This window comes from Xyrauchen texanus, chromosome 22, assembly GCF_025860055.1.
Source record: "Xyrauchen texanus isolate HMW12.3.18 chromosome 22, RBS_HiC_50CHRs, whole genome shotgun sequence".
Lineage (NCBI taxonomy): Eukaryota > Metazoa > Chordata > Actinopteri > Cypriniformes > Catostomidae > Xyrauchen > Xyrauchen texanus.
This window is the reverse complement of record NC_068297.1, coordinates 5,371,073-6,524,505: the sequence shown is the minus strand read 5'-3', so window position 1 is coordinate 6,524,505 and position 1,153,433 is coordinate 5,371,073. Positions and strand designations below refer to the sequence as shown.

At 38.2% G+C, this 1,153,433-nt stretch overlaps 24 protein-coding genes, 1 long non-coding RNA gene, 6 other non-coding genes and 1 pseudogene across 42 annotated transcripts in view; 20 read left to right on the top strand and 12 right to left on the bottom strand.

Annotated features, from left to right (window-relative positions):
• The first annotated feature begins 88,035 nt into the window (after positions 1-88,035).
• Positions 88,036-130,510, top strand: LOC127662388 (EMILIN-1-like). Its single transcript, XM_052153532.1, has 8 exons — positions 88,036-88,571; positions 114,614-114,736; positions 117,361-117,575; positions 118,052-120,202; positions 120,595-120,720; positions 120,903-120,920; positions 121,505-121,639; positions 123,716-130,510. Exons 1-8 carry the CDS (start codon positions 88,408-88,410, stop codon positions 124,036-124,038), a joined length of 3,255 nt encoding a protein of 1,084 aa, XP_052009492.1. The 5' UTR covers positions 88,036-88,407; the 3' UTR covers positions 124,039-130,510.
• Positions 130,511-134,744: 4,234 nt separating this feature from the next.
• ankef1b (ankyrin repeat and EF-hand domain containing 1b) lies at positions 134,745-140,801 on the top strand. Its single transcript, XM_052153435.1, has 9 exons — positions 134,745-135,108; positions 137,241-137,440; positions 137,692-137,841; positions 137,999-138,122; positions 138,597-139,431; positions 139,554-139,780; positions 139,911-140,059; positions 140,144-140,281; positions 140,694-140,801. Exons 1-9 carry the CDS (start codon positions 134,766-134,768, stop codon positions 140,799-140,801), a joined length of 2,274 nt encoding a protein of 757 aa, XP_052009395.1. The 5' UTR covers positions 134,745-134,765.
• Positions 140,802-145,570: 4,769 nt separating this feature from the next.
• LOC127662134 (synaptosomal-associated protein 25-B) lies at positions 145,571-196,812 on the top strand. Its single transcript, XM_052153169.1, has 8 exons — positions 145,571-145,726; positions 171,463-171,589; positions 178,728-178,769; positions 182,205-182,253; positions 186,821-186,938; positions 190,548-190,664; positions 192,498-192,642; positions 195,963-196,812. Exons 2-8 carry the CDS (start codon positions 171,518-171,520, stop codon positions 196,029-196,031), a joined length of 612 nt encoding a protein of 203 aa, XP_052009129.1. The 5' UTR covers positions 145,571-145,726; positions 171,463-171,517; the 3' UTR covers positions 196,032-196,812.
• A 15,877-nt stretch (positions 196,813-212,689) lies between these two features.
• LOC127662129 (protein ELYS-like) lies at positions 212,690-235,273 on the top strand. 4 transcript variants are annotated; one of them, XR_007972856.1, is made up of 36 exons: positions 212,690-212,919; positions 216,785-216,910; positions 217,063-217,316; positions 218,324-218,504; positions 218,659-218,866; positions 219,026-219,142; positions 219,258-219,342; positions 219,921-220,071; positions 220,191-220,323; positions 220,549-220,730; positions 220,836-220,897; positions 221,002-221,130; positions 221,813-221,903; positions 221,998-222,087; positions 222,663-222,803; positions 224,939-225,043; positions 225,130-225,223; positions 225,500-225,623; positions 225,721-225,777; positions 225,898-226,044; positions 226,228-226,418; positions 226,579-226,723; positions 226,844-226,975; positions 227,078-227,225; positions 227,330-227,480; positions 227,572-227,679; positions 227,791-227,947; positions 228,132-228,344; positions 228,491-229,517; positions 230,811-230,910; positions 231,016-231,125; positions 231,204-231,466; positions 231,697-233,710; positions 233,824-233,936; positions 234,036-234,156; positions 234,265-234,290. XR_007972856.1 is itself a non-coding variant. In XM_052153164.1 (36 exons), exons 2-36 carry the CDS (start codon positions 216,790-216,792, stop codon positions 234,461-234,463), a joined length of 7,617 nt encoding a protein of 2,538 aa, XP_052009124.1. In that variant the 5' UTR covers positions 212,690-212,911; positions 216,785-216,789; the 3' UTR covers positions 234,464-235,273. The 4 variants fall into 4 exon arrangements, 3 of the variants coding, with proteins under 3 accessions (XP_052009124.1, XP_052009121.1, XP_052009123.1); XM_052153164.1 differs by having other exon boundaries at positions 212,690-212,911; positions 234,083-234,156; positions 234,265-235,273; XM_052153161.1 differs by having other exon boundaries at positions 234,083-234,156; positions 234,265-235,273.
• Positions 235,274-236,440: 1,167 nt separating this feature from the next.
• On the bottom strand, positions 236,441-248,144 carry LOC127662132 (saccharopine dehydrogenase-like oxidoreductase). The gene is made up of 12 exons (XM_052153167.1): positions 247,803-248,144; positions 243,493-243,605; positions 240,967-241,047; positions 240,711-240,840; positions 240,533-240,582; positions 240,296-240,426; positions 239,993-240,110; positions 239,524-239,643; positions 239,020-239,076; positions 238,797-238,908; positions 238,577-238,658; positions 236,441-238,030 (listed from the first exon to the last, which is right to left on the bottom strand). Exons 1-12 carry the CDS (start codon positions 247,999-248,001, stop codon positions 237,940-237,942), a joined length of 1,284 nt encoding a protein of 427 aa, XP_052009127.1. The 5' UTR covers positions 248,002-248,144; the 3' UTR covers positions 236,441-237,939.
• A 3,542-nt stretch (positions 248,145-251,686) lies between these two features.
• cnsta (consortin, connexin sorting protein a) lies at positions 251,687-284,604 on the bottom strand. The gene is made up of 11 exons (XM_052153165.1): positions 284,479-284,604; positions 275,711-276,115; positions 272,680-272,822; positions 271,085-271,115; positions 268,913-268,999; positions 268,445-268,556; positions 266,654-266,675; positions 266,429-266,525; positions 258,814-259,379; positions 253,883-254,024; positions 251,687-253,768 (listed from the first exon to the last, which is right to left on the bottom strand). Exons 2-11 carry the CDS (start codon positions 276,039-276,041, stop codon positions 253,560-253,562), a joined length of 1,740 nt encoding a protein of 579 aa, XP_052009125.1. The 5' UTR covers positions 276,042-276,115; positions 284,479-284,604; the 3' UTR covers positions 251,687-253,559.
• Positions 284,605-286,417: 1,813 nt separating this feature from the next.
• LOC127662131 (dimethyladenosine transferase 2, mitochondrial-like) lies at positions 286,418-294,794 on the bottom strand. Its single transcript, XM_052153166.1, has 9 exons — positions 294,499-294,794; positions 293,548-294,014; positions 290,389-290,480; positions 290,149-290,302; positions 288,911-289,059; positions 288,644-288,733; positions 287,531-287,593; positions 287,280-287,431; positions 286,418-287,189 (listed from the first exon to the last, which is right to left on the bottom strand). Exons 2-9 carry the CDS (start codon positions 293,990-293,992, stop codon positions 287,003-287,005), a joined length of 1,332 nt encoding a protein of 443 aa, XP_052009126.1. The 5' UTR covers positions 293,993-294,014; positions 294,499-294,794; the 3' UTR covers positions 286,418-287,002.
• Positions 294,795-295,534: 740 nt separating this feature from the next.
• On the top strand, positions 295,535-495,024 carry smyd3 (SET and MYND domain containing 3). The gene is made up of 12 exons (XM_052153168.1): positions 295,535-295,725; positions 320,298-320,361; positions 322,311-322,418; positions 322,568-322,625; positions 328,960-329,096; positions 446,848-446,915; positions 463,984-464,086; positions 466,181-466,291; positions 473,654-473,741; positions 474,413-474,587; positions 491,948-492,056; positions 493,808-495,024. The coding sequence occupies exons 1-12, from the start codon at positions 295,565-295,567 to the stop codon at positions 493,907-493,909; spliced, it is 1,284 nt and encodes a 427-aa protein (XP_052009128.1). The 5' UTR covers positions 295,535-295,564; the 3' UTR covers positions 493,910-495,024.
• Positions 495,025-500,804: 5,780 nt separating this feature from the next.
• On the bottom strand, positions 500,805-624,377 carry kif26ba (kinesin family member 26Ba). 2 transcript variants are annotated; one of them, XM_052154336.1, is made up of 15 exons: positions 624,005-624,377; positions 623,359-623,748; positions 579,315-579,917; positions 563,764-563,933; positions 536,983-537,166; positions 522,719-522,931; positions 520,482-520,575; positions 517,056-517,318; positions 516,024-516,207; positions 513,974-514,133; positions 512,000-512,171; positions 508,418-511,862; positions 504,664-504,866; positions 504,419-504,569; positions 500,805-503,270 (listed from the first exon to the last, which is right to left on the bottom strand). In XM_052154336.1, exons 1-15 carry the CDS (start codon positions 624,059-624,061, stop codon positions 503,122-503,124), a joined length of 6,438 nt encoding a protein of 2,145 aa, XP_052010296.1. In that variant the 5' UTR covers positions 624,062-624,377; the 3' UTR covers positions 500,805-503,121. The 2 variants fall into 2 exon arrangements, with proteins under 2 accessions (XP_052010296.1, XP_052010297.1); XM_052154337.1 differs by having other exon boundaries at positions 512,009-512,171.
• A 2,422-nt stretch (positions 624,378-626,799) lies between these two features.
• On the bottom strand, positions 626,800-633,500 carry efcab2 (EF-hand calcium binding domain 2). Its single transcript, XM_052154155.1, has 7 exons — positions 633,406-633,500; positions 633,006-633,090; positions 632,835-632,907; positions 632,635-632,714; positions 627,457-627,499; positions 627,130-627,196; positions 626,800-626,970 (listed from the first exon to the last, which is right to left on the bottom strand). The coding sequence occupies exons 1-7, from the start codon at positions 633,425-633,427 to the stop codon at positions 626,852-626,854; spliced, it is 489 nt and encodes a 162-aa protein (XP_052010115.1). The 5' UTR covers positions 633,428-633,500; the 3' UTR covers positions 626,800-626,851.
• A 2,866-nt stretch (positions 633,501-636,366) lies between these two features.
• Positions 636,367-651,344, top strand: hnrnpua (heterogeneous nuclear ribonucleoprotein Ua). The gene is made up of 14 exons (XM_052153839.1): positions 636,367-636,922; positions 639,482-639,596; positions 641,343-641,416; positions 641,670-641,809; positions 641,902-642,001; positions 642,101-642,213; positions 643,863-644,126; positions 644,428-644,547; positions 644,662-644,790; positions 644,933-645,101; positions 645,223-645,492; positions 647,776-648,014; positions 648,907-649,002; positions 649,151-651,344. The coding sequence occupies exons 1-14, from the start codon at positions 636,508-636,510 to the stop codon at positions 649,199-649,201; spliced, it is 2,295 nt and encodes a 764-aa protein (XP_052009799.1). The 5' UTR covers positions 636,367-636,507; the 3' UTR covers positions 649,202-651,344.
• A 1,699-nt stretch (positions 651,345-653,043) lies between these two features.
• On the top strand, positions 653,044-665,789 carry LOC127662240 (ADP-dependent glucokinase-like). The gene is made up of 6 exons (XM_052153350.1): positions 653,044-653,333; positions 655,470-655,629; positions 660,932-661,122; positions 661,619-661,715; positions 661,846-661,982; positions 664,720-665,789. The coding sequence occupies exons 1-6, from the start codon at positions 653,141-653,143 to the stop codon at positions 665,388-665,390; spliced, it is 1,449 nt and encodes a 482-aa protein (XP_052009310.1). The 5' UTR covers positions 653,044-653,140; the 3' UTR covers positions 665,391-665,789.
• A 3,247-nt stretch (positions 665,790-669,036) lies between these two features.
• On the top strand, positions 669,037-680,283 carry psma3 (proteasome 20S subunit alpha 3). The gene is made up of 11 exons (XM_052153348.1): positions 669,037-669,167; positions 669,966-670,048; positions 673,820-673,943; positions 674,290-674,391; positions 675,536-675,609; positions 675,754-675,826; positions 676,043-676,108; positions 677,235-677,281; positions 677,557-677,624; positions 679,486-679,550; positions 679,630-680,283. Exons 1-11 carry the CDS (start codon positions 669,147-669,149, stop codon positions 679,672-679,674), a joined length of 768 nt encoding a protein of 255 aa, XP_052009308.1. The 5' UTR covers positions 669,037-669,146; the 3' UTR covers positions 679,675-680,283.
• A 1,244-nt stretch (positions 680,284-681,527) lies between these two features.
• LOC127662237 (AT-rich interactive domain-containing protein 4A-like) lies at positions 681,528-712,457 on the top strand. 3 transcript variants are annotated; one of them, XM_052153344.1, is made up of 25 exons: positions 681,528-681,632; positions 682,587-682,636; positions 683,729-683,839; positions 684,782-684,847; positions 685,423-685,513; positions 685,662-685,741; positions 685,861-685,955; positions 688,356-688,488; positions 690,182-690,261; positions 690,734-690,810; positions 690,910-691,076; positions 692,788-692,860; positions 693,274-693,368; positions 693,686-693,783; positions 694,494-694,746; positions 695,460-695,707; positions 700,423-700,602; positions 701,124-701,208; positions 701,312-701,492; positions 701,578-701,640; positions 702,231-703,394; positions 703,492-703,596; positions 705,912-706,118; positions 706,808-706,954; positions 708,299-712,457. In XM_052153344.1, the coding sequence occupies exons 2-25, from the start codon at positions 682,631-682,633 to the stop codon at positions 708,400-708,402; spliced, it is 3,909 nt and encodes a 1,302-aa protein (XP_052009304.1). In that variant the 5' UTR covers positions 681,528-681,632; positions 682,587-682,630; the 3' UTR covers positions 708,403-712,457. The 3 variants fall into 3 exon arrangements, with proteins under 3 accessions (XP_052009304.1, XP_052009306.1, XP_052009305.1); XM_052153346.1 differs by having other exon boundaries at positions 681,560-681,632; positions 682,590-682,636; XM_052153345.1 differs by lacking the exon at positions 681,528-681,632 and adding an exon at positions 682,340-682,368.
• Positions 693,017-693,098, top strand: LOC127662940 (small nucleolar RNA SNORD53/SNORD92). Its single transcript, XR_007972943.1, has one exon. It is a non-coding gene; the product is annotated as a small nucleolar RNA SNORD53/SNORD92 (small nucleolar RNA).
• LOC127662939 (small nucleolar RNA SNORD53/SNORD92) lies at positions 694,872-694,954 on the top strand. The gene has a single exon (XR_007972942.1). It is a non-coding gene; the product is annotated as a small nucleolar RNA SNORD53/SNORD92 (small nucleolar RNA).
• LOC127662937 (small nucleolar RNA SNORD53/SNORD92) lies at positions 698,421-698,502 on the top strand. The gene has a single exon (XR_007972940.1). It is a non-coding gene; the product is annotated as a small nucleolar RNA SNORD53/SNORD92 (small nucleolar RNA).
• Positions 700,709-700,790, top strand: LOC127662938 (small nucleolar RNA SNORD53/SNORD92). The gene has a single exon (XR_007972941.1). It is a non-coding gene; the product is annotated as a small nucleolar RNA SNORD53/SNORD92 (small nucleolar RNA).
• Positions 705,142-705,223, top strand: LOC127662936 (small nucleolar RNA SNORD53/SNORD92). The gene has a single exon (XR_007972939.1). It is a non-coding gene; the product is annotated as a small nucleolar RNA SNORD53/SNORD92 (small nucleolar RNA).
• Positions 712,458-712,587: 130 nt separating the features above from the next.
• Positions 712,588-713,731, bottom strand: LOC127662239 (mitochondrial import inner membrane translocase subunit Tim9). The gene is made up of 4 exons (XM_052153349.1): positions 713,649-713,731; positions 713,295-713,353; positions 713,100-713,195; positions 712,588-712,995 (listed from the first exon to the last, which is right to left on the bottom strand). The coding sequence occupies exons 2-4, from the start codon at positions 713,331-713,333 to the stop codon at positions 712,861-712,863; spliced, it is 270 nt and encodes an 89-aa protein (XP_052009309.1). The 5' UTR covers positions 713,334-713,353; positions 713,649-713,731; the 3' UTR covers positions 712,588-712,860.
• Positions 713,732-716,610: 2,879 nt separating this feature from the next.
• Positions 716,611-825,446, top strand: LOC127662303 (protein TALPID3-like; annotated as a pseudogene).
• Positions 734,474-737,602, top strand: LOC127662235 (probable E3 ubiquitin-protein ligase IRF2BPL). Its single transcript, XM_052153343.1, has one exon. The coding sequence runs from the start codon at positions 734,977-734,979 to the stop codon at positions 736,912-736,914; it is 1,938 nt and encodes a 645-aa protein (XP_052009303.1). The 5' UTR covers positions 734,474-734,976; the 3' UTR covers positions 736,915-737,602.
• Positions 825,447-825,939: 493 nt separating the features above from the next.
• Positions 825,940-876,563, top strand: LOC127662236 (uncharacterized). Of its 2 annotated transcripts, XR_007972867.1 has the most exons (5): positions 825,940-827,757; positions 829,173-829,248; positions 849,932-850,124; positions 858,979-859,035; positions 871,612-876,563. It is a non-coding gene; the product is annotated as an uncharacterized LOC127662236 (long non-coding RNA). The 2 variants fall into 2 exon arrangements; XR_007972868.1 differs by lacking the exon at positions 849,932-850,124.
• Positions 876,564-882,918: 6,355 nt separating this feature from the next.
• LOC127662234 (dapper homolog 1-like) lies at positions 882,919-905,315 on the top strand. Of its 3 annotated transcripts, none has more exons than XM_052153342.1 (7): positions 882,919-883,814; positions 884,595-884,685; positions 889,589-889,728; positions 891,493-891,554; positions 899,694-899,823; positions 900,773-900,928; positions 901,459-905,315. In XM_052153342.1, the coding sequence occupies exons 2-7, from the start codon at positions 884,648-884,650 to the stop codon at positions 903,327-903,329; spliced, it is 2,397 nt and encodes a 798-aa protein (XP_052009302.1). In that variant the 5' UTR covers positions 882,919-883,814; positions 884,595-884,647; the 3' UTR covers positions 903,330-905,315. The 3 variants fall into 3 exon arrangements, with proteins under 3 accessions (XP_052009302.1, XP_052009301.1, XP_052009300.1); XM_052153341.1 differs by lacking the exons at positions 882,919-883,814; positions 884,595-884,685 and adding exons at positions 891,216-891,257; positions 897,097-897,400 and having other exon boundaries at positions 889,674-889,728; positions 901,459-905,314; XM_052153340.1 differs by lacking the exons at positions 882,919-883,814; positions 884,595-884,685; positions 889,589-889,728; positions 891,493-891,554 and adding an exon at positions 896,778-897,400 and having other exon boundaries at positions 901,459-905,314.
• Positions 905,316-951,061: 45,746 nt separating this feature from the next.
• On the bottom strand, positions 951,062-951,132 carry trnag-gcc (transfer RNA glycine (anticodon GCC)). Its single transcript has one exon. It is a non-coding gene; the product is annotated as a tRNA-Gly (tRNA).
• A 39,373-nt stretch (positions 951,133-990,505) lies between these two features.
• LOC127662504 (galectin-3-like) lies at positions 990,506-994,826 on the top strand. Its single transcript, XM_052153705.1, has 5 exons — positions 990,506-990,600; positions 990,684-991,112; positions 992,194-992,282; positions 992,988-993,156; positions 993,968-994,826. The coding sequence occupies exons 1-5, from the start codon at positions 990,556-990,558 to the stop codon at positions 994,124-994,126; spliced, it is 891 nt and encodes a 296-aa protein (XP_052009665.1). The 5' UTR covers positions 990,506-990,555; the 3' UTR covers positions 994,127-994,826.
• A 1,578-nt stretch (positions 994,827-996,404) lies between these two features.
• LOC127662463 (F-box only protein 34-like) lies at positions 996,405-1,028,241 on the top strand. Of its 2 annotated transcripts, none has more exons than XM_052153638.1 (3): positions 996,405-996,600; positions 1,017,953-1,018,104; positions 1,025,097-1,028,241. In XM_052153638.1, the coding sequence occupies exons 2-3, from the start codon at positions 1,018,013-1,018,015 to the stop codon at positions 1,027,198-1,027,200; spliced, it is 2,196 nt and encodes a 731-aa protein (XP_052009598.1). In that variant the 5' UTR covers positions 996,405-996,600; positions 1,017,953-1,018,012; the 3' UTR covers positions 1,027,201-1,028,241. The 2 variants fall into 2 exon arrangements, with proteins under 2 accessions (XP_052009598.1, XP_052009599.1); XM_052153639.1 differs by lacking the exon at positions 996,405-996,600 and adding an exon at positions 1,015,498-1,015,610.
• A 407-nt stretch (positions 1,028,242-1,028,648) lies between these two features.
• LOC127662551 (beclin 1-associated autophagy-related key regulator-like) lies at positions 1,028,649-1,039,559 on the bottom strand. Its single transcript, XM_052153788.1, has 10 exons — positions 1,039,099-1,039,559; positions 1,037,545-1,037,607; positions 1,037,414-1,037,456; positions 1,037,216-1,037,297; positions 1,035,914-1,036,151; positions 1,035,166-1,035,398; positions 1,033,255-1,033,372; positions 1,032,969-1,033,059; positions 1,032,775-1,032,860; positions 1,028,649-1,029,744 (listed from the first exon to the last, which is right to left on the bottom strand). The coding sequence occupies exons 1-10, from the start codon at positions 1,039,389-1,039,391 to the stop codon at positions 1,029,447-1,029,449; spliced, it is 1,545 nt and encodes a 514-aa protein (XP_052009748.1). The 5' UTR covers positions 1,039,392-1,039,559; the 3' UTR covers positions 1,028,649-1,029,446.
• A 683-nt stretch (positions 1,039,560-1,040,242) lies between these two features.
• Positions 1,040,243-1,047,100, bottom strand: tbpl2 (TATA box binding protein like 2). The gene is made up of 7 exons (XM_052154080.1): positions 1,046,965-1,047,100; positions 1,045,000-1,045,370; positions 1,042,170-1,042,257; positions 1,041,434-1,041,525; positions 1,041,133-1,041,303; positions 1,040,945-1,041,039; positions 1,040,243-1,040,372 (listed from the first exon to the last, which is right to left on the bottom strand). The coding sequence occupies exons 1-7, from the start codon at positions 1,047,010-1,047,012 to the stop codon at positions 1,040,296-1,040,298; spliced, it is 942 nt and encodes a 313-aa protein (XP_052010040.1). The 5' UTR covers positions 1,047,013-1,047,100; the 3' UTR covers positions 1,040,243-1,040,295.
• Positions 1,047,101-1,049,037: 1,937 nt separating this feature from the next.
• Positions 1,049,038-1,117,603, bottom strand: LOC127662848 (mitogen-activated protein kinase-binding protein 1-like). The gene is made up of 31 exons (XM_052154223.1): positions 1,117,118-1,117,603; positions 1,109,890-1,109,981; positions 1,088,977-1,089,039; positions 1,088,543-1,088,600; positions 1,085,214-1,085,384; positions 1,084,743-1,084,880; positions 1,084,327-1,084,509; positions 1,083,078-1,083,095; positions 1,079,205-1,079,365; positions 1,076,831-1,077,020; positions 1,074,992-1,075,129; positions 1,072,083-1,072,267; positions 1,070,646-1,070,737; positions 1,066,612-1,066,737; positions 1,066,445-1,066,515; positions 1,064,243-1,064,364; positions 1,061,793-1,061,868; positions 1,061,556-1,061,667; positions 1,061,362-1,061,425; positions 1,061,128-1,061,250; positions 1,060,245-1,060,390; positions 1,060,016-1,060,062; positions 1,059,701-1,059,934; positions 1,059,132-1,059,256; positions 1,058,793-1,058,932; positions 1,057,023-1,057,208; positions 1,056,848-1,056,923; positions 1,056,458-1,056,747; positions 1,054,107-1,054,958; positions 1,052,924-1,053,009; positions 1,049,038-1,052,794 (listed from the first exon to the last, which is right to left on the bottom strand). The coding sequence occupies exons 1-31, from the start codon at positions 1,117,229-1,117,231 to the stop codon at positions 1,052,540-1,052,542; spliced, it is 4,734 nt and encodes a 1,577-aa protein (XP_052010183.1). The 5' UTR covers positions 1,117,232-1,117,603; the 3' UTR covers positions 1,049,038-1,052,539.
• Positions 1,117,604-1,120,499: 2,896 nt separating this feature from the next.
• LOC127662613 (MAX gene-associated protein-like) lies at positions 1,120,500-1,149,996 on the bottom strand. Of its 2 annotated transcripts, none has more exons than XM_052153882.1 (25): positions 1,149,880-1,149,996; positions 1,143,254-1,144,406; positions 1,141,038-1,142,658; positions 1,138,483-1,138,555; positions 1,138,278-1,138,388; positions 1,138,082-1,138,201; positions 1,137,874-1,137,975; positions 1,137,042-1,137,709; positions 1,136,558-1,136,837; positions 1,136,255-1,136,445; positions 1,135,974-1,136,078; positions 1,135,857-1,135,893; positions 1,135,263-1,135,675; positions 1,132,950-1,133,199; positions 1,132,417-1,132,716; positions 1,130,876-1,131,169; positions 1,125,567-1,126,351; positions 1,125,301-1,125,449; positions 1,125,079-1,125,115; positions 1,124,815-1,124,949; positions 1,124,613-1,124,724; positions 1,123,942-1,124,484; positions 1,123,608-1,123,733; positions 1,123,390-1,123,515; positions 1,120,500-1,123,278 (listed from the first exon to the last, which is right to left on the bottom strand). In XM_052153882.1, exons 2-25 carry the CDS (start codon positions 1,144,339-1,144,341, stop codon positions 1,122,293-1,122,295), a joined length of 8,652 nt encoding a protein of 2,883 aa, XP_052009842.1. In that variant the 5' UTR covers positions 1,144,342-1,144,406; positions 1,149,880-1,149,996; the 3' UTR covers positions 1,120,500-1,122,292. The 2 variants fall into 2 exon arrangements, with proteins under 2 accessions (XP_052009842.1, XP_052009843.1); XM_052153883.1 differs by having other exon boundaries at positions 1,120,500-1,123,224.
• Positions 1,149,997-1,152,482: 2,486 nt separating this feature from the next.
• The window catches only part of LOC127662581 (tyrosine-protein kinase receptor TYRO3-like), a 28,570-nt gene continuing 27,619 nt past the window's right edge, over positions 1,152,483-1,153,433 (bottom strand). The window contains exon 19 of the mRNA XM_052153836.1: positions 1,152,483-1,153,433. This exon is cut by the window's right edge and continues 1,148 nt beyond it. The gene's annotated coding sequence lies outside the window, so the exon portion shown is untranslated.

Sequence of the window (1,153,433 nt, the reverse complement as noted above, 5' to 3'; positions counted from 1 at the left end):
GGGTCAAGTGCAATTTAATTCTGAGGTTCTTCTCGGGTTACTGCACCATCTGCATACTATGATATAGTTAATTCCCTCAAGCACCAGTGAAACAAAGACTGCACATTCATAAGAAGTTGGTAGTGTAAATGGACTGTATGCAATGAATTATAAGAATTTAAAAGGACATTCTTTTGTGCATTAACTGCATCCTTGATCAATATCAGGCATATTTCTATTACAGTGGCACGCTCCATTTATACACATGGAAAATGTGATTCCCGTCAGTATTTGGATGTGTGCTCCATTAAATGATAGAGAATGTAAGTATTATTAAAAAAAATGATATACTGACACACAAATCATGGCTAATATTAATAGTGATTGACTCGGCAAGCACTTCACTCCTACCTGTTGATTTTGATTTAGAAAAATGTTATTAATTTATTGAAACATGAAGAAATTCAACCAAAAATATTTCTAAATTTGTTGCGCAATGACCAATGACCCACAGATTGAGCCAAGACTCCCACCCATGCCCACTTGCACTGGCACGAAAATTGCACTTAGAATTAGCGCTCTCACGGAAATTGGATAGGACATTGCATACGGATGTAGCTCTGCACTTTGCACACTCATGAAAATAAAGCCTGTAATGTTTTACAACATTCTTTTCTAGGTCTGTTTAGTTGAAGGTTTAGTGCCCCTGCAGACACCATAGTGACCTGCAACTACCAGAGATCTATTTGCTGTCTCATATGAAGTGATTTTGAATGAACTTGATCACACAGGAAGTCCACTGATGGTTAGGTTTAGGTATGGGGTCTGGGTTGAGGGCTACAGTTTATAAAATATGCATTCCTCCTCACTGTATTACTGCCTGTACAGCTGAAAACAACTTACTGCACAACTTACTTTTGGCACCCCTCTGTGGACATTACACCAGGAACATTACACCTGGATATTTCATTTATATTTTGTAAAATATCTTCTTCAATACATTACATCACCTACACATAACTGTATATCTGTATATAAAATATTCAAAATATTCGAACAACTTTTCTATTTTTTTGTTTTTCTGTCACTATATGTATATTTGTTTAAATGTATATGTTTGTATGTATGTATATGGTTGCATTCTCTTTGCACTGGAAGCTTCTGTCACCATGACAAATTCCTTGTGTGTGTAAGCATACTTGGCAATAAAGCTCATTCCGATTCTGATAATGGAGCTCATAAGCATCTATAGCCCTAACAACACTTACCGTTTTGGCCACTGGGGGCAGTGTTTCGCATTTCGGTAATCACGGACCTATTTTAGCAAAAGAAAAGTCAAACTACTGTTTTTGATTTTACTGTGAGATCAGTCTGATTAGATGGAAAATAAGTTAGAAATAAAATGCCACCATAAAGGTAAATCATGCATGTCACAGAAAATAAATTCCAGAAAATATTGCCTCTTAATAAAAACAGTTCATATTTGCATGCACAATGTCTGTCCTGTTTCACTTTCATTGAATGGAAAAGAGCAGTGTCAATATCCTGCCTAACATCTCGTTTTGTGTTCCATGGAAGAAAGAAAGTCTTACAGGTTTGGAACATGAGGATAAGTAAGTATTGACAGAATTTTCTGTTTTGGGAGAACAATTACTTTAACCTCGATCTTTCACTTTTAATTCAAAAACATCTTTTCACCTAAAGGATGAAGGATGGATGGCTTAGTGGTTAAACATGTGGTTTTGGTGACCCAAAGGTTGTTGGTGTAACGTTTTCTCTGTAACATTGTTGCTGGCGCTGGCAATGACAAAGATGATGGAGAACCCAAAAAAAGAACCCAAGTGCAATTTTATTCCAACAGTGTAATCCAATAACCCTAACTACAAACATAAATAAAACATAAACATGAACCTGGCTTGACAATAAATTGGCTTGACATAAACTTTGCTTGACATAAACTTGGCTTGGAACTAACCACCAAAGTTACAACGCCAAACATCAATACCTGACAATGGACAAAGGAAAACATGAGACTTGACATGAACATGGGTAACAAGTAAAAAAGACAACCAATCATCAGACTTAACTAATAATAAGATGATGAACCAATGAAAACAAGACACATGGAGGGGAACAGGATATCACATGACCAGGAACACATGTGGAAACAGGAAATAGACATTTCAAAATAAAAGACATGAAAAACATGAACGTTGGTTCAAACCCCAGAAGTGCTAATTCATGAGCTGTGCACTGTTCCTTTAAGCAAGGTGGTCAAGACAGGCTACTCCAGAAAGATTTCCCTTGTAGTTGAAAAATTACTGTATGTACTGGAAAAGTAAACCAGTGGAAGTAAGAACAATAGTAATAATCAAACTTCCCATTGGAAACGCCTTTACACAATGCTTATTACATCTGAAAATCTTATGTGAACACACCATTGTCATTGCTTCTTAACTGCACACCATAGATTTCCCCTCAACGTCCTTTATCAAGTGATGATGTCAGCAGACCTCCCAGCTTGCCTTATTGTTTATGAGTGGTGGAAATCCTATGCTGCTCATTGGTGAAGGTCAAACAAAGGACAAGCTCTATTTATTTTCCTTCCAGCCAGCCTCTCCACATCATCTCAGGCAGCATGGAGGGCACTAACAAAAACACACCAGTGCCCGGCAGGGAGGCCAAGGTGTTTTGCCATGTCTCCCGGTGGCCATATGTGGGAAAGGTGTTGTTACATTTCAACAGTACGCTCTATTTACTAAGAATGAATTGCACTGCTGACAGCATCGTTTATTTGCATGCTGTCTGCACTGTTTTAGCACCCAATTCACTAATGGAATTTCACAAATCAGGTAATGGAAAATCTTTGCTGAGTGCAATTTGCATGGCACAACTCCCCAAGGCCAGTTCTACCAGAAAGACTCGGAATAAATGAGAATAATCATAAAAAGGGGATAGAATATTTTCCTTTGGCGTAAGCCCCATCCAACGTAACAGCGCTCAGAATCTCACTCGAACCGTCAGATCCTGCCGGATGGCAATGATGACAGGGGAGAGGAACTTACCCCCTAGTCAAGTCAAGTATAATTTATTTGTATAGCGCTTTTCATAACAGGCATTGTTTCAAAGCAGCTTTACATTAAAATATGCTATAACAGAAAATGAATTAACATAATGTCAATATTAGTTATGATTAGAACTATTAGGGATTAAAATAAGTGTTGTGGGTCAATGGTTAAGCAAAATGATTTTGTATGAACTATAAGTTTTAGTGTTAAAGTCCTTTAAGTCATCACAAATGAACTGAGGAAATACACATAGATGCATTGTCCTTTCATTTTGGACGATGAAGGCTTTTGCTAGTGGTTAATTCATATTATATTTAACTTGATCGCTTGATCTTGTTTACACAAACATCCCAGGTGCGTACCGGGCGGAGCCCCGCCCCCACCTCTGCTACTCAGACCACATCTCTGTTATGTTAATTCCAGCATACAGACCGCTCGTCAGACGCACAAAACCGCTTCAGAAGCAGGTGAAAACCTGGCCAGCAGGAGCCATCTCTGCTCTTCAGGACTGTTTTGAGTGTACTGACTGGCACATGTTCAGGGAGGCTGCAACATATGGCGATTCTACCAACTTGGAGGAATACACAGCATCAGTGACCAGCTACATCAGCAAGTGCATTGATGATGTCACTTTCTCCAAGACCATCACCACACGCTCCAACCAGAAGCCGTGGATGACTGTGGAGGTGTGCACGCTGCTGAGGTCCCGAGACTCCGCCTTCAGAGCAGACGATAAGGCAGCCCTAAGAACAGCTAGGGCCAAACTGTCACGGGCAATCAGAGAGGCAAAGCGCGCACACGCCCAGAGAATCCACAGTCACTTCCAGGACAGCGGTGACACGCGGCGCATGTGGCAGGGCATCCAGGCCATCACCAACTACAGGACAACATCAGTTGCCTGTGACAAAGATGCCTCCCTTCCAGATGCGCTGAACGACTTCTACACTCGGTTTGAAGTGCAGAACGACGTGATGGCGAGGAAGTCCACCCCTCCTCCCAACGACCAGGTGCTCTGTCTTACCACGGCAGATGTGAGGAAAACTCTACGTAGAGTCAACCCACGGAAGGCTGCTGGACCAGACAACATTCCTGGCAGAGTGCTCAGAGGATGTGCAGACCAGCTAGCAGATGTTCTTACCGACATCTTCAACATCTCTCTAAGCAGCGCCGTTGTTCCAACGTGCTTCAAGGCCACCACCATCATCCCCATGCCAAAGAAGTCTTCAGTGTCCTGCCTCAACGACTACCGTCCCGTCGCACTTACACCCATCATCATGAAGTGCTTCGAGAGGCTCGTCATGAGGCAGATTAAGACCCAGCTGCCCCCTCACTAGACCCACTGCAGTTTGCGTGATCGTTCAAACCGCTCAACGGACGATGCCATCACCACAACCCTCCATCTGGCCCTCACCCACCTAGACAATAAGGACTCATACGTTCGAATGCTGTTCATAGATTTCAGCTCAGCATTCAACACAATCATTCCTCAGCACCTGATTGGAAAGCTGAACCTGCTGGGCCTGGACACCTCCCTCTGCAACTGGATCCTGGACTTCCTGACTGGGAGACCTCAGTCAGTCCGGATCGGGAACAGCATCTCCACCACCACCACACTGAGCACTGGGGCCCCCAGGGCTGTGTGCTCAGTCCACTGCTGTTCACTCTGCTGACTCACGACTGTGCAGCAATGCACAGTTCGAATCACATCATCAAGTTCGCCGATGACACGACCGTGGTGGGTCTCATCAGCAAGAACAACGAGTCAGCATACAGAGAGGAGGTGCAGCGGCTGACGAACTGGTGTAGAGCCAACAACCTGTCCCTGAATGTCGACAAAACAAAAGAGATGGTTGTTGACTTTAGGAGAGCACAAGGTGAACACACTCCGCTGAACATCGACGGCTCCTCTGTGGAGATCGTCAAGAGCACCAAATTCCTTGGTGTTCACCTGGCGGAGAACCTCACCTGGTCCCTCAACACCAGCTCTATCACCAAGAAAGCCCAGCAGCGTCTCTACTTTCTTCAAAGGCTGAGGAAAGCACATCTCCCAACCCCCATCCTCACTACATTCTATAGAGGGACTATTGAGAGCATCCTGAGCAGCTGCATCACTGCCTGGTTTGGGACTTGCACCGTTTCGGACCGCAAAGCCCTGCAGAGGATAGTGAGGACAGCTGAGAAGATCATTGGGGTCTCTCTTCCCTCCATCAAAGACATTTACAAAAAACACTGTATCCACAAAGCAACCAGCATTGTGGACGACCCCACACACCCCTCACACAAACTCTTTACCCTCCACCCGTCTGGCAAGAGGTACCGAAGCATTCGGGCCCTCACGGCCAGACTGTGTAACAGCTTCTTCCCCCAAGCCATCAGACTCCTCAATACTCAGAGACTGGTTTGACACACACGTGTCCTGAGTTGCACTTTAATTACTGTCACTTATAACTCTCTGCTACCTCAATAACTGCTGTGTGCATAGAACATTATCTCATAGTATGTTATGTTTACATTTTTAGAAACTGTCATCTTTTTGCACTACTGAGTACTGGTCGGCGCTGCACTGTCTATTGTCCTGTTCATTGTCAGTAATTTGTTGTACTGTCCTGTACTTTTTGCACATGTTTGCACGTGCACTTTATATAGGTATATATAGGTAGTTTATATAGGTATTTTATTTCGTTGTGTAGTCTCATGTGGTCCTATGTTGGTCCTTTGTTGTTTTTATGTAGCACCATGGTCCTGGAGGAACGTTGTCTCGTTTTGCTGTGTACTGTACTAACTGTATATGGTTGAAACGACAATAAAAACCACTTGACTTGACTTGACTTGATTTAGTTAATTGTTTTTTTATTATTTTGTTTTTTTAAGAGAGTGTTGCCCCTCCTTTGACCAAGTTTATATAGATATAATTTAGTGAGGAGCATCGCAGTCTGGCTGGAAGCTTATGGCAGGTAATCAGACAGTGGCTCATGAAGAATCCCATGTCTTTGAGTTTACATCAATTCAGTCTTAGTAGACTGAAGTAAAGTCTGGATGGCACATGCTGCAGTTGGTCATCATCACTCAGCGACACAGTGGGAGTCGGACATCAGGCTGGACCGGAGATGGATCTGGTAGGCTCTGGTAAACTTGGGATATAATCGAAAGAAATAGAATAAAATTAGCATAGATGCCATTCACTATAAAGCAGGGATAAAGAATAAGATAAGGGTTTTCAGTTCCAGCAGACCTAACAAAAGAAGCATAACTTTGAATTGAGGGATAAATTAGGTGAATGCCTGGCTGAATAGATAAGTCTTTAGTCTAGACTTAAACTGAGAGAATGTGTCTGAGTTCCAAACACTGCTAGGACGACTATACGATAGGACGACTATACGATAGTTTAGGAGCCAAATATGAAAATGATCTTTTGTGGATTTTGATTTTCTCTGTATTGTTAACAGGCCCCCTACAGCAGGACAGAACCTAAACTGGTGGTGAAGGGGTGGATGGGGAGTGAAAACAATATTCATGACAAACAATAACTGACAGCTGCAGAGTTATAAAGAAGAAGCTGGATTATGATTGGACGAGACACCTGAATTGAATGAATGGTGTATTCTTCTAGGAGTCTTCCTGACAGAACTACCACTACTCTTCCATTTCTGAGTGCTATGTTGTTAAGGATGCAGAATACTGTGATCTAGCATACAGTGCTGTGCAGCAACTGATCCAGGCACTTGAATCATCTCTTAAAATTAAGAAAGTGCTTACAACTAAACTGCATGACTGGATATATGCCCGGTTTTAAAGCTCTTCGACATAATTTGATGAATTGCTGCTGCCAGTGTCACTAGAGAATTTATGCAAACTTCTCTTTTAAAAGGAATATTTCAGGGTCAATACAAGTTATTCAGTTCCATTGTAAATGCCTCACTGTAACAATCTTTTTCTTTTTTTTCTTCTTTTTTAAGAAAAGGAGGAACAAGTCAAAATAAATCTTTGTAGTAATCAATATTATACCACATGCTTTCAATTGAGCTTAATTTATATTTAACATGGAATATTTCCATTTAGAAAACTTCCATTTACCGCCTGTATGCTGGGATGGTAATAGCATAACATGCGTGAGAGAATTTTGAGAACAAAGTACCATCTACGATAAGCCTAATTTACATAAAAGAGATGGGTCTGCATAGAAAAGAATGAGAATACGTTTAAATGCATGGCACAGCGCTATATCAGTGCAGATAGCATCTTGTTAGACAGGGGTGGACTGGGAAGAGAAATCGGCACAGGATTTTACATAAAAACTGGCCCAAAAGTTGTTGAGGGGGGTGGGTCGCTGTCCTTTTCTGCATATCGCTGCCCCCTTCGGCATATCACAGTGCCATTTTCTGGCACATTCTGCATAACGTGGCAGCTCATTACAGCTTATTGCTGCACATTCGGCCCGTTTCGCGGCCGGCCTGGTTCTCACGATGGCCAGTCCACCCCTTATCAGCCTCAAAGTGTGTCGGCCCACCGGGAAAATGCCCGTTATGCCAGATTACCAGTCCAGCCCTGTCGTTAAACTTGCAGGTTTTCATTTAATAAAATACAGGTTTTTGCACTGAAACACCGCACGCTAAATTGGTGAAACAGTTTAGTGAATTTGCCTCTTTACACTTAATTCTCCTTATTGCCACACCTGAAGTACTCAGCCTGCCAGAACATGCAACGCTAATGGTGCAGAATCGGCCAGAAAATGGTGCTGCTTATCATTTCCTCACCATGTGCATGCTTGTTACATACCATGGTCCGTGCATAGTGTCAGACTCATTGCTATTGTCAGAGCAATGATAAATGGAAGGCTCAGCACATTGTGAAATTGCCCTCTGCAGCCTTAATCAAAAGCAGCTTTGCCCAAAAGTGGCTACAGATGAAAGTGGGTGGAGTTAACCCCTTTTTAGGAACCTTTTACAGCTTTCAGAGTGTCTTTCTTTAACTCATTGTATGCCATCTTGTCTGCTTCTTGGAACCTGCCATTTATTCATTCAACCTTTCTCATAAATTGTTATGCTGATAATATAATTTGGATTGAAAACTGTATTAAAAAAAGAGAAGCATGTAATCTAGAGGTCTCAGACTATTGGACCTCACTATATATTTATATAAAGTCCTGTAAAGACATTCTATGTTCTGTTAAAGTAGTGTTATTATGCATGTGATGTAAAGGCCTTCACCAGGATATCTGGAGGATAGATCTTTATGGCAGACATTGGATTTAAACTCAAGTCTCGCATCCATTTTGTGTTTCTGCTGTATCAAAGTCAAGGGGAAAAAAGACTCAGACAGGGGAAAGCCAATATGACAATGGCAGACACCAATCAGAGTCTGAGTTTGACAGACATACATACTGCAATGTACTTAATATAACAATCCACAATTGATGATAATACTGTTTATTGTGGTCACCATCTGTAGAACATCTACCTGATTTCAAGTCAGTTTTCAAGTCAACATGAAATGTAACTTGCAATACATTTGACTAATATAATGTGGCATATTTCTAAGGATATTTAAGGAACATTATTTAGGGCAGGACTTGATTTGATCCATCAAGATTTGATTGTGAAAAGTGGGTGTTATATCCCAGAAAGTAGCCAGGATAGGGATTGAAACATAAGAGTGCTAGGAGATGTCAGTCGAAAATAAAGTTGTTTCAGAGGTAGAGCAAGTTATGACATTCTGATGAAAGATTACAAGGACTAAGAAAAAATATTGCAAATAGAAAAAGTACAAAAAACCTGATCAATATCACTGATAATTGATGAAAAAAAACATATACTGTGTTTATATACAGTATATTTCTATTGGGAAGACACGCAGACTCGAGTGAAGTTTAAGATGCCATTTATTTGATAAATGTAAAACAGAAAGTAATGTCTCTCTCTTTGGCGTAGGCCCCGTCAGGCGATCCGAGGGAGTTGTACCCGCAACCGTCATGTCCTGCCAGAGATAGGAGGCAGGGGCGAGGAGCCTACCCCAGGGTGGTGGAGGTTGCCGTGTTAGCACACTGAAACAGCAATGTGATAGATTGTGAGCAGACTTATAAAGCAATGGCTTACATGTGATTGGCTAGGAATTACCCAGCTAATGATGTGATGATGTACAGCTGCTAGTCTTCCCGCTAGAACTATGCTGCGCTTCCATACACAGTATATATATATATATATATATATATAGATATAGATATAGATATAGATATAGATATATATAGATATACACACGCAAACTAACATAAATGAAACAAATATTTGTTAATTCAAGTTCACTAGCCATAGCTATCAGCATATCTGAAATCATTTTCACAGTCTTCCTGGTATTCAAATGAATACTATTGAATCTGTATTCAATCTCAGTACCAATCAGCACAGACTTGCAGGATATCCACACAAAACCAAGAACATGGTGTAAAGCAATGCTTTGTTGGCATAAATGGGTTATACATAAGGGTAGAACATATTCAACATTTTCTTTTGTGCTATAGTTTATATAAAGAACAATTACAATTGTTTTCTGAGCACAATAACCTTAATGTCTCCTGATGCTATTTACTGTACAGAGCCATTCTCATTTAATGAAACTATGGTCCTCAAAGCATCTATAAACAGTTTGCTCTTTTAACTCCCATAATAAATAGTGTACTGGACATCTGGTGAGTGATTCAACTTAGTATGAGATGGCGTCTATGTTGTAAGTGTGTTTGCCTGCAGTGGTTTATATGCACCAAACCGTGCTGTGACATTTAAAACACTCTAAAGCTCAGTTAAGCTGCCAATTTAAGACTTTCACTGTATGGAAAAAGTCTGTTTGTGTGTTGTTGGGTAAGGGTGACTTTGACTTGTCTTGAAACTGAGCATGGTGGACAGTGTTAAAGCAGAATTACAAGCAAAAATACCTTGATTTAACCAAGAAAGCATCACATACTGTATATATTTTGTTGATTTCTATGTCAGTTTAAATAACTAATATAAATTCTTGATTTATACACTAAAAAGTGGTAATGACCAAAATGTATCAACTTAAACGTGTTAGATATGCTAAGAGATGCTGATCATTCTTAACCAGTATCATGCAGCACTTTAGTCAGAAATGACTAAAACCAGACAGCAGTTAACCAGGTTTATTGAGGTCATAAGATAGACCCATCAAGTCCATTAGCAAAGTAGTCAAACTGTGTCTTTAACAAAGATCTGGGATTCTTTTCCAGTCTTACATTTCCAGTAATGGTGATTTATTTCCTTTATGGAGGTTTTGAACAGCATATGAAAGCCCATGGTGCACTAAATTTGTTCCGTATACCATGAAAAGGGTAATTTTTAAACAAAAGATCTGAAATGACGTGGGTGCACTCAGCAAAGTATGACATAGTCACAGTGAAGTGTAGGTTTGGGAACCGACAACTGGTTCTCATTCAGATTCTCATTCATGACTTTCCGTTTCCATTAACGTTTCTCTGCATTCTTCCGCAGATGTAACACTAAATCTAAAATGCAGTGTTTTCTGCTCGACCATTCAGTGGCACAGCAACACCGCTACTAATTCAGCAGTGCAGAACATATGTAGTACAATTCCTGAAAAAATTACTCTGAGCAGGTTCTTTTGAAACACAGGCAAGAAAACTGTGCTTTTCAAGGGATTTTTAGACTTTTAAGATTCTAGAGTATAAAACAAAATATTAGTTTCTATGTTAAAATGTTATGGTATGCATAGCAGCATTCATCTAAAACAAATCGGTTACCTTACGTAACCTCGGTTCTCTCTAGAAGAGGGAACGAGTATTGCGTAAGCTAGCTTACGCTACGGGAAAGATTAATCTTTTCTGAGATATTGAAGCCAAAAAATTATCCTTAATTTTGTATTCATTGTCAACGCAGTGCAGCAACTGCATACCTTGAGCGGGCTAGCTAGCGAGCTCATAGGTTGCTCTGCGGCAACTGCTGCAGCCTATAGACGAACTTGAGTGAACTTGCTTCCAATGACAGGCGCCCGCGCCGTCACTGCATCAAAGCCCGCAAAAATGGCCGTGGCTAGAGTGCATATAAGCGTAAGTTCGTAGGCTGGAACCCTGGTTTTCATTGAATGAAGCGAAAAATCGCTCGTGGCGCTGAAGCACGGCCGGCTACGCAATACTCGTTCCCTCTTCTAGAGAGAACCGAGGTTACGTAAGGTAACCGATTCGTTCTCTTACGAGAGGTTCTCTCAGTATGCGTAAGCTAGCTTACGCTACGGGAACCCATTGTCAACGCCGTGCGCGCCAAGCATCCACTGCATGAGCCCCGGGGTGGGGGACCCGGGGGAGCCCTTGTGAGTGGGGAAATAATATTTGGCCGGCAAGAGTGCGGGCCAGTGTGTGTGTAATACATAAGCACATAGTGGGAAAGAAAGACAGAGCGGCGGTTCCGGTCTGTGTGGAATGTGTCCCATCAGTGCAGCTCACCAGGGGAGCTGTAGCGTATTAAACCGCTAGTAGTTTCGCCTGCAGGGCGGGTACTTCCAGATTGTAAAATCTGACAAAGGTGGAGGGGGAAGCCCAGCCCGCTGCCACACATATGTCGTGAATGGAAATCCCGCTGGACCATGCCCACGAGGAGGCCATGCCTCTAGTGGAGTGAGCCCTAATGGGCATGGTAGGTCCTTTGACGCGTACGCGACAGCAATAGCGTCCACTATCCATCTAGACAGTGTCTGTTTCGAGGTGGCGAAACCCTTGGTGCGCCCTCCGAACGAAACGAAAAGCTGCTCAGAGCGTCTGAAAGAGGCGGAGCGTGCAGTATACAATCTCAGTGCTCTGACTGGGCAAAGGAGATTGGCGTCGCGTTCGCTATCGGATGCTGGCAGCGCCGATAGGGAAATGATTTGTGCTCTGAAAGGAGTACCGATCACCTTGGGGACATAGCCGTGTCTAGGCTTTAAAATGACCTTGGAGTCACTTGGTCCAAACTCAAGACACGCAGCGCTGACAGACAGCGCGTGAAGGTCTCCCACACGTTTAACTGATGACAGGGCAGTCAGAAAAACGGTTTTGAGTGAAAGGTGCGGGGAGTTCATCCTTCTAGCTCCCCTGAGGAAGCGGATGACCAGCTAGTTTTTTCCCAGTGACTGGCCGTGCAGGAGTTCAGCGAACGCCGCGATGGCTGCCACGTACACTTTGAGCGTGGATGGGGATCTGCCCTTATCCAGCAGCTCTTGTAAAAACACGAGCAGCGACGACACCCCACATGTCTGTGGGTCCAGGTCTCTGTAGGTGCACCATTTTGAAAACACAGACCATTTGGACGCATAGAGTCTTCTCGTGGAAAGGGCTCTAGCATGTATGATAGTGTTTATTACTCCTTCTGGCAAAGCGACGGGTAGTCGTTGATCACCCACACGTGCAGCGCCCAGCGCTCTGGGTGGGGATGCCAGATCGTGCCGCGAGCTTGAGAGAGGAGATCTGCTCTCACTGGAATGGGCCACGGGGCTGTCAGTGACAGCCGCGTAAGCTCCGGGAACCATGTCTGATTCTCCCAGCGCGGGGCTATGAGGAGCACCGAGTGACGCATTTCCCTGATCCTCTGCATTACCTGTGGCAATAGCGAGATGGGAGGGAAGGCGTAAAGCGGGCGGTTGGGCCAGTCCTGGGTTTTCGCTTTTCGAGAAAAATACTGGGCAGTGAGAGTTCTCTTCTGACGCAAAGAAGTCTATCTCTGCTCTGCCGAATATACTCCATAACTTCTGGACTGTTTGAGCGTGCAGGGACCATTCCCCTGAGGAAATATTGTCTCTGGACAGTCTGTCTGGGCCGTCGTTCAGGTGGCCTGGCACGTGCGTCGCCCTCAGCGAGCGCAGGTAGCACTGGGACCAACTCAGTATGCGTTTTGTCAGATGGAAGAGGTTCCTGGATCTGACACCGCCCTGGCGGTTTAGATAGGATACCACAGATCTGTTGTCCGAACGGACCAGGACGTTGTGACCCTGAATGACCGGGAGGAAGCGCACGAGCGCGTACTCGACCGCTATCATTTCCAGACAATTTATGTGAAGGAGCTTTTGATACCATTCGGCCACTGTCCAGGGCTGCAGAGCTGAGATATAGGTCTGAGTCACTCTGATCGGCTGGCGGCCCGTGGCCCAAGCCCGGCGAGACGCGCGGGTGTTTAGCCAATGCTGAAGCGGGCGCATGCACAGTAAGCCCAGCTGAAGTACTGCTGCGGTTGAAGCCATGTAACCTAGCATTCTCTGAAATTTTTTCAGAGGCGTGAGGCTGTTCATCTGAAAGGACGCGGCTAGTCGCTGAACACGGCGCGCGCGCTGTGTAGATAAGCGAGCCGTCATCGCCATGGAGTCTAGTTCTATTCCAAGGAAGGAAATTGCCTGACTGGGCTGTAGTGAGCTCTTGGTCCAATTGACTGCAAGACCCAAACTGTTCAGATGACTGAGGAGAACTGTCCTGTGAGACAGAAGCTCCGTATGTGACTGTGCCAAAATCAGCCAATCGTCCAAATAGTTCAGAATTCGCAAGCCCTGACTCCGCAGGGGTGCAAGCGCCGCATCCATGCACTTCGTGAAAGTACGGGTGCTAAAGACAGGCCGAACGGAAGGACGGTGTATTGATAAACCTGGCCGTCGGCTGAATCTCAAGAATGGCCTGTGATGGGGATTTATCTGAATCTGAAAGTAGGCATCTTTCAGATCGAGAGAAATAAACCAGTCCCCTGGCGCATCATGCGCGAGGAGTTTCCTGATTGTAAGCAATTTGAACGGTCTTTTTGCGAGCACCTTGTTCAAAACCCTGAGATCTAATATTGGTCTGAGGCCGCCGTCTTTCTTGGGGACAAGAAAATAACGGCTGTAAAACCCCGACTCGCTCAGAGAAGGTGGTACTCTCTCTATGGCCCTTTTGCACAGAAGGTTTGCTATTTCTGAACGAAGCATGCAGGCTGCTTCCGTGTTCACAGTAGTTTCGAGCCGCGCTCTGAAGCGGGGAGGGCGGCGATCGAACTGTAGCAAATAGCCCTGTTTTATTGTGCTTAACACCCATTTCAAGCGTAACGCTAGAGGGTGAATGGCCAAGTCGCCCTGATTGCCGCACACAGCGAGCTAAACAGAATGTGTGAGCGCGCTTACTGTGCTTATGCATGACTGCTTGCAGACAGCAGGGACAGGCTGTTCTGTGAGTGACTTCCCGATTGAGGTGAATGGGGAAAGAGTCACATCTGTGAAGTGATGCGCGAGCATAGTCACGGGCATGGGACTTACATACAGAGAGGTGTTTGCTGGCCGTGTGACAGAGCGGGCAGAGAAGGGCGCAGCGCACGGATTCGTGGGCGCGTTTATTGACTCTAACACTCGAGCTGGCTGTGCCTGCTTTATGTGAGTGGGCTCTGATAGGGACACGGGAAGTGTAATGCTTGTGTGTAGGGGTGAACACTGGATTGTGGGCACATTTTCTACACATAAGGCATGTTTGCTTTTCACAAAATTTATTTTGTTCGCCGTGAAAATGGCATTTGAGTGCAGGCAAGCGGGCAGTATCACCGGCTTGTTGGCTGCTGAATCCACCACTGCAGTAGCCTGAGAGAAGGGGACTGACAGGGGGTGAAGCTTTGACGGTGGTCCGGCTGCGGCGGAACTGAGCCGTCGTTTCCTTAACAAAGCTAGGAGGACTTCGGTTGCTCAGGTTTCAGCGCAATCTTAGGCTGAGGCCCGCAGGGGGGCGGCGGTCTGCGGCGGCTGTCTGAGCGCGTTCTAGGGCGGCCGCCCTGTCGACGCTGAGAAGTCTGGCTTTGCTGAGCTGGGTGCTGTGAAGAGGCTCGTGCAGGAGCTAGCGCGACGAGGCAGGAAGAGATTCATGGCTTGGGTGGCTTTCTGGACTTCCGAAAAACGGTCAACAATGCCACTCACCGCGGAACCAAAGAGACCGGAGGGAGCGAGCGGCGCGTTGAGGAACATGGAGCGCTCAGCTTCTCCCATATCGGCTAGTGTTAGCCATAAGTGTCTCTCGGTCACAGTCAGCGCGGCCATGCACTTCCCTAGGGCTTGAGCTGCAGCTTTGGTGGTGCGAAGGGCGAGATCCGTCGCGCTCCTTAGATCTGAAACAGCCTCTGGGTGCCTGCCTTTCTCATCCCATTCTCGGAGAAGGTCCGCTTGGAGGATCTGTAAAACGGCCATGGAATGCAGAGCAGATGCGGCTTGGCCGGTGGCGGCATAGGCGCGGCCAACACAGGCGGAAGTAGTTCTGCAGGCCTTAGACGGGAGCACTGGTTTAGACCGCCATCTCGCGGAGGGCGGGCAAAGGTGTGCTGCTACCGAATCCTCGACCGGGGGGATGGAAGAGTAGCCCCTCTCTGTGGCGCCGTCCACCAGAGCAAGAGAGGTGGAGACGTGGGATCGGTTCCTGGCCGAGAGAGGCGCGTTCCACGATTTAGAGAGCTCGGCGTGGAGTTCCGGCAGGAAGGGCGCGGCCGGGCGCGGCGCCAGCGGCGATGGCTCTGAAGAAAGCAGCCGTCGAGTCTGTTGGGAGCCTGCTCAGAGGGCGGTGACCACTCGAGCCCGAGGCGGTCGACGGCCTGTGTGAGGAGGCGCGTTAGTTCTTCCTCGACTCCGGCGCGGGTCCTGCTGGATTCCTGGGACGAGGAGGAGGCTTGGGAGCCTGACCACTCCTCGCTATCCGAAGCCATGATGGAACAGCAGCCCTTATCCTCCGCCTCGTCATCCGAGATGGCAACAGTGCGGCCGCTCGGCGGCAACTGCGCGTCCCGGGAGGGCGGGGAGGGTGAAAGCAAGGCTCGAGGGAGAGGCTCCGGCGAGGTAGTCGCTTCTAACACTGGTTCCGGCAGCCTTTGGGAGCGGCGCTTCTTTCTGCGCGGCGAAACGAAAGGCGGCGCGGCGGCTTCGGTTTTCAGTGCTTCGAGTCGAGCCCGCAGGTTCGACATCGGAAGCTCCTCGCAGAGGTCGCATCCGCCGTCAGCGAGGGCGAGCTCTGCATGTTCCAGTCCCAGGCAGAGAGCGCAGATGAGGTGGTGGTCTCCGGCGCTGAGAGGGGCGCGGCATGAGGCGCAGGTGGTGCAAGGCATCTTAAAAAAGACACTCGTTGCTCTTTTTGTGAAGTTCGCTGAGGAACTTGCTTGCTCTAAAAAGGATACGTCGCCGGATGGCGTAGCTCGCAGGATGGCTGAAGGTGGCGAAGACGGCCGGCTTCTTCGAGCGCTGTCCAAGCTTGCTAGATGCCCATGAATGGCGACGCGGCTTCTGCAGTTCAGAGATGCGAAGAGCTTGCTGAATAGATGAAAATCAGGGTTCCAGCCTACGAACTTAAGCTTATATGCACTCTAGCCACGCCCATTTTGGCGGGCTTTGATGCAGTGACGGCGCGGGCCTCTGTCATTGGACGCAAGTTCACTCAAGTTCGTCTATAGGCTGCAGCAGTTGCCGCAGAGCAACCTATGAGCTCGCTAGCTAGCCCGCTCAAGGTATGCAGTTGCTGCACTGCGTTGACAATGGATACAAAATTAAGGATAATTTTTTGGCTTCAATATCTCAGAAAAGATTAATCTTTCCCGTAGCGTAAGCTAGCTTACGCAATACGAGAGAACCTCTCGTAAGAGAACAAAAGACTGCCACCCAAAGCTACATTGCCCTGGAGAATGTTTGGATTTACTTTAAAACATAAACTCTTGTGTGTATGTCACAGTCATGATATGAACTTTGGTGGAAATTGAGCCAAGGATGTTGTGCAGAGGAATAGAGCAGAAAATGCCAAATACACAGGGAGAGGCAAACCAACATGGAGTCTTAATAACGGAGATGGTGGTGAGGTCAAATGAGTTGAGATTGTCTGAACCACAGAGTGACAGCAGTATTCAGTGGATCTGATCATAGCTGGGCTTTATTTGGAATGATTTAACATGAGGCTCAGACCTTGTGGTCATCTTGCGAAATTAGATTTGTAAGGTCACTTTCTTTGGCAAAGCCAGAAGAGTGTCTGACAAACATCATCATAAATGTTTTATGTATACAGGCATACCGTAAGAGTACATAACCTTGGGAAAACTGCCTGATGTCATAGAGCGCAATCCTGAAACGCTCAAAAGGTTGATGGGATGTGAATTTACTGCCAATGTACTTGTTCAAACGTGTTTCTAATAAACCACGACCTGCCACAATTGACACCGTAAAATTTGTCATGTCACGTTGGCCATGCTCTCAAATGAAGAGGTTGATGGTTCCTCTATAAAACATGCAATGGTCATGTCATTCTGTTTTACCCTACTAGCCATCTAGTGAAAACCGAGATCAGAAATTGCAATTTTTATTCAATTTTAAGATTTATTTTTCTGATCAACAAATTTTAACATATTCATGTTTTAAATGTATTCTAGATAAATAATATAATTAAGGAATCTGTGTAACTCAGGTAATGTACTTAATTGAAAGTCAGTAACTGTAATGTGAGAGTATTTAAAATATAATGCATTACACTACTTTTTGACTAAAAAGTAATTTGATTACAGTTTGTAATCAGATTACACCCAACACTGGTTCTGTCACTGTATTATTTTCTTTTTTATCAGTAAAACCTTAAAGTAGATGTTAAGCCGAATGCCTGAGCTGCTCATTAAATAAACTGGTCGTATTTATTTAAAACAAGACAATTAAAAAAATACATAAATATACAAACACTTATTAAAATACTGTGTTCCCCTTTTTTAAGGTCTAAGATTGCCACATGACCTATACTTACAGCATGTGTACTAGCTTTGTTGTAAATACATTTTGTGCTAAATACATTATGGTGAATAGATGTAAATGTTAAATTTTTATGTGTATATATATATATATATATATATATATATATATATATATATATATATATATATATATATATATATACACACACACACCATATTTTCCAGAAATAAAGTTGCACCTGTATGTAAGTCACACCTGGTAAAAAGGTCAACTTAAGCTGCTCAGCATGTGAAGTTTCTCCATTAGGATTATCATTGTATCATGTTGTATTTGGGCTTATTTTAATCAGGAGCATCTGCTTTTAAGTAAGTGCATAAGTAATTATTTTTCATATTTTCATATTCATGTAACTCTGTGTGCTTGTACATACAAATAAACACATTTTATTGAAACAATATGCTTGTTGTATTCTATTTATTGACGTTAAAGACTGTCAATCAAGGAGATTTGCAACTTTATATGCACTAATTATCTGGTTCATTAACGAAATGTTTTAAGTAGAGGTGCTATAAAACATCAGTTTGTGGGGGTGTGAAGAGTTGCATTTATTCAGAGCAGTTTAGAATACAAGTAAACCTGTTTGTTTGCACAATAATCTTATGGTGGACAGAATATTTAAACTGGTTGCATAAAATAATTTGTATTGGCTAAATAATCTGAAGATGTTACTTAAAAATGCAACTACCATCTCTGTGTTTGTGTGTAAGCATATGTGATTTGGTGTGCATTGTGTTTGACCAGTTGACATAAATTATGTATAAATTAGATAAATAAGTAACTTTTGACAATATGTCGCATTACCTTTCGGATGACAAAAAAACAAAAAAAGCAAAAAACAATTGGGACACAGAATATTGTCCTGGGACCCTATAAGAACAACTCCTGAACAGGAGCTGGTTCATTTCTGAGTCGAGGCTCACAACATTTATCTGTGGGCAGCATTCCACGAGCTAAAAGCCCCCTATTAAAAGCAAGCCCAGTAATTTCAGTCACAAAGACCAGATGCTTGATCTATCAGGGGAAACAAGAGGTGCTGCCTCCTTAAAGACCTTCCGAATAATTGTTTCCTTGACCTGCCTTGTTTCTTTACTTTAATGGGGCTGATGGCATTGTAAAAGCAGGGAGGTTGTGATTGCTTTACCTAGGACAACAGGCCACATTCCAGATGGCTCGCTGCTCCCTATGATGAACAGATGCGTGCCATCTAGAAACGATGATCCTCTTCTTCATGCTATGAGGCAGAATTACACACATAAGCTCTATAATCATGCCAATGAAGTGCCAAGCATGGAGTCTTATGGCTCCAGTTTTTTTTGCTTTCCTTTTTGAACTTGGGAGAAAAACAGCTGCCTTCCAGCTGAGAATACTTGGAATATATAAACACACACAATGACTTGTCAGGCTCAAAGAGGATTGACAGACTTTAGCATGATTTCTGCACTGCATAAATGGCTGTTAGAAAATTAAAAAATAATTTTTGCAAGGTTTATAATTTGTACTAGACAAAGACAAAACGTATTTGGTAAAACTGCTTATAGTTTACCTGAAAATGAAAATTCTGCCATCATTTACTCACCCTCATGTCATTTTGTATGATTTTTTTTTCTTCAAAAGAGATACGTTTTTAAGAGATAAGTCAATAATGACTTAAATTTGTATTTATTCAACACACAAAGCTATTGTTATATTGACAAAATACTTGTATTATAGTGCACAATTCATTTGGACTTTTTAACAGTGCATTTATATTTATTTACATTTATGCATTTGGCAGACGCTTTTATCCAAAGCGACTTACAGTGCACTTATTACAGGGAAAATCCCCCCGGAGCAACCTGGAGTTAAGTGTCTTGCTCAAGCACACGATGGTGGTGGCTGTGGGGATCGAACCAGCGACCTTCTGATTAACAGTTCTAACCACCATTTATGGTGTTTATTTTTTTTTTGTGTGTGTCTTTTTTAACCTCAGCTGTGTCAGTCAGCATCTATTTTTATTGAACAAAAACAGCTTGGAAACTGAGCTAAATATATCCTTAAAGTGATAGTTCACCCAAAAAGTAAAATTCTCCAATTCTTTACTCACCCTCATGCCATCACAGATGTATATGACTTTCTTTCTTCTGCTGAATACAGACTAAGATTTTTGGAAGAATATCTCAGCTCTGAATTTCCTCACAATTTAAGTGAATGGTGGCCAGAAGCTGATAAAAGGATATAAAGGCAGCATAAAAGTAACCTATAAGACTTCAGTGGTTAAATCTATATCTTCTGAAGCGATATGCGAGGTGTGGGTGAGAAACAGAAAAATATAAGTCTATGTAATATATGTAAAATATAAGATATGCACAAATAATGCTACTCGTCAAAAAAAAAAAAAGAAAAAAGAAAAGATGACTGTGAAAGTGGAGATTTATAGTAAAAAAAAGGGGGCTAAAATATTGACATGTTTCTTACCCACACCTATCATATCACCTCTGAAGATATGGATTTAACCACTGGAGTCGTATGGATTACTTTTATGCTGCCTTAATATGCCTTTTGGACCTTCAAAGTTCTGGCCACCATTCACTTAGATTGAATGGACCAACAGAGCTGAGACATTATTCTAAAAATCATTATTTGTGTTCTGCAAAAGAAAGAAAGTCATACATATCTGGGATGGCACGAGGGTGAGTAAATTACGAGAGAATTTCATTTTTGGGTGAACTAGCCCAAAAATGCATTATTGAAGATAACACTTTAAAATTAAGTGTTATTAAAGACAAGAAATCCATGATACATTCTCTAAAAGAGGTCTTAATAGTTTTAATAATAGGCAATTTTGCTTCTACGGTAAATGTATAATTTTTTTTAAGATAATTATCATGGAAAACAAGACAAAGATAGATATTAGGTATAGTATTTTTTTTATTTTGTTTTTATTTTTTTTGCTGCATCAGTCACATTATTCTTGATTCTTATGAATGGAACCATTTACACAATAACATTTTTAGCTTGCATGTATTTAGCATATAGCCAAAGAGTGCGTGATTTGGTTAGGGGGTCATTGAGTGCATGCTTTCTGAAATTACCCCAGCAATTGTGATGATTTTCTTTTCAAATCTCCATCTGACAATGTTTATCATGCCTTTCTCCCTTCTAATGTGTTACAGCATACCTTGAAAATCATCTGATGTCCACTTATTTTGCTCCACTTTTCTCTTGCCAACAATTTTACATTTAACTGCTCCTAGCAAAACCACACAAACCACCTACTTTGGTTTCCAAGCAGTGTTTAAACATTAAGGAGTGAGAGAGAGAACAAAGAGAATGACAGACTGAGAGTGGTAGACTGAGACTCTGTACTCTCTGGCACACGTGTGCTCATGTTTTTGTGTGTAATAGAGTGTTCCATGTGTGTGGTGGGGGGCGGCTGCTGCTCAGCATCTTGTTTGTCAGGCGTGGTGAGGGAATAAAGTGGGCAGAACTTTAGCATTCCCCACCGCAGAGGCAATGCTTCCAAAGGCCAGGGGTGACGCACGTTGTCCGCACTGGGGATATTTGACTATCAAGCTCACCACACAAAACAACCCTGAACCAACAAACATGCATATTAAAAAGCAATATATCAAATCACATCAATTAGTACTTCAGTTCCAAAAAGGAATGTTTGGGGTTTAGTCAAGTTAGATTCAAATCTCAAAGTCTATTAAAATGATGAATAATTTATCTGGCCAGTCACTGATTTAGACAAACGATAAAAATACTTTCAATAGATTTTAGTGTGTAAACATTTTCTTTTGTGTGATCAAGAAAGAAAGTCGTATTCTCTTGGTTTGGAATGGCATGAGAGTGCAACATCAGTCTTATGACAACAATACATTTTACCAAGATGGCGAAATCACAAGATATCTTACTATCTTGGCTTCCATGAAAAGGTATGACTTTTATTCCCATACAGTCCGACCAATCAACAAGCAGAATTTCAATTCGATACAATATAGACATAACATTTTAGCTAGCCTCCCTCCGGGTGGCCTGGGTAGCTCAGAGTGTATTGCTGCTGACTACCACCTGTGGAGTCACAAGTTCAAATCCAGGGCATGCTGAATGACTCCAGCCAGGTCTCCTAAGCAACTAAATTGTCTAAATCGCTAGGGAGGGTAGAGTCACATGGGGTAACCTCCTCGTGGTCACGATTAGGGGTTCTCGCTCTCAATGGAGCATTTGGTAAGTTGTGAGTGGATCACGGAGAGAAGCATGAGTCTCCACATGCGGAGTCTCCGCGGTGTCAAGCACAATGAACCACATGATAAGATGTGTGGATTGACGTCTCAGAAGCAGTGGCAACTGAGACTTGTCCTCTGCCACCCGGATTGAGGCAAGTAACCAAGCCACCACGAGGACCTACTAGTGGGAATTGGCAATTCCAAATTGGGAGAAAAGGGAATAAACAAATACAAAAAAGCTAGCCTCCCTCCAACACTTTACTTAAGAAAGGAAAAAAATCCTTACTCATTACATATTTAGTTGTGCAATACAAATAACTGACGTATGTCAATAATCTGTAATATGCATTCTTTCTTCGTGGTTAGGTTAAGGTTAGGAATAGGTGATTTTGTTTTTCTCTATTAGGGTAAAAGTAGTATTTTTTTGTAACTCCTAATATTTCTTTTGATTTCACAAACTTGTACTAATTATTACGAGTTGTCATAAGACCAGGTTGAAGGGTGAGTAAATTAGGAATTGAAATTTTTGGGTGAACTATTCTTTTAAAGTCACTAATCTGGGGGAACATTATAAAAAAAATAATTAATGGACTGAAAAATATTTATAATTAAATAAATATAATATAAATATAAATATAAATAAATATGGAAGCCTTTCATGAACAGTGGCAAATTTTAATATATTGCAGTTTTCTCAACAGCACAAAGCTGCTGCTGTTCTCATGCAGTGCTGTTACTCTGAGCTCAAAATCTCCTCCCGTCTGTCTCAAGTGGCTATTTTTAGCATGGAAAACATTCGTAAAGTGTACTACACATTTACGATTTTTCATTCATCTCCAGCCTGTCAGCTTAAAGTGACCAAAGGTTCCCATGACGTCACCTAAAAGAGGCTAATGAGAGTGGTGGTATCTGTCAGTAATGACACAACACAGCCAAAAAGTGTGCTTTTGAAATGAATCTCATCAAATTATCCTTACCAGGTCTACAAATGTTCACATGCACTTTTAGCGTTAATGCTGATCCTACTTTGTACATTTTTACTTAATTGTTATTGCATTGTATTTTCATCACAAATTGAAATAATGTGAATGTATGAGACAATTTTGGTAATGTATTAAAGAAGTTAAACAAATGCTTCTCTTGGAATTCTTAAAGACCCCAATAAATAGTTTAACACAATTCTGTTTCCTTAAGCATATTTCCTGTTAGTACAGGAAGTTGGGGGAAGGGGACATTCTCATTATAGAAAACATTTTATTTGCTAAAAAGTTTGGGTATTTCTCAATGCAGAGAACGGACTTGCATTCTTATGAAGACTAGTCTTACCAAGCTACCTTGGAAGAATGAACTAGATAGGACCGGAGAACTTAGAACGCATCTATTGCGAGCTTTGAGATGTGCTGAGATCTTCCCGTTGTGCAACTGACCTTCCCAGCACATTTGTAGCCCGTGACAGCATCATAATCATCACAGCAGTGAGGATTGGCAGGACTAGTGACACGTTAATAGAATTAAGTCTGTTAACACTCATTTCCTCCATGTGTTTATTTTATTAAAATCAAACAAAACAACAAATGTTAATGAAATGTAATGACTCTCATGAGCCACCAGACTTTTGCGAGCTAACAGCGGGAACATTTTGAGGGAAACCAATAATAAATGTCCTTCGTCTGGCACTGTTGTACAGGGTTCTTGCCCACAAGTCACCATTCAATGCATCCTCGATATTTGGCCTGATCAAGAACACATCCTGGTAATTTTATGCATTCTCGGTACTTGCATTTTTGAACTTCAACTAATTGAACTTCAGCAGTGGATGATTATGCCGAACGAGTCCACGAGATCATAAGAACACAAAAGAACGCACATTGAAAAACAGCATTTGAGTCATCAATAATTTTCCAGAAAGAAAAAGATACAAAATCAACAAATGAGTATATGATGTATGTAATTTTTTCTGTGCTAAAATACTTTCTCCTATCCAAGATTAATATGCAGAGACAAATATTAGTAAGCCATTCATAGGTTAATTAACCATAGTCTTTCTGTTTCTTTAGAGCGACCTGCTTAGACCCCGCCCCATGGCGTGAGTTTGGGCGGTACTATCTCTTTGTTTGACCAACAGCAGACAGGGGATATATTCAGAAAGCTGTTTTGAAAACAACATTTATTTTGGCAATTCTGTTTGGTGGCGCTAGTATCGCAGGAATGACATACTTAATTTCTTACCAGTGGTCTGCATGCATTTCTTCTCCTCTTCCTTTTTCTTTTTTCTGCTCCCGACTTTTTGTGTGTGCTTTTGTCTGTCACATCTAGCTACAACTATCTCCTTGCAGTTACATTCTCCCTTCCCTCTTGGGCCACAAGGGGGCCCCCTATAACTGTCTAACTTCCCCATAAATGCTACCTGAGTATTACTCGCAGCTTTTAGTATATTTGAAAAAAGAAAGAAAACTCCTTGTTTTTTTATCTTATGGCTAAAGGCCCTGCTTATTACTTCTAAAATATTTTATTTTGTCAACTTTTAGGTGTACAGCAGCATATAGATGGTTTCAAAGCTAACAAACGTGGACATAAAAGCTACAAAACACAGATTTTGATGAGGTTTTTTAAGACCACAGAGCATGAAATATGAATAAATATGATTTAGCATCACAAGCCCTTGGCCATGTGATCTGGATTTTTGCAGTGAGGATATGGACATCTAAACTGGGTGTGTACAGTATGTTTGAGATTATTATAAACAGACCTTTATCAAAAGCTGTCTATTTGAGTCTATTGCTTGTATTATATCCCAAAAGCCCATTCAACGTCTTGATATATAATCCCAATCTCTACCATCTGCTATTAGTCAGGCAACCAGATAGTCCTACTCCAAACTCGTGCCATTGGTTGAGTCAATGTTGCCGTGTCGGCTGGTTGGGTTACTCAAACAAACACAGAAATGTTTTGATAGAGTCACAGAGACACAGTGTTACACTTTTAGTCTTACTTATAATTGTGTCTGCCCATTAAACTGAGACAGGAGAAAGTATTTAACATAAATAAATTACATACTTCATCTTTGAAAAAAAGATAAGATCTATTGTATTGTTTTTACTGCCAAGATAACTTAAAGTGCTGGCCACCATTCTTAAACCAGTGCTTAAAAAATACTGCTTTGTATTCAGTGTCCTTGCTCCAGACCCTGACTGACAATGTGTGTCTGTGTGGTGTGTTTTCATTACAATAGCTCAATATACATTTTATTACCTTTGCTCTGGCCAAAAGCAAGACCTGGAGAGGGAAGAGATGGTTGAGATGTTTGTAGTGTGATTTAAGGTAGCTCTGAGATGACCAGAGATCAGTTTCTGTTTATTCTGGATTGTCTCAAGGTGAGGGGTGGTGGCCACCCACATATGTGACAGATTTAGTTGAAGTCTCTTGCAGAAAACTCTTAAATATGAGCCGAGACATACACTAGTACCAGACGTCCAGTTCTCATCATTCTTTTAGGAATGATTCAAATGATTGACTGTGACGGGAAACTTTGCGCAGGTAGAGTATATATAAATGAAAAAAACTAAAAACCAATGCCACTTAAAGGAATAAGCTTTGTTCAATACAAGTTTAGCTTAATTAACAGCATTTTTGGCATACTGTTAATTACCATAAAAAAATGGGGAGTCGTGTGACTCCATGCATGACGCGGACATGTGAGCCAAAAAAATTCAAAGTGCTCGGGCTCTGGAGATATTAAAAGACACTTACGTGCTCAAGCTGAAACCTCTGACGGGCCTGCGGACCGGGGACTCGATTTGGATGGCGATGCGGGACAAATCCAGCGTCAGCTGTCCAACATGTTTGTGATGCTGACATATGTCGATCGATTACGCGATGGAAACAAAATTCTCTGAGTTGGTTACAAGAGTGACAGATGTTGGGAAAGGGAATTATCTGATAATCTGCTGGCAACCCAAGTCGATTTGAAACACGTTCTTGAAAAACTTGAAGATCTTGAGAATAGGAGCTGCAGGAATAACATCCAAATTGTTGAAATTCCTGAGCATGAGGAGGGCAGAGATATGGTGATTCCTAGACAAGCTCCTCCCGAGTCTGCTCTACATAACAGGCCATAAACTGGAAATCGAGCGAGCTTACAGGTTTCCGGCTCGTAGATCAGCTGAGGGAGACAGGCCCCGATCAATCCTTGCAAAATTCCTGGGATCATCCGATAAAGATCTTGTGTTATGCGAGGTGAGAAGCAAAGGAAAGCTTTATTGGAAGAATCAAATTTTCTTGTTCCCAGACTATGCGAATTCGACAAGAGAAAAAAGTTATTGATTCAAGCAATGCAAGAAACACTAACATCAACGGAAGACCGGTTTTGCACTAATATTTCCGCCCAAACTGAGTATAAACACTAAGGATGGCTGCAAATAATTTTTATGCCCCAAGCAAGCACTGACCTTCATAAAAACATTGGAGTGAGTAAGCCATTTGGTGTTTCTCATTTGAGTGGATTGACTCGCTGTACTTACTCTTGGTTATCCAAGGAACCGGGACGCCTGTTTTGTTTCTTTTTGAGCTGGTTCTGCCTAGCGGATGTAGTTTGTTTTGTGGAGGAACATGCCTTCGGGACAGTTGTGGATGAATCTGCTTGTTCTTGGTGCTTATACCTTCTATTACTACTTAGTAAATATTAAAAGTGCCGAGGCAGAGCTGAAGTGACGAATGTCATCTGATGGCCTCAGATAATTGACCCGACTGAAATACAGATATAATACTAATTTGTTGCAGAAGGTGGAGTTTTACTTATTCAGGGCAAGACAGTCATACTGTACATTGAGTCGGAGGACAAAGCAGGAAAACTTTTTGCTAGATATATAAAACAGAGAGAGTCTTTTTCCCCTATTCCTGCTGGTATAGTGAAATATTTACCTTGGCCATTGATATTAATGATGCTTTTAAAGAATTCTATCTTGATCTTTATAGTTCCACATCTTCGTCTATTGATGAAGATATTAGAAACTTTGTGGAACCATTAAAACTCCCTAAATTGATGAGTGAGCAAAATAATTATCTTGATTCTGAGATAAGCTTGAAGGAGCTGTAATTAAGAAGAGGTAATTAAGGCCCTGCCTACTGGCAAGGCTACAGGGCCAGACGGCTTTGCCACTGAATTTTTAGATCTTATGTTACAGAACTGCCTCCACTTTTGTTAGAAGTTTATACAGAATCATTAAAGAATGGGGTAACACTTTATAATACGGGTGTATTAATAAGCATTAATTCATGCTTAACTAATGCACAGATAATATTGAGTTAATGTATGACTCATGATTAGCTAAGCCATTCATTAATGATTGCCACATCAGTAACTAATAAAGGGTCTGTCTGATTAATATATTAAGTCATATATGAATTGCTATTAATTAAATGTGTCATCATGGATTAATTCCCTAACAACTTATTATATGAACTAATAGTGTTAATTAATATGTTAATTACAACAATGAGGAAAAAGCCATGTATTTTAACTTCCACCCAATACGGGTACACTAATATACATTAATACATGCTTAATTACTGCATTATTACTGCAAAATGAATATGTTAATTACAACAAATACTTATGTAAAGTCATAACATAATGATATCTTTACAAACCATTTGTTAATAATTCATTAAAACAAATGCTGATACAGCCAAAGTACTGCCTAAAAAGTCATGACTTGAGAACTCATTTATCATTTATGACCATCATTGGACTTTATAAAAGCTGTTTATTTAACATCGGTTTCCAAAAACATTGCCTCAGTAAAGAAAACAAAAAGAGTGGGATGCAGAGATAAAAAAGAGATATACAAAATATCACATATAAATACGTATATGTGATCTTTTGTATATCTCTTTTTATTGTTGTAATTATCACATGAAATTGAAGTAATAATGCAGTAATTAAGCATGTATTAATGCATATTAGTGCACCCGTATTGGATGAAAGTTCAAATACATGGCTTCAGCTCATTGTGGTAATTAACACATTAATGAACACTATTAGTTCATATAATAAGTTGTTAGGGAATTAATCCATGATTACAAATTTAATTAATTGCAATTCACATATGACTTTACTATATTAATCAGACAGACAGTTGCTGATATGGCAATCATTAATGAATGGCTTAGTTAATCATGAGTCATACATTAACTCAATATTATCTGTGTATTAGTTAAGCATTAATTAATAAATACATATTAATGCACCCGTATTGTAAAGTGTTACCAAGAATGGAAAGCCCCCCACAATGACACAAGCCCGGATCAGTATGATTATTAAAAAGGACAAAAATCCAAGCAAGGGTCAAATTTACCATCCAATTTCCCTGATCCAGCTAGATTGTGAACTAACCGATTTAGTAAAGTTATGACATCTCTTATACACATAGATCAGGTGGAGTTTATTCAGGGCCTGATGATAAATCTCCGGTCGCTGCCATCTGACTTGATGCCGAAAAGGCGTTTGATATGGTAGAATGGGATTATCTTTATAAGATTTTGGAAATGTATAGGTTCAGGAGTACATTTATTGGTTTGAATAAGTTACTTTTTAGACACCCTGTAGCAGCGGTACAAACAAATTGATTAATTTCAGATTATTTTACTCTGAATAGGGGCACTCAGCAGGGTTGCCCTCTTTCCCCATTATTGTTCTGTCTTGCCCTGGAACCATTGACTGCCGCGATAAGAAAGGAGGTTGATTTTCCAGGGGTGGTGGCAGGAGCTATGGCGCATATGCTTTCGCTTCACGCAGATGACATTTTATTATTCGTCTCTGACTCCACTAGATCTATGCCTTGCCTCCACAGAATTATTCATTCCTTTTCTATGTTCTCAGGATACAAAGTCAAATATTCTAAATCCAAAGCTTTGGCTCTGACAGCGTACTGTCCAGTAACGGCCTTCCAGCCGGGCACCTTCCAGGGGCCCAAACAGGCATTACGTATTTGGGTATTTTATTCACAGCAAGTTTGTCTGATTTCAAAGATGAAGTTAATTTTGACCCTTTAACAAAAATGTATTTGAGCGTTGTGGACAGGTGGGCTTTGTTACATTTATTGATGTTTGGGAAGGTTAATGTTAAAATTAACTGTATTACAAAATTCAACTTCATGCTACAGTCACTCCCTATAAAGGTCCCCTTCTCTTATTTCAAGCAATTTGATAGCATAGCGAAGTACTTTATTTGGAATGGTAAGCGTCTCAGACTACATTTCATCAAATTACATAAGCTGATTGACAAAGGTGGACTGGGCCTACCCAAGATTTTGTTTTATTATGATGTGTTCAGTCTCAGGCTATTTGGCTCATTGGTCGCTTCCACCTAAAACAGCCCCTCCCTGGTTTTCTATTGAACAGGAAGTCCTTGCCCCTTTTTTGCCATTACAAAGCCTTTCTATCAAACTAACCAGAGAAGTTAAGTCACACCCCATTATTTCACATTTGCACATGATTTGGGCAAGAGTGGGCAGAGTATTTAATTCTGACATTTATTTAAATGTTACCTCAAGCATATAGATGTACCTCAAATTATGTATCAACAAGTCCCCTTTCTGTTGGTCAGAGTGGATTGTGAGGGGGGGTTACTACATTCGGCGACCTGTATAAGAGTGGAGTATTGAGCTCTTTTTAGAATTTGAGTCATCATTTTGGGATTATCACATCTCAGTTTTATAGGTATTTACAGCTGCGTCACATGCTCTATATTGTATTTGGGAGTAGCTCACAACCCCCTAAAGTGGCAGATGAATTGGGAGAGGTGATTGCTGCTTTTAGAAAAGGTCATGAAGCATCAGTGTATTACTCCCTGCTAATTTAGTGTCTGGGGATGGAGCTTCAACTTCTCTGAAGAGATTATGGGAGAAAGATTTAAACTTGGTATCGGAGGAAGGAGTGTGGGCTAGGATTCTACAAAATTTCAAGTCTGTATCTAGAGATGCAAGGGTTCACCTTATGCAGTTCAGATTTTACATATATTCTATTGCACACCCTCTAGATTGTATAGACTTGGAGGATGGAGATACAACCCATGTTTTTTGGTGGTGCGTTAAGATCCAAGGGTTTTGGTTGAGAGTTCAGAATTTTGTATGTGACGTCTTGGCACTCGGGTTTCGTTTTGCCCCAGACTGTATTTTGTGAGATGGGGCAGATATCGATGTGGAGAATAAACATGTGGATGATTGCATCCTAACCTATATTATGGACATATGTATTATATATATGTATAAATGTATATATGTTTTTATTTGTATTTTGTTCTCTTTTTCCCTCAATTAATTGTTTGGTTTTGTTTTCCTTTATATGTGTTCATGTAAGATCACAGGGGTGTTTGTTGGGGTTCGGGGTGGGGTTGTGGATTGGGAGGAGGAAGGGTGGTAGTGGGTGTTTACAGACATGTCCGTCACTTTCTCTCTCTCCCGCACAATCCTCTGCAGTCGACCTTTATCCCTCTCGGAGGCTTGATTAGCCTGATAAGGGACCGGGTGTGTATGATCACGACCCGGCCCCGTCCTCCGCCCTGCCACAGTGTTAAAAGTTGATTTAGTGTATTTATGTTTTGTTTTTCTGTGTTTTAATAAAAATAAAAATGTTAATCATAAAACAAAATACCATAAAAAAATAATATTGACTTGTCCCTACTTTTCTTAAAAAAAAAAAAAGAAAGGTTATAGTGAGGCACTTATAATGGAAGTGAATTAGGGCCCATTTTTGGAGGGATTAAAGGCATACATGTCAAGTTTATCATTTTAAAACAGAACTTGCATACATATTTTTTCTGTCAAAACTTGTATGTCTGTGTTGTTTAAAATGCAGTTTTACTAAATTATCAAGATTACAAGGTTTATGGCATTACGTTGTCATGGCAACAAAATTGTATATTGTTAAAAGTTTGTGCTATTGTTTGCATGCATATTGTTTACATATTGTGGCTATAATTTTAATACAATGAATATTTAAATGATGGATTGTCCCCATTCACTTTCATTATAAGTGCCTCACTGTAACCCAAAGTTTGCTTTTGGAGGGACAAGGTTGAAATTAATTTAGGTGGTTTCTTTGTAAACTGCAAATTTGTGGCAATAACTAATAATTAATTATACAGTACACTATTGTAAACAATTCAATAGGTTAGTCGTTGAAATGTACCAACATTCAGAACTCCTACTTCAGTCTTAACAGCAGTGGTGGATATTTTTAACTTTATACTTTATACACTCTGGTCCATTAATTTCTGGCTAAAGGATTGCTTACTATCCGTAACCATTAACAGATCAGAGCATGCCACATTGAGGAAGGCTTTTGGAGTGTCAAAAACTGACTAATGGACTGAAGAGTTTCCTGGATCTGAGTGCAGTGAAATGGACCACAATATAAAAAAGGAAAGCTGGCCTGACACCCTTGAGTCACTTTCAGGGTCTCAGTGAATTACTGGCTGCAGAATGGCTCAAAGATCCCACATTGGGGCTCAATATTTAACCAGTGTTTATCTGAACTGAACTACAGCTGATCTCTTTTGAAGGACATTCTAAATAGAGTTCTGGAAGTGTATTTAAAAGAATGTTACTATTTGGCAGGTTGCTGTACTTTTTTAACAAAGCTGTTTGGCAGAATAGCTGTGATATTTTAGCTCGATACTGGAACAAATCCATTAGAAAGGTTAGAAAAGTAATAAGAAGTATCAAACGACAATTACTTAGAGGCAAATTTGTTCATTATAGATTTCGTAAAGCCGTTGTAATTGTTCTGATTTATAAGCATATGTAGGTAAAATCATATAATTGGTTTGCTTATTTGTGTATTTGAAAAATGAAGTTGTTTTTTTTTTGTGTGTGTTTCTTGTATTTAAGGAGTCATGCACTGATTATGCTAGGCACCTTTTTGTTTCTATTAGCAAAAAAAAAATCCTCTGCAAAATAGAGGGTCTGAACATAAATTTGTCCAATTTTGGGTTCTGCCACAAAAAACTCTAGCATCACCATGCCTTTAAAATTGTAGTTGCCTGCTTTTGACTTACAGTGTTTGGCCTGCAAACACATTTCCCATATTTCACATATCTGATTCAGTGGTTCATGCCAAATTCACCATCTTGGATTATAACAAATAATCCAAAATCCAAAGTCATTCTTTTGATCTCTCTATAATTTTTTCACAACTCCTTCTACACATTTCATCCAATCGTTCCAAAGTGGACTCTAGATTATCTTCAGTACAAAAGCTGCACAAACGTTTTTAAAAGATATGGTCTGAGGGGGTACTTTCGAAGAAATCAACTGAGGATGTATTGAAATGAAACTAGGTAAGCATCATTAGCAATGTGCTCTGAGAGTACCTGAACCGTTTTGGGACTCTCACCATTTGTTTTTTCATTATAACAAAAAAAAAATCATGCATCTGCTCTGTACAGATTTCCAGGGCCAGGAATTGAAGTTTCCAGATGTTGTCAAATCCCACTCAATTCACCTTTATTCTCATTCGTTCTCCCTCACAGCGACGTTAGACTTTGGCACATACACTATTTGGCAAGACTGTAGTATATTTAACTTTAATTGCATTTCTTCAAACTCTCCATTTGCAGGAGGTCAGTAAACATCACTTTCAGCAGTTTTCAGCTTTCCGAGAGTTGATAGAAGTGTACTTCCCACATATTATGTCAAGTCATATGCCATATATGTGGCATATACAGTATGTCTTTCATATGTCTATGTTTGCCTGTACTGTATATATTACTAGTGGACAGCAGAAGAGACAATTATCAGGCAATGCACACAAATTCCTCATTGTGCTGCCATATTTCTGCCAAACCACTCAACTAAATGTTGAGAAACTTTGTTCCAGGCTAGTTGCCCATCCCTAAGTTTTACTGGGGGGTTGTGTTGGATTAAGTCAGAAACTGCGGTTTTTCATTTGGACAGGCAGCCGGTGGGGCAGTTTAGTGATGAGTCATGGCAGAGGGATCGTTTTTAAAGAGATTGGGATGAAATAAAGCCTGAATCAAGCTAACCCTCCCTTGGTGACTTATGAAACAGATCAAAAACATGACTCATTCATTTCCTCTCTGGATGAGTTTCAATCCCTTGGTCTCAGGGGTGTGTTAGAGGAGCATTGCAGTATCAAAAAACTTTTCAGGCTATATGAGAGTTCAAATTAGGAAGCATTATTAACTATGAATGCAATCTACAGTGCTTAAAGTATTTAGCAAAATAGCCGTGTCCCTAATTATGCTATTGTCTCAAATGTAACACTAATTATTTTTTACTACATGAATGTATTCGTTGTTTTTCAGCTGATAGAAGTGACGTTTCAAACACATGCAATGTGTTGCCGCTAGCTTTAGTATGTTAGCCAAACTCAGTTCAACACTTTTAAATGGAAAAGCAATTCAACAAAAAAAACGTTTGTGAAGTTCTGTCGTTTACATAAGATTTACTAGTTGTCACATTCACCATTACAAATGTTTTGTCAGGCCATCATTGCACAAGTTATTTTTTGCAGTACTCTTCTTTTTGTTGCATTTTCTGTGTGAACTATGATTTGCTACTTGCTAGTCAGTTGGAGGTGTTATTTGAGGGAGGGATACTCTCAATCTAGAGAAAAATCTGTAACGTGCAACACGAGTCATCAATATATTGGTCTATTTTCCTGAAAAAGAAAATGTAGTACAACTTTTTGGACTACACTAACAGATAGATGGACTCAAAGCTAAAAGACATGGACTAAAAGCCACAAAACTGTCTTTTTGATTTTATGGGAGTTTTGCATGTAGGGCAAAGAATTGTTTTTCATTACAGACTGAGTTTGAGAATTGATTCTGGGACAGAGCAGGGCAGGCGGAAACTGTTTTCTGTTAAAGGCTGAGCATCAATGCCAACAGTAACAGCCTGAGCTGCAGGGCCGGCCTGTGGGGCCCTAGGCGAAATTATAAAAAATTTCTGATGTGATGATCAGATTTATTTTTTTATTTAATTATTTTATAGAAACCACTAAAAAAGAAGCACTATACTGTATAAGGCTCAGTAGATGACAAATGACGTGTTCCAATAGCTTTTTCCCCCAACATGAAGATGTTAGGTTAAAATGTACATGCATGCATAAAAGAATATATTAACCATTTTATCGCCTTATTTTGATCACCTAGTGATCAACAACTAGTGTTACAATTAATTAGGGCGGCTGTGGCTCAGTTGGTAGAGCAGGTTGACAACTAATCGCAGGGTTGGTGGTTCAAATCCTGGCCCACATGCCGAAATGAACTTGGGTAAGACACTGAACCCCAAGTTGCTCCCAATGGCAGGCTTGCACCTTACATAGCAGCTCTGCCACTATTGGTGTGTGAATGGGTGAATGAGATGCAGTGTAAAGCGCTTTGAATACCTTTAAGGCTTAAAAAGGTGCTATATAAATGCAGACCATTTACCATTTAAAATGAGGTCATGGACCGGCAAGTATAATTACTGGGTAACATTTTTCAATGAGGTTTGCATTAGGTATCAAGAACAATTAATAATACAATTTTCCAGAATTTATTAATTTTGGCTAATGTCAGTTTATAAAAATACAATTGTTTATTGTTTGTTCATGTTAGTTCATATTGTATTAACTAATGTTAAAAATGGACTTGTATATGTAGAAATTAACATGAAATAATTAAATGATTATTAAGAATTGTTCATTGTTAGTTCATGTTAATAAGTTAACTAATGTTAACAAAAACAACCATGAGTGTTACCCTTTAAAGTTACACTAAATAAGAAAATGCTGTTTAAAATAGTTTTAGATTGTTTTAATTGTAAAGGACACTGCTGACAAAGCTTGAAAAAAAAGTTAAAACATCAGGAAAAATAAGGTAACTACAGCAATCTTTAATGTATAATTATTTATAAACACAATTACATATTTTAAATAGGGCCTATTAACACAACATCTCAATATATATATATATATATAAAGCACATACCTCTTAGAGAGCTGACATCTTTGCAGATAGAATGGTTTGGTTATTTTCCAGATTCATTGCTCACTTTATATCTCATTATGTCTTTATATCGGCAGTGTCTGAATTAATTCCTGTCTCATTATACTGTGAAAAGAAGCTGCGCTCTAGTTCCCAACAATGATTTGCGATTTGAATAAATTATGCAGAATAATGTGTAGTGCTTAGCTTTACTTCTTGCCAATTTGCTGTTATTTTATTTGTTGTCACTTTCAGTTATTTATCTTTTTGTGTTAATTCAGAGCTCATTTAATAAGTAATATGATGTTTTTAGTTTTCACCGTCATTGTGATTTGTACGTTAAATTATCAGGTCCACACACATTGCATGTTATCCAACATTTAAGCACTTAGGAAATCATTGGAGTGCGGAGAGGTTCAAATTAAGAGTTATCAGTGTTGTAGGTACTATGATTTGTATGTATGCTTTGAACGTGTTCGTTGGGGCCTGTCAGACATGTTGGGGCCCCAGGCAAGTCGCTTGTAATGCCTGTAAGCCAGGTCGGCCCTGCTGAGCTGCCTCATTACAACAGGTTATGCTGTTAGTGACTAAACACTGTTGTAAGACTCTTCTCCAGATTGAAATCTGTTACTATGGAGGCTTGAGAAATGCCATTAAATCATGTTCTTGTAGTTTAACTGGTAGATCATGGTGCTAGTAAACCCGAGGTCATGGGTCAGCTTCCCAGGGAATGCACAAACTCACGAACTGACACATGGATACTTTAAATACACTGCACTTTAAGTCGTTTGAATAAAAGAGTCTGCCAAAAGTATAAAAAAGTAAATGTAGATTCAAATATTTAAAAAAAGTGGCTACAAAATTATATTCAGAATAATAGTGAGGATAATGATTAATGTATATTTTGTTTTTAATTGGCTCTAGTTGCACTCAGTCCTCAGGTGAAAGTGTTTGTGGCATGGGGGGCATGGTCATGTGTCGGTCTGCAGGAGAGGGAGAGCGGTAAGGCTCGCCACTTGGGTTTTGAGTTCACTAACACCTGTCTCTAATTATAGTGATGGCGGAGGGAGATCTGAAAAGGCTCGCCAGAGCAACAGTGTGGGAGAGCGAGTGACAGGAAAGCACGACAGCCCAGACGAAGAGATTCGTTAATTGTTCTTTCATTTATTTACAAATTATTTGATGTTATCGACAGTCACCGTTGATTGTGTGCTTAAAAAAACTATTAAAAAAGACTGACCTCGAACCTGCTTCAATGTCTCCAGACTCCTCCATTGCCCACGAACGTAACATATCACATTGTGTTGCATATCAAATAGTAAATTTGTAGTGGCTGTTGGAGATGAGATGTCCTCCTCTTCACAAATTAATCGTGGTGTTCCGGAAGGATCCCTTTTACGGCCAATGTTGTTTTCACTATACTATTCGACTATTTTAAATGTTCTTCAAGAGTGTATATCAAATATAAAAATTTGAATAGCATGTAATGTTCTTCAGTTAAATACTGATAAAACAGAGGTTGTTATAATCTGTCATGATTTAAATAAAGTCAGACTGAGTCAGCACTTAATCAAGTGGCTCCAATATTCAGCAGGTAGTGAAAAATTTGGGTGTCTATTTTGATACAAAGTAAAATTTAAAATATACATCAGCAAGTTATAGTTCCCCTTCTGTCGCTCTCTCCATGTTGTGTCAGAGAAGCGACACTAGGGGTCTCTCTTGAGCGCCAATATTCACCTCTGAACTATGAAAAAAGGCCAATGCGAGTTGGCAACCAGTATTTGCATGTCCCGCCCCCGGACATACGGGTATTTAAGCGGCGCAAATACGGGAGTTCATTCAGAAAATTTCTTCGGAGCTTATGGTCGTGTTTGCAGACTGCTGCGTTTTACACACCGAGTTCCTGCTATCCTCTGCTGCATGCTGTTGGATTCTACGGCGCACAACAGCGGCTTTCTCCTGTTTGCATGGCTGTGCTCTTCCTGCCCCTGAGCACATCGACAGTTGCAGATAAGAAAGGTCTCTCACGAGTTCTTTCATTCATAAAAGAGTGATTTTATTTAAAAGAGTAATTTCCTCTAAAAGAGCAAAAAACACAGCGGCGTTGAACGTTCTTTTAAGGACGCGTCTTTATAAAGATGCCTTTCCGCCCCTGTGTTGTTCCTGGATGCGGTAGAGTACTCTCCGCTTCCGACGGCCACAGGCGTTGTCTCGTGTGTCTGGGCAGTGATCACACTGAGGCTGCGTTTGTGGATGGTTCATGTTCTCATTGCGAGAACATGACCATGACAACGTTGCGGTCGCGGCTTGCTTACAACCGTAAGCAAGCCACTCCAGCCGCCCTCCGCGTCGCTCCTTCTTCCCACGGGATTGAGGACGATGCGGCTGGTGATGGAGGCGATTCGGGGATGGCAGCGGGGGCAGCTCCGCTGTGTACACCCCCTCGGACCACCCGCGCCCCGGCACGCTCGTTGACTCCCGTCCCCGCTCGAGGTAGCAGCGACTCGCCTCACAGCCAGTCTGCCTACCCTCTTGCGATGGAAGCAGATGAGTTCGCCGCGACATCGGAGGGCGTGAGCTCTGATGCTGAGGGCTCCTCTGGGCTGCCGCCTTCGGGCTTGCACGCCCAGGAGGAGGCCGACGCACAGATGTCCGATATGCTTTCCCGGGCAGCCAACAGCGTGGGCCTGGATTGGAACCCTCCATCCTCCCCACAGCCATCACGGCTGGACGATTGGTTCTTGGGCGTGGGGCGCCGCTCACAGCCTCGCCCCCCCGGTTCCTTTCTTCCCGGAGGTGCATAATGAGCTGACGTCTTCGTGGAGAGCACCCCTCTCCACTCGTCGCACCGCCACCTGCTCATCCGCCCTCGCCACCCTCGACGGCGGAGCGCGCCACGGGTACACGGAGATCCCCCAGGTGGATAGAGCTGTTGCGCTCCACTTATGTCCCGCAAGCACTACCACCAGGCGGGGCTGCCCTGTACTCCCTTCCCGGTCCTGTAGAGCAACATCCTCGCTCACCGCGAAGGCCTACAGCGCTACCGGATGCGCCGCTTCCGCCTTGCATGCCATGGCTCTCCTGCAGGTCCACCAAGCCAAGGCACTTCGCAACATGCACGGGGGTGGCCCTGATCCCGACACGCTGCAGGAACTGCGCTCAGCGACCGACCTCGCCCTGAGAGCGACGAAGGTCACAGCGCAGGCACTCGGGCAGGCGATGGCCACTCTGGTGGTCCAGGAACGTCAGCAATGGCTGGACTTGGTTGAGATGCGTGAAGCTGACAAGACTTGCTTCCTCAACGCCCCTGTCTCCCAGTTTGGCCTCTTCGGCGTCACCATTGAGGACTTTGCCCAGCAGTTCTCCCTGGTGAAGAAGCAGACGGAGGCCATTTCGCACATGATGCCGCGCCGCAAGCTTGCCGCCACGGCCCAGGCCCCACCTGCTCGCCGAGGGCGTCCTCCCGTGGCCAGAAGACCTTCTGCTCCGCCCCAACCTGGGCCCAGCTCTCAGCCCCGGCATCGAGCAAACCGCAGGAAGCGTACGCCCCCTGCCTCACGGACCCCTTCGAGGACCCGGGAGGCTCCCAAGTGTTTCTGAGACAGCGGACCCAGAGGACGAGAAGTTAGCACCGGAGGTGGTAAGACCGCTCCGTCCCCGGAGGAGAATCTTTTGTTTTTTCATTTGCCGCACACCCAAATTCTCAATAAAAGAGCTATTTCCTTTACCTCTGGGTCACATGGCCCGCAAATGCCATTCTCACGGCACTGTGCTTTCAGGCCTCAACAGTCTTGGTGCCCAGGATGCGGTGCTCCTGCCCTCAGCCCCACGACTGTTCCCCGGCCGGCCGGTTCAGACGAGTCCAGAGGACGCCAGCATCAGACCTCCTCCTCAGTCACGAACCCGCCCCCTGCCGGGTGCGCGGAACAAGGTAAGTGCTTTGAGTTTATTCTCAGCACCAGAGCCTCGGGACGCCACAGTTACCTGTTCCGCACCGCTGACTCATCCCCTTGGTGCCCCTAGCACGGAGCTTAGAGGCATGGCTTTCACTGCCCAGCTCGTCACGGTGGCTGCACCGGACCATCTGACTTGGTCTCCGCCCCCCCTTCGTGGGCGTTCGTTCCTCCGCAGTGCACGGCGAACATGCCCACTCCCTGCGCGAGGAAATCGCCTCCCTTCTAATCAAGGACGTGATAGAGCCTGTCCCTCTGACCGAAACGAAGAAGGGTTTCTACAGCCCTTACTTCGTTGTACCCAAGAAAGGCGGCGGCATACGACCGATCTTGGACCTGCGAGTTTTCAATCGGACCTTGTCCAAACTCCCGTTCAAAATGCTTACCCAGAAACAAATTTTATCTGGCGTCCGGCATCTAGATTGGTTCGCAGCGGTAGACCTGAAGGACGCGTACTTCCACGTCTCAATTCGCCCTCGACATCGACCCTTTCTACGGTTCGCGTTTGACGGCCAGGCATATCAGTACAAGGTCCTCCCCTTCGGCCTGTCTCTGTCCCCTCACGTCTTCACGAAGGTCGCAGAGGCGGCTCTTGCCCCGCTACGAGGAGCGGGCATACGCATACTCAATTACCTCGGCGATTGGCTCATTTTGGCCTCCTCGCAGGAATTACTATGCGCACACAGAGACCAGGTGCTCGAGCACCTCGGCCGTTTAGGGTTTCAGGTCAACTGGGAAAAGAGCAAGCTCACCCCGGTCCAGAGCATCTCTTTTCTCGGTTTGGAGTTAGACTCAGTCTCAATGACAGCACGTCTCTCCAATGAGCGTGCTCAGTCAGTGCTGGAATGCCTCGCTTCTTTCGAACCAGGCACCGTGGTCCCTTTGGAGCGTTTCCAACGGCTCCTGGGGCATATGGCATCCTCCGCGGCGGCCGCGCCACTGGGGTTGATGCATATGAGACCACTTCAGCATTGGCTCCAGACTCGAGTCCCGAGACGAGCATGGCGCCACAGCACGCACGGCGTGGAAGTTACCCCTGCCTGCCGCCAAACCTTCAAACCCTGGACAGACCTTTGCTTTCTACGGGCAGGAGTACCCTTGCAGCAGGTGTCCCGTCGCGTTCTGGTTACAACCGATGCCTCCAAATTGGGTTGGGGCGCCGTGTGCAATGGGCGCGCAGCCGCAGGCCGGTGGAACCGAGGCCCGCTGCGCTGGCACATCAACTGCCTAGAGCTGCTGGCCGTTTCTCTTGCCCTGAAGAAATTTCTTCCATTGATTTGTGGCAAGCACGTCCTAGTCAGGACAGACAGCACCACGGTGGTGGCCTACACAAACCGCCAAGGCGGAGTACGCTCCCTCCACATGTCACAGCTCGCCCGTCGTTTCCTCCTTTGGAGTCAGCAGCGACTGGAGTCACTGCGTGCCACTCACATCCCCGGCAACCTCAATGTGATAGCGGACGTGCTGTCAAGACAAAACTTGCCCGGCGGAGAGTGGAGGCTCCACCCCCAATCGGTCCAGCTGATTTGGGACAGGTTCGGTAAGGCCCAGGTAGACCTGTTTGCCTCCCAGGAAACCTCCCACTGTCCGCTCTGGTATGCCTTCACAGAGGCTCCCCTTGGGACAGATGCTCTGGTGCACAGCTGGCCCGTGGGGCTGCGCAAGTATGCTTTTCCCCCAGTGAGCCTTCTTGCACAGGTGCTATGCAAGGTCAGGGAGGACAAAGAGCAAGTCACTCTGGTGGCCCCCTACTGGCGAATTCCCCTGAGGAAGGACCTTCTTTCTCAGGGACGGGGCACGCTCTGGCATCCGCATCCAGACCTCTGGAATCTCCACGTCTGGTCCCTGGACGGGATGCGGAGGATCTAGCCGGCCTACCTCCGGCCATCATAGACACTATTAACCAAGCCAGAGCCCCTTCGACCAGGCATCTTTACGCCCTGAAGTGGCGTCTGTTCGCGGACTGGTGTTCTTCCCGAGCCGAAGACCCGCAGAAGTGCGCAGTTAGGTCAGTGCTCGTGTTTCTTCAGGAGAGGCTGGAGAGGAGGCTGTCCCCCTCCACCCTCAAGGTGTATGTTGCCGCTATCGTGGCCCACCACGACACGGTAGACGGCAAGTCTCTTGGTAAGCACGACTTAATCGTCAGGTTCATAAAAGGTGCCCGGAGGATGACTCCCTCCCGGCCTAACCTGTTTCCCTCCTGGGATCTCTCGGTCGTCCTTATGGGACTCCGGAGACCCCCCTTCGAGCCGCTTGACTCAGTTGGACTCAGGGCCCTCTCTCTCAAGACCGCCCTGCTGATCGTGCTCGCTTCCATCAAGAGTGTCGGGGACCTGCATGCGTTCTCTGTTAGCAACGCTTGCCTGGAGTTCGGTCCGGCGGACACTTTCGTGATCCTAAGACCGCGACCGGGCTACGTGCCCAAGGTTCCTACCACACCCTTCAGGGATCAGGTGGTGAACCTTCAAGCGCTGCCCCGGGAGGAGGCAGACCCAGCCCTTTCACTGCTGTGTCCAGTAAGTGCCTTACGTATTTACCTGGACCGCACACAGAGCACCAGACGCTCTGAGCAGCTCTTCGTCTGCTTTGGGGGACAGCAGAAAGGGAATGCTGTCTCCAAGCAGAGACTCGCCCACTGGGTTGTCGACGCCATTTCCCTGGCTTATCACACCCAGGCTGTGCCCCCCTTTGCGGGTCCGAGCCCACTCCACCAGGAGTGTTAGCGTCCTCGTGGGCACTGGCTAGGGGCATTGCCCTAGCAGACATTTGTAGAGCAGCGGGCTGGGCAACACCTAACACTTTTGCGAGATTCTACAATCTCCGAGTTGAGTCAGTATCGTCCCGTGTTCTCTCAGGTACCGAGCCTGTAGAACTCGGTGGCACGTCCACGATCTGACCGGGTGAATCGCTTGCACCCAGCGCCCTTCCCCTAACCAGGGAAACAGTCGCCTTCTTTCCCAGGAGATCCCAGGTTTGGGACACTGGTTGACTCCTCCCTAGCCCTTGTGGGTCGCAGTTCTGCGGAGGAACTCGCCGACCCAAACCACTGCGGGTACCACTAGCTACCCTGTACTGGTATAGGGGCCCCACAGGTAAGGCCTCCTGTTCGGACTCCCCCTGTGTGTAAAACCACGGTTCTGTCCCCTCACGAGTGTTGACTCCGTGTTTTCCTTAGGCAGTTACAGCTGCCTCGGGTGCCGTGCTGTATGCTTCCCCCCTCTGCGAGGCTGGATCTACCACCGCACTACTGTTCCGCATAAGACCTAAGTATAGGCCATGCGATGTATTTGCCACTCAAAATTTGCCTCCCCTCCCGGGTAGGTGTGGCCTCCGCAGGGTCTTCTCCGCCCTAATAGGCTAAGACCCCCTTCCCTCAATGCGTGTAAGGGCCCCGGCCGTAGTTGCTCTATGTGAGAAACATAGAGAGAAAAGAGGCCCAGCCAGGCTGGCCCGTTCCCATGTTGGCGGCTGTCACCTTGTTCCCCCCTCCAGGGTAACGATAAGGAATCCTGATGGCTTAAATGGGGCATTGGGGAAGGGTACGTGCAGCCTGATACAGTTGGTCGTTCTGCACGTAGGAATACCTGCTCGCTCCTGTATCAGCGGATCATGTACACGGCTCAGCGCATGGCTCTTTTTAAGTGGACCCCTAGTGTCGCTTCTCTGACACAACGTGGAGAGAGCGACAGAAGGGGAACGTCTAGGTTACGTATGTAACCTCCGTTCCCCGATGGAGGGAACAAGACGTTGTGTCTCCCCTGCCACGTCACTGAGCCGAGCCCTTGTTGTGGCCGGACCATTTCCGGCTCCTCAGAAAAATCCTGAATGAACTCCCGTATTTGCGGCGCTTAAATACCCGTATGTCCGGGGGCGGGACATGCAAATACTGGTTGCCAACTCTCATTGGCCTTTTTTCATAGTTCAGAGGTGAATATCGGTGCTCAAGAGAGACCCCTAGTGTCGCTTCTCTGACACAACGTCTCGTTCCCTCCATCGGGGAACGGAGGTTACATACGTAACCTAGACGTTCAGTCCTGTTTTTAGTCAGTTAAGGAACATTTCCAAGGTTAGACATGTCTTGAGTTTTGGGGTTTCTTGAGCTTATACGTGCTTTAATATTGACTCGCCTTGATTATTATAATACCCCTTTTTTCAACTTTAAAACAATGCACTTTAGCATAGCTACAGTTAGTGTAAAATGCTGAAGCTAGAATGTTGACACAAACTATGTCTTCAAATCGCATTACTCCAGTTTTAGCTTTTTGCATTGGTTTGCAATTCATTTTGATATTGATTTTAGGATTTTATGAATTACTGTACATTTAAGGCATTACATGGTTTGGCGCCAGGATATGTTGCAGAACTATTTAGACCCTAAAAAACAGTTAGACCACTTAGATCTTCTTGTCATGAACTATTAGCTGTTCCAAGAACCAGATGCAAAACTAAAGGTGATAGAGTGTTTGTAGTGAAGGCCCCATAATAATGGAACAGCCTGCCCTGGGATATTAGATCTGCTGAATCTGTGTCTGTTTTCAATCTTGTTTAAAACCCATTTGTATAGACATGTTTTTATTGCTATGTGAATGTGTTGTGTTTTACTGAGTTTGTTTTGATCTTATGTTTTGTGAAGCAAAAATATATAAAGTAAATATATAAATAATATACATATATAATATTGATATATAAATATATAAAGTTATTATGTTGAAAATAAATACTTACAAAAGTTTCAAATTAATTATAAAAACATAAATGTTCAGCTCTCAATGCTTCTCTTTCCATGAAAGAAACTGAATATCTTTTATTTCAGTGGCCTTACAAAGTCCCAGGAAATATGATAATATTCTGTGCTTGTCTAGTGAACTAGTGCATGGGAGCTGTGTTTACCATTTAAACATTAGCGCTGGCACTGTTCTAAAGGAGTCCAATATTGGTTTAATCAGCTGTGATGTAATGCTTTCACAGTTGCTGCCTATAACTCTATGTACTCCTGTTGGAATAGCTTATTTAATCTAGATGCAGTCCTTGATTTGCATTTAGAAATAGTGGTTGCTGATATGAAAACACAATATATATAGCATCTGTTGTACTTTCTGTTATCTGAAGAAAAGAAATGCATCTGTTGCTCAACAGATTGTATTTGAGGTGTTCCAAAAACATTCCAGGGAATTATTGGCAATGAAGTCACATTCATTTCACATGTTTATTTAACAGCGCTTTGAGGCAAAACTGACTCTTTCTGATAGTGATGATATGATTTTCTGTCTTTAATTTGAAAGGAAAAATAAGGATCTTGTCTCAATCAAGGTTAAAGACTTCCAGAATTAGCTTCACTAGCTTTTCACTAGTTTTCTTTGTGAGTGCAGTAGGAGAGTCATCAATATTTTTGTCCCATTGTCCCAGAAAAGAGAGACTGTAAATTTATTTAAAATTGTATCTGCTAAAAGACGATTTTGTCAACTTTTTGAAGAACACTAGCATAAATGGGTATTTCTGCAACTTTGGGCAATATTAGCACTTTGGATTCCTAAGTCAAATCTTGTTAAAAAAATTTGCAGATGGAAATAGCATTTTTTATGTTTCTGAAATAAATGGCCACCATCTTAGACTTGCTAAATCTAATTTCACAGCTAACATTTTCTTTATCTTAAATACACACAATTACATGTTTCCACACTTTTTGCAGAACTTGACAAAATTACAGCTTGAAAGATTGATTGGTGATGTGCAAATGAATTGCATTCAGTCCCAGTTTCAGTGGGACAGCCAATTTTTTGAAAAGTTACTTTAATATTAAAAGTTTAGATGTGGGACAAGGCTAAAACAGTAATATCTATACATAAGATGCATTTGAAAAGCACCAAAAATAAATTATGATGGCCTGGTTAAACGCTTCCAAGTCAGTTTTAATGGGACCTTAATTAAAAAAGTAAAGGTTGAAATCTGTTTGTTTTAATCAATCAATCTATCTATCTATCTATCTATCTATCTATCTATCTATCTATCTATCTATCTATCTATCTATCTATCTATCTATCTATCTATCTATCAATCTATCTATCTATCTATCTATCTATCTATCTATCTATCTATCTATCTATATATATATATATATATATATATATATATATATATATATATATATATATATATATATATATATATATTAAATTAAATAATCTTCCACAAATGGACTCAAAGCCACAAAATTTCAAAATGAGTTCATGGTGTCTTTGAACATTCAAAACCAACATGAAACTAGGTTCACAACCCCTTCTTCTGACTTGAGTTTATCCAATCAGAATTAATTGAGTCATGAAAAGTGAGCATTACATACTAGAATGGAGCCAGGTGGTTGGAGGATAGCATTAAAAAGTAAGAGGGATTTGTGATGTGAGATTAAGAAGACAAGACTTTTTCATTTTGAATTGCATGCACTGAGGAATCGTGCACAATAAGAGCATGAACATTCATTACGGTGTAACTACTAAAAGGTAATTTTGTCACATTTTTGAAGTACACTATCATTATTGGGTATTTCTGCAACTTTGGGTACTTTCAGCACTGTGTCTTGTTAATACGTTTTGGTGATGGAAATGGCACTTTTAATGTTTTTCAAATAAAATGGACACATCATCAAAATTTGGATTATTTAATGTTTCATGTTTTTTTTCTATATCTGCCATTTGTCCTACACCAAAAACAAGCAAGACACACATGTATTAGATTAATCTACATGCTTTTCTATTGCCACAACATGCTTTGTGAGAAGATGAGGTGAGATCGTCATGAACTAGCAATTTTCCCAGGAGAAACTAATCGAAAAAATTGATTCCTTAAACGTCCAGTGCTTCAACTACTATAAATCCACATCCATAAACAGAAAAAAATTACCCTATCGAGCCAGCAGAAAAACCACACAAGTCCTGCTCCATGTTGGAATTTAAACGTACATTGGCAAGACAGTTGCGCTGGCCCCCTAACCCCTCGATATAGCAGCCCCGTTGTGTGTTCTGGCTCTGCACTCTTCGGCGTACTCAAGAGATGCCAGTGTAAGCGCTCATAAATACGACAGCCTTCTGATTGCAGCTTGGGCCCTACGTTGAGCTCAAACATGTTTTGCAGCTAATCCTCCACTCTGAATTATAGAGCTGGCATGCTAGTGCTATTAGCCAGGCCTGATGACAGCTGGGAATGTGACAGCATTTCAGGTTAATGTTCAAGGCGCCCATGTCATGTCGGTAGGATGTGAGTGTCGTTGAGTGACAAAGGAGGGGGATGGGATAAGACTTAACTAGTCATCACTGGTTGTTTTTGGCACAAATCTGTCAGCTTTCATGTTAGGCAGCTGGCGGAGTGCCTGGGTGCTCGGAGATTATTGCGGTAGCAGAAGCATATTTTTGGCTCCTTGTTTATCATGCCCAACCTGTCAACTAAGTGAAACAATGACAGTATACAAGCAGTATTACAGTAATAGCTCCATAAAAAATGAGTTCTTAGGAAACATTAATTTTTTCATGAAAGTCAAGTCAGTGCATGTTGTCACATTTTTATCAGGGCAAGTTGTCACATGTGTCATGTGTTTATAGACCTTATCAATTGCACATTTTGTTAGTCACATTTTTTAAATATTAATGTTAACTTTTCAATTTTTTTTGGTTGTGAAATGTTTAGTGCCTCAACTGTTTTTCCTTTTACATTTAGCTGAAAGGCTTATAATTGTTGGTTTAATGCATTCGTAGATTTAAAAAGAGGTATTTATTTAGTTTTTTTGATGGTGGTACTGTATGTTGACAGAGGAACATGTCCCCCCAGTGTTCACATGAAACCTGAGGCACAGGTTTAAAGGCAGTGTATAGTATATATACAGTATATGTGTACAGGTATATATACATGTATATGTATGTACTGTATATAGGGTATATTTATTCAGTATATATATATATATATATATATACTACCATTCAAAAGTTTGGGGTCACTTGCCTGAAATGTTTCTCATGATCTTAAAAACGTTTTGATCTGAAGGCATGTGCTTAAATGTTTGAAATTAGTTTTGTAGACAAAAATATTATTGTGCCAAAATAATAATTGATTTAATTACAAAACTAATTTTATTTAAAACGATATATATATATTTTTTTTAAATGGATGACTTGGACCGAATAATTAGGAAAAGGAGCCACTATGTCCCTAGCATATAGATGGGAACTCCTTAAATACTGTTTAAAAAGCATCCCAGGGTGATTCCTCAAGAAGCTGGTTGAAAAAATGTCAAGAGTACATGTCTGCAAAATCTAGGCAACGTGTGGCCACTTTGAAGATGCTAAAATATAACACAGTTTTGATAGATTTTGGATTTGTTTAGTCACAACATAATTCCCATATTTCCATTTCTATTATTCCATAGTTGTGATGACTTTACTGTGTGTGTGTGTGTGTGTGTGTGTGTGTGTGTGTGTGTGTGAGCGTGTATTTATCACTTTGTGGGGACCAAATGTCCCCATAAGGATAGTAAAACCCGAAATTTTTGACCTTGTGGGGACATTTTGTCGGTCCCCATGAGGAAAACAGCTTATAAATCATACTAAATTATGTTTTTTGAAAACGTAAAAATGCAGAATGTTTTCTGTGAGGGTTAGGTTTAGGGGTAGGGTTAGGGTTAGGGGATAGAATATAAAGTTTGTACAGTATAAAAACCATTATGTCTATGGAAAGTCCTCATAAAACATGGAAACACAACATGTGTGTGTGTGTGTGTGTGTGTGTGTGTGTGTGTGTGAGTGTACACACACACTGATCAGCAACAACATTTAAACCACCTCCCTAATATTGTGTAGGCCCCCCTCATGTTGCCAAAAACAGCTCTGACCCGTCAAGGCATGGACACCGCAAGACCTCTGAAGGTGTTCTGTGAAATCTGGAACCAAGATCTTACCAGCAGATCCTTTAAGTACTGTAAGTTGTGAGGTGGGGAACCCATGGATTGGACTTGTTTGTTCAGCACATCCCATAAATGCTCAATTGGATTGAGATCTGGGGAATTTGGAGGCCAAGTCAACACCGCATTATCCTGCTGAAAGAGGCCACTGCCATCAGGGAATACCGTTGCCATGAAGGGCTGTACATGGTCCGCAACAATCTTTAGGTAAAGGAACATGTCAAAGTAACATCCACATGAAAGCCAGGTCCCAAGGTTTCCCAGAGCATCACACTGCATCTGCCAGCCTACCTTCTTTCCATAGTGCATCTGATGCTCACGTGCCCATTGTAGGTGCTTTTGGCAGTGGACAGGGGTCAGCACGGGCACTCTGACCGGTCTGTGGCTACGCAGCCCCATATGCAGCAAGCTACGATGCACTGTGTGTTCTGACAACTTTCTATCATGGCCAGCATTACGTTTTTCAGCAATTTGTCCTACAGAAGCTCTTCTGAGGGATTGGCGGGTTTTGAAACGCAGAAGTAAACGTTTGCAGGGTAAACTTCGACAGCGGTGAATGGGAGAGCACAGCAAATATTATTTTCACTTACCCATTTGCTCCAACAGCAAACAAAAAAGAATTCTCTATTACTTTTGAATGACTTTCCAGAATAAAAAAATAAATAAAGAGCAGTGGATTAAGACAGTCAGATGGGAGATGATGCCAAATGTACCTTCGCTCTCTCAGCAGCTGTAATAGAAACCCCCTCGCAGCTGTTGTAACAAATTTTTTTAAACAAATTCTAGGGTAATATAACACAAAGCATAATGTTATAAACTTACACTCAATATAAAAAAAATTGCTTATATAAAAAGGTTTATACGCTGCTAAATAAGGCAGAAACGTGTCATCACAGTCCGTGAAAAAGGTCCATAAGCTGGACTCCATGTATAGCTGGTTAGAGTCTCCGCCCACATCTGATTACAAGCCACACACAGGAAAAAACTAAAGCAAAAGAGCAGGGGCTCGTAACAATTGGATATACAGTATACTGTATTTATATAAATACATTTCTGCCAAAACACCAACGTTACAAAATGTAAAATATTTACTATGGTATCTTAGAAAGTGTATTTAAATGGCATGTATATAACCGAGCCCTTGGGTTCAGTGTGAAGTTCTCTGAGTCATCTTTATCTGAACTTTAAGAAAAACAAATTCTGTCTGTCAGAGGAGAAAGACGGAACGTGTCCAGTCTAAAAGTCTTGCTTGGTTTGGTCGATAAATCCAAAACGGTGTAACTGCCCTTCAATTAAATAACTAACGTGGGCCAACTTTTCCAGACAAAAACACTCCGAGCACTGTTGATATGGAATCAAGATAGTAGCCATCTGGACAGAATTCACAAATTACAGTGTGTAACCAGCAAAACCTCCCAAACCAAACACTAATCTTTTGGATTGTTGGGCACGAGTCAGTTCATTATCTCAGCTCTTGAGTTCATACAGTATGTTAATGCTGCTTATCTACTCAGCTACTTATACCAGAGTTTGATGACATTATTTACTCATCCTCACATCATTCCAAAACTGTATGATGTTCTATCTGTCATGGAACACAACAGGATGAAAAAAAGTAATGCAGGTTTGACATTGAGGGTGATTAATTGATGATCCAAATGTCATTTTCTTTTCACTATTCCTATAAAGAATCTAGATTTAAGCCTGATTTAAATAAGCATGTGTGAAATACATTTAGACACGTGTGCATAACTGTCTTACCCATTATTCATTTCCTCCATTTCACAGAAAAGAGAGTGTGTCTAAGGTCAGTCTTTCTAACACTGATGGGAGTCCTTGTGATGGATGCCAAAAATTTGAAGTGGTTAAAGTATCTCAACTTGAATAACTAATGCTATGCCTATCGGATTCTTAGTGAGTGTTTTGGATAGGCTCTTATTCCAGACAAGCAGCCAAGATAATGGAACAGGTTGCTCAGCTCCAGAAATGCTTGACTTGAAAATTTATTTTGACCTTAGATACTCACAGGGATTATCAAAAATGTTTTTAAATGTGTATGAATACTGTCTGATAAAGTCATTTAAGTCTATTGCAAATAATAATGATACATTATTAGTGGTAGCAATTCTTTATATCATTTTATATCATATTATTATTAATAATTTGGTAAAACTTCACTATAAGGTTATACATTTTAACACTAATTAATTACATTAGTTAACATGAACTAACAAAAAAACAATACTTTTACAGACTTTATTCATGTTATTTAACGTTAATTTCAACGTATACTAATACATTAATAAAATGTAAAATCATAAACATTAGTAGATGGAATATGAAATAACGTTAACTAAAACATTTTCATAAATTAACATTAATCAAAATCAATAAATGTTGTTATAAAATATGGTTAAATAAAAACCTTCATTGTAATGTATGGTGAATATATACTCTATATTGTATATTTTACTGTATAATATTATTGTATATATTTATTATAATAATGTATTTAAGCTTCGCCAAGAATAAAATAAAGCCTCTAAAATGTAAAACAAAGTCTAAAATAATAAAATTATTGATTACTAATTGATTATATTAATAAAAACATTTAATGAAATGTATTATTGATTACTAATAACTAATTTCTAAATTATTGTGAATGTTCTGTATTTATAGATATAATCTAAAAAAATCAATAATTTTAGTAACAAAGCATTCATAAAAATAATTTTGTAATAGTTAAGATTATAACCCCACACATAAGATAAGGAGACTGTGAGCCGCCGCCGCGTGACCACTACCCATGTTGCCCATGCCTAAATCCACCACTGGTCAGCATCATCCAATCCCTGCCAACCATGTTAAAAATAAAATGATACAAAATAATTTCAGAATCTAAGTAATGATTACCATTGTCCCATGTTTGCCATCTGTGTTGAGTGGTGCAAATATCATCTGCAGCCTGAAACTGAACTTTCAATGGGATGTTAGGAGTGGCTGCATAGAAAAGATACAGGACACTCCCTTGCTCCCTATTTAGTGAATGGTCTGAGAACAGTTCGAAATTAATCTTATTTTCATACTTACTCTATATAAAACCTCTGACAGCAAAATTGTTCAGCTTTTGTATAAACCCATTGATTCTCTATGTGAAAATGCACAAAATGGGAAAATAGCCCTGTACTGTAGTCTACTTCAGTGGCCATTGTGTTTAACAGTGTGTCGTTTCACGATAAATCACTCAAACGTTCAAACGGCATATTGGATGAAATTATACAATACAATTTTTTTGCTCAAACAGGTTTCAATGTAAAAACTTAAAGAGGTTTCTTACCAGATGTGGTTTTGACAAACTCGACTAGTGATAGGTGCCCTGTTGTGTTGTCACATGACTCGGTGCATCAAAAGTTGAACCCTTTCTGACAGCCCAGAGTGCCATAAACTGAGATCAGTTGATTGAAATACAATTTAATTATAGTGTATAGCAAAGTCAAAACACACAGTCCACGCAGAAGGACGCAGAGTCAACAATTGCATGTTACCACTTTTTAAAATGTACCAGCTTAAATGATACCAAATCTCTTTTCCATTGCCATTCCCAGCTATTCCCACCACACTAGCTGCTTCATATTAAATTTGTGCAAATACATATTATTCACTCATTTGCTTTGCTATTTTGTGTTAAGGACGTGTAGACAGTTTTAAATGTGAAAATGCATCCAGTATCCAGTTATTATGCATAGTACACATGATCAGCTGAAAAGTCCTCATGGAATACAGGTGCAGTCCTGGTGAAGGATTGGCATGTTGATTGATGCAGTGATGGTGTGCGTGTATGAAGTGTCAGTCATTAGATTCACGGGGGGTTGTTGAGGGGCGTTGCCGAGGTGCCAGGCGACCAGTTAAGTCCCTGTATAGAGGAAATGAAATCATATATGTGTGCAAGTGTCGCAGTGGAGCAGTCAACTCGTTTGAGGTGCTGGTTCTCCTTTGGTCAATAAGGACCAGCTGTGGCTTGATGAACATGTGCCTGTGTTTTGGTGGTTACCCTGGGTGAATTTGACAGGCTGCTTCTCACAGTCTCTTTCAATTAAATCAAAGTTTGTGATTTATGAAATTTAGTTATCTTCCAACAAGTTGTCTCATGACAACGCTGAATTATTTGTACACAATGGCAAAATTGTGAGATATCGTACGACTTGGCTGGAGATATTGATAGTATGAGATCTGAGAGTTTTCTAATGACTTGGCTTTTATGAAACGGTATGACTTTTATTCCCATAGAGACCAGCCAAACAACAAACAGAATGTCAAATTGATACAATACTGACATCAAAATTTAGCTATTCGCCAATCCGACACTTTACTTTATGAAAGGAAACATCAGTAATCAAATTTGGTTACTTATGTTTCATATTTTGTATGCAATGAAATGACTGATGTATGTCAACAACCAACTCTCCCCTCGTCTCGTTCCAAGCCCCAATGTTTTCCTCCTTCCGGGTTACACAACATTATTAAAATAATTTTGCTTTTATTTAATTAATTGTAAGGTTTAGGGTTTAGGTAAGGGGTTGGACCTTTGACTTCTGCATCCATTGTGTTCACTGGCTCTGGGCAGACCTGGGAGTGTGTATTTGCAAACTTAAACTTCTGAAAACTATTTGGTGATATTTTCTTTTCCTAGTGTGTAGTAGTTTATTAATTGAGTACTCCCTCTCAAATCATTTCAATCCATTTCATCTTAATATTACTGGAAACTTCCTATGAACTCTTGTCATACAGTATAGTAAATACTAGAAAACCCAGTTTTGTTTTAGAAGCATGGTAGAGCATTGGGATATTGATACATTTCTGAGTAACTCTTTTGATTGGAATTGAATTCAGCTCCTTAAGAACAGAATAATTTCCCTTTAGTCTTTAACAGAAACCGTGTGTCTGGAGATTTGCTCTACAGAACTGTCCCACAATTGTCTACTTGATTGACCTGGTCTAAACTGATCATCCTTAAGAGCTGTTTGTGCAACCAGAAAAACAAGAGAACATCTGTTAAGTCAGTAAAAGTCTTTAACTTGAAGGGGTTCTGGTTACTTTTGGGTGTCATGTTTCCTTGTAAACTCCTTCCTGGGAATCTCTTCATCTAGTCTGAGAGCATATTAAAGAGACAACAGAATGTTTTCCCAAATTTCTTACACAGTTCTCTGGAATATTTTATTCTGATTAGTCAATTGCAGCATTCTGTGGTCAAAAATGTTTGAATAATAAGAATAAGTAAGAACTGTTGGTGTCTCAGACAACTGATTTTCTACATACAGTACACTGAAAAATGTGTATTGGAACCAGCAATTGTTACCCTTAATGATCAATTTCTACTTAATATAGAAATATAACCCATAAAATTACTTCAGTTGGAGTAACCTATTGTCACGATTCCCCTGTTGTCTGCCCTGTGTTCTCTGTCGCACTATCACGTTTATGTCATATGTCCTCGTCTGCTCCGTGTTTTCCGTTTCACCCGTCACCGTTCACGCTCCATGTCGCGTTTTCCTTGTTGTTCGCCCCGTGATTCACTGTCCTTGTCTAAACTACATTTCCCACAATTCCCGGCCTCCCTCACCGCCTGCATTCATCATTGTTTTCACCTGTGTCTCGTTCAGTCTCCACTTTGTACGTGTATTTAAACCCTGATTCTTTGGTTAATCACTGTCGATCGGTGTTTGTTTCCGGTATGTCGTCTAGCCTGGTCTGTATCCTTTACCCGAGTTCCTAGTTCTGTTTAGTGTCTTTGTTCCCTCATGTTTAATCTGATTCATTGTGTTTCCAGATGCCTGTTTTCCCATCGTGGACCTTTCTTTGTGTTTACCCCTTTTATTTCTTATGTGTTAAATCCTAGTGTTGTTAGTACTTTGCTTCCTCGTGTTTATCTGTTCCATTGTGTTTCAGCTGCCCGTTTTCCCATCGTGGACTTTTCTTTGTGTTTACCCTTTATTTATTATGCATTGAATAAAACCGCGTTTGGATCCGCACCTCTTGTCCGTCTTGTCCTGTGTCAGCACTAGACGTTACACCTATTTCATCAGGTTGATTTAGTCAGATTAAATAAAATGTTTGACTTAAAACCAGTTAATTTAGATGTTACCACATGAAGCACGTCACTCTGCGGTCTCTTCTCACAAAATAAAATTAATGTATAGTATATTTTATGTCCATTTAATTATTTTATAAGTGGCAATAAGCGGGATAATTTACAATCAGTGGGATAAAATTGCAAAATAAACCCCTCAAGGATAATGCAAGAACCACTGACTGTACATTTTCCCTTACTTACAAACTAAACAATCTTACTGTGAATTCGGCGACATTAAGTCAAATGTTCTGCTGCTGAATTCTGTCTGTGCTTAGTGAAATTCAACTCACTGCCCCCAGTGGCCAAAGTTGAAACTGCTGTTTAACGTATGGTACATGTAAGGTTCAGTTTCGGGGTGAAATGTCAAAAGAGTGATGCCAAAAGAGCATATTTTTAGTTGTAAATAATGTAATACAATCGATGTAGATGGCTATCGACAGTTATGTTTAGGGTTGAAGTAAAAATTAAATTTTACAGTGAAAAGGGAACCTTAGAATCATGCTCAACATTTTTTTGTGAACACGATTACTTCCTGGTTTGTGTGAGACCAGAAGTCTTTGAGGTTGTAGTGCTAGAAGCAAATTTTTTTCATGCTGGAACTGATTGAAAAATGCCTGATTGTAAATATGGCGTTATTTCCCTGTCAAATGTCGAGAGCGCATTATTGTAGCGCGAAAGTACATTAATGTTATGCGCGAGCGCGAATCCCTCTGCTCACGCGCGGAATATAATGCGCCGAGCGCGAATCCCTCTGCTCGCGCGCGGGAACTGGGCGCGCGCTCTCAGATACACGCTGCTCTTGAAAGAATTTTCTCTGCGCTCGCTCAGAGAATATGCCTGCACTTAAAACGTGTTCATTGCAATCGCGAATCTCTCCTCTTCGCTTAAAGTAAGCGTGTTTGTGCTTAGACTGTGTCCCGTGCGTTCGCGCATGCCCAAGTACTCTTCTCTTCGATTTCTTTCTCTTTGCTCTTGGCATAAACGCTGTCAAAACGGCAACAACCAATCAGAAAAGGCTTCAACGACTGACCAATGAAAACGCGACATCGTACATGGAATCTTATTGGTTGATATTGAACCGCACATGTTCATGTGTTCAATCAAGACGATTCAATTCAATCAAGACGAGCCGAGATGGATCCGCAGAATCGACGATCTCAGGTAAACAGTTTTATTTGTTTTGATGTTAAATATGTCAAATGTATCTTAGAAATGTCTGGGAAGAGGGCGATTGGATTATTTTACATATAAATGACCTAGACTGTCAACCACATTCATACTACAGGCGCTATGCTCATTGTAGTGAGATTTTTGAGCCAAATAGATTTGAAAGCCGATTCCAAAAGGCAAAAATAATATTTTACGTCTGATAATTAACATTTAAAGCCCTGTTTTAAGATCGTTTCTGATGAAATAGAACGGTTAAGATTGAAAGATTGGTTAGGGTTAGACCACTAGGAGGCTCTTCTGGCCCATATATATCTGTGTCTCATATTGACGCTAAAGGGTGCCATGTGCGTTGGTTTTATGACGCCTTGGTCCAAATTTTAATCTTAACCGTTCTATTTCATCAGAAACGATCTTAAAACAGGGCTTTAAGTGTAAAATACCGAACTTGTCCTTTAATCAAAATGCCTCTGATTGGCCAAACTGCATTAATTAAGCTCAACAGAAAGTGGGTGATTGATTAACGTTATAACACTCAACGCTGCAATCCGCGATAAAGAAAATCTATTGCAGATGACACTTTTCATTTCACATCACTTCATTCGTGACAACCATAATAGATATAGGACTAGCATAATTTTACGGGGCATGTTGCCACCTTATCTTCCCCCAAGTCTTTTTTCAGATTTTAATTTAGCAGTTGATCTCGCTACGTACTTAATGTTTAATCACTGGTGTGATTGCACGAGACAATGTGTTAATTATCAGACTTAAAATATTATTTTTGCCTTTTGGAATCGGCTTTCAAATCTATTTGGCTCAAAAATCTCACTACAATGAGCATAGCTCTGTAGTATGAATGTGGTTGACAGTCTAGGTCATTTATATGTAAAATAATCCAATCGCCCTCTTCCCAGACATTTCTAAGATACATTTGACATATTTAACATCAAAACAAATAAAACTGTTTACCTGAGATCGTCGATTCTGCGGATCCATCTCGGCTCGTCTTGATTGAATTGAATCGTCTTGATTGAACACATGAACATGTGCGGTTCAATATCAACCAATAAGATTCCATGTACGATGTCGCGTTTTCATTGGTCAGTCGTTGAAGCCTTTTCTGATTGGTTGTTGCCGTTTTGACAGCGTTTATGCCAAGAGCAAAGAGAAAGAAATCGAAGAGAAGAGTACTTGGGCATGCGCGAACGCACGGGACACAGTCTAAGCACAAACACGCTTACTTTAAGCGAAGAGGAGAGATTCGCGATTGCAATGAACACGTTTTAAGTGCAGGCATATTCTCTGAGCGAGCGCAGAGAAAATTCTTTCAAGAGCAGCGTGTATCTGAGAGCGCGCGCCCAGTTCCCGCGCGCGAGCAGAGGGATTCGCGCTCGGCGCATTATATTCCGCGCGCGAGCAGAGGGATTCGCGCTCGCGCATAACATTAATGTACTTTCGCGCTACAATAATGCGCTCTCGACATTTGACAGGGAAATAACTCCATAATGATTGGGAATGGTACTTGTCAGTAATTCCACAGAATGTGATTGAGGAAATGCATGAATGCCTTGCAGTGCATCGATCTATCAAAGACATTTCAATGCATCGATTACAGAATTTAAGAATCGATTTTCATTATTATATTTATACCCAATGTGACCATCTCATATTACACAAGCCTTCTTGCAACAGACATGGAGCAGAGCATGCAAGATTGAAGGGAATGATAGTGCACTTTGAAATAAAGGAAGTTTATGCTACTGAGTTCACCCCTTGAACCTACATAAGATAAAATGTATGAATAGATGGATCGATGCTGCCCAGTTCAGATTTCTGTGTCATTATTGTATCTTTATAGTGAATGCTACAGGGAATAGGGAGTGTTTTCAGACTGTTCTGAAGGGATTTTTTGGTTGCAGGAACTACTTTTATTATACTTTTGGATCCTTTTTTAAAGAATATTCCTTTAACTCACTGTATACCACATTTTTGCTTTCTTTAAAGAAAAGGAGGGACAAGTCAAAATTATTTTTGGGGTAATTATCCATGTCACAAATTTTGAAGAATGAGCTTAACTTGTATTAAACCTGGAATATTCCATTTAGCTTTAAATTTAGCCAATATCAGCTGCCATTGTACAGAAAAGACGGATCATCAAAAATTTGTCCTTTTGTGTTTCGACAAAGAAAGAAAGTCATACAGGTTTGGAATTAAATGAGGGTCAGTAAATGATGACAGACTTTTAATTTTTTGGTGAACTACTCCTTTAAATGCACTTAATTCCTCCTGCAAAATGTATTCTGCTTTTTGTGGTGGAACTTCAGAAATATCACTTGAGCATATCTTCACTTGTCTAGTTAGGTCATCTCTTGTCTTTGCCATGACATCGCTGGTGGAACACGAAGATCAAGGCCATCGTAGACCAACTTGTTTTCACAAGGCAGCAGAAAGTACATCTGGATCCAATCACAGCCCCGAGGTGCCTTTAATGCAAAGCCTTCTGGAGGTGTGCGCCACATCTTGGCATGAAGCCCAAACTAGCTGATAAAACCAGATAAGGTTTTGTCCAAGATTAGGGCCAGGGCTCTTATTTTAGACTAAATGGAAAATAGCTGAGGGAGACAGCATGTTTTTAGGCTTGGTTTGAGAACGAAGGCAAAATGTCAACCTGGATTGTCTGTAGTTTTGAGGTGCTCTCAAAAATCAAGCTTTGATGGTGCAAACATTAAGGGACAGACAGATTTTCTAGGTGAACTATGCCATTAATCCACTAAATTGTTTTAGAAAACGTGCTAACAAAACTTATCTCTAGAAGATCTCTGGTAAATGTTCCTACTTTTGGGTGTTTGCATATTGTAGTCTTATACTCTACCCTGCATTTGTTGCCCAAGTTCTCCCACTCTATGACTTTGCCACTCTGGTCCGAACCCAAGCCAAACATCTGCTTTAATGCTGGAGGAAGTTGACAAAGCCTCTTTTCAGGTCTGAAGATCACGAGGCATGATGTAAAAAAATGTCTTTGCTTGGATGCCAGATCTCTTCACTCTTTTTTCTATGGAAAAGAAGGATAGAAGAGAAAGAGGCATGATTTATTTAAAAAAATTCAGTAATTACTTTACGATCACCTGCCACTTGCCCAAAACCTTTGTCTGTGTGCTGAATGCCAATCTCCTGTAAATGCCTAATAAATGCTGTTTTATTTGGATTGTTGTTGTTGTCGCTGCCATGTTGAGATCACAGCCGAATACTGTTTAATTTATCTTTGTAACCCCCCTATTATTAAACACTTTTTCTGACCAAATAAATCAATGGTGGCTTACCAACTGCTTCCAAAGATTTAGTTAAGTGTCCTGTGTGCAGATTGCTGTATCTCTTAAAAGCTATGATTTGGACTAATGGGAGAATAACGTTGGAGTCTTAGTTTGTGCCTGGAAGTATACGACCGCCAGTACCTCTGGTTTGTTTACATTCAGCTGGGGGTACACAGTGGTGACTGGGAGACTGAGAGAGAAATCCAGCTGATAGATAGATAGGCTTAACCTAGCTATCAGTTACATGTTCCAACCATTTCAACACAATGTTTACATAATTTATTTTAATGAGGCGACTGTAAGCATATGTGTTTTAGACAGGCAAGCCAGCATAAAACCCACAAAGATAGTTCATATTTGAATATGAACAGACTGATTATGACATCCAACATTGTAAAGCAGTGTTTCATATTTGTCATTATGTTCACTGGACACAAGCATTTTGGTTGCAAAGTTTACCTTCTAAATGCAAGTTCCAAAGTTATCCTGTTGCAACCATAAATATAACTTTTTTTTTAATCATTAAAAACTCTATATTGCCTTTTAACCGAAGTATGACCTCTTTTGGCTATCTACAGGAATGATTTTTAATCTCACCATGACAGCCATACAAAAACGCTGACCCTGACTTTAATCAAGTTCATTGCCAACTCATACCAAAAAGCAGAGTTTTGCAAACACTGATGATACATACAGAGACTCTTTTAAGAGCGTACAGTTGCGAAAGCCTCTTCCTTTTTGCTGTATTTTAATTGGAAGTTCTCACAATGAGCAGTAAAATGTTCAGTGAATGATTTAACAGTTTTTAAGTGTATATAATGTTATTGATCAGCCAAATGTTAGGTAAGTGCTTACAGGTGAAACTCGAAAAATTAGAATATCGTGCAAAAGTTCATTAATTTCAGTAATTCAACTTAAAAGGTGAAACTAATATATTATATAGACTCATTAAAAGCAAAGTAAGATATTTCAAGCCTTTATTTGATATAATTTTGATGATTATGGCTTACAGCTTATGAAAACCCCAAATTCAGAATCTCAGAAAATTAGAATATTACATGAAATCAATAAAAAAAGGATTTTAAATACAGAAATGTTGGCCCTCTGAAAAGTATAATCATGCATATGTACTCAGTACTTGGTTTGGGCCCCTTTTGCATTAATTACTGCCTCAATGCAGCGTGGCATGGATGCTATCAGCCTGTGGCACTGCTGAGGTGTTATGGAAGACCAAGATGCTTCCATAGCGGCCTTCAGCTCTTCTGGATTGTTTGGTCTCATGTCTCTCATCTTTCTCTTGGCAATGCCCCATAGATTCTCTATGGGGTTCAGGTCAGGCGAGTTTGCTGGCCAATCAAGCACAGTAATACCATGGTCATTGAACCAGGTTTTGGTACTTTTGGCAGTGTGGGCAGGTGCCAAGTCCTGCTGGAAAATGAAGTCAGCATCTCCATAAAGCTTGTCTGCTGAAGGAAGCATGAAGTGCTCTAAAATGTCCCGGTAGACGGCTGCGTTGACTCTGGACTTAATAAAGCACAGTGGACCAACACCAGCCGATGACATGGCTCCCCAAACCAACACAGACTGTGGAAACTTCACACTGGACTTCAAGCATCTTGGATTGTGTGCCTCTCCATTCTTCCTCCAGACTCTGGGACCTTGGTTTCCAAATGAGATGCAAAATTTGCTCTCATCAGAAAAGAGGACTTTGGACCACTGAGCAACAGACCAGTTCTTTTTTCTTTAGCCCAGGTAAGACGTTTGACATTTGAAGCCCATGTCCAGGACCCGTCTGTGTGTGGTGGCTCTTGATGCAGTAACTCCAGCCTCAGTCCACTCCTTGTGAAGCTCCCCACACATTTGAATGGCCTTTTCCTGACAATCCTCTCCAGGCTACGGTCATCCCTGCTGCTTGTGCACCTTTTTCTTCCACACTTTTCCCTTCCACTTAACTTTCTATTAATGTGCTTTGATACAGCACTTTGAGAACATCCAACTTCTTTTGCAATTACCTTTTGAGGCTTTCCCTCCTTGTGGAGGGTGTCAATGATGGTTTTCTGCACAACTGTCAGGTCAGCAGTCTTCCCCATGATTGTGAATTTAACTGAACCAGACTGAGAGACCATTTAAAGGCTCAGGAACCCTTTGCAGGTGTTTAGCTGATTAGAGTGTGACACTTTGAGCCTACAATACTGAACCTTTTCACAATATTCTAATTTTCTGAGATTCTGAATTTGGGGTTTTCATAAGCTGTAAGCCATAATCATCAAAATTATATCAAATAAAGGCTTGAAATATCTTACTTTGCTTGTAATGAGTCTATATAATATATTAGTTTCACCTTTTAAGTTGAATTACTGAAATTAATGAACTTTTGCACGATATTCTAATTTTTCGAGTTTCACCTGTATCTTGGCCAGTCGCAATCTCCCTCAAGACACACACAAATACATATAAACTTGACCTAGCACCAGTGTATCTCCGTCTGAGCGATGGTTCACCGATGCTTTTCAGCTCTAGAGAAAGAAGCACAACATTTTTGTTATTTTCATCAGAGAGTATGGTAGTATTACTAAAATGTTTTAAATCCATTTTAACTTGTCTGTATTGAGGAATTGAGGAACAATTTAAAAAAATACTAATTTCCATTAAAGAAATCAAGCATCGTGTTTCTCATATACTGTGTGTCTTGGCTTGAGAGCTACCTACTTTTTCTTGCAATATTCATTTAGACGCCATGAAAAGAAATGCCAGCGGTGGCTGGAATCTGTTGTAATCAGGCACAATTACAGCTCCAAATAGAAAACAATTATCATACCTTTAATCATTTAATAAGAATTGTAGGAGATCAAGTAATGTTATGACTGATCACAATAGACGTATAGTAGTGGAGTTTGGGTGTTGTGGGTGGTTGCAAAGACAGCATTATTTTGTTGCTAAGGTGTTCTGAGTGTTTTTGAGCATGCTGCTGGGTGGTTGCTAGGGCATTGCCAGGTGATAGTTATGGTGGCCTGGATGGCCTTTAACTTGGCCAAGCCAAAAGAGCCCACCCCCATGATATTCTGAATTCTAGAGATGGCTCGGGTCACTCATTCAATGTAAGTCTAATGAAAATGTTCTGCACAGTTTATCAACTGATTGTTTATACAAGTAATAGTAGACCTTTCGTCAACAAGCCACACTTATTGAGGTATCATTCATACGTATCATATTTCAGTGAACAATGGCTAATTAAAACAAAACATATATCTTTTGCAATGAAAATACATTTGAAGTCTATTCCTTTATCCAGAAAAACAGACATGGGATTTAAAACAAATGCAATAAATATTACCTGTTTGACTCATCGAGGGACTTTTGTACAACTGTTGAGTAAATGCATTTTCTTTAAACACTGAAAATAATTTCTGGAGTGGCTTGTGAGCAGTAAAATGGTTTCATGCCTTCCTCTATCCATTTTTGTCAGGACTGTGGTATGTGGACCTGTAATTAATGATATGCTGCTTTCAAATGATTGATTTCCTGTGGACAGTTTTTGCTTCTAATGACACAGGTTCCCTGAGTTATTTGACACAATTTTAGCAATACCCCCTGTAGAGGCCTCATGCATTGCCCAAAGTCCATAGTAAATGTGGATCAGTCGGTATATATATATATATATATATATATATATATATATATATATATATATATATATATATATATATATTAATAAATATATAGTAATATTATATCTGTATTATATCTCAATTGCTTCAAAACAGCAGCAATACTCCTAGCTACGCCTGGACACAGTTTTTCTTGGTTCTTGGCAGATAGGATATTCCAAGCTTCTTGGAGAATTCAAAACCATTCATCTATTTAGGCTGTCTCAATTGCTTCTGTCTCTTCATGCAATCCCAGACTGACTCAACGTTCAGTGGGGGGCTCAGAAGGGGCAATGTCATCTGTTGCTGGGCTCCCTGTTCTCCTATTCTATTCAATTAGCAAAAGGAATGGTTCTAAAATGTATATTTCCTACGGACACACTAAAATAGAAGAAATAAATCTTAAGAAAAATGTTTTTGTAAAACATCTTATGTGCCTAAGACCTTTACACATATTTTTATTAACTAACATTAACAAAGATTAAGAAATGATGTAAAAAATATATTGATAATTGTTAGTTCCTGATACCTAATGTATTTACTAATGTTAACAAATGGAACCTTATTGTAAATGTATATATGTATACATATATATATATATATATATATATATATATATATATATATATATATATAATGTATTTATTCATTTATCATTTATTATTTGGGAATAAAATATGACCTGGTTCTTTACAGGTTTCGTGAGCTTCACTCAATAACCCCCCATCGAACTGTGCTTTTAAATTAATAACATCTGTTCTGACATGGTTTTATGATTCTCCTTGTCGACATTGCAAAGGATTACAAATGAACCATTGAAAAGATACAAACATGGACAGCCCGACCCTGGTGCCCCCTTTTCACTTACTTCTAGAGATGTTTGTCAAACAAAGCCTTTTTCATGGGGGAGGGACGATTTTTACCTTTGCCTCAAAATGGAAACAGAAGTTCAGCATGTTTGACTTGTATGAAATTACAGTGCTGGTGTCCCAGTGGACCCTTGTGGTCAGGAGCTGAGTTGTAGAAGAGGCAGAAGGGAGGAGGTGGATGGGGAATCTTTGAGGTCAAACGTTCTCTCTAGCACAAAGAAAAGCTTTCTTCAAGGCCCCTTGATTTCTTTACTCTTTTTACTCTCCTATTAAACTGCCTCTCTCCTCCCAGGCACAAATCAGCGTGGACCCTTGGAGTCGGTCAGGAGGCAAAGCTGCTAGAGAGGGAGTTTGACACACATACTGTACTCTTTAGGTCGAACTGACATAAGGTAGTGCTGTGTAAGCACGAAATAAATATGAGAGACGTATAACAGCAGAGAAGTGTAATCAATCACAAGCTGTAGATGTATTTATCACCGTGTTTTAATAAAGATCCACATGCACACTTAAAAGCGACGATAAATTTAATGTTTATATCAACACTCTGCCTCTTTCTGCATAAAAGGTGCAGCCGTGTCGTATTTTATGTGGTAACCATGCACGTGTTGCCATCCACACCAAAGTAGGACCTGGCAATGTTTTTGCGGCATTCGCTGTCAATTTTTTCCACAGTCGGTAGAGCATGCACACTCTCAAACATGCAGTTTCAACATGCTCATCTGTATTCTTGTTTCTGCATAGTCAGACCTCACTGTCACTTTGCACCAGGTCATTAAAGATGTCAGACCACTTCTGAAGATTACAGCTTTTGGCATGCTGCGACGGTTTGGATAATAGACAACTTGTTTGGTCCAGTTTTTTTTTTTAAGGGAATGTTTCCAAAGGCAAGAATCACTATTACTATTACTTTAACAATGGGATTTTAACAAAGTCCTTTCTTTGGTATGTTACACTTTCCACATTGTTTTTTGTGGACATGAATGATGCATCATATCATGCAGCTTGTTGAGGGGAGGTGAGCTATTACCTGTTTAGGTGATCATATTTACAATTTATAGTTGGTAGACATGGCCGGATCTGGGGAGGTGAGGTTGACCTTGGTTAGTTGAGCCAGGGGGGCATTGCCCCAAATAATTCTCAAACGATGAACAAAACTGGGAGCTCTCTTACACAATGTCTGCTCTCACATCTCATCACTCTCTCACAGAGAGTGCAGGAAAGAAGGTGTCACAAAAATCTGGTTCTTAAAGGGGCCATGTCCAAATTATGGCTACAGTTAAATTACATAAAATTTCTCCACTTGGCTACATAAAGGAGGGACTTAAGCCATATTAAGGTACCAGAATTTCATAGAGGGCTGGGCCAGTAAAAACTATCTTAGCAATCATTCAGAACTCTCTATCAGCCGCATAGTAGCATGCTAAAAACCATACATTACACCTCAGCAATCGCATAGCAATGCCCTAGCAACCATCCTTAGCATTGTGGAAGTGAGTTTAGCACAGGCAAGCACCACTCACATTTTCTTAAAATAATTAAAAAAAAATGACATTTCTAATATAAAATCATAAGCAGTCTACTATGAGCAGTCAAACACATTATTACAATCCCTGTACATTGATTAATGGCAAGATAAACTCTTCGCTAAATGGCACTGTAATTGTGACTGATTACAATAGATTTTTTTTTCCTTTTTTAATTTAAAAGAAGTTCACAGAGTACAAACTCAATTTCAGCCAAGGGACAGAACTAACAACATAGCTAGGCTAAAAAAAGATGAAGAAACCTGTACAGTATAACATGGCACTGGCAGCTGACATAATTTCTTCAAAAGCACAGCAAAATATACTTTTAAGTTGTTATTTCTCTCAAATACCATTCAAATCAGTAGAATTTAAAATCGTTCATCCTTTAACATCAAACAAACAACAACAACAACCTCTTTAATTGTTAACTATAGACTACAGTATATCCCACAGGAACACAACTCTAACCAGAGAGAAAACCACCAGACAAACCAACATGGCCATTACCCTGCTCCACTAAGAGACTACAGAAGAGCACAGCTGGGAAGCATTACGCACTCCAATATGGTCATACAACAAATTAAATCTATAAGCATATGTTGTGTTTTTCCATGTTAAAACCTCATTAATTTGTAAGTATACCATGTGGGTATGAAAATGGCATGTCCAAACCAAACTAATGATATTCGCAGTAACCAGTAGAGCATAAAAGTGACTGACTGCTTGAGCTTGATAAACCAGTGACCATAAACTCTAAAGCAGAACTTCTCATGGCTATATTTAGATTGAATTGAGGCACAAGACATTGGGAACACTTGTTTTGCCCATTGCATTTAAATACCAAGGGAAAACTTGTGATAGACTAGAAAATCATAACTCACTCTTTTTGTAAACAATGTGGTTGCACTAGAACTGGACTGAAGTATAGCTCTGTTATTCTTGAGTACTGAGTCAAAACAGTTTACAAAGCTATAATATAATATAATATAATATAATATAATATAATCATTTATTTACAAGTGTTCGTATTTGTGACGCAGACTCAGGTAAGTTGGGATCCATAAGCAGTTTAATGAAATAATCTCAGGTTGGAACAGGCAAGGGTCGAGCAACAGGCAGACAGAGTTAACGCAGGCAGGCAGGCAGAAGATCAGGGCAGGCAGCAAACAATGATAATCAGAAGACAGGCGAGAGTATAGTCAAGGCAGGTGGCAAACAAACGTGGTCGGGGAAACAAGGCAAGGTTGGTACACAGTAGACAGTAGACAGTAGACAGTAGACAGTAGACAGTAGACAGTAGACAGTAGACAGTAGACAGTAGACAAGATATGCAGTAAATAACGCTCAGAAATGTAGCCGGTGCAAACAAGACTTTGCAATGAGTAACACAACAGGCAGGGTTAAATAGAGAGTCAGAGATGGGAAACAGCTGTAGTGTAATCAGTCCGGGAGTGTGGGTTTATGGGAATTGTAGTGTGAAATGTCAATACTCGGGTGATTTCCGATGGCCGGTTGAGGAGGCGCTTAACTCGGCGTTCGTGACAGTATTAGTCTTATAGTCTGTTGATAGCACTGTGATTTGCTCCATTTGTTGGGTGTTGGGTTTAGCTAGAACACATCATTAATGATCAAGACAATTTTAAGATATCAGGGAGAGATTGATTGTGTATGGTAGCATAATTAACAGCAAAAATATGGTTATTGCACCTATTGCAATCTTTTATTGGTTGATCAATCAATATTTTCAGTCTCCCCTGAAAATTTCCACACGGAGTTGACTCATCTTGGTTGAGACAGAAAATATGGACACTTGCATTGAATATATTAAGCCATTTTCTTATTACAATTATTGGTTATGGTTGTGACAGAACATTTAAGCACTTATAAATATTAAATATAAGCAATCAATTATTAAAAAAAAATCTGTAGAACTCACCAGAGCCTGTGTGACCTTGTTGAACTAATGGCAGGTAAATATAGAAAGAGAATCTTCAGTATGAAGCCTGACTTTGATTTTGTTTTGATTTTTGATTGTTTTTAAAGGTTTTTATTTGTTATAAATAACTTGACTGTGATGACAAAAAGCAGGTACACAGCTGAGAAACCATACATACATTTTTATAATCTTCTATCAGGACATAGTTTTAATGTTTTTGATACATGTATTTATATTTCAGTTTAATTGACATTTATGCATTTGGCAGACGCTTTTATCCAAAGTGACTTACAGTGCACATATTACAGGGACAATCCCCCTGGAGCAACCTGGAGTTACGGTCCATGCTCAAGGTGGCAGTGGGGATCGAACCAGAGACCTTCTGATTAACAGTTATGTGCTTTAGCCCACTACACCACATTGGATTATGGTGGTACAAATAGTACATTTATGTTAAGAATATTCTAAAGTGGAAATTTAGAAACTAATGGCCGGGAAAGTTGTGGGATATATTTTGTTCCATGTTTCAAGAATCAGTGAGTTCACAGACATGTAGGTTGACTGAAAGAGAAACTTATCGCTGGAGCTTTCTTGCATCATCTGAAATTGCAATAACACCAGAGATGTTCCTCTTGCAGAAGAATAGAGCTGAATAGCAGAAAGTTCCCTGGAGAACACAACGGGGGTCTGTTTCTCTCATTTTCACAATAATTTGTCACAACACTTTGAGTTAGGATATGGACCCCCTCTAGGGTGTAGGCAACCAACAGGAACAACATGTATGACGGTTTGCTGTATAGTGAAAAGCCAGAGAGGATTTGAGGTCGTTGTATCAAAGCTTCCTGTTTTTTATATAGCACACTTGTTTTGTTTTTTTCCGTATCCATGTCAGGGTTGAGATAGGCTCCTCCGTTCTCCAGTTCTGCTCAGCTGGGCCAAGAAACGTGCTCTGGTTTGGTGCTGGTCACTGGCCATGGCCACCGTGTTTGCTTGTTTTCTCTAGATAACTTTTACCTTGGAAATACATCCTGTAATTAATCACAGGCTTGATGGAGCAGTACGCAGGTCATCCCTCACCCAAACAGACATATTTAATAATACATAATAATACAGATGCAGGTGATTCTGAAGAAAATGTCCTTGTCCTGTTTTACTCCAAAATCAAAAGAAACAAATGAGAAATTATATTTAGCCTATATAAAATGAAGCCTATGTTTAGGCTACATTTTTTTACATTGTGACATTATTACATTTCACCTCCAAAGTTTCATTAAAGGAATGTTACGGGTTCAATACAAGTTCAGCTCAATCGACAGCATTTGTGGAATAATGTTGACTACCACAAACATTTATTTCGACTCGTTCCTCCTTTTCTTTAAAAAATAAAAAAGCAAACATCTGGGTTACAGAGAGGCACTTTCAATTACTTTAAGTAACTTTCAGTGATTCACTTACAGTGAATGTGGCCAATTTTTGGAAGGTTTCAACACAGAAATGTGAAATTTATAATTTTATACTTGCATTAAATTTTCTGATAAAACTTGTATTGTTTGTTATTTGAGCTGTAAAGTTGTTTAAATTGTCATTTTTACAGCCATTTTAGGGTTTGTTGACATTACATCATCATGGTAACAAAGTTGTGAAATTGGCTATAACTTTACACAGAAAAGGTATTCGTATTCGAATATTTAAGATAATACAAAAATTATATTATATTATTTAAATGAAGGTAATTAATGTGAAAGTGAAGTAAAATGATTTTATTTAGTCATAAAGGTTGCGTCACCATTAAAAAAATGTCCTGTGTTTTTCAAAAAATACTTAAACAAGCAATGAAGTAGACTGATACAGTTAACATATGGGACGAGCATAAACACTTACTGAGCATGCTTGTTTTTCATGTTGAGAAAAACAAGCATGCTCAGTAAACTATACTCATTTATCCACACCAGTTTAAATGATGGAATGTCCCTTACCTCAGCTAGCATAGTCTTTCTCAGATGCCATGTTTGTTGTTTACAGAAGCATCTTGGGGATTACGTTGCTACGGAGACGCTGCTTTCTGACAAGCTGCACATATACGAGAGTAAAGTGTACACCGCTTTTTCAGTACATTTAAACAGGAACCCAGCTTTCTCACAGTAAGCCACATTCATGCAATAACCCGCTTTTTTGGTGTCCATCTGAACTTACTGACAGAAACGTTTGCTCAACAAATGTGATCAACTTGTCCACATTCAACAGCGCCACCCAGTACAATCTGTTATAACTGCCAGTTTTAGTTTGTGTGTTCAGGATTTAACATGCATCTCACTGAATATAGGGCCAGCAAAGCAAAACTTTGCGAAATTCAAATAGTATTTTTATTATTGCATAACGAATATTCAAATATTTGACTACTCGTGCACAACCCTAGTGCTTATTATAAATAAGTGCATACAGTGTTCATTATAATGGGGCATAGGTTTTGCAACTCGGTACTCAATACTCACTACTCATGAGTACTTTTAAATGAGCTACTCTTTTACTCTTACTTGAGTATGATTTTTCAGTACTCTTTCCACCCCTGGTTTGAGATGACTTTTGCTTTGTGACTCATGCTGGAAATAGCCATTAAAAGATGAGTAAATTGTGTCCATGAAGGATGCACATGGTCAGCAACAATACTCAAATATGCTGTGGCATTCAAGCGATGATTGGTTGGTATTAATGGGCCCAAATTGTGCCAAGAAATAACATTCCTAACACCAATACACCACCACCAGCAAACTGGACTGTTGACACAAGGCAGGCTGGCTCCATGGATTCATGCTGGTGAGCCAAATTCTGATCCTACCATTTGTGTGCCTCAGCAGAAATCGAGATTCAGCAGACCAGGCTATATTTTTCCAGTCTTCAACTGTCCAGTTTTGGTGAGTCTGTGCCCACCGCAGCCTCAACTTTCTGTTCTTGGCTGACAGAATTGGAACCCGACTTGGTCTTCTGCTTTTGTAGCCCATCGGCCTGAAGGTTCGACGTGTTGTGCATTCTGAGATACTATTCTGCTCACTACAATTGTACAGAAGGTCTGGCAAATCTCCATTGACCTCTCTCATCAACAAGGCCATTCTGTCTGCAAAACTGCCGCTCAGTGGAAGTTTTTTGTTTTTAGCACCATTCTGAGTAACTCCAGAGACTGTTGTGCATGAAAATCCTTGGAGATCAACAGTTACAGAAACACTCAAGTCAGCCCATCTGGCACCAACAATAATGCCATGGTTGAAATCACAGAGAAAAAAAATTATCTGTTTAATGTCATTTGAGGGACAAAATGTGCTTTTAAGTTTTTTTTTTTTTTTTATCCCCTTCTCACCCAATTTGGAATGCTCAATTCCCACTACTTAGTAGGTCCTCGTTGTGGTGCGGTTACTCACCTCAATCCGAGTGGCGGAGGACAAGACTCAGTTGCCTCTGCTTCTGAGACCATCAATCCGCACATCTTGTCACGTGGCTTTTTGTGCATGATACCATGGAGACTCTATATGTGGAGGCTCATGCTACTCTTTCGATCCATGCACAGTCTTACCGCATGCCCCATTGAGAGCGAGAACCACTATTCGTGAGCACGAGGAGGTTACCCCATGTGACTCTAACTTCCCTAGTAACCGGGCCAATTTGGTCGCTTAGGATACCTGGCTGGAGTCACCCAGCACACCCTGGATTCGAACTCACGACTCCAGGGGTGGTAGTCACAAAATGTGCTTAATAGTCAACATGGCAATACACCTCAAAAAGGCTCCCAAATTTAGGCTAATTTTACAATTATAATTTTTCTGTTATCTCGTTTTGGGTATCTTAATGTATTTTTACAAAGTTTTGTGAGATTCACCCTATAGTGCACACACCTAAATACAAAGGCAGTCTGAAATGCACTGACATGGCAAAATCTTTGGCATGTTCATGACTTTGAAGTGGAATCTGTAGGACTGCTCTATATGTTCCAGTTTTGGGGGTTATTAATCTATATTTTCATTTATTCTTCCTCATACTGTGCTTCCACAAACCCACAAAGGTATGAGGGCCACCTACTGCACATGATCTGTCTAAAAGTGTGTAATAAAAACAAGCCGCACAGCAGATTGCTGGTATGAGGCACTGCAGAATGTGTGTCCTGATGAACGTGGGGTTGGTCAAAAGGCTGGGCATATTTTCAGTGAGCTGTGCAGCATGCCGAAGCAGGGTTGCTAAGTTGAAACATGCTTAGAGATGTCCAATAAAACAGCATTGCCTCCAGAGCTCCAGCTGTGGTCCTCTGTAATGGGCATATAAAGAAAGCCTTTAATAAAACATGCCACATTATGCACTGTCTGTCATAAGAGACCAGGCTTTCACACCCTTGTATATTATTAATCTTGATCCATTTCACATCTTCATGAGGTTTTAAAGATATTGGCAAAATAAATAGATGGGGTGATAGGGTTTAGCCTCAGTCACCATACACTTTCATTGCATCTTTTTTCCACACTATGAAAGTGAATAGTGACTGTAGTTAACATTCTACCTTACAAAATGTTTTGTGTTCCAAAGAAGAAAGTGAGTCATGCAGGTTTGGAAAAACATGAGGGTTAAGTTTTACTTAATTGTGAGTTTTTTTGGATATGGACAAAGTCCTCCTTGGGCAATAAAGCTCAAGTGAGCACCTAAGAGTTTCTATTTAATCCTGTTACTGTCTTCTAAAATAAGGCATTATTGGCAACCTCTATGTCAATTCCAGGGTTCCACTGAAGCCTACAGCTGTTCAGTACAAAAGAAGGTCAGCCAACGTTACTGAAGGTTTTACCTTCGGATTTAGAGCGTAAGTAGAAAAGGAGACTTGTTTCTCATCCTTCAGAACAGCATTGACTGGCTAAATCTGCTGGGCAGACATTCAGACAGGAAAATAAACATCAGAGCTGAAACATTCAACTATCACAGGACATGGTGACTTCTCTAGGCATGTTGCCTAATTCATCTGTGTTCTTTGATGTATTGTAAAATACAATGAAAGTACAGTTGAAATGAAGAACACACTTTCGATGAAGACGATAGACAGTCATGGTACATATTAAAGGAATAGTTCACCCAAAAATGAAAATTCTGTCATTATTTACTCATCCTCATCAAGGTTATTATCTGTCACGAACACCGGCAAGGGCGCCTCCTCTCCCGGTCTTCGAAGATCGCTCTCGCCCGAGTACTAACCGCCCTTACTCATTTCCCCATTAGCTCACACACCCTGGTTTGATTGTTCCCCAGCTGATGCCCATTACCCCTGTCTATTTAACCGTGCTAGCTTATGTCCTCCTTGCGAAGTCTTGTTTGCCTAGGCCACATTTCTGAGCGTGTTTATTCTTTAGTCTAGTTATCCAGTGTACCGACCTAGTCTGTTTTCCCTCGACCACGTTAGTTTGCCGCCTGCCTTAGCCCACCCAGCATGGTTACCGTTCACGATAGTTTGCTGCCTGCCCTGACCCTCTGCCTGTTCTTGTTTCGAGCCTGCCTGTCCTCTTCTAACCCTGTTTGACTGTTTTCTGACCCTGCCTGTACAACCTGTGTTTGTACTTACCTAATAAAGCCGCATATGGATCCCAACCAGCCTGAGTCCTCGTTACAGAAGACTTCGCCGCCCATCGATCCAGTGGTAATAGCCGGAATGTCAGAAGAACTCTCCACTCAGGCAAACCTGTTATCCGCCCAACAACATCAGCTCGGGCGTCTCACAGCTGCCATGGAGAAGATTATGCGAACCGTCCAGGCCTCGCACCAACCTACACCGGCACCCGCTCCTGTGCCCACAGCCGAGGTGCCTCCTCCCAATCAGCTCCCGTACTCGCTCCGAGCTCTCAACCCTCCGCGAACCCGCGACTCGCGCTCCCAGAAAAGTATGATGGCACACCCCACAAATGCAGAGGCTTCGTCATGCAATGCTTCATTTTCCTCTCGCAACAACCGGCGCTGTACCCCACTGACGAAAGCAAGATCCTCTTCGTCAGCTCGGTGCTCACGGGCCGAGCTCTCGACTGGGCGACCGCGATCTGGACCAACCAGGGGTTCGGTCAATACACCTATGACTCGTTCATGTAGAGCCTCATTGCAGTCTTCGATCACCCAGAGAGGATGATCGAAGGAGTCATCTGCCGGGGAACAGCTACTGGCGCTCCGCCAGGGAAATCGCACGGCTGCGGATAATGCTCTCACCTTCCGTACCCTCGCTACACAAACCGACTGGCTTGAGAGCACACTCAGGCTCCTCTTCCGACAGGGGCTGAATTCGCATCTCCAGTTGGAACTGGCCTGTCGCGATGAGGGAATTTCCCTGGAACAATTCATCGCGTTGGCGATTTGCGTGGATAATCTCATCCGCGCTAGACGACCGGTCAGATTGACTCTGCAGCCCGCTCCGGCAACCCAACAGCCCGCTACCGCGGAGCCCATGCAGATCGACCGCGCCCATCTCACCACGGAAGAGAGAGAACGCCGCCTCTCCAACCACCTCTGCCTGTATTGTGGCCAAGCCGGACACATTCGCGCCAACTGCCCAACTCGGCCGCCCGAGCCTCAGCGACCCAGGGTGAGTTTGCTGCTCTCTTCCTCTCTTACCGGGGACTGTATAGAAGTGCCTGTCAAGCTCGGTTTTTTATCAGACAGTGTTAGCACTCAGGCCATGATAGATTCCGGCGCTGCGGGTAACTTCATTGATGGGAGTTTTTGCAGATGGCATAACATTCCCCTAACGGTTTGCCTTCCTCCATTGACAGTGGCGGCGTTAGACGGGCGCCCTCTAGGCACCGGTCAAGTGAATTACACCACAATCGACGTCCTCCTGCAGGTGGGCGTCCTACACACTCAAACCGTGCACCTGAACGTCGTCACCTCCCCCAATCATCCAGTAGTTCTCGGTCTCCCCTGGCTCCGCCTCCACGACCCTCATATCTCCTGGCGAACCAACCAAATCACTCAGTGGGGCACGGCCTGTTCAACCAGATGTCTAAAGACTGTGATTCCTCCCAGCTTGGGGGCCACCAAGGTTCAGGTGGTGCCCGGTCTTTCCCCTCTCATTCCCAGTGAATATGCTGACCTGGGCGAGGCCTTCAGCAAGGCCAGGGCCTCCCTCCTGCCGCCCCACCGGCCCAGTGACTGCGCTATAGATTTACTGCCAGGAGCTACACCACCCCGCGGCCGCATCTTTCCCTTGTCTGAACCCGAGTCCCAAGCCATGAAGACCTACATCGAGGAGGAACTAGCCAAGGGATTCATCCGACCCTCCACCTCCCCGGCGGCAGCCGGATTCTTCTTCGTGGGCAAGAAGGACGGCTCTCTCCGCCCTTGTATCGACTACCGGGGTCTTAATGACGTCACAGTCAAGTTCCGCTACCCTCTGCCTCTAATCCCTGCAGCCCTGGAACAGCTAAGAACTGCGAAGGTCTACACCAAGCTGGACCTAATGTGCGCCTACAACCTCATTCGCATCCGGGAGGGTGACGAGTGGAAGACCGCCTTTTCTACCACCAGCGGCCACTATGAATATCTGGTCATGCCTTTCGGTTTGTCCAATAGCCCGTCGGTGTTCCAGTCCTTCATCAACGACGTGTTCAGCGACATGCTCAACCGGTGCCTAGTGGTCTACATCGACGACATCCTGATCTACTCTGACTCAATCGAGGAACACATCAGTCAGGTCAGAACGGTGCTCAAGCACCTGATCAAACACCAGCTGTACGCCAAAGCCGAGAAATGTGAGTTCCACCTAAGGTCGGTTGCCTTCCTGGGGTACGTTATTAGTCCAGAAGGGGTGGCCATGGACGACAATAAGGTACGGGCCGTTCGGGAGTGGCCCCAACCCACAACGGTGAGGGAGCTTCAACGTTTCCTGGGCTTCGCTAATTTCTCTCACCGGTTCATCAGGAACTTCAGCTCCATCGCCTCACCACTCACCGCCATGGTAAAAGGGGGGAGAACCAAGCTTCACTGGTCCACCGATGCCCTCCAAGCCCTAGCCCATCTTAAAGAACGCTTCACTACTGCACCCATCCTGCACCACCCCAACCCTGACGCTCCCTTCGTGGTGGAGGTGGATGCCTCTAACACCGGCATAGGAGCCGTACTCTCGCAGCACCATGGCAATCCACCGAAGCTATTCCCCTGTGCCTTCTACTCACGCAAACTCACCGCCGCCGAACAAAACTACAACGTCGGCAACCGCGAGCTCCTGGCCATCAAGGCCACTCTGGAGGAGTGGCGACACTGGCTGGAGGGAGCCAGACACCCGTTCCAGGTCTTGACCAACCATCGCAACCTTGAATACCTCCGCTCAGCCAAACGCCTCAACCCCCGACAAGCCAGATGGGCCTTATTCTTCACCCGCTTTGACTTTTCCATTTCCTACCTCCCAGGGTCCAAGAACAGCAAGGCCGACTCGCTCTCCCGGCAGCACGAGGCCAAACCTCCGAAACCTTCTGCCGAACCCATTGTTCCCCCTGCGCTCATCCTGGCTCCCGTCCAGTGGGACATCATGGCCGACATAACCCAGGCTCATGTCTCTGCTCCGCCACCTCCCGAGTGTCCACCTGACCGGACATTCGTGCCCCCCAACCTCCGGGAGAGAGTACTCCGCTGGGTACATGACGCCCAAACCTCCGGGCACCCAGGCATCACGGCAACTACGCGCCTCCTGAGAAACCGCTTTTGGTGGGAGTCGCTATCTGAGGACGCCTCCGATTTCGTGAGGAGGTGTCGGGCGTGCAACTTGGCGAAGTCCTCCAAGCAGCCTCCGGCTGGACTTCTACAGCCTCTACCCACACCTCAGCGCCCCTGGTCTCACATCGCGGTGGACTTCGTCACTGACCTGCCCAGCTCCCATGGACACACCACCATACTCACCGTCACGGACCGCTTCTCAAAGGCCTGCCGCCTCATATCCCTGCCCAAACTGCCCACCGCCCTAGAAACCGCCGAACATCTGTTCCAATATGTGTTCCGTCTCTACGGACTTCCCGAGGATATTGTCTCGGACCGGGGAACCCAGTTCACTTCCAGGGTTTGGAAGGCCTTCTTCCGCCTGCTAAATGTCAAACTCAGTCTCTCCTCAGGGTACCACCCTCAGTCCAATGGCCAGGCGGAGCGACTCAACCAGGAGGTGACCAGGTTCCTACGCACGTACTGTAACCTCAACCAGTCGGACTGGAGCCGGTTCCTCCCATGGGCCGAGTACGCCCAAAACTCCCTTCTCAAGCCATCCACCAACCTGACCCCCTTTCAGTGCATCCTGGGGTACCAGCCCCCTCTATTTCCCTGGTCTGGAGAACCCTCGGAGGTACCTGCTGTTAATGATGGGTTCAACGTAGTGAGGCAGTGTGGAACCAGGCCCACGTCCACCTACAGCGGGCCGTAAACCGCTTCAGGACGCAGGCGGACCGACATCGCCGCCCGGCCCCGACTATGCCCCAGGCCAATGGGTTTGGCTCTCCACCCGAGACCTCCGTCTCCACCTACCCTGCAAGAAACTCAGTCCAAGGTTTGTGGGTCCCTTCAAAATCCTTAGTAAAATTAACCCTGTCACTGTTCGCTTGCAACTCCCCTCTAATTACCGTGTTTCTCCTTCCTTCCATGTTTCCCTACTGAAACCGGCCGACGCTCCGAGGGCCGATGAGGAGGCAACCCACGGCCCCCCTCCCTTGGTGGTGGGCAGTGAGGAAGCATTCCTGGTGCGAAGACTGCTCGACTCCAGGCGACGCCGAGGTCAGATCCAGTACCTGGTAGACTGGGAGGGGTACAGCCCGGAGGAGAGATCCTGGGTCGACACCAATGACATCCTCGACCCCAACCTCATCACCGAGTTCCATCGGGCCAACCCGGAGAGACCGGCCCCTCGACCTAGGGGAAGACCTCGGCGTAGGTCTCGTCTTCGCGTCAGGAGCCGCTCATAGGGGGGGGCTCTGTCACGAACACCGGCGAGGGCGCCTCCTCTCCCGGTCTTCGGAGATCGCTCTCGCTCGAGTACTAACCGCCCTTACTCATTTCCCCATTAGCTCACACACCCCGGTTTGATTGTTCCCCAGTTGATGCCCATTACACCTGTCTATTTAACCGTGCTAGCTTATGTCCTCCTTGCGAAGTCTTGTTTGCCTAGGCCACATTTCTGAGCGTGTTTATTCTTTAGTCTAGTTATCCAGTGTACTGACCTAGTCTGTTTTCCCTCGACCACGTTAGTTTGCCGCCTGCCTTAGCCCACCCAGCCTGGTTACCGTTCACGATAGTTTGCTGCCTGCCCTGACCCTCTGCCTGTTCTTGTTTCGAGCCTGCCTGTCCTCTTCTAACCCTGTTTGACCGTTTTCTGACCCTGCCTGTACAACCTGTATTTGCACTTACCTAATAAAGCCGCATATGGATCCCAACCAGCCTGAGTCCTTGTTACATTATCGTAACCTAAAACGAAAATTAAAACTACTTTTGAAATAAAAATCAACATGATTGGAAAAACTGAAACTAAACTCAAATAAATTTTCATGGCTCTGAAAAACTAAACTAAAATATAAATAGTCTTAAAAAATATTTTGTTTTCGTTTTTGTTGCGATAGATTTAACCTTCAAACCTTCTATCACCTTAACATGAAGATACCTAAAAAAAAAAAAACTAAACTAAAACTAACAAACAAAATGAAAACTAAACTAAATTTTTAAACGAAATAGAAATAAAAACTAAATTAAGATTTTTGGCTGTGGCTCAGCTGGTAGAGCGGGTCGGCCACTAATCGCAGGATTGGTGGTTCGAATCCTGGCCCACATGCCGAAGTGTCCATGGGCAAGACACTGAACCCCAAGTTGCTCCCAATGGCAGGCTAGCACCTTGCATGGCAGCTCTACCGCCATTGGTGTATGAATGGGTGAATGTGTCACAGTGTAAAGCGCTTTGCGTTCTCATAGTGTTGTATTTGAAGTGTATCACTGATGCTATGATTCATAATGTTTGCCAGTTGAGGGCACTATTGTGCCACTGTTGAATTTGACAGCCACAGGAACAAACAATGCTGCTCTTTTGCTCGGATTTGTTCTCAAAATTATCCTTTTTGTTTTGGAAAAAGGGGGCATTGCTAATTCAACAGCTAATGTCATGAAAGTTTCAAAATTCTTAAAACAATTACAGCACCTTTAATGCAATACTAAACAGAAAAATGAACATAAAACTACTTAATAAAATGTTAAAACACCCCATTATATATATCTATTGTGAAAAACATGCAGTGCGCTAGGCCTAAAGTTAACCAGTGTGTTTGAATGGTGAATGGCATGAACTATCCAAATGAACCAATTCACTAAAAATGAATTAGACCACTCTACGCTGCATATAATTGAATTGGTGAACCATTTATTTTAGCCCGTTTCTAAACATGAACAATCCGAACCAATTCACTACAATAAATTGGACTTCTCTAGGCAACATAATTGAACTGGTAAATCATTTATTTAAGCCGGTTTAAGAACCCCAAGTTCGGAGGTGGAAGGGAGGAGACGGAGAGCAATGATGCAGTCAAGTAAGGCTCTTTATTTCTCTGCCTTCAACACTTTATGTGAACTCTTCTCAGAGCTTTTCTCAGTTCAATCAGATCAGTGTCACACAAACGTTGTCAAAATAAACTTCGCCTCACAACAGCATAAACTCTTCAGCTTCACAATAAACATTTAATAAGACATGCCAGACACTGGTCACTCGTGTTTTTCTCTCTCTGTGACGGTGGTGTGGCCGTTTATATGCCGGTCACCGCATGCTCACTGAAATTGAAATTAGACAGGTGTTAGACATCATTTAGCTCAGGTGTAAGAGCCTTTCACGCTTTCTCTCTCTCCGGACGGACGCTTGACCACGCCCCACTGCCACAGCCAGTTCTTTTACAAGAATTGGATTCAATTCAAATTAATTGGACTTCTTTATACTACATTTAATGGAATTGTTGAATCATTTATTTTTGCCAGTTAATTTATATGAACCATCTGAATGAACTGATTCACTACAATGAATTGGACTTCTCTGTACATTTTATTGAGTTGGTGAATCATGTATTTTAGTTGGTTTGTTTACATGAACTGTCAAAACGAACTAAAGTCACCACAATAAATTGGTGAATCATTAAATGTACCCAGTCGAAAAAAATATAATTCAATTCAACTGTCCAAACAAACTGATTCACTTAAATGTTGTAGACTTTACAACACTACATCTCACAGATAGAGGATTACTTCGGAAAACGTGTTTTACTCCCTCAGCAAATTCGACTGTAAAGCTTCAGTGTGCATTCTGTGTCAAAAACAGCGATGTAGCGTTTTATGAAGCTACACCTCAACTCATTGGGGGAAAGTGGCTTGTTACTGGAAATGCCACACTAGCTGAACTACTGTAACAGCATGCAACACACAGGACTGGGTTAACATGAGACTTTCATTTTGGGTGAAGGAAAGATAAAGATCCAGGAAAGATAAGGACATTTCCCATTTAACAGGAGGTTTCAGACTTTTTTCTTCAAAGGTCCATCAGGAGTAACTTGTTGAAGAATGCAATGAATTTTCTTTCCCTACCATTGCATTGTTAACATATCTACATATCCCTGAAGGCTTTTTGACAGGGAGCAGGTGGGATACCCATAAATCACAGTCCCACAAATTCTCTGTCCTACTCTTGTTGCATGTTTTCTACTGATAACTTCTTTGAATCGGACACACACATTTAAAAGTGAATTTATTTAAACCTTTTTTAACCTTTTAAAAACCTTTTGTCTTTGTAAGCTGCTCAACTGTAATTCATACAGTATGTGCTGTTCATGTGCCTAAAATAACAATGGGTTAGCCCAAAAATGGGATGGACTTCAAGAAACTTTGAATAATAAGACAGGGTAATATTTTGCACCAGGTCTAGCTTGCCACATTGGATTAATTAACTATATTTTTTTTAGATGGTTGGAACATGTAACAGAGGTCCCATTACTCTCTTGTTACATGGCAGACATAGTAGAGGTAGCGTCTCTGGGAATTCATAAAACTGAAGCACAGAAAATGGGAATTGCAGCACCAACATCAAAGGCTTAAATTAGTATGTTGTTTCTTTATTTGACTATAACAACCAAATCTGTGTGCTAGAAATATTAACAAGATTTTAGAAGCCCAGTGGCCCCTGAAAGTATTTGGACACGTTTTACCATATGTAAAATGTGAATGTCTTTTCATTATACTAGACAGCAAAATATAAAATCAAGTGGCATTTATTAGAATAAGATAGTGCAAGCATACTTTTCAAGGAAACATTTCACAAGCAGCAGTTTAGCAGGTTTTAAATAATAAAAAAATTGGTGTCCAAATGAATTTTTGGCATAAAAATAGATCCTTGGTCACCCTTATTTATACAATAGCCAACAACTCCGGTAGAAAACAGTGGCAATGAAACATGAAAACTGGATTCAATGTTACAAGTGCTTCCATTTTCCATCCTGGCGACCAACACATTCTGAAATAATTTAAGACATCTGTTGGTTATCCAGAGGAAATGCATGCTCTGTCTTTGGAGTATGATATTTACACCAACATGATAATTACTGGAACATACCACACCAGCCATAACACACTGGATGTGGTATTGGAATAATCACCTCAGAAATAGTATATCTTATCAAATTGCTCTCATGGCTTAATTCTCTGAGGGAATTTGTTTTTTGAAGTTTAATTATTTTTGAGATTACTGTTACCTGGAAAAAGTGAATTTCAAAGAATTCTGCGAACAAGAGCAGAAAATTACAGTCATCATGTGATTTATATGTGGGATTCAAAACTCCAAAAATTGTTTTAATATGGCAAACATGTATCATATACTGATAATGAAGCAGAAAAACTATAGTGAAAACAGAAAAGTTGACTGAGACAAATTGTCAGCAATTTTGTAGGTGCTCATGAGGAACACATAAACTTTAGCTGTTCAGCCTTAAGTCTGACACACAGGTGACCTGTGACCGAGAGGTCAGCCCTCCATGGAGTTTATCACAGACCCCTCAGGGTAAAGACACTTTCCTGTAATTGGAGTACGGAAGTCTTTGGGAAAATCGTAGGTTAAAGCAACATGTGCAGTCTAAACCTGTGATTGGAAGTCATAAAATTCCCTGGCAATTTTGACAATATATATATTTATATTTGCAGGGTTGGGAGTGTTGCTTTTGAAATGTTTTCCACTACAGATTACAGAATACATGCTGTAAAATGTCATTTTTAACGTATTCCATTAGATTACTCAAGGTCAGTAATGTATTCTAAATACTTTGGATTACTTCTTCAGCACTGGTAGATTTTTTCACTTGTTTTGACTATAAAAACTCTGCCAGTACAGTATGACAAAATACACATGTTAAAAATACATTCTCTGAAAAACCTAAATATGTGTCAATATGTGTCAACTTGTCAATGTTCGCCTATGATTTTGGAACAAAACTGCTAGTAAACAAATAACCTTATAATGGTGGAAGCATTATTATTTAGTTTTTACAGAGATAGGTAGGTTTATTACTGAAATCAGTTGACTTCCGCTCTCCTTATTCCATTAGACGGCAATAGTGTGAGTCCAAACAAAAATATTTTGTGCTGTTTTTCCAAATTTGGAGTGGCTATAACTCCAGAAGTACTATATATATCTTAATGTCCTTTTATATTCTGGTTAAAAAAAATAATGTTTTTGTATTTTCTATTCTGAGGCCCTATATGGTTAAATCCCAGAGAAATTGGACAATAAATGTGTCTCTATCTTTAAATTGTTCCAATTTACCAAATTGTAATGGTTGAAAATCAAATGTGGGTCACATGGTGTGAAGCTAGTTTATTTTTCCAACAAAATACATGTCTGAAACACAAATAATGTTAAAACTAGAAATGTACATTGATTTATTGGCTTAAAAAAATTAGAAATCTCAAATTTCGAGAGTCTAAAAATACATTTGATATTCTTATTTTTAAGAATAACAACTGTGGCTATTTAGTTAGTTTGTGCAATACCTGTATTTAGTTTTTGGATTTCAAAGATGTACATCCATGAAGCTCTAATATCTACCTTTCTATATGATGCAATAATGATGCTGCCAGTGCCACCTATTAAAGGTTGTTTCTGTTTTATCTGATTTGTTTTGCTCCAAATCATTTAGGCGAAAATAGTCATTTTTGCTCCCCTCTATAAAATAATGGATTTCTCCATTAGTATTGATCCCTGACTTTTAATCATTTGGCTTTCATATTCATTTATGTATTTTTCCAGAAAACCTCTCTGGTTGAGTTGTCACAGAATGACCCTGTAAGCCTTCTGAGCTACAAAAGAGCAATCCTCTTTTCATTTGGGTCTTACGCTTCTGCAGTGATTGTAATTGTCTGTAATTTGTGCTCTATAATCAGCTGAGCTGTTTGACAGTTTCCAAACATTTAGTCTTATATTTCCCTGTGCACAACCTGTGTAGAAGTGACACACACTGTTAAATGTTTGCCCCAAACCTAGAGGCGCAGCTATAAAACAATGGTTAGCTTTAATTACAATGCATGGGTGGGCCTTTATACATTCACAAATCCACAACCAGAATTACAAAGAGAGAAAACAAGCACATGGCTAGCTGTGTGCAACTCTCAAGCTGTCTGCACACTAAAATTACAGCCTGAATCGGAATCTTCTGAAGCATTCTCAGCTGCTCTGGAATATATTTTTGTGTGGCTCTAAACTGCAGTCGACAATGAGTGCGACTTGTTGGAGCTGCTGTTGTAGGAATGTGGAAGGAACTGATTTTTGAGTCTTAGATTGATGATTTTTAAAGGATGTTGTTAACAAAATGTAAATGACCAGAGAACGCACTATCTGAACAAATGTTTAGACACAATTAGAATGTATGAATAAATTAGATAACAAATATCAGACCTAGTGGTATTTATTAAAAAAACAAAGATTGCACAAGCACACTTTGCAAACAAAACATTTCACAAAATGGCCTTGAGGAAAATGTAATTGCTCCTAGAGGAAAAATGTGTTGCTCTTTCACAGCTCACAAGACGAGCCTTAGGAGAAATGAAAATAGAAACAAAGAAGGAAATTGCTGACTTAGTAAGAGTATGGAGCTTTATCTCAGAAGAGTTTGATAAGAAATGTATGAGTTTATGTTGAAATCTCAGATGTAATATAGCATACGTGAATATCTTGTTAAATATGAGCACGATTTAAGATATCTTTGAGATCTCTTTCTAAAACTCTAGAGGACACACATGTTAGACATCTGTGATTTTACAGATTTAAGCAGAAGTCTATATTCTTCTTCATTTAATCTCATTGTTGTCTAAGAGAAACATCTCAGATGGAAATCTCATTTGTGATTTTTCTTTGCTATGGGGAAGTTTGTTATGTTTCAAATCATTACAGTATACAGTATAAGTATGTTGGTACTTTCTGGTTGTCAAAATAAGTGAAACATGTCCATAGTTAATGAGATGAACTACGCCTGTGGTACTTTGTTAGGACACCTGTGTGAACTTCAGGGGAACTGACATCATATATCCACTAAAATGACCTTGGGGCAAATTGGTTCAAAATAATTGCAAAAATGGCAAAGTAAGGTTAGTTTTGAGAAAATATTGAGATTTTGTCTTGTGGATGCACATTGGTTTGATATTTTCTTAATTTATGCAAATAAAATCCTACATTTGTTAAGTGTGGCTGAAGAGTCCAAATACCTTTTGGGGCCATTGTATGTATTATTTTCCCTACTCACATTTAGCTAAGGTTGGGGGCTTGTGTGGGATAAATAATTCCTAAATACAGTTGCCGATGAAAAAACATCTCTCAAACAATGCTCTAAAAATGTCTAAAATGGGCTAAACCTAAATAAAGCAAGGAGAACAATAATATTTACACAGTAAGGCAGCTTATCTATCATCATTCTTAGAAAGTACTAAGAAAGTATGGTCACTTGGGTTCATCGGCATTATTTTACACTGATGATCTGTTTTGTATTTTCACTTTTATGGATCTTGAGGATTGTTGCTAAGGTGATTCTGTGGTGTGGCAACCCCACATACACAGGATACAGTTTCCATACACACTTCTGCATATAACACAGAGTGTTTTCCAAAATTTTTTATATAATTTTACAGGGTGATGGATGATTCATGGGGGAAAACAGCAACTCAGAGTTTGTGACATTCTACAGTTTATGTGAATTTTACACATTTGGACGATTCCAAGAAATAACAATTATTGATGGCCCCTCTCTGGATGAGAAATTCATTTTGAGGATGTTCACTCACAGTTTAACCTTTGTAATATAGAGCAACAGATGCAAATGCAAATAAATGCAAACTTACAAAATACACCCTTCCCCTAACACATAGAAAAAGTTAGTTGTTGAAGTCATGATATTAAAGATTGCTCCAGAGATTAAATGGAGAGCAAATTTTGGCCTACACGTCTTTCAAGGCCAAATTATCAGAGCTACTAAGAACTCCATTAAGTCGCCCGAGGTATGAAAGAGCAACATCTGGCTTTGTCTTGTTGAGAATCTCGATTCATTGTGTTGGAGCTTATGCATTAAGACCGCCACAACAATGTCAGTCAGTTATTTTCTTTAAAACTGTGTTCTGATAAAAATAACAGAACTAAGAATCATATGCAATAGAGATTATACAGCACAGCAGGTACTCCATTTCTAACCCTTCTGGGGTTTAGTGTATCGACCGATACTGGGTTGTGCGGTGACTGGCTGTGGAGGAGACCAAAGGCAGCAGCCAGTGGAAAAGCACTCAGTGGTTAAGGACTGGGGGATACCAGAGTGAATGGTAGGATGCAGGGGATGGTGGTGGAGGGGACGGAGACCCCCTAATTATACAGTAAACACAGCTGTTGATGTGACTGTAAATGTAGAGCAGCAATCGTATTCCAAATGTGCCTGGTTGTCTAGCACAGCTGGTTGTTCTCAAAACATTTTGGTCAAGTGTTTTGGGATGACGTTTAGGCGTCACGTTGTGGATTGTACATTGGATGAATTTCCATTAGTTATGTACATACTTGAGATTTTTGATATCACTTAACTTAAAGTGCAATCAATAACTGGTGGATCTGGGAGGTTGTTTTTAACAGGGTAGCTATACAGAAGCACATGGTCTTATACTTCATTTCTGGTATCCATAATGACCTAAAACTACACACAACTCAAAGCTAACTAATGGGGCTTAATGTTGGCACTATTTGTACCCAATGGAATTTCAAAAATATTCATTATTTTTCAAACAGGTTCCCTGAACACTGCTACCACCCCATAAACTGTATAGGAGATCGGGGCTAGTTGTCACATGGGGAAGTTGTCTTATGGGGAAGGATACGACTTGTAATCAGAAGTCCATTCTTGCAAATTGTTGTTGGTTTAAAACAATTAAGAATGAATTTGAATATTTTTGTTAATTCTATCCTCCAAAGTAAATTTTCACAATAATCATGTTTTTATTATAAATGTTGTGTAAACAAGCGAACATAATTAAACCACATATTTTTATACGTGCCTAGATTTAAAGAGAAGCACTGATATTGTTTTGGTGATTGTGATGGTGAAGACATTATTTATACACCATATATATTTGAATAACTATATGTATTATTATGATAAGAATAACTAGATCATCGGTTAATTAAATACTTGTTTCTTAAAGAATATCAATTTAATTGTAAGCAAAAACTCAATATGGCTGTGATACTCATATGCATGAGCAGTATATACTGAAAATTATAATGAAAATTTGCATTTCAATAGAAAATTTACATTGTATAGTATAATCGCATTCAGTAATGCTGTACCATTGCTTTTGAAGGTTGTGCTTATTGGGAGCAAGGCATTTGTTTTTAATTGAACAGCCATGAAATTAAACACTTTTAATAGGAAAAATAAAAGAGTTCAACATGTATAATTTTGCCCTTTAAGAAACATTTGTTTCTGTTTATGATTGTAGCCTTGTAGTCTGCCACCACACAAAATTTCACCCACCAGAGCTTCCTCCTTTCTACACGTGGAAACCAGCCATACGATCAGCTGACCCTGCCCTTAACAACACAAACTGTCTCTAACATTAAAGACCTTCTGCCACGCTACAGCTACCCAGCCTGAGGCCAATGAGGCTTTTTCATTGGTGAGAAGCCTGACGAATTACTCTGACAGAACAGCCAAAAGACTGACTGTGGATTAACACTGAACCGGATGTATTGCTGGCACAAAGACTGTCAGGTTTTCCCCAAAGCAGTGATACCATTTGAGCTCACATTCCATGCTAAGAGTAGATGCATTATGGTCTTTTCATTTATAGGATACATGTAGCAATAGTATTACTTTTCATAAATGATTACAGGCACAAATCAATTTTTTTTTTATTTTTTGTAAATGCTGTATATATAAATCGATCTCAGGATAATTGCTAAAGTTTCACTTTCACTGACCGTTTGTTGAAAATAAAATTATAATGTTGCCTATCACAAAAAAAAGGCATATTTTTATTTATAGTGTTTAAAGTCAGAAATGTAAAGCTTATAATATGTATTAATGCGCACATTAATCATGTTGTTAAAATGTGTGTATTATTTGAGCTGCAAAATGGTTTAAATACATATTTGTTATGATTGTTTTAGGGTTCACATCATGTCGTCATGGCTACGAAGTTGTGAAATTGGATATTACTTTACACAGAAAAGGTTAGTGAGCAATTTTATCATACTAAAGTCATGTTATTTATGTCTTGTGGCTATACTTTTGAAACATTTAGCATTTTAAAGTTTACGGATTGGCCCCATTCACTTCCATTGTAAGTCCCCCTTTATTTTTTGTTTTTTTCAAGAAAAGGAGGAACAAATCGAAATGAATATTCATGGTAATCAACTTTATGCCACAAATGCAGTTGACTGAGATTAACATGTAATAAATCTGGAATATTCTTTTATTTAATTTTTTTTAGGTTTCAGGCCCTATTTTGAACATAGTGCCATTAGCTATGCATTTCTCTTAATATGTTACATACAACTGATACTCAAAACCTGATAACCTCCCAGTTTAGAGTTCTTGCCTGAACACGCATGACTAAGCTGGGAGGTGGTAAATTAGCAAGTTGGGGGTCTGTTTGGTGCCTGAGGTCAACTCAGGTCACTGATACAGGTGGTCTTGGTGGTATGGAAAACAGCGTTGCACGACATTACTGAAATACTTCACCAATACTTCTGTGCCTTATGCTGTCCACACAAATGAGAGACAGAAGAAGATTGCCCAAACTGCCTGCTACCCCATTCCCATGTCTCTCTCTTTAGCTTTCTGTTTCTCTCACATACAGTACAGACAGCATTTCACTCATCAGTGAGGGTATATTTAGTTCCTTGATCCTGGATGCAGTTTTACCATCATCTTCTAAACCACAGATGTTTGGTTTACATTCCTCTATTGAAGAGCAGCAGGCATTCTTTGCTATTTTCTTCTCTCTTTTTTTCAGCTCAAAGCCATCCCACTTTTGGAAAGTGTAACAAATGCTGTAGTTTTTCACAGCTGTAGGGCTTCAAAGGAGTGGAAAAGATCGATCTTTCAGAGATAAACCAGTGAGAAACATTCTTTAAACATTCTGAGATCTGCTTTTTTAAAATAACACACAGTTGGCTGACATTTACTGTATTGCGAATGTGTTTTTGAAGCAATATTTGTGATTTGTCCATACAAATCCTTAGATCAGCATAAACGCAGGGGCTGAGTGAGGAAAGGGAGTAAGATCTTAAAAAATTAAAAAAAGAGAAAAAAAGAAATGCAGTCATCTTTTCACATTTTGTAAAATGTGTATTATGATGTCTCACCTAGCGTGTTGCCACCCTTGATGGGTGAATCTCACAAAAACACGACCAGGTCACATTTTACACCAAAAATTAGAAAGAAATTACACATTAAGAAAATAAAGCCTATTTTAGCTTAGAGGTTTTTTTTTTTTTTTTTTGCATTGCATTGCATTGCAGAAATTGATTTTTGTCTTTGAAATGCCTTTAAATGTCTGTTTTTTTAAGCATTATTGAAAAAAATATATATTATTTATTTATTTTAATTTTGGGGTGAAATACTATGTCCTTGTCATGTTCTTTACATCTTTTCTTTGATTCACCCATTGCATTTAGTGTAATTGTCTGAAACAATGCTACGATTTTTTTTACAAGAACAAAAACACAATGAAATCAAACTTTGTGAAATGGGTCTCTCAAAAACACAAAAGCTGCTTTCTTCACCAAAAGTTACCACAATGCACATCAGATGTGGGACATAAAGCACATGGATTCAATCACTGCTTTCCATGTCACTGAGATTTCATAATTACTTCTAGTATTCACACACGTGGTAATGCTGGCTTTTATGCATAGATGGCCGTGATTCTGTTATGTGTGGACTGGAGGGAGTGTTTTAGGAGCTTTCGGAGGGAGGGAGATGAGGAGAGAGTGTGTTGGGGACGTTGGTGTGCGTCAGAGAGCGCACTGGCTCCCCTCTCTCCAACTACATCCCTTTTCCAAGAAATCTCCTCCAGGTTTCAGGAAGCCAATTAGGATTGCTATGTTTGGATGTACCGACAAATATTACTAACCATTCAAAAGAAGGATCGAGGGAGTTTAGGTCGTTTTATCAGCGCGAGAGGAGGCAAAGCGCATTTACACGTCGATTTGAGAGATTTATCCAACAGTTCTGGAAGCGGCGTTCGAGGCGCGTGTTATGGATCGATAATACGAGCTTCTGGGAGTGTAAAGCAGCTCCTGTAACTACTGTGAAACCAATATCTTAGTGGAATAAAGGCTCAATAGAGTTAACTAATCAGTTCTAAAGTGTTATACATTGTTTGAGATCGATGCGCGCTGTGATGGATGGAGCAGCTCCCTTGATGTTGATGCTGCTTTCGCTTTTCTCAGGAGATGTTTGTAGCGCCTCGTATCCTCAGCGGTATAACCTGTACGCTGGGACTCAGACTCAGACGCAGCCTTTAAACGGGGCTCGGGCAGCGAGCAGACACAGGTAAATCAAATCTAAACTTTCTTTTGACCCACTGAATCTGAGCCATTTTACTGTTACTACTATGTGAGAAAGAAGTAGCCGTTTGAAAAGCTTTATTGTAAAACTTACATAGATTGGATGGATGGATGGATGGATTGGTGTATGGATGGATGGATGGATGGGTGAATGGGTGTATGGATGGATGGATGGATGGGTGAATGGGTGGATGGATGGATGGATGGATGGATGGATGGGTGGGTGAATGGATGGATGGATGGGTGAATGGATGGATGAATGGATGGATGGATGGATGGATGGGTGGGTGAATGGATGGATGGATGGGTGAATGGGTGGATGGATGGATGGATGGATGGATGGGTGGGTGAATGGATGGATGGATGGGTGAATGGATGGATGAATGGATGGATGGGTGAATGGATGGATGGATGGATGGATGGGTGAATGGATGGATGGATGGATGGATGGATGGACGGACGGACGGACAGACAGACGGACAGACAGACAGACAGACAGACAGACATACTGTAATAATTCAGAATGACTTCAAGGACTCTAACACAAAAACTTTCATACAAAATAATTTTGTTTATCCTTTGACTCACAACTCTTAGTATACTCATTTTAACCACTAATAGATCTAAACATAAATAACTTATATTGGCATTATATCCATACATTTTCTGTTATAAACATAATTTAATGTGAAGCTGCTTTGAAACAACGGCTGTTTCGAAAAGCACTATACAAATAAATTTGACATGACTTTAATTGACTAGACAGACAGACAGACAGAGAGACAGACGATAGATAGATAGATAGATCGATAGATAGATAGACAGACAGACAGACAGACAGAGAGACAGACGATAGATAGACAGACAGACAGACAGACAGAGAGACAGACGATAGATAGATAGACAGACAGACTGACTGTAATGCATTTACTGAGATAAATGTAACCTGAGGGAACTTTAAGAAGCAAATGTGCTTTGAAATGTGTGGCACAGATGACTACATGGAATACTTCAGACGCCCATTATCCTACAGTGGAACGACAAGAGGTACAATGCTGTCCATCCAAACAGCTAATTATCACTTACTGAGTGCAAGGTTCTGCTTAAAAAGAAGTGATGTTGGACAGACCTCTGTGATTTCCAAAGCCTTTGAGTGCATGGTTATATTTGTCACCACCCTGGTAATAATTACACTAAAAGCTCCTTTTTCCATCACTTTACCTGTCAATCACCAGCTTCTACGTTTCAATGAATACCACCGCTCTTGCTCACCTGCAGCCGAACACGCCAACTCTGACATTGTTGTTTTGACTGTGATTGTTTGGGTGTGACCGGGAGAGGTCGTCCCAGCCCTGACGTGTGGAACGGGGCTTCCCCCTATGTCTGAACTGACGCAATGCTTTCTTATGGGTGGATAGACACACGCAGGCCAGATGCTGCTGGACAGAGCTTTTGGGATCATGTGGACACCAATGCTGTCTTGATTTATGGGCTCAGATCCATCTAAACAAGTAGTAAATAAAGATTAGTTGCTAAATGTATTCATATGTTTCCACACAGGGATTAAAGAGCCAATTTAGACAAAGAATTATGCATTTTTGTGAATTGCAATTCTTGTGAACTCGCAATGTTATCTCATGACATCAGATCCCTTTTACTATAGAGCATGACTTGTAAGGCAATATGTTTTAACATTTGCAATACATAACCAAGTAAATTTACAAGCTTGTTCAAGTGCAATCAATTTGCACAGTAGCTCCACTAATGGAAATAGCCATGCAAAGTACTATGGTATGAGTCATGGAGATGACCCATGAGACAAAGTGTCACAGAAGCACCACAAATGATTGGTGGTTGTTTCAGAAATTGCATTTGTTATTTCACATTTGCTTTTATAACACTATCGGTTAGGTTAAGGTTTAGGGTAGAGATGTAGGTTGATTTAAAACTCGAAAGAGCATTAACTGTAAAAACCTCATTTGTTTGGGACCAAATTTGACTTGCTTTTGGCACCACTCAGTGGACATTTCACCTTGGAACTGCCAATAACGCCATATCCTTTTGATTAAGTGCTCTTGGAAAAGATGTGTTTTTAGCCGTTTTTTGAAGCTAGAGAGTGAGTCAGCTTCACGGATTGAGTTGGGAAGGTCATTCCACCAACGTGGTATGATGAAACGTGGTATGATTTCCCCTCCAATGGCCTGTCAAGGTGATAAGAAAGACCATTTTAGGTAGAAAGGGTGTGAACAGTGATGGTCTTAATGTGAGAACCCTCTGTGCCAGTGGTATGAAGTATGTTTTGAAGTATGCACTGTCTGCTTGAGAAACCTGAGTCTAGTTACTGGGGATTAGCAGCCTGTTTGAACTTTTAGTTGCAACAGATGTAAAAAGTATTCAGCATTTTGTGTGTTTGTTTTAGGGAGAGAGAGAGAGTATTAGGGAGGGCTAAAAAAAAAAGTGTGAGAGAGATGAATCGAGGGAAGAAATTGTGCCTTTATGAGTGTAACTTGTCTTCTCTCCTGTGGCTCAGCATATTGGATTCTTTTCTTCTAAATGAATAAATTGATAGATTCAGACTTATGTTGCTTGCATTAAATGTGCATTTCCAGAGAAAACCACAGCCCACAATCACATTTTTTCAAGGAATATGTGCTTAAAATTTAGCAGAAATTATATGCTGAAAGATCCCGAATGATGAACTTTGCAAGAACTGGATCTGCAGCTGCCAAAACGAGCACTTAACTCACCTCTTTCCTATAATTGTAAGCATTTGGCAAGAATCGCTGCCAGTTTTTTGCGTGTTGGAATACACCTTCTAATATGCTGTTTTCTTTTCTTTCTTTCTGCATTTGTCTACAAAATCCAGCACTTTAAGAGCATGCAGCATGTTCAAAAATAGAGAAAAAAAAAGAAAGCCAAAAAAAATGGCGTTAGTGACTGCCATTTGAAAATGAAAGGATTTACTGGTCCATATTTAAAAAATATGGTACTGAGATGCTCCAAGCTATTTTTTTGCAGAGTTGGAGTCTTGATCTTGTTGTCTTGGTATCTCCCGAGACCACATAAACATGCCCTTGGTCTGGGTCTCATTGGTTTTAGGTGCTCTGGAATTGGGCTGATCTTGAAGGGTGTGGTCTTGACTCTGACTCTGACTCTGCTCTTCAGGTGATCTGTTTTTGTTACTTTTAAATATATCAATCTAGTTCATCATCCTCGTCTGTGCATCTAATGTTAGGGACCATTCAGACCAAATGTGTTTTTGCGCAAAAAATAGCTATACGCCCCTCCTTGATAATAGATCATCAGAGCTCCTCCTGGACACTTCTCTATTGATATATGATATCATGATGATAACACATGATGAGTCATGCTTGTGTAGCCTAACATCTAATGCATTCATACCATCTGGTTGTGTGGCCACAAGCACAAAACCACAAAATATGTCCCCTAAAGTACATGCTACATAGCTAAAACAGAAGCTGTGTCTTAAACGACACACTAAGTACTATGCACTTACAAAATATACTATGCACTCAGCCTTGTTGTATATTAATTTTCAGTGACACTTTTGTAACACAGTTAAAGGATGGGAAAGGAGGAGGCGAGAACCGGCTTGACGATATAAATCATAGTTTAATGGAAAACTTAAAAGACAACACAACACACATGACGGACATGTCCGTAATTCTCTCTCTCTCGAACAATCGTCACCGGCCGCCTTTATCCCTCGCGCGCCTCATCAGGCTGATTGGGGACCGGGCGCGCGATATTCCGACCGGCCCCGCCCCCCTCCGCTCCACAACTTTATAATAATGGTCCATCATTAATAGGTAACTATGTAGGATTTAATGCAGGACAAATGAGTAGTACTACATTAACACTTTAGTTACTACAATTAACTAATATGGAAACATGATTAACTAATCAGTAAGTAATAGCAAACTGATGACTGAGGTAGTTCACTGATAGGTCATTAATAATTACTGAATTTGATCTGCTTAATTGAGAACTATTAACTAACTATGACTAATTTAATATAACTACTAATTAATTATTAATCAATAAATTAAAATGTGTCTAAAATGTTAATGATTATGTTTTTATTGTGAACAAGATCATGCATGGGTTCTTGGTGGGAATTAATTTGTGTGGGGGGGTAACCCTTAAGTAATGAGTCAAGTGTTACCACCTACGTATGAAGGAATAACTAATGATTTGGACCATTATTCTTAACATGCACTGTTGAACAGGTTTTAATGTCTTGAAATTGAACTCTCTCAAATCCAACAAAATCCAGCTTTGTTAAATCAGATGTGAACTTTGCCCTGCATCTGTGTGGGAATGGCAAAAGTTAATCAGCTTTGAATGTAATCGATGGATGGGTGAGTTTGGAATGGTTACTTGGAAGAAGCCTAAAAATTAATTTTATTTCATCAAATGACATCATATTTTACAAAAGCCATCTCTGCCCATGAGTTGCTAGTGTCTTCCTGGACAAACATGCCAGAATGACGCATGCCCGGTCCCCAATCAGCCTGATGAGGAGAGCGAGGGATAACGGCGACCGGAGACGGCAGTTCGAGAGAGAGAACTATGGGCAGCTGCCCTGTCTGTGTTTATGTTTGTGTGTTTTTGTTTAAGTATATCATTAAACTTTATTTTAAGTTTGACAATATAAATATAGTTTAATAATAAACTTAAACAAAAAGACACAAACATAAAACATAAAGGGCAGCTGCCTGTAATTCTCTCTCCCTCGAGCTGCTGCCTCCAGTCGCCTTTATACCTCTCGGGCTTGATCAGCCTGATTAAGGGATTAAGGGCCGGGTGTGCAGCATCACGGCCCGGACCCGCACTCCAACCTACCACACCCTCCTTTTCTTAAAAAATAACTAAATAAATAAAATACTCTGAGGCACTTACAATGGAAGTGAATGAGGCCATTCTATAAGCTTTTAAATACTCCCTGTTTCAAAATGTGCTTGAAAACATGATTTTAGTATGATAAAATCACTTACTAACCTTTCCTGTGTAAAGTTATATACAATTTCACAACTTCGTTCTCATGACAACATAACAGTGTAAACCCTAAACACCCGTAAAAACGACGATTGAAACATCTTTACAGCTTAAATAATACACAACTTTAAAGGGATCAGTAATGGCTTCTATTATACCATAAGCTTCACATTTCTGCCTTTAAATCCTTAAAAAATTGTAACCTCGACTTGTTTTGTTTTGTTTAAAAAAATTCATTTTTGATTACAAATTTATTTGTATTGAAGCCAGAATATTCCTTTAAGTTCTTCTGTAAACCTCTTTATCAGGACAAATAATAAGGCAATCTATATTTTTAATCCTATTTTATACCTTATAATTCTATCTAGAGAGTCAAGGCACATGAAAGATCTAAGGTCAGGTGCAATGAAAATATTCTTAAGCCACTCTTGAAGGGACAGTCCAGCCCTGATGAACCCATTGAACTGATTAGTTCCCATGACATCATATTTCAGAAGTATGTAAGGTACAATACTATACAAACAATAACACCTGAGCATATCTTTTTGTTAAAGAGAGAATTGTGAGTTTATTATTAATTAAAATACATCTTGTTGAATGTCCATTTTATGCGCATAAATGATTGTCTGTTTGTTAATATTAACGTTGTAAGCTCTTACGGTTTTACAGCCAGAGATGGAGACATGGTTTGGGTTGTGCTTTGGTGTCCCTACATTTTAGAAGTAAATTCCGATGATTTACACATGCAGTCCTAAAATTGGGCCCTTTTCTGCCAAACCAGAAGTCAAAAGTCCAAGCCTGAATTTTGTATCCTCTGCTGTCCAGGAAATTATGCTAGACAAGCTTTGGTTCATGCACTTAAGACAGGACGTCCACATTGACAAGGGCCATCTTTCATATATTTCCTAAAAATGTTAATGCTGACAGACAACTGAACTGTGCTGGCATGTAGTTTTCTTGAGGCGACTAGTAATTTGGATCTGGCAGAATAATATAAAATGTCATAGCTTTGGATTAGCTCCATTGACTTATTAATTGAATAGTTTACTTCTACTGAGGTTAAGGCATAGTGAAAGGTAATTTCAACATTCTGCATAAAGTCTGGCCCACATAATAGCTTATTCTGGTCAAGGTCTACCCACTAAGTCAGGAAGAGACCACAATCTCTGATGATTTTGCCAATTTTGTGGGCAATACGCTTTAGACAGTCTGTGGGGATGCTGTCTGAATTTGAGAATGTGGTCTGTCAGATACAGCTATCAGATTTTTTCCCAAACAGGACACCTCCGCAAAGTGACAGTGTTCAAAGCTTTGTTAGTATCACTATGCCCACAGGGCCGATAAGATACTGGCAGAATTTAAGAGCCCTCTTAACTGGATAATGAAAAATGTGTTTTCCTTTGATCTATTTTTTGCAATACACCAAAGACTAATGGGGAGCTGTAAAGGAATGACTTTGTTCATTAGTCATTTTTATGAGTTTAATTTAGCAAATTTTATGATGTTCATGTTTGAGAACGATGTAGAAAAAACCCAAAAGTTTCTGGATTATGTTTTGGAGAAGAGTGAAACTGAACTATGTCCAGACAAGCTTAACCTCCGGAACTGGAGCATGGATAGCTTGATGAGCGCCGATGCTGTTGCACATGTTGAGTGTTGTAAAATTCACCGCTGAGTTTTGCTCAGAGTGCGTTTGGAAGTTTACTGTGATTTTCCAAAAATAATTTGGAATGTCAGATAAAAGTGATTGGCGGGCTGTATCAAATCACTGACTTAGATTAAATAAAGACATTACATTTTCAACCTCCCGTTGGCCCAGGCCATTGTCCCCACCTGCTTCAAAACAGCCACCATTGTACCAGTACCAAAACATGCTCTTACTCCCATCATAGCAAAGTGTTTTGAGAGGCTGGTGCTCTCCCACTTGAAAACATGTCTGCCCCCAACAGTTCGCCTACAAACCCAACAGGTCAACTGAGGATGCTATCGCCTCAGCTCTTCACCCCTGACTCACTTGTACAAAAATAACATGTATGTCAGGATGCTATTCATTGATTTCAGTTCTGCCTTCAATACTGTGATCCCATCCAAGCTGATCTCCAAGCTCACTGATCTTGGCATCAGCCCCTCCCTCTGCAACTGGACCTTGGACTTTCTCACTAACAGACCACAGTCTGTTAGGATAAGCAACCACAAATCCTCCACCCTCACTTTGAACACTGGTGCACCACAGGGCTGTGTGCTGAGTCCAATCCTCTAATCCCTCTTCACCCTCGACTGCATACCTGAGCATGTCTCCAACTCCATAATCAAGTTTGCAGATGACACCACGGTGGTAGGCCTGATCAGCGGCGACGATGAGACGGCCTACAGGGAAGAGGTATAGCACCTGGTAGTATGGTGTGCCAACAACAATCTCACACTCAACACCCAGAAGACCAAGAGTCTCTGTGCTCTCCAACTGATTGTGGACTACCGGTGGACTAGGAAAGGCACACACACACACACACACTCCCATCTACATTGATGGGGACGAAGTGGCGTGTGTGATGAGCTTCAAGTTCGTGGGTGTCCATATCTCTGAGGATCTTTCCTGGACCTACAACACCTCCACTCTGATCAAAAAGGCACATTTCCTTAGGAAGCTAAGGAAAGCTCACCTGTCCCCCCACATCCTGCTGAACTTTTACCGCTGGGCTATTGAAAGTGTCTTAACAAACTGCAGTGTGGAATGGCAACTGCACTGTCTCAGATCAGAAGGCACTCCAACGGGTGGTGAAAACTGCCCGATACATCACTGGTGTCCAGCTACCCTCCATCAAAGACATTCACAATAAATGCTGCCTAAGGAGGGTGAGAAGCATTATCAAAGACACCTCTCACCCCAACCACAGTCTGTTTACTCCTCTCCCATCTGGGAGACGCTATAGGAGTCTGTCGCACCAGCAGACTCAGGAACAGTTTCTTTCCATCAGCTGTCAGCCTACTGAACTCTAAGCTCAGGCGCTGAACATTACATCCCACCCGAACTACATATTTTTTTATAGATTTTTTTTTCTGCACATTCCCTTGCACATTTCTTGCACATAACTTCTACCTTCTGATGTCGCTTGCACTGTTATGGCCACCGGCCATATACATATATTTACACATTTACATATTTATACCTCATTCTGTACAATGCACCTTCAGTTTATGCTTCTTCATTTGCACCTTGTACTGTATTATAGACATTTGCATTGAGCTGGTCTCTGCGTCTCTACATCATAACTTTGCACTCAAAAACCCATATTGTATATACTTACATATTATATATATATATATATATATATATATATATATATATATATATATATACATATTGCTATTTGCACTTCTGGTTAGATGTTAACTGCATTGCATTGCTCTGTACTTGTATTTGGCACAATGACAATAAAGTTGAATCTAATCTAATCTAAAAAAGAAGTCTTGTAATAATAAATATTTTGTGTTCATGTATTTATTTATTTGGTTTGTAGCAGTGAAGCCAGTTGTTATTGCAAAATTAACCCCTTCAGGCTCATAAAAGATGATCAGCATGAACACCCTGTCGGGGTTTATTTTGCGATAACAGCCGGCTGAATGTACATTATCCCTTACTTATATATTTTTTTAAAGGAGACCTATTATGCCTCTTTTTACGAGAAGTCATATATGTCTCAAAACCAAGAACAAAAAACACAGGGTAAAATGAAACAACTTTTGGAGCCGTGTTGGTTCCCCACTTGATGTCCTGAAGCAAAACCGTTTGAGAACCACTGCTTTTTAGTGCTCATTCATCCATTCTTCGTTCATGCTCCTTGCTTTAGAGGCCACTGTTTGTCCCTTTTTTAATCTGTCAGGTCTTATTTGATGGCGAATCATCCTTAGTACATGCTAGCTGTTGTATTTTGCTATTTGTCCTGGTGTCACTAGAGGGTTTAAGTAAACCCTCAATGAAAGGAAAGTTCCTGGCCCTTGACCTGGGCTTTTTGAAGATGTGTCAGTGCATGTGAAGCCAAGAGCTGCCTGTGGCGGTGCCTGTCAGTCTCGGGCTGATCCAGACCACCCCACACCCTCACAGGCAGGCAGGAAACCCACATTCATACAGTGGCCCCTTCACACCGAGAGGAACGTCCTGTAGTAGATATCTCGTTCTGGAAGCACCTCTAATATGCAAAGTGCTTCCTGTGAACAAGTTTGTGTTTGACATGGGAGAAAGTAGCATTGAATAATAGCAGATACTCGGACATGCCAAAATGTCAGTCATGAATGATTGCTTCTGGAAGACAAGCAGTTGTAGTAGACCTATTAGCTTTGCTTGCTCTCTGTGCTTAATTTGGTTTTACAGCAGTGATTACAGTTAGATTATCTTAATTTTCTAAAGAATGTTTAATATAGAGTCATATATATGCAATAAATATTTCAACTTCTCTTTGTTACACTGCTACAGTCGTGATTGAGCAGTAGCTGTAAAAAGACTGGCATGTCTAAACATTATTTTAAGGCTCACTTTAGCTTGAATTGTTATACAAGCTATTGAAGACATACAGTTCTTTGTAATGTGGAAAGGACAGCAACATATATCAGCCAAACTTCAGATTTTTTCATTTTCTAAAGAAAGTGTATACAACAGCTTCTTAACAGTCCCATTACCATAACATTTAAGTAAAAAAAGTTAAAGGGATAGTTCACCCAAAATTTTTAATTGTGTCATTATTTACCCTCATTTCATTCCAACCCCTTATGACTTTCTTCTGATTTCAATACAATGGCAGTTTATAGTGACTCACTTTAGCATCACGATTACCCAAAGTGTCATAACACTAGTCCATTCGTCTCATGCATTATAAACGAAAGGTTTTGGCAAAAAGAGAATTGAAGTCAAGACAACTTGAGCTGTTTTTACTTTTGATTTTCAATCATGGACGTGCACAGGAAGTCAAGATTTTCAGAGAAAAATACCTTATATTTGGGCTTGTTTCTCATCAACACATATTGTACGCCTTCAGAAGATTTGGAATATGATGCATGAGTTGCATGGACTACTTCTAATACATTTTTTGCTCCTTTTTTAAACTTTAAAGTAAAAAGTAACTATCAACTGCCATTGTAATGAAACCAGCAAATGGGACAGTTTTTAAAGTTTCTAATTTTTGTGTCAGCAGGAGGGAAAAATCGGATTGACATGAGGGTGAGTAAATTATGACAGAATTTTCATTTTCATCAGTCATATTTTAAAACAAAATAGTTTCACTGCTTTTTTTTTTTTTTTAAAGATGTATAATAATAGATTATTCTGCACTGTACCCACTAAAATTTTTTTTAAAGAATTTCAAGAATTTTGCTTTGGGCCCCAGAAAAAAAAAAATGAAAATGATTTTAATTTAAATTAATTTAGTCATTCTTTTGCATGAATTTCTTTTTTAATATATTTTTGAATAATTAGATAGATCTGGACACAAAAACGAGTGTGACGTCATTGACCCACCAAATAGAATATCAAAAACAGATTTCCTGAATGCACCCCTGTCTTTCATTGGTTGGTCAAGAGATATTCCTGTCTAAAACGAACCCTATTGGTCGATAGCAGCCACAGTGTTTACAATTTTCGTAGAATTAACCTATGCATGGCTTACTTATATGCATATCGCTCCATATTAAACTGCACAGGTGACCTTTTAAAGTTTAGATTTTTAAAGGTTAAGTCACTACCAATAAATTATTTCTTCTAAAATAAATAATAAGTTAGCTTAACAAACCCTGAAATCTGTATGTATCTCATCTGTTTAAGTGTCCAAAATACAGATTAAACCCAAAAAGGCATGAATGTCCAAACAACTTTAGGGAAGGCTTCTCTCCTTGCATGTGTAGGCCACATCTGTGGTATGTCTTCTTAGAAGACATGCTCCCCCCTCTTTCGCTTCATGTGCATTCCAAGCTGAGACGCCATTGATGTGCTGCTGTGGTCAATCCCCTGCAGAAACCGCTTCACTGTAAAGGGAGCGAGTTACAGTATAACCACAAGGCAAAAAGTTTCCCACGAGCTCGCCCTTCCAACGTCAAATATGTGGCCTGTACAGTAAAAGAGTGACCTGACATTTGTTACTGCATTACTTTTAAGGGTAATCATAACAGAAAGGCTTATCTAAAAATCAGTATGTGGAATAAAATGGGACGTGAATGCTAAGAATATCCGATATATTGTCCCAAGCTGATAAGAATGAGGGTTAATGGGACAGCTGTTAATGTTGTTTCTGTATGTATTCTGGCATAGTGTGATTTTTTTTTGTCCACCTCTGCTTTAAGGAGGTCATGAAAAAATCAGTATAGAGTTGCAAAACTTGTGGACATTAGTCTTCTTTGTGTATTTTAGATTAAATAAAGCCTGACTTTTTCTTTTTTGCTAAAGCACATTATAATAGTTAAGCTAATGTGTCTTTTTTTTTTAATGTTAAAAAAAATAACATTTGTGATCATTTATTCACCCATATGCCTTTCTATCTGAAAAGATGTTAGCTCAGATGCACAATCTTAACTCAGTCACCATTCACTTTCATTCCATCTTTTTTCCAAACAATGAAAGTGAATGGTGACTGAGGCTAACATTCTGCTAGATCAGGGGTTTTAAAACTTTTTGAATGTCAAGGACCACCAAATATGAGGATCCCCTTGCAAGGGACCCCCTTTATAAAATATAAAGGCAGCTAAATATTTTCATATATAAAGACAGATTTGTATTGAATGAGAATAATAGTAAGCTTGGTAATATAAAGACATAATGTTGTTTGCAATAGTAAATAATTGTACAGTATTTCGTATTGTACTAAGCAAAATAAAAATATATTATATGGAAAATATTTAATACATTTAATACATTGAAAGCCAAATACGTTACTGGATAAACCTCATTAAATATATTTGTATTTAAATTAAAATGAAATTTATTTTTAGTCTTAAGAGAGCTGAATGCTACTGGTAATAATTGTACAATTCTGCATGAATAAATAAAAGTTTATTTATTTATGTCTTTGTTATTTATGTAAATCTTTACATAATTAAAAAAAAAAATTCTCTGGAATTGTTTTACGGACCCCCTAGCATCCCTTTGTGGCTCCCTGGGGTTCCCTGGACCCCAGTTTGAAAACCTCTGTGCTAGATAACTCCTATTGTGATTTATGGAATAAAGAAAGTGATATGGGTTTGGAAAACCACGAGGGTGAGTAAATGATGACGTTCATTTTTGGCTGAACTTGCCCATTAATATTATCAAATGTTTTCAGCTGCGTATGACTCAACTATGATTTTAATTTCTCAAAAGCTGTTCCAAGAAAGTATTACAACCATTTTTAATTTTTGAAGTTGCATATGCAGACTTAGTGTTCACTTGAGGCGTGACAGATGTGAGCTTGTGTACAGGCAGCGGTCGAATCTCAAATTGCTGTGTTGGAAAGAACTGCCTCATCTTTTGCGAAAACAGCCGTAATTGAGCGCTGTTTCCACATGATACTCCATGATTAGATTTCGGTGATGTTTGTAAATGGAGGTTGAAACCACTGGCAACAACAACAATGTGCTGCACAGTCATGCCATGCCCAACGATATCAGTATTGTGCATGTGAATCAGTTTTGGTATTGTATCACAGTATCAGTGATTTAGTGTGGACACAGTTGGGCTGCACTGAAAGTAGACTTGCCTTCCGGCCAAACGCCCTCACCTCACCCTGCTGATATAGCTGATTGGAGAGACAGTCAGACGGGCATGTGGTACCTCCTGGAGAGAGACAAATAAGCAAGGCTGTAAAACAGGCTGTCTGTACAGCCACAATGGTTGTGTTCTAATGTTGAAAAATTTTGCTTTTGCAGGCAGTATACAGAAGAATCCATGGTGGTCTAGACTGGTTTTAGATGGTTTTGTGTTGGTCTAGACAGTGGAAAGAATGAAAATAGTTTCTGGAGGAGTGGTTGAAAAGTTTCGATAATTAATTACTGTACATGTTTTTCGACTCTACTGAGAAATAAAGCATTGTAGTCTCTAAATATTAGCTTGGTTATCTTTAAAGCTCAAAAACATTTGTTTTAGATCATTAATTGTGACCTGTTAAGTCGCTGACTTAGGTTTCGAACACAGCCAGTGACAGACCAGCTGCTTTGACCACTTCCTGTTGCTGAGGTCAGGGGTCATGGTTTGTGGTGCATGCATGGGCGGCATGCAGGGTCACTCCAAGGGTAAGATGTGTGGTAGAACACAGGAAAAAGGGAAGAACAGTAGAGGAGTAGAGCTCATGATGATTGGGCCTTTGTATACAGTGCTGAAGCACAGGATGTGAATATGGCTGGGTGTTTAGTACAACAAGAGGGAGTTTTATGTCATTGTGTGTTGTTATGGAGTTTAATATCAAAAGAATTCCATTGATCTGATCTCTTTTGCTGTCGTTTTTCTAATCACTTTCTCTCTATACACAAACTCTGTGTCTTCTTTTCCTTATGTAGCTTGATAGCGTGTTTCATTATGCATTCAAAAGCAAGTATGCAGAGGCACGATACTGATGGATGTGTAATTACACTGTATAATACCCAAAGCCACATTATTAAAGGAGTAGTTCACCCAAACAATGAACATTCTAACATTATACAAAGATGTACAGTTATTTTTCTTTCTGTGGAACACTAAAGGAGAATTTTGAAGACAGCTACACACAGCTCATTTCCATAAACCAATACATAGGAAGGACAAAAACCCTTAAAATCATAAAAGAAGTCTATACAGCTCTTGTGCTATATCTAAAGGCATAGTTCACCCAAAAATGAAAATTCATGCTCATGTTCTTTAAAACTTGTATGACTTTCTTTCCTCAGTGGAACACAAAAAGGGCTTGTTGGGCAGAATGACAGCCTCAGTTACCCTTTACTTTCACTGTATGGAAAAAACAAATATGCAATGTGCACAAGTGAATGGTGATTGAGATTGCCTGACATCTCCTTTTTGGGTTCCACATACGAAAGTCACATGTTTGGAAAAACATGCATGAAAGTAAATTTTTGGTTGAACTATCCCTTTAAAGTCTTTGTGGTAGGAACACGAGGCAGCTAATTTTGCATGATGTCACCTTCTGCAAGTGAACACACTGAGAGAATAGAAGCCACCCAACCTGTATAAGTAGCCACTAGCCTTTGCTCTATTACTCTGTGTAAACATATCTGTATCAATCAGTAAGCCATGCAGGAGAGGAGGCCAGCTGGCCCTACGGTCAAATCTCAGATGGTTTATAAAGGGTGGGGGACATTGGCTCTGCATTTGCACCAGAATTACCGCACCTCGAGTCAGCAGTTGTTCTTATAAGAACCATTAAATCCAAGAACTGAAAAATATTTGAGGTGACATGACTGTATTAAGAGCAGGCGAGAGCTGAACAGTTCCTATGGAGCAGCGTTTATATTGAGTTTGGGAAAGTAGTGCATACCAGTGTATGCTAAATAGTCTCAGCGATAACTCTGTTTAACAAATTGCATATTATGATAAATGAACAAACACCCTTGACAAAGACTTCAACAAGATATCCATCAGTGTACATAACACAAGACTCATAAGATCTGGTTCAGAGAATGGAGTAAGTTAAATTAGGAATAATTCAGTTTAGTACAACTGATACAGTTGAGTTTCATCTGTGTTAAATCACCCCCTAGATCACAGACTCTATTCATTGTTCAAGCCTTACTGGAAAAGGGCCAGGAAGTGATATCATAGGATTCTGGACCAAAAGCTTGTAGCACACATGTACACCCATTTACACATACACATTTATCACAATATATTGTGTCAGTGGGCAGTTATGGACAGGATATGCAGAATATGCTTGTAAAGCAGTTCAATGGAAAGGAGGAGGCCAGAACCGGCCTGGCGATATAAACAATATTTTAATGATTAACTTAAACAAAAGACAAACACACACACATGACGGACATGTCCGTAAATGATCTGTCTCTCGTCGCACCACCATCCACAATTGGATTTTATCCCTCTCGGAGGCTTAATTAGCCTGCTAAGGGACCGGGTGTGTATAATCACGACCCGGCCCCGCCCTCCGCCCTGTTACAATGCTGTTGAATAATGTTTTATGTCCGTATTTTGAATCACTTGGGCGGATCTGTGATCGTGAGTGTATGAAGGCTGACATTCTTCTCTTGAATGTTTCTCCATCACAAACGCTACATTAATCGATGTAATATCTGTCCTGGGAGCAGCAATTACTGTCCATATTGAGAAAATAATAGGAAAGGACTGTTTTCAGCATTAATGAAGAACAAAGACGTGAATGTATCCATACGCCAGATACTCTACATTGGATTAAATCACTTGTCTGACAGATAATTAGAGAATAGAGTGTGTGAGATAGAGAGAGATGGAAAGAGTTTGATGTTTCCTGTACATTTTGAAATTGTAATTTAAATTCCAAGGTGAAATGTCCACTGCGTTGTGCTAAAAGCGAGTTAAATGTATTATTCCCAAACAAATTAGCTTTTTAAGGTTAATGCTCTATCCAGTTTTAAATCCACAAAACGTACCTCACTACCCTTAACCATAAACCTTAACTAAACCGATTAAACCTGCTATAAAAAGCAAATGTAAGTCAAAAACATGGAAATGCAGTATCAACCATGTCATTTTATGGTGCAAGTGCAAGTGGAACGCTTGAGCTACTGTGCAATTTGGTAAAGATTGAACAAGCTTTTAAATTTAGTTGGTAATGAAACAAAAAAAGAAAAATGTGTCGCTTTACAAGTTATGTACTTTAGCAGAGCCGGCCCGTGGCATAAGCGACATAGGCGATTGCCTAGTGTGCAAAATGACAGAGGTGCCAGCACAAGTTTTAAAAATTTTTTGCTTGTTTAATTTAAGTTTTGTGCAAGTTAAGTGCAGTGTATTTTCTTTAAAATAAACTTTAGCTTCTATATTGTTTTTATATTGCTGCTTGCTTTCACTTCACCAAAAAGCTCCTAAGTGTCTTCTTTTTAAAGAGACCATGATTAGGACTGTAGTCTTAAGCATTCATGCTAAGCACCTTGAAGCGAAACTTAGAGCATCCTCAATTGGAGACCAGGGCAAACTACTGCCCACGGGTCGATTTATCATGTTTGTTTTTTATTAGATCTTTCATTTATCTGATTTTGGATCCTATCGCACATCCACAAGCTTTTAATATACTCAGGGTTGCCAGATAATAGATGCAACACCCCATGCCATGTCACAGCCACGCCTCATCCTGCTCCATGCCATGTCACAGCCACGCTTTATGTTTCACCTTATGTCACGCTTAATTTATTAAAGCTGGCAACCATGTATGAGCGTGAGCGTGCTCTGTCTCCTCTTAAAAAAAAATAAAATAAAAAACTTTGCGCTCAATGGTGCAATATTCTGCTCAAAGAAAAGTGTGATGCAGCCACTCCGTCCATTTGTGAGGCTACGTGTGCTGTTTAGTGCCAAGTCTGCAAGCAAACCTTTTCAGTGATGAACTTTAGTAAAATCCTATTAGATTTTCGCATCATTCGCACATGGAAGGGACATGTGAGCAAAACCAATTGAGAGTGGAAAATGTGTTCTTTTTGTTATTTGTAAAATGCTTAAGTCCCTCACACTTGTATGCAAATGTTACTCTGGCAGTAATCGTTTATAATAGTCATGCAGCCTGTTTTATTTAGTGGTGTGCTAAATGTGATGCCAAACAAACCATTGACGAGACCCACATGATGACCCATGAGCGTGTAAACGAGTTGATAATGTTTTCAGTACAAAACAACTTTATCCACTTTGCGGCAAAACATTAAAATAAGCTTTTAGAATCTATAATTTCCGAATGTATTATTTTACTATTAAGCCAGACTCCTTAAGTAGAGTGTTAAATTAAATACTATATTACCACTTGGTCGAGAACTGGCACGACGACGCCGAGCCGCCTGGGTCAGCTTTGGCTCAATTGCCGAGACGGCCACCAACAGAGCCATCGACCCGGACATCAGGGCCGCCCTATTCAACAGCACCGTCCTGCCGGCCATGCTCTACGGGGCCGAGACCTGGGCAACGACGGCGGCCAACCGACAAAAGCTGGCCGTGACTGAACGCGCAATCGAGCGCCACATGGTCGGGGTTAAAAGGATCGACCATGTCCGCAACGAGCAGCTGCGGGCCATGACCAGGGTGGCCGACGCGGTGGACCTGGCCAACAAGGCCAAGAAGCGCTGGGCTGGGCACCTGATGTGGCGGACGGACGAAAGATGGACACGCGAAGTCACCGTCTGGTTGCCGATCGACATCAAGTGCCCTGCAACACGATGGCGCGACTCGCTACGACAAGATCTGGGACACAATTGGATGGGACTCGTCCAGGACCGACAGACCTGGGCAGATCGTTGTGGTCTGCGCTGACCACCTTTGGCCGGCGAAGACAGACCAATTCTGGATTCTGGATTCTGGATTACCACTGCATTGAAGTATGATAAAATAAACAATTAATAATTATATTCAGCCTTTATTCGGTTTTATTAACACATGATAGAAAACACATGATCCTTCATTGTGTGCGTGAGTGCACTACTAAGTCTGGGCTTAAAAGATACAACTTTGCAGATATTTTATCTTCTCTCCTCCAGGATCTACTTAACGGCTGATGTGGCCCCTGTACCAAAATAATCACACACACCTGCTCAATTGAATATTTAAGACTAATACTGTAAACAAGCAGATTTCCTTGAATACTCGCACATACACAAAAATCCCTGCAATTTGTGAACACACTAAATGCTGCATCAGTGTATGTCCTAATCTGCAGACGCAGCATTTTGCTGTCATTTTCAGGGACAGATCATGTGAAAAAATAATGACGCAAAAAATGTTTTTTTTTACATGAAAACGTTCTTTACATTGTTTTAGTAGCATTTAAACATGATTTAATCTATTTAAAAAATGTATTATGATATATCTCCACTTTATACATAGCACCCCCACTATTTTCAAAAGCACCCTAAGTGATTTTCATCTGGAACCGGGCCTGTAGCTGGCTAACATCTACAGATACATTAAATTATATAGCCTATATTTTGTTGGTCTGTTTTGGGTGCATATTTCATATTGCTTTCTCTTTTATACCCTTTGTTTTATTAACTAATTGTGCAACCGTAGGCACAGTTGTTTATGTACGTGTTTGTGTGTGCTCGCATTTCATTTCAATTGCCAGCTTTCTATGCCATAACTTTAAGACAAGATTTTAAGCTATTTATGCAGGACTGCTTACTGTACGCTCAGAGTGAATGATGCTGGAACCCATTGCAAATCAGCCTGTAATGCCTGCAGACTGTTATGACTGTAAAGTTGTTTATTTGTATTTTTGCAAATAGAATGATGTGATGGAAAAATATGAATATGATTTGGGGTGGGGTGGGGTGGGTCAACTCTCATTTGTTCAAATCAGTTTAACAATTGCCAAAGGTACTTTTCTGTCCGTTTATCTGTCCTCTCTTATATTTTCCATTCTTTTTGGAGCTAAAACATGTTGAGTGTTTCAGTAAGTCAAGAGCTTTATGAGAGTTTGATGAAAGCGAGCCAGAGATGAAAATTCTGCACGACGAATGCGCTAAGAATGTGGATCATTCACGACTGGCCGTAGAGGCCTGGAAATACTGTGGTCTGGTCCACACAAATCAACATTTGAAAAACAAATACTGTGGGCTGAAACAGCCTGACAACTTCTTCACAATCTTTAAACCTAGAAAGCTTCTTGCCAAGTATGGATTAAGAAATGAGAGGCCTATTGAAGCCCCCCATGACGTATTACGTGACTACGTTCACCTTTACAGGACACTTGCCAGATTTGGTCCAAAATCATGCATTATTAATAGGGATGTGCATTGTGTTCAAATGCCAAAATAACTATTCAGTTAGAGGTCTTCAACCTGATCTGAGTTTGATGGTAGCCGACAAACCTACAGGTTTTGGGCCAGGTTCGGGTCGGTTTTCAAGTAGGCGATAGGGCGAGTTACGGGCTATTCACACGTAAACACGCACTGGACAGACGTCTTTAAATTAATATTTCTAAATGCATCTCAAGACACCTGTGTTCTGTTTTACAATTAGTTGCACTGCATTAAGCTTTTTCAGAACTGGTGTCACAAATCGGCATTCTGATGAAGTTCTGGTTGCAAAGAGGACTTAATGTGACTGTTACACATGATTCCAGATTGTTTTTCACCTGGCAAAGTTTCTGCGCTTGATAAACAGTAAGACAATTTTATTCCCCCTTTGGCTCTGATGTTCAGACAGTAATTACTCAAGTTAAAATCGGAATTATTTAAAAATCAAAGCATCCTGAAGAGGTTTATAATCTGTAGCATTCGCTGCCTCATGGAAAATGAACCTGCCCGGGCAGAATTACGCATTTTCCATTGATTAAGGCCTACTATGTTACAGGCAGTGACAGAGATTATTTTTGTTCAACTTTAATGTGATTTTATCATTTGAAGAACTACGTACTGTGCTATTTAGGCTCATAGCTCACTTTGCTCTTTATTCCCTGCTATCTGAGATTGTGTTTGACGCATCCATGTCAATAAACCTTCTTTATTCCTGACAAATAACACAATAACCGTTCGTGAACTCTCGCGGTAAATCAAATATTACAAACGGCTACTATGCACATATTTAGGGTATTAAGGCACCTTTTGCTTTATCATTAAACATTAAATGCATGCAGGACTTAAACATTTTAAAGTCCTCTATACTGTTGCAGGAATCTGTCGCTTATATGAATTGAAACCATCGGCTTTGTACACAGCCAGATTAAACAGCACGTTATCTTTGTGTTTGGAAGAATTTTGTAAATCAGACGCTGTTCTCTGTAGTCCTTCAAATAAACGCACTCGAGTGTCTGTGCTCACGCTGCTGTCGTCCAACACGCATTTGGTCGAACAAATGGTATTTTACACAAGGCTGACATTTATGTGGATTTATAATAGATATCTAAAAATAAATAAATAATTGATTTAGAGATCGGGGGCCTTTGGGTTTAGAGGCCCCTGGGCAAAGGCCCAATCGGCCCGGTGGTTAATCCATCCCTGCTTCTAGCTTAAGCAGCTAACATTACATGTGAGGTCATTGTGAGGGCTCTTTATTGATTAATGGATCATCCGCCAATTACAATAAAATCATAAGTGAAATTTAGATTACTAAAATCAAATCTTTAGTTTGCTCCACTCAGTGGAATAGTTCACTCCAAAATAAAAATTCTGTCATGATTTTCTCCAAACCTCAAGCCTACTTTTTCAACCTGTATGCTGTTTTTGTTGTTGTGTGAAACACACAGGGAAAGTATCTTAAAGTGTTAGACTATGGTATTTAAATCCATATCTTAAGAAGCGATATGATACGTTTAGGTGAGAGACAACACAATATTTAAGTCTTTTTTTATTATTATAATTTCTCCTCCCTGCTCAGTCAATCTCTACTCTGCTTTAACTTTCCCATTCTTCTTCTTCTTCTGATTTTGCTGATTCACATTCTCCATGCATATGGACCCCTACTGGGCAGAGAGGAGAATTTATGATAAAAAAAAAATGACTTAAAAATGTATCTGTTTCTCACCAACACCTATCATACCGTGTCTGAAAATATGGATTTAACCACTGGAGTCTTATGAGTTACTTGTTTGCTCCCTTTATGTGGATTTTGAAGCTTTCAAATTTTCACTTGCATTGTGAGGACCTACAGAGCTGAAATATTCTTTTCAAAATCTTAACTTCTGTTCTGCTGAAGAAAGAAAGTCATACATATCTGGATGCCTGGAGGGTGAACAAATCATGAGAGAATTTTTATTTTTGGGGGAACTATCCTTTAATGCAGGTATTTTCAATACAATGACAGTTCAAGCTTCACAAATGATAAAAAACACAATAACATTACCATAAAAGTAGTCCATAATAATAGTTCTGAATGAATGTTACATTTATATAGCTCTTTTCTGATACTGCACTCAAAGCACTTTACATTTACATCCAGCATCCACCTGGATGATGCAACGGCAGCCATAGTGCACCAGTACGCTCAATAACACCACTGTTGGTGGAGAGGAGAAAGTGGAGTAATATAGCCAATTTATGACAGGGGATTATTAGGAGGCAGTGATTGACAAGGGCCAATGGGAAGAATTTGGCCAGGACACTGGGGTTACACCCCTACACTTTATGAGAAATTGCCCTGGGATAGTTAATGGCCACTGAGAGTCAGAACCTCGGTTTAACATCTTTGGTGTCTTTTTACAGTACAGTGTCACCATTACTGTACTTGGGCATTAGAACCCACACAAACCATAGGGTGAGCACTCCCTTCTGGCCTTACTAACACCTCTTCCAGCAGCAACCTTAGTTTTCCCCAGGAGGTCTCCCATCCAGGTACTGACCAGGCTCAAACTTGCTTAGCTTTAGTGGGTAACAAGGTGAGAGCTGTGAGGTGATATGGCTGCTGGTGAGTTCTGTTTGAGGAAGAGACACAAATTTAAGCCATTGGTCACTGATTTGATTGGTAAATAAATTGATCTTTTGAGCAAGTTTTTTTTTCCAATGAACCAGTTGATCCAGTTCAGAAATCAGGCTGAATGATTCGTTCACAAATCAGACTGATCTGGTTCTCGATCTCATTTTAGGGTAAATATTTGGTCTGTTCCTCACTCAAGGCCAGGGCTGGACTGGGAATAGCAATCGGCCTGGGATTTTACATGGGAACTGGCCCAAAACATTTTGGGGGGAGGGGGGAGTGTTGTTCGTTGTCCTTTTCTGCATATCGTGGCGCAGTTTTGCGGTCTATTTAGCATAATGCAACGGCTCATTTTTGCTTATCATGGCCCGTTTTGCGGCCAACCACCGACACGCTCAGTTCTCCCGATGGCCATTCCGCCCCTGATCGGACCCAAAATCTATCTGCCCACCGGGAAAATGCCCTGTATGCCATATTACCAGTCCAGCCCTGCTCAAGGCTATTATATGGCTTCAAACGACTTGAATTTTAGGTCACACATCATACAGACATCTTATAGAGCTTTATTTTGATTTAGCAGCTTTGAACTAATGAACTGTCGTTGAATGGAAAATACCTGTTTGTTAAAAATGTCTCCTTTTGTGCCCCACTTAAAAATAACTGCATATAGATTTATAACAACATGAGGGTAAGTTAATAATGACAAAACTTTCCTTTTGGGGGGAACTATTCCTTTAAGAAAGGTGATAGCTTTTACTAAACGTAGTTGTGGAATTTTTTAGCTGTAATAGCGATATCAAATAGCACCTGTTCTTTGAAACTTGAGTTGATTTCTTCTAGTAACTCAAAACACTGCGTTTTCTATTGTGATTCATCAGAAACATACTTTCACTTAGCCAACACAGCCTACTTCATGATGTCATAGTGTGATCTAGCACCATCTGTGTTTAGTACGGAAGGCCAAAACATGAAATTGTGCTGGCAATATGTGCAAGCGTACCGTACAGCTGTGGGACACAGGAAATCCACCATAAATCACTGATGACCATGTGGAATCAAAGCTGGAGTCAGGTGGTATTGGTCAAGAGCATCAACATGGAATATGTCTTGGGAAAATTAAGTGGTTTCCATCTCAGGCTAATGGTTTCATAACTTTGTCCAATGGCAAAGGGTCATCAGTTTGTTGCTGATTAGCAATCACAATGACCTTTTAGGATATTGTCAGCTGTGAAACTGCAAGAAAAGTTGGATAATCTTAATAAATATACAGTATATAGGCCAAAGATGAATAGTGTTTTTACATATTAGAATGCAGAATTATGATCATGCATTTTAATGCTTAAATATGCTTTGCATTTATAATGTCAGAAACACAAAGTCTAGGTGTTTTTGTAACTAAATGCTTGTAAAATACTTTCTCCTTCATGGTTCGAAATTAACTTTTTCACTCACCAGCCATTTTGGCTAGTACATTTTTAGGTTACCAGTCATTCAGAAGTTCTACTAGCTAAAGCAAAATCTCAGAAATAAACCATCTAATTAAAGGTTCAAGTATATTTAATATTAAATCTGTATTTCATGGGGGAGAGCAGGGCACAAACTAACACTTTTAGATTTTCTTAAGTTTGTGTAAATACACTTGGGTTTCAAATATTTATCTTTTTCACATTAATTTTACACATCTGGTACAAATATGTGGTTTTGTTTCATGAACACAGAGCATATAATTTTTTCATCATCTAAAGTAGTGAAGTGAAATGTTACAACGTGCCCCATAGGCAGGCCACATTGTAACATGAGTCATGACCATATAAAAAGTATATAAAAATTCCCCTCTAATAATTGGATCAAAACTCATCCCAAGTTTGCCTCTTTTTGAATAAACACTAAAAACCTAGATGAAAATAGAACACTTAGTGATAACTTTCATGCGAAACGTTACTTTTTCTACTATAAACTAAATGTTTACAGTGATGTCACTGTAGAAATTTTTTTTTTCCAAATTTTGCCACAATTTTTTCTCTACACAGTATTGATATGGAAACAAATGAAGTTTCATCTTACCAGTGTTTTTGGAAGCTTTTAAACCATGTGTGGTACAATTAGCCCTACATTAGTTTGTGCCCCGCTCCTCCTATTATTCACAGAAATGAATTTTGCAGTGGACACTCTCCCTTAAATTTCTTCTCTCCTCCTCCACTATGCATGAACAGCCTAGCCTGGTTGACATCCCTGTATCTTTTCCCTTCATCCAAGCCTTTCAAGAAAGGCATTTTGGCAGAATTTCAGTTTGAAGTGTATTTGACCATTTAGCTGAAATCGCCACCATGAGCACTCTCTGAGTACATCCGATGTAAGGCATGCGCTCACAAATTTCACATGCTGCTGAAGCAATTAAATAAAGTAAATCTTTAAGATGTTCTTTATTTGTGCAATTTCTCTCTCTATTCTCTTTCCCTTTTGACTGATTTTTGAGATGTAATGAGCACCCCGTGGGGTACACATGCTGCCGGTTGGGAATCACTGAGATAGATGGCCTGCATCGTTACAGATAGAAATTCGATTTATAACCAAATTGGCTAGTGAGTTGATAGCGTTACCCACCACGGTTGATTTTCACCCGCATTTGGCTGGTGTTAATTTAAAACCCTGGGCACCCTTAATAAGCAAATCTATGGTTTTTAGTAAATAAAATATATATATATATATGTAGGTTTGTTTTTAACTTTGAAACTACATCGTCACATGTTTCACACTTCTACAGCCTTAGAAATGTGGCATAAAATCTACGATGAGTAATGCAGCATGTGTCTTTACTGCTTAAATTATTGGTCCAAATACAGTACTAAATAATAATGTTACTTAATCAGTATTCATACTTAAAGTAATATTTTGGCTTCAATACAAGCTCAATGCACAACATTTGTAGCATAGGCTAATGTTGATTGCAATTTGTTTTGTGGAAAATTTCAAATCCACCTACATCAGCTTTGGTGCAAATGGGTCTTATTAGAGCAGAAAAAATTATCATGATCAGTGAAAAAACATAATGTCTATAAAAATCTAATAAAAATCGCAAAGCAGCCTAAATCTCAAATAATCTTTTGCAGCAGAGTGTTTTAACCCCACTAACGCACTTTTTGGGTTTTTTTGCTATTCAACTCAATTTGAATGAAGTGCCCATTGAAAGCATGTCTTTTCTGGGGTCTTAAAAAATCCCGGAAGTACTGCCGCCAAGCGTTTGTTTGTATACATTGATTTTATCTATAGAGACATTCACCAAAACCACTGTTAGGGGGCAGACTTGGTGAAATCCATACTGAGTTTAATCCTAATGAAAAGAAATGACACCCAGTGTTTGTTTTTTTGTTTTGTTTTTGTATTTTGAGCAGCTGTATGAATAATTGTCTGGTTTAACATGATTTAAATGGATTGGGAGTCTAACTCTCAGTCTTAGTCACAGAGGCTTCATTTGACAGGAAACTGTCTGTAAGCTTATTGTAATGAGACACACACAGTATGAGTCCTGTGTTCACTGAAGGCAATCTTGTATTGCAACAGAAGACAAACCGCATCTGTGTTACACACAGGAGACCGGCACAGTTTGTTTCCCTTACTAGTTGACTAAAACAAAACAGGGCTGAAATCTAAGATGGCACAAATGATGCGAAGTAAGGTGACCAACCCGATCTCACTGTAGCCAGTGTGAAGCCCAACAGATGTTTGATTTCCCAGAGCATGCAGCAGAGAGATTGTGACTGCTTGATTCTAAACCTTGTTGACATTTGTTTGTGAGGGACAGGGGCTTCGGGAATTTAGAGACTATTTATTTGCATCTTTCTGCTTATTTATGAGGCCAGGGGACTTAAGGACTATTCAAAGTGATGGGGAATTACTGTAAATCTAAACACAAATTCAAGTTTAAGGACACATATGGGGGGAGATGTGCTCTAAATTTGCTACTATTTATGGTGGCTCCATTAGTTCACGTTGTTAAAGCTGTACATCTGCAGATCTCAGTAGTGGAATTTGTTATATTTCATCAAATAATCAATGAGTGTAATTGCTAATTCGCTTTAAAAGCCTTTAAATGTTAGTTTGGCCAAAAAGGCTTAAAATAAGTTAGGTTTCATAATCGATGAACCATGATACAGTGTAAATTGTGAAATCTGAGAACAAAATCCAGTTGTCTAGGTTAGCTTCTGTAACTAGTTGCTCCCATGTGATGATTGCACTGCTTAAAACCCATTTCGTATTTCCAGGTTTGGGAAACTATGCAGAGTATAGCAGTAAATGGTAGCGGTAGGCTTACATACTGTATATGCTCATAGTAGTGCTAGTTTAGCATTAGCTTTGTGTAGCATCTGGCAGAACCAGATGTTTTAACAGACTTCTTTATAAAATATTGTTATAAAAACTACAATGTTACATTTGATTAGTAACACTATTGACCATAAGAGTTTATTTTACAGAAACTGGTGTGCATATGTGGTGTCGAAGGCGGTGAGCTGCGTGGTGGAGGATGGGGTAGAGACCTACGTGAAGCCTGATTATCAGCCATGTTCCTGGGGCATTCAGTGCCCCCGTGTTGTAGTGTAAGTATGTCCTTTGATGCATATTGGATATGTTCTCTCAATCTGAAATGCTTAATCTCTAAATGTTGTGTACCATTTGTTGTATGTTATTCAGTTTAAAGGAATAGTTCACCCAAAAGTGAAAATTATTTCATAATTTGCTCACATTCATTTTGTTCAATCCAGTATGACTTTCTTTCTTCAGTAGAATACAGTTAGGCAGTCACTTTTTAGTTTCATTGTAAAGAAAATGCGCAGTGAAAGTGAATTTTGAGTTTGGTGACTAAAGTTGTCATTGTGCCTAACATCTCCTATTTGTGATGAAGAAAAAAGTCACATGGGTTTGTAACAATATGAGGGTGAGAAAATTCTGGTATATTTTGCACCAGTTAGAAAGTCCATCTGTGTTTTGTATCTTTTTTCCAGCTATTTGCCTTAAGTATTTATGCACATATGTATGAACCTGTATCGGTCTTCAAATCAGTCAGAGGATTTTGGTTGAAAGCAAGTATGTTTTTCAAGCCTTTATTTAGTGCAGTCTAAATAAGTGGAACCATTATGTGCTTCATCAACATTAGTCAGGAAACAGATGTTTAAAACTATCACATCATCATAACACTCAAAGACACTAGAATCTATACCACATCTGTATTTTACTGGAAACCTGAGTCATTAAGCAAAACGAAATACTAAAAACGTGCTGTTTACATAGTAAACCTAGTGTCAACAAATGGAGAGAGAAACAGAATGTAGTTTGAGGACACTGGGGTTAGAAAGTTTGTGCAGTTGCGAGGTGGTTTCCAGTTGCTGGCAACACACTCACTCCCAGCTGGAAAAGCTTAATCCAACTCCTTTAGATTCAACACACACAGTGCTATGTGTGGAATGAGGTGACACACCATTCCAAGCTCTACAACCAATGCACCACAGGAATTAGGCTTTAAACCTACTAAAATACCACCACTTATATTTGCACTCACCCTGTGGAGAAGGGTGACCCCTTTATTCCTCTTTTCTTCTCACAGGGGTCATGGAACAAACAGAGCGTAGAGACAAGAATATAGTGGCTTATGAAATGTAACCAATAGACTTGGGAAAAGAGAAATGTTTTAATTGTTTCCTATTCTACCTTTTGATAATCCAGATTGGGGTTCCAGGCTAACTTTAATATTTTACTCCATATATGTTCATTTGAATGACACACTGAACTTGAGACCTTGACTGTTGTGCAGAATTACAACATTAAATAGTTCTCTAGTAAAATTTGAACAAATCCCTTACCCCAAGTTTTAAGCTTGAACGCATATCTCGTCCCACACTGTTTTTTTCAGACATTAGTGATAACTCAAATTGTATTTCTGGTTAAAAGGAGAGGTGTGCTATTACTTTTCCAAGCGATCAGACAATTTTCATCTGGCAAGTGATAAAACAGGTACAAATATCATAGACTTAGGGTCGGAGGGATCTAGGGACAAGAATATTAAAGAGAATTTAAAGGGGTTGGGCTCTTCCAGTAGGTTACCACCTAGACACCCTTGTAACAACCTAGTAACCACCCAGAACACCAAAGCAAATGCATAGGAATGTGGTAACACTTACTGTACATACTGTTTAGCAACACGCTGAGAGCCACCCAAAACACCCTAGCATTGTGGCTGCAGGTTTTGCATGGCAACCACCACTTACATTTTCTCCAGAGAATATGTCAGTCACAACGTGCAGAGAATTAATTTTGAAACATAAACATCTTCCTCCGTTCTTAGGCAAACATCATATTAACCATATGCAATAAAGGCTGAATTTCTCTAGCATATGTCTTTGTAATGTGTATCACTCTAGCAGGGAATTTTGCAACACAGAGTTGTTCCCAAAAATGCCCAAAGGATTAGTTTGTTTAATGTGTGATGGCTGTTTAATGTTCCAGATATTAAACAATATACATAATTGTGAATTCTAAGGTAATGAGTGTACCAGCTGGGACAGTTTTTTTTAATTGTTCAAGTATGTTGCTCAAAGGGGGGCCTGGGAAGGTCAGCAAGTATTGATGCTGACTACCACCCCCGAAGTTGCAAGTTCGAATCCAGGGCGTGCTGAGTGACTCCAGCCAGGTATCCTAAGCAACCAAATTGGCCCATTGCTAGGGAGGGTAGAGTCACATGGGGTAACCTCCTCGTGGTCACAATGAGTGGTTCTCACTCTCAATGGGGCACGTGTTTATTTGTGCATGAATCGTGAAGAATAGCATGAGCCTCCCATGCTATGAGTCTCTGCACTGTCATGCATAATGAGCCACGTGATAAGATGCGCAGATTGAATGTCTCAGAAGCGGAAGCAACTGAGACTTGTCCTCCACCACCCGTATTGAGGTGAGTAACCGCGCCACCACGAGGACCTACTAAGTAGTGGGAATTTGTCATCCCAAATTGGGAGAAATAGAAGATAAAAATAAAAAAAGAATGTTGCTCGAAATTAGGATTCGAGGACAGAATGTTTGAATGTCATTATTATTTGTATTTGTTGTCTTTAGTCCCATGTATATCCCAACTGAAACAAAAAAAATTTTTTTTTAATTATTACAAAATTCTATGAACAGTAGGCAAACTTGTTCTTTATTAGAAAATTCTGGGTTTTCATATGTCTTACAGGTATAGGACCTACATGAGGCCCAGATACAAGGTGGCTTACAAAATGGTAACAGAAATGGAGTGGAAGTGTTGTAATGGATACAGTGGAGAAGACTGCAGTGATGGACCAAACGGGGGATCTGATACACAACTCTCAACAGTCAGACCTTGGCCTAGGCCCTCACAACCAGGACAAACTGGAACTGGTACTGGCCATGGACAGAGCGGAGGGAAAGGTAAGTCTAGCTTTTTTAATGCAAGAATACATTTATTCTGAATGGACCCTAGCTCCTGTTATGCCTGTAAAGCCCAGGTTATCTTCGGATGCCTTTGACTGTGGCTTTTCATTTGACTTGTGTGGTTTTATGAGATGTATGTGAGCTTGATTGCTAACATTGGATTATAGATGTTAGCATGTTAAAAACTAATGTAATTCATACAGTACTGTCTTTAAAAACATCAGACCATATTGATGTTCTTGCTACTTTTAGACTCTGCATTATTTAAACACATTATAACATCTGTAGATAACTGAAGCTTTATGGAACACTTAGAAACCAGGTTAAAAATTGTCATTGGTGCCTAGAAAGCTAGAGCGACTTTTTGATTGGGAGATGAGGCTGGGCTGTATATTCTGGGTCTGTAAATCTACTGCTAATCTCTAATTAGATATTGCTTGTCTAAATTAACATGATATTTGATCTCTGCCCAGGGAGAGGTGACAATCACAAGATGAAACAATTGGAGGACAAAATCCAGAGGCTGACCAAAGACCTAAATGACCTGCAGTCAACGCTGCGTGGCATGAATGAGAGATTCCAGGAGGAAATGCGCAAACCTGGTTTTAATAGTGGCAAAACGCCAGCAGATGCAGCCCAGCCAGAAATGAAAGAGACCATCCATAACATACAGACCAAGCTTGATCAGTTGGACAACCGGACTCAAGCCCATGATGAGACTCTTGTCAGCATTAATAACCACCTAGTGAATGGGAAGGGTGGAAGCAATGATCTAGATGATGGAGGAATTGAAGGAAACAGGTTCACCACCTTGAAAGAGGAAATCCTCCGAGAGCTTGAACGTCGAGTGACGCTGTCCTGTTCCACCTGTCAAAGTGGGGTGGAGGAACTGAGACGCCAACAGCAACAGGATCAGGAAAGGATTTTGGCTTTGGAGAAGCAGATCAATGCCATGGACCAGCGTCACCGCCAGACTCTTGACGGTTTACACCGAGAACTTAGCCGCTCTCAAGGCTGCTGTGACACGGTGACAGACCTCAGAGGAAGACTCAATGATATGGACAGGAAGATAAGCTCCACATCAGAGGCCTATGACAAACTGCAAGATCGTTTGAACAGAGAACTGGGAGGAACTGGAGGTGGTGGAAACTATGGTGGAGGAAAAGGTGGACAAGGAAATGTCCCTAGAGTGACGGAAGACTTCATCAATGATCATCTACAAGACCTGGAAAGGCGGCTCAATAACACTGCCCAAAGGACAGAGGAAAATTGGGCTTATATGGAGACCAACATAAGAGACTCGTTTCAGCAGGAACTCCGAAATCTTCGAAACGAATTCAATAATCGTATTCTTGAGCAGGAATATAGGATCAATGACATGGACCTCGATATAGGACTCGTAAAGGAAACCGCATTCGATCTTGATAAGCGTTTATCTCGGCTAGAGAACATGACATCCTATATAGACAGAAGGTTAAGCGAATGCTCTGGTTGCTCGGGACCAAGTTCTGGATCAAGTCCAGGGGGTGCTAGTCCAAGTCCTGGTGACACAGTAAAGTCTTTGGAGTGGAGAGTCATTGCAAATGAAGATGAGATCAAGATGTTTGATACAAGACTCAAGGATCTCTCAGTGTCCGGTGACTCTCTTGAGAATAGGGTGATCAACCTTAGCCATGACATTCGCAAGATCAAAGCTCTTACTGGAGACAATGGGGAGCATTTCAACAGGATTGTGACCGAAATTGAGAACTGTGATGTTTGCAGCACAGTGGAAGATGACCTGAAGAAACTCAAGAACATCACAAACCATGCCATGGATAGATGGCAAAAGGAAATTAATTACATTAAAGGTAAACTTGACACCAGTCAGACAGGTTGTGTGGACATGTGCTCCAGTTTTCAAGACGAGATGGATCAGCTAAGAGAGGAGGTACAGAAATGCAGTGGTCAATGCAAGATCATGTTGAATCCTCCTACAGGAACTGATTCAGGAACGGGTCACCTGGATGACCCCTCAAAACCGCTTGATGGTCACATTGTCATTAGCAGTAATAGCGGGAACCTCAGGTCAATCCAAGGAGAATTGTCAGAGGTAATCTTAACCTTCAGCTCCATAAATGACACACTAAAAGGTCTGGAACATGTAGTCCAGAAACACAACAGCGTGATTACTGACCTAGGGAACACCAAAGACAAAATCATTACTGAAATTGACAAGATCCAGCAGGAAATGACAGAGCACATAGAGGACAGCAGGATACGTTTTGACAATGTGGATCGGGATGTACGCCGCTTTGGAAACAACTTTGTGGTGGAGATGGGTGATTGCAAGAGGACTGGGCATGGTCTGGAAAAGAGGCTCTCTAAACTTGAAGTAGTTTGTGGCCGGCTTGATTCTGTCTCGGACAGTCTGCAGAAGATCAAAGAAGGTTTAAACAAACACGTATCTGGCCTATGGAACTGTTTCAATGGGCTAAACAACACAGTGACCTCACACAGTGGGTTCATTGAAATTCTCCAGAACACACATCTGGATGATATCCACGACAAGATCAAGAGACTGAATTCCTCAATGTTCCATATCCTCAAGGAGTTCCACAATGCAACTGAGCAACATGTGACAGGTCTGAATTTATAATGTTTTAAGACTAAATCAGAGTTTATTTGTGAACATTTCAAAAGTCATGTAAACATGGATTGCTTTCTTCATTCAGACATTTAAGGCCATGTCCACACTTAAAAGTTTTCAGTTGAAAACGCATTGATTCCACACTGGAACAGTGTGTTCCTCCACCAAAAATGGAGACTTCCGAAAACACTCTCTGGTACTGCATACTTTGGAAAATGATGATGAAAAGTTTTTCAACCAAATGTGTATTAATGTGGACGTGGCCTGACAGTGCAAACGAACATACTGTATACTCTAAATTCCCAGCTGCAACAACCAATGTAGCTCACTCTACTTCAATAGATATGAAGAAAGACAAACTATTCATTATTTCACCTCCTATTATAGGTTTACCTGGATCACCAGGTCCTCAAGGACTCCCTGGTCCACAGGGGCCTCCAGGTAGGGATGGACCAACAGGTAGGGATGGACCACCAGGCTTTCCAGGCTTACTGGGGCCAAGAGGACCTCCTGGTGAGAAATCCTATTATTCTTGTCCATCCCATTCATCTGAAGATTAGTTAAATATTTAATGAAAGTAGCATTTCAGTTGCTTTCTACCTTTAATTTTATTTTAATAAATTACACATTTTACTTTAAATTACATGCACATTACATATTGGAGTCACTCACATTTGTATTTCTTTAATTTTCAGGTCTTAGAGGAGAGCAAGGTATGTAATTAATTTGCTTTCAATTATTTAAAGGGATAGTTCAACCAGAAATGAAAATTCTGGTTTACTCACCCTAATGTTGTTCTTTACTTTCAAGACTTACTTTCTTGTATGGAATGCAAAAGGAGATGTTAGGCAGAATGGTGACACCATTGTGACATTTGTTTAGAACAACATGAGGGAGATTAAATGGGAACCAAATTTTAAATTTTGGGTGAACTATCCCTTTAAGCAGCTGTATCTTATTCAAACACTGTGATTATTTTGATGGTAACAGATGTCACCAATCAAAATAAGGCAAGAGTGGAAATCAGTGAGGTTTGTGTACATTGTCTGTTTGTGTGAGTGTCAGCGTCTTGAGTATTGCTCAATGTGTTGTTTGGTTGAGTTATCATCAGCGCTGGATCATTAGTTGAGCCAAAGGTCAGCAGCTGATCAATAAAGCTGGTTTGTGTGAAGTTTCTATATTGGACTGTGTGTATGTGAGTAAAATAGTTCAAATAAATGTTTGCCGTCAACATGTTTAATGCCAAAATACATTTTGTGGCTGCCATTTTGACATCATTGAAACATTTTCATTTCAGGTCTGGCTGGTGCAGATGCAAACATACCTCGTGTGTCCTTCTCAGCCGCTCTCACGAATTTAATGGTTACACCTGGAACAATAATTTTCGATAAGATTTTTGTAAATGAAGGAGAATATTATAATCCACGAACAGGTAAACTTGGCAGTGGTCATAAACATGAGTGTACATACATTTTCACTTTAACATGAAGCAGTTTTTGTTATAACCTTAGCTGCATCTGAATTCGCATACTCTCAGAGTATTTCATTCATTTAATGAAGAACGTACTTCTTGATTGTTAATAAAATACATCATGCAGGTAATAAGTATGAATACATTCCAGACATACTTCATACGGGAACATGGGCATTGTCCCACAAACCAAATATGACATAGTAACAGCAACCGTGAAAATAATAGTATTTATACTATTAATATACTATACTATTTACACACAAAAAAAATTGTTCAAGAAGTACAATTTAACCATGAAGCTTTCTTGGCATAAATAGCACCAAAAACGTCTAGGTTACGTATGTAACCTCCGTTCCCTGATGGAGGGAATGAGACGTTTTGTTGAAGAAGCGACACTAGGGGTCTCTCTTGAACGCTGAATATACCCCTGATCTATGAAAAAAGGCCAATGAGAATTAAGCAGACAGTATTTGCATACCCCGCCCCAGACATACTGGTATAAAAGAGGGGAAATACATCGAGTTCATTCAGGATTTTTCTGAGGAGCCGGAAATGGTCGTCAACTGATTCTAGCGGCTCAAAGGGGGGTCTCTGTAGATCCGTGAGGACCACTGAGAGATCCCAGGAGGGGAACAGGCTTGGCCGGGAAGGATTTAACCTCCGGGCGCCTCTTAGGAACCTGATGATTAAGTCGTGCTTGCCCAAAGACTTGGGCAACGATAGCAGCAACATACACCTTCAAGGTGGAAGAGGACAGCCTCCCCTCCAGCCTCTCCTGCAGGAATACGAGCACTGACCTAACTGCGCACCTCTGTAGGTCTTCAGCCCGGGAAGAACGGCAATTTGCGAACAAGTGCCACTTCAGGGCGTAAAGTTGCCTGGTAGAGGGGGCTCTGGCTTGGCTGATCGTGTCTACGACGGCAGGTGGTAGACCAGCTAGATTTTCCACGTCCCATCCATGGGCCAGACGTGGAGGTTCCAGAGGTCTGGGTGCGGATGCCAGAGTGTGCCCCGTCCCTAAGAAAGAAGGTCTTTCCTCAGAGGAATTCGCCAGGGAGGGGCTGTCGTGAGGAGTATGAGGTCCGAGAACCAGGCCCGGGTGGGCCAATAGGGAGCCACTAGGGTGACTTGTTCATCGTCCTCTCTGAACTTGCACAGAACCTGTGCAAGAAGGCTCACTGGGGGAAATGCGTACTTGCGCAGCCCCGAGGGCCAGCTGTGTGCCAGTGCGTCTGCACCGAGGGGAGCCTCTGTTCGGGCGTACCAGAGCGGGCAGTGGGAGGTCTCTCGGGAGGCAAACAGGACTACCTGGGCCTTGCCGAATCGTTCCCAAATCAGCTGGACCGACTGGTGGTGAAGCCTCCACTCTCCACCGGGCCAGCGTTTTCGTGACAGCACGTCCGCTACCACATTGACCTCAACGTTGCCATGGTCATGCTCTCGCAGTGAGAACATGAACCTTCCAAAAACGCTGCCTCGGTGTGATCGCAATCCAGACACACGAGACAACGCCTGTGGCCGTCTGAAGCGGAGAGCACTCTACCGCATCAAGGAACTACACAGGGGCGGAAAGGCATCTTTATAAAGCCGCGTCCTGAAAAGGACGTTCAACGCCAGCTGTGTATTGGTCTTTTATAGGAAAATACTCTTTTAGAGAAAATCACTCTTTTAAATAACTCTTTTAGTTTTTGCGCTGTTGAAGCGTCCAGGGGCAAATTGGATGTTGCCTCAGTTCCCGTGGTATTATGTGATAATAGAGTGTTCAATTGATGCATGCTTAAGAATCTCGCCGGGTGTAGGTATTTTTCGCCTACTGTTTTATGAATACTGAGGATTCTGACATACTACTTATTTGACATACTGTTTTTGGCATACCATATATTAGGAAAGTATGCAGGTTCAGACACGAGGCTTGTATTTTCACACATTACATATTAAATACTCATTGGTACTTCATTTTGGCTACTGTTTTGGACAAAAGAGCAATGGTAAAACAAACAGTAAATCTTTCTCTTCTGTATCTAAAATTTGCAGGTATCTTTACTGCTCCACTTGATGGCCGTTATTTCTTTAGTGCCATCCTGACAGGCCACAAAAATGAGAAGATTGAAGCTGTGTTGTCCAAGTCTAACTATGGCATGGCTCGAGTAGACTCAGCTGGTTACCAGCCTGAAGGACTGGAGAACAAACCCATGGCAGAGGCCAAACCAATACCAGGTTCTCTGGCTGTTTTCAACATCATCCTACCCCTTCAAGTGAGAGATACAGTCTGCATAGATCTGGTCATGGGCAAACTGGCCCATTCAGTGGAGCCTTTAACTATCTTCAGTGGTATGCTTCTATATGAAGATGTTTAGGAGCCTTTGATGGGCCAATACCAAAAGAGAACTGACGCTTATCAGACTCAGAGGATCAGCAAAACGACGGGGCTAGAAAGTGACAATCTTAAATGATGTTTTCCGCCTGGGATAGCGATGCAGACGTGAGCATTGCTTTTCCTTCTATACAGTTTTTAAACTTACAGATGTTGTTTAACCTCCTGTGAAATCATCGAGCAGAGAATATAATTTCAAATGGAGGAACTGTTGCCCTTGATATGTAATCCTAACCCAATGCTTTGGAGAAGTGTTGTAACAAATACTACTGTGAGTTTGTGCGACTATTGTTGATGATTTTAGTGTTGAGATATCACCATGTTATATGCATTACAGACATGAGTTATGAATAATCTCTCATGCACCAAAGATGACCATGAGGTCTGTTTGACTTCCCATGTATGCCACTGCACGTTAAAGTATCTCCTGCCAAAGAGCTTGACTCACAGTCAGGGTTATAGTTTAGGCTGATGTGTGTAGAATTTTGGATGCACAGGAATGCAAGTATGATGGAAGTAATCAATATTTTTGCTGTGAATTGTTGGTTTCTGTGCACCTTTCTCGTTTTACAGTTTAAGTTATGTACCAAGGTTACTTTAGTTACCTTAAGAGTTAAGAGGGTGATCTTTAAATGTACAGTATGTACCTTAATGCCAATTATTTCATTTTTTTTACAAGTGCCAAGTTTTCCAGGAATAACATCCTGCTGTACCATGATGCCTGCCAAAGATGCTCTTACTTAACTAAATGTGTGGTTGGAAGTTTTGCACAACACACCAATGCCTCTAATGTAACTTTTATGCTTTAGGTTCTGCAATGATTTCAGGAAGCTTTTAGTATATTATTCAACATGACAATTATTATGTTTTTCATCACGTTTCATGCAAACTCCCCAAGTGACCCCAAAAGCTATGGAGATTACCATGCCAAAATGAAATCTTCAGAAACCCAAGTTTCTTGGGTGCACGGTTTCATACCAAGCTACCAAACCAACAAGAATTGGGGCTATTGGAGACTTGTTAAAGTGTTTACAAAAACATCAGCTCTATCAGGGTGGAGGATAGCTGCAATTTTCTGTATGTTTTACATTCATAATCCCAGCTCAGTGGAGATTTTTTATCAAACAGAGTCTGTCCTTAATGTGGTTCAACAAAGTACCTTTGAAAAATAACAACACTGAGGACTCTGAGGGTGTCCTTCATCAATGTATTCTGTCTGTGTGGTCTCGCTTGAACGTTTACTCTACGACAGCCCAAAGAATTGTAAACTATACAGATTTGCTAGAAAACAAAAATGTCTTTTTTTTTGTCCGAAACAGTGTAATTTTACACCACTTGTTTAAAGGAAAGATTTCTGTCTACCGCTACAAAACTTTTTATCCTTTATATGGTGAAGAATGTTGAAAATTAAGGCTGCTATCTTATGTTTGCTGTTTCATTTACTATTTTTAGTTATAATGAGATTCCCCAGATCATATTATGAAAGCTGCACCAGCAACAATAATTAAAGGATAATATTTAATTTCATGTTAAAGAGACTTTGAAACCAGCTCTAAAACCCTGTCTACACCGGACGCGTCTAAAGCAAATTACTCCAATTATAATCAGTGATACTGTTTACACTGAAAGTGTCTGTTGCACCACGCCAACAATGGACAGATACCCCATTCAAACTGATCTCTCAGTGATATCGGAAACAGTAGGTTGACTTTTTCTGTAACTGAAATCAGTCTGTGCATACCAAAATTCAAAACACTGCTCCCAGTGGCCAAAGCAAAAATTGTTGTTAGGAGTATGGGCACTGGTGAGCTCCTATTTCCGGTTGTAACGTCCATGGAGGGGTTCCAAAGCCAGTTATGAAGCGAATTGTTTTCAGCTGTACAGGTGTATTACAGTGAAGAGAAATGCATATTTTATTAATTGTACCCCTCAACCCAAATCCCAAACTTAAACCTAACATTCAGTGGAGTAAACATTTAATGTTAGAGGGTTAAATGCAACCTCTGAATCGCGCTAGTCCCTGATTACCGAAGCAAACACGATTACTTCCTGGTTTCAATGTGGGATCCATACCCAGGTCTCCCATGCTGCTGACGCAACGTGCTTCTGGTTGCACCACAAGAAGAGGTGTAAATGCTGGAGCCAATGCAAAAATGTCTGATAGGAGATGCCGCTTGTCGATGTGTCGACACAATGTGGCCTATCCTAAGGTACCGGAAAGCTTTGGGATAATGTTGCCACGTTCTCTTGCTGACTTGCTGCAGAGCTTCTCCAGGCACATTAAATGGTAAATGGTCTGCACTTATATAAAGCTTTTTTAACCTTAGCGGTTTTCAACGCGCTTTACACTGTCTCATTCACCCATTCACACACACCAATGATGGCAGAGCTGCCATGCAAGGCACTAGTCTACCATTGGGAGCAACTTGGAGTTCAGTGTCTTGCCCAAGGACACTTTGGCATGTGGAGTCATGTGGGCCAGGAATCGAGCCGCCAACCCAGCGATTAGTGGCCGACCCGCTCAACCACCTGAGCCACAGCCACCACTTTATTATCCCTACATCTTAAACAAAATTATTTTACTTTTCAAATATCAAAATTTTCATTACAACCTATATTATCAGAATAATAATTTGATCAGAAAGTTGAATTTTAGAACTTCTTAGTACTGCTATGTCCCCCTTTTAATTTAACAGCAAGCACCCGAGCTGGCATAGACTATACAAGTTTGTTCAACTTATTTGAAACTGATCCAAAGAGCATCTTGTGTGCTTCAAAGTAAGCAAAAATTCTGACCTTTTGTACAGATTAACATGGTCACAAAATTAATTAAATATGATTATTGATCTAGAAATAGTACAGAATATTATGAACTTTTAACATTTAACAATTGTATCAATTACTGTAACTTTTCTTTGAAATTTAAAATCCTTTTTAGGTTTAAATGAAAGAAATAAATCTCAAATTTTCAATGAGGTCTCAGACTTTTGGACGCAACTGTATGTTTATGTTTGTTAAATATTTTTTATATGTATTTAAATTTTCCCTTAGATAACCTCAAATGGATATTTTCAGTATTATTGTTGCATACAGACAGACAGCGATCATTGCACACTAGGCGTGTTAGTAGAATCTGTGAAGTGCTTGCCAGCTGTGTCTAAATAAGATTGGGTGGAAAAATGTCACATATCCTGTTTGTATTTCATCCTTACACACTTATACTCAGCTCTCTTCCTTCTTCCTTTCTCTACAAACAGTCTCAAATACATATGCTCCCTACTGTTGTTGCAATGCTTGCCAACTTTTCACTTAAAATCAGGGTTAAACATGCCTGAACTTCTCATAACTACCATAATTGATTATGGAAGTGCTATAAAAGTAATGAAATCAACTAATCTCTGTAAATCTGAAAAATGTATTGCATACCTACTCGTTTTCCCTTGAATACAGATTTGTGAACATTTGAACTGATTTGAAAATAACTGTATGTTACATTAACAAATCACATACTTGGCTGAAGTATTTCAAATTAAGTTCACCTGGTTTAATTTGACCCCACATAATCAAATTTATCATTGCCTTTGGTTCTAGTATCTCAGGAATGTAGTCCGGAGGCTAAATTTGAACTTTAAACACACATTAATACTTATACGCCAAAACTGATTATGTTTTTGACAGCATTATGGTTCCATATAACTTCTTTTTGCATGAGGACATGAAAACGTCCTCATCATGTCCACATAACCACCTCGGATGTGTATTCATTTTCAATAAATCACAGACCTGTTGTCAATTATTCCTTCCTTCAATATGTTTTTTTATACAGAATGCTATGATTTCTCTGCATGTTTTCCTATTGTTAAAACGTATTTGGCTATCTGCTATCTCTATTTTAATTTAATTTAGTCATGCTAATACAGAGGTACATCAATAGAACAAAAACATTATTATTTAGAATTATTTTTACCATAGTCTTTTCAATCAGAGTTAGTTTCAGTGTAGATCAGTGTTTGAATTACTTTCCTATTGCCTTGACAATAACTAGTACCTTAAAACAGTCAGTAGATCATAACAGTCACCATGTCTGTAGTACATTTCAGATATGCCCCTCTCATGAACGTGAGAAAATATCACGAACTGTACAACTCCGTCATATCCATGGACAGAGCATTTTTTGCCAGAAATCTGGCAACTAAATGTGAGCGACCTGTAGGCCGCCCCCTGCAGAGAGAGAATAATACAGGCTTGAACTCATTCACATTAATTTATCACTTTTTATGGTGCAGCCAAGGTCAGAATTTAATCCGGACTATGGGGAATAATGCCACTGTATCTGGATAGAACAACAATATAAAGGCCTCTGAAAACCAATCACAGGAGGGCAAAATAGAAATGCAATGAAAGTGAACGTTCTGCCTTACATCTATTTTTATGTTTCACAGAAAAAAATGTTTCAAGTCCTACGGGTTTGAAACAACAGAAATAATTAATTTTGGCACAAACTATTCCTTTAATAAAAAAGTTAATTTCTGACACAGCATACAGCACTTCAACTCACAACTGGGCAATAGCACAATAATATATTTAAGTGTGTTAGCAAAATAGAAACGTTCAAAATTTTAGACTTACTGCTACTAAAATCAAGAAAAGATCCTCACCGTTTGACAGTGATTAGATTACAGATGCCTTAAATAAATCTCCTGCTCCAAGTGTATTTACCAGCTTCTTGGGTGGGAATGCATCTGAATGGATTACAACTCCATCAGGACCCATTGCATCATCTCCCTTTTAGGTAGCCCTAGAAATACAACCAAACTCAAAACCTATCCATGTCACGTGGCATGGCTCAAAAATGAACATAATCTTAAAGGAACTGTTCACCCAGTAGTGTAAATTCTTTCACCGTTTGCTTACCCTAATGTTGTTCCAAACCCGTATAACTTTTGGCTTCCATGGAACATAAAAGGAGATGTTAGGCGCAATGACAACTTCAGTCACTTTTTACTTTCATTGCATTTTGGCAAAAACGAATGGCGACTGAAGCTAACTTTCTGCCTAACATCTCCTTTTGTGATCCATGGAAGAAAGAAAGTCGTACAGGTTTGGGACAACACGAGGGTGAGTAAGTGATAGAATTGTCATTTTTGGGTGAACTATTCCTTTAAGCAAAGATGATGACTGCACATACTCAATCAGAAGTTTTTGTTTGAATAGGAACTTCTTAGAACTCTAGTGACATCTGGTGGACTCTTTAAATGGACATTATTTCTAGATTATGCATCTGGTCCTTCTCCTTCTGAAGCCCTTCAGAGCAGCGAAGGCTGAATCAAGCCCAAAGTGTCTTGCCACATCCTTACTAAAAAAGACCTGAGTAAAGGCAGTCACAAAGAAGCCACAGAAAAACAGATGGTGTATCATTCAAGCATGGCACTAAACCTATAAGACATAGGCTATATAGTCGGGTTCAAAAATCTGAGACCAGACCACTAGTGAAAATGTTTATATTTTACATTATTTTCTATTTTAATTAAGAAGTTTGTTTTGTTATCAGAAAAACAATTTGAATAAAAAACTGAATTGAAAAATGTACATGGATATCTTAGTATTTGTTATGTCCTCCTTTTGCTTTTACAACAGTATGTACTCAAGCTGGCATGGACTCCACAAGTTTGTGCAAAACATTATGATTCACATTATTCCAGTATGATTTTAGATTGTTCCAAACAGCCTCTTCTGTGCTTTGATGGAAGCAAGGAAATCTGACCTTTTGTACAAAGGTGTTAACATGGTCAATGTCACACATTTGATTAGTGACCTTATATATATTTACGTTTATGCATTTGGCAGATGCTTTTATCCAAAGCGACTTACAGTGGCCTTATTACATGGACAATCCCCCCAGAGCAACCTGGAGTTAAGTGCCTTGCTCAAGGACACAATGGTAGTGGCTGTGGGGATCGAACCAGCAACCTTCTGCTTACCAGTTATGTGCTTTAGCCCACTACACCACCACCACTCCAATATATATATAAATAAATAGTATTTTATATCATTATTCTTTTTAATAATAAAGTATAATGATATTGAATTATTATTTTAATATACAAAATATAAATGCTTCTTCCTTTTTATATATCTTTGTTTTAAAGTTTTCAAAATCATAAAACATTGTCTATTTCCAGGTTTAAAAAAAGAAAATCCCAGATTTCTGATGTGGCCTCACACTTTTGAACCATTCTGTATTTTGTGCCTTTACAATTTCCAAAACTATTTTGAAAGCATTTTATTGTATTCTGATTATTAATTTTCCAACCCAAACCTATTTGAGGTCAAAAGATGTATTTGAATATTCAGTAATGCATATTATGCAAATAAGATAATGTGTTCATTGAACTTGAACAGAAGATAACAAAGATGTAACTTGTCAAACATGTAGTAAATCATCACCAAGAGGAAATAGCTGGTAAAGTGGTCCCCTGGTCTTCTCTACTTCCACAGAGATTGTGATTTTCTCCTCCTGTTTGCTGTTATACTCTCTCACCTTCTCAATCATCTTTACTTGTTCTTCAGTTTTACAGCCCTGGCAATGCATTTACAAAAGAGTTTCATAAAACTTGGCTAAGAATTTGATACACTACAAACTTAGTGTGTCACAAATCAGGAGGAACTAAATAAAGTTACAATGTGTTCTCATGTGAACCTGGACAGTTACAAAATCAGAGAAGCAAATGGAAGGTTTTTGGCTGACGATCTCACCTCCCAGTGGATCAACTTGTATTGGCTGAGGTCCACCTTCGAGAAGTCCTCTAGAGAAACATCTGGCAAGTTTCTGTTCAAGCAGAGAGAGAGAAAATGACGAAAGTGCTCTTGTATTTTTAGGTTGCAACAATCAGTGTTCAAAGCACGATCAGTAAAAAAAACAAGTAATGATTGTTGTCTGTGTACATGATAGATTGTAAACACTATCCAGTATTCTGACATGATCCGGTGTAATAACAAAACACAAAATTGTCGACAGACACAAACTGAAACATTAATTGTTGATTGAATGTTAAAAGGTCTATATTGTGATTTAAAAAAAAACCTGGATCATTGCCTGATACTACATGTCGGCTAGTTTATAAGCATTTGACAACAATTATAGATAGATAAATATTCAGCTTTGGACTTTGAAAAACTGTGACTGTGACCAGACAGCTAACCAAAAATCCTTGAGTAATCAGTCAGTTTCACAGCAGAAAGGGAAAAGGGTTTTACTGGGGTCATAACATGCATGTTTGTAGTTTAATATTTTCCTTGAGGTTCACTTATAATATTGGTAAAGTTTTTTTGCATATATTTATTTTCCACCCTCATTCTGACCCTCTGTCAGAAATGCTTGTTTTGGTGTTGCTTCTCCTTTAAATGTTGAGAGTAAATGCCCACTGTTTAGACTGGCTCTCTGCTCTTGACTGACCTGCTCTCTCCTTGCCATGGGTGCTTCTTAATCGGAAGGCTGCAGCCTCGTTAGGCTAGATATCTCGGCTGCAAGTCATCAAGGATCGCCAAAGGTCATCTCAATTGTAAGGACACATGGAAGGCAGCCTCGTTTTGCAACCTTTGTTTGCCATATTTTGGAGGATGCATCAAGTGTATCCTTCGCAGCCTTCAATCACCCACAATGTCCCAAAATATATTAAAAAAGGGCGGAAGCCTTAATCACGCAGCTTACTTTTTCTCTCTCTCTATTCAAGTTTTTATTTACATTTGCAGAAATGACAATATGTAGAAAAGAAATGCAAATAGTTTAGACAATACAACAAATTAGAAGATACAAAGCACCAAAAAAAAAAAAAAAAAAACTATGAAAAAAATAATAACAGGGCAATTACATGAATTTGAAAAGCTTTAAACGTTTTACAGTTTTTACAAGTCTAGTGTTTGTGAAATATTAGATTACGGATTTTTTTGAGAGACTCTATCTTTGTGAATAATGCATTTTGCTAAAATAATTGAGAGATTAAGGGCATATTTCTAGTTTTCTGAAGTTTATGGGTTTTCTAAAAAAAAGTTCTAAGCATATGGTTTGTCATGCACACTTACTAGATCGTCTCATTCTAGCACTGAATGCTGAGGAGGAGTCTAGCCTACAGCCTCAGAAGGACTGGTCTAGGAAGGACACTGCCTTACTAGGCTGCAGCCTTCTGTTTGAGAAGCACCCCATCTCACTGCTCACCACTACTGGTCAGGGCTATGGAAGTCATCAGGTAAAGTAGTTGATGTGTTGTTGTGGAGGCGGTCAGATAAAAATGTCTACCACACTGTGACATCATAATGTGTAGGAAGAAGTGCACGAGTAGTTTTTGCAGCTTGTTTTCAACAAACGCTCTTTTTGCTATAAAGAGGAAGTTATGAGTTCTTAAACTTATAGTATGATTTTATAGTACAATGACCTCTTAAATGTCAAAAGATCAAGGAAAATGTGATTCCTCTTGTCATGACCATTTAAGTTTTTCAAGCCACTGGTTTTAGTCAAGATGTAAATGAGTGTTTTATTATATATTAGTTTTCAATGAACAAAGCAAATGAGCTGTTAGCTTCTACATGCATTCTTGTGTGTTGTTATAAATGGTTAAATAAAATTATCTTGCAAAAAAGACATCTAACTGGAAAATTGTGTCTTCACAATTACAAATTACAAACAAAAACGAATCAGAACTTCAATTAATGCAGTGATTTGTTAATGGCAGTTATGTTTAATTTATAGTGCCACTGCAGAGAGACTTTTATGTTTAATCAGATTCTGTTTTACAATGGGAAATTACGCCCCTGACTGCATAGCCCAAATAATTGCTCTGAAGATGCTGCTGCATGATAGTTGGCAAACTGGAGGAGAAGGCTTACTCAGCTACTGGTCCAGGAGCCAAAGACCCCCATAAATGCACACGGGGCCAGGGTTGGGAAGTAACGAAATACATGTAGCGGGATTACGTATTTAAAATACAAAATATAAGTATTCCAATACTGTTACAATTTAAATCATTGGTAATTAGAATACAGTTACATTCAAAAAGTAATTTGATTACTGAAGAGATTACTTTGCATTTTATTGTCATTTGTTTAATTTAATATTTAGTCCTTTCAAATGGAAAACATTTATACATCTAAATTATGCGATTCAAAGTGCATTTGAACAGCGGTGAAACTCTTTCTTATGATGTGTTACATTCATACGAGCAGACAAAGTAAGTCTGCAGTAAATTTGGAGCAGAAGAAATATAAATAAACCTTGTGTAAATTGTCAGCTTTACGCTAAGCTAAAATGCTATTTCTAGCCATTTACATGCACATGTTACCAGGCACAATCATATTTTTTAATCAAGAAGACAATTCATAATTTATTTTTTCTAGAAAGACCTTTGATATTAGGGCAAAAATCAATTCCTGATAATAATTTTTGTGTTGTTTTCCTGTAAAAAAAAAAATCCTTAAAACAAGCTCAATTTGATTTATCTTGTTTTAGAAACAACACTGCATACGATATTTAGGTGTTTCAGAGAATGTATTTTTAACATGTGTATTTTGGCAGTTTTTATAGTCAAAACAAGTGAAAAAAATCTACCAGTGCTGAACAAATAATCCAAAGTATTTAGAATAAATTACTGACCTTGAGTAATCTAATAAAAAAATTTACAAATTACATTTTACAGCATGTATTCTGTAATCTGTAGTGGAATACATTTCAAAAGTAACCCTCCCAACCCTTACTGTGAACAAGGGAGGAAAGGTCATAACGTGATTTCGCTATGCGCTAGAGCGGGAAAACATTTTTCCCTCATAGTGAATGAGAGAACGTAAACATGGAGAAGAAAGTTTCCAGGCTTTCACCGAGTGCAGCCGAAAGGAGCAGTACAACGACACGACGACCCCCGACTTTTACCGAGTGCCGCCGAAAGGTCTAGTGCAAGGACACGATGACTCCCGATTTATCATGAGTGCTGTCGAAAGTTTGGGCTCGAGCGCTTTCCGTTACTATTTGTCTTCAGCTCTGTAACAAAAACTTTTTGTTGTACAAATGATATATTTTCTAGAACTGCTAAAAGGGACTTTTCGTTAAAACTACGATATTGTCAGGTTATTTTTTCCCACTCTGTTAAATATACGAATACGACTATATTTTAATTTATAGTAAGTTAATAAGTGGGGCCTATATTATTCAGTGCACAGTTTAAAAACTCAGTTTCCTCAACACCATTGCTGGCAAACAAGTCGACTTTTTCTTGTTACTACACTTCACTTTTGATAATTATTGATAATTATTGATAATACTTCAATTTTGTAATTATTACCTGTAATATTTCAATATGGCTTATATTGTAGTCTAATGAATGAGTATGAATATTTAGTTTTATAAATGTATAAGCCTACAGTCATAATATTGATATTTTGATTCATATTTAGACATTTCAAAGTTTGTGTGTTTTATGTAGTTTAATTGTTTTCAAGCATAAATTTGCCTATAGTTCTTAATATTTGAATGTACATTAATAAATCATATATTAAGCCTTTTGTAATAATGTTATGATGTTTTAATCACAGAAATGATACATTTTAACTATAATATATTGTTAATTATATCATAGTCAAGAAAACACTGTAAACCTTTCTTTCCCATTCTCACCAGTATCCCTTTTTCCAGTAGAGGAAATGTCTTCAGAAATTGAGGTCAACATGGTGGCGGAAGGAAACCTGGAGGTCTTACAGATTTATAAGCTGCTGCAGTATGTTCGAGAGAAGAACAAACTACAGATAAAAAAGATGGTTAACATGGGTGTTTTCAACCTGATAGATCTAACTGAACCAAAACATGGACACAGTGCCTTATATCTGGCATCTGTGGACAATGATGAAGACATGGTGCAGTTCCTTCTGGCCCTGGGAGCTCATCCTGACATACAGGACAAGAAGGGCTGCACCCCAGTGATGCTGGCTGCACAGTTAGGCTACTACAATATTGTGGCACTTTTGGCCAAAAATCATGCCGATATGAACCTGACAGATGAAGAGGGACAAGGTGAGACTGTCTCATTTAAGACATATAAGCTATTTACTTTAGAATTCTAATAGAATTTGACACTGAAGGCGTCATTACACAGCCAAGTTTAACCTCTGTGCCTGTAAAGACGCAAAAGCCATAAATGAAGCCTGCTCTGACACACCTCAGCCCCAAGTATCAAAGGCAGTTCTGATGCTGCTTTGGTTCTGTGTAAAGTAAATGCAGCATCAGAGCATATAGAGCATATTATTCACAATTTAGTTGCATATTTAAAAGTATAACTTCATATTTTCATTAATTTCATATTTTTATATTCATAATTTTATATTTTAAATATTCATCTCTTAACATTATTTATGCATTTGTAATTTTTGTGTAAATGCATTTATGCCTGCTCTGAGCAGCATTAAAAAGTAATTTGCTCACTAAATGCTGTTTCAGATGCAGCTTCTGTGACTTGATAAGGGAGCTACTGCTATTAAAATTATGCCCAAAATTACAGTGACTGTTTGCACTAGGTGCAAATAGCACCTGGCACACAGCGTTGCTTTTTGCACTCAAAAAGTCTATTGGAATGGGTGTAGTGTAGAAAGACACTGTGGATGTGTTTTTCTCGTACGGACGACCCAGGTTCGATTCCCACTTTTCGCCCCAGTTTTTCCCATCGTGTTTCCTGTCTCCATTCATAATATTTCCTTTAATTCTACTAATTAATCATAATAAATAAACATTAATATAAAACTTAATTTCCACGCAGTGATTTGGTCACTGCGAATGTCAGGGAGTTTAGAGAAAGGTTTGATCCGGGTCAAATTCACCATTGTTTTACTATAGTAATATTGTAGTGACCAGGTTTTTTGGCGGAAGCTATAGTTTTAATGCAATTAACTGTGGTTACTACAGTAATATGGTGTTAATACAGTAACCATGTTTTAATTATGTGGTTACTATGACTTTACTCCAAAGTACCATAGTTAAACTATGGTTACTGTAGTAAAACCATAGTTAATTTTTGTAAGGGAAGGTTAGGGTTAGGTTTTGGGTAAGGGTTGATGTAGGGTGTCTGTGGGACTCTAAATAAATGCTATAAACACGCTGTAGTGATGCCCCTATACCAGTGGTGAATTCTCAGGGCCAGCAAAGCCTTCTCTGCTGGCCTAACGTGCCAAATAAATAAATAAATATTTTCCTTCCTTTCATTCTCAGTCATCTTTTTGCCTTTGCATTTGGACTCTACCTCAATAACTGCTATGCTAACATAGCTATATGCTACATTTGGCATTTTTAGAAACTGTCATCTTTTTGCACTACTGTGTACTGGTCGGCGCTGTCCCGTACTTTTTGCACACGTTTGCATGTGCATACTGTAGGTATGTTATTTAGTCTGTGTAGTCTCATGTAGTTCTGTGTTTGTCCTATGTTGTTTTATGTAGCACCATGGTCCTGGAGGAACGTTGTCTCATTTCACTGTGTACTGTATCAACTGTAAATAAATCTACAAACAAATAGAGAAAAATGAAAAGTTTATCCAGTCAGAATTTATTCCTTGATGCTTACAAGTGAACTGTTTCACAAATCACATGCCCAAAGTGAGTGAGTCTGAGCTCCACCCCCTCAGGCCTTCAGAATTTCTACAGACTCCCTCAACAGTGTAAATTAATGGATAACTAAAGTCATGACCAATACTGTATGTTAGTATTTAATTAGGGGTGCAAATAGGATCTGCCACTATTGGTAAAGGGGTGAAAATAGCATCTAACACTATTTGCACTTAGTACAAAGAAGATTCTTTTGGTTGCTATTTACACTCAGTGTAAATAGCTTCTGCCTTCATTTTTTTGTAAATACAGTACCTATATGCAATACTCAAGTGAAGTCAGGTGTGTGTGTGTGTGTAGCACTTTTTACATTACATATTGTTTCAAATCAACTTTACAGAAAGTCCTGTGGCCTTAATGCCCCCAGTGAGAAAGCAAAAGGTGACTGTGGAAAGGGGGGTATTGATATCCTTTTTTCTTTATATTTCCTTTTCTTTTGCCAATGTGTTTGTAATTACAAATGATTGAGTTAAAATTCCAGATTTTTTAAGTTTCCTTTTTGAACTTATTTTAAATATTAACTAACTGTTTGGTCTTGTGTATCTTTTATAGGGGTGCTGTTCTACTGTATCTCTCCCTCTAAAGGACATGCTCGCTGTCTGCAGATGGTGCTTAACAGCAATGCAAATGTCAACAATGTTTCTAAATCAACGAAGCCAGTGCTTGTGTTTGCCTGTGAAAATGCAAAGGACTGTGGAGATTTATGCATGAGGATTTTGGAAAGAGGAGCTGATCCAAATGTAGTAGATGAGGTCTTTTTGGCTTTGTATTTGTTTTGTTTAAACTCCATTTCTGTCCCTAAACATAAATGAATGCAAAATATATTTTCATAAACAACCAGAATCAGAATAATTTCAGACATATATTATTTAGAGATGTTAAAGAGGCAAGATAGAAAGACAAATAATATTTGATAGAAATGTTATTAGATAAGCGGATAAATGTGGATTCTGATGTGATGAATCAGTGTAAGACAATTTTGTAATATTATGGCTTTCCAAAGGTCACAGGTCACTCAGCTCTCATGAAGGCAGCTAAAGCTGGTGCTGTGGAGCTTGTCAGAGCTATTTTACAAAGGAAAGGGAATCCCAATGCACTTGATAAAGAAGGACAGCGGGCTGCCCATTTTGCAGCAGAGGGTGGCTTTCTTGAGGTGATGCCATTGCATTATGAACAGTATGATGTTAAGGACAGTATATGACGTTTATTAACTGTTTCTGTTTGTGTAAGATCGTAAAATGGAAATATCTTAAAATTCTCACTTGTGGTACTTTGAAGTGTATTAGCACTGAAGTTTTTAATTTGTACAGGTTTTACAGGTTCTGTCTGCATACTCTGCTGACTTTTGTGTCTTAACTAAAAAGGGTAACACACCTCTGCACTTTGCTGCTGCTGGCGGATTCAATGAGTGTTGTAGATTTCTGGCTCAAAGAGGTAGGTTATAACAGGTTTACTATATTAACTTTTACTACTGTACAGATTATACACAACAATTTTTCAGTTCATGCTTGAAAATTTGTAATCTGTGTTTATCCTTCAAATGTTGGTTACCTACCATTTGCTCCATTATTTGCTTTGATATCATCCACACACAGTTTGTTAGTTTTATGCCACAAGGCTGGCACCTGTACAACATTTACAAATCTTTTAACAGTAGATCCATATTTGTGTGATCTTCATTTTTCCCCTACTTTGCTGCCTTTAGTACTCACATTTAAACAATAATTTTGATCATGTGTATGTATATTTTTTATGTGTGCAATGTAGTCCTATATTGTGATATTTTGAAATTCCCATAAAACCTCCAGTTTTGACATTATGTAATTTAAACATTTGAGCACTGCCTATTTTTTCAAAATAACAACAATAAAGTTATAATTTAGCAGTACTCTCTCTTGTCAATGACAGGATGCAATCCCAAACTGAAGAATGAGGATGGTCAACTTCCAAGCCAGGTAGCCAAAAGCAATGGTCAGAAAGCTGCGCTGAAAGAGCTCAAGAAAGCAGAGAAAATGTATTTGAAGCTTTCTGCACCTGCTGCTGTAAATCCTAACGAATTCTGGGCCATCGCCCTTCACGACTGGTCCTGTGAACATGAGACAACCTTGCGCAAAGCCTTTCAAAAAGAAGAGGGACTGGATAAGCCTGTGGAAACTGTTTCTCTGGAGACATTTATGTCTTTGCTGCAGGTGCATGAAGCTCCAGTAAGTAATGACAATCTGCAAAAGATCATCAAGAAACATGACAAGAACCGTGAAAGCACCATCAATGTCAATGAGTTTTTCAAAGGTCTCCAGTACCTCCAGAAGGCCTTTGTCATGTCATCCTACGCCCCTAAGCAGAGTAGGAAGGAAAAGGGTGGCAAGGACAAAAAGAAAGTTAAATCTCCTTTACCCTTTCCCATATGCACAATGCCCCCTGAGCTTGTTCCCAGGAGAGAGGATAGTAGACAACCTTACTATATGATCGAGAAGTATCAGAACTTTACTGACACCAAGCGTTTCAACCGAAACCATCCACCAATTCATCCTGTTGAGGATGACTCTGCTTGGTATATCAATGAGCCTGAACAGGTCTATACCAACATCCATTACTGTGTGAAGACTGGAGATCTAGAATCTCTTAGCCTGGCATTCACCCAGCATGTTCCTGTTGATGTTAAAGACCGATTCTTTAAGACACCTCTAATGACTGCCTGCAGCTGTGGCAACTACCAAGTGGCTAAGTTCCTCATTGCACTGGGGTAATAAAAACTAATGTAATGTGATTGGACAATTATTAGACTATAAAGTGGTTGTGTATATTAACTGCAAATGGTAACTTCTATGTATGTTTTTTTTTTTTTTTGTCTTCATGTCTATACAGGGCCAATATTAATGCAGTAGACCAGTTTAACTGGACGCCCCTTCACCATGCTTGCCATGCAGGACATGTAGACATTATCGACAAGCTGGTGCAATCTGGAGCTCTGGTGGATGCAGTGGCAATGAATGGAGCAACTCCACTGATGAGAGCTATTGAAAGCTGTCGATTCAGCTGTGTAGAGTACCTCATCAAAGTTGGAGCCAATGTCATGGCAGAGAACAGCAGAGGTACTGGTAGAGGTTTTGATATTGGTTTAGAAAATGTAGTGAATGTAGTGACTCTACATTTACGTTGTCAAAACCATCTAATTTGTTTATAATTTTCTCATGTTTATAAAATATTGATTTATGGTTACAGAGGAAAATTGCTTGGACATTGCCAGAAAATACGATAATGGTAAAATAATTGATTTGGTCAAAGCCAAGTTTGACAGTCTTCCAAAACCTAAAGATAATGGGAAAGGAAAAGGAAAAGAAAAAAAAACAAAACCAGCTTCAGTACAAGAGGTGAAAGTGATTTAAAAAAATCTACCTTTGTTTTGCATTAAGAAACAACTGGAATTTTTAATGAGTTGTTTTTGTCTCCTGCAGATGGGCATTCATTTACCAGCACTATCAGTTTCAGCGGCTGTCAAAATGGACTTGAAAGAGAACATTATAATAAATAACCCAAAGTTCCCCATTAGAAGTGCCACCAACAAGCTTGACATTAGCTTTGCCCCCAAAACCGTAAGAAAACAAGAGCCATGCTTAAATTATATGGATTTCATTGCAAGAGTTAACAAATAATGACTTATGACCTTTTTCAAATACAATTACTTCTAACCAGCTGATCTCAAGGTGACATTTTTTGTTTATCACATTCACTATAGGCATGTTCCACTAATATTTAACAGCCAGAAAGTGTCCTAAACACTTTACCTTCATTTTGAGCAGGTTTTATTATTGAAAACCCAACAAATTTATTTTTGTGAAATGTTGTGCTTTAAAAGTTTGTTTGTGCTATCAAGTAAATGGCAATTGATGTCTCCGTCCATTTTTAAGTGTGGCTTCAATGTCCAAATACTTTTTGGGACAACTGTAGATTGATAGAATTGTGATTTTATTTGTGGATTTTGAATGAAAGTTTTTTGTATTATAGCTGTGGGGAAAACAGCTCACCAACCCTCCACATCACACTCGGAAGAAAGGTAGAGCACAGGAAGCCTTTTGCCAAGCAGATGACTCTCAAGGACCTGATATCCTTTAAATAGAGCATCACAGAGCTGAATTGGATGGATGGCTGGGGAAGAATAAATGCAATATCTTAGCACAATTGCCTTCACTCACTTTCTATTCAAAGTGTCTGTCTTTCTTTGATTTCTGAAGGCAGTCTATACAAAATCATTTTGTAATATGAGCAAAAATGAAAGCTAGGTAAAGAAGGACCAAAAAACCCCATGAATCCCTTTTGTGACATTGGGATAAAAATAACCTTTCGTACTCAGTCATTGAGATGCACAGTGGTCACCTTGAAGTGTTGCCATTTGGTATGAAGCTATACAAACCCCTTACCGAGAGCACCACCTGCTCTATAAGCCATTTACTTTTACACTTCTACAGTGATTCGAACAGATTTGGCTCTAATCACCAGCCCCCACTGAACACAGGAAAAGGAATGAACAGAAGCATATTTCAAAATCAAGGTAACTCTTCAATCGTGTGTAGGTGGTCGTGTCATTTACATGTCAATGCATGCGCAAAGGCATGCATTTAACAATCAAATTGGCCAGTAGGGAGCAGCATGGTTGCAATATATTATTTTAAATGGAGAAATATATTTGGATTGAAAGATGACATCAGTGAATAATGGTCTCTTTATATATTTATAGATTAACACATGGATCTAATCTGGATGTATAGGGGCAGGACGGACAGTGCTAAAGCAAGTGAATTAGTGAACGTGTTTTCTGATGTTCAACAGACTGAAATCAATAGCATGTCTGTTGAAGAGTTTATTTGCTCTGGGGGAATTTAGCTAAGCATGCTCCTGAAGGGGGGATTAAATGGCTGTTGGGCCCAAGATGTGTAAATTGTGTGCTATTAACAAAATAAGCTCTCCGGCAATGTGCTGTGGACACAGAGGTGTGAAGCATTTAAATGAGGATGTGTTTCTGTTCAGATGTGCTTGCAAAGGCAAGAATAGCTATTTTTGTTGGTTATATTTGAGTTTAGGGTTTTTTCAAAAAATTCTGTGATTAATTTGTCCTGCTATGATTGTTCTACAGACATGTAATGTTCTCAGACATGTATTTAACTATGTAATTTAATACCTCAAATTATGCAGCTTGTTAAGAAGAGTTGTTTTATTACTTTATTAGATCTAGAAATCAGATTCATTACTTTTGCCCTAAAAAAAAAAACTTAAAAACTCCTCCCTAAACCACCCTTGCAACTATCCACAACAGCAACTACATAGTTATGTGCTCAAAACCACTTAGAACATCACTCAGCTACTGCATAGTAATACCGATGCAACCACCTATAACACCGTAGCATTGTGGCTTTGAGTTTTGCATTGGTAAGCACCACTTAACTATACCAACAATCTTTCATTAATGTAAAATGGGCAAACCGAAACAGAAATTCAGAACACCTGCACAATGTTGTTCTTGTATTCTGACTCAACACATTTAAGTGAAAGGAGATTCACTGTAGTCAGCAAGAACTCTTATCTGTTATTCCATACTGTGAAACAGGATGTCAGGATAATAATTACCAAAACTTTTTGCAGTAGATGTCAATACTTCTACTCTGGAGACAGAATCTGGCCAGTCAGTGGACAAACATTATGTTGGATACAATGTGAAATCACACACCAGGTTTGTTTACTAAGCACAAGGCCTTAAAGGAGGAAATGTTAATCGGCTCCATGATACAGCGAGTAATTCATTTGATGATCTAGTACTCATTGATTCACTGACCTCAGATGCTAATCTTGAAAAAACAGAATGAGATGGAGATGAATGTTAAGAATGTAAAACAAGTTTCATTAATAAGTCGAATATTTTTGGACAACACTGTAATTTTTATGACACAGTCATTAAAATCTATTTATAAAACACACAGTTTCGGTTCTGGATGCTGATTGGTCAATTCAGCATTCCAGTGATGCTAAAATATGCAATATTGTAACAGCTATGGTGCGAAACACCTGTTCACAGACACTGGATACCCCGGCGCAGCATCCATAGAGGTCATTAGTTCACATGTCAGTGACATCTTCTTGTGGAAGAATGGCTCTTAATTTACTTAATAAGTAAATAAAAATGTTTGTGTACTTTATATTTTACCTAGTAATCCTTTTATAAATAATAGCTGTAAGGCAGTCTATGGGCTGTGTGAATTATGTATTGAATTTTGTGCCTAACAATGCCTACAATTGCATATAATTGTGTCATGGTCTCAAAAACAAAATTGCAAGAGACCACTCTAATTAATACTTTAACTGTTTAGAAATTACAAGTTACTGTAGTCTGCATATACATTAGTGTCAGTTGATTGTTGTTGACCCCTTCGGGTACTTGTGAAGACTCATTAACTCATTTGAAACACTGTGATTTTTTCATTGCAATAGCATATGTTATGCTGCTGTATTACGTCAGATATCAGATGAATATGAAGGTGTGTGAACTATAATTATAGACGTGGCTCTCTTTAAATGTGCCTCTTTTCGTTATTTAATATGAGTTTTCTTCTACCACATAAGCAGTGTGATAAAGCTTACACAAAGGTATAGGATATTGTTTTAGCTGTGAATTCACTGTTCAGCATGCAATCATCAAAATTATGAGGTTAATGACAGATTTTCCACCGTTTTTACCATGAGCCTCATAGGATGTGGGCTCTTTTTGACATGTTGTGGGGGTGGGTTCTGGCAGTGCTAATTGACAGGAAAAAGTGAAGCGAATCTGCCTCAAATAAATGAGCTTTAATTGGTAACAGTGTGGGTCCTGTAAATGTGTGCTTGTGTCAAAGAATTCAGGATTAATCAGCACTTGAAATACTGGTGCTAAAAGAAATGAGCTGGTTTGGTATGCTAATCAAAGCCCATAATAAAAATCAGACTTAAAGGAATAGTTTACCCAGAGAAGAGAATTCTGTCATAATTTCCCCTAATGTTGTTCTAAACCTGTATGACTTACTTTCTTCAGTAGAAGCCTCAGTCATCTTTCACATTCATTGTATATTTTTCCATACATTCTGCCTAACATCTCCTTTTATGTTCCATGGAAAAAATTATACAAAATAAAATTCTTAGAGTGAACTATCCCTTTAAAGGAATATTCCAGGTTCATTGAAAGTAAGCTCAATCGATGTAATTTGTGGCATAATGTTGATTGCAACAAAAATGTATTTCAGCTTCTCCCTTTTCTTTAGAAAAAGCAAAAATCTGGGATTTAGTGAGTTACTCACAATGGATGTGATTGTAGCTAATCCATAATCGTTAAAATAACCACTGATTCAAAAGTATAACCATAAGATGTAATATGTGTTTCAACATTATTTTCGTTGCCATGATGATGTAACTGCGTATACATCGTAAACACTTAAACGACCATAAAATAACTTCACAGCTCAAAAAATTGGCCCTATTCACTTCTATTGTAAGTGCCAGACTGTAAACTTGATTTTTGCTTGTATTGTTTTTTAAGAAAAGGAGGTACAAGACAAATTAATTTTTTGTGGTAGTAAACATAATGCCACAAAAGCTTGTTTTTGAATCTCGTTTTGAGCCCGGAATATTCTTTTGAGTCCTAATCTGAATCAAATATCATAATCCAGAAATCAATATGTTTTATGAAATAAGAACTTTTCATTCATTCCAGATGAAAATGGTGTTAAGACTGTCTAAACATTCAGCTGAGCATTGAGAGAGTTGGCTGCCAATGACATAGATTTTTTTTTTCTGGCCTAATGGCCTCTTGTACGTTTGAATCAATACATTTAGAAGCATTTTCTGTTTGTTGGTTGTTGCAGTAATTACATTCTTGTCTCATTTGAATGTGTTGTGTCAATGTGGGCAGCCCCCAACACTTCTTTTCTCCTTGACAATCTAATAGGATGTGTGTATCATGTTTGAGAATGATTTGTTGTACAGTGCATATTTAAGATTTTGCTCATTCCAGTCAAATGGCTCTTTGCCTCTTCGCTGGACAGTATGTTATCTTGACCTTCATCGATCCTACTGAATTCCATAACAAGATTGTATGTCTTGATTTGTCTTAATGCAGTGAAGCACTTAGTTAGCTTATGTTTTCAGTTGCTTTATTGTGTCTCTCTTTTTCTCCTTTCAAACAAACTCTCCTTTGTACTACAATCTCTCACACACAAAAATGCTTTAGATACAAGTGCCATGCTTAACAATGAAGAACAACCTTTATGTTGTAAGTCTAAAAGCCATTAAACAATCAAATAAGTGCTATTGATCCATTTTCCTTATCTGAGAGATTCAGAGTATCTGTAGCTAAAGTGCTTTTATCTGATCTTGCTTTTATTAGAAGATCAGGGATTGAAGCTTCTAGGGTCATGCAAAAAACAAGTGATATGGAATCTCTCTCTCTCTCTATATATATATATATATTTCCCTCTCCCTCTCTTTGTAAAATATTTTTGAAATACAAACAAGTTATTCATTGAAAAGTTCATCAATATTGCATTTACTATAATAAAAAAAACAAGTAAAATCATATCTTAAGCTACAATCTTTTAGTTGATACTCAAGAGTCACTTAGTCTAACATTAAACCATATGGCAAATGCTATATTTCACAGACACAATAAATCATATCCAGCCAATCAACCTACAGTGTCCACACATCTCAATACTGTAGCTGGGTTTATTGAGTGAGAATACAAATCCCCAGCCACGCCCTGGAGTTGAGGGCCATTATGACGTCAGGGAGTCTCGCCATCTTTTCAAAGGTGAGGATATTTACACCCACTCGCACAAGAGCTGTGGTCACGCCCTAGTGTTGAGGGTGATTATGACGTCAGAGGAGCTCGCTCGCCATCTTTGATGAGGGATGAGGTTATTTCACACACTCGCTGTATGGACACGCACTAGGCGACCCAAATCAGTGTTGAAGGAGGCAAGGCGGTAGTGGCATTTCCTACGTGGTTGATCGAGTGCACGGTTGGTGTTTTACTTTTTTATAGCTTTTGCGTGAGGTTTCGAAGAATAAGTTCCTTTAATACATTTTGTGCAATCTTAAAAATAATGTGCGATCTGTTGCAAATATCCTCAAAGGTTAAGAAAGATCACCGAAGTCATTTCAAATGCGGAGGTGATTGTTGTTGTCGGATTAAACTGTAAAAGACGCGGAGCTCACTTTGCATGTACTTTTTATTTGTTTGTGCGCTAGTTTTGTGCTTTTACGCTCGATGAACTTTCCAGAGAGAGATGTCAGAGCTGAAATTGACCGATTTAAAGCGTCGGTCTGTGTTCGTGCCTGTTGTTGCGAGCGAATAGTGGGCTACTGAACGGGGTAAAGAATTTAAGCACCATGGACAGCGCTTAAGAGGATCGGGATTAATAGACGCGTGCAAACTACAACATCAAGGAACTAGTTATATCAACAATTAATTAATCCATGCATTTGTGAAAGGGAAGCTTGCATGCAACAAACAACCAGACTTTCTAGAATTAATTATATATATGTCTTGTCTAAGTTGCACACATTTTGAGCACATTGAAATAAATAGAATTTGTGGATCTACAAATTCAAGGTTATTCTGCACTCTAATTTGCAGGCAAATGAAAAATATTATTTTCCACTCTGTGTTTATGTATGATGTATAAGCTTACGTTTTTTGCTTTTGTTGAATTTGTCTGAAATAAGATTTTTGCTAACCTCATTATACTATTATTGCTAGAATATAGGACGACTTTGTTGATAGATGATGCTCTTCTATATGGCAATAATACATAAACACACAACCAAACACACTGTTTCAGGTTTCAAATTAGAGAACCACAATAAAAAACTAAACAATGATGAACAAAATAAAAATATGTGTTTTGTGTGTGTGTGTGTGTGTGTGTGTGTGTGTGTGTGTGTGCGTGTTTTTGTGATTTACGAGGACAATTTTGTAAGTTACAAATTAGTAATTACAAGGGTATTATGCTATAAATGTGATTTATGAGGACATTTCTAGTGTCCCCATAATTCAAATCGCTTTTATTGAAAATGTAAAAATGCAGAAAGTTTTCTGTGATGATTAGGTTTAGGGGTTGTGTTAGGTTTAGAGGATAGAATCTATAGTTTGTACAGTATAAAAGTCATTATGTCTATGGAAAGTCCTCATAATGATAGGTAGACCAACATGTGTGTGTGTGTGTGTGTGTGTGTGTGTGTGTGTGTGTGTGTGTGTGTGTGTGTGTGTGTGTGTGTGTGTGTGTCAGTAAGCAGTTTATTGGCTAAGATGTTAATTTTGATGTGCAATGATTTCACAGAGATCACAATAATAGGTAAAACAAATGGGGTCCTGGACATGATTGCTTTTAGAGCTTTGGCTATTCTCTGTATCATTCAATGCTGTCAAAAGTTTGTTACACCTCTCCATGTGAAAATGAGCGAACATACATCAATTCTTCAAGCTGAGCCTTGGGACTTTGTTGGCATTGCTCTGTTGTTTGGGGAGGGAAGTGACCAGTTTGGATTGCGTAACTGCCTATCTAGGGCAGGGTGTATTTTCTTGATCATTAGGTTTTCTGCATCCAGTAGTGAGTTGGCATCTGAATTGTTTTGCTTTGCATTATCACATTAAGGCTCGTGACATTGAACCGGCAGTCACTTTGTTCGGGGTTCATGTTTGGTTTGTTCCTTTGATGTTCACATCGGAGGAATTGTGTTGTATTTTTGCAATATTTTTAGATGAGTGTTAATATGATCCAGTTTTAGAAAATAATTGCAACTTAGATGCTTGAAGCAGGTAGCTTTAAATATTTTAAGCACATCTTCTACCTATTTGCAGTCTGTTCCAAGGTACAGCATTGCTTTCATCTAGTATTGTTTTTCCTCGCTCATTGCACATAAAAAAAATTAATCAAACCTGATCAAACTGTCTAATCTAGAAGTGATTTAGAGCTGTGCATGACATACAGAAGTGTGTAATCTCTGAACCACTAACAGCACCAAATATAATTGCAGAAATAATGACTGTTTTCAAACAGGTTTCCCGAACACCTCCTCATCTTCTATTCGTCGACAAACACATAGCCCCACCCCAAACTCACACCATTGGATGAGCCAGTGTTGCTGAGTCTGGTTGGTCAGGATGCTTAAACAAACTGAGCAATATTTTGAAAGCACCACTGTGTTCTCAATTTTGGGGAAATCAGTTTACAAACATCTTGTTTGTGGTTGGGATTAGAGAATGTATTTTAACACTTACGGAATTACACACTTCACCCTTAAAGAATAAATTAATTTATATGTGCCTGTTTCAAGGCATTGTGCTTGACATATCTTCTAGACTCTTCTAAATTATTCATGTCATATTGTGCATTGCTGATTTTACATTGTGACATGTATAGAAACATCACATCAGTCAGAGATTATGATATAACACACTCCTGAAGATCCACATGACTTTATTGGGTGCGTGGACGGCACCATTTGTCAAACAGTCACCATCAGAATCGTTTGTTAGCCGTAATATTCTGTACCCTTGTAATGACTAATGGAGTCTATACTGTGCATATGGTCTGTACGCAAGTCACATGTTGTGCTCTAGGCGTGAGATGCTAACATGTTCAGCCTTATTTATAGGGTCATACCAGAGAGAAAGTTAGCAGTCTACATACAGTAAATTAATGTAGCTAGTGGCTTTAATGGATGGCTTCGTACAAGCTACTTCCGCTCCATCAGATTAGTACACAGGCTTTATCCCTTCTTGAATTGGACACACACTTTAGTTTTAAAGCTGTAATCCCCCCTGGGAAAGATGATTGCTTTGAATCTCCCGAGCGCTGCTACACTACACAGACATTGCTCTGACACAAATATGACAATTATATAATCCAGAAGTTTCTAAATAATCATTTCAAACAGAATTTTTTTTTTTTTTATACAAGCAAGAGTTTCATGTTACACATTTGCTTTATAGTATTATGTTGCTTCCTTTGGGTTATGTCAGTTGACTGTGTAATATATGGCATTTACCCAGGATAGCAACATTTTCTGAGGGCAGACTTTAATCTTTTTTTCACCCTCTCATAAAGGATATGTGGGCTTTTATTATGTATTTCATGGCTTGTTCCTCGTTAATTGTAACATATCCACTATAAACATGGGGCAAAAGACAATCATTACATCCATTGAAAGTATGTGCAAGCACCTGCTTGTATGAATATTATTGTTCATGCGGTGTCATGTTCTATTGTCATGCTGGCTTGAAGTAATTTGAGGATAAATTTGCCTTTCAATCAGCTCCCTAGCTCCCTATGTCATGAATTAGTATATCGTGAACACAAATTTGGGCACTGGTAAGGGTGTTCATCCACTGAACACTGAGACACTTATGACTTAATCACCTGTGATATGATTACAGCTGGTATGACTTTCTTTCTTGTGCAGAACACAAATTAAGATTCACTTGCATTGTATTGACCTACAGATATATATAGAAGAGATATTCTTCTAAAAAAAATCTTCATTTGTGTGCATTTCTCAGCTTGCTGGAGTCTCTCATTGCTTTTTATGTAGGATCACTGACTGAAGCAGTTTTTGCATTTTCTATTGTTGTAGGGTTTTATATATTTAGTACCATGTTACTCTTTGGATACTTTCAAGTTTGTGTCATCTTTGCTCAACTATCCCTTTCACAATAATTGAGTTAAAACTACTTACATATTGATCTTTTTTCACACCAAAAGCAATCGTATGTCTTTAGAAAACATACATTTACTTCGAGTCGTATCGATGACATTTATATTGACTGTCTGTGATTTTTGAGCTTCAAAATTCAGATTACTATTAACTTGTACTTTGAGGACCTACTGAGCTAAAATATCTTTCAAATTTTCATCAGATGTGTTCTGATGAAGAAAGAAAGTCATACACACATGGGATATCATGAGGGTGGGTAAATAATTTAAAAAATAATGATAATAATGTTTGGGTGAACTATAACCTTAAATTGCAAATTATTTTACCCAGAGCTAATAATCTGAATATGAAATCTTATTCTCTTAAAAAATACTTGTACACTGGTTCATGACATATTTTTACATTCCTTTATCAAAGCTATTTGGTACATGGTCTTGCATATAAAAAAGAAAAATAAATAGTATAGAGCTAAAGAAAAAAACTAAAATTCATAACACAATAATGTTCTTTGAATTCAACCTTTCTACCTCACATTTAGTTTTTAGCACCATGTGCTTTTAGTAAGGAGAAGAGAAGATAAACAATTTTCCACTGATTTAGGACCAATTCCCCTCCCACGGATTATGTCTGCAAACATAAGAAGAAAAATGCAAAACCCATGTCAGATTTTGTTTACAGATACATTATCTCCTATGAACCACAAAGGACCATGCTGTTTTCAGGCTCTCTGATGAAGAACATTTCTCAGTTGTGAGCAGGCTACAACTGCTCGAGGGAGTCTCCTTGATCTCGGCATCAGGGTATTAATGGAGATAAGCTTGTGGGGGTGTTGGAGGAACATCCCAGGGGGTTTTAGGGTCAAATGTGGCCAGATGGTCCCTAGTGAATTGCTCTAAATGAAGCCATACTTCGATGGGATGGTAGTGGAGGGCGAGCCCATTTGAAGTAAGTCAAGTCAAGTAATTTTTATTGTCTTTCAACCATATACAGTTGATATGGTACACAGTGAAATGAGACAACGTTCCTCCAGGACCATGGTGCTACAGAAAACAACATAGGACAAACACAGAACCACACGAGACTACACAGACTAAATAACATACCTATATAAAGTGCACTTGCAAACGTGTGCAAAAAGTACGGGACAGTACAATAAACTACTAAAATAAAAGGACAATAGGCACAGTGATAGACAGTGCAGCACCAACCAGTACATAGTAGTGTCAAAATGATGACAAATGCCAAAAATTTGACATATCTAAAAATGCCAAATGTAAACATAACATACTATGAGATGAGTGCTCTATGCACATAGCAGTTATTGAGGTTGCAGCCAGGTATAAAGTGACAATAATTAAAGTGCAACTCAGGACACTGTGTGTGTGTGTGTGTGTGTGTGTGTGTGTGTGTGTGTGTGTGTGTGTGTGTGTGTGTGTGTGTGTGTGTGTGTGTGTGTGTGTGTGTGTGTCAGTCCAGTCTCTGAGTATTGAGGAGTCTGATGGCTTGGGGGAAGAAGCCGTGAGTGCTTTTGTACCTCTTGCCAGACGGCAGGAGGGTAAAGAGTTTGTGTGAGAGGTGTGTGGGGACATCCACAATGCTGGTTGCTTTGCAGATACAGTGTTTTTTGTAAATGTCTTTGATGGAGGGAAGAGAGACCCCATGATCTTCTTAGCTGTCCTCACTATCCTCTGCAGGGCTTTGCGGTCTGAAACGGTGCAAGTCCCAAACCAGGCAGCGATGCAGCTGCTCAGGATGCTCTCAATAGTCCCTCTATAGAATGTAGTGAGGATGGGGGGTGGGAGATGACGCTGCTGGGCTTTCTTGGTAATAGAGCTGGTGTTGAGGGACCAGGTGAGGTTCTCCACCAGGTGAACACCAAGGAATTTGGTGCTCTTGACGATCTCCACAGAGGAGCCATCGATGTTCAGCGGAGAACGGTCACTCTGTGCTTTCCTAAAGTCAACAACCATCTCTTTTGTTTTGTCAACATTCAGGGACAGGTTGTTGGCTCTACACCAGTTCGTCAGCCGCTGCACCTCCTCTCTGTATGCTGACTCGTCGTTCTTGCTGATGAGACCCACCACGGTCGTGTCATCGGCGAACTTACTGATGTGGTTCGAGCTGTGCATTGCTGCACAGTCGTGAGTCAGCAGAGTGAATAGAAGTGGACTGAGCACACAGCCCTTGGGGGCCCCAGTACTCAGTGTGGTGGTGGTGGAGATGCTGTTCCCGATCCAGACTGACTGAGGTCTCCCAGTCAGGAAGTCCAGGATCCAGTTGCAGAGGGAGGTGTCCAGGCCCAGCAGGTTCAGCTTTCCAATCAGGTGCTGAGGAGTTATTGTGTTGAATGCTGAGCTGAAGTCTATGAACAGCATTCAAACATATGAGTCCTTTTTATCTAGGTGGGTGAGGGCCAGATGTAGGGTGGTGGCGATGGCGTCATCTGTTGAACAGTTTGGATGATACGCGAACTGCAGTGGGTCTAGTGAGGGGGGCAGCTGGGTCTTAATGTGCCTCATGACGAGCCTCTCAAAGCACTTCATGATGATGGGTGTGAGTGCGACAGGATGGTAGTCGATGATGCAGGACACTGAAGAGTTCTTTGGCATGTGGACGATGGTGGTGGCCTTGAAGCACGTTGGAACGACGGCGCTGCTCAGAGAGATGTTGAAGATGTCGGTAGTGTTAAACTTTTAGGTAAGCTTCAGGTTTTAGGCTTTGGTTCTGTGTCAATAAAATGCTGCATCAGAGCCACTATAGATGTTACTGTGATGCGTTGCCATGATGCTGCATGCATTTTGTTTTATGTCGACTGTGCATAGGGACCTTTCTAGCTATAAGCGGTATAAGTGGCCACTTAGGGCCCCCAAGCCAACATGGGGCACTGCAAACACTGCTTTTTTTTTTTAAATGTCCTAAAAGCTGCAAATAAGACTCATGCAGCTGTTATGGCTAAATGAGACCATCATATGATGCCCCCTATAATTCCTGAAGTTACTGATTTTCCAATCTAAAATATGGCCCACGTGAATTGTGTAAATCCGTTTCAAAAATAAAAGATTGGGGGATTTAATATTTCATCAGGGGTTAATGTCTTATTGAGAATCCCCTGTCTTGTGCATTCTTGATAAGCTGCTTCTGCGTCATGCACAAACTTTGTTGAGCGCGCAAGATGAAGGCTACTTAAAATGCCGTCAATTTTTGCCGTTTATTTAAAGTAAGACTGTAAGTAAGACAATTCAAAACCATTTTATATCCAATCATTTTGTTTCTCTTGATTAATAAAAATAAAATGATTGGATATAAAATGGTTTAGAACCGTTGCCACAGTTGCTGACAGGTTCAAAATTGCTACTGTTAGGGACAATTCCAGCATTACTGACATGGTATTTGCAGTGAAAACGTGAAAATGAACTTCACATATACTCATTGCCAGTATTTATAAGTATATTCATAAAATCCTGCATATACAGTCCAGACAAACAGACACAGTTAGAAATTGTTCAGTCTAGACCATTTTTTTCCCCTTTTAGATCAGAAAAGTAAAGTGGTGGGAGGGGGGCGAGAAGAGGCAGCACCCAAGTTATATTTCGCTCAGGGCGTCCATGTGCTCAGAAATGGCCCTGAATGTGCACGAGAATCAACACATTGCGCGACATGTCTCTGTAGTGAAAAGTCAACTATATACTGTATGGTTAAATAGATGTAAGAGCAAAGATGCAATGGCATCATCTCTGGTTAAAGCTTAATGAATATCAATACAGTGCTGACTTGCAAAAATACAATATTTTAATATGATACTATTTAACAGAATCTGGCCCTGTTTATTCCTTTGGTGGTTTTATAAAGGAGAAAGTTAAGTCTACACTATGTTCAGCCCAGTGCCTCTACACAAAAGCGTTACATTAATAATCTTGACCTCATACCTCTCGGTAAATAATGTATAATGTCTGCACTATGAGGGCAGAGACAGATGTGACAGTGTGCAGTCCTGACATTACCACTGTCCTTGACATACATATCTGTAAAGCTTGACTGCATTTCTGAAGGAGTCTGAGCTATATGCACTGAATATAGGATTTCTGATTTGAGCCTCATTCTTTAAAAAAGGATTAGCAATTTGACACAGTTGTGAAGTTGCTGGAGGGAAAGCATGATGGGAAATGTTATTGATGGAAAATATTATAATATTACAGCTTATTATAATTATTATTTAAAAGAGCACAAGGGGATATCATACAAGAAAAAATTATATTTGAATATTGTTTTTATTTTCTTCCACTGGAACAAAGAAGAGCAACTATACGTGACATTCTCTCATCACAGGGCTGCGATCATGATTGCGTGTCCTACTTTAAGATACGGCTACAATCTCCCAAGTGAGATGCACAGCATGATTAATGTGCTTCAGTGTATTTTTCAAATGGAGGTATCCCCCTTAACTGAAGTATTGACGTTCAGAAATACTGAAAATGCACGCCATTCTTACATGCAGTACCTCCAGTGGAGTTTAGGGTAGCGTGGCATCCTAATTTAAATTTAGAGTATTATTTTTATTCCAATTCACTTCCTGAATTTGATTTGAATTAGGCAGTTACCTGTACTGTATGTTAGACAGAAGTCCAGAAACCACAATCACTATTTATTTTAGATGCATCTTTTTTCTATACAGTGAAAGTGAATGATGAATGAGACTAACATTCTGCCTAACATCTCTGTTTATGTTCCATGGAAGAAAGAAAGTCACATGGGTTTGGATTTAAACAAAATGAGGATTACAGAATTTCCAATTTTGGTTCAGCAAACCCTTTAAATTTAGAATTGTGTTTTTTTTAATGCCTGATAGAAACGTATCAACATTTGCAGAGCAATACTTCCGGCAGGATATTCCACCAGTCACAAATTTCAGAAAATTGTGCATCATGCATGCGAATGAGAACACAACTATTTCTGGGCTTAAAAGATACAAGAACTAAATCAATGTCAAACATTGTATCTCAAAAGGAGTACAATGTGGCCCCCCATGTGCTAAATAGTTCACTCAAAAATGTTAATTCTCTCATTATTTTCTCATCCTCATGCCATCCCAGATGTGTATGACGTTCTTTCTTCAGAACACAAATTAAGATTTTTAGAAGAATATTTCAGCTCTTTAGGTCCATACAATACAAGTGAATGGATGACAAAATGTTGCTGCTCTAAAAAGCATATAAAGGTAGCATAAAAGTAGCCTAATTCATGTGTCTCCAGTGGTTAATCCATGACTTCTAAAGTGATATGATAGGTGTAGGTGAGAAACAGATTAGTATTTAAGTCCATTTTGATATAAATCGTTCTCCCTGCCCAGTAGGTGGCGATATGCATGAAGAATGTGAATCACCAAAAACAAAGAAGAAAGTGAAAGTTAAAGTGGAGATTTACTGAGCAGGGAGGAGAATTTATTGTAAAAAATGTACTTAAATGTTGATCTGTTTCTCACCCAACCTATCATATCACTTGTGAAGACATGGATTTAACCACTGGAGTCACATGGATTAGGCTACTTTTATGCTGATTTATGTGATTTTTGGAGCTTCAAAATGTTGGCACCCATTCACTTGCATTGTATGGACCAAAAGAGCTGAAATATTCTTCTAAAAATCTTAATTTGTATTCTGCTGATGAAAGAAAGTCATACACATCCGGGATGGCATAATGGTGACTAAATAATGAAAGAATTTTATTTTTGTGTGAATTACTCCTTTAAAGCCCGATGTGGCCCCTGTACCTAACAACTGCTCTACCGCCTCTATTGTGCCAAGTGACCCTGCTTTTTATTGTTTTTTTGAACATGTTTTATGCGCAACAATAACACTCTCAGTCGGCATTAAGGGAAATTTAGACCCTGCACGTAAACTGATTTGAATGTAATTGTTTCATACATTATGATATTGAAAACAACTTTTTTATCTTTTCATTTCTGTATTCATGTTGCCCTTTTATTATTTTTTTTTAAATCAGATTCATGTAGTGTTTACACTTTCATAGATAAGTGACGTATTTTAAAAGTTGGCAGTCACAAACTCCAATGAAATATCTATATTTTTTATTCTTTCTGGCAAACAGCCATGAAAGGGAATGTAAATTACTGTATGTGTGCTACATTTTTTAATTTGATTATAAAGGGGCATAGCTTTATCATAGTTATCGTATTATGCGAGATACAAAAAAACTGCACAGATGCAAAGTCGCGTTAGTCAACCGTGACCGCAATTGGACTTTTGAAGCTGAAATAATGAGTGGATTGTACATGCTCTTTCAATCAGCAAGAGAGGAACAACATGGACGTTATTGTGCCATCTTTCTTGGCAAGGAGGACGGATTGTATGCGTCACGGTCAGGTACAGGACAGAAAGCTACAAACGTTACTGTAGGTAAGACACAAAGGTTTTTCACAACTTATAAATTAACTTGTTAATAGCAATTAGCTGTGGGATCTGTGCCGATTGGGTTCAGTCGGGTCTGTGTGTCCCGGCTGGGTCCAGGTTCAGAATTCAAATAATAGTGTCGGTTCCGGGTAGTACATTTATGGCATTTCTCGTTTCTGCACGGGTCCGGGTCCAAACTTTCAAATAATAGACGGGTCTGTGTCGGTTCCGGGTAGAACATTTCCAGGTTTCACACATTTTTGGAGACATCTACTCAGTACTCAATACTCACTACTCATGAGTACTTTTAAATTAGCTACTCTTTTACTCTTACTTAAGCAGTTTTTAGGACAGGTACTTTTACTCTACTCAAACTACATTTTGAAGAAGTAACAGTACTTTTACTTGAGTATAATTTTCACCCCTGCTAACTACTTACCCTAAAGCATCACGTTCCCAGTTTGTTTATCACATGTGAAGAACTGTTGTCTTCTCTAAGTTGGCTAAATTGCTAAATAGCTTGTGCTTTTGTAATAGACTGGCTTTAACAGTTCATTATTAAAGTGAATGAGACTCATGCTGTGGGGCCTTGTGAGTTCTAATGTGGCTTCATGTTGATTTTCACTTCTTCTGACCATCTTTCATGGTGCCATGATGCAATATTCTTTAAAGGGAAAGTTCACGCAACATTATGCCACAAATGCGGTCGATTGAGATGAACATGTACTGAACCCAGATGATTCCTTTAAATTAGTTCATAAAGCTTGTGCACTATATTATAAGTCTTCGAATGTCATCCGTTAACTTTGTGTGTGCGACAGTCCAAAATTATTTTATTATTTACAAAAACTCAATGTATTTTAAAATATGCTGTGTGAAGATGCATTGTACCAGGTTTCATGTCAATAAAGTTGAACGGCACTGTGAACTATTCCTTTAAGATGGAATTTTGGTGAATTGTGGGTAAAATGTATGCTCTCTTATCATTGTTTGGTACTAGTGGGATGAATGGAGGCACATTTGCTTTGTAGTGTTGGATTGTTCTTTATGTTGCTTGGTAACTTGCAAATTACCCAACACTTGTCTTTGCTGTTTGGATGTCTGACTATTTTGTTTTATTTCTGTTTGTTTGCTAGTCTCATTGTTTAGTTTATAGCTTTATTTTATTTTTGCCACTAAATATGTGCTGTATCGAGGGTCTCAGCTAATGATACTTCTGATTTTAACCCTTTGTATTACTAAAACGTTGATTTTGATTCCTTTATCGTCTCAGCCTCTCCCTGTTTTCTGGTTGTCATGGATATTGAGCTTTAAACTGAAGGGGATTTGATATTTAATGTCTGTCTAGGAAACATGTATGTGGCAGAGGTCACAACAGAACAGTCTTGTAACATGGTTTTGTGCAAAATGAAATCTGAATATGGTTCATATTAAAAGAGCATTTGGTGTGGCACGAGACAAAATCATGCATAAAGGCTCTTCTGCAAGAGTAAACATCACGCATGGCTAAAATTAGACTCGTGCCCATGCGAAATAACACAAAGAACATTTTCTAGGGGAAAAATTCTTAAAAAGTTTTGCCCCTGGGTCACAGCCTGTTCGTATCACACAAATGAAGTTAATCCCCAGTGTTTTACAGAGCATTTAGATTTGTTTCAGTAGATGTAGAATGCATATATTTTATAGATTCATTTTTGAGTGATATACATGGGTGTTTCTTCAATTTCAAGCACTTTTAGCTCTTTTAGATTTATATAATTTCAGTTTAGTTTTTTTTATTTTCCTGAAAGCAAACTCTTCACTGACACTAGTGTCGACTTGTTTAACAAGTACACTAAGTTTTGAAAAAACTTTGAATTTTTGGATGTGGTGGAAATTACGCCATAACTGTGGGACAGACGTATTTTTAATTTTTTTTATAAAAATTATATCATAATTTGTGTTTTTATAATGGATTTTCAGAGTTAGCATGTTGAAAGTCTGGAACAAGCCTAAAACAGCAAAATCTATAAAAGTAATAATGAATAAATAATGAATGCCTGATAAAAAGTTTCCAAAATAGTTGTAATCAGACCTTCATATAACAACAGTAAAAAAGTTGAAATATGTTTGTTTCGATAAAAGTCAACACCAGGGACATGAAAATGCCAGAAGCTGAACAAAAACCTATCTATTTACAAAAGAAGATCTAACCCCGCCTAAAGTATGAGACCCTGAATTTGTAAAAAAAATTATGTGATATTAGTCACCCACGTATACAAATATAAAACTGATGCATTAGTTGCTTGGTACAGCAGTCAATTATGTAGTTAAGAGAAAATGTAACAATTTTTGAAAGTGATTGACCAATCAGAATCATGTATTCCAGAGAGCCATTTTATAAGTAGTTAATCAAATAGCATACGAGTTTACTGAAATTTCTGTCAGTTCCAATTATATCCAGAATTCTGAAATGAAATAAAAAATAAATAAATGTTGATTGCAGTATGTTGTTGACCCTTGAATAAAAACAGTAAAACTTTAAAAATACAAATAAATCTGAATCGTATCAGGTTTAAAATATTAAAACGTATATTTCTATCAACATTATACAAGGTTAAGGTCATGCATGAAACGCTTGTGGATTTAGCAGTTGTGGAAAATATTTTGGTGACTCCATATTGTTAGTTTAATCATTGCTAGTAAATAACAGATAATAAAGAATGTCTCTGAAGGACATCAGAAGGAGAGAGAAATGTTTGTACTGTATGTATGTATGTATGTATGAATAAGTGATGTGTATAGATTTATTTGTGTGAATCATACAGTATCTCAGAGTTCAAATGTTGTTTTACGGTAAATTCTGCACATGGGGCGGAACAACACTTTGTAAGCTTGGTCAAGAGAGACAGTAGAGCATAAATCCTCTTTGAGTGTTGGGTTTAATCTGTGGCCCTGTGTCGCCTGGCATGGCCAGTGTGATGCAGGCTGACAGGTTTAATACACATCAGGTGGCAGGTCTCCGGAGGGGACAACATCCGAAATCTCCACCCGATGACATTATTTGGGGGATACACAGCAAAGACAGACACCCCATTCATTTGCACGCCGGTTTATCTCCCTGACCTCTATTCCTTCATATCCTTAACATCCATTTGTTAAAGCAGACACTGTTTTGATATAATAGAGTCTCATTCACTGCTCTCTTTATGAGTGGTGGTAGATATGATAACATCTGTCTGTAGATGACCGGGATCATGTCGCACAGGTGTGCTGTGTTGGATGATTGATGAACTATTTGTTTATCATTACACACAGAGAGCCTTTTGATTGTGTGGTTCCTCATTGCAAACTATTCTTGACTGCTTGTGGTGATATCCTGCATTTTAACAATGTGCATTTTAGAAATTGTAGAAGGTTGTATTACTGTATAAAGGAGCACCTGGTCTTTTCTTTGTCAGCAGTTACCTGATATTGCTTGCACCATGAAGATTTTCAGGAAAAAAAAAGATATGCATTTTTGGATGTTGGAGATCAGCCTCATATTTGCAGTCAAGGGATAACACTTTATTTTGCTGTGTCTGTGTGTCAAAAAAAGACTAAAGTCTTTATTTTAATTTGTACTTTTCAATACTACAGAAAACAGTTAACTATAATGTGCGAGCAGTTTAGTTGATAACTTGATGGCATTTATTAGATATTTCTGCTTTATTTATAATGTAGGTGTTACTGATTTTATATTGAAGAATTGCATACATATCTCCAAGTCAGACACATTGGCTGTTGTTTATCTTATATCGAGAATGCTCTGTGAAAATGTCACATTGCACTCAGCACTAACTGTTAATTATTCTGCTTATTTTATATTCACGAATGCAGCTGAGTCATTAATGTGGTTTTGGACTGTCGTTAACATTAAGCATCACATTTCGAGGGTTGTTTTTGCATCAGTTAATTCTTATCAAAGGCGTCCGTGCAGAATCTGCTAATGTGTTGAACCGTGGGTCATTTAATTCTACAATTAAATTATTTGTCCTTTTCAATCCAGATGGCTTTGATGGCTATTACGTGCCTCAAAATATTTCAAAACCAAGCCTTTTAAACCACGTTTTTATTCAGATTCAATGCTTATTCAGGTATAGTGTATGTATTTTCTATGATCTTGCAGATGCACTGATTTTTGGTCACAATTTCTTTAAATACAAATGGAGTTGGCAAATAATGTTTATTATATGTTTTATAATAAGACATATAGTTTATTTTGAAATTTGCACAACTCTGCCTACTTGTATTTTGGTCATGGTTCCATTAATTAAGAATAGGAAAACAGTATACAGTATCATGGACCGCTTTTCCTGCTATTTTTTTTTATTTTTTTTTTAGCAATAATTCAACTGACCTAGGTTGTCAAGGTTGCAATATATCAACCTTGTATTTAACCTACATGTCAGGGGCTGGTTGCACAACTCAACACTGGTCCAAGGGCTGATGAAATGACCTTTTGCATGCTAAATAGAGAAATGCGATGCACATTTTTTAATATAATGGTTTGTTTATATGGTTTGGTCATACAAACAAATGCATTTGCAACCAACTTATGGTTTACACAATATTTCCTGCTATTTCCCTATTATTATATGATATCGTATTGTGAATGATAAAGATGTATCACAATAAATTGTATGTGTTTAATTGTAAAGTATCTCTATAATTAACATTTTAACTACTTGAAAATGCTTCGCGGTTTGTAAAAATAACACATTTTGTAAATAATTTGCTAAAACTGATTCAAGTACAGCACATTTATAAATTCTATCCAAGCAATTACAGTGCATTCAATGTGTACAAGGTATTTGTGTGTTTCCTACAGTATGGGTATCGAACCCATGACCTTGGTGTTGCTAGTGCCATGCATTACAATGAATGATGCACAGCACCATCCAAAATAGCTTTCTTACTATTTTCTTGTCCTTCACCATGTGAGGTTAAATCAAGCTTTATACATGCTGAATGAAAGATCATGACATATTGCTCAGGTACGATCCAAAATTCTTCACAATTGTCAGATGAAGGTAATGCATCATTAAGGCAAAGCCAGCCAAAACTCTGCCTGGAGCACAGTCTAAGGATGTAGACCGTCAGCATGCTGCCATGTTTGGGTGGTGATGTAGTTATTCTCTGTGGGTGTGGATTAACTCAGCCGGTCGAAAGGATAAGCGACGTCCTTGAGGAACAATGATTTACAATGGCCTACACATCTAGTACAACGCTGGAGAAAAACGCTCATCAATAAGAAAGCCCAAGCATTGCTCTTGTTCCTTATCTGACACTTCATCCATTATTAATGGCATACTGAATTAGGATGGCTCCGAAGATAGTAATGGATTGAGAGACAGAGAGAGAGTGTAACTGGACCTTTAATTTCCTGTTTATCACCTGAAGAAGACGCAGTTTCATTGCACTACCTGAGACACTGTTAGTTGCTTTGGCTAAACCTTTCTGCTAAATGCATACACATAAATTAATAATTATAAAATGATGTATCTCCATCTGTAAATTCTGATTGGATGAGCCTTGAAAAAGCCTTTGTAAAATGTCTATAATATGACATAATTTGATCGGTATCCACAAATTGTACATTTTTGCGCCTAACATTGCTATGATGCTTGGCATAGCATAAACTATATTACCTGCTTGAAACAATTGTTTATTAGGATAATAATAAAAAAATTTTTTACTGTTTATTAAACATGTGTGTTTAAATTGATAGTTACGGCTTTCAGATTAGCCGCATTTGAAGCCTTTGTAAAATGACTAATCTTACACCTGTGATCGTACTTTCTACATTAATATGCCTAATTCTGCTATGTTGCTTGGCAACCACAGCATACACTATATTACTTGCCAAAAGAATTGTTTATTCCGATAATTATAAAAAATAAATGTACTATTTATTGAACATTTGAGTCTTTAAATAGATAGTTACGACTTCAAATTTTTATCGAATTACCGTTTTCAAAGTTATTTGCACACCTGACAGCACATTCTTTATAAATACACCTACTTTTGCTATGTTTCTTTTTCAACCGCAGTAAAAACGATTTTTTTTTAAAGAATTTTTTATTTTGATCTAAATCGATCTATTAATTGAAACCAACTGAATACTGTTCACAACACTCTAGACTGTCATTTAATGGTGCATTCACATACAACGCAAAGAAAATCTTTGCCTTGCATTGCTCGTGCGAGTTTAACCACTGGATTATAAATGTGTGTTAAAACTCCCGTTCGCACAAGTAACGCGAAGCCACGAGTATTCCCCCTTCTCTTCCAGAAAAGGACAGGAGGAGGGGCTTCTACGACTTGGTTCATAGTAAAGTACAACCAATAGCTGGAATAAAGTAGACGTGTATATTTTCAGAACTTACCAGGTAGTCCAACTTCTTCTCTCACTTTCCTCCAAGCAAAGTATTTTTTTCATCCGGTCTCCGTACATGTATGATGTTGTGTTTTTCAATTTTTTTCATAAATTTTTCCAGATTTCTTCTGACTTTTTGTAGATTGGTATTATTGACATTTTCACAACTTAGTCCCGCTGTTCCCATTACCACATATGTGGACATCAGTTTTTAAGAAAATTATTTGCTCTAGAATGTTTTATTTTTTTGCTTTTTTATTAGGTGCTACTAGTTACAAATCAAAAAGTGTCTCTGTATTGTTAAACTGATAGTTACGACTTTAAATATTGTTTGGATAAACCACATTTAAAGCCTTTATAAAATTACTAATCGCACACTTGTGACCACACATTCTATATTAATATGCTTAATAATGTTGCTCGCCAAACGCAGCATAAACTATATTACTTGGTTAATAATTAAAAAAATTTAAACTGTTTATCAGACATTTGTGTCTTTTATCATATTGCTGTTGCTGCTGTTTATAAAATTAATTCAACAAGAGTGCTTTAAATAACCAGCAAGTGGTGTTGTGCCAAAGGGATGGACAGCAAGCCTTCTAACTGAACAGACACTTAGTAATGAACGTGAAATGTCATTGGTTTATTAAGTTAATATTTGAAACAGTTTTCAATTTGACTGGACTGATATGTTCTGCAAAAAGAACAAATGCACCATGATGGCACTCTCTAGTGAGTTTGTGTGATAGTTTTTGCCTCAGCTAACTGTTTTGTTGGACTGTGACGGATTCCACAAACTGCATGTCCATAATTATTTTTCATCCCTGCCGAATTTCTAATTTCACTGCACTTACATAAGAACAGAGAATAAAAGCGTAATTCATTTTTCATGCACTGCTCTTTTTTTATGCCCATTAAACTTTAAATATCTGGCGAGTCACTGATGAAAAAATAGTTATGAACTCGCTGCTCTTACCCAATGGTAGATTTCTGCCTCTGCAACATAGAGACCGGTCCAGATAACACATCATAGCCTTGACTCCACGTCCTCACACATTCTCAAAAAACAATGACAAACTTGGCTTTAGGCGTATTTGCCACTTTTAAATTTAGTCGATTTCTGAGCAATAATTTTCATGTACTGTATGTTATGAAAATGTGTCCATAAGCTGTCAGTGAGCACAGTTTGGAAAAATGGCTAGACTTTTTCCTATACAGCCTATATAAGTCACATTTTTCGTTTTGAGTTTTATGTTGCTCGGTCTACAAAAGATTGTCTGCACTTGAAGAGTCTTGACGATTACATTTGAGGCTTTCCAGTGAAATGGGGAAAGTGAGAGACATACCAGTTTTTCTTAAAGGCAGTAAGAGGTTCCTCACAAATTATGTTTTATATCAGCTGCCTCTATTGAAAGAAATGGAATTAAATCGTCATGCTTAATGAACTGCAATACAAAGAATGACCCATTTACACTTTACAATGGATCTGACGCATGTCTTGCTGTACAGCATTTGCAAATATTTGCATGATTTTGAGGTCTTTGTTATTTTATATTCTCTTCTTAACCATCAGACCCCAGATTTTAGTTCAATGATGTGCAGTTTTTAGGATGTTCTTGGTAGTCAAAAGATCTCACCTCCAAGTATCTTTGATGTTTTGGTGCCTAGAAATGGCTTGGGTCCCTCCTTCAAAATACTGTAAATCTAATGTTATTTTTCCTCCTGTTTTATCATCTATCATGCAAAAATCATAATCAAAAGAGAGACATTAGAACAGATGCACGTTACAGCTGGAAAGTCACAAGAGAAGGATGAGTTTTATTGGTGCGGTCACGTTCCAGAAATCACTGGACCTTCGGCTTGAGAGTCAATGTGATTCTTTAATTTAATTATATTTTATTAGAGAAAAGAATGGTTACTCATATTTTCCCTGGCCCTCTCGTTATTGGTGGGGCAAGAGAGATGTAACAGCCAGGGAGAAGATCGCATACCAGAGGTCTACAGCCTTCTCCAGTTGGCACAGCAGGAAATTCTTTATGACATGGAGCACCAGCAGCCGTTCCATTTACATTTACATTTACATTTATGCATTTGGCAGACGCTTTTATAAAAGCGACTTACAGTGCAATTATTACAGGGACAATCCCCCTGGAACAACCTGGAGTTAAGTGCCCAAGGGCACAATGGTGGTGGCTGTGGGGCTTGAACCAGTGACCTTCTGATTAACAGCCCTGTGCTTTAGCCACTACGCCACCACCACTCACCGTTCCAACAGATTTCTGCCAATATATTTGCATGACTTAATGCCAATTTACACTTGATTAATTTTACATTACATGGACTGGTGATGTGTTCTTTGCGCCATCCAACCAGAAGAAGTTGTCTCATAAATGAGGTAAAGACGTAAAGCTGTTGGAATGCTCATTCATTGGAATTTATTCATACCGTACTTCATTTATTTACACTACACATACATTTGACAAACACTTTTATCCAAAGCAACTTAGTGCATTCTAGTTATAGATTTTATCAGTGTATGCATTCTCTGGGAATTGAACCCATGACCTTGGCATGTCTAGCACCATGGTCCTTCAGTCAAACTACAGAAATTAATATGTTATTGACCATTTCACAGATATAAACAATGACAAAGTAATTACACTCACTGAGCACTTTATTAGGAACACTATGGTCCTAATAAAGTGCCTGATGTGGTCTTTTGATGTTGTAGCCCATCCTCCTCAAGGTTCGACGTATTATGCTTTCCAAGATGCTATTCTGCTCACTAAAATTCAACAGAGGGGTTATCTGCATTACCGTAGCCTTTCTGTCAGCTCGAACCAGTCTACCTCTGGCATTTCCAAAACTGCCGCTCACTAGATGTTTTTTGTTTTTGGCACCATTCTGAGTAAACTCTAGAGACCGTTGTGTGTGAAAATCCCAGGAGATAAGGGCCTGGGTAGCTCATTGATGCTGGCTAACACCCGTGGAGTTCACGAGTTCGAATCCCAGGGTGTGCTGAGTGACTCCAGCCAGGTCTCATAAGCAACCAAATTGGCCCGGTTGCTAGGGAGGGTAGAGGCACACAGGGTATGCTCCTCGAGATCGCTATAACGTGGTTCGCTCTCGGTGAGTTGTGCGTAGATGCCGCGGTGGATGGTGTGGGCTTCCACATGCGCTCAATGAGCCGCGTGGGTTGACGTCTCAGAAGCAGAGGCAGCTGAGATTCGTCCTGAGCCACCTGGATTGAGGTGAGTCACTACGCCACCACGAGGACTTAGAGCAAATTGGGAATTGGACATTGGACAAAAATGGGAGAATATAAAAAAAAGTAGATCAGCAGTTACAGAAAAACTCCAACCAGCCTGTCTGGCACCAACAATCATGCCACGGTTAAAATCTCTGAGATCACATTTTTCCCCATTCTGATGGTTGATGTGAATATTCACTGTACTACTGCCACACTTATGGCTTGTTAGATAATCAAATGTGATCTCAAGAGAATTTGTTAAAAATTTAAAAAAGTTAAACTCTTACGTTTGCATAGACACTGAAACGTACAATACTGACATATTGACAGCATCTAAACTTCATAATTTTACATATTAACACCTATAGAAATGTAGATGTTTACGTATACTATTTGAATTGATTAATATTGAATAGTTCAAAGAATTAATCAGTTAATTACATTTCATTTATAATCAATGCGATTAGTTGAATGCCATCACATTTATTTAATGCAGTTGATATTATAATATGACATTTTAATGGTTTTATTCAGTTCAGTGTGATTTCTGCTGCCCTATACAACGTTTTATCACTTTAACCAAGACTAAACTTTAAAATGTTAAAATGGATAAAAACTCTGTAATCTTTAATAATTTATTAAGTGTTTAATTTTATTTTTGTTTGCCATGGGACACAACATGTGTTTTTAGAATATGCCAAAAAAATAAATAAACCACAAAAAGCACCATAAAGTTAACAAATGAATCCAAACATTTGTTAGCTATAATCCAAATCTTCAGACTGCTTTCTGTGAAGAACAGACCCAAATTCAAGCCTTTCATTCAACGATCTCCGTCTCATCCGTCACAGCGCCGTCACGCCGGTTGGTTTCGTTTTCAAAATTCTAAAATTGCCGCCTGAAGCGTTACGACCAACGGTTTTACGGCAGTGATGTCGAATGCTCGTTGCTCTCAAGTGTCTTGTGACAATTTGTGACATGCCATGTTCTGCAATGCATATGTTTGAATGAGATATGACAGTGCCGTTATGGAGTGCATCAGGAGAAGATTTACAGTGATTAATAATTTCAATTCTATTCTCTACCTCACACAATGCTATCGTATGCCATCAGGGAGCACATTGGAAGCAGCATATCGCCCTTTGGACTACTTATGTACTGAATTTTGCCATTTTTCTGAATAAATTATTGTGATTCAATTTATCTGCCTGTTATATGTTTAAATGGTTATGTTAGGTTTAGGAATAGGTATGGGATTAGCGGCTGTACAATATATCTAAATGTATATATTGTAACAAAATTATTGCTACTGTACATTAATCTACTTGTTTTTATATTGTTGAAAATATGGTTATGTTTAGGGGTTGAGGTGGGGTTAAGGCATCTAAAATATCTATAAAACAGTAAAAATTTACAAATATATTTATACTCAATTCCTGTAGTATAGTTGTAATAGATTTGTCAATATTTTACATTTCTAAAGCTGTAAATACATAAAAATGTTAAAATTTTAGATGCTAACAAATGTCCATATTGTACGTTTTGAATCCAAACATTAAAGTAATATCAACGTAGAAATAGCTACGTATATTAAAGGGGTCATGACATGAGAAACCAAATTTGCCTTGATCTTTTGGTATATAAGAGGTCTTTGTATCATTAAAATGTCCTGCAAGTTTAATATTTTAAGACGTCCTCCCCATTCTAAACGAATCATTTATTTAATCAAGCTCAAAATACAGCTCGTTCTGGATTCATGGTTAGAAGTGACGTGACGGTTAGAAGTGACGTAACAGCGTTTGCATATGACCGCCTCCAGCACAAGATAACTACGCTTTAAGCGCAAAGACAACTACGCTCATTTCGTATCGCCGTGCGCCTCACAAGTGTTCAGTCGATGGACAGCGAGCTCTGACAGAGACTACTTGTGCACAGGAAAATTACGATGCCACACAGATGTGCTGTTCCTGGCTGTGGTCAAACAAAACTTCTGAATAAGCTGCCGAAAGATCCAGACGTCAGGGAAAAATGGATGCAGTTTATTTTTTGCGGACGTCCCAGTCACGGCAGTGTTAACTTAAGCGTTTGTTCTGTACATTTTAAGGATGACTGTTTTGAGAACAAATCTCAATATGATGCTGGCTTTGCCAGAAAACTGTTGCTCAAAGATAAGTCCGTGCCGACTATTCTGGGAACAACGACGACGCAAACTGTAAGTAATCTATTTTAAACTTTAAACTACTTTTTAAAGCGCAATTTCATTCATTATGAATAATCACAGTGTTTTTACTTAGTTTACTTGCATATTGTTCTGGCTGGGGGCGTCAATAATTGATACATAGGCACTGACGTTAGCCAATCATAACAGTGGGCGTTAACACTGAAGTCTTAAATGGAAAACGCCCCCAAAACAGACTGTTTGAATCAGAGGATGAGAAACAGGGTGGGAAAAGGTCATAAATCACTAGATTTTAAAAGTTTTTCTTAAAAAAAATATATTAATACTATAATTGCACCTAAGGGAACATAATAATACAATAAAAAAACCCATGTCATGACCCCTTTAATGAGGTCAGGCTGGATAATCTCATGAATAAATAGGTGTAAAAGTGTTTCTAATATAGAGCTCAGTGAGTGTAGAATGCTACTGGCCATGTCCAACCCGATCTCATGAAAAGTCATTCATATTTAATGAGTTGGACATTTTGAATGATTTCATACGTTTTCATCATGTGCAAATGCCCGGTGTGTAAGTAAGAGCGAGTTCCACGTTCGAGGCGTCAAGGACATACTTATTAATATTATGCCCTTACACAAACCCTCAGTAGAGTGTGTAAACATGATTGGAAGCTGCTGTGTGTGACAGAAGCAAGTATTTTCGCAATATACTGTAGATGGAAACAATGTTGAGTGACATCACTGACTGTAGTGAAAGTCTTATAAATTAATACTCAGTGTCATATGACAAAATATGAATTTGCCAATTTTAGAAAAGTCTTTCGAATTATTACGATTTCATCATGAGAGTGTGTTGGCATGTCTGGTCCTGAAGCATTTCCAGAAGCTGCTTTTTTATAACCCAGAAATGTCAAAGCAAAATGACTGGCATGTACCTCTTGAGTCTAGCTAAAACAGAACAAAACAAATATGCAAAAACTGAGAATAAACAATGAGGTGTCTTTAACACGTTCAAGGACCAACTTTTCCTTGTTTTTTTACCTGAAGTGACTTATCCATATGTGTACCATTATCTTGTTGATGCTGAGTGTGTCTACACGAGAGAGGTCATGAAAGTGTATCATAATTTAGATGCTTTCAATTATTTCCCCAGCGGATAGGTCTGAAATATTTAATCACTCCCATTATAATTAATGAAGATGTCAGTGTGTGACTTGTGCAGCTTCATTCATAATAATGGGAGCTATCTATAAGTCACTATTAGAGCCCATAAAGAAATTCTCTGATTTAAAGGGATAGTTCACCCAAACATATTCATTCTCTTATAATTTACACAACCTCATGCCATCCCAGATGTGTATGACTTTATTATTCCGCAAAATAAAAACAAAGATTTTCAGAAGAATATCTCAGCTCTGTAGGTCCATACAATGCAAGTGAATGGTGACCAAAACGTTGAAGCTTTAAAAAGCACATGAAGGCAGGATAAAGGTAATCCATCTGACTTCAGTGGTTTAGTCCATGTTTTCTGAAGTGATCTAATCAATTATGTGTGAGAACACGCAAAAATATTACTCCTTTTTCACTGTACATCTTGCTATTTTGGTCTCTAGGCATGATCATGATTTTAAGCTCAATTACACTTCCTAGTGCTAGAGGCATGCGCAGAGCGTTAGATGCTGCTAGTGTAATCAAGCTTGAAATCATGATTACCAAGGAGACTGCTGATGTAACTTCGTTTAAAAATAAGTTATATTTTGATCTGTTCTCACCCAAAACTGATTAAATCCCATCAGAAGACTTTTTGGAGCTTCATAGTTTTGGTACCCATTCACTTTCATTGATTGTATTGACCTACATAGATATCATTCTTCTAAAAATCTTTGTTTGTGTTCAGCAGAAGAAAGAAAGTCATACATATCTTGTATGGCATGAGGATTATAGTTAATGATGAGATGAGAACTTTTGGGAGAATTATTCCTTTAACAAGACAGTTAGACTTCCTGTCACACTTACAATTAGTTGTTAGAATTTCCTTCACATTATAAAATGTGTGCTACAAATCTTACAGGTAGTACTGCTCATATTCAGTGCGTTTATTTTGTTTTGTTGTTGTTATTTATTTGTTATTTTTTTTGGTTGGTGTTAATCATTAGTTCCAGGCATCCAACATCCAGCAAACAAACAACATGGTCCAAATTTGAAAGTTGACATTTCATTATAATCATGTTAAACATTACTATGAGTGAAGTGCCTACCACTGTTGTGAATGTGTTTGACAACTAACTGGAAATATTCTTGGAACAAGGACATTACTGTCTCAACCAATGAATATCATTATGAAGTGGTCAGTAGTGCAGGAATATAGGTAGCATATTTGAAGCATCAAAATGTTAGTCGAGTTTGAAGGGTGTATCCTTGAATACTGGATTTAAACAAAAACTATGCAGACTTATGGTGAGAAACTAGCAGCCCTTGACATGTTTTGTAATATCTCTGATTGGTTCATTTGATGATCAACAGTAGGCAGATAAACAGTTTCATGCCAGGAGATGAGGAATATGAGGGAATCATGCCAGAATCTTTGGCAAAGATGCTGTGATTATGCAGCCAGCATTACACAACTACTTGAGCAATAGTGTCCGCTTGCTAATTCTTTTCTACATTTACACTAAATTATAAAATCATGCCTGGATCATTCATCATTTGTACTTGAGTTTCAGGGAACACAATACATGGTTTCAAGATAGTCAGTGTGGTATTTATGAATTTTTGTGATAGGAATAGTTGCATGATATGTGAAGTCAACATGAAATGCTGTTCGCAACCCAGTTTAATTTAGATTTTTTGGATTTGTCTTTATCCATGGAAAATATATTCAGTTCTGAAATCTAGATGCTCTATACCAAAATGGAGCCAGGTGATTCTAGGGGAGGAGTTTAAAAATAAGAATTATTATTTAAAAATAATTATTTGTGACATCAGAGGTATTACATTCTGATTAAAGATTACAAAGACAAACCTTTTTTTCTTTGCAATAATGTGCACTGGAGAATTGGGCACAATAAGACCAGAAAAAAGCAGTAAGATTTGATTTCATATTAATATTACATTTCATACATACAAGGAAAATAAACACATTTTACTATCATCTAGGATAGTTCTATCGGGAAGACACGCAGGCTTGAGTGAAGTTTAAGATGCCATTTATTTGATAAATGTAAAACCGAAAGTAATGTCTCTCTCTTTGGCGTAGGCCCCGTCCGGCAGTCCGAGGGAGTTGTACCCAGAATCGTCATGTCCTGCCAGAGATAGGAGGCAGGGGCGAGGAGCCTACCCCCGTGCGGGACAGGGCTCAACTGGTGGTGGTGGGGTGGTGGAGGTTGCCGTGTTAGCACACTGAAACAGCAATGTGATAGATTGTGAGCAGACTTATAAAGCAATGGCTTACATGCTATTGGCTAGGAATTACCTAGCTAATGTACAGCTGCTAGTCTTCCCGCTAGAACTACGCTGCGCTTCCATTTCTGTCATCTTTTGTCTGTTGTGCTCTTGAAACCTGCACCTGAAAGAATTTTATTCAGACCTGATGATTCACTTTCAAAGAATGAATCATTGAATGACATAGAATTGCTCCTCGATTTTTGTTGTCAAATGAAAATGGAATAAAATTCTGTTTGTTCATTCAGGAATATTTTAGTAAACTCTTTTCCTCACTGCTGAACCAGATCTGCCTGGAATTATTTTAGCTATTTCACCCTTTTATGCACATATATCAAACACAAATGATTTTCCTCTCTTTTCTAGCCATTAAGAAAACTTCCCATTTAGAGGCAGGCACCTCATCCCTCCATCAGCAGCCATGGCAGATGAAGCCGACATGCGCAATGAGCTGACAGATATGCAGGCCAGGGCTGATCAGCTGGGCGATGAGGTAAGTACACCTTCAACCTCCGTGGGAGATGCTGGTCTAAAAATACACCCTAAATACAACAGCTTCTATATATAAATAGACTTGTCCCAGCGTGAAGGAGAACAGGAAATGAGTAACACACCATGATGTAATACGCGTCCAGACTGACAGCAGAAGAGAGATTCTCTAATGCTATCTAAAGAGCATCAGGAAACGCAGAATTAAAGAAAAAGTACATCCAAAAAAAATTCTAGCTACTCTTTACTGGGGTTGTCAAGCGCCAAAATAACCCAAAAGAGCTCCATAAAAGTATCATTAAAGTGGTCCATTCGATGAGACAGGATTTTTTAATTTTGAGTGAACTATCCCTTTAATACATTTTGTGCAAAAAGAAGCCACTCTATATAAAGACTGCTCATCTATTTTCCATGGAGCAAAGGAGGCTGTCTGGTTACCAGGCAGAGAGTGAGTGGCTCTCCACACAGCACTCATTTCCAACAGAAACATCTTCCCTGCCAGCACCTGCCTGGTAGGGGTGCTGCACTGGCTTAGATAGACCTTTAATCACACTGGTCTCCTGCAGAAAAATCAGAACTCTGACAAACACATGACTCCATGTGGGAGGGTCAACCCAGGTTCATTTGTGGTTAATGGCTGTTGTGATATCAGAATTCTGTAGCATATTGGACAATTATTAAAGGAATGAAAAATGAAAATTCTGTCATTACTCACCCTCATGTTGTTCCATACCCATATGACTTGCTTTATTCCATGGAACATGGCAAAATGTTTTGTTACGGCCAACTCGTGGCCGCAACAACATAGGAAAACCCAAAACCAAAAGATCAATATAACCAATGCAGTTTATTGGTAAATCTAGGGGATTCACAAGGTGCAATAATTAATGTTATGCGAGATCTTCCAAAGTGCCGACCGACGTCGGATCCCACTATCAGGCGAACAAGAGGCGAGCCACGGATGATGTCATTTCCCTGCTGCCCCCTCCATGCACGAAACCGAAACCTATATCTCCACCTCCTAATTTGAACCAGGTGTTCCTCATCTCCACTACGACCTACAAAACAAGAGATAAAAGAAAAAAACAAAACACACACCCCTAACACCTCCCCTCTTAAAAGAGAGGTTCCTTGCAAAGGACCTCTAAAGCAAAAAACCAAATTGTTAATTCTTAATCAACAAAAATAAATACTACCACTTAATGTGCTTTTTGATTCTACAAAGTTCTGGTCACCATTCACTTGCATTGTAAGGACCTACAGAGCAGAAATATTCGTAAAAAAAAACTTCATTAGTGTCTTTACTAAAATTAACCATGGTTTTATAATATTGTAGTTTCCATGACAGTAGTAACTATTTTTCTTATTTAAGTTGGGGAGCTACAGTCTTTTCCAAAGCTAAACAACCCTAGCAATGCCCTATAACCACCCAGATCATCCTAAAAACTGCATAACAGCATTCTGACAACCACACAGAACCCCTTGGGATCCGTATAGCAATGCCCTGGCAACCACACACGATACTCTGGGATTGTGGCAGCGAGTTTAGCACAAGGAAGCATCAGTCACATTTTCTTCAAGAAATGTAAACATCAGTTATAATTTGTGGTAAAGAAGCTGTATACGTATAAGGTTAGTTTGTATAAAGGTTAGATTGAGCTTAAACCTGCTGTAACTGCTTAACTCAAAATCATTATAACAAACCCTACATGTGGCTTTCTTAGTCTGGTTCCCCCTTTGCAACTTGAATACAGCAACTCCTAGCACCTAGGTAAAAAACAGTCACAGATGAGAGAAAACAGAAGAAGAAAGAACAACAATTAAATCAGTCGCAAAAACGGTCACACGGGGCACGAGATAAGGCATCAGCCAGCACATTTTCCACACCCCTTATGTGTCTAATCTCCAATGGATAGGGTTGCAAAAAGAGAGACCACCGAATAAGACGCTGGTTTGGGCTCTGCAAAGAGTGCAAAAAGGTGAGTGGATTGTGGTCTGAAAATACCACAATTGGAAAAATGCCACTTGTTACATAGACCTCAAAAAACTGCAAAGCCCAAATTAACGCTAAAGCCTCCTTTTCAATAGTGGAATAATGCAACTGGTGAGACTTAAACTTTCTAGAAAAATAAGAGACTGGTCTTTCTATACTCTGTTCATCAGTTTGTAAAAGTACCGCTCCAGCCCCAACTTGACTGGCGTCAACCTGGATCTGAAAAGGCTGTCCAATGCGTGGGGCAGCCAGCACAGGGGCAGTGCTAAGCAACAGTTTCACATTCTCAAAAGCTTGTTTACACCGCAAGGTCCACTCAAACGTTACGTTTTTCTTCAACAAATCAGTTAAAGGAGCTACCACTGAAGAAAAATTTGAGCAAAAATTCCTGTAATAGCCCACCATACCCAGAAACCGCATAAGCTCTCGTTTCGTGTTAGGTGGAGGAAAATTATCAATGGCCAAGACCTTAGCGCACACGGGACGCACTTGACCCTGCCCAACTACCTTCCCCAAATAGGTCACAGTCGCCTTGGCAAACTCACACTTTGCCAAGTTGACTGTGAGCCTAGCTTCTGCCAAACGCTCAAAAAGTGCTTGGATACGTAAAAGATGATGCTCCCACGTATCACTGTATACAACCACATCATCTAAGTAAACAGCACAACTATTCAACCCATAGGTTACACGGTTCATCAAACGTTGGAAAGTAGCGGGCGCATTTCTAAGGCCAAAACTCATTACCGAATAAGAGTATAGTCCAGAAGGGGTAATGAATGAGGCAATCTCCTGTGCACGAGTGGTTAAAGGCACTTGCCAATAACCTTTCAATAAATCAAATTTACTGACATACTTGGCAGAACCGACAGAATCTACACAATCTTCCATTCGGGGCAATGGGAAAGAATCGGGTTTTGTTATGTTATTTACCTTCCTGTAATCAGTACAGAAACGGTATGACCCATCTGACTTTCCCACCAGCAGACAAGGTGATGCCCAGCTTGCAAAGGAAGGTTTAGCGATGTTATTCTCCACCATAAATTTAATCTCAGAATCAAGATGACGTTGTTTATCCAAAGAAACACGATAGAAACGCTGGCGTATTGGTTTTGCATCACCGACATCTATACCGTGCTCTAACAAATGAGTGCATGAAGGAGAATCTGAAAATAGCATAGGGAAATCTGAGATCAAAGCTAACAATTCAGTTCTCTGATGAAGAGGCAAATGTTGTACAAAATCCTCCAAGTTGTTAAGCGTTTCAGAGTTGTTAAGACGGGGTTGGAGCATGCCATCTTCAGGTGCTTTAACATCCTCAGCAATTTCAATCACAGATGAAGCAACAGCAACTGCCACAGGAGCCTCCTCTGTCACCAAAGGACGAGAATAAAAGGGTTTCAACAAGTTAATATGGCACAACTGTGTGCATCTTTTCTGCTCAGGCGTTGAAATCAAGTAATTCTGGTCTGAAACTTGACGTAAGACTGTATACGGACCCGAGAACTTTGCACAGAACGGAGAAGCTGGAAGAGGCAACAAAGCCAACACCTGATCACCAGGGCAAAACACACGAAACTCTGTGTTTCGGTCAAACAACCGCTTCATCTTTTTTTGTTTATTTAACAAATTGTCCTTAGCCATTTGACCAGCTAAGAATAAACGACGTCTAAAACCATCAACATATTGTAGCAAAATCTGAGGTGGATCAGGCCCCCCCTTTAATCCGTCATGGAGTACAGGAAGGGGTCCACGCACTCTATGACCAAAGACCAACTCGTTTGGACTAAACCCAAGGCTGTCCTGAACCACTTCACGAGCCGCCAACAATAACCAGGGCAAACCTTCCTCCCAGTCACGCTTTAACTCCACACAATAGGCCCGCAGCAACGACTTCAATGTCTGGTGGAAGCGTTCCAAAGCCCCCTGGCTTTGTGGATGGTAAGCACTGGAGAGATTTTGTTTCACACCAAGCTGCTGCAAGACTTCCTGAATCATATGAGAAGTAAAATTTGATCCCTGGTCGCTTTGAACAACCCTAGGAATCCCAAACACAGAAATAAATTGTGTCAAAGCTTTAACAACAGAGCGAGTAGTAATTGAGCCGAAGAGGAAAGGCAGCCGGATATCTTGTACTCTGACACATTACTGTAAGAATATAGGCATTTCCTGATTTAGAAGGGGTAACGGACCCACACAGTCTACAATCAGATGCTGAAAAGGTGAATCAATCGCTGGTATTGGATATAGCGGTGCAGGTTTTAAACCCTGGTTCGGCTTTCCTGTGAGCTGGCAGGTTGTACAGGTTTTAATATACTCGCTTACATCTTTTTTTATGCGAGGCCAATAAAAATAATGCAACAGACGATTATAAGTCTTATTGACCCCAAAATGACCCACAATGTCTCCATGTGCAATACATAAAACAGTATCTCGAAGAGACATTGGCACAACCACCTGTATACAGGCCTCACCCAAGGGTACATCACTACCAGACAGCCATTTCCTTAGCAGGTCACTATTCAGATTTAAAGAAATAGTTCGCCAAAAATGAAATTTCTCTCATGATTTACTCACCCTCATGCCATCCCAGATGTGTATGACTTTCTTTCTTTTGCAGAACACAAATTAAGATATTTAGAAGAATATTTGAGCTCTGTAGTTCCTCACAATGCAAGTGAATGGGTGCCAAAATTTGGAAGCTCCAAAATCAACATAAAGGCAACATAAGAGTAATCCATATGACTCCTGTGGTTAAAGCCATGTGCACATAAATGATATGTTATGATAGGTGTGGGTGAGAAACAGATCAATATTTAAAGGGATAGTCTCCTAAAAAAGAAAATTCTCTCATTATTTACACCAGAACACATATATTAGAAAACTATCTTAGCTCAGTAAGTCCTTAAAATGCAAGTGGATCTGATTTTTGAAGCTCCAAAAATCACAGACAGTCAGCATAAACGTCATCGATACGACTCCAGCGGTTAATGTCTTCTAAATCACACCACTGGTTGAACCGGTGTTGCTACAGTATGTCGGGCTACTCAAATAAGCAGTGCAATGTTTTGAGGTTGCAATAGAGCCACAGAGTTTATACTTTTCAGGAAGTCAGCCTATGAAGGGCTTAATTATAGTCGCCTCTGCATACTTAACTGGGATCGGAGAAAAAATATTACACACTTCACCTTCAAAGCCTCACTATGATAAGGTGGTATATGGTTCCATATGATAGATAGAATGACTCTTGATAATGGCTTTCTAAATAAAATCAAGATCATAATAATGATCTTTTATGCCAGCCTGCTAATGAGTCAGTCATATTTCTTTAGCTCGGGTATACACACTGGACTGGAATGGGGGAGCAATAATTATTCATGAGTGGCTAATGCTATCTTAAGCTTTCCTTGAAAGAACAGGAAGGAAGGGAGGGGTAACAGACTTTGCTGTACATTCTGAACTTGGCAGTTATCGTTACATGCTGTGAGAACTGACGTAATGAACATTATGGCCTTGTACCAATTGTGGTGCACTCAATACATAGCTTTCAAATAATTTTCATATAAAATTCTAAAATAAACTGCAAAATAATAATAATGATGAAGTAAATCAATATAATTGATGAATAAACTTAATCATCAAATGTGTCTTGTTTTTCAGTAAAAGTATCTAAGCATCCTCAAAACAAGATTCAATTACTTGAGAAGCAAAATTATGGTTTGTTTCTGGAGAATTGCCAGTATGTTTATATTTTCTAACCGTATTGGCAAATATATATATATATTTTTGTATTAAATGGTCTGCACTTATATAGCACTTTTTTATTAACCTTAGAGGTTACCAAAGCGCTTTACACTGTGTCCCAATCACCCATCCACACTCACATTCACACACCAGTGGCAGCCGAGCTGGGTTCAGTGTCTTGCCCAAGGACATTTTGGCATGTGGAGCTGTCTGGGCCAGGATTCGAACCACCAACCCTGCGATTGGTAGCCGACCCGCTCTACCATCTGAGCCACAGCCACCCAAGTTAATGGGGGTCTGAATGTTAAAATACTCACTGTTTCAAAATTATAGTCACAAGACATAAACAATATGCAAGTAAACATGATTTTGGTGTGATAAAATCACTTACTAACATGTTCTGTGTAAAGTTGTCATGAATCAGACGAAGAGTGAGGATCTAAATGCAGCATTTATTAGTGAAGGAGCAAAAGGTGAATAAGATAACTAAAAATAACTAAACCACACAGGGAACAAACAAAACATCCACAAGGGGATAACAAAAGAGAAACATGCGAAACATGCGAAACATGCGAAACATGCGAAACATGCGAAACATGCGAAACATGCGAAACATGCGAAACATGTACTAAGGGCACGGCAGGAACACAGTCAAGGACAACCATAACATTCAACGACCAACAACGAATGAACAAAAAACAGGGCTTAAATACACAGGGATGATGATTAAATTACAAACAGGTGATAACAATGACACTGGCAGTGATGAGGGCAGGGGATTATGGGAAGTGTAGTTCGGGACAGGTGACAGGGGAGAAACACTGAGCAGACAACTGGGAATCGTGACAAAAGTTATAGCCAATTTTGCAACTTGTTGCCATGACGATGTGATGTCAACAAACCCCAAAACCCTAAAACAACTTTACTGCAAATGATACATGAGTTTTAACAGTAGAATTAATGTAAGTGCTTATAAATAAAATTATACTGTAAGCTTCACATTTCTGCCTTTAAATCCTCCAAGAATTGGCCACATTCACTTCCATCATAAGTGCCACACTGTAACCTTGATTTTTGCTTTTTTTAAAGAAAAGAGGGATGAGCCGAAATACATTTTTGTGGTAATCTACATTATGCTACAAATGCTCTCGATTGAGCTTAACTTGTATTGAACCTGGAATATACCTTTAATGTCTAATACAATTTGTCTTCTCAATTAAATGTATTATGTTTCAAGGATGATATTTTTACTGGACACCAAGACATATTATGAAATGTATTTTTGTTGTGTATGATTTAAACTGCAATATGGACAACCAAACAACACGAATAATACTCAACAATTGATTGCCTGTTCATACTATTGTAGGGATTGTGGTAAATAATATGTATATTTTTCTTTCTACAGTCTTTGGAGAGTACACGGCGTATGCTACAGTTGGTGGAAGAGGTAAGAGTGCAGCTACACTAAATATATAGCCAAAAAACAAACGTATGATGTTTAAGTACATCAACACAACAATTGAGACAGAGTGTGAAATGAACACCCGCCACCAGCTAAATGTGGGTTCTTTTTGCGCAGTACCGGGTCAAGTCAAGTCAAGTCAAGTGGTTTTTATTGTCGTTTCAACCATATACAGTTAGTACAGTACACAGCAAAACGAGACAACGTTCCTCCAGGACCATGGTGCTACATAAAAACAACAAAGGACCAACACAGGACCACATGAGACAACACAACGAAATAAAATACCTATATAAAAAAAAACCTACATATACCTATATATACCTATATAAAGTGCACGTGCAAACATGTGCAAAAAGTACAGGACAGTACAACAAATTTCTGACAATGAACATGACAATAGACAGTGCAGCGCCGACCAGTACTCAGTAGTGCAAAAAGATGACAGTTTCTAAAAATGTAAACATAACATACTATGAGATAGTGTTCTATGCACATAGCAGTTATTGAGGTAGCAGACAGTTATAAAGTGACAGTAATTAAAGTGCAACTCAGGACACGTGTGTGTCAAACCAGTCTCTGAGTATTGAGGAGTCTGATGGCTTGGGGGAAGAAGCTGTTACACAGTCTGGCCGTGAGGGCCCGAATAGCCAGACGGGAGGAGGGTAAAGAGTTTGTGTGAGGGGTGTGTGGGGTCGTCCACAATGCTGGTTGCTTTGCGGATACAGTGTTTTTTGTAAATGTCTTTGATGGAGGGAAGAGAGACCCCAATGATCTTCTCAGCTGTCCTCACTATCCAGCTGAGAAGGGTAATTTTGCTTTCAGATTGACATTTGACAAGAAATGCGGTTACTTAAAAGCAATGACTTGTGCTTGAAGAAACACATTTGAACACATTTTAGTTCACCAAAGATGTCTTTTTGTAAGAAAGAAGCGTTTAAAAAGAAGTGTTTGTTAAATATTAGATATTAAATGTATAGTTAGTAAGTTTATATTTGATTTGGAAAAATAAAAATGGCTGGTGAAATTGGGCATTCAGCACTATGACTAAATTCCAGTCCAGGCTAGTTAACACTGGTTAGTGTTGGTTTGATGCAGGACTAGCTGGTGGACCAGTATATCCATGTTGTTCTCATCAAAACCAGCTAGTGATGCTGGTCAACAAGCATGGAAAAAAGAAAGTCATGCTGGTTAAGTTAAGAAGCCTGATAGGGGCACCAGCACACCAGCATCCAATTATGGGGACCAGCATCCAGAACACAACACTTGCTGGTGCTTTCACGAGGGAATATACAATTTGAAGCCATGAATTTAAAAATGACACAACCTGAAATCTATCTGATCACCAGGGTAGTTTGTAACTTATCTCTTTTTGATTGTGTATGGATGGTGATAGAGATATTACTTTCTATCTAAATAGCCCTACAAATAGTTTGGTGCACAGCTTGTTTTCATGGACACTGAAGGTCAGAAATGGAGACAGTGAAATAGCACTGTGATTAAAATCAATAATGAATTCAGAGAAACTACATCTGCGTGCTACTGATAGGGCAGTGCAGAGATACATGAGAGAACATTTGTCTTTCTAGTGTCTAATAGGGAGCAAATACTCCTGACCACACATGTGGAGATGACTCTAACTGCTGGTTAGATATATGGCATTAAACACCAGAAAACTGATCTGAGTTATAGCGTGACCGAGGATAAATCACATTGCTTATTTTCAAGTTTGGGTTTTGAATATTCTAGTTCATTAAATTCAAATTATAACTTCCACAAAATTGGAGGCATGACACATTGCCTTTAAAATACAAGCTAGTAAGGAATGGAGTGACTCAATTAACTCCAAAGCCTAGTGCGATGTCTAGCTATTTCCAGACTGCATAGACAGGTACCTTCAAAAGCAGCATCCTAACCTAAATGGAACCACTAAAATGACTCATTTTGAATGCTCTATAGGCAGCAATTACAGCACAATTTGTAACAGTAATTTTTTTATTAGGTGGAACTTTTTTGATCAACACTTTTCAGTGTTAAATAAAATATATTTATGGTCAATGTTGCCTAGACTCTGCCTACCATCTTGGATAGATTTTTTACAGAGCTTGTCGCAATGCATTAAAATAGACCTTATTCACGCTAGCACCATCTTAGATTTTAATGGGAATGCCAACGAGGCTGTGAGGAATAGTCTTACAGCCTCTTCAATGGGCTGTACTGCAGTTTAAAGTGTTTTTGGATTGTTCTGCTGACCAAAAAATTATAAAATGTCCAATTTAGTATACAGTTGAAAGAGCTCCGATATGAGTTGTGGATAAATCAGATGTGATCTAAGGGCTTTTTACAGGTTTATACCATGTGTATAGGCCAATGTACTGGATATCATACATGGGAAAATGGCAAAACACCCTGAGGTTTACTGTTAAGGGATTGGAATCATTACAGTTGGAACATTCTCTTTAAAATGTTTAGCTCTGTAATTATGAAAATAAGAACTGTGATTAGCATTATAACACAAAATATGAAGTGCCCTGCACACAGAATGATTATTGGTGCCCAGATGCACAGCAAATTATGTGTTATCTCAGTGGTCATTAAAAAACAAAGTTCCAGGTGCAGTATATTAGATCTGAAAATTGGTTATCCAAAGTTGTGAGCAAATCATTCTCCCATTTAATTTTGGTGCTTTTGATAAAATTGCATCCTTGAGCTGCAAATGAACTTCAGGTTGAGTAATGCTAAACAAATGTTCCCATCTGTTATTTTGATCCAATATTATATAAGATGCTTCCATATTTCATTATGCCACAAATCACTTTGATTAAATGGCGAGTAAATGCACATACCTGGTAGGAAAACAAGTCATTTACTAATAAGTAAACATATTTGGCTAAATTAACTAAATTTTTGTTTTGTTGTATATAAATGGATTCCTTGAGATACTTAGTTCAATCATAACATATCACAGCAGTGCTTGATCAAGCATGATTACTATCTAGTTAAAATAATGAGATGAAGTGAGATTCAGAATAGGATAATCAGCTGTACTATTTAGGTCAATAGAACATGTGTGTGCCTTAGAGAACAGATAGCAATATTGCGCACACGCATACTGTATGCTCTCATACCTTTATAGTACCTTCCAGTGCCCTGTTTACAATTCTGAACTAATTTTAGTTCGCTTCTGTCTGCCACCTCATTTATAATTACCTGCCAAACTTAAAAAGCACTTTTGACAAATTTCAGTGCGTGTGATAATACTGTGTGCTATAATCTGTCCTCTGCTCGAATCCTTTAATTTCCTGCTGTTCTTTTCTCAACTAATATGTATGACCTAAATATGTAACTCTCAATTCTGTATGCTCTTCTTATTCATTCATTTATTCTCTTTTCTTGCTCTGCCATTCTTTGATGGAATAGAGTAAAGATGCTGGTATCAGAACTTTGGTTATGCTGGATGAACAGGGAGGTAAGTTATGGTGTAAAAGGTTTATGGAATTATAAAATAAGGTAGTGCAGTAAGTCATATTTAGTTGATTACATTAACTTTATTATTTAAGATATTTACTGACTAGTGCAGATGTTCTCAACTGTTTGGGTTGGGACCCAAAATTGGTCAAAGGTCAGTTCTGATTGGGTTTTGGACAGCAATTACGTTGCAAAATTAAATGCAAATGCTCTTATCCTCTAAAACCATGAACAAAACTACACAAGGTCACAGAAAACACAACCCATACTACATTAAATAAGGGTTCACTGGCATCAAGGATAAATATGGTTTGTGCCGACCACTCTGCGTTAACAGTAATAATACATACAGAATGTAATCTGGTACTGTGTTGGGTTGCCACTTGATATCCAATGCAAAATCTGGGTCCTGAAGCAAAACCAGTTGAGAACCACTGGTCTGGTGGTTAGCAATAATGCTTGATGAGACACTTTACAGATGTATTTTGTATTAGAAAATATGTCAGATTGACTCCACTTACAATGCTTTACTAATGTATGCATAATGACAATGTAAACATTGATTTATGATCATAAATGTCATGCCGTGATGTCGAAAGTGAAGCTATGAGAGTCATGTAAGAGGTAAATTGAACGATCGATGTTGCTGGTAATGACAAACAACTCTCCTCTTCACCAGATGAAATATATCTGTGTACAATCCCTGGGGGAAAAGACTTTACTGTTAACACTCATTGCTATTACAAATGTAGGATATACGTATAGGCAAACATACAGTACCTCATTCCACAAACAACATCATTAACAATAAAACAATAATTGATGTATCAATTATGTGACTTGTTTTAATGGAAATGCTGTCACATCTCTACAGATAAATTAAGCCCCTATAATGCTTGAGGCTTTTATTTGGTTTTATGTGGATAATAAGAAGGGTTAAGTTCCTTTCCACATAGAAGACAGATTTTAATTAGACTGTCAAGGCAACATACAGCCCTACCTCTCACTCTGTTAAATTATGGACGTTGTGTTCCTTAGATTGCCTTAGGACAATCCATTTCCTGCCTTAAATGATCCTGCCATCTTTCTTGCCTCAAACAAAACAACATGTCCCATATGGAGTGCTGTGCTCTGATTGCTGCACATAATATTCTCCTAAATCTCAGTATAAATAGAGGGAGTAGTACAGTACAATACTTATAATTTTTTTTTTTAAAGGATGTTCTCCCTTTGAGCAAGTCAACTATATTGCTCAAAGGCTCAATGGTGGTTGATCACAGTGACTTGAACCTGCAACCTTTGGGTTACCAGCCAACAGAGTTTACCACCATGCCCTATGGCGAAGCACAATCATAGCCATAGCCGTTCAGCGGTAGATGATAGAAGAGATCTTATAACCTAACGCAATCAAGGCTTCTATAATTTAGCATGAACTTTAATTTCAGCCTCTATTTGAAAGCCTCAATTGTGCTATCTGGAGAAGGGGTTTGAACCCACAAGGACATTTAGTACTTTCAGATATTGGTTTTCAACAAATTAGTACACCATCTTAAATACTTGAAAAATACTTAATAAAATACTTCTTAACCTCTCAGCCATCCTGGTCAGCATATAGCGTTTTAGATACTGGTTTTCAACACAATAGTAAACCCTCTAAATTCTTGAAAAGAGCTCTTCTCAACTCTGCATATAAAGCCCTTCTTCAAACTTTTGCTGCTATATTTCCAATTATGATATGTTCAAATCCAAAACTGATGTTTGAACAAAAATTGGTGTTCAACACACCAGAACACCCTATCAAATTTTTGAAGAAGGGCCATATTAACTCTGCCTAAAAGGCCCTGCTACAGTAAAGTTGTGATTTGATAATCTGCCTAGACATCTAAACTTTCTCTATCAGGAGTGGGGGTCAAACCAATAACGGCATGTACCCAATGGATCCATTGCCTTAACCACTTGGCCATCCTGGTCAGTTTTTAAAATTCAGCCAACCTTTTCAAAAAGCCCTGATATATGATATGTTCAAATCCAGAACCTACACTACAAGTATTTGGTTTTGAACCCTCAAGGATCTCAAATTCTTAAGGAGGAGCTCTTCTTTAGAAGTATACAGGTGCCACAGCTCTATTAACAGGAGTGAGGTCTGAACCCCACATGTTTCCATTGGATCTTAAATCAAGCATGATAACCTCCTGGCCTTCCTGATTGGTGTTGAGAGGTCATACATTCAGATTTTGGTGTTAAACTGAAAACTTAGACATGCAAGAGCAGTTGTCAGAGGTCTGCTTCCAGGAGTAGGGTTCAAACCCACAATGACACTGCATTCATTGAATTTTAAGTCCAATGCCTTAACCACTTAGGGCCATTTGCTGTCCCTTTCTCATTTCATATTATAAAACCATATATGTTATGTCTGTTTAAGCTAAATAACTGCATGCCTATTAGTAGTGGTTATAATCCTACAGTTCATCAGATTTGTCACAGTTGCTCCATGCTCTGTCACACTACTGAGTCAGTTCTGGTGTTTTTACACTTAGATGCAAAAGAGCGAAGACACTCCACTGTCAGCTAAAGAAGAGACAAGTCTCTCACTGTCTCACTCTTTCTCACCCCTCCTTCTGCCTCCTTCCTCAATCACGCAGCTCTTGCTCATGGTGATTAGAGGCACAGCCCAATTAGCCATTTGGCTTGTTGCCAGGACAAGGTGGTAACCTCGCTCTGGACTGTGACACTTGTATTAAAACATTCTAAGAAGAAGAAAATGATGAGCTCAATTAAGGGCAAATGAACAGTCTTTTACTTAAACAATGAATTTCTCATCTTATTTGACTATTTCAGGATATCTTTGATTAAATCAGGAGTGTCAATATATGTTTTGTCCGCCCACACCCTCACCCCCAGGGATTTTGCAAATTTAAATGAACATGTTTCCCTTCAGCATGTTGTTCATTTCAGTCCATGAATGATCCTCCATTCCATTCTACTTCTTAATTTACCCCTAACCACATTAAAGTATCCAGGGGGGTCTGGGTAGCTCAGCGAGTAAAGACACTGACTACCACCCCTGGAGTTGTGAGTTCCAATCCAGGGTGTGCTGAGTGACTCCAGACAGGTCTCCTAAGCATTCAAATTGAACCAGTTGCTAGGGAGGGTAGAGTCACATGCGGTAACCTCCTCGTGGTCATTATAACGTGGTTCTCACTCTCAGTGGGGCATGTGGTGAGTTGTGTGTGGATGCCACGGAGAATAGCGTGAAGCCTCCACATACACTACGTCTCCATGGTAACATGCACAACAAGCCATGTGATAAGATGCACAGATTGACGGTCTCAGACGCAGAGGCAACTGAGATTCATCCTCTACCACCCTGATTGAGGTGAGTCACTATACCACCATGAGGACTTAGAGAGCATTGGGAACTTGCCATTCCAAATTGGGTAGAAAAGTGGAGAAAATAAAAAAGCCCATATCTAACCCAATAACTAAGAATTCTCCACCATATTTCTTCTCTCTTTCACCTTTTTTCTTGTTTCTTCTCTTTTTCTTATAATGTTCTCACTTTCTTGCTCTCAGCCATTGGCTTATGATGTTCACACATTCATAAACACACTGTTTCTATTTTCTGAGAGATGCTCAGTTTAGGCAGTTGTTGCTTATTCACAGCGAGTCAGTGCCCATTCATGCCTTGCCTTTATGGCAACTACAATCTGTAAACCGTGGCATCACTTTCCTAAAGGCCTAGAAATGACATCACTATTTAACTATGTTAAAGGAATGTTCTTGTTTCAAAACATTCAAGCTCTATTGACAGCATCTGTGGAATGCTTTTAACGTTTATCTTTGTGCAATGTCCTGCTCCATAGATTTGCATTGTATGTGTATTACTGTAAAAACAGTTTTGGTTTGTTTAGAGCTTTACTTGTATTGCACCCGTAACATTTCTTTAATATCATCCTGTTGGCTGCCTGTAACTTAACCAAAGCAAATTTGCAGTGATAAGCAGATCACAAATAAAACAGGTAATATTAACTATGCATTGGGTTCAAAAGACACTTGCATATGTACTATATGACCCATAATGTCCACATTACCTAACCTACCATAACCAAACCTAACCACCCATCACATAATTCAAATGTCTCACGTATTGCATAGATGTGTTTCTGGACAGTTTAGATTTCATTTGTCATCACTGTTTATCTGCAAGGATGCAAAATCTCATTTCATTGCTGTCACCCCTTTGTCCTGACCAGAACAACTCGAACGTGTTGAAGATGGCATGAACCATATCAACAAAGACATGATGGAGGCTGAGAAAAGTTTAAAAAATGTAGGCAAATGCTGTGGACTTGTATGTCCCTGCGACAAGTAGGTACCGGTGAAGGGCCGAGGGCCCTCACCTGTGTGCTGCTGTCTGACTGTCTCATGTCACTGTGAATGTTTTAAGTCTCTCTTTCTTTTTGTCCCTCTCCTCCTCCTTGCCTTTCCTTTCTCTGTCTTTCTCTCTCTGCTTTTTCGTTTCCGCATTCTTTATTTCTTGGGGGCATTATTGACTATGTTTAAATCAGAACAACTGGAGCGCATCGAAGAGGGAATGGATCAAATCAATAAGGACATGAAAGAAGCAGAAAAGAATTTGACGGATCTAGGAAATCTCTGTGGTCTATGTCCATGTCCATGTAACAAGTAGGTGATGCCTGTCGCCCGCCTGCCTGCCTGCCTGCCTGCCTGAACCTGACAAATAGGTTCTCACTCGCTCGCTCCATAGACTCCCCCCCACCCACCCTTGCACTCTGCCTGGACTACTCCTATGTGCATGGGGTTGGTGGTAGATCTAGCTGGAGGCATGCTAAGCCTGTCTACTGTGGCAATGGTTAACCCATAGTTGTAGCTGTAGGTCCTGCTCTCTGCCAGCTGATTGCACAAATATGCTAGGCTCTATGCTTCACTGATCTGTACGTTAAGGGCTGTTGTTCGTAAATGTTAAGTGCCTGCTTGATATGCATGTGCTATCTTCCCAAATGCTAGCCTTCCTCACTCTTTTAACTAACTATCTGGTGCACAGATTTGAAATTCTGGGGTTATTTACAAATGGCTGGAAGAGCTGGCTTTTTGAATGGGTTCCTTCAAAGGCAACGCATGAGAATGCATGTTGGTAAAATGGTGGAAAATGTTATAATGGCATGTTAAATGGCCAATGTTAATGATTATAGTACAGCTGATTGCTCATTAAGCGAGTTCATTATGTACTGTGTTTTAACTTGGACAGTGCACAGTGCACTTAAAGGTGCACTAAGTCATTTTTGTTTACATTTCGCTGACTTTAATTCGTCTTCCTACAGTAAACAACCAAGACAATTATGGTTTTATAATGTGTTCCATTGGATGTCAGATGTGTGATACTTTTGACCTGATATCTCCGACTTCCAACCATAAATCATTCCATTGCTCAACAGAAACGCAATGGCAGCATTACCATTAAATTAGCTGGTGTTCAACTGTCAACAAAGAAGTCTCCTAGCAACCAAATTGCAGATATTAAATGATGCTATACAATGTTAGCATTTGGTCTACATGTGTACAATTATTAACAGAGGATTGTTTATCATGTTTGAAATATCTATCTCTGCAAACATTGCATATACATGTTTTATCAGTCATGTAATGAAGGACCTTTGACTGATAAGCTATTTATCCACCATTGGGCCAACGGTTCTCGTTGCAGATCTGCACTGTTCTGTACTGATTCAGGCTCTATGGCATGGTTGCAGTTTTTTTGTCCACTGTGGTGCTCAGAAATCAAGATAAAAATGGACTGACTGAGCAAGTGTCCAATCATGATTTGCCACATCACTATAGACATTCCACCAGAATGTTTCTCTGTCCTGAGTACGGCTAGCTAAACATGATTAGAAATCCAGGCCAGGAACGGTTTGTAAACAAACTGTACTGAACAGTGTTCAACTGGAATTGCTACTAAATCATGTAAAAAAAAAACTATTTGTCAGGAAAAATTATTTAGTGCACCTTTAAATCATGAAATTGGAAATGTTTTCAGCAAGCACATTCAGTTTTCAGTATACAAGTGGGACAGACATGATTGGTTTTCATTATTCTGTGTTTTTATGAGTTGCAAATATTATGTTAATGGTATGTGTGACTAACTCTTGCATAATGGTGCTGGCACTGCATAAATGCTCATGTAAGCAACTGTCACTGGCTGAAAAAGTGCAGGTTCTTTCATGAGTGCTAATACAGGCAATCGCCAAACGCCAGCTGTTTGAAGTGTTTATGAATATGAACTGTTGGGTAGTTTATTATTCCTTTTATGTATTTGGAGTTAAAGTAATCAAAGTGCAACAGAACAACAGTAAATACACAATATTTCTTCTCAGTGCATACGCATATGAATGTAACTAGACTTAAAGAATGTTGGCTTACCTTAGATCTTTCATTAAGAGACACACAAATGTAAAGGTGTTCGTGTCATCTTGGACTTGGACAGTGACACCTAGTGGTGTGGAAGCAGCATCATTATAAATCTAGTTTTCAGTAACAGATGCCATTGTAGAAATGTACTATTCACAATCAGCCATGATTCATTTAATCCAAGAGTGAGTGTCCAATAACAAGACGGTTACTTACATTAAGCAAGTAGTATTCAGCTGGTCATGTGATTCTAAAATGGCAGCCTCCATGAGGGTGCCCCTCCCCTATGTAGAATAAAACAGCTTTAATAAGGTTACTGATATGACTAGTCCTCATCTCATGTGAGCGCTCATGATTTTATACATATGTTTCAAAATTACAGTTAATTTCTTTTGGAGTAAAAGTTTTTTAATGGGGAAATAATTACTGAGTGCAACTTTAAATATGCACACCAGTGACGTGCACAGACCATAGCAGGGGCAGGGGTGAAAGGACATGGACAGAGTGTGAAAGAAATCTGCATTAAATAGTTGTTGAGGGTATGGGGCTGGGGGGTGTTGTGCTGTAGTAAAGACACCTCCGCTTAAAAGGGCATCTTTAGATTTGTAAAGGGCACGTTTAGATTTGTGAACGAATGGGGTCCCTGTAGCCCCTGTTCTGTGCATGTCAGTGATGCACACATACACATCTGTCACTGGCTATGTTCTGAATAGTATACTACCATTCTGCTCTTACCAGTTCTGCATTATTTAGTATGTATACTGTGCATAGTGTGCAAATATTCTGTATTCATGGAATATGATGACCTACTGCATTTGGCAAAATATGCAGTATATAAGAGTAGACTTGACCTTACATTTTCAGTTCAACTAATGAAGAAGTAGTACAGTATAAGCCACAGTTTTTAACATATTTGTCTTGATTATTATTTGAACTGCCAAAAGTTAACACTTTTTTTACATACACTTTAATTAAAGATGCTAAAATAAACATTTCCAAGATGATAACTGGATGCTACAACAAGGTATTATTGTACATGCTATCACAGATTTTTTTAATAGAAGGCAGTATACATTAGATAATGCAGAGTATGCAGTAGGCCAGTATTCTATTCCAAACATTGCCTTTGTCAGTAAGGATTAAGCCTCTGGTCATTTTGTACCAGCTCCTATGGTCACAATGGCAGTAGCATAATTGGAAGTGCATCAAATGGAGCAAACTTATTCTATATATAAGGCCTTATATTACATAAAAGGTTCAAATCAATGGTAATTGCCCATAGGAAAGCACCTGCATTGCTTAGAGAGTTGCTGTGATCTTAGACTTCAATTGTATGAAAATTGTTACTAAAAACAACCTAAATCACTTTCCCTGCCTGATGCAACACATGCCACTTGTGTTAAGACTTTGTTAAAAGCTTTTGTATTAGTTTATTAAATCAAACAAACTAAATCTACAGTAATTGTTTAATGAACTCACATTATAAGCTTGAAATAGGCCTGATCTGTACCCTGATTGACAAAATGTTGCTTCTGGATGCTTATCTTTGTCTCTTCAACTTTATAATTGTCTTTTTGCCTCCTCCAATGAACTTATGTCTCCATCAGTGTGTATGTTATTGTCTGTCGTGTCCCACTGTACGTGATGTGTCTGTTAGTTCCACAAATGAAGGAGATACAGTGTTTGTTCATATATTCGTTTAATCATTTAGAACGTTTAACTCCGTAACATGCAGACCTTTTCCTATTTTAAGTGTTATATATATCTGCATGTCCTTCTTCTCAATGCATGTCTAGTGCTCTTATTGTAAGAGCTACTTAACACCATTGTGGTTCTCAATCTCTCTCACTTGCTGTGGTTGTATAGGCTGAAAGGTGGTGGACAGTCCTGGGGTAATAACCAGGATGGAGTGGTGTCCAGTCAGCCGGCCCGTGTGGTCGATGAACGTGAGCAGATGGCCATCAGTGGAGGATTTATCCGCAGGTCAGTTAATGCTTAAAATATTATTGCATATTTATCATTCTGTTTACCATGTTAAATGAAATAGTATAGGTGTTTTATTCTCAAGGGTATTTTCAGGATTTGATGGGCTTTTGAAACTTTTGAAGACTCTTCATGCAGCTCTTTTCCATGCAACGACGATTCATTTTGACTACATCTGTCAAGCTCCAAAAAGGATCAAAAAACACCATAAAAAATAGTCCTTTTGACAACACTTTATTACAACCCTTCTTAAGCCATGCATGTATGCTTTGTGTGAAGTACAGACCAAACTTTAAGACATTGTTTACTGAAAACATTCCTCTCCAATGCAGCTCTCAAATAAAATATGATGCCACTGGATGTGTGACCATTGATGCTTGATGTAATTATTACATATTTCATTTGAGAGCTAAAGAGGGAAGGAAGATTTCTTTAATTGACTTTATTTCCAGTCTGTTTGTATAAACTTCCTGTATAATAGATTCCCAATAATAGGGTTCTGGAAGCAAAAATCCCATTAATTTTCCCCATAAAGAAACATATAAAGCATATGAGCATATAAACTTTAACACAGACCTGTGAGCTCTGAGATTGTTAGGTGGTGATAAATGCTTCTAGGCAAAGCAAGTTTATTTATATAGCACATTTCATACACAATGACAATTCAAAGTGATTTACATAAAAATTATAAAGAAAATACAAGATATATATATAAAAAAATATCATTTTAAAACCCATTAAGAACAAAAAAATAAGATAAAAAATGTATTTAAAAAAATAAATAAATTAAAAAAAAGGATAGGCCTTTAAAGGATAGGCTAATAAAGTTATTATTAGAATAATAGCTTTATTAGCTTTCTGATTTTCCTTTTCAATGAACACTATTTAGATGTAGAACTGCAGGGCTTTTTCTGCTAAATGGCCATCTGCAGCATCCATACCGAGCATACATCTTCCCACAAGAACTTTTCAAGTTCCCCTTTACCTTTAATAGCCAAATTCCTGTTGAAGAACTACACATAAAGCTGAAGAGAGATCTAAGGCTGCTGTTTCGCTTCACACATTTTTCAATCCAAACACTGACTGTGTGAATGTAGCCTAAATGTGTTGTTGTTGTTTTCATCCATCTTGTGTACCAGCACTAAGTGCAGAGCGCTTCAGTTGTCAGTGAGTCATGAGGAACCATATAATTGTCTGTTGAAGACGGATGTCCGCTTTATGCCAGACTGTAGCTTCAGGCACATCATGGATGGTCTTGAATCCATTGAACTGTTGTGTGTCTGCCATCTCAAAATATACAAAATATCCTCTTTCAGCTCATTAACACTTTGGGATGTTCATCTAGAATCCATATGCAACTTAATGGTTTCAAACATTTATATCCCAGGTGCTAGTCTAGACAGAATTCACTGAAGTGGTAACATGAGTAAACAAAATTGCTCAGTGTATCATGCCATGGCTAATGTCCTTTCTCCTATCCAGTGAAACAACACTTTAAATGACAGTTTAAAGACATCATGATATCAGAATTTATCTTATTCGCTTTCTTAATACATGTTCCTGCCCCTCCCTTCCAAATACTTCGCTTCTGTCTGGTATGTAACACCCACTTTTCACAATTCAATCAATTCCCAGTGGATAAAATCAAGCCCCTTTCTAAATTTTACTCATTGAATATCCTGTTTTTCTTGGAAAGATGTCACATTACAGAGGACAAATAGTTTACAAATGGTCATTTCACATTGACTTTAATATCAAAATCAGGTTATTGTGCCTGTCTCAATCAGTGCTCCCAATAAACCCAGACTATATAAGTTTACTGTCTATCCTCAGGGTGACAAACGATGCACGGGAGAATGAAATGGATGAGAATCTGGAACAGGTGGGAGGTATCATTGGTAACCTACGCCACATGGCCCTGGACATGGGCAATGAGATCGACACCCAAAACCGTCAAATAGACAGGATTATGGATATGGTAAGGATCATGGCCGTTCAATATTGGAAAAATGAGAGGGGGGCCTGGGTAGCTCAGTGAGTAAAGACGCTGACTACCACCCCTGGAGTTGCGAGTTTGAATCCAGGGCGTGCTGAGTGACTCCAGCTAGGTCTCCTAAGCAACCAAATTGGTCCGGTTGCTAGGGAGGGTAAAGTCACATGGGGTATCCTCCTCGTGGTCACTATAATGTGGTTCTCGCTCTCGGTGGGGCATGTGGTGAGTTGTGAGTGGATGCCGCAGAGAATAGCATGAAGCCTCCACACGTGCAATGTCTCAACGGTAACGCGCTCAACAAGCCACGTGATAAGATGCACAGATTGACAGTCTCAGACACATAGGTAACTGAGATTCGTCCTCCACCACCCAGATTAAGGCGAGTCACTATGCCACCACAAGGATTTAGACTGCATTGGGAACTGGGTATATATATATATATATATATATAAATACATATATACACTCACCTAAAGGATTATTAGGAACACCATACTAATACTGTGTTTGACCCCCTTTCGCCTTCAGAACTGCCTTAATTCTACGTGGCATTGATTCAACAAGGTGCTGAAAGCATTCTTTAGAAATGTTGGCCCATATTGATAGGATAGCATCTTGCAGTTGATGGAGATTTGTGGGATGCACATCCAGGGCACGCAGCTCCCGTTCCACCACATCCCAAAGATGCTCTATTGGGTTGAGATCTGGTGACTGTGGGGGCCATTTTAGTACAGTGAACTCATTGTCATGTTCAAGAAACCAATTTGAAATGATTCGAGCTTTGTGACATGGTGCATTATCCTGCTGGAAGTAGCCATCAGAGGATGGGTACATGGTGGCCATAAAGGGATGGACATGGTCAGAAACAATGCTCAGGTAGGCCGTGGCATTTAAGCGATGCCCAATTGGCACTAAGGGGCCTAAAGTGTGCCAAGAAAACATCCCCCACACCATTACACCACCACCACCAGCCTGCACAGTGGTAACAAGGCATGATGGATCCATGTTCTCATTCTGTTTACGCCAAATTCTGACTCTACCATCTGAATGTCTCAATAGAAATCGAGACTCATCAGACCAGGCAACATTTTTCCAGTCTTCAACTGTCCAATTTTGGTGAGCTCTTGCAAATTGTAGCCTCTTTTTCCTATTTGTAGTGGAGATGAGTGGTACCCGGTGGGGTCTTCTGCTGTTGTAGCCCATCCGCCTCAGGGATGTGCATGTTGTGGCTTCACAAATGCTTTGCTGCATACCTCGGTTGTAACAAGTGGTTATTTCAGGCAAAGTTGCTCTTCTATCAGCTTGAATCAGTCGGCCCATTCTCCTCTGACCTCTAGCATCAACAAGGCATTTTCACCCACAGGACTGCCGCATACTGGATGTTTTTCCCTTTTCACACCATTCTTTGTAAACCCTAGAAATGGTTGTGCGTGAAAATCCCAGTAACTGAGAAGATTGTGAAATACTCAGACCGGCCCGTCTGGCACTAACAACCATGTCACGCTCAAAATTGCTTAAATCACCTTTCTTTCCCATTCTGACATTCAGTTTGGAGTTCAGGAGATTGTCTTGACCAGGACCACACCCCTAAATGCATTGAAGCAACTGCCATGTGATTGGTTGATTAGATAATTGAACAGGTGTTCCTAATAATCCTTTAGGTGAGTGTATATACATATACATATATATTCAACACTGACTGCAAATTGAAATCTGATTCTCAAGAAAATGTCTCGATATTTAGCCACAAATCAATTAAAAAAGAGATATGAAATTATAATTTGTATAAAGATAATGAAGCCCACATTTAGGGCAATTACATATATATATTTATTTTTTGTTTTAATTGTTTTTGCATTGTGACATTATTTTCAGGACTCTTAAAGACATAGTTCACCCAAAAATGAAATTCTCTCAACATTTTCTCACGCTCATGCTATCCCAGATGTGTATGACTGCAGAACACAAACAATGATTTTTAGAAGAATATCTCAGCTCTGTAGGTCCATACTATGCAAGTGAATGGTGATTTTTTTTTTTTAAATCAAATAGAGCAAACATAAACATAATCCATATGACTCCAGTGGTTAAATCTATATCTTCAGAAACAATAAAAATATTTTATTCCTTTTTTACTCTAAATCTGCACTTTCAAACGTGACTTTCAGATGTAAAAGTTAAAGTAGAGATTTAGAGTAAAAAAGTACTTAAATATTTATTTAATATTTATTTAATAAATATTTAATATTAGGGTTGCTTCTGAATATATGAATTTAACTACTGGAGTTTCTTTTATGTGATTTTTGGAGCTACAAATTTCTGGCCACCATTCTCTTGCATTGTATGGACCTACAGAGCGGAGATATATATATTTTTTTAATCTTTGTGTTCAGCAGAAGACAGAAAGTCATACACATCTGGGATGGCATGAGGGTGAGTACATGATGGAATTTTCATTTGTGGTGAACTATCCCCTAAAATGCATTTTACACCCCAATTCTCATTACTGTAACATGTCAGGATGTTTTTACTTTTTCAATTCACATTGTTTTTAATTATCATTCTCATCACCATTTTACTGTTGCATTATTTGCTGCATTAGTTTAAATGATGTATAATTTTTTTCTCGATACAGTAATTCGAATATCATAATGACCATTACTTTCGCCATTGCGGTAATGAGAGAATTGGGGAGTAAAATGTGCCTAACTGTCATGAAAATAATGTAAAAACAATGTAAAGCTCCTAATAACCCTAAAAAGGTTTTATTTTCTATATGTAAATTATAATTTCTTATTTGTTTCTTTTGATTCTGGAGTAAAATAGGACCAGGATATTTTCTTGACAGATCTCGTAAGGATCAACCACATAAAATAAAAGCTTCTAATTTTACCACAAAGTGCTTGTTGCTGCTTGTAATGTATCATTCCACTGTAAAAATAGATAGTAATTAATAATAATATTTCTAAATGAATGTTACCTAGAGCATTGTTCTGGGTCTTTTTTAATAAATGCATTTTATTAGTGGTATTTGCTAAGGCAAGCAACACATTAGGGATTTGAACAAAATAAAGCTCTTTTGACCTGGGCCAGTAAGTATCACCTAGAGTGCCCTAGCAACCACCGAAAAACCATAGCAACCACATAGAAACATCCAAAAACCACTCAAAACGCCTCAGCAATCATATGGAAACACACAAGCAAGACCTACAGGCAAGGAAGTATTAATTGAAAAATCAAGTGTTCCATGTAAAGGCATAGCTTTGCACATCTGCACTGTGTAATCTATTATCTTTGTCTTTCAGGCCGATTCCAACAAAACCAGGATCGACGAAGCCAACCAACGCGCCACAAAGATGTTGGGAAGTGGCTAAATCCCTTTCGAAAAGTGCTTTGGCTCCCTTTTTTCCTCCCTGCTGTACCTGCAACAGTGCACGTGTGCTATTACCATGTTTTCCACCCAAACGGTTGGCACACATGCACTTCTCATCCCATTACTGCTCTATGTAGGAAGTGTTGTTCTGTGTCTTTCTTAACTGATAGTCTAGTAAATGGTCACATTTACTCTGTATCTTTCTCTCCAAAGGTTAAATGTACATAGTGCATATTTGATGGCTAGAGCTCAGATGTGAAATTTGTTTTTTGTTGGTTTCTTTATGTTTTTTTAAAGTGTATATTTATTTAATATATATATATACACGCTTTGGGGTGAAATTTCTTAAAAGGTTTTTAGTAATCTATGTGTCCATGCTCTGTGTTTTGCTCAATATATGCCATGCTTCATATTCTGATGTAGTGAGACGGGAGAAGTATTAGCCAGTATGATTCAGGAGATCACTTGGCCGATTGCTTATCTTAGCCTGCCATTTTGTAAGCCATCACCGTTAGAGAGTGTGCACCGATTATTCTACCTAAAGTGGTCATATACTGTAAGTATACGCCGTGTCACTTTCACTTTATATTATCCGAATCGTTCATGATGTGTAGACATTACTGTACAGCATGGGCTTAGTCAGTACATGCATTCAGTTCAAAGTATCACAGTTCTGCAACATCACAATTGTGCCACACTCTTTCATTTATGTTCATCTGCAAAATGTGTCAGTTGTTGTAAAATCTGAATTATGAGAAAATGCCAATAAAAATTAAACAAACCTAGTGCTGGATCTATTGTGTTTGTTTCCTGTGATGCATTGTACAGGTCTTGTGTCAATGAAAGGTGGATCTGCCACAGAATAAAAATGAAATCTGGCTCAAATTAGCAATTTTCTGCATATCGCTGCCTCTTCGGCATTCGCCAGTTTGTGGCACATTCTGAATAACGAGGCGGCCCATTCAGCCCCATTTCGCAGCCGGCCCTACGGGAAAAGTCCCGGTTCTCCCGATGGCCAGTCCGCCCCTGCTGTAAAGTTAGAATAAACGTTTTATTCCATGGCAGGATCAAGGCACCATATACTGTATATCTGAATATACATTTAAAAAAAAAAAAATCCTGCTGAAAAGAACAGCTTAACAAGCATGCCATTCTAATGCTGGTCTAGGCAGGTTTATGCTGGTTTGGCACTGGTCTAGCTGGTAGATCAAGCCTTATTGGAACACCAGCAACCCATGCTGTGCACCAGAATTCAAAACACAATGTATGCTGATGACCAGATGGGTTTTTTCAGCAGGGAATAGGAAATGTTCTCTTACGAGAGGTTCTCTCGTATTGCGTAAGCTAGCTTACACTACGGGAAAGATTAATCTTTTCTGAGATATTGAAGCCAAAAAATTATCCTTAATTTTGTATCCATTGTCAACGCAGTGCAGCAGCTGCATACCTAGAGCGGGCTAGCTAGCGAGCTCATTGGTTGCTCTGCGGCAACTGCTGCAGCCTATAGACAAACTTGAGTGAACTCGCGTCCAATGACAGGCGCCCGCGCCGTCACTGTATCAAAGCCCGCCAGAATGGGCGTGGCTAGAGTGCATATAAGCGTAAGTTCGTAGGCTGGAACCCTGATTTTCATCTATTCAGCGAAGCTCTTCACATCTCTGAACTGTAGAAGCCGTGTCGCCGTTCGAGGGGCATCTAGCAAGCTTGGACAGCGCTCGAAGAAGCCGGCCGTCTTCACCACCTTCAGCCATCCTGCGAGCTACGCCATCCGGCGACGTATCCTTTTTAGAGCAAGCTAGTTCCTCAGCGAACTTCACAAAAAGAGCAACGAGCGTCTTTTTAAAGATGCCTCGCACCACCTGCGCCTCATGCCGCGCCCCTCTCAGCGCCGGAGACCGCCACCTCATCTGCGCTCTCTGCCTGGGATTGGAACATGCAGAGCTCGCCCTCGCTGAGGGCGGATGCGACCTCTGCGAGGAGCTTCCGATGTCGACCCTGCGGGCTCGACTGGAAGCACTCAAAACCGAAGCCGCCGCGCCGCCTTTCGTTTCGCCGCGCAGAAAGAAGCTCTGTCACACGGCCAGCAAACACCTCTCTGTATGTAAGTCCCATGCCCGTGACTATGCTTGCGCATCACTTCACAGATGTGACTCTTTCCCCATTCACCTCAATCGGGAAGTCACTCACAGAACAGCCTGTCCCTGCTGTCTGCGAGCAGTCATGCATAAGCACAGTAAGCGCGCTCACACATTCTGTTCAGCTCGCTGTGTGCGGCAATCAGGGCTGACTTGGCCATTCACCCTCTAGCGTTACGCTTCAAAGCGTGGAAAGCTATCCCAGGGATATCCAAATGGGTGTTAAGCACAATAAAACAGGGCTATTTGCTACAGTTCGATCGCCGCCCTCCCGCTTCAGAGCTGCTCGAAACTACTGTGAACACGGAAGCAGCCTGCATGCTTCGTTCAGAAATAGCAAACCTTCTGTGCAAAAGGGCCATAGAGAGAGTACCACCATCTCTGAGCGAGTCGGGGTTTTACAGCCGTTATTTTCTTGTCCCCAAGAAAGACGGCGGCCTCAGACCAATATTAGATCTCAGGGTTTTGAACAAGGTGCTCGCAAAAAGACCGTTCAAAATGCTTACAATCAGGAAACTCCTCGCGCATGTGCGCCAGGGGACTGGTTTATTTCTCTCGATCTGAAAGATGCCTACTTTCAGATTCAGATAAATCCCCGTCACAGGCCATTCTTGAGATTCGCCTCGACGGCCAGGTTTATCAATACACCGTCCTTCCGCTCGGCCTGTCTTTAGCACCTCGTACTTTCACGAAGTGCATGGATGCGGCGCTCGCACCCCCTGCGGAGTCAGGGCTTGCGAATTCTGAACTATTTGGACGATTGGCTGATTTTGGCACAGTCACATACGGAGCTTCTGTCTCACAGGACAGTTCTCCTCAGTCATCTGAACAGTTTGGGTCTTGTAGTCAATTGGACCAAGAGCTCACTACAGCCCAGTCAGGCAATTTCCTTCCTTGGAATAGAACTAGACTCCATGGCGATGATGGCTCGCTTATCTACACAGCGCACGCCGTGTTCAGCGACTAGCCGCGTCCTTTCAGATGAACAGCCTCACGCCTCTGAAAAAATTTCAGAGAATGCTAGGTTACATGGCCTCAGCCGCAGCAGTACTTCAGCTGGGTTTACTGTGCATGCGCCCGCTTCAGCATTAGCTAAACACCCGCGCATCTCGCCGTGCTTGGGCCACTGGCCGCCAGCCGATCAGAGTGACTCAGACCTGTATCTCAGCTCTGCAGCCCTGGGCAGTGGCCGAATGGTATCAGCGGGGAGTGACGATGGGAGCTGTATCTCGCCGAAAAGTCATCTCGACAGACGCGTCCAACACGGGTTGGGGCTGCGAGGGCTCTCCGGTTTTTGGCCTATGGTCAGTTCAGGAAAAGCTCCTTCACATAAATTGTCTGGAAATGATAGCGGTCGAGTACGCCGCGGCGCTTCCTCCCGGTCATTCAGGGTCACCACGCCCTGGTCCGCTCGGACAACAGATCTGTGGTATCCTATCTAAACCGCCAGGGCGGTGTCAGATCCAGGAACCTCTTCCATCTGACAAAACGCATACTGAATTGGTCCCAGTGCCACCTGCGCTCGCTGAGGGCGATGCACGTGCCAGGCCACCTGAACGACGGCCCAGACAGACTGTCCAGAGACAATATTTCCCCAGGGGAATGGTCCCTGCACGCTCAAACAGTCCAGAAGTTATGGAGCATATTCGGCAGAGCAGAGATAGACCTCTTTGCGTCAGAAGAGAACTCTCACTGCCCAGTATTTTTCTCGAAAAGCGAGGATGCGCTGGCCCAGGACTGGCCCAACCACCCGCTCTACGCCTTCCCTCCCATCTCGCTATTGCCACAGGTAATGCAGAGGATCAGGGAAACGCGTCACTCGGTGCTCCTCATAGCCCCGCACTGGGAGAATCAGACATGGTTCCCGGAGCTTACGCAGCTGTCACTGATAGCTCCGTGGCCCATTCCAGTGAGAACAGATCTCCTCTCTCAAGCTCGCGGCACGATCTGGCATCCCCACCCAGAGCGCTGGGCGCTGCACGCGTGGGTGATCAACGACTACCCGTCGCTTTGCCAGAAGGAGTAATAAACACTATCATACACGCTAGAGCCCCTTCCACGAGAAGACTCTATGCGTCCAAATGGTCTGTGTTTTCAAAATGGTGCACCGACAGAGACCTGGACCCACGGACATGTGGGGTGTCGTCCCTGCTCGTGTTTTTACAAGAGTTGCTGGATAAGGGCAGATCCCCATCCACGCCAAAGTGTACGTGGCGGCCGTCGGCGCTCGCTGAACCCCTGCACGGCCAGTCACTGGGAAAAAATGAGCTGGTCATCCGCTTCCTCAGGGGAGCTAGAAGGATGAACCCCCGCCCCCCATCGGTTCCTATATGGGATCTTTCCGTAGTTCTCGAAGCTATGAAAGCCCCCCCTTTCGAACCGCTTCAATCCGTGGATTTGAAATACCTTTCACTCAAAACCGTTTTTCTGTCATCAGTTAAACGTGTGGGAGACCTTCACGCGCTGTCTGTCAGCGCTGCGTGTCTTGAGTTTGGACCAAATGACTCCAAGGTCATTTTAAAGCCTAGACACGGCTATGTCCCCAAGGTGATCGGTACTCCTTTCAGAGCACAAATTATTTCCCTATCGGCGCTGCCAGCATCCGATAGCAAACGCGACGCCAATCTCCTTTGCCCAGTCAGAGCACTGAGATTGTATACTGCGCGCTCCGCCTCTTTCAGACGCTCTGAGCAGCTTTTCGTTTCGCTCGAGGGCGCACCAAAGGTTTCGCCGCCTCGAAACAGACACTGTCTAGATGGATAGTGGACGCTATTGCTGCCGCGTACGCGTCAAAAGACCTACCATGCCCGTTAGGCATTAGGGCTCACTCCACTAGAGGCATGGCCTCCTCGTGGGCATGGTCCAGCGGGATTTCCATTCACGACATATGTGTGGCAGCGGGCTGGGCTTCCCCCTCCATCTTTGTCAGATTTTACAATCTGGAAGTGCCCGCCCTGCAGGCAAAACTACTAGCGGTTTAATACGCTACAGCTCCCCTGGTGAGCTGCACTGACAGGGCACATTCCACACAGACCGGCACCACCGCTCTGTCTTTCCCTTCCCACTATGTGCTTATGTATTACACACACACTGGCCTGCACTCTTGCCGTCCAAATATTATTCCCCCACTCACAAGGGCTCCCCCGGGTCCCCCCACCCCGGGGCTCATGCAGTGGATGCTTGGCGCGCACGGCGTTGACAATGGGTTCCCGTAGCGTAAGCTAGCTTACGCAATACGAGAGAACCTCTCGTAAGAGAACGTATCGGTTACCTAACGTAACCTCGGTTCTCTCTAGATGAGGGAACGAGTATTGCGTAGCCGGCCGTGCTCGCGCCACGAGCGATTTTCGCTTCATTCAATGAAAACAAGGGTTCCAGCCTACGAACTTACGCTTATATGCACTCTAGCCACGCCCATTCTGGCGGGCTTTGATACAGTGATGGCGCTGGCGCCTGTCATTGGACGCGAGTTCACTCAAGTTCGTCTATAGGCTGCAGAAGTTGCCGCAGAGCAACCAATGAGCTCGCTAGCTAGCCCGCTCTAGGTATGCAGCTGCTGCACTGCGTTGACAATGGATACAAAATTAAGGATAATTTTTTGGCTTCAATATCTCAGAAAAGATGAATCTTTCCCGTAGCGTAAGCTAGCTTTCGCAATACTCGTTCCCTCATCTAGAGAGAACGACTGGGTTACTAACGTAACCTCGGTTCCCTGAGAGGAGGGAACGAGTATTGCGTAAGTAGCTTACGCTATGGGAAAACTCCGTTTCTCGAGAAATATTGAAGTCTTTATGTAAAACGCATTGCAGCTGCACAGCAGACAGTAATGAGCGAGGCAGCTCGGTCATTGGCTGTGCTGCGGCAACTGATCGAACCAATGACGGGGCGACGCCTCGCGTTCGCGCGCTCAGAGCCTGCCGAAATTAGCATAGCCAGGCTATATAATGGGCACCCCGTCATGCGAGTTCCTTTAGGTTCAATCGACTGAAGCGAACTGACCAAGTACAAGCACGGCAGCTTACGCAATACTCGTTCCCTCCTCTCAGGGAACCGAGGTTACGTTAGTAACCGAGTCGTTCCCTATCGAGAGGTCTCTCCTATTGCGTAAGTAGCTTACGCTATGGGAACACCCTGCAAAACGCTGTGCGTGCTGACTTCGCTCTATAAAGCCAGAGGCAGATGCCTGAGCCTTAAAGCAAAGTGATTATTCCACGAGCCGGCCAACGGCGAGCTATATAACGGGATAACACAGAGCGCCTTTGCCCCAAGGTGGGGCGCTCATTGTACAAACACAAGCACATATCTTATGTACTGAGTTTTCTATGTACTGATATGCATAAAAAATCCTTTAAGTCGGTCAGAGACGGACCTTGTAAGGGAGGAGATAATGCTCAGCATATACATACTCCAGTCCATTCTACAGTCAGGCTGATAGAATGTTGGAATGCATTTTTCTATGTACTGGCATGCATAAAAAATCCTCTAAGTCAGTCAGAGACGGACCCTATAAGGGAGGATATAATGCTCAGCATATACATTCTCCAGTCCATTCTACAGTCAGGCTGATAGAATGTTGGAATGCATCTTTCTATGTACTGATATGCATAAAAAAATCCTCTAAGTTGGTCAGAGACGGACCTTATAAGGGAGGAGATAATGCTCAGCATATACATACTCCAGTCCATTCTACAGTCAGGCTGATAGAATGTTGGAATGTAATGAGGGGACCTGTAGGTTATAAAACCTGATAAATGTCGAAGGCGAGGCCCAGCCCGCCGCCGCACAAATATCTTCAATGGGTATCCCACTCGACCAAGCCCACGAGGAGGCCATGCTCCTCGTAGAGTGAGCTCTGACACCTAAGGGGCATTGAAGGCCCTTGGCTTCATAAGCTAGCGCTATAGCATCCACTATCCAGCGCGATATTCTTTGCTTTGAGACTGCGAGACCTTTAGTGCGGCCGCCAAAGCATACAAATAATTGTTCCGTCTGTCTGAACAGGGCAGAACATTCCAAATATACTCTGAGCGCCCTGACCGGGCAGAGTAAATTAGCGTCGCTTTCGTCAGCTGGGGACGATAGCGCTGCCAGAGATATCACCTGTGCTCTGAAGGGTGTGGAGAGCACTTTAGGAATATACCTGTGCTTTGGCCTAAGGACAACTCTGCAGTCGTTAGGTCCAAATTCCAGGCAAGCAGCACTTGATGACAGCGCGTGCAGGTCGCCCACTCTCTTGACTGAGGCGAGCGCCAGCAAGAGCGCAGTTTTGAGCGAGAGCTGTTTAAGGTGCACGGTTCGGAGAGGTTCGAACGGGGCACTCTAGAGTGCGTCCAGGACCGTGGCCAGGTCCCAGATCGGCACCGAGGGGGGGCGAGGAGGGTTCATCCTCCTAGCGCCTCTTAGGAAACGAATGATTAGGTAGTTTTTCCCTAATGAACGTCCTTTATCAGGATTGTGTGACACCGCTATGGCAGCCACATAGACTTTGAGCGTGGAGGGTGTGCGGCCTGCCTCCAGCAGCTCTTGCAAAAAGGCGAGTACACTTGGTATCTCGCACGATTTGGGGTTCAAGCTCTTGGTATCACACCAGTCACTGAACACTTTCCACTTTTGGGCATATAAGCGCCTCGTAGAGGGTGCTCGCGCCTCAGTGATGGTTCTCAAAACTCCACAGGGGAGGTTCTCGGGAACCCGTTGAGGGGCCATGCATGGAGGGCCCACAGATCGGGGCGGGGATGAAGAATCATCCCGTTGGCCTGCCTGAGGAGGTCTAGCCTCAACGGAATCGGCCATGGGGCAGATTGCATCATCTGCATCAGTTCTGGAAACCATGTTTGGTTGTTCCAGAGTGGGGCTACCAGGAGCACTGCACATCTCACTTTTCTGATCCGACTGATGACCTGAGGTAGCATCGTGATCGGGGGAAAAGCACACAAGGGGCGGCTCGGCCAGACTTGGGCGAGCGCGTCCGTGCTCTTTGAGAAGAAAAGGGGGCATTGCGCGTTTTCCCTGGAGGCGAAGAGGTCGACCTCTGCCTCGCCAAAGTTTTGCCATAACCACTGAACCGTCAGGGGGTGGAGAGACCATTCTCCTGGGAGAACCTTGTCTCTGGACAGCATGTCTGCTCCCTGGTTCAGGGCGCCTGGCACATGCGCTGCTCTCAGCGAGCGCAGGTGGTGTTGTGACCATAAGATGAGCTCCCTGGCCATAGAGTGCAGGGAGCTCGACCTGAGTCCACCCTGGCGATTTATATACGAAACTACCATCATGTTGTCCGTTCGGACCAGGACGTGTTCGTTTTTCAGGTACGGAAGCAGGGCTCTGAGAGCCAAGGCGACCGCTTTCATTTCCAGACAGTTTATATGTAGGCGCTTTTCCGGGTTTGACCAAAAGCCGGATACAGGCCTGCCCTCGTAAAGGGCCCCCCATCCTATTTTGGAGGCATCTGTCGTGATCATTTTTCTCCGCGTATTTACGCCCAGACTCACGCCGGTTTGATACCAGTTGACGGCTTTCCAGGGCGTCAGGGCTTTTATACAGCCGTGATTCGCTCTGATCAAAAAGTGGCCCGAGCGCCATGCGTGAGTGGGGACACGGCTCTTGAGCCTGCGCTGGAGAGGACGCATGTGCAACAATCCTAGCTGGAGTACCACCGATGCCGAGGCCATGAGACCGAGCATTCTTTGAAAACGTTTGACGGGGGCATGTGCGCCCGTTCTGAATGATGTTGCAAGGCGTCGAATAGAGAGCGCGCGCTCTGATGAGAGGCGCGCTGTCATCTGCACTGAGTCTAGCACTATTCCCAGAAAATAAATATTCTGATATTCTCTGATATTCAAAGAGCACGCTCTTTGCAAAATTGATTCTCAGACCCAGGCATTCTAGATGGCTGATAATCCAAGATCTGTGCGTCGTTAACTGACCCTCTGATTGTGCTATGATTAGCCAATCGTCGAGGTAATTCAGTATTCGCACTCCCCGCTGTCTCAGGGGGGAAAGTGCCACGTCCATACATTCCGTGAATGTACGGGGGGCCAATGATAGGCCGAATGGCAGTACTGTGTACTGGTATGACTGTCCCTCGAAAGCAAATCTCAGAAAAGGCCTGTGATGAGGCGCTATCGGAATGTGAAAGTAAGCGTCTTTCAAAACCACTGATAGAAACCAATCCCCGGGGCGAACTTGTGCGAGGATATGTTTGGTTGTTAACATTCTGAACGAGCGAATCATTAAAGCTTTGTTCAGATGTCTGAGATCTAGGATGGGGCGGAGGCCACCGTCCTTTTTCGGGACAAGAAAATAGCGGCTGTAAAAACCCGCCTCGCTCATAGAGGGAGGAACAGTTTCTATAGCCCTTCTCTATCAGTTTGAGCACCTCGGTGCGTAGAACATGTGACACATCTTTCCTCACTTTCGTCTCGACCACCGCTGAAAAGCGGGGCCGTCTGCGAGCGAATTGAAGTGAGTAACCGTGTTTTATTATGTTCAAAACCCATTTCGGCATGTCGGGGATTTTTTCCCAGGCTTTTGCTCGTACAGATATGGGCTGAATGCTGGCTGGGGGCATGTCGCTGTGACGTATGGGCCCCACCGGCAAATTGCCTTGTGCTAACACTGAGTTTACAGCTCTCAGAGGTGCGCGCTGAGCAGCCGTGTTGAGTGCCGAGTGCAGAGGTGCGTGTGAGAGTACAGGCACGTGCGCTATCTCCGAAATGCTTGCAGCATGAGTCGGACAAATGCTTGAAACTGTATGAACAGAGTTTTCGGGTGGGGGTGCATACATCGTAACAGGCACGCGCGCCACATTCATAAAGCTTCCTGCTTTTAGCGGGGCATCTCTTGGCTCGCGCATCGCATCTGTGATGTTTGCGGCATGAGACAGAGAAATGTTTGAAACTGTATGGGCAGCACTTATGGGTGGGGGTGCATATACTGTAGTAGGCACGCGCACCACTTTCATAAAGTCTTCCGCTCGCGGCGGGGTTTTTTTGGCTATGCATACAGTGTTTGTGTGTAGGGGTGCGTGCAGGACAGCAGGCACACGCGCTACCTTTTTAGTATTTCCCGCTTTTACTGGGGAAGTGTTTATAACTGTGGGAACAGTGCTTGTGTGTAGTGGTGCATACATGACAATAGGCACACGATCTACATTTATTGGACATCCAGCCTGAGCAGGGGAAGTATTTGGCACTGTTTGGACAGTATTGGTATGTGGGAATGCGCACTTTAGTGTGGACATGTGAACCCTTAGTGACACAGGCAGAAAATGACTCTTTTCTTGATTTCTGTGTGTCGCCGTTAAAACAGCGTTTGATTGCAGGTGAGCGAGTTCTGTGACTGGCCCATTGACTGCTGTACAGACATTTCCAACCGCCTGTAAGGGGACTGGGTAATGTTTTACATGTTTTAGAGAGAGTGGTCCGGCCTTTGCGAGACACGTACTCTCTCTTTTTCTTCCTATTGCTAGGAAGACTTACGAGCCTCCGGGTTCAGCACGATCTTCGCTGCTCAGGCGGCTTTCTTCGGCCAGCGGAACGCGAGCGGCGTCGAGCGTCCGTTTCAGGTCTGTTCTTCGGCTTTTGGGAGACGGGAGGGGCCGCCCTGGCTCGCTGCTGCTGCTGAGGCGGTCTCTGGTGAGACGCATTGAATGAAGCGCTGACGCAGCTTGGCCGGCAGCGGCGTATGCGCGACCGGCGAGAGCTGAGGTGGATCTGCAGGGCTTCGAGGGATGAGAAGCTTTGGCTTTCCATCCGGCGGTGGAGGGTGGGCACAGATGGTTGGCCACAGCCTCCTCGAGGGGCGGAGTTCCCTCGTAGCCTCTTTCTCTTGCGCCGTCCACTGAGGAGAGCGAGGAAGAAAAAGAAGGCTTCAGGCGAGCAGAGTGCGGGGCTTTCCACGACTTTGTGAGTTCGTCGTGCACTTCGGGGAAGAAAGGAGAAGGTCTCTGTCGAGGGGCCTGCCGGCGCCCCTGCAGGAACCACTCGTCCAGCTGGCTGCGGGCGGGTTCTTCCGGAGAAGACCAGTCGAGCCCGAGGTCTTCTAAGGCTTTGGACAGGATGCGGACGATCTCAGAGTCCATGCTGGTGCCCGTGCTCATGTCCGCTGATGTCGATGGCGCGGGGTCGAAACTCGAGCCCGGCCAGTCGTCGGATGCAGCGTCAATAGAGGCTGTCATCCTTTTCATCGTCGTCCCCTGACGTGCCGAACGAGACGAGACCCACCACTCTGCTGGAGGGGTGCTGGTCCGTCTTCATGAAATGGACTGGCAGCGGGGGCAGTGGTGAACCACTGGGCCGGCGTGACGTCACCGAAGTCTACGTGCTCTGGCAGCCTCTGTGAGCGGCGCTTTTTCTTGCGCGGCTCGAACGGAGGGGGCGGCAGCACGGTGGAAGCAGGCTCGATTGCGGCGAAAGCGGCAAAGCGAGCGCGCAGCTCGGCGAGGCCCAGGGAGCCACATTCGGGGCATCCGCCCTGAATGAGAGCAGCTTCTGCGTGGTCCGGTCCAGGCAGCGAGTGCAAATGATGTGACGATCCCCATCAGGAAGAGGGCCTCTGCACGAGGCGCAGGCTGAAGGCATTTGCAACAACGCCTTGAAAAATTGCTCTTTTACTAATCAAAAGCGTAGCAGGGGCGAGCGCTTGCAGTAAAGGATATAGCGTTGCGCGCCGGATGGCGTAGCAGAAGGCTTTCGAAGGCGGCTGAAGATGCCGGCGTCCTCTTAGCGGTCCTGCTGTAGGCTTTTCGACGGCGGGCGAAAGACTCCAACAATCCGGAGAATCCAGCGAAGAGAAGGTCTTTGCTGAAGGAGATTAAATCTAAAGGAACTCGCATGACGGGGTGCCCATTATATAGCCGGGCTATGCTAATTTCGGCGGGCTTTGAGCGCGCGAACGCGAGGCGCGCGCCCATTGGTCGCGCATTCAGAGTCGCCCCGTCATTGGTTCGAGCAGTTGCCGCAGCACAGCCAATGACCGAGCTGCCTCGCTCATTACTGTCTGCTGTGCAGCTGCAATGCGTTTTACATAAAGACCTCAATATTTCTCGAGAAACGGAGTTTTCCCATAGCGTAAGCTACTTACGCAATAGGAGAGACGGATAGGGAACGATAGGGAACCGAGGTTACGTTAGGTAACCGATTCGTTTCCTGTTGATACAAAAGTGTTAGAATGGCTGTACGCTGAACTAACAGAGATCCTCTTTGAACCAGGGGCTTTAGATGGATTATGCCTGGCAACGTCACTAAGAACATCCAAATGATGAAATACAAAAGTGCACACACACACACACACACACACACACACACACGTTGGGTTTCCATGTTTTATGGGTACTTTCCATAGACATAATGGTTTTTATACTGTAAAAAACGTTATATTCTATTCCCTAACCCTCACAGAAAACTTTCTGCATTATTACATTTTCAAAAAACATAATTTAGTATGATTTATAAGCTGGTTTCCTCATGAGGACTGACAAATTGTCCCTACAACGTCAAAAATGTTGGGTTTTACTATCCTTATGGGGACATTTGGTCCCCACAAAGTGAAAAATACACGCTCACACACACACACACACACACACACACACACACACACACACACACACACAGTTCAGCATACACTAACATGGATATGCACATGTAAACCTAGGTGTTAGGGCACAACGGTGGGGTTGTTTTGATTAAAGGTGCCAGAAATTTACAGCAACATAATTAAAATGCTACAGACATATACAGAATTTCAGAAGGTTACATTATACATAATCATCACAGTATATGTAAATATGACAAACAACACATTGAGCAATATTTATTGTTAAATATATAAATACATTTTTAGATTTATGTAAGAACACACATGCAACGGTTTCTGTCTTTTTTTAAAAAAAATTATTTTGCAACCATTCACAGATCAGCACCAAAATGCCATTAAACTCTGGGATGTACTTAGTTATTTTATCAGTCGACAAATGTATTTGCGCTTTTAGGCTGGATTACACTACACCACGTTTAAAATCTCACAAGAATCTAAAAATACTAGGTATCACACACTTACTACTATGTAAATGTCTACAGACAAACATTGAGCATCACACACTGGGAGTCCTGATTTCCAATTGTCACACTTATTGCACAACTTGAAAAAGAAAAAAGAATCATAAAAGCAAGTCGTCCAAGATTGCAATATCTTTCTGTTCTTATCAGGGACATGCTTCACTACTGCTGTGGTTTCTCTTGATTATTTTCCTCCCACCAAACCACATTGGTTGAAATGCATTTGGAAACACATCAGCGAATAACAGATGTACACTGATACAGTATTTTACAGTGATCAGTAAATACAGTACGTCTCCAGCAGATGCTGACAATGTACAGTGTGGCGGTGGCGTAGTGGGCTAAAGCACATAACTGTTAATCAGAAGGTTGCTGGTTCGAGCCCCACAGCCACCACCATTGTGTCCTTGAGCAAGGCACTTAATTCAAGGTTCCTCGGGGGGGTTGTCCCTGTAATAATTGCACTGTATGTCGCTTTGGATAAAAGTGTCTGCCAAATGCATAAATGTAAATGTACTGCAAAATGCCCATGCATATATGATAATCAAATGGCTTTGTTTTTCATTTGTGGAGGAGGATGATCATGATCATGGCCCTCACTGTAACCCAGATTTTTGCTTTTTTGTTTTGTTAAAGAACAGGTCAGTGTAGAAAAAATACATTTTTGTGGATCAACATTATGCCACAAATGTTGACGATTAAGCCTAACTTGTATTAATCACACAATTTTCTTTTAATTAATTTCTGCAAGAAATTTCCACATCAATGTCCAGGCTGTCTTAGGCTGAACTAATTTATCACCTTTGATAGGTAGCCTTATTTAGCATGTGAAGCAGATAAGATGTGACAGTTCATTGATACATAATTTGCTCTTCATCGTGCAGGTGCTGGTTGAACAGAATAATTTTTCAGCGATTGACACCCACTCTTACCACCACCTATTTTGAGTCACAGCCCTGTAGTGAGCATCCACTGGCCTGTTCTTCATCTGGAAGCTCAGTCTCTTTGCCCACCTCCTCCGCATACCCCTTTACATTTCACATCCCTGTTCATGCTTCTATACACACACTGCCTCAAGTGTTGTCTCGCCAGAACTCATAAACAAATGCTGACAGCAAGATGCTCATGTATGTTTCAAATACATATTGTAAACACTTGGGCAAATCCCTCACTGTATGGCTTTCCATAAACACTGTGGTGTTAGCTGTATTATTACATCCTTCAGGGGATTAGAAGAGTTCATATTTATTTGCTCTGACAAAGCAGTGATAGGGAAGAGCGAGGATGCGTAAGGGAAACACATAACTGCATCTCAGCATGAGGTGGGCACTAAGAGAGAGAGAGAGAGAGAGAGAGAGAGAGAGAGAGAGAGAGAGAGAGAGAGAGAGAGAAGTAAAAAGATTGGGAGAGAGAGACTCTTTGAAAGTCCCTCACCCTTTTAATGTAACATTGAAAAATACAATTATTTGAATTAAATTTAAAAAAGCAGTATATTAATACATTTACACATTTGTCAAGATGCTTTTATCCAAATGTGCGTGGATTCCTTGGGAATGGAACCTGTGACCTTGTGTAGCCAGCGTTATGCTCAACCAGTTGAGCTACAGGCATAAAATGCAAACTGAACAAATTAAATTAAATGACATTTTTGAGACTCAAAATAAAGCTAATTTTATTAGGGTCTGAATGAGGGGTGCTTCTCTTACTCCCTTTCAAAATTATTTTGGCAGATGGTAATACCATGGTACTTTGATCCTATGGTACTGAATGCTTACCAAGGTATTTTAAAGAATGCCATGGGACTAAAAATGGCATATGTACAAATAGCATGTTCCGTGTCCAATAAATACATTTTTGTTAGTGTTGCTTCGTTGTGAAGTGTCAACCTTGTTCAGTGCTGTTGTTTGCAAAGTAGACATGTTAGTGTAGTGTAGACTGACAGCTAGTGGTCAAAGGAAAGTAGTTGTTAAAGGGATAGTTCACCCAAACATGAAAATTCTGTCATAGTTTACTCACCCTCATTCCAGATGTGTTTGAATTTCTTTCTTCTGCAGAACACAAATGAAGATTTTTAGAAGAATATCTCAGCTCTGTTGGTCTTCACAGTGCAGGTGAATATTGACCAGAACACAGAAGGTCCAAAAAAGGACATAAAGGCAGCACAAAAGTAATCCATTTGAATCCAGTGGTTAAATGCATGACTTCAGAAGCAAGATTATAGGTGTGGGTGAGAAACAGATTAAGTCCTTTTTTACTGTCAATCTCCACCTTTGCCCCAATCAGTAGGTGGCTGAATTTGAAACTCAATTCCAGACCAGTATGTGGAAGTGAAAGTGAAAGTGTACATTTTCAGTAAAATAATTACTTGAATATAGATCACCCAGACCTCACCCAGACCTATCATATCGCTTCAGGAGACATGGATTAAACCACTTGATTACTTTTTTACTGCCTTAATGTGCTTTTTGGACCCTCAAAGTTCTGGTCACCATTTACTTTCATTGTGATGACCAACAGAGCTGAAATATCCTTTTAAAAATATTTGTGTTCAGCAGAATAAAGAAAGTTATACACATCTGGGATGGCATGAGGGTGAATAAATGATGAGAGAATTGAAATTTATGGGTAAACTAAATTAGACAAGATATTAGAAGATATTAGGTCACACAAGATTTTCCTAAGAGAGCTGTTATTATTATTTTTTTTATCTCAGTAAAGTCAATATTTGGTCTTGAAACAATGTTATATTCAATACGTTCAAAGGGTATAGCATCAAGCACAGTCATATATTCCTTAAAAGATACTGGGAAGGAATATTTTCTAGAGAATTCAGAGTGTGTAAATAAATGACCATTGCTGTTAGTTGTGTCACCAATAAAATATATTTTTAAACCAACTGTAAAAAAATTAAAAAAAAGGATTTATTTCTGTGCTTAATGTATTTATTGTTCCAAATTAAACATCTGTGAGGGGAAAAGTTGTGCTTATACATAATCATCAATTATAGTAAGACCTGTTTATGGAAATTTGATAATTTATTGGGAAGTTTACTGACATCAAAGTTACAATTAAGAAGAAAGTCAATGCCTCCAACTTTCTTAAAAATTATATTTGGGATGTAAAACCATAATTTATCTCTTGAACGAATGTAATTTTGAATCCATTTGACTTTGAATATAATGGATGATTCAAAATCGAGTACATTTAATTGACAGGTACCTTGATTGACAGGATTACACAGGAGTTTTTTTTTATTCAAATAGTAAGGCTTATTCCTCCAAATGAAATTATATACGTTTTTATTTACCTGATTAATTAGGGATTTTGGAACCAACAAATGTGCAGTCACTGATCAAGGATAATTTCCTTAGTCAAGGCCAGCTACTTGAGATCTCGCGATAGTGTTTGAGGCGCGGGATTTGGCTGAAGCTGATGAATGCGCAGTAGTGCTTCTGCAGCGTTATGGAAATGGCGCCTGCGTTCAAGCAGCAGTACTAGTCGGGCGGTTAAAACGTTTACCCTGAGCTCACTGGAAACCAAGTCTTTTTATTGCCACACACAGGTTCATCACAACAATACGAGAGTTTATCCGCGCAAGTCAAACCCGGATTATGCTCCGGGAAAGAGTTGTCACGAGTGTCGTGTTTGAAGTATATCCAGTATTCTTGAGGGCCGTTGTCATCGGCGCGCAGGTAATAAGGTGAGCGCGATCTGACTGTCACTAATTTTTGTAACTGCCCGGTACATTATATCAGCGCATATGTGGATATTCAAATTTTCTGCGCATGAGAACATTTCCCTCGTGCGCATGACCGTTAGACAGCGTTAGCGCTTGCGGCTAGGCTAACGTGAGGGACTCATGGTAAAAATCTGCGACGACACGTCTGTTTATACGACATTTAACCCATGGTCTGTTTTTAAACACAGTTTAGTATGCGTTTGGATTAATTGGAGGTACGTTGTTGTACTTCGTCTTTTTGTTGATCCTTTGCGTGCTTTTATGTTGATATTATCAATACATAGTGGCAGCTAGCGGTGCTACTGTCGTGGGGAGATGAGAAAACTTACTAGCCAAGGCTAAACAAGTATTTAAATATGTGTTGTATGTAAACTATACGACTGACAACACCGCATTGGCCCTTTTTGTTTTTATGCATGAAAACGTGTTTGAACCGTTTGTTTGGAGAAGACCGCTAGAATTTGAATGCAATTTAATGCACCCAATCAATTGTCGTTTAAAATTTTTAACATGACAAAGAAAAACTCGAAATGGTAATGCATGATTATATATTCATCATGTTCAAATAACTGGTTTTATGTCTGTAGCTTAGGCCGCACTAAAGGCAAAACATATTTTTAAGTTCAGAGTTTTCTGGGACAAACGTATTTCTGTCACTAACAGCACAAATCCAAGAAATGTTAAGACACTCCGTTAAGTCATTGTAATTTGAGAATGTTTCTGTTGTTTTATGCGTACAATATCACGTAAATACAACATGAGGGTCTCTAGTTGTTGACAAACAATCCAGCGATTTATTTACTATCCGTATTACAAGGACACCACAATTATAAGACATTAAAAATAAATCGGAAGCTATTATGTCGATTCATCTTTTAATATAGATGAAACCTCTATATTATTTAACTCAGTCTTCACTTAAGTATCAGGTCTCTGTTTTCCCTTTTGAATCTCACGTAAGGGTGGAACATTTGGTCTACGCGGGCACATGGTTGAGTCCCATAGGCTGCATCTGTTTGCATCCCATAGGCTGCATCTGTTTGCATCCCATAGGCTGCATTCTGTTTGCATCAGATGTTCGTGCTTTTCCAGGGGGCACTATTACCTAGATTCTTCCAAAGAATGAAGAACTGTCCTTGTAGAATATATTCCCCTGCTTTAGACATTATCGTGAAGTTTAGTGTTTCATCATCTTACAGTTTATGAGTCAGATTAAGAGTGTTTTATCAAGATAGTGTTATCACCCCTTGTCCACACATTTTAAAGCTGGTAAACATAAAAACTTTGTAAACAGCCTGGTAGTATATTCTATGATGATCAAGTACCTGTTCTAAAACAATGTGTTGTATTTTTGTTTTAAGGCGTGGTTTTATGATTAGTTAACTAATTTTTGATGTCTTTTGCAGAGCTTAAAACTAAAAATATTAATCTTGAATATGTAAATCAGAATCGCTTATCGTGTTTGTCTTTTAAAATTTATTTAACAAAAATTATTTTGACTAATCCCTCCTTTTCTTTATAATTTTTGAACTGTTTAAAGTCAGAATTTTGAAGCTTATATTATAAAATGTTTCTTTGAGCCGTAAGCATGCGGTTGTCCAGCCTCTACTTACAAAAACCTAGTTTAGATCCTTTGGATCTAAAAAAAAATGGTGGCCTATATCCAAGCTACCATACCAGACACTGGAAAAGATTATTTTCACTCAACTTGCACTCAAATTAGCTTTTTGATCAGAAGAAGAGAATCAGAAGATTCTGATATATTTCAGTCTGGTTTTAGATCTGATCACAGCACAGAATCAGCTCTTGTCTTGGACTCTGATAGCTGTGTTGCCTTAGTTCTGCTGGATCATAGCGCAGCATTTGATACAATTTATAATACTATTCTTATTGAACATCTTAGGCAGCATTTTGGCATCCAATGAACTGACCTAAGCTTGTTGACCTCTTATTTGCACAATAGAACATTTTCTGTAAAAATTGGAAACTTCACGTCATCCTGAACTTCTATCACCTGTGGGGTCCCTCAAGGTTCCTTTTTGGGACCAGTGTTATTTTCATTAGGCCTATATATACACTCACCCTTGGTGCAATTTTCAGAACATATGGTATATCTAATCACTTTTATGCTGATTCACAGATGTACCTCCTTTGAAATCTGGTGATGTATCTGTTAAATCTCTTTTTGAGTGTCTGAAAGATGTAAAATGCTGGATGGACAGTAACTAATACAAGACAGAGGGATCGTATATCCCCTATTCTGTCATCATTGCACTGGTTAGCTATTCAATTTAGAATACTATATATGTCTTGCTGTAAGTTCTGCATGAACTGGCATCAGATAATTTTTCAGACTGTATTAATTTTCACAGCTCCCAGAGATCTCTTAGATCTAACAACCAGCTGCTCCTTGATATTCCCCGTTCACGCTTAAAAGTTAAAGGATTCTCCACATTCTCGGTCACTGCCCTAAGTTGTGGAATGTACTACTAAGGATGGGCACGAGTACTCTGGTGCTCGGACGTTGCAGCAATGATCGATCATGAAAACGATGATCGATTGTGATCATGCATGTGACTTCTCCCCTTATTTGAAATTCAGTGACAATTACCTGACAACTAAACACAAACGTGTCAAAGAGGGAGCTTATTTTTAATTTTGAGATTAAGTTGTGATTTTGAGGGGTACATTGATTGTCAGAGACGTCTCATAGCAACCAAACTGATATACAGAGCTGCAATGCTATCATTATGATCATCAGAAGAGAGTGTAATTAACCGTGTTTTGAACACCTGTCTTTGCAAAATGTTTGCTAAACACGTTTTTTTATAATTTAATGTAAGAACTTTGACTCGGTAATGGATATTATTTCATAAAAGTGATGTCACTGACTGTAAACCTCCCTGCCCTGGGCGGCGACATGTTTGCATGTACTCGAGTTGACAAAATGACCAAAATGCCCATCCCTATTGACTACCACCATCTATTAGAAAAACATGTTTAAACCCTGTCTAAAGACGCATTTGTTTAGTGAAGAATTTCTAGGTTTTGAACAGATGTATTTGTGCTGTTTATTGTTTTAATACATAATACAGTTTAATTTGCTTTTATAAGATATTTTTATTTTCTTGTTCTACAGCACTTTGGTACACTTATTTTTTAAGTGCTTTATAAATAAATTTGAATTGAATTATAAAACAACCATTAATACTTCTGTTAATCCACAGATTAGGTCTTCTGTTAAAAGTTGTTTAAACTGTGTTTTAGGGTTTATGGCATTGGCCATAATGGCCACAAAATTGTAAACTTTACACAGAAAAGGTTAGCAAGTGTTTTCACACTAATTATAATTTTTTATACATATATTGTTTACGTCTTGTGGCTGTACTTTTGAAACTCTGTGTATTTTAATGTTTACGGATTGACCTCATTCACTTCCATTGTTAGTGCCGAAATCAGATTTTTGCTACTTAAAAAATCAAAAAGGACGGATGTGTCAAATATTTTTTGTGATAATCAACATAATGCCACAAATGCCCTCGATTGGCTAAACTTGTATTGAATCCAGAATATTCTATAAAATCACTGTCTAAATTTTTGGCTAATAGCAAAGTGTGATATTTTTTCTTCATTTTACAACTCACTGTATTGAATATTAGAAAAAACACAAGTGTGGAAACATGTAGCAACTGCTCCAATATGAGGCGAAAATGTGGTGACAACTGCTGTTTTGTGATGGGCCTTGTGTCTGTATGATTTTCAGCATAAGTTTGTAAAAAAAAAAATTATTTGTGTTGATTTTTGTTAACATGTGTTCTCTCTTTAGTAAGCATGCATGACCTGGCAGCTCAAGTCACCAGCAGCTTACTGCGCTTCCCAGAGGTGACGACAGATGCTCTGGGCGAGGATGAAGTTACACTGGACTCTGTACTGCATGGGAAATTTACTTATGGTGAGTGTTTTACAACAATGGTATGTCATTAAGACCATTAGGCTGCATGTATGAACTGTAGTAATTTTATGACAGATGGTATTTCTTCGCTTATAAGTTCTTTCAATTTGACCACATTTATCTCACTGATTTCACTGATGTATTGGGAGCAGGGAAGAATGCATTGGCCTGGCTTGCCTGCGGGCCGCAATTGGAGGTGGTCCATGCAGTTACTGGAGAGCGTTTCTCTGCCTACCACTTCAGCGGGGTGTCTGAGCACCCACCCACTGTGTTGGCAGTACAAGACTTCTGTTGGTTGAAGCGAACAGGGCTACTTGTGGGACTGGAGGAAGCAGAAGGCAGCATGCTGTGTCTGTATGATCTTAGCATCTCCCGTGTTGTTAAGGCTGTGGTCATTCCAGGCAGGGTAAGTGTCAATATCACTATTGAGTCCTTGTAGGTAGTTGTATGGAGTTCCTTGATTTTTTTTTGTGAGCACTTGATTTAGGGCTGCCACGATTTCTCAATTTTATTTGATTACTCGATTAAAAAAATTCCGGAAGTGACGCAGTTCGCAGATGAGGGTGCACATAACACGTGGTGTCAGCTGTGTGACAACGCTTCACTTTACATTTGAAAAACAACGCAGGACTTAAAAAACATCTTTTCAGCAAGACCACTTCAGCAATGCAACAACACTTGAAAGATGACATCCAATTTTCACTATTCTGCCAGATATACACACGCAAAGCTCATCTGCATACGACTGCAGTGCTTTCAATCACAACGTGAGAGTAAAAATATTTATTTAGTAAATACTGTGAATATTGTATTCCGTTTTGCATGCAAGTGATTTTTAAAAAACAACAATCAAATCAAATGGCTTTTAAATCTCTATAAAATAGTTTAACCACGTAACTTATCCTCAAACAAGATTGGTTGGCAGATATTGTTTCTGAAAATTTTTTATAATTTATAACCATGGCCTTCTTTCCTATATTTGAGTTCTAAACTAAATCCTGTTTACGCACTAGAAGCCTTTATTTTTGTCACACATTATTCATTTGTACATATACAGTGAAAATATATATTTTTCTGCATATCCCAGCCAAGCTGCGGTCAGAGCGCAGGGTATGATATGGCAGATAGGGTCAAGGCCCTTGTTCAAGGGCTCAGCAGTGGCATCTTGAACCCCTGACCTTTTCTGTAAACCTGAGCCTTAACCACTGAGCCATCACTGCCCCCAACCATTTGTATGTCATTTAGGTAAAAGCGTCTGCTTAATGAACGTAAGTTTCTTGGGTGAACATTTCTGAAATGCCCAAGGATGTGTTTATAAAATTGATTCACACCTGTTGTTGCACAGAGAGACACTACTATGAAGGATCATGTGATTAAAAAGCACTGCTGCATTAATCCACTCTTTTTCCACAGATCACAGCCATTGAGCCACTGGTTAGCTATGGTGGGGCCAGTGCTAGCACACAGCATCTGCATCAGAGTCTGCGTTGGTTCTTCGGTGTGGCTGCTGTGGTAACCGACATCGGTCATGTTCTATTGGTTGATCTCTGTCTGGATGACCTGTCTTGTAGTCAGAGTGAATTGGAAGCCTCAGGTGAGACTGTGGCAGACTGCCTTGGTTTTTGCCTTAATGTGACTAGAGTGAAAACTTTCCTACTAAAGTAATATTATTTGAAGATCAGTCTTGACTGTAGAACAGACCTTTCCATAATCTCAAACCATTATTTTAAAATCTTCTTTGGGCTCAGACCTGGAAGTGGTCAATAAATCTCCATCTGAGATTCCACGGTTAAGAGAGGGCGGTACTCAGCAGGGAAGACACTTGTGTCTGCAGCTTAGCAGCCCCACAGGTACTGGAGTAACAGCCTTGCAGTACATACAACGCACCAACCAGCTTGCTGTGGGCTTCTCTGATGGCAACTTACAGCTCTGGAACATGAAGACGCTCAAAAAAGAGTGAGTAAAGTATCAAGGTTCTTTTAAGAGCTTTACTTTAGGACATCCTTATTGAGGGTTTCCCTGCTCTATGCTCTCTAATGTTCCTAGTGTATTTCATGGGTCAATATAGTAATGCACCAGTTTGTTTGTTTGAAACTGCCCTCTTTCTCTCTCTAGATATCACTCACAGCTGGAGGGTGGCAGAGTGCCTGTCTATGCGTTTACTTTTCAGGAGCCTGAGAATGATCCACGGAACTGCTGCTATTTGTGGGCAGTGCAGTCTGCACAGGATCAGTAAGTTAGACATCGCAAGTGCTTCTATCACTATCCAGTCATGTTTTTTTTATTTTGACTGTACACCTAACATCTAACCTTCAGATTTCCTTTTCTGTTGTTTTTGTCTTTCCAGTGAGGGGGATGTTGTTAGCCTTCATTTGTTGCAGCTGGCTTTTGGGGAGAGAAAGTGCTTGCCTTCAGGGAAAATTATTTATGAGGTAAATATTCATGCAGGATTCTTCATTCTGATAGTTTTGGTGGTATGATATGTGTTCAGTAGATGTTCAATCAACAGCATTTGTGGCATAAAATTTATTTCCACAAACAAAATATAAAAAAAGGGCACAAATTGCGGTTACTGTAATGCATTTACAATTTCAACGAAGTAAATGGGGCCAGTCCATAAATATTAAAATGCACATCTTTTCAAACATGTAGACATAAGACGTAAATGTGTGTTAACATGATTTTAGTCTGTTAAATTTGCTTGCTAACCATATCTCTGCTATGTTTTTACTCTATATTGCATCTTTGTTATGACAGCGAAACCCTGTTATTGTCTTTTGCTATACCATAACTTGCTATATGCATTTTTTTGTTTATGGACTGTCCCTTTTCACTTCCATTGTAAGTGCATTACTGTAACCTCTTAAAATGAGGGACAGGTGAAAATAATTTTCTGTGATAAACATTGTCATGAATGCTGTTGATGAAGCTTAACTTCAACCTGGAAAATTCCTTTAATATGCGTTATATACCATGTTGTTGTTAAATTCTTGTCAAATTTGTAACTTAGGGTCTGGAATATTGTGAGGAGCGTTACAGTCAGGACCTGAATGGATCATCGTTTCCTTTAAGGGCTCAGGCCATTAATACTCGTCTGATTAGTTGTCAGACCATTGAGAAGTTTCGCCACCACCCTGATCGGGATGACAGCATGAATGAAGGTACGCCTGTAGCCTTTTAACATGCTTTGTGTAGTAATTGATACTGTCAAACATTTTCTAGAATATTTAATGTTTCTATGTACTGTTCTATAATATGTAACATTTTCTTTTTTTCTCAGTGGCATCTCCTGATACAAGTGTGTCAGTTTTTAGCTGGCAAGTTAAGTCTTATGGACAAGGCCAGCCTTCAACCTTCATTGGAGTCTTTGACATTAACAGATGGTACCATGCTCAGATGCCAGACTCACTTAGGTGAGTGCACTTGCAGTAAACCATAAAAGTCAAATTCCGATTTGTTGTGAAGGGCAGGAGAATGTAGTGTTGCTGTGTCAACAAATGCTTCAAAATAACTTTAAGTCCCTCCGTGTTGGCTCATGTAAACAAGGCACAAGCCTGGTGATTTTAGGGGCCATCCTGAAGTAGTTATGTTTAACTTCTAAAGATCTCACTTGAATCTTTCTCTTCTCTCTTGCTCAGAGTGGGGGAATCCTTGAGGAACTGTCCTTATTTGGCTGTGTGGTCTCTTGACTCTGTGGTAGAGATGACCGCTCCATGTCCCCTGATGGACATTCTAGTTCATGAGCGCAGTCTTAGTAAGGGTCTGCCCTACACAAGCCCTCCACCAGAACAGTTCTTCAATCCCACCACCTACAACTTCGGTAAGTCATCCATTGAATTCTTGAATTAACTGTATGTTGATTTAATACTGGTATTTATAGGGTCCATCTGATTCCAAACATCTGTTTGATTTTCTCCTTTTCTAGATGCTAGCTGTTTGCTTAATGCTGGAATTATGCACTTTACTTGCTCTGGCTATCAAAAAGAGGTTAGATTTTAACCCTTTATTTGGTGTAAATCTTGAATACTTTTGCTCTGTGTCAGGATACGTGACATTGTTAAACATATTCAACTCTCATTCTTCACTCTCAGACCCTGAACTACTTGAAGAAAATGACACCAAGTTTGAATGAAAGCATCTCTCATGGATTCTCACGTTGCCTCATGTCTGGACTCTTGTCCTCTCACCTTGCTGATGTCCAGCCCTCCAGCCTGTCCCAGGTAACCTGTTCAACATTTTCTCACATACAAATGAACAAGAGAGATTGCTTAAGTCTTATTAGTTTTTTTTTTTTTTGTATATAGATGTGGGTGAAATCTGTTAAATGAATAGTTTACCCAAAAGTCTCTCATAATTTACTCACCCTCATGCCTTCCCAGATGTCTATGACTTTCTTCAGCGGAACACAAATGAAGATTTTTTTATTTTTTTTTGGAAGAATATTTCAGCTCTGTAGGTTCATAAAATTCAAGTGAATGGGTGCAAACCACAGCTGGCCGGAAGTGAACATTTTTTAAAGTTTTAAATATTGATCTATTTCTTACACACACACACACCTTGTGTTTTGCTTAAGAAGACATTAATCCACTGGAGTCATATTGATTATTTTTGTATTGGCAATATGTGACTTTTGTAGCTACAAAGTTCTGATTGCCATTCACTTGCATTTTGTGGACCTACAGAGCTGAAATATTCTTTCAAAAATCTTTGATTGTGTTCTGCTTAAAGTCACACACATCTGGGATTGCATGAGGGTGAGTAAATGATGAAAGAATTGTAATTTTTGGGTGAACTATTCCTTTAAGTACATGTTTTCTTGGTTCAGTATGGTTGTATGGATTATAATAACATTATAACAGGCATTATAGTGATGCATTTCTCAAGGGTTTGATTTGCATTAAGGAGGAGCAGCTTGATGCCATTTTGTGCACTGCTGTGGAGACAAGCTCACTAGGACTCATCACTGGCTGCATTAAACAATGGACCACTGAGGGTAAAGAGAAAAGAAATGCTTTTCTTAGACTTGTTTAGATTGATAACTAGTAAATGGGGTGCTAAAATGATGCACAACACATTTCTGCATACAGAGCAACCACAATCGGCTGTTAACCTGCGCTATATACTGGAGTGGGCTTGGAACAAGGTTGTGCACACTAAGGATGAGCTGGATGAAATATGTAAGTATCATTCACATTCTCCCCTTAAACTTGACTTTATTCTGAGCATGGTTTCATTGTGAATTTAAAGGAATAGTTCAACCAAAAATTATATTTCCCTTATCATTAACTCACCTTTATTCCATCTCAAACTCATATGACTTTAATCTGTGGAACACAAAGATATTTTGATAGAGATATGACGAGAGGGTGTATATGCTGTACATGTGCTCTGTGTATGAGTCATGTGTGAGGAAGTATAATCAATCTTCAAATCATGATTGTGCCTTGGAGACTGCAGATCTCCAAGGCAAAAAGGAAAAGGAGTTACATTTTGGTCTGTTCTCACCTAATTCTGATTGTATTGTTTCGGAAGACATGGATTAAACTACTTGTTTGATGGATTACCTTTGTTGCATTTGTTCTTTTTGGAGTGCAAAAGTGTTTTTTGCTCATTGATGTGCAATGTATGGATACTATATATTCACAACATAACTAATAAAACGTCGTTGTTTGTTCTGCTGAAAAAATTCTTACAAATTTTAGACTGCTTAAAGGGGAGTACATTTCTGATCATGGTTATTTTCTCTATCCAGGTGCTCCACTCTTTGACAGCTCCACAAACTTTACAGATCCTCAGACACTGCAGCTGATACAGCACAGTCAGCGCTTGCTGGCAAACCTCAGCACCATCTTCCACTGTTTGCTTAATGAGGCTCAGGAGCTCACACAAAATGGTAACAGTACACTAACACATAATACTGTTCTGTGTTTGTTGAATATTTCAATTGGTGCATCTCAATCAGCTTCCTAGTTCAGGAGTCAGGGCACTGATCAGGGAGTCTCAATCTCAAAATTGTTCCAGTGCACTGAAATGTTCGCTGCCTAAAAAAACAAAAAAAACAAAATGCGCTGTTAAAATCCAGGGAGCATCATTACACGCTATGTTCCCTTACCGGAAACTGTCATTTCTTATGAAGTCTCAAGTCGTTAGATGAAGAGCACAAGTGTAAAACTCTTTAAAAGAGATGTTGTTTGTAATGTCTTTCATTCATTATTACCATGAAAGTGAAACAATCTTTTAAAAATTTGAGTTGTGTAAAATACCTTCGTAAATAAATATTTTTATTTCTTTGACATTTAATAGGGCAACTCTGCAACTAACGATTATTTTGAAAATCGAATATTCTGCGATTAGTGCAATTATTCAGCTTGTGCCTCGACTTAAAAGGTTGTATTTAATGCGCTAACTAACAATAAAGAGCACAAAATCATCTTTTAAAAATACCTCTAAATGGCATTCACTGAATTAAAGGGAAAAAAAAGTTTAAGTTTAATTCAGTTAAGAAATTCACTGCAAAAGTCCTATTGTTATCAAGTGTTTTTGTCTTGTTTTCCATTTGAAATTGTCTAAAAATCCTTAAAACAAGATAGATTTACTTGAGAAGCAACATATAAGATAGTTAGACTTGCTTAAAGAGAATGTATCATGTGTCTGTGTTTTGTATATACGTGTATTTTTGTTCCACTTGGTTATACTTCTGCGAGTGCAGTAAAGACAAAATATACTTGTATTCTAGATCTATTCTCTAAAACAAAGTCTAAATATCTTATATGCTGCATAGGTGAATACATTTTTTTGTATTCATTCCCCAATTTGGAATTCCCAATGCACTCCTAAGTCCTTGTGGTGGCGTAGTGACTCATCTCAATCCGGGTGGTGGAGGACGAATCTCAGTTGCCTCTCAATCCGCATGCCCCACCGAGAGCGAGAACCACATTATAACGACCACGAGGAGGTTAACCCAACGTGACTGTAGCAACCGGGCAAATTGGTCACTCCGCATGCCCTGAATTCGAACTTGCGACTCCAGGTGTGGTAGACAACGTCTTTACTTGCTGAGCTACCCAGGCCCTCCAAGCGCTCTCTTATTAATAAAGCTGCATATTACCAGTTTTCGTCACGATAACAAATGCATAGTGACCTATTATGATTAAAAAAGTTGCTATAATCTATCTGCGCGCATGCTCGAGGGATGAGCATCCCCATGACAGAGTGTGCCTCAGCCGGGTACAGTTTTGATTTCTCCCCCTTAGATTGGGACATTTGTGCAACTAGCAGAAGAGGTGCTGACCGCACAGAGAAATGCCAGTTTTGGAGTTTGTAGTTGTTTACGTGATCTGCTTCCATATTATTTGAACTTTAATAAAGTTATAATGCATTAGAGAACTGCATTTAGGTTGTAATGCCAGGGAGTTTCCTTTAAAGATGCTCGACATGCAAGTTTTGCTTCAGTGGACTGGCAGCTCCAGCTCTGTTTATTTCATAATGAGAGTGCTTATGTATGTATTTATTTATTTTGAATTTTTGCATTATAATTCCCTCATACTTTGCGATCTACATCATCTGAAGCCATTTGGAAAGTTTAGAGTGCTTCTGGACTGTGAGCTGTGTTTTCTTCCTCTCCTAAGTTGCTGCTCTCACGCGTCATCTTTAGAGTTTTATCGTAAATAATTTTTTGTTGTTTAATAACGTCGAATAATTTCAGCCCTTGTCATTTATCTGTTCTAACACTGTACGTTTGAATAATTTCAACAAAAATTAAGGATGGTGTTTTTTTTATACAGCGATGGTGCTTTAACAGCTGTGCCGCAATACGGGAGCTCGATAAAGTGTTGCGATTGACTTAAGTCACAAGTGTCCAATGTTTAGTGAATGGACACCCTTTTGCCAGTGCCCAAATTTGTGTTCACGAGATCCTGATTCAGGACATGGAGAGCTAGAGAGCTGATTGAGACACAGGTACTGTTATTGATATGGTCTTTTCAAACACTAAAATTACTTTTGAATTTTGCGTGTGTTTATCTCCAGGATTGATTGGACTCATGAACAAATGCATGGTGTCTATTTTGATCTCCCAGTACTCTCAAGTGGTTCTGTGGTTTTGTCGAACGGGTCTTCTTCCAGAGGCCTCTGGTATGACCATGTCCAATGCTTAACTCAGACTTGTGATTTAAACATTTGTGTAATTGCATATGTTAAACTGTTTTTCTGTTTAATAGATGATGTACTGCAAATATCAAGGCCCTTTTATAGTTATTCAATTATAAAGAATTACTACATCGGCCAAAGGGAAGAGTTACAGAGACTTGCCAAGTAAGTTGCTGATATTCCAAATTGCATTTTGATAAGTTAATGAATGACCCCATGTCTTTCATATAGCCATATCTTTTGCTCTGTTGGAGTCGTAGCTAAGTGGTTAGTGCATTTGCTGCAGGCTCGTTTTTCTTAGGTGGGTGATGCATGTTCAAGTTTGGCCTGTGACATATCCCAATTTCATTCACTCTTTCTATTCCCAGCAATTTCTTGTCTGTTATATCTTTCCTCTAAGATATAAGGCAAAAGCCCAAATAAATCTTATTCCTTCTGTAGGGACAAGTGGTGTGCAGACTGCCTCATGATTGATGGCCTCGTTAGTCAATGTGGGGAACGTCTTGCTGAACTCTGGAAAAGGGACCAGGGTGGAACAGGACAGTATCCTCCCCCATCACTTCATGTCAGTAAAAGCAGAACAGAAAAAATATATTTAAAAGAACACTGCCTTCCTCAAATTTGCTTAATTTATTTGTGCTCTTGTACACCAAACTTAACAGGCCTTGCTGGATATTTACCTCCTGGAAAACATTGAAGAATCTGCCAAACATGCCATTGTATCCTCTCTTAACGATCCCTATTGCATCAATGCTATATTATATTTGAATATGCTTGTCATAAATATTGTGCTCTTTGTCATCAGTCAATAAAGATTATTCCTTGACTCCGCCTTTTAGGTTATTTATTTGCTACTGGATGTGATGTACTCGTTTCCTAATAAAAGTGGGGCATCAGTGGAGTCTTTTCCCACAGCGTTTGCCATTCCCATTGGTTTAGTGAAACTGGTACAAGGACTGTGGTTGCTGGATCATCATGATCATGAGGTAAATTGTGGTTTGCAAGTTTTATTGAAGACAATATTTTATTTAGATTTATTTGTATTATAAGATATAGCGATTTAATACAAGGCATTGGAAGTTGGAATATTATTTGAAAACAAAACTGCTATAGTGTATTTGTGTTATGTACATAATTCTTTATGTAGGACTTGTGGTTTTCTCCACCAGAGATCTTTGGAGCTGCTATTACACCCAGCCACCAGTCACTCTCTTTGGAGCTGGCAACATGAGCGTGTCCTACAGGCTTTGATGTGTCAGCAGAAGCAAAGCATTGCCCTTCGTTACTTGCATGTGATGAAGCCTCCCCTGTGCACTACCAACCAAGCCAAGCTGTGCCTTTCTGTTCTACTCTGTAACAGGTAGAAATACATTACTTCTGGGCTATATTAGATACTGTTGGGACAGATGGGGCATGCCATGTAACTTAATCAATAGTTTCATCATTATTTTAAGATGTCAGATTTCTTGGGCTCATTTGCAGTTGTGAGTCTCCTTAATTTGGTCTATGTTGGCAAACAGATGCATTGTGGAGGCCTGGGCATTGTTAAGGCAGCACTGTAATAAGTTGAACATGGAGGAGGTGATGAGGTTTCTCTTTGAGACCTGTCAGGAGCTGGGTCTGATGAAAGAGCTTCTGAAGCTGCCCCTTGGACTGGCTGAGCAGGTGAAATTTGGAATTTTGTTTTAAAGGAACACTAGAGTGCATATTTTATCATAATTATTGTTCTAGTGTGGGATATACATCATCCGTCAAGCATTTTGTTTTCTAAATGGATCTGTGCAGGAGTACTTGGAACGGTTTCTTCAAAGCACTGGAGGTTTTCAGAATCGGGAGATGCTTATGGTCCACTACCTCCAGCAGGCAAATTATGTGCCTGCCCTGCAACTCAACCAGACCCTCAAATTGAACCTTGCAGTATGTTTAGTTCCATTTTATACTCAATTTTGACTTATTTTATTGTTTAGGGGGACAAAATTATAGTTTACAGAACTGTTACTCTTATTTTGTATGATTCAGACTGATCAAGATCCTAAAATGAAGGAAAGATCAAACACAAGGAACTCCATCCTAAATCAGTATGGTAAAGTTCTTCCTCGAGTTCAACGGAAACTAGCCATTGAACGAGCAAAACCCTACCAACACCCTACTACAATCCACAGAGAAGGTAGCCTGTAATGGTCATACTAACTGGGACACAAATAAGTCTGGTCATCAATCTGGTTTGTGTTCTCTTGATTTGGCTTGTAATGTATTCTATCTCACCCCTAGTTAAAAGACCCCAGCCTCTGTCCACTGTAGCTAAACGTTCAGCTTCTGAAAATGTAATGACCAGAGCAGCCTTTATCAATAATGTTCTCTCAAAGATCGAAGAAGTGTGGGTTGGCAAGAACCCCACTCCAGAGTCATCCCATTACAAAAGGTATTCACTTTTTTCTGGCCTTCATTTTGTCTTTAGACTGCTTTTTAAATCTTGCTCTCACCGGATGTTTTGGTGTTTATTTCCTTTTCAGCCCCAAAGAGTCAGAGGTACAAGGGCTTAGCCTGCATCCTGCTTCTCCAAATCTACCCGAGCCCTTTGTGGGAACACCCATCAACATGTTAACCAAGAGGATGTCCAGGTAAAACACTCATAAAACTATATTAGTGCTTTGTAGATATACTAAATGTGTTAGTGCAATGTAACTGTCTTGTGATAAACTTTAGTAACATAACACTTGGTTAATCACCAGGCTTCTGGATTTGGTCGTTCAGCCATCTTCCCAAAGTTCTCCAGAGAGTTCTAATTTGCCGGGAACACCTTCAAGGCCCATTACCTCGTGGGCTGGCCCAAAGAGCATCAGCAAAGCACCTGAGCTCAATCTGCTACAAACTCCACAAGTGGTTAAGGTGAGACACCCTTCTTAATGAAAGTTACTGAAGTCACTCCGATTCAAAGCGTTTAACCCTCACCATGGTGAACAAATTATGTATAGGTTTATATCTATTCCATACATAGTTGTTTTGATCCATTGGTGTTTTGTGTGTTTTAAAACATGAATGTACTCTTAAAAACACCTTGGAATTTCTTTAGAGAGCTCGAGCCTTGGCATCAGGCCCGGTTTTCTCAGCCTTCACCCCACAGTCTATTCTGAGGAGCAGTCTACGTCCCACTCCTGTGGCCACACCCTCTGCCTCTCCAGGTCGGTCTATCACTCCCCCTCTCCGCACCAAAGAGAGTCGTATTACCTTCATAGAGGCTGATTCTCCTGAACCTCCCAAGGGTTCTGTCCACTGGAACACTGGGGTAAGACTGTGTGTGAAGTTTCGATTTATAGGTCTATCCAACAAGAGTGTAGAAGATTTCATTTTGAGCTGAATTGCCATTGCCAGAAGAGATTTATGGAGAAATCTTTGCAATTGTAACGTGGTTGTGATACTTTTTTTTTTCAGGTGTCTATTAGCAGAGAGAGCAATACACCTAAGAGATCTTCCCCACCTCCCAAAGCAAACATCGAGGCCTGGAGTGAACATTCAGATGTGGAAGATGATGAGATAGAACTAAGTAGGACCAGCATGCCCTCACTGGAAGAGAGAGAGAACGCTAATGTAGAATCTGATAATGGATCTTCTGCTAAAGATACCCCTGCAGTGGTGTCCAAACCAGTGCTTCCCACTCTTGTGCGACGGCCTAGTCTTAGGCAAGAAACAAGTCTTGTCTCCAATCAGTCTGATAGCATTCTTGAGTTCCATGATGCTCCTGAGGATCTTCTGGATGCACCAAAAGAAAATCAAGTGGACGACAACGTGAATTGTGAGGTTACTGTAAGACTTTCTAACACTTCACAGGAAGATTTATCCCCAGTAGAAGATGGCACTACAGCAGAGTTGCCCTCTGTTGCTCTGCCTGAGAAAAAACAGAATACAGTAGAGAACAGGACTGACCAAATTGTTTTCAGTGACAAAAGCCCATCAGAGACACAGCAAGCTCAGCAACAGAGTCTTGAGCTTAAGGTGCATGTTAGTGTTGAGAATGATCTCACAAAGGAAGTGACAGTGGAGCAGTGTGAGAAAACATCAGAGGCTCCGGTTCTCAAGCTGAATGTCATGGAACCAGCACTTGTACTTCCAATTGAGAGGCCAAGTGTAGAATCTTTGGTTAAGGTTTCAGAACATTCTGAAGTCCAGGAACCAACTGAAGCTGAAGAATCAGTTAATGAGTCCTCCATCTTTGATGAAGCTATCGTTCTTCCGGCTGATGAGCCTGCAAACCAGATGTCAGATGAAGAAAATGCTGCTCTTGACACTATTGAAGAACCAGTTGTTACCAAGGAATCCAGTGAGGCCTCTGTTTTGTCCAAGCTTCCATCAGTTGAGTTGGTCAACCATGAACCTGTGGCTGATGCTCCACTTCATGCACTTATTACTGGTGAACATAAGAACAATGAGGAATGTAAAGAGGAGTCAATGGAAACCACAGGTGAGAGCTTGCAAGATGTAGGACAACCAAATACTAGTACAAGGAACATACATTTTCTTATTCCTGACAATGTCAGCTAAGTATATAGGGCAGCAGAATTATAAAAAAAAAAATGCCTAATGATGCCTAAATATTTAACATGTGTCACAGATGTAATTACTTCACCGTTAATTAAAATATCAGGATTAACTGAATTATTAGTCCTTGCTGTAAAATACATGCAAACTGTTTTACTTAGATTATGGGTCAAACATGAATTTGCCAGCCAATCCGACACCTTACTCATCGAAGCTGTCAGTTTGGCTGCAGCGTGTTCTTTAGATCTTGCGTGGGTAAAAATCACAGTGTCATCAGCATACATTTGGATGTTAACATCTGGACATGCTTTAGGGAGATTATTTATATATATACAGAATAAAAGAGGTCCTAAAATAGACCCTTGAGGGACCCCTGAAATACAGTTTGCAAATGAGGAACACTTATCACCCACTCTTGTACACCGTTTTCTGTTTTTCAAATAGGATTCCATCCAGGTCATGGTATTAATGGATAAATTAAATTTAGAAAGTTTCGATAGTAAAACGTTGTGATTAACGGTATCAAATGCCTTCTTAAAATCTAAAAACACAGCTATCAATTTGACTTTTGATTTGTTCCACAAAAAACAATTTGCTGTTTCTGTCGAGTGATGCTTTCGGAAGCAAAACTGCATTGGGTGCAAAGTAAATTCACCTTCATTTAGATGAGAGACTAGCCTGTTAAGTTTGGTGTACAAGAGCACAAATAAATTAAGCAAATTTGAGGAAGGCAGTGTTCTTTTAAATATATTTTTCCTTTTCTGTAATTTTAGAAATTATTGGAAGTATACTAATAGGTCTATAATTTGATTTGATTGTTCTATCACCTGTTTTTAAAATTGGGGTCACTACTGCAGCCTTCCAGGATGAGGGAAAATCTGAGTTTGTTATTACAGCTGCCCCAATTAACTAATCGTGATGTGTCAATTACAGCACTCCATTTACGTCTACTCTCAGTGCGTCAAAATGTACAATTGCTCAACACCTAATGTAAATTCTTTTAATAAAAATGAATAATTGCAATGACAATAGCAAGGAAAATAATTGACAATTATAATTTGTCATCATGCAGCCATTTATAGTATGGTAGTTTTTGCCTTTGATGATGGGTAGTTGTCAGAGTTAAAATTTGAGTTTTTATTAAAGAAATAATTTCAGATGGGGGACCGTTTTATGTTAATTCAAATTTAAACTGTCAAATGGATTTGTATTCTAGATTTGGATGCGTTTGTGGAACAGCATTTGTTTGGACCAGATCTTTCCCCACCCTTGACCCGGTCCAGTATTAGAGAAGCCTCAGATGCATCACTGAACAGGTACACTGCCTCCCTTTATTTTATTTTTATTTATTTTATTTTAAATAGCATTTAATGCTATTTTCTTGTTTATGACATTTTGTTTTTGCTCAATACATCATATAGTGAACCAGTTTTTGACATCAAGGAAGTTCAACCTGATCCTGAGAATGCAACAAATCTGAAAACGCAGACATCTGTCACCTCATCAGAACCTGCATCTTCAGAGTCCAGATGTAAGTCTCTCTCATTTTTTTTTAGGTGAAGGTTGAAAAACATGGAAAAATGACAAACCTTCAAAATTCTTAATTTAGCTGTAGTGACCTTGAATGACAGCTCATCGCTCACAAGTGCTGAATCTGAGGAAGAGTCAGAGGATGAAGAGGAGACTGGAGATGAGAACTTGGAGGACTCTGGTAGTGAGGTTGAGATCATAGAGGAAGTGAAGGGTAATAGTAGGAATAGCCATAAGCCTGCTCCTGCCCTTTACTTGGAGGAACTCCCAGCACATGAGCAGTACCTTCAAGAAGAAGCCTGTGCCGTGCTCTCGCTGGTCACTCCTGAGACACAGTTGAAAGTGAGTGCATTCATTTTCTTATAACTTTATCTAATTTAGTGTGCTTTGCCTCTTACACTAGCTCTTAACATTATTGCGGTTGCAACTGGAATGTACAAAATGCACAAAATCAGATGAACATAGATGATGTTGTGCCTGGTTAGGATACAGTGTTAGTTCCAGTAATCATGATTTTTAAGCATGATGTTGTTTATGGACTCAGGCTCTCATTCTGAATTTTTACTTTGCAGGTTGTAGACAGTGACATGCTAGAGGAAGGTGAAGTGCTAATGGTTGGCCTGGGCCCTGCAGATCTAGATGAGGAAGATGCAGTATGTTATACTCCGCTAAAGCCATCCACCACTCTCTTGGTGCCTGTAGAGCTGGCTGAGCAGTATAAGCATCTTATAGATGGAGGAACTTCACAGACCCTCGACAGTGAGGGTCCAGGAGACTCTGGTGGCTTTACGCTCATGTTGGAGCCAGATGTGGAGGAGCTGCCTATAATTTCAGAGTTGGACCCCAATAATCAATTGCTTTCTCTACATGAGCAAAAACAACCTCTGGACATGGAGAATCAGCTTACAACTAACTCCGAGGTTGTCATTTTGGAACATACTGTTTATGTTCCAGACAACACATTAGAACAAGAAAAAGTCTTTGTGTCGGACCTTGAACCCGTTTTCATTGGTGCTCCTGAAACTGGTGAGCAACCAGACAAACCAGCTGAGGTGCACCCTGAACAGAGGGTGGAACCAGCATCCACACCAGAATCTGCACCTTCTCTTAAAGAGACAGAAGGACTGGCCAATGCTGATATACTAGATTGTGGTCCTTCTGAGATCCAGGAAGAATTACATGCCCCTCTTCATAGGGAAGTATTGGCGTCTTCTCTGCCAGAGAATGACTTGCCCCCAGAAAAGCCTTTATTAAAAGCAAATGAGGATTCAAAATTGGATGCAGTGATGTTGTCTATGGCTAAAGATAATGTAATGGAGTCTAACCGAGTGGGCAATGCCCCCTCATTGAGTGGAGAAGTTGAACTTCCCACAACAAAAGAGGTGGCAAGACCAAAGTCTCCAGGAAGATCTAGGTCCCCTGCAAGATCTAAAGTACAAAGATCTAAAAAAGATGGAGAGGAAGTTTTAGAGAACTTCAAAGAGTTGCCACGTAGCCCATCACGTAGTACAAGGAAAACTGTTACGTTTCCTGGACCCAACCTTGATGCAGTTAAAGATCTCACTGAGGAGGAGCAAATGGATTCTCAGGTACCTTCTACACCAAGACGTGTTACAAGGAGTTGCAAGCAACTACAGGACTGTGAAGTTCCTGTTACACCCAGAAGAAGCACAAGAAAAGCAGATCCAGATCAGAGAGATAACAATAATGACCACGATATGCCTTCTGCAAAAATATCAAAGCCTTCAAGTCCAGCACGAAAAACCTTGCAGAAAGCCACACCTAGGAAAGGATCCCGAAGAACCAGGAACACAACAATGGATGAAGATGATGAGGCCCTGTTTATGGACCTGCCTCCAAATGACTATTCAGAACTACAGGCCAGACAGAGCACTAGAAAAGTACAAGCAATCATCGTTGAAGTTCAAGAGACCCATCAAGAAGTCCCAGTTGAGAGGGCCCAGTCTGCCAAAGTAAGTAGCAGTCCTAGTAGGGCTACACGCAAGTCCACCAGAGGGCTTGCGTTAGAAAGTTTCTCACAGGATACTCAGGAAGATACTGCTTCTATAACTCAAACCCTAAAAACTCCTACAAGGAGCAGGAGAAAGACTGTGGATAGCACTATGGAGAAAGCTAACAATGCCACCTTTGTTATTAATGATGAACAACTTCAAAGTGTTTCAAGACGACTAACCAGAAGCCGACACTGGAATCAAATAGAGGGTCCTGGCAAAGAGAGAAAAGTCTTGATTCCTCTCGAATTGGAGTCTAAAGTTCCCCTGGCTGATGCTTTTGCAGATCAATTCAAAGGCAAGGAGAGTCTTCCGGTTGTAACTGAAATAGTACGTGCCAAGAGAAGAACCACTAGATCTGCAGCACCTGCAGAATCACTGAATGGAACTCAGAATGCAGTCAATGAAGATTCAAAGATGTTGATATCCGATGAAATGCAAGAATCTGCAAGCAAGTCACTTGCAAGTGCTGGACGTACACGAGCAAGCAAGGTGTCAAAACGCTTAGATGAACAAAAATCTTCATCTGTTAGTGATACAGGCTCTTCCACAGCTGACCTGAAAAGAACAAAAGGTAGCAGCAGTTATGTCAGTCAATAATGTAATGCCTCTTTGGACAGTTATTTCCACTTTCCACAGCTTTATTTTTCCCTTATTCCCAATGTATCTACTATCATTTCTTTTTAGTGAGGAGAAAAGGAACTGTTGTGCAAAATGAAACAGAAGTGCCAGAGATTTTGACCCCTCTTGTGCCTATAACGCAAAGCTCAGAAGATGCAACTGGTTCTCATTCCAAAGAGGTAAGAAGATCTCCCATCATGTTCTGTACCAGGTTCATTATATCTCTTTTTAAAGAGTCAAAAGAGGCGAATAACTTTAAAATGATCGATTATACGTAGGTGATGGATTAGATGCAGGGCACTTCATGAGGTCTTATTTGTCACAGGACAACGGCCCAGTGGTAGATGATGTTGCAGTGGAAACTGAGGCTGTCAAACCCAGAAGGAAGAGAACAACCAGGTGAACTTTACGTTTTACATAGTCCAATTGAAATTGTCATACATTGTCTCTAGTTTCAATGTCATGTCCTGTTTAATGAATATGTTTGATCTGTTGTCTGTTTAACAGGGCAAAAGCTGCCCCAGAACCCCCACCACCAGTTGAGATCAGCTTTCTCTCTCCAATGACCAGTCCAGTCAAACCAGTTGCTATAACCAAACAAAGAACTGTTAAAAAGGAAACACCCTCACTGAGGATGAACCTACGCCGTAAACGCATGATGGATGCCATTTTTCCCAAACCCATTACACAGAGGAAGAAACTTTGATTGTGAATTTGGACTTTTCTCCCAATGCACTGAATGACTTGTCTCCCAATGCGCTCTCCCTATTTCTTAAGAACTCTGCAACTTGCTGCTTTGTAACTAAGATAATCAATGAATAATGTTTGGAATAAATAAACATAAATTTGGAATACATTTAATATAAATTATGATGTTTGCAGTAAGGAGCGCTGAAGGACTTGAGCACCAAAAAAGATGGCTTAGTTTTTAAATGGGTTTCTATTAATTGATGCAAATGTAAATAGCCTTTTAGCTATGTTATAAATAAAATGTGATAATTATTTTGTTACTTAATTTTGTTTATAAAAAGGACTGCAACAAATGTAAAGCCAGAGAATACAAATGTTTATTGTTATACCACTTGGGTGATGTAATTCATAAAGATTAATACCTTACACTGGTAAAGAGTGTGAATAAGATTGTCCATGTTATATGGATGGACTTTGTTTTGATTATGACACTTGGTCTCCTCTATCTTGAGGTCTTAAGGTGGAGAACACTTCAATTTGTTTGTACATTGTAGACAATAACATTATGCATCAGTTTTATTTTGAAGAGCATTCTGAAGTTGTTTGTAATGCCCATTTGCTTTTAAATACAGAACAAGTTTGCAATTCTGCAGCATTTTACTTATTCACAAAGCTGCTGATTGAACCATACCTAAAATAAATTGTATGTCCATTTTGCTGCAATATATGTCCCAGTTGTATCTGTGTACAGCTTTCAATTACCACAGGAAAACAAAATCATTGTGTGCTTAAAAAGGGGGTTGCAGCATTTACGTATTTCTATTGATCATGGTATAAATAATGGAGGGGTTCTACTTGCTTGTTTTGGTTACAGGCATTAAACAAAAACTGAAAGTTGATGGTTTTGCTCTCCAGCTTTTGAAAAATGTCTATCCATCTCACAGCCGTCTTGTTCATGATCCAGTGATGCGGCGAGTGACGCATCACTGGATCGTGGGAGGCGGGTGCACTAACAAGGAGGCTAAATGCTACTAGTCAGTCATTAGTGCACCTCTTGAGGTCAGCAGAGCGAGGTTTATACACATTGCACAGCTATCTATCAGCTGGCCACTGTTACACAAGCCCACTCATCAAAGAGGGTGGTTTCGTCAATCAAACGGAGAGCTGGGATTCTTGAGTAGAAGTGTTCAAGGATGCTCTGAATGTCTTTCCACTCTAGGATGTCTCTCAGTAGGGCCCACTCATGTTTTTCTGTGTAAATGCCAAGGCTAGGCCTAACCCAAGGGTATGCTGGGCTACTACTGTGAAATGGAAATATTGTAAGAACATGTGTTTAGGCCTGTTTAGGCTACAGAAACCAGAGGATCCGATTTAAGCTCTTCACTTTCACTGTTCACCCTTCATCAGGATTTGAAACAGCTGAGAAATTCCAATGCAGAGTTGAAGAAATAAAATAGTTTTTTAAAGAAGCTACTTAACTCAGCCAGAAATGGTTTGCACTGTGTGATAAGTCATATGCAATACATCGCTCTATCAATAAATTAAGTATAACTCATACCTGCAGTGTAGGGTAATGGGTGTAACAAAATGGGGGCTTGCCTGGGATCTGACTAGTTTCATTTCAAAACGTATTTTAAAATAACATGGCTTCTACAGATTTCGTTAAGTAAAATGTGTCTAAAATCAAGACCACATAAATTGAAATGTAACAAACTCTCAGAAATGCATCATAATTGTTATTTTTAAATTTAAAAGCCAAGGGAGTGCATATATTATATATAGCTCCTTGATCATGGCCAGAAACTAACCAATGCTCTGGTCAAAAATGCCACTGAAAGTGACTAAAATGCACCAGAAATGGCAGGGATTAACAGATTTTTTTTTAAATGTTACATTATGTGTTGAAACAGTGATTACATTAGAATGCATTCTGTATTCTCTCTTACAGCATTTATTACCATTACAATGTGAATTTAAGACATTTGGCTCCACTTGAAGACCTTTTTAAGGACTTAATTACAAAACTAACTAATTAAGACCTTTGAAGACTTTTTAAGACTGGCAGAAACTGAATAACAAGCATGAAACATGCGAAACACACAAAAGTGCATACAGAACACATTAGAATTTCGTTTATAAATGGGGCAACATTTAAAGTGTGCCTTAATATCTCTCACCTTACATCCAACACATACTGTGCTACTCTCCCTCATTTCTGCCACAGGTGTGGAGAATAGCTGTGGTTGACTGGAAAGAAGAGGGAGCCTAAGACCCAGCTGTGATGCTGAGTTTGCCATAGCCTTAAAAGTGTTCTACCACAGCATGACCCCTGTCAGGGGGGAAACTACAGTGACTGTGCAAACACAATCACAATGTAAGTGCACAGTCCCCACCTGGCTTGGTTCTATTGAACCTCATAGGCCAGAAAATAAAATTCAATCAGCCTTTTCACTCAGGTGTTCGGCTTAATCATTTTAATAAGCAAAATAATTGTGTATACCAGCAAAGACCATTGGGGGCAAATGCTTTGCCAAGGTATATTGGTTTGACTGCAAAATACATTTCAGGGTTGAGAGAAACAGTCTTTGTGCAATTCTATTTCTGTAGGAGGAAGCAGACCTGCTGGGTCTCAAACTGTTTGTGGATGAACACTTATCTCTTGCAGGACTTCGCTGAGCAGTTGGAACAGTGCATAAATACTCTCAAAAAAATTGTACGTCGAAAGAGAGAAAAGTCTGGAATTTGGTCCTGACAATAAAACAACAATAATTCTTCATAAACTTAGCGCCCTATGAGCCTTTTACTTGTTGATTACAGGATGACAATAAAATTATTTACTTGGATTCCAAAATGACTTACTGTAGCTTCACATACTTTTTTTTATTTATTATCAAAATGTCTCATTCAACTCTTAAATATATACTTTCATCCAAGCACATCGTTTGATATGATCTTTATTTAGTTTGAAATCAACCAGAACAAAAGCAGGCAATAAGTTCATCTTCCAGACCAGTCATTCCAGTAAACTGCATTATATCATTCTGTAATCTTTTAGAAAATAAACTAAGATTCCAACCTTTCAAATAGGCTTCACAACTATTTTAATATATTATTACAAAAATGTTTTTAGAGATGTCTGTCATCTTTATAAGTATTTATTTTTGTGATAAATATAACAGGGGAAAAAATACAAATGAACATTTCAAACTCTCAAATCGAAACAGGAAATTATATGTGTGTTCATAAGGAGGGATCTCATAAGGTTTGTGCCTCACTCTTGGTGCAAATTTCTCAGCCATTTGAGCAGAGTGCATGCTTGCAAATCCAGCCCAGTCTACTATATGCAAGCTAGACACTACACTGGAAAACACTGCAAGTTAGCTGAGGAAGCTCCAGATAACAACAGATTTCTCTACATTCAAGCAAGCAAATGAATAAGTGCTTCAGAAGACAGATGTTTGAGCCAGGCCAGTTGAAGCCCTTTAATCTTACTTAGAGGACAGAGAACTGGATGCCATGTTTGTTGAGGCGGTCGACAAGGGTGGTTTTGGCGAATGTTGCTCCTGGAGTGTACACACCGCCCCTGTGGAGAGCCACGCCAGATAAAACAAAGTTAGGTGTGCACAGCATAGTTGGATGCGAGACCTGATAGTAACAGCTTTCATGCATACAACGTTTGCGATACGTTTTATTTCATCTTTCCATTTAGAAGTAATGTGAACATGACCCACTGTCAAAATGGCAGCAAATCAGCTCTTTCAATTTTTTTGCTAACATTACCGGTAAAGATCTGTATTGATGCTATGTGTAAACAATACTGTAACACTAATGGTTTAAGCATGTTAGGATGCTCTTGTATAAAAATACTCTAAGTTTAATTGTATTTTTGTTTATAAATGGAAGCAATACACAATCTAGCTGTCAATTATATGAACAAAAGATGGTGGTACCCTAACCAGAAAAACCAAATCGGGCAATTAGTTAGTTAATAGAACTATTTAATGGGCGATGTTTGAAAGTGGCTAATTGTAGAGGGCTTGTACCTGCTTATTTAGGATTAGTTTTAGCTTTTGAGGTTCATTAGTGGACAACAGAGACGACAGTGGCTGGATAAATAATCAAAACTCACGTTTTAGGAAGGGAATCAGATTCATTCAGCATGGTAATGGCTGCTTGAACCATAGCAATTGGGGTAGCGACATATCCAGCCTCTGAAAAACAGCAGAGAATACAGTGAGACACATGCAAGCACCTTTATTATTGCATTTAAGGAGAGTCCTGTTTGCTTTCCTTTAACCAGATATTAATTGTGGATTTACATTAACATATGACAGAGGCGGACATTTTACCTGGTCCTTGGACTAGAGTCCGGATCTTAGCGTTAGGTTTGCCCTCAGTGGGGTCCTGACCTTTATTGTAACCTTCTCCATAAAAAGCAAAGCGGAAAGAAGAACCCTCCATCTGCAGATATGAGGAAGATAACCGACAGCATGACTTGACGGTGATCCTTAATGTTTTATAATAGTCTAAGGACCTAATTTATAATCTAGAAGATGATATGGGGTATAATACCTGCTTTCTAGTTGGACCCTCTTTGGAAAAGAAGCCGAAAGAGAAAAACTCTGGAAACTGCAGACAAAGTAAATTCACATTTTATGAGATTACACAAGATCAACAAGCTACAATGTATTCATCAAATTGTACAGCATGTCTTCCAGGGGTCCCACCATTGTTACCAATAACGTACCATGAATTTTCTTGTCATTTGCGATAACTGGATATAATTTTTTTTTATAATTTAAATTGAAACCACTTTGCTAATTAATCATTTAGACAAATTTGGTATCCGTTTCCAATCAATTGGATGTCACTATTGCTTGGACAGCACTTTTTACTCCTCACAAACTCTATTATAGAGCAGAGCAAAACAAGGAAAATATTTATTCACTCTAGACATTTCCATGACTTTTCAGGCCTAGAATACACAATCTTGGGATTGCAATATTAAGACCATGGGAACCCTGGTCTTAGTATTTCAGTATGGCAAAATAGCTTTCACAAAATACTATGTTTCACCTTAACAAGGAGATTTCTGCCAAAGCTGAACTTCACAAGAAACCAGAACATCAATCCAGCAAAGAGGAGTTTAATAATGTTGGAAATGCCGCCAACACCGGCATACGCTCCATACTGAACCTGTAGAATACATTTAGTAAACACAGTGCCACAATACCTATGAGGTCACAATAAACTGATAATCATAATGGCAGTGCAGGTAACAAAGTTTTTCTGCTCGCAATTCATTTGTTGATTAGTCTAGTCATCTAGACTTCATTCTATCATCCCCATTCACTTTTTTCCTACTGCTTCAAAAACCTGGACTGTCAAAATATTCCAGTTTAATGTTTAACTTGTTCAGTTTCAGTTCAGTTTGACTGGATCAACCCTAACTGACCCTTTCAATTGTACTGTCCCCCTGCCTTATTTAAAAAAAATGTTTTATTGGGAATTATGGGACTAGGGTTGTTTATGTATACTGACTAACCGGAGACTCCTGGAGTTCTTCATGTAAATAGCGCTGGGTTCTCTTCACCACTGATGGGTCTGTACCCATGAAGGGAATTGCATATTGCTGAACTTCATCACTAAAAAACAGCGCACCCCTGTAGAAACACAATGACAATTCCATTTCTTTCGATGGTAGAGGTTTTTCATCCAAAATGTGTATTATTGAAGCCAATAGCCACTGGGGCTTTTGAAGAACTGTTCAGAACATTTCAGAATTTATTAAGTAACTTGCGTCACACATGGTGAAATACTAATTCTGCTTGCCGTTTGTTGTACACACCTCCTTTTAATTTTAGCCCCCACCACAGGAAGAGGCTTGTGACCAAACTTTTTCCTGAGGCTGCGTAACTTGTGGCTGTCTGCAAAGCCGTAGATAGCTGACTGCCAGGTGCCATCATGGATGGAGCCTCCCTGCAGGCACACATGAGAATGAGGGTCAGCTGACAGTTAAACAATAAGGCCTTTGAAATATACAGATAACAGAGTTATTTTACATTTAAAAAATAAGTACACCGACCTCTGGCCCGGAGCTTGCAGTCAAAAAGCTCTCAACGGCTGTTAGTGTCCCTGGTAACAAATAAAACAACATCTCAATAATCAAAGCATACCTTAGCAAAGTGCTTAAATTAAAACAAAATGGGGATGGATTGCACTACTCAAAGAATCAAGACAAACTATGTTTCTGATGAACATACCTTTAAACTGGTCCCTGGTGTAAATAACACCCATGTCTGCAGGAATGGAGTCAAAACCACAGCTTCCCACAATGTAAAGCCCCTTCTCAGCAGCCTGGTCGTGGTAGTTTAACTGCATACTCTCCAGAAACTATAGTACAAACAAACACAGTGACTTCTCAGTTCCCAGTATGCCATTAATGCTATTATGACAAAGAATGATCAATGGTTTATTTATAGTTTTATACTGCAGGAATAGAGGGGTCAGGACAAGTACCTGTGGTTCTCCGCAGATATCGAGACAATGTGCTCCATTCTCGACGCATGCCTTGACAACAGGTTCACCAAAGAATCGATACTGTTGAGAAGATATTAAAAAGACAGTAATTAGGATAATATTACACCAGCAGTAAGGGACTAGATTTTAGAGGACGACTGATCAGTGTTGGGTAAGTTACTTTAAAAATGTAATCTATTAGAAAATTACTTTCTCTAAAATTGTAATCAGGGATTTAATTACTTTACTTATGTTACTTTCTAAAACTATTCACAGAAAAGTTTTTGTTTTTCACTCAATTAATTAAAAAAATAATGTCTAGATTTCCCCGTTCATTGTCACACTCAAGTCATACATTCAGCACAACACGTTTCTACCTTACAATAACTATGTTTCCATCAATGCCTTTTTATGCACATTTTAGGATATCACATAAAATCTGCTGGATGGAAAAACATGATGTGAATAAAATCAATGTTTTATTAGATAAGAAGAAATGCACTTAAACTATAATGGAAACGTTTACCGAATAAACTCATTGAATTTAACAGGAATACAAGATGCACATAAAAAAAATCACGTGACTGAATAATTCATTCATAACTGGACCAGTGGACCAATCATCGCAACTGAATTGTTGCCCTGGTCATTCTGAAATACTAGTGTCCTAAAAATCCAAAGCCTGCATAGAGTAAATAAGTTAAACACAAACTTGCAGAAGAGCAGGTTTATTGATACTTTTAAAGAAATATATATATATATATAAAAATAAAAAAAGTGCCAACCTGCATCTCAGACCACAATTGTACAGAGCTCAGGTAATTTTCTTCACGATAATAACTGCACAGTGACATATATTATGATTAATTAAGTCGCCAGCCATCACGTTATAATCTAGCTGCATTAAGTACGCGTGCTCGAGGGATGAACGTCCCCGCGACAGCGTGCCTCAGCCGGGTGCAGGTTCAATCTCTCCCCCTCAGATTGGGACATTCGCCAACATATAGAAGAGGTACTGACCTTACAGATAAATGGCAGTTTTGGAGTTTGAAGTTTGTAGTTATTTACATGATCTGCTTCCGTTTAATTTGAACTTTAATAAAGCTATAATGCATTAAATATAACTGCATTAAAGACGTATCGCCATGTGTTTCCTTTAAAGACACTTGACATGCAAGTTTTGCTTCAGCAGAGCTCCAGCTACACTTATTCCTCAACGAGAGTGCATCTATATTTACTTTTGTGTTTTTGCATTATAATTCCCGCATACCTTGCGATCTATATCACCTGAAGCTGTTTGGAAAGTTTAGAGTGCATCTGGACTGTGAGCTGTGTAATTCTTCCTCTCCTCAAGTCAGGCGTGAACTGCAGAGCTGCTCACACGTCATCATTAGAGTTTAAGATCTCTTGTTATGTTAAATGAGATCAAACGACTATTCAATAATGAAAATTTCTGACGACAATTTTTTTTATTGTTGACGTTGTTGATAACGTTGAGGGGGACCTACACAATATTAGGCAGGTGGTTTTAATGTTGTGGCTGATCAGTGTATATATTACACAAATTATAATACAGAATAGAAACTAATTAAATAATACAACATCATAAAAATTAAAGGAAGAAAATGAGATGCAAACAAAAACGAAACACTGAAATGAAAAACAAACACTCTTTTCTTATATATATATATATATATATATATAAATATACCTGCTGAAAACAGGTAGTACTTCAAGCTTAAATTGCTCAGATGGTAAGTACATTCCATATTACAGTCCGGGAAATTTTTTATGCGTTAAATCGACAGCCCTATTTCTTAATTCAAGAATGTGCAAACATGGGGTATGGGTAGCTCAGCGAGTAAAGACTCTTGACTACCACCCCAGGAGTCGCAAGTTCGAATCCAGGGTGTGCTGACTGACTCCAGCCAGGTCTCCTAAGCAACCAAATTGGCCGGTTGCTAGGGAGAGTAGAGTCACATGGGGTAACCTCCTCATGGTCGTGATTAGTGGTTCTCGCTCTCAATGGGGCACATTGTAAGTTGTGCGTGGATAGAATGAGCCTCCATAGGCGGAGTCCCCGCGGTGTCATGCACAACGAGCCACGTGATAAAATGCGCGGATTGACGGTCTCAGAAACGGTGACAACTGAGACATGTCCTCCGCCACCCGGATTGAGGTGAGTAACCACACCACCACAAGGACCTACTACTAAGTAGTGGGAATTGGGAATTCCAAATTGGAAGAAATGGGGATAATATGAAAAACAAAAAGAATGTGCAAACGTGATTATCACCTTTTTCGAAAGACACTATTGCATAACCAAATCCAGCCTTTGAGGTTATCTAGTTGATAGGATAAAGAGGGTAAACATGTAGCTGCTATGCCTTCCATTTATTTAGGGCATTTCCTTTCCATAAGCTATTGATCTATATAATGACACATCATGACTGATCGTTTTAATGTGGTTTCAAAAAGCTAAGAATGCTATTCGATGTCCTATAGTCAGTCACAATGCATACTTACAGGTCCCACACAGTTCAGCACAATGACCGCCTGTTTGCACATGGCAGCCAATGAGTCCGGTTCACTGACATCCGCAACGATGATAGAGACTTCTGACTGCAGCTCTGGCTTACCTGAGAACAAGCATTTTAAACACAGCTGCAGTTATGATATCAGACATGCATACATTGCAGCAATTATGCAGTGATAATGTCACAATTAATGCAAATTGTAGAAAAACTACATTACTTATGATTATAAATGTACTGCGTAGACAAAAACCAGTCCAGGCCAAATTACAATATCATAAATAATTCTGTTTATTTGTTTAGATCAAGTCACTTTGGCCATAGAGAAGCCTGATCTGTCCTATCTTTATTCATAAGCCTGCCTGCCTACATTAAATCTGGGTGAAATCTAAAAAAAACTGAGCAAATGTTCAGTCCGATCCATTCAAAGCTACATGATTAAAGGCATGGGCGTGCACTGTAATATAATTTTCCATCAGCTACTCAGGATTAATGGAAACATCTCTTGATGCCCCTTGCCAAAGACTGAGAGATTATTGTCTAAAACATATGCATGTACATTCTCCAAGCAAAACAAGATAATGCAGTGTCTATAAGGGGGGTGTCTACTTGTTATGGCAGAAAGGTCTCAAGCCTACAAGATAAGAGATTAGTAAAGCAACTCAAAATTGCTAGTGATTGCCACAATGTGGGACAAAGTCAAGTACAATCCAATAAGGTGAGAGATCCCTGCAACCCTCCAGGCATTTTCACATTTTTGGCAATAAATCAGTTTCATGTTTGCCAAATACATGACTTAGCAAAAAGAGTCTATAACTTTCTAGACTTATTTCTAGCACTATGTAGTGATGTAAACGTCTGCAAATGTAATAGATATGTTTAAAGAGATTAATGCATGCACAGATCAAGATAATTAAGTTGGCTTGTGAGAGCCAACTTACTGAAATCCTACTTAAACTTATTATTATTCCGCTTCTTCTTCTTCTTATTCTTCTTAGCGGTGAAATTTCTATATCTAACTCCTCCTAGAGCTTTAACTCCACATACTCCAAACTCGGCTCAGACACTCAAACTGTTCTGACTCGAGTTGCTATACCTTTTCTAACTGATCGGACTTACGGTTTTCCTAAAAATGACGATCAAACTCAGAAAAAACTCCCATTGACTTAACATTGCGGAATGTTCAGAAATTTAAATCCCAACTGACATTTTCACACACACAGACAAAAAGGGCCTGTCAGTCCTGCATCTCTCCCTCTCTCTCTCCCTCAGAGGATTTCTTTTATCAAGCAGCCAAAAAGTAATGACCTAAAATCTTCATAGCCACATGCTAAAACATGCTATGGTAACTGCCTAGCAACCAGATGGGGTTACCCTAGCAACCGAGTAACAAATCACATATCTCTGCCCCAGAAAATAGTAGAGACTTCCGGGTTGACTTATTTCAATCAGGATGGCAAGGAGACTTGATTAGTATCACTATGGTAACTGCCTAGCAACCAAATGGGGTTACCCTAGCAACCGAGTAACAAATCACATATCTCTGCACCAGAAAATAGTACAGACTTCTGGGTTGATTTATTTCAATCAGGATGGCAAGGAGACTTGATTAGTATCACTATGGTAACTGCCTAGCAACCAGATGAGGTTACCCTAGCAACCGTGTAACAAATCACATATCTCTGCACCAGAAAATAGTAGAGACTTCCGGGTTGACTTATTTCAATCAGGATGGCAAGGAGACTTGATTAGTATCACTATGGTAACTGCCTAGAAACCAGATGGGGTTACCCTAGGAACCGAGTAACAAATCACATATCTCTGCCCCAGAAAATAGTAGAGACTTCCGGGTTGACTTATTTCAATCAGGATGGCAAGGAGACTTGATTAGTATAACTATGGTAACTGCCTAGCAACCAGATGGGGTTACCCTAGCAACCGAGTAACAAATCAAATATCTCTGCACCAGAAAATAGTACAGACTTCCGGGTTGACTTATTTCAATCAGGATGGCAAGGAGACTTCATTACTATCACTATGGTAACTGCCTAGCAACCAGATGGGGTTACCCTAGCAACCGAGTAACACATCACATATCTCTGCACCAGAAAATAGTACAGACTTCTGGGTTGATTTATTTCAATCAGGATGGCAAGGAGACTTGATAAGTATCACTATGGTAACTGCCTAGCAACCAGATGGGGTTACCCTAGCAACCGAGTAACAAATCACATATCTCTGCACCAGAAAATCATAGAGACTTCTGGGTTGATTTATTTCAATCAGGATGGCAAGGAGACTTGATAAGTATCACTATGGTAACTGCCTAGCAACCAGATGGGGTTACCCTAGCAACCGAGTAACAAATCATTATATCTCTGCACCAGAAAATCGTAGAGACTTCTGGGTTGATTTATTTCAATCAGGATGTAAAGGAGACTTGATAAGTATCACTATGGTAACTGCCTAGTAACCACATTGGGTTACCCTAGCAACCGAGTAACAAATCACATATCTCTGCACCAGAAAATCGTAGAGACTTCTGGGTTGGTTTATTTCAATCAGGATGGCAAGAAGACTTGATAAGTATCACTATGGTTTCTGCCTAACAACCAGATGGGGTTACCCTAGCAACCGAGTAACAAATCACATATCTCTGCAACAGAAAATTGTAGAGACTTCTAGGTTGATTTATTTCAATCAGGATGGCAAGGAGAGTTGATAAGTATAACTATGGTAACTGCCTAGCAACTAGATGGGGTTACCCTAGCAACCGAGTAACAAATCACATATCTCTGCACCAGAAAATCGTAGAGACTTCTGGGTTGATTTATTTCAATCAGGATTTAAAGGAGACTTGATAAGTATCACTATGGTAACTGCCTAGCAACCAGATGGGGTTACCCTAGCAACCGAGTAACAAATCACATATCTCTTGATTTGTAGATTCAAAAGAACCGGCTCATTAGAGTCATTCATTTGGGAATCAGACTACACTGGTCACACTGTATGTTTCACACTGTAGATTCAAAAGAACCGGCTCATTAGAGTAATTTGTTTGGGAATCAGACTACACTGGTCACACTGTATGTTTCACACTGTAGATTCAAAAGAACTGGCTCATTAGCGTCATTTGTTTGGGAATCAGACTACACTGGTCAAACTTTAAGTTTCACATTGTAGATTCAAAAGAACTGGCTCATTAGAGTCATTAATTTGGGAATCAGACTACACTGGTCACACTGTATGTTTCACACTGTAGATTCAAAAGAACTGGCTCATTAGAGTCATTTGTTTGGGAATCAGACTACACTGGTCACACTGTATGTTTCACATTGTAGATTCAAAAGAACTGGCTCATTAGAGTCATTAATTTGGGAATCAGACTACACTGGTCACACTGAATGTTTCACATTGTAGATTCAAAAGAACTGGCTCATTAGAGTCATTAATGTTGTAATCAGATTACACTGGTCACACTGTATGTTTCACACTGTAGATTCAAAAGAACTGGCTCATTAGAGTCATTAATTTGGGAATCAGACTACACTGGTCACACTGAATGTTTCACACTGTAGACTCAAAAGAACTGGCTCATTAGAATCATTAATGTTGTAATCAGACTACACCGGTCACACTGTATGTTTCACACTGTAGATTCAAAAGAACTGGCTCATTAAAGTCATTAATGTTGTAATCAGACTACACTGGTCACACTGTATGTTTCATACTGTAGATTCAAAAGAACTGGCTCATTAGATTCATTAATGTTGTAATCAGACTACACTGGTCACACTGTATGTTTCACACTGTAGATTCAAAAGAACCAACTTTAAAATTCAAACTAATTTAAACTTTAGACTAATTTAAACTCTAAACTAATTTAAACTATAAACTAATTTAAACTATAAACTAATTTAAACTTCAAACTACTATAAACTACTTTAAACTATAAACTACTTTAAACTTCAAACTACTTTAAACTTCTTCAAACTTTCTGGTCCAAACTTTCACAAGCCAACTTAAAGTTTGTACTCAAACTTTTTAATCTAGTTAGTATAAGTATCACAGTTATATTAAGTAGTACAGTTTTTGCCAAAATACCACATTTACTACAGTTAGTTTGTAATAGCCCACCACTGCAAACAATCTGAACCATGGTATATGTTTTTTTAATAGTTTTTATAAGTCAAATCAGTTCAATAAATTAAATGTATACATGCAATATTACACTGCGCATATATATATATAATATATTTTTTTTTATATTTTATGGATAGACACAAAACTGTTTCCACGCACTGAGAGCTCCGGCTGCCTGCTCCAGAACTTTTTCCAGTTTGGGTCTGCTCCTCCCGGCTACGGCCCATTTCAGACTCCCTTTCGGACCCTCAGATGCAGTGCGCGCCACTTCCTCCACCACAAACTGTCCCGTAAAACCCGTAGCACCAAAGATGATGATGTGGTAGGGTCTCCCAGTTGAGGTGCTGAACGCGGCCATAGCACAACACTATTATGGTCGACTCGGACTGATACTGCCAGAGATATGTACGCAGTTCAGCGTGCAACACAACACTTGACAGATGACACTACTTCAATAGCTTTCGGGACGCTTCCGCATTCGTTCAATATGTTCATCGATGCGCGTAGTAGTATGCGCAGCTACGGATGTATTTTCAATCAAATAAAGGGGGAAGATGGATGCTCAGTAAAGGATTATTTTAATAACTATTAATAGATTTAAATTGTTTAATTAAAGTTTTTAAATTCAGATGATTACGCATCATACAAATTACCTTATAAACAAGGACACGTCGTATTGAGGGGATTGAGGGCCTTAAAAATAACAAGTCAACTGGAACCGATGGCCTAACGGCCGAGTTCTATAAAAGCTTTGCTGAAGAATTAGCACCATTCCTGCTAGAGATGTTTTTGGAGAGTATTCAGTCAGAAACTCTGCCTTCTAGTTTAACTCAAGGGCTTTTAACTCTGATACCTAAACCTAAAAAAGAGACAACTTTGATAGATAATTGGCGGCCTATTTGTCTTCTTAATAACCACTATAAAATATTAGCTTGGGCTTTGGCCAAAAGACTTAAGTGTGTTCTGAGTTCAGTTATTGATGAGACTCAATCAGGATTTATGCCATAAAGACATATAGCAAACAATATCCGACTTGTTCTAGATTTATTAGACTATAGTGAATTAGTTGATGATGACAGTCTTATTCTTTTTGTAGACTTTTACAAAGCGTTTGACTCTCTTGAACATGAGTTTATTTTTCTAGCTCTCCAAAAGCTTGGGTTCGGTGATCCATTCTGCAAGTTTATAAGAACTCTTTATAACAATGCCAACTGTTCTATCAACCTTAAATCGGGTACCTCGCCTAGATTTCAATTGTCAAGAGGAGTTCGTCAGGGTTGCCCTATATCCCCTTATTTATTTCTTGTGGCTGCTCAACTTCTTTCCTCCTTTCTTATGAGTAGTCATCTGCAAGGTATTACTATTGCAAACAAACATATACTTATTAGTCAGCTAGCTGACGACACTACCCTGTTTTTAAAAGATGAATTACAGATTCCGATTGCAATTCAACACATTAAGTTTTTCTCTAAAGCTTCCGGCTTAAACTTAAACCTTAATAAATGTGAGCTGTTAGCTGTTAAAACTTGTCCTTCTCTCTCTCTTTACGGTATTCCAGTTAAGTCACAGGTGACCTATCTAGGTATATCCATATGTAAGGATGATAAAGTCAGATGCAGACTGAACTTTGACCCAGTTGTTTGGAAAGCTAAAAAGAAATTCAATTCATGGTTACAGAGAGATTTATCTCTGAGAGGATCGAACTCTTATTGCTAAAGCTGAGGGTATCTCAAGAATGACTTACCCTGCTATATCCTTACATGTGGATAAATCTGTATGTGCAGATATTGATAGAATGCTATTTGATTTTCTGTGGAAGTATAAGAGGCATTATGTTAAAAAGTCTGTGGTTATTAATAATTATGAATGTGGTGGTCTAAACTTTCTGGATTTTACTTCTTTAAATAATACTTTCAAGAGAAATTGGTTAAAACAGTACTTAACAAACCCTGATTCTTTCTGGAATACTCTTCCTAATCTTATTTTCTCTAAGGTGGGAGGTCTCCCTTTCCTATTGTTATGCAACTACAACATCACCAAATTGCCCCTTAAATTGTCAAATTTTCATAAACAAGCGCTTTTGGCCTGGCACCTAATTTATAAACACAATTTTAGTCCTCACCGTTACTTTATTTGGAATAATTGTGATATTACTTATAAAAATAAATCGTTATTTTTCCCAAACTGGGTTCAAAATAATTTTATTTTGGCTTCTCAATTAATCAATACTGATGGATACTTGTATTCATACTCAGAGTTTTTGAACAAGTACAATTATACCTGTCACTCCTCGAGTTTGCTATTGTAATGGATGCCATCCCTTATGGAGCAATAACTCTTCTCAGAGACTCAGCTAGATCCCAGATTTCTTTGTCAGTAGCTCATCCATTTGATACAATGATTGGAAATATTTGTTTTTTATCTAACTCTTCTAGTCGGAACAGAAGAATTAGACAACTATTTCAAAATGAGATTGTTTCTCTCCCATACATTGTGTCGTACTGGAATGGCCAGTTTGTCAATATTCCATGGAAGAAAGTGTGGACTTTGTCTTCTAAATATTTAATGACCAATAAGGTCAAGGATGTGTCTTACAAATTACTTCATCTTTTTTATCCTGTGAAGCTTTACTTGAAAAAGATGTTTCCTGATATTGACACTTTATGTTCTTTTTGTGGTACTGAACACGAATCTATTTCTCATCTCTTCTGGGAATGCACATATACAAGTCTGTTCTGGAAGGATTTTTGTATGTTTGTTCGCACATTTTCATCACAGAGTTTTTCTTTGTTATACAAAGATGTTCTATTTGGTCAGCACAACTTTGAAAAAGATGTAAAGGACCAATATTTTTTGATAAACCTATTTATTTTTCTAGCGAAATTTTTTTTACACAAATGTAAATTTCAGGGTGTTAAGCCCTACTTTTTTATTTTTTGTAAGGAACTTAAATCCTACCCGGACACTCTCAGTACATCCAGCAACTCCAAAGCTCATAGAATGGCTACCTTTTCCTCATAGCTCAAAGCTCAAGAATAAGGATGTTATTCCTGTAACTTTATAACCTGTGATTGTACTCTCGACTGTATTTTCCCCTGGCATTGATTTTGTATGTTCTCAGAAATGCAATAAAAAAAAAAAAAGGACACGTCGTATTGAGCAGACATAAATTGCGTCGATTGTACGCATAAAATGCTTTTTAATACAATCAGACGTGACGCCATTTCAACTAGTTTCTGATTGGTCAATGCGGATTGTAGGCGGGTTCAGGTTGGGGACAACAAGATTCAGAGGAACTTTTATATTACTGCAATTTTAAATTATATTCATTTATAAATTATGTCCCCAATTTTCACCCCGATAATATTTGACTACATTTTAATTAAACAGTTTTCAAATGACAAATTATTCTTAGTTATTATTTTTATATTGTTATTATAAATCATTGTTATATTATCCAACAGGTCATTCATTATGCTTTTTTTTTTTTTTTTAATGCTGCACCACTTACAATTTGTAAAATGCTATGTGAGGACTGCAACATTAATGCATATGCTAAGTAATGCAGAATTTTTGCATGCAGACTGATCATTTAATGATGAATATACACTCACTGACCACTTTATTAGGTGCACATGTACACCTACTTATTCATGCGATTATCTAATCAGCCAATCGTGTGGCAGCAGTACAATGCATAAACTCTTCATATATGGGCCAGGAGCTTAAGTTTATGTTCACATCAACCATGAGATTGGGGAAAAATTTGATCCAAGTGATTTCAACCATGGCATGATTTTTGGTGCCAGACGGGCTGGTTTGAGAAGTTCTGTAACTGCTGATCTCCTGGGATTTTCACGCATTTAATCATGATTTAATGCATTGCACTACTGCCATACGACTGGCTGATTAGATAATCACATGAATAAGTAGGTGTGCATGTGTATCGGATAAAGTGGTCAGTGAGTGTTGATTCTTAATACATAAAATACAGTTTTACAAATGTCTGTACTGGAGTCAAATAACAGAGAACTTAGTCCTAACAATAAGATTTATTCACAAGGTATTTGTGGTCAAAAACATCTCATTGCATTTACTTTTCACATTTTCTCTCAAGACAATGACTCAACAGATTTGAACTATAAAATAAGGAAATACAGCAATCTTTACATGATATATACACATAATTAAGAAAAAACAAATGTAAGATTACAAAGTCTCAAACTGTCTCTCTACAGAGCGTAAAAGAGAGAGCGCATGCACCAGAACATTGTGATTCTAAGACTTTCTGTATTAAACAAATACTGAAAAAAATCACACAATAAGACGTTCATCAGTCATCTGAACCAGCCAGATAACATACAAAAAATTAAATAAAAGACTTACAGTTCTCACCCAGTACCATTTTGAACTTGAGCAAAGCACAGCAAAAGGACAACTGTGTTAAATCTACACATATCTCCGTTTGAGTTCTTTTTACTGCAGACATATGTTGAAATAACCATCGAAACACTGGGCTTCAAAATTAAAATAGTTCTCTGAGACACACATTGGTTAGAACAAACATGATGCACTTAAGACAATAACAAAATAAGAATAAATGTGACTTCTTTAAATCACATTTCTCTAACACAGGCAGTCATGTTACAATAACATAAAAACAAAGTCTTTAGATATCATGAAATAACTGTTAAGAAAAATAATAGGACACATGCCTGAGCTATTATATTATATTTATGACATTCTCGCTACAATCATGCTCATCTTAAAGGTGAAGTGTGCAATTTCTACGCCACCAAATGGCATTGCAAAAACAATGACTTTCCAAACAGATTTCCTGAACACTCTCCAAAGTCTCCCATTAGTTGGTCAAACAGATAACCTCACCCCATACTCACATCATTATTGCATTGTCAGACTGGTCGAGATGCTCAAAAAAACAGAGCAATGTTTGATAGCACCACAACGTATGAATGGGTAAATTATAGTTGGGTCTGCATATTAATCTGGGATAAGTGAAAATGTTTTAACACTGAAAAAAATTCCACACTTCACATTTAAAGACTTTCCATCTGCAATGAATTCTCAGTATACAAATATTGCTTTCCTGTTCCTATAACATATTTCCAAGCATGCCACTGAAGAATGCTACGTCCAGGCTTTATATGGTTATATCCATTATTCTGTCATTACATCCATTAATTAGTACCATGATGGTCATTGGTTATGTTCGGAATAGCATACTATTTTTCCTATTTCTGCAGTATTTGCATATTGTGCACAGAATGAAAAAGTTAATTTAATTCAAAATGCAAATAAAAATAAAATCTATTAGAATTTATAAATATTAAATACTGAATTACATTTGAGGTGATAACTGGATGCCACTTACTGAAGGAAAAGTGACAGCAATGCAGGGATATTTCACTTAGTATTAAAAAAATAAAATTAATTTAATAAAGTGTATACTGTGCGGTATTTCATTATAAGTATAATAGTATTCCATTCCAAACACAGCATATATCACTTTTGAACGAATAAAGACACAATTCTATCAACCTAATATTAAGATTTTAGATTTAAGACTTTAAAAACAAAGTCTCTTTGTATGAGGTTCAGTTGATGGCAGTAAACAGTGGGCTACTTGAGTCAAAAACTGGCCAAGTGGTTTACAAAGTCATCTGGGGGACAGACGTCCCCTTTAGGACCAGAAAGACAGGCCATATATCATGAGGGCTTCTTCTAAGACAGCATGATCCAGCAAAGTCTTCTATATCTGGATTTTTTTCTAAAGTCTCAGCATCAAATATATCATGCCATTGTTGTTGTCAGCTGAATACATGTCCAGATCACTTCAGAGATCATGGAGGCTACTGAGAAGAGCTGGTCCATCCCAAACTGCCCTTTGTTGTCCTGCTATGAGCTCGGGGACAGCCAGTGTTTGAGTTCGTCCATGCCCCTCTGCACCCGGCTGATATAAAAGTCCATGTTATTGGAGAAGTCTGTGCACACGCTGGATTGGGCGTCTCCAAAGGTGCAGTAGAGTGCAGTTCCGCCCACACTGATCACCACAGTTGCCAAGCACAACAAGAGGAGGAGCAGCCATGAGTCTCCACCTACCTCATCTAAATATCAATAACAATACATAATTATTTCAGAATCAGGATATGGTCAGTGTAAACACTCCAACAATGACTATGATGATGACATCAATATTGGGTTCTGTTCCTGTTTCTTACCGTGGTCTAGACCTTCTTCAGGCTCTCGGAAACGGACCTTGCGTTTAGAGACGGGCTTGGGGGCATCATGGGTGGAACTGTCGGCTCCTTCCAGAGATACACTTCTCTTTAAGATAGACACGAGGCCTGCAGCTGGATTGATCTGAAGGGCAGAGGTTAGGCAATATTGAGCAAAAACAATGATCTGTTGTGGTAATTGAACTTGTCACATCTTCCCAGAGTTGATTTCATAAAGAGCCAAGAGGGATTAAGCGGTTTATTTTTACTCTTAAAAATCAGAGAAGCTCTGCTCTAACACAGCTCCCCCACTAGATGTCTCTATGAGCTTGGCAAGCCGGTGACGTATTAGACTAAATTACATACACTTTATCCACAAATACAATTTATTCTGAAATCTGTAGTAAGTGCCAACCTATAGTTCTGGTAAAACGATTTACATTTTCTATTGAGCTGTTTAAGGCATATTTGCACTCAAAAATGAAAATTCTAGACCTGTTTTTTCTTCAGTGGAAGACTGAAAGTGATATTTTGCAGAATGTCCAAGCAGCTCTTTTTCATCCAATTTAAGAAGACTGTTATACTACCATAAAGTTAAGGAAAAACATATATTTAAATCGATATTTGCTGAAAATGTTCACCTTGACCAACGCACTCAAATCTCAATTACATGAGCATGCATTCCTACCACATCCATTCCAAACTAATATGTTTTCAGTTGGCTAATGTCATCATTTTTCAAAGTATGCTGCAATGGAGAATTTTTTGAAAATGCTCCATTTTCGGTGGAGGAAACGTTGATCAGGTGTGAATGAGAAGTATAAACTTAGAGAAAACGTATTAGTGTGGATTTTGTCTCAAACATATAGAACTACAGGTAGAAATTTGTTACAGATTCCAAAATAAATTAAACATTTTTTAGAGCTTTTTTTTCCTTCTTGCAATTATCATTTTTTTATTGATTCAAAGAAAATAACACAGAGAAAAACACATATACACGAATCAACATTTAACCCTCACTAATATCCCTCCCCAAACACCAACCCCAAAGAACACCCCTGTGGTCACTCACACACACGGTAACTATTAAATAATATATTTAATAAACATACATAAATAAACTAAACTTCTCCCTCCTCATCCCGTCCCCGAGAGCCCCCCAAAACCGCCAAATACCTACCCCACTTCCTGAAAAACAAGTCCACCAACACCAGCCTTCTATCTGTCATCTCCTCAAAAGCCGCCACCCTCCCCATCTCCGCACACCACTCCTGAAATTATGGTGCTCAATCAGACATATAACCCCTTAAAATAATTTGTCTGTCAATCATCATGCTAGTCAAAACCCAATTTTTTATATATTTGTCTCCCAAATTTATAACTGCCCCATCGCCCCAAAATACAAAGTCTGGGGCAAAGTCAAATTTGAGTGCCCAAAACGTCACACAAATAATTTTGAACCTTTAACCAAAACTCTTGGATATTAACACATCCCCAAATGACATGGGTTTTGTATCCAACTTCTGATTGGCATTGCCAGCACGTGGGTGTGTCTTTAAGACCAAGCCTATATAATCTAGAGGTGGTCCAATAAAATCTATGTAAAATCTTAAATTGCATTAGGCCAACCCTTTTATCTCTAGATGCAGAGTTGACATTTTTTATAATCCAAGCCCACACTCCTTACTCCAATACCAAGATTAAATCTTTCTCCCATGATCTCTTGATAGAAGTTAAAGCTCCATCCCCCGGACTCTGAAAACTGATGCCTCTTGACCTTTTCCAAAAGCAACAATCACCTCTCCCAAAGTATCTGCCGCTTTAGGGGTGTGTGCTACTCCCAAAAAGAGCATGTGGCGCAACTGTAAATACCTATAAATCTGAGATCTGGAAATCCCAAAATGAAGACCCAAATTCTCAAAAGATCTCAACATTCCACTCTCATACAGGTCGCCGAGTGTAGTAACCCCCCCTCACAATCCACTCTGACCAACAGAAATGGGACTTGTTGATACATAATTTGGGGTTCAGCCATATGCTTGAGGCAACATTTAAATAAATGTCTGAATTAAATACTCTGGTTGGTTTGATAGAAGGGCTAAGTCACACCCTGTTATCTCACATTTGCATGTGATTTGGACCAGAGAAGTTTTGCACTGGCGAAATAGAGACAAGGACTTCCTGTTCAATAGAAAACCAGGGAGGGGCTCTTTCTGGTGGAAGCGACCAATGAGCCAAATATCTGAGACTGAAGGCATAATAATAAAACAAGGTCTTGGGTAGGCCCAGTCCACCTTTGTCTATCATCTTATGTCATTTGTTGAAATGTATTCTGGGACATTTACCACTCCAAATGAATGACTTCACTATGCTATCAAATTGCTTAAAATAAGAGAAGGGGACATCAATAGGGAGTGACTGTAGCAGGTAGTTGAATTTTGGAATACAGTTAATTTTAATAACATTAACCTTCCCAATCGTCAATAAATGTAATTAAGCCCACCTGTCCACAACGCTCAAATACCTTTTAATTAAAGGGTCAAAATTAACTCAAATTTGCTGGGAATAAAATACCCAAATACTTAATGCCCTGTTTGGGCCACTGGAAGGCCGTTACTGGACAGTACGCTGTCAGAGCCAAAGCTTCGGATTTAGACCAACTGACTTTGTATCCTGAGAACTTAGAAAAGGAATTAATAATTCCGTGGAGGCAAGGCATAGATCTAGGAGGGTCAGAGACAAATAATAAAATATCATCAGAGTAAAGCAGAAGCTTATGCGCCACACCTCCCGTCATCACCCCTGGAAAATCATCCTCCTTTCTTATCACGGCTGCTAATCGTTCCAGGGCAAGACAGAACAATAATGGGGAAAGAGGGCAACCCTGCTGAGTGCCAAGTCATCCAAATCGAATCCCCGGTCTGCAGGCCCGCAGAGGTTTCAGCTTGAGAATGTAAGTGTCTTTTAATGTCTCCAGAGCCCAAAGATTTTGAATTATTTGCCATGTTTACCTCAAAAGAACAAATATGTAACTATGTAGGTGTATAGAATCTAACCAGATTATAACATGAAAATAATAAAAAAAAACTAGCAAAGTGCGCAGAGCTCGTCGCTCACACGTCTGCTCCTCGCATGGCGTCATGTCGGGACTCCACGTTTTTTAGAGCTTTATATTATTGTCCACTTTCCTTGTATAGGATAGAGCAGCTCGTACAGTTTGAAAAGTAACTTTATTTGAAGTTCCATTGAAGAAAGAAGAATTAATTTTGGGTGAATTACTGGATTCCTTTAATAGTGCAGTCTCCTTAGAATTAGTCGCATGTGTTTGCTCATTTTGGTCACTGACTAAAAATGCTCTACTAAATGAATAAACTGACAAAACATTAAAATGTACATGTTGTCATTAAAAGGAAAAAAATACATACATACCATACATACATACAGTAGATATTCAAGACCACATTTAATAAATCCTTATTATCTTGAATAAGCACGTTTAATAATGTATGGCTTTCATTACACAACAACGAGCTGGAATCCATTTGCCCAACACTGAATTGGGTTTACCCCACCTCATAAATAATGCAAATGTAAATGAAAGTATTGAAGACGGTCAGGAAAGAAGAGTCAGTCATGTTACATCACCAGCTGCTGAGGAATGGAAAAGGTCACCAAGAGGTCAGATTACTAAAGAACAATGATCACGGAGAATGAGTGGACATTCTCCTGAGTCAACAGCTGCCCTGTGCCCAATCAATACTGAATTCAATGAATATTAATGGTTGTCTGCAGCCTCATTAGACCAAGACAGCATAGAGGGCCGATATACAGTAAAACCCATTTATCACCATTACTGCATATTGCATAATATTAAAATCTTTAAAGGTAAAGAACTGTACTCTTTCAATATCATAGTCAATATGTTCATGAACATACTGTATGCATTTGGCAAAGATAACCATCTTCACGAAGATGAGATAATCTTTTGAGATAAGATAAGATGTTTTTAGAGAAACCGACATAGTATATTTGACATGCCATTTTCAACATTTGAGAATGTGAAAGCTTTAAAATGGCTTAGCCTTATTAAGTTTTAATTGAAAGAGCCCTTCCTTTCCTGGGGATTCTCAAACTTTATAATGATAAGATCAAATCGTATGATTCTTATTTTTGTTTTTATCGGTTTGTTACGAGCTTATGACCACAGGGACTAAAGATACACACACTGATTTCATCATAACTGACCTGATGTTGTGAGGATATGGAATGTCCCTTTATACTGCAACAAACTTTAGATCACTAAAATGACTGTCTTTCGAAAACAAATGCATTAAACAAAGGAGTTAAAAGGAAAGTTACTGATAGATAAACAGGCATTTACATTTTAATTGTGGGAAGAATAACTGTCTATGCTTTGCTCTTTTGAAATTAGTACTCACTTTAAGTTTATTTTATGTCAAATACAATCCCAATATTAACTCAAAAAAGCGCAATATTTACGATATTGCTTAAATTTATATCGACAGTAAAATAATCCATCAATACTCAATATATCATTGTTGACGAGCATCTCAATCAATGATGTGAGTTTGGGGATGAACAACCAATAGAGGGGAGTGTTCAGGTAAGCAATATTAATTTGTTTTCTTTTTCTGCAACTCTGTTTGGTGATGTTAGTGGCACAGAATATATAGACTTCTTTTTTCAGGATTGCATAATGTTCATAATATATGAAGAATCATAAGCGCTTCCAATCTAAGAGTCAGGAAAAGCTCAGAAAAGCATTCAACAGCCTAATTTGAAGGAATTTTTCAATCTTGATCTGATTTGTTTAATCAAAACACAGCCATGCCAAACACAACGTACTAAATAAGCCTCTTTGTAATTAAAACTAAATTGAACCGACAATCTAGGACAATTGAACCGTATCTCACCTCCTCCACCTGTATGCGCCTTGCCATGTCATCCAGGGTGGACACATTCGTCATTTCCAACGTCTCCACCCCGTTCCCATACTCTTCCAGATCCAACTCAGGATTATTCTCATGAACGGCCTGATCCAGGGGTTCCTGATCTTCTCCTCCTTTCTCCAGCTTCAGAACCTCCTCAACCACCTCCTCTTCCTCCCCTCTACCCTCCTCCTCAGTGTGTGTGACTGTCTCCACCACATCCTGCCCTGTATCCACAATGTCCCCCGTCCCCTCCATCACCGGTCCAGAGTTGGCAGTGTCCATTGGAAGCTCAGATGGGAGACGCTCAGTCTGCGGTGTTGCATCCTGGTGGGAAGCCACCACACTCACTCGCTCCTCTCTTTCTCTTGCATCTTCATAGGCTGGAGAGGAGGAGCTGCCCATCACAGCTGAGGAGGAGGAAGTAGGCATGTCCGGGACGGGGGTGTGGTCATGCTGCTGTTCACTCTGCTGGGATGGTGGGGTGGTGATGCTACCATCATCAGGCTGGGTGACTGTTTCATATGTATGGTGTTCCTCCATAACCATCCCTGTTTTAAATGGAGAGAGCAAAATATGGAGCTGTTCTTATAAAGCTGTTGTATATACACATTCTTGTGAGTCGAATGCTATGTTTGGAATACATCATAACAAACAGCATACGAAACATGCAACAATAAACATTTCAAACAGCTGTATGGTGTACCTCACCATGTTGATTGTTTGATATTACATCTAGCATAAAAATTGCTTATGGTAAATATGAAACTTTTGCAACCCGTTTTACTTCCGTAATGTGACATATTTTTGAGTGAAATAGAATATTCAGTGATAACAACACAATGTTGGCTGGGACATGATTTTATCCATTAGGAACTCCTTTTATGACTAAGGGGATGGGTTCAAAAATAAGAGGCCTTGGTTATGCCAGCGGAAATTGATTTTGAGGCAGAGAAAGTTCTTACATTTTCATGAACAATTGCGAAGACACAAATTCTTCTTTGGAATATTGTGGAACATCGATGGATTGTTGTATACAATGTATAATACCAGAAATGTAAACAGGGTAATTTTCTGGAGACTTTTGACATGTAATTTGGCAGTCTGAATGGTTTGAAAGTTTGAAAGGTTTACCATGGATACAAAAAAATATGCATAGTGTGCACAGTTTTTATACCGCAAAAATAGCATCGTAACATGCTATTCCATACATACCTGGTGTCTTTCACCCTCTTCTGTACTATTTCTGACTTTGTTTCAGTTTATCAACTTAGTGACCTTTTGACTATCAAGCCCTTGTTTACAACAGAACAGATCAATGCCAAGTGATCAATCACTATTGATATATCACAACCCTGCTGTCTGAAGCCCTGCCGATTAATAATTCAGGACTCCTCCACGGTTGACTGTATTGTGCTCCTTCCGTGGTCATAAACGCAAAACTGGGCGCTTTGGTGCTCAGAGATAGGACCTGGGTGACGTAAGCATGCTACGGTGATTTACAGTCTCTTACTGTTAAGAGAACTGGTACCACGATACTCAAAAGATACACACTACAAGCAATGCTGGGCTTAATACGGTTTCGCCTTGAATTTCTACAAAACTAATCTTAATTTGCTGTCTTCCGTCTGTTTAGGACAAATTTTTCAGAACACAGATCTTGCAGCGCTGTCCTGGCGGTCCAATTCCCTTTATAATTCAGTTTTATGTGAAACAGATGCACTCAATGTCATCACACCAAAGGTTTCAAGTCATGTCCCTTTTCCTCTTCAAATGTAATGTCAGAGGTTCATATTAGCGTGTATTGAAGTATTTCAGGCAGGGTTGGGCCATATTTAGAGCATAGAAGATGAAAAACCATTAGATCTATGTTTTCCTTTTGTCTTTGTCCCGACCTCATATATCAGGGTCAAAATTAGCTAAATGTTTTCAATTATCTGCACTGGTAGACAAAATAAATGGCACCGTTATATAGAAAATTGCTGCCTGTGACAACGGTCAATTTTACATTTAAGTGGTCATAATGCAAAAACATTTGACTGCAGCTGACAAATGACAATCAAGTATTCCAGAAAGCCATTTTAAAGGGCTTATTTGTTCCATTTTAACTAGGGGTTTACCGAAATGAACCTTTTTGGCCGATACCTATTGTAACAAAAACTATATGCCAACAGCAATACCGATTTTTTCCCACATATCTTATTTTGCCATCAGATCACTGTTTTGCTCAGGACTTAAAATGTACAAAGAGGTGCAAAATCTTCTTTATTATTCTAACAATAATTTTCACTAAATATGGATTGGATCTGTTAAACACATGACAGGCCAAAATTTTAAAGAGAGCCAGCCATAATAAAGATAAATAGAAGATAAAAAAATATATACATTTTAAAATATCATAGCATGATGACTGATGTGAAAAAAGGTTATTTTGTAATTCTAAAAATAAATTTCACTTTTGTTTTTGCAGATATATATTTATCTACTGTAGATATATATTTATCTATTGTAAAGTAAATGAACGAACATTACAAATTATTATTATGCATATGTTGGGCAATTCCATGGAAATGTCAACCACATCATGGAAAAATAAAAAGTTTTAAACAAAAAGGAACACAACGCCCTTTTAAATTCTATCGTGATGTAATGCATAATCGATATTGCCATCCAGACCGGTAGAGGGCGCCGCTTGCTCACACAGCTGTTTGACTTGAAGCACTGAAAAAAATCCTACATTTTAAAACGCAGCCTTTTAAGTTTAGTAATCGTGCAAGACCATATTGCGATTTTAATCATAACACAATCAATTGTGCAGCCGTAATGGATACCATACCAATATCTCAGAAGTCAAAGTGAATCAAAGCATTTTGGATGGTTTCCCTCATCATGTAAAGGTAAGTGCCACATTCACAATTGTCATGTCTGTCACGCCAGTAATTCCTCATTAAATGTGAGAAAAGTGAGAAAATAATGAAAATGAAAATGGAATAATTTTTTTCTGGAGTTTTTACAAAGTGTGTTGATAATTAAATATAAATAAACCGAGGTCTGGGTAGCACAGCGAGTAAAGACGCTGACTACCACACCTGGAGTCGCAAGTTTGGATCCAGGGCGTGCGGAGTGACTCCAGTCAGGCTTGCTAAGCAACCAATTGGCCCGGTTGCTAGGGTGGGTAGGGTCACGTCGGGTTAACCTCCTCGTGGTCACCATAATGTGGTTCTTGCTCTCAGTGGGGTTGTGCGTGGATGCCACAGAGAATAGCGTGAAGCCTCCACCCACGCTAGATCTCCACGTTAACGCGCTCAACAAGCCATGTGATAGGATGCACGGATTTATGGTCTCAGATGCGGAGGGAACTGAGATTCGACCTCCAACCCCCGGATTGAGGCAAGTCACTACGCCACCATGAGGACTTAAAAGCGCATTGGGAATTGGGCATTCCAAATTGGTGAGAATTTCTTTATTTTACAAATAAACCATTGTTTTTTTTTCATGCTTATATCAGATAGGCTGATGGTTTTAATTTGGTACATAATTGGTCGATAAATATCGGTGGCCGAATCATCAGTGCATCCCTAATTTGAACAAATATACAGTTTACATCAAGCTTCAAACTAAAGAAATGTCTACCCATCTTTCATACCGTACAGATAATATTCTTATTCTTGAATTCATTTTTAGCATGTAAAACTCTAGATTAGGGTTTCAGCGTGTTTTCGTTTTTTATTTTAAAACAGAAAAAGTATAGATTTTTAATGCTGGTCATCATATTAGATATCAGCCATAAATGGAAAATGGTTGTAATCAGTATTGCCAAGAATTTTTAAATCTGTACACCCCTACATAACATACAACAATAGCAAAAGGGTTTTTATTATTTTCTTACACATCATACAATCATAAGACACAGTTCAAGCCAACTTTAAGAACACAATAATGTTTTACAGGGGACATAATATTAAGATGAACTTTAGGACCGTAATTCTGCATGAACAAGCAAGCCGAAGAAACTCAATTAATCTCTAAACCATGGTTGTCACAGGGTAATGCTGCTGTGTTAGCACCTGCTACTGGAGTCCAGGCCAAGCAGAGTGGTCAACATACTTAAGAACAGGTGGCTGGACATAGGGCGCAGCAAAAGTGAGAAAATGTGTGTGTGGTGCTGCTAGGTCTAGTGTAAAAGTGAAACCGGGTCATGGAACTCCATGCGAGTAATACGGTAACATAGCCCAGCCCAACATTAGCTGCTCCAGCCAGTGAGAAAGAGAGGAGTCATCAATAAGGCATGGCCTGGAGGGACAGCAGGGAACGCTGTGTGTGTGTTTTAGAGGAAGGGGGTTGCTTACTCTGCAGGTAGTTACAATGATTCTCGAAGTGAGGCTGTAAGGTTTACATATTTAATAGCCTATTAACATAATTAAATGTCTATAGAAATGTCTAAAAGAAAAATAAATCTTAATTTCCATAATATCATCCACATGTAATGACTTTCTCCACCTTTGAAACAACTTTTATTTTCTGCTGATGTAACCAAGGCATGTGGGCAGGGACGAATACTACCAACCAATTCAATCATAGCCTACCATGTTTCCATCCAATGAAAAACTGAATATTTGACAGGAAATAATCAAGTTCTCTCTGAAATAAATCATATTACAAATGGAAAATGTGTAATGGAGCCGGACATGAATGTGAAAGTACTAAAACAATGCCTAATATATATATATTAAGATTCAACTTTGTCATTGTGCTGAGCCAATGAAATGCAGTTGTTTTCGCATATCCCAACTATGCTGGGGTCAGAGTGCAGGGTCAGCCATGAAAAAGCGCCCCTGGAGCAAGTAGGGCCAAGGGCCTTGCTCAAGGGCCCTGCTCAAGGGCCCAACAGTGGTATCTTGACGGCTCTGGGGCTTGAACCCCCGACCTTTCAGTCAGTAACCCAGAGCCTTAACCGCTGAGCTACCACTGGCCCACGCACACAGAGAAATAAGCACCAGAATCGCCAGGCACAGGATATCAATCTCATAGATATCAAGCTATCAATCTCATGAACAGTTAAAACTGCCCCATTGAGCAATAATTAATGTGCAATATACAGCTTAGTCTATTATATTTATCCAACATACCATACCTCTTCTGCCATGTATGTACAATATACAAATACAAATCTGTTATATACAGAAGCAAGGGAATGTAATGGCAGAAGAGGTATGGTATATAAGAAACATGTATATGTTGTCCTATTGTGTATTTCTATATATACTTTATTTTCTTTTTTTCTATTTTTTATTTTTGTTCTATTTGTTTTTGTTATTATCTCTATATTGCTGTATTGTTTGTGCACTGGAAGCACAATTCTGCGTATTGAAGGAGTTCCCATCAAAACTGGGGACTTATTAGCTGATTTCTTTATTATTCGGTCCAAGTCATCTTTCTTTTTTTTTTCTTTTTTTTTATAAAATGTTACTTTTGTAATGAAATAAATATGTTGGCACAATTATATTTTTGTCTATATATATTTTTAAACATTTAAGCATACGCCTTCAAATGAAAAGATTTTTATGATCATGAGAAACATTTCGGTCAAGTGACCCCAAACTTTTGAACAGCAGTGTATATGTATATATATATGTATAGGGCTGTCAATCGATTACATTTTTTTATCAAATTAATTACATGGTAATTAATTGCGTACTCCAGGTAGGGAATGAGGTTTTGCCCCAAGTGAAGGAGTTCAAGTACCTCGGGGTCTTGTTCACGAGTGAGGGACAATGGAGCGGGAGGTTGGCCGGAGAATCGGGGCAGCAGGGGCGGTATTGCACTCGCTCTATCGCACCGTTGTCACGCAAAAGAGAGCTGAGCGAAAGGCAAAGCTCTCGATCTACCGGTCAATTTTCGTTCCTACCCTCACCTATGGTCATGAAGGTTGGGTCATGACCGAAAGAACTAGGTCGCGAGTACAAGCGGCCGAAATGGGCTTCCTCAGAAGGGTGGCGGGCTTCTCCCTTAGAGATAGGGTGAGGAGCTCAGTCATCCGTGAGGAGCTCGGAGTAGAGCCGCTGCTCCTTTGCGTTGAAAGGAGTCAGTTGAGGTGGTTTGGGCATCTGGTAAGGATGCCCCTGGCCGCCTCCCTAGGGAGGTGTTTCAGGCACGTCCAGCTGGGAGGAGGCCTCGGGGAAGACCCAGGACTAGGTGGAGAGATTACATCTCCACACTGGCCTGGGAACGCCTCGGGGTCGCCCAGTCAGAGCTGGTTAATGTGGCTCGGGATAGGGAAGTTTGGGGCCCCCTGCTGGAGCAGCTGCCCCCGCGACCCGACTTCGGATAAGCGGTTGAAGATGGATGGATGGATGGATGGATAATTACATGGTGTCCTGATTAATTAATCGTGACTAATCGCATATACAAATATTTGCTGAGAAAGCCCCTCATATAACAATAATTAAATATATAATGATGAAATAATTATACATAGTTATCTTTAAATATTAAAAAAAGAGTGTGTGTGTATGTGTGTGTGTGTATATATATATATATATTATTCAGATAATTAAAATGCATTACATTCTTATGGCAGAAGAGTTCATAAGACAAAACAAAACACGGCTTTAGAATACAATGTATTGTTTACTACGATATTATTGAACATAAGTCAATCATTGGAATACAGTTCACAACAATCCATTTCACAAGTGAATTTGTCAATCAGATGGAAATTTATTAACGGCTTGTTTAAGTACTCGTCAATTTACACCTGCATCAGACATGCTTGTGTAGAGTCTCGGGTGCGTTGCTTCATAAACATAACATTTTTAGGTCACTGTGTAAAGTTAAATATAGTTTAATACTAAGAACACATCTTGAGATCCCTTAGTTTTGAACGCAAGAACGTAACGAATGTTTGAGTTGTTCTGTCTGCTGGATGGTTGTTTACTTCACTGTATAAACTAAGCGTTGCCACACAGATGAAATTTCAATTACTGCCATCTGGAGTAAACAGGTGGTACTACAAGCTTGCATTTCTCAGGAATCTTACTTATTACGGTCCGGAGGCATTGCGATTAATTGCATAAATTTTTTTAACACGTTATTTAAAAAAACAACATTTACCGCACTGAATTAATGCATTAAATTGACAGCCCTAATATATATATATATATATACACTGTATATTTAGTTCATACTTCTCATTAATTTTAATTAAATGCATCACATTTACTTTCAAATTATAATATGTACATTTAAAGATTCAATTTCCTTAAATAAATCAATAAATAAAAAAGTATGAATCTAGAAAAAAGAAAATAGTAGTAGAAAAAGTACATATTTTTTCCAATATGGGATCCAACGATGAGAAAAGACAGCTTTTGAATTGGACAACTATACATCAACACAGAACCTCTAAAGAGTGTAGCTGTTAAAATGGAGTTAAAATTTGCCCAATTTCCTAAGCACTTAAGTGTAAAGTTGTAGAATCATTAAAAAGAGTAAAGATAAAGTATCAAGACCTGATGATGTGGATTTTACTCCTGGGTCATTGTCTCTCCATTTCATGATATATTATAAGTGGTCTAGACTGTCGGAGAAATAAACTCACCTGAGCTGCATAAAAGCACTTGAGTGTTCAGGTTGTCCTCTCCTCCCAGTCTGTCACTATTCACACTGTTCCTTTGCACTTTGGACACCACCTCACACTATGAACACATACAGAACATTGACTTTCGCCCTTTGTGTTTAAACATAAACGTTCTCATTCATATTATATACCTAACCACATGCGGTCCCATTTGATCAACATTCAAGCATCATAATGTTGTCTTACCTTCTCAACGCTCCATACAGGTCTGCAAAAAAGAAGAGAATAAGTAAGTTGTGAGATAAATTCATCGTAAGGAGCTGCAGTATCCTTATCTTTTTTTCCTCCAAGTCTCTCTTGCGGTGGGACGATGTGTGTAAAAAGGGACGCAAATCTAAGGTTCCTCAGCAGGAATCTAATAATAGCACGGCACATTTCCCATACTGAAACTCTAGCGCTTGTCTCAAATTGCTGAAAGCACAGCAAAGGGTCATATGCTTAAACCATTACAGAAGTCCAAACTGCAGCTGGACCGCAGAAAAGAGACACAGACGGGCTAAATTTAGAAGGGAAAATGAGAGGCTCAGGTGTGGGTGGCTGGAAGGAATAGGACAGAAAGACAGCATTTAACATGTTTAGTGGCTCAAAAGGTTAAACATTTACAGCACTGCTAACATATTTGATAGATCTCAAGCTCCAAGGGACACCTGATCCACAAGAATATATTAGATTGGGTAAAACTTATGTACTTTATTTTTTACAAAGAATTTTACCATTGAAACCAAATAGTACATAGGTAAAAGACAAGAATAATATATATATATATAGAAACACACACACACACACACACACACACACACACACACACACACACACACACACACACACACACACACACACACACACACACACACCATAAAAACCACCTGCCTAATATTGTGTCGGTCCCCCTTGTGCCATCAAAACAGCACCAAATTTCTCACCACAATTCTACAGAATGGTTATCCGAGTTACCGTAGACTTTGTCAGTTCGAACCAATCTGGCCATTCTCTGTTGACCTCTCTCACCAACAAGGCATTTCTGTTCACTGAACTGAAACTCAATGGACGTTTTTTTGTTTCTGGCACCATTCTGAGTAAATTCTAGAGACTGATGTGCATGAAAATCCCAAGTTGGACCATGGCACCAACAATCATGCCATGGTCCAAATCACTGAGATCCCATTTTTCCCCATTCTGATGGTTGATCTGAACATTAACTGAAGCTCCTGACTCGTATCGAAAAAGGGTGAGGCTTGCAAGCCGAAGAACACCATCCCAACCGTGTGTATGGGGGTGGCAGCATCATGTTGTGGGGGTACTTTGCTGCAGGAGGGACTGGTGCACTTCACAAAATAGATGGCATCATGAGGAAGGAAAATTATATGAATATATTGATGCAACATCTCAAGACGTTGTTGAAGATCAGTCGTAAATGGGTTCTCCAAATGGACAGTGACCCCAAGAATACCTCCAAAGTTGTGGCAAAACGGCTTAAGGACAAAGTCAAGGTATTGGAGTGGCCATCACAAAGCCCTGACCTCAATCTGATAGACAATGTGTGGGCAGAACTAAAAAAGCATGTGCGAGCAAAGAGGCCTATAAACCTGACTCAGTTACACCAGTTCTGTCTGGAGGAATGGGTCAAAATTCCAGCAACTTCCAGCAATTGTGAGAAGCTTGTGGAAGGCTACCCGAAATATTTGACCAAAGTTAAACAATTTAAAAGCAATGCAACCAAATACCAACAAAGTGTATGTAAACTTCTGACCCACTGGGAATGTGATGAAAGAAATAAAAGCTGAAATAAATAATTCAGATCCATGTTTAAGCTACTCAATATAAGATTGATTGAGTCACATTCTTTCACCTGTGGATCAAAGCAAATTTCCTCCCTTTAACATTCAATTCATACTACTACTCAGTGAAAAAGTGTCTGCTGTGTGTGTGTGTTTGGCCTGATGTGTGTGACTGAACTAATGTGGCGTATGTACTCACTGCCTGTGCGTTCTGCAGATGTGTCTCAGTTTGTCCAGGTGTTCTGCATCCAGGTCACTCTCTCTGTCTTCTACACCGTCCTGACACTGGCCAACCAAACTCCATCTCCTCTCTGATGAGAGAATGGTTAAATATTAGCTTTAAATTAAATGCTATATAGAGGGGAACCTTTGGGAAAATATTTACTTGAAGCCTGTATAATGCATTACAAAACTATTCATTATTATTAAAACAAAATGTCTTTCAAAACCCATTGTAATGCATTATATTTTTGTTATTACAGATCTGTAATACTTATTTCTGACAAATATTTTTGTATAATGAATCATAAACAAATTACTGTATATTACAAAAATTTTATGAATGCCTTTGTAATGGATTATATAAAGAGGCTTCAGGGGTTATCAAACTTTGGTCTTCTGAAACGTTATGTAATGAGTAATTTAACAGTAATAACAAAGCAATTACCCCACTGTTCCTGTATGGCGACGAGGTTGGACAGCAGACGTTCGTGATAGAGTCTCTCTAGCTGTATAAACCTGACTGCTCGCTCATCTAGAGAAGGCTCAGGTTTAGGAAAATCTACAGGAAATACTGTAGACAACCCATTCAGGCACTATAGACAGTGGGTGGCAGTGTTAATGCACTGAATTTAACACAATAAACAGCTCTATATATAATAAATGTTGGAAGCATCCCTGATTTTGTAAGCGTATAATATAATAAAGACATTAAGGCATAAAATGGAAAAAAAGGGGCTATAAATGGAACAAGCATCAACATAACATTTAAGAACTGTCCAACATGCCATTACATTGAGCACTATAATGCAGAAATACAAAAGTAAATATAGATACACTCTCGTTGAGGTATAAGTGGAGTCAGAGCACTTTAAAGGAAACACCTTCTGGTTACATCTTAAATGCAGTTATACTTAATGCATTATAGCTTTATTAAAGTTCAAATAATATGGAAGCAGATCATGTAAATAACCACAAACTCCAAAACTAAGCAGCTTTATTAATAAAAGAGAGTTTTTGTTTTTTTGTGAGTTAAAGATGGATTGAAGTGAACAAAAAAGTGAGAGAGGGTAGTCTTTGCCCTATTATACACAGTTTGTTTTTGGGCTTGTTTTAGCAGCTATACTGCACAAGATTTTTAAAAAAGATGCATTCACATGAGAAGCAGCATATTAGATATTTGTACTTGCTTTTAGAGAATAGATCTTGAATATAAGTATATTTTGTCTTTACTGCACTATATACACTTACATACAAAATACATGTATATTTAAGATATATTCTCTTAAAGCAAGTCTAAATATCTTATATGTTGCTTCTCAAGTAAATGTATCTTGTATTAAGGAATTTTATACAATTTTAAAATGGAAAACAAAAACACTTGATTATAGGATTTTTTTGCAGTGAATTTCCTTAATATATTAAACCTTAATTCAGTGACTATCATCTAGATGTATTTTTAAAAGATGATTTTGTCCTCTTTATTGTTAGGAAGCACGTTTAAAAAAAACTTTTAAGTCAGGGCACAAGCTGAATAATCGGTAAAGAGCTGATGATTAATCGTTTCAATAATTGCAGAATAGTCGAATAATCGTTCAAATAATTGTTAGAATAATCGCTTACCAAAATAATTGTTAGCTGCAGCCCTACATAATAAAAATAATGAAAACTTTGTATGGAGGAAACCAGCTCTTGTTACTCTACAATTAAACCACATTGACAGGAGGATCCTCTCACTATTGTCAGTCAGGTTCATGGCTGGACTGGTAATCTGGCATACTGGGGCCGATCAGGGGACAACTGGCCATCGGGAGAACCGAGCGGGCCAGTGGGTTGGCCGCGAAACGGGTTTCAATAAGCTAAAATGAGCTGCCGCTTTATGCAAAACGGACCACAAAACGGCACCACGATATGCAGAAAAGGACAGCGAACAACAATTTTCGGGCAGTTGCTATGTAAATTCCCAGGCCGATTTATCTTCCCAGTCCAGCCCTGGTCAGGTTTATTGTGGTGAATGTATCCTGACACGCATATTCTATGTCTCTGTGTGAGCGCACAGATTTGGTTGTTTTCCTGGCCATGTGCTTTTCTCCTTAGTCTGTGTCTCATGTTCAGAGCATGGTGTCTGTATCCTGAACTTCGGTCTGGTTTCTGAGTTTGGATCTGGACACTCATGCTCCATGTCTGGTCTTTGTGAGCGCATGGCTTCGGATGCGGTTCTGCTGCAATGCGATCTTCTGTCTGTCTTGTGTTTTTACTTCTTTTTTGCTAGTTGTGGTTTGTGTGAGCACATGGCTTCCGTCAGGATTGTTTGCCATGTTCTCTTCTGTCTCACATCTAGGCCCCGCCCCTGTGTTACACAGTTATCATTTAATTAGCCTCACCCGCCTTCCCTCGTTACCCACCTTAGTTCCTTCCCTATATATAGCTCCTCTCATGTTCAGTCCTGTGCCAGATTGTTTTGTGTATATGTGTCTTCCCAGTCGATTGTTTTAAGATTTTTACTTTGTTTTTCTCCATTGGGGGATTTTTCTTTGTATTTTTTTTAATATAGCCTTTTAAATTTGCCACCGTGTTTGGGTCCTGCTTCAACAAACTGTGACAAACATTTTAAGGATACAGTCCTCATCACGTATAAACGACTCTGCAATCTGTAAAGATAGAAAGATTTACTTAGTATTATTATTCAACAAATTACACACTGAAGAACATAATTACAGAAGAACATACTTGGGTAACACAATACATAACATTAACAAACAATATGGTAACACTTTGCAATAAGGTTCTATTTATTAACATTAGTAAACACATTTGGTATCATAAACTAACAATGGACAAAATATTTTTACAGCATTTATTAATCTTTATTTATGGTTCATTATTACTTCATAATGCATAAACTAATGTTAATCTATACACCTTATAATTAAAAAATATATATTTGTATATTTTGCAATTAACATCAAGGTTAAGTGGTGTACAAGTACTGTTCATTGTTAGTTCATGTTAACTAATGTTAATAAATACAACATTATTGTAAAGTGTTAACAAAATTATTATATTACAAAATGTTGAACAGATTAACATCCATTCAAATAATTAGAAATGTCATTAACCTTCAATAAATACCGTACATATTATTCTCATATTTGCATGTATATTAACTAATAATCTAACTCAATTAAAGATCATAAAAAGTTTGTAAATGACTTATAAAAGTGATTTTAAAGCATTTTTTTATAATTATGCTAATTTACCATTACACTTAAAACATGCTGTATATGCACTTCCTGTAATTTTACAAACGTATTACACCTGAAAAACAAGTTAATTCTTCTGAGACATCATTTATTCTACTACACCTGGCTGTGACAGATACACAACTGTCATCTAAGGAGCAAAGACTCCATGACTCTTGTCATCAGCTTTTTTTATCTTGTAAAGTCATGTCCAGACAGGATGACAATGACTACAGCACATACAGTATTCCTCCTGAACACACCAACTCAACACAAGAGATGTCTCACAGAGTGGGCGACTATAAAACCTAGTAGTGACCTTTCTTACTTCCCAGTTTTTCTATCTATATAAATCAACCTCTTTTTTCTTTCTAATTTCTGGACAGCACTAAAAGATCTAAAGACATGCAAGGCACTCACTTCACTTTAAATGAGTCATTTTCTAATTTTTTTCCCCTTGATATGCCCCCTCTTAATTGCACCGAAGGAACAAAATGGACAGGGAAATAAATGAGCAGTTTTAGCAATCGTATTATTAGCTTTTATGAGTCATCTGTCCCTCCATCAACTTTAGTTACGCATAAACCCATTTTCAGGATAATACAAAAACAGCTGAATGTGGTACCATTGTGCAAGCAAAGAGCTGCTTGTAAATACACTTAAATGAGGTCAAGCTAATATAAACATTTATTAGAGCTTGACCATTTAAGGTACTGGTTATTCTGTTTCCTCTCTGATACCACATGCTTTTATGGACTTGCTGAATCGGTCAATGTTATCAGCATGGGCCAACACCAACAACAGACTAACAAGAGCAGTACAAGCAAATTTATCTTGTGTCCTGGCTTATATAAGTTAGTGAGGCAAGTTCATAAAAGCAAAGTGGTTTGCTCCATCTACTGGCAGTGAACAAGCTACCCACTGTTAAAATAACTACAAAAAGACAGAAAGAGGTTTCACAGGACGATCATACTTGGTGAAGGTACTGTGGCAGAAGTGGATGGTCTCCCTGCTCCCCCAGCTCTTGGAGAGAAACAGCCACAGATCGACTGAAGCCCCGGGGTGAACCAGTCTCACTGTGAGGGGGCCCTTCAGGGCTGACAAGGCTCTCAGACACTGAAAACAAAAATAACAACAACCGATTTATAAAACTGGTATTTCTGGCTCTAAAATATGATTGGATGGATGAGCCACATTTGAAGCCATTTAACATCAATCCACACACATAGCTCAACATGGATATATCGGTCAACTGTGGAGATTTTCACATGGATTGCTATTACGTGACTTAACGGATTCTGCCTGGGGTCATAATTTATGATCTGTTTCAATAATAATGAAAAGTAGGACAGATGATTAAGAGTTTTACCAAGTTTACTCATTCGTTTATTTAAGGCACTTCCAGAGAATGTGCATTCTTTTTCTGTCAAATCGGAGTTCAAATTCTATGAAAATGGGAACGGTTGGAATCTCGTAATCCGCATGACGTGAGCACACCTTTATTACCAGTATTGGGGAGTAACTAACTGAAAGTAACAACATTACTAACTCAACTATTCAATAGCATGAACATAATGTAGGACATTTATTCGGACCGTCTGAAAGCTGAAATACAAGAGAGCAGATATTTTTAGGCTTGGAATCCATGCCTTTTTCACACGTCGATCGGAAAACTTCCCAAATGATTATCAATCTATATCTGCATTTTTTCCAGATATAAATAGGACTACTTGTTACACAATAGTTTTAGTTGCTTCATACATATTTATCAAAAAAATTTGTAAATGACATGCCGCATTAAAAAAATGTGAAAGTTATTTTCTATGTAGTTGCGCACATTAACGCTCTGCGTCTGTCTGTAGGGCCCAGCTAAGACTCCGAAGGGTGCTCAAAATTCTGCAGCACCACGGAGCATAACAGGACATTCTAACCATCACTGGATGATATATTGTGTATCTTTCATATAGCCCACACAATGTATTTTCAGTAACATGTTTGTCTTTTTGTGGTTTGAGAGCTTGAATTAAACCTATTGAATTAAATCCATTTAGCACGGATTATGGATCTGTTGAAGTCATGACAGGTCACATTTTTAAAGAGATCCATAATGAAAGATAAATATATGAAATTTTTTTTTTTTTAAACGACTAAATATCAAAGCAGGATGATTGATATGAAAAAAAAAAAAAAAATATATATATATATATATATATATATATATATATATATATATATATATATATATATATATATATATATATATATATATATATATATATACACATACATATAATTTTGTACTTTGAAAACATTTCTGCACTTCTGTTTTTGCAGTTCAAAACAACAGAACTCATTTTACATGTTTGTAATGTTTAGAACATCACAAGCAACAATTCAGATTATGCATAAATTGGGCAATTCCATGGAAATGTCAACCACATCATGGAAAAAGAAAATGTTTTAACCAAACTCCCTTTAGTTTTGTTGTGGTATGAAGGATAATGCCAGACAAACCGCTAGAGGGCGCTGCTTGCACACACAATGCCGACTAAAGCGCTGACTTAAATCGCAAATGCAGTCTATTTTTAAGCTATTTTAAGACTTAATCAATCGTGTAGTCTTAATGTATACCATACCAATGTCTAAAAAGTAAATTTTTCTGGTTTTAAAGCATTTTGGATGGTTTTACCTCATGTAAAGGTAAGTGCCACTTTCACAGCTATCACATTGTTTTTTCCTCATTAATGTGAGAACGAGAATTATTAAATATCTTCTTAGAAGTGCCAAGTCTTTTACATTCTGTGGATATCATTATTTCCGAATTGTGCATTTGAATTTACAGAGTTTTTACGAAGTGTGACAAATTATATAAACCATTGTTTTTTCCTATCAGAATTTTCATGCTTGAAACAGATTTGCAGATGGTTTTAATTTGAGCATAAATTGGCCGATAAATATCTATGGACGCTACATCAGTGCATACCTTCAATTCAAGGCTTCACCCAGAGAAATTGCATAACAAGCATTGCAGTTTTTAATTGTTCAGTTTGCAGTTACACCAGTTTCATACACTAACCTGTAAACTCGTACAAAAACCTTTGTAACTTTTGTGTGTATGGTAACTAGATTCTCAACATTTGACAACCACCTACACCGCATTGATGCATCCATACACATAACCCTTTGAGAAAATAACGTGCCAATCAATGTATCAATATTGTGTTACATTCATAAATATTTAAGAAAGCATGATACCTCTCAGTTCACTCCGATGTAAAGCTCTACAAAACTCAATATGACATTAAAAGCAGCAGTTTTGTCACACTACTATTTGTAGGAAGAGGCTTGTTACGTTTAACAAAAAATTACTACGTTTTGGATTCAGTTTTAAATAATATAAATGTTGTTAGCTATTTTATATAACTTTTTAATTATTTAAAAAGATAGCTTGACTTTAAATTATAGTCTTTATTTTAGATTACCTCCCCTTTTTCTCCCCAATTTGGAATGCCCAATTCCCAATGCGCTCTAAGTCCTCATAGTGGCGTAGAGACTCGCTTCAATCCGGGTGGCAGAGGACAAATCTCAGTTGCCTCCGCGTCTGAGGCAGTCAACCTGCGCATCTTATCACGTGGCTTATTAAGCACATTACCGTGGAGACATAGCGCTGCATCCACGCACAACTCACTACAAGCCCGACCGAGAGTGAACCACATTATGGCGACCATGAGGAGGTTACCCCATGTGACTTTACCCTCCCTTGAACCGGGCTAATACTTGCTGAGCTACCCATGCCCATCATTTAAGTACTTTAAATTATGAGCAGGTTGTTGCTTGGAAAGCTACAGTAGCTTTTCAAACACTGGTGATCAAATGACACTATAACCTGTTGTGACTGACTGATAAAGGTATTATAAACCATGCTAAATGTACATGGTTTCGGTGTCATTTTTCAAAATATAGCCTGGGAGGAGTCCCTGTCCCAATGTGATGGTGTTTGTTACCTGTGGGACTGGGACTAGGTGTTGGGGAGTCTTGATTGTGTCCATCAAGCTCTGGAGAGTATGCACCACTGTTACTATCCACCTCTTCCTCCTCCTCCTCTTCTTCATACTCCATCTTGGAACAATCATAATCCTCATCACCACTCTTATGAGTTTTATACTGTCGGAGGGGCCTCAGTCCTCCATGGGGCCCCTGTTCAACCTCTTCCTCCACCAGCCGGTTCTGATTATCATCTGGGCTGCTGCAGAACTCTGATTCGTTTAAGAGGTCAGGGTCAGTTACTCCTCCCCGCCTCACTGGGCTGTTGCTCTGCCACTGTCCGTCATCCATGAGGCCCTGATGACCGAGAGCATGGAGATCCACTCGAACCCCTGCAGGCCCCTCAATGGTGCTTTCCCCTGGCCCTGGAGAGAAACAAATGGTTAAGGACACTATTATGGGCGTGAACCATCAGGAAACAAAGTAGGTCACTGCTGGCATTTAAGAACAATGACTCATAGTTTACCAGTAATTTCACTTCATGTTTGTTGAGAGCACTGCATAACACTTGAGATTTGTCAACTTGTCTGTGATTTTGAATGGTATTTGTTTCAAGCTATTTTGACAATGCTTTCATTCAGCTCAACAGGTTTAGCATCATTCACATGATATCATTACAGGTAATCTTTCACACACAAACTGCAAAAAAAAAAAAAAAAAAAAAAAAAAAAAGAAAAAAAAACACTCCTACAGAGCTGGTCAGTAATACTGTAAACCTATTATTATGTTAATGCGTGTGTGTGTAATATTTATATATATGCATTACAAAAACACTCATTGGCTACTTTATTAGATACATCTGTACATCTACATATTCATCCGATTATCTAGTCAGCCAATTGTGTGGCAGCAGTGTAATGTATAAAATCATGCAGATATAAGTCAGGAGCTTCAGTTAATGTTCACATCAGAATGGGGGAAAAAATGTGATCTCATTGACCTAGACAATGGTATGAATTTTGGTGCCAGACGGGCTGGTTTGAGTATTTCTGTAACTGCTGATCTCCTGGGATTTTGACACGCAACAAGCAAAACCAGCAAAATGTTACACATTAAGACTACACAATTGATTGAGTTAAGACTGAAATCGCAATAGGGTCTTGTGCGATTTCTAAACCTTGAAAGCTTAAAAATTGACTGCATTTTACGATAAATTCACACACACACAAACACACACCTCTGTTGACCTCGCTCATCTACAAGGCATTTCCATCCACAGAACTGCCGCTCACTGGATGTTTTTTGCTTTTGGCACCATTCAGAGTAAATTCTAGAGACTGTAGTGTGTGTGTAAATCCCAGAAGATCAGCAGTTACAGAAATACTCAAACTAGCCCATCTGGCACAAACCACCATGCCAGCTCCAAATCAAAAAGATTTCCTCATTCTGTTGGTTGATGTGAACATTAACTGAAGCTCCTGACCCATATCTGCATGATTTTATGCATTGCACTGTTGCCATTAGATAATCGCATTTTTACACACAGCAGTCTCTAGAACAGGGTTTGGGAACCTGTGGCTCTTCGTTAAAAATCAAGTGGCTCGCCGGGTGTCTCACCATTCAGCAACACATGATCGTTTAAAACTTTCTAGAGATAATTTTCCTGTAGAAAGTGTGGGTGCAATTGCAAAGCTTGAGGTCAATGACACGGTGTTGATTTCCTTTCTCCTGAATTTGTCATACAGCCTACTCCTGTTGAACAAGGTTTGAAACGAACACCTGCCAAATGCAGATTTTTCATGCAGAGTATTTTGCTGATGTACCAGCCACTGTGGGAGGCGAACTGTAAGACTTCTCGGAGTGATATATGATAAGAAATTAGACGAAATGTGATTATATTTTGAAGAACAGACTAACGAAAAGCACCCGATGTGCATCTGATTTGATGTGTGCGCAGTGAGCTCTGCCATTCACAAGTGCAATGAAAGCACTTCTACAAGACACACAAATGCAATTCACTGGTTAAGTCTATTTTCTTCACCTCTCTTTTTTTCCTCCATCTCTCAGTGACTGTTTGGTTTCAATGAATAGTGAATTCCAACTATGAAGATTTTTCATGACAGTCCCTGTTGGGTTGCAACTGAAGGAAGAGCACCATCCTCAATAACATAGTGTCTCATGATAGAGCTTATGCAATAATATACATCATCTTACAACTCTTAAAGCAGACTCACTGTTTTGTTTTTTCATCTGCTCTGGGGGATTCTGGAACATCAGACTGAATGTATGAATACTATGATGCTCATGCTAATATATTTCATTGCGTGTAATTCAACTTAGGAAAATGCAATATTTGTGAACTGAATAAAGTGAGCTGGAGGATAAAAAAAATCAATTCACTTGACAATCTTTTTGAATATTTATATACAATACGTCAGTTTCTTAACCAAAACCAATTGTATCACTTCAGAAGACATGGATTAAACCACTAGAGTAGTATTGACTTTATGCTGCATTTTTGTCTTTTTGGAGCTTGAAAGTTTGGACACCATTGACATGCACTGTATGGATATATTAAAATCATATCTCCATCAATAAATGTTTGTTTCTGACTTCTTTTGTTATCTTTTAATTGTTTTATATACAGTGCATTCATAAAGTAAAAACTAAAATTGTATTTCACAGACCACATCTCAAAGACCGCAAGATCATGTAGATTTGTAGAAGATAAGATCCTTCCTCTCTGTACATGTCACACAACTACTTGTTCAGTCACTTGTCATAACTAGACTGGACTACTGTAACTCTCTCATTGCAGGCCTTCCTGCATGTGCAATAAGACCTCTGCAAATGATCCAGAATGCAGCAGCACGTCTGGTCTTTAATGAACCAAAGAGAGCACATGTTACACCACTCTTTGTCTCTCTCCACTGGCTGCCGGTTGATGCACGTATTAAATTCAAGGCTCTGATTCTGACATACAGAAGAGTAACTGGGTCCAGCATACCTAAAATTATTTCTGCAGAGCTACACGCCCACCAGAAGCCTGTGGTCGGCTAAGGAATGTCGCCTTGTTGTACCAACACAAAGAGGCTCCAAAACACTTTCCTGGACTTTCGGCTTCATCGTACCACATTGGTAGAATGACCTTCCCAACTCCATCTGTGAAGCTGACTCACTCTCTGTTTTCAAAAAACAGCTAAAAACACATCTTTACCATGAGCACTTAACCAGTCACTTAAAAAGAAATTATTGTGCACTTTAATCTGTTTTGAATGCTATTCTGATGCTAGAGAAATTTTGTTTACTACATTTTACTATCAACTTGGTACCGGAGTTCCGGTACTTTTTTTAACAACACTAATCTGCACCTTAGCAGACGTGGCTGGATGCATGGGAAGATCGCGTTTAGATATGATAGCTGTGCATATAGAAGCTTTGAACTGTTATCATGGTACAATGTATAAAAAATAAACTTATTTTGTGGTTTAAAAGACTGAGTACCTGTTTGAGTGACTACAAACTACAGACACTTGAACAGTGTAGCCTGAGTCAGTGCAAAAGCCGATTTGAATCTAGCAGCTGGTAAAGTAACTGACTGTTGCAAAACATGTGTGACGCTACTATGCAGGGCCCAGTTATTAACCGTCACATATGTGTGATGGTACATATGAAAGGGTTCAAGCATTTTAGCATAAGGCTGCAACATAAAATGTGAAAACATTAAGGGGTCTGAATACTTTATGAATGCATTGGATAAGTCTACTAAAATGTTACAATGGGCACACGCACATTAAAATACATAGGAGCACAAAATAATCATTATAAACACAGGTCACTGTAACAAAGACAACCTGGATGCTAAAAGTCTGTTTTTTAGAGGACAGATCGACTTGAGGCAGATGTTATTTGGCTCTGTAAAAGAGCAGGCTGACTCATCGCAGACCTGAGGCATGTATTTGCTTTTCTGGCAGCATATAGTGAGTGACTCAGTTAAGGACAATTAGATCTCGCCCTTCGTTATGACCACCTACACACATCCACAGCCTAACCACATCACCCAGAATGGGCAAAATATCGGTTCAGTACTTGGACAATTTGAACTGATTTTTCAAGTGATTTGTTACAAACGGCAGGAGAAAAAGCAAGTGAGCACAAACTATACACAGATTTGGGTTACTGCGCTTTAATGCCCAAGTAAACACAAAGCTGATAAGGTCACATTATTTTACGGATTTCTTTTTACATTAAGGATTTTGTACGTAAATAGTGGACACATAAAACGGCAGAACAAGTATAACATGAGGTCAATTATGTTATGGCAAGCAGTGAATTAGTTGGGTATGTGAGATGCCATGTTTATTCATCCAGAAATCAATTAACCCGCTATCCTTTAAGGGGAAAACATTTAAAACATTAAAGCTAGGGAGGTGTGTGTGTGTGAGAGAGAGAATTGCTCTATCTTTTAATTGTCATTTGTTTGTAATTCTTTCATAATTATTTATTTATTGTACTGTGTATATACGTATTTTATGTTTGTAATATGTTTATTACTAAATGCTTTGGCAACTTTGTACATAGTATACATGCAAATAAAGCTGATTTGAGAGAGAGAGAGAGAGAGAGAGAGAGAGAGAGAATCATCAAATTCTTCAAAACCATCTGTGAATATAATCAAAATCCTCTACGATAAACAATTAGTTTAAAACTAAAGTTTGCAACGTCCAACTGCATAATAATGACTGAATAAATGTGTTTATTTGTAAGTGTATTTAACAAAGCCCAGGCTTTTTTTTTTTTTTTGCATTATCAGCACTGAATTTGGGGGGAAACCTGTGGAATTCTGATAAATGATTTAAATATGTTCAAATTTGTTAACGAACCCGAGATTGCCTGTTATTATCGTTAACGAAAACTAAAAAGAAAAGTTTTCTTTAACTGAAATGAAAATAAAAACTGAAAAGAGTTGAAAAAAATGAAACTAAAATCCTTATTCATGAAACTAAGGGTGTAACCGTTTATTGTTCAATTTTACAAGGATCTGTATCCAATACGCGCAAAGTCATACGTATGGCAGGCATTCACATGGAAATCACTTCATGCACACGAGGAGCACTAAAATGCTATTACTAGCTGAATACGTGAGAACTGAAAATGAAACCATGCAAGTGAATACATGGAGCAGAAGTGATTCAGAGAGATTTCTTGATTTAGAGTACAGTATTGTGAACTGAACCGAATCGTGAAATGAGTGTACCGTTACACCCTTATCCAAAACGAAAACAAAATAAAAATGATCTTGGATTAATTTTCGTTTTTGATACACAGATTCAATATGGGCAAAGTGGGACACTTTTGGAAATGATGTTTCTAGGTACTTTTAATTATGATCTAAATGAAACATAACCTGGTATTATACCTTTAAAGAAGGTTTAGCATGTCTTAACACAAATTTAGTCAAAATCAAAAATGAAGACATACTCAATACTGGGAAGAAACATTTGAAGACCCTCTTTAGACCAAATGATAGGGGGAAAATTATTATGTAGAAAATAACTACAAATTATTATAATTTTTTTTTTAACAATATACACTTTCATTTCAAGTTACCACATGTAACATTTAAAAACATCAAGTCAACTTTTCCCATTTTAAAACCTTAAAAATATTTACCAATGCTTTTTCTGGTGATCATGAAATAAGCGGTCACACATCCTGATGTAAAATCATCAATTTAAAACCACAATAAGTTAATCGTTTACTTCCCAGATTAGTTTAGTAATTATTTAATTAAATACATATGGATACAATGGGACTCAAGCTTAACTGTCCCACTTTACCCATCTTCACCCTAAATTTTTAAATTTGAAACATTTCTAATCCTTAATTAAACATGAAAAAAATGCCACTAGATAGAGGTAACACAAGACTATCCTGAGAAATGTAATGAAGTTAGAGAAACATTTGAAATGAAACCAGTAAACACTAAAATAGTAAACAAGTAAACTATACTAGAAAATAGTGAGAAAAACCAACGAAAGTAAACTAAATTGAAACGACAAATTAAAAATCCAAACCTATAATTACCCTGGAGAGTACTACACACTCTTATAGGCAATAGAAAGCCAAATCAAATAAGATAAAGTATTTTATTTAAATTTCCCGGTTCAATACAAATATAGCTTAATGCATTGCTTTTGTGGCATATGCTGATCACCACAAAAAATTTTTTTAAATTGTTGCATGTTCCTTTGAAAAAAAGAAGCAAAAAAAAACAGACACTGCAAGGCAGTTATATTGGAAGTGAACAGGACCCGTCAATACACAACGTTTCAAACAGCTTGATCTCATGAAATTTACGTGACCATGACAACATTTTTGCTATTCAAAATCTATGTGCTGTTTAACAATTTTGGCTGCAGTTTTCTAATGAAATGTCCAGCTGGGGGCATCAAAAGCGAGTAAAACGGTGCCTTATTCAGATGCGGTTTTAAGGTGAATTTTAAATGAATGTTTTTAAAACATACCTCCCTAACCTAAAACTAACCAATAGTGTCTTAAAATATAAATGAGATGTTTAAAAAAGAAATCCTTTCCAAATCAACACCTAAACCTAACCAATAGGGTTTTAAAATGCAGAAGCGAGATGAAAAAGCACATTTTCGGAAGCAAACACATCATGTCATGCTGCTTCTATGAATCTGTCATGTCACATGTCAGCTTGACTTCATGGCTGGTCTTGAACCAGAGTCCAGCGCTATATCAGGTGAGCTACCATGCAAGCTGTTTGCATTGGAAACAGTGCATTTATGTAGGCAGGTCTGTAATATAGTACAAGCATTAAAATTGATAATTTCTTAAAAGATGTATTAGAGTAGTGGTGTGTTCACATACAATGCGAAGCTGCAAGTATTCTCCCTTCTCTTCTGGAAAAGGACAGGTGGAGGGGCTTCTACGACTTGGCTCATACTAAAGTACAACCAATAGCTGGAATAAAGTAGACGCGCATATTTTCAAAACTTACCAGGTAGTCCAACTTCCTCGCTCGCTTTCATCCACATGATGTCTTTTTTCGTCCGGTCTCTGTACATGTGTGACGTTGTGTCATACAATTCCGGATACCCACACACCGCTACAACAATTTTTTTCATACATTTTTCCAGATTTCTTCTGCTACTACGTCAGTACATCAGTGACATCCAGACAATCTCAATGCTGATAGGCTTTCACGACAACGCGTCATGCGAATTTCTCGCGAGTTTTTGAATGAAGCGATTCCGCGTGACCGAGTCGCATCATTCGCTTCAATAGATGCGTCTATTCGCATCTTTGCATTGACTTTGTATGTAATAAAAAGTAAATGCGTTGTATGTGAACGCACCATAATAGTGTCGATGTCATAAAAATAGCAGGTTCTGAATAATAGAGAGAAAAAAATATGTATTTATAAAGTCATAATCAGCCATTGAAGTCATGATTTGAGTGAAAGTGAATAAAACACAGTTGTTGTAATGCCTCGGTTCATTTCACCAGGAAACTGCTGGGAATTGTACCTGGAGACACGCAAAACAAGTTTGGCAAAACTGTATATAGTCACGTTTTCACTATGAGAACAGGTTGGTTTCAAAAGTATAACCACAAGACGTAAGCATAACACGTGCGGACAACATTTTTGTGTGATAAAAGGAGGGATTTACCGGCATTACAAACTGTAAATTGTGTGTGTGTGTGTGTGTGTGTGTGTGTGTGTGTGTGTGTGTCTGTCTGTCTGCAGCTTGGCCTACCATATTACAGGGTTTACTTGACAACGAGTTTGATTATTGCACATAACTTTACACAGATAAAGTTTGTAAACTATTTACTCACTAAAATCATGTTAACAAATATGGTTACTTCTTGTGGCAATAATTTTGAAACAATGTGTTTTTTAGTGTTTATTGACTGGCCCCATTCACTTTACTGTAAAATGATTTTTTTAAATGTTTTTAAAAGGATCGAGGGACAATTCTACATAATTTGTGGTAATCAACATTATGCCACAAATGCTGTTGATTTAAGCTTAACTGATGTCAAAATTTGACCTCTGGGAGAGCTTGTGACCTCTGTGATGTGTCAATCCTTTGATTGCCTTCCCAGCCTAATAGTCATTTATTTCCTAGAACATAGAAAGTTCTTAGTAGTCGCAAGCAAAACTATACTATACTCACTTAAGCTCAACAAAGCACAGTAAGCCAGAAATACATTCTGTTTATTAATTATTAAACAAAAGATATGTGACACCTTCCTTGAAATGATGCTTGAACTTCAGTCCCCATTCTGTTTTAAAGGTGATCAATCCCATAACAAACCATCACCACTTCTAAACTAATGTAAATAAACAACAGATTACACAAACTGCAGCTGTCTTTCCACTGAAGGATGAAAGCAGATGCTAATATTATATAATGCATTGTGTCCAACATGGTGTGTATACACATTCAATATTAGATGCAGTATCAAAACATCTGTCACATTTTAAGCATGCAGCGTGAAATGTTAACAGAAAGCTTTGTAAGTTCCTATTCCACCATTGTAAACATCACATTTCTCTGAACTGTTAATAAATGCGTTCTCAGATCAGATGCTGGTAGTATGGAAACATGGAAGTACCTGTCATTAATTATAGTGCTAACATGTATAGCACCACTAGTGCATCAAGTCTTTTTTTTACTGCACATTTTTATCTCTTTTTCACACGCTGTTACTCAATTTTATGAGTATTGTATTGAATATAAGCAGCACTACTCACGAACTGATAAGGCAGGTGGTTTGAAATCGGATGTAGGTCCTTGTAAACCGCAGACAGGCAGCAGCGGTCTTGGCTCTCGGCTGATGTGTGTTTGTGTGCTGCTGCTGCTACACGTCTGCGCAGCTCTTCCTGTCATTCATCCGGGTACTTCCGAAGAAAGCTTTATCTCATTAATATTAATGATGTCACGCGGATGTCGCTTGGGTACGCTGGGTACTTTCAATACCTTCGGGACATTTTTGTCTTTTTTCGATCGTTTTGGTTGTGCTACTGCCAACGGCATACATTTTGCCAACGGTTGTGTATTTTTTGGTGAATTTTGATATTTCAACCTCGATCAGTTCCTATAATAAATCTATAATACACCGTGTACACAAAACAGTTACACTCAGGACGGTAAGGACAAAAATGTCCTCCATTAAAACTGCAATATTTGACCCCCGTGGCATTAAAGCATAACATCGTGAATTATATTACATTATGATTTCATTCCAGAGCCCCGGCTTCAAAATTTTAATGTTTTATATTTTCCACCAGATGACGCCATATTTCTCATGTTTAGCCTACGCAGCACATGCATGCTTTTTCTTATTTTTAAAATGAAAATATTAGAGAGCACAGAAAACAATAACAAAGAAAAACATGATTTTGTTTACAATTCTGATGACTTTGCATAAATTTTTCTCTTGTTTTTTTCCCCAGCATATTTTAAATGTTTTATACATTTTTTGATTCATGCTTGTTATTTTTTGATCTGCACTAATTATTTTGCTATGTGCTTTTTATTTATTTTTGCACTTATTATACTTTTTTTTTATTTATTTTTTTTTATCTGCGCTTATTATTTTTTTTTGATTCACGCTAATTTATTTTTTGATTTACCTTTATTTATTTTTATTTGAGATACCTGTCAGTCAACTCGAGAACACGAATATGCATAAACTGAACCAGCCTAACCGAGACAATTCCATATGTCCTCTAAACGGACTGACTTGCATTGAAAGGGAGTTTGTTGCTACTCAGCTGAGTAATTCAGCGGGCACCTTTAAACTATTGCTATTAATTAGGACGCCCAGATGTCGATTGGTAACCTTCCAAATATTCACGAGCTGATGCCCACACTGTGTGCTTTCACTGCCACCCTATGCACAAGACTAATTATTACAAGCTTAAATGTTTACTTCTTGCTACAAAAAATATTTTGCAGTTATTTCTATTTAATTCGATACGTAATAGGATAAATGAAATACTATAATCGTTTATTCAACCTTAAGTCACTCCAAACACGTTTTTGAGGTATGAAAGGAATTGTTTGAAGTGTGTCCAGACTGCTCTTTCCCATACAATGAAAGTGAACAGTGTAATTGGCTGCACAAGGACAAAAAAAGTTCCTTGGAACTAGTCATAGGTCTTATACCGTATAACCTTCTGAATGGAAAAAAAGTATTCTGAAGCCATACAATAGTTTTGTGTGCAGAAAACGCAGAAATGCAAGTTATTTATCTGTAATATCCTCTGTGACTCAAGTTAGCCTTAACTCAGGTTATGGATTACTTTTATGCTGCCTTTTGGCCACCATTCACTTGCCTTTTATGGACCTACAGAGCTGCGATATTCTTCAAAAAAGTCTGTGTTCTGCTGAAGAAAGAAAGTCTTACACATCTGGGATGGCATGAGGGTGAGCAAATAACGAGAGCATTTTCATTTTTGGGTGAAAGATTCCTTGAACCAGCAAAGGAACCAGATCAATCTAAATCGTGAACCATATCAACTTATTCACTGAAAAAAAAATCAAGACTCAAAATAACGATTTGTTCACAAATAACATCATAACTTCTCTCGCAAATGTGCTAAATGCTGAGCTATGGCGGATTTTCAGTGAGAAACTGGATAACACTTATTTAATTCTTCATATCAAAACCAAGAAATCAAATTCCTCTCAGTAATTACATTTATTTATTTTTTATAAAAAAAAATCTTAGATTTTTTTAAATACAGCAACCATTCAAAACATAAAAGTGAAAGTGATAAAATGCTAAAATGCTTTTGAAATTTCACATAATAATTGGGTTGGTAATGTCCTATTGATTAGGATTACAAATTGATTATTATTTCTTACATAATGAAAAAGTATTATTTTCCAGTGATTATAAAGCAATCATGCAGGTTTTGGTGTACTTTCAGCACAGACACATACGTTTAATGCATTCCGTAGTGGCAACACTACTTTTAATTTCAATACCAACACATTTTAGGGAAGGTCTCCTTACTTGTTCAAAGATATTCAGCCATCAGTCACAGACAACCTAAAAGGCTGCAAACATAAACTGTCTGTCAATCAAAATTTTAGAAATCTAACTTTATCAAAATACTTTGTTAGTCTACTAATTTGCCATCATTAACCAGGAGTTTGACCTTGCTTAAAATCTGAGACTCTTTTTAAGCAATATGTTGCTTATTGTGAACTCTAGGTAGTCATTTTTCATCCATGATTAGTTCGGTAGGTAACGTGTCCCAGGCACTATTACCCACAGCCAGTGTTCTTAGTTTCCAAGGTCTCTTCGTGAAGCCAGCTCTCAGCAAATTTCCCTGACTGCTCCATTAACTCAAACAGGCGCTTGTACTCATCCGGGTAAATGTCACCTGTCAGGGTGTCATCGAGTAAGCCAAGCTTTGAAATTAGTTCTGACCCACTGCCAGGACTCCATAAGCTTTGGAAATGGAGGACAACAAAGGAAGCATATTATGATAAAGACCAACATTTAGTATATGTACATTGAATCCAGGCTTCATCAGCTTACTTAATTTGTTCAATCAGCTTGCTTTTCCTTTTGGCGAGGCATTGTTTAACCATCATGACCAGAGTGGTGCCGTTCAAGGGAGTGAGATGAGAGGTAAACAGGTCCTCACGTGGGGTTATCCGCACCAAACAGAGGTTATCTGCATGGGACAGCTGGGGGGGAAAAGGTGAAAAATGAAAAACGGATACTGAAACTAATACATAAAGAGGACATTTTGTTGAAGCAATGCTTATTTATGTGTCAATACATACTGTGCTCTTTGAGGTTGACGTTCCTTTCTTCTTGGTTGTTGTCAAAAAAGATGACAACGGCTCCTGGTAACACAGACAAAGTAGACATTCAGTAAAAGATGGACACAGTAGTACATGGACAAACACTTCAGTCCATCATATTAATTGATACTTTATAGTACACAAAGTTTTATGATGCATTATATACTGTATATATTTTTCCATCTGGTAAATGACAAAAAACAAACAAAAAAAAAATAAAATAAAATATATATATATATATATATATATATATATATATATATATATCGGACAAATACAGAGCCTAGGGTGTAAATTTTCACCCACTTTGAATCGACAATTATAGAAGCCAAAGGAAGTGCACTATGGCTGGAACTGGCTATATGCTGGATACTTGGTGTAGTGTGTTTTGGAAACATCAGAACGGATTCAAGAGTAAATTGAACATTATATCATCACAACAGCAGTTCCAGCAGCGATTCCTAAAACTAGGGAACAAGTCAAGATCCCTAAAAAAGGGGGTGACTTTTCCTACATTTGCTATCTATAGACGCACAGAAAAATTGGGCTGGATTGTGGTGGTGACAAAAAAACAACAACCTCACACTGATTGTGTTCGGGGTCAAATTTGACCACACATAGGTAATGAATGGGTGAGACAATAAGACAAAAAAAAACAAAAAACATATTTTAAGACAAAACATGTTTTTTTTGTCAAATATTAATCATAGAATTTATAGAAACCACAGGATTATCCATGATTAAATGGTCTGCACTTATATAGCACTTTTTTTAACCTTAGAGGTTACCAAAGCGCTTTACACTGTTTCCCAATCACCCATTCACACACACACACTCATACACCAATGGTGGCAGAGCTGCCATGCAAGGCGCTAGCCTGCCATTGGGAGCAACTTGGGGTTCAGTGTCTTGCCCAAGGACAATAGTAAAACCATGGTTTTGTGGTCAATGTCATGATTATTGCTATAGAAAAACTATGATAAATTTATTGCAAGGGAACACAAAACTATTTCAGAAAAAAATACAAAAACAAAAAGGAAACAATGTTGCAAAATAAAAGATGTCCCCAAGGGCTTGGTCTTCTAGTCTTACCTCGTGCAGTAACTCAATATCACAGGCCATCTGCCATAGAACACTATAAGCTTGGTAATTCTTATAATCTCTTGGACGGGTCACCAATTTCTATAAAACAGAGAAGAAAAGTCCAAGTTCCTGATCATTTCAAGATTGGAATCAGTGGTTCTTAACCAGGGGCAGCTAGATTAAATATAAATTAAAACAATTATAATAAAGATGTAGACCTATAACATGACAGCATATTTCTCACTGTATTTAGTATATAAAGTCAGGTGAGCTCACATTGTATTCTTTCTGGCTAATGAACATGATCAGCTCCACGCGTCCATAGCGAAAAATGGAAATGCGCTCAAACAGGCTGTAGATGAGCTTCCATAGCATGCTCCTCTCGTTCCTCTGAGAGAAGATTCCCACCACCTTCACTGGGACATCTACTCAAAAAAATATAAATATTACATTTTATTATTAACCATCTTATAATAAAAATGTTTACTGATTAATAATAATAGTAATGGCTTAAAGGAATAGTTCACCCAAAAATGAAAATTCATAATTTACTCACCCTCATGCCATCCCAGATGTGTATGACTATCTTTCTTCTGCTGAACACAAATTCAGATTTTTAGAAGAATATTTCAGCACTATAAGTCCATACAATGCAAGTGAATGGTGACCAGAACTATGAAGCTCCAATAAACGCATAAAGGCAGCATAAACGTATTCCATAATACTCCAATGGGTTAATTCATGTCCTCTGAAGCAAACCAATCGGTTTTGGGTGTGAACGGACCAAAATGTAACTACCTTTTCACTATCTTGGCGATTATGATTTCAAGCTCGATTACACTTCCTAGCAGCATCTAGCACTCTGCACATGCGTCAAACACTAGGAAATGTAATCAAGCTCGAAATCATGGAGACTGCTGATGTCAAGTTTATAGTGAAAGGGAGTTACATTTTGGTCCATTCCAACCCAAAACCGTTTGGTTTGCTTCAGAAGACATGGATTTAACCACTGGCATTGTATGGATTACTTTTATGCTGCCTTTATGTGCTTTTTGGAGCTTCAAAGTTTTGGTCACCATTCATTTGCATTGTATGAACCTACAGAGCCCAAATGTTCTCCTAAAAATCTTAATTTGTGTTGATCTGAAGAAAGAAATTGACACATCTGGGATGGCATGATGGTGAGTAAATGATGAGAGATTTTTGGGTGAACTATTCCTCTAAAATAATATTGTGTTTAACAATGGTTCTCAATGTAAAACATATAAACTGACATCACATTTTTTATTTGAATTCAACAGCCCCCTTTAACAACTATTGCAATAGCCACAAAATGAATTGCGATTTGTTATTTGAATGTTTTGGCATTGAATATAAGGTTGAGAACCACTGAAGTCTAAGACTTAACTCTATTTTTTGAAAGGTTTTAAAAGTTGAAAAGTGCAATACAAATGAATCTGCATTTGAATCTAACAAGATAATAATAGTTAACTCTCAATGTTGGGGACACTAACCTGCTGACCAACGTACTTCAGAGATTCCAAGATTAGAAAAGAGCTCCTCTGAGAACATGGCAGGTGGTTTCATGCTGCCGAGGCCGATGGGATCTATTTTAAAGAAGTCACAATGAACCACATCCAACTGCCCATCCAGTTTCCTCTCTAGATTCTTTGAGATCAAAGATGAACTATTAGGTCATTATCATGGTCCCAATGAAAGCTGATACTGAGCAGAGCAACTGTGATTGATTTTACCTGCAGCTCAGGAAGGAAGTTTGCTTCACTTTCCAGTGCAACTACTCTTTGAGCACCATGATTAATCAGAGCACGTGTCAACACTCCAGGACCTATAGACAGAGATACAGACCATGGGAAAATTAGTGATAGACATTCATAGGTGAGGGTGAGTAATTTATAAAATTATTTTAATTTTAGGGTGGACTTTCCCTTTAAATAGTACTATATACTGCATGTACACTCACCTAAAGGATTATTAGGAACACCATACTAATACTGTGTTTGACCCCCTTTCACCTTCAGAACTGCCTTAATTCTACGTGGCATTGATTCAACAAGGTGCTGAAAGCATTCTTTAGAAATGTTGGCCCATATTGATAGGATAGCATCTTGCAGTTGATGGAGATTTGTGGGATGCACATCCAGGGCACGAAGCTCCTGCTCCACCACATCCCAAAGATGCTCTATTGGGTTGAGATCTGGTGACTGTGGGGGCCATTTTAGTACAGTGAACTCATTGTCATGTTCAAGAAACCAATTTGAAATGATTCGAGCTTTGTGACATGGTGCATTATCCTGCTGGAAGTAGCCATCAGAGGATGGGTACATGGTGACCATAAAGGGATGGACATGGTCAGAAACAATGCTCAGGTAGGCCGTGGCATTTAAACGATGCCCAATTGGCACTAAGGGGCCTAAAGTGTGCCAAGAAAACATCCCCCACACCATTACACCACCACCACCACCACCAGCCTGCACAGTGGTAACAAGGCATGATGGATCCATGTTCTCATTCTGTTTACGGCAAATTCTGACTCTACCATCTGAATGTCTCAACAGAAATCGAGACTCATCAGACCAGGCAACATTTTTCCAGTCTTCAACTGTCCAATTTTGGTGAGCTCTTGCAAATTGTAGCCTCTTTTTCCTATTTGTAGTGGAGATGAGTGGTACCCGGTGGGGTCTTCTGCTGTTGTAGCCCATCCGCCTCAAGGTTGTGCGTGTTGTGGCTTCACAAATGCTTTGCTGCATACCTCGGTTGTAACGAGTGGTTATTTCAGGCAAAGTTGCTCTTCTATCAGCTTGAATCAGTCGGCCCATTCTCCTCTGACCTCTAGCATCAACAAGGCATTTTCAGCCCACAGGACTGCCGCATACTGGATGTTTTTCCTTTTCACACCATTCTTTGTAAACCCTAGAAATGGTTGTGTGTGAAAATCCCAGTAACTGAGCAGATTGTGAAATACTCAGACCGGCCCGTCTGGCACCAACAACCATGCCACGCTCAAAATTGCTTAAATCACCTTTCTTTCCCATTCTGACATTCAGCTTGGAGTTCAGGAGATTGTCTTGACCAGGACCACACCCCTAAATGCATTGAAGCAACTGCCATGTGATTGGTTGATTAGATAATTGCATTAATGAGAAATTGAACAGGTGTTCCTAATAATCCTTTAGGTGAGTGTACATGTACAAGTTTATATACACCTTAGCCACATACATTTAAACTCAGTTTTTCACAATTCCTGACATTGTTTAAAACATTCCCTGTCTTAGGTCAGTTAGGATCACTACTTTATTTTAAGAATGTGAAATGTCAGGATAATAGTTGAGAATTATTTATTTCAGCTTTTATTTCTTTCATCACATTCCCAGTGGGTCAGTTTACATATAATTATTTTGTATTTGGTAGCATTGCCTTGAAATTGTTTAACTTGGGTCAAACATTTGGGTAGCCTTCCACAAGCTTCTCACAATAAATTGCTGGAATTTTGCCCTATTCCTCCAGACAGAACTGGTGTAACTGAGTCAGGTTTGTAGGCCTCCTTACTTGCACACATTTTTCAGTTCTGCCCACAAACTTTCTATCAGATTGAGGTTAGGGCTTTGTGATGGCCACTCCAATACCTTGACTTTGTCCTTAAGCCGTTTTGCCACAACATTGGAGGTATTCTTGGGGTCACTGTCCATTTGGAAGACCCATTTATGATCGCGCTTTAACTTCCTGGCTGATGACTTGAGACGTTGCTTCAATATAGCCACATAATTTTCCTTCCTCATGATGCCATCTATTTTGTGAAGTGCACCAGTCCCTCCTGCAGCAAAGCACCCCCACAACATGATGCTGGACCCCTCCATGCTTAAGGGTTGGGATGGTGTTCTTCGGCTTGCAAGCGTCACCCTTTTTCCTCAAAACATAACAACGGTCATTATGGCCAAACAGTTACATTTTGTTTAATCGGACCAGTGGATATTTCTCCAAAAAGTATGTTCTTTGTCCCCATGTGCACTTGCAAACTGTAGTCTGGCTTTTTATGACGGTTTTGATGCAGTAGCTTCTTCCTTGCAGAGCAGCCTTTCAGGTTATTTCGATATAGGACTCGTTTTACTGTGGATAGAGATACTTGTCTACCTGTTTCCTTCCTGCATCTTTTCACAATGTACATTGCTGTTGTTCTGGAATTGATTTGCACTTTTCGCACCAAAATACGTTAATCTCTAGGAGACAGAATGGGTCTCCTTCCTAAGCGATATGATGCCTGCGTGGTCCCATGGTGTTTAAACTTGCGTACTATGTTTTGTACAGATGAACGTGGAACCTTCAGGTGTTTGTAAATTCCTCCCAAGGATGAACCAGACTTGTGGAGGTCCACAACTTTATTTCTTAAGTCTTGGCTGATTTCTTTTGATTTTCCCATGATGTCAAGCTAAGAGGCACTGAGTTTGAAGGTAGGCCTTAAAATACATCCACAGGTACACCTCCATTTCAGTACATCTCCTATCAGAAGCCTAACTGGCTAATTGTCTAAAGGCTTGACATAATTTCTGGAATTTTCACAATTAAATGTGAAACAATCTGTCTGTACACAACTGTTGGAAAAATGACTTAAGTCATGCACAAAGTAGATGTCCTAAATGACTTGCCAAAACTATAGTTTGCTAATATTAAACCTGTGGAGTGATTAAAAATTAATTTTAATGACTTAAACCTAAGTGTATATAAACTTCTGACAACTGTATTGGCATTATATTGCCCACCCTGCTCACTAGATATCGGCCATTAAAAAGCCCATATAAGTCGACCACTAGTGAACATGTTTGCGTCTACATTTACAATAAACTATACTGTATATTCATCAACAATTCCGATATTAAATCAGCTGACAAGATACAAACCTGGGTTGCACTCAAATATAACAGCTTTCCCATCTTCAATGTCTCCTGCGAGGTGGTCGGTCATAATTCTTGCAATGGCAGGGTCCACAATAAACCGCCTCAGGCTTTTACAGGCCAACGCTTTATGTATATTCTCATCCACGTCACCCAGATCTAAAGGATCATACCGGCAGAGCGGGCGGAACTGACCCTTCTGGGGCACAGCGATGGCAGAGAGGTTCCTTTGAATGGCTCCTGTGGATGGAGAGGTTCTCTCTGCTTTGCTGGACTGAGATGTTGGCTTCCTCGCCCCAGAGGAGAATGAGTCCAGAGCATAAACACTTGCAGAGGTGGACAAAGTCCTGTGTTTAGTTAAAGGCAGAGCGCTGGGTGATGCAGATCTTGATGTTCCACACAGAGTCCTTATAGTTAGGAAAAAGATCTGGCATCCTCTACATGTTGCCATGGTGACCAAACAAGCATAAACCCTGAAATCACATACACAAAATGTATTCAAAATTAACTTTGTTGCATTAAATTCATTTGAGACATTCTAAAGTTTTTAATGCAAAACAGTATTTTTAATTTTTGCTGCTATGCGGTTTTACATAAAGCAACATAATAAGATCATGTCATCTTCAACATAACACGTTGAATTTTAACATGACGCCATACTGCACTTATGTATTGTATAAGAATGCATCTTATGCATTCTAAGACTTTTATGCAAAACACAAAACAACGTTAAATTGTCATTAAAATCAATTCAGTTTCGCCATTTAAAAACACTCTGACCCGACCTCATTGTATATACTACACCTAATGCACATTTCAGCTGGTTATAGTCAGATAATATTCCCATACTAATGGCTATCAGCGCATAGGTTTGCAGTTAACATGGTTTGATAACACGCGTATTGGCTACAGGTTTTTCTGATCAAGCCATTTAAAACAAATTAAATCCAACCTAACCTCAAAAGACAGGAGATCTGTCCAACAGATCTACATTAATGAAGCGATTTCATGCTACGCAACACACGGTGTGTCTTTGACATTGCGTCCATGTTGCTGACCTGATAGTTTCGCAATCCTATTGGTAGAGTCGCATACAACACGTTTCTGCCCCGCGACGGTCAAATGTGTTCCGATCAAAAATGCGTCAGATTTGTGCATACAACTGTCTTTAAATGTCTATATGTGGATGTCCGTGGATGTGGATGTGGATGTGGAGGTGAGTGTGAGTGTATGTCTGTCTATGTGTGGCCCTGCGATGGACTGGCGACCTGTTCAGGGTGTCCCCCGCCTTTCGCCCAATGTTAGCTGGGATAGGCTCCAGCCCCCCGTGACCCTGTACACAGGATAAGCGGTTGATTTTGTGTGTGTGTGTGTGTGTGTGTGTGTGTGTGTGTGTGTGTGTGTGTGTGTGTGTGTGTGTGTGTGTGTGTGTGTGTGTGTGTGTACTTTATTTTTTTTATAATCGTAAACTTGCATTGTGTGGACCTACAGAGCTGAGATATTTATCTAAAAATCTTTTTTGTGTAATGCTGAAGAAAGAAAGTCATACACATCTGGGATGGCATGAGGGTGAGTAAATGAAAATGTTTCGTTTTGAATGAACTACTCCTTGTGTAAACCAAAATACAAAATGTTTTTTAATGGTTGCTCTTAGTTTTATTATATATAAATGTATAACTGTAAACTAACCTTCCCCCCGTTTTTAAATAAATTTTCTTCATTGTTTTCATAACCATATTATATATTTCTTTTCATAAACATTTTAGATTTTTTAAAGAAAACAGTGACTGACATTAGTAAAGTAGCCTTCAGCATTTTATTAAATGTAAAAAAACAGATTAACGTTATAATGTTCTTTTCACAGATGAAAATATTAAAAACAGGGGGGAAAAAAATAAACGTTGAAAGTTTCAAGAACTTGCGCTGCGCAGAAGGTGCGCAAGTTGGTTTCCCTGAATACAAACAGGCCAGTTATACGGATGTGCATGTTGACACATGGGACTCTGCTAGTTCCAGTGATGTGATGGCTGTGAATATGCAGAGGTTTGTCAGTGAGGGTAAAGGGAATGGCTTGCGTGCTCTTCGTGAATTCAAAGCCGGTGAGGTGATCCATTCGAGCGATCCTTATGCATTTTGCATAGCCAAGGATTTCTTGAAAACCACCTGCCAACAATGTCTCAAGAGGTAAGAAAAACATATTTTTGCTTAAATTGAAGAAGGGGGAAAAAAAGGCAAATACTTGATTATATGCAGAGGTTTATATCCATGCATATTGTTGATTCTCAGGCTAGTGAATGTCTTAATGTGTTTAGGACATCAGAGAGAGAACGCATCTACTGTTTTGCATCCCAGATCATGAAAAAAAAAGAAAACCTAATAAAAAAACCCCCACACCTTCATAACGTCTTTGCTTATGTTATTCTGATGTTTTACCCAAGAGCTATCAATGCTTCAGGTTTTGTTCGTTACTAGTGAGTTTACAGCAAGCATGAAGTAGAGCGTAACACCTTTTACTGGCCACTTGGGGGAGCAGTTGGTCTTCCTCTGATGTAGCTGCTCCTTGAACTAAACTCAGCAAAAAAAGTCGTCTCACTTTCAACTGCTTTTATTTTCACCAAACTTAACATGTGTAAATATTTGTATAAACATAAAAAGATTCAACAACTAAGACATAAACTGAACAAGTGTCACAGTCATGTGACTAACAGAAATGGAATAATGTGTCACTGAACAATGGGGTGTCAAAATCAAAAGTAACAGTCAGTATCTGGTGTGGCCACCAGCTGCATTAAGGCCTGCAGTTCATCTTCTCCTCATGGACTGGACCAGATTTGCCTCTTCTTGCTGTGAGATGTTACCCAGCACTTCCACCAAGGGACTTGCAAGTTTCCGGACATTTCTGGGGGGAATGGCCCTAGCCCTCACCCTCCTATCCTACAGGTCCCAGATGTGCTCAATGGGATTGAGATCTGGGCTCTTCGCTGGCCATGGCAGAACACTGACATTCCTGTCTTGCAGGAAATCATGCACAGAACGAGCAGTATGGCTGGTGGCATTGTTATGCAGGAGGGTCATGTCAGGATGAGCCTGCAGGAAGGGTACATCATGAGCGAGGAGGATGTCTTCCCTGTAACACACAGCGTTGAGATTGCTTGCAATGACAACATGCTCAGTCCGATGATGCTGTGACACACCGACCCAGACCATGACGGACCCTCCACCTCCAAATCGAACCCGCTCCAGAGTACAGGCCTCAGTCTAACGCTCATTCCTTCGATGATAAACACGTGTCCGACCATCAGGGGTGAGACAAAACCGCAACTCGTCAGTGATGAGCACTTTTTGCCAGTCCTGTCTGGTCCAGCGAAGGTGGGTTTATGCCCATAGGCGACTCGGTTGCCAGTGATATCTGGTAAGGACCTGCCTTAAAAAGGCCTACAAGCCCTCAGTCCAGCCTCTCTCAGCCTGAGCACTGATGGAGGGATAGTGTGTTCTTGGTGTAACTCTGGCAGTTGTTGTTGCCATGATGCCGTGATATTCGGATGTACCAATCCTGTGAAGGTGTTGTTTAGGGATGTGCACGAGTAGTCAAATATTTATTGTTCTCAAATAATTATTTGAATAGTAATAATACTATTCAAATTTCGCTAAGTTTGTTTTGCTGGCCCTATATTCAGTGAGATGCATGTTAAATCCTGAACACACAAACTAAAACTGGCAGTTATAACAGAATGCACTGGGTGGCGCTGTTGAGTGTGGACAAGTTGATCACATTTGTTAAGCAAACGGTTCTGTCACTGAGTACGTTCAGATGGACACAAAAAAAGCGGGTTATTGCATGAATGTGGCTTACTGTGAGAAAGCTGGGTTCCTGTTTAAATGTACTGGAAAAGCGGTGTACACTTTACTCTCCTATATGTGCAGCTTGTCAGAAAGCAGCGTCCCTGTAGCAACGTAATCCCCAAGACGCTTCTGTAAACAACAAACATGGCATCCGAGAAAGACTATGCTAGCTGAGGTAAGGGACATTCCATCATTTAAACTGGTGTGAATAAATGAGTATAGTTTACTGAGCATGTGGATGCTTGTTTTTCTTCAACAAAAACATGACATGAGATACAATATATGCATAAACGCATACTTTATGACTAAAACATTTTTATTTTTCAACATCTCCCTCTCATTAATTACTTTCATTTAAATAATATAATATTCGAATATTCGTTTTTAATGATCTTAAATATTCAAATACAAATTATTGATGAATGCCCATCCCTAGTGTTGCTACACTTGGTCTGCCACTGCGAGGATGTTCAGCTGTCCTTCCTGTCTCCCTGTAGCGCTGTCTTAGGTGTCTCACCATACAGACATTGCAATTTATTGCCCTGGCCACATCTGCAGTCCTCATGCCTCCATGCAGCCTAAGGCATGTTCATGCAGATGAGCAGGGACCATGGGCATCTTTCTTTTGGAGTTTTTCAGAGTCAGTAGAAAGGTCTCTTTAGTGTCCTAAGTTTTTATAACTGTGACCTTAATTGCCTACCGTCTGTATGCTGTCAGTGTCTTAATGTCCGTTCCACAAGCGTATGTCCATTAATTGTTTATGATTCATTGAACGTTCATGGAAAACATTGTTTAAACTCTTTACTGTAAAGATCTGTAAAGTTATTATCCTGAAAAATTGGCGTTTCATTTTTTTGTTGAGTTTATATTTGTTGAGACTGACTCTAGAGTGTTATGGTTGCATACCTAAGAATACATAATTAAGTTCTATTTTTATATGTAAAAGAGATTATATAAAGCACTTGATGGTGCAGATAGCAATCTTTTACACTAATTTACTTTTAACAGTGTCAATTTGAATTCCCATGTTTCTCTTTGTTATGCAGTATGATTCATTGTTTCCAGTTAAACATTACTGTATATGGACAAAGCTGCTTCAGTTATGTTTAATCATTAATGCCAGTTAGAGGCAGTAGTTGGATCTCAAGGTAGTTTTATATCCTATTCCATACAACAAACCTCTACATCTTTATATTAGTGCAGCAAAGTCAAGAAACACTGTAGTTAAATGCATGTCTTATTAGAATCAAAGATAAACTGAATGTCGAAAATTGTAACCTTGCTTTTAATGCAATGCATGCTGGGTCAGAGCAGTTGTAATATTAATTATACCAGTATTATCCAGTTTTTGTGATGCTTACAGTAATGTCCCTTTTTATGTAATGTTTTAGGGCAAACAGATGAGTGCACAGCTTCTTTATTGTGTAACATAGCCTAGAGAACGGATATATGGTCAGTGAAGCACACAAAAACCAATAAGATTTGAGTCCAAACTAATTTACCAGTTTACTTGTTACTCTGACCAAGCAGACAATTAAATCTGCTCCAGATTCATACAGTATTTGTATACAGGCCAGTAGCAAATTGTTGGTTGATTTAATGTTTTTTAATTAAAAATGTGTAAAGGGGTGTAAATTGGTTCTTAATTCACTACAATTAGATTTTCATCAAAACATGCAATGCCTAATCCAAAAGCTTTCTTCTCCTTATCCAGAAGTCTATGCGTGTTTGTTGTCATCTTTGCTATTCATTTCAGACACACTGTGTTTTTAGTGGAGTAATTTTCCCTCTCTCCAAGCAGAAAGCGGGTGTAGGATGACACTGTAATGAGATTGACGTTTCTAGCAGATGTGCTACATTTAATTCACACTAGCTTTTTATGCCCTCTCTGCAGCCTGATCATCTCTGACAGTTTATTAAAAATCTGCCAAAACTTTTAATGCCTGCAAATGCTCTGTTTGTGTGCACATAACAAACCAATCACGCTGTAGACCTTAGCAGACAGTGAATAAATGTTGAGTCCTATTTAAACTGGCAAATTACGTTTGTGGGAAAGTGTGCAGCAAACTAGTTTCCCTGAAAACAACTGCCTAAAAGGGTGTATTGAGTTTTGTCATAGTTATATTGTTGAGCTAATGTTTCTGCCAGCTTTCTACAGGATGTGTGTGTAACTGACTTTCTGGTGTTCCTTAGACACTCTTACAAAAAATTGTATTCTGGCAAGCCCAAATGATTATTCTAGTTAACATTTTCACAAGTATTGACATGCAAACGAGGTATACTGTTTATGGCATCCATCCATCCATCCATCCATCCATCCATCCATCCATCCATCCATCCATCCATCCATCCATCCATCCATCCATCCATCCATCCATCCATCCATCCATCCATCCATCCATCCATCCATCCATCCATCCATCCATCCATCCATCCATCCATCCATCCATCCATCCATCCATCCATCCATCCATCCATCCATCCATCCATCCATCCATCCATCCATCCATCCATCCATCCATCCTTTTATGGGAATAAATAAAGGTAATTAGGGCTGCTGAATTATGGCCAAATCATAATTGTCGATTATTTCCCTCGATTGAAATTGAGATTATTTAAATGAATAGAATTAACATTAAAATACTTATTTTGTGTGGCCTTTTTTTGTTTTATGTTGGCTACGTGTTCAAAACAAGCTGAGAACTGTGTTCTTGAATAACTTTGCATGAAAAACATTATAAGTGTTATTAAAATTGAGGAAATTACCGGAATTGAGTAACACAACAAATGTAGAATACTATGTTGCTGTTACTTATATGCCGATAAACTATTTTAAACTGCAGATTTATCATCTAATTTGTCAACGGATAAAAAACATTGTAAATATAAAATTTTGACGCAGCTGGAATAGTCCTAAATTTAGTGCTATAATTGACACTTTTCCCGATGAGTTAATTGCGGTAGTTGTACTGTATCTCGTTTATTTTTTAGATGAATTGTGCAGCCCTTAGGTACATTTTTAGTTTTAAAATTATTTGTACTTCAGACCTTTGTTGCACAAGAAAAACAAGCTTCTTACCATGCAACCCACGTTTGGCTTTTGACCATTAAAATCGTGTAAACAGAAATTGAACAGATTTTGCATGTAGCCCCATTAAGAGCCCTATATCTCTGGGAATTAATAATATAGGGCTTTAAATATAAATATACATAAAGGAAAGTTTATTCTGAGCCGGAATCTAAAAGGATATTAAGATGTCTTTGAAAAAAAATTATGAAGCTGCCACGGTGCCTTCTTTCTAAGGTTTTATTTTAACCTGTGCTGTTGCTACAAAATCATAGGTGGAAATTGTCATTTTTTTTTATTGATGGAACATGATCACACGGGAAATCGGCATGTTGTTTCCGAGAGTTAATGTACCAGTCCACATTATCCAGTCTCACGACAAGAGACCCGGGTTCAGATACTGTTGAAACCAGGAAGTAATAGCATTTGCATGATCAGGAGGTTGAATATTTCCCTCCAAAATTAAAGTTTTACTTCACTGATAGTACTGTAAGGTTTAGGTTTGGGTTGGAGGTAGTGTTTCCTCGTATAAATGTACTACCAAAATATAGCGATATCTAAAAAAATTAAAACGGTACGATATCATCTTGTTGTTAATTTTGGTTTCGCATTAGAAAATGTTGCCATTAGCAAAATGTAATGTAATGTGAGAGTTTTGAGATGAAATGAAAGACCATTTAAAATTATAATAAAAAAGCCTCTATATGGCCAAGTGTGATCATTAAACGGCAGAAGGATGTCATTTAATTAATACGGTCACATGCACTGCATGCCACAGTATGAATAAGAGGTGCCTCTCTGCCCTGTCATCTCCTTCACACACACACACACACACACACACACACACACACACACACACTACTAATGCTTGATTTTCATGCAGTGTGTCCAATAGTATCCATCTACAGATGCTACAGATCAGTGGGTTGAGTGTACAAACGGCTGTAAACTCTCAAATTAACTCTTTCTCCGTTGCAACTCAGAGTTTTCAGCTCGCGAGTAGCGGGAAGCTTGATATAACGGGAAGCTTGATATGATTTTCACTAGGCATGATTTCACTGTGAGATGAGTCTGATTAATCCATGGATATTTTGGCTTTGATGATCATTTATTAAATTTATTTTTACCAGTAAAAATAAAATATGAAAAGAAAAATTTTGAGCCGGGAGCCTCTGGTTGAGTTAAAACGGAATTACATTCCATTTTATTTCAACTAAAATTTAAAACAAGGGTTTATTGAGCTACTTGTGGTAACTGAAAGGTTGTAAATTAAAATCCTGCCCTTGAACAAGACCATAGTTCCAGGTTACTCCAGGACTGTCCCTTTAAATAATTGTCCTGCAAGTTGCTTGACCACTACAAAACTAATTATGAAATAATTTGGATATACGTTTGGCTTTTATGTGTACCCAAGAAAACATAACCTATCTTATTTAATTGAAGTTCTACTGGCATTCACCCAAAAATTAAAATGATCCCATAATTTACTCGCACTCAAGCAATCATTGGTGTATATGACTTTCTTTTTTCAGCCAAACACAATCAGAGATGTATAAAAAAATATCCTGGCTCTTCCAAGCTTTATAATCGGAATGAATGGTACCTTACATTTTGAAGCCAAAAAAGCACATCCATCCATCAAAAATGTAATCCATACGGCTCCAGGGGGTTAATAAAGGAATTCTAAAGCAAAGCGATGCATTTTTGTGAGAATAATAATCATATTTATAACTTTATAAACAACAATCACTTGCTTCCAGTAACGGCCATACACGCGTTCACGAGAGAGTCTGGTTCAGGCATATGATGTAGGCGTAGCGCAAGCTCCGGTGAGAAGTGACGAACTTGAAAGTGCATAGGATAGAGGAAGCCGAGACAGCCATTTACGGAACCGCATCGCTTTGCTTCAGAAGGCCTTTACTAACCCCCTGGAGCCATATGGATTACTTTTTTGATGGATGGATGTACTTTTTTGGCTTCAAAATCTAAGGTACCATTCATTCTGATTATGAAGCTTGGAAGAGCATGATGTTTTTTAATATAACTCCGATTGTGTTTGGCTGAAAGAAGAAAGTTTATTTTTGGGTGAACTAACCCTTTAACTTTATGGACTGAGACAGCCCACGGACGGGCCCTTAAATGTACAAAATAAAAGTATGCGATAAACAAAACTGCTGTGTGTACATTGGTACACATGCCACATATCTTTGGAAAGCTACATTTCTTGATTTTCTATTGATATAAACCATTTTAAGATACAATCACAACAGCAGGTACAATCTATATATTTGTCAGACCACCAACATATAAACAACCAATAACAAAATGTAGGCAACTCACCTATGAAGCCTCATAGTTGTACACTGAGCCATAACTTCCTGACAAAAACGGTGTTGTTTCATTGTCAAATGTCCAAACGATCAAATCAAGTAAAATGTTTAGTCCAAATCACATTATTACATCAATAAATATCCACAGACTCTTGTTGCATCATTTCAAAGCACCTGGCAGCTGTACCTAATCTTTCACATATTATCGGTAATAACTTCAGTTCAGATGTAAACATTTCCTATATCCGGTATCAAAATGGAAGCACGCACTCTGACCTTTCGATTGACACCTCATTTGACCCAATAGGAGCTTCCATGTCCTGTCCAAAGCCTTCAATACCCAACCACAGTCTGTGTCGAATGTAAGGGCATACCCACTTTCCTTTGTTGACTGATCAAACCAATTACATCGAAGAGTGGAAATGACTGACGCATCGTATAGCCAATGAAATTCTGAAAACAGTGATATGCGGCTTTAGTGGGACGATTAGAGCATGGTTCTGTAATGTGTGTGCGCAAAACTGCCTTGCCATTACCGAGTGTTTTGTGCGTCTGTGCGTAAAAGTATTGGAAAGCTGTTTTGGAACTGTTTACACATTTGGCGATTTAAATATGGTGAAACGGACGCGAAAAACAAGAAAAACATTTTCACCCCAGGATGTGATATAAGAAGGTTAAATTAAGAGTTTGGAGATGAAATTTCTGAAAACAATACGGATAATTCGGAGGCAGAGGAAATGTTTATGGAGAGATGAGACATTGCTCTGGACAAGTAAGTGTTTTCTTGTGTTTTATAACATATATTACTGTATATTCCGCATAAATAAGCTTTAGTTTGAATAATGAATTCACATTTTGTAATTACCCTTTGTCGTGTGTTTCCTCAGTGAGTGTTTGAACCGTTTGTGCGTGTTTTTTGTATTTGTTTGTGCATGTGTGAGGTTTTAGTTCATTGTTTGTTTCAGATCTATTGACATGCTATATAGATGTTTTGTATATTTACTGTAAATATGTATTTATATGTATATAAATGGATGCGAAATATATATATAAATAAATCAATAAATATAAGTTGAAAATAAGAGTATATGTTGTGTTTGAGAGTCTATTTGTTACAATGCGGGGAGGTGGGGGAGGGGTAGGCCCATCTATTTGTTACAATGCTGAATTCATGGGGGGAGGTGTAGGCCCATCTATTTGTTCCATAGTACATTGGCAAAGTATACAGTATTTACAGTAAATATACATACAATAATACATATTTACACAGTCGAAAAGAAAAACTATATATATATATATATATATATATAATACAGAAAAGATGGAAAAGTTGTGTCTAGCTTTGTAAATTACATTTATTTATTCTCACTGAATCAGATAGCGATTGGGAGCCGGATGCGGGCCACATAAAGTGGAGCAGCAGGACAGCACCTCATCAAGAGAGGAGGGCTTTCAGAGAGACCCTTGCTGAGGAGCTGGCAGAGTTGGGGTCTCACTCCACAGCCAGACCCGTATCTCCTGCTCCACGAAGAGCACATCACAGGCCGTTGCACATCACCAAATCTTGCACCGCTGGTCGTCTGAAGTGCAGGCAGTGTCATGCAAAGACACCAGTGAAGTACTCTTCCTGTGATGTGCCTTTGTGCTTTGTACAATGACTGGCATGTTGCTAGAAACATGTACAATTTTATAATGGTTTGTAAATACTTTGTGTAAAAATTCATGTAAATAGTTTGTTGTGTATTTTTTATATAAACAAATTGTCCACCATAGCACTAGTTTTGACTCTTTTATATGCACAACATTTAGTTTCAAGAAGGGAAAAGGCACTCTAATGTGTTTATGCATCAGTTACTCTGTGTCAGCAAAACTAATAGTGGATCTGGATATGGAATATGATAGCTCTAAGTGTCATCTTTCATTAGAGCCCAAAATTATGACTGTACGTTGAAGCGTTCAAAAGTAGTAGCCTTTTTGTCCTAGGTTACCAAAGGGTCCTTTTGGAGTATCCAAAAGGCACTTTTGTAAAACGCCTGGGTGTACCCTTAGAAAAACATGTGTAAAATATTCATTTTTTATGGTATTGTTATAACATTTGAACTTGGACTAGGTAAGGCTTCATGCTGTGATCCCATTGTGTTCTCAAGCTAATAGCTACAAGTTATAGTCATCTGCAGGCATCTGTATGCAAAAAAAAATTTCAGGCGGAAAAACAAACTTCTATTTCATTGTGTTCAAACTTCTATTACTCAAAATCAGTAGCATTTACAGTAATTCTGACTGCTGGGTAAAAAACTTCAGAGTGTCCCCTTTCAAATGTGAAAATCATGCATGTACACCAATCGGTTCAAGAACAGCTTTAAATTTACTTTGGGTATGCCTTGATTAGGCGTTTTAGGCTAATTTTACAGGATTGGGAAGAGGTTAAGAACTTTCACTTGAATCAACTGTAAAAGAAAATGGAATTTTTATGTTCAATTTAAATTATGTTCCAGACTTTTATTTCCAAAGACTGATTTTGGAATTTAAGTGTTTCTGTTGCATGCGTTTAAACGACTTTCTTTTACCTCACACACACTAGGGCTGTCTACAACATTCCAAAAGCAAAATAATCTTTTTTTAAAAGATGACATTGCTGTCTGCAGCAGATAGAGCTGCCATTTCTTCTGAGATCTGCATGTGCGGTTTGACTTAAAAGTGTCTTTAACCATTTATTTTTAAATGGAGTTAAGATCACTCTTACATGCTCACTTTTTAGTGTCATGTTTTGGAATTAGAGAACACCTCCCCCCCCCAAATGTATCAGTTCTTCCTCTCTCTCTCTCTCTCCTTCTGCTCTCTCTTATTCATCTATTCCCCGCCGAGAGATTAATCGCCATCTGCTTTTTGCTGTTTGGCTGGCCAGGGCGTCCGTTCATCATATTTCAGGTATGTCATTTTCCTGACTCATGCTCAATGCTTTTCAGAGTGTGACCTTGTGGAGGGGATCTTTCCACTTGAGAGCGAGCAAAAAAAAGGGAGAGAAAAGCAGACAAACAGGCTCAGAGGACCGTCATTTCTGGCCAGGATGAGTGCTTTAGTCCTGCTGATACCTCTCTCATCAATAGAGAGCCGTCGTGGACTCACCTTGGAGAATGCTGTGGATGAAAACAAATACCATGGAAACAGAATGTTAATAATCCGCTCCGAGGAGCGCTGTAGTGTAAAGATCCCTCTGTGCAACCTCGAAATATAGAAAGATGTTTCTGCTATTACATAGCTTAAGGAATTTATTTTACAATGTGCTATAATTATCACTTTGGCCCTTTCAAAAAGTACTGTGGCAGCATTGTGGTACAGTGATGGTATCAGATGGTAACATGGTGGTTTATATTCTCCATGGTACTCCAAGATACTTCAAAGAATACGATTGGATGATTATGGTACGCATCCAAAAACCATGGTATTACCGGTTGGCACATATGCTGCTAACACAGTGAGCCATGGTGCTCATGTGGATTATGCAGTTTTGAGTCTGGCCTGACATTACCTGATCCCATTCCACCTCAATATCTCTCCCCAGTAAACTGTCTCTCTCTCTCTCTCTACTGTATCTGAGTTTAGTGACAAAAGACAATAGACTAAAACAAATTTAGCTCTACCACAGTGTCCCAATTAACACTTGATGGACAGCAGCAGCTGAACTTTATGACATTTTCCAATATCTGACAAGTCTTTATGAGGTGTGACAGGACATTTAAACCTCCAAGCAAGCCATATGAATTTGGATGAATATTAATAACCATGCACCGTAAAGGTTATTGTGGTGTACTCGCTAAGAAATGAATTTCTCAGGAACCGTGTTGGGACCATATGCTTTACTAAAAGACTTGTGCATGATCCCATGGTGTCAGTGGGCTTCCAGTGCAAAATAATCAAAGTAGATGCCATTGTCACTCTTGCAGCATGTCAAATCCTTGAACGGCACGTCAAGACAATTACACCCTGGTGGAGGAATGCAATATCTCTTGACCTTGGTTAAAGCCAAGTAAACAGTATGCAATGCATGACTGCTTTGCTATTGAGCTACTCATTTTCAATTACAGTAGCCCATATTCATGCTAAAATCTCAGTTGCAGTTCTGCTCCATTGTAAAGCCGTGGTTTTTGTTGATATTCATATTAATTTGAATGCATTTCTAAGCACAGTGGGGCTGCAAAATACATTTTAGACTGAATTATATTTTTCTGCGGGTGCCAGAATAATTTTTTTTTGCTTTATACTTTATTTAGAAATTATAAGTAAAAAAATAAAAAATACAGCACACCCGGCCCAAGACTGAAATTATCTAAAAAATACAGTTTGAAAGGCGACTATGGTTCCTTGTAATGTAATATTATATTATATTATATTATATTATATTATATTATATTATATTATATTATATTATATTATATTATTATATGCATGATTTTTATGCATAAAATAATCTTGCTTGAGTAGCCAACACATTTAGTACATGATGTCATACAGCTTGTTGCAGAACCATATCTTTATTTGGAGCATATTAGTTGGGAGTTGTAAAGAACCGCTTGCTTCAAAAATGAATAATTTGGGATTGTTTATTTGAGAAACCAAGAGGGGCATTTTAAAGGAAATTTAGGGCAACATCAAAGATGAGGGTAATTGCTACTTGCCTCTGTTTCATGGAAGTCTGTTTATTTCTAATGAGCACTAATGACTGTGGGTGGAAGCATAAAGGAGCCTGTTAACGGGTTCCTCCCCAAAAACAGCATGTGTTCAGTAGCCACAGGTCAACAAACAAACCATTACTGTCTGCTTTTCTGATAGAGGGAGACTTGAGGTGTGCTGGGCTGATGGGGTCTAATATGGGACACATTTTATTTTATATAGGGAAAACATACAGTATTGCCAATATTTATTTTTGTAAATGTATTTTGAATATTTTTGTTATTTTTATCCAGGACATATATATTTTGGACAGTTCTTTGTATATTTTAAAGTCAACATCTTTTATTATTGTCCATAAAAATATTATATATATTGTATAAAAGCATTTTGGATATATAAAGTATACATTTTATCACTTCAATCATACATTATGGTATGTGATATATACATAAATTATCTTTAAAATAAACCTACCCAGAGAAATGTATACTGGAGTAAAAAGTCTGACAACTAACCCCCTATCTTAAAAGGAATGTTTCAGGTTCAATACAAGCTAATAAGCTATACAAGCTCATTCAACAGCATTTATAGCATAATATTGATTACCACAAAAAATAATAATGTCTGATCCTGTGTGACATGCTGTGTGTGTGTGTGTGTGTGCATGTGTTTTTATTATTTTTTTTTTTTATAAAAATCGTCATTACAGGAAGGCACTTTCAAAGGAATTATGCATTGGGCTAGTCTATTAACACTCAAATACACACTGCTTCAAAAGTAAAGCCAAAAGATGAAAACATTATATATGTTAATATAATTCTAGTGAGAGAGAATTGCTTAATAATCTTATCTGTGTAAAGTTATACATGTCGTCATGACAACTGAGCTGTAATATTGGATATAACTGTACACTAATAAGGTTAATAAGTAAGAGATGATGTATAGTCAGCCGAGGTGTCTTGCATCAAGGTGTCCTGATGTGGTTTATTTTATACTGTGCATTATCCCACGTATTACATGACTACTAACCAAATAAATAAATACATGGGCATAAAATATTGATTTGCGTTGAGATTATGTAATTATATGAGAAGAAATAAATCGCTGAAGAGCTGATATCCACCTCTGGTTTGCGTTGAGTTGTGTTGGTGTGTATTTTGAAATTAATGAACGTCTGACTGCTCATTATGCATCTTATTAGAAGACTACTTGCTAGATAAATATATAAATGCGCATGAAACATTGATATGAGTTGAAATGATTTTATCAGCTTACTTGTAGAGATCGCACAATGATCCGAGAAGTGGTAACGCTGGCTCACAATACCCAGATGAGAGGTCTGATATGTGGATGTTCAGTTGTTAATCAAAAATATCAGACCGCTAAATAGTGCCATTGACCAATCAGAATGGAGTAGTCCAGAGAGCCGTATAATAATTGATTTTATCACACTAAAATCTTGTGAACACATATAATGTTTACACGGCTATACTTTTGACTTTATGTATAATTAAACATGTATACTCTGGCCCCATTCACTTCTTTCTTGTAACTATGATTTCTTTCTTGTTTTTTTAATAAATGAGGGATGTCAAAATAGTTTTTTGTGGTAATCAACATTATGCGACACATTCTGCTGATTGATCTTAACTTTAACTTTGTTGATTGAACATTCCCTTTTTTCCCCAAAAATTTGGAAAATAGACCTACAGTATATTGCTGTAGGTCTATTTCACATAAAGAAAAAATATTTGGGGAAATATTTTCATATGGGATAATTTGGTTTGTATCTGTAGAATGGGTATTTACAGTTTTTATGAGTTGAGATGGATTGTGGGTTTTACATGCAAAGCAGATTAGCTACACACCTTAATATTAAAGAGATTCAAAGCTGTATTTTTTTCCCCATGGCCAGTCTTAGTGCTTCACATCTTATCAGTGAAATAGTTGTCTTATCTCACCTTCCTGTGCTCTGTGATAGCTTGCTAATATGATGGTATCACAATAGTTCAGCAGAGTTTAGTTCCATTTCAGACGTCTTATGTGATTATACCTCAGAGAATGTGACAGCCAAGCAGAATTGGGCCATTTTAGCAGTACAGGTCACTGGTCACCAGTTGCTTTGAAGCCTCCTTCTGTGCCTGGTCTTCAAATCCACCATCTGTTTGCTTTGAGCGGTGCGTCTCTTTTTCAAACAATCTGCCTGTACGATTTGTGAATCTGCTTTTTTGCTGCATACAGTTTTGATTGATTAACTTTCCGATTTGACCTGTGCATTTTTAAAGGGAAACATCTGTTCTTTAATCTTTATTACTGTATTGAATGAGGCAAACAAGCTCAATACCGTCTGACATTTAGCTGTATAATGATGGCTTAACAAAGATCAGATGCAAATTCGTTCCATAAATTCATGAATACATAATATAGCAATGCATTACCCAAAATCGATGGGCCTATTTGATGAAAATCAGCCATGAAACACGTGAATGAATGCTTTAATCTAAATATAAGATTGATTAGAGCGTTGTAAACACAGATCGTGACATGAAAGCCAAACACAAAGGTTTTAAGGCCTGGCTTGCTGATGCCAGTAAATTTCACAGAAACATCCCAGGTTACAGAAAAGTTATTCTCTTCTGAACTCACATATGTTGATACTAGTTTTTTCTTCCATTTATTAGGAGCTTTTATTTATTTTGGTACAGTATTAGGTGGTGAGCTGTTTGTACTAGAGAATACTCCTATGCAAAATGTTGATCGTTATACTCAACATCCACCCACCCACTTTCTAGGCTTATTAAGCTTCTTCTCTGCTCTCAACCATATCAGGTTAATTCTATCGATCTGCGCTTTTGTTTGAATGACATGTTGGATTACTTTGTTGTGCCATTTTGAACTCAATACAAGTTGACGTTCTAAGTGCCATGGCAACAAGACTAGTCATTGTATTGTAAGCACATGCGTTTGTGAAAACATCCATCATACTGATGTATATAGCCTTTAACCTTGAACATCACGTTTGTTTGTCCTACAGCTTTTCTGCTTCAGCCATGCACCTAAACCGGTTTGCTGGTCTTAGCTGGTTTAAGCTGGAGTCCTATTCTGCCTCAGCCTGGCTAAATTGGTCTCCCTGCCCAGTTAAAAGTTCCCCAAACCCATCTAAAACCAGCTAAAAGACCTGCCTGATCAGACTGGGAGACCAGTCATGCCCAGCAAACCAGACTAGCGATTGGAAGTCATTTGGAAAATAAAATGGGACATGCAATTTTTCCAAGCCTCATAACTGTAGAGATTGAAAACGGGCTGGCTTCAAATGCTATTCAGGTTTTCTTTCAATCTGAAATATGTTACTCACACCTCTTCTACAAAGGTAAGAAAAGGCTTTTATAGCACATCACTGCCCTGCTTGTTGTTCTTATGAGATTATGGAATGTGACAATCCAGACAAGAGGAATGTCAAATTGGTGCTTGGCCTATGGTACGGTACATGGAACAGCTTCAAGAAGAATATAAGAATGGTTGTTCTAGCTATAATTTTTTCCTTTCACATTTATATTGTAACGTTTTATTACTCCATATACTATTTATTAGTCACTCCATTTTAATATAACATATTGGATATATTTTAAGGTTCCTCTTTCTACAAAACCCCTCCCTCCTCTTAGGAGTGGTGGTGGTGTAGTGGTCTAAACCACAGTACTGGTAAACTGGTAATCAGAAGGTCGTTGGTTCGATCCCCACAGCCACCACCATTGTGTTCTTGAGCAAGGCACTTAACTCCAGGTTGCTCTGGGGGGATTGTCCCTGTAAGAAGGGCACTGTAAGTCGCTTTGGATAAAAGCGTCTGCCAAATGCATAAATGTAAATGTAAATGTATCTCTCCATTTAACTCGTTTGAGCTGCAGGCATGAATGATACCTATAGTTGTGAGGCTTATTGATCAGAGGTGTGTAATTACTTTTCGAAGCAAACAGACTTATTACTTTTTACCTGGCTGGTGATGAAACAGATGAAAAAATCCTACAGACTTACTTTAAAGAAGGGACCTGAGCCATATATAGGGGCCAGTATATAATTCTGATATCAGATTTGAAGGTGGGCTCTTTTGACCCAAGCAGTTAACAATCACCTGAACACCCTAGTAACCACCTTGCAAATTGAAAACACACAGAACACCTTAGCAAATGCATAGCAATGCCCTCATAACCACCCATAGCATCATTGCTTCATGCTGGCGGGTTTTGCATTGGCCTACAATCTAGTTGTAGTGTGCAGACATTTTTTAAATATGTAAAATGTAGTGATAATGGCATGAAATTAAGCAAATTAGTTTACAGTCGGCTTGTTCTGGGGCAGTAATCACAGGACTAGAGCTCTTTAGTTTGTTTGAGGTTTTCTTGATTACAACCGAAAACCCTCCAGTCTAATGGCATCTCTGTAATTGCAGGAGACTCTGAAGCCCTGGACCGTGGAAGAAATTAAAGCTTTCTTTGACTCTGTGAGGTTATGGAGCCTACGAGATTTATTTACTTTTTAATCAGTGGTAACAAAAAATGAAGGACTTCTCCAATAATCCAGACTACTCACTGTGTTGTGACAAATAGGATTATACCCTGTGATGGTGATACTAATCATTTTCTGCCTCAAAAGGTCACAGTTGCATATTAGTGCTATGAATATATGAATACACTGACTGGACTTTCATTAAGAATAGCGTGAAATGCCATATCAAATTGAAAAACCCTGTACATGCCTGTCGAGCATTTATGGGGCTTAAGTTTTGTGTTTTTGCATTGCAGCAGTAGGACATGACCTAATCTTATACTGGTATACAAATGGCACATTAGGCCTGGGTGATATATTGAATATTCACAATATAATCATGATGATTTTGCTGTCAATATAAAATATAGCAACCAAATTGTTATTATTTTATAACTTAAAATTTTATAATGATAATGATTTGCTTTTACTTTGGCCTTTGTGTTTCTTAAAGATTGTCATCAGAATTCACAATTAGCTTCTTAAGAACATTTAGACAGATGTTTTTAGTAACTCAGATTAAAAATTCAGTAGCAGAAACATTGTTAAGAGTTTGCAAGTTAGATTCGTTGGTAACACTTTACAATACGTTTTTATTGTGGCAGGGCGGAGGGCGGGGCCGGGTCGTGATTCCACACACCCAGCCTCTAATCAGGTTAATCAAGCCTCAGAGGGGGATTAAGGCTGACTGGAGACTGCAGTGGGACAGAGAGAGAGATTTACGGGCAGCTGTCCGACACCTTTGTGTGTCTTTTTGGTTATTAAATATTATTTATATCGTCAAGCCAGTTCTCGCCGCCTCCTTTCCATTAATCCCTTTTACAATTATTAAATATGACGAACTAATAATTAACAATATTTTTAAATGGCATTTAGTAATGTTGGTGAATGTTAATTTATAAAAAGACAGTTGTTTCTTGCTCATGTAAGTTCGTAATGCATTAACTAATGTTTACTTCTGCAACTTTTAATTTAGTTGCATAAGTAAAATGAATTAAAATGTAGTCACATATGTTGAAATTGACGTTAACCAAGATTATTAAGTGTTTTAAAATGAGTGTTCATTGTTAGTTCATGTTAACCAATGTTGGTAGTGAATGTTAACGAATGCAACCTTATTGCAAAGTGTTACCGATTCATTTCTGGAATCGGTTCAAACTGTCCATTTCAATGAATCGATAACTTTGATTCAATAATTTGTTTTCACCATCACTTTGAAATGTTAGAAGTGAAGTCTTTGTGTCAATTTTTCATGTATTAAAATGTTTTAAGTAGTGGTAGACCGATATGGGTTTTTTAATGGCCGATATCCAGAGAGCAGGGTGGCTGATAGGCCTATACAATGCAGATGTATCACACAGATGTATATAATATAGTAAATAACAAACATAGAATTCCTAAAAGAAATTGAATAAACTCTTTATTAAGCACTATATTTAATAAATTTTACACAAAACTAAAAAATTCTATTGAATTTTAAATGGTGGATATAGCAGTTTCTTCAGAAGTTTATTCATCAAATTTTTGTAATTTATTTGCACATGAAGAAATTGTTAATATATTTGGAAGAAGGAAATAACAGTACACACAGTAGTCCAGCAACCATGGATGGCATGTCCACCTTAGCAATCGCATTTACTCCTAAAATATATAATCAAACCAATTGCACGTACAGTGCATAGTGAATAATACATATATTATAGTAAACGTGAAGCGCTTTTATCTTGTGCTGCATCCGAAAATGTAGGCAGCTGAATTGCTATCTTGCTGCCTAATCAGTTAATGGCTTAACTGACAGCTGTTTTGAATGAATGGAACTCTTAAGCAGGGCTCCAGACTGCGACTAAAATGGTCGCAAATGCGACCAAAAATAATTGATTGCGACAGTCATTTAAAATCTAGTCCCCACTGGCGACAGTCGGGTTGTGACGTGAGGTTGCACTCACACGCTCTTGCGGATCCAACACAAGCAACAAACTCCTTACAGATTAAATGGCCTGGGTCGCCTACTATGTAACAGATGGACTGTCACGATTTGTGAATGAGAGGATCTTTTGATCCTGATCCTGAAGTTTTTGATTCTGGATGATAGAATACGTGCTTCAGATGAAGATATTAGATGAGAAGAAAACGCTACATATTTGCCAACAATATATAATATAATTTTTTATTGATATTTGCTTTTATCATTAGAAAAGTTATAGGGAACTGTTGAGGGGAGGCTGATAGAATACATCCTTTAGAGGTAAATAAATGAGCACTCCACATGATGCTGGATCTGCTGAAGTTTTGTGAGGTTGGTTTATTACATCACTTAAAACAAGAAATGTGCATATTTGCAGATGGTCTATGATATTAGTTTTATGGATATTTGCCTTTTTATCATTAGACAAAACAGTTAAAAATTACAGGGAATTGTTGAGGAGAGAGAGAAAGATAATTAAACAGGTGAGCACTTAAACATTATACGCTCAAACGCGTCTGCCGCGGCTCTGATATGCGGACCGTTTTCATGACAATGTGTTGCACACTGGTCTATTATTGTAATAACAGGATGGCACGTAACAACAAAATTAACCGTGAATGGTCTGTAACATGTCTCAGGCACTTTTCGGCACCCTCAAGAAAGAAATCAGCCAAACAGAGAAATTTATCGGCTGATGCGATCATTTAAAAAGTCAGAATATCGGCCGATATAGCGGTCGACCACTAGTTTTAAATAACAAATATGCTGGTTAAGATGGATTATTACCAATAATGTTGATAGATATAAATTAATATCATATTATTCTTCCTGGTTTTCATTTATTGAAAATTGTTAGTTATTGAAATTATTATATTTGACTAGAATTTTGCTCTTATTTATTTCTTGCACTCAAAACACTACATTTAAGTTTACAACTGCATTAAACATTTTGGATACCTACATTTATTTTAAGACATTTCAGAGCAAATACATAAATATCGAGAGTTAGCTATAAAAAAATATTGAAACTAAAGAGTATCAAAATTCTTATTGTTTTATTTTTTTTATATAGCTCTGCACTAGTTGTATGTGTGTATTTGTGGGAAGAGGTTTGTGTATCTGCTTCAGTGGCTGAGTAATTAATTCATGCTGTAAGCTGTAGCATCAGTAGCGCTGTAGAATTGATAATTATTCAGTCTGTTTCTGGCTCGTTGTGCCTGAGCAGGTTTCTCATTTCCAGGATTAGTGGCTATTGGCTCTTTTTTCCACTTCCCTTCCTTTTTTTTTTTTTTTGCCTCTGACAGCTTTGATTTGGTTTAGTGCAAGCTTTTATCCATGGACCCTGGCTAATATGAGTCCAACCTCATGGAAACATCAGAGTTAAGCGTTTACCAGATATCTTGACCTTAGGGCTGTTGGATTCTGGAGGTAAAGAACACATAACGATGATCTGCAGTTGATAAAGTTTATTGGCCAAGTAAGATTTAGAGCTTTTATGGATAATTTTTTGGGTGAATTCCTACCAACATTAAGTGTAAAGCTAAATGCAATACATGCAAAATACAGTGCAACGCAAATAAACTAAAAATAAACTAAATCCAAACAAAATGTTTTATAGAAGTAAATGAAACTGCCAGGTGTTCTAGAAATAGTGTCATATGGGAGAACTTTAAACATGGTATTTTTTTAGAAGTGTTCATTTAGTCAGCATTGAACAACCTTGAATTAAGAGTTTGTACTTGTTAGACATTGACATATAAGAACAGATGTGTCCCCAGAACCAGGTGTTTTCTTTGTCTAAACCTAACACAACCCCTTAACCTAACTCTCACAAAAAACTTTCTGCATTTTTAAATTTAGTTTAATATGTTGTGTAAGCTTGTAATTACCAGTTTGTAACCTAAAAAATGGTCCTCATAAACCACATAAACATGCCCACACACACACACATTCAGATACAACATGCCTATCCTCTCTCCGGACTGCCTAATTATAGGTCTCTCTGTGTGTGAGGGGAGGAGGCAAGGTATCTCTCCAGGAGAGTTTTTTTTTGTGTGGATCTGGAAAATGAAAATAAATCTCATGTTAGATAAATGTTTGAATTTGCTAATTATATTAGGATGCCATATTTATGTGGAATTTTGATCAATTTTGCAATGAAAAAAGAAACCCCGTCCTGTGTTTGGCCGCATTTAAAAATCTGATTAGGCTTCTGCTGTAACGATAATCAGATTTTTGATTCTCTGCAGATAGCACTGCGATTCTGTTCCTGCACTGGTCGTGATCTAAAGAGATCAGCCGCAGGATATTTGTCTGTTGTTAATGAAAAATAACATTTGACAATAAGGACTGTAAGAAGAGAATTGTGGGTCTGCTGAAGTCAGGGTTTTTGGCCACTGGAGCGCAGTGTTTCTCTATGGCACAATGGCTAAACTTAAAGGAATAGTTCACCCAAAAATGAAAATTCTCTCATCATTTACTCACCCTCATGCCATCCCAGATGTGTATGACTGTCTTTCTTCAGCAAAACACAAAGATTTCTAGAAGACTATTTCAGCTCTGTAGGTGCTTACAATCCAAGTGAATGGTGCCAAAATCTTTAAGCTCCAAAAAGCACATATAGCCATCATAAAAGTAATCCATAAGATTCCAGTGGATTAATGAATGTCTTCTTAAGTGAAACACTTGGTGTGTGTAAGAAATAGATTTCTTATGTATAAGAAATAAAGATTTTTTTTTACAAAATGTTTGCTTCTGGTCAGCTCGTTGACGAGGGTGGAGTTCAAACTGCCTCTCGCATGATGCAAGCACGAAAGCCTCTTCTGCATAGATATTCATATGTAGATGTCTTATTAACATCTGTTTCCCTGGACCATGATACTGTTTACAGAAACACAGTTTATGCAGCAGTTTGAGCAAGTAGATAGATCGCATCAACTCCATTCACTTGCATTCAGATCGAATCGAACAGCTCTCCTTGTTGACCGTTCCAAGATGGCTCCACAGTTGACGTGTCCAAACCAGCCGAACGAGGCATCTATGTAATAATATCTATGCTTCTTTGTTGTAAATAACACTGTGCTTCTAAATTTTTTGTATTTCACACATCAGACCAAACAGCATTGTTCTTGACTGCTAGTTCAAATATTTTCAGCTATAACTAGGGCTGGATATCTGTAAAGGTGACCTTCTAACTAGGTACATTATGAAAATATTAATTTTACTACTTATGTTTTATTAGTTTTTGGTCACATTTTAGCTCTTTAAAAATAAACACATTCATGCATTCAATCAATAAATATGACATTTTATTACATATATCATTTTTTGTTACATACATGTATTGTTTACATAATTTGTACTATTCATAAGTATTTACATTTGATTTGTTGAACATTTGCTAAAAACCGGCTGTTCTTAAAGAACGACTGTGAATGAGTGTATATTAACATGGAGGACTCGAATGGCTTTACCTCATCCGTGCTATGCGTGATTGGCACTAAATGTTATTTGTTTTGGTAAAGAGCAGAAAAGGTGTTTAACGAGACATTATTCAATGACAAATGAATTGTGTGGATCTCTTCTTTGGACACACAGACCGAATGAGTCAAATCACAAATTTTTCCTCAACACGCAGTGAAAGACCAGCCCAGTCATAGATCATAGATATGTTTTGGTCACATAGCACAATATGTAGTTGCAATTGTGAGTGATTTCTTTTCATTGCAGTAGAGGGTTATGCATAGAGTAAAAATCTATCTTGGGATTTAAGAACCTATATCAAGATTGTTCAAATGAAGATTGTGATGCACAACATTTTGTTACAACATATAACAACTACAATTTTGCTCAGTTCTTCCACACTAAAGTATCGTATGGCTTCATTAGTTGTATTGGAATATTTACTTATATCGTCCTTTTTTGTCCTATTTGTAGCTTGACAGATCTTGTCACAATGAACTGTCCTTGTATGGAAAAGAACAGTGAAAATTCTTAAACGTTTCTTCTTTTCTGTTCCACTGAAAGAAATATGGACAGAATGACAGAATGTATTATTTTTGACTGAACCATTTCTTTGAGGAACACTGATTGGAGCATGCCCTCACTTTGACTGGGTGAGAAAGAGTGAACTGACTCCAATCCAAGACCTCAGAACAGAATTAATTGGATGAATTGTAATGCGGCGGAATCGAATAATCTTAATATTTGATTTTTGCAGTGGGGAATTGCGCTCATTGAAGTGGACTTGACCGGAAGATAACCTTGGTCTGGCATCGGTGGAAAATGATCTGAATTGTCTAAAATGGTCTAAATTCTTGATGTGGCCAAGATTCATCTGGTCAGAACGGGAGGATGTGGTTTTGATTAACTGTAGCTTTATCTGAACCGAACACATTGACATATCTCCTTGATCTTCATTATGCTCTTCTACTGAAGCTTTAACTATGAGTTGAGCTTTTGCTATTGAAGTCTCAAATGGTTGTGACTTGTAGAGAAGCACTCTTGCACTGTTGATTGAATGCTGAAAGTGTATGAATTTACTTATAAAGGTAACAATGCAATACAGAGTCATACTAAGTAATGTAAGTTTGTGCTTGCAGTTGAACTATAGCAGATGTCTCAAGCTCCAGCATTTGTGTGCAATCGCAAAAATAAATGACCCAATTATCTTTTGTTTAAACAATCACTAAGATTACGTTTATTGAAATGTGGAGGGATTAACTAAATGATTGCGCTATTACAACATTTTATAATTGAATAATATGGATGTAAATGCTAATTATTGAATCTTATTATTGAATATATTAGTGTATGTGCAGGGATAAAATTGTATTGTCCGTATAGAGTATTATTACAGGGAAAAATATCTGAATCCTCTTCTGGAAACATTAGGACAGTTCTGTGAGATTGAATCAGTGGTTATTGTTTGATGACATACTTATGGCATAATCTTCTCGTCATATGACATTTTGTATCATTTAAATCATTGGAAAGACCTCATTCTTTCTCACTGCCTTGTACAGTCCACACACATGGCAATTATTAAATTCCCAAACCCTTGCCAAATTTGCATAGATATGGATCATGCATTTATGAATCTGTTAGATCAGTTTAAGTTCTCTGTTCTGCAGTATTTCAGTGCATTGAGAGCTGTGTGGGAATAGTGCATTTCTGTGCACTTCTTATCAGTGGTAGAACACTTACCCGGCCTTTTACTGTCTGTATCTCAGAATCAATACTCCAAGGAATCAAAGTTGCTGTTTTTACTGCTTATTTAGGTCTGACCATTGAAAACAAATGTTTTTAACACGACTTTCCCAAATCCAGAAATAGAAGCACTTTGGCTTTGCAACTCCAGCTCGATTTAGCTTGACATTCTGATTTATGAATATGTATTTTTATCAGATCGGAGTGTGTTTAACACTGCAAATCCTTTTGTTTTTTTGTTATGTGTGTGCTGAGGAGTGCTCATGGAGTTTGGCCCGGCTGTCACTCTGAAGTTTCTCTGCTCTAAGAAAAGGGTTAAGAACTACAGCACCTCTAAGTGATTTGTTAAGGGCCTGCTCAAAATGCAGCCCACCTCTAGATACCAGGGTGGCAACAAGATTGATCTAGTGATCCGTCTCTGCCAGAAGGGACGCTGTGATTATTTTCTCTCAGGAAGGAGTGAGAGTGATGAGGACAGAGGGAAAGAGAAGGCTTGAGTGGACAACTGTTCCTCGCCAAAGGCGAATTGGTTTCAGCTATACAAGATGTAAAACAGTGAAAAGGAATGCATATTTAATAAACTGTACACCCCCACCACCACCACCCATGCATTATAGAGATATCTTGACCATTTATTTAGATATCTTCACATTGCTTACTCAGGCTATTCAACACATCTGATTTCTGCATGTTCACCACATTCCACACTTTAGAAGATTAAAACTTATAGACCAAACTCCAAAGCACAGGTGGTCATTAGACATACACTTAAAAACAAGTGGTGGTTATTCAGGGCTGGAATGCTACATTACAACCCTTGTAAACTGAACCAGACTATCTTTTCTTTGACCTGAGGTTGTAGTTTCAGATTCTTGTACAAACCCTTGAGTGCACATTTCAATTCAGTCTGAGCAGTACTGGTGAAAGGTTAGGTTGGATTAGTATGAATATCCATGTTGGTCCAACTGGTTTATGCTGGTTTGATGCTGGTCTAACAGGTGGGCCAACATAGCTCAACATTTTAGCTGGGAAACATGGATAAAAACAATTTAGCAGTTTATTATTCTGAACAAATAATTGAACACAACACAAGCCGCAATAGCTAATGTGCATTCTCTTATTTTAACAGAGGTGAAAGTCTTCTGAGATGTTCCCAGTGTAAGACGGCCCGTTACTGCAATGTGCAGTGTCAGGTAAGGAGTCTTGACACACTGTTTGGGTCCTTATTATCAGAGAGCTGTCCAAACAATGTCAAAATATTCTATAATATTTTTAAGTGAAATGTATGTATATTAAAGATATACATTTAATATATTCACCTGTACATATATATATATTTACGCAGTGATTTTTCATATTATTGCAAATAAATATCTGATATCATAATTATTATGATGTCATTAAAAATGTTACTTAAAGTTACACAGCAGTATAGATCGTATTATTTCAGAAATATTTCACTCTCATAAGTGCATCTTGCGGTATTTAATACTATAATTTTACTTTAAGTGTTTTCTGACAGATATACCATTCCATCAGTGGTGCCGTGTGTGCAGGACTTATGAGCTGACAATTATCGGAAAATCTTGCATGAGGTCCATTGTGACTCCTCACCAGAAGCATTTTGTGCTTTGAGCCAAGCACCTGTGAAACGCATTTTGTGATCATAGAATTTTCCAGCATTTTCCAGCGCTTAAACCTCCATACTGTTTAGGTCATTTTTGACCCATATGAGTTTTCTTTTTAAAATTAAGAATGGGTTCCTTCATCGAAGCAGTACAATGCTTGGTGACTGTTCCTCCACTTGCCATCTGAACACACACAAAAAAACATTATTTGATTTGTCTAAGAGTGTGACACTCCTACTGTTCCGCCACAGGAAATGAATGGGTGAGACTAAAACACGGAACATTTAAAAAAAAATTATCAAATTAAATCAATCAATCATAGGTGCGGTCAAGCTAAAAAATTACAATGCAACATTAAAATATTATAAAAATAGTCTTCTGAATTAATTGGATAGCTTCATAGACCATCAAACATGGCCCAACATAAAGGCTATGTATTTGAATGGATGTGGAAGCAAGAAAAAAGAGATTTGCGAGCTATTGCAGAGGGGAATATTTTCAACAAATTGTGACTTAAATTTCTGTCTGTTCCTTGCACTTAAAATGGTTTCCAAAAACGTATAATAGTTTAAGTTCTATTTAGGGCTGTCGATTTAACATGTTAATTCAATGCGATTAATTCTATACAAAATAACACATAAAAAAATTAAACACAATTAATACCCAGACCGTAATAAGGAATTAATTGTTTTTTATAATTCAAGCTTGAAGCCCCACTTGCATTCAACAGGGGGCAGTAAGTGAAACTCCAGCTGTGTGGGCAATGCGAAGCTGTACAGATAACTTGGCCCTAGCGACAGCACAAGATGAGGATGTGTTCAACGTACCAACTACATTTAACTAAAAACACTGTTCATGATGGGACCAAAGTGTGACGCTCAAAGCATCAGCCTGACAAGGGTGTACATAGATGTGTCCTTAGAAAAACCATGATAATAAATCTACTGATCTTGAACATATCGATGAATTAAATTGGAAAATGGATTGCTGTGGACTGTAGACCAATGACAGGCTTCTGTTACAGTACAATAAATGAAAATAAACTATATAATTATTTAATCATTATATATTCGAATGTTATTTGAGGGCCTCTCATCAAATATTTATATATGCGATTAGTTAACCTGCATATCATATAATTAATTCAATTAAAAATGTTGATGATTGACAGCCCAAATTAAATTGTATATTATATTCTCTGGCTGTCACATGTACTCTAGAAGTCTTTGCAAATTGCAGAACATCCAGTTTCCCAAACTAAGACTGGATTGCTTGAAAATGGCGAACCCGTCACTGTCAAACCACCCTGTCCTCAACAGGCCCTCTTGGTTGTCAAGTTTGCTTTGTCTTTTTTTAATTGTAGGGCTGCCTTTTATCATAATTCCCTCTAAAGGAGACTCCACACAGCATACGTTCTACAATAGATCTGAGCTTTGATTGAAGATGTGCATCTTGGATAAGTTTTGTTTGAAATCTTTTGCATAATTTCTTTCTCTGTTTCCTTTCCCCCTCAGAAACAAGCATGGCCCGAACACAAGAAAGAATGCAAATATCTCAAGCGCCTCCAACCACGGATCCCCACAGACTCTGTTCGTCTGGTTGCAAGAATCATTTTCAAACTGGTTAGTGCGCAGTATCAGAACACCTGACATGTGCTATAGATTGGGAATGGGGCCACATCAGACCCGCTCGAAGAATGTTTGTCATTTAAGAGTGTCACAGCTGGTTTTCAGCCATAGCGCTTGACGGTGTTACTATCTTCTCTCCACAGCTTAGCCAATCAGAAAGTGACAAGGATGAGATGTACTCGATATCTGAACACCAGTCACGTAAGTTCCTCTCTGCTTCTGTTTGTGTTGCATCTTTTACTCGAATCTCATTTGTGCATGTGCATATTCAGTGATGCAAAATGACATTGATTTCATGTGTAACGATTGCAGTGCACTAACTTTGAATATTTATTGCATCTGCTTTGGACACCGTGCTAACAGTGAAACATTTAAGAATACAAGTTACATGTGTTACATATGTAATTGTGTATATTTTTTGTTAAAGCTTGCACAGTAGTGTATAATGTACCATTGATTTGTATTATATAATAGTAATACAGTATTACTATATAATATAGGATATTGGTATATACAGTATAAAAAGCCATGTTGTTCATGGGGAGCAGTGAAAAGCACCCAGTAAAATTGATCCTGCAAGGTTGAAAGATTAGATATCTTATGAAGAAAGGTGAATAAATGTCACATCCTTGCAGGAGTTTATTGTAATGTTATGAATTTCCCTCCCTTTCTTGGTGTGGACCTCACTGTATAACCTGCCCTGCGGCCCTTGGCTTTTCAAAAGTAATTGGCTATTTTGTCACAAAGAGAGCCTTGGACGTCTTGCTGGCCTGGTTCCTTACTATTCACTCATAAGTAATGTGCAGCCATTAGAGAGGTTATCCCGCAGATGGGCCTTTTGGAAGCTCTCAACAGCCCATCTGAACCCGTGCTCTCTCATAACACGAACAGCCCCTTATTAAGCCCCTGGCTCCCACATTAAATTCGCCTCATCGGCTCATTTCAGAAAAATCCACCAGCTTCTGATTTTTGTAGCCATGCTGATTTATACCAAGATTCATCATAAGCTATTTTAGTTGAACAGTAAAACTACAGTTGAGCATTTCATCTTCTTCCCTCTATGTGCTTGTGTGTGATACGTTTCAACTTGTGGTTGTGCAGTATACTGTATTTTTTTAAGTGATCGATGCCAATGTCTAGAAGTAGAAATGCTAATTTATGTGTAGTAAATATATATGTATATATATATTATGCATACATGAAACTAGACAATGTGTGTAGTGAGTGGTTAGTATATATAGTGTCCTTAATGTGTCAGTGATGAGTGACAGGTGGTGTTAATTAAAATAAAGGTGAATTGGAGCGGATGATATTGGATGATGGTGAGACCAATGGAGGAATGACAATAGTATATACACTGATCAGCCACAACATTAAAACCACCTGTCTAATATTGTGTAGGTCCCCCCATACCATCAAATCAGCGCCATCCCGCATCTCAGAATAGCATTCTGTGATGATATTTTCTCACTCAATTGTACAGAGCGGTTATCTGAGATACCGAAGACTTTGTTAGTTCGAACCAGTCTGGCCATTCTCTGTTGACCTCTCTCACCAACAAGGCATTTCCATCCACATAACTGCTGCTCACTGGATGTTTTTTGTTTTTGGCACCATTCTGAGTAAATTCTAGATACTGTTGTGTGTGGCCACCAGCAGCATTAAGTACTGCAGTGCGTCTCCTCCTCATGGACTGCACCAGATTTGCCAGTTCTTGCTGTGAGATGTTACCCAACACTTCCACCAAGGCTCTTGCAAGTTACTGGACATTTCTGGGGTGAATGAACCTAGCCCTCACCCTCCGATTTAACGGGTTGCCGACGTGCTCAATGGGAGATCTGGGCTCTTTGCTGGCCATGGCAGAACACTGACATTCCTGTCTTGCAGGAAATCATGCACAGAACGAGCAGTATGGCTGGTGGCGTTGTCGTGCAGGAGGGTCATGTCAGCATGAGCCTGCAGGAAGGGTACATCATGAGCGAGGAGGATGTCTTCCCTGTAACACACAGCGTTGAGATTGCTTGCAACGACAACAAGCTCAGTCCGATGATGCTGTGACACACCGCCCCAGACCATGACAGACCCTCCACCTCCAAATCGATCCCGCTCCAGAGTACAGGCCTTGGTGTAACGCTCATTCCTTCGCCGATAAACACGAGTCCGACCATCACCCCAGGTGAGACAAAACCGCAACTCGTCAGTGAAGAGCACTGCCTCTGCAAGGACAATCAGCTGTCCTTCCTGTCTCCCCGTTGCGCTGTCTTAGGGGTCTCACAGTACGGACATTGCAATTTATTGCCCTGGCCACATCTGCAGTCCTCATGCCTCCATGCAGCCTAAGGCACGTTCATGCAGATGAGCAGGGACCATGGGCGTCTTTCTTTTGGTGTTTTTCAGAGTCAGTAGAAAGGTCTCTTTAGTGTCCTAAGTTTTTATAACTGTGACCTTAATTGCCTACCGTCTGTTAACTGTTAGTGTCCTAACGACCACAGGTGGATGTTTATGGTTCATTGAACGATCATGGAAAATATAGTTTAAACCCTTTACAATAAAGATCTGTAAAGTGCGTATATATATATGTATGTATGTATGTATTTATACTATATATATATGTATTTCCATTATATGCATGTATTTATGCTATATATATATGTATTTCCATTATAGTTAAAATAATTACTTTTTAAATATATAACAGTTTGTATAATTACTATTGACTATATATATAATGAACAAATAATACATTAAGTGTACAACATTTACTTAATATAAAATATAACATATATAATATTATATATGTTATATTTTATATTAAGTATAATAAATTGTATAATGTTAATAATATAATTATCTAATAATATTTATGTTAGATATTATTTATGAATATTAATAATACTGTCACGACCCTGTCACTTTGTCAGTCATGTTTTTAGTGGTGAGGGGATCCTAACACTCTTGTTGTATGTTTGTGTTTTCATGTTCGGAGCGTGGTGTCTGGGTCCTGACTCGTTGGGTTTCTGTTCTGGTTCAGGATCCGGACACTCATGTTCCATGTCTTGTCTTTTGTGACCGCATGGCTTCAGGTTCGGTCCTCTTGCCATTCACTCTTCTGTCAGTCTTGTGTGTTGTGTGAGTGCACATGGCTGTGTTTGGTCCTTCTTCACCATGTCCTCTAGTTTCTGTTTTGGTCTCATGTGTTAGCACAAGGCTTTGTGTTTGTCTGCCATGTGCTTCCTGCCTCCGCCTCCTCGTTACCCTCATCACTCCCTCTCATTTATTTCTTTTGTTAATTGTCTTCACCTGTTCCTCATGTGCCTATTGTGCTCTTTTTCCACTTGTCTTTGTCGGATTGTTTGGTTCACATGTTCAGTCAATGTTTTTCATTTGTTTTTCAGTTTTAAGTTCTTTGTTTTTTTTTTTCTCTTTAGTTGTTTTCTCCTTTTGAGAGTGTTTTGTTTTCCCTGTTTGTATTACTTATTTAATAAATCTTTATTTTTTGCCTCCTTCCTGCCTTTGGGTTATCATTCTTGACCCAATTCTTGACGAATACACTGTAAAATTGTATTAACATGGAATTTATTTACAAATGAGGTGAAAACTACAACTCCTACAAATATTAATAATAATTATAATATATACTTTATGAAATTTTACTTTTTAATATACTGTATATAAATAAAATTATCTATATAAAATAGAATTTGTTAATATTTACTATATATATTCATGTATATGTCATTGAATTATTAACAAAAAATAATTAAACACCTATTTTCTCTCAATTCCCATAAAAATATTTGTAAACAGAAAATATTTATCCATTGTAGATTTTTAAACTGACACAAGAGAGAACACCCATTTTATTTAATCAGCTTTGCAGGCATGGTTATTGGGCAATATGATAATCGCAACAAATAATTATTATTCATTTTGTTGTGATTATTTTATCACTGGTTTCAACTGGTTTTCCAACGTAAGTAAATTCAGCTGTTTGGCTAACTTCTGCCATTTTGGTAACTTCATGTGCTCTTTCTCCAAATCCCCTCTTTAAAGACATGTCAGCAAACCTGAAAGTGCACAATGTTTGTCAGGAAGAGAGCGTTTCTCATTGGCTAGTTTTCAGATTGGCTTAAAAAGCGTGGGTTGCTGTCTGGCTGTCACATAGATTGGTGAGATTTCCCAGGACAACTATTTCATTGATATCTGTCAGGTGGTAGAGACATTTTATGAGTGCTTTTAAAACAACAACAACCATTTAACATGCATCTTTAACATGGCCAACAGGTTCATTATTCCACTCACACACACACAGCCTCTCGTGTCTACAAGAAATGGGACGTGTATCTTTGTTCTGCCCAGCACAATCATTTTCTTCTCAGCAGAGGGTTCTGGCTGGGACTGGCTGAGATCTGTTAGTATCTGTATAAATTATCCAAAGCATGAATTTTAAATGTGATGTAAATAGTTAGTATTATCATTTCAATTTGTCTGACAAGCCAGAAACAGAAATGCAGAATTTGAGATGTTGCTGAGCTCATTTATATGGTTCTGTGTTAGAAGATAAAGTATATGCAAGAAGATGATGAAAGACACTACACAGGGTGAATATGTACCAGATGTATGTGTTGAATCTGCAGAGTTTTACTACCGTGTGTTCATGACAGTGAATGTGTGAGTGGGTGTGTGTGTCTCTGAGAGAGAGATACGAGCTGTGAGCTGTTGCCGCGGGTCAAGTGTTTGCTCGATCTGCCGCAGCAGCGGTGAACACACTACAGTTCATTGATGGTGCGTTTGAGGGAAATGGTTCAGATCAGGAGGGTTAATGGAAAAGCCCATATGTTTGGCAAAGCCAACATAAATCACACGACTGGAGCTATACTTCCACAATCACACATTTTAATGCCACAACCTGGAACCACAGAGCTCTTTCTGCCCGTAGACCCAAACACACACTAGAAAAACTTTTTGCCTAGACTCACAGCTGTTACTTGCTTGGTTTCAGCTGATCTCTCAGCCTGACACTCAGAAAAGTTTCCAAATCCTCTCTAAAACCAGACAAGGGACAAGCTGAGACAAACTTGGCCAGACCAACCAGCTAATGCAGAGATCTAATTACCTGTAGACATTTTAACACACAAACTAAAGAACTCCACCAACAAAACAAGCAAAATATCCTTTTCTTTCATTGACCTACAACACACAAGGGCCGGCTGTGGCTCAGGTGGTAGAGCGGGTCGGCCACTAATCGCAGGGTTGTCGATTCGATTCCTGGCCCACATGACTCCACATGCCAAAGTGTCCTTGGGCAAGACACTGAACCCCAAGTTGCTCCCAATGGCAGGCTAGCACCTTGCATGGCAGCTCTGCCATCAATGGTATGTGAATGGGTGAATGAGACGCAGTGCAAAGCGCTTTGAATAGCGCTAAAGTTAAAAAGGTACTATATAAGTGCAGACCATTTACCATTTACGTGCAGATTCAAAAACAAATACACAGGTGTACCACTTTTCCATCTCCATTTTCTCATTTTACCTTTCTGCTCCATTGTGCGTCTCTTTCTTCTTCATTAGTTTTCAGTTCAGCCCAACATTGTTTGCATGTTGTTTTATATACTGTAACTAATGACATACTACCTGAATATTATCCAGGTTAATTAAGCTCTGTTTTTGTTCTCTCAACGTTATTAATCACTGCACTCAGTGTAATTTATTCACAACTCAATGACTGATCAATATCCATGGCAACTTACTTAGAATCACCTTGGAAATTTCATAGGTGAACCTTTCGGGTGCTATCCAAAAGAACCAAAGAGTTCCATGAAACTAGCATGGTTTTAGGACATCAACAATTACCATTCCATATGATTACCTATTCACGTACCATGTTTTTTGACCATGTACCATAATAATACAAATGTTTTGGTATATGGACTATGGTAAAACAATGTTTTGGACATGCACCATATTAATACAATATTTTTGTATATTTACTATGGTAATACCATGTTTTTTTGACAAGTACCATGGTTGTACCATGTTTTTTGTTGTTTACATTTACATTTGACATTTTATGCATTTGGCAGACGCTTTTATCCAAAGCGAATTACAGAGCACTTATTACAGGGACAATCCCCCCGGAGCAACCTGGAGTTAAGTGCCTTGCTCAACGACACAATGGTGGTGGCTGTGGGGGTCGAACCAGCAACCTTCTGATTACCAGATTACCAGTTATGTGCTTTAGACCACTACACCACCACCACTCCCCAAATGTTGTATATGTGCTATGGTAATACTATGGTTAGGTCAGGTTCCATGGTTATACCATGTTTTTTTTTTAGGACATGTACCATAATAATACCATGGTTTTTGGACATGTACCAGGGTAATACCACATTTTTTGTATGGTACTGCTACAGTACTTTCTGTAAGGAAAACGAACCAAAAAGGTCTTGCTCATTAATCAGTCATATAAATGAACCTTTGATATCAATCACAGTTGTCAAATGTTGAAACCGTTGTCTTCTCGATGTGTTTAGATCTAGCTGACATGAGTGAGGAGAAGAAGGAAGCCCTGGGGCATCTCTGCTCTACCCTCCAGGTGTATCTCGGTGAGGAGAACTGTGATCTATCTCTACTACCGCCTGGCCTGGACCCCATCAACCTTCTCGCCAGAGTAAGTGAGCTTTTAATGTCAACTTCACCGCTCGTGGCATAATCGAGGGGGGTCATGCTCTCAGATTGGCAGGGAGTCACACCAAATCTCACGAAGCGCTATGAGCGGTGTCAGCATGTCACTTTGAGTGTGCGACCACATACAGAGCTGCTCGAATATTATGCCGTCCTCATGTTACCTGCTGTGTATCCATGCTGCTATTTCATGTCTTTTGCCTTCAAAGCAGGGGACAGTTTGTACATAGAATCTAAATAAGGCCATTTCCATATAGATTTCTATGCCTATTTGTCACACTAATATTGTATATTTTAACATTGAAAACATTCAACTTTTTAGCTTAAATGGAATTGTCAAGGATGGAATCGCTAAATGGAATCAGAATCAGAACTTACGATTCCATCCCTAGAGTCCTATTCCACAATTACCTGTTGTTTCCTATGTGGATGCCCCAGGGGCTTGAGTTTCTTTAGATATGTGTCAGTGAGATCACTTGTTTGGATTGCTGTGAGAATATATTTTATTTGCTTGTTTACTGACTGTCACTCTGTACAGAAATTGTTAACACACTGAGTGCAATACCCATTTCAGAGTGAATATGGTGATTTTCTCTTCAGGATCGCATGTAAACACAGAAGGGGTTGCACATCTGGTTATGGACAAACAAATGCCTGTTACATGTGAACACAAACACCTGTTTCATATAAGACAGAGCCAGCAGCCATCTCTCCCTCTCATAATGCATCAAAGACTGAAATGTGGATCTGATAAGATGTTCTAATCCAATCCTAAACACTGCGTCATGGACAGAACTCAAGTTATGCGAAAACTTTAGTTTTGAACATTCACAGATGCTCAAAGTCACTTTTTGAATTTGTTGGCCTTGATTTACAGTGCATACTTTATTGCGATTTGTAAAATTATTTTGTTACTTATTTGTGCTTAGTGTTTTATTGTGTTAGATGCACACTTGTGATGCTCACGCCATTCGAATATGCTTACTACAGGTGGAACTGAGAACCAGTTCTATTGTTAAAAATTACTGGAACCAAATCATGTTCATGACATCAATTTCCATTAACGGTCCTGGAATGTACATTTTTCTGCCGATGTAGACACAACACAGTGCTAAAATACTCCTGCGTATTTCTAGCACTACCCGCAGTACCATTTAGCAGTACTGCAACACTAATACTAAATCAGCAGTGCAAAACATAAAGCGTGTCCAGTGCAGTCCGATTCCCGAAACAAATGTATCTTTGAACCAGCTCGTCTGAATTTACAGCACGCTCAGTGTGGTCCGATTCCTGAATTAATGACTCTTATGAGTTGTTTCATTTGAATCTATAGCACAGCCAGTATAGTTTGATTCCCGAATGAATGCATCTTATGAAATTGTTCTTTTATATCTACAAAGCAAAACATACAGCATGACCCGTGTGGTCTGATTCCCGAACTAATGGCTCTTTTGAGATGCTTGTTTTGAATTTACAACACGAGAGTAGTCCTGTTCTTGAACAAATGACTCTTACGAGTCTGTCCTCCCCAATTTGGAATGCCCAAATCCCAATGCGCTCTAAGTCCTCGTGGTGGCGTAGAGACTCGCTTCAATCCGTGTGGCGGAGGACGAATCTCAGTTGCCTCCGCGTCTGAGACTGTCAATCTGTGCATCTTATCACGTGGCTTGTTGAACGTGTTACTGCGGAGACTTCGCGCATGTGGAGGCTTCAAGCTTTTCTATGCGGCATCCAAGCACAAATGCCCCACCAATTGCGAAAACCACATTATAGTGACCACGAGGAGATTACCCCAGGTGACTCTACCCTCCCTAGCAACCGGGCCAATTTGGTTGCTTAGGAGACCTGGCTGGAGTCACTCAGCACATGAATCTGTTCTTTTAAATCAGCAGTGTAATACATACAACTTGACAAGTGTATGTAAGTGTAGCTCAATTCTCGTTATGATTCTGTCCTTTTGAACCCACAGTGCGAAACATCATTTTGAATCTACAACGTGAAGCTCTTTCAAAATCTTACTGAACCAACTCCAAATAAACCAATGATTGTGTGTTATGTACACTTGTGAGACTTGAATCAGAGTAATTACTCAATTGTTTTTCATATGACAATGTGCAGTTAAAGATAAAACAAAAACGTAATTAGTGGTATTTTATATAAAATAATTAATAAATAAAATACAGTATGTTATGAAAATGTATGGGTTAATACACCATTTGCAAGAATCTGTTCTGTTAAATAATTAAATTATATTACCATTTGGTAATGGGCTGCAGAGGGCAGTCCCTGCTACACAGAAAGCAAAAAGTAGTACATCAAATGAGTAGAAACATGTTCCAATATCCAGTATTCATGAGAAATTAAGCTTATACTACCCAGATAGCACACTGCTACCTGTTGAAATTCTGAAGTGTGCAATCAGTGGACACTTTACTATCTGGTAAGGCCACAGGATCTGAGAAGCCATCAGATAAATGTGACCAAGACACAAGATTGGTTTCCAAACCAATTTAGATCCATCAGAACAGTCAAAACTCTGACTCGAGCCATGTCTGAACATCTCTGTCTCTCTCTCTCTCTCTCTCTCTCTCTCTCTCTCTCTCACATTTTACATTCTTTCACTGTTCGTATCTTAATGAGATGCAGTTAAATCCTGGATGAATATTTCAGTTTGGGTGTGGGTGGAAAACAAATGTGCTACGCTAGAAGACGCGTGCGATTCTTGACCCTGACTGCTGATAAATTCCCTTGTTTTGCATTAACTCTGCACACGAGAGCTGACTTTTGTAGCCTTATTGGCCTGAAACGTCGTCTTTAGCATTACAAATGTGTTCAGCCATGTTAAACTAACACTTTACCCATCGCCGAATCACTTAAACAGCGTGAAAACGAGCGTTCATGGTCCTCAAGTGATTTCCATTTCAAATCAGACAGATGTTCCGTGCCATTTACTGAAACTAATTACTGTGAAAGTAATTCTGTAATATCATTCAAAATGTATCCCATACATGCAGCCAAAGTTCCTCAGGGGATGTTAGGATGTTTGTTGACAGTGTAATTTATTTATTCATATTAAGTCAGAATTTCCTAAGAATTATAGGCAAAACCTGCAATTAAAGTGAAACACAGAGTGAGGAAAGCGTCTTAACATGTGAATTCAGATTAAAATCCAGATCCAGAGAGTCTGTCGTTCACATTCCAGAACTGAAGTCCACTGTTTTATTAAAGTTGCAGAGCATGCTAATATTATTGTCCAAGGATTTACAGCTTTATAGCATAGAACCAACTAACAGAATCCTCTTTTCCATTACTATTTTATGTAGCATTTACCTTTTGCTACATAAAGTATGGGTTCAGATTGACTGTCATAATCCAAAAGAGCTGTTTGGTTTTAATATTCCTTATGAACGTGATTGGTGTGCAAAAAGCTTCTCTCTGTGGACGCCATTACATTGGTCTATTAACAACTATGTCCTGTTTCTTTCTATTGTGTTATCTTATTATGGGGCTTGTTAAGACAACCATCACTATTACTCTAAAAGCAAGTCATATGGGTTTGAATGATGTCAAAAGTTTATTTTTTAACACCTGAAATGAGTCGTTCCAGACTTACTTCCTGTACTAACCTACGTAATTTGGTAACAAAAAACCCACCTTTGGTCTTCATTGGCTGCTCGCCAACAGCTTGGACACGCCCTCGATCACTACAGTAATGGCACTTTTCCACTGTACCTTATGGTTCGACCTGACTCGACTCTGCTTGCTTTACTTTTCTGAGCTTGCTTTTCCACTGCAGTTTAGTGCCGTCTCAACGTGGGTGGGATTATAGGCTTATTGTCATAGTTGCGCCACCTGTACTGCCGTGACATCATCTTAAACGTGACACAAACATTACTGACCATAAACAATAACACGACCGATAACTTTTAGCTTCTAGCTCAATGTGCTGCATAAAGCAGTTGTTGCATGGTGATTTTACATAAGTGTAACAGTTAAATTGGCCTGGTTGTTTTAGAAGCAAGCATTCAAGTAGCCAGTCAACTACATAAAGTGAAGCTTTCAAACAGAATATAGAGTTAATGTAACAAAACGTACCATCCTCCATCGTGGACTCCAACAACACCGTGGCCGAGTCCAGGGCACTCTCCCTCCCATTGCCATAGATAGCGTCCATTTGGCCGAACCACTTCCACTTTCTTCTGTTTGAACCACTCCGGCTGTTGTGATCCTTGATGGTTCTGTAGTCACTTTTACATTTTTAACTTTTCCCTCCACTATTGGTAGGTCCGGTGGTAGCCTCAGCTGAGACACTTCCTGAAAGATATTGCGTCGTTTCGTTCGTTGCTAACGAGAGGAACGTCTGGACATCGTTTTTTGACCACAGTGTGGTTTGCACACAGCCATTTCTTTTTACAATTCGAAAGTCCCGTGAACAAATGATACTGCTATCACTGTTACAAACTTTAAAACTAGCGGATTGATGTCCCGTGTCGCAAATCCATTGACACTGGTAGCGACGATTCTCCCTGACCAATCAGTGATCTGGAAGGTTTTTACGTCACATTTAGTATCGGCTCAGCTCGCTTGGAACCTCATCCAGATACTATCCACATTGGAAAACCCCCAAAAGGCGAGCAGAGTCGAGTCGAGCTATACCGTGCAGTGGAAAAGACCCATAAGCGGTAGACCAATCACAACAGACCGTGGACATTGGACCAATCGGAGCAGAGTAGGCTCTCTGAAAGGAGGAGTTTAAAATGAATGCTTTAGAACGTATCATTGAACGAGTCGTTTTTGACACTGTGAAAAAAGTTAATGCTGCAATTTAAATTATGAGAAAATTAAAGTGTTTTTTTTTTTTTACTTTGGATGCATGTAAATCTACTGTATGAGACTTTTAAAACAAAATTAGGCACATTTAATACGTCCCCTTTTATTTGTCTGTATTTTATTATGGCTTGTTGCATTCAATTGAGTTCTTTGGAGTATCACAGCACTTTCCATCTGTGCATGACATATAACAAGTTGACAGCATTTTTCCATGCTTTATTAATACTTCATGATATCAGCACCTAAACAAGTCCAACACATACTGAACATGAAGGAACACCATTCAATTTAATAGACAAAGACTACTGAGCACTTTGGATGCTTATAATGCGATTACAATTATTCCAATCAAACAAACCTGCATAAGATGGATGGGTATGTGCCTCTGTCATTTATTTTGCTCAGTGGAAGTATTTTTTATGTAACATATTCAATGACACCTTAATACATCTGAAAGGTTTCATATTGCATTACGATGCATTAGCAATCGTAGTGCCTTATAATACACCTTGAATCAGTTATGATGTTTGTTCTTGTAAATATTTGTAACCACTAATACATTATTACAGTTAGCTATTCATGGGTATAGCTTTCAATATTATAATGAATTTAAACACAGAATCAACATCCAATTTAATGCAGTATTTAATACTATATGTTGTAATTCTATTACAGGTGTGAATAGGTAAAAATACAGTATATCATAATAGATATCAATATATTAAAATGTATAATACTTTAATTCAAGGTTTCAATTGTTTATGAAATATATAACAGATTACAAAGTATATTAAAATGGATTATGAATGCCTAATACATTAAACAGGCTTCATAAAAAGTGTTCCCATTTTTTTTCTATCTTTTTAAGTTTAAAAGGGATGGTTCACCCAAAAATGAAAATTCTATCATCATTTGATCACTCAAATGCCATCCCATAAGTGTATGTCATTTTCTTTCTTCTGCAGAATTTTTAGTTGAATATCTCAGATCTGTCTTCACAATGCAAGTGAATGGTGACCAGAACTCTGAAGCTATAAAAAGGACATAAAGGCGGCATAAAGGTAATCCATATGACTCAAGTGGTTAATTCCATGTCTTCGTAAAGGATATGATAGGTGTGGGTAAAAAACAGATCAATATTAAGTCCTTTTTTAAATCTACACTTTCACTTTCACATTCAAACACCTACTGGTTAGGGCTGGTCAAAGGTTGAAACTGATTGTAAAAAGGACATAAATATTGATCTGTTTCTCACTCACACCTATCATATTGCTTCTGAAGATAGAGATTTAACTACTGGAGTCATTTGGATTACTTTCATGCTGACTTTATGTGCTTTTTGGAGTTATTGTTACCATTCACTTCACATGGACCTACAGAGCTGAAATATTCTTTTAAAAATCTTTTTTTTTCTGCAGAAAAAATAAATTCATACACATCTGGGTCCATACATGTTTGTGATTAAATGATGAGAGAATTTTTTTTTTTGGGTGAACTATCCCTTTAAGTTTTTGTGCTGTTTTCAAAATGATAGTTGACCCAAAAGTGTAAATGGTCTCATCATTACCTTATGCTGTACCAAACCAATTCACTTTCACAATATGGAACAAAGATGCATTGAAAGTGAATGTGACTGACATTTTGACTAACATATTATTTTGTGTACCGTGGAAGATAGTTGGAATAACATGGTAAATACTAGATGTTTTATGTTTAGATGAACTAAAAAAATTATTTTTCATGCCTAAATATGAGTATTTATCACAAGACTTGGCCCAAGTCCCTTTCAAGTAAAGTCAGTTCACTCGTCGGGCATCTTTGGGACACTCCTGGGCAGGCTGAGCAGCTTTTTTCTATGTAAACAAGTGGGATAAAAGTACAGCTCCTATCTACTTGAATGGTGAAACACAGAAATCTCCAAAACAGTTGATCAAGATTACGATTAAAGAACATACAGTATTTAGAATTAGCAGAAAAATCTAACAACAGTGGGATCATAAATTATGCTTAGATCACACAAAACAACACTATTTTTTCAGGCTGGTTCACCTAATGTGCAAGTACATTCTTGAGCTGACCGACAGCTGAGGTCTGCATCTAAAAGGTGAATTGCTCTTTTACCTGTAAATTGGGACTTCTTTTTCATCTCACATCCAATCTTACATCCATTGGCCATTCCATGCATTTAAAATTTGTACATGGTTTACCTTTTTGCCTTCACTTTCACCCAGTCATATACGTATGAAGTAAGAGCAAATGAAAGATGATATGTTAGAGGACATCTCACATCTGTCAGGGCTAGCATAGACATTGTCATTTGGACTTATGTTTCAATTCTTGTATTAAAGGAGCAGAGGTCAAAGATCACTCTGACAGGGCCACACTGTTAGTTACTTATGGCATCCTCCATATGCTTTTCAATGTGTCCAACAATGACAGCAGTGACCTCAGGGATGAGGTCTGGATCTGTAATTGTGTTTTTTTTCTCTGCCTAACGGTGATTTCACACAAGGCACTTCAGTTTGAGGTTATGTTATAGGACTCAGGACCCAGGATGTGATGATAAAATCCATCTGTCTCTCGTTTTATGTCCATCTCTGACAACATCGGAACATTTTGCATCTGTTAAATTGATATTTTACCCCCCAAAAAAAAAAGTAGAACAAAAAATATATATATAAATTATGTCATAATTTACTCACCCTCATGTTGTTACAAACCCATATGTTTTATGATGACACTTGCCAAGCTAGACTACGAAGAAGACCATTTTAATTTTGGTTCTTTATGGTTTGGTCCTTTTTGGTTCTCATTGAAACTATCAATTTGAGTGTTGCTTAGGTGGGTTCTCCAGTTCCGACATTTGTTGTGGGTAAACGACAGAGCCAAACAAACAGGTGTGCAAACACCTGCACCTACCCTTAATTGTGTTCTGATTAAAATTCAAATCAAGTTTAAAACTGTGAATTATACTGGCTGTACCAACAGGGGGCAGTGTGCTCTTAACAATCACTGTATCTATTATATATTAGTGTACATATTTACAGTTTACACATAAATAATTTGAAAAAAAAATGTATGTGTGTTGGAGCTCTTAGCTTAGAATGAACATGACTGCATTTATGTCCTCTGGCTATCGTTGACACACTAAGAGACCTGGTGCACTGGAGATGCTGAATAGAGCAGGAAAGCCACACTCGAGTCGGCCTGTAAAGTGGGCATATTTGCGGAAATATTTGTTGTCTCTTCACAAATTAACTTGGTGTATGTTTCTTTGTTTTTGTAATGTATAAAGGGAATATCTGCTGTAGTGTGATTGTAGAACTTAATTATAATATACAGAAATATCTTAAAAGAATGTTCAGAGATTAATACAATTTAATCTTCATTGACAGCATTTGTGGCAAAATGTTAACTGCTACAGAAAATTAATAATTTCGATCCGATCCTTGTTTATTACTAAAACAAGTGAAAATAGCAGTTACAGTAAGGCACTTACAATGGAAGTGAAGCTCCATAAATGTTAAAATGCACTCTGTCAAAAGTATAGCCGCAAGACATTATAAGTGTAAACAGGATTTTAGTGTGATGAAATTGCATGCAAGGTTTACCTGCGTCACATTGTCATGGTAACAAATTTGCAATACTGGACGTAACGTTACACTAATAAACATAGTATGCAATTTTATCACACTTAAATTGTGTTTATTTACACCTTGTGTCTATATGTTTGAAATAATGTGTATATTAACATGGCCCTATTCACTTCCCTTGTAAGTGCCTTACAGTAACCTCCTTTTTTGCTTTTGTTTAAAATGAAAATAAATGAGAGATGAGGCAAAAATACATGTGGGGTAATCATTATGCATTATGCCAAAAATGCTGTCGCTTGAGCTTGACTTGTATTGAACCCAGAACATTAATAAAAATGTAAAATGTGAATAGGTTTGCGTCGATGGGATTAACCCCACCATGATAGCGTGTTTGTGTGTGCGTGTGTGTGTGCGTGTGTGTGTATATGTATGTGTGTGTTGCAGAATATGTGCATCGGTGACTTTCAAGTAGGCCTGGTACATGCCTGGTAACATGGTACACATTTTAACACTGAATATTGCAAATCAGTCGAAATATAATTGGTCCTTCCTTGCATTTTAATCCATACATTTTGGTCCCCATATATCCCAACCAGTTTTAATTTGTTTACAGAAACACCAATGAAAAACATTTTCAGGAGGGCAAAGATCTATAATCATAGACCAAAATAGCTTTCACTTAAATAAAGTGCTTGAATGGTCAGAGCCAGCCCGAGATGTATTTATAGTCTCTTATTTATGTGTGTGTTTTTGCCCTCTGCTCTGTCAGAGCCTGTATACGGTTGCTGCATCTTGCTGATATGGAGCAATAAGCAGCAGTGATTGAGCTATGACAGAGTTTAATTGGGTGCTCCTGTAACAGACACACTCTAAAGGGTCTACTTTACAGTGGTATCACCTCTCTGAGACGCCCACTCAATTCCTCATCCTGACCGGCCCGTAACCCTGAAATACACACCGCTCCAATACAACAGAGTTATTGTGCCACATCCACAAACCGCCATCTTCGACAATCGCCTCATTCCCACTGCAGGGGAAGACAGATAATGAGAGAGAGGCAAATATTGGATATGTTGTATAAAAGGTCAGAGTCAGAGTCAGTTTGAAAAAACATAAACCGTGTCCATCCATCCCATCCAATCCATCCCATCCCATCCATCCCATCCCATCTGTCCGTCCGGTTGCCTGTTCTATCCATCCATCAATCCGGTTGCCTGTTCCATCTCATCCATCCATCCATCCATCCATCCGGTTGCCTGTTCCATCCATCCATCCATCCGGTTTCCTGTTCCATCCATCCATCCATCCATCCATCCATCCATCCATCCATCCATCCATCCATCCATCAGGTTGCCTGTTCCATCCATCCATCCATCCATCCATCCTGTTGCCTGTTCTATCTATCTGTCTGGTTGCCTGTTCTATCTGTCTGTCTGTCTGTCTGTTCCATCCATCCATAACATCCATCTGGTTGCCTGTTCAATCCATCCATCCATCCATCCATCCGGTTGCCTGTTCCATCCATCCATCCATCCATCCATCCATCCATCCATCCATCCATCCGGTTGCCTGTTCCATCCATCCATCCATCCATCCATCCATCCGGTTGCCTGTTCCATCCATCCATCCGGTTGCCTGTTCCATCCATCCATCCATCCGGTTGCCTGTTCCATCCATCCATCCATCCATCCATCCGGTTGCCTGTTCCATCCATCCATCCGGTTGCCTGTTCCATCCATCCATCCGGTTGCCTGTTCCATCCATCCATCCATCCATCCATCCATCCATCCATCCATCCATCCATCCATCCATCCATCCATCCATCCATCCATCCATCCATCCATCCATCCATCCATCCATCCATCCATCCATCCATCCATCCATCCATCCATCCATCCATCCATCCATCCATCCATCCATCCATCCATCCATCCATCCATCCATCCATCCATCCATCCATCCATCCATCCATCCATCCATCCATCCAAAGTTCACCCCACACAGGGGATGCCCAATATCCAATCTATATCATTTACTAAGAACTTAGGGTTTCAAAATCATGGAGCGTCAGAATCTCTTGTGGATGTATGGCACTCAGTTGTTTTTACCTCTATATGTGCTGTTGGACAGCAGATTTATCCATGAGAGCAGAACGAGTTTATTGATGAGTGTGTGTTGTGCACTGCTCAAAGGAAAGCAAATGCGAATGGATGAGCTGTCCAGTCTTGTGTACTTGAACGTCACTCTTAAGGTGACTGCTGGTACCTGCATAGTCTTGAAGACAAGTTCTTTCCATACATTTGAGTTCAGGACACTGCTTTGCAGTCGTAATCTTGTCAACGAAATTACTGCGTAAATGTTTGTTGATGAATGTTTTTTTTTATTTTGTCAACGATACCAAAGTCAAGTGAATTTATCCATCATATGTTAAGATTTTAAGTAGCCCAATCATTTAGTATTACATATTAAACTTATTAATCTTTAATATGTTTGATACATATTTTAGTCTTTTTTCTAAATGTTTGAATATTTGGTTTATGTTTGGTCTTTTACAGTTTGACACTGTTTTTGTCATTGTGCGCACATTCCCCAACTAAACTTGGCTATTTTCGTAGACTAAAATGAAATGCCATTTCAGTCAGAGTAAAATTGACAAGAACTAATGAATATGACATGATGAAATATTGAAGAATAAAGTCTTGGTTTGCAAGAGGAGTTGAAAGTATTTATTTTTCCACACGTTCTCCTTAAGGACCCCTGAATTAATTTCATTTAATCTTCACTATAAGTGTTGATTGTTCCTGGGATCCACTGAGATTGCCAGGTGCTTTACAGGATTCCAATTAAAGTTCAGATTCAGGACTGCAGCGATCAAATGTGTGCTTGTTTTGGGTGTATTCATACCTGACAAATGCTCCAGTTGGAGTAAAACAACACTTTCATTTAATTTATACATCAGTGATGTAATCACTCCTTGAACAAATGTTTATGTATGTGCATGTTTAGTCACTCAACCACACTACAGGATCACTTCCTATAGTCCTGAACATGGCTTTTCACCCACACATGTGGTCTGTGCGCACCCCACTGTGTCTCGTGTTTCACATGTTTCCTCTCTCTCACCCCGAGACTGTACCCGTAATAAGATAATTAGTGATTTATGGTCGCCTTGCTTTGTTTGCTCGAATTTGACGCTTCAGGCTTGGAGTTCAGATTTTTTTTGGCAGTAGTCTGAGTTTGTAATTAATTATCTTTCGTCATTTTTCCCTTGTAACAAGCCATTACTGTAATGTGGTGTAATGTGTGTAATAAATGCCTATGAAGCTTGTATTTTATAAAGCATTTCTTCTTGATTTAGAATAGATGGAGTGAGTGTAGTTGGATATGTTGTATAAAAGGTTTGCAGAGTCAGTTTGAAAAAAACATAAACCGTGACCATCCATCCATCCATCCATCCATCCATCCATCCATCCATCCATCCATCCATCCATCCATCCATCCATCCATCCATCCATCCATCCATCCATCCATCCATCCATCCATCCATCCATCCATCCATCCATCCATCCATCCATCCATCCATCCATCCATCCATCCATCCATCCATCCATCCATCCATCCATCCATCCATCCATCCATCCATCCATCCATCCATCCATCCATCCATCCATCCATCCATCCATCCATCCATCCATCCATCCATCCATCCATCCATCCATCCATCCATCCATCCATCCATCCATCCATCCATCCATCCATCCATCCATCCATCCATCCATCCATCCATCCATCCATCCATCCATCCATCCATCCATCCATCGTGTGGCTATAGATCTCCAACATGATCACATGGGAAGTTGGCATGTTGTTTTTTCAGAGTTCCGGTATTCTAAGGTTGGCTGACTCACCGACAAACAGCATCTCTTATCTGTAATTTTTGCATCGGCTCCAACATGTATACCATCCCCTGTGGCATGACCGGAGGTGTGTTGCATCAGCAGCATGGAGACCTGAGTTCAGATCCTATGTTGAAACCACAAAGTAATCGTGTTTGCATAATCAGTTATATGCCCAATTCTGAGGTTGCATTTTTCCCTCTAACATTACATTTTTACTTCACTGATGGTTAGGTTTAGTGTTTGGGTTGGGGGTACAGTTGATAAAATATGCATTCCTCTTCACTGTATTAAATCCTGTACAGCTGAAAATAAAACTCTCTTTTGGTGCCCCTCCGTGGCCACTGGGGGCAGTGTTATGCATTTTGGTAAGCACAGACTGAAAAGTGAACCCACTGTTTCCAATTTTACTATGAGATCAGTCTGAGAACTTACTAGCATTACCAATCTGAATTGCAAAAATGATTGTTTCCATACAGGTCTCCCAAACAGTCCCCCATCTGCCATTGTTTGGACTAAAATGTAGTCCTGCTCCAAACTTATGTCTTTAGTTGAGCCAGAAGTTATATCTTGGACTGCTCAAACAAACAGAGCAACATTTTAAAAGCGTTTTGAGTCACAATGTTTACATTCTTAGAAAATCAACTCAAGAATGGCTTATTGATTTTGTCTCTGCACATTAAACTGGAAAATAAGAAAATACTTCAACATTGAATTCTCATATTCTCTTTCTCTTCTCTCTCCCTTTATTTATTTGTATTGTTTATTGTCAGTGGTTCCCAGTCGTAACTAACTGCTGCAGGCAATGGAGTTTCAGATTGTTCCCACAACTGAAAGCGCAGTTTAGACAGACAAAATAATAAAGTACGAGTGACAAATATTTAATAGTGTCAAGCCGCGGGAAATAATTACTTTCATCCCTCTGATAATGGCAATATTCCAAGAGTCATTGTTGATATCATAATACCTCAAGCGTTGACTTGCGATTAACGTGAATTTAAGGTGAATCTAAGCGGCATGTTCGATTAGGTTTTTATTTTAATGTGTCTTCTAGCATGGTTCTTCAGTATGAGTAGCCTAACATGTAGCATTAAGCGCATTTGAAGCACTTTGTTTTTGTTTAGGTGCATGTGTGTTTGCATATATATGTGAGAATATAAATTGCTTGTCTTTAGGATTTCTTTTCATAAGGGTTTGTGTTTGGCTGCGTAAGATATCTGTGTGTGGCGCTTCATGTTTGACATGCACAACACACCATGACAGATGCCAACTGTGTGTCTTGGGAGGAAGTGAACACGGGCCTGCTGTTACTGTCAGATTGAGCTCCGCATGCAATTTTTAACCCGACAGAGAGGTAAACGAGAGGGTCTTCTGAATGAAAAGGGCGGGCTGAAGTTTTAGGAGGCGGTGGATTCGATTTTTAAGTTGAAGTAACTTTTCCACAAAGATAGGAAGATAGAAAGTATAGTTATCTCTTATAACTTTTCAGTTGAATTTACTTTACCCCAACGGGTTTGTGTGAATTTCAATTCACATGCAGCTTTGACATAACTGTCACTTTCGGTGCTACATTCAGATAATTATTCCTATAATAGCAGTATATAATTGCTCTGTCAAACTCATTTTAATCACAAGTCATGTAACTTTCCTTGTTTTTCTTGTCCTGCAAGAAAGCAATTTTCACTTTCAGTTCTTTTCTGTGCATGTTCTGAATTAATCTCTCAATTTACCAGCCTAGTGCAATAACAGATTTAACACTCTGTTCTGACCTTGCCTGAAAGACAGGGTTAAAGGGTGTCGTGAGTCCACAACAGAGAGAGAGAGTGAGAGAGAGAGAGAGAGAGATATGTCAGAGCAGCCATATTAACCCTATATGCCTTTGAAAAATGAAACACTACAGTTAATTGAATGAATGAATACATTAAATAAATAAAATACCCCAAAATAATGTTTTCTAAACCTGCATAATTTAAACATTTTCACTATGTCTATTTAAGAGGCCCTATTATGATTTTGGGGATTTTATCTTTCCTTTAGTGTGTAATATAGCTGTTTGTGCATGTAAAAGGTCTGCAAAGTTTCAAAGCACAAAGTCCACACTGTGGGAGAGTTATTCTCTCCCACAGACAACACTGATCAAGAACTACAAGAAACAGGCTGTTTGTTGTCGGCCATTTGCTTAATGCCCGCCTATTGGCTACTTTGGCCCACCCTCAAGCAGAGGCCAGGATGAGTTGGGTTAGTGTTGTTGCTATATCGAGAAGACGCTGTTTTCTTCACTGCGAAAGCAAAACCTCTTTGTTTGGACTTCCAACGGTGGACGAATTGAAGAATCAGTGGTTACAATTTATTTTAATTATTTAGCAGTACAACCACAACTGATTTTCAAGATGGTTACTCCTGAAATATGGTGCAGTTCCCACTTTGTTGGGACAGTCTGGCTCTTCAGGATCACAACCTGCTTGATTATTTGTGGATTTATCTTCTACCGAGAGTTCAAATGCAGAGTTTTGTGTTGTAACTACAGTGTAAACCCAGTGCACAGCTGTAGGCCTCTGCTAACCTGCTAGCTAATATTATTGTGTTGAAATAGTTTTGCTAATCAGCTGCAGGCCCACTTTTATCTACAGTTGTGTAGAATTATGCAGATTGTTTGTCGTTCTTACTATCATGAATAGTGATCAGGTAATTTTATGTCTGCAATCCACTGTAGTGCTCGACTAACTTGCAATGTAATGTTATTGTTTTGGTAAAGGTTTACTGTTCAGCTGTGGGCTGCCGTTTACATAAATTGACACAACAGAATTGTCAATCTCAAGAGTATTATATAATTATATAATTACAAGTTATAATGTTATGGCCGCCATCCATGTTAGTCCATGGCTATCTTGCTCACTAACCGGGAGTAAGCCTCTGTTCTCCGTTCATATCTCGGGCAAAAATAATTTGGCTACACCATTTTCACCATGGAGTGGTGGTTGCGTAGGGGGCTAAGGCACATAACTGTTTATCAGAAGGTCGCTGGTTCGATCCCCACAGCCACCACCATTGTGTCCTTGAGCAAGGCACTTAACTCCAGGTTGCTCCGGGGGGATTGTCCCTGTAATAAGTGCTCTGTAAGTCGCTTTTTATAAAAGCATCTGCCAAATGCATAAATGTAAATGTAAATGTAAAAATGTCATTTTCAGCAAAAGATGACCAACTTAGATGCGCTACATGTCTTTTATTTGAAGCATTGTTACGTTCACAATAATCATCAGTGTACTTGTATGAAAGCTACAAAGTTAAAACGTACCAATGTGAAATGTCCTGCTCAAGTCATGCTTGTGAATTGGTTCAGGTCGATCAGCATTTTCTTCCAAACTTTCATTATCGGACTCAAACTGGTATGGCAAAAACCGACGCCATTGTTACCATAGATACAAGAGTGTTTACAGCTTTTAAGTTAGCCTGAAACTGAGCATTACATTTTCGACACACGCTCTACGAGGTTGACCAATCACAACAGACTAGGCCAGCTGACCAATCAGAGCAGACTGGGCTTTTCAGAAAGGGGGGGCTTTAAAGAGACAGGAGTGTTTTTCAACCAGAGAGTGAAAAGAGTGGTGGCAGCAATGTGTACATTATGAGAAAAATAATCTGTTTTTTGAACATTAAAGTATGTAAACCTATTCTAATAGTCGCCCAAAATAAAATCATGAACCTGTAAATTAGCATAAAATGGGCTCTTTAAGACAAAAATATTTGTAACATATTTAAAAGAGATGACGGTTATGTGAAAGATCTTAGACCTCATATAAGCCCTATATGAATGTCTGGGTATATACACACACACACACACACATATACATCCCACAAGAGCTGAAGTAGCAGTATTTATTGGACAGCCTGTATGGTGCAATTGTACTCTAGAGAGAATGTTGGTTTATATACATGAAAGGGGTTTTTATTGCAAAATATATGATCTGGGTTGTAATTTTCAGAATTAGTTTTGCCCTAATATAAGACACATTGTTTTAATATTGTAGGATCACTATTGCTTTAATTTATGACAATTCCCATCCAATAATAAAAATGATAGTGATAATAATAATCATAATAATAATAACATACCATATTACATGCTATAATATGATTTTATGAATACTACCATTTCTTGAAGTACCCTTGTATATCCAAGTACATTTGCATTATTTACGATTCGATCACTGTACAATTGTATCGCCACTTTTCTTTTTTTGTTAGGGCAACTAAATACTAAATTCTCTAAAGAAGGATCTGTATTAGAAGAGAAAAAGTTTTCAACATTATTACAAATGACCAGACCTTTACCAAGCAGTGTTTTCTGCATACCGGTATGTTGTTTGTTCATTTATTAATATTATTTACGAGTTCTGACTTGCAATACATTTTAAGCATGCACGGTCCACAACCTCCAGCCACCACTCTCTCTTTTTCTTTAAGCACCTGTTTAAAGATACTCCAAGTACAATAGAGTTATATACAGTAGTACGCAGAAATGAGTTTAATGGGTTCATCAATAAAAACTAAAATACTACCCCAGTATCACTCTGTATATCTCTGTATTGCTCTAAACAAATGCTGCTATTTTAATGAATAGATGTGGCATTTTCCTACTAATGGAGAATAAACTACAACTGCACAGTAATTATTATTAAATGCAGAGTGAAAGGAATGTTGATTATCACAGCTAAAACCAATTTCCATGAAAGATGCAATCTCTGAACATTTTACAAACTGCAGGGAATGAGAGAGAGAGAGTATGTAAATTGCACTTTCCTTCCTGCACCCATGAACTACACAAATGCTTTGTTAATTAAACAAATAGGGTCTTATATCTGCCTCATAAACGCTCTGCATTGCCTGAACAATAGCATTAAAATTATTAAGCTAAGCCTGTGGTTAAGCTAATTAAGATGTAACCAATGACATTTCTGCTGCAGCGGCCCAGCACAGGATTAATGCTTAGCAATGTGCTAGGCTAATAGGGTTCTCTGCGTTGTGCTGTCGCACAATGATAGCTGTGCTTGGCATAGTAGATTGGTCCTGATATCCATGTTACAGTATGCTAAAGCTGATTCCTATCTGCCAGTTTCACTAATATCATATTTAAAAAGCATAGACGATAAGCTACAGAAAAATATATAATACCCTGAACGCTCTTTTTCATAGAATCAGAAAGTGGACTATGGAGATAAAACAGTATTATAACAGAAAAGTGCCATATGAGTATCATAAAAGTGGTCCATATGCCTCGTGCAGCATATTTGAAGCCTTTCTGACTTTTTGTGAGAAATAGTCTGAAATGTAAGTCCCCATTTCCATTATTATATTTCCATTATATGGAAAAGAGTGGCCTGGATATTCTTAAAAATTCAGAATTAAAGCTCATAGTCTATTTTTTTTTAGGATCTAATCAAGTCCCAATGGATGTTGGTAAAGAGTTTTTCTTGTGATTCACTAATTTCCCAAATTATTCATGTGTTTCACTACAGTATAAAATATATTAAATATAATATCCCTCCACTGAGAGCAACATTTCAAAGGTGTTGCATATCTTACCAGATCCATCTCCTTAATTGGCCTACTGAGATTTTCAACACTTAATTAAAAGATAGCCTTAAATGATGAGGTGCACACCACTTTCTTATGTCAAAGGTCCAAATGATTTACATTATGTATGTCTCATCTGTTCATTAATTTCAGTGTCATGATGGCACTAACGTTTAAAATATTAAAGGTGTTAAACAACAGCATTTGAGGAATAGTTCACCCAAAAATGAAAATGTTGTCAATATTTACTCACACTCATGTTGTTCCAAACCTGCATGACTTTCTAATGTGGAACACAAAAGGAGATGGTAGTCAGTATTGTATGAGTCACCATTCACTTGCATTGCATCTTTTTTCCATACAATGAAATTGAATGGCCAAGATTTTGCCTAACATCTCATTTTGTGTTTCCTGTTACAAAGCAGACCATGCAGGGTTGTAACAACATGAAAGTGATTGAATAATGACAAAACTTTCATTTTTGTGCGGACTATCCCTTTAAGACCCATGATAGAGAGTAGATCCAGAAAAGAGTCTTTTGAACAGTGTAAGTTAACTTTTAAGGATGTGCGATTTCATCATCCAATGCCTTAATTTTATTTGGTGATCCGTCACAACACAAATCTCCAGAAGGGGAACACCACTTAGGCCTTGTCCACACTAATATGCTTTAGTTTGAAAATGCATCTTTTCTCTCTGTTTAGGCCATCCGTCCACACTGAGACAGCGTTTTCGCGTTGTAGTGTGGACTGTGAAAACACATGTGACGCAGTCATGTGATCTATCCAACCAAAACTATCAAGATGGCTGCCCGTGTTATAGCAGCGCTGTTGTACTTGATATTCACTTTGATAGCGTTGTTAAAAAATTTATGTTACTTTGCACAAACATCACATTGCGTTCCTTCAAAGGCGATGGGAAGTTTACTTGGAATTGGTGTCCGGCGACGGAACACGCGGACAACTGGGTTTCAGACATGCAAAGGGGATTTCCCAAATGCACAGTAACATGATTGAAGCGTTTTCATACTTTTCAGTCGGACAAGCAACTTTTGGAAAACGATTGAAAACGTAACCGTTTTCAAATGTATCCGGATTAATGTAGACGTAGCCTTAGTCTCATACTCTTGAAAACAATGAAAAACTTGCAAAACTTCCTTTATGATTTATCTGACAATTGGAGAAGTTCACACATTTTCTCTTACAAGGGAAACGTCAGTCTTCGAACTGAATTTTCCCAAAGTTGAGTAGTGAAATTTCCTGAAGTTAGGGAGCAGTTCCTTGTTTTGCAGATGTATACTATATTTATTCTCTAATCCTTGCATTTTAGAAAACATTTTGTGGTATTTCTTCATATGTCTTTTTCCCAGCTGCTTTTGATTTATGGGCAGGTTTGTCTTTTTCTCGTCTCTCCTCTCACAAGTACTGTAGTCACCTCACAAAATCAATAACCCTTGATTCCAATCAATGTTTCATGAGGACATTTTTCCATTGCTGTGTGTATATGTGTGCAATATTGAGTTAGGTGCTTCTTTGAGTTTTCTCAAAGGGCTTCCTCTTGCACAATTTATGGCAGGTCTCCATCTTAATGGAACAGAGACAGCAAATGGTCTCGAATAAAGCCTCCGCCGTTATAAATGGCGTATGTCATCATGATGTGTTTGTTTTGGACACTTGTCTTGTCTTGTCTTGTTGAAACAGAAACCTTAGTTATAAAAGTCAAAACATCTCTTTATTGTTGGTCTAACAAGACCTTAATGGAAAATGACTTATGTCTGTTCCTGTCTCATTTTATTGGGACAGGAGACTTTGTGAATGTGGTACCTATAGTGCAAACTCATTCTTTCTCCAGCACTGCAAAACTTCCATTTGCCCATAGGGTAAGAAAAATAAAATTTTATTTAAACGGAAAACAAGCTTATTTTAGTTACCCTACTGCCAAATAGTTGTTATTATTATAGTTATTTTGGCTGTAGGTGTTTCTCAAAGTTTTTATATCATCTAGGTCTATTTACAAAAGCAAAGACTTATCCTGAAGGCTTGTCTAAGGCCATTCTGAGCGGCTTTGCAGACCCAGAGCTATCCGAATGGATTGGGTTCGCAGGTGCTCGGGAATTCCAACCGGCCATGGTACCATCCAGAACAAACAATGGCTTAATTCACTGCAGGAAGTTACCAGAAACACTTCAAGGTCTCCAATAGCAATTGCTGTTTTACAATTCAAGTCATGTCAAGTTTAAACTGAAATGAGTTTTTCTGTATTGTGTTAAAGGAATACTTCCATTTAATGTGAAATTCCTTTATAGCACAGATTGACATATGTTGCATATTATTTCAGCATTATATCACAGAATATATATATATAAAAAAACATGATCATCTACGAAATGTTTTCTAATGAAAATTCGACACTTGGGTGATATTGATGCACAAATGACACTTGAGAGACGTTTAACTAGATAAACTCAGGGCCTGTAATGGTGGTAATTGTGATAGGACAGATGGTGTAATCGCTAGATTTAGCAGAATAGCTTTTCTCATCAAAAGCTCTCCCTATAGATGCAGAATATGAAGAACCGGACCAGACAGCAATTAATCATCAGCCCCAAATCTCCAAAAACCTCTTGACAACATCTGATTGCAGAGCTACAGCTGAAAAAGTACTGGGCCAAGAGCTACGGGGATCTTTCTCTCTCAATAGCGCACAATGTTCTGTTTTTCTTATGAGGTTGCTCCCGTTCTCACCTTGTCCTGTTCCAGGGGCAATAACGGGCTAATTCCGGAGCTCCTTAATCCTGAGATAGTTCCGATGCTGTAATCCTTTCCACCTTTTCCCATCCTGTTTTTCTAGCACTCCCGCTGAGTGCTTATGAGATGCTCAGAGGGCCTCTCAAACCCTCGCTGTGCCGGAGCTGCCTTTGGGGCACCGCCACCAACTCTCACCAGTAAAAACCCAGGAGAAGAACATCAACCAATCTAAATGCAACCTTTTTTATATACTACCAGACTTATCAGATGCACACAATAGCAGTTCACTTTTTTGTTGAAGGCAACCTTAAAATTGACTCTGGTTTTGCAGATTGGTTTCTTTTTCTGTTGTTGTACTGGGTTGCCCTGCTGACAATTTAAATCTCACAGGTTCAAAAATCCACTCCACGTATCTTTACATGAAATATCAAATACTCTATATATGCAAGCAGACAAAATTCTTGCCGCTTGATACCAGTTTTGACAGTGCTAGCTTTGCCACAACATATTACCTTATAAGACAGAATTTGCGTTTGAAGGGTGCCTATTTGTCTAATTTGATTGCCTAACAATTCAGCACACTCCGCTTTCCAACAGAGCAAATATGGAGTACATCATATGGATCCTCTCAGATGCATCATTCTCTCGACAGAGCTGGTCTGCTTGAGAACTGGTGTGTGTCAGTGACAGTCATGTTTCGTTGGGCATTTGGACACGATTCATACTTTGGCCTCTCTCCCAGCATCTTACATACACATGCATGCATACACAAGTGCTCTGTTTGGCTGGACCAGCGGACTCCATAGACTCTGGTACAGAGATGTCACGCCAGTGAGTGTTCTGCTGCTGTTCTGAGTCTGTGGAGCACTTCTGGTGCTCTGCCCAGACACACAGCTTACATAGGGACACAAAGAAACGAATGAAGAGCAAAGATTTGCATAAAATAGATGAGGGAACATGGAATTTTTCACACTTGACTTTTATCTTTGCCAATGTGTTGGTGGCCACAATTATTGATTCAAGCTTAAAGATGAAGTGTGTAAATTATTTGGCCTTAAAATATGCTCACATTTTCAACATTTACATGCAGAGACAACTACTGTATAAGTATGCTATTAGTAGTTTGATTTCTTTGAAAAATGTTGACGTACTTCCTACCGAATGCTACAATGAAACTGAATGCAACTTGTTTCAGGAAGTATTTTTCGCATTTATTTCTTTCCATTTTAATTTTCCATAAAAATAAATTAGATCTAAGCCATGAACCAAACCAGCCAGCTCCAAAGTAATTCACAACATTACTAACTTTGATTTGAAGCAAAATGTATTTTAAAATTGGACAAAAAGACACTAGTTCAAGATTGTGTACTTAAGGTCTCTAACGAGGCAATGAATTACAATCTCATGATGTATTGTGAATTATATAATTGAACTAAAGATTTCGGAAAAATATAAAACTATTGCATTTTAAGTTTATTGCAAAATATGTGTATACGGTGTAAATATTTTTCTAAATATTTAGAAAATGTGACACTATCTGGGCATTTTGCGGATCCATTTGTGATCGATATACGAGCCGGGTCACTAAAGAGCCAAGTATGTACTAATATTTGGGGAAACACCCATGCATTTAAGGGTTAATATGATTTTTTTTGTTTTATTCAAATAAAGTTGTAAAAAGGTTGACTGATGCTTAAACAGAATCGTATACCATAGATTATCAACCTCGGAGCTCACAGACGTCTTTAAAGGTTCATAAACTATTGTTAAGAATCAATTTGCCTATAGAGAAAATGAATAGGATTTTAACTTCCGTAAGCAGACTACTGCGCTCTATTGAAACAGAAATTTGGGTAGAACATATCGCCTTTTTTAACAGCCAACAGCCTTTAATTTATGTCAACATGTCATTATTGAGAGCATTTCATTGGACAAATTAGTAAGTGCAAGATGAGTCATCAACATTTTTGGTATTTCTTACCAGAGGAAATAGACGGTAATTTTAAATGTGTACAGTATAACGCTAAAAGTACATTTACATCAGCCTTTATTAGTTCACTTGCATATACACAAAAACAAACAGTCATGGACTAAAAGCCACAAAACTCCAATTTGAATTTTGTGGGTCTTTAAACAACTGCGCCAAAAATGTGAAATCCTGGAGTAACAAACAAAAGTTGGGTTTATTGTTCGTCTGAGTGACGTGAATATGATTGATTGTGAAGAGTGATGAGATCCAATGTATTAAATATGCAAAACAATCAACTTGCTGCACTGTGGAAGGACTAATTCTCTCTCCCTTTCTCACTCTGGCATACACATGATTATACTGTATATGTGCTCACATTAATTCACTCACCCACATACACGTTGAGTCTCAGAGCGCGCTTTTAAAATCTGCACACGTACATGTTTCTCTGTGGCGTCCAACAATTTGTCATTGTGAGTGGCTAACATCTCTCTGGATCTTTTCTCAAATCGCCAAGGCAACAGAACATTCATTCTCAGTCCCTTTCAAAGCTTGCTTTCTGTAGCAGCTCAAGGCATCATGTTTTAAAGTTTTGTTTTAAATATCCCTTTGCTTTCATGTTAATTGAGTTAAATGGAAACAATTTTAACTGCCGATATAATTTGCACCTATATTCAGTCGTAAGCACCACAGAGTTTATAAAATTACATGGATAAAATGTATAGTTCAGAGTCTTAAACCTGATTGGATGAGCCTCATTTGAAGCTGTTGTAAAATAGCCGATAGACGCACGTTTATGGATTACAAATTGTTGAGTCAAGTTCCTTGGTATAGGTAAACAGCTTACACTTGGTGGAAGATTATTGTGATAATGATTGTTGTTATAATAAAACAATTAATTAGTGTCTTTTATCAAATTTGCTATTGCTATGATTTTGTGACCGCATTAAACCAGGTACTCAAGGCCATTTATTAGATTTTACCATGGTAATTTTTCAATTTGTAAAATTATTACTGTAATGGATGGATGTATGAAAATATCTTATTAATAAATATCAATTTGACTTATCAGTATCACACAACACATTCACTTATGGATGGTTTATTGTTTCACTCTACCCTCATGAACACTTTGAAGTTAGTATGCGTGGGCTAATTAGCTCTTACCTCAGCACAATGTTGTGGGAATATCACTATTGTAGCTACTACACAGAAACGTATAGACTTTATTATGTTTGATGCCACACATTTTTCGTATTTATTTAATCAGGGACAATGCACATTAAGAAACATATTATCAATGTAAAATGTGCCAGATTTAGATAAGGATAATTTTCCTGGGCAGGTTGATGTTAAAAGAGAGTGTGCGAGTGAGAGAGTGTGCGAGTGAGAGAGTGCGCGAGTGTGTGCGCGCGAGAGTGAGAGAGAGTGTGTGTGTGTGTGTGTGTGTGTGTGTGTGTGTGTGTGTGCGTGTGTGCGTGTGTGTGTGAGAGAGAGTGAGAGTGTGAGAGAGAGTGTGTGTGTGTGTGTGAGTGTGAGAGAGAGTGTGTGTGTGTGAGTGAGAGAGAGAGTGTGTGTGAGAGTGTGAGTGAGAGAGAGAGAGTGTGTGTGAGTGAGAGAGTGTGTGAGAGAGAGAGAGTGTGTGTGATTGAGAGAGAGAGAGAGTGTGTGTGAGTGAGTGAGAGATAGTGTGTGTGTGTGTGTTTGAGAGAGTGTGAGTGAGTGAGTGAGAGAGAGTGTGAGTGAGAGTGTGAGTGAGTGAGAGAGAGAGTGTGAGTGAGAGAGAGAGAGAGTGTGTGTGTGAGAGAGAGAGAGAGAGAGAGAGAGAGAGAGAGAGAGAGAGTGAGAGAGAGTGTGTGTGAGAGAGAGAGAGAGTGTGAGAGACCACATCACCGATTACATAAAAACTAATTTCTATGAATAAAAAGCTAAATATTACACTAAATACCTATAAATGTTGACAGTTTTGATTTGATTAGTGAAACCACCATGACTTGTTTGAGCTTTTAATTCTATTAGAAGTCTATTCCAGTCATTGGTTCCTCTAAAAGCACAGGATAATTGACAAAACATACTTTTTCTCAATGGTATGTTACAATCACCCCTTGCAACAGCTCTTGTGTACCTTACTGTTATTTTATAAATGTACTCCTTGAAAATGGGTGGAGCAAAACCCTTCAGAATCTTAAAAAACAACACTAAATCAGCAGATTTTATCAGATGTTCCGAGCTCAAAAAAAGAAAGAAAGAAAAAAGAATACTTAATTAAAAGACCACAGTGATGGAAACTATTTGACTTTTGTCTAATATATAAGAGCTTGCTTATAGACAGTTACAACAGGCTTAAGAATGGACTTATATGTTTGTGTCCAAGTAGTCATGTAATATTTAATGTGTGGAAGAATCATAGCACTCATGAATAACAAATTGGCTAGATTGACTTTCACTGTATTCACAACATTCTTCACGTTTTTTTTTTTTTTAAAGAAAGCTGAGAATCAATAATATTCAATAATAAGCAAATAAATAATAATCAAATATTAAGATTATTGTACTATATCAAGCTTCTGTCCCTGGACATATACAGGTGAAACTCGAAAAATTGGAATATTGTGCAAAAGTTCATTAATTTCAGTAATTCAACTTAAAAGGTGAAACTAATATATTATATAGACTCATTACAAGCAAAGTAAGATATTTCAAGCCTTTATTTGATATAATTTTGATGATTATGGCTTACAGCTTATGAAAACCCCAAATTCAGAATCTCAGAATATTAGAATATTGTGAAAAGGTTCAGTATTGTAGGCTCAAAGTGTCACACTCTAATCAGCTAAACACCTGCAAAGGGTTCCTGAGCCTTTAAATGGTCTCTCAGTCTGGTTCAGTTGAATTCACAATCATGGGGAAGACTGCTGACCTGACAGTTGTGCAGAAAACCATCATTGACACCCTCCACAAGGAGGGAAAGCCTCAAAAGGTAATTGCAAAAGAAGTTGGATGTTCTCAAAGTGCTGTATCAAAGCACATTAATAGAAAGTTAAGTGGAAGGGAAAAGTGTGGAAGAAAAAGGTGCACAAGCAGCAGGGATGACCGTAGCCTGGAGAGGATTGTCAGGAAAAGGCCATTCAAATGTGTGGGGAGCTTCACAAGGAGTGGACTGAGGCTGGAGTTACTGCATCAAGAGCCACCACACACAGACGGGTCCTGGACATGGGCTTCAAATGTCAAACGTCTTACCTGGGCTAAAGAAAAAAAGAACTGGTCTGTTGCTCAGTGGTCCAAAGTCCTCTTTTCTGATGAGAGCAAATTTTGCATCTCATTTGGAAACCAAGGTCCCAGAGTCTGGAGGAAGAATGGAGAGGCACACAATCCAAGATGCTTGAAGTCCAGTGTGAAGTTTCCACAGTCTGTGTTGGTTTGGGGAGCCATGTCATCGGCTGGTGTTGGTCCACTGTGCTTTATTAAGTCCAGAGTCAACGCAGCCATCTACCGAGACATTTTAGAGCACTTCATGCTTCCTTCAGCAGACAAGCTTTATGGAGATGCTGACTTCATTTTCCAGCAGGACTTGGCACCTGCCCACACTGCCAAAAGTACCAAAACCTGGTTCAATGACCATGGTATTACTGTGCTTGATTGGCCAGCAAACTCGCCTGACCTGAACCCCATAGAGAATATATGGGGCATTGCCAAGAGAAAGATGAGAGACATGAGACCAAACAATGCAGAAGAGCTGAAGGCCGCTATTGAAGCATCTTGGTCTTCCATAACACCTCAGCAGTGCCACAGGCTGATAGCATCCATGCCACGCCGCATTGAGGCAGTAATTAATGCAAAAGGGGCCCAAACCAAGTACTGAGTACATATGCATGATTATACTTTTCAGAGGGCCGACATTTCTGTATTTAAAATCCTTTTTTTTTATTGATTTCATGTAATATTCTAATTTTCTGAGATTCTGAATTTGGGGTTTTCATAAGCTGTAAGCCATAATCATCAAAATTATATCAAATAAAGGCTTGAAATATTTACTTTGCTTGTAATGAGTCTATATAATATATTAGTTTCACCTTTTAAGTTGAATTACTGAAATTAATGAACTTTTGCACGATATTCTAATTTTTCGAGTTTCACCTGTACTTCTTATTCAATGTCAGAATTTGCTCTTTTTGTAAAAAACTTACATATTGTTTTTTTGACATTTAGATGCAGAGATGATTTGGTAAGCAATTTTGACACTTGAACCATTGCAGAAGACAATTTCTGTGCTGCCTGTTGCTTATTTTTTGCATGTACATAAATAACAGCATCAACAGCATACATTTAACAGGTAACATCTGAAGGACAAACATTTGGAAGATCATTAACCTACAAACTGAACAACAACAACAACGGACCTAATATAGACCCTTGTGGAACTCCAACATTATAATCTAAATATTCAGATGTTGTGTTGCGCACACTTACACACTGTTTCCTATTTTCTAAGATTTAAACCACTTGATGGCACCAACTGAAACATTTTAATTTGATAGCCTAGCAAGTAAAATATCATGATTTACAGTGTTGAATGCACCAACTACACCCCCTTTGTCCATTCTTGCTTTAATGTTTTCCAACAGAAAACAGTCATTTTTTCTGAAACGGGACTAGAGAAACAGGACTATTATTAAGATTTAAGACTATTTGTTCTGCTACCCATTTTTCAGCAAGTTTAGGCATGACTGGAGTCTGTGCTCCACCCCGTCAAGCCTTCAGATTTTCCACAGAATCTCTCAACGTTGCAGTGAATAGGCATCTAAAGTCAGATTGTCAGATTCATCAGCCAATCAGATTGATTTATTTGTTCTTGGTGGGTGTGGTCTTTAGGATATGTCCCAGTCCAGGCCTACTAGCTGGCCTTGAGTGACGCAATCACGCTTTAAGTGATGTATGTAATTTGAAAGGTAACAGCACGAGATCTATAGCTGACGAGTCTACTGTCATTACTGTAATATCACCATTCAGAAAGAGATCCTTATGGATATAAAAACCAGAGTTGTAAACAGGAAAGGAGGGCTGGTTTTCACTTCAAGTGCTTTTTGCATTGTTATAGCAACATCAGGAGTTAAAATTAGCCTGCTTGAGCATTCAGTGTCGGATCAAGTTTTGAAAAGTATCCGTGTACCCTGACGAAACGAAATTTATTGCAAACAAAATTTATATCACAAATATTATTAAAGAGCTTTTTCTTGGTATTATGGTGCGTTCACATACAATGCTCGTGCGAATTTGACCGCTGGATTAAATTTGTAGTTAAACTCGCGAACCTTCGAGCATTCCTCCTCCTCTTCCGGAAAAGGACAAGAGGAGGGGCTTCTACATCAACTTACCTTTCCGCCATCAACCATGGCCGATATCACAGCGATTGCTGCTCTGTATCTGTTGTGGAAGTCCCAGATACATTGACAGTGTGTTTTACATTTCCGGGTGCCCACACACCACTACAACCATTTTCTCATCCATTTTTCCTGATTTCTTCTGCTACTACATCAGTACGTCAGTGACATCCGGACAATCTCAATGCTGATAGTCTTTTGCGACAACGCGTCGTGAATGAAGTGATTTCGCGCAAATTCTTGTCTATTCACCTCTTTCCGTTGACTTTGTATGTAATCGCGCTGCGCAAAACGCTCGCTACGCGTTGTATGTGAATGCACCATTAGACCTCCTTGGTTGTGGCTTTCGTGCGTGGATGTGTTTTTGAAATGTCAGTTGGTATTATTTGTTGACTGCCACTTAATGTATGATGGGCATACGTCATCTTAATCATTGTGAAATTGTATTTTCTTAATGGAATGAATCGCACTGAAGGCCTAGACTGAAAATGCACGGGCCGTGGCTGGATTTCTCCATATTTTCATACAGCTGGAAAAATTCCATGTGATATTAATACAGTAGGTTAATGACCTGGGTAAAGGACATATAATTGATTCTTAATGGCTTTTTAAAAAGATCGAGTCTTTTCCATATCTATCTCTGGCATTAGAATTCTTAAGAGAGCTAATAATCTTGTCAAATTTTGCCTCAGACACCTCCTTAAGTGTGAATATTACAAATGCATTATTCTCTGAGGACAAAAATACTTTGTGAGAGCATTAATTGAATTAACAAAATAATTATTACAATTTGGTTTCTCAGATGTTCTCCTATCAATATTAAAATCCCTCTTCCTTCCTCTAATATAGTAATATTCAGTTTAGCTTTAGCTTTACTGATTTCACTTATTACTTAATTAAAATTAAGCTTTTCATATTCCAATCAATATTTAAGAAACTGTTTCAACGCATTATCTCTTTGTTTTTCTAAGTAACCAAATGTTTTCATTTAGCCATGGAAGACATTTGTTCTTCCTAGGTTTACTTTTAATTTGTCCCATGAAGCTGTTTACAGTTTTGGTCAATTTCCTTCCTATAAGTGTCAAATTATGATCAGACAACCCTGTAATCATATTGAACCGCTTTACTACATGATCAGGTTTATTACTAAAAATCAAATCGATTTGTGTAATAAGGTATTAATGTCTCATATGAATGGTGCAAGGTCAAGTCACTGAATATAAAAATGTTCCTTATGACGGAAATATATGATGATAGGTTTAGTTGAATGGCCTCTTTGGACAAGATAGCCTCGAGTGAATCATACTGTATGGCTCATTGTTTCTCATTGGTTGAATGTCACCATCTCCATGGTGATTTTTGAGATGGAAAGAAAGATAATAAGGAAGTGACAGCCCTTTGAAGTGAAAGTCTGAATGTGATTCGATAATGGTTCCTACTGCGTAGAAAAGATTAGAAATGATCACGTAGTGTGCTTATAAGGAGAAACGCTTGGTAAAGGGTGCTTGAAAATTGCATTAGTACCCATAGATATAGAGGCATATCTGCCCTTTGATTAACAGCTTTTTTGAGCTTGTATACAAACTACGACTAACTGGCCATCATTTTCTAAGAATTCTGAGAAGTGAATCTGGGAACATCTTAATAAAAGAAATGTTATGAAAGGCACAAACCTGAAGCAGGTGTGGAGGGCAGCATAATTTCATAATATATGCAGGTTTGAAGATGATTCATTCTTGGTTCTATTTTGTTATTATTCTCAGACAATATGAACATAACTTGTATCCTTCCTTTACAATGACTGCACAGTAGTTGAATTGGTTAATTTGTTCCCTGGGGAATTGGCTTATTGTTTTCTTATTAAGATTGTTTTATAGGTTTTTTAAATTTCTTCTTCTTTTTTCTTCTTGCAAATCCTTCATTGTTACATCATATTTGTTTTTACTAAATTTGTACAGATTTGTTTATAGATCATATAGTGCAACAGTCGGATTCTGGACATAAAAACCCCATTTATTTAGAGAAATGTATCTTAGTGATAACTTAGTGATTTCAATGGAAAGGAGGAGGTGAGAACCGGCTTTTCCATATAAATAATAGTTTAATTTCAAACTCCCAACAAAAGACACAAACACACACATGACGGACATGTCCGTAAATGATCTCTCTCTCATCGCACCACCGTCTTTCATCGGCCTTTATCCCTCTCGGAGGCTTAATTAGCCTGATAAGGGACCGGGTGTGTATGATCACGACCCGGCCCCGCCCTCCACCCTGCCACACTAGGGATGCACCAATTTGAAAAAAAAATTTGCGTACTAAAACTGATTTTAACCAAAAACAATTTCCTTTTTTTTCACAGTGTCAAAAACGACTCGTTCAATGATCCGTTCTAAAGCATTCATTTTAAACTCCTCCTTACAGAGAGCCTACTCTGCTCTGATTGGTCAGATGTCCCAGTCTATTGTGACTGGTCTACTGCTTAGTGTAGTGTTTGAGGGCAGGTCAAAGCTGTTCTCGAGCAGCCGATGAAGATCAGAGGTGGGTTTTTTGTTACGTTATTACATAGGTTAGTACAGGAATTAAGTCTGGAATTAACAACGACTCGTTTCAGGTGTTCAGAATCGGTTCTTTCTTTTGGGAGTCAATAATAAAAAAAATTCGTGCACTTTGATTTTTGAAACTTTGCAGACTTTTTTACATTAACAAACCGCTATATAACACACTACATGAAAGATAATATTTGAAAAACCATAATAGGTGCTCTTTAAGAGAGCCTTAATAAATGCAACATATAAAAAGATGGAGTGGTGGTGGTGTAGTGGGCTAAAGCACATAACCAGAAGGTAATCAGAAGGTTGCTGATCCCCACAGCCGGCACTATTGTGTTCTTGAGCTCCAGGTTGCTCCGGGGGAATTGTCCCTGTAATAAAGTGCACTGTAAGTCGCTTTGGATAAAAGTGTCTGCCAAATGCGTAAATGTAAAAAGAAACAAAAAGCTATAATATAACAATTGATGTGGGGGAAAAAGATAATTTTGCCTCTCTAAAAAAATTTTTTTTACTTCTGTTTGTACTGTTCTAAGCAACAGAACTACTATGAAAGAACATTTGTACAAATTTGAATTATGCACATCATCATGCTATACTTCATCAGATTACTCGGTGATAGTAACTATACGCAAATGCACCGCGCGCTGTCAGCATTCTTAAACATTTAAGTGTTATATTTTGTGGATATGAGTATGGTAGATCAAAATCCTCTGTTATATTTGGGAGATTGTGTGTAGTAGGACCAGTTTCACGTGAATTGAAAGTTCATGTGCAGTCTGCGACACCTGGCCAAGCACCACGTGGACACCGTCCGTAACCATAGTTATAGCCATACCTGTCAACTCTCTAATTCCTGGGAATCTCCTGTATTTCATACTCATCTCCCGCCCCCCTCCTTTTTTGTTATTTCTCCTGGAAAACTCCTGTAATTTGTTTGGCACAAACATCGTTATATGAATAAACACATCAATATATTATTCCAAGGTTGTCCAGTTGCCAGATCTTGTATGAAACGCATCCTATTCACACAGTCGACACATCATACAAATTTCAACCCAATTGTGACCTCAACCTGGCAACCTAAAACCCAGTTGTGCTGTTGATATCTGCGCAGGTAGTTGAATCAAACATCACTGGTAGATGGGAGGAGAAGACTCAGGTTGTGCTCTGGTGAAAAAAAACAAAATATACTTGTAAATATAACAACAGCTGGACGGAAGAATTTAATTTCGGATCTCAAAGCCATATCGACAATGACCACGCCTTTTTGCAAAATTTGTCGCACTGATTTTAATAACGGAAACGGTGGGGAAAATGACGTTACTCGTTACACGTTAAATCACAATGGCACAATTTGTATGTATTTAGCCTGCCTCTGCATCCAGCCCCCATGCTAATAGCTCCAGTTTTTCACATTAAGCTTACAAAATCTTATGGAAAAACTCTTATAATAATAATTCTTATGGTTAAATTAACCGTGACATATTTAATCATGGTTAATAGTGTCCACAAATCAGAAAAGGCGCTGTCAATAACATAATTGAATCAATCACTCTCAGTCAACATATATGTTGATATACTTTTTTGTTCTAATACATTGTAATAAAGTTAAAATATGTTGCATTTTATATTTATAGACCATGACAGTCAATAGGTTTGCCTTTTATCATTGTTGCTTGTTTGATTTGATTTGAGCATTTTTGCAATGCTTCATTAAATGAGCAGTTAAAGTGATGGTTCACCCAAAAATGAACATGCTCTCATCATTTACTCATGCCATGACCATGCTATGACTTTCTTTGTTCTGCAGAACAAAAAAGGAAGGTTTTTTAAAAGAATATTTCAGCTCTGTAGGTCCTCACGATGCAAGTGAATGGTGACCAGAACTCCAAAAAGGGTCCAAAAAGCACGTAACAGTAAAGTGTTGTTAAGGAATCCAAAGACTCCAGTAGTTAAATCCATACTTTCAGAAGTGACATGATAGATGTGGGTGAAAAACTGATCAATATTTAAGTCCTTTTTTTTACTGTCAATCTCCACCTTTGACCAGCCCCAACATGTAGGGGGCTGAATGTGAAAGTGAAAGTTACTTCCACACCAGAATATGGAAGTGAAAGTGAAAGTGTGGATTTAGAGTACTACCCCAATTCTGAAAAATTGGGACAGTGTGAAAAATGTTAATAAAAACAAAAAGGAGTGATTTGTAAATTATATTCACCCTATGAGTCTTTGTAAATTATATTTAACCAATGGAGTCTTATGGATTACTTTTATGCTGCCTTTATGTCCTTTTTGGACATTCTGAGTTTTGGTCACCATTCACTTGCATTGTGAGGACCTACAGATCTGAGATATACTTAAAGCACTATAACTAAACATGATATGATGTTTTTACCTTGTGAATTTCATTGTTTTTTATATGTACAGAAATTTCAAATCAGATGATTGTAACATACTCTAAAAAAAGTTGGTACAGTCTAGTGTTTATCACTGTGAAACATCACCATTTTTTCTATTAACAACTGAAGAAACAAGTTTAAGTTTAAAAAGTGGAATTTTCCCCCCATTCATCCATTATGCAGGTTTTCCTTCAGCTGCACAATTGTACGGGGTATTCATTGCCTTATTGTGCGCTTCATAATCCACCACACATTCTCAATTGGAGATGGTCAGGACTGCAGGCAGGCCAATCTAGCACACGTACTCTCTGCTAATTTGGCCATTATGTGGTTTGCAGTTGTCCTGCTGATAATACCAGGTAGTCCCTGGAAAAGACTGGGTGGCAGAATATGGTGCCCCAAGATGTTTACATATCTGTCTGCATTAATGGTGCCCTCATAGATGTGCGAGTTACCCATGCCATGGGTACTGACACACCCCTGGCCATACAGACACTGGCATTTGGACCTGACGCTGATAACAGCTTGGATGGTCCTTTTCCTGTTTCTCATCCTTACCTATTATATCACTTCTGAGGACATTGATTTAACCAATGGAGTCTTATGGATTACTTTTATGCTGCCTTTATGTCCTTTTTGGACCTTCTGAGTTTTGGTCACCATTCACTTGCATTGTGAAGACCTACAGATCTGAGATATACTTAAAACAAATATTAATTTGTGTTCTCCAGAAGAAAGTCATACACATCTGGGGTGGCATGAGGACAAGTAAATATTGAGAGAATTTACATTTTTGGGTGAACTATTCATTTTTATTCCCTCATCTAAATGTTTTGTACCTTTACCCACACTTTATTGCTTAAAATCTTGGAATTCAATTCGGAGCTTGCTGATTTTGTTCACGGCATAAGGCCAAAGTATATTTTGGTTTTCCATGTGCTGCTATATCTCGCTCACCGTGTGCATGACGCAAATGTCGTCATCAGCTCTGTCCGCTCAGACTGTCCATTTGTAACAAAGCAGTTAATGTGCACGTGCCTTGAATGCTTCCGCGTAGGTTTGCAGTCAAAAGTGTATACTTTGAAAGGCTAGAGCGCTTGACCATGAGTGAATGGAAACGTCATTTGGAAAAACGAAGTATACCCTAGACTTTACATCTCTTTATAGAATTTTGTAAAATGCCTATTCACAATATGATTGGAAGAAATCAAGGAAAGTGGGTGGTCACTGTTACAGTTTTTCCAAATCTGGTTTCCAAGTTTCAGTTGTGGCTGTTTGTTGAAGACATGGACTGATTTGCTTCATTCTGCAACAGAAAAAATGGCTTCAATGCTGTGTATTGATCTAATCTTAAACCCGTAGCCATGCGTAACTCACTAGCATACATCAGCACTTTCAGATCCAAGGGATCCAAAGGAGAGCAGGGTTCTGGAAATGAGAGCCCAAGAGACCACAAACGCAGCACTATTACAGTCAGAGCTTTGAGAAATTAATTGACTCTTCTGGCTTGTCTCGGAGGGATCCAGTAGTTGTGTATTTGTTGTGGGCCAGTGTTGCTTTAATGATACAGGGTGATGGTGGTAGAGGAGGGGGCGTCATGCTCTACTACAAAGCCTCGATACACTAAAACACATGTAGCCGAGCCAAGAGGGAGCAAATTAGAGAAGTGAGCTGATGCAAGAGTACAGACATGGCCACCGTCTCTTGTTTCCAAGGGCTTTGTTGGGATCTGTCTTTCGGCATTGTTGAGGACCATTTAGCTCTTGCTCTAGGTCTCATCTCTAAGTCTTTCATTAGTTCGCCCCAGTGATCACCTTAAAACGTCCTTCACTTTGTTTAGTGTGTTGCTAATTCATTAGAATTTTGCTTGGATGTGGTATTGAATTGCTAAACACCCAGAAACACAAAGTGAATGTTCTTTGGCAGTGCCAAAGGACGCCAGATGCCCCCTCTAATGTATAATTCATAAAGCATATCATCAGATGGGGGTTGTTTTAGCAGGTTATTATTCATTTTGCTGGCATTGCAGTCAAGTAGCCCATTATGTCAGTTAAAGTCAACGTGAAGTAGCATTCATAAGCCACTTTACTTCCGTAATGCGATGCATTTCTATCTGAAACACGATATTCAGTGAGATAAAATGTAGGACGGGACCTGATTTTATCCATCAGGTGTGATTGGATTGTGAAGTATAGTTGTTGAACAATATGGGGTTTACCAATATCTATATTGAAGTGGTGGATGGCTGATTTTATGACAATATTAAATAATCCAGTTTATTGCTTTGGAGTGAGATGTGCTAGTACTTCACCATTTCTAATATTTAGGACCATCAATCTATTACAATTCTTAATAACGTGGTAGGTTTCAACAGATTAAAAGGCTCCATTGATTTTCATTTTCACACAAAAACTACCTCAGCATCGTTTGTCACTATACACTTGAACATTTTCCTCTTCCATGATATCTTTGCGTTTGATGTCTATAGGTTGATTTTGAGGCAATTTGATCACCTTTTTTTATATATATATTTTTAAATATTAAGAAATTAACAAAAATGAAATGACCAAATTTCTTTTGAGACAAAATACTTTTGTTTTGTTTAAGGTCATTATACAATAACTGTCCAATAAGTGAAAGGATAGCATTTGGGGTAAAAAGCCCCCCTGTTGCAGGGGCTAAAGTGGGATTTGTTATGAACATTTTTCAAAGTGAGCTCACATCCAATCATAATAGAGATTAGTTAAAATGCCAAATGTGTTTGAAATTAACAGGAAATGGTTGACTTTCTCTGAAATAGTTATTTTGAGTAAACATCATCTAAATTTGTCACTCAAAAAAGCATCTTCCTATCTCAAAATTATTTGCATTAGTTGACAAATTGTGCCCTATAACTATGGCCTTTTACAGTCTTTTTTTTAAACTGAATTTTAATTTAAACAACCTTCTGTTATTATTTCTATTCACACAAATTATGTTGCTCCATCAATTTTCAATAAAAAATAAAGAATTTGACCTTTATGCATTTTGTAACCAGAAAAAAGGAAACAATCCTTAAGGAGTGCCTTTAGCCCCGTTTTACCCTATGCTGAATAATTCATTGAATTATTCGCAACTTATTACAAATATACTGTAAATATTTACAGAGTAGGGCCCACGAATAACAATAATTCATTATATAATGATTAAATAATTATAGCTATATAATTCTAAAAATAATATACGTATATTATACATAAAGCAATTCTGACAATAAAAAAATAAAATAAAAAGCGACAGGCGAGTTAATCATTTATAAGACAATACAAAAATTGGTTTTCGAATGCAATATATTATTTATTTCCAGATTATTGAACATAAGCCTGTAATTGTCCTACAGTCCACACCAATCTAATTCGTCAATCTGTTCAATATACAGAACGAGGTATAAGAATGCGTTCTCATGATGTCGCTAGTGTCAAGCAAGCCTTCTGCCCCCTGCTTCCACCAGACTAGCAGATGAATTAGCCACGTGCCTTCTTTCCAAAACCCGCACTCCATAGACACACACACACTTAAACACACTAGGGACTATTGTGTTGGAGCAGATGGAAGGGGGGGAGTATTTTTCCATCTGACCATGAGCATTTCGTTGGAGTGGGGCAACGTACCGGCACTTATACAAGTATGCGAGGGCCGCCCTGTGTACGCACGCGCACAATGATTGACTGGTTGAAAGTCTTATGATTGGCTAAACAAATGATCTGACCTGCCCACGGACATTTTTACCCTGCTGTTTACCCAGCATAGGGCGGTTACAGAGACAGGTGTGAAATGGCACCTATTTCACCTATCCAGTAATAGAGGTGTTTTCTGTATGTCATTTCATTAAAAAAAATCACTTACAGCACCTTTAAATACTGTAAGTAGGTCTTGGATATAAGCAGGTCTGGGAGTCTCTCTTGACTCACATCTCACTTATCGTTACCATGTCCAAATTTTAACCAGAAAGCTAAACCAAAAGTTATTTGTTTATAATAAAATTAGACCATATTTGCTGCTTTCTGTTTCTAAAACATATCTTCATGCTATCATTATGTCCACTTTGTCATATTGCTTACCTGTTTGGTCACTCACAACAAATGAGATCCTTGAACCTGTAGCAAGACTCTATAATAGAGCTTATAAGATCCACAACAGGCTTCCAGGCTGGACTCACCACTGTGTTGCACTATCTTTGTGTAATGCCTTGACATTTCAGAATTATAAAATAAGCCATGGGATAAACTTGTATTATCAAATCTTAAATGGACGCACTTCTGCAGCATTGACTGCGTTGGTTCCAAAACTCAGCTCAAGGCTCGAACGCACTACGAGATCTGTTTCAAATGGACTTCTGCCTATACCGGCTTTTAGGAACTGCTATGGATAGAGATCTTTTTTTCATGTGCTTACCAAAGCCTGGAATGAAACTCCACAGCACATCAGAACAATAACATCAATAAGACTAATTAAAATAACATTTGCTCGCCATCTAATGGATAGGTATATTTGTGACCATTGAGATGGCTTCATGGCTTCCCTCTGATGCTTTCTCTTGGTTTGTGTGTTTGTTACTGTTTTGTTTTTGAATTCTTTGTGTGTGAGGTATTTATGTTCTGCAGAACAGGAACCTGCTGAAAATCTGTTTTATACTGAGTCAGGCCCTATTTTCTTTAATCTTTTCCTGTTTAAATATATAAATAAATAAATAAAATAAAAAATATAAGGCGGAAGATCTGCAGTTAATCAGCCAACTAGACCGATTATTGAGACCGAATAATCTCAATAACTAAAAAATGTCTGCTGGTTTATCATATGTTGGTATTAGCCAAAAACAAAAAGTTTTTTTCAAGCACAAAGTTTACAAATACATACTTTTTTCTTAAGAATAACATGCACCAATGAATCATGCACAATTAGAGCAGGAACTTGGGTAGCTCAGCGAGTATTGACGTTAACTACCAACTCTGGAGTCACGAGTTTGAATCCAGGGTGTGCTGAGTGACTCCATCCAGGTCTCCTAAGCAACCAAATTGGCCCGGTTGCTAGGGAGGGTAGAGTCACATGGGGTAACCTCCTCGTGGTTGCGATTTATGGGTTCTCGCTCTCAATGGGATGCTTGGTAAGTTGTGCGTGGAGCGCGGACAGCAGCATGAACCTCCACATGCTTGCAGTCTCCGTGGTGTCATGCACAAAAAGTCACGTGATAAGATGCACGGATTGACTGTCTCAGATGCGGAGGCAACTGAGACTTGTCCTCCACCGCCCAGATTGAGGTGATTAATTGCGCCACCATCAAGGCCTACTAAGTAGTGGGAATTGGGAATTCCAAATTGGGTCACTTTTTATTTCATGCCAGTGTTTTCATGGTAGTAGGTGGTATATTCAAAACACACAATTTTGCAGCTTTTGACATCTTGATCAATTGTGTCTTGATGCTGGTGTTGCCTCTATGCTGTAGGCCATATGTGTAATCACATGTAGAAGCATGAAGCACATCAGTCACTTGCAATGCGGGTGATGCCGGTGTTGAGTGATCATTGTCTTACCACGGTACACAGTCCCATGGGTGGATCGTAAACCCTGAAGCACATTATAATGACACTCTGGTGTACCTTGATTATAGGATGTCCATATTAGCTTTATAAATATGATCTTCATAAACATGAAGCATGTTTGATGATCAAAGTTATGAAGTCTAGACAAAATCTTTGATGGTTCTAAATGATGGCAAATATTTCTGTTTGGAAAACATATTTGCATTTAAGGGTGAACATCACAAAGCCACTAAAACACTTTTACTATTCTGTTGTGATTTTAATCATTTAAAAAATAAATAAACATGGGGATGAGAATCATCCTGTCCAGAGAATGATTTATTTTTTATGCATTATGGTAATGGTAATTGAATTATTTTAGGGTAATATGACATGGGCATTCTTACCAGGCTTTGTGAGATTCCTTAAAATATCATGGGGGAAAATGAAAGAGCACAGCTTCACTCTGCATGATGACTGTTCTCTCTCAAAAAGAACCTCATTATAGACTCATGTACAATGCTACCGAGTCATTCAAACAATAATTATTTTGAATAAAAGTAGATTGAGCTGTCGTCACAGGCTGTACCATGCTCAGCCTCAAACTGAACTGCTCTCTAGAAGTTGTCGACTCTTTATGTTTCAGATTGCTGAAATGCTGATGGTTGAAAGTGGAGTATTTCTATTCCTATTTACGCATTAGTATGTGATTTGTAATTTATGGTCAACCAAAGATGTTTCGGTCTCTCACAGCCTTTCTGCACCAATCATGCTTTTTTTCTCTCTCTGTCTATGTCCCTCAACCCCTAAGCTATATTTCTTTCACGCTCTCCCATGCTCTCGTTCTCTCTCTCTCACTCTCACTCTCAAGCTCTAAACAGCAATGTGTTTTATGAACAGTTCAAGCAGGAGAGACAGAGAGGGAGGGGAGGACATATTAAACCTCCAACTGCTCCACATTTAAGCTGTTTTGGCATCTTTCTTATTTCACCTCCCACTGTTCTTAAGTACACCTGTACCCCACACTAAGTGTAATCAGTTTAGATAAATAAATGCCAGATAAATGCTATTGTAATCAGTTTGTTTTTTAAGTCACAAACCATCCATCCATCCATCCATCCATCCATCCATCCATCCATCCATCCATCCATCCATCCATCCATCCATCCATCCATCCATCCATCCATCCATCCATCCATCCATCCATCCGTCCATCCATCCATCCATCCATCCATCCATCCATCCATCCATCCATCCATCCATCCATCCATCCATCCATCCATCCATCCATCCATCCATCCATCCATCCATCCAGCCATCCATCCATCCATTTATCCATCTAATTGCTCTAATAGTTTAGCTTAGTCCAAATATCGTCTGATTAATCAGCCTAGCCTTGTCAAAAGAGCAGAGGAGTTGGGAAACAAGACGAGACATTTCAACACCCAGTCCTTTATGCTGCAATGTGACAGACAACACATAATTTGGATGTTTATAAGGCAGGTTTATTCTGTCTTCCTCAGACATTTCTCTCTCCTTATGAAAGCCTAATGACAGGTGGGTTTGACTCAATGATAATAATAATAATAATAATAAACTTTATTTTATATAGTGCCTTTAAAAGTAGCTTTTCAAGGCATTTTACACAGTTAAAACCAACATATAAGAATACAAAACATAAAGATTAATGAAACGAATAACATGCATAACAAAAATACAACTAAAATAATCAAGTAAAAGCTATGTTTTTAGATGAGATTTAAAAGTATTTGCTTCTCGAATATCAACTGGAAGTTAATTCCACAATTTAGGAGCATAAGATGAAAAAGGCCTGTCACCTATGGAATGTAAGAGTGTTTGAGGGACAGCCAAAAGACCAAATTGGGAGGAGCACCGATTACGCTTCGGGATGTCCAGTCAGCAGTGAGTGCTGTCCTAGCAGATAATATTGCATCAGCCTCCTGAGAGAAAGGGGGGACTGAACTTCAGTTTCTGGAGAAAAGGGGTTCTTCTCGCACTTTCTGTCTGTACATTAGAAGATAATTAATGTAGCAGGGTATACAGTATGTTCTCCGGTTTTAGACTGTCATAGAAATGTTGATATTTTTTGGAGATTTGTTTTCGTACTTTTTTTTTTTTTACCATTAAAGGTGAAATGTGTCATTTTAAATTTGCTAAAATATGTTATGCTAGGCTTTGGATCGATGCCTTTTACATGCATCGATAATCAAAACATTTTCCAGATGATTATCAAGGCCAGGCAAGTTTATTTATATACCGCATTTCATGCACAATGGCAATTCAAAGTGCTTTACATAAAAATGATAAAGAAAATACAAGATAACATTTATTTTAAAACCAATTAAGAACAAGATATAAGAATAAAATTCTTTTTAAAAAGTACAAATTTTTACAATTAATAAAATGAAACCATAAATTTGACCAAAATCATTATCAAAGGACATAGATTATTTACTCGAGCCATCACTGGATGATATATTGTGTATATGTACAGTATCTTTCATATAGCATACACAATGCATTTTCAGTTACAAGTATGTTTTTTGTGGTTTGGCAGTTTGAATGTAACCTATTCAAGGCTACATATAGACAAATTGCATAATAAACTACTTCATTTCTAATCGTTTAGTTTACTCATTTCACCAGTTTCATCCACTAACCTGCACGTCACTTAGTTAGTTCTTGAAGAAGTACAAAAACCCTCATAACTTTTGTGTGTATTATGACTAGATTCTTAACTTTGGACAGAAGTTTGGACAGTAATGTACAGTACATGTACAGAGAATGTTATATCACCCCCTTGTGGTCTCCCAAAGTTATTACACCAGACTACATTAAACGGAAGGACAACTGTCAGTGAATTGGAATACACACAAAGTAGGCTTCTAATTTAAAGTTGGGTAATGTTAATATTACTATGGCTCAAAAATCTATCAAGAAAAAAGTGCTGATTAATAATCGATAGATCTATATTTTTAGGACTTTCCTACTTATTATGTACAGACAAACAAAAGTAGGCCAGGTTGTTTCCTCTGAAAAGTGAAACCACTGTGGCTCTGTGCCGCTTTCAAAACGTTGTTCTGTTTGTTCAGTGTCCGACCAGCCCGACACCGCAACATTGCCTCAACCAGTAGACAAACCAATGGCAATAGTAGAGTATAACCACAAGACATAAACATTATATATGCTAACTTGATTTTAGTGGATAAAATCAGTGATTTAACTGTATTATGATATTTGCAATGAAGTTGTAATTTTGGATATAAATTTAAACAGATGAGGTTAGTGAGTGATTTTATTACACAAAAGTACATCTTGAGGCTATGCTTTTATTTTGTGTATGGACTGGCATCATTCACTTCCATTGTAAGTGCATTACTGTAACCGCAGTTTGAGCTTTTTTGTTTTTATTAACTGGGGAGTTAATAAATAATTGTTTTGATAATCAACATTATGTCACAAATACTGTCCATTTGAGTGAATAGTTCACCCAAAAATGAAAAGTCTCTCCTCATTTACTCACCTTTATGCCATCCCAGATGTGTATGACTTTTTCATCTGCTGAACTCAAATTAAGATTTTTAGAAAGAATTTCTCAGCTCTTTTGGTCCACTCAATGCAAGTGAATGGGTGCCAAGATTTTTAAGCTCCAAAAATCACATAAATCAGCATTAAGAAATCCATAACACTCCAGTGGTTAAATCAATTTCTACGTAAGTGATATGATATGTTTGGGTGAGAAACATGGTGAATGAAGCATTCCTTTAACTATATGCTACACCTCCACCAATAGCTTGGAAAACAGGGGTATGGCCGTGAGTCCTCCTATAATCTGCACACATGTCAAACTGAACCTGCAATGTCTATTATGACAGGAAAGTCTCCTCTATGGAAACCGCCCTCATCATTAAACATTAGTTTGGAAAGCATCAAACTACTCTCTCACCCCCTTTTAGTTCATAGTGACACTCCCTCATTCCTGCCCTTGAAAAGAGTGCACTAAAAATGAGGGGTAAATTATCTACAGCTGCCATAAGCTTCAAACCCAGGTACAATTTCAGCACAACACATGAATATTTCACAGATCTATTTCATAGGTTTTAATCGTCACTAATTGTCCCATTAGGGTGGATGAATTGGAATTTGAAAGCTGTTAATTTGTGCCTGGTTTAGACAGCAGTGTTGATCAATGGCAGGTAATATATCCCGCTTTACCGAATCTCAGCTTCTTTTGCAAGGTAATTTGGTGTGTAGAAGAGAGCTGGATTATCTTTGTAAGAGACATAGTTCATAGGTTATGATTTTCCCTGTCAGGAAGGGTGATACAAAAGATGCAAGTGCGGAGACAATGGTCTGAAATTTTACAAACGCAGCAATGCTGGTAAAGCTTCAATGGGGGAACCCTGGCACCGACTGCTGCGTGGAGAAGGTGGTCATGTAGTGTAGATCCTCAAGGAATCCAGAGAGAGTAGTATGTTCATAGGCTTGTGTGCATATGACAGAGTGGCCGTGTGCAGAGCAGTTCCGGTTCAGTGAGGTATCATTGAGGAGAAACTTCGTCAAGGAGGTGAGGCAACAGTAGGGTGACCATATTCTGTTTTTCCAAAAAGAGGACACCATTTTTCTTTTTCGCTCATGGGGGTGGAATTATAGGGTTCAAAACAGTGTTACTATGAATGCAAACTTTAAACAAGTGAAAAAAGACACTCTATTAATATAACTATATAAATATATATAAATCAATAAACATTTCTGACATTCTTTTGAATGTCCATGTACTAAAATTAAATATTTGATGATTGTACCTTCATTTACTATTACTATTATTTTGAATGGCCATGGAAAACGAAGCAACGTGATCGCAATTTTAACTAGTCGCAAAATTAGTCAGTTAATTTACCTGATGAACTTTCACCTTTTGCTGACCCTTTATGCTTCGCATAGCTAATGTATGCTTCTAAATCACTCGCACCTTTATTAGCAACTGACATATAAGTGGCAGCTTTACATGTCATACATTCTGCTTCCCACGGATCTCAACCTGGACGAAAGCATGTGAATTTTTGGTGCAAATCTTCTGTAAATTTGCACTTTCGTTTGGGCATTATTTCCACTCATCTGTCATTTGCTGCTACTGTCAAGAAACTGTTTGATGCCGAACACAACAGCGATTCGTGCTTTTCACGTAGAGATTAACAGGCAGGATTTTGGCCAATAGTTGCTGCAAGCTCTTTATAATCGATCAATTGGTGTGCGAGAAGGCGGGACTTACAAAGACTGGTTAAAGCAATGCAAATATGCACGCACACACCATGAAGTATTAGACCAGATGCACAACATAATGCAACTAAAGCCGAATCCCGGACTTTCGCGAATTTAGAAATCCCGGCCGGATGCTTCTTTAAGGTCCGAAAAAGAGGACATGTCCGGGAAAAATAGGATGTATGGTCACCCTAGGCAACAGGCAGGATGGTAACCACAATCCCGGCGTACAAAGAGCAGAATGGTAACCAATAAACAGAACACAATTCTAGGGCAGAGGGAGAGAGTGGTAAGCAACAGGACTCAAACAACAATCGAGCGACGAACACAAAACAGAGTGAGGTGTATATATAATCAGGGAACTAATGGTGATCAGGTGCTGCTCGATCACAGCAAGCTGGAGTGATCAGCATTACCATAGAAACAGTCAAGGCTTCCATGGCAATGCTGATTACGTGAGCCAGCGACACCTGAACCAAATAAAGAGAGCTTGTAATGACAAACTGGAACAAACCAGCGGACTCACAGAGATTGTGACATTTTCCTATAGACAACTGGCCCCTGAACAATCACAGTTAATTGGCAGAGTAAAATGAGTTGCATTGACATACATTCCATTACAATGGAACATAGTCTTTGTTTGGTCACTACCTCCATATCCCACCCATGTTCTCTCTCTCTTCCTCTCTCTCTCTCTCTCTCTCTCTCTCTCTCGTTCTCTTTATATACATATACATACACATCTGTTGCCTTGAGTCTAATATCCTCTTTTTTTTTTTTCTCCTCCCCAATCATACTTTTCATATAAAAATAATAATAATAAAAACGCTTTATATGAATTATTCAAACTGTGGTTCTCTTTCTAAAAATCACAGGAGTGTGTGGTCAGTATCAGAGTGGTGGAAATGAATTGCTTCAGATTTTGCTAACTGAGCCCAATCCTTCCTTGTTTTGAACTGGACAGAGTGCAAATATGAAAGAGTCTTCATTTAAAGAGTAGGAATGAGGGCAAAAGGGGCTGATAATTACTCCGCAATGATAGTATGTCTGCTTTAAAGAAGTTTCTCAAGGCAGGCAGGGGATGGGGTGCAAAAACATGGTCTTTTTTTCATATTCTGAAGAATTCAAGCTTAGATACTTCTATCACAGTGCAGCTTGTTTGGTAATAGGAAAGACTGTGGAAATGTCCACATCTTGCAGACTATTTTAAAGCCTGAATACATTTCTTTCACCAAGTCTAGCCTTTGATTTGGTGCCTTGTAGAAAAAGATAATCTTTACAAAGTTGCCAACCCACACGCACAGCACTGTGGAAATTTAAATAAGTTTATTCCTGCACATACTGGTGCAATTAATGTCAGCATCTTTTCTCACCATGGTTCTTTTCTGTCATATTTGTGTACAATCCTCTCACTGACAGCGTTGACAATGAAGCGATTTCTATTCATTGCTTCTGTATGACAGCAGTGGCAAAGATGCACTGTAACGCCTTCACTGCACCAGATCTTTGGAATAATACAGGAATTACGAAAGCGTCAACAACAGCCAGACACTGATCTTTCTCTGTGAATAAATAAAGGATTAAACCCAAAAACCTTGTACTTTTTTAATCAAAGACGCTCCTCATTTTAAGGACAAAATATTTGTGATTGGCACTGCTGACTGTGTTGCAGTTTGTATGTGTTATATCTCCGTTTATGGATAATTATGTAGGCTATGCAAATAGCGTTCCTCATACAAGAATACAAGAGACTCGACTAATGCTCATGGTTCATTATGACAAAATACTTACTGCAACACAGATATTGAGTGCAATAATTGCAATACATTTTTAATCCGATTAAACAAATTTATATTGATACTTTTCAGTTTTGTATATGATACATTCATAATAGAGTTATAATCAATTATCATCTTGTAACTTACAATTGAGGAACATAAAGACATAAAGCATACTTGTTATAGATAATAAGCCAATAGCTCACCGAAAAATTGAAAATTATCTTTGCTCAGTAGGTCCTTAAAATGCAAGTGGATGGTGATCCAACATTTGAAGCTCCAAAAATCACAGACAATCAGCATAAACATCATCGAAACGACTCCAGTGGTTAATTAATGTCTTCTAATGTGATATGATCACTTTTGGTGCAAACAAATTAATAAATCAGTATTTAAGTACTTTTTAACTATAATCCAATGCTTCCGGTTAGATTCACGAGGGTCAAGATCACACGGTCTCTCGTGTGACGTATTCGCGTTGCCATGTTACGGCATAATCTCACGTTCTCCACTCGGTTGAGACATCCAGCAGAAGCACACAAACCTATTATTGTGAGTAAAGAAACGGATAAATACAGATCTAAACCAAAACTAACAAAGCTTCAGTACAGCGTTCCTCCTCCTCACTTGTAAACAGCACTGCTCTTTCATACATGTCGCATGTGCATCAGTTCTCACGTGCCAACACAATTACGCCACACGCGCATGCCACTACCGACCAGAAGCGCTGATTTATAGTTAAAAGTTCTTAAATATTGAAAAAAAAAAATTGCACCAAAAGTGATCGATTCGCTTTGGAAGACATTAATTTAGTCGAATGGATGACGTTTATGCATCTGTGAACATCCTATGATTAAGTGAAGACTGTTTTAATGTAGTTGCACGGCTTTAAATGCTATACTGGCCTAAAATCCTGAATCTTAATGTACATCAGAAATATTTTGTCCTGTTATATACATACATGAATGCCTCTGTCTCGATTTTCTCTGGTCTTTTTGTCGCACTGGGTCTGACCAGTTTTTTTTTTTTTTTCCCAGTTGAAGCTTCCTGTTGTAACTGGCTGAATTCACATCTTGAATCACAAATTGGTCACTTTGACCTGTCAGTCACAGGGGTCAACATTAATATCCAGAGCTTACTGTGGCACTATGAATCAATAACCACTGGAGAGGACACTCACAGCTTGGGTTGCAGCCCACACTTGGATGTCTGATGGAATTTAATCGCCGTTAGATCTTCCAGAGATTGCTTCTGGTGCGCTGGTGATAGCAAACTCCCTTCAGCTATGAGTCCAGAGGCACCTTCAGAGAAAGTCAATGAGGGGTCACACTGCCCCAGCCAGCATTAAATATAAGGATGACCAGATAGAGAACATTGACTAAACCCAGCCCGAGCCATACAAGAGAACATTGTTGTTGTACAACGAAATATGTCTTATTCCAGAATGCTGGCTCTTGTTTAGTTTGACATGTTGGTCACAGGATGTTTTCATGTTAAAGAGCTTTAGATACTAATTGTTTTGATCACCTTTTCTATGGTTCTAGAGATGATGACACTTTCTTTATTCTAGATATTAAATTTATTTAATGCAATTAACACCTTTACTTAATGATGAAACTGATGATCCACGCTATCCAGCATGATTTGAGAATGTTTCATATCGCATCTGGTATGCTTTAATAGAAGCAAGGAAATCTGACCTTTTGTCTAAAGGAGTTCCGGTAACATGGTCAATGTCAGAAATCTGCTTATTTTATTAATGGCCTAGAAATACTGGCTGTTGAAAAAATTAAACAAATTAAAGTTATGATGAAGAGTTATGAAGAAATACATTATGTAAGATTCTGCACTATTCTAGTCTCTAATCAAATAAGCAAATGTGTGATATTGAACATGTTAACTCCTTTGTACAAAAGTTCAAGGTTTATAGAATTTTCCATTAAAGTACACAAGATGCTCTTTGGAAAGTTCTCAAATCTTGGAGGAATATCATAGACTGTGATTCATATACTGAGACTGGGATTAGTTTTCCAACAGGAAAGTATTCATAAGGGCCATAAGCTATCTCAGAAACAGTAAGATTTAGAGCCAAAAGTTTAATTGTGCAAATGTGTTTTTATTCTAGCAGTGTGTAAAAGGATTAATGGAAAGGAGGAGGCGAGAACCCGCTTTACATTATAAATAATATTTTAATTATAAACTTAGACAAACACACAAAGGTGTCGGACATCTGCCCGTAAATCTCTCTCTCTGTCCCACTGCAGTCTCCAGTCGACCTTTATCCCTCACTGAGGCTTGATTAGCCTGAGTAGAGGCCGGGTGTGTAGCATCACGACCCGGCCCTGCCCTCCGCTCTGTCACACAGAGGTTTTATATGTTGGTTTCAACCCCCTACTCAAAACCTGCTTAGAGGGGTCATGAGGAATCAAATTTATCTTAATCTTTTAACAGCTAAAAAGTAATTGTTCTATAAAACATACTGTAAGTTTCAGAACTCAAAACGTCCTCCATACTGCAAAAAGAGCATTTGTTAATATCAAGCTTCCAAAACAACTTGTTTGCTACTTCATCCACATTGTGATGTCACACTGTGGTATACATTTGCATCCGACCACCTCCACAACAACACATCAACGCCTACTTTACCTGATCACTTCCGTAACCCCGCACAGCCCAGTAGTGGTGAGCAGTGAGATGGTAAATAGAGAGCATGTCAGTCAAGAGCAGAGAGCCAATCAGAACAGTGGGCATTTACTGTTGAGCCTTAAAGGAGATGCAGCACCAAAACAGCTGGGGCAGAATGAGGGTGGAAAATGACCATGTTTTACAAATATATGACTCTTTATGAAATATATGAAATATATAAATATAAATATATGAAAAAAACTTTACTAATATTATAAGTGAAGTTAGTGGGGCATGTCATGACCCCTTTAAATGAGAATTATTTGGGGGAATTTTACCCTCCAAAAGTAAATCTTCACTATCGTCATATTTTGTTATAGCTCTTGGGTAAAAAAGTAAATAAAAGCCACAGTGGAATACATTAAGACAAGAGTCAACTATAGTATCAAGGCAAATTTTTACCGAAATATTTAAATATTTTTTTAGGACAGAGATTTTTCATAAAGATTGGGACATGCTGTCACATTTGTAAATAATTTAGAAATAAATGTATTCAGTAAATTATTGTGCTTCATAATTAAGGTTGGGGTTATTGTTTACTTTTTAATTTTAACTGAAAAGCTATGGTCCATTGTGACAACTTGCCCCATATAGTGTGACAATATGTCCTGCTATTGCGGCATGTTGTCACCAAAGGTCAACATGTGTTCAATTAACTGTTCAGGATACGATTAGGCTATCCTTTTTTCTGGGCAAAAACTGTGATCATATATAATAGCTTTTTTGTAGACAGGACTTCAAGGTATATGGTTACACAGAAATTGACTTTCAAAAATAAACATTCTCTTAGAAATATTCAATGGAGTTATGTGACTACAAGCACTAATATCCCCTATATGTCTGCATTATATCAATATTATACCTGTCAACATTAAACCATCCTAATTTATTCAATAAATTATGTTACTTGCTCAGATTGAAGATCACAAGATGCTCTTTGCAACTTTCTCAAATCATGCTGAGATCATCAGGTTTATCATTAGGGAAATGTTTTAATTATATCAAATAAAAATACCTGTTTTTAATATATTTAATAATTGTTATATTAATAAACTTTATTTTATATATATATAAATATATATGTATAGCACCTTTAAAGATTGCTTCTCAATGTGCGTCACAAATAAAACAAAATGCATCATATAAAATATACACAATACCTATTTCATAGTAGGCATTGGCCATTGAAAAATACATTTGAGTCAACCTCTAGTTCCTCGTTTTCAGTACTGACTCATATGTTCTGGAACATTTCTCACATCCAGTTTTGAGCCAGTCCTTGGAGACAATCACCATCTTTGATTACTGAGATTGTGCCAGTGCAGCTCAGTGTATGTTTGGCATGGCACCTCGCAGTTCTAACAGTCTATGTCAAGTGCCTGTTCTGACTATAGATATTTCGGTTATGACCCTGACAGGGGCATCTCATATTTCTTTCATAAACACACTGTTTCTTTTGAATTGTTCCACATATGATGTTCTGGATGGCAGCATTGTGAACTGATACCAATACTGTGGTAAAATCACTTTAATACCCCTTTAAATCTAGATCACAAGTGTGTGTGAGTGTTGGCTAAAGAGTTTGAGTCATCAAACATTGGGGGAATGCTAGGCTCTCTCCCTAGACCCCCTCACATCATCTCTACCAGACTAAATATGTCCAAAGAGATGAACAGCACATGTTATTCTTCATACAGCATTAACATGCTCTGTATGTTTTGGTATGTTTCAAAACATGGACCTTTTTCACTTAACACTGCCACACACACACCACAGATACAGTGCTTTTCTGCTTATTTGCTTAATTTCACGCTATGTGGGGGTGACGTGCTCTTCTGTGCTGTGCAGCTGGTATGTGTGAGCTTCATCAAGCAGAAATAAAATGTTCTACCTCTTTCTCTCTCTCTCTCTCTCTCTCTCTCTCTCTCTCTCTCTCTCTCTCTCTCTCTCTCTCTTGCTGTGTGTGTCCTTCACCAGCTTACAAAGTCACAAGCACCATTGTGCAGTATGACTATTCAACCCATCATGGCTTTATTCATGAATTATAAGACCTAATATTCTGTAGATGGCAATAGTGGCCTCTTTCATGGTCCAATATATGCTATTGTGACATGGTACCATTGTAATTTAAAAAGAAATCAAGAGTACATACAATATATAAAAATATACACTAGTTAGTTCTGGTCCTCGAATCTGATTGGACGAGAGACATTCCATGAGCACTGATGGTCTGACACCATCAGCACTCGGACGCTTCACTGTGTGTGTATCACTCTGCTTGTGTTCGTGCCACTCTAAACTAAATTGTAAGAGCAGTGAAGTTCTGTTAAGATCTGTCTTTTTTTTTTTTTTTTTTACATGCAGTTTTTTTTACATTACATATGTTAGCCAGCAGGTGGTGGCAAAAGTTCATTTTTATGTGTAATATGAGCTAATTAAGTGACGTGAAATGAATCTGCATCAGCCAGTGTTTACATACAACACTATATGATCGCTTGTATTACTACAACTAAAGCTAGGAAATAGCTTTAAATGGCTTAAAACTAACAACTTCAGCATTAAGGCTCATCACAGCTGAGAGACACAACAGACTGATTAATTACACAAACTGAAGGCACTTACCTCTTATCGGACTTTCCACATTGGAGTGGACACACTGTTTAAAATGGAGGACATTGAGGTTTTTATAGTGAAGACACTTGCGCACTGGCTATCGCGAAATAGGCAGAAATACCCCCGCTTGGATGCTATTTTTCCACTGAGAAAGCTGATCCTAAGAAAGCTGACAGCATCTCTGCTTGGGTGTGGCAACAGTTGATCATACATGATTATTATTATTTTTAATTAACATGAGTATATTAAAATGTTTATTTTTGTAGGAACTATCCCTTTAAAGGGGTCATGACATGAGAAACCAAATTTGCCTTGATCTTTTGGTATATAAGAGGTCTTTGTATCATTAAAACGTCCTGCAAGTTTAATATTTTAAGACATCCTCCCCATTCTAAACGAATCATTTATTTAATCAAGCTCAAAATACAGCTCGTTCTGGATTCATGGTTAGAAGTGACGTGACGGTTAGAAGTGGCGTACCAGCGTTTGCATATGACCGCCTCCAGCACAAGATAACTACGCTTTAAGCGCCAAGACAACTACGCTCATTTCAGTATCGCCGTGCGCCTCACAAGTGTTCAGTCGATGGACAGCGAGCTCTGACAGAGACTACTTGTGCACAGGAAAATTACGATGCCACACAGATGTGCTGTTCCTGGCTGTGGTCAAACAAAACCTCTGAATAAGCTGCCGAAAGATCCAGGCGTCAGGGAAAAATGGATGCAGTTTATTTTTTGCGGACGTCCCAGTCACGGCAGTGTTAACTTAAGCGTTTGTTCTGTACATTTTAAGGATGACTGTTTTGAGAACAAATCTCAATATGATGCTGGCTTTGCCAGAAAACTGTTGCTCAAAGATAAGTCCGTGCCGACTATTCTGGGAACAACGACGACGCAAACTGTAAGTAATCTATTTTAAACTTTAAACTACTTTTTAAAGCGCAATTTCATTCATTATGAATAATCACAGTGTTTTTACTTAGTTTACTTGCATATTGTTCTGGCTGGAGGCGTCAATAATTGATACATAGGCACTGGCGTTAGCCAATCATAACAGTGGGCGTTAACACTGAAGTCTTAAATGGAAAACGCCCCCAAAACAGACTGTTTGAATCAGAGGATGAGAAACAGGGTGGGAAAAGGTCATAAATCACTAGATTTTAAAAGTTTTTCTTAAAAAAAAATATATTAATACTATAATTGCACCTAAGGGAACATAATAATACAATAAAAAAAACCATGTCATGACCCCTTTAAGGACAGGTATATCAGAAAAAAAAAATGCATTCATGTGTATGTGTGTGTGTCTACTTGTATGCTAAGTTAAAATGTGAAAGGAGAAATATGATGGAACATTTTCAAAGTTTGTCCTCTGTGATAAATATGGTCATTATTGAACAGAATGGAAAAGCAGTCCCCTGTCATTATCCACACCCAACAGGGAACCATCCCGTTTATTGTGTACGTGATTTTACCAAAACACAAAGATGTTTTTCTCCTCAAATGCTCTTATTTTTGGCTGCTCCTGACTGCCCCTTTGAGTGACTTTCTTATGAGAATGGAAAACATAAATATGTCATTAGAAACACAGTCATTTGGCACAGTTCAACAGCCTTGTTGGTGCCAAACATAACTTCCAGCGAAATATGGTTCAGGTGATTTTATGGATTCAAAAAGTCATTTCATTCATTGGTTTTGGCTGTTTTAAAGACTTCAAAGGAAATCAAAATACATTTAAATTTGTGTAGTTTTGTGACTATTAGTCCATGTCTGTGAGCATCAAGGTCATATACTAGTGTACTCCTAGTGGACAGAATTCACTTTTAGCTGATATACGCATTTAAAATTGACAATCAATTTGGGAAAAAATACCACCTGACACTGACTAGTCATGACTGACTAGTCATAGCAAGTAGCAAATCTATGATGTATTGATCAGTTAGGCTGTTTGCTTTTCATGCATCAAAGAAAAACTAATTCTTACATAAAGACAAAGAGCTGAAATGATCGATTCTTCTAACGAGGATGGAATGGTGTTGTCAGAACCAATATTTGACTGTGTGCTAATGATCAAATGGAGTGAATTAACCGCTTGATTAATGGGGTCTTGACATTTGACTCAGTCTGTGTTGTTTGATCCAGGTCTTTACAACAGTATCTTGAGCTGTTGTCTTTTGGCAGTGCTACTGCAGTTAACACCACTCAATTGTGTGTGGACTGGTTTAAATATTGTGCATGCTTTCTCTCCTTTAGGGCCAAGCGTAAAGGTCAAAGCTGATTAGTAGATCAGCGCAGTTGGGTATAAAGTTTACGGGATATAAATTAACAGATGCAACTTTTTTCACCTCTCTGGGTGGTAAGAAGTAATGGCCAAAGTATACTTCTGTTTTCCATGTGCCGCTACGTCTCAAAAACAGTACATGCGACACGCGGACAGTCCTTGTCAGTGCATGCCCCTTGAGTTGACAGTACTAAATAATATCACAATGCAGTTGTAGTGGGCGTGCGTTGAACGCGTTCGTGTCCGCTCCCAGTCAAAAGAATATGCTTTGGAAGGCCAGCGCACTGGACCGTGTGTGATATGCAGTGGTAAGTTGAAAAACGAACTATACCCTAGCCTTACGTCTCCTTCGGTCATTAATTGATATGTCACATGGGGTGTATTCTAGCATAACCAGACTTTAAACAATTGGCATAAGGTCTGCTCCACTTGGCAGCCTATTTTGGCCAACAACTTCCCACCTAGACTGGAAGGGATCATCTGACTGCCATGTAAAGTGACCAAACACAGCCTACTTTTTATGTGACATTTACGGACAGGTAAATCTGATATTGGTTATAACCAGACCCACACTGAATCTGTGCCCACAGAACTCCCTAGAAATATCTGCAGATTTCCAAATAATTGGAACGCCTTTCATTCACACAGTTTGGCTAATTCATGGTCCATTGCGGGTTTGATTATTCAATATTTTTTATCATAACATTAAGAGTGCAGTAATCTCAACTCTGGAAAACACATTTGATAATTTCCCCCAAAATCAATGCAGAAAATGTGACAAACATCTGCAGATTCTATCTGGATTTCATTGAGAGCAAAGTGGAAAATACAGGTGTGAAGTATTTCAAACAAAACTCTTGAAAGATTCAATGCCGCCAACTTTACGATGCAGACCCAGTGTGCTTTTTTGGAAGTAGTCATTTTAGCAGCCATGGAACCTGTAAACGGTGCAAAAAATTCCTATAAAATTATCTAACCATCCTTAAAACCAGATACATTTACTTGAGATGCAAAATGACATACCTTTAGATAAAAAATACTTTTCAGAAAACTGTAACAAAATTTAGTGAGGTTTATGACTAATACAAGAAACAACTCTGCGCAACAAAAAATACATTTGTTTTCCGTTGAAATTAATTGTTTCACGCATAAACCACACTAAATTTGGGTTTATTTCAACAAGACTTAAAATCTTTCTAAAAACAATGTATTGTTTTTAGATTTATTTATTTTGCTTTAAGAATGTGTGTAAAGAATTATGGGAAAGGAGGAGGCGAGAACTGGCTTGACAATAAACAACATTTAAATAAATAAAAAGACACACACACACACTCTCTCTCTCTCTCGCACCACCATCCGCAGTCGGCCTTTATCCCTCTCGGTGGCTTGATTAGCCTGATAAGGGGCCGGGTGTGTAGAATCACGACCTGGCCCCGCCCTCCGCCCTGTCACAATGTGTAGATATTTTTCTGGAAAACAACACAAAAAAATATTTTTGCAGTGAAGACTTGTACACCCTAATTCCTGGACATTTTGTGAAGCCATCCAATCAGATTGCAGCTTGCCGTTTTGAGAAAGCGCATGCCACTTTTTTCATAATAAATATTTGATGGTCCTTTTAATGGTCTGTGAGTAATCTTTTGAGCTCTGAGGTACTCAAAGAACTCTGTTGGGGTATGTAGGTGGACATTCTGTTTTCAGTCACGTTTATCTTAGATGCCAATAACACCCAACATGAGTTAATTTGTCCCGGTATGGCCTATTTATTACTGTATGAGGATACAATGACAGTCCGTAAACCCAGGATTTTTTTGAGCATTGATCACTGTTATAACAGTGGAGTTCTGTTAACACTGGATGACATATCACCATTGCACAGATGCAAGAGTATGGCTGATATGATAGATCACTTAGAAGAACACACACACACACACACACACACACACACACACACAGAGGGTGACCTTCAGTATGGAGTTCAGTTGCAGAGAGTGTGTTCAAAGCTCTTTGAATCTCTCCGTCAGAAGGATGGGGATAAAACATGTCATCCTAGCTTGGTTCACAGACTGACAGGCTTTGGTAAAAGCCACAGTGCCACCCCAGGGCAAAAGCAAAGAGGTAGGGCTAAGGTTGTGACACCGGTTACAAAAAAGTCGACAGCAACTTTCAAAGAAGCCATATTTATTTCAAATCATAGATGTTTGCAGTTCTTTAATGCTTATGCATTCCTTTTAAAAATATTGATGTATTCATATTCGTTTGTAAGACAACATTACTAGGACAGAAGGGAAAACAAGGTGGATAAGTCACCGGAATATTCCTTTGATGCAGAGCTAGTCAGTGAGGTGCCAGAGGTGATGCAGGCTTTCATGGCTGTTGCCGAGCAACACACTCCATCTGTCTGACAGTCAGGGGCTAGAAGGGCCAGATCTACTTCATTTCAGTTATTCATATCACGTTTACCTGTTACAAGGTAGAAAAAGACGCATGAACTGTAGATAGCAATGGCAGTTTTTTACTGTTTTTTTTTTTTACAGTGTCCAAGATAAATATACAGTATACAGAATATGCAACATGAAAAGAAGACTGAATGCCATTTCACCCCTAAAGTCAAAAGAAAAAATAAGAAAATATATATTTTTAGGACCATTAATATTGTTTGACATTATTTTCATCACAATTTAGCACATTTTGCCTTTAGATTCATATGTATTGTGTCCAGACATTTAAAAGTTTTTTGTAATTGCTTTTATTCCCAATAATGGTTCTTATTAGATTATAATTACTGTAACACCATAATATACTGTATGACTATTTTTATTTATTATTTAATGTAATGCAATTTCAATTAATTTCATGATATATGCCAGTTAAGTAATTTAAGTAATTAACATTAATCACGTATATCAATATTTGCTGAACAAGACACAGAAATGAAGATAATTAAATATAGAATAATCAAAATATTTTCAAATATTATGTATAATAAATCTAAGAATTCAGAGAAATCAAATACATAGAATTTTGTGGCAGACGAGTAAAGCATTGATTAGGATTTTTATTTTGCCATGATTAATTGGGTTCATTTATATTATTCATTGCACTGAATTAAGGCTTTAATAGAAAATAATTAATGTAATTATATTTATTATTTAAATTATAATAATTTAAATTAATTTAAATAATTTTATTTAAATTAGCAAAAATTAAAGGCATAAATAAAGGCAGTGCAAAAAATACTACCATGACGTTTAAATAATTTACAATTTAAATAAAATATAATTACTTGTTTGATTATATATTTATTGCATTACAGTAATTAATACTGGTAAGGAATTGTGCTTGATTGTCATAAAAAAATGTGACAGTACAAAAATCTTAATCTTAAAGTCATTTTTTTTTTAACCACATGATATATTTTCTTATTTCTTTATTTTGATTTTGGGGAGAAATATAACCTGGCCATGTTTTTAACAAAGCAACATATATGTGCTTTTAGCCTCTATGTAAATAATAGTTCTACTGACTAATTCCTTTCTTGCAAGAATTACTTTGACTAAAACTACTAAAAAAGAAGAAAAATAAATAGGCCTACCACACCCTGAATACCAGCATATCATCATGCCGATAAGTTATTGTGACATGTTCTATCACATTGCCTTCCATTTACTTGCTCATGCAAGATATTTATTCGAGAATGATGAATCCGAGTGTAATACCTCCGGTTATTGAATGCCTCTGAGATGCTCTGCTGTTGACCTGTACTTAATTAATTTGTGTTAACAGTTTGTGAGCTGCGAGCTTGGGCTTGACTTGTTTGCCTATGCTGAAATATTCACCATTAATTATTTAGTGTTTACAAATCTAATCATGTATGAGCATGCAAAGATTATAAGGGTTTGACAGAAAGATGGGCTGACTCTTTATTTAATTGTAGACAAAGGCCAGCTAACACACGGCTAGCTTTTCAATGTAAAAACGAGTTTAATGTACGATTGCATATGCCTTTCAATTCCTTGATCACAGATCCTCCATTTCTAAAATGTCAGTATGTCATATTACGTATTATCATGTACATTATATTATTGTTTTAAACGTGATTAAGGTAATCTGATTGTGTGCATAACATTATTAGTGGCCTTATTGCCCTATGGACAAAAATGATATCTCATATTGTGCATCTTGTTGAGGTGTGCTATTATTTTTCTCAAAGCAATCAAACTTGCGATATGCATAAAACTCCCATTGACTCAAATTGAAAGAGGAACCCAGGTTGGGCTCTTTTGACTTGGGCCAGTAGCTGACCACCTAACTATGCCCTGGCAACTAGCCAAAACCCCTTAGCAATGCCCTAGCAACCATGTAGAACTCCGCAGCATTTTAGTGTCAAAATTTGCACAGCAAGCACCACTTACCGTACATTTTCTTCTGAAAATGCAATTTTTTAAAATAAATGTGCTGGTATTGTAAATCCTTCTCCCAGGAGATTATCTGTCTGTTAGTGTGTTGCAAAATGGATTGGCATATGTTCTTTTTCTGAAAGTTAAATGAAGCATTTATGTGGTAATTCTGTTTATATACTGCGGCAAACCAGTTTAATTAAATTGGCCCACATATGTAAACCTGCCTCATCAAACTAATTACTGCTCTGAGATTTGATTGATTTACTGTTGTTTGATATGAGATGCCATCTGTAACTTAATAAAAAATGAAAGGCTAGACATTCAGCTTAGAGTAATAATACTCTTAAGTATTACTAGTAGTACTAACAAATAATCTTTATTCATGTTTATTTATTTATTGCCATTCTATCAGACCTGGAGGAATTTTGCCCCATTGTCTCATTAATACATAGTGACTCTGTATAGCATCTCAGTTTTGTGTTCTATATCCATGTCTGTTGTATGTATTGAATATACAGAAATAATTAATTAGTTGCCTGTAAACGATTGTACATACTGATGTATTTCTTTGCTTTCATACTAAACTTAAACTCAGACTTGATTTGACTTGACCAAAATGCCCATACCTAGTACTGTATGATCATTAGTTATAACCACTCTACAGTTTACACCTATTATCTAAAATCACTCAAGCAATCAGTCAGCATTATTTTGGAAACTTGGACCATTGCAAAGCCATCACGTCTCCAATCACATGACCTGACAGGAAGACTACAAACAACCCCCCCTGTTCACCAACAGTGCTGATGGCTTAATTATGTGTGCTATAATATTTCACCCAGTCAAGGCAGCCTGTCTTTTGCAACCAGAGACCATTACATTGAATTATTTACACTGTGCTGTTGCCCTGAATGGAAGTACTGGCATGCACTAGGTCTCTTGTCCCATAGAGGATATTCAGTAAAGTTAAATAACCTTACTCATCCAGTGTGGCACATTCATACAGTATCAATCTCTGACCATTGTGGATGTTGTAAAACTACACTGTACCTGCTTGTGGAGGAAAAATTCAGGCTGAATCCCAGTTTCCACACAATCCGTACACTATCGTATACCATATTTGGATTAGTGCATCCCAAATCATGCAATGAAAATATTATGTCAAAGGTGTCCAGATAGTAAACTATTTTCTGTGGATTTTTTGATCCCTCATTGTTTACTAATTTGCATACTATCAGTACTATAAATTAAGTCAGATTAGGATAAGTGTGTCCAAAATCATAGTAAGTTTAAAATAGTATGTAAGAGGTGTCCAGATGCATTTTTGAAGCATGCAAAGTTGTAAAAGAAAAAAGCAAGGATTGTGCATTTTTTACTGAATCTGCCATAGCCGTTTTTAAATGTATAAACTATATGGAAATATTATTTTTCGGTGTTGAGGCTTTGGTATTGAGGTCCTAGCTGTTCAGCTGGTCTAAGGTGGTTTAAGCCGATTCAGCTGCTTCTATAGCCTAGCCAAGTTAGTTTTCACAGGTCTAGCTGGTTGGCCAGCTGTTCTGCTTACAAGTTACCCAAAGCCCATCTAAAACCTTTGGTCCAATTTAATGTTAGTTGTCTTTATCTGCTTATGTACCTAAAGGGATAGTTCACCCCACAAAGTAAATTGTCTCATCATTTACTCATCTTCATGCCATCACAGATGTGCATGACTTTCTTTCTTCTGCTAAACACAAATGAAGAACTCCCAGAACTCAGAAGGTCCAAAAAGACATAAAGACAGCATAAAAGTAATCCATACGACTCCAGTGGTTAAATCCATATCTTCTAAAGTGATATGATCAATATACAATTTCATTAATTTTTAAAAAACATAATTTCTTACTGTTAATCTACACTTTTAATTACACATTCTGGTATTCGAATTCCGCCAACTACTGGTTGGGGCTGGTCAAACGTGGAGCTTTATAGTAAAAAAAAAAAAAATGTAACCACTGGAGTCATATGGATTACTTTTATGCTGCCTTTATTTCCTTTTTGGACCTTCTGAGTTCTGGTCACCATTCACTTGCATTGTGAGGAGCAACAGAGATGAGATATTCTTCTGAAAATCTTAATTTATGTTCTGCAGAAGAAATAAAGTCATACACATCTGGGATGGCATGAGTGTGAGTAAATGATGAAAGAATTTTCATTGATTTTAAGCATTTGATACAATGTACTTATTATGTACATACATGTTGTTACATTGTACTTACATTTAAAATACCTGCATTTAATTCCATTTGTAGTTACACTGATATCCTAACCCCTATCCCTAAACCTAACCCAACATTTACCCTAAAACCTAACTCTTAACCCCTAACCATACCTCAACCTAAATAGCAGCAAACGTGAAAACAACATATAACTACATTCTATTGCATGTATTGTAATGATAGTACATAGTAGTTAAAGACACCTAATATAAAGTGCAAATTAACATTAAACTAGACCGGTCCGATCATTGGAAACCAGCTTGGTGGCTAGCTAAGTCCAGAAAACCATCTTAGCCTGGTTTAAGGTGGGGCTCTTTTATGCAAATTTAAATAGTTTGCGACAAAAGGGGTCATCATTGCCAAGATGCAATTTTGACCCCGAAGTGCTTCAAGGCGTATTGTCTTAATTCATACACAAAAGTATTGTCATGCAACTCCAGATTTTTGTGTAAATGCCCTCATCAGTATGAATTTAGAGACACCTTTAACCCTGACCTGCCACTGCAATATCTTTTGCTCTGTCCTTTCGCCTTTAACCACTGTTCCTGTCTGTCTGCATTTGTTTAAACAGTGCAACACTGGACGCTTGTGGACAGCAGTCTGTCAAGCTCTTAATGAGTTTTTTGGTAAATGAAGAAGTGAATGGAGATCTATATTTAACACAGACACTGTGACTGTGGGACATTTTGCACAGCACCAGATTGCGGCTTCACAAGGCTGTGGTGCTCCATAAGATGGATGGGGGTAATTTTCATGGCTTTGGGCTGCAGTTTATCACAAGGATACAAACACAAGGCCTTAAATCACCATTTATGAATCTACTCAGACATGCTCATTGCTCACACATACAGTATCTAGCTCACCTCTCTTCAGACTGATATTTAGGTGCATATTTAGGGGTGCATAATCCCTATACCACAATTTATGACAATCAAAAATATTTTGCATACGTGTTTTGTGAGTGTATTGCCTCCTGTTAAAGCTGTTATATGTTGATGTTGTCCCCAAGATCCTGTAGTAAAAAATACTCTGTTACACAATGTATTTATAGTACTGTCCATGAAGCTCTTTTATCTTTAAAGATCAATGAAAATTGTATTCATCATGATATGACCCCTTTAATTCTACAGCATCTATGATGTGTCAGGTCAGAATATCTGTGAAGATCTTTAAATCACATAATGATACACAAGGTGACCTAGACCAGGCATCACCAAGACAGACAGTCTGAAACCAACGGAATAGATATAATTTACTGTACTAAAGCTACAAAAAGTGTCTGCCATCCAAGGCTTTTGTGCAGTTCATTTCAGCCACACAAGTAGAGATAATAGCTTAATAAACTTTATATATAGATAGCTGTGATATCCTGCACCAATTTAAGGACTGGTGTCACCATGTTCTAACATGGGCACAAGGTAATCATAGTAATAATAATCTAATGATGCTTCAAAACAGTGAAATCAGACCAGCCATTTTCACCTTCACCTGCACAAAAAAGGAAATAATAATGATTACAGACACTAGGGAGGATGTCAGATATGCTCCTACCTGGCTTTTCCATAATCATCTTCTATTAGGCTGTATTGCACAGCTCTCTGGAATACTTGATTCTGATTTGTCAGTGGCGCCATCTAGTGGTTTGATATTTCTCTGCATCAACCGCACATCCACATATCAGACCGCTCATCCGGGGTATTTGCGAGTCATCGTTCCTGCTTCTCAGATCACTGTGCGCTCTGTACAATTAAGCTAATGGTAATTTCAACTCAATCAATGTTTCAAGTGCATTTATTTAGTTATTGGCAAGTAGTAGACGTATTATAAGATGCATTATGATCAGTCAGACGCTCATTAATCACAGAATTGCATCATTTCAATGCAAATATATATTTGATGGACATGTATTTATTTATTTGGTTTGGTCGCTTTGCATTGGGATCCTGATCACCTTGCAAGGCTTTATTTTGCGATTACATCCGGCTTGCTGTACATTATTCCTTACTTATTGTGTAGGATTTGCCGTTTCTTGTCAAATTTAGTCAAAACATCACAACAAACCAATTATCGGAAGCAACAGAACAATATACCGTTTATCCACAGGATCTGTATTGCCTTGTTAAAGTGGAATTAATTAATGAATAGATGTATTAAAGGGGACCTATTATGCAAAATTCTCATTTACATGGTGTTTGTACATAAATGTGAGTTGGCAGTGTGTGTACACAACAACCGTCCATCCATCCATCTTCAACCGCTTATCCGAAGTCGGGTCGCGGGGGCAGCTGCTCCAGCAGGGGGCCCCAAACTTCCCTATTCCGAGCCACATTAACCAACACTGACTGGGGGACCCCGAGGCGTTACCAGGCCAGTGTGGAGATGTAATCTCTCCACCTAGTCCTGGGTCTTCCCCGAGGCCTCCTCCCAGCTGGACGTGCCTGAAACACCTCCCTAGGGAGGCGGCCAGGGGGCATCCTTACCAGATGCCCAAACCACCTCAACTGACTCCTTTCGACGCATAGGAGCAGCGGCTCTACTCCGAGCTCCTCACGGATGACTGAGCTCCTCACCCTATCTCTAAGGGAGAAGCCCGCCACCCTTCTGAGGAAGCCCATTTCGGCCGCTTGTACTCACAACAGTACAATGTTAAAAGTCCACACACTCTTCTTTCTTATATTTCTATTAATCAAAAACAGTGTGTCAAATGAATGGTTTTCGTTTCTGCTCTAAATTGACGTCACGTTAGAGCAGGCCTCGCCCACGACTGGTGACAGACTCCACTCTATTATCATAGATCCTCCCCTTAGTGATCTACACACAGTCTGCCATGTGTTTCCATGCTGGAGCAGATACATTGAGAAGAATAATGTCTCAGTTTCGTAAGCATCATAAGTGTTCTGTTGTTGGCTGTAAAAGTGAACATAAGAGTCTTCATGTACTCCCGGCATCAGTGCCACTGAAGACACAGTGGACAAGTTTAATTTTTGAATGAAATGTGCCCCAAAACATTAAAAAAAAATTATGTTTGTGCAAATAATTTTTCACCAGGATGCTTTGTGAATGAGTGTCAATATAAAGCAGGATTTTCAAAAAAATTGAGTCTCAAGCATGGATCAGCACCAACTGTTCGTGTTCCAGCTTTATATCCTGAAGATGTAAGTATTGCACTTTATATTTTGTAAATGTTTGCAAATCGCCTTTCCGAATGTGCTTGTTAGCTGATTCCACGGCTAATGCAGCTAAAGTTACCATTGTCTCTGATTATATTCATGGAGATCAGAACTATGTTGGGGGCGGGGAGCAGCAGCTCATTTGCATTTAAAGAGACACACACGAAAACTTCGTGTTTTTGATTCCACCCAAAAAGAGGCATTTATAACATAGTATAATAAATTATCCGTGGGGTGTTTTGAGCTGAAACTTCAAAGACACATTCTGGGGACTCCTGATACTTATATTACATCTTGTAAAAAGGGGCAAAATAGGTCTCCTTTAATTAATGAATTCATTCATTAATGTAATGAAACCATAGAATGAATGACAAATGTATCGGGGATAATTACAATTTCTGAACTTTAAAAATGCAAAAAGCAAGAAATGGATGTTGTTTTCGCTAGACCTTAAAGACCCTACAAAATGGTTTAATGAACGCACATTTATTTCTAATGTTATCATATTTCCGGGACATATGGAAGGGCTTGTCTTTTAAAATAGCAAATAGCCTTTAGTTACTTCACAGCCCGATAAAACCTTTCATTCTAGAGAGCATTAATTGGGCATAAAAATGGTCAAAATAGTCTCATGACAACTCGTTATAATTCATACAAGATGGCGAAATCGCAAGATGTTATACGACATGGCTCATACCAAAAGGTACAACTTTTAGACCAACCAATCAATGAACTGAATTTCAATTAGATACAATACAGGCATCAAATGTGTAGCTAGCCTGGTATCAAACACTATTTTAAGAAAGGAAATGTCTGTGAACACATTTGGTTACTTGGTTGCCATATTTATTTATGGACTAAAAGTCACAAAACTCCAACTTTGTTTTCATGGGGACTTTAAAGTGACTTGCTTTTAAAATCAGACAGACGCACAGAAACACACACTCTGGGCTTGTCTGATAAGTATTGTATTACCTTGTTCAAAGTGTCTGGCCAGTTTTCTGTGGCACTTTTCCTTGGGATTATCCCCATTAGCATTCAATAGCTGCCAAATATCAAACCACTTTTGCCTTATTGATCCTCGCTGTGCATGAAGACTAACAATTTGTTTACATTTGCATTACATTTTCATATAATACATGGCAAAAAACAACTTGCTGAATGTGATTGGATTGTGCACTGTTCTGCTTTCATATGTGGACACATTAGCGATTGCTCACAATGACCTTGGGCTAAAAACACTTGCGCAAGCCTCATCGTTCCCTCATTGACTTGCACCTCCTCGCTCGTTTAAGAGATGCAAATGGGATCAGGAAAGGTCCCGTGGGGAGGTTTGTTCCACTAACTCTACAGCGTACAAACAATTAGCATGTGCGGAGGCATGAGTATGTGCTCACCTTGTGCTCAGACGGACAAAGATGTCCTCAAATCAGTGCACAAGAGATGCTGTTATCAAGTGTTGCTAGGAGATTTGTATTCAAAGCAGTGTACAACTAATGAGTCAAGATGAGGTTTTATAAATCCATTTTCTTACCTCTGGATAGAACAGTGAACCTAATGAAATATGAAAATATGTCCAGGTCACATTTTACTCCAGAATCAAAAATATTAAAAATATAAAAATTAAGCCTATTTTTAAGAGATTTTAAAGGGATAGTTCACCCAAAATAGAATATTCTCTCATCATTTACTCACACTCTTGCCATCCCAGATGTATGACTTACTTTCTTCTGCTGAACTCAAACAAAGATTTTTAGAAAAATACCTCAGCTCTGAAGGTCCATACAATGCAAGTGAATGGTGATCAGACCTTTTGTAGCTCCAAAAATAAAAAAAAGGAACATAGAGGTAATCCATTAGACTTCAGTGGTTAAATCCATAACTTCAGAAGCAATATAATAGGTGTGGATGAGAAACAGATTTTTCATTTTCACTTTTACAATTGAAAGTCACATGTGAAAGTTAAAATGGAGATTTAGAGTAAAAAGGACTTAAATATTACCCACACCTATTAGATCGCTTTTGAAGATATATATTTAACCAATGGAGTCTTATGGATTACTTTTTTGTTTCCTTTATGTGATTTTTGAAGCTACAAATATCTGATCACCATTCACTTACATTGTATGGACCTTCAGAGCTGAGATATTTCTCAAAAAATCTTTGTTTGTGTTCTGCTGAAGAAAGAAAGTCATACACATCTGGGATGGCATGAGGGTGGGTAAATAATAAGAAATGTTTCATTTTTGGGTGAACTATTCCTTTTATGATTGATTACATTTTCATGCCAATAAGTACATTTTCTTATCTTACGTTTAGCATCTAAATGTTGTTTTACAATTCCCATTATTCTCAGTGGTGATTCACATTAGATTATTATTATTATAATGCAGTATTATTAATAAATGTCAAGAAAAATGACTGTAATGCAATGACTTTAGGCAGAACAAATGTGACTTGCTTCATTATTTTGAGTTACTTTGACCCAAAAACACCCTTAGAATTTAAGCTCTATAGATTTTTAATATCTATAGATATAATCTTATTATTATAGTTTTCCTTTTTACTTTACCTCATAAAACTCAATCTGTGTCTGTAGGATGAAGTGATTCAAATTGATGTAGGTCACAAAAACTGCCATGAAATGCAATTTAGATAATACATTATTAGATTTCATAGTTCAGTAATGGGAATTTGTTTTTTAATTATTTATATATTTATTTTTGGCCATTGCAGTAATGAAAATAATATCACAATGCAAGTTTTCTCAATAGTCCTGAAACCTAGTTAGGCCAACGTAGACAGCATTTTAAGGCATCATACTGTAGGTGCGCTCCAGACATGAAGGCTGTTTCAGATATTTGTCAGCGAAATTGATAGCCGTGAATTTAACATACTCGTTTTTTGGTTTTGTAAAGTGGTGCTGATTGCTTAAAATAAAAAACTTTTTTGGCCTTCATACAGTTTGCTGAGAAAAAAGAAGTTAAAAACAAGAGTGAAGCCAAGGAGATCAATCTAATTTTAGCTGAGATGAGAGCTGCATTTTGATGGAAGAGTTCACAAGGTTTTCTATCTAATCCAATCAATCTAGAACAAAGCCAGAAGTGTTCTCCAAACTAAGCACTCAGCACGCCGTATGAAAGGAGCGAGACACGTTTGATCTCTCTGTCCAAGCACAGCACCGTGAGTTTGCTGAAACAGATTGTTTTTCTCTCAAACTTTGTTCGCGTGATGTAACTTCCCATTACCTAAAGCATGAAATCAAAATTAGATCAAAAGATTCAAGTAGCTCGAACTCGTGTTTTGAGCTAAATTTGACCTGATATCCTAATGCTTTGCTTTTTTGAAAGTTTGCAAAATCTCTCAAAGTAACACAGCTGGCACGCATTGCCATCCAGAGCAGTGTTCTCATCTGGTAACACATCTGCTTCCTCCGGGGCCCCAGAGCATTATCGGAGCCATACATACTCTGTTTGTTTTTGTTGAGTCATAGTCACCCATACATCACCCATAGGAACAGACGGGTTCGCTGTCAGAATTACTCATTTAGATGCTAATATGTTCATGAAACACGCTCATGCATGCCGTTTCTGCGTTGTTGTTCGTTTTTACTGGAGCGTGTTGTTTATATGTGATTCTGAGGTGTCGTCTGATGGAGTTTTAGCCTGCAGCGATTAAAGAAGCACAAAAATGAAAGATTTCACCAAATTGTGTTAGATTAAAAAAATGGCCTTCAATGCATGATGTAGCCTATGCAGCTGAAAAAGTAAGGAAAAACTGCATAATCACTTTACAGTGCTGATTGGTGACATTTGAAACAGTATGCATATATGCAACTAGATAACTATGTTTGATGACATTAATTGTTACTGTAGTTTGAATATCTGTATCTTGCATGATGTATCAATTGAATTTAGTGTCTCTAGCAAGGCCAACCATCAAGTATTTGTCAAGACAGTTTTTAGTTTTTTGGTCAAAATTGGCCTGTATGCCAATCATGTGCATTATTTTAACTGTGTGCAAGGCAATATAGATCTCCTTTGTTAGAATCCTTTTCTGGATCGGATTAGCTTATTCATGTATGCATGTGTTTGTGTGAGTTCTGTGATATATTATAAAATATGCATGTATTCCCATTCATGTTGACACTACTATGGAATTACACATCCTGTTTGCAATCCTTGTGTTTTAGCTATAAACATAAAGCAATCAATTATTGAAGCTTTAATTGTCTATTTTAAAACCAGGCATTATTTATTCTATACATTTACATCTAGACAAGTTTGTCTTGCATTACTTATGAGACATTTCTTAATTATCATTAAAAATGTACAAATTACAGTATGTGCCAAATATTACATGCAATATTGAATGTGTTGTTTCTAAAGTTTCTCTGTAAATTCCATTTATTCAATGATCAAAGTATGTTATTATTTATGGTGGTGGTGTAGTAGTCTAAGCACATAACTGGTAATCTGGTAATCAGAAGGATGCTGGTTCGAGCCCCACAGCCACCACCATTGTGTCTTTGAGCAACGCACTTAACTCCAGGTTGCCCCAGGGGGATTGTCCCTGTAATAAGGGCTCTGTAAGTCGCTTTGGATAAAAGCGTCTGCCAAATGCATAAATGTAAATGTAGGGAGATGTTAAGAGGGGTGATCAGTGACTAGGATTGAACTCTAGTTTTCCTGCTTGAGCATCACTGCTCATGTGTCTAAAGCCCACTATACACTGTAGGAGTGATCACAAATCCACACATCCAAAATTACAGATGTTGAAGATGAACGGGAGTGTGGGGGTGGAGCTTCAATAATAATTAGCTACTACAAGCAAAGATTCTTTGTGAAAACAAAAAAGACTTGTGGCCCGAAAAATGACAAAGTTATGTGTTCACATAGGGAAAACAAAAATGGTGGGTTATAGTACGTCTAAATGCTACATTTCGGACAGTTCCTGTACTTCGTCGGAGGATAAAGATAATCACAAAGGCTATTAATCAGCCATCGTGAGCATCTCACACTAAACCTTGCAAGATTGCTGAATTTGCCTTACGGTGACAAAAATCCTTTAGGATTCCCAAAATGTGTCTCAGGCGGCAGAATTGTGACTAAAATCGTACAGTGTGCACCGTGCTTTAAGCATGTACACAAACCGCTAGAAACTTAACTTGTGTTATTATGTAACAACAAAAATAACTGGGATCATTTTAAACTTATAGAATGCAGTGTGCAGAAAGGACTTAATATAACACATGGGAGCTCATTTAACACAGTCATTAGACTGCAGGCATCTGCTTAGCTGAGGATGGTTGTATAATATTCACATGAGGATGAGTGCTCTCTAAATCCCGTAATCCACCAAACTCTATTACACAAGTGTGTTATACACATCAGAGGAGAAACAGTCAATGTTACCCACTAAATACATGAAAGAGACTTTGTTGAAATGCATTGTGGTGGTTCATTGTATGAGGTAGATGGATTACAGTGTGTTGCAGAAGTGTTTATAATGAAGTCTCAGCACTATCTCTCTTGCAGTGTGAGTGCGGACACATACATACTGTATGCAGTGCATTACTGCAAAAACAAAAGGTGGGTGTGGCCATTGACTCTGCCTGCTATTACTCCATCTTGATACTGATCCTTTAATGAAGTTGAATGAAGTTACATGCAACATTGTGACTGATAATCAATAGTTCACACTGCTATTGTGTAACAATTAGTCTAACCCCATGAGACAGGCCAAAGGGCAAATGCTTTATCCAGTTGCTGTGAAGGGTTAACAGAGAGGGAAAAAAGTGCATTTAGAGTTTATAGCAGTCAATATCCTTGTTAAAGCCCAAGAGAAAACGTACAGGTGAAAATGCATTCTATCTATCTATCTATCTATCTATCTATCTATCTATCTATCTATCTATCTATCTATCTATCTATCTATCTATCTATCTATCTATCTATCTATCTATCTATCTATCTATCTATCTGTCTGTCTGTCTGTCTGTCTGTCTGTCTGTCTGTCTGTCTGTCTGTCTGTCTGTCTGTCTGTCTGTCTGTCTGTCTGCCTGTTCTATCTATCCATCCATACATCCATCCATCCAACCGTCTGTCTGGTTGTCTGTTCTATCTATCTGTCTATCTATCTGTCTGTCTGTCTGTCTGTCTGGTTGCCTGTTCTATCTGTCTATTCATCCATCCATCCATCCATCCAACCGTCTATCAGTCTGTCTGTCTGGTTGCCTGTTCTATCTGTCCGTCCGTCCGTCCCTCCCTCCCACCCTCTCTCTGCGTCTGTCCATTGCTCCATCCATCAATCTCTATCACTCCATACTTCTGTCTGTCTGTATATATGTACTGTATATCTGTCGCTGTATCACTCTATTGCTCTGTCCTTCTGTCTGTCTGTCCATCCATTTATCCATCCAACCATCTCTCTCTCTCTCTCTGTCTGTTTGTTTGTCTATCTGTCTATCGTCTTGTTATTTGCACTACACTATATTTTTTAAATCTGGGTTTGCTTTTTATAAGAAGTATATTTCATTATATATAGCATATCTCTGTTGAAGCATTATCTAATAATTTACTCCCGTTGCTTCACTTTACTGTTCCGTTTCTCTGAACATCCATCAGTGCTGCGTCTCTCTTGAGACTTCAGAAGTGATGAGATGTGCAATAACATGCCATGCTTTAATAATCCCGCAAGCTAGCCCAATATGGTGAAATTTCCCAGTGCGTTGGAGAGGAAATCAACCACAAAACCAGCAACTTCAATGTTAAACTCATTGCTGATTCATAACATCCACAGCAACAAACCATATTAGAGCTCCATTGGGTGAAGGTTCCACCTGTTTTATGGGGAGAAAGGGAAAGGCACATATGTTAACGTGCAGGTTCCTGACAGATACATCAGAATGTCCGGTATCCTGATGAAGATGTGACAGGCAGTGTTAGTTCCTAGGACATTCTGATGTCAAGGAAAGGCCTTCAGGGGAGTTTGTGGTTAAGTGATTCCCAGTTCTCTGCATTAACATAAGCATAAGTCCATATGTTCATATACCTAATTCCCAGTATAGAGTCAGACTACTTTGAGCAACAGGAGATATCTTGATGTCCATATGATGCTGGAAGCTGAAAAAGTTAATAAATTCTGTTAGGTGAATTTGATTGGAATTTGATTAACATTGACCATGTTTGGTCATGCTTGGGTAATAACAATTGTCTGATTCAGTTAGGATTTGTACAATTTGTACAATCAGTGCAAAAGAATGGGCTAGTATATACAGCTGTTTTATCAAACGTGTGCTGTAATATATTATTTAAATTCTAGAAATGTAATTTTTTCGTGGATTCGATTTCGTGGATTATGGTTTCCAGTTGTGTAAAATTATTCACAACATTTTATTAATCTGAACCTTTTATGGAAAGAGTAATTTAGCCAACACTTTTGTCCAGTCCACTTATTCCTAGAAACAATATTCTTTGGAGAAAATGTCTTGATCAATTACACAATGGTCATTAATCACCACTTTAGGGATTCAAACCCACTGCCTTTCAGTTACTTGTGCAGATCTCTAGTGCAACCTGTTCTCATAGAATCAAGTTACTCAACATACATTTTGTAAAATATTTTTTAAGGTGGCTTTTGTACGTGTCGCAGCAGTTTTCTGGTGAAATGAACACTAGAGGCACTATAACAATAACTTTTATTCACTTTCACACATATCATGAGATTAAGGGCAGATTATCAGTTTGCAAACACTTACTGTTCGACCTGTTTCTCATGCAATGTTATCTTATTACATCAAAAAAAACTTTCACTATAGCCCAAGGCAAGAGATTTGACATTTTTCATTACATAACCAACTACATTTACAATCAAATGATCAAGTTGTGCTTGTAGAATTGTGATGGGAAAATGGAAAATGGAAAATAAACTGCTTTGAGATCTTTCTGAAAATCACAATATTAGGAAAGTGTTTCTCTCTTGTCCGTTTAATTAGTTAATCGAGATCATACCCTTATCTCGAGTTAAAATAATGCTACATATGGACCAATATTTCTTTATATGGTCTCACGTAAGAGGATCTTTCTTTGGTGATGAAAATGTCTATAAAGTGTAAATAGTAAATGGTCTGCACTTCATACACACATTCATAAACCAATGGCGGCAGAGCTGCTATGTAAGGTGCTAGCCTGCCATTGGGAGCAACTTGGGGTTCAGTGTCTTGCCCAAGGATTCGAACCACCAATCCTGCGATTAGTGGCCGACCTGCTCTACCAACTGAGCCACATGATGTTTTGTTATTTCATCATTTCACCAAGTTTCCCAATCAGCCTTTGTTTTATCCTTCACCCAAAGGGATTCATCTTTGTCAGTCGCTCTCTGCATTGATTCAAATTCTGTTTCATGATTTTTTGCTTTGCACTCTCAGCTCTAAACATTAAATGGCTACTTTGTTTTCATTTCGGCACATTAAAACAAAAGAAATGGGGAAACTATCAAGGTACTGCCAACTCTTGAGAATTTAATGGTTTTTGAGAAAAGGAGCATCAGATTGAAAGAACCTTTTAAGCTGTGCAAGATGGCTGAGATGATTAATTGATCACTGAGCAAGCAATTTCTGGACATTTCCTGAATTCAGCCTCGATCTGCCAGATTAGAACGTGCTCCGATACTGTTAATTGCCCTTTTGGTCTCATACAGTACAGTTGCTGCTTTCTGTACCTGTCTTAAATAGGTGTAAACTGTTTAATAAAAGAGATAGTTCAAGGGATAGTTTTGTGCAACACAAAAGTAGAAAAAGTATGGACTACTTTTATGCCATTTTATGGTGCTTTGTATTTATTTATTTATTTTTAAGATATGGCCAATAGTCATTGTATGTCAGAAACTGTGTAAAGATTCTTATTGAAAAAACAAATATGGATTTGTAATGACATGAGCATAAATACATAATGGCATAATTTAAATGTTTGGGTTAACTATACCTCCGATTATAATAAGCTTTGATTGGTCCCTGATACAGCAAACATTTGTGTGTCTTTTTATTTTTATTATTTCTCTAAATAGGTGCTCTACTTCCTTTCAGCCAATCTGATGAATACATTTTTGTTCTTAGTTTAAAAATAAGTGTTTATCTACCATAATTACTCATGCTTACTGTACAGACAACTCACAAACCAGGTCTGTGGAAGGAGTTGTTATTAAAATTACATTTGACTTTAATCTAAATTAGAATTCCAAAGTAGACCCCTGAAAGAAAAGAAGAAGAAGAAGAAGAAGAGAAAAAAAACTTCAATCTGAATACATATATGCATAATACAAGTAAAGAAGCAGCTATCTGAGTCTTTGTGTCATGTTAAATGGAATGACAGAGCTTCAAAAGGCATGAACATGAGGGAGAGCGCACTCTGATTTCTATCATAACTCCACATTTTGCCACTTGGAAGTCTAGCGAAGGTTTTGATTTATGTTCAGATGGAAAACAGAGAGAGGGAGTGTCACAGGTAAGACTTGTGCTGGAACGCCCATGATTCGGGATCAAAGCCACTTTTTATCTGAAGGACTAAACTTCTGAAACTGACTCCACTGTCTGTAGGAAATGACGGTTTTACACTGACATTTGCCATCTCACACCATGCATCCAGCCCTCAAAATTGACCCATGTTCATTAATTCTTTTGTATGGGTTTGGAAAATGGTAGTAAATGTTTGTTCAGTAATTCTGAATGTATGCAAGTCTTTATTTTTAAATAACATACGAATTCACCTTCATGAAACAATATAAGGTTTAATTAGACTTTCCATTATAGTAACATTATAATGTTGTATAAGCACTGTAAAGTATATGCTGCTGTAACAGATGCAGGTTTTGTCGTAATTAATTAATTTAGACCTGTTTATGCTGACAGTTTAACATATATGATACAGAGGATATGTTGTCTCTTAACATGCTTCATACTGTATGTGATATTGCAAGGGACGTTGCATTCGTTATTTCTAAAACTTTCTAAGTTCGCCCCATCCACTTTTTGTGAAATAATCATTACAATTTTATAGTTTAATTGTGTTTGACCGCAGTGCAAAGAAAATAATTGTAGCCAGATGTGAAAAATAATGTTTAAATATCAAGCAAATGTCTTTGCCAATTGATTGCATTGCTAACCAAATATTCAAGCGTTAAGCAACAAGACTACTGTGATTATCGCTTACTAACCAAGGGTCATTAATACTTATACACCAAGTGTATTTTGTTTATTAATGCGTCCCCCCACTTTTTACATAATTCCTAAACCCTTGGATTTAACTATAATATATATAAGCTGTAAAGTAGCATTAAACTTTAATTGCATGAACGTTTTGTACAGAAATGCTTTCATGTTGGAATTGGAAGTTTTGCAGTCCCACTTTATATTAGGTGTCTTTAACTACTATGTACTTAAGCATGTGATTTTTACTTTTTATATACTGTAGATGCATGTTGTTGCATTGTACTTATATTTAAAGTACATGCACTTAATTACATTTGGAGATACACTGTTAACCTTACCCCTTAACCTAACCCAACCCTTACCCAAACTGTAACCCCTACCCCTACTCCTAAACCTACCTGTACCTCAACCTCAGTAGCAACAAATGTGAATCTTGTGAATTTTACAGAGCAACATGTACACAGAAAATACATTGTACTGTATGTTTTTTAATGTTAGTTAATAGTAGTTAAAGACACCTAATATAAAGTTAGACCAGTTTTGCTATGTTCTGCAAAAGACATATTTAGATATATAGAAATTATAACTTTAGTTCATATTTGCAGTTAATCTGTGAAAAAATTGCTGCAAACATAACCAAAAAGCTTATTTGCATCTTAAAAATAGGAATTTGCCGCAATTTTTGCAACACATTTGCATCCGGGGTTTGTCAGAATATACTAAATATATTTTTATATGGGTATCCATGCCATCAGTTTATAAATCAGTGATAATCTATGTTCTTTTTTCTTATTGCTTTGTGGAATGACTTTGTCATTGATGGTGAAAGTGGATGGACAGTAGACATTTTTGTGAAATTGGAGCAGTATATGGTGCTGGCCAGATTCAAACCCACATCTTCTATATGGACATCACAGCTCAGTGTGTCTAAAACATGTGTGTTGACCACATTTCTTATGAGAAATGGCACATATTTTGTAAGGAATGATAATAGCTACAATAATTGTCCTTAATGTTTTATTTTTCACCACCTCTTGTGACTTAGTTCATTGAAACAACTGTCAGCTATCAGGCTGGTCGATTAATTTGACACTCTGTGAGATACGCAGGCGAGCGTTTCAGGACACACCAACACCTTGCTAATAAATCATACTGGGGCTGTCACGGGAAAAGGCCATCCAAATGTTCCTGCTAATTTTACAGAGCGCCATTTAGAGTACGCCTGCTCTGGTTAATGTAAGAGCCCTGCTCTCACGTCTACCCATACTAGCCTGAGGCTGTGATCAGGTGCCTGATGTCAGGGTTTATCATCGGTGAATGGTGATTGCTTTAGAATTGGTCCACAGAATAAGCCTGTGCCATTTGTTCAGGTAAAGTGGGGTTGGCTTTGTCGCTCACATTGCTCAGTAAACTGTGGAGATGGTTTCACAATCTTGTGAAGGTAAGGAAAGGTAAGGTATGAAGGTAAGATGTGTGCTCAAAAATGAAAATTCTGTCCTCATTAATTTATTATCGTTCCCAACCTGTGTAACCGTTCCTGCTCAACCCGCTCTGAACGGGATTCGAACTGGCGTCACCGGCATGGGAGGAGGGGCTAGGATACTGCATTTTGAAGTCAGTTGCCTAGGCTGTAGGCAGTGAGGCAACAAACTAGGGTTCAGGATGAATATGACAATAAACATACTGCACACAGACTGAATGCAAGAAATATTTCTTATCTCAGTGTATATTCTAAGCACAGACTTCTTTAATGGGGTAAATGGCATCTACTTTGCCTGAATGAAATCTGTTCCCTTCTTTTCCATTTGCTTTAAAGGAATTTTATTTTATTTTTTTACAAATATACAGAGCTGATTATCTTTCCGCACTCTTTTCTTATCTCTTTACCTAAGAATTTCAAAATATCCTCTCCTTTGTTGTCATAATTTTCTTTGTCCAAGCACATGCAGAATACTCCATGAGAGAGAAATAGCACAATGCCAACAATTTTAAAATCTGTCATGCAAATCAAAGTGGAAAACATGTTCAGTCCATCTCAGGCAATTGAGATTCCATTAGCAAACGTACAATGTTACCCGTGCAGATCCGCAGCTAGTGAGATGTGTTTATGGGCTTTTTGATTCGCTGAAATGAAGAAGACATCTCACTGTTCTACTGCGACAGTAAAGAACTTTAGAATCCCTGATGAGTCCTAAAACATGTCCCTGAAATATGAGCATTGTTGAAATTGAAATTGGAATCTAATTAAGCACCATAAAAGTATCGGACTCATGCGCTAAGGTCCTCTGAATCATACGATAATTTATATGAGGTACAAACCGAAAGATTTATTCTAAATGTATTTATATTGGTATATTTCAGTCATAATGTCCTATGTAGCCCTACATATGAAAGAAATTCTCTCTCAGCTAATGTTGTTAATTATTAAAGTTAGAGAAATCGTAGCAGAAGTATCTCACTCAATCCACTGCTTGTTGCTTTTGCTCCGGGATAAAGCGGCCCATAACTGCCGGTGTTGAATCAGTTTCCAGAAGCCATATATATATATATATATTACATACACACACACACACACATATATCAGCCACAACATAAAACCACCTGCCTAATATTGTGTAGGTCCCCCTCGTGTCACCAAAACAGCACCACAATTGTACAGAGTGGTTATCTGATTTATCATAGACATTGTCAGTTCGAACCAGAACCATTCTCTGTTGACCTCTCTCATTAACAAGGCATTTCCATCCGCAGAATTGCCACTCACTGGATGTTTTTTGGCACCATTCTGAGTGAACTCTATAGAGACTGTGGAGATCAGCAGTTACAGAAATACTCAAACAAGCCCATCTGGCACCAACAATCATGCCACGTTCCAAATCACTGAGATCACATATTCCCCCATTCTGATGGTTGATGTGAACATTAACTGAAGCACCTGACCCATATTTGCATGATTTTATTCACTGCACTGCCACACTATTGGCTGATTGGATAATCACATAGATGATTGTTAGTGCCAGGTGCGCTAGAATTTACACAGAATGGTGCCAAAATCAAAGAACATCCAGTTCGGTGGACAGAAATGCCTTATTGATGAGAGAGGTCAACGGAGAATGGTCAAACTGGTTCGAACTGACAAAGTCTACGGTAACTCAGATAACCGCTCTGTACAATTGTGGTTAGAAGAATAGCATCACAGAATGCTATACTGAGATGCGGGTTGGCGCTATTTTGGTGGCCCGAGGGGGACATACACAATATTAGGAAGGTTGTTTTAATGTTGTGGCTGATTGGTGTATATTACATCACGACTCCACTTTATACAGCACCCCAAATATTTTCAGAAGCACCCTCAGCTATTTTGAACGCATGGGCACATGTGAGCTCCAGTTGTGGTAACGGGTCCACAGAGTGGCGCAAAAGCGAGTTGTTGTTTAGTTGTAAATGATGTAATACAGTCTACAGGAATGCATATTTTATTAAACTTATGCTCTAACTCAAACCTCAACCCTAAAACTAACCATACACAGTTCCAACACATTCCCTGTGCAAACTGTCTTCATGTGCCAAGTTTGATTATGCACATGTGCAAATGAGATTTGAGAACAATGGAAGAGTGCAAGATTTTCAGTAAATAGTAAGCTATTGTTTTAAAATTCCCTTCATAAGGATTTAATTTACTATGCATTTCTCTTTCAATTATTAAAGTACTAAATCATCATCGAAGGCTATATAGATCTGACCTCCTAATCTTGTTGTTCTATTAGTGTACTCCATAGAAAGGAGAGAAAAGACATCACAAAATGCTTTTAGCTGCTTATTCAAGCATCTTTCACAGTACATGAGTCTTTTTTTCAGGGTTATAGATGTATATTCCAAATCTACTGTGAATGAATCATCCAGACTGTGTCTGTCTGGACTACTGGGGCCGGTGCTGACTGCGAAGGCATTAATCGTTCCCCAGCACTTCAACCACCAGTGACCGGGCTAAATACCCCCGCTCTCAAACCATTTACCCCTGCACCTCACTCTCACTGCCTGTCCAAATTACTGTTTCAGTTTCAAGAGGGAAGTTATCGATTCCTAGGGGGTGGTTAATACATTTTTATTTCAATTGCTACCATCAGAAACGGTTTTGCTTTATTGATCAAAGGCTACTGGGATACTTTACACACACATGAACAAGAATTTCAGTGGATGGATCACTGGGCTTTATCATTACCCCCATTTTAACCTTTCTGCATCTATAATGTTTAGATGGGATATTAGAAAATTTGATTTGTTTCTTTCTGTTTGTGTGGAGTGATAATCAGTCATCCAAGAAAATCTATCACATTCACTATCTCTATACGTGTTCAAGTAAAAATAAAAGCTAGATTTTTATATATTTTAAGAAAATGTAATTGGTGCTTACCCATGCAAAACTTGCCACCACAATGCTAGGGTGTTGTTGGTGGTTTCCAAGGCATTGCTAAACGGTTGCTAAGGTGTTTTTGAGTGGTCTTTTAACATATTACTGTTTGGATGGAAGATTTTTATTGTACATCAAAACAAAATGTAAGTATAATTATCATCAATATACTTCACCCAACTATGAGTACGCAGATGTGAGCGTTTGGCCAAAACATTGTCAATGCGACGTCCGGTTGAACATGCTTAGCAAGGGTTCTTTTATTAATCTGGCTGTAACAAACCTCAGTATTCAAAGTGTGATAGAATTACCATCAAAAGTTTGTGCCATTAAACTGGATGTCTTATTATGTATTATGTAAGTTGTTATAGATAGATTAACATTAACTTACTTTCTCAGCAGAATTCTCTTTAAACTGTTGCTCAGCCATGACATTAGTTGGCTCAAAAGAGTGGATTTGATATTCTTGAAATTACTAACAAGTCAGAATTTTGTGATCGTAATGAACGTCATGGAATATAGCGTGCCAGATGGTCACTTAAGCACTGTAGAGCTAGACCATTCAAAGCTTTGTATGTAGTTAACAGAATTTTAAAATTAATATGAATTCTAACAGGCAGCCAATGTTATGATAAAATTGGTCTAATATGATCATATTTATTGGTTGTAGTCAGCACTCTAGCTTCATTTTAACCAATTGAAGTCTATTTATTGAACTTGCTGGACATCCTCCCAGTAATGCATTACAATAATCTAGTTCATGAATGCATGAATACATTTTTCAGCATCAGCAACAGAGAGCATGTGTTGTAACAGAGAGCATGTGAGGTGGAAGAATGCTGTTTTACAAACATTGGAAATTTGATTTGCAAACTGGAAATTTGACAGATTGGTATCAAATATAACACCTAAGTTCTTTGTTGTATGACAAAGTTTTTAGGGGTTTTTGGTCCAATAATTAGTACCTCTGTTTTGTTGGAATTGAGTGGAAGGAAATTTCTGGCCATCCAATCTTTCATTTCATTGATACACTGCTAATTTGGAAAATTTTGAATTTTCATTGGGTTTAGAAGAAATATAAATATGCTGCTCATGAGGGAAAAAAAATTCTCACTGTTTTCTGAGGTGCTGTGACAATTAATGGCATAGTTACAATTTTATTTCTATTTATTTCAATTTTATCAGTAAAGAAAGTCATGAAATCTTTACTATTATTGTGATGCGATGGTGTGGTATAGATTGAGGGACATTAGCTGATCGCAGCAAACAAGAGATGTCATCGCTCTGCGTTAGAATTTCTTCTAAAGTCTAGCATGTGATTATGGCAATGAGTTGGTCCTGTCACATATTGTCTGACTCTAAGAGAGTTGAGAATATTTTCATTATCTATGTGAATGTTGAAGTCAGCAACAATTAAATCTACATTAACTACTAGATCTGATATCAAATTTACAAATTTACCAAGTAAACCAGAGTATCTATATACTGTAGCAAGGGCAAAAGACAACAGAGATTTTTTATTTATATCTGACAGTGTCACATTAAGCATTATTAATTCAAAAGACTTAAACGTATATCCTGTCCTCTGAGTAACACCAAAAACTTCACTGGAAATTGTAGCAAAACCTCCTCCTTGACCCTTCAGATGAGGCTCATGTTCATAACAATAACCTGGGGGAGTAGATTCATTTAAACTAATACATTCATCCGGTTTAAGCCATGTTTCAGTCAAACAGAGCACATCCAATATATGATCTTTAATCATTTCATTAACAATTAGTGCTTTGGTTGAAAGAGATCTAATGTTTAGTAGCCCTACCTTTTATATGATTTTTATCTTTTTTTTTTTCTCCGACTGCATCATTGGTGCCGACATGAATAACAATTTTTGAAAATCTACATTTAGCATTAGCCAGCACTTGTAAATTTGATCTGATGTCAGACGCACTAGCCATGGAAATGCATTTAACAATGGTGGCTGGAGTGTCTATTTCCACGTTCCTTAAAATAGAATCACCAATTATTAAGGCTCTTTCAACATGATTCTCTATGGGTGCATCACTGAGTGGGGAGAATCGATTGGAAACCCTAACAGGAGCTGGAGAGTGGTGTTGCTTTTCTGAGCGAGTATGCCGCTGTGACGTGACACAAACATCCTGGCTCTACAGCCAGAACCAAAGTGTGTGTGTTGCTCGCTGTACCACCCACATCCGAAACAGCATCTGCTGGCTTCTCTTTCTCACTGACCTCAACTCTGTCATGTTTAATCTTCTTCGTCAGCCTGACTAATTCCTTACATCTATCAAATGTGAATCCTCAATGCTGATGGAAGAAGCTATAGTAAACATGTGTCATGCAATACAGGAAGTAATAGCATGATGAATGCCATGACTTACCGCAATTGTTTGTTGTTGTTGTTGTTGTGGTTGTTCTTGAGCTAGGGAGGGTCCAATGGAAACATCCTTTATTTGAGGGAACAAAGTTGCGTTCAGTATGCAATCCACATGGGACACAGTTTTTCCCACATTGTAGTGTCTCACACCCAAACTTATGAGAATGTTTCACAAATCAGGAAAATGGACCTGAAACACACCTTTCAAGTTAGTTGTGTGAGATATTGGCTGTTAAATGTTACACGTATGCAACATTTGAGCAGCCGGGGAAAAGATCAATGAAAATCAGCATACTTCTTCTGTCGTGTTTTCAGTCAGAAGCAGGAGGATTTTGTCAAACATATAGCATTCGAGTACATGATAGTTGTTTCTCAACATTGTGACTTCAAAAACACCAGTAATTCATGACATTACATTACATTGCATATTTCAGGGCTTGTTCTGGAAGAGAGATTCAGCTAAATGACAGTGAGAAATATGTCAACACTTTTTTAAAGTACAATACAGAACAAATTTGTTTTACTTTTGGGGATTTCTTTTACACTTGAATTGTGATAAACAGTATTTACTGCCAAAACAACAACACTTTGATCCAAGGAGAAATTAACTATTTCATGTTAAGTGTTTTCTCTCCCATAAAAATATGTTATAATGCATGGTTACTACTAAGACTTTTAGTGATAATGTTATTCAACTAAATCTAAAATACTATTTTTGACACATTCCATTCCGTACTCGAACGCTAAATGTTTTCCTTTCATATATGGACCTTAGCCAACAAGCCATAATATATTTCCAATCCAATAATATGGTTATTTGAGCACTTGCTGATTTCCTTCATCTTCATCCTCAGTGTGTGGGCCTCATTGACTGTCAGAATGAAGGCTTTGTTCAGAGTCACTCTGTTCAGTGGAGGACTTCAAATAAATGAACTAATTGGAGCAGTACAAGGCCAACTATGTAACACTATTCCGCCAACTCATTTGACCTGGAAACATTGATGATAGCTTTATCAGTACACAGTAGATGACAGGTTCAGTGTGTCTTGTGTAGCCAGATTTTTGACTATCAGCATAACGTCTGGTGCACTCTGCAGCTTATTCTGGTAAAAACAAAACACACCTTTAGACAGGAAGAGAACATCTGACCAACATGGACAGCCTGATCAGTGCCAATGTTTTTGCAAATTAATATTATGTATTTCCTTACACATATTGTGGCATGTCCAAGTTGAAATGTCCATTGTGTGGTGCTAATAGTGAGGTGATTGTTCTCCCAAACAGATGAGGTTTTTAAGGATAATGCTCTCAAGTTTCAAATCACCAAAACCAACCTCTTTACCCTAAACCTTAAACCTAAACCTAACTGATAGTGTCATAAAAAGCAAATGTGAGATGAAAAATGCAATTGCTGAAGCAACCAAGTCATTCTGTGGTGCTTCTATGACACTTTTGGCTCACTTGTCGACTCTTGTGCTCTTTAGGACTCGTACCCCAGTCTTTTACATCTCAAATGGGACACTCTGTTGAGCTTCTGTGCAGTTTGATCACACTCAAACAAGCTTGCAGATGTAGTTGTTGATATAATGAAAATGCTAGAATGAATCACCTTACTAGTTATGCACAATAGTAAAAGTGTTTAGATGCCATAGGATAGAACTGTGCGAGGAACAGGGTGAAACCTAAAGCCGCTTACACACATGCAGCAACTTTAGCAACAAAGCGACTAGTTCTCATTCATTTTCAATGAGAGCTGGCGACTTCAGGTGATATGAGCGACAGCGACTTCTGGCAACTAGACGTGGCCGTGGCGAGCGACACAATAAAGTGGTGGTGGCGTAGTGGCTAAAGCACAGGGCTGTTAATCAGAAGGTCTCTGGTTCGAACCCCACAGCCACCACCATTGTGTCCTTGAGCAAGACACTTAACTCCAGGTTGCTCCAGGGGGATTGTCCCTGTAATAATTGCACTGTAAGTCGCTTTGGATAAAAGCGTCTGCCAAATGCATAAATGTAAATGTAAATGTAAATGAAGAGGGTGTCATTGGAGCTCACGTCATCCGTCTCCTTTGTGATAATGGAGTAGAGTGCAGGAAAGACAGAGGAGATATTTTTTCACTGTTCTATATAATTCGTCTGTAAAAACATGCATGGAATAGAGACTGTCGGCAGTCTGAGTGAGTTTGATTTGTACATTGATTGATTGTTCATCTTACTAATAATATGATGCATTTTTTACTGCTGCAGGTTATAGTATATGTAAAAACGTTTAGGGACAAGAAAACTGAATCCATGTCAAATTAGAAATCTTAGTTTTACTGGCAAAATGCCTAGTCTATGATCAGATTTTCAAAAGACATGGCCAGACGTGCATGCCACCAATAACGTTAGAGCAGCAGCAGTAGAAATGTCCATGAGCGACTTCACATTACAGACAATAGCAACACTATGCGATAAAGATGCTGCATGTGTGTACAGGGCTTAAGTGTTCATACGTGATCATTTGTAGTTTTACTTGTGACTGATTTGAAAGGAATTAAATATAACTGTTGTTGTAGCGCCTCCGGTGTTCATTTCACCAGGTAACTGACATGATAGGTACAACAATTTGCAAAAATATAGGTATAGTAACGTGTTTCTATACTACGAGGTAGGAACAATATATATTGTATGGATTATTCATGTCAGCTGCAAGGTCGTCTAGGTAGACCTATGCCAAGTATTGTCCCCATGGGTCAACAGGCACCCTCTTCATTTTACAACAAGAGTATATGGTGCATCTCATCTCATATTATTTCCACCTGATCCCAGACCTCTGAGCTATCAATTATGAAACCATTCAAATAATGCTTTATAACAGTCACATGTCCACTGAGGTCCCAGTATTTTATGTATCTGTTCACCACCATGATTGACACCACTGATAATGTTATTGCACTGTTCTGCTCATAGAGGGAAATGGAAAGAGAGGGAAAGAGATACAGTGGAGATCAGAGTCACATTATGAGGTTTTTTTAGATGGTCTCTTTGCCCTTTCCAGAACAGGTCGACTTGGAAAAGATGGCTGTTGTTCTTCCATGTGTCTTCAACAGCCAGCAGGGAAATTAATGTTGGAGGCGTCTTACGGACAGGTATCTGATCAGCCTGATCATTGCGATTACAATAACACTGGACTCCTTTATTACACAGCCGTCCATCAGACTTCAGTTCTGTTAATGCCATATTGTCTAGATGTCCATTGGATGTCAGCCATCAGCTCAGTAATTGTGGATATTCCCTTAAGGAATTGCTTTAACAAAAGCATTGTTTCATGGGCTGTTCCTTATGGAAGAGCTCTCTGACTTGATTTTGGTTGGATGTTTGATTGATTTATTGTGTTCCTGTACACTCAAACAATTAAGTCACTACCCTAACGTAATTGAATTTTAGAAAGTTTATGTAATTAATTTCATTAAGATTAAGTCATTTTGAACCAGCATAATTTAGTTGAATTAGGTCAAATGAATGTACTATAGTAGTTTTAAACTCAACTTCATTGGTTTGTCTAACTCAATTTACTAAGGTGTATTTAATAAATGTTCTTATGTTGGTCTGACTTATTTATTGTATTAATCATTATTATATGCCAGGTGAGCAAGTAATTTCAAGACTTGTTATCCCTATCTAGTCCCATGCAAAGCATGCTCGGAATTGGAAATCCCCTACCCAGTTTTATCAATGCTACATTAATACCACAAAAGGTAAACATGTAGTCCCAACTCAAACGGATTAAGTAAACTTCCATTTTACAAATTTTAATAGATTGAATGCAATGGTCCAAAGGTTATGGGTTTGATTCCCATGGAACACACTTACTGAAAAAATGAACATGTTGAATGTAGCGTATATTGCCTTGGATAAAAGCATTTGCCAAATGCATAAATGGAAGGCATGTTGATTCTTCTTGGTGAAATCATGGTTACTCATAGACCTATAATCTCTGCTGGATTATATAAAGTGATGTATTGTCATCTGAATAGCGTTAGATTTTTTCATGCATTATGCACAATGGGCTATATGGGCGACAGTTTGTATTCTGGTAAGACCGCCGCACTGTACAACTGGCAATGGTATCTTGTCTTCTGTGCTCTGGTTTTTGTGTTTACACTGTGGGAAAGCTTCCTGAAAATCAGACTCGAGTGGGCTCTAGGGAAATATTGATACATTTTGGAACCAAAGGTGAACGCACATACTCATGCACACACACACACACACACACACACACACACACACACACACACACACACAAACCACATGCCTCCTAGCCTTTTGTACCCTGATCCACTGTACCCAGACACTCCATGAAGGTCACCCTGAAAGGCAACACAATATTCCTGCCTAACTGCGTCAAGGAGCACAGCGGAGACTCAAAGAGCCAATGTGCCCTTAATCTTGCAAGAAAAAGTGCACATTGTTCCTAACCTTTTCCATCAGACCTGTCACATCACGCATGATCCCCTTTGAGACGCCCTCCACATTAGAGAAAACAACCTCAACTTCTGTTTTAGATGCAAATAACTTCAGATGTCATCTTGGCAGGCAGGAGGTTTCTGCTGATAAAGCAGTGTTACTGTATAATCAGGATGTTGTGTTCGTTATTTCCTAATATTGTCTTGACAATATCGTTAAAAATGTAATTTAATCGAGCCAGTTCGTTAGGATAGTTTTAGATTTTATTAATTGCCTTTTCCAGGCATGGAAATAACAATTTTGAATTCCCTGATATTTCCAGGTTTTCTGTGACTGTGGTAACCCTGATTCTACCTGACAGTTTTACTCCCAAAGTTGATTCAGTGATTTAAAAAGGCTTTGTTAATCGGTTTAACCGGATTTATTTTTTTTTAAGAACTGGTTCACAAGAAAGATTCTTTCGTTAATCAGACATCTTTACTACAAAGTCCTCTACAGTGCAGAGCAGACTATAATGTGACATCTTTGCAGACACAGGTACACGTTCACGTTTGTGAACCCCAGGTCTGAACAGGGTTCATCAATCTCAGTATTCAATTAGTTCCCATTAAATGATGGCCACCTCTACCATTTGGGAAATTGCAGCAAATTGAGGTTGAAAAAAGGCACTCTAATCAGCTGATAAGAATATAAAAATGTATCTACATTCTGCACTCAAAAATATTTTAGCCTATTTAAATTTCAAAAAATGTATTTTGGAATTTGGAATGAGTAAGGGAATTTTTTTAATGAAATTTTTTTATGAAATTTAATTGCTTAAATCATCAAATGAGTTTTTGACTGCATTTTTAATAATCACTTTACACTGTGCCATTTCGTTGCCAAGGAACTTGTCATGGCACTATTCCTATAATAGCATCCTTATATGTTGACTGTAGAGTGTGTCTCATCCATCTTAAGAATACTGAGACAAAACGGAGCATGAAATGCTATACTCCCATTACATTATCCGTATGAAAGGCTTATACACCATGGGCGGTGAAATCCTTCGCAGCCTCTTTGCTTAATGGATTTTCTCTCACTCAATGCCACTGTATACTGCTGGGGCCATTGCGACAGCTTATTAAACTTTTTACAATGCAATAGAAGTTTGTGGAGCCTGCACACCTTACTCTCAGTGGATGTTTGTTAACTGTATTATATTGTGATATATGATTGGTTAAGAACCATTTTGGGGAGCTTTGCAAACCCAAAAGAAATACAAACAATACATGAGTAAACGGGAGCATACAAGCAACGTTTTTTTTTTTTTTTAAACAATTACCATGGTAGAACCTATTCAAATGTAAGACTGGCCCAGGTGGGGATCGAGCCACCAACATTTGGAGCTTTAGTGCAGAAATGTACTCACTGCTCTGCTCAATTGACATGTCTCACTGTTGGCAAATAGACATGCCCTGTAAAGTCATGGACATCGTGGGTCTGCTTCAATTTGGGGTCTGCTTCAATGTCTAATAGGTACCATGGTAGAACCTATTAGACATTTCATGGATAAAATATGACTATATATATTTGACATTATATGTTCAAATGCCCTTTCATTACTGTAAAGCATTTATTTTGACAAATTTAGGGACAAGTTGGAACTATTAATAATATTGGATTAAACCCAAAACATTTCTTTAACAAATATTGAAATGTAGACAGACAATAAAAACAATTAATGAGAAAACAGGAGCATACAAGTTTTTATGTTTTTGTTTTTGTACAAAAACAAGCAAACAAATAAAAAAAACAGCTTTTATGCTCCTGTTTGCTAATGTATTGTTTTTGTTGTCTGTCTTCATTTCAGAACGTGTTAAAGGAACTTTTAATGTCCAATACAATAATATTAATTATTTCAACTTATCCCTAAATTTGTAAATAATATATATATCAATAATAATAATAATAATAAATATGAAAAAATAAAAGGGGATTTATTTATTTACAAATTTAGGGACAACTTAAAATGATTAATATTATTGCATTGAACCCAGAACATTTTAACATATAAAAAATATTATAATACAGACAATATAAGCAATACACAAGTAAACAATAGGGATGTGCGAGACTAGTCGACTAAATGCTGCTAGTCGACACTGGTCGGTTAATATTTCCCCATTAAACTGATCGTCATTTTTACACCTTTACGTTTGGCTTCATATTTTTACAAAGGCTGCGCTTACATTACTGTCATATTAATGTTACATATTTTAAATAGAATTAATAATACAAATACTATTTTTAAAAGAGGATAAGTGAAAAAAGAAAAGAAAAGAGGATATGTGAAAGAGGATATGTGGCTCAGATACAAAGTTTATTTTAACCTCTGGCTGCGTGTGCTTCTAACCTCTCTCACTCGTGGTGTGCACATGAAAATGTCCTCTCATAAGCAAACTTAAAAAAAAAAGTAGTTATGAAATCACTTCGTGGTGGTGTAGTGGTCTAATGCACATAACTGGTAAACTGGTAATCAGAAGTTCGCTGGTTCGAGCCCCACAGCCACCACCATTGTGTCCTTGAGCAAGGCACTTAACTCTAGGTTGCTTCTGGGGGATTGTCCCTGTAATAAGTGCACTGTAAGTCATTTTGGATAAAAGCGTCTGCCAAATGCATAAATGTAATGTAATGTAAATGTACATTATTTTTCCGCTCTACAGGCTTTTTCAATGCAGGATATCCGCCTCAGGTGAGTCAAGTCCCGTCTTTCACCGGATCATGACGACGGGTCAATTTTGCTCATCAAAAAATGTATGCTTTTGAGTAAGTAGCCTAGAAAATGGCTGTCTATTTTCAACGAGATGCCGACTGCTTTAACGGGTTAAACTTTTTTTTTATTCTGTGTGAACGTCATGATAACAATACATTAGGTTTATTGTAGGCTACATCACAGGCCTATTTTTTTCTATCCTATGCCTATTTATTTATATATATATTTTTTACATCGTAACTGTTATTGGTTAATGTTGTTTACAGAACAGATGTCATATTAGATCAATGTCTAACGCACAACTGCACGTTGTGAAATATGCGCAACATTTCAGCACATTTTTTCCTCTCTCGTAGATTTGGCTTAGTCTACCTGCTAATTATTTTCAACAATGCCCTGACTGTTTTAATATGTTAAGTAACTTTTACGTGGTGAATTCAGTTTAGAACAGGCTATTAGGGTTGCTCTATTGGTCCTGCACTATTCATTCAATTGTTAAATATGCCTGTTAAATATTCGTTAATGTTGAGTCAGTGAAATTAGTCGTTCAACAAACAGCTGCATACAAGCATTGTTTAATTTAATTGTATTATTTCTTTGTAAATGTACTTTATTTTGACCATACTTGCTACCATGGTAGGTAGAATCCCATTTAAGGTAACATTTGGCTAAATATGTTTGCAATTAAGTTCTCTCATACTAATTCATGGTTTTTCAGAATTTGTTATCATGCAATTTACTGTACTTTTATGTACTTTTCATAGTAACTCAAATATTACATCCATCCCACCAATCAGGGCTGTCCAAAGCTGCCAGACCTTATCATATTCAAACACATACTGGGCTTTTTATAAAAAGAAGAAACATCTGTACACACTATACTCATTGAGCATTACCATCTGTGGCCTACTTTAAACCCTCTCCAAACACTGTAAAATGTGCTCAAGTACCATGTTGAGTGCATCCATATACCCAAATATCCAGAACGTGTTGTGCTCTCCTTGATTGCCAAACTGGGTCAAGATAAGAACCTTATCATCGCAGAAACGATAATTGACTCCTCTTTTATTCCTACTTTTTCTCGCTGTAAAGTTTTGTTTTTGCATTTTGAGTCTTTTTTTTATGGAGGAAGAGGGGCTGTTGAATGTATGTTTGAAGTGCTGCCTATCTGTGTGGTTTCTGTAATGTGGTAGGGAGATATGGGTACAGAGAGACAGCCAGGCGTGATGTTGCATCTCTCTCCAAACCACAGGAACATTCTCTTCTGGCGTACATCCATCACCCTCAGCGCTGTCTGGCTCAAAGACGGAGCAGGTTCATTATCGGCAAAGCGCTTTACTTCCACAGTGCCGCGGATGGACTTGAAAAGTGGTTTAATGCCTGCTTGTGTCAATAAGGCATTTGTACAAGCACATATTTTAACTTCCTGCCAATAATAACTCTGCGTCTGTCAGGTGGAATTGGATGTGAAAGTGGTTTGTCAACTGCATCTTGAAATGTTGGAGCAGCAGCCAAAGACCTCTTCTTTCAAATTCAACATAGCAGACATTCCTAGTCTGAGCAAATTTATCCTCACTTCTTTTCAACCTGCCAGTAAGAGGGAAAGATCTTTATGAACGCAAGACTGCTTCAATGTCCTGAGGGAACGTGGGCACGTCACATTTCTGCTAACTTTTAAAGAGGGGAGTCATGATGTTTTAAAAGCGTCTAACCTTTTCACCTCTCAAGTTCATTTCAGTCAGCGCGCACCAATATTATCATCCTTAAAGTGATAGTTCACCCACAAATAAAAATGATTTCATCATTTACTAACCCTCAAGTCATTCCAAACCTTTATAACTTTCTTTCTTCATTGGAACTCAAAAGGAGAAATTAAGATTAATGTTAAGGTCAGTCACCCTTCATGAAAAAAAGATGCAATTGTGAAAGTGTATGGTGACTGGGACTTAAAACAAATTCCTACAACTTCATTAACTGAAATAATAATTAAAAAAAAACTTAACTGGGAAAAAACCAAACTAAGCAACTCTAAAACTAACCAAAAATCTAGCTTCAAGCGGCAACTATGGGACCAAACAATGAATTGGCAACCATTGCACCACACACAACATAAAACACATCGACAGAATATGACTTGCAAAGCAAAACCACACCACTTTGAAAGTTGCCCCAGGGCAGGATTAAACCTGTACTTTTCCGTTCCTCATTTCTGAACACTATCATCATTTTCCTATGTACTACGGTTCATAGTTCTGCCTTAAACTCGTGTTTGGAAGAGAAAGAAGAATAAGAATACCAACAAACATGAATGGATAGGGACAAGCCCTGCATCCATTCAGTAAGCACATTACAAACAGCTCCACTACAACAGAAATTCAAATGTAAGACTGGCCCAGGTGGGGATCGAGCCACCAACATTTGGAGCTTTAGTGCAGAAATGTACACACTGCTCTGCTCAATTGACATGTCTCACTGTTGGCAAATAGACATGCCCTGTAAAGTCATGGACATCGTGGGTCTGCTTCAATTTGTCATCATGCAACATTTTTCACTGGGTTGTAAAGTGACATCACTGAAGGATCTTCTGCATGCTTGCTGTATATATCCAACTAATCAATAATTTATAATTTTTTTATCAATTAGTTGTTGCAGCCCTTATATCTTTCGAACTGTAGGTGGTGCTGTCTCCAAACTGCGCAGGTGCCCTGAAGACATGATATTGATAATGCATACCAATTTTCTTTTAAATCCAACAAAGCATTCAAAATATATATGTTTTTTTTCAATAAAATTAAAAGTGGTGAAGAGGCAATGTGGCCAATGTCGGAAAAAATGGAATCCGGGAAAATGCTCATGATTTCAGGAAATTCGGTTCAAAAGGTACAGACAAAAATAGCCATTTTTGACATATTTTGACATTGTCCTGTCATCTAACTTGGCATGTACCCTCCAAGTGTGGTCCTAATGAAGTATACCAAGATTCATTTTGATAGGACAAAGCATTGCTGACATGTTTCACTTCCTGTTTCACATCGCATTGTTAAATTTGCACTGCAGTGACTTTAAACAAAGGCAGGGGCCTGGGTAGCTCAGCGAGTATTGATGCTGACCACCACCCCTGGAGTCATGAGTTTGAATCCAGGGTGTGCTGAGTGACTCCAGCCAGGTCTCCTAAGCAACCAAATTGGCCCGGTTGCTAGGAAGGGTAGAGTCACATGGGGTAACCTCCTCGTGGTTGTGATTAGTGGTTCTCGCTCTCAATGGGGCGTGTGGTAAATTGTGCGTGGATCGCGGAGAGTAGCATGAGCCTCCACATGCGGAGTCTCCATGGTGTCATGCATAGCAAGCCACATGATAAGATGCACTGATTGACGGTCTCAGAAGGGGAGACAAATGAGACCTGTCCTCCATCACCCAGATTAAGTTGAGGAACCGCAACACCACGAGGACATACTAAGTAGTGGGAATTGGGCATTCCACATTGGGAGAAAAGGGGATGATAATAAAAAACAAAGGCAAAGGCAAAAAATTCAAATTCTGTATTTTCATTCCTTTGTGGTTCAGGTTCAGGTTCAGGTTCCGGTTCCTTTTATTTGTACCCGTAGGTAGATTTGTTTTGCAGTGTCAGAGTTATCCACACAATTGTTACGACAAACACAGACAATACACATTTGACAATAAAAAAATAAAAAAATAAAATACATAAAAATAAATAAACATAGCTTCTGTGTCATCTGTGCATTTTGTTCCTCTGATTGATGGCTGCTGGAACAAAGCTATTTTTATACCGCTTTGTTCTGCACTTTGGGACTATATACCTTCGTCTGGATGGAATAAGCTGAAATTCCCTGTGCAGAGGATGGGCATCATCATTTAAAATTGAGCCAGTTATCCGCTGTAACTGTCTAGTGTACAGGGACACTGGACTAAACTGTGACACACCAATCAGCTTACTAGACCATTTAACAATTTGATTTAGGGAGTTTCTATTCTTTAAGGATAGATTTCCAAACCATGACACCAGAGAAAAAGATAAAATTGATTCAATAAAAGCACGATAGAATAAGACCATCATGGTTTTGTCAATGTTAAAAACAAGACAGTTTCCTCAAACAAAACAACCGCTGGTGTCCCTTTTTGCACACAGCTTCACAATTTGCTTCAAAGTTCATTTTTGAGTGTATAATTGTCCCAAGGTATTTGTAGGATTGGGTACATTCCACAGTCTGACCTTTGATGGATGTGACTTCCACGTTCAGTGTGAAGATGAGATGGTTATGGCACAATCGTAGATGGCAGACAATGTATTGGGTTCAAAACTGTTAAAAAAATATGCACTAAAGAAAACTCTTGGTGGCGTTCGAGTTTGGCCTTGATACCCAAAATATTGTCAGTTGCCTACTCATACCCACCCCTATCAGTGTACCAAATTAAATAATTTTTCTATTTATGGTTTATATGGTTTACAGACGAAGAATAATAATACCGGAATAAGGAAACTTAAACTGAACTGAAATTAGAAAACTCTGAAAAAACTAAACTAAAATTAACAATCGTTCTGTAAAATCTCATAAAAACGTAACAAAAACTTAGCTAAAACTACCATTGCATAATAATAATAATAATAATAGAAACGGACACATTGAATATAGTAATAAAAGAAATAAAAACTGTAAAAACTCTCAAACACCATTTGCATTTGCTTAGCATTTTCTCTCTACATTATATGGAGAGGATTAGTGGGAACTCGTGGGCTGGCCATGGTATGTGGCTGTTTTTCCATTCCATTATGAAAGAAGTCATTGAGGGCTGATGTGGCCAGATTGTATGCCCCTTGTGCTTATTCAGGAGTGTAGAAGGTTGGGCCGAGTTGGTGTCAGGACCAAGCACACGTCCCATGCATCAGTGATATGTCAGTACACCTCAATGAGAACAGATTCACAGGTTAACACTGCACTGGCCCAGTTTTATTTAACAGTACAGGCTATGTATTTTTGTTTGCTTATGTTTGATAAAATTTTAAAAGGATTTTTTTTTTCAACTTCATGTCTATGGACAGCAACAGACAATAATAAAAACTATTTAAAAACTTAAGCTGCATTTTTGTAGATTGAGTTGAGTTTAAGTATAATATCAGTTTTAACTCTGATAATAATTGGGAATTTTAAGCTTGTATCAAAGGTAAATGCAATATACTATGTGATAAGACTCATACATTCACACTTTTGTATTCTGTACGATATCAAATGAAGAGATTTATAGTTTGATAGACTTGTTTATTGTAAATCCGCTCCACTGGGGTCACACATTATATTGCATTGCTCTTTATTGGTGTGTTGCTTGTATGTTTGTGGAGTGCCATTGGCATTTATCGACTTTATATGTGTATCATTTCTATTGCCTTGAGACCTCCTTTGTCAGGCTGGTGTATATGGTTAGTTAGACAAATGTAACAGTTGATAGCTGTAAGCTTTTTCTTTCTAAACTTCTACAACACACAAAACCATACAATAGCAACAATATTTTGGACAAAGACACAGGGTGATATATTTTCATAAGAGACAATGTACACTCTCAATGTTCTGTTGCTGATGAATTGCTAGGAAAAGCTACTGGATCTGATTTAGACTCCCAAACATGGTGTGTTACCTTCACTCTCAAAACTGTCTTGAATTCCAATTGATGCAGTGTCGGTCGGGAGTTGTCCTAAAACAGTAGACAGAGTAAGCACCATATTTAATTCAACTTTGAACTCTGAGGTCTGCAGTTGGTGCCCAGCAGTCCCGGATCTAGAAATGTAACATTAGGGGTGCAGTAACCAACGATGGAGGTGTTGTTGAGCAGGGCGTGGGGGTTGTGTTGCAGTTGGTTGAGTGCCTCTCAACTGTCCATGCCAGTGTTTTTGGTGGTTTCGTGTGAGTGTTTCTCCAGCGCAAAGGCATTAGGGTTATGGTTAGCACCATAGCCAAACCCACAAGCTGACACAAAGAAGCAACACGACATGATTGCTTCAGAAAATCTGGTTTTCATATAGCATTTTTTATTTGGACACTATCATTTAGGTTAAGGTGTTGTTTTTGGGTAAGGATGTTTGTTTTAGGGTAAGGATGTCTGTTTTTGGACACTATTGGTTAGGTTTAGGTTAAAGTTTTAGGTTAGTGGTGTAACTTGGATCTTGCGTTTCCCAGTGTAAAGAAACTGTCGGGTCCCCTCCTTGGGAAGCCTTGTTTGTTTTTCATCACCCCTCAGGCCTTATGGTTTCTTTTGGTGGACCGTTGTGGACCCCCTCTCACCCCGGGCCCTAGGACGGCAGCCCACCCTGCCCTCATTCTATTTATGCCCCTGGTTAGGGAGGTACATTTTACTCAATAAAACCCCTAGCATTCTCCTTAAAAGCCTTGTCTAATTACGACACCATTTCACTTTCTTTTGGCGCCATAGACTGGACATTTCACTGGGAAACTGCAGCAAAACATGTAATAAGGCATGTAACCTTGCTTTGCAAATATGTTGTGTCAAATATATGTGTCCAGATTAAAACTAGATGTAAACTAGGGTCCTAACAGACTGTAATCTTATCCCCCACAGCCTTGTTTTTGCATCAAATTAAACATTAACATTTTTGTATTTAGCAGACACTTTTATCTATAGTGACTTATGGCGCATTCAAGGATTGCTTTTTTATCATCCTTTATGCCCTGGGAATCAATGATTTTGGCCAGTGCCACACTCAACTAGTTGACCTTAAGGAACAAGCTACCACTAAATAATACTGCTATAGTCATACTATAGTTAATATTTAATACAAAATTATAACTAGATTTATAGAATATTTTATCTCTAAAATGTTGTACTATGTCCATTTTTGTCTGTTGCTTTGGTAAAGAAAAAAAAAAGATTCAACCCAGAATCAAAATAATTGCTACAATTTGTTTCACAGCATCTTTTTTGGTTAGGTGCCCACACACATCTAAGAGCTCACACACATTCAGGCGCATGCACTCTTTCTCTCTCTGCTTTCTGGCATAGATAAAGTTTATCTGTTCAAATCCCTCTTCATTCCACTGAAATCGGTTCATCAGTGCTGTCATACTGCAGATAAGATGGACTAGTTCCCTCTTTAGTGCATGTTCTTGTCATATCCAGTTCAGTCCCCAAGACTCTCTCTCCCTCGTCCTTGATTGAATCAGTCCCGTGTTGTCTCTCCCTATTTTCCCTCCAACTTTTTTAAAGTGGATAGAGCATCTGCGAGTGTCCTCTGTTAACCCTTGTCAAAAATGCTAATTGTAGGACAGGGGTCACGACTCTTCGCTTCATTCATATCTTGCTGTGTGCATGTAACAATAGCAGAGCTATGTGCATTCATCCATAAAAATGAGTAAAGTTCAGTACTTGAAAAAAGTTTACCTTTACTAATGTCATTTTTCTTTTTCCTAAAATACTTTTTCTTTAGCAAATCTCAAAATGAATAGTCATCCAATTGTGTACTGTATATTCGCAGCATTGTAAACTATTGATTTTTAGTATTATTTATTAATAGTGTAGATTTTTACTCTAAATAACACCCATATACCCATAACATATCATGAATATAATTTCGACTTATTGGTATTGGCCAGAATTTATATGAAGATATACGATGGCGCCGTGGATGGCCGCCTCGGTGTGGAGCTCTCCAGTTCTTTTGCTGTTTTTGTTTATTTGTCCTTGTTTATAAACTTGTTTATTAGTTGTTTAGTAATGTCTTTTCGATCAGTTTCACCAGAGACAAAATTGTATATATTCGGCAGCAAACACCAGATAATCTTTTACCGGCATTTCATTATTCAGACGTTTTGTTGGACATTTTAGTCAGAGGAGCTGCGGTGCTGTACAAGCATGCTAAAAGATCAAATGAGGGAAGTGACCAGGTGCGCTGGTCAAACTGCATAAACGTGGCTTCTGAACCATGCTGCGAAGCATACATCTAGCGAATCTCCGCTCTATGAACTACTTCTCCTAATCCATACAAATAAGGCAAACTTTGCAACCTGGCTGAGTGAAACAATTCCGGACAGCACGTTACATCTGCCAAGCTTTCGGCTGTTCAGAGCAGATGGCATCACAGAGTTATTGGGGGAAACGAGAGGCGGTGGTACATGCTTTTACACCAATAAATGTTGGTGTACACATTTAACAGCATTGAAGAAGATGTGCTGCCTTAATTTAGAAGCACTCTTCCTCAACTGTAAGCCTTTCTACTTGCCACAGGAGTTTTCCAAGTTTATTCTAGTGAGTGTTTACATTCCTCCACATGTGTGTGTGAGCACAGCACTGAATCATAACAAAATATTCATTTTTGGGTCAGTTATTTCTTTAAATCACATTCACTGTTCCAGAGCTGGTGTTGTTTTCTTGAATCTGTAATACAGTAGTATCTTGTCATTCAAACTCACCATCGCAGTGCATTCTATTCCCAGAGTTCACGAGCCGGCTCTGAAGTGACTGGACTGTCTGAATGGAGATTTCCCAAGGCCCCTAGTGGCCCCATATGGCTTCTCACCCTTACAGTGTTGAGACTGACAAGCCACTTGCTGTACATTCTTCACAAGATTCTGTACATGAAACCTCCACCCTCCAGTTCATACTTCTCTACTTCCTTTGCTAGAATTGACAGCAAAAATCTCTGCACTGTGTTAAACGGCCTCAAATTTTAGAGGGCAGTATGCCATGGAACATTGTATTGACATGGTGTCACGGGATCTTATGCCATGACCAGACATGAAACCTCTCACTTAAGCATATTCAGATGCACATACAATATGAATGAATGGGGATGTTCCAAATAAAGTACTAGGTCAACTATGATTAGAGGTTAGACTATTTGACTTCAGGACAAGCTGAAAGTGCTGTCATAAATCACCGTCAGAGACATTTGCCAGAGCTGGCCCATGTTTCTTGGAGCTTCTTAGGAATATTACATATTTTAACAGACTCGTTACACTTTCTACGTGCCCTGAGCTTCCTCAGCCTTCAACATCGGCTCAATGAAACATAATGTCTTCGCAACTTCAAAACGGCAATTACCGTAATTTCCGGACTATAAGCCGCAACTTTTTTCCCACGCTTTGAACCTCGCGGCTTAAACAATGACGCGGCTAATATATGGATTTTTCCCGCTTTCAAATTTTATTAAAAAAAAAAAAAAACATTCTGTGACGTGCTCAGTTTTTTGGCGACATAAAAAGGCAGCAGAGAGAGTGTATGAGAGAGTGAGTGAGTGAATGACAGACAGACACACGTCAGTCTAGTGTTGGCGCATAGAAGACCAAGAATTGAGAAACTTTATAAAATTGATTGTAAACATGGCCATTAAAAGCCTTACCTGGAACGTCAAGTGCCCTGCTTCACGTGTCCTTCTTGGGAAAACTGTCACACTGGCAAGAGTGTGACAGTTTTCAGCACTTGATGTAAGCGCCCTTACCGCTTTTCTCTCCCGGACGGGCGCTTGACCACGCCCCCGATGCCACACCGTGTTTCGTTAAAGCCTATTTATTTTTGTTACAAGCCGCGTTTCGTTAAAGCCTGAGTAAAGTTCATTTGTTTCAATGTACCGGTAGGCACCTGCGGCTTATAGACAGGTGCGGCTTATTTATGTTCAAAATAATAATTTTTTAAAAATTCAGTGGGTGTGGCTTATATTCAGGTGTGCTCAATAGTCCGGAAATTACGGTAATATTACGTTCATGTGCTTCGGACCATTCCTGCATATTGGAGTTAGTGTACTTAAAAGTGTCTGGTTGTAATCTAAGAAGCTGTTTATACGCACCCCATTTTTTAGCACAAACCATGAAAATGACATACCTGAACTTAAATGGTTGTATTTACTTGTATTTAATTCACAGTTGTAGTATCTTTTGAAAGAAGACACTTTGGGCTTTATTTCCCTATTTATTTCATTTATTCTGGTGAGTGTTTATATTCTTCCACAAGCATGCATGAACGCAGCGCTTCAACAGCTGCCTGATCACATCACAGACATGGAACAACAATACCAGGACGCACCTATTATTAATCTGGGAGATTTTAATAAATCTAACCTCACCTGTGAACTGCCAAAATACAGACAGCACATTACATGCCCCACCAGAGATGGGAATATACTGGATCACAGCTACACCACAATAAAGGATGCAAATCGCTATGTCCCTTGAGCAGCTTTGGGACTCTCTGATCACTGTCTGGTTCATCGTATTCCAACCTACAGGCAGAAACTAAAATCAGCTAAACCTGTAGTAAAGACTGGAAAAAGATGGACCAATGAAGCAGAGCTGGAACTATTAGCCTGCTTTGACTGCACTGATAGGAGTGCATTTGAGGCTGCAGACACCAATCTAGTTGAGCTCACAGATACTGTGACATCATATATCAGTTTCAAGAAGCTATTCTGATAACAACTCTGCATCAGTGTGGAGCGGCCTAAAAGACATTACTAACTTTCCTAGACCTTCCCCTAACACTGTAGTGAACCAACAACTGGCTGACGACTTAAACATGTTCTATTGTAGATTTGAAAGACCCAGTCTCACACCCCGTACCTGCTCTGTCCTTCACTTCACACAAACATCAACACCTGCAACCCTCCTCCTCCCCCTCCTGCCTCTCAACCTTCACTTAAGATCTGTGAAGAGGAGATGTGCTGTGTCTTCCAGAAACAAAAGACAAGGAAAGCACAGGGCCTAGATGGTGTTTCACCCACTTAAAATCCTGTGCTAACCAACTGCCCCTCATCTTCACACAGATCTTCAATAGATCACTGGAGCTGTGTGAATTTCCCTGCTGTTCCTGACGCTCCACCATCATTCCTTTCCCAAAGAAACTAAAAAGCACAGGACTCAATGACTACATACCCATCACTCTGACGTCTGTGGTCATGATGTCATTTGAGAGACTGGTGGTTGGCCTACCTGAAAGACATCACTTGACTCTTTCTATATCCCCTTCAGTGTGCCTATCGAGCAAACTGGTCTGTGGATGATGCAGTCAACATGGGATTGCATCATATCCTGCAACATCTGGACAGACCAGGGACATTTACAAGGATACCTTTTGTGGACTTCAGTTCGGCTTTCAACACCATCATCCCAACTATTCTCCATCTGTCAGTGGATCAACAGCTTTCTGACAGACAGGCAGCAGCTAGTGAGACTAGGGAAATTCACTTCCAGCACCTGTACGATCAGCACTGGTGCCCCCAGGGTTGTGTGCACTCCCCACTACTTTTCTTCCTTTACACAAATGACTGCACTGCCAAGGACTCCTCTGTCAAGCTCCTGAAGTTTGCTGGTGACACTACTGTCATCGGCCTCATCCAAGATGACGATGAGTCTGTATACAGAAGGGAGGTTGAACAGCTGGCTCACTGGTGCAGTCAAAACAGCCTGGAGCTGAACACGCTCAAAAGATAATGAACACCCCAACATTGACACCGCTCACCATTCTACAGACCACTGTGACAGCAGTGGAGTCATTCAGGTTCCTGGGCACTACCATCTCACAGGACCTGAAGTGGGACACCCACATGGACCAACAGAGGTGTTACTTCCTTCGCCAGTTGAGGAATTTCAACCTGCCACAGGCGCTGCTGATACAGTTCTACTCAGCAGTCATTGAGTCTGTCCTCTGCACTTCAATAACTGTATGGTTTGTTCAGCTATGAAATTGGATATCAGAAGACCACAAAGGACAGTTCGGAATGTTGAGAGGAGTATTGGTTGCCCCCTGCCCTCCCTTCAAGAACTGTATACTTCACACAAAAATCACTCTGGACCCCCCTCACCCAGCCCACTTCCTTTTTGAACTGTTGCCTTCTGGACATCGCTACATAGCACTGTATTTCTAGTCAATCAAAGTGCAGCTTGCTAAAACATATTGTTACATTCAGCCACATTTTCCAGACTATTTATTCAGTAGGAACAAAGATAACATAGTTCAGCTAAAATCTTTATTCAAGAGCTAATTACATAATCTGTGTTGTTTATAATTACCTGAGCAATGAGAGCTTGATTTAACTTTTAAAATAAGAAGAGATTGCTCCTTAAATTTTCACTCCAATCTTTCCCTGTAATTTTCACGAGGAGGGGTAAGGGCATAGGCTTCTATCATTAAGGATGAGGTAGTTGGACCTTTTTGAGTTGAAGATGGACTGAAACTCAACTCTCAAACCTACTGCCAGCTTCTGGAATGTACTTTCTTCAAGCAGTGGTACATGAAGAAGTCCTCCGCATTCAAGAAGGCTTGATCTTTATCTAGGACAATGCTCCATCACATGCATCCAAGTACTCCACTGCTTGGCTAGCCAGCAAGGGCCTCAAACATGGTCTCCCTTCCTCACCTGACTTAAATCCTATTGAGGACTTGTGGGCCCTTCTCATACGTGAGATTTACAGTGAGGGAAGACCATACACCTCTTTAAACAGCATTTGGGAGGCTGAGTTTGCTGCTTCAGCGAAAGTTGATCGTGAACAGATTATTTATTGAAAAGAAGGGGGGGCTATATTGGTCACTGAATACTTTTGAAAGGCCAAAAATTTTATTTAATTGTCATTTTGTGTTACTTATTTGTTGCACCTACTCTAAAAATTGAGAATAAACAATTGAGTTGGGCTAAATTATTTTGTGTAATTTAGTTGCCTAATAAATATGCACACTAATATATTCCCCTGAGAAAGATAAAACTCACTTTTCCTTTATTAATAATTCTGATTTGAGGTTCAATAACATTTTGGATTGACTGAGAGCATTGTGTTTGTTCAACAATAAAATTAATCCAGAGGAATACAATTTGCCTAATAATTGGGCACACAGTGTACACATGATCATTTCTCTCTCCTGTTTATTTTACAAACTCTGTTCTGGTATCATCCTGCAGTATTAAAAATGCTTTAAACCATCTTCTTCGTAATATGAAAACCCATTTCACAGCATGAGAAGGAAAACTGTATTAAATGTAAGTCTACTGGATCATATATAATGCAGATTAGGTAAACCAATAAATCTAAAAATGCATTTTACCTATACGCGTAAAGATTGTATTTTTTCTTACTGTAAGCCTCAAGGTAGCCAGGCATTTTTTGTGATTGTAATGGCTTGCTGAGGTCTAATAAATAGTTAAGCAAGAATGTAGGAGTTGTAAAATATATTCCAACATTTGCTAATAAAGGAGGTTTTTACATCAACCTTGAAGTACTGTTGGCATCTGTTTTGAATTTGAAGTTATCATTGATGAACACTGTAGATTTGTATGTGTTTATAAAATGTAGATTATACACGTAGGTATTTACAGAATTTATTTACAGGGGCAGATAGAGTTACATTATGTTAAGATATACGACATCTAACCTTAAAGAACATCTTGAAAATTCATGTCATGTCTATCTTTTGGTGTCTATAGCTTTACTTTATATCATTTGGATTGGATCTCATCCAGTGATGTGTTTGAATTAAAAATATGATATTTTTGGCTGGATATGGATATTCATCATTCTGCTTGCAATTACGTGGATGTAATTTATTCCTCAGACATTTTGATTCCCAATCATTGATAACACATTACTGGCAATGGACCTTTTTTTTTTCAAGTTCTTGCATTTTACACACACACACACACACACACACACACACACACACACACACTGGTGCAGCTATCCTTATACACTCCTTAGACATAGTGATTTTTATACTGTACAAACTATAGATTCTGTCCACTAACCCTACCTCTAAACTTAAACCCTAAACAAAAAACTTTCTGAATTTTTACATTTTCAAAAAACATAGTTTATTATGTTTTTTTAAGCAATTTCAATCATGGGAATACTAGAAATGTCCTCATAAACCACCCAAACCCGCCCACACACACACATACACACACTGGGAGGTATATCAATATTTGGGAGGCATGAAGCAGAGGACACAGATGGTGAGGTGAATGGTCCAGCTCTGAGATTCTTGGTGCAGACATTTGCGCACATTAACCAAGCTGACTAAATTATTGTTTTAAATTAAGCTAAGCATAAATACTATAGATTAACCTTAACCCTAAAATATTTTCCTTTTGGCAATGTCCCCAAAAGTGTTATATTTACAGTATATATATATATATATATATATATATATATATATATATATATATATATATTTATATATATTTAGCTCCACCCACTTGAGCACCATGCCCCAGAATCGGTTCTTGACACAGCTTGACCAGTGTAGTCCGATTCCAGAACAAATGACTCCAGTGAGCCGGTTCTTTGAAATCTACAGCGTGAAACAAACAGCGCGACCCGTGTGGTCCGATTCCCGAACAAATTACTCATATGAACCAGTTCTTTTGAATTTACAGTGCAAAGCGCGACCAGTCTAAGAGGTTCCCTAATGAATCACTCTTATGAGCTGGTTCTTTTTAGAAGATTGAATATGTCTGATTTGTCATTTCTGTTCTGATGAAATATGAATTGCTCTCATCATTTGGCAACAGTCTACTAAAGGCAGTACATTATATAAAAATTGCATTCCTTATTTCCAAATATTTCCTCCTCAAAAGTAAAAATCGTTAATGAAACCAGTAAGGAACTACAATTGTTAAGAGGAATCAGAAGTTAAGAGAATATGCCTAAACCACAAGAATGTAATTTTCTGTCAGTCATTCTTATATTTGAGTTATGCACATTTTTGCATGTTTTTGTTTTTTATCTATAATATTTAGTACAGAAATAGCTAAATTAAAATTCAGAAAAGTTAGCTAAATTTTCCACAGTATATATAAACTAATTAACATCTTTATTCACTTATAAATACCAAAAGTCATATATCCAGGGTTTAGTGTAGTTTTATTATAAAATAATAAACAGCAAAAAAGCTCAATGGGAAATCCCCATTTATATAGCTACTGTAAGTAAACATTAGTATTATGGTATTATCAGGCTTTTTGAAGTACTTTGGAGCACTATGGTATGTTGATGCAAAACAGAACTTTTTTTAAATCAACATCAAGATTTTGGGTTTAAATGTTTATTAATGTATAAGGGAAAGTGTATATTTTTGGTGCTGTAAGTTTTTTCTCACATTGCTGCCTTCACATTTTAATTGGCCCTGTTTAGTAAGTAAAAATATTCTATGTAGTCTCTCAATTAATGAAATAGTCATCGCAAAGTAATGTAATCTCACATGACTTGTCAACTTCCCAAAAGTATTTCATGTTAAAATACTGTATTATTTTACCATCTGATACCACTTCTGTACCATTGTACCACCAGAGTATTTTGGAAGGGGTCACACAGTTGCGCAACATAATCTTGATTAGGAGGCTATGCTGCGTTTTTGCTGTTTGGGGTGAAAATACCACAAAACCAATTTCACAGTAGTATTTACAGTGGTAAATGTCACCCAGCATGGCATGTCAGTTCTGGTCTTGTCTTCATAATTTTGGGGTCTGTTACTGATGGATTTTGTTAGTTTTAACCATGTTACTTCACACACTGACTGCATATTGAAAAAATGTGAAACATGTACCTCTCCTTTGGGTGCCAGTCCCATCGCCATGGGTTACGGATGTCACACAGTCCCTCAGATGTCAGAGCAGACAGGTGGAGATGCCATCATGTGAAAACAGCCTGCTGTTTCTCACTTTCTCTCATACTGAGACAAACACTCACACACTAGCACAGCTTGACTGATTCATCCAGCAAACTGCGTTGCCACTTGCTTAGTGAATAGACAACACTTTGATTATGTGTGATCACTAAGCATAATCAAACTAATGTTTGATTATGATTATGTTTGATTATGTCAAACTATGGAGTGGTGGTGGCGTAGTGGCTAAAGCACAGGGCTGTTAATCAGAAGGCCACCACTATTGTGCCCTTGAGCAAGGCACTTAACTCCAGGTTGTTCCGGGGGGATTGTCCCTGTAATAATTGCACTGTAAGTCGCTTTGGATAAAAGCGTCTGCCAAATGCATATATGTAAATGTGTGAACGGTCCAAAAACTTGGTCTTTTTAAATAAAAATCAAACAGGCATTTTATCATTATGAAAAATTTAATATCTATTAATGAAATTAGCTAAATTTCTTCATTAAATTATGTTAAACTGTTAACGTGGTTTTACCTCAAAGAGGCATTCTTATTAATTAGTCAAATTATTAATTAATATTTATAATCAGTATACCATTTGAAACCTTTAACTCTTAAAGGAATTTTCCATGTTTATAACAAGTTAAGGTCAGTTAACAGCATTTGCTGAATAATGTTCATTTCCACAAAATAAAAAAAATCAATTGAGCTTATTTATAATAATTGGGCTTACAGAGGCCTGGGTGAGTAAAGACGGTGACTACCACCCCTGGAGTCGCGAGTGACTCCAGCCAGGTCTCCTAAGCAACCAAATTAGCCTGGTTGCTAGGGAGGTTAGAGTCACATGGTAACCTCCTCGTGGTCACTATAATGTGGTTCACTCTTGGTGATTCGCTCTTGGTGGTGCGGGTGGTGAGTTGTGTGCGGATGCCGCGGAGAATAGCGTGGGCCTCCACATGCGCTATGTCTCTGCGGTAATGCGCATAATAAGCCACGTGATAAGATACGTGGATTGATGGTCTCAGACACGGAGGCAACTGAGATTCGTCCTCCGCCACCCAGATTGAGGCGAGTCACTACGCCAACACGAGGACTTGGAGCGCATTGGAAATTGGGCATTCCAAATTAGGGAGAGAAGGGGAAGAAAATAAAGTAAAAGAATAATAATTGGGCTTACAGTAGTGCACTTATTGTATAATGGTATTGAGTGGGGCCAGTACATAAATGCTTAAATACTCAAGGTTTCGAAAGTAAAGACACAAAATGTAAACATTTCATGTAAACATTGATGATTCTCAAAACTTTTGGGAGAACGTTCTGTGGACTGATGAGTCGAAAGTGGAACTGATTGGGGACAGGCGTCCCGTTACATCTGGTGTAAATCAAACACCGAATTCCACAACAAGAACATAATATCTACGGTCTAGCACGGTGGTGGTAGTGTGTTGGTGTGGGGATGCTTTGCGGCTTCAGGGCAACTTGCAATAATTGAGGGAAACATGAATTCTTCTCTCTACCAGAAAATCCTAAAGGAGAACATCCGGTCATCAGTCCGTGAGTTGAAGCTCAAGCACAACTAGATTATGCAGAAAGAGAATGATCCAAAGCATAGGAGTAAGTTCACCTCTGAATGGCTCAAAAGAAGCTAAATTAAAGTTTTGGAGTGGCCTAGTCAAAGTCCTGACTTGAACCTGATTGAGATGCTGTGGCATGACCTTAAACAGGCAGTTCATGCTCTGAAACCCTACAATGTGTCTGAACTAAAGCAGTTCTGCAAAGAGGAGTGGGACAAAATTCCACCACAGCGTTGTGAAAGACTGATCTCAAGTTATGTTGCGTTTGTTGCTGCTAAAGTTGGCACAACCAGCTATTAAGTTTAAGGGGGCTGTTTTTCACATGGGTGATATAGGTGTTGGGTAACTTTTTTTGCTTTTAATAAAAGATATATATATTTGAAAACTGTATTTTGTATTATGTTATATCTTGATTGAAGCTCTAAAAATGTAGTAAATACACAAAAATAGAAGAAATTTTGGAAGGGGGGAAAAATGTTTCACATCACTATATATATATATATATATATGTATATACACTCACCTAAAGGATTATTAGGAATACCATACTAATACTGTGTTTGACCCCTTTCGCCTTCAGAACTGCCTTAATTCTAAGTGGCATTGATTCAACAAGGTTCTGAAAGCATTCTTTAGAAATGTTGGCCCATATTGATAGGATAGCATCTTGCAATTGATAGAGATTTGTGGGATGCACATCCAGGGCATGAAGCTCCCGTTCCACCACATCCCAAAGATGCTCTATTGGGTTGAGATCTGGTGACTGTGGGGGCCATTTTAGTACAGTGAACTCAATGTCATGTTCAAGAAACCAATTTGAAATGATTCGAGCTTTGTGACATGGTGCATTATCCTGCTGGAAGTAGCCATCAGAGGATGGGTACATGGTGGCCATAAAGGGATGGACATGGTCAGAAACAATGCTCAGGCAGGCCGTGGCATTTAAACAATGCCCAATTGGCACTAAGGGGCCTAAAGTTTGCCAAGAAAACATCCACCACACCATTACACCACCACCACCAGCCTGCACAGTGGTAACAAGGCATGATGGATCCATGTTCTCATTCTGTTTACGCCAAATTCTGACTCTACCATCTGAATGTCTCAACAGAAATCGAGACTCATCAGACCAGGCAACATTTTTCCAGTCTTCAACTGTCCAATTTTGGTGAGCTCTTGCAAATTGTAGCCTCTTTTTCCTATTTGTAGTGGAGATGAGTGGTACCCGGTGGGGTCTTCTGCTGTTGTAGCCCATCCGCCTCAAGGTTGTGTGTGTTGTGGCTTCACAAATGCTTTGCTGCATACCTCGGTTGTAACAAGTGGTTATTTCAGGCAAAGTTGCTCTTCTATCAGCTTGAATCAGTCGGCCCATTCTCCTCTGACCTCTAGCATCAACAAGGCATTTTCAGCCCACAGGACTGCCGCATACTGGATGTTTTTCCCTTTTCACACCATTCTTTGTAAACCCTAGAAATGGTTGTGCGTGAAAATCCCAGTAACTGAGCAGATTGTGAAATACTCAGACCGGCCCGTCTGGCACCAACAACCATGCCACGCTCAAAATTGCTTAAATCACCTTTCTTTCCCATTCTGACATTCAGTTTGGAGTTCAGGAGATTGTCTTGACCAGGACCACACCCCTAAATGCATTGAAGCAACTGCCATGTGATTGGATGATTAGATAATTGCATTAATGAGAAATCGAACAGGTGTTCCTAATAATCCTTTAGGTGAGTGTATATATATATATATATATAAAGAGAGAGAGAAAATTTGACATTAATCATGTGCGTTAACAACAAAATGAAATATGACATTAAAACAATAAAATATTTTATATATTTACGGATAGGTCTTGTCATTAGAGATGAAACATTACTTAACTCCTTACTCTAAATAATACGTATGTATTATTTTATCTTCATAATTTTTCCATGCAAATAATTTATGTATATAAAGGCTCACTCCCTTCATTACAAGTTGTGCCCTTGGTGCGAGAGTTCAGATCTTACTGTGGTTTTTATGTGTAGAGAAAGTGTAAGTGAGATAACAAACATCTTTCCTTGTCTCCTCATTTTAGAACACTCAAATCCTTCCTCCAGTAGACCGACCTTACATGGAATTAACCAAGCAGCCTTATTTATAACAGCAGGCACTGTGCCTGCTCCAAACCTACATTAACACTGTTGGTAGATTGCCCTGTACTCCTAAATGAGTGATGTGAAAAACGGCTCCCCATAGTATGAACACTCTGTAAATGTACGCTAATGGCCTGCATATTGGCCTTCCATAATGAACACATCTCTCTGAGGCTGGTTGCACTTATTAAAGATTGGCTCCTGGCACTGAGGTTGGCCAAGTGTTTATGGCATTCAGGGTGGACCCCAATCTCAACTGCAGATGTTGATGCTGTGCCTGAGTACTTCTCCCTCTATGAGGATCTGGTGAGATTTGAAGGAGCTTTATGCATCTTAACTAGGTTCCTCTGCAAGCATTGGTTTAATTGGTTGTTTTTTCCATCATATTTTCCAAGCTTCCTTCTTTGGCCATTTAATAACAGTTGCGCTGCCTGGCTTGAGACTTACCACGGAGATTGCATAGCCCTCCTACAAGCATAAACATGCATTGCGATGGTGTAGCGCTCTTTTACATTTAGATGAGACTACTTAGGTTGCATGCAGGAATACAAAAGCAATTGCATCAACAGGAAGTATGCCGAACTGTGCAGGAAATCAGTCACATACAGGCACACACCTGTTTGAATTATTACCACATTCTGTATTTAAGCATGTATGAGACGCCTTGTCATCCACAGTTTTCCTAACCAGCCGCTGGGTGGCGCCATGATGATTCTGATTGCCGCTGGACTGTTTTGTGGTTCTGGTCTCCATAAGAAGCTATGTAAAAGCTATCAAAACGAGCAATCCAAATGGAGAACAACAACCATTTTAAGTGTTAGTTGGAGTAAAAAAGTGTTTAGGTTTAAATTGTGCAGTTGTTGGCTGTCATTACAACTCAAAGTATAATGCTGACAATGTATTAACTTAGGGCCATTGCTTCATGTCATTTACTCAATCAGGTTAGGCACTGTCAAAAGACAATCGTCTTGAATCTGTAGTATTGGCAATATTGAGCCACATGCTTTTAATACGCTGAACATCACTCCGCTAAAATTACCATATATCCTTATCTGCTAAAAACATCTGCTGATGTGAGTAAAAAACACTGGAGACCAGAAAACAAAAGCAGTCTTTCGTTATAAATCCAGGAACACTGGAATCCTGGAAGCTAGTTCAGGAAAAAGGTACATTGGATATTGTGAGTATAGTCACAGTTAAAGACTCTGTTTGCCTGCAACCCCTTCAACTGCCACTGTTTTTGCAATAAAGCACAACCATAAGTGCCTTATGATACATTGAAGTTGTCAAAATTCCCCTATATGTATACTCACTAATTCTTTATTTTAATAAAGCCAAAAAAATAATTGTAAATCACGGTTACAGAAAGGCACTTACAATGGAAGTGGAGGGAACTTGTCAATTAACACTATAAAACACACAGTCGAAAAGTCAAAATTACTTCGACTTGTCCATCCCTTATTTGTGTCAAAATTACCATATACGATATGACAGGAGATTTTTATGTCCTGGGACTATGCTCATAATGGAGAAGTACTGTAGATGCTTTGTTGGTAATGACAACAAAGCATGTCATTTTATATTAGGTTATATATTCAAGAACTAAGAAAGGACAAATCATTTTCACATGATGATACAACAGTCAAGTTTGGGAAGATAAAATCAACCTTGTCTCATAGTATCACATTACTATACCTCGCTGAATGTATCGCGGCAGTTTCCTGGTGACATATACATCAGAGGCGCTACAACAACAATGACTTTTATTCACTTTCACACAAATCACAAGTAAAACGGCAGATTATCAGTTCACAAACACTCACTTTTCACCCTGTTCCAAACGCAATGCTATCTTATGACTCAAAACATTTTTACTATAGTGTATGTGTGCCGTGTAAGACAATTCATTTTAAAGATACTGTAAGTGATTTTTGCCCTTGTATTGGAGACTGAGCCATTGAATTAGCCAGCATTCCAAAGATACCAAAAAGAGTTTTAATAATAGAAAAAACACTTGTTAAAATCTACAGCAGCAAAATAGCGCCCTCAACTGACAACTGTTATGAATAAAATGGCAGAAAAATGGCATTAAGCCTCAATAATTTGCTGTAACTACAATACTATAAGAACGAGCAACATGATTGACAGGCAGAAAGTGTGAGTGACCGCAGCTTACGAACACATTTTTTGTTTGCTGTTTACAGAGTCTAGAGCTGTCACAGATCAATGAGATATCTCAAAACACTTATTTTGTTCATATCTTTTAGGGAGTAGGAAAATGTTTTGCATACGTTTCCATGAAAAAGCGTCTCCTCCTTTCCCTTAATCCCTTTACACTGGTGAAAAAACCTGGGAAGGAAGAGGAATATGCCGTATTGGAGTTCTCACCACTACCATCCACCCCAATGGAGCAGCCACGGCCATCTGCCACAGCTGCCCGTCATATGTGTGTGTTTGTGTCTTTTGGTTTAAGTTCTTAATTAAATATCATTTATATTGTCAAACCGGTTCTCGCCTCCTCCTTTCCCTTAATCCCTTTACAGTAGGTTTTAAAAATTGATAGAGCATTCACTTTAAAAACCTCACCTGTTTGGGAGAACAGAATCGCTTTTAGCGCCCTTCAGTGGACATTTCACCTCAGAACTGCCGCAGAACATGTAATGAGCCATGTTATATCATTTTGCACAAATATCGCCACAGTCACGTAATTTTCATGAGATCAGGCTGGATAAAATTCAGTTTCTTTTTATTAAAATTTTGATAAAGATATGAACTGTTTTATTGGTAAAACTCAAAAATACAGACTCAATAGTGCATTACAATAATACAGACATTTCAACATGACATAAATGCATCATTATTGCTATGAAAAGTAAAAAAATAAAATATTTCTGACACAATTTGTTATCAAAATATTATTAATCAAATCCATTAAGTGCCATCGTTCCACTACAAGAAGCAAAAACAGAAAGTTTTTACTATGAGAGCTACACAACGATATACACAGTAGCTAGGTGAACAGGTGTTTCACATCTTAGCTGGTACTATAGTGTGTTTTTAGCTCATCTGTAATGTTGTATTGACCAGTCAGCATCCAGGACCGAAACTAGATTTTTTTTATGAATAAAGAAAAGAAGAAAGAAAAACAATTGATTTATCCCTTTGTGACACAATTGAATTTTCTCCCAAGAACGTCTAAAGAAAAATTATCCCAAGTCAGAAACACAATGTCTCCCCAAAGGCTACAAATGTATAGACCCCCCCCATACATACTCGTACCTTCAGTGGTACGAGGAGACAGCCTTTGATTAAAGACATTCTCTCTGAGACCTGGAGTGTCAGATTCATCTCCTCACATCTCAGGTCCGTGAGCCGCGGCGAGACCTCTGGGCTGCATTGCAGATCTGAGGGGAGGAGAAACCTATTTATTATATTGAGTGCCGCAGCCTCCAAAGCCTTCTGAAAACCAGCTATCCTCTCCATCTTGCCTGGATTCTGCCATTGTGATGGAACCACCTTCCTTTGATCCCAGTAGAAAGCAGGAGGGTTGTTGAGATGGAGAAGAGAGCGGATGAAAATCAAATAAGGAGAGACAATATTTCTGTTGTCTTCAATATCTTCTTTTGTTTTGTTGTTTTGATGGACAGGCCCTCAGTACATATAAAGATGTCCACTGTTCTATTTCTCTGGTATTTTCTGTATTTTTGATGAGCTCTGACAGATTTCTGGTTTCTGCCCAGAGAACGTTTGCTGTATTATGCTTTGAGTTGCGTGACTTTTGGTGTGGTTGGATTTGCTGGCTGACAGTAATGGTCTTGTGCTCAGAATTTAGTCATGTTGGCACGCTTAGTCTGCCATATTCTGACAGGTTTTGAAACTGAGCTATAGTCGTTCATTATGTTTATTCAGTGATCTTTCTGTTCCAACAGACAAAGCTAGTGTCAATGGAACCAAGATAGTGATTAGAGTCTGGAATATGTCCTTTGACTGGGACTATTGATGGTGTCTTGTTAAATGTTCGATTGGATGGTTGACTGTCTTTAAGCAAGTAATTGTTCCAAACATGATCATTCTTTCTTTATTTGCTCACCCTCATGTTGTAACAAACATTTATGGAGAAGTTAACAGAATGTTCTAATGCTGCTCTTTTCCATTCAACAAAAGCATGTGGAAATGACAAATAAATAAATATATATATTTTTTGTATTAATCCATATTAATTCATCTACATTTTAAAAACATTGACGGATAATTCCAAATTATATATGTTCTTCATTTTGACAGAAATATTTAAAATCACAGGAAACAAAACCATTTAAACCATAGTTTAATAACCATTTATTGGATTTGGTATGCAAGATCTCATAGAATTAATTTTGTTTTCCAAAATTTTACGTGCTGTGTTCCACATTTTGCTGCAGTTTCCTGGTGAAATTAACACTAGAGGAGCTACATCAACTGTGCATTTTCACACAAATCATGCTGATTTATTAACACTTATTTTTCACACTATTAGTCACACACTGCTATGTTACGATATTGAAAGACATTAAAGATAACGCACTGAAAATCGACACATTTTAACGCTTGTATTACAGACCCACAAACATTTACACACTTAGCTTGCGCGGCAGCTCACCTAACGTGGCAGCTCTCATGATAGAGTGGTCTTTGGACTTTGAACTCGGCAGACAGTGGTTTGAGCCCAGCCATACACACAAGCTGTTAGGTGAGGCGAAAGCCTCATAAAAGCGACATGAAATTAAGTTGTTGCTTCAGAAAATGTGTTTTTCTTGTCGAATTTGCTTTTTCCACACTATCGGTTAAGTTTAGGTGTTGGTTTAGGGTAAGAATGTCTGTTTGGTTCACCTTTCATTTGATTTTAGATCACTACTGCTTAGGTTCAGATTAAAGTTTTCAGTTAGGGAGGTATATTTTACTCATTAAAACACCATCTAATATTTACCTTTAAAACCTTGTCTGATTGCAACACAATTTCACTCACTTTTGATGCCCCCCACTGGAACCGCAGCTAAACATGTAAAGAAGCATGTAATTTTGTTATGAAAAATGTTGCCATGGTCATATAATGTTCATGAGATCAGGCTGTTCTTCATTGCGCATTTGGCTGCAGTTTTAAAGTGAAGTCTACAGAGGGGGGTACCAGAAGCGAGTGAAATGGTGCTGCAATCAGATAAGGTTTTTAATGTGAATATCAGAAGGAGGTTTTAATAAGTAACCTAAAACTGTACCCTAAATCTAACCAATAGTATCCGGAAAGATAAATGATAGTTTAACAAAAAAGACATCCTTACCCAACACCTAACCTAACCAATAGTGTCCGAAAAGATAAATGAGTGTTTAACAAAACAGACATCCTTACCCTTAACTAACCCCTAACCATAACCGATAGTGTTTTAAAATGCAAATTTGAAAAACACACACAAAGAAAACACACATTAACTGAAGCATCCACGTCATTTTGTCACTTCTATGTCACTTTCACTTCTGTGTGTCTTTGGCTGGACTTGAACCTTTGCCTTCAAGCTCAAAGTCCAAAGCTCTATCAGGTGAATAAGTAAGCTTGTGACATAGTAATAAGTGTGCATATGTAGGTGGGTCTGTAATACAAGTGTTAAAATGTTTAGTTTTTAAATCATCATAGCAGGGTGTGAGTACTTGAGTGAAAAGTATGTTTTTATAAAATCTAAATCAGCAGTTGAACTTGTGATTTGTGTGACAATGATTATGTTCATTTCACCAGGAAACTGCAGCGAAATGTAGAGAGCCAAATGTATATAGAGTAACGGTTATTCTGTGAGACCAGGTTGGATCAGGCTGGTGGTATATGTGCAGCTTCACTTTCTCTTTCCCTGTGCATGCTTATGTATGTTAGTGGCAAAATTAACCAATTAACAGAGTACTCGACTAGTCGGTGGACTCGACAGCTATTGTGCACTATGGTATTTTTGGACCAAAATGTAATTATTCAAATACTGTATAAAGCCATTTTTCAGTGAAAATCTTCCTCTTCATTAGCTCTCAAAATGTACACTTTGGGCACACTGTAGGTTTTTTTAGTGAGCATGTTTGAAACAAGTTTGAATATGTGGAAGAGTGAATGACACTAAGGTATTGTAGGGATTCTGAAGACTTCTAACACAGTGTACGAGTTGTATAGACTGCGTTTATGAGATTTTATACAACTTATTTTGAACTTGACATCTTCATTCTTCCTAACATCTCCTTTTTGTTTTCCACAGAAGAAAGTAAGTCATACAGGTTTGGAACCACATGAGTATATTATGACATCATTTTAATTTTGGAGGGATCTACTCTTTTAAGATGGATGGAGGCTAACTTGAACATTTTTTTGTTGGGGTATTTTCATGTTGCTGCATTGGTTTTGTATCATGTAATTTACTAAAATGTGAACGAACAGGGCTGTTTTGAGTTTGGATAAGTTCTATTGCAGATGTGAGTGGGTGCATCTGACCAGTGACTTTCTAAATGCACGGATCGCACCATTATTTACATATTCACATTGATTTAATTCAAATCTTGCTTTCCAATACCTAATGCAAATAACCTCAGCGGGTCAACATGAACTAGATGCATTAAGAAAACATACAGATACAGAGAAGTGCATAGAATTAATTACAGACAAAGTACACTGAATATGAATAATATTTTCTATCTAAGAATAAATCTCCAAACAGACTCCAAATAGATGACATGAGGTTTATCTCTTTAAGGACTGCCCTCAAAACAGTGCCAGCAAAATTATTCATTAACATAAGTTACAAAAGTAAAACACAACTTATAGTTTGAGTTTGATTTCCTACTTGTGCAGATGGTGTTAGCTGACGGGAAATGCAGAGGAGTGATTCACACTATTGTAAAACAGGTCTGCAGTGCAGTTGCCATTATATCAGTAGAACACTGTGTTTTTCAGAAACCTTTCTCCATTGAATATCTGTCTACTGGTTTTACTTCAATTATTGAAGGATATAGCTATTGGCTTCCGGCATGGTTGTCTACTTGTTACCTTATGTCATATACTGTACAGCTTGTTCTCTCATATATGTAACATTACAACAACCTGTTGCAACCAATGCAACATCCTGCATCATAATGGACCTGAGATGTATAGATTCAATTTATATATATATATATATATATATATATATATATATATATATAAATGTATTGCTGGCACACTCACATATCATGTTGTTAATGGAGATGAGTTTTCATTGTTAGAACCATAGTAACACACCTTTCTTATTTAACTGCAGAGCTGGGCAGCTGGTAACAGAAAATGAGAATATTAATGGAGTGGTGAGTTCTGTATATTGGCAACTCGCATGGTAAATTTAAATCAGCCATTTGCTTGAGTTTTGTCTGGTGAAAGATAGCTCTTTCTGAAATGGTTTCTATGAAAGAAATGATATCTATGAAAATGGACATTATTCAGGTTCTTTCCTCATTTCATGGTCTATCACCGTACAGTAAATCAAACAATAGCTGATTTCAAACAAACGTAATAACTGTCATAGACAAAATAGTTGTCCCCTGTGGGATGTATCTGTGTTTGATTTATAATTTAAATTGTCTGGATGATCAGTGAAAACAATGACAATTCTGACAACAAATAGAAAAGGACACAACATGTTTAAAGGCATATGAGGGATTAAATTTTGTCATTTAAGAGGTCATTGTACTATAAAAGATACTGTAAGTTTCAGAACTCAAAACTTCCTCCTCAATGCAAAAAGAGCTTTTTGTTGAAACTAAGCTGCCAAAATGACTTGTTCTCTATATTGTGATGTCACACTGTGGTAGACATTTGCAACTGACCGCCTCCACATCAACACATCAATGCCTACTTTACCTTATTACTTTCGAAGCACCACCCAGTAGTGGTGAGCAGTGAGATGGCAAGGAGGGAGCAGGTAGGTCAAGAGCAGAGAGCCAATCATAAATGTGGGCATTTACTGTCAAGTCTTAAAGGAGTAGCAGCACCAAAACCAAGTGTTTTTGACATAGGGTCAGAATGAATGGAAAATGATCATGTTTTTCAAATGCATAACTGTTTTTTGTCCAAAAAACTTTTCTATTATTAGAAGTGAACCTCAAGGAACAAATTACAATAATTAAAAAGACATCTCATGACTCCTTTAAGGGTGAAATTCATGAAACCTGTCAACAGAACAAAAATGTTCAATTGCTGTATTAAAATAAAGAAAATCTAATTAGAATCACAATTACGAATTATGGGAATTAAAAATAAATAGTGGAATGTTAGGAGGGAAAATATCTTGCTTGTCATGAAAAACATCACAATGCAATTTTTTATTATTACTATCTTAATGTGTTTGAATTTTTCCCTCTCTCTCTCTCTTTTTTTTTACTCATCTGAGAACATTGATTATTGCCAGAGTAAATATATATGAAACGCCTTTGTGTTTTTATTTAAGAGTGGGCAGTTTAGATGGATGCCGATTCTGGTCTCAATGGTTTCACATAGACTTATTTATCCCACATCATCTATTTCCAGTCATGTTTGTTTTTTGGATCTTGTTAAAAGCATGGGACACCATTTGTCCTGCATTACTTGCTTTTTTTTATTTCAGAATGTAGAAAACAATATGTACAGAATGAAGTGACAGTCAACAAATATAGGGTGAGCGGATATGTTCAAACCATGTCTCTGGTTTTATTTTAGAATAGTAGATTTATTATACTTTTGCTTTTTGGAAAATCGAAACAAGCCACATATTTTGAGACTTCTGGCATTAGAATTGTACAACTGACAGGTTTTAGACTTAAAAGAAAGGTTAACTTTATGAGAAGAACTTTATTTACATGTCATGCACAGATAGCATATCAGACTGGTATTATAATATTGATCAGAGGGGCAGTGCCATGGTATGGTGATTGTATAAGATGGTAATGGCTTAGTACAACGGTGTCAAACTCAGTTCCTTGAGGGCCAAAGCCCTGCAGTGTGTAGTTCCAGCCCTGCTCCAGAACACCTCCTTGTAATTTTCAAGCACTCCTGAAGACCTTGATTAGCTGCTTCATGTGTGTTTAATTGGGGTTGGAGCTAAACTCTGCTGGACTGTGGCCCTACAGGAACCGAGTTTGACACCCCTCCCATAGTACTTTTAATATACCATGCTGAATGATTGCCATAATTATATACCATGGTATTTACATTGTACTCCATTGTACTTCAAAGAATACCATGGTATTACAATGGTATGTGTCCAAAAAACATGGTATTACCATTATACCGTACATTTCTAAAATACCATGGTAGCACTATTAGGTTGGAGGTGGAAGTCTGGTTATCCTGGATACATTTTGCTAATTGTGTAGTGTGGCTTTGTAGAACGAGGCACCACCAAGCCTCAGACTTATGCACACTAACACACAAACACACACTTCAACCTGTCGTCAGTCAGACCGTGGCCAAGCAGTCATTCAGTAACACCTTTTGAAACCCATCTCACGCTCCCCACATGAAAGACTCGCTGAGATGGTGCCACATGATGAGCCGCCAGCCTCCCCAACAGCTCCGCACATATTAGCAATTAATTACATGCTCATGTGCCAGAAATATGTTCTCGAAGATAAATATAAGGCCAACATCAATGAAGACTCCTCTCTCAGCGTTTATAGCCTGTTAATCATAATATGCCTTTATTCATATGTGTTTGGTACTGTTTGGATTGTTTTTGAGTGTCTTCACTGAAATTGTACAAAATCAGACTTTATTTGCAGTAGCCGATTTTAGTTGGTCTTGAGGTGATGTTTGCACTCGTTTAGGTCACATTTTGGGTTCCTGCCTCAGGATAAGTTCACTCAAATATATTACTTGTCATTTGCTCACGCTCATGTTGTTCTAATGTAAATGTTCCCCTGTGCCTTAGCTCTCAAATCTCATTTGTTTTCGTGAAGATTCAAACAGCTTTCAGAAGTGTCATGCCATGTTTTACACCAATGACTTGGAACGTCATTGGTTCTCCTTTGTCCTCTGGCACAACATATCTTTAAAGGAATATTCCGGGTTTAATATGATTTAGGCTTAATCGACAGCATTTGTGGCGTAATGATAAATTTAATTTTGACTTGTCCCTAATTTTCTTTAAAAAATAAAATAAATAAAGGCAAAATATCCAATATTACAACTTCGTTGCCATGACGACGTAACAGCGTAAACCCTGTAATCCTGGTAATTTTGTAGTCTGCTGCATAAAGGACAATTTAAACAACTTTAGAGCTCAAATAATACACAAGTTCTAACAGAAGAATACATGTAAGTGCTTTTTATAAAATTATAATCTTCACATTTCTGCCTTTTTAAACCTTCATAATTTGGCCCCATTCACTCTCATTGTAAGTGCCTCACTGTAACCTCGATTTTTGCTTTTTTTAAAGAAAAGGCGGGATGAGTCTAAATAACTTGTGGTGATCAACATTATGCCACAAAAGCTATTGATTTGAGCTGAACTTATATTGAACCCGGAATATTCCTTTAATTGGCAAGCTTGAATGTGTGTGAATAGAGCTACAGTGGAGGGGAAGATTTTCTGTTCATAATAACTTAAATTTCTGTCTGTTTCTCCAACAAAGCTTGTTTCCAGTGGCCACAGCGCAATCGGTGCAGTTAATATTTGTATACGTTTTCTCAGTGTTAATAATTGATTCTCATGTAATAATCTCTCTCAGTGCCTGAAATCACACATTGCACCATGTCAACACTACTCACACTGTGTGTTTACTGCGTTCTGTTTGCCTTTCTCTTTTCATACACATCAATCATCCATCCTGCTGAGCTTCAATCTAAAAACTCATCAGATTGAGGAGCACTTCCACCCCGTTGCCTCTTCTCCTGTCTCATTTCGAGTTGCTGTGGGTCATTACAGTCACGTTTACCCCATCTGTCTGGGAGATGGACTCTCTCCATTCATCGTCCCTGTGTAAACTCTATCAATGAAATTAGCAAAGGGGTGGTAACCCTGGTCAACCAATATGGGATTTTCAGTGGTTTACTAATACTTGTTTTTTTATTGATTACCTCCCCCCCCGACCCCCATGCAGTCCGCTAAAAATAAATAATTTTTAAAGATACACTTAAGTTGATATTAAAATATTATGTACTTGCATTACTATGGTATATGTACACAGAGATATGTTTTTAAAGGCCCTGTTTCTTTTTTGTACACAGGTTACCTGTAACTGTTTCAGCATCAGTGATGGAGAGCTGCAGAATGTGGGGGTGGGGCTTTACCCCAGGTGAGTGGGACGTCCCAGGATGCATTGCACTGTACTACAAAAAGCCATCATAGCCATTTTTACATCTTAAGTAGCTTGGTTGTTCAGAACATGCCATTAGGTATCCAGAAATGCTGTCTAAATTGGCAGTTTTATTATTATATATTTTTTTTTTGGGAGAAACACTGTACTTTTGTTTTCGTGTTCGCAGTGCCCATCAGATTTGTCAGACAGAAAACACATTTGTATTATTAGCTTCACTGTTATAAATAGAGATTCTGACATGTGTATGGATTACAAGCACGATTTGCTCTCTGCCACTGAACATGCCTCAGGGAAGCTCCTATTCACATATGGGGGAGCTGAAAGAAAATCAGTGGAAGAAATGGGAATAATTACACATAAACAGACATTCGTCTTTCACTGTGACTAAATTACAACTTGCCGAGACATATTGTAAGCCCTGAAATAGAGGGGATTTCCTTGGCAAATTGCTTTGTTTCTGTATATGTAAGACTTGATGAATCCTTTGCGATGATGGTGTGGATTTTTAATCCTGAAGAGGGAAAACACATTTTAAAGCTTACTGATGGTGAACAAAATTTTAGAACCCCTGCTAATTATTGTTATTTTCGTACATTATGCATACAGTATGTATTGCATGCAAATGCAAGTATTATATAGACTTCACAATAGATTTGACATTTGCTCACCAACAGTAACTCCACATCAATTTCGACTCCCTATACAAAATATACTACCAGTCAAAGGTTTGGACACTCTCGACTGAATAAATGTTTCTTATGATCTTTGTTTCGATGACTGTAATACTATTCACAATGTCGAAAATAGTACCAATTAATAAGGGTGCTATAGATTTATTGGTTTTGTCTGTCTTAAAAAAATTGACAGGAGCTGTAAATCTCTCTTTCTCTCTCACTGTGTAGTTTTCTTTGTAGAGGGTGACCGCGATTAAAATGTGACAGGCCCCTGAGTGTCAGTGCACCAGTGTCTGGTCTCTGACCCTTTAGGGGGGTCCAGGCGCATGCTACCCCGTAGGAAAATGTTTTACATTTTAAATATAAATAATTCCATCTGGTGTATTTTTAGAGCAAAGAACAGCTAGTGTTGTGCTCTTAAAGCTGCAGTAGGCAAATTTGAAATAAATTGAATTGTGAGAAACAGCACCCCCAATTCTTTCCCATGTACATGATGCTCTTCACCCCCAGCCAGGATTTAATTGACAGCTATTCACAAACAGAGCCAAGGCCAACCTCGCCAAAAGCGATTGGCTAAAATTAGATCGATTGACACTACCCGGCCCACAGTTTTCACTCAGAGCGTGTCTATGGTGCTAATCTCTCACAGGGAGCCTCATTTAACTTGAACCCTTTCAATGAATAAATACTACCTACTGTAGCTTTAGCAATTTCGTGCTCTAACCATTCTGAAAAGCAGGGTACAAACTAGGGATGTCAGTTTCAGCTTTTTATCTTTTCATGTTACCTCTGACTGCTAACGATAGCTAGCTAGTGAAGCCATAAGTAGTGTAACGTTATGGCAATTAACCTAGTAACGCTAATGTTAATTTACGTTAATCATCATGATTGTAGCTTCAGCAGTAATATTATCTGTTTGTACATGGTGATGATAAATTGTGCGTGGAGTAGTGTATAAATACAGTGGATACATTTAATGTTAGTTAACAACCCTTTACGATCATGTTGGAGAAAGATTCGTCATTGGCTAGTAAATGATTGTTTTTAGACGACATGTAAGCATAATGTAACTAAAAAATATATTAACCAAACTAAGAGAGTGGGCCTCTTCATATATATATTCACACAATATAGTATATTTAAAAAAAATATATATATATATATATTTTGTTTTATGATTTTAATCGCATTTTACATTTTAAACAATTTACAAATTTCACATTCTATTAATTTATATGGTGTCATGAAATTGCATTTTATTAATGATACAAGCTGTTGTCACTGTTTGAAATTTCGTACACATTTTTAACAAAACTGCGAATATGATGATTAATCGTCTGTTTTAGGTGTTTCACGAATATGACGATTAGTTACCATACAAACTCACTATGTGTGCTTCATGCACACAAAAAAAGTCATTTATACATATTTTGTATAGAAGCTTGGGTCATATAATAAAATAAGTTTATATGATTTCCTTTTCAGGCTTCAAAAACATGAATGTCAGTCAAATTTAAAAGTATAATAATTAAAATAATATTTTAATTATCAAAATAGTTCTAAATAACTCAAATATATTGCTCTTATTTGTCCGATTTACTTTTGATCCATTGGACTTTTTCAATGTTTTGTTTTCTTTTGCTTCTTTTGTAACCCAGCCAACCTGTATAGCTATTATATTTTATTATATTAAATAATATTATGCAATAGTTAAGTATTTCTGCCTTAAATTCTTCACTTTCACACATTATTTTAAGGCTCTCTGATGCCCTTATTTCTCGTGAAGAAAGACTTTAAGATTCTGTTTCTTGCATTTGATCATCTCCACAGAAATAGAGCTGGACATCTCCTCTGTCTCACTGCCTGTTATTAACTCTGCGTGGATAAACACACAATGACCATTTGCCATTACATGGCTGTTAAGTGAAACTGGAGCGCTTTGCGTTCACAAAATTAATAAGTTTATATAAATTATATATTTTCGCAGGAGTTTGACACCAGTCTCTGTAGACGGCGTGCACATTAGAGCGCTTGAGAAGTGGTTCATCTTCACACGCTCTCAAGAGAGCTGCTCTAGTGACGTCTGCTGTGCTGTTCTCTGAGATGCTCAGAGTTCAACTGAATGAGACACAAGTGCTTTTTCCTGCACGCTCATGAGACAGCATGCAGGGAAAGACGAGGCTGAATCCAGCTTCTTAATCAACTGCTCTTTATACAGTAAAAGGGACTCAGAGCTTCAAAACTACACAACAGAGTATATATCTGCGAGTGTGTGTTAGCGCGTGAGTTTACAGCAGCGGGTGAGGAGCTGACTGGCATGCGAGAGAGTGCAAAACACAACCTTTTATTTTATGTTATTATGAGACTGAGAAGTACAAAACATATTTTAGATGAGAAATGTAAAAATGTTTTCGGTTCATTATGAGACTGTGGCGAGTCTAGTCAATTAAGGGGAAACACTTATATATATATACAGTGAGGAAAATAAGTATTTGAACACCCTGCTATTTTGCAAGTTCTCCCACTTGGAAATCATGGAGGGGTCTGAAATTGTCATCGTAGGTACATGTCCACTGTGAGAGACATAATCAAAAAAAAAAAATCCAGAAATCACAATGTATGATTTTTTAACTATTTATTTGTATGATACAGCTGCAAATAAGTATTTGAACACCTGTCTATCAGCTAGAATTCTGACCCTCAAAGACCTGTTAGTCTGCCTTTAAAATGTCCACCTCCACTCCATTTATTATCCTAAATTAGATGCACCTGTTTGAGGTCGTTAGCTGCATAAAGACACCTGTCCACCCCATACAATCAGTAAGAATCCAACTACTAACATGGCCAAGACCAAAAGCTGTCCAAAAACACTAGAGACAAAATTGTACACCTCCACAAGGCTGGAAAGGGCTACGGGGAAATTGCCAAGCAGCTTGGTGAAAAAAGGTCCACTGTTGGAGCAATCATTAGAAAATGGAAGAAGCTAAACATGACTGTCAATCTCCCTCGGACTGGGGCTCCATGCAAGATCTCACCTCGTGGGGTCTCAATGATCCTAAGAAAGGTGAGAAATCAGCCCAGAACTACACGGGAGGAGCTGGTCAATGACCTGAAAAGAGCTGGGACCACCGTTTCCAAGGTTACTGTTGGTAATACACTAAGACATCATGGTTTGAAATCATGCATGGCACGGAAGGTTCCCCTGCTTAAACCAGCACATGTCAAGGCCCATCTTAAGTTTGCCAATGACCATTTGGATGATCCAGAGGAGTCATGGGAGAAAGTCATGTGGTCAGATGAGACCAAAATAGAACTTTTTGGTCATAATTCCACTAACCGTGTTTGGAGGAAGAAGAATGATGAGTACCATCCCAAGAACACCATCCCTACTGTGAAGCATGGGGGTGGTAGCATCATGCTTTGGGGGTGTTTTTCTGCACATGGGACAGGGCGACTGCACTGTATTAAGGAGAGGATGACTGGGGCCATGTATTGCGAGATTTTGGGGAACAACCTCCTTCCCTCAGTTAGAGCATTGAAGATGGGTCGAGGCTGGGTCTTCCAACATGACAATGACCCGAAGCACACAGCCAGGATAACCAAGGAGTGGCTCTGTAAGAAGCATATCAAGGTTCTGGCGTGGCCTAGCCAGTCTCCAGACCTAAACCCAATAGAGAATCTTTAGAGGAAGCTAAAACTCCGTGTTTCTCAGCGACAGCCCAGAAACCTGACTGATCTAGAGAAGATCTGTGTGGAGGAGTGGGCCAAAATCCCTCCTGCAGTGTGTGCAAACCTGGTGAAAAACTACAGGAAAGGTTTGACCTCTGTAATTGCAAACAAAGGCTACTGTACCAAATATTAACATTGATTTTCTCAGGTGTTCAAATACTTATTTGCAGCTGTATCATACAAATAAATAGTAAAAAAATCATACATTGTGATTTCTGGATTTTGTTTTTTAGATTATGTCTCTCACAGTGGACATGCACCTACGGTGACAATTTCAGACCCCTCCATGATTTCTAAGTGGGAGAACTTGCAAAATAGCAGGGTGTTCAAATACTTATTTTCCTCACTGTATATTAGGGCTGTCAATCAATATTTTGTTTTATTCGAATTAATTACGTGGTGTCCCGATTAATTAATCGTGATTAATCGCATATACAAATATTTGCTGAGAAAGCCCCTCATGTAACAATAATTACAAATATAATGATGAAATAATTATACATAATTATCTTTTAAATATAAAATAAATTATATATATATATAAAAAAGATATTCAGATAATTAAAATGCATTACATTCTTGTAGCAGAAGAGTTTATCATTGATAAGACAATACAAAAATGGCTTTAGAATACAATGTATTGTTTACTACCATATTATTGATCATAAGTCAATCATTGGCACACAGTTCACAGCAATCCATTTCACAAGTGAATTTGTCAATCAGTTAATTTATTATGAGGGCTTGTTTAAGGACCCGTCAATTTCAACAAGCGTCAGACATGCTTGTGTAGCGTCTCGGGTGCGTTGCGTCATAAACATAACATTGGGCTGTTCTGTGGACAGAAATGCCTTGTTGATGAGAGAGGTCAACAGAGAATGGCCAAACAGGTTCAAACTGACAAAGTCTACAGTAACTCAGATAACCAATCTGTACAATGTGATTCATTTACTGACTTTATGTACTGTATATGTTTATACAACAATTATTTAGTGTCTTTTTATTTATCCCTGTGACATAAAAGATTTTAGCCACCAGGTGGCGACAAAAGACAATTTTTATGTGTTATGAGCTAGTTAAGTTTGACATGCATTGAGTCAGCACGTCAGGCACACGTTCTTTGAAGACATCGACATTGTCTCTCACTCCAAGATCAATCAGATTATTATTATGACATTAAAAGCTGGGAAATACAGTTGAAGGAACAGCTTCAGCATTAAGGCTTATCACAGCAGAGAGACACAACAAACGGAGTAACTGCACATACACTTACCTGATACTATTGGATACCAGAGTGTCCATGTTGGGAAATATCAACATTCAACATGGTGGAGGAGAGTATGCTCGAAATACTCAGGGGGGGTGGGGGACCCACTGCTCGGACAGCTATTTTTACACAGAGAAAATCGGAAGTATTTGACCAAAATACAGTATATATACAGTACATGTATAACTGCTTCATGTATAAACCCTAAAAGGGTGTTTTTATAAACAAAATGTGATGTACAGTTTTTCTCTGCAATGGAGGATTTATTGCATGAGCATATCTTGGTGTGTGTAAATTCTCAGCCATGTCTACTTCAGTGTAACACTTGCTCTCTGTCTGGATGTGAAGCAGCAGTTGCTGTTAATCCCTGTTGTTGTGTCTGGGGCTCACGAGAGGATTTGTGCTCCTGGGCCAGGGCTCCACGCTGACACTCGTGGCCCAGGCTATGCACGGTTATCAGGGGAAGAGAGCGTGTCCACGGAGCCCAGGCTAAGCTCCAGTAAAGCCGAGGCAGGCAGTCTGTTGTATTGCAGCCTGACAAAACCCCAGTAGCAGAAATCTATAAAGATTTACTGACACTCCACCGAGTGCAACCGCTGTCATCCAGGAGACCGAGGATTGTTTGTAACTTTTCCATTTAACACATTCAGACCGTGGAAATAGTGAGGAATAACTGGGTGGTTATTCAGCTATGGGCAATTTTGTGTCCCAGGTGTTCTTTCTTATAAATACTATAAGATTTGTCTTTTTGTTTGATGAAAGTCATATCAAAACTGTCTTGAAAATGTTTTACCATGCCTACAGCCTTACTAATTTTGACTAAACATACCCAGACCCAGACTTTTAATCTTAAATTATGAAAAAACTAGTTACTCACTACTTGAGTATTCCTTTTATTTGATTCTTTCTTACTCTTACTCAAGTCAGTTTGAACATTACTTCTACTTGTGTAATAATTTTTTTTAAGTAATTGTACTTTTACTTGAGGAAAGTTTTTGGCTGCTCTACCCACCTCTGCCAAGGAGACAAAAGTTTTAGTTAAGAACAAGCGTAAAATGAAATATGAGACATGCTGTGTGAAACAATTAAAGAAGAATCAAAGCTATTATCCTTTTTCCATGTCCAATCAAGCTGAAAATTTACCAAATTATGCAAAAATGTGAAAATATTATATAAATGTGTCTTTTAGAATAAATAGCAATTCTAACTTTAAAAGGCCATTTTCAGCTCTATTATTCCCAAAAAAATGTTAATGTAATTTTCACCACAGAAAGCTATTAAATATGATACATCATTTAGATCAAGTAGATGTGACATTGTGGTGGAAATGTTCATGACGTTTCAGAAAACTGACAAAAATGACAGAATTGTCTTGTAAAGCATGAACTGTATCTCCACTTTTGTACATTGTTACTGGACTTAAATAATCTAGTGAGAGTGTGAAAAATTTGTTTTAAACGTCCAGAGGACAAAATGTCCATAGTTGAAGAAATGAGCAATTATCTTCTCATGAAAAATATGAGACAGTGGTGACGCTTTTTTCAAATGTACTTTACATGGTATTTCGTATCGCGGCAGTTCCTTAGTGAAACGTCCACTATGTGGTGCTAAAAGCAAGTGAAAATATCTCCCAAATAAATTCGGTTTTTAAAGTTAATTTTCTATTGAGTTTTAAATCGACCTTACTAAACCTCAAACCTAAACCTAACCGATATTGTCATTAAAGCAAACGTGAGATGAAAAATGCAACTACTGAATAAACCACGTAATTTTATTGTGCGTCTGTGACACTTTCAGTTCATGTGTCAACACGCCTGCTCTTCAGTCTCATTCTCAAGTCTTCGCTCTATTAGTTGAACAACAGCACAATTTGATCGTGCTTGAATAAGTTTGTAAATGTAGTTGGTTATGTGATGCAAACGTAAAAATAAACCGCTTTACAAGTTGTGCCCTGTATTAAATGTTTGATGTCATGTGATAGCATTGTGTAAGAAACAGGGCAGATAGTAAGTGTTTATGAACCAGTAATCTGAGCTTGGACTTGTGATTTGCACTAATATCCGGGTTCCCACACGTCTTGGAAGACCTGGAATTTTGCAATGCAGATTTTCAGTCATGGAAAAGTCATGGAAAAGTCAGGGAAAATTCTAAAAAATACCTACATGTCCTGGAAAATAATTATTTGTCCTGGAAAATATTTTTGTGAATGAATCCCTGTCACATACATTATCTGCTCATGTGCTGTCATCTCAGGTTTGGTCCAAATTTTTTTAAAAATATTAATAAAGTACAAAATATTATAATTTTTACATTTAAAATAAAACTTTAAACTGACAATACTAACAGTCGGACAACAGATTGTTTTGAATATTCATTCACACCCTGGGTTGGTAGCTTGATGATTCGGCCTTTAAACCTCGGAATGTGAATTAATTTTCAATAATTCATCGTTTGGAATCATCTTGCACATGTGGAAAACACGGATGGAATCCCGGAATATAATTGTAAAAATGGCATTAGCTGTAAAACACTGAAAGTCATGGAAAATTACAAATCTGGATGAACAAATTAAAATTGCTAAATGTTTTATTGTGATAATTAAACATCAAAGGATGTGATTTCATCATATAAATATATAATCTCCATGTGAAGCAGGCTTCAAAATGAATGTGTGAAGCCAGGCGCTCATAAACTGAAAACACCGCATCATGATCTTCACGTGTGCTCTTGTGTGAAATGACAGTGAGCAGAGCACTCTGAAGTGTGCAGCACATACAGACTATTTGTTTTTTTCAATGATTTCACAGACAGCTTTATGGGGATTAATAATCACATTGGGCCATGTAGCAAACCGCTTTTCTGGAGGTGAGAAACTACCATCAAAAACAGCAAAATACAAGCTCGATTGTGTTTTTGCTTAAACATTTCAATTGTTGGGCAAATAGAATGTCCTGAAAAATTGTGTCTTGAAAAGAGTGGGAACTGTGTTATATGTATGTCTAAAAGCATTGAGATGGTTGATGTTGACATCACATCCATGCAGCAATTGTGTCAATCTCTCCTGTTGTGGAAATGCAGTAAATTCAGCCAAGAGGAGATTGAGCTGTTTTCAATTGTGAGGGTGTTCCAGAAATGCTTTTCTTTGTGTCTCGGCAGAGTTAATGCCTACCTTTGCCTCCGTTATTTGGAAACATTCATAAAAGACCATAAATGAACACAGAGCATTGCTATTCACCGTGTCTGTTCATGTTTTGGGCTCCTAAGTAACCAGGTATTATGCTGTGTTAATGGCAAAGGGTAGAAGATGAGCTGGACTTAAAAAGGATGGCTCCGGGCCAGTGTGAGAGAGTGTTTGGCCAGTTGACAGAATCTTATTTTCATTGATCATAGTTGTGATTTATGTCTTGAAAATATTTAGTTTTCTGTAATGCTCTGAATATTGTTTTTGCAAATTCTGCTTATTTAAATATGTCTCCACCAAAGTCAGAGATCACCTACCTTGTGGGGCCCAACCAGTGGTCCCCACGAGGGAAATGGCTTAATAAATATACTAAATGTTTTTTTAAATGTAAAAGTGCAAAAAGGTTTCTGTGATGGTTAGGGGATAGAAATGATCATTAGATCTGTATAAAATCCATACAATTAATGGAATGTCTATGGAGAGTCCCCACAATGATATACAAACGTGTGTGTGCGTGCGTGAGTGCGTGGTGCGTGAGTGTGTGTGTGCGCGTGTGTGAGTGTGAGTGCGTGTGTGTGTGTGTGCGTGCGTGTGTGTGCGTGCGTGTGTGTACGTGCGTGTGTACGTGCGTGTGTGTGTGTGTGTGTGCGTGCGAGTGTGTGCGAGTGAGTGAGTGAGTGAGTGAGTGAGTGTGTGCGTGTGAATTTATTGTTGTCATGGCAAATTAAAAACCTTATAACTTAATATATTAATATGTTAATAATTTCACAAATTAATTTTTTACAAATTACTTATTTTGAGGTAAACAAAACAATGTTTAAATAAAAAAGAAACATGCATATATCTTGCAGACACATATCAAAATGTGTTTCTTTAAATGTAGCTTTTTTTTTGTGGTTAAAAATATGACCTATATGCTAGCAAAAATAATCCTTATTGTCGAGCCCTGATGAAAGAAGATCGTCTTGATGTCAGCCATATTCTCTAATTAACCATTTTTGTTCACGATTATTACATTTTTTGCAACTCTCCTGTTTACATCACTTTGTGTTGAGGGCTACAAGTATAGACTTGTTTTAATGAATTTCTTTTGACATTACTTGGAAACCACATGTAAAGATTGAGTTTAGGCCTGTGTGCATGTAGGTGAGAAGAGATGAGCTCTTATGGGCTTTTTATGGCTGAATAATTAAAAGCACAGATTAAGGGGAACCATAAAAGAGGGTTTCACTCAGGTTAATTGCTCTGCTTTGAGCTAAATGTCTTGTGTATTTGTAGACAACGGCTTATCTGAAAGCCTATTTCAATTTTGATAAGCTGGTCTCAGTTTTTGATATTTCTTAAAGGGGACATATTATTGTAAACAGAATAGTTTTTTTTTTTGGTTTTGTAAATATAGTCTACTATGTAAAAATAATCTATTGTGTAAGGTTCACAATGCAAAGCTCCTTCCCCAGTCCACCCAGACCATTAGTGAGCTACAAAAACAGCCTTATCCGAATTCAGAATTATGCATTGATATTACAGCAATGAGCAAATTAACATATATCTGTCCATTTTACATATCAACATACATTTTCATAAACTTGACTGCACTCAAAAAGACATCGTGTACTATCCCTGTACGCAGTGGTTAGCCAATCATAACTGGTCATAGCAAAAACGGACTATTAAAAAGCATCTGAGAGACGGTGGAAACTGGTAATGTAAAACTAAATGATGTCTGTACAAAGCAGTGTGTATGGTGCAGGAAACCTTGACTGACATTGTAAGGAAGGTTTGAGATAAAAAAAAAATATATATATATATATATTAATCCCCGTTTCTCCCAATTTCGAATGCCCAATTCCCACTACTTAGTGGGTCCTCGTGGTGGTGCGGTTACTCACCTCAATCTGTGTGGCGGAGGACAAGTCTCAGTTGCTTCTGAGACCGTCAATCCGCGCATCTTATAACGTGGTTCATTGTGCATGACACTGTGGAGAGTCCGCATGTGGAGGCTCATGCTAATCTCCGCGATCCACAAACAACTTACCCGCGCCCCATTGAGAGCGAGAACCACTAATCGTGACCACTAGGAGGTTACCTAATGTGACTCTACCCTCCCTAGCAACCGGGCCAATTTGGTTGCTTAGGAGACCTGGATGGAGTCACACGAAATGGATTTTTTCCATTTCTTTTCAGTTATTTAGTTTGGTTAGTTTACAGGCTCATTATTTATATTCAAAAGGTATTGTGCTGTGAGAGGCGTATTGTCTTTGTGGGATTTGCAGTTGATTTAATAAATCCGTGTTTGATGATGATGCATAAATAGTCTGTCGCTTTGAGAAAAGAAAGGGAATTTTTGCAAGATTGTACTAGTTTTACCCTTGATGTATGTGTATTTTGACAAGTTGAACTCACATCATCACCTGTGGGTCCTCTTTGTCAAATCAGCATTGTTGTTGTTGTTGTTGTTGTTGTTGTTTTTTCATACAACTGACAGCTTTTATAGTACAACCCTATTTAATTTCGGTGAACTGATTTATTTTCTCTGCTATTTTGAAATGAGGAAATAAAATTAGATTTGATACACTTTTGATGAGCATTTAATGTATTATTTTAGAGAAAATAGTGGCAGTGGATTAGTGATATACAGTAAGTGAACTGATTTGGAACCCCTTGAGATGAAGCATAGAAATTCTCCTCTATGGAAAGCACTGGCATGTGAAGAACAATCATCAGAGCTCAAAGGGTTTGGTCTGCTGCTGTGACACTTCCAGGAGATTTTTTAATGGCTGTTAATACAGTCATTTGTGTTGGCCAATCATGGGAGGTTGTGTAATTGGGTGCTTCTGGAATAAAATGTCAGACCCCTTTTGCATTACACATTTATAAATAAATAAATATATATATATATATATATATATACAGTACTGTGCACAAGTTTACAAGTTTTAGGCAATTATGAAAACTGTTGCATAGTGTGGATGTCTTCATAAATAGTTTTCATTTATCACTTAATGTCATACAAAAGATAACTTAAAAAGCTAATTCAATATTTGGTGTGACCACCTTTGCCTTTAAAACAGCACCAATTCTTCTAGATACACCTGGACACAGTTTTTCTTGGTTGCTGGCAGATATGATGTTCCAAGCTTCTTGGAGAATTCACCACAGTTCTTCTGTCTACTTATGCTGTCTCAATTGCTTCTGTCACTTCATGTAATCTCAGACTGACACAATGTTCGGGGTGGCTCTGTGGGGGCCATGACATCTGTTGCAGGGCTCCCTGTTCTTCTATTATTTTATATTTGCAAAGTAATTTTTGGAAGTCTAAAATGTATTTTTCCTATTGACACACTAAAGCTGAAGATATAAATAATAATCTTAAGACAAATGCTTTTGTGAAACATCTTATGTGCCTAAATGTTTTGCACAGTACTGTGTTTATTTATATATACACACACACACACACACACACACACACACACACACACACACTGGCTGCCAAAAGTTTCATTTTATTTTTTTATAAACTTTATATATTCTGTATATGTATATTTATTCATGTATCTGTGTGTAGTACATGATATGCCAATTCATTACAATCACAATTATTTCCTATTTGCCAAGAAAGGCCTCCAAATACTTCTATAAATATTTAAATAATTCAAAATGATAAAATATCATATGATAATGCATACATATGGGTTATTATATATTATAAATGGTTTATCAAAGTAGTCAGTCATAGTTGTCATATTTCTTAAAAATAGAATAAATATTTTTGGTAACACTTTACAGTTATGTTCCATTCGTTAACATTGTTTAACAACATTAGTTAACATGAACTAACAATGAAAAACACTTTTACAGTGTTTAATGTAAATTTGAACATATACTAATATATTTTTTAAATAAAAACTACGAACTAACATAAACTAAAAATGAACAACTGTATTTGTATTAACTAACATTAACAAACATGAAAAATACTGTAATAAAATGTGTTGTTCATTGTATGTTCATGATTCCTAAAGCATTAACTAATGTAAATGAATGGAACCTGATTGTAAAGTGCTACCATATATTTTTTTGGAAAGACTGGGTTTTGGACATGGGTACTACTTAAAATCTTAACATTGGCTTTGGAAAAGTAGCACAAATACATTGAAGGTAAAAGTTGAGACCTCTTTGTTTTAATAAAATTCAACACCTCAGTCATAAAAGTGCCTGTAGCTGAGGAAACACACTATTATCGTTTTCTAGAAAATAAATCTGTATTGAGGACAGCAAAATATCTCACTTTGGAAGATAAAGAACTCTCCTCCCTGTGTGGGCCATTAAACTGGCGCAACTTCAATATTCAACATCCATGGGAAACACTGCACTTCTATGAATATGAGCCTCTGGGATTACAGTGAACAAACAAAGCTAGCAAGACAGATACTGAAATTGCTGTTTAGATATATGCTATGATTTCACGAAACTGGATGAGGTGGAATCAAGCCTTCAGACATTGTTGTAAATGTCTTAGAGCAGGGGTTCTCAATGGGGCAGGACCGCCCCCCAGGGGGCATTCAAAGGATGGCAGGGGGCGCTGAGAGCAAATTAGTAGAGAGGGGGGCGTTAGGTTACAAATGGGGGGCGTTTATCATTCATAATAATAAAATCTATCGTCAAGTTCGTTTATGCATGAAAACATTTATCTAGACTTGGAGTATAGCAGTTGGTTCTCAATTGTATGGGTTGGTACTGATTTATACTGCGGTTCACCTGATTTTGATGTCTAGCGACGCGTCTGCAGTATCTGGTTTTGCAGCGTCAAATAAACAGTAGGGGGTGTTCATCAAAAAAGGTTTAGAATCGTTAATGACGTAAAAATATTCTTCCATGAGAGCAAGTCCTGTGTGTTTACCGTCAGCTGGGTGGGCCCGTTCTAATCCCACTGTATACACTGTACTTATGCAGTGTTGAGGTTTCCTCCAGACCATGACAAACAGCAGTAATTTGTTGCTGTGGCATTATGAATGGTTTCCGATGTTATAGTAGAAGACTCAAGAGAAGGACATTGTGTATTCCTGTTCACATAAAGAGGCTAATTATGCTTTCATGGCTGATTTATAATGACTGTGTTTGTTCTGTCATGCTTGTGTGCATGTAAATACATTTTGCTAACTGTCTCTTTAAGTCTTGACCACAATGGAGTAGTTGTTGGCATGCATGATATTCGAACATGAATATAATATATGAACACAAATAGAAACTGTAGTAGACACATATTATACAGTAGGTTGGTCACTTACAGTAACTTTTAGGAGATAATAACAAACAAATCATTAGTTCATGTGCATAAAGTAAGTTAGAAATGAGATGACACATTAATATATTTAATGTAAATTATTTGGTGTTTCTTCAACTTTGGGCAACTTCATGTCCCAAGGGGTGATTTTTATTAAACAAACAGATTTAAAGATGTTTTGTTTTGTTATATTAAGTTCCCATTAAAACTGACTTGAAACGTATTACCAGGCCTTCATCATTTATTTTTGGTACTTTTAAATGCCGCTTATGTATATATTTTATTGTTTTAGCCTAGTACCAGACCCAGACTTTCAAAATCCATAAAAATTTTTTTTACATGTTTATAACATGTTTATTGTCTAAACAGAGAGTGATATGAAAATACATTTCAATATTTATTTTGTGAAAGTAATTTCTATCAATATGCCAAATTTACGACTGTCCCACAGTTGTGGCGTCACTTCCGCCTGCACACCAAATAATTTTGCTACTAATAATGTTCTGTCAAAAGTTAGTGTACTTGTTTATGAAGTCAAAAAAGTGTCAATGAAGAGCATGTTTGAGATAAAATATGACACATGTGATGAAGAAATCCAAGGTGAATATAAGTTTTGAGCAGAATATTTTAGATAGATGTAATTTCCAATCAAGCTGTAATTTTACCAAATTGTGTAAAAAGTGTGAAAATATTATTTACAATGAAAAAAAAAATATTTTTAGCCCATTTGTAGATTTGCACATTTCAATTTTATAACAAAATTCCATAAATTAACTTGAGAAATGTATGGATTTGTGTTATTAAATATATATATGTACATCTTAAAAATAGGCTAAAATAATATTTTAAGTGTAATTGTGTCTATTTAGGATTTATAAAATGTGGAATAAGCCTTAGCAAGATTAAGAAAGCAATTGTATTTAATTTATTTCCATTTCTTATTTAATTGCTGTGGTGAAAATTAAATATTTTTGCAATTCGTCTTTTGTTGCATGTAGGCTACATACTCTGTTGGAATATCTGCGGTTATCTGAGTTACCGTAGACATTGTCAGTTCAAACCAGTCTGGCCATTCTCTGTTGACCTCTCTCATTAACAATCCATTTCTATCTGCAGAATTGCTGCTCACTGGCTTTTTTTTTCTCACAAAGCTTTTTGCTTTTGGCACCATTCTCTGTAAATTCTAGAGACTATTATGTGTGAAAATCCCAGAAGATCAGCAGTTACAGAAATACTCAAACCAGCCCGTCTGGCACCAACAAACATCCATGTGATTATCTAATCAGCCAATCGTGTGTCAGCAGTACAAGAGTCAGGAGATTCAGTTAATGTTCACATCAACCATCAGAATGTGGAAAAATGTGATCTCAGTGATTTGCACCATGGCATGATTGTTGGTGCCAGATTGGCTGGTTTGAATATTTCTGTAACTGCTGATCTCCTGGGATTTTCACACACAACAGTCTCTAGAATTTACAAAAACAAAAAACATTCTGTGGCAGTTCGGTGGATGGAAATGCCTTGTTGATGAGAGAGGTCAACAGAGAATGGCGAGACTTGTCCGAACTGACAAAGTCTACAATTATTCAGATAACCACCCTATTCATTTGTGGTAAGAACAGTTGGCACTGTTTTGGCTGCACGAGGGGGATCTACACAATATTAGGCAGGTGGTTTTAATGATGTGGCTGATCAGTGTATATATATACAGACAGATAGATAGATACAGGCCCCATTCCCAACAGCCATCACTCCAACACCTTATCCTTGAGTAATCATGCTAAATTGCTAATTTGGTACTAGAAAATCACTTGCCAATATATCATACAGAGTTGAAAGTTATTTGTTTTTTTTAAATGTAGCTTTATATTGTTTTTGTATTTGTTTTTGAATTTGCAATAGGCTGGCATGTCTTAAGGTCAATATTAGGTCAAAAATGGCAAAAAAAGAAACTGCTTTCTCTAGAATCTCAGTCAATCATTGTTTTGAGGAATGAAGACTATACAATGCTTGAAATTGCCAACAATCTGAAGACTTCATAGAAAGTTGTACACTACAGTCTTCAAAGACAAAGGAAAACTGGCTCTAACAAGGACACAAAGAGATGTGGAAGGCCAGATGTACAACTAAACAAGAGAATAAGTACATCAGAGTCTCCAGTTTAAGAAATAGACACCTCACATGTCCTCCGCTGACAGCTTCATTGAATTCTACCCGCTAAACACCAGTTTCATGTACAACAGTAGGAAGACTCAGGTGTGGAGGCCTTATGGGAAGAATTGCAAAGAAAAAGCCAGATAATTGGAAAAGAGTGTTATGGATCTTTACCCCATTGAGCTTTTGTGGAATCAGCTAGACTGTAAGGTGCGAGAGAAGTGAACTGAATCTATAAATCAGTGTTTGATGAGGAAAATTTTTATGAGTTTTACCTTTAATGAGTGTGTATTTTGTATTTCACCACCTTGTCTTTATTAAATCAACTTCGTTTTTTCTTTTCTTTTCTTTTTTCTAAAAAGTGAAAGGCATCAATAACGCAATGCCATAAACAATGTTTTCTTCCAAAGGGTTATTTTTACTCTTCAAAAAGGTTTAATCTGTCATATACAAGTAGTAATTCAGAAGTAATTTATCCAAACTGACTTAAACTACACTTATTACAGGGACTGTCATCTTGTGTCTTGCTCAAGGACACAATAGTAGTTGCACACGGATCGTTTCTAGTTTGGTTTGAACCTAAAACCTTTAGATTACAGGCCCAGATCTTTAACCACAAAAAGGCCTAATTTAGGATAAAGTATGCCATCCTCCATGATAAAGTCTAGTTGAAAAGGTCCATTCACAAATTCATGTCAACTTGGCTTAAACATGGTTCAAGAGTTCCTGGTTTAATTTGTGTTTGTCTGTACTAGCATGTCCCTGCTGAACCACGACTGCCAGCCAAACTGTGTCATGATGTTTGAAGGCAAGAAACTCACACTGAGAGCTGTTCGGTTCATCAGAACCTGCGAAGAGGTACAAACACACACACAAAATAAGCTATTTAAATAGGAATATACCTTACACTTGTGTTATTTTTAACTAACTACTAACTACAGGTTTTAATTGTTCAATTCGCTTCTGAATGGAGCACAAACTATTCACACTTTTTTATTAAAACCACGCCGTTTTGACTGATTTTCTAAATTGCAGGCACTTAACAGAGCTCCCTGCCAAATGAACGTAACCCTAATTCAGTAATCCGAAGAATAACTCTCACAAATAACTCTTAAGGCATTTAGCGGACGTTCAACTAAACAATCAACCTTGGCTAATCAGTGCTCATTTAAACCCATTTACACCAGTCACACCACTAGCCTAATGAAACCGGCATAGACAGCGTTCCCCAAGCCAAAATATTCACATACACATGAATCCCTTCAGTTGATCAGTGCTGGAGTGTGGGATGTGGTTTTTAGGGTTGGCCCCGTCCTGCACGCTCGACAACAGAGAAACTCATGCAACCCCTCATTATGCGGCCGATCTGTTTATTTCCCCACCAAAAGTTTAAATATTCCAAAGTAAATCAGGCAGTCATGCTTAATTTCCCGCTGACAGGGGAAGGGAACATCGAGAGAGAGGAAAGTGAACCAGAGAAAGGAATAATAGGCAAGCTCTCTGTACACAGGATGTAATGAGAATTCACACTTTAGAGCTGTGTGGTATACGACTGCAGAATACATGAGTGATCATCTTCCTACACACACAGTTTGCATGCATACATACACATTCACACTGCAGTATTATAATTCATACACCCACTCATATTTTCACACTGTACACACAGAGCTGTTTACCCATGAGGGTCACATGCATGCTGTATCTGTTTTTCTGCCTCCTGTTTCTGTTGTTTACTCTATTTACTCATCTTTTCTGGTTTTATGTACTCTAGTCCTTCCATCTAACTCTGTTTCTCCGAACTGAATGTTCAGTCTGTAATAGCCAATAGGCCAATCCCATTGTTTACAAACAATGCAACGCACGCGCAGTAAGTGGTGGCGGAAAATCTGTTAGATTTGACAGATTGGACAGCTAGTGCTGGTTAGATTAAAATAAGTATTTAGGTTAAAAGCTAGCTAGGTTTGGGACACTATTGCTAGCAACATAGCTAGTTACAAGCCATGATAAATACAGAAATATTCTTAGCTATTATTATAATGATATGAGTTAATAACACACACACTTAATAAAATGTTTGCTGCAAAGTGGGTTGGAAATGATGTCCACAGTCCAGTCAGCTCTGTCAACAAGCCACAGCCATCAACGAGAGGCCATTTGTCAGTGGTGTAATCCAATTAAAGCTAAGCCCTCGATTTTTGCCTTTTCGATTTTGACAGACAACAGGACAGCATGACATTTCATTTACTGTAGCTTAACCAGACAATTTAAAGGTGACAGCTAATCTTTTTTTTAGGACTGTTGGGTCAGCTAGCCAGTCTTTTTGCCACTTCTTCCATCTGTGACGTAGGCGGTGGCGTTGCCAAATTATTGGTCTATATAGATTGCAACAGTGCCCTTCTACTTTTTTCACCATCTTGGTTCTGGAAGTACACTCACCAAGCACTTATGTGATTATCTAATCAGCCAATTGTGTGGCAGCAGTACAATGCATACAATCATGCACAGGTCAGGAGCCTCAGTTAATGTTCACATCAACCATCAGAATGGGGAAAAATGTGATCTCAGTTATTTCAACCATGGCATGATTGTTGGTACCAGACGGGCTGGTTTGGTATTTCTGTAACTGCTGATCTCCTGGGATTTTCACACACAACAGTCTCTAGCGTTTACTCAGAATGGTGCCAAAAAGAGTGGCAGTTCTGTGGACGGAAATGCCTTGTTGATGAGAGAGGTCAACAGAGAATGGCCAGACTGGTTCAAGCTGACAGAAAGCTGTGGTAACTCAGTGAGCAGAATAGCATCTCAGAATGCAAAAAACGTTGAACGCTTAAACAACAGAAGACCATGTTGGCACTTTATTAGGACCATAGTGTTCCTAATAAAGTGTTCAGTGAGTGTATTCTGAGATGTCTCTTTTAATGACTCTGCTCTCTTTTTCTCTCTGTCTAGTTGACTATAAGCTACACCGATGTCCTTGCGCCCAGCAAAATGAGACAGGCCCAGTTACAGGAGCAGTACCACTTCCTGTGTCAGTGTGAGCACTGTACCTCTAAAGATAAGGTAAGCTGCATGGACACCTTCCCCCAGATCTATTTCTTTCCCTTATCCTTTCTTTCCTGCTGAAAAAAAAGCTTAAACCAGCCTAAGATGGCTTGCTAGTGTTAGCTGGTTTCCCAGCCTGGTCAGGCTGGTCTGTTTGCTGGTTAAATAGGGGCTTTTTCAAACACTTGTCAGCTGGTCAACAGTGAAGCTAGCTGACTGACCAGCTAAACCAGCTTAATGCCAGATTGGCCAGGCTGGGAGACCAGGTTAAACCAGCAAACCAGCTTATTGCTGGTTTCTGATTCTTTTTTATTTATATATACAGTGCATCCGGAAAGTATTCACAGCCCTTCACTTTTTCCACATTTTGTTATTCAAATTTTGAGTGTCATTGCAAAGGCTGTGAATACTTATTTTTTCGTTTTAAATTTTTTATAAATTTGCAAAGATTTCAAACAAACTTCTTTCACATTGTCATTATAGGGTATTGTTTGTAGAATTTTTGGGAAAATAATGAATTTAATCCATTTTGGAATAAGGCTGTAACATGACAAAATGTGGAAAAAGTGAAGCGCTGTGAATACTTTCCGGATGCACAGTACATATATATATATATATATATATATATATATATATAGGGGTTATCCTCTCTTTGCACTCGTTTTTCAGTTTAATTTGATCTCTTTCACCTTATCACTCTGTGCTATCGCTCCTGGAAGAGGCTTCTCTCCACTTCATTGTGTTCTGGTTGTGTCACTATCTATCATACCTGGCCTTTCCTGTTCTCCTCCATGTTCTCTCTCTTTCCTCGTTGTCTTGCTCTTTATCCATCCTGCTTAACCCTTCGAAAGCATTTAGCTATGTGTCAATCTGTCAATTCAGCCTTAGACCATCGCCCTTCTCTCCGCACTGCCCTGGGGAGCCCGTCCTCAGCAGGGCCTGTCATCTGTGATCATCACTGTGATGACAGGAGCATGTCAAGACTAAAGCTTTGGATGGCATGCAAGAGAGTAAAAGAATGCAGATAAATGAGTGGCAAGGATGGAGAGAGGGAGAGATGGGAATTTAAAGTGTGTAATGTCTATGATGTTAAAATTAGGGCTGACAATTGATTAAAAAATGTAATCAAATTGACTAAATGATATGCTGATATGCTAATCAAATTAATCGTGTATCAATATTTACTGAGAAAAGCCCCAAAATCAATATAATATAAAGATATTGCATTTTTTTGGCAGGCAAGTAATTAATTGAATTAGCATTACAAAAAATTTGTTTTAGAAATCAATATATTGTTTGATTTATTTCCAAAAAAATGTATTTCCATTGAACAAAAGCCTATCATTGTTCTACAGGAGCTTGTTTGGCTCAACCAATAGCATATGTTTGGGGCGGGACTATCTGTTTTGCCCACCATTGGGGAGAGAGTTTGGGAAACCTGTTTCAGTTCCGTTTGGTGGCGCTAGTGGTTAATAATAATTAAACATTTCACCTTGAAATGTATGTGTGGTTGATACAGGGAAATGGTATTTGTGCCCTGTGTGCTTGAGCATGTCACAGGCATACACTGAGTTCTTTCCAGGCTGATGTTGTGGTTATTTTGCACCTGCATACCGGCATACCACGCTAAATAACTGTGCGCTTAGCTCAAGAAATAGAGGCTTTATCCTGATTGTTAACACCTACACAGCTGCTCATGCTGACCTGTGCTTGAGTCATCTGTCAGATCTGAGCAGATAAGAATAAACGTTCATGCTCAAGGCAGCTGAAATGGAGACTTGGGTTTCATTCTTGTCTTCAGTTGCTTCTGGGCTTGAATCAAACACAATAGAATATATATATATATATATATATATATATATATATATATATATATATATATATATATAGCTTTATTTAATAAGATTTGATGATTTTAGAGAAACTGATATATGTATGAGTTTCAGCATGAACTAAGTTGAGTTTATTATCCATCCATCCATCTGTCTGGCCGCCCATCAATCCATTTGTCTTTCTGTCCATCTATCCAACAATCCATCCATCCATTTATCCATGCATCAATCCTTCCTTGCTTCCGACCATCCACTCATCCATTTATCCATCCATCACTCCATCCATCGTTTTATCCATCTGTTTGTCCATCCATCTATTGGTCAATCTGTCTGTCAGTCCATCCATTCATCCATTTTAATCCATTAATCCATAATCAATTCACCCAGACATTTATCCGTCTGTCCATCCTTCTATCTATCAATCCGTCCATCCATGCACCCATCCATCTCTTCATTCATCCATCTGTCCGTTCATCCATTCATTCATCTCTCCATCGATGTGTCCATCTAGCCATCCATCTAGTACACGTGTTTTACAGGTTTTGGCTTGGCATTATTAGTGGTCATTTAGTGGTAGAGTTCCTAAAGGGCTTTTCAGTCCAAATGTGTTCTTGCACTATAAAAAGCTAGATGCACCACAACAAATATAACAGCACACAGGTGTCTTCAGAGGTGTTTTTAGAGTTGAAGTTACTTGACACTGCATCTATTAATACAAGACGCTTTTGTGCGAGACGCTGAAAAATAGCCAGATGTGTTGCAACTATCAGCAATTATCAACAGTGTGAACTGACACAAGATCATGTTTGGTTTGAAAAGCCCCTAACTTGTCCTGAACAGTTGCTATGGTCATAAATGAGGAGAGGGGTGCTATGACTTGTCTAGGCAGACAATGAAACGGGAGGAATAATTCCATCATTTTAGACTCATATTTATTGAAAGACTGCTCAGACTTGTCAGTATAACATAGAAATAAGGACAATTATGGAAATGTTTTCATGCCAAGTCCAACATTGTGACTACAAGTTTCGCAAAGTACCTCTCACATTTTTGAAAGTTTGTAGAACTCCCCAATGTGTTTTTGTTGTTCAGCACATTTCTCGTCATCACACACCACCAACTCCCCTCACTGTGCATGAGGTAATTGTAGATGAGGTTTGTTAAGTGGTACACTGATGATGTTCTGATGAGATGGGCTTGTTGATTCACCACCAGCTTTGCGGTAATCTGACAACCTTAGTGACTGCACTAGGAAAGACTGAGACGTCTCCTCTGCCAAAATTAGTCTGTCCATACTGACACACTGAAACAATAGAGCAGCTGTATATGTAAAAGGGAGGAGTCGGCAGGTTTTAACCTTCCCAGGATGAGTGGTGACCGGAGATGTGATTTACCCTGAGAGTATTTTTAGGGGCCGCAGATGTTCTTTCTTTCATAAAGGTGCTGTCTTGTAATGCTGGACTCTCCTTTTTGACTCAGTGCTTTTTTTCACATTACCTTACCAATCTATTTCTCACATAGAGTGTTAACCATAGGATCCATTCAAACAAACATGTTTTTGAGTCATGGACAAAACTTTATGCACATTTTAAAAGTCTGGCTACATGAGACCTTTGTACTGATTCTTCTTACAGTAGTAGACCATTTTGTAAATCAATGGACTTCCTCCCATGCTCCTTTTACAGGCATCTTTGAACCTAGTGCACCCTAATCAGTTCTGTAATTAATCGCATGATTATTGAATTTACACAATAATAAACAAAGTCTGAACCACAGTCTGCAATCTACAATTTGATGCATGGCTCTGTCCCTGCAATTACAGTATGCTGTTCAGTTGAACATGGAAATGGCTTCTTTATTGAAACAGAGAGCCAAATAAAAAGTGTTTGCATCCTGGACAGCCCCCTTTGTGCAAGCAGCAATTATAAGTGTAATTTCATGCTTCAAGATGGTTTCATAGCTACAGAGATTCCCCTGGAAAGTAAAATGCAAGCTGATGTAATGTGCAGTCTACAGCTAGTACAGAGCAGGTATAAAGATTGTTTGTTTAGTCTGTTAAAAGCCTTGACGTCATAAGCTTTAGTCTTATATTTGAGTGGAAAGGATTTGGTGTGATTGACAGTTTGACGCTGATCTGGTCAAGTTTTAGCATGTTTGCCATGCTCAGAAGTGATGTAATTTCCTCTTATCAGTTTTATTAATGTTTCCTGCATTGGCTGGATTTGCAGTCTCAGGAATTCTGTAGTTCACCCAAAATGTGCTCTGTGATTAAACCCATATACTGATATTTTTTTCAGTGGAACACAAAATTTGAAACTTTTTGCAGTTGTTAACATTTTGTAGTGACCACCAAAACGCAATTTGTTCTTGCATGTGTAGAACCATACAAAGATGTTTTCTATTTCTGGATGTGAGTGCGGGCGAGGTGCAAGCTCTTCAGTAAAGGAAGATTATCAGTAAATAACGACTTAAATTCCATATATTAGATGGCTTCAGAAGACTTGGAATATAATGCACAAGTCACATGGACTATTTTTATGGTGTTTTTATAGTATTTTTGGTCCTTTTTGGAGCTTGACAAACTTGTTCTGTAAGAAAAGCAGCATACAGGTTTAAAATTTTAGTTTTTGGATGAACTATCCATTTAAAGCACCAGTTTTCGGTCTGGAAAAGACTTCAGGAAATGAGCGCCATTCACTGGCAGATGGCCTGCAGGTTTTTGACCTCTCATGAAATACATATATTTCTTCCACATTTTGGACAGCTTGCTCTCCTCATCATGAATCATTCATAAAGCTTGAATGCTTTATATGAACCGAGTATGCTTGAACAACAACGCATAACTGGGCAAAATATGTGCAGCTTATTTCGTTTACATTTTATGATTGTTTCTGTGACTTCTTTTTGAGCACTAAAATACTGAATTGTGCAATTCATATGAATTTAATCCAGGGAAGAAAAACAACATTTGAGGATGTCTTGTCAAATCAGATGAGCTGAGTTTATTTGGATACAAATCTGTTTTTCAATGTGCCACATTCATACATACTGTATACATGGGGACCTCTATCATCCATAGAACTTGGCTCGATAATGAAGTCCATTTTTTAGCATAAAATCTACTCACACATTCCGGTTACATTCTCTCACCTCAGAGCGCTTAAAAATGTTTCTAATGCCAATTATAGGATCTTTCTCCTAATGTGGTGTGAAATTGCATAACAGATATGTTGTAAAAAATAAAATTTTAGGGCTACCTATTAAAAGAATAAATGCCAAAATAAGTGAGTGAAGTAAATTTTTAGATTTGTTTTTTCAGGTCTGTCCTTCAGTGTCAGTTCACAAAGTGGCGAAATTCATGAATATTAATTATGTTATGTGCAGATATCCATCTCCATCCATCCATCCATCTTCAACCACTTGCAGGGGGCCCCAAACTTCCGTATCCCAAGCCATATTAACAGCTCTGACTGGGGGACCCCGAGGCGTTCCCAGGCCAATGTGGAGATGTAATTTCTCCACCTAGTCCTGAGTCTTCCCCGAGGCCTCCTCCCAGCTGGATGTGCCTGAAACACCTCTCTAGGGAGGCGCCCAGGCGGCATCCTTACCAGATGCCCAAACCACTTCAACTGGCTCCTTTTGATGCCAAGGAGCAGCGGATCTACTCCGTGTTCCACCCGGATGGCTGAGCTCCTCACACTATCTCTAAGGGTGAAACCCGCCACCCTTCTGAGGGAACCCATTTCGGCCGCTTGTACTCGTGACCTAGTTCTTTGGGTCATGACCCAGCCTTCATGACCATAGGTGAGGGTAGGAACGCAAATTGATCGGTAGATCGAGAGCTTTGTCTTCCGGCTCAGCTCTCTTTTTGTGACAATGGTGCAATAGAGCGAGTGCAATTCCGCCCCGATTCTCCGGCCAACCTCCCGCTCCATTGTACCCTCACTCTTGAACAAGACCCCAAGGTACTTGAACTCCTTCACTTGGGGCAAGTTATTATAACACACATGAACGAAATGAAAACTCCCGCTTAACAACTGAAAACATTTCTTCGCCATTAGTCACCTGATGAAAGCTATTTCAAAAAGTGGTGGGGACGAAACTGGCAAAAGCAAAATGTAGTAGGAACATGTCCCACCCATAAATGATGCCGAAGACCGCCATTATGGTACCTTGAATACCATGATATATAAATATTCAAACAGTAGCATGGTATTATCATCGGATACTGTCACTGTAACTACATTACAATTTTAGAATGGAAATCAAGATTTGTTTTCAAATTACTCCGAATGGCATAATGAAAAACTATTTACAAGCTTTTACTACTAAAAGCTATTTAGGTTAAAGCATGTTCTGTGAAAGAGCTCGCAGTGATTCTGCATCTATAGGACCCCGTTTCCACCAGGTATTAAGATGTTTTTGGTGGTCCAATCACATGTGGTCATCGCTAACCACAGGTGTTGTGATTTAATGTCATGCAGTAACACACTGACATAGTGATTGAAGTATGTCATCATGAAACAGAGACCCTCCCCTCCAAATCCAATCACAAGTGATCACAGGAGATACATTTAAATGACCAGGTGTAAACAGCAATGTGTCTCACCTGACCACATGTGATCACCCGAGACGCATCTTAATACCAGGTGAAAACGGGGTCTATGTGTGTGTGTGCATAGGGTAGCAAGTACTCTGGCAGTCAAACTAAGGCTGCGTTCACACTGCCAGCGACAAAACGACATCATCTCATGAGAGCGGACTACTTCCAGCAACACGAGCGACGACGTCCGTTGGCGACTGGATGTGGGCGTGTCCAGCGACGTGATAAAGAAATGTTTAACTTTATGCAAATGAAGAGTGACTTTCGGGAGTGACAGCCAATACAAGAGAAGATGGTAGAGCTCACGTGATACTAATATTTTAATAATAATAATATTAATTGTAAAGAAACAGTGCTGTTTAGACTCTCGATCCACACCACTAGCGACCTAACCGCCAACCACTGGCGACATGCAGCAACAAAGTAGCTGGCAGTGTGAATGCAGCTTATGGTGTATTGGCAGTGCAGTGACTGCTCACTTCTGAGACATCACACATTTGATGTCTCAGAAGCACTAATACATGTATAGTGAATATTTGTAACAAACACACACACGCACGCATGCGCGTCTCCCCAGGGATTTCATGATGTGTCTAAAGTAGGTCCACCCTATAGCCCTAACTAAATAAAATAGAAATAAAAATTGCCCTCAAAGAAATAAGCAAAGTCCACCTTCATGTCTGTCCCTGCTCTCAAAACAGCATTCTTCAGTGTTTTTTGTTCTGTTGTATGTACAAAGTTCTTTGATGTTTGAAAGGCTTGAACATTGAAACAGTTTTGTCAAACAATAAATCAGTGTTGGGAGTTATCTGATTACAAAGTGATTCGTTACTGGAATCAAATTAATTTTAAAGTCAAAAAGCAGTGTAAAGCATAACATATCTTTCGGCTATTCACAGGAATTCCTTAAATTCATGAATATTTTTTATATTATTTTGTGAACAGGACTCGGACATGCTGCCTGGAGAGAAGACAGCGTGGACGTCCTTAAGAGACACCATCCCTCACCTGGAGCACCTTCAGTCAGAGCAAAGTATCCTTTATCAACGGGTCATAAAGTGCAGTACTGCAGTACTTCTTTATTTTGGCTGTAGTGAATCTTGTCTGAGAAGGTCCAGCCGTGTGTTTAGAAGTGAATTAGCCTGTAGCCGTTTTGCACTTGTATCAACTCCTGGATACTCTTGTCTCATCATTCTAAGAGATAGAAGCCAAAGATGTGAGGGCAAAACTGTCAGATCTGTCTACCTCACTTGCTTTTACCCCTTGGCCACATGTTTGATGTATAAAAGAAAAGACCAGAATAGATCGTTTTTGGATGCTGATGTGCTAGTGTTTTCACTAGGCTTGTAAACTAGTTTAACCAGCAAGTCTTTTTTGTCAGCCAGCTTCACTAGAAGATCGTGCTAGTCGGAGAGCCTCATCACCTACGTTTCACAAAATTTTTCTGATACACCATTTAGACCAGCACCAATCTAACTTTTACCAGAATAAACTACCCTGGGGAAAAACACCTGGTCTCCTAGCCAGGTACTGCTGGTCAGTTTTCGAGGAGATTTGGGCACTTTTCAGCTTGTCAGGCTAAACCAACTAAACACCAGCCTGGGCTTTTCAGTTTGGGCCTTGAACAACATGGGAATTAGTCTATGCTTAGTTATCTAAATGCATGTCTACTTCTTTTGTGTCCTTAACTGTTTTGAACCAAAGACTGGGAGGAGTTACTGCAAGAGAGCCAGGTTCTTTTGGACAAGTATGGTGATGTTGTTCCAGACAGGAACATCTATTTGCTCAAGTTGCTGGATCTGGCCATGGATGCTTGCATCAGCCTGGATGACTATGTGAAAGCATTGGAATATGGCAATAGGGCTCTGGAACCTTACAAGTAAGTGTGTGCTAGTGTGTTCGATGGGCTATTCACGGCGAACACATTTTTGCGTCCATCCGCTCTATTCTCCATTTGTTTTTCTTTGCAAACATGCACTGGACGGACGACTTTGACCATTGCGTCTCACTGTTTTTTCAGGAACTTGTGCAGTAGCGGCACAATTTTAGATGCTCTGACATTTTAAATCTCGAGTCGCCAGCATTCTGTTCCATTCGTTGCGCGGAATGCAAGAATGCATTCTGTCTAGATGGACCATAAAATGTATGTTTTCTCTCTGCATATACACTGGTATATTTTCTGTTGAAGAGATCTCGGTGGAAAACACCCCCATCTCACACTCACATCTTTAAAAGTCCCATTACTGTGTAGCTCTGACTCACACAGACTCGCTCACATCAAGACCAAAACAGACAAGTGGCGCTTTCGATTAAGCTAGTAGGTAACATGTTTACAGTCTATTTGAGAATATTTCTTGACGTATTGCAAGTGTTTTTAATCATTTCTATTAATATATTATTGTCAACAAAAAAATTGTTTCTGCCTAGTCAACCTAATTATTATTATTTTTTTTAACATTGTAATACCACTTTTGAACCTATTGGTATGCACACTCGTTTAACAATTAGATAATTATGGGTTTTCACATGTAAAATTGTTAACCAAATGTAAATTTTTAATACTGGGTAAGTACTTTATTCTGGGATCTCAAATTTAAGATTTCATACTATGCAGTTGCAAACCCTAGGTTAATGCACTTATTTACATATGAATGATTTTTACATATTATTTACACATGAGATTGGATAAGCACAGCATGAGGTGGGCATAAAACTGGTTAATAATGTTAAGGAATAATGCTTGTTAATCTGTGGAAATGTTGCCACTTAAATCTTCTGAAACATACAAAAAATCAACACTCTGCCTAGGGTATTTGCTTGCTCACTTTCAGCCCAGGGTGAAAAGCCCCTTTCAAAATTACAAGTGAGAAATTTGGCATAACCCACAGTTACAAATGGCCTTGACACAGGGTAATAAAGCTCTTTCAATTATGACTATGATTGTATTTTTTTAGAGTTTACTTTTACAATGATTGTACCTGCTAACATACAATACGATGCCTCCTTCAATACCAAGGGACTCTTCTGTAACCTTCATCAAAAAAGCGTGTTCAGCTCTCTTGTGTTTTAATGGGACAAATAGATCAATTTAAGAAAGGGCAGACCCCAGGTGACTTTTACTGCTGAAAGATATTCATCACCAACTACCACTGAATCAATTTGCATGGTGCATATCTCAACATTGTGCACTGTAGCCACTATCGGAGACCCCATGGGGCGTGGAGAACCAATGGTCACTGCTCCACTCGTTTTAGCATTCTCATCTGGCTATGTGCACTCGAGAAACACAAAAGATTCTCTGTAGGAGTGTCTCCACATCCTCTAGGTTTGGGACTCTTCTATTGTGGTATTCCATTTGTAGTTGTTGGAAAAATTCATTTTGAAAGGTCTCTTTCTCATAGTGCTGAAAATAATACATACCTCTTGGCTAAACACAAAGAGAAATTATTGACTTCAAGCTCCCACAAATGTCAATTTGTATAGGCTGTGTAGCTACAGTGATTTCCACTAAATAGCCAGAACTTTAGGTGAACTGGGTGTTTGAGTAAGTGAAATTGCCCTGCAGTTCTTCTACTGTCATATTGGGAAGAAATTAATATGTTGTTATTTTTCTACAGCGCTGGACCTTGTCCTCCACTGTCAGCTCATGCAAAGCATGAATAAGCTTTTATATTGCCTCTTGCGCTATTATTTTCTGGCTTAATAGTGTGTCTGATTAATGTTTATGGTGTTGAAAGAGGGTTGGAAACACAGGGTAAAGGAAAAGTGAGCTAAAATAACCATTTAAAGAAGAAGTTGACACTGTGATGAATGTTTTTGCCATTTTTCTTTGGTTTCTGGTGTCTGTGCAACAAGATAAATGCATATCATAATGAAAGATAAATACTTGTCACCAATGCATTTAAGCTATTTACTCATTTTCATTTATTTCGTTCAGACAGAGATAATTGTGGGTTTCAAATATTTTTTTTTAACTTGCCTTCACCAAAGATAATTAAAGGCTCATACAGTATATCCATTACAGTCAGTATGTTTACATACATTTTAAAAGTTCAATTTCTGCTGAAATAAAACAATAGTTTGTCTTTTTAATGATCAAATAAATGCTTTAGTCCAACTAAAATCATACCAGTCCGATTTTTGTGAAATCGGTCTAACAGACCTTGATAATGGGATTGTAGCTCGGCTTTGTCCAGCTTGTATACACATTAATCAGACCACAACTAGCCTTGACTAATTGTAAACGCACTGAATGACACTCAACTCTCTCTTGTCCCATCTATTCAACCCCACAATATTTTTAAAGACTTCAAAAATTTACTTGCGGATTGCGGTTTTCTTTTCTGTGTTCTGTACTTCCTGTAGAGTTGTTCAGTTTGTGTTCTTAAACCCCCGAAGAGAATGATCATTTTTGAGCCATGGATTCCCTCAAGAATTTCAACTGGGTTTTTTTAAATACTGGTTTTCAATCTAGTTGAATGAAGTCTTGAATTAACAGTTCTTGAAAACACTCAAGTTTTGTTCTATAACATAAATTACAGACAGTAGTAGTTGTTAAACTTGGAATTTTGAAATTCACTACAATCCTTTTCCCATTAATAACACAATATTCAACAAGCACGTATGTGTTTTCAAATAGCTGATACTTTTAGTGCTTTACCAGACTGATCTCAAAACGAAAATTGAAACAATAGTTTGACTTGACTCTTCTTTAGCTAAAATTGGTCTGTGTTTACCGAATTTTGAAACACTACTGTTAGTCATTTGGGCTCAAGTGAGCTCCCTTTTACCAGATGAAATGTCCACGGTGGGGTGCCAAAAGAAAGTTGTGAAGCGAATTGTTTTCAGCTGTACAGGATGTAATACAGTGAAGAGGAATGCATAATTTTTAACCTGTACCCAAAACCCATTGATTATGCAAAAGCGATTACTTTGTGGTTTTAATGCAGGATGCGAACCCGGGTCTCCTGTACATTTTAAATGTGTAAATCTGCTAAAGGTTTATTTTGTCAATGTTTAGAAATACCCTAGTGTGAAGCTAACAGAACTAAAAGCTACACAAAACCAATTTTGATTTTGTGGATGCTTTAATGCCTCTATTTTAGCAGAAATGATTGTCTGGCCCATAAATCAGACCAGAAGTTTATGTTTTGAAATGCTGCCATATTTTTGCCTTTGATGAATGTTTATTGCTCTAGCTATATTCATTTCCTCGAAAACAGAGTCATCAGGTGTCAAATCACTGTTCCATCAAACCGGCCTAAAAATAGGTGAAAGTCACAACTGGGCTGAGACGTTTGAAGGCTGCTTTGTTTAAGTGACAGCTCAAGTCATCGTGTAATACCGGGCTTCATGACATTCCATTACAGCTTGATTCAGCATTTGTCATGCTCTTTTGTTCTACATTTCAGTTGTGAGGTTCATTATCAGGCTTGTCTGGGATACCAAATTATTTCTGGAATTGCCTCGTCCTGCGTTAGCTCTGACTAGTTTCTGAACAGGCAATTATTAGAAGTGTTCCTGCATTTCATATGCCCACCTTTCTCTCGTGTTTCAAGCTTCAAGAGGTTTTGCAAGAGATACTAGCAGAGCACCCACCTGACAAAGCAATAATAGATCCTTCACATCACGAGAGAGCTTGAACAATCACCTCTCAACTCTGGCGACAAGAAGAAAATTAAATTCTGTTAAGAAAGTAAAAATAAAAAGAAGAATACTATTTCAAAGAAAGAGAATATTATTGTGTGTGTTGTGTGTTGCATGTTAACTAAGGCTGCTCATGGCTATTACAAGATAAATAGACATTTGTGGCAGCGGGGGCATGGTCGAGCCCCCGCTCGAGAGAAAGTGGTAAGGGTGCATACACCTGAACCAGATTATGATTAACATCTGTTTCTAATTGCAGTGAGCGTGGGGGTATAGCGGTATAAAAGGACCATGCCACCAAAAAAAAGGAGAGCGAGAGTTACGGGCAGCTGCCCTGCATGTTTTTGTCTTTTTGTTTAAGATAACCATTAAATATTATTTATATTGTTAAGCCGGTTCTCGACCTCCTCCTTTCCCAACTTTTATCCTTTGTTACACTGTTGCCGAAACCCATGAGGGAGGAGGGAAGCGCCATAGTAGTGTCCTCGCCACTACCATCCACTGAAATCGGAGCAGCCGTGGCCATCCGCTGGGGGACGGAGCAGCCTGGCCACCTGAAAGCGTAGGAATGGCAGCCTACCGCGAGGGGAGGAGGGGGGCCTAGCCAACCACCTGGAGTGGCCAGGGCCTCTGTCAGGAGAGGATTAGACCACTACCGGCTGTTAAAACACGGGGTCAAGAGAGGACCGCCGACTGCGAGCGGGGAGGTGCTCCTGCCGACCACCTGGAGCGGGAGAACCACTTCCAGGGGCGGGGGAGACCCCTACCGTCCACCGAAAATGTGGCGTGGTGTTCCATCCACCAGGGGCCAGAGGACTGCCTCCGATCCACCCGGGGAGGCACAACTGTCGTCCACTTGAGAGTGGAGGACTAGCCCCGAGGACCAAGCTATGGTATATCGGAGAACCTACCAGTAAATTATTATTTAGTGTTTCTCTCTCTCCCGCTGTCGCTCCGTATTGGTCTTGTTGTGGTGTTTCCCTCCCCTTGTCCCCTCCCAGATCCAGAAAGGCGGGGATGACCTGATTTCGGGTGCATTAGATAAAAAAATATCAGAATAGATCTAAAATATCAGAAGATAATACAAGCAAACTTTTCATGCAAATTAATTTTCAATTAAAATAAAAATAAAATGTATATTCTTTTAAAAATGAAGACAAGGTATTTGGAAAATGTCTATAGTTAATGTAATGAACTACACCATGTGATCTTGAGGGGAATGGAAATTCATACATGCAGTAAAAATTACCTTGGCACCAGTTGGTTAAAAGTCGATGCAACACTTGCTCAGAGAAGTAAAGTTAGATCTGAGGAAAAGATTTTTCATCATTTTCTTTATTTTGATATGTAGTGCAATTCAATTTTTGTCAAAATGACAAACCTTTTTTACACCCTGTCCAGGTGTTGTTAAGCAAATGATGCACACCCAGCATGAAATGTATCTTATAATACTCTTACGTTTCTCACATTTCACCTGTGTTTATCAAGTTAAAGTCACACTATGAGACCCACATACACTGCACCTATCACTTTAAACACATCACAGTCTTCAGTACCTTCTGTTCAGCCTGAAAGCAAGAAGCATTTGCATTCTCACATCCAAATGACAGCACTATCAATAGCTGAGCTGTGGTTAGCTTATTAACAATACATTACAACTAGAAAGTTTTTTCATTCCCACCGTTCAGATATGCAGAGTGAATGCATGGCTCTCTTAATGTTTTCTGGTGGAGTTTTGGGGTTTGTGTAGGCCTGTGCGTTTAGTAGGCAATGTTCACACTTGAATTATGATTGCTCTGCCTATATCTATAAATTGCTAATATATAGTTATAAATCTGAAAATATGTTTGCAAATCTGAATTTAAAGTTATAAATCACAACATATAGTTGTAAAACTTAATACATCATTATAAATCTGAATATACTGTATTGAAAGTAAAATTTTATTCATAGTTGTAAATATTAATACTGTATATAGTTGTAATTTAAGTATATACAAAATTCATTATACATTTGATGAATCTGAATATTAAAATGCAAAATCAAAATATATAAATGTAACTCTAAATATATAGTTATCAATCTAAATATATATAAAAATCTCAATATATATATATAGTTGTAAATTTGAATATATCAATGTAACTTAATGCTTGGTCATGCTGAAAGACACACTCATTTGATGATCATAGTAGGCCAGCTATTAAATTTGAGGCTGCGTATTTCTTTTGAGTTCAGCCATATTTTTAAATCCATAACTTCATATTCAGGATGTTTATGAAAATTCATACATATTTTACAAGTTGGCTATTTTGTATGATTTCGTACAAGTTCGCTCGTATAAATTTGTACGATTTCATCGCGTGCAAATGCCCGGATGTCTAATGCGGAAGTATGCACGAGTTTCGCGCACAAGGCGTAAAGGACATGTTTATTAATATTATGCCCTTACCCAAACCTTTTATCTAAACTAAGCCAATCAGTAGAGTGTGTAAACACGATAGGAAGCTGATGTATATGACAGAAGCAAGTAATTGTCGTGTATTAGATGGAATTGATGTCCAGTGACGTCATCATACGAATTAGCCAAATTTATACAAGTCATCTGAATCCTTACATTTTCACCGTGAGAGTGTGTAGGATTTATTATTTATATATATATATATATATATATATATATATATATATATATATATATATATATATATATATATATATATATATTTAGATTTATTATTATATTTTATTCATATTAACAACTCTTTATTTGGATGTATATCTTTATATTTGGATTCACAAGTACAGTTTATACAATATATTCTGATTAAGAATTATGTTTTTAGATTTACAATTATTCTTACAAAGTATATTTTAATATTTTCAATATTTTAATTGGATTTATATCTGTATATGTGGTTTTACAGTATATATTCAGATTTATAGATACATATCCATTTGTATATTAATATATATATTTATTTATATATATATTATATGTAAGCAATTTCACACTCGCAATCGTGCTGTATGGCCCTACATCAGCACTGCTGTGATTTGGCCGTTGGTAATTACAGCAGTGCTGATGTAGGGCCATATAGCACGATTGCGAGTGTGATATTCGTTATATACAACAGTTCAATGAACAAGTACATTTTAAAAAATTAGGAAAAACTGAGTACGGTCCTAAAAAGAGCATTTGTGCATGGAACTACTTTATTACGTGGCGGATCAGAATCTGCCGTTGCTGGTTCAAAACAAATGATGCGTCCAAGCCTTCGTTAGAAATTAAAAAATGTGAGAGAGAGAGACGGAGCGTGTGTGATCACCTGTTGCCAAACCCAAGCAGAGATGCTGTCAGCTTTCTGAAGATCAGCTTTCTCAGTGGAAAAATAGGGGTATTTCTCCCTATTTTGCGGTAGCTGGTGAAAGAATCTTTCACTATAGAAACCGCAATGTCCTCCGCCATTTTGAACATTACTTTTTCTCCAAAGTGGAAACTCCAGTAAGAGATAAGTAATAAGTTTTTAATCAGTAATAAGTAATTAATCAGTCTGTTGTGTCTCTCAGCTGTGATGAGCTGATTTACAGCCGTTTAATGCTATCGTCTAGCTGTAGTTGTGTAGTAATAGTAATACGAGCGATCCCGGAGCACTGTTGTATGCAAACAATGACTGACGGATTCACATTCATGTCACCAACTGCTCATATTATACACAAAAATAATCTTTTGCCACCACCTGCTGGCTAACATATGTAATGTCAAAAAATAAAATAAAAAATACATATAAGAGACACATATACAGTAACTCTTAACACATATGCACTACTCTTACACTTTAGTTTAGAACAGCACAAACACAAGCGGAGTGATACACACACAGTGAAGCGTCCGAGTGCTGATGGTGTAACACCATCAGTGCTCATGGAACGTCTCTTGTCCAATCAGATTCAAGGACCGGAACTAACTGTTATATATATATAATATATATATATATATAAAATGTATATTTAGGTTGTATCCTCTGAGCATACATTTTTGAACTTGATAAAAATATTTGATCCCCATTTGCTATAAATAAATAAGGACCTACCTTTCCTGAAAGAGAAAAACAACATGAGGAGTGTTTGTTTTTAATGTTACAGTTGAGTTAAACTTGACTTTCCTTCAGCGTTCTCTCTTAAACACCAGACTAGTCCAAATCCTCTATTAAAGTCAGACATGCTGCTATGTCATTAATATGCAAATTAAGGACATTAAGCAGTTAATCCAATGAAGTGGAAGAAGGCACATTCCTGAGAGTCGGGCTCTACACAATGAACTGCCAAGGGCATCCCGGTCTGCATAGTTTCCCCCTGCCACAATCAAACTCTGACCGCTCGGCTTTTACAGTTTCACAATGAATGCTTGTTGAAAGTTGATTAGTGATTACACTCTAATGTTTATGTACTTTTTGTATCATTGCCTCAAGTGTTACGTCTAATTAGCAATAGACTTCATCGAGCTAAGTCATAAACAAGAACATTCTTTAGACCCGAGTCATACTTGTTTATCATTTACACGTGAATTATGTTGTCTGTTACAAAGGTGCTTTAGATTCAGGCACATGTCCAAGCGAATGACTTCATTGGATTACTGTGTTTTTAAATAACATTTGTTATTGTTTAGTGTAGAATTTATATCAGGACCTGACCGGATCATTTCTGTCAAAATGTGACGTATTTGAAATAGTCATAAATGCAAGAAAATACCATTTATTTTCATGTCCGCAAGGGTAGCATTTCTAAATGTGGAATCGCTGAAGGTAACATGCTCTTGCACTCTATGAAAATGTTGTTGCCTACATATTGACCACGTCAAGCTTAGTCACTACTGTACAGTGGCTTTTAACACATCGCTTTTGTCTCATTGCCAGATGGCATATGATATATGCTCAGAAACGTCAACAATATCTCATCGCTCTAGACAGTCTGCAGTCTTTGCTTTGGGCACTTAGACTTATGTTCTGTACAACAAAATGCTGTGCGCATGAATTTAAGTGTCTGGTTCTACCAAATTTTCTTTCTGTAATATTATATTTATAATTTATATACTGTATATTTTATTTTAGATTTTAGACAAGGTATTTTCATAATACTCTATCAATTATTAGTGTAACTGTTGAAAAATTAGTTCTTTCTATTTTTGTATCCATATCTCATAAATCTGCCATAGCTCTTCTTGTGCGTTCACATAAAACACAAATACAATTTTCGCCTTGCATTGCTCAGACGAGTTTGACCACTGGATTATAAATTTGTGTTTAAACTCACGTTCGCGTGAGTAAGGCAAACCCGTGAGTATTCCCCCTTCTCTTCTGGAAAAGGACAGGAGGAGGGGCTTCTACGACTTGGTTCATAGTAAAGTACAACCAATAGCTGGAATCAAGTAGATGCGCATATTTTCAGAACTTACCAGGTAGTCCAACTTCCACTTTCCTCCAAGCGATGTCTTTTTTTAGTCCGGTCTCTGTACATGTATGATGTTGTGTCATACAATTGCGGGAGCCCACACACCGCCTCAACAATTTTTCATCCATTTGTCCAGATTTCTTCTGCTACTACGTCAGTGACATCCGGACAATCTCAATGCTGATAGGCTTTCGCGACAACTTGTCATGCGAATTTATATATAATACGCGAATGAAGCGATTTCGCGTGTTCGAGTCGCGTCATTCGCTTCATTCCCGCCGCCCGGCACGAATTCGCGTCTATTCGCATCTTTGCATTAACTTTGGATGTAATCGCGCCACGCGAAACGCTCGCTACGCATTGTATGTGAATGCACCATAAGTGTGTATGGCATTTTATTACATATTTTCATTGAGATTTTTATCTATTATTATTTTTAAATATGAAAATGTCAACTAATGTCGCTTTTATAAGCCATTTTTTAATTAGGCCTACTTCTAACAAACTGGTGTCAAGGTAAGTTCGTCTTTTGGCAAAAACTGTGACTAGCAAAGACTTTATATTTAACTTTACAATTTCAATAATATATTTTCATAGTTTTTATTATTATTGCACTCTAACAATGAGAATGAGAATGAGAATCGGCTGTGTTTACATGTGCTGAGATGTCATGAAAATTATGTGGCAAGGCAAAGAATTGAAATGTTCTTAAAATTAGACTTTTATCTTTTCTTATTTTTTCTTGTGGGGTTGATTATGATCTGGGCTTTTCTTAGCAGTTTTCATTAGAGTCACCCGTTTACTGGATGTGCACATTTTTGTGTAACTTTTCCAACTTGGAATATATTCAGTCCTGCCAACTAAAGCCTAATGATGTTTTTAAAAATTGCCACTGATATTTATAATTTAGCCTGCTTCCAAAATGCCATCCGGTGACGGACAGAGAAGCACATAATTCTGCATCAGTACTTCAAAGATGCACATTTCTATTCATAGGTGCTGCATAAAACAGGACTGTTATATTTAAATATTTATAGAGAATCATTTCTTATATTTACACTGTTACATACCCAAAAAGAAAGATGAACAGAGAACACATGCGTTCCTCTTTGAATTAAAAACATAATGTGGATAAAACTGTATACTCCATGGCATAGCACTGAAAACCATTGCAAACACCTAAGCAACCCTTTTCTTACAAAATCCAAGCATCCAGTTCACAGTTACTGTTGATTTAACTTCACTGACAACTTCCTTAAAGCTTCCTCTGTGAGGTAGAAGCCCTTCCTTTGTCCTCATCTCACTGTCATGACTAAGAAAGATTGGAAACCTAAACTTCTGCTGAATCCCTGCCAAAACTTTTTTAAGTCACAACACAGTTATTTAATTAAAAGCCTCTTCCGTTTTTCAGGGTCACAAAATATGTGTCAGCTGTCATCAGTTCAAAGGGGAAATGGGTGTGAAATTTGTGAGAGGGATTGTTTTGTGGACACCTGCAGCATTGCTTCTTAAAACAGTAAAAAAAAACACACACACAACTCCGAGAAACCGCCAGAATGTTCCGGAGGCCCAGGTAGGCATTAGTGACACTGAGACTACAGTGTAGAAGTCTGGGTAACAGAGAGGGCACAGACTAAACTTTTTACAGCATGCGGATGGAAAAGAGGATGGAGCCTAGCAGGATTGGATTGTAGTAGAGGGCTTTGTTATTACTCTGAGGGTTCAAAATGAAGTCAAAGGTGGGCAGATGAGGGATGGGGCAGTAAGAGGCGATTAACAGTAAGAGAGTCATAGGTAATGTCTGTAAGGCAGCTCTGTGGCAACTGAGCGATAATAATATAAACTATGTATACAAAAAACAGCCATTCTGCCATTATCGCTTCCACCATATCTTTTGTGGAGGTATGCAAATATACTCTCACCATCTTCCATTGGTCGCCAGAGTTTGCAACAAATCGCATATACATCAAGCTGAGATAGGAGAAATTATTTTAAATGAATGTTCCGGTTTCAATACAAGTTAAGCTCAGTCAACCGCATATGTGGAGTACTGTTCATTACCACCAAATTAATTTTGACTCATTCCTCCTTTTCCTAAAAAAAAAAAAAAAGCAAACATTTTGGATACAGTGAGGCACTTAATATGAATGGGGACCAACGTTAAAATACCCACGGTTTCAAAAGTCTAGCCACAAGACATAAAAGATATGCATGTAAATGTGATTTTAGTGTGATAAAATCACTTACTAACCTTTTCTGTGTAAAGTTATAGACAATTTTACAAATTCGTTACCATGACGATGTAATGTCACGATGTAAAACCCTGAAACGACTGTAAAAATTTAAATTTAAACAAATTTACAGCTCAAATAATACATGAGTTTTAACAGAAGAATTAATGTAAGTGCTTTTATAAAATGATGTGCTTCATATTTCTGGGGCGTAACCAGGAAATTACTTTTGGGTGGGTCTCAATAAAAATGGATGGGTCATATTATTCGGCCAAATTCTTTTCTTTCCAAATTTTCATTAGCAACAGAAAGGCGGCACATTCAAAAAGTTCTTTCACACTTTCAGAAAGCAAATTCTGCATTTTAATTTATTTTATAAATATTTGTTTGAAGTAAAATGATCTCTAATATTCTGGGTGGGCCTGGGTCTAATTTAGGTGGGCCCACCAGTGGCTGCGCCACTGCTTAAAACCCTGTAAAAATTGGCCCCATTCACTTCCATTTTAAGTGCCTCACTGCAACCCTTGATTTGTTTTTGTTTTTTTGCTGTTGATTGAGTTTAACTTGTATTGAAACTGGAACATTCCTTTAACATCAAATCAATTACTGATTTCACATTTAAGTCTAAAATCCATTAGAAGAAATAAAAACAAATGAGAGAATTCATTTTGAAATATTTGTCTTTCGATTGCAGACTTTGGTATTTTGGCAAATCTGAGCACAGTTTGAGAGAGAGCGTGTTTTCATGCACAAAACGCTGATAACCATTTCAAATCTGCTTATTCAAAAAAGGACAACTGCGTATACGTGATATTTAAAATCGTTAAATTATTCTCTGCTTTTGACTTCAAAACAAGCATGCACTCAAGACTTGTGCACAGTAGTGATTAGCAGGTAAAGATGCCGATAAATGTGACTACATACAATGCAAAATCTGGGTGATGGGCAAAAACCTATTTTTAAGATTTTCGCACTTCAGTTTCATAACAAAATTCCATCAAACTGAATTTTGTAATGTTTATCAAAATTAAATTAATAAAACATATTATATATGTAGTTTTTTTATTTTATTAAAATATTTTAATATTTATTAAAGATTACTCATTCAAGACTATTTCAATCTGATGGTATTTTCTTTTTAAATTGAAATCAGTAAATATTTGGTTAATTTTTATGAGTGCAGATTGTTTTTTGCTAAGGAAGATTATTTAATTATTTAAGATTTTTAAACATAGTCGTGTATGATCACTTTATATTCCAGAGGAGATACATTTGAGATATATCAAATGCATCTAAAAAGAACAAGACCTAAATTTAAATCTACATTTGTTCCCCATTTAATCTCATTGGGATTGAGGAGCAAGACTGCCAGGAAAAATAATTGGGAAGCAACAGCTACAACTGGAAAGTCTGTATCAGGACGCAGTGCTCAGGACAGCAAGGACTAGTACATCTGATCCCACACATCCACTGCTTTCTGAATTTGTAATGCTTCCGTCCGGAAGGCTGTATAGATAGGGATTCATTTTTATTTGGTTATGTAATGGTAATCATTTGAGATCACTGAGTAAAATTCTGAGACCATAATGATGTATTTTCTTATTGGATTTTATGTAGTTCTTGTGTGATTACTGTGTGCTTTGTATTTCTTCTGTGTCCGTATACTCTAATGAGAAGACAAAGAGAAATGTCCATGTCAGTGGACAATAAAGTATAAAGTAAGCACACTCCTATAAATGTTAAAAAGCTGGCTGAGTGATAGATTAGTTAGATTCATCAACTGATCATTTTATATGCATGCTTGCAATAATGGTAGCAACGTTATGGTAGTACGCTATGTTCACTCGATTGGTGCTGCACAAGCAGTGTGATTTGTGATTGATGTCACATTGACAAATGCATGTTTAATGCATGGATATGCACGCTGCAGATTACAGTGCCAAGGCTTTGTTAATGTGCTGTCATTGTCTGCCATGCAGATTAATGATAAAAAGCTATTGTCTTTCTCGGGCGCCGCACTCCTTTACAGTGCCAGAACAAGTTGCTGTTTGCCGAGGAGATAGAAATCACAATTTAATATTCCTCTAAAGTGATCCCGACGGAGATACAGCTCTTTGTTCTTGGTAATGATCCAGCGTGAAGATGAATAAAAAGGCTGAGCTGACGTTAATGGAAGCATTAACAGGTCGCTACGGCTCTCTGTGGCCCCTCCTCTGATTGTTGCTACAGAAACCAGAAGCGTGGACAATCAGGCTAGACCAGTGATGCAGAACTTTACAAGACATATGCTACCATATTTGTGTTCAGTCCAGTTGACTTGCGCTCGTTTTTGTTAACTTGCGCTTCTGGTTGTGAATGTATCAACCGATCTCATGAAAATTTGTACATAGTGTACGAGGGGGCTATTTCGTATGTCTCACACGATGTTGTTCGCATAAACTCATACGATTTCATCACGTGCAAATTCTCGGATGTCTAATGCGGAAGTAAGAGTGAGTTCTGCGAACAAGGCGTTAAGGACATAATAATTTTATGCCCTTACAAAAACCCAAGATTTTCCAATAGACTGCCATTGTTTTTTGAAGTCACACAAATTTCCACCCAAAACAAAATATGCACAAAAAAAATATATGTTTTTCAGAAAAGATATCAAGAATCTCTTATGCTGGGTCTCTGAGGGATTAACAAATATTCTGCCGATTTTAACATATAATACATCACATAACTATTGACTTACAATATATTGGCTTTTATAATGTCTTCGAACATGGCTCATCCAGTCAGATTTTAGAGCCAAAACTGTGCGATTAATAACACTAAATTAACATTGTTTTTGTTTTTTCTTGTTATGTAACCATTACATCTTTAACATTGTGCTCTACATGGAACAGAACAATTAAAATTGATGACAACCCCCAGATATGATGTTCCCCTTGTGAGGGACCCTTTTCCTAAAATATAAAGGGAACTATTCCTTTGCATATAAAGACCTATTTATAATGCATACAAAAACAAAATAGGAAGCATGATTTTATAAAGAAAACATTATAGCAAAATTACAGCATGGACATTCATATTGCCATTGTGCTAAAGCCCAAAGAAGAATTTGTATGTAAAAAAGATGTATTTGTAGTGAACTTTTCACAATACATATAGTTAAAGCAGCTTTACAGGAAATGTAAGTGCAGCGTAGTTCTAGCGGGAAGACTAGCAGCTGTACGTCATCGCACCATTAGCTAAGTAACTCCTAGCCAATCACATGTAAGCCATTGCTTTATAAGTCTGCTCACAATCTATCACATTGCTGTTTCGGTGTACTGACACGACAACCTCCTCCACCCCATCACCACCTGTTGAGTCCTGTCCTGCACAGGTGTAGGTTCCTCGCCCCTGCCTCCTATCTCCGGCAGGATCTGACGGTTTCAAGTACAATTTCTTCGGACCGCTAGATGGAGCTTACGTCAAAAAGAGACATTACATTCCTGTTTTATATTCATCAAATAAATGTAATCTAAAACTTTACTCAAATCTGCAAGTCTTCCTGATAGAAATATTGTCTACATCTTGCCGTGAGCAAGCTAAAGGCAACTACAGTTTTTCTGGCAGTCATATAAATATTTTTCAGAATATTGTTTCATATCCATCATACCAAGAGAATTTGTCTGCATGAAACCTGAATCCTCATTCTTTTCTTGTAAGATTTAAAGAGTATCTGATACCTCTAGACATTTTTACGATTAGCAAAATCACCGGGGTCATTCAGAAGAAGCTGAGGACCTCAGAGCATCAATCTCTGCTATTAGATGACCTTGACAATGACCAGCTTGTAACCCATGACAATAAAATTTGGCACTATGTGATGTCAGGATAAGTCCCCATAGAGGAATATTTCACAAAGCAAGTGCCCACAACTGTGTAGCCAGACATTAACTGAGTGTCTCCATCCAAAACCCTCGAGAGTTGAAGAACATATGAAGAACTGTATAGTCTATGAGCCAAACGTTGGTCATCATTGCTTTTACTGCCAAGGATCTGACCTTTAACTGAAAGTCAATCAAGGCCATGAAAGTAGAGTCTATAAAGCTGTGGGGAGATCATTGGGTTGAGTTGGAACTCAATTGAAATATAATGCAGCATCATATGTCTTTAAAAAAGTAGTTCATCCAAAAGTTAAAACATTTACATAATTTATTCAATCTCATGTTGTTCCAAACATGTATGATTGTGTAGCTCAAAACGCATTGCACCAAGTTCGACTTCTGTCACGTCAAATACCACGGATTCTTACATGTCTTGTGACCGTTCATGATGGATCAAGTTTTAGAATCGACAAATACAAAAGACATTTGAGAGCTACTCTACTTTTGAGAGCAATATTTTCAGTGAATAACAACTTAAATTTTGGTCTTTTTCGAAATTGGACTGGACATTTTTATTTAAATGGTGCCTTGTATGGCTTCAGAAGACTTTGAATGTAATGCACACGCCATTTGGACTATGTATATGGTGCTTTTATATCCTTTTTGGAGCTTGAAAACCAATGGTTGTTCAAAAACTTAAAATAAAAATTCCAAGGCACTCGAATTGTGTAGAAAAGTTAAAAAGCCTTTATTATATCATGGCTTTTAGAAGTAAAATTGGTGACAGATACACCTACGCATTGCGGCTTATGCCTTCGTCAGGGTGTGTGACACACCAAAGAGCACCGAGATTTTACACCCTGTGCAGCAATTCTTTTGCATTCTTTGCAGTAACCAATGGTTGTTGTTTGCTTTCGATGTAAATAAAAGAGCAGTGTTGCTATTCTGCTACTCATCTCCTATGTGTTCCACAAAAAGAATGAAAGTCATACAACAAACCAATATGATGATGTGTGTAAATAATTTTGGGTAGGTCATTTTTTACTGAACTTTTCCTTTAATATTTTCAAACTACAGTATGTCATAAAAATCATTCTAAATAGTCTCATGTTCTTATATTCCCAAGCACTTTCCTGCCAGTACAGGGCTTTGTGATGTTTATGTCCCGGGTTTTACAGTGGTAGACCATCAACTTCCCTCTGGTTTGCTCATCTCAGCATTGAGGATCACCCATAAGCCTGGCCCACTGCTGTTGGCTTAGTGCGTATGAATGGGGAATGTGGAATAAAGGCTTTTCTTTTTACTCTGCTGACAAGGAACATCACCCTCACGGTCCTGCGGCCAGAACACGCTGACGGTAGCATGTTTCCAGCCAGGATCACCACTATTAATCTGACATGCTCAAAGACCAGATAAAAAAAATAATACAAAGAAATGTTGCTTTCTTCTGAGACATGAAGAGGTGGGATCTTGCAGGATCAGTTCAGTTTGTTATTTTTTGTGTCTGGTTGAGTAGATTCATGGTGTATTTATTAAAAAATTCATGATGGCTTTCTGGAATATTTGTTTCTGATTGGTACTTGTTTCTGACTGATTCTGATTATTTTGGTGTATTGACCGGTCAACTATATTATTGACGATTGTCCGAGGATTTTCTACCAAGCTGTTTCTCTCATACCACTCTGCAATCTCTTTCCTCTCAATTATTAAAATTCACTACTTTAAACTCATCAATATTTCATTTTGATTTTAAGAATTCATGTAATAAATGATTTATAGTGAGATAATTTCACATTATCACGAAAAAAAAAAACAACCTTCAGGGTGATACAAGTTCCTCCGCTTTATGTCAGGTTCCTGATCACCCTGTCTGTGTTTATGTTGCAATAATGATCCGCTGACAGTACTTAATGCTTCACTAATAACAACTAATTATTTTGTTTACTAATAATGCTTCACTAATAAAAAAATAAAAAAAACAATGGTTTCATTAAGCCTAACATTGTTATGATTTGTTTTGCCAATTCATTCACATTCTTTGTCTCATTGCACAGATTCTACTACCGTGATCCTCATCCATCCAGAGCGGTGGAGCTTCTGCGGGTGGGGAAGCTTCAGCATTACCTAGGCAGACTGGAGGAGGCTCAGGGGAGCTTCACACAGGTCTGTTATCAGATGCTCTTTGGCCCTATAAACTACTACAGAGAGAGATCAGGACAGTAACGAGACCCTTGTTGGTGATTGGCTTCAGCTACTGCCCTGCATCCGAGCTTGCCAATTCTCTGATGTTGTCTAAACAATGATATAGATATCTCTGCACTGACTCCACTCTCTGTCTGCTAATGTCAGATAAGATTTTCCAAGTAAAAAGTTAGTTGGCGTCTGGCAGACTGGCACAAATGTCAAAGTAAAGACAAAATGTCGTAAAACTGCTTTAATATCTTGAAAATTATAAGATGTTGGCTGAAAAATGTAATTATGCTCATAATTTTTTTAGTAAATGGTCAGCACTTATATAGCGCTTTTTTAACCTTAGTGGTATTCAAAGCGCTTTACACTGCGTCTCATTCACGCACACATTCAAGCACACCAATGATGGCCAAGGTGCCATACAAGGTGCTAGCCTGCCATTGGGAGCAACTTGGGATTTAGTGTCTTGCCCAAGGACACTTCTGCATGTAGAGTCGTGTGGGCCGGGAATCGAACCACCAACCCAGCGATTAGTAGACAACCCGCTCTACCACCTGAGCCACAGCCGCCCCTGTTTGTAGTACAGTATGTACTAAAACCATAATCTGATAAATCATTTGATGTTTTCAGAGATTTTACAGTGATTTTATCACTGGTGGGGGGGGGCACGACACAAAGGGGAGTGCTGAAAATACACTTAAACATGGTAAAATCCCAGTTAATGTTTGGCCTCAAATTTGGCCGGTTTTGTAAAAGGGTGACAAAAGCAACAGCAATACAATTTTCAATGTATTTTTTAATTTTAATTTATTATTAATAATTATAATCATCATCTGTATTATCAATAAAAGTCAGTACAATCAATACTTCTAATAATAAACAATTCTTCCATCAAATATTACAATTTATTATCTTAACAGTATGCTGTATATGGTTGCTAAGCAACATAGCAAACTGGAGCTGTAATATATTAGTTCATTTGATGTCTGATTAACTGTGTGCATATATCAGCCTTATTGACTTGGAACATTGATCGTCCAATCAGCTTTTGTTTATAAAACATTTCAGCAAAATAATATTACTTAGGTCATTACACGTGTTGCGTCAGTTCCGAGATGAAACGTCGTCCACTGTGTGACGCTAAAATTACACACATTGTTGTGTGGTTCTATGAAACGTTTGTCTCACATGCTCTTCAGGACTCGTACCATGGTCATTTGCATCGCAAGTGCAATGCTCTATCGGTTGTATTGCCTTATAATGTCCTTTAGTAAAAGTGTTTTGATGTTATTGATAACATTGTGTGAGCAACAGAGTATGTACTTGTGAACTGATAATCTTCTGTTTTACTCGTGTTTGTGTGAAAGGAAATAAAAAGAACGTAGTTGTAGCACCTCTAATGTTCATTTTGCCAGGAAACTGCCGCCATAAGAACCACAAGGCACATTAACTTGATTCTGTGAGACCAGGTTAGATCTTTCAAATGTTAGACAAAAATGTGACATTGCAACTTTAATTACCTTTTAATTATTATGGTAGATTGTGTCTTTGCCACATTTCTTCCACTGAAGATTTCCCCCCTGCCACACTTGGAATGGCAGCCAAATCCCACCTAACCTAATGGCTGCTTTGTATCCATTTAGGTCTCTTTTCAAGCCTTGGCATGAATTTTCTCTCTCAGAAGACAGTTGTTTAACTCAACCATGTCTCCTCCCCATTCTCAGGCCTATGATATCATGAAGGTGACCCATGGGACGGAGCATGCCCTGACTAATGAGGTGAGGAGAAAACTGGCAGAGTGCCAGTCCGAGCTGGGTCGAGTCTAGCCTGATCTGTGCCATTGCATAAGCCTGTGTCATCATCGCTCTGCCAGGAGACCAACTACGCCAGCTTTGCCACAGACACCATGCCATTGCTCCAAATTCCTCCCTACACTTTCTTTTACACGTTGGCTGTCAATCAATGCTCCGCTATATTTGTTCTCAAATGGAATTTTTCTGGATGGTTGCATCGGCCACCTGCTCTTGTGCCGCTGTGCATCAAACCCAATGAACCCAAACACTGAATACTTTTTTCAATTTTTTGTACCAAGGGAGAGGGGGAAAAACAGCATTGCTTCCTGCAGTGCTTCTTCATTTCAGAAAAGAAAAGCTATTAATTCAAATTATTGTGTTTAAAAATGTTTTGCAATAATGACAGTTGGGTGCTGCTACCTGCCCAGCAAAACAGCTGTTTTACATCCATTAGATAAATATATAATAGAATATCTATTGAAATATAAGAAGAATTGGGGCACTCTACTTTTGCTTTAGACTACCATAGAGACTGTAGGTGTTAAATCTTATTAGTATTTAAATGCATCTTTCAGATTAAGAGGTGCTTAATGGAATCTCTTTTTTTAGTCACTGTTCTGGGACAAATATAGTTTGTAGGCTTGTGTCTGGTCACTCGAGTAATACAGTTATTCAAGAATAACATTTCATATTGCCCTTTAAAGATTGCTGTTTAGTCCTATTTCAAGGAAAAGTATTTACCAGATTGAAAGGTCTTACAGAATTGTAGACTAGACAAAGTAAAAGAAGAACTTTTTTGGATTTGATACATGCTGTTTGGAGAACCTCGGGAATGCCCATGAACACTTACCAAACAAATTACAGTGGGGTGGAGTAACTCTGGCAAGACTTGGCATTTGTTTAGATTTTATAAACATATTTCAACAGCTGCTTTGAATTTTCATGCTCTTTTTTACAATTTGTATTCTTGCAGCTCATGTAAGATACTTTGATGTGATATATCGGTCATTCCTACTATGCAGTATATTTTCACGGTCTGAATTTATATGTCTTAATATCCTGGATAAACGATTAAACTCACAATATTTAAAGTTCATGTGTCTAAGCAGATGTTACCAATTTTATCATGTCCCCGGTTGCTACTAATTTCTGAAATAAAATTTATTAAGAAATGTTCCAGGTCTTTCTACAATGTTTTTTTTTTTTTTTGTCTCTCTCAAATTTCTTTACAATATTAATCAACACTTTCATGGTTCCCATGCATCCTGGTAAACCTGGACATTTGTAATGCAGTTTTCCAGTCATGGGAAAATGAAATAAATACCTAAATGTCCTGGATAATAATTTTGCCAGCTGGAAAATATTTGAGTACAATAAAACTGTTTGACTGTGTCATTAACAAGGTTTTTATTACATGTACAAAATACACAAATTCATAATGTTTTGTCACTGCCAGCAGCTTCACATTGTTTAACTACATCAACATGTACATTCTCTGCTCATCTGCGGTTAACTCTTCTTTATAATGATGAAATAGTTTAACACAGCACTACAAATCTAAACCTTTTTACCTGTAAGAATAATGATGGGATGATGAAACAATGATAAGATTTTTTTTTTTATTCCAACATTGCTGTTATGTTAATTATTAAAACACTAAGTTGTAAATTTAAAACAATGACAATGGTCAGACCATTGAGATGTTTTGTAGTGCGGCCTTTATACCACTAGGTTGTGAAATAATTTTCAATAATTCAGAGATTGGAGACCAACTATTACCACTTGAAGGGCGGAATCACTGAGTCTAGTCATATTAATGTAATTATAGTGTGGAATATCATGGAAAATAACATTTGGGATGAAAATGTATGTTTGAATGCCCAATTAATTACAATAAAATCAGGATATGTCCAAGTGCAATTATTAAACAGCAAAAGGCTGCAATTAATTTAAATGAATATCTAATCGTCATGTTCTGTGCACTTCAAAGTGAATGTGTGAAGCTGGCCGCTGAAACACTGAAAACACCTCATCATGAACATCATGTGTGCTCTGTGTGTGTGTGTGTGTAGCTTTTTGGAGTTTAATAATCACACTTGGCTATGAACTACTGTCAAAAACACACAGAAATGCAAAAATAAAAGATTGATTTAAATGGACTCGTGAAATGGGGAAAAGACAACAATATATTATTACTGTATTTCAATGTAAAATTGACGGTAATTGTTATCTCGAGTGTTTCGGATTGTGCTGTGAGGAGTTTGTAAAAAAATCACTTCATTTGATAAAAATAATGCAATGTTATGATGAAAAATTCAATTAAGTAAAATGGTTCTATTTTCCTTTCATTTAAAGTTTTAATGAATTGATGTCATTAGACACCATTTTGATCATACAATTTTATTAAATGCTCAAATATGGAATTCTGAAAAAACATCCATCCAATAACCACAATATGTATCATGACCGCTTTATATTACACCCGTTGTGCACATCAAATGACCTGGAAATATGCTGGAAAATGTTGCATTGAAAAGAGTGTGAACCCTGAATTTCTATCCTGATAGTCTTTTGTATTATCCCTTTAACCTCAATGACATCATTCTCCAGGAAATTACATCATTTTGATGGGAAAACAACAGCACAATAAATCAGTAAGTATTGACCTTATTCAGCCCCGCATTTTCCGTGCTCCGCTCTTCCGAAATTTTGTCATCTAACTTCCTGTTTGTAATGAAGCTACTGAGAAGAGTTGATCAAAATGGATTATGTGTGGGAGCACAAAGTATTTTTCACCAAGAATCTACAGCACCCCTTTACTGCGTGAAAATGCTTATACGGTATTTTTTCTGTCAATCTAAAAACTTTTCGTTTTCTCCAACATCCGTGGAGGAAAATTGGACTTATGGAAATGTAGCTTTTTATTAATTACAATACTGTTTTTTTAAAAAAAGGTGGCGAGGGAGTATTCTATTAACAAACTAATCTCTATTATGATTGGATGTGTCAATGAGAGCACACTTTGAAATCTATTCGCCCCACTTATGTGTTAAATAGGGGTAATTAGCCCCTGCAACAGGGGGGCTTTTTAACCCAAATACTATCCTTTCAATTATTGGACATTGTTGAAAACATTTTGATTTATGACCTTAAACAAAACTGAAAATGATCAATAAATATATAATTTCATGGATTTTCATTAGCTACATAAATTTGCAAATTGCCTTAAAATCAACATTTAGATACCACACGCAAATATCTCATGGAATAGGAACATTTTGCCATACATAGTGACAAACAGGTGTTTAGGAAAGTATTGTGGTAGTTTTTTATGCTATTTAGTGTTTTGTGTGAAAATAAAATCAATGCAGCCTTTTACCCTGTGGAGCCTTTAGCCCTGTTGGGCCCTACTGCATAACAGGAACGGCCCATATTATACAACAAAGTCAGAATAAAACTCTCTTTTCTACGTGTAGTGGCATAGTAACTGCATGCCATCCATCTGGCCAAGTCAGCGCAGATGACATTTTTTCTTGTCAGTGGCCCATTTCTCCGGACATTTTAACACAGTTTGTTTTTCTAGTTAAATCTATTTAACCCTCATGAGGGACAGGATACAGATAGACAGGGATTATGTCTTATACCAGCTCATCTCCTCTCAAAACTCTGTGTCCACTAAAGCAAACAGCTTTTGGAGATGTTCTACTCTGACATGGAGATAGCATCTTATAAAAGTCATTCAGTTGGATAGAATGGACCATAAGAGGAAGTTGTCAGCAGTCCCATGTCTGCAGGCTTTACCAACTCATAACTCAACGCACTGAGCCCTTTGTTGAGCCCACAATGACATCATTTATCACTAAATAAGAATGGGACCAACCACTAACCTTGGCTGGAACTTCCAAGTATTGGGCAAGACAATTTTTGTCATTGTGATATTTTTATGACAATTAAGCACATTAAAAACGTATTTGTCTAATTTTAGTATCCAACAAAGACAGAAAAATCTCATTCTTATTGTAATGTGGCAAAAATCACATTATTATTACTGTAATGTGAAAATAAATATCCATTTAACCCATAAACAGGCAACGTGCACCACAAGATACATACTCTTTAGTTTCTTATAGTCAACCTGATCGTTGTGATCGTTAAGTCAGCCTGACCTAAATCCAACATGGCCGCTCATGGTGCGAGACATGCTGACTTTGTGATAATTAATTATAGATTAATATTACTTTTCTTCAGTAAAAACAAAAAACTAAATAAAACTGCTCATATTAATTGCGAAAATTTTCTAAAGATGTGTAATTCCCAGTGTGTGTATCCCCAGTGACATGTAGCCCGAATTTAGGAAGAAAAAAGGTAAATACACATTATTACACATAAACATTTATTACACTTACACAGGTCATACATGCAACCTTAAAGCTAAACCTTTCTCAGTTTTGTCACACACACTATGCACACACAGGTTTGTTTCACTATATTAGTGAGGACATCTCATAGACTTCTATTGATTTCATAGCTGGCTAAAGATATATTCTGTCCCCTAAACCTAACCCTCGCAGAAGCCTGTGCATATATGTAAATAAGCTAAGCGTGATTTGGCTGATTTATGAGCCTTTTTTTTTTTTTTTTTACTTGTGAGAACCACCAAAAATGTTTCACTATATTAGTGAGGGCATTTAAAAAAGAAAAATGGCACCCACAAGTATACACAAACCTGCACACACACACACACATTATATGTTTTAAAATAAGACTGAAAGTAAGAAACTCTTCATTTTTTGCACAAATGACTTTTTTTTGTACTTTAACAGTGCAGCGTATCCTGGATGATACAACTCATAAAATCCAAAATATTTCAAAAATTCCTTTGGAAATCTGTTAAGTCTAAATGAAATAAAAAATGACATGAAATGATTGTTTGTTAATCGTTTTCCACTCTTGATTAAGGGTTAAATTGTAAAGGATATGTGCGTTTCAATAAAGCACAAGTACACATTATAGTAATAATTGATGCATTAATTTACTTGATGTATTGCAGTTTCTGTGTTACAGTAATGAGTATTTAGGTGGGGTGCAAATAATGTAACTTTGCACATAATCTTAATTGTACAAAATTAGGCCTCGTTTTAGTATGCAAAATTGAATTTCTTATTTTGTCTTTCTTTTGGGTTTGGGGTGAAATATGACAAGGCCATTTCTCCCCAGACAACATGATTATAAATTTGTTATTGCTGTACGAGCCCCGTCAAGTGTAAGGCTTCTTTCTTTTTTCTTTTTTACTTAAAATGTAATTCTCTTTCATTTTTCTTACAATCTCCGGTGGTTCACTGATGTCAGGTATGATTTTCAATCAAAAACTGCTCTTGTGGTTGATGTCTCTTCATTAGTGGATCCACCTAGTAGACCTCTCAAATGGAGCTCAACGTACCGGTCAAAAGTTTTGAAACACTTGACTGAAATGTTTCTCATGATCTTAAAAATCTTTTGATCTGAAGGCGTATTCTTAAATGTTTGAAATTAGTTTTGTAGACAAAAATATAATTGTGCCACCATATTAATTTATTTCATTATAAAACTAAAATTAAATTAAAAATGTTTTTGAAATTGATGTCTTGGACCAAATAATAAAGAAAAGCAGCCAATAAGTGCCCAACATGGGAACCATGGCAAGATGGGAACTCCTTCAATACTGTTTAAGAAGCATCCCAGTGTGATGCCTCAAGAAGTTGGTTGAGAAAATGTAAAGAGTTCATGTCTGCAAATTTTAGGCAAAGGGTGACTACTTGGAAGATTCTAAAATATAACATAGTTTTGATTTATTTTGGATTTTGTTTAGTCACAAAATAATTCCCATAGTTCCACTTATGTTATTCCATAGTTCTGATGACTTTGCTATTATTCTAAAATGTGAAAAATATATAAATAATTAATTATATTAAAGAATGAGTAAGTGTTTCAAAACTTTTGACCGGTAGAGTATGTTGAATTAAAAACTATTATTGAATAAAAACAGACCAACTGAGGGTTGATTTCATAATTTTTCTTTTATAAGAAATCCCATTAAAATGCAGATGTTCCATGCAGCAATGTAAAGATGACATCTTTACAGAAACAAACGGTGCCCCGGTAGGAACAAAAAAGTTCAATAGTATCAGAGAGAACTGTATAACTAGAAAGGTTTTTCATTCATGTCTTGTGCATTACAGAGTGTATATTATACAGATTATTATTTTTTGTGCAGAATAAGGCAGATAAAATAATACAGCTTCCAAAACGGCCTTTATTTACATCAGTCCGCATGTCAAACAAATTTTCATTCAAGCTCCACTTTTCCCAAAGCACAAGAAATCATGCTGTCTGTTTCAGTATAAACATGAAGCAATATGTTGACAAAAGCTTATATCATATACAGTATATCTCACTCATAATGGATCTTTTTTCAGTTCTTGTCAGATAACTTGGCGAAAGGAGATATCTTAGATTTGTAACCATCTTTGTCAACATTAAAGCGCATTAAAAACAATATTATTTTCACATTGTACTTTATACCACACAATGTATTAGTTGAACAATCCACATGTGACAGGTTGTGGTAAAGACATATATTATGAATAAACATGAATGGTGACCAGGAGCACCTTGAAATCGTAGTGTCTCTTGTCTCCCATGATTTGGCGGTAGATGCATTTACAAAGAAATGCAGAAAAGTAAACTATATAAAGAACAAAAGTGTAATATACAAGTATATACCATATATATATATATATATATATATATATATATATATATATATATATATACCATATATATATATATATATATATATATATATATATATATATATATATATATATATATATATATATATATATATATATATATATATATATATATATATATATAGTATGAATTTGGCTACTGTACAATTTTAATGCATAGTGCTTTACAGGCTATTATGTGTAAATAAATTATAGAATATAAGCATCTGTCATACAGGCCTCCTGAGGTAAAAAATAAATAATACCCTTCATTCATTACAATTCCAAAAGGTCAGCGGGAATGTCACGGGGTCAAGGCAGACGAGGGGTGAAGCGGGAATGGAGAAGCGTATGAAGTCTTTAGTTTGTACCAGAAACAGGCTAGATATACTCATCTATAAACATTTAGAGCTGAAACTGTCTCAAGCACCATATACTGTATATATACTGTATAACAAATTTTTACCAAAGTGTTAGCACATTGACAGTGAGACCACATAGAGGGAAGGCCAATTACCAGACATATGCACCAATCTAATCTATACTGGAATGCAACATGACTTATTCGATTACAAGAACCTTGATTATTTCAAATATTGGAAATAAAACAGATTTTCTTCTGCCATCAATGCCCATTCAAGACATAATCATGTTTCCAATTTGGGCTACAGGGCTGTAAAAACCATTATTCAAAAAACAAAAACCATATCTATGGGGTATATACATATCCCTCCCACTTTCAGAAATTTGTACAACACTATTTGGGAGATAATCATTGTTTTCTAAGAGTTTTGTTTTGCTTGGCTGTAGGGCAAAGAAGATTATAGTACTCGAATGTGAAAAGTAACTTATACGGTGAAATGTGCAATTTCTGCGCAACTAGCATGCTCATTCTAGGAACTGAGAGCGCAAGTGGCAATCCCAACACAGTGACAATATGGAATAATTCAAACAAGATGGTGGAATCGTAAGATATCGTACAACTTGGCTTGTACTAAAATGTACAACTTTCATTTCTATAAAGACGACCCAATCAACCATTTTTAGCTAGCCTCTTAACGCTTTATTTAAAGAAAGGAAACGTCTGTTAACAAATTTGGTTACTAGTTCCAAATGGCTGATGTCGGTCAATAACCTGTGATACAATCCTTGAATCTCGTTACAAACCCCAATGTTTCTCTTTTTTCCATGTTACACATTTTCTTTCCCCTATTGAAATTATTGTTAGGTTTGGATAAGGGGTTAGACTTAATGGTGAGGTTAAGGTTTGAGATTGGGGTCAAATGTAGGAAAATCGTAATAACATAGTTCATTGGTTTGTTTATTTTTCTCTATGGAAGTAAAGTCCTATTGTTTTATACAAGCCTTGTATGATTTCTTAGGATTTTGCCATCTTGTACTATGGCAAAATACTATGGCTTGTCATAAAACCTTGTCAGGTTTATAATCCTACTTATGTCTGCCTTTCAGCAAATCAGTCAGGACTTCTAGGTGAACATCACATAATTAATATTCATGAACAAAAATCTCATGAATATTTTGGATTGGATTCCTTTACCCCTGGCTAGGAAGTTTTTCATTTGCAGAAAATCAATGCTTTAAAAATGCCCCAGAATTTGGCATGCAGTGAGAAGCTTCTGTTTCTATATCGGTATTAAGGGTCCTTGTTGGTCCTGCCAGACTGAGGATTCGTCTCGCCTCAACCGTGACACGTGGGGAGTGGCCCAGCCCGAGGCGTCACACTGCTGTAAAAGCTAACATACCCACAGGGGACCTGAACAATCAATAAGTCAATGTCAGAATCATTCTTTTTTTTTTACTGTGCTGGGCAGTTTCATATTTCATAGCATTTGAAACTCTATGTGGTCTCAATGTCTCCAAGAATACAAAAAATAATATAAAACACACATAACAGTTCATGTTGCATGTAACTAGTGTACACAAGGTATAACAATACAAATACAAGTTACAGAGACAGTGAATCAAAGAGTTTAAACACTTAGTTTAACAAGCAGTTTTCTTTTAATTTTTTCCTTTTTTTTGTTGTTTGTATGCATGTTTTTTTAAGCTAGCACCATCTGTACAAAAATATGGAAATTTATTTCCATAAATTTCCATATAGATATTGAAGTGTTCACAAGGCACTTATTGTCTTTTTGTTAAACAATGTTACTTTTTTCCAAATATGACAATGCTATTCTTTTATTCACAGCAAGTGGGCAAACCATTTTTGCAATCGATAAATCCAAAGTTTCAAAGTGCTCATTTTGATATCCTTTTTTTTCTTTTTGCCAACTCTCCATGTCCCCCACCCCAAAACCCACTTTAGAAAAATATTACGCCTTTTGTGTTTTCCCATTCATTTCAGCCATCATTGCAGCGATGACCTTTGTAACTTGCTCACAAACTCGCCCACGTACACTCAGTGAAGCCTTTTCAACTTCCCATTGTCCTTAATACTCCATGGTGAATCCTTTACCTTCGCCGACAGGTGATGTCAAAGCATGTGATCATCATTAAATGAGCTTTGCAGAAGTTGACTCGGTTCTCTAGTCGTTCCGTGACAAACTCAAGAGCTTCCAAGTACTCAAGAGAGTCTACTTCAAATGTCTGCTGAAGGTCAACTGCGAAAATAGAGGAAATGATTGTCTGATGGCTGACACAACTGTCATTAGTGTATAATAAACAGATGTTCAAAATGGAAAAACCCACCAAAGTCATTGTTTTTGTCTTCATAATGATGATGATTAACAAGACAGTCATTTTATTATATTCAAGAATGGAAAAAAGAATCTTCACTAAAATCTTCACACAAAAAAAAAAAAAAAAAAGTATGACAATTAATTCCCTTTTGTATCAACTAGATCTGGGAGATATAGCCAAAATATATATATATATATATCTCTTTTAATGAAATGATGGCTGGATGGATATTACTTGAGGTGTATATAACTTAAGTGTTTTGAATGAATTCATTAAAACCAACAGAAAAGATTCACAAAAACGAATTTAACATATTAAATGAACATATTTAATGAAGTTTAAATCAGAGACACTATTAAAATGTCAATCTTAATGCTCTCACTTGCAAGTCACATGACAAAGACTACATAATTAGTCTAATTAAACATTCTTTATGACATTTTGAAATAAAAAGAGCATTAAAATCAGTGTAATACTGATATGTTGCATTTTGTATTGCGACTATATGATATATCCAGCACTAGTATCAACACAGCAGCCATATCAACCTGTAGCTCAAGACCGATTGCCCGCTGAAGCTTAGCAGGGTTGAGCCTGGCCTGCACCTGGATGGGAGACCTCCTGGGGAAAACTCTGCTGGAAGAGGCATTAAGTGCTCCCCCTGCTTTCTGTGTGAGTCCTAATGCTCCAGTATAGTGACAGGAATTGACAGTGTACTGTACAAAGGCACTGTCCTCTGGATGAGATGTTAAACCGAGGTCCTGACTCTCTGTGGTATTTAAAAATCCTAGAGCAGATCTCGTAAAGAGTAGGTAACCCTGTTGTTGTCCTGGCTAAATTCCCCCGATCTCAATCATGGCCTCCTAATAATCCCCAGCCATTAATTGTCTCTATAACTCTACCCTCTCCTCACCACTAATAGCTGGTGTGCACTATGGCACACTGGTGGTGGTTGAGGAGAGTTCCCTGTTCACTGTGTAAAGTGCTTTGAGTGTAATGTCAGAAAAATGCTATATAAATGTAATGTTCATTCATTCATTCATCAACCCAAAGTGTTCAGCTCTTACTCATTCACTGGTCCATTTCTCTGGCTCCAGCATTAGATGTTGTTTGGTCTGCTCCAGCTCTTTTTTCAGCCAGTCATACTTGGCCCGCACCTCGGAGATCCTCTGTTGGCGATGCTCCAGGATCTTCAGTTTGGCACTAAAGTACACCACTTCCTGAGAGCCAAAGTTAAGTAAGCAAATCATACATCCACCTTATGCACAGTTAAGAGAAGTGCTCTAAAATCACATAGGTGCTCACTTTTCTTACCTTATTGCCCACTATCCGTCTTCTCTGGAGACGTTCAACATCATCAATCTCATAAACTTTGATCTCGAAGGGTTCGGTGATACCCCTTTGTGTAGGCCGTAGGGGGCCGTCCACCCAGCGTACTCCTGGACTGATGACAGGCTTTCTCACGGGAGAGGAGGTATCCAGGGTAAGATTAGGGATTAGTCGCCGCCTCTGGGTCCCTAGGGTCGCAATAAAATCAAGTGTGTATGATCAAAGAGAAGGTTTATTCTTATCTAGCCTATAATACATTATATGTATACAGTATATACAGTATAGATAGGTGAGGGACCAAAATATCAAGTTTGTTTTTTGAGTGATCAGATGCATTTTAAATAATTGCAAAAAGCTTCATAGGCCAAAAAAATTTACTTAATCACAAAAACCCAAATTTCACTGTTTTTTGGCCCTGGCACAAAATAACCAGCTAACATAATTTCACTAATCATATCAGCAGCACCTGGGAAAGTGTGAACGAGTACTTGTCAGGTGAAATCACTCTATCATTCTGATTGGATTATAAGAGCAGACTGATTGCTATAAAAGGAGGGAAGAAGTGCTTCCAATCATTGTGTTCTTTTTAGCAATGGTTACCTCTAAAAAAAGACATGCAGCCATCAACACTTTGTATCAAAATGGCCTCACGTGCAAGGAAATTGCTGCAAAGAATATTGCACCTGAAATAACCGTTTACTGGATCATTAAGAATTTCAAGGAGAGAGGTTCAGCTGCATTGAAGAAGGCTTCAGGACATCCCAGAATGTCCAGCAGGTGCCAGGACTGTCTCCTCCTGAGGAGTCAGCTATGGAATCGTGTCACCACCTGTGCAGAGCTTGCTCAATATTGACAGCAGGTTGGTGTGAGTACATCTGCACGCACAGTGAGGCAAAGATTTTGGACAATGGCCTGGTGTCAAGAAGGGCAGCAAAGAAGCCACTTCTCTCCAAGAAAAACATCAAGGACACACTGAAACTCTGCAGGAAGTACAAGTATTGGACAGCAGAATACTGGTGCAAAGATATTTTCTCTGATGAAGCCCCTTCTGACTGTTTGAGACATCTGGAAAATGGCTAGTCCGGAGAAGAAAAGGTGAACGCTGCCATGAGTCCTGTGCCATGCCAACAGTGAAGCATCCTGAGACCATCCATGTGTGGGGTTGCTTTTCATCCAAGGGAGTGGGCTCTCTCACAATTCTGCCCAAAATCACTGCCATGAATAAAGAATGGTATCAAAATGTCCTGCAAGAGCAACTTCTCCCAACGACACAGGAGCAATTTGGTGATGATCCGTGCATTTTCCAGCATGATGGAGCACCATGTCACAAGGCAAGAGTGATAATGAAGTGGCTCGGCGATCTTACATTGAAATTTTGGATCTGTGGCCATGCAACTCCCCGAATCTTAATCCCATAGAGAACCTGTGGTCAATCCTCAAAAGGCGAGTGGACAAGCAGAAGCCCACAAATTGTGATCAACTCCGAGCACTTATAAGGCAAGAATGGATCGCCATCAGTCAGGATTTTGCCCAGAAACTGATATTCAGTATGGCAGAGTGAATTGCAGATGTTATAAAGAACAAGGGCCAACACTATAAATATTGACTCTTTGCATATATTGAGTGTTTTTGCCAATAAAAGCCTTTAAAACTTATGAAATGCTTATCATTTTTTCCAGTATACCATAGAAACATGTGAAAAAACTCATAAAATCATAAAATACTGAAGCAGCAAACTTTGCAAAACACAAAATTTATGTCACTGCCAATACTTTTGGCCACGGCTGTACTTACAGGGAACGCCTCCCTGAAGCAAACTATTTTTAAGAACACAATGGATATAGCTTAAGGATCAACCCCTTGTGGAATTCGAACCTCCAACTTTTTAGTTACCAGCTGCAAACATCAAATAAGATTTATTAGAAAGGAGGCTTGGTGAGTAGCATAAAAAGTGACCAAGGGTAAAGTATATCACAGTGCCAAGCCTGAGTTTGCCCTACACTGGGCTACACTGCTGCCAGTTTAGTGTTGGATTATAGTCAGCCTGTAACAACACAGACGACTGAGATAACCGCAGCAGGCTGCATCTTATCTGACCAGTCTGCAGGAATGAGGTCTACACCACAGAATTTGCCAGAAGTGGCTCCCCTATTTGCATAGAAATTGACCGTTCCAGGCCCTCTGATATGTTATCTGATTTGGCACCAAAGAACAAGGTAATATTAATGTGTTTCAGCATGTCACTTGGTCTGAAACGGCACAGGAAAAGGTAAAACTTTCAGTTGTCTCTCATTCTTTACTTGGTCGATAATTTATGCAATAGACAGAGTCATCCAAGTCTGAGAGTACGTTAAGAATGGCAGTTGATGTAAATTTTGTTTGTAATCTGTGGTTGTGTATTTATACCCTACTCTCTTTGTAAAGCCCTTTTCAAATTCATTAGAATACTGCTTTTCATTGTGGTTCAACATGTACTGGTCTGGATTTTGTCTCTGTTGTTCCAGGTGTAGGATTTACATTTTCGATGTTAAAGCAGAATTCCCCTCATGCAAAGGTTAGTAGTGCTGAAAAATACGGTGTAAAATTCTTTGCCTGAGGAAACGGGAGAGAATGATTGTATTCAGGAATTTAGGCAGCACTAAATATTCAAAGACCACACACAGCTAAGTTTGGCAACTGCTATCAGCCTAATACCAGTATCATAATAAATCATCCAAGTATGTTTGAGGGAGTAAAGCTGTATAAAATGTTTTGCTTTTTCTAAAATTAGTCTGGAATGAGCCTTAAAGCTTTGTAGTAAAATAAATAATGTGGAGCATAGTCCATTAGGGATTACATTAATTGTGCTGTTAAGAGGGTTCTTTTATTGTTGTAAAGAACAAAGTTGGATGCCATGGTAAGCAATAAAAAAACACTTGCGAGTGTTAAGAAACCATACCAATAGGAGGACACGGTTTTTGAAGTGTAAATGTCAAACTTAGATGGAAAAAGAAGAGCCTGGTTGGAGTTTTATATTTTGCCACATTTTGTCATATAACAAAAACATAAAAAGTCCTGAAAAAAGTATCTTTAAAAAAATGATCTATGAGAGTATGTTTCAGAAATCAATTGGTTAAAAATGTAATTTTGTATAGTTCTAGGACCAATCATTTAGTACGAAAATGCATTATTTTGAATATGAACTTTTTTTTTTTTTGGCAGTAAAACAACATGAAATCTATGTAAAGGTTGTGCCAGGATTTTGGTGTGCCCATTAACCAAGTTCATAGAGAGGTTAAAGTTGCATCTTATTACACCTAAACATAACATTTTAAAATATAAAATAGTAAAATAAAGGAACAGATTTTTTTTATGTATTTCATAACAGTCATATTTTGCAATGCAAAGTGAATGGTGACAGGCTGTAAGTCCCTAACCTTCTGCCTAACATTTCCACAGAAGATGTGCAATTGAGGTTTGTAATGGCATGAGGGTGAGTAAATGATTCATTTTTGGGTGAACTACAAGGGACCCCTCAGTCTAGGTAATGTCTTGTGAGAATCGCATGTGACTTCTGTACATTGGGTTTATATAGAGTCCCACAGAAACCCCACATCTACCCCTAGCCTGAAACGTAACTATAACGCTATCCCTAATCCTTACCCAAACCCTAAATTTAGTAACAGCCAATGACACACTCGCAAGACCAACCAAGGGTTCGCGTCTAGATATGACCCACAAAGACGTGATATTAGCTTACCAGTATTGCTTCTTTTCTTTGAATTCTTTAAGCTCCTGCGACAACTCATGGAACTGCTGTTCTCACTCATCGAGTCCTGAGCTGAGGATGTACTTCCTGTGGCCTCACTGTCACGTATCATACTCTCATACCCACTACTGCCACCACTGTGATAGAATAAGGCAGTCTTTCCCATGGCTGGAGGAAGATCTCCACTTAGCACGCTGCTGTTGTCACTAGCATGCCCGCTACTGCAGCGGTGAGGCCTTCTTGGGGCGGTGATCTTACTATAAGGTGAAGGCAAAGTATGGACCACAGGTCTTTCCTCTCCCTGGACTGATGCTCCTCTCTCTTCAGTTTCAGAAGTCACTCGTTCTTGTGTAGCACATGAGCTGGAACTACCCTGTAGAAGCTCAGAGATTCTTCCATTCACTGCCCTTAAAGGCAGCTTAGAAACTAGTCCTGTCCCCCTACTGCGACTGAGGGACTGGGTTGACCAAGAGTTCTGGTTCTGGTTCTTTCCGTTGGGTGGTAAACTAGAGCTTCTATTTACTGATTGTGGAAGGGACTTTGTGGAGAAACTTAGGGTCTTAGTAGACGTTGATAAGCTTCGAGCTTTGGGACTGGCCATAAGGAGTTTGCTAACAGCAGAGATTTTGGATTGACTTGCTTTGGGTGACTGTGGTACATTGTTGTTGCCATTTGGTCCGTTCGTGGGTGATGAGAGTAAGCCACGGTTAAGGTTTCTACCTATCCTTGGCATTGTGCTGTCTTTTGTGATGCCTCCTTTAGAACCCAGAGAGGTCAAACTCTCAGCCCTTTCCAGGGACTGACAGTCATAACGTGCCCCCTGGGACCTACCTAAGGAATTGGTTCTGTTTGCTAACTGCTCAAGTTTGGCACTAAAGAGTCTGCTGCTTTCAACATTTGGAACTCTATGTTTGCCATTTCCACCCAAATCATCGGGTGTGCTGCCAAGGAAAGACAGATGCAGGTTTGGTGTCTGAGCATTTCTGGGATTATGTTGGGGACTTGCTCTGTTCCTTTGTTCAAGGCTAGACTTTCTTACAGGTGGTAAAGGTGGGATTCCTTTCTGACGGGCAAAGATACCCTGCCTCACAGCAGAACTTTTTCTTTCAAGCGTGGCTCTAGGACTGCAGGGAGTAGAGGTGGTAACCCCAAGACATTTATATTCTCCACTCGTATAGCGGTATGCAGGATCTTCCAGATCATCCTGCTTGTTCAACCGATGCCATGCTCGAGGTAAACTCCCTGTTCTGAGGATGTCTGCAGAGTACACTTCAGTTATGCTTTCGGATGCATTGAAGACCATCTCACATCCATCCACCACACGATTTATGGACTCAGGGGAAAATGCTGCTTCAGTGCTTGAGCTGTGCTTGTCGGCAAAGCATTTTTTCTTTACAGACTCAGATGTTCTCTTCTCTGATTTTATCTCACTGACCACCTCCTTTAGCTTGGTCTCTTCAGCACCCTCCCTTTTCATCCAAGGGTCATCAAAATTTATCTCACTTAATATAGGAGCAGGTGGAGATTTGGGATCATTTACAGAAGGGGTTTTGGTTTGTAAGTCCTGTACAACCATTGGCTTAATAGCAGCACAAGGGTGAGCTGTTGAAATGTTGGTCTTAAAAGGAACATATCCGCCTGATGTTGTGGCTGACAACATCTTGTCCCATTTATGTTTAGTAGGGCTGTTTTTATCATTAATTTTGTTAGTTTTATTGAGATTACTTTCAGTTTCTGAGTTCTTTTGCATATTTGACTCAGAGAGACCTTCAATGTCAACTTCCTCTTGAATTTCCACAAGTCTGTATTCAGCTAGGGCCTCACCCTGTCCAAAGCACTGCTGGGCAACAAAGCTATGACATGACTGGTCACCATCACTGCCAGCACTCATTTCACTCAGCCATGAGCTTATTGAGGAACGACAACTTGCCTGCACTTCCCCCTCAATCCTGCTGAGGGGGAGGAATTTTGCAATGTTAACTTCTGAGATGGTGGCTTTGGCTGTGCAGGGGACAGTGCTGTAATGTTCAAGGTCTTCACTCATGCTGCTAATGATACTAACAGGTCTTGAACCTGATGCAAGGGCCTGCACTGAACAGTCACTGTTAAAGCTAATAATACTGGTTTGTCTTCCATTCGCCAGTACCCCACTAATTGTCAGCTTTTCCAATAAGGTGAACACCAACTCATCACCTCCATTTGGCTCTAATGGCTGTTGTAGTGTAACTGTGGCTGTGGTATCCTTCACATCTTTCTTATTGTCCAAAGGCAACTGGGGAACATCATCACACAGCGTCTCAGATGATCCAAGGCTGTTGGAGCATGAAGATCTTCTTAGGACCTGTGGGCTCATGCCCACCGGAGAGGTTCTAGACTCAGGATTGAGCAAAGACTCTGTGGATGATTTTCTAGAATCTATGTAAAGATTCTGCGAAGTGTGAGGGGGTGTGCCAGGCACTACTCCCTTCTGGGTGTACACTTTGCAACGTTGAGAAGGGGAGGATGGTGGTTTGTATTCTGATGTTTTAGTAAGACTGGCAATGCCTAAACGTGGGGAGCCCATAGGACGAGATTTTCCCTCACTGCTACTCCCACCACTGATGGATTCTCTGCTGTCATTTAAACTGGAGCTTTTGGTCTTCTGAAGAGGAGTGAGTTGCCCAACACCACTGTTACCCGTCATACTTCTGCTTGTGGAAAGTCCACAACTGCCTGTTGAACATTGTGCCAAGCTTTCAATAATTGATTGAGCAATTTCTGCTTCCTCAACCACCTCACGGATCTCCTCCAGTTGCTGGTCATTGGAGATCCTCTTCGGAGAACTTGATTGCAGGCTCTCTTTAACAACTGGACAATGGTTAGGTAGAGGCTCAATTTTGGTAACTCTATTGGCAGGGACTTCTTCAAAGGGAAATTTTGTCACCTCTTCTCTTCCATCAATACATTCTAGCCTCTCTTGAAGCTCAGCAAAAGTGTTGCATTTGAGACAGTCTTTCTCCTTTTTGCCTGACTCAGCACCCTCTTCCGGCACAGGTGGAAGTGGCTGAGGATGGTTGATCTGCAAGGGCTGGACAGACTGTGAGGCTTGAGCTATCAGGGATGCAGCTTCTTGTTGAGATGGTTGTGATATCAAAGGAGCCTTGTTGTGATCTTCTTTATTTTTATGCAGGGATGGAATGATAGGCACAAACTCAGGAGGGCCTTCGTTGTCTGTAAGCTCTTTGTCTGAGAGGGCTGAGCCATTTGGACCCACATAGATAACAGTGTCACATGACTGCTCGCTGCTGGAGTAGTCTTCAGGGTCACTGGAAAGGTGTAACAAGGGCATCTCTGAATCAACTACATTTCTTGAATGGATGGTTCTTAACTGTGTTGGGCGACGCATTCTTCCTTCCTCGCATGAGCTCTCACCACCAGAGGAGCTGGAAGTGTATTGCTGTAAAAAATACCATATTGTATTTTACATGAACAGACTTAAAACATGACTGTGGTTTTATTCAGTGAATACTTTATATTGTTTAGTCCAACATCATTTCTTAAGAAAGCATAACAAAATGAACTACATGGTCATACCACGCTTACTTTAGTCTTCTTCTTCTTCAGCCTAAGAACACGAGAGGCTATTTGAAGTGTTGACAGAGTCTCTGAGAAGTTGTTGGGTGACGAGGAGATATGGGCAATCATTGTGGTACGGCAATTCATATTGCCCAGGGACTCTCGTAAAAGCATGGTTAGCTTACTATCTCTGTAAACCAAAATTGACTAGTATTAGTTTGACTAGTATGTTTTATAAAACAATAATTGTGTAACCAAAACACTAAAGGGCTTGTTAACACAAAACGGAAAATTCTGTCTTCATTTACTCATCCACAATTCACTTTCATTGCAACTTTCTCCTAACATCTCCTTTTGTGTTTTACAGTAAAAAATGTATTAATGTGGGTTCAAAACATAATGAGGGTGAATAAATGGTGTTAGAATATTCATTTTAGCTTAAACATCCCATGAATTGTAGACCCAATTACACCTTTGAAAACCCCTTTGAAAAATGTATATTTCCAAAATGTTATAATTGTGTCAGGGATGAGTCTGCTAACAAAATTATGTCATGGAGGCCCAGTTTTAAAAAATAAATAAGTGATCTGTACAATCACCAGAATCAAAAACAGTGTCATAGTATATAAAAGCATGGTGTGCAGTATTAATCACAGACATATACTATGCCTATTTGTTTAAAGAATGTGCTTTTTGGTTGATGCGCTTAAATAAGGTAAGTCGAGTGTGCAATCAAATTCGAGTGGTCATTAACACAGTCATCACATGGCTAGCTAAGCAATAATTACCCCAAAACATTGTAATATAATTTTGGCTAGATTTATTGGTGAGGCTTTAAGCTAATAAATTCACCCCGTGAAAAAAAATGTAAACACTGATTACGTAAAACATGTGAATATGTTATGGCTTCTGATTATTGTTTTTAATATCATGCCCTAGATTGATGATTGCATTCTAGTGTACGATTAATAATAAACTCAATCCAATATTCTGGATTTAACATTAAATCAGAGAGGTTAAATCACCCAATTAGAGAGATAAAAGCACCTAAAATATTGTTTAGCTCTAATTAAACCACTATCTAAAATTAGTGACTTTTATATTAATTTATGACACATGCATACTAATTCAAGTTATCTTGTGCAAATGTTGCATTACTCTAAAAGGCCTCAAACCCTAATTATATCTCCGCTCTCCAGAGCAGTTGCGATTCCAGGCATAAACCCCATTATGCTTTGCAATGTAAATTTTAGATGATTAAATTAGGGAGCCATGGCATAAAAATGCATATGTGCCTTTGGGAGATAAATGGAAACGCAGCATATTTATAGAAGAAGAAAAAAAAAGCTGCTGAAACATGCACGACTGATTCAAAGTTGTCTGTAACCCAAATTAACATGCTGTTGAAAGAAAACAATGAAGCAGTCGCAGTTAAATGGAATGTTAAGGACATTAGATGAATCCCAGTGAATGTGAATTGGCATCTGTCCCTATGGCTGCTTGAAACAGGCTAATTTGCTTAACTATAACCCCTGAGAAGTGATAAAGGTTAGCTTCTCTCTACAGACTTAATGTAGCATTAGAGAATCCACTAATAACTGCTCAAATCAAAGGCTGGAAAATGTCAGTTTGTATGTATTATTCATATGAGGTGTGTTCATGAAGAATTAACACCATACATCAATATGCAGGCTAAACATGTTGCATCTTTAATGAGTCTAGCTACTGGTAAATGGCATCGCCATTATATCACAGAAATGTCATAGGTAAGATTGGAACTTATAGGTCTGTGATCTGAGACTAAAAACTGTAACACAATGTGTCTTGGATATATATATGGATATATATATGGATATATATATATATATATATATATATATATATATATATATATATATATATATATATATATATATATAAATGAGCAAAGATACAATTTTCTCAACAACACATACAGTATACTATATTAGTAAGATGTATATAAATGCTTACTTGTAAGGAATATGCTTGCTGCCATTGACTAATGCCAGAATTACATTTCCCAGGGCAGATAGTGAGAGACACAGTCCTGTAGTGCTGTCACGGATCTTGCTCAGCACCTTCACACAGCTGCCCAGATCAATGAGATGCAACCTGCTCCTGCCTCCCGACACTAAACCAAAGCGGTATATAGTCAGATTCCTTTTTGAGTTTGCTAATTATAACAAATAAACTTTGGTGGCTGGTAATACAGTGGTTAACATATTTACACATATTTACTGTATATACTGTATACAGTACTGTGCAAAATTCTTTGGAACATTATATTTTTCACAAAAACATTTGTCTTAAAATGGTTATTTTATATATTCTGCATTTAGGGTATCAGTAGGAAATATACATTTTAGATTTCAAGATTCGAATACAAATAAATTGAAGAAGAACAAGGAGCCCTACAACAGATGGTGTGGCCCCCACACAGAGGCCGGACCTCAACATCATTGACTCTTTCTGGGATTACAAGAAGAGACAGAAGCAGCTGAGGCAGACTTAATAGATAGAAGAACTGTGGCATGTTCTCCAAGAAGCTTGGAACATCCAATCTGTCAACAACCAAGAAAAACGGTGTCCAGGTGTACCTAGAAGAATTGGTGCTGTTTTGAAAGCTAAGGTTGTCAAGCCATATATTGATTTAGCCTTTTTTATGTTTACTGGACTTTGAATGTCGTTAATTGGTCAATTAAAACTTTTTATGGCATTAATTTTGAATAAATCCAGCAACATTTTTCACAAATGCCTAAAACTTATGCACAGTAATATATATATATATATATATATATATATATATATATATATATATATATATATATATATATATATACAGAGTATACTGTATATACTTAAAGGACCATGGTATTTACATGGATATGTAAAACAAGGAACTTCAAAAAATATGGTAACATGTCCAAAACACGGAAACAACAAGACACTTTTTGGTACTTTTTTCTAACATCTAAAGCCAGACAAGTAGTACACTAATAAAGATAAGTCGACATTTTACATGGTAACAGTATTTTCTATGTGATATTATAATGTAAGCTAATTCAAATCTAGAGTGTATTTCATGGCTATGCTTATATTAGCTTTGTTTTTGAGTTTGTGTGTGATTCAAGTTACCCAAATACCCCAAAATCCCAGGTTAACACATCTGGTTTTACTTTCTGTTCTCAGTACAGTCTCTTTTATAATGAAGCAGCATTCACTCGTGCCAGACACCAATTTCTTTCCTTTTTTTTTTGGTGAAGAGAAATTAGCAATGTTCTCCTGAAATAGTGAATTAGCATGACAGCTTTTAAGATCAGATCGCAGTTCTTATATTTAGCAATTTCCCCTTTTTTGTCTGTTATCACACTCCGTCTAAGATTATCAAGGACAGACTATTTATAAATCAGAATGGCAAAATTTGGAAGTATAATGAGAGCGGAAAATAGACTTTGTGAGCAGTGAAAAAGTAGAGCTAGAGTTTGATGGACATCCTTAATGAGGATGGCAATAATTAAATAATTAAAATGGAACATTAATGAGGATAATGAGACCTAAGAGCGTAAAAGTACATTTAAAGGTAAGAACAATTTACAGATAAATACGCTAACTTTTTTCCTTCAAAATTGCATGACTTTATATCCTTAATTCTGGCAAAAGGTAGACATAATTTTTATTTTTTTTTATTAGTCAAAGGAGGTTTGCTGATCTTAGCTGGTTAAAGCTAGTTTAGCTAGTTTCCCAACTTAGCCAAACTGGTGTTAAGATGGTCTTGTTTATCTCCCAGCCTGGCCCAGCTGGTTATTAGCTGGTTTAGCTGGTCTGCCAGCTCGTCTCCCATCCAGACCATCTTAACACCAGCTATGCCAGGCTGGGAGAACTATTAGACTGCCTAAGACCAGCAAAGATGGTTTAAGAATTTTTTTTTTCAGCATGAATTGAATTGCAGGAAGTTATACTTCATTCCATCTAGATTATCTAGAGTTTATACTAAGACTAATAGACTAAAGTCTATACTCACTGCCTCCCTTTCCGGTCTTTTCCATGCGATACTGGTAGATGTGTAGGGTGAAGAGCATGTGAGAGTTACGGTGCTCCTCTTCATCGCAGTCTGGCTTACTGCTGTAACGTGAAGCAATTGCAGCATCCAGGAAGAAAGCGGCCTTCTCAGCCGTAGGAGCACGCAATTCACTCTGATTCTGCAACTATTTAAAAACAGAAAAGGATGCAAATGTCAAGTGTTTCACAGTTTTGACTGAAAGGAAATTTGGTTTAAAAAAATGACTTTTTACTCCCAACAGGCAACAACTGCGATGCCTTTTATAAACAATACTGTAGATAATAAAGGAAAGCATCAAAGCACTGCCGGCTCAGTTACAGTATGTCTTAATGTCTAAAAAGAATATTTGTAATTCGTCAAAAAAGATATATATATATATATATATATTTTTTTTTTCATTTCAGCACTCTGAGAAAAGCCTTGAGTATGCCTTCTGAAGCCTGTGCTTTTCGATAAGGCTGGTTGTCGTTGGAACAGGAGAAGCGGGTCTCTATTGCTGTGAGGTACCAATCCAAAATGAGATTAGTGCAGATGTCTAAGGGATTACAGAAGCAGGGGTTGTCTCTGCTCAACTAATCCTTTCATCATGTATTAGTATTTTATCCAACAATGGAATCTTTATTGGGAGTTGATTGTCATACTTTGTTTTTTGTGATAATCCCTTAATAAGGACATTTCCTTATTAACAAACAGTCTGGCAACTATGTTAAACTTTGTTTCTTAATTATCTGTGACCATCTTAGAGTACATTTAATCAGCAATGCATAGAAAAGAATGAACCTGTAATCTTCATAAATTAATGTATTAATTATCATAGTGAACAATTCATTCGATCTTTGGTAATTACATAAGACATATGACACAAGTAAGGATAATGTACAGTAAGCAGGCTAATTTGGCTACATAAACCCTGATGGGGTAATCTGGACCTTGTATCCTTGTATTTATCATACATTTTACAGCAAAACTGATGTACTGATGTACAGAACTGACCTGCATTCCGCAGATGGGGTCCTCGCAGAGGTAAACGCCTGGAGACTGGCCGTCCTGCAGACTGCCTGTCGCCACCTCAGACAGCAGATCTTTCAGGTTCTCGTCTTTTCCCCACACCTCCACCGCAGACACTCGCACGGAAAACCGTGCACCTGTCTTGTCTTTGCACTCATTGATCAGTTTGAAGAGCCAGGAGATAGCACAAGGTATGATCCCCAAACTCTGCATAGAGTCGTCTTTACCAATCATTGTGTAGGATTTCCCTGTAATAAGACCAAGGGTCAAATTCACAGTGTCGACAATGGACTGCTGATACATTGTACTCTAGTGGTGCAATGCTTGAAGATTGACGGCTATTCCCATGACTAACAGCCATAATTAACCCGTAGCTAGAAACCTTTATTTTGGTCACACATTATACATACATTTTTGCATATATACAGTGAAATGTATTTGTTTTCACATATCCCATATCCCAGCAAAGCTGGGGTCAGAGTGCAGGGTCAGTCATGATACAGCACCCCTGGAGCAGGGCCAGGTCAAGGGCCCAACAGTGGCATCTTGGCAGTGCTGGGGCTTGAACCCCCGACCTTCTGATCAGTAACCCAGAGCCTCGACCCGTAATAGCCAAAGCCTTCCACATCAGCGTATAGACACTTAGTTTCATAAAGAGTGTCCGCTATTTATTCTTTAATGTTGGATAATAATTAAAAATGAAACATTATTTTGCGTTCTAAATGACTGGTGGGTGTTTCAAAAAGTGGAACAGTTGAGTAGAAATAGGTCAAATGCTAAAAGCCAAGGTCTCAGCTTGGCCTCAGAGTGTTATACCAATATGTCTGGTCTATTTCACACTTTCTAATGTAATAGTTTGCTTCCAGACTACCACTCTGGCATAAACCACAGTGACAGATGTCATACACATGCCAGACAAAAACACACTCAAAAACGATTTAAAAAAAGGTATAGCTGGAAAACGGACAGGATTAGCATAATTGTGCTTATAAATGTACCGGTAGTCAGTAACTGTACTGTGCCTAATCAGGGGAACGTTTTGTCTGCTTTAAATGGATTCTTATTTCCCAAGTTTGACAGTATGCCGACATTTGCCATCTGTCTTGCTGTGGTTGAGTAAGCACATAAGCCGTTCGGGCAGCACTGGGCATTGCAAGCAGGTTCCCACACAGAATCAAAACCGGAACAACAGCCTGTTGATTGGCAGCATCCCTAGATTCATTTCTGGACAGTGCCCTCCATGCAGAAATACCCCAACTTTTGACATCAAAGGGGCCACTAAACAAAACCATATATCACACCACACATTCTGCCTAGATTTAACTTCAAAAGGTGGGTTCCTTTAGTTTGTGTTTGTAAGAGAGATAAAGAGAAATTGAGCCAGAGAGCTGAGATAATTTCTGCTGAAATATATTTCAAAAAGGAGAAATAGCTCATTTGCACATTCAAAAAATCAATCCATCTAGGAACTACAATGTCAGAGGCTACATGGGCTCCTTTAGATGGAAGCTACTTTATTCACTGATAATCACCAGATAATAGATTTGTTCAAGATTTAATGTGACACATCTGGGAAATATTTTCCACATTTTCTTTTTGCTTTAAAATAGAAAGAATTGTCCTTAAATAGTGCTGAGCCATTGTGACAGGTGCTTCATTGATTAGATAATTTGTCACACTGGGATTACTACTGGAAACTAGATTGTTTTTGTTTTCAATACCCCTTTATTCTGTTCCATTATGACACTTTCACTTTCAAAAAGATGCTGGGCTTTATGTATTAATTAATTCATTCATTTACTCTTTCCATATAGTAGAAAAAGTGGGACTTAGTTATACATAATAAAATATTGCTATCTATATTTGTATATGTCTGTAACATATACATTTCTTTCTCTTTTTATTCTTTTTTTTTTTACACCAATTAATGTTGCTGGGCTTTTACTTCCAGGTGGAGTATAAGATCGATGCTCTGTAGCAGATGACCAAACTGAAAGAGTGTAATTTAATCAAGCTGAATGGAGAGTGGTGCTATAGGAAGGCAGAGCTTATGAGATTCAATTACTACGACATCTCTCTTAAAAATTTTACACACACAGATCCATTATGAGCTTCAATGTGTTCTTCAGTTTTATGGATTCTGATTTATTGCAGTAAAGCAAAAAAAAAAAAAAAAAAAAGCCTCTGGGCTGATCCAGCAATTTCAAGACAGGAGATAAACCTTCCATACTCCAGTACACTGGTACTTACATTCAAAATATGGTTTGTGTATTCTCACAACCAGCATGGAAACCAGAAGTAATAATCTGAAGAATCTGATTTTTACAGTAAAAAAAAACACCTTATATTATTCTAAAAACAATCTGAATTGCACTGAACACACATTGACCTTTAGCCTAAATTCCTTGTTGTGATGTTCAGGCTTACAGACATTCGCTGGGTTCCATGATTCTTTTGTTTCTCATTTTATACAGCCACTTTTATAAAGGAAAATGCCCATGGTAATTACTCTCAAACCCCTAACGGGCCAGTCTCTGGGTTATTACGTGCTGGTAATTGGCTTTGGACGGATGACCAATGAAATCACTATAGAATGCTTTTCCAGTGATGTATGAGCCGCTCTTTGGTTTTCAAGTAATGGTTAATGGAAACAAGGTATCTGAAGCATTACATACTGTCATCAAATCACTGGCCAGCAACCGCAGTGGCATTTTTCTATTGTTTTCTGAGCAAATGACAGGTTAATTTTTACCCTAATCTTCCAGAAACAACAATGGACAATAACACTAAAACAGGATGAGCTCATCTTGTGGTCCGCCATGCATGCTACAAAACTAATTCCATTTAATTTTCAGGATGCCAGCGGTTGAGGTGTCAGGACTCTTGGGGGTGGGGGTATTTACTAAACATTAGACATGTCTGAAAGATGGAGATTCATTATAAATGCAAGAAAATGTCTGCCTGAAAAGGCACTTACAAGATATTAGAAAGGGGCAATGGATACACTTTGCGACAGTCTGATATATCAAAGATACTTTGAAATGACACAAATCTCCATGTCTCACTTGAGCCAAGGCTGATGTGATGTGACCTGAAAGCAAAGGTACTCTAACACCATGTGATGCCATTTTAGAGAGCATTTCATAAATTTGGAGCTCAGGCTAAAGGTATTGTAATATGGATGGAATATCTATGAGATTTAACCATACAGGGTCTTAAAAATGAAAATACAAAAATGATAGTTTGTTTAGAACCACAATCTAAAAAGGATATTAAGATATCTTTATTAATAACGCTTTATTATTTAATAATAATAATAATAATAATAATAATAATAATAATAATAATAGGTGTTTAAGCACTCCTGCTTTGAAAAAACATTGCATAAATATCTGCACTCTAGTCACTTACCTAGTTTAGAGTGCCCAAAGCAAAACACACAGCCATCTGCACCATTCACCACAGACTGGATGACTTCAGCCACAGTTCCTGCACAAACCTCTGCCTGCCAGGAAACAGACAACAACCAATCAAACTCATGAAGGTTGTTAGTAACTTTAAATAACACTTAAAGTATCATTTCTGCACCTTTAGCAGCAACAAACAAAACTGCTATCAACCTTAAGACCCCAAAAGGTAGCCATTTGTTAAGGCTGTTCAACAATGCATTATATTGTAACAATATATTTTTCTAACTAATCAAAATAACTGTTTTTATATTCCCTTTGCAGCATTGGTAGCTTGCTGTAGCTGCACCCTTTTTGCACCCTTGTAGTTTCACTCTGCTAGCAGCTACTGTAGCCTACACTGCTATTGTGTAACAGGCTTGAAAACAGTCATAACTGGATCAATTAGCTTTATAGCTCAGTATGTTGCTAACTTAGTAGCCTGTTAGACTCCTGCTATTCTAGCAAATAAGGCTAAAAGGCTAGTCGGTTAGCAGCATGCAAAGCTAGCAGGCTAATCGGCTATCTTTAGGCTAAGCTAGTAGGCTAATTAGTTAGCCCATGAACCAACCAAAAAAAAAAAAAGTAAAATGTTTAATTTGACACTTAGAATGAGTTATATAATATAGTGTGTCCTAATTTCAAATACATGCATTTGTAGTATAATAAATAATGTTGTATTTAAATAGTTAACCCTTACAAAAACTGAGAGTGCAAATTTGCTGCAAACTTACCACAAATTCGCCACAGATCATTTTCACATGCAAATGAGCTTTGCAGAAAACTTGCGGAAAATTGTCAATTGTTGCCAAAGGTTTGCCGGAGGTTTACCATTACCGGTGAAGAGCTGCTAACATTTACGGTGAATCACAAGCTCATTTGCATGTGAAAATAACGGCCTGCAAATTTGCGGCTAGTTTAGATTTTTTTGTAAGGGAAGGTGACACATCAAAATATATAGAGTAAAAATAAAAAGAGTAGTGTGGTAGTAAGCTTCTCTGAACATAGTATCAGTTCAATGCTGTGAAGTAACTAAAGCCTTCTGGCTATGAAATAAATGTGAAAGAAATGTCCAACCCAAACATCCTCTCTCAATTTGAAATATTTCAACACAAGAAAGAAATGCACAGCTACTTTAATGGATAACAGTTTTTTATGCTGCCTTCACATGCTATCTGAATGATCATAAATACGAGTTTCCCCACTCAGAAGTTGCACACGAACAACCCCTCAAATTATAATTACGACTGGGAAACTTTGAGATATGCTGCCTTCAAGTGCACCTGGGAAGTTCGTACCCCCAATTTGGGCATTCATTACAATGACATGTCACGCATTCAAATGAGGAACAAAATATGGAAGAAGCCAACCTTAATCAATTATGAAATGAACGATGGCAAAAGCAATTTATTCTGTATTTTTTATACAGATACTTTATACAGATTCTTCTTTATTCTGCAATTTATATGATTTATTAATGCATGGTATCTAACATATTAATAATTAATTTGCTTAAAACAAACCGTGAAGGTAGTTTGACTGTTATATAAAACAAATTAATATTATTTAAATAAATTACAGAAATGTAAATAATTTTGCAAAATCTTTACTTCCTATCATCTATCATGTTGACAAGCCCCTTGCAACGTCCCAACTCGGAAACTCATACTCATATATCACCTAGAATCCAAAATTCTCACTTGTTTATACAACTTTGCGGGGTCATTCATGTGCTCGGAACTCGTAATTAGATATTTCCAACTCCATTTGAAAGGCACAAAAATGTTGATACCCGAGGTTTCCGAGATTGGAGTTGTCCTAAACTTTCAACATGGTAGAGGACACTACAGTTTCTGTACTGAATGACAGGTTTTATTCATTTTTCTAAATGCAGCTAATTGTTAGTGCTTGCCGTTTTGATCATATAAATGTATGTATATCAGCAACCATTCTATGCATGTTGTAGATTTGAACACCATAAAAATAGGTTGCATTTGACTAAAATTCCATTTTAGTCAGCAAGCTAATGGAGTAATATGTATTATAGTGTCAAAATAAAAGTTCCTTAAGAAATATGTATGCATGAACCTTGCGTCGTCCTTGCTTCCTGTTCTTTCTGACAACAAAGCACTTGAACACAACATACTCATAATTACCACTTCAGAAGCATTAACTCATTTTAGACATATACCAATCCCTCACCTGAGATGCATCATGGGAGAAGGCAGCATCAAACGCAAACATCTTGGGAGGAACCTGGTTGGAGCTGCCACGTTTCTGAGTTTGATTCTGTTGAGAATTAGCTGCTGGGTCCATGATGGTCACCTGCTTCTTACGAGAATCAGCCTTCAGGAAAGAGCTGGACTCTGCCGCGCTGGTGTGCGATGAAGGACACATTCGTACCATCACTTTAACCTGAACAGAAATACAACATCTTCTCATTAATCTTCCTCTGAGCATCACATCAAAGTGTCATGCTGCAAAGCAGCACATATCTATAAGTTAAAACACAACAGACGTTTTTGCAAACAAAATACAATTCTGCTCCAGGGAGAGCAAGCTTTTAACTAAGTTCACTGCCTTGCTAAGTATAACAGTTTGTGGAAAGTTTGAATATTCTTTCTGAACACTTTTCCTATAAGAGAATCTTGTTGTTTCATGTGGTTTTAAACAGCGCCATGACAACTTTTTTGTACAACTCCAAAACTTTCTTTACATGTTTATAGTCGTTTATGTATCTGACTCAGGATAGAGGAAACAGAATTATGTGTGTGATAACTCATAAATATTTAACAAGTTAAATTTGTGCAGGCAGCAAGCAAGAAATATATCTCACTAATACTGCTAAATGCTGGCGTGAGATTAAGCAAATGGAACACCGTGCAACTTGCAACTGAGTTTTCATTTTGGGAAAACTAATGTTAACAAATAAATCTTTTGATTTTAAATACGTATTAGTATATGTTGAAATGAACATGAACTAAAATTAATATATGCTGTAAAATTATTGTTCATTGTTAGTTTGTTAAATAATGTTGGTAACTAATGTTTACATTTACATTTATGCATTTGGCAGATGCTTTTATCCAAAGCGACTTACAGTGCACGTATTACAGGGACAATCCCCCCGGAGCAACCTGGAGTTAAGTGCCTTGCTCAAGGACACAATGGTGGTGGCTGCTGGGACTGAACCAGCAACCTTCTGATTTAACAGTTATGCGCTTTAGCCCACTACACCACCACCACTCTATTACAATCATATATATATTTAAAAAAAAAAAAAACATTTCATTTGTAGAGAAAATAATTCATTTGGAATAATATTTCAGAATAAAAGGATCGAAAGTCCTTCCAATTTTGTATGGTCTTAACAAAGATGTGAATTCCTGTGTATAGTATATTCCGGCGTAAATCGTATGCCTTGCCAAATGGGTTCCACGTCCACCAAATGTTTTGATTAACCTAATCTATAGTTGAACATTTATGTTTAAATATGCTTTCTGAAGTGTAAACACATTCTTTGAGAAAGTGAAAATTTATACAATATCAATGACTTAATGCACCATCTTACATATTAATCCATGTACCCTTGCAGATCTGTACCACATTCATAAATAATCATCAGGCCTAATGCTCTGTTTACACGCATGTGCTCACTGAAACATCATTCACATACACTGAACGCAATTACTGATTAGTGGACCAGAACACAAGGATGATTGTTGGAGCCCTGGAGAAAGACATGGGATAAATCATGGATTTCCTTACAGCTCAAACTTGGAACATGATTCTGGCAAACATTCTATGGACTGTAACAGTTATCCTTGTGGACTAGAATAGTTATAAAATCAGAGGGAGGACTTACTACATATAATGTCTATAGTTTTGAAGTTAAGTGTTCAACAAGCACATACAGTATGGTTGTGTATAATTAAACAGTGCAGGGTGCAATGGTTACCTTATTAAAGGCACCATCCCTCAAAACACTCACTAGTCACCCTTATTTTCTTCTCTCTGAGCACTTGCTTGATTTAGCGATGTGGAAAAGACAGAAATGTGGTCATGGAGTACCCTAAGGGGCATTTATCTGTCATGCTGTGAAATGTAATTAGAGAAATCAAAGTGTTTAAGATTACATTTCAAGTAAAGTACATGTTCAAATGACACATTTTCAGACCATCTAACAATACAGACATTCATCCTTCTTGTCTTCTCAACGCAAAGCCAAAATCAAAGCAGTAGACATAATTACCGTAGAAATCCAATCTTGACGCCATTATGGATTAGCAAATACAGCATCATCATTGCATTGATAGACATTTTGATAAAGCAGAAAATTGCTCCTTTAGAGCATCAGACGACATAGATAGTCGCACATAGATAATCACATGTCTCCCTTTAGCTTTTTTTCTAATTTAAGGATCAATAATAGATTTGAGAGCCCAACACAGGTTTATATGTAGAAGAGATTCCCCTCTTATTGCCTCTGGACAGTGAAGATAATTTTATATCATTAAAGTGGATTCCATTGAGATCGATAAGTTAAATGACAGAGTGTTTCCAGTCCTTAATTCAGAACTCTAGATATGGGTTGATAAAAATAGATTAAGATGTAGTATTACTTGTCCATGAAAGTGGCCTTTACAATTCTACAACCATGATCTCATAAATGTTACGATGGCAAAATTTTTGTGACATTATGTGGTTATTTACATGTATCTAGGCAATCCGAGGTGAAATGCCCATTGTGTTGTGCTAAAAATCAAGTTGTATTCTTTTACCAAACAGATAGAGTTTTTAAGGTTAATGGTAAATCAAGTTTTAAATCTAGAAAATCAACATGCCTATCATAAACCTCAAATTAAACCTAACCAATAGTGTCACAAAAATGCAATTGCTGAAGCATCTACGTCATTTTGTGGCGCTTCTATGATACTTTGATTTATATGTCGACTCGCATGCTCTCCAGGACTCGTATCCCAGTCCTTGATGCTCTATCAACTAAGCAACCGTGCAATTTGTTTAATCTCGAATAAGCTTGTGAATGTAGTTGGTTATGTAATGCAAATATGTCAATCATGATCTGTAGTAAATGCAGATGTCACAAGATAGCATTGTGTGCCCTTACAAAAAATCTGGAGTTCTGGCAAACTAGCCGCAAACTTGCCACTCATTATTTTCACATGGTAAATGGTCTGCACTTATATAGCACCTTTTTAAGCCTTAACGGTATTCAAAGCACTTTACACTGCGTCTCATTCACCCATTCACACACACACATTTACACACCAATGGTGGCAGAGCTGCTATGTAAGGTGCTAGCCTGCCATTGGGAGCAACTTGGGGTTCAGTGTCTTGCCCAAGGACACTTCGGCATGTGGAGTCATGTGGGCCGGGATTCAAACCACCAACCCTGCGATTAGTGGCCGACCCGCTCTACCAACTGAGCCACAGCCGCCCCAAATCACATGCAAGAGCTTGTGATTTGCTGCAAATCTTTGCCAGATGTTTGAAGCTCTTCACCGGTAGTGGTGAACCGGTTTCAAACCTTTGGCAACAATGGACAATTTGCTGCAAGTTTGCCGCAAATCTCATTTGCATGTGAGAATGAATAGTGGTGAATTTGCCATGAACTATTGATTTTTGTTAGGTGAGGAACAAGGTGAAAAATAAGTGTTTATGAAATGATAATATGCCATTTTACTATGTGATTTGTGTGAAAGGGGATACAAATATTTGTTGTTTTAGCATCTCTAGTGTTCATTTAAGTCATGTACAAATAATTTAGAAAAAAAGGAGGAATAAGTGATTCTATGAGAACAGTTTTAGAACATAAAGTGTTGTGGGGGATTGCCAGAGCATTGCTATGTGTTTGCTAAGGTGTTCAAAGTGGTTGCATACTGGCCCGTATGAAGAGGTCCCATCCCCAAGTCCGTATGATAAGCTAGCTCTCTGGCCCCTCCTTCAGTGTAAGTATATGTGATTTTTTTTGCCCATTTAATCATTCAGCCGACAAAATTAAGTTTGATCATTCAGAAATGCAATCGCACACCTCTCCAAAACAAGTCCCACATTTTGAGGTATCCCTTATATATACAGTATACCACAAACGATGTGGGTTGAGTTATGCACCAAAGTTTAATACTTATGGTTAGGGGTTTGTTCAAATCCCTAACATCAAGTTTGCACAATAGTGATTCTTGCCTCAGAAAGCACCACTAATAATAGTCTTTTTTTTCTCTCCTGATCTTTTCAGGTCCTGGTATCGCAACTTCCTAAGGAAAAACTTTCAATCCTTTTGCCTTTCCTGAAACAGATAGCTAGGAATGTCATTATAGCATGTTAAATATTTAATTCCAGTATTTTTAGTAGCAAGGAGAACACTGGTTACTGTTTTTTGCATAGTCCCTCTGAATTATACATGAGGTGCATTACATGTACAGCTCTTCAATAGTACCTGCTGAAAACGTGAGCAAAATCCAAGATGCTCATTTGTAGTCCAAGATAAGACGAATGCTGCTGACCTTTGATGGTGTAATGATACCGTCATTTCACGCTTTGCTGCCCCTACGTTTCTACTACAGCACCTTAATCCACCAGAGATGCGGTAGCATTGGCAGCAACGGTATGTCAGAAAATGTAGCTACAGTACGACTTATCTGCGAGTCTATAGTCTACTTTTGAAGTAAACCTTGTTTCTGAGCCTTAGCGATAAGTTGCAACATCAAGAGCTTCAAATGGGCTTAGATCTAACAAAGTAGTGGCAGGCAGAATGTAATTAAACCTAGTTCTACGTATACTCTCAGTCCCTGTGTTGCAAAAAGAATCCAAATGTATTTTTTTATTGTGTTTAGTGTAACCAATCCTTCCAGGTTTGTATGCCATTTCTATTGTGCCTGATTTTTACTCAACGTCCAACAAACAGCTTTGCTAATGTTTGGTGATTCGCGTCAAAACTCAATACATACTAATTTGCTCTCTCGGTTTTTCCGAAGCTGAGATAAGACCACGGCAGGGGGCTTCATTAGCCAGCATATGCAGCAGGATGGCAGAGGCGGTGGTCGACATATGAGCTCTTGTGGGTGAAAGCAGTATGGAGAGAGCAGCATGACTAATTAAAGATGATGCTCTAATTGCTGTTATTATTGATCCTTAAGAAATAAGCCCCCAAAAGTATTTTGCCATTTAATTGCATTCATTTACTTTGCATTAAATGACAAAATATAAAACCGAGTGCATGTGCCATCAAATGAAGCTAAAGCTGGTCTCAGAAGTAACTTCACATTTCTGAGACATTTTTGTTTTAAACAATAAGGTCATTTTTAGTGGATGTATCAAGGCACTTCCCCTTATATTCACACAAGTGTTTACTCAGAAAGTGTCACAATAGTTTTTATCTTATACTTCAACAGTATATCCATTTCTATTATCAAGCATCTGTTTGGAATGATCAAAAACTGAGTCTGAGAAAAATGTATATCCACATTACTTACAGTTTGGGTTTAGGCTCCAAAAGTCAAATGCAAAGAAGAAATAAGGTTGCACACTGTGAGCATAGCAACAAATCTGTCATTTGTCTTTATTCAGAGGCCAAAAAGTTGTTTTTTCTATGGACAATGTGCAAGCTTTTTTTCTTTTTTACTTTAACATCTCTTTGTGAAATGATTTGCTTGAAAATGCACTTATTTCTTTAAAATAAATTCCTCATGGTTTGATATCTTGTTATCTAATGAAATGACATTCATTTTAAAGTGTGGCTTAAATGGGGATTTGAGCATGGATTTCTATCCAACGTCCACATTATATATCTTATGTTTTTGCATAGGTGTTATGGCTTGTTCCCTGATATTTACAAAAGAGGTTTGACAAAAATGTCAATAGATCACTTTTTATTTCAATTATTGATTTGATTTATATCTTGACATTTGAAGTATGGAATAGGGATGTACAGATCTTCAGCTACTTGTGAAAAATGCATTTGTTGCTGCATAAATGAATAGAGAAATTGAGAATTGAGCATATTTTATGCATAATCAATAAAGCTTTAATTGAGACTGTATATCCATTACAATAGATATATAACTGTAAAACAAGTATTTAGATTGCACTTAAATCAGTTACGTCCCTGGCCGGTTTTGAAGATCTTAATTAAAAAGCCTTTACATGCAATCCAAAAATATAATTTCTCTGGTGCATCTTTGTTTGTAATTTAAAACAACGCACTGTCTGGATGTGAGGGACTTCTCTATTTGTTCAAACCACACAGGAATATTTGGATGTATATTTCAAGTCAAGATCTAGGTCTAAAACTGTATTGAATTCCCATATGCTCTGCTCACTCCGTAATTCCCGTAAGGTATTTTTCATTAACACCTTTATTGGTGAAAGCCCTATTAAAAATTGATTAGCCAAGGTCAGTGCCTGCACTGGTCACATGATTGATGAATCTGCCAGGCTTGCATAGTTCTGTTCTACCACCATAAGGATAGAATGGGGAGTCCGAAGGAAGTCGAAAATACCTGAAGAGAACTTATCAATTAGCATTGCCATTCATCTCAAAGGCAGTTGCTCTGTTGGCACTGTACGCAACCTGTTTGTTGCCATCTTTGTATAAAAAAAAATATTACAAATATAATTAATTATATCTTAGTATTTAATCTCGTCACATCGTAAGGTCTTGAAATTCATTGTGGGAGCCGCCTCACTGATGATGTGCATCATGAACGCTGTGTGAATTGGGAAGAAAACCATCAGGGTAGAGATGAAAGGGTGACATCGTTCACACCTAGACATTCAGACCTATTTAGACTGCATTTTTAATCATTTTAATATCATCAATGTGATGGGAATGTCACATGTTAATGTAATGCAGATGCAGCAAATCTTTTATTCAGATTGCATTTTTTTATTACTTATGCCCAGTTGTGATATCTAAGAGCAATTGTGAATTATATGTCTGAGTCTTTGATCAATATCTCAAAAACCAATCACTTTCTGCCATCGTCACAAATCTTATAGAAGCTCAAAAAGCCACAACGAGCAGCTTCACCCACCAATATCTCACAATGTTCTTATTTCCAAAGGCCACAGTTGCAGCCCAGTCCCTTGAGATAGGTGACATTTTTCCTTCGTAAATGTCAGCATTTGCATTATCCACCATCTAGCTTGTGCTCTCTTTTGCTAGAGAACCATTTAAGTCTCCTTCCAGGTATAAGCAGTCTTCAAGTGAGCCAGCACACTGCACAACATTCAGCCAAAACTTGGGTGTTGTTTGCAGGCGAACTCCTTGTTTAGCCACATGTTTTAATGCAAAAACTGGATTATGGATTTCACCAAATCTGTGTTCATTTTTTGTTTAACTTTTTGTTTTAGTCATCGTTTTGGTCATTTGATGTCCTCTCATCGTGGCATAGTAATCATCCATCCATCCATCTTCAACTGCTTATCCGAAGTCGGGTCGCGGGGACAGCAGCTCCAGCAGGTGGCCCCAAACTTCCCTATCCCGAGCCACATTAACCAGCTCTGACTGGGCGACCCTGAGGTGTTCCCTGGCCAGTGTGGAGATGTAATCTCTGGACCTAGTCCTGGGTCTTCCCCAAGGCCTCCTCCCAGCTGGATGTGCCTGAAACACCTCCCTAGGGAGGCGGCAAAGGGGCATCCTTACCAGATGCCCAAACCACCTCAACTGACTCCTTTCGACGCATAGGAGCAGCGGCTCTACTCCGAGCTCCTCACGGATGACTGAGCTTCTCATCCTATCTCTAAGGGAGAAGCCCGCCACCCTTCTGAGGAAGCCCATTTCGGCCGCTTGTACTCGCGACCTAGTTCTTTCGGTAATGACCCAGCCTTCATGACCATAGGTGAGGGTAGGAACAAAAATTGACCGGTAGATCGAGAGCTTTGCCTTCCAGCTCAGCTCTCTTTTCGTGACAACGGTGCGATAGAGCGAGTGCAACACCGCCCCCGCTGCCCCGATTCTCTGGCCAACCTCCCGCTCCATTGTCCCCTCACTCGTGAACAAGACCCAGAGGTACTTGAACTCTTCAATTGGGGCAATACCTGCTTCCCTACCCGGAGTACATAATAGTAATTAATGTTAGCCTATTTAAGAAGTATAAATAATATATGCATAAACAAAACAAACTTAATTGAATCAAATGGCATATTATTTTAGTTTCGTGCAAAATGACAAAATGTGTTTCAGAATGTAACAGACCAAATTTAAATATTCATATCTTTTTAAAAATGTATAAACACTTACTTTAAACATGTTTTAACATACAAAATATGTATCAACATAACCAAATACAACATGTGAAAAACATGAGAACCCAAGCTCCTGAAATAATAACTTTACAATAAGTTAGAAGTTACTTTATTGTGAATTCAAATTAAACTGTGGTATATTTTTGTTGATTTATTTAAAATAAAATCACATAATTACTGTTATCTTTATTATCATTGCCAAAAATAATTATTATCAACAAATATTTTCATCTGTAATACCATTGATGAAATTAATGCTGCTCTAAATCTCTCTAGACTCAGTCAAACACAGCATGTAAGAAGGACTATTCCTTGTATAATAATTTCCAATGGTGCCCTTTGGATAAGGGATATTCTGTTCAGATGTTTAGTAGTCTAAGGCAGTCAGAGTAGGGTTTATCGTTTTAAAAAGCCTTTAAGTCATGGCTATTTGATTAAAACATAACTCAACCGATGCGTTGCGGTTTAAAAAGCCTTCACCAGGGTGATGTTCTTTTAAAATATATTAATTTAAAATTCAACCCATTTCCCCAGCATTTCAACTGGCTCTGTTTGGTAAACTCAGATATTTTCAGGTAGATGCCAGGACTAGATATTGTGACCCAAAGGGCACCAACTGTGTCCAAACACAGATGCACATCTCTCATCCTGAGTTGTACATCACTAGGAACCCAGACACCTGTCTGAAAGAAAGCAAGATATGCTGGTCCCACGACAATGCATTGAAGATCAGGATCAACTTTCAACATGTGGGGTTCTCCCCTGTCAACACGGAGCTGGGAATCACACACAGATGAAGGACAAGATTATTTCAGTACAAGAGCTTACCAGGGGGTTTACAGTACATGGAAAAACAACAACAATCTCAGAAAATGACAGTGATGCAAACGATGCCCTGATCAATCATGTAAATAACAGTTTTAATTATCGCTTTGGCTAATTTTTTGAAACGGTCTTAACATTCTCTGAACTGTAAGTTCAATTGTCACAACTGTTTTATGGGACTTCTCAACTGTATTGCATGTCTGCAAAATCTAGTAACTCACTCAAAACATTTCATTCATGTTTCAAAACCTAGTTATTGTGTCAGTTAATTGGGCAATGCCACCAAAATGAAATGTTTTTTTTTGTCATTGTTGTGACATAGCTGTGCTGGTCAAAATGTTAAGATGTTTTTTCACCATGGCAGTCAAAATTTCACTTTTATACTTTATTGTTGACACTGACTGCTTACTGTACTATACAAGAATGCCGTTTTGTCTAGCTGAAGGCTGTTGTGTATCTTTTTAGATACCGAGTTCAACAGTAGGCAAAAGTTTACTGGGAAAATTCAATAGTGTAGTACAAAGGATATGCACATTTGTATGTATACAGTACATTTATTTTGTAGCAATGTTACATGCAAACAGAAAATTCACAATTGATTGTCTATTTGTACACATTTCGTACATATAAAGTCATATACAGTGAACAGTAAATTGCCACAAAATGACATCCTGCGAAAAAGCAAAACCCCCGCAACAATGAAAAAACCTGCTGTAGTAAAAAACAACAAGAATAAATTGTACTTCCTCACAGTACTTAACACTACAAGTTCATGTATGACATTCCATGTAATAGATATTTATGGAATATACTTGTATGTCTGACAGATTTTGACAATTGAATGGATCATTTTGCATGTGATGGCTCACACAATGAAAGAATGTTTAGAAGTTGTGAAGAGTGACAATTTCACTGAGAATCAACTCATCAGTTCATCAGCAAGTCATGCGCATTTAGTTGTGCAAATTGTTGACAATTGTATTTACTCTTTTGCACACATGTGCCAAAAGACATGCAATTAGCTTATATGAATAAGAAATTCAAATCTGGTCTCAGAGATTTGAATTTGTTGTTTTGAAAACAAATATTCTCATTCGAGAATTGTGCCAAAGCGATTGAGAAAAACTGTAATAAAAGAATGCAGCCATGAGGAGAGAACAAGCAGACAGACAGACAGAGTGACAGGGGCTTTATGGGGGCTGAAGACTTTCCATTATTTTTGTGCTGAAATGGCAAGACAATTGTGTACTAGTAATTCAATTGAATGGTTTTCTCATCTGTTATGTACTGATGAGACAGGTCTATCTATGTAACCAGTGACTGGACACAGAACAGGGTTTAGACAGGGACTGGATTTTCTCAAATGCATGATTGTGTTTGTCAATACCCATGGCTGAGTGGTGAAGGCATTGGACTTAAGATCCAGTGGACAAATGCCTGTTGGTTTGAACTCCACTCCTGATAGCAGAAAATTAAAGGATTATTCAAGGTTCAATACAAGATAATCTCAATCAACAACATTTGTGGCATAATGATGATTAACCAAAACATTTATTTAGACTTGGCCTTAAAAAAAGAGCGAGTGCGTTCATGTGAAAAGTGAATGTGGCCAATTTCTGGAAGGTTTAAAGGCAGATATATAAATGTTATAATTTTATAAAATCACATTCATTCATTCTTCTTTTAAAACTCATGTATTATTTGAGCGGTAAAGTTAGCCGTTTTAGGTTTTGTTGCCTAATTGCCTTTAACTTTACACAGAAAAGGTTAGTAAGTGACTTTATCACACTAAAATCATTGTCTTGTGGCTTTACTTTTGAAATAATTAGTATTTTAATGTTCAGAAATTGGCCCCCATTCACTTCCATTGTAAGTGCCTCATTGGAACCCAGATTTCTGCTATTTTAAAGAAAAGGAGGGACAAGCCGAAAAAAGTGTGTGGTAATAAATGTTATTCCGCAAATGCTGTCGATTGAGCTAAATTTGTATTGAATCCGGATTATTCCTTTAACTTCCATTCATCCACAAACTGCATATATTGAGAAACTCTGCTACTGCTGTTTTCTGTTTTCTTCTTTTTTTTGCTTTATGCATATGAGAAATGTTTGAACAAATCTAAACAAAAAATTGAGCAACAGCTGAAAGCTTTGTCTACTGAATATCTGTATCTCAATTCATAAACCTATACCAGGAGGGCCAAATTCTTAAGGCATTGGTCTTAAGATCCAAAGGACCCAGTCAATTATTTTATGATCTTAATTGTACAAAATCTGGGAAATTTGGTTTGTCTCTTAAACGAGTCCTACGCAAAGTGGTTAAGACCACTTGACTTGACTTGACTAAGACATAGGACTCACTGTAAGATTCAATGGATGCATGTCTGTGTGGGATCAAACCCCACTACTGGTAGGAAGTCAGTGATTTCTATTCAACAGATCTTATATCTTCTGTAATGCTGGATGTTAGTGATTCAAATGTATTATTTTATGATTTAGAACATACAGATGAACCCAGCCCATCTACTGTATGGTAAATGGTTTGCACTTATATAGCGCCTTTTTAACCTTAACGGTATTCAAAGCACTTTACACTGTGACACATTCACCCATTCATACCTGCCATTGGGAGCAACTTGGGGTTCAGTGTCTTGCCCAAGGACACGTGTGGGCTGGGATTCAAACCACCAATCCTGCGAATAGTGACCAACCCGCTCTACCAACTGAGCCACAGCCGCCCCAAGAGCCACAGCCGCCCTAAACTGTATGCATCTAACTACTGGACAATATACAGACTGGACTGGCTCTCAGAAGAACAATTGGCAAGTGTGACCAAGATGGTTGAGTGGTTAAACTATTGGGCTTAAGATCCAGTAGACAAATGTTCTTGTGGGTTTAAACCCCACTCCTGGTAGCAGAACAGTGATTTAAATTATCTGTAAACCATAGTAAAAGCCCCCCTACAGCTCTCACAGAACTTCATGCAGTTTAGAGAATACTGGTGAACAGAACAATAACTATTATTCTACCAATTCTAGCTGTAAACAGTGTGAATTGCTCTAATAGAGCTAAACACAACTCTAAAAAGGAATTTGTGTTGTTTAAAATTGCATAAAATTGCTTATGATTGAATGAGACAACGAGGTATCTACTGCACACCTGTATCTTAAAAGCCTGGATGACTAGGATGGCTGAGTGGTTAAGGTGCAATAGGCAACTGTCTGTGTGCGTTCAGACCCCACTGCTGGTAGCAGAGCTGAGGCTTTTGAATGGTACAATGTTGAGTTTGATGATCTATTACTAACTTACTAGCAAGGAAAAACTTAATGGTCCAGCTAGGTTAGAAGAGAAGAGCACCTGGTGAAGTACGTGCATATTCAGACGTGGAATATCAGATCAAAGGCCCAACGTCTATGTTCATGCATCCTAAGTTGATAATCTCCTGAAGCATTGTACTTACACCCATGATACCTGCATGTATTCAGCAGGCAACATTTTCTTGCATCCGCCCCATATGTTCTCACAGGCTGCCAAAGTTCTCAGAACTGCTGTCTACATTTCTCAGCCAACTATGTTTTAAGACACCTGTGTCATATAAACTATACGGAATAAATTACTTCCAGTTCACAATATGTCCTTATTTCCTTTTCACTTTAAATTAAAATCATAAAAAATAAAAAATACAGAAAATGTACATTTTGCATCGCTCCGTTTGGTTAGTTTGATTTTGCTGTATTATGTTATTTGTTTTCGCCTCTGAGCTCTGAGCAAAAGAAACTAGAAACCCTTACACGTTCAATCAATACAGCCTGAAGACCCCAGTCCCTTCCAGCACCGCTGTATGCTTATCTCATCAAAACTTGCACTGCAGTGGAGTGGGTGACAGATAAGAGGTCTGTGGTCCTCCAGGTAATGTCTGGTAATATTGCATCTATGTGACCAGGGTGGTATCAGAACTGAGGCTGTTCATTTGGCATTGAAGTTGAGTTTTAAAACCTGGCCATGATGGCTAAGTGGTAAAGGTATTGGACTCAGGGTTTGGAGGGTTACTTTTTAAATGTATTCCACTACAGATTACAGAATACATGCTGTAAAATGTCATTTGTAACATATTCTGTTATATTACTCAAGGTCAGTAACGTATTCTAAATACTTTGGATTACTTCTTCAGCACTGAAAGATTTTTTCACTTGTTTTGACTATAAAAACTTACTGCCAGTACAGTAAGACAAAATACACATGTTAAAAATACATTCCCTGAAAAACCGAAATATCTTATGCAGTGTTGTTTCTAAAACAAGATCAATCAAATTGAAACAATACAAAAATAATGATCAAGAATATGATTTTTGCCCTAATATCAAAGATCTTAATAGAAAAAAATAAATTATGATCCAAAGTGAATTTTCTTGATATAAAAATATGATTGTGGCTGGTAACACGTGTATGTAAAATGGCTAGAAATAGCATTTTAGCTTAGCCTAATGTTAACAATTTACACAAGGTTTATTTCTATTTCTTCTGCTCCAAACGTTCTTCAAACGTACTTCTCTGTCTGCTCACATGAATGTAACACATCATAAGAAAGTGTTTCACTGCTGTTCAAATGCACTTTGAATCACATAATTTATATGTATAAATGTTTTCCATCTGAAAAGACTAAATATTAAATGAAATAAATGACAATAAAATGCAAAGTAATCTCTTCAATAATCAAATTACTTTTTGAATGTAACTGTATTCTAATTACCAATGATTTAAATTGTAACTGTAGTGGAACAGTTACTTATATTTTGTATTTTAAATACGTAATCCTGTTACATGTATTTCGTTACTCCCCAGCCCTGATTGGACTTAATATCCAATGGACACATGTTGAACCACAATCCTGGTAGATAAGCTGGTGATTACTGTTTTTCCACTGAATTATATATTAGCAAACAACAGCTTCTGTGCATCAGCATAAGCAAGTTACAAAAAACTAACAAATGAGTGTTAGCAAGTATACACTACCACCTATGTGAAAAATGCATTTGGACTGCCTAAATATCTAATAGGCCTTTAATGTACATAAAAAAAAGTTATATTTTGAGAGGTTCTGTTTGAGTGTGGAACAACCAAACATCTGTTCATCTACTATAGTTGATATAATGTAAAAATATATTATAATATATTATAATATAAATATAAAAATGTGTTCTAGATGATGTGAGGATATCCAGATCAAGCCAAAATCAATATCAAAGGTAATTAATGATATATATAGTTGACATACATGTTAGTGTACCCCTGAATCTGCTCTTTGTACATATTTGGGTGCTAAAAGCTGCTTAAAGTTGACCTTTTTAATAGAGAATGAGGCACTATAACAGATCCTACCTTTCCCATGCCGGGGGTGTCTTTGACTTTGTTGACTGCCCGTAAGAGGCAGGGTGGAGCAGGGGGCGGAGACACCTGCAGGATGCCGCTGAAATTGGTGGGGAAGAGGGGTGGATGACACGCCACGGGGGGCACTGGGCGCTGCTTCTTCTTCTTGGAAGACAGATTTAATTTCTGGGCAGCCCTGAGAAAAAACAAACAGAAGCATTTAGGTAGGGGATAAAACTACTCCAGATGTGTATGCATGTATAAACTCTGCAGTCTCTAGGCTGTTTGCTTTGATCCAAGTTTTGTTTGTTCCATGAATGTGTTTTGTATTTAAAATTTACAGCACAGAAAGCCCAGTTTCAGAAGATCTGTGAACGAAGTGTTAACTGCTCATTGAATCATGACTAGTGGTTTATCAATATGGGTTTTTTAATGGCCGATACCGATATCCAGAGAGCAGTGTGGCCAACAGGCCGATATATCACCCAAATTAATATAGTAAATAACAAACATAAAATTGCTAAAATAAATAAATAAATAAACTCTTATTTAGCACTATATTTACTAAATTTCACAAAAAACAAACAAAAACAAAATATTGCATTTAAAATGTTTGGTAGCAGTTTCTTCTGAGTTCTGTTTAGTCATCAAATTTTTTTTTTTATAAAAAAATAAATAATTTTAATTTGATGCACATAACAAAATTGTTAATATATTAGCAAGAAGGAAATAACAGTACACACAGTAGTCCAGCAATTGCATTTATTTAAATATTGAATCAAACCAATTGTACATACAGTGCATAGTGAATAATACATTTATTATAGCAAACGTGAAGCGCTTTTACCTTGGGCTGATTATGAAAACGTAGGTAGCTGACTTGCTACCTAACAGCCTAATCGGTTAATGGCTTAACTGACAGCTGTTTTGAATGAATGGAACTCTTAAGTAAACTGGTCTACAAACAGTTTGAAAAGCACCTTATGTTCATCCTACCTCCGTATTCAGCCCCGGAGGCAGAATTTTCCTGGTATCGGACACAGCCTTGAAGTTGCACTTACGCGTTTGTGCGGTCACAGGTTAGACCGTCATGATTTGTGAATGAGAGGAACTTTCGATCCTGAAGTTTTTGCTTCTGGCTGATAGAATACATGCTTCAGAGGAATATATTATATGAGGAATATTATATATTTGATAAGAAAATGCTGGATTTTCGTAAATTAGTTTATAAATGGTATATAATACAAGTTTTAATGGTATTTGCCTTTTATCATTAGAAAATCAAATTAAAGGTGACAGGGAACTGCTGAGAAGAGACTATTAGATTACGTGCTTCAGAGGAAGATTTATGAGCGCTCCACATGATGCTGGATATGCTGAAGTTGTGTGAGTTACATCTGTTTTAACTAAACATGTGCATATTTGCAGACAGTAGCCTATATGATATTAGTTTTATTGATATTTGCTTTTTATCATTAGACAAGACAGTTAAAGGTTACAGGGAACTATTAAGGAGAGAGAGGGATATTGATAAAGGCGAGCACTTTAACATTATAAACTCAAACGCATTCTGATAAGGACCGTTTTAATGACACTATGCTGCATTAGCTATTAGTAACATGATGGCACGTAACAACAAAACAAACCGTGACTGGTCTTTTACATGTCTCAGTCGATTCACATGCAAGCAGGCGATTTTTGGCGCCCTCAAGAAATAAATTGGTCAAAAGGGAAAATGTATCAGCCAATGGCGATAATTAAAAAATTAATAACATCGGCCGATTTATCAATAAATGAATATACTTTTTTTTTTTAATCCAATTTACTTATGAACCAATGGTCACATGTCCTTGTGGGGATGAACCTTACTCCTGGTAACTGTGATTTCTATTATTTTACATTTATTTTACAAAGAAATTAATGTTTTAGAACGCAAGCTAATTTTCTCAAGCTGTAATGTCATTAAAATAGTCTACTGAACACCATAATCTCAATTAATATTTCAAGCTGGATGGTTTGTTAAGGTGTTAGACTTAAAATCCAATGGACACATGCAATTGTGGGTTCAAAACCCACTCCTGGTATCTGTGATTTGTCTCTTTCTACATACCCAAACTTCAAATCAAAAGGTCTTTAAGAATGCAAGCCAATTGCTCAAACTGTAATGTCATTACAATAATCTACTGAATCTGAATCTAGCACAACAAGCAAGCTGAACAGGATGGCCGAGTGGTTAAGGTGTTGGACTTAAGTCTTCTACACACCCTATCTGTAAGGAAATTAGACTTTTACAAGCATGCAAATTTGCTCAAGCTGTAATGTCATTATAATAGTCTACTGAACATCTGAATCCTGGCCAGGATGGATAATGAGTTAAACATAGAAATGGAACGAACACATGACCACGTCAGTTTGAACCCCACTTCTGGTAACTGTTCTTTCTATTCTTCTACATACATTAACTGCAAAGAAAGTAGACTTTTAGAAAGCATGACAATTTGCTCAAGCTGTAATATCATTAAAAAAGTCTACTGAACACCTGAATCTTAACAAAACACCCAAGGTGGCCAGGATGCCCGAGTTGTTAAGGCACTGGACAAAAGATCCAATGATTCTTCTACAAACTTCAATTGCAAATAAAAAACAAAAAAAAAACAGGACTTTAAGAAATCAAGATGTAATGTCATTACAAACGTCTAGCCAGCAGCGATGGCCGATTGGTTAAAGGGGTTGGAATTAAGATCCAATGGACAGATATAACCCCAAAATAACCCCAATACAAAGTTAACCCCAATTCTTGTAGCTTTAATGAGGCTTTCACGGCTATGCTAACCCAACTCAAAGCACATTCTCTGCAAAAGTATAAGGATGTCAGAAATATCTATAGATCTAACTGTAACAGGCCTTTTATAATGTAGAAGAGATTTAGTTTTTTGTATTGGCTTTCAATTTTTGTTTTAGTTGGTTTTACCTGCATGTAAATAGTTTTTATTTATTTTTTTAAATGTCTTACGTTTTTATTTAGACTTAGTATAGTTTTAGTTTTCATATGTTATAACACCATAGCTGTAAATCTTTACTATAAGGTTGCATATGTTAAAAATGTTTTAACTACATTAGTTCTTATAAACTAACAGTGAACACTTACAGCGTATATTTATAATAAAGTTGGGGAGTGGTGGTGGCGTAGTGGGCTAAAGCACATAACTGTTAATCAGAAGGTTGCTGGTTTGATCCCCACAGTCACCACCATTGTGTTCTTGAGCAAGGCACTTAACTCCAGGTTGCTCTGGGGGGATTGTCCCTGTAATATGTGCTCTGTAAGTCGCTTTGGATAAAAGCGTCTGCCAAATGCATAAATGTAAATGTATATGTCAATATTTATCTTAGTTAATGTTTATTCCAACATACACAAGTACATTTGTAACATAAAAAATTTGGTCACACTTTATATTAGGTGGCCTTAACTACAATGTACTAACATTAAATACATACAAGACTATGTATTTACTGTGTAACTACATGTTGTTCTGCAAATTCCCACATTTGCTGCTGAGGTTGATGTGCGGTTAGGAGTAAGGGTAGGGTTAGTGGTTAGAGTTAGAGTTAGGTTTTTGGGTAAGGGTTGTGTTAGTGGTAAAGTTAAAATTGTAACTACAAATGTAATTAAATGCAAGTACTTTAAATGTAATTACAAAGCAATAACATGAATGTAAATAATAAGTACATTGTATCAAATGGTTAAGTACATAGTAGTTAAAGCCATTTAATATAAAGTGGGTCCGAAGATGTAAAAACATTAATGCATTATGAACTAAAATGAACAAATGTAGATTTATAAATTACTATTAACCAAGATTAATAAACGATACAAAAATATATAGTTCATTGTTAGTCTGCATGTGATGACACTTGTTCAGAAGTTGCAACTGCTCACAATAATACCATCACAGTTTAAAATGTTATTTAAATGTTATACAAACATCACAGCAAACCGTAGCATTCGCTGACATGAATAAAATGTGCTATAAATGTATTCACCCATACATTCATCCGTAACTATGCTCCTTAGCAGTTACTGTATCAGCATGGACTGGAATAACATGGGTCTTGTGTCAGGCGGCCCGCACCAGAGAACAACTGGATGCTTATTTGCCAGGCTTGCTCCAAAACAATGTCTGACAACAGCTGTTCTTTGAGCCTTTATCTTGTTTTGGTTGTCTATGAAACATTTAAATTCCCAAATTATTTCTATTAAATAATACTTCCAAATGGAGTCCAATGTCTTGATGTATCCATTAAACATACAGTATATACAGTGGCAACCGAAGTAAATTGATGATCCATTTTCAGAAAATACTTGTAGACTTCAGTGGCTGTTACAGCAGGCTAAACCCTTGTGTATTTAGCACTTGAAGAGACATCGAGAATTGCTTTGACTCTGATGAGGATGGGAGCCGTGAGGTTCGATTGATTCAAATGGTGGTCTCACAGTCTGTTAGAGACTGTTTCAGTTGGCTCTTAGAGGATTATTGATCAGTCCGGATTTTTCACCTGTATAAACATCTCTGTGCAGAGGCTTATCAAAGCCTAATTTAGACCATCATTGGATTTGGATTTGAATGCCGGAGGCTGAAATTGCAGTTGAAAAAATTCAAGTGCTCAGATGCTAAACCACATTTCATACTAAACCAGCATTATTCTCAGGGATGAATATAGTGTTGATCTTTAAATAAGACATGGAAATAAAGGAGAAATCATGAAAAAAAGACTCTGAATATATACTGTATGTCACAGAAGCACAATTTCATACTACATGTCCACTCCTTTGCTTTGGTCATTGGAAGAAAGGGTTTGCACAGTTATATAGACAACTAGGATATGCTCTTGGTTCAACATCCTTAGCTGTTACTAATACAATTCACCAAACAACTATATTATTTATAGCTATATATCTATATATATATATATATATATATATATATATATATATATATATATATATATATATATATACATTAATCATGTTAAACAAAATATCAAGATATCTGTTTGCTCAAAGTACTATATTTTGTACAGAATTCTTAATGTTGTGTATAAAATCACTAAAAATCAGCCGTGTATAACCAACCAGGAAGGCTGAGTGGTTAAGGCATTGGAGGTCTAATGGCCACATTGCCTTGTGGGTTCTAATCCCATCCTGCTTTCAAGTTAACAACAAAAAATTAAACTTCAACAGATACATTTTGGCTTGGCATGTCTACAAGCTAGACCAGCACCAAACCAGTACTAACCAGCGTGGATCAGCAAAGGAGATAATTAGGCTTTTCTCTTCTGTTGGGGTGCATGCCTTAAAGATCTTAGTGGTGCATCTGGAAGTGATGCTTTAATGAACTGTACAGAACAAGAAAGGTAATAGGTTTTTGCGCGTTCCAGAGCAGATCACGCCCGGTCGACCACTTTGCCTTTCAAAGTATACTCTTCTGATTGCGAACGAATACGAACACGTTCGACGCATGCGCACTACAACTGCTTTTCAATACTCTTTTAGTACATTTTATTAAAGATGCGCACCTGCGAGGAATGTATGCTTCTCAAGAAAATCAGGATTTACTGTGCTGTCTGTGCCAAAATTTCCTTCACGCACACTGTGTGCAGAGCAATCACCAATGCGGAGAACTGAAGTATACTTTGGCCTTTAGTTTCTCACCTAAGCAGAAAGAAAGTGTCACTTTGTTCACTTTGCAACAGCCACTTTGCTATTACCTTGAGGCACCATCATTCATACTGAGGCAGAACTTCTCCACCTCTGCCAACTTGTGCAAATCTATTCAAGGTCAAACAGGCTGGAGAGAAAAAAATTCTTGCTGTACAGTCATTTAAGGTATCCAAGTTTCTCCTGGCACTGAAATCACTACATATTATATAGAAATACACCCCTCTGGCTATTGTAGAGGAACTCAACTATTGTGGCTGAAACCTGCTATTTGATAACGCAAAGAAAATGTTTAGCTTCTTTTGCAAACCGATCAATTTTCTGACAAGAGGAGTGGAGCAAAGTGGTTACTCTGAGAAACAAAGTGAGGTAAAAATAATAAACACCCTGGCAGACATGAGCTGAAGGAAATATAGCTGGAAGTTATAATAGTACTCTGTGTTTGTTTAGGAACACATCTGGCGATACAGTTATAGTTTAACCTAAGAAGGCATCAGCCTGAGTGTTTTGGAGGCCAATCGACTGAGAGGCTTACCTTAAAAATTATCAAATCTCCACCTGGATACATTTTCAGAGTATTTAATGTGTGAATGTGGAAAGCGTTTTGTGTTATCCCCATAGGGCTGTGACAAGGTGTATGGCTCGGCTCCAAGACGTTGTGTGAAGTGCAAAGTGAGGTAATTGTTGTGACACTCAATAATGTTAGAAAAACAGTTTTCTCTCTCACACACACTTCTAATGCACATACATGCTGACCAAAACCTTGTTTTCCCAAGTACTAAAGAGCTGGGAACCAAAGTCATGTCAGCCAAACTCTTTGTCTTTACCATGTGCTTCTAATTTCAGCCCTCTTGTCCTACTTGCTTGCTTGAGAGACCTGATGAGAAAAGATGGAAACAATTCATGTTTAAAGCCAAAACACTTCAAGAGGGGAAATTAGAAGGACACTTTGCTTGAATTGGCTTGAACCGAACTTAGCTGAGATGTGGATGTGTTATTTTGCTGAGGCGTTAATGAGATTTCCTTAATTAGCATCTTTGAGGAACACTCCAACTTGGAAAATACAGACAGCATATCTCCCTCCAATCATTTCCATAAAATGCCCAATATTCAAACTCCTTAAGCCATCATTACCATCAAATACACATCTAAAACAATGTATAAACACAAAACAAGAAGAGTGGTGCTTGCCAGTCCAAAACACGCCACTATGATCCTAGGGTGTTCTAAGTGGTAGCTAAGGTGTTGCTATGCAGTTGCTAGGGTGGATACGCTCATCAAAAACTCTTCTAGTCCCTTATATGGCTCCGGTGGAACCTGTTTTATCATCCAACATACAAAAATCATAAGTCTGATCACTTGGAAATGTAACAGAGTGCAACAATTTGGTTCCAGAAATAAAAATCCCATTCATTCATTCCATTTTTTAATTATATGCAATCAACCTTTAAAGAAGTAAGTTACTGTGAGCTTTGAGGTTGTTAATCGATCAAATTGGCTGCTGTTGAAGCCATCAGTCTGCATTATTAAAACTTCATTATTAAAAATTACTGTGTTTAATAGTGCAATCTCTACTAAAGAACTACAATACCTTTGAATCATGAAGAGAAAGATCCACCAATCAGAGAGGAGCAGCCAAAGAGCCCAGTAGTGGCCACCCACTTTTCTTTTGCTTCAAATCAAAGTTTGTAACACTGTGATTCAAGTCGAAGCAGATTGGTTTGGTATGTGGCTTAAAACAGCTTTACAAATACTGTTATGAAATCTCAATGGAAAAAAATGAATGGCAAAAATACTTCTGGAATCAAGAAGGCTTAAAAAGTGGGAGGGCACTATAGCGCTCTATAGCACACTTTCATCCCTGTAGCATAAACAGTGTAGAGAAGTTACGCACCAAAGTTTAGTATGTAGGGTTAAGGGTTTTTAAAAGTCCCTAGCACCAAGTATGTGCAATAGCAATAGTGAAACATTTATTTCTCACCTGTCCATCATTTAGGGGGCCTCAGGTCTTCCTTTCCCCTCTTAAATAAGTATTCCTCTCCAATGCATTCTCACCAAACAGAGATTCAACCTGGAGTTTGACAGCTTATCAAGAATCCATTAGTTCTCCGTGTTGCGCTATTTGTGGATGGTAGACAATGTTGAGCAACCCTCTTCTAGTGCATCCGCACCAGATAGAAGTGGTTCCTCAGCCGTGAGTGGATATCTTAATCCCCACACCTGAGCACTCACGACTGCCTACGATATGTCTCTCCACTCTGATATCTCTCTCTTTCATTGTCATTCTCTTCCCCTCTCTCTCTCTCTCTCTCTCTCTCGCTCTCTCTCTTTGACCATTTCTTTTTTTAGTTTCTGCCCTCCATATCTTGGATTGGCGTCTTCTAGCTGATTACACTGTCCAGGAGAAGATGTTCAAGCTCAAGATGATAATGCAAAAGAAGTGACACTAGCCTATAGAACATACAGACAGGAGAACCAGAAGACACAGACAGGAACAACATCCTATACAGACTTTCAATCCCTGCACCAATCTCTCTCTCTCTCTCTCTCTCTGTCTCTCTCTCTCGCTCTCTCCATCTGTAACATACTTTAAACTCCTCCAAGGATTTATTTTCAACACCACGGGCAACGGTAAAGTTGGGCCCAGTGCTCTGGCACCTCTGCACTCACTATTTCCATACTGCGGCAGAAAATCAGACAGCAATGGCAGCAAACTAAATTACATCAGCATACAGTTCCAATGTGCTCTTAGAGGGCTGTACAATGCAGGCAGAGTATACCTGCAATGCCACAATGGAAATATTTGCTGTGCACCATCATGGTGATCTGCTACAGCAATGCATATAAGGCTGAGACGATCAGGTACATATGTCAAAGAAAGACATTTAACCATGCTGAGGACGATACAGGAAGAGAAGCAAATGAGGAACAGGTTGACACACATGTCCTGGAGGCCCTCAGGTTCATGGAAGACAGAAGTAGGTCTGATTTTTCTATTTTATCCAGAAATATGATAATTATCATAGCAATGGCCTATTTGTCAGTGGTCATTGAGCTGTGGTGCTCATGTGGATGATGTGAGTTTAAATTGAACTTACATACAGTTGGTGTCTATTTTTTCATATTTATGCCAATTTTCCGAAAAGGATCCAAAAAGCACATATCTAAAGTATCTATAAGTTTACTCTCATAATAGGACTACAGAAAGACAATAGAGTGCAATAAGCTTGTTCTGGAACTAAAAATCACATAATTTTTTCCCCATAGAGGAACTCATTATTAAAGATCAATTCAAAATCCTTTAAAGACTCTATAAAGGTTGTTCATTGATGATATATATGGTATATGCTTCTACTGAAGCCATTGGTATGCATTATTTCAACAAAAAAAGTGTGTAATAGTGGAATTCCAGGTTAAGAACTACACTACCCCTGTTGCTGAAGATCCGCAAATCAGAGAATTGCAACATAAGAACACAATAGTGACCGGCCATTCCCATAACCCAGTGTGAATGACAAAAAAAATTCAGTCTCCCAATAAAATGTGGTGAGGGGACTGGTTGGCCCTCATTAATTGATTTTGGAAATGCAGGAAACAAAATATAATTATAAATACATATTTTGATAAATATATTAAAATCATTATTAATTCTAATACATAGACCCATATTAAAATATAAAAATGTTCAGATATTTCCCTTTATGCACAACTTGTGAATAAAGAAAAAAATTTTTTATTTATTTTATTTTTAATTATATTTGTGTATTTTAAGAATTTTATGCCATTTTGCAGCCAAAAAAGGAAACAAAAAAAGAACTAAAAATTGGAACGATGACAGGAAAAAAGTCCCCTGTCATCTTGTTCATCATATTTTGATGTCAATCTGAATATGCATTACCACAGCGTAAAAAAAATGAAGAGTTAAACGTTGAATTTAATTAATCACACAATTTTAATTAAGACCCCCCAAGAATGAGCAAATTAGCTATCCAGTTGTATCCTGTTAAATTCGGGGGATCTGAGACCCCCCCTAGACCCCCCCATAATTCGCACCATAGCTTTGGTATTACACGTCCAAAAAACTATAGTATTACAATGGTACCATGTCCATAATAATACCATGGTACTTTTTGGTTAGTGAAATTTCTTAGACAAAGATTTCATCATGATATGTTCTGGACATAGGCCATGTTTGGCCAAGACATGATTAATGAGTAATACACTAGAGTCAGACCTACCCTACAGGCAAAAAGAGTGTAATTTCTTAGTGTAGTCAGCATCTGGTCAGGGCAGAATACTAAATTCAGCACTGAAATCCACAACTGTCCTTAAAACAACCTTCATCGTCCAAAACAAAAACTCTCTCTCTCAGAACTTCCTCAGACATTCTGGGTGACGATGCTTCAATCGTGCAACGAAAAGCCTGCAGCCCGTATCACCCTGCAGCTGTGTTCTGGCAGTGCTTTGTGTCACAGGGGCTGTTTTCTAATTTTCATGTCACTTTTTATATGTTCTGCTCCGATCCACAGCTGCTGAGCTGCCACATTGGGATTCAACCCCAAACGCAGAGCATAAAAGGGGCAGGCCACGTAACATTCCCACTTTTAAACCTGTATGCATAACGCCACTTGAATACCACACACCCCAGGGCTTTAAAAGAACTCACAACACAAATGTTTGTCCTATCGCTTCTAATTAGTCAGCATTCCATCCATATTGTGCAGATTAAAGAGGATTTGCTTCTATAACGAGAGTAAGACAGGAAGAGAGGTAAGCTGTGAGAGGTTCAGGGACAGAATATACAGATCTGCTTCATATGTATATCAGCTCATTTGTGCTAATGAGCTTCATTAACCAAAATAATTTGAATTGGGTCATGTTTTCACTGGATTCTGACTCTTTTTTCACTGGAAAAAAGACAGAAGTTGTGTCTCTGTTTGAATACTTGTACTGTGAAGTATGTACTTCGGTGGTGAAAGGGCAGTCCATACTAGTGAGACTGTACAGCGGTATTCGGACTATCCACCCTATCATAGAATTGCATCTTAATTCCACAGACCCATGTATTAAAGGAATATCCCGGGATCAATACAAGTTAAGCTCAATCGACAGAATTTGTGGCATAATGCTGTTGCCACAAAAATGTATTTTGACTCATCCCGCTTTAAAAAAAAAAAAAAAAAAAAGCTAACATTGAGGTTACAGTGAGGCATTTACAATGTAAATTAATGGGGTCAATTTGGAGGGTTTAAAGGCAAAAATGTGAAGCTTATTGTATACTTAAAAAACAAAAAGAAAAGTTACATTTTCTCCCAATTTGGAATGCCCAATTCCCACTACTTAGTAGTTCCTCGTGGTGGTGCGGTTACTCACCTCAATCTGTGTGGCAGAGGACAAGTCTCAGTTGCCTCTGAGACCGTCAGTCCACACATCTTATCACGTGGCTAGTTGTGCATGACACCAAGGAGACTCCGCATGTGGAGACTCGTGCTACTCTCCGTGATCCATGCAAAACTTTCCACACGCCCCATTGAGAGCAGGAACCACTAATCATGACCACGAGAAGGTTACCCCATTTGAGTCTACCCTCTCTAGCAACTGGGCCAATTTGGTTGCTTAGGAGACCTGGCTGGAGTCACTCAGCACACCCTGGATTCAAACTTGTGACTCCAGGGATGGTAGTCAGCGTCGATACTCGCTGAGCTACCCAAGCCCCCACTTAATTCTTCGATTAAAACGTGTATAAATGGCAATGAAGTTGTAAAATTGGATTTAACAACACAGAAATGTTTATAAAGCAATTTTCTCACACTAAAATCATGTCAACACACATATTGTTTATGTCTTGTGTCTATACTTTTGAAACGGGGACTATTTTAATGTTTACGGATTGGCCCCATTTACTTCCATTGTATGTTCCACAATGTAACCCTGTTGTGTGTGTGTGTGTGTGTGTGTGTGTGTGTGTGTGTGTGTGTGTGTGTGTGTGTGTGTGTGTGTGTGTGTGTGTGTGCAGGGCCGGCGCTACCTATAGGCGAACTAGGCTGTTGCCTAGGGCCTCCGCATTGGAGGCGGGGCCTCCAAAACATACACATGCTTATCCACCAATCAAGAGCAGCAAAATACTATGCTGTTTGTCCATTGGATATAACAATTGTCATTCACCTGTAGTTAAACCACTAATATCACCGTTTACGTGCGAGTCACTCCCAACCTCTGAATTTATGAATGAAGAGATTGTAGATGAATAAAATCCAACTTTTCTGCAAATTTATCTGATGGCGCAAAACGAACTCATCCTTCAGGGGCTGCTAAGCGTAAGGCTAAGCAGGCACGCAAAGAAAGTGCAGCTCGTGATTCAGGTATCATCTATTTTTGAGTGATTGTAATTTATTGTAAAAAATAAACTGATTCTAACGATCAGCGTAATTTTGAGATAGATCATTTGACGGTTATTTCCAGTTCAAAAGAGCGCGAGCACCGTTGATGGACTGAATTCACTTCTGACACTTTGAATCCGAGCGTATGTAGCTACAATCGATTTCCAGCCCTAGTCAGGAGCTGACTCGCAAAATACTACAGAAAAAGTAAAGTTTGTCAGTCAAAGCGCAAACGCACTATACTAAAGCATTGTTTATTATGTTTTAAAACAGTCTGTATATCTTCTAAAACGCAGATGTTTAGCCTACATTAACTGCTCTAGTCTATCATAATAGACTATAGACCATAATAGACTTCATTTTTTCGTTTTCCAATCATAAATACTGTTGCGATATTTATTGAAAATAAGTATGCAATCTTAAGCATATGAATAAGCACACAATTACAGTTGACTGAAATTAACTTGTCTTTTCACTTCCACTAGCAGCTGATTTGTGTATCATGAGGTATTTCTCTACAATGCATACCTAATATGACTATATTTAGTCTATCAAAAACAAAACTGTTCATTATCCCAAATAGTGGGTTAGTGTGTTACCATAAAGAAATTACTGAACAAATTACTGCAAAAACATCCTGACTGCTAAAAAAAAAAAAAAAAAAGATGACTTTTCAGATTATTTTTTTTTTTTGTTTACCTTAATTAAAGTTACATTAATATGCACATTTAAGTAAAAATATAAAAATACTGATAACAGGTTTTGTATAAATAAAATGGTTAGGAATCATATTTGTTTTCAAGTCTTTTTTATTAAATTATGTTTTATTAACAAAGTTCGGGAGGAGCACATTCAGATAATCAACGAGATAAGAGGTGTATATATACTGCAGACTTAGCTCTGTTCATTGACAGTTTATCAGCATCCCTCCACCGCCCCCATCTCCTCACTTTGATTTTTAATAATCTCTTATTGGATGTAAACAACACAATCCAAAATACAATGCAATCCAATGTAATACTGTGTAAATCTGGCCAAAATTCAGAGCCTGGAGCCCTCCCCTGGACAGCATGCCAAATACGCATAATCTTTACTCTATTTAATTTGATGTAAGTGTGAACTCGTGAATTCTGAAAGGTGGAGGGGAGGAGGGCATGGCGGGGGGCCTCCAACATACATTTTGCCTAGGGTCTCCAAATGTCTAGAACCGGCTCTGTGTGTGTGTGTGTGTGTGTGTGTGTGTTTTAAGAATGACATTTTTGTAGTTATCAACATTATGCCACAAATTATGTTAATTTATGTAAAGTTTAAGTATTCCTTTAACAATTGTTAACATGTAGCAAAAACATTATCTTAAAATTTGTATTTTTAAATACCACACATAAAACATCCCTATACCTGAAATCACTATGTGACAGCTTTCAGAATACGAACCAATCAGAAAAGCTCTTAATCATTTGGAGAAATGGTTTTGGACAAAATTATTGGTGATTTATTACAAATTATTCAAAGCTGTGACTGCTGATGAATTTTAACCGCAGCAAATATAACTTGGAATAGTACTTTCTACTTAAACGAACAAAACCAAGAAACCAAATTCTGGTCTTAAAAGTATTGCTCAAATAAAAGCTTGACTAAAACTATTCCAGTCCTTTTGTGCATGTATTTACAAATGTTCAGATTTCGGACCAGGTTTGAAAATATATGACTAATTTATTAGCTTGCTGCACAACCTCTTTCCAAACTATGCTACGGTCTTTGATGTCAACATATCTCCTGCTAATGAATCCATTAACATTAGTTAGATATTTGAAATACCTAATGAGCCATTATGAGTTAATTGACTGGGCTGAGAAGCATTTATTTTTGGGTCTTAAGTCAGCCCACCAAGATTAAACCAGGGGTTAATCAAAGCAGTCCCTTGAGAAATTGAGATTTTCCAGGCACAGTTCTTATCATTTTCTTGTAGCTCTTTCCTATTTACCCACACTGCAGTAGCACTTAAAAAAATAAACCAGTTAAATATGTCTAAATCATTGCAAAACAAGACACTCCTTGCTTCTGAAGCAAGTTTGAGTTTGTTTGTCATCACTGTATGTGCTGTTCATTCTTGCATATCCTATATGATTTCATGTTCTACTTATTTTTCACTCATCTAAAACACAAATAATCAGAGCACGTAAAGTGTGTCTGTGTGTATTTGAGAATCTGGAGGCTGAATGATGGTGCAAAACTAGAGTATATCCGGAGGAACTGGACCCGTCTAAATCCCATGTATCTCTGACCTGTGTGAGCTTTGCAGCGCTCAGAGGCTGCTTCTACAGATAAGGTTCTCTCGGGCAGTAAGGCTCAGGAGATGTGACTGCTTCTTCACAGGATCATCAAACAACCCAGAGATGCTGAGACTGCTCAAGCAAAAATAGAGTGCTTTGAGTTGGAATTCGGTTCAGTGAGTCAGCAATGGCAAAGCCAAGAAATAGTGAGGTCACTCACTGTGCATATCAGGAATAAAATAAAATAGAATAGAACAGAATAGAATGGAATAGAATCTTCCCTATTTGAATGTGTATAGGATTCCTATAGGAGTTTTGATTTTCTTTTTCATATTTTTATTTAATAATAATAATGATAATAACAATTCTCAAATTAGTATTGATAATAATAATAACAATGCAATTGATCTAATTATTTTAACAATATTATACTCTAATAATAATAATAATAATTAAACTGTATCAGAAACTGTTGCCCTGCTGCCATGTCTCTGACACACATTTGCTATTTTCCAATGACAGCATATGGAAGTAATGTGCGTTTGAGTACTTTTAATCGGGATTTAATCAAAATAATACAAAAAATTTCAAACACGTTGTTGCTGAGTCATTTGTAATAGTGAAACGAGTTACCCAGAGAGGATACATGCAGGGGTTTTCTTTCTTTTTTTTAAATATTCTTTAAAAAATTATCTGGAGAAGAGCATGTTATGGATTAAACTGTGTCAGCCCTCATTCCCAAAGGAACATATAACATATGCAACAATGCCTACATTTGCTCCATGGAAAATTAAAGCTAATAAGTGGATGTTACTTCATTTCTGTATTGATTAAAGTCATAGTAAAAGCGATAGTAAATATACAGTTCACAGCATCAACATGAGTGTGTTTAAAACAGGTCTGTTCACTTACGCTAATGTTATTAGATGTGTTCGCTATTAAATGAAGTTTTTCTCTTTTGAAGTGACCGTTATAATCGTTTACCTTGATTCTGATTCACAGTATCCACAGTTTTAAATCAAATTTCAGTGTAATTTAACAATTTCTTTTATCAAAAAGTTAAGATAAATATGCATTATAATGTCACTCTTCATACCAGCCTCCATTCATTCCAATGGGGAGTTTTGCAGAGCTTATCAGAGCAAGCGACCATAACCAACCTGGGTGGAGCTTAGTGAAGGGTCAATCATGATCCCATATTAATTCTGTTCACATTCCACATTTGACTAGGGTTCGTTTATGGCCAGATGACCTTAATTTTGATGAAACTAATTTAATGTGATTTTCCATAAATGCACTGTACATCCAGAGACAATTCCTCTGTATCAACTTGAAGTTGTTGAAGTGTGAAACCCTAAGGAATGAAATCACCCATTACATGGAATAAATGGTTTAAACCTGCAACCCTTTGGTTGACAGCCATAATCTTTAACCACTGGGTGACATCACCCCTACAGACACCTTCTGTTGTGTTGAAGAGTCTACTGGGTAATCTGGACAGTCTTTGGTCTATAAACCAAGTGATGCTGAGGTGAGCTAAATCTCATGAAGGCCAGTTCCATTACTGCTAATGCAGACTGGGAAACACAACAGCATTGAACACGATGTTACCATGGAGACACTAATCAACAGCTGACAAAGTGACAGAGTGCTGGCCACACTGTGTGAATCAGCCATTAAAGGACAAATGTAGGAATTCAACAGGACGCTATGGATATCTTAAAAGAACTATAAAGATCCACTTTACTATATAAGATGTGCATAATGTTCCTATCTTTATTAGCAATATAAGCCCTTAAATAGTTCACCGAATAATTTTAATAAGTCATAATTTGCTAACCTTCATCCTGATCCAAGCCTATATGATTTTGTTTCTTTTGAGGAACACAGAAGGCAAAATGTTTGAGACTGATAGGCTCAGTCACCATTCACATTCATTGTATCTTTTATCCATTCAATGAAAGTGAAAGGTGACTGAGGCTATCAGTTCCTAATATTCTGTCTTTGTGTTCCACTTCAGAAAAGTCATGCTGAATTAAAATGGCACAGTGGGCCATATGGAAGCTGTTATTCCAATATAATGTTTTCACAGTGGAAAAAGCCTTTCAGTGCAGTGGTTTCTTATCTAAAGCTTTGGCTGTCTCTGTTCTGTATCAAAGTCTCCATTGCTATCTGACATATCTATATCCATTACTGTATTAACAATCATTCATTCTGTTGTGTAAAGAGGGCTTCTGCAGGAATGGTTACTCTATACATACTACATTTGCTTGGAGTATCCCAATTCTTCATGCAGCATAAATCAATTGAGACTCCTTAAGGAGGTTCTTGTACTGTAAGGTGGGCTTAAGAGGATTCAGAAGCCCTGTATCCTGCGAAGGGAGGTCCACATCCTTCATTCAGGAACACATAAGATCTATTTCTAGATCTGTCCTGACCCGATCAGGTGTTGCTGTCCCAGGTGAGCTGGCACAGGAACAGGTCTCTCATGTGCAGACGGCAGGTTGACGTGTCAGCAATTCCTGTACATGCTCTTCAATCTCTTTCTCTGTCTATGTCTCTCTCTCTCTCTGTCTCTCTCTCTATTTATCTATCTATCTACACTTTATTTCACTGTTAATTTTTAATCCTTTGTTTCCTTTCTATTATCTCCTGAAGCAGACCAGTCTTGATCAGAACCAAATTTAAAATTTTCCTGTTCTGTAGTTGGATCCTTCCACTGTTTCTCAGATGGTGTGTGTGTGCATGTGTATATGAATGTGAACGGGTGAAGTTGGAGTGCTGGGTATTTACAGTAGAGATGAGATAATGCGAGCAGCTATGCATAACCCCTGCCACTCTCTGTACGTGTAGCATGTGGCTTTTTGCTCATTAACTCTCCTGCGCCTCTACCTTTGTGGAGTTAAAGTGCTGCCCCCTTAACCTACACCTCCCAACGCCCCACCTCTTCACCATTTTACTTTACCATGGCCATTAAAACGAGCAGGGTCGCCTTAAAAAAACTTCACATCAGCACTGAACACTCTATCACAGAACCAACCCTCTCCCCCCTCAAGCTAAAATGATCGATCGAGCTTCCTAACAACCAGGACTGTAGGGCGTCAGGCAAGTGAGAGGTTTCATTAGTGTCCCTCGTAAGACTCGAGCCAGATTTATTCCATAAATATTCGCCTCATGGGGATGACAGTCTCTGCAGGCATTTGGTCTGGCATTACAGTATATATATATATATACATACTGTATGTGTGTGTGTGAATGTTTTACACTGACACTATATTACATTTGATATTATCAGTTGTGTTTGGTTCCTGAGCCATCTCTGCAATCTCTGACACTTGTAGACTCATATGACTTAAAACATTAAATAAGCACCTAGCAACCACCCAGGACACCCTACCAACTACATAGCAGCACAAGAAAAACCACAAAGAACACCATGGCAACCATTCACAATACTCTGTGGATGGTGGCAGTGAGTTTTACATGGGTAAGCATCACTCACGTTTTCTTAAGAAAATCATACAGAAATAAACCAAACTGTCATGTTTGTGTTTTATCTCAAAGCTCATTGTTATTAAGCATTGTTATTTGAAGAGTTTGTGACAAATGATTTATTTTCAAAACTGGGATTATATTCCTTGAAGAAGACAAGAAGTCTTGAGTTACAAGTGATAGATTTTACCCCTTTCATATGTCTCACTCTCTGTCTGTCTTGCTCTCTCTGCTTAAAATCTGCTTTAACTCATGATCCCACGCATTTAGCTGTGAGAGGATATGGGTGATCCATTGAAGGGTGTCCCAAAGCAGTGACAAGTGGACATCACACCTAGTAATGTCACCGGCATAAATTATGAATGCATGGAAGTGCCAGAGACACATCATGATCTGTGATCCATGTACCAGGGCTGCAACCCCATAGACATTGATGTCCAACACAATATTCAGGTTGCATTGATTCTGCCATGGAGGATAATTAGAGCATCGTCCCATGGTTTGTTAAAAGAATTTGACTCCCCAGGCTAGCAGTAGACTTTCAGTCAGGACATTTACGGTGAGTTAGAATCTACCAAGCTACGACCAAATGACACAGATAGCCTTAGCCACAGATGTTAATGATATAACAGTGCCAGAGTCAATCGTTGATAAGGGCCACAATAATTTCGATGATAATCACGGTAATTGCTATCAGCATTATCACTCAGAGGCATGAAATAGACCTCTAGAGATCAGATGAAGCCTGAATTGAAGATAAGAATCTCGAGATCCTCTTCCAATTTGCTGAGCTAATTAAATGTCAATTTAAAAGTATGCAGGGAAGTATGCAGGGACTGCCTACAACTCCCACAATTCCATAACACCAGGAAGTCATTGTGGTCACAGAAGTCTTTAATTTCTCTTTAACTTGACACAGCACCTAAAAACTATGCACTCCAGCACAAGACACTGAAAAAAGCACAAGGTGCGGCACAACAAAGACATCCATTTAGTGCATGTTTACATAGGAAAACAATTGAAAAATGCAGAAGATTAAAGCAAAAACCCATTTGGTGTGAATGGCCCCTAAGGCCGCTCTGGATAAAACACATCAATTCATACAATAAATTCACTAAATGCAAAGAAATTCATCAAGAAGTGCTATCAACAGCAGCTAGCAGCATTAGCAGCAGTAACAAAGGGGGCAGGCTTAGCCAAGAATCAGTTCCACACCCCAACCACATTATCATACTCAAAAGTGTATAAAAACTGATACATTTCAAACAGTTCATTGTTTCAATGAGTATATTCCCCTTTAAAATGACAAAATGACAGAAAAACTCAAAAAAAGATTTCAGATATACACAATGGCTGTGTCTCGTTTTGAAGGATGTGTCCTCCGGAGGTCGCGTCCTTTGAAGACTGCAGTATACCGAGTGTCCTCCTTTAAACAAGCGTTATTTAAACAAGACGGCCTTCGTAGGACGAACAGAAACGTAACGTAACATGGTTGCTATGACAGCACGCCACTCTTTAATAAGTGGGAACGCTTTGAGTGAGAAGGAAAAAGTCCCTTTAGAAGGGAATGTATGAGGTCAAATTTTGAAGAGTTATAATGATGTAAAGAGAAAAGAAAATAGATCTTCCTGGTGTACATTTAGTTTAATTCTTTATATTAATCATATAATAATTATACATATTATATAATCTGCACCAGTCTACTGAGGTACTTCAACTTGGGAATTAACATTCCTTGCATTTGAACATCATATTTACGGGCAAATTGGCATTATTTGTTTTAGACATTTCCATTGAAGCAAATAATTGTGGGTTGTGAGTGCCCATGAAAGATACAGCTCATACGTCCTCCAAATTCCCATGAAAGAAGGTCATATTCGAAGAAAGCACAAGCATATTCTCTTTTCTGAAACGAGACAGCCTCGATGACGTATGCGGCCATCAAATGCAACCTCCGGAGGACGCAGCCTTCCAAACGAGACACAGCCTATATATTATACTGTATATATGTAGCCAAGTGGAGAAATGTAATTTAATGTAACTCTAGTCATCTATTGGGCATGGCCGTTTTACGGCAATGAAGTTTTGTGAAACGTGCTTTCCGGCACTCTCTCATGTTGGATACGTGAGAGCAGACGTTGTGCAGGAGAGCCCCGGGTTTTGTTCATCGGTTGATAATTCTTTGGGCAAATATGTAATTCTACACAGAATGATGTTAAATTGCATTCAAATGTGTTCATAAGAGTCATGTGTTAAAATTGAGTGTTTGTTATGGGTTATTTTTGAAGGATGCATATGGATTGCATGTGTGGAGTTTGACAACGTTTGCTGTACATGCAAGAACTGGGTATGTAAATTAAGTATTAATCATATCTTATTTAATGATTTACAGCCCAGTGTGTTTTCCAATTAAGTGAGCATGTGTAATGAGAAATGTATTCATTTAAACTGTTGTACATGTCCTTAAAGCCTGGTTAGAATTGCATAACACACTGAGTGATTTAAGCATGTGTTAAATGCATAAGATGCTTTGAGGGGTTTAAGCAAGTACTTAAATGCATTAAATGCTGTGAATGATATAAGCATGTATTAAGGTGATGTATGCTGAAGCATATGGGTAGGCTAATGCCCTAATTGTAGTTTCTTTAGACATTAGACATATCTACCATATTTTGTTGTACCTTATTTCAGTTTTTGTATTCTCTTTCTTTCTTTTTTTTAAATACTGTATATACGGCCCCATCGACCACTGTTTTTCTCAAAACAGCCGTGAGAATAAACCCAGAATAATATATATATCATTTTGTGTGTGTGTTGTTGTTCTATAGGAATCTGGTACACACTGCAAAAGAGGAAGATAATGTGTGTCATGCTGTCAGAAAATAAGGCATGTAAATTACAGATGTACAGTTCAGTTTGACACCACTGCCACATCTTTAACTGAACTCTTCCGGATGGTCAGGTCATGACACCTGTCCCATAAACCACAGCACTTTCTAAATTGTCAGGTGTGAGCGTGGAGCGAGGACAGGGGAAAGAGCACAGGTGCTGTGACACGGTCCTGTTTCAAACAAAGAGAAAAATATATGCCAGGTGTACATCCGCACTTTGGCAGGATAGTCTTTACCTGTCAAACAACAGGCCGAGAAATATATACACCACAAATGGGCTGCTCTTCATGTAAACCTGCACCGTTCTCTCAAATGTACAGCAGTACTCTCGGTTTTTACTGCTGAAGGAAGACTGGCATTTTATGTTACATGAGGGCATGAAGATTATAAATCACATGGTACATTCTCTCTTGCTCTTCTCCATGCTTCGAAAGAAGCAAACATGCAGCAGACACAAATAGGAAAATGTAGAATCAATAGAAACACAAGCAGCATGGGAGTTTGATGGGAATTTCATTAAATATGTTATGTACTGCAGCTCTGAGCTGCAGCTGCAGTGTCTGATTATGCTTTAGGACCTAGATTTTGCTGTGAACCTCAAGTGGGGACCCAGCACAGTTTTAAAAATCTTTATCGAACAGAAAAGTGAAGAAAAATGTCCCAAAAAGACCCTATGAAATCACTTGACAAGCACAGTTTCTTTGCTGTGTAAGCATAATTTAGGCTATCCTAACTATAAATGATTATCAGGGCTATCAATCGATGACATTAATTAATTAATTACATGACAGGCCAATTCATTAATCACAATTAACTGAATACATCATTATTTGCTGAGAAAAGATAATTCATATAAATTCTGCATAATAATTCAAATATTTATAAATATGAAATTCAGTTTGAAATAAATTGCATTATTGTGGCAGATGAATAAAGCATTAGACAATACAAAAAGTGGCTTAAGAACTCAATTTATAGTTTTTTTTCATTCTCATATAATTTTATAATAAATTGTTTTTTAATCCCCTTTTCTCCCAATTTGGAATACCCAGTTCCCACTACTTAGTAGGTCATCGTGGTGGTAGGTTACTCACCTCAATCCGGGTGGCGGAGGACAAGTCTCAATTGCCTCCGCTTCTGAGACAGTCAATCTGCGCATTTTATCACGTGGCTCGTTGTTCATGACACCACAGGGACTCCCAGCATGTGGAGGCTCATGCTACTCTCCGCGATCCACGCACAACTTACCACATGCCCCATTGTGAGCGAGAATCACTGATCACGACCACGATGTGGCTCTACCCTCTCTAACATCCGGGCCAATTTGGTTGCTTAGAACAGTGGTTCTCAACTGGTTTTGCTTCAGGACCCAGATTTTACATTGGAAATCAAGTGGCGACCCACCATAATAATAACGTAACTTGTATTTCATGTATCCTGGGTTGCATTTCCTTATGTTGCATAGTTTTGTTCATGGTTTTCAAGTACAAGGACATGCATCAAGTGACATTATTTTTGTTGTTGACATCAACAACAAAAGCGACAGGAAGTTTTCTCTACCCCCTTTTAAAAATTGAAGAGCATATTTACTTAAATGGGCCCATTATTATCCTGTTTCCTAATTTCAAACATAATTCAAACAGAACATACATATTACACATGAGGAATGGCTCCTCATTACCATGGTTAGGTCAGTGTAGCTAGTCTTAAATAATAGTAATACTAATAACAAATTAATTAAAAAAATTAGTGCATAACATAGTGTTGCTCTTTTCCTCCTCAGTGCTGTTTGGCATGTCAGTGCTGCTACTGTTTGAGAGGTTCAACGTGACTTCCTCTCTAATGCTTTAAACTAGAAAAGTCTCAGTAGAATTGAAATTGGTCACATCAGTTTTGAGGTCTACGCTCCGCAATATCGAGGGAAGCCTGGTTGTTGCCCTCACGCGCCAGAGAGAAAAGCAGATCATGATCGCGAGCTGGTTCTGTTACACTCATGCGAAAGTGCAGATGAGAAGCCTTTAGCTGATAATGAATCCTAAAAAGACTACCACTTGGGCGGCCGCCGAAATATCTTCAACGGGAGAACCATGGCATTGTTCTTTCCCTCCTGTCTGCGTCCCAGTCCGAATAGACCTGCGACCCAATTTTGGGTCACGGCCCACCAGTGGAGAAACACTGGCTTAGGAGACCTGGCTGGAGTCTCTCAGCACACCATGGATTCGAATGACTCCAAGGGTATTAGTCAGCATCAGTGCTCGCTGAATTTCCCAGGCCCCCTAATTCTCATATCATTGAACAAGCCTACAGTTCACAGCAATGTCTTTTTCATTGAGATTGTCAATGTGTTCATTTCTCACAGTACATGTGCTTGGCTTCTATCAGCATTATTTTTAGTTGACGCTCAATGGTATACGTATACAGTATATCACATAGATGTATATTAGGAAGGGGACGCATTGTTATATTTTTTTTTGCTATTTGATTACCTTAACCTGTGCTATTATCAGGGCTGGACTGGTAATCTGGCATACAGGGCATTTACCGAGCGAGCCGGTGGTTTCGGCCGCGAAACGTGCCGAATGGGCCGCGATAAGCAACAATGAGCCGCCGCATTATGCAGAACGGACCACAAAAATCGCGACCCCCCCACGCTCAACAACATTAGGAAAATAAAAAATCCCAGCTGATTCTGAGACTGCGGGAATGAACGATTCTCTCATTATTAGTCACAAGTTTTTCCACACAGAAAAAGCACAAAGCACAACAATGACCATTTTTGTAAAATATTAAGCTAAACGCTAATTATCGGGAAAAAAAGGTGCCAATTCGTCGGGATGCAGGACACGAATCGTGAAATCAGGACTGTCCAGATTTTATCGGGCCGTCTGGTCACCCTACTGGTATTCATCGTTATAAACACTGCATTTTTAGGATGCATTTTTCGCCCACCGTTTGTGCTTTCTCAGTGAGCGGTTCTCATTCAGTGGCTGCGCTGCTTGTGAGGTTTTTTAGGCGTGCTGCCCGCTATTGATGAGGCTTGTAAAAACAGATGAACTTCAAGCTTGAATTGCTCGTATGGTAAGAAAATCTGTACTTTTATTACAAATTTACTTATGCATAAGGGGGCATGATTAATTACTTAAAAGTATTAACGCATAATTTTTTTATATAATTAATCACACTATATTATTGTTAAACTGACAGCCCTAATGATTGTATGTTTAGTAACATTTTTTTATTTGCATTCAACGTTGCTGACCATTGTTGGGTTGGGACCCACCAGATTTAGTGCATTCACATGGTCTGGTTAATATGAGGTTAGTAAATCATGCTGGAAGCCTTTTAACCTCTCTGTGATCTAAACGCTACAGAAATATTTACATTGTTTGAGCGATAGAACTACAGTAAGATCCCCTCATATGGATTAAGAGCATAACGAAGCAATAACAATTCATTTTACAGATGAGGCTAGATGTCATTCATCATAATTGTTTATCCCAAATGTAAAAGGAAGGGCCAGAAATAGCAGTGAGGCCAGATGACTTCCTTCTACAGTAAATGTTTTGGGCCTCTTGACACTGTTCGATAACTGTGACTGAAACAGAAGTAAAACAGAACATTGGAAGAATGAACATTGGAGAGACCGGTGTTTTTCCAGTATAATAAGTACTCATGAATACTAACTATATATCCAATGTCGTAAGATATGTGAGACAATAATTAGCCATTTATCAGAATTACAATTTTTCTTCCCAACATTCTTGGCAATCAACGGACTTTATCGAGATAGCAAAAGTGATTTCAACTATTTCTCAGGAGACAGTAGGAATTATTCACTTTTCACCATTTTTGACATGAATGAAAATGAGGCTGTGAGGGGTAGATTACCATCTCTTCAATGGGAACAAAGCCATACAAAGCTCCTAAATCTCATCTGATTGTTCTTGGAGAGATATTTTTTTTTACGTTTTGACAGCAGAAAGATCCAAAAACAAATTAAATTAAATTATAGCCCTTTGAAAAGACTTTAAGTCTATCCCAAACAGCCTCGTTGGCATTTCCGTCAAAATTCAAAGATGCCGCTGCTGTGAATAGGGTGTATGCAGAAACAAAAATAAGTACATAATTCGTAGGCTGATTTCCATGAAAGCTGTAAACACTCTCTGAGTCTCTATGGCACTACTAAAACGGCTCTGTTTGTATTGAGCGGCTCGTCCAGCCCGACACAACATCATTGACTCAACCAATGGCGTGAGTTTGGGGCGGGACAATCTGTTTGTTTGATCAACAGCAGATTACGTAGGGTTCAAGTTTGGTGAAATTTAAAATGCTAATTTGCAGTGATGACCAATAGGAAGTTGCTTGTTTTGGCAATGACCTCTGTGTGGGCAATACATCGTATATAGCTAGACTTTCGGCGTGTGACCGTGCCCTTAAACGGCTTTCCTTTATCGAGGTAAATCAACAAATGTAGATTTATTTTGCCCATTACCCAAATTCACTTGCATCTTACTGGTTTATCCAATGTGTGCAAGCATTGTGTGCATGCTTATTCATGTTCTGATGTCAAAAGCAGCGAATAACCTGATGATTTCAATTTTTTTTGTTGTCAGATCTTTATATTTTTCGAATAAGCTGATTTTCGGTTGTTATAAGCAAAGTGGTGTTCATGTAAATGCACTCAATGACATGTTTTCAGCTTTTGCATTCTAGATTAAAGATGCAAAGACCAGGCAATATCTTTACTGATAAGGCAACTTTCTTTCCTACGGTTGCTATGTTGAGCGTTCTCAATTAATTTTAGAATGAGTCACCTGGCTCCTTCTTATACTGTCTCTGGTGGCACATACAGGTATTAAGCAGGGGGAAGGGCAGATAAAACTATGATGCCAACAACAGCTTGCAGCCTGTGATACAAAAAAACTCATGAAATCCAGCTGCAAAGGAAGACCTGATTTACGAGAGTCTCTCACGAACACGAGAGGATTGGAGTTTTCACATGAGCCATTCCTCTCCTGCTATCTTCCTCTGCCTCTTCACTCCTCTCCTCCTTGACTCTAGCTCCGATAACACCCTATGATCTATGGCCTAGCCCCCTCCCACGCCCACCCAGGCAACACAGACCAGAACACAAATCTTTTGATGGCAGGGAGGACGCCTTTCCCATAGAATGACATAAAGCTCTTTTCAAAAGACAATACATATAATCATAACAGTGGCACCTGACGTCAATGCTAGGTCCACGGGGTCATGTAACATACTGTACATTATTCTTTATTTGAAGACAGTCCTGGGAAATATAGTCTGAGGTACAGTCCAACCGGTGATCACAGCATCTCATATGGCACCATTAAAGTGACAGCACCTCCCAGAACCTCTGCGTTTGTACTGTAGGAGTTTGCATTTGAGAAATGTCTTGTTGACAGCAGACAGCTGTGATGAGGAGTGTGAGAGAAGGAGAGAACATAAGAGGACAGTCTCGCTGCTCGACCCCAAGTCTCTCTACCCCACTTTACATGACCATCAGTGACAGAGTTTGTATGATGGCTGCAGATGGGAGACTTTTTCAAAGCTAGCCACCATAAGGAAAGAAGAGAGTGATTTTATAAAATAATAAGCTTTACATTTCTGCATTTAAACCCTCCAAAAATGTTCCCCATTCACTTCAATTTTAACATTGATTTTTGCTTTTTTTTTTAAGCGAAAATAAGGAAGAAGTCGAAATAAATTTTTGAAGTAATCAACATTATGCCACCCACAAATGCTGTCGATAGAGCATAACTTGTATGGAATCCGGTATATAACCTTAAATTATTGGGTAAATTACCTTATGCTGATAAAGGAAAACCATTCAACCATCCATTACCTTATTTGTGACTAATTATTTTACTAGACTGCTAACGGTTTTGTATTACACCTTAGTCCATAATCGGACTGAACATGCAAAATCACCATATTTTTTTTTACGAAATAACTGGACGCGCCCTGCTGATATAACCATGCAACAGTGAGGTCATATGACATCATACACAAAACCTTACCTGGCAAAGAAGGATGCGGCGGCAGAGGTGCCACTGGAGGGCGCTGTGGGGACTGTGGTTGGTGGAGGAGCAGCAGGGCTGCTGTATGCAGACGGGCGGTCGGCATTGTAGCAGTTGAGCGTGGCCTCGTTTAAACCCTCTCTGTTGCCCTCTGACACCATCTGTGAGATCTGCATGCAAATAATCACAAGCATCACAGACAACCTGTTATTTAAACCCTTCAATCACCAAATGCAGTTTCTCTACCCTCACATTGTTCCAAACCAGTGTGACGCTTTGTATTATGTGGAACACAATATACGTTAGACAGAATGTTAGATCACCATTAACTTTCAAAATATGGAGAAAAAATTATTTTCAGAAAGTAGTGAATCAGGCAAACATTCTGTCTAATATCTCCTTATTGTGTTGCATGGAAGAAAAAAAATCATATTACGTTCTTAATGGGTGGTAACTTAAAAATGTTGTTGCTATATTTGCTGGTGAGCGAAAAAGTTAACTTCAAACATAACTAAACGGGAGCCAATGGCTCTATTAACATATAAACAAGCAAAATATAGTATAGGTTATGTTCTGAATTTGGTAATTTATGGCCCCCATGGCTTAAATTTTCCAGGCAGGTGGGGGTATGGGGTGAAAACATGTTCTATTTGTGTCAAAACTACTGCAGCATGTTAGCGGCAAGTAGACACCTCTGGCAAGCCTCCTGGGTCACGCAGTGGTGGTGAGTAAGTTTAGCACAGATTCTGCCAGCCGTTCAGATAAACAGCTCCGTTTAGACATGAGTCATGAGAAACGGCCCCTGATAATTGTGCTGCAAAGGGCCCATGGCACAGCTTGCTTTTTTAAACAAGCATATAGCCAGACCTGCTCAAGGAGATTTGGACATAATCCGGACACCCTCCCCTGACCCAGCTCTGTAAATAGACAGCCAGGGCACTCCTGTTGCTGTGGGCGTGGGTCTTTCGTTCTGCCCCAAATAAGGACACACGTGAGTCCCTCTGGACGAGCTCTGCTGTACGGTCGTACAGCAACACTCTCTGTATTTACCAAGAATGCCTCAGACGTGTAGGCAAGTAAGAAAATCCAGACCTGTGTCTCTGAGTGTGTATTTGTGGGTGCATTGGTACAGTAACATGCTCACAAGAGCTGAAGAATGAATGTCCATCTAGATTACTGTTTAAGTCAAAATGAAATTAAATAACGTTACTTTTGTTATGTAATATTTCCATTGCTGGGTAGATTATTTCTGAATTGTAATCTGGGACTGATTCCAGTCCCAGATTCCAGCCACAGCACGTGTGTGTGTGTGTGTGTGTGTGTGTGTGTACTTTATAACTGTCTTATTCTGAGTGAAATTAAAAAGGCACTTAATGTACTTACTCTTGAGATTTTGCCATTAAAAACGGCATCCAGGTGTGCTAACATGTAATTTGCAGTTATATAAATGTCAATTATTAGGCTATGGTTATTAGTGATTCCATCTGAACTCATAAAAAAGTATATTGAGATTTCAATAAAAGGGTAGTATTAACTAGGCGGCCATTTTTGCACTGCATTAAAGCCCATCCAATAAATATATGGTCAATTGAAACAATAATAATAATAAAACAATACTCATTCATAATTTTTTGGAAATCTTCTTACTGCAAGTGATTGTGTTACATCAGGCAATATTTTCATTTTCAGTCAGGACAGAAAAAGAAATGTAACTTGAAACTATGTGCACTGATATTGAAATAACCTGATATTTAAGTATTTAAACATTGACACCTTTTTTGTGCAAGTATGGTATGTGTCTATGTATGTGTCATTTGCCAATGCGTTCACAGTGTAAACCCAAATTTATCTTGTTTTTCACACCAAATTAAAGACACATTGCCACATTGCCATTCTCACAGCCAAAGGCTCCTAGAGTCTTCACAACTTCACATGTGTTATTTCTGTCATATTACAGGTATGGTGGCAAAACTTGCCATCTTAAAATACACTCTGATAATGCATGACTGACAGGTATATTTAGCAGTGTGTGAACGTATTACAGTTCCATAGTGCTGCATTGGTCTGGGCAGACATCCATGTGACCAAACACTGGATTTACAGTGGGTGTATTTGTACATGACAACTGCAGAAGCTGCTGGAGTAAAACGTATGGAATGAGATAGAATGTGATCATAGGAATGACCACAAACCATTAATAAAACCGATTATGAGCGGCTAATAATAAATACTTATATAACAATGACTTTAAACTATATTATTAACAGCAAACTGATGGGACATCCTATACGGCTTTGAACAGAAGACAATATGAGAAATATTTTTTAAAGTGTTTATCCCTTGTTAATTATTAAATTAGTCAATTTACACTGCTAAACCAAGATAAATCCATTCAATACACACACACACAATCACAAGCATCTGAAAGCTTCACTTTATTTAGTTGACCAGCTACTGGAAAGCTTGCTTCTAAAACAACCAGGCCAATTTAACTATTAACACTTGTGTAAAATCGACTTGCAACAACTGCTTTATGCAGCACAATGAGCTAGTAGCTAACAGCTAGCAGTCGTGTTATTGTTTATTGTTTTGTGTCGCATTTAAGATGATGTCACGGCAGTACAGGTGGCACAACTATGACGATCAGCCTATAATCCCTCCCACGTTGAGGCGGCACTAAACAGCAGTGGAAAAGCAAGCTCAGAAAAGTAAAGCGCGCAGAGTCGAGTCAAGTCAAACCGTAATGTGTAGAGGAAAAGTGCCATACTGTATGTAGAAATACTCTAATGTTCACAACTCAGACCTCCCTCCCCAGTCCACCCAGACAATTTACTGAAACTATGCAGCAAAAAAGGGTGTACTGATGTAACACCAATGAGCTCGTTAAAATATGACCGTCCACATTTAAACATCCATGCCTGTTTAATATTTAGCCATTTGTCCACCCTGTTGAACAACAATAAACGCACCGTTCCGTTCCGTGCTGATCAAGGCTAGTTTTTTACAATGTGGTGCTTGAATTTAAGAAACAAAAATGTCAGTTGGTGATGGCAAACATTGGAGTGGGTGCACTATGGAGGATGATCACATATTCCCAGTTTTGAGGACTGCTTTTTCTCCTGGTTTTTACTCTGCTAAGGCACAGGAAAGACATTACACATGTCACAAAAAGGAAAGCAAAGAGAAAAAGGCAAGAGGTTTACCATCATTACTGAGGGGTTGTGCATGCCGCCGGACACAAACACACAAAAAGGTAAAAGTCCCAGACTTGATTAAAAAGTACATTTATTCACTAACTATTATACAAGTAATATTGTGAAATATGAATTTTAATGATCTATCTAGTATAAACTCCCTCCCTGATGAAAAAGATGTGTAGAAAAATAATATGCTGTTCTTTTTAAACTATTGTCATAAAATCATGAGGATACACTAAACATACAATTTATTTTTTAATTAAAATGTATTAACCTCACCAATCACCATAGCTTAACTTGCCAGCATCCTAGAACCAATTGAGTTACATTGGCGTTGGCAAAATTGACAAAGTTGCCAAACATACTTGAGCCATTCCAAGTTTATCTAACTGTGCCAACAAATCCAGACCAAGAACCGTTTGTTGTCATGCATTCCCTAACCACGCTCAGGCTGAAATGCTACTGGAACCGTTCCTCACCGTGCTCAGAACCGTTTGACCTGATGGTGGAAATGTGCTTAATGTGAATTGCATTGGTAAGGTTAGCCAAGGTTACATATTTACATACTTAGATTTATGAGACAAATGAGACAAAATTCAACAGGATTCCCACCCATTTTGACCCCTGAATTTCCATGACTTTTCCATGACCTTTCCAGGATATAGACTGATTTGTCAATTAATCAATTAGGCTGTTCTTTGTAAATCGTTTCAACTAATTCAATGAAAAGGTTTGTTTCAATAGAATGATTTGATCACTAATTAGACATCACTATGGCTAGCGAGCAAGTTTTACACTTCACAAGAGCAATATCTTGCTCATTACACATACAATAATATGTATCCACTGTAGAAATGTACATGAATATTCCAGGCCAAGAGAACAATATTTAAAAATTCTCATGACCACGTTTTTCATGACCATGGGACCCGGAATGTAAGAGTAAAAACAAGGGTAGACAATGGTCACGTAAAAAAGGCAATGTGGCCCCTTTTAAATTTGCCAGTTTTCCATAAAGCGAAATGGCAGTTCTATCCTCACGGTGACACTGCACACCCCCAGCCCTGCTCACAGCCAGTCAGATCATTTGGGAACTCAAAGCTAATTTGCCATCTGTTGTGCAGGAATGAGAAGAAGGAGCATTAAATACCACCAGTGCCAACAGCACAGATTGCACCTCTCACCAATCCTCCCATCGAGCCATCCACAGCTATAATCTCTTCTTTTATTCGCCTCCTCCATCACTTACTTGATATTTCTTCTCCATTATCTGCGCTTAGTACTTTATTCATAAAAATTTATATTTATGTAATCCATCCATCCATCTCTTTATCCTTTTTGTTCACATTCTATCTAAAGCATTGTGTTAGAAAGACCCGACTGCTAAAGTTGATTAAAGAAGCCAAAATTCCAATCCAGACCTCAGATGTTTACCTGTCTGCCCTTGGCTTTGTCCTTCATACTCATACTGCTGGTCCCTATTGCCTTGTAAAACAAGATTAAAGTCTTAGCATTACTGTGTTTTCAGCCAGATAAAAGTTAATCAAAGATCAAGAGATATCAGACATTATGACATCTGTCATCGGTCCAGGTTTTCTAGATACAAGTAATGGACAAAAAGACTCTTTTCTTATATATATAAACTGGGGGCCAAAAGTTTGGAATAATGTATAGATCTTGCTGATTCAGAAGGAAATTGTTACTTTATTTCACCAAAGTGTAATTCAACTGATCACAAAATATGGTCAGGACATTCCTGATGTTTAAACAGCACCATCACTATTTGAAAAACTTCAGCAGCTATCACTAATTTGCTAATTTGGTACTAGAATATCTCTTGACATTATATCAAACACAGTTGAAAGTTATTTGGTTTGTTAAATGAAGCTGTCACGGTTTCGTGTCGTCCGCGCTATGTTTCGTGTCATCCGCACCGTGTTTTCTGTTTCACCCAGCACTGATCCCGTTCTATGTCACGTTTTCCCTGTTGTCCGCCCTGAGTCTCACTGACATCGGGGCCTAAGGGCTCACAACCAGCCAGAGTCCTTAGGCCCCGATGTCAGTGAGACTCAGGGCGGACAACAGGGAAAACGTGACATAGAACGGGATCAGTGCTGGGTGAAACAGAAAACACGGTGCGGATGACACGAAACATAGTGCGGACGACACGAGACCGTGACAGAAGCTCAACATTGTCTTTGTGTTTGTTTTTAAGTTGTCACAGTATGCAATAGACTGGCATGTCTTAAGGTCAATATTAGGTAAAAAAAAAAAAAAAACAGCTTTCTCTAGAAACTCATCAGTCAATCATTGTTTTGCGGAATGAAGACTATACAATGCTTGGAAAACATACAAAGGTGTACACTACAGTCTTCAAAGACAAAGGACAACTGGCTCTAACAAAGATGTGCTACTAAACAAGAGGATAAGTACATCAGAGTCTCTAGTTTGAGAAATAGACACCTCACATGTCATCCGCTGACAGCTTCATTGAATTCTACCCACTCAACACCAGTTTCATGTACAACAGTAAAGAGAAGGCCTTATGGGAAGAATTGCAAATAAAAAGCCACTTTTGAAAAAGAAAACAAAAAGAAAAGATTAGAGTGAATATAAATTCCAATTTCTTTCCATAAGAGCAAACTCTGAACATTGTTCCACATTTTTGGCCCCCAATGTATATAAATGAATATATATATATATATATATATATATATATATATATATATATATATATACTACTGGTGTATATATACTCATTCTTTATTATAATTTTTTTTTTTTTCACATTTTAGAATAATAGTAAAGTCATCAAAACTATGGAATAACATAAATGGAACTATGGGAATTATGTTGTGACTAAACAAAATCCAAAATAAATCAAAACTATGTTATATTTTAGAATCTTCAAAGTAGTCACCCTTTGCCTAAAATTTGCAGACATGAACTCATTACATTTTCTCAACCAACCTTTTCTTTATTATTTGGTCCAAGTCATCAATTTCAAAGCCTTTTCTTTTTTTGTTTGTTTAATTTTAGTTTTATAATGAAATAAATTAATATGGTGGCACAATTATATTTTTGTCTACAAAACTAATTTCAAACATTTAAGAATACGCCTTCAGATCAAAAGATTTTTAAGATCATGAGAAACATTTCAGTCAAGTGTTTCAAAACTTTTGACCGGTAGTGTATATATATAATACATACAGTATATTACGCTAATTATATAGTTTGACTATATATGTTTCATTCCGTATTAATATACTTGCAAAATTAGAAACCTGGATTTCTTCATGCATCCATGATTTGCCATTTGGATGAAATTGATTATTTGCATTGTGTATTAAAAGCTATAATATGTAAGGTCCTGCTGCATACCAGTCCTGAAATTTATCTGTTTCATAACAGCATAACAAATGTCTAATTCTGAATATTGTGCCACAACCGTGGCTTGTGCATTATTATTGATATGAATGCATCTACAGCCATGACTTTTGCAGAATTAATAGTGATGCAATTTTCCAATGTTCAAATACAAATGTTCCAGCTTAATATGCAGACAACTAAAAGAAGGCAATTCACAGGATCATTTTCTGAAAAGGTTTAAACACTGTGGCAGTGTGGTTCTCTCAAACATTTTTGTTTATGCATCCCGGGCAGCAACAGCATAACATATAATTCTAGTGATTTATTCAAACATATTAGTATGCCATGAGCACAATTATGGCAATTTTATCGCAGATGACGGATTGCCATGTACGTCCGTGTGTGTGTGTGTGTGTGTGTGTGTGTGTGTGTGTGTGTGTGTGTGCGTGCGTGCGTGCGTGTGTGTGTGTGCGTGTGTGTGTGTGTGATCTATTTCCAGTGCTTGTAATTTTGCAGATGCCTCATTTTGTGTTTTTCTAAAGCAAACTAGGTCCCCCATCTTACATGAGACCAGGATCAAGTCCAGGTGTGATGGATGAGAGAGGTAGAGACCATATCTGGGAATGGAAATATCAAATACCCAAGAGAAGAAAGGACAAATGTAAAAAAATAAAAAGCCCTTGAGTGGCGGTTTCCTTCCAACCCGTTCCCCAGTGGCCGCCTGCACACCCGCAAAGCAAGACTTCCTCGTTCATCATAATTAAAGCAGGACACACTGCACTGCCTGGGTACTCCCTTCCTATTCCTCCCTGGATATGTTAATTACTGTTCCCCTCCATTCCTTGCTTTTTCTCTTTTTTATCTGTCACAGTTCTGTCCCTTCAGACAGAAAGCATGCGGTTAAGTTGAAAAAGGGAACACAGTGCTGAAGAGGAACAGTTCACTGGAGACAAGTTTCAGAAAGAAATAAAATCATGGGATGTTCTAAAAAATGGACCAAACAAGAGAGATACATTGGAAACAGGACTTGTTCATTCAAGCTATAAACATGATCTATGCAAGGACATAGAGACGCATATGTGGTGGTAACAAACTTCAGTACTTAAAGGTGCTGTAAGCAATTTTAGCTGTTGTAACTTCCAAGAGATGGAGCCGTTGACTTAGCCATGTCCCCTCGTTCCAAAACCACAAATCGCATTGAGACCGACTCCGAGCAGAACACAACAGTCGCAAAATAGCACCCTCAACTGACAACTATTATGAATCTGAATATGGCATTAAGCCCTTCATGATCCACTTCAACTACAGCACTATGAGAACACACACATTTATTGACAGGCAGAAAGCGTCAAAGACTGCAACATTCGAGCAACAAAACTTGCGGGAAACTATCCATTGTTGCCTGCGGGTTTACCACAGCTGGTAAAGCACTGCAAACTTCTAGCAAACATTTGTGGTGAATCACAAGCTCATTTGCATGCAAAACTAATGAGAGGCAAATTTGTGTCAATTTTGCGGCTAGTTTGCCAGAACTCTAGATTTTGTTTGTAAGGGTTGTATTGAGCCAAGAGGTCAGTTTGTGATGCTTCGATCTTCTATTGGTCTCATGTCTCCAACATCCAAATTTGCAGGTCAGAATTCACCAAACTTGAACTTTGGTTCACAGCAGATTGCAAAATTGTTTTGCATAAGCTTGCGTTTCTGGTCTCCCGCGATCCATTGTGTTTGAATGGGGCACAAAGTCAAGTGTGACCGCACCTTAACAGTTTATAAATGTGTATAAATTCCTAGAAGTGTTTGTGTAACATTCTTGCATAGAGTATGTTAGAGAATAACACTTTCGCTTTTTAGAGTCAATGCCTGTATAATTGACAACGCGTATATATATATATATATATATATATATGTGAAGACAAATCGAACCTGATGAATGGAAAATAGGCTACATTTTTATTCTGTTTGTGTACAATCTACAAAGTAAAAAGGCTCTTTGAATAATTTGATTTAATGGCTTTTGACAGAGCAAAGGAGACCCCCTACAAAGGCGTACAGATGCTCAATGCCCATAGCATTAACTCCAGCCAGGCTCCAAGAAACTAATTTAACAACGGGCTTCTTTCTAGAAATAATAAACACAGATTCAACAGTTAATATAAAACATATTAAAGACAGAAAATGCCTCATCATGCCTTAAATGGCCTGCGATACAGGGGATGGGGGGCACATTCTTCCTCCAAAGAAATGGATGTGGTTTTAGAAAAGAGCCCTCTTTAAGGAGATTTTATAAGGGATAAGAAAATGTCCACATGGAATTTCAAGGCTCTGTGTGTGGCATCCAAACTGTTTTTATAAGAAGTCCTGCATCCAGGGTAATTGTCACTATCTGGCTGGCTCTCCAACGCAAGTCTAACAGCTTCCTGTGCACAAAACCCCTTGGGCATAGAAAGAGAGGGAGAGAGGGACAGAGGGACAGAGATACAGACATTAGATCACAGAGAAGAGCTTAAAGAACATGAGAGACCTGAGAAGCCAAATCCAGAGATAATTTTAAAAGGAAGACGTAATAAGACTGTGGTGAATGGTGTGGTCCATCTACAGAATGAAGGACTGCCTGGATCTACCATGGCTGTATCAACTGACACAATCAATGTTTGATCCACCAAAACTTTGACCATAAGAATCCTTTGAAACTAAACTGTGGTAAGCAGAGTCTAATATTTAAACTTGCCCAGTGTCAAGAGTCTCCACTCATAGCATTAGTTGAGCCACGAATGGAACAGAATGCATGTGTCTCAAGTCGCACAGCATCTTAAATGTGGTGTTCCTGCCTGAGACACTGAAAAATAACAGTGAGACACAGCACAACTATCAAAGACGTGCGTCTATTGCATGTTTACATAAAAAACAATTGGAAAAACAGAGCAGATGGGATATTCTAGGGATGTGAATGAGTAATTGACTTATCGAGTACTCGTTTTGCACCAGCTAGTCGACTATTAAAAACAAATACCTCAAAATGTGTTTTCCTTTGTGCATTTGCTTGAGCAGGAAGTGCTGCAAATTGTGCAATTACAGTTGTGTCCATTGGGGGCGCTGTGAATATGTGTCATTGAGGTGTTGGATGAAGAAAGGATATATCATGGCATCTGTGCTTTCAAATAAATCAAATAAAAGTAAATCATTTTCAAATTCTTGGTAATGTTTGTGAATAAAACTAAATACAAATTTCACGTATGTCATACTTGTTTTTAAATAATATATTGGTAACACTTTACAATAAGGTTCCATTCATTAACATTAGTTAAAGCATTTGGTATCTTGAGCAAACAATGAACAATATATTTTAAGAGCATTTATTAATCTTTGTTAATGTTAGTTAATACAAATAAAATTGATCACTGATAGTTCATCTTAGCTCATAGTGCATTTTCTAATGTTAACAAATAAATAAAAAACTTTTGAAAATGTATTAGTATGTGTTGAGAATAACATTAACAAAGATTAATAAATGCTATAAAAGTATTGTTCATTGTTGGTTCAAAAGGTTTTCTTGTATAGTTAGATTGACACATGACCTGAAATTGTAACTAGTTACAATAGTAACGAGACTCTCTTTGTTTCCGTAAGCAAGTTCAGTGAAAGGACATTTCCAAAACATCCCTGTTATCTAAATGTGATCTTAATGGCTTGATACTTTAAATTCAATCAAGGAGGCAATTTAACACTTACCTACTCAACAACTTAGATCAAGGCAGATCATGACATCACATTTACAAATATAGCCAAAAACATATTCTTTAAAATATTCCTGTTAATCTACACCTATAACCAGCCAGTGTTTAAGCTTGATTCAAAATATAATTATATTACCAAGAATTATGAGGCTCCAGTGTGATCATAGGGAAATATTTAACTCTCGCATCCCATGGCTGTGTCTGAAAAAATTAAGTGAGTTGCCAACCAGATAGCTTGGTAGGGCATTGAGGGCATGCTCCTGACGCAAAGGCTGACTCCACTTGTAGGATGCAAAACTTACTGTATCTTTAAAAGATAACACAATCTCAAAATGCATGAGATCAATGATTCTCATCTCATCCAAGATGACTGACAAATCCAACGGAAATATTGATATCAAACATATTTTTATTCTGTACTAAAATGTTTTGGTAGCAAAAAGTTCAATGTAATGTAAAATGTGATATTTCAACTAATCTTTGTGTGTGCTATACTACTCTTTAGGGCTGTCAACAGGACTGAGAAACGTAATTCAAATTTTTCACTTAAATCTACCAAAAAATTACATTTTAGATTATAATAAATATCATTATTATTATATCAACATTTTAAAGACACACTGATTTGAGAGCAAGACACAACAGCAAAAGACCTTTACCTAAGGGGCTGTTCACCCTGAATGTGTTTTTGTGTTCCATTGGTTGTACAACGTATGTAAGTGATAGACGGATATCTTAGACCATTGTGCCGCACCTCCCTACTTTTTAGCATTTCGTACAGGAGTGGTGTGTTTTTTAGACCCTGTATCAATTTAAAAGGATATTCAACCTATAAACGCATCTCGAGACACCCGTGTTCTGCTACATTCATTGCGCTGTGTCTGTTTTTTTTTAGCACAAGTATACATGATCTGAATGGCCCATTAGTTATTGTCAGTGATTGGCACACATCTAAAAAAATGTAATGCACATTTTAGCATTTGAATGAGCATTTTTGTCTTAAATTTGACAAATATTCAAATTTTGAATTTGAATTTATTTGTGTCGACTCATTAACTTAGCCACATGCTCACATTAGAATCAGTTGTGAGAGTTAGGGGCCCCTCACACCGATCACGTTTTTGCGTCTTTTACCGTTGCACCATGTTTAGATATTTTTTCGCCATCTCGTGCATGAGTGCTGCTTTAGACACCTGCATTCTATTTAATTAGTCGCACTGCATCTAGCTTTTTTTTTAATGCATGAACACGTTCAGTCTGAGTGGCCCTTTGGAAGACTGCTGTGCGGCTCAAGGTGTGGAGTGGTGGTGGTGTAGTGGGCTAAAGCACATAACTGTTAATCAGAAGGTCGCTGGTTCGATCCCCACAGCCACCACCATCGTGTCCTTGAGCAAGGCACTTAACTCCAGGTTGCTCCGGGGGGGATTGTCCCTGTAATTAGTGCACTGTAAGTCGCTTTGGATAAAAGCATCTGCCAAATGCATAAATGTAAATGTAAAAAGGTTCTCCACATAGCAGCTGATTATGTGGTTGTACAATACAAATCACGTTAATATCATCATATAGAGTTGCACTTTCTAAAGTCTTGTATACAACATTCCATTATACTTAATAGAGTCTTAACCACCCAACACTCTGATAAGACAGTGAGACTCCAGAGAAGACATCTCTCTGGTCTAATGGAGATCTAATCAACCTTATAAATTCAGTTAGTCTGTGCTAAAAAAGACTCTTGAGTGCCTCAATTTAGTTTATTGGAAGTTTTCCAATTACGACTGCAGACTGACAAAATATTTCAGAGTAAATAATCCGTCTTATAACAAAATCTCTCATTTGGAACCTGTTCCAAGTGTTTGTTCAAATATGATGTGCTGACTTTGGTTGGTAGCAAAACATTGAATCTCTGTAGGAAATAACAAGAAATTAGGTCTCAAGTGGACTCAACGTCACTCATATGTCTGCCTGATTTAAATTGTTTGGTCTCAAGTGAAATAATCTAGATGGCCTCTGTAAAGTAGTTCAAGGGAAAGGAGGAGGCGAGAACCGGCTTGACAATGTAAATTATATTTTAATAATAAACTGAAACAGACAAACACACATGACGGACATGTCCGTAAACGATCTCTCTCTCCCGCACGATCCTCTGCAGTCGACCTTTATCCCTCTCAGAGGCTTAATTAGCCTAATACGGGACCGGTGTGTAGGATCACGACCCGGCCCCGCCCTCCGCCCTGCCACATTCCTCCCTCGTTCTCTCAGGCTGGGGAGCCCCCGACCTGACGTACACCCCCCCCTCCCCTTTCCCTGTGGGAGGGCGTGCAATAAGCCTAGTCTGCCGGCAGGTCATCCCCATGGACGGAACGCCCTCTCGGGGAACAGAAGGGGTCTCCCCCGCCCTTGGCACCGGTTCTCCCGCTCCAGGTGGTCGGCAGCTAGCCCCTCCCTGCTCGCGGTCGGCGGTCTCAAACCCTGCTGTGTTTCAGTGGCCGGTAGGCGACTCCTGCGCCCCTGGCAGCAGCCCTGACTGCTCCAGGCGGTCAGCTAGGAGCCCCTTCTTCCCTCGCGGTCGGCGGCCATCGTCCTCTTCCAGGCAGCTGGACTCCTCGTCCCCCGGCAGACGGCCGCAGCTGCTCCGTTGGGGTGGATGGTAGTGGCAAGAACTCTACTACGGCGTATCCCTCCTCCTTCCCGGGTTTCGGCACCAGTGTAAAGTATCCAATGGAAAGGAGGAGGCGAGAACCGGCTTGACGATATAAATAATATTTTAATTAACAACTTAAACAAAAGACAAACACACACATATGACGGACATGTCCGTAAACTATCTCTCTCTCATCCGCACGATCCTCTGCAGTCAACCTTTATCCCTCTCGGAGGCTTAATTAGCCTAATACGGGACCGGGTGTGTAGGATCACGACCCGGCCCCGCCCTCCGCCTTGCCACATTCCTCCCTTGTTCTCACAGGCTGGGGAGCCCCCATCATGATGTACACCCCTCCCCCCCCCTTTCCCTGGGGTAGGGCGTGCCCTACCCTCTGCCCTGCCACAGCCTCCTATAACCGAGGGTGAAAATTAGCATGCCTTTCAAGGTTTCTTTGTTTCCGTAAACAGAGCAGACTCAAAGTACAAGGGTTTTATCCAGACAAATGAAAAAAAATTATCCTTTCAGAGGGTACCCTTGACCCCATGTAGTCTACATAAAATGTAATTCCTTTCTTCCGATGCATTACCAATGTGCATTAGGCCCAAAGCGAATCCCAAAGGGCTGTATCATCAGATTACAACATTACTGTAACCACAATCTGCAAACAATCTCATTATATCAGGTGGTATTTCTCCATAAAGGGACACCTGCCATGATCAAAAACACTAAAGACATTTTACCATGACTTGAATGACATGGGCTTTAACGCACCGTTCAACACAAGCACCGTTCAACACAAGCACCATGCGCCACTTTGACCTCCTCATGAAACGTGTTGCAGATATCATCACAGAAGGGCAACTTTATGAGGTTGGTAAGAAGAAATATGGTGGGAGGTGTACAAAGTAAAGAGTGAAAACTTGTATTCGTCCTTAGAACACAAATTTTTTTTTTAATTAGATAAAAAATTTATGTCTTGGGATGCTTTAGCAAACAATTATACTTATATATATTAAAATAAATAAGTAGAAATTATGAGGCATTCAAAGATTTAAAGTTTGACCGTTTTTAAACATTTCTTGTTGCTTAGTATTGTAAAAGATCATTAGTGAGGCAAAATCATGTGAAATTACAAACTTTGGTACAAAGTCAGATCTGTCCTTACAAAGACAGACATTTTATATGTAATATAATTTTATATGTTAATTTTCTGGTATTCATTGGCTGTGCATTGAGAGGTAAGCAGCAAATGGGGTGAAAATAATATAGATTTTTTTTAGCGCTGTCAAAATGAACTTTTTAAAAAAAGTTTCCAATATACCAAATACCATGAAAATTTGAGTGATGAATATTAAGAAATATTTTTAAACTTCACACAAAGTCGTGAGGGTCCTAATGGGTCCTCTCTGTTATATATTATTATTATAATTATTATTATTATTATTATTATTATATATATATATTATTTTTATAATAATAATAATATTGGGAATTGGGCATTCCAAATTGGGGAGAAAAAACAACAACATTTGTTTAACTCCTTATTTGTTTTTATAAATAATATAATATTATTCCAAACTATATATGCCTCTATAATCTTTCAAGAATTACAGCTTTTAATGAGACCTTTACTTACTTTTATTTATTATTTTATTTATTTATACTATTTATACCCAGGGTTAGGAAGGTTACTTTTGAAATGTATTCCACTACAGATTACAGAATACATGCTGTAAAATGTCATTTGTAATGTATTTCGTTAGATTACTCAAGGTCAGTAACATATTCTAAATACTTTGGATTACTTTTTCAGCACTGGAAGATTTTTTCACTTGTTTTGACTATAAAAACTCTGCCAAATTACACATGTTAAAAATACATTCTCTGAAAAACCATAAATATCTTATGCAGTGTTGTTTATAAAACAAGATAAATCAAATTGATATTGTTTTGAGGTTTTTCAATATTTTTACAGAAATACAATACAAAAATATATGATCAAGAATACGATTTTTGCCCTAATATCAAATAAATAATCAATATCCAATCAAATCAATATCTAACGTGAATTTTCTCGATTGTGCCTGGTGTGCATATAAAATCGACTAGAAATAGCATTTTAGCTTAGCATAAAGCTGACAATATACACGAGGTTTATTTCTATTTCTTCTGCTCAAAACTTTCTTCAAACGTACTTCTCTGTCGCTCGTATTTTAATTCAGTAATTAAAATACTTTTTGAATGTAACTTTATTGTAATTACCAATGATTTAAATTGTAACTGTAGTGGAATACAGTTCTTATATTTTGTATTTTAAATACGTAATCCTGTTACATGTATTTCGTTACTCCCCTACACTGTTTATACCACTTAGAAATTGTTTTACTTTAAGCCCGAGAAACAATATCAAAATTACATTGAACAATGAAATTAAAAACATCTTCAGAAGAAAGTAAGTCATACAGGTTTGGAATGACATGAGGTTGAGAAAATGATGACAGATTTTCCTTTTTCTTTTCTTTTTTTTGTGTAAACTATCTCTTTAAGAGATCCGTGGAAGTGAAAAGCTCTATAGTACACCACAACAGGTTTAATAGGTCCACCTACCTGATAAGGATAAAGTGTGACCCCATTGGCTTGTGACGCATGTCCAGATGTCCAGGTGCCCTCCAGGTACTGATTTGCTTGAAGCTCCACAGAACTCAACACAGTTCCATTGCTGTTATTGGGGCTGCTGGGTAGGTGGGGCTGTGGCAATGCCGTCGCCTTTCCTGCATGATTCGGGGAGCAGCTTTTCTTGTCCACCCCACTGCTCACCCCCAAACTGTTAGGTTTGGATCCATGTTTGGGGTAGGCTGGATGGTGGGGGCTGCTGCTGTTGCTTCCATTGGTGGTTGTTGGGGTAGGACTGCAGGTGGTGGCGGGAATGGTAGCAGTGGTAGAGGAAGCTGAGAAATGGTATGCCCAGTCTCGAGGTGGCGTGGGAGCTTGGATGATGCTGCGGGAACCCACTAGGGAAGCCAGGGATGGAGGGGAACCAGGTGATACGTCACACTGCTCCAGGCTCAGCACCATGTGGACGGCCTCCTGCTTCAGTTGACTCAGGTGGGTGGCACACACGTCACAGCGACCGTCACGCTCGTTCCATGCCTTGCGGGTGCTGTTGGAAACCTGCAGTTTATCATGGAGCAGTAGCGAGAATGAGGGATCCTATGGAGAGAGAGAAGGAATACAAATGAAAATAGAGATCTTAACATTGTCTAAATATAAATGCTGCTGTTATGTGTTTACATTATCTGAGTAATCATGATTAATAGAGAGCAGATACTCAGAGGAATCCTGAAAATGTTACCTTAAGGAGATATGTATTTCTACCTCATCTTTAACACTTAGAATTTGTATTGTTGGTTTAACCAAATGTCAATATTTATGTCCTTTTTTACTATAAATTCTCCTCCCTGCCCAGTAGGTGGTGGTATGTATGAAGAATGTGAATCACCAAAAACAAAGGAAGATGAATGTAAAAGTGAAAGTGGAGATTGATAGTAAAAAATCCCCGACTTATATACTGGTATTAAAATTTGTCTAAGATGTTTCTCCTAAAATTCCTTGGGAGAAATACAAATGGAAACTGGGATAGAAAATTAGATTAATGTTAGTTTATTTGTGGTCTCAGTCACCATTCACTTTCATTGTATAGAAAGTTTATGTATCAAATTTGTCTCAGATGTATTTACTAAAACTCTTAAGAAGAGGCACAAATTTAAACTAGGATAGACATAGATAAATGTTAGTCAATTTTTAGTCTCAGTCACCATTCACTTTCAGTGTGCTGAGAAAAGAAAATCATGCAATGAAAGTGAATGGTGACTAAGGCTGTTAGGCTAACATTCTGTCTAATATCTCCTTTTGTGGTAAACTGAAGAAAGAATGTCATACAGGTTTGGAACAACGTAAGGGTGAGTAAATAATTACAGAATTTACATTTCAGTTGAACTATTCCTTTAAAGACTAATTACAGTTATGATGCAAATAACACCCATGTTCTCACATTTTGTCGCTATGGATTTTTTTTCGGCGACTCCCTATTAGCATAATGCTGCCAATTATCTGGCTTCATCGCATCATCACGCCATGTGTTTGAGCATTCTGTGAGATGTTCATCATAATTACATTTGGCACATTCTCACAGGACAGTGTGAAGATGTGAGTTAGATTTTAATTAGATTTGTTGCGATACGGTGAATGATATCACCCTTTCGTCATGCTGGGACGTGGATGCACACTTGCTAGGAATTAGTGGACAACCAAAAGTAAATATATAAATCTTTCATTCTGGTGTATCCCATCTGTGAATTGCATTTGTTTAAGAGACTGAATACAAAGCAACAAAATACCTCTGCCACAAGGAAGGATTAATCAGTCTCAATAATAATAATAATAAAGTGCAATCAAGCTTTGGGTCCAAATTTAACAGCAGATTCAGATTTTATTCTGCTCACAGCGGGAATTTTACTATTATCCCCCGAGACATTATGGAATGCACTGTAATGGCTAGATGATTGTTCAACTGTCATTTAAGACTCAACAGCTCTCATTTAATTAACATCTAGAATGTCCTGACAGCTGCTTGACCTTTTATGTATGTAGGCTGCATCTTTAAGATGCTGTTGTGCTGCCTTTGGACTCAAACTGCAGCAGTTACTAATAAGTGTGAAGTTTAAAGCAGCTACTACAACATTTAACCTTAACCCATTGAATCAGAGACTAGACAATGATGAGGCCTTGCTAATGCATGCCGAGTGGATGAATTAGCAGTGGTGCAGCTAATGAAAGTGTGTAGCATGTGTCTAACAAACAGATGCACATTACTGAAGTTCTTTGGCTCTTGGTTTGCCCATCATAGCTATGCAAAACTTTAGGACAACTTTTCATGCTAATACTAAAGCATGTTTGGCTTTGGCTTTTTAACACTGCAAAACTTGATTATACTGTGTACTTTGTGAGATGCCTGATATTAAAAGCTGCAACAATATGATGTCAAGTGTTGATTCAACCATTGGAAATTAGAACCGGGGCTAGTTGTCAAACTTTTGACTCCAGTGAATATTTCTCAGGGTAGGTTTATTTTCTAAATTCATTTTCTGCATTGTCACATACCTTGTCTGAAGTCTTGACCTTGGAAAAGCTACAGAATATTTTGACCATTCTTGCCCAGTATAAAACAAAATATACAGAGCCCTATTTTAAGAGCACTAGCGCTACGCGCAACACTATGCTATCTGTATTCCACTACAGTTCACATTTAAGATACACACATAAGATATTTATGGTTTTTCAGAGAATGTATTTTTAACATGTGTATTTTGGCAGTTTTTATAGTCAAAACAAGTGAAAAAATCTTCCAGTGCTGCAGAAGTAATCCAAAGTATTTAGAATACGTTACTGACCTTGAGTAATCTAACTAAATATGTTACAAATTACATTTTACAGCATGTATTCTGTAATCTGTAGTGGAATACATTTCAAAAATAACCCTCCCAACCCTGGCCATAAGTCATAAGTGCAAAGTTAGTGGGCATGGCCTTGAAATTTTTGTATTTTCGTGCAAAGTCTAGGCGCAAGTGGGTTTGGCAAAACAGCATGCTTAACGCCACTGGGTCAAGTACAATTTAATTTGGACATTCATCTCCAGTTATTGCAGCATCTGCATCTTATTATATAGTTCCTTTCCTGTTAAGCACCAGCAATATAAACAATGACAGAACATTCATAAGGAGTTGGTAGTGTAAATGGACTGAATGCAATTAATTAGTATAATAGAAATAGGGGGGTCTGGGTAGCTCAGCAAGTAAAGACACTAACTACCACACCTGGAGTCACAAGTTTGAATCCAAGGCATGCTGAGTGACTCCAGTCAGGCTTCCTAAGCAACTAACTGGCCCGGTTGCTATGGTGAGTAGAGTCACGTTGGGTTAACCTTCTTGTGGTCCCTATAATGTGTTTCTCACTTTCTGTGGGGCATGTGATGAGTTGTGCGTAGATGCTGCGGAGAATAGCGCGAAGCCTCCACATGTCCTAGGTTTCCGTGGTAACGCGCTCAACAAGACATGTGTGCACAGATTGACGGTCTCATAAGCGGAGGCAACTGAGATTCATCCTCCACCACCCGGATTGTATATGTATAAATCTTCAGCCTACCCTGATAAAAATGTGATAACATGCCCCAACCTGACTTTTTAGAACACATTTAAACCTTTCATGTCAAATCCGCCTTTATAATATAGTTGACCCTTGACAATGTATGCCAATGTGGTTTGATTACCCATGAAATATGATTACACATATGATTTATACAATTGAACTTTTGAATCCGATCGTTACAGAGATATATCCCATGAGACAATTTTCCCGTATGACACCTAGCCCGTTCTCCCCTATATATGACTATACTGTATATGTTTTCGCTAAATCTGCATGTATTAGAAAAAAGGCCAAAAACTGTTTACAATAGAATACATTGAACAATGCACCATGGGTCTCTGACACATCAAGCTGGGCTGCATTGAGCCTGAAAGAATCCAGCTGCTCTCACCTTATGGTATCCTTATTGCACCTTGTACCTCCCTGTCGGGTTTGCCTGGCCCCTCTCGGCTGCCCAAGAGGTACAGGGCATTGGTCCAGCTAATCAAAGCCCTGTGCATATGTACAGTCACTGAAGAAGGGAGACTGGAGATCTGTTCTGATTAAAACCACACATTCCTGCTGTCAGTGTAAATTTAGAGGCTGACTCTCTGCTTACACAAGATGCTTTGTGTAGCCCTCTGCTCCACAGCCAGCATCTCCTCTGCCCCATACACTGCACGCGGTGTACCTTTGTAGATCTCCATGGTTAACTCCACTCTCAAGGAATAAACCAAGGCCAACAGAGCAATGTTATGAAAGTGCCACAGTGTAACACTTTTCATGAAATCAACCCAAAATGGCTTACTTATAGCACCTCATATAAAATCTTGACATTCCCAGTCTCCTTAGGGTGATCAAGTGTGAGGAAGTGTGAATGAGCTTCTCTCATGAACACACCAAGGACAATGCAGATGTAGATATTTATACTGAACAATAACGTTTATCATAACTTAAATTTTGGTCTGTTTCTCATCTACATCAATTGTATCACTCCAGAAGACATATATTAAAGTTGTGTCAAGTTGTATGATTGCCGCTATGCTTCCTTTATGTCCTTTATGGAACTAAAACATTTTGGACCCCATTAACTTACACAGTTACAGGGTGGCTGTGGCACAGGTGGTAGAGCGGGTCGGCCACTAATCGCTGGGTTGGTGGTTCGATTCCCGGCCACATGACTCCACATGCCGAAGTGTCCTTGGGCAAGACACTGAACCCCAAGTTGCTCCCAATGGCATGCTAGCGCCAAGCATAGTAGCTCTGCCATCATTGGTGTATGAGTGTGAGTATGTGTATGAACTGGTGAATGGGACACAGTGTAAAGCGCTTTGGTAACCGCTAAGGTAAAAAGGCGCTATATACTGTAAGTGCAGACCATTTTACAATTTATTTACTTTTTGGAAATGTTTTGAATGAACAAAAACACCTCATCCATTACATCTTAAAAAAAAAATCTTAATTTGTGTTCGGCAGATGAAAGAAAGTCTTACGAGATTGAGACAGTAAGTTGGTGAATAAATTATATGGGAATTATTTATTATTTTAACATAAAGAAATTACACACTTTGCATATTTTTCAATCTTATAGCAAATTGTTTTTAGGCAACAACTTTGAAACTATCTTAGAATATACAGGTTAACACACAGTAAACAGATATAATTCTATTATTGTATGAATTCGGCCAGTAGCTTTTATAATATTTTAAGTCAGCTCTCCTCTTGCCCTTTGCTTTAAGGTTACTTTATGTACCGTAAATATAGCTTGAAAGGTGTCTGTTACTGATGCTCTGTGAAAGTAAATGGCAGCATAATTTTCTTTGCCATCTTTAATATCTATTCTAATATCTTCTATCTTATTTTTAAAAGTTTTCTAAGGAAAACTTTATTTTTCAGGAAAGATATGTTGTCAAATTTTAATCAGGGCAGGATGTGACATGTTTTTAATGTCATCCATTTATACTATTTATTAATTACAATATATGTTGGCCAAAACAATTGTTTGATCCATAAAGTCCACATTGGTTTTAAAAAAAGTTTGGAGTCTTTGAGGTGAATCTGGTTTATGACGCATCTTTAATCTATGGAAATTCGGTTTTCCTCGACTCAGACTGTGGCAGTTTAAACCTGCATTTCTTTAATTCATGCAAAGCCACTGCAGATATTTTTGCTTTCTGGGTGAGGAACCAAACACCAAATCCTAAGCTGTGCCACTTGAAGACTTAACGGAAAATAGCCAAAAATGTTTCAGTTGAACTCTGAAAGGAGAATTAAAATCCTTTTAATAGAAAAGAAACTTTTCCTAACTGATAAAATCTGTCTGTTTCACATTTACAAAAAATCACAACATAATAACCAGAAAACAAGCATATGTTTTGCATAATGAAAGCATGCATACCCAAATATATCCATCATACCCATCATAATAACTGCATTAAAGTGCCTTGTGGCACTTTATCTGAGTAGATTATCTGAGAAGAAAGCGCTGCTTGCAGGCATTTTACTTATTCATACAAGTTTTTGATAACTCTTTTTAAACTGAAGATGTGGCAGTCAATAAACAGAGCTGTATTTTTTTGTCAGTTATTCCATGTCAAAAAAAACAAATTTCAGAAAATTCCCTGGGTGATTAATTCCAGAGAAATGGGGCTCTCAATGTAGAGCCCCATGTATAGCTACCCATTTTAATGGTAAAAAAAAAAAGTGGTCCACAAGACATGAAGCTAGTTTCCCTTCTGTCTCTCCCTCGAATGTGCTCTTGGGAACCCTATTCACCTTCAGATCTTTGAGAAAAGGCCAATGAGAATTGGAGAGTTGAATTTGCATGCCACTCCCCCCAACATCCGGGGGTATTAAGGGAAGCCAGCAGGCAAGTTCATTCAGACATTTTCTTCTGAGCCGAGCGGTTGAATTAACAGCAAGCTGAGTTCTACTGCCGTCCATTCAGCTCTCTGCGAAGCATTGCTGTTGGATATACAAGCTTTTCCTCTAAAAGAGTGTGTGATTTCTCTATTAGACCAGGCACAGTGACGTTGAACGTCTTTTTAAAGATGCATCTTTTTAAAGATGCCTTTCCGTCTCTGTGCCGTTCCTCGAACCGTCCGACTCGGCTATACGATTAAATTCACCAGGAGTCCGCCACAGCATTCTCTTCACGTCAGTGAAGAACGAGAGCGCCGCCATTCTGCACACGGAGATCGCTGTCCTTCTACGGAAGGACGCGATAGAGCCTGTCCGTCCAGCCGAGATGAAGAGAGGCTTTTACAGCCCTTACTTCATTGTTCCCAAGAAAGGCAGTGGGTTGCACCCAATCCTGGACCTGCGAGTCCTGAACCGGGCATTGCACAGACTCCCATTAAGGATGCTGTCACCGAAGCACATTTTTTCGTGGATCCGGAATCAAGATTAGTTCACGGCGGAAGACCTGAAGGACACGTAATTTCACGTCTTGATTTGACCTCAACACAGACCCTTCCTACGGTTTGCGTTTGACAGTCGGGCGTATCAGTACAATGTCCTCCCCTTCGGCTTGTCCCTGTCCCCCCGCATCTTCACGAAGGTCGCGGAGGCTGCCCTTGCCCTAAGGGAAGTGGGCATATGCACACTGAACTACCTCGATGACTGGCTGATTCTAGCACACTCTTGAGAGTTACTGTGTGCACACATTGACCTGGTGCTCATGCACCTCAGCCGTTTATGGCTTTGGGTCAACTGAGAAAAGAGCAAGCTCTCCCCAGTTCAGAGCATCTCTTTTCTCGGCATAGAGTTATACTCGGCGTCAATGATAGCACGCCTCACGAACGAGCTCGTGCAGTCGGTGCTGAACTGCCTGAACTTATCCAGGCAGCAAATTTTGGTCCCACTGAAGTAATTTCAGATGGTCCTGGGGCATATGGCATTCTCAGAGGCGGTCACGCCACTTGGGATGATGCATATGAGACCGCTACAGCACTGGATCCAGACCCGAGTCCTGCAACTGCCGTGAGCAACAGGTACGCAGCTGCAGGCTCCTGGACAGGACCTCACCTGTGTAGGCACATAAACTGCCTTAGAATTTCGTGGGCATTGGCCAACAGCACCTCTCTAGCAGACATATGTAGGGCAGCGGGCTGGGCAACACCCAATACCTTTGCAAGGTTTTCTTTCAGGTGCAAACAGGTAAATACGTTTTGTTAGATGGACAGCTGGCCGGGTGTACCGCTTGTGCTCTCCAAGAAGGTGAAGCCACATGCTCTTCTCTTCCATGTGTGTTCACAACTGGTGAACCCTGGATGTTCTTCCTCCTAGCAGGAGGAATTCTGCATGAACTTGTCTGCTGGCCTCCCTTTATACCCGTATGTAGGGAGGAGTGGCATACAAATTCAACTAGCCAATTCTCATTGGGCTTTTCTCAACGATCTGGAGGTGAATCGGGCTCCCAAGAGCGACCCCTAGTGTCACTTCATTGACACAATGTCTCGTTCCCTCCATCAGGAAATGGAGGTTACGATAGTAACCGAGACGTTTTTCTTGTCCAATAAAACAAAGGTCTGAAGTAAAAAAAAAAACATAAATAAAAACATGATGTACAAATTTTAGGGGTCCAACTCGGAAACCCAATTTCAGCTCAGTGAGCACTGTAAATTCTAAGGATATAGCATGGTTAAAATGTTGAAAATTGCTGGGAACAGGGTGAACACTTTGTGATCTCCATAACAGTTTCCAGAGAAAGTTTTCTGCCTCACTATAGCACAGTGAAGAGTATCTAAGCATTCATTCAAGACACTTATGTGCAACATTTATTAATATAACATTTATCAGTATTCACTCTTTATTCACCACAGTATTCAATCCTCTCATTACAGCACCCTAATTGCATATACAGTAGAGTGAGATTACATCAGGAAATGTTGAGGACAAACATACATGAAAGCTAAATCACAATAATAGATGCAGCCATTGATCCTGCAGCCAAAGAGACTTTCAGCGAGTGCAAAAACCTCCATATGGACCGTTCCCTGTGGTCCAGTCCTCTTCTTTAAAGACTTTTCAAATGAGACCTTCAGTGAACTTGATCTTAGAAAAAGGATCTTAAAACGGTACAGTTTCCCTTCAACTCCATCATATTCTCCATCTTCCATGGAATTAGTCATAAATAGTCAGTATTATTAGCTTTTAAATTAAAAAGTATTTAATCACTGCCACTGGACTGTTTCAATTCATGTTTACCCGCTTTAGAGGACAAACCAAATGAGCAAAGTTAGGTCTGCATCCAGAGCTTGTCAATTCTTCATTTCATTAGAAAGGGCCAGAGAGATGGGCAGCTATTATCCGGCTGCTTATGAAAACATTGAAGTCATTAATACTAATAGCAGCCTTAACTTAATCAATTACACCTCGTCTATACAGGCAGTCCCACAGGGCCAAACACTGAGGACAAGGGGCAAAAGTCATGAGCTTCATAAGAAGGAACAGAAGATGGACTGTCTTTGCTTCTTCCATAGGTTTCATAGCCAAGGACGAATTAAGAACTGAGAGGCCCATGGGCATGTACACCATAGAGACCCCATATGATGTGTTACATGACTATGTTAATTTTTCTGCACTACAGGATGCTTGCCAGATTTGGCTGGATTTTTCAAATTGACTGATGAAAAGTTTGGAGCGATTGTGGCAAGGCGGGTTAGAACCCACCCTATTATTATGTGTGATTATTAAATGACTGATGGGTGTGACAGCCAATGGGCTGCTGTCCCTGACCTATTTAAGGCGGAGTTCGGGCCACCTGGGTATGCGTCATCGTCAGATTCGCTTTTGCGTGTGCCCGCGCAGCTCTGTGGGAGGTATGTACCTAGCTGTTTGGCTAATGTTACTGCTAGTACACACACACACATACACTATTAAAGTGGTGGTGTATTTGTTGTAGCCAGGTTCTGACCAGGATTGGTGCGACTTTGCTTTTGGGGTGCAGGCTGTCTTTTCTCCGGTATGTCTATTTCAACGGACTAATGTTTGTTTTGGTGTGACTCCCGGTAACCTATGCTTTTATCGTATTACAGTTCGTGTACGTTCCGATGGAACACCGGTACATTGGCGGTTTTGCTTATGCATGTGAGCTGTGAGTAACCGAATAATCTGTGGCTCTAGCGATCTTCTACTGGTATGTATATTTAACCACTTGAGCATGATGAGGTTGAGTATTTTTATTCATTCATTTTGTTTATTTTTAGTGCGTTAATCTAGACAACCTTTTTAGACTGCACTGTCTGTTCTGCTGCTTTCTATAATATAGTGTGATTTATTTGTTTTGTTTTGTAAACAGCTTTACGCTAATACTGGTGGTCTTGGTGAAGGGTGGCTAGTCTCAGGGCCGTCACTAAGCGTGAGACTTTCCAATGTTGCACCTTAGCCCCACCTTTTGCGATATCGCTACCAACTGTTTGTTTGTTTGTTTGTTAATTTGTTGTTTTCTTTGGTCTGTGCTTTTCCTAGTTGAATTTTCTAATTCCTTTTTGTTTTGTGATTTAATTTGTTTGAAGCATAATTAATTGTCATTTCTATTTTGTATTGTTTGACTTATGATGTTTGTGGGTTATTTTAATTTTTTTCTTTATAGCAGTTGGCTGCTTCATTGTTTGTTCAGGCCTTACTGGCAATTTGTTGACCTTCTTCAGTGTTGGAATCTGCTTTCCTATAACTGAGTGTCTGTTAATTGTGAAATAAATTGTTTTGTTTTTTTGTTTGTTTCAGGAACTGGAGGCCCCCGGTGTAGGGAAGCTAGCTGTCCTTGTCCTTTTTGTGGTGTTTCCTTCACAGAGTTTTTTGCCGTTGGCACTTGCCTTTCTCTCACTTGGCGTGTGTGTGTGAGTGTTGGTGTGGTCTTAGGATACTCACTGTGCAGCTAGCCACCCTACTGGTAAGCCTCAGCCTGAAAGTTTTTCTCTTTATTTTCCATTTTCTGGTCTGGCGCCCACTGAAGCAGTGAGAACTCTTACCTGTTTTTATACATTTGAAATTTATTATTGTTGTGAAAATAAAAATAGTTTTGTATTCATATCCACGTCTCTTGTCCTCTGTGGTAGCGAACCTGTGTGTCTTATGAAATTTCCCCGTTCATAGAAACGGGGTGGCGTAGTCTGCTCTTTATCTTGCTTCATTTCGTACATTTAGTGTAATTTTTGTCCAACCACTGCCCTGCCACACAGTGTCTTAAAATGTCAGTTTGTACTTTTTAATTATGAACCGATCCAAAAGGTGCATGTTATTGAAACGCCAAAATCACTATTCTGTTTTTCTGCATGTGTTTAGAGTCTGACGATACACAATGTGAAGACAATAATTACACAAGTTTAAATCAAAGCATCCCGATTCCCGAAGTAGTCCTATAAACCGTACCGTTTGCTGCCTCGTGGAAAGTGAACCTGCCCAGGCAGAATTACGCATTTTCCATTTATTGAGAATAGACCTACTATATTGCAGGCAGTGACAGAGATTATTTTTGTTCAACTTGAATATGATTTTATCATTTGAAGACCTATAGCTCACTGTGCATTAGTGATGGGAAGATTGTATCATTTTACTGACTTGAATCTTTGAGTCTCGTTCAGTAAAATGAATGAATCTTTATTCAAGTAATTTCATTAATTTCGTTCCTTTGAGCAGAATTAAATAAATATTTTACATTTTCAATAGCCAAATCCCCCAATCATGTCTACTTACGCAAACTTTGATTATAGTACCAATAAGAAAAATTTGATAATGCAGCCAAGAACAAATTATGAGAAACAGATATTATTAGTTCACATCTGGAATCTTTTTGTCCGAGTCGTTCGTTCTTTTGTCACGTGACAGCCGTGTGTGCAGAGCGTATACGGTCATCACGTGACAAAAGAACGCACAACACGAACCAGATGACTCGAGAGGTGAACTAATAATTTATATTTCCTGCGTGAGCAATACATAGCATATATGGCTGTCATGTGACGAAAGAACGAACGACACGGACCAGATGACTCGAGAGGTGAACTAATCATTTCTATTACCTGTGTGAACAATGCATAGCATATATGAAAAGAGATTATACCTCCTTTGGGCAGTGGTGGCTCAGTGGTTGAGGCTCAGGGTTACTGACCAGAAGGTTGGGGGTTCAAGCCCCAGCACCACCAAGATTGCCACTGTTGGGCCCTTGAGCAAGGCACTTAATTCCAGGTTGTTCCAGGGGGATTGTCCCTGTAATAAGTGCACTGTAAGTCGCTTTGGATAAAAGCATCTGCCAAATGCATAAATGTAAATATATGACTGTCACATGGCAAAAGAACGAACGACTCGGACCAGAAGAGTTGAAAGGTGAACTAATGATTTCTGTTTCCTGTACAGCACCAACATTTGGTTTTCACGTAACAAATGAATGGAGGTTGCGCAATGCACATGCGTGGCCAACACAAAATGAACGAATCACTCTCTGAGACTGCTCGTTCTTCTGAGTCAAATAAAAGCTTAGTTCAAATGACCCATCACTACTGTGCACTATATTCCTTTCTTTCTGAGATTGTGTTTGACGCATCCATGGCAATAAACGTTCTTTATTCTCAAGTCCCGACTCCCGACAAATAACAAAATAACCGTTCGTGAACTCTCTCAGTTAACCAAATATTACAAAAGGTTACCGTGCACATATTTAGTGTACCATCCTCTTTATCATTAAACATTATATGCATGCAGGACTTAAATTTTTAACGTCCTCTATACTGTTGCACGAATTCTGTCGCTTAAATTAATTTAAACCATCAGTTTGTACACAGCCAGATTAAATAGCACATTATATTTGTGTTTGAAAGCATTTTGTGAATCAAAGTCTGTTCTTTGTAGTCCCTCAAATAAACGTGCTGCACTTGTGAGACGCAGATTCCATGAGCGTGCACTAAAGTGTTGCATTCGGCCAAACAAATGGTATTTCTCATAAGGCTGACATTTACATGGATTTATAATAGGTATCTCAAAATAAAGAAATATTTGATTTAGAGCTCATGGCCCTTTGGGTTTAGAACCCCATGGGCAACGGCCCAATCAGCCCGGTGGTTAATCTGTCCCTGTTCATAGCTGCCTTTGTGTCTATGGAAGTCATTGGCAATGTATTAGAAACACTCCAAAACATTTGAGATTGTGTTTCAAAACACATAAATGAAGAATGAGTGTACACATCAGCAGTACTTACAAAGGATCCTTAATTGAAACAAACAGGCATTTATACCATAACTTCAAACTGATCCATTAATAAGTTTTTTAAAGTCATTGTTTTGCAATGACTGTCTGGCTTTCCATCAACAATTACATGACATCATCTGATTGATAGTACTGTATATAACTTGTCTGCTATATAAGCATGCCAATACCAACAAATCATTCAAACAAAAGGCTCTTTCACAATTGCATGGAGTCTGTGGTTCACAGTTGTGCTGGTTTTCTAAAAAAAAAAGATCTCAGATCTAATCTCTGTAATACTCTAATACTCTGTATTTATTATGCAGTACAGTGTGATTTAAACTCAGAAATTCACTAACAAGTACCTAAAAGTACGATAATATATAATATATAACAAGGCTCATTGTGTAGGTCAAAAGTTCTTCAGCTAAAATTCGAAACACTGCCCCCAGTGGCTGAAGCGGTAAGTGTCTTTGACGTATGGACGCGTGTGAGCTCCAGTTTTCAGATGAAATGTCCACGGAGTGGCACCAAAATTGAGATGAGACTTGTTTTTAGATGTAAATCATATAATTCAGTGAAGCGGACATGCATGTTGTATTAACCATATGCCCTAACTCAAAACCCAGCCCAAAACCTAACTGTCAAAAAGTTCAAATGTAATCTTAGAGGGAAAATATAACCTCCAAATCGTTCTCACAATTGATTATGTGAATGCAATTGCTTCATGGTTTCCATGGGACCAGAACTTGCGTCTCTCAGAAAAAAAGTAAACACATTTCAACTGATGCAAAAATGTCTAATGGGAGATGGCTCTTTTCAGTAACTCAGCAGAATTGGGGTGGATGTCAGGGTGCTGGAGCATTTGTCAAGTCAAGTCAAGTCAAGTGGTTTTTATTGTCGTTTCAACCATATACAGTTAGTGCAGTACACATCGAAACGAGACAACGTTCCTCCAGGACCATGGTGCTACATGGTGCATTTGGTAGCAACATGTCGAGTTCACATGTGATCATGTTGAAATACCACTGGGTACAATGCAAGAAAAAAAAAACAACAACAAAAAACAACTGGAATAACTTCAATTTTCAGCTGGTATCTACTCCAGCCTTGTCCAGACACAACACGCCTTCATTCACTTTCAGGTAAAGACCAGTTTGGGAGAGCTTTACTCGGGATGTCTAAAACAATTAAAAAGTTGTTGGTGTATTTATCCCTCCTATTCTGTTCAAGTGGGGCTGCTTTACTATAGTAACCATGGTTAATTTTGTGGTTACTGTAAATTTACAAAAAATACCTTGGTGAAACCATAGTTACAGTAGTAAACCCAAGGTTATTTTTTTCTAAGGTAAGGTTAAGGTTAGGTTTAGGGGTAGCGGTTAATGTAGTGTGTCTACTAAATTGCTGTTTTTTAGCCTTTCCCATTCATTTCCTATGGTCAGTCAATTTTGACCATGAACAGTAAAGGTGTTGCATTTTTTATGACCACTTAGACCTATTGAAGCATGTCCAATTTTTTTTTTTGTGTGTTCGGATGGCAAATGGAGGAAACATCACCAAGTCCTTTACCACTCAGAACCATTTTTTATTCAAAAATGACTGAGCAGTTTGGGAAGGTTAAACTGTTTGCCATAAGGCACAGTTAGTCAAATGTTTGCAATACAAGAAGTTTTGAGAAAAGTATGGATGCAAAGTTTAACAGCACTGTATGACGCATGCCATTATATTGGGGTGGAAACTTTACTACTGATTTCATGTTGAAATAATTGACAGAGAATACTGCATTCCATACATCATAATTTGAGCTCATATAATCTGTTTAGAAATCAACCAGTCACAGAGAACATCTAATCAGGTCAACCACAAACTGCTGAAAACTCAGTTAATAATTAAAAACGTCATGGTTACTGTTGTAACCTCCGTTCCCTGATGGAGGGAACGAGACATTGTGTCAATGTAGTGACACTAGGGGTCGCCCTGGGAAGCCCCAGACACCTCTGATCTTTGAGAAAAGGCCAATGGGAATTGGCGAGTGGAATTTGCATGCCACTCCCCTGGACATACTGGTATAAAAGGAGCTGGAATGCAACCACTCATTCAGGTTTTGTGCTGAGGAGCCGTTACAAGGTCCTGGCCATTTCAGCGGGTAGTTCAGTGTTGTGGCAGGAGGGACACAATGTCTTGTGTCCTCCATCAGGGAACGGAGTCTACAACAGTGACCGAGATGTTCCCCTTCGGTCACTCACTCGACGTTGTGTCAATGTAGTGACACTAGGTGTCCCTATACACAATGCATAACTGAACTGTGTTACGTGGACTGGCGGTGCGAGACGGGCAGATCTCTATGTGCCTCGTAGCCAGTGCACCCGGCCATCACGTAACCTCCCCCAATGCTCTTATTGGTGTCAAAACGGTCCCCTGCACCTTGGGGACAAGTCGACTCCCCAACAAATAGGGACCGGCTGACCCATTGATGGAATAAGCAGTGCTTTTATTGCTCATTTAAACATTGTAATTTTATAAACGTTCTCTCAATTTGAAGTCTCTGAGCATCACAGTTGTATTTCCTTCATTGTCCAATGGAAACAATAAACATGTCAAATCCTGGAGAGCGTGTAAGGACAAAGTACATTTTTTGACATATTACCTGTAGTTGGTTTTGGCTAATGTGGCATTTGTTATGCGAGTGACTTCATTTATTTTGAGGTTTCACTTGCCATTCGTTTAATTTCTGCTCTGTTCCTCCAAGCAGTTAAGCGAACACAACATATCCACAAACCTCACAAAGACACTGTTTAGTTTGACATCTCTATCACACCTGTTTGCCTTGACCACTATCCTATATCAACAAACCCGGAGCTCTCGACAGGGACATGCTGCCCCCTCGAATCCCTCTCCTGTCTTTGGACACAAACTGATGCTGGCCATATGGAGCAGGAGGAGAGACAGACGGCTATTGATAAAGGCACACAGTACCCTTACAGAGTAATAAAGCCTGTATACATTGGTTTGAGCTTCAGGCAGAAAGTCTAAAGTGGGCAGGAGGGCATATGTGCTGTCAATAACTGTCAAAGTGTAAATCAAACTGAAATGAAATGAATGGACAAGTGAGGTTGGCTCTTTTTTTGACCTTTTTACTGTTATGTTTTTTTAAATGACAATATGTAATGTAAATGTACCCGCACAAGCCTGTTGATTTTGAAAAACCAACCCAAACCAATCTGAGCCAACTTCACATGATAAAAGTATTGCCCCAAAACAAACTAATCTCAAACTAGATATTACACTCAATATTCATTCCATTAATTTGATTTACATTTATTAAAACAGACTAAGGGACCATCTTGCTTTTTGATGCACCCCAATGAATGGAACTAACTAACTTAACATCTTAAGGTAACAGTTAAGCATGCATTAAGCACATTAAACACTGTGCCACACATAACATGCGCCAAGATCGCTAACAAATCCTAAAATATTAAATCCAAGGACTAATTTACACACTCCTCAAGTTAAATAAATTATATTAGACATTTTTTAGGCTTATTACTGATGCAATGTTACCCATCCAAGTTGTAACAAAACACATCTGTTTTGCCTTCATATTGATTCTGCCAAGAGAGTCACAAAATCAACATGGTTCTCAGTTAAAATTGAGCAGCATGTTATTCTGCCAATTAGCTGGAAATGGATGTGAGCCAAGAAGCCTACACAAAAGTAGAGAGAGGAAAAAAAATCTCTATTATTAACTTTCTAAAATGCCCAATCTTTGGGTTCATGGTTTAAAAAGCTGAACTTGCTTCATAAATGTCCTTTATGGCACTAAGGAACGCAGCATGTGAGAAAATTCACGTGTTGCATCATATTTAATTGTCCAATTTGAGTTTAAATATCTACCAAACACTGCAATTTAGATGTCATCGAATAGCTCCAGTATGGTTTATCTTATATTGTGGCAAAACAACGCATTTGATCTTAGGCACAGAACCTTAATCTGGGAATAAGTGGACATGTCAAATCCTAGGGTTTTTATATTTATGTGTATGTGTGTTAGCTTTTTGAGGTGATTTTCATACTGGGCACGTACGCTGCGGTCCGAATCCGTGTGATATCATCATGCTTAAATTTGAAAAAATGCATGCGCCAATTACTGTATATTTTACCTCCTGAACAATGTGGACCCAAGTACAGGTTGCTTTCTCACCCATGCGAACCATCCCACAGTTTAATCACAACAAACTCAGATTCTGTACCAAAGTCAGCAAACTGGCTTGCAAAACTGCTTTCATATTAACCATTTTTTATTTAAGTGAACCATGCACTGTTTTGGACTAAACTGACAGTGTGAAAGTCCCCTGAGTCCACAGGGGCAAAAGTTCACAATCACAAAGAAAGAGAATGGGACTCGGACTGTTTGCATAGTTGTCTCTCCAATGCCTCATCATTCTAAAAAAGCTATTTACCCTAGTGTCTTACCTGCCACTTCAGCCACTTTGACGTCCTGTATAAGTTTGAAATTGTCTTCCTGTGCACATCTCCATTAGCTATTTCCATATTAGTCATTGGCTCATTCAGTAGTGAAGACATTTCCTCTGCCAGTGCATTAATATGCTGTGTGCAGGGAAACATTTTCAATCACAAGCCATCAATGAAAAATAGGATACCTGTAGGTATTCAAGGAATGCTAATGTATGCATGAGGACACACGACAGGCCTCATTTAAACTCTTGATGTGTAGATTCATACCAGTGATGTGTGAGCATGTGAAAGGAACCATCTCCCGTCGCATTAGTGGAGAAAGATTGTGTGTCATACATACGTTACACAAGGGTAAATGCCTAAAGATACTCCTGTTGTGATCTATTGAGATGAGACAGACTGCAGATGTTTCTCAGCATCAGGTAAATGTTCTACTCTCTCACGAGACACTGATTTGGGACCCCTCAAAACAGAATGTTTCAAATAAAACCCTGATGTTTGTTTTCTTTCAAAAGACAAATTGTTTCAGATAGCAAAATCATGACCAAAATCGTACAGTGTGGCTAAAATCATTGCTAAAACTAAACAAAGGCTATTAAATGACCATAAATGAGCATGTCAAGCTAAGCAATCAAAGACTGCAGATTTTGCACAACAACTAAATCAGTCTTTAACGATTCCCCAAATTTGTCCAAATCATGGCTCAAATTGTATAGTATGGGCAAAATCATATTGTTTGTTGCAGGCTAAGACTCATTGCAAAGTCAACTGATTTGTCATTGTCACACTAAGCAATCAAAGACTACTAATTTTGCATGAAAGACGAAATGGATGGGTCCTGCAATAGTGGAATTCGGTGTGGGATTTGTGCAGTGCTGGCTGGTGAGGCGTTGCCTGAGCCATCAATGTCAGCTCCACATCAGGGAAACCCGGAGGGAAGTGAGGGCTCCGCCCTTCCAGTCCTCCAGGGAATCCCCATTGGGATTTCCCTCTGGAGCAGACAAGAGACGAGACTCTCAGAAACGCCTTTGGCAAAGTGAGAGTAATTGATGGTCAACAGCTTCAGTCCGGCTTTGTACTCTCCTATCCCTACTTTTCAGTTATTAAAGACAGGCTGTATCAGGTGACTTAGGATGCCCAAACAAAAGAAGATACATCACATATGTTAATTCTGAAAAGCCACCGGGAAATGGTCTTCCAGGCGGCTCATTATAATCCGATGGCAGGAGACTTAGGGCTAGATGAGATACAGAACTGTCAAATTAACTGCTTTTATTGGCCGGGCATTCGTGGGGATGCACGCAGGTGGTGTGCGATCTATCACGAATGTCAGTTGGTGAATGCCCCGGCCACCCCAAAAGCACCATTGCTCTTTGGTCGAGGTTCCCTTCAAAAGAATTGTCATGGACCTCATTGGGCCATTATAATGGATAGCACAGGGGCATCAATTTGTATTTGTCTTGATGGATTATGCAACACGATAACCTGAAGCAGTGCCCCTGCTCAACATTTCAGCACACAGTATTGCAGAGGCACTCTTCAAAATGATCTGTCAATTTGGGATCCTGAAAGAGATCCTAACTGATCAGGGCACCTCGTTTATGTCAGGTGCACTCCGAAAATTTAAGAACTATTGGGGATTGAGTCGGTGTTTACCATCCTCAGATGAACAGCCTGGTTGAACGATTTAATCGAACCCTAAAAACATGGTTTGGAAGTTCGAACACAAAGAAGCGCAAAATTAGGATAAGTGGCTAGAACCCCTGTTATTTGCAGTACGAGAGGTCCCGCAAGCCTCCACAGGGTTTTCTCCCTTTAAATTACTCTATGCCTGTAAGCCTCTGGGCACCTTAGATGTTCTGAGGGAAAATTAGGAGGAGGGACCGTCAGAGAGTAAGAATGAAATTCAATACATTCTGGACCTGAGAGCAAATGTTCCACACATTGGGGCAACTAATACAGGAGAATTTGCTCCAGGCCCAGAAACGGCAATCCCGGCTGTATAACAGGGGCACACAGCTACGAAAATTCTCACAGGGAGATAAGGTCCTAGTGTTATCCACATCGAGCTCTAAATTGTTAGCCAAGTGGCAAGAGCCCTTTGAGGTCACACAGCGAGTTGGGGAAATCAACTATGGCGTAAAGCAAACAGATAGAGGCAGAACACAGCAAATTTACCACCTGAATCTCTTAAAACTGTTGCGAGAGGTGGTACACGTGGCTTTGGCGATGGACATTTGAGAGAGGGCAGAGCTAGGACTGGAGGTGGACTTAAAACCACCCATCAAACCACCATCCCAAGTCAATGAGGTTGCCAGGTTCCAAAGGAGTTTTCCGATGTGTTTTCACATCTATCAATCAAAGTTTATTTCTATAGCACACTGAAAAACAACAAATGTTGACCAAAGTGCTGTACAAAACTGACCAACATCTAATAAGTATTATAGATGTAGCCCTATGAAAATAAAACATATTTCCATAAGCCAATATTTTATTTTGGTTATTTTCATTTTAATATCTTTGATACAAGTGTTTATATTATGTTTATATGTGTTAATATGTTAAGTTGTTTGAAAATGCACTTACCTGTGGGATATCCAATCAGGAGTCAGCGGTAGAAGAACGCGAGAAAAAAAGGGGAACGGAACTGAAAACTGAGGAAAGACGTAAAGATTGTGCTGTGGCAAAAAAACGAGTTAAAAGTTGGTAAAACACCAAGTTTAGTGCTTGTTATTATAAGTGACATTGTATACTGCGCGAAGAGTGAGTTACAGACACTTATAGACATACAGTGTGATAGTTCATGTCGTGAACTTTGCGTTTCTATTTAGCACCACGAGGAGAAAGTGTGGACGCTAATTATCACGAGCTAGCTAAAAGGACTTTGCCAACGAGTAGCCTGCTCGGTTGCTGTGTGGAGTGCATCGTCTGAAAAAGTTAATCGTCGAGGAGCAGACTGTGAAGGTTCGGAGGGATTCTTCCAGGCTGTCGAGCATTGGACGCATCATGTTCCGGAGCGGTGAAGGACGACCCGGTGACTCATCAGTCTGTTGCGTGAGTTTATTTTGTTTGTTGCGCTGAGGTGTGAAGTGACCATTGTGTTTTAGGTCTCGACGATCTCAAGCTACACAACAGGCCTGCCACGTATTCATTTGACTATCAGGGTATTCATTTTGTTTATTCATTTTGATGGCCATTTAGTCATTTGCTGGCATTAGATTTAGAATTTCAATTGGTTTAATTTGGGGAATTTAATGTGATTGAGAATTGTGAATATTTGAATTTTGTTTATCTGAATCTAATTGTATATTTTTGAATATTTTATATTTTCTTTAAGTAAATTGTTCATAACTATTTCCTGTGGAGATTGTCTTTTATATTTTTGGTTTTATATATTTATACGAGTGATATATTTAAAGTAAATAATATCATTTAGTCTATAATAAATTGGTTTAGAGTGTACGTAATTATTGTTGTTAGTAACCTAATAATTCCTTTTCAGTCAAAGTAATATTATACTTGGGGTAGTATAGTAATTTTAGTAGGTGTAATCCTAAAACGGTTATTAAAGTGAGTGTTCATTTTAATTAGCATGTGAGATAGAGACATATAGTTCATATTTTACTTTATTTTAGCTATACAGACATTGTGTGGTTATTATAAATGAAGTAAAGTACTATTAGGAATAAAAGTGAACTTCTAATAAGAAGTTAGTAATTTACATTGGTGCATTAATTAATAACAGAAAGAGAGATCTTTCGCCAAGTAAGAATTCGGGGGGCGCACTTCAATACAATAGCTAAGACACGCTAGGGGGCGCTACATAAATAAAATAAAATAACACCATAAGATGATGGGAGAACAGGTGGGTCTTTAGATTAGACTTAAAAAGATCTAAGGTTGGACAAGACCTAATCAATATTGGCAAAGCATTCCACAAGCAAGGGCTCATGACTGAAAAAGATGAGTTCTTGGAACACACAACAGTAGACACTGAGACGATCTTAAAGACCTTGGAGTCTGATATTGATGGAGAAGTTCAGAAATATAAAGTGTTGCCAGCCCATGGAGGCCATTATACACCAACATTAACACGTTAAACTGAATCCTGTATGAGACAGGTAACCAGTGCAGAGAAGCAAGGATCGGAGAAACACTGTCATTTTCCTAGTTCCAGTCAGGAGCCTTGCAGCTGCATTTTGCAAAGTCTGCAGACAAGATAGTGATGCTTGAGATGCACCTAAATACAGTGCATTACAATAATCAAGTCTAGAAGAGATAAAAGCATGGATTACAATCTCCATATCCTTCAAAGACAAAAAGGTTTTAATCTTGATATTTGCCGGAGTTGAAAAACCACCTCTAACCACAGCCTGTATTTGTTTATGCACAGTGTGTACCCTGTTCAAAATTCATCACAAAGGCAATTAATCAGACGTCAGTAAGCAAGTCACACTAAGCGTTCAAAGACAGTAAATTCTGCCCTACAACAAAATTAAACTTTTATGATGCCACAATTTGTTTAGATGGCAAAATTGTAGCCAAACTCGTACAGGCTTCAATCCAGATTAAGAATGAAAGATAGACAGAAAGAGAGATAAAAAAAAACAAGATCACAATCCCTTTGGTCTCCATTTCACCAAATGCTATCTACCTGCATCTCATTGCCAGAAACCTGCCATAAATCCTCACTTGGCCAGCAGCACGTTTGGCCCTGCACCCCTCGGAGGGGGGATGAATAGGAAATTAGAGTTTGCAGCAGCCGAGGGATTTGACACAGGAAATGGAGCTGGTCATGGCCGCCCAGAGATCTGCTGTTATCATCCTGTAATAAGTTCCAGCTGGCTGCACACTGAAGGAGCCTCAATGCAGTACATAAGAGCAGTGCACACTATGGAATACACACTTGTCTAGTGGGCCTCCAGTAATCTGTTCAGATACAATCTCAAAACGGATTCAGTTTGGTTATAAGTATGATGAATGTGCTAAGGCTGAAAAACACACATTACTAAACAATGAATGCAATCAAATCCAGAAGTCATTTTAATCGAAAACAGGTTTTGATTTACTAGCTATGAAATTAATAGAAAAAATCATAAAAAATGTCACTGGCAAAACATCTACCATGATGAAATGAAAATTTGCATTTAAATTTGACATTTATTGATTTAGCAGAGGCTTTTATCCAAAGGGACTTTCGTCGTTGTCATGGCAATAAAGTTGTAAAACTGGATATAGGTTAGTAAGCGAATATTTTTTTGTTAATTTTGCCACAAATACTGATGATTGAACTCAGCTTTGGAATATTCCTTTAAAAATGAGTAACTATAAAGGCGATCCACTGAGAAAAAGACCGGCGATATTGGCATTCATTCTGCGACTGGAACAATATGTTAAAGAGTTGGAAACGTTTGACATCTCCTACAACTAACTAAAACGACACCACGCATTGCATAAACGTAAGTTTTGTTTGCCTAGTTTGCTCAGGAGAAAAAAAGTTAAGATTCTTCCATATGATAAATTAGGATTAAGGAAGCATTAAGAGATGCTGCAATACAAAAATTCCAAAATTACTCTTTTATCATTTGCAATTTTATATATTTCTTGCATAAAACAAAATCGCTATTTTTGAATTTTGATCAAAGGAAAAAGTTGCTTTTTGTCCCAAGAATGGTGTAGTTATGGCATCTATCAGCAGGACCTCACTGGCCCATGGAGGTTGTCCATCCGTTGTGCCACGAAGAGATAATCTAAACCACAACTCTGGGAATGCAAACAGTCTGTCTCATCAAAGATAAACCTTTCCTCTAGTTGTTTGAATTAACTTGGAGTTAGCATTGATTGAGAGGAGACCGCCTTGTCCTTCCTAACCCAATTTGCGCTAACTGATAAATACATTTTAGCTGAGTGCTGCTTTTCCCAGTAAAGATGCACATTTGCAGACAATGAAATGACTGGATAAATAGGGTAAGGTGACTTATCATGAAAACAGACCAATTCTTACAAGATCAAATTATCTGAGCTTTGCTATCCACATTAATCTTATAAATTTACAGTCTTACTAAATATAACAATTGTCTCTTTTGTGTCTCTTTTTATATCTCCTGAAGAATTAAACATCAGAGAAAATGTAATACAGTAAATCAAACATAATTGAGATCTCAAATAAATCTCCTGAGCTTGGACAGAGCAACCTCTGAGCAATACATTGTACTCTGGGAGGGGTCAATGCCAGGGTAGAGAAAAGTGATTTAGACAATATCACTAACTGACATGAGGATCAACACTGAGGTGTTTGGTAGAGGACATAATCTCGCCTGTCAATCCCTTTTGCTCTGGGCGGAGAAGTCAGTACTAGACCAGCGATGAATGTTTTCTCATAACACACTGTTAACGGTCAATCATCTCCTTTTCCGATGTTCTCGTTTGACTGGGTGAGAGAGGCAAACGGACACCTGGAATGATTAACTAGCACCATTTAGAAATGAAAAGCGTGTGCATCGTGGAATGATACATCAACTATAGAGATTAAATACTCTTGAGAGCTTTCAAATTCTGCCTATGCTTTTACACCAAGTGTAGCACCAGTGGGCCAAACCACAACGTCAGCTTTGTACAGCAGGCAGGTAGAGAAGATTCAAGCAAGGACTAATTTGACTGAAGGGAAATATAGTCCAGCATGCTCTTTCAAAAAATAACAGTAGCAAACCACAAAAGCAAGCTCTCATTTTTCTTCTCTCTCTGCAGTCAGAATGAATTTGTGCACAAAACTCCACACAGTTTCATTCAGTATAAAAGTAACAAGGAATTGTGGGGATGATGTATCTAATTAGATGTTATTTATAGCACCAACCACAAACACGCTGCCTCACTACACTGCAAACTAATGAGGCTTTTGTAATGAAATGCTGGAAATCTTAAAATATATTCATTTCTTGAGTTCATTTCTATTCTTCATACCAATGATGATGCATGAACTGGCAATACAAGATGCAATGATTTCTCTCAAACACTAACCCTATCTACCTATATATCTATCTGTCCGTCCGTCTGTCAATCTATCTATCTTAATCCAGCTTAAATCTGGATAGCTGATGGTTGCATGGAAGCAACTTATATTACCCAGGCTGAACCAATAATTCAGGAAAGTTATGATGCAGTGAATTTTTACAGCCCATGGAGGCCTTTATACACCAACATTAAAACCTTAAACTGAATCCTGTATGAGACAGGTAACCAGTGCAGAGAAGCCAGGACTGGAAAAATACTGCCATATTTCCTAGTTCTCAAAATCAAAAATTTTGAGAAATCTTTAAATGTAGCAATGACTGAGTGTGTTAATGAATCTCCTCATAATTCTAGATTGGGTCAAGGGGCCTTGCTGTCTCATCAGATACCCCTGAGTGAGGGTCAGAGAGAAAGGAGTACTTCAGAATGAATTCCCACCTGACATGTCATTACTGATAGGTAAATACATGATTGGACATTGGATGTTTCAAAATCTATTCTTTTTGTTGGAGAATCAAACTTATCTAGAATTCCATTTTACATGGATAAACCTATTCAGATAGATAGTTTTCCTGGGGCTAATTTTTACCACCTTACAGGGGTAATAAAGAAGTTGAGTCCAAACCCTTTAGTGCAAAAACATAGTCCTCTCGGTAGGGCTGAATAATTGTCTGAAGGATCAGGAACCTATCACTTCTATTAAACAATTACATCAATTAGTGTTCATCTGTAGAGCCAATTTTCCCAACACAGAAATCACAGTACGTTTAATCTATTACTCAGATCATTTGCCGGCTCAATAGAAAAATGTGTTAGATCGACACTTACATTCAGTCCAATTATAACACCTTGTTTATGGGGGCCTGGATAGCTCAGCGAGTATTGATGCTGACAACCACCCCTGGAGTCACGAGTTCGACTCCAGGGTGTGCCAGGTCTCCTAAGCAACCAACATGGCCAGGTTGCTAGGGAGGGTAGAGTTACATGGGGAAAACTCCTCGTGGTCACGATTAGTGGTTCTTGCTCTCAGAGGGGCACGTGGTAAATTGTGCGTGGATCTTTGAGTGTAGCAAGAGCCTCCACATGCTGGGAGTCTCCTTGGTGTCATTCACAACAAGCCACGTGATAAGATGCACGGATTGACTGTCTCAGTGCGGATGCAACTGAGACTTGTCCTCCGCTTCCCAGATTGAGGTGAGCAACAGCGCCACCACAAGTACCAACTAGTGGGAATTGGGCATTCCAAATTTGGGAGAAAAGGGGATACAAAGTTTTTTAAAACAATTGTTATATTTTGTATACAGTTTTCCAAATTTCATACACTTGTTTCAGATCCGGTACATTGGACTTATAAAACTGCCTTGAATCTTGGAAAATTAGTTTAGACAATTACATTTCTGAGGGGGGATAAATCGGCAACTAATATCTCATGGCAATCTAATATTCTAAAGTTATCGCTTTTTTTTCTCACAGAAATTGAAAAAGAAGTTTTGGAAAAGGGATTAACATATATTCCTACTCTACATGGGGTTAATCGCATGTCATGTAAGCGAGATTTTCATCTGTATAATAGGAGACTCAAAAGTTTAGGTTATTTTGATTTTCATTTAAATACAGAAATGTTACCGTTTACGGAGGGAAATCCGTGGGAAACTTATTGGGACATGTTCCTTCGGAGAATCGAGAATTGATTCAGGGAGATACAGAGTTTTTTAGGAAATATAAAGTAAATCAATTTTAAATTTATCTATCTATCTATCTATCTATCTATCTATCTATCTATCTCTCTGTCTGTCTGTCTGGTTGCCTGTTCTATCTATCTATCTGTCTGTCTGTCTGTCGGCCTATCTATCTATCTGTCTGTCTGTGTCTGTCAGCCTATCTATCTATCTATCTATCATCTGTCTGTCTGCCTGTCTGTCTGTCCGTCCATCTATCTGTGTCTGTCGGCCTTTCTATCTGTCTTTCTATCTATCTATCTATCTATCTATCTATCTATCTATCTATCTATCTATCTATCTATCTATCTATCTATCTATCTATCTATCTATCTATCTATCTATCATCTGTCTGTCTGCCTGTCTGTCTGTCCGTCCATCTATCTGTGTCTGTCGGCCTATCTATCTATCTTTCTATCTATCTATCTATCTATCTATCTATCTATCTATCTATCTATCTATCTATCTATCTATCTATCTATCTATCTATCTATCTATCTATCTCTCTGTCTATCTATCTATCATCTATCTGTCTGTCTGTCTGTCGGCCTATCTATCTATCTTTCTATCTTTCTATCTATCTATCTGTCTGTCTGTCTGCCTATCTATCTGTCTGTCTGTCTGTCGGCCTATCTATCTATCTGTCTGTCTGTCTGTCTGTCTGTGTCGGCCTATCTATCTATCTATCTATCTATCTATCTATCTATCTATCATCTATCTGTCTGTCTGTCTGTCGGCCTATCTATCTATCTTTCTATCTTTCTATCTATCTATCTGTCTGTCTGTCTGCCTATCTATCTGTCTGTCTGTCTGTCGGCCTATCTATCTATCTGTCTGTCTGTCTGTCTGTCTGTGTCGGCCTATCTATCTATCTATCTATCATCTATCTGTCTGTCTGTCTGTCGGCCTATCTATCTATCTATCTATCTATCTGTCTATCTGTCTCTCTGTCTGTCTGTGTCTGTCAGACTATCTATCATCTATCTGTCTGTCTGTCTGTCTGTCCGTCCATCTATCTGTGTCTGTCAGCCTATCTATCTGTCTATCTATCTATCTATCTATCTATCTATCTATCTATCTATCTATCTATCTATCTATCTATCTATCTATCTGTCTGTCGCACTGTTTGAGTAAAACATTCAATAATCTAGACAGCCACCAAATGTAAGAGGACGGGTCTTTGTTTTTCTAAGTGACTGTGGCACAGAGATAAATAGAGGACTGCAAGAACTAGAGAAAGGAGAGAAGGAACAGATAGAAAGAAAAAAAGATTGGGGGTTGTCTGCCTGTCACCTCCCTGATTGATTGGGCAGATCGTAGGGTTTCATTAGGACTAACCACACACACACAGCGAGATATGCAGGGAGGGGGTGTTATTCATTCCTCTACACAATCACAATCACTCAGGAATAAAGAGGCTATTTAGGAGGAAAAAGACTCTGTAAATTGACCCTGACCAAAATTTTGGGATAATACTATAAGGAAATTGATGTTTCCCATGTTGCCTGGCCTGAGCTACTCCAAATACTTGTATACTAAATATATACTGTTTACAGTGCTAGGTATTAACGTATTACATGTAATCTGGATTATGTAATCAGATTTTTAAAACTGTATTTAAAAAAATAATAAAAAATCACATGATTACATATTAACAAGGCAATGGCAGTAAACTGTTAATAATTTTTGATCATCCTAATTATTCTCTTTTTTTAATCTTTCACTCTAATTTTTTCATTCTAAATCAGCACACCGCTGATACGTATACGTTCGGTAAACCTTTGAGTGTTTTCAGAAGAGAGGAGGAGGGCTGTGTGTACTGCACTCAGAACTGATACTCACTACTAGCCAGTCAGGTGGTGATGGAGCGATCTACCTCAGCATTTAACCACTGGATCTATAGAGATCATTTCATTTTTAAGAAGACATGGGGCAAAAACATCACTGTTAAATGTAAACTCAGCCTTCCAAAAGTGAATATACTGTCAACTGCAAAGGATTCTATGTCAAATCTAAAGAAGCATTTGGAAACTTTACATCGCAAATCTGTGTGTAATATAACCATGTTGCAATGACTTTGGAATGGTTTTGTCCATCAAAGGCATCAAAATGCACAAAAACGTATACGTCATTTCATATTCAATTGGATTAGAACCATAAAATTACTTTTAGTTTCTTAAATTGCATTTGTAGTTGGCTTCAAAAAAGTACATGAATGCACTTTTGGTGTATTGATAACTTTTAGATATTTTTGTGATGCCGATGCTCAAATATAACTGGTTTGATCTCTAACCACACATGGATGGGGTTTGTAAAATGGTGAAATTGCATGAACACATTTGTGTTAACGTGCCCCGGGAACCTGTATATAATTATAGAACCTCCAATAAAAAAAAATGCCTGTTAAACGCAAACATATTTGAGACTGTTATTGTTGGAGGGCCTAGACCGCGCATGAGCATCACATGGGAAAACATGAAAACTTCCTTCATATTTTTACATTTGCAGTATTCTTTTTAATTTGTGGACATTAGCAGCTGTCAAACGATTAAGTAATGCAGAATTTGGTTGAAAGTAATCCAAAAGTAATATGATTACATTACTCCAAAGGGGTGGCTTTGGCTCAGGTCGCTGCTAATTGCAGGGTTGGCGGTTCAATTCCTGGCCCACACGACTTCACATGCCGAAGTATCCTTGGGCAAGACACTGAACCCTAAATTGCTCCCAATGGCAGGCTAAGGCCTTGCGCCTTGCATGGCAGCTCTGCCGCCAATGGTGTGTGAACGGGTGAATGGGACACAGTGTACAGCTCTTTGGTAACCTCTAAGAGGTTAAAAAAAGCCTTATATAAGTGCAGACCATTTACCATAATCTATGAGATTACGTTACTGATCGCATCATTTGTCATGTAATTTGTAATCAGTACCTGATTACAATTCACAAGTAATCCACTCAGCACTGACTGTATATTAATAAATATATATATACCAAACTCGCTCTCTCTTTAAACATTTTCATTAAGGGGGCCTTTAGCCCCACTGTACTCTACATACTGTATACTTTTTGCAAAATGGACCAAAATATTTTTTACTCATCTCCTCTGCCTCTGACCAGCAATAACAAGTATCAAATCATGATTCATGGCTGTATCTTAAACTAAAGGCTTTTGGCTGTTTAAACAAAATAGGGACCGTTCCTTTGATACAGCCCCAACTTCCTGTTTCAATAGGAAATAAGTCATCAAATAAAATAAATATAAATGCAGTCTTTATATACCTACGGAGTATGTTATCAACTTTCCGTCTCTTCTATTGCTTTCACTGATCAGTGGATTTCAATTGACCCTGCTGTATTGAGCTGTTTTTTATTATGACTGAAATAACTTCCTGTGTAAACAGGCAGGAATAAAACTGTCTGAGAGATTGTCCTCTGTGTCTTTCTCTCTTGCAAGCTGCAGTGTCAGAGATAACACTTATCCTAATACACAACCCACACTCAGCCTCTCCAACTGATGCTTCTTAACCAGAAACAGTCTCATTTGCGACAGGATTCTGACTCTGAGCAGCCAAACTGCAATATTCTCTGTAGGAAAGAGATCTATATAGACTATCCTTCTGAAAACCCCAAAATTTGTTGTGTTTTGGAAGCTGGTGACCAGTATGGGATGCTGGTATGGTGGTTTCCCAACCAAGATTCCTAAAGGAATGAGGCACTTAAGAGGCATTCACACTAGGCTTTGAGCACACTTATTTTATTATAAAAAAATTTTGGACAACGCAACGAACAAGGACATGATGCCATGAGGGCTTCTGGTTTACATCTCGTCATATGAATTCATGGTTTGGATGCGTTTGAATGGGAGTGAATGGAGCGTGAAGTGACCGCCCCTTAACAATGGAAGTGAAATGGACTAATGTTTTTACATTAAAATACTCACTTTTTCAGTGTACAGCCAAAAGGCATTAACATTATGTGTGTTAACATGATTTTAGTGAGATAAAATCACTTACTAACCTTTTCTGTGTAAAGTTATAGCCAGTTTTACAACTTCTTTGCAATGATGATGTAATGTCAACAAACCCTAATACCCTAAAATGACTGTAAAAATTATGATTTAAACAACTTTACAGCTCAAATAATACATGAGTTTGAACAGAAGTGCTTTTATAAAATTATATGGTTCACATTTCTGCCTTTAAATTCTCCAAAAATGAGCTGAACTTGTATTGAACCCAACAATGTTCATTTAACTATCTTAACCAGCTTCATAAGAAAGACTATGCTGTTTTTTTGTTTTTTTGCTGCCACCAGCTAGATCAGCACTAAACCAGCTAGAGCTAGATCAGCACTAAACCAGCTAGATCAGCACTAAACCAGCTAGAGCTAGATCAGCACTAAACCAGCTAGATCAGCACTAAACCAGCTAGAGCTAGATCAGCACTAAACCAGCTAGATCAGCACTAAACCAGCTAGTTTTCTCTTCAACTCACCAGGTGAAATTATGTATATACAGCTGTCTGTCTATTACTGAGAAGGCTCCAATGTTAATTAATATACCTTGTTGCTATGGCGATGTGTTTTTTCTAATGGGATTATTAATCTACAGTCACCATCATATTATGGATGTTGAATACTCAAATACAGCATTCTTATCAACATCCCGTTACAAAATTAAATGAAGTAATTAGCTAATTTTCAAATAATCAAGAGAACATGAAAGAAGATTCACCATGCATTTAATGAATTTAATTTCAATATGATGTATGCAATGATGCATATTAACTTCTATAATAAAATGAGAGGAACAATATTCAGAGGGAAATCATATAGGGTGGGACCTAATTGTAGCCATAAAGATTTAAATTGATCATGCTTTGACACAAACATCTTTTTTTAATGTTTTTTTTTTTTTATCAATGCTCAATGATGAATCGTGCACAATCAAACTAGGGACATCTATTAAGAGAATACATTTTGATTACGTCCCATCTTTAACTATTGGTAGCTAAAAATTGCTGACAGTTATTTGCCTCACTCAGTAGTGTGTGAATGTATTTATATGTACATTTCCTAAATTAATACAACACACTGCACATTCCATCACCGAGTTTTGTGTTGTCATCATAAGACTTACGCTTGCCTGTGGGCATTTTTATATTCAATTTAAAATGACAGAATCGCATGCTGTGCTGTTTCCTGAAAAACACAAAGCACACACACACACACACACAACAAGTACACACAAATACTTGTCCCCTCTTAGCCTACAGGCTATCAGTGGTGATGTCAGAGGCAGTGTTACCTTAAAATAACACAACAATGCCCTGAATCCACACAACAGAGTAGAGGACAGCAGATGAGAGCTGCAATTGGGACATTCTCTTATCACTCAGTTGTGAAAATTGAACCTTAGGAATGTCAGAAGGTGGAAGAAGATGGAATGGATTGTGCCAGGACACAATGTCAGTTAACCATGGCATTGCGAAATCAGTCTTTTTTTCCTTCAATCTCCTTTATATATATATATATATATATATATATAGAATATATATATATATATATATGATATATATATATATATATTCAGGGCTGGACTGGGCAAGAGAAATCGGCCTAGGTATTTATACATGGCATACTGTGTCCATATATATATGTATGCATATCATACATACTATATATGTATCATACATACAGTTTTTGACCAGTTATTTATATATATATATATATATATATATGTGTGTGTGTATATATATATGTGTGTGTGTATATATATGTGTGTGTGTGTATACAGGGTGGGGAGTAACGAAAAACATTTAAAATACTAAATATAAGTAACTGTATTCCACTACAGTTACAATTTAAATAATTGGTAATTAGAATACAGTTACATTCAAAAAGTATTTTGATTATTTTGCATTTTACTGTCATTTGTTTCATTTAATATTTAGTCCTTTCAGATCGAAATAATTAACATTTACATTTATGCATTTGGCAGACGCTTTTACCCAAAGGGACTTACAGTGCACTTATTACAGGGACAATCCCCCCGGAGCAACCTGGAGTTAAGTGTCTTGCTCAAGGACACAATGGTGGTGGCTGTGGGGCTCGAACCAGCGACCTTCTGATTAACAGTTATGTGCTTTAGCCCACTACACCACCTGTATTTGAGCATCGATGAAACACTTTCTTATGATGTGATACAGTCATATGAGCAGACAGAGAAGTAAGTTTGAAGTAAGTCTGGAGCAGAAGAAATAGAAATAATCCTTGTGTAAATTGTCAGCTTTTTGCTAAGATAAAATACTATTTCTATTCATTTTACATGCACATGTTACCAGACACAATCATATTTATTTTATCAAGAAAATTCACATTGGATCATAATTTCTTTTTTTCTATTAAGATCTTTGATATTAGGGCAAAAATCATATTCTTGATAATAATTTTTGTATTGTTTTCCTGTAAAAATATCAAAAAATCCTTAAAAAGAGATCAGTTCGATTGATCTTGTTTTAGAAACAACACTGCATAAGATATTTTGGTTTTTAAGAGAATGTATTTTTAACATGTGTATTTTGTCTTACTGTACTGGCAGAGTCTTTATAGTCAAAACAAGTGAAAAAATCTACCAGTGTTGAAGAAGTAATCCAAAGTATTTAAAATATGTTACTGACCTTGAGTAATCTAATGAAATACATTACAAATTACATTTTACAGCATGTATTCTGTAATCTGTAGTGGAATACATTTCTCCAAACAAACGAACCCCCCAAACCCTGCATATATATATATATATATATATACTGTATGTGTGTGTGTGTGGACTTTATAAAAACAATTCTACTTCATCTTGTGCCATTAATATGCAGGCTTAATTCACCCAAAAATTCTAAATTCTGTCATCACATTCACTTTCATGTCACTTAAAACACATAGGACTTTCTTCTTCCAGAGCTCCAAAAATGATAAAAAAAAAAAAAGCACCTTAAAGTATCATAAAAATCATCCATATGATTTGTGTGCTATATTACTGTAAAGCTACATAGGGCTTTTTGCTTGCTTTTATGGTGCCTCTTTTAGACAGGGTCTGTGCCCCACTTTCGGTGAATGGAAATGAGCCGCATGAACATTCTGATACATTTCTCTTTTTGTGTCCCACAGTAGAAAGACAGACAAATGAGTTTGGAATGATGAGGGTGAGTAAACGATAATACAATTAAAATTTTCACTAAAAGACATACAACAAATTAGAATACATTTTTGGCAATTCGCATTCTTCGTGCATATCGACACCTCATGGCGGGGAGGAGAATTTAAAGTAAAAAAGGACTTAAATATCTGTTTCTCATCCACACCTACAATATCACTTCTGAAGACATGGATTTAACTACTGGAGTCGTATGGATTATTTATATGCGGTATTTATGTGCTTTTTGGAGCTTCGAAGTTCTGTCCACCATTCACATGCATTGAATGGACCAACAGAGCTGATATATGTTTCTAAAAATCTTTGGTTGTATTCAGCAGAAGAAAGAAAGTCATCCACAGCTGGGATGGCATGTGGGTGAATAAATGATGAGAGTATTTTCATTTTGCGTTGAACTTTTCTCTTAACAGCACTGTATAGCACAGTATAGAATTAAATGCTTTGGAACTATTGACTAATAGTGCAACCTTACTCAGTGACTAAACGACATTTTAGTGTCTGTATATACCAGTAAAGTACATGCAGTAATTTTTATCTGTTTGAATCAAGCCAAACCTCCCAAGAGCCATTTTCTTGCTTTCATTCACACTTTCCTCACTCTCTCTCTCTCTCTCTCTCTCTCTCTCTCTCTCTCTGTGACAGTGATAAATTGCTTTTTACAGTGCAGGTAATCTTTCTTCTAAGACCCCAGACCCAAATCTTTAGTTCTGACAGTGTTCTCGCCCTCTATTCTCTCATCCTGTTCCACTCACAAGGTTACTGTGGTCTATAGAGCTGCTCAGAAACCCTGCGGCTAATTACTTCAACCTGAGGGGAGAACAGATAGGACTGGGAAACATGCTTGACATACAGAGAAAATACAGAAATATAAGAAGAAAGATGAAAGCAGGTCTTAAAAATGACCCCCCACCTTCAGTAAAGCATCTACTATAATAAAGGACATTTGTGCTACTTATTTTATATGTTGCTTGTAAAACATTTTAGTTCTTCAGAATACACAGTGACTTTTGAAGGCAGTCAATGGATAAGACGCTTTTTACTAATCTACTTGTTACAGCATCTACAAGCAGAAGCTAACTGGAGCATATTATCCAGCCCTGACCCCTTGCAGCACAGTGGCCAAAGCTGGAAGTGTTGTTGAACGTATGGGCACGCGTGAGCATGTGTGAGCTTCAGTTTCCAGGTGCAATGTCCACAGAGTGGGGTAAAAAGTGAGTTGTATTTTTAGTCATAAATGATGCATGCTTTATCAACTCTACCCCCAAACCCCAACCCTAAACCTAATTGTCAGTGGAGTGTTTTTAGAGTGAAAATGCAACCGGCAAATCACTCTTGCCATTAGCCGCTTTTCCACTATCTGGCCATTGCGAGCCAGGGTCAATAGTCAAACTGATCAGCCAGGGTCAATAGCCTCGGACAACGAGCCGTGAGACCAAAATCGCTCTGCATTCCCATCATCAGGCCAAAAGCCCCACAACATTGCCATAAAGACACGACTTTAATATGCCGTCCTGGTGCAAACGTCACACACCACACCCATTTCACATGCCAAAACAAATACGCTTGTTTTCTAGTTATCTAGAATATAAAGTTTATATTGTATGGAAACTTTATATAGCTAGCAAGATAATTAATGTTGACAACTCACCGACTTTAACTGCCATGTTGTCCCGAGTGATCTCTCCACTAACAGCAAGACAATGTCCCAGCACACCATCCATGATGTCGAACCATGGAAAGTTCTTCCTTTGAGCAGCGCTTAGGCCATTGTGCATCTTAACAGATTTGTAATGTGTCTGCAAAATTTTTCGCTGAGATGCAGGTGCGTGACATCACACAAATATGTCGGTACCCAGAGATGTACAAAGAAAGTGATAAACACTGACTTTTATTAAATGATATCGATCAGTGTTCCTACATTACAAGATTTTAAAGCTTGTTAACAAACTGGTGTCTCATTTGATGATCGTACAGCAGTAGCACAAATGCTAGTGTAGCAGCATTTTTATCTCAGTTGGGTTACTAGGAAACAGTCAAACCCCTGTTATGCTAACGGGTGTGTTGCAGTTTTGGTTGTTTAAATGTCATTTTCCAAGCATCTGGCAATGAATTCCTTTATGGTCGGTGTTCGTAGAATTCGTAGGAATTCACCACATCCAACTTGAATGAAACACAGCACGAGTGTCTTGCTAAACTCTGCCTTTGACATTGACAACTAGCGCATCAATCCCCAGTTGGCCTTCTTTGCCCCAAGGGTAATCGGCGGACCAAATGCCATTGGCTGTTGGCCACAAATAAGCCCTGAGAAGAAACTATTAAACCCCAAAAGTGACAGTGGGGACGCTTTTGGCCTTGGTAAGCCTTCATTTGTCCCGACAGTGGAAATTGCATGAATTCTGACACTGAAAAAAATTAGATACAGGTTTGGTTTATCCCATATAAAAGTGGTCTTGTTTGGAATTGAAAATGCCGGACTGAATAATCTAATAATAATCAGATTTGGATTGCAATAATCTGCGGTCTAAAAAAAGACAGTATAAAATGACATACATTCAAAAAGTTAAAGCAGCTTTTTAAAGGTGCTTTAATGTAAAGGGGGGTTATTGGTCCACTGGTGCATGCAATAGAGATGTAATGGGCAAGGTGACATTGTCCTGACATCACACAAAGCACTGCACTACATTATAATTTGCACACGAGCTACAGCTCATCTGGAGGTTAATTCAGTCTTTTATTCATAATAACGAGGTACTCTGTTCAGTCTACCGCATATATGACCTCTAGCAAAAAATAATATCACCTCACGCACATTCACTTTCCTGTCCACATGGGTGTCATAATCATACAAAGGCAAATAGAAAAGCAACAAGAGTAACAGTCAGCATTTTATCCTTTTTTTCCTACAATACAACTTCAAATTGATTTTAAAGTTTTAAAGGAATAGTCCAACAAAATTTTTAATTCATCAAGTCATCATTTACTCAACCTCATGTTTCTGAGACAGCCAATGGTGTTTGGCATCATTCAAATCAAACCTGGTATTTGAATAAGTGCAAACACTACGACAGCTACGATGGAGGAGAGTATTATTTTAGAATATTAACTTAAATTTCACACAAAGATATTGTATGGCTACAATATACTGCACAAAGAGTGCACAAATCATATATATATATATTAATTTAATAATATATATCATATATATATATATTAATTTAATGGCACTTTTATGACTTTTTTGGCATTTGGGGCAGTTTCTGGTCTCTGTATGCTTTCATTTGCATGGAAAAGAGGTTGTTCAAAACAACTCCTTTTGTGTTCCACAAAAGAAATCAAAGAGTCAAAGAATCATATGGGGTTGAAACAAAGTGAGCGTGAGTAAATTATGACTTTGTGATTTTTTTATTTATAAGGTGAACTATCCCTTTAATGAGTGATTTTCCCTTTAGCACAGAAGCAGAGGCAATTTCACTATGAAAATAAACTGCTTGTCTCTAGAAATGGCTTTCTGATTTATTTGAAAGGTTGTCTTTATCTATGTATTTATTCAAGACACAGAGACAAAAATCCATCTGACATGTCACAATAACGACATCAGAAATAAAAGAAAGCTTCAGTAAAATTCATGACCCCCGATCATCTTCAGTCGTCTCTTCCTGTCCTCCTGACCTCTACGATGCCCTCGTCATTCACGGCGCAATTAACCCAGCATTTCACTCTGTCTGCGCTACACCGGTCTCACTCACCCTCTTAACCTTGTTGATTTTGCAGAGGAATGCACTTACACCACTCGTAAAACATGGCATTTGAGAATAAATGACTCCATCTGGTTTCTTTTCCCCTGTCTCTTTATGTCAAAAGGTGTGTGTTTCCCCTTGAACTGAATCAAACGACAGAGTCTCACCGTCTCTCCTCTATCTGATCATCTATCTGATTTCCTTTAGCTGATTACATGTCAATGACCCTTTCAAATAAGCAAACAAGTCTCTCTTAAGGGTTGCATGTGTGCTGGTTGCAGTGGGATCTTTTTAAATATGGAGCTTTAGATATTTAGCTTTCTCTATATATTACTATATGACATGGAGGAGACCATGTCTTCTTTATTAGACAAACAGAAACAGGGTAATAGACAAAAAATGGAAGGAAATACCAGAACTTGCAAGGCAGCAAAAGAACAGTGTTTATGTACAAATGAGTTGTAAACTCAAATATAGTGGGAGATGAAGAGATTGATCAAAAGATGCAATATACTGGACAGGGTTCTCGCTCCTTTTGACTTTTCGATGATTTTCAAGGCATTACTGAGATTACTGGAGAAGGATCTTTTTTTATTTTCTCCCCTTTTCTCCCCAATTTGGAATGCCGAATTCCCAATGCGCTCTACGTCCTTGTGGTGGCATAGTGACTCGCCTCAATCCGGGTGGCGGAGGACGAATTTCAGTTGCCTCCGTGTCTGAGACCGTCAATACGCACATCTTATCATGTGGCTCGTTGAGCACGTTACCGCTAGGATGACCATACATGTCCTCTTTTTCGGACCTTAAAAATGCATCCAGCTGGGATTTCTACATTTGCGATATCTTTGTGTGTGTGTGTGTGTGTGCGCATATTTGCATTGCTTTAACCCGTCTTTGTAAGTCCTGGCTTCTCGCACAGCAATTGGTAGATTATAAGAGGCTTGCAGCAACTATTGGCCAAATTCCTGCCTGTTAATCTCCGCAAAAAGCGCAACAGTTGCTTGACAGTAGCAGCAAATGACAGATGAGTGGAAACAATGCCCAAACGAAAGTGCAAATTTACAGAAGATTTGCACCAAAAATTCACATGCTTTCGTCCAGGTCGAGATCCGTGGGAAGCAGAATGTATGACATGTAAAGCTGACACTTATGTGTCAGTTGAGGTGCAAGTGATTTAGAAGCACACATTAGCTTTATTAGCATAAAGGGTCAGCAAAAGGTGAAAGTTCATCAGGTAAATTAACGGACAACTTTTTGCAACCAGGTAAAATTGTTTTCATCTCATCACATTGCTTCATTTTCCATGGCCATTATAAATAACAGTAATAGTAAATAAAGGTACACTCATGGCATCAAATATTTTATTTTTGAACATGGACATTAAAAAGAACGTTGGAAATTGTTATTTATTTATTTATATATATTTAGGTTATGCTAATAGTGTCTTTTTTACTGTATTAAAGTTTGCATTCATAGTAACACTGTTTTGAACCCTATTAATCCACCCCACCCTAGTTACCGCAGAGATGTCCTGCGTGTGGAGGCTTCAAGCTATTCTCTGTGGCATCCACACACAACTCACCACGCGCCCCACCAAGTGAGAGAACCATATTAAGCGACTCACGAGGAGGTTCCCCCAACGTGATACTACCACCCTAGCAACTGGGCCAATTGGCTGCTTAGGAAGCCTGACTGGAATCACTCAGCACGCCCTGGATTTGAACTTGTGACTCCAGCTGTGGAAGAAAGTGTCTTTACTTGCTGAGCTACCCGGGCTCCCATATAGAATAATTTCTAATCGAATCCTAATTCTGTATGCAAAAAGAGATAAGACAGATGACCAATCATTATGCAAATGTTACAATGAGCTTGTTTACATGCACAATCGTACATCTATTATGCATAATATGCAGACAACATGTAAGGACATGCAAACATATTAAATGGCTTTCTTATATTGGGGTAAGCTCATAACATTTAAAAAAATACAAAATAGATGAACACACATATATTATTGCACACTACTGAGATTTCATGTTTTAACTGCCTCAAGTGTGAATTTTTTTAATGAGCTGATTTAAGGTAGTTTTCGGCAGTTTTTTTTTTTAATGAGCTGATTTAAGGCCTATATTAACACCCTGGAGCCGTATGGATTACTTTTTTGATGTATGGATGCACTTTTTTGGATCTTCAAAATCTAAGGTACCATTCATTCTGATTATAAAGCTTGGAAGGTGATGTTTTTTAATATAACTCAGATTGTGTTTGGCTGAAAGAAGAAAGTCATATACACCTAAGATGGCTTGAGAGTGAGTAAATTATGGGATAATTTTCATTTTTGGGTGAACTTTTATGTCATGGTTTTAATGAAAGTGAATAAAACCCACAGTTGTTGTAGCGAATGAATGAAAGAAAGAGGAGAACAACTTAAAGCAGATTAAAGGGCTTGTGTGTACGTTTTGACAGCTGAAGTTTGAAATAAGTTTAACATTCTGTCAATGTAATGTAGTCTTGGGGATTTTTGGACACTTTGAAAAGGCTTAAATGATGCCTTCGCAGAGCTTTTTATGGAAAATAATAATGTTAGCCAAGCTTTAGGATCGTTTCAAACAGAATTTCCCCCAAAAAATTACTAAACGACTATTATTTTTGAGCCCCACACCTTTCAGCCCTTTGAAGCTCTCACAATGGAGGGACTTTAATGGAAATAGGGTGCAGGGAATGGAATGAACCCCATCATTCAGATTAGTTAAAAAGATACAGCAGTGCGAGCCAGAACTGCCTGAACTCTTTGCCAAATTTCACCAAACTCTTGCATAGATACTGTAGGAGCCTTCTGTATTTGTTAAATTCTTCAATATTTAAAGTGTTTGATTAGATATTTCATCATTTATAATGGCCCCTGTAAATATATGCATTTTGTATGCATAATTTGTAGTATTTACATTGAGTTTACATTTTGTATTACAAACATTAAAACGGTACTGTCTCTTTAAGAACAGTGGCCGTTTGGAGATTGTGTTATGGTCCTGTGGTTGCTTTACCACATTTGTGCTGTGTGTTTGAATTAATCTATTCAGTACTCTCGTGTCACTCTGCTCTCTTCTTTTCTCACAAAATTATTTAAACTCAAATCAATATTTCATGTCCATTTTCTTTGTTTATTTTGGTAAGCAGCTGTGTAATAATAAGTGTGTTAATGTTCTGTATATTATCCCAAATTCATTTTCAGTTAAGAGTCATCTATGCTCTCCAAATGAATATACCAAATCCTGCAGGGACATGCATACTTCTGTTACCCAGGCACTGAGCTGTATTCATATCTGCCCTAGTGACACCCTTACACTCCAACGTCGAGACAAAGCCTGCAGCCAAGAGGCTTGGACAAGAGGAAGTGCCATTTACAGTATAGTGGCTGCTGAATTCAGCCAACGTCAGCAACACTTTCCAGCTTATTCCCATCAGTTTGTGGTGACAAAGCAACCTCTTTATATGATAATGCCTTTCCCACCTGAGAGGCATAAAAAACATTAAACGTGAAATATGTATGAATCTCACGGCCATAGCATGTTGCTGCCGTGGCAACAGTGCTCTGTTGGAAATTGGAACTGTGTGTGTGAGGGAATGAAATTAACATACTTCTGTTTGCCGGGTGTAATCTGAAGACAAATCCCAGGAGACGTTCACACCAGTGAGTCCCACAGCACAAGTTGACAATGAGCTATACTGGTATTCCACTATGATGGTTTCCATTCAAATTCGGATGTGGGATATTCCTACTGGAAATCTCCAACTTCCAACCATAAAGGTTTTCAATTGACTGTCACTTAGAACAATTATGTAAAAGGAAACTAAATTTCAATACCACCTTTATTTTTGCAGGTCCTTGCTGAAAACAAAAACATGGTTTTAACTGGTCTGATTTTAGAGGGTTTTTGAACACTGGCCAACCAACTGGCAATCAGCTAAACCAGCTGAATACCAGCTTGGCAAGGCTGAGAGGCCAGTTAGACCAGTTAAACAGACTCGGTTTAAGAAGATTTTTGAGCACTTGCCAGCTAGTCAGGCTGGACAACCAACTGGCGACCAGTTAAACACCAGCTTGGCAAGGCTGGGAGACTTAAACCAACTAAGACCAGCAAACCACCTTAGGCTGGTTTTAATCAAGCTTGTAACAAGCCTCCTAACAAGCAAATTACAGAAAATAAATTCATTCAGGTAGCCAGTCTGGGACACCAGCTTGATCATTTTAAACCAGCTAAGACCAGCAAACCATCTTAGACCAGTTTAAGATGTTTTTTTTTTTCTTCTAATTGTCAAAAAAGGAATCTATTAACAAGCAAATCACATAGAATGAATTATGCTTTGCAATTCTAGATTTAGTTCTGCAGGTATACCACACCTGTCTCTGCAAACATTTGCTGAACAGGTTTAACTATCACTTAATGCTGGAACTTGATACATTTTATTTACTTAAAAGTGAATGCTTATCATTGACAGTGTTAGTGTCCTTCTGTGCCTCCTTGTTCATATGACATCATACATAATCCAAGTTGGAATTGCGACTTCGAGTTAACTGTAATGCACACTTTTTCAAAAAGGAAGTTGGAAATTCTGACATCCGAACTCTAAAAAGAACATAACATAATTGCGTTCTTTTGTTCACAATTGCACAAATGAGTCCAGGATGTGTTTAATTTGGACAGTAAGCTGGGATCAACAGACCTGATCTACCAATGGACTGTCTATCAGAACCCTTCGGTTCATGTCACAGCACTTCTCACTTATCACCATGTGGATGTTGATTCTGCATAGGGTATTCCAAACATTCCATCATGTCGTTTTTAAAATTGCATCCGGCAAGCAGCACGGCCATTAAGAGAGCCTTCTCATGGCCTTCCCATCAGCCCCTCCTCCAGCTCATTTTAATGGGAAGCTCTAGGTCACTTGCAGCTGGCAGAACTGCCTATAAAATCTGCAGACCAACTTGAGGTCTAAAACATGAGCCATGGCCAAACCAGGTCAATGGTGCTCTTTTAAAACAGTGGATGTTCTTGTGCATTCAGTATATAAAATCTGGCCTTTGGATTACAATAATTTAATTAATAAACACAATGGTTTGTGACATCAATTAAGACACAGTATATGATGAGATGATGTTTTGGAAAGTTTAGGGATGGTTGCTGTTGTTTTTTCCTTTTCAAGAGTAAAGGCAATTATGGAAATGACAGGAGGATAGATACCATATGTTTGTGCTTCATAAATTTAAAGCATTGCAACTTTGTGTACGGTCATGTGTACCTCTAAACACAAGCACATGAGTCCAATTTGCATTCAAGTATGTGATCAAATATTTAAGATTGAGGGGATCACATGTTAATCCCATAATGACTGACCTCTATTCTTGATATTACCCTTAAAATATCTAAAGGTTTTCAAACACCTACCCATGATCAGCAATTAATTATATACATGCATTACACAGATTGAACTAGCCAAAACATAGTTTTGCATATAAATAAGCCTCATATGCACAACTGGTATATTTATTCCCACCACTATTACATTACCCTTTAATCTAGTGATACTCCAAAGAAACTCTTACATGGTGTCGAGTGTTGTTACTGAATCTCCAAATTACTTAGATAACAGCACAGCGCCCCCTGTTCAGAATGGGCCGTTATTGTATTGGAGCAATTGCACTTTGTGTCTAAAGGGCTCAAACAAAACCACAAATCTATGATATCATAAAAGGTGAATAAATAAAACACACATTTTCCCAGTTTTGTGGGCAAAAAAGTAACCTTACTGCATGATCACGTGGTGAAACTTGATATTTACTCACATGTGTATCCAATTACGCACTGCATTTTACGCATATGCACACTGTGTGATTATTTGAGTCCTTATGGACTGTAGAATCCACAACTTAATGTTTTGTGCCTGAAGTGCCCCTAAGTTGGAAAAAAAATCCTATTATGCATAAATAATAAATGCGCCTTTGTCTGCGCTTGGCATTATGGCCAAATGCTCTCCACGAAAGCCACGTCATGGTGGGACGTGTTGCGTTTCACAATCTGCTTCACGTTACAGTCTCCGTGAAGCAAAGAAAATTGTTATTTGTCAGCAATTAACTTCACCCCCTCGGCTATGCTCGTTATGACCTAAGACTCTTGGAGACGCACAGGAATAATGGCGATAGTGGATCTGCAGCATGCTGCAATATTATACAGTAGGTTCAGCACTCCACCCCCTCACGCGCGGCAACATTTATGTGTTTAATTCAATCCAGCTCTGTTTAATGCAGAAGCTGCTGTGTTACTTTTATCTATCTATCTATCTATCTATCTATCTATCTATCTATCTATCTATCTATCTATCTATCTATCTATCTATCTATCTATCTATCTATCTATCTGTCTGTCTGTCTGTCCGTCCGTCTGTCTGTCTGTCTGTCTGTCTGTCTATCTGTCTGTCTGTCCGTCTGTCTTTGTTCATTTCTATATGTTAGATTGGCGATTTGAAATCAAGTGCAAAAAACAAAACATTCATTAGAATAAAAAAAAATAGCTGTACAACGCTTAAAATAATAATGCGTCGAGTAATAAGTACTAATAGCGCACATTTATTTAAATAGTAAGTTTTGCTTTCTATTCACCTGACTTTGCAACTCCCTTGTTTGTTCAAGTTGTCCAAAATTACGCATTGCAACATTGCAGTTGATCAAATATCACAGTTCATCTTGGATGTCTAGTGTCACTTCTATTCGCAAGACACTTAACCAAGTCAAAAATTGCACTTTTGGATTCTATTCACCTCTGTGGTCTACATGAAGGTTGCTCAAAATAGTCCAAATTACGCACTGAATCCTTGGAGAGCATCATATATCACACTTCAGCGTGGGTATCAGTTGCAATCTGTATATGCATGATACTTTACCAAGTTCTGAAAATGCAGTTTTGGTTTCTATTCATCCATGTCCCTGCACATATGTTCCGCAAAATTACGCACTGCATCCTTGAAATGCACCACATATCGCATTTCAGCCATAACCTCTAAAGGAATTTGTTTGCGAGATACTTTACCGAGTCAAATTTGCTTTTGTATTATTCTCAAATGCTATGTATCTGTCAGCTTACCTTGCTAGAATAGGGTCCAGGAATGAGAAGTTTTAAAGCCTGTCTCTTCAGTTCTTCCAGCCGAGCATTGCAGTTCTCGCACCAGATTCCCCGATCAGAACCAGGTGAGCTCCCGCTACCCGAGGCTGGCGAGCCAGTGCCGAATCCCGGCGATCCACCTAAGGAACCGGGCGAACCGGTGCTTATTCCCGGAGATACTGTAACAGGTGAGCCGGAAAAAGAGCCCGGGGATGACATTCCTGATCCTGGAGAGGGTGTACCGGAGGAGCCGGGCATAGAGCCCGCACCCTCAGGGACCGGGCGGCTGCCGCTCCGGGATTCCTCGTAAGCCTTTCGGTACCAAGTTTCAGGAGAGAATGACGCTGACTTTGTAGGGGAGGAATCTGTCATCTGCAAAAGTTATATTAAATGGATATAAGAAGTGATTGTACCACTCGGCCCTGCATTACACATGCAAAACATGTTTAAAATAAGTTTGAATAGTGATTTCAAATGTGTTTCCAGAGTATGGAGTTCACTCTTGCAGTTGATCCCATGCAAAATGTTGCCTATATTTTATTAGCAATGTCCACATACATGAAATAAATGTAATACTGGTTGCACTGAATGAATGCATGCACCAATGCAACTAATACAATAACCTTACCCCATATTTTCTGCTCCTGGTCCCAGACCTCTCTTTATTCCCTGTTAGTGAGGTCATGGTAAATATTATAGAATATGGAAAGGTAAAATGACTGTGCTCCCTGTCACATCCAAAAACCAAAGATCCACAATCAATCTCAGGTCAATTCAACAGCCCTTCTGAAGTCCAATCTCACTGTCTAGCACCATTCGTGAATGTATCCATTTTCCACCACGGAGTATGAATAACTGGAGCTGGTCCACTTTGAAAGGTCCTATAGTGGACAAATCCAGTCTTTTCTATGCGCTCTGATATAATGCATCCATTTGCAGTGCTTGCAGCTTCACAGCATCCCAGCTCAGACACATTTTCCCATGCGTACGTACTTGTTGTGGTAAGGCGCAGACTGACAGTAGATCAGACTGCGCTTCTCTCAGTCCAGAGGAGCGCACATCTGTCTCTGGGAAGACTGGCCACGCCTCCTTCGCGCCGCTCAGCTAATAGCGTGTCCAGGACTCTTTGAGTGACGTGTGGGCGTGCGTTCGTTTCAACGCCACAGGACTTTTTACTTTGGGGTATTTAAACTAAAAATAGGTATTTGGTATACATTAAGTACAGAGTAAATTCTTAATGGTGGTTTGAGAGTTTATTTGTTTAAATTTTTTTTTTTACTTTATAATGAATAACATATCAAGTGATTTAGGAGCATTATATTAAAAAAAATAAATAAATGTGTTGCATTAAATTAATATGCTTTCTTTTCAAACATGTTTTAAACCATAGAATTATAGATATGATTATATGATTGTGGGCATTTTGGAATATACTGTAGATATTCACGGCAGCAAAATGTAATTTCTTGTGTTAAAATATTTCATTATTATAGAAATTTACGGTCAGTTAATGGTTTTAGATTTTTGTTGTTGTTGTTTTGTTATACCTCGGTTGGCAGTTCATCAGGAAAATTTTTATTTTTGTATTACATTTTTTGCAGTTATGTAGCGCCACCTGCTGCAAACATATCTAACACATTTCTGCCATAAACCTGTGCAAACGTCACATACATTTAAATGGAAAATGTATTGCCCATTGCTGTCAAACATGTTGCCCAGTTAAAGCCCCCTTTTCGTTATTTTTCTATAAAAAGTTTGTTTTCTTAGTGCATATCCAAAGAGGAAAAGTTGAGATAGTCTTGCAGTCTGTTTCCATTTGTTTTTGCAGTATTTACAAAGAGTAATGCATTTCATTGCTATATGAGGTATGAAGGTATAACAAACAATGAAAATTGCCTCCAACTAAAAATACAACCACTTACAGGTTTCCTTAAAAAATTAGATCTCAATTGTCCATGCCACTAAGAATTTTTTAAACAGTCTTAAAGGGAGAATTCACCCACAAATTAAAATTGTCATAATTTACTCACCTTTCAGTTGTTCCAAACCCATATGACTTGTGACAATGAAAGTGAATGGTGGCTGAGGCTGTCAGTCCCTAACATTTTTCCAATGACTAAAATCACTTTTTGTGTTCCACAGAAGAAAGTCAACCATATTGGTTTGGACAACCTAGTCTCATTGAATGAATTTTACTATAACAACATTTTTGTAAATGGACTTTTCCATGTTGTATTACAGGCCCACCTACACTTACACATTTATTCCAAAATAATTAGCTTGTGTGACAGCCAGTGGCGGAGCTAGGGGTGGCCAAGGGTGGCCATGGCCACCATGGACTGAAGCCTGGCCACCCCATTGGCCACCCCACACACAATTGATGTTTTTGAGCACAAGCACTTAACATGTACTGTACTAAAATTTCTGTGCCACCACAGACTGATCGCTGGCCCCTGCCCGGCCACCCCTGTGAAATACTCCTGGCTCCGCCCCTGGTGACAGCTCATGAAGTGTTGGACTTTGGACTCAAGTCGGCGGTTCAAGCCCAGCCAAACACACAAGCTCTAATATAAGATGACAGTGTCATATATATATAGAAGCAACACAAAATGAATTTGTTTTTATAACCCTATCCATTAGTTTTAGGTTAAATATTTATGTTAGGGAGGTACGTGTTACTCATTTAAACATCCATCTAATATTCACCTTAAAAACCTTGTCTGATTACAACAATATTTCACTCTCTTTTGGCACCCCTTTGGCGCCTTAAAGTCTGCAAATCAAATAGAAAGAGAGACACCATGCAATGACTTCATAATAAGGGTCTCAGACAACAAACTGCCTTATTAATAGGGCGAGTGATTAATTGTACATTTTCGATTCAATCTCTCGATCTTATACATATTCTCCACTTTTAAAACTTTTTGGCTATAATTATTCTGAATAGAGTAAAATGCTTTACATTATCATTTTGACAAACAGTATAATTAAAAAGAAACAAAGTATTTGATGCTGACTACCACCACAAATTGCTCCGGTTGCTGGGGAGGGTAGAGTCACATGGGGTAACCTCCTCGTGGTCATGATTAGATTCTCGCTCTCAACGGGGCGTGTGGCAAGTTGTGCGTGGGTCGCTGAGAGTAACATGAACCTCCACATGCTGGCAGTCTCCACGGTGTCATGCACAACGAACCACGTGATAAGATGCGCGGATTGACTGTCTCAGAAGCGGAGACAACTGAGACTTGTCCACCGCCACCCGGATTGAGGTGAGTAACCGCGCCACCACGAGGACCCACAAAGTAGTGGGAGTTGGGCATTCCAAATTGGGAGAAAAAGGGGATTAAAAAAAATTATTTGGGTATTTTATTAACACAATAAATATATAATGTGTAAAGACAATTTTATTTATTGTTACTGAGATGAGCTCTTTTATTGATTGCTTGATCTTATGAACATTCTCGTTTTTCAACCATCATCGTGTGTCATCAAAGATCATCATGCTCACAAAGTCCTTGTAGAAAATGACATTTTTGTCAGGATCAACGGCTGCTGACAGCATTTCCTCCATCTCCTCCTGTGTGAATGGTTCTCCTTTAGAACGCAAAAGTCATTAATTTAGAGCTCATTAGTTGAACTTGATTTCTTTATTAATTCCTTTTATTGTTGAAGCATTGCAAACAAAACACATTTACAATATCAGTTTCCTAAAATCTTAATATGCTAAACCATTATTTTAAGAGTTTCACATACCTTCTTGTGTTAAATATTTGGTCAATTCCTCTGGTTCCAAGTGTCCTTTTTTCTGTTGATCTATAACCTTGCAAGTAGATAAACGCAGCATTCCATTATTAATTATTCCCTTGGCCTTTACAGTATGCACTGTATCTCCATCCCATTTTACCAAATGTATTAAACAAACATATATGCATCTGAGAAGATGCTTCAAAATTGCAGTCTGTGCAGGGTGTAATCAGATGGTTTAGAACACTGACTAAAATTGTATCTGTTGTATATCTATCTAAAAAAAACATCACTAAGAAATATTAGTTAAAGTTCAAGTGGCAGGGCATACGGCACCTCAAAGGCCTGCAAGAGCAAGTCTTCTCTAATTGGACGGAACCTGCAATAAAGAATAAATAGAGCTCTACTTTATAGCTGTTTTTAACTGAAGAGATCCAAATCAAAGCAAATTCAAATAATTTCATTATTACATATCACATTGTTGGTAGGTTATCTGTCCTTGATGGATAAAGCTACAGTTTCACACAACACTTTTGTTATATTACAAACAGAAGATGCTCTTATCATAAAGCAAAATGTTATCCATTACATTATCATGACTTTTAGCTTTCAAATGCTCTCTATTATGCAAATCACTTCTGGCAATAGAGTATAGAAACACACAAGTATTTGTAACTGTAACAACCGTGAAGCATGACGAAGAGACCTTTCCTTTTCTGACATTTTACCATACCTGTTTTTAGATGTCATGCAAGAAAAAAAGTCACAATTGGGCATAATGATATTGTTCCTTGGGTGTTTTCGAGTGTACAATAGATTTAAACTAGCATAGCTTTTTTACATTGTTCACCAAAAAATAAAATTCTCTCATCATATACTCGCCCTCATGCTAGCCAAGATGTGTATGACTTTCTTTCATCTGCTTAGCACAAACAAAGATTTTTAGAAGAATATTTCTGTGATGTTGGTACTTACAAAGCAAGTGAATGGGTACCAAAACTTTGAAGCTTCAAAAAGCACATAAAGATAGGTGTGGGTGAGAAACAGATCAATATTTATGTATTTTTTTACCATTAATCTCCATTTTCACTTCCAAATACTTCTTTTGTTTTTTGCGATTCGCATTCTTCTCTGGAATGGCATTTTGAGTAAATGATGGAAGGATTTTCATTTTTGGGTGATCTATCCCTTTAAAGAGATACTTAGTTCATCCAAAAATCAAATTTGTCTCATTATTTACTCACCCTCATGATATCCCAGGTGTGCATTACTTTTTTCTTCACCAGAACACATTTGAAGAAGCATAGAAAAATATCTTAGCTCAGTAGGTCCTTAAAATGCAAGTTAATGGCGGTATCTCTTTTGGAGCTCAAAAGTCACAGACAGTCAGCATAAACGTCATTGATACAACTTCAGTGGTTAAATTAATGTGATACGATCAGTTTTGGTGCGAAAAAATATAAATATTTTAGTACTTTTTAACTATAATACAGCGTGAGGGTAAGCATCACGAGAGGGGGGATTCAAAGCGGTCTCTCATGTGACGTATTCACGTTGCCATGATAACAGATGTAATCTCAAATTCTCCACTCATTTGAGACATCCAGAATAAACACAAACGCACCGTTGTGAGTAAAGAAACAGATAAATACAGATCCAAACCAAAACCAGCCAAGTTACTGCACAGCGTTCCTCCTTCTCACTTGTAAACAGCGCTGCTCTTCCAGCTGTGACGCTTATGCTTCAGGTCCAATAGGGTCTGGCTGCAGACCTCCACTCTCAGGCAGCTGCACTCTTAGCCTTCTGTGATGTCAATGGCAAGCATGCATAGGAACCATAAATATGTAAATGAAGAAACCATGTTTTATTGTTTTTGTAAAGGAAATGGTACTTTATGTTTAGTTAATCCTGCCCTCGAAAATAGTCAATCTTGCCTTCAAAAAAAAAAAAAAAAGATATTTAAATTGTAAAGGCGTGTAATCTCTTTAAAGTATTCATGTAATAAGGTTTATTTTCCCCTAGCACTTTGTAACATTGTCTCTTTAAACTAATTGTTAAACCTTATTTGAACCATGTGTAATACAATTATATTGTAATTGGCTATTGTTCAATAACAATAATAATAATAATAAAAATAAAGTAATTATGTTGACGGAAACCGGATGTCAGCAAGCTGGGAAGCTGGAACAATTAGTTTTATAAAACTACTATTCTACTAATATATTTGCTCTGTAACAAAGCTTCAGAGAATCTAATAAACTAAATTATTTGTTGCGTCTTTATCTTATGATTACAAAAAATATTGTAAAATACTACAAATTGGTTTATATTTCTATATTCATGTTGGCAACAGTATCTCAATAATACCAACACTTTTTAAAATAACCGCTCACCTGAGAAATGACACATAATTTTATTTCGATTTTTTTAGATGATTATAAACACTTAAATAAAATTAAAAAAAATAAATAAAAAGACAGTGCTGAACAATAATTTGGACGTTTAAAACGAACCGCTCTCCCCCAGAAATGACACATTATTTGTATTTATTATTATTTTAAACAATTAAATAAAAATTAAATCAGATTATACAATTATAAAGAAAAATATACAATTATTAATAATAATAATGAAAAAACATTTCCGGAAAAAAAAATAGCAATTAAAAAAAAATAAGTTATGGGCTTTAAAGATCTGTGCGACAGTACACTTTCAGTTTCAATTTGTCAGCTGGGATTCTTGTAAAAATAAAGCAGAAAGGCTCCACAGCAACATGCCTCTCTTCTGGGAACTCTGCAATGACTAAATTGTCCACGGCCTCAGCAATATCTTCGTCCTCCATGCAGAGTATGTGTGGCAGCTGCACTGATCCAAGAAGAACATCTAGTCTTAAGGACCACTATGACATACTCCTGGTAAATACCACAAGGTAAATGAGGACAAGAAAGTTATTTATAAAGTTAATTATTATTAGCAAAAAATAATAATGGGTATATATCATGAAGTTCTTAAAGCAGGACAATGGCAACGACATAATCTTTTGTCTGTAGGAAATAAAGTATAGTGGGCAAGCCAAAAAAAATCCACCAATTAAACAAAAGCCAAATGATGACATTAGGTCAGAAAAGCCTAATTCTCAAGCTATTGAATCCTTAGGACCTTTTAATCAGTGACGGAGCTAGGGGGAGGCCTACCATGGACAATTGCAGTTTTAGTCATTTCTTTGTTCATTTTTTGGCACAATTTAGTTCTTTAGAGGTGAAATCATCTCTGTACAAACTTAACATGTGTGCACACCAAGGTCACCAAACCTCTCCGTCCCAGGCAGGGCCGAAAATTTCATCAAAATGTTGGGGGGGACAATAAACATAACAATACTCAAGAGCAATTTTTGAAGGGACACCAAGGTTTTTTTTGTTGTTGCCCCGTTTGCATTTGTATTATTTTATTTCTTAAACAATTATTTTAAATATATCATTATATTATTTACAATAAACATATTTTAATGATATTTTAGGGGGGGGACAACCCTCAGATGGGGGGGCGACCCCCTTGCGATTTCCACCTATGGTCCTGGGTGTCATTGTTCCACTCAAAAACCTACAGTACGATGATATAAAAATACTGCCTGAACGTTTCTGTGCCACCACAGACTGATTGCTTTCCCCTACCTGGCCACCCCTTTGAAAAACTCCTGGATCCGCCCCTGCTTTTAATGCTCCTTAAAGGACAATAAACTACCCATGATACAGTGGGATAGGGCAGTGGTTCTCAACCTTTTTGACCCAAAGGCTCTCCACTGATCAAGACGATATTTGAAGGCCTCTTCAACCGAAACTAGACGTGTCTGATTAATAGAATTATTCATGGATAATTTTTGATTCTAGAAGTTTCAGAAAGAGTCTGTTTATAATTTGTGTGCATACACCTTGAAGTATTTTTAGCATTTTGATTATTTTAAATGAGTTTTAAATACTCTTGAGGCCCCCTTGGAAGTGTGCTGAGGCCCCCTAGTGGGTTGAGAATCACTGGGATAGTGTAATGAAACTACCTTAAAACTGATTGCCTTTTCAAAATGACTTTGCAATGTTAAAAATGTTTCTGTGTGTGCTTGGCTTCAGAGCAGGGCATAAAGGACAATTGAAAAGCCTGCAACATGATGTGCACTGTGGTAGCACAGGGTTTTTATACGTTGATAAAATTGAATGGTGCATCTGTAAAAATGGATTGAAGAAACCAGAGAAAACTGGTCAAAAATGTACAAAATCTCACCATTGTCTAATATATGAATAACGTCTTATGACTCCATGTGTGGTGGTCAAGACTTGTTCTCAGAGTTGCATACATTAAGTGTATATATAATAGAAATTTTAAAAACACTACAATTTAGATTTTTTTTGAAGATATATTTTTTAAATGCTTTATTCCAAAAATGTAGGTAGGTATGTTATATATGTCAATTATATCATGTTGACGCTGTAAGCAAGCAGCATGGCACTTATTTCATTATAATATCAGTAAACTGATTAATATTTCAACAAGCTTGCAGAGAAAACACACAGTTGGCAAGTTACCACCTTCACTGTCACTCTTTTAATACAAGAGGGGCGGTAAACTACTCAATGGTTTCACCGTATTAACAATATAATTAAACATACAACAGTATATATTTCACACAGTTTCACAGTTGTATTTTATGTGGTTCAGCTAGCCAGTTAGCAACAATTCAATATAATGCCATACTTAAATTATAGATGGTCTACAAGAAATACAATGAAAGAGCAAACATTCAAAAACTAATAGACCGTACAATTATCTTTTATTTCCTTGTATATAACTGATTAAAATACGAAATCGTGCGCAATTGAATACTGACAAAATCATACTTACAGCCATGCTTGCAACTGCAAATGGAGGTCAAAAATATTATGCGCGCTTGCCACTGACATCACAGAAAGCTGAGATTGTAGATGACCCTGAGTGTGGAGGACTGCAGCCAGACCCTTCTCATCAGTTCAAATGCCAATGTGATTACATCACACACGTGTACCGCTCCTGACCGGAAGCATGATTTAGAGTTAAAGAAAGTAATTAAATATTTTTCATTTTCACATCAAAAGCGATCGTGTCGCTTTAGAAGACATTAATTTAACAGCTGGAGTCGTATCGATGACGTTTATGCTGACTGTCTGTGATTTTTGGAGTAATCGCCATTCACTTGCATTTTAAGGACCTACTGAGCTAAGATATTTTTTCTTCAAATGTGTTCTGGTGAAGACAGAAAGTCATACACATCTGGTAAATAATGAGGGCATTTTCATTTTTGGGTGAACTATCCCTTTTAGGGTTTAGTTGACCAATAAGACACAGTCCTCCTCAAATTAATCTGTCACTTTCATTCAGAACTATCTGTTTTGAGGGGGCATCTACTTGTAAATTGTTCTGCAGCAATCTTGAGGTTATTATAATTTGCCTGTTTGATTGTAATTGATTTAATCTCAGTGATTGTCTTACTTGCGCTCCAGCAGGATCTTAGTCATATTTGGTAAGAATTTCTCAAAGCGTACAAACCCAGTGGGCTCGTCTTCTTCTAGCTGTGGAAGCAATTGCGCATAATTTATTAGGATGGATATTGTCATAAGATGTTTACTAATCTATTAAGAGTCAATACTTTTAAAGAATAAATGTCTAAGGCTGTGAAATAAGCCACTAACCTCCGCAATAATGTCATGCAATTCAGCTTCAGAAGGAAAGCAGCCAAGTGAACGAATAATGGTGCCTATTTCTCTGTTACAATGAAAAATCTTTGTGTAAACAAATGCATTAGGGTGACATTTGCTCTCTAAAAGAATATATAATAATAATAAAGAAAGCAGAAACATTACCTAACATCAACAGTCTTGTTGGATTCGTGGTCAAATACGTCAAAAGCCTTTCCTATTTTCTTATGGAACTCTAATATAATAGTTTCTTTCGAGAGGAATACAATATTGGCTAATTAGACAACATTTCCAGCAAATTTGACATGATTAAGGCAACAACAATTTCTCTTAATTTATGACTTAACAAGAGCTTGCAGGATTCATTTACTCTTTTACTTTTAATTTACTTAGCTCTATACAGTATGCACTCAATTTATATAAAGGATACTTTTATACTCTGGGCAGCAACATGGCAATTGGATTAATAGCAAATGAGCTATTAAACAACTATACGTAAGAGTAAAAGTGCTACAAGTAAAGTCGTATGGTCGAAAAAGATATTATGCTCTTTGTTGTTTGTTACCTGCGTTATACTTGTCCGCCATGTTGGATACACTGGTCGCTAGGAAACGTAAACACTTCGCGATTGGAGAAAGGTGCCATTCGTTGCTCCTGGCAGGCCCCTCTGCCTTTTAGGCTCCTAATGGTTTGGATTAGGGTGGGGGCGTGGTCAGGGCATCTGCTGCCTGTCAAAATCAAACCGTGACCCCTTTTTACAATGGGCTAAATATTTGCTCTTCCATTTTTCTTCCACTGTTCGTAACGCGCCTGATGGCTAAAATACTATTTAGCAAGGCAACTTACAAGGTTTTGTACACAGATGTACAAATATTCTGCGGTAGGACACCAACATTATGCCCTAAATGGTGTCTAGGTAGTCGGTTTACGTTTTGTCATACAACAACAATATTGCGCAACCAGTCTTTATTATTATTATTATTATTATTATTATTTCACAATAATACACATACAAACCAAAGACATCGACATAACAGCAGGAGATACAAAGACAACATTGTGTTTGTTTGTTTTTTGCTCTTTAAGGAGGGCGCGCGTATTTACTTGTGACGTCATTTACTCACGAGTGCAATGTGAGTGGAATCAGATGTGAGATTATATGCAAATTCTCAAAGAAATTCTGGGATGACCTTTATGGTTGGTTAAGATTGAAATATGAAATACCTGACTTTAATTTTAAAACTATAAAATATTTGTTTTTTTCTTTGAATTACGATCATGAGTTTTTGGTGAACAATATTGTGCTGTTGGCCAATTACTTCATACACAAATGCAGATTCTTTAAGAACCCTCCCATTTTCTTACTTTTCCATAAAGATTTAATGATCTTCTTTAAATCTTTAAGACTTGTGCATAACAAAAAAGCCCTTTAATTGTATAATCTTTTGAAGGTATTTTTTGATGATTACCCCCTTGTGTAATATTTTATTTGTTATTTAAGTTCTTTTTGTTTTTTTTTTTTTGTTTTTTTTTTTCAGATTTATGGTATATATTTATATTTTGTGCTGCTATTTAGACTTCTTTGTAATTGGATAAGATTTGTATCTTGAGGTTTGTTTGGTATTTTGTATGTTTCTTTAAGCAATAACAAAAAAATAAAAAATAAAAAAAAAGATGTGAGATCATGTGACATCTGTTTTCTGGTGTAATTTGAGCCGTTTTTGTTTTACCAATATAAAGTTAAATTATAATTTTAGTCCTAAACAAATATTTTGTTATTATGTAAACAATAACAAGTTTCTGGAAGTTCTTGTTAATTTTTCATCCTTGAAGCAAAATTGTATATTCAACAGAAAATATTTAAGAAGATGGGCATATCATGATTTTATTAATTCTTTAAGAAACAAACAAATAATTTAAGACATTCATATATTCATATTTTGAGGTATTTTTTGAGCCAAAATGACCTACACATGTATTGTTTTTCCCTCTCTTTTCATACTTTTCCTCTTCTTTGTTCTTATAATTAAAATTGAGTTTTGTTGTATTTTTTATTCTTTGCCCATCTAACTCAGTGAATACAAATGTAAAAGGTTCAATTAGTTTATGCAAATAAGTGCTGGTTGCCTGATCTATCTATCTATCTATCTGTCTGTCTGGTTGCCTGTTCTATCTATCAGTCTGTCTGTCTATCTATCTATCTATCTATCTATCTATCTATCTATCTATCTATCTATCTATCTATCTATCTATCTATCTATCTATCTATCTATCTATCTATCTATCTATCTATCTATCTATCTATCTGTCTGTCTGTCTGTCTGTCTGTCTGTCTGTCTGTCTGTCTGTCTGGTTGCCTGTTCTATCTATCCATCTATCTATCTATCTATCTATCTATCTATCTATCTATCTATCTATCTATCTATCTATCTATCTATCTATCTGTCTATCTATCTATCTATCTATCTATCTGTCTGTCTGGTTGCCTGTTCTATCTATCTAGTCTATCTATCTATCTATCTATCTATCTATCTATCTATCTATCTATCTATCTATCTATCTATCTATCTATCTATCTATCTGTCTGTCTGTCTGTCTGTCTATCTATCTGTCTGTTGCCTGTTCTATCTATCTATCTATCTATCTATCTGTTTGCCTCTTCTATCTATCTATCTATCTATCTATCTATCTATCTATCTGTCTGTCTGTCTGTCTGTCTGTCTGTCTGTCTGTCTGTCTGTCTATCTATCTATCTATCTGTCTGTCTGTCTATCTATCTATCTGTCTGTCTGGTTGCCTGTTCTATCTATCCATCCATCCAACCGTCTACCGGTTGCCTGTTCTATCTATCTATCTATCTATCTATCTATCTATCTATCTATCTATCTATCTATCTATCTATCTATCTATCTATCTATCTATCTATCTATCTATCTATCTATCTATCTATCTATCTATCTATCTATCTATCTATCTATCTATCTATCTGTCTGTCTGTCTGTCTGTCTGTCTGTCTGTCTGTATGCCTGTCTGTCAGTCTGTCTGGTTGCCTGTTCTATCTATCTATCCATCCATCCATCCATCCATCCATCTATCTATCTATCTATCTATCTATCTATCTATCTATCTATCTATCTATCTATCTATCTATCTATCTATCTATCTATCTATCTGTCTGTATGCCTGTCTGTCTGTCTGTCTGTCTGTCTGTCTGTCTGTCTGGTTGCCTGTTCTATCTATCCATCCATCCATCTATCTATCTATCTATCTATCTATCTATCTATCTATCTATCTATCTATCTGTCTGTCTGTCTGTCTGTCTGTCTATCTGTCTGTCTGTCTGTCTGTCTAATTATTTGTCTGTCTGTAATAAAATAATAGACTGTAATACAATCTCGGTTTGTCGATATTCTAGAATAGCTAGAATGATGTTTACGGTAGTTAGTTACTCATCACTTCTATGCAGTACGGTAGGATTATATAAAGCTGAATTGGCTTTGGTCTGTTCCGACTGCTTCTGCCCATCTGTGCGCACTGACTGCATCAGCGCCTCTCGCAGCTCTGGACACCGACAGTCCTATTTGACAAATTCATTCTTTTTAACATTTTCTTTTATTTTTCATACATTCGGGGTATAATTTCTCTTAGAAGGGATCCAAACATCAAGATGAGCTCAATCAATGTGAAAAAGCTGAAAGTGAACGAACTGAAGGACGAACTGAAGAAGAGGAATCTGTCTGATAAAGGACTGAAGGCCGATCTGATGGTCCGACTGCAGGCCGCTCTGGATCAGGAGGCGCTGTCCACCGATACCAATGGTGCTGAAAGACAGTACGAGGACGGAGACGGCCTCAGTTACATGGGCGATGAAGACCTTGAGGAAGATCTGGCTGGAGAGAGCATGGATGCCGATGAAGAGGAGGAGGCTGGGGAGCAGCAAGAAGATGACATGGAGGAGGATGCCGGCGTAGAGATGGATAAATCAGATGAAGATGACGAGGATGCGCTTCTCAAAGAAGATGATGAAGAGATGGAGAAATTTGACGAGGATGATGTGGCTCTTGAAAGCAGCACTGGAGATGGTGAGATTAGGAAAAATGATCAAGCTTATAAAATGCAGATGTTATGCTATTGGGTTGTTATGGAGGTAACTAGGCAATGCATAGAGCCGGTTATTTCTAACACGATTATACGTAGCATGTAGTAAACCAGAATAATTCATTCTGACAGCACAGAGAACGTACAGGATTTTATTATGTGGTCATTCGCAGGAAACTGCCCCATTAGTTTCCCCTTGACCTACCACGACCTACTACTAGCTAGATTTTAATATTTGATATACTGTTTGTTTGTAATGCAAAAGTAATTTTAAAATGACCATTTATTTATTCATTATTTATTTGCATGTTCTGAGAAAATGCTGAATTTTCCTTTGCCCCTCTCAATCTGTTCAATCCAGTTATGCTGTGTGACACACTGTAAAAAGTGGTAACCTGCAATTGTTACCTTAAAGGGACAGTTCACCCGAAAATGAAAATTCTCTCATCATTTACTCACCCTCATGCCATCCCAGATGTGTATGACTTTCTTCTGCAGAACACAAATGAAGAGTTTTTGAAGAATATTTCTGCTCTGTTTGTCCTCACAATGCAAGTGAATGGTGACCAGAACTCAGAAGATCCAAAAAAGAGCATAAAGGCAGCATAAAAGTAATCCATACGACCAGGAGATGGCGATGTGCACGAAGAATACGAATCACCAAAAACAAATGAAGAATGTGGAAGTGAAAGTGCGAAGAGACATTCATATGAACATAATTCATGTTTCAAAGTCTACATAAATAATACTATTTTAGAAATGTGTATCCCAAGTAATGTACTTGAAAGTAATTAACTTAATTAAAATACAGTAACTGTAATCTGATTTCTAGATTTTCAAATATAATGTTACACTACTTTTGACCAAAATGTAATTGAATTACAACATATAAATACTTTGTAATCAGATTACACCCAACAATCACAGTTAGTTAAATCAATTATTGGCCACTTTGGCACTGCCCTTCAACTCTGTAATGTTTAACCTCAAAACATTTTGAGTGTTACGGGGTTGAAGCGAAACAATTTTTATAATAATTCTGGCACAAAAGGAGCAGTTTCCTGAGAAAGACCCTAAATTGTGTATGATTTATTTATTAGTAGAGCAATGTAAGGTCATTAGAGAGCAGATGGGCTAATTGGTGATCTGTAGCAGGATACTGAAGTCGAGATATGAAGGACAAAAGCTCCACATGGAGCCTGTGCACGATGATCTCAGTTCATTTGTTTTACTTTGCCTGGAGAATAAGGACCACATGTTACAACATGATTATCCATATTAATATATTTAACTTACTGCACACTGTGTTAACTGAGAAGTTTGAGGTTAAGTGTTTTGCTCAGGTTCTCAACTGTGATGCTTATTGAATTCTTGATCTAGGGTTTGAACCTACAACTTTTAAGTTACCAGCTCAGATGTGTAAAGGAATGTAACAGGTTCAATACAAGTTAACCTCAATCAACAGCATTTGTGGCATAATGCTGATTAGCACAAAAAATTATTGCGACTTGGCCCCTGTTTTTTTAAAGCGGTTACAGTGAGGCATTTACAATGGAAGTGAATGGTGCCAGTCTATAAACTCTAAAACACACACCATTTTAAAAGTATAGCCACAAGACATAAACATACATGTTAACATTATTTTAGTGTAATAAAGTCGTCATCACTTTTGAATTGATGCATATTTTAGCATTTATGGACTGGCCACATTCACTTCCATTGTAAGTGCCTAACCGTATGTGTATGTAATGTGTGTAAGTGCCCCCATACACACATGTATATAATATATATATATATATATATATATTATTTTTTTTTTTTTTTTTTTTGTGGAAATCAATTTATGCCTCAAATGCTATTAATTGAGCTTTTATTGAACCCAAGACAAACATTTAACCATTAAGCCACAGCACACCACACCATCCCACATGGTTGCTAAATGCTTGCACAAAATTGGGTCTTCTTTGATTGATGGTTTTGGCCACAATCATGGCAGACAGTGTTTCATTTCTTAAAAGATTCTGAAATGATCTATGATAGGTTGTGTGTTCCTTTTATCATTTATGTTACAGTTGAAGTTTGTATATAGTGAAAATTATGTGAGTTTCATTTGAGGATATTCTTGCAAGGGCTAATTGCACACAAAGGGGAAAATGTGCTTGTGAGTTTTGCCCATCTCCAAATGTGCCGCCTTCAAAATTTGCACAGAGTATCTCTTTTCTTCAAGATGCATGCTATGAAATCTGAAAATCTGTGTTACTTAGCCAGAAATTGCACAGTTTGCAGTTGCCTTGGCAACAGCCTTCTGTCTGTGTACCACCTGCACTGTATATGTGACAATAGAACTAAACACCTTTCTTTTAAAATAAGAGTAATCTAGTTGAGTTTATCTGTTCATTGCAATTCATGCATAACCGACTGTACCAAATATACTGTAAACATGACTAGAAATCCTCCTGTAATTATGTGGACCATCATGATACATCATGCTTGGTCCAAAATGGAGGTGCGCCTCCTTACTTTATATTGTTTTATTTCCAAAGGGGATGCGGACAAAGACAAGAGTGATGAACAGAAGAATAAGAAGGGTGTAAAGAGATGTCGAGATGAACATGGAAGGGGCTACTTTGAATTTATTGAAGAAAGCAAATACAGCCGGTAAGAATTGTGCAGTCTGGCCTCTGGTACTCCTGAGGTACTCCTGCTGCACTTTAAAGATTTATGACCAGTTTTGGCAGTAAAGAGCCAAATCTGACATCATGTTGTTCCTTGCCAGTGCAAAGAAACACAACTTTTTGTGTTAATGTTTTAATCTGTAAAATAAGGCCCTCACGTCACTTCAGAACATGTGGTATTCGTTCCTTAGGAATCTCGTTGCTTTGGTTCACAATACACAAAAAGTGCAACTTTATTTGAAAATATTCTATGGGGTGTTGACACAGAAGTTCCGGAAATCAAACTTTTCTTTTCTATTCTTATTTGTTGTACTTTATTATTTTTGATTATGTGAATATTATAACCACGTTTATAACAGTGTTTTAGTTTTGTTTTATTATTCTGCTTCATCATTGCTGTTTTGTATATCATGTTTATTTGCATTTATTTAACATGTTGGTGTTGAGATGTGTCTTCTCACAGGTATATAATCACTAATTACTGTTGTACAGTATATTATCCATTATGAGAAAAGTTTTACAGTTTGTATAGTGTATTATTTATATATTTGTATAATATACGTATTATACTGTATATAGTACATACATATATAGTATTTACACATTCTGGCAAATAATATTTGGGAAACACATTTATTTGAAAATGTGTTAAATTATTAGATTTTCAAAATTATATGCAAAATAAGGTGAATAAATACCTGTAAAATACACTTTTAAAATCATTAACATTTATTAATTTAAATTTGATGACAACATTTCATCAATTTAAATTGAGTCACTTTAAAAAAATGTAAGTTAAAGGGATACTTCACAAAAAAAATATATATATACACATTTTCTTTACAAAAATTCTCTCATAATTTACTCAACCACATGCCAACCCAGATGTGTATGACTTTCTTTCTTCTGCAGAACACAAATTAAGATTTTCAGAAGAATGTTTTACCTCAGTAGGTGTATACAATGCATTTGAATGGTGACCAAAACTTTGAAGATTTAGTAAGCACATAAAGGCAGCCTAAAAGTAATCCAGTTGACTCCAGTGGTTTAATCCAGTTTTTCTTTGGCGATCCAATTGGTTTTGGGAGAGAACAGACCAAAATATAACGCCATTTTTATCTGTTCATCTTGCCAATGAGGTCTTTAGGCACAATCATGATTTCAAGCTCGATTGCAATTCTGTACACATGCGCAGCACGCTAGCTAGCACTAGGAAGTGTGATTTAGCTTGAAACAATGGTCACCGAGGAGAGTGTTGATGTCAAGACTTATAGTGAATAATGAGCTGTATTATATTGGATGTTCTCACCCAAATCTATTGGTTCACTTCAGAAGACATGGATTAAATCACTGGAGTTGTATGGATTAATTTTATGCTGCCTTTGTGAGCTTCACATTTTTCCACTTGCATTGTATATATGTAAATGATGAGAGAATTTTCATTTTTTGGTGAACTATTCCTTAAAATATTATACAAGTAAATGTAATGTTTTTCTTTTTATTTGTTACATTGAAATGCATTAATCAGGCAATTGAACAGGCAAAATATTTTTTTGAGTGCAGCTCAAATGAAATATAACTGGATGGAGCAGATTATTCAATACAATTCTTACCTCCTTATTCAGCTTATTTAGTGTAAACCAGCATAAATTGTGTTCTTTTAATAATCAGGCTCATCTATTTTTAATGGCCACAAACTTAAATATGATCTTTTCGGTCACTCTCTCAGGGCAAAGTCTCCCCAGCCGCCACTGGAGGAAGAGGACGAAGAGTTTGATGACACCACTGTTTGTCTGGACACCTGTTAGTATGATGGTCTCACATAAATACTGTTTGTTCCATATATTTCATACATCAGAATCTTATAGAGTAATATACATGTGAAATATACTGATTTGAGTCTAAAATGTTTAATAATCAGTAAAGTAATTTGAAAGTCATTCTGTATAAACTGTGAAAATACTAATAATAACTGTGGCCTGTATGTAGCTTTTAAAATGAATCATATATATATATATATATATATATATACACACACAATTTTTTTCCCCCTCAGACAACTGTGACCTGCACTTTAAAGTGTCTCGGGATCGGTATAGCGCCTCCTCTCTCACCATGGAGAGTTTTGCCTACCTGTGGGCAGGAGGACGAGCATCTTATGGTGTGGCAAAGGGCAAGGCTTGCTTTGAAATGAAGGTGAGACTATCGTCTGAACTTGCTGTTTACTATTTTGGTGTCTTCTTGTCATGCCCTCAACCTCATTATATATAACCTTATTATATCACCAGATTATTGAGAAGATACCCGTAAAGCACATTTCCAGTAAAGGAATGAAGATCCATGATGTCCTGGTGGGTTGGTCTCTGCCGAATAGCTCCCTTCTGCTAGGTGAGGGTATTTGTGTAGATTTCTTACAGGAATATTTTGAAGTTAAATGAAAGAAAAAGAAAAGAAAATCATGATGTTATTTGCTTTAAACATTCGCAGGGGAGGAAGCATACTCCTATGCCTTTTCTTCAAAGGCTAAGAAAACCAGCAACTGTGTGACAGAGGACTTTGGAGAGGCATTTGATGAGAATGATGTTGTTGGTTGCTTTATAGTAAGTATCCATGTGCTTTTAAGGTGGCTAATTTTGTAACAATATTTTACATTTGAGACATACAATGTCAACAATAACATTTATTTTTTATAAATATATTATTTAAATCTAAATTAAAAACATTGCTTTTTTATAATGATCCATGTGCTTTAAGGAGTTGTTTGTAAAAATGTGTTTCATTCAAACCATACGTCAAAAGATATATTTACATTTTTATCATTTTTATTTAATGAATATATATTTTGTATTTAAATATAAAACGATGCTTTATCGAAAGTGTCCATGTGCTTTAAGGTGTCTTATTTTGTAAACATGTGGTACATTAGAAACATACGTCTTCAACAAAAACATTTATTTTTATTTACTCATGTACTATTTTAATCTATTTGTTTTTTTTAAAGGCTTTGTCTTAAGTGCTCATATGCTTTGAGGTGTCTTATTTTGTAAACAGCTTGCATTGTAGACACATGTTGCCAAAATAACATTTACTTTTTATTTATTTATAAAATTAAAACATTGCTTTTTCATAATTGTCCATGTGATTTAAAGTGTCTTATTTTGTAAACATTTAAAACTTGTCATTGTAAAGGGATTAATGGAAAGGAGGAGGCGAAAATATATTATAAATCATATTTTAATTATAAACTTAACCAAAAAGACACACACACACACACACATGTGTTGGAGACGATCGTGCCAAATTAACAAAACATTTTAAAAAAGAGAGGGAAAGGCCAACACGGAACGGCAGTGGCAGAGAGAGAGGAGAGAGAGAGAAAAAAAAAACACTTACTCGCCGGTTCTCTGATACGCTGTAGCTTGGTCCTCGGCCACTCCTCCACCCTCTAATGGACGTCAGCCATGCTTCCCCAGATGGATCGGAGGCAGTCTTCCAGCCCCTGGTGGACGGAACGCCCAGCCGCATTTTTGGTGGACGGTAGGTGTCTCCCCCACCCCTGGCAGCGGTAACCGCTCCAGGTGGTTGGTTGGGAGCCCCTCCTCCACTCATGGTTCCTCCGCTTCCAGGTCGCCGGGCTCCTCTGTCCTCCTTTGGGATGGATGGTAGCAGTGAGAACTCCACTACGGCGCATCCCTCCTCCTTCCCGGTTTTCGGCACCAGTGTAAAGGGATTAATGGAAAGGAGGAGGCGAGAACCAGCTTGATAATATAAATAATATTTGAATTATAAACTTAACCAAAAACACACACACACACACACACACACACACACACACACACACACACACACACACACACACACACACAGGTGTCGGACAGCTGTCCGTAAATCTCTCTCTCTCCGGCACGGCTGTCTTCGGTCGGCCTTTATCCCTCTCGAGGGGATATAGAGGTTATTAGGGGCCGGGTGTGCGGAATCACGACCCAGCCCCGCCCGCCGCCCTGTACTGTACTGTATAATAATACATAAGCATACTGTAGATAGATAGATAGATAGATAGATAGATAGCTAGATAGATAGATAGATAGATAGATAGATAGATAGATAGATAGATAGATAGATAGATAGATAGATAAATAGATAGATCGTTTTTTATGGTAATTCTTTTGTCATTTATGCATGTAATTTTAATAGGAAACTATGTGTTATGAGGTACAATTATATCAGGGTTGTTGTGTTTATTTAACAGAACTTTGATGGTGCAGAAGTTGAGATTTCCTTCTCCAAGAACGGACAGGATCTGGGAACAGCTTTTAAAGTCAGTAAGGCAGAGCTCGAGGGAAAAGTACTCTTCCCTCACGTCCTCTGTCACAACTGTGCAGTTGAGTTCAACTTCGGCCAGCTAGAAACACCGTTCTTCCCTCAGCCGGATGGCTTTATATTCCTACAGCAGATCCCTGTTTGTGATCGCATCAGAGGACCAAAGGGACCCGAGACCAAAGAAGAGTGTGAGGTTAGTTTCATATCTCGCACTGTAAAAAACACTATAGTCTGGTAACCTTTGTGTGTTAACATCTAAATTAACTTGTTTATTCCATTAAGAAATGTGGTTTAATCTGACTACATTTACCTGCCAAAGTAGGTTACATAAACAAAAGTCATTTTTTCACGGGTTAGATCAAGCAGAAATGGATCTTTGAAGTTACATTTGCAGGTTACCTCTTTTTTCAGTGTAGAAGAAAGACATTGCTTTTTCTTCCTTCACAATCCTTAAGGGGTCTTATCTTCTGTATATCTGCTGTAAATCTGCACAGGTCATTGTCATGGTTGGACTGCCTGGATCTGGAAAGACAGAATGGGTTTCAAAGCACACACAAGCCAACCCAGGGAAATATAACATCCTTGGAACCAACACAATCATAGAGAAGATGATGGTGAGTCTGATTGTACAGATTTTATTGTGACAATTACTGTAACTGTCTGGCTGTTGTTGTTGGATGTATTGAATATTAATTCATATGAAATTGAATGTACATGTTGAAATTCAGATTTCCAGTTTGAAAAGGCAGATGAAGGATGTCGCAAAGATCTCAGCAATATCTCAGCGTGCGCCGCTGTTCCTCGGGAAATTCATTGAGATTGCTGCACGGAAAAAACGCAATTACATTCTTGACCAGGTGATTAAATATAACCCAGAATCATAAATCAGACAGTAATCACAAATCATTAACTTTTTTTGTCTTCAAAAATGTTCATGTGGACAATTATCATGTCCTCAGCTAAAAGTTAATAATGTGACACTAAATTATTCCTATTTAGACTAACATATCAGCACCAGCCCAGAGAAGGAAAATGTGCCTGTTTGCTGGTTTCCAGCGTAAAGCTGTGGTAGTCTGCCCAACGGATGAGGAATACATTCAGCGGACACAGAAAAAGGCAGAAACTGATGGCAAAGATGTGCCTGAACACGCAGTCCTAAAAATGAAAGGTAAAAACTTATCTTATGCCTCATTTGATCATATAAAAGTGCAGTAGCAAATCCCAAAAACAACCCAAATTTGGACAGCTAATAAGACTTATTGATAAACTTATTGATCAATCTTTTGCAGGAATATACACATTACCTGTGGAAGGTGAATGCTTTGGCGAAGTGGTTTATGTCGAGCTGCAGAAGGAGGAAGCTACTAAACTGCTTGAACAGTATAAGGAGGAAAGCAAAAGTTCCCTTCCACCTGAGAAGAAGCCCAACCAAGGAGGCACTCAGATGAAGAGAGGAGGTAACCGGGGACGAGGAGGCAAAAATCTGTTCAACCGTGGAGGTGGACAAGGACAGAGAGGAGGACGAGGAGGATTTCAAAACAGAGGCAACTTTAGGGGCGGTACGCCATTCAGTTGTGTTTCCTAGACAATATATCAAACTCTTGTCTGACATTTTTTGAATTATTTGTTTATTTTCGCTCCTCATTTGCTCCTTATTTGCAAAACGTTTATGTCTTCATATAGATATCCCTGTTAAGACAACATGAACTGGCATTTGTAATGCAATTAACTTCCGTAATGTGACACATATCAGAGTGAAAAAGAATATTCAGCTGGAAATAATGTAGGATGGGACTTTCATGCATCAGGATTTGATTGGATTGTTACATGGTAGGAAAGTATTATATTAATATAATTTTTCCATGCCCACGTGGTCTTGGTTTCATAAACAGAAAAGGAAATTCATTTCACAGGCAAGTTATTATATTTTAATGAAATATTATAAAAACAAAGTTTTTATCTTTAAAATAATGTGCACTGATCAATCGTGCACAATAAGACCATAATAAATCAAATAAATAGGCTCAATTTCAGTGTCGGGGAAGCTACTTTTAAACTGTAACTTCCCAAGCTACAAGCTACTTATAATGTAAAGTAGTTAAACTACATTCAAGCTACTCTTTTGAAAAGTAGTTAGTTGCCCTACAAGCTACTAACAAAAAGTAGCTAACTACAATTAATCTATTTAAAGAACATTATTATGTAATTCTGCAATCAGAAGTTTTGAGGGTGACATTCCATTATAAAAAATAACCACGGTTTTACCACAGTAAACATTTGATTTGTAGTTAAACTACAAAATTAACCGGTTACTATATGGTTTCTAGTGATAGACCGATATATCGGTCAGGGGTGCGTTTCCCGAACAACGACGTAACTCACTGTGTAACCACCATAGTACGATGCATCGATGTAGAAATTAACTAGCTAGTCACGACTATTTCCTGAAAATCTAGAAACTATGTCGAACATCTATCATTTGAACCCCTTTGGTTGAGCTGTCGTTAATGACATTACGCAAATATAGAACTATAATAGCGCATTTACACGTACACCAGAAAGCCGTTATATTCGAGAAAGCTGCTGCAGACACAAAAGCGGCATGCACTTTGTAATGCAACAGATGCATTGCTCCAGTAGTGGGGTTTCCCTCTACAACAGGCTTCGGTGTTACCCCAACGCACTATCAACAGCACTTATGCGTTAAAGTGATACAATCGCTTTAATTAATATAAATTTTGGTGCGAAAAAGATCAATATTTAAGTACTTTTTAACTATAATCCAACACTTCTGGTAAACTTCACGAGAGGGTGGAGTCCAAGCGGTCTCTCGTCTGACGTATTCGCGTTGCCATGTTACGGATGTAATCTCACAACATACAGGATCAGCACACAAATGCACCATTGTGAGTAAAGATAAAACAGATAAATACAGATCTAAACCAAAACCAACCAAGCTACTGTACAGCTTTCCTCCTTCTCACTTGGAAACAGCGCTGCTCTTCTGGCTGTGCCTCAGTTCTTGCGTGTTTCACATGCCTACACATTTACGTCAAATGTGCATAACGCTGCTGACCGGAAGCGATGATTGTTTAAAATTGAGAGTTAAAAAAGTACTTATATATTTATCTTTTTCTCACTAAAAGTGATTGTGTCGCTTAAGAAGATATGAATTTAACAGCTGGTGTTGTATGGATGACGTTTCTGACTGTATGCGATTTTTGGAGCTTCAAAAGAGAAATCTCCATTCACTTGAATTTTAAGGACCTACTGAGCTAAGATATTTTTCTAATTTTCTTCAAATGTATTCTGGTGAAGAAAGAAAGACATACACACCTGAGATATCATGAGGGCGAGTAAATAATGAGAGCATTTTCATTTTTGGGTGAACTAACCCTTTAAATTTGGCTTGTGTCAGTTTCAAAAATCTACCAGTAGATTTGTCAATATACGTACAGTCAACACTTTCTGTTATGGTTTTTTCTTTTCTAGTTAAATAAATATTTGTTTCACTTTACATATTATGTATACATCTGATTTGCTGTTGTAAAATGGCATAAAGTTTACCTGCATATATATCAGCCATCTGCCATCCTGCTCTCTAGGTATCGGCATTGGCCATTGAAAAAACTAAATCGGTCGACCACTGATGGTTACTATAATTTTATTATAGTAAACCATGGTTACTATATAGATACTACAGTATTACTGTAATAAAACCATGGTTAATTGTATCAAAACCACTATTTCCAGCAAGGCTACTCGGGCCTCAAGTGAATTTATGTAAATGACCCGAGGAAAACTATGTAAAAAAACGAAATACTTTTCTTACTGTTATACAGTACCTGGACCTCGTGGTGGATTCAACAGGCCACCAAGAGGCTTCCTCCCTCCCCCTGCCTTCCGAGGAGGCTTCAACCGTGGCAATTTCAACCGGGGTGGTAGGATGCCAAACAGAGGTGGTGCTCCCAGACCAGGACCTGGTCGTGGCAATATGGTTCACATGGGCAACAGAGGAGGAGCCATGCACAGGGGCAACATGGCCCGAGGGGGAGGTGGGAGCCGGGGCAACTTCAACCAGGTGAGGGATCATTCTTGATTTCTCCAGACATGCTTTTTGCAGCATATCCAACTGCAATATCTATATTAATATCTGCATGGTTGTAGGTTATCCGCTCATGCATGAGAATTAGTTTAGAATAAAACAGTCTAATCTCTTGAAAATTACGTGGATCATTACACATCTCACGGCCGTTCCGAGGTGAAATGTCCACTCTGTGGCGCTTAACGCAAGTTATATGTTCACCCAAAAAGAAGAGCTTTTAAAGGTTAATGCTCTACTGAGTTTTAAATCAACAAAACAGACCCCCCCTACCCTAAATATTAAACCTAAACCTAACAGATAGTATCGTAAAAAGCAAATGAGAGATGAAAAACGTGATTACGGAAGCAACCACATCTTTTTGTGGTGCTTCTATGACACTTTCGGCTCACATGTCGACTCACATGCTCGGGGACTCGAACGCAAGTCCTTTTCATTGCAAGTGCAACGCTCTAACAGTTGAGCCACCGCACTTAGCATGCTTGTAAATGTAGTTGGTTATGTAATGCAAATGCTACAATGTAGCGCTTACAAGTCGTAAGCTAGAGTGACGGTGTTTTGATGTAATAAGATTGAATTATGTGAGGAACAGGGAGAAAATGAAGTGCTTATGATCTGATATTCTGTTGTTTTACTCATGATTTGTGTGAAACTGAATACAAGTCAATGTGTCTCTAGTAGTGCCTCTAGTGTTCATTTCAAGTAGTAGTGCCTCTAGTGTTCATTTCACCAGGAAACTGCCGCTATACATACAACAGGCCACATAAAAATCATTAATTGGTACAGTAACGTGATTCTATGAGACAACGCTGGTATGATACTAACTATAAGATGAAAGTGTGCCAAGAAAATAAATATGCTGTTTCCACAGAAGTTCAGGGTTCGAGAAGGAAATAACCGTGGCTTTAAAAATGGGAACTTTAGTATGAACAAAGTACATGCTTTCAACCAGAGCTGGCAACAAGGGGTGAGTCTCTCAAGATAAATATGTTGGTTGGTTAGTACATTTATTTTACGATATTGATTGGCAGTCTATGTTTTTAAGTATACTACACTTGAAAAGTCTAATTAAATATGTATACTATGTATAACATTTTGAAAATGTTCTTCATCAGTTTTGGAATCAGAAGCCATGGAGTCAACAGTACCATCCGGGATATTACTGAATAAACTCAAGCTGTGTTGGACCAAGATCATATCAAAGCAAGTGGAACATTTATTTTTTTCTTAATGTCCTTTTGATTCTTTACATATTTTACTTAGGACATTCCACAATTGAGAAGAAATGACTCTGGGGCTTTCAAAAAGCTTCTCAGGTTATATATTGGAATTTTTTTTATTTATATTTAACATTCATCTTTGGCCGTAGGTACTTCCTTTTCCCATGACAACACGTTTAAAATCAGGTATCTCAATATGACTACAGGGTGGGATGTTTGTCTTAAAAAAATTATTGTAATAATTCTGAGTTGTGAATTTGACTTAGAATTGCTCTTATGTGGATCTTTGTGTAGCAGTAAAGCATCGTAATATATCAGAAAAGAAATGCTGACGCACTTTACAGTTACAGTATACGAATATTTGTCCTGCTGCAATAATATTTTTTAGTTACAAAAACACTAAACATTTAAATATATGTACTAGGATGCTGAAATGGAATTTTGTACATGAATGGTGGTCAACATTTCCAGGTTTTATGTTAAGGTCTTGCCAAATTAATTAAAAGTACTGAAAATGTCCACTGTAATTATGCAGTTTCTGTGAGTGTGAAATAGATAAGATTATTGATTTAGGAGATTCTTGATTTAAAGTTTGTTGTCTATTAAATAAATTAAGGTGCTAAATAGTCTGTACCTCTAGATAAAAATGGGTCAAGTATATAAAAAAGCTATGTTAGTTGTCTGCAATGTCCTATCCTCGTTACCATTTAAAACAATGCAATCCATAGTTCTAAATGTCTCCAGTCCTACTCGAACTGCCCCGAGCTGGATTCAAACTTGCGACCCCCAGCATGGGAATCAGACATGCTAGCAAGGAGGCTAGTGCATCTCTTAAGGCCAGGAGAGTGAGGTTTACACTCTGCACCGCTATCACGTACCAGCAGGATACTGTTTGTTTTGGTCAGTATACTGTATCTGAGGACAAGTAAGGCTTTGTTTATATGTCAGATTTTTAAAATGTTATCTATCTTCTGTAAGGAGCAATATGCATCATTTTCAATTATGTGCCATAAAGTAGTAAAAGCAAAAAAGAGAAATGCTTTTCATTATTGCTTTTCATGCAAACAGTTGCAGACAGGTTAAAGATATTTCAAATGTAGTTTATTCTCTGTGCATTAATAATGCAATTTCAGCAAGAAGTCATAATATTATGTTTGGAAATCAGAGCTTACTGCTCCTTAAAGATTTGAGCTTATTGCATGAATTCTTTAAATATTTTGCTTTGTATATGTTTGTTTGTTTTTATTTTTTAAGTGTACGAGGTTTACAAGTTATTTGCAGTCTTCTATGATGTGATGTGAGCACATCGATGTGGCCACAATTTTCTGTAGGTCTGTAGAAATTTGTATTTTGCTCTTATTAAATTGCTTAAAAGTTTATTCTAGAATTTCTGAATACACATCTTACTCTTATGAAATGGTTGTTACTCAATTATTGGTAGCCTATGTTCTTTCCTCTATATTATAATTTCAAACAAAATCAGGATTTTTTTTTTTTACTGCTACCGTTTTAATTTTTTTAAGAAATTGTGAGGATTTCCTGCTGCAGCTGCAAACATCTTTGAACAACAGAATTATCCATGCAGATTTCACACATTAGAGGGTTTATTTCTATTTTCTATATATCAGGAACAGAGACAGTGTTGAAATTTTACTTGATTTATAAACTTAACTTGAATTATACATTTAAACATTTTAGATAATGACAGTGTTGTTAATATTTTTTCCATGTTTCCAGACCTTTGATGCAATTGAATTATTTAGATAACTGTTGGTTTAAATAATAATAATAATAACAATAATTTGCCAGATATTAAGCACATTTAATTTTCTGAAGTATTACCATTTTGTATTAGTAATTTATTGAAGGCATGTTGATTATAACTGAAGCTTGTTTTGGTGTTGTATTTGTTCATGTTTAAGGCATTTGGTCAGGTGACAAATATAGTATTGAGATACTGACACTGTAATAGACACTTTTCTTTCTTTTTATACCTTGCTAAGTTTTGTATTTTATCTTTGAAAACAGACCAAATTAGTGACTTATTGGAAATAGATTGTTTTTCAAAGATAATAAAGTTTGAAGATAAAAATTGGCTCATATTTGAATTGTTATTGTTCCATCTATCCATCCATCCATCCATCCATCCATCTATCTATCCTATGTAAGAATATCATGCATACGCATGCAGAAGTGACTGTTTAGCTATGTTTATGTATAGCTCTGCCCCAGTTGAATTAGATGCTGTTACACTGAAACCAGAGACCTCTCCTAGCCAGGTTCTCTGTGAGTCAAACATCAATCCATTTAGGAGAGAAATATTACATTTCATGCCATTTCTACAACTACAGTGGCAAAGAGAAAAAATATTTAACCAAATGAAGGAACTATTATGCTAGGCATATAAACATTATCAGGCAAATGGATAGTGTAAGTTTATTGATTTAGACATATTTAATATATTGCACTGTAATCAATTAGATTTTTAACATTACGTTCTTTTTTATTTTGAAACAAAATGACCGGAAGTGACACATCAAACATTTCTCTACTAGAGCCAGTGGAAGAAAACACATTTGGGGGCATGTGCTGTTGTAAGTAGCTATTTTCGAATATGCCAAAAAATAAAAAAATAAAAAATTATAATAATAATAATAAAATACTCAAGATAGCGCAAGATAGCTCACTGTGATGATTTTCTCAATGGTGATGTTGAATTTTTGGTTAATAATATTGTAGTTTTGGCCAATTACTTTATACATAAATCTAGATTTTTTTTTTTAAGAATCCTCCACTCCTCATGCATTTCCAGAAGGAATTGGCGATCTTCCTCAAATCCTTAAAATGTATGCTTAATAAAAAAGCCCTTAAATTGTGTAAACTTTTGGAGGCATACTTTGATAATTAACCCCCTTGTACAATATTATTTTGGTCTTTATTTATTTATCTATTTATTTATTATTTATTTTTGTTATCCCATGGTCATTTACCTCTGTTTATTATGTGTATTTTTTTTTTTTTTTGTGCTGCTATTTAGCTTTGACGTTATGTATTAAGTTTTATGTTTACTGTGGCTTTTTGTATTTTCTTTCAAGCAATAAAAAAATAAAAATAAAAAAGCTCACTCTGATGACGCGATTAACGTAAATCTCGCAATTTTTTTTATTATACATTTTTTAAATATTGAGAGTAAATTTATAACATTATGCTTTGTGTTATATTGCCCTGGAATAAGTTAAAAAAAAAAAAAAAAAAACGAATTACCATAGCTGCGATGGGGTTTCTATTACGGCTGCTGAGAGAGTGACAGTAAATTTGGCATCTTCTCCCATTTTATTGTCTTAATCCACCGATCTCTATTTTTTCCTCTTCTAGGAAGTCATTCAAACATAATAGTGGATTCTATATTTTTGTCTTGGGGCAAATGGGTAAGTGAAAATAATATTTGTTGTGATCTCCCATTCAATCCCATTCACCGCTCTCGAAGTTAACCCTGCAAATGTTTACTTCCGCCTGCGCGGAAAATAGTATAAAACACCATGTGATAAAGTGTCAACACGCTATTTCAGTAGTGGTCAACACATTCATTTATAACGGAATAATAATGCTGAAAATCTTAAAAATCTGAGAGAAAATAAACAGTTAGATGAAAATTCCCGGTAAAATGTCAAAATACGAGAATATTATTTGGAGCCATCGGTCCTGACCAATCCGAGGCAACTTCCCGGCAATAAGCTCCGCCTATTTAAAAATGCTAATTCATGATAATGGTCATTCTACATCTTTTTTTAGTTTCTTTGAAGAAAAATATCCGCCCCCTGATTCATCATTACACTGGCTTAGGAAGAAGAAGAGAGAGGAAAGGAGTGTGTTCATACATCTGAAATGGCCATTGAGCTGCTCTCTGGGGTGAAATATGGCTCGGTTATGTCTCTTGTAGTGGTACTGGTGGCGTTTTGGTTCCAATCCCCGGACAGTTCAGTGCTTGACGAGAGACTGGACACGGTTCTGTCTTCACTACTGCGAGCGGAGCGGAAAGTAGGCATGAGCAGCGTGTCCAGACCACGAGTGGCTATCGGTACAGACCTTTAAATGATTTAAATGCATGCAACATAAAACACAGATGATATTCAATGCACATGCATGAACTTGATTTTGCATATCTCCCAATTGAGAATAGCAAAAACGTTGTTTTTATTAAAAAAAAAAAAATAAATAAAAAAAATTATTCTGTCTAAATGTTTGTAGTTAAATAATATTTCGCCATTATAGTAATTATAACAGTTTATTTTTTTTTAGCCTACTTTATAACTTTTATTTAAAATGACATTATTTTAAGCAACTGAATAATATCGCACATTATTTTATTTTTTATGTAATTTTAAAATATTAAAGTTAAATTATTATGCTTAATTAAGCTTGTTTTTCTGCCATAGAATGTCTATTTTCAGGAAATTTCAGTTTCTTTTTTCGTCTGTTTAAGTTGCTTATTTTACTGATCTTCTGGCCTCTTCTTTTTGTTTTGCATGTTTGATTTGCATCTCTTCTTTGCTTATTGTTGGTTAAAGGGATAGTTCACCCAAAAACGAAATTTCTCCCATGCATACTCACCCTCATGCCATCCCAGATGTGTATGACTTTCTTTCTTCTACTGAACACAAACTAAGATTTTTAAAAGAATATTTCAGCTCTGAAGGTCCATACAATACAAGTGAATGGTGATCAGAGACCTTTGTAGCTCCAAAAGTCACATAAAGGAAACTTAAACCTACCTGAAGTAATCCATAAAACTCCATTGGCTAAATCTATATCTTCAGAAGTGATATGAAAGGTGTGGGTGAGAGTGTAGGTTTTTGTACTCTAAATCTCCACTTTCACTTTTACATCTGAAAGTCACATGTGGTGCCTATTTAGATTTAGTTTCACATCTGCAAGTGAAAGTGGAGATTTAGGGTAAAAAAAAGGACTTAAATATTGCTCTGTTTCTAACCCACACTTACTATATCGCTTCTGAATCTATTTATCCACTGGAGTTTTATGGATTACTTTAAAGTTTGCTTTATGTGATCACCATTCACTTGCATTGTATGGACCTTCAGAGCTGAAATATTCTTCTAAAAATCATCATTTCAGTTCAGCAGAAGAAAGAAAGTCATACACATCTGGAATGGCATGAGGGTATATGATGAGGGTATATGATGAGAGAATGAAATTTTTTGGGGTGAACTATGCCTTTAAAACCGTCTCTACAGTAACATGCTCAGTGCTTGCCAGGGAAAATAACTTGGACCACCAGATTATCAACACTACTGTTAAATCATTAACTTGTGGCAGACACAGTCCAATCTTTTGTGTTTCTTGTATGTATTGCTTTTAACACAGGCAATATACGTGAAAGTTGAATCTTCTGGACATTTGATTACAGTTTTGATAGAGCTGATATTGAATCAGTTAAATCTATATGCTGATTGCTTGCCTGTTTATTCAGTCCTTGGTGATTGTTGACCTACTTGATTAATCTGATATCATGCCTGTGATTTGGCAGGCAATCATTGTTTTTTCTAACCTGTGATCGTTACATGTAAGTGCATTGTGTTCTTATAAAAACAGCTTGAATCTATTGGCATGTTTGTTTTAGCCATCTTCTGATGGGCATCTAAGTGTAATCCGGTATATTCAGTTCAAATAGTCAGTTACAGGAAGATATTTTTTTAACCCAGTGGTTCTGAACTAGTGGGTTTGGGTTGCATGTGAGTTCTGATGAATGTAATATAAAATAGAAATTAAATAAAAATTTACCAAATGGACCATTTTCCTATTGAGCCTATGTCTTGTTTATAATTTTGCATATTTCCAGTAAAGAATCACTGGTCTAACCTTTTGTGAGTGGTGGTGGTGGTGTAGTAGGCTAAAGCACATAACTGGTAATCAGAAGGTTGCTGGTTCGATCCCCACAACCACCACCATTGTGTCCTTGAGCAAGGCACTTAACTCCAGGTTGCTCTGGGGGGATTGTCCCTGTAATAAGTGCACTGTAAGTCGCTTTGGATAAAAGTGTCCGCCAAATGCATAAATGTAAATGTCTGCCTAATGTAAATGTAACCTATGAGTTTTATCTGTGTTTTGCTGGATGGCCTGGTTCAAAGATTAAATAAATGCAAAATTAGATTAGATTATCGAACTGTACATGTAATCTCAATATCTTTTTTATCAGGTTTTGGTGGTTGTGTGGATATCATAGTGGATGGAGTGGCTCTGCTAAATAAAATCGGTGTGAAGCCAACGGACCAGCCCCTCCACCATGACTACATAGAGAATGCAGAGCAGCTGGCCCAGAGTTTCGCATATTTTTTCTCCCCTGGAGCCGCTTCAGAGCTGTTCAAGCATTTTTAAGTTTGAGCTGTTCAAGCATGTTAACAAAGCCCTCGGGACTGTAGTGATTGCACAATATAACAAAAAATCTGTTGTTGTGATTATTTTGATATGAAAGCTGGTGTTAAATTATTTGTTTAACAAGTTTATATATGATTGGAAACTTCCTTTTTGATCAATTTTAGAGTTAGTTGGATTGAGAAAACAAATTAAATATGAGTTTATATACATATTTGTAAAGTATATACATTCAGTGGCCACAAAATGTATTAGACACTTAAACCAAAGTTAAAAATGTATGTATGACTGTCATTGCACAGATAACAAAAAGCCATTAAAACCAAGTAACATTTGCAAATAAATCATGCGAGTGAATAAATTAAATCTGTTTCAATAGTTTTAAAATGTTTCTGTCTAATGCATTGACATTCTTGCATGTTTTAAGTGTCAAAATACTTGGAATATTATCAGTATTGATAAATTAATACTGTTAAGTTGAAATAGATCAGTCTCATACAGTTCTAGTTATATGTATGACATGTGCACAGGCAGCATGGCAGCGGCCAACTACACTCCAAAAACAGCAATGAAATTCACACTTCTGAGCCGAGCGACAGGCCTCTCAAGATAATATTGCTTAGTTATGCTAAGACACTGCATAGTGAATGGAGTGCCATTTCTAACTGTTGCCGCCAATGTTTTTTGTTTTAATGACACAGTAGCGAGGCAAGAGTGCAGCTTGCCCTGGGTTTGGATGTTAGAGTGGGGTGCAGTTTTTCCTCCATATTATAACTAGCAATTATAGTGGAGTTCTTTTTTTCATTCTTGTCAGCTAAAAAGATGTTTAAGCCCATATGGTATTTTGAAAGCTTTTGAAATGTTCATGTTATTTATGTTATAGCTGTCATAAGTATCCATTATTTACAGTTAAAAATATTTAGAGTTTTAGATTTGCAGTTGACTAATTTACTTTTAAATTCTGCGTGAATTCTGTAAAGCAGCATTAAGCGATGAGTTTGTATTTTTTACATTTTTATCGTTAACTTATTTTTGGATGGCCAAATAACTAAATGAACTACAAAAATATGTGCCATGCAAATTAAAAACGCATCTGAAATCAATAAATCTAATAGAATAGGAAAGAGGGACGTGGAGAACATTTTTATTTATTTGTTTTTTGCCTTTTCGTTTCTACATTTTCTGATCACCTTTTTTATTATTATTTTTTTCTTTTGCAAGTATAATACGTATAAGTTATAATGTGTGCACTTATTAAAATAACAAGGGTGCATGGGTGATTCTCACAAAAGAAAATCTGAAATTATACTTTGCATAAAGTAAGTGACGCCTACATTTAGGATGATTTTTTTTGCCTTGTGGCATTATTTTCAGGACGCTTAAGCACACCCCACCCCACAATTTTCATTACGCTTAAGCACACCCCACCCCACAATCAGAAAATGTAGAAACGAAAAGGCAAAAAACAAATAAATAAAAATGTTCTCCACGTCCCTCTTTCCTATTCTATTAGATTTATTGATTTCAGATGCGTTTTTAATTTGCATGGCACATATTTTTGTAGTTCATTTAGTTATTTGGCCATCCAAAAATAAGTTAACGATAAAAATGTAAAAAATACAAACTCATCGCTGAATGCTGCTTTACAGAATTCACGCAGAATTTAAAAGTAAATTAGTCAACCATAATGCGTCTGGACATTTACTTTTACTAATCTTGTTGTTTTCAATTATGATTTTCATTACCGTAACAGTCTCTATTTTTCCTTCTTTGTTTTTTTTTTTTTTTTTTTTACTGCATTACAATAACAAATATGGTGTTATACAGTCATTTTCTTATTAAAATCTCTGAAAATGAAAGGCACTAAAAAAGTGAGTACAACTATGATGTATAAATACTTTAAATTTTAAATAATATAAAAAAAAATCACATTGCGGTAATGAGATTATCATAATGACCATCTTTTTTTCATGTTGCGGTAATGCAAAATGAGGGGTAAAATGTGAATCAATATGATGAAAATAAAGTCTCAATGTAAAACATCTTAATGGCCCTAAAAGTATACAAAACATTTGATATGCATAATATTAATTCTTATTTGCTCCTTTTGATTGTAAAGTAAATGAAGACAAGTACGTTTTATTGACCGGTTTCATGATTGCTATTGACTGATATATTAATTGATGTATTGTTAATTGGCCCGCTTAGCCAATCAGTCCCACCAGGATTTCGCGGCACTTTTTCCTGATTATTGCGGCCCAAAATGACTGAATTTGCTGCAGCTTTTCTCAAATATTGCGATGCAATTTACTGCGTTTTTTTGTTGTTATTTTGCAGTGAACACTCACAAATCCTCGTTGTATACCTGTGTAGTTTGTGTCTGTGATTGTGTAAATGCAATTACATGTAAATATTTTAGTGCACAATAACAGAATATGCAGTAAGCAAGCAAAAAATTATAAAAACACAGAAATACCATACATTACCATAGGTGAAACCTGTGATATGACTATTGAAAGACCCTTAATTATTTTTGTTTTAAGATTTTCTGCCACAGACATAAGAACTTTTCTAAAGTTAAAATAGGCCTACAGTATATCTGTAAATTAAAAACACAAATGAGGATTCAATTATTAGGCCTGTTAAAGAAATCTGCTATATGGCGATATACCAAGTGATATATTTAAGCATTTATGTAGATATTCAAATTCCACATATTTGGTTTATATGTTATATATGTAAAAATGTTGTGATGCTTTAAAATGTATGTTGCTTTCATATACATATATGTGACTTTATCAGTGAAATCTACATATGAAAATATACTTCATATAAGTGTTTAACATATATTGCAATTTTTCAGATTTGTACAGTATTAAGCACTTCAAATTCTAATCACATTTTACTGTCCAACTGAGGGAATTTTAAGAGAATATAGAAATGCCATTAACGGCAGGTTTTTGTGTCTCATTTGCCACACTCAGATAAAACACTAGCTGTACAGTACTGTGCAAATGTTTTAGGCACATAAGATCAATTACAATAATGACAATTGTGCATGTGCACAATTACAGTTTTTACTCTGTGCTTGTGTATTGTGGGATTTAAATCTATCCAAGTGGCTCGAGTGTTTTGACTTCGTTCACCAAAATTCGTTCAGATTAATTTAATTATTCAGTGACCATTTCTGTTGATTCCAGAAGGTGGTGACAAATGAGTGTCTTGTGTGCAATGAGTTAGTCACTGAATCAACGATCAAAAGAAAATTGATCTTTTAAAATGTGTATGTCTACAGACCTACAAAGAGACTTTGGCAGAGGATTTGAGCAATATAAGAACAAAGCCAATCTGTAATTTCCCTACAGTTTGTGAGCATGATCTCTATCAAAATTGTCCTTATGTTTTCATGTATAATAAGTGTGTCTACATGCGTTCTAAAAACACAGCAGATCTATCTATTTTCCCTACTGTTTGTCGACTGCACACCAACATAGAGGTAAAAAACAGGAGCTGTTATTAAAAATAGATTTACATATTTAACACAGATCTAGTAATCTGCTTAAATTGGCAAAAACAACCGATCAAACTATTACCTCACAAAAATAATGTAAAAAGCTTAACTTAATAAAGACTCTGCACTGATATAAACTCCACTTACAATGTGTGCTTAAAAGAAGGATTGTCCTTTGTTTTTTTGCAGTGCATTTCATATAATGCTGCCAATCAAGAACAATATGCCGACAAATTACTCATTTGTGGTTTCCTCATCTCTAGATTATTAATTTAGATCAATGCTGATAAAAAACATTGATAAATGAGCATTGTTGAAAGCAACTTTGTAGAATTGATTAGTAGTTGTTTTAGTAGTAGTAGTTGATTAGACTGTCTGAGTTGGCTTATTATGTAAGTTGCTTCGGCTCGTGAAACTCACCTGTGATTTGGCTGGATGGTTGCTCAATCAGCCCAAAGTAACAAAATGCAAAGAATTCTGTTTACAAATCCACCATTTGGACACGGTATGGGTTTTGCTTGAAAAAGTGTGAGGGACAAAAATCACCTTTTTAAAGAGTGTGGGGTACATGTTGCCCACGTCCCCCGTGGCTGCTACACCCTTGTGCATATAGTATATAGCAGGGGTCGGCAACCTTTTTGACATGGAGTGCCATTTATTATTTTCCTGGTCAATGGCTGTGCATTTAAAAAAGCATTTATATGAAGTTGTTCACACATGCGTTCCAGTCTACTTCTTGATGTATTCCTTCCTGATGATCACGCAGCGTGTTGAATTTAGCTGAATGGGAGTGCTAAATACTAATAAAGTGTGCCGAGACTCACGCTGTGAGTGCAAGCTGATCAACTATTTAGCCCTTTTCTGTGAATTGCACTTCCAAAATCCTAAAACTTTATTTCCAGGTTTAATTTATATTTTGAATAGACTCACATTATTGAATCGCACGATGTGGGTTTATGTTCTCTTTTAATCGTTTAATGTAATTTTGAATTTTACCATGATTTAAGGAGGGTCTATATGTATGGTGGGTTGGAAATCTCAAGGATAAATAGTGGTGTTTTCCTTAGTACATCACATGTTGTTCTGAAAGCAAAAAGAAACAAATGAAACCCTAAATGTTGGCTGTCATCCGCGCAGACTGACTGAAGCAAAGTGGGCACGTATACTCGCGCGATTAATCGAAAGTGAAGCGCTGCCGGCTCGTGATGTGTGAATGGCTTGCACGCGCTGCATGAGTCTGTTGGGTATACTGCAGTCTCGCCACATTTTTACTTTTTGTTTAGCCTCCCATTCAGCTCATGAAAACATGTTTTGTGATCATGAGGAAGGATTACACCAAGATGTAAATTGGAATGCAGGTGCGGAGTTTATATAGATAAAATGGTCTACTCTTCTCTCGACGTTGCTGACATGCCAGTGATTACCCCTCTGTGTGCCAATGTTGGCACACATGTCAGGTTGCCGACCCCTGCTATATAGTGTACAATGTGTGTAGTGTCAGCAATTTTCTGTGTGTCTGCCATTGTTTTATATGTTTATCGGCTTTATATCTGGCATCTTACTCTCTTGATCTCTACCTTCTGTATTGGCTGTTTAAAATCCCATATCGGTCAACCACTGGTGATTACAGTAAATATCGTTCAGAGTCATTCCTTTTAGAAAACTGAAACAGCGGCCTTGTTTTAACAGCCAAAACCTTTAACCGTCAATCTACCCGTACCCTTACTTGTTATATGGCTGACAGTTTCTTGATCTCCCCTTCTCTGTTTTCATAGGAGGTTTGTGATGAATGACACACTCTTCAGTGAACTGGTAGACGCTTCTCGAGAATTGCCAGGAAACAGGTGGTCTATAGGAGGAAATGCACCTGTCATGGCCAGCAGGATGGCACTAGAAGGGTGTGATGTGCTTTTAGGGGGAAGTTTCAGCACAGATTTCATCGACATTCTGTCTCAGCACATCATGGGTGCCGTAACATCCTTTGACATTCATACTTTCAGCACAGTTATTAAAAATGCAATATTCAATCATTTTAAATGTGTTAAGTACCAATGAACACTCAATAAATATTAGTAAACATAAAATCAAAGAAACTTGCTATTTGTCATTTGCTGAGTAAAACAAAGGTGCTAAAATGTTCATAAAAAAACTAACACCATGTTACCCAAGAGAGAAGACAATAAGAACATGCTTGCATTTTTAATCATGAGATAATTGTTGTTATTTATTATTTTTTTATTATCCAGAATTGAAATCAGTAATGATAGAATGTCTGTAGATATGATGTAGAGATGTATGATTTGAACATTAACCAAGATTAGTAAGTACTATAAAAGAATTGTTCATTATTAGTTCATTAGTAGTTCTAATATTATTGAATACAACTTTATTGTAAAATATTACCTATAACAAAATATGTGGTTTCATGTCTCATTTCAATGAATCATTTCTTCTCTCCTCAGTGGCAGGAAACATTGTGGAAGAGCCAGACATCCATCTGATAATGGAGTACCCGACAGGTGCCACGTGGGGGCCGTACTCCTCCCGAAGGGCCAACAGGTGGGCTTATATTGGGTTGATTTATTGTGCTCCGTGCTCATTGTAGTGTGTAATATCTACAGACCTTATGATATTAGATCTTACAAAGAATATGCTTTCATTGTTTTGAAACAGTTTGCTTTTGCTGTAGGTATATTGTCCACAGCGACGATCACAATCCGTACCTTGACTCCATAGAGCAATTTCAGGAGAAGCTGAAGGGATATATGCCAGATCTTTTAGTAGTTGGAGGGTTACAGATGATGGACAGCTTCCCTTTCAGACAAGGTGAGTGAATGAAGCCACAGGAGGCCAGTTTAATTAGTGATAGATTTAAAGATCTAAAAGATTGAAAGTACTGCATATTCTCTATAATAACTTTCATAAATAAAATGATTAGTGGTGTTTGCTAAGGCAAGCATCACTTTAATTAGTGCTCATACTTCTAGATACCACCCAGTACATCATTGCAACTATCGAGAATTGTCCTGGCAACCAAACAGAACATCCGAGCATGTGGTGGTACATTTTGCACAATCACCACTTGAATGTAAAAATGTTGTTACATTAAATAATGCTCAGCAAATCATTAGTCAATGTGCATTCAAACAGTTTAATATCTTTAAAATCGGATTCATATTCATAGGTGCTTCATCTTCTGTAATGTTCATGTCCCAGGAGTTGATTTTTATTGAAACTAACAGATAGATAGAAACTTAGAAACTTTTTACCAGGCCTTCATCATTTAATTTAATACTTTTCAAATGCCTTTTATGTATAGATTTGACCGTTTTAGCCTTGTCCCAGACATTTAATATTAAACTATGAAAATCCATGATAAAATGTTTAATTATTCCATGTTCAAAGCTATGAAAAATATAAATAAAGAGTTAAATAAACCCAAACAATTGCAATATTTATTGTGTGAAAATGATTTTGATCAATTAACAAATAATAATAATAAATAAAAAAATTATTATACATTTTACATTAAAGTACACAGTTGTGGGACAAAAAAATTCTGCTTCCAATAAATTTTTATCAAAAGTTAGTGTACTAGTTCACCAATGCGACAAAAGTGTCATTGAGGAGCATGTAGTCTTTAAATGCATTTCGGGTTCATAAAATTTTAGCTTTGAAATAAAATAAGCGATTTAAAAAAAAAACAAAAAAAAAAAATATCAAAATGGCATTTCCATCATGGTCATATCCACCACAATATTAAACACAAAACGTAATTTTAGTTGTGATGGAAAGGACACTGTGGTGGGAATTTTCATGAATTTCAAAATAATAATGATAAAAAAACATAAAAATCTCCTGTGTTGCATATGTAACCGGCCCTGCTTAACCCGCTCTGAGCGGGATTTGAACCGGCGTCTCCAGCATGGGAGGTGGGCACGCTAACAAGGAGGTTTACACACACACTGCACAGCACGTACCAGCTGGCTACCGTTACACATATTCTGTACTGTACTGTCACATGGTGAGATTAACATGTTTCCTACCTGAGAAAGTAGACAGACCGTAAAGGTTCTATAGTCAGTGATTTTTTTCACTTTGTACCTTGTGGAGCGGAGGGGGGCCGGGTCCCCAATAGGCCTGATGAGGCGCGCGAGGAAAAAGGCCAACACGGTGCGAAAGAGAGAGAGAGAGAGAGAGAGAAAAGCTCACTCACCGGTTCTCTGATGTACCGTTGTGTGGTCCTCGAACACTCCTCCACACTCAGGCGGACGACAGTCAACTCCCGGGCGAACCGGAGTAAAACCTTCGACCCCCAGCGGGCAGAACGCCCCTCCGCTTTTCTGGCAGCAAATGGGGACACTCCTCCGCCCCTGGCAGCGGCCCTACCGCTCCGGGCGCGCGATATTCCGACCCGGCCCCACCCCCCTCCGCTCCACATACCTCTATTGTCAGTCTGCCCCACAGGTAAGTTAGGATTACTAATAACTGTTCCACATTTAGACTGGGAAAATCTCAGACAAATGAGATCTTATTTCATTTAACATTGAGAATACAAGCTAAATCGGAATTTACTGTGTTTTGAGTAAGATATTGACTTATAAGGTGAAGTACAGAATTGATTAGTTGTTAAAGGGATAGTTGACCAAACAAAATAAAAATTCTATCATCATTTGCTCACCCTCATGTTGTTGCAACCTAGGGCTGCACAATTAATTGTAATGTAATGAAGTCGAAATTGCGATATGACCTTGTGTGATTATTAAACTACAAATGGCTGCAGTCTCTGCCAGGCACATGTGTCATTATAATAATGCAGGATGCAGTTGAGGTATATTTCACTAATGCACTAATAGTAGCACCTGCAAAGTGGACAAAAACAGGTACACAGTTGACCGGTACAATTTGAAGACAACGTTTTTTTTCTTTCTTTGTTTCATTTATTTGTTGTGGCTGAACTGAAAAAGGTCAGCGTTTGGCTCTTTTTAAGAGGACTCATGTGTGAACCTTCAAATAGCGAAATTCCTTTTATTAGGCAGTAGAACATGTGCAAAACATGACAATTTTTTTTAAATGGATCACTTAGTTTGTCATATCGCAGTACAAATGGCAATATTTTTAAAAAGTGTCGCAATATGAATTTTTGACCAAATTATGCAGCCCTATTCCAAAACCTTCCAAGTTTTCATATGTCTGTGAACTGTCTCTTTTCATACAAGTAAGCCATTCATAACTTGACTTCCAAATAAATGGCAACACTTAAACACTATTAAAACATTCCTCTGATTGTTCAAGCGGCCCAACATGTCAACTTCTAACTCAACCAATGGAGTGAGATTGGGGCGGACTACCTGTTTGATCAAAAACAATCCTGACTGATTTGGGATTTTCACACTAACAGAGAAACCTTTTGATAGTGCCACAGTATCTACACATTTACACTTTTAGCTTACTTCTAGTTGTCTCTGTATATTAAACTAAAAAGTAGGAGAAAGTATTTTAACATCGAAAAAATTTGTACCAGAAATTGTAAATTCCGTAATAACTGACATTTTTCCTCTAGGAGAACGTGGGTCTTTGTTGGGAAAGCTGGCAAAGATGCTGTCCTCTGCGTCCCTGCAGACCACCGTCCATTTCGAGATGGCTAGCTTTGTTGACGAAGGTCTGATGTCTGATCTACTCGAGTTTGTTCTTCCAAATGCCGACTCTTTGGGCATGAACGAGCAAGAGTTGCCCAATCTCCTGAGCCTTTTCCGCGGCAGCAACTTGACCGTGCTGTCCGACCCCAACCCTCGTGTAGCTACTGTGCTGGACCAGATGCGAGATCTCTACCGCCTGGTTAACCAGCACCACCAGGAGGCCGGGACAGGTCGACCGCTCACCCGCCTCCACGTCCACACGCTGGCTTTCCAGGCCATCATAGTCAAGCGCAGCTCCCAGTGGAAGAACACCATGTCGGCGACAGCCAAAGCCTCTCTAACAGCCAACCGCCATGTTTGTGGATCGCCAGACATTGACCTCAGTAAAGCGCGGTTGATCATGGACGAATCTTTCTCAGTGAGTAGGCAAGAAGGCAGCCAGAGGATTTCACTCAAGGAATCTCGACCCGTTTCCTGTTGGGATGAGGAAGACTATGAGATTTGCGTGGCTCCTGTGCTGGTGTGCACTGAGGTGTACCAGACTGCCGGAGGAGGGGACAACATTTCCGCCGCTGGGCTCGTACTGCAGATTTAAACACGAAAGTGCGTTCGAACAGTGCAGACATTGATTAGATATTCTTCGTCCTGCTTTGGTTACATTTTATTGAATTGTTTTTATTTTTTGTGGCTAAGACATAGAGACACATCATGTGCAATATAAACATTGGGTCCAGATGATATACAGTTGGGTGAATCTTACGAAACCTGTCAAGATCATGTTCGGGTCATATTTCACTGCAATATCAAAACAAAAAGCAAAAAATAAATTATATTTTGCAGAAAAAATGTATTTGCATTGTGACATTATTTTTTAATGACAATTAAGCAAACAACGTAATGTGAAATCTAATTTTCATTACTGTAATTTCGTAAAAAATAACAATATATTAATTTATAAAGTATTTATACATTGTGGTAGTATTTGTTGTACTGAAGTATTGCAGTAATTAGATGAGAATCACCAATTACTATAATGGAAATTACAAAATAATGCAATACAGTAAAGTGATTTTGGGGGGAAAATATACCTAATTGTCATGAAAATAATGTAATTGTCAATAATTATGATTATCAACTATCAATAATGTAAAATGTCACAGTGAAAATAAGTATAATGGTCCTAGAAATAGGCTATCAGTTATCCTTAGGTCATAGTTTTCTGTTTACATAACGTCTTAAACATCACTTTTTGTCTTAAATTCATTCAGTCACACACATTATCCAATCAGAGGCCAGTCATTTTTGAGCACCCATCATTATATTATGGCTGAAATCATTTAATGTAATGCACAATATGCTGAAAGTTGTTTTAAAATTTCCTAACGACAACAAAATAATAAAGATTTAAAGTTTTAATTTAGTTAAAAATTACACAATTCAATTTGATGGAATTTGTTATGAAATTGAAATGTGTAAATCTTAAAATTAGGCTAATATATAATTTTTTTTTTTTTTTTTTTTTTTTTTTACTGTTTTTTTACTTTTCACTTGTGTGTTTATCACAAGTGAAAAGTCACGAGAGTTTAGCCTGACTTCAGCCTATTTTGGTACAACATCACAACATATTCTACTTCACTCTGCTTTATTCTCATTGTTTAGATATCATTTTTGCCTCTTTTAATGCTCCGCCTACTCAAATCATGTGATTTTATTTGTCTTAAAGCAGCTATGTCCCATTATCTCCTCTTTTCACATTCCTAACTTCTTCATATTTTGCTTTAACAAGGGACAGAACAATAAGAAATCCCAAACATGGAAACAAGTCTGTCTTCCGCTCTTATTTCCTCACACATTATCATGACTTTTATTTATCATGTCTTTGACTAGGTTCGGAATTGTATACTACAATACAACTCTCACTATTGCTGCAATACAGAGTAAATGTACTGTGCACACCCGGATGGCCTATGATCTTGTTTGATCTGACTGCAAAGAGTCTTTTCAACACAAAATTGGATTAAAAATGAAAAAGAACTGTTTTTATTTTCTAGAATGATAGGATACAACTCCATGTTTAACTGAATTAAACTTGCAACGTGATGATGAGGTAATGTGAAAACAGTGTAGCTTTCTACAATATGAAATGTTTATTATAGAATAATGCCTGCTGGTTCGCTTACTATTTTATAAAATAGTGGTCAGTCTACATTAGGTAGTAAACTAGTATTCTATTCCAAATGTAAACTTTATCTCATTTTAAACACAATGTCTGAATGCTACAACATGCCTCTTTTACTGTTAAGTCAGGAACATGGCTTGATTTGAACTCTGAGTTGGTAAAGGGAAATGTTTTAAGGACAGAAACATTAGAGTAGACTGACATTTGTTAGAAATGTTTGTTCTCTTTTATGGAGGGTGACACAACACAAACTATTCTTAAAATGGATGTAATGTGACACCAAAACCACTTCCTTGTGAACATGCACAATTTTCAATGTTTCAAAAACTAATTTCATTTACATATTTGAAGAACTTGCTCTGGTTTAACCAGGGCTGATGATATAGAAATATACAGATACAGAAATATATCTAAGCAAATGGGCCCTGGCTTCTGCTCTGCATTGTTGCATCTTCCACAAGTCACCCTGAGTGCCAATTGTTACCTACCTCCTGTGCCTATGATAATATATACAGCTTTAACGATGTCTATCGTGACTCAATTATAATGTATACCTGCATTTTTTTATACAAGTGGTACATTAGAGTGCTTGTCTGTTGAAAATCTATTTTCGAAAGGAGATAAAGATGTCCCACCCTGCCTGATCAGAGTGAGTGCACTTAAACACTCACCAGCTGATACATGAAATATGTCTCAGGGATTTCAGTAGCCTGGATAGCCTATGATCCTCAACACTTGAGTTGTAAACAGTTTTGCTGGTGTGATGAGAATGTTTGTCCTGGATTAGATCTGAGCCTGTAACATACAAAACCAAATACTGGTGCATTGGAAGATCTGAAGAATCTTAAGGTTGAACAGTAGCGAATGTGATTTAATTAGTGTAATCATACAAATGTGAGTTTAAATGAATGGAAAATAAGGATTTTCTCATGTTGTAGTATTTGAATGGAAATTCTTATTGTGCTGTATATGATGGAATTGACAGATTTGATGAACTGCTTGTCTGTTTTTCTTCTTATTTTCTTTGGCCATGTGTGGTCTGTCAACGCCTGTTTTGAAGGACAAAAAAATCTTGTTTCTGATTGACTTTTGGTTATGTATGTAATAAAATATTACATTCCTTTTATTGATCTCATGCATATTTCTGTTTATTTCATGGAATATGAATCTAATTGTATTCATGCTCACTCAGAGCATTTAAAATAAGTTGTTCAGAGCATTTATCAGTCTAATTGATAAGCTTGTAAGGAATTTATGAATAATTAGCATTTATTTTATTGCTAGGCCAATATTTCGTAAGATGTCTTCATATCTTAAAGATTTTTTGTAATGATTATTTTAATCTTTGATATTAATAGTTTCCTTCAAAATATCAATGTTATTTTCAGAGTCATTTATTCAAATATTTTGGAGACAACTGACAGCTTAATGATGATTTGAATACAGTTTAAATGAATATTAAATTCTAGCACAATTATGAAATTGATACAATACGACATGTTTATACCTGGAGTGGAATTCTAGATTATACGACCTGAACATATGACCCATGCAAATCAAGTAAAAAACAAAACAAATAAAAAGCTTTGGGCTGTTATTATTAATTAATTAATTTATTATTATTATCATCATTATTAGTATTATTATCCATTTATAAGTCATATAGATGAAGAAAAACAGGAAAGATGTGTGTTTGTGAAACATTTTCATTTATATATTAATCAACTTACCTCTTAAAACATTTGCATTATTTTCAACTTTATATTTATATATGCTGTTTTGGCATATTAGTTAATTATTATTAATACATTTAGTATAAATTATTATTAAACTAATAATACTGTATATATTGTCTTAACCTATATTGTATATATGTTAATTTTCTAATTATATTATTCACATGCTGAGCAATTAAAACAACTCCCAAAACACTGTTCATCATATTCCTTAATTTTCCTTACTAATATTATTTCCTCAAACGAGACTTTTATTTTGACTGGTGATTCCGTCAGCGGAAGTTAGAACAGAGTGAATCTGATTGGTCGATCTGGTGTCCAATCAGGGAACTCGTTGATCGCAGGTGAAAGAGAGGGAGAGCCGATGCACTGCGAAGTTAGCGGCTGTTAATGCTGGACATTTACTCACATTTATAGTTCTTCATCTTCAATTAACATGAGCTCCATCGGGACTGGGGTTAGTCGGTTTATTAATACAGCATATATTATAGCCATTAAATGAGCTTTGATCCTAAATGAGTGATTTAAATGAGGAATATGTTCATATCTGTATCATTCTGAAGCTAATCGGCTAATGTTAGTGTGCAGGATCTGTATTCGTGTGTTTTATTCTACACAAACAGATTTAAAGTTGATAAAGATCGCATGTTGTTAATAAGGTGACGTTTCTTTTATTTATATGGTTTAACTGGGTGTTTTCAGCAGTATTATGCCTCTGCTGAGTCACTGCTGGCTAACAATGCATGATAGCAGTTCAAATGAAAAGTCACCGTGTTGAGCTAAAGTGAAAGTAAATGTGATGAGCATTAAAGCTGCTGTATATTTCATCATCAGTATAGATAAATATATGCCAGTGGTCCCACATCACTGCTTTTTTTGAAGCACTGATTGAAAGACGGTGAAGTGATTTGTACGATTGTGTGTAAGTTTTAATAAGTTATTTAATTAGTCAATTAGAATAGAATATTTTGTCTGTTATAAATTATATTTACATTCTCACCGTAATTATTTAACGTTCTTCAACTACATTCAGAATAATTCTTTTATGAAAGCAGATGCTGGACAATAGCAAAAGTTTTTAATTCTGTATTAGTGTTATATTATCATAACCTCTGGTAGTGTTATTACTTACAGTGTGTTACTGGGTAAATGCACTTAATAGCAAAACCTAGACACCATGTATGCAATGTATTTATTTATATTGAATAAGGCAAAGAAAAATCGTTGACATCACTTTTGTCTTCTACCCACCCAGTATGATTTATCCGCCTCCACCTTCTCGCCTGATGGAAGGGTATTTCAGGTTGAATATGCCATTAAGGCAGTAGAAAACAGCAGGTGAGTAAAAAAACATATATATATATATATATATATACACACAGTACTGTGCAAAAGTTTTAGGCACTTAAGATGTTTGACAAAAGCATTTATCTTAAGATGGTTATGTATATCTTCAGCTTTAGTGTGTCAATAGGAAAAATATATTTTAGACTCACAAACATTACTTTTGTAAATCAAGGAGCCCTGTAACAGATGTCATGGCCCCCACAAAGCATTGTGTCATTCTGATATTACATAATGAGACAGAAGCAATTGAGACAGCCTAAATAAATAAAAGAACTGTAGCAAATACTCCAAGAAGCTTGGAACATCCTCTCTGCCAACATCCAAGAAAAACTGTGTCATGGTGTACCTAGGAGAATTGCTGTTTTAAAGACAAAGGTGGTCACACTTAATATTGATTTAGCTTTTTTCTGTTTATTGGACTTTGTATGATGAATTTGTATGAATTTAAGTGATAAATTAAAACTCTCTATGGCATTATTTTTTAAGACATCCTCTCTATGTAACAGTTTTCACAAGTGCCTAAAATTAATGTGTGTGTATATATATATATATATATATATATATATATATATACTACAATGTAAAGTCGTGAGTGTACAGCTTGTATAACAGTGTAAATTTGCTGTCCCCTCTAAATAACTCAGCACACAGCCATTAATTTCTAAACCGCTGGCAACAAAAGTGAGTACACCCCTAAGTGAAAATGTCCAAATTGAGCCCAGTTAGCCATTTTCCCTCCCCGGTGTCATGTGACTCGTTAGTGTTACAAGTTCTCAGGTGTGAACGGGGAGCAGGTGTGTTAAATTTGGAATCATCGCTCTCACACTCCCTTATACTGGTCACTGGAAGTTCAACATGGCACCTCATGGCAAAGAACTCTCTGAGGATCTGAAAAAAAGGCTATAAGAAGATTGCCAAGACCCTGACACTGAGCTGCAGCATGGTGGCCAAGACCATGGTCGACCAAAGAAGTTGAGTGCACGTGCTCAGCGTCATATCCAGAGGTTGTCTTTGGGAAATAGAAAGTATGAGTGCTGCCAGCATTGCTGCAGAGGTTGAAGGGGTGGGGACTCAGCCTGTCAGTGCTAAGACTATATGCCGCACACTGCATCAAATTGGTCTGCATGACTGTCATCCCAGAAGGAAGCCTTTTCTAAAGATGATGCACAAGAAAGCCCGCAAACAGTTTGCTGAAGACAAGCAGATTAAGGACATGGATTATTGGAACCATGTCCTGTGGTCTGATGAGACCAAGATAAACTTATTTGGTTCAGATGGTGTCAAACGTGTGTGGCGGAAACCAGGTGAGGAGTACAAAGACAAGTGTGTCTTGCATACAGTCAAGCATGGTGGTGGGAGTGTCATAGTCTGGGGCTGCATGAGTGCTGCCGGCACTGGGAAGCTACAGTTCATTGAGGGAACCATCAATGCCAACATGTACTGTGACTTACTGAAGCGGAGCATGATCCCCTCCCTTTGGAGACTGGGCCGTAGGGTAGTATTCCAGCTTGATAATGACCCCAAACACACCTCCAAGATGACCACTGCCTTGCTAAAGAAGCTGAGGGTGAAGGTGATGGACTGGCCAAGCATGTCTCCAGACCTAAACCCTATTGAGCATCTGTGGGGCATTCTCAAACTGAAGGTGGAGGAGCACAAGGTCTCTAACATCCACCAGTATGTTGTCATGGAGGACTCCAGTGGCAACCTGTGAAGCTCTGGTGAACTCCATGCCCAAGAGGGTTAAAGCAGTGGAAAATAATAGTGGCCACAAAAAATACTTTGGGCCCAATTTGGACATTTTCACTTAGGGGTGTACTCACTTTGGTTGCCAGCGGTTTAGACATTAATGCCTGTGTGTTGAGTTATTTTGAAGGGACAGCAAATTTATACTGTTATACAAGCTGTACACTCACTACTTCACATTGTAGCAAAACGTCATTTCTTCAGTTTTGTCACATGAAAAGGTATAATCAAATATAAAAAAGTTTCACAAAGTTTTCTGCTTCAGTTGTTGTGGTGTTGATTCACATTGTTTCTAGATTATTGTGCAGAGTGATCAGTTGCATTTTAAATAATTGCAAAAAGCTTCATTGTCCAAAATATGAACTTTTATCACACACAAAACAAATTTCACAGTTTTTTAGTCCTGGCACAAAATTACCTGCTAACATAATTTCACTAATCATATCAGCTGCACCTGGGAAAGTGTGAACGAGCACTAGTCAGGTGAAATCACTCTCTGGTTGGATTATAAGAGCAGACTGATTGCTATAAAAGGAGGGAAGAAGTGCTTCCAATCATTGTGTTTTTGTTCGCAATGGTTACCTCTAAAGAAAGACATGCAGCCATCATTGCTTTGCGTCAAAATTGCCTCACATGAAAGGAAATTGCTGCAAAGAACATTGCACCTGAAAGAACCATTTACCGGATCATCAAAAACTTCAAGGAGAGAGAGAGGTTCAACTGCAGTGAAGAAGGCTTCAGGATGTCCCAGAGTGTCCAGCAAGCACCAGGACCGTCTCCTCCTGAGGAGTCAGCTATGAAAACGTGTCACCACCAGTGCAGAGCTTGCTCAATATTGGCAGCAGGTTGGTGTGAGTGCATCTGCACGCACAGTGAGGCAAAGACTTTTGGACAATGGCCTGGTGTCAAGAAGGGCAGCAAAGAAGCCACTTCTCTCCTAGAAAAACATCAAGGACAGACTGAAATTCTGCAGGAAATACAAGGATTGGACAGCAGAAGACTGGTGCAAAGTATTTTTTCTGATGAAGCCCCTTCCGACTGTTTGACACATCTGGAAAATCGATAGTCCGGTGAAGAAAAGGTGAACGCTGCCATGAGTCTTGTGTCGTGCCAAAAGTGAAGCATCCTGAGACCATCCATGTGTGGGGTTACTTTTCATCCAAGGGAGTGGGCTCTCTCACAATTCTGCCCAAAATCACTGCCATGAATAAAGAATGGTATCAAAATGTCCTGCAAGAGCAACTTCTCCCAACGACACAGGAGCAATTTGGTGATGATCCGTGCATTTTCCAGCATGATGGAGCACCATGTCACAAGGCAAGAGTGACAATGAAGTGGCTCGGAGATCATTACATTGAAATTTTGGGTCCGTGGCCATGCGACTCCCTGGATCTTAATCCCATAGAGAACCTGTGGTCAATCCTCAAAAGCCCACAAATCGTGATCAACTCCGAGCACTAATAAGACAAGAATGGATAGCCATCAGTCAGGATTTGGCCCAGAAGTTGATATACATCCATATCTACAAATACTGAAGCAGCAAACTTTGTAAAACACAATTTATGTCATTGCCAATACTTTTGGCCACGGCTGTACATTAGGCCTGTAAATCAAATTAATCTCACAGGTTTCTGTAATTCATCATGATTAATCATGGTACATAAAAACAAACATTAAAATATAATCATAAATATATTAACTTTATAATTTTTTTTAAGAAATTGGATGGTCATCATTTATTTTAGTTATTTAAATGTGTACATGTTAAAATGTTCAGTTTTTTGTGGATAGAGTTAGAGACATTTTTACAGGTATAAATCCTTGATACTTGCACAACAGGAAAAACAATAGTGAAGTTTCAGAAAGTGGAAAAAAAACAGATATTGCATTAATTGCATTATTTTTTTAAACTGTTCTTTAAATTGCATCATGTGTTAAACAGTCAAATATTAATAGCAGAAATTAACTTAAACATTTTACCAGTGCTTTAAACATGTTTTGCTGTTGTTCATAAAGTACAGCAATTGGAATCCGCTGCAAAGATGGAGTCGTGTTTGGTGTGGAGAAGTTGGTGCTGTCTAAATTGTATGAAGAGGGATCCAATAAGCGCATCTTCAATATTGATCGACATGTTGGAATGGTGAGAACATTGTTAAAGATGTCTCTAATTAGTAATCCTAGATTACTAATCCAAACAGATTCGGATTGTGCTTCTAGCTGTAAACATTTTGTATTGTTATTAGGTAGTGCCTAAGTTTGTTTTTATGTTCCTTGTGAAAGTTTGGAACATTTAAATTGGGTAAAATTATCAAAACAACAAAATCTTTATCACCCATCAGAATTGTTCATTTTCAGGAACTCTTGAATCACATGTAGGCAGTAAAACTAAATGAAAGAAAACTACTAGTGCAAAAATTAAAGAAACATTTTCTTACATTTATAAGTCTATATGCAATATGCATAAATAATACCCTTCTACCTTCTAGGCCGTGGCTGGTCTTCTAGCAGATGCTCGGTCGCTCTCAGATGTGGCCAGAGAAGAAGCATCAAACTTTCGCTCAAATTATGGCCATGACATCCCTCTAAAGGTGAGAGAGAAAGAGAGCTCCTATTCTACCCTTGCTGTGTCCAAATAAAGTAATTATAATACTAGTAGCCAGAATACATGTTACTTAAGTAGTGTTATAAAGATTGAAGAATAAGCACCCTGCTGCATCATGCAGTTATATGTAAACGACAACTGCCGTAATACCAAATTAGTAATTTGGATTACAGTTATTTTATTGTATTATTTGATAAGTAGTTAATTCTTATTTCCACTAGTGTACAGTATACTCTTGAAATGCCTTGGGAATTTTTGGGAAAATGAAACCTATTGAGATTAATGTATGCTTTTAAGTGTCCCTTTTATTACCTAGCAGCAGGTCCTATTAAATATGAAATAAACATTGGTCATGTTCATTATGGTCAGGAAGTTCAGCTGTAAAGGAATTTACACACTATGACTTGGAAAGATACACCGATCAGCCACAATATTAAAACCACCTAACTAATATTGTGTAGGTCACCCTCGTGCCGCCAAAACAGCACCAGTGTAGTGTGTGAAAATCCCAGGAGATCAGCAGTTACAGAAATACTCAAAGCCCGTCTGGCACCAACAATCCTGCCAGATCACTGAGATTAAATGTTTTCCTCATTCTGATGGTTGATGTGATGTGAACAATTAACCTGTATCTGCATGATTTTATGCACTGCACTGCTGACACACGATTGGCTGATTAGATAATCGCATGGATGTTTGTTGGTGCCAGATGGGCTGGTTTGAGTATTTCTGTAACCGCTGCTCTCCTGGGATTTTTACACTCAACAGTCTCTAGGGTTACTCAGAATGGTGCCAAAAACAAAAAAACATCCAGTGAGCGGCGGTTCTGCGGATAGAAAGACCTTGTTGATGAGAGAGGTAAACTGAGAATGGCCAGACTGGTTCAAGCTGACAGAAAGGCTACGGTATCTCAAATAACCGCTCTGTACAATTGTAGTGAGCAGAATAGCATCTCATAATGCACAACATGTCGAACCTTCAGGTGGATGGGCTACAACAGCAGAAGACCACTTCGGGCACTTTATTAGGTGTTCCTAATAAAGTGCTCGGTGAGTGTATATAAATGGTAAAACAGAATGCATTTTCCATTTATCAAGACTGAAATGACATCTCTCTTATGATCCAAACAGCACCTTGCAGACAGAGTGGCTATGTATGTCCATGCATACACGTTATACAGCGCTGTGAGGCCTTTTGGATGCAGGTAGGTTTTCTGTAAAGTTAAATTTCTTGGTGTTATAACTAAGCTTGACTTGACTTTAATTCTCAGTATGAGAACTTGAGACATGCAGAACAAGTCCTTGTCAGTCAAACAGCAGTGGTTTATTTATTTACTTGTCTCTTGCAGTTTCATTCTTGGGTCTTACGATGAAGATGACGGTCCTCAGCTCTACATGGTCGACCCCTCTGGGATTTCATATGTAAGAAATGTTCCTATATCAGTGCAACCTGACAAAAAGTTCTGCAAATCATACATCATGTTGGATAAGGCAACAATGAAATAATATGATCATTGGATAGTCTCCTATTCTGTGATTATTAACTAGACTTTATCAACAGTATCCTCCATTGTCTTTACTGGTAAATAGAAAGATTATAGCTTGAACATACATTAATATTTGATGTCTGTTTCTAAGGGTTACTGGGGCTGTGCTATTGGGAAAGCCAAGCAAGCTGCTAAGACAGAAATCGAGAAACTACAGGTATGTGTTGTACACCTAGTGACTTTCAACAATAATTATCCATAACGGAGTTAAATTATTGTATTCCTTCTAGACAGAGGCGTGCAATTAATGCATATTTTCAGTCTTTTACAATTGCAAATTGTTAAAGGGACAGTTCACCCTAAATTAAAATTCAGATATCATTTATTTAGCCTCATGTTGTTCCAAACCTGTATGACTGTCTTTCTTCCATGGAACACAAAAAGTGAATTTTGACAGAATGACAGCCACAGTCACCATTCACTTTTATTATTTGGAAAAAAAATGAATGGGGCATTCTACCTAACATTTCCTTTAGTGTTCCATGCTAAAAAATATTACAAGTTTGGAACAACATAAGAGACTATTTTCTTTTTTGTATTTATAAAATCTTTAGGGGTTGCAGTCCAGAACAATGGTCTGGATAGCTTTGAAAACTATAAATGTATTTCAGTGAATTAAAGGAATATTCCCAGTTCAATACAAGTTAAACTCAATCGAGGGCATTTGTAGCGTAATATTGATTACCACAAAATAAATTTAGACTCGTTCCTCCTTTTCTTAAAAGAGAGCAAAAATCGAGGTTACAGTGAGGCACGTACAATGGAAGTGAATGGGGGAGGGGGGGGGCATTGTTTTTTGGTGTTCAAATACTCACTATTTCAAAAGTATAGCCACTTAAACAATATGCTTGTTAACATGATTTAATGTGATAAAATTGCTTACTAACCTTTTCTGTGTAAAGTTATAGCCAATTTTACAACTTTGTTACCATGACGATGTAATGTCAATAAACTCTATAACCTTAAAAGGACTGTAAAAATTACGATATAAACAACTTTACAGATCAAATAATACACAAGTTTTAACAGTCCAATTAATGTAAGTACATTTATAAACTTATAAGCTTCACATTAATGGTTTGAAACCTTCCAAAAATTGGCCACATTCACTTCCGTTGTAAGTGATTCACTGTGACTTTGATTTTTGCTTTTTTTAAAGAACAGGACGGACGAGTCTAAATTAATTTTTGTGGTAATCAATATTATGCCAGAAATGCTGATGATTGAGCTTAACTTGTATTGAACCAGGAATATACCTTTTAAATACGACTTGTTTCTTGCAGATGAAAGATATGACTTGCAGAGAACTGGTGAAGGAGGTGGCAAAAATGTGAGTGCATTTTATTTAGATCTCAGAATAGCAACGACAGCCTACACAAGAGGGCAGCAAAGTGACATGTAAAAAATGCTGGAGCCACATGGCTAAACAACCAGTCAAACTTCTATTATTGAGTGTTGTGTACTGGCAGTTTTTTCTTAATGTCATACATGTCAGCACATTTTGTTGAGTTTGCAGTAGTGTACTAATGGAACACACAGCAATGCGTACCTAATTAAACATTTGACATCTCTACAATTTGATCATTGTATTATTTTTCTTCTCAGTATCTATATCGTTCATGATGAGGTGAAAGACAAAGCTTTCAAGCTGGAGCTCAGCTGGGTTGGAGAAGGTAATGACAGCCTTTTATAGTCCAATGCCAACATACATTTTTTTTTCTCTCTTCTAAATCTTGGGGTAGATTATTGTTTGGGAATGCTCCCATGTGGAATTTCTGGGGCAATATATGATAATTCACAGCTCATTGTGGCGGATATGATAACCGCCAATTTGATTTTATTAACGTTTTAACATTTTAAACTAGAGCTGCCTGTCAATTAATTCAAAACTACTCATTGAAAGTATTGTACTTTAGAAGCTTTGAATCTGGTCTGCTCCTAACTGCTGCTATTTAAGATTTTACAAAGTTGTACGATATTACAGATGTATGCAGACTTGAAAGAGAAATAAATAACATTGCACTAGCATAAACTGTATATGTAATCCTGATGAATCATGAAATTTAGATGGTGAATAACAAACTTTAATCTATCATCAGTAAATGTAGTTTTCAACAGCTCTCCTGAAAAAGCCCATATAATTGTATTCTTGTTGAATGTATATTCATTTTATTTCCTTGTATTGATATGTTTTTTGAATGCAAAATAGAATATTCATGTAGCCTAATGTTGGCTCATTTTAACCGCTGACATCATATTATTCAACATGTAACACTTAAAGGGATAGTTTGCCCACAAATACAAATTCTCTCATCATTTACTCACCTTCATGCCATCCCAGATGTACATGACTTACTTTCTTCTGCTGAACACAAACAAAGATTTTTAGAAGAATATTTCAGCTCTGTAGGTCCATACATTGTACATGAATGGTGACCAAAACATTGAAACTCCAAAAAGCACAAAAAAGTAATCTATACGATTCCAGTGGTTAAATCTATATCTTCAGAAGCGATATGATAGGAGTGAAAAACAGATAATTATTTAGGTATTTTCTTACTATACATTTCCACTTTCGAGCAGTCGTCCTATGCATGTTCACTAGAGGATCAAGTTCTGTTTTTTTTTTTGCAAATTGTATTCTTTGTGTATTTTGCCAATACTTGAAAGATAAAAAGGGAGGGATAAAGGAAAATGCATAAAGAATGTAAGAAATGCACGTGGCTCTGATGTTTTCCTTGTTGTACCTGTTGTGTGCATTTAGCTGTTGAGAAGCTAGTTAGCCGACTACGTCGATGTGCTACTATGACTTCAACTGGAAAAAGTCTACGTCACTTCCTCAGCTGACGTCCATTCTTCGGTCATGTATACTTGGACAGAAAAAAAGATTTACACTTGGACAGAGAGATGAAGACTCTAGCTTGACTATGCAAAAAAACTGCGGAAGCTCAATTATAACTGCCCATGTAAAAGTACTCCACGTCTTCTGAAGCGATCCAATCGATTTTGGGTGAGAACAGATCAAAATATAAATTATTTTTCACTATACATCTTTAGTCTCTTTGGCAATCATGATTTCATGCTCGATTACACTTCCTAGTGCTTGATGCGTGCTAGAGGAAGTGTAATCAAGCTTGAAGTCATGATCTCCACGGAGACTGTAGATGTCAAGATTTATAGTGAGTTACATTTTGATCTGTTCTCACCCAAAAATGATTGGATTGCTTCAGAAGATGTAGATTAGTTTTATCCTGCCTTTTATTTACTTTTTGGAGCTTAACAATTTGGTCACCATTCACTTGGATTGTATGGACCTTCAAAGCTGAAATACTCTTCTAATTATCTTCATTTGTGTTCTGTGAAAGAAATTCATATGAGTTTAAGATGACATAAGGGTGAGTAAATAATGAGCGGACGAGAGATGGATGAACTGTTTCTTTAATATATATATTAGTTTTCAATGGATGTATGTAGGGTGTAATATAGAAATCATGGTTTTTACATAAACATTTATTTTATTCCCCTCTTGATTAGTCACAAAAGGAAGGCATGAGCTTGTCCCTAAAGACATCAAAGAGGAAGCTGAGAAATATGCTAAAGTGAGTAACTTTTCTTCTGGTAAGTGCTATAACAGAACCGCTCTTCAACGTTGCCTTACTCATGTTTCTGTTCCTACAGGAATCCCTGGAAGAGGAGGATGATTCTGATGAAGACAACATGTAAACATCTTCCTCACTCCCTGTGTACCATGTTTCACGCGTCCTGGCAACTTTCGGCTCTACTTCACACAGATAAAATACGTTTTTTAATGCTTTGTAATGGACTAATGTTGTCCTACATTTTCCTTTTTGTGGGTTTCAAACTTCAAAATAAATACGATTTATAAAATTGAACGAAGTTCTGATTCATACTCCCAAATTATCATAATTACATTAATTAGCTGGGCAGCAAGGTTGTGTACCGAATCCACCTTGTTTCTAAGAAAATCTGTGTGCATCACTAAACTGTTTATGCATGTCTTGTTTATTATTAATGCATGATGTATATTATTAGGATGGCCACCAGGCAATGAATATACTCTGTATTTGGGTGTAGTAGATAAACAGTATTTCAGCAATAAACTGCAAGGACTTGAACCTTTAAATAAGGGTTAGCTTAGTTGTGCCAGTCACTAATGTAAGGAACCACAAAGCAACTGTTTATTAATGCAAAACCTGATGGCATAATATTCTGACATCGTGTAACCCAGGTTTACATGCATTTTATGGTATTTCAAAACGTGCTACATTGGTGTTGAAGGAATAGTTCCTTCAAAAATGTACATTTTCATCATGCACTCACCATTGAAGTGTGAGTAGTCAGTTTTGATAATGTGAAATTATATAGCATTGTGATGCATACACAATTATTGTGGTACCTGTGGTATTGTTTTTTTGTCAAAGGACTAAGGTTTAAGAACGGTCAGCTAAAATCACATTTATAGGTAATTAATTGTATGGATGGATAAATGTATATATCTACTTACTCCTGATACACTAAGTACGCAGTTCACAATATATTGCAGTGCACAGACATGGGTAAATTTTGCACAATTATAGATTATTTTTTGATGTTCTGTACTTATTAAATTACACACAACTGAACAACCATAAACACCAGCAACAGTTGAATATGCTTGTCCAGTAAGTTGCTGGTGTGTTATCAAAGTCAGGCGTCGTACTTCTTAACATCAGTGACACTGAAACGTAAAACACGGATCAAAAATAAAGTTGCCATTTTTTATGCAGAATAGCAATGCTTTTAATGTAATTTTCAGTCTAATGCAATTTTAAAAACACATTTCAATAACAATACATTGATACCATGCAGAGTCCACTGAATAAGCATCTATTATGGTGAGCTATCACACGCGCTATTTAAAGAGATTACTATGACACGCCTTCGTTCTGTTCCGGTCATGTAAACAACAAATACGTGACGTCAAACCCTTGCCTCCCCAACGCCATTACCGTTGCTTTCTTTTCTACAATATCGTAAACTATGTATTTGAAAAACAATGGCGATACAAATACCATATATAGCATCTTTACGCTACAACATTGATTAAGTTTCAGAATCTGACTAGAAAAGCAGACAACATACAGTCACGGGGCTCACCGCGAATTCTCACGGGATCCGAGTCCAGAATGCGAAAATAACTACGTTAGGTACAAAATGGCGAACTTTAAGTTCACTGCGACATGCGCAGACTGAGTGGAGGCTTTCTCTCTGAAATGATCTCATCCGTTCCCATGAAAAATCACAGCCAATGGACTCAGCAGGCGGGACGCTTTAGAGTCCCTTCAACCAATCAGAACTGCGGAGTCCATAGCGTATGAAACGTGCAGCCAATCGGATACCAGCATGGATTTGTTATATTTGCAAAGAGTGGGAATCAAAGAACACCAATGAGAAGGTGCCATTTGCAGCGCCGCTTTTGTACACACCAATCAATTTTCATGACACAGTCTGACTTATAGAATTTCGCCCAGAAGGCAGCCAATTGCAATGCTTGGAATTTGCCCACGCTGGCTGCTCGCCAATTGGGATCCGAGAAACACAGCCTCAGCTCAACAGCTTGTTATTTCGTTTATGCCTTTGCAACCTTGCCGAATGCTGAGCTGAAGCAGTCACAGGAGCATGTAAGTACACAACGATATTTCCCTCTACATTCAAACACCAATTTCGCGGCATTAACTCGTTCATTTCTAGCAGTATTATTTACACCGCTCAATCCGAAAGTAACCCGGACATAATTGTCGTTTTCCCGTGGTTTCCAGCGAAGGTATTTAGGCAACGGAGAGAAAAAAAATTGAATGGCAAAGACTAGTCACAGCTAGTCGGCTTTTTTCTTACACGATTCGTAGTTCATTCTGACGACTTTACCTAAACTAAACCCCCTTAACACGACCACTTTCTCGTTAGAAACTAATAACGGAAGCTTTTATTTCTATGTAGGGAAAACTCTCCCTTCAAACGTCTCGCATATTGTTGCGGAACTAGCCCGAAGAGCAGTTTAAATCGCCATAACAGCTTCACTATATTTAGCTCAACATTCGCCATTTGATTGACAGGCGTCATAACCATCATACCCGTCAGTTTTTGTCCTTTAAACTCAAATGCATCGGTAAAAAATACTGTTTAGTGTGGCAAATGTGGTGTGAGTGTATGGTGGAGGGGCTGACATGGTGCAGGACGGTGTGTAAGCTATGATGGCGACGTGACACACACACACACACACACACACACACAGTGAGTGAAGCGGGAAGGAAACACGCAGGGTATGAAGAGGTTGTGTTTTCCTTCTCCTGTGACTGTTTGCTTTGATTTTACACCAACAATATATTATAAGTGCCTCAGATTGGAGGTAAAGTCATGGTGGGTCAATTAAAGATGTGCTTTAACGAGCGGATCGTGTGTTTTTGATCATTTTTGACGGGAGGATGAGATGTTGCTAGCTGCGTTAGCTTCTGTAGCATTTTCTCTGTTGTGTTTGTGTTGTGCTGTCAAATCCTTCACACTTGAGACGCTTTTTTTAAGCACAAGGCGGCAAATCGTGACTCTCATTTTACTTTGTGTGTGTTGTTCTGTTTCAGCAGTCATAACCAATCGAGCTGGACTCCCTCAAATAGCCATCAAGATGAAGGTGAGTCTCCGATACTCTGCAGTTTTCTATAGGCGACGCCTCTTTAAATGAACCCCAAATAAAACACTATTATGAATCAGACATGGGTGGAAATAAGTACACTGGCGGCCAAAAGTTTGGAATAATGTACACATTTTGCTCTTATGGAAAGTAATTGATACTTTTATTCACCAAAGTGGCATTCACCTGATCACAATGTATAGTCAGGACATTAATCATATGAAAAATTACCATTGCAATTTGAAAACAATTTCAGAACTTCTTAAACAACTTCATAGAGTTCTCATTAACAAATCCTCCACGTGCAGTAATGACAGCTTTGCAGATCCATGGCATTCTAGCTGTCAGTTTGTCCTGTATAGCATTGTATAGCCTTCATTCCTCAAAACAATGATTGACTGATGAGTTTCTAGAGAAAGCTGTTTCTTTTATTGCCCTTTTTGACCTAATATTGACCTTGAGACATGCCAATCTTGCATGCATACTGTGGAAACTCAAAAACAAAGACCATGTTAAGCTTCATTTAATGAACCAAATAGCTTTCAACTGTGTTTGATATAATGGCAAGTGTTTCTCCTAGTACCAAATTAGCAATTTAGCATGATTACTGGAGGATAAGGTGTTGGAGTGATGGCTGCTGGAAATGGTTTCTGTCTAGATATGATCAAAAATGACTTTTTTCAAATAGTGATGGTGCTGTTTTTTTTTACATCAGTAATGTCCTGACTATACTTTGTGATTTAAAGTACCAATTTCCTTGTGAAACTACAAAATCTGTACATTATTCCAAACATTTGGCCACCAGTGTATGTGTTTTTGTGAAGACAGTCAGTCAACACCCTTATCCAACCTGTGTTAGACTTTTCAGTTCAGTGTCTGAAGCTTTTTGAAGCAATGTAATTGGTTTCACACATACTGTTGACATACCAATGCCAAGAGCTGTAACTAATAGTAGTTTTCATATAACTTGAACGTTGTTACTTTTCTTGAATTGTTTTACAAAAGCTTTGCTTGAGTGTAACTATACAGAGACTAAGTGTTGGTATGAATCTGTACATGCACCTATTAATGGGCTATTTACACTGTCCACAGGTAGCAGATGAACCTGCCTACCTGACCGTGGGGACGGATGTGAGTGCGAAGTACCGCGGTGCCTTCTGTGAGGCAAAAATCAAGACTGTTAAACGTATGGTAAAAGTTAAGGTAAGCTTAATCAATCTGACATCAATCTATGTTTACTTGTTCCTTTAGATTACAACTTTTCTAATTTTGAATGATTGAATCTCAAAGTTAGTCTTAATCCATAGCAAATTCATGCATTTGTAAAAGTTGTATCCTAGCTTCAAGCCTCTTATAGCTTTCTGAAGTTTTATTCAAAATAGTTTAAGAAGTCGGTAAGTTCAGAGTGCAGTTTAAGTCTTATCTGTCAAGCCAGGATCAGATGACAGAGGATAAACAAACTTTACAGTGTGTTTCAAGTGTCAGTTTTTACTGGTGACAATGCAGAGATTTGTTATTAAATTGGTTATGCAGTTTTCATGCAAAGTTTTTTGTGCACTTGATGCTTTTGGAACTAAGCTGGCCCTTACAGGAAAGTAAATGCAATTTTTCATAGACCATAAAGAACCGATGATAATCCTATTTTGTGAACTGTCTTCGTGGACCATTTGAGCATCAGTTGAGCATCCGTCTTTTCAAATAGACTAGTCAGTGAAAAATGTTTTGTTAATGAACAATAAGCTTTAAAATGGTTTACTTTGGATTAGCACCAACCAACCTAAAACATAAGTATGTCCTCATCGTAGATGTTTTGCTTTCTGTCTTGAGCTCTGTGAACGCAGCCTGATTTGCAACACTTTTTGATAATTGCACCCCTTCACAGCTTTAGTTAACAGAGCAACAGATGTGTCTGAAGTTTTTTGCACATTCCTTTTAACAATGAGATTTTAAGTAGTTACTACTCAATACACATGGGCACTCACTAAGAAGTTTGTTTGAGACAGATAATGAAGAACATGCCATCTCTTATACAACCAGATTACTTCACCATCACTGAACTCTGCAACAAGTCTATGACCATCCATTGCCTTCAAACTGTCTTGCTTTGATTCTCTTTTCAATGTCTGATGCTATTTTTGCATTCAGGTTGTGCTGAAAGGAGAGAGCACATCACAAGTTGTCCAAGATGACCAAGTCAAAGGACCTTTAAGGGTAAGATGTGGTGGTGGCGTAGTGGCTAAAGCACTGGGCTGTTAATCAGAAGGTCATAGGTTAATCAGAAGGTCATGGGTTCTAACCCCACAACCACCACCATTGTGTCCTTGAGCAAGGCACTTAACTCCAGGTTGTTCTGGGGGGATTGTCCCTGTAATAAGTGCACTGTAAGTCGCTTTGGATAAAAGCGTCTGCCAAATGCATAAATGTAAATGTAAATGTAAGATTAACTTGATTGTATGCTGACTCTGCCTGTTATACAAAATAAAGTTCCCTTTAATGCCTTTTTATAAAGCTTTTGGTCATGTCATGCACATGGCACACTTACAAGTAGTTGCTGCTGTTAAAACGCAGCTATGTCTAGATTATGATTCAACAACTCTTAATAAAGAGTCAGAAAAGAGACTCCAATTCTATGTTTAATCCAAAAGGACCAAACTCTTTTTGTATGGTAATCTGTTTTGTAATTGAACATTATGTTGTGACCTTAATTGCTTCTTTTGTGTGCAAATACAGTTTTGCGCACAATATTCAGAATGATGCAATGATGTAATGTATCTCTGTGGTCTCAGGTTGGCTCGACAGTGGAGGTGAAGATCCCAGAGTGTGGACTTAGTGAAGCTGTCATCAGCAAACTCACAGATGCCAGCTGGTACACTGTCGGTATGTACAGACATGGCAGACTTATTGTCCCTGAAGATTTACAGCCAGGAGACTGATCTCAATCCCTATAATTGCACTTCAATAACCATTTTACTGCTAATCTTAGATATAATTCATTTTTTAAACTTGTCTGTCTTCCTTATTACAGTATTTGATGATGGAGATGAGAAAACTCTCCGAAGAACTTCATTGTGTCTTAAAGGCGAAAGGCATTTTGCAGAGAGCGAGGTATGAAGCAGCTGTATGGTATGTGATGCATTTTCGGTGCATTATGCATCACGTGAGTGCTAAACACTTCTCTTTATGCTTTGTCCTCCTCTATTTCTACCTCTTTCTTTATATGACAGTCTCTGGACCAACTGCCCCTCACTAACCCAGAGCACTTTGGCACCCCTGTCATTGGAAAGAAGACAAATCGAGGCAGAAGGTCTTCTCAAGCAGTGTGAGTATTTATGGTGCTTTGCGTCTAAGTGCTACTCGTCTTTATGTATCAAATCTATGTAAATTGCATTCTTTGTTAAAGGGGCCATACTCTAGAATATCATTGATGTTTTTCTGTAAACGTCCCTTTTGTTTGTCAAGCATATTTGCACCAAAATGGCATAATTTTGTTTTAAATTACCTTTTTCCATGGCAGTTTTTGCTACTGTACCATAAGACTCCTGTGTAAATTATTTCTGTTATGATTGGGTAACCTCTTTGTGAAAAACTGCTGCCGTTGTTCACACTGTTGTTCATCTGGTCGAGCCAAGTTGCTGAATTTTGAAAAGGCATTGTATATCAGGGCTCGACATTAAGCAGTGTCATGTGCTTGTCCTCCGGACAAGTAAATTGATCATCACTTGTCCGAGTAAAAAAAGTTACTTGTCCATAGAGGAAAAAAAGGAAATTTAAGTTACATCCTCAAGTAACATGTCAAAGTTTATGTCCTATATTGTTCTAAAATGATGACCGATGCTCAACCTAATAGTGTAAATATGCAATCAACTCAATTCTCGTGACAGAAATGTAAACCACACTGGGTATTGTCATTATTTTATGTTACGGAAGGTAGACAATTAAAGAAAAGCCTCCATCACCATCATTTACAACAGGGATGCTCATAGTTCTATGGAATGAGATTTACTTTTTCCATGTTATTGCAGCAAGATCTGCATGTACAATAAAGGCTATACATTATCACAATACCAAAATTTCAGTAGTCTGTAGTGAAATTTGATGCTTCTCAATACCACAACAAATAATAACACTAAATAATATAGTAAATATGTAAGAATGGTTTCAAGTTCTTAATACAAATTAAGAAAATTCAGTGCTTTTTTTTTTTTTTTTTTTTTTTTTTTAACAGCTTTAAAAGTTTTTAAGCGCAGTAGTCTATCAAGTATTCAAGTAAACATTCAGAATGAAATGCAACATAACTTTTCTACTGGTCTTTACTGTATGATTACAATAAAAGTTGCCCTGTCAAGAGCAGTGAGTGTTTTCTCATTTTCTTCTTATGATTTTTTGATTATAATGACACACTAGACAGCAGCAGGTCTGTTTATTAGCTTACATTTACACTTCTGTGTCTGACATTTTAATACAAATCTGCTTTTTTTTCTCTCCGCTGTTTATGTTCATTTAGACATCACTACCTGTGTTTACATCAATACCTCACCAAGACGGCATTTTGGCATAATTCTGAAACTTATTTGACCGTTCAGGTGCGCATTAGCGCAAGCATGTTCAGCACACAAACATACACTGCCTGTCAATCAAACAGGGTGCTTCTGTTACTAGATCGCTAGCGAATTATAAAATTACATGCTCTGGATTATTTGCAACAGCAGAAAAAGAATATTAACTTTCTAATAAGTGAAATAGGCCTAGGCTATCACAAAAATAACTGGTTATTGATGTTTTAATCAGTCTGCTTGTCCTGTCAGGCAAGTAAAATTCTCTTTCACTTTAAAAATCCACTTTTCCTGGACAAGCGTTAATGTTGAGCCCTGTATATGTTGTTATGTGTATGCTGTTGTATTTTAATGTGCTTTTAATTTTCATAACCATGACTGTTTCCACAATAATTGGGTCGTGTTTAATCCAGGTCAATTTGTCTGTCATTTTTTTAAATGAGGTTCATCATGCAAACCCACCTTTTGCTACTGTAAAGTGATGTCACTGACAGGGCTTCTCTGTACTCATGGCATATCCAACTAATGATAATTAAATTCGTTGTCGATGATTTTCATTATCGATTCGTTTTTACAGCTCTAGTGAGAATCAATGTGGAATAATAAAGGCTGTTGATTAAGCTTAACTTGTATTGAAAATGCAATATTCCTTTTAATGCTACATTTCTCTTTGGTATTTGTTTATATCAACACTATGCTGTTACTGCATGTTTTCTAAAAACAAGAAATTCATTAGTAGTTCTAGAATGTTTAATGAGGATAGATGGATAGATAATGAGGTGATGTATAAATGCAATTTTAACAGCACAATTTGCTCTGAGCTTGAGGAACACTTTCCTGTCTTATGTAATTTGTTCCCAAATTTTTTGCCAGTAGTTGGATCCCTATAATAAGTTAAGACGAACTTTAAGGAAAGCACCCCAGGAAGGACCTTAGATTGTCAGTGTTTTAAACTGCTGATTCTAAACAAAAATCCCAGTTGGACTCTGATTTAGAACAATCAGACGCACGATTCTTTAAAAAAAAAAAAAAAAAATTCCATTAATTTATTTTCCTTGCTAAAATGTAGCTTTTTAAAAACTGTTTGGTAGCTTGTCTGGTCAGTGTTGAAATGTGAAATGGGAACAGTCATTTCATACATTTTCCCTTTCCTTTATGCAATTCAGTGCTGAGGATGAAAATGAGTCTTCATCGAGTGAAGATGATGATGATGACAGGAGAAGACTCAATGATGATCTTTTGGGGAAAGTTGCATGTATTCAAAGCGAGTCTGATAGTAATTCCTGGTACTATGCTCTGGTGAGTTCTTGCTTCACTTATTTACCTTGTTTTAAAACCAGCTGGAGAGATTGCCAGGAGTTGAGTAACTAAGCTTCTTGAGCTTCCTTGACAGAGCCTTGTGTTTCAAAGCCAGGGGCATAGCAGTCATTTTAAAGGGGGCAGCTGTCAGTAGGTGGCTCGCACAGTATCTTAAAGATTAAAGTTTTGCAAAATAATTGCACAATTTTGCAAATTTAGCTGCAAAATAAAGGGCATCTTTTGGAGCACTTGCTTCTGTTTCACACATGACAATAAAAGACTAAGCACAAGCTGGTCCTGAATAAATTATTTAATCAATTACAATAATGACAATTGTGCATGTGCACAATTACAGTTTTTACTCTGTGCTTGTGTATTGTGGGATTTAAATCTATCCAAGTGGCTCGAGTGTTTTGACTTCATTCACCAAAATCCTTTCAGATTCATTTAATTATTCAGTGACCATTTCTGTTGATTCCAGAAGGTGGTGACAAATGAGTGTCTTGTGTGCAATGAGTTAGTCACTGAATCAACGATCAAAAGAAAATTGATCTTTTAAAATGTGTATGTCTACAGACCTACAAAGAGACTTTGGCAGAGGATTTGAGCAATATAAGAACAAAGCCAATCTGTAATTTCCCTACAGTTTGTGAGCTGCTGAGCATGACCTCTATCAAAATTGTCCTTATGTTTTCATGTATAATAAGTGTGTCTACATGTGTTCAAAAAACACAGCAGATCTATCTATTTTCCCTACTGTTTGTCGACTGCACACCAACATAGAGGTAAAAAACAGGAGCTGTTATTAAAAATAGATTTACATATTTAACACAGATCTAGTAATCTGCTTAAATTGGCAAAAACAACCTATCAAACTATTACCTCACAAAAATAATGTAAAAAGCTTAACTTAATAAAGACTCTGCACTGATATAAACTCCACTTACAATGTGTGCTTAAAAGAAGGATTGTCCTTTGTTTTTTTGCAGTGCATTTCATATAATGCTGCCAATCAAGAACAATATGCCGACAAATTACTCATTTGTGGTTTCCTCATCTCTAGATTATTAATTTGGATCAATGCTGATAATTTTTATAAATGAGCATTGTTGAAAGCAACTTTGTAGAATTTAATGGAGCCGCGTTGATTAGACTGTCTGAGTTGGCTTATTTTGTAAGTTGTTTCGGCTCATGAAACTCACCTGTGATTGGCTGGATGGTTGCTCAATCAGCCCAAAATGCAAAGAATACTGTATACAAATCCACCATTTGGACTCTGTATGGATTTAGCTTGGAAAAGTGCTAGGGACAAAAATCACCTTTTTAAAGAGTGCAAGGGACTTGTTTCCCACTTCCTCTGCATTTGCTACACCCTTGTTCAAAGCATATAAATGAAGCCACTGTAGACATGCTGTATTGCTTCTGTTGGAAAGTGATCATTGCTGTTCAGCTATTGGTTTGGTGGTTGCAAAAGGTATGTATTGCACTTTTAAAAAGTTATCTTTTCTTTCTTTTTTTCCATGAAGACCTTTTGACTCATGAGTTTATCCAGGAATACTTGATTGCTGTTGTAATATGAAAACAATTGATTGCTGTATATTGATTATTTTTTAACTGGACTTCGACACTGCAATAGACCTTTGCTGTTTTCAAGATGGATTTTAAAGCGATTTTATTTTCTTCCCCTCTAAAGGTGGTATCTCCAAGCTGCAATGATGAACTTACTGTTAAAAAGGACCAATGTTTAGTGAGATCATTTGCTGATTCCAAATTGTGAGTAGCAGTTCAAAAGTTGCATTACCACATAAAGACCCCATTAAATCAAAATGAGACTTTTTAGGCTTTTAGCACGTCTTTAGCACATGCCTCTGAAGCCATCTGCATATATAGTAACATGCTCCTTAAAGTTAACAAAAGGAACTTAAAGCTGCTACACATATTCAAAATAAGCAGTCTTTGAAAACAGACCAAAGAAATTGCTGGGACCCTTGTATTCAGGTGGCATACAAATGTTTGCCCTATAAAGTTCTCTCTCGAATGAAAATGCCCTCTTCCCCTAATACCACCTGTTACCCTAACCCTAGAAGTGAAAACCGCTCATTGAGCCATTTCATGGGGTGTTTGTTGCAGAATATGTTTTGCTTTAGATGTGCTAGGAATATGATTGAATAGAAAGATATGGAAACCTTTTTTCACTGAACATTATTCTCTCTCTGATTCATTGCTGTTTTTGGTTCTCCCGTAGTCACATTGTGGCACGCAGAGAAGTTCAGGAAGTGAACCTCGACACTATCTCCAACTCTGAAAATTCAAACAGGAAAGGTACAAGATCTAAATTCACCTTAACTCTCCTCTTTGGAGTAAAGACTGTCTTCTGGTCTCTAATCTACTATTTTTTGTCTGTCTTTTCTCTCTGGCCAGGGGTTGAAGCAGCACAGCACTTTCTGAAGGACAAAAAGGTCCCTGACAGCTGGAAGGTGGACTTGAGTGAGATTCTGGAATCCTCCAGCAGTGATGAAGATGACGAGGATGAGGATGTTGAAGGCAAAGAGAGTGAGGAGGAGGAAAAAGAGCCAGAGCCTGAGGAAGTAAGAGTCCAATACAAAAATGAACTTGCTGTCATGTTAATCTAAACCTGATTGTTAAATCCGAAGATCAGTCTTTTACTCTATGCACAACCCTCTACTACAGTGAGAGAGAATCACATGAAATTTGGTTGCAAATTCAAGCTGTGCAACTAAAAATGGCTATGATTAGCCACTGGCTGGTAAATGTTCAGATTTCACTCACCAGTGATTTGTGTAGAGTAGTGGTGAAGTACTCTGCAGCGAGTGAAGTACTCTTTTGCTTTACTCGTTGTGTGTCCGAAGACGAGATCCACGCAATCCATTTGTCATTGAATAATGTCAATGTTAATACACTTTCTGTTCTTTACAGTCAGTTCTTGATCAAAACTTAATCTGCGCTCATTTACAGGTGATATTTTTACAAAAATGCTCATTAATGGAGGCTGTTTTTCCCCTACTTTTTGACTAATATTGTGGTTTATTTAGTTTATGCTGTTGCTTGCACTCTTGTTACTTGGTCTCAATGTCTTAATTGTACTTTTGCTACGATAGCTTGGATTAAATTGGCTTGCAAATTTTAGCACCAGGCGTACTAAAGCAATGCAAGTACTTTCATGGGGAGCTCTGGCTGACAGAGCGCCCCAGTGTTGGTATTTATGTTGATTTGTCAAGACATTCCTCGGCTCTTCACATCTCGTGTTCTCCTACACCTTGATTAAGCCCACTGAATGGTCCCAGCATGTGGGAAAGCCCCCAGGCTCTGGACAACAATGTCTCATTCTTCCTGCTCTCAGAGTTTGGACAAATGGCCATTTGCTTGGTCTTCCGACATGTTCCCATGGCAACCACTTGTTCCTTTGGTAGTGAAAAGGCTGTAGGGATTGGCTGAGGGCCAGTGGTTGTGTGCCAGTTTGATTGTGTGCAGGACTGAGCTCATCTCAAAGGGTCATCTCTCTTCACTGAAGCAGGTCAGAAAAATCACAGTTAAAAGGCCAACATGTGAGTCATGATAAGACATTTTTTTGGGTTTTTTTAAAGAAAGGATTGCTTATTTTTGTCATTAAATGTTGCCTTGCCTTTAAAAGATTGTATGAGTTTTTTGTAAATAGTGGTGATAAGGTAACACATGACTGCAGTTTACGTTGGTCTGTTTACCAAGTCTAAAGCAAAGTTGCTGTTTTTACTTGCTAGTCTTGGTAGTCATAAATTTGTGCATTAGCTAAATGTTATCTTTTGGTTTGCTGCATTTTTACACACTGATCGGAGCTTAAGCAAATGTGAATGTATCAGATAATTTAAATACAGCCAAATTGGTATTTGAATGCAGAAAAACATTTGCTGAGTTCTCATTCCAGAGCAACTGCACAATTTAATGCTATGGGCATAAATTTGCATATGCAAAAAGTTATCAAGAAATTAAGTGCTGTTTCAATAACTATCTTATACTTAATTTAACACTTTAGTTATCATATGAATCTGAACAGAGGTATGTAGAGGCAATGACCCAGTATGTCATGTTTTACCAAGGTGTTTGTGCAAAACACAGAATTATAGTATTTGAAAATTGGTCCTTGGACAAATTATGTACTTCAATATGCACTGAACAAACTGCTTTGTGTTGGTGTTTTTGTGACCTAAGAGTTAGAAGAGATACAATTAGCTATACTGTAGATAACTCAACTTGAAAGGAACTCTAAATTCAGATCTCTCTTTCTCTCTCTCCCTTTACCAGCCTGATGATGAGCCAGACCCAGAGGAGAGAGATCACTTTCTACAGCAGCTCTACAAGTTCATGGATGACAGAGGTAATGCCTGCATATCACCCACAGAGTTGGAGTCAATATTGGAATATTAAGAGAAAATGGGGATTAGTAGGCTGGCTGCACATGGAGGTGTGAATAGTGTACATCACGTTGGATGTGTTGATTTCCATTTAAAGTCTTAGGACTACACACACACAGTCAACATGATGATACCAGAGAATCCTTATGCTTGCATGACTGATATCATTTGATGTCACACTTCTCTTGGCTGTCTGATTAATTTCTGCATTATTAACAGAAATGTTGTTGATTCATTAGTAATTTCAGTCAAATTAAGTGCTTTCAGATTTGTTTTAAAGGGGCCTCAAATTCTATTTTCGTGAAGAATTCCATAACCAGAACTGTAATGCACATTTTCAATTTAACACTTCTCTGCATCTTTATTCTGCTTGCAGGAACACCAATCAACAAACCTCCAGTGCTGGGATACAAGGATCTGAACCTCTTCAAACTATTTCGACTGGTATATCATCAAGGAGGCTTTGATAATGTGAGTGTTCTTAGCGCTCCTACCATCTGTTTATTGTTCTTGGCAAGAGGGAAATTAAACCTTGCCAAAAATGTAGTGAAATTTGGCCGTTGATTGAATTCATGAGTTTCCAGAGTTGGACTGAGTTAAACAATTGCTTGTTTCAAATGGACTAAAATGTATGTTCTGTGATTATTTTAGAAATGTTGGGGTGGTGAAAACTGTTTTTGCTTGTTTGAGTGATGTCACGTGTGCAAGACGGCAAGCTCTGTGCAGATAAAGTGGCATTTTTAGTCATTCAAGTTTTGTAACGTGACTGCTTACATTTATCTTTACAGATTGAGAGTGGATCTATTTGGAAGCAGATCTACATGGATCTTGGCATCCCGGTTCTGAACTCTGCTGCCTCTTACAATGTGAAAACAGCCTACAGAAAGTAAGTGCGTACTCTCACAATTTCTGCTGTAAAGACAGATGCTGTTTACTCAACAGCCTTGCTTTATAGCCTTGAAAAAAAAAAGTTTGGTTAGTTTAGCTGATAAAGACAATTTTCTGCTTTAGAAAGTTACTTACTTTCTAACAGTTTGTTTTTAATATTTGACAAATTCTTAGACAACAGGAAACAACCTCTGCAATTTATTTGGCAACTGTAATGTGATTTCATTTAAGGTGGGATTTTTGTAATTTTATGGAAATTCTGGAAGTATCGTGGCATTTAAAAATTTATTTCCATGCCTGGTGATGAAATTAATAAACTCCAAAAATGTATTACAAATTTTCAACATCGACTTTCTCTTCTTTTTATGCAATGGCTGTCTCTAGAAAATGCATGAAAAGTCTTTGGTCAAAATGTGTGTGAATCCTGCATGCTGTAATATTATTGGTTAATATTTCCTCCACCCTATTGCCTTGTTTACTTCAGCAAAAAATGTGTTTCAGGGTTATCTTAAAGTTATTTAATTTTGATGAAAGTTTATGAAAATTAATAATATATATTTTTTTTCTCTAATGTGCACCTATGACGTGTACACAATACCACTAGATGCATTTTTAACAAAGTTTTTGATTTCATGATGTATTTAATCAAGAGCTGCTGTATTAGAAAACAAAACCGTAACATGGCTAATATTTTGATCTCATTGTCAGGTACCTTTATGGATTTGAAGAGTACTGCCGCTCCGCTCAGATCCAGTTCAGGACAGTGCACCACAATGAGCCACGGCCAGATGGCCAGCCAGTGGTTAACAGTATTAAGACTGAGAAAGAGTATGAGGAGACAGAGGAAGTGATGCAGCAGGACAAAGTAGAGCCTGGACCCAGTGAGGACAAACCTCTGGCAGATGGAGATGAGTCAGATGCTGAGAGTGAAAAGGGACAAAAAGATATCTGCTCACCCAGGGTTAGTGTCTGTTGGGTTACACTCAGGATATGGGGTTTTAATGCTTGATGACCTGCCAGCCACAGATGAATAGCTCTTACATTCAAAATGGTTTTATTTATGTCCTCCAGTCAGTTGGGAGGAAACGCACATGATGATACCAGAGAATGGTTTCGCTTTCATGACCTGATGTCATGTGATGATAAACTTCTCTTGGCTGTCTGATCCACATCTTTAAGTTCAGTTTGATAAAGGGCATGTCTGTCTTCTAGATTTCTTGGAAAAATTTCCTTTTAAGCAGAGACTGTAAATGCAACCTGGAAATCGGTTGCCAGCTTTTTAAACTTGTCTTCTTATAATTTTTATCTAGATGTTCTACTTAAAGAATATAGTAGTTTGGTAAAATCATGCAAATAATTTTTTATTTTTTTTACCAGAATCATTGCTGCATCTGTTACAGCTGAATCAAATGTTTGAATATACGTGTCGTGTAATACCAAGAAATGCTGTCTATCGGTATCTCCCTAGGTTTTTAAAACAGCCATCATTCATTGAACTGTTATAAACAGTTCAGGTTTAGAAATAACTTCTACACTGTTGGATCTGGTCATTTAGGTCACAAAGACTTGAGTCTTATCTTTTGCATTTTGAGACCATTTTATTTAGGTAAGCAGTCAACTGATTTTTTTATTTTTACATCAGAATTTGGTTAACATCTGTTTATAACTTCTCAGGGCCGGCGGCGGTGCACATTGACCCCTGTGAAAGTAGAGGGGAGGGATTTAAAGGAGGAGAAGAAAAAAGAGGAGGCACAAGGAACAGGAGAGTACAGTGGAGAGGAGCTGAAGGAGAAAGCCGATGGAGAAAATTCCTGGAAATGCCGCAGCCGTCGCCTCGAGGAGTCTGATGACGATGACGACGACGAGCCGGAGGATGATGAAAATGAAGACGAAGATGGAGAAAGACCCAAGCTCAGGGACAGGTACATCAGAATCCAGAGTGCTTAAAGGGATAGTTTACCTAAATATGATATACACTGCTACTCTAATGAATGAGTGCTTTCTCAGCCCTTGATACATGACAGTGCAATTCTAAGTATTCATGAATTTAAACTTCAGACATGCTGTAATCCAGATGTATATGCAGGTTTGTTTTTACAAATTTGTAACAAATACACGTGTATGAATATTAAGTTGCCCATTTTCTAGAATCACTACAGAAGGAATTTTGACTCGCAGCCCTGTAAGCATGGAGAGGATAAAGAGACTGCAAATGGGTATAAAAATGAATTAAACAAATAAACTTGCATATACAAATCTGCGTATACGTGATATAACGCGAGTCGTGACAATCTGATGTTGTGTAGAGACTTTGAGTGATCATGAGCACTTTCAGCTTCACTCCCTTCAATATGCATGCTCTCGTGTCAATCAAACATGCCTGCTCTCCAGGAGCTCTCAATATCACATCAGTCACTCATCTCAGTGCTATTTTGTGAGGATCCCAATTTGAATAAGAGTAATGTTGGTCACATTACCACTAAGCACAGCAATTACATTTTAACCATAATGGCACCGCATCTTCACGCATTTGCTTAAACAATTTAGTCGTGTGTTACAGCAAATCAGTAAACAAATCATAGATATGAATGATTTCTCACTAGAGCAGTTTTAGAACTTGTAATGGATAATTTTGAACATATTTCTTCTGTGTGTGTGATTTGCTCTCATGGTTTTTACTGCTTACCAGTATGTCACAATAACTACGTTTCCATCCAAGGATTTTTTGCGGAAAAAAGTATTAGCGCATCAAAATAAATCTGATGGAAATGAAAATTATCGCAAAGATTTCGCCCAATTCTATAAAATTGTTTAGCTTACTTTTGAAAAAAATGCCTGCAAAATTCCCTGTAATAAATTAAATAAATTGGCAAACAAAAAAAGCATTAAATTAAAAAAATTAATTACCAAACAAAACAAATAATGTTTTTAGACCTATATATGCCTTTACACAAACGTAAAATTTGTCTTACCCTGTTCTGTAGATGAAAAAATTCTGACAAAAACATTCTCAATATTCAACACTTCAAGACTATAAACTATTAGAACTATTTGTCCAATGCGGAGTTCACTTTCAGACAATGAGCTTTTGAACATTTTATAACATATAAATCTAACCCTCTTTACCTCAGATCACATTTGCTGAGCTTCTTCAGAAAATGTGAATTGCATTATGACACTAAAATTAATTTTAGATGACAATCAAGTTCAGTAGGTCATTAAAAGTTGCTGGACAAATATGCGAGACGTAATGCAGTTGTGATGGCAATGCTTTAGATTAGATGATTGTTCAAAATAGCCTATTGAATATCAGGAATGTGTCATATGTAAACTCTGATATTATACCGCATCAAATTTGCTTTAATAGCTGTGCACACAGCATATACACATCGATGCATGGTCCTTATACTAAGACCGAAAGTTTCCCCCACTACTTGTTGCAGGTTGCCAGCTTGAACAGGGCCATGACGATTCACTTTCGGGTCAGAACCGGTGGCAACCTGCAATAGGCGCAACATCAGGACCAATATTACAGCCCTATCAGAAGGGCAACAGCTTCCTTTTGGTTGCAATCCCTCCTCCTCTTATTGCTTTTATTTGTGAAATTAAAATGACAGTAAACTGGCTAATTTCAATGAATTGTCTCAATACTCCCCATTTTACTAAAACATGAGGAATCAAATGAGGGACATCTATCTGGGAGGCGAATTAGCGATAAACAAACATTTCTGTACGGAAACGGCTTAAGGGCAGATTTCTTTTGCGATAAAACCAAAACTTGTGTGACAGTGTTTTTTAGGCATGACGTCATCCCGCACACCAATTTTATCAATAAAAATCCATTTGACTGGAAACTGGAAGAAGACGGAAAATTTCGCAAAATTGGTTTTACGCATTTTCACTGTCGATGATAAAATAGCGAAAAGTGGATTGAAACTAGGCTAATGACCTTTTGATATTGACAACAGAACTATTAATGACCGTTTCAAAACAAATAAATGTTAGTAATTCACAATTAATGTCATTTTAATGTAATTCTGGTAACTTTACAATAAGGTACCAAATGTGTCTGGTAACTTTACAATAAGGTACCCATTCGTGAAAATTAGTTACTGCATTAGGTATCATGAACAAACAATGAACAATATATTTTTACAACCTTATTAATTATGTTAGTTAATAAAATTACAATTGTTAATTGTTAGTTCATAGTGCATTAACTAATGTTACTAATACAACAATTGATTTTTTTTTTATATATTTTTTTATATTATATTATATGTTGTAACTAACATGAAGTTCATTAATTCATGTTAACTACATTAATGTTGTTAAATAATGTTAACAAATGGAATCTTTTTGTGAAGTGTTACTGTGATTTTACTGTGTGGGCATAAATATATAACTGCACAATATAACTTTGTAACAAAATTGTGGCAAAGTGCACTTTTAAGAAAATCTGTATCGATCGGTATCGGCCTCAAATTTCCTGATCGGTGCACCACTTGTCACTGCTCATGTGGGTTTGGAACAAAAGGATGAGTAAATGACAGGATTTTCATTTTTGGGTAAACTATCCCTTTAACCAGTTGCATTGTTAAATGTGTTTATTTTCTTTTGGTTATTCCAGCAGAGTAAAAATGATGATACCAGAGAATGGTTTCGCTTATGTGACTGATATCATGTGATTACACTTTTCTCTTGGCTATCTGATTAATTTCTGCATTTTTAAGACACAAAAGCGTTAATGTGTTTGTATTTTCAGAGTCAGGGCTTCTTAAACTTTTTTTTTCTTTTTATAAGCAAAATGCTCTCCTACACTTTGATGGTTTGAAAGTCCAGTTATGTCATAGTTTAGTTTTAAATGGACATTTCCACTGTCTCTATGACCCTTAAAATGAACCAGCCTATTTTTGCTGCTGTACCTTTAAGACTTCTATATGTCATTGACTTGTTATGATTGGCTAACCTCTTGTGTAACGGTGTAGTTCACACTGTCATTGAGTACTGCATTCATAAATGTGGGTTCATGGTTGTAACTTGTGATGCACCTAATTAAATTCTTGGGCGAAACCAAAAATTCTGGACACATTAAAATGATCATTTGAAATTGGATTTTTTTTGGAATAACTGAAAAAATTCTGAATTCTATTTTTAGGGATTTACTGAAAAAATGTTCAGTAACTAAACGTTTAATTATGAAATAAGATTTACAGAAAACAATTGTAGCCTATTAAGAAAACCTAAAGGAATACACGAGGTTCAAAACAAGTTTAGCTCAATCGACAGGATTTGTGGTATAATGTTGATCACCACAAAAATTTCATCTCCTCTCGTTTTCTTAAAACAATTGAGGTTAGAGGCACAATGGAAGTACATGTGGCAATTTTTAGAGGGTTTAAAAGTGGAAAAAGGAAGCTTATAACTTTTATGAAAGTGCTTGTATTAATTATTTTTTTAAATTGTGTATTTGAGCTGTAAAGTTATTTAAATTTGTTATTTTAAGGTTTACAGGATTATGTCGTCATGGCAACAAAGTTGTAAAATTGCATATAACAACAGAGAAATGGTTAGTACGTTATTTTATCACATTAAAATCATGTTAACGCGCATATTGTTTTAGTCTTGTGGATAGACTTTTAAAACTTGAGTATTTTAATGTTAAAAAATTAGCCCACATTCACTTCCATTGTAAGTGCCTCACTTTAACCCTGATTTTTTGCTTTTTTTAAAGAAAATGAGAGGCTAGTCAATTCATTTTTCTGGTAATCAACATTATGATTTAATTACTCTATTGAATAATGCAGAAAAATGTACACGTTGTGTCTGGACCTGGAATGTAGAAATGTGTGTTCTGTGAATCTCTTGTGTTCACTTTAGTTATGATAGGATATTATATTACTCAGTCAATTTACATATTATCGTAATTTGCAATTTATATTTATATTATACAATAATACAATTTCAGTCGTAATTTCTTGACTGTAAAACAACTAAAAAAAAATTACTTAAGATTATATTTTTATAGTGTTTAAACAGACCATATGATGATGTATGGTTTATGACAAAATATCACCAATGAGGAGACCAGTGATAAAATAAAATGCACACACATTCTCACTTTTCACACAACAGACACAGCTATCCACAGCCACATCATTTGGTCTCCTTTGTGTGCAATGTGGCTTTTGTATGTGTTATCAACAACAAAGCAGTGCTCAATTACTGAAGCATGCGGCGCATGCAGACTATGCATTTACTTATTAAATGCATCCTTTGTGATCTACACAAAGAATTGCTTCAATAGACTTATGATGTTTTTAAAGTAACTGCTTCTGTTTACATTTTCTGCCTTTTTTTGCAGCTGGAATTTCTGTGTATCCCTAGTTGTAACCTCAATACTGATATTATGAATGGCCCATTTTTGCAGCTCATTTTCCTTAAATGATCTGCCAGAAGTGGAAGCTTTGCATTGTGAATGTTAGAATGTGTCTACATAATGCATCAAACTCTTATTTCAGAGAGTGAGGAAAGAGCTTTTTCATGCTATGACATTTCTGACACTGCACTCTTTAAGTTCATTATTGTATACATTTGGTTCAAAACCCATTCACAAATTCTAATTTGCATTTGAAAGAGATGAAAGGGAGGAGGATGATGGCTGTGAAGACTCTGAGCACTCTATGGCAGGCACTAAAGTCAAGGTGAAATATGGCAAGGGAAAGACGCAGAAAATCTATGAAGCTAACATCAAGAACACAGAGACCGATGACGGAGAGGTTATCTACCTGGTTCATTACTTTGGCTGGAACGTGAGGTGAGTTGTTGATGTGGATGCATGATACATTTGTTGGCCTTAGAGATTGTTTTATTTGTTGTAATAAAAATGGTTTTCAAGTGCTGGTTTTTGAAATACAAATGGTCAAAAATGATGATACTGGAGAATGGTTTCGCTAACTTGACTGATGTCATGTGATGTTACACTTCTCTTGGCTGTCTGATTAACCTCTACTTCATTTCTTACATGTTCAGATTTGTTGTAGTGATCTTGTTGCGTATTTACATTATATTGCAGTTTATAAATCTTTTGACTTTACAATGGTGAGCTAGATCTCTTCTCTCCACCTTATTGTAATGTAAAAAAAAAGTCATTTATTCAGTCGTCTCTTAAGACATCATGTCTGAAGTTGTGAATATTTGAAATTTGTATATCTTGTTTTGCCCATTAGGTAATAATTTTTAAAAGAAACAATGTTTCATGAAGTTTGAAATTATTATTTACTGAATGCTTCACCATGCATATGTTAACTGTTTTTAAATGCATTTTGATTCTCTCAGATATGATGAGTGGGTGAAAGCTGATAGAATAATATGGCCTGTTGATAAGGGTGGAACAAAGAGAAAACAAAAGAAAAAAGTGAAGGTGAGTGACAGCCTATAAAATAAAAAAAATAAAAACCAACAAAACTTTTTATAAAACTTAAAACAAAAGAAAATACATCCATTTTCATTCTGCTTTATCATAGAATAAAGATGATGGAGAGGAGGATAAACAGGCCAAAATGGGGATAAGGAGAGGTCGTCCTCCACTCAAGTCCACCCCTCCCGGCACTTCCCGCAGTGTGTCCAATACCCCCAGCAGTGAGGGCCGATCCAGCAGCAAGAACTCACGGCCCAGTGATGCCTCTGTCTTGCCAAATGGAGATAGTAAGTAACAAAACCAACCAAAGTAAAATTACAATTTATTAAACATTTGACATGGACTGTCTTACCGTCAAATTTGTCTGGACAGGTACACCTCGCCGACGCACAAGACGAACTTCAGGAATGTATGATTCTGACAGAGGGTCTAATGGTATGTCCAAAAGACTATCATTGTTTTTAGCTGTAAATTTATGTTTTAACGTGCATGTTTATTGGATTTTTAAATGCCTGATGTCTGAAACAGACAAATTGTTCTTTTGAACCAGGTTTTTTTTTTTTAATGGTTCCATTAAACTGATTTGCAAAGTGTTTGTAAACACTGGGTGGGGTAAAAAAAAAAAGAAGAAAAAAAAAAGAGCATGTTTATCAACATGCCCACAACCCTGAGGCCAGGTATGGTCTGATTAAGCCAGTGATTCATATATGCTGGATGAGGTTGAGCTACAGTCACACTGTACAATAGCATTCGGCACAACATAAGTCTCCATGTTATTAACCTGTGTTACATTCATTTGGAGCACACACACATGTAATCAAATAGGGGTGGGATCCAGCCAACCGCTATTAAATAGTATTTTTTTCTGTATTCAGCCTTTGATGGATTGACAACATGGTTAGCTAATATTTTTATGCAAAACCCTGATTCCTCGATTAAAAATGAAAGTGTCACAACACAAATTTGACTATCGATAAAGTCGATCTTATGGTGAAAGTTGATAATTTCATTATTCTCGTTCTCAGATTCTGGGAACTCCTCAGATGATAGCGAATGTGAGGACTCTCCCGAGAAGAAGGCAGAGTGGACCGAGAACACCGATCAAACCCCAACAGCAAATCAAGAGGCAGAAGAGGAGCTCCAGGAGGACAGCACAATTCCAGAACCTGCACAGCCTGAGCTCCAATGTCCCAATAGCCCTCAAGAGATGCCCAACTTCCAGAAGTGTTATAAACCTGAGGAAGACACATCCCTGTTTCCTGAGTCTGATGACGGATCTCCAAAATCAAGAGCAAAGAAGCTTCGTCCAAGAGATACAGGGTCAGAGCCTCCCACACAAACACTTTCCACTGCTAATCACACCGAGACAGAGGAACCCTCCACACCTCCACGGCCTGTGAAGAAACCACAGGAAGCACCGTATAGCAGTCCTATAGAGAGAATAGTTGAGGACACCGCCGGTTCAGACACAGACTCTGCTACAGAGGACATCGTTCTTCCGGAACGAAGCAGCGCCATTAAACGGAAAGCCACTGAACATCGAACGCCAGAGAAGAAGGTTCGCTCCGACAGAAAGGAAGACCCTAAAGTGCCATCTCCAATGAAAACGCCACCACTGGAGAAGAAATCTGAGGTGGTTAGGAGCCCTGAGCCAGCACAGAAACCAGAAGAGCATCCTACCCCAACATCATCTCCCAGTAAAGATCTTGAGATTAAGTCTGAGATGCCTGCTCTCACCAGAGAGGTGCAGATCAGGGTGGAACCTCTGTGCACTATGCTGGAGGATTCTACAAGGGTCACAAACGAGGAAATGATGCCTCAAATTGGTCCAGAAGCGCTGGTCTGTCATGAAGTGGACCTCGATGATCCGGAGGAGAAGGACAAGCTGTCTGGTGAAGAATTACTGATGATGATGATGGCACAGAACGCTCAGACTCTGGAGCCTTCTAACCACCTTCCTCATGTTCTGGCTGTGGAAGAACCTCCACGTCTCATTTCCCAGTCTTGTGCATCCAGCCCGGAGGAATCCCACAGCACCAAGAGTGAAAGTGATGCCACCATCGAGGTGGACAGTGTAGCCGAATCACAAGAGGGTCTTGGTGAGAATGAATCAACGCATAGCTTTGATGCTAGTGCCAGTTCTAGCAACTCCAGCATTTCATTGCAGGAGCGAGACGGAAAGGAAAGAGGTCAGTCAATTCAAGTTCTGAATTATTGTGTAGATAACTTAATCATCCTTGTTCTGCAAGTATTCTCATCTATTTTATTACCAATCTTAATTTTCAGGTCAGAAAAGGTTATTGGACTGCACTACAAGCTCATCAACCAAGAAGCAAAAACGTAGCCAGAAACGTTCAAGTGCTGTTTCTAAAACAGAGAAGAATGGAGCAGGTAAGTGTCCTGCCAAAAAGTGATCAACCTGTCTAAATGCTATTGTCAAGGTTTTCCCCTTTGTTTGAGTGAAATTATATTAGGGCTGCACGATTATAGCAAAAATCATAATTGTTGATTGTTGCCCTTGATATTGCAAATCGCGATTATTAATGTTGATTTAAAATATTAAATTACTGTGTCACAAAGCAACCGTGTGGTTCTTCAGAGTAGCAGATTTCAATGGTGGATACGAGCTGCACTCCAGTTTCTTTTAAACTTTATATTGTATTTTATATTGTAATAATATTTGTTAAGGTAAGGCAAATAAAAATGATTTTAATTGGATATCTATGGTATAAATTAAATTATTGCTAAATTACTGCTTAAATTATTAGTCCATGTAGAGTAAATAATATGGCATATTCAATATTCAAACTTTTTACAGCCGATTTAAATCGACCAAGTTATTGCGTTCAGTAAGACCTTTCATGGAGAGACAGGGGACCATTCATCCCGTTAGATCTTCAATGGTGATCTTGTTCATGTAAGATCATCGTTTGATCATTTGTGGCCTCAGTGGAAATTAAAACATTAATTTGCTATCAGAGTTTGTGCAATTCGTGAAAATGTTAAATCTACTAATGCCAGCTGCGTGGCAAATGGGTCTTATTAGAGCAGACGCAATGACAATGACGGCTATTCCTGAAATATGCTATACCTCCAAAACACACTTGGAAGAGTCAAGCTGAACTATTTTGTACAAATCAAATTCACATTGGCCCACTTATTAACATGACAAAACAAATCTGTTATTACATTTTTAATAAATTGTACACCGAAATATAGCAACACGACAAACTCCCATTGACTGCTGTCAGTCACTGCAGGTTTACACCGTTTGAGACCTGCATTTCGATGCAAGCTCAACGACGCTCCGCACAATGTTCTGCACTCTCGTGAATGCTCATTAAAAACAAAGCTGTCTAATCAGCATAATCAATTATTTACACCGCATCGGTGCCTCAATTAGAACGGGATAATTTTAGTTTTGTCGTGTTGCTCATTTGCAGTGTATTTAACTCTACGTTCAAAGCGAGCAGCGCAATATGCAATGAATTTAAAATAATTACAAAGTGCTTTTTGCTCTTGTTCTACAGCTTCTTTTTAAGTGTCCGGTGATGTTTCTTCAGTATTAATTTCTGTGTGCCAAGTGAACAGAGCTAGAACATCGAACAAACATCTGGGCATTCAGATGGTTTAAAACTTGCACATTAGACGGAGGACAAATCTAAGCAGCTCTGATTGGCCATTGCCATTTCATTGCTCAACGGACTTGTTAGTGATTTGGTTAGAAAACTCAAACACTGCAAAAACACGCTGTAAATAGAAACCATTGATGCAACAGGAGCAGACTTAAATTGAACACTGTAATCGTCAGTTTTCACGATTACATAATTGTGGCAGCCATAATCACGATTAGTTTTTCGATTAATTGTGCAGCCCTAATATAGTGTGTGTGTGTGTGTGTGTGAAAATTAAAGGTTTCTTTTACAAGAAAGGGGTCAAAGATGATGATACCAGAGAATGGTTTCGCTAACTTGACTGATGTCATGTGATGTCACACTTCTCTTGGCTGTCTGATTAACCTATGGTCCAATTCTCACATGCTCAATTTTGTAAGAGTATCTTTTATCCTTGTAAATTACCATTTATAATTACAAGATGACTAGTCAAGTCAATTTTATTTGTATAGCGCCTTTCACAACACACATCGTTTCAAAGCAGCAGCATTAACAGACGATAAAACTGTAATGTCTATAAAGTCGATTAATCATCATTGTGTAATTTAGATAAAATACGATTTTTAATAGTGTTTAAAAATAATTAAATGATAATTGTTTTTATAACCCCATAAGATGACTACTATTGTTCATACTTGGGGTTAGGATCAAATAAAAAATCCCTTAGACTTTAGTATTTCTCATAGTATTTATGAAGGGACCCAAACCATATCTAAGGACCAGAATATCAGAGACATGAGGATGGGCTCTTTTGAATTAAGTCTGCAAGTATCCACCAAGTAACTAATAAGAAAATCTCAACCACACAGCAAAATGCTAAAAACATTCAGAATGTCTTGCATAGCAATGCCCTGGCAGCCACCCACAACAATCTAGCATTGTGGCGGTGAGTTTTACACAGCCGCTGATACCACTGACATTTAGTTCATGAAATTTGGTTTAGAGTTCAATATTGAATTTAATATTTTGCTAGTGTTAGGTCTAGCCCATCCACTTATGTGTTTTTGACTGTCTCTCTGTATATGTCTCAAGGTCACAGTAGTGACAGTGAGGATCTCTCAGCCATGGACAGCTCGAATAAGCTAACCCCAGTCAAGCACTCCAGCCTACCCAAGAGCCAGAAGCTTTCACGATCGCCTGGTATGGTTTCTCCCAGCAGTAAAGACCTGGAGAAAGACAAGCACAAAGAGAAGCAGTCCATCCCTTCCCCCCGCACATATAAGTGGTCCTACCAGCTCAGTGAGTTAAAAAAAAAAAGTCAAGTTAAATTGACAGTTAGGTTGGGTTTCTTCATGCTAATAACTGCATATGCTATAACCTGTACTTGGCAGACATTTGATTGGGAGTCACCCCAGTTAACGGGTATTATGAAGCAGTATGTGGCTTATTGATGTTTTGAAAGTCTTTTGATGTTTTGTCTGTTTTATTTAAATTACTTTACTAATATTAATTTACTCACTTTTATGTTGTTCCAAATCTGTATGACCTTTTTACCCCCATGGTATGCAGGATGATCGCCATCAGTCACCATTGACTTTCATTGTATGGTAAAAAGATGCAATGAAATGTGAAGGTGTCTTGTCCAAAATATAATGGGCTTACTGAAAAGCTTGTCAAATTTAGTGTCCCCAACTAAACATTATTCTTATAAAATCCCTTCAAGTGGGCCAACATTTAAAAAAAAGTTATTTTAATAATTTTGCATATTTATTTCTTTAAAGAATGAATAAAGGATACATTTACTAATTTGAAATGTTGAAAAATTCCATTCACTTTGCCAAGATTACATTTGTACACTCTAAAGTGGATACATGGGGTAATAGCTGAAATTCGATATGCACATCCGATATACACAAAAACAAATTCAATATGATTTTTTGGAAACTTTCTATGCAGTTCTGACTGGTGCTTGCTTCTGGTTTTCACAGCTGAGCTGGACAACATGTCAAGTACTGAGCGAATTTCATTCTTGCAAGAGAAGCTACAGGAAATCAGGAAGTACTACATGTCACTCAAGTCAGAGGTGGCATCCATCGACAGGAGGCGGAAAAGGTTAAAAAAGAAGGAGAGAGAAGGTAGGATTGCAAAACCTTTGTAGCAATAACGTGCAGCTTTTATTGATTTCCATTTTTTTCTTTAGTCCATAAGCTCTTTTGTACAATCACGACAGACTCCAGAATAGAGGTACACCGATATATCGGTTTTACCGATTAATTATAGTTGCTTTTTGAAACTATCGTTATTGGCAAACAGCAATGCAGATAGTTGCCAGTAGATTTTATTTGATTCCTCTGCATTCCTGTGTGGCTGGTGCTGGAGGATTCTACAGTACAACAGCGGCCTCTAACGGTAAAATAAAAACCACTGACAATATTCATCCATATTTTTATCCTCAATCCAATGCATATTTTGTTATTGTGATTTAGATAATCAAGTGTTCTAAATTAAAGCAATGGCATGCAAAGAAAATTCTGACTATATCAAAATGTTCACTGTCAGCACATGCATCGTGTCTCCAACTTCAAATCTTGTGAATAATAAAATGTATTCCTCATTAAACCTCATTCGGTGAAATATATATTTCTATATTGTATAAAACCCATCATCTGGCATATAGCCTCTTTAACTATAGAGCATTGTAACGGAGCCAAGTCCAAACTATGTCATTTCAAAATGAGAGTCCCCAGTGTTTCGAGATTGCTTATGGTTAAAAGTTAAATTTCTTTTTTTTTTTTGTTTGTTATTATTCGAATTTTGATTAAACAAAAAAAATGTATCAGGGATTATTTCTTTTTTCATTGGAGTCTTTTAGGATCCATGTCTGTACACTTTACAGTAAGGAAAGATTAATATATATTTTTTTACATTCTATAAATAGATATTTGAAAACTGTCTGCCGATTAATCAGATATTGGCCTTTTCCATCACCTTAGTTATCGGTATTGAAAAAAATCCACTATCGGTCAAACTTTACTCCAGACCTACCTCAATCCTGTCTTTTTTTGGGGGAAAAAACATCGCCAGCATAGAGCAAAAGCTTGCTGGATTTGTATGATACCATTTCAGTTTTCTGTGTAAAAGAGAATGTCAGAATGAAGATGGACTGGTGACATAAAAAGCCCAGTTAATGCTGTTATTGCTGACCACAGTCTTGTCTAAGAAGCATATTGTACACTCGCATAAAAGTCAGTTGATGTCCCACTGCCTACACTACCTTGACTACCAAGGTACCCAAGATGCAAAAGTCACTAGGGTCATATTTGTACAAGGTGACAAGCAACAATAGTAAAGGACAGAAAAAAAAAACAATGTACAGCTGTCTTTAAAGATATATTAATGACAACAGAGCCAATGCAGTTTAGAAATGAGTAAATCATTGTGAATTGACCTCTGACCTTTTTCGACCCCCACACCAACAGTGTCCCACACAACTGCGTCCACATCATCTGGCTCGTCCGACAATGGCATGAGTCCGTCGTCAGCTTCCCCAACTCAGAACAATGTGGCTGTCGAGTGCAGGTGATGGCACGCCTGTGCCCCGCCCTGCCTCACCTCTGCCTTCTCAGCATCCTGCTGCCTCCGTGGAGACATGCATACTGATGAGCCAGAGCAAGCAGCCAATAGCACTCGACTGCCCGCCGCCTCCATGTCTCCTCCAGTTCCTAATGGCCACTCCCACCTTCTGCACTTTGTAAACTGATCCTGCCTCTCGCTCACTGTCGCTACCACTATCAGCACCAGGGAACGGACTCTACGTGAGGATTGAATGTAATCGATGAAATCAAAGCTTAAAGATTTATCCATCCAGAAAGAAAACAATGGCACTTTTCACTTCTTTCCCCAGAAACCTCCTCTTACAGCTTCTGTGCAGCAGGGACTGAATTTTGATGCAGTAATCAATCAATTGTATGTTCTTCTATTAGAATATGGTAAGAACATCATCTACGATCCTTAGGTAATGGTCACTTAACCAGCTGGACATGGTTATTCAAAGAAAGGTCAATTGTTGTGCGCTTACTCCATCAGAACTGCCAAAGTACGTGTGTAACAGCAGAGTGCCCTATTTCGGAAAAGTAGGACAAAGTCGATTGCAAAAGGAATGTAGTTTACTGAAAACCGCAGCTGCCGTCTTCCACTAAGTGTGTGAGCACATAGAATTATGCAAAACCTATTTTTGTCATCTTTTTAAGAAAATGGAAGAAAAAAGAAACATACAGAAAATGTTTACAGTGGAACACGAAACCTGTTTTCAGTGGACTAATTTCCTTTGCAAGTGGCATTTTGTCTTTTTATATGTATTTGCAGAGTTTTTATTTTAGTATGGAAAATTTCAAAAAGTATATATTACAGCCGTGAAGTTATTTAATGAAAAATTTCTAGAGCTGAAATTTTTGTGTAAAATAAAGGTATTATCTTGCAACTTGTTAAATATATTTATTCAGTCCACGGACAGCATTTTTGTATTTTTTACAAGATGAAAATCACACAATCCTCCCACTTTCGCTTCAGTGGGGTAGAAGGAATAGGTGAATTTTGTGGGGTCTTTTTGAGCATTTGAATGTGTTGTCACAATTGAGTAACTACTGTGCAGTAAAACGTGTCCTCCCCTGTTTTGTTTCTCCATTTGGGCCCAAAATATTTTGAGTATTCCCATTACCTTTATGGAACACCAGAAATATTGACCTTCATTTCCCCCACTCTTTCCTGGTACTTACTTTGTTATAATTTATACATTTATTCTTATTTTAATTTTTCTTTTCTTATTTCTTGACCAATTGAATAATTCATTTGAGACGAGTATGGTAAGCCCAGGGGTTTCTTACTGATTGTTCCTTTTGTAAATGGATCTTCCAAAACCATGTATTTGAAAAATACATTTAACATAAAACTGTAAAAATGATTTATATTATTTTTTAAACAGTACATCTTTGTATATTAATTTTCCTTTTCTATGTCAAGTTGGTAGAAGCATTAGCACATCTTTTGATTGTATATAATCAACCATTTAGCAACCTAAACCAAGCTGTCTAAAGTGATGAGCCCATGACTATGTTGGACATTTTATGCTGTAGGCATCGATGAAATTGTGGACAAGCTTGCTTTCCTGTGACTTCAATTTATTTACAGATTCCTGGATGATGAAATGAAGGCATTAGGTTCCTGAGCAAAGCCATTGTATCTTAATGTAAAATAAGAGCGCTTTCATTTCTAATAAAGTTTTGAAATATTCAGGTCCCCCTTCTTTCTTTGTATTGAGTTTTAATAACTTGGCAAACCACACAAAAACATGTCCAGGTTACGTTTCAACCCAAAAATGAAAATAGATTTGGCAGAAAAAGGTTTTGTTTGGACTTAAGAGTTTCTGCTGGGCTGAAAAAATTGTCCTGTTGCAAATAATGGCCTTAAAGGTCTTAAATTGAGGCAACAAGTTTTAAATTCATATGGTTATGGTATTAAATGTTGCATGAGGGATAAAAAGTAATTTCTGAGCATGAATAGAAAACTTGGGATTTCTAGGACACACTATAGTGCCACAATCATTCAAAAATTCACTTTTTCTTTTGCACCATTTGCCCTTGAAACTAAAATATTTTCCTGCTTATTTAAACAGTCTGCTTAAATTAAAACCACCCATTATAGTGGCTGCCATCTTGGAGTATTACTTTTATTATTCGCAACTTTGCCTGGATTTGCCTAAACAATGGCTCAAAATAACCTCCAGACCGATTCACAACTGGCACTACTCATCGACCACTTAAAAACAAGCTAAACATTATCTGCAAATGGCAAGTTGTCTTGTCCTTATCTTAACTGTCTCTTAGGAGTGTTGTCTCTCAGATTTAAAAAACAGTTTGGAGAAACAAGCAGAACTCACAACTTTCCTTTATCTCACTTAATTGCATGGGATGACTGTCCAGCAGATAAGGGAACATGTTGGATTTGTTTACATCATTGTGCACATGTGTCATTTATGCTGAATACACACATGCAGTGTTGTGAATTTTGATTCATTGATAGATTAAAAACTACAGTGCGATCAGAAAAGTCTGAAAATGTGGCTAAACTGTTATTGTATTACCGAATACCATCACATGCCTATGGCATATATGACTGTTCTTGTGCTCCATAGGCATTTACATTTAGAGAATAATGCAATTACATTGTGTAAAGGCAGCACATTCACTAATATGATGTATCAATACAATTTAAAGGAAAAGTTCACCCACATTTTTTTTTTATCATAGTTCACTCATCCTCATGCCATCCCAGATGTGTATGACTTCTGCTGGACAAAGATTTTAAGAAGAATATTTAATCTCTGTTGGTCCATACAATGCAAGTGAATGGTGACCAAAACTTTGACGCAAAAAAAAAGCATATAAAGGCAGCATAAAAGTCTCCAGTGGTTAAATCCATGTCATCTGAAGCAATATGATAGGTGTGGGTCCTTTTTTGTTTTTCTTCTCTTTTTTCCATTTACAATTGTTTACATTTTCAAGAGGGAGGAAAAAAAATGACTTTTAAGTGGCTCTTCAGCATGAAACCGATCTAACGGTGCAGTTTTCAGGATGCTTTGCTCAGTGTCAAGTTCAACACATTCAATATATAAATTTTTTTTTACATTTAATTGATCAATTGTCACACATTATACATACATTTCTGCATATACATGGTGAAATTTATTTTTCACATATCCCAGCTAAGCTAAGCTGGGGTCAGAGTGCAGGGTCAGCCATGATACGGCACCCCTGGAGCAGATAGGTTCAAGGGCCTTGCTCAAGGTCCCAACAGTGGTGTCTTGGTGGTGTTGGGGCTTGAACCCATGACCTTCTGATCAGTAACCCAGAGCCTTAACCCATTTATTGCCATAGACAATAAATGTCTATTTTTCCAGCCTGTTGTATTAATATTTACTAAACACCCCTTATTTATTTTAGATAGTTACTATATATATATATATTTTTTACACAGGTCAAATATACTATTTATTAAATCTACTTTAATTGCGTATCGTATTTCAATGGGGGATATAATTTATTACAGCTGACAGTTACGTGAGCAACCGTAGTGAGATAAACTGAAATTCATGGCTTTTTAACATTTCTGTGTACAAATTTGAAGGCTGTTTATTGGATAAATGTCATATTATACAACTATGCATTACTTTACGGAGAGCTTACTACCTACTAGTTAAGTCTTACCTTGAGTACAGGTGGTGCAACCAAATTAAGCACTGACTTAGTTACAAACTATCTAGTATGTACTAAACCCTTAGTGTGAACTTTATGTCTCAACTTACGTGAGAATTTATGCACAGCTGGTGCAACCCTACCCTGGTCACCATTCACTTGCAGTGCATATACCAACAGAGCTGAAATATTCTTATAAAAATCTTAGTTTGTGTTCCACAGAAGAAACTCATACACTTCTGGGATGGCATGAGGGTGAGTAAATGATGAGAGAATGTTTTGGGTGAACTATGCCTTTAAAAAAAATGAAAAAAAGTCAGATTTTTAAAGGCACTAACTAGAGTAATATTGAAATGGAGATGTGCTTAATTGTCATGAAAACGTCAATATCTTGATGGTCCTAAAAATAGGCATCATTTGTTAGGTAAATATATCTTCATTTTGGGGTGACATATGACTTGTGTCTTTTTATTTTCCCAGCTAATAATACTATTAAAAACATCAAATAATTCTAATAATACAGTTGACTGGTACATTTTATTTTGTATCATGCTACAATAAAAACAATCAAGATCTTTTGTTTTTTGCACAAGACCAGCACATCGGTCGAAGCTATCATGTCTGTCCTGCAGCAAAACAAAATCCCAAAAATCCAGTTATCCAAAGAGCCGACGGCGATCAGAGTCACCGGTGTCCTCTGCCTTACCGGTCCAGTTTGGCGACCCCCTTCTCCACACTGGAATAGAGAGAGCGTGGTGTAATGGTTTGGAGTTCATACAAACAGCCTTTGATTATCGGGGCTGTGCCAACAAGCCAGCTTTAGCAGCTAATGCTTCATTCTGCTGGATGTGGTACTCCTGAAAGCGCATAGAGATCCTCTGTGTCATCTTCAGGTACTTCTGTAAGCAGCTCTCAGAGCAAGTGGTCTGGACAGAGATGAATGAACATTAACATAGTCAAAGAGGTACACATCAGCATCATAATATAAAGTTCTTTAGAGAGGCACCACAACATAAAGTGCATAACATACCTCCTCTGGTTTGACTTCTCTTGTAGTGAAATCTTTGACACAGTCCATGAAACAGTTTTCTGTTAGTTTGTTGTAGGTGCCCAGGAATTCTTTGAACTGCAAGACACAAACATGAACAATAGAACTGTCATTGAATGTGATTTCATAACTATCATTAGATGTAAATGTGTTTTATGTCTGTAAGTCTTCAGTTACCTGTTTGATCTGGTCTGATTCAGTGACCTGAGCTGCCATGATTAGTGTGAGATGCGGTGCTGGAGGAGATAAATATTATAAAAACAGAACCTTCATCTAATTAGCACAGCTGTTAAAATATAATATTTTTTACAGTACAGTTTTAACAACAAAAAAAAATACACCTTGATTTTAACTAGAGACCTCACAGCTCAATCAGTGATGAGTAGCTAGATTAGCCATTAGCATGATCTCAATTGTACCGTTAAAACACTGAATATCCCAAATAAACGAATTCTCCCAAAACTGGTTAGCTTTATAATAAATAAGGTTTATACAGTTAACGAAACAGAAACATAAAATCTGAAATCCTACCTCAGCTTACAGAGATCAGGATGTGAAGGACATGTGCTCCAAGGAGAACGGGGGATAACGGCTGATTCACATCGGCACTTTCGTGATGAATAAAAGTCCGAAGTAAAATCTAACATAATTATTACAATAAATAAACTAAAACTTTTAAAATCTAAATTAAATTAAAATACATTGATTTTATTTATTTATTTTGTTTTTAAACGTGTATTTGTGTTAAATACATTTTAACATAAATATAAAAATATTAATATTTGTATTAATTTATTTGTAGAATGTTGGTCTTACACTTGGGTGGCATAGATCTTTTGTTGAGATCTGATTATAAAATTGACAAACTAACTGTGAAATTAGCAAAATTTCACAAACAAGCTTTATTAGCTTGGATGCTGGTGTTTAAGCACAATTTTTACCCAAATAAATATATTATTTGGAATAATATAAGTATTCAATATTCTATATGTACTTCTATAAAAGCTGGTATGAAAATAATATTGTTAGTTAGACAACTTTTAAATTCAAACGGTAATTTGTTAACTTATAGTGAATTCTTGGATATATTTGGGTTTCCAGTTACACCAAAAGAGTATGCTGTTATGTTTGACGTCATACCTCAGCAGGTTACACATTTTATAAGAGCTTGTGGAAGTGATATTTCTGAGATAATATATGTTAAAGACAGCAGGTTTATAGGAGATATTGATATCCTTAAGCACCATTGTACTAATAAACATATTAGAAATATTATAATAGGCGAAACAGCTACAGTTAATTGTGGAACAATGTATTTAGAAATATAAACTGGACTAAAGCTTGGAATATTTGTGAAAAATATTGTTTAAATAATAAAGTAAAAGAGGTTACATCCAAAGTTTTACATGGTATATATCCAGCTAAAGGTGTATTAGAGAGATTTAATTTGGATATTGATTATTCCTGTGATTTTTGCTCAACAGAAAAATAATCTATTGTCCATCTTTTTTGTAATTGTGTATACTCTAATATTTATTGGGTGGATATGGAAAATTTTATCAAAAGGAAAACCAAAACTATATTCAAGCTAAATAATTTTGATATATGTATATATTATTTCAATGAAATTAATAATAATAATTAAATTTTTCTTGTGCAACTTCTTATTATTTTGGGGAAGTTCCACATGCATTAGAAGAAATGATCAGGGTCCAAGCCAAATTTCATTCATTTTCTCCAGGAGATCAAGAACTGCAGCACCTGTTTGGAGAATATTGTCAACAAAAAAGAAAAAAGACTTGTAGTATTTTTCGTGGTTACTTTTTTGATTAAGGAATTAATGTTCTGTACAATCAGTATATTTCTGTACATCACTGTATACTGTTGTATATCATGCTCTGTTAATACAAAATAAATAAAATAAATGTTGGTCTTCTACAACGTACATTTTTGTTGAACATATAATTAACAGATAGAAAGTGAACAGAAAATGTATTTATTTATTTGCCAAAGGCACAGTCTGTCTCAACATTATCATACAATTTAAAAATGGCCAGACAAGTAAAACAAAATCGCTTTTTTTCACTTGTTGATTACATACAGAATAACAACACAAAACTTACTCTCATGCATATTTCAACATTCCTTAAATGTATTAATGTGTAAATGCTTCAGAGATAATAACTTAAATATCTTTGGCAACTAAACGTCTACACATATTCAAGTAAGGACCAAATGGGGCAGTACTGACAAGGCTTTTATTATATTTATTTTTATTATTATTATTATACAAAACAAGCACACAGTTTACAGAACAGAAAGAAAGCTAATATTCACCGTCAATGGGAACAAAATAGTAAAAAAAATAAAACATATCAAGAACTAACTAACTAACTAACTAACTAACTAACTAACTAACTAACTATCTGAGGCAGCAGCACTGGCAAGGCTTAAAAACTAGAAGAACAAACTAGGAACTTTTATTTTGGATGAAACTTTTATTTTGAAATATGTTACAGCTCTTCAATTCACGTTGTTGTTTCAACATCACAGCTTTGTAAATTTTTGTTGTCGGTAACAACCGCTGCAGCTGTGAAATAAGTGAATCTACAGCTGAGATTAACTTGCTTATTTCCATATTTATTTTAAATACTTCAAAGCCGATTTCATACATTAGACAAAAACTTTAGAAACCCATCCAAACTGTTGACTTTATATATCACCTCCGGCGGGAAATTTAAAACACAAACAGGACTGAAGCTTGTCAAGGTTATTGACGGGTGTCATTTGCGGATATCTGATGAAAACGTATATATAATCAATAATAGTTATATTAATAATAAATCATGTTGACTTCATCTTTACGGAAAGACTATTAAATATACTTGAAAATGATCGTAGACAGTGACAACTAACTTCTTGACACTTTCACTGTTATTATTACCAACTATTTATTCATGTAAAAGGCTGACAGGACTAAAAAGGACCAGAAAATATTATTGGAGTGTTTCATAACTGATATAAGAGTGACAATGCCAATTATGTGTCTTTGACCAATAACACACACTTAAACGACTCCTCATCATCCATTTCTGATGCCTCCGATGTGTTGATTTGCTCAACCAGAGCTGGTTTGGATCACAGCAGAGTGGAAACAGAACCCAAAGGGGATAATAAAGTTAATATTTACATCAGGAGACTGGCAGAATCTGCGCTTGTATCTTCTGTGAATAAGAGTGAATGAACAGAGGAAATCATGCTTCTTCTGCCTGTGAATCCTTCAGCTTCAGATACAGGTTACAACACTAGACTGATCAGTGAAATCATAAACTAGAGCAATAAAGTAATCATATTCTAAGACCATCAAATTATATTGCTGATGTTATAGAAAAAGTCAGTTGTTTGTTTTATATATTTATTTTGTTTCAAAATTTTTTATTTGTTTATTAACTTAAGTTTTTTTTTCTCACATAGGGCCTATCCTATACCTATCATGCAGGCAAAGAAAAGCTCAAAATCAAAAGGTGTGTGTGTGTTCAACAACACCACAAAGTTTTTTTGTTACATTGTGCTTGAATTCTAATTAATATGTCTTGTTGTACCACTCAGCCCAGGGAAAATGCATATTTTGGACTTGTGCTCTTGCACGAGTGCTGAATTACAATAAAATGAATCGACTAGACCTTTCTGAATGTTGCAGGTGAAGATGTGCAGATTTCTAGATACTCTTCTAATGGGAGAGGAGAAGTTTCGGCAGCCCTTAAGAAGAGGTAATGCTTGTTAAATTCTTATAATAGCCGTTCTTGAGCATGATCAAATCTCGTTATTTTGTTTTCTGATTACATGGATTTTTGATTTTGCACATCAGATCCCAGAGCGCCCCTTTAAGACAGAACGTGACAGTACAGGTGTTGGATCAAGACAGACCCAAAACCCCTAAAGGCCATTTGGATCCTGGTATTCCGACAGGAGATTCTGGAACTTCTGCAAACGTGACTGCCATAACAGCTGCTACTATTGCTGCCACAGCCCCACTTATCAAGGTACACATCATAGTTTCAAATACCATTGCACAGGGTCCCTTCGGTCATGAAAAATATGAAAACATCAGGGAATTATACAATTTGGAATTCCAGGCCCAGACAATAATGGAAATCTCTAAAATATTTAATTGTCTTGTCTTGCTTCAATTTAGAACACTTGATTATCAAATAAAAATAACAAAACATGCATTGGAATGAGGAACACAGAGAAATAAAAAAATAAATAAAAGACATGGATGCTTGTTGATAAACGATAGTTCCAAAAGCACACAATCGGCACAGATTTATCTGTAAAACCGATAAAACACAAGCGAAATGTTCTTCTATGACCATGCGCTACATGGATGGCTTTCGCTGTTGTGCACGTCTCTGTTTATATCTCGGTCTCCTGCAGATCCCGTTTACATGAGCTCATAAATCCTAATGCTGTTATAGCTGTACTGATTTGTGTTTTCTTGCTAGACATTCTCAGTCACCTAAACTGTCTTTCTAATTCTATTTTGGACTGTTAGGCTCAGAGTGATATGGAAGCACAGATTGCACAGGTAACCTCAGAATTGGAGAGGCTTCAGGCCATAGAGGACAGTGGACAGCAGGGGAGAGCCGGCAGTACTGTGGAAGGTTCTGCAGAAAGAGCAGCCCATCTGGAAGAGCAGCTGAATGTTCTGATCCAGCAGAGACTGCAACACCTGGAGACAATCCAATGTCAGCAGATCCAACTGCAGGTAAAAATTCCTAGGCCTCTGTCCAGATCTAGTGATGTAGAAACTGCTCCTTAAAGGGGCCACACTCTACAATGTTGTCCAATTTCTTTTACCCTGATGTCCACTTATAATGGCATCCAAAGTTTGTTTTGCCCCAAAAACTATTATAATTTAGTGATCATGACAATTTTCCTCCCTTTCTATTACCTTAAACAAGCTGTTTTTTACTAATGTATGTCTAAGAGTGGGGCGGCTGTGGCTCAGGTGGTAGAGCGTGTCGGCCACTAATCGCAGGGTTGGTGGTTCGATTCCTGGCCCACATGACTCCACATGCCAAAGTGTCCTTGGGCAAGACACTGAACCACAAGTTGCTCCCAATGGCAGGCTAGCATCTTGCATAGCAGCTCTGCCATCATTGGTGTGTAAATGTGTGTGTGTGAATGGGTGAATGAGACGTAGTGTAAAGCGCAGTATAAGTGTATAAGCGCAGACCATTTATATTCACTATGAGTGTCAACACAGTACATGTAAATATAATTTTTTAAAAGGTCGCTGAAAATTTTCCTATGTTTCCCTTTTAAATCCCTTTAAATAATTGAAAATCTCTAAGAAGTCTTCAGAGACTTCTGGGGGGTTCAAGATGTTAATGAATTGGTTGTTTTTATCAGTTTTTTCTTTGTTATATAATTCTACAGAAAATTTGTTTTTATGCTCCTTTTTTAGAATCGTCTTTTGGGATCTGCTCTGGACGTTGTAATAGCTTGTGCTAATACAAACACACAAACTACCACAGAAGGTTCTGGAATCACCCAGACAGCATCTCTGCCTGTTCACATCTCAGGGAGATGCACTGATGAACCCTTGTTGTCATGTTGGTTTGTTTCGTATGCAGTGTCAAAGGATGTAAACAGAGAAAGGTGAACAGGGGGTCATAAAAGTCCCCTGGAGACCCCAGCGCCTCGAACGGTCATTCCTAAACCCACTTACTGGTCATCATCAACCAAAACCATCAAATCCCAGAAAACATCTATCAAAAACCAAGGTGTGTTTCTTTCCTGTGGCATTTACACTGCTGCTTTGTTCATTGTCAGAAAGCACTTTTGATTAGACATTGATAAGAAATGTATATGTATTGTGGACATGTATATTAATTCTATATCGTTTCATTAGAGCAGAATTACTTGCAGTAGAAAAGCTGTCATTGAAGTTAATACCACTTGATGGCAGTAGCGTCACTACATGGTTTTTGCCTTTGCACAACAAACAGCCACCATGAACAACCCTGCTGTAAAACCACTGATTTCTACTGACTTTTCATCATTTCATTGTAGATTTTAGAATAAGCAGAGGTAATGATAATCCATAAAACCCATATAACTGTCAATTCTAATATCTCCCAAGACTGTCCGGGTGGTTTCATCTAAAAGCTGTCTTGGCTAATGTTATGCTCGAAATTGATGCATAATTTGGATTTTATCTTTGTGAGACAGTTTATCTAAACATTGAAATATGAAAAGACTAAAGAAGATCATGCATTTCATATACAGATTTTTATTGATTTTATTATTCTATGCATGTATTTATTTGTTTATTTATTTACAGAATGGTTTCCTATCTGCAGCAGAGGATATTATTGTAAACATGGACAATGTTTTGGTACAAGGCTGCAGAATTTTAATCAATCACTGATGCACATATTTTACAGCATATTGTTTTTGGTTAAATTTCCGATACCTTATCACTATTTTCACTATTTGCTTCCATGGCTACAGGCTTTATCCATTGTTCCTTGCCTCTGCAAAGAAACAGCCTGGTATCAGTTTCCTGTTTAACTGGCAGCCTTGAGCAGCTCAGGCTAGAAACTTATCTTCTCTAATTCTGTATCAGTAATTCATCCTCAAAAGTGCCTGTTTCCTTTAGACACCATCATTCAACATCCGTATCACTCCTCTGGTTTGGATTGACGACCCGTTTTTGCACTAAAAACCAATTAAGGCAACAAAAAAAACAGTTGTGTTGTAAGAGGTGTCACCGGCGAACAGCTGTGTAAATACGAACAGTTCAAGCTGTTTGCCTCAGTCACGCTGTTTTGTTCCATGTCAGATCATGTCGGAGAGTCAAGGCTTGTTATTGGAAAAGCTTAGGGCATGTTAGCACAGCCTAACCTGGCAACACAGCTGCTTTAGTGTCTTCAAGTAGTAAGCGTCATTAAACAGCTCGCTGTTTTGTAACTGGTTTCGCTTAAGGACATAGATTTTACATTGGACATCAAATGGCCACCCAACATATTTTTTAGTGTATATCATAGACAATTGCCAATAATTCACCACACAAAACACATTTTGGTAATCACAAACCATGTTTATGTGGTAAACCCACATTTAATCTTGTCTGGGTCGTATTTGCTTCTGTGTTGTGTAGTAGTTTGCTAGCTTCTGCAAATGATACTTACAAAAAAGTACCATCGACCATGGTTCTGGATATGTACCGTTGTACTACCATGGTATACCCAGAAGTACGTTGGAGTATCAAGTAAATACCGTAGTACACAGATTTCAGTACCATGGTCCTCGCACAGCACTTTCTGTAAGGGGGATATAGGTCAAAATACAGAGTTTAATTGGTTGCACTATATTTTACAGTACATGTACTTTCAAAACATATCTTGTATTTTATTGATAATATTTATGTAAAGCACTTTTAAATTGCCAATGTATATGAAATGTACTATATAAATAAGCTTGCCTTGCTAACAGTACTGTAAAATAAAGTGCTACCGTTTAATTGGGCGCATAGCCTTTGTCGTCGTCAACAAAAGACTTGAGAAGCATTTTCTCTCCCCTACATTTTTGCTAAATGATTTATATGTGGCTTGTTATAGGTTTCCCATCAGTTTCCTGGTGAAATGCACATTAGAAGCGCTGCAACAACAAGGACTTTTATTCCCGTTCGCACAAATCAAACAGAGTAAAATGGCAGATTATCAGTCCATAAATACTTACTTTTTACCCTGTTCCTCACAATGCTATCTTATAACATAAAAACACTTTTACTATCGTGCATGACTTGTAAGGCGACACATTTGAATGTTTGCTTCACATAAGCAAGTACATTTACAAGCTTGTTCAAGTGTGATCAAATTGCTAACGGTAGCTTAACTGATAGAGCATTGCACTTGTGAAAGGAACTGGATAAGAGTCCTGAAGTGCACGCGAGTCGACACATGAGTCGAAAGTGTTATAGAAGCTCTAAAAAATGTCTAAAATGTAAGGTATACATTTACATTTATGCATTTGGCAGATGCTTTTATCCAAAGCGACTTACAGTGCACTTATTACAGGGACAATCCCCCAGAGCAACCTGGAGTTAAATGCCATGCTCAATTACACAATGGTGGTGGCTGTGGGGATCGAACCAGCGACCTTCTGATTAACAGTTATGTGCTTTAGCCCACTACACCACCACCACTGTTTGGGAGAAAACTGTACTCAGTTTTAGCACCACACAGTGGACATTTCACCTTAGAACTGCTGCAATATGTGTAAGGAACCATGCAGTATCATGTTTGCAAAAATGTCCCCACAGTCACGTAATTTTCACAAGATCAGGCTCCTTGTAAAAGTTGACATGCATGTTTATTTTGCATGATTATATAGTAAGTTGCATTTAGCATTGTTTTTGTCCTTGTTGTCCACAATCCTATGAAAGTAGACCAATGACCCATTATTGGGTTGCAACCCACCAGTTAAGGACTAACAAAGTTTTTGTATACTAAACTTGGCTGAAAACTTCTGGAAGTGTACTTGGTGGAGAATTTTGCTGCTTATCACACAAAACGTTCCACTTTTTCCATTTCACCTTGCCCTGTTCTATTTTCCAAGAGGTGGTGGTAATTTAGGTGGTGGGCCGTGTGCTTATAGATGGGGTCACTGACACATGCCTGTCTGTCTGCAATCTGAGTTGGTTTTCCCACCTGAATCTAATCTGTTGGCTGCTCTGCCCCCTTCTCCCACATGAACACAGAATTGCTTTCCCAGATGCAAGAGCTCTCTTTTGTAGCTCATATTGATGGATGGGTGTGGGAGAACAGAGAGTTAATTATGGCTTGCAGTTTTTCGGAGTGTGTATTTGTCTTGTGTTTTTGTGGAGTGTGTAAATTCTCATCCAGGGCATTAGTTCTGTCTGTTTTCTCATCATTGCTTGGTCGACCCAAATTTGTGCACAATGCGCTACTAATTGTGTTGAATATTTTCCTTGAATTTGCAATAAAATTCAGTAAATTTTATATAGAGTGGGGTGCAAATATATTAGTCAAAAATGCTCCTATTATGTGGTCTTTTATCATTTAATAAAAAAATGTATTTTAAAATGGTTATACAAGTTTTTTTTTACCTTAATTTGAGTGACCTAGAAAAAGTGCAGAATCTTGTGTGTTTCTTTGTTTATAACTTAAAATAGCTCCACTATTTCTAGGTTACTAATAATTTTTTTTTACCAAATTTGAAAAGGGCAAAACTTTTGGACCTCACTGTACATACACTATGCACTAATATTGTTGAGTATTGCTCTGAATTTGATATCAAATTTAGAACATTTTATTTAAATTCAAGTATATTCTAATATCAATCGTAATTACTGCATTAGTGAGTTTAAAACAAATGTTTCTGGTCGTTGTTTTCCCGGGGACATTTACATCGAGACTGTGGGAATATTCTGCTTTGAGATGTCTGTTTTTACTGACTCGATTTTGTCTCTTGTCCACATCAATCTGGTCGTCTTGGCAACTGCTATTTCAGAGGCAGCGTCGGGCTGTCAGACTGCTTTCTCTCCATTGAAACATTGAAGCTTCCTTTTGTTTCTCAAGTACATCATCAAAGCAGCATTAAATACTTGCGGGGAAGCAATATCTAGAGCAGAAGAGGTTGTGTCGTGCAGAGGACATTTTTATGGAGAGGATATTTGTAATAATCACCGGTTTTTGAGTAATCCACCAGGAAATTAAGAGAGGTACATTAGATCTGGATGAATAATGGCTCATACCTGTTAGCCATTCTTATTTGTTTTTCCATATGCCACTGCTCATGTCACTTCAATGAATGCATATATTTAAACAGGCTTATATATTTCTATTGTTTTGTTACTTTTATTTGTATATCTTTTTTTATTTCTAATTTATGTTGAAATCAGTACAATGTGAAATTGAAATTCCTTATGCTTTTGCAATCTGCGAATAAGGCTTCTCCGTTCTATGTTAAATTTAGCTACTATTATGTGTTTGTGAAGAGTATTTGTAATGTAATATCACAATAAGCTTATCTGATTTGAGTTTAATCAATCGTTTTCCATTCTATTGAACACTATAGATTTTAGGAAACATACAGTTTAAGTCAGAAGTTTACATATACCTTAGCCAAATACATTTAATCATAGAAAACATTCACTGTCGTAAGTCAGTTAGAATCACTATTTTATTTTAAGAATGTGAAATGTCAGAATAATAGTAGAGAGAGTGATTTATTTCAGCTTTTATTTACTTCATCACATTTCCAGTGGGTCAGAAGTTTACATATACTTTGTTAGTATTTGGTTGCATTGCTTTTTAAATTGATTAACTTTGGTCAAATATTTCAGGTAGCCTTCCACAAGCTTCTCACAATTGCTGGAAGTTGCTGGAATTTTGACCCATTCCTCCAGACAGAACTGGTGTAACTGAGTCAGGTTTATAGGCCTCTTTGCTCGCACATGCTTTTTTAGTTCTGCCCACACATTTTCTATCAGATTGAGGTCAGGGCTTTGTGATGGCCACTCCAATACCTTGACTTTGTTGTCCTTAAGCCATTTTGCCACAACTTTGGAGGTAAGCTTGGGGCATTGTCCATTTGGAAGACCCATTTGTGACCAAGCTTTAACTTTCTGGCTGATGTCTTGTGATTTTGCTTCAATATATCCACATAATTGTCCTTCCTCATTATGCAATATATTTTGTGAAGTGCTCCAGTCCCTCCTGCAGCAAAGCACCCTCACAACATGATGCTGCCACCCCTATGCTTCACAGTTGGGATGGTGTTCTTCATAAAATAACATAACATAATGATGGTCATTATGGCCAAACAGTTCAATTTTGTTTCTTCAGACCAGAGGACATTTCTCCAAAAAGTAAGATTGTTGCCCCCATGTGCACTTGCACACTGTAGTCTTCCTTTTTTTTTTGTGGTGGTTTTGGAGTAGTGGATTCTTCCTTGCAGAGCAGCCTTTCAGGTTATGCCGATATAGGACTCGTTTTACTGTGGATATAGATACTTGTCTACCTGTTTCCTTCAGCATCTTCACAAGGTGCTTTGCTGTTGTTCTGGGATTGATTTGCACTTTTCGCACCAAACTACGACAGTATACTTCTCCTTACTGAGAGGTATGATGGCTGCATGGTCCCATGGTGTTTATACTTGCGTACTTTTGTTTGTACAGATGAACGTGGTACCTTCAGGTGTTTGTAAATTGCTCCCAAGGATAAACCACACTTGTGGAGGTTTTTTCATAGGTCTTGGCTGATTTCTTTTGATTTTTCCCATGATGTCAAGCAAAGAGGCACTGAGTTTGAAGGTAGGTTTTTAAATACTTCCACAGGTACACCTCAAGTTCAGCACAGTTCCTATCAGAAGCTAATTGATGGAATTTTCCAAGCTGCTTAAAGGCACAGTTAACTTGTATATGTAAACTTCTGACCCAATGGAATTGTGATATAGTCAATTCAAAGTGAAACTAACTGTCTGTAAACAATTGTTGGAAAAATTAATCATGTCATGCACAAACTAGATATCCTAAACGACTTGCCAAAACTCTAGTTTGCTAATATGAAATATGTGGTGTGGCTATAAAATGAGTTTTAATGATGTCAACCTAAGTGTATGTAAATTTCTGACTTCACCTGTATTTCCATTGTATAGATAAGGTAGATAAAAGCCCAATAGGTATAATTTAAGTAAAATCAGGTTGTACAGATAAGCCTTTTTAATTGTAGATTAAAGGTAATAAATATTACAAATGCCCTCAACAACAATTCCTGTAGTTTTACCTCATTAAAGATTGATGGGCATGAATTTTAGCTTGTGTTAGAAAAACACTGTCTTTGTCAAGATATGCAATTACCTTATCTAAGGAAGATGATGTCCTCTTGGGAAAAAGAATGAACATTTTCTTTATTACTGTATTTTGTTAAAGGGCTTAAAGTGATCGTTCACCCAAAAATGACAATTTTATCATGCACTAGCCCTCATGATGTTCCAAACCCGCATTAATTTCTCTGCCGTCAAAAGGGGATGTTAGGCAGAATGTAAGTGTCAGTCACTGTTCACTTACTTTAAGTTTTCAATAAGTTTCTGTGTTGTGAATCTAACACATTCACGGTATGTTGTCAGTCAAAGACAGCTTTGTTGTCATTTTTTTCCTTTGTAGGGCTGAGAGAAAATCGAAATAGGGTTTCCCTGTCAACCTTGTTGCATACATTCAACATTAAGAAAACAGTTACAGCAGCGCAGTAGCACCATGTTACAGACTGACATAGTACACATGAGGGACGATAGAGAAAACTGAATAGAGACAATATTGTGCAGGGATTCGAAAGCTAGAAAGATTCTTTTCATTGCCTCCACGTCAATAGGGAGTTGCCAGGAGAGTCTGTCTGACCCCTACCGGGATGCCCTTTCTGATATAAATGGCAGGCTTTATTATTAGCCAGTGCCCTACCTGTCGAGACCTCCATCGTTGTTGATGTGCGCTGGGGGGTGGGTCACATGCCGTGCATCACTAGTTATTTAAACACAGAAACACTAGCTGCGCCTGTGCAGGGTGGGGAAATGCAATATGTTGGGTAGCTTTGGTCCATTTTTGAATTTCAGGGAAACCAAGGGCCCCAGATATTGTGATCTCCTTGGGAAATACCCTCACCCTAAAATTGAATTGCATTTATGTATGTTCATTTATAAAGACCCATTTATTGAGACATTTAGTAAGCTTGATATTATGCATGAATGTGTGATAAGAAAACTAAGGCCACATCCACACTAATCTGCTTTTGTTATGTCATTGCTTCTCAAAGTTTGTAGTAACGGAGAGTGTTTTCAAAGCGTGCAGTTTTTGTGGAGGAAAATACCTTTTTTTTTTATTATTTATTCATTTTTTACCACAATTAGAGCAATATTAGATACAATTGAAGAGTAACATTTTAAATGCAATTCAAATGTATTTCTTTAGTGTTTTCACAATAAATATTGTTCTAAAGCAGCTTTACAGAGAATAATGCATAACATCCCCCAATGAGCAATGAGCTGTAGACAACAGTCATGAGGAAAAACTCTTTAAAAAGACACAACACAAGTACAAATTACACTTTAACATGTGTATGTTGCAATGAAGGCACTTAACTTCCACCAAACTATTTGCAGATTTGTAGAACTAACAGCAGTTTATTCCTGTGTACTGTTAATAATTAGGTCTTTCAATTAAAACAAAAATCACAATTTATCTCAGGATTCCTGAAAGCGAGTGAATGAACAGCATTTGTGGCATTATGTTGATTACCACATAAATTAGTTTAGACTTATCCCATCCTATCTGGGTTACAATGTAAGTTAATGGGGCCAATCCGTAAATGTTAAAATACTCACTGTTTCAAAAGTTCATTGGCTTTGGAAGGGAGAGACTTGTGAACGAGAAATATGAGTCAGTGTATGGATGTGAACGAGAACGATTCGTTCAAAAAGACCAATTCGTTCACGAACTAAACATCAATAGGTGCCACTAGTGTCACCAAAAGAATTTTCAAACCAGTTTCCAGAACACTTGGCTTGTCTTTTATTGGTTGGACAAATAGATAATCCTGCCCCAAACTACAAATCTCTCCAAATTAAGATGGGATTGGAGAATGTTTTTAAAAACCATTCATGTCCATGTTATTTGTAAACTAGCCAAACCCAAAGATCGTGTCAAGTTGAGCTGATCTGGTATAAATGATCTGCTATTTTACAGGACAGATTTTTTATTAGATTTTCTTTTTGTAATTGTTCAAAGTGGTAATTGTTTTTGCATGTCTGCAGAAACATGTATCAGGACTGTATGTAAAAGCTTGAGGTCCTCAAATCCTGCCATTCGTTAGATGTCGGGGCCCACTGGAGGTGCACATAGCAGTGTGGCTCTCATTCCAGTTGTAGGAGGCCCACTTTACAGTGCCTTTTTGACCCAAAGGAAATGGTTATGGTCAGGAGCTCTTATGGCTGCCGGGAGTCCTGTTGTTTTTGGAGGATTTCGAAATCCTTGCCCTAAATATTTATATAGCTTTGTTTCCTTTCGTCTGCATTCCTCAGTGCTGTAGGGAGAATATTCCACTCAGCTGCCTCTAAGGTTCCTAAAAGGGCTCCGGAAAGAAAGCCGTGCCGGCACACAGGATTTCTGCGGAATTGATGACTCGCTAAAACGCACAGGGCCTTGTTAAGAGTCACAAGGCACATAGTTGGAGTGCTGACTATGGCTGGTGTCTGTTGCCCAGGCTAATTGTAGTGGGATCTTCTGTCTTTTCAGGAGATGGCAGACTTCAAGAGCAGACCACTAATAACCAGAGGTCTCCCGAGAGATGTTCCATGCAGTCTGTTGGGGTAAAGAGGTTTGCCATAGCAACAGTAGACAATGGCCAACCAGATCAGTCCAGGTAATAATCTTATTTTGAGACCAGGAAAGCACACAGCTCCTGGCCTTTACATGTTTCATTGTGCACTGAGTGTAACCATAGTACTGGACCTTCATAACCATTTATTTTCCCAGGCCACAGGAATGCTTTTATTTTATATATGGCACTAAGCTAGGCCATCTTGTCCTTTTCTCTCAAATATGCTTTACCAATGTTCTGTAAGCAAGTGTTACTTAAAGACGATAAGTGTTTGTGATTTGTTTGAGTGTGTCTCGATCTCGGAGAGGCTCACTGCGATTTGTCAAAATGACCAGACAGGAAGCAGTGCATTGATGTTAGTGGTTAATAGCATAACCATGCCTTTGTTCTTGGCCTGTTATGCAGCAAGAAAAATGAACATGTTTTTGGATCCAGTTCCAGAAACTTTTCTCACTACATCTGCTCATTCATCATGGGGGCCTACTCGAAGATGATTTGTAATGTGGAGCAACTTCATTTGTGTCGTGGGACAAAGTAAGACAGTCTGCTGATCGCACTACCAATAAAGTACCAAGAAGTAGCACTTTTTATCATGGCAATACCATGTTTTGTTTTTCCATATGTACAATGTTACCATGATCTTCTTTAAAGTGCCGTGGACTACCATGTAAATCATAATGGTATATGAATATTGGTTATCCGATATAGGTATTTAAAGGCCGATAGTGATACAGATATCTGGGTGATTTTCTTGAAACCTGTCAAGAAAAGATCCTGGTCATATTTAACCCCAAAATTAATTAAAAGAAAATGAAGCTTACTGTATATTTAAGACCATTAACATTGTTTACATTGTGTCATTATTTTTAAGACACTTGAAGGGATAGTTCACCCAAAAATGAAAAATATCTCATTATTTACTCACCCTCATGCCATCACAGATGTGTACGAAGCATATTTTACTCCCCAGCTATATTTACCACAATGTGTACGGACATTTTACTTGATGAGTCTCATTACCATAATTACTGTATTAAAGTAAAAAGATGCTGCTGTACAATGATTATTTTAAAAAAAGACAAAGACAGGCAGTACCAACAATCTAAATAAAAGATTAAAAATAAATTCAGGTTGTAGTAATTAAAATATAATGACCATCTTTTTTTTTTTTGTACTGCGGTAATGAGAATTGGTGTGCATAACTGGCATAATGTAAATGTAAAAAAAAAGATTGGCCCTTAAAATAGGCTTAATTTTCTAAATGCAAAATATCATATCATGTTTGTGTATTTCGATTTTGGAGTAAAATATGACCAGGGTAAGGTTGCACCAGCTGTGCGTAAGGTCTCACTTAAGTTGAGAAGTAAAGTTCACACTAAGGGCTTACATCAAGTCAACATTTATTTAAAGAGAACATTGAAAAACTAACAGAAGTTGACCCAAAGTTCTTTACAGATCAAACAAACAAAATGACAGAGTGATATACAAACAGATTGATTTAAAGTTAAATATAAAACATAATAAAATAAATAAAAACGGTTAAATACAACATGTATTTATCCATTTAAAACTATTCAATGATCTATTCAAAAGCTACAGAATAAAAACATGGCTAATGATGAAGCTGACCTCACATGGAAAGGGAGACTATTCCATAGATTAGGACCTATCACAGAAAAGGCACGGTCACCCTTAGATCTAGTGTGGCAACGAGGAACCCTCAATAAAAGTTGATCAGAAGACCTGAGCGCTCTAGTGGGGGGAGTAAGGGTGTAGAAGGTCACTGATATATTGGGGCACAAGACCAGATAGTGCCTTGTAGACAAAAATCTGAATTTTAAAATCTACCCTGAATTTCACAGGAAGCCAGTGTAGAGATGCTAAAACCAGGGAAATGTGATCCCTCTTTCTTGACCCTGTTAAAAGCCTAGCTGGCGTGTTTTACATTTACATTTATTCATTTGGCAGACACTTTTATCCAAAGCGACTTACAAAAGAGGAAAACATAAGCGAAGCATCTTAAGTAGACAGTGGTACGAAAAAGTTTTACCAACATCAGAATAGTATTCAAAACAGATTAAAGTGCAACAAGAATTGATTTTTTATTTTTTTTAAGTGATGGGTTAATTGCTCATGGAAAAGACATGTTTTAAGTCGTTTTTTGAAGACAGAGAGTGAGTCAGCTTCACGGATGGAGTTGGGAAGGTCATTCCACCAACGTGGTATGATGAAACTGAAAGTCTGGGAAAGTGTTTTGGTCCCTCTTTGTGTTGGTACAACAAGACGACGTTCCTTAGCCGACTGCAGGCTTCTGGTGGGCGTGTAGCTCTGCAGAAATTATTTTAGGTATGTGGACCCAGTGACAGTTCTGTATGCCAGCATCAGAGACTTGAATTTGGTACGTACATCAACCGGAAGCCAGTGGAGAGAGACAAAGAGTGGTGTAACGTGCTCTCTTTGGTTCATGAAAGACCAGACGTGCTGCTGCATTCTGGATTATTTGCAGGCCTGCAATGAGAGAGTTACAGTAGTCCAGTCTAGTTATGACAAGTGACTAAATTTGGTGTGGTATGTTCAGGGAGGAAGGGTCTTATCTTCCTAATATTGTAGAGTGTATATCTACATGATCTTGCGGTCTTTGTGATGTGGTCTGGGAAATTTAGGTTCTAAATTGTTATAAATGTATACACCTAGATTTCTGACCATTTTGGATGTGGTAAGAGAAATCATGTGAATGATAGATGGGTCCCAGTGATGTTGTGTGTATATAGAAATGAGAAGTGGTCCAAGCACTGATCCCTGAGGTACCCCGTTAAGGAACTGATGTGGCTTGGATACCTCACCTCTCCAGGCTTCCTTGAAGGACCTACCTGAGAGATAGGAATTAAACCAGTCAGGCACAGTTCCTGTGATGCCCAGCGAGGAGAGGGTGGAAATTAAGATCTGATGGTTGACTGTGTCAAAGGCTGCAGAAAGGTCCAGCAGAATCAGGACTGATGATCTGGATTCAGCTTTCGCCTGTCTCAGCGACTCAGTGACAGACAGCAGGGCAGTCTCGGTGGAGTGTCCACTTTTGAAGCCTGACTGTTTATCATCCAGCAGCTTGTTCTGTGAGAGATAGGCAGAGATTTTATTGAAAACTGCCCTTTCAAGTCTTTTTGCCATGAATGGAAGAGATGGACTGGTCTGTAGTGTTCTATTTTGAACTAGCTGTAGGTGGAATAACGCAGTTTGGGGGAGACCAAATGTACAATGAGATACAATGGTCTAACCTTGATGTAATAAGTGAGTGTATCACAATGTCTAATCTTTATGGGAAATATTTTTTTTTATTTTAGCGACAGATCTCAGGAGGAAAAAGCTACCCTTGACAACAGCACATATCTGCTTATTGAAAAGTAATGAGGAGTTTAAAATCACTCCAAGAATCCTCACTTGAACTTGTACATTCAACAACAGAGGACCTAACTGAGCAACCAGGTCAGGTAAGGAGGACATGGAGGAACCTAAAATCAGAACTTTGGTTTTGCTTCATTTAATTGTAAGAAATTGTTTGCCAGTTGAAACAATTTAGGGCATTCTCAGATGAACAATTCTTGTCTACACTCACTGAGAAATAAATTGGGAATCGTCAACAGTGATAAGATATGCTTTACTTCTGAAAAATAGAGCTCAGAGGAAGCATATACAGGGAAAATAACAAGGGTCCTAAGATCGACCCTTGAGGGACACCAGACTGTAATTGAGCCGACATAGAAGAAAAATTACCTAAATTTACAGTGAACATCCTTTCTTTTAGATAGGAGGAAAACCACTGGAGGGTCATACTCTGGATGCTAACCATAATTCTAGATGATTGAGAAGAATATTATGGTCGATAGTGTTAAATGCAGCACTGAGATCTAACAAAACTAAGAAAACAGGTGTACCGGAATCCATGGAGAGTAAAATATCATTAGTGACCTCAAGAAGTCGTGCTTAATTCAGTTGCACTACCTGTTCTTAAGGCAAGTCTTAACTAGTAGGTCATAAACTCTCCATAATTTAATAATTGCGTAATCGCATAGTATGTCATTTACGTGTATTGATCCAATAAGCTGCCTTCAAATGTGTACACAGAAGTGTTAAATAGCCATGAATTTCAGTTTGATCTTATTATGGTTGATGTTCAAACCTTGTTTGCTCACGTAACTGTCAGCTGTAATAAATTATATCCCCATTGAAAAACGAAGAATTAATTAATGGTATATGTAAATAAAATTCAATAACTGTACCTAAAATGAATAAGGGACAATAAATAAATAAATACTAATACAACAGGCTGGAAAAATAGACATTTATTCATTTTAATATCTATTTCGTATATGTTGAAACTTGACACCGGGCGGCATACACAGGAAAGTGCACCGTTAGATCAGTTTCATGCTGTAGAGGTAAGTTTTTTTTTTTTTACATAATGTTTTCTCTCGTAAATGTAAACGAGTGTAAATGCCAACACAATCATATATGTTGAAAGGACCGAAGCCTGTCAACCAAAACATGAGCTCATTGATGCCATTAAATGAGTCTACTTTTTATTCCATCCATTACTCCTGGTCAGAGGCTTCCGTAAATATTTAGTTTAAACATAGGGTTACGTTCTACCGAAGTTTAATGGTGCAATGCTCACATATTAAGTAGTGCGTACATTTTGACTTGGTGCCCATTTACGCCATTAGGCTAAGTTGTAACTTGCGTATAGCTGTTGCAACAGGCCCCAGGACATTTTCTTGACCGGTTTAGTGAGAATCAACCATCTAATGAGCATGGTGGCTGTGGGCCAATATAATATTGATATGTAATAGACAATTTAACAATAGCAAATAAGATGTACATTTATATGAACGTTTAGAGTGTACAACATATAACATTTACTAAACAATATTGGAAACCATTGGCAAGACTGCTGCCAAATTTTGAAACTGAATGACCACTTGGCCTTTAAATCATTAAGTACAATGATTTTTATACCATGGAATTGCCATCTGACACTATCACTGTCCCATTGTACCGCCACTGTACTTTTTTGTAATGAGAGAAAAAAAAAGAGGTGTTGGGTAATGTCCCAAATGTGTCCTTTCAAAAGGTAGGTACTGTTTTTGAGAATGAAAGCCTCATTTATATTGGCTGTTTTCCTGAGAATTTAAAAAGAATTTCAAATGGTCAACAGGAAATGTAAAATGTTCTTTTCACATTTTTCTTTCTTTCAAATCACTAGTCCTTTGGTAAAAAAGAAGGCCCTTAAAAAATAACAAGCAAGGAGAGTGAGAACCATACATCTGCAGGTTACCAAGTGCTCTATATGATATTTGGTTCCTATGGAAACTGTGGGGCGGTCTCTGTCGACTCCATCTGAGAATAGGTGAAGTAAATCTGCATGCATTTGGCCGCCCGCCAGCGTCTCAAATGAAAGAGCACTTTGAATGGCTGCCAGGTTTGGAGGAGGAGAGGGGCTGTCAGGCCTGCTTAATGTTGGCAGTTTGTACTTGGCAAAACTCGCCTTTTCCCAGAATCCCTCACTCTGGCAGCCCGCCAGCCACTTAGCGGAAGCTGAGAGTTAACCCCTAAGATAAGCTGTTGGAAAGCTGTAGACGGAAAACTTTCCATGCAGAGTGTGTGTGTGTGTGTGTCTGCCTGCACATGTGTGTAGGTGGGGGTGTGTGTGTGTGTGAGAGAGAGAGAGAGAGAGAGAAAGAAAGAGAAAGAAAGAGAGAGAAAGAAGTGGGTGATCTGTATTCATGAGAACACTGCAGGGACAGTGAAACGAAAGGAGGGGAAATAACCTTTACAGTCAGACTGCAAATTTGGACTCTACATTCTGCAAAAGTTTATTTCAAGTGTAATTAATTTTTTTAATTTTTTGCTATTAAAATATAATTTAAGTATATTTCTTCCCCAAATTATACAGATTTACATTTCATGTTTGGTCTATCTTCTGTTCCACAAGGACATTTGAGAATTCTTCATTTGCAAATTCAAAACTGATTGCGTTTTAAATCAAGTGACTGACTTGTTAGACTGACTAGCTAATTTGGGGGCACAAATAGCCTCAGGCTTTTTTACACTTCGATTCACAAGCACAGACCACAAATAGGGTACAAATCGTCTCTGGCTTTGAGCTTTCGTAGTTGGCAGTCATTCTGCATGCTACGTAGAAGGGCTGGTATGTGCATTCCTATATATGTGCTTGCATATCAATAGTGGTTATATTATCTCCTTGGCCTTGAGGTTTAAACTTCTTAACTTGTATTGTATAAATAATATTCAGTGGAGTAAGAAAAATCACATCCTATGAATATGCCTCGGCCATACTTGGTAGTTTTATTTTTTCAGCTTGGATTGAGCTCAACTTCGTTCGGTGCCAGCAGAATGCAGGGATTGTAATAAATGGCATTTCTTCTCTCCTCCAGACCTCCCTCACTTCTTTCTCTGCTTGTTTTCCATGTCTAGTTGTATAACAGGGTGAGTTTTTTTTTTTTTTTTTTTTTTTTTTGCCTTGTCTGTGGGGTGTTGTTAAGCAGAGAATAGACTCTGGGAAAGGGGCTTTAGGGGGCGGGCTGAAATGAGTTTTTTAAGGTAAACCGCTGAGGAGCTGACCGATCTTACTGTACAAAACACAAAAATATAATTGTTTAGTTCAACTATGAGTCTTTATTGATCATACCTATCAAGAGCTTAGTTTGATTTAATCAAATTATCTTATTGTCTGTGTCAAAACTTCTGCAATAAACAAATAATAGTATTTTAGTTTATTTAGAAGGAGTGCTTGGGTTTATAATGCAACCATGTTAGGGGCTGGTTCAGTTATGAGTCTTCAAGCTTTACTTGTTTTAATAACTTTATCTAAACAGCCACATTAGACATGGAAAATATTATTTAAAGGGATTGTAAATGTAGCACACTCACCCTTCCAAAAGTTAATGTTGAAGAATATCACTCCACCACGGCGCATTTACGTGTCCTAGAACATAATGCGTAAAATGATGTCAGAACAGTTTGTTGGTATTAGAAATCACGCATGAATTTTGCTGATGTAAGCTTTTTTTTTTATAGCACATTAAATGCCGTTATAAATAAAACCGTAGAATATCAAGCTGATGGGCATTCAAGAAGCACGGAAAAAGAATACACCTTGTGGAAAAAAAAAAAGATTTTCTCCCCCACACACAAGTGTATTCTGGGCGCAAACTAGCAATCGTGGTGGTGCTTGTTTCTCGGTCCATTCAGAAGATTTGTTAGGGAGTGGTAAGCGCATGCGCACTCGCATGGCAACAAGTGGCTTGTCACTTTGTAACAGAACTGCGGAACGTGGTGCTGACGTCACCGGCGCAGCCAGGTGGCATTCCGAGTGGCGAGGCGCGCGCAAAATTTCAACTCAGAGCGCATAGCAGATCCGTGAGGAGCGCAGTTTCAACATGTCTTCGGCACAGGTCTCCTCGTCGAGGAGACAGTCGTGTTATCTGTGCGATTTACCGCGCATGCCGTGGGCTATGATTTGGGATTTTACGGAACCCGTGTGTAGGGGTTGCGTGAATTACGAGGGCGCTGATCGGATCGAGTTTGTTATCGAAACCGCACGCCATCTAAAGCGAGCTCATGGCTTCCAAGAGGGGAGATCCCCGGGTCCCGCACCGACGCCTGCGGTGAAGGCGCAAGCAGGGATGTCATCCAAGGAGTCGGTGCAGCTGAATCACGTAGACGGTGCATCCAAACAGCAGCCTGGGTTGGACCGTTACGCACTAAATACCGAGCGATCACGCTTTGATTATTCCAGCATTGGCGCACACAGGCTTCCCAACGGGCTCGGTGGACCAAACGGCTTCCCCAAATCTGAAGATGGTCCACCTGAACTGAACAGACAGAGCCCTAACTCGCGTCGGAACCACGGGTTACTGGCAGTGTCGGGTCAGATGAGTGTGCCGCCGAATTTGCTTCCACAGACCTTGTTGAACGGCCCAGCGGCTATAGCCCAGCACAGCCTGACCGGACGAGCTCCTCCGGCTCCGTCCAGCATCGGACTGTCAGAGCAAGGTAAACGACCTGGTTCCGTGTCCAGCACGGATCAAGAGAGAGATTTGAAAGAGAAACAGCGTAACGCAGAGGCTCTGGCTGAACTCGGTGAAAGTTTGAGGAACAGATCAGAGGACTGGGCAAACAAACCCAAGATAGTAAGGGAAACATTGATAACACTTTCCAATTGTACTCCGTTTGATGTGAGATTCAAGAAAGATCATTCCCTTTTAGGCAGAGTGTTTGCTTTCGATGCCATTTCTAAGCCTGGCATGGACTATGAACTTAAAATATTCATCGAATACCCCAGTGGATCTGGTAATGTGTTTTCCAGTGCGTCTGGTGTGGCCAAACAGATGTACCAGGACTGCATGAAAGACTTTGGCAGAGGGCTTTCCTCTGGGTTTAAATATCTGGAATATGAGAAAAAGCACGGTTCGGGTGACTGGCGACTCCTGGGTGATTTACTACCGGAGTCTGTGCGTTTCTTTAAGGAAGGACTCGGTGGTGAAATGCTGCCCCAGCCGTACATCGACGCCAGCTGCCCTCTGTTGCCCTCGGCGCTGGTGAACGTGCCCCGGGCTGTTGCATCGGGAAGCGCGCTCAGGACGAGTGTGCGTAAACGCAAAGCCTCTCCAGAACCAGACTCTGCGGAGGGCGAGCAGCAGAGACAGCAGTGGATGGCGAGTCAAAGTGAAGCGCTCAAGCTGACCATGGCATCCGGATCATTCACAGCCTCTCACGGCGGACCTCCACCCCTCGGATCAGTCCACTCCAGCCGAGCCACGCCACCCGAATCCGCCTCCCAGAACGGACATTCCCCCATGGCTGCACTCATATCGGTCGCAGACACTTTGGGTAACGTGCACTCACCAAAGGACAACAACTCCGTGCACTCAACCACGTCCAACCGACACAACAGTAGCAGCCCGGTATCCCCCCCTTCTGTGTCCGGACAGCGGCGTTTAGCCTCCCGGAACGGGGAGATCAGTCTAACCGGGACACCTTCTCAGTCCGGTTCTCATCAGGGCATGGACCAGGTGCATCATCAGAACATTCCAGACTCGCCTATGGCAAATAACGGACCCTTGTGTTGTACTATCTGCCACGAACGTTTAGAAGACACGCATTTCGTCCAGTGCCCATCTGTTCCCAACCATAAATTCTGTTTCCCGTGCTCTCGGGAGAGCATCAAAGCGCAGGGGGCCACTGGAGAGGTATACTGCCCCAGCGGTGAGAAATGTCCCCTGGTAGGGTCAAACGTGCCTTGGGCGTTCATGCAAGGCGAGATAGCGACCATTTTAGCCGGGGATGTCAAAGTAAAGAAAGAAAGAGACCCTTAAATATACATATATGCTTCCTGCATCAGAAACAGGTCTGAAAACCTTGTAAGCTGCATACCAAGACGGCATTTTTGGGCATCACGGGTGTGCGCAACGCTTATGCTGCGTTCAAACGTGTTTATTATGCGTAAAGATGCCGCCTAGGTAGGTAGCTCACTACGTTTTGAGATGCAGCCTACTTGTTGTGAAATATTGAAGTTACAGAAATCAGTGTACAGAGACACTCGCGTTCCTCCATGTGTCGGAGGAGGCAGAGTGTGCGTGGAAACGACGGCACTTTTACAGTTTACGTTCAAGTTTCTATTCGATTTCATACTTATTTTCCACATCTACATGTACAATCCCAAGCAAAAAATTAAATATGATATTATTAACGAATACACATTTTGTGGTAGGTATAACAAACGAAGTGAGTCTAAGAGAGGGCATTGTTTGTTTCTTGGTCGTCTCATTTTTTTTTTTTTTTTTTGTATGATCTTTTTAATTTGTACTGTCCCGTGGTCTGAGAATATAGCTATATTTTATTACGTGTTTTCATTCTCTCTTTTTCGCTTTAAAAGTTGCACGGACGATTTAGTAGAGCAAAAAATACTGTAAATGACAAATTATATGCTCTGTTTGTTTATACATATTTCTGTAGTAACAGAAGACTTGTAACGTGCCTTGGAGCTGAGTAAATTGTAATAAATTCATTGATATTAACTCTTTGTGATGTGTTGATTTGTTAGATGGATGAGAAATGTCACTCCTTATTTGGTTTGCAGTGCGCTTTTAGCTTAATACTAGCCTACCTGTAATGTCAGTTTATATTTCTGAAAATAGCTTTATGATGTTTTTGGAGTTATTTTAAATTATTTTAATTTGAAATGTATTTATTATAATGAGCAGGAATGGTTTGAATGAGGTTTTTTTTTATAAAACAAACATTCTTAAGTTCTTTTAAATTTATGCTCATGCATATCAGATTTGCACAAAATATTTCCTATATATCAAGGCGCTGACATTATGATGTTTTGCGCTTAAGGAAACGGGTCATTGTAATTTGACATCTTAAAAAAAAAAAACTTACTTTGCTTTTTAATATCATTCTTGTGTATGGAGGAGGCATTTTTTGATGTTTTGCATATGTTGAATTTGTTAATTGCATCGACTTGAGAATGTATTTGGTTCATTTAGCATTGACTGCATTACCACTTTGATTGTTTTTATCCAACATTTCCCTCTCCGATTAAAATTAATGGAGGACAAACTCAAGGAAGCACGTTACTCTGTTGTTTAGTGTAACAGTGGATCAGATAACACAAAGCATATCTCTTTCAAAGTTTTTGTCAGTGTCTTTTGCATTCATGTCATTGTTTTTGCTCCAGACATACTGTATGTAGCTCTGGTGCATTGACCAAAAAGTGACATGTTTGATGCAGCCACAGGGCATAAAGTTATACAGCATGCCCTGACAGGTGTCACATGGGCTAGCTTCAGTGCTTGTGTGCTGATTTTGTTACTCCCTTAACAACAAGTTCTGTTAATGGCACATGATAAATGCTGTTTAACATATTCAGGAGGTATTAAATTAGTACATGATTGCCCTGCTCTCAGCACACTGTGTCTAAATCTGTTATGGCTCAATTTAGGAGCTGTTGCCTGTTTCTCTCTCTCAGTGTCAGAGTATTTTGATGCGTGGAAGAAAAGGGAGAGAGGGAAAATGCTTGCACATGCCTGAGATGTCCCTGGGGATGTGTGCCTCATTTAGAATTCAGCTGGTAGTCATGTGACTTGTCAGTCGTACTCTTGCACTGGCTGCGCTAGTGAAGGGAAAACAGTTGGTGCGTGGCTGTTGCCATGACTCAAGCTAATGCTTGTTCTCTCCCTGCAGAAGCTCAGACATATAAAAGGTGGCGCAATTCATTCATGGCAGCCGGCTATGCAAGATCATCCAGTCCCAAATAACGGGGGGATGCTAAGGTCAGTAAACAGTACATAAGCCAAGCTGTCTTGAATTCTGTGGTGCACATCCTCTAGATCAAAATAATCTAAAGAGGCTCAATTATGCTTTTGGGGATTTTACCTTTCCTTTAGTGTGTAGTATAGCTGTTTGTGCATGTAAAAGGTCGGCAAATTTACAAAGCACAAAGTCCACGCCAAAGGGAGTTACTCTCTCCCATAGAAAACACTACTCCAGAACTGCCTGAAATACCTGGTTTGCAATCCAGCCATTACTTCTGTGACATAGCTAAGTCATTATGTAACACATTTGCATAATGCACATATTTATTGAACCTGTAAATGAGCATAATATGAGCTCTTCAAACAGGGTCCATGAAATAGCTTCTCTTAAGTATTGAAAAGGCTGTGTACATTTCAAAACATTTATTGTTTCTACTCTGTATGTATTTTGCAAATTCATTTTTGTTTAGTTAAGCATTTTTTAATAGCGTTACTTAAGTAGAGTGCAGTATTTGAAAAATGGCAGCATTTATAGAAATTCATAACACATTTCGCACTGCATTTCCTTTTTGTCTTGGACACATACATATTTGTAATCAAAAGATGAGATATTCAAGAGTTTTGAGCAAAATAATTGGGTCTCAAAAGCATATATACCGATCAGCCACAACATTAAAACCACATGCCTAATATTGTGTAGGTCCCCCTCTTGCCACCAAACAGTGCCAACCAGCATTTCAGAATAGCATTCTGACATACTATTCTTCTCTCCACAATGTTACAGAGCAGTTATCGGAGTTGCCATAGACCTTGCCAGTTCGAACCAGTCTGGCCATTCTCTCTCATCAGCAGAACTGCTGCTCACTGGATGTGTTATTTTTTTGGCACCATTAGGAGTAAATTCCAGAGACTGTTGTGTGAAAATCCCAGGAGATCAACAGTTACAGAAATACTCAAACCAGCCTGTCTGACACCAAAAATCATCCATGTGATTATCTAATCAGCCAATCATGTGGCACCAGTACAGTGCATAAAATCATGCAGATACGGGTCAGAAGCTTTAGTTAATGTTCACATCAACCATCAGAATGGGGAAAAACTGTGATCTCAATGATTTGGACCGTGGCATGATTGTTGGTGCCAGACCAGTTTGAGTATTTCTGTAACTGTTGATCTCCTGGGATTTTCACACAACAGTCTCTAGAATTTACTCCTAATGGTGCCAAAAACAAAAAACATCCAGTGAGCAGCAGTTCTGCTGATGGAAATGCCTTGTTAATGAGAGAGGTCAACAGAGAATGGCCTGATGGTTTGAACTGACAATGTCTATGGCAACTCTGATAACTGCTCTCTACAATTGTGATGTGAAGAATATAATCACAGAATGCTATTCTGCGATGCGGGATGGCGCTGTTTGGTGGCACGAAGGGGACCTACACTATATTAGGCAGGTAGTTTTAATGTTTTGGCTGGTGTGTGTGTGTGTGTGTGTGTGTGTGTGTGTGTGTGTGTGTATATTGCAACACAGTGACAAACAAGTTTTTTGTTCAAAAATATTACAATTGTTTGCTTAAATGATGCATCAGAATTCAAATTCTAGGCCTATTTATGTGTTTTTTTCCCCTTGGATGCATAAATATGTTTAGGCAAAAGATGAGATATTCATGAGGTTTGAGCTGAATAATAAGGTATTCTGCACAGCCAACAGATTTTTTTTGTGTAAATGTGCAATTGCTTCCTTATAATACATCCAAATTCAAATGTTCTTGCCGAACATATTTACAGTACTACTGAAAATCCCACGGGTTTGCATGAGAGCGCAATGAATTAAACATACAATTTAATTTAAAATAACTTTCTGTGCAGAATGTGTTTAACCATATTCCATGTATATTGAATGAAGATTTTTGGAGTTATGATTTGTGGTGCATTGCAGTGATATTGTCTCTGTTCTGCCTGTGAGGAATCTAAGGTGTGTTGTCTGGATCAGGAGTGGGCTTCTATTGTCATGCTAAAACTGACTTGTGTTGAGGTGTTTCAAGTTTCGCCTGACATATAAAGAAAAATAAACAAATACCCCATCCCCACCCATTAGAGAGTGCGGGTGTCACTTCCTTTTTACAACACACATGTTTTGTGTGGTGTAAGAGTGTGTGTGTGTGTGTGTGTGTGTGTGTGTGTGTGTGTGTGTCAAATTCTACATGTTTTAATGGAATGCTTATTACACAGGCAACTACAAGACATGGATGAGTCTCCTTATTTTTTGGTTGTAAGTTCGGCAGACAGATTTGTGCAGAAATGTTCAAGACATTTTATAGGCTTGTCTATCAGAGGATCACATGGTTGTTTTAAATGGCCATTTGGAATAAATAAAATCCATAATGCCCCGTGTTGGTATATAGACCCATCAGCAGATCGCATGTTGATTGCAAGATTTTCTCACAAACAATGTATTGATGTGAAATATCCTTTCCTTTGCAATGCAAATCTTTTAATTTCTTTTAAACTACACCTTTATTTAGGTAGAAACAAACATCTCAGAATTTAAAATGTCTTTCATTCTTGGTAAGCATCTTTGTCGTAGCTTGCCTATTTTGGAACATTTGTTTTCGTTCACATTGTAAAATCACTGTAGTCTGTCCACCCTTAGGTAGCCAGGGAAGCCAGCAGCTTCTTCCCCTCCTCCAATTCCCTTCATTCCCATAACACACACACATTCTATCTTTTCCTCTCTCCCTCCCTTCCTCCCCTCCCTCCAAGGGTGAAGTTTCCAGCGGATAAAAATACAACCACTCCAAAGGTTACGCTGCAGTGCCATCGTGCACAATTGCCCATGGTAACAGCCTTGTTCAAAACATCATTTATTCAGGAATGTGCGGACACAAAGAGTGGAGACAGAGGTTCAGTGTTAACCCTGCGTGTGCCAGACGTTTTGCTGGCTGCAGCACAATTCTTCTACAGTACAGGAACATCTTGCATGTTCTTTGTTAAAAAAAGATGTTAAAATACTTTTTTCTACCTCAGCCTAATATGCAGAAACAACTACATTGCAGAGCATTTGTAGTTAGATTCCACTCAAAAGTATAAACACTGACTCTGTGGCACTATCAAAATGTTGCTTAGTGCAGGTGGAACTATCTGTTTGGCTGACCTATGATAGACATGGTGAGTGTTTTGGAGCTATATGGGGTTTTCCACAATGCCCCTTATGTTGGTTTATAGGCCTGTCAGTAGAATGCATGTTGATTGCAAGATTTTCTCACATTCAGTTTATTGAAATGAAATATCTTTTGCAATGCAGTGTCGCTTTATTGCGTTATTTATCTTGCATGTAGCAAGATCTTGTTTACAGACTGACAATAAATATTGTGTTCTGCCCCCTGATGTTGTCTGTTTATACTCATTTTAGAAGTTCTATTTCTTAAATATAAAAAACCCAATGCGAGTCCGTTAACCACATATTCTCTCCCTCCTTTTCCCCCAGAGCGTCAGTGCATCCCTGACTGCGAAATGGCATTTAACTCTCCTTGACTGTGCTTGTTATTTAGCACCAACAGAGAGGGTTTGTGTGCGATGGGGTTATTCCCATTTTGTTTTCATTCACTGTGCTTCTTGAGCACAGCCATTTATAGATGATGATGTCAGCACTATCTTCCATAGCTCAGGGCCTCTTTGGCACGTATTGTGTGCAATCTCAGACATTCCATTTCTGCCTCGCAAATAAGCTGCGGGCTACAGTGGGTGTGTGCCTCCCCCACCTCTTTCTGCAGACATTAAAGGCGCAGAGAGGGAATTGATTTCTACTCGCATTTCACTCCTACTCCTCCGTTTTCATTTTGGGGAGGCTTTTTTCTGAGCACATGAAAATGGACTAAAGGGCACCATGGAGAATCTGTCTGTCTTGGAAAGCTCGCTGCCTGGATTGTTCAAGCATGGATTCACTTGATTGATCTAAAGTGTTGAACTGAGAACCAACTGAAAACCTGACAGAGAGCAATCTTTGTATCGGAGCAAGCTTTTGAGTCTTTCATGTGCTATCCAACTACCTTTTAAAGGAATTGTACACCCAAACATGAAAATTGTGCCATCATTGACTCACCCTCATGTTGTTTCAAAGACATTTTGACTTGCTTTTTTTCTGTAGAGCACAAGAGGAGACGATGAAAGTGAATGGGACCGAGGTTGACAGTGCCTAACAATTTGCCTAAGATCTCCTTTTGTGTTCCACTGAAAAACAGTCACATGTGTTTGGAACAACATGTGGGTGAGTAAACAATTACAAAACTTAAATCTTTTGACTAATTATACCTTTAACCATTGTGCATACAAAAGGTACATGCTGATATATTTTTTTACATAAATTTGGCTGAGGATGGACTGATGTTTGACTGAGCACTAATATTTGACCGGCACCGATTTTAACAAAAAACGATTGGCCAATACCGATATTTCGCCACTCACCTTTTCTGATCAGATCACTGTTTTACTAAAGAGCATTTGTAAAGAGCTTTTTGCTTTTTTTTTCTGTTCTAACAATAAAATATTTCCATTGAAAATGTATTGGTTCCGTTGAACGCATGACAGGCCAAATATTTTAAACAGAGCCAACAATGAAAGATAAATGCAAGATAAATGTATTTAAAAAGTTTCTAAATACGATAACATGATGATTGATAAGAAACTAATTATTTTGTACTTCTAAAATACTTTTGCACTTTTTTTTCAGTTAAAAATAACAGCACTCACATTGTACATGTATGAAGTGTATATGTTAAAACAAAACAAAAATAATAATATACATATGTTGAGCAATTTCATGGAAATGCCAACCACTTCATGAAAAAATGTAGTGTTTTAACCAAACAAACATTATATTGATATAATGGATATTGCCGTCTAGACCGCTAGAGGGCGCCACTTGCTCACACAGCGCTGACTGAAGTGATAAATACAAACTATATTTTGAAAAAAAGGTTTTTAAGGTTTAGTAATCTCGCAAAGCTATATTGCGATTTCAGTCTTAATTAAATCAGTCATGCAGCATTAATTGATATTATACCGTTATTTGGATGGTTTCACTCATTATGTAGCCTATAGCTTAGTGCCACTTTCACAACTGTCACTTGGGTTTATGCCGGTTTTTCCACATTTACGTGAGAATGAGAAGTAATACATCATTTTTATTCTATGTTCTTTGGGGTGCCTACCATTCTGCATATTGTGCTTATTATTATTTTTATTAGATTTCATTGGTGGTGGTGTAGTGGTCTAAAGCACATAACTGGTAATATGGTAATCAGAAGGTCACTGGTTCGATCCCCACAGCCACCACCATTGCTTCCTTGAGCAAGGCACTTAATTCCAGGTTGCTCTGGGGGGATTGTCCCTGTAATAAGGGCTCTGTAAGTCACTTTGGATAAAAGTGTCTGCCAAATGCATAAATGTAAACGTAAATAATTAATTACAAATAAACAGTCGGTTTGTTATATCTGCATTTTCATTCTAACCGATATGCCGATGGTTTTCATTTGGTCAATAACTGGCTGATAAATATCAGCAGCCGATATACATCGGTGAATCCCTGAATTTGCCGTTCATCACATTTATTTCAACATACCGCTGAATACAAGACATTCAGCTCTCTGTTTTTGAGTTTGTAGTTGCATAGACTGGTTGGAAGGAAAAGGTTAATGTGTAACAGTGCAGTTCTTGGCTGGCAGACTGGAGAAATATAGCCCCCTTTCATTCTCTGGCTTGTTTACATGACTGGCAGCCATTTTAGACGAGCTCTGCTAAAACAGAGTGGCCTCATGTTTCTGAGGCTTTCACAGTGCAGCGAGTTCAGTCAGCGGCTTGTTCTGTCATCCATCTTCCACCGGGGGGCCCTTCCCCCCAACTCACACACACGTTCATTCTTTCTCATTCTGCAGTCTAGTCATCATCCACAATCCACTGTACCCTGAGAGAGTATATCTTTCAACTAAGTGCTCTGTAGTTTATTAATGCAATAAGCAACGAGAGGCTGTATATTACAGTGACTTTAACCCAGGTAAGGGTTGTTCTTAGGCACGATGCAAAACTTTGAGGCTTTCATCATATTGCTGTTTCCATTTCAATAAATTGTCAAATGGAATAACAAATGGAATAAGCACATAATATTGTTCATTAGCCTAACTGCAGTCTAAGGTTGCCATAAACATTTTGCAACTTGCCACATTAATATATAATGTGCTGTCACAGTCCACGTCTACATATTTAGTAAACGCATTGCTTTCGCTACACTAATGTTTCTCCTTCACACTAGAACAGCGTTGTCTCCATTAACTCATACTTTTGAAAATGCTAAAGACGTACAACTACTTCAAACACATCTCCGAATTTAGGCCATGTGTTACAGTGATTTTACAATATGTAAGGGGCCATTCACACAAACACTTTTTTCCCATCTTTCTGTGCTGTTTTTCTACATAAACATGGGTTAGACTGGCATGTTTGACCGTTGCAGTTTCTCTGTGATTTTGAGCATCCTGTGCAGAAATGCTGTGTTTTTTTTAGAAGCCATTTCAGGTTAAAAAGAACAATAACTTTTTAAACCGCATCTCGAGACACCTGCTTTCTGTTATGTTCGTTGTGCACCCACACTTCATTTTGCATTCATCCACACTAGAATGCTTTTTTCTCCAATGAAAATTAGGCTTTTCAAAAATGCAGAAATGCTCTTCCATACTTTGGAAAACTATGACTTTTGGAAACTTTTTCAAATTTAAACGGATTACTGCCTTATACGCAAACATCTCGCAAGTCTTTAGTGTGAGTGGCTCATATGAGGTTTTCTTAGGCACAATTATGATAAAAGACACAGATGTTTAATAAATATATATATATATATATTGTTTATTATTATCAGAAAACAACAGCTCTTCAAGTTAATTGTTTCACTAGCCTTTCTGTATGCTGTTTACTGTTGCCAAGCAATCCAGCAACACATTTGTTTTCCGTCAGAGGTGTGCATTTATCTGCATTTTACAATGGCTTTGAATTAGGGCTGCAACGGTACATGTATCCACGCCAAACTGAATGGATACAGGGCCTTCAGTATGGTACGAATGATTACATATCTTAGCACGAGTGAAACCAAATTTAAAACAACATATAATGAACAACACAAACCGCGTAGAACTAAAATACAACAACCACACGGAAACCAAACTTAACAGAACAGAGCGCCACACAGAACACTAGAATCTGCGGATCAGATAAATGCATGTGAAGTTTATACTAGCAAGCTCACTATTTTTCCCAAAAACATGTTGGTCTTAAATAAGCCAGAGATTGAAGATCCACCGCATCTCTAAAATCTGTTGTTTGGGAGCATTATTGTTTTGCAATAAATTACAGTAATACTTGATGAAGGCTGTAAATCAGTTCTGTTTCACCAGTCGGGTATGTCGCAGGAGGCACATCTAACATAATGACTCATTTGCAGTTAAATCATCCACATGTGTCTCTTGAGTTTACAGGAGCAAAGCATAAACATCCTGTGCAAGTTAGTTTCGCCACGGCTTTCAAGCAGCCTCTCACTGCAAGCTCAGACAGGGTTAAAGCAAAAACGAAAGCCACTGGAGTATTCATTACTGCAGATATGTCAACATACTCGGTCATCGAGAACACAGGATTTAAGTATCTGCTTAATGTGCTTCAGCCCAGTTATAAAGTTCTTACAAGAACTGGGACATTGTCAATGTCTATCCTCTGATAATGTGGATATTTTTATTTCCCTGAAAAAAAAATTTGAGTTGAAAGGCAAAAGACACAGAAATCTGCACTGCTAACGTCTTAATTTTGTTAGAATTATTATAATTACACTTTTTTAAATGTAATATTATTTATGTTTTTATTAAATGTGCTTATAAGAGGCTCTTAAGTTTTGTGTTATAATTTAGTTGAAGAAATATGCATAGTGCAGTCATGTATAAATGAGCCTTCACAATAAGAATTGTTGTCCATCAGCCATTGTGTTTACAAAATACATAATTTGAAGAAAGATTCTTTATTTTCCCCACTGTACCGAAGCCGTACAGAACCGTGACCCCAAAACAGAGGTATGTACCGAACCGTGAATTTTGTGTACCATTGCAGCCCTACTTTGAATGCATCCAATCAGAGCTATCTCAATCCAAGTCTGAACTATCCGTTTTGAAATTCTGCTTGCACATTCCAAGATTTTGATTTATTGAAAAAAGTTTGCCGCAATTTAATTTTTGGTTTGCTATTTAAAGTACTTTTAATTGCTTAACTGACTCTTTCTCAACTTGCTTTTGTGTATCATATTTTCTTAATGTCCTTTTAAGAAGAGTCACTCAACCTTGTCTTGTCCTAAATTTGAAAGCACATGCTTTCACAGAGCTGTTAAGGGATCAGGATACCGTGTCTGCATTAGTATCCACCGTTGCCTTGATCCTGTATCAACAAACACAGATGATCTCACTGGACCAAAACCATCATTATTAATAGCAGCAAAACTCCCACGTAATTAAAACCTTCCCAACGACCTTGTGGTGAAACCAAAGGTTGTCATCTGTCTCCGATGCAGCTGCAAGAAAGGACACGGTGTGTGGCTTGCCTTCTGAAGTATGGTTGGATGGTTCTTTTTTTATTTAATTTTTTATTTTCTCCCCAATTTGGAATGCCCAATTCCTAATGCGCTCTAAGTCCTCATGGTGGCATAGTGACTTGCCTCAATCCGGGTGGCGGAGGACGAATCTCAGTTGCCTCCGAGTTTGAGACCGTCAGTCTGAGACTTGGCTTGTTGTGCACGTTACCGCAGAGACATAGCGTGTGTGAAGGCCCACACTATTCTCCATACGTCATCCACATACAACTCACCACGCGCCCCGCTGACAGCGAGAACCACACATTATAGCGACCATGAGGAGGTTACCCTATGTGACTCTACCCTCCCTAGCAACCGGGCCAATTTAGTTGCTTAGGAGACCTGGTTGGAGTCACTCAGCACCCCCTAGATTCGAACTCGCAACTCCAGGGGTAGTAGTCAATGCTTGCTGAACTACCCAGGCCCCTAATTGGATGGTTCTTTAAAAGGTGATGTCATTTATCGGTTTCATTTCCATTAGGCCTTTTTGAAGTATTATTTCAGGCCCTCTGACTGGATCTAATCGAGCGTTTCTCTGTGTATAATCAACCCTACAGCACGTCTATACACCCGGTGTGGTATCATCTGCTTTCATTTGAAAATAAATGGGATTGATCAGCCTCCTGAGCTGTTTGTTTCAATCATGTCGACAAATAACATCCTCAGTTTGTGAGATAGAATTAGCCTTTTCCTCAATCATTAGGCTGTGTATTTTTTTTTTTTTTTTTTTAACATAATAGGATCTTTTACTAAATGTATTGTACAATTTATTTATTTTTTTATTTATTTATTTATTTATTTTTTTATTTTTTTTATTTGTAATTTTATTCTCTTTTAGGGTGACTTTTAACATCTGTCCGGGGTCTGCAGATGAAAAATAGCCTTCTGGCATATTGGCAGCAATATTAATTAATATGCACTGTCCCTGTAATAATAAATAAATAAATAAATAAAATACTGTATGCATGTAGCAAAAATGATTTTGTGAACATGTTGTTAAAAACAATAAAAAATTATTTATTTTGTTTAGGTATTTGGTTATTTTGCATTACAAGATGAACAATGGGGAAGTGTCGTGAAAATCACAATAAAAAAAAATAATCATAAAAAATTATGGGAAAATGTGGGAAAAAAAATGTATGTAATTTTTTGTTTTTTTTGTTTTATGCAAATATTTTGTTTTGATTTTTGTGAGATTCACCAACGTATTTTTATTTGTACATTTCCTTACAGACATTACAAGAATAAAAACCAAGCAGCTACATTTGGAAATTACATTCATATTTACATTTATACTTCTATTCTGAATAGCTACATTTATTAGCTATAAGCCCGTTAGTTTCCGTGAATTTTATTCACATCCCCCATTTGTTGATTACACGTTTTCACAGCATATCCAGCTGACGCCTGCCGTGCTCTGTGTTTGATGACCTGAGCTACTGGCTGCTTCTCGGTTAATAGAGACATTGATGCTGCTGTACCCCAACTGCCACCAATACCCCCTGTAAATGGGTACAGCCGTAATCACCTTCCTCCTGTCACCCCTCCCCACCTCTAGCCCATCTGTTGCGTGAACGAGACTTGTGATGGTGCTTCATTAAAAAGTGTCAGAGAAGCGTCAACGGCTGCACCAGTCTTCCCTTCACTCTTTCAGACTTGACTTGAAATAAGTATGGGGAAAAGGTATGTGTAAATTGTTTTCGCAGACTATTTGTTTCAGTCTCGGCTGGCTGATGTAGTTTACACCAAACATGAAATGAAGTTGCTCAGGAACGCTAATGAAATTCGAACAAGGAATGAAAGAATGTCATTGGCAATCCCTTCTTTGTGATTTTTCTTCCCCCATTGCAGGCCTTAGTGCTCTCGTGAATTAATTCGAAACACTGGCGCCATTGATTGGATTTCCATGGATCTGAATGAATATTGAAACAATAGCTCTTACACATAGCAGACTCATCGATATAGTTCTTGTTTATATTTTAGCAAAGCTTAACCTTTTATTTTGAAAAGAATCAGACAATTAAAAATTTTGGGCTATTTCGATGCAGTTAGATTTTGGGCTATTATATTCTTGGTACAATTTTGCTAAGTGGTTTCTAGGGTGTTGTGGTGGTTTCTTACTGACCCAAGTGAAAAGAGCTCACCTCCAGGTCTCCATGGTATTTTGGTCCCTATATAGGGCTTGGGTCACATTTATATTGTCCCCAAGGTGAAAATCACAAGTCACATCCCTTAGAAAAGTAATAGCACACCTCTCCTTAACATGCCAAACAATTTGAGATAATACGCAATGTCCTTAGTACAAATGTTGTGGAATGAGTTGCGTACATGCCAAACATTCACACTTATTGATAGGGGTTTGTTCGGAACGTAAAAGTGATGAAACGGCAATAGTGAAAGCGTTATCATAGCGCTAAGCTGCATTCACACTGCCAGCTACTTTGTCGCTGCATGTCGTCAGTGGCTGGAGGTTAGGTCGCTGGAGGTTAGGTCGCTAGTGGTGTGTAACCGCACTGTTTCTTTACAATGAATATTAAAATTATTAAAATATTAGGATCACATGAGCTCCATCATCTTCTCTCGTATTGGCTGGCGCTCCTGAAAGTCACTCTTCATTTGCATAAAGTTAAACATTTCTCAACTTTGTCAGGGAGTTGGAGACGCCAACATCCGGTCGCCTTCGCTCGTGTTGCCGGAAGTCGCCAGTTCTCATTGAAAATGAATGAGATGAGGTCGTTTAGTCGCTGCGTGTCGCTGGCAGTGTGAACGCAGCTTTAGAAAGCAATAACAGTTACAGAAGTCTTGATTCAGATCTTGTGTTGTGCATATGTGTCTCTTAAGGTGCATTTACTGTGTGAACAGGTTTGTTTAGTTCACCTAAAAATTATGATGAAACGCAATGGCTTGTCGGTTTGGTGCAGTTCGAGCACATCTTTAAAATTCTTGACCAAGGAGAACTGGGGCTTGTTAAAAATGTGATGACTGTTCTGGGTTCAAAACAAGTAAAGCTCAATTAACAGCATTTGTTATATAATGTTTATTATCACAAAATAAAAAGAATTTATCTTGTCCCTTGTTTATTAAAAAATAGCAAAAATCACTGTTACATTTAAGAACTTTCAGTGGAAGTGAATGGGGCCAGACAATAAACGTTCAGATACACACTGTTTCAAAAGAACAGCCACAAGACATAAATATTATATGTGTGAACGTAATGTTAGTGTTTTATAGTGTACGTTTTAATGGCGATACTTTTGAGTGTTTATTTGAATGTGTATGAACTGGTCCTATTCACTTCCATTGTAAGTGGCTGATTGTAGCTGCAATTTTTGCTCTGTCTTTTGCTTACTCTTCTTTTTTGTGGTAATCAGCATTGTCTCAAATGCTGTAGCTTGAGCTTAACTTGTATTGAATCCGGAACATTCCTTTAAATCTAATCTTGGGTGTGGTTTGGACATGACGTTCTTTATTTATTTTCTCATTTTTAAATTACGCTGCACAAAGTATAAATACAGGCTTTATTCGCCTAGGGAAAAAAACCTTTTTCCATTGTATAAATTAGGCTTCAGAAGGAGCTCACACAGTGGCTTTCTTTCACTATTTTGTATACATCCACTTGTGGAGTATTATTAACAAACAATCTTTGGCATCATCTCTGACATTTCCCTCAAATGTCATGTCTGTTTGGCAGAGGTGTGCTGTATTTTGGCATGGGATTCAATGGCATGGCTCTCCACGTCTTCTGTGTGATTATGGGATGGAGGACTGTGCTTTAAATAGTATGCCAGTGAAGGAGAGCATGGGTCTGATTGGCAGTAGCAATGTATAATTCAGTTTCAACCCCCAGGGTTCAGACCGAGTGTGTTCTGATTACTAATCAGCAGACATGGTCACTCTCCGCACCTCCTCTACGACGAGATGGCAAGACCAGCTATCAGCTGCTGTGTCTCATGAGATATTGCATGCCAATCTGGGGAGCACCACTGAAAAAGGTGGGAGGGGGTTTAGAGAAGATGCTTGTAACCATGGAGATGGGGGCTATGAGGTGATGCTGGTTGGTTGTAATGTGTAGGTCTCTTAAGTTTCCTGATATTTCACTTTTTCTCTCACCCTCCGTGCTTTTTCGGTTTTTCGGTTACATCTAGCTGTGGTGGAAAACAAGGATATCATCTGTCAGTAGTTAAAGAACCTGTAAATTTGCTTGACAAATGCTGTTTTCTTTCCTATGTTAATGAATTTAAATTGAAACAGAATGTTTGGGTGGGGCTTATCGAAGGGCTTGTGTCCTTTTATACAGTATATAGTCAACAGGCTTTAGTTATGTCTCAGCCAAAAACCATGATTGTTTTACTTGCTAGTCTATTGCAGGTTGTGTAAGGGGGAGGGAAATTCTCATGTTTCTCATGCATTTGACTCGACAAAAAACTTTTTTCAAAATCCAGAGTTTGAAAACTCTGTTTTCAGTTTCCTAAACTAATCATTTTCCAAGGTATGCAGTATTGGAGAGCGAAAAAGCCATTCTAATGTGGATAAGAGGCATAAACGTAGATACATTTAATGCATTTTCAAACTAAAATGAATTAGTGCGGACGCAGCCCAAGTCATTTACACACAACATGCTATTACGTTCCTGTAACACTTTTCGTGTAATGGGTGTTTTTAAATGTATATTTATTTTTATTGTCTTTAAATTTATAATCGTGTTTAATTCTGTCCCTAAGAATCATTTTTTGAGGGTTTAAAGGCATACATTTAAAGCTTATAATTTTATAAAAGCACTTACATTAATTCTACTGTTAAAACTCATGTATTATTTGAGCTCTAAAGTTGGTTAAATCTCAATTTTTCAGGCATTTTAGGGTTTGTTCACATTACATCGTCATGGTAATGAAGTTACACAGAAAAGGTTAGTAAGTGATTTTATTCCTTTTGAACCCGGAATATTCCTTTAAAGTGCAATATTTATAAAATGTTTTCTAAAAAACCATATCCAGTTTCTACAAACAACTTGGAAAAGTAATGGAAATTTTATGGAAAAGACATATAGAGGTCTGGGAACCCTTCGCGTGCTGAACGATGCAATTCCCATGCTGGTTTAGGCTGGTGAAGCTGCTTCACCAGGTTTTTTTTCTTTTTCTTTTTTTTTTTCTGGTAATGCTGGTTAACCAATGACAGCTTGCTGGTATGCTACATCACCAGCTTGCTGTGTTTTGGACCAGCATCCAAAATACAACATATGCTGGTTACCATCTATGAGTTTATTTCCAAAGTGCTGCTCTTTAATTTTATGAAACAGCTGTCATTTTTTCCACATCATTGATTTTTGTAGCTCTGCAGGTCTGTCAAAAATAATCTCCCTGATTTTGTCAAGTAAAAGTTTTATATATATATATTTTACAGCTATCTGACATTACAGAGGTTGATTTGCTGTATGTTCCAATATCTATCTGTCTATCTCTTGCTCATGTTTTTTCACTTATTCTAGTTGTCTCTCTTCTTTCCATCCTATATATTTCACTCGCTCCTTATTCTGCTTTTGTTGTTGTTCAGGAGCCAGACCTCTTTTGTTTTATCTCTCTGACTCACTCACATTTCTGGTAATCGGAACCAGAGCTGCTCCAGAAGTCTGACGTTCCACAATCACAGAAAGGAGCCACTTGCCTGGGGTGAATTCTGCTGGTTAGGTCGTACTCACATTCCATGGCACACTTTATGTTTGAGTTTGAAATCTTGCTGAAATGTGGGCCAAAGAGTACACAGAGTCCACTACATTTTTCCAGCTTTCCTCCCCCCAAACACTTTTGCACTGTTGCAAAACCTAGTGAGCTTCCCATTGAGGCAGCATTTTAAAGGGCTGAAAATTTAAAATCTGTAATTTTTTACTCATGCTATTCTGAACCTGTATTACTTTATTTCTCCCTTGGAACACAAAAGGAGATGTTAGGCAGAATTTTAGCCTTATGTGCCCTTCAAGTGGACTCGGAAATATCATAATTATGAGCTCCGATCACATGAATGACCCAGCGAAGTCGGAAGTGGGAAACTCTGAATTCTAGATGATACCAGAGTTGTCGAGATGTGAGGAGTCGTAATCTTTCAACATGGTGGAGGAGAGTATGGTTTCTGTAGCGAATTACATTTAATTGTTAATTCATTTATGTACATCAGCAACAATTTGATGCATTTTGTAAATTTTTACAATGTGAAAATAGCTTTTATTTGACCAAAATTCAGCAGGCTAACTGAGTAATGTATTTTGCTGTCAAAATAAATTTCCTCAAAAAATATGGATGAATGAACCAGGCATTATCCATGTTTCCTGTTCTTTCTGACAACAAAGCACTTGAATGCGACATACTCATAATTACAACTTCAGAAGTGGGAAGTAGGATAATTACGAGAGTACAGGAAGACACTGTTTACTTTCATTACGTGGAAAAAAGATGCAATGAAAGTGAATGGTGACTAAGCTTGATTTTATGCCCAATATCTTTTATGTTCAACAGAGGAAATGAAGATAAACAGGTTTGAACAACATGAGGGTGAGTAAATGATGAACACAAACATTATTGGTGAACTATCCTTTAAGGCATCATTGACGTGCACCCAGTTCGAAGGCTGTTCCAAAATATAGGCAACCTATGCTGCCTATTAAGATTTCGCCATATTCTAATCTAAGGAAGCATTGCATGTATACTTTGCGAAGATGGCAAACCCAAAATACGATGAAAATAAATCCAAGATGGCGGATGAAGTGAAAGAAAAGTAGATTTTATATATATATATATATATATATATATATATATATATATATATATATATTATATATATATACACACACCAACACATACAGACATGCATATAAACACTGGTGGCCAAAATGTACAGATTTTGCTGTTTTGGAAGGAAATTGGTACTTTAATTCATCAAAGTGGCATTCAACTGATCACAAAGTATAGTCAGGACATTAATAATGTGAAAACAGCACCATCACTATTTGAAAAGTAATTTTTTTATGAAATCTAGACATTCCCCACTCCAACACCTTATCCTTGAGTAATCATGCTAAATTGCTAATATGGTACTAGAAAATCACTTGCCAATATATCATACACAGTTGAAAGTTATTTGGTTTGTTAAGTTTAGCTTAACATTGTCTGTTTTTGTTTGTCTTAAGGTCAATATTAGTTCAAAAATCGCAAAAAAAAGAAATGGCTTTCTCTGGAAACTCGTCAGTCAATCATTGTTTTGAGGTATGAAGACTATGCAATGCTTGAAATTGCCAAAAAACTGAAACTGACAGCTTCATTGAATTCTACGCGCTCAACACCAGTTTCATGTACAACAGTAAAGAGAAGACTCAGGAGGACTTATGGGAAGAATTGAAAAGAAAAAGCCACTTTTAAAACAGAAAAACAAAAAGAAAAGGTTAGAGTGGGCAAAGAAACACAGACATTGGACAACAGATAATTGGAAAAGAGTGTTATGGATCTTAACCCCATTGAGCTTTTGTGGGATCAGTTAGACTGTAAGGTGCGTGAGAAGTGGCCGACAAGACAGCCACATCTATGGCAAGTGCTACAGGAAGTGTGGGGTGAAATATCACTTGATTATCTGGACAAACTGACAGCTAGAATGCCAAAGACCTGCAAAGCTGTCATTGCTGCATGTGGAATTTTGGATTTTTTGATTAGAACACTTTGAAGTAGTTTAAGTATTTTAATTTTTTTCTCAAATTGTAATAATAATTTTTCACATTATTAATGTCCTGATTATACATTGTGATCAGTATAATGGCACTTTTGTTGAATAAAATTACCAATTTCTTTCCATAAGAGCAAAATCTGTACATTATTCCAAACCTTTGGCCGCCAGTGTATATACATAATTTCATTTAGTGCTCAAAAGATTGTGTGATTATCGTTAAAATAGTTGTGATTAAAAATGAGCTGTTTTCCACAATATTTGTGTGTGCATTTTTATGCTTATTAGAGCGTTTCCTCAAAGGTCAGTTTCCTGCTTTGTGCCTTCCATGCTAAATGCTAACTTAGCTTTAAGCTAACAGCAAACTCGTTTTGAATGAATTGGAGGTCAAATATTCTGGTCGGAGCACTATTTGTTTCGCATGAATATTCTGCCTACGTAGTATTCCTAATCAGTCACTTCTGAGGTTCCATTTATGTTTGGATGCTGCCTATGTAGTGCATCTGGGTTTTCAACCATTTTTTGCAGTTTCCCAGAAAATGTTGCTCAGCTTTCTCCCAAATTTAAAATCCATTACAGAGTCTTAGCCAGTGGCTAAATCAACATCATGTTCCCATGTTGTCTGAATGGTAATCATATCCACAGTAGGAGTACAGAACAGAGCATGAGTCATAGCTAGTTCAGTTTGAAATCAGAGGGTTTCATTCACACCCCTGAACGCCTGTGTTGTCTTTAAAGGTTGTGATTGGCTCATTCACACACTTCTGCTTTATGAGCTATAGTCAGGAGGACTCCTGCTGGTTAGTATGTGGTACTGCATTACCATGAGGTTTTATTCAGAGATAATTCCATTCTTGTTTGGCTTAAGCTGTTGAATAGCCTATTGACCATACTACCTCTTTCTTTTTTAGCTTTATTTTAAATCAGCATCAGAAGTTGTCACATTGATTGGAGACCTAGCATCAATATTTCGTACATATCTCTGAAGCGCACGACCATAAAAAATACACTTTTTTATTGATTATTGGTTCAGAGGAACACAACACTTCCCTCCATTAATGGCACAGTTAAAGTCGACATGAAATCAAAATGACTTTACTTGCCTTGTTAATACACCTTCTCGGTCTTATTGTGAATGATTCACGCGCATGTTATTCCATATGCTTTTCTTTTTATAGTTGCTCATCAAAATGAAATAACTTGCTCCACCTCTGGAACAACTTTTCTATTTGTCTTCCTCTGACCATTCAACAATGTGTCATATAGAGCAGTGGGACCCAAAAATGGGTCACAGGTCTGTTCTGAGCAAATAAAGCTAAATGCAGTAAATGCAACCAGACATATAGTTTTGTGTAGTTAGGATAGCTAGGTAAATAAGCTTATAAACTTACAAAGAGAGAAGAAAACACTTCCATATGTTTTCTTGTTGACTTAAAAAAAACACATGTCCAATCAAATTATGTTATTTTGGCACAAATTCATCTGTCACTTGGTAGTGGCTAGCCAATTTAGACAGATGCTAACATGAACAGGTTTGTGCGACATGCCCTTATCCTTATACTTGAGGCGGCTGTGGCTCAGTTGGTTGAGCGGGTCAGCCACTAATCGCAGGGTTGATGGTTCGAGTCCCGGCCCACATGACTCCATATGCCGAAGTGTCCTTGGGCAAGACTGAACCCACAAGTTGCTCCCAATGGCAGGCTAGCACCTTACCTAGCAGCTCTGCCGCCATTGGTGTATGAATGTGTGTGTGTGAATGGGTGAATGATTCACAGTGTAAAGTGCTTTGAATACTGTTAAGGCTTAAAAAGGTGCTATATATGTGCAGACCATTTACCATTTGAAAACTGTTATATTAATGAATATAAATGTTTGATTTGAAGGTCAAATATTAAGCATTTACAGTATGTATTTTTAGACCATGATCAATGGAAACATGTAAATGCTAAATGCTGCAAATGCTGTTAGATATTAAAATGCTTGCCATTTATTTTAACTTTAAATGAAACACTTATTGCCTCTCACCATAGGCCCAGTTTGAAAACCCATTACCTGAACTGACCAGGCCAGAAAGCAATTCTAATGTATTGCAGGGTGTTTGCTAATGGCAGCCGCCAGTCCTGACACAGATGTTGAGCCGTAGAGGAGAGCAGTGCCGCCCTGATTCCCTGTTCCTTCATGGTGATTAATGAAAGCCCATCTAACCGAGCTCCTCTCTCCGCCTCCACGGACCGCCTCGGCCTCTCAGGTCCCTGCTGTATTTCCTTCACGCTGTCAGATTTATACCAGGGTGTAGTGCATATTTCTGAAGTGCACACTCCATCTGCACTCACGGCTTGTTTTTCTTACATTTACTGTCTATGGCTTGGGATATTAATCATACGTCACTCACTCACTCCCTCCACTGCAGTTGGCTGTGCCCTTATGGGTATGCACCAGCCACATTGTTGGGGGAATTTTGGTCAGAATTTTGTACAAGAAAACCTAATGAGATTTCCCCTTTCACTCTTTTGTGTCTGCTGCAAGCATTTGCTCCAAATTTCATCTGACAGAGCAAAGACTGCATGTAATGGAACATCATATTTTCATGAGAGCTGCACTATACTGACGTGGTGCTTCTGACTGCTGTGGGGGCCTTGGTTACCGCTGCCGGGAGTCGTTTCGGTCTACTGCCCTTTCCGTCAATGAGGCAGGCTACGGAGGGTGCGGGAGAGCCTGTTAGTGTGTTGTTCCAATGTGGCGAGACAGAGATGACATGGGTGGAAAATCGCCTCCGATTTCAGCTACCCACTCTCTCTGCCCCAACCAAACCCCATTTAATGTCTAATAGAAACAGCCAATCACAGCTGGCCCTGTTGCTGGGTAATGGCTCTCCCGCCCCCATGCCTAAGTATGCTAATATGTGGTGATCACATCCCCCTTGCCGAGACGAGAGCTCTTACGGCACAGATGTGGGTGTGTTGGGGGCTTGTCTACAGTGAGGGAGAAAGAAAAAATACAAAGGCCAATTGGCAGATAGAGGAAGAGTATTATAGTAGATGGCGAATGACTTTTTTCCCAAAGGTAAGGTGTTAAACCCAGAGAATGAATCATCATGGCCTAATATAGCTGGCTTTAGATGGTTCCATCGAGGCGCAGATAGGTGATGTACAAAAACAACCTGTCTACCATTTAGAGAATTGGTTTCATCAAATTAAAAAGAGAACTTTTAATCTATTTCCACTTATTTTGTCTGGCTTTCAACTCTTAAAGTAGTACTCCGGTTTCAGTACAAGTTAAGCTCAATCGACAGCATTTTGTGGTATAATGTTGTTTACTACAAAACAATTATTTCAACTCGTCCATCCTTTTCTTTAGAAAAAAGCCAAAAATTAGGTTACAGCGAGGCACTTACAATTGAAGTAAATGGGGCCAACTTTTGGAGAATTTAAAGGCAGAAATATGAGGCTTATAATTTTATTAAAGCACTTTAATTATTCAGAAAAAAAACTCTTTTGAGCTGTAAAGTTGTTCAAATCGTTGTTTTTAGGGTTTTAGGCTATACATTTGAAACATTGAATAATGAAATGGATTGGCCCCATTCACTTCCACCGCAAGTGTTTCAGTGTAACCCAGATTTCTGCTTTTTCTTTTTTTTCTTTTCTTTTTTTTTTAAGAAAAGGAGGGTTTTATGTAACAAAAAACAGACAGAATATGAAGGACACATTTTTCATTTTAGGATTTTTTATGAGCTAAAAACAATATCAGCTTTGATTTTCAATCACATTTTTGAAGATATTTGATTGGACTGAACATTTTTAAACAAAATTGGATTAAAAATACAAAATAGCAGTATTTGTTTCTGAGAAACCAGTCCCTGAATTTAACATGCAATGTAAAAATGTTTTGGTGAAATATTCCTTTCAAGTTCTTTTGGTTTTGTAGGCTGGTATTTGTTGACATGCATGTGTGTTTACCTCCAGTCAGGTGTGTGTGATCGCATTCATCAGCTCTGCAGTTTTGACGCAGTGGTGTGGCGGCAGTAGACAGTGACAGACTGCATATTAGAGTGACAGTCACCAGAACAAACACACACACACATCCACATACATCCACATACATGTACATGCCTACATAAATATGCATGAGCCCTGCACACATGCCTCTGGTTGTTATTTGGGAAAAAAGACCTTTACATTAATCAAACAAATGCATGAGTTTTGAATTAAGTGAGATGAATTTTAATGAGGAAGCGTGGTTTGAGATGGGTGGATTTTGTTTAATAACAAGCGTATGTGTGCCGGTGTTCAGTGAGGAGGATGCTGGGAAGGCCAGCAGGGTGCAGGCCAGTGAGCAGAATAATAATGCAGCTACATACCTTTGTTCCATTGCAGCCCTCATGTTTTTTCACTGCTCAGAATCATTCACGTGTAGCCAAATGTGCAGAAACATTAGGAGATTTTGGGCTGTAGACGAACTAGAATGGAATTTTTTTCCCAAGACTAGAGAGCAGCAATATTGCTGGATTTGTCAATTTGTGAATTTAAAAGGAAAATCCTTTTTTGAAATTGTACGTTAAGTAGCTGCTGTTTGTGAAGTGGAGGGTTCATTCTGTGTCTGTAGTTTGTTTCCAATATAGCCTGAAATCGACTTTACATACTATAAGTACACAAACGCATTGCAAGTGTCCTTGTGAATATACTTAAAGTGTGCTTTTGCATTATTGTGGCAGTAAAGGCTCAGGCATACTTTGTTTTTACTTTGTCCTTATGTCTCGCACACGGTCAAAACCTCAAGCCTTGAGCCAAAGTATTCTCTTTTGACTGCGAGCCCTTACTGACGCTCACAGGCACGAACTGTACTGCTGTTGATGAAATTTACATCACACGTTGTTTGCAAAATGTAGAAACAAAGTATATTTTTGCCTTAAACCTCAGGATAGAGGTCTTTTTCCATCCCGTACCCGAAATTTCCCTCTGTATTTTCCTCCATGTTCACCCAGTGCTTGAATTGAGGGAGGGCTGGGGGGGCTCATTTGCCTCCACGTCTGAGACCATCAATCCTCGCATTTTATCACGTGGCTTGTTGAGGGCTTTTACGTCAATACTCGCTGAGCTACCTAGACCCCTGTCCCTACAGTTTCTTGATCCGTTTAAGTGCTCTTTGCAAGAATTGTGGCTCGTGGCATATGTGAAAATATACATGGTAAATGTCCGCAGGGCTTTGCATTGCGGTTACTTAATGCTTCAAAAAATAAAAATGTATTTAGCATTATTCCAAACATATTTAATGGCAAATAAAGAGGATGCAGTTTATTGATTGATTCATTTTCCATATAACAAGTGCAACTGTAATCATGTGATCGACAAATAGTCTCACTCATCCCACGTGATTTAATTATCATCCGAACGCATTAATATTATCTCAGAGCAGCCATGAAAATGTACTTTTACAGACGTCATCCTGAGAAACTATTGCACTCCCAATAGGGCTAATGTTTTGTTGTTTTGTTTGTTGTTGCATTAATTCATTAACAATATAAAAATAGATATTCACATCTGATTTTTTTAGGCACTTTTCAGATCACCCGCCCCACACAGAACTCTTGGACGTATCATCCGCTACTGCCTTCAACTTGTAAATATAATCCAACGCCACAAGTACTCTGATCGGTTCCTCGGGAATGCCGACCTCGACCTCAGGACTCAAGGGGGTGATAGAGTTACCTTCATGTTTGTAGCATTATTTGTTATTGTTCAGGTAGAAGAAAATGTATGTTAATGTGCACAATAGCGCCCCTTGTGGCTGATAATGCAACGCCTACTTATTTTGCGTTTGGAATTACAGTCTAACAATTTCGAAACACAACAAAACACAAAAAAAATGTCTGTGTTCATATACTTTAAATGATTTGTTATTGTTAAGGTAGCTATAAACATTGAATGTAACTAACTTCTTCAGCAAGATTAGCTTCAAACTGGTGCTCTGCCATGACCGTAGTAGACCTGAAAGAGACATCTGACCGTAGAGGACAGTTTATAAATGTGCACAATTGGCGATGTTGAGCATTCAATCCCTTGTTTTGATTTGCTGTTTGATACATTTCAGAACACAACAACACACAAAATTGAGCTTGCGTAGCTAGAACAGTCTACATTAACATACTTCCAAAGAGTCTGTTTTAGGCTTATATACTTTATATGGTGCATGTATTTGAATGCAACAGGAAGTGCATTTGACTGTTTGGACAGTTTGCATGCACTTTTTGCTCATTTTTGTTTTTATGAATGTGCTTGTGTGTGTGTTTGTGTCCATATTTTCCTTTGTCTTCTGGGTGTGGCCAATCCCTCTCCAGTGGGCATTTCACTACATTTGTAGACTCCAGTATAAATGTCACCCACTACTGGAGGACTCCTCCCTGCACCAGCGAGAAGCCCCTGCACTGACCTTGATCTGGTAGAAATGTCATGGTATCCAACCTGCCTTGACATTACACTGAAGAGAAGGGGACTATATTTGCACATGAAGAGTCTTGCCATTAAATATCCTTCACATCATGGTGTCGAACCTTCTTGGTTTGTTATGGCTTTGAAAGGCCCCTGTGTTACTTTTACATTCTCTGTTAATTGTATATGCATTACGTGCAGGTGGCTATGATCATATTATTACCCTTTGGGCATGTTTTTTCCTTGCAGTCTGGCCAGATTAGCATGAAAGATGACATTAGCTCTGTTCTAATATAAAGACTGATACTGTATATGTGTGTAACAATCCATCAATCTGGATCGATACATCGATCAAATAACCAAGGATGCGATGTCATCGATGCAATGTGTAAACATCGATGTGGATTTTTTTTAAAGATGCATGTTTATGTTCACACTAAGTCCAGCCACATCCGTACACATTTCCATCAGGCGATGCAGCAACCATATGATATTCATCTCGCTTTATTAGCAATAAATATGCTTTTCATGTGAGACACGGATATGCATGGAGTGATTGAAGCCTGAAGTTGAGCTCTTCGCTATCTGTGCGCTGTCAACAGGGCTGCAAGGACATACTCTCCTGTCGTGGGTATGTAAGTATTTTGGATTGAAAGACTTGCTTGACTGTTGTAGAGATGACAAATTGCCACTCTAGTGTTTACCTCATTCCACAAGGCAATGAGCTGTCAACAAACGATTGATGATTTATTATTTATTATTTATTTTTCGGTATTATTTTTAATAAGTACCTTATGTTGTTCTGGATGTCCCAATGTGCATACTGCATTTGCACTATTAGAGTGCTCAGTAAAATATTCAAATTACATTTTGGTTGCATTTGTGAGATAAAAAACTATTTTAACTGTGTAAAATAGGCACATAATATCGTAACATCGATCGCAAGTGAATCGATATAAGATAGTCTTTGCAATTCTTCCCATAAGGCCTGCACCCCTGAGTCTTCTCTTTAATGTTGTACATGTGCTTGTTGTACATGTGTGGCATCTATTTCTCTAACTAGAGATGTACTTATCCTCTTGTTTAATTGTACATCTGGCCTTCCACATCTCTTTCTGTCCTTGTTAGAGAGAGTTGTCCTTTGTCTTTGAAGACTGTAGTGTACACCTTTGTATGAAATCTTCAGTTATTTTGGCAACTTCAAGCATTGTATAGCCTTCATACCTCAAAACAATGATTGCCATTTTTGACCTTATATTGACCTTAAGACTTGCCAGTCTATGGCATACTGTGGCAACTCAAAAACAAACACAATGACAATGTTAAGCTCCATTTAATGAACCAAGTATCTTTCAACTGTGTTTGATATAATGGCAAGAGATATTCTAGTACTAGCAGTAATTGACTGCCAGAGTATATATATATATATATATATATATATATATATATATATATATATATATATATATATATATATAGATATAGATATATATATATATACACTACCGGTCAAAAGTTTTGAAACACTTGACTGAACTGTTTCTCATGATCTTAAAAAAATCTTTTGATCTGAAGGCGTGTGCTTTAAATGTTTGAAATTCGTTTTGTAGACAAAAATATAATTTTGCCACCATATTAATTTATTTCATTATAAAACAAAAAAAAAAAAAAAAAAGTCTTTGAAATTGATGACTTGGACCAAATAATAAAGAAAATAAACCAATAATTGCCCAACATAGATGGGAACTCCTTCAATACTGTTTAAGAAGCATCCCCAGTGTGAAACCTCAAGAAGTTGGTTGAAAAAATGTAATGAGTTCATGTCTGCAAATTCTAGGCAAACTAATACTTTGGCTAGAAAATGACTACTTTGAAGATGCTAAAATATAACACAGTTTTGATTTATTTTGGATTTTGTTTAGTCACAACATAATTCCCCTAGTTCCATTTATGTTATTCCATAGTTTTGATGACCTTACTATTATTCTAGAATGTGAAGAAAACTTTTTTTTAATAAAGAATGAGTGTGTGTTTCAAAACTTTTCACCAGTAGTGTGTATATATACAGTATTGTGCAAAGGTTTTAGGCACTTAAGATGTTTAATAAAAGCATTTGTCTTAAGATGGTTATTTATATCTTCAGCTTTAGTGTGTCAATAATAAATATACATTTTAGACTCCCAAACATTACTTTTGCAAATAGAAACGATTAGTTAGAAGAACAGGGAGCCCTGCAACAGATGTCATGGCCCCCGCAAAGCCCCCCACTGAACATTGTGTCAGTCTGGGATTGCAAAAAGAGACGGAAGAAATTGAGACAGTCTAAATAGAAGAACTGTGGCGAATTCTATAAGAAGCTTGTATATATATCATTCAAATTTTGATTAAAATATTGGAATTTATATTGATGGAACTATTTGAAGTGACACTCTTCACTGGTGATTGAAATAAACTTCAGCTCCAATTGATTAATCAAGATTTCACTAATATTCTTCTAAGTTTGTTGTAATATTATAAGACAGTATCATTTTGGTTTTTGAATGGAGCTAAACTGTCTGTCTGCTCATTTGGAACATGAAAAACACAACTTTTGTTTGCTCATTGAGACAAAAACCTTGAGCGACTACAAGAGAAGCAATTCAGATGAGTTTCATGATTGTGGTGTTTGATTCACTAGTGTTCTCCTCCATGTTTTTATCCTCCAGACCCAACTCTGTCCTGTTAAATTGCTTTTAAATTACATTTCTAGGTTTCTCCCCAGATTCCCTTTATTTTCTCTGAAGGTAATGCAATAAATATCCATTCAGAATATCCAATTTCAGCTGGTTCTGGGCTATGGACATTGACAGTGAGGTAACACTGGACACAATGTACCAATCACACCTTTTACCATCACTGTTCCCAAGTGTACATCAGAACCACTTTTTTCAGCAGTTGATTTAAAATGGGGGACCAGAACCTCTTCGATTCAAAATAGAAAAATACAGCGTGTTTGTCAATCCAATCCATCCATAAATGCGTCGGTCCAGATTTAAATATATATATATATATTTTTTTTTTTGGAGATTGCGTAAATTATGATAGAATTTTCATGTTTGGGGGAATTATTCCATTAACCTCTGTTCCGTCATTGACATCTGAAATACCATGTCATAATTGGACTCTCTTGCTGGTAAAAAGCCTGGATCTCTATTCGGAGGACATTTACACATCATCCGAAAATGAAATCATCCAAAACCCCAATATGATTTATACCATTAAAGGAATAGGGGCACCCTTTACAAATCATTATAAATGAGTATGAAGGATCCGTGCTCACCCATGCTGTGCCGCCAGAGCATCACACCATGGCATCAGGTGGCTGGATTTAAATAGCGAGGGCCGAGGCCACATCTGTTGCGGCTGGTCTGGAGGAAAAAGCCACTGAAGCTCGAATCTGTGAGTGCGAGATGGCATTTAGATGAGTGGGGTTTACCCAGCAGCTGTGAAGGTGCTATACGGCATGATGGATGAAGGTCCTGCTGCCTATACAGCACATAAAATAGTCGTTTGCTGTAAGGGAATGAGACACAGCTACCCTGTTGCACAAATGCTTACATACTGTTTGTTGGATGCAGTGGCTTTGTTCCAAACAAGAACACTGTTGTTTTTATTTTTATTTTTTTGTGCGTTTGTATTTCTGTCACATATTCCTGTTTACCAAATACAATAGAAAGCAAAAGAGTCTGGTTCCAGAAGTACAAATCCCATTAATTTTCTCCATTGGTGAATTGATTTTTACTAGGCTATAACTAGGCTAAAAGACAGACCTCCAAGTTTGTTAATTGATGCTTCTGTTGAAGCCATCAGTCAGTGTTATATCTGATGAAAACCTACACAAAACACGATACAGCAGAGAAATATTTACCAACGGGAGAATCATGGCTAGCAGATTCAGTTAATTCCCTCATGAAAAATTAAGTACACAGACGTTTGTCTTTTTGTCTTATTTAAAAATTTGTCATGATGTTATTCACCTCAGAGCTGGTTGGTTTGGTTCATGGCTTATAATGCTTTTATGAAGGAATTTATTCAGATCTTTATGAAAGAAAGGAATGGAAAAATGGGAAAAATACTTCTGGAACCAAGACAGCTGAAAATGCAGACTGATACCGTCGCATTCTATACCTTTATTATACTAAGTGTCAACCTGCTACATATCACACATATAATATTTAATCAACTATACCTAAATATTATAAGTTTCGTTCATAATTGTATACTAGTGTGTACTGCATACTACCGGTGTGAAGACCAGTGCTGCCTTTTCCTGTGGAATAGAGCAACAATGAGGTGACAGCATTGGGAAACCTCACCCATCCTCAATCCAATGAATTCCCAACTCTTTTCACCTTTTCAGGAAAAGGTTTCTTTCCTTCATTTCTGCTCCAAATCTGCTGTCACAGATAAATGAATGCAGACAGAGTGCTCTGATTGGACTGGTAGGGAAAGCAAATCTCGAATCTTTGTTCTATTTTTGGAACGAAGCTTCACAGCTTTTGGATAATGAACCGTTCTCTTTGTAGCGATAGGAAAGATCCTCCAAGTATGTGGTATGTCCTTGAGGTTTGGCATCTTGTTGTGTATAACCTCAGTTGATCTTGATGATAAACCACAAATGTGTTGCACGTTGATAAAACACCCTTTTTTTCTCACAGTGACGGAAAGTCGATATTCGAGTGGAAAAATATTTGGAATGTTTCTTGCTTGTAACTATTATGCTGTACGATTTGACAGGTGTCACCTATTGATTATGTTTTCAGATTGGCACAAAAACAATCCTCCATATTACTATTACAGGAAAGAAATCCATATTCAGTCTGGCAGCGCATCAAAAGGACATTCGTGCTCGTATTTAGAATGATTAATAACAACTCTTGAATGAAGGCACGCACACAAACACAAGCGCTCATTAACTGCCAAGTTAAAATCTGCGAGAAAATATCAGCAGAATTTCCTCTCCCATCTTGTTGAAGAATACTTTAGCCTTGAATGACCTCTATCTGGGCGTTCTCCTTCCCTGCCTCCCCGTATCTACACCCTAATCAATTTGGGATAGATCAGAAAGCCTGGCATCTCCCTCTTCAAGTGGATTAGCTCCTTTTGTAGCATCTTTAAGCTGATTGAGGGAAGCATACTGTGTGGAATACATCAGGATGACCGACGCTCCTAGCAGCACTACTCTTGCCTTCATGTTTATTTATTGCAAAGCCCCTAGAAGGCAAAAAAAGCACCTGTTTCCTGCCCTGGCTTTCAGTCAGCAGATAAAACCTAGGGACAGAAAGGCGACTCTGATGAGACTGAGCCAGTTGTGCTGTCGGTTGCCAAGTGATGGATCCAACACAACACTGTCTCGGGTTAACACAGGCTTTCAAACATCAGTCAGTTAACCTTGAGAGAATTGGGATGTTTTGTCTGTATCGTATCCATCACATATGGAAATGAATTAGACCTGTTCTCATTACATTTTTGGAAGCACTGACTGTCAGTAATTCAAGATGAACAAGGTGTTCTAGTCAAGGCTGAAATCAAGTTTTATTGCATTGCTCAGTTCGTAAAACGTTAGAATTCGTCCCAATTAGGCTGTTCCTCTTTTGTCTGCCCACGCTGCTGACAGAAAAACATTTAATGTCAGGCTGCATGCCAACAACAAATTTATTTACACATTATTAATTGTTTTAACCTATATTTAACAGTACCTTAATGACAACATGAAATCATTGTTGACCCAATTTAATTATTTTATATGTATATATATATTCCGCTAGGCAAAAATCCTGAGTCTGATCACTTAGGCATGCCATGTCCACACTATTCCATTTTCATTTGAAAGGGCTGTTTTAAGTTTACTAACATCATTGTTTACCAAAGTATGTGGTACTATAGAGTGTTCTCGAAAGTTACGATATTTGGTGACAACGTATAAAAATTAAGGCATTTTCAAACTAAAAACTTATTAGTGTGGACGTGGTTATAGGAAAGTATAATCCTTACCTAAGCATAATTTATGTATGAAGCAAAATGGTGCAGAATGAGTCACTCACAAAATGTTGTCCTAAAACCTGTAACATACTCTACACAATTACATAAACGCAACAATTGTATGTATTGTTGCTTTCCAAAGTGTGTGGTGATCCATCAGACAATGGTGGTAAGGGGTGCTATAGTGGCTGGGGCAGGACCAGAAAGGTGGCACTGGGTGGCAGCTGCTACCCTAAAAATGAGCTTTGCCACCCCAACTCGGACCACGTTCGAGTCCTGGAGACGGTGTTGCCACCCCTTTACTACCTTGGCAAAAAATCCTGTACACGCCCCTGTATAGTGGACATGTGTGAATTTTCTGCTTCTATGGTGTGTTATTTCTTTCATGGCAGTGCAATAGTTTGTGTAGAATATTGCTTAGTAAGTCAAAATCAATATATAGCAACTTAGCTGAATAATAACACATCTAGTTTAATGGCTCAGACTCTTGGAGTACTGAGGTTTGTTATCGCCAAGAGAGCGCACATTAAACATGTTCAACTGGACTGTGCATTGTCAATGTGTTGGCCAAATGCTCACATTTGTATATTTTTGCATAAAGTATGTTTCTGGACTTTGTTAAAACATCTTCAAGCTGACTTTTCTGTTTTACTCAGAAGTACATCATATCACTTAAGTAAAATGTTTTGCAAATGCCTTTATGTTGTCTTTACAACATTTATAGTAGTGGTCGACCGATATGTTTTATTTTTTATGGCTGACACAGATATCCAGAGAGCAGGGTGGCCGTTAGGCTGTTAATATCTGTATAATGCAGATATATCACACATAATATAGTAAGTAACATATACATAAAATTCTAAAAGAAATTGACAGTCATGTAACATTCGTTAACCAGAGGAACTGAGTTTTGATCCCGACAGATAAAATATGCATTTCGGAGAAAGATATTTTATATCAGGACAGGAATTCAACGCTGGATTAAACTAGATATATTTGCAGACGGTATATGATAGAAGTATGATATTTGCCTTTTTATCATGTATGCATGCTCCACAGGATGCTGGATTTTTCAAGATTAGTGAATTTAAAGAATAATTTGTTTAAACGAGATACCCATATAGTTGCAGGCGGTATTTGATATTAGTTTTATTGATATTTGCTTTTACATCATCAGACAAGACAGTTAAAAGTTTCTGGAAACTGTTGTGCAGAGAGGGAGAATAAAACACCTTTCCACTTTAACACTAAGAGCTCATACAAGTCTGTTGCGACTCTGATATACGGACCGTTTAAATGTGACCGTGTTGCACACCTTTCTGTTATGTAGTAACACAGTGGCATGTAACAACAAAACAAACTGTGATTGGTAGTTTACATGTCTCAGACAGCTCCTTCATGTGCAAGCAGGTAATTATCGGTGCCCTCGTGGCCTTAAGAATCAAATCGTCCAAACAAGAAAATGTATCGGCCGATGTCGATAATTAAAAAATTCTGAATATTGTATGATTTATCGGTCAACCACTAATTTACAGGAAATTAAATGATTCCATTCAGAAAAATCAATAGCATGTTGCAATTCTCTTTATATTGTGCAGGTAGGTCAAGATAGAACTTGCTTTACCACACAGTTTCCTCTAAATGCGATGGAATAATTGCCTGAGATTATTCTGTCTACTGTTCTTTGTGCTGAGATGGAATGAATGGATCAAAGTGGAAATAGACAAGTTTCAGTGTGTCTTGAGTGTTGAGGTGAGTGAGTGCGAGTATGATAACCATTTCCTAGTGCATAGAACTGCAGTAATGGCCAATAGGAAGCCTAGCACTGGACGGGGCTCTTTGCACACTGTGTGCTTGTCGCTTGAGGCTGGCTGCTATCTCTCAAAACCTACTCCGGTGTCTCCCTCCCTACTGCCTTCTGTTGCAGGTAAGCAAGAGACAGATTTAGTAGGTGTGGTGTAAAGCCTCAGAGAGATGTTTATTGGAAATAATTATAAACATTAGAATAGGGAAAATAACATGTTCATGGGGGGAAACTGGCATCATCATGGTGAGATGGTGCTTTGGAAGGAAGAGGTAGTGTCGACAGGAATGATCCAGGACGTGGGTGGGGTCCAACGGCCGCATGCGCTCCCATCTGTGGTTCGGAGCATGAGAGGCGGTGACTCCTGTGGCAGCCTGTCTTCCCAGGCACTGCGGCGAGTGTGAGTGAAAGGCGGCCCGGTATCCATGGCCGTCAGCCGCAACGCATGCTCCCAATCTCACGGTGTCACATCTAATTTGGTCAGGCGTGCATCTAATTTGACCAGTACCCTCCACGCTCTGCTCCTGGGTGCACACATGTAGACTCCCCAAGGAGAGGCACCCTCTGCATTTTTTTGGCAGCGGTGATGAGGCTGAACACATCAGGTCGAGAGGGAGGGGTAGGTCATTCCATCACACTACATGGGCAGCTGTCTTCTAAGGCAGCATCGCAACTATCATGGAACCTCAAAATGATCGATTTAGACTGATCTATATAGGCAGCAACAAATAGTGCTGTGCACGAGAGACCAACTCACAATTAATTTCAAATGGATGATGCATGATGAAGTTGCCAACCATTTGGAATAACCTTGGGATTGGGATTCGAGAGTGCAGAAATGATGCATTACAATGCAGCCTATGCATGCAGTTCACTAGGTTTTGTAACAGAGGGACTCTTCCCTATCTCTCTGTATTTTCCTTTTTATTTCGCTGTGTCTCATTTAATATTTTTTGCTTTTTTCGACTTTTATTCCAATCCTTTCTTGTTTTTATTTTGGCTTATATTTCTGTGCCATCTCTGTTTTGTTTGAACTTCCTTCTCCACACTTCTCCTCTTTGTAGTACTTCCATCTTTTCTTTCTCTAAATAAAGTCATCAAGCTCAGCACTTTATTTCTCTCCAGTATACACTCTCACATGACACATCTCTTTTGTATCTGTGGCATCACAGAGAAAATGGCTCTTCAAACAACCTTGTCCAAGTAGGTGAAAACCGACCTGTGGGAAAAAGCCTTCAGAGAAACACAATATCACATATACATCCAGCCATCCATCCGGTGCCTTGGACATGTTTTCATGAAATTCACTTCATAAGGTCTGCTGAACACCCTGTACCAGCTCAATAAATGTACATGGAAATAATATTTAATAACCTCTTTTGCTCCCCATATGTCAAAGGAAAATAGTTCTCTCTGCCTAGAAAATGTCTTTTATATTGTTTCAAACCAGTTTTCCTGATCTTGGCAAAGCGAAATCGTCTTCGGGTGATTAATTGCCACAGCAGTACATAAGTACTGCAGTGTTGGAGAAATGGCCTTCACAGTAATGTTAGATGGATTGGCAACCCAATACTTTGAAAATAGTCCAGGCTGAAAAGCCCTTGGCTGGAACCCGGTGAACCCTTCTGCTGAGGGCCCCGGGTCCTCTCATTACAGCGTGCTGACATGCCAGTATAAATACATATTTCAGCTTCAATCTAAGCTGATTTGGGTTTACGCCTGATACCGCTCATTCGAAATGTGGCATAAACAGTGTTCAGACAGACAGTGGGGAGTGCATACAGAGGGCAGATTGGGGATGTCCCCCAGTACTGTTTCAGAGAGTTTGCTCAACATTCTGTGTTGAAGATGAATATCACTGTTGGACGACATCAATGTCTTTTAGCTGAACTTCGTAAAAAACACTAACATCAATCTTTGGTTGGGGATTTAGTACCAGGAATAATAGTGATAGACCTGTACATCGGCCAGGCCAAGTAATCAGCCAATATTTAGCAGTTTGAGATTATCAGCAACACCTGATAGCCCATTTCGGCATTTAAGAGAATTGTAGCTTTTTACATTGTGTTAGTGAAAAATACCAAGATTTACAAACACACTCATTCATCAGTAAAAATTATTTTATGAAAAGTAAGAATTTAGTTTCAGCAATTTTGTGTACATCTAATTTATCATTATTTAATTGTTCTATCGGCATTGGCATTGGCCACGGAAAACCCATATTGGTTGACTAGTACTGAAAAATGTTTGGCCACATCCACACTAATATCATATTGTTTGAAAATACATTGATTTTGCTTTGTTTACACCTCTTATCCACACTGGAACTGTTTTCCTTCACTAAAAACGGTACATTTTAAAAACGCTCTCCAGGGGTCACCACATTTGTGCATGTTTTATTAATGCTACACAATGTTCTTAACGCCCTATGCCATTATCAACCTTGTTAATGTAATTTACAGTATGATCAAGAATGCTGAATGGAGATGCTAAACAGCTTACCATATACAGTAAATATTAACATTTTAAACCCTTGCTGCCTTCATATTTTAAGGGACAGGCAGACATCACCTAATGCATCAGTTACTCAAACTGGAATTGGTGAACCTGCAGAACCATCATTCATGAAGCCACACAGCCAAAAGAAAAACAATGAAGAACAGATGTATTCGCCATCTTCCAGCTCAGCAGTACAAAGAGCCAATGAGATGCTGCAGGATCTGGGGCGACTCAGAGACGAGATGAGGAGTCTAATGCAGGTAAAAGCTTCAGAAATCAATGCTAATTTTTACACTCTTGAAGTCTTGCTTTAGGTTTAGTTATTAGAGTTACTCTGTCTTGGCCATAGCAATTAAAAGTTAAATTGCTGTCTTCTACCAATTTGTCATTATTCTCAAAGAGGTCGATGGCTAAAAACTGGCATCATAGATTCGAATTTGGCTGTCAAACCCTAAAAATTGTATTTTGCAGCATACTGACACAAAATGCACTCATGTGTCTTTCTTAATAGTTAATTTACTGACACTTTAGCTCTGTTCCAAAGCCAAGTGTTAAAGAATGCAGGTGTCTTGAGATGTGTTTCTAAAAGTTATTTTAGCTCAACACAGCATCTTAAAATGTGGAAGTACAATAAGAACAAATGTCTTTGAAACGAAAGCACTTTGAAATGCTCTAATTAAAAATCATTTAACATTAAAATAGCATTGAAAATTCAACAATAAAATGTTCATGTACCAAAGTTCAGTTCCAAACTTTATATTTTTTTTACTGTCATTATATTATTTGACAGGCAATATAAAAAAAAAAACAGAATATTTTGGAACTATTTCAATGTGAATATTTATTATAATATTTCAATTATTATTTAGTTTGTACCCTTTTCTCCACAATGTGGAATGCCCAATTCCCAATGTGCTCTAAGTCCTCGTGGTGGCGTAGTGACTTGCCTCATGAGGACGGATCTCAGTTGTGTCTGTGTCAGAGAACGTCAATCTTATCACGTGTCTTGTTGAGCATGTTGTCGCGGAGACATAGCATGTGTGGAGGCTTCACGCTATTCTCTGCGACATCCACGCACAACTCACCATGTGCTCGCGAGAGCAAGAATCTCATTATAGCGACCACGAGGAGGTTACCCCATGTGACTCTACCCTCCCTAGCAACCAGGCCAATTTGGTTGCTTAGTAGACCTGGCTGGAGTCACTCAGCACGCCCTGGATTCGAACTCACGACTCCAGGTGTGGTAGTCTGCGTCCTTACTCGCTGAGCTAATTTACAACCCTGCTAAATTGCAGCCCCCCAGAATGCAATCACTCTTAATGTAATTTTTTCAATTAGTGAAATTCAATTAGCTTTTTTGCATCAAAGACATTTGTCATAAATATGTATATATATATATATATATATATATATATATATATATATATATATATATATATATATATATATATATATATATATATATTATGTACAGTATATATATTTAGATACATATTTTTATTAGCCAAACTCCGTTCAGCATTTATATCTTAAATTATGTACATATTCACTTTGGCTGCTAAGTAAAATAAACCAATGAAGCATTCTTAAGGTGGCGTCTTCACTGAAGTTTTGCAAGTTGCCACATTCTCCATTATTTGCCATTGTTTTGTCAGAACAGCATCGCAGCCAGGTAACTGCAGAGTACCCTTAATCTTAACCCTTATGCTACATACGGCAAGAGGCACATATGGAGTGGACAAAGTAGTACGCTTCTTTTTGTTGCATTTTCAGTGTTGCAATACTGCTTGCACTACTTTCATTACAAAATGGCATAAAATAGTGTACAGTTTGGGATGCACCGTAAATTGCTTTAGGTGTGAATGGACCCTTAGATGACTGTCCGAGCTCTGGATTGCATTAATCTAATTGAAGGGGGGCTGCTGATGAAATCATGGCAAGACATTGAAGTGAGAAATGTGTGTCTCATTGACCAGACACTCATTTTTCCAATTGTTTCTTTCCTTTGCCTCCCACGCTAATAAATTACAGCACTTCTTCAATGTGCCACTGTATGTTTCTATCCATTAATGTCACCCTCGCTCTCCCAATAAGGCATTGAGTTTCCTGGCACCCCTCTGCAGCTGAAAAATTCCATCAGCCCAGAATAATGTAACATACAGCAAATGACACATTAGCATATAATTGAGGATGCAGGATTTGAATGCTCTTTTGATGCCGTCTGTCTCTCTCTCTCTCTCTGTCTCACTCTCTTTCTGGAAGTGAGACAGCCTTGTCACTAGTCTTGCCGTTTGGCATGTTTTAATGGAATGTCATTCACATTGCAATGTGAGCAGTTATGTACCTGCCAACAATATCCCATAGCGGCAATATGATTTTGTATTTTTGCCATTTTGTGAACGGTAAAACGTTGAAAAGTGAGACCTCTAGGTACATTTGCCTCTGGTGCTTTAAGCTCTGTTAAAAAACTAATTTAAACACATCATGGGTATTACTGACTCAAAGGTTGTTCTAGAAGGTTTTTCATTTAAATATAATTGTGCTGCCTCGTAAGATATCTCGTTTTTGCCAAATTATTTGTCTGAAAGCATTACGCAGATGACAGATGATTAATTTAATTCAATATTAATATATATAAAAAACATTTCAGTCCCATTAAAAATTCACTATTTTACATAATGTTTGTGCGTGCTGTGTATTTTTATGCTTATTAGGGTGCCCTGATAGGCCAATTGTTAGCTTAGCAATATGCTAACATCAGACTTCTTGAAATCGATTGCGAGTCGAATCTCCCTGGGCCCTAAATAGCATTATATATTTATGAGTATAAAAGTTTTGAGGTTATGAAAAGGTCTATTGCAGCAATGAGATGACCGGATACAAAAATGCTAATATTAGGGTATTTTTTTAGAAGTGTGAAAATTGTATTGCTTCATCTTATAGATGTACAGTATTTAAAGGAATATTCCAGGTTCAATACAAGTTCAGCTCAATAATCAGCATTTGTGGTATAATGTTGATTTCCACATCAAATATTTGTCCCTCCTTTATTTAAAATAAATAAATGAAATCATGGTTACAGGAAGGCACTTACAATGGAAGTGAATGGGGCTAGTCCATAAACGCTAAAATACAAATTGTTTCAAAATTATAGCCACAAAATGTAAACAATATGCATGTTAAAAATTTTAGTATGATTAAAATCACTTACTAACCCTATCTGTGTAAAGTTATGTCCAATATTACAATTTCATTGTCATGACAACAAAACCCTGTAATCCAGGTATTGGGTATAACTTTACACAAATAAGGTTAGTAAGCTTAAGTTTATCACCAGAAAATCATGGTAACGTGTATAATGTTCACATGCTGTGGCTATATATATATATATATATATATATATATATATATATATATATATATATATATACATTAGAAACAGTAGTGAGGTTATTCAACATTATTCTGAGGAAGAGTGGGTTGCTCAAATCGTCATTACTTATATAGTAAAAATACTGTTCATGAGAGCTTTGCAAATGTGCATTTTCTTAATTGAGCTTAACTTGTATTGAACCCAGAATATTCCTTATTCAGTGGGCAAAATTGATAATTACATCCATTATCTTATACATTTAGCACCAGTTGCAGTAATGAGAATGTATAATGTCGGAAACATGTCATAAAGGTATCCACGTTTGAACTTCCCTTGCTAATGCGTCATGGCAAAATAAGTCTTTATTTCACAATAGTGAAACACAGAACCACTAAAGAAAGTGCTGCACTAAAGAGAAATGGCTTGATGGACACCAGTTATTATTATTATAATTATTATTATTATATTCTGTTATCCAGATAGTGATTTTTGGAATGTCAAATCAGTTACGTTTTTGTACTATTGCATCTTGGGTACAAACATTTAAAATAAATGTTTGTAATATGGTCCTAATTTTTAATCTGAATGCGTTGTGGTGATACAAAATATACGAAAATAAAACATGAAATCTATTGAGTTCAAGATTTTAAATAGAATTCCATAATTATTTTTTATATAGAAATCCTCACTGCCATGGTTTCAGCTTAATTTCATGTTGCTGCATAATTAGCTTGTTCCAAATCTGTCACTGACAAGGTTCCATATCTGTTAGAATGCTGTCTCAGAAGTTAGCTTCCTTGTAAGTAGTCATCTTCTTACTAAGTAGACAGTGAGGTAGCTCACTAGGTTTTGGAGTAGACCCATAGATTATTATGCAATGGCATGCAAAAGCACTTGTTGACACATTTCATGTTTGATATATGTGATTTCAGTTCCGTCCAAACTTCATGGTGCAGGTTCTCGGCAACAAAGTCAGATTTGCTTCTCTGTCCTTGTCTTTCCAGACCACTGATGCGTATTCTGTTCGGAATGCCAAGTCGACCCTGAACAGCAGGAGCAGCTATCTCGCCCCCTCCACCACGGCCCCACCTCCTCCCACAACCCCCATTTCCATGGTAGGTTCCCATGGCAACCCCATCCTCTGCAGTGCCAGGTTTTATGAGGTTTCTCCTCTGTGCATGTTCTATCCACAACAACAGAATGGCACTAGGTACCTTTTGTATCTTGTTATTTCAGCTATGTGGGTATTCACAGACCAGCATTGTTATCTCTATTTTACACCTGGGCTTGAAAAATAAATGTGCACATTTTTTTTCTCCTTTTTGTCCGAGTCTGTAATTGCAGGCACCACTACAGATAGTGGCATCAATTGCTCAATTTGCATCAATGTGTAAGGTGGTGAATTAAGTGAATTCCCGCACTACGTATCTAACAGACCAAACTCACTCTGTTTACCAATTAACCAGTTATTTTATAAACGCCTCGCAGTTCTGCCGCCTTGCTTAAAGGAACTGTTCGCCCAAAAATGGAAATTCTGTTGTCATTTACTCACTCTAATGTCGTTCTAAACCTGTTTATCTTACTTTCTGCTATGAAACAAAACAAAATATGCGTTCAGAGTTGACTGCCTAAATGTCTCTTTTCCATACAATGAAAGTGAAGCGTGACCACAGTTGTCAAACAAGATTTCAAAGCAAGGTTTTCAGTGAATAAAGACCAAAATTTCAAATTTCAGAGTTAAAATTGTTCACAATGCTGTTGCATGACTTTAGAAGACTAGGAATAATGCACGAGTGTAAGGACTACTTATATGATTTTTTCTTTTTGGAGTCTTTTTTGGAGGTGAACCCCTGGTCACCATCCACTTTCACTGTATGGAAGAGAGCAGCACTATGCATCCTACTAAACCTCTCCTTTGGTGTTCTTAGAAAGAAACAAGTCATATGGGTTTGTAACGAAGCACCTGATTAACAGTATGGTGGTGCCTCTGATGTGACTTAACGTTTGACAAGAGCACAGGGTTGAGGTTGGAGAGTCCCTCGTCAAGCGTTTGCCCGCCTGTGTAATAGATTTATGGAGCTCTCCAACATTTATATTCAGGAGAGGATGAGAGGGAGAAACAGCAAGGACCCTCAACTGTCCATTTTTGTGCTTGCCGAGAAAGAACGTGACACGTATACTACAGGGAAAGATGCAGTAATCCGGGGCGAGATTTACACATGGCTGGTGCAGCAGGCACCTTTATTTGATCTTGAACTTTCTGATTGTTTTTGTTCCAAAATATACAATTAACATAAATGTATGAGATATTATGGTAATAAAATTACATGAGACATTAATCCTATGCTATTTTATGCAATGATCATCATTCTCTGCAATAATAATAAAAAAGAAAAATGCCTCTAAAAAAAAAAACAACACACCCTAATGGCTTTGACTAAATACTCATTGCAGCATATTTATCACATTTATTCTCTGGAGATGCTCTCGCACATGGGAGTTTGTTGTTCCATTAAAAATATACAGAGGGGTCTAAAAGTCCACATTAAAAATATGTCATTTAAAATTCAGTTTAACCTGGAAGTACAAGTTTGAAAAGTTTTAAACTAATAAATGTTATGAAATTAGTTGAATAGAATGGAAATGAATAGAGGAAACAGATGAATTGAAGAAATATGTTGAGTTCATTCCAGATTGAGTGCATGCTGTCATTAAAGCAAAATGGGAACATAACAAATATGAAGATGTTCAGAAATTCATGTACATTTGTTATTGAAATTCTCACTCAAATTGTTATGCTGGTAGTATAATTTGTGATATAAACATTTGTATTAAATTAGAAAAATGATTAAATTGTGGACTTTTGAGTCCCACTATATACAATCATTTAAATGCTTGTAACATCTCTTGATCTCCGGTTTCACAGCCCGCAGAGCCGGTTGATGCGGTTGCCGTCAGAGCTGTTCCTTTAAACAGACCGGGCATTCTAAAGAGCATCCAGCCGCCCACATCATGTATCCAAATATACTATGGAAAAACATTGTAAAACTATGTTTTTTGGACCCTACCTTGATGGTACTACCGTGATATTCTTTAAAGTACATTTCAGTTCCATTTAAAGTCAACGTGATATCAAGATTGACCCCGTTTACTCTTTTAATACACGTTTTCCTTGTCTTATTTTAAACGATTCATTGATTCACATAATTCCAAAAGAAATGCTTATCTTTGCAATCAAAGCGGTTTTACTTCTGAAACCATTTTTTATGTTGAGTGCTGATGTCATTACCTGCAGAGGCCAACTTTCATTGTCCAGTCAATTTCTGATGGATAAAATCAAGTCCCACCTTACATTTTTGTCTTGTTGAATATCCTCAATAATATTTCACATCATGGATAGAAAAAGGGGTTGTCAACTTTCTTTCATGTTGACTTTAAAAGCCATGGTATATAAAAATGGTAATCGAACATTACCTGGTATAGTGAATATCAAAGGACCATTGTATTACTATCTTATAACACAATTGATCTATGGAATAACCACAGTCATTTTTTGTATGGCATGTCTTTGTTTTCTTATCTTTGATTGCATTTATTTCTCATGATTATTAATGGTATCATGAGGATGTTGCTAGTCGCAAAGTGTACTGCTCTAGCAAATTTATTCGCACCTCTGAGAGCCCTGCTGCTTAACTCCTAGGTATTTTTTGTGAATGTTTTCATTCTTTTAAAAGTTTGGCTGTACTAGGGCGGTGAACCGGCATATGAATTTAATTGACAGCTGGCCACAGAGCACAATCCAGACAGGAAAGGACTAAGCCAAACGGAACCATCACTGTGATTGGCATCTGTCTGTGGATGCCTTTACCCAGATGCCACCTGAGGTTAACAGTTCTGGCATCACGTTAAACTCGGCACGGAATATAAAAACATTTTTATAAAAAAAGGAGAGGTTAAAATACAAAATGCTGTTCTACAAACATTTTTAAATTGTAGATTTTATGGCTGCATGAATTTCTAGCTTATTGGTTCTCAATTTAAATACTTAATCTTTCCATCACCATATTTTTCATGTGCATGAGGAAAAGTGCATGATTTCTCAACAATCAGTCCTAAATAATAATATAAAAATATAATTAGGAATTATTCACTGAAAAATACAAATTCTGTCATTTGTAACTCACCCTCATGATGTTCCACACCTGAGTGCTGTTATTTTTTACCATGTAATACTAAAGTAGAAACTTATTTAAAGAATATTTACACAGCTTCAACTTCTAATGCCATACGATAGCGTTGTGTGTGAAACAGAGGGAAATCGAAGTTGTTTTCACTGTTAATCCAGTAACAGTTCAATAGAAACTGACCACTGGTATTAAAATTAATGGGAGTAACTGGAAAGCTCAATAGCCAACTGATGTACAGCCGTGGCCAAAAGTATTGGCAGTGACATACATTTTGTGTTTCGTAAAGTTTTCTGCTTCAGTTGTTGTGGTGTTGATTCACATTGTTTCAAGTTTATTGTGCAGAGTGATCAGATGCATTTTAAATAATTGCAAAAAGATTCATTGGCAAAAAACTTTATTACAAAAACCCAAATTTCACTGTTTTTTGGCCCTGGACAAAATGATCAGCTAACATCATTTCACTAATGATATCAGCAGCACTTGGGAAAGTGTGAACGAACACTAGTAGTCAGGTGAAATCACTCTATCATTCTGATTGGATTGTAAGAGCAGACTGATTGCTATAAAAGGAGGGAAGAAGTGCTTCCAATCATTCTGTTCTTGTTAGCAATGGTTACCTCTAAAGAAAGACATGCAGCCATCAACAATTGCATCAAAACTGCCTCACATGAAAGGAAATTTCTGCAAAGAATATTGCACCTGAAAGAACCATTTAATGGATCATCAAGAACTTCAAGCAGAGAGGTTCAACTGCAGTGAAGAAGGCTTCAGGACGTCCCAGAGTGTCCAGCAAGCAGCAGGACTGTCTCCTCCTGAGGAGTCAGCTATGGAAGCGTGTCACCACCAGTGCAGAGCTTGCTCAATATTGGCAGCAGGTTGGTGTGAGTGCATCTGCACGCACAGTGAGGCAAAGATTTTGGACAATGGCCTGGTGTCAAGAAGGGAAGCAAAGAAGCCACTTCTCTCCAAGAAAAACATCAAGGACAGACTGAAACTCTGCAGGAAGTACAAGTATTGGACAGCAGAATACTGGTGCAAAGTTATTTTCTCTGATGAAGCCCCTTCTGACTGTTTGGGACATCTGGAAAATGGATAGTCCGGAGAAGAAAAGGTGAATGCTACCATGAGTCCTGTGTTGTGCCAACAGTGAAGCTTCCTGAGACCATCCTTGTGTGGGGTTACTGTTCATCCAAGGGAGTGGGCTCTCTCACAATTCTGCCCAAAATCACTGCCATGAATAAAGTATGGTTTCAAAACGTCTTGCAAGAGCAACTTCTCCCAATGACCCAGGAACAATTTGTTGATGATCCATGCATTTTCCAGCATGATGGAGCACCATGTCACAAGGCAAGAGTGATAATAAAGTGGCTCGGAGATCATTACATTGAAATTTTGGATCCGTGGCCATGCGACTCCCTGGATCTTAATCCCATAGAGAACCTGTGGTCAGTCCTCAAAAGGTGAGGGGACAAATAGAAGCCCACAAATCGTGATCAACTCCGAGCACTTATAAGGCAAGAATGGATCGCCATCAGTCAGGATTTGGCCCAGAAACTGATATCCATCATACCAGAGCGAATTGCAGAGGTTATAAAGAACAAGGGCCAACACTGTAAATATTGACTCTTTGCATATATTGAGTGTTTTTACCAATAAAAGCCTTTAAAACTTGACCAACCATTTGGAGATTTTGGTCTTCCCCATTCAAGTAGATTGGTGCTGCACTTTTACTGTATGCTGCTTTTTTACATTGAAAAGAGCTGCTCGGGAGCCTTCCAAAGATTGCAGCGGAGTGAACTGTTTTACCTTGTGTGGTGAGGAGGATGGGGTGGCCGGGCCAAGAGGATTCGCGCCTGGCGCTGAGTTCTCCAATCAGCAGGAGAGAGATAAAAGGAGGAGCCGGGGACCCCAGAGAGAAAGACGCACGCAGCAGTTTTTTGGTGTGCACAAGTGGAGGAGTTCACGTAACTCGGTCTTGTTCACGAGTGAGGGAAAGTTGGAGTGTGAGATCGACAGGCAGATCGGTGCAGCGTCTGCAGTAATGCGGTTGCTGTATCGAACCGTGGTCGTGAAGAAGCAGCTCAGCCTGAAGGCAAAGCTCTCAATATACCCATCAGTGTATGTTCCAACCCTCACCTAAGGTCATGAGCTTTCGGTAGTGACCGAAAGAATAAGATTGTGAATATAAGCATCTGAAATAAGCTTTCTTCATAGGGTGTCAGGATCACCATAAGGGATAGGGTGTGAAGCATGATGCCTCCTGGACGCCTTCCTGAGGAGGTGTTTCAGACATGTACAACTGTGGGAGGCCTAGGGGATGACCCAGAACACGCTGAAGGGATAACATCTCTGGTCTGGCCTGGCCTGTGAACCCCTCGGGATCCCCCAGGATGTGCTTGAGGATATGGCTCTGGAAAAGGACGTATGGGCTACTTTGCTTAGTCTGTTGCCACCGTGACCCGGTCCCGGATAAGCGGTCAAAGATGGATTGATGGATAGTGACTTTAGTTAATCTTAGTTGCATGTTAATCAATCTCTGCCAATGCTTTTGTCTAGCCTGTGTTCGTCCAGACTTGAAATGGTGCGTCAACGGCATTGGTGCCAAAACATGTCGGTTTGCGCATCTGTTGTAACCAAATGCAGCATCATTTTTTAATTCTGAACGTAAACACTGGATATAATATATGAGTCTCGGCAGAGAGAAAGATTATCATTGAATTTAAACATGTATTGAATGGTTTTAGAAGACTTTAAATATGTAGTGCACAAGTTGTATGGTCTACATTTAAAGTTATTTTATAGCATTTATTTGTCCTCTTTGGAACTTGAATTGCTGTTGTATGGAAAGAGCTGTATAAAGATTCTTCAAAAATGTCTACTGTGTTCCACAGAAAAAAAACAGTGTATGGCTTTGAAACTACATGATGTATGACAAATGAAATAAGAATTGTCATAATATTCTTCCTGTCACCCTCCAAAACTGATAAGGAGCACAAAATACATTTATAAATACTTTTTATGGAAATTATTTAAAAATGTAAATGTAAAAGTTAATGAATATCCCAGTCTGTCAATACATTAGCAGTTGAAGATTCAGTGTAAAGCTTATAAAAGGGCCCATAAGTATCACAAAAGTAGTCTGTGCATCATATTCCAAGTCTTCTGAAGGCATACAAAACATCCTGAAATTTAAAACGCAAATTTTTTTTCAGTGAAAGTCTTGATGCCTGTTGCAAGTTTATGAGTGCTTAAAATAATTTTTTGAAGGTTCAATAAATGTTAAGCTCAGTCAACAGCATGTGTTGTATAATGTTTATTACCATAAATATTTACTTTTACCTCTTCTTACTTTTCTGTAAAAAAAAAAAGCAAAAATCTGCGTTCCAGTGAAGCACTTACAATAGAAGTGAATGGGGCCAATCTACACATGATAAAATACTCACTGTTTCAAAATTATAGCCACAAGACATAAACAATATGTGCTTTAATCATTTTACAAGAAAGAAAGTAATATAGATTGGGAGCGGCATGAGAGTAATGTTTAATGTCTTTAAATGTTAGTGTGAAACGGAAACTGTGCTTATATATTACACTGTAAAGTTAGACCGAACCCCATTCTCAGCATGGTGTCTATGGTGGAGCACCAGGAGATTATGTCACTGTGAATTATGGAGGGTTCACGTGTGTTTGCAGCTTTTAAAGACATAGTGCTCAGAGCCAGGCAAAGGGGGGTTGGTTTTGCACTGGGGTAGAGTCTGCTTTAACAGGTCTCTCCGAGAGGGGTAACACTTTTATAGCAGGAGGTCATACTCAATCTTACCATTCTGCCTGCTCTCAATGTGACATTACCCCACATCCCTCCGACACAGAGCAGCTAATGGCTTGTGATACACCATGAGCTGTAGTCTCTGCCCATATCATGCACATTTTTAGAGAGAGAGAGACATGGCAGCGGCAGAGTGCTAAAGCAGCAGTTTAAAAACCGAAATGGAGAACGGCGCCCCAGGACTGCTGTCTGTTATATGATGCTAAAGCTGTGATAACAGAAAGAACAGCAGTGTTTTCTGGTTTTCTAAGGCTCAATACAATGCCGGCATGAGGGAGATCAAAGGAAGTGGCTTTTGATGATCAAATATTTTAAAATAAATATTAGCGGTGAGCAACATTCGTTTTTAAATAGCAGATGCATACAAAGACAAATAAAAGTCCTGGGTGGACTGAGATGCCCGCCCTAGTAGATACCACCTCTTGTCACATTTGCAAGATGTAATGACCAATTAATTAGAGATGTTATTGCAAATATTTAAAGATAAAGTCAAAATTGTGAGATGTAAAATCACAAAAACCAGAAGTTATGTTGTCATTACAAGAATAAACTCTGTCAAAGCTGCTATTATATATTATATAAAATAAAATGTACATTAATGTATAAATTATATAGTAATTTATAAAAACTACACTAATTTAAGTAAAAGCCTAATATAACATAATAATAACTATTATTATTGTTGTTGGTCTTAACAGTAATTATAATTAAATAATTATAACTATTAGTATTTAATTAATATTAATGTATAACATAATTATTAATAGCAAATAATTGTTTTATCGTTTTTATTTAAATGTTTTTTACTGTTTTAATTGTGAGTTATGACATATTATTTTATTCTATAATTGTTTTATTTTTTTCATTATTTTTTTAATGGCCAAATACTGGCTGATAAATCATATTTTATCATTATAATAAAACAATTCTACCAATTAATGCATATTGTAGAATATACATACCGTTATTTTAAATGCATAACAGTTACATGGAATGTCTCATATATTTTATTAAATTACCATAAAACAGTTTTTTTTTTTTTACTTTTTATGGCCAAGAACCCCCAAATATGATGATCACCTTGCAAGCGAACTCTTCCTGAAATTTAAAGTCAGCTGTGTATTTTTATGAATGAAAAACTCATTTAAAATATGTGAGAAAAATAAGAAAAATTTTGAGTTGTTAGATTCAATTTGGATGTTGTTAAATTTTAAAACTGTTTTACAGATAATATTTTGATAATTTCTTTTGGCTTTAGTACAATTGTCTTTTATGTCGCATTGCACTAAAGCCAAAAGAAATTATCAAAATATTATCTGTAAAATAGTTACTTTGTATTAAGTTGACTACATATGTATCATCTATCCAATATTAGAGTAATATTAAATGTAGAAATATAGAGAGAAACATTTTAAATTCATTTATATAGTTCTTTTCTCAGATTTTCGTTTAGAAATCAATAACAAATATTTTTTTTCATTAAACTAGATAGATTTGTAGTTTCTTGCTGTTAAACGTTAGGGCTGTAAATGAAATAATCACAGTTAATCTAATGATTTCTGACCAGTCTTCAGAAAGCATGAAACCATTATAATGTCAAATTCGGTAAATGTGTTAACTAGTCCAATGTTTCATTTATTTATTTCATTTATCTTTATTTGATTTCTTTTACATTTTTACACTATCACTGATATTTTTCGCAGACCCACTAGCACTCCCTGGGGGTCTCCGGACCCCAGTTTGAAAACCAACATGTTAAATGACATTGTTGTCATTTGCTTTGACGTCGTCATATGCTTTGTTTCAATCCAAAAGCTTCACCACAGCCCAACAAAGATAGGATCTCTCCGATACCTCTCAAACCCGTCTCAGTATCCAAACTCTTCAAGCAAAATGTCAGCCCCAATGTTAATTGTCTCCAAAATGGCAGCCGCAATCAGCTCTGTCTCCTAATGTCTGTGTGTGCATGAAAACACAAACGAGCTGATTGATGTGGCTGCCTCTCCCTGCTCTAATGGCTTTGATATTATCCTCTGCTGAAAGGTCGCAGGGATTGAGGTGCCAGATGCTGTTCTGCTCTCCCCCGTTCACCGGTTGAGCCTGCACCACCCGTGCCACATGGAGAGAGCTTTTCACATCGCGCTTTATGTTCGGGGCTTGATTAAATCATTAATTTGAGGATGTGACACTGCAAAACGAGTCAGAAGTTAGATTGTATTCCCACCATCCATTGTGTTGAAATCTGAATGAGGGCATGTACAGTATCGACACTAGTTACCACCCCTGGAGTCATGAGTTTGAACCCAGGGTGTGCTGAGTGACTCCAGTCAGGTCTCCTGTGCAACCAAATTGGCCCGGATGCTAGGGAGCGTAGTGTCACATGGGGTAACCTCCTCGTGGTCACGATTAGTGGTTCTCGCTCTCAATGGAGCGCGTGGTAAGTTGTGCGTTGATCGCGGAGAGTAGCTTGAGCCTCCACATGCTGGCAGTCTCCGTGCCATGTGATAAAATGCGCGGATTGACTGTCTTAGGAGCGGAGGTAACTGAGACTTGTCCTCGCCACCCGAATTGAGGTGAGTAACCCACCACCACGAGGACCTACTAAGTAGTAGGAATTGGGCATTCCAAATTGTGGAGAAAAAAATAAACGAGGGCATGTGCAAATGTGAAAGTTTAGAATCTTGTTTTGTTTTCTACTTCATTATGCATTGTGGACCCTCCTCTGAAAAGTTACACCTCACACTTGGGTAAAGGCAATATTTTCACAGTTTAAGTTTCAATGACTTTGTAATTATAAGTATACCATGTGCTGAAAAGCTCATGAAGCATATTGCATAATTCAACAGATGGCGAAGACTTTGGGTTTGACAGTGGTGAGATTTATCACTCATCTTGCTGTTTCTATCTGGTTTTATTGAAGCTTCATGCAGTCTTCACTTTTAACTGTTATGGCTCCGTTATGTTAGTAGCCAAGGCTCAGTTCAAGTTTAATTTCAGCTTCACATCATAACTCTCAAATGAAAAGGTGTTCAGATGTCTTAATATTGAGTTATGTAATTGGTGGTTGTGTCAACGGCTTTTTAAAAAGCGCTTGATGATTCTGGTAATCACATTGAGAATCATATGTTTTATTAACCTCAGAGATTATGCACTTTTATTCCTCAGAGCCCAAGTGTTTGGGTTTTGATGGCTGTCATAGTCACCATTCTTGTCCACTCCTTTCACAGATGTGAAGTAATTTCTTTGTTTTTCCTTTGCATTGTATTTAGATCTTACTGTGCTTAAACTGAACAATAGCAATGGTTTTATGTTATATAAAGTATTCTGTTACCACTGTGTCATCTATGATAGTATGGATATGCAAATCTACATATTTTCAAAATTTATGAGTTGATGGGTTTTCAGAACAATTAGTCACTCTTAAAGGATTAGTTCACTTATTATAATTACATAAAAATGATGCCATTATTTACTCCCCCTCATGTTCCAGAACTACATTTGTATCTTTCTTCTGTTGGAGCATAGATATTTTAAAGAATGTTTCAATCACAGTTGATAGTGACTCACTTTAAAGCTTCAAGAGCACCCAAATGTGTCATGAAAGTCATCCATGTGACTTGTGTATCATATCATCAAGTCTTTTAAAGGCGTACGTTCACTTTATTATGAACAGACTGAAATTGAAGTCGTCATTCACTCTCAAATCAAATCATTGATCAAATGGAGCCTAAATCAAATATGGCGACATGTCACTTATATTAAACCTCATTGGTTCTTGTGTTTCTTGTGACTTCATGTTGTGGCCTCATCTCCAATGAGGTTTATGTTAACATTAATTAAAACATCATCAGGAGAAGTTAAATAGGTTTGGAACAACATGAGGGTGAGTATATAATGACAGAATTTCCCATTTTTGGGGGCACCATTCCTTTAAGGAAGGCCAAATATTTCAGTCGAGTTAAACTCATTTCTCAACCTCACTAATCTCCACTCCCAACTCCTGACATTTGCTGATTCTGATATTTACAGGTAACGTTTTTAAAGCTATTAAGATTCAGCCTTTATCTCTTTCTGAGTCCTCCAAGAGTTTTTACATTGTTTCATTTCATGCCCTTCAGCTCTCTAATTAATTTCTTAGTTTTGTGGAGGAATATGAATAAAGGGAAGTACTAAATAGCCTTTGTGGCTCATTTTCGACTTTTTACCTCCTGAAAGCCAGAATTTACGGGATAATAATGAGATTAAAGGGGCTCGGTTGGAGGATGATGAAGAAAATGACGAGTAGTCTGAAGAGGTTAATTGCAGGTCATTCTCTGCGCTCGTATCAATCGTGCTCCATTTGGAATCACGAGTGTCTTCAAGCATCATCTGATTAGGCGAATCCATCATACGCCAGATGCTCGGCAGAGACACAGGATGCTTCAACGCTTAGTGACAGGACTGCTATGGGCAGCCTGGGCCTTTATCTCTGAGCTTCTGTTTGTGTGTCGAGAGCTGCTTGTGAGATATGTGGACAGCTGTGGATCTGTAAGTCCTTGTGTACACTATTTTTCTGTAACTTTTTGTAGAAGTCGAAGTTTGTGCTTGTGGACAAGGTTCGTTGGATATTGGGTAAAGATCAGCAGAGCTTCATTCTCTTTGTGTTCTTATTAATTTTCTCCATAGGGGAAACGATAACTCAAAAACCTTTAAAGACAGACCTACTGTGAGCTCTGAGGTTGTTAATCGATGGTACAGTGCATCCGGAAATTATTCACAGCGCTTCACTTTTTCCACATTTTGTTATGTTACAGCCTTATTCCAAAATGGATTACATTCATTATTTTCCTCAAAATTCTACAAACAATACCCCATAATGACAACGTGAAAGAAGTTTGTTTGAAATCTTTGCAAATTTATTAAAAATATAAAATGAAAAAAAAAAAAATCACATGTACATAAGTATTCACAGCCTTTTCTCAATACTTTGTTGAACCTTTGGCACCAATTACAGCCTCAAGTCTTTATGTGTATGATGCTACAAGCTTAGCATACCTATTTTTGGGCAGTTTCTCCCATTCTTCTTCCCTTCTTTGCAGGACCTCTCAAGCTCCATGAGGTTGGATGGGGAGAGTCGGTGCACAGCCATTTTCAGATCTCTCCAGAGATGTTCAATCAGGTTCAAGTCTGGGCTCTGGCTGGACCACTCCAGGACATTCACAGAGTTGTCCCGTAGCCACTCCTTTGTTAACTTGGCAGTGTGCTTAGGGTCATTGTCCTGTTGGAAGATGAACCTTCACCCCAGTCTGAGGTCCAGAGCACTCTGGAGCAGGTTTTCATCAAGGATGTCTCTGTACACTGCTGCATTCATCTTTCCCTCGATCCGGACTAGTCTCCCAGTTCCTGCCGCTGAAAATCATCCCCACAGCATGATGCTGCCACCACCATGCTTCACTGTAGGGATGGTATTGGCCAGGTTTCCTCCAGACATGACGCTTGCCATTCAGGCCAGAGTTCAATTTTTGTTTCATCAGACCAGAGTATTTTGTTTCTCATGGTCTGAGAGTCCTTCAGGTGCCTTTTGGCAAACTCTAGGCGGGCTGTCATGTGCCTTTTACTGAGGAGTGGCTTCCGTCTGGTCACTCTACCATACAGGCCTGATTGGTGGAGTGCTGCAGAGATGGTGGTTCTTCTGGAAGGTTCTGCTCTCTCCACAGAGAAACGCTTGCGCTCTGTCAGAGTGACCATCGGGTTCTTGGTCACCTCCCTGACTAAGGCCCTTCTCCCCCAATCGCTCAGTTTGGACGGGCGGCCAGCTCTAGGAAGCGTCCTGGTGGTTCCAAACTTCTTCCATTTACGGATGATGGAGGCCACTGTGCTCATTGGGACCTTCAATGCTGCAGACATTTTTCTGTACCCTTCCCCAGATCTGTACAATCCTGTCTCGGAGGTCTACAGACAATTCCTTGGACGTCATGGCTTGGTTTGTGCCCTGACATGCACTGTTAATTGTGGGACCTTATATAGACATATGTGTGCCTTTCCAAATCATGTCCAATCAACTGAATTTACCACAGGTGGACACCAATCAAGTTGTAGAAACATCTCAAGGATGATCAGTGGAAACAGGATGCACCTGAGCTCAATTTTGATTGTCATGGCAAAGGCTGTGAATACTTATGTACATGTGATTTTATTCGTTTTTTATTTGTAATAAATTTATTGCAACAGTATTGTATCGCCAAGTCCCTGCTGATTCATAATTGCACACACACACACACACACACACTAGAGAAAGCACTAATGGAGCATTTGATGGTTAGGATTGGTTAAGATGGTGTAAAGCAGTCAATGGAAAGGAGGAGGCGAGAACTCGCCAGTTCTCCGATACGCCATAGCTTGTTCCTCGGCCACTCCTCCACCCTCTAACGGACGACAGCCCCGCCTCTCCGGGCGGATCAGAGGCAGACCTCCAGGCCCTGGTGGACGGAACGCCCCGCTGCATTCTTGGGGAACAGAAGGGGTCTCCCCTGCCCCTGGCAGCGGTCGGTGGTCTCAGACCCCGCCGCGTTTCAGCGGCTGGTAGGTGACTCCTCCACCCCTGTCAGCGGCCCTGACCGCTCCAGGCAGTCGGTTAGGAGCCCCTTCTCCCCTCGCGGTCGTCAGCCGTCGTCTGCTTCCAGGCGGCCGGGCTCCTCGTCCCCCGGCAGATGGCCGCGTCTGCTCGATTGGGGTGGACGGTAGTGGTGAGAACTCTACTACGGCGTATCCCTCCTCCTTCCCGGGTTTCGGCACCAGTGTAAAGCAGTCAATGGAAAGGAGGAGGCGAGAACCGGCTTGGCAATGTAAATAATATTTTAATTGGTAAACTTAAAACAGAAGACAAACACGCTCATGACGGACATGTTTGTAAACTATCTCTCTCTACCGCACAATCCTCCGCAGTCGGCCTTTATCCCCCTCGGAGGCTTGATTAGCCTGATAAGGGACCGGGTGTGTATAATCACGACCCGGCCCCACCCTCCGCCCTGCCACAGATGGGTTTTGAGGGTGTGGAAAAATCCAGGTGACGCATTCATGAAAATTTTCTTTCAAAATTGTTATGAGTTCCTTGGATAAATTATAAAAATTTTCCTGAAGAAGAACAACATTCTAAAGAAGTCTTTTCTTAAGAATCCAAAATATTTGTAACTTTTTTTCCTTAAGATAGATAATAATAATAATAATAAGTTAGCGGTTTAGAAGAGTTTTATTAAGAATTTTTTGTGCATCCAGTCCCAGGTCCAACTCACCTAGTAATAATTTTGCACATCCTGACCTGAACGTACCATCCCCATTGAAATCTACGGATATGCAACATTCTCTGACATGCCTTAAACTCCAGTGTGTAGGCACCCTTACAGAAAGACACAAAAGTACTCCCCGTTCCAGCCCTCATGAACTCTCCTGTGTTACGAACCAAACCCCAAAAACTCTGAGATGAAGAGGAAAATGGAAGTTAGCTTTAGATATATGGGCTGTTTGCAGTTCAGAGCGGCAGTTGGACAGCATGCTGGGAGTGTCACTCGTCTCCTCATCTCTGTGATTTATAAAGTGCAATTAGTGATGCAGAGATGGGCTAACAGGCCTTTAGACAGCAGGGCATTAGCATAATGTGTACTGTGGAGAAACATTGGAAGACTATTGCGCCTCTAAAAGCAGTATGCCACATTTAGAATAGCTATGGCTGCAGATGTTGTCTTTCACTGGGATGTGGTATCTCAGACAGTCTGGATGTGAACATAAAAATATCTTCGTCCTTCTAATGGTCAGCTGTATGTTTTTGGTAATATATATTTTCCATGTACTCAGTGCAAGAATTGTTTTGCACTCTATTTACATAAATTCAACTTGTGATTAAAGATTCATGTCTACAGTGGCATACAAAAGTTTGGGCCGCCCTGATCAAAATTCAGATTCTGTTGCTGTGAATAGCTAAGCGAGCAAAAGATGGCCTGGTTTCCAAAAGGCATAAAGTTAAAGATTGCACATTTCTTTAATATTTTAAGCAATTGTACTTTTTTATATCCATCTTTTGCCATTTCAAAATAACAAAAAAGGAAAAGGGCCCGAAGAATAAGTTTGGGCACCCTGCATGGTCAGTACTTGGTAACGCTCCCTGGCAAGTATTCCAGCTTGTAAAAATGTTTTGTAGCCCATTCTTCCTTGCAAAAGGCTTCTAGTTCTGTGAGATTCTTGGGCCGTCTTGCATGCACTGCTCTTTTCAGGTCTATCCACAGATTTTCGATGATGCTTAGGTCAGGGGACTGTGGAAAACCTTCAGCTTGAGCCTCTTGAGGTAGTCAATTGTGGATTTTGAGTTGTAGAAGCAATCCTCTTTTCATCTTCAGCTTTTTTACAGATGGCTTGAGGTTTGCTTCCAGAATTTGCTGGTATTTAATTGAATCCATTCTTTCTTCTACCAGAAAATTTTCCCTGTGCCACTGGCATCAGCACAAGCCCAAAGCATGATCGATCCACCCCCGTGCTGAACAGGTTGATTTGCCTTTCTAGCAATCCTACAAGGAATTCTCTCTGAAAGGTTTCTTGGTCTTTCAGACCTCAACTCAAACTCCTCCATTCCTGTTATCTGCATTTCTTAATTACATTACGAACTGAGGAAACGGCCTTCTCCTGCTTTGTGGGCATCAATTATTTTAATTTTCAGAGTGCTAGGCAGCTGCTTAGAGGAGCCCATGACTGCTGATTGTTGCAACAAGATCTGAGGAGTCAGAGTATGTATAAAGCTTTGAAATTTGCATCACCTGGCCTTAGCCCAACAAGCCATAGCCCAAAAAAGCCAAAAAAGGTCTGAGACCTTGGTAAAAGTTATCTGAGAGCTCAAATCTCTTGTGCCCAAACTTTTGCATGGTGCTCCTTTCCTTTTTTTTCCACTCTAAAATTGTACAAAATAAAAATAATGCACTAATATTGCTTAAAATTTTTAAAAGAATGTTCCAGTTCATGATAAGGTCAGTTCATGTTCTACTCACTTAACTATTCACAGCAACAGAAATTTTAACCAGGGGTGCCAAAACATTTGCATGCCACTGTATGTATGTGTTCCCTTCCATGTAACAAATTGAATTCACACTTTTAGGTAAATTAATCTCTTAAAGTAGCTGAACTGAAACCAGATAGACAATAATTATTATGTAATCTAAAATAATTACTTGTGCATTTCATTCCAAAGCAACTTGCCTTTTATCATCAACAATTGATCATTATATTTTCCAGTTTGTTCCATGGGAGTCGAACCCACTACATGAGGTCGCTCATCCTGTTGAGCTATAGATTATCACATAATCAATTTGATGGCCGATATTATAAATCTAATCCATTTTGCTTTTTTTTTTTTTTTTTTTTATAAATTATTAATAAATACTATTATATTATTTATTATAACACTAATATATACACACACACACATGTATGTGTATAAATATATATATATATATATATATATATATATATATATATATATATATATATATATATATATACATATATATATAGATATATGTGTGTGTGTATATATATATATATATATATATATATATATATATATATATATATATATATATATATATATATATATAGATATAGATACATATATATGTGTGTGTGTGTGTGTGTGTTAGCCAATTAAGCATTTAATGTCACAACAAATTTCCATCAAGTTTAATTGTGTGATTTTTAACTAAATTAAGTGAATACTTTTTTTATTGTTTAATTTTCTTAAAGGTTCTCAATTCAATTTGATGGAAATTAGTTATGAAATTGAAATGCATAAATGATTAAAAAGAAAATTGTGTATTTATAATTATTATATTTTAAATAATAATATTATAGATTCTATAAAAAATACTACTAGTGCTAATAAAAATGCTAAAAATTGACCGATACCAACATGGTTGTTAACATATTGTGCTGCTCTAACATTTAGTATGCCTCTGAACACTATCACAATCCATTTAAATTGTTAATTTAGCTTGGCTTTTATTGTGCAATTTCATTCATGATCGAAGATTTGTGTCTATGCATATCCTTCAAAATAAAAGTCTAAATTGAATAAAAGGCTTTGTAGGGTACCCTAAAAGTATTTGAAGGACTAAAACTCCTAAAGCAACACATCAAGTTTTACCAGCAAGAGAAGTTGCTCTGTCGCTTTTGGGTGCAGATTAATATTTTTTTCTGCCATATCTTTGAGGATGTTTGCTGAAAGTTGACAGCCTGATATGTGTTTTGTCCTGTAGAGATGTAACTGATGAAATGAGGATAAAGAAGACAGTTGAAGCCTGGATCAATACACTGAGCATGGAGATGCAGGTAAGCTTAACTGCACGATTTTCCCTTTTTTCTGTTTCTTTTTTTTAAGCCCTCAAATACATCTGATTTTCTTGCACAATCTGTTGTGCTTTTTGTTCATACATTCTTACGTACTTTATCTCTCTTTATGTTATTTGTGACATTCAAATTTGAAAGCGATTTTAAATTATTTTGCAGTAGAAACCAGGTGCTGGAGTGTTAAACAAAATCTCTTGTGCACACTTTTAAGCCTCCCTGACTACTATGCCCTCTATCTCTTTCTCCTTTCCACCCTCTTGGCAGGATGACCTGGCGAAGGAGAGCTCTGTTTCAGAGAAGAGGATTGTGGAGAGGAGGGATGCTGCAGTCTCTAAAATGGTGCATGAGGGCCAGGGGAGCATGAGCGGGGCTGGTCCGAGAGGTGGAGGAAGAGGAGTAGGAGAAAGAGGGGGAGGCAATGGCTCTGCGGCAGTGAGAAAAGCCTCTGTGAGAGGCTCTGTAAGAACACAGGCAGAGAATACACAACCACATGGCAAACCACCCACTCTGTCTGTCAGAACCAAACTTGCACCGAGCCAAGAGACGGTGAGCAGGATTGCTCCGATATTATCTATTAAAATTCTCCAAAACTCCTATCATAATTATATATTAATAGCTCTGTTCCTAATCTAGTTAGCTGCCTAGCTAGACAGCATTTTAAGCCATCAAAGGCACACCCTAATGCGAAAGCTGCTCCAAATATTAAGCAGCAAAATAGTACTGCCTTCTAAGATACCACATTTTAGCCAAAAACAAGATTATAAATATAGAAATGTAAAAAAAATGTTTAAAAATGGACTATTTCACCCAACAGACCCTTTTCACCTTTAATGCCGATGTAAAATATGTTAATGATATTATACAGTCAGCCTATCATTGTTGCAATGACCCGGAGTGACTGGTCTTGTATCACCCCGAAGGGACTTATTTTGTGATTATGACCAGCTGACTGCACATTATCCCACTTATTACACTACCTACCAAATAAATTAATGGATATGAAATATTGATTTGCGTTGAAATTATGTTATTATGTAAGAAGAAAGAGACCACAGAAAATTATAATTTGACTGCTTGTTATCCTACTTATTACATGACTACTTGCTAAATAAATAATTAAATATATGCAAATGAAATATTGATTTTAGTTAAAATAATTGTATTGCTAGCTTTACTTGTTAAGATAATACCAAGATGGCTGGTGAAATATCACTTTATTTCCATAAAAAGAAAAAATCCACTAGCATTTCATTGACTTTCCAAATGAAAATATAAAATTAGATTTGTGCTGTTAAAATAGGGTGAAAATGTGTCATAACAGAGAGAAATTGCGATTTACTGAAAAGTATTAAAAAAATCTATTTAAAATAGACATTTTTACCTAAAGTTTGTTGGTGCTACAGTAAGTTTTATTCTAAGCTTTATGCTTAGAATAGCACGTTGTTAGCTTAGCAACATGCTAACATCAGATTCTGTTGAAATTAAGGGTTGAGTCTCCTGTGCATTAATGGATGGTCTACTTGTGTGCCACAAATAGTTTCTGCCTATATAAGCGTTCCAATCTTTCACTTATGAGTTTCTAATTTAGTGAGGATGCACCCTTAGAAGGCAGCTGCACACAGAAGGCAATAGATAGCAAAGCAGCTAAATGTGTTTTAGAACAAAACAGGCAAAAGAAATGATCTCAAAGCCATAACATGGGCTTATTTGCTACTCTCCAAAGTATCTGTCTGTATAATTTTAGGATCTGTTACCCTGTTTGTTTATGGTATCTATTCCTGTATTTGTTGTTTACTTGTCACCTTGACCCAACTAGCTCACAACACTCTGAAAATAATCTTAATGTAAACTCTTTATCTCAGGACTCCACTACATTTTGTGGTGTTTTCTCTAAATAAGCTGCTTCGAGCACTCATATATTGCCCCGACACTAATTTGCTAAAAATAATAAAGAAGTGAGAAGACAAGAGACAGGCCTGCCTTATCTGTGTTTGGCACAAGTCTGGTCCTGTTAATGGCTGTCCACGTTGCCTGGAGTTTGTGTGGATGATTCTTAGCCTAGCAACATGTTCCAGTGGTTATCTGAGAGGTTACTATGTCTGGAGGGATTGGGTTTGTAATTGTTCTTATCATTAAATGTGCAGTCCATTCAGACAATTTGGCACACAATTAGAAGAGGTTGAGAGGTATTTTGCTGGCAACACTCTGGGGTTGCCATGAGTTTTTGATGAAAATGAATTAAATCCATTTGGCTATTCCATGCTTACATGAGCAAGTCTATGATTTTTGTACTTTGGAAGTGCATTGTAACCAGTTTTATTGCATGCAACCTAGTTTGTATGTGTCATTGTGAAATGTACCAAGTTTAGCAAATATATGTGTATCCTAGGATGGTGTACCATGTTTACCATAGATATGAATGCGTCATAGTGCAATGCACTGTTTAAAATTAGAAATAGAGTTTTATACTTCAGTTTACCATTTCTCAGTTAAATTGGAGTTAAAATTCCAATTGTGCATATGTATCTTTTCTCAGCATGTTTTAAACACCTTATTTAAAACCTTCTTAAATTATATAGATTTTTGAGTTCTACCCTCCAAAGTAAATCATCACAATCATAATTTTTTGTTATAGCTCTTGAGGAAACATGCAAACATAATCAAACCACACTGGCATACATTCAGACAAGAGTTTACATGTGTTCATATGAAAAATATATTTTTCATGAAAGTTAGGTTGGGGCATGTTGTAAATTTTTAATCAGAGCAGGTTGTCACATGTTTTATAAATTTGATTTTTGTATGTTACCTTGTCCATTTTTGTTTTTTAATGAATCGTTATGTGCCGCATAATTGTTTTTTCACATGAAGCCTACACAACTGGTTTAGTAGCCAGTTTCACTTTGACAACGTGCCCCATATAGTGTGATGAGATCCCACGCTACTGGGGCAAGTTGTCACTAAACCGGACAATGTGTGTTCAGTGAACTGTCTTTATTCCTGGGCAAGATTGATGATAATGTTCTTTAGCTTTTTTTGCCAAGACTTCAAGGTATGTGGCTATGCAGGAGTTGACCTAAAAAAGATTTCTCTGACCTAAGAAATATTTAATGGTGTTAAAAGTTTGACAGCTATTCCTAGGTCTCCCCTATGATATTTTACGGGTGAGTGTGCCCTATTATAGTGTAGCATGTTTTCTTGATGATTAACAATAAAACATGATATGCATGAATGAGTTTGTTGATTGAGTGTATTTAACTTTCACAATTTAATTTCAGCCAGTGGTGCTAAAATCTCAGAATGATCAGGAGTATCTGGCCAAGCTGTATGGAAAAGCTCTTTATGAGGGGCATCGCCGAACACTGAAGAAAGTTCCATACCTTCGATTCAACTCCCCCTTGCCAAAATCCAAAACTCAATGACCCAAAGTAATAGAGACTGTCAAAGGTGAGTTATATAGGCACCTATGATTTCAAAGATTTTTAATTAGGATTATTAAACTCTTCACTTGTTTTAATGTCTTGATACTTTAATCTTTCTCTATATTCTCTCTCATAGGGGTTAAGATGAAGTCAGTTTTAACAGACTAGTCAGTTTGTGGATGGTACTTCTGCCCTGCAGTGTTCAGTCTCTGAGCCCCATTTCCTGTTCAGCCCTAGTGACCCGGACAAGCAACAGCAGCAGCCTGGTTCTGCAGTGCGGGGCTACCTCATTCCCATCTCTTTAGGTATAATAAGCCTCCATTAACACAGTCTTGAATTTCAGACTATCTTTAAATAATCACAACAATCTTTGACTTGGGACCTAAAGAAAGGCTGATTGTACGACAACTAGAACTTAAATAATTCTTAGTGGAAAACAAAGAATTGAAATAGTCTCAAAATATAGTGAGATAACTCGCTGTTTAAAGGTAAAGTGTGTAATTTCTAAAATTTCTCTTTTCAAACAGGTTCCAAAGATATAAAGATATAGTTCAACCTATGAATGCTATACTTCCAGAATTACTGCATATTAGGATGGGATTGGAGTATTTTAACATCAGAAAAAAATACACACTTCAACTTCAATGCCCATGACTGCAGTTGGGTGTATGGATCTTATAAACAGTATTATAATGGAAATGGAACTACATCTTAAACAGTTTTTTATATGGATGACTCTAGGTTTTGAGACAAATCTTCTCTCTTTAATTGAAAATACGCATAACCATGAATTTGTCTTTAGTGTCCCATATACCTTTGTCCATTCAAAAATAAAGTCGTGCACTAAGGTTTGAATGGTTGCGACAGCCTCCACATGGTGCATTCATAAAACGGTCCCTCCTCAGACTGGCTCCAAATACACTGCAGCATTAAAGAATGGACTTAATTAGACTTATATTTCAGCAGTAGAAGTTTAGCTCTTAATTACGGTTGCCTCTCCTACTTGTTAAAAAGCCTTGATACGCCGCTCTCTTTTAATCACTTCACTGTCAGGGACATTAATGCTGTTCTATTACACTCCCAATTTCCCAGCCGCAATCACCACAAGCTTCATCTCAGGTCTGACCTTGAACGGTTGGAGGTAATTTGGTTTATTAGCCTGAACAACCATATGTATCAAAACCCCGCCATGCTTTACAAGGCCACTTTTTAGGTCATTAATTGCAAATAGCCAATCAAAAACATTTTGAAAACATCATGAAAGTGTTTCTATTGAGATTATTTTTTATTTATTCCACCCTCAACCCCCCCCATTAATTTGTTAATGGCTGAATTGCCAGTCGTTAGTATTATTTTCTGCAGTATTATTTTAACAAGTGGTAATTAAAGGTATTGCTTGAAATAATAGTTGTGACGAAGCACTTTTTCGTCATTAAAACTGTTGTTTCTTGAATTGCAACTCAGGGAATTGAAAATAAAATTAAATGGTGGAGAATTGAGTGGTACTATTGAAATGGCAGGTGGTAATTGTGTGGGCTGTTGCCCGTCTGCTGGACCGACCTCTGATCTGAGCTACGTGAAGAGTGAAGACTCTGTAATCACATCTGCAATGCAGTGGCCCTAATCAGTGTCTTAAAGAATTAACCTTTTTTATGGTCGTAGCACCAATTTCCTTACATTTATCATATTTTTTTGGCCTGTAAAAGTAATTGCAATGAATGAAATCTTAGAAGTCATGAGAATTTCTGTAGTAAATATACATTTTATAGTTGTGTTCTACTCTATAGTAATTTCTCAGGTAGATGTTGTATTGTAGAGTAAAACTTGCTTGCAAGCAATCAATGGTGATGTACAATTTAAGAGCAAATTGCTCTTTGCAGTGACTTATTTTCAATGAATCCATCAAACTAACCAATCACAAATTAGTTGCAATGATACAATAGCAAATTGGACTGAATTTGAATTATTTTTTAAAATCCTCATCCAGTAATTGAAAACAAGAATGTCATGGAAAAGTAATGGATATTCATTGGTCAGAAGCAATGTCACTAATATGTGATGTTGCGTTCACGTATTGTCGGAATTACTGCAATTACGAGATGACAATTTTGAGGTTCTACTTGGAGCTGTTCACGTCCTCAGACCGAGAAATAATTTGTTTATGTTAACACTCTTAAGGCCAAAACGGATTGTTGTGTGGCTTTGTTGTTGATGACTGCAAAATATTTCACCTCTACATTCATTCAATAATTCACTTTTAAATGTTTTTGCTAAATGTTAAAGAATAAAGAAAGCGCTCCAGGTAACACATCTATAATGAAATGGCATATGAAACAGAAATATGTTGACCTTTGACTGTTGAGGTCACTGCCATATTGGTTCTGTTTACATGATGCCACGACTGTCAAGTCGGAGCTTGCATATAATTCAGAGTTTACAACTTGTAATTACAAGTTCTAGGAAGACGTGAGTGTTTTTTACAAGTCAGAATCTTGTAATTAAGGTAATTCTGATATGGCGAGAATGCATTAGCCATGTCTTAACCAGGTATGAAATAACAAGTAATTTCACACTGAAATGAATATCTGGCACAATGCGACACATTCTCAGCCAATCAGAACATATTTAATGTTTATTATGCAAATTTGACTAAACATTGCGATGGCGATCATCGCTCTTGTCGTGGTCATGTCTAGTGGTCACTTAATCATAGAGTGCCTGGCTAAATTTCCAGCAACAAGCAATTTGTTTGTTGGCTTTGAAAGTGAAACGGCCAATCAAAACATATTTGAGGTTTAAAACAGTTCTGTGTAGAGGGAAATTTAGACCAATACAATTTCACTGTGGGCGGGGCTACCCAGCATTACAAAAGAAATAGAAGGCAAAAAATGTTCTTGTTACTTGTGGCGAGTTAAGTAAAAACTAAAATTTACACAGAAGAATTTATCACTGATTAATGGCATCACATATAGTTAGGACATGGTTTTTGAACCATTATAAGTTGAAATTGTACATGTTGTTTTATTTTCTGTCTAATTTTAAAGGCAAAGTCAGTTAAAGACACATTTTCCTTATAGCATTTCATCTCATCTCCATCTCATTCCCCAAGCCGCAGCTATCAGACCCATCTTACTTTCATCTAACGGGAGCCAAGCATCTCCTGATAACTTCTTTAATACCCTGCATTGGCCAACAGCACTTGGAGCATATCAGGAGTCTTTTTCCAGCCCAAGGTGATATTTCAGATGAGGTGATTCCCAAGGCATTTGAATCATTTCATACACCATCCGGCAGTTTTTTCCCTGTGGCTTGTTCTATTTCCTGTCACACTGAATGTGTGTGTTAAACCCAAGCAGAAAGTTCCAGACTCATTAATAACTTCCGAGCCAGCAGGATTGCAGGGGGGTATCTCTGAAGGAGAGGGTGCAGACCGGCCCGGTCTGGATTGGATTGACTCACCAAGGCTCAGACTTGGTCTCTGGAGGGCTGTAGATTAGAGCTGGCCTAATTTCCCCTCCACCGTGAATCTCCGGGGAGGAAGGTGGGAATTGCAGAGTGCCCCATGGGAACGGAGAATGAGCCTTTCATCTGCAGATGTTTGGTACGGCTCATCCACATACGGCCTCCAAGTCACAGTCACACGCAAACTTCAGCAGGCAGGCCACAAATCTGCTCAGCAAGTTCTGCACAGAAGAGGAAAGAAAGTGGCAGTCGAATCAACTCTGCTTGTGTTTGGCAGACTGTGAATTTACACTGTTTAGAGCTGCGTTTTTTTCCATGTTTCTATGTAACATAGAGAAGACTATTTTCTTTTAAAAGGAAGGTTCACCCTTAAAATGTTGTTGTCATTTACTTCCTTGTACTTCCAGTGACGTCCATTGTTACTGACTGACATTTGAAGGAACATCGCAATATACATTTTTGCCTACATCACCCACCCCTAGTTGTCTGCAATAACTTATTATTTAGCCATTGTTTTTGCAAACTCATTTGGCCTTGCTGTTTTCTAGTATGTAATGCCCACTTTTGATGATCCAAATAACTCCTTTTATATAATTTTTTCCTTGAAGATTGTTCAGTTTCACTAGAAAATTCGTCATATTATGGAAATAAAATAAGTTGTGAATCAGCAATTGTTGTTTGGCTTTAAAATCAGGTGCTTGCATGATCCTGTTTTTCCCTCCCTACCTTTCTTTATATAATAAGTTATCTTTTTTCTTTGCTAAATGTATTATTGATTAAGAAACAATCCCTAGCGAAGACTCACAATTCACATCCAGTTTACTGCTCTTGCCTGCACTAGATGTTTTGAGCAACTCATGCTCACTTTGTCATGCCGTCTCTGAGGTGAATACTTATACTTTATTGACTGTTAGACAAAATTGCTCTGGCAGTAGCCCCCGCAGTGAAGATGTGACTTAATTTTGTTGCTTTAAATTGCATGTGGTTGCAGAAAGAAGCATTTGTGCACATATAGTACTTTGGGAATTTTTGGGAAATTGTGAAAAATGCTATGAAGTGATGTTTTCAAAAATTATTCCATGAAAAGTTTTATTCCTCAATTTACTTCATACTAAGTGCAGTAAACATACAAAAATCTAAATCTGATGTGACCCTTTGCCTTAAAAACCACACCCGTTCTTTGGGGTATACTTGTACACAGTTTTTCAAGGTTATTGGCACATAATGTAAGTATTTCTAAGCATCTTGGTAAACTTGCGACGGTTAGGGTTATTAGGTTTAGTATAGTAGGGTTAGCTTCTAAACTAGCCTTAGTATAGAAGTATTTTGTATTTAGGCTGTTTCAGTTGCTTCTTTCTTTTCATGTAATCCCAGACTGGCTCAATGATGTTGAGATCTGTTCTTTTGGTGGGACATACTCTTGTTCTTCTGTTCTATTCTGACTATTCTGTTCTGTTCTATTGTATTAAAAAAAAAAAAAAACATTTTTCCGTTTAAAAATGCATTGATTTTGCTGTTTCTTTCTCACATCCACTCTGGAATGTAATTTTCCTATACCGAAAACAGCATTGCCAACATGAGGTCCAATTGAATACATGTAACGAGTGTTTTCGAGTTTCTGTGGCATTAACAAACCTCAGTATTCAAGGGGGCAATAGAGTTTCCTTCAAAGTCAGTGCCATTAAACTGGATGTATTGTTATTCAGGTAAGTTGCTCTTCAGAATTTACAACTTGTAATTATGAGTTCTACGAAGACGTGAGTGGTTTTAAAGTAATTGAGTCTTGTAATTGTAGTAATTCCGATATTTGTGAGAATGCACCATTAGGCATGTCTTAAAGGAATGTTCAATACAAGTTAAGCCCAATCGACAGCATTTGTGGCTTAATATTGATTACCACAAAGAACAAATATATATATTTTCACTAGCCCCTCCTATACTTTAAAAAAAAAAAAAAAATCTGGGTTACAGTGAGGCACCTACAATGGAAGTGAACGGGGGCCAATTTTTTTAACGCTAAAATACAAAATTAAGTCAAAATAAATGTTTGTGGTAATCAACATTGTACCACAAATGTTGTCGATTGAGCTTATCTTGTATTGAACCTGAAAAATTGCTTTAACCAGGTTTAAAACAACAAGTAATTTCACACTAAAAGCGAAAATCGATCTTTATTGATCCGCCATGAAGTAGTTTGCTTGAAAGAGAAAACTCACCAAAGAAGCAGACTTTTCACACTAATGTCTGCCATAGCACCCCTTTATTGTGCTTTTATTGTGTTATGAATTGCATTCTGACTCATTTTGGAACCCAGCGATGTGCAGAATGGAGCATGCATAGCTTGTAGCATCTGCGATCACATGCTTGCGTAGAATATGTTTCGGCCTTCCAGATTTTTACACAGTAATGTTTTTTAACTGAATTTTTGTTTCATCCACCATCTCAACATTGCCAAGTTCGTCCTCTTTCCCTGTCCTGTACTGTAGTGGCCTGCGGGTCCAGTAAAGTCAGTGAGTTAAATGCTCTTGGGCGTGTTCCCATGCAAGAGCTTTTGTGGCTGATCCTACATGGAGCAGTGAATTCTATCCCCTCATTTTGGGCTTTGTTTCCTTGCATGCTTTTCGGCCTTTCTGATTTCACGAATAGCCCATAATAGCATTTCTTCCTCTCATCTTACTGTCCATCATTCTGCAGATCTGTCCGATCTAGTTTCGAATTTCGGAACATGAGCTCTCTTGAGGATCTGGAATACAAATGCGTCCATTCAAATGCTCCTACGTTGGCAGTCCTAGAGTGGAGCCCACATGTTTGCTATCAGAAGTATTTGTGCATTCCAAATGAGTCAGTGCTTCTTGCTCCACAGCCACTGTTTGGGTGCCCTTCAGCCAATTTATGGAAATCATAAAGCTTGTTTCCCCCGCTTTGTATGCAAGGCTAGGAAAAACAGATTGCAGTGCTCGCAGCAGATTTACGCTAATGCAAGCCTCCGCGTTCGCCGTTAATGTGCCGAGTCCAGACTATCATCTCTATTTAATGGGGCATGTACATCCGGAACTTACCTTCCTGCGAAAAGGGACGACACAAACCGGAGCGAGCAACACTAGCATACTCTGGCTGAACCTCTTTGTCTCCCAGTCCCGTTACCGAACAGATGCCAATCATGTTGCCAGATTGGCCTCCCTGTACTGCCAGATGTGTGTGAATGTGTTTTGGACTACCACACTGGCTTTGAAAGTACAAAGGATGTCCTTTAGAATCACTCTAAAGTGTGTTGAAAGGTGAATTATTAAGTAGGTTTTTGTGGATTTGTGTCAGTCTTTAATATCCCTCTTGCATGAGTATTGGGGTCTCATTGCGCCCTTGGCTGTAAACAGTGAGCTGATGTTATCTCTGCTGCGCAAAAGCGATGGATGTGCAGACTTTAGAGGTTTGGCAGAGGCATGTTTGTGCTGCAGGAGTGTATTCCTTATCCACTTAAGGATCATGTGGAAAAAGAGGATAGAGAGATTTAACTTTGTGTTCAGTATAGCCTCTTGTTGTCTTGGCAATGTTTAACTCTGCAGACATATCTGTGTATCCCCAGTGCCTGAAACAGCAGATTATTATTTCTAACATTTCACACGATGATGTGTCTCAACAGACCCAAAGCTGGAGCAACCTGGGGTGAAGTGTATTTTTCCCAAGGGCTCTATAGTGATAACTCATGGATTGCTTTTTGAAGGATTTAAACCTACATTATCTGTTGCAATCCAATATCATGAACCTCTATGCTACATTGTGTTTCTCTCTCAAGGCAAGCCCAGAGTGGACAGCCAGGCCCTCTTGCCTTCATCGTTCATCATTGGCAACAAAGCCCCAACTGTAACAACCTCCTTCCCTCCTTTCACCGTCCCTGAACCCAAAACTTCTCCTGCAACTCGGAAGCCCAACACCATATTACTGGAGGTCCAGTCAGAACCAAAGACATGGACCCCACAGCTTGAAATACTGGTGAGAGCTGGAATATTAGTATCTCAGTATCATAGTCTTGTGGCATTTTTGATGTTTTTACAGTAGAAGTAGTACAGCAAATTCTGCTGCAAATTAGTATTTTAAAGGCTCACTAATTAACATTTGCATTTATTTGCTGTGATTTTGTGCCTTTGCTTTGAGTGAGATCCCAAAAATTGTGCATGAAAACTTTGTATCGCACCTTATTGGGCCACTTCTTATTTCAATTTGAACTTGCAGTGATTCAATATAGACTCATATTAAATTGTGTTATAATGGATTTGTGTCTCATTTGCAGGTCCAGCCGGGTGTAAACGCTGAGAGTGATCTATGCAGCCAACGTGCTTTGTCACCACCATTGATTCCGGATGATACCATCCTTACTCCTCCCATGATTCATGTAAGACCTCTCAAATCACAAAGAACACAAATTAGACTTTGTAAAAGTATGGAACATTGCATCATTGGTTTCGTTACCAATATCACAAAATGCCTCTTTATTGAATACTCTAGACAGCAATGAGTGTCAGTAACTAGTTTGCTTGCCATTAATTGAGTGGCCTAACCAATTTTCAATATTCATCTTTTTTGCCCTTTCTGTATGAAAGGGTGAAAACTGCCTCACTCAGTTTCCGTTTTGTTGCAATGTAACCGCTTGTACTGTATTTCTGCAGGCTCTCCGATTGATCGTACTTCCAGAATGTGCTCTAACATTAACGTTTACGTGGCTTGAAGACCTCTAATGGTATTCATACACAAGCTGGTCTTGGATCCATTTCAGAGTATGGATAGATATTATGCCATTATATTTTGGCTGTACTCCAGTTTGCTGTACTGCTATAAGCACTGGTTTTGTTCCAGGTTTGCATTTCTCATCGGACTGCCATTGATTTTTGCCAAGCTGTGTGTGCTTGCACGCATGTGTGCTCTCAGAACCTGCTCAAGCAGATGAAGATGGATGAGGTGTGTGTGTGTGTGGAGCTGAATGCATAATGTTTAAGGGGGACTTTGCTGCCAGCGTTTTCTGCTCTCACTCCTCAAATCCAGATCTCAGCTATTCACATCTGGTTGCTAGGCAACAGATGTAGCTTCATTGCCGTTCTGTCTGTTCGCTAGTGGATTCTGAACAAGCGTCTGGGAGGACAAAGCAGTTCTGTGGTCTGCCTGCTGCTGTTAGTATTATAGTAACCATTACAGCTCTCTGGAAATAAAATTAGAAACTGCATGTATTGCGATCAATTGCTTTTTGCGATAATTTGTGGACATTCTTCTGACTTTGCGTCGAGGTTGACAAATTATTATTTATTATATTTTACAATTGACCTGTCCAGGGTGTCCCCCGCCTTTCGCCCAATGTTAGCTGGGATAGGCTCCAGCCCCCCGCGACCCTGTACACAGGATAAGCGGTTGACGATGGATGGATGGATGGATGGATATTTTACAATTTGTAAAAATTTTCGTACAACCATGAACAAGTTTGTAACAAAGTCAGCCCAGAATCAGTTTGAGTTTTTTATATATTGTATATGTATGTAGACTGTTGAGCCTGAAAATCCCTAGGAGATCAGCAGTTACTCAACCTAACTCAACCTTACTCAAATACTCAAACCAGCCAATCTGGCACAAAATCACTGAGATTGCATTTTTTTATGGTTAATGTGAACATTAACTGAAGATCCTGACCCGTATCTGCATGATTTTATGCACTGCTGCCATATGATTGGCTGATTAGATAATCGCACGCATGATTGTTGGTGCCATATGGGCTGGTTTGAGTTTTTCTGTAACTGCTGATCTCCTGGGATTTTCACGCGCAAGCGTTTCTAGAATTTACTCCAAATGGTGCCAAAAGCAAAAAGCATCCAGTGAGAAGCAGTTCTGCTGATGGAAATGCCTTGTTGATGAGAGAGGTCAACAGAGAATGGCTAAACTAGTTTGAACTGACAAAGTCTACTGTAACTCAGATAACCACTCTGTTCAAATGTGGTGAGAAGTATATAATCTCTTTTGGCAGCATGAGGGGGGGCCTACACAATATTAGGCAGGTTGTTTTAATGTTGTGGCTGATTGGTGTATATATATATTTATATATATCTTAAACATCTTAGATGTAGTTTTTTTTTTGTTTTTACCTAATATTAAACTTTAACCCAGTTTTTGCCATTAAAATAGCCATTGAGATGGCATTAAAATTAAACAAACAAATTTTTCAGTGCAAATTTAAAAGGCAGATTCACCTTTTATATATATATATATATATATATATATATATATATAGTAGATATTAGATTTTTGTGATGTGTTTTTAATACATTTAGTAAAAAAAAATTGTACACCCTTTAAAATGTATTTAACAAGTAAGTTTTAGTTTTTATTCCAATTAGAAATTGATAAAAAAAAAATGTTATTGTATTGTTGTTGTTACCTATTATTATATTTTTAACCCTGTTTTCACCATAAAAACAGCCATAGAAGCTAGCTAAACAAACAATTTGATTACAAATTTGAAGGCCAGATTCACTTAATCTTTTGTGAACATTTTGAACAAATCAAAATCAAATCACTTTGACTGTCACACAACCATATGCACAAGTGCAACAGTGGGTGAAAGTCTTGGGTGCAGGTCCGAGCAACATAGCAGTCATGACAGTGAGGAGATATACCAATTTACAATAAACATCAGATTTCACAACACAATTCACATATCTAATATACACATAATTACACAACACAATAATAATATACAATGTACATTAAACAATACACACAATATAGAATACACATGCATATAATATAGAATACACATACAATTAAGACATTCAGGCTGTCGGTTGATAGTCAGTTGCCAGAGTGTTGTTAAGAGAGAATATCATATATGACAGTCCACTGTGAGATAATAAGATCTTGAATCTACGTTATCTGCTGTAGTTGAACTTTTACCAAGATTAACTGTGCATGGATTGAATTCTGTATAAAAATGTATATGTGATGTACTGAACATTGTTGTTCTGGATTTTGCTGATTTAAAGTTGTGTGAGACATGGGTAACCTTATTTAGCTGGCTAACATAGTTTTTGTTGATATTGTGAGAATGATTTGTGATAGTCTAGGAGACATTAGTGAGGATGAGTTGAAAATTTAAAACCAATCAGTAATGTTTTGCTTCGTATACCATGATATATTTCTTTCTGCAAAGACAACATAACATGTAATGAAAAATCAAAATATAATTTCTGGCACAAATATATACAAAAATACACTGCTAAAAATGAAAATGATCATTTTATGCTAGGGAAAATGACAGTAGAGCGAGTACAATTCTGAAGTTCTGGCCTGACCGGACCAGCAGATAAAATGTCGAGCCGTGCATTTGAGGCTGTGCGTTATACAGATTTTTACCAGCTTTAAGGGAGTTTTAGACACTCTGTGTTGTGTCGATTATTAAGAACAAGAATGTGTGTCTCTGTCCGTGTGTGTGTGTGTGTGTGTGTTTGAGAGAGAGAGAGAGAGAGAGAGAGAGAGAGAGAGAGAGAAAGATTCATTGCTTTATGCAGTTCAGTGGAAGTGTTCTGGTTTGCCAGCTCAGGGCACTATTACAGCATGGCTGCATTCATCACTCTGTTTGTGCCCGATTAATGCCCATGACTCATCAGACTGGCTGATCCCAGCCATCACCCACACACAAAAACACATGTGACATGGGCAAGGACAAACACAGTACACCCAGATGCACTCTACAGTTTATATATATATATATCATCTCAGGGCAATACATCAAGTAGTTGGTTGAGAGTACATGTCTGCAAATTCTAGGCAAAGGGTGACTACTTTGAAGATGCTAAAATATAACACAGTTTTGATTTATTTTGATTTTGTTTAGTCACAACATAATTCCCATAGTTCCATTTATGTTATTCCATAGTTTTTACTATTATTCTAAAATGTGAAGAAAAAAAAATTATAATAAAGAATGAGTAAGTGTTTCATTTTTAGGTATGCTCTAGCATACCTAAAAACATTTAAGCAGCGCTACGTTCCCACCAGAAGCCTGCGGTCAGCTAAGGAACATCACCTTGTCCTACCAAGACAAAGAGGCACCAAAACACTTTCCCGGACTTTCAGTTTCATCATACCACGTTGGTGGAATGACCTTTCCAACTCAATCCGTGAAGCTGATTCACTCTCTGTCTTCAAAAAACAGCTAAAAACACATCTTTTCCAAAAGCACTTAACCGGTCACTAAAAAAATAAAAAAAATATTTACAATTCTTGTTGCACTTAAATCTGTTTTGTATACTATTCTGATGATAGTGAAACTTTGTAGTATGGCACTTTTTGTACCACTGTCTCCTTAAGATGATTCGCTTATGTTTTCCTCTTTTTTAAGTCGCTTTGGATAAAAGCGTCTGTCAAATGAATAAATGTAAATGTAAAACTTTTGACCAGTAGTATATATAAATATATATTATATATATATATACACTCACCTAAAGGATTATTAGGAACACCTGTTCAATTTCTCATTAATGCAATTATCTAATCAACCAATCACATGGCAGTTGCTTCAATGCATTTAGGGGTGTGGTCCTGGTCAAGACAATCTCCTGAACTCCAAACTGAATGTCAGAATGGGAAAGAAAGGTGATTTAAGCAATTTTGAGCGTGGCATGGTTGTTGGTGCCAGACGGGCCGGTCTGAATATTTCACAATCTGCTCAGTTACTGGGATTTTCACACACAACCATTTCTAGGGTATACAAAGAATGGTGTGAAAAGGAAAAACATCCAGTATGTGGCAGTCCTGTGGGCTGAAAATGCCTTGTTGATGCTAGAGGTCAGAGGAGAATGGGCTGACTGATTCAAGCTGATAGAAGAGCAACTTTGCCTGAAATAACCACTCGTTACAACCGAGGTATGCAGCAAAGCATTTGTGAAGCCACAACACACACAACCTTGAGGCGGATGGGCTACAACAGCAGAAGACCCCACCGGGTACCACTCATCTCCACTACAAATAGGAAAAAGAGGCTACAATTTGCAAGAGCTCACCAAAATTGGACAGTTGAAGACTGGAAAAATGTTGCCTGGTCTGATGAGTCTCGATTTCTGTTGAGACATTCAGATGGTAGAGTCAGAATTTGGCGTAAACAGAATGAGAACATGGATCCATCATGCCTTGTTACCACTGTGCAGGCTGGTGGTGGTGGTGTAATGGTGTGGGGGATGTTTTCTTGGCACACCTTAGGCCCCTTAGTGCCAATTGGGCATCGTTTAAATGCCACGGCCTACCTGAGCATTGTTTCTGACCATGTCCATCCCTTTATGGCCACCATGTACCCATCCTCTGATGGCTACTTCCAGCAGGATAATGCACCATGTCACAAAGCTCGAATCATTTCAAATTGGTTTCTTGAACATGACAATGAGTTCACTGTACTAAAATGGCCCCCACAGTCACCAGATCTCTACCCAATAGAGTATCTTTTGGATGTGGTGGAACGGGAGCTTCGTGCCCTGGATGTGCATCCCACAAATCTCCATCAACTGCAAGATGCTATCCTATCAATATGGGCCAACATTTCTAAAGAATGCTTTCAGCACCTTGTTGAATCAATGCCACGTAGAATTAAGGCAGTTCTGAAGGCGAAAGGGGGTCAAACACAGTATTAGTATGGTGTTCCTAATAATCCTTTAGGTGAGTGTATATACATACACACACACACACACACACACACACACACACACAGTATAAACAAATCCTAATAAGAGGTTTTAAATCGTACACTTCACTCTCCTGGTGCATTCATAAAACAGTATGCAAAAAATACATGGAAGACCCTCTGCATCTGCTGAAATTCTGAAGTGTGCATCTAATGGACACCAAAACTTACCAAAGAACATACAGATACCAAGAACATTTTTGTACTTTTTGTACTTGTTTAACAAAACCAGAGTAAATAATTTTCAAGGTTGTTGTAGCTACATCATATATTGCCCACAGGATAATGCCCACATTCCCAGATGACGCATGTCTGAAAATGTAATCTTAACACACACCTGCATTTATTAACAGTCGAGAAGGAAGTTCTTCATCAAATGCAGTACATGTGGACGCAGCCCTGGTGTTGTGAATTGTGGGCAGTGTTGTGTAATAGACCTTTTTATTTTTGTCCTTGCCATTAAAAGTCAAAATAACCATTTGCCCCTTTTCATCTCTTTGCATGTGCCTTGAACCTCAGAGCGTGTGCTCGTGTATATATGAAATGTATGCAGGTGAGATTGCGCAACTGCGTGTGAGCAGAATAGTAAGTAATATTGTGTAGCATGTAGCAATAAACTCTTAACAGGGTGAATAGTCATTTTTATTTTGCAATAATGTCTAGCTGACGGTACATTATCCCTCTTTTTAAATAGCTATTCTCAAAATAAATAAATCAATGGATGTGAAATATTGATAATGTTTTTTTATTATTATGTTAGAAGAGAGAGACCACAGAATGAAACTAGCACAGCTATGTAAGAAACCATTTGCCTGGGACAATAGTCATTTTTACAGTTTAGCGGTCATTATACAACCATATTTGACTGCAGAGTGCAGCGACTGACCAATCAGAACAAGTATTCCTGAGAGCCGTGTAATAATGGGATGCAGCATGCATTTTATTTCATCCTTTTTGTTGTGCTCACATCTCCAATTTACACTATCCAGTATGAAAAACAACAAATCTAATTTATGAAAAACGTTGGTCACTATAGAGCTTTAAAAGCTGTTTGATTAGTGCTTTAGCAGGACAATGTATATCAGGAGAGCATATAACACTATCTGACTCCCGTACTCAGCACATCCGTACCGCTCATTCACATGAGCAGACCGGTTCTCTCAGTTGCCATAGAAACAAGGCTTTCTGCGTGAGACAAAGAACTGAAAACTGCTGCATGATATCCCCCCCCTCACACACATACACACTCTAACACTCACTTTAAATCTAATACTGTAACAGTTTATGATCTCTTTCATGAGACAGATTGATTCAATGAGTCCTTGTAGGGACTCCCTGTTAAGGACACGGCCTCGTCCCTCCTGTAATGTGTTTAGAAGCTGTGACATTGGATGATGAGCTACTTTGTTGTGTGTGTGTGTGTGTGTGTGTGTGTGTGTGTCAACATCATGTCTTCAACAATGGTAATTTTTAGGATTAATTTACAGTATGCCTTGTTTGGAAAAGATGAATAGCTGACAATTGAAGGGATAGATCACCTCAAAACAATTTGATTGTTTTAATGATGGCCTAACATCATTATACTTCTTTATGCATACGTTTTATGTACACAAGTAACACATCTCCACATCAGTAAATGCTTTTTTTTTTTTGGACATCATGAATCTTCTTGACCTCTGTTTCCATGTTCTTGCCTGCCAGGCCGCTGAGGATCCACATGCTTATGAAGATCAGGATGAAAATGGCTTTCCTGGAACCAATTTCTTGACACTAACCAACATCAGCCAGGTACATTTAATTAAAAGCACATTTCGGTGGGCCCGCAACCCACACACACACACTTCAACATAAAGGTTATATCACAGCCTGGTGTCCACTCCACAGGTACCATCCCCTATCATCCAACCTAACATTAAAGGAACGTTTCCTACTTTTTCCAATTAGCATTTTGACCAAACTCCAAATACCCACATTCTCTGTCTCCCTCCTACTCTGAAATATTGGCCTCATCAATGGCTCAGTGCTTCGATAATGAGATTTTCTGAGCCAAAGGGTATGGGAGTACATCGTTTTCTTTAATTAACAAAGACCAGAGAATGAATGAGAGTTAAAAATATTATTCTGCCAAGAACTGTGAAATCTTATTAGAATGGGCTCTAAATTGGCCTTTTGATGGATTGATATTGGATGGGTATGGCTAATATTGCCAATAATCGTCTTGTTCAGTTCGACTGCAACGCTAGATAGCTGTTCAGGAATTCCGCTCGCATCACAGCTCACTCAACCTTGCACGGAGCCATAAGTCCCTATTTTAACAAGCTGCACAGGACGCTCGCTGTTTTGGGTATTTAGGACGATTCTACCGCTCAGTCGTACAAGGGCAAGGTGTCAGTTAACACCAAAATCGCACAGTACTCATTAGTCGGAAGGTGGAGGGAAGATGAAAGAAGGCAAATCAGTGTTGGTGTCACAGCCTTTTGTGGAAAGTACTGGAGAAAAAGAGTGTTTATAACAAAAATAAAGAATCTTTCTTTGGGGGGGTGCACACTAATAACTTGAGCTGTTCCACAGTGCCCCCTTTTGGTTTTTAGTACCTGTACCCATAGATGAAGAATTGGCATGAAGAATAAATGATCTTGGTAAAGGAAATTGTTTTCTCTCATTGAGGAGAAGGTGTTAATTGTTTTGAGACATTTGGTATTCGAATAAAACTAAATAATGTATGCTTGGATTTTGAAAGGTTTACCCAAGAGATGCCCGTCTCTCTGGAAAATGCTTGAAGTTTATCACTATAAGCAAGCAGATAATACTGTAGGTGTTTCTTAAACATCTGGCATTTTTGGCACTTTGGATTTCTGGAAAGTAAATTCTTGTTAGAGCATTTTTCACACTATCAATAATATAATATTTCCAATAGTGTATGTACATGCATCACAGGAGATTTATTTAATCTTTCCATTTCATTTTTTATCCTGAAAGTCTTGAAAATTCCCACCACAGTGTCATATCCACCAAATCTCACATCTGTATTGTGTTTAATATAATTCAGTGGTGGTAATTCATTTTCACACTTTTTTGTGTAATTTGACAAAATTACACCTTGGTTGGAAATTACACCCTAAAAAAATGCTCACAAGCAATATTTAGCTTGATTTTCCTTTGTTTTGTTCAAACCTCACGTGCTTCATATTTCATCTTAAGCATACTCTTTACTAACACTTTTGTCGACTTGGTTAACAAGTACACTATCCTTTGAAAAACAGTTGTAATTTTTCACACAATTTCATGTTCATTTCACTCTTTGAATATCATAGTATTAAACATGTAATAAATAGTATTTATATAATGGATTTTCTTAGTTTAATAATTGAAGGCCTTGTAAAAAGTTTTGTACAGTATAAAAAGTTTTGAAGAAAATCATATCCTGGGACATGAAAATGCCCGAAGATGAAGAAACACTCATATATTGCAAGCCATATAAAAGACTATAAAACTGCCACAAAAAACAAAACAAACTTAGACTTACATTAAAGGAGGTACCTAAGCTATATCTTAGAACCAGAGTGTCAGAAAGAACCAACTAGCAACCACATAAAACACCCTAGCAACCACATAGCAACATCCTGGCAACCACTCTGAACACCCTAGCATTATGACGGTGAGTATCACACTGAGATTGTTTTTGCTGAAAATGTACAAATGGAAAGCATTCTTTGTTGGCAACAGTGTGATTACAATTAAAATATTCTCTTGACTTTTTAACCTCTTGTGCTATTGTGGCTCTCTAATTGTGTGCATGGTAATTAAAATCACAGGTATGAGTCCAGATATACAAACACTTTCCAAACAATAAAAATTCAAGTGTTTTTCACAGCAATTGCATGCAATCAAGCTTTTGCAACTGTTCAATGAGGACTGGCATGTTTTCCACCCACTCGAGTTTTCCCAATGACCAAATAAAGGACACAGCTACTTAAAACCAGACTGTGGTCTGAACAAACTCACTCTCTCTTTGGACTCCAGGCACGCATCGTTGCCAGCTCCTAAAATGTCATTCCTCTAAGTCTCCAGTGCCTCAGCTTTGGCCGGGCCTTTTCAGATGGAGCCATAAACTTCAAACGGGCCCAGCGCCCGCCTGGCAAAATGTATTACTCTCTCTTTCTCTGGCGCCTGGCCACTGGAAATGAGCTAATCACTCCTTACACAGACCACCTTGAGTTTGGGCCAAAGGAATCTGAACATTATCCAAACCAGTGACCAAAATGTTGAAAGCTGGCTCGCAGATACAGCGATGGAATTATGCACAACAAATGTCCTCCTTCTCTTCAACCTCTTGTTCTGTCAAGACTGTAATGACGACTGTGAAATTGCACTCAGACTAACACATGTTTGCCATTACCTCGCAGTACGCGGTGTGCTTCACATTTGTTATTTGCCATCATGAAAGTAAAGTGTCCAATCCAATGAGCCATCAAGGATATCTTTTTGCAGCACCAAATTGTCAAGGAATCCATCTCTTTAGAAAGCAGTCTGTTGGCAGATATATATAATAAAACTGCTGAGTTACCTCAATGCTGTGTTTGGATTCAGGAAACACACGTTGGAGTTCCAGACTCTCCTATTGAGCTGAACGGGCAGCGCCCTCCCCTCCAGCTGCTCTGTATCATGGTCCAGCATTTCCTCGACAGCCTTCCCAGTCCGCACCACTAACAGAGGCCATCCTGAACACCATCCAGCAGAGAGAGACCCTGGAGAACAGGCTGGTGGATTGGTGAGATCCCACCATATTTACAGATATCATCTGCTTCACATTTGTTGTTCAGGCCTGTACTCAAAAAACTGTCTCTGGTTTATAAAAAGGCTGTAGATTAGGCCTTAATATGTAGGTTTATGAGACCAATAAACTTTAACTGGATGATCCAGTCTATTACAGTTAAATCGTCGTACAGACAATACAAAAATTGGTATTCCCAACACATTTATCTTCAGTAACAAGAGGTAAATGGTACATTAAGAGGAAATAGTGTATGGCGAGAGTTGAATTTATCTGTCAGGATTTAATAATTTTGTATTAAGTTAATATATATTTCCCCCAAATAAGCTGAATTTTCATTTTTGTGTGAACTATCCCTTTAAGCAGAGTATTTATCTTTTCTCTTATAGGGTGGAGCAACAGCTCATGGCCAGAATGATCACTGGAATGTTTCCTCAGCCTGCCCAGGCTGACCCAGCCAGCCAATCAGAGCCGGAGGAAAGTGTAACATCAAACATCGGTTTCTCATCATAGCTGTTACAATATCATTTGTTTTAGCATGTCTGAAAACCACATTCTTGCCTTACCACGAGCCATTACGGTAAGATTACAAAAATGATTTTACAATTTTGCAATTTCGATTTGCCACATACAATTTTAAATATTAGGCCTCCATTATTCGTCCTTGGTTGTTGAGGTCATGTGTTTTAACAAAGAAAAGAAGGTCTTTGGGCAGATATGCTAATTACTTTCTCAGACTGTTGATCACAGGCAGCCATGAGGATACCCAAACACTGATGACACAATTAAACAAAACAATGTTCTTCCGTGAGTAACTTACAATTTTAAGTTTCAACCACAGATGGCGATAAAGAGCCCAAAGGGGTGTAGTGTACCTTTAAGAAGTGATGAAGTTTGTCAGGCCACATCCACACAAATCTGTTTTCATTTCGTTTTAAAACTACCTTTTCAGTTTCTTAATGTAATCGTATTCCAAATTATGTAGTGATGGAGAGCATTTTCGAAATGCTCCGTTTTGGAGGAAAAACCATTTCCATGTGAACGTGAGGACGTGAACGTTTTCAAACGAAAGATTATTAGTCTAGACATGGCCTCAGTCTCCAGTTCAACTATCATACATAATCACCAATATACCAAGTGTCTAGTCAATGTTAAAAATCAACAACATAATGAAAATAAAGCCTCACATAAACCAGCAAGAATGGTAGACCTGCTCCAATTTTCCATATTCAAGCTCATCATTATGATTAGCGAGCTGTGCATTTGTCAAGCATGCCTGCAAGATTGTGTTTCCTCATTACGGCGTGATTGCACGTCATCAGCCTCTACTCCTCTGTTCCGTCCATGCGTCTATACCACGTCACTTCTGCTCAGCCGCAACGGAGGTCTTACCTTATTAATTCTCACTTTTGTTTAATAGAAAGATCAATGATGTATCAAATTTGCAGAGGAAGCTACAAGTCTACCATCAGCAAACTGTTGTCAGCATATTCACAGTCTGACTGGACTCTTCCTCCTGTAGAGGAACTGTATTTGCGTTCGAACACAGCCTTGCCCTAGAAAAAAGGAATCTGGGACCCCTGCCAAGAGTGTCAGTTCTGTACATTAGCTTTTTAATAACGCCAGTCCAAAACACTTGCAGGTGCAAGAATTTAGAATAGGCTCGATGAGAGGCTACATGGGTCTCAGATTGGTGCTTTGTCATTACTTCGCTTGCAAACACAGCTTGAAATGCTTCACAGAGAAATATCTAACTGAATTTCAGATGTGTACTGTTTTATGCCTTAAGATTTTTAATTTTTTTCAAAATTATCTAAACTTTTAACATTTCTGCAACACCAAATGCAATTGCAAAAAATTGTCGAGACAAACTTTGATGTTGGCTTGACATGTAAAAAAAGTTTGCCTTGACTGAAAGTTTAGAAGAGTTTTAAAGGTTTGAAGTTTGACTGTATACAAATGGTTATATGTCTATATAGTCAGAAAAACTGTTAGATAGATAAAGAGAGAGAGAGAGCAGCTTAAAGCAGAATAAAAGCCTTGTTTGTGTTTGTTTACATTTGAATTTTTGTCTGTATGAGGTTGAATTAACGATCATTCTGTTGACCCATTTGAACATTCTGTCAACGTAAGTCTATGGAATTTTTTTTTTGAAGTTTTGAATTTCCACTATGCGTAAACTGTAAGTCCGATTAGCTAGAAAAGTAATGGCACACTATCCCTGATCAGTTTGAAGGTCTCTGCCGTTCGGTGCATGTAACTTGAAAGCTCTTGAGGGATTTGCAATGTTTAAATTTGCTTTGTTAAGCCAACATAATGACTGTTTTCAAACAGGTTCCCGAAGCAGTCTTCCATTGGTCGCAAAAACAGATACTCCCGCTCTGAACTCACGCCATTGGTTGAGCCAATGTTGTTATATCGGACTGGTCGCGATGCTCAAACAAACAGAGCAATGTTTTAAAAGTGCCACAGAGACACTGTTTATTTTTAGGGGAAATCACCCTACATATGGCAATTGTAATCAAGTTAACAATGGCATATGATGCTAACAGCCATGCCTCATGTATATTTTTCTCTGTGTTGTTTTGTGTAACAGTGGAGACCGCAGGTGGAGGTGGTCTGCAGTTGTTTGTGGATGCAGGGGTACCAGTGGACTCTGAGCTCTTAAGACAGTGTGTGAATGAGGTACTGGCTGAAACTATTGCTGTCATTCTGGGACAGAGAGAGACACAGAGAGCACCCACTTTCCCTGCCTAAACACAAGAAAATCCCACTCAGGAGGTGCTTGCATGCACACATACATGGCACATTGTATTTTAAACTCATTTGTTCATCATGATGTTAAAACCTTTCATTTTGTAATGACATCAAAAAGATGAATTTTGGGGTGCCATTGCATTAACATTGTGCTAAAATTGCAGCAGTTAACTATGGTACCGACACCAGTACCCACTCCTGAGCCCAGATTAAAAGAGCCACTGTCTCCTGTCAGAACCCCTGATATCTCTGAGCATCTTTCTGTGGTTCTGTCTCCCAAAGAAACCCAACATGAGGAATCTGCTTCACAAGGTAGATAATAGGAAATATGTGTATATATATATATATATATATATATATATATATATATATATATATATATATATATATATTTTTTTTTTTTTTTTTGCCATACTGAATCTGTCTACACACAGCCAACAGGGTTGAAAATTGAGTTTACCACATCGGCATATGGAAGGTAAATTGAGAAAATGTACTGGCCATGAAACAGTACTTTACATTATTATATATATATATATATATATATATATATATATATATATATATATATACACATACACACATTATGTAAAGTACTGTTGTATAGCGCTTTCAACCATACACACCATTTTAAAGCATCTTTACTGTTCCAGAACAAATACATTTACTGTACATAAGCCATGCTATGGTAAAAATGTACCATATGTCATGCCGTGTTTGTATTCCTCACAAATGTTTATTTTTTGGTGGCTTAATGCCAGGAATATTCCACATATCTGTCGCCACATTGACATCTCGAGAAAAAAATTTAGGCATACCTGAAACATTTCTAGGGTTCCTACGTGTCTTGGAACTCCTGGATAACCTGGAATTTTGCAATGCAGGTTTCTACATTTACGTTTACATTTATGCATTTGGCAGACGCTTTTATCCAAAGCGACTTACAGTGCACTTATTACAGGGACAATCCCCCCGGAGCAACCTGGAGTTAAGTGTCTTGCTCAAGGACACAATGGTGGTGGTACCATACCAGTGATGTGCATTAGACCATTACACCACCATCACTCCATTCTAGTCATGGAAAACGAGAAAAAGAATTTGGAAAAAAAGCATTTGAGTAGTAAACTTAAGACAATAACGATGGTCAGACCACAGATATTTTTCAATTATTCAACAATCAGAGTCCGCTTATTCCAGGTGTAGGGCACTACTATTTCCGCAATCCGAAAACATGAATGGATTTACTGAATCCAATTATGAAAATTGCATTAGCTATACGATACATAACATCAAGGAATTGATGAAAATGAATGTTTGAATACAAAATTAGTCAACACTGAATGCTAAACGCTCGTATGCTGAAAACTCCTTATCTTGAGTATCATGCATGATCTTTGTCACAGCTTTTGGGGGTTTAATAATCACACCTGGCAATGTAGTAAACTGCTTATCAAAAACACACAGAAACACCAAAATAAAAGCTTGCTTTAATTGCATGCATGAAATGGGGAAAAAATATCATTTTTAATGTGACTAAATAATAATAATAATAATGTATTAAAGCAACATCTCACATATGTGATTTTTCTTGTGCAGCACTTCATTTGACAAAAAATATCTCCAGTGTTGTTTTGGATTGTGCTAGGAAGATTTTGTATAAAAGCACTTCATTTGTTAAAAATAATGCAGTATTATGTTGAAAAATGTAATTAATTAATTTTAATTTAATTTGATTAGACACCATTTTAATGATGCAATTTAATTAAACGGCTGAATACAGAATTTTGAAATAAATAAATAAATAACCCTCCAATAACCACAATTTGAATGACCTCTCTTGTATTTTTGATTAAATATTACAACCACGTGACACATAAAATGTTCTGGAAAATTGTGCATTGAAAAGAGTGGGAACGCTGACTTCTGAAGATACATTTTCCACTGTCTCAATCAACTTTTCATTAATACATGAATTGCTTGTCTTTTATTAGAATCGATTACATCACTCACATCAGTTCAGACTGTTGTTCTATTAATTCATATTAATAGAATGTGACTTTTCTTTGTAAAATACAATTTAATTTACTCACCAAAGGCAATTTTTCCTTGCAGTCTGTGCTTGCTGAGTGTTCATTTTGGACCCTGGTGGTTGAAAGCATACATGGCAAAAATGTATATAGGCATTAGCACAGTTGTTCACACATAACTTTTGTTTCAGGTCCAGATAGAATTCCTTTAGACACACTAGCTACTACACCTATCCCATCTCCCACCAGAGTGACCACACCCTCGCTTTCTACAGCCAAAAAGAGCCCAGAGTCAGCCATTCTGCAGAACCACCCCTGGGCTGGAACAGAGCTCCCCCTAAACGAGGAAGAGCCACATAGTGAAAGAGAGGAGCAGCAGCAGCCACCGTCAGTGTGCGTATTGTTCATTGTCGTCCCCTTTGTTAGTTACATAATGTGTTGATGTAAAGCCAAAAGAACAACACACCCAGATATGAAAACTCTATCATCATTTATTCACTCTCGTGTTGTTCCAAACCCGTATTACTTTTGTTCCTCTGTGGAACACAAAAGGAGATGTAATGCAGAATGATAACCTCAGTCACTATTCACTTCCATTCCATCTTTTTTTTTTTTCATAGAATAAAAGTGAATGGTGACTGAGGCATTCAGAAAAACATCTCCTTTTAAGTTCCATGGAAGTAAGAAAGAGATGGGTTTGGAATGGCAGAATTTCCATTTTTGGGTGAACTATCCCTTTAATTTCAATGGCCCATATAAAGTTTTTGAAGTGTTGTTGCCAGTAGTGAAACAGTTGATAGTAGCAAAAATTGGTTGTGCTTACCTCTAAAAATGGGCTTAGTGATGTGTTCATTGAATAGGAACTATATAGACCCACAGTGCCCCCTGTTGTTAACAACAGCAAATGCATCCTGATATAGGGATAAATAGGAGGAATAACATGGTCATAAATAAAATGAATTGAGCTTCATGTGATATATTTTCTGTCTATTTTTTTAAACAACAGTGCAACTTTTCTTTAAAGGGGTCTTATTGTACACTTTTGTAGCTTTTTTCTCTCTCTCTCTCTCTCTCAAAAGTCCACATAATGTAAGTCAAGGTTTTGTAATGTACAAAAAAAAATGTGATTACATAATTTATTATTACATGACTATTTACATCCTTTCTCTGGCCCTTAGAATTAAACAGACTATTTCTGTTAATGTGCCTTTAAAGGGATAGTTCACCCAAAAATGAAAATTCTCTTATCGTTTACTCATCCTCATGCCATCCCAGATGTTTATGACTTTCTTTCTTCAGCAGAACACAAAGATTTTTAGAAGAATATCTCAGCTCTTTAGGTCCATACAATGTAAGTGAATGTATGAATGTAAATGGACATACAGAGCTGAACTATTCTCCTAAATATCTGTGTTTGTGTTCTGCAGAAGAAAGAAAGTCATACACATCTGGGATGTCATGACGGTGAGTTTTGGGTGAACTATCCCTTTCAGTGACCATTCACACAGGATGCGGTCCTGCCTTCCACTACACTGTTTTTAATCGTTGCTACGATACCTTTAAGGGGCCATTCTTATTTGTTGATCTATGCGAACATGGTCTACATGAATGCCCTTGACCTTCACATTTTATTCAAGCCTCTTGCCATCAGCACTGCATTTTTTTTAAATGTTCAACTTTTAAGACCCCTGTGTTCTCTTCAGCTTATAAACGGCTCTGTTTAGTTGTCTAACACAAAAAAAAACATTTAAATGATCTCTTTTATTATTGGCTAACGTTTTAGAATTTGAAATGAGTAATAATGTGGTTATTACGTCTCATTCATGTGTCAGTATAAACATGCAAGGAATATTCTCTGACATGTGCTTTTTCATCTTTTCAAACAGTGTGATGTCAATTGCTGGAGAGGATGAGGAGGAAGAATCAGTCATACTAACATCCTCCTTTTTCCCCTCCAAACCAGAGACACCTCCACCTCCTCTTCCAGGGCCTGTGAGCCAGGAACCTCATCTCCCTCCTGCTGCTACCTTTTCTGAATCTCCCTCAACAGAAGAGAGCAGCTCCAGTAATGGTGTGACTGTCACAGAGACAGCAGCCAGACACATCTCAGAAGGAGAGCTCCTGCTCACTCACAGCCAGATGGCAGCAGTCAGAGGTATGACATTGCACTCTTATACACACAGCCAAACATGCACTCAACCACTGACTACTGTCTACAAGTTTGAAAATGTTCAGCTCATTGCAATACATTGGGATTGCCTTGGATACATGGTTAGATTTTGGCCAAATTGAATCTTATAAAGCAGCATAATTTAACAGCCGACTGTTTGGATCAGACTTCATGTCTAAAGTTGCCTATGATGCTTAAAAATGTTATTTACATTGGCATTTCGCTAGGATTTGAAACAGCTCCTAGTCTTGTAACACATTTCTTGTGCATATTGTTCATGATACAACTTTCTTTTCATCCAGTTCTGGAAGAGGAGGGAGTTCTTCTGCCTAATTTGTTGACGAGCCTGAACAATTCCCTATTTGGGGTCCAGGACATGTTGAATGTTTGACTGCAAAATCACGCAGTCCAAGTTCATGCAGGTGTTTTATTCATCATATCTAGATGGACTGTTTTGATACAAAATTTTCTGGTTGTCAGGACTACGACCCACCCAGTGAGGGTCATGTGATCAGAGCGCCACTCCTCCCCACCCATCATGACCCCGTTCCGTCTCTGTTGGCCAGGATGGAACGCGACCCTGTGAGCCAATCACAGCAGCCAGAGGTATTGCATAATTCACAAGAAGCAGCTATCACGAATGATGTCTGTGTTGTGAACAAATCTTTTTAAAGATTCAGTTAAATTGATCTGCAAAGAGTTTTTTAATAATTTCACTGTAAGGAAGAATTTTTCTTTGATATGCAACTGTCTGTTTATTAGCAGTATTAACTAAACATGTATTTTACTACAATTTAGCACATGTAAAATGCTATAAAGGGACTTTTAGAAACCTATGAATATGATTAAAACATATACAGCCACAGCCAAACGTATTGGCAGTGCTGACCCTCATTCTTCATAACCTCTGCAATTCGCTCTGGTATGATGTATATCAGCTTCTGGGCCAAATCCTGACTGATGGTGATCCATTCTTGCCTTATTTGTGCTCCGAGTTGATCACGATTTGTGGGCTTTTGAGGATTGACCACAGGTTCTCTATGGGATTAAGATCCAGGGAGTCGCATGGCCACGGACCCAAAATTTCAATGTAATGATCTCCGAGCCACTTCATTATCACTCTTGCCTTGTGACATGGTGCTCCATCATGCTGGAAAATGCACGGATCATCACCAAATTGCTCCTGGATCGTTGGGAGTAGTTACTCTTACAGGATGTTTTGATACCATTATTTATGGCAGTGTTTTTGGGCAGAATTGTGAGAGAGCCCACTCCCTTGAATGAAAAGCAACCCCACACAAGGATGGTCTCAGGATGCTTCACTTTTGGCATGACACAAGACTCATGGTAGCATTCACCTTTTCTTCTCCGGACAATCGATTTTCCAGATGTCCCAAACAGTCAGAAGGGGCTTCATCAGAGAAAATATCTTTGCACCAGTCTACTGTTGTACATCCTGCAGAATTTCAGTCTGTCCTTGATGTTTTTCTAGGAGAGAAGTGGCTTCTTTGCTGCCCTTCTTGTCACCAGGCCATTGTCCAAAAGTCTTCGCCACACTGTACGTGCAGATGCACTCACACCAACCTGCTGCCAATATTGAGCAAGCTCTGCACTGGTGGTGACACGATTTCATAGCTGACTCCTCAGGAGGAGACGGTCCTGGTGCTTGCTGGACACTCTGGGACGTCCTGAAGCCTTCTTCACTGCAGTTGAACCTCTCTCTCCTTGAAGCTTTTGATGATCCGGTAAATGGTTCTTTCAGGTGCAATATTCTTTGCAGCAATTTCCTTGCATGTGAGGCTACATGTGGGAACACAATGATTGGAAGCACTTCTTCCCTCCTTTTATAGCAATCAGTCTGCTCTTATATTCCAATCAGAATGATAGAGTGATTTCACCTGACTACTAGTGCTCGTTCACACTTTCCCAGGTGCTGCTGATATCATTAGTGAAATTATGTTAGCTGGTCATTTTGTGCCAGGGCCAAATAACAGTGCAATTTGGGTTTTTGTGATAAAGTTAATTTTTTTGGCCAATGAAGCTTTTTGCAATTATTTAAAATGCATCTGATCACTCTGCACAATAATCTGGAAACAATGTGAATCAACACCACAACAACTGAAGCAGAAAACTTTGCGAAACACAAAATGTATGTCACTGCCAATACTTTTGGTCACGGCTGTAGTTTTTTTTAACCAGTTAATTTAAGCGAACCACCCGAAAGAACCAACTCACTAAAATGAATCAAACTTCTCAAGTCTACTTTCTCACAGGGTTAGGCTTGTTGTATATGTGGATGCATATAGAGCAATTTTCTTTACTGTATGTTATAGGAGTTTGATGAAATGTCCTGTGTGAACGATTTAAATGTAGAATTTTAAAGTAGTGAAATCATTACTGCTGTTCCAGCTCAGAGCGTTATTTAAGTTTATATGTTTTACAACATTTCTCAAAATTTGGCTAAAGTGCTGCTATCTCAGTTCTGCTCTGATCCAGAAGATGGCGCAAGTAGCACGTGTTCAAACAGGATTGTTGAGCGTTATCATTTATTTTCTCTTTCAGAGTTGGTGGGAGGAGGAGAGCAGTGGGGAGATCAGTGAGGGTCAAAGACCGCCCCTGACCGCAGCAGAGGAGAGTGTCCTGACTGGATGCTCTCTCATAGACCAGCAGAGATACACAGAGACCAGAAACATAGAGAACTCACCCCACGCAACACTCACATCACCTGGGGAGGTGCTGACTCAACACACAGGTATAAATACATCCAAACAAGTACACACACACACTCAAAGAACTTCATGTAGAATTTATTAACATTTTTACTACATCATAGGCTTGAGGCAATATGAGCAAAGCAGCAAAGCGGATGTTATGTTTTAAAGCTCCCTATGTTTTGCACTCGTCCTACAAACTTCAACGTCATTTCACTCATGTACATTGTTATTTCTATCACCATTAATCTCTGTTTTTGCCTTTTCCTATACCCCTTTGGCAATGTAACTGGTCCTGCGTGTGGGCGTCTCCAATGGGGCATGTCTCACACTACCCGTGTTATATGGACACAGGGAATTGAGCTGTTTTTGCATCAGATTCTCTGAGTGATAGAGAGAGCTCAGCCTGACACAGGGGAAGCCAGGCTGTCTGGATAGTTCATCAGAATTCAGGCTCTGGGAACAGAACGGAAACAGGTCCACTCCCACTCTGAGCATCCTCTTACACAGCCTGTGAACGTGTCCAAACACAACCGCAAAGACGCTGCACTCTCTCTCTGCTAATGTTTTTTCTGATAATTCCCTGCACGAGGTGCATTCTCCTGCTGAAATAACGGATGAATTTAAAGTAGAGATCGACTGATATTGTTTTTATTATTATTATTTTGACAGATACTGATTTCTTTTTTTATGTTAAGTGTCCGATAACCGAAATGCAGAACTGATTTTTCAATTATTGTTTTATTTTTGCTTTTTAAGATGATTAAAAATCTAAAATCCTTTTACTACAACAATACAAACATAAGCATTATGAATAATATGATGTAATAATAATAAAATTAATAATTAACTATAATTGTTAATATTAACAATAAATAGTTATTACTAAAAGCAACAATTATTTTATTATTTATACCATTATAATTATGCAAAGTTGTTTTGGGTTATGTCTCGTTGTTATGCTTAAAATTCAGTGTGTTTTTTACTTGAGAATAAATGTCTGATAAACGATATGCAGAACTGATTTTTAATTATTGTTTTATTTATGCTTTTTGGAACAATGATTAATAAATCAAATCATTCTACTACAACATTAAAATCATAATATGCTTCATGAATATAATAAATTAACAATAATAGTGAATAATAATTATAATATATATGTAAACTTTTAAAATTAACAATAAAAAGTTGTTACTAAAAGCAACTTTTTGTGTGTGAAATGTTGTTACACACAACAACTATCATGTGAGATTATCTAAAAATTAGAAAGGCACATCATTTTATGCCATTATAGTTGTGATGTTTTGGGCTATGTGTAATTGTTATGCTTAAAATTCTATGGATTTCTAAATGGTTGCCATCAAAACGTTAAGTAATAAATGCAAACAATACATTACATATATATTAGAGGCCCACCAAATAGCAGCAGTTATCAGTAGATTCAATATTAATGAACAGATAATAAAATATGATGTATTTCTGTAGCTCAGCTGGATGGACATCAAGGTCATTGGTTAATTTTCAAGAGAGCACACCTACTGATAAAATGTGAAGCTAGAGAGCAATGTACTGTAAGTCATTTAGGATACAATCATCTGCCAAATGCATAAAAGTAGACCGTTTTCAAAAGTTAAAATTGATTAAAAATATAAACCAAACCAATTATCTATCTCTTAAATTATAGATACATTTTAGCAAATAATAAAATCTGTGTTGGACTTTAGAGTGATTACAATGGATGTGAATGGGGCCAATTTTGGAGGGTTTAAAGGCAGAAATGTAAAGCTTATAATTTTATAGAAGCACTAACATTAGTTTTTCTGTTAAAACTTGTTTATTATTTGAGCTATAAAGTTCAAGGGTTTACTGCGTTACATTGTCATGGCAACAAAGTTGTAAAATTGGATATAACTTTACACAGAAAAGGTCGATTTTATCACACAAAATTTATGTTAACACACATATTGTTTATGTCTTGTGGCTATACTTTTAAGTATAGAGTCTCAGTTGAAACCACAATTTTTACAGTTTTTTATTTAATTTTTTTTTAAGAAAAGGAAGGACAAGTCGAAATAATTTTTTGTGGTAAATTAACATTGTGCCACAAATGCTGTCGATTGTGCTTATTTTGTATTGAACCTGGAATATTACTTTTTTTTTAAGTGGCCTCGGTTTGCATTTAAAATGTATGATTAGTGTACTTTAATGGTTCAGCTTTCCAAAAGTGTGTGGACAGTACATTTAAGTTATGAGTCCCGGGCAACTGAACGCTGGTGTACATTCCAAGTCCCTTCCTGTGTTGGCCTAAACCAATATTTACTTTAAGCCAAAGACTGCTCTGCTCGCAGTATAAAGAAACCTTAGTGATGCTTAGAGACTACCACTGCCATAGAAAAAACACACACAAACACACCTCAGCAGCATGCATAAGAGTTTATCCTTGACAGAGGATGAATTTAAAGCTGTTTTGCTTTCCTCTCAACTGCAATAGTTTCCCCATCACAGAGACAAATCAAAGTTCTTTGAAACGTCACATTCAGTCTCCCGAGGAGATTCTTGAATCTGTGTAAACATGTTATAGTCTATCAAGCTGTATGTATTCATTGTTGCAAGATTGTGTTTGCTTGAAAATGATTAGTTTACAGTGATAGAATTATGACCAGTGTGCTCATTTTATGTGAGGTTTTTACAGCTGTTCCTGTAGCCTAACTAGTAGAGCATTAACAGAATCAAGGTTTGATTCACAGGGAATGCACGTACTGAATAAATGTGAAGCGTAAGTTTTTTTTTTTTCATGTTGGCTTAATCTATTGACCTTGTTGGACTTGAGTATTTACAGTCATCAAATCATGCTTTAGTTTGGGCAGGTACTTGCATGCAGTCTGAAATAATGCTATGTTGTTGTATCCAACATAGCTGAAGCTGAAAGTTTATCATGAGCTGACTGTCTCCTCCCCGCATCGAGGAAACTGCACAACAGCAGTACCTACTTAATCAATCTGACACAGTGAGTGTGTGTGAAAAAGCATAACATTATTTCTTTGAGAGGAAAAACTCCTTTAACTAAATCCACTCAGCAGACATTGTAGTAACACCTCCAGTTAGTTATTTTATAGTCATGTTGGGACAGCTCCTATCTACTTTTAAACGGTTTGCCAAGCTTACATTTCAAAAACATATGCCAAATCACCAATAAAATCACCATGTCTTGTTTGTTTTTCTTTTATGTTTGCTTTTTTTTTTTACTGTACATTGGAATACTTGATTCTGATTGGTCAATCGCACCATCCAGCGAATGGTGAAGTAATTTTTTCAGCATGCATCCGGGTATTGCGAGTCATCTTTCCCACTTCTTGTATCTCTCTGTAATCTCTACAAGTAAACAAATAAAATTATTGTTTCATGTCCATTTATTTATTTATTTTGCAAGTAATTGTGTAATAAGTGGGATAATGAGGAGTCAGATGGCCATTTTTGCTAAATAAACACCAACAGAAACCAAAGGTTGAATTTAGCTTTTTCTTTAGACTCTACGGTCTCTTTTTTCTCACATATTTACTAAATTTGGCAAGAAGTTATGTAATAAGCAAGATAATGAGCAGGCAGATTCACAAAATTAACACCAACACATCTCTGATGCAAACTAGAGGTTGAATTTAGCTGTTTCTGGAGACTCCGTGGTCTGTTTGACCCTCCATGGTCTCATAATTCACAAATTCAACTCAAACCATTATTAAATGCCCATTAATTATTTATTTATTTGTTAAGTAGTCATGTCAAAAAATTTTTGAATATATAGTCAACTGGCAGTCACTATCGTAAAAGATACACCTTCAGGGTGATACCAGACCACTATGACTCTACTTGACTACCCTGTCAGGGTTTATTTTGTGAAAACGACCAACTGGGTGAAGATTATCCCTTACGTATCCCACTTAATGGCCACATACCCAATAAATACATAAATCAATTTGAGTTTAATTTATTTTAATATGTGAGTGAAAATGAAACCACAGAGTGATAAGATAGACATTACACTAGCACAGCTATGTGGGACACAGTCAATTATACAGTTTAGCAGTCTATTATACTAAAGTATTTGACAGTAGAATACCATGATTGACCAATTAGTTTCAAGCATTACAGAGAGTTGTGTAATAATGTTTGTTAATGACTAATTAATTCATGAAAGTTATTATGAAGTGTTACTAATGTACACTTGATTGCTTTCACATTAACTCTCTTTAACACTAGAGTCCCAGTTTTAGACTGCCCAAGTGTAAGGATTTACCCCCCTGATTGAGGGAGAGATTGAAACAACGTTTCATTGAAACGTTTCTGTCTAAATCCTCTGCATACAGTGTCCACCCTATGCCCCTCTTCTCTACTATTGTTCATGTCTCCTCATCTTTTTGTGTTTAGAGCACAGAGACGACACAGACGGTGCGTAGACCTGCGCCAATTCTGGTGAGGCAGTACCAAGACAAAGTTGAACCAGGTACACATACACTCTCAAATGTGCAAATGGTCAAAATGGCCTTTGATTATTTTTTTGTCAGGAGGGTTCATAGTAGACACACACCAATTTTTGTAAGAATCGGATATGCGGTCTAGGAGGAGTTTGAAAAAGTTTTTTTTTTAGAAAATGATAATAGCATAAACATTTTATAAAATGCAAAACAACGAAGATGCACATTGTGTAGGTCTTGGATCAAGGAATTAGAGGAAAAAAGTTCATCTTGGTTGCGGAGTTATTGTCAAAAGCGTAAATGTCCTTGTTATAGCGCCACCTTGTGGCTGATTTTCATAAAACAGCCTCATTCTGATACTGTCTACAAATATCTCAAGTTTTATAACGGTCGGCCATTCAGAGTTGATGTTATTAGCTGCTGAAATTTGATTGGCTGCTGGCGGCCATGTTTTTTTATTTGTCCAACTGATATTGTAGGATATGTTAGCCTTTGGTCCCTAAAGGATGCATACCAATTTTTAACTTCATTGATCATACGGTTGCGAAGTTATGAGTGTTTTTTTGTTGTAGCGCCCCCTATAGGTGTATTTTTTCGCGACTTTTCGTGCATCCTCAGAAAAGCAGGTTTTTAGAATTATGCAAATTAGCGCATTCATTTTCATGACGGAAATGAAATCAGAGATATGTGTTTTGTTCGTCTTGAGCCAAGGAATCAAATTATGCTAGACACTTGAGTGTGCGACAAACGGTTTAGGAGTTATGGGCCAAAACATAAACATGATCACTATAGCGCCACCTTGAGACCAATCAGGATGAAACTTTGATATGCTGTAGTACTCTGGGGGACTACCTTCCCTCAAGTTTTCAGCTCTCTACGACTTACGGTTTGGTCTGGACGATCAGTTTTAGGGCAGAATAATAATAATAAATATCCTTACAATTACAATAGAGTTTCAGCCCTTCAGGCTTGAACCCCTAATTAAATACATTTAATGTAGTAAACATCTCAGAGCTGTTTGACTTTGAATAACTGTGGTCTTAGACCACAATACTGTATTTATCCCTGAGGTCAACAATCTCTGAGGAATATGACGATAACTCTGTTCATGCCGGTCCTGATGAGAGATACTCATTGAAAATGACTCCTACTGAACGTCCTATTAAAACAAGCTTCTGTAAACTCAGCCAAGATTTTCCTTTCCATTTTTTTGTGCAGCTGATGACCCTCCATGCAGTTTGTTTTGCGGACTCTAGATGGCAGTATGCCTATAGGGCAACACTGTTTGGATTGTTCTTTTGTTTTGTTCCTCAGGTCAATGCAGTCAATATACAAGGCAGATTGTCCACTTCTGTTTGAGCTGTGTGTCCTGCCTTTGGACATCAGGGTTCCAGAGATGCTTGAGACAGCTTTATAAGCTTCATTCAGGTGTGAAAGACAAATACATACCTGACAGCAAGAAATACAGTTGTATTTTTTAATTTGAAGTTCTTGGTGGACCAAGAGGAAGGCTGTGATTCTTGTGAACTAGATTTTTTTTTTCTCTGATGGAAATACCAGCGCTTGCAAGGCAGTATAAGAATAGTGTTACAGATTATGGTACGTGTAGGTTTTATACTTTGGCTCTGTGTAAATGAAATGCTGCATCATAGGTGCATTGCTACAGTCATGACACTCAGCACACACCACACCTTGTTTTCAGTCGACTGCACACTAGAATCAAAAAACATTATCGTCAATTTCGTAACATTTAAAGTTTACAGAAAATATGGCCTGCTTTGGTTGACTTAAAGGAACTAAATGAAATGCTACAAAAGTGAAAATTCTACAGAACAATGACTGTGAGAGTTATTGCAGAATAGTAGCGGTCTCTGTTGGACATTAGAGTCCATGGGCCTTGAGACATGACTGCACTGCAGATTGGACAGATAATTAAATAAGTTTGGTTAGACACCTGTGCATAGTGTTCTTTCACCCCAGTGCTTTTTATTCAATTTTACATAAGAGAACATCTGAAAACACCTACCTCAACAACTGTCAAATTTCCCTCTTACGTAAGTGTTCATAATGTGTTGCACCTTTGTTGGAGCTATACGTTCTCTCTTATAAAGCAGATTATTCGGCTTCCAAATTTGGATGTGTTGAAGTTGTTGTAAAATAGCCGAAATACAACCATCTGTGAACGCACATCAGTAAATTGCTTTGAAAGTCAATCTATCTGCCTATCTGTTTTTCTGTCTGTCTGTTTGGCTGTTTGGTCTAGTTGGCTGTTCTATCTGTCTGTCTGGTTTGCTGTTCTGTTTCATTTGCTTTTCTATCTGTCAGGTTGGCTTTTCTGTTTCATTGGTTGTTCTATCTGTCTGTCTGCCTGATTGGCTGTTCAATCTGACTGTCTGGTTGGCTTCTCTGTTTGTCTGTCTGGTTGGTTGGTTATTTTGTCTGTCTGTCTGTCTGTCTGTCTATCCATCTGTCTTTCTATCAGTCTGGTTGGCTGTTCTGTCTGTCTGTCTGGTTTGCTGTTCTATTTCGTTTGCTGTTCTATCTGTTTGTCAGTCTGGTTGGCGGTTCTATCTGTCTGTCTGGTTGGCTGTTCTGTCTGTCTGTTCTGTCTGGTTGGCTGTTTTGTCTGTCTGTGCTGTATAGTTGCAAGTAGTTTTACCTATTTTTATTGATATATTTTCTTTATTGTGATAAAAGATAAATACATTCTAATAAAAACACTATAAATGTGTAGCTGTTATGAAAGGCTATTTGTCTGTTAGACAGACAGACAGACATACCGACCGACCGACCGATTGACCGATTGACCAGCACCAACATTTCTTAGCAGGAACTCCAGCTGTAACTGTCTAAATATAAAAAGAACGATCACAATTCAGTTTGAAAATAGATGTAATAAACGAGAACAATATTTTGCAGATATCGCAATGACACTATTACTGTTTGTTAAATTTTGGACACTGAACCTTTTTTCAGGGAGTCAATGGGAGATTTTCAAAAATGTTAAGTTCACAGAAAATGTTGCCAGCTTTGGTGGACTTTAGGGAACTAAATGAAATGCTACAAAAGTGAAAAATTAAATAGAACAATGACTGCGAGACTCAGAATAGTAGCAGTCTCTGTTGGACATTAGAGTCCATGTGCCTTGAGACATGACTGCACTGCAGATTGGACAGATAATGATATGTTTGGTTAGACGCGTGTGCATAGTGTTCTTTCTCCCCAGTGTTTTTTATTCAATCTTACATAAGAGAACATCAGAAACATCAGAACACATTCTAAACAATTTATACAAATTTGCTGGGAGAAAAAAAAAACTACCTCACTATCTCAACAACTGTCAAATTTCCCTATTTCTTGTGTTGCACCTTTGTTGGAGCTGTATGTTCTCTTATAAAACAGATAATTCTGCTTCCAATATTGGATGTGTTGAAGTTGTTGTAAAATTGCCAAAATACACCCATCTGTGAACGTACATCAGTACATTTATTTATTTCTAATTTTTTATGTTGTCTGTCTGTCTATCTATTGTAGCAGGGTTTAGAATGAGTCACAGACAAAGGAAAATGCTTCAATGTCCCTGGAGGGGCGTTTCTTACAATATGTGTTGTGACGAGGAAGGCATGGCGTGATGTGATGACGCACATCTGGTGCTGAGTTGACAAATCAGTAGGATAGAAATAAAGAGCGGCCGGGACACCAGTTCGAGTGACAGTGAGAGACGCATGTGTTGTGTGTGTGCATCGTTGTTTTGTTTATGTTGGAAAGCAGTTTATATTATGTAAGTTCCTTTATGTCATTAAAAGTTTATGTTGATTGTTCAGCCGGTTCCCGCCGCCTCCTTGCCCATTCTGTGAATATATTACAAGTGAGTATTTGTACAAGTGGTGCAGGTGACAATGATATAAGGGTGGCTCACCAAACCTCAACCGCCGTGGAACATCCAAGAGAGGTGTTTTATGGTGAAGTGATAGTCCTGGAAGGCGAGAACCACCGGGTCACTCTGGCATTTGCCCACTTTGCTTTTGCCATCCATTGCAGAGGTGCATGGTCCGTAACCAAGTTGAAGGATCAGCCAGTGAGGTAATAGCGCAGCTCCAGGACTTTCCACTTGAGGCCTCTCGTTCCATGGCTGCATATCGGGGTTTCTGCTTGCAAGATTTTTTGGAAATCTTGGGAAAGGACAGCTCCGAGACCGGGCTCCATTGCGTCTGTCTGTAACAGAAATGGCAGAGAGAAATCTGGAGTGTGCAGCACTGATCCCGAGCTTAGGGCTTGCTTCAGGGACAGGTCTGTGAGGGGACAGGCTAGAGAGTAGAAGTGGGATAAAAAAAAGAGCGGTAGTACCCAGCCAACCCAAGGAATGCGCATACCTGGGTCTTGGTGGTTGGTTGGATGTAATCGCTTACCGCAGTTACCTAATCTTCCTGAGGCTTAACGAGTCTTCTCCCAGTCCGAGAGCCCAGGTACTGTGCTTCCATGAGGCTGAGGTGAAATTTATTTTGGTTGGCTTTCAGCCCAGCCCACCTTTGCTAAGACAGCACTTTCTGGAGGTAGAGTAGATGTTCTTCCCAGCTCTCAGCATGGATGATGAAATCATCCAAGTGGTGGCGTAGTCTCGATGGGGCTGAATGATGATGTCCATCATTCTCTTGAAAGTAGGGGGGGCCCCATGTAAGCCAAAGGGAAGGACGCGGTACTGCCAGTGCCAACTAGGGGGTGCTGAAGGCTGTTTTTTCCTTAGAGGCAGTGAGGGGAACCTGTCAGTAGCCTTTAGAGAAGTCCAGATTGGAGATGAAACAGTCCCTTCCCAGCTGCTCGATGAGTTCATCCACGCGAGGCATGGGATATTCTTGAAACGTGGAGACTTTGTTCAGCTTCCGGAAATCGTTGCAAAACTGGAAGGTGCCATCGGGCTTGGGAACCATTACGATGGGGCTGGACCAGGGGCTGTGGGACATTTCGATAACGCTGAGCTGAAGCATCATCTGCACTTCACCCTCAATAGACTGATGATAGTATTGGTGGGGGTGTGGATGTTGTGGGAGATGACTTGAATCTGACCTGGGGTCTCAGAGAACACATCCACAAACTGTTTTGGGCCCCCAGGTGTTCTCATCAATAAAATCTGTAGCCATAGCAGTGGAGTCCCGGATTAATCCACTTTTTTAGAAGGTTCACGTGGTAGATCTACTCTGTTCTTCGGCAGCACGGATGGTGGACTCTGTAGTTAACTGGGCCCAAGCTTTTGACTACTTTATAGGGGCCCTGCCAGGAACTTGGAGTTGGCACAGGGAATGAGAACAAGTACCTGATCTCCTGGGTGGAACTCCTGGGGATGGGCCACTTGGTTGTCAATTTGTTACTGGGCGCGTTGGGCTTCCTGCATCTGTTCTCTTACCAAGGGCATTACTTCTTCAATTCTCTTCCTCATGTCTTGTATATGTACCAAAGCTGTGTGGTTTGGTGAAGGCTGTTGCTTCCAAGCTTCTCGGGCCACATCCAAGACCCCACGGGGTTGACGACTGAACAGCAGTTCGAAAGGAGTGAAGCCCGTAGAGACTTGGGGAACTTTGCATACCCCAAAATTTATGTAGGGAAGCATGAGTTCCCAATTGCGTACATCTTCAGTGACCTCCCTCCTGAGCATCCTCTTTAGCTTAGCGTAAAGCTAACAATTTACAAAAGGTTTATTTCTATTTCTTCTACTCCAAACTTACTTCAAACTTACATGACTGTAACACATCATAAGAAGGTGTTTCACCTCTGTATCATTTCATTTTTCTAGTAAGACCTTTGATATTAGCTCAAAAATCATATTCTTGATATTAATTTTTGTATTGTTTTCCTGTAAAATATCTAAAAATCCTTAAAACAAGATCAATTTGATTTATCTTGTTTTAGAAACAACACTGCATAATATATTTAGGTTTTTCAGAGAATGTATTTTTAACATGTGTATTTTGTCTTACTGTTCTAGCAGAGTTTTTTATAGTCAAAAAAAAAATCTACCAGTGCTTAAGAAGTAATCCAAAGTATTTAGAATGTTACTGACCTTGAGTAATATAACAGAATATGTTACAAATGACATTTTACAGCATGTATTCTGTAATCTGTAGTGGAACAAATTTCAAAAGTAACCCTCCCAACCCTAGTAGGTGGGAGACACAATGCAACTTGCAGAGATCCGCCATCAGCCAGGACAAGAAGGGCATGCCTTGATCCATCAGGATCTCCTTTGGAATTCCGTCTCAGCTTATTAACAGGAACAATTCTTTGGCAATGTTCTTAGAGGTGGCCTTTCACAGGTGGATGGCCTCAGAGTGGCATAATCCATGATGATGAGGTTATATTTGTGACCCCAGGCTGATTTTGACAGCGGTCCTATTAGGTCTATGCTGACATGCTCAAAAGGCACCTCGATGATGGGCAACGGGATGAGTGGGCTTGGAGGTGGTTGTTGAGGGGTGGTCCTCTTGCACACTTTGCACCACTGGCAAAACCTCTTTACCTCTCTGTCCAGTCCTGGCCAGTGATATCAGTGTCAGATCCGTTGGGCGGTTTTTTGGGCCCCCAGGTGTTCTCAGCAATAAAGTGAGGAGTCGGGTGATGCATGGGTTGTTGGGGGACACCCTCGATTTCCTGGACTTTGTTCCAACAGTGTTTCAGTCTTCTGTCCTCTCTGCTCACGGGCAAATGATCCTCCAGTCGAAATCTGTTGGAACAGATCAAATAAGAGGTTAGGGGCATTCCCAGACTCACCTTATCTCTCACTTTCCATAGCCAACAAGGCAGGGAGGCGAGTGGGCTGATGCTTAGGTCATCCACTTCTCTGCTTTGTTGTGTTGAGGAGCTGCTCCAGGCCAGGCCAGGCCAGTCTTGCCCCAAAAGAAAGGGAACGTGGAGCTCTTTGACCACTTCAACATCTTGTCGCAGGTCACTGGGATGATCGCGCTAATGTTCTGGAGCAGAGCACCCCAGTTTGAGGCTAATGGAGCTGCCGGTATCCAACAGGGCTCGGGTGCGCCTCTTGTTGATGTGTACCTCCTGGTACATTCCTTTAGGTGATGTGGTCCGATGCAGAAGGCAGCCCACAAACCGAGCACGGCCCTCCGGGGGGGTTTGGGTTCTGTCTGTCTGTCTGTCTGTCTGTCTGTCTGGTTACCTGTAGTTGTACCTTTTTCATGTATTTATTTGTTGTGGTAAAAAAAGAAAGAGATTAAAAGCACTATGAATATGTAGCTGTTATGTAAAGGCTATCTGTCTGTCTGGTTGGCTGTTCTATCTGTCTCTCTCTATCTCTCTCTGTCTCTTTATCTATCCTACCTACTCTAATGAAACTCTAAAAACTCTACAGATTTTAAAGTATGATAGGCCTTGATTCATTTAAATCATTTTAAAACTTTTTGTTTAGTTCAGATTTTTATTGATATAAACAAAATCTTTTATTTTAATTAAAAAGTTTCTTTGAGTTCTGCCTCCCTCTTCTCTTTCTTTTCATTCCTTTTTACCTTTTCATTACCCTACCCCCTTGTCTGTTATGTTCTATTATGTCCTACTTATCTACAGTTCCCAACTTATGTTGGTCACATACACTTATCCAGATGCATTCAATTAAATGTATTTGGGCTCCAGCAGAGCCGCCTGTCGTATGTGATTAGTGTGTGATAAAAGCCAGTGTGTGTGCTGATGGCTGAATGGTCGTGATTAGTGTTTAAACATCAACTTGTTCTGTGTCATTACATTTGCTCTGAGCATTTTTCCTTTTTCTTTCTCAGTGTAATATGAAACACCAGTGGAACAACATAAGGACCAGAGGTGCACCTGTGTTTGAGTCCCTCCCATTATTTACCAAATTGCCTTGACATTATGCATCCCTACCATGTGTGTAAATGTTGGAAATGAACTTGAAGCAATGTAAGTGAATAGTTACTGAGGGTACCATTCTGATAGCTTTATAAATATAGAGACCATTTTGCCACAATCCCTGGTTCATTTCTTGTCATAGTATATACATGTGTGCTTATATGCATCCATATGAGTGCATGTTTGGTTTAATTTGACAGGTGTACATTTTAAGCAGACGTGCAGTGCTATTGTAGGCATCACAGTTAACTGTTTGCTCAATTATACTGATTTTTTGTCCTGTTCGTGAAGCTAATTTTGATAAACAGCCAATATATCTTCACAAAAGCCTCCTTGTTAGATCTGTTCTGTCAAATTCTCTATCTATGCTCACACAAGCAACCATTTGTGATTTTTTTTTAAAGGAGGTGACTCCACTGAATGTAGCCCAATGTCTTTGTCGCAATTCTATACTGTAAGTACATGACGTGAAACCCTTTAAGTCACAGCTTTAGCCCAGAAGAAAGGCTTTGAACAAATAGGTCTTCTGTGGCTGCAATCCACGCCACGGCTTGATGTACAGATGGGTCATTTGTGTTGTCTTATAAAAGGCGTAGTGTGGTACTGTACGACTAAATCGATGTAGACATGACCTGGACAGCGTCCTTTGGTTATACAGCTGCTCTCTCTGATCTCTCTCTTTACCGATCAGAGAATGGGTGCTCTGTTCGGCTGTTCCAGTTCAGCTTGTAGCCGTGACATCAATGGTGAAAAGCAAGATAAAGATGCTAATATACTGTTATGGTGGCAAGTGAAAGTCCTTCAGGATATGGCCACAGATGAAGAATTGTATATTTACTGTATATGCTTTTTACTTATTGAGTGTGGGCAAAAGTTGCAAGACCAATCACATAGAAATCACACGCCTCTCCAACAATTTGCATGATTTATTTTATTTTTCATGTCTGTAGCACTAACGATTTAGTATAACGACTCGCCAACATTTAATACTTAACATTAGATCTATAATGCTATTATATTATTAAACAACATTATAAATTCTGTGTTTTTGCCCATTTTCATGTTGTGTATTCAAAGAGATGATACATAGAAACTGAAAGTTGCACAACCCATAAAAGGGTCTCTATCCCGAGTTGAAAGTGGCCATTCGTTAAACACTGGGCTCTTGTGTGTGAAATATTGGCCCCTCTGTGGAGCACAGGAAGGGGGTGAGGGCACACATCACACACCCACACACTCACACACATCCCGCCCCTCGAGGGCCACTCAGATAAACTGTTTCCAAGCTGCTCGGCCGTTCTGTTTTTATTGGGATCAAAACATCTTTCAAGGAGTTGAGCTTTCCAGGAGAGCTGTGTTAAGCCCACCTCTGTGTGAGCTCTGTCTTCATCCGCCCTGTCAAGTTCTTCACTGTAATGATAACATACCTACAGCTACGTTTGGTTAAGCTAACTATATGCGTGCCAAATAAAACAGCATACTTATGTATTATACTTCTATGCAAATAAGTGACTTGTGACTTGCACGGATGTGGTGCAGATTTCTGATGACAATTTGAGCCTATTGTTATGCAAAGCATGCAGGAATACTTACGCTTCAATGAAGTCACCATGTCGGATTGCATTGGTGTTTTCTGCTGTTATTGAAAGGCTTGTTCTCATGAGTTTGATGACTTTTTACACTTAATTTATCACATTTTCTACATCTTCTACTACCACCCTGGGGCCGGATTCACGACACGCTCTTAAGAAGAAAATTCTTCTTAACTACCGTTTTCTTCCTCATTTCTAACTTAAGAAAAAAAGTTACAAATATTTTGTATTCCCAAAAACCTCTTAAGAAAGATCTTATCTTTTTTCTTAAGGTTGTTCTTAAGGAAAATCATTCAAATTCTCAGATTTCATTTTTCTTAAAATCTTAAAGTTAGGACAACCTCACTGCTGTCTTAAATACTAAAAGGCAAGATGTTTTAGGATTTTACAGTGTTTTTTCAAATGCGAGTTTTGTTATTTTTATTTTCAGCTTGTAAACCATGTAAATTTTATCACCAAATTCCAAAAATAAATGTTGTTTTGAAGCTTCTTAACGTGGAGACCAGTCATGCTAATTCAAACAGATGCGCTGCGTGCATAGCACTCTCTCTCCGATATATTTAGAATTTATAGAAGCATAATAATTAGCCTATAACATTCGGAAAGCTGAGACTTTCTTTTCACACCCTATCCACATACCTGGATATGGCCATAGTGGAAACAGCCTCCGCCACCCTTTCCCATTTACCCGACTCTTACATTCTGACCCAATGTAATTATTAAGCTTCCCAATTGGAGAACTTTTGCCTTGCAGTAATTTCCTCAACCAGAACCTCTTGTCTACTGAAGTATTTGTTTCTTTTCTTCTCTTTCATGTCAAATGAATAGTTATGATATTGTTACCAGCAAGTAAATTCTCCTATGATGGGTAGTGTTATTAAACTAACACTTTACATAAAAAAATATTTTGTTTAATAGATACATTTATCAATACAATTGTGTTGAAGGATTGAATTTGTTGTGGGCTATTAGACAAGGCAACTCCATGAGCAGGCTAGTTTGTTCAGACCATGTCAAAGCCTCTTTATCTTAAGAACAAACTTAAGATGCTCTTAAGAAAATATTTGAGAACTTATAAAAAATAAAATCAAGAATTGCACTTAGGAACGTTCTTACAAACTTCTTATAATTTATCCTAAGAAATTTCGTAATTTTTGTGAATCCGGTCCCAGGTCTTATAGAATCACGGTACTATACCTATATTTTTGCTAAATGATTTTAAGTGGCTCATTGTACATATCACAGCAGTTTACTATTGAAAAAAAACACTAGAGGTGCTAAAACAACAATGATTTTCAATCACTTTCACAGTACATTTTAAGCACACAGAGGTTAGCTAGTCATTGACATATAATCCTTAAAGCTACAGTTGCAAAAACAGCCTTATTAATTCTAAGGGGGTGCAAAATGGTCCTGTAAAAGACTATTTGTGTTTTATTTATGGATTAAAGCTAAAATCTATTATTTTAATGCTTAATAGAATCAGTAAATCTTTGCCTACACTTAAAAGCGCTCAATATTTCTATGATGTCTTGTTTGGCTGGAGTTACTCAATAAATCGTTCCATTATTCATGTTTTTATTTTAGTTTGAGCTCGCAGTGTGGCGCGATCTCGTGTTTCCTCTTCAAACAGCAGTGTAACGCAAACAAACAGTACACACACTGAGGCGCTTTCTCCGCTCTTCGCATCTCATCACACGCCTTCACATGGGGAGGCTGTTTTAAACACAGATGAGAGGAGATTATCTACTCAGCCCAAACTCAATGTCTGCTCTCAGGTTTGTGGTGAAAGAACGACAACTTGAGTGTGTTTGTTTATGCAACTTACCCCGCTGGCTGATATCTAAGACCTCGTAATGTTTTTATGAAAATCTAGCAAACACAGTGGACTGCTTGCATTTTTTTGTAGGCCTATAGTATAGTGGCCTTGTTTCCCCACTGAAGGTTTGCTAAAATACTTCACATGAAGATGCCACATGAAACTTAAAGGAATTGAAAAGTTTGTAATTATTTACTCACCCTCATTTCATTCCAAACCTTTATTATTTTAGACACTAATGAGATTTAAGAGTAATGGTGATTAACGATAAATAATGGCTTAAATGTCTGTAAAATCTGACCATTAATGGATAGAGACAGGCCATATCTCTGAGCTTTAGCCATATAGGACCTTAAAAATTAAGATACTTAAAGAAAAGTATTCTTAACCATGATCTAATAGGATGTTAAGGTATCTTTAATACTTCTGAAATTATAGTCATTGCAACTTTGGAAAATCAACGGGGAAAAAGTTGCATACAGTATTTCTGCATTGCAGTTGGATAAATCTGTCGACAGCTTTGGCACTTTTATGCTGTCCAAAACCCCAAAGATCTGCCAGGAGACCACAAACAGGATGCGAGAAGGTTCGAAATCAATGCTAGGCTTTTGCCGTGTTTTTCTATTAAAGCAGGAATTAAAGGAACAATAATCAAACCCAATGAAAGAATAACAAACTAGAGAGAAATTTGCATTCCTTTTTGTCCATATACAGGCTCATACCTACCCATTCCTCCATGGTAACATGCAGTATGGACATAAACTCATGGTCCAAAAGCTCTAGAATAACACACTACGTAAACATGACAAAAAGAGGATGGTGAAGACTGCTAGTCTCCCAGATAGTAACCCAGAAACATCACACTGGATAGGCGATTTGACTCTTTAAACAATTAAAAGAATAAGTCTAGTTCAGAAAGTGTTGGATCATGGCTTCTTTTGCAAGAATTGTCTGGTCCAGAGATGTAATTTTTGTTAAATGTTATGCTCCCACGTTGATGCTTACATGTGTAACCAGAGTTCAGCAGAGGTCACTCACTTTCAACACCAGTAAAAATGGCGGGAGAAACCATTTTGCTCTAAACAAAACAATGGAGGATTGTAGGCTTAACTGGACTTAGTGCTTCCTACAGGCCTATTGAGAAACTGTTTGTTGTTTCTTTGTATTTGGGAAAGCATGTGGACATCCACAACAGAGTGAAGTTACGCGAGCGGTCAGCCTCTCGTTTCCCACAAAAAATAGTGACAAAACACATGATGTTGATCACATATTAATACCTGGTGTTTTCAACAGGTTTGCTCTGAACAGCAAGAGACAACTTTACCATCTTCTCGAAAATGAGGATGTTCTTTTTCTGCTCGTGTGCCATCATATAAAGGAATTGTTCACCCAAAATTAAAAACTCTCAATTTACTCACCCTTATGTCTCTATAAAAGTATAATTTCCTTTCTTATGAGGAACACAAAATGAGATGCTTTAATGAATAGTGTGGTCCGTCCTTTTAATACATTGGCAGTAGATAATGCTTTACTTTTAAGCTTAAAAATGGACTGAAAAATATGTAGGCCACACCAGTTTTTAGAAGTAGTTAACTAAAAGTAGCTGTGCTACTAACTTGACTACATTTTCAGTAGCGTGACAGTAGATCAGCTATTTTCACAGTAGTGTAGCATGACCAGTAATGAACTACATTTTCCAATGAGTAGCTTTGTAGTGTCACAAAACACCACATTTGTCACATTTTATTGTGAATGCAGCAATGGAGCCATTAAGGGACAAATCAATATTTAGTTAATTGCTGCTTTTTGTACCTTCTAAAGATTGTAATGCATTACTATACATGTTTATATCATGTTATAATGCATTGTACTCTTTAGATAGGTACCAGACCAAAATGACCAAATGTAAGTAAGTAATTATGCATAGGTGTTAGAATGAATTATAACTGTTTGCTGGTATTTATGAAAATATACAGTATAATGCATTACACAGAATAAGGAATTATGAATACCTTTATAATGCATTAATGTTGCCATGTGTAACTTCTGCACCACAAGCAGCACCAAATTGGATTGCAAAAATAACATGAGGGTGTGTAATTAGTGACAGAATTTTCATTTTTGGTGTGAACTATTCCTTTAATATGAACAGATTATTTCTAAATGGGCATTTGCCAGGAATAATAAATGCTTCAAAAAAGTTATTTTCCATTGTTAGTTCATGAAACCTAATGCATTAAAGGGGTCATGACATAAGGAATAAACTTTTCCTTGATCTTTTGACAAATTAGAGGTCTTTGTACAATAAAAATATGCTAAGTTTCAGAACTCAAAACTTCCTCCTCTTTGCAAAAAGAGCATTTGTTGAAACCAAACTGCTAAAACGACTTGTTCTCTACTTCCTCCATGCTGTGATGTCACTGAGGTAGATATTTGCATCTGACTGCCTCCATAACAACACATCAACACCTACATTACCTTATTACTGGCAAGGAAAGAGCGAGTCAGTCAAGAGCAGAGAGCGTTTACAGTCAAGTCTTAAAGGAGAAGCCGCACCAAATGAGGGTGGAAAATTAGCATTTTAATAACCAAACACTATTAAGTGAACCTCAAGGAACATTTTTAAATAATAAAAAAAGGCATGTCATGACCCCTTTAAGTGTTTACCTCATTATAAATTGTTACCTTTTTGTATGTTTATCAGTGATCTAACCTGCCGTTTAGGGTAATTGATTGTTCTGTTTGTGTCTAGTTAAGAATAAAACCCTCTTCCAGTTGTTCAGAGTAATTTGAGGAGACCTGAAAATGTGATGTCAGTTGCTCCAGCTGTACTGACATGTCTGTGTCTGTGAACAGCTGCAGAAGGGATCTGCTTCGAGCATGTAACCCAGCAGGCATTCCATGCCACTTACCCAGGCCATGCATATCATTTTATTGTGTCTGTTCAGGACTCCACATGTTTGAAGTTCCTCGCCGTGGCCCTCTGTTACTGCAGTCCCCAGCGACTGACGCCAACTGGCCAAGTATGTACTGGAAAACAGCATAACAAGTCCAGGAAAATAGTGTTTATCACCACCTATAAATACGTCATAATTGCTGACTCTTGTGCTTTCCTGAAAGCCCTTACAAAAATGTACCACATTGACCAACAGTTATTGTTTTCACTGTAAAATCACATAAATTAAAATGGGATACATAAATTCTCAGTTTCATTTTAGTCACTTTAACAGTACTACCTATGGTGTTCTCACAGAAGCAGTTTACCTTCATACATTTTGTACAGAAATTAGTTTTATATTTGTGTTACATTGTCAAGATTTCCATTTTTACTGTATGATTTCAAGTCAAGTCAAGTGGTTTTTATTGTCGTTTCAACCATATACAGTTAGCACAGTACACAGCGAAACGAGACAACGTTCCTCCAGGACCATGGTGCTACATAAAAACAACAAAGGACAAACACAGGACCACATGAAACTACACAACTAAATAAACTCCACTTTATGGTTCTTAAAGGGATAATTACCCCCCAAAATTTTTAATTCTGTCATCATTTACTTAGGCTGTGCCAACACTATCAAATATCGAGATGTCACAATACTTTTCCTCATGATATTGTTTCGTTAGTTTAGATCCACGTATCGTGATGTTTATATTAAACTATTTGTGCATTCACATCATGCCCAACAGTTCAATAAAGACAAAGGAGGTCATCTAAATAAGTGCAAACTCAGTGCAAATCAAAAATTCCTTAGTTCAGTCAGAGACGCTTCTATAATGTGCGAGAGAGACTGAAACTGAGCCCGTTTCTCTCACGCTGGTCTCCTTTCATGCATTTAACACCATTTAAAACGTATGGAGTTTTGTGTTCTTTGCCACAGTTGCCTTCGGCTTTCTCACTGGGGTTATAAATACAATAATTATTTAATTACTTATATTTAAACACAATTCACAATCTTATTTTATCTAATTACACAATGATGACTCATAGACGTTATAGACGTTACAGTTTTATCTTTTGTTAATGTCTTATCTTTTGTAAAGCTGCTTTGAAACAATGTGTGTTGTACAAATAAAATAAAAATGACTTGACTTGACACCAGGGCCGTGCAAAAATATAGATTTTCCGACTAACCACAATCTTCATTTGATTCTATCTATATCGATTCTTAAAATCCACAAAAAATGTGCAGCACTTCACAATGGGAGTAGATCACTGAAATAAGTGACTTAAAATCTTTGTAATTAGCCGTTTAATATTTCAGCAGTAATAATTAATAGTTCGGCACTCTTTCACCGTGTGTTGAGAGTAAAAGTTTGGTTTGCATTGTAATGTGTGTCCAAAGATGAGATCCATATAATCCATATGTCATTGATAATGTCTCTTATAACTCCCTCTTTGGTCTTTACAGTTAGAGGTTGATTAAAATTATTTTTATTTATCTTTCTATTTGGAATGCCCAAAACATGATGGCACAGTTACTTACCTCAATCCGGTTGCCTCCGCTTCTGAGACCGTCAATCTGCGCATCTTATCACATGGCTTGCTTTGCATGACACCGCGGAGACGACGCATGTGGAGGCTCATGCTACCATCCGCGATCCACGCACAATTTACCACGCACCCCATTGGGAGCAAGAACCACTAATTGCAACCACGAGGAGGTTACCCCATGTGACTTTTCCCTCCCTAGCAACCGCGCCAATTTGGTTGCTTAGGAGACCTGGCTGGAGTCACTCAGCATTCCCTGCATTCAAACTCGTGACTCCAGGGGTGGTAGTCAGTGTCAATACTCGCTGAGCTACCCAGGCCCCCAATTTTTGCTTTTTTTTATGAAAAGGAGGGAAGAGTCGAAATTAAGTCTTCTGGTAATTAAGATTTTCACACATGATGTCGATTGAGCTTAATTTGTATTGAACTTGGAATAATCCTTTAACGTCTTTCATGAGGGAATAAATTACACTTGCATGAAGCATTGCGAATTATCTTATCAAATAAAAAAAAATTCAGTTGTTGATTATAACTATAGAAACTATATATTTTTATTTTATTGCAAAAGATTCAGATATACACAAATATACTGTATAAGTAGTTTGAGAGTGTGTGGAGACCAACTCGATTAGTCATAAGCAGTGCGGAAGTGGGTGGTCGCTACAGTGCCCATGTGCTGCAACTCTGATTGGTGGAGTATTCTCTTGAGTATTTTTCACAGGGAATTCCACTAGAAAACAAATTTGTTTTAAATTTCAGTTGAAATAACACCAACTGATGGCTTCAAACGTGTAACATGTAGAGTACCATCAACCTTGGAGCTCATTGTGTCTATAAAGGTTTATAAGTAATTGCTAATCAATACGTCTATGTAGAAAATGAGAGAGATTTTTAGGCTTGAAGTTTTGCTCAACACACAGCAAACTCTCACTCTCTGTGTTTTGGTGAGATGTTGCACCAGGCGTATCCTGCTGCCTCATCTCATCCTGTCAAGCATTTGATCAGGCGTAGAGATAAGGTTCCCCACACAGATGGATGAGTGGAGATGAGAGGGAAAGACTCTTGAAAATGAACCGGGGTTTGAGTGCGGCTGTGCGCTCTAATAGTCATCACCTCTTCACCCCTGACTTCTCAACTGCCAGACAGAGGGAAGAGGGGCCGCTTTGATCAGCCAAGGCAGGCAGCAGTGCTAAGCCACGCGGCAGAAGGCCACATCTCTGCTTTCACAGGTGGAGGAGCAGGGCTTTCATGGGAGCGCTCCTGTTACAGTGCGCAGAGGTTCTGTGGGGTTACAGCCTCCGTTTTATGTTTGATGTTGGGCTGAGTGGAAGCTAGAGCCCTCCTGCCTGGACAGTCGGTCAGATGTGTGTCTTACTATTTGAGACGGGGCAATATGGACCCACTTTAAAGGACGATGGAGGCTCCTAAGTAAATTATCCTGTTTTTGAATGAGCCATGGCCTAGTGCATAAACATGGTATCAGCAGATCCTTAAAAAGTATTAAAAAAATCTTAAAATCAGTTTTCAAAATTTAAGGGCATAAAAAGTCTTGAATAACATAAATAAGGTTGTAAATATTTGTTAGCGTAAAGATAAGATGAGCAGTGACAGCTTCAAACTGCCGAGCTGGGCTTTGAGGTAAAGATGGGTCAGAAATGAACAGGGGCTCGGGACAAGAATGCCCCTGAAATTCTAAATGTTTTCTTTGTTTTATTTGTAATAGCCGATATATTTCTTACTATTGTATTCTAGGCCTAGATATACATATTATTGGATTAAACATACAGTAAGTTTAAATAACTCCTATAGAGTATTTATTTAAATAAATTGGTTAAATTGAAGCAATATGCATACATTTTGTATTATATTAGAAAATATCTGTCCTCAAAGGTTTAAAATGCACTTTTGTACTTCAAAATCTTCCACAGGCAGCAATGACAGCTTTGCAGATCCTTGGCATTCTAGCTGTCAGTTTATCCAGATATTCAGGTGATATTTCACCCCACACATCGTGTAGCACTTGCCATAGATGTGACTGTCTTGTCGGCCACTTCTCTTACAGTCTAGCTGATCCCACAAAAGCTCAATGGGGTAAAGATCCATAACACTCTTTTCCAATTATCTGTTGTCCAATGTCTGTGTTTCTTTGCCCACTCAAACCATTTCTTTTTGTTTTTCTGTTTTCTTTGCAATTCTTCCCATAAGGCCTGCATCCCTGAGTCTTCTCTTTACTGTTGTACATGAAACTGGTGTTGAGCGGGTAGAATTCAATGAAGCTGTCAGCGGAGGACATGTGAGGCGTCTATTTCTCAAACTAGAGACTCTGATGTACTTATCTTCTTGTTTAGTTGTACATCTGGGCCTTCCACATCTCTTTCTGTCAGTTGTGCTTTGTCTTTGAAGACTGTAGTGTACACCTTTGTATTAAATCTTTTGTTTTTTGGCAGTTTCAAGCATTGTATAGCCCTGTATAGTATTCCTCAAAACGATTGACTGACGAGTTTCTAGAGAAAGCAGTTTCTTTTTTGCAATTTTTGACCTAATATTGACCTTAAGACATGCCAGTCTATTGCATATTGTGGTAACTCAAAAACAAACACAAAGACAATATTGAGCTTCATTTAACAAACCAAATAGCTTTCAACTGAGTTTGATATTATGGCAAGGGATTTTCTAGTAACAAGTTAGCAGTTTATCATGATTACTCAAGGATAAGGTGTTGGAATGATGGCTGCTGGAAATGGGGCCTGTATAGATTTGATAAAAAAATTATTATTTTTTTTCTCACAGCCATTATCACCATAGATACAATTCAACTTTGCGAATTGACTGCGCTATTATGACTTAAAGTGAATATTTTTTTGTTGTTGTTTTGTTTTGCAAGTAATATCTTCATCAGATTGATCTGATGACAAGCTAGGTGGCTCGAAATGTCACCAAGGTGGGAATATATAAAATTTCAATTTGTGGAACTGTGGTGTGCAGACTTGTTCTTTTGAGGCTGATTTTTTGGTTGAGCAACCACACTGCCATTGGACGTGTGTGCTTTTGCTTATTGTTTTTATATAAATGGTATTAAATAATTGTATTGCCATTAAAAGGTTTAAAAATATCTCAAATTCTATTCCCTTAAACTTGCTGATACCCTGACACACTGTCTACACTGGACGCATCATAATCAGTGACGCTGTCTACACTGGAAGCATTCGTTGCATCATGCCGACAGTAAATTGGTGTCCTGTTCCAGTTTGTGCTGCTGGTACAACTATTGTCAAGTAGACAAATTTGTGTTTGGAACGTTCATGTCGACACATCCAGTGTAGCCTCAAACCATTGCTTTGCATCACATCAAGGATTGCGCCCTGTGTAGACAGGGTGTGAGAGAGCATATGATTTGACAATCTGAGCTAGTGCTCATATGGGCTCTGTGAGTTCAAATCAGACTTTTGTAATTTCCTGATCCCTTCATAATTTTCAACAGACATTCAACCACTTTGTTTACACCTGTCTTTAGCGTCATCCCATTTCAAACGTATCGCCTAAAACACATTTTAATACCAGGTTTAAATGGGGCATCTGTGAATTTCTGGTCCCTAGATATGGCTTAGGTCTTTCTTTTAATGTAAGCCCGTTTCAGCATAAATATCCACTAGGCAGAAATCATCCAATTGCTTTGAATAGTAAAAGCACACCACTCCTCAACATGCCGCACGAGCTGCACAATAGATTACTCTAGTTCCTCTAGACTTGATTGAGTGGCAGAGCCTTGTCCATGATTTTTCTGAACAGCAGTCGTGCTGGTTTAACAAACACTCAGTGTTGTGTTTAATAGGTGAGTGTGTTTGCGGCTAGAGAGAACTATTTTGGTTCAAACAGCTATGAGTTTCTCTCCGCTCATCTGTTTCATATCAGACCTGCTTTCACTGCCAACCTGTCAACCTCTAGCTCTCTCTCTTCCTGTTCTTCTTCCATATCTTTTTCGTTGGCTCACGTCTCCCCCCTGCGGGTGTACTGGAGCAGACCCCAGCGTCCTATCAAAATCCTGGCTCACACCCGACTACCTACAACCAGACCGGCATCTTGAATCTATCAGTGCTGTCACATGTGCCTGGTGTTCCAATGTGTAGAGCCCAGGACCACATCCAAAGTCCTGCCACTGCTATCACTGTCTCCCTTAAAGGAACATTTCAGCACAAAATGACAATTCTGTCATCAGTTACTCACCCTTATGTCATTCCATACACATATTTGAGTTTCAAACCACTGATTTGAGCCACTGTTGTCATGAAGAAGTGCTAGAAGATGTAATTGTGGTTAACAACAGTAGATGAAGGTACAAACATCAACAGTGTATGTGCACGTGACTGTGTGGAGACTAGAGAGGTCAGAAAATCCCTGGGTTTGTGTAACTCCAGTTTGAAGGAATATAAAGACATCTTTATGGGTATAAACTCCTGAATAGTAATAGTGTGGTGTCTCATAGCAGTCAAGTCATTCATGCGTCAAATACCTGTGTATGCTCACCCAGTCATATGGAGGATATTTTGACAGGCTTGCGTTTGACTGTACGCAGACGCTGAGCGTTCGCCTCAAAATCGAAGCATACCTTGGGTTTAAGAGAAAGTGGTTTAACACACCTGGGATTCTCCTGGAGAACACGGCTTATTGTGACCATGTTAACACATAAGCGGCTTTCTCACAGCTTTTGAAGAGTGCCAATGTGAGTGAACAGATATGATAGGATGACTACCCTAGGATGATTATCCCTCCAGCTAATCACTGCAAAACGGACGGTCATTCATACATTGCATTGTAACAGATACAGTATATGTATGTGTGTTCGACAGCGATACGTTTCAAACACACATAGATGCCTTTCCTCTTCTGCTCCCCCTCATTCCAGATAATTTTGGCTCTTCAGACAGATGCTTTCTTGTTCACAGATGGCTGAGAGTCCGGGCTGCTCGCCCACAGGTCCACCCTGGCACCCCTTCCCTCTCCACCCCTCAATGATTGCAGCTTCTCCTGCTCTCCCGCAGGGCCCCCACATACCTGCGATATGCTCAGTAGGGCATATTCAGAGGAGCGTTCCAGATTGAAATGGCATGAATGGAGCTTGCGGCTTCCTTTTTGGAGGTATGCCTCTTAATTAGACAAGCTATAAGACTGCAGGTGTGCAAAGCCAATATAATGCTCTGCTGGCTGTGGCAGATAGTAGATAGTTTTCAAGTGAAATGCCATGTGATCCTCCACAAGCCTGCTTGATTCCAGGCCTCTATCAAAGCACTCTAGGGGAGATGTACACGGTCTATGGGAGTTTTTGGGAGGTGTGACACTGCATGAGAACTGCAAATTAATGAACTGCCTGGCACACGTCAAGAGAGGGTGTGGATGCATCAAATGTGTTTGTAGATTTCTTATGTGCTTCTTTTTAAAGGAGTTTCAAGTGATTTTACTTGTTTTTTTATTTGTTATTTACTTATTTTCGCTCACATTTTTTGTTTCTGATTTTAGTGCAAGCCATGGGAACGTTGTTGCCTCTTTTTTTGTGTTTTCCACAATCTCTGTTTGGTTATATTAAGCGATCATACCATGAGAAATCAAAGTTTCCTTAATCTTTTGAAATCAAAACAAAGTGTACCTATATTTTTACAAAGTGATTTTCACATGGCTCATTGAATGTATCACGACATGTATCATGTTTCCTGGTGAAATTAACATTAGAGGCGCTAAAACAACTAGTTAAAGGGCAGATCATATACATTTAATTTTACATTTATGCATTTGGCAGACGCTTTTATCCAAAGCGACTTACAGTGCACTTATTACAGGGACAATCCCCCAGGAGCAACCTGGAGTTAATTGCCTTGCTCAATTACACAATGGTGGTGGCTGTGGGGATCGAACCAGCGACCTTCTGAATACCCGATTACCACACACACACACTCGATTACCAGTTATGTGCTTTAGCCCACTACGCCACCACCACACCATAAAAGTTCATAAACACTTACTTTTTGCCTTGTTCTTTACAAAATGCTGTCTTGTGATTTCTAGACACTTTTATTATCGTGCATGATTTGATGGAGCTTCAACCTTAAAAACCTCATCTGTTTGGGAGAAATTTTAACTAACTTTTACCACCACTCAGTGGAGATCAAGCAAATTCTGAGACGTGTAAGGACCTAGATTATAACGTTTAGCAAAAATGAAGCTTTAAAATTCAAAACTTACTCACCAGTCTATACCAAACATCTATAGAAACATCAAAAACTTTTTGAATTCATTCTGAAGAAGTGTACTTGTATTTCTAGTGTCATAAACTCAAATTCATTAATACATGACCGCCCACATTGTGCATCAATTATGTATATTCAGTGTTTAGTAACTTGGCCCGTTAATACACAATGCGGTAGTAAGCACTGTAGCATAGATATTATTATTCCTAAACACCAGAAGAACTAATGATAAAAGTAAAACTGGGAAAGAGTTGCTGAAGTTCATTTTTATCGAATGTCCCTTATCACCATAACATGTTGTAAGGCATGTTTCAGTGCAGATTGTTTTATGAATCTGTCGAGTCAAAAACGTTGTTTTGGAAGGATGGTGCCGTGCAAACTGTATTGGATCCGACAGAAAATCCACAGCACTTTTAGGGGCCATTCAGTCCGAACACTTTCTTGCACTTAAATAGCAAGACCTAAGAGAACGGATTACAGGTGTTTTGAGATGCGTTTTTAAAATTTGACATTATTTGTAATCTGACACGGCATCTAAAAATCGCAGCACTTCTGCGCAAGATGCCGAAAACACAGCGAGACATGGCACAATGTTCAAAGATATTCTATTTTACACGGATAAACAGTGATGATTGACACATAAACTCAATCGATGTGAATTCCCCCTCACTCATTTCACATGTAAGGAGGGCATTTACATTGAAGTTTTAAAGGCAAAGCAGCTAAAATTGGTCATGAAAACTAAATTAAACTTTGTCTGGGAAAAACATTTTAATTGTAAAAAAAAAATGTGACCCCTTAAATGCTCCTGCTGAGTTCTATATTGCAGTGTTTTTATAAAGTGTAAATAGATCTGTATTTAATGCAGTTTAAGTATAATGTATGGTGAAAGATGAATTAAGCTTATCACTAGACCACAGCATAAGCTTGATTCTTTATTTTACCAACAGAATTCCATCATTATACATTTAACTTCATTATTATACCATTACTGCGGCACAGACAAATGGTCCACAGATTTTTTTAGTCAAATTAGTCATTAGATTTTTGCTTATTTTCTTTAGTCCTACTGCCAAAATGTAGAATTAATCTTGATAGCTTTTTCTGTCTACAATGGAAGTGTTGTTTGCATTGTAAAAATAAGGCTTCATTTAGTATTCTCGAGTGAAAAAGGACGTGTGCTGTTTTCTTTTGTGTTAAAGGAACGCTCATTAAATCAGACTTTGGCTAGAGAAAGACCAACCTGGCAGAGTTTTTTTATTTATTTGTTTCCAGAAAGGAGACCATTTCTCAATTACTTTACCTTTCTGTTTGACCTGCTTTGAAACTGGCCCAAGTGAGGTTTTTTGAGGCTTGGTCTCTGAAGGTCCCCCCCCATATTCTCTTGGGAAAAATAACCCACTTATCTAAAAATAACCATTAGTCTATAGGAGTGTCCACTCCATAGGAGTCCTTGGCTTTATTTTAGCATGCATTTTAAAGCCCTGATCAACGTGACATCTGTGAAATGCATTGACTTGCCTATTATACTATCTTGCTGGATGGAAACATTTGTATTTTAATATATTGTGACACAGTGTAGCCAAAACAAGTAGTGCTCAGAAATCCCTCTGTTGCAAAGTTTGGTTATCCTGCTGTGGTCCAAGTCTGTGAGACGGTATTTAAGAAGATTCATATTGCCGTACTTTAAACCCTCTGTTTAGGCTGAGCTAGTATGATTCATCCAACAGATGCTCACATTATCTGATTAAACCTAAATATCACTCAGCTAAATGGCGTGGGGTCAGATGTTAATGATTTTTCCAGTTTTATACTGTGAAGTGGATGTCATTAAAACATTCCCAGGTCACACTTAACCGTAAATTCTCTTTACCCCAAATTCACATGACTGTAATGTGTGTCCATACACATTTAGTTCTCATTATATTCTCATTACTATAATACCGTTATGATAGTGTGAAGGTAGGAGAAGGCAGACGTGAGGTTCGGGTCTAAATGCGGTACTTTATTAGCAGGAAAATAATAATGACACAAACACAGGAACAAATGAAAGGTCCACGATGGGAAAAGAAACTAAAACACGGAAGAACATTCAGGGGCCACACAGGTTGGGAAAACATCCACGAAGAGCAGGGTTAACTCGAACGAATACACGAAGGAAACAGAGTGAACATCAGAAAACATACCAGGAGACATCAGCAACGAACATGAAACGTCACATTCAACAACGATCGACAAAAGACTGAACAAGGAACCAGGTTTAAATACAGGAGGGAACAAACAAGGGAATGAGGGACACCTGGAGGAAACAATCAGGGAAAGATAACCAATCAGGGGAACACCAATGAAACAAAGAAACTACAGAGGACTACAAAAAACCAAACAGGAAACAGGAACTAAACTAAACTTCAAAATAACGGTACAAAAACAGAAGACAACAGGGAACATGACAGCATAAAAGAAACTACAAAGGACTACAAAAACCAAAACAGGAAACAGGAACTAAACTAAACTTCAAAATAACAGTACAAAAACAAAAGACAACAGTGGACGTGACAAATACAGTAATTTATTACTGTAATACAGGATAAAAGTACTGGAATACAATTACTTTTTTATTTAAATCGGCGTAAATGAAAGGAATAAATGTTTTACAATTTAAATATTGCATTTTATTATTATTATTATTATTATTATTATTTATGAATTTATTTATTGCATTGTAGTAATGAGAATTATGGCAGACAATATGCTAAATTATTATTCCTGTAAAGTCACAATACAAAAATTCTCATTATTCTCAAAAATAGTTCTCATTATATTCTCATTACAGTAAATACAGTAATTTATTACTGTAATACAGTATTTTTTTTTTATAAATTGCTTAGTTTTTTATCAGCATTAATTACAGGTAGTATACATTTTTTAAAAGGTAAATATAGATTTTTATTTATTGCATTACGGTAATGAGAATTTGGGTGGACGGTGTGCCTTATAATTATGCAAATAAATCACAATACAAAAATTCTCATTATTCTCAGTAGTGGTTGTTAGTAGATTCTCATTACTGTAATAGTAATTTTTACTGTACTACAGGATAAAAAACTGTAATACATTGATTTGTTTAAATATGCTTAAATCAAGGGTAGTATAAATCCTTTAAATATATATATATCGTAAAGGATTTATACTACTTACTATATCTATATCTATATCTATATATATATATATCTATATATATATATATATATACAGTATATATAATTTATTTATTTACTCTATATTTTATTTAATACATTGCATTGTTGTAATGAGAATTTATTTGGAAAATGTGAGTAGTCATTCAAAAATCTTAATTGTCCTGATAACATATTTTCTTTAAGCAAAATTATAATTTTTTTCTTATTTTAATTTTGGGATGAAATCTGTACGTGTTTTCAACAGGTTCTGCAATGTACTGAAACATGATATTTGAAAGACTCCGATTGCCTTACAGTGGCCTTAAAGTCTGGCCTTGTATTTGTGATGTTCTGATACAGTGTCCATGCTTTCAAAGCACCAATGGAGGGGCCTCTCCAAATGAAGATGGATAAGATCTCCCTCTGTTCTCTTTCAGTCTATCTATCTACCTCGTCACTCTCTGTCTCATCGTCCATCTCAGGCCCTGAGCTGTGGCCTCGCTGACCCTAACTCCTCTCTGCTCCTTGACCCCTCTGTGTGAGGTTACGGCATGGCTTCTCCACATGGGAGTCGTGCCTGCTGTCTAAACCCAGCTCTGTCTTCAAACCTCTCCACTAGATCCAGATGAAAGGAGCATTGAGAGGCCTTCCCATCTCACCAAGCCCCCTCAAGTCTTCTTTTGGAAGGGGGGGATGAAAGCGCCTCTGGCCAATGGCAAATCCCCCCAAACCCAACCCTGTTGCTAGATCTTCACAGCTACCCCCTCTCCTTATCATTCACTTTATCTGTGGGATCTACTAAGGACTTTCCATGTGACCTTAGTTTGAATCCGTACATAATTGTGAGACTATTTTATAATCCATATTATAATTTGTCTGGACAATCAAACAACACTGAAGCCATTTTTCTTCAGTTCAGCTTTAATGGTGTAGTTAATGTATTGGCTTTATAGGGCAGCATATCCCAAGCCTCTACCTCTCATCCAGGCAGTAGTTCCTTCTCTGGGGAGCAGGGTGGGGTCACATGGACCCCTATCCAAAGGTCGTAACCCCTTGACTCTCAATTAGCACTCTCTGTATTCAGCGCTGCTCTTGTTTCTGAGGTCGGCACTGATAGAAATGAGGGAGATGGGAGGTGGGCGGCACTTTGCAAAACAATGCTTCAATGAGCAGCCCATGCAGCTTGCTGTAAACAAGCCGAAAGAAAAGGATTAGTTAAGAGCCATTGATGTCTTTGATTGACTTAATCTGTCTTTGGGGGATAGGGAGTTTGGTGGGGTTTTAAATGCTCTGTGGATGACCCAAACTCCACCTGGCCGAATTACCCCAGCTCCTGAACAGAGCCTGTCGGCTTCAAATCTTCACCAATGGGCCTTAGTCAAAGTACCGCCATATTTAATTTTTTATTGGATTGAAAACCTGTCTGTCAGTAATGGGGTGTACTGTTGTTAAAATTGGTGTTAATCATTCAGATTACAAAACATTGAAAAACATCTTTCTTAAAAATTGTCAGAGGTGAAATATCCACTCTGTGGTGCTAAAAGCAAATAAACATTTCTCCTATACAGATGAGGTTTAAAGGTTAATGCACGATTGAGTTTTAAATCAACACAATCTACCTCCCTACCCTAAACCTCAATCCTAAACCAATAGTGTCATAAAAGCGTCACATAAATGTGAGATGAAAAAGGCAATTGCTAAAGCATTAACGTCAATTAGTGGTGCTTGTGTAACACTTTCAGCTCACATGTCGACTTGCGTGCTCTTCAGAACTCGTACCCCAGTCCTTTGCATCGCAAGTGCAATGCTGTATCAGTTGAGCTGCCGCCCAATTTGATCACATCGAACAAGCTTGTAAATGTAGTTATGTAATGCAACTGTTAAAATGTTTCACCATACAAGTCATGCGCTAAAGTAAAAGTGTTTAGATAAGAGGAAAAGGGTGAAAAGTAAGTGTTTATGAACTGGTAATCTGTCCTTTTACTTGTGATTTGTGTGAAAGAGTATAAAAGTCTTTGTTGTAGCACATCTAATGTTCTTTTCAACACAAAACAACAAGCCACGTAATATTGTGCTAATATGTTGGTATACTCATGTAATTCTACGAGACCAGGTAGTATAGAAATAATGGTAGCACTTTATAATAAGGTTACATTTTCTAACATTAGTTAATGCAATAGGTATGAACAATGAACAACATTTTTTTACAGAGTTTATTTATCTTTGTTAATATTAGTTAATAATAATACATGATAGTTAATATTGCATTAAATGATGTTAACATAATCAACTTTTGATTTTAAAAATGTTTTTGTATAGTATGTTGAAATTAACCGATCTGGCACCAGTTTTCTCAGCTTAGGAAGGATGGTTTGTACCATTGAGAGCGGAAAATAATTCAGTAGATTTTTGCATGTAATAGTCGAATAGTGATGATTGCATAAGCAAAGTCTCTTTTTGGAGCTTATCACTCTTGGTGATATAGTGGTCCGGTAGGGTACTGCTCAACTGTACATTTCCACTGTAAGCAGGCATGACCAAAGGCTGTCGTCGTTCCAGTCACCGTTTTCCACAGCAAAGATCTTGTTCACCGAGCCCATTGTGTTCCATGCTTGAGGATAAAGAACATTTCGCAAATCATTTCCCCCAAAAATAATCCCACACTGTTCTTGTTTTATACCTTACAGTCTAGTCATTTTCATTTGAATGGTTCAGGTTTTAAAATGTGTCTGACTTTGGCTTGAGGCGTATATGTGTAATTGTTAGTTAGCTGTGCTCAGCTGTTGTATTTCTTCTCACTTCATGCTCATGGAGAGTCAGTGGGTTTTGAATTTTCTACCCCAAAGCACAGAAGCACAAGAGATTTCAGCCTAAATTAAGACATTTTCTGGAGGCACTTTTTTGGTGCATGTTGATGATGTCAGGAAGTTAAGAGGGATAGTTCACCCAATAAGGGAAACAATGTCATCATCTCCTCACCCCTTGTGTCACTTAAAAGACCACAATATATATATATATATATATATATATATATATATATATATATATATATATATATATAGTAAGTGCTATATGGCCCTACAATAGCACTGCTGTGATTCGGCTGCAGGCACTAGGCCACAGGCCGTAGGTAATTACAGCAGTGCTGATGTAGGGCCATATAGCACCATTGCGAGTGTGATATTGCTTATATACAGCAGTTCAATGAACAAGTACATTTGTAAAAATTTGGAAAAACAGAGTAAGGTCATAAAAACACATTTGTGCATGGAACTACTTTCTTACGCTACGGATCAGAATCTGCCATTGCTGGTTGAAAACAAATGATGCGTCCAAACCTCTGTTAGTAATTCAAAAAGTTCACTTCAGAAACAGTATCACAGCTTGTGCTGTCAGGCCATCAGTGCTCATGGAACGTCTCTCGTCCAATCAGATTTGAGAACCGGAACAAACTGTTGTGTGTGTGTGTGTATATATATATATATATATATATATATGTGTGTGTGTGCAAATGGCTGTTCTAGTGTTAAAATTCGGATTTGATTTATGAAAAAAAAAAGAAAATAAAATCTCAAATTAAACAAACTAGAAAACACACCAAAACAAATGCACAAAAACTAAAAACCATTAAGTGAAAAATACGGAAGGATTGCATTTATTTGCTGATATAGAATTTTGAAAAATTGCATTTTCTTGCAATTTTGTTTTACTTCATCCATTCCTTACTAAATCAACCATGGTGTACTACAGTAACCAAATTTGTAATAATGGTGTTTGTAGTAAATCCACAGCAACCATAAAATGTACCATGATTTTACCACTGTAACCATATTTTAACCATGATAGTTCTACAGGAATAATACAGGAAAACCAAAAGTATGTTAATAAAATCATAATCATTCTGCCTACAGTTTTACTATAGTAACACCATGGTAAATGTGTGGTACAAGTACCATGAAAACTGCCCTCACAAAAATAGTCATGGCTTCACCACAGTGACCATGAATGTAGTAGCCATGTTGAAAACTATGGTTTTAATATTGCATGGTTAATTTGGCAAAATGCATTAAAACTGAAGTAACTGTGTTTTTTGTTTTTTCAGTATGATGAATTTATTACCATAGTTTTGGTTTTCCTATGGTTTTACTGCTAATATAATGGTTAAAATATGGTTACTGTAGTAATCCATGGTAAATTTTGTGGTTAGTGTAACAAATACCATTGTTGAAATATCATTAATGTAGTAAAACCAATGTAATTTCTTTTTACATTTTTCATAAGGGATGGATAAAACTATTGCAAAGCAACCCAAATTAACTCTAATGGTACACAAAGGTTTTTGCGAAAGAACGCATAAATATTTCATAAAATAACTTCCTTTCCTGTCCTCCATTGAGGGGCTCAGTAGAAAACAAACTAAACTAAATTGAAAGAAACAAATTAGTACAATAGACATAACTTTTTTCACTACATTTGATTTCTTTTTCTGAGGAACACTAAAGGAGTCCTCTTGCAGAATGTCCATGCTACTCTCAAGCTAATGAATTTCCACATCTTTGTTTTTCTCTCCAGGTTTCCCTCAGCAGAGAAGGCTTTCAAATGACACATTTTACGAGGACAACGTGGCAGGTATTGTGTAAAAAGTTTGCCTTTTCATTGTAAAAACAGTTGTTCTGATAGTGACTTCATTTGTTGCATTTTATAATTTTATAATGCCTCTCCCAACTTCAAGCATTCGTAAAGAGCTATTTCAATCAGTACAGCAAAGAAACCTTCCCAGAGGCCTTACCTCTGTAAGAAGCACTGCCAGACAACTTCATTCTTTGCTGTCCTAACCCTCCCAGCAGTCAGATGAGAGAAAGAGAAAGTAAGTGTTAGATGTAAGGGGTCAAGAGAATGGAGAATTTGACTCATCTGTCAGTCCTGAGAGCTTGGAACAGGGTGGAGAACACTGTTAAGTGTTTTCTGGTGTCTTAGAAGACTTTGGGTGTGTGCGCAATGCGCATTCGATCTCTGTCTCTTTTGTCATCTCGATCCATTAGTTTTGTTCCTCGGTGAATGTGTGTTTGAAGAATTTGGATTTTTGCTGCACCTGGCCACTTTCACCATCTCTCAAGGTCATGCGGTGGTCCCACTCTTTCAGCTGAGTTGTTTTTGTCCGTGGCGTGATATTTTGAAGTCGTGATGACGGATGAGGTTTGACCTTACCACCTGGTTCTCTGCAAAGACACAGATAAAATCTCTCCTCTCTGTTTTTACTGTGCTTTTTGTAGTCCAAAAAAAGAGGTCTGGTGCTGGTTCCAGTTTTAATAAAAGCTTTGAGAACTAATTAAATGAAAGGGACTATAAAACATGCAGTGAAGGTCACGCAAAAGGAAAATTCTGTCATCATTTACTCACCCTCATGTTATTCAAATCCTTATGGTCTTCTACAGATCAGCTTGCTTTGGAAAACACCCCTAATTATATCTTAAATATATATCTATATGTGTTCTGTGTAGATCAGATCATTTCGACAATCACTATACAATAACAATCAATATAATCCATTCAGCAATATTTTGAGAATGTGCATCATAGATCTAGAGCATTAAAGCAGTAATTTAAGTTATAGTTAACCATCTCTCACTTTACATGTGGTTATACATAGTTACACAACTGCACCATTGGCATATGCCACATTTACGTCGGAGCTTCAAAGGCGATCTTAAGTTACACAGTGGCACGGAGGGCATGTGAACAAATTTTATAGCATGTACCTCAACTGTTCCCTCTTGAGAAACTTTCTCATCAGCAGACTGACGCTTGTCCTGATAAAGAGGGCCTGGGAGACTGAAAGTCAGAGAGAGCTGTCAGCTTTCATCTCAGATATATGTACCCTCATCTAGTGCTCAGTTAATGAAGACATGTCCCTTCTTAACTTTCATGAATACTGTACATGAGTGGAAGGACATAGATGAGACTGTATTGTGGGAACCAAGATTTTGAAATGCTATAACGACTTGTGCAAGTACAAAAACACAGAAGCTTTTAGTGTGTTGCTTATCTGTACAGAAGTTTAATCCTTAATGGAACTTCTGTGTCAGTTCGTTGGCTTACTGAAGCCGAACAGACAAATGTAAGGTCTCTTTAAACTTTTTTGTGTCCCAAATTCCATGTTTCACAAGTGCAAAAATAGAATGATCGTATACTTCATTTAGATATATATTCTGTGTTCAACAAGATGGCTTCACCCAAAACTTCTGTCATCATTTACTCATCCATAAAAGTAGGTCATACAACTCTTAAAGATACAGTACTGCGCAAAAGGTTTAGGCACATGAGATGTTTCACAAAAGCATTTGTCGTAAGATGGTTATTTATATCTTCAGGTTTAGTGTGTTGTGGCGGGGCGGGGCGGGGCCGGGTCATGTTCCTACACACCCGGTCCCGTATTGGGCTAATCAAGCCTCCGTGAGGGATAAAGGTCGACTGCAGAGGATCGTGCGGGAGAGAGAGATAGTTTACGGATATGTCCGTCATGTGTGTGTGTTTGTCTTTTGTTTAAGTTTTATATTAAACTATTATTTATATTGACAAGCCGGTTCTCGCCTCCTCCTTTCCATTGATCTCTTTACATGTGTCAATAGGAAAAAATACATTTTAGACTCGTAAACATTACTTTTGCAAATAGAAAAGATTAGAATAGAAGGACTGGGAGCTCTGCAAGAGATGGCATTGCCCCCACAGAGACCCCCCCCCCGTCAGTCTGAGATGAAGAGACAGAAGCAATTGAGACAGTCTAAATAGATAAAGAACTGTGGTGAATTCTCCAAGAAGCTTGGAACATCCTATCTTCCAACAACCAAGAACAACTGTGTTCAGGTGTATCTAGGAGAATTGGGGCTGTTTTAAAGGCAAAGGTAGTCACACCGAATATTTATTTAGCTTTTGTATGTTTACTGGACTTCGTATGACATTAAGTGATAAATGAAAACTATTTATGGCATTATTTTTAAAGACATCCTCACTATGCAGCAGTTTTCACAAGTGCCTAAAACGTTTGCACAGTACTGTACATAAAAGCTTTGTGTGAGGAGCGGACCATATGCTAGTAATTATTTGCTGTCTACATCGTATCATCTACCGTAGCTCTTAAATCTCATTTGTGCTCCGTGATCATTTTTACAGTTTTTTGTTTTAGCCTTTTGACAAAAATGTCCTTAAATTTAGTCAGTATTTTCTCGTCATAGTCATTATTTTGGCTAGTTGGCATAGATGGATGGCATATCATTTTAGTCATGAAAATGACATTTTAGTTAATAATAATGTGCAAAATGACAAAAACGTGTGTCAGTGTGTAAAATACCAAACTTTAACCAAATATTCAAACATTTAGAAAAATTATAAACATTTATTAAATCTCTTAGATATATAAAAGATGTATTCAAAATACAACTGCCCTTGAGCTATTTAAATAATAGCGCAAAATTAATATACAAAAATATTTGCAACTTCTTACAGGATATTGCATAGTGTGTAGAGCAGGTTTTTACAGAAACGGCATATTCACAACGGAAGTTACGCATTCTGATTTGTGGCTAGCACATAACTTTCTTCAAGTTCACCTGTTCATTCGCTTCATTGTCTGTGCGGATATAAGTTGTAATATTAGTTTTATGTTGTGGATATAGTGATTAATCTCATAAGTAATTTTATTATACAGTTATATTTATATAAGTATACAGTAAATGCATTTGAATGAGGTAATTAACCCGTTTGTTAAGTGGTTCAGTTAGCCAGTGTTCAGCTCTTTCTGTTTAAATGCCCAACAAGAAGTTCTATTGACAGCATTTGTGGCATTATATTGATACCACAAAAATTCATTTTGACTTGTCCCTCCTTAATTAAAAAAAAAACAAAGCAAAAATCGAGGTTACGGGGAGGCACAATGTTAAAAAATGTAATTAGTAGTTTTGTTGACGAGATTAACACTGTTTGCGCTGGCACATACTCATGTTCATGAAGACAAGTCACACAAGGTTTGACATCAGTGATACCAAACGCCATTGTTCCGAACTGTATGTATTATGTGACTGATCACGTCGCATTCAAATGTTTTAAATGCGTTTGAACTTGTCCATCAGACAAAGCTGTTGTAGCTATAGCTTCAGAAGTCTTGGAATATAGCACACAATGGAACCTTATGGTGCTTTTTGGACCATTACAACCGCTGGTCACAGTATACTTTCATTGTTTGACAAAGAGCCGTGTGAAAATTCAGCCGAATTTCTCCCTTTGTGTTCCACGGAAGAAAGAAAGTCAGATTTTGAAAACACGAGGAGGAGCGAACAATTGTATTTTCATTTTTGGATGTTATGTTCCTTTAAAAAGCATACCCTTGTCCCTCTAACATCTCTTGGACACCCATGTTTAAACGGAGTTTAAATGGAGTGGTGGTGGCGTAGTGGTCTAAGCACATAACTGGTAATCTGGTAATCAGAAGGATGCTGGTTCGAGCCCCACAGCCGCCATCATTGTGTCCTTGAGCAAGGCACTTAACTCCAGGTTGCTCCGGGGGGATTGTCCCTGTAATAAGTGCACTGTAAGTCGCTTTGGATAAAAGCGTCTGCCAAAGGCATAAATGTAAAAATGTTAAACAAAAAAAAACATCTGAGCTACCAAATGCACTGTACAAAATATTAGTTAGATACATTTGTCCTCTTGTTGCCATGGTTTGATTCTTGTTTCAATCCTAAATCCTCAAGGTAATGCAAACAAAAGTCTCAGGCAAACAGATTTTTATGTTTTCCTTGGTTTCAAACTATTTCAGTCACAAGACCACACAGCACAATTATGAACATTTCTTCTATTTTATGCTAGAGGCCATTTTTATCCTCCTGAGGTTGTACTTTTCAAGAAAATTATTGTTTATACTTGAAGATTTGTACTGATACCTGTTGCAGAGTCTCTTTTAAACACTCCAAATTCAACAACCCAAGAATTCCATACACCCTTGAAATCCCTGCAGTATTCTCCAGCCAGTCGATGTGGCATAGCAGTGTCTGCTAGTGTGATGATCTTGGCCATGTACAGTAGTTCAGGGTTTTTTCACGCAGCTGTGAATGTTTGTTAAAGTGATAGTTCACCCCAATATGATAATTCTCTCATCATTTACATCATGACTTTATTTCTTCTGTGGAACACAAACAAAGATATAAAATGTATATAATATTATATATATCGAGGATAAACATATAAAGTTTATTTGGTCATACAATGCAGGTCAATCAGTTCCTAAACTGTCAAGCTCCAAAAAAGGACATAAAGGCAGCATTAAGGTAATGAGTGGTTTAATCCAAGTACTTATTCACTATAAATCTATATTATTAATTCGAAGCTCCATTTCACTTTCTTGTGCATGATGCATGTGCAGAGCGTGTGGAAGTGTAATTGAGCTTGAACGTGCCTTCCAAAAACTTTGTTTGTGTTCCGCAGAAGAAAGAAAGTCGTACAAGTTTCAGTCGGCATAAGGGTGAGGAAATTACGAGAAAATCTTTATTTTTGAGTGAACTATTCCTTAAGCCCAACGGAGACAATGAAGTCAGTGCCTTGGGTGCAAACTTAAAATGTTTAGTGGGCTTGGGAATCTTTGTGATTTCAAGAGAAGCACCATATACAGTATGGCACATCTAACAGGAGAAACTATATATTCATGTCTTCTCAAACCATTCTATTGCTTTGTGTGAAGAACATACTGATATTTAAAGTAGTTTAGCAAATTATGAAAACTGTCATAATTGACTCTCCCTAATGGCATTTCCAACCCATATGACTTTCCTCAATGACCGTTTTCTTCCATGGTCATATATTCAAATATATTTTTCATGAAGACATGTCACGCCAGGTTTTACATCCGTGATTCCAAACGACTTTGGTTCTCATGCGTCACGTGAACAATCACAACTTGACAAGTTTGAATATTTAAGAGCTATGGCTCTCCAGAGGGAAAGATTATCAATGAATAACTGTTTACATTTCTGTGTGCAGCCCTCTACGGTAGTAAATCACTCCCATGTGTGACCAAAATGCGTCTAAAATATGTATTTTACTAGCCACTGGCGATTAAATATTCAGATTTTACTCGCCAGAGCTTGAATTGTGTAGTGACGAAGAAGAAATAGAGCACCACAATACGTTTACAAATAAGAAGTGGGCGATAAGAAGCTGGATCCAGCCTCATCTTTTACAGCATGTTGTGTCTCGTGAGCCTGCTCCCTGAAGGAAATTGACCTTATTTGGCTGCAGTGGGTCCGGATCTGTTGTTATCATGCTGTCACCATCGCTAGTTCAGCCGTGAAATGGCACTGACATTGCATTTAGCTCTCCTGACTGTTTTCACATCATTCTCCATTTTAAAGCATGGACCAGTAATGTGTCTGATGGATGTCTGTTACAAAGTAAAAGTGTTGCAAAACTCGATTTGCCTCGATTTGCTTGTAGATTTGAATTTGAGAATGTGTACAGTTTGTACATATCTGTTCAAGCAAGTCGCACACATTATACAAGTAAAAGTTTCCTTTTGAATCGCTCCATGTATTTTGTATCCAAAGGCGAAACCCAGGCACCCCATTTCCTTTTCAGCTATTTACTGTCAGTTGGTGATCGGTAAGATCAAAAGAAACATTATTTCTAATCATACTTTACATTGCATGGATGAGGAAAAAACAATGATGGAACTTTTCTCTCGTTAATGTACACTTTGCGCATTCAACCATAAACACTTGCCAGGGCAGCAGCCACTCTCTTAAAGGCACAGTACCAATTTAATGCTTGTTATATATATCATTGTAAACTCAATGTAAATCACACAAGTGCATTTAAACAAACATGTTACAAAATGTAGCAATTTAGTAAGTGTAATAGATGTGTAAATTCATAAATATTTAAAATGCACAATCATACATTATGAAACATTTTAATAAATAAAAAAACACTGAATATTAAAGAATAGGCTTGTGCTGCATCTATGCAAGGGTTTAGTAAAAATTTATTATTATTTTGTTTTTGTTTTTTGCATAGTAGTTTTGATACAGTAACACTTATATTATTATTTTAATAATATAATTATTCATTCTATTTTCATTAGGTTCCAACCGTGTGAATATTTTGTTAAAAATATGTATGTATGTATGAATATTATTATAAATGCAATTTCATGACATCATATAAATTGATAGAATGTGAAATGTATACATTTGTACACAAGCTAAAATGTGATTAAAATGATCAAAAGCGAAATATGAAAATAATATGTACAACTATTTTATCTTTTTTAGTTTTCAGTTGCATTATGCTTACGTTGTCAAAAGTCTGGCGAGTAAAATCAAAAATGTACTAGACAATAGCGATTCATTCTCCAATGTGTCTGCTGAGGGTTGGCGTGTTTCTCGCTCAAAGCTATCATGTGGCTCCAGAAGACTTGGTATATAGCGCACAAGATGCATGGACTGCTTTTATAATACTTTAATTGCTTTATTGTTTGTTTTGATAGTTTTTTCAAGTTAGCAGCCCCTTTTTTTATTGTATTGAGCATAAATACTGTATACTTTCAAATATTTTCTGTTGTGTTTCACTGAAGAAGGAAAGTCATTTAGATTTGGACTGACGTTGAGAAAAAAATGACAGAATGTTTTGGTGAACTATCCCTTTAAAGGCTTTTTTTTTATTTAATTTTTTTATGTATGTGTCTTTTGAATGCTGTTTACTGATTCCTAACACCCACTATCATGCTCACTTGGATTTGATTAGCTCTGTGCAGCTTAAATGTAAAACAATTGAAAAAGTTTTTTTTAATCGGTGTATAAATTCCCACTCTCTCTTTCTATCTCTCTCCCTCTCCTTTCTTTCCTTGTCATTTGCTCTCGCTCCTCCACGCTGAGGTGTTGTAGTGAGTGAAGTGTTTGTAGGCCACAGGGTTTTGATATATGACTCTGTGTCAAACTCGGCCCATCTGCTCCACAGAGACCGTATTCACCGCATACAGACGGAAACACACACACTACAGCAAGCAAATGTGCTCAAGGGTATTTAACCTTTTAATATGTGTGCGAAGTAACAAATTCAAGTGCAAAAAGATTCCTTTACATTAACAGTACTTAATACATTAGGTGTAATTAACTAATAATTACTAATTTTACTGCATTTATTAATCTTGATTCATATTCATTTAGAAAATACTATTGTTCATTAGTTCATGTTAGTTCATAATGTAAAGGAATGTTCTGGTTCAATACAAGTTAAGCTCAGTCAACAGAATTGTGGCATAATGTTGATTACCAAAAAACATTATTTTGACTCGTCCCTCATTTATTTAAATAAAGAAAAGCAGAAATAAGGGTAACATTAAGCTCCTAACAAAGGAAGTGAATGGGGTCAGTCCATAAACATTCAAATTCATACTTTTTCAAAATTATAGCCAAGATGAATCATTATACATGTTTGACACCGGGTTTATTTGAATGTTTATGGATTGGCCTCATTCACTTCCATTTTAAGTGCCTTTTCTTTTTTTTAACGAGGGTAATGTCGCTATTATTTGTTTTGTGGTTGTAAACATTATGCCACAAATGCTGTTAATTGAGCTTAACTTGTATTTAACCTGGAACATTCCTTTACATATGCATCTTTTAATGTAAAAAAAGAAAATAGCATTTGACCAGGATTGAGTGCTGAAAATGGTTCATTGTTAGTTCGTGTTAACTATTGCATTGACTAATGTCTATGTATACCTGTACAACCTTATTGTAAAGTGTCACAGAAATAACATCACTTGTTTAATCTACACTCTTTGTCCATGGTTTACAGTATTAAATGAAGGAAATCACTTCCGGTATGAATGAATTGTAGTTTTTTCCTCAACATCTTAATAAGAACATTTCCATATACCTGGCTTGGTTTGTGTATATTAGCTTTTTTAGGTCTTGTTCAGGTTATATTGCCAGTGCTCACGTTAGACAAAAGACAAATCTCAGTCCAAATTGAGGCTAGTTCATATTTTCCATATTGAAGTGTGTCACCTCATAGTCTTTTTATTACAGCCTTTCAATATCAAGTTTTTAGATGTTTTTTGGGGGGGTTTGATTCAAACTTGGGCTGTGAAATAGTGTTTTTAATTATCTATTGGATGAATCTGACCATGTCAGTTTGCTTTGAATGCACTCCAGTAAAACCATGTGATCATTCTATCCAAAGTAATGGAGCTCAATATTTTTGTGAGGATAGTTATGGGCGAGACTGATTGTAAAAAATCTCTTTTAGTTCTACTGCAATTCAGAATTATGTCTTTTAGATCAAACTTATAAACACACTCTTACAAAATTATTAAGAACCCATATGTAAAACAGGATTTTCATTGCTTTAAATAATAAAATAATTTGAAATAATAACATGTAGACATATGGTAATGTTCGCAATGCAAAGCTCCAGTCTAATGAAACCATTTATAACAAAAGCTGCAAAAAAGCTGATTAAGAAATAATTTTTCAAGTGTTGTAGGAAAGATTAGTAACCATATGGGAACAGTAAACCTGAACTTCTTCAGAACGTCTAATGTTTTTGAAACCTGAACTAAAAAACACTATATGCAGTACAAAGAATGAAACAAAACGCTGGTCTCTCGAGGTGCATTTTTTTTTTAAATCAAGGTTTTTCACAAGTTGAGGTGAAATGGTTAAAAATGTCCGCCCAGCACGTGTTTACGTAGAAAAACTATTGAAAAACAGTGCAGATGCACGTAAATATGCATTCAGTGTGAACAGCCCCTTACTCACCTGTTTGCACGTGTCTGTGAGTGAGAGCGTGTGCGTGAAACAGGTATTCTTTTCATTAATCACAAATGCAAATGCGATCCAAACACAAAGTTATACTTTTAAAAAATGGACCCATAACCTGACTGTTTGTCGGGTTACTTCAGACTCAGCAAAAACAGCTTACTCAAACATGAAATGCTTTTGCAACCCATTTTGCTCCCATTTTATAGTAAAATATATACACAGCCAAGACCGAACTCCTTGTCTTTCCAGCCAATCCTGCTGTTGAACACAACATCACCATGCTGCTGGGTACAACTACAGTATCGCCTTCCAAAACGGTCAGAAATCTAGGGGTAACAATCGATAACAAGCTAAATTTCACAGATCACATCTCAAAGTCTGCAAGATCATGTAGATTTACACTCTACAAAATCAGGAAGATAAGAACCTTCCTCTCTGAACATGCCACACAACTACTTGTTCAGTCACTTGTCATAACTAGACTGGACTACTGTAACTCTCTCATTGCAGGCCTCCCTGCATGTGCAATTAGACCTCTGCAAATGATCCAGAATGCAGCAGCACGTCTGGTCTTTAATGAACCAAATGTTACACCACTTTTTGTCTCTCTCCACTGGCTGCCGGTTGATGCACGTATCAAATTCAAGTCTGTGATGCTGGCATCCAGAACAGTCACTGGATCTGCTCCAACATACCTAAAATCTTTTCTGCAGAACTACACGCCCACCAGGTCGGCTAAGGAACTGCGGAACATCGCTTTGTCGTACCAACACAAAGAGGCACCAAAACACTTTCCCTGACTTTCAGTTTCATCATACCACGTTGGTGGAATGACCTTCCCAACTACATCCGTGAAGCTGACTCACTCTCTGTCTTCAAAAAACGACTTAAAACACATCTTTTCCATAAGCACTTAACAAGTCACTAAATCTGTTTTGAATACTATTCTGATGCTAGGGAAACTTTGTAGTATGGCACTTTTCGTACCAAAAGAGTTTTCCTCTTTTGCTTTGGATAAAAGCATCTGCCAAATGAATAAATGTAAATGTAGAATGTAAACAAAAACAAATAAAAACAATGGAATTAGAACACTGTGTGTTGATGAATTGTAGAGTTCTATTGTAAAACTTTATAGTATGGCCTATTTAAGCCTTATACGTATCTGAGGAAGTTTTCACAGTTCCTGAACATACCTCTCCAGCGTCATTTTCCTCATCCGTGACAGTTCCCTAACAGCTTTAGAAAACACACAGGAAAGTGCATCTTTCTCTATTGTATATGTGTGAGAGCTTAAATCAGAACTCCCTGCTGAGTCTCCCTCCCCTGCAGTACTGCCGGGGCTGATCTCCATCAGTGTATGCCCAGCGGTCCCGCAAGGCTCTCTGTTCACTCACACTTCCTCTCTTGCACGCCCCATTGATCTGGGTAAATGCCCACCCAGTCTCTGCCTGCTGTCCCTCCAATGTAGAGGAAATGACTGATGAGTATTTGTTTGTCCGTGTAAGTGTGTTACTGCAAGGCCAGTTTGACTGTAAAAAAGATGTTCTAATGAGCAGCTGATGTCAGTTTGAGCTGATAATGAGTTCACAGTCCTTTTCCATGTGTCATAAACTGGAAAGCATTGAGTGATTTGGCAAGCATTACAGGTGTGACTTAATTACATTGTAATGCCTAAATTATACCAAATGGACCACATGGAATTGTGTTATAGCCAAAAACTTGACCTACTGTACTTATCATGGAATGTCATTGTAGAGCGCTGTAGAAAGTGACTGGTTTAAAGTAGATTGTTGCATGGGTGGTCTGGGTGGTTGACTTGCGCTAGTAAGAAACCACCTAGCAACCAGTTTTGGGGAAGCTACTTGAAAACTGTTGCTTTCCAAACTACAAGCTAAGTAGTTAAACTACAGTACTTAGTATACTACTTAGGCTACAGCTTAATATACACTTGTAAATCTACAAACACGTATCAAATCAAAGCTACTTGGTGGTGCAGATGGGGCCTTGTTCATCCCTTTAGATCTTGTATGGTGGTCTTATTCATATAAAATTGTCATTTGATCTGATTTGGCCTCATATTGTCTCAACTGTTGTACTTCGGAAATAAAAAACAGCCGTTTGCGAGCGTGCAATTCCTTCGTGAATAGTTGAACACTACCAGCAGCTGCGGGGCAAATGGGTCTTATTAGAGCATCCGCGATCAATCGTGTTGATCCGTGAAATACAGAAAGACACCAGTCAAACCGTTCAATAAATAAATAATTGGCCCTTCGCTAAGCTCCGGCTCCTAATTACGATTGCTCACTCTAACAAGCTCTGCAGAACTCCCCAATGGAATGAATAAGAGATTGCCGTAAAGGGTGCGGTTTTTGGCTAAATATTCTTAGAAACGGAATGGATAATAATTTAACGGGGGCTGGTATGAAGAGTGACATTGTAATGCATATTTTTCTGAATTTCTTTGTAAGAGAAATTGTTAAATTACACAGTAATTTGATAAAAACAACTGTGGAGACTGTAAATCAAAATCAAGGCAAATGATTATAACAGTCACTTGAAAAGAGAAAAACTTCATTTAATAGCGATTACACATCTAATAACATTAGTGTAAGTGAACAGACCTGTTTTAAACACACTCATGTTGATGCTGTGAACTGTATATTTACTATCGCTTTTACTATGACTTTAATCAATACAGAAATGAATTAGCATCCAGTTTTTAGCTTTAATTTACAATGTAGCAAATGAAGGTGTCATTGCAGGTGTTATATGTTCATTGGGAATGAGAGCTGACACAGTTTAATCCATAACATGTTCTTCTCCGGATTTTTTTTAAAGATTAAAAAAAAAACAATGCACTGCAGGTATCCTTTCTGGGTAGCTTGTGTCACTATTACAAATGACCTGGCAACAACATGTTTTAATTTTTTTTATTTTATTTTGATAAATAATTAAATTAAAACTACTCAAACACACATTACTTCCATAGGCTGTAAATAGCAAACACATGTCAGAGTAATGGTGGCAGGGCAACAGTTGCTAAGACAGGATTGGTCAGAAGCACTTTTAAGGCGGGGCTTAGCAAAGGGTCAGTTGTATTAAATGTAATAATAATCAATAAACAATTCATCCGTCAAGTAATTTTATTCCTTAACGATAGACTTATTGTGTTATGATTATAGTTGCTAATAACTTGGCACAATAATTTAGAATTCAATTGATGTTGTGTTACATGTGTGCAGACTGTGTATGGGATCTTTCTCAAATGCTTCAAACATGGCTCATCCAATCAGATTTCAGCCGGCATTATCTGTTTTAAAATATCTTGTGAAAATAATGGTTTATGTCACTTACCTGTACTTAAATGTTGGCTCTACCTGTTATACCACAGGTGGAGAAATGTTTCTACACACAGAAGGGAGAGGAAGTGATGTCAGAGTGATGTCAGTGAGGCTGCCGTCTGTCAATCAGGATCATGTGTCTTCCAGTGTCAGGTCTGTTGAAGGAGATACAGACTCTTCAGCTAAGGATGTGTTTTAAATCGATGGTCCCTCTTCGCCTGGAAACTGCAAAGTGCCTGAGAAGACGGAAATATTCTTGGCCTTAAATTATTTATTTACATTATAGATGCTTAATATTGAGTAACAGTGATTACAAGAGATATAATGAACTTCTTTTTCTTGATCTCTTGTATGACTGTTACAGAACTAAGCATAGAAATATATCTATTTATCATATCATAAATATCATATCATAGAACTTTTGTCTGCGGGATGACTTTATTTGTAATTTTTTAGATGAATAATTTTTATAATCTTCTCAATAACTGTTAAACAGCGATCTGTCACTTGGATGGCCTATACATTAAATGCCATTTTATTAGTTTATTAAAGGGAAAATGTGTCATTTCCGTGCTGAACTGAATCACAAAAAATATGACTGTTTTCAAACATGTCTCATAAACAGGATTCTGTCATTGGTTGGACCGAGAGATAGTCCTGCCCTGATACTGCATGGTTGAGCCAAAGTTGCTGATTCGGGCAGCTCCAACAAACAGATTAATGTTTTGACAGTGTTCAAACTATGAAAAGCTTACTTATTGTTGTCTCTGCATATTAAACTGGGATAGGAAAAAGTATTTTGACATCTTTTGTGTTCCATGGAAGAAAGAGGGTCATGCAAGTTTGGAATGACATTAGGGTGAGTATTCATTTTTGCATGAACTATTCCTTTATGTGAAGTTTTAATTTCATCCGATTATACCAGGTTCACATCACTTCTCGGGTGTCTCTATCTGAGCTTTGCTGTTCTCTGTCATGTTAACAGAAGTGAATGCATTACTTCATGAGAATGGGTTTTCACATCATTAATCCCAGACTGCTGTTTCTCCCATTAGAGAGATGGAGAGAGATAGCAGCTATCAGATGTGTCCTGCACTGATCATGCCTGTCTAATGAGCATCCTGTTTCCATTTCAGCACTCAAGACATGATAATGCCTGGGAGAGTAAGAGAGAGTAGACTGAGAACCATAGCCTAAATGGAAGCAGCCTTGCAGAGCCACACTTTGGACCATCGGCAATAAGTCTGGTCCACTTCATAGTTTTTTCTGGGCAAGAACTGCTCACTTGAAAAGTAGGAATGAGAAAATCAGTCTGAAATCAGTGATCCCATAAAAAAAGACTGGTTTGTAAGAAAATGACTGCTCATTCCATTAATTGACACAACATGATCACACGGGAAGTTGGCATGTTGTTTCCGAGACTTCCAGCTCCCTAGTATCGGCTACATTGTGCCGACTCACCGACCAGCGGCATCTCTCATCAGACATTTTTGCATTCACTCCAGTGTGTTTACCTTCCCTTGTGGCATGACCAGAACACATTACGTCAGCAATGTGAGAGATCCCGGTTCGGATCCCACATTGAAACCAGGAAGTAATCATGTTCGCATATTTAGTGACGAGTACGATTCAGAGGTTGCATTTTACCTCCAACATTACATTTTTACTTCTCTGATGGTTATGTTTTGGTGTGGAGTTTAGGTTGGGGGGCACAGTTTATAAAATGTGCATTCCTCCTCACTGCCTGTACAGCTGAAAACAACTCACTTCACAACTTGCTTTTGGCTCCCCTCTGTGGTCATAACATGCAGAAAGTCGAGCTTACTCATCCGTATGCCCCATCAACACTTACTGCTTTGGCCACTGGGGCATTGTTTTTCATTTTGGTAAGCACAGACCAATTTTGCTAAAGAAAAGTCAACCTAGTGTTTCAGATTTCACTGTGAGTTAAGTCTGATTGCCGATCAGTCTCTTAGGGACCGTTCACACCAAATATGTTCTTGCGTTAAATAAAGCTGGATGCAGTGCAACAATTAGAACAGAATACAGGTGTCTTTAAGTGAGTTTTTAAAAGTGAAATTTCTTTTTAACTTGCAACTGAGTTCAGAATGTGTGAACTCAGCTGTAATTTAAAAAATGCAGTGCTCCTGTGCAAGCCTCTGAAAAATCAGTGAGTCGCAGTGTAATGGTCAAAGACGTCCATCTAACACAGAAGTTTTCAATTACCAATGCCATTGTAGGAATTTGCATTGTAAAAAGTCCACATCGTAGCTGCTTGGTACTTTGTAAATTCTTTGCTTCCTAAAGATGGATAACAACCTGTACACTGAATGCAAACGGTTCATAAATGTTCCGTGAGCAACAAGCATTTCATCTCAGGCTGAAAATATATGGGAACTTTCTAGACCCTCATGAAGGAAGGGCCTTGATCTTGGTGCAGAAACTCTCAGCAGACTGTGTAGAACAATACACAGTATATAATAATAACTCAACCAGAGAGTATTGTTGTTTTTAGTCCAATATCAGAGCACTTAAGGCACAGAAACCTCCCCCATCCATTTTGTTCTGCTTTTTCTGTAGGTATGAGAAGAGGATCTTCTATATATAAAGAGATCATCTGGGAAAATGTTTGGCTTTCACAGCATAAGGGCAGTCAATGGAGTGATAAGAGCAGAGCCAGAACCGGTCTGGAAGTGAAGAAGCTAATAGTGTGATGTGAAGATGTCCAGAGAACTAACAAAACCTCAGTAATGCTGCTCAGAATTCCCATTTTTGGTGAACTATTCCTTCAAGCTGAAATACGTACTTTATAGGAGTGGTGGTGGTGTATTGGTCTAAGCACATAACTGGTAATCTGGTAATCAGATGGATGCTGGTTCGAGCCCCACAGCCACCACCATTGTGTCCTTGAGCAAGGCACTTAACTCCAGGTTGCTCCAGGGGGATTGTCCCTGTAATAAGGATAAAAGCATCTGCCAAATGCATAAATGTAAATGTAAATTTTTGTTTAAGCCAATTTGTTCCAACCCTGTATATCTGAGTGTTTAAATTAATTTCACAACCTGTCTTTTCAACAATATGGCTAGTGCCTCACTTGAAAGCTTAAAAAAGGTCCCAAAAGAATCATAAAACTATTCTAGTAGTCAGGCTTAAATGTCATATTCCAAGTATTTTGATGGCATGCGATAGGTTCTCACCAGAAAGAACCCAAAAAGTACGTCATTTTTCATAATATTAACGATCAGCCACAACATTAAAACCGCTTGCCTAATATTGTGTTGGTCACCCTCGTGCTATCAAGTCAGTGCCAACCCGCATCTCAGAATAGCATTCTGTGATTATATTCTTCTCACCGCAATTGTACAGAGCGATTATCTGAGTTACTGTAGACATTGTCAGTTTGAACCAGTCTGGCCATTCTCTGTAAATTCTAGAGACTGTTGTGCGTGAAAATCCCAGGAGATCAGCAGTTACAGAAATACTCAAACCAGGCACCAACAATCATGCCACGGTGCAAGTCACTGAGATTAAAAAAAAAAATTCCCATTCTGATGGTTGATGTGAGCATTAACTGAAGCTCCTGACCTGTATCTTCATGATTTTATGCACTGCACTGCTGACACACGATTGGCTGATTAGATAATCACATGGATGATTGTTGGAGCCATACGGGCTGGTTTGAGTATTTCAGCTAGTGTGTTAAACGGTTAGTGTGGACGTGGCCTTACCTGGCCATGAAATGGAACAAACATAGATGGTAAGCAATTCTACCACACCAGTCTTGAGTAACTAAGAGTTACAGTTGTACTTCTTGTGAAACAGTGTGATAGTTGCATTAAATGTTTATTTGTGGTGCTGCAGGATTGCTGTTAGGCCTTCATTCAGGAGTCGAAATTAATGTCTGTGGTAACCAACAGTTTGCCAACTGCATATTACAGCTCTTCACATGATTCATTTAATCATGTGCCCCTTTCAGTCGGCCACATGAAATGTAGCTTTTGCAGACCTAACTTTTTAAGCAGCTGTGTGTGTCAAAACACTTAAGTGTTCAACCTCATTCTTACACATCTAAAAGCAGAGCTCAGTTTGATTGGATTATAATGAGTATATGCAGGAGAACCGCTGAATTGCAGAGAATGGAGAAGTCCTCAAAAACCAACCTCTGGCCTGATATCACTCAAACTTTTTTGTTAAGTGTTTTCTAAAGATTAGGTTTGTGGTCCAAGTTTTGAAGTCAGCCCATATCAGTCCCTCCCCCCACACCCCCAAGCCAGCTGTTTATCAAAGCCAGATGTGTCGGGCAGGAAGCCGCAGGAAATTAACCATGACATTGTCCACTCGCCTCTTGAAAAGTACCACAGAACTCAATGTAAAATCGTCCCCCACCTCTTCATTTATCAGACAACCTTTCTCATATGAGGCTGGTGCTTTAAACTTGTGGGAATTGGGACACATCATAGTGGCTGTTGTTTGTAATGTCAATGCATTGATTGGTGGAGGTGCTCTGGAGGATAGAGGTCACACTTTTTACATTTAATCATGGTGACTTTAGATGAATGATGCTTTTGGGAAAACTCTCCAAATCTTAGCTTTTTCCAGATTTTTCCTTAGAAATGAAAAGGTGGCTTGAGGAGTGCAGGCAAAACTAATAACTAAATGGATTCACACTGTCTGCGATTTACAGTAGAGGCTACACTCCCGCATGACCCGTCGCAACAGAGTGTGGCTCGGTAAAAGTTTGGATTGCTAAATGCAAGTGGGAAAACTCTAATGTTTGTGCGGTGGAGCAGGGAAAAGAAATGACTCAAGGGACTCCCACAAAATATAGCTTAAAATAAAAGTAACTCAAATTTATGTAATTTTTTAAGGTACAGAATGTTATTCTTCTGGTGAGCAAGAGCAACCAAAAATAAACTATTTTCAGGTGCAGGGTTGGTGGCTAATTTATACAAATTCTTCTTCGTGCTCCATGCAGTGGAATGTACCACTCTTGTTTTCTGTTATAAAGTTGGTTTTAGAAATCCATGTTTGTTTTCTAATTTCTTATTTCATTTGTTTGAGATCTATATCTTATTTCTTGGGCCTAAATATATACTGTAAGTATATACTGTACACTGATTAGCCAAACTATTATAACCACCTAATATGCTGTTGGTCCTCTGCGTGCCACTAAAACAGCACCGACCCACCGAGGCATGGTCTCTACAAGAGCCCCGAAAGTGTCCTGTGGTATATGGCACCAAGACATTAGCAGCAGATCCTTCAAGACCTGTAAGTTGCAAGGTGAAGCTGCCGTGGATCGGATTTGTTGGTCTAGCACATCCCACAGATGCTCAATCAGATTGAGATCTGGGGAATTTGGAGGCCAGGGCAACACCATGAACTCTTCATCATGTTCCTCAAACCATTCTTGGACAATGTGTGCTGTGTGGCAGGGTGCATTATCCTGCTGAAAGAGTCCACTGCCATCAATGACATGAAGGGGTGTACCTGGTCTGCAACAATGTTTAGGTAGGTGGCACGTGTCAAATTGACGGCCACATGAATGGCCTGACCCAGGGTTTCCCAGCAGAACATTGCCCAGAGCATCACACTCCCTCCACAGGCTTGTCGTCTTACTACAGCGCATCCTGGTGCCATCTCCTCCCCAGGTAAGTGGTGCACATGTGCACGGCTGTCCACGTGATGTAAAAGAAAACGGGATTCATTGGACCATGCGAAATGCCACTGCTCCAATGTCCAGTTCTGGCACTCAAGTGCCAATTGTAGGTGCTCTCAACGGTGGACGGGGGTCATCATGGCACTCTGACCGGGCTACACAGACCCATATACAGCAGGGTTTGATGCACTGTGTTGTGACACATTCCTCCCATAACCATCATTAACATTTTCTGTGGCTAGTAAGACAGTAGACCTTATGTCGGTTCGGACCAGATCAGATAGAGCCTTCATTGTCCGCTTGCATTGATGAGCCTTGGGTGCCCAACACCCTGTCGCCGGTTTGTGGTTTGTCCCTCCTCGGGCCACTGTTGGTAGATGCTCACCACTGCTGACCGGGTGCACCCCACAAGCCCTGCCATTTCAGAGGTGCTCTGACCCAGTCGTCTGGCCATAACAATTTGGCCCTTGTAAAAGTCGCTCAAGTCTGTACTCCCGCCATTTCTCCTGCATTCAACATGTTGACTGAGAGAACTGATTGTTCACAATCTCTGTTCACAGACCTCTAGCTGCGGGCATTTGTGTGTGGGAGTGGGACAAAATGTAAAAGTTCCGGCAGCAGCGGGACAAATATTTTTTAAGGAGCGGGACATAATCTCACAGGAGCGGAAGGGAACAGGTCTGAAAAATGATTCCCGCACAGACCTCTAATTTACGGTGACAAAGTGACTGTTATTTAGGCTCTGCGAAATTAAAAACCATTGAAAAATGTAAATCGATTGATTTAAAGTCATTTTATTATAAGTAAATTAGCGATATATTTTAATTGAATTGCAAAATATTGAGATATACAAATAAATAAGTAGTTTTAGGTTGTTGGGACACAGACTCAATTGCAACATTAGCAGTCAGTGGAAGTGAGTGGTCGCTGTCGGCCTTTGAAATAATGTGAGCTGATGGACTCAATAGAAGCATCTACCATTGATTAACAACCTCAGAACTTACGGTACATCTGCCTTTAAAGCTTTATATGTTATCATTAAAAATAAATTCCCCTATGGCAAAAATGTATAGAATTTTTACTTCCGCAACCAGACTGTTGCTTTACTGTCTCTACAAGGGACAGTAAAGCATACGTGATTCGCTGCCACATACAGCTGGATGCCGAAGTCGAGTATTGGAACACAAACTAGCAACCAACAATACAGACACTTGGCGACTGGCAGCAATCTAATCGCTTTCAGTGTGAACTCCTCTTCACTTGTGCACATTAAGGATTCAGAGCTGCAAAGTGGTTCTTCAAAGCATTTATTTAGAAATGATGAGGGTATGCTAATAATATAGAATACAGATATGAGCATGCATCAATGATTTACTGAATTTACTAACAGCCACTTTGAGCTCTTTGGTTGTGTGTATTCTGTATTTGTTTCTTTCTATGAGGGGGAGGTGGCTTATTGATTGTGAGATACACCTCAAATTCATATTTAATATAAAGTAGATATTCAACCTGGATCATCTGGAGGTGATGTTGATTAATGATGCATGGGGTCAAGATAAGGAGCACAAAGAACATCTCTGCCCTCATAGACCAGAGTGGTTTACAAGATAAATGGCTTTGTTGAGGTTTTAGCCAGTTCAGCGTCCCATTGCTTTGTTTGTGTCACTACAGTGATGAATTACTGCAGTTAAGGTTTAGGACGGTGAGGATTTCACCCGGGTGACCCGGAGTACTGAACACCTGCCATACAAATCACTCCCTCCTGTCAGACCTTGAAGTTTCCACCTGCTGAGATACTTACTTAGCTAGTTTTTTTCCACCTATCTTTACATATATTCTTCGAATCGGGTCATTTGTGAGGGCGCTTTCGCACTAGAGATTTTGGTGCTCACCCTAGTCCATTTGACATGTTTGGTTCATGTGAAAGTGAATTAAACTCTATTTTGAACCAAAAAGAGCCTAAGGGGCTTTTCACACAGTAAACAACATGTGCTAGATGAACATCTTTGACTGTTGCAACATGTCTCATTGTGTTTCTTCATCGCTCACCATGAGTGCTGCGTTTTTAAGATGTTGTGTCAAGTTAAGAAACATGTAAATGCACGGCTTGAAACCCCTGAGCTGCGTCTCGCTGTCTTTGAATTTAAAAACGCTCCCTGTATGAATGTCCCTAAGAGCACATATAATCATTTACAGTTGTCTAGAGAAAAATTCATTTTTGCAACCTTGTAAGAACACAGCTGGAAATATTTGATGGATTGTCATGTGCAGCTCAAGTGTCTCAGAATTGATAGGAAGTTGAGCTTATCTTATTTTAAGGAATATTCATTAATAAAATACTCACGGTTTCAAAAGTATATCCACAAGACATAGACAATATGCATGTTGACATGATTTTAGCACTATAAAATTACTGTGTAAAGTTAAATCCAATTTTAAAACGTTGTTTCTATTCTGATATAATGCCGTAAACTCTGTAATCCTGCAAAAATGATGATTTAGACAACTTTACAGCTCAAATAATACACACACGTTTTAACAGAAGAGTTTATGTAAGTGCTTTTCTAAATTATGAGTTTCTCATTTTTGCCTTGAAATCCTCCAAAAATTGTCCCTATTCAGTTTCATTTTAAGTGCCTCACTGTAACATAGTTTTTTGCTTTTTTTAAAGAAAAGGAAGTCAAATACATTTTTGTGGTAATCAACATTATGCCACAAATACTGTTGATTGAGCTTATCTTTTAATGAGTCTATTAACTTCTCATAGTCTACTGTGAGAGTTTGTTTTGAAACACACAACAGATTTCTTGGCTGGGCTGAATGCCTGTTAATTGGTGTTTGGGAGCGGTTTGATTATCTTGCTCTGGGGTTTTCATGGAGCCTCAATGGATAAGAGATCTGCAGGGGAGGATGCATACTGGACGCTGGCCAAAAATAATTCTCCACTGAGCTCCATGTGAAATATCCTGGCATGTTGAACAAGATAAAACATCCCTCTCTCAAGACAAACATTCTCTTTTTACCGTTTGTGGTTACTCTCGCACCATAAGCCATGTTTTTTATATATGTATATATATATATATATATATATATATATATATATATATATATATATATATATATACATTTTCTTTTGTATTTTAGGTTTTCTGAATTTGCTGCTTTAACTGATATAATTTAATTCTGTATGATTAACTGTGTTCAATTTCTATGGGTCACCTTGTGTTATCAGTATCTAGTGGTATTTTGATGTTTAATGCAGATGGTTAGTCATGAAAATGTTAGCTTGGTTCCAATTAGGTTTTATTTATTTTTTCAGATGACATAAATGTTTTTATTTGTATTTTATTATTTTATTTGACTTTATTTTTGGTTAACCATAATAACACTGCCACAAACGGGAATGCTGCATTTCTCTCTGTGTATTTGCTAACGGTTCCTCGCTTGGCCTGACAGTAATCCAATGTCGGCTACAGATGGAGGCTGTCTGTATGTGTTTTTTTTAAATCAGGTTGCGCTCACTGCCAGGTCAGATGATGGACAGACATACAGTTTCATTGGATCAGATTGAGTCTAGGCTACAGTGTTCCAGCCATAGGGAACAACTAGTATATAAATAAATAGACTTTTACATTAGAGTGGTGCTTTCCCATGCAGAATTCACTACTAAGATGCTAGGGTGTTCTGGGTGGTTGCTCTGCCATTGGTAAGGTGTCCGGAGTGCCTGGCATGTCGTTATGCAGTTGCTAGGTGGGTCCGGATGGTTCCTAGGACACTGCTGGAGTGTTCTGGATGTTTACTTAATGGCCCAAGTCTCTATGATATTCTGTCTCTAGATATGGCATAGGTCCTTCCTTCAATTTAAGTCTATGGGGTGTCATGGTCCACCTTACCATGTACCACTAATGAGGAATAATGAAGGGAGTGGGAAGAGAGTTTTGCTATGTTGTTTTGATGCAGGTGACCTTACAGTAATGGTGTGGATCCATTATCAATTATCTAATCACAAGTGATTTGGAAGCAGTCAGGTTGGACATCCAAATAAATTCCATATGATATTGCAACACAACAGGGTGTTTGACTCAGCTGATATGCAACCAGGATTGATTTTAAGCCCTCTGTTACTGGCAAAGTGCTTTGTAAGATGTGCAAAGGTATACTATACTGTATATTTATGCCGTGTTCAATGGCGTGACACGTATTTCAGTCATTTAGTCTGGAATTTCTACGCAAAAAAAAATATAAAATTGCTAAAGTTTTGCTATTGAAAACTAATGTTTGGAAATGCATGTATCCTTGCCACTGATATCCATGTTATAGGATTAGGTAAAGCAGAGTGGAGCAGATGTGTGCAGATGCTTTGAGTGCAGTCACTGACCTTCAGAGACAGAGATGGCAGACTTGCTGAGCGGGCAGGAAGTACTACAGCTTTTATCACCCCCTCCCCATATTGAAGACAGACAGCTGTTTCAGCAGCTGTACAGAGAAAAGGAAGTTGACATCTCTACAACCCTGACAATGAACTAATATATTCGTCAGTATGACTGACCCTAAATTCTCTGCGATATTCTGAGATATGGCTCACGATTTGAGGTATCATTAATTTCCATAGCACAAGCAGCACAAGTTACACTGAATTAATACTGTGGTTTTTTTCCTTCCCCTTAGCAAATAGAATAGAATATGTTTTGTGAAGAATATGAGTGGTGCTTACCCATGCAAAAGTAGTCATGTTCATAGTGTGTCATGGGTGGTTGCCATTGTGTTGCTATGCGGTTACTAAGGTGTCCTGAGTGTTTTTTTGTGCATTACTAGGAGGTTGCTTACTACCCCAAGTCCAAAAAACCTACCCCCAAGTTTCTGTGATATTCTGGTCCCTAGATATGGCTAGGGTTTCTCATTCAATGATAATCAGTTGAATTACATGCCAAAATTATACATGGTGTTCTGAGGTTTTAGAACCTCAAGTATGAGCAATATTCTGTGCAACAGTCTGGTTCCGGAAGTGAAATACCATTAATTTACTCCATATGAGAATTGTTTATTAACAATAACTTTTTTTTTTTTAAGTCATGGCAAAAGGCACACCAAAAGAGCTCTGCATCGTCTGCCCAATCCCATGACGCACTGTGAATGATGTAATTGAATCACTCTCTCTACACTCTCACACTACTGAATATTTTGCTATATATTTTAAATATATTGATTCTGTACTTACAATCAACAAATTTAAATCAATAGTTTTAGATTTTTCCATTGTTTTTTTTTTGGTTACATCATTCGCAATGCCGCATGGGATTGTAGTTCATTCCCTCATGAAAGATGTTTTGTACACAGACTTGTACCTTTGACTTTTCGTCTGATTTTGAACAAAAATGCTTGCTTCAAAACAAAGTTTGTAATGTTGATATTCACCTCGGAGCTGGTTGGTTTGGTTTTTATAAATATTTTTATATAGCACTTTTCTTAAATCCCTCTGGAAAAAAATTCATGGGAAAAACACTTCCAGAACCATCAGGACTGAAAATGTGTGCATGCGCTGTTGCGCTCTGTACTCATGCTTGCCTTAGCAAGCACCACTAATAATGGTACTCATGCACCATAAAAAGTAATTCTCTGATGAGAGTACCGTGAAGTCAGTATCTTGCTGGCAACCATTACATGCTTGTGAGAACTAAATATTACAATGTTGGCATGGTATTAACACAATATTACAGTATTGACATGGTCTACTCAAAGTCATTCTTCGAGAGAAAAATGGATGAGTGTAATAAATAAAATCATTGCAATAACATCAGAGCTGCTGTAGATGCCTACCCATTGTCTAAGACTTTTATGCCTGAGAGAGCATTAATTATTCAAAACTGTTGGCAGCAAGGGATTCTTACAGGTGGAGACTGGAAAACAAATGCAGGTTAAGGACTATAATTATGCCTTCCCACGCAGAAATGAAAAAAAAAAAAAAAAAGATTACGATTAGCTAGAGACAACAGGGATTGGAGATGGTTCTTCTCAAAGGCTGAACGTAATATCTGCTGTTGTCTGCCGCTTTCTTGCAATGGCTTGACTATATCATTAAGCTATGCCTCAGGCACTATGCCAAAACTAGACTGACTAAATCCATATGCACCCACAGGGCCCTCATAACGAATGCAGGATGCTAATTCATCCAACCAGCCGAGCCAATAAATGCAAATGTAGTGTTTTTTCAAAATGTCTTGAAAGAACAATAAAGAACAATTGTGTTCCACTATATATATATTTAACTTTCAGATGTGTAAATGAAACAAAACAGGTATCACATGTGACTTTCTGATGTAAAAGTGAAAGGGGATATTTAGAGTAAAAAAGGACTTAAATTATTATCTTTCTTTCATCCACACCTGTTATATTGCTTCTTAAGATATGGATTTAACCACTGGAGTCATGTGGATTACTTCTATGTTTGTCTATGTGATTTTATTTTTAGCTACAAAGGTCAGATCACCATTCACTTGCATTGTATGGACCTACAGAGCTGAAATATTCCTCTAAAAATCTTTGTTTGTGTTCTGCTGAAGCAAGAAAGTCATACACATCTTGGATGGCATGAAGGTGAGTAAATGATGAGAGAATTTTTATTTTTGTGTGAAAACGCATTGTTTCTTTTCAGTGTTTGAATATACACCGATCAGCCACAACATTAAAACCAAACGCCTAATATTGTGTAGGTACCCCTCGTGATCACAAAAATGTTATCTAAGTGATTTGGAGCGTGGCATGATTGTTGGTGCCAGACGGGCTGGTTTGAGTATTTCTGTAACTGCTGATCTCCTGGGATTTTCACGCACAACAGTCTCAAGAATTTACTCCAAATTTTCCCAAAAACAAAAACCATCCAGTGAGTGGCAGTTCTGTGGACGTAAACACCTTGTTGATGAGAGAGATAAACAGAGAATGGCCAGAATAATTCAAACTGACAATGTCTACGGTAACTCAGATAACCGCTCTGTACAATTGTAGTGAGAAGAATATCATCTCAGAATGCTATTCTAAGATGCGGGTTGGCGGCACGTAGGGGACCTACACAATATTGGGCAGGTGGTTTTAATGTTGTGGCTGATCAGTGTATCTTATTTGTTTTGTTTTTGCAAGACTCAAAAAGTCATTTTGTTTTGGCATTTTTGTATATTAAAAATCCTGTTACAAGAAATGCTTCAGGACCAGACTGATTCCTTTTTTATTGTTTACAATATTGAAAAGGTCTATAGATGGCCTGAAAGCTAAAAGATTGTATGTATTTGTTCCCATCTGACCTTTTGGAATACATTTAGAATAAAATTTATTGTGATGGAAAGAGACGAGATGGATAATGATTATATGCATTTTCAACAGGGTATCAGAATGAAAGATACTCACCATGAAAATAATCCAGAGGAGACTCATAAATGAACATAACTGTACCAGATGCATCCTGGATTGAGAGGTACTGTGAAGATTGAGTTCAGAATCTGCTCCTGTAGAATCCTCTTTCCTTAGGCTGTGTCCAAAATAGAGTTAATATCTAATGCTACGTAGTCTCTAGGAACACTTGAAATGTTTCTCTCTCATTTCGCCCCCTTCTGCCTCTCTCGAACAATACTCCCTCCGTGTGCTATTTTCAGTCATTTGAGTAATGGCTAAAAAAACAGGACTGGAGGGAGAGTTTTAAAACTTTCATGGTATATGGGTCGACTATGGAACACTCTCTAAACATTGAAAATGTATACCACAGATTTTGGGTTGCAGAGAAAATTAGTTAGACCTTGAAACTTTGACAGCTGTTTTTTTTTAAGATTGTGGTACCACACCAGACCCCTTTGGAATATTAACAGCATAAGAAATATGCAGTCCTTATGATCACTGAAATCGTTAGGTGCTAAGAGAGCAGTTTGATGGTAGAAAATACATGTTTCTCATTGAACTTCAGACAGTGACTCACTTTCCCAACAATGTTTCTAGTGGTGAAATACAGTAACTATCCATATCAAATGTAATGATTAATGTATATAGGTCCCAAAAAAATATTTTGTTTCTTGTGGTTTGTATGACTTACAATAATCAATAATGTCATAAAAAGCTAATTTAAGATTGAAAAGGCAATTGCTGAAGTGACCACATCATTTTGGTGTGCTTCTATGACACTTTCGCCTCACGTGTCGTCTCACATGCTCTCTAAGTACCCCATTCATGTGTATCGCAAGTGCAACCCTCGATCAGTTGAGCTACCGTCCAATTTGATCACAAATGAACAGGCTTGTTAGTAGTTGGTTTTGTAGTGCAAATATAAGAATGTTAATAGGGTGAAAAGTGGCTGAACTAATAATCTGTTTTACTTGTGATTTGTGTAAAAGTGAATACAAGTCATTGTTGTTGTAGCACCTCTAGTGTTCTAAAACTTCTGCAATCTGAGCATTAAACCACGTAAAAAAACATTTTGCAAAAATGTCTGTATTGCAGCAGTATTCTTTGAGATCATCTTGCATAATTCACATATGGCAATGAAGAGTAAGGTAATAATCTGGTTCATGTTTTGCTCCTGATGGACACCAGAAAGACATAAGAGTGCAAAATACTGCTGCAGAAAGCAGATACTAATCCAGGAGCTTGAGAGAAACCCAGAATCCATATTGAAGTGGGGACATGGGAGGTAGGCAGGAAAGCCGCACAGTTTTTCTTACTTGAAGTAGATCTTAACCAGTTAGGCCCTAATGGAGACCATCTTTTATTCCCTGATGTCTGTGAGAGGCCTGCCAAAGTCTCGCATGACCGACGCTGATACCCGCCCCTTACCACAGCCACTCTCTACCTCTCTGCAGATGTTTGTTTGATCTGGCCTTTAGAGTAGTGGAAAGTCCAAGTTATTTTTGGAGGCACAGTCGCCATTTAATTAAGGCGATTAAGGGATACCGCCAAAGACGAGGAAAATGGTCGCCTGGTGATTTACGCCTCTGATGGTGTGAGCGATGTGATGGTGAGGGAGAAACGTTGCCCTTGGTAAACACATCTCTGGGTTATTGAGTATGTGATGAAAATGCTGGCGGGTTTCTGTTTATTGGGAGCGATTCTCTGCCCGTGTCAAGTAACAGAGTTCAGGGAAAGTGGGGCCTTAAAAATAGTGAAGGTTATGCTTTCACTGTGCGATTTTATCATTTGTTTCCACTCAAATATGTTTGATTTAATCAGCTCTGCGTATTATTTGATTTATGCCTTGGAAAAAAATGGGTATGTTTATTTTTTGTTTTAATGTCTCAGTGCCAGACTGAAATGGGCACTTTGATCAATCAAGAAAAAGTACTGTAATTATACAGAACTGTGGAAATATTAACCCTGATTATCATGTGGTTGAAAACTGCATTGGGTTATTAATCATATTCAAAGATATTAGTATGTGAGATGTTGATACGTCCCAGAGTTGCCTCATACTGTATGAATCCACTAATGTAATTTCAGCCCAAAGATATACTATACTTCGGAATTACAATTAAACATTTGGATTTTTATTTGGATATTTGGATTTTACAGTATATTTGGATTTATAACTATATAATCAGATATGAAGTATATGTTGGAGCGAGCGGTGCAGACGGTAGCACACTCGTCCAGGACACGTATGCGAGCTGTTGGCTCACGATGACCCGGGATCGATTCCGGCCTGGGTCATGTCCTAATCTCCTTCCCCCATCTCTACCTCCTGCTTTCTTGTCAATCTACACTGCCCTATTAGAAAAACAATAATATATATCTATGTATATATACATTATATACATAAGTCTGATCCTCAAATCTGATTGGACGAGAGACGTTCCATGAGCACTGAAGGTCTGACACCACCAGCTATCTGACGCTTCACTGTGTGTGTATCACTCCACTTGTGTTTATCATCCTAAACTAAAGTTTAAGAGCAGTGCATATGTGTTAAGAGCTACTATAGGATACGTCTCTTTTTTTTAATTACATATGTAAGCCAGTAGGTGGTGGCAAAAGATCATTTTTGTGTGTAATATGAGCCAGTTGGTGACGTGAAGTGAATCCATTAGTCATTGTTTACATAGAACAGCGCTACACTACACTACTAAAGCTAGGAAATAGCTTTAAACGAACAACTTCTGCATTAAGGCTAATCACAGCTGAGAGACCCAACAGACGGATTGATTACAGATCTCAAGGTGCTTACATCTTTCCGAAGTTTCCACATTGGATACATGTTTAAAATGGTGGAGGACATTGCGGTTTCATTAGGGAATGACTCTTGTGCACCGACTACCTCGAAATAGGGAGAAATACCTCCGTTTGGACAGCTATTTTTCCACTGAGAAAGCTGATCTTCAGAAAGCTGACAATATCTCTGCTTGGGTGTGGCAACAGGTGATCACACATGCCCTGTCTCTCTCTTTCTCTTTCTCTCTCTCTCTCTCTCTCTCTCTCTCTCACACACACACACACACACACACACACACACACATCCATCCATCCTTGTTTATCCAATAACTTGTTCAAAACAACACAAGATACTATTTCTGTTAAACATTTTTTAATTACTAACAAAGGCTTGGACGCATCATTTGTTTTGAACAAGCAATGGCAGATTTTGATCAGACACGTAAGAAAGTAGTTCCATGCACAAATACACATTTCCAATACATTTTAATTCAGATTTATAACTATATATTCAAGATTTATAACTTTATATTCACATTTACAACGATATATTTTGATTTATAACTATAAATTCAGAATTATAACTATTCTGATTTATAACTTTAAACAGTATTCAGATTTATAACTATATATTTTTTGAATTTTTAAGTACATTTAGATTTATAACTATATATTCATATATTTGACTCTATATTCAGATGGATAAATACGTACTCAAATTTATATCCATTTGTATTTATACATTTTTAGCATGATGCTTTGATTCTGGTTTTGCTTTGCTTATCTTTTCAGGCATGTAGACATGTGATTGTTATTTGTGGTGATTGCTAAGGCAAGCATCACTATTACTAATGCTCATATTTCAAAATTGTAAGGACTTGGAGATGGGCTGTTTTGACATTTGCCAGTAAATATCCAACTAGCAACCACTCACAACACCATAACAAATCTTGCACTTGTAGTTCTCTAATATACTGTTGTAGACAATCACCAGTGTAGGGTTTAATGTATTTCTAAATAATTAATTACTGTAATTAAATTACTTCATTGAAAAAAGTAAAGTAAGGGATTACTCTTAATCTTTATCTCTTAATCTAATTACAGTTACTTCTGATGTAATTGTGTTCAATACAGTAAAGACTATTGAACAATTCGATATAAAACAATAGTGAATTTTTAACAGACATTTAACGTCTAATGTTAAAATGTATGTTTTCTAATTGAATGCAGCCCCCTTAAATACTTTGGCCAGTTCATGAATAACTTACTTGATTTTATATGATATATTTGAAAGAATTAAAAGAATAATTTCATGTCTATCCTTGTATTTTTCATCTGGTCGAGGTTGATAAGCGTTTTAGAAAGTCATTTGGAATAAGTAATGCAATTATTTTTTAGAGAGAGTAATTAGTCCAGTAATGTAATTGCACTAAAGAAGATTTTATTAGTTGTTAGTAATTCATTACATTTTTAGAGTTTGACACACTATCCTCATTTTGTCTAACCTGATTTATAGTCCCAGAGCACCTTTATGAAATGAGGGTGTGTGAGGTGTCTGGTATACCGTGAGTGTGTTTTAATTACGCACAAGTCACTGGCATGAATGATGGAGGGGCGGGGTAGATCCAGGAGTGCACTGGTGACTGATAAGACGTTGCCATGACAACAGCATCCGTCTGTGCTCACGGTGCAACCGAGTGCTGTGGGGATTAGAAAAGAAAACCAAAATGCCAGTCGGTATTATCTCTTTCAATTGAGAAAATGACCTCTGCGTAAAACTAATTTCTTACAGATTAAATTTTCATCTCTATGACTGAAGGGGAGTTTCTTTTAAAACCCTTTGAAAGTTCAGCTTTAGCTGCCAGAAAATAAATATTCAATCAGTGCTTTGAATGCAATAATATTTGTTAAGAAAAAACAGGTTTGATCTGTCAGTAAGACTTATGAGACATAAAATGTTGTCGCATATGGACACCAGGCCAATTATGTGGGTTGTTTGACATTTGGAAGACAGCAAACGCATCCGGGAATGCGTTTATATGCTCTGTGAAGTTTTCTTTATGAAGTAGGCCATAAAGAGTTGGCTTCATCATTTGGTTTTATATCTGTCATTTGGAGTCTGTTGTCATCTTGTACTCAAATGGGCTCTGGTGGAATCGCTGTTTATCTCATAAAGACTTTCTTTTCAGATGTCTCAAAACAAAGCATCACATCTTGACTATGAGACATGGCAGAAGAACTGAGAACTGCACTGTAACAGCATCAGAGAACGACAAATCGAGAACATTCGAGAAACACACTCAACCCATAGCACAACTACACCAAGACTGTAAGTATACAACAGTTTACAGTCTGCGTTTCACAACAGCAGTTATTGAGCACATTTACATACACATTCTTACATAGATTATGCTTAATAATCTGACAACGTTTATGGTAATGTTTAAGCAAAAACTGTATCAGCATAAACTGATATGTAGATTTTAGCCCATTATGCCGATTCCACGATGCATGTCTACACCTCTAACGGTGTTCCTATATCAGCTTATCCAATGTGTGCAAATTATTTCATATCTCATGTAAAACTTGAACAGTGAGTATCAAGGTTAATTTACACACATCTATTTTAGTAGACCACAAAGCAATTAAAACAAACTCTGCCTGCCCATTGTTACTGCTCTTTGTCTAAAGAAACTATATTGATTTTTTTTAAGCTTTCTGTTGTGGTCTTTTGCATGCACATCTTTCATCACTTGGATCACTTTGTTGACATGATCAATGTGTACTGTAACTGTGATGGAAATGTACTCACATGAATCTGCCCGTGTTATGCATGTTGTGAGTGTCTGCACTCAGACCGCCATAGCGAGTGTGGGGTGTGAAGGGGCTCTTGAAAGGGGTCTATGTGACAAGAGGGGTAATTGGCATTGTGCAGGCCCACATTACCCCACCATTAATACTCTTAATGATCCGCAGGCTGACAGTAAGGAGATGCTTAGACAGCCTGGTCCAACCACTATTGTGTGTGTGTGTGTGTGTGTGTGTGTGTGTGTGTGTGTGTGTGTGTGTGTGTGTGTGTGTGTGTGTGTGTGTGTGTGTGTATTCCACAGAATAAAAGGGCCTCTAAAACACTTTTAGTTGATGCCATTATTTATAATTGAGGTATTACCTTTTTCTTCAGGTTAATTCTTCTGTTTTTGGTTCCCTTTTGTTTGATTTTTAAAAGATCTTTGAACTAGATCTAACACAGTTTACAGAACAACGGCATAGCCAGGATTTCGTCTGAATTATGAAAATGGAGAATTGGTGTGATAAGAAGTTGCATGAGTAAGCAAATCTTAACAAGTAGGGAAAAAAGCTCTTGGACAATGTCCTGACCTCAGTTGGCTCAGCAGAAATGTCTGTTTCAACTTTCTTGTTTCTGCAAGAACATTTTAGAGTTAAATGCTACTAGGGATTTGCATGGACTTTGGTCATGTGACGCATCATCACTCTGCATGACCTTTATTTTCATTTGTCTCCTCTCTTTATGCTTCTACGTTGTCAAAATGTGTTGATTTGTCATTTAGCAGACGGTGTTGTCAAAAGTGGCAGTGCACTATTGAAAACTGGGGGTTGGTTAGAGGAAAAGGGGATTGGCGACGTCAGCCAAATAGTTTAGTTGTTTTTGGCAGAGCAAGTTCTTGAAAGATATGAAGACTTTTTTTTTTTACTTTGGAATAAAAAGTGCACAAGGACCAGGGACAAATATTGAGGAATTAAGGTCATCTTTTTTTAACTCATAGGATCATCTTTTTATTGTGTGTTGTTTCTTAGTTCATTGCTTCAGAATTGTCTACTAGGCAGATATCAAAAAAGGTACAAGGCATGTTTTTCTATTTGTTGAATATTGGCCGAATAATCTTTTCTTGTATTTGTTTAGAGCTACAGTACAGTATAAGATATCTATTAGTGACATACATGTTTCATTTACTTATGTGTGGTGTTTTAACAGCCATAGAATCACAGAAGCACATGCAGGACTTATCAAACATGACAACCAAGATGAACTTCCTGAAGGCCTAACGTCACTATATGTCGGTTTTATTTTCAGCTGATGCCACATGGAAAAACTCGTCACTTGCGGTTGGACTGAGCTTCCATTTATATTCAGCTGTGAGTTACTTTTGTCTTTTTTTCACTTAAATTGAATGACCCGAATTGGGAAACAAGTCACACTAATTTCAGAATTAAATCACAAACTTTACATCTTTCAAAAGAGATCTTTGAAAATGTTAATAGAATGTTCTGGATTTAAGTTAAGCTCTATACAGTATTTTGTTTTTTAGTGAAACTCTATGAGACAAAAAATAACAAATATAAATGAAAAACATGAGTGTAAGTAAATGATATCAGAACTTTCATTTTTGGGTGAACATTTCCTTTAAATTACAATCTATCTCTTTAAAATGTAATCTGAATGTATAAAAAAGAAAGTCCTCTTGATAAAACATTTTCCCGGTCTTTATTTCCACCACAGCAGGAATACCAAAACAAACACTTAGAACTGGTGATTTTTGGCTTTTTGCCACAATCTTCGTTGGAGTGTAAATTCAAAGTAATAACATCAGAAATATAACTGATGTGTTTTATAAAAGAGCTCTATGTCCAGCGTAACATAAGATATAGGTGAGAGGTGATGATTGGGATCACGCTCGTAAATCCTCATGGCGTGTTTGTTCAATTTTCCCCAACAATTCTGCATTTGCAGTGCTGTAGGCTCTGATGCATTTAGATGTATTCATTTATTCCCCATGTTCTTGCCAGTGCTATATAATGGGGTCCTGTTCTCGTTTAATGGGCCTTACAAAATTCATAAGGTAATTACTGTGAGTGATTGGATTAGGTGAAAGCACAAATGTGACTTTGTACTAGCAACGCTAGAAGGGAGAAATTGTCTTGGGTGGGTGTCAGCTATGAAAATAGTACAATTTATTTTATGGAGATGAATGGACATTTCTTTAGGTCAAATTAATTTTTATAGAATTCTAATTTATAGAATAAATCTATTTTGCATTTTCTAATTTCATCTTTTTTCTCATTACAAATAATATTTTCAACTTAACTTGCATAAAAATTAAATAAATAAATGAAAATATCTATACTTTATATGTATGTATTTGCTATGTCTAAGCTCTTTTTTATTTAATTTAATAAAATGTTTGTATATATGAGTTTGTATGGTCATTGTCACAAATTTGCTTATTATATTTGTGCTTATTTTATAGTATATATATATATATATATATATATATATATATATATATATATATATATATATATATATATATATAAAATGTACTTTGTATAATATCATTTAACTGTACTTTGAAATGCATTGATTCTGATCCACTAAAAATAAGAAATGCCTCTGGCACATAAAGGAAGGGTTTATCCTGTTTGTCTGCGAGATTCTGGTGGCTCAAGGATTTCTTTCTTTGATTGAATTACAATGTATGTATATCCCGGGTCATTTCCTGTCCTGTAGTCTTAGCCTAAGGGTCAACCAGCAATCCTGACTCAAATTATTGTTACTGTCAGAGTTTTTGCCCTAAAGCCTCACTTTCTCTCCACATCCATGGCCATATGTATGTAAATCTGTGTTTGCAACTGTGTGATTGTGTAACCATCCGTCCAGGGCTAATGTTTCATTCAGAGAAGTTTAAGAAGGGTCACCAGCTGTGTTGCAAACATCTGTTCCTCATAGAAGCAGCTGTAGATTCCATTTCCTCAATCGCTGTCATGTTTAGAAAGAGAGATTAAGCTTTTTGCTATCTACTAAGGGTCTCCTCTCTTTGACTCATCTTCACCGCCTGCTTAGCTGCAAATCAAACGAAACTGTCTGAGCCATTGGCTGTCTTTGATGGACAGGCCTTTCAGAGGTGCAGTGTTTTTAATTAGACACGCAACTGCAAAGCCTTCCTGCAGAATAAGCATATCCACGAGAGCTGCAAGCGCAACTGATTTATTCTGATGAATATACACAATGCATGTTACTTTTTAATTGGAATTTAGAAATGTGAAACCATCATTTCCTTTAAACCAGGAAATGACTTTGTTATTGTTATTTGGATGTATATTACTTTACATACAGCAATGGCTTTCAACATTTACAGACCCAGGGACCCCACTCAGATCTTTACGAATCTTGGACCACTACAATAAAATAACTAGATATTTTAAGTAACATTAACACTACTATGTATATATAATGTATAATAGTTAACATGACATGAAAATCTAAGAAAAGTCTAAATGTTATGCATCTTAATATATGGTATCTTCTCCAAGGACCTTCATGGACTGACTTAATTACACAAGAAACTGCTTGCAAAAAAATCAGGTACTCTAAAATCAACCCCTGTCAGCCTCATTACGGGCCGGCAACATCAGGCATTTTCTCAATTCATGTGTGAAGCCATTTTGCCTCCAGTGCTACTGATAGCACATTGCCAGGGCTGGACTGGTAATCTGGAATACCCGGCATTTAACCGGTGGGTCGACGCACTTTGGGGCCGATCGGGGGTGGACTGGCCATCGAGAGAACCGTGTGGGCCGGTGGGTCGGCCGCTAAACGTGCCAAATGGGCCGCGATAAGCTAAAATGAGCTGCCGCGTTATGCAGAATGGACCCCCCCCCCCCACACCCTTTTGTTTGCTAAAATCGGTCTGTGTTTACCGAAATGCAAAACACTGCCCCCAGTGGCCAAAGCAGTAAGTATTGTTGGTCAATTATGAGCATATGAGCTCCATTTTACAAAGGGGTGCCAAAAGCAAGTTGTGAAGCTAGTTGTTTTCAGTTGTTCAGGCATTAATACAGTGAAGAGGAATACACTGTTTAATAAACTTTACACCAAACCCAAAATCTAAACCTAAAATATGTAAAAATGCAATGTTTGAGGGAAAAGATGCTACCTCCAAACCGTGCTTGTCAGTAATTATGCGAGTACCTGGTTTCCTGGTTTCAAAGTTGTATCCAGACCTAGGTGTTGCACACTGCTGACGTAGGGGAAGTTTAACACACCTGACCGATCCTTGGGTTCCGGAAAAATCTGAAAAACATGCAGACCTCTCGTGTGATAATGTTGTTTTGAAGCCATTCTGTGGGCATTTCACCCAGAAACTGGAGCTCACACGTTACTACGATCAACAACAATTCCAGCTTTGAACACTGGGGGCAGTATTTTATTATCGATTTGCAGGGAGTGATTTCAAATGTGAAACTTTTGATAGTTTGATCAATCTCCACTGACCCTTGGTTGAAAACTCTGGGTCTATAGAATAGACAAAGTTATGTTATTTGGGTTAAAGGTGAGGTGTAAGATATTTCTTGCGATTACAGTGAAGTCCGAGTTTTTTTTTTTTTTGAAGCGAGCAGCATTTCAAATTTACATTGAACATTTCTTCGTAGATCTGTATTATTGTTTTCATGTTAACCAAAGAGAATGTTCATTTTTAAAGGGCTGTTTCCATGCACTGTATATTTTCTACAAACAAATGCTCATATGCACCAAATATACTGCATGCATGTTCACCAAAGCATGATCCTAACATTACTTTGCAGTGCCATGCAATATGATCAGGCAAAAATAATCAGTCTAAACCTGTATAAAAATATTTATTTGTGTTATGTATTAAAAACTTTAATTAGCTCCAAATCTGCTAAAACAATCCCATTTTTCCACCCTTAGAATTCTTGATATGCAAAGTCTTGATCCTTTTTACAGATGACAGCCGTTTGCTTCAGATAAATCTGATGTCTGTTTTGAGTTCTTCATGGCTCTGACTAATGAGCTGCTTGAAAAATGTGACTTCAGTCTCCTTAATAGAAGCAGCTGTGTAGTCTATTACCAGAAAGCATGTCTGAACACATGCTGTACAGATCCGTCTTTTATATATATTCTACAACATACTGCTCAGATGTAAAATGCTCATTGATTGCCATTTAAATGAAATGCATAACTAGTAGAAGTGTCTGGGGTCATTTGTACATATATTGTTTAAATTTTGTAGCAATTATAGTTCATGAGGTGTTTTGAATGGTAGGACCACTGCATTTCCTGTTTTCACAACAGTAGAGGGCAGTCACTCCACCTGAGTGCCTCAACTGTACCTCAAATACACCTTTCAGTTCCACCCAGAAATCTTCATTATCAAATTAAATATCATTATCTGTAATGCAAGTTATTAAGTATTTTATTAGGTAATTATACCTTTTATTACATGTAATTGCATGAGCCCCAAATGAATAGTGGTCACCATTTTTTTATTTAAAAGTACCTCTTTAACCTCGTAATGTTTTCCTGTAGACCACTAATGATAATTGTATATTGTGAAAGGTTTTTGTGTACAAACACTGTAATAATTGAAAAGTTAGGTGTCCATTTTCACTCTGTTTATACTTGTCATGCATTGCATATAGAAGTTAAAAATATGAATTTAAATTAATTTAATATTAAATTATACATTTTTTTTGCATGGTCTCCGTTTGATATCTTACCGTAATTTCGCCAAGTATGACATAACTCCTAACTCTAATCCTAAGGATCAACCTCCTTTTTGGTCCTCACCGTCCTGGAATAATATTCCAATCAACCAGATTTTAGGGTTAGGTTTAGGATTTCAGTTGAGGTTTGAACAGCAGTCTTATCAATTTTTAATTTCCCTCTGATTTTAGGGGTAGTAATTGATTAGTGGACTATTTTTGACAACAATGTTGTTCCAGGACATCAAAAGATTTTTACTTGGCAAGGTATAAAGGTAAAAGAGTGTATGTGTGTGTATATATATACTTTGCCAAGTGAAAATCTTTGTATTTATTGTGTTTATATATATATATATAATAAATATATATATGGTGTAGTGGTCTAAACCACATAACTGGTAAACTGGTAATCAGAAGGTCACTGGTTTGATCCCCACAGCCACCACCATTGTGTCCTTGAGCAAGGCACTTAACTCCAGGTTGTTCTGGGGGGATTGTCCCTTGTAAAGTGTTGCCTATAAATTTATACTAGTAGGCTATAATGTAATGTCTGTAACAACTTACCCCAATTAAAGAGCTCTGTTGAATATAAAAAATGTACACATATGTATATGGTTTTGTGTTCGATGCAGATAAGTAAAACCAACTCAAATAAAACCTTGATTTATTTTTAATAGTTAATGTAAAAAAAATCTCTTTTCACTGGACGGGAGGAGGATTGATGGGTGAGTTTGGGTTTGAACAGGCGGGCTTTAGGACCTCTCTCTCCATCATCAGTGCGGGTTTCCTCAGTGTGCGTGAGTATTGATTGAGCTCATCACTGGAGGAGAGAGTCAGATCCCAGTATCGTCCGGACGGGGTGCATCACCACTGCGCTCTCTCTCCTTCTGCCACAAACATTTGGATTTTGACTTTTTCATTCGGAGCTTCAGTAAAGACAACATGCTTTTAACCAACCCATAACTCTTGGACAAATAGCATTGTGCACTTTTGGAGGATCTCTTTTTCTTCTAAGATTTAGAGGTATCACTTTCAGTAATTGGATACTGTCTGACAATGTAATAAGTGTATTTCAGATGCATTGGCCACTGATGGTGTGATCAAACTGTTTTATTGCCCGTGGTGGATGTATTTTTAAATGCATGAGTAATTTGTCAGAGATGCTGGTGTCCAGGGATTATTGCGCTTTCATGATGCGGGATCGGAAGGAATGCGATGCGCGCTCCCGAGAGAAGGCGGCGGCGGCGGCGGACGCTGATCTGGAGCGGGTTCGAACCCGGGAGCGTCTGGACGCGACTGTCGCGGGTCTGGCTGAACTGGACTATCTGAGACAGAGACAAGAGTTGCTCGTCAGGAGTGTGTATAACTATCAGGACACTGCAGGACAGGACAAACCCTGCCTTATTGTTGAGGACAGTTATCTGAACAGCGAGGAAAAACTTTTGGAGGAGAATATTTTATTACTGAGAAAACAACTGGTGAGTAAAAATAAACAATTTTTATTTACTTCTTAAGGTTAATGGCAGTATCATGATATTATTTTACCATGAATGAAAATGATAAGCATACAGTACCACTGTAGGCTAAAAAACAAAGCAGCATCGATATACATGGTATATATATATATATATATATATATATATATATATATATATATATATATGTTATCTGATACCATCACTGTACTGTTTGTAAGGCAGTATTCATAATTAAACATGAACTAAACTTTTGAATCTGATTTTCAGGGAAAAAAAAAAAAAAAGTATTGTTTGTGTGTAATTTTACATATGAAAAATATCCTGTCATGCACGAATGAGATAATTTCCTATTATCATACTGACCTATTTTAAGACTTTATAGTTGGTATTATTTCACCTTTATTGAGTGCAATTTAAAGTGATAATTAACATAATTAAAATGCTATTAAATTAGGACCAATGTTTGTTCTCCAGTGGGTATAAAACTGGAATTTAGAGTAGAAACAAAGACTCAACACACTGTTTCAACACATGTATCATATTAAAAAGCAATCAATTGGAAAAGACATGGAGCTCCCATTTGAAATTGTAATAATTAGAAAAAGCCATTTGGAAGATGAATGAAATGGACCAAAGTCACAAGGGTTTGTCTCTACAGTGCATTTGATTTAAGACCAGAAACCCAAGCCCTGTAATCATTAGAATGACATTAAAACAAAAAGAAGGCCATTTAAATCAAACTTCCTGGATGTTGCAAGACATCCCTGAGTTTCTAATGCAATGCTAGGAGGGAGTCCGAAGGGCCTGAATGAGATTAGTTGTTGAGTTTCAATGGAAATGAACTTTTACAAGCCCAGCTCAAGCCCCCCTGCTGTCTTTAGAGGATGACCAAGATTAAAATTAACAGTTGGGCCTAAAGACATCTGGTTCCACTTGGGGGTATTTGCAAACATCCCCATTATTGTAGCCCTTTGGGATCTATGCATTGTGGTTAGTTTATTGTACACAGGAAAGAATTACAAGGTTTAGATTTGTTTCCTGGCTTTTTAAAAGCCTCAGACATGCACATAAGTGGCTTGAGTTATCCCCGCTGCAGTTTGCCATAATTACACTTGTTTATCTTGAGGCCGGTTTGTTTGCAACCCTCACACCCAGAACTACATTAAAGTAAATGGTAATGTGAATTATATAATGCGTAATGTCCTTATCATTTCCACGAACAAACATACAACCCTCTGTGGTCTTTGACTATGTTTAATGCTGAGCTTACGCACTAAAATATTGAATATAAACCAAAACCATGTCTCTAGTAGTTGCTGTTCTCCCAAACTAAGACCCAAACCATCAACAGCCTCTGGAGCTAATTTGATGCTATTTCAAAATAACTGTTGGTGTGCTCTGCAAATGGCACTTTGTGTAAAAATGGTCTGCACAGCCCAGCATGCTGAGAGTATATGGCCCATAAATCACTCGAAGCCTGCCTGTCACGACCAAGCTTTTTTACATCAAGGACTGCAACGAAGGAAGCGCCATTCCACCGCTCCATATAGCCTGGAATCTGCACTGCATTACTTCCCCTGTCAGCAAACAGCAGTTAAAATGTGCAACAGATAACATGCCTCTGATTATGGGTCATTTAAAGTAATGTCTGTCTGCTTTGAAGGGGCCTCATTTTCCTTGGTCTGCCGTTTCGCCACACTTAATTTGGAATGCAGCACATGATACGGGTGTTGTCAGATGTGTCCAATTCCTTCTCGAGCGGTGCGTTGAAGCCGAATGGTTATTCCCATACGAGGCGTGACTTTAATTTAGTTCATTACATCTGTCTGATCAGCGCCGTGAGGCCACCAGCATTGAGACACATGATTGTGAAATGTGCCGGTATGCAGATTACTGCCAGGGCTGCAGGGCGAAACCTACTAAAATTTAAATGAAATGTAATGAAAGTTCGAAAAGCAATGCGTATCCATTTGTTCCTGTAGCTGAACTGGAAAGCATGGCACTACTAATGCAAATGTCTTGGGTTTGATTCTTGGGAAACACGCTAACTTATTAAATTGTATACATTGAATACACTTTAAGTCAGTTTTCATAAAACCATTTTCCAAATGCATAAATGAAATTTAAATGTAAATTTTTCTGTGAGAAATGATAAAATCGTCCTGTTATGGTGCGTCAAAACCACGAAACATTCTGATGACCAGCAGAATGCTGAAATATAGAACTGTCCCCTAACTAAACATTCATGAATCCTGGTGTTAACCCCTCTTCAATATGTCTTTTGTCTTTACAGAAATGTCTTAGAAGACGAGATGCTGGTTTGATCAGCCAGCTCCAGGAATTAGACAGACAGATTTGTGACCTGAGGTTGGACACAGAGACCTCACATGAACACGTGGAAACAGACAGTCGGCCAAGCTCAGGTTAGTTTCTGTCATAAAGCATGGAATATGTTGGATGGATCACTTTTGATTTTGAGTTAAATTCAATAGGTGTGCACTGCAGCATGTTCAATCAAATTGTAAACGTGAAAGGTTGGCTAAATTGATTGTCTGCAGATAGTCTGCAAATCTTATTGGCGTAGGTGGAAAGGAATAAAACTGAATCACAAGCACTAATAATTCTTTTTCTTCCACAATCACCTGAGGGTGGTAATCAGATGTCCTGTTCCAATTAAACAACTACATTATGTGCTTTGGGCCTGTAGTAGCATGTGTACTACCTGCAAAGCCTAATGTGAGATGGAAACTGCTTAGCTGTTTTTAAGCACTAATTTGGTAATATGAACAATCTGCACCCTGTGCTAGAGGCCTGCTCAGTTCTATTGGTTTACATTCCAAATACGAGATGTCATTTTAGTGCTCAGTCTGACTGCACTTTTGTTAGAGAAAGGTTGTATAAAACGGAGATTGATTACACGTGTGTATGCTCGTCTCTGAAAGTCTTGATTGTTAAAATAGGTCTTCTAATGGAAAGATAGAGTGCTTCAACCTTTAAGTTGGTAATTTTTGAATCTCAGCCCAAAGTTTTATTTATATTTTATGTAAACAGCCATTTTTAGTGGGGTTTGTATTGGTTGTAGCATTTTGTCTTTACTTCACTATTTTAATGCTAATATCAATTGTAATGAATGGAAATCTGGTTGCTAGAGCTATTTCCTTTGGTGAATGGAAATACCTTCCTGGAAGCTACATTATTCAAATTGTAATTGGAAGTAGGTTCTGGGAAACCTCTCACTTTTTTGCCTAATGTCTTTCCATATTTTCTTAATTCCCATTGTTGCATGTACACTACATCTATCATACAAAGTTTTGGATATTCACCTCCTTCCTAAAGAAAATTAACTTATTAATGTCTCTTGCTCTCTCCCAGGCTTTTACGAGCTAAGTGACGGTGCTTCAGGCTCCCTCTCCAATTCCTCTAACTCCGTCTTCAGTGAATGTTTGTCCAGTTGTCGCTCCACCACCTGCCTGTGCACCCCCCTTGACACCTCACACTGTGCCTCTGAGGGAAGACTTAAGTCTGCAGGTGAGAGTCCCACTACAACGGTTTGAGGTTTCTGGGTCATTCAGGCTGGTCAAATCCATCGCATAGCTTTGAATCATTGTTTCTTCTCTAGCTTTGTTAACCAAAAGCAGAACCATTAACTTAATAATGATTCCTTCCCGGCTTAAAATCTAGGATCACAAAGGACATCTTTTGTTAGAATGTTTCTAGTTCCAACTGACATTGGTTTTTGTGTTGTATTACCGTTAACAGAAAGCATTCTTTAATTAGTTAAGCTTGACTGTGTAAACACAGGTCAGATAAGAGAAGCTTGGTCACAGACAAAGATAGAAACAGTTTCACAGCTCTGCTGATGACTCTCTCAGCCACACCTGTAAACCAGTAATAAAAGGATAATTTGCACATCAAAACTAATCAACCACCCACCCAGCTCAGCACTAGAGAACTGGGAATCTAGGATAGGCTGCTCTCACAGGCCATGATATCTTGGAATTGGCTGTTTTAGTTATCATTTACCTGACATTCTCTTTTGTGTCCTCTGGCATTTTCAGATGAACTGGGCATTTGTGCTGATTGTGATTGCCAGTGCGAAGAATCAAGTTCCGGAACAGTCCGCAGGTCTCTCTCTGCATCTTACTCCCCTTCCCCAGATGGCTCCTGCGATGGCTTGTCCAAGTTTCACTGTGATCTTGTCACAAAAAATGGAAGTGATGTTTACCGGTACCCAAGCCCTCTCCATGCGGTGGCTGTCCAGAACCCCGTCTTCTTCCAATCCATGACCGTTCACCTAAAGGATGATTCTAGATTTTCTAAGCCTGGTGAAGCATTGAGTGATGAGCAGAAACCTGAGCAGCCCATAGGTTCTCAGAATTCATCCTGGCATGCTTCTCAATCTCTCCCAAACAAAAGACTGGATAGTTATATCTTTGGGCTACTTCAAAGGAGGGCACAGCCCTTGAGGACCAACAAACCCAGAACAAGCATCAACACAGACCCCTCCAAAAGCATTTTAAGGCAGGCTAGTCTCAGCTCTCGGGCCCCTACTGCTGTCCCTGCCCTGCAATGGACCTCTGAACTCAAGCCAAACTGGCAGACATGTTTACAAGATGCGTCAGCAACTAGCACTGAGCCAAGTACAGCTTCGCCCCAAAGACAGTGGTCTGCTGAGTTCAAAGGAGAAACGCTACAAAATGGAGCATCTTGTGGTCCAATTCAACCACAGAATGGTTACTCAACCACCAATGATAACAACATGAATTGCCTCTTGAAAAAGAAAGGTCCTGGAGCCAGTAAGGGCCAGCCATTGAGTGTTGCATTGAAGGACTGCCAGGATTTGGGAAGCCCAAATGCAGTTTCCTCCCCCAAACTCAACAAGCAGTCTTATTACACTGTGGAGGACAGTAAATCAGGCCAGGCAATGAAAGCAAGCCCTCTTAAGAGGAGCCCCAAGGCGCTTACTCAAGTAGGCTGTTGTAAAGAAGCAGAGCGACTGGCTTCAGAATTGCTCAGCCTTGGTTCTTCCTCACAAAGCCAAGATGAGGGAGGTCAACTGGTCAGTGCCCAGTACATCACTTCTGAAAAACAGAATGTAAATCTCCGCAAAGGTGGCACCAAGAACATCAAGATTGTCAAAGTGAAAAATTCCACCAGTGCAAAAGATAGAGCTCATGTTCCAGAGCAAGTTTTTGATATTGGCCGTGACAAACATCGGACAACCTCATCAAGGTCTCGACAAGTGGATTATGTCCATTACTTGCAAAAATCCTCCAAGAAGGCCACCACGAAAGCCAAGAGAATCCCTGCCTCCATTCCTGAAGGACGAATCCTAGAGAAGCACACAAGCTCTACAGGTCGATCATCTGCTCAGAGACACCATGGACATCACCGGCATCATGAGGCAGTTCTGGCCAAGCCCAAGTACAAGCGCAATGACTACCACCGTCGGCCCAGGGGTCTCCATGAGATCTCATACGAGGAGGCTTTCAGGAGAGCTCACCGGAGGCAGAAAAGAGAAATGCTGGCCCACATGTCAGCCATGAATCTGCCTTCTAACGCACACTACACTAGTCCCTATGCCTACATTGGTAGTGACTCTGAATACTCAGCGGAATGTGCCTCCCTCTTCCATTCTACCATTTTGGACACAAGTGAGGATGAGCGCAGTAACTGTACCACCAACTGTTTTGGGGACAGCGAATCGAGCGCTAGCGAGGCAGAATATGTGGCTGAGAGCAGCACTAGCAGTGACTCAGAAGGCAGTGCAGGGGTCAATTGGCCCCAGTTTAAGCAGATAGCCTCTGGATCCCACGGAATGACGTCAGCACAGGCAAAAGCTTTCGTCAAAATCAAGGCTTCACATAACTTAAAGAAGAAGATCTTGCGTTTCCGATCAGGCTCATTAAAACTCATGACCACAGTGTGAGAGACTTGTTAGAATGGAGCCAATAAAATTGGCTGTCCTCATATAATCAAGTGCCTAGACAGAATTCAGCTGCAAGGCCTAAAACTCCCTGTCACACACTCTCGTTCAGAGACATACTCCTTTGCCTGCACTTTCACACATTAGCAAATGCTTTAAATCCTTGATGTCATTTTCTGTAGCCTTTTTTAACTTGATATTTATTATAAATTCAGCTTTTGCTGTGATGCATCTACATAGCAACTTCTATGTAAATGCTTTATTCATACATGGTTTACTTTTCTAAATAAGATATTTATAACTTAATATATTTAGTTTTTGACATACATGGAAACAGGATAGGAAGTATGACTCAAAGTATGTATGACTTGAAGCAGTGTATCGCAGATGCAGTCTTTTTGAGAAATGTTCAAGGTTTCCAGGGCAAAGTCACCTGCTGATCATTAAGGGCTTTTGTTATGCACATTAAATATGCATGAGCAACAGCTTCACCATTTACCTTATTATCTGTAAAAAAAATTTGTCAAATAAATGTTAATGTTGATTTCTTGTGTCTTTTTATTCGTTATTAAAACTTGTTCTTTTATTTTATGGTGCTAGGTATTTTTTCCTGAATTTGGACATACTTTTGAGGGCAAGAAACCATGTCATATAAACTGAACAACACTTGAGTCTCATCCTTATTTTTATGGCCTTAAAATTAGAACCCACCGATGTCAAGGGAATGTTTTGGCTCCCCCCGCCAGAGTAGGTCAAATGTGGCACCTAGTTTTAGTCTCTGCGGTGCATTTTGCAAACAAACACTTACAGTTCTTCTTCCATAACAACTGTAATATCTTTCAAGGACAACAAGCACACAGCTGTGATAGTCAACAACGCAGTTAGCCTCCTTTCATGCTGAAGGACTCAGTGATTACATGGCGATCAGGTGTTGCTTTTATACTTGATTAGTATCTTTGAATCAGAGATCCTTATAACTAGTATGACCTAGAAAAAGAAGCAGACAAAATACAAAAAGGGAAAAATATCAGAGTTGTTTAATGTCTGAAAATGCCTCATTTAGTGTAAAATCATGTATAATCATGTATTTGTACTGTATATTTAAATATATATTTAAAGAAAACCATTGCATTAGAGAAAAACTTAGAACACAAGGTAAAAGTGAACAGTGCAAACATGTCAACCTGTTGCACTCATGAGTTTTGTACATGAATATCTAACCTTTCTCTCATTATTGACTTGTTTCCCTCGCAGTCACATTGGTTAGATTTCTTCTTCTGTTTCCAGACTCTAGCAGAGATGGCTGCCTGGAATAGGTCTGGCTTTTTAAAGCGCAGAACGTCTGTTTAGATTACTGCAGCTGTGTGAAAACTAGACCATGTTCTCTTCTTTCTGGCATTTAGGAGCACATGGCTTTTCCTGCCCAGCTACAAGATGTTTTTTTTATCCGTGCTGAGACCACCAAATCTCCAGCGTAATCAAAGTCAATTCAATGACAGTTCATTTAGCATACACAATCACCATGGATCTTCAAGACATTGGAAAAAGGATTCGAATATTGGAAAGTCATTAAGATGGAGTCAGTTTTCTCTAAACATTCATATGCATACGTGTTGTGGTTGCTTAATCTGTTGAATTACAGTTTTTTACATTACTTACAAAGAAAATGAAAGTTCAAGATTAAAGTTAACCTCTGGATTTAAGTAAACCTAAATATGCAGTTTTGATGTCAAAGTTGTGGTCTATTCTTCCAAATTAAATTGTGGTTAATTTGCACAGGAAATGAAGAAGAAAGCTTTGTAATTTTTGGAACATCACGTTTCAGTATGTCTTTTGTTTTTTCTAAGAAGGTCACAAGAAGTTCAGACGTCAGCAGAAATGTCGACAGAAAGCAGACTGCATTTTTGAGGCATTGACCATAATTGTGTTTGTGTTGCATGTCTGTAACATTACAAGCATTGAAAAGCAAAACAATAAGATGGGAATGTTTCCAATGACAATGAATTAATCAACAAATAAATGAATACATAAAAAGTACTTCAAAGCATTTCTGTTGATTTACTTATTTATTGAGGACTTAAATGTTTTAATTAGGCCACACTTACATTTCAGTAATATCCCATTAATCAACAAACAAACCAGCAAATTAATATGAAAAAAAAGTGTTTCAAAGCTTTTCTGCTGATTCACTAGCAGCAAAAGTACTGTGGTTCTAGCATTGTATATTTGGACATGCTACCATGGCATTACCATGTTTTTGGACATTTACAATGGTAGTACCATTGTATTTTTTTCAAGTATCTTGGAGTACCAAATAAATACCATGGTATTTGAATATGGTAATCGTTTAGTACCATGGTGTTTATCAGAGTTCCATCTGATACCATTTTTTTACCATGGTACCACCATAGTACTTTTTTTGTAAAAGTTACGTGTTGTTTTGCAGGCTCACTATAGAACACAGTTTTTGTTTTCAGAAGATGCCTAGCTTGAATACCCCAGGTAAACCCTGACAAAAATTTTGGCTTCGACATTTCTGGAGGGCTGTCATGGTCACTATGGCGTCCATGGTCAGTTCGGCCTTGAGTGACAGGCCCAAGACAGTGGGATATGAGAAGCATGTAGTCAGAGTTGATTTAGCCTTGCTACTCTCTAGGGCCTGTCAGAGATCGCACACAGATCAATCTTCCTTTGAACCAGCTCATCCAGCCGGGTCACCGAGAGGCCAAGTTGGTAAACGTAATACATTAAGGGGTGGATAACCCAGACAAAACAATCTCTCCACCAGAAACCTTGAAACTCTCTTCTCTTACTTAATGTCAGGTGAAAAGTTCTCAAAAGTATCTTGATTTCAACCAGTGCTGGTGATCAGATAGCAGTCTGTGGCATTTGGTGTTGTGGCATGTCACATGTGCCGCAGGCTGTTTGCTTCATACAACCAATAAATAAATCTTCACCTCTCTTAAGCCTCTGGCTTAGTTTTATTGGTTGCGTGTGATATCAATTGAAGAGATCATCCACTGGGATCAATAGGTTGGAAAAGTCATAAATAAACAGCTGGAAGGACCAATGATCTTTGATCTGACTTGCTATTAATGTTCAGCCAATAATATTTTGTTCAAATAGCACCCAATTCTGTTTTGTTTTACAAATACGATATTTATGGCAGATTTTTTACACTATCAGTCTGCAGTTGATAAAATAGGCTAACTACTTAACCCTAAAAAGGCTTTGACTGTATAGCTTGAGGGATACAAACATTTGAGAGGTTGGAGAAAGGAGCACAGAGTGAATGGGACAAATTTCTGTGAAAATTATTGAAAAGATGGTTCCTACTGAGGTCATTTGACTTTGTATAAACATGTTTATTTTCTTTACTTTTTAATTTTCATGATTTCTACAAGCTGTACATTTTTAAATATATATTTTTTTAATTTTGTATTATTTAAGCCTAATGTGTTTGAAAATTGCAATAAATTAACTTTCTTAGGCCATCTTTATGTTCTTAAAGGGTTAGTTCACCCAAAAATGAAAATTATCCCATAATTTACTCACCCTCAAGCCATCCTAGTTGTATATGACTTTCTTCTTTCAGCCAAACACATTCGGAGTTATATTAAAAAATATCCTGCTCTTCCAAGCTTTATAATGGGAGTGAATGGTACCTTAGATTTTTAAGGCAAAAAAGCACATCCATCCATCAAAAAAGTAATCCATACGGCTCCAGGGGGTTAATAAAGGCCTTCTGAAGCGAAGCGATGCATTTTTATAAGACAAATATCCATATTTATAACCTTATAAACTTCAATCACAATTTCCAAAAACCTGATATAAAAGTCTGATACATAAAAAAAAAAAAAAAAAAAAAAGGTTTTCTGCTTTTCTCAAGTTTATCAATAATGAAATTTAATTATTGCAGTTAAAAAGCAATTGACCTGGATTGTGTCATCAAACACTCAATTCTCATTTTCAATGTGTCTATTTTTATGGTAATTTTCCATCTTACAGAAAATAATTACCTACAAGGCTACAGCTATCAAAAATAAACTCTGATTAAGAGCAACCAAAACAAGTTATCATTTATTTATTTTTGCTTTTAAAGTAGCTTGCCGTCTGGTAAAAATATTGAAGTGAATACATTAGGTTATTTACTTGCAGTTTATAATTATCCACCCTAATGCTTTCCAGTATTAATGGTTGACAGCAACCAAGCTATTTTCTGTAAATTTACCCTTTATTCCCCTGAAATATGAATCTAGTTCTGTTTCATATTTACTGCTGCACATGAAAGGCATCATTTTCCTTTGTCTGCCGAATGTTTGGCCTCATCTGAACTTCTGACTCTGGAGTTAATAACGGCTAAACACTTTTTAGCTGCCATCATGAAGGCTGTTCAACAGGCACCAATACCCAAGAACTGTCACATTAAGCTGAAAATGTAATTAGTAACAATGCAGGGCCTTCCCTCCCCACCCACTGCCCTTTCTCTTGCCCCTCTCATAGATAGTCAAACTATCCCCAAAACCCCATTAGAGTTTCGATAGGTCCCTAGATACCAGATTTACATTTTTGCATTACACCCAAAGCAACTTAAAGCAATAGTTCACCAAGAAATAAAAATTCTGTCACTATTTAAGCTTCACTCTCAAATCAAATGATCAAACTCCCATATACATGATCCAAATCACACAATATATAAATTAATAAATAATGACAAAATTGTAATTTTTGGGTGAAAAATTTTATCAGTGCATGTTCCCTTGCAATCAAACTCATGATGTTGGTATTTCTAGCACAATGCCCTAACAACTGAGATACATAAACTAAGCAGAATTGTCATCTACGATCACAATTGCTCTTAATTGCAAAAGACGTTATTATATTATTATAAGTGCTTGACTATCTTAAAACTTCTAAGAACTGCTCAAGTATGCTCCTTGAACTTCTTGATTTCCACCGATCCTGGCTCTCCCTGCATCTGCCCTTTATAAATGCACTTCCTGGAGCTCCTCATCTCTTTCTATGTAATTACAGCCCTCTGTTTGTTCAACATTGCTTAAGTGGTGTGTTCAGCACGCTCAATGATGCCACTGTGATGATGATGTTTGTCTGTGAGAGACCCAGAACAGACTTTTGTTTGTGAGACTTTTGGCTTCTCTCCCTACAGCAGTCTGTCGTTCCCCATTGATCTTCAAACAGTCACCAAGAGTCATAAACTTAAATGGGAGGAAATGGAGGACAGATATTGAGAGATTGGATGTGTAAATCAAAAGGGGGCTGATCCCAGACAGACCACAAGATCTCCGCCTGTGTCATAACCCTCCTGCTCTTTGTAGAACCAGATCTGGATGTGGATAAAAGAGTTTAGGGTGATGCAACATGTCCCATCTGGGTAGTTAAAAGGAGATCTGGACAATGCATAAAAGCATGAAAGGTAAACAGATTTTTATTCTTCACTTGCTCAAAGCACACATGTCCAATGTGGATATCTGACCCAGGGTGTAGTACTTAGAAAAAGCACAATGTTGCTTCCAATTACACTTACATTTTAATTGACACAAATGTGAAATACATTTTTTCTCCCCTTTTCTACCCAATTTGGAGTGCTCTAAGTCCACGTGGTGGCATAGTGACTCGCCTCAATCTTGGTGGCAGAGGATGAATCTCAGTTGCCTCCGCGTCTGAGACTATCAATCCACGCATCTTATCACGCTGCTTGTTGAGCGAGTTACCGCGGAGACGCAGAGCATGAGGAGGCCTATGCTATTCTCCGCGACATCCAAGCACAACTCACCACGTGCCCCACCGAGAGCGAGAACCACACATTATAGCGATCACGAGGAGGTTACCTCATGTGACACTCCCCTCCCTAGCAACAGGGCCAATTTGTATGCTTAGGGGACCTGGCTGGAGTCACTCAGCACACCCTGGATTCAAACTCGCGATTCCAGGGGTGGTAGTCAGTGTCAATACTTGCTGATCTACCCAGGCCCGCTGTAAACGTGACATTTTTAGCGTAATCCTTGTAGAGCCTGTCTACATGCATCTGGAAACACATTACAAAGATTTTATTGAACAAACAGGCTTTTCCAAATTTTCAGATAGAACAGTTATTATCTTTTTATAATCGCACATAACTTGCCAATTTTAAAACCCTTGTGTTTTAATTTGAATCCTGTTTACACCTGTAATTACCGCTGTCCATTTGTGTTTGGATCACCTGAGATGCATGTTGGCACAGGTGAAAACAGGGTCTCTGTCTACCTCAGAATTCAACAATCAGATCAAACAATATTGAACCGCATTTACACCTGTATTTAGATCTCTTCATTTGTGATTGATCACCTGAAATGGTTAATATACCTAAACTGGGCCCCTGATGGCAGAAAGCAGTAGCATTATTATCCTGCATCCAACACCCCATGCTCTTTAGAGAACAATAAATATCCTGTAATTTTCAGCTATCTGCAATCTTGGGAGCCAGAACAAATCAGTGTCTGAAAAAGCAGTGCCCCAGTCTGACAGGCCATGACTCACTCGCAAGCTCTTTGGCTGAACTCTAAGAAAGCGTTGTAGGGTTTTGCTGGGAGAGATCCTTGTGTAATGGACAATGGTTGAAGACAACCATGCAGGTGATTATTGTGCAATTCATTGTCTCCTTAATAGATCTTTTTCCCCTCTTAGTTTCTCCCCGGTGAGTCATCAGAGCTTTGCCCTGCTGCGGCCGTCAGGGGAGGGGTCGTCTACACCCCGAGGGGAGAAAGAGGGCCTTGTAGAGGTCACAGGAGCCTGTGGGGAGGGTAGAGGAGAGGGCTTGGTGGTCTCAACAGGACCCTACAGTTCATTTGCATGCAATCAGAGCTGCTGAAAACAGGCTTGAGGGAGTCAAGGGACACTTTTGACCAGAGCTATATTTGATGTTGGCTTTAACAGGGGGAGGGGACGAAAGCTTTTCAATGGATTTCAAATGCACTTAATTAGGTTTTTGCATAATGATCGCTGCAGAATGAGGTTGTTGCTATGAAGTGAGTGCAAACACTAGAACTGTAGCTCATTATGAGTGGAATATCCAAGCTATTTGTGCGATCAATGTGCCGGTGGGAGGCAATTTAATTTGTACAAATAAAAATCAGCAGTAGAACCGCAGAGAGATTCAAAAACAGATTGCATAATTATTCCTCTGTCAATTTTCCTATGTTTTTTCTTTTGCATATTGGTTGCATAATTGTCTAAGGGTACCTGGTTTGACTTGCTCTAAAGAATGACATTTATGGCAGGGGCAGCTCAGCGCTTTTTAAAAGCATTGAGGATTTTCTTGATAAGACCAGAGAGAGTTGTTATGTTGTCAGGTTGTGATCCATGACTTGGAAAAGTGAACCCTTGGAACCACTTTATATTTGATGGCCTTAACTACTATGTACTTAATCATTTGATACAATGTACTCATTATGTACTTACATGTTGTTGATTTGTAATTACATTTAAAGTACTTGCATTTACTTGCATTTGTAGTTACACTGTTACCTTTACCCAACCCTTACCCAAAAACCTAACTCTAATCCCTAACCCTAACTCTACCCTTCCTCTTAAACCTACCCGTAGCTCAACCACAAAAGCAGCAAATGTGGGCATTTTGCAGAACAACATGCAGTGACACAGTTATAGTCTTGTATGTATTTAATGTTGGTACATAGTAGTTAAGGCCACCAAATATAAAATGTGACCAAAACCTTTTACTATGCTGGTAAAACTTTACAATAAGGTCCCATTGGTTAACATTAGTAAATATATATATATATATATATATATATATATATATATATATATATATATATATATATATATATATATATATATATATATATAATGTCTTTTACAGTATTTATGAATCTTTGTTCATGTTAGTTAATAAAAATGCAATTGTTCATTGTTAGTTTATATTAGTTCATATTGCATTAACTAATGTTAACAAACGCAACTTTTGATTTTTAAAATGTATTAGATTATGCTAAAATTAGCATTGACTTGGTTTCAGTAAATCGATTCATCGTTCAGCAAAATTGTTCATTTAATTGGGGAATCGATGCATAGATTCAGTAGATTCATGATTTCGTGTATTCTTTTCATTGGTTTAGCGAGTCGATTCATCGAACTTCCTCGATTCAGTGAGATGATTGATGTTTCAGGGAACAAATTCTTTAGTTTGGCAACATTTTTCTTCAATTGATTGAAACTATTCATCAATTCATCAGTGAATCAATTGAATGATTCATTTGCATCAGCAGTCATGTTTACGTAATGTTCACAGAAGTTCCCATGTGAAATGTTCAGAATGTTTTCTATTGTTTTAGTAAAAATATATGTAGGATAATATCGCCGTTTATTACTGAATATGTGAAAATTATTAAAACGATTCTTCCCTGAGTTCATTTAGTGAAAAACTGTGGGAAAACATGTTTTATTATGCCCTTTCAGACATTTCAGAGAAAATGTTCATCCCTAAACTTAATATTGAAATATAGTATATTGAATATTGTCAATTATAAATTGTTTAGCCATAATTTACTTTTTTACTTACAAATACAAGTGAAATACACAAGCAATAACCTAAAAACCTTCATTGTCCCTTTAAAAAATGTGTTTCCTGTGTAATAATGCAAAGCAGTCGGGTCCATATTTGTTTAATATGCTCATTTTAGTCATGCAGCAAGAATTGATGAGGTTGAGCATGAAATGTGTGGAGCATGAAACTCAAATGTGAGTTGTCTGGATGATCAAAATGGGATAAACAAACAGTAATGGTGTTGTTTGAAGAGAATGTCCGATGGTCTTGCGTCACCTGTGTGTATAGATGAGCAGATTTAATTGACAGCACATTGACGTAAGATACATCAGCTGAAATGTAGAAAGTGGGGAAATACAAAGGCAAGTTTGTTCAATCCAAAATAGCAAAACGGGGCCATTGTTATGAATCATTTCAGTTAAGCAGAGTTCAACATTTGAATAAACACATGAGCAAATGAGATTTGAGATCAATAGTGAAGGGCAAGATGTCAGTGAATACAGACTTAAATGTCCTCACACAAAACCCAGAAGCTTCAGAGGGACTTCAGAATATATGAAATGTAGTGCAGAAGTCGGAAAACTAATTTTATGGTGCTTTTGTGTCAATTGTAGCTGATATTTCATGATTTTCCCTCATTGTCGAGTGCAAGTATGAAAGAATGAAGACAGAGATGTTTTCATTCAGATAGCGTCTCATGTTTAAACTTCAGAAGCAAACATTGCAATAGAGTTCACAAGATTCATTTCCATCATTCCATGATAAGTTAATGCATAGATTTAGTGAATCGATTAATGATTCAGTGAATCGATTGATCGATTCAGCAAAACAATTAATCGGTTCGGGGAATTGATTCTTTGATTCACTGAGTGGATTCATGCTTCATTGAATCGATTCAGCAATTCAGCGAAATGATTAATCTGTACAAAAAAATGATTCAGTGATTCAGAGAGCTAATAAATTAAAATATTCAAGTTTAAAATATATGTAGATTAACTATTACTTTAAACATCGATATACTTATAAATGTAACTCTTTCCACCCTGAAGGAATAATTTGTGGTTCAAGCATTTCATATCTTCTGATCACATGTGGATGAGCTGCATTTTCTGTATTTTAAAAGCCAGCAAGAAAAACTAACAGTTGTAAAGAAACATTTGCACTCTGTCTTTCACTCTTGTTTTTGCTAGCATAAATTACCTTAAATACAGGCACTGACATCTGCCATAATGACTCAACAGAGGGGATGAGGACATCCAGCAGCCATAAACCGGCCTTATAAAGTCTGTGAGTGGATTCATTAGTGGAGTCTGAGTGCTTCAATCTCTCTTTATAAGAATAAAATAATGGAAGTTCAACAAGTAACAAAAATTACATTATAATAATGGGGTAGAAGTGATTTTTATGGTGAGTGGCCTCAGTGATTTCTTTTACATAAAAATGTAAAATACTTAGACATGGATCAGTTGAACCATATATTTCCTCTACTCTGTCGTCAGACAAGCCATTCATTATTATGAGACAGAACTATAATGACTATCTCTCTCTCTCTCTCTCTCTCTCTCTCTCTCTCTCTCTCTCGTTCGCTCACTCGCTCTCTCTCTCTCTCTCTCTCTCTCTCTCTCTCTCTCTCTCTCTCTCTCTCTCTCTCTCTCTCAATTAAATTTAAAGTACTTTATTAGCATGATTGTGTTTACATACAATATTGCCAAAGCATTAATGCACAAAGCAGATAATGACAAGACAATTAATAATAATAAAACAGTAACAAATAACAATAAAAAATTATTAAAATAAGGTGCCAGATAATTAGGTATTCATCTCTCACCGTGAAGGAGAAAGTGTGTCTCTGTCTCTTCCTCACCAGTGTCATAGTGAGAACAGACTCGTTCTTCCTTTGGAAGCCATGTTTGTCTGTGTCTGCCTTGTTCTATGGCCGACTGTGATCACTGAGTCTGTATTTGGTGAGGATCTGTCACTGTGGATCTCTTACAGTGTGCAGATATTCTGCTAGATTATACTTTCTGTTTAGGGCCCGATAACATTCCAAACTTTCATTTTTCCAATGGTCCAATTATACATTTTTGCTTTTTTTTTTAATGATTTGGTTTATTCTGATTTGGTTTTTCATTCAGCAGTGCTGGTCTGAACCTGGTGTTTGGTAGATGATAGTGGGTTTGTGTGTTTCAGAGCCAGCTGATAAAGGGGACTCTTTGGTTTTAAGGGCTTCATGTTGCAGTGTCCAAAATTTGAGGGATCATTTTTCAGTATGTGTAATCTCTCTGTCTGTTTCTTCCATGTCAGAGCACCCTAATGACAATGAATGACCACTGTTGTGTCTTCTATATCAGCTAATCTGGTTGGACTATGTACTATGCTATCCCCGTCCATTTTAATTGCTGTTTCTCAATTATTCTATAAGTTGAATAGACACTTATTACCTTATGAGTTGTGATTAATTAAAATACATTCATATATACTAATTTTGGTAAAAAAAAAAATATATATTTTTTTTTATATTCATAGTTCTTTAGGAAATCAAGATATGCAAACTCATGCATACTAACAAACCTAAAAACGCGTAGAAAATGTAGAAAAGTTAGCAGAACTTATCCGTGTTTCCAACGTCATTTATTTTCATATTTTGTATTTTATTTTTTATTTAAACATCTGACAACATTGATACCTCTGAAGCATAAATTTCACGACTTCATAAACTTCATCCTGAGCAACAAAAAAGCAACACGTGAGCAATAAAAATTTCCACTGTGCAATTCGTTTAATTGTTTCCAATTTCATTCTTGTGAAGAGTCTGTATGCAAACAGGAGTTATTGTATCTATTTTCGTCATTTGTTCTGTTTTAATATGTTAATTTCGTTTTTGATTTGTATGTCTGTTTTAACAATGATTCATGAATCTGTTATTTGATACAAAGCTTGTTGTCTCTGCTGTGCATTTTAGCTCCTTGTTTTGGCATTACGATTTCGTCATCCTCTGCGACCGTCTAGTAAATCAAATGCATTGCAGATATTTTTGTCTAAAACAGCATCTCTGTTTTACTAATGACTAAATAGTCACATTGATAGGAGTGGGCGGTCCCCCCATTTGCACATCTGAAACTGATACCAAACAGAGCCCATTCTTGTTGTCGCTGGCTGTTTCTAGAATGCACTACAGTGAGCAACTGTGTGCTCCATCAGATGCTGCTGATTGGGACCCTCCCATAAATTGGCCCTCTAGAGTTGGCTGCAGAATGTAGCCACATATGGAACATTCCATTTGGCAGAATTATTAGCAGTGCTCAGAAATAAGTGTTTGCATGTTTCAAAGAGGCCTGATGGAAGCAAGTCATTATAGCTGTGCCATCTGTATTAATGTGTGAAAATTGAAGCCCTTGTTACACCACGCTGAGCAGTTCAAAGTACCCCTGCTGTGCAAATGTAACATATAACATACAGGTATATTAAGTGAGGAGAAAGAGTGGTGGTTATTTACTAAATTGATGATTAATCATTTGAATTGTGTGCTTTAAAGCAAGAGATTATGCCATCGACTTCTGTTGCGTTCCATGAAAGAAAGAAAGAAATTCATACCGGTTTACAACAATAAAAGCGTGAACAAAAAATTACAGAAGTTTCAGTTTTGGCAGAACTATACCTTAAGCATATGATCCTTGTGGGTCTAGAGTGCATCGGGTGATATGAACTGTGAAACACACATTTTAAGTAGCATGCCGACATTTTGTTTGTACATACATCCAGTCACATCCAGATCCCTCAATGCTTAGTCCATTACAGAAATGCTTACCAGGCTGCCAGTGCTGAAAGGGTCTCATTAGCAGTTGAATTTTGAGCAGTGATGACGGTAGCTACTCATATGACATGCTAAATCATCGCACAGTCTAGTTTGTGCTTGGAGAAACTGATACAAGACCAGCAGCAAGGGAGAATGTTGGTGTCCTGTTGCCATGCTTAGACGACACCATGTTCACTACACTTATTGCCTCCAGCCTTTAAAGATGCAATTCTGCCCTTCTGAGTAAAAAACATAAGAATGTTTCAACTCAGCTAGTGATTACATGCCCCCAAAAAGCCATTCACATCACTCTTAAAAGAACCAATCGAGCGGTGTACTGCCATTCAGCTGAAATGAGGCAGAGTTGTCATTGTGTCTTTACCTTGGCAAGAACTCAATATGACTAAATCAATATGACTCAATTTACACTTGGTCTGTTTTCTGTCTTTCTTTTCAAGTCTTGACAGAAAAAACAAAACAACAAATCTATAGACCTATACAGCATGCATGTGTATGTAGAGTTTGTTGGTAATTGATGTTTTATTGTTGACTTTCAAAAGATTTAAATCACAAATATAATACAATGTACAAAACGTTCTATTGTATGCTATTTAATCACTTATTAGTTTTTATTTTATTTTATTTATTTTTAGTTTGTTTTTCATATATTAAAATACTTTCTCCTATGCTTGCTTGATATGCAGAGATAACTATCAATTCCTTCTGTTTTGTTTGGGTCATTTTTGACCAGTTTAAGAGTTAAAAACAGTAAACAATTTGTAAAAAAAAAATTGTATTTGGTCAAAATGCCTTTGAATTCTCCACAACAATGAATAAACGAAGAAGTAAAAAAATATGATATATTATTATTAATTATTTTATCATATCATATATTATACAGTATAACATCTCATATATATTATAATATTATATTATGCTAATTTGCATAATATATTCATAATGTTTGTATTCATGCAATGTCAGGGTGTTCTGAGTGGGCACTAGAGTGTTGTTTGGTGGTTGATAGGGCATTATTAAATGGTTTCAAGATGGTTGCCTACTCTCCATGACATCCTGTTTCTTAGATATTTGTGTCTACTGTGAGAACTCTTTGGAATAGAAGTTTATAGGATTTTTCACTCATTTTACTTCTGCTAGGCAGACGTTTCTATCTGGATATAAAAATATTTTGGAATAAAAACCATAATTCTGAATTCAAAAGGGTGGTGTGCTGTATGTTATGTCCTCTACCGAGTCTTTATTTAACCCAAACAAAACAGTTTGTAATTTTCTCTTAAACATAAGGGATAGGAGAGCCAGTCATAGATTGATTCTGCAGTGTTGCCTCTGCAATTAATGTACCACATTTGCCATTAAGAAGGCCTTTATCCATCATTTACTGATAAACGAGTATACTGATGTGTGTATGCTAGCAAAGATATTATGCTTAAGTAATGTTAATGTCAAATTCTTTAAAGTGTTACCTTTGTTAAATTTATCTCTGTTAACATAATTAATTTAGTAAATTAATGTGTTAACTTTAACAGCCCTAATTTTCACACTTATATGACAAGTATGCTCGCCTTGAGTGGTGTTTTGGGTTTGGCCTGTTTCAAAGTTAGAAATGATACAGTAAAAGAGTCAAAAAGTGGGTGTATTGGCTTTGATGGGCTTTTGAGAATAACGGGAGAGTGAATGAAGGGGTGAGAAAGTGGGGGATGAGAGGAAGACACTGCTGTGATTGAGGTAGAGTAGGCGGGACTTCTCAGTTGGACCGGTCTTTGAAATGGACGCCTGTCCGTGGGGGAAAATAGGGAAGAAAGGGTCTGATTCAAGGAAATACCAACAAGCTGTTCTTCATGGGAATCAGAGGAGGTCTGGAGAAGCTTCTTAAACTACATTCAGCACTAACCAAATGCATGTGCCTCCCCTTTCAACTCCACGCGGTACACTTTGTTTCTTGTCTATTAGCATTAGCAGCTCAGCGGGCCCAGTTAAATGAAGTCGCCATTGCTGCAGTGGTTTCTGTGGGGTTTAACTCTAATGAAAAGGCAGCGTTGTGGCTTGAAGTGAAAATGAATACGGAGTTTGAAAGCAGATATGAAGCAGCTTTAAAGTGGCCTTTAAAGATTTTGGCCAGTCTAAGGAAGAGCGGTTTCTCAAATCCTGGCGCCCCAAACTTTATAGATTTTACTACAATTGGCAATCTCCAGGAGATCTGGAAAAATGAAGATCTGGAATAATCTTTTAAGCTTCATTTCAAGTCCTTTCATCTCCCCAGTCACTGAAAGAGCTGTCGATAGTAGTATGTTTCAAACAACATATTAAAAAATTAAACCGTTCCAAAGGAACGTTTTGAGGAGCACGTCCATATAATCTGGCTATTCACAATACTAAGAGTATATAAACAACCATTTCAACTCACTCCAACAATTCCTCAAGCATACCTCCTCCACCTTTATTTCATAATTAGATCCATGGGAGCATTTTGCTGTAGAGTCCAGTTGCACACTAAAGTCCATAGATACTGTATTGCCAGTAAAACCTGTTTTACTTATGGACAACTGCTTGTAAAACAATCTCAAATTAAAAGAAGTTTGTTAAGTACAGTAATTGTTTGATTCGATTCAAAAGAATGAGTTTGACCAATACGTTATACCAGTGAATGGCACAAACCTTAGCAGGGGCAGGGCTCTTAAAAGGCACCTCTGCACACTTAAAGGCACCTCTACTTAAAAGGGCACCTTTAGATTTGTAAACGAAAGGGGCGGGGTGGGCTTGCTCCCCTGTAGCCCCCATTCTGTGCACGTTATGCCATTTCATAAAATGTTAAAGACCAATTTCTCAAGCGTAATGCTAAAAGCAAGCAGAAGTGACACAATTTACAGCATCCAGTCAAGGGGTGTGTCCCAATCCGATTCCTGGTAATTGCACTACCGCATGGCCAACCATTTCTAGAGCTTTCCCATTGACAACATCGTTCCAATGCTCTGAAACTTGCGCTCGCTCCTTAAAAATTCCCAAAATGCACTGGAAAATACCTGTGAGCCTTGACTGTGCACTTTTTCATTTACCAGAAATGACATCATTGTAACGGAATCCCCGAATCGAAGATGATGTTAGAACCCAAAGGCAGGTATTTAACACACAGTGAATGAAAACAGGTGAGTATCAATCAGAAGTAGAACAGTAAATGTTGAGCAGTGCACTGATAACGGTCTGTATTCATATAGGCAGTGGGAGTCCTTGATGGGCCACACTCACAAACATCAGACAGGGACACGAGGAGAGGAGAAACAGGGAAAACAGATTGTTGGAGTGGAAATTTGTAGACTTCGCTGGGGAACAGGTAAGTAGCAGGTAAGTGAGTCTGTATTCCATGGGGAGACTAGACCTCGATGAAGTGGTGGGGTGAGTATTTATGGAGGGAATGTGATTGAGTGCTGGATTGGAATCAGGTATGAGCGATTAGTAATTCAGGGAGAGGGAGCCTGGTGAATCCGTGACAGCCATGCCCTTTCTCATGTTGTTTTGAGCAAAATAATGTCTATATTTACCCCTTGTTCTATGTTAGCAGAACCACACATTTCTATCTCATAATGACTCACTAGTGACTCTTCAGCACTTCAGTAATGCAAACAAACATAAACGTGAACATAAATCATGTTTTTAAATTAGGGCTGTAAATTTAACACATTAATTCAGTGTAATTAATTATATTTAAAATATAACACGTTATAAAAGTTAATGCAATTAATCATGTCCCTGGATCGTAATAAGTAATATTTCTACCATCAGAGCAATTCAAGCTAGAAGTACCACCTGATTTCTCCAGGGGTCAGTAAGCGAAACTCCAGCTGTTTAGGCAACGCACCTTATACAGAGAACAAACCACACTTACCCACAGCAGACAGCACAAGATGAGTCTCTTACTTGCATTCAAACACAGCTCGATGGAGCGCAAATACTAACACAAGGATTCTTCAAACTACATTTAACTTGACACTGCAAGCTAAGAACGGTATGTTTATGATGCGACACAACCAAAATGAGACACTCCAAAAGCGTCCGTCAGAGGCATGTTTACATTGACACATCCTTAGAAAAGCACTTCTAAAAAATCTATCTGGGACTGATTGATGAATTCAATTGCAAAATTGCTGTTGACTGTAGGCCAATGATTGGCTTAAATTGGATAATTTGGAAATAAACAATATATGGGATTCAGTGACGTGCGGTGATGTCTTAAAGAGGCTAGGCACTGAGTTATGAAAGCCAGATTACCTGATTTATTGTTTAAGCTAATAATACGTAATAACAGTGAACGTTACGCACAAGCGCGGCATATCAAGAAATGTAAAAATCAGGATGAATTATTTGTCGATAAAAAAAAAAAATAAATTAAAAAATAAAATCAGGATGTATATCGTGTACTCGCTCTCTCTCTCTCTATCACAGACACACACACACACACACACACACACACACACACACACACACAGTGACTGTTACGCACAAGCGCGGCATATCAAGAAATGTATGTGTTTTATATATGTGTTATAATATATACGATTTTGTTAATATATCTTCATTAGATATTATTATACAAAATTCAGTAGTCAAAACACAGAACATATAACAGAACATAAGTTGTTTATTTTTTACAACATTATGTGCTTATTTTTTTATGTGCAATCTTCATCTTTATAACAGAAGATACAATACAACAATCCTTTACCTTTTCATTGTGGTAGGTTATATACAGCTTCCTTTGCTCGTCAAGTGCAAGGTCGATCCGAGATTTTCCAAAGGTTTTCAGTGTAATTTGACACTGGATGTGAGCTGACGACTTTTCATGCTTGGTTAAAGCTGCGGGCAGGTTGTTCAAATCACAATATCCCGCTGAAGTCCAAACAGTCTGACTGTTTGAAAAAAGCAGGCAGGGATAGCAGTACAGCCGCTGATTGTTAGCATAGCCACATAGCCAATCTTTTCTTATATACCAATCAGTTTGAAATGATCGGATAATTTTTGGGCCCTTTTGCTGTACTAGTCCATCTAAGGCTGGCGTAGACCTCCCTCTTGCAATTAACTCATATTTGGAATTAAAATCAAGCTTGGAAAAAATTCTTAATTCCGTGATTACGGCCGGTGCTGTCATTTTGATTTTGAATTTGGCGGGGATTAGGCATGTATGCTAGCTGTGGTGTAATTACGTTAGCTACGCAAATGTCCAGGAATATTTCGATTTTAATTGGGCCATGTCTGATACGTAACGGAGATGATTACGGGCATAACATATTTACGTCAAAAGGCACAGCAGATTTGTGCTTTTTGCCGTACATGTTAAAGAATACAGGATCGAAGTGCGCATGCGCAACATGGGTTTTCCGCTTGTCGTCTGCAATGAATGGACCGTAAAAGCACTGCTTATTCTACCATTTGTTTTTAGTTGATTATGCGTAACTGCTACATTTGTCATCATAACGTCTAAACAATTGGAATAACACACATATTGCATATATAAATCACAAGAATAAAAAGTAAAAATACAAATACAAGTTTATTATTTAATAAACATTTTATTTTTGAATTTTGGCAGGGTAGGCAGTGCCTAGTTTGCCTACCCAGACCGCACGTCAGTGATGGGATTCGAATGCCACTTTATGTACAGTCTTATCAATGCTTTACTCGTCTGTCACAATAATGTAATATATTTTAATTATGAGAATAATTTTTTATATACATATTTTATTTATAATTATTTAACCATTATATATTAAATTGATATTTGAGGGGCTTTCTCAACAAATAATTACATATGTGATTAATTGTGATGAATTAAATGAATGAATCAGCATAACATGTCATTTATTTGATTAAATATATATCTATTGACAGCCCTATTTGAAAGGTATTCTACATAAATAATATTAATTTAGAAATGTGTAATTCAAGTAACTTACTCAAAAGAAATTAACTTCAGTAGCTTTAATATGATTTAAAATGTTAAAATGTTACATTTTACCCAAAACTGACAGTGGTATGTTGTTGTCTATAAATATGAACTACGTTTTAATGCGCAACCTCGCAATCATGTCACAATTGAGTCATCAGTTTCCTGATGTTTAAGGGATAAAGGCCATCACATTTTCTAAATTCATGTTCAGGATATTCTGGTTCACGACACAAGGAACTAGAGAGCGGACTGAGACACAGCCAGGGATCGTTTCCGCCTGTTGTTTTTACGGGACGACAGCTGACCCTGAGCAACTAACACCAGGGCTCTAGCAACACAGATGGACACATACTAACAAAACTGAGATAGAAAAGTTCAGGACTTGATGTGCAAAGAATGGATCCCTACTTGCTCAGCTTCTTAATAGTAGTTTTATTAATGTGGCCAAGCTCTTTGGCTATGCTGCCCAGAGGATGCACCTCGGGCTTTGATTGCTAATCTCTGAGGTTATTAGTTCACCTTGCTTCCAATCAGAACCATCTGAGACTCACTCACTTATTTGCCATCCCTCTCCATCAAGCAATGACACATCTTATAACTGACTGCTGAGTAACCTAGCGTTTGTTATGTGAAAATGCTGCAGTAAATACTGTGTTTTACTGTGTAAAGAAATGTGCTTGCATGTGTTTACTTTAGGGTAGAAATCTTGTTTACATTTCATATAAAGTCTGCAAAATGCCATGTCACACAAAGAGAGCCTATACACCCTCCCCCTTGCTGAGGGATTTCCCAAGGGCTGATTCAGGGGTCACAGAAAGGGCATCTCTAGCTGGCCCTAAGCTTCTGTTTACCTGTTCACTGCCCTAACTTAATGACAACATGAAATTAAAATGAACCCCTTTTACGCTCAATAAATCTGGTCTTATTGTGCTTAATTCTTACAGTATGTGTGCATTAGTCTAAAGATCCAACAGAATAGTCTGTCTGGTTTGAATTAGAACATCTCTCGATACTTAAATGCATATTTCCATTTATAAAATAATTATTTCCTATTTCAAGTCTTTGAACTACAAAATAATTGATGTATATAATTCTCAAATATCTTTGTCTAGTATGTAGCAAACATTATCTTGGCTGCCTATCTGAATTTTCCTACCTAATTCCCTGCTGCCCACCCTGATAGGGAGCTGCCCAATTAGAAGGTGCTGCTAAATACGAATGGAGGCTCATTCTCGTTGTAAGAGCCCAGATGGTAATACAGGCTTACTTGTCTCCACAGGCCTCCTGAGAGGAGCTTGTGATAGTAAAGCAGCCCACAGCCAATTTATCCACCCCTCATTGGGTTGCATGTACTGCTGGTAAAACGTTCCCTGAAAATGTAATGTTCTCTCGCCTGGAAGTTTATTAGGAAAGTCTGTATTTGGCAGCTGGGGCAAGCAGGGACATGCCACTGATGCACAATAGGGCTATCAGTTGCATTTGGCACCAAATTAAAATAATAGAAATGTGAGTCATTGACATCACATCTTTCAGTTGCTTGTAGCGTGCCGAGAGCTGATGAGTGATCAAAATGAATAACCGAGCAAGGTCACAAATAATAAATCAATGATGTGATGGTCTGCTGCCTCTGTGGTAGAAGACGGAGCCACGACAGGTGGGTGAGCAGGTTATGGGCACATTTAAGATTGCCAGAGAGTAATGAGCATTTATTTTTGTTATTCTATATTTCAGCTGAGACCAATCTTGACTCTAACATTTTTGCCAGGATTTTGCCTTCTGTGCCAATTTTAAGGAATAGTAAAATATTTGTTTTGAAGTCAAAATAGGCAGTCTTTGATCACTAAGTGTGACATGCTCATTGATATCTGATTAATTACCTTTGTCGCAATTAATAATTTTAGAGAAGCATGGTTGTTTGTAAGAGTAGTATGGTAGTATGTGGGGCCCAGTGGGGATTTCTTTAAGACTGCAAGGGAAGCTCAGCTTCCCCTATAATGTCAAAAAAATAATGGTCAAATATGTACTATTGTGTAAACAATTTATTGACTAAAAATGCGTTAGAACACGTTCATCTCGAAGACGAGTTCGTTCAGAATCAGCTACATTACATATAGCAGGTCGGCTGACTCGATTTACTTCTCATACATTCCCGTAGCGTCAGTACATTTCCCTGTTGAAGCCGAGCCTCCATTGACTTCAATGGGGCTGCTATGAACATTTTTTTTCAGTGCTCCGAAAATAGACGGTCATTGGATAAATGCTGCGATTAAGTCCTGCCCACGGACGCTCAGCGTCTCTGGGGGTGAATGAGGAGTGGGCTGGCCCGGACTCCGGGCTTCCGCGTGATGATTGGAGGATCTGTCGAAAGACTGCATCTCCTTTTGATTGACAGCGAATCTGTACTATAAGAAGTCACTGAAGCTATTTCGCGCTCAGTCCCATCGCGGATTTCTCAAGTGTAGTCGAAAGACAAACTGCTGCAACCTATTTCTTTATATTTGTTTGGTGAAATTGCTAGTCAATTTGCATAATACATTTCACACAATTATACACCACATTCCTTGTTTCAGTTTTACCAAGTTTAATATATTTTGTTTTAGAGCGTTCGTTCATTCGTTCGTTCATTCATACAGTAGGCTAGGCTAGCGTTGTACGGGTGAAACTGCGCACGATGGCAGACGGTGCTAATATTGTCGACCTGATTTTGGCGAAGCCATTTGAAAGTCTTCCTTACGAGGAAAAAATTAGAATTAAACAGCAGGGCAGATCAACACCTAAGATTGATTTAGTGCAAAAAATAGGGTAAATAAGTTTATAATGTAGGCCGAAAATGAGCTTCCCCTCTTTGAAAGACCAGCAGCCGCCACTGGTGGGGCCTGAGAAACCATTGGGTTTCAGCCGGGGGTCAGGTCAGTATTTCAAATATAACTATGTGTTTGGGCAGGTCAGGTTGTAATTAATGAAAAAATATTAGTCCTACATTACTTTTTTCACACGTGCTCTTACTCATTGACATGCGCAAACATAAGAGTTAGGGGCAGCTCACACCAAACCTGTCTTTTTAATTGTTTTTCTACTTAAACTCTTGCTGGACGGTCTTTGACCCTTGCGCAGGATCATTTGAATTTTTCGACAGTGTCAATTTAGAAAGAACAATTATTTAAAAAAATGCATCTTATGACATCTGCATTCCATTTCGTTCATTGTGGTGCTGCATCTAGCTTCGATGTTCAGAAGATGTTTAGACTGCAAAGAGGACTTCATGTGACTGTTACAGTACACTGTTAAGGCCAAAATACTCAACCTAGTGAACGCAGATAAAAGCTCTTGGCCACCGTATTGCCAACACATGGTCTGGTTGAACATGCTTATGTACGTTTTTACGTTACAGTGCGGCTGTGGCTCAGGTGGTAGAGTGGGTCGGCTGCTAATCGCAGTGTTGGCGGTTCGATTCCTGGCCCACACAACTCTACATGCCGAAGTGTCCTTGGGTAAGACTGAACCCCAAGTTGCTCCCAATGGCAGGCTAGTACCTTGCATGCCATTGGTGTGTAAATGTGAGTGTGAATGTGTGTGTGAATGGGTGAATGGGACACATTGTAAAGTGCTTTGGTAACCTCTAAGGTTAAAAAAGGCACTATATAAGGGCAGACCATTTACAGTGGCAGGAACAAACCTCAAGGGGGTGATAGATGATAGAGTCTATGGGGTGATATAGTTACCTTTAAACGTCTGTGCCATTAAACTGGCTCTGGTGTACTGAGGGGCTGCCAAACCTTATTAAAACGGAGTATGTTTACTGTTACTATACTGTTACGAATGTTACCAACGATGCTTACATAAAAATGCAGCCTATTGCAACAAATTTTGTTGCTTTGAGAAGAAATTGGACAGTACCTATCAGGTTAGGTCAGTTTGTGTCACGCGGTCTTGGGTGCTTAATTTTAAGGCCTGTGCCGACCTCGATGCTGCACTTCACAGATTCTTTTTTCAATCAAATGCTCTCTAGAAAGAGAATGTCCCTGCCCCTGCAACTGTAACCGGTCCTAATCGCCCCGCTCCGAACGGAACTCGAACCGACGTCTCAGGCGTGGGAGGCGGGTGCTCTAACAAGGAGGCTAAAGGCTACAGCCTCTAGCGCCAGTCGCTAATGAACCTCTTGAGGTCAGGAGAGTGAGGTTTACACACTGCACAGCTATCTACCAGCTGGCTCCCGTTACACAACCAATGAGTATGATTTAGCTAAAGCCTATTGGTTCTTTTTATAAAATGGGGATACGTCTTCAATATGTCTTGGCCTAACTTCCAGTTTTAGAAGGGAACATGTCAATACAGGGCTGAAAATACAGGGCAGTGCTCATTAAGCAATTTCAAGGGGTCTTTAAGACTCAAGGTTATCTCCTTCCAAAGGCAAAGTGATTGAGACAGTCTGAGTGGGCTATTTTTCATCAGCCTGGCCCTGACTGGTTTTGCCAAGTCTGTGACAGTGAGAAATGTCCTCTTCCAGCTGTGTTTAAGTATGCACATGCTGTCGCTAATGAAACACTCCCCATGTGTTTCACAGGCAAGGTGACCTGCCACGTTATGAACTCATCTACCAACAGGACAAAAGAGGAGTGCATGGTTGTAGCCACCCATGCATATTGCGGTTGCCTTGGAAACCAGCTGCTCAGCAGGAATGTTGGAAGTAACTATGCGCTGGGGCCAGAGGGTTACCGAGGGGACTGGTTTACGCCTCATCCAGAAATGGAGATTAAGACCTTTGAGACAGACTGCTTAGTGCCACAGGTCAGCACAAACTGAGCTGTTAGTATTGCAACTTCACTATAGAGCTGACAGTGCAGTTTTCCAACATGGAAATGTCTCTGTTGGGCTAAGAAAAGGGGGAGGATGGTCAGTGGGTTGGCTTGGAGGGGAAACAGTTCCTAATTTGTGCTGCCCGCTTCCGCAAAGATCATTCTACCCTCCCGGCTTCCATTGCACACTGCAAGTCAAGCATGTATTTTCCACAGCATGAATGAGGCCAAATGGTCTTCAATAAAGACTATTAGACTAATTCAAGTGATTTAACAGACTCTCCCCCCTTTAGGGTTTGGAAGAAGCTAAGGCAACCTAAGTAAGGTTACTTATTTTCACCTAATCCCTGTAATTTTAAATCCATCAATCTAATTCATATTTCGTGAGATCCTCTCCCTCAGGCCATAGGGTTCATTGAGCAAGGATATGCATTTCCAGAACCCTACTGTAAATAAATCACACCAGCTATGTTTGGAACGGGATACAAGAACACAGCATACTGTGTAGTATAAAATGCTTACTGCCTACTAAGGATGTGACACAGACAGTACAAATTATGGAACAATTGATCGATTGATACTTTGTCCACTACTGTGGAAAGTTTATCTTTGGCTTTTCACAAAAACAAACAGAAAAACACATTGTTAGCAAATTACATAAAATAAGAAACATGTCATGTAAAACAAAAGTCCCAAGATTGCAGTTAAAATTGCAAAATTTATGCAATTTTAATTGCGCCATTTGACGATTTGACATCCAGTTATCTGTTTGCTTTTTGGTCACTATCAGTGAAAGTGGATATAAAATGTTTTATTTTTGCACTTTGAGCCAATTTTACTTAAAAATGTATTAGCTCTTGGCAGCATGAATAATGAGGTAAGAAGGTGTTAGATGTTAAAAATGGATGAAACTCAGGTTGAGTAAACTGTATTGTGAAGTGCAGTATTCTGCATAGTGTACTATAGTTAGTGTATAGCAGGGTCAGAAATGAATGGGTGCTTGGGGCAAAAATGCCCCCAAAATGTATTTAATATGCAAAAAATTTAAAAAAATATTTTATTCCTAGTTAAACATATTATGGCATAAAATAGGCAACTTTATTTAAATAGCACATTTAATACACAATGGTAATTCAAAGTGCTTTAAATAAAATAATAAAGAAAATACAAGATACATAATATCAATTTTCAAACCAATTTAAAACAAGAAATGAGAATAACAATAAAATACGTGTTGAAATTGATTTATTTCTTAATGTATGAGTTAATACATTCTCAATGTTGATAAATTAAAATGCAATTTCAAACATAGACACTCTCATGGCTCTCAAAGTCTCTCTTTGGCTTTGGGAAAAGGGGTACAAAACCAATGGCTTACTCAACACTTTATGATTAATAGTCTTATCAAGTTCACTTGGTGCCTTAATTTACTTTCAGAAACAAGAAGCGAAGCCTTCTAAATCATCCTAAAACAGCACTGGGCGTTAGTCCAAATGTAAGTGACTCTAGACGTTAGGTATAGTGGAGACGTGTGGTATACAGAGAGCTTGACCCACACAGACATAAACATGGCAAGTGATAGCATGCAGAGCTGCAGGCAAGAGATGAAGATGGTGATTGCCGCAGGGAAGGAAATGAGGTGGCCAAAGACCACGCCACATGTTAATCCTCTCTCTCCAGGCTCGCAGTCTGGCAACCGGTTCCCGTCTACATCTCGCAGGCATGAATGGGAACAGATCTGGTGTCCTCTGAGCGCTGCATGTTTTTTCAATTGCACTGATTAGACAGGCTGGCTCCTAATAAAGGTAGTCCTGGTCTAAATTACAGGTCTAATTTCACATAATCTGATGACGGCCTGTGGGAACACATGGCACAGCCCAGGCCTGACTCATTTAGATCCATCTAGATTAATTCCATTTCCTGTGAATATTAAGTGCGCCACAGAGCTGATATCTGATTAGGGTTCTTGAGGGACTTGTTTGTAATTGGTTTGGGTGTAATCTAATTTCACAGCACCTTGTGGAGAGGCAAATGTTTTCACAAATTTATCTGCATAATTTGCTGAGGTGTTAATCAAGATTGAAGATACCTGCTGGCTAGATAAAGCAAAGAATAGCTTGTTCTACATTACATCACTGAGGAATTGGGTGTACGTGATATTGCTCAACATTCTTTTATTGTGAAATGGATAGTTCTGAAGAAAAAAAAGCTTCATTTTTGAAGCTGTTGTAAAACAAACCAATAAGCAATGAGAGATTATGTTTTTTTTTAACCACATATAAGTAGTGTTCTTACCCATTGAGAAGCAGATCTCTGAAACAAACTCATTTCACTTCAATTTGGAGACACATGATGCATGAAATATGGCAATAAACTGGTTAATATGAAGGATGATTTTGAATTAAACAACAAAATTATTTTCTTGGTCAAAATATGTCCTGGTGTTCATTGTTATACATTTTTTGTGAATACAGACATGCATTGTGTGGTGGTGTTTTTAATCTGGAGAACTGCACATAGAAAAAAAATCTCATTGTGTTTTCACCCATCAAAAAGTATAATTCATATTATTATGTTAGTAAACTAATTCAACTTCAATTTAAGTTAGATGAAACCTTACCTACAAGATAATTCCATTAAATTGTGTCATATACCAGATAGTGTACAGTCAATTAAAATAATATTTTAGTAGTCTAATACCCCCAAAAAAAAAAAAAAAAACTTATATTCAGTCATTTTCACTTCAAATATTTAAATAAATACAAAACTGTCTTTGATTAAAAATAAAATTCCATTGTCGCACCATGTAGCCTCCAAGCAACATAGCAAAAATTATTATATACAATTATTAGCTTTCTAATTTAGTTTTTTATTTTAGTAATGAGATCCATTTTATGCAATAAAAGTGAATAATTTGTTTTTTACATTGATTTGATAACACTTCAAATCAATGTGGACTGTCTGCACCTCGTTTATTGACCACGGCATGGTTTTGCACACAGCCATTTCTTTTTTCACAATTCAAAAGTCCCGTGAACAAATTATACTGTTATTGCTGTTGCTAATTTTAAAACTAGCAGGTTGATGTCGCGTGTCAGAAATCCAGTGATCGAGTGTTGATTCTCCCTGACCAATCAGTGATCTGGAGGATTTTGACGTCACATTTACATTTATGCATTTGGCAGACACTTTTATCCAAAGCAACTTACAGTGCAATTATTACAGGGACAATCCCCCTGGAGCAACCTGGAGTTAAGTGCCTTGCTCAAGGACACAGTGGTGGGGTTCGAACCAGCGACCATCTGATTAACAGCCCTGTGCTTTAGCCACTACGCCACCACCACTTAGTATCGACTCGGCTTGCTTGGAACTTCGACCGAGGTGGTACTAAAAAAAGTATCATGTACCAGGTACTATCAACAGTGGAAAACCTCCAAAAAGCGAGCAGAGTTAAGTTTAGTCGAGTTGTACCATGCAGTGGGAAAGCCCCACATGATGCTAGGGAGCTGTGTAGTTGCTACGGTGTTCTGAGTGTTTTTCAGCATGTTGCGATGCGGTCACTAGAGTATTCCAGGTGGTTGTAAGGGCATTGCTAGGTGGCATAAGTCTCTCTGGTCCTTAGATATGGCTTGGGATACATCTTCAATGTAAGTCTATATTGTAAGCAATAGCACCTCAACAAACCACACAATTTAATGTATCATTCTTGTCCCTAGCACATACAGTGAGGAATGAGATGTGTGCTTATATTTAACACTAAGGATAACACCTATGTATTAGCGACAGTATAATCATAGCAATGCTTGTCTTTGCAAATACCAATAATAGCTAAAACAATAAAAACTTGCAGTTATAATCATTAATATAACATTCATGAGGGCATACTCCATGTTGGAATGTTTTGTTTACACGTTTTCTGAGTCATGACTTTTCTTTAAACTCATAGTTCCACATAGGCCAGCATTTGAACAAATGTAGGTCCATTCACCAGACAGATGGTTCGCTCCTCTGTTCTTCACCTCCACACTCTCTTCTCAGCTCGCGCTCATGTTAGAAAGCAAGACCTGAGCCTCAGACACATGCCAAATGAAGATCCACTGCCATAATATTTGTCTTTACACCCAAAGCTTCCTGAAGGCTTTGTAAAGGATCAGAGCAGAGGTGTCATCTGTATGGGACATTAAAGACCTCTGGCTGTTTACTTGTTGTCAGATGGGAAGGCAGGGTGAGAAAAACCTGGCTTGTCCTGCTGTTCATCATCACGCAACCAAAGGGAAGTGGACCATTATTGGTGACCCCCTAACAAGGGCGCAATCAGGATTTCACAATTAAAAGATATACCACAGTTAAAACACAAGGAAGGCCTGGAGTTGGGGCTCAGCAATGAAGCAGATGTGCTTGAAGAAAATAACATGAAAACATGTGGCATTTGTAGCACAACTGATGGAACATGGTGCTAACAACAGCAAGATTGTGGGTTTGATTCCTTGGAAATGCACACAATGATAATGTGTATTTGTATGCATAACTTAAATGTAAGTTGATTCTAATAGAGGTGTCTGCCAAATGCCACAAACTAAAGTGCTATAACTACATATGCCTTTATTATTTAAGTGTTATTATTTAAGGCCTCGGGGAAGACCCAGGATTAGGTGGAGAGATTACATCTCCACACTGGCCTGGGAACGCCTCGGGGTCCCCCAGTCAGAGCTGGTTAATGTGGCTCGGGATAGGAAATTTTGGGGCCCCCTGCTGGAGCAGCTGCCCCCGCGACCCGACTTCGGATAAGCGGTTGAAGATGGATGGATGGATGGATGGATATTTAAGTGTTTTGAAAGAGCAGTAAACAGTTTAAGATTAGAAAATAATTATAAATGCATAAATAGTCAATAAGAATGGATAAATGAAAGGTGTGCAAATATAGATCTACCTATTTCATTTTCAAATGCATTTTCTTCGCAGTTATTTCAGAGTGGTTGTCCAGTACAATATGTATGGCCACCTTCAGTGAGGCAGAGTAAATGGGTAAACATTTTTTACTGGAGATTATTATCTGGATGCTGGCAAAACTATCTATTTTGAGCTGTAATGACATGCCCATCAAAGCTATAACCTGGCAACAAACCACTGTATGATTTTACAGTATGATTGTTAGAAAGGAAAACACTGGCAATCATTTTGCACCTGAATGCAGTATGGCTTCTGTTGACTCGAATGTATTTAGTTGTTTATATTCTGAACATCAAAAAGAAAAAGAAAACAAAAATGTGTCAGATTTTACAAGTCTGCAAGCAGTGCTGTCTTTAGCTGTGTCCTAATACACTCATTTCCGCTGACTTCCGCTGTCCCCATATAGTGAACAATGTGGCATCTGCTTTATAATGAATTGTGAATGAGTATGTTGGGGTGCTTAAACAAACAGAGTAATTTTTTCATTGTACCATAGTGTTTACAGTTTTTTGGGTAAATCAACCTAGGAATGGCTTACTTATTCTGTAATTGTCTCTGCATATTTATCAGGGATATGAGTATATTATCACTGAAAAAATGACACACCTCACTCAATTGGACATGTCTGTCAGATCAAATATTAAGACTGATTTCTTCAGTTCAGGTCTTTGGAGAAATGTCCATGTGGTATAATCTATTGTTTGCAAATCACATGAAATTGCTTTTGAGTGTAATATATTTAAAATTAAGCAACAGCAATTTGTCCAAATGAGTGTGTTCATTAAACCAGCTCTGTTCTTGTGGGAATTGAAAGCACAAATAAGTCCGTAACCATGGTTTCCGGTGGCTTAATATTCCAGGGGTGCCATAATGATGGACAGATCAACACTAACTCTATGCTCAGTAGAAGGTGTGAATAGCATGTTTATACAACCTGTCACTTAATGCCCGCCAAGCCTCTCACTTTCTTATTAGCACTAACACAGAAGTGCTCATGTGAGACGAGACATGCCTTTGCTTTCTTCAGTAACATAGAGCCACCATACACAGGGGAGAGAAGAGAAAGTGGTTTCTGAGGAAAAACAAACATCTGATTATTAAAATGGCATCAGCCCATAGCATGTTTGATCTTCAAATAAATATTTTACCATTATTCTGTCTTCTGTGTCCAGAATACAGATTCAAATGGCAATAAGGCTTTTTTTTCAAGCCAAATGTAACCTTTATTCGAAAAAACAGGGTAAGTGTTCACATGCACATTCCTCAATTGATTATGCTTAATATGCCAGCATTGAATAATGTCGTGTAAACACCTTAAATGGTATTCCTTTATCAGGGTAAGGTCATAAATGGTTTAATCATAAACAGATCAGCACACATAGATTGTTGCCCATTCAGCCGTTTTTGCTCTGTGCGTCAACATCTTTATCGGTGTTCTTACCGGCTTTTTCAATATGCACACAGATTTCTTGTGTTGTCAATTTTTTGAATTTGCTGATTTTGAATAAGCTGACTTTTTTCGCTTATCCGCATTGCCAATGCAATCTGGATGAACATGCTCTAGGGTGCGATAGCGTTACATTCAAATGTTTGTGCAATTAAACTGAAGTTGGCTTGAAAGAGAAAGCTCACCATAAAAGCGAAAATTCACACTAATCTAGCTATTGCGCCCATTGATGCAATATTTGCATTGTGTTATGAATTGCGGTCTACCACTTTTTTGAATGCAACAACTCATAAAATCAAGCTTGCGTAGCTAAAAGCACCTGTGTTTACATACTTGTGGTTTTTATTTAGTTTGCGGACACTTTTTATCCAACACAGTTTACAAATTATGAATACTTCTGCGTGATTCTACCAGGAGCCTGGTTCAAACCCAAGAGGAATGCATCCATTGGATTTTAAGGCCAACACTTTAACCACTTGGTTGAAATCTTCTCTGTGTTATATTAAAAATCCCTTTGTTTCATTTACAGGGTATTTAATGGCCATGTGAGAAACTAGTTTTGTTATTAACACATGTACTGAATTCCATTCACAATTCACACATCAACCAGTAGTGGGATTCAAACCCACACAGACCTACAACAATTTGATCTATTGTGCAATGCCTTAACCACTTAGCCATCCTGGTTACTAAATTGTACTATATATTACATTTTCACAGCTTTACCAGGAGTAGGGTTGAACCCATGAAGACATGTGTCCATTGGATCTTCAGTCCAACACCAAACCATTCGGCCGTTCTGGTCTATGCAAAGCTAAAACCTCCTTTGTTCTAACACAACCCCATCTAGATTATTTTTAATTTAATATTTGCCACTTGACACACCATGAATAACAAGCAGCACTGTAGTAATGTATCCCTTTTAAAATACATGGGGCTCTACCAGGAGTGGGGATTGAATCCAAGAGGACATGTGTCCATTGGATGTTAAATCCAATGCAATTGCTACTCATCATTTCATGTTTGAGCAAAGTTAAAACCTCCTTTGTTCCTTTGACAAGGTACTTCAGGACCTCTTTGTGAACACAACCCCATCTAGCCTACATTCTGGCTATATTTCATCTAATATGAAAACATGTGGCATGCAATGCTTTGTGCATTGCATGCCACATGTTTACTATAACTTCTTCCATAAGCAGTGTGATAAATGTAAGGAAATAGTCAGGTTGACGGAAAAGGTTAATGAGTTAGAGACATGCATCTGAACACTAGTGGAGATCAGTGAAAAAGACAAGCCGGTAGATACTGTTTCAGAAGTGGTAGTACAGCGAGCAATGCACACACTTTGGTTCTGGATGTAGAGTCCCCTCAGCAGGGTGTTTGGGTGAGGGTGTTGTAAGGAACATGGAAAAAGAGACTCCAGCCACTATTGTTAAATTCATTTCTGGTGCCAAAGCATCTGACATCAGTTCAAATTTACAAGTGCTGACTAATTGCACAAATGATGTCCGGCTTCGCCAGTTGCAGATCAATAAAGATAATGTTAAAGAGGTGTGTGAATTTGCAAAAACGATGTCAGACACTGTAATATGCTCTGGCCCCCTCCCTGCTCATCACGGTGATGAGGTTTATAGTCAAATAGTAAAATATAGTAAATTAGTGTCACTGAATGGTTGGATGTCTGAGTCGTGTCCGGAGAATAGCATAGGATTCATAGACAATTGGAAGAGGTTTTGGGGAAGACCTGAACTGTTAAAGAGAGATGGACTCCATCCCTCCAGGGAAGGTGCCATTCTCCTCTCTAGTAATATAGCTCATAGTATTAATAGAGATCATTTTTGACTAATTGGGGCCTAGGTCATGAAGCAGACAAACTAGCTAATCCGAATGTCTGCTATCTGCCTTTGAGACTTCACAAAGGTCACATAAACTACAACACATAGAGAATGAATCACCTATATTTATATTATAGAGACTGTGTCTGTTCCCCGAACTACCAAACACAAAACCCTCATTAAGTTATTTAGAAAAAATTGGATTGATGTCAAACTTGAAAAAAACAACAACAAAAATCTGAAGATAAACATCATATAAAGGTAGGACTACTAAACATTAGATTGCTTTCATCAAAATCATTAACTGTAAATTAAATTATTACAGATCATTGTTTGGATTCACTCTGTTTGACTGAAACCTGGATTAAAACAGAAGAATATATTAGTTTAAATGAGTCTACTCCCTCATCTGAAAGGTTGAGGAAGAGGTGTTGCTACAAATTACAGTGATATTTATATTGTTACTCAAAGGACTGTATATAAGTCTTTTGGACTGAACGCTTAATGTGACATCATCAGATATAAATTAAAAATATTTGTTGTCTTTTGTTCTTGAAACAGTATATAGACCACCAGGGCAATATTCTGAATTCCTTTGAGAATTTGCAGATTTTCTGTCAAATCTAGTGGTTGCTGTAGATGGAGCTTTAATCGTCGGTGACTTCAACATCCACATATTAGGTGGATTATGAAAATGATACACTGGGATTAGCATTTATCCATATTCTTAACTCTGATGGGGTTAGACAAAACGTGACAGGTCCAACCCATCGCCTTAAACATACACTAGATCTCATTTTGTCATATGGAATTGATGTTGATAATATAGAAATTCTGCCGCAGAGTGATGATATCTCAGATTATTACATCGTAGCTTGTACGCTGTGTTTAGCAAAGGTAACTCAATCTATGCAACGTTATCATTCAGGTAGAACTATTCTGTCTTCTACTAAAGATAGCTTCACTAATAATCGTCCAGAATTGTCTCAAATGCTCAGTATGCCAAAAAGTTCAGAAGAACTTGATGTTGTCACAGAAAATATAGATACAGTTTAGCCCTCTAAATAGTATCGCCCCCCTTTGATTAAAGAAAGAGAAAAATCCTGCTGTGGCAGGGACCGGGTCGTGATCATACAAACCCGGTCACTTATCAGGCTAATCAAGCCTCCGAGAGGGATAAAGGTCTACTGCGGAGGATTGTGCGGGGGAGAGAGATAGTTTACGGACATGTCCATCATGTGCGTGTTTGTCTTTTGAGTTTGAGCCCCGCCCTCCACCCTGCCACACCTGCACCCTGGTACAACGATCACTCTCAAGCTCTCAAGAGAGCAGCTCGGAAAATGGAGCGTAAGTGAAAGAATACAAAATTAGAGGTATTTCGCAGTGCATGGAAGGATAGTGACTCTAACTACAGACAGGCTCTAAAACTGCCAGGTCTGCATATTTCAGCAAACTCATAGAAAATAACCACAATAATCATAGGTGTTAATTCAGTACTGTGGCAGAAGAAATGAATTTCTTTACTAATAAATTAGAAATGATCAGAAATAAAATTTGAATTACGCATCAGTCTGCCACAGCACCTCAGAAGACTAAAAATATTCCCTATGAGCAACTTCAATCCTTTGCTGTTATAGGTCAAGTAAAGCTCACAAAAATGATCAAAACATCAAAATCAACAACATGTATGTATGTTAGATCAAATTCCGACTCCTACCAACTCCTAAAAGAGGTGTTTCTTGTAATCTCAGAACCGCTTAATATTGTTAACTCCTCATTATCCTTGGGGCATGTTCCAAGAAACTTTTAACTGGCAGTTATCATACTGCTTATTCACCACAGCTTAATCCAGGAAAACTGGTTAATTATAGACTAATTTCAAATCTCTCGTTTATGTTGAAAGTAGTAGTAGTGGTAGTGTCCTCCCAGTTATGTTCATTTTTACAGAGAAATGGTATATATAAAGAATTTCAGTCAGGATTTAGGCCCCATCATAGTACAGAGACTACACTTATCAGAGTTACAAATTACTTACTCTTATCATCTGATCACGACTGCAATTTTCTTCTAGAGCTTTTAGATTTTAGTGCGGCCTTCAACACCACAGATCATGATATTCTCTTGAATAGGCTTGATAATTATGTTGGCAATTGTGGACAGGAATTATCTCTCTGACTGCTACCACTTTGTCTGTGTAAATGAGGAACTGTCAGATCAAATTAAAGTTAAGTATGAAGTGCCACAGGGATCCGTTTTAGGGTCTCTTAGTTTACACTGTTATGCTGACAATACACAACTTTATAGTTTTTTGAAACTGGGAGAAATTTTGCAATTTTCCACATTAACAGAGTGTATAAATGATATCAAAGAGTGGATGGCTAGAAATGTCCTACTACTTTGTTCCGATAAAATAGAAGAAATAATTATTGGAACAAAACCTTTAAAAATAAGACGCTAAAATATAATTTGACTCTTGATGTATGTGTTGTAGTATCAGCTTCTACAGCAAAAAAATTAGGTGTTATTTTTGATAGTAATCTTTGAAAAACAAATTTCCAATATTTTAGAACTGCATTTTTCCACCTCGGAAATATTGAAATAAAGTTACGACACATGCTATCTTTTTCTGATGCCAAAACACTAATTCATGTGTTCATGACCTCAAAAGTAGATTATTGAAATGCATTACTAAGTGGATGTCCTGCAGGTTTAATAAATAATCTTCAGTTGGTTCAAAATGCAGCAGCGACAGTGCTAACTAGAACCAAGAAATACGATCATATCATCCCCATTTTATCTGCGTAAAATTGGCTGCCTGTTAAATTTCATATTAATTTTATAAATCTGTTAATAACTTACAAATCTTTGAATGGTCAAGCTCCAAAGTAATTAAGTGACCTTCTGTCATGCTATAATCCATCACGTTCATTATGATTGCAAAACTCCAGACTGTTAACTATACTGAGAATATCAAAATCCACAAAAGGAGGGAGATAATTTTCGTATTTGGCTCTTAAACTAAGGAATAGTCTTCCTAGCAGTGTTCGGAACTCAGACACACTCTCTCAGTTTAAGTCTAGACAGTTTAAGTCTAGACTAATTCAGCCAGGCATGCACCTAATTTATCCCTCAATTTATAGCTATTCTGCATTAGTTGGGTCTGCCAGAACCGAAAAAACTTCTCTTACTCTTTTAGCCTGCTTTAAATTGAATGGCATCCATTTTTTGTATTGCTTTCCACGGGATTATATCCCAAGTTTACCAGAGCCTGCCAGATCCATCTCCAGTCCTGCCTGATGTCTGATTCCCATTGTGTTGCTGAGTGATGATGACCAACTGCAGCATGTGCCAGCCAGACTTCACTTCAGTCTGCTAAGACATACCTCACAGATGATGAATTAATGCAAACTCAAAGACATGGGATTCTTCATGAGCCACTGCCTGAAGCATGGGCTCAGGATGAGTTCACCAAAATTGCCTGCCATAAGCTTCCAGCCAGACTGCGATGCTACTCACTGAATGATACCTATTTCAACTTGATCAAAGGAGGGACAACAGTCTTAAACTACATAGAAAAGAAATTAACAACTAACAAAAGCCTTCATTGGCCAAAATCAAAGGACAATGCATCTATGTGTAAATCATCAGTTAATTCAGGATGACTTCAAGGACTTTAACACTAAAACTTACAGTTAATATAAAATAATTTTGCTTAATCATTGACCCACAAAACTTACTTAGTTTACTCATTTTAACTTCTAATAGTTCTAAACATAAATAACTAATACTGGCATTATATACCTTAATTTTCTGTTATAGCATAATTTCACGTACAGCTGCTTTGAAACAACGCCTGTGAAAAGTACTTGACTTGACTCTATAGATAACCCTTTGTTTCTTTAACAGGGTACTTTTATAAACCAATCTGTTTCTTTGTTAATAACCATGTCTACTCGCAGAGAAGCATTGTTCCATTTAATATTTGTGCTATTCTACCAGGAGTGGGGCTCAAACCCATGCACCCATTTGATCTTAATTCCACTTAACCATTCGGTCATCCTGGTCATCACTTTGAGAAACCAGTTTGTCTCCTTCTCAGTAATACACCCAAAATTACCCACAAACAGGGCCAGTGCTGACCAAGTTGATGCTCTTTCTTTGTTTCTGTGATCGTCGGACAGGGGTTGGGGGGTGCGAGGCAATAATCTGAAGAGGTGCGAGCTGCAAGGTGATCGTCTGTGTTCTACGATTGCTATACGGTCCTTGAATAACGTATAACATGCAAGGAAGAGTAGACGGTGGAGTTTCTGCTGCCTCCCCCTAGGGTAAGATGGCGCCCCTATAGGGACTTGGTGCCCTATGCATACTGCATAATATGCATGTAGTGAGCATTGGGTACTGCCCGCAAAGCAGCATTATTTTATTACATTTAAAATTCACATACAGTAGCTCTACCAGGAGTGTGATTTGAACCCATGCAAACATATAGCTAATACATAATATAATAATTTTAAGTTCAACATCTTAACCACTTAGCTATCCTGACAATTTATAGTGGCCAAAGATTGTTTTGTTTCTTTAGCAGGAATCACTTTGGGAAACAAGTTTTGTTTTTGTTTTCAGTAACATCCAATTCTACCTGTAGAGCGGCATTACTTCATTCCATTAAAGATTAACATAGCTCTACAAAGAGCAGGGTTTGAAACCACATGGACATGTGTCCATTAGATATTGAGTCCAACGCCTTAACCACTCGATCATCCTGGTAACGATGCAATTCTAAAAAATCCTTTGTTCCATTCTCAGGATACTTCAGGACCAAATTGGTTTCTTTTTTGAGAACACAACCACATCTTTTATTATCCTTTATTCTAACAATTGTTTTTATATTCACCCTGTTCACTATGTTTTGTCAAAAACCTTTAGTTTCTGTAGCAGGATATTTCAGTAACATTTCAAAATCCTTTTGATGATAACCAAATCTACTCAACGAGCTGTATTGCTGAATTCCGCTTAATCTTTGTACTGCTTTACCAGTAGAGTAGATTTTGAAGTTATAGGGATAGTTCACCTAAAAATTTAAATTATCTCATCATTTATTCACCCTCATGACATCCCAGATGTGAATTAATTTCTTTCTTCTGCAGAACACAAACAAAGATTTTTAGAAGAATATATCAGCTCTGTAGGTCCATACAATGCAAGTGAATGGTGGCCAGGCTTTTGAAGTTCCAAAAAGGAGATAAAGTCAGCATGAAGGTAATCCGATAGGCTCCAGTATTTCAATCAATGTCTTCTGAAGTGATCCAATTGGTTTTCGGTGAGAACAGACCAAAATATAACTCACTCCACTGTACACCTTTCCATTGCAGTCTCCGGCATGATCATGATTTCAAGCTTGAATACACTTCCGATTGCTGGACTGTGGCAGCGGGGGCGTGGTCAAGCGCCCGTCCGGGAGAGAAAAGCGGTAAGGGCGCTCACACCTGAGCTAAATGATAACTAACACCTGTGTCTAATTTCAGTAACGTGAGGAGAGCGGCATAAAAGGGAGGAGCGACGGAGCATGGGGAGAGAGAACCAAGGAAGACTGTCTGATGTGTGATAAAAACTCAAGAATTAAAAACTTACCCCTTAAGTTGACGTTTGTTTCCGTCCCGTCCTTGAACTATTTCACAGTGGTGCCGAAACCCGGGACTATTTTTTTTTATTGTTTTTGGTTACGTGATGGAACCAAGTCGCCCCATAGAGTCCTCCCAGCTGGCGGAAATCCTCCAGTCCCTCGCTAATCTCCATCAGGGCCACCAACAAACCCTGCTTGAGCTCCGGCAGGATCAAGATCGGCGGTTCTTCGAGGTCATGCGGGCTCAGGCAGAGGACCGACTCGCTATCCGGAGCCTCCTCAGCCAGGAGGCTGCGTCAGCCCCAGCCGCGACCCCGGACACCCACGCTACGCTGCCCCCGCCCATGTTACAGAAGATGGGGGTGGCAGATGATCCTGAGGCCTTCCTCGGCCTCTTTGAGAAGACGGCTGAAATCTGGGGCTGGCCGCCTGAACAATGGGCAGCCCGGCTAATTCCTCTTCTGTCCGGGGAAGCACAGCTCGCGGCACAACAACTGCCAGCGACGAGCCTCCTGGCTTATTCTGACCTGAAGAGGGCCATTCTGCAGCGGGTTGGTCGGAGCCCGGAAGAGAATCGCCAGCTCTTCCGGAGTATGAAGCTGGAAAAATCCGACCACCCGTTTGCGTTTGTTCAACGGCTCCGGGACGCTTGTCGGCGGTGGCTGCTCGCGGGGGACCGCGACGTCGAGGGAGTTATCGATCAGGTGGTACTGGAGCAATTTACGCAAAGACTGCCCAGGAGAACGGCGGAATGGGTCCAGTGCCACCGCCCGGCGTCGCTGGAGGCAGCTGTGCAGCTCAGCGGAGGACCACCTGGCGGCGATCCCGAGGGCAGATGAGCCCTCCCCTCTCTCTCTCTCTCCCTTCCCTGTGTCTTCCCCTGTTTCCCCCTGTTCCCTCTCGCTCTGCTCTCTCCCCAGGACCCGTTCCTGCCCCCGCAGGCGTGGAGGATACAGTCGACCAGCTTCCCGGTCGTGGGAGAACCCGCCCAACCCTTCCCCGTCTTTCAGTCGCTCTCCTCCTCAGGTGGTGGCGCCCGCCAGCACGGGTGCGGCCGTGGCGCCTGGGCCGGTCTGCTGGAGGTGCGGGGACCCGGACCACTTCCGGGATCAGTGTCCGCTGATGGAGGTGGGGACGGTGGTGCGGGTCTCCGATGTCCCGCAGGCTGCCCCGGTCGGGCTGGAGCGTACCGGATCCCGGTAAGGATCCAGGGGGTACATACCAAGCTTTGATGGATACCGGCTGTAATCAGACCACCATCCACCAACGCTTGGTTCAACCCGGGCTTTGGGCACAGCTAAACGGGTGAGGGTGAGGTGTGTGCATGGGGATATTCACAAGTATCCCATGGTGACTCTGGCAATTAAATTCGGGGAGAAAAGCATAGTGTGGAGGCAGCGGTTAGTTCCCGCCTCACCCATCCGCTAATCTTGGGTACTGATTGGCCAAATTTTAGAAATGTATTAGAGAGAGTTTGTGCGGATGGGTCCTGCATGAAAGTAAAGAGATGTGTGATGTGCGATGCTTTGGCGGGGAGGCGGAGCCGGGCCGTCCTCGGCTGCTCCAGGTGACGAGGGAAGGGGCGAGGGGACACCCCTCCTCTCAGGGAGTTCCTTGAGGGGGATTTTCCCTTGGAGCAGTCGCGGGATGAAACCCTTAAGCACGCCTTTGACCAAGTGAGAGTAATCGATGGTCAACAACTCCGGCCGGGTGTCGCCGTTTCATATCCGTATTTCTCAGTTATTAAAGATCGGTTGTATAGAGTGACGCAGGACGCTCAAACAAAGGAGGAGGTGACACAATTGTTGATCCCACGGAGCCGCCGGGAAATGGTTTTCCAGGCGGCTCACTATAATCCTATGGCCGGTCACCTGGGGAACGGAAAACACTTTTCCGTCTAATAGCCCGTTTCTATTGGCCGGGCATTGGCGGCGACGTCCGCAGGTGGTGTGCGGCGTGCCGCGAATGTCAGCTGGTAAACCCACCGGCCACCCCAAAAGCGCCTTTGCGCCCCTTCCATTGATCGAGGTTCCCTTCGAGAGAATTGGAATGGACCTCGTCGGGCCATTAGAACGGACGTCACGCGGACATCGCTTTGTGTTAGTCCTGGTGGATTACGCAACGCGGTATCCGGAAGCAGTGCCTCTGAGCAACATCTCAGCACGCAGTGTTGCAGGGGCACTCTTCAAGATAATCTCCGGGTGGGGGTTCCGAAGGAAATCCTCACCGACCAAGGCACTACTTTTATGTCACGAACACTTCGCAAACTTTACGAATTATTGGGCATTAAATCGATTCAGCACTAGCGTGTACCACCCTCAGACGGATGGACTGGTGGAACGATTTAATAAAACACTCAAAAATATGATTCAGTAAATTCGTGCACGAAGACGCTAGGAATTGGGATAAGTGGCTGGACCCCCTGTTGTTCGCAGTACGAGAGGTTCCGCAAGCCTCCACAGGGTTTTCCCCATTTGAGCTACTGTACGGACGACGCCCACGCTGGGTCCTCGACGTCATCCGTGAAACTTGGGAGGAGGGACCTTCTAGTGCCAAAAATGAAATTCAATACGTTCTTGATCTTCGAGCAAAACTCCACACGCTGGGGCAATTAACACAGGAGAATTTGCTCCAGGCTCAAGAACGCCAACGCCGGCTGTATGACAGGGGTGCTCAGCTACGGAATTTGCACCGGAGATAAAGTGCTTGTATTACTCCCAACATCAAGCTCAAAATTACTCGCCAAGTGGCAAGGACCGTTTGAGGTCACACGACAAGTAGGGGACCTCGATTATGAAGTCAAACGTACCGATAGAGGGGCGCGCGTCAAATATATCACCTCAACCTCCTGAAATTGTGGAGGGAAGAGGCGGCCTCTGTGACGTTGGCAACGGTAGTTCCGGAGAAGGCGGAGCTCGGACCGGAGGTAAACAAAGCCTGCGATCCTAACACCCCGGTTCTGTGTGGAGACCACCTCTCACCACGCCAACTCGCAGAGGTTTCCGAACTGCAAAAGGAGTTTGCGGACGTGTTCTCTCCTCTACCGGGCCGTACAGACCTCATACAACACCACATCGAGACCGAACCGGGTGTAGTGGTACGTTGCCGCCCTTATCGCTTGCCCGAACATAAAAAAAAAATAGTTCGGGAAGAATTGGACGCGATGCTGGACATGGGAGTAATAGAAGAATCTCACAGCGATTGGTCCAGTCCGGTCGTCCTTGTTCCCAAGAGCGACGGGTCTGTCCGTTTCTGTGTGGATTATAGAAAAGTCAATGCGGTGTCTAAATTTGACGCGTACCCAATGCCCCGTGTTGATGAACTGCTCGATCGGTTAGGTTCTGCTCGGTTTTATTCGACCTTGGATCTAACGAAGGGTTATTGGCAGATCCCTTGACACCAATATCCCGTGAAAAAACGGCCTTCACCACGCCGTTCGGATTACACCAATTCGTGACGCTTCCTTTCGGTTTGTTCGGGGCACCAGCCACGTTTCAGCGCCTCATGGATAGGATCCTCAGACCGCATACTGCTTACGCCGCTGCATATCTAGATGATATCATCATTTATAGCAATGATTGGCAGCGACACTTGCAACATCTGAGGGCCGTCCTGAGATCGCTGAGACGGGCGGGGCTCACGGCAAACCCGAAAAAGTGCGCGGTTGGGCGTGTGGAGGTACGGTATCTGGGGTTCCACTTGGGTCATGGCCAGGTGCGACCCCAAATTGACAAGACCGCGGCGATTGCGACTTGCCCTAGACCCAAGACCAAAAAGGGGGTGAGGCAGTTCCTGGGGCTGGCTGGCTATTATAGACGGTTTGTTCCTAATTATTCGGATGTCACCAGCCCGCTGACTGACCTTACTAAAAGGGAGCTCCGGATCCGGTCCAGTGGTCGGAGCAGTGCCAACAGGCGTTTACAGACATTAAAGCTGCACTTTGTGGGGGCCGCTTTTACATGCACCTGACTTCTCTCTCCTTTTGTTTTGCAGACGGACGCTTCAGACAGAGGGCTGGGGGCCGTACTCTCGCAGGTGGTGGAGGGAGAGGAGCGCCGGTGCTGTACATTAGCCGGAAGCTCTCCTTGAGGGAGACTAAGTACAGCACCGTGGAGAAGGAGTGTCTGGCCATCAAGTGGGCGGTTCTCACCCTCCGATACTATCTGCTGGGGCGGGCCTTCACCCTCTGCTCGGATCATGCCCCACTGCAGTGGCTCCACCGCATGAAAGACACTAACGCCCGGATCACCCGTTGGTATCTGGCCCTCCAGCCTTTTAAGTTCAAGGTGGTCCACAGACCGGGGGTGCAGATGGCTGCCGCTGACTTCCTCTCCAGGAATGGCGGGGGAGTGGTAGGCAGGCCGGATGATGCCCCGGCCTGAGTCGGGCGGTGGGGGTATGTGGCAGCGGGGGGCGTGGTCAAGCGCCCGTCCGGGGAGAGAAAAGCGGTAAGGGCGCTCACACCTGAGCTAAATGATAACTAACACCTGTGTCTAATTTCAGTAACGTGAGGAGAGCGGCATAAAAGGGAGGAGCGACGGAGCATGGGGAGAGAGAACCAAGGAAGACTGTCTGATGTGTGATAAAAACTCAAGAATTAAAAACTTACCCCTTAAGTTGACGTTTGTTTCCGTCCCGTCCTTGAACTATTTCACATGGACGTATACATAGAGCACTAGGTGGCGCAATAGGAAGTGTAATCGAGCTTGAAATTATGATCGCTAAGGAGACTGCTGTCAAGATGTACAATGATAAAGCAGTTACATTTTAGTTTGTTCTATCCTAAAACCAACTGGATCACTTCAGAAGACATTAATTTAACGACTGGAGTTTGATATATGTTTGTATGTTTATGCTGATTTGAGCTGCTTTTTGGAACTTCAAAAGTCTGGCCACCTTTCACTTGCATTGTATGGACCTACAGAGTTGAGATTCTTCTAAAAATCTTAATTTGTGTTCAGCAGAAGAAAGAAAGCTGTACACATCTTAGATGGCATGAGGGAGAGTAAATGTTAGGAGCATTGACAGTTTTGGATAAACAAACTCTTCAAGTGTAACACCTCACCACTCAACCGTCCTGTTCCCAACATGAATGGAGGTGTATTTTTTTATTATTATTGAAAACTCTCGTTTGCCTCCTGGTCAGTTACTAATAACAGGTTGCGCAGTTCTCTGTGTGTGTGTTCTTATCTGGACTTAATGCCAAGTGAACGCGCCCCCTTAAGCATCTGTGCCATTTGTGACACGACTGCGTTCGACTTTGATCGCCTTCTATGTGGCTCACAAAGCAAATGCTTTAATTAGTGCTTTATTGACTAATGCTTTTATGCAGGCCTTGTGTCACTAGCTTCACTGGCCTCCGGCCTTTTCTTTGTAGATTAACCTCTTTCAGTGCAGAGTTTAACCGCCCATTGTCCTGCAGTAATGTGAACTGTTCTTGCTGGAAGTTTTGACAAAAGCCCTTCAGTGCACATGCAGACCTCAGAGAACCATCAGCCCTCCATCTCCAGCTCTTCAAAGACTCCTTCATCATTCTGAATCTTTCTGTTCCTCCTCAGCTCCTCATTTAAGAGCAGGACCCCACCGGCCCTCACCTCCCCCACTCACCATTACACTTATTCCAGTGTCTCCTGGGAGCGTGGAGCTCATAAGTAAGACCTGGACAGCTGATAATGACTTTGCAGCTCTGGGGGAAGGAGGTCACTGCGGTGTTTTGGTGGAACTCTTGCCAAGGCCTATATGAAAGTAAAAAATTGGCTTTGCCATTCTGCCAGTAAGTCAAGTCAGTTTAATTTGTATGTTTATTTGTATATCACCTTTACAGAAAATAGTGCCATAATGTCCCTTGTGAGCAAGCCACCTGACACTCAGATGTAGGAGTGAGAAAAAATATTGTTTATTCGAGCCATCGCAAACTTCATTTGAACGATCTTGGAATCGATTCTTAAATCCCAAGATTGATCTTTCACTCAATGCGCAGCCCACACTACACTACACTACACTACAATGAGAGGAAATCACACATTTGCAACCAAATTTCACTCTGCAACTAAAGTGAATATATTTGGCAACTGGCTGGTAAATTTTTACAATTCACTCACCAGTAATTGTGTAGTATATTCATGAAGTATTCAGCAGCTAGATCCTTTCACAGCATGCTGAGTAAAAGAGTAAAGTGCTTTCCAGACAAAACACTCTTAAACAGATCTTGAAGATATATGTGTGTTATCTGGGAAGTGTTTTTTATAATTGTAACTAAAAATCCATATGTCAACTTATTGCTGGTGTCGAGCCCCAAAACAAATGTAATATGAGGAACCAAATCACAGTGGCTCTGTACATTTTGTGACAGGTGGTGCTTCACCAATGATGGGACAAAGAGGGACTGGCAAATGTACTGTATGTTACTGGCTAATATGTCACATAATGATCTGTGCTGTTTGCTGCAATTACAGTATGCTAGAGAATAACAACTAACAAGATTTTTTCCCCCACATTTTAGAAAATGTGTTTGGTGCAAAACTCAAAAGCATGATGCTAGAATGTTGGTTAGCAGGGCATTGCTAAATGGTTTCAAGGGTTTTGTGATGGTTGCTTGCCCAAAAAGAGCCCGCCGTTAACAATTATATTGTGGTGACTAGATAGGTATCAGGTCTCTCGAATGCAAGTCAATGGGATTTTTTAGCCTGTATTATTATCTGCCAGGTAGACCATATATATTTTTATATCATAAATGACAGTATTTATTTTATTTGAGAATGCAAAAAAATATATATATATATATATTTCATGGTTTATTTTTTCAACATTGTCAGGCATGTCAAAAACTTGCGAAAGTAAGGATGGGGAGTTGGTGAGGCAGGTTGGATTTGGGGCTTATCCTCTGTTTCTTATCCTGACTCCCTTTCTGTTCTCTTCTCTAAAAATAGTGGACACCTCCTAATGTGGAATCCAAGCAGAGGCCTATTCATCTGAGAGCACCTCTAATGATCCCTTGTCATGAGCAGACCTTTGCCATGGTAATGACTGTTCAATTGTTCCTGCTTTTACATGGCTTCTCCATCAGTAGGGCCACTAGTCTTGGTTGGGGTCTTCACCCTGTCCATCTCCTAAAAAAACCCTGATTGATCACAGTGAAGAGGGGCTAGAGAGTTGCCTTTGAAGAGTACACTAATGCTCACACTCATTGTCTTCTCTGAGGGCTCTTGTGTAAAGGCATTTTGGTGCTGTACTGACAAATGAATTGATATTTTTGACGAGTGATTCCCAGCTTGTGCTTATTTTATATCGGTTATTTATTTATTTATTTATTTAGTTTCTTTTGTCTGTCATACTAGACAGGTCATGGGGGAAGGGATTGCTCACCGTATGGGTGTTTCAAATCAATATAACACACTGGTTCTCATTCGATAATTGACATGGGGTTAGACTCTGCTCCATCTAACTCATGTTCCTCTAACCGTTAGAGGAACATGAGTTAGATGGAGCAGAGGGAACAGACCTTATTAGAGTTTAGATTTTTTCTCAATAGCACAAGCTATTTATATATTGTAGCTACCTCGTTTCTTTCACAACCTCTTTATCTATTTTAGCCCATTATGAAAATCTCTTTGTTTCTCTACAGATACTACTTTAGATACATATACTCATTCTTTATTATTACTATTTTCCACATTTTAGAATATTTGTAAAGTCATCAAATCTATGAACTAACACTGCTGAACAATAAAACCAACTAAAGCCAGTTTTACTGGTCTTAATTGGTTTAGGCTGGGTTAGCTGGTCTCCCAGCTTGACCAGAGTACCAGTACCAAAACCCATCCAAAATCAGCAAATAAACCTGATTTTCCAGGCAGGTAAACCAGCTAAGATCAGCAAACCAGTTTAGGCTGGTTTAAGCTGTTTTTTTGTTTGTTGTAAGGAACACTAATAGGCGTATAGGAATTTATATTTGTCTACAAAACTTATGTCAAGCATTTAAGCATTAATCTTCAGATCAAAAGGTTTTTAAAGGAATATTACTGTTTCAATTCAAGTTAAGCTCAATCGACAGCGTTTGTGGCTTAATGTTGATTTCCACAAAAATTATTTAGAAGAATAAATAAATGAATGCCTACAAACCTCATCTATTTAAAGTCATATCGGTTACACTTTACAATAAGTTTCCATTCATTAACATTAGTTAATGCATAAGGAATGCATTATCTAATTATGCTAATCGCGACCCCAAGGAGGTTACCCCATGTGACTCTACCCTCCCTAGCAACAAGGCCAATTTGGTTGCTTAGGAGACCTGGATGGAGTCACTCAGCACGGATTGAGCTTGTATTAAATGCAGAATATTAATTTAAGCATAAACATAAAATCAGTCAAGTGCATCCAAACTTTTGACTGGTAATGTACGTGACTGAAGAGTATTATGTGACCGGAATACCAGTGTTTCTAAAAATGAATGTACAGAAGTAGATAATCCCCCTGAGAAGGACAGGAAGAGATTTACACAGCTGGCCCCATGAACACAACATAAAATCACTGGCCATTTTAAACCAGTTCTCTCTCTCTCTCTCTCTCTCTCTCTCTCTCTGCAGTATGCATAACAGTATAGTAAACCTTCCCTTTAGAAGAACAAGCCAATGGAACTGGAACGGTGCTACTTTCTGCAATGGGGTGGCTCATGTACAGTATATTAGTTCACTCCTTAATCAAATATAAAGATTTATGGTCTCATTAGATGTTGATTTTAAAAAGAGATATGTAAAATCAAAGTACTGTGTAGTAAGTACTGACAAACACATTAACGAATGTGTATTGAGGAAGCCTTTTAACTCAACAGAGCTTTAACAGGGTGGGGTTCAAACCCATGTGGATATTTATCCATTGCATGTAAAATTCAACACCTTAACCACTCAGCTGTCCTGGTCAGTTAGAGACAATTGTGACTTTTCTAATCACACCACATCCTGTGCAAATTAGCTTGCCTTCTCTACCTTTGAAAAGTTAAATCAACTGGAGAAGAGTTTTTGGTAGAATAGAGATCCCTGTTTTGTATTATCCCACTAAAAGCTTACATTATTCTTTCCAGGACTGGGGTTTGAACCAACACGGTCATGTGTCTGTTGGATCTTAATTCCAATGCCTTGACCACTCAGCCTCCATTATTTCAAGTCACTCTGACTTAGAAACACATTATTAGTTTAACAGACTAAAGTTAAAAAGCTTTCTAATGATGTAATTACTGTTTCTAAATAGTTCAATAATTTAGATGTTAGCGTAGACTTTCCTTTAAAGTCTAAGCCAACTTTACTTTACTGCTTAAACTCAAAATGTGTTCTTGGATAAAAGTGACTGAAAATGATTGAGCAGGCCACAGATGTTCTGATGTTTAAATTCGAATGATTTGCTCATTGTGTACTGCCTGATTTACAGCTTAATCGACAGGTTTCTTCCTCTGTCCTGTTCAGTTTTAGCACCCCATTCCTCCTGCAGTGGGGCAGAAGTGTTTACTGCCTGCTCCAGGTGCTGTTACGAGGGCCCGGGCCGGGCAGAGAGGGGAGAGCGAGGGGCCACCCTGGATTGCATAAACAAACAGACCACAGGGAGCATACTGTTTTGATAATGTCCATGATTAGCTCAGGTGCTGGGTTATGACCCTGCCAGACCCACAAGCCTGCATGTGTTTTCCTTCATTTCCAACAAGGAAAAGCTGCAGCTGCTTTTACAGGGCCTGTTTCTCCAACACAACAATTTCAACTAGAAGATGCTGACAGGGTAGATGGAAAAATAAGTATCTAAAAGGGATATATCACCTTGAAAAGGAAATTATGTCATCATTTACACATCCTCCTGTTTTTCCAAACCTGTGTAACTTTCTGTCATCGAACACAAAGGGAGATTTTAAGGGAATGTTAGTCTCAGTCACCATTCACTTTCATTGCATCTTGTATCTATACAATGAAAGTGAACGGTGTCTTACTGCATAGCATCTCTGTAAAGAAGTCAATGGAAAGGAGGAGGCGAGAACCGGCTTTTCAATATAAATAATAGTTTAATATAAAACTTATACAGAAGACAAACACACACATAACGGACATGTCCGTAAACTATCTCTCTCTCCCGCACCATCCTCCGCAGTCGGCCTTTATCCCTCTCGGAGGCTTGATTAGCCTGATAAGGGACCGGGTGTGTATTATCACCACCCGGCCCCGCCTCCACTGTCACAATCTCCTTCTGTGTTCCTGTGTAACAGGTTTGGAACAACATAAGGGTGAGTAAATTGTGATTATTTTTTTGGGTGATTCTTTAAGGCTATATAACATCTGATTTACTCTTTAGGGTAGATTTCTGAATCATTACTGTAATTAACACTATTTTGCTTCGGCCTGTGCAATTAAACATTTAGACAAAGCATGTCAGAACTACAGTACAGTCCAAACTACAGTACAGTCCAAACTGAATTGATTACCATGTTGTTTCTTTGTTGATGATTCAAGAAGAATCCTCAAGAATCCTTTATTTTGGTCACACATTATACACACAGTTTTTTTGCATATATACAGTGAAATGTATTAGTTTTCACATATCCCAGCTAAGCTGGGGTCAGAGTGCAGGGTCAGCCATGATACGGCGCCCCTGGAGCAGATAGGGTTAAGGGCCTTGCTCAAGGGCCCAACAGTGGCATCTTGGTGGTGCTGGGGCTTGAACCCCCAACCTTCTGGTCAGTAACCCTGAGCCTCAACCACTGAGCCACCACTGCCCTAAGATGTTGCTGCATTGGCCGGGAATCGAACCCGGGCCTCCCGCGTGGCAGGCGAGAATTCTACCACTGAACCACCAATGCAACCACTTTTACCCATCAACAAGTATTTTCTATTTAAAACTTAGGAGTGGGGTTCAAACCCATGAGGACATGAGTCCATTGGATCTTAAGTCCAATGCCTTGACCACACTTATCCATCTTGGATACCGTAAAATAAACAACCGCATCAATTGCACTCAAACATGTCTGAAAATACACATTATCAAACAAAACAAAAAAACTTGTGTCTTGTTATCCTTAATCAATGTCATAAGGATATCTAGGAGCAAATGAGTTTGAATCTTGGAGGAAGTCAGCTTATCTAAGGGCACGTCTGTCTGCTTATCATGACCCTGAATTCCAGCAGCTCTTTAGAGAATTTGAGAAGTACTGCAGTTATTCTGCTGAATGTCTCTTGTGAGTTTTTGTGTTTCCCTTTCAGTTTCAAACCAATTAAATTCAAAGTGCTAGAAAAAATAAATATACAAGTAAAATAATCTACTACTAAATAAATCATTGTACTATATAGGGGTCAATGACAAAAAATATTTTTAATACATTAAAAAAACATTTATTTATTAGGAAAAAATAAATAAATTAATGACTTTAAAATTGTGGTGTAGCCATCAACTAGAAGGTTTTTGAATACTTAATTGAATACTTACATGTGATTTCTTTCTTTCTTTTTAAACATATAAATAATTTTAAAGTAAATAATATATCAAATGAATATATAATAGATATATAAAGTAATGTGAATGGCACAGAATGGCTACATGCATGTTGGTAACACGAGAGTTTTTCAAATATTAATAATATCGAGTGAAACGATTTTGTTTTAAAATATTATTAATATTAGACATTTTTATTTTGATTATTTATTATATTTTACAATGCCAACATTTTTTTTTTCAAGAATAACAACTTTCAATGACACTTTTATTTTATTTTTTATTTTATTTGACTGTCTCTGGATGGGTGATGCTTAAAGCCTCAGAAAAAATATCAAAAAGTCTTGGTCTTAAAATTCACCATAGTAGAGTCAGGAAGTAATTATTCATGAGAATTGCATTTTCTATGTAATTTTGAATAAATTAGTAGATCCAAACAAAAAATGGTCACTTGATTGGCCCATAAACAAAAAGGTCAATGGTCATAGTAGCGCTCTTTCTCCCATTACCTCCCAATTTCTGCATTCTGACCCTGATTTTATATTCTCATAAACCTATACATCTGCCTTAAATAAAGTTTAGTGACAATTAGACAATTTAGCTAGTGATTTTGATGCAATACATAATGTGTAAACACATAAAAATCACTAAAAATCTTTTCTTTCTCTTTTTGGAATCATGGCTTAGCCATCAATGCACATGCTTCAACATAATAAGATATAGTGCTCATGTGGGCGATCAAAATTTCACAATCCAGTTCCCCCCATCATGTCCTGTCAACTCTCGATTATCTGTATCAACAAAAAGGCAAAACGACATAAAAAAAAAAAAAAGCCAAATATTAATTTAAATATGCAGTGCATCATATGTTACATGTCATATACTCAGGTACTGAAGGACATATGGTCCAAAGAAACTACTGCATGATATGTGTCCTTGCTGATGTATCTCGAATGGAATGAAAGCCAGATCTCAGTATCTTTTTTTAAGTTTGGCAGGGTTCATAAATCAACCAAAAGCCTTTTCATTTACTCATCTTTATAGCTCTCCTCCAAACAGCCATGAACAACAGTGTTTTCTGGAATGTATCAATTCATTGATTGAATGTACTTAAAAGAAAGCTCTTTCATTATTGTCATAGCAGTATATCTGTCAAAAGCTCTGGTCATAAACATAAACCATACCCACAAAAAGATCTTAGCACTTGATTATCAGCAGTTGACTCATGGTACAGCTTTTATTCTATTGTGCTGTCACACTGATGAATGTTTCTCATTCCATTGCATTGCATTTACGTGATAATACATGTGAACCGTTTTTATCAGTCGACTGCAATTGCATTTCTATAAGCTGTATAGTTAACCAAAGCATTGCAAGATTTTGGCATCCCAGCGAACATATTTATGTTCTAAAAAGTTTTCCAAACATTCCATTTCTTTACAGGTATATTCAAATGTCCAGTTGTAATGTGAGTAGAAAATTATTTAATATCTTGGAAGTCATGCCTGAAAACATTCTATCTATATACCATCTATTCTGATACAGTATGTAATGTTCAATAATGAGTTATGTTACTGAATGTATATACAATGCTGCTCATCAAGGTTATACCGTCCACACTATTTGAACGTTGGAAATAAATATATTGTATAAATATATATATATATACATATATGTTGTAGAAACTTGAAAACGGATGTAGCACTCAAAATATTGCAATCAAATTAAAAAAAATATTGTCTTAAGGAATGTTCCTGACCCAATTCAAGATATGCTCAATCAACAGCATTTGTGTTATAATGCTGATTACCACCAAAAACTTTTTTGACCCTCATTTATTTAAAGAAAAGCAATATAAGAAAATTGGGGGCAGTCCATAACCACTAAAATGCATGTAGTCATAACAAGTACTATAACAAGTATAGTCATAACACGTCAACATTATATGTGTTAACATTTCTAATTTTATCACAAAAATATGTGAAGATATGTATAGTTTAGGACTCATGGCTATAGTTTTGAATCGGTGTTTATTTTAATGTTTATGCACAAACCCTTATTCACTTTCATTGTCAGTGCTTTCAAAGGATTGTTCAACCAAAAATGAATATTATCTCATGATTTACTCACCCTCCTGGCATCTTAGATGTGAATGACTTGCTTTCTACTTCAGAACACAAATTAAGATTTTTAGAACAATATCACAGCTCTGCAGGTCCATACGGTGCAATTGAATGGGTGCCAAAACTTTGAAGCTCCAAAATCACCATTAAGGGAGCATAAAGGTAATCCATATGACTCCAGTGATTTAATCCATGTGTTCAGACATGATATGATAGGTGTGGGGTTAGAAACAGATTGATATTTAAGTCATTTGTTATCATAAATTCTCCTCCCTGCCCAGTAGGGGGCGATATGCATGAAGATTGTGAATCACCAAAAACAGAAGAAGGAGAAATTGAAAGTGATAGTGAAGGAAAAAGGACTTAAATATGAATCTGTTTCTCACCCACACCTGTCATATCACTTCAGAAGATATGGATTTACCACCAGAGTCGTCTGGAGTACTTTTATGTTGCTCTTATGTTGACTTTGGAGCTTAAAAATTTTGGCATCCATTCACTTGCGTTGTATGGACCTACAGAGCTGAGAAATTCTTCTAAAAATGTTTGTTTTTGTTCAGCAGAAGAAAGAAAGTCATTCACATCTGGGATGGCATGAGGGTGTGTAAATGATGACAGAATATTCATTCTGGGGTGAACTAATCCTTTAATGTATCTAAAGGGTAACCAAATGTAAATGAGAAATACATTTTTGTGGTACGCAACATTATGCCACAAATGCTGTTGTTGTGCTTAACTTGTTTTTAACCTGTTACATTCCTTTAAAGGATTTTCAAACAATCATATAATAAGAATTTTTCTTCTAACATTATAATTAAACAATAACACAAAAATGACATTCCATTACAATTATTTTGTTATTAATACTTATACAACCATCAAAAAAAGAGCAAATTTGTATCGCTGTAACAAATACAACTAGATTTATTTTAGATGTAAGTGTATGTTTTTTGTTTTTTCACCTGTTTTTTTATCCACTAAGCAAACAAATATATGTCCGATGGCCTAGAAATATAATAACAGGCCTCTCCTCAAAAAGTCAAATGATTTGAGGTCAGATTCATCACAAATGATTCAGGATGTGCTGTGTAAGCACTACTAAATTATGATGTGATGGTGAGCCAAGGAGCTGAAGGGTCATTTATATATTTCTTGCGTTTGGTCAGTGGCTGCTGACCAGTGCATAAATGTGGACAGGGTGGCAGGGTGATAAATGACTGCAGCAGTGGAGAAAGAGTCGACATTTCAAGAGAAACACAGCCAACACACACACACACAGCTCACAGCTCACTGACCTTTCCCAAAGTGAGTATATGTGTGTTTATTCTCAGGTTGCACAAGCATATCTCTGCCACAGCTCGTCATTCTGTTTGTTTGTCTCGTCTTGCCATTAACAAGGATGCTATAAAAGCTTGTGTATGTAAAACGCCTGGGACGAGAGCGTGACCTTTGACCCTAACTGTGAACAGCAATATGAGTGAATGATTTGTATTCAATGCAGCTTACCTCCTGTCTTTGTGTAATGCTGTGCTTCATACTGAATGAAAGGTTAAAGGTTAGCAAATATTCCATATTGTTAGATCTCATGAGAAACCCATTTTTCATGATCTTCAGCAATGTTTTAAATGATTCATTGTTTTTATTATTCTAATTTCTAATAGCTTCAGCTACTTTGGGGATCATGATTTTAATGTTAACATTTTATTACACCTAGGGATGGGCAGATCAATACTACTGATCCTCACATAAAATATCAATTCTGAAGGTTTGTTTTTTAACTAGTGATCTTATTATTTAGATAACATGAATATTAATGCATCTCATAAGCTAAGTGGAAAAAATAATTATATTAGCGAATAGTTGGACATTCACAGGAAATTTTTGTTACAAAACTTACCATAGATTTACTGTAGTAATATTGTATTAACCATGACTGTAGTGACCTTGCTTTTTTCTTTCTCTTTTGGCAGAAAGCAAGGTTTTAATACAATTAACCATGGGTTTACTACAACATTACTGTAGTATCCATATGGTAACTTGGTTTTAGTAATAGTAACCATATAATAATGTCTATGGTTAATTTTGATGTTTTATATGTGGCTTATACTTTTATATTTTTAAAGAGCAAAGAAAGCAGCCAAATAATATTCTGTTTAGGCCTATACATATATATAAATAAATGTAAGTAATAATTTAATAGAGGTATCAGTATCGGTATCGATATCGGTGATATTGACCTAAAATTACTTGGTATCGGATCGAAAAGAAAATAAGTGGGATCACCCATTCCTAATTACAGCACCATATTGGTATCCATTAAAGGGTTATTTACCCACAAATGAAAATTCTCTCATCATTTGCTCACCCTCATGCCATCCCAGATGTATATGGCTTTCTTTCTTCAGCAGAACACAAACAAACATTTTTTAGAAGAATATCTCAGCTCTGTAGATCCAAAAAGTGAATGTGCGCCAAAATTTTGAAGGTCCAAAATCCATATAAGGGCAACATAAAAGTAATCCATGCGAGTCCAGTGGTTAAATCCGTATACTCTGAGTGAGAAACAGATTAATATTTAAGTCCTTTTTCCTTCACTTTCACTTTTTCCTTCTTCTGTTTTGGTGATTTACATTTTTCTTGCATATCGCCCCCTACTGGGCAGGGAGGAGAATTTATGACAAAAAATGACTTAAACATTGAAATGTTTCACCCACACCAATCATATCATGTCTGAACACATGGATTTAACCTCTGGAGTCATATTGATTACTTTTATGCTGGAATACTTTTATCCCTTTATGGTGATTTTGGAGCTTCAAAATTTTGGCACCCATTCACATGAGGACCAACAGAGCTGAGATATTCTTCTAAAAATCTTCATTTGTGTTCTGCAGAAGAAAGAATGTCATACACATCTGGGTTGCCAGGAGGGTGAGTAAATCAAGAGATAATTAAAATTTTGGGGTGAACTAACCCTTTAAACGTCCTTAATTGGGTAATGCCTCCTACACATTACACGACTCTCAAAGATGTCGGATCGTGGTACCGTTCATATTACACAACTGTCTGTCTTGTCATGAAGTTGTAGCATTTTCAAATTACATGAGGAATCGGCGACATGGGTGAACACATTACAAATATTTCACTATTAATGAATCCCGACGACTCTGGCTGGACTCCAAATTGCGTTTCACAACAGAGTACATGCGAGAAGTGATATGAGATTCGAAAACAAATGCATGATCATATGTTATGCATTTCAGAATATGATGTTTATGATATGAAAAAGTACCTCCTACTGAAAAATCTACCTATTTGTTCACCTGACTGTCCAAAAGAACAATTCTCTCCAACTCTTCTCTTTCTCCACCCGGTTGTGCTCCTGCCAATGTTTCACGATTTGGAGTCGCAGACAGGTCCAGATATTTTTAACATCCTAGATATCTCGCTGACATCGGTGATGCGTCAGTGCTTTTCTCAAATCGCATCTTTGATAGTTCATACATTGCGATCGTCGCACACGGGAGCAAGCTCCAATTTGTCTGTGATCTCCACAAAACTGTCAGCGAGCGAAAATCTGGCGTAAAATGATGTAGTGTAAACTCTGCATTAGTACTAAACTTCTGCAACTAATGCAGCCTCAAACCATTAAAACTTTTTGATGGTAATTTCAGCCTTTTTTTAGCTATCTATTTTTTTTTTTATTATTATTATAATTATATAATTTCCATTTGAATCAAGTTTTTTTTTTCTTACCCCAATGGCAAATAGTTCTTTTTTTAAACATTAATGTTACTAAAGCATGAACGTTACATGCAGGGCCGTAGCTAGTGAGGTGAAATATTTTAACGATTCTAGGGGACCAAAGGTCCAGGGGCACCCACAACATATTCTAAACTGTATGTTTTAATAGGAAAGGGGCCCACAGCAATATACAATCGGGGGCCCAGATTACCTTGCTACGGCCCTGGTTACATGTGTATGTATCATGAGTTACAGTAGATGAGTTTGATTTCTCTTAAAACAAGGCTTAATATATTAGGCCATTTTGTTTTTAAGTATGTTGAGATATTTTTACTGGAAAACAAGACAAAAATGCTCATTAAAAAAATATTGTTTTGCAGTAAAAATTTCCCCTTGACTTAAATTAAATTATTAATCGAGTGAATCTAACTGACAGCAATAGCATCCTCATAATATTTGCATTCTCAATTGTGACTGATCTTCTTTCTTACATCTGTTTATATGCAGGGTTGGGGAGTAACGGAAAACATGTAACGGGATTACGTATTAAAAATACAAACTATAAGTAACTGTATTCCACTACAGTTACAATTTAGATCATTGGTATTTAGAATACAGTTACATTCAAAAAGTAATTTGATTACTGAATAATCAAACTGAATAATTTCTTTTTTTTTTCTAGAAAGAACTTTGATCATTTTCTGGATAATAATGTTTTATTGTTTTCCTGTAAAAATATTAAAAAAATCCTATTAGATTGATCTTGTCTTAGAAACAACACTGCATAAGATATTTCAGTTTTTCAGGGAATGTATTTTTAACATGTGTATTTTGTCTTACTGTACTGGCAGTTTTTATAGTCAAAACAAGTGAAAAAAATCTACCAGTGCTGTAGAAGTAATCCAAAGTATTTAGAATACGTTACTGACCTCGAGTAATCTAACAGAATATGTTACAAATTACATTTTACAGCATGTAATCTGCTGTGGAATAAATTTCAAAAGTAACCCTCCAAACCCTGTTTACATGTCGATATTGCATAAAACCATTCTCTATCTATATTTGGCTTTCTAACATTTTCCAACAGTATTCTTTTCTAAAATTATAACATTGTTCTTTTGCTGTCTTGTAAATACTTCGATTTTCTTCATGCAATGCAAATATAGTTACTGTATTTTGCTGCTTCTTGGTTTCTAAAGAAATATTGGAGCTTGAACTTGTTTTGCTTGAAGTCGTTTGGATCCTTGTGTAATTCTTTTCTGGATTCATTGCATTTTTGTCAATGGAATTCACAGTGGATCCTCTTTCTTGAATCCTTACATTCACATAGGGTTTTGAACTTTGGCCCTGACCCTTGGAGGACATTGGACCTCATGCAGTTGGTTTTTATCTCTAGGAGATTCCTTGTTTCATCTCTCCTCTTTCTGTATGTTGTCTTTGGCCTCCTCCTGTAGTTTGTTTGTGATTTCAAACAGAGCTTATGATAACAGGTTTGAGTTCTCTCATGATAGAGAACTCTGATAAGAAGTCCTGATATCAGGTCAAACAGAATCAGGTCAGGTTATCCAGCAACTTGACCCAGTCTTCCAGACTGTGGATGCTGCTGTTTCTTTATCTGATTACTAAGGAGGTTGCATTGTCGGAGCCGGATTAAACGCAGGCTGAATTTGAGAGGTCACTAAGAAATTTTGCAGTTCAGAGGATTTTGGTGGTCACGTCATCTGGTTCTGAGCAGGATCCTTCCCACTCGCATTCCTGTTCTTTTCATTCCCACTCCCTTATTGTGTGGGGTCATATCTAAAGCCACATCTGATAGCTATCGTAAAGTTCATGTGCAGACTTGAGATGCTCTAAAATGCTTTCATGGCTTGTATTCAGGTCAGAGGAGAGACAATGGTACAACATATTGCCTATATCAATCTTCTCACACATGTTCTCTTTGCCACATTGTGCGGAGTGTCTCAATAATCAATAATTCTTGCAAGTGAAGCAATAAGTAATTTTCACAAGAATAAATATAACTAAAACACTGTGCATTCTTAAAGGCCCATTCACACCTAGAGCATTTTTGCACCAAAACTCATTCAAGCTCAACAACACACAATACATCCTTGAAAGAAAGCAAATCGTGCTCGATTTTTAGTCACATGATAAGCCAGATCTGTGATGGGTGCAATATGACTTCAAATGAGTTGCTGTAATCTAATTATTTTTAAGGAAACAAAATAATGTAACATGTTACATGTTTTATTTGTGTAATAAGATTACAGTTACTTACTTTCAATTAAGTTTATAACCTGGGATACTCATTTTTCTAAAATAATATTATTTATGTTGAATACATTTAAAACATGTATTAAGTGCTTCTGTTTGCATTTCTGTGACAGCTGAAAGGGGTGCCTAATTTAACAATTCATTGCAAGGGACAAATGCAACTTTGAACAAGGAGGAAATATATATATTTATATAAATAAATTCATATATAAATACGTCGAGCTGAAGAACAAAACCTTTTTTCTGTTAGAATGTAACATACAAGTAAATTAAACCATAGGTCTGTTGAATGCTTGATTCTGATTGGTTCACGGACGTTCTAAGGTGTGCAATTCTTTTTCAAGTAAACACACGACTATGAAGTAGTTCCAGGTCTTGACCGCATAACGTTCCATATCACTTCGCCAAATTATTTCAGTTATTTCAAAGAGCCCTACAGACTACCACCACAAAATAACAAAGTCGTTGGTTAAAGTATATCGGTTAATAATCAGGTAATGTCAAAACTATCGAAAAATATCGTACATTTATTTCAATTTTGCTTAAAAAGAGCCCTCGTGCTCCCTCTACTGCCCCGCATTTACACACACACACACACACACACACATGCACTAACTTGTTACTCCAGTAAGTGCTCCAGTAGAACAGGTCAAGCCCCACAATCCTCCGTTGCTAGTTCTTACGTGATGTTTTCAGCAACGAAGGCTCGGATTGTATTAAAGCAGAAAATAGTTCCTTTCATAAGAGCGTTTTAGGAACGAAAACCAGAAAATGTCATGAGATAAATTCCTGAACGATGTCTTAAGGTGTGGTAACCGCGGTATAAGTGGAATAATTAACTCCGGACCATTGAATTGTCCGCTGCATGTCGTGACGGCATTACCACCTCGGGTGTGCATTATTTTTAAACAATTCAACGGTCCAGATTCAATTACGTAATTAGAAATAATTTGATAAATTTTTTTCGATTAAGGGATCAGTAAAGGATATGATTATAATTTTTGAGAAGTAGGCTAATTAGTAATTTATAGTGGATTACAATCTTTGACTAATACTAGAGATTAATTAGCAGAGATTGGTCACTTCTGTTTAAATGAATGGGATATACTGGAACACTCAACCAAGGAGCTCTGAGCACCCAATGGTCAACAGATGTAGAAAGGAAGTCCTGCCTTACAGTTAAAAGAGCCAATCACCTTTTAGATACAGACATCACCTGTCAATCAACTCTAGACCACGCATGCGGATTAGCTGTACAAGCTGGGAAAATTGCATGGATTTTTGGTAATCTAATGTAAAGAATCACAATTTATAATTCCAGTATTGTCAGATTTGATTGCTGATTTGAAATATGTTCGATCATTTTCTTGACAAACCTTTTTTGAGTTTTTGGTCTTTCTCCATTCAAGTAGATAGGAGCAGCATTCCAAAGATGGCCGACAGTGGACTGACTTGCTAGATGACTCAGCTCAAATTTAACTGAAATATCAAGTCTCTGGCACAACATTTGAGCTTCAGTTTCTTTCTGTTGTTTCATCGTCATGACAGCTGTGCCATCTGCCACAACAAGAAGTGGGTTGGACAGAGATATCAAAGTTCCTTCAATCCTCATTAATATCATATCTGTCAAACATTCTTGAGGTTTGTTTGATTTCAAGGAGTCAAAGAGCAGCCAAATGTAAATTCAAGACCCAGAGCTCTCAAATGACATTGCCTCTTTCCACAAAAAGGGTACAAAAGTAGGACCTAAAACCAATATTACTAGCCTAATATTGCGACATGTCTAAGTACGTTTAAAAACAACATTATAATGGTGACGGTCAAAACAGAGTTGCAAATTTAGCAAAAATGAATGGTTACGTTTGACGAATGCAGTCAAAAGACATGTAGCTATTTTTTCATGCTAGGTTAATATTTATATAGTTTATCTCATTTACACTATATGGCCAAAAGTATGTGGACACTCCCTTCTAATTAACGAATTTAGTTACTCCATTAAATCCAGTAAAGAACATTTTTAATGTTTCTTTATGTAATGGCTTGGGCTTTGTGCACTTTCAAATTTGTTGCAACTGTTTGGGGATAGACCTTTTCTGTTCCGGCAAGACAATGCCCCTCTGAACAAAGTGAGGTCCATAAAGAAATGGTTTACTGTGTATGGCGTGGAAGAAATTGACTGGCCTGCACAAAGCCCCACTGGTCACTTTTGGGGTGAACTGGAACAGCAACTCTAAGTCAGGCCTCATCGACCAACATCAGTTCCTGACCTCACTGATACATTAAAGCTTTATTGCAGACACAGGTCCATATAACACATACATACATACATAAATACATACAAATTTCCATATTAGCCTATAGGATATACAGGCTATTGCACCAGTGTCATCTTAACCTAGAGGTGTATCTATAACAGCTTTTCAGCAGACCGACTAGGGCTTCAGTTATATGGTTCACTGACCTGTCCAGGCGACACATAAAACTAAACATCAGTTGTCTTAAAAGTGCCTCACAAGATGGCACTCTAGTAGCCACAAACAAATGACTGGCACTATGCCACCTAGGGACACGAAGCAGCAACCTCATTGCATCATTGTATGCAACCTTGAGTCTCTGCATACTCTTTTTCTTATAGTTAGACCACAATTGAGCAGTGTATAGTGGTGTGATGTAGGTTCTAAACAGAGAGCACTTCACAAAGTCAGAACACAAAGAAAACCTCCTTATAAGCATGTTAGCTTGAGAGTAGATTTTACATCGCTGACGATATAGGTCTTTGTCATCTGTCCAGTCATTGGATATGACATGACCTAAATATTTAATTTCCTCACACACAGCAAGAGGACTATCTGCCAAATAAAATGTTGGGAAAATTTATTTCCTGTCCTCATCGCTTCTAACTATCATTATGTGGCTTTTCTTAGCATTATATTTTATGTCATGATCAAGGCCATACTGAGAGCACACATTCAGCATTTCCTGCAGCCCAGCACTAAATGGACAAAGCAGGACCAGATCGTCAGCATACATAAGATGATTAACAATAGTGTTGCCCACAAGACAGCCAGTTTTCAACCTATTTAACTGGTTTGATAATTCATCCATATAAAAATTAAATAAAAAAGGAGACATGATACCTCCTTGTTGCACACCATTACTAACATGAAAAGGAGTGGATACAACATTGTCCCATTTAACCAGAAACGTTTGGTGGGCATACCAAAACATTAAAATTCTCACTAAAAATTTAGGGGCACCTCTGTCTAACAATTTTACAAACAACCGTTCATGATTAATCCTATCAAATGCCTGTGATGCATCAATAAAACATAGGAACATAGATGTATTCAAGCTTTTGTACCTGGACACATTCTCTTTAAGAGCCTTGTGTCTGAATGAGAGCAAATCCCTGCAGCCATGTTACTACATACAGTAGTGGAAAGCCTTCCCAAAAGAGTGGAAGCTGTTATTACAGCAAAGGGGGAAATTGATGCCTAAGGTTTTGAAATCAAATGTTCATCATGCACATATGGCGTCCACAAACTTTTGGCCATTTAGTGTACATAACTGTTCTCCCAACTGCGCAACAAAAAGGAAAATCATGAGAATTGAGCCTCTAATGCTTTAAAAAAAGAAAGAAAAAGGAACGAGACACTAAATTGTACAAGCAGTTGTGAGAATATCATGGGTTGTGTTTACTAAAACACCTTGGATATCAAACACCTTTTGATTAATCCTATTTCTAGGTAATATGCCAAACCATTTATTTGGCGAGACACAAATGTGAGTGATTGTGTTTCATATGAGGGTTGCTGTTTGGTCATTAGAGTGACGCCCTTATCCAGTTTCTATCTTTCAGAGAAATGCTTTTTATAGAGCTTCAGGTAGTGGACAGCAGACAGAATGGCTCCAGACAGGTTGTTAACCTTGAAGTCAAATAGAACTAGAGAGGTGCAGAATTGCAATATGTGGCCAAGTGAGCTGGAAATGGCGATCCATCTAATCGCCCGTCCACTCTGTTTTTATTCCTCTATATGCTACTGTCCTGTCCCACTGTCTATGGCGAGGACAATAGAATACCGGTCATACAATCTCACCAGCAGGAGAGAGAGAGAGTGAGAAAGAGAGAGAGAAAGAGAGAGAGAGAAAAAACATCTTTATAACATCTGGTTCCCGACCACGCCACCATTCGGTCCTCAGCCAGCTGGCAACATCTCCTCCGCTTCCTGGCAGATGGCAGCGACTCCTCCATCTCTTGGCGGACTGCTCGAGTACCATCAAACCAACCTCTCCTCGGCATCACGATCCTCCGTCAGCGGCAAGGGCTCTCTGACGGCGCATCTTCCTCCAGCCCCCGGTTTTGACACCAGTGTAACAGTTTGGAAAAGGAGGATACAGGAACAAAACTTTAATTAGACAGAACATAAAACTGAAAACACAGCAACAAAAACACACACTCAGAGCGGCCATGTGTGTCTATCTCCTCTCTCTCTGGTGTCCCCGGCTCCTTATTTATCCATCTCCCGCTGATTGGGCAACTCGGCGCCGGGCGTGCATCCTCACTGCCCGGCCATTCCCTCCTCCTCATCACAAGTACTATTTCTCTACACGCTCTCTTTATAACATCTGTTCCTCTGCCCATTCTTTGCCACACAAAGAGGGATGGCAGTAAATAGCATGCTAGCATTCCTCTCCGCCCTTATATTTTCCAGCTGGTCGAGAAAGCCCTGCCTGCAAATTCATCTATGATGATCTTATCAGCACAACTGTTTACTTTAACATCAACAGCAGCTGCAGAAATTCACCACAAATGAAGGATGCATTAAAGCAGCCCTGTCACGGTTTGTGTTGGGAAGAACCCAATTGCAGTCAGTTCTTCAAAAATACTTTATTAAACAAAAACTACCCTTGAGAGGGCAAAACTAAAAGTAAACGAAAACACAAACAAAAAAGAGAACTGTCAATAAACTGAAATACAAAACCAACTAGGGCCAAACATGGAAGGATGGAACAGAGGAAGAATCCAGCACAGGACAGAGCACACGAGGGAAATATAAAGAGAGAGGCTTACAAAACAAGAGTGTCAGGATCGTGCCAAAAAGTTAAAAACAAGACTACACTGATGACAGGATTCTGACAAGCCCAATTTGTTAAAACAAGCAGCTTTCCCTTTCCCACAATGACTCGATACGGAGTAAAATAATAAATGGTCTGGAACTCCAACAGAGCAATTATTATTAATTCATACATTATAAAAAAGTTGCCATGAGGAAGTTGTCACAAGGGTTATATCTATGTGGAAATTGAATTTTTAAAAGAAAAGTAAATAAATCTACCCCAAGAAATATTAACTGGAGTAAAAAGTGTTACATCTAGCCCCATTCTCCTCTATTTTTTAAATAAGTCTAGATAAAAGACTAATATGCTCTGTCTTGAGACAGTTTCCTTTTCTTTTCTTTTTTTTGCTGTCAAAATTCCCCCCATGGCCGGAAAATCTTTCATCTATTTCCCAAATTCATTTTAGTTTCTTTTTTAGCTGTTGCTCCCAACTGTCAAAGCCACAATAACCAGCGCTGCTGTTTTGTGAAAACAGCTGAAGAGTTTGAAAGAAGTGACATCCACTTTGTCACAGCAGACCTTTGTGATGCTAGTAAAACAGCAAGAGTTGCCCCCCTCTTTCACTCACAAACAAGACTTCGGCTGGAATTGCTTCAGGCATTGAACTTTAAATGAATGAGATATTGTGTCTGGCTACAAGCTATTGTCAGCGTGAAAGAGACGCAAATTCAATGTGCATGTCAGTCACTTGACTTTTAACTAGTGGGTCGAGTTTAATATTAATTTGAAGAGATGGCAACCAGATGGTCATTATAAAATGTAATTATGCCAAATGTCTGGGCTTGATTCAAGAGTGGATTTGCTTTGGAATTTGCTTGGTTTAATGTAATATTTACCAATTACCCTGAATCTTTTACAGAATGAACAAGCTACTACAAGATGTTTATTTTCTCCTCACGTGTTGTGTATTGCTCGGCTGTACAACTGATTGACAGACGCAGACCCCATCCGGAGTGTTTTTCAAGCCTGTCTGAGACTTTTAATGCATTGTTAACACTGGGAATAAGACCTGTTGATATTTAAGGGGCGACGCAAGTGGGGGTTTGAAAGGGACAAAGACGAAAGAGGCCATTGCCATGTAAACAAAAACAGTTCTTGGCCATTCATTGGGTAAATATATTTAAACTTAATGAATCACATCTAAAGTTATGTTTGTGTGAATAAAAAGTATCAGAAAAAAAGTAAATCACCACTAAATATATTAGTTAACCTAAATCCATTGTGCAGATTGGTGACCTATTTGCTCTAATTTGAGGTCATTCACATATGGATGTTAACAGTACTGGATGGCTCAGATGGGTTGCCCATTACACATCACTGATGACTTTGTCCTGAATAAACTGTAGGGCGGCTGTTCCTTTTCAGAAACAGACTTATCAACATGTTGTCAGCTCCTTTCACACAATACTTTTTGCCTTTTAGGGCAATGAGACACACTATTTGAGTAAGCCTGAAATACAGTGGTCTGATAATGGACTAAAATGGTCCCAAATAAAGAAAGTCTTTAAACAACAATAGAAAAAGCTTAAATACTGTGTCAGTAACATGATACAGTTATGGTATCAAAAGGTAATACCATGGTACTACTCAGATACTGAGTGAAGATATAATAAAAATAAAAAGAATAAAAAGTCCAAGTACTGGATCTAGCCAAAAACATATTTGAGTGAAAGTAAAAAAGTATTCACGTTAAATTGTGTATATTAATGTGTGTGTGTGTATTCAGTCTTCTCTACTGGGTTGTCTTGTGGCCTCCCAAAGCAATTACGCCAGACTACATAAAACGGAAGACCAAATGACTATGAAATGGAAAGCACAAAAATTAGGCTTCCAATTTAAATATTGACTAATGTTATTATATCGATGCCTCAAAAACGTAAACCTAAGCCTAACAGATATCCATCCATCCATCCATCGTCAACCGCTTATCCTGTGTACAGGGTCGCGGGGGGCTGGAGCCTATCCCAGCTAACATTGGGCGAAAGGCGGGGGACACCCTGGACAGGTCGCCAGTCCATCGCAGGCCTAACAGATAGTTGAATAAAATGCAAATACGAGATGAAAAACACAATTGCTGAAGCAGTCAGGTCATTTTGTGGTTCTTTTATGACACTTTTGGTTCATATGCCAACTTGCATACTCTTCAGGACTCATACCCAGGTCCTTTGCATCACAAGCACAACACTCTATCAGTTGAGCTACTGCACAATTTGTTTGTTTTTGAACAAGCTTGTAAATGTAGTTGGCTATATAATGCAAATGTAAAAATGTATCGCCTTACATGCATGTAAAATAAATAGCATTGTGTGAGGAACAGGGTGAAAAGTGCATGTTTATGAACTGATATCTGCAGTTAAATCTGTAGTTTTACTCATGACTTGTGACTAACTTCACAAGGTTAGCTTGACTTTAGTTATACTACTTTGAATTATTAGTAGCTTGTAGCTTGGCAAACAACAGTTTCCAAAAGCGAAGTAGCTTTTCCAACACAACTGAAGACACAACATACCATATATTTATTCAAACCTTTTTATAGACCAGAGGTCTGTGTTCCATCATCTGTGTTTAGTGATGGTGCCAGCACTTATGAAGCACCCCAATTTATATTAACTATACTGCAATATTTAGTATATGGAATGTCATTTTACCGAGATAACCACTGCTTTGCTCCATGAAAGAGGCCTTCGTACAGCACTAATTGAGTCAGTACTCATCCGTACTCATAAAATATTATAGGGTTCAGCTGACACCGCTGAAAAGAAACTCAGCACTGTTCTCCCAGAGAGGAAATGAAGGCAGCATGAAATGAAAGGAGTTAGAAGCAGACAACCTTCATCCCAGCTTCCACCCCTGGCCACTGTGTGTTTTCATAATGTTCTCTCGTGATCGACTGTGAGAAAATCGACTGACCAGCCAGTCGCTTTGTGTCCCCAGCTGCTATAGTTTTCTTTGTTAACCACAGAATTCAGAATACTTTATGGTGTGCAGTTCAGTGGCAAAGTTGCTGTTAATCTCCATTATAAAGTCAGAGCTGTCATCATTGGCTGACCCCAAAGAGAACAGTGCCTGACTTATAGCCATTTAGCAACACTAAATTGTTTCAGTTGCCCTACAACTTCTCTTTCCACTGATCTTCACTGAAGGTTGTGCTAGGCAATGAAAGTGACCCAGACTGGGCGATAGTACTGTCATTAACACTACTAGGTGGTTAGTATTTATATTGAGTTCAGATTCATCAAACAATCCTCTGTTGTGCTCAACAGATTTAGTGCCGCTAATTTCAGCTCTATATGTAAAATACAAAAGGATAATTTTATTCACACTATTCTTCCTCAGATCTAATTCACGTTTCCACATATTCAAACTTGGCTCGTCGAGTTTAACACAACCAATAAAGTTTAATATTGTCTTGAAGAGGCAAGTTTAAATATGCAATTGAATAGTTTATATGTACTCTATAATTAAATAATGACTTTGAATTTTGTTTGTTCTTCACACAAATCTATCAAATGGTTTCAGAAGACTTGACTTGGCTACTTCATGATGCTTGTGCTTTGATGATTTCATGCTTTTTGGAGATTGATGAAAGAGGAAAGTACGTCATACTTGTTTGATATAAGGGTAATTAAATAAGGGATATTAGAGTAAATCATGACCATTTAAATTTGTTTTAATTGAACTAATCATTTGAATACTTTGCTTATGGGATCCATAATGCATTTACCACTAAGTGAGCTATGGAGTTTTCTTTCAGCCAGGCAAATCCTTAGGTGTGACTCATCTTGAGGATTTTTAATTTGGCTAATGGCTTTCAGATCCACCTTAGAAAAAGAAGCCATCTGATAAGGTTAAGGAGTAATCCATAATGCCTCTGTCATCCTAATTTTATCTCAGATTGGACTGGTATGGAGGAATGCTGTGGCAGACTATCCTAAGATCATACTAGATGCATCAACTAAGCTGATAAAGCTCTATCCTAATGTTAGTTTACCCAACAGAGGAGGACAACATCATATAATCTCCAAATAGTAGCTTACCTAGGCACAATATGCATGGGCTTGAAGTTTTAATATACAATCTAATGCAACTTCCTGTGATGCAACCTAAATGTATTTTTTTATGTGGCTGTTGGCTTTTACATCATGGTAGACACATCAGTTCATTGGCTGATAACATAGAGCTGATTGGTAAGCAAATATGCTGTTCCAAACAACATGATCACACAGGAAATTTACATGATGCTTGTACCCTGAAATCGACCCCATTCAGCCGAATTACGGACAAGCGCCATCCACTTTAGTTCATGTCAGGTGTGAATACAATTCCCTCTAGTACAATTGATAACATGTTGCGCGAGCAAACACTGAGACACAGATGCTGGTCTCTTGGGAACCAGGAAGTAACTGCATTTATATAATATAATATAACTCTTTAGAAGGACTGTCAATCGATTGAAAATTTTAATTGATTAAATTAAATGCAGATTAATTAACCGCAATATGTCACTTACATACATATTTGCTGAGAAATTCCCTGAAATAAACATAATTCAATATATAATGATTAAATAATTTATATTTTATTAATTGTAAATATTTATTAGAAATGTAATAATTCCAATTAATAATATGCAATTTATTATTGTTACAGACGAGAAAAGCATTGATAAGACAAAAAGTGGCTTCAGAAGGCAATATATTTATTATCAAGGCTATATATTTATTACTATATTATTGAACAAAATCATTGGAACGCGGTCCACAGCAATCCATTTTTCAATTGAAATTGTCAATCTGCCTGAGGTAGATTTATTTTAAGGGGTTTTCTAAGGATGTGTCAATGTACTGTAGCCAAGTGGAGAAATTTCATGTAATTTAACTCGTAAATTGGATGTAGCCCCTTTAAGAACCGGAGTTTTGCGACACCTGCTTTCCGGCACTCTCGTATTATAAAAAAAGAGCATACGTTGGGCAAGAGAGCATCTGGTTTTGTTCATCGTGTTCTTTGGGTAAATATCCGATTTCACACATAGTGAGAATTTGTATTGTTTCAAACTGTTATACATGTCCTTAAAGCCTGGTTAAAAATGCATAAAATCTTTTGAGTGATTCAAGCATGTGTTAAATGCATAAAAAGATTTGAGTGATTTAAGCAAGTACTTACATGCATAAAATGCTGTGAATGATATAAGCATGTGTTAAGGTGGTATATGCTGAAGCATATGGGTAGGCTAATGCCCTGTTTGTATTTTCATTTGACATTAGCCTCTACTGTATTTCCTCGTACCTTATTTCATTTCCGTATTCAATTTTGTTTTGTATTTCATTATCGTGTTTCGTTTTTGTATTTAATTTTTGGTATTTATATATATTATACCGTCCCATCGACCACCATCAGAATATAACCCCAAAATATATTTTTGTATCTTGTGGTGATTATTTTCAACCCACCGGCTAAAGTACACATGCATCAGATGGACTCTTTTGTAACGTCTCATTTTAGGTTGCGTTGCGGCATAAACACAGCCTTTTTTGGTCACTGTGTCAAGTTAAACATAGTTTGAAACTTAGAAAACACATCTCGAGATCCCTGTGCTCCTAACAGCTCTGTTTACTGCCCCCTGCAGAAAACAGGTGTTACTTCAAGCTTGAATTGCTCCAATGGTATTAATATTCCTTATTATGGTCTGGGGACTTAATTGGCTTACAATTTTATAAGTGTATTAACGTGTTATTGCTATAATTTATTTCATGTTTAATGTTATTGTAAATTATGGTGTAGATTTAATAAAATATGCATTCCTTTTGACTGCATTAAATTATTAAAAACTAAAAATACAAATAGTTTTGGTGCCACTCTGTGTATGTACATTTCACCTGGAGCTCCAATGTGCCCATTCATTCAACAACACTTCCAGCTTTGGACACTGGGGGAAGGTATTTGAATTTCGGTAAACAAAACTTGTGACCTACTGTTGCTGAATTCACAAAGTATTCCAAAACCTATTGAACTACCTTGCTGTCGAAGGGGTCGTTCACATGGAAAATGTTCTTGCGTTTATATATGCTAGATGCAGCACAACAAATGGAACTGAATGCAGATGTTACAAGACATACTTTTAAAAGTTGAAGTAGGCCTTTTTAAATTGAATGTCTTAAAAACCTGACACTCATGGCACAAGACACTAAAAATACAGCAAGACATGTCACAATGGCCAAAGACTTCAGCCTAAAGCATATTTACATATTAAACATGTCCAAAAAGCACAGATGGATGTTAAATATGTGTGCTGTGTGAACGGCCACTAAGGCAGCATCCTAACTAACCTAATTTTGGAACTTTGAGTCGGGAGTGCACTATGATTAATTTAGAAATCTGAATAAAATTATTTGAGAAAATTGTCTGAAAAGGTGGTGGACAGGTCATAGAAATGAATTGGACAAAGTGGGTGGGAACCCTGCATTGGTCAATTGATTTATCCATTCATTTGACCACAGAAGCTTGTTCTACTCTTCAAATCCACATTCACTATAATGTCATCATAGGAAAATACTAACAAAGGACTCCTATTTTTATACCATTGTTGGTATTAAGCGAATGCATAATCTTCCTGAACCAATTACCGCCCACTCTCTAGTGTTCAATTAGCATTTGTTGCACTATAAAGCAGAGTATTCACACACTTCCTTGCTCAAAATTCAATGATGCAAATCCATGAAGCAAATCTTCAGTGTTTAATTACATGTGTTAATGGTCTCTGTGGATACAAGGTGTTACTGAGTCACTGTGCTCACGGCTTGGTTTGGCACACAACCTACGCAATCATGCTGACCTTGGGGACCGCAAGGTCATGGTTTATGTGTTGTGCTGTTCGCAAGTGAGAAACGATGTCTTGTGGAATCATAATCTGTGCCGAGAGCCCTTCACAATTCCAGTTTCTTCTCTCTCTGTCTGTTGGCTCTCTATTGACCATGTCTATTGGGGTTGCTATGGCAATGCAGTAGTGCTTTCTGGCAGCATTCAGGAAAAGGTTGTGAAGTATTATATTATAAGTCTGGTGTTTACACTGATAAATTTCAGGCCTGCAGTCAGTCAATGGATGGAGTCGCAGTTATCTTCTAAAAGCACTTTCATTGAGTCTCTTCTTATGTAGAGTATTAATAACAGTGTTGGATAAGGTACTAAAAAAAGTAATTAATCACAAATTACTAAATTACTTATATATAATTGTAATCAGATTACTAACTTTATGGATTACTTTATCTAAAAAAAAGTTATCACATTACTTATTACTAGAAAGTTACTTTTTAAAACGCTTCACAGAAAAGCTTTTGTTTCTCAGGTGAACTAATACAAAATATTGTAAATATTTCCTCACTGTTTATTGACTCTTTGGGGGCTCATGCCCTTCAGCTGTCACGGAAACACAAACAGATTTACATATTAAAGGTGCACTCAGTATTTTTTTATTTTATATGTGATCTTGGACTGACACTGACACCTAGGGGCCTGGATGCAGCATAATTCAAACACAGTAGTTCTCAATTGCAGATGTCATTGTATAAATTCACTATTTACTATAAGATAGGATTAATGTAACCTGTGAGTTAATGTATCCATTTACAAGGCAATTAAGGAGATTAAGCAAGTAGTATTCGGCTGGTCATGTGTTCCTAACATGGCAGTCCCCATGAGGGGACCCTCTCCATGTAAAATAAAACAGCTTTTATAAGGTTACTGATATGACTAGGTCTTGATTTTATACGTATAGTATGTTTTACAATTACATTTAATTTATTTAGGAGTAAAAAAAAATGTATGAGCAAAAAAATTACTGAGTGACCTTTAATTTAACTAATGTTTTATATTAATTCTAAATAGATGTAATCCAAGTAATGTAATTAAAAGTAATTCAGTCTGATTACAAGAACTGAAAACTCAGTCTGATTACATTGCTATATTCGTAACACTGCTTTGTACTAATAAATCAATTAGATTACAGTAATTAATTACTTTGTAATAAGATTTCACCCAACATTGATTAGTACCCATTAATTAGTGTAACAGAGCAAAATGCCATTTGAGGCCATGCACTACTGTGATTTTGTGACGTTCTTAGCCACAATGTGATTATAGCATTAGAAATATAATTACAGACATGTTCAGAAAATAGTTACATTTAATATTAGTAATTATCAAAATAATTACTATAATCAGAACAATTCTTCGGCAAGTAATATTTCTTCAGCCTAACTGTTTACAGTTGCTAAACGTGACTCCTCCAATCAGATTTTAGAGTTGATCCATTTTTGAGGGAGTTTGATATTTTTATATTGTTTCTGATATTAATATACAGTATAATCAAACTATTTCTTTTGTTCTGTATTCTTTCTTCTTTCTTTGCATGTCTCATGCAAACAGCAAGGCACATACATATGACCCAGCACTCGTCCTCAAGGGAGACAATTTCATTACAATATTAATAACTACATATGAATCTTTAGTTCCAGGCCAGGGTGAATGTTCCATCCACGTGTGCGTCGCCTCAGGGGATTAAAAGGAGTTGGCACTGATACACATGGTGCACACACACACAAACGCAAACACATACTCCCCAGAGCAGGAACCTGTCACCGCAGCATGGGGACTTCTCTTTGTCACCTTGTGGTCGTAGCTCACTGGATTTGCGCCGTGTGACTTAATCGGATGGATCAGAGCACTCAGGCGAGGTCTGATGGCTGAACATTTGGGTGCCTTTTCAGTTTAGGGATTAGAGTTCATTTCTGGGACACCATTTCAATCAAAACATACAATTTCCCGAGACAAAAGGGGGTTGAGTAGAGACCTTGTCAATGTGTCCCAACCCCAGATGATGCAGCTCATGTACCCTCGCTAATTCCATTGTATTGACAAGCAGCATTGATGGAATATGTTGGCTGAGGTCATAATGGAGTTTAATGATATATAACTGTGTAAAGCAAAGAATATGTGGAAATCAGTGACTAATTTGTCTGAAAGAGCCAGTGATGCAACTAATAATGTATTGCAGATTTAGCTTGTTTTTTATTTTCTGTGGAAAATGTGAGTGGTGATTTCCCATGCACAACTCGCCGCCATGAGACTAGGGTATAAATGGCGGTTGCTAGGTTATAACTAGACGGTTGCTAGTTGCTTACTAGCCCAAGTCAATATAGCCCACCATTAAGGTCGCAGAACGCGGATGCTTCTATCTGCGCAAGGTATACTCTATGGCTCTGGTCCCTACTTCAGTGTAAGTTATGGTATTTCTTTGCTTATAAAAGTACTGTGATTGCTTATGAGATCGCTTCGAATAGTTTGTTTAAATCCCTAACACTTAGAATGTGCAATAAGGCTAGTGATGCTTGCTTAGCCAACTATTGCCATAATCTAATCCCCTTTCCATCTTTTTGTGAGTACATATGTTTAAACTAACAACGAAATGAGCATTAGTGTCTAACATTTTTAACTATAATTGCTCATCAACCTCTAACCACCCTGTGTCTTTCCTTAGTGTAGCATTACAAAGAAATGGCCAGGCAATGTAGTCTAGATTTCTTGTTGTAAAAGACAAATAATGGGCTACTGTATATCAGTGTCTCAGTACTTTGACTGACATCCCATTCAACATCAGTGATGTGACTCTGCCTTCTTGGTTTATCTGTGAAAGACATCTGTGTATAGGACAGGTTGATTGACCACTTGCTCTCTATCTCTGAGTGTGTATGAGCATACACGTATGTGTGTGTGTGAGGAAAAACCGGTTGTTTGAGGCGGAGACAGTGTACAAGGGTACATTATATATGCAGGCTATTGTCTTCTACCCTTTGGCAGGTTGGATTTGTGCTACTCAGCTAATGTTTTGCTCTGGTGAACCCTGTTGCAGATGCTCTGCCTCGCGTGAGAACACAGCATAATAAATGCAGCGTCATCTTGCTTGTAATTGGCCGTTCCAATGCTCGAAGTATGTAACAATGATTAGAATTGCAGCACAGGTATGCAGGGTGTCCTTAAAGAGATAGTTCACACAAAAATGCAAATGATGGAACATCATGTTCATGTTCCAAATCCATTTTTCTGTCTTTCACGGAACACAAAAAGAGATGTTAGGCAAAATGTTAGGCTCAGTCACCATTCACTTTCCTTGTATGGATAAAAGATACAATGAAATTGAATGGTGACTGAAGCTAACATTCTGCCTATTTTGTGTTACACACAAGAAACAAAGTCAAACAGATTTTGAAGAACGTGATGGTGAGTAAAAGATGACAGAATTTTATTTTTGGGCGAACTAGCCCTTTAATAGAGCTTCTCTTTGTTGTCTGGTTTTTGTGCTAGTAATAATTCCCTTGTTTACATTAATTTAATCTTGCAGTTTTAATCCATGCTGCAGCCCCTTGTTAATGTAGACGCTGTTGCCGGCCTTGATTGTCTCTATTGTTTTTGTCTGACAGCTCGTTAGGTTTGTTTTTGTCTATTGATGCATGAGTATTTGCCTTTCACAAGCATAGCAGTAAAGCTCATTAGCTAGAGTTTGTCTTTGCTGTAGTTTCCAACCAAGAACTATGTTGATTACAGTATTTAATGTGCAATCAAGTGTCAAATTTACTGTATGTGGTTAATGAGGGCGAGCTATTTTTATGCAGTCTTAATGAATACCAAGTTGGAGTATAATCAAATACAAAGAAAAAGAATAAAAAGTCATATAAAAAGATTTAAAGTAATAGTTCACCCAAAAATGAAAAATCTCTTATTATTCTCTCACCATCATGTCCTTCCAAAACCGCTTTTTTGTTTTGTAATATATATTATGAGAGTATTCTAAGTGTTCTGAAGCAACATAATACACATCTTGCCTTCCTCTGTATTAAATGGAGTGGTGGTGGCTTAGTGGGCTAAAGCGCATAACTGTTAATCAGAACTGTTCAGAAGGTTGCTGGTTTGATCCCCACGGCCACCACCATTGTGTTCTTGAGCAAGGCACTTAACTCCAGGTTGCTCTGGGGGGATTGTCCCTGTAATAAGTGCACTGTAAGTCACTTTGGATAAAAGCGTCTGCCAAATGCATAAATGTAAATTAATGTAAATGACAGTATACAGGTTTGGCATGAGTAAATAACAAGACCATTTTTATTTTTGCGTAAACTTTTCTTTTAAAGAATTCTTGCAATTAACATTTTCCTGAATGCATATCTTCTATTCCAGATGTAATCAATGTGAATAGTTAGTTTCAGCAAATACTTCCAGTTTAGTCCTACTGAAATTATTTTGCAAGCACACGTCTATAGCCCCTTAAATACAGGTCAGGCACAAAACATTGAGGAATAAAGAATCCCATTATGAAGCAGCGGACAAAAATGCCCTCACATGATGCAGGAATAAGTGCTAGCACATGATTTTGATGACATTTTATTTCAAGAGCTTCTGCAGGAGTAAAGGCAGTTTGTCATTGGTGCCCTTGCTGTCAAAGTCAAGTGCATCTCTCCTCAAAATGACAGTCAACATGTAACATCATAAAAATGTATATTCTCACCCTCTCTCTCATTGCTCAACCCAATACTCAATTCTCAGACTCTTATCAGCATCTTTGTATGTTCTGCAACAGCACAGAAAATACATTCAGTTTTTTCCTTCAGTTTGTAAAAAGCAAATGTGAGATGAAAAACGCAATTGCTGAAGCAACTGCATCATTTTGTGAAGCTTATTTGACACTTTCACGGACCCGGTCCTTTGCATCAGTTGAGCTACTGCGCAATTTGTTCACAAATGAAACAAGCTTGTAAATGTAGTTGGTTATGTAATGCAAATGTTCAAATGTATCGTCTTACAAACCATGTACTATAGTAAAAAATGTTTTGATGCCATAAAATAGCATTGAGCCAGTAAGTGGTTATAAACGGATAATCTGCCATTTTACTCATGATTTGTGTGAAAGGGAATAACAGTCATTGTTGTAGCACCTATTGTTCATTTCGCCATGAGACTGCCACGATACGTAAAAATCAGTTTGCAACTATGTAGGCATAGCAATGTGATTCTATAAGACCAGCAGCACCCGACTGACATGTTCATGACAGGAGTTGAAATATAAGATTATAAAGGTTAAAAACAGTGACTTAATCACTCTAGTCTCATGTTAATTTATTGTAATATTTAAGTCTTGTGGCTATTCTTTAAAAAAAGTGTTTATCTCAGCATCTTGCCCCATACAAGTCCATTAATGTAACATGATTTATGCTTGTTTTACAAACTGAGAAACAAGTTTATATTAATGTCTTTGGTTATCAAAAGCTTTCAATAGATGCTGTCAACATTACACTCGGTAACCTTCATTTAATCATCCATAGTGTCTTTTTTTCTCAGCACTCTGTTCAGTACCTCACCCACCAAACTAAAAAAGATATTCATTAGCTGACCAGTCAAAGGGAGTCTTAATGGAAACACTCTTGTACAACTGAACATCTAAGTATGATGCTGTATTATTGGTCAATATCCTTCCACTCTTCACTTCAAAAGCTTCATAGATTGCTGAGTCTGGGCCTCCACTGACCAGTAAATAAATTGTGCGTCATGGCGGTTTTAGGTGAATGCTCTGCAAATGAATAATGCACAATGAGTTCCAGACTGTGGAATGTCTGATTGCCATCACTGATGAATGTACCGTCTGTGCCTTTGAATTTGGTCGCCTTCGGTTTGATTTCTCAGCTGCAGCGATCATTTGATTTTATCGTGTGGGTTCCCCCTTGTGCCGCAGAGGCGTTCCGTCTGCTTCTGTCATTAAATATCAGGCTGCCAACAGGAACACAGAGTTGCCAAGCATTAGACTGAATGTTGTGTTTAGTTAACCCCTCCAACCATCTTTGAAGGAGAAAGAAACAATAATTCTGTCTTGGAAAAAAATAGTCTAGTACTCAAGCTATAACCTGTTATTATTTTTATCCAAACTTATTATAAATGGAATTGAACCTCAAAACACGTCATTCTAGTTTAGTAGGTGATGAGTTTTAGGCCTCTGTTTTGAGATAGAAGTGACAGAGTGATATTCTTCTTCAGACAGAATGTGATAGCACTCTGGGCGAGTGCAAGGATACTTGTCTACCTTGAATAACCTTCCAGCAAAACAGAGAGGAATTCCAGGGTGCTGCAAAAAGAGAGAGACAGAGAGACAAAAGAAAAGAGAGAGTGAGTGCTACATTTACAATGGCAGATCCATGTATACAAGGACATTGTTGTGTAGCACCAGAGTTTGAGGTGGGGACAGAGCAAAGCTGAAGACGTTCATAGTGCAGATATGAGATCCAGAAAGGAAAAAAAAAAAAAAAAGTGTTTTGTTTGGATTCTTCCAGGAAAGATAAGAGAGCTTTCTCACAAAATAATTAGACAATGCTTGTTAGGCTTTTTATGTTTGGACATGGTGAAATGGCTCAGATAATCAAACAAGCCTAAACAAACATCAGTCTTTACGCCAGTGTTCAGGAAGAAGCAAACAGGAAATTCCAATAACATTAGGGTTCTGTTCATTTCAGTTCAGTTCTGTCCATTCTGTTCTGTTCTTTTCTGTTCTGCACTGATGTGTTCAGTTCAGTTCTGATGTGTTCAGTTCTGCTCTTCTGTTCTGCACTGATGTGTTCAGTTCAGTTCTGTTCTTTTCTGTTCTGCACTGATGTGTTCAGTTCAGTTCTGTTCTTTTCTGTTCTGCACTGATGTGTTCAGTTCTGCTCTTCTGTTCTGCACTGATGTGTTCAGTTCTGTTCTTTTCTGTACTGCACTGATGTGTACAGTTCAGTTCTGTTCTTTTCTGTTCTGCACTGATGTGTTCAGTTCAGTTCTGTTCTTTTCTGTTCTGCACTGATGTGTTCAGTTCTGCTCTTCTGTTCTGCACTGATGTGTTCAGTTCTGTTCTGTTCTTTCTGTACTGCACTGATGTGTTCAGTTCAGTTCTGTTCTTTCTGTACTGCACTGATGTGTTCAGTTCAGTTCAGTTCTGTTCTTTCTGTACTGCACTGATGTGTTCAGTTCAGTTCTGATGTGTTCAGTTCTGCTCTTTTCTGTTCTGCACTGATGTGTTTAGTTCTGTTCTTTTCTGTACTGCACTGATGTGTTCAGTTCAGTTCTGATGTGTTCAGTTCTGCTCTTTTCTGTTCTGCACTGATGTGTTCAGTTCAGTTCTGTTCTAATGTGTTCAGTTTTGCTCTGTTCAGTTCATTTTTTTTCTGTTCTGCACTGATGTGTTCAGTTCAGTTCTGATGTGTTCAATTCTGCTCTGTTCAGTTCTGTTCTTTTCTGTTCTGCACTGATGCGTTCAGTTCTGCTCTTTTCTGTTCTGCACTGATGCGTTCAGTTCTGCTCTTTTCTGTTCTGCACTGATGTGTTCAGTTCAGTTCTGATGTGTTCAGTTCTGCTCTTTTCTGTTCTGCATTGATGTGTTCATTTCAGTTCTGATCTGATTTGTTCAGTTCTGCTCTGTTTAGTTCTGTTCTTTTCTGTTCTGCACTGATGTGTTCAGTTCAGTTCTGATGTGTTCAGTTCTGCTCTTTTCTGTTCTGCACTGATGTGTTCATTTCAGTTCTGATCTGATGTGTTCTGTTCTGCTCTGTTCTGTTCTGTTTGCACAAAATAATTTCCTAAATCAGTAACTATATCAGTATATATATAAACATCCATTACACAAGACACATTTTTGTAATCCTTCTCAGATACTAAAACTTATTAAATAATATATATCTATATATATATTCTTAAGCCATTGGCAAATATAAATGTGTTCTTGTGTTAAGCACAAACCTAACATTCAGCGCAAATCTAAAAACTAAAATGTTATATTTATGACTAAAGAAAAAATAAATAAATGTATCTTTTTAGTAGTGTTTACAAATTTTTTCTTTAATCATAAAACAGGACAAAAAAAAAAAAATCTTGCAGTGTTCAAAACAAGCCTGCCAACAAGCAGATCCTAAACAAAAAACAAAACAGTAAATGAATATACCTGGACTGTGATAGAAACCCATACACATTAGAGGGCTACATCTTTTCCATGTGAAAAAGATGTGCTGAAGACGTTCTGTCAGCACATTTTTTGTTTGGACAACAGCAGTGATAGTATCCAAAATATATACAGTAAAACATTCCTATACTACATTAATCACTTTTGCAGACAGTTTTTGTAACGGCTCTACCAGACCTTACCAGATCCAGTTGCACTGACTTTCGCAACAGTGTGAAATTCCCTCCCTAATTCAGATAAAAGCAGATGCCGCCGATCAAGATAAGTTAATTTTTAAGAGGTAATTTTCTGCAAATAAATACATTTGATTTCAACATATTGCAATATAGTCAGCAAAGTACAAGAAGTAAAATAAAATAAAAAATCATTGGTTTATATGAAAAATATATGAGAAATCCATCATTGATCAGTCTACAGAGGTTTTCTGCTAAACAGGTTACTCTCAGAACAACGGAATACAGATAAATAACAATATTATGAGTTATAATTGGGATTGCACTTGTGTTTATTAAGAGCCCAGACTTATTATATTATCAAGCTTGCTCAAACATCAATAGTGGTCAACACACATCTGAACTGCCACATCTATGGTCTCTGAAACATACAGAATCATCACCCTACTGCAGCTTCAGTCAGACAGTCTTTGATTGACCCCTAGTGTTAATAAAAGGGGTTTCAATCTCCACATAAACATTTCCCAACTGTCTGCCAGGCATATTGGTGTTAGATGTCCATGAATCATTGTTTAGATCTCTCAGATGTCCTGTTAACATCTTGTTTAAATATACAATACATTAGGACAAATATATCGGTAGTTAATTTTTAGTCTTTTAAAACAAAAGAAGCTGGAGTGTTGTTCATGAACATTAGTCTTTGTTTGATTTGTACTAAGTCAAATGAATTCTTTTAAGGCTGTATTGGAAAATGGAGGTCCATATCTGAACAAAGGCTTAAAAAAAATCTACATTAATATAATCTCATGTGTGACGTCACTGGCACTCATTTACAAGGAGCAGGTACGACATCTAGTGGTCATTATGAGCGACGCTCTATCAAATCAATTCGACTGTCCTGATGAACCTGGTCTCAAGCTGTTCCTGATATGAAGTTGTAAAACTATCCTTGACTATAACCTAAGGCTGTGGAGAAATCTGATTCTGTGTTAAAAAAAAAAAATCTAATTTCCATCATCTTAAAATATTTTCAAGCCTGTAGAGCTGTGGCAGACCAAAGTGATTTATAAAAGACATCAGTAATACATCTTGCCTTGACCAACAGAAATATATGGTCTTAAATGTACTACAAATGATTCAAGGTTCAACATCATATTGAAAAAATTATATATAATATCAATCTGTTTTTTATATCACAGTAAGAATTCACATTATCTAACCCTCTTATCATTGTCCTATGCAGCAATGATTTTACTTGTGGTAACATTTGTAATGTAATAAACTGATTTAATTGCTCTATGAATGTGGTAAAAAGATACATCAGAAGAATGCAGGGTCAGGTTATTGTGTAATATTTGATCTAGTAACATATTACAGTATTGCACAAAACAACAACCTGCTCCTACTAATGGTCATCAGTTAATATTTAATATTTAGGTATATAACTCGTGAAGAATTTGTGACTACACCCTGGCAAAATGATCTGTAAAAGTGCTGCTTGTTATGTTGGTCTGATAAAGGCATCATACTGTTATTCTACAAACATTAACTTTTTCAAAATCCCTAAACTAAGTCTAAAGTTTCTGACTGTAACTCCTACAAGGTACATCCACCAAACCCAGCACAGACCTTTAGACTGTTCTGGAATAGTGTGTCTTTTCTAAATGAGCAGATTTGCAGTTTTCACATAGTAGAAAATACAAAAATTTAAAATCTTACATTGACAGAAACTTCTAATGGGCCAATGGAATGCTCGTTAATTCAAACTCAAAAATTCACATGTAAACAAACAAGGCATTTAATCTGCTTTAAGTTTCTCTCTCTCTCTCTGTATATATATATATATATATATATATGTGATGGTTGAAACTTTCAGACAAGTCTTTGTCAAGCCAATATCAAAGTTTGTCTTGATAAACTTTGCCTATCTAGTTTCTTTAGCTGTAGGCAGTAGCAGTTGCTAGGGCCTCCAAACCACCAGGGGCTTCGTTCGGCTATCGGTACCCAAAAGCCATACTGAATGGTCATACTTGAGTTTATCATGAAACCATTTGATCTAATAGAAGTCGGTTGAGAAAATGTCCAGAGTGTGCAGAGATGTAATCTAGACAAAGTGTGCAGACTTTAAAGAAGCTAAAACATAAAATAGTTGTAACCTTCTAAAATGTTTAAAGCAATAATAGGCCTAAAACAGATTGAGTATAGGTGCATCTTGACTGGTAATGTATACCAAAAAAAGTCTCGTAAGGACAGTTACTATCCAACGCATCACTAAGAAAGGTAAGAAAACCCTGAGGAACAATCTTATTACACTTATAACTAAGGGTTTTCTTAACTTGAAGGAATAGTTCACCCAAAAATGAAAGATATCTCATCATTTACTCACCTTCATGCCATCGCATATGTATAGGCCTTTGACTTTCTTTCAATTGCAGAACACAAACAAAGATTTTTAGAAGAATGTCTCAGCTCTGTAGGTCCTTTCGATGCAAATCAACAGGATATTACATTTTGAAGCTTCAAAAGCATATATAGGCAGCATAAAAACTAATCCATAACACCCCAGTGGTTAAATGTATTTCTTCAGAAGCGATAGGATAGTTGTGGGTGAGAATTAGATCAATATTTAAGTCCTTTCTTATATATTACAGATTGCTTCTGAAGATATAAACTTAGTCTTATGGATTAATTTTATGATGCTTTTATATGCTTTTTGGAGCTTCAAAGTTTTGGTATTAACTTGCATTGTGAGGACCAACAGAGCTGAAATATTCTTCTAAAAGTCTTCTTTGTGTTCTGCAGAAGAAAGAAAGTAATACACATCTGGGATGGCATGAGAGTATGTAAATGAATTACTTATTTTGGGGTGAACTATCCCTTTAAGGAGTGCCTTGCAACTAGGCCCTGGTCTTTAATTGTCCAAACAAAGCAAAGAAACTCCCAAGGACTGCCCCATTCTTTCAACATCGATATACTGTATCTATCCTTAAAACACATTTGTAATGCTGACAAATGTTACACACCTCAAATAAACTGAAAGCCCCAATAAACCATACTGAAGTACCAATATTGACTTAGATAAGAATGTTTTAACATAGTTGTTAGAAGATTATGCAACGGCCCTTGCCTTTTTCACTGATCACATTTTGTTTGACAGCAATTTAGTGCCACCAGGGCCATAACCAGGGTTTGAAATTAAGTGAGGTCTACGGTGGGACTTCCAAGACTTTTACCAATATTACACCTGCAAACATAGTCTATTCAATACATAAAAATTAAATATACATTTCAAAGAACACAAACCAATAACAATAGTGAGTTAACAATATTACTATTGCATTTTTGTTGCATAGAAATGCACATTTCACAGTAAAGCATTGATTTTGAGTTGGGCTGCAAAATGTAATCATATTAACTACAGTAAAATCGGCAAAAACGTTTATTAACAACTAATTTATCTAGGGCTATGTTAACTCTATTAAATATGATATTATTAATAACATATCAATTGTTTTCCTTTCTCCATACTCTTAGTTATTTAATTCACTTTTCTTTCTATTAAAGTTCATTAGAACTGAACATATTTACAGCAGAGAAAAAGTAATATCTGCAGACTTAATTCATGAGTGTCCAGGCTTTAAAGCTCTATTGTTAAATTCTGCTTTGTAGTTGCCTTTATGACAAATTACCGTTGTTCGTGCATAGTATCCAGAGTTTAACTGTGGCCAGGGTTGGGAGGGTTACTTTTGAAATGTATTCCACTACAGATTACAGAATACATGCTGTAAAATTAACATTTTAATGTATTCTGTTAGATTACTCAAGGCCAGTAACGTATTCTAATACTTTGGATTACTTCAAAAAACAGGTGATTTTTTCACTTGTTTTGACTATAAAAACTCTGCGAGTACAGTAAGACAAAATACACAAGTTAAAAATACATTCTCTGAAAACCTAAATATCTTATGCACTGTTGTTTCTAAAACAAGATAAATCAAATTGATCTTGTTTTAAGGATTTTTTGATATTTTTGCAGGAAAACAATACAAAAATTATTATCAAGAATATGATTTTTGCCCTAATATCAAAGGTCTTACCAGAAAAAAGAAATTATGATCTAACATGAATTTTCTTGGTAAAGAAAATATGATCATGTCTGGTAAAATGTGCATGTAAAATGGCTAGAAATAGCATTTAGCTTAGTGTAAAGCTGACAATTTACACAAGGTATATTTCGATTTCTTCTGCCTCAAACGTACTTCTCTGTCTGCTCGTATGAATGCAACACATCATAAGAAAATGTTTCACCGCTGTTCAAATATTCCATATGGGGTATTCTAGCAGCGACCCCATTCCAGACCATGGCCACACCCCATATCGCCCTGCCTAAAATGGGACCCCAGGATGATACTGAGGCATTCCTCGAACTGTTTGAGCACAAGGCTGAAGGGTGGGCTGGCCCAACATGCAATGGGCAGTCCGGTTGCTGCGGCTGTTGTCGGGGGAAGCCCAGCTCACAGCGCAACAGCTTCCTGTAGCGAACCTGCTGGAGTACTCCGGTCTTAAACTAGCCATCCTGCAACAGGTCGGCCGAAACCCCAAGCAGCACCATCAGCGTTTTCGGGCTGTGTCATTTGGGTGGGCATTTGCCTTCGCCCAACAGCTCTGTGATGCCTGTCGGAGGTGGTTGGTGGTGGGGAGGAGTGATGCCGACAACATAGTCAACTATGCTAAGTTCATCAACAGGCTGCCAAAGGGGACAGCAGAATGGGTCCAGTGCCACCATCTGGCATCGCTGGCTGAGGACCATTTGAAGGCGTATTCTGTGGTGGTTAGTCCTCACCTCACCTATTCACTGATTCTGGGAAAAATTGGCCACCATTTCAAACATTGTTGAGGGGAATGTGTATGGATGGGTCCTGCGATAGGAATGTTTGGTGTGGGGTGTGATGGCAAGGGAGGCGGAGCCGCCAACCTCAGCTCCACGTCAGGGAAACCCAGCGGGAAGGGAGGGCTCCAACCCTCTGGTCCTCTGGGAAATCCCCACGGGGGATTTCTCTCTAGAGCAGACAAGAGACCAGGTTAGAATAATTTATGTTAAAAAACTTCAACCCGGTGTTGTGCTGTCCTATCCCTTCTTCTCAATTATTGAAGATAGGTTGTATCGAGTGACACAGGACGCTCAAACAAAAACAGATACAACCCAGTTGTTAATTCAGAAAAGCCGCCAGGAAATGTCATTCCAGGCAGCTCATTCTAATCCGATGGCGGGGCATTTGGGGCAAGACAAGACACTGAACTGTCTAATGGCCCGGTTTTATTGGCCGGGCATTCGCAGGAAATGTACGCAGGTGATGTGCTAAATGTCACAAATGTCAGTTGGTGAATCCACCGGCCACTCCAAAAGAGCCATTGTGTATTTTTCCGTCGATCGATGTCCCCTTCGAAAGAATTTGCATGGACCTCATCAGGCCATTAGAACAGATGACAGGGGTAGTGGTACTGTTCCACCCCTATCGACTACCAGAGCTCAAAAAACAAGTGGTCTGAGAAGAAATTACGGCCATGCTCGATATGGGGGTAATTGAGGAATCCCATGGTGACTGGTCCAGTCTGGTGGACTTGGTCCCGAAAGCTGATGACTCGATTTGGTTCTGCGTGGACTATAGAAATGTCAATGCAGTTTCTGAATTTGATGAGTATGGTCTGAAATGGTCTGAACTTATATAGCGCCTTTTTAACATTAGTGGTTTTCAAAGCGCTTTACACTGTCACATTCACCCATTCACACACACATTCACACACCAATGACAGCAAAGCTGCCATGCAAGGCATTGGGAGCAACTTGGGGTTCAGTGTCTTACCCAAGGACACTTCAGCATGTGGAGTCGTGTGGGCCGGGAATTGAACCACCAACCCTGCAATCAGTAGACAACCTGCTCTACCACCTGAGCCACAGCTGCCCCAATGCCTTGCATTGACGAACTGCTTGATTGGTTAGGTGCAGCGTGCTTTTATTCAACACTGGACTTGACAAAGGAATACAGGCAGATCCCCTTGACTCCCATCTCTAAGTTTGGCTCACACCAATTTGTAACCATTCCTTTAGGTTTGTTTTGGGTCCCGGCTACATTCCAGCGACTCATGGACAAAGTCCTCTGCCCGCACGCTGCATATGCCACTGCCTATCTAGGCGATATTATTATTTGTAGCAATAATTGGCAGTGGCAGATCAAAATATGAGGGCTGTCCTGTGATTGCTGAGACTGACGGCTCTCACACCAAACTCGAAAAAGTGTGCAATTGGACAGGGGGAAGTAAAGTATCTGGGCTTCCACTTGGGACATGAACAGGTACGCCCCCAAATTGATAAAACAGCAGCGATTGCTGCCTGCCCAAGGCCCAAGAACAAAAAGGAGTTAAGACAGTTCCTGTGACTGATTTCCTCTCTCAAAATTTCTGGAAAGCGAAGCAGGGAGAGGTGAGTGGAAAAGGATTCACACCTGTGCGGGAATTGACTAACAGCTGCTTTGTATTGCAGTGAGCTGCGACGGGGATAAAAGGAGCAGTGTCATCAGCAGAGGGGAGAGAAAGCTGTGTGTGTCTCATCACATTTTTGAGAGTGTTAAAAATCGCCATCCCATCGCCTAATGGTGTAAGGTCCTTAATATTAATGCCAGAATTTTTTTTAAATATCATATGAAAGGAAATTAAGAAAAATGTCAGTTGAATAAAGAGGATGATGAGGTCGGAGAGGAAGCAGCAAAGATGACAGGATGAAGTGATGGAGCAGAGATGAGAGAAAGTGAAGAGAAGAGTGATGAGACGAGGAAAAGATTTGAAGACTTTGAAGCACAGTGGTTTTACCAGGGTAATACTATGGTACTGAATGATTATTGTATTCATATTTTATGAAATTGTAATGGTACTCCAAGTTACTTAAACAAAATACCAATGCTGTCTAAAAAACTATAAAATCATGGAGCTTTTTGTGATAAATATAACAGAATAGGTTTCTATTTTCTGTTTAAGGAAACTTTAGGATATGTACTGTATATAATAAAGGAATTAATATTTACTCTAAATACTAAGTACTATTCTTTCATAAAGTGCCCTTTTGTATCCTTCCGCCCCTGTCCCTGCTGAGGTTTTGCACACCACTGATTTGCACACCACTGACTGTTTTTATGTTCACAAAAGTGTATGTATTAGATCATCCTAATAAAACACCTTGTTATCAACTTTATATTTGTTTGGTATAAAATGTTTTTTGTTTTTAAAGACAAAAGCGGAAAGTATTACCATTTTTGCCTTATATATTTTCTTAAGGACTGTCCACTGTGTCTGATAAAAAAAAACAAGTAGGCCTACATTTCAAGTTGAATGCATTATGGCATTAATGCAGTGAGGCATTTGAGGAAGGGCGTTTTGGGCATGTATATAGTACACCTCATAACAGCTCATAGCATCACCTTTTTCAATGAGATCCACAATATGCCATCTTGTCCATATTGGTGTGGCTAAAAGCCCCACGAACAGAGCTAGGGCTCGCAAAAACTTCCCACAAATTTAGCTTAGCTAACTTGACAACAAAGTAGCATAGCCAATGTTAACTTCCTGGTTAGTGGTGTTTACTGTATCCAAAGACTCAGATGCTCCACAGATGTTCGCCACATCACTTAGCTCTCATAATGCTACGACTTTATTTTGGCTTTCTTCTTAAAATATTACGGATTTATTATTGAAACCTTATTATTTTTATTAAGTGGCATTTGTCGTACATTTCCTCATAAATCTCGGGGTGTGTTTGTTTGTGTATGTGTGGGTGGGTGCGGCCTATATTCAAACGTGGTAGGGAGGGTTTTAGGAGCATGAGAGTGGATTTATGATCTCCACCCGGAATTGCAGTTCACTTTTCTACTCTCAGAATTTTCAAGAACATCATCTGTGCGTTATTCACTAAAGCAAACAGGTATATGCTTTCTATGTTGTCTGTATTATCTTTTCTAAAACTGTGCCATCACATTTTCAGGTTAATATATTTGAATTTGGACTTTGTTTGCAAATTGATATTCAAAGATGTGTATATGTATGTGGCTGATGAGTAAAGCAAACGAAGGTAGGTGGATTAGCCTTATAAATGAATATCAACTACGTGTTACAGAAGTTGATAATATAATTGGACACTTTCTAAACACAATGCTAGATTTTACTTGTACTTTTGCTTGCTTTAAAATAATAAGTGATAGGCCTGCTGTGGGAGGCCCAGAAAAGTCCACAGGCTTTCGAAGAGTTTATCAAGTCTAAACTTGCAGTGTTCACGAATGACACTTAGTATAGCCTACGGTTGACTGTGGGATAACTTGTATTGCAGTTTAGCTGTACTCATTCGTGTGCAACTTTGCAATGTGAATAATTTAAAATTTTTTTAAACGTATTGCAGTTTGTTCCAAAAGGGAAAAACAATAGAAATGTTAAAAAGTAGTCCCCTCAAAAATGATCAGAAGGACAGCCTCGGTCTGTAATTTATGCCAAGGTAAGAGAGGCAGATCTAGGACCCCTCAAAACAAACCCAATATGTCAATAAATACAGGAAACTCAAGAAGCAACAAACACCACAGCCTACAAAGGAAATTAACTGACAAAGACAGTCTGAAATCACCCCCTTGGGTATCTGCCATTATTCAAGAGTGTCTGAATTCTGAGTGAGCCACTCCTTCCCTACTTTTCACTCATTATTGCCCACAATGCAATCTGATTTCAAGTGTACATTCAATGTACATGAACGTTTTCAGACACAGCAAGTGAGAACAGGAGGGCAGAATATACACAGGGACTAACCAGGAAAATAAGAAACACCTGGGAAACAATCAGAGGGGGGAAAAGAACATAGACAAGAACTAAAACATGATTTAAAAATAAGAGTCCATACAAAACTAAAGTCCAGAACATATTTTACACAGTCACCATTCACTTTCATTGTATGGATTAAAGTGAGTGTTGACTTAACATATTGCCTAACTTCTCCTTTTGTGCTCCATTAAAGAAAAAGACATATGGATTTGGAACAATGTGAGGCTGAGTAAATGATGATGGAATCTTTTTATTTTGGGGAAGCTATCCTTTAAAAATGTTAAAAGTTCTGTACCCAAATCAAACTTAAGTACATTTAATTGTTTAAAATACGCTGCACCATTATGCAGAGTGTGCATTCAGTTAAAAAGGCCAAAATTGTATAATGTTATCAAATGTCTATTGTAAACATCACACATCCCCTCCTGCTCATAATTCACATTGTGACAAGAAGTGTGGTTGGTGGTTTCATGGATGTGAGTCATCAACAATTTATCTTCCCTTAATTTCTACTGTGATTGGACTGTCAACAAAGAGCATCATGGGAGCATCTAATGCATTTCCAGGAATTTCATAAATTATGAAAGCTGTTATAACAAATATCTACAGAATTTAATGGAGTATTCAAGGAGAATCTGCTTCCTACAGAATAAAAGAGAACATACCATGCACTAACCTATAAAAACATATAATGGACAGTTCCATGTGTTGATTGGTCAATACAGCATTACAGCCGATCTAAAATACACACTATAGTAACAGCTACAAGGCAAAAAACCTGGGTGTAAATTAAATTTTCTCTTAATTTTGTCATAAATGGGCATTGAGTTACAACTTACAAGAAAATTTTTGAGCGTTGCACCATTTAAAGTTAGTTTAAATGTGACTCCATTTCTATTTTAAATATTTTCGAAAGCCTCTAACTAAGAGTAATGGTTGGCAGGGCCGTTTCTTGCTGTAAGTGGTATAAGCGGCCACTTGGGGCCCCCGAGCCAACAGGGGGCCTCGCAAAGCAAGTAGCAGTAATGGCTCAATTAGACAGTTATAGGAGCCCCCTTGTGGCTCGAGAGGGAAAAGAGAGGGGGTCTCCATGTAGGATTTTGCTTAGGGCACCCCATATGCCCAGAAACTGCCCTGATGGTTGCAATAAAAAGGCAGACCAATTGGATTACATTAAAGAGCCCATGTTTTGCATGACAGACTTCAATCCATTAGACATATAGTGTATAATGATGTTGACATTTATACTCATACACATAGCGGCTTTTCAGTACAAAACCGCTCTAAACGGCACTTTCCCGGTATCACCTGTGCATGCCAGGTTTCAACACACATACAAATGTATTGCAACAAATACATTTCAAACTTTCCAGTTTGTTGTATTAGTATTAATTTACTGCTCCTGATTCATTTAAAAAACAGATCCTGAATAAGTAGCTATATTTTACATATTTAAATATATTATTTAGTATGATTCATGACAAGACATGGTACTAACCTTTCTCTCTGTTTGGTTTTCAGAAATCATGGATGTAAGTACCTCTTAGTCCTAATTACTTTATCTACTTTAAAACAACAAATATAATGTTATAATTTATTTTGTGTTGCATTTCAGCTTTCGGATGCCCTTGGTGACTTTCCACAACAAAACAGCCAACAGTCAGGAGGCCCTGTATGGCCCGGCCAACCTGCCAACCCTACCTGGCCTGGGCAGCCCGCTGACCCTGCCTTGCCTGGGCAGCCCGCTAACCCGACCTGGCCTGGGCAGCCCGCTAACCCGACCTGGCCTGGGCAGCCCGCTAACCCGACCTGGCCTGGGCAGCCCGTTAACCCTACCTGGCCTGGACAGCCCACTAACCCTACCTGGCCTGGGCAGCCCGCTAACCCAACTTGGCCTGGGCAGCCAAACCAACCTGCCTGGCCAGGGCAACCACCTCAGCCGACCTGGCCTGGTCAGCCTGGACAACCCACTGCTCCGGGGTGGCCTGGACCGGCCCCACAAACTGGCCCTTACGGTGCTCCTGAACAAGCTCCAAAACCATTAGTGAGACTTTTCTTGGATTTGTACAACAGCAATTAAAGTGTTTGTTTTGGTGGTTTCATTTTCCTTAGAATGCCATTTAAATACAGAGGGGTAGTGAATATTCAAATATCTGGATCATGCTTAAGGAATGTGAGGGTTAAATACAAGATAAGCTATACTGATAAAATTTGATTAATAACTCAGTTTGTAAAAGTGAACAACAATCATGCGTACATTACAGTAATGCACTTACAATGAATGTCTATGGGGCAAGACATTGCAATGGGATGTAAACATTATACATGTCTATGTAAACACTATACAAGTCTACAAAGTTACTAATGTTTTTACATTTTAAATAGGTCTAGAAAAGTAGTTCCACTGTTAAAAGAACAATTTAGACAACTGCACAGCTACAGGGACCCGGGTAGCTCAGCGAGTATTGATGCTGACAACCACTCCTGGAGTCGTGAGTTCGAATCCAGGGTGTGCTGAGTGACTCCAGCCAGGTTAAGGGAGGGTAGAGTCACATAGGGTAAACTCCTCGTGGTTGCTATAAAGTGGTTCTCGCTCTTGGTGGGCCGCATGGTGGGTTGGTGAGGTTTGTGGGCCTCCACACGCGCTTCATCGCCTTGGTAACACGCTCAACAAGCCAAGTGATAAGATGCGCAGATTGACGTCTCGTACGCGGAGGCAACTGAGATTCATCCTCCGACACCCGGATTGAGGCGAGTCACTACGCCACCACGAGGACTTAGATCGCATGGGGAATTGGGCATTCCAAAATTGGGGAGAAAAGGCAACTACACAGCTCAAATAACACATATTTGTACAGAAGAATGTAATTTTAATTAATTTCTAAGTGCTAGCAATACAAAAATATAAGCTTCACATTTCTGCTTTGAAACGTTACAATATGTCTTGCCCCATAGACTTCCATTCTAAGTGTAAATTGTAAAAATGTTTTTGTTGTAATTAACATGACACAGATGCTGTCAAAAGAGCATAGTTTGTTTTGAACCCCTGAGTATTTCTTTAAGAAAACATAAATTAACCACTTTTTTTCTGTATTATGTGTTGACCCTTTTTGTCTCTTTGCAAGACTGTGCCATTTGACCTCCCTCTTCACAATGGAATTTACAACAAGATGCTCATCACCATCAATGGAGAGGTCAAGCCCAATGCTAAACTGTAAGGACAAACACAGACACACAACAGACATTTAACACACAGAAGCCTTTATATGTAATAATAATACAATTTAATGTACTTAATAAATTGTTGTGATCACCTTTTTGTCCATTTGTAAATTACGAATAAATCTCCTCTATTCTTAATTTACAGACAGCCTTTGATTGAGGAAAAACTAGAAAGTTTTTTTTTTTTTACTTTTTAGAAAATCAGTGCTTTAAGAGCTGAATTCATGTGCTCACAATTGTTTTTTGCAGCAGACCCATGTGAAATTGTTGCTTGAATTCAACATGAAACTGCATTCACAGCCCATTTTACTGCTGTAATGTCACATATTTCCAAATTAATCTAATCCTGGGTTGATCCATCAGGAATTGATTGGACTGTGAAAAATTATTTCTAAATGACTTGTACTTGGAGGGGACGGGTTGTAGAAGTAAGAGGGATTGGTGGTTTCATAAGGAAAGTGGTTTCATAAGTGGAGCAATTATTTTTTTCTCCTTTAAATAATGCACAGATGAATCGTTCACAATAAGACCAGGAAAGTGTGTTAGGATGAATAGGTCCATTTTGATTTCAGGTTGACTTTAATTTTAGATAATCATCTAATGATTGTGATAATCACTTTAAATCTGTCCTGTGTGAGTGATTTGTGATCTCATGTAGTAATCCTTTTATAATGTTATGTTTTCTCCCTTTAATTAGTATCACTTTAAATCTAAGTAAAGGCAAAGACATTGCACTTCATTTAAACCCCCGCTTCAATGAAGCCGGAAAGCAAATTATTGTGAGAAACAGTATGATTGGAAACCAGTGGGGCAGAGAAGAGAGAGAGACCTCATCCTTCCCTTTTGTCGCAGGAAAGCCTTTTGAGGTGAGCGCAGCATTACACCATAATGTTTTAGGGTTTTTTTTTTCTCATCTTAATAGTTTTGTTCGAAAGTCATAAACATTTGTTGTAGGCTGTTAAAGACAAGTTAGTGAATGACAAAGATACGAAAAAGTTTGATTTCAATTGAACATTGGAGAAATAATCATCACTAGAAATACAATGACAAATAAAAGTTTGTCTCATTTCTATTTCTGGTCCAAAACTACACTTCCAGTCAAAAGTTTTGAAAAATTTACTCATTCTTTATTATATATATATATATAAATAATATAATTTTTTTTTCTTTCTTTTTTTTCACATTTTAGAATTTAGAATAATAGTAAAGCCATCAAAACTATGGAATAACATAATAACATAAATGGAACTATGCCTAGAATTTGCAGACATGAACTCTTGACATTTTTCACAACCAGCTTCTTGAGGTATCACACTGTGATGAAGGTATTGAAGGAGTTCCCATCTATGTTGGGCACTTATTGGATGCTTTTCTTTATTATTTGGTCCAAGACATCAATTTCAAAAACCTTTTTTTGTATTTATTTATTAATTTTAGTTTTATAATGAAATAAATTAATATGGTGGCACAATTATATTTTTGTCTACAAAACTAATTTCAAGCATTTAAGCACACGCCTTCAGATCAAAAGATTTTTAAGATCATGAGAAACATTTCAGTCAAGTGTTTCAAAAGTTTTGACCGGTGGTTTACAGGTTTTATTCCATGGTTGTTCAGTTGGAACTAATTAAAAATATATATATTATTATTAAAAAATATATTTATTTTTTTTTTCAGATGAAGATTTTGTGCACAAGCTCTGAATTCAAAGTGGCAGTGAACAAGTCTCACCTTCTAGAGTTCAAACATCGGATCCGTGAGCTGGACCAAATCAAAGGTCTTAGTATCTACAATGATGTCACCCTCAAATCTGTCAATGTGGAGACACTGCAATAAGATCATAATTCTGTGATATTTCCAAGTTATATGACACCTATATATGAACTACCCAATATACTACCAAAATTCAACCATATGTGCTGGTTCTTTTACCTCTAATAACCAACTTTTTTAAAAACCATGCATTTCGATAAAAGTTTATATTGACTATAGATGTTAAAGTGGTATAAATCTTCATGTATATCATGTTAGGTCCTGTTTTTCACATTTGTGCTTGCTAGAATGGTGTGATGTAGGTATCTTTGCAACCTCGATAGTGGGTCTGTTACACTGCCAGGGAGGGTTTGGGTTTAAATAAACTTTTAAGGACGCCGTGAAAGGAAATTCAGAAAAGATAATATTTTACAGAATGTAGTGTGTATTCTATGCTACATTTCTGAGAGGTATAAAGATGATTATGATATTATGATTGCTAAATATATATTATTGTGGATATTATGAATTTGATTGATGCCAATCATAGTCGAGTGCATAATTCATGTGGAACTAGGAATAATAAGAACTATATGAATGTATTTTAGCTTCAAGTGCAACCAGTACCAAAGATTGCATGATTCTGAATGATTCCAAAGGATTAAAGAAACCACAACAAATGTAAACCATGAGTAGGGTGTCTGTAATTACAGTCATGTGTGAGATCTGATTGGAACACATTTACTTCCAGCAATATAAATAAAATAACACCACTGTAAACTGATGTCAGGGCAGTGTTGCATTTTTAATCATGGAAACATTTGGTCAGAGACTGTTGCCATGGCAGAAATCTAAAAGAACTGACCTTAACTATTCAGAGGTCCCTTTATAAAGAGCCTGGAGCACCTGTTGACTCTTGAGAGATGAACCCTGTTGCAACCCAGATATAAAGCCTCCAGCATTGTATGGCTGAGTGCACATATGTCAAGCATGTTTATCCATGCACATACTGCTTGATTCTTTACATACATTTGCAACTCATGGATATATGCATTTACATGTAAACATACAGTACAGTTATATTTCTTTAGACCGTTTTTTCACTGACTCAAAAGTGTTAACAAAATAACTTTAATAACTCAAAAATTATATAATGCTCAACAGATCTGTAGTTGTGTGCATTAAAATATGCCCATACCCTACAGGAATATTTAGCATTACAAATTTAATATGACATGTATAACTATGTGAATAATGAATTTTATAAGTTGGACCTTAACCATCATAGACCATGCCTTTTTTATTATTTGAATATGTTCCTTAAGGTGTACTTATCATATTAGTAAAGTTTTTAATTTTCTTAAAAACATCATATTTGTAAAACACGATAATTCCCCACCCTCATTCTGACTCTGTCAGAGAAGCTTGGTTTTGGTGTGGCTACTCATTTAAGACTTGACTGTAAAGTCCCCAGTACTGTATACTTTGGTTGTCCATGTTGCTCATCGACGTTCCACGCACAGTTTGAGGATGCAAATGTCGTCATGAGCACAGTCCACGCCTTCTGACAACTACTGGGCGGGGCTGCTGAAGTATTAAGGTAAAGTAGGCATTGATGTGTTGTGGAGGCGGTCAGATGCAAATATATACCACACTGTGACATCACAATGTGGAGGAAATAGAGAATGAGTTGCTCTTTTTAAGTTTTGAGTTCTGAAACATACAGTATGTTTTTATAGCAGCCTATGATGAAATCTTACATGTCAAAAGATTAAGAACATTTTAATTAGGCTACTCATATCAAGACCACTTTAATACTTACATTAGTGCAAAACTAATATGTGTAATTCACAGATTGATTATTACATTTGATCCCCCAATTTTGAAAATGTGTTTACATTATTATAAAGTAATACTATAAATTATAAAACCGATGTTCCTAACAAAATGCTAACCATAATTTTAAACAAAATGCCATGGTGCATTTTTGTAGGACAAAATGTCAGTTTTTAAAGTCCCTCAAAGCTATTAACAATTTATAATAACTTTGCCAGCCCATAAACACTGCTTTACTATCCCCTGCTAAACTCAAAAATATATATATTTTGCTATTTTTAAGATTTTAATTTATGCATTTACATTTTCAAAACAAAGATCATTAAAAAATGGTATTGTGTATTCTTTAGCAATAGTAAACTAATAAAACTTAAAATATGTAGGTAATTCAGTTTGATGGAATTTAGTTTTTAAATTGAAACGCGTAAATCTTAAATTTATTTGTTTGAGTGTAGGCGGTTGCGTGCGTGCGCGCTCGCGCATCTGTGTGCGCGTGCTCACATTATATGAGGCTGTGACCGCTGCGCGCTCGCTCACCTTATTAGAGCTAAACACACCAAAGCAAGAAGCGTTGAGTCCTGTGAGACACAAGACTTAAAATGATGACAACATGAGATAAACTCACCAGAGTAAAGATAGAAGACAACGTGTCGAAGAGTTCCTCCCTCAGCAAGTTAATTCACCCCTTCGTTCTCGACTTTTGTTCAATTTTCTTTGCTCAGGTCAGTTTTAATCTGCCTTTTCCTCATGTTTGGTTTGTTACTCATTCGTGTCAGTCATATATATTACTTTCTGAGTCTTTTACTGAGATTCAATGGCTATATTGTGCATTTGAAATGGTAAAAATATATCATTTGTGCTGTGTTTGTCTTATTGGGTTCGTTTTGGCATATGCTGTGCGGAACCAGCATTTAAACAGCCCACACAACTTGAATATAGACTTTACAACTCTGTATGAATTTATGTTGTTAATGATTTATTGACACATGTGGATTTAGGTCCATATAAGTGTATCATTAACTCTTTTAAAAGGCAGATCTGTGTGATGGCGTTTCTGTCAGTTAGCTTCAGTGCTAATGAGGATGGACGCAGCAATGTCACATATATTACTGGAGGTATTTTGTGTTATTTTGATAGTTTCCAGGTATATTCTTTACATTTTGCAACGCCATCTTTTTATTAAGGTGTTATTGAGATGATATGGCATATGTCGGACTTCTGGTCGCCGATAAATAACTTTTGTCGACTCTTTTGGTGCAAGGGGCCTGTCCTCAGTTTGGGTGGATCTGTTTTGTGTGCGTTTTATTTATTTTCATTCAAATTTCAGTTTTAGCTTTGGTCGCTTGTAAGTTCATCTGACACTAGAGGTTTTAGGCTAATGCTAATTTATATACAGAGTTAAAGGGTATTTGGACAAATGTGGTTTTTTTTTTATTCGAAGTCCATATTAAAATGGTCCTACTGACATTTAAAGTCTTTCATATTTGTGATATAAAGAGACTTTGGTCAAACATACTAAATTAGGCAATCATAGAACCAACTTGAGGATATAAGATAATGTAGCCTACTCCAGTTTTTTGACTGAACATCTCTTCTGTCATAGTCATTTAACTTCAAACAAACAAACAACTTGATATCCTTTTGCATGTGTACTATACAACCTGGAAGAACATGGCAAGCTATTAAAGGACTAGGTGAATGTGATGCTTAAGAAGCAAAGAAAATATAAATATTAGGGCTGTCAACCGATTAAAATATATAATCGCATAATTTATTGTAGTTAATCGTGATTAATCCGAATAACTTTATAAATATGAGTGGACAAAATATGCTTCATCCAGATGTATTTTTCGGTCATTCACACAAAACCTACCCTACCAACAGAGTTGAACAAAAGAAAATGAGCACAGCACAACTTAATTCAAATGATGTACAAAATATGGTTGTTGCAAGTGTATCTGCACTGTCATTTACAATTGACAACTCTGTGCAAAATACATCAAAAACTCCCTTTAGACCCTGGTCACAATTGTAACCGTTGGGATTAAATATGACAGTGTAGATTACCTGTAGGATTCCAGCAATGTCTCCAACTTCTGCATTGGCTAGTGCACTATCAAACAGAGACACTTGTAGTCAGCAGCAGGGTTTGTGCTAGTCGTTAATCAGTACCGCCACTCCCTACATGCATATTACGCAGTCCGCGTAAGGCACCAACTCCCTAGGGGGGCACCAGAAACTCCACCGGCTGCCTTTACTGGCACGTTGTACATTATTCAAGGACCCATAGCAGTCACGGAATACAGACGATCACCTCACGCTTGCACTATTGCTTCGCTCTCGCACTGTGCCTTGCAACTTTCGTACCGCGCCCAATGTAGCACAGCAAGACTGCTGTGCTACATTGATCAAATTCTTTGTGCAGGTGTCAGCATATTATCTCCCACCATCTGTTTTCCTGACGGGCGCGAATTTACTCGCCTGTCATGAACTATGTTTTATTCAAAGGGTCATATTTCACGTTAACGGCATAAAAAAATAAAATTTGTGGCGTTAAAATAATTTAGCAATAATGCACTAACTTCGACAGCACTAATAAATATAAATGTTTAACTACTTCACATCTGAACTTTGCCAGTTTGTGAGGCAGTGATCCAAATTCCTCAGTTTGGCTAAATGCAAAATGATCTGTAATAAAATGTGGAGAATATCATTTAAAGTGGGAAAAGTTCATAGTAAATTCCAAAAAAATAGTTTGTGCAGTTAAGCCTTCAGTTAGTTAAGCATTTTGGAACACGTTTGTGCAAGTTCGCTTTCTTGAAGACAAGCTTGTAGTCCGATTTTTAGCTGAAGCCTGGCTCTTATTTTACAGGTCAGTTGTTGCCAACAGTGGGCTGATCCAAAGGCCTTGTTTTTCTGTAATGGGGGAGGGGAAATGAGCATTTTGAAGCGGTGCAGTTTTTCGTAATTGCATATCAGGAGTGCAATGAGTGGCTTTTATCTTTCTCTGGTCAACTGTCTGCTGTTATGTCAAAACCAAGCCATACATCCCATTATAGACATGATGAACTTACTCACGGTTGTTTGTCAGATGATGTGGTAGAAGGGTAGTTTCTTTTGCGGTTGGATTTAGGTCTAGTTAAACTTTCCTTTTGTTATTTGTCTGGCTGAGTTTATTCAGGTTTATTCCATTTGCACAATCACTTTTTAGGTTGTTTTATTTTAGCTGGGGCAATGTAAAGTCACAGTAGACAGTTCCAAGGTGTAAGCACATTTTGCTATGGGTAGGCTGTATAAGTAATATTCCAGGTTCAATAAGACTGATCTCACATTGAAAACAGAAAAAGTAGGTTGACTTTTCTTTAGCTAAAATTGGTCTGTGCTTACCGAAATGCAAAGACTGCCCCCAGTGGGCAAAGTGGTAGCCCAAAGTGTTGGAAGTGGTATGTGCATGTGTGTACAGAAGACCATTTTTCTGTCTTGTTTTCTCGTGATCTCAACATAACAAAAGTCACGACTTCATTTTCTCTCTTGTTCTCATGATTTCCACTTAAAGTTCCCGTGAGAAAACGCCTTTTGGTGCCTGGAGCAGGTCATCATCATCATCATCACAGGCAAAGCATCTTCATCTTCTCTTTATCCCAACAGTAGGCTTCTCTATATCAAGGAGATGGATTTTATCTCAGTTTTATCTTGTGACTCACAGGTCTGCTGACCTGCATCTCTGTCATAATCCGTTATCTATGGAGTAACAGGGCTTTCATTAAAAACGTATTGAAATTGTGTACGTTATCAAAGCTTCTGTGTAAGGTTCAGTTTACTGCCATCTGGTGGTCAACAAATTAGGCACAACTAGCAATACAATGTAACGCTATTATGACATTTTCGTCTTGTTTTAACTGAAGTTTTTATTAAAAAAAATATGTTAACACCAAGTGAAGGCTCAAAGGCTTCATATACAGGATGAGTTAAGAAGCTACTGTGTTCTGTTAAAAATTAAATACTGTCAGAGTAAATTAATTGGAGTGATTTTCAGATGAACGAACCAGTCACAGATCCCGTTTTTTTCCCAAAATCATTGAAGCTCTGATACAGTACTTCATTGGCAAAAATCTATTTAAGCTGCCATCAAGCCTTGTTTAATGAGATATGTGACGCTCTTTCTCCTCTGACATTGCAATACTGAATGACGTCTCTGGAATGATTCTGCTGTGATTTACACTTGAGCCGTGATCACGAGAAAACAACTCTTATAGTGTGGAGATTAGGGCTGCAACTAACGATTATTTTGATAGTCGATTATTATAACGATTATTCGACTATTCGGTGATTATTGTAACGATTAATCATTAGCTCTTAACAGATTATTCAGCTTGTGCCCTGACTTAAAAGGTTGTATTAAATGTGCTTACTAACAATAAAGAGGACAAAAATCATCTTTTAAAATACCTCTAGATGACATTCACTGAATTAAAGGTAAAAAAATATTTAAGTTTATTTCAGTTAAGAAATTCACTGTTAGCAAGTGTTTTTGTCTTGTTTTCCATTTTAAAATAGTCTAAAAATCCTTAAAACAAGATACATTTTCTTGAGAAGCAACGGAAGATATTTAGATTTGCTTTAAGAAAATCTTTAAAAAAAAAAGCTTGCAGGAGAATCAGCATAATGTGGCAGATCCTAGGAAACCAGAACTCTGAAATAAAATGCCAGCTTCCTGTGTGATCATGTTGGTTCAATACAAGTTTAGCTCAATCAGCAGAATTTGTGGCATAATTTTGATTGGATTCTTTCTTTAAAAAAGCAGAAATCAGGGTTGCAGTGAGGCACTTACAATGAAATTGAATGTGGCCAATTTTTGGGAGGGTTTAAAGGCAGAAATGTGATGCTTATAATTTTATAAAAGCACTTACATACCTTCATTTGTTAACGTGTTTTATCAGAGTTATAGATTTCTTTAAATCTTTATGGTCATTTTAGGGTTTACGGCATTAACAAATTTGATATAACTTTACACAGAAAAGGCTAGTAAGTGATTTATCACACTAAAATCATGGAAACTTGTATATTGTTTGTCCCGCAGCTATACTTTTGAAACGCAAGTTTTTTTAAGTTTGCAGATTAGCCCCATTCATTTCCATTTGCCTCACTGTAACCCAGGTATTTGCTTTTTTTAATTTGAATTTTTTTTTTAAAGAAAAGGGGCAACAAGTCAAAATTGATTTTTGTGGTAATCAACATGATAACTATTGAGCCCAAAATTTGACTTTAAATCTATTTAGATTGCTCTCATATCTTTGTGAACAACCGGAGAGGGAGTTGCAGAACAACATCTGTAAAGTTGCCTGTAATGCAAACATACATTTTGCAATACATGACTCAGAAAGGGTCCAACACCAACCTAACCAGTAAATAATTTTGATGGGTAGTTTAATGCAGAGGCATACCATAATTTTACTGTGATGTCATGTAAATCACGTTTGAGAGTTTAGACTTTCAGATTTTAGTTGAGCCACAGAAATACAAAATAATCAAGGGGTGTAACGGTTCAAATTTCTCATGGTTCGGTTTGTATCACAGGTTTAGGGTTTGTATCACAGGTATTCAGTACGGTTCAGTATTTGGAATGTTAAAAAAATAAATAAAACTCTATTTGGTAACACACTTCAACAGGTTTGTCAATAATAAAAATCATTGTTTTACAGTAACCATAGTTTAATTAACCAGTAACCATAGTTTAATTAACCATAGTTTAATTAAGTTGCGATAGTAACCACAAAATCAACATGGTTTCTGTCATGTTAACAATATATAGTATTATCACGATTACTATATGGGAACTACAGTATTATAGTTGTAAAACCATGGTTAATTGTATCAAAACTATGATATTTGCATAGAAAACCATGGTTTCCGCAGTCATGGCTACTACAATATTACTATAGTAAAACCATGGTTAATGTTCGTTAGAGCCTATAACTAAAAATATCTCCTCTCTAATTACTAAATCAATATTTTAACTTAATACCTGCACTATTACGCTTCATACATCGTCATAAAATGCATTTCAAACTCTATTGCACAAACCAATCAGCAACATCATTAAAACCACATGCCTAATATTGGGTAGGTTCCCTTAGTGCCGCCAAAACAGCACCAACCCGCATCCATTAACTGAGTTACCATAGACATTGTCAGTTCAAACCAATCTGGCCATTCTCTGTTGACCTCCCATCAAGTCGTTTCCATCTGCAAAACTGCCACTCACTGGATGTTTTTTGTTTTTGCCACCATTCTGAGTAAATTCTAGAGACTGTTGTGCTTGAAAATCCCAGGAGATTAGCAGTTACAGAAATACTCAAACCAGTCCATCTGACACCAACAATCATGGTCCAAATTACTGAGATCAAATTATTTCCCCATTCTGGTGGTTGATGTGAACATTAACTGAAGCTCCTGACCCGTATCTGGATGATTTTTTTTGCTCTGCACTGCTTTGTTGATGAGAGAGAGGTCAACAGAGACTGGTTCGAACTGACAAAGTCTACGGTAACTCAGATAAACGCTCTGTGCAATTGTGGTGAGAAGAATGGGGATGGCGCTGTCATGGCGGCACGATGGGGAGCTACACAATATTAGGCAGGTGGTTTTAATGTTTTGGCTGGTGAGTATTCGATATTCGGAAGCTGTACATCACTATAGAAAGAACTTTGCTATTAAAATGGATACAAGGGATGTTGTGACATGGCTCGAGTGTTTTAATTGTATGCGGAAATCACACATCTTCGTCAGTGGAGTAGGGAAACATATCGTTGGCAACGAATACCACAATCGCTATAGTTATTGTTTTATGCCTGTCCGAATTTGCACTGAGTGCCTACTTAAAACTAAAAGGAGTGTGTGCAGTTTCGCTCATCTACAGCTCTGCATTTCCCCAGTGATTTCTGCGCAATTACCAGGATAAAGCACTCATGTCGATTGATGTCTGCAGACAGTGCCTGTTTTGTAAATGTTTTTTGACCATCTTTGTTGTAATTGACTGCAAAAATAAAATGTTTCCAGACAGGAGACCTGAATAATGCAGGGGACTTCTCTATCAGTGGCTCGTTTTCTCCACTTGCCATTTTCAACTACACGCAATGCTTGCAGAACAGTGATGTCATCAAGTTGACCAACGTGAAACACAGATGGAGCGTTCCATCTACAGATCCATTCAGGTGCATTAACGGAGGTTGTAACGGTGCATGTCTATTTTACGCTTTTTCTTTGCAAAACCTTATGGTCCATATGCGTCATTAAACTTGGTGAACCGTGGGTGGCGAACAGTATGGTTCAGTTTTTTGGAGAGAACAGATACACCCTTAATATACCAATAAAGAGGTTGATTTATTTTTGCAGAAATTTTTAGTGTTAAAGGGATGGTTCACCCCAAAATTAAAATAGTCATTTACTCACCCTCATGTTGTTACAACCCTAATTTTTTTTCTTCTGTGGATCTCAAAAGATATTTCGCAGAATGTTTATTACTCTTTTCCATGCAATACAATCATAAAGTGACCTGGGCTGTCAAGCTCCAAAAAGATCAAAAGCTCCATAGAAATACCAGTAGTCAAACTTCTGCCATTGCTGCCATCTCTCATTCGCAATTTCATAAATTCAAACTGGCTGAATTGTAATATGCTATGTGTAAAAAAAGAGAACCAGGCATGATGTATCTTCACACATTATTTGAATAAAGGATAGCTGGGATGGAATGAAAAGGACTTTCATTTCTGGCTTTTTGTTACTGACATAGCTTACTTATGGCTTCAGAAGACTTGCAATAATGCGCACAAATCATAGCCTATGGATTACTTTTATGGTGCTTTTTGTATAGCCCATATGGAGCCCAGTGAACTACTCCTTTTAAGCAAAAGCTGTCATGTTGAAACAAGTAGAATTGCACCAATACTACTTTGATGGTACTGTTCTGTCTGCCTTATTTTGTGGAGTGAATATAATTTAAATGAACACTTCATACAACAGTTCAGCCAGACCACCTGTTTGAATGCAATCAGCCCACCGGCTCTTGCTAGGGAAATCTGACAACTGGACTGCTTGCACAAATTGAAGAACCTGTTTGGCCACTCTGCCTGGAGTCATGTGGCAGGGTTAAAGGGAAGTGTGCAGAGAGGTGTAACTTGCCTCACTCTACAAACCACTGGGAGCTTTTATACAAACTGTGGTGGGAAAGAATGATCCAGCGTGTCGTGGAAAGCTTTTGTTTTGTACATAGGCATGTTTGCTGTGCTTTGTTTTGATTGCTTCTGTGCCCATTCAGAATCTTTCATAAATATTGAAAAGCTTTGAAGTAGTTGGTTGGCACAGTTTTGTGGTGTGCTTGCCATACTCAGCATTTTTCAGGCAGCGCATGAAACGTAGAGAATGTTTTTTCCACAATTAAGAATGCAGACTTAATCCATGCAATTTTCCAATTGTGGTGTTATTTCCACCACACATAAAAATTTTGCCCCCTAAAAAAGTATTTTCAAAAGTTTGTATACTTTTTAACCAAGCTGACAAAAGTGTCAGTGAAGAGCCTGCTTGAGATAAAATATGAGACAAGTGTTGTTTGAAGAAACCAAAGAAAAATCAAAGTAAACATCACTTGTGAGCAGAATATTTGTATTGGGCATCATTTCCAATCAAGCTGTAATTTTGCCAATCATGCAAAAAACATGAAGATATTTTTTTATTGTGTGTATTTAGTATACATGAAATGTCAGTTAAGAAATTAGCCATAGTAAGACAAAGGATTTTGCCATGTTTTAACAAGACACCATTTCTTGAAGTTCACAGTGCTAAAAGTAGGCATGTGCACGAGTACTCGACTAAACAAGTAATCGTTCTGCACCATCTAGATATATATTTTTATATCGAATATAAAAAAAATGCTACTTGAGTATTGCAAATTGATTTTCATTTCCCCATCTTTCTGCCATGAGCAACACTGAAGTACACTACTTTCCCATTGAATCGTTCACCAAATCTTGCAGTTACAATTGAGTCCAATGGGCAGGCGCTGTGAATGTGTGACTTGTCGAGATGCTGGATAGGAGGAAATGGGGTCTTTTGAAAGCAAAGCAAAATGGGGAAATACTTGTAATTTACATTTACATTTATGCATTTGGCAGACGCTTTTATCCAAAGCGACTTACAGTGCAATTATTACGGGGGCAATCCCCCCCCGGAGCAACCTGGAGTTAAGTGCCTTGCTCAAGGACACAGTGGTGGTGGCCGTGGGGTTCGAACCAGCAACCTTCTGATTAACAGCCCTGTGTTTTAGCCACTACGCCACCACCACTCCCATATTGTAATATTTTGTATTTCATTTAATTCTGCTGCATTGGTAATCCATTCTTATTTGAGTCATGCAAACAAACTGATGAGGATCTGCTTTTATGGTGGAAAAAAATGCTAAGTGGTGCGAGAAACTTGGAAGCTAATCAGACCTGTATTTGTTTGTGCGTGAAATCTCTGAACACTGACAGAGCACATTTTGTAAAAAGCCAATTTTCACCACTTCTTTTTCTGAATAATAACATGTGAAATAATAAAAACGTGATTGCCGTTATGCAAACTAGATTTACATACGTCAATTTTCCTAATGCCGTCAGTATTGGTTTCTATGTAAGCTCTGGTGATTGCAAATGTTTTTTACTGTTATTTTTTTTTAAATATAATTTTTCCCCATTTTTATTAATGCATCTTGTTAATTTAATTTTATCCCCAAAAGGAAAGCATAGTTTGAAGTTTAGGGCTGTCACTATCGATTATTCTGGTAATCGAGTAATCTAACAATTACTCTGACGATTAATCAAGTACTAATCGTAAAAGTGATTTAATAACTCCGATTGCATAAAGATGTCAAGGTGAAGTCACGTTTGGCTAAAATGCATTCATTAACCTCAGTTTTTATGTATTTTATGATTGAATAAAATGACAAAACAATTGTGCAAACAATATCTAAAGCTTATATGTGGTTAATATAGAGATATAAAAGCCATTTTATTTTTGTTTTTAACTTTCCCTTGCATGCAGAACAGAATACAGTATTCTCAGTAATCATGTGAGAAATTGTTTTCACACTTGCGTTGAGCTACAGCAGTTGCGGGCATTGTTGCACTTGTGCTACATACTGCAGATCACAAAAGCTTGTCGATTGCCACATACTGTGTAAAATGCCCTAAAGCATTAAAGACTATTCTGTGCTTATTGCAACGATTAATCATTAGCTCTTAACCGATTATTCTGCTTGTGCTCCACCTGAAAGGTTGCATTAAACGTGCTTACTGACAATAAAGAGGACAAAACTATCTTTTAAAAATACCTATAAATGACATTCACTGAATTAACACTTTTTATTAATTCAGTAAAGAATTTTGCTGCAAAAACATCCTATAGTTATCAAGTGTTTTTATCTTGTCTTCGATTTTAAAATTGTCTAAAAATCCTTAAAACAAGATATATTTATTTGAGGAGCAACATATAAGATGTTTATATGTGCTTGAATAGAATGTATCTTAAATATAAGTGTATTTTGTATAGAAGTGTATTTTTTTTTTTAATTGGTTATAATTCTGCGAGTGCAATAAAGACAAAATATACTTGTATTCTACACTCACCTAAAGGATTATTAGGAACACCATACTAATACTGTGTTTGACCCCCTTTCGCCTTCAGAACTGCCTTAATTCTACGTGGCATTGATTCAACAAGGTGCTGCAAGCATTCTTTAGAAATGTTGGCCCATATTGATAGGATAGCATCTTGCAGTTTTTGGAGATTTGTGGGATGCACACCCAGGGCACGAAGCTCCCGTTCCACCACATCCCAAAGATGCTCTATTGGGTAGAGATCTGGTGACTGTGGGGGCCATTTTAGTACAGTGAACTCATTGTCATGTTCAAGAAACCAATTTGAAATGATTCGAGCTTTATGACAAGGTGCATTATCCTGCTGGAAGTAGCCATCAGAGGATGGGTACATGGTGGCCATAAAGGGATGGACATGGTCAGAAACAATGCTCAGGTAGGCCGTGGCATTTAAACGATGCCCAATTGGCACTAAGGGGCCTAAAGTGTGCCAAGAAAACATCCCCCACACCATTACACCACCACCACCAGCCTGCACAGTGGTAACAAGGCATGATGGATCCATGTTCTCATTCTGTTTACGTCAAATTCTGACATCTACCATCTGAATGTCTCAACAGAAATCGAGACTCATCAGACCAGGCAACATTTTTCCAGTCTTCAACTGTCCAATTTTGGTGAGCTCTTGCAAATTGTAGCCTCTTTTTCCTATTTGTAGTGGAGATGAGTGGTACCCGGTGGGGTCTTCTGCTGTTGTAGCCCATCCGCCTCAAGGTTGTGCGTGTTGTGGCTTCACAAATGCTTTGCTGCATACCTCGGTTGTAACGAGTGGTTATTTCAGGCAAAGTTGCTCTTCTATCAGCTTGACTCAGTCGGCCCATTCTCCTCTGACCTCTAGCATCAACAAGGCATTTTCAGCCCACAGGACTGCCGCGATACTGGATGTTTTTTCCTTTTCACACCATTCTTTGTATACCCTAGAAATGGTTGTAGCGTGAAAATCCCAGTAACTGAGCAGATTGTGAAATACTCAGACCGGCCCGTCTGGCACCAACAACCATGCCACGCTCAAAATTGCTTAAATCACCTTTCTTTCCCATTCTGACATTCAGTTTGGAGTTCAGGAGATTGTCTTGACCAGGACCACACCCCTAAATGCATTGAAGCAACTGCCATGTGATTGGTTGATTAGATTAATTGCAATTAATGAGAAATTGAACGGGTGTTCCTAATAATCCTTTAGGTGAGTGTAGATCTATTCTCTAAAACCAAGTATAAATGTATTATATGCTGCTTCTCAGGTGAATGCATCTTTTTTAAAAGGATTTTTACATGTGTCCCCATGACAGAGTGTGCCTCAGCCGGGTGCAGTTTCAGTCTCTCCTCCTTTGATCGGGACATACGCCAAACTCATGGAAGAGACGCTGACTACACAGAGTAATGCCAGTTTCAGAGTTTGTAGTTATTTACATGATCTGCTTCTGTATTATTTGAACTTTAATAAAGCTATAACGCATTAAATATAACTGCATTTAAGATGCATCACCGTGTGTTTCCTTTAAAGACGCTCAACGCACAAGGACGCTCCAGCTCCACATATTCCACAATGAGAGTGCTTCTGTATTTACTTCTCTGTAGTTCTCTGGATCCCCACATTGAGTTTTACCTGTAATAATGGCCATAAACTATAAAATATTTATTGGAAGTGGGGCATTGCATTCTATTTATTTAACCATAATCATCATGAAATATAATCTACTTTAGGAGAAAGATTGCATTTACATTCAAATGGTAATAAATTTACACATAACACAACTCAAATGATAACTTGCTGAAAATCACCTTCTTAGGTCATCTGGATTCGGGCAGATTTATTGTACAGAATGTGTTTGTGCATCCATAACTGCATGTGTTGCCCGATTGACATCTTTTTCGTGACAGTATTTTATGTTGCTTCATTAAAGCCTAAATTGCAAAATGATTGTGTAGATAAATGGGTTTAGAGTGCATTCCAATGTATTTTTGCTTGGTTCAGCATATCCCACGCGCCGTTAAAGGGCTCAACTTGCGTCGCGCATCTGGACACGCAGCACCGCAATCACGTTCAGATTAGCTTACCGGTGTGTGTGTGTGTGTCTCTCGCAGGTTTGTGAAAACTGGATGTCATCTTTTCAAGTGATGTTTTTAGGTCCTGCATTATTTTGCAAATATTAAGTGAAGCACTGTCACACAGCTGACACCTCTTGTCATGTGTTCGCATCCTCGTCTTTATTGTCGATTTGGCAGTTTTGTAATCAAGGACTTTTTTTATCAAGTAATCAAATTAAATCGAGTAATCGTGACAGCTCTATTGAAGTTGTCTTATTTTGAATCAGTTCTTGGTAACATTTCTGGTTAAAACGACATTTTTAACTTGCATTTTAATTGTTAGAGTACTCTACAATTACTTGAAAATGCCCATCCCGAGCTAAAAGTGCCAAAGTTGAAGAAACACCCTCACTGGGTCACCTTCTCTTAATAAGATTATATGGCTGTATTCACATGTCAGCTCACTACAGACTTTGACACTGGGCAACTGAACTGTCGAGACGGTTGAAGATCAATATAACCGCAAAGAATTTCTCCTGGAAAGCAAAATGTACAAGGTGTTTAAGTATCAAGTTTCAGTGGGGAAAGAGAGTTTAAATAGTCCTCATTGTGTTTAAGGTCATGCCATGGAACATGTATATTGGGACTGTCTTTTTATGCTTCTTGTCCAGGGCTCTTCAGTTGGATGGGGTTGGGCTTTTGACCTGACCTAACTATTCCTAATATGGTGTGAACGTTGCAGCGTAGTATTTGGCAACAGATTGTGCAAAGATATGCACACACACCTGTCGCGCAACAAGCTATGATGCTGAACCGATTGTGGATTTTACTGATACCAATAACTAAGTTGGGCAGTACCTTCTGGTAACCGAATAATCAACCGATAGTTTTTCAAATTGATTCTGAATGAAAAAATAACTCTCAAAAGTAAAATAGTGTTGATCTTTATTACAAAAATAGACAGTACTAACTGAACCATGAAAATGTATTGCAATTTTTTAAATGAAATAAATATTTAAACGTGTATATACACTGGTAGTCAGAAGTTTGAAATAATGTACAGTGAATAAAAGTACCAATTTCTTTCCATAAGAGTGGCATTCAACTGATCACAATGTGTATTCAAGACATTAATAACGTGAAAAATTACAATTTGAAAAAAATGTTCAGAACTTCTTAAACTACAAAGAGTTCTCATCAAAAAATCTTCCACGTGCAGCAATTACAGCTTTTCAGATCCTTGGTATTCTAGATACTCCGGTGAAATTTCACCTCACACTTCCATAGATGTGACTGTCTTGAGGGCACTTCTCACGCACCTTACAGTCTAGCTGATCCCACAAAAGCTCAATGAGGTTAAGATCCATAACACTCTTTTCCAATTATCTGTTGTCCAATGTCTGTGTTTCTTTGCCCACTTGAACCTTTTCTTTTTGTTTTTCTGTTTCAAAAGTGTCTATTTCTTTGCCATTCTTCCCATAAGTGCTGCACCCCTGAGTCTTCTCTTTACTGTTGTACATGAAACTGGTGTTGAGCAAGTAGAATTCAATGAAGCTGTCAGCGGAGGACATGAGGCGTCTATATCTTATACTAGAGACTCTGATGTACTCTTGTTTAGTTGTACATCTGGCCTTCCACATCTCTTTCTGTGCTTGTAAGAGCCAGTTGTCTTTTGTCTTTGAAGACTGTAATGTATACCTTTTTTGTATGAAATCCAAATGGCTTTCAGCAATGTTTTGATATAATGTCAAGTGATTTTCTAGAACCAAATTAGCAATTTAGCATGATTACTCAAGGTGTTGGAACGATGGCTTCTGTGGGGCCTGTCTAGATTTGATAAAAAAACAAAAAAAACTTTTTTCAAATAGTGATGGTGCTGTTATAGTAATGTCCTGACTATACTTTGATCAGTTGAATGCCACTTTGGTGAATTAAAGTACCAATTTCCTTCCGTAACCGCAAAATCTGTTCATTATTCCAAACTTTTGGCCGCAGTGTATATGAACTAATATTAAAATGTTTAATTCAGGACCATTATATTTTTGTATAGAACATTTATATCCTGGCTGTTAAAAAAAGAGCCATTAATTTTCAACTAATGTGCATAAAATAAATAAATAAAATTTTTAGTGTCTCCATATTTTCAAATGTTAATTAAAAAGTAAAATGAGGGGGAAACGCTTCAATAGACAGTTCACATGGTGTTACACTTGCACTGATTCCTACTACTCCAGACTGGAGCTTCATAATAACAGCAAAATACCATATTTTTTTATTCAGTACAGTTATATGTACAGTAGAAATATTCTCAGAAAGTGGTATTCGGCTGAACTCTGTGGTGAAGCGGCTCAGAATATGAGTCCAGGCCAGGGGCTGTTCAAACAGATGGAACTCAACAGACTGGAACCGAACGCAAGGATCTCGAGACACACATTACCAAGTTGAACATCTTTCCTGACAAAGCATTTAAACAACTCATTGCTTAATCTGAGTAACATTTATAAGAGAGCAAGATGCAATGGCCAAAGACCTCCACCTACTGTAAGGGGCTGTTCACACACTTTTGTAACCATCTATTTGTTTTTCTATGTAAACGCACACTAGATGAACGTCTTTGTTTCCCTTTATTTTTGTTTATTTAGCGTCTTGTGCAGGAGCACTGTTTTTTAGATGATGTGTCAAAAAACGTTAAAAGCATATTGAGACACCTGCTTTGTTCAGTTGTATTTGTTGAGCTTTGTCTAGCCTTTTTTAGCACAAAAATGTGATTTTGATCTGTATAAAACGGGGGGAAAACAATTGGTGTGGATTTTTGCAGATAACCGATAGGTCCAGAAATCTGTTATTGGTGCCAATTAATCAGCAAAACCAATATATCGGTCGACCTTTACTTCAAAGTGCCTTAAAAGCAATTAAAGAGCAGGTGTGAACTTCTGTAGAGATGTTGAATTCAGACCCAGAGTGTTGGCTAACCAGAGGTCCTCAACTTCTACAGGTGGTTTGAGAAGTTGGTTAAAGGTTAAAGGACTTTTGGTTAAAGGATTCCTCTATTAGAGACTTTGAAGCAAATTGATTTGTTTATGCTGTTAGCTTATTGAACTACTGTTGACTTCTTTCAAAGGAGTTTAATCTGCTGAGTGATTAAATTCTGCTTGGTTCTTATGCCTTAAGATAAGGTCTTGTGTAATTCCATATGCAAACTCTTTTGTTATAACCTTAGACTCAACCTCAGATGGCACGTCCACAGTCTGTGTACTTAACCGTCTGACGCTAATAGCACATCAAAATCGTGTACTCTTTCTCAGTCCAGTCCGACCGGCTGACGTCTACAGGATTTCTGAGAGCTTAGTTTGCACTGGTCCAGGTGGAAGCACAAGTTGAGTCCATAAGGTGTTGATACATTGAGTGCTTCATAATTTGCCCATGTTTGCAGGTTAGTCACATCAACTGTTTAAAGATATTCAGCATTTGGTTTGAGGCACATAGCAGAAAGTAAAGTGGATATCTATGAGCAGAGCTGTATATTCTACTTGGTCATGTCTGTTATATACTCTGTATGTGCTGTACTTGCACTCGCTTCACATTTCACAAGAATATCTCTGCTCTGTTGGTCCATACAATGCAAGTGAATAATGACCAGAACTCTGATGCTCCAAAAAGCACATTATGGCAGCATAAAAGTTATTCATTTGATTCCAGTGATTTTTAGAAGCAATGTGATAGTTGTGGGTGAGAAACGGATAAATATATATAAATGTATAATATATAAAGTCCTTTATTTTCCCTTTTTTTAACAATTTATTCTCCTCCCTGCCCAGTAGGTTGTAATTTGCACAAAGAACTGAATCACCAAAAACCCAAGAAGATTGTGGTTGTGGAGATTTATTAGTAAAAAAGGATTTAAATATTGATCTGTTTCTTACCCACACTTATCAGATATTTTCTGAAGACATGGATTGAACCAGTGTCATTTGAATTCCTTTAATGCTGCCTTTTATGTGCTTTCTAAGCTTCAAAGTTTTGGTACCCATTCACTTGCAACAGAGCTGAGATATTCTTCTAAACATCTTTAATAAAAAACATCTGGGATGGCATGAGGGTGAGTAAATGATGTTAGACAGAATGCTATCCTTACTCATCATTTACTTTCACTGCATGCTTTTCCCCCTCCATATTTTGAAGGTAAGGGTGACTGTCAATCTCTAATATTCTATCTAACATCTTTTGGGTCCACAGAATACAGAAAGTTTCACAGGGTTGGAAGAACATGAAATGAGTGAAAAGTGCCCACCATGAAATATTCTCAAAGTAATTATTTCAAAAAGTTACTCAAGTAAATGTAGCACATTACTACCCGTCTCTGTATATATAATTTCTGTATCTGGTCCAGCAATCAAAACAACAGTGTAGAGAGAGGGCAAAGATAATCACAGGGTTGTTTTAGACCCAGGAAGGTGCAGAAAGGGGATTTGAGAAGAGGGCAACTTATTGCACAATAGCTGCATGACTCCACTACAGCTCACTTATTAGGGGAAAGAAAAAACTCCCCAAGTGTTAAAAAAATGCACTGACTCCCTTTACTGGATATGAAATAGAAAACCACAATAGTTGAAATGTTTCTGAAGAAGAGAAGTGGGAAGTGAATTTCTGTTGCAATGTTCTTCTGAGGGCTAGAATCTAGAACATCTTAACACCAGTTTTTGTTTTTAGTCTTTGGACTTAATGGTATTTTGTCCATATAGGCTATTTGTCATTTTTGAGACTTTGGTTATGTTCAGATGCGTACTGATAGGGGTGTAAATCGCAAGTTTCATCATGATACGATCTTGTATCGATTCCCTTAGCCAGCAATCCGATGTTTGCCGATACCTCAAAGTCTGCCATGATTTCGATTCTGGGGCATTTATTATCTCACAAATGTATTAATATTATAAGTTCAAATCCAGTATCCACATTAGGACATCAACAAAAAAAAATAATACAGAAAAATAAATAATAAAACAATAGTCACATACATGTGATCAATCGTTTGATGACAGCTCCCTTGTGGAATGAGGTAAACACTACAGTGTCAATTTGTCATCTCTACAACAGTCAAGCAAATTTTTCAATCCAAAATATTTACTTACCCACGACAGGAGAGTATGCGCTATCCGTGTTTTTTTTCTTGGCTACAACTTCCACAGTTGTATCCAAAAATTCTGTTACAGTTTAATGTGATAAATGTTAGTAAGGGTGTTGATGATGATTTACAGTTTATTAAAGCAATCCATTGGCTGTCAGAGACCCTGCAACAGACTATAAAAAATCCTGTCCACGACATCTCACAAACAAACCTTTGGACTATACAACATTTTTGACCCAAGTTAAACAATTGCAATAGTACCAAATATTAACAGTGTATGTACATTTCTGACCCACTTGAAATGTGATTAAATAAATAAAAGCTGAAATAAATCATACTCTCTACTATTATTCTGACATTTCACTGACCTAACAGGGACATTTTCTACGATTAAATGTCAGGAATTGTGAAAAACTGAGTTTAAATGTATTTGGCGAAGGTGTATGTAAACTTCTGACTTCAACTATATATAAGAAATGCTCCAATCTAGGGCATGACACCGCTTATGCGCATCCCAAGCTCAGTGATGTGCTTCAGTGTACCCCGAGTGCCTAACTAAGATTATGGGTGTGCAACGTAGTTCACAGCATCCAACCTCTTTTTCTTCTGCAACAGTTTATTAAAGCAATCTGTTGTCTGTCAGACACCCCAACAATGAATCGGCAACAGACTATAAAAAGTCCTGTCCACAACATCTCAAATAAACCTTTGGACTATATTAATGAGAGCATTGCTTACAGCAGGCAATTTAAAGTGCGATAATGACTAAAATTCACATTTATTGTTGAATGCAGTGAATTTGTACAGAAGCAATGCTTTAAATAATGAGAACGATTTAAGACACAACTTATCCAAGTTTACTCGCCTATAGTGCAAGTTGCATCTTTTAATTCATCACTTTAAAATGTACCGTGAGAGGTGTATGGTTTGTCGATTTATGGTCTTGCGTTTTTACAGGTTCTGAGATCTGGAAAGTTTGATAAAAGCTGTTGTAGCAGCTGGTCTGTTTTAGATGGTCTGGAAATGACATTGTGTAAGCTCAGCTGCTGCCCCACCTCTCCTTTTGAATGAGTGCCATTGTTTTTGGAAAAGCTTGAGCAAGTTCAGGGATAGGAAGTGTGATATGAAAAGACCTTTAAAGCTGATGTGTGTAATTTTTTTTTTCAATCTTAAAATTCTTTCTCATATCCCAGCTTTATATCCAGAGTTAACTATTGTCTATTATTAATCCATTTGTTGATTGATTTCACATAGAACTCTGTAGTGCTGTCAAAACATTCTTTAAGCAACCCGTCCAGCCTGACGCAAAAACATTAGCTCAACCAATAATGCGAGTTTGGGGCAGGACAATCTGTTTGCACAACCAAAGGAATACAGTGGGGTGTGGATGTTTGAAAGAGAAGTGATTATTTTTGCAATTCCATTTGGTGTTGCTAGTGACTATGTGGATGTTTATGTGAAGTTGTGACACCAATTGTTACAAATCTGTTTTTATTGCAACATGGGAGGTAAAGTTTGCACTGTGTGTACAAAAACATGTGCTGGTTAGGATTGATCTGTCTACTCCTGTGTGACTTCTGGGCTCCTTCCCCTTTCTTCCTTCCCCTTTCTTCAGTGGCGGTCCAAAAGTATTGATTATCTTTGCCATTTATAGGCATGCAGGGATCTTGAATAGCCCATTGGCTCCTTATCAGACCTGCATTAATTTGCTCTGGCAGGCTCACACTGGCTTGTAAGCGGAGCCCCTCTTGTCTCAGCCAATCACAGCTGCTTAGGTGAAATTCTGGAGGGTGTCAGTCAGACCAATAAACTCACGTGCTGTACTGGAAAGAGGACTGTGTACATACTAGCTTCTAAAATGAAATACTGCGCAAATGTCAACACAAAGGTATTTACAATGGAATGATTTCTTGTGCAAAACGTGTTGGTTGCATGTGAGTAAACTTCAGACAAATATATAAGAATCAGTTATGGTCACGTGTTGTTAATTTTCAAGTGAGGGAAAGTGAAGACATTGTCTGAAGTAACATCTAAAATGTTGGATTATTGGATAATTTTTGACCATATGTTTTTAGCTTTTTTGTGTATTTGGTTGCTTGATTGTGGAGCTACATGAACATGCAAGAACTTGGGAGTGCATGTATAGAATGAGTCTAGATGGGCAGTGCAAAGAGGAAATTAAGTTATCTCTACTTTGTTTTGGTCCCTCTGTTCAGACAGTGTTATCTTGTCCTTACTGGTGAACTCAGCCAGGGTCCGTTTTATTAGTCAGTGTTTCTGTGAGGACTTATTGATGGGACATGCGGATCCTGTTCCAAAAACAGTTCCAAAATCTTTTCAGGCTTATCTGGTCTTCATGGGTGATGTACCTCTGTAAAAACAAACCATTCGGCTGCTTTTCGTTCCCCTGGAGGGCATAAGAGATTCAGGGCCTTATGTTCTGTTTTGCTTTAGCCCACTCACGTATTTTGTATGCCATTTTGTTGATTTGTTAGAATTAAGTGGAATGTTCTCGGTTCAATACAAGTTAAGATCAAATTGCAGCATTTGTGGCATGATGTTGATTACTACTAAAAATGTGTGTAAAAACTCGCCATTCTCTTAAAAAAAAAAAGAAGCTAATATTGAGGTGACAGTGAGGCACTTACAATGGAAGTGAATGGGGCCAATTTTTGGAGGGTTTAAAGGCAGAAATGTGAACATTGTAATTTTATAAATTCACTTAAATGTGTATTATTTGAGCTGTAAAGTTGTTTAAATTGCCATTTTTATAGATGTTTTAGGGTTTCCAGCATTACGTTGTCATGGCAACGTAATTCACTTCCATTATAAGTGTCTTGTAACAGCATTTTATTTTATTATATTTTTTTCTTTCAGAAAAAGAGGGACAAGTCAAAATATTTGTGTGGTAATCAACATTATTGACACATACTTGAGCTTAACTTGTATTGAACCTGGAATATTCCTTCATATTTCATGTCAAACACTACACTGCATATTTTTCAAGTTATAATGCAGCAAAACCATAACCAGTCCATCTCTTAAGACATCTTAATTTAGCATAAATTTAATGATTCTAAAAATTATGGAGGCTCAGAGAATTTGTCGTGTTTGCACCAAGTGGTTAAAATCTTCACAAGAAAACTTTACCGTAACCATAATACTAGTGGTGGAAATAGAAGTGCAGACTTGCTTTGGTTATACATGCATAAGATGTTGTACATTTTTAACCAATGTGCAGAAAATGGTGAAATGGAGTTTCATCCCAATAGTACACACCAAGGAAAACTATTTTCAGTAAATCTAACTGTGCTATCCACCTTTTTCCTACGTCCCGTGATGCTTAGCGATATATATGGGCATTACTTCCATTGTCAAGTTAACAGCTGTTGTTGTGGTGTACGTCTATTCATTCTTTCATTGTGGTGCTGGGATGTTGAGGAGAGCATGTATGATTTCATATGGACATACATCAATCACTATAACGGTGTGTTACTGAACGATAATAAACTGCAAAAAAATCAGACCAAGAACGCGAGAACAAAACCAGCACGCTTTTTCTCCCAGATGCAGATGAGATTTAATCTAAGCACAAACGCAACATTTCGAGAAAAAGTATTGGTTGTTTCAGTGGAGTACCTGTGTTAGTTCTGCTTCAGATGTGTGTGCTTGTCATCTGGTCACCCTGCATATTCAAATCAGACAAACACATTGAGGAAGAGCCGTGAAGTTCTTTTCCTTGGGTATCTAATGGCTTTTTCAAGTTTTCTGATCGGACTGTTATTTCCTTTTAAATCCGCACGCAAGTTTAAACATTTGTTCGGTGGGCGATTGAATGGTGAGAGCTGGTGCTGTGCTGCTATCCGGGACGCATCAGGACGCCGTTTTAAACCTCAATTGTGATTTTACCACTGTATGTGTTTTTCGCAACTATTTAGCGCTGACCTTTGCAATCACATCATCCGAAATGCGCCTTATTAAAAGCTATAAACGCTATAAAATGACTGAAGCCAGAGTTAGGGAACGCTATAGAACAACTTCTGGTGGAAGTCCCACCCACATAAGTTTCCCCAGTAAGACCCCAGGAAAATGGTGGATAAAGAAGAATAAATAGTAACATTATACTGTAGAGTATAGCTCCTATGTTTCAAAACGGTCTCTACTCATGCCTGTATAGGTTGGAAAGGTAAACTATACTTAATTTTTTCCATGAATGTTTTTGTTTTACAGTGACACTGCAGTCCTGAGCTCTTCTGTGGAGACATCACTCGGACTGGAGGGAGGAGCCTAATGCCTCAGAAATGTAAAACTATCAGTTACTGCAACCCCACGCCTTACAGGGATCCACGGTTACGAGCCTCCAATCTGGCATCAGTCTGGAGGTACTTTCTTTGCCAAATCTGTACATGACATTGCGCAATTTGAGGATAATTTGATAATGGTTAATCACTCAAATAAGTTTTAGTTAGATTGAATTCTCTTAATTTATAAAAAAAAAAAAAAAACAACAACACCGGGCCTCGTTCAGGTATTCATCATTTTATAATTTTCTTTTAATGTGGAAGTCAACATCAACACTCAGTGAAAGGAGTTTTGGACTATTGGTTGGCACAAGTGCTCAAGCAAATTGACCTATGGTACACATGCAGGCAATGCAAGTTTGAGTCTGGCTAGTATAATTTACATTTATTCATTTGGCAGACGCTTTTATCCAAAGCGACTTACAAAAGAGGAAAACTTAAGCGAATCATAAGGAGACGGGGGTACGAAAAGTGCCAAACTACAATGTTTCACTAGCATTAGAATAGTATTCAAAACTGATTCAAGTTATTTATTTATTTATTTTTTTAAATTTTTTTTGACTGTTTGAGTACTCATGGTGTTTTAAGTCATTTTTTTTGAAGACAGAGATTGAGTCAGCTTCACGGATGCATAGGCGGAAATGTCGGGGGGGGTCAGGACCTTACTCTTAAAATAATTGTTTAAGAAATAAAATAAAAATGCAAACGGGGCAACAACAAAAAAAACCTTGGTGTCCCCTTCAAAAATTGTGCTTGAGAATTGTTATGTTTATTGTCCCCCCCAACATTTTGATAAAATTTTTGCCCCTGCACGGATGGAGTTGGGAAGGTCATTCTGCCAACTTGGTATGATGAAACTGAAAGTCCGGGAAAGTTTTTTGGTGCCTCTTTGTGTTGGTACGACAAGGCGATGTTCCTTAGCCGACCGCAGGCTTCTGGTGGGTGTGTAATTCTGCAGAAATGATTTTAGGTATGTTTGAGCAGATCCAGTGACTGTTTTGTATGCCAGCATCAGAGCCTTGAATTTAATATGTGCATCAACGGGCAGCCAGTGGAGAGAGACAAAGAGTGGTGTAACATGTGCTCTCTTTGGTTCATTAAAGACCAGACGTGCTGCTGCATTCTGGATCATTTGCAGAGGTCTAATTGCACATGCAGGGAGGCCTGCAATGAGAGAGTTACAGTAGTCAAGTCTAGTTATGACAAGTGACTGAACAAGTAGTTGTGTGGCATGTTCAAAGAGGAAGGGTCTTATCTTCCTGATATTATGGAGTCTAAATCTACATGATCTTGCTGTTTTTGAGATGTGGTCTGTGAAATGGATCTTGTTATCGATGGTTACCCCTAGATTTCTGACCGTTTTGGAAGGTGATACTGTAGTTATACCCAGCTGAATGATTATGTTGTGTTCAACAGCAGGATTGGCTGGAAAGACAAGGAGTTCGGTCTTGGCTGGGTTTAGTTGCAGGTGGTGTTTCTTCATCCAGGCCGAGATGTCTGCCAGGCAGGCAGCAACTCGAGCAGTCACTGTGGTGTCATTGGGCTGGAAAGACAAATAGAGTTGCGTATCATCAGCGTGTCATCAGCATAGCAGTGGTAAGAGAAACCATGTGATGATTACTGGGTCCCAGTAATGTTGTGTGTATAGAAAAGAGAAGTGGCCCAAGCACTGATCCCTGAGGCACCCCAGTAAGTAACTGATGTGGCTTGGACACCTCACCTCTCAAAGCTGCCTTGAAGGACCTACCTGAGAGAGAGGAGTTAAACCACTCAAGCACAGTTCCTGTGATGCCCTGAGGAGAGGTTGGAGAGTAGGATCTGATGGTTGACCGTGTCAAAGGCTGCAGAAAGGTCCAGTAGAATCAGAAGGGATGATCTGGATTCAGCTTTCGCCTGTCTCAGTGACTCTGACAGACAGCAGGGCAGTCTCGGTGGAGTGTCCACTTTTGAAGCCTGACTGATTGTCATCCAACAGCTTGTTCTGTGAGAGATTTGATTGAAAACTGCCCTTTTCAAGTGTTTTTGCCATGTTTGGGATGAGAGAAACTGGTCTGTAGTGTTCTATCTGTATGGGCTTAAGTGCAGGTTTTTTCAGCAGCAGGGTTACTCGAGCCTGCTTACATGTTGTGGGAAAAGTGCCTGTAAGTAGAGACATGTTAATTATGTGTGTGAGTCCAGGTAAGATAGACTGAGAGATGGCCTGGGGAAGGTGAGAAGGAATGGGGTCAAGGAAACAAGTGGCGGGGTGGTTGCAGTGGAAGTTTAGAGACCTCAGTGTCAGTCAGATGAGACAACATAGAAAAAGAAGAGTTGCATACAGGAGACAGGTGTTTGACAGGGTGTGGTGCTGTGAATGTATTGCTGATGGTTGTAACCTTATTAGTAAATAATGTGGCCAAGTTATTTGCTGTCAGTGATGTGTCAGTTGGTGGAGGGGGAGGGCAGAGAAGTGTGTTGAATGTTCTAAACAAGCAACGAGTGTCTGTGGTGTTGTTGATCTTTGTCTGGTAAAAGGAGGTTTTTGCAGCTTTAACGTTATCTGAAAAAGTGGCCTTCCATCCTCTCGCAGTGAGGACAGCAGTACATCCATCTACTCAAATTTTGTCAGCTGACCTGGAGGGTGATAGATGACAAGTATTTTTGTGGGTTGCATTGTAGTAATGGCATGGAATTCAAAAGATATATTGTTACATAGTGAAGCCTGTGGTGAAAAAGTCCAGTTGTTATGAATGAGCAAAACTGTTCCCCCACCCCTACCGGTATGTTTAGGGGTGTGAGAGAAGGAGAAGTTGTTGGAGAAAGCAGCAGGTGTTGCTGTATTCTCTGGACATATCCATGTCTCTGTCAGTGCCAGGATGGTGAGGGTGGACTGTGTGGCAAATGCTGGAAATAAGTCAGCTTCGTTCATAACAGACTGGCAGTTCCAGAGTCCCACTGAGAATGAGAGCGGAGCAGGTGCCAAGTGGCCGTAGGTTGTGCGGGTTGCATTGATCTTGCAATATGTTCGTATGTTGAAGGAAAAAAAGAAGTGAAAATATAAAATGAAAAGATACTTAAGTGCTATGGTGAGTGGTGCCTTGTCGGTGTCCTTGCTCAGTGCACTCGCACAGGAAGACTCGCTGGTCTTTACACAAAAATGTCTTCACATGAGGAGGGCTTTACGTGAGGGCTACCACTTCCGCTTCCGCATTCAGTCAACCATATACACCATATTTTAATGAGCCATTCAATGGAAAAACAGCAGGCCATGCCTAAATGCTACTTAGCACAACAAAGCTAGTCACGTGGTCATCCGAATCTAAGGGTTGTGTGAGGTGCCAAGCGTGGGAACAGCAACCTTCCGTACACCGCAAATAAATGAAATTTAGCAATAAATAATTATCTCAAACTAGTGAAGCACTGTTTACAGACACTAAAACAATGGTAGTTTTACACACACTTGATAGTGAACTCTATATCTAGCAGCGAATACTATGACAAGTCAAAACAATATAGCGCGCACACACAACACGCGTTTAAGCGACGCAAGTTCAAGACCATAAACAAACGGCACAGATCTAACAATGAATACCACCTGTTCCCACTAATTATACGCATCATATCTTGTCCATGGTCTACTTGGTCTATCCATAAAAGTGGCTAAAATACACTAGCTACCCAATAAGTGGGTGATGAGGAAAAGCAGTATAAAAATTCGTACTGTATGCTGCCTGCTATATGTTTAAAAATAGTAAGTGGTGTAATTGCACAATAAACATTCATTATTAATGTACATATCACATGAGCTCACTGTGTTTGACACATGACTTCACCATACATTTCATTCAGCAAGTAGGAGACATGATATATAAAAATAAACATGTTTGTTTTGCATGTTCAATCAAATTTGTGTAAAAACTTTTCAATGGTCTCTTTTAGCATTGCAGCATGAAAAAAGCTCATTCACAGTGGCATGCATGTTCATGTGAGAACTTGCATTGTTGTAAGCACTCAACAATGCATTTACATTTACATTTATGCATTTGGCAGACGCTTTTATCCAAAGCGACTTACAGAACCATTATTACAGGGACAGTCCTCCCAAAGCAACCTGGAGTTAAGTGCCTTTCTCAAGGACACAATGGTGGTGGCTGTGGGGATCAAACCAGGGACCTTCTGATTAACAGTTATACACTTTAGCCCACTACGCCACCACCACCACTCCCACCCAATGCAAGTTATCGTGTAAACACAAAATCCATTGGGAACGAGCTTCTCTGGTAGGGCTCATGAACACACAATGGATGTCAAGATTTGCACAGAAAAATTACCTCAATGAGGCCTATGGGTTATTCTCACCAAAACGTATTGAATACCTTCAGAAGACTTGGAATATGATTAGTTTCATGGACTACATTAATTATACTTTTGTGTCCTTTTTAAGCTGTGAAGTGAGGCACTATCCACTCTCTGGAAACTCTGTTGTACACTGCTAATTTTGGCAAATTTAGTAGGTAGAGTTTAACCGACAGTGGATTTACTGTAAACTAAGGTGGTATTAAAGGCCTATAACCGATTAATCAGCCGGTTTTAAAATAGATTTATATAATGTAAAAAAATATATATTATTATTTCCTTACTCTGACGGGCATAGACAAAGAGTCCTAGATGAATAAAACCGTTTTTTTTTTGTTCAACCATAATCCCCCAAATAACCATAAAAAAAAAAACGTTGGTGCATAATGTGGGACTTATAAGTATAAACAAGCCCGAAATACGCCGGGGACACTTTATTTGAAATTATGAAAACTATCAGCAACTACAGTATTGCCATAGATTTTTGCCAATAAAGAGTTCTAAAAAGCAACTATCGGCATGGTAAGATAAGCACGGTATTCCAGGCATACCCAAGCTGTTCTCTGTGTGTTTAGCTTCCCAAAAACTGAGGTTCTGTTTCCATCTTGCCTTTAATTACCCCTCCTTTGTCTTGTCTGTTTCTAAGCTATGACTACATGAATTGAGCTATAGGTAGTGGCAACACATGTGGAGACGTGTATAGAGCCAGATGCTCAGCCTGTGCTTCAGAAAGAAGACCGTGTTACGACATAATTGGAGCAAAGTACACTTCATAATTGTGACCTCATCCTTGAAGTTTTTTCCCACCCCATGAGTTGGACAGATTCTCTGGCAAGCCCGTTATGTAGGAAGTCATGAGCGTTTACAAGAAGGGGAGAGCAAACAAATCTCATGTTAACTGAAGCAGTGTGCTGATCTCAGTATGAGCTCACCTCATCCTTTGACATTACTCATATGCCATGTTTTGCTTTTCACTTCTGGGTATTTGTTTTCTTTTACATAATGCTGTTGTGCTTTTTCAACCTCAAATTATCATTAGCTCACACATGTGTTTTGGCTCACGGTATTGAGGAAACTGAGTTGGTTGGGTGCACTGAGGGCGAGGTCTGGGAGGGGGCTTTTTGTTTTTGCCAGGTTGTGTAATGGGTAAAAATCAGTATTTGAGCATCAGATGGGAGATGGCTTGCCTCCAGGGTAATCATACTTCAACCCAGCAATCTGTTCCTCAGTAAACTATGAGGTTCCTGAGACATTATGTATTAATCAGTACAGTGCTAAGGTTTCTTTTATGTGGTATTTTCTTTCATGAGTCAATACATAATTGGCATATTGGGCAAATTGGATGTTTAACCTTTTTTATTTATCTTTTCATGAATAAAAGGGAACAAGAAAGCGAAGCAGCAGTTAGCAACTAAATCCATAGCTTTTTTTTTTATTTCAATGATGACATATTCAATCAGACTTTTTGTGTCTTTCAAAATGATTTACAAATTGAAATCTGTTGAATTTATTTGCCTGTTGAAAGAATCTTTTATGTTAAGCTTTGCTAACACACAACTTTGGCAAGAACAAAAAGTTAAAGGTAGGGTTGTGCCAGGAAATGTGAGTGTACCTGTATCCATGGATATCAAAGCCACTGTTGACTTGCCTTTTATGTTCTCTCAGTTTTTGTCCAAGTCACCAGCTCAACAAATGATTCTGACCTTACAGCGGGCCTCTCCCGCTGTTTCCCACTAAAGAGCGTTGGCCCAGAAAGAGAGTTGCAGGGCTAGGCAAGCTTGGCAAGAACACGCCAAATGGTTTTCACAATTCCAAATGGACATGCTGGTTTCCATGTTTGCCATCCAATGAATGGCTGCAGCCCACATACTTACCCCCTTTTTGAGCAAGCCGGTCACCTCCTACTCATGGATCAGCTCCGAAATAACTGTCCACACTCACCAAATGCCATCCCAAGTTAAGTCACGTGTGAATCCCCCGTAAAACTTGATCAGGTCTGATCTGCAGTGGAAGAATGCCTTATATGCACTGGTGTCTGTAAGATTCCAGACTGCCCACACATAGATAATGCTGTTTGTGGTGCTGCTGTCATGTTTGCAAGGCAGCTGGGTCCCTGTCATCTGAGTGCTTGTGTAAGAGCCCAGCTGTGTCTGGACCAGAGTGGCTCTGATCCCATTATGTCAGCCTAAGGGCCAGAGAGAACGGCTATAGCTCTTGTGCTCACAGTGAAACGACTACTGCCTGGGGATTTCTTTGCAATTCTGCACACACTGTCCAACAAACACTGTCACCTAACTGAAACGCATTCCAAAGAAGCTGTACTGACAGCTGTCATCAGCAGCTTTTTTTTTTTTTTACTATTTCCATCTCATGAAAATTTGTAGATTGTGTCATTAGTTTGGCATGTTGCAGCTAACATGCTCCTAAATTAAAAGTATTATTGCAATACTTGCACTGCCACTTTACAATGCAAAGAACGTGTATGGAAATTACATTTCATTGACTTTCTAACAAGGGGTTAGTTCACCATAAAATTAAAATGTTCTCATAATTTGCTCAGGCTCGTCGTTTTGAGCCTGAATGAACTTTCCATTATTGCCATTTATGAATTTGCTGAATCATACTGCTCATTTTCCCTTTAGATCATTTTTGTTACTCAAGATTTTATAATAATGTGATTTTGCCGTTTTAGTTCAATGACACTTTGGACTTTTTATTAATTTTTTCCTTTTGTGCAGGTTTACGACCATGCACCTCAAGCCATACCCCAAACCACAAAATAAAGAAATACATCGGGAGTCTGTGCATGATGGAACACGAGGCCTCCGTGCCAACCAGCAGGGAGTGCTCAGGACAGAGTGGGGCATTCGCCAGGCATGTGGCCTAATGGGCTCATCTGGCAACGGCACAACCAACCGGTGCCCCCTCAGTGTCATCTCCACCAACACCCTCCGATGTAGCAATAACCATAATGCCAACCGTGCAAGCAATGCACAGACTAGAGTATGTGGGGCCCGCAAGGGCAAAGCACCCTCGGTCACATTTACTAGTTCTTTAGTTCTGCTCTCATCTTCAACTTGTTTGGGGAATGAAGGCACTCTAAGAATCTACCAAGAAGAAGATGGAGAGGGAACTTTGGACATATGGGCTGTCATTAAACCTGGGAACACAAAAGAAAAAATTGCCATTTTTGCAGCTCAAAAGTGTGGCAATGCTTGTGGAAATAGAAATGATAACAGTCCTGAAAAAGAAGGCATGGCCCTAGAGTTGCGAACTGTCTCGGTGAAAAACAAAGGCTGTTGGGACAGTGACTGGTCTGTGGCCAAGCGCAGGAGAAGGTCCGGTACCCCAGACAAACAGAGAAGTATGGAATCTCCACTACCAAAATCTGATAATCACAAAGTATCCATGGCCCTCAATGAGAATGTTAACCCTTGCCAAGGAATGGCAGAGGTTGCAGTCAGGACAGAGGGAGAGGAAGGTGGAAATATGCTCTCTGTGGTTGAGATGGTGGCATACTTGGAGCAAAGAGCCAGCGATCAGCAGGTGAGCTCCAAACCCCCATCCTTGCGCAGTACCAGCACTATTACTTTGTCGAAAGTTGTATCCATCCCACAGCCTGAAGAACAGCAGTCTGAAGGCTCAGAAAAGCAAGAGGTCCAAGAGGAAGAGGGGGAATCTGTGCGGGTTCTGGATATGGTGGCCAAGTTGGAGTCACAGTCCCTGAGCGGACAGAGCATTCAGGAAAATGGAGACCTTTCTCGAAACAACAGCTTGAGGAGAAAGGTGGGACGAGTGCTTCTGGCAGGGTCAGATCCTCATTCACTGCCCTTACATCCAGTATCACCTACTATCCCACAGGAGAAAGTCGAAAGTGTTCCCCAGGAACTGGGTTGTGATTTGGACAAATTGAGTTCCCCGTTCAAGACTCCGGAGTTGGCAAAGACAGAGACCTCGCATTGTGGTCTTTTCTGCTGCACCATCAAGCAGGATGAAGGTTCTTGTATAGCAAAACAGGAAACTTGCACAGCTGTTGATATGGTAATAAACTTGCAGTCCTCGCCAAAGTATGCCAGCTCTGAGGCTAGTAAATGCAATGCAGAACCACAACCAGGCATGTTGTTCTTTGCCCAATCTCTACATCAGACTCTAAAGGAGCAGCACCAGCCCACCTCAGAGAGCAGACTTCTGAACAAAGAGCCTTCTCCACTTGTCCAGGACAGTGACCCTTCTGTGGACACTTCAGTGTCTATCAGACAGGACAGCAGGGATGGACTTGGGGGTGACCAAAATCATCAAAACATTGAGGAAACCATGGGAGAGAATAGCATTGTTAGCCGAGAGTCTGTGCCTTGTCCTTTACGCCGCCTTGTGTCTCATGAATTTCTTGAAACTCGCTTCAAGATCCAGCTGCTTCTGGGGCCTCAGCAGTACATGGCTTTCCTGCCCCACCACATCATCATAAAGATCTTCTGCTTGCTGCCTACCGAAAGCCTTGCTGCCCTCAAGTGCACCTGCCATTACTTTAAGTTTATCATCGAGAGTTACGGCGTGAGGCCGGCTGACTCTCGTTGGGTAAGTGATTTACGCTACAAAGATGACCCCTGTAAGCAGTGCAAGAAGCGCTATGACCGTGGCGATGTTTCACTCTGCCGTTGGCATCATAAGCCCTACTGCCAGGCTCTGCCCTACGGCCCGGGCTACTGGATGTGTTGCCGGGGGGCCCATAAAGACACACCTGGTTGCAACGTGGGACTCCACGACAACCGCTGGGTTCCTGCCCATTATAGCATCAATATGCCTATTTACAAGAAAAGCAGGAACAATGATGAGGACTCTTAGTGTGCATTTTATTTTCTGTTGAGAGTAATGTGTGAATGAGCTGTTTCCTGTGCCTGTGTGTTGCCAATGAGCATGTGCGCTTTTTTAAATGTATAGTGCTTAAAACCAGGTTGCTTTAACTAATATGAAAATGCTGGATATATGTACTTCTACTCTGCCAACCAATCACTAACACCCCTATTGGATACCCTCCTGAGGTCCTTAATGTTGTTCTGCACTTTAACCTTTAAAGATTGAATGGTTCTATCTGGGTACTGCTTGACAATTTTACTTTGAATAAGCATTAATCTTCATGAGACTAACTTATTTTCTGAACACCTCTACAAATGTCACTGCACTGATGTTGACTTGTGCTGCAACATATAATGTTTGATAAGCATTACAGTTATATTTATCTCCCAGCATACTCATTTGGCAATGGGAAAACTTGTAGCGAGGGCAAAATGAGTTGAAATAATTTCTCCTTTTCCTGTTACCATTGCTATTACTGCTAACAATTTATGGGATGTTAGGGTGCGCAATGGCTCTGTGACCTATTGGTTTTGAGATTGTTCTGAACCCAGATGTTTACATTTGTACATAGCACAGAATCCTATATATCATAACAGGGTGATGAATAATGGCATGAGTGTGACGTGAAATGCATTTATTCTTAATATTGCAAAAAATGCCTTGTTCTTTTTACGCTAATTTTTGTATAGTGTATTGTGTACATGTGTATATACTTGTGTATATACATGTACTATGTGAAATGGTTGCTCCTGTTCTGCAGTGGGATTCCATGCTAAACCCCTGTAAAATTAAGTGTTTATCTCCCTTGTGTGACGTTTTGTTTCTCTATGGGAAACATTTGAATGTGGGAAGAGAGAATTTCTCCATCTTGATTAACTGAACACCATCTGAAAAAAAGACGAATTTCATTGCAATAGAAATGTTTTCCAAAGTGTGTTTCAGATTTTTCAAAAAGATTGTTAATGGCATTGCTGTGTTCTGCCTGTTAAGGCATTTTACTTCAATAAAGTATATCTTGGAGTATTTGTTAGACTGTTCTGTGCTCTTATCCATGTTTGTATCCACAAAAAACCTTGTATAGTGTGCTTTGATAACTTAAAAAATATTATTTTTTTTATCTTAAGTGGGGCCTCTGTGCACTTTTTAGACCTAGATATAATGGGGTCAGAGATCTGTATATATGTTCCCCTAAATTTAGGGGATGACTATACAATGTCATATACAAACACTGGGGGAACCCTATTCACTGGTATTTTTGTCAACCATTTATTCTGCAAGTCTGATACTAGGGGTTAGGTTTTGCTATACCAGTCTCTTAAGTACAAGTTGAAACATGACTATTACAAAGTTCCTCCACTTATGTTGCTGAATTAATGATCTGATAAAGAGTTTTCCCATGTCTGCATAAACAAAAATAAGGCTTCATGCTATTGCATCTCAGAGGTATTCAGTTTAATAATTCACGAGGTCTGCTAATACAAATAAAATAATTAAAAAAAAACTAAAATTAAGCAGATACATTTTTACTCTCAACAACTAAAGATTGTGGTGGAAGAAAAGGAAAAAAAAAAACTCTGGCCTCCACTGGAAAATGTTTATGCCCAGCCGGTACAGCTTGTAGTGATGAAATTTAAAGTGAACAAAACCAGCAATAATACTAGCTCACAATCTTTATAAAATACAATCCCTCTTAAAAATGTATAATCTCAAAAAACACACACCAATAATATTTTTCATTCTCTCAGAAATGTCCAGCAACATATACAGTAAGGTATTTTGAAAATGAGCTGGTGAAGGTGCAATTTCATTTTTCGTCAGAACCATCAATCGAACATTGATGGCACACTCAAGTCTGTCCAACAGTGCATTAAATGTACAATCTCTGCACCAATGAACATAACAAAGGATATTTGGCAATGTACATTGGATAATGTTCTGTGGTGTCTCTACAGTAAAATGTGAGCTACAGAGGATCAGAAATGTAAAAGTGAGTAGTTCTCTACCATCTCATTTCTGCTTTAAACAATCCCAGTCTGCATTACTACCACACAGGAGATGTTTTTGGAGATCACATGCTTCTCTCTGGTTTTAACCACACATCTATTTGTCTATGTATGAGCAGTCAGATGACTGAAAACTTCCCTTTTTTTTCCCCTAAAGCCAAGTTGACAAAGGTAAAGGTGATTATAATAGGGTGTTTGCATAGGTACAGCCCTGACTAACCACCCTTGACATCAGCGCTGCCCGGTGTAGGCCCGGAACCAGGAAGAGACAGAGGCCGCTGCAGAGGAGATCATGCCGCCAGCATTGCCCAATGGCTGGGATGCCTGCATGCCACTCTGGGAAAGATCCATAGGCTGGGAGGGGATATCGCAAAAGCGCGGGCTTGGAACGGTCTCCCAGTCATTGCCCAGGTCTGTTTCTTCATCCGTCACAGCCTCATCTCCGCTCTCGTCTGCAGGTCCGGCTGCCTCAGGTTCCACAAACTCCATAGAGTCTTCCAAGTCTGCAGTCACCTCAAAAGGTCCAGTTCTGTAGAACATGAGATGCAGAAGGGAGACATACTTAGTTTTGGATACACTTCCAGGAATAATTTTACTTTTTTTTTTTTAAATAGAACATTGGGAGAAAGTATTTGAACACTGGAAAAAATGAATTACCCTTAGCTTCAGAAGGAAATAATGGAAGATGGGTCTTAATATTTCAATCCTGCTATAATTTAATCCTTCATAAAATGCAAGTCAACAGGGTACAAAACTTTGAAGCCAAAACAAAAAAGCACATAAAGACAGCATAAAAGTTATCCATATATCTCCAGTTGTTTAATTCATGTCTTCAGAACCGATATAAGTGTGGATGAGAACAGATACATTTTTAAGTCCTTTTTTACTGTAAATTCTCCTCACTGCCCAGCGATATGCATGAAGAATATGAATCACCAAAAAAAAAAAGAAAAACTCTCAGGAGAGATGTTTAAAAGTGAAGATTTATAGTTACTTGAATATTAATCTGTCACCAACAGCTATTATATTGCTTCTGAAGACTTGGATTTAACCACTGGAGTATTATGGATTACTTTTATGCTGCCTTAATATGCTTTTTGAGCTTCAAAGTTTTGGACCCTGTTTACTTGCATTGTATGGACCTACAGAGCTGAAATATTCAAAAAAAATCTTCATTTGTGATCAGCAGAAGAAAGTAAGTCATACACATCTGGGATAGCAAAAGGGTGAGTAAATTATGAGTTTTCATTTTTGGGTGAACTATTCCTTTAAAATTTTAGTGTTGTTAGTGCGATTAAATGTCTGTTCTACAATTTTAATGTGGTAAAACTGCTTACAGTGGCTGTATTTTTTTAAGCATTTTAATGTTTCTGAACTATTTCACTTCAATTGAAAGTGCATAACTGTAACCACCATTTTTGCTTTCGTAATTAAAATAATTTTTGTAATGTGGTAATCAACATTATGCCACAAATGTGGTTGATTGACCTTAACTTGTACCAACGGGTATTCCAGAAAGCAAGGTTAAACTACCAAGACATAAACCCTGAACTCTAGGTTGATTAACCCAAACATTGCCTACTCGCGAGTCGCGGTATTCCGGTTCTAGAACTAATCAACCTCCTATTGGTAACCCAGAGTTAACGTGCACAGACGGTGAGTACAAAAAGGCATTGTCAATGGAGTGTCGATTTCAGGACTCTTTTTTTTTTCCACTTTCTTTCTTCACCAGAGCACATTTGAAGAAAAATAGAAAAATATCTTTGCTTAGTAGGTCCTTAAAATGCAAGTGAATGGTGATCCGATTTTTTAAGCTTATTGGAGTTTAAAAAAGGAGTTAATTTTTTGTAACAAAAGGGATCATTATTTAACAGTTGGCTGACGTTTGTGCTAACTGCCTGTGAATTTTGGGGCTTCAAAAATCAGATCCCCATTCTATTATAAGAACCTACTGAGCTGAAAATTATTTCAATTTTTCTTCAAATGTGTTCTGGTAAAGAAAGAAATACACGCCTGGGATATCACAAGTGTGAGTAAATGAGAACATTTTCAAATTTTTGGGTGAACTATTCCTTAAACATTAGACCTCTATAGTCTACATTATTGTTTAATAGGTTGACCGTTATGTTATTTGTTTGCATTGAACTTCATAATAGGTATTTAACATTCATATTCTATTAGTAGTAGTATTATAATAATATAGGTTTTAGAGCTATATAGCTATGGGTTAACTATATTTTTATTTCAAGGTTAATTTTACTAGTATTGTGCATGCTAATTGTATGTACTACTTTTGTTTCGAATAGCATTTGATGTACCCAGTTTAACATTGGAGTTTCTAAAAATGTACTTTTATTTTTCTTATCATAATTGCGTAAGCTTTTAATTGGCAGATATTACCTGCATACTGATAGTATGGAATGTCATTTTATAAAGAACATTAATATTAATTGACTGAAGGAACTGTAAATAGAATGTGGGTGCTATAATAATTTTATTCTATGAAACGTATAGAATAAAATGTATTAATTAGAAGGGCTAAACAGAAATACATAAAGCCCTGCAGTGAAGAGTGTGAAGGCCTTTCCAATGTGTTATATGTGTTATATGCAAGTGTGTGAAACTGTAAAAGCCAGATTAAAGAAGATTTCTGAAGTAAACTAAAGATTGCAGTTTACCATAATAATGCTTTAAAAGTATAATATTGAATATAATCTGAACTTCCAAGTGCGATGTGCTGACAACCTCTAAAACATTCTAATTAGGGCTGTCAATCGATTAATTATTTTAATCGAATTAATTACATGGTGTCCAGATTACTTAATATATATAATAAAACATATTCAGATAATTAAAATGCATTACATTCTTGTAGCAGAAGAGTTCATCATTGATAAGACAATACAAAAAGCGGCTTTAGAATACAATGTATTGTTTACTACCATATTATTGATCAGAAGTCATTGGCATACAGTTCACATCAATCCATTTCACAAGTGAATTTGCCAATCAGTTGGAGATTTATTATGAGGGCTTGTTTAAGGACCCGTCAATTTACACCTATGTCAGACATGCTTGTGTAGCGTCTCGGGTGCGCTGTGTCATTAACATAAATTTTTTAGGTCACTGTGTCAAGTTAAATATAGTTGAATATTTATAACACATCTTGAGATCCCTTAGTTTGAATTTGCGCCCCATCAAGTGTTTTGAACGCAAGAACGTAACGCATGTTTGTGTTGTGCTGCTGCTGAAGGTGTTTTTTGTTCCCTGTATAAACTGCACGTTGCCACACCGCTGAAGTTTCACTTGCTGCCTTCTGGCATAAACTCTGGAACAATACCTGCTCCGGAACAGGTTACGTTCAGAGAGTAAGTTGCTATGGCCACTATCATACCCTGAAAGTAACCTCAGATTTTTAAACCAAAAGCTGAGGTTATCCGCTTACTCGAAGTTAACTTACACTGGAAAGTCATTTAACAAGCTTTCTGGAATACCCCCCTGATACTGGAACATTCCTTTCAAACTAAAGTATGCTTTTACTATGGAGTGATTCTCTCACCTGCCAAGGTTCTTGTTTGCAGGAGACACTAAAAACATGATATTCCTCAAAGCGTGGTGAGGATGAAGCAGCTCGCTGTCAACATGCTATGGAGTGATCATACATTTAACATATACAAGGGATGTTAGTAGGTTCAGCATCAACCTCCATATAAGAAAGTAGTCTCAGTTTAGAGATGTGACTGGAAGAGTTACCTGCGATAAGCACAGGTGCAGGATGTTGGTGTTGAGTTTGTTTACAACACGGGTGAATCTGTATCGGGTCATATTATCACCACAGAATTCACTGTAGAGAATAAAGAGAGACAAGAAAACAGGGAATCCAGAAGTCAGGAAAAGGCAAGCTTCACTTAACTATGAAAAAAAAAAGTTTTTACTCTCCTTGAAAATTGCAAAAAAAAAACATAATAATAAAATAAATACAGATGTATCATGAAAGAGAGCTCAAGTGTAGTGTTGACAATAAATATGCTCTTGTAACCTGTTGCACAATTTTTTCGGTAGGTTGACATCCAGAATATGAGACAAGATGTTGACCAGCTGTGTAGCATAGCAGAGGGCCGCACTGATGGTGTGTGCTGGATTGATGTGGTCCAGTTCTACAAACACACACACACACACACACACACACACACACACACACACACACACAACATTTTCAAGAGAACAGCAAAATTCCACCCTACTATTTTACAAATTCAAAACGTTTAATCAAGTACAACATTTGCACATTTGCAACACATTTAAAGGAATGTTCTGGGTTTAATACAAGTTAACCTCAGTTAACAGCATTTGTAGCATAATGTTGATTACCACAAAAAATACTTGTTCCTCTTTTATTAAGAAAGAAAGAAGCAAAAATTGCAGTTAAAGTAAGACATTTACAATGAAGTGAATATAGCCAGTAACATGTAAACATACAGTACATGTTCTACATGATTATAGTGTGATTTAGCTTTCAGGATTTACAGCATTGCAGCATCCTGGCAACAAAGGTGTAAAATTGGATATATCTTTACACTGATAAGGTTAGTAAGTGATTTTATCACACTACATCATGTTAACACCTATCACGTTTACATCTTGTGGCTATAATTTTGAAACAGTGTGTATATTAATGTTGATGGATTGGCTCTATTCCCTTCTACTGTAACCACGATTTTTGCTATGTATAAATAATCGGATGACAAGTAGAAATTATTTTTTGGTATTAATCAAGATTATGACACAAATGCTGTCGATTGAGCTTAACTTGTAATAAACCCAGAACGTTCCTTTAAGTTTCACAATGTGATGTATTTCCAAGTGAATCCAAATATTTGTAGTCTTCATTTGAAAGATCCTGATTTTGATTTTTAAAATCCCAACATCAATCTTTTATTTTCAAGTTTACTTTCAGTTTTGGTTTTGCTGATTATTATTATTTATGTTAAATAAATAGCAATTGAACAGCATCATTTGGGCGCTGTTGTTAATTTTGTAAATAAATATTTTTCATAATATTCCATGTTAGAAGGTTCCCTGTAGGGCTGGGTATCAATACAGAATTCCCGATTCGATTCACAAGCTCATGATTCGATTTAGATTTTGATATTTTTAATTTATAATGAGTCTTTTGCTTACATAAGAAATATATTCTCTCCCAGCTAATGCTGTGAATAATACAGAGGACCTTCTGACTAGGTAAAATATGAAAATATACATTTTACTAATATATTTTATTCGTTTTTCATCATTTAGGTCACATTCCAGCTTTTTAAAAATGAACAAATCAATGTCTTTAATAAACAAATATGATATTATATTGCATATATTATATTTTATTACATTTGTATTGATTCATTGCATAATTTGTACTAGTTAAAGGTATTTAAATTGATTTGATGAACAAGTGCTACTGTCTCTTTAAGGAAATCTGGCATTTCTGTAAACAGTGTCCTTAAATGAGCGCATGTTAACAAGAGACTCGAATGGCATTATCTCATGGGTAATTATACACAATTGCTGGTGAGTGAAATCTAAAGATTTACCAGCCAGTTGCCAAATATATCAACTTTTAGTCACAAAGCGCAAAATATGGTTGCAAATGCGAGTGATTTCCTCTCATTGTAGTGGAGGGTTGCACATAGAGAAATAGATCGATCCATGACTTCTGAGAATCAATATCGAATCGACCAAAAAAAAAAAGAAAATTAATTGAAAAATCTATTTTTTTGCCTAGCCCTAGTTCCTTGTAAAATGGACACTATAACTGAAATACTGCAAACCCAAATGAATCAGACTCCAATCAAATCGTAGTCCAATAAAATGTAATCGTGAGTTTGTGAATCAAATCAGGATCTGATTTGTATTGATTCCCAGCCCTACTGAAAGGTGAAACTGAATTCTGTACCGGGCCCCTGGTTTCCACTCTTCTCCTCCACCCAGCTGTAATAGGCTGAGCAGTCTCCATTGCTGGGCAGTGTGACATGTGGCCCAGTGATACTGATGCTCGTCTCTCCATTCTGATCATCCCAGATCCAGCGGCCTGAGTGGTATGTGGTTCGTCTGGCCTCTGCGAGTTCACTGACGGTACTAGAGGTCAGAGCAAGGTCATACTCTGCCATGACCGGATCAACAGGGTCCCTTCAAGGTAGAAACACTGTTAGGATGATGTATTGTTTCGGGTCAAACACTTTACATTCAAAAACTGGTTTGTTCCTGGAGCCGAACAAGCTTAGTTAATTAACATTTGTCAATGACGAGTGATAATAAGCTAAGTGCATGGACAGTCTCCCTGGAGCAACTGGGTGTTAAGTGCCTTTATCAAGGGCAAATCCATAATAGAGCAAGACAGCATTCACCATGAATACATGTGGTTATGAATTATGAAATGGGAAAAGTGGCCGCACTATGCATATATTGTTTATTTTGCACAGATGCGTTTTGGCGTGTGCCTTCTTCAGTGTGCAACAAAATCACAACGTACCCAGTCTTATATAACCACACCCATATTAACACCAGCCTATAATATAGGATAATGATCAGACCAATAATACCAACAGTACACAGATGAGGCTGTTGAATTATGAATTATGACCAATTCGATGAAAAAAAAAAAAAAGATAAAGTAAATTCCTGAGACTCTGATTGGCTCTGACCTGCTGCCTTGTTTCTCCTCCTGTATGGGGAAGATGTGTGTGTTGAGCTCCAGGATGTGCTCCCTCCGAACATCAGCCAGGGCTTCCAGCCTCCCCTGCAACTCTTTGGATCTCTTCTCCAGCAGCTCACCCAGACGCTGGTTATGACGCTTAATTTTGTCCTTCTTTTCCTGGTGCCGACTGGCCCTGCACTGCAGTCTCTGGCCCTCCTCCTGTGAACGCTGCAACAGCTCCCTGCCTAAAGGGGGAAAACAGCAATGATTTTCTTAAATGTTCTGTTGTTGAACCATCATATAGAGAATTTAAATATGCATATGATGTTAACACTTGTACAAAATACAACGGCTGGGTAAAAATACAGATATTCCAATGCATCCCGATTTTCATTTGAATGATCTCAAATTCTCAATATCGATTCTTAAATCCAAAGATTGTTCTTTTATTGTATGCGCGACCCGCTGAATCAGTAGCACTTTGTGCCATGCGACTAAAAAATTCTGTGATAAGCCACTGACTAGTACATTTTCAGATTTCCCTCACCATGATTGTGTTGTAATATGGCTAAAGTGTTCAGCACCGAGATCCTTTCACTGGATGTTGAGAGCAAAAGTTTGATTTGACTCGTTCCGTGTAGCATGTGTCCAAAGACAAATCCATGCAACCCATTTGTATTGAATAATGTCTATTTTAATACCATTTCAGTTTTTTTACAAACAGTTGTTATCAAAAAAATAAACATTTCATTCTACTCACACACAAAACGGATGCGAATAAGACTGTAGCTTTAATATGCGCTCAACCGAAACACTTTTTTGAGCTGCTTGTTGAACTGCTGCTATTCTTAAAGAGACAGTACTGTTTTCACACTTGTTCTACATATCAATGTAAATACTTGTAAATAGTACAAATTATGCATGTAAACATGCAACAGTATATGCAACATAATATATGAAATTTCAAGACATATTTATAAATGAATGCATGGATTTGAAAAAGCAAAAATGTGACCAAAATGAAGAAAAATTATTGATAAAATGTTTTGGGAAAAATTTTCATAATGTACCTAGTTAGGTCCCCTGTATGATTAACAGCATTAGCTGAAAGAGAATTTCTTTCATGCGTATGCAAAACTGATCTTTTAACTGAAATATACGCATATGAATCGGAATTAAATCTAAATCGGAATCTAATCGAGAGCTTGTGAATCGGAATCAATATGAAAAATCTGTATCAACACCAAGCCCTACACAATGCATGCTTTCTTCATGGAATACATATTGGTTTAGGAAACTAAAGACTCACAATTCGTCACTTCTTCATTGCTAGTGCAAATGGCCTCTTTGAGTTGCTGGATTTTATTCCTGCATGACATAATTTTCCACCTCTGTGGTGAAACAAAATACACAAACATAAAAGTGAAATGTCTTAAAAATGGTCTTCTCTTAATTTCCAAAAGCACTTAAAGCAAAACCACAATACTTCAACCACAAAAAGACTTACAAGCTGGTCAGCCTGAACTTTCTTGTCCATGGCTTTGATGACACTGAAATGAAGGAAAATCCAGACTGTGGCTTCAAATCAACATAAATTGTACTTTGAATTGTGCATCACAGGATGCATTGATATTATACCTCTGTTGAAGATTCTCCTTTTCATTTTTCAGCCTCTGAAGTGTTTCAAGCTTTTCCGAGTACCTGTAGACAGAATATATCCATTCATTTCTGCAAAAATAGTCGCAATTTACAGGGGGTCATTCATATGTTCCCAGGTTCCTATGTTCCTCAAATTTATATGGCACACAATGAACAAATGACAAAGAGTCCTATGTTCCCAAGATTTATAGGGTTAGGGGTTATGATTCATATTTGTGAAATATAAGGGGGCCTGGGTAGCTGAGCGAGTATTGACCCTGACTACTAGCCAGGTCTCCTAAACAACCAAATTGGCCCGGAAGGTAAGGAGGGTAGGGTCACAGGAGGGGTAACCTCCTCGTGGTCATTATAATGTGGTTCTCACTCTCAGTGGGACATGTGGCTAGTTGTGCGTGGATGCCTCGTGAACAGCGTGAAGCCTTCACACGCACTATGTCTCCACGGTAATACGCTCAGCAAGCCACGTGATAAGATGCACGGACTGATGGTCTCAGACGCGGGGCAAATGAGATTCATCCTCCATCACCCGGATTGAGGCGAGTCACTACACCAACACGAGGACCTAGAGCATATTGGGAATTGGGCATTCCAAATTGGGGAGAATATATATATATATATATATATATATATATATATATATATATATATATGAAATATGGATAATATTTATGAAACATTTTAACTTGAAAAGGGGCAAATTTGACCTGAACACAATAGGAGGGTTAATGTGTGTTAACAGAATACTGAAATGGGGAACTTAGGACCCTGGGAACATAGATACACTCCCGATTTACAGTATATCAGGATAAAACTGATATTTACAAAACTGTTTAACAGTCCTATTATGTGACCAGAAATGCAATCATACCAAATTAGGGAGATAACAAATAAAATACTCAATAATTAACTTTTTAACTGCTTAATATCCTTTTCTGAGCCACATACGACATTATAGCACTTTATACTACTTCATTATGGTAATATAATGAGACTTGAAATGGAAGAAATTGAACTCATTGATATGCATTTACAAAGCCATTTGTAACATCATTACGTTATCAGTATGATCATATATGATCAAGTCACATTTGTCAAAATGACTAAATGAATACATTAGCATGTCAAATATGAATACGTTTATTTTCAAAGCATATATAAGCCATTTAAACACTTTAAACCTTTTTCATTTAATAAAAAATGACATGAAAATTTATTGCGAGTTAAAACAGATTATTGAAATTGAAATCTTTGTTGTCTGACTGTTTGTTTACAAAACGTAGCAGTTAGCAGATTCGCATGTTAAAGATTCCAGATTAAGTCTCAAAAGTAAAATATTATTTTCTTTAAATCACAGTGGAAAAACATCTAAGAAAATACAATTAGAACTGAGATTAAACAAATCGATAAAACTGAAAACTCCTTTTGTAAACAAACTGATTTAGCTTAGCATGCTTAAGCTAATTTGTATTAGCACACAGGGTAAACAATCAAAATACACATATACATAAAAAAGGGAAATAAAACTATACACACCTCTCCGGATTTCTCCCGTCAAAATACACGAAATCACCGGTCTGGATGCACCGGGCGCAAGTGAGTCTCCGTCTGGCCGTGTTGCACAACGGGCATCTCTCCACGGCTACAAAGAGCCCCTCCGCATCATCCAGCGCCTCCACCATGGCCGCGGCAGCAGCGCTCATACACGCCGCGTGAAGGTGCTGCTGAGGCGGCTGCGGTCGCACGGGCGCCCGGGCCTCTGATCCAGACCCTGGATACTTTTCAGCAGGCCCCACAACACGGGGTTCGCCTTCCAGGGGACTAGCCATGATGATACAGGATCTTAGCAATACTATAAGCCCATAAGAAACGGTCTATGTGAGCTTTACATGGTCTGTGGTTGAAAATATAAAAAAATATATTCTGGATCTAAGTCCCCAACACTCTGCTATGGCTGGCTGTCCTATGTGATGTGTGTGGTGGTGGTGGTGTTGAGATATAGGTGGATGGGGCAAATGTGGTTGGGGGTTGAGTGGTTGAGGGTGTTTGTAAAATGTAGAGTAGTATCATGAATTATTTATATCCAAAGCATGACTAATAGCATGGACATAAACTTCTTTCAAAATGTATGAATTCTGTGGAGTCCAAAGGTCTGAAACAATTGAGAAAATAAAAATACAATTATATTATCAGCATAACATTATTATAAATTTTTTTTTTTTATAATAAATTTCAGAATTGGAAAAATTCCTGAAGAAAATGTATCTTTGTATTTATAATGTCCTGATTTAATGACAGCATGCACTCATGATGGACTCAAAATGTTTCTTTTGTACAAAGGACTTAGTATGGTCAATGTCACAAATTTGCAATTTGTGACAGTGGTTCAGAAAAAAATACAATAAAACTTGCATTTCATGTCACTCATTGCTCATTGTTTATTTTTTTGCATCACCAAATTGTACAACATGTAAAAACCCACATAATATGGAGCTGAATATTTTAACAAAATATTTACTTTCCACAGTGTACTCATGTTATCTCATGTTGTCATAGACAACACAGTAAACTTAAAGACATTACACAATGCAAGTTACATATTTATAACAAAAGATTTGATTTAATTATTAAATTAATATGGCATTTATTTTCAAGTATAATGAAGACATGGATTATTAGAGGTAAATCTTTTTAAACAGGTATTCACGTGTTTCAGGTGTAAGTGGATTGTTTCTACTGTTTTCTGAACCCTTTCAGGATCGGGTAGATATTTTCAAAGGCTTCATAGATCTCTGACCGCTCTTTCGCACCTAGAATAAAATAAGAACACTAGTTACAAAACAACTTAATTTTATGGTTACAACATATTTCAGATTGGACCGTGTTACATTAGAATAAGTCCCAGGAAAAAAGAAGAGAAAATAAATAAATAAATAATTATATATATATATATATATATATATATATATATATATATATATATATATATATATAAAAATCTCTCAAAAAGATCACCCAAAAATAGATATTATTTACAGTACATTTTATTCTTTACAATTTTATTTAATTCCTATAATTAGATTCTTTGTAATATTGTATATAAAAGGTATAAAGTATACATTTAGGACCATTAAGATTTTTCACATCATTGACATAATTTTCATAATTTAAGCAAATTTCATAAATAATCATATTGCAATAAAAACTTTTTTTCCACTGTAATAGATAGATTTTTTTTTACTTCTCAATGGTACTTAAAATATGCTTAATTGTCTTTAAGTAATTTATTATTTCTTATTCCTTTCTTTTGATTTTGGGGTGAAATATGACCTGGAAATGTTCTTGACCATTTTCAAGAGATTCACCCATTAAGTGACAGTACCTGTGAGCACAACTTTTCCAGATACAAAGATCAGCAAAACAATACGTGGCTTCACCATGCGATATATCAAACCAGGAAACAACTCTGGCTCATAGCTTGAGAGACAAAATGGTTGACAGATAGATGATGTTATTGGGCAGTCGGGTAACTACTATGGGCCTGTAAGATATACAGTTGCCTGGACAGACCTGCTGAACTGCTGGTGAGTGAGTACCAGGCCTTCTAAGCGTATAGGAAAACAGACGTCACAGCTTCCAACCATGTTTTGGATTTTGAAGTCAAGGAATTTGGCAGGAAAGCCAAGCTTCTGTACCACCCGAGCGTATTTCCGTGCAGCAAGCCGAGATTGCTCCTCACTGCTTGGAAAGATAAACAATGGAAAAGACAAAAACAGGTTAACAGACCCATCTGAGACTATACTGTGCTAAGCTGATCAATCTTACAGTCATGTTAGTGCATCATACTTAAAAGTCTGAACATTACGTATACCTCTTGGCACCAGTGCAGACCATTTTTCCAGAGCTGAATATGAGAGCAGTAGTTCTTGGTTCACGGATCCGCATTATGACAGCAGCAAAACGCTAACAAAAGCAAAGTTGCAGAGCTTAAAGATTGTTTGCCATGTTGCATACTGTACATACATATTTTGTGACACTTTGCATTATACCAAAGGTACATGCATCGGAGTCTGTTCTCTAATACGATGTAATACAATTTTGTTCAGTTTTGTTTGTTACATTGGGCTCTAAAATTCTGAGACCACATTGAAAATCTGGGATTCAAATGAAATTAAATTCAACTAAAGCCAGGCAATAAACAAAGCTTGGGAATTTTGAAATAACAAACAAACATAGAAACGTTATGATATTAAAAATGAACATGAAATATTTAAGACTCTGACATATTTCTAGGTCACCAAACAAATGTAAAACTTTTTTGTACAAAAAGCCATATTTACTTTCTTCCACCAAAGCAAACAAGATGCTCTTTGGCAAAAACTCAAATCATGATGGATAACATGGATAATCAAGTTTTGCACTAACTTGTGGAATCCATGCCAGCTTGAATGCATGTTATCATTAAAGCAAAAGAGGAGCATGCCGTATTCTAAAAAATTCTGAAAATGTCACCATTTTAAATGAGAAAAAATGCAAAATACACACATTTTTACTAGTGGTCTGAGACTTTTGGACCCAACTGCACAGTATAAACTAGAAAAATGTACCTTTGGATTGTATTCAGCATTTCGAGCTTGAAGTGCAATGGATTTTAAGTCCAGAGGGCAAGCAAGATTCACTGTTGACACAATATTCCTGGGGATAATCAAAAACAGGTTTGGAAATACCTAGTGTAAATATATATATGTACACTCACCGACCACTTTATTAGGTACACCTTTACACCTATTTATTCATTTGATTATCTAATCAGCCAATCTTGTGGCAGCAGATCAATGCATAAAATCATTCACATACGGGTCAGGAGCTTCAATTCATGTTCTCATCAACCATTAGAATGGGGAAAAATTTTGATCTCAGTGATTTAGACCGTGGCATGATTTTTGGTGCCAGATGGGCTGGTTTGAGTATTAGTAAACAGTACATAGTAAACAGTACATACTGTATACATACACACACACACACACACACACACTATATAGAAATTAGAAGCAAACGGTAACTTAATAACTGTACAAAATTTGGCTTTAAGGAATGTTCCAGGTTCAATATAAGTTTGACATTAGCAGCATTTGTAGCATAATTCTTATTACCACAAAAAACTATTTAGACTCATCATACGTTTATTTTATTTTTTTTAAAGCAAAAATCACAGTTTTAGTGAGGCAATTATGAATGGGTCAGTCCATAAACATTAAAATACTCACCGTTTCAAAAGTATAGCCAAAAGACAAACATTATACATGTTAAAATGTCTTTAGCAAGATATAATCAATTACTAATATTAATATTTCTCTCTAACGTGCGTTCACTGCCCAACAAACTGGAGGAATTACAACTGCTGTTGGGGAAAACAGGGACTTTTCTTCATCTACTGTTTTGTGCTTCACGGAGACGTGGCTTTGTGGATTAATACCGGACTCTGAGCTGCAGCTGGCAGGATTCCAAATTTACAGAGTGGACAGAGACACGGAACTTTCCGGCAAAACTAAAGGTGGAGGAATCTGTTTTTACATCAACAGCGGTTGGTGCAACGATGTGACAGTGATCCAGCAGCACTGTTCTCCTGACCTGGAATCTTTCTTCATAAACTGTAAGCCTTTTTATTCACCCCGTGAGTTTGCTTCATTCATTCTGGTCAGTGTTTACATCCCGCCGCGGGCCAACGTGCAGGTCGCACAGCGCAAGCTCGCCGACCAGATACTGTGTGTTGAGTGGACCAACCCGGACTCTTTAGTTATTGTCCTTGGTGACTTTAACAAAGATAACCTCAGTCATGAACTCCCTAAATTCAGACAGTTTATTAAATGCCCGACCAGAGAGGAGAACACTCCACACAGGATCACCGTTACACCACAGTCAGGAATGCTTATCATGCTGTCCTCCATGCTGCACTGGGACACTCTGACCACGTCATGGTCCACCTGATTCCTGCGTACAGGCAGAAACTAAAGCTCTGCAAACCTGTAGTGAGGACATCAAGGAAGTGGACCAGTGAGGCTGTGGAGGATCTCCAGATGTGTTTTGACTCTACTGACTGGGACGTGTTCAGGACTGCTACAAACAGTCTGGATGAGTACACAGAGGCTGTGACGTCATATATCAGCTTCTGTGAGGACTGCTGTGTTCCATCACGCACCAGGGTGAGTTACAACAATCACAAACCCTGGTTTATAGCCAAACTCAGAAGGTTAAGGTTTGATAAGGAAGAGGCTTTCAGGATTAGGGACAAAGACAGATTTAAAGAGGCGAAGTACAAGTTTAGCAAGGCGGTGAAAGAGGCTAAATGACGGTACCCTGAGAAGCTGCAACACCAGCTCTCAGCCAACGACTCTGCGTCTGTCTAGAAAGGGCTCAGGCAGATCACCGACTACAAGCCTAAAGCCCCCCAGGCCATGAACGACCGACGCCTTGCCAACGACCTGAACGAGTTCTACTGCCACTTTGAAAGACAAAGGGACAGTCCTGTAACCGTTCCACCACGACACCTCCCAACAAAGGGACAGTCCTGAAACCATCCCCCACGACACCTTCCAACAAAGGGACAGTCCTGAAACCATCCCCCACGACACCTTCCAACAAAGGGACAGTCCTGAAACCATCCCCCACGACACCTTCCAACAGTTCCAGCTGCAGTGCATCACCTCCACCTCCCCCACCTCAGCAGGGGCCTGGGCACCCCCACCAATGCCCAACTTAAAGGTATCCTCCTCCACCCACCTCAGTGATGACTCTTTCCATCCATTAGAGGGATGTCAACAAACTCTTCAGGAGACAGAACCCCCGGAATGCTGCTGGACCGGATGCTGTCTCCCCATCCAGCTTGAAGCACTGCGCTGATCAGCTGTCTCCAGTGTTCACAGACATTTTCAACACCTCACTGGAGACATGTCACATGCCAGCCTGCTTCAAGTCCTCAACTATCATCCCTGTTCCCAAGAAGTCAAGGACCACAGGACTTAACGACTTCAGACCCGTCGCCCTGTCCTTTGAGCGAAAAATAATGTTAACATATGTAATGTTTTTGTCTTTTGGGTATACTTATGAAACACTTTGTATTTTAATGTTTACTGACCTGGCCCCATTTACCTCCATTGCAAATGCAACTGCATTTTTGCTTTTTTAAAACAAACAAAGGGATATGTCTTAATTATTTTTGGTGGAAATCAACATTATGCTACAAATGCTGTTAACCGAGCTTAACTTGGATTGAACCTGGAACATTCCTTTAAAATATGGAGTCAAAATATTTTACAGTCTTGGAGCTACACAATAAACAGACCTCAGGGCTAATTTTTATGCTTCCATTCATAATTTAAAAACAATTCTCATATATGTTTTCACACACCACATTTTCTGAGTAAATGTGTAAATTACTGGAGTTGTGGGATGATGCCTGAACTCTCTGCCACTGGGGTCATGGGGGTCATAGGGGTCATGGGGGTCATGGGGAGAGAGCAGAACTGTGATGTGTTCTGGGCAGCATTACTGGTGTCAGTTTCTGCCTCTGTTGAATCTCTCGGTGGACAGTCGGTGTAAATGCCACTGTCCTCATTCCTGCTGACACCTGCAACCTGCGATGGCTCGTCCTGGGTGCTTAGTTCATCAGGTAAGAAGCTCAGGTCCAGATCATCTGTGAGATCTTTCTCCTGAGAATTTATTGAGGAGGAGAGGAAAGAGGCATCCTGAAGCTGTGGACCTGGACCCTTTAGATCATGATCCCCATCAAAAATGTAATCAGAGGAACCCTTAGGAGAATAAAAAATGCTGGGTGAGCAGTACATCAAAAGACTTGAATTAAATCCATAATACCATGATAGAAAATGCACAGACACATTCTTATGGAGGAACAAACATGCAAAAATGGTTAATAAATAAATAACAGGGGGGCCTGGGTAGCTCAGTGAGTATTGACGCTTGCTACCACCCCTGGAGTCACGAGTTTGAATCCAGGGTGTGCTGAGTGACTCCAGCCAGGTCTCCTAAGCAACCAAATTGGCCCAGTTGCTAGGGAGGATACAGTCACGTGGGGTAACCTCCGCAATTAGGGGTTCTCGCTCTCAATGAGGCGTGTGGTAAGTTGTGCGTGGATCCCGGAGAGTTGCATGAGCCTCCCGTGCTGCAAGTCTCCACGGTGTCATGCACAACGAGCCACGTGATAAGATGCGCGGATTGGCTCCGCCACCCTGATTGAGATGAGTAACCGCGCCACAATGAGAATTTACTAAGTAGTGGGAATTGGGCATTCCATATAGGGAGAAAAGGTGATAAAATAAAATAATTAAATAAATAATTAACAGTATGAGATTATCTATTTCCAAATTAAGTAATTGTGAAATACATTTTAATAAAATTTGTATATGTTACTAAGCAGATTTTGATGTATTAATTATATATTATATAATTATTTTATTATATAATATATATTATGTTTTATAATTTATTGTATTTATTTACTCATATATTTTATTTGCAAAAATAAATAATAAATGCTAAATTTAACCCTGAATATAACACCTGCATTGTACAATTTTCGTAAATTTTGATTTTATATTTAAATGTTATTCTAATATTTTATTGTATTGTATTAATTTACTTGCAAAAAATTATATAATTTAATGAACAATATAATCTTGACTAAATTTAACCCCGAGTATGGTATTTGCATGTTAGAAGTTAGTAAAATCATCATTTTGAAATCAATTAAAATCAATTTTGACATTTCAATTTTATGGAATTATTTTATTTTATTGATCCTATTATTAATCTGTTGGCAGGAATACATTACATTTATTTATTCTTATATATTTATTTATGCATTTATGTCTATACGTTTCACTATGAATTTGATTATTTCAGTATTAATTTCTTGCTCCATACCTGTGTACAAGGGCATACATTTGGCTTTGAACATGGGGGGTGCGTGCGTGTGTGTTTTAAACCATCCATCCTGGAATCTACACCCCTGCTTGTGGAGGCTGCTTAGATGTAAAATGATAAATTCAACAGTAAAAAAGGGCTTCATAACAGACTTTGAGTAATCACAGATCTCAGTAATATTTTGATTGAGCTTTCCACAAAAAATAAATAAAATAAATGTACTTGTTAGACTAGCAGTCTTCGTATATTTCTATCTCATATATATTTTTTAAATCTTCTGAACACTTGTTTTTCTGTTGTTGTTTGTTTTTTGCAGAGAGAAAATAGGCACCAAAGACATCAGTGTTGCTGTCACTACAAACGGATATGCAGATGCTGTAAACAGGAATTGCTTTGTGATGCAAAAAAAAAAAAAAAAAAAAAGCATTTAATTTGCCAGTTTACTCTATGAATTCAACTTACAGCAATAGTCTGGTCAAAGTAACTTTCGAGGGACGCCTCCTCATCCATATCCCATAAGGTCCATGAGAATAATATGATTTACAGAAAACGAGGATGGAAAACGTTCCCAAATCTCATCAGAATTGTGTGATGATCCCAGAGGACGCATGACACTAATTGGCAACAAGTGTGAAGTTGTTCTTAGAGGCGTGACAAACAATTTCATCAAAACTAAGGAGCTAGTCCTCTCTGTAATGCTCAAATTTATTATTTGACTGAAAGCCAAACAACAAAAATACTGTTTCGTTGACCGTTTGCTGTTAAATAAATGAATAACACAAGGAAATACAAAAAAAATCTAAAATAGCGCAGTTCGGCCAGTAGAGGGAGACAAAAACAACGTTCTAACTCTGTCACCACTGCGCATGAGCGGAACGGAATGCGAGTTGTTACATGAATGGTCTCAGATCCTTAGCCATGTGTTCACCAACCTCATTAGGCATTAGAGAAGAATTCGAACTGTTATCTTGGCAAAGGGATGTTGCATAAAGTAGTGAAATAAAAGGGTGTCAATAATTATGGCCAGTGCATTTGGAGAAAAATATTTATTTAATAATGAAAAATGTAATTTTTTTTTATTACATTTTATTTTTTTTGAACGAAAGAACAAAATGTTAAACAATGCAGATTTCTTTTCAAGAACTTCTTATATTTACCAAGGGTGCCAATATTTTGGGCCACAACTGTTTATACATATATATATACACACCAATCAGCCACAACATTATAACTATATGTCTAATAATGTATAGGTCCCCCTCGTGCTGCCAAAACAGCGCCAACCTACATCTTAGAAAAGCATTCTGAGATGATATTCTGCTCACCACAATTGTACATGAGTTTCCGAGTTGGGAGGAGACGTAAACTTTTACCTTGGCGGAAGAGCTTATTCATTTTTCAAAATGCAGCAACCATTTTATTGCTTGCCTTTTTTTAGTCATGTTCATTTACGTATATCAGTAACTATTTAATGCTTATTGTACATTTTTACAAAGAGAATGTAGCATGTATTTGCACAAAATTCCATTATCTTCAGCCAGTTGGCTAGCATGTATTACAGTGTCAAAATAAGAGTTCCCCAAGAAATATACATGAATGAACCTGCATCCTCCATGCTTCCAAAGCACTTGAACATGATGTTCTCATAATTTCAAGTTCAAACGTGGGAAGTAGGATAATTAAGATTAGCATAATTGTAGAGATTTTATACATATGTTTCAAAATTACAATTAATTTCTTTAGAGTAGTGTAGTACACCTTTAAAGTAAGTATGGCAGCAAGCTATTCAGAATTTAGTTAATTTGAGTTAAGTTTAAGTGCTCTGTTTTTAGTGGAGACTACTTACTCTGAAACATGGAAAATATGTAGAGATAACTTTTCTCTCTGTCTAAATTTCTTTCAAAGTTGTGTAACTAAATATCAGTGATTTGAAACAAGGTAGCAAAAAAAATGCAGTACCACCAAATTATCTGTATTGGCAGATGTTTTTCTGAATAATTGGTTATCAGTAACTGTGTCATATCTGTACAAAGTTTGCATCGGTGCATCCCTAAAATTTTGATAAATATGGTGTAAAAAAATAAATAATAATTTTAGCAAAGTGTACAGTGTAATCATTGCTATATATTTAATTGTATTAGGCTATATATCAGATGTATTGACATCATCATCAATAACTGAAAACTCCACATCAGTCGATCACTAAAAAAACATTATGTAACTAACAATGTATTTTAACTAATCATGTATGAATGTTACGTTTAACCTGGTTTTCTCTCTGCAGTGAATTTCTTGTACAATATGGAATAGGATATCAAACACAGTTACTTCCAGCTGGTTGAGTCCCTGGCAAATGCTGTGGGATCTATATGAGGTTGTTATCACAAAAATGATCTGATCTGCTTGATAAAATAAAATTAAGCCAACAGCTTTAATGTTGACAACCAGAAACATCATGCGTGTAATGAGAGGTGTGCAAGTATATGTGTATGTGTTTGTATGACATATGGCAGAAAACAATGCAATTTACCATGTAATAAACAGTTTTATTTGTTTGACTTCTCTGAGAAAAAGATTTTGGATGATAGATTGTATGAACATTCAGGATAGAAACACTTGACTTCGGTTAGGAGCGAAAGATAAGACAAAAGTAACAAGTTTCCAAAAAGAAACAAACAGTCTAGAAACCACTGGTCCATCTGTATTTCTACATCTTGTTCAGTAAGCCATACATTAGATGAGAGCAAAGCTAGATCACCACAAAGATAGCATTGAAAGCTGAAGGTTTGAGGAGCAAATCAAGCGTTCAGCCGTGCATTCTAGTTTAGGGTGTAAGTCAACCCTAAAGCCCACCGTTTTCCATGCATAAGTAGTGTATTCATGCTAAGAATAGAGTGATTCTCTTATTATATTTACTTTATTACCTAAGCAGTTGTACTGTAATCATTTTTCAATCTTTTACATCACTGATGCCCACTAGCTAGCTAAACCAAGTCTGTTCGAGTTCACATTATATTATTTTATCTCATGCATTTCAAAGTCTTGATTAAAGCCATAGCACTTTTCATGACAGCGGGAATGTAAGCTTTTTTGCATACTAAAATGTGCTGAAAATAATGGATATCTGTATTAATCATTTTAATATCAGTATACAGTTCTGTAAAACACTATGATGTTTCCTGTGACAGAAGTTTCTCTGAATTCTGAAAATGTATGATCCACATTTGCTTGGACAATTCAAAATTTTCAAAGCCAATTTTCTCAGTTTCACTGTTGGCTTAGTTACTGCGTTTTGCCTTTCTAGGGCAGAATTGTTTACCACATGTATGCAAATGCAGTCCCCATTGAAACAGCATCACTGAGAGCATTTGCATGCACGATCTTGCACTGATTGCGCTTAATTAGTGGACAACGAGTGCATTTATATGCACACCATTACACTGATAACTTTCAAAAACCATAGCATTATCATAAGCATAATGAACGTGCATGAAATCATGCTCGTTTATGTAAACGCATTAAACAGCTTTCTTTTAGCGGTGTAAAGTCATAAACAGTTTAAGCTAAAACTGATCATCACAGATTGACGTGCATGTAAACACCTTTACCGGTTTAGCTTCCAGTGTTCACAAATGTTGCATGAATGCCTATTTACATTTTGATGAGAATAATCAGATGATTTCAAATCTCATTTTTCTTGCGCTGTTGAAATGTTTGAATATGCAGATTTTTGTTAGTAATGAGCAAATTGGTGTGCATGCAAACACGGTTTTGGTTTTTGGTATTGTCCTTGATCAATAGTACAGCAATTGCACATTTCACGTTTCACTAAACATTTTTACCAATAGAGCCTGAGAGAATGTGATCCAGGTGGAACTGCTCTCTAGATATAACATTTAAATAAATGTAATTGATGCATCTCAGCCATCGAGCAAGTTGCAGCTATTCTGAGCTAGTTGCTAACATAGTTGCAAACATCTCTTTGAAACAGTACAAGCATCTGGATTGTACAAAATATGTGCAAAATCCATATAGATTAGAAATTACAGTACACTTAACATAACGCCATTATTTGAATTAATGTTAGCTTAGTTATTTAGTTAAAAGTGCTTTACTGTACATTATCAATATTATGGAAAAGATAGGTCTACACCTCAACCTAGTTAGCAAGGGATTGTTGGTAATACAAATAAGGATTTTAATTTTATTTTCAAGAAGTCAGGATAGAATGGCTGAATAAAAGTTCTGCTCTTGGATAAATGATTAATAGCACGTTTATGATAATAAAATGTACATTTAAGAAGTAATCCTTGGGAAAAAAACTGAAACAAGCAAAGTTCTCCAGTTAAAAATGCTTTTCTGTTCAGGACAACGGTATTGGACAAAGGTAAACCCAAGTACTGAAAAATTGGTAAACTTTTCTTATAATTTGATCAGAAAAGAAGATATTTCACAAAATGTGCCCTTCATTGTCTTGGTATCTATTAGGACAGTGATTCCCAACTGGAGGATCACACAGACAGTGGGGAAAATGCAATCCTAAATACAACTAACCATATCCTTGTGCATAGTTACAATAGCTAAATAAATAGGTTTATCCATTTTAAAAATGGTGGCAAAAATTCTTACACTGATTGGCCAAAACATTACAGCATGACCACCTGCCTAATATGCTGTTGGACATTACAAGACCCCTGAAGGTGTCCTGTGGTATCCGGCACCAAGACATTTGCAGCAGATCCTTCAAGTCCTATAAGTTGAGATGTGGAGCCACCGTGGATCTGACGTGTTGGTCCAGCACATCCCAATGATGCTCAATCGGATTGAGATCTGAGGAATTTGAGCCGAGGGCAACACCTTGAACTCTTCATCATGTTCCTCAAACCATTCCCAAACAATGTGAGCAGTGTGGCAGGGCGCATTATCCCACTGAAAGAGGCCAATGCCATCAGGGAATACCATTGCTATGAAGGGGTGTACCTGGTCTGTGTGCATCCAATCAAAATCTGCCACTTTACATCTAATAGAAAATCAAAACCAGTTGAGAAGCACTCTACTATGATATCTAAGATATCCTACTAAGATATCATCACCAGTGTCACCAGAACAATCAATTCAATCCAGTTGTTTTATGGCAGTTTTGTTTCTGTTTTGTTACCTGAAATGAATCATTTATAAGAGGACAGTATCTATATAGTACTGTTCGTTTCATCATATAACCTTTGAATTACAAATGCCGGATTATTCCTCAACAACAAATTGCTGGTCAAGATTAAGGCACCCGTATCCTTGAGACAATTACTATTTCAAGTACAAAACTTCTGCAAATAAAATGATACAAAATCATTCTTCAAAATTTAGTTAGGTTAATAAAAACTTCTCCACACAAAACGTTCCTCCAAATTCCACATTTCTGGTGACACCGAGCTTTCTTATGGCACCAAACCGACCCTTTTGGGTCTTGTAAAATAGAAACTGTACAACAAACATGCTCTGAAGAGCCTCACTGACCTATCACCTATATATCAGATTAAATATACATCCCGACATCCCAGTTCAACTTGAGAGTATCAGCACAAACACAACATACAGTATAAAACCATTCCATAATAAAAGGTAAAAATGAGACAAATCTGCCTGGTTAAGACTTCCAGGGACACCAGTTCGTCTGAATTTTAAGGAATTTTAGGAAATCTTTAAATATCACTTATAAGTTCAAGTTCAAAACATGATGCTTGCTGGAGAGGCCTCCCAACAAGTTTGTTTTCACAGTAACAGTGTTGAACTTCAGAATTTGACAGAATATTGTATCCTAATGCTTCTTATGCATCTTTGTCTTTAAAATGGTAACCATGGAATCCTTTTTGTTTCGAACAAGCTGTACCATGCAGCCAACAAAAACATACGAGGAATAACACATGCCACTGTAACAGTATGCTAAACATGGAGGTAGGATAGCGGCATTTCAGTTCAATATATTTATTACAAATTCTTTGCTATCTATGTAGCGTTATGGCTTGATATCTGATTGGAAAAGTCAGATTTTGCTGTCCATTCTTTTCTCCACCGCAGTAAGGAGCAGTTTGGAATACTGCTCTAGAAGCTCTAGCGTCCTATTGTCACCCAGAGTTGCATCACTGTTAGCTATCATGCGCACGGTGCCAGCACTTGTTGATTTTGAAGGTGCACAGGGCGGCAGGGAGATCAGCTCAGCTCGCATCGACTCAAAAGCTTCGCTAAGCACACGTGCCATCTTCTGCTGCTCGTCGCTGGAGTCGTTGGAGTTGCTTAGCTACAGGAGAGCACACATATAAGCAAAGTTAGATTCAAGTCACTGGCACTGAGCAGTTTAGACAGACGTGTGGGCTGGAGAGCGTCCTACACTACAATTACATGTGAATGCGTTCAAATGATATCCTACCATTTTGTAGAGGTGAGAGGCTCTTTTAAAACTGGTCTGCAATTCATTAGCAACCAGCCTACAAGAATCAACACTGAGAGATGTGTCTGTAGAGGAGAAACAGAGCAATGTTCTAAAATGAGCTGAATAACAAATCGATACATTTGTATGACAGTTGTGACAAAGCATGCTAGAAGTATGAGGACTGTAAGGAACAGATGGTTTAGAGCAGTGGTACTCAGCACAATGTGATATACGCATGTACAACATATGTCAACTTATTTTGTTGTACCTGGATCAACAAATGAAAGACGTAATCAGATTAATCAATTATCAGAATGTTGTTCCAGGCCCTAACCCTAACAGGGGTTCTCACCGAATAAATTTTTGCATTCAAATGTTTTTTGATCGTTGCGTCATATCTCTCTATTTTTACAGTCATTTTTTAGGCACTGTGTCAAGTTAAAAGAACTTCAACATATGTAAACATGTTTCAAGACTCCTGTGTTCTATTATATTTGTTGTACTGCGTCTAACTTTTGTTTAGCGCAAAAACATGTTCGGCCTGAAAAGCCCCTAAATTTAGAGGACAACGATTGATTTATAGGAATGATATTACAAGTCCTAACCCTAAAATCAATAGACAATGATTTATTTACTGAATCGTTGTTCCAGACTCTAAGCCTATAAATTCAGGAGACAATCATTGGTTTATCGGAATGTTCATCCAGGCCTCTATTTGCAAACAAAAAATGTGTCAACTTGGCTCCTGAAATTGTTAAAGGTACTTCTGTGGAACACAAAAGGAGATGTTAGGCAGAATGTTAGCTTCAGTGACCAATCACTTTCACTGTGAGGAAAAAAGTGCAATGAAAGTGAATGATGACTGAGGCTAACATTCAAACCAATTTCCCATTTTGTGTTCCATGGAAGAAGTCCCAAAGTAATGGACGAACTTTCACTTTAAAGTTGAGTACCACTGGTTTAGATTGAGGATGTTACAGAAAGTGTTAGTAAGGGCATGTCTCACCCTGCAGGTAGTAATGATTAATGGATGGACAGGGTGAAGACGAGATGAGAGAGGTGATGGAAGATGTGGAAGAGGTGGAGAAAGACCAGAGCCCTTTGGTAAGGAAGTGTTTAGATAGCCCCAGCCGAAGCATTGTGCAAGACGGTACGAGGGAAGACGAATGTCCAAGCAAACCTGAATCCTGAGGCTGAAGAAGACCAAGACTGGCCTGGCCCATGTCCCTCTCAGTTTCCTCTTCTCCTGGTTCCAAATGTGACTTTAGGTTAGCTTCCATTAAGTCTTTAGTTTGGTCTGGATTGAGTCCCACATTAAGCTCAATCTGGTCTGAGTCTGTGATTTCAGATGGGGTTAAATGTACAGCTAAGACCGGCTGTACGATGCTGCTGGGCAGCTGAAAGCTTTGTTGATGAGATTTTGTTGAAAGAGTTGTTGGTGTTCTGCTTGAGGACTCCTTGTCATTTTGTACAAGCCTGGGGCTCTTGTTGCTTGGTGAGAGGGTGGATATGGAGAGTTTGTCTGGAAGAGTATTGGGAATGTCTATATGGAGTAGGGGGCGAGCACTGCCAGTCAGTTTGGACTGGAGACCTTTAGAAGCTGAGCTTCCAGTTGATCCAGCGCTGAATGTAGGTATGACAGCTGCATGGGGCATGTAGGGGCCTGGAAATGGGGATGCAGGGGAGGAGATGAAGGTGACAGGAGTGGTGGGCTTGCTCTGGGAGGTGCTCCGAGGTTTGGATGAGTCATATCCAGAGGATACAGTGTCTTCTCCAAGTTCTACCACGTTCAGGCTGTCCCCCATGGACACTGAGCGGGACATCTTGGCCATGGAGCTGGTGGTGGGGCTCATATAAGAGCGAGCTTTAAGCTTGGTGGGCGTGGTGATGTCTCTTGGCAGGGTGGTCGTGGGACTGGTAAGCGGGACGGTGGGAAGGGAACGGCGTGGTGTAGAGGAGACACCTCTTTCAGGGGTCAGGGGCTGAGGGTAGACTTCCTGAGAGGGACGAGTGAATGCTTGGACAGTGTCGGCTGTTGAGAGGGAAGGAGGGAGATGTGATTTTAACATGATAGTTCACGGTTTCATTTTCGTTTACTTACAATGTTGTTCCAAACCCATATGACTTTCTTCCGTGAAACACAAAAGGAGATTACACTGAACATATTTTTGCGCCCATTCATGCAGTTTTTTAAATGTTTTTGTACATAAACATTTGCTAGATGGATGTCTTTGACCATTGCACTGAACTTCCCCCAATTTTTTTCAGTGTCTTGCACAGGACTGCCGTGTTGTTTAGATGGCCTGTCGATCTCAACAGCCCCTATCATCAGAGGACACCAGTTAGTTTATAGGAATGCTCTTTGAGGCCCTAACCGTAAGACGCCATTAACACCGAATGCATTTTTTCATCCGTCTGCACTGTACTTCCATTATTTTTTATATAAAGATGGAATACACTGATATATTGCCTTCTTTTCTAGCACAAAAGCGCTGCGTTTTTTATATATGTCTTGTCAATATGAAAAGAACTTAAAATGTTAAAAAGGCCTTCAGTCATCTGCGTTCTGTTCTATTCATGGCGCTGCATCTAGCTCTTTAAGCACAAGGACGCATTACATTTATTGCATCTTTATTTCCATACAATGAAATTTAATGGTGACAATAATGGAGGCAATAATTCTGCTTAACAGCTCCTTATGTGTTCCAAGGACCTAAGAAATTCATATGGGTTTAAAATAGCATGCGGGTGAGTCAATGATGACAGAATTGTTCATTTTTGGGTCAATTATCCTTTTAAGCATCTTGCCTCAAGGGCACAATGGTGACAATTCATGGCTCGTACCTTGTGGGTCTCAAACCAGCAGCCTTCCTTTTGGTATCCCTTGAGCCACTATGCCCCACCACCACCTTTTTAAAAGGTGATGTTGAAATAGTGCCTCTAAAGGGATCTCCAATCAGTTATATTTTATTCATGTGCATAATCTGGATTAGAGATTATTTCTAGTTTACACACAAAAGCTTTGTTCAAATACCACACAATATTATAAACCATCAGTACGTTTACATGCACTTTAAAAGTTCAATTTCAGTCGGACTAAAATAGTAATTTTTCTTTTTAAAATGGCATCTAAACACAATAGTCCGACCAAAATCATATCAGTCCAATTTTTGCTAAGTTTCATTAAAAGAACTAAATAATGCAGTAGTAGCACAGCTTTGTTCAACATGTATACATTTGAATCAAACCACATTTGGCCTCACTGATGTGCACATGCTCTAAAAGACAGTGATGATGCGCAGCGTGTATTTAACACTTCCTCAGGTGACATATTTGCGTACATACATTAAACATTGTGTCATGTTTACTTGGACAGACAGATGAAGACTGTAACTTATTAAACAACCTACTGTAGCTTGATTATAACTGCACATGTACAGTGACTGAGTGTGCAGACTGTGTTTGTATTGACAAGTTTTGCATTTAGCAAATTTTCCAAATCACAATTTCAGCAGCATTATTGATTTTTACCTTCTGAGGAGATGTTGTGTATAGATTGGGCTTTTCTCATTCCTGCAGAACTAGCATGACTTGCAGCAGCTTTAGCAACTGGGCCGAACAGTCTGCGGGAGTCTACTGTTGGTGTGCGTTTCTTCTGGATTAGACGCTGACCTGTTGTCTTCTCAGAGCCTTGGGACTCTTGCTGTTTGCCTTGGCTCTTATTCTCCATGAGAGGGCGCACTTCTGAGATCAAGGGACGCACAAATCCACTGGCAGTTTTACCATCACTGCTTTTGTTTGAATGGAAAGGGAATGCATGTCTTGAACAGAAACGAAAGACAATAGTCAAGTTTTTGCCCAGTTATTGGGGGTCAAAGTTATGGCTGGATGAGTTTTACTCTCAGAGTCACTGTGTCTTACCTGCTGGGAGAGTTTTGAGAGAGGAACTTTGATGACATGCTGTCAGAAATGTTTGAAGCTACTCTGGTTGGACTTGCTGGAGAGACAAGCACAAAAAGAGAACAAATTATCCCTACATTAAAGTTGCAATTAATAGCAATTACCTTAGAATTCCTTTAACATATAAAGACCCTACCAGGATTGTTGAGGTCTGATAGGTTTGCAAAGTGCTTTTTGAGGAAAGCCCCCTGGTCTGGGGTCTGAGGCACAGGAGTCTGAACTTCATTCTTCCTCAAGCTCTCCTCTTCTTCCTCATCAAGATCTTCCATATCCAGTTCTGATGAGTTTCCATCTACACTCAGTGGTTCAGTGGGCTCAGAATCTAAAGTGTATGGACAAAAAAATATCCATTCCTGAAAGTCTTATTTTATTATTAAGTTATTATTCTGCAAATGAATCAAATACTGTTAAAGAGCAACATGCAGGTTGAATTTATAACTGAATTAATACTTTATATTGTCTGCAGAGGTCTTTTAAAAACACATATGTAGAAATTACTAATGAAATCTCATTTGATGTAGAGATTTTGATGAAAATGTGCTAGGCTCTGGAATACGCCTTTCCCGCTATAGCAACGCGTCATATGACGTAGGGTGAGGCAAATAAAAGACCTCGCGGTCAGCTCTCTCATTGTTGGGTGTTGATGTAGTTAGAGCAGTAGTGAGAGACAGAAAGTTTTAGATCGAGTTTTAGAGAAGCCATAATGGTAAATTATTGTGTTTGTGCTGGTTGCACGAATTCCAGCCTGTCAGGACATCGTGTCCATCATTTTCCTTCTAGGAAAAACCAGGCTTTTCGGTCTTGGGTGCGTTTTGTGCAGGTGAAGAGAGCATACTTCACTGCCGCGTCTGTTACCACACACTCGGTCGTTTGTGGCGCACATTTCACTCCGGAGAATTATCGACCTGGAGATTTGTTGGAGTCTCGGATGGGATTTCGGAGTAAGGACCACGTGAGGCTGATTACTGATGCTGTTCCCTCGGTGCACTCGATGGAATCAAGTCCACCGTCAAAGTTTACACCGGATTTTGGTGCTGGCGGGACTGGAGGACCAAGTGCTAACGTTAGCAGACATTCTGTGCAACGAAAACGAGCACTTAGCAGAGTAAGTCTTACTTTTAATTATTTTAACTCTTAATTTGTGTAATTTCGTAATGATAATAGTATAATATTTTTATATAATATATGTTTTATAATATTAAATATTTAATATTTATTTAGTATAATAATACAGAGAGAGGGAGAGAGACTGAGCTTTAGGACAGGTTGGCATAATGTAATTGTCTGCCTTCTGAAATTAATTTAGTAGTTTGCACAATGCTATAGCTTTTGGCAGGAAGCTAGCCCAACTCTCCCGTTTCCCCCGCATTTCAATTCAAACTGTTCTCGCGCCGCCCTCCCGTCTGATTTTGTATCCCCGTAGGCTAACGTTATACTCTCCAGTAAATTGCAAGGTCCAAATGTATTACTCAATATGTAGAAATCCCCTAGATTTTTGCTTTGGTTTTATATCTCTTTTTTTATTTACTGATTTATTACTGATCCAATTGGTAATGTTCGTCCACACCGGAGAACTCGGTTTCTTCATTCGCATCCATTGTAACCTGAGCTTGAGCTTGACCAGACTCCCTCGGCCATCGTCACTTCCGGTTAGTGCTTTATAGACGCGGAAGTTATTTTATCAAAATGTATCTCAAAATATCGTTAATGGCTAAATATATATTACTCCAGTTCAGAAAATCTAGTTGTTTTATCATCAACATACACTATGCTATATAGGGGTGTCCAACCTGCATGTTGCTCTTTAAGAATTTCCATTATACGAAGACGCAATGGATTTGACTCCTGACTGAGTATAACAGCTTTACTGAGGAGTTTGTGAGTGTGTTATAGCTGTAATATTTACCTTCACCAGGGTGCTCAGGGCTGGACAGGTGACTACTAGAGTACTCCATGGAGCAGGCACTATCTGGACTCTGCTTTTCAGGACAAGAGTTCACTTTAGCATATCTTGCTCCATGAGGTAACCTCTTCACCTGATACTCACTTTACACAAAGAGAGAAATATCTTATGCACAGCACATTAAAAAGCAATAGCCTTTTAATTATACTACAGGAACAACAACAACAAAAAGAGTGTGTTGCTGTAGTTTTGATAAACAACTCTGTGAGAAGATTTCCAATATGAAAACAAACCAATGTGCAGTGACCTTAAAGATACGACTTCCATCTAAAAATGACTGACCTGTCGGCAAGACTGATCTGGTCATCACATCCTTCAGGATACAGCACCTCTGTGTCTGGGGTTTGAGGCAACAGCTGGATGTAATGAGGACGAGTTTGTCCACCTGGTCCACTCTTTTCCGGTACCTAAAGAGAGGATACGTACCACAGGGGTGCACATATTTCCATCAGTCCGGCGAGAAATAAAGTTTGGTTTACAAGTTACCAGGCTGCTACGATGGGTAGTTGAATCTAAATGGGATTCTAATAACAACATTTTGCTGAAACTAATTATTAATAAATTATTTTGGCATCACTGAATTCAGATTCCCCCACACTGGACGCGTTCAAGTGAACGTTAAGAGCCAGCGCATGCAGCGCAAAATAGAACGGGGCATCTTTTTACTGCCGGCGTGATAAGAAGACAAGACGCTCGTATCTGGTGTAAACATTGTTCATCAAAAGTGTTAATAGTCAAAAGTCTGACCATGCAAGACTACATTGAATATTAAAATAATATTGCTTATTAAAGATGTATGCACAATTTTTATACAAAGACATAGCATGGTTTGAAGACTTCTGTCTCCTCACCCATGCAGCTAGGGTCTGCAAGCTGATGGTGCTGCCCAGTTCCTGGTTCTTGGCCGATGGAGGTTCTTTATGAACATCAGGGTTTTTGCTGGGAAAAAGGGGCATGGCGAAAGACTCCAGTTGCCTCAGATCCAGCATGGACTTCACTTTCAGATCCATACTGCCTAAACGTCTGGACCAGCGGCGCCTCGGCCGCAAACCTGTACCCTCGCATTCAGTACTGCTGTTGGATTGCTGAGAAAATGAGAGCGTATGTGTGTTAAAAAAGAAACAAAATGAGAATAAAAGCTGAGTTGTCATCACAGACTTCCTCACCTTCCTCATCTTGGAATTAAGAGTATTGTGCTTCTCCTCTGACGATCCTTGAAGCAGAAACAAAATGCTAATATTGCAAGCTCAAGAAGCTCAAAATAAATATTTGCAAGACGTATAAACCAATCAAATCTCACAGAACAACCCAACCCAAAAGAGCCGGATGTGGTATGTACAGCAGAACTAGCCTAACCAGATTACGGTGACTGCTAAATAATGTCAGATGAATTACCAGTCTCCTCGCTGGCACTGCTGCCTGATGACAGGTGTGGAAACATTTCATCTTCTTCCTCAATACACTCCTCTTCCTCCATGTCTTTGTCACTGTCAGATGACATGTTAGCAATGACTGGAGCGCTGTGGATTTCTCTCCTTGTGCTGGCAGAAACCAAGAACACAAAAACATTTTTAAAACGCTTTTTTAGGATTTTGTGCAATAAATGGGTAACTGACATGAAATTTCCAGCAGTGACAGTTGTTCAGTGTGACATGCTACACCTCTTCTAAACTTATCTAAACTTTTTCTACTTGTGTGATTTTTACATTCACTTTTAATTGAGAGACTAAAATGAATATTTGTGCTTTTAAAAATGCATTTTTTGTTACATAGAAGGACTACTTAAGTGAACAGCAAAAATAAGATAAATGTTCACATTAACCATTAGAATGGGGAAAAATGTGATCTCAGTGATTTCGACCGTAGCATGATTTTTGGTGCTAGATGGGCTGGTTTGAGTATTTCTGTAACTGCTGATCTCCTGGGATTTCCATGCACAACAGTCTCTAGAGTTTACTCAGAATGGTGACAACAATCCAGTGAATGGCAGTTCTGCGGACAGAAATGCCTTGTTGATGAGAGAGGTCAACAGAGAATGGCCAGACTGGTTCGAGCTCACAAAAAGGCTTCGGTAACTCAGCTAACTCCTCTGTACGATTGTAATGAGCAGAATAGCATCTCAGAACGCACAATGCAACCTCAGCTTTCTCTTCGTGGCTGACAGAAGTGGAACCCGATGTGGTCTTTGCCATCATTGTGAAAGCTCTTAACATTTTGATGTGCACCCTTTAACCTATCCATTTGAATGTGGTTGTATATGTGTGCGTGTTTTTCTTACCTAAGTGTATGATGTTTGTTCGGAGGGGTCTTCTGAACTGGTTTGGTGTTTTGTTTCAGGTCTGAGAGCCGCTGTCTCATATTGATGGTCAACTCAGGACACAGTCGCCACACAAATATACAACTGAATGCACAGGAATACAACAGCAGATAAACATAATATCATAATTCCATCAAAACATGCAATGTAATATTCTGAATGAAAACAGGATTTCAGAACATTCCTTGACCCTACCTGTCTCCGGACACAGATATCAGATGCCTACAGTCATTAGTAAACTTCATCCCTGTTACAATCTCTAATAGAGAACATCAGACACAAAGATAACAATGCTTTAACCTTAAGATATATATATATAGATGCAAAGAGTTTTGATTCTGATCCACACAAATAGTTGCATAATCACACACGCTTTTGAAGCATCTTACCAGAATGGCCAAACATGGTGGCCACACATTCTCCAGTGTAGAAGTCATAGATACTGATGTTTTTGTCTGAGCAGCTTGTGGCCACATACAGACCAGAGGGATCCGTCTGGACCTAATAAACACATTCACATTCATCGTGCACTGCTTAATACTTGTATGTTTGAGATGAAACGCAACATCTGAACTAAGAGTATGAGTAAAATCCCATTGATTTGTTTTAATTCAGGTTCTGCCTACCTTGATAAGTGTCCCATCTTCGCCCTGAGAACCCTTGTAGACTTTCTTCTGTTTGCCATTGCAGATGTTAAAGATCCTGTAAACAAAAAACTAAATAAATCTCAAAGTGTACAATATGGCCCCTTTAAATGTTTGACTTGGCAAAAGTGCTGCAGAATTTTATTTTGCCCCTTTCTCCTTCAGCCACTGAGGGGCGCTATGTTGTCATGCCTTCAACTGCCTCCTCTTAAGGCAGATCAAACTACCGCACTGTCAGCTTTGGGAGGAGCACAACCAATGAACCCCTCAGGCTTCACATGACTTACACAGGGAACAAAACCAGCCCGTGCCTATTAGAGACATTTAAATCCCAGAACGTCCTCCAATACAGAGGCTAACTGCACTGACTACAGACTAAACAGGCCTTTTTCTTTAAAGCTGATTCATAACCACTGCACCAAACATTGTAGAAAGGACGTTGCTTACACTAAGGATGAGACAAAAGGCAAAAGAGACAGAAACAGTAAATGTCCGGCTGTATTATATCCGACATTCCTGACATTTTTCTTGCCCACAGAGCAGAATAAATTTGAGGCCGTTGTTTGAATAAACAAAGGAAACCCGTTGCAAGTCATGCACTGTGTTTGTTGCTTCGTAATGTTGCCCTTTTGTGTAGGACTGCACAAACTCACAGAAAACACAATGAGGTAAAGGGTGCCAATCCTGTGGAATATTGAGGAAACTCAACATGAAAGATGATAAATTAAGCAGAAGGGTGAATTTAACAACACCTTTGATGAACATGTCCAGGACATATTTCACCCCCAAAATCTAAAGAAATAAATAATAATATATATTTTGCTTACCGAAAAATAAAGGGGCCATTACTAGTTTTTACGTGACATTGATTTCAAAACTATTCAGCACATTTTCCCCTTAAATTCTCATTACTGTAATGGGGAAAAAAAATCATTTCCAGGACTGTAAAGTAAAAATGTATTATGCAAATTGTAAAATATTATTATTTTGCATTTATAGTACTGTATAGAATTTTTATATATTATTATTTATAATAAATACACACACACACACACATATATATATATATTAGTGTGTTATTAACTGTTGTGCTGCCTTTCATTTATGCTAATTTTAATTAAAAAAAATTGTTCAATGTTCAAATGCACCTTGGATCGCATCATTTATATGTTTAAATGTTTTTCAACTAAACGGACAAAATATTAAATGAAACAAATGACAATAAAATGTAAAGTAATCTCTTCAGTAATCAAATTACTTTTTGAATGTAACTGTATTCCAATTACCAATGATTTCAATTGTAACTGTAGCGTTGTACATGTATCACATTAGTATTTGTTGTTTATATTTGTTATATTGTCTTTAACTTTTTGCTGATTTTGCTAAACTGTATTCATGTATCAGTGTAAACAAAAATAATGTAGTACCATAACTGTTTTACTAAAACCCATTTAGTAAAATAAGATAATGAGAATTACAAATAAAAAACTTCAAAAGAACTGTCAAAGTAAGAAGACGTATTACAGTAATGAGAATTTTGAGGGGAAATTTGCTTAATTGTCATGAAAATAGTGTCATAGGCCAAAAACATTTCTTAAGCAAAACATCATAAAAATTACGAAAAATGTCTCCTATGGTCTGAAATTTGACCTGGACATGATTTTGTGCGATTCACACAATGAGACAATCTGGTTGGTGTGACAAATTCAGACAGGTGAGTTACAGTACAGACTGACTTAATGTGTGTGTTTGCATGCAAGTGTGTGCACATGGTCTACAACATGTTTTAATATGACTAGATTAATCAGTCTAGCCTCTAATCCCATCCAACTATAAAAACAGCGATAATCTGATAACACCACAAGCCACACGACAGACAACTGTAACACCCTGCCACATGACCTCACAGCCCCAGATATATCCAAACATTTGTTGAAACAGTTAAATCCATACACAAAAAGGGAAAATATTTAATTTATACATAATTCATACAAATCAATGCATATATTAATATAGGGGTGGCTGTGGATCAGGTGATAGAGAGGGACGGCCACTAATCGCACGGTTGGCCCACACGACTCCACATGCAGAAGTGTCCTTGGACAAGACACTGAACCCCAAGTTGCTCCTAATGGCAGGCTAGCGCCGTGCATGGCAGCTCTGCCATCATTGGTGTATGAGTGTGTGTGTGAATGGGTGAATGGGACACAGTGTAAAGCACTTTGGTAACCGCTTAGGTTAAAAAAGGCGCTATATAAGTGCAGAACATTTACCATTAATATAAAAATGCAAGTACACAGAGAGACAAATAGATAAGCAAATCTATCTATCACTGTAGACAGACTCGACTAGCAGATGCACACAAGGAGGGGAAAAAATAATAACAATACACAGATTATTACAGGGATTAATATTGTAAGAAGAATTCAAACCTGATGCTGCGATCCTGACAGCCTATTACAGAGTACTTTCGTGTGGGGTCGATATCCATGTCGTACAGAGTGGTCTTCCTCACTATGTGATGAGTACGTGTGAACTGTGTGCCTTCCTCTGTCTGTTTTGGGATATTTAGTAATTAGTTATGTGCAAAGAATTCTTTGATTTAACCATTTGATTCTGTATTCTTACAAATACATTCAGGTGAGTATAATGTGGAACAAAATTAAAAGATGAGAAATATTACTGCTGAGTTCAATATGGAGTTCAAATCTTTTTTCCTTTACCTTGTTTTCCTTCCTCAATAAGAACAAAATAGATATTTTAGCATGAGATTATGGATTTACAAGCTGTTTGTTAATGAGCCTTGATCCAGTTTCACACTTCAAGGTCAGAAATACAAGATCTTTACAAACATATTAAACCAAATAGTGCTGGTGATTTTGAGTGGCTTATATCACAGTTACACACTTTAGAATGCCTTGCCTGATCATGATTATATCCATCAGTTTTTCCAGTATTACATCAATTTAATCACTCTAATCTGTTTGTATGTTTTGGATTAAAAACTGTTCTATGATCATATTGTAGAGTGACAAAATCAAGTTTATTTTTTTTGGGATATTGAAAAAAGGCAACTCTTTAGTAATGAAAAATTACTGAGAGAAAAGGAGAGAATATTGAAAGCTGGATTTGAACCTATGCTGCCCGTATACGTGCCACAGATGTATGTGTTGCAGCACATACACTGAACAATTATTTTCTATTGTTCCCTGTCTCTATATTTCTATTGTTGACTGTTCCCCTTCAGAAACTATAACATCACATATATATGTGTTACATATATATATATATATACACACACACTCTGGTGGCCAAAAGTTTGGAATAATGTACATATTTTGCTCTTATGGAAAGAAATTGGTATTTTTATTCATCAAAGTGGCATTCAACTGATCACAATGTAGTCAGGACATTAATAATGTGAAACATTACTATTTCAGAACTTCTTAAACTACATCAAAGAGTTCTCATCAAAAATCCTCCACGTGCAGCAATGGCAGCTTTGCAGATCTTTGGCATTCTAGCTGTCAGTTTGTCCAGATACTCAGGTGACATTTCACCCCACACTTCCTGTAGTACTTGCCATAGATGTGGCTGTCTTGTCGGGCACTTCTCACACACCTTACAGTCTAACTGATCCCACAAAAGCTCAATGGGGTTAAGATCCATAACACTCTTTTCCAATTATCTGTTGTCCAATGTCTGTGTTTCTTTTGCCACTGGCCTTATACATCTCTTTCTGTCCTTGTTAGAGCCTTCTGTCTTTGAAGACTGTAGTGTACACCTTTGTATGAAATCTTCTTTGGCAATTTCAAGCACTGTATAGCCTTCATTCCTCAAAACGATTCACTGACGAGTCTCTAGAGAAAGTTGTTTATTTTTTTAAATTTTTGGCCTAATATTGACTTTAAGACATGCCAGTCTATTGCATACTGTGGCAACTAAAAAACAAACACAAAGACAATGTTAAGCTTCATTTAATGAACCAAATATCTTTCAGCTGTGTTTGATATAATGGCAAGTGATTTTCTAGTACCAAATTAGCAATTTAGCATGATTACTCAAGGTGTTGGAGTGATGTCTGCTGGAAATGGGGCCTGTCTAGATTTGATAAAAAATGACTTTTTTCAAATAGTGATGGTGCTGTTATAGTAATGTCCTGACTATACTTTGATCAGTTGAATGCCACTTTGGTGAATTAAAGTACCAATTTCCTTCTGAAACAGCAAAATCTGTTCATTATTCCAAACTTTTGGCCGCCAGTGTGTATATAGGCTATTCTAAGCTTGTTTCTCAGGATTCTTGTTTTTAAATCCTAAGTATATATAAGAGTTAAAAACAACTGCTGCTTGTTTGTTTCCCACTTAATCGCTGTCAACTTGTGGCTGATTTGGAAGAGGGTGTTAAGTGTTTTTGTGGCTATTTATATCAGCTGTTCCTTGAAGCACTGGCTCTGGAATTCTGAGTCACAACATTTCTTGAGGCCTAACGAATTTAAAAGCTCTGAATGAAGCCGCTGTTCCAATCCACAGTGGCATTGTTTTTTTTTGTTATTTTTTTTTTTCAAATGAAGGAAACAAGCATAGATGACACTGAAGTACTTTCAACTACTGAATTGCAGTTTTAAGTCTCACCTTCTGTGCTGTGCGGAAGTAGATACTTTTATCAGCACCACAACTGATCATTCGGACTTTGCCATCATTAGCTAAACAAAAACAAAGGTGCCATATATGAACATTTGAGCAGAAGTAACAAATGTGAAGCTCCTACAGGATAGGTTATCTGTCTGACAGAGTCTCACCAGCAAATCGGACAGCAGTGATAGAGGACGAGTGTTCATCCAGTGTTTGTAGCAGACCATATTCCTGCTCCACATCCAGCACATGGATCAGTCTGTCTCTACTAGCGGTGGCTAACAGCTTCAGCCCTGCAGACACAAGCACAAGCAGACACACACGCACACACACACACACACACACGTACATTAGTACTATCCGCCCTATGCACAAAAAATGTAACTCCCTCTAAATTATATTGTTCACCTAAATGAATGCTGGCATTACCTCCTACGTATCCCTTATTTTAATATTACCATGGTGTTTGGACTCGTTACCATGTTAACACTATGTATTTTTTTGTGACATTTGTTCCATAGTAATGTTTTCTGAACATTCTATCATGGTATAAACATGATTTTTAAAACATGGTAACATAGTAATACCATATTTCTTTTTTGGACAAAGTACCCCAGTAATACTGTTTTGGACATAGTACCATGATAATGCCATTTTTTATTTTTTTTTTTTTTTTTTTTTTATATGGAACTATTTATTTTAGTTGGGAATCATAGTATTACCATGATTTTTGTGTACCCCAATAACACCATGTTTTTGGACATAATACCATGATTAACACCATGTTTTTGGACATAGTACCATGATAACACCATGTTTTTGGACATAATACCATGATAACACCATGTTTTTGGACATAATACCTTGATTAAACCACGTTTTTGGACATAGTACCATGATAACACCATGTTTTTGGACATAATACCATGATAACACCATGTTTTTGGACATAATACCATGATAACACCATGTTTTTGGACATAATACCATGATAACACCATGTTTTTGGACATAATACCTTGATTAAACCACGTTTTTGGACATAGTACCATGATAACACCATGTTTTTGGACATAGTAACACAGTGATACCATGTTTGGTAGACACAGTACCATATCATTTTGGAAATCCTACCATAGTATTACAATGATTTTTCAGACATGGTACCATGATAACACAATGTTGTTTGGATATAGTACCGTATTTTATTTTGGAAATCCTCTCATAGTATTACCATGATTTTTCTGAAAAGGTACTATGGTAATTTTATTTAAAACATTTTGGGAACAGTGCCAAGGTAATATCATGCTTTTGGACAAAGTACATTTATAATACCATGAATTTGGACAGGGCACCATGCTAATATGTTTTTGGACATCCTGTCATGGTATTACAATGATAATTGCAAGATATTACAGTAATATAATGTTTTTTAATTAGTAGCCTACCATATAAATTCCATGATCTTTTAGACATGTTTTTTGTACACAACCACAATGTTAATACCATGATATACTTTGAAGTAAATTAGAGTACAGAGAAAATACCATGGTACATGAATAATCATACATTTAAGTTCTGTGATATTATCATCTGACACAATCATTGTACTATGGTACTTCCTAGTAATTTTTTTGGCAGGACATACTAGCTAAACTGCATTTCTGAAATAGCTAACTGTGTAAAAAGTTCAATATCCGGTGAAACGTGTCAAGTGTTCCTGTGCTGTTCTCATTCTCATACTTTACACACCACATGCTGATCCTCTAACACTCATGTGTGACTTCACAGTGAGGGAAGAATGCAAATGCTTCTCACAGTGTGAGAACAGAACACGAGATGTTTCTGCAACAGTACGTGAAACGCGAACAGCCCAGAGCATGTTCATACAAGCATTCATCTCAATAGAGATATTCCCAAAATGAAAGCTCTCATCATATTCTAATATCTTTAGAGCTGACACACACGATAATGTGATGTTCTTTAGTGAGCAACGCAGAATCTAATCAAAATGCTTCCCCACAAGGCTTTAAGATCCTCATGGACAATTTAGAACGAACAGATCTCATTAGCTCATTACTGCAGTTGTTTTCTGATGTGCATGTTGAAAAGATATAGTACCCGAAAGAGAAAATGTATAGTGACAGCTAAAGGGTTCTGAATAAGAGACAGACAGTCTGATGGACAGATACTGTATCTGGAATGCAGAGTAGGCAGTTTCACAAGTGTTCTGAAATATGAATGTTGTTAGACATCATTTATTTTAATTATTTAAAAAAAGATAATTGTGGAGAATTAATTAGACACATTTTACAGGTATTTTTGATACAAATTTATGTACTGTATAGGCTACATGTCATAAAATCAGTGGACATGTTGTAATTACAATTTGTGCAAAATCTTATAGTGTTTTCAAGAGGACTTTTTTAATAATTTATTAACTGGGCAGATTCAATTCATATCAAACTTTACTGGCAACCTAAATTTAAGTGTAAGAGATCTTTTACTGCTTGTGGGTGAAGTCTCCATTATCCGTACGGTAAATCCGCCATGTTTATTATGCCTGGGACATGTGTCGCGCTAATGAATAAGCTTGCACTGCTTCACACAATCAGTTTTTGTGGTAGGATGTGCAGTCAAGTCGAGTGTGTACCTCCTCAAAAAATGATATATGCCAATTTTAGCTATAGAATGTGGGGGAAAACAATAGTGAAGTTTTCCCCAATGTAATGTGCCTGGGTTTGTTCCTAGCATGCAGAAGATGCCCTAACTTCGCCCCCACCCTGATCAGAGCCTGAATAGCCTGCCAGGAACGACTCGGGACACCTTTCTCCAATCGTTTGAAGTTTCAGGAAGTTAAAAAAAAATATATATATATTTTACAAATGTTTTTAAAATATATATATTTTTTTAGGATGCAACCATGCAATTTTTGCCACTTGGAATACATTTTTGGGAGCAATTATTACCTTTATGAGGACATTTTAAAACCATTTCAAATATGAAACTGTGTCAAATGCTTTATTAAGAATTTATTTAAGAATTGATTACCTTTTACTATACAAATTAAATCAACTTCTATTCATATTTTATGCCATAATACGTATTACTAGGACTATATTAGGAACTATATCAGATGTTACAAATAAAACACAGAATAATTCATTACAAAGGCATTTCCCCTGACCCTGATGGCAATACCATGGTATTCTTTTAAGTACAGTGCTTTGGAGTACCATGTAAAAACGATGGCATTTGAAAACAGTAATCATGCAGTACAATGATGAATATCAAAGTATCATGGTATGACTAACTGATACCATCACAGTACCATAGTACTGTACAAAGATCTTTTTTGTAAGAGCTTGCTGTTTACAAAGTATATAATCTTGTTTGCATGGTCTTATAGAAGTCAACTATGACTGGTATGTCAATTTCCTCTATCTAAGTCACGTCAACATACACTCTACTCAATAGATGTCTAAGGCTCCATCCTCTGAAAAAACACACACACATGATAATGTGATGTTCTTTAGTGAGCAACGCAGAATCTAATCAAAATGCTTCCACAGAAAATAAATATATTCAAAGTAGAATGTTTTTAAAGCCAAATGTATTGCCAATATATTTTCTGTAGTAATCCAAAGCATGCCACAGATGTTGTAAACAACTCTGAATATTCCTTTATAGAAAACATGGTAACAACAATAAGGTTCCATTTGTAAACATTAGTTAACTTCATACAGTAAGTAAACATGAACTAACAATGAACAATACTTTTACAGCATTTATTAATATTAGTTAATGTTAATTTCAACACATACGTCGCTAACATGAACTAAAAAAGGAACAATTGTATTTTGTAAATTAACATTAACAAAGATTAGCCTAATAAAGGCTGTAATAATATGTTAGGTCCCCTGATATTAACAAATGGAACCTTATAGTAAGGTATTACCGAAAACATAAACACAAAGTAAGATCTAATGATATTTTAGGACTATGCAATTTTTTAATCATTTAAACTGTAAACACTGGTTGTAAACTCTGGTGATGGCATAGAAGTGGTGACTCCAGGCTTATAAAGCATCTGCTGAACATCTGAGCTGGACCATTATTTCCTCTTCACTGGGGCATTAAACAGCTTCTCAGTGCAGGATTTAATAATATAGAGATGTTTGAGGAACCTCTCAGAACTTACCAGTCTCTGGTTTAGAGTACTCCAGACACAAGATCTCAGAGTCATGGGCCTGAACATCCAGAATATCTTCCATGCTCTCCAAATCGTGGATTCTACAATCACATTAACAGCAGTTTAGTGAGGGGCACTTTAGTGAATTCACACTTTGTGGCAGTTTCTCTGTGGCCAGACAAAAATCTATGAATGTTTTTGCATTATATAAGAAAATATCAAGTCCATGTTAGTATAACATGTCAATAGTTGGGATAAACTCAACCTGTGGACACTCTGCTAGGACACCTGTGTGAACTCGAGGGGAACGGACTTACATATATTAAATAAAAAACACTTTGACACCAGTTACTTAAAATTCATAACAAGGATGGCTCAGAAAAGCCTGCCTTCTTCCCATGGTGCAACCTGCTGCCATCTCTTCCCCAGGTAAATGACACACAAGGCCATCAACATGATCTAAAAGAAAACTGGATTAATCAGACCAGTCCTCCTTCCATGGTCCAGTTCTGACACGCACGTGCCCATTTTAGGCGCTTTTGGCAGTGGGCAGTGGACAAGGGTCAGCATGGGCACTCTGACCGGTCTTCGGCTACGTAGCCCCATATGCAGCAAGCTGCAATGGACTGTGTTTGACACCTTACCATCATGGCCAGCATTACGTTTTTTTTTAGCAATTTGTGCCCATGACCCTGTTCAACGGTTGTCCATCCTTAGACCAAATATCTGTAGGCACAAACAACTGTATCCCGGGAACACCTCACAAGACCTGCCGTATTGGAGATGTTCTGACCCAGTCGTCTAGCCATCAAAATCTTTACCCTTGCCCATTTTTCCTGCTTTCTACACACGAAATTCAAGAACTGACTGTTTACATGCTGCCTAATATATCCCACCCCTTGACAGGTGCCATTGTAACGAGATAATAAATGTTATTCACTTAACCTGTCAGTGGTTTTAATGTTGTGGCTGATCGGTGTATCCACTTGTTCCTTGTTCCTGGCTTGGTTCTTGTTTGTATGTCGTGCGTTGTTAGCCAGCATACTGTTGTAGAGTTTGTATTACCTTTTTCAAATGTTACCTTCATCGTTGTGTCCTCTTCTGTTGTTTATAATTAATGTTCTGAGTTTGGATCCTCATTCTACTGCCTCTTCCCTTCACAAACCCTGACAAGTGAATTGTGCACTCTCTACTAAAAATGGCAAAGTTGCAACTAAACAGCAGCGAATGAGTCTATTTAAGGCTTGGCCATTTGGACAATGTAGCCCATTTTTTATTGCTGGTATCCAATAATATCCTTTATCCCAGTGTACCTACATACCCATGTGATTTCATTCCTCACAGGAACCAAGTGCATCACAAACACATTGTCCTTTTCATTTAAACCTCTGAGGATCAATTTACTCAAATCAATTAGTGTAGAAGTGTTAAGCAGTGGGGCCAGACCTCAGTGTGCCGTTGCGGTCCCCTGATGCCAGGTGCAGCCCATCTGGACTCACACACATGGTCCTAATGCCCGTGCGGTTCTCAGAGGTCTGCGGGTCAGCCTTCTCTGAGCTATTGGAGATGGTGCAGTCCGTGTCTAGCAGGGTGGAGGTGTTGTTGTCCATATAAATGACCTTCTGAAGGTCCTGTGGCGAGAAGAATCAAAAACATAAACTGTTTGTTATTTGTTCAATTGAGTGTATAGCTACTGAAAACATCAAAGGAAGTTGAATGGTTTAAAGAAGAAGTTGGAGTTGATGCCAAGGGTTATGTCCAGGTTATATTTCACAACAAAATTAAAGGGAATCAATAGTAAATTATATTTTGCTTAAAGAAAATGAAGCCTATTTTTTAGGACATTAAGAGTTTTTGCATTGTAATATTATTTACATGACAATTTAAGCACATTTTCTCATGCCAAATTCTCATTACTGTGACCATAATGTAAAAAACCCCAATAATAATAATGTGGAAAAAAATATGATCTAAATTGTAAAGTATAAATAAATGTCAAATATAAATATGTATATTAATACCATTTTATATTTATAATATTCTATTAAAAATATTATGTTAAATATTAATATTTAGATTATATTTTAAAACAATATCAAAAGAAATCAATAGATAATAATGTTTTGCTTAAAGAAAATTAAAATTGTTTTTATGACCAGGTTTGCATTCTGCTAGTATTTGCATAATTAAGCACATTTCCCCCGCCAAATTCTCGTAACTGTTACCACAAATATTTATATAAATACTATTTTATATTTCTAAATTTATTTTATTAATATTATGTTCAATATGAATATTTAGACATTATTTATTTATAGTAAATACATATATATATATATATATATATATATATATACATACAGTTTAAGTCAGAAGTTTACATACACTTAGGTTGAAGTCATTAAAATAAATTCATATTAGCAAACTAGAGTTTTGCCAAGTCGTTTAGGACATCTACTTTGTGCATGAAATGAGTAATTTCTCCAACAATTGTTTACAGACAGATTGTTTCACTTTTAATTGACTATATCACAATTCCAGCAGGTCAGAAGTTTACATACACCAAGTTAACTGTGCCTTTAAGCAGCTTGGAAAATTCCAGAAAATTATGTCAAGCCTTTAGACGATTAGCCATTTAGCTTCTGCTAGGAGGTGTACTGAATTGGAGGTGTACCTGAGGATGTATTTTAAGGCCTACATTCAAACTCAGTGCCTCTTTGCTTGACATCAGGGGAAAATAAAAAAAATTAGCCAAGACCACACAAGACCTCAGTTTGGTTCATCCTTGAGAGCAATTTCCAATTGCCTGAGTTACGACGTTCATCTGTACAAACAATAGTATGCAAGTATAAACACCATGGAACCACACGGCCATCATACCACTCAGGAAGGAGACGCATTCTGTCTCCAAGAGATGAACGTATTTTGGTGCGAAAAGTGTAAATCAATCCCAGAACAACAGCAAAGGACCTTGTGAAGATGCTGGAGGAAACAGGTTGAGAAGTATCTATACCCACAGTAAAACGAGTCCTATATCGACATAACCTGAAAGGCTGCTCAGCAAGGAAGAAGCCACTGCTCCAAAACCACCATAAAAAAGCCAGGCTACAGTTTGTAAGTTCACATGGGGACAAAGATCTTACTTTTTGGAGAAATTTCCACTGGTCTGCTAAAAAATTATTTTTTAACCATAACGACCATCGTTATGTTTGGAGGAAAAAGGGTGAGGCTTGCAAGCTGAAGAACACCATCCCAAACTTTAAGCATGGTGGTGGCAGCATCATGTTGTGGGGGTGCTTTGCTGCAGGAGGGACTGGTGCACTTCACAAAATAGATGGCATCATGAGGAAGGAAAATTATGTGGATATATTGAAGCAAAATCACAAGACATCAGCCATGAAGTTAAATCTCGGTCACAAATGGGTCTTGCAAATGGACAATGACCCCAAGACATACCTCTAAAGTTGTGGCAAAATGGCTTAATGACAACAAAGTCAAGGTATTGGAGTGGCCATCACAAAGCCCTGACCACAATCTGAATATTTGTGGGCAGAACTGAAAAAGCTTGTGTGAGCAAGGAGGCCTACAAACCTGACTCTGTCAGTCTCACCAGTTCTGTCTGGAGGAATTCCAGCAACTTATTGTGAGAAGCTTGTGGAAGGCAACCCAAAATGTTTGACCCAAGTTAAACAATTTAAAGGCAATGCTGCTAAATACTAACAAAGTGTATGTAAACTTCTGACCCACTGGGAATGTGATGAAATATAAAAGCTGAAATAAATAATTCTCTCTACTATTATTAACATTTCACATTCTTAAAATAAAGTAGTGATTGTAGCTGACCTAAGACAGTGAATGCTTTCTATTATTTAATGTCAGAAATTGTGAAAAACTGAATTTAAATGTATTTGGCTTAGGTGTATGTAAACTTCTGACTGTATTCTATTTTTTGGACATTTGTTTTTACAATAATACAGTTACAAATGTATGCATTACAATAATGAGAGTCATATAAGAATCAACACTTAGAATTGAGAACAATATGAATTACAAATTAAACTATCGAAAAAATTTACGATCTCGAAAATAGGTTTATTGTCATTATGCAATTTTCTTTTATTTATCTTCATTATTTTAATTTTAAGGTATAATATGACCTGGACATGGATTCACCCAAGTATGATATTTGCTTTTTGTAAAAATAAATTACTTTATTAAAATAAAACATTTCTAAAAAATGTAACAAATAAATACAAAAAATCTTTTGGCATGGCAAGGCAAGTCACTTTTGTAAAATAGTGCTGAACTTGATAAGACAGAACATTCGATTTGTGAACTGAGGTCATGTGACGCACATTGCTGATTACATTTCGGCTGAGTGTGGTGTTTTGAGCATCTGTGTTCCATAAACGGATAGTGTTGTCAGATGAACAGCTGAGGAAACATCCTGGAGACAAACGGGGCTGTTCACCATCACTCGACTCTGGGTACACCTTCAAGACAAGGGAAGATGAGATAATTAAATCCCACAATACAATACAGCATCACATCACAAACACAAATACAGGTGCATTTACTCAAACACATTTTTCAACACCTTGTTACTAATGTCTAAAAGCACTAGGCATTAATCACCCATCCTACACAGGCATAAATGTGACACAATATTGACAGTTTTCTTTACAAAACAGTATGAGTGTAAAGCAGTTGTATTGTTTCAAGTACCATGGTATTACCATCTGATACCATCACTGTACCAGAGAACTACCACAGAACTTTTTTGTGAAACCAGTTAAACTGCATTTCTGAAACAGCTACTGCGTTAAAAAGTGAATCAATTACCAAGCAATGAAGAAAAACACAATTTAGGAGGCATTCCTGACACCAATACCTTGCTAATATAAAGCTAGTAGATCCTTGAAACCCTGTTTCCACCTGATATTAAGATGTTCTTTTGGTGATCGGATCACATGTGGTAAGCGCTAAATACAGGTCTGTGATGAGGAGGAGGACATGGTCAGGCCGTGAAGAAGCACGCCCGGTGCTGAGTTGCCTAATCAGCAGGAGAGGGATAAAGGAAGAGCCGGGGACACCAGAGAGAGAGAGAGAGACGCATGTGGCTGCTGTGTGTGTGCGTGCGTGTCTGTGTGTTTTATGTTGTTTCCGTTTCTTTATACCATTAAAAGTTTACAGTGACTGCTTAGCCGGCTCCCGCCAGCTCCTTTCCCTTATGCAGAGACTTTACCCATTACGTTGGTGCCGAAACCCGTGATGGAGGAGGGCTGCGCTGTTGGAGAGCCCTCGCCACTAATGGAGGGTCGCGACGCCGAGGAGGTATGGTCTGGTGGTACTGGGGCAGTTCTCCAGAACGCAGAGGAGCCCGCTGCTGTCCGCCAGGAGACGGAGGAGCTGCTGCCGGCCACCAGAGGGCGGAGGAGCCACTGAGATCTGCTGGGAGGCATAGGAACCTGCTGCCGTCCGCCAGGGGGTGAGGTCCATTGCCATCGCCCGGCGTAGCGGAGGGCCGCTGCACAGCTGGCTGAGGACCAGTCGACAGAGTTTTCGGGACCGGCGAGACATTTTCTTATCTCTCTCCTCTCTTGGTCTCTCCTGCTCACTCTTTCCTATCCACTCCCCCTCCCCTCGTCTCTCTCACAGATTCTCAGGAGTTTGGTAGGATCATCAGTTGGCGGAATGGCCGGAAGGGCAGCATCTCCCCTCCAGAGATGGGGGGAGTATGCCAGTCTGGATGGCACCCCGGCCTGAATCGGGCGGTGGAGGAGTGTGACGAGGAGGAGGGTGTGGCCAGGTCATGAGGATGCACGCCCGGTACGGAGTTGCCTAATCAGCGGGAGAGGGATAATGGAAGAGCCGGGGATGCCAGAGCGAGAGAGACGCACGTGGCCGCTGTGTGTGTGTGTGCGTGTATTTTATGTTATGTTTCAGTTTCTTGATAACATTAAAAGTTTATGTTGACTGCTCAGCCAGTTCCTGCTTCCTCCTTTCCCTTAAGCAGAGACTTTACCCAATACAAGGTCTAAACGGGGTCTTAAGACATTTTGTGATTGGATCATAAAAAACACATATGTGGTCAAAAATCCATCTAAATGCATCACATTTGTCGACATTAAGAATTTCATGTTGACTTTAATTTAGTTTGCATTAAATGTTTGTCAAAACCTCTTGATTCTCACCTCTACACTCCACACACAGGATGAATGGTAGAGAGCGGAGTAAACCTTCCCCACTTTACGAAGATCACGGACGTCCCACACGTACAGACTGTGGTCGTTATACACACAGGACAGCCAGCGGTTCACAGGGTCGTAGGACACAGCTACAGCATCAGGATAGCGCACATTATCCTTGTATGCAAAGAGGTGGCTGTGAAGAGAGACATTTTAATGGAACGGCAGTAAAGACAGGTGGTCTGTGGGGTCACAAAAGGTCACCCCAAAGTGTCATATGAGAATGTGTCCCAGCAGAACCCAAACTTAAACGACTGCTGTTTACCGAAAATTATTCAGCCTGATCTCATGAACATTACATGACCGTGTCCAGCGGGGCAAGCCAAAAACTAGTGAAATGGTGTAGTAATCAGACAAGATTTTTTTTTTTTTGAGTTTTAATGCGTAAAACGTACCTCGCTAACCAAAAACTTTAACCTAAACCTAAACAATAGACCCCAAAAAGCAAATGAGAGGTGAACAAAACAGACATCCTTACCCTAAACCAACACCTAAACCTAACCGATAGTGTCCTAAAAGCAAATGTGACATGAAAATCTAATTTTCTGAAGCAGCCATGTCATTTTTGTGTTGTGTCAGTTTGCGTGTTTTGTAGGGTCCAAATCCAAAGTCCAACACTTTATCAAGTGCGCAACCATGCAAGCTAATCACGTTGGTGACTAAGTGTTTAAATGTAGGTGGATCTGTAATACTAGCTTTATAATGAGTCAGTGTTTATAGTCATAATTAGCCGTCATACTCATGATTAGTGTTAATTTCACCAGAAAACTGCGGCAAATCGTAGAATGTGGCACGTTAAAGTCAGTTTGCAAAAATGTAGTTATAGTAATGCTCATTATGAGACTAGGTTGCAATAATAATGAGACGGACAGGATGACTGTGTCACTATCATCACCAAACAGAACTGCAAAAAGAATCACTGTTTGAACTGTAGCTTTTTTGCAGTCAATTGAAATGCACCATTCACTAGTTAAAACTAAGTTTTTTAAGTATGGCCTCAAAGTCTCACTGAATGTAATCTATAATAGAGGTCAAGAGTTTCATCTGAGCCTTCCAGCAGAGTCAGACTAAGAGGTCTTGTGTGTTTCTGACAATTTGGAGGGAAAGCAGAGAACGCTAAACAGATGTCACAGGCTAAGCTTTTTCACCTATACTACATGAATCCAGGCTGAATCTTCAAACAGACAGAGATTTCAGGATATATATATATATATATATTATTTTTTTTTAATTATATTTTTGTTATGCTATAGTAAAATATTTCTGTCCTATTTTCTTCACTTTGACACATTATTTGAATGCTCTGATTAAACCCACAAGTCCTTGTTTCTCAAGAAACAAAACCTTTGACATTATTTTCATCATGTAATCACTTCACAGAAATAGAGTAAGTGTGCGTCTCCTCCTCTGTGTCACTGCGTGTCATTAACACAGCGTGTATGAAACAGGAACATTTGCCGTTACACGATCGTTTAAAATGAAACCGGAGCACTTTGCGTTCACTATCACAGATTATACTTGTTGTTCATTTATATTTTCGTGGGAGTTTTGCACGAGCCAATGCTCCCGCTTGTCAGCAGAGGCTCGCGCCAAACTCCCGCTTGTGTTTCTGATTCTTCACACGCTCTTCGGGACAGGAGTTGGTTGAGGTCAGCGGTGCGGCTCAGTGATGCTCAGACTCGGAGTTCAACTGAATGACACACGAATGCGGCGTTCGTGGCATTTAAACAGTATATTCGCATACAAATTCCCTTATATAGGCACAATAATGTGATTGGAATTAAAATGCCAAATATGAATTGTAAAGAAACAGCGCTGTTTAGACTCTCCATACAGACCACTGGCGACCTAACCACCAGCCACTAACGACATGCAGCGACAAAGTAGCTGGCAGTGTGAACGTAGCTTAAGGGAGCAGCGATATGCATGATCACTCACATGAGATGAAGACTCCATATTAGTAATCTTATAAAAAAAAATATTCTGCATGCACAGGGTCTGTTTGTCTGTCTGTCTGTCACCCACCAGGGGGTCCTTGGTCCGAAAATAGTTGAAGACCCCTGATGCAACGTGTACATTTATATATATATATATATATTCAAGGTGCAAGGAAAGTATTTTAAAACCTTTTACTTGATGGTACACCGCTTGACATGTTAATCTAAATAATTTTTGGTACAAATTTTCACCTACCCTGACCTTTCGTATTAAACAGGCTGTTTTTGCTTCTGTACTGTACCTTTAAGATTTTTTCAAGCAAATGTCATCTGTTATGATAGGCTAACCTCCGTATACCGTAACACACCTGGCTTCATCTTACCTGGCCTCAGTAACAGTAGCGATGTCTGTGCCCAGACTGTGAGGGTGAGGCAGCGTGCAAATGAAGTGCAGATCAATAGGACTGAATGCTCTCACGGTACCATCAGCACAACCACAGAAGATCAGATCCTCAGTGACCGACAGAGACGTGGCCATGCTAGTCTAAAAGAGAGATAGAGAGAGAGAAATGGAGTTGGAAATAAACAGAACATATTAACAAGGAACTCCGTAGATCAAAGTTTGGGAGTGCTATCTGAGGTAATATTACAGAAGACGGATGAATTTTAACAACAGACAAAATGAGAGCTATGTCTGTGAGATATACCATCTCATGAAATTCCTCTGACAATGTTATGAAAATATTATATGCAGCCTGTAAATAACAACTGATGAGATTGAACCAAAAGTAAGGAAGCATGGAAGCAATGTACTGTATATCTGTTTGTGTGTAAGAGAGAATACGTGGGTTATCCATGTGATTTTTCATTTAAACGCATTAGATGAGATATCTTATGTCTCTTTCACAAATATCTCATTTTATTTCGAGAGGTGAGGCACAAACAGGGAGATATTTAGCTATGTAAATAAGCTTTATGTTGAAAGAACATAAACATTGACCCACAGTATTCTTCAGTGACGTGCGGTGATAAAAAGAGGCTAGGCACTGAGTTATGAAAGCCAGATTACCTGATTTATTGTTTAAGCTAATAATACGTAATAACAGTGAACGTTACGCACAAGCGCGGCATATCAAGAAATGTATATGTATTTTATATATGTTTTATATATAATATATACGATTTTGTTAATATATCTTCATTAGATATTATTATACAAAATTCAGTAGTCAAAACACAGAACATATAACAGAACATAAGTTGTTTATTTTTTACAACATTATGTGCTTATTTTTTTATGTGCAATCTTCATCTTTATAACAGAAGATACAATACAACAATCCTTTACCTTTTCATTGTGGTAGGTTATATACAGCTTCCTTTGCTCGTCAAGTGCAAGGTCGATCCGAGATTTTCCAAAGATTTTCAGTGTAATTTGACACTGGATGTGAGCTGACGACTTTTCATGCTTGGTTAAAGCTGCGGGCAGGTTGTTCAAATCACAATATCCCGCTGAAGTCCAAACAGTCTGACTGTTTGAAAAAGCAGGCAGGGATAGCAGTACAGCCGCTGATTGTTAGCATAGCCACATAGCCAATCTTTTCTTATATACCAATCAGTTTGAAATGATCGGATAATTTTTGGGCCCTTTTGCTGTACTAGTCCATCTAAGGCTGGCGTAGACCTCCCTCTTGCAATTAACTCATATTTGGAATTAAAATCGAGCTTGGAAAAAATTCTTAATTCGTGATTACGGCCGGTGCTGTCATTTTGATTTTGAATGATACGCGCTAGCTGTGGTGTAATGGCGTTAGCTACGCAAATGTCCAGGAATATTTCGATTTTAATTGGTCCATGTCTGATACGTAACGGAGATGATTACGGGCATAACATATTTACGTCAAAAGGCACAGCAGATTTGTGCTTTTTGCCGTACATGTTAAAGAATACAGGATCGAAGTCGCATGCGCAACATGGGTTTTCCGCTTGTCGTCTGCAATGAATGGACCGTAAAAGCACTGCTTATTCTACCATTTGTTTTTAGTTGATTATGCGTAACTGCTACATTTGTCATCATAACGTCTAAACAATTGGAATAACACACATATTGCATATATAAATCACAAGAATAAAAAGTAAAAATACAAATACAAGTTTATTATTTAATAAACATTTTATTTTTGAATTTTGGCAGGGTAGGCAGTGCCTAGTTTGCCTACCCAGACCGCACGTCAGTGGTATTCTTGAAGTTGATAAACTGTTAGACAGAGATGCTTTTGTGCCCCCGTCTCATTCTCTCTGTATCCCTTTCTTTCTCTTCCTCTGTAAGTTCTCATTGCAGTGGGCATAGGGCCCACCACAAAAGCAGAATTGTGCAAGCACCCTCCTGCTCTGACCATGACCCACTTTGGCAGTTTGTGAGAAGGAGCCAGATCAAGATCTTTGAATCATGCGCTTCAAGGAATAGTTCGCCCAAAAGTGAAAATTCTCTCATCATTTACTAACCATCATGCCATCCCAGATATGAATGAATTTCATTCTTCTGCAGAACACAAATTAAGATTTTTAGAAGAATATCTCAGCTCTGTTGGCCCATACAATGCAAGCAAATGGTGATCAAAATGTTGAAGCTCCAAAAAGCACATAAATCCAGCACAATAGTTACCCATATGACTCCAGAGGATAATTCATGTCTTCTGAAGTGATCCAATCAGTTTTGGGAGAGAACAGACCTGTAAAGGGAACAACGGAAAGGAGGAGGAGAGAACCGGCTTGACAATATAAATAATATTTTTATGTAAAACGGAAACCAAAAGACACAAACACACACATAGGAAGGACAGCTGTCCATAAATGTTCTCTCTCTGTCACACCACCGTCCACATTCAGCCTTTATCCCTCTCGGAGGCTTGATTAGCCTGATAAGGGGCCGGGTATGTAAAATCACGACCCGGCCCCGCCCTCCGCCCTGTCGCAAGACCAAAAAATAACAAATATTTCACTATAAATCTTAAAATCAGCAGTCTCCTTGGAGATCACGATTTCAAGCTTGATTACACTTCCTATTGCTTGACATGTGCAGAGCGCTAGATGGTGCTATAGGAAGTGTAAGCTTGAAATCGTGATCTCAAAGGAGACTACTGATTTTAAGATTTATAGTGAAAAAGGAGTTACATTTTGGTCTTTTCACACCCAAAACCGATCAGATCGCTTCTGAAGACATGGATTAAACCACTGGAGTCATATGGATTTCTTTTATCTGCCTTTATGTGTTTTTTGGAGCTTCAAAGTTTTGGTCACCATCCACTTGTATTATATGGTCCAACAGAGCTGAGATATTCTTCAAAAAATCTTATTATGTGTTCTGCAGAAGAAAGAAAGTCATATAAAACTAGGATGGCGTGAGTGTGAGTAAATGATGAGAGAATTTTCATTTTTGGGTGAACTTTTCCTTTCAGGTTCACAACACAATTGCGAAGATTTAACTGTCTTCTGAAAAGACAAGAATGTTCCAGAAATTCAGTTGTGTCCTCCTTATAGAGATACAGAAGATCTTTATTCAATAAACTTTACTACATTTCTAATATTTTTCCCTCTGAATACATGAAAAATAATGTAATATGTAATAAAAATGAAATAAAGCACTGGTGAATGAGTATATTGGGTGGTTTAAATTAGGAGTAGTGGTGGACCGATATTGGTTTTCAATAACCGATCCAGCTATCTAGACAGCAGGGTGGCCTATATAATGCCAATATATGAATATAATACAAATATTATGTCACATTACAATTACAATTATATGACAAAAAAAAATATATATATATATATATATATATTTTTACACTATATGAACTAAAGGTTCACACACAAATACTTGAAAACAGAAAAATATTAGCCATTTACATGTTTTTTGTTTTGTTTGTTTTTAGCTAAAACTTCAGCCAAGCAGGCTTGGTGATCAACTAATGCCATTGCACTCAAAATGGCCACAGATCAGTCAAATAATCAGCTCGGCCAATAAGTATCGGTCTAACCACTAGTTAGGACTTTAATGTATGTATTAGACACAAGGCAGATGTAAATGTGCCATAAGTAATGTGAAATTCTTTCTGATATTAGAGTGAAAACTATTACAGTATAAATCTAAGTGATGTCACCACAGTGAGGTGGGTCAAACAGATGAGAATGGTGACTGATCATTCAATGCGCTTTACAATGAGGCATGAAAGCCACGGCCCAGATATGAGACTTACTGTGAAACTGTCATTTCTCTGTGCAGTGTAAGAGGAGAGGCAGAACAGACTAATATTAGACAACATCAGCAGCATTGGTATTAATTAGCACAGACACACATTCCACACTTGTTTTACACAACAGACAGTTTAGAAACACCCTATGAGCACAAGGGCTTTAATATAAAAAAAAAAAAGAGAGAGGGAGGAATAACACCAACAAAGTTCAATTGCAAATAATGAGCTTGAAAATGAGATGACTAAATGTATTAAGTATGCTACCCATTAACAATCATACACCCATCTTTGCAATAGTATCAGTGTCATCATAAACTCATCATAATTTACAATAACAGAGCGTAATCGGCGCATATTATGGCTGCATATAGCATGTTAGAGCATTAGCGCCAAGATTGCAAAAGGTAAACTTTACAAATGACACATTATTTACTGCATATATATTACTTTAAATGATCGTCGAGTAGTTAAAACACCTACCATCTCAGTTATTGGTAACACATTTCAATGTCACATTAGTTAAGGTTAGTTTGTAGTTTTGAGCGTCCTTATATTTAAATGTACCTCTAAACGCCTCCCCCAGCGACGTGGGGATGTCTGAATGTTTGCAAACAGTATATCGCTGCTCATGTGTTTCAAACTTCTTTTTGGCTCTGAGCAAAGAATGAAGAAGCACTTCGCCGGGGCCTGAAGTTTCACAAACGCTAAACAAAAATCCTGTCTGGTTCTTGCGTGACCAAACATCATGACATTGTGTCTTAAGAATCAACGAGTTTTGATCTTAATTGACATAGCTGCCATATTAATTTAAGTGCTGTTTATGGACTTTATTAATGATTTTATTTTATTTTAGAGGGAATAAATTAATGGTCTATGACTTCAGAAGTCTTGGAATATGACGCACGGGTCACATGGACTACTTTTGTGATACTTTTGGGTGCTTACAGTAATTCAGTTCTAATGTGAGTCAGACGACACTTGCATTGTACTGAATTCAGCCAACGGGACATTTGTTAAATTAATTGTTTTGCAGAAGGGAGAAAATTTGGGCAAGAAAATTATGACAGAATTTAAATTTTTGGGTGAAATATTAGTTTAAAAAGAACAGAAAAATGTATCACTCCACTTGTCTGTGTTCTACAGTTGGCGATATTGTTATCAAGCTCTATAAATTGCTAAACTCTATTTCACATGCATGCATATTTGTGACTTGTGAATTCAAAACGGACCAATCAGCATCCTAGTCACTCACCCTAAGCTCCACCCACTTGTCCAGCATTCTTCTGTCGTTGAACTCACAGAGCAGCCCAGAGGAAGTGATGCAGAAGGTGCTGCTCACCTTCCGGCCCTTTCCACAGGCCACGTCGCTGAAGAAGTTATTCCGCAGCTCTCCGAGAAGACCAGAGCGTCCCAGTAATGGGACTGTGGCATTCACCTGAGAGATGGATGAGACATTCATCTAGGACCAGGTTCATCTTTAGTACAGTGTTGACAAACTGCAAGTTTATGTAGTGTCAGACATTTTGAGCTGAAGCCTTTGCTGTCTGTGCCTGTGGTAATAACTAATTGAGAGTAAGAGACAAAGAGTTGGCCAGAGAGATCGAATCTGAGCTATATTTGGTGGAGATAAGAGGGTTGGCTGCAGTCTTCCACGTTTGCATCGTGTACCTTGGAAGACTTGGTGTGGTCAAGATACCAGAACTTCACGTGTCTGTTTCCAGCTGTAACAAAATAAGAGCTGTCATCCGAGAAAGACACAGCTGACACTTTACTGGACACTTTGTTGGCGGCAACCACTACGTTTTTCTGAAAAAGAAACAATTATAGACATATTGAATATATAGACAAAGCAATTATTTGTTCAAATCTTCTATTACTTTTACTCTGAGTCATGTGTCTGTTTGTTACAGTCTTGATTTAGGATTTTTGTCTGTCAAAGTGCAAATACCAAGATGGAAAATCCGACTTTTGACAGTTTAACTTGTTTAATTGACTGTTTTCCCTGGCAATCAATTGTCTAACATAGCAGTGCTAGTTTTATGCCTCCCGTATCACTAAGTATTCTCTTTCTTCTCACATAATAACAAAATAAAGCAGCTATGTTGAGTGATTTATAGCTGTACAGATATCGCTAGTCACCTTCCAGGCCCAGACGTTGACGATCATGTCGTGCTGGTAACCCACGCTGATGATATATTTGCTGTTGGGGGAGAAAGCCACACACGCCACGCCGTACTTGTGTTCATGCAACTCTGCCACCTGTGTCCTCTCTGCCACATCCCAGACACGCACCGCCGGCATATGACCACTCTATAGAGATAGAAGTATAGAGATTTTTAGGGTTCACCCTCACCTTTTCACCAATATATTTTCACAGTCTTGTAAAAATGTATTTACAAACATCTTTTTGAGTCAGACCGATATACTAATGAATCACTCCAGGGCTAACAATAATGATGGCCCGCTGGCTCTGGGTTAGTGTCAGATTGATTCAGGCCAGCTGACTGTACCTTACGGACACCAAAGTTTTCTGTGAATGTATCGGTGTTGCAAATTTAGTTGACTTAAACCTGTTCGGATAAGATTTGTTAAGAAAAACATGGTTTGCGATCATGTTCCAGCAGAAGTGTATTTATGAGTTCATACTGTAGCTGCCATCAAGTTACATTTTGGCTATTTATAATTAGGACAGCTTTATTTGTAATTATAGCAAAAAATACAAAATTACTAGGATGTAGGATTTTAATTAGAAATAAAATGATAAATTAAATAAAAAATAAAAAATCTAAAACTACTGGCCTGACTGGGTTAGCAGGAAACCAAATCTAGCAAATGTTATTTATAATATTATATATAATAAATACTATATAGCTGGTAAATTATTTCAGAGCACAGGGTTACTAAAAAAAATGATGGTAAAACTTTACAATAATGTTCCATTCGTTAACTTTAGGTATCATGAACATACAATGAACAATATTATTTTTTCAGCTTTTATTAATCTTTATTAATGTTAGTTAATAAAAATACAATTGTTCATTTTTAGTTCATGTTAGATCATATTGCATTAACTAATGTTAACAAATAGAACTTTTGATTTTAATAATGTATTAGTATATTTTGAAATTAACATTAACTAATATTAATAAATGCTGTGAAAGTATTGTTCATTCTTAGTTCATGTTAACTAATGTTAACAAATGGAACCTTATTGCATGTTACCAAATGTTTTATATAATTTGTATTGATTTAGGAAAATGTATTTCCATGACCATTTCAAAATTCTCTCAAGTTTTCCATGACAATGGGAACCTTGAAGTTTGATGTTAGTACAGCAAACATGCCTTCAAGGTGGACCATTCGATTTGTGCCACATGCGTGCACAACATTTTAACAACTCGTAAACAGGGAAGTCTAGACAGATCAGGTCAATTCCATATTATGCAACTCAAATTAAGTCAGATCAGGAACCCTAACAATGACTCAAGAGGATTTACAAAAAGTGATTCTGATTAATTGCACAAAACATACTGCTTGATAGGAATAGTTCATCAAAAATAAATAAATAAATCTGTCATTATTTATTCACCCTTATGTCATTTCAATCCTGTATGGGTTTTTATCTCTTATGGCAGAATGTCCAAGCTGCTCTTTTCCATATAATGAAAGTGAATGGTGACCATGGCTGTTCCTGGTCTCCATTTACTTTCATTGTATGGAGAAAAAAAAAAAACTGCATACACATTCTCTGCCTAACATCTCCTTTTGTGTTCCATATAAGCAAGAAAGCCATACAGGTTTGGAACAACATGAGGGTGAATAACTAATCACAGAATTTTCATTTTTGGGTTAATTATTCCTTTAATACGAGCATTTGCAGACAACAACTGATTAGCATTCATAGCTGTGGGAGTTTCATAGTGAGAATGTGGAGGTCAGAGGTCAAACAGCATTGAGCAGACACATGCAGACTCCAGACTGTTCTTGTCTATTCCTCCAGGCACACTTTCTTCTCATTTCCTCCCTACATGCTCTCTTGCTTGCCCTTTCTTGGCTCTGCCTTTCCTTTCACCTTTTTATTACAGTAGACACAGTCTGTGTGCAGGCTGGCAAGTCGCCGCCTGTTGCCATGGCAGCCGGTAAGCACAAACGCACATCACTTTCACATGCTGGAGTAAGAAACTGCTCCAGAATGGAAAGGATTACTTTTGCACACACACACATACACACAAAAATCAGCCATCCACATGATTCAGTGGATTAAAGACGCAAACACAGTATCTGTTTTTGTGTTCAGGCTTGTAAACAAAGTCCAAACAGATCTGAAAACTGTCCTGAGTGGATATATCACACTACTGTTTCCATTCATAACTGCTTCCATTCAATAGTTTCACATCAATTGTGCACTTTAAAAGACAACGTGAAAGCAAAATCGATCCTTATTGTGCATGATTCCTCAAAACTAAACATTGTATTTTATTTAGAGGTGCATGCTAAGGGACTTTTACTGTGGAATTTAAAACCCCTAACCTGAAGTATTGTGGCCGGTTGAGGAGAGCTGTCCTATTACTTTCTAAGTGGTCAGACCTGGCAGACGATAAAACGGACGAAAAATATCCCACAGACTTGCAATGAAAGAAGAACCTGAGCTATATAGGGGCCAAGAGACTTGGGGGTGGGTTCTTTTACTTGGGCCTGACAGAAACCACCTAGTAGAAACCATCCAGAACACCCTAGCAACCACACAGCAACACACTAAAAACCACTCTTAACATGACATGCCCCGACAACCATCCACAACACCCTAGGCTAGTTTTTCACTAGTAAACAACACTAACATTATATCAATCCATTGTACCACAATCAAGTCCCACTCGACATTGTTTCCTATTAAATATTTGGTTTCACTTGGAAACACTTCACATTACGGAAATAAAACGGGTTGTGAATGCCGTTACATGTTGAATTTAAACCAAAAACCAGAATCCTTAAGCCACATTCGTTTTTGGTTTCCTAACATCATCGTATGCACTTATGAAAACCGTTTACGAAAGCCTCTTCGAAAGATTTAGAGGGATGAAAACACCATTCTGGTATGGATGAGAGGAAATGTATTAGTGTGGACATGGGCTTATTTTTATACTCTATTTCATGTACATTTTTTCAATCATTTGGTTTTATTCTGGAGTTTGTAATACTTTTGTGTCAGTGAGGGGTTTTTTTTTTCCAAGCTGGACAAAGTACATAACTTGCATGCTTTTGTATGAGTTGTATATAGCATTTTAAGTAATAAATCCCTTCCAATGCAAATGTTAGTGCAAAGGGAAGGAAACTGCAAGAAGTTTATTTTCATACACTCTAGCTACATCAGCTTTATCTAAATGTGAGATACTGACTTCCATCTGGATTGCACCATGTGGCTGCATGGCGTAAGCATTTTTTGAGATGTTGAAAATGCGAGTACTCACCTCGCCCGTGACCACATATTTGCCATCGGGAGAGAAGGCGAGCGTAGTGATGGTTTTCCTGAGAAGGGATAGAGTAGACGGAAGTATTTGAGGTAGTGCTGAAGTGTCTACATCCTGCCAGCTTGAGAGATTTCCTGTCGGTCTGGCTACATATTACTCATCACAATTATAACAATGGTTTCATTAAACCACATTGCAGTCAGTGGGGTACATGCTTATAAATATACATATACCTGTACATACGGTGGTATACATTTACATGTACAGATGATTAAAATAGACTGATGTAAAAACAAATACAAAACAATCACCTAAAGGCAAGCAAGCAGAAAGAGATTAAGAGTGTTTAGAAATGCACTCTGGGATGCACAGTACATTATTGCAGCCAATGAGCCATACAATGTGACATTTGTTCATGTTCATGAAGGTCTCACCTGGAGCTATTGAGAATATGATGTTGTTTGTTTTTCTTCGGGTTCAGTAGCACCACCACACACCTATAAAATGACAAAGAGAAAGATTTAAAATACTCCAACAAGTAAACGAATAAATACATTCAAAAATGAGATTTCAAAAATGCATCATATCCTTGGTTTGTTGGCTTGTCGGAGCAGCAGATTGGTTGTTTGCTTTTATAGATTTTGTGTTGTAAGAGTGCAGTACATGACCACAACCTCTGCGTCTTTCATCTTCAAATACAGGAACAACCTCAAACCTTTTCAAAGAACCAAGAACAAACACAAGGCTTTTATATCCTGTAAATGGAAGCATGGAGCTCTTATAAAGATTGTTTGAGACAATATCAGAGGGCCAAACAGCCTGCTGTATTGCAGAAAGAAAAGGAAGGTAGTGAGACAAACAGAATACAGAGGAAATACGTCAATGACCTCTGAAAAATCCTTAGTATCGTTGGTATAAAAACCCTTCCAACAACAAAATCTATGCTAGCCTTTTTCTGTAGTAGGTTCAAAAAAAGGAGCACAATGCAGATTTGCTAAAGGTAAAATGCTGATACAGAGACAGTTAGTGCTTGAACCATTTTTTTTTAGAAAAACAAAAACATCATGCAATGCATTTCCTAAAACACCCAAAGGAGATGAGTCGTATTCTGTCTGATGATGAGTAAAGTAAGTCAATACACTTTTTAGATATATTTTTTTAAATGTGCTTTTGAAAAGATCAGGTCAGGTCCATTTACAAACATACAAAAAATGGCAATAGCTTTCCAAGGATCGATTTGATTGATCTTCCAGGAGCCGAGGTGCACAGTTTTTAAATCGTCTCGCTGGGGGAAAAAACTGCTAAGAAGTCACTGGATTTACCAAAATGTGTTAAGTATGAGCATCAAATCTTAGAAAGATATTCCAGAGATTTGTCTGAGCTACATCCGTTCAAATCCACTTCCATTTGGAAACTCAGTTTTCAGTTTCCTAACCTCAACATTTTCCAATGTATATGGTACAAGAGAGCATTTTGAATTATTTTCAAATGAAAATGTATTAGTGTGGACGAAATCACAAGAAATAGAACGATTTGGCTCATACAAATACGTACTACTTTTAGTCCACAGAGAAAAAGAAATCAACCAACAAACAATGCCATTACCATTTAACCCCTAATCCAAACCCCAAACCTAAACCTGCTCATGAAGTCTAACCCCTCATCCAAACCCCAAACCTGCTCATGAAGACTAACCCCTAATCCAAACCCCAAACCTAAACCTGCCCATGAAGTCTAACCCCTAATCCAAACCTCAAACCTGCTCATGAAGTCTAACCCCTAATCCAAACCCCAAACCTAAACCTGCTCATGAAGTCTAACCCCTCATCCAAACCCCAAACCTAAACCTGCTCATGAAGACTAACCCCTAATCCAAACCCCAAACCTAAACCTGCTCATGAAGTCTAACCCCTAATCCAAACCCCAAACCTAAACCTGCTCATGAAGACTAACCCCTAATCCAAACCCCAAACCTCCACCTGCACATGAAGTCTAACCCCTAATCCAAACCCCAAACCTAAACCTGCCCATGAAGTCTAACCCCTAATCCAAACCTCAAACCTGCTCATGAAGTCTAACCCCTAATCCAAACCCCAAACCTAAACCTGCCCATGAAGTCTAACCCCTAATCCAAACCCCAAACCTAAACCTGCTCATGAAGTCTAACCTCTAATCCAAACCCCAAACCTGCTCATGAAGTCTAACCCCTCATCCAAACCCCAAACCTGCTCATGAAGTCTAACCCCTAATCCAAACCCCAAACCTGCTCATGAAGTCTAACCTCTAATCCAAACCTCAAACCTGCTCATGAAGTCTAACCCCCAATCCAAACCCCAAACCTGCTCATGAAGTCTAACCCCTAATCCAAACCCCAAACCTGCTCATGAAGTCTAACCCCTAATCCAAACCCCAAACCTGCTCATGAAGTCTAACCCCTCATCCAAACCCCAAACCTAACCATGTTTTTAATGGGAAATGACTTGTTTACTACCATCAGGGTTTGGAACAAGACGAGGGAAGATTATTACAGGTTAATGACATACACCAGTCGTTGAATTGTGAATAGAATAAATAACCAAATTTGTTCCCTGACATATCCTTTCTTAAATTCAATTACTGGATTGGAGGCTAGCTAAAATGTGATACCTTTATTGTATTGTATTGACATTCTGTGGCCATGTTCACACAGCAGCAGAATACGGTTGTCAGTCCAGTTTGGAGTGCTAAATACGATTACTTTCACACACAGGATGGTTATTTACGGGTGTAACAACCGCATTCTTTAACCAAACTGACACCTGCAAATTTTCAGGTCTCACAACCACATTCTCGGCAAACCTGTTCTGTGTGAACAGAACTATACTGGACAACTAGTTGTTAGTTACGTCATGTACAGTGAGAGACACGCTGCACTGTACACGCAAGACGCTTGTGTCTTGCGTGTTTCATGTGGGGTTTAGTTAACTCACAATCACGTAGAAATGAGCTGAGTGTCAACCGAAGGTTCAGCCACTGTTTTCCACCAGCTACTCATAGACATGAACCGCGTGACACGCATGTGGTTAAAAAGCATTCAAAGCCGCTTTCTGTTCATTTTGATCTGATGGATGAACTTGTGCCACGATTGGACTTAATTATTAAATAACGCGGTGTCAATTGTGATAAGATATGCCAGTGTTATGGACGTTGTCATCTTTTAGTCACTGTCACAATGGTTACAGCTGTTATAATATGGTTGTGACTTCGGTTGTTCATTCATACAGACAGAAATCAAACTGACATTCCCCAATATGCAGAAAAAAATCTTAATATCTACCACTGTACCACTTGCAAACTTGTTGTCAGGACGAAAACTTACGTGCTAATATTTGAATGAGTTACCACTGGGGCTTGCCGTTCTAAAATTGTGGTATCATCATTTTCAGATTTTCCCGTCGCTATATGTTATGCAAACCAAGTGAACTGTTTCAATGATGGCCCCTTCCAAAATAAGCAGGAAGATCTTTCCCAGAAAAAGCTGCAAAGTGACCAGACTTTTGCCGATAGTCCAAAATCTAGCTCGGCGAACTATATCTTTAGTGTAAAGGTCCCTTCCATTGGCTGATTGCCAACTCTATAGGTCAATTTGTACACAACACACACACACACGCACACAAAGAGCGAGCAATGCACTGGGTGTCTGGTGGACTCTTTGTTCTGGTGTCAGTTCCAGAGATGTTTGAGACAAAGACTCAAAAGCGGTCTGTCTCCCCAAACCACAGGAAGAATCCATTTGGAATATGTTGAGTCAAATCCTCGCAGCCATCCAGCTCCGTGCTTTACGAGTGTGTAAATGAAGCGAGGAGACGAGAGGGACAGAAAAGATGACCTCATGTTTCAATAGCACATTACTCATGTCTCCATTAGCCAATCAGCAAGACAGGTCTTCCACAAGACACTGCTGATGCCAGAGACAGGGAAACGAGGACAGAAGTGGAGCTTTATTGTTGGCAAGTAATACCATTAATGGATTTCCTGCACTAAATATAAGCCGAGCTCCTGATAGGACTGACAGGGCTTGGATCAATGACTATGCATGACATGCCTACAGCTCATCTCATTACAAGGATAGGCTGATGAGAATCAGTATACAGTCAGCAAATATGCCTGACCTTGTATTTTCATAGACACAAGTCAATTTAAGTATAGTCTCAACCTCAGACAGAATGCCCACGAATTGTACATGGACTGTCTAATGCATAATGCACACAAAATGGCAAGAAATGTCAAGATACAATGTGATTGGCTTTATGAAATTTGAATGTAGTTCGAGGCACTGTTCTAGGCCAAAATAAGATGCAAAGTGATTCAGCTGCATAGAACAACATAACTTACATCAAAGGGCAGCAAGGATAGCAATAGTGCAACAATAAGCGCTTTTCCAACATCGGGCCAAATGTTTACAGCACAATAAGTAACGGTTCCAGTACCATTTTCACTTGAGCATGGATCAGTACAGTATGATTACAAACTGCTCAATGATTTGTTACTGTACTCGGGACAGAGAACTGTTGTGGGGAATGTCTGGCAACTCATGATTAGCCACTTAGCCATTTAAATAATAGTAAACATCCAACAGCAAAAACAACTCAGTGTAGCTTTTTTCCCTTAATTTGATGTTACATGATATACAAACCATATACATAAGCTGTGTTCCAAAACCAAATGAGCTACCTTGCTGCCTATGTAGGCAGCTGCCTTCTAGGGCAACATTTAAACCATCATGCAACCTCATGAGTGAGTGATTTTGAATGTTCTACATAAAACAGAGCTAGCAACAGATTGAAGGAGACTTTGACATTAGCATGTTTACATATATTAATTTGGCAGAGGCTTTTATCCAAAGCGACTTACAAAAGAGGAATAATACATCATAAGTGATTCATCTTAAGGAGACAGTAGTATAAAAAGTGCAAATTAGTATCCAAGACTAGAGTGCAACAAGAATATATATATATATATATATATATATATATATATATATATATATATATATATATATATATATATATATATATAGATTTTTTATGAGAGCATGGTTAAGTGCTCATGGAAAAGATGTGTTTTAGCCCTTTTTTAAGACAGAGAGTGAGACTGCTTCATGGATGGAGCTGGTAAGGTCATTCCATCAATGTGGTACAGTGAAACCAAAAGTCCGGGAAAGTGTTTTGGTGCCTCTTTGTGTTGGTACAACAAGGCGCCACTCATTAGCCGACCACAGGCTTCTGGTGGGAATGTAGCTCTGCAGAAATTATTTTAGGTATGTGGACCCAGTGACTGTTCTGTATGCCAGTATCAGAGTCTTGAATTTGATATGTGCATCAACCGGCAGCCAGTGAAGAGAGACAAAGAGTGGTGTAACATGTGCTCTCTTTGGTTCATTAAAGATCAAACGTGCTGCATTCTGGATCATTTGCAGAGGTCTAATTGCACATGCAGGGAGGCCTGCAATGAGAGCGTTACAGTAGTCCAGTCTAGTTATGACAAGTGACTGAACAAGTAGTTGTGTGGCATGTTCAGAGTTCAGGTCTTATTTTCCTGATATTGTAGTGTGTAAATCTACATGATCTTGTGGTCTTTGAGATGTGGTCTGTGAAACTGAGTTGACATCCCTAGATTTCTGAGCGTTTTGGAAGGCGTTACTGTAGTTGAACCCAGCTGAATGGTGATGTTGTGTACAACCGCAGGGTTGGCTGGATTGATGAGGAGCTCCATCTTCGCTGGGTTAAGTTGCTGGTGATGCTCCTTCATCCAGGCCGAGATGTCTGCCAAACAGGCTGAGATTCGAGCAATTATTGGGCTGGAAAGACAATGTTGCTAAGCTAATAATGTAATCGATAATCTAGTAAGCATAACAATACATAGCACACATAAATATTGAGGAAAATAATAAATTAAACTAAATCACAGAACTATTTTTCATCACTACTTTTCAAATTGAGTGAAATTAGTTGTGTTTGAAAGTGGTGAACTTGCTTAGCATCATGTCAAAGCTACCAACAACTCTTCTCTTATTTTGGTAAACAGATTTTGAGTTACTCACAATTTCTCGTACTCGTGACATTAACCCTGACACACATGTCACTACTGATTCTGTTTGTTTCCTCCAGATCTCTTAACAGAGTCCGTCCTTTCAGTACAGTAGTAAAATCTCTGCTTTGGGGGGATCATTATGGAATTGTACAAGCATAATAATGCCGTTTCGATTCAGTGAGCAGAGCTGGAGGAGAAATTAGGGCAGAATGCCTGGACTCTCAGAGATCTTCTCACTCATGATTAAAGATTGACCGCACAGAGCCAACAATTTTCAGAAAAAGAGTGGGTTTACATGCACAATCTTACACCAGTTATGCTTAATAAGCCATCAACGTATACAGACATTTAAACGGCTTAATATAATTTTAAAGATTCAATTCAAGTTAAGTTCAATCGACATCATTTGTGGTGTAATTATCAGCTGATTATCATTCTTTTTTTTACTTGTCCCTCCTTTTCTTAAAAAACTAAATCTGGGTTACAGTGCCGCACTTACAATGGAAGTGAATGGGTCAGTCCATTAACCTTAAAATACTCACGGCTTCAAAAGTATAGCCACAGGATGTATAGAATATGCAAAATAACTTGGTTTTATTGTGATAAAATCGCACACTAACCTTTTCTATGTAAAGCTATATCCAATTTCACAACTTTGTTGCATGATGAAAATTTATTTTAACAACTTTACAGTGAAAATAATGCACAGTTTTTAAACAATAATTAATGTAAGTGCTTTTATAAAAATATAAGCTTCACATTTCTGCCTTAAATACCAGCAAAAATTGGCCCAATTTACTTCCATTGTACTGTAAGTGCCTCACTGTAACCCAGATTTGAAAACGAGGGACTAGTCGAAATTATTTTTGTGGTAACCTAAATGATGCCACAAATGCTGTCGATTGAGCTTAACTTTTTAACCTTTATTTAACCCCGAATATTCCTTTAAACAGATACTTTAATCAGATTTAGGTCATAAATGGTTTAAGTAATACCGATCGGCACACCTAGACTTCTTCTACATGTAAATACATTAACCAGAGTTCTCAACAATTTTGAAATCTCGTAAACATGGTTTTCTTGCATTGTTGAGTTTTGTGCTGAGCTTACTGTGTAATTCTACAGGGACAAATTCCTTGCAGCCATTCTCGTAGGAGTCAAATGCTTGCAAGATTGATATCAAATGTCTGTCATTTTAGCATTTCATAAATTGTATACATACTCTTCAAACTTCATTATTAAAAGCACAGCAATGAGGAAGTTTAAATATATGATACAGTGTGAAAACAAGTAATCACCATGGGACTTATGTCTGCATTTATTGGCCATTTTTCTATATCTCAGCAGGCCCACATGTGTCATCATGTGTTCCATCCTGCCAGGCAAGAGCTGAGCCAGCTCATTATCTCACCTAGCAGGAAATCAAATAAGTTAAGTCAAGTGTGGCAGTGAATGTTTTGAACATATTACTGCACGCTCCAATAATATCAGATCACCCGAACCCTCAATACTGTTCCCAATATCATATTTAATAACCAAGCTATAATAAACTAATACAGAAACGTTTTGATAAAAGTTCAAGGCACATCTAAGAAACTGCATCCATAATGATCAACCAATATTTAAAAGTTGGAGTACTATAAAAACACGCCACATATATGTAATTGAAAGAGATTAGCCCATGCAAATCTCATCACAAAATGAAGTCATATTTATTTGTATGCGCTTTTCACAACACACGGTTTCAAAGCAGCTTTAGAGAAAACCATGATTTAACAGAAAATGAAACTCTCTAAAATATCTATATAATATAATTATAAAAATAATAAAATATTAATTGTATTTATAACCCCAGTGAGCAAGCCGAAGGGGACTGTGACAAGGAACACAAAACACCATAAGATGTTGGTTAATGGAGAAAAATAACTTTGGGAGAAACCAGACTCATTGTGTGGGCCAGTTACCCTCTGATTAACACCATGAATGTAATGCCAATATTACTCATGTATAGTGCAAGTCACTTAGTAAGTGTTAAGGATCAGATTATAAACAAAGATTTTGAATGAACTGTAAGATTAATGACTAATGTATTTGAAGTCCATCCTGGATTAACTGCAGAAGTTCACATAGAAGTTCACCACAATGATAGAATGTTCTAGAAGGTTGCTTGGGCGTTACTATACGGTTGCTAGGGTGTTCTGGGTGGTTACTAAGTTGTTGCTAAAAATAGCTTTCCAGTTAAATACAAGGTTCCAAATACAATGATGTTGAGCAGAAAACTTTTGACATTGTCACGACTGGGTCTAAGAGGGGGCTTCTAACACCCCCCAAACAGTCCAATGAAGAGGCAAATCCTTAATCACCATAAAGATCAAAATAGTGTGAAAAAATCAGGGATTTTCAGCATTATGGTGTTAATGAGATTACAGTGTTCAGCGGCATTATGATGTCAGGACAACAAAGTTATAATTTTGAATACAACTTTACACTGATGAGGTTAGTAAGACATTGTCACACTGAAATCATGTTAACATGTATAATGTTTACATCTTGAGGCTGTACATTTGATACAATGTGTATGTTAATGTTTATTGACTGGCCCCATTCACTGCAATTGTAAGTGCCTTACTTTAACTGTGATTATTTTAAATTTTTTTTAAATAAATGAGAGACGAGTCAAAAATATTTTTTTGTGGTAATCAGCATTAAGAATGCTGTCAATTGAGCTTAACTTGGATTGAACCCTGGAAAATTCCTTTAAGACAGGGGTGGGGAACGACAGGCCTCAGGACCGTATAAGGCCCGTGAGACCATTTGAGAAATTATTGAAAAGTAAAAAATGGCCTCGATTCAATTATCCTGAAAAAAAATTACTTTCAAATAATAATGTTTAAAAATAATTTTAATTGATAACAACACCAGTGGCGAATTCTCGGGGCTAGCAAAGCCTTCTCTGCTGGCCTAAAATGCCAAATAAATAAATATTTTTCATCCTCTCATTCTCAATCAACTTTTTGCATTGCATGTATTTTTAATCACTTTCCACACTTAATTAATCTACAAACAAATAGAGAAAAACTAAAATGTTAGAATTCATTCCTTGATGCTTACAAGAGAAATGTGACAACTAAATTACATGCCCAAAGCAGCGCATGAGTCTGAGCTCCCCATCAGGCCTTCAAAATTTCCACAGAATCCCTCAACAGTGCAAATGAATGAGCATCTAAAGTCAGATTGTCAGATTCATCAGCCAATCAGATTGATTAATTTGTTCTTGGTGGGTGTGATCTTTAGGATATGTCCCGGTCATGGCCTTCTAGCTGGCATTGAGTTACGCAATCACGCTTTAAGTGATGCAATTTGAAAGCGAAGAGTGCAAGATTGTCATCACTGTCGCTATCACCATTGAGAAAGAGATCCTTATGGATATAAAAACTAGATGTTCTGCATGACCGTGTGATTGCTTCATTTATTAAACAGGAAAGGAAGACTGAATTTCACTTCAAGTAAATTGGTAAATGCTTTTTTGCATTGTTAAAGTAACATCAAGAGTTTTCTCAGTGTAAATTAGGCTGTTTTGAAAAGTAGTGCTGCGTTCCGTTCAACACGGAGAGTCGGATTTTACAACTTCCAACTAGGAGAAGTGCAATGGAATGCATCTTGAAGTCAGAATTACAACTTGTAGGCTCGTGCAGAAATTCTCAACTCCGATTTCGCAGAGATGCAGGGGCATGAAGTCACATAAACATGTCGACACTCAAAAGTAATATCGATAAATGAGTTTGTTTCCACATTACATGATATTAAAGCTTGTTTAGCAGAAACGGGTGTATACAACTTGTTATATATAATATAATCTTATTTGATAATCGTACACCTGAAGTACAGATGCTAGCACTGCATTATTGTTTATCAGTTGGGTTGCTAGGCATCAAACCCCGGCTAAGCTAACAGGAGCATTGCAGTTTTGTTTCCTTAAATGTCATCTTCCGAATATCAGGGAATAGAATGTATTTATGGTCAGAGATATCAAGTAGGAATATCCCACATCCGACTTGCATGGAATGCAGCATAACCGTGTATCCTGACGAAACGAAATTTATAGATAGATTTTTCCAGGTATTATAGACCTCCTTGGTAGATTCATATGAAAAATTATGATTTTTGAATGTCTGTTCCAGAGATGTTCATGCTGCAGATAAAATTAGGCTTGCTTGAGCATTAAGTGTTGTTTCAAGTTCTAGCTTTTGTGCGTGGACGTGTTTTTAAAATGTCAATTGGTATTATTATTTAGCTGTGACATAATATATGATGCCCAAAAGCATAGGGTGTCTTATTCATTGTGAAACTGTGTTTTCTTAATGGCATGAATCATACTGAAGACCTAGACTTTTAATGCACGGCTCATCACTGAACAACACATAATATTGTATTATAGACAGTATAATATGTTGGAAATTCTTTTATTAGGAATAACCCCTTGAGATGTACATCTCGTTTTCAAGGGGGTCCTTATATGGCCTGCGAATACTTTCGTAAATACTCAAATGGCCCTTAATGGCCCCACCCCTGCTTTAAGTGGTAAATTGGTGCTTAGAATAGAGATCTAATTATATAATTAAAGAGCTTTACTGTAAATTAATCAAAGGCCATATGAGACAGAGTCCATGCCTTCTAGAAGATAAGTAAAATAAGCTATTGTAGAACAGAGGCTATAGATAACTGGATCCTAAACAGCTTGTGTATTGGTCTCAGATTTCACAACTGTTCTGGGTGTAGACTGTTTTGTATATCTATAAGAGTTCAAGAGAAGCCAGATCAAATGTTGTGGCCAATAAATAAGGACAGTTGCAGCCCTGGTTCATCTGGTGAGTGGGATAAACCAGAGACAGGTGGTCAGGCCTGTTTCTCTCTTGCTCTAACACACACAATTTGACTCCCTGTCAGACTCGAAGACCTCCAGGAGTACTGCTTTCCAACCGTGAGCCCAGCCGTAAGTCTGGCTATAACAGGACTACTGCTTTGATCCAGGCCTGTTCTCTCCTTAGCTTGGGCAGATCTCCCTAATCCAAGAAGCTTGAGCCCAGCAGTCAACACATTTCTCAGATGACTGGGGATTGTACACTGACGAGATCACCTGGGGTTATGCTTAGGGAATTATGCTTATGGAGTTAGTTACTAATAGCACACTCCATACAAAAGTGAACATCACTATGCACTACTTTATCTTAAATTGGAATGTTACTTTGATGAAGTAACAGCAAAATACTTGTTCATAACATTTACATTCAAATGTTTGTTTGTTTTTTTAAATGGCCTCTTAGTGTTTTGTTTAATTCAGATTCTTATTGATTCTCCGCTTGGTATTTGTTTTTTAAAAAGCATGCAAATATGTAAAGAATATATCCCGCTGTGAAGTAAATAAAGGTTTGGTAATAATCAAATCGCATGATCACTAACCAAGACTGATCTCACTGTGGAATCGGAAACAGTAGGTTGAATTTTCTTTAGCTACAATCGGTCTGTGCTTACCGAAATGAGAAACAATGCCCCCGGTGGCCAAAGCGGTAAGTGTTGTTGGGCGTATGAGCATGTGTGAGCTTACTTTTCCAAGTAGGTATAGCTGCAAACCAGAGATCTCAAAATGGGGGCGGAATCTCCAAAATAGAGCATGGTTACTCCAGAAAGGGCGTGGCTTCTCCAAAAGGGGGTTGCACCAACTCCAAAATGGAGCGACACCTCCACAGACAGTTAGGGTTAGGTTAGGTCTTTGCTGACGATTTGGAGGTCCCGCAACTTTTTGGAGCTCTGTCTGCAGCTGTACCCTTCTCTCATTTTCTGGGTAAAATGACCATGGAGGGGTGCCAAAAGCAGGTTGTGAAGAGACACGTTTTCAGCCGTTCAGTACGTAATACAGTGAAGAATTCATATTATTCTGCGATATTCTTGTCAAAATGTTGTTTTCAAGAATTCTAGCTTTTAAAGAAAATGTTAATTTTTTTACTTGAACATACCACATGACATTTAAAAAAAAAATGTTTTTACTTTAAGCACCAGAAAAAATATATTTCAAAATGACTTTGGACTCAGTAACTGAAAACATGTTCATCATAAAGGTGGTGTATTCAATTTATTGTTTTGTGTGAATTGCATTTTGAATACAGATACGGACAAAAAAAATGGGCATCACATAATCGACCCAACTGCCTGAAGTGACCTTTGAGAAATTAAACCACTGCTCACTTTCATTCAGAACGACTCAGCAAATAGTGTTCCCTTTCCACAGTGCCATTCAAGGGCATAAAACTGATAAATTTGGAATTTGCTGAGGAAATGCAATGACTCTGTGTGTTTTTACTGTATTATTTGTATTTGTGTGTAAATATATGATCGTTATGCTATAAACATGAAAACATGCTCAAACTTGAAATCACTCAAATTCATCTTTACACTTCTCGAAGTAGCCAAGACCATGGACAAGACAACTAGGCAACATGATTTTCAAAATATTGATATTTAAAATATTATCTACCCTAAAATAACCTCAAATACTGTATGAGTGGGTTCTGGGGATGTTGCATTCCCGCAGGCAGATTTAGATTGCGGCTCTCCTCTCTTCGAGTGTGTGTGCATGTGAGAAGTCATTAGGGAGTGTGTGGAGCCATGGAGCCTCACAAGCGCTGCATACTGCAATGCAGCAGAGAGGAAGACCGCTTACACCACAGCAACACTGCTAAATCAACCTCTCTCTCTCTTTCTGCCATCCTCTGTTTGTCCTATTTTTTCACTCTCCTCGTGTCATCCTTCCTTCCATTAATCTATCATACTTTCTCTCTCTCTCTCCTTCACCGCAATGACCCATTCAGCTCTAGTGACCCACATTACTGCAGCACACAGGGCCGAGAGATAGACACATTTTTATGCATCTATGATTAACACAGAGTGATGATTTCTACAGTGACCGCTGCATTACACCAGAACTCATTCATCATTCAAACACTCATTTACAGTTCATTGATGCTACTGAACACAAACATTTATAAATTAGTAAAGTACGCCAGAACTATATGAGGATAGCCTTATTAAATGACACTGTAGAATATTTTATAAATTTAAATGTTTTCTTAGAGTTTTATAACTTTCAGACAATGTCTGTAAGCTCTGAGATCATATACGTATATGCCAATGTACTCCTAAATGTTGACAAAGTTTTAGCAGACTCCTATATATTTAAAATTTATAGTCTTTCTTTTCTGAAACAATTACCAAAATATTGATCACTCATTTTGCACTTATGAGCATATACAAATTTTGGTTTAATAAAATTCTCGCTAGAATTAGAATGGCCCTTGATATGTCCAAACCCAACTTCCGGTTTCAATAGAATTTCATGGGGTTTTTAAGTACACATACTGTATGTGCTGTGCAGAAGCATAATCCTTATGCATGTATGCTGTACTAACCTTGAGTTTGAATTATGTTATGTACTGTTTTGGTTGTAAAAATAAAATAATGAAAGCTACTGAGCGATTATCCTCATATTTTCCTTGCAATGTAAGTGTATCCCATAACATCCTTTGGGTCAAAGAGGAAAATGTAGAAAATTCAAACATCAGACATGTGTCACTCAGCTTGTAGTACCTGCATCTGGTTATTCCTGTTTTATCTGGTTTAGTGGAAGACTCTGTCCTTAAGCATACTGAACTATTCACCCCCCTAAATAGAACTGACTATACATAATATTGTACAGTACAACAATGCCTAATATGGAGTTTTACAGTAATTCTCCTCAAAACAAAGAGTAAAACCGTTGGGCTGTAGGGCTGTCACAATTATGAAATTTGGTTGATGATTATTTGTCAAACAAATACTTGTGATTATGGTGATTGTATGTTTTAGGGCTTTCACTATTAACACTATTGTCAACAGAGGTGCCATTATCGGGGTGCAGAAGATGCCAGCATATGGGCCCACCAGGACGCTAGGGGGCCCCAAACCACCACTTTGGAATTATTTTTTAATTATTATTATTATTATTATTATTTAGTCTTATATACACTAACACATTTTAACCATTAATAGTCTACTTAAATACAGCGCGCATGACCTTAATGACGCAAAGAAGAACACGATGGATGGAAAGAGGCACATGTCGGGTGCAAAAAAAAGTCATGAAGAATGAAAAATTCCCTTACAAATTGGTTCATTCAAAATCAGAATTAACTAAATATTGCTTGTGATAATTCCAGTAACAGACCAGGAAAGAGTAGCGATACTAATGGTGACAGTGTCTGTGAGGATGCAAGCAGCGAGACAGGACAGCAGATTAGCAATAAAAAAGCAACAATTTGCAGCGACAAAACAGTACGTCAGAACAGCATTCAAGTCACCGGCAGCACCAGCGATGATGACTCAGGGTGACAGGACTACAGGCTAGCGGGAGGAAGGCCACAGTCTTTGACACTGAAGGCACTAATATGCAAGGTATACCAACTGTCAGTGAGAATGAAGCAGGACAGCCCATCAGTAGACCAAGAACACCCACCACCAGTGTCACTGAAGATAGAGAGGAACAACAAAGTAAAGAAACAGAGAATGTAAATGTCGAGGTGTTGCTTGATCATGACCCAGATCCCTGAAACTTGCCCAAGTAAAGTCACTGATTCATTCCATATGATGTTGACTGAGAATGGTCCACCGAAATGCTATGGTCCATTCCTAAGATCACAGGAAAGTAATACATATTTTTGAAAAGCCTTCTGCTATAGACAGTGGAGAGAGTGGTGGTGGCGTAGTGGGCTAAAGCACATAACTGTTAATCAGAAGGTTGCTGGTTCAATCGCCACAACCACCACCATTGTGTCCTTGAGAAAGGTACTTAACTGCAGGTTTCTCCGGGGGGATTGTCCCTGTACTAAGTGCACTGTAAATCGCTTTGGATAAAAGCATCTGCCAAATGCATAAATGTAAATGTATAGATGATTAATGAATGGTGGAATGGGACTAGTTGATGTTTTTCCATAAAGCAAACAAAGTTTACTGCTTTGTGTAAAACAAATTTTGGTGGAGAAAAAGCACACAACAGCTGCTTTGTGAAAGGAAATGGAAACTGTCAAGTAGATTACAGCAACACGAAACAGGGCACAACCAAATTGATGCTTACCTTACATGGAAAGAACTTAAAACTAGGTTAAGACAATCCATTGACAATCAACTACACAACGCGATTGAAGAAGAAAGGTTGATATGGAAGCAAGTGCTGACTAGGGTGATGGGCTGCATTTTGTTCCTTGTAGAGAGGAACTTACCTTTGCGAGGTAAAAATGCTATGATTGGAAATCCAAGAAATGGAAACTTCCTTGGATTAATCTAATTTTTAGCTCATTATGACACTATCATGGCTCAACATGTGCAAAAAATATTGACAGAAAAAAGTGAACTTCATATTTAAGTTGGTGTACAAAAATGAATTCTTAAAATCAATCGCAGATTGCGTGTTAAATAAAATCATTAAACAAGTCAAAGATGCAAAATATATTGCTGCTGAATTTGATTGCCACACTGGAAAACCTAAGGATTGACCTTTTGAATTGTCTGGATCAAAGTTATGATAACGGATCAAATATGAGAAGGATTCACTGAGGGGTACAAGATTTGATTCTGGAAAAGAATCCAGATCCATTGTTTAAGCCACGTGTGAGACACAGACTTAATTTGCTATTGTGCGATTCTGCCTCTTCAAATAGTGTTTTTTTTTTCCTCCCCAATTTGGAATGCCCAATTCCCAATGCACTCTAAGTCCTCGTGGTAGCGTAGTGACTCACTTAAATCCGGGTGGCGGAGGATGAAACTCAGTTGCCTCCACGTCTGAGACGTCAATCCACGCATCTTATCACGTGGCTCGTTGAGCGGGTTACCAAAGCCCGGCCAAATTGAGAATAGATGCTAAGGATGGCTGCAAAATATTTACATGCCCACAGCAAGCAATGTCCTTCATAAAGACAATCAAGTGAGTAAGCCATTTAATGATTTTCATGTTGCTTCCTAGTGGGCCTTACTCACTGAACATACACTTGACTGTCCGAGGAAAATGGGTGCTTTTTTAGTTTCTTTTTGTGTTGGTTCAGCCTAGCGGCTGGAATTTGTTATGTGGAATATTTCTTGCAGGACATTGGAGTGATTAGGGCATGTGTTGCACTCGTGTAACGACCAAATGGACTGGCTCACTGAACATTCGTTTGACTGCCTGAGGAACTGAATGGCCCCCTTTTTTGTTTTTCTTTGTTTGTTTGTGTGTGTGTGTGTGTGTGTGTGTGTGTGTGTGACGCTACTGGCCAGTTGGAGGCATTCACCTTCCAACAACAAAGGAGGGCAGAGGAGCGACACTCACAACAACGAGCAGAGTGCCGTGTGGCTAAAGCACAGCAATTTGGCACAGTAGGGGGCACAGGTGGCGCATCAGCCAGACATCTCAGTCAGTCGACTCATGTCACCTGTTGGATCTGTCCTGTGACCTCCTGCCAGCGGGCGTTCGACACTTCACATGGCCTAAACGTGCACATAGCCTGGCACAAGCGTCGTGGTGACGTCACCACCACTTAGGGGTGAATGGCGGTTGTTGTTGTGTGTGTGTGTGTTTTCCGCTTATTGGTTGGCGTTTGTTTTATAGAATATTTTCTGTTTGTAATTCTGTCTCACAAAATTTATATAGATGCACCGGACTTGAGCAATCCTTGTCAAAAGGGGGCTCTCGTAGGCATACATAGACTGTTGGGTGCTTTAGAGCTGGCTCAAGTAAGAGCAGAGGAGTCATTACATTGATAAGTAAACAATTAAAATATCTCAAACATATTAATGATAAATTAGGGAGAGTGATTATTGTTTTAGCAGAAATTCAGGCGCAAAGTCTTATTTTGGCTAATATTTGTGCACCTAAAGTTGATGTCAGGGCTTCTATATAGAACTTGAAGGGATGTTGTAAGTCGCTGGCACCCCTCATGATATAATATTGGGAGGAGACTTTAATCTTTTGATGACTCAGTCCTTGATCATAGTGAAGCAAAAGTGTGTAAGCCCCCAAGAGCAACATTGACGCTTCACAGAAAGTGTAAAAAGACTTTTGAACCAATCTGGGAGGGACAATACATTCTTTTCCTCAATCCATAAGATTTATTCTAGAATAGATTATGTTGTTTGAAAGTATATCTTTTTTTTATGCTTATTTTTTATGTTCTAATTGTTGGTGGCCACTGTAGTCCGTGCTTGTGTTGGGTGGGAGGTGTGGGCAAATGTTCGGGGGGAGCGGTTTCATGTAAATAATTGATTCCATATTTTATGTTATGTTTGTATGATTTACGTCTGGAATCTATAAAAACTGTTAATAACAACAACAACAAAATTATATACGATAAAGTGTGTTTCATAAAGCGCCTGTCTTTGTGTCTAACAGAATTTCTTTCATTTCATTTGTCATTCAGTGACGTTTTAAAGTTAGCCCGCCACTGCAAAATGCAATGCACATGATATAGGCTACCCGCATTTGACGAGTGCTAATTTCATACCTTCTGCAGTGATTTAATATATCTGGTGACTTCCCAGCTCTGTGTTTTTGTAATTTCCAGATGTTGACGATCATCGTCTGACAATGAGCGTCGCAATAGGAATTTCGATATTTTTCAGATATCGTCATATCCGATGACATCGTCCTATTGTTCAGCCCTAGTGGATATGAATGGAATGTAAAGATAACTGAGAGATATACCTCAAAGGCCAAAGTGTTTCAACATGATTTTTCTATAAAAATGTACAAAATAATAACCAAGTACAAGTTGCAGCAATTCAGCAAATACTCAATTTGAAGTTTTCAGACAGTAACAAAAACATTACAGTTTACTCAATCACAGTACGTATGCATCCATTTTCAAAATGGTCTTCTACTATGAGAAGAGCATGGGAACTTTCACCAGGAGGCAGTAAACATCTGCTATTTTGCTTACAACATGTTTTTCAGCAAAGTATTGATAATCTTGATGACATAGACGCTTTATAAAATCAAACAAGATTTGAAAACACATAAAAGCCTGTTACACGAGGAGCAAGCAAAACAATTACACTGAGAATGGTCCCTAAGTTCTTGCACACATTTACGTATTTAGGTTAAATCCATGAATATAGGATAGCTCCCTGCAGTATGCTTCATCTTTAATTAATATAAATGGGTCTATATGGATAACTCCTCTTTTAGACCAGAGATAATGCACTGAGTTTTCCCATTAAGTAACACATTTACAGGCATACAGGATTTGATCTGGTCTTTGTTGGAGCTCTGAATGAATTTGACCTTGCATCAATTCTTCAGGTAAAATGACAATAAAGACAATTGAGGTCAAATATAATAAATAATTTAAAACTACAGGACACTGTGTGCTGAGGAACATCTGCTGCAGACAATCTGTCCACTGCTTAGGAGGATGGGACAACAAAAATGCAGACATCCATACTTTCCATTACAGCACCTGCATTATATAAATACATCAGTATGTACTCACTTGAACTACAGCACCATAAACTACAGCACCTCAGATAACCTCACATTTGTACAGTCTTTAAGAAAAAGTATTGAAAACTATCTCATGGCCCTCGTGACAGCTGGGTAAGCCTGTGCTAATTTTCCTACCTAAAGCAAGCCAAGACATCTGCACCAAACACTCACATTATGGAAGCTCTGTTTACAGTAAGAATAGCATACTACTTTCTGATTCTACAGGCCTATGGAACTATGTGCATGTACAATAAATATTACAGCAACTTGCTTGTTATATTGTTTAACATGTTATACTGTTGATCGTTCAGTCCATGAAACATGGTAAATACGTTTTTCTCCAAGTTTAAGTTGTAAAAAATCTCTGGATAACATGTATTATGAACAAATGATGCACGTCTGGTGTGGTCAATTAACAATCCGGGTTCAATTCAAGCTAAGCTCAATTGAAAGCATTTCTTGCATGACAAGAAATGTCTGTGTTACAGTGAAGCACTTACAGTGGAAGTGAATGGGGCCAAAAAATACTCACAGTTTCAAAAGTACAGCCACAAGACGTAAACAATATCTGTGTTAACATGATTTTAGTGCGATAAAATTACTTACTAACTTTTACTGTGTAGAGATAAATCTAATTTTACAACTTTGTTGCCATGACAACATAACATAAACCCTAAAACCCTAAAACATCCATTAAAATTATGATTTAAACAACGTTACAGCTCAAATAATACATGAGTTTTAACAGAAGAATTAATATTAGTGTGTTTATAAAATTAGAAGCTTCACATTTCTGTCTTTAAATCCTCAAAAATTGGGCCCCATTCACTTCCATTGTAAGTCCCTCACCGTAACCTCGATTTTTTTTCTTTTTTAAAGAAAAGGCGTTGACAAGTCGAATGTATTTTTAAGTGGTAATCAACATTATGCCAATGCTGTTGATCGAGCTTTATTTGTATTGAACCCGGAATATTCCTTTAAAGTCCTCTGTCATGCATACTTTTTACATAATAGATGTAATCCCAAATTACATTAAAAAGTCACTGAAGATTTAGAGAAAACCATAATTACCCTGTTTTGTGGGCTCAACGATCAACAGTATAACATTAAGATTCAACTTTATTGTCATTGTGCAGAGTACAGGTACAGAGCCAATGAAATGCAGTTGTTTTTGCATATCCCAACTAAGTTGGGGTCAGAGCGCAGGGTCAGCCATGAAACAGCACCCCTGGAGCAGACAGGGTCAAGGGCCTTGCTCAAGGGCCCAACAGTGGTATCTTGGCAGTGCAGGGGCTTGAACCCCCGACCTTTCAGTCAGTAACCCAGAGCCTTAACCGCTGAGCCACCACTGGCCCCTTTTTTTGTCAACTTGATTTAGTTAAGACACTTAAAAAACAATAATTGTACCTTTATTCTGAGGGTAGACACAGGGCAAAGCAAGTTTTCAGTAATTAATCTAAGACAGACCACTAAAATGGTACCAAATGAAAAGCAGTTGATTGTGGACTTACAGTAACAAAGTGAATAACTCACTACTTATTGATCACTATGCCCCACAAGTTAATAAATATCAGAATTATGTATATGCTGTGATTGCAGAAATTCCATTTTATGCCATATTATGGCAAGAGGGAGTTAGGAATGTTTTGAACACTCTGAGCAGAATAGCTTAAATGGTTAATCAGATTACAAGCACCATGCTGAGGAAAGCAAGGATCCCCCCCGCCCTGCATGTGCATAAACAGCATCACTACACAACAATTGACAACTGCTTGGTACAGTTACACTTTGGATCATTAATCAATCCCATGTTATTCTCTGAAAAGGGAAAAAGTAAGTGGCTTTCTGAAAGTTCCGTGAACATTTTTACCAGCAATATATCATATACCATAGTATTTACATGGCACTCCAAAGTACAGTACATCAGAAGGTACCATGGCACTAACAGGATCCACATACAAAAAAATAAAATCAATACTTAAACCCATGATTTAAAAAAAAATCATGGCATTACCCATGTTATTTTTGTGAGTAGAGGATGATAAGATGGGCACAGCTATAGATCATAGATGAGTCCAGGTGCAAATTTTCACATATTCAAGCCAGTGCAGTCCTTTGGCCTAATTCAATTCATTTGGATGACAAAAATATCTCAAATAAGCTACATGTGCTCTGGGAAGACACAATGCACCCACAGGATGTTTCGAAAGCTAAACTGCTTCTGTAACATGGCAGATTAACCCTTAGTATAATGAGCACAAGAAAGGAGTCTGTAGGCCGTGTTTAAAGCACACCCTTGTATAAATGTTAAAAATCCCTCTGAAACTACTTCCTTGAACTTCCTGTTTGTACCACAGCTAATTTCCCTCTGAGATCACTCATCTATTATCAGACATTTATCTCTTTCTATCTTGTTTCCTCTCTGTGGTCTCTCTCATTTTCTCCAATAAGACAATTTCTGCTGTACCCGAGGATATGCGTGCATTCACAATAAATTAAATTCAGACTTTAATCACGCCTCAGTCCAGTTTTACTGTAGTGATATTGTAGCTGCAAAACTAACCACCTGATACAACAGGGTTTTGGCAGTGCAATTAAGTTCTGCTGGATGAAAAACATCCTCCAAGGCATGAACTGACTCACCATCATAGATCACAATGATCCACAAAATTTCTTCATGCATTTGTCTCATCAAACCGCTAAAAAGTCCATCATGTGATACCGAGCTACTCACCCGGCTGGGTAGCCAACAAGTCCTGAGTGTGGGTCACACGCTAAAGCACGATTCCCAGCGGAAGTGATTCCCAGAACTTTCTCCAACGTTACCTATGCAATTACAAGAAACAAAAGTAGTAAAAAACAATTATGATGTGCACTGCAGGTTTAAGTTCCACAAAATTAGTAATTAAAAACAAAGTCACTCTATGTAAAAATATTCCCATATGACCACAGGCATTATCCACATGACCAACTGACCATGTTTACAAAATTTTCAGATTAAGCACAATATTCCGGTTAAGCCTTTACTCTTAAAAGTTATATTTCAACTGATACATGCCATGTCTTATTCTCATTTTTTGAAACCAGATATTGGCCAAATCAGATTAGGAATATGACTCAATTCAGTATGGAATATTTTAGTGCATGTAAAAGTTTTGCATTTTCCACAAAGTACACAAAATTGTGCTTTCAAATATTTCACATCATTCACATACAGTGTAGGGCTGCTCGATTATGGCAAAAATCATAATCACGATTATTTTGGTCAATATTGAGATCACGATTATTTAACACGATTGCTCATTGACTTTGGAAAATGCATTTATTGAACTTTTTAACAGTGGATTTCCTTGAACTTGAAATTCAAGGAAATGCACTGGGTAGCGGAGGAGGTTATTGTCATTATTTTATGTTACATATGATAGTCAAATAAAGAAAAGCCTCCATCACCATCATTTACAGCAGGGATGCTCATAGTTCTGTGGAATAAGATTAACTTTTTCCATGTTATTGCAGATCTACCATGTACTATCAAGGCTATACATTATCACAAAAATGTCAGTGGGTAGAGGTTTCAAGTACTTAAGTAATTATTCAAGACTAATAGCCTACAAAATCAGTAATAAAATAACAATAAAAAAACAGCAATGAATAGAAACAGATTAAAAATAATAATAAAACAAATGGATCTATTGTCACACTTTATACATACATTTTTTGCATGTATATATATACAGTGAAATTATTTTTTCACATATCCCAGCTAAGCTGGGGTCAAAATGCAGGGTCAGCCATGATACAGCACCCCTGGAGCAGATAGTGGGGCTGTTGGGGCTTGATCCGCTGACCTTCTGGTCAATAACCCAGAGCCTTAACCGCTGAGCCACCACATACACTGCCTGTCAATCAAACAGTGATACAATTAGATGCTCTGGACTTTTTCAAAAACAACAGAATAAGAATGTGAACTTTCTAATAAGTGACACAGGCCAAGCCTATCACAAATATATCTGGTTATTTTTTTCGTTATTGACATTTTAATCAGTCTGCTTGTTCAGTCGGGCAAGTCAAATACTCTTTGACTTGTCCCTTAAAAAATCCACTTTTCCTAGACCAGTGTTAATGTTAACCCTGATTAAATATTGTATTCAACATTCTCCGATAACAATTTTAACTTCTGCAGTATAGCTCCTAAAGTAAATGCGCATTGTTTTAAAGGAGTTTTAGATATTTTTGAAAACAAGCCAAAAAAGTCTAATCAAAAACGTATTTTGTTCCAGTTTATAATGGGCTAAGACTACACTCTCTCACCTTTATGTTCACTTCGATCCATCTCTGACTACAAAACAAACGTACTCTTCTTAATAGAGCTGCATATCGCCAATATGTGTGAATCATAATATAAGATACACAGTGAAGGTGACATATATTATGATGCACTACGCCGCGAGCCATCACGTTATAATCTAGCTGCAGCAAACGCTAGTCCTAATACAAAGATCTTCTAATATTGATGTGGCCAAATGAAAATTTGATGCCAAAAATTCCAACACAACCTGGAAAAAGTCAATGCTGGTTTGAGCAAAATTTCAGCCACTTGAATTAATTTACTGTTCTGTAAATACTTTAATTTAGAACAAAGTTTGGAGAATGTGACTGTAAATAAATTATGTGATTATCCAATAAACATTTTGTCTGTTTTGCCAATGAGAGAATTGAGAGAAAATTACTCTAGCAGAGGAGCTAATCATAGCCAACATGCTGCAAATTTACGTACACTTATGACACCTACCTAAAATATTGTTTATTGTGCAAGACTTTATTTAAAAGGACCTGAGAGATACATTTTAAATGTCTGTAGAAAAGAATGAATCCTCTGTTAACTGTGAAGCTCCAAAATGTGTTGCCGTCTTAAATAGAAATTATGAATTAGACATTTTTTCAAGAACCTTTGATAAGAAGGACCACACAAACTCAGGAAACAAGCCAAGTTGCAAGCACAAGCTCGAATATGGAACACACAAATCTACTATTACAACAAACAGGCAGTCGTAACATTTCAGGAATGGCTGAAAGGACTGAGTAAATGGTAATATTATAATAGCCAGTCACATTCTCCATTACAATATCCATGTTGCAGTTTAAACACTAAAGTATAATGAATAACATACTTTTTATGCAGCTATTAACAGCCTATAATTAAACATTGTGCTTGCTATCACAATAGTTTATCACAATATTTACCACAATTGCGTATGATGTATATGTATGATGGAAACGTAAAAATGTTAGGCTGCCCCAAACAATGAGAAATCCACATGTATCATCTTCATCTTTTGAACATTTTAAGTGCAACAGCATCCAAACCAGCTTACTAAACATCTGCAATTGTCTGTTCAACATCTGACATCTTTATTATATGCATTCAAGCCCTAAAGTCTGCCAAGCATGGCCAGTGGCCACATCCAAGTAAAGAATGCTCTCTCTCATCAATCACAGTCACTTTAAATATGGGCTAATGGAGAACGCTTGGTTTATAAAATTGATTTCCCGGTGAGTCCAATTTAGCCATCTCAGGCAGTTCTATTGGTTTATACTGTATAAAGACAAGGACCCATTATATAACACTAAAAATATACACAAAACATAATCTTCAGGTCAACTGCTTAAATGCAATTTTCAAGAATTGAAAGTTAAGTTGGGTCCGAGAAAAGGTTTAGCACTATTTGTTTGCATATACCATTGTTTTTGATATTTTACGGATATAATGCAATGAAATTCAGATATTCACTGTTGATAGTTTTTCCACCCATTGCAATAATTTATCTGTCACAATGTAGAAGTTTCATGAAATCCATAGACTTCAGCATTAAGGAAACTCAAGTTGCAAGATTTTAAACAATTAACTTCTTTCTCAAATGAAAGTTGACAGTAGCCACAATACAGGCAAAAAACATTATAATTGTTCCGCATATGTTTTGACAGACGTTCTAATATCCATTTGCGAAAATCGCGCGGGTTGGGGCTATCTGAGGGTTGTCCCCCCCTAAAATATCATTAAAATATGTGTATTGTAAATAATATAATGATATATTCTTAAAATAATTGTTTAAGAAATAAAATAATACAAATGCAAACGGGGCAACAACAAAAAAACCTCGGTGTCCCCTTCAAAAATTGCTCTTGAGAATTGTTATGTTTATTGTCCCCCAACATTTTGATTAAATTTTCGCCTCTGTTAATATCCACATGTGCCCAAGAGTTCTGGAACATTGGGAAAAAAAGATGCCCAATTTCAAATGTAAGCTATTTTTACTCATTCAGCATCTCTGATGGGAATCTCTGAGCCAAAGGCTTTTTACAATCCATGCATGTAGTATCCCCAGAAGAATGCAAAGACCTTGAGCCAGAAGTAAATGAACTATGCAGCACCTGGAGGAATTGCTTTGATGCGATGCAACACAGCATGTAAACCTTGGAAAGCAGTAACCCCAGTCTAAGTATAGTGAACGGATATACTGTATGTAGTCTAACAAAAAGCTAATATTCCTTTGTCTGGTTGCATACAACAAAGACTCCTTAACTGCTTTAGGCAAGGGGAAAGACAGAAAGAGATGTGTTCTTTTGAACAGAACAAAGGCACCTTGACAGTCTTTTGCATACACTGTAAAATACTGTAACGGTCATGTTTATTGGTCATTGCTTCTGAAAAGGCCACTATTGATGAACTTCATGTCATCATGAGCCCTTCATTATAAAGTGAAAAGCAGATTTTTACAGTTTCAAAAGTTCAATATATTAAGTTTTAATTTAATAATATAAACAATGGTACTGCGCCATTAAATATATTATAAAAACAACAGTTTTAAACTGTACAATTTACAGGTTTTTCTGTAAAGTTGTTTACATTTTTACTGTATTTTTTTAACATAATTATTCTGGCAACCACAGCTGACAGTTTTTTGTTTTGTTAAAAAAACAGGATTATTTTTACAGTGAAGCGCATAAATTGTAGTGTTTATTTAATTGTCTGTGGAGCAGTGATCATCACACACTCTGTTTTATTTTAAATGGCATTTAAGTTGAATTACATGTTTAATGTATGAAAGGGTCATTGATTTGCAGCTGTTGACATCTCGGGTCAATGCAATGAGCCTTTAAAATATTATAGTGCTGTAAACACATTCACTAAATTTATTAAACAATGAATGTAAAATTGGTTTTAATTTTCGGTCGGAAATAAAAAGAAAATATACATTTTAACTGCATATTACACTTTCAAAGGATAATATGAGTGATGCATTCCTGTGCAAAACCTGCAGTCACAACACAAGAATGTTGTAGGAGGTTGCCAGGGCATTGCTATACGGTTGCTAAGGTATTCTGTGATTTAGTGCAATATTATGCATGCGGTTGCTAGGGTGGTTGCTTAGGCACAAGTCAAGAGCCCACCACCAAGTCTTTATGATATTAATTGCCATACATATGGCTCGGTTCATGCAATATTTTGTTTTCATGCAATTCTTTAAAACTTTTTGCCTGTTTTATCACAAGGTAGATGAAAATTGTAAGTCTGATCTCAACAATCCTGTATCATTTACTCTCACCAAGCACTTCTTTGGAACACTATGGTCCTAATAAAGTGCCCAGTGTGGTCTTCTGCTGTTGTAGCCCTTACGCATCAAGGTTTGACATGTTGTGCATTCTGAGATGCTATTCTGCTCACTACAATTGTACAGAGGGGTTATCTGAGTTACCGCAGCCTTTCTGTCAGCGCAAACTAATCTGGCCATTCTCTGTTGACCTCTCTCATCAACAAGTTTCTGTCTGCAGAACTGCCGCTCACTAGCTGTTAATTATTTTTGGCACCATTCTGAGTAAACAATTGATGTTGTGCGAAAAGATCCCAAGAGATCAGCAGTTACACCCTGTCTACACCAGACGCAAGTGTTGCGCCGTGTCACGCCAAAAATAATAGAACTCCATTATAATCAATGATGCTGTCTACACTGGATGCATCCATCGTGCGACAGTAATCGGGTGTCCCATTCCATTTTGCAATGCACATGCTTCCAGTGTAGAAAGCCTCCAGATAGCGTCTCATCAACGGACATGCCCAGTGTAGACAGGGAGTTACAGATATACTCAAACCAGCCCGTCTGGCACCAACAATCATGCCACGGTCAAAGTCACAGAGATCATATTTTTCCCCATTCTGATGACTGATGTGGAATTAACTGAAGCTCCTGACCCGTATCTGTATGATTGTACACATTGCACTGCTGCCACACGATTGGCTGATTAGATAACCAAAGGTTCAGGACTTCATATCCCTGAACATTCAAAAAGCAGTAACTTTGAGTTAAAATTTAGTTATGCCTGCACAATCAAAAAACTTTGACGCCATTTTTCTCAGTTTCACTGTTGCCTTAGTTACTGCATTTTGGATTTGTAGGACAGCATGGATTTGGTTATTGAAAACATACTAGTCCCAACAACAATGTGTAATTTATGACCAACAAATTATATGCAGCTGAGTTATTCCAGGAGTTCATCTGTGTTGCAGAACAGTCAGAACAATAGTAAAGTCACAGACTCGTGTGTGTGAAAGGGAAGTACAGTCACCCAGATTGCAGACAGGGGCGGGTTTATGATTTCTGAGGCCCCAAGCAACCCACTTTGCATGTTGCAGAATAATCTGGAATAGGGTTGAATGTTGTAACAGTCGCCTCTTTGCAGCCTGAACTTGTTCAGAACATTAAATCTTTGTGACACCTGCGCAATAAAAAAATCTAGACGCAGCGCAACGAATGAAACAGAACGCAGGTGTCTCGACATGCGTTTTTGAGACCTGAAGTTCTTTTTAAATTGACACAGTGACTAAAAATGTTCCAGTCCTGCGTGACACTGAAGAAACAGCGAGATGCCGCAGTCAAGGGCGTTCGTCCAGCGCGTTTACATAGAAAAACACCGGAAAAACAGAGTATACGCACGCAAAAATACGTTCAGTGTGAACGGCCCCTCATCCGTTCGCGCGCGCGCGCGTGTGTGAGCGAGAGCGCATGGGCGAAACAATTCGGAAGATCTGTATATTTTTATTTAATAAATTACAAACCCAAACACCTACTGACCCGAATCCGGTGGCTTCGTGATACCCAGAACAACATGTCACCCCTCAAGCGTTTTTTGCGGGGCTACCGGGGCGAAGGGCCCCCGAAGTTCGGGGCCCCACGCATTTGCATGGTCTGCGTGATCGTGGTTAAAACCGCAACTGAGCGCAGAGCAGTAAGCAGACATTTAGAAAGGAATACAACAGTCAGAGCTGACTACACACATACAATAATAGTTTGTCACAAGACCAATAGTGCATTTTCACACTGAACGCTGAGATTTACACAGAAACGCATTGCTCGCGAAGGCACAAACTTCCTTCCTTACGGCTTCAATTCAGACTAGACTTAAAAAACAAGACATGCAAATCATATGACTGATATGCATGTAAACAAGTGTCTTGTTTGTGCTTATGGTTTTTGTGCATCACATCTGTGCAAATCTGTAAATCCTACTGCATTTTTGTACTTATTGTGCATTGCATTTTCACAGCATGCTTGAAATATTTTGACATATAGCAAATATTCTATATTTTCACATAATGCATTATACTGTGCATTCTTTCCCCCCCATTATGCTCTTTACCATGGCTTAAAACTAATACTTGAAATGATTCGTGACTTGTGGCAAATATAGGTCAGTGCATCTCACACTCAGCCTTGTTATTGTTGCAGTTCATTGAGGGCTCCAATGTTTATCTCAAGACCCTACATAACAAAACCCTGAAAAGAATCTGACAAATTAGTGCCAATTCATTGTCACTTGGCATTAAAGTGCAGAAAATCACAGTAATACATTCACATGCAACTGTAGCTGACAGATCACATATCATTCATGTCTTATTACTGTACCTTATTACTGAGATTCTCCTTGTTGTTCCCAGGATTACTTCTTCTTAATTTGATGGAAGGCGATCGGAGCAGACTCTTAATCCGGCTTTTAATAGTTGTATTTTCCACTGTCATCTTGATTTGGTGTGCTGATGAATCAATGTTTGCATCGATGTTTCCAGTCCCAGCAAACAACGAACGGTGGCGGAATTGTTGCCCTTCGCTGTTCAAGCAGTCGACAATCAATTCAGCAATACACGTTTATAATAAGACATTATTAACAGCCTTTTATTTTTAAATAATAAGCCAAAGCACCGGAACCGTCATCGCTGTCCACTATAAAAGGAGCTTTAAATCCCGTTCGGTAGTGCTGTCGTCTGACATATCTGTGGACGTCGCGCGCCACACTAACGTACATTTGTTACAATGGACCATGTTTCATGTTTCGAGTGAGCAGTTTGACGGTGAGTCGGTCTCGGATCTCCGCGAATCACCTCCAACCGTAATACTTTCACCGGTACCGTATGTGTATTTACAAAAACTACTATTGCCACGGCTTCTCTTATGAATATTAACAAACTGCCGTGACGTATGTTCTGGAACTCTTATGTGATTGGTCGAAGTACAGATGCTAGGCGAAGCACTTTGGAAGGATGTCCTATCTGGGCTGAGGCGAAGCAGTTTTTTTCCAGTGTACATCATTGGCATAATTGTACAGTATTGCCAAAGCATACAACAAAAGTTAAGAAAATAAATAATAATAATAAAACAACAAGTAGGCCTAACAATACAAATTAAGGTACAAGAAATTGTAACAACATTTTTCAATTTACAATAATAATAAAAAATAATAATACGCACAACAGACATAAATGAGCAAAGAACCCTGAGAGTCTTTGCTTATTAATATTAATTAGGTCATGTGACTGGACGCGCCAGTAAGATCTCACAAAAAGGTAATATTCATAAGATAGGCCTTCGCCATAGTATAATGCTAACAACACACAAAACGCATCACTGCGAGGATGGATTTGTACTCACAGATGGTCGGTTGTGATATGCTGCAGTGTTTAAGTGTAGACAATTCGTTCCTGAGAATGCAAGGCAAAGTGTTTATTTTTTGATGTTGACAAATAATAGTAGGGCCTACAAGAATTAGAACAGGAAATTATTAATAAGATGGCTTAACCGGTCACATCCAATTATAATTGTGCCATCTCCATTTTACAACATTGACTATAATGCAAATTACTTTACCTGTAACAGGGTCATTATAATACATTACACTGCTATTGTAACTTAGTGAAAAATGTATAATAACTAAAAATATATATTTGCATGGATGCGCCTTAGGCTACATGCATCTAAACAAACATTAGACTCCAATTATGGCAAGTCTTGCAAAAGTGTTTTCTTTTAAATTATGGCTTTGTGTTCGGATGTGGGGTATTTATGGCTGGCAAATTTAGATTTATGATGGTGAACAAAAGGCAAATTGAACCAGTTTTGCTATTCAGATTAAAAACCGCAGTATTTGAATGACAAAATCAACTTTTTTAGGTTAAACTGGTTTATAATTCCATGCACAGTCTCGTTGTAGTTCGAAATGTTCAATTGTTCACTCTTTTAAAGGTTATTTGTTAGGGAGTTTACATTTATTTATTGGGCAGACTATGGCTTGTGTGTGTGTGTGTGTGTGTGTGTGTACACGCGTTGTTCGGATTGTTTTAAAGCCAATTCTGCCATCTAGTGATTGCACTATGTACCCTGGATTGTATTTCCTGGATAGCAGGGAATCAAACTAGCAAAGTAAAAGCATTTACATGTCTAAAAATGGGAATATTTATTTGAACAGCTTTAGAAACCATGTGAAACATGCAAAGATTTGTCTGGTCACAAAGAACCCTTTCATTTATTACAAAAACTAGATAAAAATAAAACAATACATTAATAATTTCAAGTTATCAATCCTAACTAATCCTGTTGCAAAACAACACAAGGATATGAGGACAGTGAAGTGATCAATTTAAAATTCTGAAAAAGACAAACTAGCCAATTGTAGGCCACCATTTAAAATATATATTTTCTTGATTTTCTATTTTAATTGTATCCTGTTTTTATTTTTTCCCAAACTTCCAAGTTGGACCACACCAACAGGTTCCACCGAGGGCTCTCCCAAGACACATTTTTTACCTAACTGTAATAACTTTGTACACCAACTTGCCAACACTTACAATGCAGCTCTCCATGAACCTTCTGGATGTGGAAAATTAAAAGGATCCAGACACTGACACAATATAGCAGTTGGAAGGCTATACATGCTGGGGACCCAGCAAGTGTTTTTGCAGTCATCCAAATTGAAGGAAATAATACAGGCGATGATGTGCAGCAGCTGCCCTGGCACCCAAAACACCAGGAAGTTGGCAGTGAAAACCGCAATCAGCCAGATGGTCTTGTCTCAGCCTTGCAGGTTACCTGGGCTGGGCCCCACTGCAGTCATGGTTGCTTCATCTGGGCAATAATCTTCAGATAAAGAGGGAATTATTAGGAGCAGTGGGACAGAAACCCGAATGGAGTAGTTAGACATTAGATTGTAGGTTGCATCAGTGGTCATTAACCTGGAGTTCACCATAGACCCACATACATGGATGCCATCCTTCCTGACCCAGAACAGAATGTTAGGATAACTGAAATAAATGAGTGTGATGATGGCCCAGAGTAGAAGCGAAACCAACACACTGTTTGGTGGAGTGCAGATAATTCTGGACTCAAGAAGGAACACAATTGCAATAAAGCGGTCAGTGCTGATGGCGCAGATGAACACGGTACTTGACGTCAACCCAACAAAGTACAGAATTTTCACCACGATGCAGAGCGAACAGCCCATTTTCCAGTGGTAGTCAGAGTATGTAGAATGCCCAGGGTCCCATGGAGAGGCAAGGTCAGAGCCAGGTTAAAAACACCTATAGATCCAATACTCCAACCCCACAGGCTCCAGAGATTTCCAGTTGTTCCAAGAAATGACATTATGTAAAAGACAAGAGGAATAAAGTGTGAATTATATATGAAGTTCTGATCCTTCCTGGAAATACCTTTCTTGTTTTACTTTTGGGAGTGTGCTTCAAGTGTCAGGAAGTATGGTTTAGTGACCATCAGTTTATATTTACACACTTCTATAATTCTCTAGAGTCTGTATCAATTGTCAATTCAAACCCCTACTGCATATCTTGAAGAACATAATTTCAACTCTGGAAAAATGAACAGGACAGCAAACCAATAAGATACAATTCTAATAAAGAAAATATGAGGCTGGGAAATCTGTAATTGAACTAATATACACATTCTTTGAATTTTATGTCATTATCGTGAATGGAAATATAAAAAAAGAAAAACTTTACCTTGAGACTTGAGCACATTTTTATTGACTTCAATGGGAATGTCTTATCTCTTTCACAATGAAGGTGAGAGAGCACTGATTTATAGCATATAAAATATGTTTTTAAACAGACAGTTTGGAAGTCTGCAAATTGAAGTACATTTTTACATATTTACAATATCCAAGAAATATGTCACACATTGACCGGTAAACAGACATTTAACAAAAAACTTATTTACACAATAATCCAGTCTAGCATAAAATAGATACACCACACAGGAACAATGGCACATTGCATTTTGAGTTATAAAGCCTTGTGATTTTCCTATTAAGTGTTTGTGTACTTCTAAATCCAACGTGCAACGCGAATTGTCAATTCTAAATCCAACGTGCAATTGCATAGTGATTACTACATTTCTTCAAGTCAAACTGTGGGATCCCCTGCTGATAGCAACCTCATCAGACACTATAAGGAAGTGTGGTACAATAGACCTTATTTCACAGAAGCACCATCTTTGATTTTTAATGAGAGTGAAAATAAGGATCAGAGGGCTTGGCCTGCCTTCTGTTCAATGGTATGCATGGTATAAAGAGTTATTGGTAGAAAGATATTTTCCAAAGTTTTGCCCACAGAACGATCCACTTAACTCTTAAACTGCAGTATAGCCCATTGGAGACTGTTTATCTATCCCTCACAGCCTCATTGTCATTCCCATAAAAAAAAAAAATCAAAGATATCACTGCTGCGAATAAGATCTAATGCTTAAAAATCCATGCACTTCAAATATCAGTTTAATATATAAAGCAAAAACAGATGTTGCAGTTGTTTGTAACAAACAAGGAAACTATAGTAGGCATTCCACAATTGAGCTGAACATTTTCAAACGTCATATTCTGACAAAAATCAAACTGCACGGACCATTTTGAAAACAAAAAACAAAACTGCAGTATGACAAAAGTAAAACTTAGTAAAATCAAAGAGGATGCACTATTATCCTTCTATTCCTATGCTGTTAGTTACATTTTAGTATTTAGCATAATACACAAGTTTTCTACATTCTAAAAAGCATATAGAAAGACCAAAGTACTCAACGTATGATATAAGTGTTATGTTTATAAGCCAGCTTTCCTGTAACAAGAACATAGACTTACAACTATTATTGCCTTAACAGTGTTAAAACATGCATTAAAGTAATTGGTATAATATTGGTCCAAGTTTCTGCTAGACGCAAAGGCAAAGACATCTGCATAATATCATTAGCAGATCAAGGGTTCACGGATTAACTCAACTGTTAAAAGTCATTGGGCAAATTCAATTATTCCTGAAAAGGTCACCCAGACAAATGATCCCACACAATCCACAGCATAAACAATTAGGAACAGCTTCTCCCTCACATAGTTTTGTTCCACTATGCGCTGACGGAGAAACAAATCTTACATTTAAATATCAAGTAGCCCCTCTTCTTTATATTATCTCAGATGAGGAAAGAGACAACATGCTCCAATATGGAGGTTAGGAAGAGTTCACAGCTTCTTCCAGTGTTAACAACAATTGCCACAAAGAATAAAAGTCTGTGTTCAAACAGCCCTTCTCTAAATGGCTATACAAACTCAACAGCAAAATCAAACTGGAATATCTTGCTGGTCAAGTAGGTTGCTTCAGTAATAAAATAATAATAAAAAACTTCTTTGGATATACCAGAGGCACAAAAGGTGGTGCCTGCTGCAGCAGGACTTTTGGAATGCAATCAAAAAAATAAATACATAAAAACCTCCTATTTTGTACGTAAACGTTAAAGTGAGCAGCAGCTATACCTGACTCATTGATTGGTAGACCACATATGTGGGCTATGAACACCTTGCACCTTTGAGTCTGGGTTGAGAACAGAGGAGCCAATCGCTTTATTCAGAACAGGATCTTGAGTCTTTAAACCTAGAGGAACCAGTATAGGCATAGGCCGCCATGCCACATTGGCCCCTTCATTGACAGAGTAACTCGATGCAGCCCCACATGTAGCCTTCATGTGTAACAGAGGGGGCGGAGTAGGAGCATCACTTTTCTTAGGGACATGTGGACTTTGAGCATTTTGAACACTTGTTGATGTTGCAGTCCCAGATTCTGATGAAACAGAAGGCAATTCTGACCCAAAGATAACGTTGGCCAAGTCATTCACTTTGGGTGGGATACCAATTTCATCTTTAGAGTTATCCAGAGACATCAGATCTTCATCCACCATTATGAACAAGGGACTAAGGGCACAATCATCATCCTTGTCTATATCTGCCAGCTTGTTAGTACATGTGCCAACCTTGCCTGGAATCATAGTTCTCAGATCTTCATTGTCAGTATGTGAGCGAAGCTCACCTGGAACTATAATTCTAGGATTTTCATTCAGTGGTTCAGTGGGATCTTCACATAGCTGCTGACTGAGGATAAAAAGATCATCTAATAAAGACATGAGATTTTCATCCTCTATATCATTGCTGTCATCATTATCTTCACCATCCAATTCATTTCGATTAGATAAGGCAATGGGTGTATGGACCTCATCTCCTCTTACAGGCAGCTTGTGTACATCCTGATTTTGAGGCTCATCCACAATTTCACTTTCCTCCAAAACTGGAATTTGATCATCTGAGAGTTTCTGCTGATTCTCTACAAGTGTAGGGATAGAAATAGGATGTTCCTGGACAACAGGTGTAGCGTTTTCCTTTTCAGTCACACCTTGCTGTGGTATTACCAAATTCTCCACTGGTGGGACCAGAGAAATAACATTGGCAATCTTTGGAAAGTTGGCAGATTCCACTGAAATTAAGGTGTTATAAAAATATTCCATAATAGTATAATTTAAGAATGTGGGTATTTAATAATACCATTTGAAAAAAATAATGGGATACAACAATTTGATCTACTTACATTGCATGTTTATCTTAACAGGGCTGTTTGTAACTTTAAAAAGCTGAGGCTGCAAAACTGGAAGGGGATTTTCCATTCTAATTGGGTGAGATATTGCAGGAACTGATATGGACACAGATACTACACCTTGATGAAACAAACAACAAGTGTGAATGTTTGTCATAAAATCACTCAATTAAAAGTTTTCAAAAGCATCATTGAGATGTCCAAAGACTAACCTGGTGTGAGTGTTTGCTGTCCCTCTAATGATGTGATTACAATGGGTTGAATGGTGTTGTTTATGGTTGTGGCTTGATTGCTTTGAACCATTGTATTCATCAAAGGCATTGCTTGGGGAATACACACTGAACAAAACACAAGAAACATTGAAAAGCATGAACATCCAAAACCAGATATATAAAAAAAAATACTGAATTTCCAAAACAATTTCCTTTACAGCGTCATAACTTGTAAATTAATCTTATAGTATTTTTTATAAATTTTAAACTGTACCATTAACCCAGTCATGTCAATTTGAAAATTGCATTTGGGTTTTTTTCTTCTAGGACTAACCATTTGTTACAAGAGGCTCTTGGACAGGCAATACTGGTATTGTCTTGGATGAAGAGCGAGACAGGATGTTTGGCCGCGTTTTCTCTTTAGGACTTAAATAATGTTGTATAGGACTCGGGACAGGAACATGTTTCTTTGGTGGAGTGGGATTAAAGGTTGGCTGAGAAGGTTTAGACACCATAACTTGCTCTTTATCCTGAGTTTTAGCTGTGCTTTTGCAACTATCAAGGTCTACAGGTTTCAAGGCTGATGGTGCAGACTTGGAAACATCCCCTTTTATACTTTCAGACTTTTCTAGGCTTTTTTGCTTCTTAACATTTAAGTCTATTGGTTTGGTGGGAGACTGGGTGGGTTTCACTTGGTTCTGGACCGTTAAACTTCTCCATTTACTACTGAGATCAGCTAGTTTAGGTTTGGGTGCAGGTTTGTGAGTTGTTTGCTTAATTTGGGACTCCATCTCTTTTGCTTTATCTTGGGCCTCCAGAGCTTTTTGTTTAGCCATAATTTCATTAAGCCTTTGATTGATGAACGCTGTACTCTTGTCTGTGGACAAAAGCAAATGCAACATTAGTTAGCAAAAGATTATGTTCACACATTAAAGTAATTGATGTAGCAGTCTGTTATAAAAGCTAGGGTGCGAGACAAAAAAAAAATCTAAAGGATTCTCTTACCAGACAATAGGGATAGGGTCTGTATGTAACGCTCTCTCTTAATTCTCAGCTTCCCTCTTCTTTTCACTAACTTGTCTTCCTGCTTAACTAGTGACTCAATCTCTTTTTTAGCCTTGGAAGAAGAAAAACATGTTACAAAACTATATAAACAATATTTTCTAAGTAATTAGAAGCACAAAGAGCAATAAAACCATCAACAAACCAGGGTGAGGATGCTCTTCTTAGAGGGTTTAACATTCTTTGTTAAAAAAGGCTTTTTGATTGTTGCCTGAAGCTTAAAAAATAATTCTGCAATTGAGAAGCGCCTCATTCTCTCTTGTTCCATGTGCGCCAATAGCTGAAAAGTACAAATGAGTTGTATTATATAATTTTATTAAATAACATTTTGTGTATATGAGAAAAAAGAAAAAGGGTTGGGCCAATCGTAAACAAGTCCATATTTGTAGAATTGGAGGTTAAAACTAACCTTTTGTTGCTTGACATTAAGAATGTGTTTCTGGCGACTGCAAGAATAAAGCATAACAAATCAAAGGTTATGTTGTAGATGGAATGAATTTTCTTAACACAAGGCAATTAAAAGGGGTCTAAAGTAATGTCTATTTTCATTGTGTAGGTACAGTTCTTGTCAAAATAAATGTCAAAATAACACTAAATTTCCAGATAATCTAGACGAACACATTTGCATTACCTTTGAAATTGATTTCGCCTCAGTCGTGCGATATTGTTTTTCTTGACAGACTCTTCAGTTGTCTCAATATCAACCTCCACCTCAACAAAATCTTTAATCTCAGAGTCCAAACCATCCTTATCCTCAGTTTCATCTGCTTGATTAGAATCCTGAAGAACAGTAGAAATAAAACTAGCCTTAATAAAACAATATGACAGTTTTTCAAATCACAGAAACAGTTAGAAAAGCAGAAAAAGCCAACATGTTGCATCAATGTAAGCTCTTACACTTAAACTAGTTGCACTGCTGTCATGGTCATCTTCACTGTACAAGTCAGAGTCGTCAGTTATTTCTGTTTCTTCTGAAGTTACACTTTTCCCTTCGTGATCTGGTGTGGTATCAAACTCAATCTCCTTCACTTTGGGATTAGCTCTTTTAAGAGCTTCAGCCTGCTCCATATGTGCAGGGTTGGAACCATCTCCAGAAAACTGTCTGGGTTTTTGAGAAGAGGCTGCAGAAGATGGAGGCTGAGTCACATTTTTTTCTGCAATCCATTCAGATATGTTGGAATGGTCAAAGCGATTCTTTTGATCAGGAATCATCTTAGGTTGCTTTTTTGAGTCAAGTGATCCTTCAACCTGACTGATTGGTCCCTTCGTTGAAACCAAGCTCACAGAAATTGTGGTCTCAGACTTTTTGGAGTCTTGGTTCTGTGCCGTTGAACTTGTAAGCAATGTGAAGCCACTCTGTGAGCTAGGGGAAGAAATTGGAGTGATGGTGTCTTTGACAGTTTTTGGCAGTGGGAGAATTCTTAATGTACAAGTGCCAGGCTGTCCCAGAAAACTTGGGGAAACTTTAAGGGCAGAAGGAAGGCTGCTGAATGAGACTGACTTGGATGCAGTAATAGTGACTGGCTTGCCAGTCATAGAAAAAGATGTAGAGACTGGCACAGTGACAGTAGTCTTTGTCGGAGTTTGAGTTGTTGGGCTGGATGACGTGACTATGGTTGTGCTGCCAGCCTGAGGACTATTTAGAGGGACTACATTACGCCCAAGCAAACGGAAAAGGGTTGCTGAAGAAAAAAAACAACAACAAAAAAAACAGCACAATTATGGTATGCTAACCATTATACAAAATAATCGTTCAATACATTTTGTACTGACCTAAAAAATATTTAAATGTAACCTATACATTTACATATTATTCACTAGGATGCCGAGAGCAGTCTAAAGCCCGATTTACACTTTTGCGTTGAACCTGCAATGAAAGCTCTGCATAGTGGCTAACAGGGTGGTTTGCATCATTCTGTGAGTACTAGTGAATGCTGAAGAATGCTAGTGTATTGACAAAACAATGATTAATTTCTGAAATTATACATTTCATAAATAGACAAAAGCCCTGTAAATTGTGGATTCAAATGTATTTACTCAATTATTGTAGCATAAAAAATTAGTTAATCTAAGTAGAGGTTTGCATTCCTGCGGAACTCCCACAGGACTCGATTAGATTTCTTATGGTGCAGAATTAATTTCTGAGATGAAGGCAGGAGCAGATAGTAATTCCATGAGATGTGGACAGGAGCTGGCGGTAAGAGAATAGCCTGAAAGATTTTATGTGGATTTAATTTTTTTATTATTATTAATGAATGCAATAAAATTCCACAAAAAAAAGATATATATAGATAGATATATATATATATATATATATAAACGTAAAATAAATGTGCACAGCTTGAGCATTAAATAATTTTAACAAGAGTGGTCGAGAATGAAATCACAGCAGGCAGAGATCGGGTGAACATGGAGTAAAATTCAGTGGGAGCATTTGGGTGCAGGATAAAAACTTGCAGGTGCAGGATGGAAAAACCAGTCCTGTGCAAACCTCTACATCAAAGTATGTTGGATTATGGTACATATCTTACACATGTTGCTTGCCATGCAGATCTAAAATAACCCACGGTTCAGTAAGTATTGGCACAGCGGTTCACCTCAAGTATAATAACGCACCTGGAGCAAAATGTTTGGTGAAGAAAACTAAGAGTTCAATAGCGTTACAACCCCCACTAATGCACCTGAATTGATCTATAAATGGTTTCACTTTGGTCAACTTGATAACATCACAGTTCTGCACGTGTTGTGTGTAGTTGAAAATAGCAAGCGTCAGTTGAGAAAACGATAAGAGAAGAGAGACAAGAAGTCCCCTGCGTTATTTAAATCTCCTGTCTGGAACATTTACCTTTTCCTGTCAATAAAAACAGCAATGGTCAAAAAACTTTTAAAAAACAGCCACTGTTTGCAGACATTGCTCGATGCGAGTGTCATATACTCAGGGGCAGTTCTAGGGGGGCCCTGTGTCAATAGGCCTGGCCCCCCTAAACTGGAGTGGTATTCTCATTTTCCATCCCACTAGGAGTTCAGTGACCCCACATCATAATAGATAGACCAAACAAATTATAAACAAAATATCAATGCATTATGACTGCATAATAATATTTAGTGGAGTAAAATGTAATTTAAGTTCAATACAGATTAAATATTCGCTTATGGTTCATTAGAGATTGTCTGAAAAGTCCAAACACTGTGCTAAAACGTCACTGGTCTTCAAGTGTTCAATGCAACTGCCTTGCATAAGTCTTAAACACTTAAAAAAAAAAAAAAAAAAGATTTGTATGCACAACTTACACTTTAATTGAAGTAAATATTGAATGACTACTAATGACAAATGTTTGTGCTGTGGGTGGAATATTCAGATGGTCCCTTACAAGTGCTGAAAGCCCATCGGAACATTTTTAGTCAATTCTCCAGCTACAACAACTGTTGACCATTTGAGTTCAGTATTTTATGCCTGTATGATAGTCACATATCACCAAATTGTGCAAATAATATAACTGTAAAATTGTCAGCACCAGAGAGCACAGGTGAACGAAATAAATCTCAATCGAATAACGAGCCAACAACTTCTGGAGATAAGGTAGAAGTTCAGTGTTAATTTCTCATTGCGGAGGTGAGGGCGTGGTTGAGCGCCCATCTGGGGAGAGGCGGTAAGGGCAACCACCTGAACTATAACTATGCTAATTCAGACATGAAACAATAACTTGTAACAGTGCAGGTATTAAGATAAACATTGATTTAATAAAATATATATTTTATTAAGTTAAGGTCCCAAACGAAATGGCAACTATGGATTTACTACATTACTATTGTAGTACCCATGACTGTAATAACTACGACTGCTGTCACCATGGTTGTCTTAGCAGAAATCATGGCTTTGATACAATTAACTATGGTTTTACAACAGTAATACTGTAGTTTCAATGTAGTAACCATGACAGTAACTATGTTGATTTTGTGGTTACAATGATTTTACTATAAATACCATGATAAATCAATTGTTACTGTAGTAAAACCATGACTTTTATTAAAGGGCAAACATGTTGGAAGTGTTTACCACATGTATTCTAGCTTTGGATTTGGCAGCAATATATTCTTTTGTAAACACTGCAAATACCGAACCGTTCTGAAACATGACCCCAAAACCAAGATACAAACCGAATCGTGAAAATTTGAACCGTTAAACACCTATTTGACATAGAAGTATAAATTGCCCATAATGGTTACATCACTCCTAAAACATTTAATACAATCTTGGAATAAATTTGAGTAACACCATCTTCAAACAATGCACAAAAATTAGCATACACTGAATACATTTGTGCAACTCAACACAATTTGCCGAAGCGTTTTTTTTGGAGGTAAAACAACCTAATAGGAATTGCAGCAACACTTGTGTAATTAAATTAAACTTAAATGCGTTTACATCAGGGTTCGTTAAATTCAAGGACTTTTCAAGGACATTAGTATTTTTATTTTTTGTCTATGCTCGAGATGTCATTAAAACAACTTTGCTAATTTTAAATAAAAATGTTTTTAACCATACAGTTCCATTTATTTTTATAAAACACCACTTATTATAAGTACAACAATGAGCATCTTTAACTACATATTCTCGCAGTAACAATTCTTGGTTCATTTGAGACTAAATTGATGTGCAGTTGTAGTGTGCTCTCATAAAAACGCACTTTGCTTCCCAACAAAAGTGAATAACTGGGTTCGTAAACAATAGTCCATTTGACTCATCTGCGGTGTTTCATGTTTTCTAAAGTCACACAACAGATTTATGTGAGGAACTGACAGAAATTGCAAATGGGTCACTCAACAAACTGACTTTCCAACTTACAAAATATTGAAATTTTCCATTCAGTTTTTGCCTATAAACGCTGAGATATTGACATTTCTTATTCATAAAAGGACAACTTGCCTGTAGTCCTTTTATTATTTAAAGGTTGTTTAACAAACAAAGCAAGTTAACACTAAAGAGGGTTAAATGGGTTACAACACCACATTTTGAGGGTAAAATGGGGTACAACCAAGTATTTTTGAGTGAGAATATTAGTTCAAATGTGAATTAATAACTTTTTAACATGCTAGGAAAAAAATCACTAAATGCATATTTTACCAGCCTCTGAACTTTGACCTTTATTATTTTCCACAACTTTTTGTAAAAAGTTAACATTGATAACACCAATGCAATGAAATCAAACACTTTTTTAATTAATAATTATATTGTTTTGCTTTTCTGCAAACTTGTTCGACCTTGCACTAATGCTTTTATTAAAAATAAGTACAAATAACTTTACATAAATGTGGTGTACCAGCTGAAGGGTACAATTATTATTTTTTTCAGGCAATTAACAATTTCAAATATATTTTCTAAAGAATTTGCAAAACCGAGCCAAGCTATTTCATATAATTAAAGGTTAGGTTATAAAATTATACATTGTTTTTTTGCTATTTGAAAGCATTTTCATGACTAAAACAGTCAAGGGACATGTTTGTCAACATATTTTAATATTAACCCAAAGCGGCGTAGATGGCTCACAAAACTGAATACTCCATTGATCTGCATTCAAATCATTCAAAAAGTTTTACATCTCATAAAATGTTTTCACTCTGGAGAAAATTGTTATTAAAACTGATAGTTGCAAGGATTTATACTTGTTAAATTCACCACAGCAGTATCTATAAAATATATATATTTTAAAATCTCCAGTAACAATTGATTGTGATTGGACCATTCTGAACAGCACTGCCAAAAGTAACAGGTGCCATGCGACGGCGCCGTCTATGCGCTGCCTGCTTCTGCAGTGTTCTAGTGGTCTGTAGTCATGTTTTTCCGAAAATAAATAAATACATTTCAATTATTAAATGATTTATGCAACATTTAAAAAAATAAATAAATTTAAGCCCGAACTTTAAGCCCGTCTTGGTAAAAATAGCTATTTTCAAGGGTTTTCCAGGACTTAAATTTGAAAAAGCCAAATTCAAGTACTTCAAGCACCTTTTACAAACCCTGTTACACCTTGTATGAAGATGCATTGTGGGCAATCCATTTGAAATGGGACTCCAATCGTATGTCATGCCCAACATCCCCTACACACTCAGCTTAGTAACAAGAATGCTTAGCCTCTTTATAACTCTTAGCAGCTATTTTTGATGCTTTCCTGAATCTATTTATTTTGTATTACAGAAGTACTTACTTGGGCTTTGAGAAAGGAGGTTGGGCTTGATGGATTTGATCTGACTTAGAGGCACCAACTGAATGAGTTGACCATTGGTATTACGGTACAATATTTTGCCATCTGCTGTCTTCACAACCTGAAGCAGCATCTTTTGGCCTGGTGTCAGTGGCGGGTGAATCTGTGTGATGGGCCTTGGAGGCTGCGGACCATTGTTGGGGAGCGCTGTATTATGGGACATGACTGTGAATGTCTTTTTCCCAGAAGTGTCAGATCCAGAGGAAGAGACAGTTGTAGGGGTTAAACTTGACCCACCTGGTAACAGTGAAAGGATTCATTAGGCCAACTTAATTTATTTATTTTGGTAAAATCATTCAAGGACATAGTGAAGCACACAAATCTAGCAGAAACGGAGCATTAAACTAGCCCACTTTGGGCTGACAATTAAAAAAAAGAATGTTGACGGTGAGACATTACATTCACAATAGCAAGTCTGCTTTCTGCTGTGCAAAGGCAAAAAAATAAAAAATAAATAAACTTAAATACACTTTTTGTCCAAATTGAAATTGACTGAAATTGGGTCTCTATAACAATGATTTGCCTGTGTGACAGACCAGTTTGGTTCAACCATGCTCAGATTCAGAGAAGACGGAGTGTGAAAACTCCAATAAATACAAAATACACACGTATACTAAGTAACATTTTAAGCAATCTTTAATTTTTGGTGTGGTTTTGCCTCCAAGTAGAACACAAAGATCAGCCCAACATATATGATTAAATAAAGAGATCTGAGAAGCAGCATAGACACTTTCTATTCACTCCTTAAAGTAATTAAATCTTTAGGAGGTTGTTCCTTCTCAACTGCAGAATCCAACTGTATCAGGAAGCGGATCACATGATCTTTACTGTCTGTATTCCCATTGGTAGTCGCCTAATAACATCACTGTGCATTTGCTGTAAGCTGAACCCTGCCATCACCAATTTGACCAACAAATTACAATCAGCAGAAAAGATCTGACATTAAGGTTCGATGCATGTCAAAATCAATGATGGTGATGTTCTGAATTTCTTCATCAAATAAAGCACATAAATGATTTACAACCAATACACTAAAAGCCACAGCAACAGAGGATCATAGGAAGGGTAATCAAAGACAGAAAGATAAAAGTAATTACAAGCCCTTTCTCAAATGGCACATCCACATTTTGGTGACACAAAGCCACATAGACTGTCGGGTAAAAGTTCACCCTGGAGCTTGCATCAATGCTGATGGGCATATCAGGGGCACATAACGGTGGCAAAACTTAGTGTTTGTGAGCACACTTCAGGAAACCTTAAATTACTTTGTGACACCCTACAGCCTTGTGGACTTGACACACGCAATGGCAATCACAAGCCTGCAAGTCCACATCATGTGCACCATTTGGGACAGGGCCTAAGAAGCATAGATATGCTCAATATCACAATAACAGGCCCATGAAGCAAAGTATGTTACATTCTCTCAGGACATGGCATAAGGGAAGCACAGACACAGGATGGCAAACCAAGGAAATCAGGCTTACCCAGAGGCAGGCTGGACGATTTAGAGAGGATGGTGATGGCAGGGGATTGGACATTTGATTCAGTAGGAAACCCGGTGCTACTGGTGATGTTTGATGGTTCAGGCACGTGAATAGCCAAGCCTGCTTTTGGAGGAAGAAGAGCCACCCCAGATGCTCCTGCCTCTCTGCCAACCATCAATAGATTGGAGGGGATGACGATATTTGAAACAGAAGGCTTTAAATGAGGAGTGCTATTGCTGGGCACATTTTGAGAGTTGACCACAAACTGGGTGAAGATCTTTCCCACTGGGGGCTTGGTCACTGTACAAAAACAAATTAAGGAGCGGGTTATGTCTGCCAATTAACAAGTAATGCAACCTAATATAGTGTTCTGCATTGCTCAGTATACACTCTGGGCATCTACTGTATTGTTCAAATACCCATTTGGGTCAAAGGATTGTATGCTCAATCTGGATGTATACAAAATTGGATTAAGTGGAAAAGATACTATTCTGTGTACTGTGATCAGCACACACGTTCTTTCCTTGACTTACCTACAGGCTCGATAGATGATGTGGTTGTAGAAGATAATGTGCCAGTAACAGTGGTTGCTGTAGCAACACTAGTGACCGGAACTGATGTGGTAGAGGTATTTGTAGTGGTCGCTGTGGTTACTATTTTAGATCCAGACTGACTGAAAGGACATATTCTTCCTGTGATGTAAGCTGCCAGTCTATTGGCAGGGTGCAAAGCCCCCATCTGACCAAGCTCTAGCTTGGCTTGTGGGTATGGCTTTCCATTGACCTGCAAAAACAATTGATGGTTAAAAAAATATTAAAGTTATTAGTATGTAAAATACAAAGAGAACCAAGTCTAGGACTGGAATCTATATACAGTGCATTCAGAAAGTATTCAAACCCATTCCTCTGGATCATCTTTGAGATGTTTCTACACTTTGATTGGAGTCCACCTGTGGCAAATTCAAATGATTGGACATGATTTGGAAAAGCACACACCAGAGATCATGTGTGGAGATGGGAGAAACTTGCAGAAGGACATCCATCACTGCAACACTCCACCGATTTGGGCTTTATGGCAGAGTGGCCAGACGGAAGCCTCTCCTCAGTGCAAGACACATGAAAGCCCACTTGGAATTTGCAAAAAAGCACCTAAAGGACTCAAACTATTAGAAACAAGACTCTCTGGTCTGATTAAATGAAGATTGAACTGTTTGGCCTAATTTCCAAGCATAATATCTGGAGGAAACCAGGCACCGCTTATCATCTGCGCAATACCATCCTAACGGTAAAGCATGGTGGTGGTAGCATCATATGGTGGGGATATTTTTCAGCTGCAGGGACTGGGGGACTGATCAGGGTTGAAGGAAAGCTGAACACAGCAAAATACAGATATCCTTAATGAAAACTTGGTCCAGAGTGCTCAGGACCTCAGACTTGGCCGAAGGTTCACCTTCCAAAAGGACACAGAGCCAAGACAACGCAAGAGTGGCTTAGGGACAACTATTGAATGTCCTTTAGTGGCCCAGAAAGAGCTCTGACTTGAACCCAATCGAACATCTCTGGAGAGACCTGAAAATGTCTGTCCACTTATGGTCCCCGTCCAACCTGACCGAGCTTGAGGATCTTCAGAGAAGAATGGCAGAAAATCATCAAATTCCAGTGTGCAAAGCTTCTTGAATCATATTTAAAGACTTGAGGCTGTAATCGCTGCCAAGGGTGCTTCAACTAAGTACTGAGTTATGGGTCTGAATACTTATGTCAATGTGATTTCATTTTTTTCTCAATAATTTTTTTTTTGCTTTGTCATTATAGGGTATGGAGTGTAGATTGATGTGAAATAAAATAAAATCATTTAAAGCATTTTAGCATAAGGCTGCAATATAACATGTGAAAAAAATGAGGGGTCTGAACACTTTCTAAATGCACTGTATATATCCCAGTGCTAAAGCCCCGTTCACACCACCAGTGACACGGAGCGACAAAGCAGCATGATCCCATTCATTCCCACAGCAACCTCCGGCATCAATAGTGACAGAGACTGTTGAAAAAAAATATGGGCATGGCAAGCGACACAACAAAGTCAAGAAATGTTTAGCTACGCAAATGACGAGTGACATTCGGAAATGGCAATCAATGAGAGAGAAGATGTAGACAAGACAGGGCAATGTAGGCAAGACAGAGTAGTTACATTTCTGTGAGCAAATTCGCTGTACTATATCAATTGTCTGTAACCACATAGTCTACATGAATATAGGCTAATAAAAATTATGCGTGGAAAACGGTGTCAGAATTCTGAGTGAGTTTGATTCATGTATTGATAGATCATTCATCTTGTTAATGATATGATGCATTGTGCACTGCTGCAGGTTATATAAAAACACTCCTGTGTAGAATGTTCAGTTTTAGAGGCAATAGAACGGATTATATTTTCTCAACTTATAATAACTTAATTTTACCGGCAGTACATCTCATTTGTGATCATATTTTTTTTTTTTTAAAGCTATGGCCAGTTGTGCAGTCCACCAATAACGTTATAGCAACAGCAGTAGTAACGCCCTCTGACGACTTCATAGTACAGAGACTAGCAACACCAAGCAAAGATTTTTTTTAAATCCATTATTGTTTGCTATTATTGCTGTAGCATTTACCAGTTTCAAATTCTTAATTCTAGTTCTAAACAGCCATTCGGTTGTAAGAAAAATTAGAATTTTAATTATTTGCACTGATGCATCGTGCAAACAGAAGATCAGGAACGTGCAAGAAGACAATAAATACGATACAATTTAATTAGTTACGTTCTGATATTGTGTATTCTTAATTACTTCTGAATGGATAATGCATGCATACCATAATCTGGCCTGGGGCATCAGGTGCTTTTGTCTCCGCTTTGAGCAAGCCTGCAGGAGAACACCTGGAAAGGAAGGGCAGACCTTTCACCTCATTCTTCTCAACAGGCTTTTTCAACTCTGCTTTATTTTGGGCAACTTTCTCATCTTCCTTTTTCTTCTCCACAGGTTGAGAGATGTTGACTTTGTATATGTAGGCAGAACCCTCCTCTTCTAAGGTCTTGGAGATTGGCTGGATATAGTACTTGCCAATCCAGAAAGGGTGCTTTAAATTATCCTGAGCCATATGCTCACACACTATCCGCATAACATCATTTCTACTGTCTTTACTTGCCCAACTGCACTCGGATACGATCTCAAGCTGCTTGGAAGGGCCAGACAAATTATGAGGTACAAGCTCACCCTCCTCAATATCTAGAGGGAAGATTTAAAAAAAAAAAAAAAAAAAAAAAAAAAAGATAAATTGGACTTCAATGGTCTTGAAGGACCAGATTTTGAAGACATTTATAAGCCCTCCAATCATGACAGTTTGCTGTTTGGCATAAACCATAATTACACTAGCTATGAAATTATTTTCAGTAAGTGCAAAACTTACTTTGTGTAGAGACCTGTGAGATGTAGTGTTGGTCAACCTGCCAAAAAATAATTTTAGTTGTATTTTCACACCATCTTTACCAGAAAATATTCCATCCTACTTATGTAAGAGTCTTACCGCTTTGTGTTTACCCTCACACCTCCAAAGAAACGGTCGCACACGAGCACAAGTTGGACTGCTATAGATATGGTCATTTGTCATATTCAGATTTCTTTCTCCCACCTGAATGCAGAGTAGGACATTTTTAAGATGTCACGTGTACAAGGCAATGAATTGACAATATTATGCAAATGAAAAATGACAATTCCACATAAAAAAGCATAGTTAACAACATATCAAAAATGCCTAACAATGGATGGTTTCGAAGTGTTTTAAAACCAAGGGTCTGGATATCTTACCCTTTTCTGTTTTAAGGGACTGAAAAAGCTTTCGAGATCGTGTTGCACCTCTCGAGAAAAGAGTGCAGGAGAAGGGGATCTAGGAGGAGGAGGGGAGAAAAGAACTTCTGAATCAGAGTCTTTGCTTTTATTATCCCATAATGTCTTCACAAGCTTTGTGGGCTCAGGTGCTGCCTCAAGATCTGTCAGAACTGAAGATGATGTGGAATATAACAGTACAATTATAATACTTGCCAACTGTTATAATAATTGAACAGCTGATGCAATAAGTACTTCATGACTGGTATGAAGCCTTACACTCACCATATGTTTTTCTCTTTATATTTTTCTTCCACTTATCCGATCCTCCCTTAAGTTCAGGCTCCTCTGTTGCAATTTCTTCCTGTTTGGGGGTCTTTAGTGCGATAACTTTGCGTCGCAGACAGCTACAGCTCAACATACATTGTGGTTTGCCGCAGTGATGATGGCGCCTTATGTGAACCAGACTGGCACAGACACAGCCAAGCCTGCAGAAGACATTGAGGCAAGGTGGTGCACGTCGTTTTATAATTCTGATGGCATCAGGGTTTCCTTTTGTTTCACTCTTAAAATAAAAGAGAAAAAGACAGCGTTATAAAAGTAAACCATAAAAGAGAACAAGAAATAATGATTTACTCAAGATTTGAGTAAAGTGTCGTTAAGAACATTATCTCATATTTAAATTGTGTTGTTGATGGCAATCACATGAAAATCCCAAAATTAGTTCTCACAAACTACAAATCAAGATGGGGTTCAGTTTGACTTCTACCTCGTCAGTGACAAGAGTGGCTAATGCGATGGCCGCTCTCTCTTCTGTGATAAAGGTCCAATGCTTGCCTTCCCACACTGCTCCATCTTCCACATCCATCAGCTTTACCAGAGTCTTGGGCAAGCCTGGACTGTGTCCACCTGAGGAGCTTGCAGCTGTGATGCCAGAGACCTCATCCATGGAAGTCTCATCAGAAGTTATGATTGCAGTCATTTGTGCAACACACCTTTTAGGACTCAAACTCTTGGATTTTACCATATTTATAGATCTCTTGCTTTGTAGCTGGTTTTTCACACTCAAAGCAGGTTTGTTAACACTGCTGACTGGTTTTGTTTGAGTTTGATTTCCTATACCAGATCTCAAAGATCTTTTAGATTGTTTAGCCTGGGCTTTGGGCTTGGATGCTGGCTTGAATTCATCAGATATTGGAGATAGTTTAGATGTGGAGGATGAAGAGGAAGGGACTTGTTTCTTAAGTACACTATCCAGGGTACGGACATAGCTAGTGCTCTTAGTGGGTAGCTGGTACGCTACAGGTGTGGTGACAGTCTGGGACAAGTTGGCAGCTCGTTCATCAATCAGCTTGCCCTCACTGGCCAGGTACTCATCCAACATGTCACTACAGAATGCAGAATGATTCTTCTGCTCTGCATCCATGCTCGGTGCCACTGCAAATAAAGAGTTATACAAAATCACATTATTTTGGAAGCAGTATCATTTAAACTTTTCAAGTTACCATTAGTATCATGTCAAAGAGAATATTTAAATATCTGTAATAAATCACTGACAAAATTGTAATTAAGAGCCAATGTATTATTATTATTATGCATACCTTCATGCAGGGATACTGAGCCAGCAAACTTATCTCTCCAACCTTTAATTTTGGTTAAGTCAGTGGTCTTCCCTGTCCTTGAAACAAATTGGACTAGAAGGTCTAGTGAAAAAAGGTGTACATTTAATTGACAATGAAAACCTGAATCTTCATTTAGCACAACATATTTGCTGCTTGTTTAAGAAGTTATTACTAAAAACTATTTTACCCTGAGATGATGCTGAACTTCCTTCAGGTAAGAGAACAGGTGGGGGTATGGGTAACTGCACACCCAAATATTGCAGGTCAATTTCCAGGGAGTGGTCAAGCAGATTCAACTTCAATCCAACTATTAGTATAAAATTAAGATTAGAACTGTATTGCATTAAGCAACATCATTCTGAGATACAAAGAGAACCCCAAACCTTCTTGCAGCACTGGATGAATGACCTGTCTGTACTTCATGATTTTCAGATCATGTAAAAGGGCCTTCTCTAGCTTCACAATCTTATCCTCAATATTTTTACTGCTTTCGCCTTTTTAAAGAAAAGCAAAAAATAAATCACAACACTGGATGTCATTTAAAATTGGTTCCTTCATAATAACCATAGTCAGATATTTAATTCTTACCAACTGTATTCTCTGATGTTGTTTGTGTCACCTCCGTTTTGGCATCATATCCAAGGTGAATCACAAGAGCTTCCTATTTCAAGGTAATTATGTGTATGGATGTCAAAACAACCACAACAAAAAAGGTCATAACTACACATAAAATGCACTGTAGATGTAACACTCCATGTCAATTATTTAAAACATTGAGAGTAAGGTAGCAAGTAGGAAATATGGCATCACAAGTTTCAAGTATGAGACTTACTAATCTTAATGGATAATTAACATTGACAATAGTTCATAGTATCTAACGATCCTAACATGGGACATATTCCTAGACTAGTCTGGGTCTAGTTCACCCAAAAGTTCTAATGTGCACCTCTCCAAAAATGTAACCACGGATCGCATGAATGCATACAGCTGTGATTGGTCTGCTTTGTCACCAGAGACTGTCTCCAAGGGTGACCAAAAAAATAAAAATAAATATCCATACCCTCCACATGGTTTAATGTGGCTCATTTATCCTAAAAGCATTTTTTTTCCCATTGAATATTTCAGTTATCTTGCATTGCAACCCAACACTCCTCCACAAGCATTGAAAATGCTCAGGTTTTCCATATAAGAGACGCAACACCCCCCCAACTTGAGATTTATACTTGCACAAATTGGAAATATTCCATCTAATTTAACAATTATTTTGCACAATTTGGCAACCATGCATGTGAGTGTTAAAACATTATAGAAATTGGAAAGATCTTAAGTGGAATACAGAAAATATTGTTTTACTTAAATACTCACCTTCCACTTTATTATGTATGCCTGTATAACAACTCTTTAATGCAATTATCTAATCAGCCAATAGTGTGGCAGCACAATGCATAAAATCATGCAGATTTGTAGATGACTGTGGCATGATTGTTGGTGCCAGACAGGCTGGTTTGAGTATTTCTGTAACTGCTGGGATTCTCATGCACAACAGTCTAGAGTTTACTCAGAATGGTGTCAAAAACAGAAAATATCCAGTTGAGCAGTTGTTAAAGAGAGAGGTCAATGAAGAATAGCCAGACTGGTTTGAGCTGACAGAAAGGCTACGGTAACTCAGATAACCACTCTGTACAATTGTATTGAGCAGAATAATATGTAATAATCAATAATATGTACTTAAATCTCAACATGTTCATGTACTTTGATAAACTTTTTTTTTAATGCAACAATAATTTAATAAATACTTTTGAATCCAAGAATTACGTTTACATGCACTAATATTCATCAATTCGAATAAATTCAATCTGATTGCAGATTCTGAATGTACTGCTTATATGTCCCCTAAACTTTGCAATCCGATACAAATATGCATTATATGTATTCTGAACCAAACTTCAGTGCCATAAAAGCTCTTATTCTGTTACTCACTCTACTCGGCAAACGAAGAATTAGAAGAAGCGTCTAATACCTATAGTCTGACTTTACCATGTAATTTCCACATGCTCATTCCTCCTCCAATTTAACCACAGACATCTCTGGATGCGATTACAAAGTAAAGTCAGGTGTGTGAGAGTTGTATTTAAAAGGAGTTTACAAATGTGGAATGGAAACAAATTAATAGGGATTTTAAGCAACAGCTGCAGATAGGATGCTACACAAAAATCACTAAGCAATAATGACATTGGAACAGAACATTTAATCATTCAAGAAAAAAGGTAGGCTATTTGAAACAGCAAGAGAAGGGATGCTTGCCATGTTAAATAACTGTCAGAAGAAGAGTTTTACACTTGTACGATATAAATAACCTACATCTAAAACCTAGATATTATTTTTTTAATATGCTACTGATATGTTTTACATTTTTGATTCAAGGCCTATAAATGTGTGTAATTGAATATGTGTTTTGAGAAGGATTTATAGTTCATTTTTTATAGGTGATTCATTTTGCATAATCTCTTGTAAAACATTCTAACATTTACTTTCCTAAAACGTCACGTACGATTGACTGTCACTATGGCAAAGAAGAAATGCTTTAGAAATTATGGTTATGACATCAAGAAGTCACGTACACGCAACAGAACACAGAACGCCATAACTGCACCTGCTGCTTAAAATACACATTAAGAAATTAAGGCATTTTCTCTCAATATACTAGCACTAGTTTGTGGACTCATAACGACGCAGACACTACAATGCAGAACTATAAATGCCACTACACGGAGCCTACAGAGTACACTCGACAAAAAGTATATAAACTGGCCTTTAGTCCATTTCACACTTTTAAGAGCCTTAACAAAACAATCTGTCACTTGGAAGCGATATCCTGTAATGAAATAATCGCAATTTAAAAAACACGGCTATTTTTAAAGGACTTAATGGAGAAACATTTTTTGCCATCATAGAATGTAATTCCAGCATCTACCAACAGGGGCTAAGAGGGACATGCTAACCAGCCAATTACAGATCCCTCCTGGGCAAGACCATAAAATGGGTTTGAAATAACATAAGGGTGAGTATTTATTTTTGGGTGACCTATTCCTTTTAAGGTTTATTTTCTACATTTCAGTCAAGAAACATGTTATTTGGGTTACCTTTGACATGAAGGAGGCAAATAATTGGCCTTCTACATCCTCCAGGCTAGGCTGCATTAGGACAGGTACAGGTCCTTTAAACACATCATCTTCAATTAGCTTCATCTTTCCAACTTTTTTCTGTTTTGTCTTGGATTTCATGAAAGTCTTTCCATAAGAGGATTGTTTAGTTGGCTCAGAATCAAGGGACTTTGTAGGAGGTACGGGCCGGTCACAAAATAGACCTAGCTGGAAAAGGTCAGTACAAGCATGACCTGTGCAATCCAATAGTCGTTCTGGGAATGAATCAAGGGTCTTTCTAGGAGGTACTGGTCTGTCACAGAATAGATCTGGTGGAAAAGGGTCAGGAGATGAAGGAGCTGGGATGGGTAAGGACAAGGCTGTGGAACATGGGTCATCCAATGGCAGGGAAAGGGATTCCTCATGTGTGGATATAGTGTCTGGAGGAACTTCCAGGGGGAAAAGCTCAGGACAAGAGCCCATGGGACTGTCCAGGAGGCAATCAGAAACAGACTCATTCTCAACAACTTGAGGCATTAAGGCATGTTCCTGGTTATTAAAAACTTCAGGACTAACTTCATTATTGGTAATAGATTGAACTTCAAAAACAGAGTAAGATGTGGTGATGGAGGAGGTTTCCGGTGTGATAAAGTCAGTGTAAACTTCAGGTGTAGTGTGTGAATAAGTGTCATGTAATGTGTTACATGTGAGGGAAGATAAAATGTCTGACTGAGACCCAAGTGTGTTGTCAATACCTTGCTCAGAAATAGTATCAACATTATAGAACACATCAGAGATACTGTCAGGTGATGGGTCAGAGTTATGTTTGGGTAGAGAGGTAGTGTTGGGGGCACGAAATGGATCATTGGCAGATGGAGGTGGTGAAAATCTTTCTGGTATTTGTGTTTCAATTGGTATAGCGGGGACTACAGCTGATAAGGAGGGTGATAAGAGAACAGTGGACAGAGATGCCATTTCATTTGCTTCTGTTATTGATAATGTAACAGTCTGAGATAATGATGTAAGTACTTTTTGTGAATCTAATATAGTAGCATAAGAAGAGGTGGAAGACATCAAGTGAGATGGGCTTTCAGGGGTTGAGACAGGTTTAGAGGACTTTTCAGAGTCTGAAGAAAAGCTAAAACCTTCAGGTTTTGGGGTGGCAGGTCTTGTTCTAGACTTCCTTTTTTTGAGAAATTGTGCAAGGAGTGGTAGGGGCAAGGTTTTCTTGGGTTTTGCTTCAGGCTCGGCCTTAATACCCAGAAAAGAAATTGTCTCCTTTCCATTTTCATTCAGTTTTGGTGCTTCGTGGGGACTGGATAGCAATGTAAACTCAACACTTTTGGACTCATTTATTACAGGTTTATTTTCATCCGGTCTGTCAGATCTTTTAGATCTAGTACTGTCATCTATCACAGTTTCCTCTTTATGAGCAACTTGTAATAAATTGTCTGATTTGGATGAGATCTCCACCACCTCCTTTTTACCACATGTGCAAGATGTGGCTGAGTGCAGGATACCACCATTTTGCTGGATATTTTCTAGCGATAACCTTTTGATTTTCACATGAGCATGTTTAATGAAGTCTGAAAATGTCACTGGCAATGGGCGCTTCTTACCACTGCATTGAGAGAAAGGAAGGAAAAAAAAAATCTAGTGAAAAATATATACTATGTTCGAAAATATTTTTAAATGCAAACTAGGTGCAAAAAATACTCTGCAAGTACATGATCACTACCATCTATGCAAGTTTTAATTCACATGTTGTTACATTCTGAAATGTGTCACACCTCATAATGAAATGCATGTACATTCTCAGTGTTGCCGCAAGGGGCACTCTAGTGGCAATAAGTGTCTTCTATGTTAATTTTTCCCATTTAACTATGGTCTACTGTCATGGTAGAAAAACAGTTTGAAGAGAACTGATTAATTAAACTGTCAACATGTTTACTGCTACCTTAATAATAACCCAGTTTAATAATTTTGAAGGTAACTCTATTGCTCTGCAGAGTACTGAGGTTTGTTATAAACACAGTAACAAAAAAATGCAAGCAAAATTTACAACAGGGCCGTTCACTTGCAACGGTTTGGTCAAGCATTCATGTGCCTATGCAGAGAATTTTTCTCGCCTGAACTGATAAAAATTAAAGCAATCACCCTTTTTTCTATTCAATATTTACTTAAATGTATATGAATGTAGATAAAACTAGGCTTACCACAAACTTTTAACATCTCGGTTTACAATGGGAGAATCACTGTTAACATCTTTCGTTTCCACATTTGTCAGGCTGGGAACATTGTGATCCTTGACCTTTACAGCAGCATTTCTCTTCACGAACAGAGTTTTCAAATTATTCAAAGTTGTTGTCTCCCTACTTGACTTGAGGTTGTTCTCTGATTCCTTTTTGGATAGTCCATTCTTAGCCTTAGAAGATTGGGCACTGACGGCATCCTCCCTGAAACCTTTGGCAAAAGGGTTGTAGTCAATTTTGAGTTGAGTGATCCTTAGGTTTTGGTAGGCGGTGACTGCAAAGAACTCTGTCTGAGGAAAACTAAGAGTTATAACATCAGGTCTGTCAATTTTAATATCTTCAGAGGCTTTGTCTGCAGGTATGACATGAAGTCGAGGAAGGTACCGGTGCATTGAATGCAAAATAATATGGCCATCTTGGTCCAAGGTGTTATTGCAAACCGTTAGTCTATAAAATGAAACCGGGAACTGCATCCAGTGTAGGCCGGTAGCAGGGGATTCTGGGTGTACAAACAAACGTGAAACATGAGTGTCACACTTCTCTTTGGTTTCCCATCCTTTCTCACTCCATTTGTACCTGTGGTTATCAACTGGAACAATATCCATTGCCAGCAAGTAACTCTGGAAGGGTTCCATCCCAGAGAGACGAAAGCGACAACAGGGGAACATTCTGCGACCTTGCTTGGTCAGAATCATCTCAGTCTGGCAACTATAAAACTCATTCCACATACTATTGTTGTCCAGTGTAACTGTGATGCCCTTACATGTAGTATCTGCTGGAAAGTTATCTGGCAATGTGGTGCTGTTGGCGTCTAAATGTGATGTGGATGATGTTGCATGGATGCCCATTACAGCCGAGCTGATGTTAGATTTCACCATATTTTTTGCATCAATTGCCAACAGACTGCTCTTGTCATTTGTACCTTCCCCAGGATGCAACTGTTTGAGGACAACAAAGAGGGAAGGTGCAGAGGTAGTGGGAGGTACAAGTGTAGGGGCAGTCATACCCTCTTCATGAAGTACCATTGCACCCTGCTTCTCTATATCAGCCATGGGAATTAAGAGGTCATCTGGTTAGCTTCTGACCCTCTCACCACAGGGTATTTCAGGTCTACATCCTTAAGAAAACAAGACATACATGACACAGTATGGTCAAAGCATGTTTGATTACTAGTGACTGGAAGGCCTAACATTATAAAAACCAATTTTAAGCAGTTTTTATGTAATCATTGACCAAAAAACTGCAAGTAGCAGCAATGCTTGGCCTCCATGCAAAGATCTACTGAAGAGAACAAGTTCATTCCAGAGATGTATCACCTGGTTTGAGGTCAACTTGGAAGGTGTCTGAACCATCAGGTGTGTAAAGTGCTTTGTGTACTATATAAGTCAAAAGTGGTTTTCCCACCATAGCTCTCTAGGTTCTTTCAAGATTAAGGTACCTAGGGCAATTTCAGGCTTTTTACAGTTGGTCAGTGGTACATTGGAGGTGGGGGTCAACACAACAAATTGAAGCAGACAACACAAATTCAGTTTCTGAACAACTTTGCCACATATTTGTTGTTGCACATAATGAATAAGGCCAACACAACAAATTGTTCTCATGCCATGCACTTTTGTAACAAAACATTAAAGAATGCCCTAGACTTTGTTTTAATACAAATTGGACAAGGGTATTCAAACCTGCCCCTAGAAGACAACCTTCCAGCAGAGTTTAGCTCCAATCTTAATAAGACTCAGTTTAGCTAATCTTCAGGGCATACGATCTAAGGTCTTCAGGGCACATGAAAAATACAGGTAGGTACAGGGTGGCAACTCAAGAGTTTGAACTTTGCAGGTAGGTGTCATCCTGGAAAAATATTGAGTACCCCTGTCCTAGACAGTCTTCAATTGTCTGTAGCACTGTAAATTGCAAACTTTAAATCAAAATTGTTTTGTCGTATTCTAGTCAAGTGAATGAATAAATAAAAATAAATAAATGGAAACTGATCCTAAGAAGCATCTACTGAGGATTTGTTGTCTAATGGATGGAAAAATGTACATGATACTGCCATGATACCTTGAATGATGTTTGGCTGTATGACAAATCATTACACGGTGACCAGTACATTGAGTAGCTAACTCCAACTTTATGATCATTAAGTTTTTAATCTATTGCTTTAGATGAACAACACAAAAGTAATTCATGACTGAAACAAATCTAGTCCAGGCTGAGTTCAGCACTGTTTGGTCAGTACTTCAACACTACTTCAGAGCAAGGGCATTCTAGCAGAGTGCACACGCTCAATTATAAAGCTGCATAAAATAATATAATTATAAAGGTTAAGGATTACATTTTGATACCGTGAAATACGTTATACTGTGCAGAGACAAACCATTGCTTTCTTGTTCAATTTAATTTGTCAAAAGGTGTAAACATGGCTGTTCTTTTTAAATGGTTACACATGAACCTCTAGCTCAATCATTGGCATTAGTTGGTGGTGGAATTACCTGTAATGAGTTGGTAGCAAGAAACTGACTACTTTAAGCAATGGCAGTTAATTTAAAGAACAAAAGGAACGTCCTTTTGCTATCACTAATTACCAAAGACCAAAATCAGAAGGCTTTCCAAAGTACAGAAGACAGAGAATGCAACACACTAACCTGAATTTCTTGGATTCTTCACAGACTCGCAGTGTAAGCCTGGCTAAGTCACCAATTTTGCTAACATAAGCCTTTTAAGAATTGCTAATATTTTTATCTACAGTTCAATGATTGGTACACAAGTAAGCTCTTACTAGTGAGCAGCAAAAAAATAAATGAAACTCAAAGTTTAACTTCTGGTGGTGTATGTACATTTAATTGAAAATGTTTGAGTGGGGGAGTGGTAAAGGTGAGCGGGATGGAAGAACTGGGCTAAACAGGAAAACATGTTTGGAAACAAATAATATTTTTGCACCTATGTTTGGTTTAATTATGAGTTATTGCCTTTTAAGGCAAGTCAGTCCACTCTGCTGCCATCTTGGGAACATTCCCAGGCAACTATTTTCTATGGATCCACATGGCATAATAGTACAGCTTTTATCTACTTGAATGGGGAAAGACCAAAATCTCCAAAACTGTGGGTGAACATTACAATTATAGAACATATTTTTAATCAACAGTAAAAATCTGACAACACTGGTATTAGAAATTGTGCTTCTCAGATCAATGGGTAGTATTTTCTAACCTATATGTTCTAGAGCATGACTCATTTTAACAACCCAAGTTCTGTTATTTTATCATTTTTTACCAGCTGAATGATCAACGCAAAGGTCTTAATCAGTAAAATCAACTGAGTTTATGTCTATTCCCCCCACATCCTTGTTTGTAAACACTAAAAAATAAATGTGACATCTACCCTGACTAATTTTTATTGTTTAACTTATGGCCAAATAGTTGTGTAGAATTGCATACCATTTGCTTTTAATTATTAAAATAATTTTACATGTTACATGTTCTAGTTATGGATTACCAACATACCCCAATTTCAATACAGTTGGGACAGTATGGAAAATGCTAATAAAAACAAAAGTGATTTGTCAATTCAGTTCACCCTGTATTTTATTAAAAGCACTACAAAAACATATTAATTTATGTTTTACCTTGTAATTATTCAAATTAGATGATTGCAGCATGCTCCAAAAAAGTAGGGGTGGTTGAGTGTTAACCACTCTGTAACACCAATCACCATTTCTTCTAATAGCACTTACAAAAAATATAATTCTCTCATCATTTACTCACCTTCATGCAATCCCAAATGTGTATGACTTTATTCTGCAAAAGCATTTTAAAAGAATCAGCTCTGTCGGTCCATACAAAGCAAACTAATGATTGTCAAGCCTTTTAAGCTCACTAAGCAGAGCAAGTCACATAAACATAATCGATCAAACTCCAGTGGATAAATCAATGTCTTCTGAAGTGATCCAGTTGAGTTTGGGTGAGAACAGACCAAAATGTAAATCCTTTTCACTGTACATCTTGACAGCAGTCTCCTTGGCTTTCATGTTTTTAAACTTGATTACACTTCCTACAGTGCTATCTAGCACTCAGGCTGTGCGTCAAGCACTAATCGAGATTGAAAACTTGACTGAGCCTAGAGACTAAAATGGCAAGATGAATAGTGAAAAAGGAGTAATATTTTGGTTTGTTCTCACCCAAAACCAACTGGATCACTTCAAAGACAATGATTAAACCAATGGAGTCTTATGGATTACCTTAATGCTGACTTTATCTTCTTTTAGGAGCATCAAAGGGCTGGCTCACCAAAAGAGCAGACATATTCTTCTTCTAAAAAAAAAAGTGTGTTCTGCAGAAGATGGCATGAGCATGAGTAAATTATGAGAGAATTTTCAGTTTTGGGTGAACTATCCTTTCAATAAAAAAATGTGATGGAGAACTTCTATAAAAAAAATCAGAATTATGACTGTATGAATCACTGATTTAATTTCTAAAACATCCTAAATAAACGTCCCAAATATATGTTATGTGTAACAGTAATGATGATACAGCATAAACCTGTAAATATAGACTTAGAAAAAAGCTAATTCATATTACAAACAATTTACCTAGTATACTGAACATGTACAAAACTGTAATAACCAATATTTTACTCTTTGAGTTGTGTAATTACTTAGACTTTGCTTTTCTTATCTGCTAGTTATGCTAGCACTAACACTTTTCCCAATGTTTGCATACAGCAGTCATTCATTCCATTTAAATATTTTCTTCCCCCCAGTCAGTAGATAAGAGTGTAAAATTGCAATGTAGGGAACAATGACTATGGTATATTTAACACCAATGTTGCCTGCAACTGTACGGCCATACGCACTGTGTGACTGACCTGAGAAATATTTACCCTCAGAATTATTCATCAATCATGATGTGGGTCCCGTATTTCTGTTGGCTGCTTAAAAGAACTAGCAATGCCCAATTTGTGAATTAATAATTATTTTGAATCAGTTCTTTTCGATGAATTGGCCTAACAGGCTTGGAAAACAGTCTGAATTGATTTGTGATTCAGTACAATTCGCTCAGAGCACTCCCTCACGGAATAATTTCTCACACAATAAAACCAGTATCCAGATAAATTTTCTGGTATTACGAATATAGCGCTGGATACAGTGTAAATTTACAGTCAGCTGAAACAAAACGCTGCCTTTTTGAGATGTAACTTTGAGAAACTTCAGCTAGTGCAGTCATCTGAACAACGAGCTGTTCAAACTGAACTTGTTTTTGAATCCACTCGCGCTGTTTTTCAACCGTTTTCCATGTAAGTTTTCCACTAGGTGGATGTTTTTGACAACTGTGGTTGGTTCACTGTGTTTTTAGCATCTCTCATGGGAGCGCTGCATTTTTAGACGCTGTGTCAAGTTCAAATGAACTTCAACTGATAAAAAACACATCTCGAGACACCTGCGTTCTGCTTTATTCATTGTGGTGCATTTGCTTATTTAGCTCTAAAACGCGTCTGTCTGAATGGAACCTGGAAGGAATGCTTTAGCCAATAGCTACATGAATGCTATTCAAGAAAATAAAACAAATGCTTATCACAAACTCACCAGAAATGTTTTTTTTTGTTGTTGTTGTTGCAAAAATCTCATGTGGGAGCATGCCCCCAGACCCTCCTAACTATAAAGTTGATCAGAGTTCTGTGCGCACCCTCAGAATAAATCCTGCAGGCGCCCATGTTTAACATCATCAATATGATCAAATGGACTACATTTCAAATGTGCCACTTTGAGTAAAAGCTGCTCATTACAATTGAAATGGCCACTCGCATGATTGAAAAAGCTAAGGTTAATGCTGTATAATGTATACGAGTATGTAATGGATAAAAACAGAATTTGCATCTTAAGGCATTGATGAGAATCATGTAAACCATATAAACACGTTTCCACAATAAAGTGAAATAAATAAATGTTGTGTTGTGGTAGGGACACACTCAAACGTTTTATTCATAATTTAGGGAGATAATATATGTCACAATATTTATTATATGCGCAAAACAAAATTGGTATGCATTTCAACGCAATGAAAGCACCTCAGCAAGAATTTGGCTTTTGAAATGGCACAAGACCCAAGTGACATTCTTTACGCACACCCCGTGATAATAACCAAAACTAAATCTTGACTTGTCTATATAACGCATATATAACACGACGTAGGCGTGAAAAATGAGAGGGCCCACAGCTTGGTGACCCACGATCTCATCATTGCATTCCAGCCCATTATACCTTAATTGCCAGGTGTGTTATTGTGGCAATATCGGCAGCTACCGACGTAAATAGACATTATTTAACCATTCAGTCAAGAAATTGAGTTTCAATCACCTTTTAGTGTAACGGGCGTCGAGTTTTTCGTCGATGGTGCGCGTCTCAAATAGGCCCGTGAACTAAAAGTTGGCGCGGATGTCGCGTGCACGTTGTACCATGTCGAATGGCGGGCGAATCTGAGAAGAGCATGTTGAGGATGATCTGCTCTAGCCTCGAAGTAATAAGAACAAAAACACCTTGTTCGGTCAACTTTTCGCCGACTTCTTCCAAAGATACCACTGTAGCCGGATTTGACCGTTACCTTTTGTCAAAATGAAATGCATAACATGCATACTGCCTCTCCTGTCTTCGTGTATGTTGTTTTTTCTCTTTCTCCCATCATCTCATTCCACCGTGCGTCTCACCCTCGAAGGTTTCCGTGCATGCCGTGACGTCATGACGCCGCCGTTCAAAACAGCACAAGCACGTGCCTGTGTGGCTCCTGTGCGCAGGCGCAACCTTTGAACGGACACTCGTATCGGTTGTACGGCGCATGCGTTAACTTAACGCCTTTGTTTACGTCATTGTTGACTCGATGCGACCCGTACCTAGCTCGTCGATTTTTCTTCGAAGTATAAATATGGTTGGGGAAATCATCAGTTCTTTTCCTTTTGATTTTAAGGAAACGGACAAGAAAGCGAGCTTCAGGTTCATTTTGGATTTGAAGACAAACGGAGGCTGTCAAACTCATCCTTCAGTGTTATGCGCGTGGACACGTTGTTTATTGTTATAAACACTATCAACTGCCAAAGCAACGACACCATGATTAGAGAATAACAATATTTTTTTACTTCACCTCTATAGAAGTCCCTTATAAGGACAGTTTAATATTACTTAATGTACTGAGACTGTGGAAGACATTGGTCATAAATATTGTAAACATACAAATTGAAAAGCCCATGATGTAAAAGCAATCGCAGCGTTATAACGAAAAGGGGAAAGTGGCTTAATTATTTAACGATGTTAATCGTTATTTTGCTTGTAGACGATGTTAATGGCTGCCGAGGCTTCAGAGAAATTCTGTCTTTTGTCGTTGCTTTGTTGCTTCATTTACTTATAATGGGACTTCTGTGCTAAACGTACAAATACAGTAATTCTCCCTGAATTACGACATTGCTCTTTTAGAATGATATAATGTTTATTACAAGCAGTGTTTGAGGGAAATTTGATTATTTGTTTTGGCGATGCTTTGTCGTCATTCTCGGAGGAATGGTAGTTTTTCAACAGAGAGGAGAAAGCAAACAACACACAAGATATTATTAAGCTTGACTGAGCTATGTATTTAATAACCAATCTTAAAGGAAAAGATCGCCCAAAAATTACAATTATCTTATTTACTCACTCATGCAATCCCAGATGTGTATGACTTTCTTTCTGCTGCAGAGAACAAAAATATTTTTCGAAGAATATTTCAGCTCTTTAGGTTCATACACTGCATGTGAATGGTGACCAGAACTTTGAAGCTCAAAAAAGCAAATGAAGGCAGTATAAAAGTAATCCTTAAAGGTGCAATGTGTAATATATTTACTGTACTAAAGTATAAAATTGTCATAATATGTTATCAGAGATGAAGGAAACACACTAAATTGAAATACTGGCTTCTCCGAAAATTATGATACAGCCAGAATATTCTACAGTGAAATGTCCATTCCTGGATGGAATTTCTGTTTGTATTGTGGGCTGTATGATCCCGCCCACTGCCCATTTCCCAATAGTATTTCAACACCTCTGGTTGCCAGATTTGAAACAAGTTTGCGGGAAAACAGCGCGCTGCAGCCATGAAAGTTATCTAGCTAACATTGACAGTTATAAAAATCCACATAAGGTGGTTTATAATTTGCAAACAATAAAAACATTGCAGACGTTTACATTAGCTAATCAACTGAGGGTGTATGGCTGGTTGCTTGCCATTGTCAGTGTGTTTGTTCCCGTTGCGCGTCCTCAACCTGGCAACCCGTGTGAGCTTCGAGTCTGAGAGGGCGGGGGAGACAACTCCCTCCAATATTTTGAATTTGGACTGCTGTACCCATTTTAAACGCTTGATGTCAATGTTACATATTGCTCCTTTAAGACTCCAGTGGTTAAATCCATAGCTTGAAATGAGTGGGTGAGAAACATTTTATAAGTTCATTTTTACATTAAATCTACACTTTCACCAGCCCTCCTATAGACCTATAGCGCCATCTTTGCTTTTTAATGGGAATGGCAACGAGGCTGTGAAGGATAGACTTGCAGTCTCTTCAATGGGCTATACCGAAAGTGATTTTGGGTCGTGCCGTGGACAAAACATTGATCAGATATCTGTCCTAAAATATTCAGCATACAAAGAACTCCAGACAACATGAGTTGTGGAAAATCAGATGTGATCTAGGGGCTTTATACAGCTTTATACCATTCGTGCCATTATGCACGAAGAATGCAAATCAGCAAATAAAATAAAAAACAAATAGGAAGAACTCATCTGAACATGAGGGCTGTTTGAAAGTAGATTCATAGTATGTATAGATAGATAAGATTAAATATTTATCTGTTTCACACCATCACTTGAATAGAATGGACCAACAGAGCTGAGATGGTCTTCTAAAAATCTTCGTTTGTGTTCAGCAGAAGAAAGTCATAGGCATGAGTAAATAAGAGAATGCTCATTTTATGGTGAACTATCCCTTTAAGGATGTTGTTGGTCCAAAGGAAATAGAACTTGGTGCATTACAGAAATAAAGAGTAATTGCAAATAGTAAGTAGCATGTGGGACATAGTATAACATTCTAAGTATAATCTAATAAAAGTGTCATTTATTATTTTAATTTTAGGACATAAAAAATATTGGATGACTAAAAAACATCTACAAATTCTGCTTGATCATGTACAACACAAAACCTTTATTTTCATTTTGTCCTCTGACGCAACTCCCTCCAATAAAATTAATGATTTTTACATTTTAGTTCTATTATGTATTATTCAGTTTCTAAAACAAACTGCAAGACAATTCTACATGTACAAGTTCACTGTTGTAAACACCACTCAAACACTGCACATACAGATCAGAAACATTACCTTTTCTGCGCAATACTCTTTGTTATTTGCAAAACTTCAATTGGCAAACAAACTTTTTGCTTGGGATTTGTTTTTTCTGGACTCAAATGTCTGTTCTCTGTATGGCTCTAACCATAAAACAATGTCAACAATCTCTTTGTTGGCATGACAAGTTATGATGTTTTCATGATAGATATTTAATATAATAAAAACATAACCTTTATTGAACATTTCATTATTTTAAGATAAGCAGGCAGCCTTCTGTTATAAGAGTTAATAACACTGAAAGAAGTGTAACATGATCTAACACTGTAAAACTGAGTTTGACTTTCAGCTGTACAGGGATTAACAAAAATACAAAAGATACTGTGAATCAGATTTTTAGAAACTGGCTTAATACAAAAGTAAACTGAGACATCACAGATTATGTACACATCTCTTCAAGAACCCACTATAGGTTCAAAACAGTTAGTAAAGTGACAGATGCTTGGTGTCTGGAACAATCACTGGAAACAGCAGAAGACAAAATAAAATGTGCATAAATTAAACCTAATGTCCCTTGATATCCCATTCTCAGAATACTCAGATAAGGGTCTTCTGTACAGTTTAGAGGAATGTTCCAGGTTAAATAAGATTACCATAAAATAATTTTCGACTTCCCAGCTTGTAAAAAAAAGAAAAAAGTGGTGTTCACACTGTTTTGTGTCCTTGCAATGGGTATTCATTGTAAGCCTGTTTATTTGGTGGTATTTATTGGTATGGCATGTTATAATACAGTACTAT

Coding starts and splice junctions, on each gene's coding strand:
- LOC127662848 (XM_052154223.1), bottom strand. CDS start 1,117,231: ATGACAGTGGAAAATACAACTATTAAAAGCCGGATTAAGAGTCTGCTC. Junction 1,061,251..1,061,361: donor ATATCTGTGTCCGGAGACAG/GTAGGGTCAAGG, acceptor CTGTGCATTCAG/TTGTATATTTGTGTGGCGAC. Junction 1,057,209..1,058,792: donor CCCTGAGCACCCTGGTGAAG/GTAAATATTACA, acceptor CATACACTTTAG/ATTCTGAGCCCACTGAACCA.
- LOC127662551 (XM_052153788.1), bottom strand. CDS start 1,039,391: ATGGCTAGTCCCCTGGAAGGCGAACCCCGTGTTGTGGGGCCTGCTGAA. Junction 1,037,457..1,037,544: donor AAGGAGAATCTTCAACAGAG/GTATAATATCAA, acceptor CCTTCATTTCAG/TGTCATCAAAGCCATGGACA. Junction 1,036,152..1,037,215: donor CAATGAAGAAGTGACGAATT/GTGAGTCTTTAG, acceptor TTCCCCCTTTAG/GCAGGGAGCTGTTGCAGCGT.
- LOC127662234 (XM_052153340.1), top strand. CDS start 897,065: ATGAGTAATTTGTCAGAGATGCTGGTGTCCAGGGATTATTGCGCTTTC. Junction 897,401..899,693: donor TATTACTGAGAAAACAACTG/GTGAGTAAAAAT, acceptor TTGTCTTTACAG/AAATGTCTTAGAAGACGAGA. Junction 899,824..900,772: donor AGACAGTCGGCCAAGCTCAG/GTTAGTTTCTGT, acceptor GCTCTCTCCCAG/GCTTTTACGAGCTAAGTGAC.
- LOC127662132 (XM_052153167.1), bottom strand. CDS start 248,001: ATGGCCGCGTTCAGCACCTCAACTGGGAGACCCTACCACATCATCATC. Junction 243,606..247,802: donor GCAGGCAGCCGGAGCTCTCA/GTGCGTGGAAAC, acceptor GCTTGTTCTCAG/GTAAGCCAGAGCTGCAGTCA. Junction 239,077..239,523: donor GCAGAAATCTCCTTGTTAAG/GTGAAACATAGT, acceptor CTTTGTCTGCAG/TTTCCAGAGTTTTTCTCTTT.
- LOC127662131 (XM_052153166.1), bottom strand. CDS start 293,992: ATGGCAACATGTAGAGGATGCCAGATCTTTTTCCTAACTATAAGGACT. Junction 288,734..288,910: donor TTAGCCAGAAAGAATACAAT/GTGAGCTCACCT, acceptor TCTGTTTTATAG/AAATTGGTGACCCGTCCAAG. Junction 287,594..288,643: donor ATATTGAGTTACTGCACGAG/GTAAGACTAGAA, acceptor CTGTGTTACCAG/GAGCCGTTGTCATCTTTTTT.
- tbpl2 (XM_052154080.1), bottom strand. CDS start 1,047,012: ATGGATGAGGAGGCGTCCCTCGAAAGTTACTTTGACCAGACTATTGCT. Junction 1,045,371..1,046,964: donor ACTTTGACCAGACTATTGCT/GTAAGTTGAATT, acceptor TATTCTCCTAAG/GGTTCCTCTGATTACATTTT. Junction 1,041,526..1,042,169: donor ATGCTGAATACAATCCAAAG/GTACATTTTTCT, acceptor TGCTTTTGTTAG/CGTTTTGCTGCTGTCATAAT.
- LOC127662613 (XM_052153882.1), bottom strand. CDS start 1,144,341: ATGGCTGATATAGAGAAGCAGGGTGCAATGGTACTTCATGAAGAGGGT. Junction 1,138,389..1,138,482: donor AACATCAGAGAATACAGTTG/GTAAGAATTAAA, acceptor TTCTTTAAAAAG/GCGAAAGCAGTAAAAATATT. Junction 1,136,446..1,136,557: donor TATAAAGAGAAAAACATATG/GTGAGTGTAAGG, acceptor CATCATCTTCAG/TTCTGACAGATCTTGAGGCA.
- LOC127662463 (XM_052153638.1), top strand. CDS start 1,018,013: ATGCCTCAGAAATGTAAAACTATCAGTTACTGCAACCCCACGCCTTAC. Junction 1,018,105..1,025,096: donor AATCTGGCATCAGTCTGGAG/GTACTTTCTTTG, acceptor CCTTTTGTGCAG/GTTTACGACCATGCACCTCA.
- smyd3 (XM_052153168.1), top strand. CDS start 295,565: ATGGCTGTGAATATGCAGAGGTTTGTCAGTGAGGGTAAAGGGAATGGC. Junction 329,097..446,847: donor CCATCAACCTTCTCGCCAGA/GTAAGTGAGCTT, acceptor TTTTGTACACAG/GTTACCTGTAACTGTTTCAG. Junction 473,742..474,412: donor GCACCTTCAGTCAGAGCAAA/GTATCCTTTATC, acceptor TTTGAACCAAAG/ACTGGGAGGAGTTACTGCAA.
- cnsta (XM_052153165.1), bottom strand. CDS start 276,041: ATGGATGACGGACAGTGGCAGAGCAACAGCCCAGTGAGGCGGGGAGGA. Junction 272,823..275,710: donor ACCTAGTCCCAGTCCCACAG/GTAACAAACACC, acceptor TTTTGTTTTCAG/TGTCTGAGAGCCTTGTCAGC. Junction 254,025..258,813: donor GGCGCATACAGGTGGAGGAG/GTGAGATACGGT, acceptor TCTGCCCTTCAG/ATCAATCCAGCTGCAGGCCT.
- LOC127662504 (XM_052153705.1), top strand. CDS start 990,556: ATGGTACTAACCTTTCTCTCTGTTTGGTTTTCAGAAATCATGGAT. Junction 991,113..992,193: donor AACAAGCTCCAAAACCATTA/GTGAGACTTTTC, acceptor TCTCTTTGCAAG/ACTGTGCCATTTGACCTCCC. Junction 993,157..993,967: donor TCGCAGGAAAGCCTTTTGAG/GTGAGCGCAGCA, acceptor TTTTTTTTTCAG/ATGAAGATTTTGTGCACAAG.
- LOC127662388 (XM_052153532.1), top strand. CDS start 88,408: ATGCGCGCTGTGATGGATGGAGCAGCTCCCTTGATGTTGATGCTGCTT. Junction 88,572..114,613: donor CGGGCAGCGAGCAGACACAG/GTAAATCAAATC, acceptor TTTATTTTACAG/AAACTGGTGTGCATATGTGG. Junction 117,576..118,051: donor TGGACAGAGCGGAGGGAAAG/GTAAGTCTAGCT, acceptor ATCTCTGCCCAG/GGAGAGGTGACAATCACAAG.
- kif26ba (XM_052154336.1), bottom strand. CDS start 624,061: ATGACCTCACTAACAGGGAATAAAGAGAGGTCTGGGACCAGGAGCAGA. Junction 563,934..579,314: donor TCACACTTTATCCTTATCAG/GTAGGTGGACCT, acceptor ATTTGCATGCAG/ATCTCACAGATGGTGTCAGA. Junction 522,932..536,982: donor ACACCCCCGGCATGGGAAAG/GTAGGATCTGTT, acceptor ATTTCTGTTCAG/GTTAAAGTGATGGTACGAAT.
- LOC127662235 (XM_052153343.1), top strand. CDS start 734,977: ATGTCTTCGGCACAGGTCTCCTCGTCGAGGAGACAGTCGTGTTATCTG.
- LOC127662129 (XM_052153164.1), top strand. CDS start 216,790: ATGCATGACCTGGCAGCTCAAGTCACCAGCAGCTTACTGCGCTTCCCA. Junction 225,224..225,499: donor GAGTTACAGAGACTTGCCAA/GTAAGTTGCTGA, acceptor TTCCTTCTGTAG/GGACAAGTGGTGTGCAGACT. Junction 227,481..227,571: donor GAGTCATCCCATTACAAAAG/GTATTCACTTTT, acceptor TTTCCTTTTCAG/CCCCAAAGAGTCAGAGGTAC.
- hnrnpua (XM_052153839.1), top strand. CDS start 636,508: ATGAGCTCAATCAATGTGAAAAAGCTGAAAGTGAACGAACTGAAGGAC. Junction 636,923..639,481: donor TGAAAGCAGCACTGGAGATG/GTGAGATTAGGA, acceptor TTATTTCCAAAG/GGGATGCGGACAAAGACAAG. Junction 639,597..641,342: donor GAAGAAAGCAAATACAGCCG/GTAAGAATTGTG, acceptor TCACTCTCTCAG/GGCAAAGTCTCCCCAGCCGC.
- LOC127662134 (XM_052153169.1), top strand. CDS start 171,518: ATGGCAGATGAAGCCGACATGCGCAATGAGCTGACAGATATGCAGGCC. Junction 171,590..178,727: donor CTGATCAGCTGGGCGATGAG/GTAAGTACACCT, acceptor TTCTTTCTACAG/TCTTTGGAGAGTACACGGCG. Junction 192,643..195,962: donor TAGACAGGATTATGGATATG/GTAAGGATCATG, acceptor TTTGTCTTTCAG/GCCGATTCCAACAAAACCAG.
- LOC127662237 (XM_052153344.1), top strand. Junction 683,840..684,781: donor AACGTATGGTAAAAGTTAAG/GTAAGCTTAATC, acceptor TTTTGCATTCAG/GTTGTGCTGAAAGGAGAGAG. Junction 695,708..700,422: donor AGACCCAAGCTCAGGGACAG/GTACATCAGAAT, acceptor TGCATTTGAAAG/AGATGAAAGGGAGGAGGATG.
- LOC127662240 (XM_052153350.1), top strand. CDS start 653,141: ATGGCCATTGAGCTGCTCTCTGGGGTGAAATATGGCTCGGTTATGTCT. Junction 655,630..660,931: donor TCCCCTGGAGCCGCTTCAGA/GCTGTTCAAGCA, acceptor CTGTTTTCATAG/GAGGTTTGTGATGAATGACA. Junction 661,123..661,618: donor TCTGTCTCAGCACATCATGG/GTGCCGTAACAT, acceptor TTCTCTCCTCAG/TGGCAGGAAACATTGTGGAA.
- psma3 (XM_052153348.1), top strand. CDS start 669,147: ATGAGCTCCATCGGGACTGGG. Junction 669,168..669,965: donor TGAGCTCCATCGGGACTGGG/GTTAGTCGGTTT, acceptor CTACCCACCCAG/TATGATTTATCCGCCTCCAC. Junction 673,944..674,289: donor TTGATCGACATGTTGGAATG/GTGAGAACATTG, acceptor TCTACCTTCTAG/GCCGTGGCTGGTCTTCTAGC.
- LOC127662239 (XM_052153349.1), bottom strand. CDS start 713,333: ATGGCAGCTCAGGTCACTGAATCAGACCAGATCAAACAG. Junction 713,196..713,294: donor AATCAGACCAGATCAAACAG/GTAACTGAAGAC, acceptor TGTGTCTTGCAG/TTCAAAGAATTCCTGGGCAC. Junction 712,996..713,099: donor GAGAAGTCAAACCAGAGGAG/GTATGTTATGCA, acceptor ATCTCTGTCCAG/ACCACTTGCTCTGAGAGCTG.
- efcab2 (XM_052154155.1), bottom strand. CDS start 633,427: ATGGCGGACAAGTATAACGCAG. Junction 633,091..633,405: donor GGCGGACAAGTATAACGCAG/GTAACAAACAAC, acceptor TCCTCTCGAAAG/AAACTATTATATTAGAGTTC. Junction 632,715..632,834: donor TGCATGACATTATTGCGGAG/GTTAGTGGCTTA, acceptor TTGCTTCCACAG/CTAGAAGAAGACGAGCCCAC.
- ankef1b (XM_052153435.1), top strand. CDS start 134,766: ATGGTGGCGGAAGGAAACCTGGAGGTCTTACAGATTTATAAGCTGCTG. Junction 138,123..138,596: donor TAGATTTCTGGCTCAAAGAG/GTAGGTTATAAC, acceptor TGTCAATGACAG/GATGCAATCCCAAACTGAAG. Junction 139,781..139,910: donor CATGGCAGAGAACAGCAGAG/GTACTGGTAGAG, acceptor TTATGGTTACAG/AGGAAAATTGCTTGGACATT.